Raw genomic sequence first — 1153433 nt, forward strand, 5'->3', positions numbered from 1 at the left:
AAACTAAAAAGCAGATGAGGTTTAATGTTGAAAAATGTAAAGTAATGCACTTCGGAGCTAAACGTATAAATGCAAGTTAAATTCTAGGGGGAGAACCTCTGGGAGAATCAAGGATGGAAAAGGATCCAGGGTTTCTAGTAGATGACAGACTCCTCAATAGCATGTAATGCCAAGCTTCAGCAAGCAAGGCCAACAGATTGCTAACATGCATTAAAAAGAGATAAAACTATAGTTTTTTAGTTTTATAGTTCACCACATCTTGTGCATGATGTCTAATTCTGGTCACCAATCCCAAGAAAGCATGAGATTGAACTGGAGAGAGTCCAAAAAAGGGCAACAAAGCCAAAAAGCAGGCTGGAGAACCTCAGTTATCAGAAATTACTAAAAAAAAAGTCTCCCCAGAGAAGAGACGTTTAAAGCTGGGCATAGATGGATTGATATTTGTCCAGTTCAACAGGGACCAGCCGAATTCTGATCCATGTATGGGCACTGTGGTTGAACAGAACTCAGTCTACTGACTAATTTCTGTTCAAACGCCACGCTACAGGCTACATTCTGTGTATTGTGACAGTGGGGAACTCTCTGTCAGAATACAATGACAAAGCAGAAAGATTCCCCCATCCACGTGAATGTGTGGATGGGGGAATCAGGTTTTTATTTTTTTCGCTCAACCCACTGGTTAGATAACAACACTAACTCATTGATGGCCAGCCTAGAGGCGATTCAGTTCGCATTGTGCGCTATATAAGTATTTCATTCATTCATTAATTAGGAGGGGAAAAGATTGCAATAAGCAAATGTTTAAATAGGGACTCTAGCATTGGGAGTAAACTATTTAATTTTAGGTCTCTAAAAAAGACACGTGTCCACACAATGAAGTTGGACAAGAAGCGGTTTAATCTTAAACTGTGTAAGGGGTTCTTTACTGTTATATATCAGTGCCACAAAAGTTTTTTGTATCCTTTCTATATATTTTTCCTGGTATCCAAACTGGGGGAGAGGAAAGGTTTCCCACACAGCTCTTGCAATTAATTGCAGCAAGCAATATCTTGCTAAAGGCTTTACTTGACCTTCTTCTAATTAATAAGGTCAACATTATCTGGTAAGCAGACATCCACTTACAGAGCACTTTGGGTGTGCAACGTGGTCAGTGAAGGTGGCTCATCTCTACAGTGGAAGAAGTTTTTGTTTGATGTTTTTGCACATTGAATTCTTTTTTGTGGCTTTTTATTTATTTATATATTTTTTCAGCACATGCAGTGAATATATGGTTGAACTACACTATATTTTGATATAGGCACTAATTGTACATGTGCACCCAACTCAGGTGCACACAGATTACCTTTCAAGTGGTTTAGTGGCACTGATATATTTAAGTATTTTTTTGATTATGGATATGTTTATTCATTATCTATTTTTGTAATTAATCATTAGGGGTCTAGCGCCCCCCATCACACTTGTTTCCAATTTGCACTAGAATCTTTATTTCTAGCTTGGGGGATAGCAGCTATATTTATTATTTACAGTTTTTCATTTTTAATTTTTGGCGCGAGGTATTAATTATTTTTATTCTTTACTGTTATGCCCTGTACACACGATCGGACTTTCTGACAACAAAACCGTGGATTTTTGTTCGAAGGTTGTTGGCTCCAACTTGTCTTGCATACACACGGTCACACAAATGTCGGCCAACAATTACAAACGTTTGAACGTGGTGATGTACAAGATGTATGACGAGCCAATAAAAAGGAAGTTCAATAGTCATGTGATATCTCCGTTACGAACGCTAGTTTTACAAGACCGAGCACTTCTGGCTCGTACTCAATTCCGTGTGAACTTTTGTGCGACCGACTAGAGTACACACGATCGGAAAGTCCGACAACAATGTTTTGTTGGCGGAAAATTTGAGAATCGGCTAGCCAACATTTGTTGGCGGAAAGTCCGACAACAAATGTTCAATGGAGCGTACACACGGTCGGACTTTCAGCCAACCAGCTCACATCCAACATTTCCCAAAGTCAGATGGTACACGACATTAGAGTGGTGAGGATGTGGAAATTCCTTCCACAGTTGATGGTGTCAACAGAGAGGGTAAATAAATGCAAAAAACTTCTAGATGTGTTTCTTAACGAACGTAATGTACAGGTGTATAGAAAATGGTAGTGAAATAAGCAAATACACACTCACTGAGGTTGAACTAGATGGACTGGTATTTTTATTAAACCTTACCTACTATGTAACTATTTAATAATTTTGAGACTACAATATTAAATTGCAACACCCCTGTACCACAAATGTCAGCAGTCTTTTTTCATCCAGGGATATTCCACTGGAAGGACAACAAGGAGTCATGTCATTTAAGATCGCGGAAAGCATAACAAAGGAAGGAAACATAAATATAGACTCATATCTGGTGACCAACTGACATTTCTTGAGATGACAACCATTATTAATTCCATTCTTTTTACAAAATAATGGCATTGCTGTAGTATTAGTAAGGATCAATACACAGGTTTTCACACATTTTGTTTTTTGTTTTTGTACCACCATATAAAAAAAACACAAAACACAAAATATAACAAAAGCTTCCATTCTTTTTTTTCAATGAAAAATAATTTGAGCACCTTTATGAAAGGGACATTAGGCTATGCCTGCAGTTGCATATATAGTATGGGTGGTTGTGAGATCAGTAATATAAATACGTTTTATGCCGCGTACACACAACCGGACTTTTCAATGGACTTGGTCTGGTGGCCATTCCGACGGACTTTGCAGCTGGGGTCCACTGGACTTTCAAACAAACGGACTTGGCCACACACAATCACTCCAAAAGTCAGACAGATTCGAACGTGATGACGTAGAATAAGGAAGTTCATAGCCAGTAGCCAATAGCTGCCCTAGCGTTGGTTTTAGCCAGTCGGACTAGCACACAGACGACTGGATTTTTCGACCAGACTTGAGTCCGTCGGAAAGATTTGAAGCAAGTTTTATTTCTAATGCCGCGTACACATGATCAGACTTTTCAACTGAATTTACGCTGCATTCCGACAGACTTTCCGAATGAACGGACTTAGCTACACACAATCACACCAAAATCTGAGGGATTTGAACGTGATGACGTACGACCGGACTAGAATAAGGAAGTTCATAGCCAGTAGCCAATAGCTGCCCTAGCGTCGGTTTTTGTCCGTCGGACTAGCATACACACAAACGGATTTCTTGGTCTGGCGGAGTTCCGGTGGGAAAATTTAAAACATGTTCTGTTTCTAAAGTCCGCCGGATTTTTGGCAAGCAAAGGTCCGATGGAGCCCACACACAATCGAATTGTCGGACGGACTCGTTCCATCGGACCTTTGCTGTTAAAAAGTCCAGTCGTGTGTATGTGGCATAAGTCTGCCGGACTTTTGGGAAGAAAAAGTCAGCTGGAGCCCACACACGATCTAATTGTCTGGCAGATTCCAGTCCGCTGGACCAAGTCTGACGAAAAGTCTGGTCGTGTGTATGCAGCATAACAGTATATCATCGTTGTAAAACTTTCATTTCAGTGTATAGTTCAGGCATGTCCAAAGTCCGGCCAGCGGGCCAATCGCGGCCTGCGGTCCGGTTTTGAACGGCCCGCCTGGTTATTTAAACATATACAGTCCAGCTGCCTTGGAGGGAGGAGGCAGGACGAGTGCCGTGCACACAGGCTGAGAATTTCCTGTGTACATGGCAGCTGTAATAGGAAGTCCCATCTCTGCCATTGGACGTCTGTTCTGTCCATCAGAGGAGGTGGGACTTTCTCTTAAAGGGGCCGTTGTGTAAACAGGAAATTCTCCTGTAGGATGTCTTTGGCGCTCGTCCTGCCCTCCATGGCTGCACTGATGGTAATGGTGGCTGCATTCCTGGCAATTGCAATTGTGGGGCTGCATTCCTGGCAATGGTGAGTGAATTCCTGGCAATGGTGGCTGCATTCCTGGCAATGGTGGGTGAATTCCTGGCAATGGTGGCTGCATTCCTAGCAATTGGGGGTGAATTCCTGGCAATGGTGGCTGCATTCCTGGCAATGGTGGCTGCATTCCTGGCAATGGTGGCTGCAATGGTGGCTGCATTCCCAGCAATAGTGGGTGCATTCCCGGCAATGGTGGGGCTGCATTCCTGGCAATAGTGGGTGCATTCCCGGCAATGGTGGGGCTGCATTCCTGGCAATAGTGGGTGCATTCCTGGCAATGGTGGGGCTGCATTCCCGGCAATGGTGGGTGCATTCCCGGCAATGGTGGGGCTGCATTCCTGGCAATGGTGGGTGCATTCCCGGCAATGGTGGGGCTGCATTCCTGGCAATGGTGGGTGCATTCCCGGCAATGGTGGGGCTGCATTCCTGGCAATAGTGGGTGCATTCCCGGCAATGGTGGGGCTGCATTCCCGGCAATGGTGGGGCTGCATTCCCGGCAATGGTGGGGCTGCATTCCCGGCAATGGTGGGGCTGCATTCCGTGCAATGGTGGGGCTGCATTCCGTGCAATGGTGGGGCTGCATTCCTGGCAATGGTGGGGCTGCATTCCTGGCAATGGTGAGTGAATTTATAGCAGTGGTGGGTGCATTCCTGGCAATGGTGAGTGAATTTCTAGCAATGGTGGGGCTGCATTCCTGGCAATGGTGGGTACATTCCTGGCAATGGTGGGCACTGCATTCCTAGCAATGGTGGGCACTGCATTCCTAGCAATGGTGGGCGCTGCATTCCTAGCAATGGTGGGCGCTGCATTCCTAGCAATGGTGGGCGCTGCATTCCTAGCAATGGTGGGCGCTGCATTCCTAGCAATGGTGGGGCTGCATTCCTGGCAATGGTGAGTGAATTTCTAGCAATGGTGGGGCTGCATTCGTGGCAATGGTGGGTACATTCCTGGCAATGGTGGGCACTGCAATTCTAGCAATGGTGGGCGCTGCATTTCTAGCAATGGTGGGCGCTGCGTTCCTGGCAATGGTGGGCGCTGCGTTCCTGTCAATGGTGGGCGCTGCGTTCCTGGCAATTGTGGGTCTGCAGATGGGCACTGACCCTTATTTTGCTTCAGTTCTTTATTTAAAATTAATTTTTTTTTTTCCTGAAGCTTCCCTCTTAAAGTGAAGGTGCGTGTTATACCCCAAAAAATACGATGTATCCAAATAATACACTTGAGTTCATCTCTTCACCACACACAGCCACAAAGGCATGAGAATTCTTGTTGGGTAGTGTATTAGTGCTCGGCCGAACACACTTAGACCGAATTTTAATGGTTCAAAGAATGTCAGGCAAAATGGTCGGCCCTCGAGCATGTTCAGTTCATCAAATCTGGCCCTCTTTGAAAAAAGTTTGGACACCCCTGGTATAGTTTGTTAAAGATATATGTTTATTGGAGCAGACATATCTTCTTTTTACCTATGAGATGACACAGTGACAAGGGTAGCCCGGGCCAGTGGTGGCCCGTCTATAGGGGGCGCAGGAGACGCCGCTCCCCCCCCCCCCCCCCAAAGCTACTCATCAAGAAAAAAATATATATATATTTTTTTAAAATGCCTCTTTAAATGTGTGCTCTCAGACCTGCAGTGTGATCACAGCAGCTGCCTGTGTAGTGGATCTGGGGAGGAGGGGGGAGTGCAGAGGCAGTGAAGGGTTGGGACGCTTTCAGGCATTTCCGGGACAGTACATCTGCATGGTGCTGCTAGTGTTAAATTTCTGGCAGATAGGGGGAGAGGCAGCCAGGCACACAGTGAGTAATGTTATGATAGTTGTTCAGGTTCTCCTCTCCTCTCACCCATCTGCATTTACTCCCAGTCTGAGAGCAGAGATTAGAGCTTCTCCCTGGCAAGGGGGACCTGATCATACTGGATGGCATGGTGACATTGTGCTGGGAGGACAGGATGACATCAGGAGGGGAAGACAAGCTTCCTTCATTGTACACTGATCTGTGCTGGATCAGAATACTTACAGGCAGGTCTACCATCTCCTGATCATTAAATATCTCCTTCCTTGCTGAATCCATCCATCCACCCATCTATCCATCCACCCATCCATCAATCCATCCACTCATCCACCCACCCATCCATCCACCCATCCACCTATTCATCCCTCCATCCATCCATCCATCCATCAATCCATCCACTCATCCACCCACCCATCCATTCACTCATCCATCCACCTATCCATCCATCCACCCACCTACCCATCCATCCATCCACCCATCCACCCACCCACCTATCCATCCACCCCTACATCCATCCACCTATCCACCTTTCCATCCATCTATCCATCTACCCACCCATCCACCTATCCATCCATCCGTCCACCCACCCATTCATCCATCAACCCATCAATCCATCCATCCACCCACCCACCTATCCACCCACCCATCCATCCACCTATCCATCCATCCACCCACCCACCTATCCATCCATCCATAAATCCATCCAGAACAGCAATGGGAGCAGTAGCAGAAGGACAGTCCAAAAATGATTCAGTAATGAAAGCCAGGTCACAAACACTATATACAGGAAAAACAGGTCAGGTCAAGGTGGATCAATTATATAACCACTCAGCAAGAATGCTAGGTTGGGCAGAGTCTTAAAAAGCCTGTTCAGCACTGGATGTGCGCAAGAATACATGAATACCAGACATGTGGGGTCACACACATGCTGTGAAGCACTCATACCAAGGCATGTTCCTAATATAATACAGGACAAGAGTACCAAAGGGACTTTAGGAGACATGCAAAAATTCTTTATAAATTTTTTTATTAAAAAAACAATCTTTTTTTTTACACATTTAAAATCTTAGGACATTTTTCGAGATAGATATACATAAGATTTAATAGTTACATGAATCATAACATGACTGGTGATTCAAGGACAAGATGCTTGTGTATAGAATCGCATCCTCAGGAGAAATACACTTAAATATCTGAAAGCAGAGACCTTGGTCTTTGTTTCCCACTGCTGTCAATCACAGCCAGTGAGCCAATGACAAGAGACAGGGAGCGGGGCTGAGTCGAGGCTCTGCGTGTGACTGGAAGCGCAGGGCTGAGGCACGGGAGCAAGCCTGCTTGGGTACCCCCACAGCAAGCTATTTTCTGTGCTGGCACATGGCAGAAGGGCAGGGCCAGGAGCACCGGCATAGGACATTTAGATACACTTTAAAACTTCGGAGTTAGCCATAGATGGATCTTTTTTTTTGTCCATCCACACAATCAAAACGTATACTGACTGCTGGGAATTTTCTGCTGTCAGTATACACTGATCAGAGGCTGCAGCCCATTGGTTGGAGCCGTTAATCGAGAACATTTTACAAAAAGCAAGTTCCATGGAAGTTGATTGTTAAGGCCCATACACACGATCAGACTTTTTGACAACAAACTGTTGTCAAACTAGCTGTTTTGGAGCAACATCCGACTGTGTGTACGCTCCATCGGGCAAACTTTTTTGGTTTTCATCTGACTTTTGTTGGCTGTGCGAACAGTCAAACTTTCTGGCAACAAAAGTCCGATGGAGCAAAGTCTGATCGTGTGTACAGAAAACCATAGGACTTTTGTACAAAGTACAAACAGGCATGCTCAGAACCAATGCAAAAGATCAGACAACAATACAGAAGTTGACCAAAGGTGGCGGTAAAGAGCAGAAAAACCACATGATTTGGTGAAAGTTGGCTGAAAAAGTCCTGCTGTGTGTATGCAATACAAGTTCAGGGCCGACGCCCTTTGTACAAAAGTCCAAGGGAAAGTTTGTACAAAGTCCTATCGTGTGTATGAGGCTTGAGATTGACTTCTGACTTCTGTCCAGCAGTAGAGGCCACACAAGTCTGAGCTAGCTGAATTTGGATCTATCTACTGCCATCTTAAATCTGGGGTCCTCTCTTCTGCCCCCAAATGCTCCCCACTCAGCTGGCAAAGCCTTCTCCCCTGCTAAAGCTGGATATACACTATTAGCGTTTTGTTTAAAAAAAAAAATTTTAAGAATGAATTGTTCAATTTTCTAATCCTTAGTGGGATCACATCGATGTTCGTTTTTGACTGCAGTGATGAGAAAATTTCGAAGGAGCAGGACTGAAAATTTTTCTTACGCAAACACATATTTAACAGTGTATGTGTCTTTTGTTCAGTTAAGTCCAATCACTACAAAATAGAATGTAAAAAGCAAGAACAATCTTGAACTACTTTTGTCAAATACTTGTCAGTCAAGCTTACGAATGTTCTGAGAATTTTTGTACAAAATTTCATACATATGGACTGTAACACCCTGTAGCTAGGTACTAGTGTACAAAGTTATTAGTGTGTAGGAAAATTTGGCCTGGCTAAGAGCCAAGCATGGGTTGAATCTGGGTCAAGGCTTAGTGACTCAGGGAGGCTAGATGATTCATAAGACTCATAAAGCAGCACCACTGGTGACTCCCCTGGCTCTCTAGAACCTCGGAGAAGCATCCAGAAATAGAGGGTGAAGTCTAGGAAGGTTTGCTTGAAGTATTGATGACCTCAGGTTCTACAACACATGGAGGATATCCTTCCTGGAGACACGGGATCAAAGAGAAGGAACAGGACAGCACATCCACGAGTTCTCCAGGAGAGTCAGCCGGGTGGGCTAGTGGGTGAGCAGTCTGGGAAGACTGAGGAGAAGTAGCCAGGAGGGCTAGAGAAAGGGGGAGCTGCAGCTAGGCAGGCTGGCAATGCCTGAAGAGGTGGTGTTGGGATCAGTAGCCACAGGGATGTAGAGCTGGGCACTGACTGTTTGCTATACACTTAAAGGGGACCTTGGGTTCCTGCCTATAAAGGGCTTTTGCTTTGATCTGTCTGAGTGCTTTGCCAGATTCACTAAAAGTGTCCCAGCTGAGTCTGTTTTTTTAAAGCAATTGAGTGCCAGAGATAGAAGAGGAGTGAGACTGTATATAACTGTATATAGGAAGAGTTTTACCTGAAGTGTTTTCTAAAGTGGGCATCCCATAATACCCTTATCCCCATCCAAGTTTTAACCCCTCAATAAAATACAAAAAAAAGCACTGGACTGTTTTCTGACTCAAGTGTGCCTGTGGAAATTCAGTGTGCCAGGCTGTTCAGGGGAGGGGATCCCATTTTTCTTGTGGCTCCTACATGGGGTATGCTACAGGACGTTTGTTCAAAAATACTACTGCTACTACTGTATGCCCAGCTTAAAGGACTTGGCATTTTGCTTATAACTTGGTTATAAGACACACTGTGCTACACAATGGTCTACCAGCCCAGGGCTTCTGCCATACCTACTAGAATGCCCATAAGAGAAGGATTACACGCCAGCCAGAATGCCAATCACAAAGCTGCTCTTTTAATACAGAAAAAAATACAATGCCCCTTCCCTCAAATCTGTCACCAGGAGGTGTTGGATTCCAGATGCAGAGGGGTTGTTAGTGAGATCTTCATCCATTAGCTACAAAAGCCAGACAGGTCTTTTTTTAGCTGTGTTCCTGGTGAGGGAATGGACATGGAACTCAGCGGAGGAATCCTGACATAACTGAATAATATCACTGACATTCCTTTGCTGTTTACTTGGCATACTCCAAAAAAAACATGCCTGAGTGTATAAGTCATATGAACTTATAACATTGCCACAACATTACTATATATACAGTATATGCCGAACATGATAAATTATACATTTTCAAATAAACCATCTGGAACAATTTCTGTAAACACAGTGTAGAACCCTCCTAGATAGGTGGTAGGTTAGGTAAATTTAGTTATGGCTCACTATATTCAGTGGATCTGCATTTCATTTTTAAGAAAATGTAGTTCTGACTTACTGTAGTCAGTGTAGCTCTATGTGATTAGTTTTTCCTGTTCTGTGGTTCACTGGCTGCAGAGTCGACTGTTCCCCCTGCTTGGTTGGAAATGTCCTGGAAGATAGAGGGCTGAGAAAGTAAAATTGGCAGCTGGATATTTATGCAGCCCTGGCTGGTCCCTGGGAAGAGTTGCACAGGTGGTGGCTGGGACTGTGTATAAATACTCTGAGATCTGTAACAGAGGAGTCTTGTCCTTGAGGAGGAGATCACATCCTGCGGGGGGGGGGCAAGCCTGTCATGTGTCCGGGTTTATCGGAAATCCAGCTAGGCTAGCTGGGGCCTTTTCTACTGAAAGTTTGCTGAAGCTGACTAAGGTTTTTTTTGTTTTGTCTGGGGATCTAGTCTAGGATCAATGGGAGAATGTTTGGAAGATATTGGAAGGAGGTAACCAATTATCCAAGGACAGTAGTGAGTAAATGCTGATGTGAGAGATCTTCGAGCCTGAGTGCTTTTGCCAACCCTCTTGTGCTAAAGTCATTGTCATTCAAAGAGGACATTGCCTGTGGTGTCCTGAAGAGCTCACTCCATTAAGTATTTATACAAGGATTTTTGCTCATATTACTGCTGCTGTTAAATCTCTTGTAACAGAGTCAGTTTTCCTCCCTACAGGGGATGCACCTATAGCACCCTCTACCAATGGGTAGGTGCTAGTAATAGGATTTTTACGAAATAGACTAGTCAGCACAGGTAAATTTAGGCAGGCCTATGCTGAAAGCTAGGCCTATCTGTTTTGATCTGAGGGCTGGGAGTGGTTAGTGTAGCAGTGGGTGTAACCATATGTGCTCTGGTTCTGAGGTGCCTCCCCTGCTTCAAGGGAGAATATTCTGGAAGAGGGGCAGGGCCTAGAGCTGGAGTGGCAGAAGCCCTAAACAATCCCCAACTGGAACTGGCAGGGGGAGGACCTCCTATATAAGCTGAGGTAGCATGCCACGGGGGGAGTTGTCGATGTCGACTGGGTGAAGTGGAGAATGGAGTACTAGACAGCAGCAGGAGGGCACTCCCATCTGGGGGGGGGGGGGGGGTGCGCCGATCACAGGAGGAAGCCCAGGGAGAACTGTGAAGGAACTTTGCCTTTACACATTGGCAATGTCCTCATCATTACATCATCTACACGGTCATTAGTGAAGTCCTCATCATTACACGGTCGATGAGGAGTCTTGGATCAGAGGAGAGACTGTGGGGAGTTGTGTCAAATCAATGTGGCCTGGGGGCACATGATTTGCAAGCTTGGCTAGCTAGGAACCGTAGTCCACCACTCAATATGTGCTTTTAAGCTACTAGGCCTCCGGGGGTGTTGCAGGCCTCTGGCCTATAGCAGTGAGCAACCAGGGCCAGCTTGAGGAACTATTCAGAGTGGGTCCTTCTTGCTTACAGAAGAAAATGTGACATTACATTACATTGATATCTACAGGATAAGTTTGTGCACGAGGAGAGGATTTCTGTGAACATCACCTTTACATGGTCAAGAGCGATGTCCTCATCCTTACATGGTCATGGGCGAGGAAATTCTGGAAGTAATAGTCTGCAGGAGTTACACAGAGGGGGAGCAATAATCTGCATGGTGATGCAGGAGAAATATCATAGCTGTTAAACATGCACATCATTTCTTCAGGCTCAAACTATGTGCTAATCTGTAAAATCTCTAAGTATGATGGCGAAATTAACTATTCTATGGGCACCCCATATGCCCCTTTCCCCCAACCAAGTTGTACCCCCCAATAAACAAAAACAAAACCAGCAAAGGACTGTTCACTGACTCTGCAAGTGATATATGGGAGTCTGGCAGCGGGGTGAATTGGTGGATGTTTGTTACTAGTCTCAACTACACCGCTACACACCATTATAGTGTCCCTGACAAGCTGGTGCCGCGTACACACGATCGGACTGACCGGAGTCCGTTGGACAATTCGATCGCGTGTGGACTCCAGCTGACTTTTTCTTCCCAAAAGTCCGGTGGACCTAGAAATAAGATTGGCTCCAAATTTGTCCGCCAGACTTGGCTTTTAGTGGACAATCCGTTCGTCTGTGTACTAGTCCGACGGACTAAAACCGACGCTAGGGCAGCTATTGGCTACTGGCTATGAACTTCCTTATTCTATGCCATCACGTTCGAATCCATCTGACTTTTGGAGTGATTGTGTGTGGCCAAGTCCGTTTGTTTGAAAGTCCGACGGACCTCAGTTGCAAAGTCTGTCGGATTGTCCATCGGACCAAGTCCGTTGAAAAGTCTGGTTGTGTGTACGTGGCATTAGTCCAACTTTTGCTGTAAGCTAGGACTCACTTCCCTAAGAGGGTGAGTAATGTCCTCAAGTTTGTTGCTAGGAGCTACTGCAGTATCCTACAATTACCCTCCTTCCCAAGTCCAAGTTTTCAATAAAGCAGCAAAAGGCATACCCCTAAACTGGTTAATGAGTCTGAAGAGTGACTGGAATTGTATGCCTGGTTGCGGGGCAATTGTTGGGAAAAGAACCCTGGGCATCTATTCAGTGGCTCCTGCAGGAGGGGGGGGGGCAGCACTACAACAAATTGTCCGACCGCCTAACCCACTGTTAGTAGATATAAAATGTAGCTGTAAAGAAAAAAATGTAGATATGTACTTACCATACCTCCCTCTCCTGAATTGTAGGGCATGACGTTACCATCCTTTTGGAAAGATTCCAGGAAAATGCAGAACAGCACAATTTCAAAAGAAGACACTGCAGTCCAAGAAAGATTTCCATGAGACTTTGGCTGCTTTGAATTCCCTGGGATCTACCTGAAAGGAGTGTGATGTCATTTATATCACCACAGGCAGAAGATGCAGGTGAGGTAAGTGTAAACCATAACTTTTTTCTTTATAAGTACATTTATATCTACTAATAGTAGGTGATTTGTGAAAAGAAAGGGAGCCTGGGTATTGAAAGCATATCTTGCATTTTACTGTAAGGTCCGTATTATGGGCTCCTCCACAACAATTGCACAGGGCTGGCTGATCAGTTCAGTCGCAATGCAAAGACATGGAACGTAAGTTTCCATCACTGCACTGTGGTGGTCCGAAAGAAATATTGTATATGCTACTTTGTTTAGCACAGTGTGTTGCGCTGCAAAGTACCCCATTGCATGCTGCCACAGCGAATAGAACAGAATAAGTAAGTAAGTCAGTAAGCAGTATGTAGTGGCAGGGTGGTCAATGAGCAGTATGTAGTAGCAGGGTGGTCAGTGAGCGGTATGTAATGCCGGGGGGAGGGGGTCAGTGAGCAGTATGCAGTTGCAGCGGATCAGTGAGCAGTATCCAGTTGCAGGGTGGTCAGTGAGCAGTATGCAGTTGCAGGGTGGTCAATGAGCAGGATGTAGTGGCAGGGCAGTCAGTGAGCAGTATGTATTGGTAGGTCATTCACTTACCCCGAAAATAAATCACTATCTTTGCCTCCCCTGTGTCTACTCTGCACGGGTACTTGAGAGGACAATCTAGGGATAGGGGAGAGCAAGAGGCTGTGGTTAGCACCCCTGCTTTGCAGCACTAGGGGTTTTTGGTTTGAATACCAACCAGGACACTACCTGCATGTTCTCCCTGTGTCTGCATTGGTTTCCTCTGGGTACTCTGGTTTCCTCCCACACCCCATAGACATGCTGGTATGTTATTGGGCTCCTGTCTTAAATGGCCCTAGTATGTATATTATGCATTTCAAACAGGGGCATTAGATTGTAAAATCCTTGAAAGCACTGCATAAATTGTCAGCGCCTTATAAATGCCAGTAATAAATAAATAGGTCTGCACAATTATAATGACTTTGTGTTATCAAACCCAGTAAAGTAAAGCATGCAGTAAAGCATGCTTGTTATACTCACTGTGGGACCTAAGGGGTTAACCCTCCGCATTGTGTAAAATGACTGTTTGACCCTGTCTTTTCTGATCCTCCCCTTCTTTCACTGTCCCCTATCCATCTCCTTATAGAATGGAGCCCTAGGAGGCACTCTGCACATGCTCAGTTTGGTGTGTATTACTAGAGTTTTTCTTTTTGGGGGGGGGGGGGGGGGTGCATGTGATCAGCACAGGGCCAATCAACACTGTCCAGAAAGAAGGTCAGGGGTCATGCAGCCTTACAGGACAGTCAGAGGAGAATGAAAACGTCTCCTTCTAGATTTAACCAGTGCTCGGCCAGATACTGATAGAAGTCACAAGACTTTTATATACTTCTGATGAGAAAAGGTATTTAGCAGTTTATATTTACTAAAATAATTGCATTTCTGTATACTGTGGGAGACCAGATATAGTGAAGACAGGGTCCTGAGTTAGTAATACTTTAAAGATTGAATGTTCCCATTTTTGTACATATTCCGAGATTTTTACATCCACTTTATTTAAAACAATTCCCTAGATTTTAATTAGGATGTAGTTCCTTCTTATTCAAAGCCTAAGAAAGGAAAGTAAATTAATTCATCTCAGAACAAGGTTAAATAATCTTAACACTCTGCCATATGAGAGTCTCTCGGAAACATTGCAGTGTGGCGCACAAGATAAACCAAGCCATCATTTACATTCAGGCCTCTTAGGAGATGGTGATAAAAATCTTTCCTGGGCTTAATGCCAAATATACACGCTCGTTAACTTGCTCTCCTACTTTTGTCACAATTTCATGCTTTTAAAGAATGACTTATTTCAGAGCTGAAGAACCTAACTGTGAATCATTATTGGCAAGTGATAAGAACACAACAATAGAGAAACAGACAAATCATCTATTACATATTTAAATGTAACAAATGACATATCTACAGTATATCATGTTCAGCCATAAGGTGGTACTTCACTCAAAATGTTTTTCATTTTTGAATAGAGTAGGAAAGGGTTAGACTCTTTGTAAGGTTTTTACAGCTATCTGTGTTCCATTTGGATGATTTCACTGTCCTGGACAACAAGAAAGTAAGAAGGAATCTTTCCAAGAGGACAACAAAAAAATGTAACGAGGTTCCAACCTTTCCTCACTCCATGAAAAAAGAAGTACTGTATTTATTGGCGTATAACACTCACTTTTTCACCCTGAAAATCGGTGTAAAAAGTGTGTGCGTGTTATACGCCAATACTTCCATTTTAGCTGCCTTGGAGGGGACAGGGAGGGAGGCGGGACAGGAGCCGTCAGATTACATACAGTGAGAATCTTCTGTTTACTTGGCGGCCTCTGTAATAGGAAGTCCCGTCTCCTTGGCCGCCATTGGTCCACTGTTCTGTCTATTATAGGAGATTCTCACTGTATGTAATCTGTTGGCGCTCGTCCCGCCCCCTCCCCATCCCCTCTAGGCTGCAGATGGGCATCAATCAGGCTGCATTGATGGCAATGGTGAAGCTGCTGCATTTCAGGCAATGATAAGGCTGTTGCATTAATGGCAATGGTGAGGCTGCATTGATGTGGACTGATGAGGCTGCATTGATGGCACTTGTGAGGCTGCAGTCTGCAGATGGGTATTGATAAGGCTGCATTGATGGCACTTGTCAGGCTGCAGATGGGCATTGATAAGGCTGCATTGATGGCAATGGTGAAGCTGCTGCATTGATGGCAATGGTGAGGCTGCATTGATGGCACTTGTGGGGCTGCAGATGGGCATTTATCAGGCTGCATTGATGGCAATGGTGAGGCACTGATCCTTATCCTGTTTCAAAGTTCCTTATATAAAATTAAATTTTTTTCCTGAAACTTCCCTCTTAAAATGAATGTTGTCAGTATGCCATCTTTTCAAGTAGTAGCTTCACAAACAGCTTTGCATGCAGCTGTATCGCTTACCACCACAGGAGCCACTGGTGATGGTGAGTTCTCTGTTCTGATCACCCCATCTGACATACACTTAAATCTGACCTTTACCCCCTTCACTAAAAATCACAGCAGCATACATGCTGATAAGAAATCATCTTACATACATTAATTTAAATATTTTTGTTTGCATTAAGATACTGTTTTTCCACTTCCTGGCTGGAGTGAGACACTGGTGATGTAACCGGGACCTTACAGATGCATCTTGGGAAGTTTCTGTCATATGTTCCAGGAAACTGACCCAGAGTTCCAGGAAGCAGAATTCCAGGAAGTAAAGAGAGATGGATTTCCCCCATACCCCTTTTTCCCTTTGTGCCCCACCCCCCAATTATATCCCCTTTTGGCAGTTTGCTGTGTCCTGTGCTTATCCTGAAAATCGCATTTGACACAGTAATGCTCATTATGGTGTTGATTTAATAAAGGCAAGATGCCCTCTGCAAGTGCAGTTGCTCCAGAGTTTAGTAAATGAGGTTAGGCTTCACTTTGCAAAGAGTACCCAATTACGTGCTAGGAAAATGTAAAAAAATGCATTTTTGCTTGCACATGAATGGATGACGGAAGTCAGAAGAGCTTCTGCTCATTTACTAAGCTCTGGAGCAACTGCACTTGCAGAGTGCCTATTTGCCTTTATTAAATCAACTCCTTTGTGTTTAACCAGGTTCATTCGATCACTCTGCTTATTTGTTGGATGACGTCTCCATTGTGAGTTTTATATGCTTATCTGGACTATGCTCACCATGCCAAACAGATTTGTTTGGATTTATTTTGTGCTATTCTTGGGTAAAAAAAAACTCCTGTTTTTTTGCCAGGCTTACGGCCCGGAAGCCTGGGGCAGCATAACACACGTCCACCCAGACAACTGTCCAGGTGGCACAAAACCCTGATCACCTGATTCCACTAAAATAAATAGGCTCTCCCAGCAGGCCAAGGGTTTAAGAAACCCCCGCCAATTGGCTGAGACACCCCATCAGTTCATAACCTGACCTTGCTAATCCCTTTATCTAATGTCACCCGCATAACGCCACCGGGCGGAAGAAGAGAGAAAGTGCACTAAATCCAGAACTAGAGAGGAATCAGGGGATCTACTAACAATTAACCAGGGCAACTAAATTTACTAGCAACCCTGCCTAAACACCAGGGCGCTACATCCTTATAGCTATCATCACTGTATAAAGCAGGAAGAAGTCTGGCTATGATACATTTTATATTTTGGAATTGTGAACTGTAATTGGTGGAGAACACAGGTGGATCAGATGGTTTGATTTGTTGTGGAAGTTGGCTTATTAATAGATTAGTCCTGCCTAGACCCCTAAGCCCTTGTACACACGGTCGGAGATTCCGACAACCAAATCCGTCTGAGTTATTCCGACGGATTAATTCCGGACGAGGTCCGGAAGTGATGTTGCATACACACGGTCGGACCAAGTTGTCGGAATTTCCGGTTGCCAAGAACGCGGTGACGTAAGCCGCGTACGACAGGACTAGAAAATGGAAGTTCAGCACCACGTCCGGCACCCTTTGGGCTCCTTCTGCTGATCTCGTGTGTATCGCGTGTTAGTAGAAGTTTGGTGAGAGATGATTGGCGCTTTTCAGATTTGTGCTTCAGTTTGGTACTGCTCTTCAGTTTCTGCTTGTCTTTGCGTATCTGATAATGTAGTCAGTAAGCATTAGTTTCTCATTGTGGACTATATCTTGGTATAGTACGCTTTGATTTGCATTGCTTATTGTCTGCTTGCTTCTGCTATTCAGGTCGTTCTTTCAGGCATTGCTGTTTATCGGTGCTTTCTGTTGTCCGTTCTGACCAGCAGACCGTTTTCAAACCATGTTTCGTCTACGTACTCGTCGTAGAGTTTGTGCTGTGCAGGGGCTTTGTGTTGGGGTTCTTACTTGTCCTCAGGCATATTTGCCTCACTAACTTCCCCACCATGCTCTTCTTGGCCCATAAAACTATAGTCTAGTCACTTACCAATGTCTTTTGTCAGCTCCATAGTATTGCTTTCCCCTAAACACCACCTAAAATGTCTACAAATAATGTTATGTGTGTGCTTCAATTCATGCAGAGTGACTTTTTTTTTTTTTTTTTTTGGTTGTGCCAAACTCATTAGGAACCCCCCTCCCCCCAACTGCTAGATCAGCTGCTAGCAATCCTCTATCTGCTGACTTTACCAAACCCAATACACACTCTACCTGCCTTTTTTATGGTCACATTTATGGATGAATTCACCAAAGCATGTAGTGCGAGGGCATGCCTCAATACTTTCAAATGCTATAATTTTTTTTTTGTTTTTCCCCTAATATTATCTTGATATGTAATAGCAGAATGTGAAAATGTGCTTCCATTTTGTTTTCTTTTTGGTATTATGACACTTCTTACCTGTCCGGTGGGCTGCCAATAGTGTAACTAAGGAGGGGCTTCCCAAAGTATCACACATTATTTAGGCATTCAGCTCTCAATCAAGTGGAGAGGGTTACCTGTCCAAAACATCCCCCCCCCTCATTTTTAGCAAGGGCCCATAAGATGGGGGGGGGGGTGGGGGGGTGATGACTCTGATAAGGGGACCTTATACTTTAGGCTTTAAATACTCATTTCCCAAAATGTTATACTGATCTTGGCCAAAAATGTTGGTGTCTATTCTGCTTGCAATGTTGATTTCCAAAATTACTAATTTTTTTTCTCTTGTTTCACTCCACAGTCCACAGTTTCCTTCAACGCCACAGGAATGGCAGACTGTGGCCTCCCACAGGCGGTGGTGCAATTGATGGGAAACACGTCTGCATCGTCCCACCACCCAACTCGGGGTCATACTATTTTAACTACAAGGGGTTTAATAGTATCGTGATGTTGGCCGTGGTGTCTGCGACCTATGACTTCTTGTATGTTGACGTAGGGCAAAATGGCCGGATGTCGGATGGTGGAGTGTTCTCACGGACGGAGTTCTACTGGCGTCTCCAGAGTGGCAGTCTGGGCTTGCCACCCCCAGAAGAGAATCAGGAAGGACTCCCGTTCGTCTTCGTCGCGGATGAGGCGTTTGCCCTGGCAAACCATCTGATGCAGCCTTTCCCGATGAGGACCCTCACCCCGGACCAGAGGATTTTTAATTTCCGGCTGGCCAGAGCCAGAAGAGTGGTGGAGAACACTTTTGGAATACTGGCCAGCCGGTTCCGCCTTTTTTTAATGCCTATCCACATGGCGGAATACAAAATAAATCACATTGTGCTTGCCTGCTGTGTTCTTCACAATTTCCTAAAAAGACATTCTGCAAACTATGCGGTCTCAGATGTCCAAGATGCAGACTTGCTTGAAAACGAGAACCTCACGGGCCTTGAAGCTGCTCGTCCTGGCTTGCCCCCCCCAAAGCGCCCGTGAGGTCAGAAACCAATACATGGAGTACTTTGTGGGTAGGGGGGCCATTGATATGCCAGACAATGTCTGAGTGGCATTTTTGGAATACATTTTTCTTTGAAACTCCAATAATCTTTGTTTTCATTTACTGCTTGGCTTGGTTTTAGGTGTCTCCTAGGTAAATTTATGTTTTTTCTTGTTGTGCCTTTTTCTACAACAGTGCAAACCCAAGTTCTGAGCGAGATGAGGGGACAGTCTCTTCTTCAGATAAGCTTATTATGTTGTGGGTCTGCTACACACACACCTTGTTTTTGTTAACTAATGTATGTAGTGCATTACTGACCAAAATCTTGCTCATTTTCAGCACCATGACAGAAATATGTGGGCTCAGGAAAATGGCATGATTGTGAAAATTTACACATCACTGTGGGTATTATTTACTAAAGGCACATCCACTATGCACTACAAGTGCACTGCAAAAGTGCACCTGAAACTGCACTTGGAGTGCAAAGTGGAGTTGCCTTTAGTAAATAACACCCATTGCCACAGAAACCAACAACTTTACTCCAAATACTGCTTTTGCGCATTGAAAAAGGAAGCCACACATTGTTGATAATTTCACTTTTTAATCAAAGCACATTCACATGTGCGTTTAGAAAAGGGTTTTACAACAAACCAACATATTGGGTGTATCAAAAACATTATTTAAGGTCATTTTTGGGTAACTTGGTGTTTTTGTGTAAACAGGCATGTATCAAAGCGTAACATACAGAACACAGGAACTTACAAAGTTCAACTTTGAAAAGTGAAGACAATATCAGACATGAGTATGTACAAACTGGGCTGATATTGCCTTCATCACATGGGGTGTCACCCCTGGAAAATCCAAATTTGGAAGATGTACACAGTGTGTCAACACATGTATCATAGGGGATCAATGTACATGTTTTGGGGCTGCAACCCCTTCATCTCAACCACTTTCCACAAAACACGTACATTGATCCCCCATGATGGGAGATAGCGCATGTTGACATACTCTGTGCATCTTCCAAATTTGGATTTTTGTAAAAGACAAAAGTTGTTGTTTAAAAGCAAAAAAATAAAACCCTAGCTAGTTTGCGGTGTTTCACACTCTCCCCAAAACATCAATGATGTTCTTCATTTTATTTTTAACATCATTGATGTTTTGCTGTATATTTTCTAAATCCCGATTGCACCCCATTATCTCCCCAATCAGGATCTGGGCACTTTCACTGGTAAAATGTGATTCTTCTTCCACATCACCTACAAAACAAAGCAAAAAAACACACCATGTATTATAAATATGACGACATACATTGATGAGCTTACCGGAAGCTGTGTTCTCTGACACTCACCTGTTGTGGGGACAATTTGTCCAACTTCAATGATCACTCCTTCCTCCTCCTCCTGCTCCTCTGCTTCTGGTGTTGTAATTTTGCCTTCTTTGGGAGGGGTGGGATCCCTGGTCTCCTCAGACTTCCAGAGTCTTCTCTCCCCTATGAGAATGTAAAAAATGAATAATTAGGACACAGAGGGCAGAAATAGGAATATGAATCATTGCTTGGAAGTGTTGTACAATTGTGTTTTTTGCCCGAGTTCAAAGGTGAGAACATTATTGTGGACACTTTGTTAAGCTGGAATACTTACCTGCAGAACAATGTTTCTTACGAACTAATGAAATCATGAACTTGAAAGTGGCCATTTTAAACTGTACAACATGAAATCAAAGCACATGGAGCAGTATGCAAGCAAGAATAATCATATGAACACACAACTACTTACTTTTTTGAAGAACACGCTTGATCCTTCTGTACTGATCGTGCTCCCTCAGTTTCAGGTCTGACCAGCGGTTTCTCAGTTGATCCTTGGATCGGCGTACCCCAAAATTCTTCTGAAAACTCTTCACAACTTTAGTCATGATCTTGGCCTTTCTGATATTTGGGTTTGGGTAAGGTTCATACTTCCCATCATAGTCGGTCCTGTTCAATATGTCCACCATCTCCAACATCTCTACAAAAGACATATTTGAGGCCTTAAATCTTCTCTTCGTGGATCGGGACGTTTCAGGCTCCGGGCTTTCCTCACCCTCCTCCTCATTAGTGGAACTCTGATTGCACACCTGCGTTCTCTCCGCCATGTGCTCTCCCCACTGCGCCGAAAGCGAAGGGGCGGGGAATAGTCTAGAAAGAACGTCAGGGGCGGGCGGAGTTTCACGCATGCGCACTGTATTTAAAACGCAACACGCGTGTGTCGTCCGTACGATCTGTGAACAGAGTGCGGAGCTGACGCGACGATCGTGCAAACGAAGGTAAAATTTTGAACTTGGTACATCACTAGACTAGACTGCTTCTATCTAGGCCTATGTTGGGACAAGATTAGGAGGGTTTATCATGCCATTATTAGTATTTTAGGGTTTGTCTTGTGTTGTGTCTTGCAGACAAGATGGATCCCTTCAAAAAAGCGAATTTTATGGGGCTATTGCTTGAAGTGTACAGGGAGCTGCCATGCCTGTGGCAGATCAACAACCCGTTTTATCATGACCGAAGAAAGAGGAAGGCAGCGCTGGAGAAACTTCTTTCTTTGGTGCGGATCATGGTCCCCACGGCAGACATGGCCTATGTGAAGTTGAAAATTGGTGCCATGAAGATTACATATCTCAGGGAGAGAAAGAAACACCTGGAGTCCCTGAGATCAGGAGATCCAGATGCCATTTATTACCCCAGGATGTTGTACTTCGAGAGGCTGCATTTTCTGGTAGACCAGGGGGAACCCACGCCACCACTCGACCGTCTTCCTTCAAGGCTTCCTTCACCCCCAGCTGAGACTTCCAACGTCCAACCTGGGCCTTCCAGGCAACAACATGTGGTGGGGCCCAGCTTGAGACAGCTATTGCATTGTTGAACATATTTCTTGTTGTACATTTAATGATGTTAACTAGATGTTATTATTGATCAGTAAGTTGTGATTTAACAAAGTGGTTTACATATCAATAGACAGTAGTGACCAAAAATGATTGGGACAAGAATGAAAAATGCTGGGCTCAGAATGATAGTCTGTTCTGTTTGGTAACATTCAATTCGCAACAGTCATGAGCTAAAAATGGTGTGATTGATGAGCAAAAAACTAAAACTATGACCCATTTTCATACACAGGAAGACCTCAGCCGGGGGGGAGGCTGTGGCAAGTGGCAGCCAGGAGGTCGACCAATGCCCTCCTTCTCCTCCTCCTGCCACAACTACAGGAGCCCAGCCATAGCCTTGAAGGATGCCTGGCGGGAAGTGCCTAAGGAAGATGAGAGAGTGATGGCCTGAAGAACCACATCCTGGGGACATAGATGGCATCTGCTTTTCCTGATCTCTAGGACTTCTGGACCAGACTTCTCTCCCTGAGATATGTACTCCCAGGCCACCAATTTTTCTTTTTCTAATTATTTAATGTCTGCCCTGGGAGCCAAAGGCTTCGCCAAATTGACAAGTTTATCCAGCGCTGCCTTCCTCTTTTTAGTTGTTTGAGACCTAAATAAAGGTTTTTTTTGTTTGAAGAAATACTTGTGTATGTGTTTTACTTCCAAAGGACAGTTTATTTGTGAGCAGGCAGGTACATTTCAAAAATACAAAGTGAAATGAATAACAAGGGGCACCAACACTAAACAAACTTCTTAAAAAAGAAAAAGAAAATACAAAAAAGATAATAATGTTGTCGTGGTAAGTTGACACACAAAACACACCCCAAAAAATGCAAAGATGAGCAAACTGTCAAAAAAGGAGATGTTTATGAAAAAAACAAACACAAAATTCCCCAAAAAAACAAAATAAATGTGTAGATGTGACGATTTAAAAAATTGTATTGCTGAAATGAGTAAAAAAGACTCAGGAAATACGTTCGGGAGAAGTGTGTGTGACTATGAGCATCAAAAGAAGTTCATTCTTGCAGCATTGTAAAGAACAAGAGAATGCGCTTCATGAAAGATTTTTTAACATTGCAGCGTGACGAATGTGCTATATCGATTACGAGCAGTAGTTTTACCTGAGCGAGCGCTTCCGTGTCCGAATTTGATTGTGAGCATGCGTGGCACCTTGTCCGTCGGAGTAGGCCACACATGATCGGAGTTTATCCGATCAGAGCATTTTGTTGGAAAATTTTACTGGCAAGTTGGAAAAGTTGGTCCGTCGGATACTCCGATGCAGACCACACACAGTTGGAATATCCGACAAAACGCTCCAATCGGAAACATTCTGTCGGAATCTCCGACCGTGTGTACAAGGGCTAACTTTGGAATGGACTTTTTTTACTTGTGATTTCCAGTAGCCTCGTTTGCAGGGTCCTTTCTAGTGGGCAGCGTGTTGAATCATAACGGTCTTGAGGAGCTCCAGATGCAGTCCATCTTTGTCAAGGCGCTTGACCTTGACAAAGATGGACTGTGATCCATTGTAATGTTGGTTGGAATAAACTCTTGTTTAGACATATACTTTTGCACCAAAGTTCAATCATATAGACAGAAAATATATATAGTAGTTCAGCTATTCTCAAACAGGGTTCCTCCAGAGGTTGTTAGGTGTTCCTTAAGCTGTGGCTGATTAAATTCCCATTTCATGGTGCCTGCATAGTCCCAGGGTCAACACCATTTGGTAGACCCAGTTGCATGAAGCGAAGGACTTTTTAGATGTCCATAAGGGTTGCATTTTTTTCTACTGACCATCAATGTAAGCAACATTTTTTCACTAACCACCAATAAATTAGCAAGGATTCCTCTACAACCGGAAAATCGTTTCAAGGGTTCCTCTGTGGTAAAAAGACTCAGAAAGGCTGCAGTATTTGTTTGGTTTGTGAAAGCAGGGACAATCATAATTGACAATCACTTTATATATCAATCTATTCACAAGATACAAAGGTTTCACTTCTGCAATATGAGATTATTCACAATATGCATTGCTGATTGGAAAATAAGACATCCCAGAGCTTTGTTTCACATCCTGGAATAGAGCTGACATACCGTAACTATGGAAAGTAGTAAACCAGATTGCCCGTATTAACAAAGCTTCCATCCAAAATACTGTCATATTGGAGATAATACAGAGCCATGGTTCTGCATTTTAATGTACAGACTGATGTATGTGAAGGGGACTATGTTTACAGAAGTCCGGCACAGACTCTGCGCCATAAACCTCATGACTGCTCAATAAAAAGCTGAATCACTTTGTCTTGGTGTTAGGCCTTACTATTATTCGTTTGGCACTTAATAAACAGACTGTATGGAAAATACACAAAATGGACAAGCAGATAAATTCACAGACATTTTGTGTAACATAGGAGAGGGGGTGTCAAATGTCCTATATGTATAGAAATAGTCGAGAGATACATTTTTGCTTTATATTTGTTGTAGATAACTTTTCTACATAGGGACATCTTTGTATTTATAGACCCCTAAATGCCCTTCGGATGTTTCATGTAGTTTAGAGCATGCACTGTAAGTACAGATGACGCACTCACTATATAGTAATATTTCGCGGCCAACAACAATGGTATGTTTTTAACTTTCATGGATTACAGATAACAAATTGTTGATTATATCAACACCTTGTCATTGATTCATATAGAGTCCCACCATGCTTGTTTACTCTTTGACTAATTTTCTGCTCTGCAAATACAGCCTTAATTCACCATTTATATTTATCATCTATAAAAATAAATACCAGGATCAATCTGCCAGCACATGTCCCTTGATCTTCCTTTTTCATTTTAAATATGTATCATAGGATCTGTCAACTCAAAATTATATTTTAGATCACCCTCTGGCTTCTGAGAACGTCTCCATGAGATTTACACCTAATGGACACCATTAGTCCAGCTCTTACTCACCACTCATAATAGACTTTATCCTTTGCTACTTACAGCATGACGTGAAAGAAAACAGAACCTCAGCTAACGACTACTAGATTTGTTGGTTGGTGAGCTGAGAACTCAAGTCCAGATTTTGCTCTCTAAGTTCTTATGAAACTAAGGCCGCGTACACACGGGCGGATTGTCTGCCCAACTTAGTCCGCTGAAACGTGTTTCAGCGGACAATCCGCTCATGTGTGGGCTTCAGCTGACTTTTTCAGCGGACAGTCTGGCGGACTAAGTCTTTCGGAATTTCCGTAATTTTGTCCGTCCAAACTTGGTTTCAGCGGACAGTCCGCTCGTGTGTAGGCAAGTTGGACGGACTAAGTACGGCGCATGCTCAGAAAGGATTTACACGCCGAAGGTTGCATTGCAGTGTATTGGACGTCGTATTTCTAGTCCCGTCGTATGTGCTGTACACGTCATCGCGCAAGCTTTCAGCGGACTGTCTGTTCATCGTGTGTGGTCAAGTCCGTTCATTCAAAAGTTGGACGGACTGTCTGTTGGATTGTCTGACGAACTTAGTTGGGCAGACAATCCGCCTGTGTGTACGCGGCCTCAGTTAATGTGCGACTAAACCCAGTGGTATTCATCAAAAAGAAAGGTATAAGATTAACTGTCACTTTGCCCCTTTCGTGTGAAGTTCTAATCATCAGACCCACTGATACTCACCTTTTCAGAAATCCCCCATCACTCCTGCTCACGTAGCAGCCAGCTCAATATACTCAGTGATTTTGCGCATGGGGAGCATGTGACTCTTCCATGATGCATTGCTCAGGCCTAGCAGCTAACTTCTAGGCACACACATTGTCACATGATGGAGGGGGTGACGTCACGACCCCCTCTAGGTTCCAACACCAGGCAACACTGAGGTTTATGGCTGATGACTCTGATGGAGGATGGATCAGTGTGAGAGGTGAGTATATGTGGGTCAAGGGGAAGCCCTTACATAGAAACTGACACTGTGCCCTGAATGGGCAAAGTGACAGTGTCTTCTACAAGTTCTTTGAAAAAAAACCTGGGGTGTGGGGTCCCTTCCTCTTCCCACAGTGTGCATTTGTTAGGATGAAGGAGATGTGCGCATGTCCCATTACACACAATAAGGATCTTTGCGGGTAGGTTATATAGGCATACTCGTTTGCGCAAGAATGTGCAAGGGGCATATCGCAAACAGCTACATATGCAAGCACATGAGCAAGATTCCAGACTTGGCCCCTTTTTAAAGAAGAGTACTGAAACAGGAGATTGCTGTATGACCTTTAGCTGTTCCCAGTTTCCAGAATCTGTGTTTGTTTTCTATTTTCCATGGCTGACCTGACTTGTTTCTGGATTCTTCTATGCTCTTACCCCCTGCTGCGACCCAGCTTGGTTCTGACCTTCACTCTACTTGTTGCTGATCTTGGCTTGCTTCCTGACTATAATCCTGCTTATTTCTCCATGATGACCTTGACATACTTCCTGATTACAATCCTGTAGATTACCTCAGCTTGCTTCCTGACTGTGAATCTGCTGATTACCTGTTGATGACCTTGGCTTGCTTCCTGATTATGATCCTGCTGATTACCTGTTGATGACCTGGGCTTGCTTCCTGACTATGATCCTACTGATTACCTGTCCTGTTGATTACCTCAGCCGGCTTCCTGACTATGAAGCCTGCTAATTACCTGTTAATAACCTTGTCTTCCTTCCTGACCATGATACTGCTGACTGTACATTTCTGATCTTGGCTTGCATCCCGACCATGCCACCTGCCCCCTCTCCTGCTTGATACCTCTCTTTCAGGTTGTCAGCCACTGGCCATTTCAGATCCTGCTTTCAGGATGTCTTAGGTTCTGGTGTTCCTGTCATTTGTAGTTCCAGTCTGCTACTCTGTAGTATCTTTTCCTGGTTCCCCAGTGGTCTTGTCTGTCTATAAGGAGCACGTCTATGCCAAGTCTCCTACCGGAATAAATCATTTGGACTGGACTCTTGGCCACTTTTTTTCCCTTCACCCTCTGTCACCATTCCAGGGTTGTTTGTAACAGAGTTGTAAGGAAAACTTTCCTATCACTTCAGCCTCTAACCAGGTATGTGATAGCAGTGAAATCAGAATAAAAAAATTCAGTAGAGTAGAGGATCCTGCATAGCTGTGTAAGATAAAAGGTAGTTCACCATTAACAAAAGACAAATGGACAGGGCTGACACCAAATCTTGCAGTGAGGGAGTGAATAGACAACAATGGCTCCTTGAGTTTTTTTGTTTTTTTTCAGTGGAGGTAGGATTAGTATACAATCTCTTGACACTGGGTTGGACACCAAAGGGCCTCCATAATCACTTTGGGCTGTGACTTAAATGAGTAACAGACTGAAATGAGTGTAGACTGCAATTCCAGAATAAATATGAAATTGAACTAACACACCAATTATGATTCAGATCCAAGTTTATTTCAAAGTAAAATGTGATGGCAGACTGTACAACCCTTCATTAAGGAAAAAGAAAATCAAAACACTGCGCTGTCTACCTATCAAATAGCAGCTCACACAACAAAATAGATACTTTTTGCTCAAAATAAGTAATTACATAAAGTGTATCGCTAATAATTAGCGTTACACTTCATGTAATAACCCTTCATTAAGGCTTGAAAGATGAGGAACAATGTATGCAGACTGAGTAGTAAATTAATTGGGTAGGGAAGATAGGGAACAATGTATACAGACTGGGTAGTAATTGTTAAGTATGGTGACTGTTTTGTACGGTTTTTGTCAGAAGCTGGTTGAAGCAACAATTGCATATATTGTTTCCTATCTCTCAAGCAACGATTAAAGGGACATTTGAAAACTTTCCTTGATCAGTGGCTGCAGCCAACCAACAGCAGTTGCCAATCAGTGTATTTTGACAGCGGTGGGTGCAGCTGTCAGAATACAATGTCCCGGTGGGGGAGATTCCTCTATCCAGAGGATGCCAACTTAAAGGGAAGCTCCAGGCTTCCCCACCAAAAAAATAAAAGTTAGCAGCTACAAATTCTGTCGTTGCTGATTTTTAATATTATCGCACTTGTCCAGGAATCCAGAGATATCCTCACCCGAGCTGATTTTTAAATCAGCTATCGGGTGCTGACGCCACCATCTTGACTAAGGGAAACCGGCAGCAAAGCTTGCAGCCTCACAGACACTTTCCCACTGCATATGCACGAAGCGCACTAAGATTTGTGAATGGGCCGGCTGCGGGGGAAGGAGAATTTGAGGCTCAGTCCTCCGTGGCAAGCCTCAGCCAGAAGTGGGAGCGGGTATCTGTCAAAACCAGGTACCCACTCCCCCCCCCAAAAGGTGCCAAATGTGGCAGCGGAGGAGGAGGAGGAGGTAGAAAGGCGAGGCTTCCCCTTTTGGCTGGAGCTCCACTTTAGGGCTTCTGCTCTCATAATATGTTGGTTGTATAAATGTTCTATCTTTTATCTGAGTTTACGTATGAATAAACTTGTTTCTGGACTGTTTCTGAATCACAACATCAATTCTAGATTTAGGCCGCGTACACACGCGCGGACTGTTCGCCCAACCTTGTCCGCTGAACAGTGTTTGGGCGGACAGTCCGCTCGTGTGTGGGGCTTCAGCGGACAGTTTCAGCGGACAGTTGGCCGAACAAGGTCTTACGGAAATTCCGAAAAACTGTCCGCTGAAACAAGGTTTCAGCGGACTGTTCGCTCGTGTGTAGGCTTGTTCGGCCAACTAAGTCTCGCGCATGCTCAGAAAGGATTTCCACGTCGGAAGGTTGCATTGCAGTGTATAGGACGTCGTATTTTTCGTCCCGTCGTACGTGCCGTTCACGTCATCGCGCACGGTTTCAGCAAACTGTTCGTCCGTCGTGTGTGGCCATGTCCGTCCATGCTAAGTTTGAGCGGACTGTTCGCTCAAACTGTTGGACGGACAAAGTTGGGCCAACAGTCCGCGCGTGTGTACGCGGCCTTACTCAAACCAAGTCTTTAAATTTTAGTCTACAAAAGGCATGTTGTGTCAAGCCATGAAAAAAAAATCTATATATAAGCGAAGAGCATTTTGGCAGATTATTAAGTACTTATCCTTATCTGTACTTGCAGGGTCTTTAAAGGTACAAAACATAGGAAATATGCATGCATTGGAGAGATGTACTGCATGCATACGTCTTTTTATTTTGCCCTGCCAATCCATTAATAAGCTTCACAGTATTATCTGGATGTTTGGAGAGCTCTCTGCTGTTCAAAAGCAACAACTACAGTTAACTAATACTGAGCTCCATTTTGCCATTATTATTATTAAAGGGGTTGTAAAGGTAAATGTTTTTTCACCTTAATGCATTTTATGCATTAAGGTGAAAAAACATCTGACAATGCCGGCCCCCCCAGCCCCCCCATTTTACTTACCTCACCCTTCGAAAGTCCCACGCTCGCCCCCGACTTCCTCTTCACCACTCAGCCTGGCCGCAGATTGGCTGGAGTGGATGAATTGAAGGCAGCGCAGCCATTGGCTCGCGCTGCTGTCAATCACATCCAATGATGCGGCGCGCCGGGGGGCGGGCCGTGTGATACAGCGAGCGGCTATAGCCGCCGGCTGTATCACAGGAGCGTGCCTGCAGGTGCTTCTCACCTTGCGAGGGAGCTCGCATGAACGTGAGAAGTACCTGGGGGAAGAAGCAGAGACAGCCACCGAGGGACCCCAGAAGAGCAAGTTCGGGGCCACTCTGTGCAAAACAAGCTGCACAGTGGAGGTAAGTATAACATGTTTGTTATTTTAAGAAAAAAAAATACATTTACAATCCCTTTAACTTTCGCCAGGCTTTTATAGAAATTGACCAAAGATGGGAACATATAGATACAGTGGGGAAAACCATTATTTGATCCCACTTACAAAGAAATGAAGGGTCTATCATTTGTATCATAGTTGTATTTTAAAGTGGTTGTAAACCCTTACAAACCACTTTGACCTACAGGTAAGCCTAGATTAAGGCTTACCTGTAGGTCCAAGAAATATCTCCTTAACCTGCACGGTTAAGGAGATATTTTACAAAAATAGGGCGACACTGTCTATGGCGCATGTGCGCCGTAGACAATGGCGCAGGCCCACTGGGCATGCCGCAAGTGAAGGCACTTTGACCTACAGGTAAGCCTAGATTAAGGCTTACCTGTAGGTCCAAGAAATATCTCCTAAACCTACACGGTTTAGGAGATATTTAGTAAAAGACGTTGACAGCTGTCTACGCGAATGCGCCGTAGACAGCGGCATGCAGGTGCACTATGTGCGCCGTTAGCGATATGCCGTTAGTGGCGGGGAGTGACGTCATCGCTGCTCCGGCGCTGTGAGTGGCCGGAGCAGTGATACCCGGAAGATGATGGATGCTCTGGACTACAGGGGACAACTGTGACATCGCTGGCTCCTGTGTCAGGTAAGTGACACATACTATGCGATGCATAGTAGCCCATTATGTTTTACCTTTGCAGGGAGACAAAGAGGAAGTAAACCCATCAGGGTTTACTTCCTCTTTAAGGCTTAAGCCCGGGTTCACACTTGTGCGTTGCAAATTGAAGCTGCAGTTTCACTGCGCAGATAAAAATCTGTTGTTCAGCGGTCCCTCTGCGTTTTAGCTGCGGATCAGCTGCGAATTCAGAAGTAAGCCCCAAAATGTCTAGTAATTAGAGCTGCGAATTTTGATCTGGCCAATCGCTTGTTATCCATTTGTGAGGCTGCTAATAAAAAGATTGATTTTTGTGGACACTTCCTGGTTGTCCAGGAGTCTGTAGTGTGTTTTTGTATTCTGACAGCGGTGGGTGCAGCTGTCAGAATACAATGTCCCGATGGGGGAGGTTCCTCTATCCAGAGGATGCCAACTTAAAGAGAAGCTCCAGGCTTCCCACCAAAAAAATAAAAGTCAACAGCTACAAATTCTGTAGGTGTTGATTTTTAATATTATGGCACTGTCAGAAACCATGAATCAGACCGAGACAGAAGTACAATTAAATCACACTTGTTTATTAAATAAAAAGGTAAATAGAAAAAGCGTAGTCAAACACAGCCAGAGTCCAGTAACCGTATAGAATAGTCAGCCAGGCCAGAGTTCAATAACCAGATTGGGTAATCAGCCAGGCCAGACGTCAGGGATCCAAGTAGAGCAACAGCAAGCAGGATAAGGAGCCAGAAGGGATATCAGCAAGCCGGTCTTTAAATAGAACCGCAGGAGATGGTTTCTTGTGATGTGACCAAGGCGAAGGCAGAGGTGAAGTGAGCTGGACAGCTTTAAGTAGGCAGGTCAGACGAGCATGATCAGGAACAGCTGGTATCTGTGGAGAGAGATGAGAGCTGGCAATTAGCCGACAGCTGAGCAGCCAGCCCAGAGAAGGAAGGGCTAAGCCAGCCCTCACAGTACCCCCTCTTCAATGACCCTTCTCCCTCGGAGGGCCACCGGGCTTGAGGGGAAACCGCCTATGGAACTCACGGAGGAGGACAGGGGCATGTACGTCTGAGGATGAAACCCAGGAGCGTTCCTCCGGACCGTACCCCTTCCAATGCACAAGGTACTGTATGCGCCCACTGAACCTATGGGAGTCAACAATGGATTGTACCTCACACTTCTCATGGTTTTCAACCTGAATAGGGTGAGGGCATGGTACAGAGGTGGTATATCAGTTACAGACCAACGATTTCAATAAGGAGACATGAAACACATTTAAGATGTGCATACTAGGAGGAAGGTCCAACGCGTAAGCCACTGGGTTAATCCTGCGAAGGATACGGAAAGGCCTAATAAACCGAGGTGCAAGCTTCAGTGAGGGAACACTAAGCCGGAGGTTGTGAGATGACAGCCAGACCCTGTCCTCAACCTGGTAGGAAGGCGCAGGCAGGCATCTGCGGTCAGCATGGAGTCTGTGCCTATCATTAGCATGAAGCAAAGCCTCCTGGACTTGTACCCAAGTGGAACAAAGGCCAAGGAGATGCTCCTCTAACGCAGGAATACTCTGCGAAACAAAGGAGTCAGGCAACATGGAAGGTTGGAAACCATAATTCGCCATAAATGGAGACAATCGGGAGGCAGAATTCAAGGCCCTGTTGTGAACAAACTCTGCCCATGGTAATAGGTCTGACCAGTTGTTATGGTGGTCAAAAATATAGCAACGTAGGAATTGCTCCATGGACTGATTGGCTCGCTCTGCGGCCCCATTAGACTGCGGGTGATACGCAGAAGAGAACGCAAGCTGGATTCCCAACTGTGCACAAAAGGCTCGCCAGAACCGGGAGACAAACTGACTGCCCCTGTTCGAGACAATCACCTTGGGTAGCCCATGTAAGCGAAAGATCTCCCAAGCAATAATGGAAGCCAGTTCCTTAGAGGTAGGCAACTTCTTAAGTGGAATACAATGACACATCTTTGAGAACCGGTCAACCATCATAAGGATAACAGTGTTGCCTTAGGAGTTGGGCAACTCCACAATAAAATCCATTGACAGGTGAGTCCAGGGCCTCTCTCCATTGGGTATGGGTTGTAGGAGGCCCACTGGAAGGTGTCATGGAGTCTTACTCTGAGCACACACGGGACAGGCAGCTATGGACCAGAGACGAGAAGTTACGAATAAACTTCCGATAATAGTTGGCAAAACCCAGGAAACGCTGCAGAGGACGTAAACCCACAGGTCGAGGCCACTATAGGACTGTCGAAAGTTTCTCTGGGTCCATCTAAAAACCAGCAGTGGAAATTACATAGCCCAGGAATGTAACCTGTTCACGATGGAACTCGCACTTCTCCAGACATCTGAGTGGTGGCTCTCCAGGGACTTGGAAAATATGAGGATATCATCGAGATAAACCACCACATATAACTGCAACAAATCTCAGAGGACATCATTAATAAATTCCTGGAAAACTGCTGAGGCATTACAAAGACCAAAAGGCATTACCAGGTATTCATAATGGCCTGTTCTAGTATTAAACGCAGTTTTCCATTTGTCGCCCTCCTTAATGTGTACAAGATTGTATGCCCCTGTCAAGTCAAGCTTCGTGAAAACCGTTGCTCCCTTGAGGCGGTCAAATAACTCTGTAATCAATGGAATCGGGTAGGCATTCTGAATCGTGACACGATTGAGACCCCTATAATCTATACAAGGTCTCAGTTCACCGCTCTTCTTCTTCACAAAGAAGAAACCAGCACAAGAAGGAGACGAGGATTTGCAGATGAAACCTTGAGAAAGGGCGTCAGCAACATACTCCTCCATGGCCTTATCCTCCAAGACCGACAAAGGGTAAACCCGGCCACGAGGAGGTATGGCACCAGGTTAAAGGTCAATTGCGCAATCATAAGACCAGTGTGGAGGCAAAATACCGGCTTGACCTTTATCAAAGACATCGCTAAAATCGCAGTACTCCTCTGGCAGGGAGGGGAGTGAAGAGGTGCACAGGACCTTGGATACCTTCAGGAAGCATGTCTCACTGCACTGTAATGACCAGTAGAGAACCTCAGCACGGAGCCAATCAACAGAGGGGTTGTGCCTCTGTAACCAAGGATAACCAATAACCAGTGGAAACCTGGGTGAGGAAATAACTTGGAATTGGATTATCTCATGGTGAAGAGCCCATATGGCCATGGACAATGGAACCGTCTCATGAGTCACATGGGCAGGCTGTAAAGGTCTCCCATCAAGAGCCTCAATGGCAAGTATAGTGTCACGCAGCTGCAGCGGAATTGAGTACTGCAAAACAAATGCAGCATCAATGAACAGGCCTGCAGCCCCAGAGTCAATTAGAGCCTGTATCTATGGACGACTCAGCCCAAGAAAGGGTGACCGAAACCAGGGGCTTATCCTTATGGATAACTGGGGACTAAACAACGCCACCTAAGGTCTGTCCATGAGAGGATCTCAAGGTTCGGGCATTCCCTGGATGGGTATGACAAGACTTCAAAAAGCCACAATCTCTCCCTTCCCCTAAAGGCTCTCATCCGCAGAAAGACACGTGAAGCCCAGGTGCATGGGTTCATCTTCACTGACCGAAATGGTATCAGGAGGCATGGGAGGTGAGGGAGGCATGGGTGGGACTACAAAGCTCAGAGGCAAATGTACAGGAGGCTTCCGCAAGCGCTCCTTAAGAGAAAGTCTTTCTCTGAGTCTGGAGTCAATGAGGATGGCAAACGAGATCAAGCTCTCCAGCTCAGTGGGTATATCTCGGGCTGCTATCTCATCCTTGATGGAATCCGGGAGACCATGAGAAAAAGCAGCCACGAGGGCCTCATTGTTCCAAGCAACCTCTGCTGCCAGAGTACGGAATATAATGGCGTAGTCGGCAACAGTTCTCGTACTCTGTTTGATGGACATGAGGCACTTGGCAGCAGAAGGGGAGCGTGCGGGAACGTCAAATACCATTTTAAAGGAGGCCACCAACCGAGGGTAACTCAAGACGACAGGTTTTTGCGTCTCCCATAGAGGGTCAGCCCAGGCCAAGGCTCTCTCAGATAGCAGAGATATCATGAAACCTACTTTGCTTCTGTCCGTGGGAAACGCCTGGGGCAGCATCTTGAAGTATATATCAACATGATTGAGAAACCCTCTGCATTGAACTGGATCACCCCCAAATCTCTGGGGAAGCGGAGCGGAACCAGACATACCTCTTATAGAGGTAATACTCGAGGCGGGTGCCTGCACAGAGACTGGCGCAGCAGCAGGGACGGCCTGTGACTCAGGTTGTACCGAAGCAGCCACCGTGGGGGATTCCAGGTGAGCCGTGCGACTCAGGAGCGTCTGTAATGCCATGGCAAACTGATCCATGCGGTGATGTTGCTCATCCAATCTGGAAAAAATATTACCATCAAGTGGATTGACTGTATCTTCTGAATTCATGGCCTTCGCCTACTGTCAGAAACCATGAATCAGACCGAGACAGAAGTACAATTAAATCACACTTTTTTATTAAATAAAAATAGAAAGGTAAATAGAAAAAGCGTAGTCAAAGCATAGCCAGAGTCCAGTAACCGGATAGAGTAATCAGCCAGGCCAGATTTCAATAACCAGATCGGGTAATCAGCCAGGCCAGAAGTCAGTGATCCAAGTAGAGCAACAGCAAGCAGGATAAGGAGCCAAAAGGGATGTCAGCAAGCCAGTCTTTAAACAGAACCGCAGGAGATGGTTTCTTGTGATGTGACCAAGGCGAGGGCAGAGGTGAAGTGAGCTGGACAGCTTTAAGTAGGCAGGTCAGACGAGCATGATCAGGAACAGCTGGTAATTGTGGAGAGAGATGAGAGCTGGCAATTAGCCGACAGCTGAGCAGCCAGCCCAGAGAAGGAAGGGCTAAGCGAGCCCTGACAGGTACTTACCTGTCCAGGAATCCAGTGTTATCCTCAACCGAGCTGATTTTTAAATCAGCTATCGGGTGCCGGTGCTGCCATCTTGACTAAGGCATAACCGGCAGTGAAGCTTGCAGCTTCACAGCCACTTTCCACTGCATATGCACGAAGCACACTAAGATTTGTGAATAGGTCGGCTGCGGGGGAAGGAGAAGGGGACGAATTTGAGGCTCAGTCCACAGTGGCAAGCCTCAGCCAGAAGTGGGAGCGGATACCTGTCAAAACCAGGTACCCACTCCCCCCCAAAAGGTGTCAAATGTGGCAGTGGAGGGAGGGGCGTAGAAAGGGGATGCTTCCCCTTTTGGCTGGAGCTCCACTTTAGGGCTTCTGCTCTCATAAGATGTTGGTTGTATAAATGTTCTATCTTTTATCTGCGTTTCGTATGGATAAGCTTGTTTCTGGACTGTTTCTGAATCACAACATCAATTCTAGATTTACTCACACCAAGTCTTGAAATTTTAGTCTACAAAAGGCATGTGGTGTCTATCCACCAGCCCGGGCACTGAAGGAGGCAGACTATGAGGGACCCCCTAGCAACAGGCATTTAGAGGTGAGTAAAAATGTTTTTTTTTCCCAATTATTTGTTTTTTTATGAATTTTAAGCTTTTTTTTTTTTTTTTTGGTGGCAACACCACTTTAATAAGCTTCACAGTGTTATCTGAATGTTTGGAGAGCCCTCTGCTGTTCAAAAGCAACAACTACAGGTAACTAATAGTGAGCTCCATTTTGCCATTATTATTATTAACTTTCACCAGGCTTTTATAGAAATTGACCAAAGATGGGAACATATAGTGGGGAAAATCATTATTTGATCCCACTTACAAAGAAATGAAGGGTCTATCATGTGTATCATAGTTGTATTTTAAATGATAGAGCCAGAATATCAACCAAAAACCCAGAAAAAATACAAATGTTATAAATTGAGTTGCAGTTCAGTGAGTAAAATAAGAATTTGACCCCCAAGCAAAACATGACGTTTCTTGTAGTTGGTTACCAGGTTTTCACACATCTCAGGTGGCATTTTGGTCCACTCAGTTCTTCTCTAAATCTTTAAGGTTTCTTGACTAGGGTTTATAAAATGAGAAAAAAACGCGCTATCCACAAACAACAAATAAATAATAGCTGCCAGCACCGCAGACTTACTGCAACAAACAAAATGGTGCAATAATAAAAAAAGGTGCAGCGCTTAGATTATATATATGACAATATCTATATAATCTTTTACCAGTGTAAAAAATATAATCAACTTTAGTAGTGATAAAAAAACTCTGCATAAATTAACACTATTAATGATTCTATGTTTTAGACAACACTATATCCAAATATACTTAATTTTTATATACGTATATCCACCAAAGTGAACGTGTTAAGAGTTCATAAGTGATATGGTGACAAAGTGCAATATCTTGAGAAGTTATAGTGACTTCAGTGAATGCGTTGCAGAAATCCACCAGATGTAATGGACCCAGTTAGGTATATACCTAGTGAGTCCCACGAGTTTATTGATGTAAATCCACGCGAAAAAACAGCTGGCAAACTTGTAACTTCTCATGGGTACCAGAATAGACAGAGAGATGACCCAAATATAGATGAAATGGCTATCCACCTTTTGGGGTGACTGAAGACAGAGATTCTTCCACGTATATTATAGGCCAAAAAGAAAATACAGCCTCATAGTGAAATACCGTTTTAAAACTTTTATTAACATTAAAAGCATAAATGGGTACTCACATATTACAGGCAAATACAAACATGGAATTAAAATCTGGCAACGCAGTGGCATCAACGAGCACTTCCCGACGCGTTTCTCCTAAACAGGCATCATCTGAATAAAGATAAGGACCTGTGCCTGATAACATTAACTAGTCATGTTCCTTCCTGGCCACCAGCTGAGCAGATGAAGCCCACAGTCCGGATCATGATGTTTCTTGGCACCAGGTGGACGGAGACCCGGACACATGATTCAAAATGACTCAAAACCCGTACTGTCTGGAACGGATCACCACAAGAGGTAAGCACTTGAGTCCAGGGGGTTAAATAGCCAGGATTCCTCCTCCTAGTCCTCAGCTGAGCAGAAGTTTTTTGTAATTGCTACAGACAAGAGGTTACTCCCCAGTTCCCTGCTGATTTCACAGAATATACTGGAATGGCTGAACAGCCTTAAAGCGAGGGAAAAGGCATAATGAGCTAGTATGCACCACATACTAGCTCATTATGAAATACTTATCTTAGAACGAGGCCCCGACATCTCGCCCGATCCATGCCGAGGGAGCTGACATGTATCATCACTGCATGCGTGCAGGAGATTTCAGCCGAAAATCCCGTGCGCATGCGCCACTGCAGTCAGCGGCTCATTGCAAGGGGAATAACTCCTAAACCATACAGGTTTAGGAGATTTTTTTTTACCTACAGGTAAGCCTTATTATAGGCTTACTTGTAGGTAAAAGTAAAAAAAAAACACTATGCAACCGCTTTAAGCCCCTTTCACACGATCGGTCCATCTGTCTGTTTTTCAGGCTGTTCCAATCAGGTCAATCATTGACCTCTATGGGAAGGCGGGTGTCAGCAGATATGTGTCCGCTGACAGTCGCCTGCTATCCGATCCTACAATATCAGCTCAAATAGATGTATGGTGATACGTCCAGCGGATGGGATCTGATGAAAATGGACAGTTGGTCCGTTTTCATCCAAGGAAAACAGGTGTATAGGCACTGCAACCTTCTGTTTTCATCCAATCGCCCCATAGAGGAGAGTGGGTGTCTGATAGGTCCATCTCAGCACAGTGAGCGGAGATGGATCTGTTATCCACCTGCTCTGCGGGGATCAACAGAGCGATCCCATGCTGAGCTAGCGGAGTCTGTCAAAATGGATCCACCCTGTGTGAAAGGGGCCTTGGGGCTCATTTACACATGTGGTGCCCTCTGAAGAGCAATCCACGTTTGGATCTCTCTTCATGGGGAATTTGACAGGCAGTGAGTTGTTATATCACCTCCCGTTTAAACCCCACAGCAGCGCAACTGAATGCATTGCATGTGGATGCGGGAAGCCCCTATTCACTTGGATGGACCACATTCACAGGCATTACTGCTCGCTGAACCCAACAGTGCGGACAACTTTTTGACGCACAGCGTTGCAAAGCATTTTGGCTGTGATATGTGTATATCCTCCTCTGTTGCCTTTGCAGCTAAGGCCCCATTCACCCCTGAGAGTTTTATAGCTTGAAGCCTAAAGCTACAAAACGCTGGAGGGGAAAAAATCTATTATTTTCAATGGAGATGGTTCACATCTCCACTCCATGTTGCCTGAAGCTCAAACAAGTTCTGGACCCTTTTTTGTCGATCAAATCGGGCAGATTTGGGCATTTTTCTTCTTTTTACATTGGTGACCTTTTGGCCTGCACAAAATCTCGGCAAAACTCGGTAAAAAACACAACAAAATTGAGGTAAAAATACAGCAAAATCGCATTAAAATCACACGATTTTCTGCCTGAAAATGCTACATTCAGGTGTGAATGGGCCCTTAAAGCAGTAGTAAACCATGGAAAAAAAAACAACCTGCAAGACAATTGCAAAATGTGCTAGTGTGTGGCTGGAGCCACGATGATGTCACTGGCAAGTTCTGGCATGGGCCACCGGACATGCAGAGTGAACCTCCCGCTGACGTCAGCAGCTGCATGCAGGGTCAATATCTCCTAATCCGTGACGGTTTAGGAGATATTCTTTTTTACCTACAGGTAAACCTTTACCTGTATGTAAAAATCACCAAGCGGGCAATACAACCCCTTTAAGGGGAACAGTAAAAACACAGCTCAACCTCAAATTTTTACTGTCTCCCAACCACAAGTGTAAATAGAGTCGCAGGGCACTCTGAAGAGTGATCCACAGTGGATCATGTTTTAGAAGTGCCCCTGGAAGACGTCAGTTGTGACGAAACGGCGTAGGGAGGAGTGGCGTATTGACGTCACCGCGTTCCACGTTGAACCCGGAAGCAACGGGCAGCGTTTACGAAGCCGGCCGGCAATATTGTTGTTTGTAACACAGCAAACTGTTTTCTCAGCTTGATGTAAGTGCAACCTTTTATTTATTTATTAAACGTAAGAATTTACTACACTATGGCGACCCTTCTTGTTTCTGTATGTGCCGGGCAATGAGTGGTGTGGCCGTAGGACCTGTCCAAATGTCTGAACAGAGCTTTATCCTCCTGGTGGTCCATGCGCAGAAGGAGTGCTTTCTTATTGTGGCCATATCTGGTCTCTGTGATGGGACCAGTCTAGCTGGTAAGCGGCAGTAATATTGGTGGTGGAAATCTGTTTCTGCATCTTTGAGGACACCTTTTTCCTTTACCGGTGTGGTGTGTTTCACGGTGGAGACTACAATCAAAAAGAATCTATTTTTCTATATGAAATGAATTTTTTTGTGTGTAGATGGTGATATGGACTATTTTTTGAATATACACATTCTTCTAATTAGAGTTTGGTATAATATTGTTTGATACTGTTTCTCTTTATTTTATTTTTCACAAATAATTTTTGGATCATTTTTAGCGCAGCTTTTTGAAAACTAACTAGGATTTGTTTTGTGGGTATCTCACTTATAAAGTTGCTGCTGCACTCACGGTAGAATATTTTCACATAATTTTATTTATCAATATTTCATTGAAGAATAGCGCTGTATTTTTTTGGGTTACATTATGTTTTAGAAGTATTTGATAGATGGTGAAGAAGCATTATGTTTCCTCCTCACCACCTGTTTTTAACCTCTAAAATCTAATGCCACTGTGCTGTAGCCATGTGCATTGTACACGGGTTGCAATCTACCGCCATTCAGTTGAAAGGGTTGAGTTAAAGGGGTTGTAAACCCTCGTGTTTTTTCACCTTAAAATACCTGGCAGTCACCGGCCCCTCAGCCCCCAGTTTTATTTACCTGAGCCCCTTCATCTCTTCGGCAGGGATGCGCTGTCCCTCTCTCCACAGGCTCTTGATTGGATAGATTGATAACAACGTAGCCATTGGCTCCGGTTGCTGTCAATCAAATCCAATGACACGGGAGCTGGGGCGGGATCGAATCTGGCATTCGTGTCTATGGATGCAAATGCTGGACTCGGGAGCGCGCCCGCAAGTTAACCCCCTCGGTAGAGTGCTTCTCCTAGGGGGTTATCTGAGGGAGTAGGTGCGAGAGCCACCGGGGGACCCCAGAAGAGTATAGCAAGTATAGGCGCAACAACTCAGAGGTCATACACATCCAGATACAGAGAACTCATATATCTTCCAAAATAACCCTTTTGCATGAAATATTGTATTTTTTGGTTGTTATATCGACGACATTATTATAATTTGGGATGGTTCTGTTGATGTGATTGACCAATTTGTGGACTAATGTAATAAGAACCAATATGTGTTGTCCTTCACTTTTGTTACCAATCCCAATACGTTACCTTTCCTCGAATAGTTTATATGTGTTCCATTTATTGGATGGCAAAAAAGAAATGAAATTGGTGTAAGCCAAAATTCTTTTATTGCTTAAACAATTTTTTATTAATACGTAGGTCCACTCTTAGTTCTAAACACGTTTTGTTTCTGTTTTTAGCTTTCTGATAGATATATGCTATATATGTCCAGAGCCGCTTTTATACTTGTGTTGTTCAGTTTCCTGTTTTCTTATCCTTGCTTTTATTGCTTGGTCCCTCCCACGTTTTTACCCCAGCATTCTATAAAGCCCAGTCATGGTATTCCTATTGTATCTGTTGATAAAGGAGCGTGACTTGCTAACACTTCCAAGTGCGCACGCTCTCGAAACGCATCCAGCTTTGATGACGGCATCCGCCCGCTGCCAGCCGTTCCTTGTGTTCCACGCCTCGCTCTGAGGTTTTCCATCTGCTGGAAGATCAACGGCTGTCATCAAGGAACCTATATGGCTCAGGACTCGGGAATACGTCACTCTGATACCAGTATACCATGCTTGTTTACCTTCACTACATGTAAGTTGATCTATATCTATTATTAAAGGGGTTTTATCAAAACTACTACACCCAGAGGTGCCTCTCTACTTGTGTTCGGACCCCAGAAGAGGAGGATCGGGGCCACTATGTGCAAAACGAGCCGCACAGTGGAGGTAAGTATGACATCACATACTAGCACATTCCGTGAAACTTACCTGAAAATGACGCCTTCCAGTGCTGAGCTTTTACTGCTGGAGGCCGCTTCCATCTTCACCTGTCTTCTATCATGGTCTGCGGACTCCGGCAGACCAATGGCGTGTGGTCCCCCCAGACCCTCATCTGAGCACACAGGAAAGTGGGGGGGGGGGGAAGCGAGCCCCTCCTAAACCATACGAGGCCATGTGCCCTCATCATGGGCGGGGTGCTTTGGGGCAGGGCTCTGCACCTGTGCCCCGAGCTAACTGTTTTTTTAAGACAATTATAGATTATAATCACGTGCTGCATGTAGATTAAGGGCTGGGTGCATGGATTAGAGGAGCCCCTAAACCCCCGTATGGATGGGTCACCAGTGCCCCTACTTAAAAAAAAGGCCTATTTACATACCAGAAGTGTTATACTACATTGACCTGTCCATCCAGCCTCTAAGGGCCCAATTACAGCAAAACACGGTGCAAGAAAGGCACACATTCTGCTCTTGTGAGTTGTATGCGGGTGCCAATTATTTGTTAATGCTGTATCTGTTATACTGTGTGGCGTGGTGCAGTGCTATCAGATAAAGAATTGCTTGCTCTACTTTTTCTGCATTCCAGTGTCTTTTGCAACCTATTCAAATGAATAGGTTCGGGTACATTGAGGTGCCTGGGGGGGCCGCCCACCAGCAGTAATTGTAATGGCGATCGATAAGTGATTAAAAGTTATGCAAAATCTGGAGGCACTTAGTCTAAAATATAGATGTCATTTATCAACAGGAAACCTGAGCCTGGGACAAGGCACACAACCACCCTGATGACATTATCTTCAAATCAGAGCCCCCCCCCCCCCCCCCCATTCCATCAGAATCCCCATTCACATTAGAGTCCCCTCTTTACATCAGAATCCTCCCTTCACTTCAGAGCCCCCCCCCCCCCCCCATCACGCCAGAGTTCCCTCTTTGCATCACAGTGCCCCCTTCATGTCAGAGACACCCCATTCACTCAGAGTCTGCTCTTCACATCAGAGCCCCTTCTCATCAGATTTCCCCTTCACTTCAGAGCCCCCGTCATGAACAGACCCCCCCCTCCCTTCAAGTCAAAGTACCTCCATTACTTCAGAGTCACCCCTTTGCATCAGAGTCCCTCCTTCATGTCAGAGTCCCCCATCACTTCAGGGTCCCTCTTTTGCATCAGAGTGCTCCTTTCATGTCAGAGTCTAGTATCTCTTTAGAGTCCCCCCCCCCCCCCCCCCCTTTGCATCAGAGTGCTCCCTTCACATCAGAGTCGCTCCATTCAGTCAGAGGGCCCCCCATTACATCACAGCCCCCCTTCACTTCAGAGTCTCCCCCCCCCCCCCCATCACCTGAGAACCCCCCTTCATGTCAGCATCCCCTCATCATTACAGAGTCCCCCCTTCACATCAGAGCCCCCCCCCCCTCTCAGGGGTCCCCTTATTGTATCAGAGCCCTCCTTTACATAAAAAAATACCCTCTCTCTCTATGTGAGCCCCCCAATCAATCACCCTCACTATAGCAAGTCATGGCACTGATCCAGGATAAACTGGCTCCTGATTGAGAGGCACTACAACATGGGGCCCTCATCCCCACACCAGAAGGGTGGGGGTGCGGATATTGTCCTCCTGATGATGAACAGTCTCTATAACCTGCCCCTAGCTGGTATTTGTAGCTTCATTTAACTTTTTCCCCAACAGGATTCTAGATTAATCATTTTCCTGCCACGCAGAGAAGATTTATGAATCAAACATAATAGAAATCTGTACATTAAGATCGTTGTAAAAAAATAAAAATAAAATAAAATGCCAACAATAAATATGGCGCCGCGTAGACTGACGCCATCGCCATGCGCCGGATGTGACCGCAGAGAAAGCATCGTGCGACGCCAGCGTGCGTTTCCGGTGCTGGGATCGGGCTGTTCCGGATTGGAGGAGGTTCGGGATCCTCCGGGGGTAAGAAGCGGATTGTGTTGTTCTCCTCATACATTTGGAGGGGCGGGTCGGTGTAGGGATGTACAGTGATCCAGACACCGTTACATGGGACCCCCCCCCCTGTGTATGTAATCACTGACAGATGATGAAGCAGCTTCCATGTCCAGAGCTGGTGTGTCAGTCCCTGCCCCGAGGAGCTTGCAATCTAAGACTGAACACACACACGCCAGTATAGACCGGTGCGAGTCATCCTACCAGCATGTGTCTGGAGTTCAGGGAGGGAAGCTGCACAGGGAGAACATGCAAACTCCATGCAGAGAGCGCCCTTCCTTGTATTCTAACCAGGGACCGCCCGGTGCTGCAAGAAGGAGTGTGACCTCCGAGACCCCAGGCTGTCTTTTATAGTAAAGGAGAAGGACAGACAAAGTTTGTTTGGCTGTACTTGTGTGGATCACAGGCGTGCGCCCCGCTCCGCACTCCCCGCTCCACACTCCTGTGACCCGTTTTCAGCAGACAGCAGGCTGAAGTCACAGAAAGTCGGTCCAGGCTCAGCGTCATTACGACCACGGAGTCCCAGCCTCACAGTGAGCCGATGAGTGCCCGAGCCAACCGCTCCCCACCTAGGGTTGCCACCTCGTCCCTTTAAACCCCAAAACATATGAATTACACAGGTTCTGAGGCTGATGTAAAGCGGAGTCCTTTAAAATATTTTTTAAAAGTCAGCAGCTACAAATACTGCAGCTGCTGACTTTTATTAATCAGACACTTGCCTGTCCAGCGATGCTCAATCAAAGCCCCCCCCCCCAGCGCCAGTATTGTGGCTTCACCACAGCAGGGCACCCACTGCACAGGCGCGTGCTGTGATTGGCCATGCAGTCATCTGGGACCTGTCGTGTGTCCCAGATGACTGCCTAGAGGGAACCCTAACCCCACCCCACCACAGCCTGGCACTCCAGTGAGCGGCGTGGAGGGAGAAGAGCGGAGAGCTGTGACTGACAGTCTGCAGATCTCTGCTCGGGGAGCTGTGAGAACTGAGTGATCTGCGATATTCGATTGCTCGGTTCTCAGTGTTCGAGGCACCAGTATGAATAATAAAAAAAACAAAACCATGCTACTTTTTTTTTTAAAGTGGAACTACAACATATCTGGGAACCACAAACCAAAAACAATATTTAATTTGTAATATTTAAAGAAAACTTTGAACCCCCTCACTTTGACCCCCCCCTTTACAAATACTGCAGCTGATGAATTTTAGGACCGTTGCCAGTCCAGGGATTCAGTGCTGTCCTCCCCTGGGCTGATTTTTTTTTTTTGAAATTTTTCGGATCCCTGGTTGCCTCCAGCTTGGATGTGGGAAGCCGGTTGCGGCTTCACAGCCAGCCCCCTGCCACGCATGCAGGAGTGGCTCTGCATCCGCATCCTCCTGGGATGTATGAAGTGTCCCGGAAGATTGCAGGTGGGCCAAACATCCAAGGCTGACCATCTATTCAGAAATAAGTACCCGCACCAAGATTAAAAAAATACCTCCGAAAGTGGTGTTGGTAAAGGAGGAGATAAAGTGGAAATTCCTTTTTCTGTTAAGTTTTAAAGTGGTTGTAAATCCTTATTATTTTATTCATTTTTTAAAATCCAAATAACAAATATGTTATACTTGCCTGGTCTGTGCCATCATCTTCTTCTGAGGTCCCTCTGGCGGCACTCCAGCTCCCTCCTCTTCATCAGGTTCCCCCCAACGGAAAGCTGCTTTTCCTGGGGGCGCTCATGTGGCCTTGTTTCCATGTCCTGCTGCTGTATCCATTGACACAGACAGTGGGACTCGGACTCGCCCCCGTGTCACTGGATTTGATTGACAGCGGCGGAAGCAAAGCAGCACACTAAAATTTTAGAGTTAAAAAAATAGGTAATTTTATTAAAAACTTATGAGGAATAAATAAGCCAGCATGTTTTTTTTTGGGGGGGGGGGCACATAGCTCCCCCTTCATCAGGGCTGTAAGATTGTTAATATGGACAAGTGTCAAAAAAGGTTTAGTCTTTAAGTGGTTAAACTGCCCTCATTTAGGCTACTTTCACACTGAGATGCCCTGCCGTTAGCGCTAAAGTGCCACTCATTTTTGCGGCGCTTTTTGGCCGCTAGCGGGTCGCTTTTAAGGTGCTGCCCATTCATTCCAATGGGCAGGCCATTTTAGGAGCACTAAATACAGCACTCCCAAACCGCCCCAAAGATGCTGCTTGCAGGACTTTTCGTAATGTCCCGCAAGCGCACCGCCTCAGTGTGAAAAGACACACTGGAATGAATGAGAGGCGGTTTTAAAGTGGTTGTAAACCCTTACAAACCACTTTTACCTACAGGTAAGCCTAGATTAAGGCTTACCTGTAGGTCCAAAAAATATCTCCTAAACCTATATGGTTTAGGAGATATTTGCCCGAAAACGGGCACCGCTGTCTACGGCGCATGCGCCGTAGACAGTGGCGCGCAGGCGCACTGAGCGCGGCATTCTCAACGACGGAGCTGCCGCGTGTGTCGGCTCCCGTGCGTATGCGCGGGAGTGACGTCATCGCGGCTTCGCCGAATGACAGCGACGGAGCTGCGAGACCCCACCAAGAAGATGGATGCGGTGGACTACAGGGGACAGCGGCGACTTCGCTGGCTCCTGTGTCAGGTAAGTGACACATAATGGACTACTATGCGATGCATAGTAGTCCATTATGCTTTGCCTTTGCAGGGAATGAAAGAGGAAGAAAACTCATCAGGGTTTACTTCCACCTTAAAGGCGCTTTGCAGAAGCTGAAGCTATATCTAGTGCTAAAGTGCCTGAAACCCGCCTCAGTGTGAAAGGGATCTTACAGACCAAAGTTCATTCTTTGATCTAAAAACGAAAAAATACTCTATCTCTTCTAGCTCTCAGCGCTGGGGAATGTTGTTGAGGTTTTTTTTTTTTTTTTTTTTTTTTTGACAGCTCTACTCTGCACAGTTTAGGTAGAATCGCAGAAATGGCTGATTAGCATTGTGAGGGGAGTTAATTTGAGATCACAATTTTTATTTTTTAAACGATTAATCGCACAACTCTAAGGACACGTTCAGCTGCTGGTTCAGACTAAACTTAAACCTGTGGAGTCTTGGTACTTAGTTATCAGTCAGGGTCCAGATCAACATTCTTATTCTCAAAGTGGGAAAAGTGCTTTGGCTTCAACCCATATTAAACCACCTACAGCTTCAAGGTGCTTTGATGTGTTTTTGATGCTTTGGCTGCAGCGTCGGCGGTGCTTCCATGATGCTCTTGTGAAGCTTTGTTGAAGTTTGGCAGATGCCGAGTGTGTGTGGATATCTCATACCTGGGGTATCATTTTTGTAGCGAAGCTAAAGCAAACGCAATTTGGAAACAGGACTGTAAGCTAACCATTTTATTTAGTGACAGGAGCTTTGACTGGCATTCAGAGAGCTTTAACAAAGTGTGTCCAAAGCCTTGATTTGAAGTGAGTGTAAACGAGCCCTGAAAGTGGGTTAAAAGGTTGACTAAATGTGGGTTTAGGGACTGCTAACAGCTATGCTGACCTCATAATCTTTAGTTATTGGAGAACTGACATGCAAAGGATGCCTGCGTGTCGTCTTCATATTTAATTTGTAAACCTTTTTAACTTCTGTCCATGTGTTTCAGTATTTTGTTAAAAACTTTACACTGCTTTTTCCTGAAGGGTTTTATCTTCTAAAATAAAGCTGATTTCTGTTTGCAAATGTACTTGCGATAAAGCTCTAAAATAATTGTCCGGATCTTGTCTGTTGTATGTGACAGCGGTTTAGAAGATGACTACCGCGGCCAGGCCAACCTTTGAGCCAGCCAGGGGCGGCAGAGGGAAAGGAGAAGGAGATCTAAGTCAGCTTTCCAAACAATATTCCAGCAGAGACCTTCCTTCACACACGAAGATCAAATACAGGTAATATTGCAAAACTGGCAACTCTTTCTGGTGGAGGATATTCAGCCTTTGAGCCTTTGAACTGAAGCTTCTGAAGTGTATGTTGGGGGGGCTATTCAATACATATCTGAAACAAACTCACATTTTCAGCACTGCCCAGTTCTCACCTGCTGGACTACAGAACATTATCCACTTATGTTATGGAAAGGGGAAGGTGTTCTGTAGTCCACCACAGACGAGCACACTGCTTGGTCAAAAACAAACCATGTAATGTTCTCTTTTGCAAAGGCTTAAAATCAGGTCGTGCGTGAATGAGTTAAATTGTGCAAAGTCAAAACAATTCTACTGTTGTCCTTATAAAGTTTAATGAATGGTCTGATATCTCAATCGCGACATGGGCCAGGTGTGTGCGCATGCAGAGAGCCACCTAGCGTGGAGTACACGTGGCCATCGAGGTAAACCTGCTGCAGGCAGTCAGACGTAGTCAGTGTGAGAGGGAGGGTCACAGTGCAATGAAGCAAAGAGTGAACATCAAATTCTGTTACAAATTGGGGGGGAAAAGGGAGACATATAAAATGTTGGTACAAGTGTACGGGGCAGAATCCATGAACAGAAAATGTGTTTATGACTGGTTCAAACGCTTTCGCGATGGGAAGGAAACAACTGAGGATGAGCCATTTTTGTGTTGGCTGTCAACAAGCAGAACTCCAGACATGGCAAATGCTGGCACGAGATTGGCAGCTTTTGTTTTGATGGCAGAGAAATTGGGCATTAGCACGGACACTATGCACACCATCGTCCGTGAAATTTTGGTAAAGTGGAAGCTCTGTTCCCAGTTGGTGCTGCACAAGATGACAGACGAACATCTGCCTTGTTCGACTAGAGTTGCACAGGACTGGACAGTGGATGTTGCTGCACGATAACGCCTGCGTACCGTGTGAGCCAATTCCAGCGCAGCGTACCTGTTCTCGATCATTCACTGTACTCCCCTGATCTGGCGCCTGCGGATTTATTTCCGTTTTCCTACCTAAAGAGCGTCATGAAAGGCGCACTTTTTGCAGACGTGGCAGCAATCCAAGAATGTGTAACAGCAGTTCTGCGATCGGTTTCTAAAGAGGCCATTGCTGACCGTTTCCAGAAGCTTTAGTGATTATTTTGAAGGCCAACAAAGCTAGTTTGTTTTCTGATACTATTCACCAAACTTTTTAGACACCCCCTGTATATCTGTTGTATTGTTATCGGGATATGTATTTTTGTTTCTAGCTATATACCGAGGGGAAACTAGTTGTGCTGTATGGCAGACTAATATATATAATTTTTGCTCCTTTTTTTTGCCATGGCTAGGCAAACCACCCAGGATGCACCTGAGGAGGTGAGAAGCCGGGACTTCAGGAGGGAGCTGGAAGAGAGAGAACGCGTGACTGTCCGAGAGAAGAACAGAGACCGACCACCAAGAGGTAGGAGTAGTGTAGACTTCATCTGTGTTGCTGCTGGTCAGTGTTGAATTTCATCAGTAAAGGAACTAATAACCCATTCCAAACTTAGCGTTTTCACCTCTCAGCCAGGATAGATCCATTCAGAGTTCTCCCCTGGGTAGTATGTACCCAAAAGCTGTCAGACTACTGGTGGGGGATGCCGCTGATGCGGTGCAGAGGTGACATTATGGTCACAATTGCACTTGTGATAGGAGGCGGTAAAACGTGATGGAGTTGCATTTGTACTTCCCTCTAACCTCTTTCTCTCAAAGCAGAACTACACTGTATCTGAGAACCACAAACCAAAAGCGCTATTTAATTCATTTTCAAAGAGGTCTTATACCCCTCTAGCACATTTTTACCTACAGGTAAGGCTATAATACACACACACTTCTGGCTGTGGCCGCCTTGAGAAAGGATAGATGATTTTATCTAGTATTTACTTCCTGGAATCCATCTGCCTTTACCTCAGGCATGCAAGTAGGAGGGTGTCCTTAGCTGAGAAAACCCCTGCTGATGAATTCTGGGATGTATAACATTTGTCTAGGCCTGGAAACCAGGAAGTAACTAAAGAAGTGAAAAATAGTCTGTTTGAGAGAGTGAAGTTCCATTTTAAGTGGCATGGGCAGTGTATGGTGGGTTACATATGCTTTAAATAAAATGATTCCTTCCGTGTTATGTTTGCCAGACAGTACTGCCTACCCAATGTGACCAGTTGAACTGAATGGGGGCCACGCTACAAACAATGTGGGTTTTTAGGGGTTAAAACAAGCAGAAGGTAGTTGAGCTAATCATGACACCTTTTAGAAAAACCCATACATTGTGTCAGGTCCTGGGACTTGTCTGTGAGTGGTGCCTAAACCCAATATCAGGGGAAGTGCTTCCAAAAAGCAGCACTTGCAAAGGCTACCAAACACAAAAAATATTTGAATGGACATATATAATCAAAGCTACAGCACATAATCCAACCCCCCAATCCCTATACCCAGGGACTCTATCCTCCACCTCCCAAATCTATTCCCCCCCCCCCCCCCCCCAGGACCTAATGGGTCAGGTTCTGTGTAACTCTACTCAAGTCAAAATATACAGGTGCATCTCACAAACATGTGAATATCATCAAAGAGTTCATTTATTTTAGTAATTCAAAAAGCAAAACTTGTATATTGATTCATTATATACTGAGTGATATATTTCAAGCATTTCTTTCTTTTAATTTAGATGATTATGGCTTACAGCTAGTGAAAACCCAAGATTCAGTATCTCAGAAAATTAGAATATCGTAAAATAAATTCAATACCATAGACTCATGGTGTCCCACTCTAATCTGATAATTAACTCAAAACACCTGTAAAGGTTTTCTTGAGCCATTAAATAGTCTCTGGTTCAGTAGGTTCCCAATCATGGGGAAGACTGCTGACTTGACAGTTGTCCACAAGACAGTCATTGACACAGGGTAAGTCACAAAAGGTCATTGTTAAAGAAGCTGGCTGTTCCCAGAGTGCTGTATCCAAGCATATTAATGGAAAGTTGGGTGGAAAGAAAAAGTGTGGTTTAAAAAAAATAAAAAGTGCCCAAGCAACAGGGATAACCGCAGCCTTGAGAGGATTGTGAAGCAAAGGCCATTCAAGAATTTGGGTGAGATTCACAAGGAGTGAAGTACGGCTGGAGTCAGTTTTTCAAGAGCCACCACACATAGACGTATTCAGGACATGGGCTACCACTGTCACATTCCTTGTGTCAAGCCATTTCTGAACCGGAGACAACATCAGAAGCATCTTACCTGGGCTAAGGAGAAAAAGGACTGGACTGTTGCTCAGTGATCCAAAGTTCTCTTTTCGGATGAAAGCAAACTTTGCTTTTCATTTTGAAATCGAGGTCCCAGAGTCTGGAGGGAGAGTGGAGAGGCACAGAATCCAAGTTGCATGAAGTCCAGTCTGAAGTTTCCACAGTGAGTGATGATTTGGGGAGACATGTCATCTGCTGGTGTTGGTTCACTGTGTTTTATCAAGTCCAAAGCCAGTGCAGCCCTCTACCAGGAAATTCTTGAGCACTTCATGCTTCCCTCTGCTGACCAGCTTTATTTAAATGCTTATTTAATTTTCCAGCAGAACTTGGCACCTGCCCACACTGCCAAAAGTACCAATACCTGGTTTAATTATCATAGTATCGCTGTGTTTGGCCAGCAAACTCACCTGACCTAAACCCCATAGAGAATCTGTGGAGTATTGTCAAGAGGAAGATGAGACACCAGACCCGACAATGCAGATGAGCTGAAGGGCGCCATCAAAGCAACCTGGGCTTCCATAACACCTCAGCAGTGTCGCAGGCTGATCACCTCCATGCCACTCTGCATTGATGCAGTAATTCATACAAAAGGAGCCCTGACCAAGTATTGAGTGCATACCATACTGTACAAGGACATACTTTTCTGTAAGCCAACATTTCTGTATTAAAAATACTATTTTTTTTTTTTTTATTGGTCTTTTGTAATCTAATTTTCTGAGAAAGTGAATTTTGGGTTTTCGCTAGCTGTAAACCATAATCGTCAACATTAAAAGAAAGAAATGCTCGAAATATATCACTTTTGTGTGTAACCCATCTATATAAAATATATAATATGAATTTCACTTTTTTAATTAAATTACTGAAATAATTTAACTTTTTGTAAGACATTCACATTTTTTGAGATGCACCTGTATATGTTATAACCAATCAGGTCTCAACTCTCCTTTTATATGCTTCTACAAAGTATACTGGGTCCAGTTAGCTAAGCTAAAAGCTAAAGCAACTAATAGACCTTCATGTAAACAGTGGTACAATCAAAGGAGAGCAATGGCCAATATATGTAGTAAACCATTATTCAATTAATGATAAAAAAATAATATGCACAGAACTATAGGACACACTGATAACTATAAACGCACAGAATAACCTGCATAAAGGATATATATCCTATATCAGCCTTCAAATTTTCCACTCGCCTACTTTCATTTTGTGAATGGAAAATGAGGGCTGGCGAGAAGCTGGCAGCTGGGTGGCAAGCACCGCCGGTGGGCTGGGTTGATCGGGAGCCGTTCCCCCAGCGATCGCCCTGGGGGGAGAGTGCATGAAGGAAGAGGAAAGCTGCGAGATCAGAGCAGGATAGCATGCCAGAACAGCTTACATTACAGTTGCCTCTGCTCTGCTTGCCATCTTACTCAGCCCTGCCTGCCCCACCGGTCCAATGCTGGGGTGTGTTCTGTCTATCACAGGCACAGAGTCAAGAGGAGTTGGGGCTGTGTATGACGACAAGCAGAGCAGAGGCAATTGTAATGTAAGCTGTTCCGGCATACTATCCTGCTCTGTGATCCCGTGGCTTTCCTCTTCCTCCAGTCATGATCCAGTCGCCCTCTCTCTTCCTCTGCCCAGGTGAGGCTGCAATGGTGGGTACAGGTCAGGCTGCATTGATGGGCACTGGTGAGGCTATGCTGGGGAACACTGATAAAGTTGTTTCATTATTTTAGTAACTTCTGCATAAAAAATTTAAGTGTAATTTCATGAGAATTTGAGGGCATATTTAGGAGTGGGTCAGGGTAGGAGTTGGGTGGGGCAACTGGTGGCGAGTAACCCTTGAGGCCTGGCTAGTAGCTCAGGACTTGAAATTTTGAGCCCTGTCCTATATGACATGAAGCTCCTAACGAACCTGCCAGATCCAGCCTGCTATGCACAGAGGCTTATATATTATCTGTATTCAGCAGCTGATTGACTTATAAACCAGCTGTGATGCTCATCAAAAAATGGCAGGTTCTGTGTGTAGTAACCAATGTCCCCATAGAACAGAACAGTGGGAAAAGCAGTCCTAGATCAAAGACTTATGAATGTGTATAACTGAACAAGCTCTTCAGAATTGCAGTCTGTGCTGGCAGTACAGAGATGGCAGCAATCCACCCTCCTCTGGGCCTGTATATAACTTTGTACAAATATCTATAAAAGATAGTGCTGCAGCTGCACACAATCTAAATTGCTACTTGGATTGGTGAAAACCAGGCAGCATATAATAGGAATAAGCAAGCCTTTTCATAATGTCAAATCAGCATATGCTGTGCTCCAATCCCTCTCCGAGTTGTGGGCAGCATGTACTCATACAATGTCCCAAAAGATGACAGCCTCCAGGTCTGCATTACAAGTCTGTATTGTACGATTCAATTCCTTGGATGGGTGAAAGGCTATGCTACTTAGAACTGTGGCGGCGTGAACAGGTGTATGGTGTGCATGGGTTCGGCTCAACGCTAGTGCTCATCCGAAGAGGATGAAGTGTCCTGTATGATCTCAATCTGTTTAGCAGCATAGCATTAAAGCTGATTGTACTGATTGAGCTGCGGCTCTGTGTGTGAATGGACAGGCACACCAGCGGCTCTGGAGCGTGCCTGCTTGGGAGCCCCCGTTGCAAGATGCTTACTTTGGGGGCACTCGACAGGAGGGAGGGGCACAGTGTTTGCCGTGGGGGACCCGAGAAGAGGAGGATCTCGGCTGCTCTGTGCAAAACTAAGTAATAACATGTTATTTATCTTTTTTTTTTTTTTTTGGCCTTTTTATTATCGCTTCAAAGAGAACTTTGTTTCCTGAAAGTTGCTATCTCATAGGGTCGGTCCCCTTTTTAATAGCATCAAAATTTAAAGCGGTAGTAAACTTGGACCCTCCTGAGCTAAATTTCAAAGAAGGAAGTAGAATAAAGCATTTGAAACCAGTGCACATTAAATTGAAGCCCCATTGCGTGTTGCTTACTTTTTTTTTTTTTTTCTTCATCTCACCTCCTTTATTCCGGGTGCAGCTGCCGCCGTACTAAGTATGGTCTTCTGCATCCGATGTGTGCCCAACTTCCACCCTTTCTTCTCCTGGTCTATAATCACACACACACGCGCAGTAATTATTCAGCCGTTTGCTCTTTCTCTGTGCTGTGCGGTCAATGTTTACAATCGCTGTGACGTAGCAAGTCACAAGGGGTTTTGCCAGAGCTTGTGAATGGGAAGTCTCGTGGGATCTTTTATCTATGCCTTGGACAGAGCCCGTACATGTCATTAAAGGGCTTGCGGCACTAAGAACGTGCCCTAAAAAGAGGCCAAAATGCACATGCTCCGATGATCGAATACAAAAAAGGACATATTGCAAGCAAACGAACAAGGTAGGAAGGATTTCAAATACCTAATGTTTTATATGGCAGAAAATGGACCGGATAGGTTTACTACCACTTTAAAGAAAAAAAAAAAGTTTGCTGCCTGTGCCTCAGAGCTTCATTCTGCTTTAAAGAAATTCTCCTTTGACGTGCCCTCAGAAACGGACCCTCCTGGGTATTTTTCCAGTCACTGTGTTCCTTGCAGTGCTCAGTGGTTCCTCTCATCCACCTTCTGTGTTCTGCAGTGATGCAGGGATTGGCTGGAAGTCAATACTCCTGATAGTGGTTTCAGAAGATTCTTCAGAGGACTAAGGACATGGATTACTGGAACCATGTCCTGTGGTCTGATGAGACCAAGATAAACTTATTTGGTTCAGATGGTGTCAAGTGTGTGTGATGGCAACCAGGTGAGGAGTACAAAGACAAGTGTGTCTTACCTACAGTCAAGCATGGTGGTGGGAGTGTCATGGTCTGGGGCTGCATGGGTGCTGCTGGCACTGAGGAGCTACAGTTCATTGAGGGAACCATGAATGCCAACATGTACTGTGACATAGTGAAGCAGAGCATGATCCCCCTCCCTTCAGAGACTGGGCCGCAGGGCAGTATTCCAATAAAATGACCCCAAACACGCCTCAAAGACTACCACTGTCTTGCTAAAGAAGCTGAGGGTAAAGGTGATGGACGGGCCAAGCATGTCTCCAGACCTAAACCGTATTGAGCATCTGTGCGGCATCCTCAAACAGAAGATGGAGGAGCGCAAGGTCTCTAATATCCACCAGCTCTGTGATGTCGTCATGAAGGAGGGGAAGAGGACTCCAGTGGCAACCTGTGAAACTCTGAACTCCATGCCCAAAAGGGTTGAGGAAGTGCTGGAAAATAATGGTGGAAAAAAAAAAATATTGACACTTTGGCCCCATTTTGGATGTTTTCACTTTAGGGGTGTACTCACTTTTGTTCCCAGCGGTTTAGACATTAATGGCTGTGTGTTATTTTGAGTGGACAACAAATTTACAAAGTTATACAAGCTGTACACTCACTACTTTGCATTGTAGCAAAGTGTCATTTCTGCAGTGTTGTCACATGAAAAGATATAATATATTTACAAAAATGTGTTGTACTCACTTTTGTGAGATACTGTATATCGAGTTAATTTTTTATTTTTTTAGGGAAATGAAGATTAAACCATATGTATAAAAGCTGACAGTAAACACCCCTGTCAATTTAATGTTTTGTCCCAACCCTGAAACTGTCATTTTTGCTGGACCACATCTCCTTTTAAAAGAAGTGGAAAAATATTGGATCTATTGCAGGATGAACGGGTAATAAAAAAATGCTAGTTACGCTTTAAAGCAGGGGTCTTATATTTAAATTTACTGAGTTCCAGTTGGTAAAGTTTTCTTCTGACTGAGGTCCGTATACCATGTTTGCGCCATAACACTTTGCAGTCCCCCATTTTACATCACAGTTCCCCTTTTTACATCAGTTTATTTGGCCTACCCTTCATATCATAGCGTCCTCTTTACATCTGTCTCCACCCCCATTTTACAGCAGTGTCCACAGTCCCATTTTTAAAGCAGTCCAGCGGTGTCCTTAGTTCTTCTTCACATTACCGTGCCCCTTGCAGTCATAGCCCCTTCTCTTCCTTTTCATCAGTCCCCATTTCACTTGCAGCCTCTCCTGCAAAATCACATAAAATGGCCAACGCATTTTGGAGCTAAGAATAGGAGAGAGAGAGGGGTGCCAACAGTCTCAAAGCGTAGTCATGTCTTTATTAAAATGATAATATAAAAACAAATGTAGTTATTACACTCACGAAGGAAGGGGGCGTAGCGGGCATATAACATGCATGGAGTCTGTGTCCTGAGCGGACCCTGCGAGGAGAGGGTGACTTGTAGAGATGCCCTGAAGTCTAGTGCTGGAGAGAGCGGCTCTTGTCTCGGCCGCCACTGGAAACCTCTCTCGGATCTCCACAAGTGACCAGGTGCAAAGGATTGTGGGATAGGCGTTTCGAGGAAAAAGATCACCTCTTCATCAGTCTGACAGCTGCCTCTGGGATAATTTTTGTAACACTGGTTATGCTGTAATTAACCCCTAGTGGGCAGAAATAACGAGAATAAAAGTAGATGTATCAGAAGGGGTAGAAAGCATGAAGAGGGTAAAAGAGCAAAAATGACTTGTAAAATAAGAACCGTGATAATAAAAGTGATGATATAAGAATTAATAATAATAAAATATGTAATCAAATAATCAATGGTGATGAAATGTAAATAATAAAATATTTATAACTGAATGAAAAAAATCAATAACTGAATAGTTAGAAAAAAAATGTAAAACCAACAAAAGAAATCATGTAAACTTGTTTGTGAAGCTAATCATGCATGTATTTGATCATATAATAAGTAAAATATATAATGAATAAATATCTGATTGTAAAAGGTGTAGTATGTGATAGTAAAAAAAAAATTGTGAACTCAAAACTGGGATACCACAAAAGAATAAACGGAATTTATAAATATATTAAAGGAGAGAACGTGAAAAGGGGCATTGGTGATGATGATGATGATGATGAAGGAACGGTATTAAGTAGGAAGCACAATGCACTATCCGTGTTGATGGGGAATCGTGCAAATTTCTTTAGTTGCAGGAAAGAAATTTGCACCGTGTATGGCCGGCCTTACATGGTTTGTTAGATTGGATGATCAGTCTGATCTGTAGTTTGCTAGTAAATGACAAGAAACATTGCGCAATTTGTCAGTGCAAGACCACAAATGAGTCTGGCTGTCAATCTCAAGAGCAATGTCGGTGCACTGGGCAGATACTTGGGTTTGAGCCACGCCCCCAGTACGGGGCAGACTTTTTTTGAAAAATACAGTGCTGTTTAAAAGCTGACAGGACTGGATGTGATTTGCTGGCCTGCTCGTTATTGGTGTACTTTTACATAAGCTTTAGGGTTTGAAATAAAATAGTAATTGTGCACTAAAATTTGCAGAAACATGTTAAAGATGTTTGCTTTTAGTTTGTTTATTGCACAGGTTTCAGTGTCCTTACTGATAAACTCAACAAACTTTAGCTGAAACTTTTTTTTTTTTTTTTTTTCTTTTTCTCTCTCAATGAAAGACAAGTTGATTTTCAATTTTTAATTAACATGCATAACATGACATCTGATGTAATTTTTCTATGGAAAACGTGATTATTATTCTTTTTTAATTTTTTAAATTTTTTTTGTTTAGAGCACACATCATCCCTGTCAAAGAAGCCTCGTCTAGACCAGATTCCAGCAGCAAATCTGGATGCAGATGACCCACTCACAGACGTATGTATCGGGCCCAGATTTTATCACCAGTTTTCATTTCACAGTCCAAGCTTTAAAATACTATTTTGCAGCGCTCTCTCTCACTCTCATCTCACAAGAGGGTTAAGGCAGTGCTGGAAAATAATGGTGGCCACACAAAATATTGACACTTAGTTTGGGCCCAATTTGGACATTTTTACTTAGGGGTGTACTCACTTTTGTTGCCAGAGGTTTAGACATTAATGGCTGTGTGTTGAGTTATTTTGAGGGGATGGCAAATTTACACTAATATACAAGCTGTACACTCACTACTTTACATTGTAGCAAAGTGTAATTTCTTCAGTGTTGAGAGTTTTTTATATATGACATTTGTGTTATACATATATATGTATGCGTGCATATATTAAATAATGTATATAGAGGCCCAAATTTCATACTTTTGGCTCTGTATGCCTCCAAAATAAAATTTAAAACAAAACAAACAAATGAATTTGAAGTGCAGACTTTCAGCTTTAATTCAAGGAGTTGAATACAAATTTTTGGAACTGCAGCCATTTTTATACAACGCCTGCCCCCCCCCCCCCCTCATTTTCAGAGGTTCAAATGCAATTGGACAAATTATTATCATAAATAAAATGTTAATTTTTAATATTTTGTTGAGAATCCTTTGCTGGCAATGACTGACTGAAGTCTGGAATCCATGGACGTTACCAAACATTGGGTTTCCTCCTTTCTGATGATTTGCCAGGCTCTAACTGCAGCTGTCTTCCATTTGTTCTTTGTGGATCTTTCTGCCTGTAGTTTTGCCTTCAGCAAGTGAAATGCATGCTCAATTGGGTTGAGATCAGATGACTCTGCCATTGCAGAATATTCCACTTTTCCTTCAAAAGCTCCTGGGTTGCTTTTGCAGTGTGTTTTGGATCATTGTCCATTTGTACTGTGAAATGCCGTCCAATCAACTTTGCTGCCTTTGGCTGAATCTGGGTTGGCCGTATATCTCTAAACACTGCAGAATTCAATCGCCCGCTTCTGCCTTCTGTCACATCATCAATAAACACCAATGACCTAGTTCCACTGGAAACCATGCATGCCCATGCCATCACACTGCCTCCACCATGTTTTACAGATGACGTTGTGTGCTTTGGATCATGAGCTGTTCCAAACCTCCTCCACACTTCTTTTTTTTTTTTTTTTTTTTTTTTCTTACCATCATTCTGGTACAGATTACTCTTAGTTTCATCTGCCAAAAGAATGCTTTTCCTGAACTGATCTGGCTTTTTTAGATATTTTTTGGCAAAATCTAACCTGGCTTTTCTATTCTTCAGGCTTATGAATGGTTTGCACCTTGTGTGGACTGTCTGTTTTTGTGCTCATTAAGTCTTCTCTTGATTGTAGACTTTGACAATGATATTCCCACCTCCTGGAGATTGTCCTTCACTTGTCTGGTTGTTGTGAATGGGTGTTTCTTTTCCATAGAGGACCCTGCGATCATCCACCACTGTTGTCTTCTGTGGATGTCCAGGCCTTTTTATGTTGCTGAGCTCACCAGTGAGTTCTTCTTTACTCAGAATGTACCAAACTGTTAATTTGGCCTCTCCTAATGTTGCTGCCCTCTCTCTGATGGATTTGTTTTGTTTTTGAAGCCTTACAATGGCCTGTTTCGCTTGCATGGACTGCTCCTTTGAACACATGATGTAAGTTCACATCTATAGATTGCAAATGCCACACTTAAGTCTCATACACACGCTTAGATTTTCGGACGACCGAACATCAGTTTTGTGTGGCATGCTAGTCTCAATGTCGAAAGTGAAGCGGTTACTCACAATATGAAAATTTTCATACGACAGAATACAATGTCAGGAGTGACGCAATATGTTGAATAGTTTTGTATGCTTTCATTTGTTTCTGAGCATGCGCTGTCTTGCTCTTATGATTTTCTTCTGTAAGAAATCCGTATAAATGAAACGAAAATCGGATGTTGAGTTCACATGCGACAAACATTTTATAGTCTGCACATCCTGCTTTTGTCTGACGAAAAAGAAAAATCTGCTGCTGAAAAAGCACTGTACTAAGGATCCGAAAATTGGCAGTTTTTTTTTCCATCCGTTTTTCGTATCATGTATACGGGGGGTTAGTATCAACTCCAGACCTTTTACCTGCTTAATTGATGAAGAAATAATGGAGTAGCCCACAGCTGGCTGTGAAAAAAACGCTTTTGATTGAATTGTCCAATTTACTTTTGGTCCCCTGAAAAAGGGGGATGGCTTTTCTTAAGAGCTGTAATTCCTAAACCCTTCCTCTGATTTGAATGTACGCAACCTTAGATTAAACCTGAGAGTGCACTTTCAGCCCATCCATTTATATAACTATAGCTTGAATATATTTTAGTAAATACCTGAAAAACAAAATTGTGCCTGTGTCCAAATATATATGGACCTAACTACTGTGTGTGTGTGTGTGTGTGTATGTGTGTGTATGTATGTGTATGTGTGTGTATATATGTGTGTGTGTGTGTGTGTGTGTGTGTGTGTATATATATATATATATATATATATATATATATATATATATATATATATATATATATATATATATAATGTATGTATGTGTGCAGCAGTAAAAAAAAAATGTAAACATTGTTTTGTTTTTTTAAATTACTTTTCAGGCAGCAAAACATCAAATATTTGTACATATTTTACACCTTGTCTGGTAGCAGGTGCACGTCTAGTACTGCAGGTTTCATATAGCTGCTGTGTTTTAACTACAGATCTAATGGCAGAATTGCAGGTTACACATTGCCAGGGAAGGAACATTCCCCATTCTCCTCTCCTGTGGATGAAGGTGTAGCAATCAGAATCGGGTGCAGAATCCGACAGCCCAGCATACACCCTGTTTTTCAAATGTTCATAGTACAAAGGCCATGTCACATATTGCGATTCTGTCACCAGTGACCGCTCACTAACATTGAGATCAGCCTACAGGGCAGGGCAATACTGTCCTGCCTCCATGATTTCTCTCCCTCACTGGTGGGAAGGACAAGTGTCAGAGTGACCTCCTGCAGCATTTCTCTTCCTCTGCACTTTTTAGCATTCCTTTCAGTAGTGCACTTTCACCAGCGACCTTCTTGTAAGTGTACTATGGGTTTTTGGATTTGATAGAAATGTTTTATATCCATGTATAAGGCACTTCCTTATACACTTGGTGACAACACTCTTCTTACTGCTGTGCAGGATGGTCACCCTTGCATCTAGCTACGCAGATATTGGCACAGTTGAGAGCTCTATCGGTGAGCAGCCATTCCTATTTCCACCTGCAGCTCTTTCAGTTAGCAGTACATTGCTCTGCCTGCAGAAATCTTAGGGAAATTATGTAAAATATCTTCCCAGTCTCCTCCATTGCCTGCAGAATTATCCAGCAGAGTGCATGAGAAATACACCTTCCCAGCTGATTTAAAAAAGATAAGATGTTCTCTGATTGGTTGATGTGATGTCGCCAGGCTAAGTTCAGCTACCGTAATTGGAGAATTCCTTGTATTCTCAAAGTCGGATGATGGTTTTGTGCTGAACAATCCTTAAAACGTGTTTTTATATATTTCCCTGTAGGAAGATGATGACGATGACTCTGATGAAGACAGCGATGATGATACCGCCGCCCTCTTGGCAGAGCTGGAGAAGATTAAGAAGGAGCGAGCAGAGGAGCAGGCTCGCAAGGTAAGGACGAGGAGCTTGGAAGCAAATTCCTGATTGAACTTATTCAATGAAGAACAAAACTCATTACTTTTGTTACATATCACTATTATTTACTGCTTGGAATTTCTGTACTGAAAATGTTTTATAACAAAAGCATTTTCACATGTGCAGTATTCTTGTATCCTGGCTTGTCATTGCACATACCCCTTCACTATGTGTCTGTCATCTTTCACCTCCCTTTCCTCTTTGCTGCCATGTTGTATTTACTGACAATCACAGTCAGCTGCTGAGTGTTGAAGGGCAATATTTTTGTATGTAAATGTGTTTTTCTCTGGTCTGCCAACTCCTTAATATTCTGGTTGGTTATAGTGCCTTTTGCTGTTTCAGAGAAACTTTGCTTTTCTCTAATGAAATTTAACAAGCCAGAAACTGCTCTATGCAAGTTGGACTAATGGATGATTTGATCTAGAGTGCATCTGAGGTGTAACAGGGGGGTCTAGGTGCCCACCTGGCGCCAAGGCAAAATTTGTCTCCGGCCAACGTCCTTTCGATTTTCATTAACCTGTTGCCGACCATGTAACCTGTGCAGTGGCAAAAGGGTGCGCTTTGTCACCCATGCACCACACACATGATCGCCGATCCTCCTATGCCCCCAGGGTGTATAAACTTTTAAGGGGGCACTGCGGCTTGATGGGAAGGGGTTAAACCTGTGTGTTTTTATATTTGTGATGAAGTGTGAATACTTTCTTTTGGGCCTCTTGGCATACTTTTAATGCTTATGTTCTAGTATGTCCATTTTAAGTCTGTGTGATTATATTAAACAATGCTTAGCAAGGTTTGTAAATTGTTTAGAAGATGTAAAAGCGGGTAGTGTTATGGGCATAAGCAAGCTTCATAGCTGGCATAAGTTGACATGTTTGAAATGTATCCTCTTTAATTTCTGCAGTTTACATGTTAACCACTAGGGGGCAGCATTACGTTTTTTGTTTTCTTTATTTTACTCTGCCCAGCGGCGCTGTAGTTCTTGCTTTTATATTTTAGGGACTGCTATATACCAGGTCACAGATGCAGGAAAGTCTATAAGTTATTATTTATTTATTTTTTTTCTTTACATGATTAAGAATGTAACATCTGGTACCGATATCTCTCAGCTAGAAACAAAAAAATAAAAATCTTAATGTTTATCAGAAACATTATTTCATCAACTTTTATTTCCCACATGAACTCCCTAAAGAAAAAAACGTTAAAAAAAAAAAAAAGTGCTTGTGCACAATACTTGGGTAAGGCGCTATGGTGGTTCTCTTGGGGCCGGTTCACACTGCTGCGATGCGGTAACCCTGCAAATCCATTGCGGGTTCCTGCATTGCATGTTTCCCAGTAGCGGTTCACACTTTCCTATGCGAACTGCTGGGAGTGTCGGGTAAAATTTAATGACACCCTCAAATCGGTTTGCATATCGCAGTGTGATCTGCAAACTCGGACAGGAATCGGATCACATGGGTGTGAACACCCATGTGATCCGATTCTGCTGTGGACAAAAAAAGGGTCCTGTGCGAGTTTGATGCAAATTAAGCCATACGATCTTTATGGCTGAAATTGCATCACACAGAGATCGCATGTGATTTTTCACTGCAGTGCGGTGCAAATCGCATCTGATCTCTGACATCGCACCAGTGTGAACCGGCTCTAAGTCATGAATAGGCCATTCCATACGCCTTTTGTGTAAAAGGCAATTATCCATACAGTGCATCCGGAAAGTATTCAGAGCACTTCACTTTTTTATGTTGCAGCCTTATTCTAAAATGGATTGCCTCAAATTTCTACAAACAATACCCCATAAGGACAACGTGAAAGAAATTTGTTTGTTTGAAATCTTTACAAATTAAAAAAAAAAAAAAAAAAAAAAAGACGCACATGTACATAAGTATTCACAGCCTTTTGCCAAGACACTTAACCAGTTGCCGACCGCCGCACGCCGATGTACGTCGGTACAATGGCACGGGCAGGCATAAGGACATACATGTACGTCCCTTGCCTCCCGCGGGTCGGGGGCCCGATCGGGCCCCCGCCCGGTGCCTGCGGCGGTCGGTATTCGTACGGGAGCGATCCCGGACGAGGGGACGGCCATTCATTCATGGCCACCCCCTCGCGATCGCTCCCGACGAATAGAAATCCCCGGTGACATCACTTCCTCTCCTGTAATGTAAACACAGGAGAGGAAGTGATGTATTCTCTCCTCCGTGTCGGTATTTTTCGTTCCGACACGGAGGAGAGCGGATCAGTAAGTTGCACCAACACTCACACACACAGTAGAACATGCCAGGCACACTCACACCCCCCCTTTACCCCCCGATCACCCCCCCAATTACCCCTGCCCCCCAGTCACAGTGACACCAATGTCATTTTTTTTTTTTTTTTTTTGCATTGGTGTCATTTGTGACTGTAATAACTGTTAGGGCAGTTAGAGTTAGCCCCCTTTAGTTCTAATGTACCCCCCTAACCCCCCCAATAAAGGTTTAACCCCGTGATCACCCCCCGTCGCCAGTGTCACTAAGGCTGGGTTCACATTGCAGCGGTTTATGAGAACGAATGTGATTCGCACTGCAGTGCAAATCACATCCGATCTCTGTGCGATTCGAGTTCAGCCATTCGCCGCACCCGCCGCACCCGCCACCCCCGCCGCACCCGCCGCAAATTCGCACGGGACCCTTTTTTTGGCCCGCAGCAGAATCGGATCGCATGGGTGTTCACACCATGCGATCCGAGTTTGCAGATCGCACTGCGATATGCGAACTGATCTGGGGGTGTCAGTAACATTTCACTGACACTCCCAGCAGTTCGCATAGGGCAGTGTGAACTGCCGCCGGGAGGCATGCGATGCGGGAACCCGCCGCGCATTCGTGGCGTTCCCGCATCGCTCCAGTGTGAACCCAGCCTAATAAGCGATCGTTTTTCTGATCGCTGTATTAGTGTCACAGGTGACGCTAGTTAGGCAGGTAGGTATTTAGGTTCGCTGCAGCTTTTTATAGCGCCAGGGACCCCCATATACTACCGCATAAAGCCCCCTAATTGCCCCCTAGTTAACCCTTTCACCAGTGATCACCATATAACTGTTACAGGTGACGCTGGTTGGTTAGTTATTTTTTTATAGTTTCAGGGCACCCGCCATTTATTACCTAGTCTCACTAGTGTACCCCTAAATTTAGGGGTGTCTACTTTCCAAAATGGGGTCATTTGGGGGGGGTTTGTGCCATCTTGGCATTTTATGGCCTTCAAAACTGTAACGCCCTTAGAAAGCCTGAAGGCGGTGCTTGGTTTTCGGGGCCCCGTACGCGGCTAGGCTCCCAAAAAGTCCCACATATGTGGTATCCCCATACTCAGGAGAAGCAGCAGAATTTATTTTGGGGTGTCATTTCACATATGCCCATGGCATGCGTGAGCAATATATCATTTAGTGACAACTTTGTGAAAAAAAAAAAAAAAAAAAAAAGTTTGTAATTTTCCCGCAACTTGTGGCAAAATATAAAATATTCCATGGACTCAACATGCCTCTCAGCAAATAGCTTGGGGTGTCTACTTTCTAAAATGGGGTCATTTGTGGGGGTTTTGTGCCATCTTGGCATTTTATGGCCTTCAAAACTGTAATAGGTAGTGAGGAGTGAAATCAAAAAATTACGCCCTTAGAAAGCCTGAAGGCGGTGCTTGGTTTTCGGGGCCCCGTACGCGGCTAGGCTCCCAAAAAGTCCCACATATGTGGTATCCCCGTACTCAGGAGAAGCAGCAGAATTTATTTTGGGGTGTCATTTCACATATGCCCATGGCATGTGTGAGCAATATATCATTTAGTGACAACTTTGTTAAAAAAAAAAAAAAAAAAAAAAGTTTGTAATTTTCCCGCAACTTGTGGCAAAATATAAAATATTCCATGAACTCAACATGCCTCTCAGCAAATAGCTTGGGGTGTCTACTTTCTAAAATGGGGTCATTTGTGGGGGTTTTGTGCCATCTTGGCATTTTATGGCCTTCAAAACTGTAATAGGTAGTGAGAAGTGAACTCAAAAATTTACGCCCTTAGAAAGCCTGAAGGCGGTGCTTGGTTTTCGGGGCCCCGTACGCGGCTAGGCTCCCAAAAAGTCCCACATATGTGGTATCCCCATACTCAGGAGAAGCAGCAGAATTTATTTTGGGGTGTCATTTCACATACGCCCATAGCATGTGTGAGCAATATATCATTTAGTGACAACTTTGTGTAAAAAAAAAAAAAAAATTTTTTTTTTTGTCATTATTCAATCGCTTGAGGCAAAAAAATAAAATATTCAATGGGCTCAACATGCCTCTTATCAATTTCCTTAGGGGGTCTACTTTCCAAAATGGGGTCATTTGGGGGGGTTTTGTACTGCCCTGCCATTTTAGCACCTCAAGAAATGAGATAGGCAGTCGTAAACTAAAAGCTGCGTAAATTCCAGAAAACGTACCTTAGTTTGTAGATGTGACAACTTTTGCGCAAACCAATAAATATACAATTATTGACTTTTTTTTTACCAAAGACATGTGGCTGAATACATTTTGGCCTAAATGTATGACTAAAATTGAGTTTATTGGATTTTTCTAATAACAAAAAGTAGAAAATATCATTTTTTTTCAAAATTTGCGGTCTTTTTACGTTTATATCGCAAAAAATAAAAATCGCAGAGGCAATCAAATACCATCAAAAGAAAGCTCTATTTGTGGGAAGAAAAGGACGCAAATTTTGTTTGGGTACAACATTGCATGACCGCGCAATTACCAGTTAAAGCAGCGCAGTGCCAAAGTGTAAAAAGACCTCTGGTCATTTACCAGCAAAATGGTCCGGTCTGAAAGTGGTTAAAATCAGGAGCATCATATTTCCACTGATCATCCTTGAGGCCGGGTTCACACTATACTACACAACAGTAGTACAACTTTCATCCTACTTTGCTCTGCGACATCAGTCCTACATTCATCCGACTTTCATGAACAGGATACTACTTTGATCCGACTTTTCAGATAGTACAACTTGTCCTTTGACCAATCGAAACTAACACATACACACTGGGAGGGGCTACAGCAGGGGGCAGGAAATAACGCAATGTCGGATGGTTAGGATAAAGATCTGATTTTGATCCTACTTCAGTGATAGTCAATGGACTGAAGTAGGATCAAAGTCAGACCAAAGTAGTACAGGGAGCATTTTCAAAGTCTGACCGACTTGTGTTGGACAAGTTAAGACGGCTCCCATAGGGAAACATTGATTTTCACACGTCATACGACATGAGCTCCCAATGTCAGAGCGTTTGTCTTACAAGTGTGAACCCAGTCTGAGATGTTTCTACAACTTGATTGGTGTCCACCTGTGGTAAATTCAGTTGATTGGACATGATTTGGAAAGGCACACACCTGTCTATATAGGGTCCCACAGTTACCAGTGCATGTCAGAGCACAAACCAAGCCATGAAGTCCAAGGAATTGTCTGTAGACCTCTGGAGACAGGATTGTTTTGTGGCACAGATCTAGGGGAAGGATACAGAAACATTTCTGCAGTATTGAAGGTCTTAATGAGCACAGTGGCCTCTATAAATGGAGAAGTTTGGAATCACCAGGACTCTTCCTAGAGTGGGCTCGCTGGCCAAACTGAGCGATCGGGGGAGGAAGGACTTAGTCAGGGAGGTGACCAAGAACCCGATGGTTACGCTGACAGAACTGCAGTGTTTCTCTGTTTAGAGAGGAGAACATTCCAGAAGAACAGCCATCTCTGCAGCACTCCACCAATCAGGCCTGTATGGTAGAATGGCCAGATGGAAGCCACTCCTCAATAAAAAGCACATGGCAGCCCAGCTGGATTTTGCCAAAAGGGACCTGAAGGACTCTCAGACCATGAGAAACAAAATTTTCCAGTCTGATGACAATAAGATTGAACTCTTTGGCCTGAATAGCGAGAGTCATGTCTGGAGGAAACCAGGCACCGCTCATCACCTGGCCAATACAGATCTGAAAATGACTGACTGTGCACTGACACTCCCAATCCAACCTGATGGTACTTGAGGTCCTGCAAAGAAGAATGGGAGAAACTGCCCAAAAATAGGTGTGCCAAGCTTGTAGCATCATACTGAAAAAGACTTGAGGCTGTAATTGGTGCCAAAGGTGTTTCAATAAAGTATTGAGTAAAGGCTGTGAATACTTATGTGCTTGTGCATTTTTTTATTTTTTTTATTTGTGTAGATTTCAAACAAACGTCTTTCATGTTGTCATAATGGGGTATTGTTTGTAGAATTTTGAGGAGAATAATCAATTTAATCCTTTTTGAAATAAGTTTGTAACCTAACAAAATGTGGGAAAAATGAAAGCGCTGTGAATACTTTCTGGATGCACTGTATATACAGAAGGGGCTGAAGACAAAACAGTGATTTTGGCGGGGGGGGGGGGGGGGGCGGGCGCACAAGAGTGAAAACGCTAGGAAAACTTTGCTTACTGTGAAGACTCTGCGTAGGGGACACTGGCTCAACCCAATGCACCTTATTTAAAGTTGACCTTTACTTAAAGTGAAGATTTGCTGTCATATAGGGAACAGTTACAAATGGTAATTTTTCTACCCGGAAAGATTTCTCCTGAAAACGGCAAAACACTCCTGTGCCTTATGCGTTTAACAGTGTATTTGCAGTGTGAGATCTAAGGCACTGCTGCCTCTGATTGCTCATGTCAGGAGATTTGGAGTGAGAATGATCGATTGTCACTACTGCGCTGTACGCTGTTCTTCTGGCTGGAAAGGAAACTCTACCTAAGGACCTGCAGTGCAAGGTCTCCTTGCTTCTGCTTCATTCGTTCTGTGTATCTGTGCCTTCTGCACCTCTCTTGCTGGATGTAGAATATTTATCGAGCAGCCATCACGGGAGGGCAGCTTTGACAACAGGAAGCAAAGTCCTGCTTATCCACCACGATGGCCTCCTCCACACAGTGATGTGTGGAACAAGGCATGGTAAGGCAATAATGGAGAAAAGATCAGCTGCAGGAAGTATTCTGGTAACGTTTGTCATCTGCTTGGATTTTTTTTGGGCACAGTTTCCACAGTAATGGTCCTCTTTATTAGTATTGTGAGAACGTATCTTCCCTGTAGGCCTCATTAGAGGATTGTAGGTTTGTCTTAAGTTGGAACAGGAACAATTTTTTAAGTGCAACTCCAGCCCAAAAAAGTTTTTTGGATAGCGTAGGTAATTAACACCCCTATAATGTTTCTTTTTACTGTCTGTGCCCCTGTTGAGAAGAGTTCATGTCACCTTTTGTCCCTGTGACAATTGCATTTTGAGAATTTTGGATTGTTGTGGAAACGAAGATTGGTGATAAAGCTTCTGTGGAGATGCCTTTTTCCCATAATAACTCTTACAGGAGAGAATTTTCCTTTCCTAGGGGTAGATTTCCTTTCACTTCCTGTTGTCTCCCTCTATTTGTAAGTATGAGTTGTTTTGTAACTTGTGACTATTTGTGGTGCAGAACAAAGCGATGTTCACCCTTTGCATGATTGGGTGAAGTTGTAGTGTCAGAGTCTTCACCATCCTGCTACCCACTGATTCCCATCCTGAGGCCATAGCTTAAGCCAGCCACGGATGGTTCGAATCTTGGCCAGTTCAGCATCTATGGGCTGGCTGGTTGTTCTCGAGCTGATCCATTATTGACTTGGATATAACCGGGATGGAGGATTAATGCATGCGATTATTGCCAGTGGCTGTAGCGGCTAGCAATCGCTGTGCTCTCCCGACTGGGTCGGTTCCCCGGTCCCCCTACCTGGAGAACACCATAGCTCTGGGGGGAGGGATTCCCCCATCAACACTGGCTGTGTTGATAAGGCAATCAAGCAATTTTTGTATCATCTGTAGCCTGCCTTAGGCTGGGTTCACACTGCTGCGGGGGGAGATCCGGATGTGATTCGCACCGCAAATCACATCCGATCTCCGTAGCGATGCGAGTTCAGCCATACAAATAGTATGGCTGAACTCGCAGCGCTCCCGCAGCAAACTCGCACGGGACCCTTTTTTTGGTCCGCAACAGAATCGGATCGCATGGGGGTTCACACCATGCGATCCGATTCCTGTGCGAGTCGGCAGATCGCACTGCGATATGCGGACGGATCTGGGGGTGTCATTAACATAACATTGACACTCCCAGCCGTCCGCATAGGGCAGTGTGAACTGCCGGCGGGAGTAATGCGATGCGGGAAAACGCCGCGGATTCGCGGCGTTCCCGCATCGCAGCGGTGTGAACCCGGCCTTAGACTCCATTTGCCATGCACACACCTGAGGCCTGCTGGTGTTCTGTGGAGCAGTTTGGGAACAAATTCACAAATACTTTCTCAGCTACCAAATGCCTGCAAGGTGAATGTTTGTTTGTTTTTTGTTTTAAAAATGAACTCTTCTTACCACTGTTTTGCATCTACACTGAAATCTAACCCCCATACATATGCAGGTCCTACATGGGTCAGTTTCCGAATGAATTTTCATTTGAAAATCAGAAATTTTGTGTGTTTTTGTGAGCCGATGATGCCACCATTTGGTTAAAAAATTTGGCCAATCAATTTCACCTCCTGTTGCTACAGAAATGAATTTTCATGGCCAGGAATCTTCTTTTCTTTCAGGGAACTTTTCTTTTCTTCACACATCATTAATTCGAAAACCGTTCATTTTGAAAAATGTCCAACGTGCCCGATCACTCAAATTCAATGGCCGCACGAAAACCGGCCATTACTGTGACCCACTAATTGTGCAAAATTCGAATGAAAATTCTTAGATAAGATTTTCGAAAATTATCAAATATGTTGACCATCACTGGTTAAGGAGCTTTGGTACTACTATTGGTATGATTTCAGGTTGGCCTCCATGGTGCATTGTTCTATTATAATTCTTTGTTTAGGCAACTTTACAATCGCAGTTCAATAAGCGGCAACAGCATCTTCTACTGATATTAATAAGTATACCCAGAGAACTGGGAATCTCTGTGGAAAATGGCCCCATCTAGTCTGAGAAAAATAAATGTTCTCTAACACTGCAAGGTGACCGTTAACAACATCTATGTGATTACTTAAAGGAATTAGAGCAGAAAGCGGAAGAGGAGAGAATTCGAATGGAGAATATATTAAGTGGCAATCCTCTGCTGAACCTCACAGGCCCTGCACAGTCTCAAGCCAGTTTTAAAGTAAAACGGAGGTAAGTAATACATATAAAGTATTTATAGGCGGTGCATATGTATTATTGTATTTTGGATCTACTAAAGCTGAACTCCTCCAGCCAGGTAAAAAAAAAGTGAAAAAAAAAACCCCATAACAAGTTTTTCCTAATTAGTTAAAACGTGACTCCACAGTTAATGTCTTTTTTAAAATGGTTTATTTGGGCCAAGCTTGCCCAAATGAACTATTTACTGCACTAACATGTGCGCTTGCGTGGTGCGCTGTATAGCGTACACAGTGCTGTGTTCTGCCACTAGGACTCAAACTTCCCATCCCACTTGTGGGGAATATTGAGTTGGGTTGCTCAGCCATTCTTGGGAAGCTTTGTATTCTAGAAATTAATGCAAACTTCCTCTGATTGGCTGAGGTAGGTGAATGAGGTCATGACCTCTGCCTCAGCCAATCAAAGCTCAGTATTCATTCATAGAATACAATGCTTCCTGTAAATGGCTGAGCTGTGCTCAACCCTACTCATTCTTCCAGGAACGGGACAGGAAGTTTGAGTCCCATTGCCGGAACACCAATGCCAATGCAATATATACTGACAAAAGGATGATTTCTATCACTACCCAGTCAGCAAGCTGAAGGTGTGATCTTGGCTGCGCTGCAACAGCAGTAGAAGAGACCTTGCTTCACTTTCTGGTAGGTGTCTCTGGACCACAAGGCTGGCTGCACAGAATTAAAACTCCTATTGATTGTTAATATTTTGTATATTCAGCTACTTGTCTAGACTTCAGCTTTAGGCTGGGTTCACACTGGTACGACAAACACTCCGACATTCTGAGCTCATGTCGCATGACGTGTGAAATTCAATGTTTCCCTGATACAGTGCCCCCTGCACTACGTTGATCCTACTTCAGCCCATTGAATATCACTGAAGTCGGATCAAAGTCAGATCGCCATCTTAACTGATCCGACTTTGGCATGCGACTTGTGCTCTGATCTTGAAGGGTAACTCAACGGCAAATGGGGAAAAAAAAAACAGCATGGGTTCCCGCTCCAAGAGCATACCAGGCCCTTCGGTCTGGCATGCATTTTAAGGGGAACCCCCAAAATCCATACGAGACCCTTATCCGACAGGTCAGGAAAGGGGGGTGTGGATGAGCAAGTGCCCCCCTCCTGAACCGTACCAGGTCGCATTCCCTCAACATGGGGGGGATGGGTGCTTTGGGGCAGGGGGCGCTTATTCCCGACAACCCTGGCCGTTGGTTGTCGAGGTCTGCCGGCGGGGGGCTTATTGGAATCTGGAAGCCCCCAGATGCCGGCCCCCCACCCTATGTGAATGAGTATGGGGTACATTGTACCCCTACCCATTCACCAAAAAAAAAAAAAGTGTCAAAAATAAAACGCACAGGTTTTTAAAGTAATTTATTAAAGCAGCTTTGGCTTCAATTCCAATATTCTTCTCCCCTCTCTGGCCCTTCTGCTGATGTCTTCTGCCTCTGCCGGTTTTTCTCCCCTCTCTGGCCCTTCTGCTGATGTCTTCTGCCTCTGCCAGTTTTTCTCCCCTCTACGGTTCTTCTCCGCTGATGTCTTCTAGCCCTCTCCGGTTCTTCTGCCTCTGCCCGCTGTCTTCTGCCTCTGCCCGCTGTCTTCTGCCTCTGCCCGCTGTCTTCTGCCTCTGCCCGCTGTCTTCTGCCTCTGCCCGCTGTCTTCTGCCTCTGCCCGCTGTCTTCTGCCTCTGCCCGCTGTCTTCTGCCTCTGCCCGCTGTCTTCTGCCTCTGCCCGCTGTCTTCTGCCTCTGCCCGCTGTCTTCTGCCTCTGCCCGCTGTCTTCTGCCTCTGCCCGCTGTCTTCTGCCTCTGCCCGCTGTCTTCTGCCTCTGCCCGCTGTCTTCTGCCTCTGCCCGCTGTCTTCTGCCTCCGCCGCGTTTTGTCCGCTGTCTTCTGTCTCCGTTCTTCCAACGTTGACACTCACTCTAATGCTGGGTGCATTGACGTCACCCAGAGGCCACGCACCTTATGACGTCACCACCCTGGGCATAATGGGGCGGTGACGTCATAAGGGGCAGGGCCTCCAGGTGACATAACCTGGTGACCCCACCCCATGCCAATATAAGTAGTGGCACACCGCACACCCAGCATTAGAGTGGGAAAGAGCATCAAGTCAACATCGGGAGAAGATCCGGCAAAAGAGCGAGAGGATGCGGCAGAGGTAGTGGACAGTGGGAGAAGAACTGGAGAGGGCCAGAAGAGCCGGAGAGGGGAGAAGTCGGAAGAGCTTCCTTAATAAAATACTTTAAAAACCTGTGTACTGTGTGTTTTTATTTTTTAGGTGAATGGGTAGGGGTACGATGTACCCCATACTTATTCACATAGGGTGGGGTTGAGATCTGGGGGCCCCCTTGTTAAAGGGGGTTTTCATATTCCGATAAGCCCCCCCCCCCCACCCGCAGACCCCGGCAAGGGTTGTCGGGAAGAGGCCCTTGTCTTCATCAACATGGGGACAAGGTGCTTTGTGGTGGGGGGTGCAGGGCCTTTTTTTTTTTTTTTTTTTTGCTGACCTGCAAAGTAAAGGCATATGCTAGTATGCACAGTATGTGAAACTTATCTGCAAACAAAGCCCTTGTTGTCACCGCTGAAGGCCGCATCCACCTTCGCCCGTCTTCCTTCCAGGTCCGCAAACTCCGGCCCTGTGAGCCGAGTGACATCTTCCTTCCAGTCACGGCACATAGCTCTGAAGAAATGGCATGGGTGCTGTTCCTTCAGAGCGCATGCGCCAATGACGTCATCGGTGGTGTACACAGTAAATGTCTCCTAAACAGTGCAAGTTTAGGAGATATTTACATTACCCATAGTTAAGCCGCCTTCATAGGCTCACCTTTTTAGGTATAAACAATACAAGGAAGTTTACTTCCTCTTCAATGGCAGAAATCTAATATAAAACACTTGCTGCATACACCTTCTCAACCTCAGTGGAAAGCCTGACTACATATTAATCTGACTTGCAGTGTTCCATTTTAAAGAGAAGAGGGAATGCAAGAAACGCCTCAATACTGGGGAGATTACAATTTTACACTTTTTTTATTTTGCAAAATTGTTATATATGCATCTTCTTTCTCAGCTTGTTTCATGCGTGTTTTTCTATTTAACATTTGTATGTTTACGCATTTAATGCTTCATGTATGTTTAAAGCCTAGTACACGCAGGCCGAATGTCAGGTGATATTGGCCCGGTCCAATAGAAACGGGCCAACGGTTGGCCTGTGTGTATACCAGCCTCTTTCGAAGGGTCATGTTTGAAAAAGGGTCTGCCAACCAACTCCCAGTCGTCGCTCCCAGTTGGTTGCTGGGAGCGCTGACTGGAGTGTTCTGTCAGAACACAGTAGCACAACAGGGGAGATCGTTGTACTAACATCGGATTGTTAGTACAGTGGCTCTGACTTGAGCTGTCAATTTCAAAAGTAGTAGTGTGTATGAGGGGCAGATTCTGCTTTGCTCAGCAGGGGATCAGCCTGCTGAGAAGAGCGAGCGAATGATGGGTCCGTGTCCACTCAGTATCTGCAGAGTGGACACAGAGTGTGGTCTGGGAAGCTGACTGCCCTCCCATCCGATCATTGTGAAACCTAAATGGGTTAATCTTCTGCATTGTGTAAAAAAGGCTGTTTGATCTGGTCTTCTCTGATCCTCCCTTTGTTCCAGTGTCCCTAATTCCATCTCCTAGAACAGATAGATCAGAGCACTGGGAGGCACTCTGTACATGCTCAGTTTGGTGTGTATTGCTAGAGAGATTTCTTTATTTTATTTTTTTATTGGGAGGGTGCATGTGATCAGCACAGGGTCAACCAGCACGGTCAAGACAGTCAGGGGTCATGCAGACTCATAGGACAGTCAGAGAAGAATGAAAACTCCTTCTACAAGCTTTAACCAGTGCTTGGCCAGACATTGATTGAAGTCACAAGACTGCTATATATATATATATATATATATATATATATATATATATATATATATATATATATATATATATATATATATATATATATATATATATATTTGGTGAGATGAAAAGGTATTTAGCAGTTTCTATTTACTAAAATATTGCATTTACATGTCCTGTATACTGTGGGAGACCAGATATAGTGAATGCAGGTTCTGGTTTTAGTAACACTTTAAATTGTGTTGATTTGCAGATATTGTTGTAGGCTCCTATTAGAGCATGGGTGCTCAACTTGTGGCCCTCCAGCTGTTGCAGAACTACAAGTCCCATGAGGTATTGCAACGCTGACAGTTACAAGCATGAGTCCCAAAGGCAGAGGCATGATGGGACTTGTAGTTACGTGACAGCTGTAGGGCCACAGATTGCACACCCATGTTTTATAGAGGTTACAGTGTATCTGACCATGTTCTTTGTTGTGTTGTATAAATCTATGTATTTATTAATCTGCATCCCTGACATCTCTGCCTGCAGGTGGGATGATGATGTCGTGTTTAAGAACTGTGCAAAAGGAGTGGATGAAATGAAAAAAGACAAGCGATTTGTGAACGACACCCTACGTTCTGAGTTCCACAAGAAATTCATGGAGAAATACATCAAGTAGTACAGTTTTATGTGCTTCACCCGGAAGACTGAATGTTTTAACTTATCATCTGAGGATATCAGTTGGCTCTTGAACTGCTCCTAAGTTGAGTTGGAAGTTCCATCACCTAATGAAATTTGTTGCAATATTCCATGACCCCCCCCCCACCCCCCAGGTTCTCTTCACCATATTTTGTGACCCTGTGTGAATAAACACCCATTTTTTTCTAGTTTCTTGTGTTTTTATTTTATTTTTTTGTTTTGTTTTTTATATTGTTATGATGATGTTTTAAGTGTAGAATTATACATTGTGTCATTAAAGGGATTACACCATGCTACCTTATTTGCATTGTATGCTTTTAATTCATGCACAGTTTGCTGCTGTTAAAGCAATCTTAAGATGGTCATACGCTAGTAGATTTTTGAATGGGGGTTCGTACAAAATTTGTACAAAGATTCTCAGTCCATTGAATGATTTGACAAAATGTCACTTGAAAATACTTCAAAATTTAGTTTCCATTTAACATCTAATTTTGGAATGAATGGACTTTACCAAATGAAAACCACCATACACTGCTAGAAATGAGTTCATTCCAGATATACGGGGTATATCTTACTCCTTTGACTTTCCTTGTCACTGCGGTCGAAAACAAACACTGATTTCACCGCACTAAGACCCCTTTCACACTGAGGTGCTTTACAGGTGTGTTTTTGCCCTAAAAATAACACCTGTAAACTGCCTCTTCTGTGGCCCCAATAGCGACTGTAAACTGCAAGCGTAACCCCCCCCAGTGTGAAAGCACTCAGGCTTTCACACTGGGTCGGTACGCTTGCACGACCGGGAAAAAAAAGTCCTGAAAGCTGCATCTTTGGGGCGGTGCGGGAGCACTGGATACACAGCTCCTCCACCACCCCTGCCCATTGAAATTAATGGGCGCCGCTTTGAAAGCTGCGCTAAGGGGGCGCTTTAACCCCTTCTGGGGGGCTAAAAGCTTCCCGCTTGCGACGCCAAAGCGCCGCTAAGACTAGTAGCGCTTTACTGCTAATGCCCACACCGCCCCCGCGTGAAAGTAGTCTAAGCATTAGATAATTGAACAAGCATTCTTAAAACAAAGAAAAAAACTTGGTACAAAATTCTATTCGTGTATGGCCAGCTTTGTTTTAGTTAGAATTTCTTTGACATTGTTAGCTGGGCAGATTAAGAAAATACTGTAAGTGCATAATGTAAAGCTTGGAGCAGCAAGTAAAATCAGTCATTGAATTGCCAACTAAGAGACAGAACTGTGCAATGTCAGTAGCTTACGGATACATAACACTGGCAGTTAGTGTGGTCACAGAGTTGCTTTTTGTTACAGGTCCAGAGCTGCCAAGAAACATTACTTCTTCTCTCATTGAGTTTGGTTCACACTGCTGCAACACGGAATCCGACTTGAGATCCCAAGTCACATGACACGTAAAATGCAATGTTTCCCTATGAGACCCGTCTTAACTGATGCTACACAAGTTGCTCTGATTGTAGAAAAGGTTCCTGCACTACTTTGGTCCAACTTGGGTGCGATTCTAGCCTTTGTACATGCTCCTAAATACCATTTAAGTCGGAAGGAAGTCACAGTTTGCCCTGAGCCTAATGGTTATTGTGATGGTAAGAAAATATGAACTGACAGGATTGGGTCTCGGAAACTGCACTAATGATCAGATTATCGGACGATCGCTCTGAAAGTGGTATTTTTCGTCTGATTTTCTCATCGTGTTTACTAGGCATTGGGTGCCTAGAGGCTGGAAGCTCTTTCTATGGCAGTGTTCTCTTTAACAGCTTGACTGTCAGGGTAAATCGCCACAGAAAAACCATGGTTGATTAGTCTAATTCTCTTAAACATGATCTGACTAATACAGACTCTAGATCAGGGATCTGCAATTAGCGGACCTCCAGCTGTTGCAAAACTACAAGTGCCATCATGCCTCTGCCTCTGGTTGTCATGCTGGTGGCTGTCAGAGTCTTGCTATGCCTCATGGGACTTGTAGTTCTGCAACAGCTGGAGGTCCACTAATTGCAAATCCCTGCTCTAGATGATCAATGCCTCTGGCTCTGAACTAGCTGTAATGGGTTGTTGGATATTTCCTGTCTTGTTACAGAACATATGGACTGCGCTCTGTGGCTAAAGCGTTGGACCATGGAACTTGTAAGAACTGTTTGCTCTTCATGGCTTTCAAGGGACAATGCCTTTTCGGACCAACTCATTGTCCTCTAGCCCAGTGGAAAGGGCCTAAGGAGCATAATTTTACAGGTCTTCTCCATCCATTATTCCCAGAGGGCATCCTTTTACATGTCGAGACCTGCTCAGTCTTGGTTCTCCAACCACCTTCAAAAGTCTGCCAGTTTTACCAAGATGCTGTCCTTGGTATGAGGTTCCACCCCCTTTTTCCTGAGTGGAAGGATGCCTGTTGGCTTTTTGCGAATACTTGGAAACACCAGGTTGCAAAAGGATTTTTCCCAGGGTTACATACTCGTGTTATGTTCCCTGCTGCCTCCTCACTTTTTGACTCCCTGTGCCACCTCAGTACTTTACAATCTCTATTGGGTGCTCTATGGATTCTTGGACCAATAGGTCATCACCCAGATTTCTGCTATGGAATGTTTTTTTTTTTTTTTTTTTTAGTTCAAAGCAGAGACTTCACACCATCTTAAGGCAAAACATTCCGAGTGGAATCAATCTGTTTTTGCTCCTTTTTTTTTTTATCACAGAGACTTTTTGGCCTCAGTGGACAAAAGAGGCCTACTTACAAATGCCCATTTTTTTTTTTCAGCTGATCAACACTTGCTATGCTTTGCAGTGGGGCTATTGCCTTAACAATTTGTGACCCTTCTATTTGGCTTCTAATAGTCTCTTCATGTGTTCTCCAAGGTGCCAACTCCAGTGTTGATCCTCTCCTTGAAGGAACAAGGACTCTGGAGGGCTGTCTCCCTAACTGCCCAGATGTTAGAGTTTTGGATAAATCCTGAACCTTCAGAAGTTGTTGGACATCACTTGGACAATTGGGGTTAGTCTTGGCAATTTACTGGACAAAGTTTTATCTTCTCCGGGACAAACATTAGACTGTCCAGTCTTCATCTAGAAGCCCACCTGACTCTGGTTTTGGGATCTAGCTCTATCATCTGGGAGGTTATTCCTTCCCTTGTTGTGGAAGATCCTGATGATGGGTGCCAACCTGTTGATGGAATCTGTTCTCCCTAACCTCTTCACGCCCACGCTATAGCCAAAAGACTACTACAGTGTGGGCCTAAATTGCCGGTAGGGCGTCCATGTAGATCCCCCCCCCCCATGCATGATCTGCCTACGCGCCTGGCTCTGTGATCAGCGAGTCAATGAGACCCGACCCCTTACCACGTGATCAGTTGTCAGCCATTGATAGCTGATCACGTGATGTAAACAGAGCAGGTAATTGTCTTTTTTTTTTTTTTTTTTTTCTTCACGCTGTAAAAAAAATCCCCAAAGAAAACCTGATTACCATCTCGAGTAAATGGGACATGGCAGACTCCAGACCCACTGCTGCTAAGCAGTGCCACCTACCAGTGCATATCAGCACTGCTAAACAGTGCTGCCTATCAGTGGCCATCAATAAAGGAGAAAAATTACGTTTTTGGTCTTTTATTTTTTGCTTAACCAAAAAAAAAAATCCCAGCAGTGATTAAATACCACTAAAAGAAATCTCTATTTGATGGGTACAGTGTAGCATGACCGCACAATTTTCATTCAAAGAGTGACAGTGCTGAAAGCTGAAAATTGGCCAGGAAGGGGGTTTAAGTGCCCATTAATAATTTGAGCTGTGTGCAATTCGGCTGCCCCCTTAGCATATGGGGGGGGGGGGGGGGGCTCCTTCCAGGCTCACCTGCCCCCTGCCTATCCATTAAAATCCATGTGCTTCCATTGTGGAGACTCAGAAGTTAGAGTTGGGGACTACAGAAAACCGGGTGCCTTGACGGGGCCTGTAGCTTATGCATGTATTTGCAAATCTATGCAGACTAAACCCCTGTTCAAATACCCCACAAATTACCCCTTTTTGAAAAGTAGACAGTCCAAGGTTACCGCGCTATATCAAGATGCAACTCAACTCATGTAACGCAAATTACTAAAGTGATTTTCAGCATCCCCAGCAGCCCTCTGGATAAAATAAATTGTGCTTTACCAACCAAAGATTGTGATGTCCAAGCTGCTAACAATTCTTATTAAAATCCCGTTTTTGGTACCTTTACCGCTCATTTAAAGCGGATGAATAGCGCTGGGCGTTTTTTCTTTCCTTGCAAGGTAAAGTCTTTATGTGAAACTTACCTTAAAACAAAGCTATCACAGCGCCGTAATGTCAGAGCTGCAGCCATCTTCCGTCTTGCGGGCTCTGTGACTAGCCAGAGCCGGGATGATGTCACTCCCGCGCTTGCGTGTGGAAGCCGCCGTTCACGTCACAGGGCTCGGATGGAATGGCACGGGTGGCTGTTCTTTCAGAGCACATGTGCCAGTGATGTCACTGGCTGCATATAATGTAAATATCTCCTAAATGGTGCATATTATAGGCTTATCTATAGGTAAAAGGCAGTAACGGAAGTTTACTTCCTCTTTAAACAATATTTAGTAAGAGGCATGGCAAGTTTTTTGAAGTTGTAACCCTTTCCCACAATTCTTGGGCAAATTGACTTCTTTTTTTTTTTTTTTTACACCAAATTGTCATAACAAGAAGTTATTTCTCCCACACAGCATATGCATACTTCCAATGACACCCTAAAATACTTTCTGCTGTTCCTCCTGAGTATGGCGATACCACATATGTGAGACTTTTTCCCAGCCTGGCCATATACAGAGGCCCAACATGCAGGGAGCACCATCAGGCGTTCTAGGAGCATAAATTACACATAAAATTTCCTAACGACCTATTACACTTTTGAAGGCCCCAGAGCACCAGGACAATGGAAATGCCCACAAAATGACCCCATTTTGGAAAGCAAACAACTCAATGTATATTCTATGAGGCATTATGAGTCTTTTGAACATGTAATTTTTTTTCCCACAAATTTCTGGAAAATTTGGAAGGAAAATTAAACATGGCATGTACATAGCAACAATTACACCCCAAAATATGTTCTGCTACTCCTAAATATGGCGATACCACATGTGTGAGACTTTTATAGAGGCCAAACATACAGGGAGCACTGTCAGGCGTTCTAGGAGCATAAATTACACATCTAATTTCATTACTACCTATCACACTTTGGAAGGTACTGGAGCACCAGGACAATGGAATTACCTACAAAATAACTCCATTTTGGAAAGCAAACACCCCAAGGTATATTCTATGAAGTATGGGCTGCAGATAAGGTACTCGGGTACTCAGATGGGCTGTAGACAGGCACTCTGGTAATCTGATGGCCTGCAGATAGGTACTTGGGTACTCTGGGCTGTAGACAGGCACTCTGATAATCTTATGGGCTGAAGATAGGTACTTGGATACTCTGATGGGCGTGAGATAGGTACTCTGGTACTCTAATGGGCTGCCGATAGGTACTCGGGTACTCTAATTGGCTGGAGACAGGCACTCAGGTACTCTAATGGGCTGCAAACAGGCACTCAGGTACTCTGATGTGCTGCAGATAAGTACTCTGGGCTGGGGACATGTACTCTGATAAGCTGGAGACAGGTACTCGTATACTCTGATGTCCTGGTGACAGGTACTCGGCTACTCTGAGGGGTTTTGACAGGTACTCAGATGGGCTGATGACAGGTCCTCTTTATTGCTGGGGGCAATCAGTGTGATTTGGTGTACACTGTAGGGCGGTAACTAGCTGTTACCATAATCTCCTCTTCAGACACGATCAGTGTGTGAGGAGGAGGACCTGGTAACAGCTAGTTACCGTGGCTTTTTTACATTCTGTGCCCGGCTGTGATTAGACACAGCCGGTAGCGTGGTAAAGAACCAATCGTCATTGGCTCTTTATTCCGATTGGGGATAGGCTGTGTCAGGGTGACATGTCTCGTGCCCGATCGCTGCTCTGTGTGCCCCTACTTTGCATTAAAGGCCCTTAAAAATAATTCTTTCTGCCCTAAAACCTTTTTTAGTTATATTACTTACCAGTTACTGTATGTCACACGGTGTGCAAGCTGCTAGATTCTGTAGAAATCTTCACTGCACTTCTGCTGAACTTCTGGCGCTGATGGGAGTTAACAGCTTTACGTCTCTGGGCTGTTTTTCAGGCACGTTTTGCATTTTTGATGCTTTTTGCAACTTTTTTGCCAATGGGAATATATGACAGATTTGATTTCACAGGAAGTAAGTTGCCATTAGTGTCAGTGGCAGGATCTGTTTCCCATCATTGCTGTCAGTGGGCAGAATAGTGGACCATCATTGGTGTCAGTGGCAGGAACGGTTTCCCACCAGAGATAATATATACAAATAAAAGATGAAACATAAAGTAACAATAGTAAAAGCGCCAATCAAAAATTATAATAATCATCCAAATGAGATTTCACAAAGTTGTGTTACTAATTAGGGTAAAGAAAAAAACAACAAGCTGGATTGCACAGTAACTAATAGTACTGGGTGAAGTCCATGAACCTAGAATAGAAAAAAAGGTACTCCAGTCAGTCAACAGAGCCCTGTGTAATAATACATAATACAGCTATTATATAAGCTGGAAAAAAAACTATTAATAATTATATGACTGTATATACAAAGGTTTTGTTTGTTTTTCGTTTTGGCTGCAATAGAGACTGATGAAAACCTTGACAGTTTTTTTTTCTTTTGTCACCAGTGTCCAATTAGGAAGAATAGTGGACCATCATTGGTGTCAGTGGGCAGAATAGTGGGCCATCATTGGTGCCAATGGGCAGAGTAGTGGGCCATCATTGGTGTCAGTGGGCAGAATAGTGGGCCATCATTGGTGTCAGTGGGCAGAATAGTGGACCATCATTGGTGCCAATGGGCAGAGTAGTGGGCCATCATTGGTGTCAGTGGGCAGAATAGTGGGCCATCATTGGTGTCAATGGGCAGAATAGTGGGCCATCATTGGTGTCAGTGGGCAGAATAGTGGACCATCATTGGTGCCAATGGGCAGAGTAGTGGGCCATCATTGGTGTCAGTGGGCAGAATAGTGGGCCATCATTGGTGTCAGTGGGCAGAATAGTGGACCATCATTGGTGCCAATGGGCAGAGTAGTGGGCCATCATTGGTGTCAGTGGGCAGAATAGTGGGCCATCATTGGTGTCAATGGGCAGAATAGTGGGCCATCATTGGTGTCAGTGGGCAGAATAGTGGGCCATCATTGGTGTCAGTGGGCAGAATAGTGGACCATCATTGGTTTCAGTGGGAAAAAATAGTCTCCCATTATAGGTATCAGTGGGAGGAATAGTGAACTTACATACAGTTGGTGCAGCCAATACTTACATTTACTTTCATTGTGTTTTTTGGAGAATGATTCCCATCTTGGATATATTTCCAGGACTATCTCCATCCATCCCTTATCTCTTTTGGACCGGTCCTTATGGGCTGGGTCTGCGGTATTGAATAGGTGGCTTTTTGGCCTCACCAGCCTGATAAGTTCCTCTGTCTTCACCATGCTGCTTTCATGAATCACATCCTTGGCTTTCTGGGCAGTCTGTTGTTAGAGGAGGTGTTTGTTGGCATGCAGGTTAAAAACGCGTTTCTGGTGCATTTCCATTGAAGTCTATGGAACCAAAAGCGCAAACTGCTGCAGGTAAAAAAAAGTTCCTGACCCTTTCCAAATACCACATCAGTTGAAAATGTGAGGTGTGAACGTGACTCATAGCAAATAATGTTAACCACTTACAGACCGGAAGATTTTGCCCCTTAATGACCAGGCCATTTTTTGCGATTGCTTTAACTGACAATTGATTCTGTACCCAAACAAAATGAATGTCATTTTTTTTTTCCCCACAGAGCTTTCTTTTGGTGGTATTTGATCACCTCTGCTGTTTTTATTTTTTGCGCTATAAACCAAAAAAGAGCGACAATTATAAAAAAAAAAAAAACAATATTTTTTACTTTTTGCTATAATAAATATGCCCAAAAAAATTTCTTGATCAGTTTAGGGCAATATGTAGTCACAATAAGCGTAACTGTGGAGGGAGGGGACTGACTGGAGGAGAAGAGAGATGGCTGCTCCTAATCGCTAGAACGGGGATGTCTGTCTGTTTACATTGACAGATCCCGTTCTGGCTCTCTTTCCCGTGATCGCGGGTGGCCGGCTGGCACCTACAGTGATTTGGGGGAACAAGCCGACCTGCCGCAGTATAATGAGGGTGGCTGGTCAGCAAGTGGTTAAATGAACTGTTGTACGTTTATGCAAAACACTTAGTTGTTAACGTAGCCTAAAGATTATCCCGATGGGGACAGGCCCACTACTGCCGGAAACTGTTAACCCCGACAGCACCTGATGTTCAGCAGCAGGAAGAGGACAGGGTAGCCCTGCAGTGAAGTGAAGGTTTCTGTAGCGGCTTGCACTTTGTAGGACATATTTCATTACAGGTAAGTAATGTAACTAAAGCTTTTTTTTGCAGATAGACTTTAGTTTTCAGGACAAGCACCCACCTTTCCTCTAGTTTATATTCAGTGGGCCCTTTAGGCTCTATTCACACTAATGCATATTTTGATGCATTTTGCCGAGATGCAGGGCCATTTTTTTAACATGGATTCCTATGAAACATGTTCACATCAATGCATTTTGTGCCTCTGCATTTTTGAAAAGGGTTGGGGACTTTTTTCCCACAAAATGCATCGTTTTGCGTGTAATAGACTTCAGTGGACCAACATCGAAAATGCAAGTACCTTGGTTTTGCCGAGATTTACGTTTTGCTTTTTTTTTGCTTTTTTTATGCTGTATATAGCTGGTTGCTAAGAAGGGGGCTGGGAAGCCGTCACGTTCTTTAGCAACCTATGAGTCATCAGCTGTCAGCGGGCTTCCCCACTGAATAAAAAAAAAATGGCGTGGGGTCCCCCCAAAATCCATACCAGACCCTTATCCGAGCATGCAGCCTGGCAGACCAGGAAAGGGAGGGGACAAGCGAGTCCCCCCCCCTTCTGAACCATACCAGGCCGCATGCCCTTAACATAGGGGATGGGTGATTTGGGGCAGGGGGGCCTCTCCTCCCCCTACCCCAAAGCACCTTGCCCCCATGTTGATGGGTACAAGGGCCTCTTCCCGTCAACCCTTGCCCAGGGTTTGTCAGGGTCTGTGGACGGGGGGCTTATCGGAATCTGTAAGCCCCCTTTAACAAGGAGTACTCCTACCCATTCACCAAAAAAAGTAATGTAGTGTTAAAAATACAGTAGACAGTTTTTGACAAGTCTTTTTTTTCCAAATATCTTCTTCCCCTCTTTTTCCTCCAGTCTTCCTCCATCTTCTCCCGCATCTTGCTCCTCTGGGCTTCTCTTTCTCCCGCTGCTTCTACTTCCACTCTTCTTCTTTCTTCTGTCTTCATTTACTGGCTTTCTTCTTTCTCTGCCGCCGCCGACCCTCCTCATACAGTGGTGTGAAAAAGTGTTTGCCCCCCTTCCTCATTTCCTGTTCCTTTGCATGTTTGTCACACTTAAGTGTTTCGGAACATCAAACCAATTTAAACAATAGTCAAGGACAACACAAGTAAACACAAAATGCAATTTGTAAATGAAGGTGTTTATTATTAAAGGTGAAAAAAAATCCAAACCATCATGGCCCTGTGTGAAAAAGTGATTGCCCCCCTTGTTAAAACATACTATAACTGTGGTTGTGCACACCTGAGTTCAATTTCTCTAGCCACACCCAGGCCTGATTATTGCCACATCTGTTCACAATCAAGGCATCACTTAAATAGGAGCTGCTTGACACAGTAAGGTCCACCAGAAGATCCTTAAAAGCTACACATCATGCCGAGACCCAAAGAAATTCAGGAACAATTGAGAAAGAAAGTAATTGAGATCTATCAGTCTGGAAAGGGTTATAAAGCCATTTCCAAAGCTTTGGGAATCCAGTGAACCACAGTGAGAGCCATTATCCACAAATGGCGAAGACATGGAACAGTGGTGAACCTTCCCAGGAGTGGCCGGCCGCCCAAAATTACCCCAAGAGCGCAGCGACAACTCATCCAAGAGGTCACAAAAGACCCCACAACAACGTCCAAGGAACTGCAGGCCTCACTTGCCTCAGTTAAGGTCAGCGTTCATGCCTCCACCATCAGGAAAAGACTGGGCAAAAATGGCCTGCATGTCAGAGTTCCAAGGAGAAAACCACTGCTGAGCAAAAAGAACATCAAAGCTCGTCTCAATTTCTCCACAACACATCTTGATGATCCCCAAGACTTTTGGGACAACATTCTGTGGACCGATGAGACAAAAGTGGAACTCTTTGGAAGGTGTGTGTCCAAGTATATCTGGCGTAGAAGGAACACTGCATTTCATAAAAAGAACATTATACCAACCGTAAAATATGGTGTTGGTAGTGTGATGGTCTGGGGCTGTTTTGCTGCTTCAGGACCTGGAAGACTTGCCGTGATAAAAGGAACTATGAATTCTGCTGTCTACCAAGAGATCCTGAAGGAGAATGTCCGACCATCTGTTCGTGTACTCAAGCTGAAATGAACTTGGGTTCTGCAGCAGGACAATGATCCTAAACACACCAGCAAGTCCACCACCGAATGGCTGAAGAAAAACAAAATGAAGACTTTGGAGTGGCCTAGCCAAAGTCCTGACCTGAATCCTATTGAGATGTTGTGGTATGACCTTAAAAAGGCCGTTCATGCTCGAAAACCCTCTAATGTAACTGAATTAGGACAATTCTGCAAAGATGAGTGGGCCAAAATTCCTCCAGGACACTGTAAAAGCCTCATTGCACGTTATCGCAAACGCTTGGTTGCAGTTGTTGCTGCTAAGGGTGGCCCAACCAGTTATTAGGTTTAGGGGGCAATCACTTTTTCACACAGGGCCATGATGGTTTGGATTTTTTTTCACCTTTAATAATAAACACCTTCATTTACAAATTGCATTTTGTGTTTACTTGTGTTGTCCTTGACTATTGTTTAAATTGGTTTGATGTTCCGAAACACTTACGTGTGACAAACATGCAAAGGAACAGGAAATGAGGAAGGGGGCAAACACTTTTTCACACCACTGTATGCTGCGTCCCGCTGATCTGTCCGTGCTGATGTCGAGCATTTCTTAGATAAGGATGAGGGTGTGGCAATCAGATTATATCATCTTTAGGCCCTGCCCCTGTGATGTCACGGACCCATCATGTCCTGGGCAGTGATGTCACAAAGGGGTGGGGCCTCCGGGGTGATGTAATCCAATGGCCACGCCCCCAACATTATCTAAGAAATGCTTGACATCGGCGTAAACAGATCAGTGGGATGCAGCATCGGAGGAGGGTCGTCAGCGGGAGCGGCGGCAGAGAAAGAAGAACAGAAGAAGAAGCCCGGAGAAGGAAGATGCGGGAGAATATGGAGGAGAACCGGAGGAACAAGAAGATATTTTTAATAAGAGAATTGTCAGAAACCTTCTACTGTATTTTTTAACACTACACTACTTTTTTTTTGGTGGATGGGTAGGGGTACAATGTACTCCATACTCATTCACATGGGGGAGGCCAGGATCTGGGGGCCCCTTGTTAAAGGGGGCTTCTAGATTGCGATAAGCCCCCCATCCACAGACCCCGACAACCACCGAGCAAGGGTTGTCGGGAAGAGGCCCTTGTCCCCATCAACATGGGGGCAAGGTGCTTTGGGGTGGGGGGAGCAGATCCCCCCTGCCCCACAGTACTCATCCCCCCTTCATGTTGAGGGCATGCGACCTGGCATGGTTCAGGAGGGGGTGGGAGGTCACTCGCTCGTCCCCTCCCTTTCCTGGCCCATCGGGCTGCATGCTCGGATAAGGGTTTGGTATAATTTTGGGGGGGGGACCCCCACGCCTTTTAAAAAAAAAAAATTGGCGTGAGGGGGTCCCCCCCGAATCCATACTAGACCCAAGGGCCTGGTATGGACCTGGAGGGGTGGGTGGGACCCCACACTGTTTTATTTTCACTTGGGTTTTTTTAGCCAGCAATTCTTTTTTTTTTTTTTTTTTTTTTTTTTTTTTACATTCAGCGGGGAAGCCGCTGACAGCCGGTGACTCATCGGTTGTTAAGGACGCGGTGGCTGGCTTCCTGGCCTCCTTCTTAGCAACCAGCTATATACAATGTAGAAAAAAATGCATGTCCAAAGCACCGCAAAAAAGCACTGCAGAAATGTTCAAAAGCAACATGCATAGATGTGAATCGAGCATTATACTGTATTGAATGTCAATGCCACATAAATTAATAAAATAAAATTGGGCAAATCTTCTGTGTGGATAAGAGAATGAACATGAAGCTGTCTAATCAGTCTGAGCAGAGGAAGATTAATGCACAAAGACAGTTGTGACCTTTATGTGATCTGCTCGGGGGCTGATCGCTATGTCCTCTTCTCTTATACTATGCTAATCTGCTCCTATACTTTAGATAAAGCCCAGCAGAGAAGGTCTGTTATAGCTTCATGGCACAATGTACTTCAATATGACCCGAGTGATCCAACAGCACTCAGTATGGAAATCAGTATAGAAACCGGCAACACTGTCTGATTTATACACTCACTGCTGTCAACATCACATTCACCAGAGAAAATACATACAAATAAAAGATGAAACATAAAGGAACAATAGTAAGTACTGTCAATGAGAAATTATAATAATCATCCAAATGAGATTTCACAAAGTTGTGTTACTAATTAGGGTAGAGAAAAAACAACATGCTAGATTACACAATAACTAATAGTAAAAGGTTTTGTGGTCAAAGGCAAGTATCAAACATTTTAATACATATGGCACCAACATCCCTTGTTTGTATATAGAGAACAAAAATTTGAGCCTTTATAGGGGCATCTTAAAGATAAATACATAAACCAAAATGATATAAAAATATATGATGTTTTATTAAATTAACAATATCATAAAAATAATGCAAATACAACCATATCCACTGGTGTATGGAAACACCTCATTGTTAATATTTATTCACTGTGTCCACATTTATAGTTCTACATGTTTCACCACATAGGTTCTTTCTTCAGGAAAAAACGAGGAATTCATCTACTAAATATATAGACAAACGTGTCAATCACAGCTTAATAAAAAAAAAAAAAGAAAACAAATATTAGTATTATATATGTATAAAGAAAATCATAGCATCAAACTTATTACAGTGTAACACATATGGTTGCAATCAAACATTTGGCGAATACCCCCAAATTGTTGGGTCCTACCTCAATGTTTGAGCATGGGAGCCAGATTGAGACTAAAAACAATGAATGAGGATTGAGATCCAATGAAGTCATGCAGCTGACCAAATACAACTACCCAATTGTGATGGGTCTCCTGTACGGAGGGGCAGGGCCATCTTACTGAGCGGGCAGTTCTGGGGCCCCATCAGAGCCAGACAAATAGAAGTAGCAGTGGGGCAAGGAAGTCGGAATTAGCGGGCACAGGCAGTCTGGCGGGCAGGGCCGCCATCAGGGGGGTACAGAGCCCATACACTAGTAAGTGGCCCGAGGCCTCGTGTGGCTAGAAGGGCCCGGCTGTGTGGCGGAGATGGGTGAAGGCAGGGGTGGGTGCAGGAGGGCTCTGTGGCTGCGCTGGCGTTTCGGAATGTGTGTGTAATTGAGCTCTCACATCGGGCTCTATGCTGCCACCTTTGGTAAATCCCTGCATGTGCACCCTTCGTGTGTTCTGCACAAGAGCTGGAACCAGGAACACCGCCTAAGAAGAAAGGGCTGTTCTACAAGTAAAGGGGGGGGGGGGTGCCTGTGTACGTGTGTGTATCTGAGTGTATGTACATGTGTGTGTGCCTATGTAGGGGGGCTGAGACTGTACAAGTTTGAGTTGGGCTAAGAGTGTAAGAGCGTAAATTGGGCAGGCTTGTAGGGACCCCAGAGCACTGCACCCTGAGCCCACCCAGTTGTGTGGCAATAGAAAATTAATATTCGCTATTGTCTTCCTGCTTCTCATCATGAAGCAGATCTTAAGACCAGAGAGGAGAAGCGATCGTATTGGCCGCCGAAGAGGAGGCGCAGGGTAAAGCCTCCGAAGCTTCCCGCGACCTAGATGGGGTAAATGCGGGGCTGGTGGGCAGACGAATGAGCGATGGGGGGTGGTGGTTAGCTTGCCGATTGACTGATCGAGGTTGATCGGCAAGCTAACCACCATCCCCCATCACTGGAGCACAAGCCGTTAATGGAAGGTTTCACCTCCTGTTGATACCTCAAAATTATAGATTGTCCCCGTTGAAGGAGATGCGTGGGAGTTGAAAATAACAAATATTTATACTCACCTATATGCATTTATGCTCACCTATATGCCTGCAGCTGCCCCCGGTGCCTCTGAGCCTGAGAACTGAGCAATCATGTGACTGCTGATCGCTCAGTTCTTGGGACCGCTCTTTGCTCTGCCCCTCTAGTGTCAGGGCAGGGGAGGGGGTGAAAGTGGCTGAGGGATGCGCTGAGAGGCTGTTCCAGTTGCCAGTCAGACATTTGGGTGGATCCCAACATTATTGTCTGGATCCTCTCAGAGGCTGGACCATTTCTGTGATGTCAGCCACTGTCTGCGGATACTGGATCGCAGGAGTACAAAGATAAGTGCACTTCGCTGACCCACATGAGAAGTATGACCACACAAGCTTTGGTCACACTCCTCTTTTAACCACTTGCTGACCAGCTGCCGCAGTTATACTGCACTTTGTGTAATAGATACAATGGGCGCGTGCACAGCACCATGCCAGAGCTGGTGCACGTGGCCGACAGCCGCTATGTCTGCCAGCCACCCACGATCGCTTCACAGAGAGCCAGAATGGGGATCTGTCAGTGTAAACAAAGCATATCCCCGTTCTGACAGGGAAGTAGAGAGATATTGTCTGTTCCTAGTGATCAGGAACAGCGATCTCTGTGTACTCCCAATCAGTCCACTCCCCCCAAAGTTAGAAACACCTCACAGGGAACACTTAACCCCTTGATCGCCCCCTAGTGTTAACCCCTTCCCTACCAGTGTCATTTATACAGTAATCAGTGCATTTTCATAGCACTGATCACTGTATAAATGTCACTGGGTCCAAAAAAGTGTCCGATCTGTCCACCACAATCCCTCTAAAAATCACAGATCATTACTAGTAAAAATAATAATAAAAATGCCATAAATCTATCCCCTATTTTGTAGATACTATAACTTTTGTGCAAATCTATAAAAATAAGCTTACTCTGATTTTTTTTTTCCAAAAATATGTAGTAGAATGGAAAAGAGGGCACAATATGAGCCCACTTACTTGGGATTGTGGCCACCACATTCTTTATAGTGTAAATAGGGTTAATAATAATGGTATTCCTTGTGTTAAATGCAGGATTAAAAGGGTACTGCAGCTTTAAATCCAGGAACAGTAGCTAGCCAATGGGATGCTGCGAAATGTGCTGGAATCTGGGAAGCCTTTATAGGGAACTACTGGGCTGGGAATTTCTCATTTTCCTGCATGGAGCACCAGCTGAAGAGCTCTGCCCCTCTCACTGAAGTTATGGAGTCTCTGTTTAAGCAACTCTTGGAGAAAGCTGGCAGCGAGGGAGGAGAAGAATGGCTGTGGCGTTGCCTGGCACTGGGTGAAGCTGTGAATGGAGGATAGCAGGAAAAGGACATGGAAGAAGGTATGGCTGGGGCTTCGCGGGAGCAGCATGGTGACATGGAGCAAGGGGCAGCGGTTCAGCTGCAGCATGTGAGAACACGGCGGAGACAGCCACCTGAAAGGAGCACAATAGCCGAGGAGCAGTCAGAAGCGGAGCATGGCGGCAGGGAGCGGCCACCAAAGATAACATTGGAGAAACAGCGGGTCGCACCTCTAGGAAGAAGAGGACATGTTCCAGGTCACCGGGTAGAAGAGGCGGAAGGCTGGGCAGCCTGCTGCGGGAGCAGGGAGGGGGCGTCCGCTCTCCCCACACACAGTCAGAGTACAGGAGCAAGACAGCTGTTGCATGATTGAAGAGCCACAAGCACTGCTACGCAGACAGTTACCAGTTCGAAAGAAGAAAATGCTTCTGAAAGACATGCGATCTCTTTTGGGCATCTTAACTTTTGCATGCAGGAATATGCCAGTGGGTCGCATTTTTCGTGGTGCCTTTTTTTTTGCTATATCTGGCGTAAATTCGCCATTCGCCCACATCAGATTGGCGACTTCTCTTAAGGAGGATATGTTGATTTTGGGCCAGATTCCTTGACATCTACAATCGCAAGACCACTTTTATCGGCGGCGGAAGAGGTTCTCTTCCCATTCATTTAGAATAGGAGCAGCGTCAGAGGCGGCCAGGAAAGCTATTAAGGAAATGGGGAGGTGGAAATCCAATTGCTTTAAGCTAAATATTAGGCCTAATTTGTTTGTTTAAATCCCTCAGGTCTGCCTTGTACAGTATGGATTCTGGAACATTTGTTTATTTATTCGGTGCTTAAATGAGCGGGTATGTAGTTATTCCACAAATTTGTCTCTGTATTCAGAATCATTCAGGTGTATTGGGAAGGGAGTGAGAGGCCTACAGTGGCACCAACTTTATTTTCATTTATCCAGGTTATGTCAGTTTTGGCCTATTTTGTTGTTACATTTAGGAGGGAATGACTTGGACAATATCAGAACGTTGGATTCGCTTTTTATGATCAAGAGAGATCTCCATCGTTTCACTCTTACTTCTCCAGGTACGATCATAGTGTTTCGGAAATTATCCCTCGCCTTTCCTGGCTGTCCTCTTTGAAAACGAATAAATAGAGCTATGGAAAAGTTCATGCCTAGAATTGGTGGGCTGTCATACCGACAAGTAGACCTGGAAGGTGGTATTCAGGGGTTGTAAAGGCAAGATGGAGCCCACCTCTCAGATGTGGGTCTCAATATTTTCAACCTAGGCTTGCAATATTGGATTGAACAAGAGCGGTAGTGGGGTGGGGCCAGGCATGATGCTCAAGCCCGACTTGTGGGGCATTTTACTTCCATGAAACAATGAGGTAATGCTGCTTGAGTTCTGAAAAATAAGCAGTTAAAAATTTTGGTTTCATTAAAGTTATGCTGTTTTGATTATCAATAAAAAAAGAATATAATGTTATTTTATTTTCATATGTTAAACCAATAAATTACCGCGGCCATTTTTTGCCAATCTTTTGGTGGGGTATATTTATTTGATTGTATCTGGACTAAGTGACGGTGTGAATGTGTGTGGCCTACAATCTCATACATATTGGCCTAAACTAGGAAGACATTTTTTTTTTTTACTTTTTTGGGGGGAATATTTAAAAATTAAAAAAAATTGCTATAATTTTATTTATAGCGCAAAAAATAAAAAGCTCAGAGGTGATCAAATACCACCAAAAGAAAGCTCTATTTGTGGGGAAAAAAGGACATCAATTTTATTTGGGTACAACCTCACATGCCCATGCAATCCTCAGTTAAAGTGACATAGTGCCATATCGCAACAAATGGCCTGGTCATTAAGAGAGTAAATCCTTCCGGGGCTGACGTGGATATGTTGAAAAAGTCACATCCATCAAGTTCAATAAAAAAAAAAAAAGGAATTAAAATTTGCATCTTCAGAAGAAGGCAAAAACAAACAAACTTGATCTACAGTGATTTAAAAGTGTTACTAAACCCACAACAATAAAATCAGTCTGTATATACAGTAAAGCATTCATGTTATACTCACAGTGGAACCTAAGGGGTTAATCCTCTGCATTGTGTAAAAAGGCTGTTTGATCCTGTCTTCTCTGATCCTTCTCTTCTTTTACTCCATCCAATTCATCTGATAGAACAGACCCTTAGAGTCACTCTGCACATGATCAGTTTTGTGCTTATTGCTAGAGTTCTTTTTTATAGGTGGGGGAGTGCATGTGATCGGCACAGGGCCAATCAGCACTGTACAGACAGAGGGTCAGGGGTCATGCAGCCTCATAGGATGGTCAGAGGAGAAGGAAAACTCCTCCTACAAGCTTTAACCAGTGCTCAGCCGAACAATGATAGCAGTCACAAGACTGCTATATACTGCTGATGAGAAAAGGTATTTACCAGTTTATATTTACTAAAATAATAGATTTTCCATGTTCTGTGTACTGTGGGAGACCATATATAGTGAATGCAGAGTCCTGGGTTTAGTAACACTAAAATTAAAAATTTGAGTAGCTTCTTATATGATATTTTACTGATTGTGCATCTATTTTAAGTTTACTTAATTTATTGTTGGATTAGGATTGACTTTCTCTGTTGTCTTCTTAGTGCATAAGGCCTTGTTCACACAAGGATACCGCTCACCTGCATAGATTTCTAATTGGGAGCAGCGGCTATGTTTCTCTGCCGACAAGAGTCAGATTCTCACTGGCAGTTGCTAGTCTGAATGAGCCTAAACCATATACTGTATATGGGGTATATGGTATTTCAGTGGTTCCCTTCTGCCTGCACTTCATCTATCTTTCACAACCCTTTCAGCATAAACGAAAACCTTCATCGCTGGAAGAACCCAATTCAACATCTGCTTCCCTCATCTTCCGCAGCACCATTTTAGTATAATAATTAATCATTTATAATTTGTACTTTTACATATTGTGATATCATTCTGTAGAAATGTATTCTGTATATGTTTTGCTCTGTGCAGCAGGTGGTGCAGGACCATTGTTTAGGAACGGAGAGTCATAATCTTCTTCTCCTTTGGCTTCTGTATTTCTTGGTGTTTCTTCTGTCACCCAAGAAGTTGTGAATTCCACAAGGGTCATCAGCTGCCTTGTCCCTGTTTCTGCTGGAAGCTGATTGGCTGCCAAGGTCGCTTGTAAGCCTTATGAGCATTTGGGATTCTGCAGCCTTATGTGGCGGGTTCAAGGAAAACATCATGTCATGAGACGGTGCGAATCTGTGGAGGAGCGCTAAGAGCCACAACTACCCGGAGCTTGGTGACTGGCTTGTGTCAGCTGCAGCAAAGCTTTAATTACTAGTTTGATAAACTTATATATCAAATGTGTGACATTTAAGGCGTGCACGGCCTTTGTATCATGGAGGCAGCCATTTACTTCTTTGCATCAACATTTCAATGTTTAAAAGAACACAGCCTATCAGTGAATGCTTCATGTACACTGTGTGCACAATTAGGCAAATTGTATTTTTGAGGATTTATTTCATCATAGAACAACTGCAGTGCTCTCAGTTAATCTAAAATCCAACAATAATAAACAACTCAAAATGTATAAATACAATTTTTTGTCATTTTCAAAAAAATCAGTGACCAATCTAGCCCCCCTTTTTTTAATAACAGTCATAAGCCTTCCATTCATGCAGTTTGTCAGTTTCTTGAGCTGTCGACAATCAACTTTTTGTGCAGCAGCAACCACAGCCTCCCAGACACTTCAGAGAGGTGTACTGTTTTCCTTCACTGTAAATCTCCCGTTTTAAGAAGGGCCCACAAGTTCTCAATAGGGTTTAGGTCAGGTGAGGAAGGGGGCCATGTCATTATTCTTTCATCTTTAAGGCATTACTGCCTACCCACGTAGTGGAGTACTTAGATGCATGCAATGGAGCATTGTCCATATCATGGTCTTCTTTAAAGATGCAGACTTTTTCCTGCACCACTGCTTGAAGAAAGTGTCTTCTAAAAACTGGCAGTACGTTTGGGAGTTGATTTTGAGTCCATCTTCAACCCAAAAGGGTCTAACCAGCTCATCTTTAATAATACCAGCCCATACCAGTACCCCACCTCCACGTTGTTGGCATCTGAGTTGAAGTGGAGTTCTTTGCCCATTACTGATCCAGCTACAGGCCCATCCATCTGGTCTGTCAAGAGTCACTCTGAGCTCATCAGTCCATAAAACCTTAGAAAAATTAAATCTGTCTTCAGATATTTCTTGGCCCAGTCTTGATGTTTCAATTTATGTGTCTTGTTCATTGGTGGTTGGGTTTCAGCCTTCCTTACCTTGGCCATGTCTCTGAGAACTGAACACCTTGTACTTCTGGGCACTTCAGGTAGGTTGCAGTTCTGGAATATGACAGCACTGGAGGATAACGGCTTTCTGGTAGCTTCACGTTCGATTCTTCTTAAATCTTTGGAAGATAATTTGCGTCTTTTTTTTTAAAAACGTTTCTTGTGACCTTGTTGCCTATTTGCAACAAAATGTTTGATGGTTCTGTAATTACGCCCCATTATCTTAGCAATTTCAAGAGTGCTGCATCCCTCTAAAAGACTTTTTACAATTTTTGATTTTTCAGAGTAAGTTAAATCACTTTTTTGGCTCATTTCGCCTGAGGAAACGAAGCTGCCCAATAATTATGCACACCTTTATATAGGGCATTGATCTCCTTATGCCGCATTACACACATACACATCACCTGATATGCCTAAAGTTTATACAGGTTGGAGTGGGACAATATGCATACAAAAGATGATTTGGTCAAAAGAGTCACTTGCCTAATAATTGTGGAGACAGTGTAGTTACTTACAAAATCAGCAGAAGAATACGGTCCATAAAATGCCTGCCTTGCCGGCCAAGCGGTGACACTTTAAATGGATAAGAATATATGTCACAAGCATACCATGGATGTGTAATCATCAGTTCAGTTCACATCACAGTAAGTGCAGTTGCAATATTTCAAAGCTATGCAGGTTTTCTTTGTCATCACATGCCTGACAATTGATGAAGAATTCCTGCATGGCCTCAAACATTGCACCTACGTTATAACTAATGATTACACATCCATGCCATGGTGTGCTGGTAACTTATATACTTACTCACGCTAATACCATTCAACCTTGCTACAGTACCCTCTTACTTCAGGCCTTGTCCAGCAACGTGTACGATAGGAATATTTTGAGAGTTACTTGTATAGATGGAACGCGTTTTAGATGGAAGTAGCCATTTTCTAGTTCCTGGCCTGTAACATCACTCCCAGTAATTTCCCAGGTACTAATGCACTGCCATTAAGTTTATAAAGCTTCCATCTGAGGCTTTTACATACTTTCTTCATGGGAGGCTGCTTTTAGGACTACTAATATACATAATAATGGATATGCTGCTTGATGTATATGTTATGTTTGTTATTTGCACTGATACAATGAAAAATACTGTGCTATTCTAGAAGTAAACCCTATATATATATATATATATATAGTCAACATTTTAAGATATTATATGTATGTCCTTATAAGATGTTACCTCACATTGTGATTGTCTACCCTGTCAGTGTATGGTAAAGCTGCCAATGTATACCGACTAATGTATGTTCTTAGTTTCTATTTCTGTGGAAAAGTCATAATAACTGGACACTGTAGGAGGCGTGGTGCTATAAAAAAAAATGGATGGAGTCTTATACTACACAACTGAGATTATGTGGATTTCGGGTCTGCCTTAGGGTTTGAATGCATAAAATATATAAAGTGTAATTGTTGACGCTATTACCTGTAGTAAATAAATCAATTACTACTAAATTGTAGACACCTGAGCATCTGGACAAAACGTATGTTTACAGTTTTCCATGGTTGATAATTGTGCACTTTGAATCTTGTGGAAACAGTTTGGGGAAGGCCTTTTTCGGCATGACTGTGCCCCTCCATACAAAGCCAGCTATATAAAGACATGGTTTGATGAATTTAGCGTGGAGCAGGGAAAATGAAAGCTTAACATTTTTCCTTTTCAAGGGCATACCAAAGGGTTAAAATAAGCTAACAGCCAAACAACCATAAGATTGTAATGTCCACATGAAAAAACTCGCCATGCTCAGTTTGGCTGGGCCCAATATTTGTGTGCAGTAGATTGTGTTGCGGTAAGGGCTCCTGTATGCCCTATACAGTACATTCAACTGAAAAGTAAATACCGGAACTGATCCTTGGGCTTGGAAATCTTCTTTATTAGACCTGGGGGTGTTTTGGGTAAGGCCATTCATGGTTGAAACATGTAAGTGCTGTTACATCTGTGACTTTAACCTGGGTATCTAATAAAGAAGATTTACAAGCCCAAGGACAGGTGCCGATATTTACTTTTCATATGTATCAGCTGTAAGGCCTCGGCCACGCATTTCAATGTGGAAGTGATTTAAGTGGATATAAATCCTACTCATTTCTACAGATTTAAAATAGTCCTACTCTGCAACAAAACCTGCATTTTGGGGTTCTGTTTCTTTTGTTGAAATTCTCATCAGCTGTCAGCGAAGATGTGAGTGACACTGGAGGCAAGTGAGCAAGACTTCATGAACTTCTTTTGGTTGTGAAGTGTACAGACCGTCCAGCACCCAGCTTGGGTGCCTCTGTCAAGATATAGTTTCCTCCAGTCTGGAACCAGGAACCAAGAACCAGGTATTATAGCTGAGACTTGCACCCAAGACCTAGACGACACTAGCTTAGCTGCAAACTAGAAGTCTTTATTGCAAATTCACACAGAATATATACCACACAAAATCAGATAAGAGCCTGATCATATTATCCTAAACAATGCAAACTGTAAACAGTCATCTCATTAGCACATCTAAGGAACAGCCAACATAAACAGTAATCTAATTAAACAGTAGGGTAATTAACAATGAGTTGCCTAGACAAGCCTATAGTAAGGGAAAAAAGTATTTGATCCCCTGCTGATTTTGTATGTTTGCCCACTGACGAAGAAATTATCAGTCTATAATTTTAATGGTTGGTTTATTTTAACAGTGAGAGACAGAATAACAACAAAAATATCCAGAAAAAATGCATAGTATAAAAATGCAAGTTATAAATTTATTTGACTTTTAATGAGTGATATATGTATTTGATCCCCTATCAATCAGCAAGATTTCTGTCTCCCAGGTGTCTTCTATACAGGTAATGAGCTGAGATTAGGAGCACTCTCTTAAAGAGAGTGCTCCTAATCTCAGCTTGTTACCTATATAAAAGACACTTGTCCACAGAAGCAATCAATCATATTTCAATTTCTCCACCATGGTCAAAACCAAAAAGCTGTCCAAAGATGTTAGACAAGATTGTAGACCAGGGCTGGACAGGGCTACAAGAGCATCACCAAGCAGCTTGGTGAGAGGGTGACAACAGTTTTTGCAATTATTCATAAATGTAAGAAACACAAAATAACTGTCAATCTTCCTCGGTCTGGGGCTCCATACAAGATCTCACCTCGTGGAGTTTTAATGATCATGAGAATGGTGAGGAATCAGCCTAGAACTACACGGGAGAATCTTGTCAATGATCGCAAGGCAGCTGGGACCATAGTCACTAAGAAAACAATTGGTAACACACTACGCTGTGAAGGACTGAAATCCTGCAGCGACCGCAAGGCCCCTCTGCTCAAGAAAGCACCTGTACAGGCCGGTCTGAAGTTTGGTAATGAACATCTGAATGATTCAGAGGAGAACTGGGAGAAAGTGTTGTGGTCAGATGAGACTAAAATTGGTGTCTGTGACTGTATCCCCTGCATGTAGAAGCATATGGGAAGTCTACTGCATTGTGGGAGTTGAACATCTGCAGACCTGCTCAGCTATGACGTGATGAGAAGTGATCATTAAGGATAAGCTCAGGCGTGTTCGCACGCTCCACGTGCAGAGCCCGCCAGGAAGTCAGCCCAGCACTGCACTAATCACAGGCAGGGAAACATTTCCCCGATGTGCGGCTGCAGAGATTAGCGCAGCACTGCGCCAACTTCCTGGCGGGCCCTGCACGTGGAGTGTGCGAACACCCCTGAGCTCATAGTGATCATACACAGAAAGAAGTCTATGAGACTCGCCTGATCACGGATCGAAGCAAGGGGTCGATCCCGTCCCCTTACCACGTGATCAGCTGTCAGCCAATGACAGCTGATCATGTGTTATTCAACGGAGTCAGTAATCGGCTATTTTTCCTCCTCGCGCTGACAAAAAAAAGAGCCGATCACCGGCGGCCGTGATCGGGACATCAGTCCCGATCACGGCCAGCTTACCAGTGCCCACCTGCCCCCTGCCAGTGCCACCTCAGTAATTAAAAAGTGCCCCCCATCAGTGCCCACAGTGCCACCCATCAGTGCCCACAATCTGCCTCAACAACGGTGCTGCACCCTAGTGCCACATATCCGTGCCCATCAGTGTCATCTACCAGTGCCCATCAGTGCCGCCCATCAGTGCCACCTATCAGTGCCACCTATCAGGCCCATCAGTCCCATCTATCAGTGGTACCTATCAGTGCCCCTTAGTGCCACCCATCCGTGCCATCTTATCTGTGCCCATCTTTGCCCATCAGTGCCGCCTTATCTGTGCCCATCAGTACTGCCTTATCTGTGCCTATCGGTGCCACCTTATCTGTGCCGCCTTAACTATGCCTATCAGTGCCCACCAGTGCAGCCTATCAGTGCTCACCAGTGCAGCCTATCAGTGCCCACCAGTGCTGCCTCATCAGCGCACTTCAATGAAGGAGAAAAATGACCTGTTTGCAAAATTTTATAACAAACTATTAAACATGATTTTTTTTTTTTTTGCATCTTTTTTTGTTTGTTTAGCAAAAAATAAAACTCCCAGCTGTAATTAAATACCACCAAAAGAAAGCTCTATTTGTGGGAAAAAAATTATAAAAATTTAATTTGGGTACAGTGTTGTATGGCCGCGCAATTGTCATTCAAACTGCATCAGCGCTGAAAATTGGTCTGGGCAGGAGCGGGGTTTAAGTGCCCAGTAAGCAAGTGGTTAAATCAAATAAACATTTAATACAGCAGATGCACAGGACCCTTCTTCAATGCAGACTGCGGCCACCCTGGAGGTGTGTGAGCCGGTGTTCTGGCAGATAGTGTCCTGCCATCATATAGTGTCTGCATGCGCAGTACGGGGCAGAAGAAGCTTCGGAAAATCTCAGAGGATGAACGGCGCCTGCGCCGTGAATGGAGGTGGTATCCCCACCATCCAAGCAGACATAGGGTTGGGAAAATTAGAGGGCCCCTCGCGGGCTCACTTAGTTTGCCACGCTTTGGGCTCAGCCTCTCTGCACTCGGCTCTTTTATATTCCAACTCTATGTCCACTTGGATGGTGGGGATAGAACCTGGACTCACGGCGCAGGCGCCGTTCATCCTCGGCTATTTTCGGAATCTGTGTGTGCTGTGTACTGCGCATGTGCAGTACACAGCGGACACTATCCGATGGGGGTAGATATATGATAGGACACCGGCTCCATTGAGAGCAGAAACCCACATCCAATTTGCATATATGTAAACCCGGCCTCAGTTCTATAAACCAACCCCATAGGGTGCTTCCATGGTTCAGTGCATTCTGGACTGTATCATTTCAAAGTCTAGCACTAGATCAGTGTTCAATGACTGCTCCTGCACATCCAGACAAAGTTCATTTCAAAAGTAGGCCAAAAAGAGATAATCCAAAACACAAGTGCATTTCAATTCAGTGTGTGTCAGTTGGGCCATGAGTTTGGGTGTGGTGAAGGGGATGGTTAAATTATGTGTGACATCTTTGGACTCCAGGAAAACTAAACTAAACCCGCTCGTTTAGATCTAGAGATTTTGAAAAGCACTTTTTACTTATTCGATCCTCTGCTCCTTTCGACTTCTCTGCACTGCTAGACCACAGCCACGCTCAGGTGGTCTAAGGACCTCTAACACCATCAAGATCAATGCAGGGTCCATACTACACAGCTGGAGCATGAGGGATTGCTGTCTGCCAGGGGAGCGGAAAATCAGTAAATAAAAGCTCTTTCACCATCCTCTGGACAGAAATGAGCGTTTCAAGTTATAGTAAAGCTCTCCAGCGATGTGCTGTATAGGATTTAGAAGGTCCAGGGGATTCCATCTTCATCCAGTCTTCCTTCCGGGTTCCGTGCCTTTGGCCACTTGATTGGTTGGGCCGTGATGTTGTCACTCACAAATGTGCAAGGGAGTCACATCGTAGAGGCACAGATCGGGGCTATAAACGCTCACTGAGCTTCGCGTGCAGCACAAAACTGCCTGTCAGCAATATTTTTAATCCCTTAAAGACTGCCCACTGCATATATACTGCGGCAGGGTGGCTCTATTGGGCCAAACAACATACCTGTATGTTGTTTCGTGCAATAGACACTGTGTGTGCGTGTGTGCCCGCTGCACGGAACAGGAGCCAAACAGCGGGTCTGGCGGCCACCCACGATCATTCCACAGAGAGGCAGAACAGAGATCTGCTTATGGAAACAAGGCATATCCCTGTTCTGACAGGGAAATACACAGAGATCTTCTTTTCTGAGTAATCAGGAACAGCGATCTCTGTGTTCCTACTGTCAGTCCACCCCCCACACAGTTAGAAAACACTTGTAGGGAAAACACTTAATCCTTTGAGCCCCTGATGTTAACCCCGTCCCTGCCAGTGTCATTTATACAGTGTCAGTGCATTTTTTTAGCACTGATCACTGTACTGATGTCACTGGTCCCCAAAAAGCTTCACTTAGAGTCAGATTTGTCCACCGCAATCCCACTAAAAATCTCTGCCATTACTGGTAAAAACAATAATAAAAAAAAGTGTCCATAAATCATTCCCCTATTTTGTAGAAACTATAACTTTTGCGTAAACCAATCAATATACGCGTATTGGGATTTTTTTTTTTTTTTTAACAACAATATGTAGAAGAATACATATTGGCCTAAATTGATGAAGAAATTAGTTTTTTACATTTTTTGGGATGTGTTTTATAGCAGAAAGTAAAAAATATTGTGTTTTTTTTCAAAATTTTCTTTTTTTTTTTGTTTATAGCGCAAAAAATAAAAGCTGCAGAGGTGATCAAATACCACCAAAATAAAGCTCTATTTGTGGAAAAAAAGGACATCAATTTTATTTAGGTACAGAGTTACATGACCGCGCAATTGTCAGCTAAAGTAACGCAGTGCTATATCGAAAGAAATGTCCTAGTCATTAAGGGGGTAAAACCTTCTGGAGCTGAAGTGGTTAAAGAGGGATTCCACCAAAAAAAAAAATATTAAAAGCCAGCAGCTATAAATACTACAGCTGCTGACTTTTAATAAATGGACACTCACCTGTCCCGGATTCCAGCGATGCCGGCAGCCGAGGCCGATCGATCGCTCGGCCCTCGGCTGCTACCGCCACCATTCTAGGTGAGGGAATCAGGAAGTGAAGCGTATCGGCTTCACTTCCCGGTTCCCTACTGCGCATGCGCGAGTAGCGCAGCGCAATAGGAATTCTCCGCGCTGTCACTGGGACCCGTGTGTGTCCCAGCAGACAGCGCAGCAGGACAGGAAATGGCGTAGACTCCCACGGGAGTCAATGCCCGAAAGTGGGTGTAAATACCTGTCTTTGACAGGTATCTACACCCCCCTCCCCCCTGAAAGGTGCCAATTGTGACACCGGAGGGGGGGAGGGTTCCGATCAGCGGAAGTTCCACTTTAGGGTGGAACCCCACTTTAAAGACAATTTACTACCACTTTAACCCTTGCTTTGCAGGCACAGCCCCACTGCGAGAGGTTCTAGCTTTCTGGGTTTGGAATTTAAACCATAAACGCTGCTCCTTTAAAAGTGTAATTTATTATCATACATAAACATGCCATCATGTAATAGCAATGCCTATTATAGTATCAGGATTTTATTAATATCAGAATGACAGAATCCATTCTGGTAACAAGAAAACATCAAAATACATGACACACTTGGCTTCACACGCATCACAAAGGCCAGATTCACACTATTATGACACGACAGTCGTACTGACATCCGTCCGACTTCAATGAACAGGGATCCAACTTTGATCTCTGACAATACCAGGCACTGTGTCTGGTATGAATCTTTAGGGGGAACTCCACGCAAAATGATAAAATAAAATGGCATGGGTCCCCCCCAAGAGCATACCAAGCTCTTTGGCCTAGTATGGATTTTAAGGGGAGCCACCGTGCAGAAAACATGGCGTGGGGGTCTCCCCCAAATTCATACCAGACCCTTATCCTAGCACACAGCCTGGCAGGTCAGAAAAGGGGGTCGGGACAAGCGAGCGACCCCCTTCCTGAACTGTACCAGGCCACATGCCCTCAACATGGGTGGGTGGGTGCTTTGGGGCAGGGGGGCCCAAAGCACCTTGTTGATGCGGACAAGAGCCTCTTCCCGACAACCCTGGCCATTGGTTGTCGGAGTCTGCGGGCAGGGGGCTTAATGGAATCTGGAAGCCCCCTTTAACAAGGGGGCCCCAAGGTCCTGGCCCCCACCTTATGTGAATGAGTATGGGGTACAAAAAAAGTGTCAAAACTAAAACACATTACACATGTTTTTAAAATAATTTATTAAGGCAGCTCTGTCGTCTCTTTCGACCTCTTCTCCCCTCTCTGGCTCTTCTGCCTCCTCCACTGATGTCTTCTGCCTATGCCGGTTCTTCTCCCCTCTCTGGTTCTTCTCCCTCTGTCTGCTGTCTTCTGCCTCTGCTGGGTCTTCTTCGCTATCTTCTCGCTTTTTTGCTGGGTTTTCTCCACTGTCTTCTCCCTCTTTTCTTCTTCCGATGTAGACGCTCTCTCCAGCTCTAATGCCGGGTGCGTGGTGTGCCACTACTTATATTGGCATGGGATGGGGTCACCGGAGGCACGCCTCTTATGACATCACTGCCCATCATCCCCCGGGCAGTGACATCATAAGGGGTGGGGCCTCTGGATGACATCACACGGTGACCCCGTCCCATGCCAATATTAGTGGCACTTCACGCACCCGGCATTAGAGCAGGAGAGAGCATTGAGTCAACATCGGAAGAAGAACAGAGGGAGAAGACAGCAGAGAAGAGCAAGCAAAAGAGCAAGAAGACAGCGGAGAAGACCCAGCAGAAGACAGCGGACAGAGGGAGAAGAACCGGAGAGAGCGGAGAAGAGCCAGAGAGGGGAGAAGAAGTCGGAAGAGATGGGAGCTGCTTGATAAATTACTTTAAAAACCTGTGTACTGTGTTTTATTTTTGGCACTTTTTTTAGGTGAATGGGTAGGGGTACTATGTACCCCATACTCATTCACATAGGGTGGGAGGCCGGGATCTGGGGGTTAAAGAGGGCTTTCAGATTCCGATAAGCCTCCACCCGCAGACTCTGACAATCAATGGCCAGGGTCGTTGGGAAGAGGCCCTTGTCCTCATCAAAGCAACCACCCCCCTATGTTGAGGGCATGCGGCCTGGTATGGTTCGGGGGTGGGCGCTCATTCGGTGCCACCCCCTTTTCTGACCTGCCGGGGGCTCTGATAAGGGTCTGGTATGGATTTTGGGGGGATCCCAACACCACTTTTTCAGAGTGGGGGTTCCCCTGAAAATCCATACCAGACCGAAGGGCCTGGTATGCTCTTGGAGGGGAACCCACGCCGTTTTTTCTTTTTTATTTGACATGGAGTTCCCCTTCAAGATCCTCAGAGCACAAGTCGCATGCCAAAGTCGGGCCAGTTAAGACGGTGATCCAACTTTGATCCGACTTCAGTGATATTCAGTGGGCTGAAGTAGGATCAAAGTCGGACCAAAGTAGTGCAGGGAGTATTTTCAAAATCGGACCGACTTGTGTCGGACCAGTTAAGACGGCTCCCATAGGGAAACCTTGATTTTCACACATCATGCACATGAGCTCCCAATGTCAGAGCATTTGTCGTACCAGTGTGAACCCGGCCTTACCTGCACTTCTACAACCTTTAACCAACCACACTGTGGGATTGATTTACTAAAACTGGAGAGTGCAAAATCTGGTGCAGCTGTGCATGGTAGCCAATCATCTTCTTCAGCTTGTTCAATTAACCCCTTCCTGACCGGCACACGATGTACGTTGGCAGAATGGCATGGGCAGACAAATTGGCGTATAGGTACGTCCATTTGAAATTGCTGCCCTGCCATCGCGTGCGTACGCCGGTCGGGACCCCCGTGAGTCCAGTCAAGGGTCCCACGGACTCGATCGCCGCGGGGATACCTGAGATCATCTCACTGGGAGGTTGAACGGGAAGATGTGGAAGTAAACAGCATCTCCCTGTTCTGCCTAGCAACAAGTGACACTAATCTCTGCTCCTTGTGATTGGAGCAGAGATCAGTGTTCACTAACACACAGCCCAGCCCCCCACAGTTAGTAACACGCCCCTAGGTCACACTTAACCCCTACACTGCCACCCCCTGGTTAACCCCTTCACTGCAAGTGTCATTTACACAGGAATCAATGCATTTGGTCCCAAAAATGTGTCAAAAATGTCCGATGTGTCCGCCATAATGTCGCAGTCACAATAAAAATCGCTGATCGCTGCCATTACTAGTAAAAAAAAAAAAAATTGTTAATAAAAATGCCATAAAACTATCCCTATTTTGTAAACGCTATATATTTTGTGCAAACCAATCAAAAAACATTATTATTATTGCAATTTCTTTTACCAAAAATATGTAGAAGAATACGTATCGGCCTAAACTGAGGAAAAAAAATGTTTTTTTTATATATTGTTGGGGGATATTTATTATAGCAAAAAGTTTTTTTTCAAAATTGTCGCTCTTTTTTTGTTCATAGAGCAAAAAATAAAAACTGCAGAGGAGATCAAATACCACCAAAAGAAAGCTCTATTTGTGGGAAAAAAAGGACATCAATTTTGTTTGAGAGCCACGTTGCACCACTGCGCAATTGTCAGTTAAAGAAACACAGTGCCGAATCGCAAAAAGTGGTCTGGTCTTAAGGCAGCAAAATGGTCCGGTCTGAAAGCTTTGATAATAAAAAAAACTGGAAGCTGATTGGTTACCATGCACAGCTGCACCAGATTTTGCACTCACCAGTCTTAGTAAATCAACTCCACAGTGTGGTTGGAGAGCATTCTGATGAATGCTCTCCTTGCTCGGCCTGTCAGTTTAGGTGGAGGGCCATGTCTTAGTAGATTTTCAGTTGTGCCATACTCTTTCCATTTTTGGATGATGGATTGAACAGTGCTCTAGTGAGATGTTCAAACCTTGGGATATTTTTTTTATAACCTAATCCTGCTTTAAAGTTCTCCACAACTTTATCTCTGACCTGTCTGGTGTGTTCCTTGGCCTTCATGATACTGTTTGTTCACTACGGTCCTCTAACAAACCTTGGAGGTCTAAAAGGAACAGCTGTATTTATACTGGGATTAAATAACACACAGGTGGCCTCTATTTACTAATTAGGTGACTTCCGAAGGCAATTGGTTCCACTAGATTTTAGTTAGGAGTGTCAGAGTAAAGGGGGCTGAATACAAATGCACGCCACACTTTTCAGGTATCCAGGTTCAAGCCCCACCATCCAAGTGGACATAGAGTTTGATTATATTAATGCCGAGCGAAGCGAGGCCATGCCTGAAGTGTGGCGAGCGAAGCGTGGCAAGCCCACGAGGGGCTCTGTGTTGGAACGCATATGGTATGCGCACTCCAGCGGGTAGCAAAATGTGATGGGTAGCTGAATGTGACATGACAGGGGAAGTAAAGTTTGAGCTGAAAGGTGTTGCTGTAGCAGAAGTCAGGACAGTGACAATAGCATGGCAGGTGCCCCTTCTGCCCCCAGTCCTGGCCCAGCATGTACCTCAACTTTCCTGTGTCACAGAGAGAAGGATGGAGAACATGGACTGCTGCACAGACCTGAGCCCGCCACTGTTATTCTCCTGCTGATTCCCTCAGCACTTACTTGCTGAAGCACAGGGAAACCCAAGACTTTATTCCCATTATCAGCCAATGCCGCCAGTGTAAATCTGAATAGGAGCCGAAATAGAAGAAATAGTCCCTCCAGCTACAGTCTCTCCGGCTCTCTGGATGAACCGATCCCCCCCCACAGCCCAGGGGCCCCCCCTTATCAGCAGCTCTGGACAGAACAGTGGATGGATGGCCACCTACCTATATGCAGGCCGGGCAGCGATTGCCCCCCCCCCCCCGGGCACTCCATTGTCCAATCTGTGTGCTCTCTGGGCTCAGTCGCAGTGGCAGGGACATGTACAGGTGTGTCTGCCTTGTGTTTCACCACCATTGGACCGGGAATGAGTGGACCAGCGAAACCGAAAGTGACGCGGTTCCGCTAAAAGCACAGCCCTACATCCTCCAAGATTCAACCAATCATAAACCAACACACTGAGCATAATTGTAAAGACTGTATAGTGGGAGTGTTGGGACGCACGGCTCTGCGCCCCGAGGAAACCCTGAAGGAAGCCAATCAAGCTTCCCAGGCACATGAAACGTCATACTTCACATAAACATCTATGTGTCCGGTGCCCGCACACACTTAAAGGAACATTTTTTTATTTTTTATCTATTTTTTATTACTAGCTGCGCCCCCTAATGACAGGCCACCAGGCCAATTTTCAGCTTCCAGTGCTGTTGCGCTTTGAATGACAATTGCACGGTCATGAAACACTGCACCCATATGCAATTTGTATCATATTTTGGAGACAGATATCTTTTGGTGGTATTTGATCACCATTTAAATTTTTTTTTTTTTGCTAAACTGAACATTTTAAAAAGAAACATGTTTTTCTTAGTTTCTGTTATAAAATTTTGCACATAAGTAATTTTTCTCCTTCACTGATGTGTGCTGATGGGTACTGATAAGGAGGCACTGATGAGCACTGATATGCGGCACTGGTAGGTGGCACTGATAGGTGGAATCGATGAAGAGGCATTGATAATCAGGGCACTGATTATCATTGTTACCATCACAGTGTTACCATCACAGTGCGTGAGGATAAGACTGCCGATAACTGGCAGGTCTGGTTATACTGTGATCCAATCACAGCTGATCACATGCTAAAAGGCAGCTGTGATTGGCCATTTACCTCTATCTGTGATCAGCTGTGTCTAAAGGACACAGTGACCACAGAGTGTGCGCCCAATGCACAGTCACCATTTGATTATGTAGCGCCGGCTCCTGAAGAGCACGCGTTATGTGTTTTTTTAAATTTAATGTTACCCTTAAACCGCATTTTGGTTTGGGTTTGATTACTCGAAATTTTGACCACAGCATCAGTCTGATTGGACTGCCGGGTGTTCTGCCTAGCCATAGGTGGTGCTGTCACTTGCGGCAAGCATGGAAACACAGTCTAGTTGGGTGCATTAAGGTTACTTTCTCTCAGAACCAGCCCAGTGGGAGTGTCACTCTTGCATGCGCCTTCTGGGAGAGGGTACTTAAGGTGCAGATGTCATGTGTTTCGGGGTTCCGGTCCACAAGTATGTTCCGACTGCATGGTCCTGGTCCTCCTGACCAGCCCCCAGGACTTCCATGGCCTGGGGTGCAGATCCACCCAACTTTACATCTTGGGGCTGGCTAGCCCGAGACGAGGAAACTGAAAAAAGGATTCGGAGGTGGTCCGGTGCCATCTCGGTTAGTGGAGAGGCCCAGCAACTGTGAAGTTATCCAGAGGAGGACTCTTCAGGAGAAGGCCACGCAAGAGCCTGGAAAAGCCGAAGGACCTAAGGGAATCCAATCTCGTGCGATATCGCCGAACCGGCTGCAAGATACTGGTACCACACAAGTGTTCTACAAGAGTTCAAGTTTCCCTCACATGTTCTACAGCAAAGTCTGTGGCAGAGACTTATTCCCGACTTGAGTACCCTGTTGGCTGCTAGGCCTGGTGAGAGAAGGACTATACAATTAGGGTGAGGATCCAATTGTGAATGGCTATTCTCTGGATTTATCCAAAGTGAGAGACTGTTTCATACTGAATTTAACATTAGGAGTACCTGGACTTTTCACCTAAACCCTCTGATCCTATGTTGAGAGACTGTGTTGTTAACTATTTTTTAGCAAATAAAAATCCCTTTAAGTGGATCAGTTGTTAGTCTCTGCAGTTTTTGGGCCATCTACCTTGGGAAACCCCTAGATGCATACGAGGTGAAGAAGGTAACGGTAAGCCCAATAAATTCAGCCGCTCCTTCGGGGGTTAGGGCTACAACTAGTGATGGACGAACTTCCGACGGGACGTTTCGCAAACAGGGACCGCGAACGCGGCTGATAGTTCGCGAACCGTAACGTTCACGGCGGGCCCCATTGACTTCAATGGGAGGCGAACTTTGCAAACCTACAGGTCAAATTTGCAGCCACAAAATAATTACTAGCTGTGCAAACATAGTCCCACCCCATGGCCAATGACATAATACATGTATGAGGTGAATCTGGGATCGACAACTACAAGCATTCTTTTTTTATATGTGAAATTGTGACAAATCAGGACTGTGGAGCGCATGAAGGCAATGGAGGAGAGGGAAGGTCAGGGTAGGCAAAGAAGAGGGTGCAGGAGATGATCACCAGCAGCCTGACATACACCAATGACACCTGCACCGTGATAGAGTGATCTGACACCAGCACTGTGATAGAGAGCACTGACATCAGCAGCGTGACATACAGCAATGACACCTACACCGTGATAGAATGATCTGACACCAGCACCGTGATAGAGAGCACTGACATCAGCAGCGTGACATAAAGCACTGACACCAGCACCGTGATATACAGCACTGACACCAGCACCATGATAGAGAGCACTGACATCAGCAGCGTGACATACAGCAATGACAACTGCACCGTGATAGAGTGATCTGACACCAGCACCGTGATAGAGAGCACTGACATCAGCAGCCTGACATAAAGCACTGACACCAGCACCGTGATATACAGCACTGACACCAGCACCGTGATAGAGAGCACTGACATCAGCAGCGTGACATACAGCAATGACACCTGCACCGTTATAGAGTGATCTGACACCAGCACCGTGATAGAGAGCACTGACATCAGCAGCGTGACATAAAGCACTGACACCAGCACCGTGATATACAGCACTGACACCAGCACCGTGATATACAGCACTGACACCTGCACCGTAAGCAGCCCCAGGAGGAAGTCAGCATAGCACAGGGATGGTGGGAGCCCCTCATAATGAGCATAGCACAGGGATGGTGGGAGCCCCTCATAATAAGCAGCCTCAGGAGGAAGTCAGCACATCACAGGAATGGTGGGAGCCCCTCATAATGAACATAGCACAGGGATGGTGGGAGCCCCTCATAATGAGCATAGCACAGGGATGGTGGGAACACCTCATAATATGCACAGCAGAGGTACAGCCCCAGGAGGAAGTCAGCACAGCACAGGGATGGTGGGAGCCCCTCATAATAAGCAGCCCCAGGAGGAAGTCAGCACAGCACAGGGATGGTGGGAGCCCCTCATAATGAGCATAGCACAGGGATGGTGGGAGCCCCTCATAATATGCACAGCAGAGGTACATCCCTAGGAGGAAGTCAGCACAGCACAGGGATGGTGGGAGACCCTCATAATAAGCAGCCCCAGGAGGAAGTCAGCACAGCACAGGGATGGTGGGAGCCCCTCATAATGAGCATAGCACAGGGATGGTGGGAGCCCCTCATAATATGCACAGCAGAGGTACAGCCCCAGGAGGAAGTCAGCACAGCACAGGGATGGTGGGAGCCCCTCATAATAAGCAGCCCCAGGAGGAATTCAGCACAGCACAGGGATGGTGGGAGCCCCTCATAATAAGCAGCCCCAGTAGAAATATGACACCGCTCAACCTCTTCAAACAGGAGGGTACGGGCATATAGTACGGTGTGCTTTTTTTGGACAAGGAAGTGAGCCAAATGAAGAAAGAAGGTCTGTGTGCTCGATTAAAAAAATAGTTTATAGACATATACATGGTCTACTGGTCACATGTGTTGAATTCCTCCGAGATCCATGCCTCATTCATTTTTAGAAATGTGAGGTAGTTAACACTGTAATGAGCTAGGCGAGTACACTTATCGGTCACGATCCCCCCTGCTGCGCTGAACGTCCTTTCAGACAGGACACTGGACGAGGGGCAAGCCAACAGCTCGATTGCAAATTGGGCAAGCTCTGGCCAGAGGTCAAGCCTGCCCACCCAGTAGTCCAGGGGTTCATCACTCCTCAGAGCGTCCACATCGGCCGTTAACCCAATGTAATCGGACACCTGACGGTCTAGGCTTTCCCTGATGCTGGATCCGGATGAAACCTGTCGATGGGTCGGCTGAAAGAATGACCTCATATCAGTAGTCACCAACACATCTTCAAACCGGCCTCTTCTTGCAGGCGCTGTTGGATTGGTACCCACAACTCCTTCTCTGGGAGTGGGAATTGCTCCTCTGCCAGCACACGCAAAAGCAGAATGCAGCATTTCTCGAAGCAAGGCCTGGAAGTGCTCCATTCTGACAGCCCTCTGTGACAGCGGTAACATTTCCGCCATTTTGTGTTTGTACCGGGGGTCTAAGTACGTTGCCACCCAGTACTGGTCCTCGACCCTTATGCTTTTTATACGGGGTCCCTATTAAAACACTGGAGCATGAAGGCCCCCATTTGCACTAAACTGGATGCGGTGTGGTGGCCTGGCTCCTGCTCATCATCCAGGATAATGTCGTCCTCTACATTCTCCTCTCCCCATCCACGCACAACAACAGGGATCCTAGAAAGGTTTAAAGCATGCTCTTCTTGCTCCTCCTCATCCGCCCCGGCACCATCCTCCTCTGACTTCTCTTCAGACTCCTGTTGTTCACTTGTCTCAGAGTAGCCCCCCCGGGAATTCATCCAGCATTGCGACTTCCTCATCTTCCTGCTCCTGCTCCTTCACAGCTTGATCAATTACATGAAGCAATGCACACTCCATAAAGAAGGCATAAGGTACCATGTCACTGATGGCGCCATGGCTGCGACTGACCAGTTTGGTGATCTCCTCAAATGGCTGCAGAAGTCTGCATGCGTCACGCATGAACAGCCACTGGCGCGGTGAAAAAAAACCCAGCTCCCTAGAACCTGTTCTGCCGCAGAGTTCATACAGGTAGACATTAACTGCACGTTTCTGCTGGAGCAGCCTATCAAGCATATAGAAGGTTGAGTTCCATCGCGTTGGTCAATCGCAAATAAGACGTCTGACCGGCAGATTGTGTCGCCGCTGAATGTCAGCAAGTCGAGCCATGGCCGTGTAAGATCTTCTGAAATGGGCCGAGATTTTCCTTGCCTGCCGCAAGATGTCCTGGACCCCAGGGTATTTGACAACGAATCGCTGCACGACCAAGTTTAAGACGTGTGCCATGCATGGCACGTGCGTAATTTTGCCCTGTTTCAATGCGCTAAGCAGATTGGCACCGTTGTCACACACCACTTTACCAACTGTCAAATTGAGTGGTGTTAGCCACTGATCTGCCTGTGAACGCAAAGCTGAAAGGAGTGCCGGGCCAGTGTGGCTCTTGGCTTCCAGGCACAACAGACGCAGCACGGCATGGCAACGTCTCACCTGGCATGTCGAAAAGGTTCTGGGGAGCTTGGGCGGCGCAGTGGAAGAGACGCTAGCAGCGGAAAAGGAGGAGTCAGCCGAGGAGGATGGAGTAGGAGGAGGAGGAGAAGAAGAGCCAGGCCTGCATGCAATCCGTGGCGGTAAAACCAAATCTACACGGGTGCCACGGGTTACATGCTTGATGGCTGTCAGAAGGTTCACCCAGTGGGCAGTAAAAGTGATATACCTTCCCTGTCCGTGTTTGCTAGACCACGTGTCTGTGGTCAGATGTATCTTGGCACCGACACTGTGTACCAGAGATACATTCACTTGCCGCTGAACATGGCCATATAGCTCTGGGATGCCCTTCTGTGAGAAATATTTCCTTCCTGGGACCTTCCATTGTGGTATTCCAATGGCCACAAATTTTCGAAAGGCCTCTGAGTCCACCAGTTTATATGGCAGTAGTTGGAGGGCTATCAGTTCTGACAAGCCAGCCGTCAACCGTTGGGCAAGAGGGTTATCCGGCGTCATCATTTTTTTACGCTCGAACATTAGGCCCACGGAAGCCTGCCTTTTTGCAGAAAAACATGAGCTTGGCGTGATGGAATGTGGAGTGTGGATCGTGAGGAGAGAGGAGAAGGAGAAGTAGAAGACGAGGCTGGACGGTGAGAGCTCCCACTGGGCTCGGTGATGGCTGCTCATATGCCTTCTTAAGGCGGTCGTCCCTAGGTGAGTGTTGAGCTTACCGCGACTAATGCGTTGACTGCAAAGATTGCAGATGGCAACACTATTGTCAGCAGAGGACACGTTAAAAAAAGCCCACACTGCGGAGCCATGTGCTGGGGTCCTGGGAGCGCCAAATGTGACCATACATGGTCGATGACTCGCTCCTGATACATTAGCAGTCTGCTTTGTCCCTCCTGTGCAATGTAGGTTATTCCTGCTTATCCTCCCTATCTGCTGGTCCATATCTCCCTCTGAACTCCCCTCCTCTTCCTTTCTTGTGGGCACCCACGTGACATCACTAGACACGTCATCATCGACGTCACCTTCCCCACCGCTATAAGTAGAGATCTCGGAGTAGGCAGCAACACCGGGGACCAACCTCCTCCTTGGGCTGATCTGGGTACTGTCGTCAGACTGCTGAGTGGCGGTTGTTGCTACCTCCTCTTCCTGATCCAATGCCAAGAGTGGCTGCGCATCAGAAATGTCTTGATATGGATCGGAAAATAATTCCTGTGACTCAAGCGGAAGGTATGTGGTGGTGGTGGTGTTGGTGATAGTGTCTTTGGGGGTGCACATAGCAGAGAGTGAAGAAGAGGGTGCAGATCGAGAGGATGAGGAGGGTGCAGAAGAGTAAGGCTGAGTGAGCCACTCAATCAAGTCTGGTGCGTCCTTTAAAGTAATTGAACGCACCTTCTGCAACTTCCCACTTTGGCTCAAGCCTGTTGCTCCTGCCCTACCCCTACCACCCCTGCGGAAGGGCCTGCCTCTTCCTCTGCCTGTCATTTTTTAAATGACCCTGTGACAAAACTCGACTGTGACTGGAACTAGTAGGTTGTGATTAGCAGACTGTACCTCAGTCCCTATACTGATAAAGGACTGCTGCAGTATAGGGCAGCAGTCAGCAGTAGTGCTCCTCAACCCTATATATTGTGGACCTATACCAGTCCTTAAGGAATAGCAGACTGTACCTCACTCAACCCTATGTACTGTAGTACACTATACCTTACCAGTCCTTATAAGGACCTTTGTGGAACTAGTAGGTTGTGATTAGCAGACTGTACCTCAGTCCCTATACTGATAAAGGACTGCTGCGGAATAGGGCAGCAGTCAGCATTCAGCAGTAGTGCACCTCAACCCTATATATTGTGGACCTATACCAGTCCTTAACCACTACAGCCCCGGACCACTAAACACCTTAACCACTTTCAGACCGGACCATTTTGCTGGTAAATGACCAGAGGTCTTTTTACACTTTGGCACTGCGCTGCTTTAACTGGTAATTGCGCGGTCATGCAATGTTGTACCCAAACAAAATTTGCGTCCTTTTCTTCCCACAAATAGAGCTTTCTTTTGATGGTATTTGATTGCCTCTGCGATTTTTATTTTTTGCGATATAAACGTAAAAAGACCGCAAATTTTGAAAAAAAATGATATTTTCTACTTTTTGTTATTAGAAAAATCCAATAAACTCAATTTTAGTCATACATTTAGGCCAAAATGTATTCAGCCACATGTCTTTGGTAAAAAAAAAGTCAATAATTGTATATTTATTGGTTTGCGCAAAAGTTGTCACATCTACAAACTAAGGTACGTTTTCTGCAATTTACGCAGCTTTTAGTTTACGACTGCCTATCTCATTTCTTGAGGTGCTAAAATGGCAGGGCAGTACAAAACCCCCCCAAATGACCCCATTTTGGAAAGTAGACCCCCTAAGGAAATTGATAAGAGGCATGTTGAGCCCATTGAATATTTTATTTTTTTGCCTCAAGCGATTGAATAATGACAAAAAAAAAATTTTTTTTTTTTTTTTACACAAAGTTGTCACTAAATGATATATTGCTCACACATGCTATGGGCGTATGTGAAATAACACCCCAAAATAAATTCTGCTGCTTCTCCTGAGTACGGGGATACCACATATGTGGGACTTTTTGGGAGCCTAGCCGCGTACGGGGCCCCGAAAACCAAGCACCGCCTTCAGGCTTTCTAAGGGCGTACATTTTTGAGTTCACTTCTCACTACCTATTACAGTTTTGAAGGCCATAAAATGCCAAGATGGCACAAAACCCCCACAAATGACCCCATTTTAGAAAGTAGACACCCCAAGCTATTTGCTGAGAGGCATGTTGAGTTCATGGAATATTTTATATTTTGCCACAAGTTGCGGGAAAATTACAAACTTTTTTTTTTTTTTTTTTTTTTTCACAAAGTTGTCACTAAATGATATATTGCTCACACATGCCATGGGCATATGTGAAATGACACCCCAAAATAAATTCTGCTGCTTCTCCTGAGTACGGGGATACCACATATGTGGGACTTTTTGGGAGCCTAGCCGCGTACGGGGCCCCGAAAACCAAGCACCGCCTTCAGGCTTTCTAAGGGCGTAAATTTTTGAGTTCACTTCTCACTACCTATTACAGTTTTGAAGGCCATAAAATGCCAAGATGGCACAAAACCCCCACAAATGACCCCATTTTAGAAAGTAGACACCCCAAGCTATTTGCTGAGAGGCATGTTGAGTCCATGGAATATTTTATATTTTGCCACAAGTTGCGGGAAAATTACAAACTTTTTTTTTTTTTTTTTTTTTTTCACAAAGTTGTCACTAAATGATATATTGCTCACGCATGCCATGGGCATATGTGAAATGACACCCCAAAATAAATTCTGCTGCTTCTCCTGAGTACGGGGATACCACATATGTGGGACTTTTTGGGAGCCTAGCCGCGTACGGGGCCCCGAAAACCAAGCACCGCCTTCAGGCTTTCTAAGGGCGTTACAGTTTTGAAGGCCATAAAATGCCAAGATGGCACAAACCCCCCCCAAATGACCCCATTTTGGAAAGTAGACACCCCTAAATTTAGGGGTACACTAGTGAGACTAGGTAATAAATGGCGGGTGCCCTGAAACTATAAAAAAATAACTAACCAACCAGCGTCACCTGTAACAGTTATATGGTGATCACTGGTGAAAGGGTTAACTAGGGGGCAATCAGGGGGCTTTATGCGGTAGTATATGGGGGTCCCTGGCGCTATAAAAAGCTGCGGCGAACCTAAATACCTACCTGCCTAACTAGCGTCACCTGTGACACTAATACAGCGATCAGAAAAACGATCGCTTATTAGGCTGGGTTCACACTGGAGCGATGCGGGAACGCCACGAATGCGCGGCGGGTTCCCGCATCGCATGCCTCCCGGCGGCAGTTCACACTGCCCTATGCGAACTGCTGGGAGTGTCAGTGAAATGTTACTGACACCCCCAGATCAGTTCGCATATCGCAGTGCGATCTGCAAACTCGGATCGCATGGTGTGAACACCCATGCGATCCGATTCTGCTGCGGGCCAAAAAAAGGGTCCCGTGCGAATTTGCGGCGGGTGCGGCGGGTGTGGCGGGTGCGGCGGGTGCGGCGAATGGCTGAACTCGAATCGCACAGAGATCGGATGTGATTTGCACTGCAGTGCGGTGCGAATCACATCCGTTCTCATAAACCGCTGCAATGTGAACCCAGCCTTAGTGACACTGGCGACGGGGGGTGATCACGGGGTTAAACCTTTATTGGGGGGGTTAGGGGGGTACCTTAGAACTAAAGGGGGCTAACCCTAACTGCCCTAACAGTTATTAGTCACAAATGACACCCGCCGGGTGATCAGGGGGTTAAACCTTTATTAGGTAATAAATGGTGGGTGCCCTGAAACTATAAAAAATAACTAACCAACCAGCGTCACCTGTAACAGTTATATGGTGATCACTGGTGAAAGGGTTAACTAGGGGGCAATCAGGGGGCTTTATGCGGTAGTATATGGGGGTCCCTGGCGCTATAAAAAGCTGCGGCGAACCTAAATACCTACCTGCCTAACTAGCGTCACCTGTGACACTAATACGGCGATCAGAAAAATGATCGCTTATTAGGCTGGGTTCACACTGGAGCGATGCGGAAACGCCGCAAATCCGCGGCGGGTTCCCGCATCGCATGCCTCCCGGCGGCAGTTCACACTGCCCTATGCGAACTGCTGGGAGTGTCAGTGAAATGTTACTGACACCCCCAGATCAGTTCGCATATCGCAGTGCGATCTGCAAACTCGGATCGCATGGTGTGAACACCCATGCGATCCGATTCTGCTGCGGGCCAAAAAAAGGGTCCCGTGCGAATTTGCGGTGGGTGCGGCGGGTGTGGCGGGTGCGGCGGGTGCGGCGAATGGCTGAACTCGAATCGCACAGAGATCGGATGTGATTTGCACTGCAGTGCGGTGCGAATCACATTCGTTCTCATAAACCGCTGCAATGTGAACCCAGCCTTAGTGACACTGGCGACGGGGGGTGATCACGGGGTTAAACCTTTATTGGGGGGGTTAGGGGGGTACATTAGAACTAAAGGGGGCTAACTCTAACTGCCCTAACAGTTATTACAGTCACAAATGACACCAATGCAAAAAAAAAAAAAAAAAAAAAAAAATGACATTGGTGTCACTGTGACTGGGGGGCAGGGGTAATTGGGGGGGTGATCGGGGGGTAAAGGGGGGGTGTGAGTGTGCCTGGCATGTTCTACTGTGTGTGTAGAGTGTTGGTGCAACTCACCGATCCGCTCTCCTCCGTGTCGGAACGGAAAATACCGACACGGAGGAGAGAATACATCACTTCCTCTCCTGTGTTTACATTACAGGAGAGGAAGTGATGTCACGGGGGATTCCTATTCGTCGGGAGCGATCGCGAGGGGGTGGCCATGAACGAATGGCCGTCCCCTCGTCCGGGATCGCTCCCGCACGAATACCGACCGCCGCAGGCACCGGGCGGGGGCCCGATCGGGCCCCCGACCCGCGGGAGGCAAGGGACGTACATGTACGCCAATATGCCTGCCCGTGCCATGCTATCGACGTACATCGTCGTGCGGCGGTCGGCAACTGGTTAAGGACCAGAGGTCTTTTTCGAATTTCGCACTGCGCTGCTTTAACTAGTAATTGTGCGGTCATGCAATATTGCACCCAAACGAAATTTGCGTCCTTTTCTTCCCACAAATAGAGCTTTCTTTTGATGGTATTTGATTGCCTCTGCGATTTTTATTTTTTGCGATATAAATGGAAAAAGAGCGAAAATTTTGAAAAATAAAGATATTTTCTTCTTTTTGTTATAAGAAAAATCGAATAAACTAAATTTTAGTCATACATTGAGGCCAAAATTTATTCAGCCACGTCTTTAGTAAAAAAAATGTCAATAAGCGTATATTTTTTAGTTTGCGCAAAAGTTATAGCTTCTACAAACTAGAGTACATTTTCTGGAATTTACACAGCTTTTAATTTATGACTGCCTATCTCATTTCTTGAGGTGCTAAAATGGCAGGGCAGTACAAACCCCCCCCAAATGACCCCTTTTTGGAAAGTAGACACCCCAAGGAAATTGCTGATGGGTATGTTGAGCCCATTGAATATTTATTTTTTTTGTCCTAAGGGATTGAATAATGACAAAAAAAATAAAAATATTTTTTTTTACAAAAAGTTGTCACTAAATGATATATTGCTCACACATGCCATGTTATATGTGGAATTGCACCCCAAAATATATTCCGCTACTTCTCCCGAGTATGGGGATACCACATGTGTGGGACTTTTTGGGAGTCTAGTCGTGCACGGCACCCCGAAAACCAATCACCACCTTCAGGATTTCTAAGGGTGCAAATTTTTGATTTCACTCCTCACTACCTATCACAGTTTCGAAGGCCATAAAATGCCAAAATAGCACAAAACCCCCCAAAATAACCCCATTTTGGAAAGTAGACACCCCAAGCTATTTACTGAGAGGCATGTTGAGTCCATGGAATATTTTATATTTTGCCACAAGTTGCGGGAATATTACAAACTTTTTTTTTTTTGCACAAAGTTGTCACTAAATGATATATTGCTCACACATGCTATGGGCATAAGTCAAATTACACCCCAAAATAAATTCTGCTGCTTCTCCCGAGTATGGGGATACCACATGTGGGGGACTTTTTGGGAGCCTAGCAACGTATGGGACCCCGAAAACCAAGCACCGCCTTCCGGATTTAAATATAAAATGCTACCAAAAAAACTGTTAGCGATCGCAGGGATCAGGCCTGACTCTGCAATCGCTGCAGTTATGTGTTTAGTGTTTTGTAAGTGAGAGTGATCGATCGATACTGCACTTGGGTGGGCTGGGCAGAGGGGCAAAACGCAGGTGCTAGCAGGTATCTGGGCTGATCCCGCTAACAATGCGTTTTTTTGGAACCCTAAACTGCTGGGGACGCTAGTATAGATCTGATCAGATATTGATCTGTTCAGATTCTATACCACTACGGGAGGTTTATGCTTTGCGCATGGGTGTTAGCGGTACTGGCACTAACCTAGCGCTGCCTGGGCCGACGCAGACCCTGACCCTAAAACCTAATTGATATCACCCGCCGGGTGATCAGGGGGTTAAACCTTTATTGGGTAATAAATGGTGGGTGCTCTGATGCTATAAAAAGCAAACTAACCAGAGTCACCCGTAACACTTATACGGTGATCAGTGGTGAAAGGGTTAACTAGGGGCAATCAGAGGGTTCAAATTTTTATTAGGTAGTATATGGGGGTCCCTGGCGCTATATAAAAACCTGACGGGGAACCTAAATAACTAACTGGCTAACCAGCGTCACCAGTGACACTTATACTGTGACCGCTGGTGAAAGAGTTAACTAGGGGCAATCAGGGGGTTAAAACCATTATTGGGTAGTATATGGGGGTACCTAACGCTATAAAAACCTGGCGGTGAACCTAAAAAAATAACTAGCTACCTAGCGGCACTAGTGACACTAATGCAGCGATCAGAAAAACGATTGCTTAGTGACACTGGCAAAAGGGGTGAAAGGGTTAACTAGGGGCAATCAGGGGGTTAAAACCATTATTGGGTAGTATATCGGGGTACCTAGCGCTATAAAAACCTGGCGGTGAACCTAAAAAAATAACTAGCTACCTAGCGACACTAGCGACACTAATGCAGCGATCAGAAAAATGATCGCCTAGTGACACGGGCAAAAGGGGTGAAAGGGTTAACTAGGGGCAATCAGGGGGTTAAAACCATTATTGGGTAGTATATCGGGGTACCTAGCGCTATAAAAACCTGGCGGTGAACCTAAAAAAATAACTAGCTACCTAGTGACAGTAGCGACACTAATGCAGCGATCAGAAAAATTATCGCTTAGTGACACTGGCAAAAGGGGGGTGAAAGGGTTAACTAGGGGCAATCAGGGGGTTAAAACCATTATTGGGTAGTGTATCGGGGTACCTAGCGCTATAAAAACCAGGCGTTGAACCTAAAAAAATAACTAGCTACCTAGCGACAGTAGCGACACTAATGCAGCGATCAGAAAAATGATCGCTTAGTGACACTGGCAAAAGGGGGGTGAAAGGGTTAACTAGGGGCAATCAGGGGGTTAAAACAATTATTGGGTAGTATATCGGGGTACCTAGCGCTATAAAAACCAGGCGGTGAACCTAAAAAAATAACTAGCTACCTAGCGACACTAGCGACACTAATGCAGCGATCAGAAAAATGATCGCTTAGTGACACTGGCAAAAGGGGGTGAAAGGGTTAACTAGGGGCAATCAGCAGGTTAAAACCATTATTGGGTAGTATATCGGGGTACCTAGCGATATAAAAACCTGGCGGTGAACCTAAAAAAATAACTAGCTACCTAGCGACAGTAGCGACACTAATGCAGCGATCAGAAAAATGATCGCTTAGTGACACTGGCAAAAGGGGGTGAAAGGGTTAACTCTAAGGGCAATCAGGGGGTTAAATCTTTATTGGGGGGTGATAGGGGGCTACCCTGGACCTAACACTAACTGCCCTGACAGTTTTAACTGTTACAACTGACACTGAATGCATTGATCAGTAAAGAAATGATCAATGCAATCAGTGACACTGTGACTGGGGGGGGGCGATCGGGGGGGGGGGGGGGTTTGTGTGCCTGTGTGTACCTACATGTCAGTGTAGTGTTGGTGCACACTTACTTTTAGTCTTCTCCTCGTAGTCCCGTCAAAAAGACCGCCCCGAGGAGAATGACATCACTTCCTCCTTCCTGTGTAAACAATACACAGTGGGAGGAAGCTTCTCATTGGCCAGGAGCGATCCAGAGGGGGTGGCCAGAAACCAACGGCCATCCCCTCATCACGGATCGCTCCTGGAGCGAACCGGACCGCCGTATCCAGCGGGAGGGGGTCCGATCGGACCCCCCACCGGCTGGAAGGCAGGCACGTACATGTACGTGCTTGTGCCTGCCTGTGCCATTGTGATGACGTACAATGGCAATACGGCGGTCCTTAAGTGGTTAAGGAATAGCAGACTGTACCTCACTCAACCCTATGTACTGTAGTACACTATACCTTACCAGTCCTTATAAGGACCTTTGTGGAACTAGTAGGTTGTGATTAGCAGACTCTACCTCAGTCCCTATACTCATAAAGGACTACTGCAGCAGAAGGGCAGCAGTCAAGTATAATATTCTTTCTATATTTGGAAGAAAGAATATTATATGTGTACAAGCCTATTACCATACCAGTCCTGGACCTAATAGTAACAGCTACTGATTAAACTGACTGTCCCTCACTGCTACACACAGCTTCCTGCCTGTCCCTATTTAAACTGACAAAACACAGGCTGCTGCAACAATAACTTGAATAGCACTCAAAACTATATCCTGTACTGCTTTACTATACCAGTCCTGAAAAGGACTTTTGTGGACCTAATAGTAACAGCTAATGATTAAACTGACTGTCCCTGCTGCACACAGCGTCCTGTCCCTCTCTCTACACTGACAAAAGACAGGCTGCTGCAACAATGACTTGAATAGCAGTGCCTCAAACCTATATCCTGAACTACACCTAACACCTATACCATACCAGTCCTTAAAAGAACTTTTGTGAACCTAATAGCTAGCGATTTGGGTCACTGCAGTCTCTCCCTGTTCCACACAGCAACCTCTCCCTATAGTGACATACGAAAGAATGTAAAATGGCCGCCGGATCGGGTCTATTTATAAGTTAGGGGGAATGTCCAAGTGTCCATGTGCTGTAATGTCTCAATTGGCTGTCCTGTACCACATGATGGATGTGTCATCATAGGTCAAAGTTCTTTTACACAGTAAACACGGAAGTGCGCCGGGCGAACAGCGGCAATAGTCCGCCGATCGGGCGGACCGCGAACAGCCAAAATTCGCTACGAAACGACCGCCGGGCGAACCGTTCGGCCATCCCTAGCTACAACTATATTGCACACAGCAAGTGGTTAAGCCATAAACTATTTTATTTTTGTTCTAAATTAAATATTGTTTAGGTGAAACGCCACCAGGCAACTAGTGGTTTCAGATGAAGGCCAGCAATGGTAGCCCCTGTAATTTCTACCATGTCACTTTAAGAACACTTTAAAAAAATCCAAAAGCATCAATTTTGTGGCGCTTTCAAAGTGCTTTTAAGGCATTTCAGAAACGCTGCCCATTGACTTCAATGGGTGGGGCATTTTTGGAGCGCTTTTTACATCGCTCCAAACCCGCCCAAAAGATGCTGCCTGCAGGACTTTTTTCTAACGTCCCGCAAGCGCACCACCCAAATGTGAAAGCACTCATGCAAATAAATGGGAGGCAGTTTTCAGGCACTTTTCAGAGACTATTTCTAGTTAAAACGCCTGAAAACTGCCCCAGTGTGAATGGGGTCTAAGTGTATCCAAACCCAAGAACAAAAATATTTTGCAGCATTAGCTTTCTTTTTTTAGAATTTCTTTTTTCCCCAGTGGTGATCCTATCAGTAACACAACTCCTGCCCTAAGGTGACAACCCTGACGCACTGTGCTGTTTGAAGAAGCCGTGTTGTCATCCCAAGTCAGGAATACAAAACACTTCCCCCTCTTTTCATCTGCATAACATAGGGGGGAGTGTCCTTTTGTCTACAGAGACAACAATGATTTCTGGCAGGATCAACAGACATTTATTTGCCCTTATAGAACAGATACAACAAAACACTTTCAATAGATTACATTTTTTAATAGAAAGGGAGCAAATAAGAGAATTTCATTGGTTAATGTTTACTTTATAGCTGAACTCCGGGATAAGCAAATGTCATTAAAATACATTCATCATGTGTATTCATACTTGAATCTTGGTGTGCCTTGTGTATTTCTCCCTGATCTGTGCAGTAATCCAGCGTGAGACACTTCCTGTAATAAAGACCGGTAATGGCTACTTTCTTTCCTTGTGGTCTCGTCTCCGCCCCCTCCTGTCATTTTCAGCAGGCAGCCTGTAGTGGGTGGAGCCTGTTGGGCCACTCCCACAGCTCTGCTCTTTGCTCGGGCTATGTACAGCATAGTGATGATGCCACTGCTACTTTTACAAGGTATTATCAAGATTTGCTACATCATTTGATGCACACACAGTGGATCCTATATCCTTGGTTGCTTTTGAGGAATATGTTTAAGTTTTTGTGACAGGAGTTCAGCTCCTCCTCCCAGGAAGTATACTCAGAACTCAGTGTGGACTCTGTAAGCCATTATTGAACTGAAGGTTTTGGATTGAATCCCACGTCTAGAACTGTAAGCTGTTTGCTGGCTGTTTTGGTTACCGGTCTGTGCTGTGTAGCATTCTCCCTACTATTTAAAGCCCAAATGGAAGTGCCAAGCGCAGTGCTGCATGCCCCAGCAGCGGAATCTCTAGGCGGTGTCACCCGATACACATTAATGACATTTTTGTGATAGGGAGCAGGTGCTGGTCAGGTCCACTGAACTCATAGCTCACATGCGTTAGCCCACTTCAAAGCTGAGCCAGAAATCCTCAGATTATCTGGACCTTACATGGCCGGCAAGCTCCACATTGCTGCTCAGACATGATCATTTAAAGGGCCACCAAATAGATTAGATAATATAAACTTGTATATACTAATTTATAAACTATACATTTATAAAAAATGTTTTGACATCCATGTTAACCACTTCCTGACCGCCCTGTAGAAGATTTACTGCTACAGGCGGCCACTCTGCGCATGATCATGTGTATATATATATATATATACACATGATCCTGCACTTCTGGGTATGGGACGTGAGTATGCAAAAAATTTGCCATCACTTAAGATGACTAAATAATACGTATATATTTTTTTAAGGACTCACAAGGCTTTTTTTATGAGGTTTTCCTATCAACATTTTTTATTTGCTATGCAATCTATAAAGAAACGATAACAACTAAAAAATGCACCGGATTATAAAATAGTCAGGATACATAACCTCCTATAATTATAGTATTATAGTGAGTTTAGCTATGCATAGGGATTGTGGAAATATAATATCAAGATCTCAATGACAATATTTTGAAAAGATGTATAATAGGACTAAAGAATGCTTTTAATATTTGACTGCAGAAGCTCCACTGGGTAATTAAACCCAAGTCAAATATGTCATGGTGGGCATAGCTAGAATACCACACAGTGTATGTAATAATGGAATTCACAAAGGTGAAATCTGGAAAATGTCCACAGCTGATGTTGTTAATTATTGGACTGAACTTCATTGTAAATTCAAAATATGACATTTGGCATCTCTAAGCATCTTCTTTTAGAGCCAAAAGAGAAAAAGAAGAACAGGGTGCCCAGCAGAGTTAACCTCCCTGGCGATACGATTATTTCAGATTTTAGGTGCTGAAAGCCGTACCATTATTTTGCATGGAAATTTGGCGTTTTATATTGTAGGCCTGTAATTCTTAGAAATAATTCACTTAAATCGATCCAAACAAGAGTCTAATAGACATCCCGGGTATGATATAATTAGAAATATTAAATCATAAATTATAATAAAATAAAATATAATATATATATCTATATATATATATATAGATATATATATATATATATATATATATATATATATATATATATATATATAATAAAATAAATAACTATAAATAATTATAACAAATAATAATATAATAATAATAAAAAATATTCAATAATGTAATCAAATCAAAAACACTGAATTATGTTGAGTTGCAGAATTGTCGCTGTCATTACTTTTAGTGTTTGATGATGAATTTCTCCACAAATTACTATCGCTCAATTCTGCGAGTGATTCTAATTTATTATCGCTGTTTTCTAGCTGGTCTATAACCACTTTTGATGTAAATGGACATTTTTTGCTTGCTATGGACAATCTCCAGTTTCCAGGCATAAAGAACAGTATTTATAATATAAAACTGCATGCAGGATACTGGAAAAACCACTAGGGACAAAGGGGATGTGTAATTATTTGATACAGTACTCTAATCTGTAAGATTACAGTATACTGTATCTATACTGTGTTTTTTACTTTTTGAATTTGGCACCGAACTCCGTCTCTGTGCGTCGCAATGCTCGCAGGGAACGGAGCTTTGCGCTGTCACAGATCGAGTGAGACACAGCGGCTCGCAGATCACAGTGGGGAGACATTGCTGCATCCAGGGGACAAGGTAAGTAACCCCCTCCATGGATCCAGTGATGCAATCCCGAGTCTGGCTCGGGAATACCGCTTATGGTAATTAAATCTCACCCCGAGCCAGACTCGGGAATACCGCCAGGGAGGTTAAGTGAGCCATAAACTGTGTGAATGTTAGGAAATGCCAAAAATTGGGTCAGTGGTCCTTGTCAACTTCCTCCTCTATCCAACTTGCCTCCAAAACTCCAAGGAGCTGAGTGAAAAATTGTAGGCCGAAAAGCAGGGAAAAATACAATAGGCACAGCAGGAGATTCATCTAGCGGTCTGTATGACATGGATGAACTTTTAATGTATGGCCAACTTTAGATATACATAGTGTAATGTATATGGACATAGTTACCAATAGTCCCGAATTTCCCAGCACATTCCCGGGATTTAGAACTTTTTCCCGCTTTTAGTGTTTGCCGGGAAATTTTCAGAGAAATCCCTTTTTCCCCCCCAATTTTTTTTCCCTAGATGTCCGCGGCAGGCGGAGATAATGTCTCCGCCGGCCGCCATTTTCCAGAAGACCAAAACATTGAGCTCAGCAATGGACAGCGGCGGGTGTCCTGTGATTGGCCGAGCAGGTCATGTGCGAGACGGACAGAGGACATGGGGGGCTGTGTTTCGCCTGGAGGAGCTGCTGGTCATATGTGGATGCAGGGCTGGCTTGTGTCTGTGGGTAATCTCACCAGCCCTGCATGCTGCTGGAGTGAGTCCTAACTCGCGCTGTGTGTCTCTGTCTCCTGAGGTCAGTCTCTCTCATCTGCTTTGTCAGCCGCCCCCCGGCAGCTGCCCCCTGTCAGCCTCCCCCGTCCTCTGTCAGCCCCCCCTGTCAGCAGCCCCCCCTCTCTGTCAGCCGAAACCCCCTTCTCTGTCAGACCCCCCACTCTCTGCCAGCTGCCCCCACTCTGCCTAACCCCCCTCTTCTCTGTCTGACCCCCTCTCTTCTCTGTCTGACCCCCTCTCTTCTCTGTCTGACCCCTCTCTTCTCTGTCTGACCCCCCTCTCTTCTCTGTTTGACCCCCCTCTCTTCTCTGTCTGACCCCCTCTTCTCTGTCTGACCCCTCTCTTCTCTGTCTGACCCCCCTCTTCTCTGTCTGATCCCCCTCTTCTCTGTCTGACCCCCTCTCTTCTAACACCCCTCTTCTCTGTCTGACCCCCCTCTCTTCTCTGTCTGACACCCCTCTCTTCTCTGTCTGACACCCCTCTTCTCTGTCTGACCCCTCTCTTCTATGTTTGACCCCCCTCTTCTCTGTCTGACCCCCCTGACCCCTCTATTCTCTGTCTGACGCCCTCTCTTCTCTGTCTGACCCCTCTCTTTTCTGTCTGACCCCTCTCTTTTCTGTCTGACCCCCTCTCTTTTCTGTCTGACCCCCTCTCTTCTCTGTCTGACCCCCTCTCTTCTCTGTCGGACCCCCTCTCTTCTCTGTCGGACTCCCTCTCTTCTCTGTCGGACTCCCTCTTCTCTTTCTGACCCCTTTCTTCTCTGTCTGACCCCCCTCTTCTGTTTGACCCCCCCTTCTTCTCTGTCTGACCCAATAATTTCTGACAGCAGCCCTGTGAGTGCACCAGTTTGGATGTGTCTTGTCCTACCGCCTGTCATAGAGGGACCCCTACACTCCACACTGACCTACCCCCTGTCAGAGGGGCCCCTACACTCCACACTGACCTACTCCCTGTCATAGAGGGACCCCACACTCACCTTCCCTCTATCATAGAGGGACCTCTACACTGCATACTGACCGACCTGAGATGTAAGGAGGCACTCCGCTTGGGACACCGAGATGTAAGGAGGTACTCCGCTGGGGACACTGAGATATAAGGAAGCACTCTGCTGGGGACACCTGAGATGTAAGGAGGGACACCTGATGGCATCTGGTGGCAGGCGACATGACAAGTGACACACTCAGAGCTCCCACTGGTTCTGCATTATGGTGAGTTGAACTATTTCATTTTATATTACAATGTAATAATAATGTGCTTCAATTATCCTGACACCATAACAACCATGGTGCTGGGATGATTGAAGCACCAACACCAGGTATTTTAAGTATCTTTATCTGCTAATTGTCAAACTTCCAGAAATACACATATTTCTATTGTGGTGTAGGATCTGGGCCTGCTGTCCCTCCATCCCTTTCTTTCTCCCTTTGTTTCTCCCTCCATCCCTCGTTTATCTCAGACTCTAACCACATCCCTTCGAGTCACGCCCACTATTTTACACAAACCACACCCATTTTTGGCGCATGTAGTAAAGCATTTTTATTTACCCCTATACCACGCCTACAAATGCATGCCCCACCCCTAATTATAATGTGACTCCGCCCACAGACCAAAAAGTGTCCCTAAATTTTTTTTTACAATGTTGGCAACTATGTGTGGACATCCCTCCAAAGAACTGAGATTGGGTTTCTCCAATCAACACTGTTAATGCTACAGCATACAAGGACATTTTAGACAATTGTGTGCTTCATACCTTGTGGTAACCAGTAGGAAGGTCCTTGTCCCTATGCCAGATAAATAGACATGACATGGTTTGAGGAGTTTGGTGTGCAGGAACTTGAGCAGCCTTCACAGAGCCCTGACCTCAACCCTACTGGATACCTGTGAGCTGAAATGGAATCCATGGTTCATTCACACTGGCCCACTGCTTTTGAAGAATGATCTGAACTAACAAATGGCAGTTTTACATTAGGGGACAGCGCTGCAACTGCAGTTTCGGGGCAACACCATTGATCTCAGTTGGCAAGTTTGACAGGCACTGCTGCCCAATTTAAAATTGTCATAACCGTGAAGCAAAGCATCATGGCTTTGGCATGTCTACAGCCTTGTCAGGCTGTAATGTTGGAATTCAGGTGGGCAGCTGGAGGGATGTAAAACTGTAGCTCATCCCCCTGTTTTTATGACCTCCCCCAGCTACCTGTGTGAAAGAGCCCCTTAGTCAAGTCTTCTCATCTAACAACATCACCTGACTTCACAAGTGTTCTTTTGGCAAAATTGGTGCAAATTTCCATGAACACCATCGAAAATCTTCCCAAATGAGTGGAGGTCATTATAGCTGCAAAAGTAATGCCAACTTCAAATGAATTAAGTCTAAGCCCCTGTACACACGGTCGGAGATTCTGCCAACCAAATCCGTCAGATTTTGCCCGTCGGATTTAGTCCGACGGATTGTGTCCGAAACTGTTGCATACACACGGTCGGGCCAAGTTGGCGAAAAATCCGATCTTTCAGAACGTGATGATGTAATTTCGTTACGATGGGACTACATTCAGGCTAGTAGCCAATAGCTTTGATGTAGGAATTTGATCTGAGCATGCATGGCACTTGGTCCGATCAAAATGCTATACACATGATCGGATTAGGTCCGACCGGCCCAGTTAGTCGGGAAATATTTCCAACATGTTGGAAAATTGGGTCGGACGGAGATTCGGACGGAATTAGTCCGATGCATACCACACACAGTCGGATTATCTGACAACACGGTCCGATAAGACGCATTCCGACAGATTCTCCGACCGTGTGTACAGGGCTAAGAAGCTCATATAGATGTAGTGGTCAGGTATCTACAAACAATTGTGTGGTATTAGCAGCTTTTACTTGTCAATAATACGTTCTAGTCAGCCAGGCGCAAGTGTTTTTTTTTGCAGATATGATGTTACCCTATCCTGCTATCACTACCTAGTCATTGATTGACCTTCAACACGCATACATGACAGCTTAGTTTTTAGGGTGTACTCACACTAGGGTGTATGTTTGGTGCCTGAGCACATTTGGCCCCGGGTCCCAGTTCATTTGATTAGTGTGGTCATTCATTACCATGCCCTAGCAGTTTGAATGAGATGGTCTGTAGCATGGTTCAGCTGGGCTCTGGTATGGTATGCATCTGCGTGGTCACTAACCATGTCCGAGCATGCAATTCCAACAGTGGAGCAGGCAGTGAGGATGCAGATGGCATAAGCAAGCTTAGGCCCGGTGCAATGTGAGTGCAGACCAGCAGGGGAAAATTGGGAACAGTACAAGGCAACTGCATCTAGTGTAAGTACACAATTCAACTTTACTCCAGGTCAGTGACTTACTAAGTAAGGAAAGCAGGAGCAGGATTGGCAGCCCTGGAGACAGTACTTTTACAAACAAGTCAGCAATGGCAACTTGTAGTCTTTATAGGTTTCCTTTAAAATGTAACAAGGGTGCTAGTTAGATGCCCAAATGCAGGAAACATGTTTTTAATAAAAAACGAAAAAATTTCCAGACCTCTGACGGCTCCGCTCCAGGCTTTGGCTCCTTCTAGTTGTGCTGTTGTTGGTCCAACAGAAGTCTTCTGAGATCTACTTCTAACAGCAAAGTAAATGAGGCTTCAGAAACAATTGTGCCAGTTGGCCGCCTCTCGGAAACTTGATCGCTCCCCTCTGTTGTTGTGTATACTTCCTCTTGCACACTGACAGATGCCCTAATCCTCCAACCTCCTCTGACACTAAAAGGCATGCAGAGCTGCCAAGCCTCATTCATAACCTGGACATTTTAGGCAGCTCTTCACATGCCCTACCTACACCCTGCACAAGCCTCTCTGCACGGTTAAGCATCAGCAGCACATGTACAGTGGGCCACTAAGACTATATAGATCCACATTTAATTCAAAGACATTCAATATATCAAATAAAATTCACTGAGCATTACTTAGAGGGGTTCTATAATCGCAGCATATACTTTCATTTTATAGCATCAACCTTATAATAACAATACAAACAATAGGAAATATTGATAATCCAATGTAGCTTACTTGCAAAATTTCATCTCCTGAGTTCTGTCTGTCTCCTGGCCATCTCTTCCTGGATTCAAGGCATGCTCTGCAGCTTCTCCTTTGCTGGTTACTTTCCATTTCTAAGGACTATATATGCCATGGTACCTTGCTGCCTGCAAGCAGTGATACCTATACTGACTCCACCTCCTCAAACTCCTCCTCTCAGCACCTCTGTAGTTCAGAAGGCAGGTGAAATGTGTGACACATCAGTGTCTACTCACAAAGCACATTAAATATGTAATTATGGGAGAGCTATTAATATTTCCAAAATAAACATGTAAAGCACCATCCAAAATAATGTTTTCCCAATTGCAACATGGCAGCATACATGTCTTCTCCATATATTGCAGTATGTTGCAAATACAGTAAGCATTTGATACAATTTCTCTTTTTCCTGACGCCAACACGGTAGTATACGTATGATATAGCTCCACCCACAGGAAGTAAAGAAAGACCCAGCTCATTCTCTTTCCTTCGTCAGTGGTTAAATCCTGGCAAGTTTCCAGGACAAACGTTAACAAAGGCTATTTACTCCGAAGTCTAGAACAGGTTCACAGTCTTTGTAGCTGAGTGAAATTTTGATTATCGCAACCGAAGGTTGCCCAGTTGCTATCTTTTCTTCATATGAGTCTGAATTTGGGGCTCAGCCTCCTTTCTATGAGGACTCAAATCCCATTTCAGCTTTCACCAGGGAAAAAAATGGATGTGTGCGCTGCCAGTGGAAGTTTTCAGGAAGTCTGTCCTGAGACCTCTCCTTGAGGAGGAATAACTTTCCTAATGGAATCTCATCTTGGTCCTGGATACCTTTGCCTGGACTTTGTTTGCACCATTACAAAGCAGTCCTTGGTGGGACATCACCCAAGAGGCAGTGTCTCTCGATAACTTTGGGGGCCAGAGTATCGGATCTGCAACCACTTGGCGCTACAGAGTCCTACATCTTGTTCTTTACAGACTAATTGGGGCCTATGTCCCTCAAGCACTTTTGTCCCCAAAGTGGCTTTTGTTTTCACCCTACAAAGTGGCGCCATTCTTTCTGGCAGAGACAGTGCATAGACTAAACAAGCTGGATGTGCCACGTGTCTAAAACCCCTACCTTCAAGCCACTTCCTAGTGTAGATCCTCTGGGAGGCTGTTTGTGTTTCCATCAGGCAAATTCGAAGGGGGCAAATTACAGCAAGAACCTTGTCATCTTGAAGTGTCAAGATCTTCCAGAAAACATACAGTTTGGATGGGTGCCTCTGGAAGTGTTAGTGGCTTATTCAACTAGGTGCATCTCTACATTCAGAGGAGCTCTTGCAAAATATCTATGGAGGCCATCTTCAAAGCAGCAAGTTGGTTGTCGCAGCACACCTGCCTCAGGTGCTACTGCGAAGATCCAGGGGCTCGTTAATCAGTGGACTTCAGCCTAATGACGGGTCAGGCTTCCATGTTCATTGTAATAAAGTTTGATTGATAGATATCATATGTATGCTTCCATGCTGACGTCAGGAAAATGGAAAATTGTATCAAATACTTATCGTAATTTTCCTTACCCAACGCCTATCCCTGGCAGCATACAAAAAAGTCTGCATGCTGACCTAGAAAGCTTCTATGAAGCTTTCCAGGCATTAGTGTGCTGGGATAAGTGTGTAATGTAGCAGGGGATCTACTTTTATAGCTAAAGTATGTAATGTAGTAGGGGAGTACGTCCAAAAAAATTTCTGGTTTCCACTCCTTGAAATTTGTTCTTTTATTATATAAACGCTAAAGTCCCAGTTTGACTTGAATGCCCCTCGTATACATGAACACTAAGCACTACATATGTATTTTTGTGGATTACACATATCCACAATCATTTGTGCATGCTTTTATACTTAGAATACATATAGTTGTGCTCATAAGTTTACATACCCTGGCAGAATTTATGATTTCTTGGCCATTTTTCAGAGAATTAAATGATAACACAAAAAGATTTCTTTCACTCATGGTTAGTGTTTAGCTGAAGCCATTTATTATCTATCAACTGAGTTTACGCTTTTTAAATCATAATCACAACAAAAACTACCCAAATTACCCTGATCAAAAGTTTACATACCCTGGGGATTTTTGGCCTGATAACATGTACACAGGTTGACACAAACAGGTTTTAATGGAACATTAAAGGTCTGTTTGCTTGTAATTAGTATGTGTGTGTGTGTGTGTGTGTGTGTGTGTATAAAAGGTCAATGTGTTTCTGGACTCCTGACAAACCCTTACATCTTTCATCCAGTGCTGCACTGACATTTCTGGATTCTGAGTCATGGACAAAGCAAAAGAATTGTCAAAGGATCTGTGAGAAAAGATAGTTGAACTGTATAAAACAGGAAAGGGATATAAAAAGATATCCAAGGAATTAAGAATGTCAAACAGCGGTGTTCAAAGTCGAATCAAGAAGTGGAAAATGAGGGGTTCTGTTGAAACCAAACCACGGTCAATTTGATCAACTAAAATTTCAGCCACAACTGCCAGGAAAATTGTTTGGGATGCAAAGAAGAAAAACCCACAAATAACTTCAGGTGAAATACAGGACTCTCTGAAAACATGTGGTGTGGCCATTTCAAGATGCACAATAAGGAGGCACTTGAAGGAAGATGGGCTGCATGGTCAAGTCGCCAGAAGAAAGCCATTACTATGCAAATGCCGCAAAGTATACGCCAAACAGCACACAGCACCTCAAATCTTTTGGCACAAAGTCACTTGAAGTGATGAGACCAAAATGTAGCTTTTTGGCCACAGCCATAAACGCTACATTAGGAGAGGAGTCAATGAGGCCTGTGATGAAAGGTACACCATAGCTACTGTGAAACATGGAGGTGGATCTCTGATGTTTTGCGGATGTGTGAGCTACAAAGGCACAGGAAATTTGGTCAAAATGGATGGCAAGATGAATGCAGTATGTTATCAAAAAATACTGGAGGAACATTTTCATTCATCAGCCAGGAAGCTGCGCATGGGACGTACTTGGACATTCTAACATGACAATGATCCAAAACACAAGGCCAAGTTGACCTGTCATTGGCTACAGCAGAATAAAGTGAAGGCTCTGGAGTGGCCATCTCATTCTCCTGACCTCAATATCATTGAGCCACTCTGGGGAGATCTCAAACGTGCAATTCATACAAGATGCCCAAGAATTTACAGGAACTGGAGGGATTTTGCCAAGAGGAATGGGCAGCTTTACCATCTGAGAAGATAAAGAGCCTCATCCACAAATACCACAAAATACTTCAAGCTGTCATTGATATTAAAGGGGGCAATACACGGAATTAAGAACTGGGGTATGTAAACCTTTGATCAGGGTCATTTGGGTAGTTTCTGTTGCCATTATGATTTAAAGCATAAACACAGTTAATTGATAATAAATGGCTTCAGCCAAACACTATCCATGAGTGAAAGAAAAGTTTTTGTGTTATCATTCATATTCTCTGAAAAATGGCCAAGAAATCATAAATTCTGCCAGGGTATGTAAACTTAGAGCACAACTATAAATGGTGAGTGTTGAAAAAAAATGTTTTGATTGTGCTTTACATGTTTTTTTTTTTTTTTAGAAATATCAGTGCAACTCCCATAATTACAATAATACACAAGTGTAATTAGGAAAGCACTTTTTGGAGTGGCATCTGGGTATTGAGATTTTTGTTTTGTATTTCACATATAGTTTTTTAATTTGTGTTTCCGTTTTAAGAGCAGACATTTTTTTTTAATTCATAGTGTTTGCAATTTTATGCTGAGGAACATTATTCTGAAATTGTTTGACAATTTTTCATGCAGTTTTACACAGATTAGTAAATCTCTGCCCATCTTTACTTATGATATCCTCTGATTCTCTAAGATGCTATTTTTATACCCAGTCATGTTACTGACCTGTTGCCAACTAACCTAATTAGTTGCAGAATGTTCTACCAGCTATTCCTTGTTAGTACTGCTTACTTTGCCAGCTTTTTGGTGCCCTGTCCCAACTTTTTTTGAGACATGTTGCCATCAATTTCAATATTACCTTTTTTTTCTTAAAATGGTCAATTTTCTCAGTTTAAACATTTGATATGTTTTCTATTGTGAATAAAGTATGGATTTATGAGATTTGCAAATCATTGCATTCTGTTTTTATGTAGATTTTTCACAGCGTCCCAACTTTTTTGGAATTGGAGCTGTATAACTATTTAATCAGCAATGCTCTAGCTTTCTGCTGATTGGCAAGTTCTAGCTCTGACTCAGACTCAGTGTGTCAGACCTCTGTAGAGAGACCACTGATTCCACACAGAGAAAGTCTTAACCACTTGCCGACAGTATACAGTAAATGTATATGGCGGCAAAACAGCTCTCCTGGACAGGACCACATACCAGTATGTATTCCTGCACTTCTGGGTCTGGGGCGTGCACGCACACCGCCGGCGACCTGCTCCTGCTGTGATTGGACACAGCGGAAACCAATCAGCAGGTCTGGTGGACACGATGTCCGCTGGGAACCTGCCGATTGTTCGGGAGACAAGCAGAACGGTGGTCTTCCTATGTAAGCAAGGCAGACTGCCGTTCTGTGAGAAGGGAAGGCTGTTTCTACAAAGCAGGAACATGGATCTCTGTCTTCCCAAGTAAAAGCACCACCCCCACAGTTAGCAAGCACTCCCTAGGCACATATTTAACCCTTTGAGCACCCCTGATATTAACCTCTTCCTTGCCAGTGTTATTAGTACAGTCACAATGCATATTTTTAGCACGGATCACTGTATTAGGGTCGGTTCACATGGGCGGTTCGTCCAGCAGACTCTGCTTTGCTCAAAGGGGGATCGCTCTGCTGATCCCCGCTGCATAGGCGTATGACAGGTCCGTCTTTGCTCGCTGTGCAGAGACGGACCTGTCCGAGTCCCGCTCTCCTCTATGGGGAGATCAGATGAAAATGGACCACCTGATGGAAAATAGAGTCTCCATCTGTCTGGATTTCATGGATCAGATCGGATAGCAGCAGACATGTCACTGCTGACATCTGCTACTCCATAGGAGTGAATGGAGCATCCGATCAGGTCCGCCTGAAAAATTGACAGGCGGACCTGATCAGAAAGTCCGTGTGAAAGGGGCCTTAGGGTCACTGGTCTCAAAAAAGTGTCCGATTTATTTGCCACAATGTCGCAGTTCCGCTTTAAGTCCCTGATCGCTGCCATTACTAGCAAAAAAAAAATAAAAAATTCCATGATTCTATCCCATAGTTTGTAGACGCTATAACTTTTGCGCAAACCAATCAATATACTCTTTTTGGGATATTTTTACCAAAAATATGTATCAGAATACATATTGGCCTAAATGTATGAAGAAATTAGATATTTAAACATTTTTTTAGTTTCACAGAGACCCCTCGCCTGACGCAGCTGCTGCTCTTAAGCTTCAGCTGCGACAGGTCTCCCAACTGCATACGGAAAAGGCCAAGCAGCGCATCTTTTTCTGTAGGCAAAGGATATTTGAGTATGGAGAAAGATCGGGCAAACTACTTGCTTACCTCGGCCACTTAGATTCCCGTCCCCCAGTTGTGGTATCACTGATAGACACCCAGGGGAATGGTATTACTGATCCACAACAGGTGGCGGAGGAATTTGCGAGGTTCTATCGAGCACTCTACGCCACCCGGGTCACTCATACTCCCCAAGACACCAGAGACTACCTAGCGAGAATTACATTTCCCAAATTGACAGAAGCCCAACGCGACCTTTTAGAGGCCCCTATTACTAAGGAGGATATTTCCGAGGCTATCTCCTCTCTGGCCACTTCCAAGGCACCTGGACTGGACGGCCTACCACTTGAATTCTATGCCACCTACTCTGAAATTTTGACCCAAAAAAAAAAATTTTTTTATTGGATGTGTTTTATCGCATAAATATTGTTTTTTTTTTCAAAATTGTCTGTCTTTTTTTGTTTATAGCGCAAAAAATAAAAACCGCAGAGGTACTATCAAAATACTACCAAAATAAAGCTCTATTTGTGCTACAGTGTCGCACGCCAGCGTTTTTGTCAGTTAAAGTAACGCATTGCCATATTGCAAAAAATGGCCTGGTCATGAAGGGGATAAACCTTCTGGAAGGCAAGTGGTTAAAGGACGTCACAGATGGATCAAAATTCAGCCTGGTTCAGCATCGTCGCCACAATGGCAGCGGTGGGCAAATGGGCATACCTGTATGTCAATTTGCGGGGCTAGTGGGTGCGCACACCCCTCGCCGGTGGACAGCATGACTGTGCCCGCTGACTCGATGTCCGCCAGTGTCCCGCGATCATGACAAGGAGAGGCAGAATGGGGAGATGCAAACAAGGCATTTCCCTGTTGTGCCTAGTGACATGACAGAGATGCTCTCTGTCATCGGGAGCAGTGATCGCTTGCTCGTCCCCTAATGTTTAACCCCTTCCCTGCCATTGTCCTTTACACAGTAATCAGTGCATTTTTACAGCATTGATCGCTGTATAAATGACAATGGTCCCAAAATAGTGTCAAAAGTGTCCGCCATAATGTCACAGTCCCGATAAAAATCGCAGATCGCCATTACTAATTAAAAAAAATAATAATAAAAATGCCATAAATCTATCCCGTTTTGTAGATGCTATAGTTTTTGCACAAACCAATCAATAAATACTTATTGCGATTTTTTTTAAACAAAAATATGTAGAAGAATACATATCGGCCTAAACTGAGGAAAAAACATTTTTTATATATATTTTTTGGGGATATTTATTATAGGGAAAAGTAAAAAATATTCTTTTTTTTCCAAATTGTTTGCTCTTTTTTTGTTTATAGCGCAAAAAATAAAAACCACAGAGGTGATCAAGTACCACCAAAAGAAAGCTCTATTTGTGGGGAAAAAAAAGGGGTCAATTTTGTTTCGGTGTAATGCCGCACGACCCCGCAATTGTCAGTTAAAGCGACGCTGTGTCGAATCGCAAAAAATGCTCTGGTCAGGAAGAGGGTAAAATCTTCCGGGGCTGAAGCTGTTAAAGGGGTGGGGTGAACAAAGGAATGTTTTCTTGGAGGTGGGCAGGGGCGGAGTCAAGGGGTGACTCGGAAGGGAGGAGTTCCTGCACCTATTCTCTGAGAAAAAAAGCCTCGTGTATGGACCACTACACCGACAGCACGGGATATCACAGCCAATCATGTGAAGCAGAGTCCAGAGGGGTGGTCAGGATATTTGGAGTTACTTCCCCTTTTCATTTTTTGGGAAAAAGTGAACTTACCTTATAACTTCTTTTTAATCCCCCAACCGCTCCATTTTGCTGCCAAGAGCAAAGGAAATGCCTGTGCAGGAAGCTACGAGTCACTGGAGTGGTTGCTTGCACAAGGCTATATGTCCCATATGACTTGGATAATTGGCCCAGTGCTGTCACATGGCATGAGTCACATGCTCCTCCATACCTACAAGTACCAGGTACTTTTCTTGGTTCCTGACCCTTTATAGCGGGAGGAGTGGGGAAAAGAGGAAAGCAGTCGTCATTAGAGAAATCTAATTTTCCTGTTCCTGCTTTCAGGTTGCTCACAGGTCCACTGTTATTAAAAAGCCAACCAACATTTTTGTTATAAAAGTATTTATTCCTTTTTATTTTTAGATTTTTTTTAACAAAAAAAGCCTTCAATATAAAAATAGATTTCAAAGACATTAAAGGAAGACAAGGGGTGTGCGCAGAGTAATAAGCGAAGCTCAAAGCCACTGACATGACATCAGCTTTAAATTGAAGGAGCCACTGGTCACCCCAGGGGGTAGCAAGCACTACATTAGAACCCCACAGCTACAAAGCTATTGCAAGGGACAAAAAGGGAATATTTGCGCTGACACATTACAATACAACACAGAGAAGCTTTGAAATAAAGTTTGACCTCACAAAAAAAAAACAACAAAAAAAAACGTTTGTGTCTTCCAGTGTGTGGATTGTGCTACATGCAATGACCATTAATGAAGAACGTTTGCAGCAAGCATCATTCCTTATAGCTGTATACTTTGCACCATTGAGAACAGATTGTTACGGCAATTTCAGCACTTCAAGTGAACTGGAGACAAATATTTACATGTGTCGAGTAACGCAAAACTCCAATGAAGGAAAAAAAGCATCAAAAAGGCGCTGGGACTTTGATGTTAATTCATTCAAAATAGTGAGAGAACAAAAACATTTGTAGATCTCGCTTGCTCAGGATAGGCTGCTCACAACAGACAAGGATACCCTCCAGTGGGCACTCCAGCAGGTTACCGGAAAAAAAACATGCACTAATGGAAGCAGTGCCAAAGCAAATGGTAGAAGAGTCCACATTTATGTATGAAAAAAAAAAAACAGCCGTTGCATTCCAGGGGTCAGAAAAAACTCCCCCTTCATCAGGGCTTCAGTTTATAGGGGTTGTAAACCCTTGTGTTTTCACCTTAATGCCTCCTATGCATTAAGGTGAAAACATTTCTGCCAGTAACCAGCCTCCCCCCCCCCCCCCATTTTACTTACCTGAGCCCTGAATTTTCACCCGGCGGAGACGCGCTCTCCCTCTCTGCACGGGGTCCCGGGTCTTGATTGGATAGATTGATAGCAGAGCAGCCATTGGCTCCCGCTGCTGTCAATCAAATCCAATGACGCGGGCGCCGGGGCCCGAGTCCGGCATTCGTGTCTATGGACGCAAATGCTGGACTCGGGAACGCGCTCCCGCACAGTAACCCCCCCCCCCCCCGGGAGAGCACTTCTCCTAGGGGGTTATCTGAAGCGATGAGGAGCTGCGAGATCCACTGAGGGACCCCAGAAGAGGATGATCAGGGCCACAAAAAAAACAGGAAGGTTTACAATCACTTTAAGTAAGGACCTTCAATGGATGCAAAACAGAGGTTTCCTGTGTGAATCTATGTAGGGAAGCTAATTGCTGGATCAGGAGAGTTACTGGCCAGCAGTATCAGCGTGAGCAATCAAGATTTCACACAGCCCGAAAGTTTCTACTGTAACGGCATTCAGCTTGTATGTACGGGGCTTAAAGTGTTTGTAAACTTAAAAATAAAATTTAATACATTTGTCTCTTTAAGGAATTTATATGTGAATATTATATAAATATGTAATTTGTGCTTGTACTCTTTCTATATTACCTGTTTGATCTTGCCGGTTCCCCACTTCCTGGTTAAAAACTGACCACGACAGCCTGCCTGTATATTCTGTGGTCAGTGTGTTGCTATGCCGCCCCACCCCCCCCCACCCATCCCTCCTTCTATAATTGGCAGCAGCTTCCCCAGCCACATCTATGGACACGTACGTCATTTGCGGAAAGGAAATATGCAGCCGGGTATGTGGTTTACCTTGGAAACATTGATGCTTGCCAGCAAGCACCACTTCCGGAAGCAGTGTCGGCTGGTGCTCCAATTTTGAGTGGGGGGTGGCAAACAAAATCCCCCGCCGGGCCCACAATTACCTCATCCAGGTGGCGGCTTCCTCTCCCAGCTAATCCAGTGTTAAGATCTGCCTACTGTACTGATTGGCCAGATGTAGAAGCTGGAAGATAATAATGAATATTGATTCGCTAATGTCACAAGTGGGTGGGCACTGTGCCCAGAGCCTAACCTTTTTGAAGCCAATTAGAGCCTCAGACTCTAATCATGTGCTTAAAAATACAAAAAAACTCACAGAAACCTATGAGTCCGGTGACCCGCATGGAGATTAGGGGGGGAGCGGTGGTGCCACTGCGCCCCTTATGGACAGGCTGCCACTGTCTATAAGTGATGCACATGCCTACCAATGTGAGCACGCCCATTTACGGGATCTGTGATGCACTGAGCTAAGAAGGTGATCACATGACCTGGTCCTTCAGGATACAAAAAAGATGTAAGAATCTTTTTTTTTTGTAATTACAAAGATGGATTGTTTAAAGTTGTACATTTAGCTACTGGGAAATCCATATAGCATATATTGGCTTTACAACCACTTTAACTCACCTGATCCAGAAATTAGCTTCCCTACATAGATCCACACAGGAAATCTCAATTGTGAGTTAATTTAAAGTGTTACTAAACCCACAACAGTAAAATCAGTCTGTAAATGCAGTAAAGCATGGTTGGTATACTCACTGTGGAACCTAAGGGGTTAATCCTGCGCATTGTATAAAAAGGCTGTTTGATCCGGTCTTCTCTGATCCTCCCCCTTTTCCACTGTCCTCATTTTTTGTTTTGTTTTTGGAGAGTACATGTGATGGGCACAGGGCCAATCAGCACTGTCCAGACAGGGGGTCAGGGGTCTTGCAGCCTCATAGGGCAATCAGATGATAATGAAAACTCCTCCTATAAGCTTTAACCAGAGACTGATAGAAGTCACAAGACCGCTATATACTGCTGGTGAGAAAAGGTATTTAGCAGTTTATATTTCCTAAAATAATTGCATGTTCTGTGTACCATGGGAGACAAGATATAGTGAATGCAGGGTCCTGGGTTTAGTAACACTTTAAGGTTCTTACTTTAAGGCTCTATTCACACCTGAGTGTATCGGTTTACTGGCGTTTTTCCAGGTGGTTTTTTTTTTTTTTAAGCTATTTTTGGAAGCATATTACAAGAGTTTTACAGCTTCGGGTATTTTTGTTATTCTGTTATCCTGACCTGAATTCAGAAGATGTGATCATGATAACCCTTGATGGCGCGCCCGTGGGGGCAAGCAGCACGGTAATTGTTGATGTGATGTCAGTCTGACAGACCTCCGATCTGGGTAAAGAGTCTCTGACAGTGACTCTTTACCACGTGATCAGCTGTGTCCAATCACGGCTGATCACAGTGTAAACAGGAAGAGCCGTTTATGGTCTTTTCCTCCAATTTCGTCTGACAGACGCGAGTAGAAGAGAGCTGATCGGCTGCTCTATGGACGGGGTGGGGGGGGGGGGGGTGGTCGTCTGCGCTGATTGATTATCAGAGATGCCCACCCAGGAATGCCACCAGTGATGCTGACCATGGATGCCCACCCAGGGCCACCAGGGATGCCAGCCAGGACCACCAGGTATTAACTTTAAAGGTGCCAGTCAATGCCCATTCTAAATGCCAATTAGTACCAAGCAATAAAGCTTGCCAGTGCCTCATCAGTACTGTCTGTTAGAGCCATCTATCAGTGCCGCCTATCAGTGCCCATCAGTGCCACCTATGAGTGCTCATCAGTGCCACCTATCAGTGCCACCCCACCAGTGCCCGTCAGTGCCGCCCTTATCAGTGCAGCCTCATTGGCGCCCATCAGTGAAGGAGAAAAATTACTTATTTACTAAATTTTATAACAAAAACAAAGAAAAACTTTTTTTCTTTTTTGGTCTTTTTTTCTTTGTTTAGCTAAAAAAAAAAAAAAAAACCCCCAGTGGTGATCAAATACCGACCAAAAGAAAACTCTATTTGCGGGAACAAAACGATAAATATTTTGTTTGGATACAACGCAGCATGACCGCGCAATTGTCATTCAAAGTGCGACAGCGCTGAAAGTTGAAAATTGGTCTGGGCAGGAAAGGGGAAAAGTGCCTGGTATTGAAGTGGTTAAACCCCTGAAAGGCTTTTTTTTATAGTATACAATAATTAATTCATCTGGACTCTTATATCCTTCGGGTCTGATCCGTCTTCCATTAGTGCATATTTTTTCAGTTAACATTTATAGGGTAACTTCAGCACACGGTCTTCAGTGGGCTGAATTATCCACCATTGTTCTCAGGGACCCCAGAAATTGAATTTTTCTTTACCCCACCCTCTGTCATGAAGACCCCCTCCATTTTTCATAACCTATGACTTGTACGCTGGCTGAGGTGGTCCATATATATTGCCACGACAGTGCCTGAGTGTTATCAGAAGCTGATGGTTATTCAATTCACCACCACGCATCCAAAACCAGAATAAATTATAAGGTATATCCTAGGTGAGATTGTTCTGTGTACAAAACAATGAAATTGTTGAAAACAAATATACAGGTTACCAAAATGTTAAAGGGACCAGAAAAACATATTTGAATATGTAGCTGATAACTAAACCTATGTAATAATGACCGTTATTACAGCTCTATAGAATCCTTTATGTTTAGCTTTTTACCTTTCTACATGAAGAAGCCATTATTTAACCAACTATATATATTTAACATGGGGTGACCAATTTTCCAGATCTCATTGTTTCCAGATTTCAGGGCTCTTGTGTAGATGCACAGTCTACACAAATGGTGCGTCCACCGACGATCCCTATGGTTGCTGCCATCAGGACTTTCTGAAAGGCCCTGAATCTTCTGCTACAGTTCAGTGATTCCAAGTACTGTAGTGGCCCTCTGTAGATCTCAGAGTAAGCTGCACATATACCACAAGACTTCAGTCTTACACAGAAACACAAATAAAAATCCAAATTTAATTACAAGATAGTATTAAAACTATAAAAATAGATTATGAGAAGTGGCAGTGTTTCCTGAAGAGCATTGGCCATTCACTGATTGATTTTACTTTCTGAATGAAATTACTCCCTAAAAGGGTTTCCTAACTTTAACAAAAGTAAAAAACCACAGTTGCTCTTTATAGGACTTTGGAGGCAACTTCTAACCAAAAAATAAGACATCATAACATTTATTTTCTCAATTTAAAAGGTTTAAACCACATATGTTACATAATATAAAATATTATACAAAATTGGGTAATAACATCAAGAAGTATGCTCCAAATGGTATCCTCCACAGCTGATAATTTAGCTAGCAGTTATTGGATTACTGGTTGGCCTACTCAGCTTAGGGACTCCAAAACCCAATTTGGTATATTTTATATTATGTAACATGTGACGTAACATATGTGGTTCAAACCTTTTAAATCGAGAAAATAAATACTGTATTATATCTTGTTTTTTGGTAAGAAGTTGCCTTTGAAGTCCTATAAAGAGCAATTGTGTTTTTTCAAATATAATTAATAAGGATGGTGGCAACCACATCCAGAGTCACACACAATAATTGTAACTTTAACAAAAGTAAGAGCGCTGCTAACTGATAGGGGATCCGACTATTGGTCACGCTGAAGGAGTTCCAAGCCATAGGACATGGATCCCTTTGTTTTTTTGTTTTTTTTTCATGGTAGCTTCAGCCCAAGAATCTAATGGAAAATGTTAAGGATCCCTACCTTCTTAGGCAATCTTGGAGATGCTCTCACAAAGCCTTCTAATAACTGACCGGTAGATGTCCAAGATGGTCAAAGAAGGTTTCGACTTTAAATAAATATTTAAAAATGTTATACCTTTATGGCCATAGTCACGTTATACCTGCATATTATATCTATACCAATGTGTGTATTTACGGTACTTTGTAGATTTATCCATATAATAGCACACAATGCCTTTTTGTCTCCTTCCCTCTGTTCCATCCCTTGCTAGCAAGAGAAAATCTTACAAAAAAAAGGCCAAAGCTTCTACTAAACAACAGAAATACCAAGGTAAACACTATACAATTTTTAGACATTGGCACTGTATTTACTAACTAAAAAAAATATAAAAAAGAAAAAGTGACATAGTGCCTTGAAGTTTTGCTTTACAGGAGTTGAAAATGAACATCAGCCCCAAATAAAATCTGTCAGTGACCCAATACTCTAGGTATTCTAGGAACCATGGCGACTGTTCTAAAATCGACTCTCCTCGGTTTGAGATATGCAAACTGAATTATTATGTCTGATAATGAACTAACTTGTTTTTAAGAAAAAAGTGTATCAATAATTAAGGTTTCTAAACTGACCTATGACACAGCTGACAGTTTGAGCTATGAATACACACCATTACTTTTTTCACCTGATGGCTCAGCACCACACAGAGCCTGCATGCTGTACAGATAAAATTATATTTTCTTATTTATTGAAGGATTTGGGGTTTTATAGCATGTATTTATGATTTTTTTATTTATTATTTCATTCATTATTCATTGTATTTGTGCTTTTCTGTTTTGTTTCGTTGTTTTTTGTTATGATTGTCATTTTTTACTGCTATTTTAATTTATTGCTTTTTTTAGCTATCTTTTTTGGCACAAGAAAAGGCCCAGGATACTTACAAGTATCTTCTGTGAACCCCTGGGAGCCATTTAAAGCCCTTTACACTCTTAAAAAACACTAAGAACCAAACTTCACTTGCCCCATTGACTCCAACATATTCTGCAGAAATGCTAAATTTTTGTCGAAACCTAACAATTTTTGCATTGAACCCGGGATGAAATGAATCTCTCTCAAAGAGTATTTAAATACCACTGCCCTAGTGCCTCTGCCTGGTGTGGGTCTGACCCGTAAAGCCAGGGGGGGGGCGCTGAAGCACATCCGCACCCAGAAATACACAACACGGGTTAAAGTCACCAGACTGGCCAAGAAGTAGAAGGAAGCTGTGTGTTATTTACAAGAAAACACTCTGGAGTTAACCTTTAACACCTAATGTTTCTTTGTTGTTGAAAATTTTAAGACTCAACAGATCATGGTCATTCATGGCAGATTTGAAATGTTTTCTCATGCGGTGAAATCTGAAAAGCCATGCAGGTTATCCATACAGTCTGTCTTGCGCGGCATGCTGAGACTTGTGATTGCTCAAATGCAGGATGGTCTCATGCAAACCCAGATATGTACAATGGGACATATGTCATCATCCTGTGCTTAATGGCCACCATACAGCAAGTCTTCATCGTACACCTCCAAAGCAGGCCTCACACTTTTGCTGAATGATCGTTCCAAGCTGGTAAGCTGGTGACATCAAATACCTTCTCCTCTCGGTACTCATGCCCATTAATATTCAGCATCATCTTTATTCTTGTGTGCTCTAGTCCCAAGTGGCCCAGGAGCCACTGTAGAAAAGATTGTCTGAGCCCATCTACTAAATAAGCACTTCCATCGCGTTATCTGGTTCTGAAAAGTCTGCCTTGTGTGCCATGCTGCTTGCTCTAATTTTGGCTTCCAGAGTCTTTCCGAGAATGGGGGAATGATCTATAAGGAAAGCAGATTGTACTAGTGAGAAACAATATGTGGATCAACCCCCTTGGAGGACTAGTCATCCTTAATGTGTTATTTAAACCTTTAAAAAACATTCTTTATATTTTGTCAGCCACAGTTTCTTGCCTAGACATATGCTTGGTCATTTTCTTCCCAGGTTGCCCAAGCTGCAGTAGATCTACTTAAAAATGTTGCACACTATAGTTCCTCTTATGGAGTGGTGACGCTGCCTTGTGGGGTCTCTCTGGAGATCCAGCGTGGCTACCCATACTTGCCCACTAACAACCATGACTATGACCTCCTAGCACATGCTCCCCAGTTTTCTGATCTTTTCCCTATTACTGACTGTCCTTGCATTTGTTTTGCACCGTGTCTCTGTGTGGAGGCACCATCTTGGTAGAGGCAGGGCTTTGCTTCCTTTTGTCACAGCTGTGCCCCTTCCCGAATGACTGATAAGAGAATATTCAAAAAGTAGTGTTAGATGTAGGAAACACAGATCCACAAAATGAATAAAACATATGCAAGGAGCCCCTTATACAGAAGGTCTTCAGGTACAGCTTTCTGTCCAGCAAGGAGAACAGTGAACAGAATAGAAGTGGCATCCCAAAATCTCAACTTATATATTGTGAGACTAGCAGTGGTTGCATTGCCTAAGATTAACTTACACTGCAGATATACAGTTTTGAAGCTGCAGATCATGAGCACCTAAGAACAGAAATAGTACATCTATATTTTTAGAAAAGAAGAACGGGTTCACAAAAAAAACAATCATACGTGCTCACCTAGATGGCTGCAGCATCGATCCAGCTGTCCCCTGCTGGCCCTACACTGAGAACTGAGTGATCAAAGACCACTGGTCCCTCAGTTCTTGGTCTTCAGTGAGCAGAGAACCAGTGACTGTTAGACCAATGGCTCTGTGGTCTGACCCTCCAGGGCTTAATGCAGCAGCGGGCTGTGCAGAAGGTGGGAGCAGCTGCCCCAGGCTTTCAGTGGGTTGTTGAGAGGCTGAGCCAGCTGCCGGTCATGTGTCTGGGTAGATCCCCACATTATTGTCAGTATCCCTGCAGAGCCTGGTCCAGCTCTGTGATGTCAGCCGACAGCGGGCTTTGTGACAAAGCACTGCAGAACTAAGTGCACTCCTGTGATCCCCAGAAGTATGGCCAAAAAAGCTTTGGCCATAATTCTTTAAGGAGGAACTGACGACAAAAGGTAGTTTTTTAAGGGTACTGCAAAATATAATTTTCTATATGTTCCCTATGAGGTAGTAAATCACTTTTTTTAGTTCAGTTGCACTGTAGTACATAAAACCTAAAACTAACCATGAACCTCAAAATGCAAAACTGATACTATCAAAGCAGTAGTTGCTATATGATGAAAGAAAAAAAAAAATGTTCAGTACCCAAGTGTACGAGAGAGAATGTAGTGGCACAGGGATGATTCAGAAAATAAATAAAATGTAATATAAAAAGGGAGAAATAAAGCATTTGTTACCACAACACTTCATATTCCTGATATATGCCTGCTGTACCATCTACTTGTATGAGAAAGTATCCTTTTTCTCTTTGCATTGCTTCCTTTATGTGAAATCCCTGGTGTCCCTGCTAGTCCCCTTGCTTTCTTATTAAAAACAGACCCCACTAAGCAGGCGAGCACATGGTTGTCAGTTCTCTAGCTATGCTGGGAACTCAGTGTACTCTCCTCCAATAATCAGACTTGTCCTGACACGCCCTCCTCCGCTGCACAGCCATTCACTGGGAAGCTCAGTATACTGCTGCTTCTCCCCCAGCTGTTATGCAGCTGAGAACAGAGAGAATGCGATCACTAATAAAAAAGGGAAAAAAAAGGTGTTTATAATGTTTTTTATAACTATACAAAAATATTTTGCCTTTCATTTCTATTTTAAACTGAATGGGTTGTTTTACAAGGTGAGCATTTACAATCACTTTCATTTCAACGACAAATACCGTTTATGCTTGGGGAATAAGGGCTCATGCACACTGCAGCTCACAAAAAAAAGCTGCTTTTACAGGCATTTGAGTTTTTATTCCTGCATGAAGAAGCTTGTACTTTTTTGTGCTTTTCTGCACATTTTTATTGAGCTCCTTCAAGCTCCTGCGTGCTCCTTTGAGCTTTTTTGAGCATTAGCATTTTTTTTTCACAAACCTGCCCCTCAAGTTAATTTATTTATTTATTTTCATTTTCGAGCTTCTTCTAGCTTTTTCGCACGTTTTGGGGCACTTAGGCATCTTTTCTGCTTGAAAGCTCTTCTCAAAAATTAGGGTTTAGTGGGGCTTTTTTTTTTCTGCTTGTAGGAGCATATGCCTGAAAAAGCCATAGACATGGACACATGGACACATTGGCTAACATGGAGGGGAGTTTCCAGAAAGAAAAAGGGGGGGGGCTCATAAAAGCTCAAAAGCTTGTAGGAACCGCTTCTTCGAGCTGCAGTGTGCATGAGCCCTTACCGATAGAACTAGAAATGCATTAAGATAAGATAAGGAGATAAAAAAAAAACAACAAAAAAAAACAGGAAGAACATCGTTACATAACAAGTATTCCAGTCCCGGTAAATAAAGTGTATCTAAACCCAAGAACAAAAATGTAATATGGGGCATTGTACCAGTCCTAAGATGTGCTGGCTGCATTTGTTTTCTTTCTTTCTTTTGATCTGTTGATCCTGCCAGTAACACACTTCCTGTCCTAAAATGACAACACTCGCTCACTTTACTGTATCTCTGAGGAAGCCTATGGAGTAGCAGCACTCTCACCCTAGGAAGTGTGTTAGGACTACAGAATACCTCCCCCCTCACCATAAAACAGGTGACCTAAGAAATGAGCTATGACTGCTTGGGATGAGGCTGCAAAGTGCACAGCACAGCTCTGAATTTGTGGCAGGAATAACAGGTACAATATGGACAATGTGAAGAGATATAAGAAAACAAATGGTATTTTAACACACTGAGAAGGTGTAAAGGTGAAGTTCATTGTTTACAGTTTACACACATTTTAAGGCCACTTTCACACGGGACGGATCCGTAATGATGGTCCGCTTGCTCAGCGGGGATCGCTCCGTTTATCCTCGCTGAGCCGGCGGATGACAGGGCGGTCCCTGTACACTTCGCTCTCCTCTATGGGGGATCGGATGAACATGGACCACTCTGCAGACGGATAGAAAAATAGGATTTTCCTCTGTCTGCAGAATCGGACCATTGCGGAGATGGATGTTCATCCGCAGACACCAGCTATCCCATAGGAATGCATGTAAGTCCGTATTTCATCCGCAAACGTACATACTTTCCGCATGTGTGAAAGGGGCCTAACTGTGATCAAGATCATAAAAAAAACACCCTTAAACAATGAAAAGATCAATTGATAAATAAATAGTAAAAAGAAATAATAGGGAATAAATAATTAGAAAAGGATCTCACCTGACTTCTCTTTATTGGCGGTGTGACGTAAAAGGGGACTACTGGAAGGGGTGGTATTCATCCGTCCTCTGCCGGGTAAGGAGGAGCAGGTGGGCCAGAAGAGATCGGAGCTCTTGTCCGTCTGAGTGCAGTTGTCTTTGCTCCCGGTTTTGGCATGTGACACAGTGACCGCTGGAGATCCAGTGGGTGGGGGCAACAAGAAAGAGGGTGGAGGAAGTACTAAGGAAGGGGAGGGGCTTTCACGATTGCTGTCTTTTCCTTGAAGCAGACCTGGAAAGAGAGCAAAAGTTGGAAAAACCCAAAGAAAAACTTAAGAAAAAGCCTCAGTGGGGGCAGGTGGATTCTTACAGCTAAGGATTGCCTATTCCTGGAGGCTGAAAAAAAAGTGCTGTACTGTATATGGAGTCCAATGCCAGCAGGTGAGAGGAGAACTACAGACTTCTTTGTGGTTTTGTTGAATTCCAAAAAATAAAGCTGCACCTTATTGTCTCTATAAAAAGAATCAGGCTACCACAAATTGATATTTATTATGGATAGATACAAGTTGGATGAGTTACCCATTAGCTTCTTATATCTCTGATTTATTTCAAGTTTTTTCTGTTTCTCCTGCCCACATGAACACTGCCCATGTGCAGGTTTACAACAGGCTCAACCAAGACCCTCAACCACCATGCAGTCTCACACTTTCTTCTACATAGTGGTGTAGTGGTTAGCACTTTCACCTAGTAGCAAGAGGGTCACTGGTTCAAATCCCGACCACGACACCATCTGCCTGGAGTTTGCATGTTCTCCCTGTGCCTGCGTGGGTTTCCTCCAGGTACTCCAGTTTCCTCCCACACTCCAAAGACATGCTGGTAGCTTAATTAGACCTTGTCTAAAAAAAATTGGCCTTAATATGTGTATGCGTTTGTAAGCGTGTCAGGACCTTATGGGGTAAAGGACCACGCAAGCCGCAGATGGACTCTGGTGGCAAGAAAGCGCCCTGAGGCGATTCAGTTCGCATAGGTAGCGCTATACAAGTCACTCACACCTTGCATGTGTCAGCAACAGAAACTAATGGAAATCCAACTGTCATTTTTTTTATAATACCAACAGACATGGTTATGGGATTATCTGGCAGTTCTGCAATTTTTAGGGTGATTGTGAAATACATTTAAACAGCTGTACTGTCTATGCATGTCTGTGCACACTCTGTGGAGACATTCCCAGCAGTGGCCTTATCTTGGAGGAACACAAGTAATCTTAGGCTAGGTATAGATGCAACCTACATTGTGTAAAGATAGATACAGCATAAGAATTCTACTGTGGCCGCACTCCTAAAACCCCCTCAAGATCCCAACAAGGCAGGGGGGAGCTGTGGACGTTCAAGCTAGCTGTCAGGGACTTACCAGCGATAGACAGGCACAGCGGCGTGCGCGCATGCGCACGCGCGCTTCTTCTCAAACTAAGCCTCAGCATGTTCACACTGGTGGGCGTCGGCAGCGTGCGTGTGTGCGCGATAGCGCTGTTGCCGCCACTGAGTGCTTAAAGGTTCTCCAAGTGCGCTGGTGCGGCGCTGTTTCGTCTCAGCTCCTGTGTATCTGATAACCTGAACCTGATCATCTGCTACTTGTTACCGACCCGGCTTCATCTGACCTCTCTGCTTTCTCCAAACCCGACCCGGCCCGCCTGACCCTGCTACCACTGCTGCCTGTGATACCGTTGCCGACCTCTGCCAGTTCTACCGACGCTGCCTCTGCTTGCTGCTTTCACCTGTCTGCTTGCCTACTGACCCGGACCGTCCCACCCTGCTCCAGCCTGCTGCCCGTTCAGTGTTCTACTGTGCCTGTGGTTCCTCTCATCGGCTCCAGTAACTGCTGCTTGCATTCCTCAGTTCTTCTATCAACTCCCAGCCCTGGTCCGCCAGTCGTCCAGCCATCCAGAGGGATTTCTTCTCCGCTATCAGCCCAGCGGCCCTATTCCAGCAGGCACTCCTACCCACTGTGCTCTCGAGACCACTGTTCCCATTCCAGTGGCTCCTGAACCAGCGTTGTAAGAGAGGTCTCCTCCTACAAGTCGGGCTTCAACACCAGGTACCTAACACTAGCTGACCGCATCCTGGCAGTATATCCAAGGCTATCCACCACCACACTCGACGTTCGGATCTTAATGCGTATGTGCAAGGTCCAGCCCGCACAGCACTCCGAGAACACATAAACCCACACGAGCAGGATACAGGGGGAAGAGAGTGTTGATGTCATACAGTTAAAATGACAACACGTTTTAAGAGGCGTGGCCTCCTTCCTCAGGTCACCTGAGCCAGGGACTTATTTTACTCTTTTATTGTGGTAGGACAGCCCATTTAAATGAATGGGCTGCCCTACACAACGCTAATATGTGCCCTCACTTGGTTGCACATGTAGGTGTGGACAAAGCCTTAAACCCCATACACACTATCAGATTTTCTGCTGAGTTTTTCCTTCAGATTTACCAAAACCATATAATATCAGGTCAAACCTTAGGAGTTTCAATTTGTATGCAATCAGGCAGGCCCTTACACTACATGGTTTAGGTAAATCTGAACACAAAAATCAGCAGAAAATCTGATAGTGTGTATGGGGTTTTATGGAAAAAGCCACCCCCTGAGAATGGTCAACTCACAGGTTTGATTATATACATATCTACTACGTTTCCCTAATTCCTCTGTTATTGGTAGAGCAGGGATCTTTTTTTTTCTGCATGGCTTTCTTTATTCTGGCAATACATATGTCCTTCTCATCAATCTAATGACCTGATTGTTTTAATATTTAATATTGAATCTAGCAAATATCAATCATTTGTTATCACTATTCTGATTTCTTTTGAGGGATTTCAGATCAAAGATGAGAATAGCTGCATAGACTAACAATTTTTAAACAGATTGCTTGTCCTGGCTACATTTTAATTGTTTTTGACTAAGGGCCGGTTCACACTGCAGACGATGCGAGGCGACACCGACTTGCATCGCCGCGACCTGCCGCGACCTCAGCGGCAACTTGCAGATGACTTCTGTATAGAAGTCAATGCAAGTCGCCCCGAGGTCGCCCAGAAGTAGTACAGGAACCTTTTTTCTGAGTCGGAGCGACTCGAGTCGCTCCTCTCAGAACGGTTCCATTGTACAGAACGGGGGCGACTTGCCAGAGCGCGGCGAGACGAGTCGTGTCGCCTTGCATCGCCCGCAGTGTGAACCGGCTCTGACGGGAAGTTATTTGTGTCATTTATTCTTAAAGAAAGGCAATTGATCCAAGCAGAAATCAATTGTTTTCACAGGAGCAGACAACATCATTGCAGGCAAACTTGTTTCTGGTATTCTATTGTATTGAACACCATAGGCCTGCTCACAGGGGGTGCCGGGTGTGCCTGGGCTCACCTTTATTACCCTGTGTGACCCAGATTCCCCCTCTGAACACCCCTACTACAGTGGCAGTTGAGGCTACAGAGAAAAGGACTGGGGAATCTCTGTTCTCAGTTCCTTCTCAGTCCCTTTCTATGCTATTTCACAAAAGCCCATCAATGGGGCTCCTAACAAAGTGTAAATAAATAAATAATAAAAAAACAATTGTAAAAAGTAATAACAAATTAAAATAATAAAAACAAAAAACTACAGACACCAATCCCATCCCTACTGAAACCATCCGTGTATGTGTGTGTTTGAGCTTTGAGGTGCATACCCTAATGCAAAAGGCTGCGCACACCGATGTTGAACACTTATTTTCATCATCCAATAATCGATTGGATGAAAAATGGATACGTGTTTAGACAGCATTGGATGAACCCAGACAAAGATCTGATGATGAAACTGAATATGTTCACAAAAGAGTCTTGCCTATACTGCCTTTGCGCGCCTTGTCCTCCTTCTTCTCCTCTATAATCTGACTGCTGGACAGGGATGTCTGCCGTGAATGGGTACCGCCGGTGACCGCAGCCACAGCTGCAATGGAAGGCACAGATCGGGCAGGGCGTAGATTGGAACTGTCATTCTTCCCATGATCTTTTCGGGAACGCTGATGTAGAACTTTTATCATGGCATCCTGCTCGATGATCTTTGCATGAAGATTTTTGATCCTGTCAGACAAAGCATTCATTGTACAATTAGTTTACCAGTAAAAAGAATCACACCTGCAGTACAGCAACAAACACAATGCTGGTGATGGAAAGGTAAAGCAAAAGGAGGCAATCCCTGCACTTTGGTGAAGGCTTTATTCTATACACATAAGTTCTCCTTGCTGTTTGCCTATAACTATAACATGACTAGATGGTTAGGTTGTAGGGGGACAAAAGATTGTTTTTCTCCTAACACTAAAAAAACACCTGCATAGATGCATTTTTCACTGTAAACCATGGTGCTATGTTAAATTAATCTATAAGGCCGCGTACACACGGGCGGACTGTTCGCCCAACCTTGTCCGCTGAACAGTGTTTGGGCGGACAGTCCGCTCGTGTGTGGGCTTTCAGCGGACAGTTTCAGCGGACAGTTGGACAGACAAAGTCTTTCGGAAATTCCGAAAAACTGTCCGCTGAAACTGTGTTTGAGCGAACAGTCCGCCCGTGTGTGGGCCTGTCCGCTGTACTTTCGAAATGAGCGGACTGTTCCCGCTCGGAAAGTCCGCCCATTTCGAGCGCGTGTACAGGTAGGCGGGGCCCGCGAAGGAGACGTCGCGGGCTCCGCCGCCTGGAATGGGCTTAAAGGGGAACCCCAACGCCGAAAAAAATCGGCGTGGGGGTTCCCCCAAAGTCCACACCAGACCCTTGCCCGAGCACGCTACCCGGCCGGCCAGGAAAGGGGGGCGAGCGAGCGCGCCCCCCCTCCTGAGCCGTACCAGGCCGCGTGCCCTCAACATGGGGGGTGCCTTGGGGAAGGGGGGGCCGCGCGGCCCCCCCACCCCAAAGCACCTTGTCCCCATGTTGATGAGGACAAGGGCCTCTTCCCGACAACCCTGGCCGTTGGTTCTCGGGGTCTGCGGGCGGGGGGCTTATCGGAATCCGGGAGCCCCCTTTAAGAAGGGGGCCCCCGGATACCGGCCCCCCACCCTATGTGAATGAGTATGGGGTACAATGTACCCCTACCCATTCACCTGTGAAATAAAGTACAAAAAAAAACACAACACAGGGAAAAAATATTTTATTGCACAGCTCCGGGGGTCTTCCGTCTTCGGGGGTCTTCTCGCCGGACTCCTCCGCTATCTGTGTGTAGCTCTTTTACTAGCGGAGGAGTCCGGCTTTCTTCCTCCCCGCCGCCGGCCTCTTCTCCCGACTTCGGGGGTCTTGTCCCCCTCTTCGGTTCTTCTGCCGGGCCACCGCGCCTTCTTGTAGCTCTTTTACAGGCGGTGGCCCGGTCTTCTGTCGCCGCTGTCGTCGCCGTCGCCGCCGCCTTCCGTTCTTGTTCTTCTTCTTGTTCTTCTTCTTCCCCAGGAGATGTTGACACGTCGCTCTCTCCGGCCGGAATGCCAGAGCCGCGCTGTGCGGTCACTTATATAGTGACAATGGGGCGGTGTCACATGGTATATGTCACATGGGTTGGTCACATGGGTTGATGTCACATGGGGACTATGACATCGTAAGGGGGCGGGGTCACCATGTGACCAACCCATGTGACATATACCATGTGACACCGCCCCATTGTCACTATATAAGTGGCAGCGGAGCGTGTCCCTGGCATTCCGGCCGGAGAGCTCGTCGAGTCAACATCTCCAGGAGAAGAAGAAGAAGAACAAGAACAAGAAGAAGAACAAGAACGGAAGGCAGCGGCGGCGGCGACGACGACAGCGGCGACAGAAGACCGGGCCACCGCCTGTAAAAGAGCTACAAGAAGGCGCGGTGGCCCGGCAGAAGAACCGAAGAGGGGGACAAGACCCCCGAAGTCGGGAGAAGAGGCCGGCGGCAGGGAGGAAGAAAGCCGGACTCATCTGCTAGTAAAAGAGCTACACACAGATAGCGGAGGAGTCCGGCGAGAAGACCCCCGAAGACGGAAGACCCCCGGAGCTGTGCAATAAAATATTTTTTCCCTGTGTTGTGTTTTTTTTTTGTACTTTATTTCACAGGTGAATGGGTAGGGGTACATTGTACCCCATACTCATTCACATAGGGTGGGGGGCCGGTATCCGGGGGCCCCCTTCTTAAAGGGGGCTCCCGGATTCCGATAAGCCCCCCGCCCGCAGACCCCGACAACCAACGGCCAGGGTTGTCGGGAAGAGGCCCTTGTCCTCATCAACATGGGGACAAGGTGCTTTGGGGTGGGGGGGCCGCGCGGCCCCCCCTTCCCCAAGGCACCCCCCATGTTGAGGGCACGCGGCCTGGTACGGCTCAGGAGGGGGGGCGCGCTCGCTCGCCCCCCTTTCCTGGCCGGCCGGGTAGCGTGCTCGGGCAAGGGTCTGGTGTGGACTTTGGGGGAACCCCCACGCCGATTTTTTTCGGCGTTGGGGTTCCCCTTTAAGCCCATTCCAGGCGGCGGAGCCCGCGAAGTCTCCTTCGCGGGCCCCGCCTACCTGTACACGCGCTCGAAATGGGCGGATTTGCCTCCTTACGTGGGCGAGTCCGTTCATTTCAAAAGTTGAGCGAACTGTTTGCCCAACCTTGTTCGTCAAACAGTCCGCTCGTGTGTGGGCAAGTCCGCTCATGCAAATTTTGAGCGGACTGTTTGCCGAAACTGTTTGACGAACAAGGTTGGGCAAACAGTCCGCGCGTGTGTACGCGGCCTAACAGAGTAGTAGTTGATGAGATCAAAGTTAACCAATAGCCGTGGGATACAATCATTAATCATTAGTATAACTAATTAGACTGAACTTTAAAAAATAAAAAAATGTGCATCAAATGTTTACAGGGCTTTGATGTCATGCTCAAGGCACCAGCTAGATGGTGCTGTCCTGATCCTCAGACTGAGTATGGAACCGTTATGTCATAATGTAACTATCCCAGACTGTCCTATCTGATTTTACGTAGCTAAGGAGGTGACGTCTATTGGTGGAAAATAAAAGAGAAGCTCCAACTTTTCGGAAAATCAAAAAATCATTAGTGGGCATAATGCGCATGTGCTGGCATGCATTTTTGAACTGCGTTGTGACATGTTGTAATGTGTTTTTTGCATTGCAGGATGTTTGTTACCCCCTTGTTTTGACTTGTACTCTATTACTATTTTGCTGAAGCATGTTGTGACGCGTTATGCCCTGTACACACGGTCTGACTTTCCGACGGAAAATGTGCGATCGGACTGTGTTGTCGGAAATTCTGATCGTGTGTGGGCATCATCAGACTTTTTCCGTCTGATTTTCCGACACACGAAGTTTGAGATCTGGATCTAAAATTCTCCAACGACAAAATCCGATTGTTTAAATTCCGATCGTGTGTACACAATTCCAACGCACAAAGTGCCACACATGCTCAGAATTAAATTAGAGACGAAAGCTATTGGCTTCTTTATAGTGCCGTTGTACGTGTTTTACATCTTCTCGCTCTGAACGATCGGATTTTCCGACAACTTTGTGTATGCAAGACAAGTTTGGGCCAAAAGCCGACGGATTTTGACGTTGGAATGTCCGACTGTGTGTACAGGTCATAACTGCGTGTTGCAACATGCCAAGAAAAATGCAACAAGTCCTTATTTGTGCACACCAACATATTGGTATAATTGGAAACAATAAGACCCCTTTCACACTGAGGCATTTTTCAGGCACTTTAGTGCCACTTTGGGCTTCCACATTGGGCCGGGCGCTGGTAGGACGGGGAAAAAAAGTCCTGTAAGCAACATATTTTAAGACAAGTTAAACTCCTGCATATTCTATGGGCTCGCTGTCTGTAGGTTCTAAATATTCCTAAAGAAGTGGGTGGGTGCTGTACAAGTGATCATGTACAGTGCATCCAGAAAGTATTCACAGTACTTCACTTTTTACACATTTTGTTATGTTACAGTCTTATTCCAAAATGGATTAAAATGATTACCGTATTTTTCGGACTATAAGACACACTTTTTTTCCCCAGAAATATGGAAAGGCTTTGGCCTAGCTCCGGAGCGGTGGCCATCTTGGTACACCCGCCGTTTGCAATGTGATCGCTCCGTCAAATGATGCCGGTTCCTCTCTCCCCTCTGTGTACAGATCTGTACAGTGGATGGGAGAAACCGGATGGCAGCAGCGCTGTGGACTGCATCTGTAGTGCCCACAGGGCTACTCTGTGACAAGTGCAGTCACAGCCATCCATCCATACCCTGCCAATACTCTGCCATACCCTGCCAATACTCTGCCATACCCTGCCAATACTCTGCCATACCCTGCCAATACTTTCTATGGTAATGGTCACTCTGCATTTTCTATGGTAATGGTCACTCTGCATTTCAAGCAAAGGATGTGGATATTTATGAATATGTGATTTTATTTTGGTTTTTATTTGTAATACATTTTCAAAGATTTTAAGCAAACTTATTTCATGTTGTCATTATGGGGTTATGTTTGTAGAATTTTAAGGAAAATAATGAATTTAATCCATTTTGGAATAAGGCTGTAACATACCAAAATGTGGAAAAAGTGAAGTGCTGTGAATACTTTCCGGATGCACTGTAGCTAAACTCAAAATTAGAGTGGAACTAAACTACCCTCCAAGGTTGCAATGTCCATGAGCTCCCATGCCAGCACTGACTTCTTTGTCTGGCCTTCTTCTAGGATCTTCAGCCATTTTTATTGGCCATGCAAGGTTGTTAATTCATCCCAGCATCCGACATATGGATACAATATGAATTGTACACTGAGTAGTACATGCACAGCTTGGTGCATGTACACTTTTAAAAATGATTGTGAACAGACATGTAAGTATCCTTTTGTTGCAGAAAATAATTTTTTTATTTTTTTATTTTTTACAAAAGAGACATACTGCCTTTTTACAAACTTTAATTTCTATGTAAAGTTTCACTGGGCCTGTGTTCACGGGTATTTTGTTGATACCAAAACATCTCTACCCATACAAGTCAACTGGAATGCAAAAGCAGTTCTGCAGACCATCGAAAGGTCAACTACCAGTCAGAAGGAGGTTGGGGGGATTTACTAAAGGCAAATAGACTGTGCACTTTACAAGTGCAATTGCACTTATTTTCCCCAAAGCTTAGGTAAATTAGGTAAAGCTCTGCCGATTTCCATCATCCAATCATTAAATATTCCCTGTACCTGTTTGGGTATTCTTTACATAGTAAAGCTTCACCACATTAATTAAGCTCTGGGGAAAAAAAGTGCAGCTGCACTTCCAAAGTGCACAGTCTGTTTGCCTTTTATAAATCCACCTCACAGTGTAGGTCACGTGCACTTGGTAAGGAAATCAAAATCATCTAAAAGTATGCTGCAACTGTCCATCCACACAGGCCCTACAGGAAACCTGTTCTGAGGGGGAGATATGGAAGCGGCCATTGCTGACCTCCTTTTGATAAACACATTTGCATGTCTTTGGCTTCAATACTTTCTTAGTCAGGCCTGCACACATGTTGTGATCAGTGGTTCAGTAAGCACTGAAATCAAAGGATAACCATGACAGCTGGACCATTAGTATTTTCAGAAATAGATCGACAACGGTAGATGCCATGTTTCCCTTGTCACATTTATCTAGATTGTATTTCTGATCTTACGTGTGCTCCATGTCCTGAAACTTTCGATTAGCCTGAACAATCTCCTCTTCTTCATGCCACATCCGGACCTCCAGTGAGCTGTCATTGTGGCTTCCATGCCTTGAGTGGCTCATAATAGATGAATCTCTATCAAGATAAGGGTGAAGCAAACCATCAAATAAGCCAGTCAGAACAAAGTAATGTCGTTTTACAGTGCGGACAACAAACAATGTCAATCAGATCTGGAGTATTGTACAGCATTTTAACTTCAAGCAATGCAGAAGTTACTTAAAGCGAAATGTTACCCATAACAACTTGATAAAAACAAATTTTCTTTAGCAAAGACCATACATTCCACATGAATATGAATAATTATGCTACCAAAATGAGTGTGTGCTGTAAATTTCCTCCAGCAATGCTCCTATTTTTTCTTGCCGGAGGCTGCCATTTTACTGAAGCCCAGAGCCTCTGAACAGCAGTAAGTATTTAGGTTGTCAGCAGATCAGCTTCCAGTGGCTCTGTTTTTTGGCACAATATCAAAAAAAGTCTCTCTTGTTTTGTTTATAGCACAAAAAATAAAAACCGCAGGGGTGATCAAATACCACCAAAAGAAAGCTCTCTTTGTGGGAAAAAAAGGCCATAAATTTTGTTTGGGAGCCACGTCGCACGACGCGCAATTGTTAGTTAAAGTGACGCAGTGGCGAATCAGTGCTCTGGTCAGGAAGGGGGTAAAATCCTCCGGGGCTGAAGCGGCTAATAAATCAACCCCTTTGTCTATGGCCAGGACAGAAATGGTCCGAATAGATACTTCAAGTGACTTTATAAACACAAGAACAAGATATTTAATAAATGCTTTTTATAAATGTAAATACTACCGTACAGTATCACATAATCTAAAAATGTAGAATTACCCTTTACATCTGAATATTATCTATTATGAAATGAAGCAGAGGACAACATGCTCTTACTGCTGTGTTATGGCTGTAGTCGCGGCATCCATGGTGAAATGCCTCATGGCACTCTCTTCCAAGTACTTCTGTTCCCATTTGGTGGTATCTGCTTCTAGAGCCAAGATCGTCTCTTCCTTTTTCCGTAGCAAGTCCATGAGCGCGGGGGCACTGTACTCTCCATTGCTGGAAATCTGACAGCTTGCATGTCGCTATATAATAGAAAATGACAAGGCAATAAGATCCAATAACATTTTTTTACAGGTTCATTAAATTTGCTTTTTAGGTGAGAACCCTTCCTGTTATTCCCTCTCATAATCAGCAATGGTATGAGGGACCCAGTTACATAGTACATAGTAGGTGAGGTTGAAAAAAAGACCATAAAGTCCAACCTATGTATGTGATTATATGTCAGTATTACATTGTATATCCCTGTATGTTGCGGTCGTTCAGGTGCTTATCTATCTATCAATGCTCCCTACTGAGACCACCGCCTGTGGAAGGGAATTCCACATCCTTGCCGCTCTCACAGTAAAGAACCCTCTACGTAGTTTAAGGTTAAACCTCTTTTCTTCTCATATTAATGTGTGGCCACGAGTCTTGTTAAACTCCCTTCCGCGAAAAAGTTTTGTCCCTATTGTGGGGTCACCAGTATTTATAAATTGAAATCATATCCCCTCTCAAGCGTCTTTTCTCCATAGAGAATAAGTTCAGTACTCGCAACATTTCCTCATAACTAATATCCTCCAGACCCTTTATTAGCTTTGTTGTCCATCTTTGTACTCACTCCATTTCCAGTACATCCTTCCTGAGGACTGGTGCCCAGAACTGGCCAGCATACTCCAGGTGCGGCCGGACCAGAGTTTTGTAGAGCGGGAGAATTATTCTTTTATCTCTGGATCATGTTTGCCTGGTAGACTAAATTATTATCGGTCAATTTTAGAAAGGCTGTACTGTATGTGGGAAGAAGAGGACTCACAGGAACATGGAACATGGCGCTCGCCTAGATCCTGAATCCCTTGGGGTGCACAGCAACTGTTTCTTAAAGTGGAGTTCCACCCAAAAGTAGAACTTCCGCTTATCTGATGCCTCCCTCCCTTTAGTGCCACATTTAGCACCTTTCGGGGGGAGGGGGGAGCAGATACCTGTTTTTTGAAGGTACCCTGTCCCCACTTCCAGGAGACTGAGTCGTGGCGAATTACATCAGCAGCTCGGTCCTCCTCCCTCCCCTTCAGCCAGGCCAGTAACAGAGCGCAGTGCGCTTTGTGCATGTGCAGTAGGGACCCGGTCGTGAAGCTGAAAGGCTACAATGCCGTGTTCTCTTAAAAGCAATGGTGGCGGCAGCACCCGACCGGCTGATAAAAGACATCAGTTGCAGTGCCGACATTGCTGGAATCCAGGACAGGCAAGTGTCCTAATATTAAAAGTCAGCAGCTACAGTATGTGTAGCTGCTGACTTTACATTTTTTAAAGGGGTGGGTGAAACTCCGCTTTAACCACTTCAGCCCCCGAGCCCATTTTTCAAACTTGTTGTTTACAAGTTAAAATAATTTTTTTTGCTAAAAAATTACTTAGAACCCCCAAACATTATATATTTTATTTTTCTAACACCCTAGAGAATAAAATGGCAGTCGTTGCAATACTTTCTGTCACACCGTATTTGCACATTGGTCTTATAAGCGCACTTTTTTGGGAAAAAAATAAGACAACAGTAAAGTTAGGCTAACTTTTTTTATATTGTAAAAGATAATGTTATGCTGAGTAAATTGATACCCAACATGTCACGCTTCAAAGTTGCACACGCTCGTGGAATGGCGACAAACTTTTACCCTTAAAAATCTCCATATGCTGTTTAAAAAATGCTACAGGTTGCATGTTTTGAGTTACAGAGGAGGTCCAGGGCTCAAATTATTTATCTCACTCTAAAGATCGCGGTGATAGCTCACATGTGTGGTTTGAACACCATTTTCAAATGTGGGCGCTACTCACGTATGTGTTCGCTTCTGCATGTGAGCTCGGCGGGACGGGACGCATTTAAATATATTTTTTTCTTATTTATTTTACCTTTTATTTTTACACTGTTCTTTTTTTTTTTTTAAACCGTGTCACTTTTATTACTATTACAAGGAATGTAAACAACCCTTGTAATAGAAAAAAGCTTGACAGGACCTCTTAAATATGAGACCTGGGGTCAAAAAGATATATGCAATAAAAAAAATAAAAAAGTAATTTGAAAAAATAAATAAAAATGTTGCTTTATGAGCTATGGGCGGAAGTGATGTTTTGATGTCGCTTCCGCTTTGCATTGGTATGGAGCCGGGTGGGGGCCATCATGCCCTCACTCAGTTCCATACCACACAAGGAAGAGGACCTGATCGCCTTTGCTGTTCCCGATGGCCCCGCTAAGACTGAGACCACTTTTTATTTTTATTTAAAAATATATGGAAGAAAAAATTATTAATCCACGCCCATGTGGAAATGGTATAAACAAATACCTAATTCATCAAGTCCATATAAACAATATGTGTATAAAACACCGGTGAAGAGATGTAAAAATGTGTTGTGTGTTGTAAATTAAATGAAGTCCTACCGTAAACCAATCTTCATATATCCACCACCAAAAACGTAAAGATTGGCCGCTTATCAGATGTCTATGACCCCCCGTTACAGAAGGTCATAGAAAGCCTGCAACAATAGTGGATCTCCCAGATCCCTGCACAATCCCGAAGTTTTTGGTGGTGGATCGGTCACAGCACCTATATATGAAGATTCGTTTACGGATGGACTTCATTTAATTTACAACACATTTTTATATCTCTTCACGGGTGTTTTATACACATATTGTTTATATGGACTTGATGAATTAGGTATTTGTTTATACCATTTCCAAATGGACGTGGATTAATAATTTTTTCTTCCATATATTTTTGAATAATTAATATTATGTTTATTTTTGTTTTCTGATGAATGAGACATCTGTTCACTACATGTGGGATTATATACAACTAATCGATGTACTTAATCGTATTGTGATTTATAGTTGTAAATGACACAATTGTTAAGGTAATTTTTCACAAAATTTCCTGAGAATTTCTTCACATAACGTTTTGCACATTGTTAATTTGGGTTTAGCGCAGCTCTGTCGTTTTTTGTTTGTTTTTACTGTAAGATATGTTTATACAGTAGAGTTGCAGCTTCCCATATATTTTGTATATTAGATCTATCTTTTCTGCACTCTGGTGCGATTTTCTCCCTAGTGCAGTTCCTTTCCCTTTTTTATTACTGTTTACATTTGGCCAGCTGTGACTGGACACAGCTGATCACATGGTAAAGGGCCACTGTGATTGTCCTTTACCGTGATCAGCTGTGTCCAAAAGGACAAGATGGTTACAGAGCACACCCGATGCATGCACATTGGAGGACGTCCATGGATGTCCTCCTAGAACTGGAGAACCACACTGTAGCCATCTTTTGGCTATAGTGCAGACAGGAAGGGGTTAATACAATGATCTTTTCCTCTTGCAGCTTATGCTGGCATTGCTCTCCAGGCTGCTAGAAAGGTCCCAGGCAAAGTGCATCCGTTATTACTCCACCTGGGACAGGAGCCGGCACTACAGAGGAAGCATCGGCTTATGCAGCTTATGCTCCCTCCGAGGCCACCTGTTCCTCCGCTGCCGGCTTCATGCACTCTGATGCTTTGGGATGGCAGGTCAACAAGCCATTGATTGCGATCTGGGTTTGCTGACTCACCATCCTAGAGCATGGGCATGCGCTTCTGTGGTTTGAGGTCGTGGGCCACATCAGAGGGCTCTGCGGGCCACCCCTACTCTAAAGTAATCATCATCAAGTGTCAGTCTATTCAAAGGATGTATTTTACTTATAGGTGGACTGAAACCTGGTGGGCTAAGTCAGTCTCTGGTTTATATATCGTTTGGATGCTTCAAACTGAGATCTCCATAATTCTGACTCTGTTCCTGTTCATCTGGGAAGTCTGGTGGTTACCACCCACCTTTGTGCGTTTCAGCTCTGCCTACTGCATTCTCCATAATATAAGTAATAAAAAGTGTGCAGATGAATGAACACAGCTCAGAGATGTCACCATTATACTATAGTCCCTCCCCCATCAGTTGCTTACTCACCTCCTCTTTCATTTCCACCTCTCACATTCATTGTCTATAGCCCAACTTGTAAAAATCTAGTGCCTGTGTATATACACTAAAATCCCCTAGACTTGAATGAAATGTTGCTCCTGTAGTATGGGTACATCCCATTCAAGAGAAGAGAAACATGCCAAGACCTGAATTTAACAACCTTACTGCCTCTCATGAATTTTAGGGATGAATTGCTCCACTGTGGCTGGAACTACAGAGGTCGGTGAAGGCTTACTTAAAAACGTATGTGTTGCTGGTTAAGAATTTGAATGCCTGGCCACAGTTCAACTGTAAACAAATTACTCAAAGGTTAACTCATAGCAACAGTTTTACCCTATCTTTTTTGTTTGCTAAAACCATTCTTTGATGATATAACGCAGTCCTAGTTAGCTATGGTAATCAAATCGAACATAATTGTTTAATAAGTACAGAGATAATGTACAGCACAGCCCCTCTATTCGAACATCAAAGAGTTTTCAAATCCGACTGTCACATTTAAACTGATTAGCCTAATTTCTGAAGATCTAAGGCAGAAATGCTTTGTTTATTTCATGTATTCTGATTCTATATTCCATTTTACAGTAATGATCAGCTTTAATTAGGGATAATGGGCCTTATGGGGACATCTAGGTTAGGAGTCAATTGTTTCTGCTACAAAACTGATTGAGATTCGGGAACACTACTGGGAGAAGGAAGATAGGGCCTCATTCAGATACACATTTTTTTTGGTGTCTGTATCTGCCCCCATGGTGTTTATGGACACAGCTGCATATCAGAACTTGACAGTTGTGCAGGTTCAGGTGTCCTGTCCGAACATACACTGTCTGCATTGGGCGTTGTACACCTACTCTTGCATACCAAATTTTGACAAGTGTCTGCAAGACCACTGCATGTGCATCCATTTCCATAGGCTGCATGCGTGCAGCTGTGAATGGATGCAAATGTAAATAAAAATGCCTTTTGTATGTAAAATTGGTACCATGGCTCTGCCTGAATATTGATCTTCCTGTTCTGGAGATTTTTTTGCCAAAGCTCCTAAACTCAACTCCATAAAAGCCTATGTGGTTGATTTACTAAAGGCAAAAGACTGTGTACTTTGCAAAGTGCACAGTCAATTTGCCTTTAGTAAATCAACCTATATGTGTCCATGTACACATAGGCTTTTAACAGAGTTTAGGAGAGGTTGAAGGTTAGGGGGGCTTCAACCGCCTTCTCCTGAACGTGGAAGAATCCTGTTCAGGATACAAACATTTTGACTGCTGGCTGCAAACCGCAGCAAAATCGATGTGAGATTTTTCCCTATTTTGCGTTTTCACACAATTGGTGGTCAAAGTGGGCTATGTGTACATGAAGCCTTAAAACAGTAAGCCCAAGAAACACCGGTCTTTCCCCTCCCACTGCTTCTGAAAGCGATCCAGCGGCTAATTAGCCATGGTGACTGATTTAATGGGAAAGCCAGTTGTCGGCTGAAAAAATAAATAAAATATCAGGGTTATGACCAATAGCTTCAGCCATAACCTTGGTAAACTACTTGCAAGCCACAAGGTATAATTTTGTATTGTGGTTGCCAAATGGTTGAACTGGATAATATCTTGCAGGCTTGCCAGTATAATTTGCAGACTGCTTCATATTTGTACCCCAATCTGTAGATGGCACAAAAGTCACTTGCCTGTCACCCTGCATAGATGCCCTTTACCTGCTGCATTCTCAGAGACTCCAGCTCTTTCTCCAGCCTGGTCCGTAGCCGCCTCTCTAGATGCTCTCTCTTCTCCCCTGCTGCCTGGAGCTGGGTCAGGGCTTGCTGCAGCTTCTCCACCTCCTCCACGTACACCTGCTTTTTACGCAGCTAGAAGGGAAACAAGAGAGCTAATATCCCAATTCAGTTCAATATCCACAACAAATAGAACAACTGGTGAAATGCCTAAGCAGAAATGTGTTGTTCCCCCATTTAGTAAGCTAATATTAGCATTCCAAAAGGCAAAAAATAAATGAGTAGCTAATGTCAAAAAAGAGTTTAGTTACATGACCTGCATTCAACGTGTGACATCAGAGGGCCACTAAATAATCCCTAATAGGGGCGCACATACCTTCTATTCTTATACAATCCTTCTTTGTCCACCAATATTTACTTGAGGTTTAGCAATATGGTTCCCATGTCTTCTTATAAGAAAACCATGGAGCTGACTGTAACTAGCTGATGAGGGAGACAAAGCCAGCAATGACCACCCCCCAACATGAATTATGTGTCCCTTAACATATACTTTGTATAGCAATTCCTATAATAACAGTGTCTACATATTAAAGCCTAAGTTAATTTATTTTTATTTTTAATCAGCACAAGGGTTGGTACTTACATTTACAAGTATCCCTTTGTGCTGGTGCTGGCTGTCCTAGTTAAAATCTTCACTTGTGGCTGTGGGTAGGGGGAGACAGTAAAAACAGGCAGTTGAGCTGCAATGGCAGCCAGATGGGGGTGTACACATCGAATAGTCACAATGCTTTGCTTTAAAAATTAGCACCCCCCCCAATTGCCTTAGGCAGGTAGTCCCACTGCTGAATACAGCCCATTCAAGTAAGTGGTATGGCATTTACAGGGTTAAAACTGGCAGTCAGAAGGTGACATATCACCTCCTCCCCATCTGTCAAATGCCTCTGAAAAGCTAAGCACCACAAATTGCTTTTCAGAAATCTGGCAATATAAGCTGCAAGTCTAAACGTAGCCTGGGCATTGCTGCAACTTAAATTAGGAAAATAAATGCACCAATAAACTGATTTTTATTTAGGTCCCCTTCTGACCTATACGTTGTGATACAACATGGTATACGCAAAACACAAGTGCCATGCGTTACCATGTGTTACAGTGTGGTTCATTTAGGCTGGGTTCACACTAGTGTGAATTGGATGTGGGTTTCCCTCCGCATCCAATTCGCATTACAGAAGATTGTGACCGACTCTCTATGGATTCGGTTCACACATCTCCATGGCCGCTGCAGAGCGCACTGCACAGAAGTCCTGTGGCGTCTTTGGCTCCATTTCAGTCCCAAATTCAAGCAAAAATTCGGCCCTGGTTCTTCCCAGGAAACGGAGACGCTTCGGACCCCTGCTGCGAGCCGCATCCGGCAGCAGTGTGAACCCAGCCTGAGAGTGGTACACCCCCAATGCAAAAATACCGCTGCTGCCAATGGACGTATGCTGCAGAGCATCACAGCACACATATTGGGCTTTGTGATAAACTATAATAAAAAAATGCTTTTTCGGCTAGAGGCTACTGGCAATGCAAGTTAAAGCATAAAATACCGCATGTAAACACAGGTCTTAAGGGGCCCTTAGTATAGTCACAAATAAAATAACTGCTGATGGATACAAAGGAGTATATAACCTGATATCACACAATGTGCTGGTGAATTTTAAGCCTGCCCTTCTCCAGCAGAAATCTGTAAAAATAGAGCTTGTCCCGGGGTTACCTCTTCTTCCAGTTTGATGACTTTGGCCTGGGCATTACTCAGAGCCTGCTCTAAGATTTCAATGTGCCTCCTCTGATCCTCATTGGTAGTGCGCAGTGCTGCCAGCTCGCGCTCCAGGCTCTCCATCTCCTTCAAGTGCTCTTTGTCTAAAAAGGGGAAGAAACACAGAAGAGTTTCTCTCAGAATCCTGCTTGGAATTTGGGCCCCGGTCCAACTCACCTCTGGCACCAGCCTGAGGGGAGAGAGAAAACAGAGCGAGAGCGCTGCAGATGTGGAGGTGACTATAGGCCTTGTGTGTTTCCTCGGCCGTCGCCTGGTGAGCATCAGAAATAAGCAGCGCCGGGCCAGACTCTTGCGAGGACCCATGCTGCTTTCTGACATGTTATTTAAAGAGGAACCATAGCGTGTTTTTAGCGAATATTCATTTTCTGATGTTACTGGAGATTTCCACGACACATCCCTTTTGATGTGACTTTTTACAACATGGAACCTGACTGAACAACTGCTGAGAACACGGAATCAGTCACCTAGTGCTTGTGTCAGCCCATGCACACGGCATATACTCTACATATTAAACATCTTCTTGGATGAGTAAAAAAACACATCAACAGATTGAATAAAACACTTCAAACAGGCCATGGTGTTTTTTATTGGAGTTACCCAGTTCAATTAGTACAACATCATATATTATAACCAAAAGACTATCTATAGCGGTACAGGCCCAAAATTTTAAGAAGTAAATCTACAACCCAAGGCCACTAAGCTGCATTCTAAACACTACTCACTAATAAACAACTGAACAGGAAATACAGTGATTGAAAAAAGTATTCATACCCCTTGAAATTTTCCACATTTGGGATGTTACAACCAAAAACGTAAATATATTTTATTGGGATTTTATGTGATAGACCAACACAAAGTGGGACATAATTGTGGAAGGAAAATGATAAAAGGTGTGAAAAGTGTGGAGTGCATTTGTATTCAGTACCCTTTACTCTGATACCCCTAAATAAAATATAGTGGAACCAATTGCCTTCAGAAGTCACCTAATTAGTAAATAGAGTCCACCTGTGTATAATTTTATCTCAGTATGAATACAGCTGGTTTGTGAAGCCCTCAGAGGTTTATTAGAGAACCTTAGTGAACAAACAGCATCATGAAGGCCAAGGAACACACCAGACAGGTCAGGGATAAAGTTGTGGAAAAGTGTAAAGTAGGGTTAGGTTATAAAACAAAATATCGCAAGCAATGAACACTCACGGAACACTGTTCAATCCATCATCCAGAAATGAAGAGCATGGCACAACTGCAAACCCACCAAGACATGGCCGTCCACCTAAACTGACAGGCCGGGCAGGGAGAGCATTAATTATAGAAGCAGCCAAAAGGCCCATGGTAACTCTGGAGGAGCTGCAGAGATGCACAGCCCAGGTGGGAGAATCTGTCCACAGGACAACTATTAGTCGTGCACTCCACAAATCTGCCCTTTATGGAAGAGTAGCAAGAAGAAAGCCATTGTTAAAAGAAATCCATAAGAAGTCCTGTTTGCAAAAAGCCATGTGGGGGACACAGCAAACATGTGGAAGAAGGTGCTCTGGTCTGATGAGACCAAAATTGAACTTTTTGGCCTAAAAGCAAAACGCTATGTGTGGCAGAAAACTAACGCTGCACATCACCCTGAACACATCATCCCCACCATTTCAGCAAGTTATACATTTAAAAATTACATTTTAAACAATTGTTCAGAAAAACTTTAGGGACAGATTGGTTTAAAAGTGCAATAACATGCAATGTACCACCCAAGCCTTAAGATCTTTAACCCTTTGTTAGGACACAAAAGAGATTGCATAATCTGGTACAGCTCTACAAACCAATCAACTTCCAGGTTTTTTTTGTTTGTCAAAGCTTAATTGAACAAGCTGAAGTTAGAAGCAGATTGGCTACCATGCAGAGCTGCACCAGATTTTGCTCTCTCCAGTTTTATTAAATCAACCCCTACAGTATGCACACCTAGTCAGGGCTGGTGCTGTCTAGGGCGCCCGGCCACTGGGGTTTCTACTCTCTTCTCTCTGCAGCAAGCAACTAAGTCTCAGCATCAGCAGGCAGCTGTTGCTCCATTCACACATAGTGTCAGAGGTGCAGTGGCGGCGGAGGACTGTGTCTGGGTCCCGACTCCTGAATGAATTGAAGCAAGCAAACATTCATTGATGGGCACTGGAAGGCTGCATTGATGGGCGCTGGTGAAGCTACATTTGACGGGCGCTGGTGAGGCTACATTTGACGGGCACTGGTGAGGCTGTATTTGACGGGCGCTGGTGAGGCTGTATTTGACGGGCGCTGGTGAGGCTGTATTTGACGGGCGCTGGTGAGGCTGTATTTGACGGGCGCTGGTGAGGCTGTATTTGACGGGCGCTGGTGAGGCTGCATTTGATGAGCGCTGGAGAGGCTACATTTGACGGGTGCTGGTGAGGCTGTATTTGACGGGTGCTGGTGAGGCTACATTTGATGGGCGCTGGTGAGGCTGTATTTGACGGGCGCTGGTGAGGCTGCATTTGATGAGCACTGGAAAGGCTACATTTGATGAGCGCTGGAAAGGCTACATTTGACGGGTGCTGGTGAGGCTGCATTTGATGAGCACTGGAGAGGCTACATTTGACGGGTGCTGGTGAGGCTACATTTGATGGGCGCTGGTGAAGCTACATTTGATGGGCGCTGGTGAGGCTACATTTGACGAGTGCTGGTGAGGCTACATTTGACGAGTGACAATTTTCAGTTAAAGCGACACAATGCAGTATTGCAAAAAAATGGGCCGGTCAGGAAGGGGGTAAATTCTTCCGGGGCTGAAGTGGTTAACTTATAAACAGGGTTTTTTCCCAGAAAAACAAGAAAAATAAAAGAAAAAGATTTGCAATAGGAAAGATAGCCTACCTGTTAGCTAAGGGAAAAAAAAACATAAATATTAAGAAAAAAATTTAATTAAGGAAATATAAATATATCTAAATTTATATTCTTTTTAATTTTGAGTAGAGTATGGTTAAAACATGTCAGAAAAGTTTTGCACTGTCTATTTCCTGTTTGTTAGTGAGTTTCCCTCACTTCCTGTCCTGAAAAGTTAGCAGACCATAGATTGGTCTTTTTTTTCCCTTCAAGAAGTGGGTTGAACAAAATAAAAAATGACCCAATTCCTCCATCCACACATTCGAAAGGGAATCCTCCCCACTGAGTCACTGTATTCTAACAGTGGGGAGACTTCCTCGCCGTCAGAATACATTGAACAGTGCTGCCAGCTATGGCCTGTGGCACTGATCAAGCAAAAAGATACCGGTATATAGACTTTGAACGACTTCTGTAAAATCAGCCTGCCCTTATATGGATCGGAATTTGGCTGGTCCCTGCTGAACCAGCTGAATTTAACCTGCACAGGTATCTTCATTGGAAGGTTTCTCCTCCTTTCCTGTTGTGGTTACAACTGTGAAATTTGCATTTCCAAAATGTTATTGTCTTGTGTCAGTGTTCATTAACACAAATAGACAGGAGGAATCTCACTAGGGGGACAACAGAATCATCAAATGGCCTGCCTGGTTGAGGAGAGTATAGAACCCAAGGTGGTGAGCCAGGGAAAGAAGTCCTGCTGGAGGGGATGAAGTCTGCTCTCGGAGAATCCTGGTACTTCCTTTGGATGAAGGAGTGTGAAGGAGTCTTGAACCTATGTTGTTGAAGGTATCTGAAGCCCTAACCCTCACTCCCTGTGAGCCAGTGCAATAAATATTTGAAAAACACTGAACTGACCGGTGCCCTTTGTGGTCGTAAGTCTCTATTGCGGCCATGGATCCACCTTTGGGTGATGTCAGTCCACCCCTGCCGCTAGGGGTATTTCCTTTCTCCATCCAGGAGGGTCACTACACTTATTAACTTTAAATTTATCATGTAATATGAGGACCTGCCTAAACTATTCATTCAAACTGTAATAAATTAGATAGGGCCCTGCAATACATAGTTATTAGTAGATCTAAAGGAGATTGTACAGTCAGATTGTAAAATGTCTGGTGAGCTTTAGGCAGCCCATAGATGAGCAGGATAAATGAAAAAAGACTTTATTCTCCCATCCATACATGCAAGGTGGATGGGGGAATCCTCCATGCTGAACTACTGTACTCTTCCCTGCTGTCAGAATACAATGATCAGCGATGCCAGCTGTAGCTTGGCAGGTCGACCTCCGTGCAACTTCCCTGCCCATACATAGATCGAAATTTAGCAGGTCCCTGCAGAACCAACTGAAGTTCGATCCAAAATATGGCTGGCTTTTACAGAAGAACCTATCTGCCCCCCATTGAAGTCAATGGTGAGTCCATAGCAACATCCCAGCTTTAGAAAAGGCCGCCCTTTGATCCCTACATTGAAACGAGCCAAACAGAAGGAAAGTATTTGGCTGCACATTAGAGAGCGGGCCTTCTATTGCCTGAACTCTGTTTTGTCAAGTCTAATTACATACTGACATTTCATATTGTTTCTCTGTTCATTCTGTCCAGTCAACACTGTGAAATGCGAAGTAATTAACTGTGCTGGAGGCGGCTCCATTGTAATCAGAAGAGCATTCAATCAAGGGGCTAATGAAAAACTCTTCAGACTCATTCTGCCTTGTTACTGGATAGAAAACCTATACAACATTAATGAAAGGAGGTGGGAAGGGGGGAAAGTAAACATGTTGTGGTGGGACAACTCTGCCACAGACGTATGTAAAGAAAGTGACAATGGTGCCGGCTCATCTGGTTCTAATTGGGGGAATGTCTGCTGTACACAAGATTACAGGGAGAGCTTCTGAGATAACAGTAGCTGGAATGTGGACGGTTCCAATATACCAGAGGTAGGCAACCTCGGCCCTCCAGCTGTTTTTAAACTACAAGTCCCATGAGACATTGCAAGACCCTAACAATCACAGGCATGATTCTTAAAGGCAGAGGCATGATGGGAGGGCCGAGGTTGCCTACCCCTGCAATATACTACCACAGACAGTTAGTAAGGCAGATTAAAGCCAGCCATACATGGATCAAAATTCAGCCAGTTCAGCAGGTATTGGACGAATTTCGATCCATGTATGGGCAGGCTGGTTGTACACAAGTCGATCTATCAACTTGATCAATGATCAGTGCTGCCGACTATGGTTGGCAACATTGATGGTTGAATTCTGACGGCGGCTGTCAGAATACAATACCACAACAGAAAGGATTCCCTGACCCACCGCAAATGTGTGGATGGGGGAATTGGCTAATTTTTTTCCTTCAATTATAGTTGAATGAAATAAAATGAATCATGTATGGCCAGCTGGCCATACCGGTTCGATTTTTGTTGGACCATTTGTACAATCACACAGCACATTTAACCCACGATTGGTCTCCAGCCACACTCTGGATTGCCATCTAATAGAAATCCTCATCTAATGTCTAAAGATGCCCTAAAAGTGCCTAAATATGTGCGTTATCTTTAGAGAAAGTTAATTTTAGGCTCATAATCACTAGCTGATGTCTGGGTTGCCATTTGGGGCCAACAAATATTTGTTTCATATATCTGAGAGTCAGGAAAGCAAGGTGACCATGCAACAAAGATGACATTTGTCCTGTTCATTCATTTTATGACCAGATGGAACTATGATCTTATGTCTATGGCCAGTGTACGACAACTATGGTCAATCACTATCATGGAACAGAGCGAAAACCTGGATTAGAGAATCTTGTGCAGTTGCTAATGTTGCCTGGCATTGAAACTGTCTGCATATGGCTCTCCCTTCCTCCTCTATTGACCTACACAGGAGCACTCATGCCATTACAATAGTCAAGGTAGGCTAGGATAGAGAAGTGTTGGGAGTGGCCAGTTCATGCTCTCTAAATGAGTAATTACTGTACATATTTATCCAAAAGAATGACAGAATACCTAAACAATCATAATTCAGCAATGAGTAATAATAAAGTTATTGGGATATTTAGCGCTATTGCTCCAAAATCAGCTGCCAGTGTCATTTAGCATCCAAGTATAGCCAGATACTGATAGAAAGATGGTTAAGTAATAAGATACGTGAAAGACTGTGGACTGGAATAAAAACTGATAGTCTCCAGTTCCAGAAACTGGGTGAGGGTTGAGAAGTAGTTAGACAGCACACCATCCCCAGGCAGATGTCCTGATTACAACTTCCACCAATCAAATGACTCCATAGTGCATATGAACAGCTCTAAGTCTACCACAACTGAGAGCTGATGAGGTTCATATGGTCACCTCCTGGAATTCATTACTTTTCAATTGGTCTCCAAGGCTGGACTGTGTCATCTGAATGCTAATTCTGACAGATGTTGGTAGCTTTTCTTTCCAATTTGGGTTTATTTACTGTGATTCTGCCACTAGGAACAATCATCCCATTTGAAAACAATCGCTTGTAAATCACCCATGTAGTGTGGGTTCCAACACAGATAACTAATTTGTAAGAAAAGGGTTATATTTTTTATAATCATGGATAGAGTTACATTTCACTTGGGCCTGAAACTAAACGCACCCAAACCTAAATGTGAAAATACAGAGCCCTTAAACTGTATTTTAAAATGTAACCTAAAACTTAAAATTGAATGCTAGGCAAAGCAAATGTAATTGTTTGACAATGCCTTGCCTTACCCGAGTTTGACCATGATAGCTGTAACAGTGCTACCGATCCTTCCCAAAACCCCAATAAGGTACGGATTCCCTCTTTGCACAACCAGTCACTGTTGCCCAGTGTCTATGAACAGGCAATAAGTTGTGAAACAACCATGCTGTAGTTAAGGTATGTGGCCATTATGCGGTTACAATGGTGGGGGTGGAGCCCATCAATGCTTGTTACCACGATTTGTGGCCAAGGTGGTGGTGACTAGGATGTAGTGTTCAATGCAGCACATGGAGACACATCGGAAGAGACATGTGGTACCACACAGAACCCTCCCCTTGTGACACCATAGGTCTTTTTCTGTTTATTTTTTTCTAAATTCACTCTTTAAATAAAATAAAAGAGCATGGAAAGAAGGACTATTGGAATATTTATTAGGTGATCATTGAGGGTGGGCAGCACATTGGCTTAGTATTTTGCACCTTTACCTTGCAGCAGTGGAGTCCCCGACTCAAGTCCCAGTTAGCATACGATTTGCATGGCGTTTGCATACTGGTTGGTTAATTGGCGCTGGTGTGATATTTCACAGAGTTTGCCCATGATGGCTGGCTCACCAACAGTACTTAAAGCACTTTGAGTTCCCAGGGAAAAAAAAACATAAAGAAATATAAATTTATTTAAAAAAATTGCTTTAACAAAACTTAACCATATCCCTGACCTAAAGGTGAACTCCAGGCAGATATAAAAACTGTATTAATACAAATCAAGCATTATTGCTTTTCATAATGCTCTCGTTCTCACTTTGCTTAGAAGAGGAAAGAGCAGAGGGATGACCCCATCAGTATTCTGTTGCTCCTTTGCTGCCCAATCACATGATGGAGTAGGCTAACAACCAAGCTATATTTAATAAATGAAGTGGAGAAAAGTGAGGTTTCTTTCTGTCTGAGAGGGATGTTTAGCAAAAAGAGCGGCTGAACCAAATTACAAAAACGTTAGCAGGCCAATCACATATACTGTATGTATTTCAGCTGTGTATTTTGTTGTTAGCCTAGATTTCGGACTTAACCAACATGTAACCGTAACCTTCAAAGTGAACGCCAATAAACTTGAAAATTCTTCTTTCAGTGGGAGAACGCAAGGGTTGACTGCTCTTTTAGGTCTAGCGGGCATGGAAAAAAAAGATTACCCAATCCTCTAATCCTCCATCCTCTAATCATAAATGCTGCTAGACCAGTCCTAGCAGGAGGGGACAGTCCACCACCGAAGCATGGGGCAGAGCTATCTACCAGGGGAGCAGAGGACCAGGTAGCTAAAATTGTTTTTTCTCTCCCCTAGACCTGATCAAGCAGTTAACACTTGCATTGCAGGCAACACCCTGGCATTGGGCTTTAACCTTACTGGGTAGAAAGTATTGCAGATCTGCAATGAACAGTGTTGTACCTTTGGTGTAGAATCCAGCTGCTTCCTTTTCACAGTGCTTTATAATTTTCCTTTACTTTTTAGGGATCTGCAAATAACAGAACGGACATTTTTTCCTCCAGCCCGTTACCTGGTGACTCTAAGCTTAGTCACTTTTCCAGGCCCAGTATTTACAAAATGTTTTTTACTGCCAAGTTATGAGTCACACTGTACTTCCCCCCCCCAACAAACTGGCTAAAAGATTATTCCTTACTGGAATCTCATCATACCAGGTCTATGCATGGAGAGTCATATGAGCTGTCACATGACCTTCACAGTCTTCTGTCATATGACTTTGGTTAGTTCATTAAACACTCAACAAATGAATCCAATTTAAATGTTAAAATCATTTTGTCTGAATGGAGCATTCTGTTATGGTGTTCAGAATTTCTGAGCAGGAAGCTGGCACTGCAGATGTCCCTCTTAGTGTACGTGATCGCATAAATGAATCATTCGATGAAAGTTAATTGTGTTAAAATTTCTTTTTTTTTGTTATTAAATTATACCACTGCTACCATAAAGGGAATTTCCATGCGCAGCACTGCATGTGAAAGACAGACAGAGTTAGTTCTTGGACAATCCTTTTTAAAATCATAAAGCCTTTCGGGTATTTTGGAGGAGCGGTGCCACCTGTACTATTCGCTGTCAATCAAGCTGTAATTACAGAATAATTTATTACTTTATTAATCCCAAAGGGAAATTGTTAAATTAGATTAGTAATCCAGGGAAACACGTAAGGCACACAAACAACTTAAAAGTTAAAATACTCATATAAAACTCATATTTTTCCTTGCCTGGTTCCTCCTTCCACTCCTCATTACATTTTTAAATAAAACCCTTCTGTTTTTATTACATACCTCATTGTGGACTAAATGATGTGATCACCATTTATTGTAAACAAATAAATGTTGCTGCACCTACCCCTTTAAATGTGTATAGTGATTATAGTATAATCTCTTGCGATAAAAATAAAAGTGTAAACATACACAATCAAAAACTTCTTTGGTGTCCCAATGGGTGTACCGCTGATAAACATAAAGGTAACACTTCCTTAGTGTCTCAACAGGTGTACTACACAATATATGTATAGTAATAAACTGATCACATCCAAACTATAGTGTATAAAATATTAAAATAAAAATAAATCCAACAAAAATGATTGTGTCCTTCGCAATCCAAATTGTAATATAGTTCGTAATACACTTAAATGATGCAGATTTGTAAGAAAAATATTCAGTGACTCCATTATCGTTCAATATTGTGCTCACCTCCACATTTGATTGTCATGCCCAGGTTAAATCACGCTTTCCCCACGTTGGGGTACAAGAAATAGGCTCCTCCGTACTCCTCCAATGGACTCCTAGATGTCCTGGGCTGCTTCACACATTCCTTTAAATCTGCAGTCCAGCCACTGCATATAAACTCATGTGACAGAATGCATCCTCATGGTGTAGTAAGTAGTATAAAATGTTTATTAAAAAATGTCAGCACTTACATATTAGTTAAAAACCAAAAGCTGTATAATAATTGCAGCGGGGCTTGGAGACAACCGCGTCACTTTTGGTTTCCCGGAACGTCACCTGGCTCCAGCCAATGCGTGTCGTCACGGTCATGTGACTTCCTCAGGGGTCTCATATTTTTAATAAAAGTTTTATGCTACCTAGTACACTATGAGGATGCATTCTGTCGCATTAGTTTATATACAGTGGTGGGAACATGGATTTAAAGGGCCATACACTTGAATGTGTGAAGCAGCCCAGGACATCTAGGAGTGCATTGGAGTACAGAGGAGCCTATTTCTTGTACCCCAATGTGGGGAAAGCGTGATTTCACCTGGGCCTGACAGGTCTTACATGGAGGTGAGTGCAATATTGAACTCTCCTCTATGTTATCTTATCAGTACATGTACACAGAGTTGTTTATAGTAGTTTGTAGGCAGTTGAGTTCAGAAGCATTTTTTTTTTTAAAGCAAAAAAATGCGTTTAGGTCAAATGTTCAGAGGCAATTGAAACGACAAATGCTTGTAACAGCTTGTAAATGCGTCTAAACGTTTATAAGCGTTTTTGTTGGGAAATAATTTCTTACCATTTGTAATGGTAAAAATAGTCTTTCTAGATCCATTGAATATTGTGGGCTTTTGGGGGGGGGGGGAGAGAGAGTATTTTCCCATTGCAAATGGTCACAAATTCCTTATTCAAAACGCTTCTAAACAAAAACACTCATTAACACCCCTACATGCAGCATGTAAAAGTGGCAAAACTGATGTTTTTTCATGATGGTTACTAGCTGTCAGGTTACATAGTTTAGAAGAGGTTATCAAACATCCAGTGTACATGAAGTCTAAGGCTCCGTGCACACTGGGCTTAAAAAAACTCCAGTTCACTTGGCAGAAAAAAAACGCTCATAGGAGAGTTATGTTTTTTCCTGCCAGTAAGCTCCAATCAGAAACGCAAACCAGAAGGTTTTTTTTTCCTTCCTGTGTTCACACATAATACTGATGCGGCTCCCAGCAGGGGTCTTGTGCGCCCTGGTTCACCGTTTCAGGTCAGATTTTAGCACAAATTTTTGGGCTGAATTCGGACCTGAAACAGACCACAATATGCACAGAGCTCCTGTTTAAATTTGCACTGGATCCAGAGCAGAGATATGTGAACCGGCTCCATAGAGAGCCAGTCAAAGTCTCCTGCTATTGAGAATTTGGTGCGGGGAACCAGCAATAAGATCACAATGGGGTGAACCCAGCCTCAATGTTGAGCTCAAAATATGCCTGTAATCATCCAAATGTGCATGGACATATGGGATAACATTGAGTAGCTTCTACAGGCAGGACACGAAACTCCTGCAGAAGCAGCAATTTATAAGCCAGTGCGCGTGGAGCCTAAGGAAGTTTTACGTTTATGTTTATCAGCAGTACACTCATTGGGACACCAAGGAAGTTTGGGATTGTGTACATTTGCACTTTTAAAGTACAGCATACCTTAATCTCCACCGCCAGCTCCAGTGCAACCATCTCCCAGTTGTATGCTGCAGAATGACCACACAGGAACAAGCGATTCCCTCGCAGGGTCCACTGCTATTCCACTTCCTGCTTGCGTTCCATTCTGGAGTGCGGTCACGCACGTGTCTGTGGCGTGATGATGCGGGATGCGATTCCACCTGGGGGGGGGGGGCATGGCCGTGCCACGTGCCCTGACACAGAGGGATCCATGCGGGATGCCTATACATAAGCACCAGCGTTTCCACCTTACCTGATCAGCTGTCCTCAATTACCTTATTGGGGATTCGATTAACAAGCCCTCCAGTTGGATATATCTGCTCCTTTCTGTGTGGTCATTCTGCAGCACACAACTGGGAGAAAGTTGTACTGGAGCTGGTGGTGGAGATCAAGGTATGCTGTACTTTGAGGCAGTTTTTTTGGTTTTAGCTATGAGATATTTAACTGGATATTGGCCAGGTTCAAACTCTAATTACCTTACTCTTGACCACATTATAATTTAAATGCCTCTGAGCCTCTGCATACCTGTATACTACACTAACAAGTTCCTATATCTACTTATCTATACAGATGAGCATCATAATAAATTTCAATGACTGATCATTGACCAGCTATCTGGCACTATATGGTGGGAGCCTTTGCTCCAATACCTGGGGTCCCTGTATGTGCATTATTTGGCCCATCTCATCGTGGTCTTCGTAGCTCCAACTGGGGTTCGTCTGGACTGCCCTTTCTGGGAAACAACTGATCACCTACTTATCAGTTATGTGCAATGTCTGTTTTTGAAATCTTGTAAGTATGAAATATGATTTACGTTATATATAGAAACATGGGTGCAATTTTCTGTGCTCTATATGCATTATATATTACTAATATGATATATTTATATTGTAGAACTACCACTACCCATTTGACATAAAACCTCTGAAGAAGGACTATAATTTGTCTGAACCTGCAAGGTGTCCACGCCAGTGTGTACAACAGCTAGCCCACCAGTATCTATGGACAGCATGTGCCAGAAGTACAGAATGCATTTTTTTGGGTATTACCGTATTTATCGGCGTATAACATGCACAGGTGTATAACACGCACATTCATTTTAAGAGGGAAGTTTCAGGAAAAAATTAAAATTTCAAATAAGGAACTTTGAAGCAAAATAAGGGTCAGTGCCCATCTGCAGCCTCACCATTGCCATCAATGCAGCCTGATCAATTGCCCATCTGCAGCCTCACCATTGCCGTCAATGCAGCAGCCTCACCATTGCCGTCAATGCAGCAGCCTCACCATTGCCGTCAACGCAGCAGCCTCACCACTGCCATCAATGCAGCAGTTTCCTATTACAGAGGCTGCCAGGTAAATAGGAGATTCTCACTATATATAATCTGATGGCACTCGTCCCACCACCCTCCCTGTCCCCTCCGAAGCAGCTAAAATGCAAGTATTGGCGTATAACACGCACACGCTATTTGCACCCGATTTTCATGGTGAAAAAGTGAGTGTTATACGCCAATAAATACAATATGTATCATGGTCTTATATTCACATGTATATCAATACTATATGATGTTTATTATTGATTTTTACAATTTTATGTCGTTATAATAAAATATATAGTTTTTATCAACATTTTTGGTCTGTCTGTCAAAAACGCATGAGGGATTTTACAGTGCTATATGCACCAGGTGCTTCTTGTCTATCTGCTTCTACTTTGTTATAAAGTTGAAAAACCTAAATAGAGAATTACTGTACATTTAAAAAATAAATAAATAAGTTTTATCAACTTTCTGCTGAATTTGAACACAGGTGTGCATATCCAGCAAATGACACATAATGGCACAGCAGAACTACCCAGCATGCAGATTCTTTAATAACTGTCCTGCTTCCCTGTGGTTGTTTTTTAAACCACAGGTCCCATCATTCCTAGCTGGAAACCTTTAGTCTGTCTAGGTCTGATTTACAGTTCTCCATTTCAAAAACAAGATGAAAGTGATAAAATAATCCTCCCCATCTGCGTGCTATTGTTTTGCTTCCTGTGCATTCAGCTCGGATTTATATTACAGCATTTAAGAGAAAGTCTCAATTCAAATTCTTATCGGGGGGATCTACAAACACAGCACTCACTTTTCAATGTGTAGTGGCCCTCTTCCGATGTCTCCTCGTGTCCATTATACTCTCTGTTGGCCAGCTGCCTGTTGGCAGTTTCCAGACGATCTGCACAAAGACAGGAAACAAGATGGAGAGATCAGCGGCTGCAGCGAGGAATCACTGACCCTGCAGACAAATGGGACTGAAAACAGAGCTCATGTGCTACAGTATAGTGAAAGCACCATCCACTTTCATTGTTGGGAAGTTATATTGGTAAAAACACATCTTCATCAAACTCTCATGAACTACAGTTTGGCTTATAATAAAGCATTATTAAAGCGGAGTTCCACCCATTTTTACAAGGTGGTCTTAAACTAAAGACCAGCCCTCGTTTTTGGATATCTATCTATATATATATATATTTTCTTTCCTACCCTTTTAGAAGTACAAAGTGTACTTCCAAAACTAAGTTTGTCACGTTCTCTTCTGCAGCGAGCCCTCCTACTTCTCCCCTGCTGCCTTCTGGGACCTATGTGAAGGCCCCACTGCCGGTTTCCCTTAGTTGTAATGGCGGTGCTTGCACCCGAACCGGAGGACGAATCGGCCGTGGGGGGGGGGGGGCGACATCGTGGGCTCCCTGGACAGGTAATAGTCCTTTTTTAAATGTCAGCAGCTACAGTACTTGTAGCTGCTGACCTTTAAAAAAACATTTTTGCGGCTGGAACTCCACTGTAAAGAATCCTCTGGGCCAAATCAGGGTAAGCATTCTTCCTGACCTTGTAATCAGAACGTTGGTTTAAACTCCGAACCTTGCCCTAAATGCTTAAAGTATAACTAAAGTCAAAACTTTTTTTTTTACATTTGGATATAGTGGTGATGGATTAGAATACCTGTCAGGTTTTTATTGTTGTCTGTGTCCCCATTAGGGAGATTTCCCTCTCCATTTGTCCTATTTACCATTATCATTAAGACCCTTTTCACACTGAGCCGGTCCGGGCGTCAGCGGTAAAGCACCGCTATATTTAGCGGCGCTATTCGGCCGCTAGCGGGGAAGTTTTAACCCCCACTAGTGGCTGAAAAGGGGTTAAACCAGCCTGCAAAATGTCGCTGCAGCAGCGCTTTGCTGGCGGTATAGCAACACTGCCCCATTGTTTTCAATGGACAGGGGCGCTTTAGGAGCGGTGAGTTCACTGCTCCTAATGCACTCCAAAGAAGCTGCTGGCAGGACTTTTTCTGATGCCCTGCCAGAGCAACGATCCAGTGTGAAAGCCCTCGGGCTTTCACATTGGAGAGACAGGAGCAGCTGTTTCTGTTCGCTTTGCAGGTGCTATTTTTAGTGCTATAGTGCCTGCAAAGCTCCTCAGTGTGAAAGGGGTCTGAAAGCGAAAGTTAAAAAAAAAGGACCCACATTTTGGGCTGTCCCCAGAAAAATAATAGAGGGGAAATCTTCCAATGGGGACACTCGTACTGTTGACTTGGGGGTCCCCAAGGGATTTCCTTGATTTACAGGGATTTTCTCTCACTTCCTGTTTGGCTATGGAACAGGAAGTGAAGGAAAATCTCCACAATGGGACACAGATGATGAAAAAAAAAAATTACAGGGGTTGTAATCCTCCCTTACTCTATACAAAATTGTTTAAAAAGTGTTGCCTATATGTCTACTTTATAGTGTTCCTAAACCCAGGACCCTGCATTCACTATCTCTGGTCTCCCACAGTACACAGAACATGGAGATTAAATTGTTTTAGTAAATAGGAACTGCTAAATACTTTTCTCATCAGTAGTTAGAGCTTGTCCTAGGAGGACCTATAAAGGACCCCTGACCCTCTGTCTGGACAGTGCTGGCCCTGTGCCGATCACATATACTCTCCCAATAAAAGAAAAACCTTTCTAGCAATACACACCAAACCAACCATGTACAGCTTGCCCTCAAAGATCTTTTCTATCAGGAGATGAATTGGGGACAGTGGAAGAAGGGGAAGATCAGATAAGACAGAATCAAACAGCCTTTTTACACAATGCAGAGTATTAACCCCTAATTATACTCCACAGTGAGTCCACATCCTTTACTGCATATACAGACTGATTTTACTGCTGTGGGTTTAGTAACCTTTTAAAGTTATTGTAAAGCTTTGTTTATTGTTTTTTTTTTTTTGTTATAAAAACATATCATACTTACCTCCACTGTGCATTTCGTTTTGCATAGAGTGGCCCCGATCCTCAACTTTTGGGGTCACCCGGCGGCGCTGGTAGCTCCTCCCCACATCGTATAACCCCCTAGGACAGTGATGGCGAACCTTGGCACCCCAGATGTTTTGGAACTACATTTTCCATGATGCTCATGCACTCTGCAGTGTAGTGGAGCATCATGGGAAATGTAGTTTCAAAACATCTGGGGTGCCAAGGTTCGCCATCACTGCCCTAAGAGAAGCATTCTCCCGGGGAGTTCCCTTGCGGGTGCAATCCCAAGTCCAGCATTTGCATCCATAGACGCAGAATGCCAGACTCGGCCCTGCCCCCCTGTGTTATTGGATTTGATTGACAGCAGTGGGAGCCAATGGCTGCGCTGCTATCAATCTATCCAATCAAGAGCCGAGACAAGGGGCAGAGGGGAAGAGTGCATCTCTGGTGTGGGAATTATGGGGCTCAGGTGAGTAAAACGGGGGGGGCTGGTCAGTGACAGAAGTTTTCTCCCCTTAATACATAGGATGCATTAAGGGGAAAAAACATGAGGGTTTAGAACCTCTTTAAGGCTGGGTTGCATTTGGTGTGATGTCAGACATTGTATGTGATTCAAAAACCGCACTGCTGACCATATCACATGCGATGTCTGTGCGATGCAAACTCAGCCATACAGATTGTATGGCCGAATTTGCATCGCATTTAGACCAAAGTCACGCAGGACCCTTTTTTGGTCCGCACCAGTACCGGGTTGCATGGGTGTTCACACCCATGCGATCCAATTCCTGTCCGAATTGACAGTTCGTACTGCGACATGTTAACCGACCTGGGGGTGTCATTAACTTTGTATTGACACTCCCAGTGGTTCGCATATGGCAGTGTGAACTGCTTGCGGGTCAGGTGCGATGCGGGAACCCGCAGTGGATTTGCAGGGATCCCGCAACGCACCATTGTGAACTGAGCCTAAAGAATATGTTCAAGCACTACGCAAACATTACTAAATAGCAGTGATAAAGCAAAACAACAAGAATATATGGCATGTAAGAAATCAGCTGTACCTCTCAGATCCAGATTAAAGTCATGCAAGCGTCGGATTTCAGCTTCCAGTTTGTTCTTCATGGCTTTGTCCAATGTCTCCCTCTTTGTGGAAGACTTCACCAAACTCTCATAGGCTTCTGAAATCTTCTGGATTTCTGTTTCAAACTGGGAAAAAATAGAAATCATTATGTCACCGAATGATGAAATACAACCCCAATTCTAAAAACCAGGAACGCTGTGTAAAATCTACATAAAAACAAAATGCAATGATTTGCAAATCTCACAAACCCATATTTTATTCCCAATAGAAAACAACAAGTGTTTAAAACTAAGAAAGCCATTTTAACCACTTGCTTACTGCACACGTATTCCCTCCTCCTGCCAAAGTCAATTTCCAACTTTCAGCACTGTCAGGCCGCGTACACACGGGCGGACTGTTCGCCCAACTTTGTCCGCTGAACAGTGTTTGGGCGGACAGTCCGCTCGTGTGTGGGCTTTCAGCGGACAGTTTCAGCGGACAGTTGGACGGACAAGGTTTTTCGGAGTTTCCGAAAAACTGTCCGCTGAAACCTTGTTTCAGCGAACAGCCCGCTCGTGTGTAGGCTTGTTCGTCAAACAAAGTTGCGCGCATGCTCAGAAAGGATTTTCACGCCGAAAGCTATAATGCAGTGTATAGGACGTCGTATTTTGCGTCCCGTCGTACGTGCCGTTCACGTCATCGCGCACGGTTTCAGCAAACTGTTCGTTCGTCGTGTGTGGCCATGTCCGTCCATGCTAATTTTGAGCGGACTGTTTGCTGAAACTGTTGGACGGACAAAGTTGGGCGAACAGTCCGCGCGTGTGTACGCGGCCTCAGACTTTAAATGACAATTGCGTGGTCATGCTACACTCTACCCATATGAAACCTGTATTTGTTTCACACAAATAGAGCTTTATTTTGGTGGTATTTAATTACCACTGAGTTTATTTATATTTTGCTAAACAAAAAAAGGCCGAAAATTTTGAAAACAAAATAAAACACATTTTTTTTCATAGTTTGTTATAAACTTTTGCAAACAAGAAATTTTTCTCCTTCATTGATGTGCGCTGATGAGGCTGAACTTATGGGCACTGATAGACGGCACTGATAGGTGACACTAATGATGAGGCACCGATGGGCACTGGTAAGCAGTACTGATGGGCATTGGTAGGTGGCACTGGTAAGCAGTACTGGTGGGGACTATTTAGGAGCACTGGTGGGCAAATGTTGAGACCGATGTTCCCTTTATAAAAGCTGGTAATCTGCTTTATTCTTTTCTCCTCAAACTGCTAGCGTGATGAAAAAAAAAGCAGATGGTGTGATCAGCTGTCATTGGCTGACAGCTAATCACGGGCCATGATTTAACCTTGATTTAACCTTGTGACAGACCTAGCCGGGACACAGGCTTTTTGAGAGGACTGAATGCGAGCCTCTTGCCGACTGATTATGGGCCCTGCATTTTAAGGGGCGCAGGGTGAATGAAAACCCCACTATAATCTGTGCTAGTCAGATTCAATGCTGTATATATGTATATATAATGTGTGTTGTCTCATGCTGTTGGGACACAAACTGTTAGATTCTAACTGTCTGTTGTGTAAATGAGTCTAGTCTGGCTTGTAGGAGTATTCACACATTGTTGTTTGTGCTAATTAAACCTGTGTTTATGTTTATGGTAATGTTTATTGAATTGTTAGTGAGCTAGGAGCCAAATAGTCTTATCCCTCAGTCAACTAGTCTGAGTATTGATTTTGATAGTTAGCTCATGCTAATTAGGTTAGGTTTTAGTCGTCTACTGTATTATAAATACTTGGCATTTTGGTTCTAATAAATGAGTCCATGTTAGCACTAAGCAAGTCTTGTCTTGTTTTGGGCTTCTGAGAGGCTGGAATATCTAATCTCTATATTCAGACTTAGGAAGCGGTATACTGGCGGAAGCACTCAATCGGAGTGTGGGATCGGTTCCGTCACAAACCTGATCTGTGATCAGTCGAGTCACATAAACTCGGTGGTCACAGAGCGTGCTGCAGAGGGCACACGGGCAGCGCGAGCATGGGAGGACATACATGGATGCCCTGCCAGCATTTAAAAGAGGTTGTAAACCACTGGATGTTTTTTTCCCCTTGCAAGATACAATGTGCCAGTGTGCTAGCACATTATGTTAAACTTACCTTAAAAGAATCCCTCCCACATCAAGATGTCAGAGCTGGAAGCTGCTTCCATCTTCACCTGTCTTGCTTCTGTGTTCACGGACTCTGGGAGCCGCTGGTCAGGGCACAGGGCTCTGAAGAAACTGCACAAGTGGCTGTTCCTTCAGAGCGCATGCACCAGCGATGTCACTGGCAGCATGTACAGTAACTATCTCCTAAACGTGTACGTTACACTACCTATGGGTACGCTTTATTTTACGCTTATCTATAGGTAACAGTCATGTATGGAAGTCAACTTCCACTGTAAGCCCGCGCTGTAGTCCTCTTTTGGCTATAGCGCGGACATGAAGTGATTAAGAAAAAAAAAAAAGGTAATTTTGAAATTAATGGCAGCAACACATCTCTCATAATCTCTGTGGAGTTGGTTCACATCTCTGCTGAAAGTCACCTGAAGCCAAATGCCTGAAGCTCAAAAAAGTTTTGGAGCTTTTTTTTCTAGCTCGAATGGGGCAGATTGGTGCAATTTTTAAGCTGTTTTGTCCCATAGAATTACATGAAAATGCTTAATTTAAGCATTTTATTGTGTGTTGCTCTGCTCAAATGCAATAATGAAATAAAAATAAGTCATAATAAATAAACAAAAAAATTAATGAAAAAAACCCCTAACCCCTAACTCTAATTCTGAACCCTAACGCTAATATTAACCCCAACACTAATATTAGAGTTGAATTTTTTTTTATTAAGTCAACATTTCAAACATGCAATCCTGACACAACAGTGATGAAGTACAACAGCAAGTCAGCTCAATGGCTATCGCCCATTGACTAATTAAAAAATGGCAAAGCTCAAAAACTCTTTAAGAACTCTGCACACAAACACGCACACAAATGCTTGGAAAAAAAAAGCTCAAAAACGTGACACTCAGGTGTGAATGCAGCATAAACATCTGGGAACTGAGGAGACCAGTTTCTGGAGTTTTAGGAGAGGAATGTTGTCCCATTCTTGCCTGATATAGGATTCTAATGCCGCGTACACACGGTCTGACTTTCAGGCAGAAAAGGTCAGACGGAATCATTTCATCGGATATACCGATCGTGTGTGAGATTCAGCAGACTTTTTTTTCAAAAAGTCTGACGGACCTAGAAATAGAACATGTTTTAAATCTTTCCGATGGAATCAATTCCTATCAGGAAAACCGTTCGTCTGTATGCTGGTCCGACGGACCAAATACCACGCAAGGGCAGCTATTGGCTACTGGCTATTGAACTTCCTTTTCTAGTCCCGTCGTACGTCATTGCGTTTGAAACAAACGGACGTTGGTGTGATCGTGTGTGGGTAAGTCCGTTCGGTCAGAACTCCATTGGAAATACCATCAGAGTTTATTCTGACAGAAAGTCCGGTTGTGTGCACGCGGCATAACTTCTCGACAGTCCTGGGTCTTTTTTGTTTCATGATGCACTATGTGGAACACTGCTAACAATTTTACCATTAGGAGTGTGAATAATTAACCGATACTCCCTGAATATGGTCTTCAAGCCAATTTTATATAGGCCTTACCCTACCCATTAGCCATATTACTAATTTACCATCTGTTTTATTGCTGTTAAGCAACAATTAACATGTAGCAGTAATTTTGCTGCATCAGACGAGAACAAAACTCTCCTCCTCCTGTTCCATTGGACAAAAACAATTGGTAGAGCATTTTAAATGCTCTTCTTCCTGTGTCGTAATGCAGGGTCCTCCTCCCTGTGTCATAATGCAGGGTCCTTCTTCATTTGTCCTAATGCAGGGCCATTCTTCCTGTGTCCTAATGCAGGGCCCTTCTTCATTTGTCCTAATGCAGGGCCCTTCTTCCTGTGTCCTAATGCAGGGCCCCCTTTCCTTTGTCCTAATGCAGGGCCCTTCTCCCTGTGTCCTAATGCAGGGCCCTTCTCCCTGTGTCCTAATGCCGGGTCCTTTTTCCTGTGTCCTAATGCCGGGTCCTTTTTCCTGTGTCCTAATGCCGGGTCCTTTTTTCTGTGTCCTAATGCAGGGCCCTTCTTCCTGTGTCCTAATGCAGGGCCCTTCTTCCTGTGTCCTAATGCAGGGCCCTTCTTCCTGTGTCCTAATGCAGGGCCCTTCTTCCTGTGTCCTAATGCAGGGCCCTTCTTCCTGTGTCCTAATGCAGGGTCCTTTTTCCTGTGTCCTAATGCAGGGCCCTTCTTCCTGTGTCCTAATGCAGGGCCCTTCTTCCTGTGTCCTAATGCAGGGCCCTTCTTCCTGTGTCCTAATGCAGGGCCCTTCTTCCTGTGTCCTAATGCAGGGCCCTTCTTCCTGTGTCCTAATGCAGGGTCCTTTTTCCTGTGTCCTAATGAAGGGTCCTTTTTCCTGTGTCCTAATGCAGGGCCCTTCTTCCTGTGTCCTAATTCAGGGTCCGTCTTCCTGTGTCCTAATGCAGGGTCCGTCTTCCTGTGTCCTAATGCAGGGTCATCTGTCTCAAGTTAAAGTAGAACTTTGACCGCTCACTAAAAAGAAAATATATGCTGCAGCACTTAATAAGTGTATCTTTTCAGTTCCCTCTTGTTCTATATGCAGCAAAAAATACTTGTTAAGCCCTAATACACACTTTCAGATTTTCTGCTCATTTTTGTCTTCAGGTTTATCAAAACCATGTAGTAGAAGGGCCCGCCTGATTGCATACAAATTGAAACTCCTAAGGTTTGACCTCATATTATATGGTTTTGGTAAATCTGAAGGAAAAAAAAAAAAAAAATCGGCAGAAAATCTGAGTGAGTATGGGACTTTAGGCTTGTAAGGGAATTCCACCTAAGGCAGCTACCCGTGATGGTATGACAACAATGCTGCACTGCTCCTGAATTCAGAGCAGAGTTGCCACTCTTATGTAAACTGTGCCTGTTTGCACTACATTTGAATGAAAATGTTGCAGGGACATCAAGATTGTCACTACTGATTCACAAGCCTGTAGCTTATCAATCAGCACCTGGGCACACCTAGTTCTGCTGCTCAAACCCTCCCACTGTAAGCTGCAGCGTCTGGGAGGGGGAGCGTGTGAGACACAAATGAAGGAAGAATTGGTTCAGTCATGGAAAGTTATTTTACTTTCTGAGGCTTGTGCGTTACATAATAATTGGATTTGGTTCTTATTCAGACTGTCATGCAGGAGCACTTTAAGGGTTTTACCAAGAAACACAAAATTAGAAAATAGGATTTTCCATTAAGAAACTGTACACAATAATGTTTGTGTCTTTTAATGCCAGAACACACTCTGGGGGAGGAGGTCTGCAGTCGGAGCAAATCCATAACTGCTATAAAGCTTTTGCAGTGTAGCACAAATGTGGATACAGGTACAGAAATAATACAGCTATGAACAGGAACCTTGAGAAAGCATTCTTGTGTTTTACGATTTCATCTGATTCACTGAAAGTAAACTGCTGCAATCAGTATATTAACACAGATGGGATCAGTAAAAGATACAGCTGAGAGCCAAGTAATAACAGCCACTAACAGTCACAGCGAAAACATCTTTACAAGTGTGGGACTGAAAATCAATCAGAAGAACCCAAAGAATAAGAGTCAAGTGTCTCTTAAAAACTTGCAAAGTGCCAATGATGTGACCGCAACTGTGGATAAAGTCATAGGGCAAATGAGTGAAATTACAGAAAAAGTTGTGGCTTCTATACAGAGCCAGGTGCTGGGCTACAGCAATATATAGAGAAGCAGACATTGGGGTTGGTTTACTAAAACTGAAGTGTCCGCATTGCTGGGCACAGGTGAGGCTGCATTCCTGGGCACTGGTAAGGCTGAATGCTGGGCACAGCTTAGGCTGCATTCCTGGGCACTGGTAAGGCTGCATTGCTGGGCACAGGTGAGGCTGCATTCTTGGGTACAGGTGAGGCTGCATTCTTGGGTACAGGTGAGGCTGCATTGATGGGCAAAGGTGAGGTTGCATTGCTGGGCACAGGTGAGGCTGCATTTTTGGGCACAGGTGAGGCTAAATTCCTGGGCACAGGTGAGGCTGAATTTCTGGACAATGGTGAGGCTGAATTTCTGGTTACAGGTGAGGCTCCATTGCTGGGCACTCCTGAGTCCGGCATTCTTTATGTAGTATGCTCCTGAGTTCTACTTAGCCCTGCATTCTTTATCTGCATAACATTTGGTAGTCATATCTCAAAAAATGATAAGTATCTTTTTTTTAAATCTTTATTTATGGAGGAAATGTGATAAATTAGAGATAGAGATAGAGATAGAGATAGAGATAGAGATAGAGATATCTCATACAATCATTACATAAAAACATACCACATACATTGCATATATAATTTGAGGGAAATATGCTTATACTATTATAACTATTTAGTTTACCATTTAGCAATAAAAAAAAAATGTCCCCGGAATTAATTTTAAAAATCTGGTCACCTAATCCCAGGAGTTAGTGGGAGGGCTATGTTTGCCCATTGCTAATACTGCTAGCAGGGACTGCTAGTTAAATTAAAAAGGGGCCATTCATGGGAATGACCATTTGGAAACATTCCTTTATGCATTGACAAATATAATTTTATAATTACTAGTATCTAAGGGGTTGTGTATAAGGAACATACATTCCACATTAAAGCGGAACTCCACCCAAAAGGGAAAGCTCTGCTTGTTCACACCCTCATCCCCTCCACTGACACATTTGTACATTTTTAATTTTAAGGTACCCCCTCCCACTTCTGGGTAAGATCGCCGACCGGTGATCTACATAATTTCCGGCCCCTCCTCTTTTCCCTCTGCTGCCTTCTGGGACACACAGGTCCCAGAAGAGGAAGGGACTATTCGGAAGGCGGAACGCGACTCGCAGCTGTAAAGCCTAAAAGCTTTACTGATGGTTTCCCTTACTTACAATGCCAGTGTCTGCACCCGAAGCCAATTGAAAAACCGGCTCGCGGTGTGGGATCCCTGGACAGGTAAGTGTCCTTATATTAAAAGTCAGCAGCTACAGTATTTGTTTTTTTTTTACAGACTGGAACTCCTCTTTAATAATTATGCTACCAAAAGTTAGTCTATGCTGTAAATTGCCTCCAGTATTGTTCCTGTTTATTCTTGCTGGAGGCTGCCATTTTGCTGAAGTGCAGAGCCCCTGAGTAGCAATAAATCAAATTTAGGCTGTCAGCAGACTGGTCTCTAGTGGCTCTGATTTTTGGCACACTGCCCTAAATTGGGAGCAGCTGAGCATGTGCAGAGGAGAGTGAGATTTTAAACAGTATAGGCATTTATTTTTAATGTTTTACATAGCTAAACCTGCAAAAAGTGCCAGCATGAAGTTATCTAGCAGGATTAAATTTTTTGACTTCATTTCCAATTTAAGGACTCATGCACACTGGACGCCCTTCCTCCTGCTCGCAGAGTTTTGGCAAAAAAATGCTTGACGGTTGTAAAGGCATGTTTAAGTGCATCAAGCATAATAAGAAGCAGAATAAATGCTGGATGCGCCTAGCACTATCGTGCATTGAGACTTTTTACATGCGTTAAGCATTTTTTCTGCCATAAGGAAATAAATAAATAAATGCGGTAATTAAGTACTGGTCCAAGCTTGCTATAACTATTCGATAACTATGGCAATGGTCAGACGCCCCCAATGATTGGTTTAAAAAAAGGCTTATATGCAAGTCATTGTCCATAAAAGGGGTACTGGGGTCCAGTACTGCCCTGGGGGACATATATCAATGCAAACATTTTTTGAAAAAAGATCATATTTTCAGGAGCAATGATAATAATGCTTAAAGTGCAACTATAAAAGTGAAAAATTCCTTTAAATATATAATATAGCGCCTGGGGGGGTCCCCTTAGTCTGCCTGTAAAGTGGTGCATCTGTACCGCGTATAGAACATGCTGCAGCAAAACTGTAACTTCTAAAGAAATAAAATGAGTTAAAGTGGTTGTAAACCCTGCAATACCACTTTTATCTACAGGTAAGCCTATAATAAGGCTTAGCTGTAGTGAATATCTCCTTGTCAGGGCTGGTTTAGCCCTTCCTTCTCTGGACTGGCTGCTCAACTGTCGGCTAATTGCCAGCTCTCATCTCTCTCCACAGTTACCAGCTGTTCCTGATCATGCTCGTCTGACCTGCCTACTTAAAGCTGTCCAGCTCACTTCACCTCTGCCTTCGCCTTGGTCACATCACAAGAAACCATCTCTTGCGGTTCTGTTTAAAGACTGGCTTGCTGACATCCCTTCTGGTCCCATCCCTGTTTGCTGTTGCTCCACTTGGAGCCCTGACTTCTGGCCTGGCTGATTACCTGATCTGGTTATTGAACTCTGGCCTGGCTGACTACTCTATCCGGTTACTGTACTCTGGCTATGCTTCGACTACGCTCTTTCTATTTACCTTTTTATTAATTAAACAAGTGTGATTAAATTGTACTTCTGTCTCGGTCTGATTCATGGTTTCTGACAGTAGGCCATGAATTCAGAAGATACTGTCAATCCACGTGTTGGTAATATTTTTTACAGATTGGATGAGCAAGATCACCGCATGGATCAGTTTGCCATGGCGTTACAAACGCTCCTGAGTCGCACGGCTCACCTGGAATCCCCCACGGTGGCTGCTCCAGTACAACGCAGGCCGTCCCTGCTGCTGCGCCAGTCTCTGTACAGGCACCGCCTCGAGAATTACCTCTATAAGAGGTATGTCTGGTTCCGCTCCACTTCCCCAGCGATTTGGGGGTGATCCAGTTCAATGCAGAGGGTTTCTCAATCAGGTTGAGATATACTTTGAGATGCTGCCCCAGGCGTTTCCAATGGACAGAAGCAAAGTAGGTTTCGTGATATCTTTGCTTTCTGAGAGAGCCTTGGCCTGGGCTAACCCTCTATGGGAGACGCAAAAACCTGTCGTCTTGAGTTACCCTCAGTTTGTGGACTCCTTTAAAAGGGTATTTGACATTCCCGCACGCTCCGCTTCTGCTGCCAAGTGCCTCATGTCCATCAGAGTACGAGAACTGTTGCTGACTACGCCATCCAATTCTGTACTCTGGCAGCAGAGGTTGCTTGGAACAATGAGGCCCTCGTGGCTGCTTTTTCTCATGGTCTCTCGGAATCTATCAAGGATGAGATAGCAGCCCGAGGTATACCCACTGAGCTGGAGAGCGTGATCTCGTTTACCATCCTCATTGACTCCAGACTCAGAGAAAGACTTTCTCTTAAGGAGCGCTTGTGGAAGCCTCCTGTACGTTTGTCTCCGAGCTTTGTAGTCCTACCCATGCCTCCCTCACCTCCCATGCCTCCTGGTACCAAGTTCGTCAGTGAAGAAGAACCCATGCACCTGGGCTTCACGCGTCTCTCTGTGGATGAGAGAGCCTTTAGGAGGAGGGAGAGATTGTGCCTTTATTGTGGCCAGGCAGGTCACTTTTTGAAGTCTTGTCCTACCCGTCCAGGGAACGCCCGAACCTTGAGGTCCTGTTATGGACAGACCTTAGGTGGCGTTGTTTCGTCCCCAGTTATCCAGAAGGATAAGCCCCTGGTTTCGGTCACCCTTTCTTGGGCTGAGTCGTCCATCGAGATACACGCTCTAATCGACTGCTGCGTTTGTTTCGCAGCCCTCGATTCCGCTGCAGCTGCGTGACACTCCACTTGCCATTGAGGCTCTTGACAGGAGACCTTTACAGCCTGCCCATGTGACTCATGAGACGGTTCTGTTGTCCATGGCCATAGGGGCTCTTCACCGTGAGATAATCCAATTCCAAGTTATTTCCTCACCCAGGTTTCCGCTGGTTATTGGTTATCCTTGGTTACAGAGGCACAACCCGTCTTTTGATTGGCCCCGTGCTGAGGTTCTCTCCAGTTCACCACAATGCAGTGAGACATGCTTCCTGAAGGTATCCAAGGTCCTGTGCATCTCTTCACTCCCCTCCCTGCTGGAGGAGTACAGTGATTTTAGCAATGTCTGATTAAGGTCAAGCCGATAATTTGCCTCCACACCGGTCTTATGATTGCACAATTGACCTTCAACCTGGTGCCATACCTCCTCGTGGCCGGGTTTACCCTTTGTCAGTCTTGGAGGATAAGGCCATGAAGGAGTATGTTGCTGACGCACTCCTTCAAGGTTTAATCCGCAAATCCTCGTCTCCTGCTGGTGCTGGTTTCTTCTTTGTGAAGGAAAGCGGAGAACTGAGACCTTGTATAGATTATAGGGGTCTCAATCGTGTCACGATTAAGAATGCCTACCCAATTCCATTGATTACAGAGTTATTTGACCGCCTCAAGAGAGCAACGGTTTTCACAAAGCTTGACTTGAGAGGGGCATACAATCTTGTGCGCATTAAGGAGGGCAACAAGTGGAAAACTGCGTTTAATACCAGAACATGCCATTATGAATACCTGGTAATGCCTTTTGGCCTTTGTAATTGCCCGGCAGTTTTCCAGGAATTTATTAATGATGTCCGAGATTTGTTGCAGTTATGTGTGGTGGTTTATCGCGATGATATCCTCATATTTTCCAAGTCCCTGGAGAGCCACCACACAGATGTCTGTCGTGTGCTTCATAAACTAAGAGAGAACAATCTCTATTGTAAACTGGAGAAGTGTGAGTTCCATCGTGAACAGGTTACATTCCTGGGCTATGTAATTTCCACTGCTGGTTTTTCGATGGACCCAGAGACCCGTGGGTTTACGTCCTCTGCAGCGTTTCCTGGGTTTTGCCAACTACTATTGGAAGTTTATTCGTAACTTCTCGTCTCTGGTCAAGCCCCTGACTGATATGACCTGAAAGGACGGTAACCCACAGAGTTGATCTCCAGAGTCCATTAAGGCCTTTGAGACTCTCAAGGCTGCCTTTGTTTCTGCTCCTGTGTTGGCACATCCTGATCTTACATTGCCTTTTATCCTAGAAGTTGATGCTTCTGAGACTGGAGATGGCGCCCTTCTGTCTCAACGTCCCAACTCTGAGAGCACCATGCATCCGTGTGGCTACTTTTCCAAGAAATTGTCACCTGCTGAGTGCAATTATGAGATTGGTGACAGAGAGCTGTTGGCGATCATTTTAGCCCTGAAAGAATGGAGACATCTCCTTGAAGGTACCACTGTGCCTGTTCTTATTCTTACTGACCATAAGAATCTTACATTCTTGTCTGAGGCTAAGCGAATCTCTCCCAGAAGGGTGCGATGGGCTCTTTTCTTGTCGAGCTTTAATTACATTGTTTCATTTATAAGAATGTAAGGGCTGATGCCTTGTCAGGACAATTTTAATCCACTTCCAAGTCAGAGTCGGTTCTGGTTCCTATGATTCTTCCTGATCGTATCTTGGCTACGGTTCGCACCAGTCTCCACTTCTCCTTTGGGTGACAAAATTCTTGCTGCTCAGGTCCATGCTCCTCCTGAGAAACATTGTGACCGCTGCTTTGTCCCAGAGGGTCTCCGTACTGCTTTGCTCCAGACTTACCATTCTCCCAAGGCAGCTGGCCATCCTGGTAAGAATCAACTCATTTGGCCCATTTCCCAACAATTCTGGTGGCCTAGTCTATGGGCTGATGTTACTGCCTTCATAGCTGCCTGTCCCCTGTGTGCGCAGAGTAAGACTCCACGACACCTTTCAGTGGGCCTCCTACAACCCATACCCAATGGAGAGAGGCCCTGGACTCACCCGTCAATGGATTTCATTGTGGAGTTTCCCAACTCCCAAGGCAACACTGTTATCCTTATGGTGGTTGACCGGCTCTCAAAGATGTGTCATTGTATTCCACTTAAGAAGTTGCCTAGCTCTAAGGAACTGGCTTCCATTTTTGCTCGGGAGATCTTTCGCTTACATGGGCTACCCAAGGTGATTGTCTCGGACAGGGGCAGTCAGTTTGTCTCCCGGTTCTGGCGAGCCATTTGTGCACAGTTGGGAATCCGGCTTGCGTTCTCTTCTGCATATCACCCGTCTAATGGGGCCGCAGAGCGAGCCAATCAGTCCTTGGAGTAATTCCTACGTTGCTATATTTCTGACCACCATAACAACTAGTCAGACCTATTACCATGGACAGAGTTTGCTCACAACAGTGCAATATTGGTTTCCAACCTTCCATATTGCCTGGCGCGTTTGTTCCCCGGAGTATTCCTGCGTGAGGAGCATCTCCGTGGTTTTCGTTCCACTTGGGTACAAGTCCAGGAGGCTTTGTGTCATGCTAATGATAGGTACAGACTCCATGCTGACCGCAGACGCCTGCCTGCACCTTCCTACCAGGTTGGGGACAGGGTCTGGCTGTCATCTCGCAACCTCCAGCTTCGTGTTCCCTCAGTGAAGTTTGTACCTCGGTTTATTGGGCCTTTCCGTATCCTTCGCAGGATTAACCCAGTGGGTTACGCGTTAGACCTTCCTCCTAGTATGCGCATTTCAAATGTGTTACATGTCTCCTTCTTGAAACCGTTGGTCTATAACTGATTTACCACCTCGGTGCCATGCCCTCACCCTATTTAGTTTGAGAACCATGAGGAGTGTGAGGTACAATCCATTGTTGACTCCTGTAGGAGTGCATTGGAAGGGGTACGGTCCAGAGGAACGCTCCTGGGTTTCATCCTCAGACGTACATGCCCCTGTCCTCCTCCGCGAGTTCCATAGATAGTTTCCCCTCAAGCCCGGTGGCCCTCCGAGGGAGAGGGGTCATTGAGGAGGGGGTACTGTCAGGGCTGGCTTAGCCCTTCCTCCTCTGGGCTGGCCGCTCAGCTGTCGGCTAATTGCCAACTCTCATCTCTCTCCACATTTACCAGCTGTTCCTGATCATGCTCGTCTGACCTGCCTACTTAAAGCTGTCCAGCTCACTTCACCTCTGCCTTGGTCACATCACAAGAAACCATCTCCTGCGGTTCTGTTTAAAGACTGGCTTGCTGACATCCCTTCTGGCTCCTTATCCTGCTTGCTGTTGCTCCACTTGGATCCCTGACTTCTAGCCTGGCTGATTACCCGATCTAGTTATTGAACTCTGGTTATGCTTTTTCTATTACCTTTTTATTTTTATTTAATAAACAAGTGTGATTTAATTGTACTTCTGTCTCGGTCTGATTCATGGTTTCTGACACTCCTAAACTTACACCGTCTAGGAGATATTCACTATATCTGCATGTGGCGACGTTATCGGCACATGCGCACTGAAGAAATGGCAAGCCCCCCCCCCCCCCCCCCCCGAGCCATACCAGATTTTAGGGGGGACCCCACGTCTTTTTTTTTTTTCCAATAGCCAGGTATTGGAAATTGAACCCGTGAGTAATTTTAAATGGAATTTGACTTTTTTTTTTTCCTTACCTTACCCGTCCCGGCCCCTTACCATGTGATCAGCTGTCAGCCAATGACAGCTGATCAAATGATGTAAACAAAAGCTCAGTGATCGTGTTTTTTTTTCTCCTCACGACAGCGCGAGGAGAAAAAAAAAAGCCGATCACGGCTCATCTGCAAGGGACATCGGTCCCGAAGAGGAAGAGGCAATTATGCCTTGTCTGTGCACAATAGTACCCCCTGCCAGTGCCCACCAGTGCCACCTATCAATGCTCATGAGTGCAACCTATCAATGCCCACCAGTGGTGCCAATCAGTGCCACCTAGCAGTGCTGCCTATCAGTGTAACCGATCAGTGCCCATTATCACCACCCATCAGTGCCACCTCATCAGCGTACATCAATGAAGGAGAAAAATTACCTGTTTTAAAATTTTATAACAAAAAATAAAAAAAATGTATATACGTATATAATTTTTTTTTTCTTTTTTTTTTATTCGTCATTTTACATTTTTTGAACAAAAAATAAAAACCGCAAAGGTGATCAAATACCACCAAATGAAAGCTCTATTTATGGAAAAAAAATGCTAAAAATTTCATTTGGGTACAGTGTTGTATGAGTGCACAATTGTCAAAGTGTGACAGCGCTGAAAGCTGAAAATTGGTTGACAGGAGGGGGGATGCCCAGTAAGCAAGAGGTTAAAGCATAATTCGGAAATATAACGCATTCAAGATTTTAGGATTAAGGAGTTTTTTTTAAACGCTGTGCGTTTTTTTTTTTTTTTTACCGCATACTTGAATGCATGAACAGTGCTCAGGGTCATTTTAGATTTAAAAGAACCCTTATTTACCAGAGAGCTTAGCTTGCAACAAATATCATCCAGAGTATTTTTATTAAAGAAAAAAAATCCTCAGGCAGTGAGCTGGTTAACTGGCAGTAACTATGGTGACGGATTGAAATATGTTTGCTCACTCTAGAGTTCCTGCGGTTTCCTCAATTCTGCAAGGAAAACACTGCGGTCCATAAACTGCTCCCCAGAACCCTCTGCGCCTTTCATGTGCTGAGATACAAACAGCTTGGCACGTGAATCGCTGCACATGGCTCCCCATAGCACAGGCACTGAGTGCAGCTTTTGTCTGCAAGGGGAGGCTGGACACTGCTAGAATATGTTCATGTTTCTCAGCGGCTCTGCAATTTCCTCTCAGACTCCCTGAGTTCATTGATGGGCCCCGGTACCAGCCCCCTCACTCCGCCCACACTGTAATCCTGACTAGCGTATTCATTATCCTAGAAGAGGAAAAGTCAGCCAGTAGACGCAGGGAAAGATTTCTCTGCTTTCCAAAAAATCTACACAGAGGATATCCACATACATCTAGGGCTTCTGCTACAAAAAAGGCTAGCACTCTAACTAAACATGTGAATTTGTGTTGATTGTTCAGGTAAAGCCCATTACCTGGCAAAGCTTAAAGGGTAACTCCACTTTCATGGGAAAAAAAAATAGCAAATAAAAAAAAATAATAATATAGCATTTACAAATATTACACAAGCCATATTATAATTGGATGTTATTAACACCTTCCCACCCGGCTTATAGCAGGATGGCGGCGGGGCCGTGGCTTTCCCATCGCCGCCATCTGTCATTGGCCGTGTCCACAGGTACCAGCTTGCTGACCAATCACAGCAGGTCACATGACAGTTGTACACAATGGATGGCCTCCTTTCATGCCATCCATTGTGTACAATTGTGTTGCTAGCCGTGATTGGTCAATTTAATTACGTGGTACAGATAGGGCCAATCACAGCCCATCTGTACCATGTGATTATCTTTGACCGAGCACAGATAATTGAAACAAAACATGCTAAATGAATCAGTTTTATTAAGTAAAATGCTTCCTTATATCAATGTAATTCACTGCTATAAGCAAACTTAAAAAACAAAACAAAAAACCCTGATCACTTCCCCAGAGTGATACAGTTTAACTATGGTAACATTATATTGCTCTGGTCAATGTGTTTAAAAAAAAAGAAAATGTAAAAAAAATGTATAACTTTTTTTTTTTTTATACTGTCTCTAGTCAGTGTCCCTGATCACCATCACACCAGTTACCGTATATGATGACGCTCTACTGCACTGGTGAGATTATGCAAAAAAAAAAAAAAAAAGGAATTGTGAAAATGTTTTCTTCTAATTTCTTAATTTTCCCCAAAATTTGGACAAAAAAAAATTACAACTTAAAAATTTGCCATGCCTTTTTCCCCGGTTTCAGACCTTAAGTAATGAGATTAGGCCGTCAGTACATCAGGATTGATAGATTTTCATATATATATATATATATATATATATATATATATATATACATACACACAGTGCCTTGCGAAAGTATTCGGCCCCCTTGAACTTTTCAACCTTTTGCCACATTTCAGGCTTCAAACATAAAGATATAACATTTTTATTTTTTTGTGAAGAATCACCAACAAGTGGGACACAATTGTGAAGTGGAACGAAATCTATTGGATTTTTGAAACTTTTTTAACTAAAAAAAAAATGAAAAGTGGGGCGTGCAAAATTATTCGGCCCCCTTGCGTAAATACTTTGTAGAGCCACCTTTTGCTGCGATTACAGCTGCAAGTCGCTTGGGGTATGTCTCTATCAGTTTTGCACATCGAGAGACTAAAATTCTTGCCCATTCTTCCTTGCAAAACAACTCGAGCTCAGTGAGGTTGGATGGAGAGCGTTTGTGAACAGCAGTTTTCAGCTCTTTCCACAGATTCTCGATTGGATTCAGGTCTGGACTTTGACTTGGCCATTCTATCCACACAGGTGGATTCTATTTATCACTATCAGTCATTTAGGACAACATTGGATTATTCAGAGATCCTCGCTGAACTTCTGGAGTGAGTTTGCTGCACTGAAAGTAAAGGGGCCGAATAATTTTGCACGCACCACTTTTCAGTTTTTTATTTGCTAAAAAAGTTTAAAATATCCAATAGATTTTGTTCCACTTCACAATTGTGTCCCACTTGTTGGTGATTCTTCACAAAAAATTAAAATGTTATATCTTTATGTTTGAAGCCTGAAATGTGGCAAAAGGTTGAAAAGTTCAAGGGGGCCGAATACTTTCGCAAGGCACTGTATATTGTGAGGGGTTAGCTCGGCAGCGGGTGTGTGTGACCCCCTGGATGGGTTCACAACACAAAATCAGGCACAGCAGACAGCGTTGTAGGTGCAAAAAAAAAAAAAAAAGATGCAGTTTATTTATGCTACATGCAGTGAAACATATAACAGCCAAACAAAAATAAAACATGAAAATAAATCCTGGTCAGCTTGACCTCTAATTACACACTTAGATTCCCTGTCTAACAACTGAGTGCAGCCTTGTGCTGCACCAGTCCCTGTCTCTGTTGTAGAGGTTTGCCACACAGGCGTTAACTCACCGCACAGAACAGGTGTCACACTCCCCAGTCTACACAAACACAAAACTGGTTCCAGGATGGAGCCTCTCCCTAAGCATGCTGGGGTTTTTTGTAGAGGTCTTAATGAGCCCACTTACTTCAGCTGGGCTCATTAACTCTTCCCCTCTAATTGTACAAGTCTGCATAAAGCCTGAATCTAGGGCACACATATTTCCCATCCTGGATACAACCAGGTGACTTTATCTGCGTGCTGCCACATACCCCCCCCTCTTGTTTCAACCTTGGGGTTGTAACACAAGCAGTCAGACACGCATGTATCCGAGACAAAGCATCCACATTCCCCATTTTAACACCAGGGCGATGCTTAACTGTAAAGTTAAATTCCTGTAGGGCCAGGAACCACCTATTTACCCTTCTATTGGTCTCCTTGTTTTGAGCCATCCACTTTAAAGCAGAAGTGAACCCATCGATCTAACAGTTTGAAAAAACAGTTACATTCCCGGCATGCTGGAAATGTTAACTGTCACATTGGTTGTGCTCTCAACTAAAATGTGAAACCATCCAATGGCTGGTGTGATAACTGATCACATGTGCAGCTTCATGGCAGTTAAAGATTAAAATGGAGGCCAAGATGGCAGCTTCCTTGGCTGAAAACGATAGGAGGGTTTACTTCCACTTTAAAGGAGCGTGATCAGTCACCAGGTCAAAGTGCCTACCTAGCAGATAGTACCGAAGGGAATCTAGAGATCACTTCACTGCTAAACATTCCTTCTCAATCGTGGCGTAATTTACCTCATGGGACTTTAACTTCCTGCTGAGGTAAATGACTGGGTGCTCTTCCCCGTTCCAGACCTGGGATAACACTGCTCCTAACCCAACGTCTGATGCATCAGTTTGTACAACGAAGTCCTTAGAGAAGTCTGGTGAGTACAACACTGGCTGGCTACATAAGGCTGTTTTTAAGGACTGAAATGCTTCTTCAGCCTCTGGGGACCATTTAACCATGACCGACTCTTTCCCTTTTGTCAGGTTGGTGAGGGGCACAGCCTGAGCAGCAAAATGGGGAATGAATCGTCGATAATAGCCAGCGATTCCCAGAAAGGCTTGTACCTGTTTCTTGCTGTTGGGACGTGGCCAACTCTGTATGGCCTCGACTTTATTGACTTGGGGTTTTATCACCCCCCTCCCAATAGTGTACCCAAGATATTTGGCCTCCTCCTGTCCAATGGTACACTTCTTTGGATTGGCCGTAAACCCAGCTTCCCGGATAGAGTCTAGGACTGCTTGTACTTTTGGCAAATGTGAGACCCAGTCTGTGCTATGGATAATCACATCATCCAGGTAAGCTGCAGCATATTTCTGATGGGGCCTCAGAATCGTATCCATTTTCCGCTGGAATGTTGCCGGTGCATTCTGTAACCCAAACGGCATTCTCTTATATTGGAATGCCCCATCTGGGGTTACAAACGCAGTTTTCTCCTTGGCCGACTCGGCCAGGGGAATTTGCCAATACCCTTTGGTGAGATCAAGAGTTGTCATATATCGGGCTGTTCCCAGCCGGTCAATCAACTCATCTATACGCGGCATGGGGTAGGTGTCAAATTTTGTAACTTTATTCAATTGTCGAAAATCGTTACAAAACCGCCAGCTCCCATCAGGTTTGGGCACTAGTACGATAGGACTGGACCAGTCACTCTGGGACTCCTCTATCACACCCAATTCCAGCATCCTTTGAACCTCCCCACGTATTGCCTCCCGTCGGGCCTCTGGTATTCTATAAGGTTTTAGTTTTACCCTTTCTCCTGGCGGGGTGATAATGTCATGCTCTACGCTAGATGTTTGTCCCGGCAGCTCAGAGAAAATCTTTGTTACGAAGTACAAACTCTTTGACCTCCTGTTGTTGGGCTTTCGATAAGGTGTCTGCTATTCCAACCTCAGGAACTAAGCAATCAGGCTGTGCTTGTGACAAAGTCTCTGCGACTAGGGATTCCCTATCCCTCCAGGCTTTCAGCAGATTGACGTGATAGATCTGCTCCGGCTTTTGCCTTCCTGGCTGTCTAACCCTGTAGTTCACCTCACTAATTTTTTCAATTACTTCGTATGGACCTTGCCATTTGGCCAGAAATTTGCTTTCAACCGTAGGGACTAGCACCAAGACCCTATCCCCCGGGGAAAAAGTACGGGTCTTGGCCCCACGGTTGTACACTCTCTGCTGTGCTAACTGCGCTTGGGTCAAATGTTCCTTTACGATTGGCATTACCTGTGCAATTCCATCTTGCATCAGGGCGACATGCTCAATCACGCTCCTGTGAGGAGAACTCTCATTTCCCCAAGTTTCCTTGGCGATATCCAGCAGCCCTCTTGGGTGTCTCCCATAGAGCAACTCGAAGGGTGAGAAACCCGTAGAGGATTGGGGTACCTCCCTAATGGCAAACATCAGATAGGGTATTAGACAGTCCCAATTCTTTCCATCTCTATCCACCAGCTTCTTTAACATTTGTTTTAGGGTTTTGTTGAATCTTTCAACCAACCCATCTGTTTGGGGGTGATACACAGATGTACGCAATTGTGTCACTTTGTACAACTTGCATAGTTCTTTCATAACCCTGGACATAAAGGGTGTACCTTGGTCCGTAAGCAGTTCCTTACAAATACCCACGCGGCTAAAAACAAGAGATAGCTCTTTGGCTATGGTTTTGGCCGAGGTATTTCGAAGAGGAATTGCTTCCGGATAACGGGTGGCATAGTCCAATATAACCAAAATATACTGATGCCCCCTAGCAGACTTCATTATCGGACCTACCAAATCCATTGCGATCCTCTCAAAGGGGACCTCAATGATAGGAAGAGGTACCAGCGGATTATGGAAATGTGGCATAGGTGCCGACTTATGACACACAGGGCAGGAGGAACAATAATTTTCTGTTTCCTTCATGACCCCAGGCCAATAGAATCTCTGCAGTACCCTCTCTCTGGTTTTCTCGGTCCCCAGATGACCTCCCAGAATGTGCCCATGGGCCAATTCTAACACCAACTTCCTGTAAGGTTTGGGCACTACAAGTTGCTCAATGGTTTCTTCTGCCCTTTGAGCCACTCGATACAGCAGGTCCCTTTCCATAGTGAAGTAAGGATAAGTGCAAGTCTTATCTGGGTTCACTAACTCGCCATCTATTTTCACCACATTTTCCCGTGCCTTTATTAGGGTGGGGTCTTTTAACTGTTCTGTGGCAAAATTTTCCCTGTGAACCTCAAGATCCGAAAACTCCACAGACGGCATGTTTTCATCTGAGGATGTTGGCTCCTCCCCAGTTTCTCGAGTTTCCCCCGCCAATACCGACAAGGGAAATTCAGGAGAGTCCTCACCACTCCCAAAGGAATTCTGGTCATCTTCCTGGTCTATAGGGGCACCAGTGGGGGGCTCAGGACAATCCCAGAGTTCCCAGAATTTTGGAAAATCCCTTCCCACAATAGCATCATGTGGTAAGTGAGACACTAACCCCACCTGGTGAGAGAGGTTACCTTTGGGGGTCTCAAAAAACACTGAAGTTACAGGATACTCTCGGGTGTCCCCATGCACACAAATAACAGCCACCTTGTTCTTCCCAGAGACCTCTGTAGTAACTAATTCAGCTTTTATCAATGTTACCAGGCTACCTGAATCCAGCAACACATCAACATTTCTACCATTAATACACATTTTACATAAATGTTTCTCAGGTCCCCGAATGGCAGTGCATGCAACTGTCACAAACAGCGACTGACGTCTCTCCCTTACAAAGTCACATTGCATAGGCTCATCCACAACTGGGCAATTGGCTGCAATATGTCCCTCTTGGCGGCAGCGGTAGCAAATAATCTTTTTCGCTGCCTCTTGCAGCCTGGGCTTCCCGGGCTGCTCCCGCCAGACCTTAGGAAGAACTCCCACTCTCTCCACCCTCACCCCTTGGAGTCATCTTACCCGCCACTGGGAATGATCTGGTCTTAGGGTGGAAAGTCCGTGAGTCCCTGGAAGAGGTGGTCAGGTTCTCTGTAGCCAAGTACCTCTCAACCAGATCCTCAAGTTTATCTGCATTTTCTGGATCTCCATGGCTTACCCATTTTTGGATGGCAGTAGGAAGAGCTCTCAGGAAACGATCCATAACAACACGTTCCACAATGTTTGGTGCGGTCAAAATCTCTGGCTGCAGCCACTTCCTGCTCAGGTGAATGAGATCATACATTTGAGACCTGGGGGGTTTTCAAACCTGAAAAGTCCAATTATGCACACGCTGAGCCCGGACGGCCAGGGTGACACCCAGCCGTGCCAATATTTCTGTTTTTAGCACCACATAGTCTTTTGCTTGGTCAGGCTCTAGGTCATAATAAGCTTTCTGCGATTCCCCAGTTAACAGAGGGGCCACCAGTCCAGCCCACTGCTCCTTAGGCCACTTTTCCCTTTCAGCAGTCCTTTCAAATGTGGTCAAAAACACCTCCGGATCATCCTCTCCAGTCATTTTTGTCAGTAAACGGCTCACACCAAAGGATGCGGTATTAGTGTAACCACTTGCCTCATTGGTCTGCGGACGTTGCTGTATTAATGTCTCTATTTGCTGTTGAAAACTCTGCTCTTGCTTCTGCAACAGGTCTATGAAGCGGGCTTCAGATCGCTGCTGGGCTTGTTGCTGAGCTTCCAGACTCTGCAGGTGAGCTTTCTGCTGAGCTTCCAGACTCTGCTGCAAAGTTGCATTTGTCTGCTGCTGGGCTGCAAGGCTCTTTTGTAAACCTGCATTTGTTTGCTGCTGATTTGCATTTGCTTGCTGCTGATTTGCATTTGCTAGAGCCAGCTGTCTCAGTATCTCTTCCATGCTGGCCTTAAAAAAAAACTGCCAAAATTCTCCACCAACTGTGAGGGGTTAGCTCGGCAGCGGGTGTGTGTGACCTCCTGGATGGGTTCACAACACAAAATCAGGCACAGCAGACAGCGTTGTAGGTGCAAAAAAAAAAAAAAGATGCAGTTTATTTATGCTACATGCAGTGAAACATATAACAGCCAAACAAAAATAAAACATGAAAATAAATCCTGGTCAGCTTGACCTCTAATTACACACTTAGATTCCCTGTCTAACAACTGAGTGCAGCCTTGTGCTGCACCAGTCCCTGTCTCTGTTGTAGAGGTTTGCCACACAGGCGTTAACTCACCGCACAGAACAGGTGTCACACTCTCCAGTCTACACAAACACAAAACTGGTTCCAGGATGGAGCCTCTCCCTAAGCATGCTGGGGTTTTTTGTAGAGGTCTTAATGAGCCCACTTACTTCAGCTGGGCTCATTAACTCTTCCCCTCTAATTGTACAAGTCTGCATAAAGCCTGAATCTGGGGCACACATATTTCCCATCCTGGATACAACCAGGTGACTTTACCTGCGTGCTGCCACAATATATATATATATATATATATATATATATATATATATATATATATATATATATATATATATATATAAACCATAGTCTGTGGATTCAATAACTTTCCTACAGACAACACTGATTTGAGTTATTTTCACCAAAGAAATTAGAAAAAACAGGTTTTGGTTCAAAATTGTCAGTCTTTTTTCTTTTATTTAGCAAATAATTAAAAAAACACAAAAAACAAACAAAAAAAAAACAGTGGTGATTAAATACCACCAAAAGAAAGCTCTAGTTGTGTGCACAAAATGATAAAAATATAGTTTGGGTACAGTGTTGCATGACCACACAATTGTCATTCAAAGTGGGACAGTGCTGAAAGTTGAAAATTTTCCTGGGCAGGAAAGGGGTAAAAGTGCCTGGGTTTCGGAGTGGTTAAAAATTCCTTTTAGTTTTAAATCTGCATCCGTAAAATTCAATGCAATATGGCAACCTGGAGGCATTCTGTACACAGTCAGTGCATAGAACTTCCCCAGAAATGGAATTTCCTGTTTGTGTGATTGGCTCACTGATTTTCCCAGAAGTCTGCACAAGATACAAGTTAGATTTCAGGCTTCCTCTGCAACAGAAATTGCATTTTGGTGAGATACTCTCAAAGGGTTAATCGCTTCTAAAGGGATGCAGACACTGCAGGTCCAGATGCGGGGCCCTCAGATGTCAAGGCGCCCTCAGGGGTCCGGAGGCAGGGCTTGCAAAGGTTTGGGGGTGGGACTCACAAAGGTCTGGAGGCCAGGGCTTTCAGCGCTCCTACTCCGATCTCAGTTCCGCGCATACTGGCTGGGTCAGAGCAGCAGTGGAGTTCCTGGGTCCACTCTGCTGGCCGGGGAATACAGCAATGTGTTTCTGCGCTCACTAGTGTTATCATGGGACCCCAAATTGAGGGCTCAAGGGGCAACTTTGGTGAGCCCCCCGACAATGACATGTCCCAGGGCAGCTGCCCCTTTTTGCCCTGCGTTAAAGATGACCCTGCTTCCACCATGACAATGACCCAAAGCACACAGCAAAAATGACCACATAGTGGTTGAAGGAGAAAAGGGTGAATACCCTTGCATTGCCTAGTCACAGCCCAGACTTAAACCCCATTGAAAATCTGTGAAATAACTTGAAGACGCAAGGATTTTTTTCATTAGGTTTTCTATCTTATATCTATTGAAGCACTTTTATATATATTTCAGTTTGATATCTATGTCCCACATTGATGCCAGGAGTCACAATTGGTGGATCCAGTGCTGCAAAACAGCAGTCATGTTTTCCTGACACTACCACTCACAGCAGGCTTCAGGCTAGACAGTCAATAGGATCATGTTACCCAGCCAGTGACATGGACACCAAGAGAATGACCCCTCTTCTTCTGAAGAGAAAAAGATGAAAGACTTGGGACCTGGGGCATCATGTGACAATAGATTAAGCCAGCTTTATACTGGCTCAATTTTTGTCTCATCTGACTATAACACATTTTTCCATTTGGCCTCAGAATCTTCAAGGTGTCTTTAAGGTGGTCAGATGAGACTAAAATTGAATTATTTGGCCTCAACACCAAACGATATGTCTGGCAGAAATCCAATACAGCTCACCATCCAAATAACACCATTCCTACAGTAAAGCATGGAGGGGGTAATATCCTGTTATGGGGCGTTTCTCTGCAGCAGGGACTGGAGCACTTTTCAGGATAGAAGGAAAATGGATGGGGCAAAATGCCATCAAATTCTTGAGCAAAATCTGCTGCCCTCTGCCAGAAAATTGTCAATGGGTAGAAACTTGGGATGCACCGATACCATTTTTTTTACAATGAGTACGAGTACCAATACTTTTTTTTTTTTAAGTACTCGCCGATACCAACCGCAACGGTTTTGTTTTAACTTCAGCTGTCGGCAATGGTACAAAGCATTGAAAAGTTATTTACAAATTAAATAAATAGATTTTTTTTTTAAATTTAGCGCTTTTTCAATGTGAAATGTGTAAATATATGTTAATATATATGTGTTAAAATATTCACTAACAAAGCAAACAAAAAAAAAAAGCAAACAAACAAAAAAGTTTTTATTGTTTATCGTTTATAAAATAGACGTGAACAAAAGAAAAAAAAAAGCAGGAAAATAATTAAATGGAGGAGAATAGGGAGTTCATTAAGGCTGATTAGAGTAAATTAGGGGTTATTAAGGGGTAAAACTGAGGAACATTTGTTCATCCCTTTGATCTGCAGATGAAGAAACTGAAATTTACAAGAAGAAACAATGGGGGTTATTTACAAAAGGCAAATACATTTTGCACTGAAAGTGCAGTCGTCCTAAATCTGAGGGGTAGATCTGAAATGAGGGGAAGCTCTGCTGATTTTATCATCCAATCATGTGCAAGTTAAAATGCTGTTTTTTATTTTCCTTGTATGTCCCCCTCGGATCTACAGCAACTTTACTTCCAAGTGTACTATCAGTGCTCTTTCAAGGGCACTTGCAGTGCAAAGTAGGTTTTCCTTTAGTAAATAACCCCCAATGCTTCTTTTTATTTTATTGTTTCAGGGCTGAGCAATGTTGTTAATAAACATTGCCGGCTGCTTTTTTTTTTTTTTTTTGACAGCTCCAATTACCAGACTTATTTAACATTGGGGAGACCCCCCTGACAGCTCAAAGAACTGAGCCTGAAAGTATGGGTTTCAGGTATCGGTGCATCTGTACGAGTACCGATACTTGTGCAAATACTCGGTATCAGCATCAATACCAATACCGATACTAGTATCGATGCAACCCTAGTAGAAAGTTTACCTTCCACCATGACAATGACCCAAAGCACACAGTAAAAAGGAGCATATAGTGGTTGAAGGAGACGAGGGTGAATGTCCTTACATTGCCTAGTCACAGCCCAGATGTAAACCCCATTGAAAATCTGTGAAATGACTTGAAGACTTCAGTCCACAAACGGTCACCAGCAAATTTAACTCTCTGCAAAGAAGAGTGGGCAACTTTTGCAAAGTCTAGAAGTGCAAAGTTAGTAGAGACATACAGCGTTAATGCACACTACAGGCATACCCCACTTTTAAGTACACAATGGGGTTTTATTTACTAAAGCTGGAAAGTGCAAAATCAGGCTCTCTTCTGCATAGAAACCAATGAGCTTCTAACCCCAGATTGTTCAATTAAGCGTTGGTAATAAAACCTGGAAGCTCATTGGTTTCTATGTAGAAGTGAGCCTGATTTTTCACTTTCCAGCTTTAGTAAATAAACCCCATTGTGTACTTAAAAGTGGGGTATGCCTATATTGAAGAGTTGATCTGTTTTTCTGTTGGAAAATTTCTATTGGATCGGAGCTGCAGGCTCCCTGCAGACAGAATACAAAGATACAGCCTGGAGGATTCCCCCATCCACCTCGAATGTGTAGATAGGAGAAATTGGGTCGTTTTTCTTCATTCAACCTGCTGATTAAATGGAAAAAAAAACCCCACTTATCTATGGTCAGCCTTGGCGTGACCAGCAGGATTAGAGAAGAAGTAGAAGACATTTGGCTGGAAAAGGGAGACTTTACAGGGCATGAACAAGGGGGCCCCATCACAACTGTGACCTTGGTAAAATCTTGTTTCCTACTCTGCAATCAATCCAGCCCTCAGCCAGACTTGGAAGCGGCGGAGATGTCTGAACATGGTTCCATAAAAAAAAAAAAGAAGCCGTTTCAAAAAACGCACACACACACAAAACTTGATTTTTTTTCTTAAAGAACTTTTTAAAATTAAAAGGAAAAGTTCTCCATACAGCAAGAAAATATGAATCTATCCAGTCTGCAGCTGTAGAGAAAAAACAAAGACAAATCCTTAAAAGGCTAAAGAGTCACTCAGCAGGCTGGATTTCCCATAACTTATCAGGTCAATAAGTAGGCTCCTGCCAAGTTAAGTGCAGTTATTCTGAGCCGGTGACTGAAATCTCCCCTCCAGGAGTCCTCTGGATCAGGCTTTCTGGTACAATTATCTTATCATTGCATACGAGTCACTGTCAATTCCAGTTCAAAGAGCAGTGCTGGTGACGTGCCAAACCAAACAGGGAGCCAGGCCACATCTGTAGCTCTCTGCTTACACTTCACAGGGTTACTGCGCTGATTACGAGGACTTTGCGCACAGGTCGCGGTTGGTGTTTACAGGCTAGAGCACCAGTGGCTGGACCCCTCAGGAAATTGGGAGCAGATGTTAGCTGAGCAGGATTAGAACTGTGTGAAAGCTTAGTCCACAAAGCAAATGAATCCAGTGAAGGTACTCACTGTAATCTCAGCACTAGATAATATATACTCACTGGCCACTTTATAAGGTACACCTTGCTATTTCTGGGCTCCCCTTTTGTCTTCAGAACTGCCTTCATTATTCGTGGCAGAGATTCAACAAGGTGTTGGAAACATTCCTCTGAGATTTTGGTCCATATTGACGTGATAGCATCAGACAGTTGCCTCTGATTTGTCAGCTGCACATCCATGATGTGAATCTTCCATTCCACAACATCTCAAAGGTGCTCTATTGCAGTGGTCATCAGCCCTGTCCTCAGGGCCCACCAACAGGCCAGGTTGGCAAGATAACTGAAATACATCACAGGTGATATGATTTGCTGCTCAGTGATTGAAGTATTCTAGTCTGCATCTCCTAAAGGTAATACATAAAACCTGGCCTGTTAGTGGGCCCGAGGACAGGGTTGATGACCACTGATCTATTGGATTGAGATCTGGTGAGTGTGGAGGCCATTGGAGTACAGTGACCTCATTGTCATGTTCAAGAAACCAGTGGTGAGATGATTGGAGCTTTGTGACATGGTGCATTATCCTGCTGGAAGGAGCCATCAGAAGATGGGTACACTGTAGTCATAAAGGGATGGACATGGTCAGCAACAATACTCAGGTAGCTGAGGCAATTAAACGATGCTCAACTGGTACTAAGGGGCCCAAAGTGTGCCAAGAAAATATCTCCCATACCATTACACCACCAGCCGGAACCATTGATAGAAGACAGGATGCTTTCATGTTGTTTATGCCAAATTCTAACCATATGATCTGAATGTTGCAGCTAAAATCGAGACTCATCAGACCAGGCAACAATTTTCCAATCTTCTTTTGTTCAATTTTGGTGAGCCTATGTGATTTGTAGCCTCAGGAGTGGCACCCAGTGTGGACTTCTATTGCTGTAGCTTCAAGGTTAGATGTGTTGTGCATTCAGAGATAATAGTCTACATACCTTGGTTGTAACAAGTGGCTATTTGAGTTCCTTTTGCTTTTCTATGATCTCAAACCAGTCTGCCCATTCTCTTCTGACCTCTGACATCAACAAGGCATTTTTGTCCACACAACTGCCGCTCACTGGATATTTTCTCTTTTTACTGACTATTCTCTGTAAACCCTAGAGATAGCTGTGCGTGAAAATCCCGGGAGATCAGCAGTTTTTGAAATACTCAGACCAGCCCGTCTGGCACCAACAACCATGCCACGTTCGAAGTCACTTAAATCCCTTTCTTTCTTTCCCATTCTGATGCTCAGTTTGACCTTCAGCAAGTCATCTTCACCACATCTAGATATCTAAATGAATTAAGTGGCTGCCATGTTATTGGCAGATTAGTAATTTGTGTTACCAAGCAATTTAACAGGTGTACCTAATAATGTGGTCGGTGTGTGTATTTCTCCATTGCCTAGTGCTGCTGTGCTACATTTACTAAACTGAGAAAGACGTTTTCTTCAAATCCAGCCCAATATTTCCTTTGTCTTTGCTTATTCAATTCTGCATCTTTTGGTAAGAGGTAATTGAGTCTTCAACATTGGCAGCACAGTGTGGCATTTTCCAGGTAACTGTCCCCTACATGCCCTTAAGATCTAAGTAATTCTTATAAGCACTAGGGTCCTCGGTTCAAATCCCAACCAAGACACTACCTGCATGGAGTTTGCATAGGTTTCCTCTCACACTCCAAAGGCATGCTAGTAGATTCATTGGCTCCTGTCTAAATTGACCTTAGTATGTGTATGTATATATGTGAAGTAGGGATCTTAAATTGTAAGCTGCTTGTGGATAGTTAATGATGTTAATGTGCAACATGAAAAGCTCTGCGTAAATTGGCGGCACTATATAAATGCCATAAATAAATCAATAAAATTAAAGCACACCCTAACACATACCCAACATGGTCTCTATGTCTCAAAATACAGTTCTGATCTGTGAACAGAGATGCTTTTACTGCCCATGATGTATTATACAGTAGATCCTTTTCTCTACAGTAAAGCCATGTACAACGTTAAAAGCTGAATTCTAAGAATTCAGACACTTTCTAGAATTTGCTGGTTTACTATGGGTTAAGTCCAAGGAGGTGCATGTCACCTTGTGGACTTTTCTCTAGAAATTAAAAATGATGGTTTTACTGAGCGCAGGGAGTACAACTATTTCTACACTCCTGGTGCTCTGATAAGAGAGATACTGCCTTCTCTTTACAGCAGCGGCTTTGCCCGCCCCTCCCCTCTGCTGCCTATTCACAGAAGGCTTTAGTATTTTATGAATGAGTTCAAATAATACAAAGCACTCTGTGACTGGGCAGGAGGAAGGGGGGGGGGGGGTGGTCACAGTGGCTGCATACAACTCTGCAGCTGCAGCGACCAGGAGATCCAGCATTGGAGTGGCAGAAGTACAGCAATAACTATACTCCCAGCGCTCAGTAAAAGTTATGTAACTGTAAATTAAAGAGATAGGTCCACAAAGTGGCATGCACCTTGTCGGACTTAACTCATGATAATCCAGAACAATTTAGAGAGGGGCTGAATTCCTGGAGTTCAGCTTTATAGCTGATGTCTTGACAAACAGCTAAATGCACAAAGGATTTATATTTCTGCCCATCCATTCCTTAGATTTACACAGCACAGCCCTGTCCAGCAGGGCAGGAGACCTGACTTTTCTCTACTGTAGTGAAGTATTACAACTGGGCCTTGTCTCTGCCAAAGACTGCGAATGGACAATGAAAGGGGAAGAAGCAGACTGAGCTCATCTCTCTGTCACTCTACACTTTCCTACTAGCCTGTCTTTTGTTAGCACGTGAGATTTGAAGCACAACTGACCAACTCCTCGCAGTGCTTTTCCCTCTCCCAGTCTGAGTACTGCTGGACAGGGACTGAAGAAGGCTATTTGATACCAAGTCAATAGGTATGTTCACTTCTTACATAAAAAAAAAAAATAATGATTTATTAATGGACACCAAGCTGTATTCATTTGTTTTATCTGCATGAAATACAGCTTAAATAAAACACGTGGATAGCATACCTTTTGAAGTTTGTCTGCTTTTACATAGCAGATCTCCAGCTGCTGTTTCAAGGTTCCATTCTCCTTGGTTAGGATCTCCACCATCTGGTGTGCCCGTTCCACAATGGTGAAAGCCTCTGGCGGGAGTGGCTGGATGGGTGATGGGGATGGCGATGGCGTTGGGTGGGATGTCATCCCCATCGGGAATAATGGCAAAGAGGATGAGTGCAAAGAGCTACTGATGGAGGATGCTTGGGAGGACATGGGGCTGTGGTGCTGCAGCGGGACAGATGGGAAGGGAAGCTGAGGAGGCTGCTGCCGGCTGCAAATGAAAGAAAACAAAAAATGTAAAGATGAAAAGTCAGCGCTGGGACATTATCTTTAGAGAGTGCTGAAATGAGCAGATTTAAAAATGAACATATTGTTTTTTTTTTCGTACACTGCAATGCATGTGGGAGTTGCACCATCTCTCAACTCATGCATGCTCATTGTGCTGTGCTCTGCAACGTAAAGGTGACCTCTGCTTTGGCTGGCTGTATAGCTTAACAACCACATCTCCTTCCACTGATTTATAGCGGCACTCCAGAACAACATCAAAATATTGTATGCCAACTGATTTAGCTAAGAAGCTAGCCTTCTGCCATTCTCCTTGTGGAACTGTCCCCCCCCCCAAAAAAAGTACAGAAAAATGCCTGTTGATTTGGAATTATGTGGGTTTTCAACGTTCTTTTTGCTAGACTAAATAATATTGTTACAGTATAGTCATAAATGAAGCCTACAAACACTGTTTTCAGGCTTTATTCACACAGGTGCTGCTGTCAGGGGTTTGAAGGGGTTGACTGGTTGGGAGGTGGGGTATAACATCACATCAAATACCAATGGCCTCCTTATAAACCCATTGTCATTTGGAATTTTTCTGTACTCTTTTAGGGCATACAGTGGGTAAAATAAGTATTGAACACGTTACCATTTTTAAAAGGTAAATATATTTCTAAAGGGGTTTTAGAAATTACATTTTGAACAAATCGGTAACAACTCATGCAATCCATGCAAAACAAATAAGTTCAGAAATAAAGTTATGTGTAATAAAATGGAGAGAAAGGGGAGTGCGAAAGGGCATTGACAAGTCAAGGCACCAGCTGAAATCTATCAGTAATTAGAAAGCAATCCTGTTCCTTGTCACTGAAAATTTATATTAGCTGGTTCAGTCTCAACTGATGGCCTATAAAAATGTGTCTCATCACCAAGGAAACCTCTCATGATGGGTAAAAGCAAAGAGATCTCTCAAGATCTTCACAACCTTATTGTTGCAAAACATACTGATGGCATTGGTTACAGAAGGATTTCTAAACTTCTGAATGTTCCAGTGAGCACTGTTGGGGCCATATTTACAGAAGTTGAAAGAACATAATTTCACCATACACCAACCACGACCATGTGCTCCTCACAAGATTTTGTGGAGAGCTTCAGAAAGATCTGGAATTAGCAGGTATAATTGTTTCAAAGAAAACAATAAGTAACACACTCAACGGCCATGGCCTGTATGCACGCTCACCATACAAGACTACATTACTAAAGAAAAAGCATGTTGAAGCTTGATTAAAGTTTGCTGCACAACATTTAGATAAGCATGTGAAACACTGGGAGAATATCGTCTGGTTAGATGAGGCCAAAATTGAACTCTCTGGGTGCCATAATACACACCATGTTTGGAGGTCAAATGGCATTGCACATCACCCCAAAAACACCCCCATACCAACAGTGAAGTTTGGAGGTGGAAACATCATGGTATGGGGCTGTTTGTCAACAGACGGTACTGGCAAACTTCATATCATTGAAGGAGGGATGAATGGAAAAATGTAACAAAACATTATTAATAAAAAAATCTGCCATCTACCAGGATGATGAAGATGAAACAAGGGCGGACATTTCAGTAAGACAATGATCCCAAACACAAAGCCAAGGAAACTCTCAATTGGTTTCAAAGAAAGAAAATAAAGCTGCTAGAATGGCCCAACCAATCACCTGACTTGAATGCAATAGAAAATCTATGGAAAGTACTAAAGATCAGAGTTCATAAAAGAGGCCCATGGAACCTTCATGATTTGAAGACTGTGTGGAAGAATGGGCAAAAATCACACCATACAGGAGGCGTCTTGAAGCTGTCAAATCTGTCAAATTGAATTTTGGGGCATTTAGAAAAAAAAAAAAAAAACTAAAGCCCACAGTTACAGTCATATTGCGCAATCAATGTTAGGTTTATCAACAACTATATAGCATAAGTGTATACCTAAACATAACATTTTGTTTGTAAGCAGTCAGAAGGCCCTTTGTGCTGGTAAGTTTTGTTGATCCAAATTTCGTCCCACAGGCCAAATCTAGCCTGGTCAAGATTTTATCCAGCTTGCAGCTAGGGTCAATGGCTTCTCACACAGGTCTTCAGGTGTGCCTATAGTCTCCATATCGCTCCAACATGCACACCCCTTCTGGTTTCTGGGGCAGGTTTCCCGGGCAGGTTTCCCTGGCAGCGCTGCCATTGTATTATCATTGGCTGCTAGGATGGCTGGCATCCAAACAACTAATCATCTGCTTTCCCCAGGATTTAGATGAGGGTAGCATTTCCTCTGTCCTAACCTGCTCTGGCTGCTGCTACAGCTACATTCTTGGGTGGCCTCTCAAGTTTCCTAGCCATGCCATAAGGATTGACTTTGATAGGGATTCTGATGTAAGGGGATGTTTGTTATGTGATAAGATGAGGCACTGAGATCTTGAGGAATGTAGAATTCAGCTTTATTTGAGTAGAATAGCATACATGTGTGAGAACAGGATTCCAGGAGAGAGCAGAGAGAAATAAAAACATCCTTTTTGTGCAGAGAATATACAAGCATTTATAAACACAGTGATGCTAGCTATCACTACAGCGCCATCTATAGTTCGGAGTGCATAGTAGATGCTGTTGCGGGAGTTTGATGAAGACCCTAATGTAAGGGGGGGCTCTTATGCAAAGAGGAGCTTTATTGAGAACCCGGATGTAGGTTGGTTTGTTTTTCTAAAGTTCTCCCTCTCTTTTTCTGAATCATATCATGTCGATTACACAAAGTGCCAAGTAAAACTTATTCATTAATTTACATTTTATTCATTTATGAAACTGAGTTTTATTGGTCTGTGAATATTTGAAAAGTATAGGATGAGCCCTTATACTAAAAAGTTTGGAGACCCCGGTCTAAAAGATCAAATCTAGACTTGTGTGTTCCTAGGTTAGAAATAAACCAAGATTGATTTCCCTGGGCTTTTACAGCCATAATTAAATTACACTTGACAGCTGAGACAGTATTAGGCAAGCCATACATGGGTCGAATCTCGGCCTGTTCAGGAACCAGCTGAGATTCAAACTGTGTATGGACAGGCTGAATGTACCAAGTTGATCCATCGCCTGCCCTCCCACTGAGAGAAGACAGTGGCCCAGCAGGAGGGATTCCCACATCAACACTGTCTGTGTGGATGGGGGAATCAAGCGTATTTTTGTCCTGCAACCCATGGTTGCAGGAAAGAAATTCAGTCCTTGTATGGCCGCCCTTAGTAAATCCTCTAGCAATGTTTAACCACTTAATAACCGCCCTATAGCCAAATGACGGCTACAGGGCGGTTTCTTATCTCTCGGAGGCCGTCATATGACGTCCTCCCAGAATTCTGCTCTCGTGCACCCCCTGGGGCGCGCACTCGAGAGCATCCGTGACCGCCGGGTCCACAGGACCCGGCGCATCACGGATCACGGTAAACGGCTGCTCATAGCGGCCGTTTACCACGTGATCGCTCCGTCAAATGACGGAGTGATCACTTGTAAACAAACCGGCGTCATGTTATGACGCCGGTTCCTCCCTCCCCCTCTCTGTACCGATCGGAACAGCGGAGGGGGAAGAGATCGGTGTCAGCAGCGATGTGGGCTGCATCTGCAGTACCCACATCGCTGCTCACCGAAAATTAACCCCTCAATTCCCTGCAAATACTCTGCAATACCCTGCAACACTCTGCAATACCCTGCAACACTCTGCAACACTCTGCAACACTCTGCAACACTCTGCAACACTCTGCAACACTCTGCAACACTCTGCAATACCCTGCATTACTCTGCAATACCCTGCATTACTCTGCAATACCCTACAATACCCTGCAATACCCTGCAATACTCTGCAATACTCTGCAATACTCTGCAATACCCTGCAATACCCTGCAACGCTCTGCAATACCCTGCAACGCTCTGCAACACCCGCCAATACCCTGCAACACCCGCCAATGCTCTGCAACACTCTGCAATGCTCTGCAACACTCTGCAACACCCGCCAATACCGTGCAACACTCTGCAATGCTCTGCAACACCCTCCAATATCCTGCAATGCTCTGCAACGCCATACTCTGAGATACCCAGCCATACTCTGAGATACCCAGCCATAGTTGGTGATACCCTGCAATACCCAGCCATAGACACCCCCCCCTCCCGCCGCCCTCCGGTGCTTCTACCGACTCGCCAATACGATCAAATCCAGAATCTTTTTTTTTTTTTTTCAGGCTTCCCACTTTAGAGATGAGATGCGGGGTCTTATTGACCCCATATCTCACTGTAAAGAGGACCTGTCATGCCATATTCCTATTACAAGGGATGTTTACATTCCTTGTAATAGGAATAAAAGTGATAAAAAAAATTATTTTTGGGGAAAAAAATGTCAAACTAAAATAAAGTAAAATGAACAATAAAATATATATTTTTTTTAAAGCGCCCCTGTCCCCATGTGCTCGCATGCAGAAGCGAACGCATACGTAAGTCCCGCTCACATATGAAAACGGTGTTCAAACCACACATGTGAGGTATCGCTGCGAACGTTAGAGCGAGAGCAATAATTCTAGCCCTAGATCTCCTCTGTAACTCAAAATATATAACCAGCAAAAAAAAAAAATTAAATCGTCGCCTATGGGGATTTTTAAGTAGCGACGTTTGGCGCCATTCCACGAGCCTGTGCAATTTTGAAGAGTGACATGTTAGGTATCGATTTACTCGGTGTAACTTCATCTTTCACATTATGCAAAAATTGGGCTAACTTTACTGTGTTTTTTTTTTTTTTTTTTTTAAGCACAAAACTTTTTTTTCAAAAAAAAAAAGCATTCGAAAAATTGTTGCCCAAATACCGTGCGAGATAAAAAGTTGCAACGACCACCATTGTATTCTCCAGGGTGTTTGCTAAAAAAACATATATAATGTTTTGGGATTCTATGTAATTTTCTAGCAAATAAATGATGATTTATACATGTAGGAGAGAAATGTCAGAATTGTCCTGGGTGCTCCAGAATGCCTGATGGCGCTCCCTGCATGTTGGGCCTCTGTATGTGGCCACACTGTGTAAAAGTCTCACACATGTGGTATCGCCGTACTCGGAAGTAATAGCAGAATGTTTTTTGGGGTGTAATTTGTGGTATGCATATGCTGTGTGAGAAATAAACTGATAATATGACAATTTTGTGAAAAAAAAAAAAAAAAAGTAAAAAAAATCTTGATTTTGCAAAGAATTGTGGGAAAAAAATGACAACTTCAAAAAACTCATCATGCCTCTTACTAAATACCTTGGAATGTCTTCTTTCCAAAAAGGGGTCATTTGGGGGGTATTTGTACTTTTCTGGCATGTTAGGGTCTCAAGAATTGAAATAGGCCGTCAGTCCTTCAGGTGTGATCAATTTTCAGGTATTGGCACCATAGCTTGTGGACTCTATAACTTTCACAAAGACCAAATAATATCCACCAATTTGTACTTATATTTACCAAAGATATGTAGTGGTATAAATTTTGGCCCAAATTTATGAAGAAAAAATTACTAATCTGCTAAATTTTATAACAGAAACGAAGAAAAATTAATTTTTTTACAGAATTTTCTGTATTTTTTCTTTTATAGCACAAAAAATAAAAAACCCAGCGGTGATTAAATACCACCAAAAGAAAGCTCCATTTGTGTGAAAAAAAGGACAAAAATTTCATATAGGTCCAGTGTTGCATGACTGAGTAATTGTCATTCAAAATGTGAGAGCACCAAAAGCTGAAAATTGGTCTGGTTATTAAGGGTGTTTAAGTGCCCAGTGGTCAAGTGGTTAAGCTCCTCACACCAGTGATGCTTTGGAGATATGACATTGGTGACCCTTTTTTCACTTGAAGCTGCTTTTAACTATCTTGAACCCATTCCTGTAACCCAACATTAGGTGGGAACATGATATTAGATATTGTGGAAAAGAGATGAATCTTTCATATGAATTGTCCAAAAAAATATTTTTTAAGAAAAGTATTTCTTGCACATCCACTGCAGAAATATGGAGGCAGTTGACAGTGACCCCTTCTCCGATCCAGGGCTCAGTGAGAGGCCAGCACGGTGGTCACGTGACCTCCCCGCCTGACATCAGAGGGAGAGTAGCAGAGCAGCCGGGAGTCATGTGGCTGCCCTGAAGATATGTGAAAAAAAAGGTATTTAGAGGCATTGATTTAAAAAAAACACTTAGCCCTTGTACACACGGACGGAGATTCCGATGGAATGTGTCCTATTGGACCGTTTTGTCGGATAACCCGACTGTGTGTGGTCTCTATCGGACTGTTTCCGTCTGAGTATCCGATGGACCAAGTTTTCCAACTTGTTTGTAAAATTTTCCGACAAAATGCTCCGATCGGACCTACTCCGATCATGTGTAGCCTACTTCGACGGACAAAGTGCAACGCATGCTCAGCTCAAATTCCTAGACCAATGCTATTGGCTACTAGCCTGAACGTAGTCCCGTCGTAGCGAAATAACGTCATCACGTTATGTACAATTGGATTTTCCGACAACTTTGTCCGACCATGTGTATGCAACAGTTTCGGACAAAATCCGTCAGAGAAAATACAACGGATTTGGTTGTCAGAATGTCCGACCGTGTGTACAAGGGCTAAGGCTTCATGTACACGGGACGTTGTTCAACCTCTCCTGAACGATTTAACTTGACAGCTAGAAACCGCGCCTCGAAGCGTTTGAAAAAAATAGCCAAAAATAGCCAAAAATGAAAAACGCCTGTAAAGCAAACGTGGCTAAACGCAAGTTGCCGCGTTTGAAATGCCTCTAAATTCAGCTTCTGAAAGTATTTTTTTGGGTTACATAAAAAGGCTCTAAACGCAACTGCTTAGCGATGACTATAAACGACCCTGTGTACATGTACTGATAACAGGAGAGCAGTTGAAAAAAATGCCCAACTGCTCCTAAACATCCGTTTACCAGCAGCAGTGTACATGAGGCCTTACAGAATGTGTTATTGCTGCCTACAAGAGAGGGCCAGGCAGTGAAATCACTTATTTGGGTTACAAACACTTTATGTACATAGCCCAGAGTAATCTATATGAGACAACTAAAAATCACTTTACTTGGTCAAAAACCAGTACCAGATGTAATCTGACTGGTAGGTACATGCAGTGCACTTTGCACTTTATTCCTAGGAGTTTTTATTGAATAGGCTTGTATGTATGCAGAATAAACAGACAATGAAATCACGTTAGCTGGCTTATACTAGCCAGTCATGCCAATCAGTTTTGGTAGGGATTCAGTGCATGTATGGAAAGCTAAAATCAGTTGTTGTGTTAACAAAACTGTAATATTTTTCAGCTTACCAGTAGTAAAATGTGCTGGTTGCATAGGGGTTCAACCTTACCAGTGGCGTAACTAGAACCTTCAGGGCCCCGATGCAAGAAACCATGACGGGCCCCCTGAACCCCAGCCAGGGCCCTTCCCTCCGAGTCCGGCGGTGGAACTCCAGGGCGTGGTCACAGGTATGACCTTTGTGAGCCCTGTAGTTCCACCACTGGTTGGGGAGAACAGACATCGGACTGAGCGGCAATGCATGGAGCAGGAGAGGGGTACTCTGAGGACACAGGTCATGCAGGGAATGCACAACTAAAGAGCAGCCAGTGCGATAGTAGAGCATGGAGCTCTGCTAGTCACCCTCCGCTTCCAGCCACCCGTGTGCATGGTGCACTGGTACCCCTAGCTGCCTATGCTGCTGCCGGCCATATGTAGAGGGGGCTGCATGGGCCCCCTGCATCACAGGGCCCGGTTGCGGTCGCAACTGCTGCACCCCCTATAGTTACGCCCCTGAACCTTACCCTGGGCCTGTTCCACAATGGTCTCCCTCCTCTCCTCTTTTGCTGACTGCTGCGGGGCATATTTCAGAATGGAGAGTGGGAGGAAGGGGCTGGTAAATATGTAATTTATGGGCACCTTCCTTTTCTGATCTGTATTGATCACTCACTGTGTTCATGCATAACTGAAGCATAGTGCACATCGTTTACTATGCTTCAGTTTGTGAATGACCAGGAAGTTGCTCAGCACAGAGAACCTCACAGTAATTCACTGTGCAGTGTAACTGAGCCTGCAGAGAAAGGGACTGGGGAATCTCTGCCCTCAGTCCCTTTCCCCATCTCAAAAGTGAGACATTGGGGGTCTCTTGAGACCTTAGATTTTTCACCAAAGCCTCCCAATGGTGTTCCTAAAAAAATTGTAAAAAATAAATAAAGCAAATTGTAAAAAAATAAAAAAATTGTGTAAAATATAATATTAAAATAAAAAAACTACTGACACCATCCACTGCCCTACTGACACCAATCTCTGATCTACTGACACCAACAACTGCCCTGCTGACACTGTCCACGTTTTAATACATTTTAAAATGTATTTATAAGAGTGTATGTGTTTGTGTGTGTATGTATGTACAGTATCTGCAATAAGCTTCTCACACCTATAGCTGGTTGCATTCATTTCTTTTTTTCCCCAGGCTTTTCTTCCTTTTGGTTTTCACCTGTTGATCCTGCCAGTAGCACACTTCCTGTCCTAGAGTGACATCACCCACTCATACTGTATCTATGAAGTAGTAGCATTGTAACTAGGGTTGCCAACTTTTGATCAAGTCAAACCCGAACACTTTAGTGACGCACAGCAATGTTTATGTTTATGGTATAAACTAGCAAAATATATGTATATTAAATAACATTTCTAATCATATGAAGTTAATAACCAGAGTCCCCCTTTACATCAGAGTTCACAGAGTTCCCTTTCCCTGTAAGGGGAGACTCTGCAGACTCTGATGTAAGGGAGAACTCTAGGGCCTCTAACATAAGGGATGCTCTGGAAAACCTGATTTAAGGGGAAACACTGAGAACTCTGATGTACAAAGAAGACTCTGATGTAAGGGGAAACACTGTGGCCTCTGGTGTAAACTGGAACTCTGATGTAAGGGGTGCTCTGGGAACCCTGATTTACCTTAGTGTACTTACTCAGAGGCAGGAAAGAAAAGGGGGGTGAGACTTTAATCACAGACAGAGATGGATGGTGAGCTCACTCACCCTTTGGCAGCAACTCTCATCTAGATGTATCTGAGGCTGCTTGACTTCAAATTTCCGGCCCCAACTTTTCTTTTCTGAGGCACAGCACCGGGGACTTGAGTGAGAGCAGACAGAGCCCTCTCTCCTCTCCCATCTGTGTGTTTTTTGGGGGGGGGGGGGTGTTAGTGCTGCCTTTGGGCAGTGTAAAGGAGTGTAACAGACACTCTCAGCTGAGACAACTGCAGCCAGCAATCCTGCTGGGAAGCCATAGTCCAGTCTAAATAATGTGTCTGGGTTTCAGACAGTCTGAAACCCGGACATATGATTCCAAACCCAAACTGTCCGGGTGAATCCTGGACAGGTGGCAACCCTAATTGTAACCCTAGTACAGGAAATGTGGCATAACTACAGAACACCTCCCCTTTTCTTTTCTCCCTAACATAGATAGCATTTTACAGATGAAAAATGTGCAGGGCAGATAACATTACTTGATATAACACTGTGCCATGTGCAGAGGAACACATCACTTAACTGGATTTTTGGCAGCACCATCAGGTAATTTCACCTTTAGGCTAGGTTCACACTGCTGTAATGCGGATTTGATCTGAGGGCCAAAATCACACTGGAATCGCATCAAAGTAGTACAGGAATCTTTTCCAAAATTGCACCATGCTGATTTGTATAGATGTGAATGGGCACCATTAAAAACAATGCGATTTCTATTTAAAATGCAGATTAAACCAAAATAATCCTCTGCGCTAGCAGAAAGTGATTTCCATTGTCATGCGATTCTGTGCAACTCAAGTGGCATCTGAAATCACACTAGTGTGAACGGAGCCCTGATGGTATATCTAACAGACCAAACAAGCAAAGTTCATTTCATACATACACTGTAGAATTATAAACCAAATTACAATGTTAAATGCGTGAGTGATTTTTAAAAATAAGTAAAATAAATGAATGCATGAGAAGTTTAATTTTGTATTTTATGGCATTAATAGGTGGCTATTTCCCTAAAGCCCTTCAACAAAGGGGTTTCCTATTTCTCTATGGATGCGGAAAGCCCCTTCGAAGTGTTTATAAAAATGATCAAAAAAATTGTTTCTAATCTCCAGAACTGAATCCTGGGCTTTGTTTAGCCCTGTATAAATATAGATCAGTTAGTGCTAAATATAACCCTTCCAGCTTGAATCATATCTGCAATCTAACATATTTTCATTTTCAGGACAATGAATTAATCCCAAGGCTGGATCTCCCACGCTTAAGCAGCATCTCAGCTCGACTAACATGAGAGTTTTCTTCAACGTCCCTCATGTATTTTTTCTAGAAGAGTTATGTGCTGGGGAACAGAGCATGAGAAAGAGGAAGAATCATTATTCATTTATATGGGAAAAACGTTTAGGGTTGGCATTTCACTCAGCCATCAGACTGGGATCCTGAATAAAAAGTGATACTCCGGCTAAACAACTAATTACACAGTTCAAACACCTATCCAGGAATGGCTTTGGTTGCTTTGCTTTGTTGATTGCCTAAAGCAGTTGTGTCAAACTCAATTTCATTGCAGGCCGCATCAGCATTATGGTTTCCCTGAAAGGGCCAGTTGTATCTGTAAGACTATGTATGCAGGGTTCAGCAGTACAAGGTGTAGAGAGTGCAGAGTATAGGAGTGCGCTACCTACAGAGTGCGGAGATCAAGAGTACAAGGTGTAGAGAGTGCAGGGTTCAGGACTACGCTACCTACAGAGTGCAGAGATCAAGAGTACAAGGTGTAAAGAGTGCAGGGTTCAGGGCTGCGCTACCTACAGAGTGCAGAGATCAAGAGTACAAGGTGTAGAGAGTGCAGGTTTCAGGAGTACGTGATGTACGGAGTGCAGAGTTCAGGAGTGCACTACCTACAGTGTGCAGAGATCAAGAGTACAAGGTGTAGAGAGTGCAGGGTTTAGGAGTACGTGATGTACAGAGTGCAGAGTTCAGGAGTGCGCTACCTACAGAGTGCAGAAATCAAGAGTACAAGGCGTAGAGAGTGTAGGGTTCAGGAGTGCAAGGCGTAAAGAGTGGAGGGTTCAGCAGTGCAAGGCGTAGAGAGTGGAGGGTTCAGGAGTGCAAGGCGTAGAGAGTGGAGGGTTCAGGAGTGCAAGGCGTAGAGAGCGTAACATACAGAGTGCAGAGTTCAGGAGTGAGCTACATACTGAGTGCAGAACTCAGTACAGTACAGAGTGAAGGAGCACAAGGCATAGAGAGTGTAGGGTTCAGGAGTATGTGACATACAGAGTGCAGAGTTCAGGAGTGTGCTACATACAGAGTGCTGAGTTCAGGGGTGTGCTGTTTACAGAGTGCAAGGTTGAGTAATGTGCTACATGTAGGGTTTAGGGTTGTGCTATGCACAGAGTTCAGGGTTCAACTCTCTTTCACAGGCTGTCCACATCTCACTTCCACCCCTCCTGTTCAGCTCTGACCCCTGCACCACTTTCCCCTATCCCCCAACCATGCACACATCTCCCTTCACAGCCCTCATCTCTTCACCCCAACCCCCAATAGCTTACTCACATCTCATCTACCCGGCCCGGCTCTAGAACCTCTTGGCAGTGTAGGCAGTTCTCAGTGTAGACTGCCCCCTATGTGAATGAGTAGGGGTACCCCTACTCATTAACCAAAAAAGTAGTAAAAGTGAGTAAAAATACACTAGTTTTTTCAAATCCATTATTTTTTTTTTTTAAACGGTCTCACGGTGTAGATCCAATCCCAATCACGATGAATGCCGCCAGTTTGCCCCCCCCCCACCAAAAAAAGGAGGTCCACACGCTATGAAGATTACCACAGAATGACAGCTCCACCTCCTCCCACTGCTAAATAATTGAAGGGGAAGGGCTACCAGGGGACTTTACTGGGGGACCATGCCCCATTGTGATGTCATCGGCCCACCATGCACCAGCTCGGATAAGGTTCTGATATGGATTTTAGGGGGGAACCCACACCTTTTTTTAAGAAAATTTTAGTGTAGGGTTCACCTTAATATCCATACCAGGCCAGACAACTGTCTAGATTCAGCTGTCAGCAGGAATTTTGCTGACAGCTGATGACTCATCCATGCGTAGGTCAGCTTTCTGGCCCCCTCCTTAACAACCAGCTACTCACTGGATGTTTAGAACCCTGGCGGATCCACTTTAAACAAAAAACTGCTAGGGAACCAGCGTTTAGCAGAGTTTAGGAGCTGTTTGTGTTTTTTCTGCCAAAACGTTACTTCTCCAGAATGTGCTGGCAGTGTTTTTTTTTTTCTTCCACAAAATGCTGCTAAAAGCTTATGTGTACATGAATACATAGGATAACATGCAGGGGAATTAAAGGCAGTAAAAAAAAAAATGTTTGATGCCCCTCACAGTAGTGTCAAAAACGTCTAGTGTGCATGAAGAAAAAATCTGACAGGTGTGCTAACCCCTTTCTTCCTATCTCCCGCCTCAACTTCAGTAAATAGAAGAAATTTTGTTTCTGTCTTTGTCCCCATTAAAGAGATATCGCAGCACATGAAATATGTGAATGTCATATCAGAAATTACATTGAGGTATTACTACAAGAATTATAGTTCATAATATGAGGTGTGTGAAAATACACTTCAAGTTCAATTTATTAACAGAAATTCTCATTACCTGTTGATGTTATATTCTGGGGGAGGCTGGTACCGTAGAATAGGAACTTCAGTCCTAGGTGGTTGGGAGCTTGGATAGGTCTTCACCATTTCATGCACCATTGGGTGTTGGTGTTCATTATAAAAGTGTCCCTGCTCCTGCATTTTATTCACAGGAGTTGGAGCCTGTTTGATTTTGTGAGGATAGTCTGGTGGGGGCCCCCTCTGCTCCATTTCCTTTCCTAAGATTGGGACTGGAGACGGGACGCCATTTTTTAAACCTTTAATACTACCAGAAGTAGAGGAGTGCTGTTTGACTCCGTTCCTTTCAAGTGACAACATTATTCGCTCACTTAGTGAGCGCACATGACCTTGTTTGAGTTCTTTAAGTGCTTCATCTTGATGAGCCTGTCCACTGTTGGCCCGGCTTACAGTTGCCCGGCCCTCTGTTTTAGATTTGTGGTTAGCCACCACACCAGCGACATAAAATCCGGGTCCCATCGGTCCTGGTTGGCCTCTAAAAAACTGTGATTGAGCCTTGGCCTCCTCGTAGGTAGGTAGCTCCTCGTTGTTTTGCTGGGACTGAGAGTTCCTCAGGGTTTTTTCCATCACGGTGTTGTCCACCTGATGTTCTTGCCCCTGTGGTTCTTGCCGGGCTGACTGGCTGACCATTTGTGGGTCTTCTTGAGTGAGGTTCTCTGTAGAGGAAACAGAGCTGGTGGTCACGTTGGTTGGTCCTGTAGTGCCTGTTGCCTGGTGCTGAATAGCAAGGAGGTTCATATTCTCATTGGGGTTGCCATATCTTAGCTGTTCTTGGATCAGTCTATGAAGTACAGTTCCTGAAGTCACATCTTCAGAACCTCGCATTTCCACCTCTGATATCCTGAGAAAATTTTGAGGTAGGAAGTTGGACCTTTGTTCTTCTTGAAGATATGACAACAAAGAAAAGTAAAAAGTAAGTAAAAAATGCGTGTAATACAATACAAGTGTATTTTCTATACAAATTTGAGCATTAAATGGCAAGAGCACATGTACTTATAGCAAATCTAAACTAAAAGGGGGTTCCCCACAGTCAGTAAACAGCAAAAAGAAACCTGTACTTTTTACTAGCAGTTATTCTTCTAACTACCTGGCCTAGAATATATGGCTGCTGTAGTATCTAACAGTTTTACAGAATGGAGCTACTGCTCCATTCAGAAAATCTGTTACTTTTAATCAGCTCCCACAGTACTGTAAATGCCAAACATTCAGCACTGAGACTTAAAGCGGAGTTCCACCCAAAAATGGAACTTCCACTTTTCAGATCCCCCCCCCTCCGGTGTCACATCTGGCACCTTTCAGGGGGGAGGGGGAGCAGATACCTGTATAATCCAGGTGTCTACTCCTACTACCGGGCATAGATCATCACAGGCAACGTGGCGATCTACGCCATGTCCGGCCCCTCCTCCCGCTGTCTTCTGGGAGACACAGGTCCCAGAAGACAGCAGGGACCAGTGAGAACATGCAGCGTGACTCGCGCATGCGCAGTAGGGAACCAGGCTTTGAAGCCGCAAGGCTTCACTTCCTGATTTCCTTACCAAAGATGGCGGCGTCTCTATCCGAGAGATGAGGGACAGATCAGCTTCGGGTGAGGACAGTGCGGGCGCCCTGAACAGGTGAGTGTCCATATTTTAAAAGTCAGCAGCTGCAGTATTTGTAGCTGCTGACTTTTAATAAAAACAATTTTGATGGAACTCCACTTTAAGTGGGGTATACACTATGAGAAAATAGGACAAATATTGTCCAATTTTCCTTGCTGTTTCACAGCAAATCAGAACTGATGAAGGAAAATTTGTACGAATATTCTCGTATGACAAAGGCTTTTTTTGTTGTTTATTGTTACTGATCATGTGCAGTTTTTATTTTCAGATTTTTATTGTATGAAAATTGTATGAAAACGGTACACATTAAACAAAAATTGTTCATTCTCTTCCTGTATGAGAAAAAAGTTTGTCCCTTCAGGAATTTTCATACCAAAAGTGGGAATCGGCTGTCGAAAGTTGTGTACACACAATACGAAAATCGTATGAAAGTGCCTCAGACGGAAATGTTCGCCCGATTTTCTTATAGTGTGTATGAGGCTGTAATCGCTTACAGACTACTTTTTGCTACAGGTAAGCCTAAAATAAGGCTTACCTGTAGCTACCCAGGATATCTATTAAACCGTCACGGTTTAGGAGATATCCCCTGTATTTGCATGTGTCGACGTCATCGGCACATGCGCACTGAAGCAATGGCATGTACGTGCCATTGCTTCACTGTGACGTTACCGACGGTTCCCGCACGGACGTGCAGGAGCAACATCATCGCGGCTCTGGGAGCTGCGATTCCCGGAAGTAACCTCCGGGAGTGATGTTGCCGGCCGGTGCTGGGTACAGGCACCGCAGCGAGGGCTTTTGGCATTGTTTAGGCATTTCTCTAGAATGTCCAAACTCATTATATACTCCTGGAGTAAAAATCTAATAACGTGTTATTATTTATTAAGGTTAAGGTTAAAACATGCACTACAGACACAGTTAGCCATTGTAATATATAATAACCAGTGTTTCTGATGTCAAATTTAGATTCAGTTTTAGCCATAGTCTTTTGACTAAAATGCCATTTTAGTTTTAGTCGTATTTTAATTGACTAAAATAGTGTTATTTTTGTCTACGAAATTAACACTGCTGCCAGCCCTTTTCCCAGATTGCATTTGCCAGAATGCGAGCTGGCAAAAGTTAAAGGACAGTGTCAAAAATATTTGGAAGAACTTTGAAAAATGCATCATTCCAGATGCAGATTATGCTGAGATGTCTTCAATTAAATTAGATTTTGAATAAAGACATCAGAATATGGTGGCAACAATGTACTGAACTTTTGGACCTCCCTCATATAACTTATAGATTTCTTTGCATCAAGACAACACAGCTCTTTATTATTAAATAACCCCATACCAGTTTGTTCTCTTGTGGAGTTCCCAGCTTCGGTTACCACAGTGGTCTGGTCATTGTCGTCATTGTACACTGGACAGTCCTGATACAGGTAGCCACTTTCCTCAAACTGCACACATAGACCGTAGTAAGGAGGGAGCGCACCTGAAACAAGAACACCATAGCTTTATTTAACATCTTTATCTCATCTGCAGGTAAACCCAACAGACACTTGGCTTTATTTCATTTTATAAACCTGCCCCATGAATATTGCCAGTTACTATTCACAACTTTATCCACTACATCTTAAAATACGGCACTGCAAAATTGATCCATTTATAAGGCCAACATTTGCCAGATATATGACAGATGCTCGAAGTATCTCTTTAAATGATCTAGTCTTGTAGGTGTTCACATCAGAACATAATGATGCCCAGAAATACTTACTACTGCACCTACAAGTTGGAAATTTACTTTCTTGAAAAAAAGCTGTGCAAACTATTTGTGGACACCTGCTGATCAGGCATATATGAACTTGTTGGACATCCCATTCCAAAATCATGGGCATTATTACTTAGTTGCCCCCCGACCCAGCTATTGCGGCCTCCACCCTTCTGGGAAGGGTTTCCACAAGATTTTGGAGAGTGTCTGTGGAAATTTGTGCCCATTCGGCCAAAACATCATTTGTGAGGTCAAGCACTTATGTTTTTAGAGAAGAGCTGGGTCTCCGCTGTCCTGCCTACATAAAGATATAACTCACTGTTCTGATTAATCCCAAAAGAGGCCAAAGGGTTAACATCAGGGCTCAATGCAGGCCACTCACATTCTTCCACACCAAGCTTGCCAAATCATGACTTTATGGACCTGGCACAGGCAGGGGCGTACCTAGAGCATTTGGCACCCGGGGCGGATCCTATATCTGGCACCCCCCCCCACCATAAAATGTAAAAACACCCACCGTGTCCCCTGCATACCTCTGCATCCTTCAATATCTTTTTGTCACTACTGTGTACCCCCCCTCTCCACAACTGCACCTCTGGACCCCTTTACATTACACAGGACCTTGCACCTAAGGACCTCTTTACATTACACAGCCCCCTGCACCTCTGGACCCCTTTACATTACACAGCAGCCTGCACCTCTGGACCCCTTTACATTACACAGCTCTTGTACCAATGGACCCCTTTACATAACATAGCACCCTGAACCTCCTGACCCCTTTACATTACACAGCACCCTGTACCTCTGGACCCCTTTACATTACACAGGACCTTGCGCCTAAGGACCTCTTTACATTACACAGCAGCCTGCACCTCTGGACCCCTTTACATAACATAGCACCCTGAACCTCCTGACCCCTTTACATTACACAGCCCTTGTACCCATGGATCCCTTTACATTACACAGCACCCTGAACCTCTGGACCCCTTTACATTACACAGCCCTTGTACCTCTGGACCCCTTTACATTACACAGCACCCTGCACCTCTGCACCCCTTTACATTACACAGCCCCTCACAGCTCTGGACCCTCTGCATGTTACACAGATCCCCTACAGTGCAGACCCCCCTCCCTACCATACAGACCCCCATCTACAGTGTAGACCCCCCTACAGTACAGAATCCTCCCCTACAGTGCAGACCCTCCTACAGTACAGACCCCTCCACCCTATAGCGCAGACCCCCCCCCGTACAGTGCAGACCCTCCTACAGTACAGACCCACCCCCCTACAGCGCAGACCCCCCTACAGTACAGACTCCCCTACAGTACAGAATCCTCACCTACAGTACAGACCCCCCTACAGTGCAGAATCTTCCCCTACAGTACAGACCCCCCCTACAGTGCAGGACCCCCCCTACAGTGCAGGACCCCTTCTACAGTGCAGACCCCCCTACAGTGCAGGACCCCTTCTACAGTGCAGGACCCCTTCTACAGTGCAGGACCCCTTCTACAGTGCAGGACCCCCCTACAGTGCAGGACCCCCCTACAGTGCATGACCCCTTCTACAGTGCATGACCCCTTCTACAGTGCAGGACCCCCTACAGTGCAGGACCCCCTACAGTGCAGGACCCCCCCTACAGTGCAGGACCCCCCCCTACAGTAAAGAACCCCCCTACAGTAAAGAACCCCCCTACAGTGCAGGACCCCCCCTGCAGACCCCCTACAGTGCAGGACCCCCCCCCTACAGTGCAGGACCCCCCCTACAGTGCAGACCCCCTACAGTGCAGGACCCCCCTACAGTGCAGGACCCACCACAGTAAAGAACCCCTAGTGTACCTGGAGCCCAAGGCAGCGGCATTGCAGGGGGGAGGTGCGAGCAGCACCCGAGTGGAGTGTCACCTGTCGGCTCAGTGATCCGGGACCCGGCACAATAATCCCCTTCTCTCTGTGGTCACGTGACTCACGTCGCGCCGTTCTGATCAGTCTCGGGCAGTGGCTGTCACTCACAGCCGAGCAGAGTGAAGCCGCCTCCCCCTCCTTGTCTACACAGTGCTGTGCATAGAGGAGGGGGAGGCGGCTTCACTCTGCTCGGCTGTGAGTGACAGCCGCTGCCCGAGACTGATCAGAACGGCAGCGCGACGCGACCACAGAGAGAAGGGGAGCTGGGTCCCGGATCACAGATGTCACTCCACTCGGGTGCTGCTCGCACCCCCCCCCCCCCGCAATGCCGCCCACTGCCAGTGCCTCGGGCTCCTCACGGCGCTGTCTGACACTTCAGTTGCGGAGAGGGGAGGGGGGGGGCGCTGGCCTGACACCCCCCCAGTGTGTGGCACCCGGGGCGGCACGCCCCCCGCCCCCCCACTTAGTACGCCCCTGGGCACAGGACAGTGGCATGGTCAAAGTGGAAGAACCTTCTCCAACTGTTGGCACTTTAGCATTAACACTACCCGTCACTTGAACTCACGTGCCGGAAATATAACTTAGTTGAAACGGTTGAATGGATGAATTTACTTCCGCCTTAACAAATAATGGTACCATGCTAAAAACCGTATCAATCTTTTTTTTGTTTTGGACGGAATGGGCAACAGTTAAAACCTCTGTAATCTTTTTAATTTCTGCCTGTATCTCATGGAAGATATTTCCCTTCACTACCTGTCCCGGAGACACAATAGAAGTGAGTGGAAATCTCTCCAAAGTGAGGCAAAATCCCTCAGGCATTGTCACCATAATAGATGTCCTCTTTATAAAATATACCACTACTCTTACTGCGGTGACAAACTTTAAGCAGAACAGAAAAGTGATTGTAAAGGCTCTTTTTTTTTTTTTTATGACAAAAAAAAAAACCCTACTCTGCAATAGGTTTGCATAGAGCAGCCCTGATCCTCCTCTTCTGGGGTTCCCCGCCAGCACTGCTAGCTCCCCTTCCTCCCAAGATCCCCCATAGGCACCACAGGCCCTATGCCCCATAGCCCAGAGTGTCCGAGTGTCCCCTGCTTTTTATAGAAGCACTAGTGTGTTCTCCCTCCCACGCCCTGCTCTGTGTCCATAAGCAGTGAAAGCCAATGGTCCACGCTGCTATATCTGTGCCAATGAAGAGGGAGAGAGCAGAGAGAGCCTCAACTCTCATGCACGTCGCAGGATTGAGATCGGGCTCAGGTAAGTATTTAGGGAGAACTGCTGGAGGAGCTGCATGCAGAAGTTTTTTTTTACCTTGCTGCATACAATACAGTAAGGTAGAAATGCCTTCTGCCTTTACTGCCTTCTGCCTTTATCATTTGAACTGTCTGTAACACTTGGGATGTTCGTTATTAAATAAGAATTTTGATGGATCTTGGAGTGCAGCCATTTCTTCAGTGTTGATTGTATGTGGAGGCGAGCCGAGGCAGGCACCTGTGATATCATTAGGCTTCCTGTCTCACCTGGAGCAGTGAGTTCTTTTGTTTGCCTTTACAACTACTTTAACTGTATCTGAGCACCACAACCTGAAAATGCTATTTATTTCATTTTGATATTCAAAGCAAACTCACCAAGCTATTCACCTCCATGCTTTAATTTTGTTGAGAAATCACTTTGAACCCCACCCCCCTAGCATTTCTAGCTGCAGCCATCCTCTAGTAAGGGCAGATGATTCACGTAGCGTTTACTTCCTGGAATCCATCTGCCCTTATCTCAGACATGCACCTGCTGAGAGTGGTTAGCTGAGAAAGCCTCTCCTCCCCTCATCAGGAGGAAACAAAATGTCCATTCCTGGCATGCATGACATTATTTTGGCCTAAGCCAGAAACCAGGAAACAACTGAAGAAATGTACAAAAAATAAATAAAAATGAAAACAAATACCAGTATTCCTATCTATTTATTACGGCCAGTCACATAAGGATTAAAAAGAGTTAATGTTGATTGAGGTTGGGTTCACACTGGTACGACACGACAGTCTTACCACTTTGGATCCGACGCTGCCCTGCGACTTGAAGTCCGACATCCGTCCGACTTCAATGAACAGGGATTCGATGCTGATCGTCGACAATACCAGGCACTGTGTCTGGTATGAATCTTTAGGGGGAATGCCATGCACAATGTAAAAAAAAAAAAAAAACTGCATGGGTTCCCCTCCCAAGAGCATACCAGGCCCTTCAAAGACCCAGAGATGGGAGAAGAACCAGCAGAAGACATCAGCGGAGGAAGCAGAAGAGCTGGAGAGGGAAGAAGAAATCGAAGAGACGCGACAGAGCTGCCTTAATAAATTACTTTAACCACTTTCAGACCGGACCATTTTGCTGGTAAATGACCAGAGGTCTTTTTACACTTTGGCACTGCGCTGCTTTAACTGGTAATTGCGCGGTCATGCAATGTTGTACCCAAACAAAATTTGCGTCCTTTTCTTCCCACAAATAGAGCTTTCTTTTGATGGTATTTGATTGCCTCTGCGATTTTTATTTTTTGCGATATAAACGTAAAAAGACCGCAAATTTTGAAAAAAAATGATATTTTCTACTTTTTGTTATTAGAAAAATCCAATAAACTCAATTTTAGTCATACATTTAGGCCAAAATGTATTCAGCCACATGTCTTTGGTAAAAAAAAAGTCAATAATTGTATATTTATTGGTTTGCGCAAAAGTTGTCACATCTACAAACTAAGGTACGTTTTCTGGAATTTACGCAGCTTTTAGTTTACGACTGCCTATCTCATTTCTTGAGGTGCTAAAATGGCAGGGCAGTACAAAACCCCCCCAAATGACCCCATTTTGGAAAGTAGACCCCCTAAGGAAATTGATAAGAGGCATGTTGAGCCCATTGAATATTTTATTTTTTTGCCTCAAGCGATTGAATAATGACAAAAAAAAAAATTTTTTTTTTTTTTTACACAAAGTTGTCACTAAATGATATATTGTTCACACATGCTATGGGCGTATGTGAAATGACACCCCAAAATAAATTCTGCTGCTTCTCCTGAGTATGGGGATACCACATATGTGGGACTTTTTGGGAGCCTAGCCGCGTACGGGGCCCCGAAAACCAAGCACCGCCTTCAGGCTTTCTAAGGGCGTAAATTTTTGAGTTCACTTCTCACTACCTATTACAGTTTTGAAGGCCATAAAATGCCAAGATGGCACAAAACCCCCACAAATGACCCCATTTTAGAAAGTAGACACCCCAAGCTATTTGCTGAGAGGCATGTTGAGTTCATGGAATATTTTATATTTTGCCACAAGTTGCGGGAAAATTACAAACTTTTTTTTTTTTTTTTTTTTTTAACAAAGTTGTCACTAAATGATATATTGCTCATGCATGCCATGGGCATATGTGAAATGACACCCCAAAATAAATTCTGCTGCTTCTCCTGAGTACGGGGATACCACATATGTGGGACTTTTTGGGAGCCTAGCCGCGTACGGGGCCCCGAAAACCAAGCACCGCCTTCAGGCTTTCTAAGGGCGTAATTTTTTGATTTCACTCCTCACTACCTATTACAGTTTTGAAGGCCATAAAATGCCAAGATGGCACAAAACCCCCACAAATGACCCCATTTTAGAAAGTAGACACCCCAAGCTATTTGCTGAGAGGCATGTTGAGTCCATGGAATATTTTATATTTTGCCACAAGTTGCGGGAAAATTACAAACTTTTTTTTTTTTTTCACAAAGTTGTCACTAAATGATATATTGCTCACGCATGCCATGGGCATATGTGAAATGACACCCCAAAATAAATTCTGCTGCTTCTCCTGAGTATGGGGATACCACATATGTGGGACTTTTTGGGAGCCTAGCCGCGTACGGGGCCCCGAAAACCAAGCACCGCCTTCAGGCTTTCTAAGGGCGTTACAGTTTTGAAGGCCATAAAATGCCAAGATGGCACAAACCCCCCCCAAATGACCCCATTTTGGAAAGTAGACACCCCTAAATTTAGGGGTACACTAGTGAGACTAGGTAATAAATGGCGGGTGCCCTGAAACTATAAAAAAATAACTAACCAACCAGCGTCACCTGTAACAGTTATATGGTGATCACTGGTGAAAGGGTTAACTAGGGGGCAATTAGGGGGCTTTATGCGGTAGTATATGGGGGTCCCTGGCGCTATAAAAAGCTGCAGCGAACCTAAATACCTACCTGCCTAACTAGCGTCACCTGTGACACTAATACAGCGATCAGAAAAACGATCGCTTATTAGGCTGGGTTCACACTGGAGCGATGCGGGAACGCCACGAATGCGCGGCGGGTTCCCGCATCGCATGCCTCCCGGCGGCAGTTCACACTGCCCTGTGCGAACTGCTGGGAGTGTCAGTGAAATGTTACTGACACCCCCAGATCAGTTCGCATATCGCAGTGCGATCTGCAAACTCGGATCGCATGGTGTGAACACCCATGCGATCCGATTCTGCTGCGGGCCAAAAAAAGGGTCCCGTGCGAATTTGCGGCGGGTGCGGCGGGTGCGGCGAATGGCTGAACTCGAATCGCACAGAGATCGGATGTCATTTGCACTGCAGTGCGGTGCGAATCACATCCGTTCTCATAAACCGCTGCAATGTGAACCCAGCCTTAGTGACACTGGCGACGGGGGATGATCACGGGGTTAAACCTTTATTGGGGGGGTTAGGGGAGTACCTTAGAACTAAAGGGGGCTAACCCTAACTGCCCTAACAGTTATTAGTCACAAATGACACCCGCCGGGTGATCAGGGGGTTAAACCTTTATTAGGTAATAAATGGCGGGTGCCCTGAAACTATAAAAAAATAACTAACCAACCAGCGTCACCTGTAACAGTTATATGGTGATCACTGGTGAAAGGGTTAACTAGGGGGCAATCAGGGGGCTTTATGCGGTAGTATATGGGGGTCCCTGGCGCTATAAAAAGCTGCGGCGAACCTAAATACCTACCTGCCTAACTAGCGTCACCTGTGACACTAATACGGCGATCAGAAAAATGATCGCTTATTAGGCTGGGTTCACACTGGAGCGATGCGGAAACGCCGCGAATCCGCGGCGGGTTCCCGCATCGCATGCCTCCCGGCGGCAGTTCACACTGCCCTATGCGAACTGCTGGGAGTGTCAGTGAAATGTTACTGACACCCCCAGATCAGTTCGCATATCGCAGTGCGATCTGCAAACTCGGATCGCATGGTGTGAACACCCATGCGATCCGATTCTGCTGCGGGCCAAAAAAAGGGTCCCGTGCGAATTTGCGGCGGGTGCGGCGGGTGTGGCGGGTGCGGCGGGTGCGGCGAATGGCAGAACTCGAATCGCACAGAGATCGGATGTGATTTGCACTGCAGTGCGGTGCGAATCACATTCGTTCTCATAAACCGCTGCAATGTGAACCCAGCCTTAGTGACACTGGCGACGGGGGGTGATCACGGGGTTAAACCTTTATTGGGGGGGTTAGGGGGGTACATTAGAACTAAAGGGGGCTAACTCTAACTGCCCTAACAGTTATTACAGTCACAAATGACACCAATGCAAAAAAAAAAAAAAAAAAAAAAAAAATGACATTGGTGTCACTGTGACTGGGGGGCAGGGGTAATTGGGGGGGTGATCGGGGGGTAAAGGGGGGGTGTGAGTGTGCCTGGCATGTTCTACTGTGTGTGTGAGTGTTGGTGCAACTTACTGATCCGCTCTCCTCCGTGTCGGAACGAAAAATACCGACACGGAGGAGAGAATACATCACTTCCTCTCCTGTGTTTACATTACAGGAGAGGAAGTGATGTCACCGTGGATTTCTATTCGTCGGGAGCGATCGCGAGGGGGTGGCCATGAATGAATGGCCGTCCCCTCGTCCGGGATCGCTCCCGAACGAATACCGACCGCCGCAGGCACCGGGCAGGGGGCCGGTCGGGCCCCCGACCCGCGGGAGGCAAGGGACGTACATGTATGTCCTTATGCCTGCCCGTGCCATTGTACCGACGTACATCGGCGTGCGGCGGTCGGCAACTGGTTAAAAACCTGTGTACTGTGTTTTATTTTTGCCATTTTTTTTTTAGGTGAATGGGTAGGGGTGCAATGTACCCCATATTCGTTCACATAGGGCAGGGGGCCAGAATCCGATAAGCCCCCCGCCCACAGACGCCGACAACCAATGGCCAGGGTTGTCGGGAAGAGGCCCTTGTTCTCATCAACATGGGGACAAGGTGCTTTGGGGTGGGGGCGCAGGGCCCCCCTGCCCCCGAAGCACCCGCCCCCCCTGGTAAAGTCATGCGGCCTGGTATGGTTCAGTGGGGGGGGGGGGGGGCGCTCGCTCATCCCCACCCCCTTTCCTGACCTGCCGGTCTGTGTGCTCGGATAAGGCTCTGGTATGGATTTTTGGGGGACCCCAAGACCATTTTTTTAGCATGGGAGTTCCCCCTGAAAATCCATACCAGACCAAAGGGCCTTGTATGCTCTTGGAGGGGAACCCATGCCATTTTTGTTTAATTCACTGCAAAGTTCCCCTTAAAGATCCTCAGAGCACAAGTTGCACGCCAAAGTCAGGTCAGTTAAGACGGCGATCCAACTTTGATCTGACTTCAGTGATATTCAATGGGCTGAAGTAGGATCAAAGTCAGACCAAAGTAGTGCAGGGAGCATTTTCAAAATCGAACCGACTTGTGTTGGACCGATTAGGATGGCTCCCATAGGGAAACACTGATTTTCACATGTCATGCAACATGAGCTCCCAATGTCAGAGCATTTGTCGTACCAGTGTGAACCCAGCCTAAGCCCACGTACACACGGTCGGAGATTTTGCAGAACCAAATCCGTCGGATTTAGTCCGACGGATTGTGTCCGAAACTGTTGCATACACACGGTCGGGCCAAGTTGGCGAAAAATCCGATCTTTCAGAACGTGATGACGTAATTTCGTTACGATGGGACTACATTCAGGCTAGTAGCCAATAGCTTTGATGTAGGAATTTGATCTGAGCATGCGTGGCACTTGGTCCGATGAAAATGCTCTACACATGATCGGATTAGGTCCGTCCGGCCCAGTTGGTCGGGAAATATTTCCAACATGTTGGAAAATTGGGTCGGACGGAGATTCGGACAGAATCAGTCCGATGCATACCACACACAGTCGGATTATCTGACGACACGGTTCGATAAGACTCATTCCGACAGATTCTCCGACCGGGTGTACAAGGGTTTAGAGTTTAGTTCTGCTTTAAAATGTCGTTTTTTGTTTTTTTTTAATCAATTTCTATCATGGTTATAAATAGAGAGAGCTAATATGTGTGAGGTACAGGGGTTCTAACCTTCTCTACTCCAAGCATAACATGAAAAAGTTTTTGGTTTTAGATTAATTATCAAGTTTTCGAAGACACATGGAAAGTCAACTTTAAAGTGTAGATAAACCCTGAACAGTAAAAGACATTTGGGGATTGTTCCTAATTTAAAACCAACATGCATCTACCTAGAACAGAGCACTTATAAAAGATGCATACTGTGCGGCTGCTCGATATACAGCTTACTAAACCCTCTGGCTTTTCTACTAAGATGGAATCTCTGCAGAGAGAATATTGATATGCGTGATCTCAGATCCAAATATAAACTAAATGTATCTACTCGCTGAGCATGAACGATAACACATATATTATAAATAATAATAATGCAATCTATAATAACAATAATCATACATAACAGGATTTTCTACGTGTACAATAATAGCAACCAATTCACAGTTATATTAAAAGTGGGCGGCCCAGAAAGACCCAGCAATGTGAAGAATCATGAAAAGGGGAAAAGATGGTAATTATATACAACAGAGAAAATGCAAAGCAAAGAATTTACAGGCATAGAAAAAATGAACATGATAACTGGGTGAGAATTGGTTCTAGTAGGGCTCCCTAGTTATTTAAGCTACATTTCAGCTGGTGGAAGTGTAAAACTATATTGCAAGACAACATCTCTCCCCCCTTTATCAACATGGCAATGACATTTAAAATTATGTTTTCTTTACATCCTTTTATTTCAGGCTCAGCAATGTCATCACTGGGTCTCTATACTTCATTTAAAGCAGGAAGATCATGGAAGGGGTAAGCCAGGGGCAGTACAGCTAGGTTGGAAAGGGCTAGATCAGCCATTGTCAACCAGGGTTTCATGAAACTCTAGGGTTCCCCCAGAGGTTGCTAGGGGTTCCTTGAGCTGTGGCTGATTGACTTGCTTTTTGGTGGTGTCTGCATAATTGCAGGACTAATACCAGTTGGCAAGGTCAGTAGCATGGTCCAATTCAATCTATTTTGCTGTCTGTAAGGGTGGCATTCTGACCAAAACTGCAAGTGATGGATTCTTCCTACTGACCACTAATATAAGAGGCATGTTTGCTATTGACCTCTGATTATTAGGTTTTAGATATAGTCACCTGACAAGAATTCTTAATTGGATCAAGCATGCCTGGGGGAAAGGATGGGTTGGGCTGGAACAGGATTTTTCTCAGGTGCCTCTGCAAACCCTTCCATGGCAAACTGTATCGCTACTGCCAAGCTTTAATATCCTAACCCCCTAATTGGAACCAGGCTGCCTTTCCAGAGCCCCCCTCTACTTTTAACTCTTTATTCCCTATTATTGGAGCTCAAGATTTCCCCCCCCCGGGCTTGACAGATTCTAAGTTCAAAGCTTTTCTATTTAACCAATTTAAAGCTGTCGCTTTGCCCAGGAAACTCACTGGAGTAGTACAGAAGGCATCAGGAAGATGGTTTCACCCCCATTGGAATACTGGAGTGCCAAGTAGGTCCATCATTACTTGACATCCTCTTCTGGTGGGGGTGTCCCAAGAGGCCCGATCACCACTTTTGATGAATACTGTCTGGACCCATCCCCTCTACATCAAGCTCTACCTAAAACTCATTCCATCCTCTCTAAGCCATCAGAAGGCTATGTGCCACTGTTTATACAACAGTGGGAACGTGATTTGACATTTACTGATAAACAACAAAACAACGTATTCTGTACTTTGCCCACACCTCCTCTATAGCAAGTAGGCTTCAAGTACCAGGATATAAAGTGTTGACGCAATGGTATAGGGTCAGTACCCTCCTTCACAGGATCTACCCTGCAGTCTCAACGTGTTGGCATTGCCAACAAGATGATGGTACAATGCTACATATTTTCTGGACATGTACTCACATCCGCCCCATCTGGGACTCAATTCAGGATCTGGTCTTCAAGTTGACTGATATATGCTTAAGCAGGGGTATTCAATTTTTCTAAACAGTTTACTGTACTTCAAACTTTAATGGGGACAGACTGTGGTCTTCGAGAGTAGAAAAGATCTCAAAGGCAGTGGGAAAAAAAACAATGCCCCGTCTTTGGTGTCAGTGGGATGAATTGTGCCTCATCGTTGGTGTCATTGGGTCCCATTATTGGTGTCATTGGGAGAAATTGTGCCTCATCGTTGATGTCACAAGGAGCAATTGTGACCCTTCTTTGGTTTCATTGGGCCCCATTGTTGGCATTGTTAGAAGAAATTGTGCTTCGTTGTTGGTGTCTTTGGGAGGAATTGTGCCCCATCCTTGATATCATTTAGAGGAATTGTGCCCCATCCTTGGTGCTTGGTGTCATTGTGCCCATTTATTGCTGTCAGGGGAGGGATTATGCCCCATTGTTGATATCAGTGGATGAAATAGTGCCCTAAGGGCTGGAGAAAATCAAGCAAAGGGCCGCCGATCTGGCCCCTGGGACTGCAGTTTGGAGATCACTGGCTTAGAGAATAGGCCAAAAATGTGTCTAATTCACCTAACCCCACTCTTGCGGTGTAGATACAAGAGATCCCTTATGATCCACTTACTGAATGCAGCAAAAATCTGCATCCCTCAAAAATGGAAATGCTCAGATCCCTTAATGGTGGGGTGGGGTGAATGAAATTGCTGAAATGGAGCGTTTAATGGCAGCTAGGCGGCAGAAAGAAAAAAAAAGTACTGCAAAACATGGTACGAGTTCAAATACTCCAGTGACTAGAGCACCTATGTGTCCTCTTTGCTGCCTTAGCAAATTCAGCCAGAGATCAAAGGTAAATAGAGATGTTAGAGTAGATGGCGTGGGTTGTGGCGTGCTGGTCTGGCCTCTGGAGTCTGGCTGTACTACCACCTTCACTTCTCTCCACCCCCCCCCCCCCTTTTTTTCTTCCTCCACCTTTTCCGCTATCAAGTCTTTATTACCAACTAACCTTTACAACTATACAGCAGGATGCACCACTAACTGTGTGTTGGTTGGCGGTAGCCTGACAGCAACTTGGAACACTAGCATAGTGCTACCGGGTTGACCTTTGCTGAGTTTCCTTTTTTTTGTTGTTCTAGTTGTTTCCTTTTGTTAAAGTTCTGTTTTGGGAACACTGAAAAAGTATAAATGCAAGACTCTGCATAGGAGGTAACTTACTTTCATATTTTCACAGCATACAGCTCCGATAAAATTTGGTATTACGGGAGTCTCCCCCAATGAGTGGATACCTTTGGTTAAGATATCGAATAAGCTTTATCCACATTTACTGTTTTGTACCTTCCATATGCTGTGATTCATCCTACTCTATAAGCATTGTGATAACTGCTGTACCTCCAAGCTGTGTATTATTATTTACTTTCTGTAAGATTTATTGTCTTGCTGAATTATGTGATAAAAATGTAACCTTAACAAAAAAATAAGATTAAGAGTAAAGGGTAAGCATTTGGTAAGTGATGAAGTAAGAGGACCCATTATCTTTTACTAAGAAGAAAAGGGAACAATTCCCATTCTGTGGCCATTCTAAAGGCCCATACACACGATCAGACTTTTTGACAACAAACATGCAAATTAGCTGTTTTGGAGCAACATCCGACCGTGTGTACGCTCCATCGGACAAACTTTTTTGGTTTTCATCTGACTTTTGTTGGCTGTGCGAACGGACAAACTTTCTGGCAACAAAAGTCTGATGGAGCAAAGTCTGATCGTGTGTACAGAAAACCATAGGACTTTTGTACAAAGTGCAAACAGGCATGCTCAGAACCAATGCAAAAGATCAGACAACAATACAGAAGTTGACCAAAGGTGGCGGTAAAGAGCAGAAAAACCACATGATTTGGTGAAAGTTGGCTGAAAAAGTCCTGCTGTGTGTATGCAATACAAGTTCAGGGCCAACGCCCTTTGTACAAAAATCCAAGGGAAAGTTTGTACAAAGTCCTATCGTGTGTATGAGGCTTTAGGATGATCATTGACTTACGATAGTGGTCAACGATTCTTTGTCTATGTCAATGTCTATGATTCACTTTCTCTTTTTATCCTGGGGACCACTCCAGGACAGGAATAGACAGGAGAGATCTCTTTGGAGAGATTTCCTGTCACTTATGGTTGTGTCACCAAGTCAGGAGTCAAGCGTAGGAAAACCTTCTCAATAGGACACAGACAACAAAACAGTGAAATGAACCATTCCTTAAAAAAAAATCTGCCTTTGGATAGTCTTTAAAGCTCCTACTCACCTTTAAAGTATATCTAAAGGCAGAACTTTTTTTTGCTTTGGAGGTTTTGCATATCAGAATCTGTCAAGGTCTCGTACCCCAAAGAAGTTAAATACTCCCTTTTTGGCAGCAGTTTTCTTTGCTTTGAAATTTAAAATAGGATCACAATGTAATAAAAAAAAAACACTTTAGTAGAATGCTGTGGAATGTCTCAATGCACCATCCATAGACAGAACAGGTTTATTAGAGGTCCACTGTTATGGTTTTTCCATTATAAGAAGTTTTCAGATGGGCCATCAGTTAGTGCAGTGCTTCTGTCATGACAGAGAACTCATAAATGAGCAATAAAAGTGAGAGATTTGAGCTCATGGGGCCATCTGAATGAAATATGTTGAGTTGCTTATCCAAAAAAGACTGAACACATTTTTATACACATTGCAGTTATATTCACTCCTTAATGGCAGGATGATAAAGGAGATCTCTGGATGAAGTCAAATAAATGCTTAGATACTGTCAGATTTTTAAAATCATAATAAGGTCGTGTCACCAAATATACCTTATCCTACAGCAACTTGTCACAGTAAATACTCTATCGTTCACCATCATACTTCCATTTACAAACCCCCACGTATGGATATGTTGGTCTTTCTGCCTAGCTTTTCACCAGTCAGGGCAGCACCAACATCGGTCATGTCATGTACAATGACTTTGCCAAATTTTTCAGGGAATAAAAGGTGAGTAGCGTTATTAGAACTTGATACTTTGATCCATATGGTAAGTTGGCATTCTATATGTTGTATTTGGTATGTTGACAAGGTGAGGGTAGGCACATCATCATCAGGGGGTCATCATTCTTTGGCATTTTGTTGATGTGCCCACAGAACCAGCAGAATTCTTATAATCAAGGTTAGGGGCTTGGATACTCCTAGTTTCTGATCAAGGGAAATACAGAAAACGGAAAAGTCAAAAGCACTGCTGAGGATCGATTGCCGGATGAGGTAGTTGGACAAACAGCAGAGCTCGAAGCTGTGTAAAAACCACCTGACAATGTACAAAGACCGAACAGAGAAATGTGCATGTATCACAGGAACTTACTGTATTTGATTTTATTTTTACCCAGATATATAGCCCAAACAGGTTTGGGAAGGGTTAAAAGGTCACCCTTATCACCCCTGTCAGATTTGTTTTCCGCCATCTGTATCCAATTGCAGAGATTTCTCTTCACTTCCTGTCACATAGTCAAACAGGAAGTGAAAAGAAATCAAATTAAAGGAATTCCTTGGGGACCCCCAGGTCACCAGAACTAGTGTCTCCATTAGAGGATTTCCTCTATTACTTTTCTGGGGACAACCCAAAATGTGGGATTTTCTTTTACTTATAATGATAATGGTTAACAGGACAAATAGAGAGGGTGGATCTCCCTAACCGGCACAGACAGCAATAAAACCTAGCAAGTGTTCTTATCCCTCTTCACTCTATCCAAAACAAACAAACAAACAAGTTTTGCCTTTAGTTATACATTAACCCCTTCATGCAGACGTAACGCAAATGTGTGGCCTTCAATTTGAAGGGGTTGTACCAGGGTGATGCCTGCAGCCGTTTTTTTAGAGAACACGATCAGCTTTGTTGTGATAACAACCGATGCAGCTGCCCAGCTGGTATCCCAAGCAGCGGGAGGGGTTCCCTTCCCCCTTCGGCCACCTTCCACAGTTAGCCCGGACTCTCCTGTCCCACCGGGAGGTGCGAGCGACCAGCCGGCATGTCCGCCGGCTGGCCAAAGACCCGAACGAAGCCAGAATTGGCTTCGATCGGGTCTTGGATCTAGTAACCTAGAAGCAATGTCATGATATCACTTCCAGTTTATTGAAAACTTAAAGGCACCAAATTTAAAAAAATTATAGTATTCAAAACAGCCAAACTTGGCGTTTTGAATGCGTTTAAGTGCAAAGGAGGGATTTGGAGTCTTATAGACCCCAGATCTCTCCATAAAGAGTACCTGCCACTGCCTATTACTGTCACAAGGGATGTTTACATTACTTGTGTCAGCAATAAAAGTAATCAGAATTTTTTTTAAAGGGACAGTGTAAAAATACAATGAAATAAATAATAAATAAAAATATTTTAAAGCACCCCATCCCTCTGTGCTCGGGGGCAGAAGCAAACACATACGCAAGTCATGCCCAAAAATGTAAACAGTGTTATACCACACATGTGAAGTATTGCCGCGATCGTTAGAGCAAGAGCAATAATTCCAGCATAAGACCTCCTCTGTAACTCTAAACTGGTAACCTGTAGAAATTTGTAAAGTGTTCTTCGGATTCAGTTATCACGGATCGGGGTAAAAGGCCAGTCACAGTGGCCCTTTACCATGTTATTAGCTGTGTCCAATGACAGCTGATCACGATGTAAACAGAAGCCAGTTATCGGGACTGCTTTCCTCACGTTGGGCAGGACGGGGGTAAAAGTTCCCAGTAAGCAAGTGGTTAAGGCTCCTGTCAGTTTATTGTTAGCAGTAAGTGTTTATTTTTTGCAGGGAGTGTCCATATGGAGAGATTTCCCTTCAGTTCCTGAGACAAAATAAGAAGTGAAAGAAAATTATTACAAAGTGATGATAATTCCCCTTCCCCTGTTCTGGTGACAACTGTATAATGTTGGATTAACCGCTACTATGAGTTTCAGGAAAAATGGGCAACGGTACAAAATGAGATTGTGAATCTACCTGTGGGGACACAAACAGTAATAAAAAAAAAACAGAGGGGTTCTATTGCATTTGTGCACTAAAGCTAGCACTCTAAAACTATATTTAAGTACACTTTAAAACCCAACTCCAAAGCCAATAAACTTACTTAGATTAAAGCAGTCATACATTCCTTTGCCTCAAAACCAACCCTCCAGAGATGCTGTTGTATCTCCACCTTCCTTCTCCTCTTGGCCATTCACAAATTAAAGGCTGGGGCTGTTTGCTTTTTTAATAGCCAGGAGGAGAGGGAAGTTGAGACAACTGTAGCAATGGGGTATATGAGACCTGCAATAATTACCTCCAGGCTGGAAGTACAGTGAAAGTGGTTGTAAACCCTCCCCCACAACTTTGTCCCATGTAAATCAGCATAAAAAACCCTAATGAACACTGCTTGTAGATATCTCTTTACTTGCTTAGTATTGTTGTAATCCTTGTTGTTCTGTAGAATGAAGTCACTGAGCATGCCCAGATCTCCCCTGATTTAAGGCACACCCTCTATGTCTTATCTATCTGTTATCAGGACTTCCTACGGTACAACACTGAACTCTGGTAATCACTCAGAGCTTCCTCCTACACACCATGTGACATGACATACAGTCTAAACTTGGCCATTACTGCAGTCTTATCAGCTGAAGCTGATAAGTCTGACAAAGGGAAACATTAGACATCGGCACAAGTAAATACTATGAAATAAACAAGTAAGCTATGAACAGGGAATTAAGGGCGGAAATACACTCCACTGTGGACTCAGAAAACAATACCTAAGATGGTGCTGCCTAACCCCTGGAAACAAGTTTTTTTAAAGTTTCTTTAAACAGTAAGTAATATGCGATTTGGGCTGGATTACAGTGGCTATAGTCTGATAATGACTTATTATAACAGACTAAATGAAAAGAAGCATCAGAGTGGGAGAGTTTACTTTCTCTTGAAGTGCTACATGCAAACAAGCAGAATAGATAGATGAAGAAGAAAGCCAGGGGTTACTTTTGAGACAAAGTAATGGACAACTAAGTTAATCTGCCAGTTTATTATACCTGGAGTTGGGCTTTAAGGTGGACCTGAACTCATAAAAGCGAAGATCCGCTATGTTACAGAGAACATTTAAATGTAAATTGTGCCTAAGTAGTACCCTCAAAAATGTACCTTTTGTCTTTATTTCATTCTGAATCAAAAGCAGTGCACTTCCTGGTATGTGAGGGTGCCTAGGCACACCTGAGCCTGCAACCTATTAGCTGTATATCTGGAATGTGAGATGCAAGGCACAGCTTGTTCTGATTGCTAGTCACAGGAGATTTGGTCATATCAATATCGATCTGCTCACTGTTCTCCTTTCTGGAGGCTCTGACATGAGGAAGCAAAACCCTGCCCCTACCAAGATGGCCACCTCCACCCAGAGAGACAGTGCAGAACAGGGCAAGGGGAAAGGTCAACTGCTGGGAGACCAAAGGCAGTGTTGGTTATAAGTCCTTAGCCCTCTGCCTGCCTATTTTTGGGCACAGCTCGCAGAGTTCCAAGCTGAACTCCGGTAAAAAGTGTGACTTCTCCAGCAAGGCAAAGGTTAAATGTTTATGGTACCAGTAATAAAGAATTTGACTTGCTTAATCCCTCACTCCCATGCGACCGCCTCAGGAGACTCTTCATTAATGCATGTTGGTGGTCGCAAGCCCTCTAATATTATCTAGTACAATACAGGGCCAAGATTGAATGTGGGCAACAGGTCCTGCATTGTATGTGGGAACAATGAGGGGTTACCCACAACCTGAGCGTTGAGAAAAAGAGGAGAGCGTCTGGCTGCTAGGGAAGTGGAGGACAAGGTAAGTAAAAGTCCTTGTTAGTGGTACCCTAGGTAAAAAGGAGCATTTAACTTGCACGCTGCTCACAGATATACACTTGTAATTATGCCCCATTGCTTTCTACTATCAGAGTGGACCTAAAGAGTTGGGAACGCACTGTTTTTTCCTGGATGGGCCGAGTCAGTGTTTTAAAAATGAACGTGTTGCCTCGTATTCTTTTTTTACTTGCAAATGGTGCCTGTTTCATTACCCAGACCTTTCTTTTCAACCCTGAATAGCCTGTTTTTGCAATATATTTGGAATGGGAAAAGCCCCCGTTTGGCTCTTCGCACTACACAACGCCCTAAAAACAAGGGGGGGGGGGGTATGGGTGTCTCAGTTCTTTGCAAATACTATGAAGTGATAGCATTACATGCATCTTGGATTGGTACCATAATGTATCTTCTAAACTTTGGGTCCCACTGGACAAATTCCTAGCAGGCTGTAACTTATCACATGCCCCATGGATCCCCCGGGATTGCAGGGGACGTTCTGCACTTGCCTCTCTCATGGCCATCCATGCCCTGGCAACTTGGGATGCCTTGAATGGGAAGGGACAGCTCACCCCTTTGATTTCCTCTCTGGCTCCCTTTGGGGGCTTCCCCTGGTTCACTCCTGGGGAACATCCCTCCTTTTTCAGGGCTTGGTTGGCCGATGGAGAGTCAAGATTTGGCAGATTTATCCAAGACCGAGGTTTATTGCTGCTGGCTACATTGAGAAAACAGTATGGATCATTCCCCATGGACGAATGGCGCTATAGACAGCTCCAACACTTTGTCTGCAGCCTATCCCACGGCATCCGTTCCGCTTCCATGGCGTCTCCCTTTGAACGGCTCTGTATGTCTACTTCTGCTATTCCACACACTATCTTGGTATTGTATGAGCTACTACAGTCGTTGGAGAGTGGAGGGGAGCCTGGATACAAAAGGGAGTGGGAGAGAGACCTTCAGCATGTCCTTACTGAAACTCAGTTGGACCACCTCTACTATCTCACACATATGAGCTCGGTAGACACGAAAATGCAGGAAAATAGTTTTAAAGTACTTACCCGCTGCTATAGAGTTCCCTCTAAACTTGCTAGGATATACCCATCTGTATCCAACGCTTGCTGAAGGGAATTCGGCTTTAGGGGCTCCTTCCTCCCCATTTGATGGGAGTACCCTAAGATACGGCCCTTCTGGTTAGATGTAAGGGCCCAGATTAAGGCCATTCTAGACCTCAAGCTCCCTGATTCCCCATTGGAATCCTTGCTACATGTTCCTACCATTCTTCTCAGCCAGTTTCGCAAGTCTGTATTACCTCATTTACTCAACGCAGCCAGGAGGTTAATTCCGATATACTGGAAGAGACAAATCCCTACATGTACTGAATGGATTACCTTAGTGAATAACATCATGGCTGCAGAGGAATGGATGGCAAAATGTAAACACTGATATGATAAGTTTTATGCTATATGGGCCACCTGGATGCACTATACAAGTAAAGTCATAATGGGCGCTCGGGGTCCCCACATGCGGCAGCACCTTCTGTTGATGGGGCTGGAATTGAAGGGGCTCCTGATCCCTGAACAAAACAAACCAGCATGGAATGACTCGTTAGTATGTTTAGTTTATTTGTTCTGTTTGGTATTTTTCAATTTCACTTCGTCTTTTGTTTTCATTTTTTGGGTTTCATCTAGTCCTTTATCCATGTTTGGGGTCTAAGTCCTCGTTAGCTCCATAGCAGGAGGGAGAGACAGGGGCGATTCATTGAGGTTAGTGCTCATATGACATAGTTGATGCATTACATTCCTTTGCCCCCTTCTCCACCCCTCCCCTGATTTCTCTAACCAGTTTAATTGAGTAATATATACGACACCAACATGGACTCTTTTTTTTGTACGTTCTTATGCTTTTTTGTGTTTTTCAAATAAAAATTACATATAAAAAAGGATAATTTAACCTTTAAAAGGAAAGGGGGGGGGGGGGGCGGGCAACCCAACTGCAATGGAGGATTTTTAGTCTCCCTGGTATTCAGCTTTAAGATTTCCGAAGTTGTGTTTACATTTTGTAGTGTAAACTAATGTTCTGCTTTATCAGACATTTTCAATCTAAGGCAGTTAATGACAGGAAATGTGCTATTTGAAAACTATTTGCCAAAGACCTTGAGTTCTGACAAGTCTTTGAAACATTTATTATGTACACTATATATTACACTGTCAGCCTATGTACACTCAATTTACGGCAAGTACATTCATATTTGCTCAGGAGAGCTCCAACCTTATTGCTTGTCAAACATTGTACACACTCAGAACTGTTTGAGGGCACGTTCACACTACCTATACACTAAACAATCTTCTTTAGAGTGCAGGTGTTTCGTCAGATTTGGCGACCCACCAGATTTTGTAACAGAAGTGACGTTCCGTCGGCACCATCTTGGTACACCCGCACTCGTCCACAGTAAGGATACAGTGACAAGGCGGCAAGCGGACATCTTGTTACACCCACCGGAGTCATGCATTTCACACTTATTTTTAACAGTAAACTGAGCTTATATAGTGAAATACAGTATTTAAAAATCCATATGACTGTTTAGATGTTGAATTTTAGAAGCAGATACAAGCCTGCTGACCTCACAGGTTTGCTAATCTGGCAGAACACCACTGCTTTGAAAAATCAACATCAAAACAGTCTGAGGGATTTGTAAATACTGTATTTCGGGACATAAGCTGAGTTTACTGTTAAAAATAAGTGTGAAATGCAAGACTCTGGTGGGTGTAACAAGATGTCCACTTGCCGCCTTGTCACTGTATCCTTACTGTTACTGTTGTACGTCACAGCGTTCTTGACGTTCGGAATTTCCGACAACATTTGTGTGACTGTGTATATGCAAGACAAGTTTGAGACAACAACTGTTGGAAAGAAATCTATGGTTTTGTTGTCGGAATGTCCGATCGTGTGTATGCGGAATAACACTGCCCCCCCAGATTAAAAGTGCTTCTGTCCAAAGGTGTCACTGTTGTTCCCTCATCCAAAGCGTTGGCACCCCAAAACTGGCCATAGATGGATTGAAATACGGCCAGTTCAACAGGGACAGGCTGAATTTCAAACATCTATGGCCATTCCTGTTCAAGAGCAGCCAGTCGAAGGACTAGCTGTTCTTGAATGGGCTTTGCAGCACTCCAGCCAGTTGACTGCAGTGCAGATCAGTGTATTCTGATAGTGGGGGAACCCTGCTGTCAGGATACAATGATGCAGTGGGGAGGATTTCCTCATTCACTTAGAATGTGTACATGGAGGAATTCGGTCACTTTTTCTGATCTGCCTGGCAGATCAGAAAAATTAAATTCAGGCACTGGTTACAAGCAGACAGGCAGGGAGGAGAGGGGGAAGGAGGACAGAGGAGACACAGACACAGGAGAGCAGGGCTGCAGATGACAGAGGCACGTACTCTGATCACAGTGTCAGGGCTCAGCAGCCCTGATATATCATGGTCAGCGTACAGGGGGGAGGGTATAGCTGGCCAGGGATCAGTTAGGCTTTTTAGGTGTTACAGGGGGCCAAATGACACAGCACAAGCACTGTGCTATATAACGTGTTTTAAGGTAACAGGATCTGTTTTTTTGGAGGTTTTTAACAAACGCTTTAAGTCCCCATTCACACCTAAGCAATTTGTTGTGCTTCAGCCATTGTACAAAAATGCGCAACAAGAGGAAATTCTACTATTGTCTATGGGAGTTCAAACCTTTGCAATATTCTTCTATGTGTCTTGTAAAAAGATGAAAAAGTGCTTCTTTTGGTGGCTTAATAGACTTCAATGGGAGCACATATAAAATGCTTTATACACGTATAATCAACACATGAAAGCGCAAAGATGCATGAAAAACACAAAAAACGCATGAAAATTCAGAGGCGCAAGTGTGAACCAGGCCTAAGAACGTATTGGAACCAGTGGATCCCTGGATGTTTTCTTTAGGGGCTGGTTCACATGTTTGTCGAGTTGCATTTTTCTGCACGCCATAGCACAAATACGGTGTGAGCAAGGTACATAAAAAAAAAAAAATTCTAAGAAAACACAGCTTAAAGTGGTTCTAAAGCCTAAATATGTTTTACCTTAAAGGGGTTGTAAAGGTTCGTTTTTTATTTTCTAAATAGGTTCCTTTAAGCTAGTGCATTGTTGGTTCACGTATCTTTTCCTTCGATTTACCTTCTAAATGTTTTTTTTCTTTGTTTTCTTTGTCTGAATTTCTCACTTCCTGTTCCTCCTCAGTAAGCTGTTCAGTAAGCTGTTCAGGCTGACTAAACACCGCTCGGATGATGGTGAGAAGTTTACTGAAGAGAAACAGGAAGTGAGATATTCAGACAAAGAAAAAAAACATTTAGAACGGAAATCGAAGGAAAAGGTAAGTGTACCAATGATGCACTAGCTTAAAGGAACCTATGTAGAAAATAAAAAATGAACCTTTACAACCCCTTTAATGCATTCCTTCCGTGTTCCTGTGTAATTCAGTGTGGTGCCATTTTCAGCCCATTCATTTAAATGGACTGAAATTGCACCAAAGGTAGTGCGTGCACTACTTTTCAAAAAACGCACCACACCAAATCACTGGTACTGCAGTACCATGTGATCTGGTGCAGGTCAATGCACTGCATTTGGGGTGTTGTTAAGAATATATAGACACCTCCAACAGATTGCACACGCAGTGCGTACGCATGGAACGTGCCTTTCCCGCACTGTGTCCTGGTGTGAACCGACCCTGAATAGAGCTCTACATAGAGAAAACAGTGACACTTTCGGGGACAAAGCTTCAGAATCCCATGCTGTCCCTGGAAATGACAAAGAGCCCACACACTGCTCCAACTTGGCCTGAAGAAAATCATGTTCCCTGTTTGCTGCCATAATGAATGCCAATTACAGGGAATCCTCTAATGTCCACAGGCCCGCAGCAGTTTTATTTTGTCAGTATCCCAAGGACTTTGTGGTGCATGTTTGCAGACTGTTCGGTGCCAGTTTTGTGATATTAGCTGCAAACTCCAGATAACAATTCTGCCTTGTGCCTGAGGGGAGACTCTGAGAAAAGAAAACATATCCCGAGACCAGTTACTCTATATTCATTATTTATACTGTAAGACTATACTGGAGGCATTTAGGAAAATCAAATTAAACGTAACTAAGAGAAATATTCTGTAACCACATATTTACTTTCTACCTTAGGCAATGAAAATCAGGACTCTATTTGGTGTCTTTTAAAGTGTTACTAAACCCACAACAGCAAAATCAGTCTGTATATACAGTAAAGCATGCTTGTTATGTGGAACGTAAGGGGTTAATCTTCTGCATTGTATAAAAAGGCTATTTGGTCCTGTCTTCTCTGATCCTCCTCTTCTTCCACAGTCCCCAATCCATCTTCTGGTAGAACAGAACCTTAGGTTCCTGCTCAGTTTGGTGTGTGTTGCTACAGAGTTTTTTAATCTTTTCTCAGGAGAGTGCATGTGATCAGCACAGGGCCAATCATCATTGTCCACACAGAATGTTGGGGGCCCTGCAGCCTCATAGGACAATCAGGGGAGAATGAAAACACCTCCTACAAGCTTTAACTAGACACTGATAGAAGTCACAAGACTGCTATATACTGCTGATGAGAAAAGGCATTTAGCAGTTTATATTTACTAAAACTATTGCATTTCCATGTTCTGTGTACTGCGGGAGAGAAGATATAGCGAATGCAGGGTCCTGGGTTTAGTAACACTTTAGGTTTTTGGGACTCTGTTAGAGCTTGTTCAAAGCAGTCCGCACGTAAATCCCCACATTGACATCTAAGCCTAGGTTCACACATGTGCGATGCGGGAACCAGAGCGATTACAGTGCCGCTTCCTGCATTGCATCTCTCCAGCAGGCAATTCACACTGCCCTCTGCGAACCGCTGCAGGTATCAATACATTGTTAACGACACCCCCAGTTTATTTCACAGATTGCAGTGTGAACTCGCACAGGAATCAGATTGCATGGGTCAGAACACCTATGCGATCCGATTCTAGTGCGGGAAAAAAAAAACTCCCTGCACTATTTTCATGCAAATCCAATTCGAGTACCGCCATACAACTGTATGGCTGAATTCGCACTGCAGAGACATCACATGTGATCGGCACCTGCAGTGTGAGTGCGAATCACATGCAATGTCTGAGATCACACATATGTGGACCTAGAGTAGGGTTGCCACCTGTTCAGGATTCTCCCGGACAGTTTGGGTTTGGAATCATGTGTCCGGGCTTTAAGGTGCTTGAAACCCAGACACATTATTCAGACTGGACTATGGCTTCCCAGCAGGGTTGCTGGCTGCAGTTGTCTAAGCTGAGAGTGTCTGTTACACTCTCTTTCACACTGCCCAAAACTAACACTAACAATCAATTTGCCTTGTTTTTTTACCTATTATTTATATACTGTATATATAAGTACACATTTTGCATATTGCACTTTATGTATATATCGTTTATTGAATGCACTATATATCCCTCAGGGGATACTTTGTATTTAGCGCTGTACTTATTTTTATTTCAGTCAGATGTAAAGGGGGAACTCTGCGGACTCTGATGTAAAGGGGGAACTCTGCGGACTCTGATGTAAAGGGGGAACTCTGCGGACTCTGATGTAAAGGGGGAACTCTGCGGACTCTGATGTAAAGGGGGACTGTTGTGATTAACTTCATATGATTAGAAATGTTATTTGATTGCAAAATATATGTATAGTTCATTCTATTAAAAAAAAAATTGCTGTGCGCCGCTAAAGTGTTTGGGTTTGAATTGAAGAAAGAGTGGCAACCCTAACCTAGGCTGAATGTCCAAAATGAAGAACCCCATTATTCCCTCTGGGCCCATTCACATCTTAATATCAAGATGAAGAATGCCAATATTCTCAATGGAGCCATTCACACCTGAGAAGTTTGTCATTAGTCACCTGTCATGTGAAAAAAAGTACATAAACTTGTTCGGGGACAGAATTGTGCATTTTTGGCCCTAATGCCGCGTACACATGACAGGACTTTTCGAGGGACTAGGTCCGACGGTCTTTCCGAATGAACGGACTTGGCCACACACAATCACACCAAAGTCCGACGGATTCGAACGTGATGACGTACAACCGGACTAGAATAAGAAAGTTCATAGCCAGTAGCCAATAGCTGCCCTTGCGTTGGTTTTTGTCCACCGGACTAGCATACACACGAACGTATTTCTCGGTCCGGCGGAAAAATTTAAAACATGTTCTATTTCTAAAGTCTGCCAGATTTTTGCCAAGCAAAGGTCCGATGGAGACCACACAAGATCGAATTGTCTGACGGGCTAGTTCCGTCGGACCTTTTCTGTCAAAAAGTCCAGTCGTGTATACGCGGCATTAAGACTGCAATGGAAGTGCCTGAAAAATGTGTGTTTACGCACTTCATTTTAAAAGTCTATGGGGTCAACAATTTGCAATTCTGCTCCTGTTCTACGTGTTGCTTGAAAAATATACGGACAAACAGAAGAAAATTCCCTAAATCATCTCGCTATGCTCACGCCAAGTGCATATGGCGGCAAAAACAAGTGCCTCTGGTGTGCGTTGTGTAGGATGGTGTGCTGGGATGGGCTGCGGTCATTTGTGATGAGGTACGTTACTCAATACACCTCAACGTAGCTTTCTGGTGTGAACAGGGCACATACAAGACAATTGTTTTGTGCCTCGTGCTGAGCCTGAGCTGATCTAGGTACATGGTATGAATGAAACTTTAGGGAGAGAGCTCTGCACTCTAAAGCCCCGCACACACGATCGGACTTTCCACCAAAAAAAACATGGAATTTTGTCTGAAGGGTGTTGGCACAAACTTGTCTTGCATAACACACCACACACAATTGTTGGCCAACAATTACGAACGTAGTAACGTACTACGTGGTTTTTCAGCTCTTTAGCGCCACCCTTTGAGCTCCTTCTGCTAATTTCATGTTAGTAGAAGTTTGGTGAGTGTTGATTCACACTTTTTATTTTGCGCTTTTCAGTTAGTTTCTGAACAGCCGTTCGTCAACCAGACATGTTTAGGAATTGGAGGAGATAGTGTGTTATTTATAATTGGCCTTGGAGTTATTGCTTTGACATTTTTTGGTTGAATAATAATGATTTGATTTGGTATATTTTCTATATTTTTGGATGCATAGAATGTACTTTTTGGTTAAGTTCTATTGGCATTGTTTTATTTTTTTAATGCACAATAAAAAATTGTGGAGAATAATACTTGGCTGTGTGTTTTACTTCAAATGACAGTTTTGGAGTAGACAGTTAAATTTGAAAAAAAAAATACAATGTAAAATTGACAAGGAACACCAACATAGTTGTATCTTTGATCTTAAAAACTGCATGATAATGGTGTTGTGGTAACTTGCCCAAATAAATAATAAATAAAAAAAAAGCATAATAATATTATTCTTGATATCACTAGAAAAAAAAAGCCTTTGAAAATTCATTTGCAATAACTCCATCAATATCATCAGCAAAGCAGCTTCATTATTATCCCAATAAAGAAGAAGAGAATTGTGCGCTGCATTTTGAGATTTCATAATTTGCTGCATCACAAATGTTAATTCTCCACCGTTTTTGCTTCCGAGCATGCGTGTTTGTACTTTGGACTTTTGTCCGACGGACTTGTGTACACACACTCGGAAAGTCAGACAACACACATGTGTCCGTGGACAACTGAAAAACCTGCCATCCAACACTCGTCTGCGGAAAATCCGACGACTGTCCTCATCTTTTATGTAAAACATTTATGCAAAGAGGAAAACAACTGATTATCCACTTGCCAACTGCCCTATAGCAGATATAATGCTACAGGGTGGTCGTTCTGTGCAGAATCATGTATATATAAGTTATTCTGCACCTCCCGGTTGATTAGTCACAGCAGAAGCCGATCATTGGGTGGCAGCCAAGGGATTCCCCATGAAAGTGACAGCTCAATGGGAGGATGACTTAGGCCCTATTACAGGTGATCAGTCGGAGGAGGCCCTTTAAAGGGGTTGTAAAGGTAAATGTTTTTTCACCTTAATGCATAGAATGCATTAAGGTGAAAAAACATCTGACAGTGTCGGCGCCCCCAGCCCCCCGTTTTACTTACCTGACCCCTTGAAAGTCCCGCGCTCGTCCCCCGACGTCCTCTTCAACACTCAGCCTGGCCGCTGATTGGCTGGAGTGGATGGATTGAAAGCATCGCAGCCATTGGCTCGCGCTGCTGTCAATCACATCCAATGACACGGCGCGCCGGGGGCGGGGCCGTGTGATACAGCGAGCGGCTATAGCCGCCGGCTGTATCATGGGAGCGCACCCGCAGGTGCTTCTCACCATGCGAGGGAGCCGCATGAACGTGAGAAGTATCTGCGGGAGGAAGCAGAGACAGCCGCCGAGGGACCCCAGAAGAGCAGGTTCGGGGCCACTCTGTGCAAAACAAGCTGCACAGTGGAGGTAAGTATAACATGTTTGTTATTTTTAAAAAATAAAAAAAATACCTTTACAATCCCTTTAATTTATTAACACATGCTCACTGAATGTATCGCAGAAGGTGTGCCAACTATATATACTGCTGAAAGCACACTATACTCCAGTAAAACGATATAAAATGGGTAAGCTACCAGACGCATTATGTGGCAAATGCAGAACAGTACCAGGTGATTTGATACATCATCTCTGGCGGTGCCCCAAGCTCCATAGATATTGTAGGGAGGTCCTGGCCACACTTAACCAGGTATTCCAAACCAATGTTCCTCCTGAACCTATCTGCTGCCTTCTAGGTATACTGGAGGGGGAAATTCCAGAGGAAACGACGAGGACAGCATTCAATAGAGCCTTGTTTCACGCTAGAAAAACAATACTTATGGGATGGAAGTCGGTCACTCCACCAACAGTTAGGTCATGGATTCAACACAAGGGGAACACACTCATACAGAAAAGATACATGTACCAACACAGGGGGAGTCCTAGGAAATTTGAAAAATGATGGGCCCCGTGGCTGGATACACCAGGAATTAGTCCCAAAGAGCTTGTTCAAATGAGAGTGCTTAGATGTCTATAGACCAAATGGTCACCCAGGGAAATAAACGGGCGAGAGAGGCTGCACAATGTGAGGGAAAATGCTAGCCAAACTTGGGTGAATGGGGTGCCACATAGAGGCTGTAGAGTACAGACATTGGCAAATAAACTATGTTTAAAATGTGTTATATTTACCCACTTATACATGGTTTCTAAATGTCAAGGTTATCTTTTTCTACGTACTTCTCTAAGATGACAATTTGAAGTGTAATGTCATACTTTCATTGATATGCTTCTTAATTTGCAATAAAAACCATTTGATATATATATTTAAAAAAAAAAGACAATGCTGCAGTGAAAAGGTGTCCCCTGTGCTCCTTCATCCAGAGTGGGGGGCACCCACTCTGCAGGAGTTGTGTCACTGGCCAGAATGCCAGGTGAAAACAGGGAAATAAAAAGCTAAAAAAAATATAAAACTACCACATCTAATGATTGGTAAGCTGCAAAATATTACATTTTCAGTTTTGCATTTAATACTGCTTTGAATGCCAGTGCTGATAGGTTTTTGTTGAGAATACATTTCGACCCTGCTGCCTCATGAATGCCTGCTTTAAAAAAAAAAAAACACACAAGGGGTATTTAGCAATAAAACACTGAGCTGCAACCATGAGCCAAGGGTTTGGCTTGCGGTTCATTCCCATTGACCTTAGACAGTGCCGCCTGTCAACTCTGCAAGCCAAAATTAAGTTGTCAAAGCATCACGGCATCTGTATAGCCCCATCTGACTGCAATGGTAGAATTTAACTTGGTGGCCGAAGTACAGTAAAACAGCAGCTCATCCGCCTGTCTTTAATGCTCTATGGCCGTCCGTGTTAAAGAGCCCCAAGGCAATTGGATTTTTCCTGGATCTACAATCCCTGGCGTTATTACTTATAACTGTTAATGTCCAGTTATATATTGTACATTTAGGAATTCCTATAGCTTTTTTTTTTTTTACAATCCTTTGAACAGGCTAGAACTAGTTCCTAAGTCTATTCCACATTCTCACCGCTCTTACTGGGAAGAAACCTTTCCAGATGTGGAAGTTAACTGCTAAACAAGCATTGAACCCTCGCATTAGATTTTGTCTAATTCCTAGAGTTCAGCTTTAAAACATTTTGGTTTGTTTTCCTTTTTTTTAATAATTCACATTCCTGTCAACCCCTGGCATATGAATATCACATATCCCAGGAGGCAACGGTTCTCACACAGCGGAGTAGAGTGGGCCTTGTGGCACGTCATCGGGGACTGGCTGCCTGAATCTGAATAGACAGCTGGCTTATAATATATGTTTACTCTACTTAGGAGGGCGGTTGCCACCATCCCTATTCATATAGTTTGGTTTGAAAAACCCTTTTATGGGATTTTGATGGCAACCAAAAAGAGAATAAATCACTGTTTATGTAAAAAAAACTTTTTCTTACAAAATCTCTAAAATAGTATAGCCCAAGTAAAATCACATATGCCGATTGTCAGGCCAGAAATTAATTCCACACACCAATACATATGAGGTTGATACTTTTTCAATCTGACATATCTCTTTGTAGAGTTTGATATTCAGCAAATAATTTGCTTGGGCATCGTGCATCCAACGCATTTATAGATTTATTAGTTAATCTCTTCCTCAGGGATGCCTTCAACTGCTTGACACCCGTCCACCATCAAATGACGGAGGGGCAGTGCGGCTCTCGTTCTGGGACAATGTCATATGACATCATCCTAGAACGGCTGATCTTACATGCCCACAGTGCGTCGATCGTGGCCTCGCCGTGTTGCTAGGACATGGCATGACCCCGATCTCTGTAAAGAGCCACATCTCTTTAACCATGTGATCACATGTAAACACAGAAATGCCGGTAATTGGCTCTCCTCGCCTCACCCTGACAGAGTGTGTGGCGAGGACAGCCAATCAGCGGCATCTCCTTGCAGGGGACATGAAGACATGTAATCAGGGCACTGATCATCAGTGCCCTGATTACAATAAAGAGCCACCAGTACACACAAGTGACACCAATCAGTGCTCATTAGTGATGCCAGTCAGTGCTGGCTATCAGTGCTGCCCATCAGTGTTGCCTATCCTTGGCACCTATCAGTGCCCACCAGTGCCGCCTATCAGTGCCCATTACTGCCACCTATCAGTGTCCCAGTGCCACCCATCAGTGCCACCTATCAGTGCTCATCAGTGCCACCTATCAGTGCAGCAAATTAGTGCCTCCTCATCCGTGCACCCTAATCAGCGACTTATGCAGAAAATGTGTACCAAAAAAATGGCGCCTTGTGGGGGTGAGAACATATAAACAAACAGCTGCCCCCTTTAAAGTGAACAAATGACTGGAACTGTACAAAATTATAAAATAAAGAATAAGGCGCTATACATGTCCATATAAAAAAACTATCACAAAAGAAAAACACCAAAATGGAATGCTCTGAGATAAAACGTCTAGATCTTCCACCACGAATGCTCAATTTGAAGATGGCCCCTCATCAGAGCTGTTTGACCCCTTTTTACAGGAAGGTCAAGAAACACTTCGGGAACCCCCAAATTAGTTCCACTAATGGCATGAATCCACTTCAATGCCCACTCAGGAAGGAGCTAGAATGTACAAAATGACTCCACAGGAGACACGGACGAAAGTCTCATAGTGTAGTCATTTTTAATAGAGTAAAAACAGCAGCAATAATAGCAGTTACACTCACGTGATAGTGCCTGGCCTGGCACTAGGTGTAAACAGCGTGTGTGTGAATCAACTGATCCCTGGGGTTAGCGTGCGCTCCACGTCTCACTCCGGAGGTGCAAAGCCTGGTGTGGTGTATCAAAAAGGACCCGGAAATGACAGATCCGCCACTCCGACATATGTTTCACTGTGAATGGCTCTTCAGGAAGTGATCTCTTCCTGAAGAGCCATTCACGGAGAAACATATGTTCAGTTATAGCAGTCCTGCTATAACTCGCTGATCACCGCCATTACTAGTAAAAATAAACAAATAAAAATATCCCATAGTTTGTAGACGCACAAACCATATATATATATATACGCTTATTGACATTTTTTTATACCAACAATATGTAGCAGAATACATATTTGCCTAATTTTTTTTTTATATACTGTAGCAGAAATAAAAAAAATATTGTTTTTTTCTTTCAAAATTGTTGGTCTTTTTTTGTTTATAGTGCATAAAATAAAAAAACGCAGAGGTGATCAAATACCACCAAAAGAAAGTTCTATTTGTGTGGGGGAAAGGACAACAAGAATTTATGTACAAGCGTCGCACGACCACGCAATTGTTAAAGTAACTAAGTGCCGTATGGCAAAAATAAATGGCCTGGTCAGGAAGAAGGTAAAACCTTCCGGGGCTCAAGTGGTTAAAAAAAAAAAAAAAAAAAAAAAAAAAAAAAAAAAAAGGACAAAAACAAATTGCCACTATCCCTTTAATGCCGTGTACGCACGACTGGACTTTTCGTCAAATCCACCTGACAATTCAATTATGTGTGGGCTTCATCGGACCTTTGCTGTCAAAAAATCAACAGACTTTAGAAATAAAACATGTTTAAAATGTTTCCGCCGGAACCAGTTCCTATCAAGAAATCTGTTACTCCGACGGACGAAAACCGACACTAGACCAGCTACTGGCTAGACTTTGGTGTGATTGTGTGTGTTCTAGTCCATTCGGAAAGTCCGTCGGAAGTCTGCCGACAGTTCATCGGAAAAAACGTTGGACCTAGTCTGCCGGAAAAAGTCCGGTCGTGTGTACACGGCATTAGGCTAAATTCACACTTGAGCTGAGCGTCTCTGACCATTTTTACAGGCTTATTATTTTTTTTAAGCAATTGTACGGGCATTTTTTGCTTTGATGTTTAGTTGAATTATTTTTATGATTTTATGAAATAGATAGCTGGAGGGATGTGTGTTTTTGCACTTTGCTATTGAAGTCTTTTGGGTATGCAAAAAGTGGCACAGTCTGATCAGGCGTGATTGAAAAGCCCTGGATTTTTGAGGACAAGTGCCTCGAGCTCCAAAATATTCAGATGTAAATGGGACCTAAGGCACGTTATTTACTGCAATTATTAAGTACTCCACACTTGAATGAACTCCATAGAATGGGACACTGAATGTCTGCGAATTTCCGTAACCGATCCTCCACGTTTATTAGCTTGAGCACCAATCAATTAACACCTTCTATAAACAGCAGCTAATCAGCACCCTGGATGTAGGCAGGATTCCATTATGGAGCTTCATGTCTGGTTGAGTTTCCAGTCAAGCTTCCTGTGCTGTATGACCTCTCTGGTTATGTGTAACCGGAGCCATTAACATTTCACCGGACTAAACATAAACCTGTTCCATTCATCTCCTGTTTCCTGCAGGTATGACTTCTGCTGAGCCGTGATAACATGCATTGCCAAGGATTACACCGCAGACCGCGGAATCAGGGAAGAAGGATCTACCATCGTCTGGGATCAAATCCCCGCTTTTCTCTTTCCCAAGACTCAGAATATAAACATCTTCCCATGATCCTCACACTGAGTTTAAGGTCAGCTATGCACAGAATTTTAAGGTCCTCTGAACAGTAATGCTGGCCAATAAGTCCACGTGCACTTTAACATTACTCCATTCCATGATCTAGTTATTGCTCAATTTGTATTTTGCTGTATAACTGCATCTGCTCGTCTTTGGTTAACTTTATACATCCTTATTATGGGTCCACAATGTGTGTGTTGAGTGCACAGACGCATTCGCATTGGCAAGCTGTGTTGCTTCTGAACACGTACTACAATATTTTTTACATTTTCTTCTTTTTTTTTATTTTATACTTCCCTAAGCTTTAAAGTGGTTGTAAAGTCTTAAGGTTTTTCAGCTGACTTTTAATATATGGACAGTTACCTGTCCAGGGAGCCCGTAATGTTGGCACCGCAACGGATCTTCGGATCGGCTGTCGGGTGCAGCTGCCGCCATTGCCAGTGAAGCCTTTCAACTTCGCGCCGATTCCCTACTGTGCATGCATGAAACACACTGTGCATTTCAATTGGTCAAGCGGCGAAGAAAGGAGGGAGGGAGCTGGACTTCTGACGTACCTCACTTCCGCGAGGTCCAATGGAAGTGGGGACAGAGTACCTGTCAAAAACAGGTCCCCCCTTCCCCCTGAACGGTGTCAAATGTGGCACCTGGGGGGGATGAATAAGCGTAAGCTTTGGGTGGAACTCCGCTTTAAGGCCGCATTCCAATTCGCATGACATGCGATTGTTACTGGCTCTCAATAGAGCCGGTTTACACAGGTCCGGGGCGGCCACGATTTCCAAAAAGGTCCTGTGCATTTTTGGGTCTGGTTCAGTTGCAAATGCAGGTAAAAATTCGAACCTGAACCGGTGGACAGAAATGACAAGGACCCCAGGCTGTACACCGTGACCACACATATGTGAACCCGGCCTTATGCATTCTGTGCTTCAACTTCCCCCGACCTCCCTTTTCTTTACCCAAATCCAATGTGATCCAGTGATGTGCATGAGCACAGTGGCGCTCTCCTTATTGGACAGATTGATAGCAGCAGGCGTCATTCAAAAGCTGTGACACGGGAGCGAGGGGTGGGGCCGAGTCCCACAGTCTGTCTCAATGGATGCAGCAGCAGCACTCGGGAGCGAGCCCACAGGGGTGCCCCCAGGATAAGCAGCTTTCCATTGGGGCACCCAATGAACAGGAGGGGCCTGAAGCGCCGGCAGAGGACACTAGAAGAACAGGATCGGGGCTGCTCTGTGCAAAACTATTGCAGAAAGCAGGAAGTATAGGCATATTTGTTACTTTTATTTTATTTTAAAAGTGAGGGTTTACAAACACTTTAAGTTTGCCATGGATGGATAGAATTTCAAACAAATTGTTAGAAAAGTCTTGGGAAAATTCATACAAAAACTCTAACTTGAAAGTCGATTGAAAGATTTCATTTGGTTTTTGAATGAATGGCATTTACTGAAAGAAGCAACATATACTGTTAGAAATTTGTTCATTTCACAAAAAAATTCCATCCCGCTCCTTTCAATTTTCACATCCATTTGACCCAATAATGGTTATAAACATGAATTAACTTTCTCAGGGTCCATGCACACTGGTTTAACCACTTGAGATCCGCGCTATAGCCAAATGACGGCTACAGCGCGGATCTCCTTTTCCGGGAGGACGTCAATAGACGTAGTCCCGTGTATGAGCGGCCTGCGCGCCCCCTGAGGGGCGCGCGCGGCGCGCTCTGTGATCGGCGAGTCCATGAGACTCGCCTGATCACCGATCCGTGCAAGGGGGTCGATCCCGACCCCTTATCACGTGATCAGCTGTCAGCCAATGACAGCTGATCATGTGATATAACGGAGCCGGTAATCGGCTATTATTCGTTCTCGCGCTGACAGCGCGAGGAGAAAAAAAAAAGCCGATCACCGGCGGCCGTGATCGGGACATCAGTCCCGATCACGGCCAGCCCTGCTAGTGCCCACCTGCCAGTGCCCACCTGCCCCCTGCAGTGCCACATTTAATAAAAGTAAGTGCCCCCCGTCAGTGCCACCCAGCAGTGCCCACAGTGCCACCTAGCAGTGCCCACAGTGCCACCCAGCAGTGCCACCCACAGTGCCCACAATCTGCCTCAAAGGTGCTGCACCCCAGTGCCACATATCCGTGCCCATCAGTGTCATCTACCAGTGCCCAGCAGTGCCGCCCATCAGTGCCACCTATCAGAGCCACCTATCAGTGCCCATCAGTCCCATCTATCAGTGGTACCCATCAGTGCCCATCCGTGCCACCCATCCGTGCCATCTTATCTGTGCCTATTAGTGCCGCCTTAACTATGCCTATCAGTGCCCACCAGTGCAGCCCATCAGTGCCCACCAATGCAGCCCATCAGTGCCCACCAATGCAGCCCATCAGTGCCCACCAATGGAGCCCATCAGTGCCCACCAATGGAGCCCATCAGTGCCCACCAATGGAGCCCATCAGTGCCCACCAGTGCAGCCCATCAGTGCCCACCAGTGCAGCCCATCAGTGCCCACCAGTGCAGCCCATCAGTGCCCACCAGTGCAGCCCATCAGTGCCCACCAGTGCAGCCTATCAGTGCAGCCTAATCAGCGCACTTCAATGAAGGAGAAAAATGACCCGTTTGCAAAATTTTATAACAAACTATTAAAACATGATTTTTTTTTGCATCTTTTTTTGTTTGTTTAGCAAAAAATAAAACTCCGAGCTGTAACTAAATACCACCAAAAGAAAGCTCTATTTGTGGGAAAAAAAATGATAAAAATTTCATTTGGGTACAGTGTTGTATGCCCGCGCAATTGTCATTCAAAGTGCATCAGCGCTGAAAGCTGAAAATTGGTCTGGGACTGAGGGGGGTTTAAGTGCCCAGTAAGCAAGTGGTTAAAAAAACGCCAGTGCTCTTGGTAGAAAAAAAAACGCAAATTTTCACATTTTTATGTACTAGCGTTTTTTTGTAATTATTTACTATTTTTTTTCTGCCTCTAAACGCAGAGCTTAAAATATGCCTCTAATGTGCATGGACACGCAGGATGACATTCGTTGCTGCAGTCTGTTTCCATCTGACAACCCCATAGAGAACAGCGGGGCTGTGTTCATGTCCGCTCTGCATAGGGGAGCAGACACGGACCTGTCATCCACCTGTTCAGTGAGGAGATACTCTGGAGGAAAACAACTCTTGTACCTATCACAACTCTCAAACATGGGCGTTCCATTTAGTTTGGAGATATTTTCTCTTGTTTCCTGTTGTGTCTCCAGGGCAGGAAGTAAAGCAAAACCTCCCCAGTGGGACAAAGGCAGAAGAAAAAAAGCTGACGGGTTTGAAACTTTACCTACTCTATTTACAACTATTATAAGGCTTGGCTTTTCAAGAACTCCTGCACTAGGGCCATATTTGTTAGGAAGCCAGTCAACCTACCAGTATATCTCTAGATGTAGTAGGCACCACATGCAAACAGAGGCACTCCATGTAGCTCTCTGTTGCAGGATATATGGATTTAGAACCAGTATCCAGTGCTGCAAGGCAAGAAAGGCAACCACCAAGTCCCTAGGCCAAGGGTATTGAGATAAATTTCACGGAGGTCCAGTCTGTAAACTGTTCTTGCAGCAGAGATCCGAATCTCATGTTAGTGATATAACGCAGATCCTTTACATCACAGCCCCCTCTTTACATCATTGTCATCAGTCCTCACTTTTACATCACAGGCCACTCCATGTACATTACAGCCCCTCTTCACATTTCACCATGTGAACCATCTATGCATTTGGTATGCTGTGTTGAAAAAAAATGCCGCAGGTCCATATAAAAGCTGTTTAAAATGAATAGGCTGCCTTAAAGAAATGCATGCGAACACATGGAATATTGCGCATTTATGCGTGTTTGGTAATGCACTGCAGCATAAATGTCTGAATGGGTCTTAACAGACACTAGGTTATCATTAGGACAGTGAAAGAGGCATCACTATACAGAACAGTTGGCAGCCTTTTGTCACTCATCAATCAAGTCACTTGTAATTAGCAAGCAATCACCAGTAGAGGACACAGAGGTCTTCAAACTTTCCCCCGTAAACATTTGTCCTAAAGCTTGTGTACACAGGCGCTCTAAGCTGCACCTTCACAGATCTATGTACACTGACAGGAATAACAAATTTGGATTTAAACCAAGCAGGGCATATGCCAGTCAAAAGGTCAGCAGATCTTATGTGCTAAATTTTAAAGGGACCCTGTCACCAACACAAGGTAGAGCAAAACCAAAGTGGTCTAGCCAATATTCATCAACCCAAGGTTAGAATGTAGTGGAGAATTTTCCTTACAATCTAACCCTGAGATGTTTCTGTATATAGGAGCACCATTAGTGGCTACAGGGATGAGGTGGATAAATTGGCAGTCCTAATATACTAATCATACAAATGTTGGTAAAACATGTGAACAAAACCCAACCACTTAACAATCAATCATTTAAATCACTATTATATGAACATTCATTTGGCCCAAGGGTCATAAAAATGACTTACAGTGGTCGTACCTGCAACATGACCTTTATTTCAAGGTTCCCGAGATGTTTCTTTATATAGTAACACCTTCAATAAACAAATCAAACTAATGGTGGTCAGACATGTAGTCACAACCCAACCACTAAATGATCATTTTGTCAAATGGCTAGCCCATGAACACTCATTTTGCCTAAGGGTCATAAAAACAGGAGTTTCAGTGATAGTATCCACAACTGGCTTCCTAGCCCAAGGTTTCTGAGCTGTCCTGCATATAGGAGCACCTTTAAGTTGCCCATCTTTCTTTCAAATGGCTACACCAGGAATAGTAATTTTGCCCAAGGGTCGTAAAAAAAAAAGTGTAGCTCCAATGGTCTCATCCGCATCTGGTCCCCTATCCCAAGGTTCTGAGATTACATACAGGGGAAATTTTAGTGGCTATAGTGTGATTTTATATAGGTGATTTTATTGGCAGTCCTAATATACTAGGCACAACCCAACCAATTATACATCTTTCAAATGACTAAACCTGCAAACACTCTTTTTGCCCAAGAGTAATAGAAACGGGGGTTACAGTGGTCACACCTGCATTGGAACCCCTATCCCAAGGTTCTTGAGATGTTTTTGCATATTGAAACACTTGAAGTGGATATAGGAGTGAGGTAGTCTTATTAGCAGTCTCAATTTACGAATCTTACAAATGGTTGTTAGCCTTGTATTCCCAACAGTGGTCGTACCTGCAACATGACCTTTATTTCAAGGTTCCTGAGATGTTTCTTTATATAGTAACACCTTCAATAAACGAATCAAACTAATGGTGGTCAGACATGTAGTCACAACCCAACCACTAAATGATCATTTTGTCAAATGGCTAGCCCATGAACACTCATTTTGCCTAAGGGTCATAAAAACAGGAGTTTCAGTGATAGCATCCACAACTGACTTCCTATTCCGAGGTTTCTGAGCTGTCCTGCATATAGGAGCACCTTTAAGCTGCCCATAGAAGGATCAAAATGTGCCAAATTCAGTAGGGGCTGGATTCATTTTGATCCATCTATGGCCGTTCCTGCTTGACAGAAATCGATCCAACTTCTGTCGAATGGAACTGTTTGTTGGTTGGATGCAGGCTGCTGATTGGTGTATTCTGACAACAGAGGAGTCCCACTGTCAGAATGCAATGGCAAAGTGGGGAGGATTCCCCCATCCACCTTACAAGTGTGGATGGGGGAAATCTTTTCATTTTTTTTTTTCGATCAGCCAACTGAAAAAAAAAAAATTAACTGTCTATGACCAGCCTTAGTGGCTATAGGGTTAGTGAAGTTTTAGTAGCAGTCGTTATATACTAATGGTGGTTAGACATGCAGGCACAACCTAACCAATTAAACGATCATTCTTTCAAATGACTAGCCTACGAGTACAGTAGCCGTGCCAGCAACAGGACTCTATCCCAAGGTTCCTGAGATGTTTCTACATATTGGAACACTTTTAGTGGCTACAGGGGTGAGGTGGTTTTATTACCATATAAATGGTGGTCAGACATGTAAGCACAATCCAGCCAATACAGTACAGACTGTGACCCTATATCTGCAGAATGCAGCTTATATAGGTAAAGACATTTCAAGACTGCAGAACCAAATGAGTAGCAAAAGAATTCTGACATTTATCCTTCTAGGCGATGACGGGCTGAAGCTGTGCAGAGCAGGGAAGAAAACATTTAAGTGAAACTATCATAAGACATATTTTTCATGCCAAGTATAAATGTATCTATTACCTCTCACATAGATCATATATGTATGGCAGACATCTATATACAGTACTGCTCACAATATAATCAGCACTTTACACTCACATCAGTGCTTGTAAGTTTCTTGAGAGAAATCCAAGGTCTCTAGGATCTCACATACAAACTAGGGACAGTTGCCATTGTGCCTCTGGAGTATAGGAGGAGACCCATGCAAGCACAGCAAGAACATGCACACTTCATGCAGATAGTGATCTGGGCAGGATTTGAACCTAGGACCCCAGTGCTGAACTCAGAGGTGCCAACCACTAAAGCCTAGTACACATGTACCCAAAGTCAGCAATAACCATCCAACTTTCATGCAGTGTGTACCTCTGTCTGTTCAACAGAAGCTGGTATAATGAGGATTTTTTGTTATACTTGTGTAGAGTGACATCCTCATTGTCTGCTCTGCTAGGGTTGCCACCTTTTCTTCAAGCCAAACCTGGACACTTTAGTGGCACAGGGCCAATTTTTCCACCCCGTATTATACACTACAGAATTATAAAAGACCTGGGACACCTTTGGGTGCCCCAAGGAGAGTAGTAACTATACACGCTGTGGTGAACAGTGGATGTGGCTGTTTTCTGACATCATTGCCACCCCCTGCCCCACAGTGATGCCAAACCTGCCCCCAGACAGCCAACCCGGAGCTCCCAGACAGCAACAGATTTGTGTGTGACTATCTCAGTTACTTGGGGAGCAGCAGCCCGATCTGCATACTGTGTCCATATTTTAGGAGGGCTAAACCCAGACACATGATTCAAGATCCGGACTTTTTGGCTGAATCCTGGACAGGTGACAATCCTATGCTCTGCCCAGTGTTAGGGAAAGTTGTTCAGCTGTTTTAAAACAACCCTGTCCATAAACAAAAAGAAAAAAAAAAATTTCCCCACTGCAAGCACCTCCAAACACCACTGCATTTGTATGAAATTCCCAGCTGAAGTTTTCAGGGAAGCACTCCTGGGAGTTGATCTCCTTGGTCCCCTGCTCTGCTCAGTGGCTCCTCCTATTGACCTACACGTCTTTACAGTACTCAGTATTGGCAGGAAGGTCATAGGGAAGAACCACGTTTTGGCCCAGGCAGGAAAGAGGTAATTATTCTGTGTTTTTTTGTTTTGTTTTTTTACAGGTTTATCTTTCGGTGTTGACAGGGGCAGACTGACTGGTTTCACATGGGTGACATTTTGCTACCTAAGGCCGCGTACACACGGGCGGATTGTCTGGCCAACTAAGTTCGTCAGACAATCCGACAGACAGTCCGTTCAAAATTTGCATGAACGGACTTGACCACACACGATGAGCAGACAGTCCGCTGAAAGCTTGCGCGATGACGTGTACAGCACGTACGACGGGACTAGAAAAACGACGTCCTATACACTGCAATGCAACCTTCGGCCGTGTAAATCCTTTCTGAGCATGCGCCATACTTAGTCCGTCCAACTTGCCTACACACGAGCGGACTGTCCGCTGAAACCAAGTTTGGACGGACAAAACCAAGTTTGAACGGACTGTCTTACGGAAATTCCGTAAGACTTTGTTCGTCAGATTGCCCGCTGAAAAAGCGGACTAAGTTGGACAGACAATCCGCCCGTGTGTACGCGGCCTTAGTCTTCAATTTTGCCCAGCAGATCCCCCATTCACATTACACACCAAAATAATACTGAATTTAGCTGCACATAAGCAAACCACATTTCCTCTTTATCGTAAGCTAATATGATAAATCGGTACTGTCCAGGGTTATCAGTATGGGAGATAACAATAAAATAAAAGTACAATGTATCACATACCAGGAGGCACCCCTCATATACCACCTGGGAGTTCTAACTATGTACAAAATTAACAACTAATACTACTGGCCATTTCCCACTTTCCAATGTGTACCCACACATTAAAAATGAAAGCTTAAAGGGTAACTCTACTTGCGCGTGGGAAAAAAAATAGCAAATAAAGTAAAAATAATATAGCGTGTACAATTGCGATAAGTCATATTGTAATTAAATGTTATTAAACATGACCTTTTCTTTTCAATCTTCAGCCACTGTAATTTTCTATAAATGCAATAAGGCTACCTGGAGTGGTTCTGTACACAGAATGTGTACTGACCACTCCCCAGAAACATAATTTCCTGCTTGTGTGATTGACTCACCAATTTTCTCAGAAGTCTGCCTAAGATACAAGTAAGATTTCAGGCATCCCCTGCAACAAAAATGTCATTTTTGGTGAGATATTTCCAATAGGAACCCATCTAAAGTGATGCAGACCCAGCAGCTTTCCTCATTAGTGCTCTGCAGCTGCCACAGGTGACTGATAATTATGAAACCACTCCCATTAGACCCGCTAAGAATATAGGCACAGGCAAACACACAGGGATTTCTTCAGAGTAATGCCGCGTACACACGGTCGAACTGTTTGACGTACTTAGTCCGTCATACAATCCAACGGACAATCCGTTGTACTTTCCACTGAACGGACTTGACCACACACGGATGCACAAACAGTCCGTCGAAAGCTTGCGCGATGACGTGTACAGCACGTACGACGGGACTAGAAATAGGAAGTCCAAGACACAGCAAAGCACCCTTCCGCCGTGTAAATCCTTTTTGGGCATGCGCCATTCTTAGTCCGTCGAACTAGCATACTGACGACCGTACTGTCCGCTGAAACCAAAGTACGACGGACAGATTTTTGGAAAATCCGAAATTCTTAGTACTCCGGACTGCACGCTGAAAAAGTCCGCTGAAGCCCACACACAAGTACGTCAAACAGTTCGACCGTGTGTACGCGGCATAACAAAAGGTAGGAATCTGCAACAAAGGTTGTTATAATCTATGCATGGTACATAGATCACCCAGAGGGGAATGTTTTTTTTCTCAACAAAAGTGGAGTTACGCATTAATGGTCATCCATTTGTGATTCTTTCTTTCTTTCATTCCGTGTATGGGTACCTGTTGTCCCATTTGGAAGGTAACATTCAAGGGTTAAATTACAAGCTGTGCCACTTTCAGCTGGTGAAACCAAACACCATCCAGATGTTTCTTGAAGGCCAGTGATCAGAATTTAGCACAGAACAATGATCTGTTTCTGTGAAAACGAACACAAGGCCCCGCAAATCCAAAGGTACAATGAGCCGCAAGTTTAATTCCTGAATTAAAGAAGTGTGCGTGTTACTTCCAGCGGCCAATCATGTTCCAGCTGTGGATCCTACAATACAAGCTGCAGGGAAGAACTGGAAGCTTACCATTTGTTGGCGACAACACAGACTTTTTGAAGACATCAGAAAATCCTACTACTACGGAGTGTCTCACAATCTACTCACTGCTGTGGGATTCTGCCAGCTGTTCAGAGGAAAATGATGACGGCACTCCAACACCACAACGTTCATTTCTCGCTTTGCCCCGGTCTTTCCATATCCTGTCCCTCCTCTTCTTCACCCCTCTTCTCTTCCGTCTTTCTGTATATACTCATAATACATTTACTGTGCCTATAGAGTGTAGGAAGCTTTGTAGGTCAGGGTTCTTGGAACCCCACAGAACTGGCCTGTGATTTATGGTCAGGGGCAGCAACACAGACAGTATTCCATACAAAAAATAATTTGGTATATAACAAAATCAGAATGTTTTACAAAGCCAGGGAACTAGAATACAGAGAGATGAATGATATAGACAAGTGACTATATTCCCATTTAATACCATACCTGATTCAACCAAGGGATGTAAAGGGTTCGATGCACCTAACAACTGTCTCCTCTTCCTAGTAACTAGCTTTACCTTGACTAAAACAAAAATGCTCAAGCCTAAAAAACACAGGAAAAACATGCATACAAACGTAAAAAAAAGCATGAAAAATGACCGAAGATACTGACGCTCAAGTGGGAATGTAGTCCAAAGCTCAAGCTTTTACTGTAAAATCACACGAAAATGTAACATTTATAGGGCCATCCAGGACCCCTTCATTAATATCACCCTGATTAAAAGGTCATGTGTGGCCCCCGAAATGTTGCGTTTTGATGTGTCCCAAAGTAGCGCTACCCCCATAGGAGCCGCTATATTTTTGGGTTCTCCCTCGCATAAACAGCTGGGCAACAGGAATTTTCGGCATTCGCTTAGTAGTCAAAAACAGTTTAAAGTGCTTCGCTTTGTTTTTTGGTTTATTATCGCTTGGGTAGGGATGGGATGCCCAGAATGTAGCTTAACCTGCCTGGCAGTATTCCCAAGTGTGGCTCAGGGTGAATTTTCACTAGCAAAAGCAGTAACCCCGAGCCACATTTGGGATTGCATTGCAGTATCCAGGTACAGGTACTTATCTTGTCCCCAGGATCCTGTGATGTCTCCCCGCTGTGTCCGTGGGCTGTGTCCCCCACTCGATGTATCACAATGCCGGGCTCCGTTCCCCGCGAGCGTTGCAACGCACAAGGACGGAGCCCGACGCTAAATGCAAAAAGTTGAAACCACATAATACATACAGTACACTGTAATCTTACAGATTACATTACTGTATCAAATCATTCCACCTCCCTTTTGTCCCTAATGTTTTATCCAATGTCCTGCATGCAGTTTTATCTTATATTTACTGTTCTTTCTGCCTGCAAACTGGAAATTGTCCATAGCAACCAAAAAAAGTGTCCCTTTATGTCAAAAGTGGTTTTAGACCAGCTAGAAAACAGCGATAATAAACTAGAATCACTTGCAGAATTGAGCGATAGCGATTTGTGGGGATCTTAGTCATCAAACACTGAAAGTAACGACAGCAACAATTTTGCAACTGAGCAAATTTCTGTGCTTTTGATTTGTTTACATGATTGAACAAATTTTATTATTATTATATTATTATTTGTTATAATTATTTATTTTATTATAATTTATGATTTTGTGTTCCAAACTTTATAATACTCGGGTTGTCTATTAGACTCTTGTTTGGACATATTTAAGTAAATTATTACTAAGAATTACAGGCCTACAATATAAAACGCAAAATTTACATGCAAAACAATGTACGGCTTTGAGCATCAAAAATCTGACATAATCATACCGCCAGGGAGGTTAAATTCAACTTGAGGACTTGACACTGTCTCTGCTACCAAATAATCACATGGTTGTTCTCCCGTAGGAAAAAACGGATCAGCTCCTTTGATTTTCAAAGCAAGAGGTGTAGGGAAGCTGTGCTGGCTTTAAGTGGCTCTAAGCTGTCCCTTTGCAGAGAGATAGCTGGGTATTTATTGCACCTGGCTGCTTCTAATCTATAAGCTCTGGGGTGTAGCGGTTGAAGCTAGTCACTGCACTTTTGGTGGATCTTGTGGCACATCACTGCTGAAAAGGCCTCCTGCTGGACAGGTCTCAATGGCTCAGAGGATGGCTTAGCTAAGCCTAGCTGAGGCTAAAAGTATGTGAGGCTTCTTCTGCTGCTCTCTCCCTCTGGCTTCTTCCTTCTGCCCAGGGACAGAGCCCCCCAGCATACGGTTCCCCTTTAGACAACAGGACCAAAGTTGATGGGAAGATGAATAACACTGCACATCACCCTGAACACACCACCCCCATCGTGAACTATGGTGGCAGCATCATCTTGTGGGGATGCTCTTCTTCAGCAGGGACAGGGAAGCTGGTCAGAGTTGATAGGAAGATGGATGGAGGCAATACAGGGCAATCGTAGAAGAAAACCTGTCTGCAAAAGACTTGAGACTGGGGTGGAGGTTTACCTTCCAGAAGGAAAACAGCCCTAAGGGCATTTTCACACTGAGCAGCGAGGGGCGTTGGCGGCGCTTTAGCGCCATTTTTATGGCCCTTTTCAGCTGCTAGCAGGCCGCTTTTAACCCCCCACTAACGGCCGAAAAAGGGTTAAAAGTGCCCGCAAAGTGCTTGCAAAAGCACCGCTGCAGCGGAGCTTTGCCAGCGCTGCTCATTGATTTCAACGGGCAGGGGCGTTGTAGGAGCGGTGTATACACCTCTCCTAAAGCGCCTCAAAGATGCTGCTTGCAGGACTTTGAGCGTTCCGCCAGCGCACCGCTCCAGTGTGAAAGCAGGGGGAGGTGTTTGTAGTCCGAATCACATGCAAAGTCTATGGGGAAAAACACTGTTCTTCCATAGATATCGTGCAGTGAGTGCGCATTGTCAGCCTAGTACAGAAAAATCTAATTTCAAAATGCTAATGGAAAAAGTTATTTATCTTCAAAAAGGGACAGTTATTTTTAGCTGAGCCCAATGGGATTTGTTTACAGTCACATGGCCAAAATAAAGATACTTATCCTTTCATTCAAGATTTGTGACTTGAGCCTAAGGAATTTTATTGGCAAGGTCGTCAAATGAATATCAAGGAAGAAATCCAAAAGGAGATATATAGCCAAAGCTGAAGCCCGCTGTTGTCTGAAGTCACAGATCCGGTCCAGGCTTTGAAAAGATCCTGACCATATGGTCGGGATCCACTCAGAAGCTTTGACCGGCAAATCTTAGTGAGCCACTGAGAGCCTGAGCCAACCCATTCGTCCCCCTCCACAGCCCAGAGCCCCAGTGAGTGCTGGAGGGGAGAGCAGAGAGCCGATGACAGTCACGGCTCTCTGCTCAGAGCGGAGGGGAGAACTGAAAGATCAGTGGTATTTGATCTCTCAATTTTCATGCAGAGCCGGTGGGAGACAGATGCAGCATCCACCTAGGTGAATATCCCCCCCCCCCCCCCCCCAATCCCATACTTCTCATTTTTTTTTAAATTCAAGTAAGGAAGCCCATACATTGATTTTTTTTTCATACAATGAAATTATCCAGTTCCCCCATTCACACATTCGAGGTGGATGGGGGGAATTCTGCCACTGTGGTATTATATTTTGACAGTGGGGAGACCTCCCCGTCATCAGAATACAATGATCAGTGTTGCTGGCTATAGCCAGCAGCACTAACGGTTCTGGAAAAACCCAAATAGTTGATCGATAGATCAACTTGTGTACCCCACCCATACATGGATTGAAATTCGGCTGGTAGCTGATGAAGCGGCCAAATTTCGATCCATGTAAGGTTGACTTAATGCAGTCACCATATCTAAGGACTAGTAAGCTGCTATATTACATTTTTGGATTTGGGTTTAGTTCTGCTTTAATGAAAAGACCAAATGACACTTCTGGATTTTCCATAATAGTCAAAACATTGCGGGGTCCAGCTACAAATAGCAAAAACATAACCATAAGAGATTGCACATGACTACATGCGCATTCCAGCACCGCAATAGCCCATAAATTAGGATGTTATATGCCCTATGTATCATGTAAGTGCCTAATTTTTCATTTTTTATTGAAATTTATTTGCCTTTTCTAAATTGTTACAATTGTTGTTGTTTGATATCTCATAGTTTGTCTTTTGTATTCCTTTGTAGCCAATATATTGCCTTGCAACTCCTGAAGAAGCAATTTGCGAAACATGTTGAGCTAACAGGCAGTTATATAGCTTTATCAGCTCCATATGCACTATATTTATTTGTTATTATTATGCTGTGATATTTTCATATATGTTTGTCCGTATATGAGAGTCAACATGTGTTTACTCGCTTTTTATACTTTTCTATTAATAAAATATTGTTTTACTTTTTATCAAAATTTGTTGTTATATTTGTGGCACCATAAAAATCCCCCATTTTCCAGTTCTTTCAATATATTCCAAATCTCCTGAATGGGTGTGACCATTTCAATACGGTTGATTGATAGATTGATTTGTGTACCCTGCCCATAAAGGGATTGAAATTAGTCTGGTAGCTGATGAAGTGGCCAAATTTTGATCTATGTATGGACAACTTCCCGACCGGTGCACGCCGATGTACATCGGCAGAATGGCACGGGCAGGCATATTGGTGTACAGGTACGTCCAATCTTTAATGCCGCCCTGCCATCGCGAACGCGCCACCGGCAGCGCGCCAGTCGGGACCCCTGTGAGTTTGGTCGCGGGTCTTGCGGACTCGATCGCCGCGGGCATGCCCCCGAAAGTCTCACGGGGTGGCTGAATGGAGGAAATGCCGTTGTAAACAGCATTTCCCTATTCTGCCTAGCAACTAGTGACACTGATCTCTGCTCCATGTGATTGGAGCAGAGATCAGTGTTCACTAAATGAAAGCCCAGCCCCCCCAACAGTTAGTAACACACCCCTAGGAACACTTAAAGTGGAAGTAAACCCATCGATTTAAACAGTTAAAAAAAAAGGCATGCCGGGAATGCTAACTGCACATTGGCTGTGCTCTCAGTCAAACTATCAAACCATCCAATGGCTGGTGTCATAACGAATCACATGTGCAGCACCATAGCAGTTGAAGATTAAACAGAGGCAAAGATGGCAGCTTCCTTGGCGATAGGGGAGTTTACTTCCACTTAAACCCCTACATTGCCACCCCCTGGTTAACCCCTTCACTGCCAGTGTCATTTACACAGGAATCACTGCATTTATATAGCAGTGATTGCTGTATAAATGTGAATGGTTCCAAAAATGTGTCAAAAATGTCCGATGTGTCTGCCATAATGTTGCAGTCACAATAAAAATCGCTGATCGCTGCCATTATTAGTAAAAAAATAAAAATAAATAATAATAAAAAATTATTAATAAAAATGCCATAAAACTATCCCTATTTTGTAAACACTATAACTTTTGCACAAACCAATCAATAATTGCTTATTGCGATTTTTTTTACCAAAAATATGTAGAAGAATACGTATCGGCCTAAACTGAGGAAAAAAATGTTTTTTTATATATTTTTGGGGGATATTTATTATAGCAAAAAGTAAAAAATAATTCGTTTTTTTCAAAATTGTCGCTCTATTTTTGTTTATAGCGCAAAAAATAAAAACCGCAGGGGTGATCAAATACCACCAAAAGAAAGCTCTATTTGTGGGAAAAAAAGGACATCAATTTTGTTTGGGAGCCACGTCGCATGACCGCGCAATTGTCAGTTAAAGCGACGCAGTGCCGAATCGCAAAAAGTGGTCTGGTCCTTGACCAGCAAAATGGTCCGGTCTGTAAGTGGTTAAAGCAGTCACCATATCTAAAGGACTAGAAAGCTGCTATCTATTACATTTTTGGGTTTACACCTTAATGGGTTTACACCTTTACACCCCCAGCTCCCCCCTCCCCCCCCCCCCCCGTTTACTTACCTGGACGCTGTCATCCTCTGTCTGGGAAGGAGCACACCATTTGTAGCTGGTGTCGTGTCCCGACTGGATAGATTGATAGCAGCGCAGCCATTGGCTCCCGCTGCTGTCAATCAACTCCAATGACGCAGCGCTGTGGGGAGCGGGGCCGAGTCCTGCAGTCTGCATGAATGGACTCGGTAGTGTGCTCTCACGGGTGTCCACCAAGGAGGTCGCTTCTCCAATGTGGACACTCGATGAGGGGAGGAGCCTCTAGAGCCACTGTGTGGACCACAGAGGAGGTTTGGGGCCACTCTGAGCAAAACGAACTGCACAGTGGAGGTAAATATAACATGTTTGTTATTTAAAAAAAAAAAAAAAAAAAAAAAAAAAGCCAAGGGTTTACAACTCCTTTAATGAAAATACTGTATTACACTTCTGGATTTTCCATATTAATCAAAACATTGCAGGATCCAGCTACAAATAGGAAAATCATAGCCATGAGAGATACCATGGCCTTGTAGGAGGGAGCAGAGGCACAATATGGGGGAATCAGAATTTCCGTGGCAATGACTCCATGAATTTAATAAGTAAACTCTAATTCTACAAGGTCTCAGTTTGCTCTGCATTCCGTAATCTTGCCTTCTGTGTGACAGATGCACTTCAAATCAGCTTATAGAACCCTTTAAACTCCAAAGATTCTTACATTAGTGGTGGCATTTGACTTATGCGGAAGCCCAACATTCCCTGACAAGTTAACAATGACAACTGGAAACAGCACACAAGCAACAAGGGAGCCGACTCTTCTCCACCTCTGCTGCCTTCACACTCCAAAGAAGCAAACAGCCAATGGGATGGGAAGCCATCTTCACCCACATCTTGATGGGACATTGAGAAATTATCCTCCCCAACCATCTATAGAAAATCTGAGCTAAACATAGCACTGGTTATATTATTAATTTCCCAAGGGTCTAGTAAATGGGTTCCTGCCTAAAATAATGGAGAAGAGAGAACAAAAACACTGCACCTTCCAGGCCTTCAGTATGTATGTTGTAACAAGGTCACATGGGGCATAGGCAAGCATCGCTAAACTGACTGCTCCTCGCGATAAATTGCACCAATTTCAATAAATTAGTTGCCATACATAGACAGATCTTTTATAAGTCAATGATATAAGACTGACGCTCTTCTGTTCTCCAAAAACTCTTTCAGCACTGGTATACAGACGTTTCTCTTCTTCATTCTACATCTTATCAGCTGCAGAGTACACCAACCACTTCTCAGCTTCGCCATAAACGATTTTTGTAAAGCATTACTCCCAAGCAACACATTTTCCAGCATACTGGAAGATTTATTTGATTGGAGCTTTTGCTTCTCTGAAGTGCTCATCTACATGTATCAGTCATAAGTGAGCACCCTACCTGTACTACAGAGAAGCCACGGGTTCTTGCTGGCAGAAGATCCTGCAGAAAATACGCATCTAAAGTACTCGTGTTTAGATGTGTCCAGCATTTATATGTGTAAATTTTTTCTTTCATTCAAAAGAATGGCTACAAATTTACGTGTGCCCGTACTTAGGTGCGTTTATATGATTGTATGCGCATTGGCACATAAAATCTGCAGATCTGCATGGCCCTAGATGCAGAGACCTCCTACTTTTTTTCTGCGCAGCTATACACAGTTCACATTTTTGCAGGTAGGTGCAGCTGTGTGTATGGGCTCATTGCTTACTACAGTGCTGCATACACAACAATGCGCAGAGGGGTTCATTTAGTAAAACTGGAAAGTGCAAATTCTGGTGTAGCTCTGCATTTTTTTTTTTCAAAGCTCAATTGAACAAGCTGAAGTTACAAGCTGATTGGCTACCATGCCAAGCTACACCAGATTTTGCATTCTCCAGTCTTAGCAAAATGTTACTGATATGGGTTAAAGTGGAACTGTCATGGCCTATACACACGATAAGTAATATTTGGTAGGATGAAAAATCGCTGATTATCTGATTGTTAGTATAATACTTTTGACAGCCGATTCCGACTTTTTGGACTACAAAATCCGAAGGTGCATGCTTTTTTCGTAAGTAAACACATCTGATTTTTCGTTTTAATTAGTACAGTTTTCGTCCAAAATAAATAAATAAAAAAATCGCAAGAGCAAGACTACGCATGCTTGGAAACGAAGGAATAGAATACAATTCAAAACAATTCAACACATCACTTCCAAAGTTGTATTCTGTTGTATGAAAATTTTCATAAGTTGAGTAACCTCCTCACTTTCGATATGAGACTAGCATTCAACAAAAATGGACGGTTATTCGTCCTATAATCTGATTGTGTGTATCAGACTTAAGTAAAAATTAATGTGAACAGGCAATTTTTTTTAATGCAGAAGAGACATACTATGGAGGGAATTCAATGACTGATAGTAGTACAGCAGATTCAGGTAGTTCATAATAGTGCAACTTTTACAAGTGGCACTAATAATGCAGAAAATTCAAAAACGATGACCTCCAGCTCGTATGTGATACAACTGGAGGTAATTGAGACCTACTCTAACTTGATGTACAGAGACAGGCAGCATGCTTGTTCCTGTACACAGTGCAGCAGAGCATCTTTTCTGCCGCTACTCTCTCCCTGACACTGGTTGTTAAGGATGCTGTCAGCTTCACAGCTGGAAGCCACTAGTGATGGTGCAGTGGGAGGAGTCTAAAGGGGAAATGAAGAAACCAGCTCCAATTAGGTCCAATCGGCTTGTAATTGACAGCAGGTGTTCCGTCAGATAAGGTGACGCATCAAGACATGTAACGTAAGTGACATTCTGTCACGGCCATCTTGGTACACCTCGCACTCAGCCACAGTAAGCCTACAGTCTGAATTCTCCAAGTGGATATCTTTTTGCACCCACTGAAGTCTTGCATTCCACACTTATTTTTACCACTAAACTGAGCTTATATCGTGAAATACAGTATTTAGAAGTCAGCGACACTGTTTTAATGTTGAATTTTAAAAGTCTTCAGTGAGATCAGCAAATGTGTGCGATCAGAAAGCTTGCCGCTGCTTTTAAAATTCAACATCTAAACAGTGTCATAGAGTTCTAAATACTGCATTTCACTATACAAGTTCAGTTTAGTGGTAAAAATAAGTTTGAAATGCAAGACTTCGGTGGGTGTAAAAAGTTGTCCACTTGGCAACTTCAGACTGTAGGCTTAGTGTGGCGGAGAGCGGGGTGTACCAAGATGGCCCTGACAGAATGTCACTTCTGTTACGAAATCTGAAGGGTCGCGTAATCTGATGGAACACTGGCAGTGGGAAAATTCTAGTGCCAATAGAAGGCTGTCTATTGAAAGAGGATCCGCCCACTACCTGCTAACAATCATAAGGGGAGCGGACCTGATGGGGAATTAGTGCCTATGAATCTCATAAGGCTCCGCCCCCTCAGGTGCAAAACTACCCGCTGCTATGCTGACAGTTGCAGCGGCGGGGAGGAAAGTTTCCTAACTGCCTGTCTGCATCTGCAGAGATGAACAAACTCCCGCAAAAGAAATTGTGGAAAGATTGGTACCTAGAAGGAGACTGGCCACAGATGACAATGGCTGGTGAGTCTATTTGCCTTTAGTAAATCACGCTCTGTACGTTGCAGTGCTTCTCAGTGATAACTGTCACAAAGTGAGATGTATTGGTCCTCAGTTATAATAACTGACACACATACTATTGTTTTGAAAAAAAAAATCTTGCAGTGTGAAAATTATTATTACTGAGGAACACTACATTTCACTGCATGACAGTTATTATCACTGAGAAGCACTGCATCTTATTGTGACAGTTATTATTAATGCAAAGCACTGCATCTCACTGTGTAACAGATATTGTAACTGAGAAGCACTTCCTCTTATTGTGTGACCGTTATTAATTTTTATTGGGTGACTGTTTTTGGATGACAGTTAGTATAACTGAGAAGCACTGTGTGACAGTTAGCATTAAACAGCACTGCTTCTCATTGTGTGCCAGTTATTATAACTGAAGAGCACTGCATCTCACTGTGTGCCAGTTATTATAACCAAAGAGCACTGCATCTCACTGTGTGCCAGTTATTATAACCAAAGAGCACTGCATCTCACTGTGTGCCAGTTATTATAACTGAAGAGCACTGCATCTCATTGTGTGCCAGTTTTTATAACTGAAGAGAATTGTATTTCACTGTGTGCCAGTTATCACTGAAGTATTGCATGTAAAGGTGATCGGTGCAGGGAGGTGATCAGGAAGGTGATCAATGTGGTCTCTGCAGGAACAATTCCCCAAATCCTGGAAGTGTTCCTGTGAAATCTGAATATAGCAGGAATGAGATTGGGAGGTACAGCTTGAGCCATGTGCTGACCGGGTATAATAGTCAGGAATCTGTGGCAGGTCAGACTTGCACACTCCAGGTGCCACATGGGCACAGGCTAGGTTGCCAGCCACTATCAGAGCCTAGGTCCCCAGCAGTGTCCCATATACAGTCCTCAGAACACACAAAGGGCAGCGCTCACCTCTCATTGGAGTCCCCGGGGCACAGTCTGGGCACAGGGCTTGCAGGAGGCGACCAGAGCGGAGTGCATGATGCAGCCAGACAGAGCAGAGATCATTCACAGAGAGCGGAGAGCCCAACACTGAGTGGAGAGAACTGCAACAATCAGCCCCATTCACTGGAATGAGAGGAATGTGCGGCGCCCTGGGTCCTAGTGCCCAGACTGTGGGAATGCTGCCTGCACTGGGTCCTAATGCCAGGACTGTGAGACTGCTGCCTGCACTGGGTCCTAGTGCCTGAACTGTAACAATTATTAGCTCCGCCACATGCCTACAAAAGTTATGTGCACTTTTTGTGCATAGCGGGAATCTGCATGATTTTGCACACATTCCAGCAATGCACAAAAAACACGTATCCCTTTTTCCAAGTAGATGGCGATGCCAATAATTCTTAAAGGCTCCCTTATGCAACCTTGCAAATGTACGCCTGAAATTGTGTACCAAAACGTATAGTAACAAAAAGGGCTATTCACCAAAACAGGAGTATGCAAAATCTGGTGCAGCTCTGCATTAAATCAGCTTCCAGGTTTTATTGCCAAAGCTTAATTGAACAAGCTGAGGTTAGAAACTAATTGGCTACCATACACAGCTGCCCCTGATTCTGAGTGCACCAGTTTTTGTAAATCTACCCCAAAGTACCATGCATTTTGGTGCAGCACTTTTTTGGTGCGAGTTTTTGTGCGACGCACAAAAAAATGCACGCACTGTTGCATAGGTGTGAAAGGAGCCTTATGCCCTGTACACACGGTCGGACATTCCGACCACAAAATCCGTCTGATTTTTTCTGACGGATTTTGTTTGAAACTGTTGTTGCATACACACGGTCGGACAAAGTTGTTGGAAAATCCGATCGTTTGGAACGAGGTAACATTGGTTGCGTATGACGGGACTACGTAGAGGCTAGTAGCTATTAGCTTTGGTCTCGTAATATAATCTGAGCTTGCGTGACACTTTGTCCGATCGGAGTTCTCTACAAACGATCGGAAAAAAGTCAGATTGGATTTTTTTGTGGGAAAATTTTAGATCCTGCTCTCAATTTTTCCGATCGGACCTTTTCCGCCAGAATTTCCAACCACAGACGATCAAATTTTCCGACAATATAATCCAAACAGATTTTCCTACAATATAATCCGATCGGACCTTTTCCGTCAGAATTTCCGACCGTGTGTACAGGGCATTAGACTACTGCCTGCACTGGGTCCTAGTGCCTGGACTGTGACATTGTTGCCTGCCCTGGTCCCTAGTGCCTATAGGTTGCTATAAGTAAGTGCACAATTGATGTTTATTATATGTGCATCATGTGCTTCAAGAATTGCTCCCACAAAATAGCGAGAATACATCTGTCGACAAGCTATGTTGGGGCTGCAATTTAAATGTGTGGCATTTCATCACACCAAAGCATGTGGGGTTTGTTTCACTGCATTTGCGGTAAAGCCCTTGGTAACATGGGCAATATTGTAATAAAATGGTGTGAGAAGACTCTTTTATAATTCTTTTATATATCGTTTCATAGTTTGGAGAAATAATCAGGAAACCTGATTTGTCATCATATGGGAACAGCTACACATTTGCAGCAATTTTTAGTGTCCACATGCTTATTGATGGTAAGGCGGCCATTACAGCAACACACAACACAAGAATAGCAGTGACTTTCATTTTGAATGGCACCCCAATGCACTAAGCCAATGCTCAGCAACACAACAAGTTTCTGAAATTTTAGGGCACTTGAGCTCCAGAAAGTTTTACCCCCTTCATGGCTAAAGCGTTTTTTTGCTGTTCAGCTCTGCGCTACTTTAACTGGCAAATGGAACTCTGCATGCAAATTAAATTTATATTATCTTTTTAGTTTTTATTAAATAACAAAAAAAAAGACCAACAATTAATAAACAAAACAACATTTTCTACTTTCTGTCATGGAACATATTAGCACTTCCGCCTAGCCACACTAGGGTTGTTGGTTCGAATCCCAACCACGACACTATCTGCGCAGAGTTTGCATGTTCTGCCTGCGTGGGTTTCCTCCCACACTCCAAAGACATGCTGGTAAGTTATCTGGCTCCTGTCCAAATTGGCCCCACTATGTGTATGTATGAATGCTAATTAGGAACCTTGGATTGTAAGATCCATGAGGGCAGGAACTGACATGAATGCATAATATATATGTAAAGTGCTGCATAGATTGATGGCACTATATAAGTACCTGTAATAAATAATAAAATATCCAATAAAAAAAATCAAATTTCTTCATACATTTAGGCCACAATGTATTCTGCTACGTCTCTGGTAAAATAAAAAAAATCCCAATAGGTGTATATTAATTTGTTTGTGTGAAAGTTATATTCTACAAACTATGGTATATATACTGGAATTTACACAGCTATGATGCTATACTGTAATGGTGGTGATCAGCGACCTATAGTGGGAGCGGGAGTGAAATTTTGCACTAACAAACACTATCTGGGAGGGTCACTAACTGATACTGACATCACTAGTGACCAGTGGCAGCCCGTCCATAGAGGGTGCACGGGCGCCGTCCTCCCCATCCATGCGTCCGGCCCCCTGATCTACATATCAGTGCCGCCGGACCATCAATTCCAGTACGGTGGGGTGGTTTTTTGAAGCACCTGATTAGAGCCAGAGGCTCTAATAGGCTTCAAAAAGGGTGAGCTCAGAGCACAGAGCATTGCGCTCCGAGACCACCCAGTTGTGTGACCATAGTGAATTCATTTTTCCCTATTATCACACTAAAGTTCCTCCCTGCCAATCAGGAGACAGGTCTGTGAGACCTGTTTCCCGATTTCCCAAAGCATCGGGCAATCCTATTGGATTCAGTTATTGTTTCTGGGACATCACTGCTAATTCTTATTTGTATTTGAGTTTTCCAAGATAGACTTTCACAAACTAGTTTTATCACTGGACTTCACATTGTATATTGTGCACTATTGTGTGTTTTTGATTCCATATTTATTTGGGCACACGTCATTTATGACTTTAAGTGCTTAAGCGCTACACCTATGTTTCTCCAAATTTGTTTGACTTTGTTTGAGTGTTAGCTGCTATAGAAAGTTATTTTTCTTAAATGTTTTGCCTTTTTTTGGTTTAGCGCAGTGTTATCTCCCCTTTTTTTGCAATCCTATTGGATGCCTAGCACTTTGTTGGAAGACACATGGCAGGGGAAGCTGGAGGAGTGGACACCAGAGCCGCCACGGCTGCTGCCCAAACTCCAGGAGAGGACACCACAGCCTTGCCCCATGAGTGGGTCAGTGAAATGAACCAACACATACACAATGCAATTTGTTGCACTGCCTACTGTTTTGAGGTGAAATTCAAAGTGAAAGGCACTACCATGCAGCAACACATGTTACGCTGCAGTAACACTCATGTTAAGGCTCGTCTTGCTGCAATGCACATATGTAAATAGGTCATAAAAATGGATGCATAAGTACATCTGTTCCTATATAACGGCAAATCAGGTTTCCTGTGTAGTTGTCCAACAGATGAAACTCAATTGCCTGTCTAAATAATGCCATTGCAGCAATGTACTGTACGTTACACACTGTGGTGCAATGTGGTGCCATTCATTTGTCTGGCACCCAAATGCAGCTTTCTGACGGATATGCTTTCCAGCACAGCACAACAAAAGAATGCCGTGAATTGCGGTGTACTGCTAAAAAATAATGCTTGCACTGTTTTTTGTCAGTGCACAGCAATGCACATTAGTGTGTTGCAAAATACGTACATTGGAGAGTACCACACATAATGAATGGCACAACATCGCATTGATACATTTATGTATTGTCCCATGTTATGGTAAAGAGCACTGTAATGTGCGCATTAGCACAACAGCATAGGGGTCCTTTTCTGTTTAAGAAAAAAAAAAACACCTGTCTGCATAGGGTACTTTTGTCTAGGCTATATGACTGCTGCCAGCACTTTGTTTCACTGGTTGGACTGTGAGACTGCTGCTTGCCTGAGGTCCTATTGCCTGGGCTGAGTGATTGCTGCCTGCACTGTGTCCTACTGGCTGGACTGTGAGACTGCTACCTGAGGTTCTATTGCCTGGGTTGACTGCTGCCTGCACTGTGTCCAACTGGTTGGACTGTGAGACTGCTACCTGCCTAAGGTCCTATTGCCTGGGCTGAGTGATTGCTGCCTGCACTGTGTCCTACTGGCTGGACTGTGAGACTGCTACCTGAGGTTCTATTGCCTGGGTTGACTGCTGCCTGCACTGAGTCCAACTGGTTGGACTGTGAGACTGCTACCTGCCTGAGGTCCTATTGACTGGGCTGAGTGACTGCTGCCTGCACTGTATTCTACCGGTTGGAGTGTGAGACTGCTGCTTGCCTGAGGTCCTAGTGCCTAGGTTGTGTGACTGTTGCCTACACAGGGTCCCTGTGCCTAGGCTGTATGACTGCTGCCTGCACTGGGAGATTCATTCTCTTTTTTGTCCTAGAGATCTTTATTGCTTTCACAGAAAGTGATGGGAAATTCAAAATGTTATAGCTTTAACTAAAACAGCAGGTGAGATTAAATATTTTATTAGTAACTTTCTTGTTGCTGTAATGTGGCATGGCAGGAATTTATTCATGCAGACTTTTACTGATGGGTCCGCTTTAAAAAACATTTTAGGATTTCAAACACAATCTGCACTGCTGTATCATTGTTTCAAATCTAAAAGTAATTGTTACAGTTATACTCAGTATCCTTGTTCTCCATCTCAGGGAGTGAGGAGGGATGCAGATTGTTCAGGCGATTATTAAACTTCATTCTCTTTCAGATCCCAGCGCCACATTGGGCCTAGGCGATTGCCAAAGCCAGTGTTATCTCATTATGAGTAACTCTAGAGAGGAAGTCTGCCTGCCAGCTCCCCTGTGATTTTCCAAATTAATTACAACTATTACCCAGGCTCTAACTGTTACACTGCTTATATTACACAAAGGCTTCCTCCTCCATGATACTTCCCTTTCATCCTGCTGCTTATTCTAGGAGGATTAAAGGACAATGAAACCTCAAATTTAAATTTTCACATGGAAGCATTGAAGAAATGACCCAATCTATCCCTACATTTCCACTGTAATGTAGTAATACTGTACTATGATGGCCATAGATGGCTAAGTGAATCACCAACTGAGATGTCTGACAGCCCCTAAACCACAAGGCCCTGTCATATCCTATTATAAGTTCATTACTGCAAACTACTACAAAAAAATCCCCATAAAGTATGCAAGAGACATCTATCAATTATAACATGAATAAGCAACCCTACTGAACGCCCGCAGCTGTTCACTAATCTGGAATAAACCTGGATCTTATAACACAGTGAAATAAAAAATATATAAATGATACTAATGAAGAATGCAAAGCTCCAGAATATTGTTTCTGAATGGAGAAAACTGGGATTTCCGTTTTATCTGGGTTTGGTAATCCCTGGATAAGGTTCTGGAGCTTGGAGACATCAAAGAGATTTGGGTGGTACAGAAGATGTATTAAAGGTATGGTATGGGAGGAGCACAAGGCAGCGATTAGAGGGATCCTAATCTCTCAGGGATCCCAGCTTAAAAAGCAAAGATTGAAGGAAACCCAGCAATTATTAACAGACATACAGCATTTAGAAAATAATCATAAAGGTTTGCCATCTTCTGAGAGGTTAGAGATTTTCAAGAGGCCAACTATCTCACCTCCTCGATAAACAGCTTCTGGAAAAAATACTGATACTGGGCCCACAAACTTTATGAAAGTGGGGGAAAAAAAAAACACCAGTGAAATTGTTGGCTTGAGCTTTACGGAAAATGAGGGAGACCTGCCGTGTGCACAAATTGTTGTCCTCGTAGGGAAAAAACACATTTTTTCATTCTGATCAGCTTGCTAAACAATTATTTTTTATAATAGCCTCTATACACTTACAGAGGACAGAACACACCAGGAGATTTTACTTCAGTGGGGGAAAGTTTGGCAATAACTAGCCAGGGTGCAAGATCCAATACTATATTCCAAAACGATCGCTTCTTTCGAGAAACTGCTGGAAGAAATAGAATTTAATGTTAGGAGCCTTCCTTACTGGAAAAGTCTGGGGCCAGACAGATATACTAGAGCTTATTATCATAAACGTATTCCTCTTTAATCCCTCATTTATCAAATTATTTGAACTCTCTGATCGGGGATGAAAATAGGCAATATCTTCAGAGCCTTTGTTGGTCTATATTACGGTCATCCCCAAGAGGGTAAAACAAAACACAGTGTAAATTTTTGCTCAATATCTCTTTTGAACCTGGGTGACAAGATCTTCGCAAAGGTGGTGGCATCCAGGCTACAACACCTGCTCCCAAAAGTGGTCTATCCAGACCAGGTAGGCTTCATCAAGGGGAGAGAATCCAGGGATGCTTTGATTAGGGCTTTACAGTTAACCCACTGGGGGGGGGGGGGAGGCGGGGGACATACCCCCGCACAGTCTATTTCTGTCAGCAGACACTGAAAAAGCAGGACAGGATAGACTATTTATTTTCCCAAAGAAGCCCTAAAGGCTTTGGGCTTAGGACCTAACTTATTAAAATGGATCCTGGCCTTATAAAACGTGCCCTCTGATAGGACTAAAGTTAACGGAATTCTTTCACAGACTTTTAGTATCAGGAATGGGAAAAGGCAGGGTTGTATTTAAATTGATTATAGAGGCATTGCTCCATAGGATTAGAGGGAACCCAAATATTCATAGTTTTAAGGTGGGCACTATTGAACATAAATTGTCTGCATACACAGACAATATATTGTTCTACGTTTCAGTTTTATGAATAACCTTGCCCAATCTGATTGCAGATTTAAAGGAATTTTGGGCTTTGTCAAATTTTAAAATTAATTTCTCTGTCCAAAATGTTTCTATTGTCTCTACCTTTAGAAATGGTTAACTTTCTTAAGCAATCATTGCCATTCAAATGTAATCTGAAAGCTAATAAATATATGGGCATATGTCTAACGAACAATTTAAAAAGATTGTATATTTAAAACTATGTCCCTTTACTTCATAAGATAAAGATAAATGTTTAAGGTAGGGCCAAAGACATTTTATGTGTTTATGTAGAATTAATATTATAAAAATGAATGTGTTACCAAAGATTTTATTTTTTTCTGCAGATGGTGCCTATTGCATTTTCAGAGACTTTTCTCTCTTTTATGCATCAGATTTTTACAAATTTTGTGTGGAGCTAAACCCAGATTAGCATATCAAATTCTTATGAAGACTAAACTAGAGGGTGGATTAGGACTCCCGAATGTGAATGAGAGAGAAGTAGCTCTGACTAGAATACTTAGCTGGAAATATCTGGGTAAGGTTGGAGGAGACAATGGTAGACTGTAGGATAGCAGATGCCCCATGGGTTCAGGGGTATATCAAGGCCTGTCAAATACTATCTCTCCCCTCATTATTCAAACTTTGAAAATGTGAGACAATGAAAATAAACAAGGAACAATATCCTCATGTATATCTCCTCCTTTCCCGTTGGTGGGCTTTTTATGGTACCCTTTTTGTCATGGCTTTACCACTTCCTATAAGGTGATCTCTTCTAGAGACAGGATAATACAATTACATATATTCCACCAAAGTCACTTTATGGTGTAAAATGGGCTTACACCATAAATCTGATTGTTTTAGAGGATGCAGGGAAACTGCTGACTTCTTGCACTGCTTCTGGTCCTGCCCTATAGGTCAAATGTTTTGGTAAGAGGTAGACTTTTTTATTTTTACTGTCTTAGGGTCCTTTCACACGGGGCGGATCAGTTCTGATCCGCCCCGTGGATGTCCGTTTGCTCAGCGGGGATCACTCCGCCGATCCCCGCTGAGCAGGGAGATGACAGGTCTGTCTCCGCACATTATGCAGGGACGGACCTGTCACAGCGCCGCTCTCCCCTATGGGAGATCGGATGACGACGGACCGCAGTGCCCGTCGTCACCCGATCCGATCCGCAGACGGATGGAAAAATAGCTTTTTCCTCCGTCACACTTTTTCGGATCGGAGCGGGTCGGATGTCAGCGGACATGTCACCGCTGACATCCGACGCTCCATAGAGCTCTATGGAGCACCCGTTCAGGTCCGCCTGAAAAACTGACAGGCGGGCCTGAACGGGACGTTAGTGTGAAAGGGGCCTTAGGCTTGCCCAATATCCTGCACCCTAACAATTTTTTATTGGATATCTTTACTGATCTAACTGCTTCCAAGTATGTAAAAAGTTTGTTACGCATTTTGTACTTTTTTGTAAACAAAACAAAACAAACACACTTTTATCCTGAGAGGAATTGTGCGCTCTGCATTGGACACCTGGCTTAAATTGATTAACGCTTCTTCATTTCCTCTCACATGCTGTGTGTTAGTGAAACATGGGAGGCATATTGTTTTGTTTTCTTTCTAGCTTTATTGTTTTGTACAAATTCTTTGTATTTTTTTTATAAACTCAACAAAAACATATCTTTAAAAAAAAAAATTGTTATGGATGCAGAGGAATGCATACATACCTGGGAGGGTAGATACAAGAAGTTTATTCAAAAGTGGGAGATTTTAAAGAAATTTGTCTCTCTGAGAGGAGAATGGCATGGAACACATTCAGTTTAATAGATAAAAGAACATATATAAATACAAGACATACTAAGGTTTATTTTTTAGTGTATGGAAAAGGTTTTCGTCTTTTGTCTACTTGTTCTTGTAGTCATATGAAAATGTGGTAATATATCTGGTATAAGTCTGGGCAGGAGGAGTGATGTAGGGTTGTCCCGTGTTGAAGATATAGTCATTATCTCGTAATGGGATTTGCTCTTGAGTTTGTGTGTGTGTGTGTGTGTGTGTGTGTGTGTGTATATATGTATGTATGTGTGTGTGTGTGTGTGTATAAATATATATATATATATATATATATATATATATATATATATATATATATATATATATATATATATATATATATACACAGCATTTAATGGAAAATAAGAAATAAAGACTCTAAAAAAAATTTGGGTGGGAAGAAGTCTCCAATTGTATGGCCAGGTGTTGCTGGGGACCTGCAGGTCATGTGAGTATGCAAGTGTGCATGCTCGTTAAAAACCAGACGTGATCATAGTTTAAAGCTCCCATTTGGAGACAGAGCCTTGTTTGGATACAGAGGCCTGTCAGGAGAGAGCTGTGAAGTGAGACGGAAGGCAATACATCAGGTGAAATTGATCCAATGGAGTCACCAGAGTATGCATTGCCATGGCTACAGAATCTCTGAACCTGGGGACAAACTTGGTCCATTTGTTATTAAATCTGGAAGCCAGGAAGCCCATGTATGCAGGACTTGAAACACTTTAGGGTGAAGAAGCTGTAGACTGAAGAAGTCCGCCTGCCAATTTTTCTTGCCTGGAAAATAAATGGTGAACAGGGCAGGAACGTGAAGTTCTGCCCAAGCCATAATATGGTCAGCTTTTTCTGAGCTGCATTACTTCTGGTTCCTCCCAGATGGTTTATGTATGCCACACAGACTAACTAAATCCTGGGCAGATGACCTTGCAGTCAAGAGGTTTGGGAGGGAAGCTTCCTCCAGCAACCAATGCTCCTGCACCAAAAGATAACCAGGACGCCACCTCCAGTCTGTAAGGCTGGCATCTGTTGTGAGAATCTTCCAGACTGAAGGAAGAAAAGAGTTCCAACACCAGGACTGGTGACTTGTGACCCACCAGGCCTGAGACAACCTGCTCCTAGGTGCAGTGACTGTACCTGTCTGTCTTGTTTCACACAGCCATATTGTAGAGATGCAATGGTCTGGACTAGAATTGGGCAAACTCAACTGTATCGTAAGGAGGCTACCATCAGGGTAATACAATGTCCGAACATGGGCGCAAAGAGTCAGAAGTTTGGTTGGGGGCAAAAAAAAACCTGTGCTAACCAGTATCTAGAAGGCAATAATGGTTATTATTTTTCTCTGAGGAAAAAAGACAATAATTCTTCTAGGGTATTGGCAGTATAAACTAAACGTCTCCGACTTCAGTCTACTCTGTTTCCCTTAATGGAACAATTAAGACATTTTTATTATATGGCTACTGAGGGGCAAACAACTGTTTAAATGACTGAATTGTTTTTACAGTGATAGGTTTGTTTTAACTGTTTATTCTACTGTGGGGGACAAGAGAACTGTATATATGGCTACTGAGCAAAAGGTTCTTTTATTTACTGTATGTTTGCACAAGGGAGCAGAGAACAATATATACTGTATGCTCACTATGAGAGCAGAAAACGATATTTGGCTGTGTGTGGATTATCTATCTAGCTTGTGGAGAGGTGCAGTGGTAGTAAACACTCAGAGTCCAGATGCGGTAAAAGAATTGTACTGTAGGTAAAGTCCAAGCAAACAAAACTACCCAATGGGGAGACAACCTGACAGGGTGCACTCACAGGATACGGCAGAGAACAGGGTAGCAGCCGATCTCAGATGCTCCGACAGCTTCTGTCTCAATAGATATAATGCAGCCTTGCCGGTATGTGCCCGAATGTGGGGGCTTCAAGGTAAGACGGCTTGTCCCTGCACTTTCCCTCCTCGTCTGGGACATCTCCCTACCACTAATACTGTCCCTGTCAGATAGGTAACCTGTCCCTACACTTCCGACATGTGAAATGCACACCAAGCCTAGGAGTCAGGGCCTTAAATAGATTCTGCCTGACACAAGATGGCTGTCAGAGTCACATGGTATGGCAGTATCCAATCAGGTAGTTACCCCAGTGACCCAGGAAACCAAAAGGAAACTATGTTCCTCTTGACTTCCCCTCCAACTGCAATGCCGCTGTGGATGAGCGCCACCTGCAGTGGAAAAAGTAGACTGCACCTGCCTACAAGCTATCTATTTATGTCTTATTTATATGGCAGCAGGGCTATATATGTTCCCCCCAGTAGTTTGTTTGAAATGTTGTCTTCTAAATATCTTGTTCTCGTTCAACTTTCAATTTAATAGGTGGCTGCATTACACTATAGAACAGTTCATTTTGAAAGGAGTCCTACTGACAGTATTCTTTCTCTGGGCTTCCAGCTACACCAGTGTGTAGCTGGAAGCCCAGTGGATGCCCATCCCCATCCACCAGTGGATGGAGATGTCACTGTTTTTTACAAGTAACTTGCTGGAGGGACACTTAATCAGTGTTACAACTATAGAGGAGAAAAATCAACAGAATGGGGAAAGCAAGGTAAATACATAAAGCAAAAATAAAGTTATTTTCAGTGTTTCTTTAAGCTTATGGAAATTCCATTCAACTATCATGGACCCATGGCTAAATTACAAGATAATTGTCTCAAAATCAAGTCAAGTAAAATTGTCCAATCACCCCTAGTTACTATACAAAGTAATCAAAAACATGAGATTTAATAAAAAAATCACTTGCCCTTTTCTTGAAAACATAAGGCCCAATTTGCACATCCAAGACAACCAGAGTTATGCCTTATACACACGGTCGTAAATTCCGATGGAAAAAGTCCGATCGGATTATTTTGTTGGAAAATCCAATCGTGTGTGGGCTCTATCTGACTTTTGCTGCCGGATTTGAATTTGAAAGTTTGAGAGCAGGAGCTAAAATTTTCAGACAACAAAATCCGATCGCATAAATTCCAATTGTGTGTAGACAATTCTGACGCACAAAGTGCCACGCATGCTCAGAATAAACTAAAAGACAAAAGCTACTGGCCTGTTTATAATCCCGACGTACGTGTTGTACGTCACCTCGTTCAGAACGATCAGATTTTCTGCCAACTTTGTACGACCATGTATATGCAACACAAGTTTCAGACAAAATCTGTCAGAAAAAATCCGACGGATTTTGTGGTCGGATTGTCCCACCGTGTGTACAGGGCATTAGGATCAATGTTAAAAAAAAAAAAACAACTTTATTTTCAGAGTCCAATGCAATTTGAAAATGATTTTCACATGGCAAAAATGAAATAAAGCATAAAGCTTTTTTTGAGGCTTTTGAGCCTTATGTATTTTATGTGTACTATACAGTATGTTCAGTTTGCTATATGTTCAGGATCACTGGTGTAATGTTCTTCAGTTGGTTCTGGGTCACTTTGGGATTATGCTGAGGCTGTAAATCTCCCTGTTATGCACAGCTTCTACAATATTCGACATAGCGTCAGCATTCTTCACCCAATATCATGTTACCTTATGACACTTCAACAAGCAAACCATTACTCAGAATTAGTGTTGCACATCTATTGGGTTTTGAGTCTCTCATTAAGCTCAGTCTTGGTCAGATCTCTCTATGAGGGCTGATGACACTTTTTCCTTGCGATGCATTGCATGTTATGTACAGTATGTTGTTTGTATGTCTTTTTTGTATGTTCTGGTGCACTATCAGTCCATTCAAATGAAATGGAGTGCCTCCATCACAAAACATGCATTAACACGCGTGTGTTAATGCAATGCACAAGAATGGTCTTCCCAGAAGAGTTGAAGCTGTTATAGCTGCAAAGGGTGGGCCAACTCAATATTGACCCCTACGGACTAAGACTGGTATGCCATTAAAGTTCATGTGCCTGTAAAGGCAGGTGTCCCAATACATTTGACAATATGGTGTATTTTCAGCATTTACACAACACAAACATATTTGTAATAAAGAAACCCACCAAGTAAAAAAACTGCTGGCACCGTAAACGCTCAATCAAGTATTCTAAATGCTTAAAATGCAGTGTTTTTTTTCTTTCTTGCTAGAATATTCGACCACACCAGAAAGTGTAAATTACCTAGCACATCATAGCCTTCTCCTCTTCTGGGGATGTCTAATTACTTTCTATGCTGACACAGCTCCTCTGCCCCTCCGCCTTCATCTTCTTCAATCTTAACCTTGAATGAATGAATGAATGAAATACTTATATAGCGCACAATGCGAACTGAATCGCCTCTCGGCGCTGTGGCGAGCTTTGATCATCTGCTAAAAGAGGAAGGTCTTGAGTTTTTTCCTAAAAGCCAGGTGATTTTCTTCCAGGCGGATGTTGATTGGTAGAGCATTCCATAGCCGAGGCCCTTGGACAGCGAATCTCCGATCACCCTTGGATTTATACCGGGCTTTGGGCACGAGGAGGAGGTTTTTGTTGGCTGATCGAAGACTGCGGTTTGGTGTGTAATGATTTATTTTCTCCATTAGGTATTGCGGAGCTTCTCTATGCACGCATTTGTGGGTGAGGCAAAGGGTCTTGAACGTGATCCGATTTTTTACGGTTAGCCAATGTAAGCTCTTCAGTGAAGGAGAAATTGATTCCCAGGGTTTTTTTCCTGTTATCAGCCTTGCCGCCGTGTTTTGGATCAGTTGTAATCGCGCAAGTTGATATTGTGGTAATCCTATGTAAAGCGAGTTTGCGTAGTCCAGTCGTGAATTAATGATTGTTCCAACTACCACTGCTTTGTCATTCTTTGGGATAAAAGGGATGAGTCTGCGAAGCATTCGCAGCAGATGGTGAGATCGACTGACTACAGATCCTATTTGCGCATCCATTGACATTTGTGCGTCTAAAATAACCCCGAGACTCTTCGCTTTGGTCTTTGGGGAGATAGTCTGCCCAAAGACGGTTAGTGGAGACCAGGAGGTTTTGGTTGCGGGCTTATGATTTGGGTGTAAGATAAGAAGCTCTGTCTTTGATTGGTTCAGCTGGAGGGAGTTGGTGGTCATCCAGTCCTCTATTGATTTGAGGCAGTTTTCAAGTTGTTGTTGGTGATCTTTTTTTCCATTGATCCGGAAATAAAGTTGCGTGTCGTCAGCGTAAGAGTGGAAGCAGAGATCTGAGCATCTGATGATTTGAAGGAGTGGGCGAATGTAAATGTTGAAGAGAACGGGTGACAACGGAGAGCCTTGAGGGACTCCGCAGGTGACTGCCCGAGTTTTGATGCCAAGGGAGGAGTAAAGGGGAAAACTATAGAATTTCACTTGAATGACAGCTCTGAGACCGCTGGGGCTGCTGACATCACATCCAAGATGGCAGCATCCAGCAGATCAGAGCTTTTGGATGTCTACAAAAGGGAATAACATGCACAAAATATGTTATATGTACATGTAATCTTATAGGAAGATTCTGTTAATGGTGGTTCCTATATTGGCTATAGTTAATTTTACATTATTTGGTTATCACCTGTTTAGTTGGTAGTGTGGGTGTAGCCCTGTTTGACCCCTTCGCTGGGCCTACAATGTTGGTCTGAACTAAGGCTCATCTGTGGTTTAGCCTTTTCTTGAAATATAGTTGAATCAGTAGTACCACATGGGACTCTCCATGGTTTGCCACTTTGACGCAGGTCCTCATACCTACTTATGGTCTTCACATGGGCTCCTGACTGAACCCCTCAACCCTTATTTATGTTATTTTCTCCATTGTTTGTACAATGACTATGATGACAGTTCTATTCTGTACTTGATTTTGTTACTCTAGATTTCCCTATTGCTATTTAAAATCTTAATAAGAAGATTAAAACAGAAAATGATTGGTCCGGTGACAGGGACTCTCTACGGTATACACATTTCTTTCTCATGAGTATAGGGATGAGCCTGGATTCATTCAGCACTTTCTGTAAACTATTTTATGTTTTAATCTACCAACGTTGATTGTCCCTGCTACCAGCAGTCACGTGTGTGTTTCCTATTGGCACAGGGACTCTTTAGAACTGCTTAGTAAACATAGGCCAGTATGTGGGACAGTGCTCTTTATATCAGGGCCTCTTTCCATCACACCATCAAGCATGTCTCACACTTCCCATAATGTCAACAAGAGAACTGTGGAAATATTTTAGATGTTTATAACGGCTGTTCTTCTGGATAGAAACAAATCCTATTTTCAGGGATGTCTTTATCCAGCAGAGCTCCTTATTGTGTCACAAAAGGTAAGAGGCTGTAAAGCTCTGACACATAAACAGCTTTCTCTAAGGCAGCATAATATCTATGAGTGCGTCTACCAAACTTGTCAAAGATAGGATATGTGCCCTATATGAGATATGTGAAAAAAAACCTTTGTAAAACATACTGTAGCATTACTGTCAGTCTTTGATACCTGTAAATGTACTAAATGAATAAACTTGATACCGGTAAGACAAAGTCTCTGAAGCTACAAAGGCAGTGGCAGCCCGTCCCATTAAGGGCGCATGGGTGCCGCCCCCCCTACCCACTCCACCCCCCTATATGAATAATGGATAGATTCATGAATCTATCCATGGCCGCCATGGGCACCCCCAATTCAGGCATCTGGCTCCTTTCAGGACGCCGGGCGCCTGAATTACATTGGCGAGGTATTTTCTAATAGGCTTCAAAACAGAGTGGACTCGGAGTGCGGAACATTGCCCAATGAGCCCACCCAGGTGTTATAACAGCAAATGAATATTTGCTGTTGTAACACTGATTCTCAATCCGGCCAATAAGAAGCAGGTCTGAGACTCAGTTTCTGATTAGCCGAAAAGAGTCCCAATTGGCCACCGAGGAGGTGGAAGGGAACGGAAGCCGCCGATGCCAGTGGAGAGCAGGGAAGGGAGAGCCGTCACCGCCACCTAGGGGCAAAGGAAGACGCCAGTGAAGCGATGCATAGATGGGGTAAGTGCACCTGACCCGCCCGCTGACCGACCAAGGGGGTGGTACTGTTTGCGACCCCCCCCCCCCAAAAAATTATCACCAGCCGCCACTGCACAAAGGTCAGACTGACACAGGACTAGCTACACTAGTGACCAGCTACAGCTCCTGCTGAAGAAGTTTTGATGCAGTACATCACCTAGGTAGACGGGTTGCAGGAAAAAAAAAAAATCGCTCGATTCCCCTATTAATACAGTCAATGTTCATGGGGGAATCCCTCCTATGGAGCTATTGTGTTCCGCTGGCGGAGGGAGCCAATCACACAGTGATTACTGCTAGCGTTTATACATGCTGGCAATATTTGCATGAAAAAAACAGCAGGCTGTTTGTACCCATTAAATTCAATTGAGTAACTTGGGTAAATCACCCCGTCCATGCATGGTTTCGAATCTTGCCTGGTCCCTTCTGAACCGGCAAAGATTCGAACTGTCTATGGCTGGCTTTAAACTGGCTACACATTGTACAGTTTCATTATACAATCTCCTAAAAGTGGAACTGTAGGATGACAGAGCTGGAAGCACTTGTCTTCATGTGCAAAAAGTCCAACGGATGCCTTCATCCATGCCTTATGTCAAGGATGGACCAATCTTCCCTGATGGCTACTCTATTCTCAAAGCTAGCACCAGAGGCTGTCAAAATAGCCAAACAGGGGCTCTAACTGATTGGATGCAGCTGCTGTTTGGTTGATAACTTTCTATCCAACTCCTTTGATTTTTCAAACATGAAGTGAATTTTGGTTGGTTCATCAGGACCTGGAGGAGAATGCCTCCGTATGTGGCCAGCTTTATTTGCTGGCTGTCTGTGATTACATCTCTCACATAGTACATGTTAAATTTGTTATGCCAGCAGTTTATAAGGCTGAACTACAAAATAGATAGCTACTAGTCACTGGACTAGATATTAACATTCTGCCATGTAGTATAAAATCAATGTCTGTGTATGGCTAAATGGATGTCTTGCAATATATAAAAAGCTGTATATAGATTTATTTGCCCCAACATCCTGTTAGAATTAAAGCAGAACTTCACTCACTCAATCAACGTTTACTATTTGTAATCCTCATGCTTCTAGCATTAGTAAATAGATAGGGAAGTATATGACAGTATATATATATTAAACTTGTTTTTTTCTTACACTTCTTCAGTTAATTCCCGGTTTCCAGGCCTGGGCAAATGAAGTCATACATCCGAGGAGTCCTCCGTAGGGGAGAAGTCTCAGCTTAGCACACTTTCCTATAGCTCCCAACTGTCCCTGATTTCAAGAGACTGTCCCTGCTTTGGAACAAAGTCCCTTTGTCCCTCTATCCTCCTCATTTGTCCCTCATTTTGGTCTGATCTATACAAAACTGTACAGAAAATGCCCAGGTATATATACATTACACTATTTAAAAGGCCCACCATTTCATCCAATTCCCAAATTGCTGCATTTGTAAATTCCAAACGCTAATATAAAGGGATAGTAGGGGTAAAAAATAAAAAAGTACGTGTGGGTTTAATCAATCTTTTTTATTGTACAATTGTTCTTTGGGGGGGGGGGACACTTGTCCTATGCCTGGGCAGATGGACTCTAGGAAATAAATGACATATGAATAATTTGCCCTTACTCAAGATGGTCTTGGACAGAAATGCAAGGGGGGTGTTTTTCAAAGTGATCTCTCCGCAAAAAAAAAAAAGTATTGAAACATGGATGGATGGATGAGTTTGCTTTGAACATTAAAAATAAATGCAGTGCAGATTGGCTTTAAAGTATAACTAAAGGCACAACAGCTTTGTATAGAGTGGAGAGAGATTAAAACGCTTGTCAGTTTTTTTTTGTTGCTGTCTGTGCCCCCATTAGGGAGATTCACCCTCACTATTTGTCCTGATTACCATTATCATTGAAAGTGAAAGTAAAAGAATATCCCAAATTTTGGGTTCCCCAGAAAAGTAATAAAGATGAAATCTTCCAATGAGGACATTCGTTCTGGTGACTTGAGATTCCCCAAGGAATTGGCAGGGATTTCCTCTCACTTCCTGTTTGGCTATGGGACAGGAAGTGAAGGGAAATCTCCCCAATGGGACACAGATAGCGACAAAAAAAAAAAATCTGACAGGAGTTATAACCTTCCCTTGGTCTATCCCAAATGAAAAATAAATATCTGAATATACTTCTACTTTAAGATCAGCGATTTCCTTTTTTATTGCTAGGTATTTTTACATTTTCTTGGTAGAAGCTGTCCTAAGACCTAAAAGACAAGTCTGGTATTACAGGCACATCCAAGCCTTGGAGCCATAGACTATCTGCTGCAGCTTATTTCAGTCAAATATAATGGGAAAAATGCTGGTTTAACAGCTAGGAAGGTTGTGGCCAGTTCATGATTTTCCATAGAGACAAGTGTATATATGTTTGCATGGGCCTGTGCAGTGAAAACGACAAATGGAAAAAAACGAACAGGAAAAATCTTTGTCTTAACACATCTGGTTTTCATATAAAGCTTTCGGGACGTTGGTTTGAATGTAATAATGTGACTGTTTCTCTTTTGGCCTGCAGAGGAGAAAACTGAGCACTGTACAGTTCTTGGTTGTCTGGTGCTTATCCAGCCAAAGATTAGTTTACAAGAGGAAAAAACAGCTGTTCGCTTATTAGGAGAGGGCTGTAGAACTAGGAGGATTTTAAACCAAAAGCTTTTTATGGTGCTGGCTGGATTTGTTTTAGAAGTCTTAAAAGTGCAGCTAAGCAGATGGAGAGCAAGTGAGCAGTAAACCTAAAATGCTTAAAGAGGGAGAGAGTAATCCTCCACTGATCCGTTCTATGTGAATTTCTGTATTAACTCATTTGAACTGTGCACAAGATAAAGCAGGTTTAAAAAAGAACTCCAACTCATGGCTCTTAGTAGGGGGGTTTTGGGCATAGGACAACAATTTCACTCATGTTCTTGTCCCGCTTAACCATTTCACATTTCTCAATATTTTTTTCAGGCTACACTACATTGTTGTCAGTTGGAGGTTTTCCAAAAACCTATGGTACTCAAACATTACAACAGATAGAGAGAGGTGCAAGGTGGTGAAACCCAGACCCAGATCTTAAAGGCCAATCCACCCAAAAGTAATATTTTAGTGATAGATAAAGCTTTCTGAGTGAAGTTAGCCTCTGCTTTCTTAGATGTCTTGGAAACTCTACATTGAGATCTCCATAGTATAATTCCTGTCTATCTTGAAATCTTGGATGTTTTATGTGATCCTCTTCTACTCCATTCATCCTTGGCATTAACACTGAAGATTTAGAATAGACCCTCTGCACGGTGCTATAAACCATCACATATTTCAAGAACAGTCCAAATCAAAGTTGCGCTAAAATTGAAAAGATAAATGCAAATGCAGACACACTTCAACAAAGGAGACCATAAGGTGATAAGGAAGCCATTATATCCCACGGTGCACTTAAACATTCACCAAAATGGTGTATGAGTTCCTAGAAAAAGCCTCCACCTCAAAAAAATGGCCACTTACCAGCTCCTTATGACCTCGTATTACGGAAATTTTTTCCCGCTTGTGGTTATGAAACCCAGCCAAGGCCTTTATTCATCCAGGGGGATCACACTGTAGAGCAGGGGTGCCCAACCAGTGGCCCGGGGGCCACATATGGCCCACGGAGCCCTCTGATGTGGCCCGCGACCACCTGCTCTGGGATGCTAGAGCATTAGTGTTGTGAATGAAGCCAGCAGTAGAGGAAACACATAAGCCAATGCTTACTGTATAGCACCAGCTCCTGTCATAGGTGGAGTGATACCAAATGCACAATGCACTCTGCCTGGGACAGCAAGTTTATCACTAAAATCACAGTGTGTGTTGTGTGTGATGTGTATATATATATATATATATATGTGTGTGTGTACACACACACACACACACACACACACACACACATATAGTCATATCTGTTCTGCAGTGGTTACTGGGCTGCTTTTAAACTCATCCACAGGCGTAGCACTGTGTACCTGCAGCTTACCTGCACTGAGCCATAGACTTCTGGTTTTACCTGTGGGTTTGGTGCACTTTCAGAAAGTGCACCACACCTGCAGGATATGATAGAATTCTATGGCAAAGTACAGCTAACCTGCAGGAAAGCCACAGGTACGGGTAGACCGCAGACCATCAGTGTAAAGGTAGCCTTAGGCCCCTTTATCATGGTCTGTCGGACCCTCTATTCACCTCTATGGAGCGGCAGATGTAAAAAGACTTGTGTCCGTTTACACCTGCCTCCTTCCAATCCGATCTGTTAAAAAAATGAAAAGTAGATCTGTCCCCTTCCATTTGATCAGATGAGGGGGTCCATAGAGTAGAGTGGGCTGTGTCTGTGTCCGCTTTACATATGCAGAGTGGACGCAGAACTGTCATCTGCTCATTATGGCCTGTGACTAGTTACTAAGTCACTTAAGTGGCCCTCGCTCTTCAAAAGGTTGGGCACGCTTGCTGTAGAGCAACCCCCACTCAACGAAAAAATCCCAATCAGATAAGAACCCCAAAAGAAATAAGGCTTCCATAGTGTAAAATCTTTGGCATTTTAATAACGTAAAAAAAGGTTGCACTTACAAACAGAAGTGTTAAACACGCATAGAATAAATTTACAAACATTTATGTTTGTAAGTGCAACCTTTTTTTTACATTATTAAAATGCCAAAGATTTTACACTATGGAAACCTTATTTCTTTTGGGGTTCTTATCTGATTGGGCTTTTCCTTGAGTGGTGGATGCTCTACAGCATGATCCCCATGGATGAATAAAGGCCTTGGTTGGGTTTCATAGCCACAAGTGGGAAAGACTTTCCATAATAGGAGGTCACAAGGAGCTGGTAAGTGGCCATTTTATGAGGTGGAAGCTTTCTCTGGAACTCGCACACCATTCAGGTGAATGTTTAAGTGCACCGTGGGATATATTGGATTTCTTATCACATTATGGACTCCTTTGTTTTAGTGTGTCTGCATTTGTTTTTCATTTTTGTTTTCAATTTTAGCACAACTTTCATTTGGACTATTTGATTTGTGCTGTGTGTGTCTCACAGGAAAGTTGCTGCTGCTAGGTCACTATCTTGTCTTTTCACTGGTATGTTTAATTTGGGACAGCAAAATATTACCTACCATTTTTAATTTCAAGAACACTTGACAGGGATTCTTGCTTTGCATAAACTGAAATAGATTTTCAAGCTGGCCAACTGCATCAAAATGGCGCCTCTCTCTGGCCAATTCCTATTCTGCAGTGCAATATACAAGTACTGACTTGCTTATAGAATATTTTAATGGACATATAGCGCCTGCATAGGTCAGACAAACACAGCTCAGGGAGAGCTACAGACTGAGACCCTGTCATTGACCTGCACTGTGCAACAGAAATGCAGAGATGTCTGTGTTGAAATTTATTTCTATTTTATAGTGCAGGTCAGTAGAGAAGAGCTGGACTAATGGCATCAACTAAACATGAGCATATGTTTATTTATGGGCACTGATGTTACCAGTATCCTGCCCCTTGATTTAGAAGTGCTGTAAGATGGGGATAGACCTGTCCCCCAGCTGACTGCCCCTAAAAAGAGTGAAAATTTGAGGTTCAGGTAGAGATAGTTTTGGAGGATGCCCAAGCCCAAATCTACAGATCAGTGACCAGACCTGAGTTTGAAGCTCTCCCCTAGATGTGTCTGTCTTCCCCATATTAGTCTTAGAGATCCATTATGTCCGTATGCTATAAGAAAGTAACTATTTGGCATTTGGCACAGTAGAGTAAGAACTTGCGAGAGAGAGAGGGATCACTTTAATGCAGTTGGCCAGCTTGATCAATAAATGCAAACCAAGAATCCTTTTTTATGGAAAAGTTTGCTTGAAATACATAAGGATGTCTAGCAGTGTGGATAGGGTTAATATAGACTCTTCAGTGTTAACATGTGGTCACACTTCTTTTGCACTGCATGTATGATAATGATTTAAAGTGGTTTTAAAGGCTCAAGGTTTTTACCCTAATGTATTCCTTTGCACAAAGGTAAAAAAAAACTCTGTGTGCAGTGCCCCCCCCCCCCCAAAGCTCCCTCTCGATCCAGTGATGTGCACGGGAGCTAAGCTTCTCATGGATCACTGGCTCCTGCTACTGTCAATCACAGCCATTGAGCCAATGAGGAGAGAGCGGGGGGCAGGGAAAGGCCGAGCCACAGGTCTGTATCTTATGAACGCATAGAGCAGGGCTTTTGGAGCAAGCTCGCACCAGTGTTCCCCCAGAAACAGTGGCTTGCTAATGGGGGCATTGGCTGAGGAGGAGCCAGGAGTACTGGTGGTAGACCCGAAAATATGAGGATCAGTGGTGCCTTGTGCAAAACCATTGCATGGAGCTGGTAAGTATAAACGTTATTGTCATTGTATTGTGTTTGGATTTCAGCACAGATATCTCTCCATTTCTAACCCTGTGTAAACTACCATTTAGACGGTGTCCAAGCTTACATGGGGTTAAGGATGTTACTCTTGCCCATACATACCAAGGAAAATGTCCATTTTGGCCCAAGCACTGCTTGCTTGGGAGGAGGTCACATGCTCCTTCATATTTGCTATTTAGCTGAAGTTTTGACAGACTGGCAGGGAAGAACAGTGAAGGTGAATTTGTTTTAGACTTTAAAACAACTCTGTCACTTTGTCCATTCCAGACAAACAAGTATCAATCATTCAGGTTAAAATATCATTAACATGCAATAGTTTACCTGGTTGTTGATCTGACTGGAAATCTGGTGCTATTGTGTTGGAATTGCTGCTTCCTGAAATGAAAAGAGATTATATGAATGATTCTAAAATATTTATAATTATCCATAGCTCCTGTTAGCAAAAATGAAAGTGGTTGTAAACCCTTACAGCACAGTTTTTACTACAGGTAATAAGGCTTACCTGTAGCTACACTGGATATCTCCTAAACATGAACAGTTTAGGAGATATCCCCTGTATTTGCATGTGCTGATGTCATCGGCACATGCACACTGAGGCAATGGCACGAATGTGCTATTGCTTCAGTAAGTGTGACGTTATCGCGGCTCCGGCCAATCGCAGTGCTGGAGACGCGATACCGGGAAGTAACTCCGGGAGAGATGTCGCCGGCCGGATCGGTGTACGAGGACCACTGCAGGGGCTTTTATCTAAGGTAAGTGTTTCATAATGAGCTAGTATACTATGCATACTAGCTCATTTTGCCTTTGTTTTGCAGTTTGTTTGTTTTTGTTAGTGGGTTTGCAACCACTTTAAAGTGTATCTTTACACTTTACACATAGCAAATGATGTTATACATTCCAGAATTTTTCAGAAAAGGAGGAGGGGTTTTCTCAGCTAAGCACACTCCTGCCAGGAAGCCTGGGCCAAGGGCAGATAGATTCCAGGAAGTAAATGCTAAGTGAATCATCTGTTCTTACTAAAGATGGCCAGAAATGCTTGAGGGTGTTTTGTAAAGTGATTTCTCTGAAAAACAAATCATGGCGACATAGATGGATGTGTGAGTTTGCTTTGAATATTAAAGGGGTTGTAAACCCTCAAGGTTTTTCACCTTAATGCACTCTATGCATGCCCCCCTTTTACTTACCTGAACCTGATCTTTCCAGTAATGGGGACAAATACACCAGCTCCAGCCGGTATCCCGGGTCCTGATGGATAGATTCATAGCAGCGCAGCCATTGGCTCCCGCTGCTGTCAATCAAATTCAATGATGCGGGGCCGAGTCCTGGTGTCTGTTTCAATGGATGCAGCAGCAGGACACGGGAGCGAGCACGCACGAGTGCACAAAGGAGAGTGCTTCTCCGATGGGGCATTCGAGAAGAGGAGTCAGGTGCACCGCAGCGGGACCCCAGAAGAGGAGGATCGGGACCACTTGGCAAAACCAACTGCATTTTTGGTTTGTGGTGCTCAGATGCAGTGTAGTTCCACTTTAATTATTACTTGTAATTTTTAAGTGACTGCATTAGGCTTTTGAGAAGATTGGAATGCCACATTTTCATTTTTTTTATTTACTCCTCTGGTGGCCCAACTACCTTCTCTCCATTGCAGCCTCCACCAGATGCCTGTGTGCCCCACCAAAATAGTTGGTTGGTAGTCAATGCAGTAGGTGTTAAAAGAGAAGTTAGTGAATCAGTTTTTTCCCCAGGATCTTACTTGCCTAGATGGATGCAGCATTGGTCCCTCAGCACCTCTACACTGAGAACCGAGCCACCGAATATCGCAGATGGCTCGGTTCTCACAACTCCCCGGGCGGAGAGCTGCTGTCAATCAGCATCTCTCCACTCTGCTCCTCCACACGCACTGAAACACTGAGCTGTGGAGGGGGTGGGGTGGCCGTCTCGCTGAGAGCCTGAGACAGGTGTTAGTCAAGGCACCTGGCGAATCCAGACTCCCATTGTCGGGATGACCCGGTGCCTGGACTGATTCCTGTGACATCAGCAGAGACCAGACTTCAGACCGCTCTCTGCTGAAAACGGGTCACAGGAGTGCAAATCTAATCTAGTCTGGGGTTGATTTACTAAAAGCAAATAGACTGAACATTTTGCAAAGTGCAGTTGCCCTCTACAAGTGCAGTTGCTCCAGAGCTTAGTAATTGAGGTAAGGCTTCACTTTGCAAAGAGTACTCAATCACGTGCAAGGAAAAAAACTAACAAAAAAACAGAATTTTTGCTTGCACGTGATTGGATTATGGAAGTCAGCAGAGCTTCTGCTTGTTTGTATATTTTATATTATTTATTGAAGCTTTCCAAAGAAATACAAATATAGAAGAAAAGCCATTGAAAAATGACAGTATAACTGAAATAAATCCCATATGTAGTATAAAAATACAAAATTGTGATAAAAAAAGAAAAAACAAGTTAAAGCCTTGAGCATTATAGAAGTGGCAACTCATTAGAGCGGGCATTGAAGGTAGGGTTAAACCAACACATAACATTAATTACAGCTCCATGGATTGACCTCATAGAAACTTCCTAATATAGCTTAGAACAAAGGAAGGAGTTACGCCGAAGGGTATGTATCCTGAGGGGGAAGATACACCATGGAAGATGGAAATGGAGGGACAAAAGTTCAATGGAATACATAAAAGGGTGGGGGGAGAAAGGTAGTTATTCAGATATTTGAGGCACTGAATCAAAGTATTTCTACCCCTTGAAATTTTCCACATTTTGTCATGTTACAACCAAAAACGTAAATGCATTTTATTGGGATTTTATGTGATAGATGAACACACAGTGGCACATAATTGTGAAGTGGAAGGAAAATGATAAATGGTTTTCACATTTTTTTTTTTACAAATAAATATCTGAAAAGTGTGGGGTACATTTGTATTCAGCCCCCTATTTGCCTGCAGAAGTCACCTAATGTGTAAATAGAGTCCACCTGTGTGTAAATTAATCTCAGTATAAATACAGCTGTTCTGTGAAGCCCTCGGAGTTTTGTTAGAAAACCTTAGTGAACAATCAGCATCCCAAAGGCCTAGGGACATACCAGACAGGTCAGAGATACAGTTGTGGAGAAGTTTAAAGCAGGCTTAAGGTATAAAAAAATATCCCAAGGTTTGCACATCTTACGGAGACAATCTATCATCTGAAAATGGAAAGAGTATGGCAAACATGCAAGCCTACCAAGACATGGCCGTCCACCTAAACTGACAGGCTGGGCAAGTAGAGTGTTAATCAGAGAAGCAGCCAAGAGGCCCATGGTAACTCTGGAGGACCTGCAGAGATCTACAGCTCAGGTGGGAGAATCTGCAGTTTGCAAGAAGCCATGTGGGGGACACAGCAAACATGTGGAAGGTGCTCTGGTCAGATGAGACCAAAATTGAACTTTTTGGCCTAAAAGCAAAATGCTATGTGTGGCAGAAAACTAACACTGCACATCTCAATGCTCATCATCATGGTGGTGGCAGCAGCATGTTGTGCAGATGCTTTTCTTCAGCAGGGACAGGGGAGCTGGTCAGAGTTGATGGGAAGATGGATGGAGCCAAATACAGATTTAATCTCATGCCGTGTACACACGACTGGACTTTCCGGCAAACTAAGACTTTCGGCGGAGTTCCGACGGACTTTCCGAATGAACAGACTTGGCCACATACGAACTAAGTCCGGTTGAAAGTCTGTTGTTCAAACCTGGTGACATAAACGGGACCAAAAGATAGCCAGTAGCCAATAGCTGTCCTTGTGTCGTAATTGGTCCCTTGGACCAGCACACAGACTAACGTTTTTCATATAGATTTGAAACATGTTCTATTTCTAGGTCTGCCTGATTTTTTTTTTCCCCTCAAAAAATGAAAGAATTAGCCCACACACGATCGGATTGTCCGATGGACTAATCCCGTCGGACCTAGTTTGCTGGAAAGTCCGGTCGTGTGTATGTGGCATTAGAAGAAAACCTATTAGAGTCTGCAAAAGACTGGGGCAGAGGTTCACCTTCCAGCAGGATAACGACCCTAAACATACAGCCAGAGCTGCAATGGAATGGTTTAGATCAAAGCATATTCATGTGTTAGAATGGTCCAGTCATAGTCCAGACCTAAATCCAATTGAGAATCTGTGGCAAGACTTGAAAATTGCTGTTCACAAACGCTCTCCATCCAACCTGACAGAGCTTGAGCTATTTTGCAAAGAAGAATGGACAAAAATGTCAAAGCAGGTAGAGACATCCCCAAAAAGACTTGCAGCTGTAATTTACAGAGCTCTGGAGCAATTGCACTTTACAAAGTACACAGTCTTTTTGCCTTTTAGTAATTCAACTCCTATATGTCCAGTAACGTTTGCAATAAGCAAGCAAGTATTGGTAGTAGGGTAGAAAGTGGCCAAAGGGTAACCAGAAAAAAAGCTTGTTTGCGTAACCGCTCATTGTTTCAACCCCTAGGCCACTACAGAATACATCAGTAATACAAGGGTCTGAAGATGGAGCCACAACCTGTAGCATGGGACTCAAGCATTCAACTGCTGATGGGTCTTTGGAAACGGCAGCACTGGATTGGAAGGAAGGTAGGAGACACCGGAGAGGCGAGTGTAAAGCCCCATACACACGATCGGACTTTGTATAAACTTTCCCGTGGACTTTTGTACAAAGGGCGTTGGCCATAAGTTTGTATTGCATACACACGATCTGACTTTTTAGGCAACAAACACGAATGTAGTGACGTTTCAACATACTGATGACACTTCAAAAGAGGACGTTCAATTACTCCAGTGCCACCCTTTGGTCAACTTCTGTATTGTTGTCTGATCTTTTGCATTGGTTCTGAGCATGCGTGTTTGTACTTTGTACAAAAGTCAGATGGTTTTCTGTACACACGATCACACTTTGCTCCATCGGACTTATGTTATCAAAAAGTTTGTCCGTTCGCACAGCCAACAAAAGTCAGATGAAAACCGAAAAAGTTGGAGCATACACATGGTCGGATGTTGTCTCAAAACAGCTAATTTGCATGTTTCTTGTCAAAAAGTCAGATCGTGTGTACAAGCCTTAAGACTTGATGCACATGGACACTTCAGGCTATATATGATGTGAATTTTGGGGTATTTCTACACCCACGATACACAACCACTACATACAGCTGACCATAGTAAGGAATGGCTGTATGTGGATGTACCTAGGTTTAGACTGCTACTTGCATAAACCTATACATGGAAAAAGCCACGCACAGGTTTCCGCACAAAATATTTATGCCCAGTACGAATGCAAGAAGTGTAAACCCAAATACAGCTGGCTGCAATGCATGGTTGCATTGAATACAGCCATTCATTATTATACGTTTGGCTGTACTCAGCAGCCGTGTGTCTAGGGTGTGGAAATACACCTGCAATTTACAATACACGGCCTCAATAAGCCCCATGTGCATGACAATCATTTTTCTATTGCAGGAAAGTACCGTTAGGATGTTTACAGTATTACTGGGTCACTTTAAAAATAAAAAATAAATAAAAATAGTACATTTAAATGTACATTCTTTATATGCGGCTGCTGTGCAGTTTTCATTCCGGAGCTGTCTGCCCACACTTGTCAGGAAAAGATGAGTGTTAGAGATATTTGCACTTTCTGTTACTTTTCTCTCTGGTTACCAGGCAACAGCTGCACCAGAATAATCTGCCAATAACACAACATTCCTTTATTATATTCAATTATTTAAACATGAAAGAGTAGTCTCTTGAAAAATACACTGATCTGTCTGTATGTATGTGGGCTTGGAAAGACTGTGACAAATTGAGCAGGAACAAGGGAAACAAAAGAACTATAATGTTAGTAAAAACTCCTGAGCTGATCACGTGCATTAAAAATCAAATATACGACAACTGTTCCATCAGGGTATCAGTACCTGACCGAGGGAGAGGGTTGCTCTATTATAAGCAGAAACAAATCAATTGTGTAATGTTTGTTGTCAAAACTATTTTCACGCACTGTCCACGTGTAGATTTATTTATTTCCCGTATTTATATACACAGCTTGCTGTATAAGATGCCATGATGACTTTCATAAAAGTGGACCCGTACTCAAGTGTTAAAGCGTAAATCTGGGCTAAACTAATATTGACTAAATACAAGAGGTATGTGTGTTCTAACTTTACTATTTTACTCTTGGTGTGCTTTGTATATTTTTTTCCATATCTGTACAGTAATCCATGATAAAATAACTTGCAATAAAGACCAGTCACTGCCGCTTTCTCTCCTTATGTAGGGTGACTGGTCTTGTATCCGCCCCTTCCTGTAGTTTCCTGAAACATCCTACAGTGAGAGGTCCTACTGGAGGACCCACCTACACCTCTGCTCTATTAACCCCCCTGGCGGTATTCCGGAGTCTGGCTCAGGGTGGAGATTTTATCCCAAAAGCGGTAACCCCGAGCCAGACTCGGGACCGTATCGCTGAATGCAGGGAGAGTTTACTTACCTAATCCCCTGGATCCAGCGATGTCCCCCCCCCCGCTGTATGAGCGAGCCGTGCTCCGCTCGATCTATCACAGAGCTGATCTCCGTTCCCTGCGAATGTTGCGATGCAAGGGGATGGAGAACGGCACCAAATTCAAAAAGTGAAACACACAGTATAATGTAATCTTACAGATTACATTGCTGTATGTAATAATTTCACATCCCCTTTGTCCCTAGTGCTCTGTCCAGTGTCCTGTATGCAGTTTTATATTATAAAAACTGTTCTTTATGCCTGGAAACTGGAGATTGTCCATAGCAACCAAAACTGTCCCTTTACATCAAAAATGATTTTAGACCAGCTAGAAAACAGCGATAATAAATTAGAATCACTCGCAGAATTGAGGGATAGCGATTTGTGGGGAGATCCGTCATCAAATATTGAAAAGTAATGACAGCGACAATTCTGCAACTGAGCAAATTTCTGTGTTTTTGATTTGATTACATTATTGAATAATTTTTATTATTGTTATATTATTATTTGGTATAATTATTTATAGTTATTTATTATATTATAATTCATGATTTCATTTTTCAAACTATTAGGCCTCTTTCACACGGGGCGGATCAGTAATGATCCGCCCCGTGAAGATCCACTCGCTCAGCAGGGATCGCTCCGTTGTCCCCGCTGAGCCGGCTGCGGACAGGGCGGTCTCCGCACACTGTGCAGGGACCGCCCTGTCAGATCGCCGCTCTCCTCTATGGGGATCGGACGAGCACGGACCGTGTGTCCGTGTTCATCCGATCCGCTCTGCAGACGGATAGAAAAATAGGATTTTCCTCCGTCTGGACTGTTCACTCCGAATCGGACTGTTGCGGAGGCGGACGAAATCGGGTCCGCCTCCGCGGGATGAATGTATGTCCGTATTTCATCCGCAAACGGATGGATGAAATACGGACATACCATCCGCATGTGTGAAAGGGGCTTTATACCCGGGATGTCTGCTAGACTCTGGTTTGGACAAATTTAAGTGAGTTATTCCTAAGAATTACAGGACTACAATATAAAAGGCCAAATTTTCATGCAAAATAATTGCACCGCTTTCAGCACCTAAAATCTGAAATAATCGTACCGCCAGGGAGGTTAAGAGGCTAAAAACAGCACAAGGATGATGTCACCACATTTGTTGTGCACGGGGTTCAGCTTTAAGGCAAAGTTACCTTAACCACTTCAATACCGTGCACTTTAACCTCCTTCCTGCCCAGGCTAACTTTTAGCTTTCAGCGCTGTCACACTTTGAATGACAATTGCGCGGTCATGCAAAACCCCAAACTAAATTATATAATTTTGTTCACAAAACTAGCGCTTTCTTTTGGTGGTATTTAACCACCGCTGTTTTTTTTTTCACTAAATAAACTAAAAAAGACAGACATTTTAAAAAAAATAAAACATGTTTTTCTTGGTTTCTGTTATAACATTTTGCAAATAAATAATTTGTTCTTCATAAATTTAGGCCAAAATGCATTCTGCTATATTTGGTGAAAATAACCCAAATCAGTGTATATTATTTATTCTGTAGGAAAGTTATAGAGTTCACAAACTATGATATACAGTGGCGGTTATTTACGAAAGGCAACTCCACTTTGCGCTGCAAGTGCACTTGGAAGTGCAGTTCCTCTAAATCTGAGGGGTAGATCTGAAATAACTGGAAGCTCTGCTGATTTTATCATCCAATCATGTGCAAGCTAAAATGCTGTTTTTTATTTTGCTTGCTTACCTCCAAGTGAACTTTCAGTGCAAAGTGGATTTTCCTTTAGTAAATAACCCCCCTGTATCTCACAAAAGTGAGTACACTCCTCACATTTTTGTAAATATTTTATATCTTTTCATGTGAGAACACTGAAGAAATTACACTTTGCTACAATGTTAAGTAGTAAGTGTGCAGCTTGTATAACAGTGTAAATTTGCTGTCCCCTCAAAATAACTTAGCACACCGTTATGCCCCGTACACACGAGCGGACTTTTCGACATCCAAACTCCGACGGACTGAGTCCGTCAGACTATCCGATCGTGTGTGGGCTGCAACGGACTTTAGCTTCGCAAAAGTCTGACGGACTTTAGAAATGAAGCATGCTTCAAATTTTCCCGACGGAACTCCGCCGGACCCGGTCCCCTTCGAAAAATTCGCTCGTGTGTGTGCTACTCCGACGGACTAAAACCGACGCTAGGGCAGCTATTGGCTACTGTCTATGAACTTCCTACGTCGAATCCAGTCGTACGTCATCACGTTCGACTCCGTCGGAGTTTGGTGTGATGGTGTGTGGTCAAGTCCGTTCGGTCGAAAAGTCCGCCAGAACTCCGTCGAAACTCCGGCGGAACTCCTTTGGAGGTCTGTCAGACTTAATCCCTCTCGTGTGTACGGGGCATTAGTGTCTAAACTGCTGGCAACAAAAGTTGAGTACACCCCTAAGTGAAAATGTCCAAATTGGGCCCAAAGTGTCAATATTTTCCAGCACTGCCTTAACCCTCTTGGGCATGGAGTTCTACAGAGCTTCACAGGTTGCCACTGGAGTCCTCTTCCACTCCTCCATGATGACATCACAGAGCTGGTGGATGTTAGAGACCTTGCGCTCCTCAACCTTCCATTTGAGGATGCCCAGCAGATGCTCAATTGGGTTTAGGTCTGGAGACATGCTTGGCCAGTCAATCCCCTTTACCCTCAGCTTATTTAGCCAGGCAGTGGTCGTCTTGGAGGTGTGTTTGGGGTCGTTATCATGTTGGAATACTGCCCTGCAGCCCAGTTTCCAAAGAGGGGGGATCATGCTCAGCTTCAGTATGTTATAGTACATGTTGGCATTCATGGTTCCCTCAATGAACTGTAGCTCTCCAGTGCTGGCAGCACTCATGTAGCCCCAGACCATGACACATCCCACCACCATGCTTGACTGTAGGCAAGATACACTTGTGTTTGTACTCCTCACCTGGTTGCCGCCACACAAGCACTTAACAGCATCTGAACCAAATAAGTTTATCTTGGTCTCATCAGATCACAGGACATGGTTCCAGTAATCCTTTGTCTGCTTGTCTTCAGCAAACTGTTTGCAAGTTTTCTTGTGCATCATCTTTAGAACTGGCTTCCTTCTGATACACCAGCCACACAGACCAATTTAATGCAGTGTTCGGCATATGGTCTGAGCACTGACAGGCTGACCCCCACCCCTTCAACCTCTGCAGCAATGCTGGCAGTACTCATACATCTATTTCCCAAAGAAAACCTCTGGATATGATGTTGAGCACGTGCACTCAACTTCTTTGGTCCACCATGGCGAGACCTGTTCTGAGTGGAACCTGTCCTGTTAAACCACTGTATGGTCTTAGCCACCATGCTGCATCTTAGTTTTAGGGTCTTGGAAATCTTCTTATAGTCTAGGCCAGCAATGGTGAACCTTCGCACCCCAGATGCTTTGGAACTACATTTCCCATGATGCTCAACTTCACTGCAGAGTGCATGAGCATCATGGGAAATGTAGTTCCAAAACACCTGGGGTGCCAGGGTTCGCCATCACTGGCCTAGGCCATCTTTATGTAGAGAAACCATTATTTTTTTCAGATACTCAGAGTTCTTTGTCAAGAGGTGCCATGTTGAACTTCCAGTGATCAGTATGAGAGCGATAACACCAAATTTAACATACCTGCTTCCCATTCATACCTGAGACCTTGTAACACTAACAAGTCACATGACACCAGGGAGGGAAAATGGCTAATTGGGCCCAATTTTGGATATTTTTACTTAGGAATGTACTCACTTTTGTTGCCTGCGGTTTAGAAACTGTTTGTTGAGTTATTTTGAGGGGAAAGCAGTTACACTGTTCTACAAGCTGTACACTCACTACTTTACATTGTAGTAAAGTGTTATTTCTTCAATGTTGTCACATGAAAATATATAATAAAATATTTACAAAAATGTGAGGGGTGTACTCACTTTTGTGAGATACTGTATATATCTGAAAAATGATTATTCCTAATAATCTAATTTCTTTAGGTTCTACAATGCCAGGAAAAAATAGCCCTTTTTGTAAAGTAGATAGTCCAATGTATTTAGTAAGAGACAAGGTAGGTTTTTGGAAGTTGTACTTTTTTGTAAAAATTTTTTGGAAAATGAAGATATAAAAAAAATAATTAAATAAATATACACATATTATATTCAATTTTTTTTTTAACATACTGTCTGTCACCAGTGAAGTACAGTATCATCATATAACTGGTGTGGCGGTGACCAGGGACACTGACTGGTGACAGCCCATCTTCTTAGATGGTAAAGCTGCCTATTTCTCTTGGCAAAAAGCCTCCAGTTCCTGTAAATTATTGGGCTATCTTGCATGAACTGCATGTTTGGGATGTCCCCAGAGTGGCTCAATGATATTGAGGTCAGGAGACTGAGATGGTCACTCCAGAACCTTCACGTTATTCTGCTATAGCCAATGACAGGTTCTTCATTGGCCTTGTGTTTTGGACCACTGTCATGTTAGAATATCCAAGTATGTCCCATGCGCAGCTTCCTGGCCGATGAATGCAAATGTTCTTCCAGTATTTTTTTGACATGCGTTCATCTTGCCAACAATTTTTACCAAATTTCCTGTGCCTTTGTAGCTCACACATCCCCAAAACATCAGCCATCCACCTCCATACCTTTCATCATAGGCCTTGTTGACTCCTCTCCAAATGTAGCGTTTATGGTTGGGGCCAGAAAGCTACATTTTGGTCTCATCACTCCAAATGACTTTGTGCCAGAAGGTTTGAGGCTTGTCTCTGTGCTGTTTGGCATATTGTAAGCGGGATACTTTGTGGCATTTGTGTAGCAATGGCTTTCTTCTGGCGACTCGACCATGCAGCCCATCTTTCTTTCTAAGTGCTTCCTTATTTTGCATCTTGAAACAGCCACACCACATGTTTTAAGAGATTCCTCTATTTTACCTGAAGTTATTTGTGGGTTTTTCTTTGCATCCCGAACAATTTTCCTGGCAGTTTTGGCTGAAATTTTAGTTGGTCTAGCTGACCGTTGTTTGGTTTCAACAGAAGCCCTAATTTTCCACTTCTTGATTAGAGTTTCAACACTGCTGATTGGAATGAGAGTCATTTGGGTAGTTTGTTGCCATTATGATTTAAAAAGAGTAAACACAGTTGACTGATAACAAATGGCTTCAGCCAAACACTAACCATGAGTAAAAAAATGTTTTTGTGTTATCATTCATATTCTCAGAAAAATGCCCAAGAAATCAAAAATTCGGCCAGGGTATGTAAACTTATGAGCACAACTGTAATGTTACCCTAGTAACATTGTACTACTCTGGGGAAGTGATAAGGATTTTATTTTTATTTTTTTACATTGCTATAAGCAAGCATTTTACTGATGGAAACTCATTCATTCAGTTTGTTTTGTTGTGATTAGCTGTGATTGACCAAAGCTAATCACATGGTACAGATGGGCTGTGATTGGCCCTGTCTATACCATGTGATCACATTGACCAATCACAGCTATCAACACAGGAAATGAAAGGAAGAAAGCCATCCATTGTTTATACCTGACATGTAACCTAATATGATTGTTCACAGTGGTCACATGGTACTGGCACTGAGCTAGTACACTGAATAGTCACCGGCGTTTTTTGTGAAGTCGCATTATAACGTTCACTCAGAACTTTAAAGCTACCACCCGGTCTATAGCAGAATGACGCATGGGTGGTAGGTATGGATTTTTAAAGAATACATTGTAGTTGCATTGGTTCAGCTTGGGCCAATATAACAATGTATATACCATGCCTGTGGGATGCTTCCAGAAGCTAGAAATCATTGAAGTAGACACTACTACTCCTGTGATCTCCAGTAGCTTTTGGGTCCTGTGCCAAGTGGCTGTCCTACTGCATTCTGGAGGTCAGTCGCTCAGCGTGGGCGCTATTCAGCAACTGCATTGCATTTTCTCAATGACAGCAAAGTGTTCCCTGACTGGACAAGATGGAAAGGCATGACCGCAACACCACACTCTCCACTTCACCCAAACAGAGATTGATTTTTATCAATGAATAGAAAGTAACATTGAGTAAAATACACTTTTCCGTTGACAAAAGGCTGTTCTAGATTCTTTTTGGTGTTGCCTATGTGTGTGAAGGCCTAGGTACTAGGTCATGGTACTGTATCTTCTTATAGAGAAGGCCAGTCAGTCTGTTCATTGCTTTCGTAACAACACTTCATGCACAATTCTTCTTTTTATGTGGCTAACACTAAAGGAAACCTGGAGCAGTATTTTCTCCAGGAGCATTTAAGCCCCTCTATTATTATTATATCAATCACAGCAAGACGGTTAACATAGTGTTAGGTTAACCTTTGATAATAGTTACTTTAGATGCAGAGATGAGCAAATCAATACCAGTGTAGGAAATAGCTGTCACCAACTGCTAATGCATAACACAGATCAGTCAAAGCCCAAGGAAGCTAGTTTGGGTGCGAAAGAGTGTTATTAGCCACACTAAGATTTTTGAGAATAAAGCCCCATACACACTATCAGATTTTCTGCTGATTTTTTCCTTCAGATTTACCAAAACCATATAATATGAGGTCAAACCTTAGTAGGTTCAATTCGTATGCAATCAGGCAGGCCCTTGCACTACATGGTTTTGGTAAATCTGAAGACAAAAATCAGCAAAAAATTTGATAGTGTGTATGGGGCTTAAAGTGGTTGTAAACGCTTACAACCAACTTTGACCTACAGGTAAGCCTAGATTAAGCCTTACCTGTAGGTCCAAGAAATATCTCCTAAACCTACAGGGTTTAGGAGATATTTGCCGAAAGACAGGCACCGTTGTCTACGGCACGCGCAGGCGCACGCCGCCGTCAACGGCGATATGCCGCGCGTGGCGGCTTCCGTGCGCATGCGCGGGAGTGACGTCATTGTGGCTTCGCCGAATGACAGCGGCGGAGCAGTGAGACCCACCGAGAAGATGGATGTGCCGGACTACAGGGGACAGCGGTGACTTCGCTGGCTCCTGTGTCAGGTAAGTGACACATAATGGACTACTATGCGATGCATAGTAGTCCATTATGCTTTACCTTTGCAGGGAATGAAAGAGGAAGTAAACTCATCAGGGTTTACTTCCTCTTTAAGGCTTAATTGTGCTACTGCTATAGTTATCCTTTTATACAGGAAGCAACTGCCTTCACAGAGGTTCCCTTAAACCATGGGGGACTGGAAGATGCTGGTTTACACAGAGACACTGGGGGGTTTATTTACTAAAGGCAAATCCACTTTGCACTGCAAGTGCACTTGGAAGTAAAGTCACTGTAGATCCGAGGGGGATATGCAAGGAAAATAAAAAAAAAAACACCATTTTAGCTTGCACATGATTGGATGATAAAATCAGCAGAGCTTCCCCTCATTTCAGATCTACCCCTTATATTTAGAGCGACTGTACCTCCAAGTGCACCTTCAGTGCAAAGTGGATTTACCTTTCGGAAATAACCCCCTGGGGTTGATTTACTGAACCTGGAGAGTGCAAAATCTGGTACAGCTGTGCATGGTAGCCAATCAGCTTCTTACCTCAGCTTGTTCAGTTCAGCTTTGACATTATAGCCTGGAAGCTGATTGGTTTTCTATGCAGAGCTGCATCAGATTTAGCATTCTCCAGTTTTAGTAAATCAACCCCTATGTGTAATGACAGCCTTGTAAGTAAAAGGCCTGTTTTGTGGAGCTGAACACAAGCTATCTAGGAGAGAGGGGTATGAAATGTGTAATCAGTGCTAGATAAACTAGATTTTTATTGAATTGGTTTTTCATTTTAAAATCTCTGTGCTGTTATTATTTTGAATGCTATTATAAGTCACACAGTATATGCAAAGATTTCTCTATTCATGCCAAACAGTGTGGTTGCAGGAATCTCCCCTGCTGGCTGTTGCATTCAGATGAAAACAGTGCCTGTGGCTAGCTGAATGCCCAGACTGAGATTTTTCAACTGAAGTTTTTGAAGTTGGGTAGCTCCTCAAATATGAGGTCACAGGCTCCCCCATACCCAGAAGAACAAGTTTTTTCTGTCTTGTACACATATGAGGCCTCAATGAATTGGATCTTCTTCCATGAGGCTGCATAAATGTGTACATATGTTTATGCTGGGAACTTTCTGCATAGAGCGCTCCCAGCACAGACACTGGGCTCTCACTAAGGCCCCTTTCACACTGAGGCGTTTTTCAGGTGCTACAGCACTAAAAATAGTGCCTGTAAAAATCTGGCCCCTTTCACCCCAGTGTAAAAGCCGGAGGGCACACTGGAGCGGTGCGCTAGCAGGACGATGAAAAAAGTCCTGCTAGCTGCATCTTTGGAGCGGTGAAGGAGCGGTGTGTTCACCGCTCCTACCCATTGAAATCAATGGGGCAGCGTGGCTATACCGCCGGCAAAGCGCTTTGCGTTGCTTTTATCCCTTTTTCGGCCGCTAGAGGGGGTTAAAACCGCTCCCCGTAGCAGCCTCATACCGCCGGTAAAGAGGCGCTAAAAACTGCAGACGCTGCTCCCGCCCCAGTGTGAAAGGGGCCTAATGCCGCGTACACACGAGCGGACTTTTCAACATCAAAGGTCAGACGGAACAATTCCGGCAGACTATTCGATCGTGTGTGGGCTGCAGCGGACTTTTGATTTGCAAAAGTCTGACAGACTTTAGAAATGGAACATGTTTCAAATTTTTTGACAGAACTCTGTCGGACCCAGTTCCTACCAAGAAATCCGCTTGTGTGTGTGCTAGTCTGACGAACTAAAACCGACGCTAGGGCAGCTATTGGCTACTGGCTATGAACTTCCTTATTCTAGTCCAGTCGTACGTCATCACGTTCGAATCCGTCGGACTTTGGTGTGATTGTGTGTGGCCAAGTCCGTTCATTCGCAAAGTCCGTCAGAACTCTGTCAGAACTCAGTCGAAAGTCTGTCGGACCTAAGTCTGGTCGTGTGTACGTGGCATCAGAGCTCTGGGAGTTGTACTAACAATCAGGAACTGGGAAGCCCAGTTCCCAATCATCTGATTGCTGTGATAGCCTTTGAATGGCTATTGTAGTGATTAATCAATGTGCAGCCTGCACCGTGTTTTTTTTCTCTTCTGAATGGAGAGAAAGATACCATTATGTGGTGCCACCATATATATATATAACACAAATTAAAATAAAAACAGAAAGTGCTTAATGCATACCAATGTGACAACAAAATTGCAAAAAAAATAAAAAATAAAAATTATATATATATATGTATGTGCATACACCATATGATTGTCCCATGAGGACTGAGGAAACCTCTGATCCAGGGAAACAGCTGAGAAACCCATAGTGGTTCATATGCGTGATTTGACTTGTAAAAGCTAGTCACACGCTCCAAGGTAAGCTCATTACCATAAGGGGTTTCTGGATTTCACCTATGCATGATTCAGAATCATGGCTGGATGTAGAAGCATGTTGTTCATTTGATCACTGGAGATCACATCATTTTGCATCTATCTCACCACCATCAGTACTTTGTTTCTCATCACAGCCTAACACAGGCTGCTACAAAAGACTGTTTAACCACTTCAGCCCCGGACCAATTGTCAGCCTAAGAGCCAGAGGTCTTTTTACAATTTCGCACTGCACTGCTTTAACTGGTAATTGCGCGGTTGTACCCAAACGAAATTTGCGTTCTTTTCTTCTCACAAATAGAGCTTTCTTTTGATGGTATTTGATTGCCTCTGCGATTTTTATTTTTTGCGATATAAATTGAAAAAGACCGAAAATTTCGAGAAAAAAATGATATTTTCTACTTTTTGTTATAAGAAAAATCGAATAAACTCAATTTTAGTCATACATTTAGGGCAAAATGTATTCAGCCACATGTCTTTCGTTAAAAAAAATGTCAATAAGTGTATATTTATTGGTTTGCGCAAAAGTTATAGCGTCTACAAACTAATTAATTTATGACTGCCTATCTCATTTCTTGAGGTGCTAAAATGGCAGGGCAGTACAACCCCCCCCAAATGACCCAATTTTGGAAAGTAGACACCCCAAGGAAATTGCTGAGGGGCATGTTGAGCCCATTGAATATTTTTTTTTTGTCCCAAGTGATTGAATAATGACACAAAAAAAAAAAAAGTTTACAAAAAGTTGTCACTAATTGATATATTGCTCACACATGCCATAGTTATATGTGGAATTGCACCCCAAATTATATTCTGCTGCTTCTCCTGAGTACGGGGATACCACATATGTGGGACTTTTTGGGAGTCTAGCCGCGCACGGGACCCCGAAAACCAATCACTGCCTTCAGGATTTCTAAGGGTGCAAATTTTTGATTTCACTCCTCACTACCTATCACAGTTTCGAAGGCCATAAAATGCCAAAATAGCACAAAACTCCCCCAAATGACCCCATTTTGGAAAGTAGACACCCCAAGCTATTTACTGAGAGGCATGTTGAGTCCATAAAATATTTTATATTTTGCCACAAGTTGCAGAAATATTAAACGTTTTTTTTTTTTTGCACAAAGTTATCACTAAATGATATATTGCTCACACATGCTATGGGCATAAGTGAAATTACACCCCAAAATAAATTCTGCTGTTTCTCCCGAGTACGGGGATACCACATGTGGGGGACTTTTTGGGAGCCTAGCCAAGTACGGGACCCCGAAACCAAGCACTGCCTTCAGGATTTAAAAATAAAACGCTACCAAAAAAAACTGTTAGCGATCGCAGGGATCAGGCCTGACTCTGCGAACGCTGCAGTTATGTGTTTAGTGTTTTGTAAGTGACAGTGATCGATCGATACTGCACTTGGGTGAGCTGGGCGGAGGGGAAAAACGCAGGTGCCAGCAGGTATCTGGGCTGATCCCGCTAACAATGCGTTTTTTTGGAACCCTAAACTGCTGGGGACGCTAGTATAGATCTGATCAGATCAGATATTGATCTGTTCAGATACTATACCACTAAGGGAGGTGTATGCTTTATTGGGTAATAAACGGTGGGTGCCCTGATGCTATAAAAAGCAAACTAACTAACCAGAGTCACCCGTAACACTTATACGGTGATCACTGGTGAAAGGGTTAACTAGGGGCAATCAGGGGGTTAAAATTTTTATTAGGTAGTATATGGGGGTCCCTGGCGCTATATAAAAACCTGACGGGGAACCTAAATAACTAACCAGCATCACCAGTGGCACTTATACGGTGATCACTGGTGAAAGGGTTAACTAGGGGCAATCAGGGGGTTAAAACCATTATTGGGTAGTATATCAGGGTACCTAGCGCTATAAAAACCTGGCGGTGAACCTAAAAAAATAACTAGCTACCTAGCGGCACCAGTGACACTAATGCAGCGATCAGAAAAACGGTCGCTTAGTGACACTGGCAAAAGGGGGTGAAAGGGTTAACTCCGGGGGCAACCAGGGGGTTAAACCTTTATTGGGGGGTGGGGGTAGGGGGCTACCCTGGACCTAACACTAACTGCCCTGACAGTTTTTACTGTCACAACTGACACTAAATGCAGTGATCAATAAATAAATGATCACTGCAATCAGTGACACTGTGACTGGGGGGGGGGGGGGGGGGGGCGGGTGATCGGGGGGCAATTTGTGTGCCTACGTGTCAGTGTAGTGTTTGGTGCACTTACTTTCTCTGTTCTCCTTGCAGTCTGGTCAAAAAGACCGCCCCGAGGAGAATGACATCACTTCCTCCCTGCCTGTGTTTACTATACACAGCGGGGGAAGCTTCTCATTCGCCAGGAGCGATCGAGAGGGGATGGCCAGAAACCAACGCCCATCCCCTCATCCCAGATCGCTCCTGAAACGAAACGGACCGCCGCATCCAGCGGGAGGGGGTCCGATCGGACCCCCCACCCGCTGGAAGGCAAGCACGTACATGTACGTGCTTGTGCCTGTCAGTGCCATTCTGCCGACGTACATTGCCATGTGGCGGTCCTTAAGTGGTTAATGTTTATCATATAGAGACAATCATATGGTGTATGCACTTGCACTTCTATATATATATATATATTTTTTTTTTTACTTTTTGCAATTTTGTTGTCACATTAGTATGCATTAAGCATTTTCTGTTTTTATTTTAATTTGTGTTATATGTATATGGTGGCATCACGTAATGGTTAGGTTTATATATTTTAATCAAATTTATTGAGTGTGGTTCTGGCATTATTTGCACTTGTGCGCTTTTTTTTTCCAGTTGTGTGTTTACATTTGTGTGCACATTATTTGCTTGCCACAGATTGCACCTGCATTTTATACCAGCTGTGTGTTTTATTATTTATGCACTTTATTACTCACCTGTGCATCTATAATTATAGATCAAGGCAGGGATTATTAGGTACAGGACCTATCTAGCGCAGCTTATGTTATTTTTATTTTATTATGCATGTATGTATGAGACGTGTTTAACGTTTGCAGCTTGATAGTGATATGTAGTTAGGACGGAGCTTTTTAAGTCTCGCAGGATTTTTTTTTTTTGCTGAAACAAAATGCATACCATTGTTTTTGGGCTGTAGTACGGGTACAAACAACAACAAATATACACATAGGTGATATTGTTGCAATAGGCAGGAGCTGGAGAATTTATTTTGGGTTACTCTTTGGCGGTAGGTTATGGTAATAGTAAGAAATATACTGTTAAATTTACAAAAATAATTTACTTACTATTTTGGCCCAGTTTTCCTTTGATACAAAAAAAAAAAATCAGGAGATATCCATTACCCATTTTCCACTAAATGAAAGCCCAATTTATAATGGAAACAAATAAAAAAATAGCAATGTAATATCTGCCTGGATACACTAAGTAGTTGCGATGATATGTACAGTTTAACTAACATACAGTATGTCAAATTTGCAAAACTGAATTTAGGCATTGGGAATTGTTTTACCATCCGTCACGAAGGGGTTAAGCATGTTTTGGCACATCCTGCTCTACATGTAGACATCCTGAGGTAAAAAAATGTCAAACGTTTTCTGTTTGTGTTTTTAGTGGGGAGGGGTACGTCTTGCATTTTGAATGGCATTAATTGCATTAAAACTACTTAGAAAGTGCACTAAACCCAATAAATTATTGCTCATTTTAAATCACTAGTATAAAATTTGATATGGCCAGCAAGACAATTTAAATATAAATGTTCCAACGTGTCCAAATGATTTATGTATTTGTGCTGATGGTGACAATAAGTTATGCTGAGAACTATCAGGGTACCCAAGAGGGACAACCTTTCTGCCCCCACCCCCATCCCCTGTATTATTTAACACTTACATGCTTTGCTTAATGCTGTGACTGTCATAGTACAGTCTGCTGACACAGCACTACCTGCTGGAAAAATCCTCCTCTCACTTCTTAATCTTAGCTGGCAGTAACACATATTCCACCCTGCTTTGTGTTATGGTGCTGCTGAGATGCAGTACACCTCTTGTACAGTGTGCATACACTTTAAAATTGTTTTAGCGTTCTGCTTTGTGTCAAGTTGCAACTTGGGAACTGAAAAATTCCCATTAATATCCCCTCTGACAACTATTTGTGGTGCCTCTTGGTTGAATAAAGGCAATAGCCTCACCCTGTCACACATAAAACTGGTGATGAGCCATCCAGGACTAGGCCAGAGGTCACTTAACCCCTCAACTGCAGGTCTCTTTAAATACACAATACCGTGTCTGCTATACATGTAACATTTATTGTCTTTTTAACATTTCAGATAGGTCCAGAGGTTTAGTAAAGGAGTGTGTTTTGCCTAAGGCGTTACACAGCGGGGGTCCGGTGCATGCTGGTTCACCGATTCAGGTCCAATTTCAGCCCAAATTTTGGTCTAAATTCGCACCTGAAAGGGACCAAAAATGCACTGGACCTGCTGCGGAGATATGTGAACTGGCTCCATAGAGAGCCAGTCAAAATCTTCTGCTATTGCGAATTGAATGAAGAGATTCTGCATCCAATTCGCAATGGTGTGAACCCAGCCTCAAGGTTTTGCCACTAAAAGGTAACACAATTACACAACGTTGGGAGTTATACTTTGATACAGAGATACCCATATTAATAATTCCTAAGAAAAATGGTTTAGACTTCTCCCGAGTATAGCACACCTCTTCTTGAGCCGACATGGTGGACCATTCCTATATGAGGTATTCTGCCCATCTCATCTTGGAGCCATCTTTCTTCCATTTTCTCACAGCAGTCCAGTCACCGTAACAGACCTTGAATAAGAATCATAGGGACTAGTCAAAAAAAAGCATACATTTAATTTGGAATCGAAAAAAATTATAGATGCACCACATTTCTTAACACATTTCATTTAACCTCCCTGGCGGTATGATTCATTCTGGTTTTAGGTGCTGAAAGCGGTACAATTATTTTGCATGGAAATTTGGCGTTTTATTTTGTAGTCCTGTAAGTCTTAGGAATAACTCTCTTAAATCTGTTCAAACCAGAGTCTAGCAGACATCCCGGGTATGATAAAGTTTATAATATAATAAAGAATAATAAAAATTAATCAATAATGTAATCAAATCCTAAAACACTGAAAAAGGGACACTTTTTGGTTGCTATGGACAATCTCCAAATTTCAGGCAGAAAAAACAGTATTTATAATATAAAAGTGCATGCAGGGCACTGCACAGACCACTAGGGACAAAGGGGGTGTGTATTTTTTTTAATACAGTACTGTAATCTGTAAGATTACAGTACTGGGTGTGTTTTGTGTCTTTTTTTACTTTTTTGAATTTGGCGCCGTTCTCCGCTCCCGTGCACCGCAACGTCACAGGGAACGGAGCTCAGCGGCATTCGGCACTGTGTGAATCGAGCGGAGGGCAGCTCGATCACACAGCGTGGAGGACATCGCTGGATCCAGGGGACAAGGTAAGTAACTCTCCCTGTGTCCTCCCTGCATCCAGCGATGCGATCCCAAGTCTGACTCGGGGTTACCGCTCGTGGTGCTGAAATCCCAACCCGAGCCAGACTCTGGATTACCGTTAGGGAGGTTAAAGCAGATGTAAACCAAGGACTAATGGCAAAATATAGGTGAAGAGGAGGCATTGTACACGGCAAACAGGGTTTTCTTTTTTGGTATAAACAGTTAAAAATACCTTCTTTTTTTTTTTTTTTTTTTTTTGAGATTTTGATTGGTCACATCACTCCTTCCTTCTCGTTTCTGTTGAAAAGGGTTGCAACCAAGCCATGTGTGTGCATGCCAGCCAGAAGCCAAAAAGCAGGAGCCATTTTTTAGGTGTAATGGCGGCGATCTGCGATTTTTATCGGGACTGCAACATTATGGCGGACACTTCGGACATTGTTGACACTATTTTGGGACCATTGTCATTTATACAGTGATCAGTGCTATAAAAATGCATTGATTACTGTGTAAATGACACTGGCAGTGAAGGGGCTAACACTAGGGGACAGTGAAGGGCATAGGTGTGTCCTAGGGAGTGATTCTAACTGTGGGGGGAGGGGCTTCAACACACAGGACAGTGGTCACTGCTCCTGATGACAGAGAACTGTGATATCTGTCCTGTCACTAGGCAGAACAGGGAAATGCTTTGTTTACAAAAGCATCTCCCGTTCTTCCTCTATGTGACACAATTGAGGGCACCCAGCGGACATCGAGTCCACGGGACCCGCAGTCACGGAGACCGCAGCTGGGCGGCACCCGCTACACCGCTCCTTAGAAGAGACGTACCTGTATGCCCTTTTGCCTGCCAGCACCATTCTGCAGATGTAGATCGGCCAGCGCTGGTCAGCAAGTGGTTAAGTAAACATTGTTTTATTAAAGTGGTTGTAAACACTTACACATGCCCAATGAGGTGACTGGCCTCAGGTGATACGCAGAGATTAAGCAAATCCATAAATTGTACCTGTTTATCTGCAGTCTTCTCTACATCTTAATTTATAAAGCTTCTCTGAGCTGTTAGAAACAAAGGGGGCAAAGAGCTGAAATTACACTCTGCATAGCACATTGAGAAGAGCTCTGAGAGCTGATTGGAGGGAAGGGACACACCCCGCTCCACACAGCAAACAGGAACAGAGCCTAGGTTATCAATCAGCTGGAGCTCCCTCCTCTGTCACCTTTTTTTGACTTGGTGTCAGGAAAACTTGTCAGAAGTGACTCATGCAGATAACAGAGGAACAGGGCAAAAGACAGAAGTGACGCTTATGGGTTGATTTACTAAAAGCAAATCCACTTTGCACTACAAGTGCACTTGGAAGTGCAGTCGCTGTAGCTCTAAGGAGGACATGCAAGGAAAATAAAAAAACAGAATATTTGCTTGTACAATGATTGGATGATAACATCAGCAGAGTTTCCCCTCATTTCAGATCTAAAGCGACTGCACTTCCAAGTGCACTTGCAGTTAATAACCTTTAGTAAATAACCCCAACCCCGTGCACTTAATTACAAGTACATACTATAGAGGGATACGCTTTGTTCCACTTTCTATCTGAGGCTTACAGCCACTTTAACCACTTATAGACCGGACCATTTTGCTGGTCAAAGACCAGACCACTTTTTGCGATTCGGCACTGCATCGCTTTAACTGACAATTGCGCGGTCATGCGACGTGGCTCCCAAACAAAATTGCCGTCCTTTTTTCCCACAAATAGAGCTTTCTTTTGGTGGTATTTGATCACCTCTGCGGTTTTTATTTTTTGCGCTATAAACAAAAATAGAGCGACAATTTGGAAAAAAAACACATTATTTTTTACTTTTTGTTATAATAAATATCCCCCAAAAATATATATATAAAAAAAAAAAATTTTCCCTCAGTTTAGGCCGATTCTTCTACATATTTTTGGTAAAAAAAAAATCGCAATAAGTGATTATTGATTGGTTTGCGCAAAAGTTATAGCGTTTAAAAAATAGGGATAGTTTTAGGCATTTTTATTAATTTTTTTATTATTTTCTTTTTACTAGTAATGGCGGCGATCAGCGATTTTTATTGTGACTGCGACATTATGGCGGACACCTCGGACATTTTTTACACATTTTTGGGACCATTGTCATTTATACAGTAATCACTGCTATATAAATGCAGTGATTCCTGTGTAAATGACACTGGCAGTGAAGGGGTTAAGCAGTGGGTGGCAGTGCAGGGGTTAAGTGTTCCTACGGGTGTGTTACTAACTGTGGGGGGGCTGGGCTTTCATTTAGTGAACACTGATCTCTGCTCCAATCACATGAAGCAGAGATCGGCGTCACTAGTTGCTAGGCAGAATGGAGAAATGCTGTTTACACGGCATTTCCTCCATTCAGCCGTCCCGTGAGACGATCGCGGGTATGCCTGCGGCGATCGAGTCCGCGGGACCTGCGACCGGACTCACGGTGGTCCCGACCGGCACGTGAGCGTGCAGCCGCTCTCGCGATAGCAGGGCGGCATTGAAGATTGGACGTACCTGTACACCAATATGCCTGCCCGTGCCATTCTGCAGACGTACATCGGCGTGCGCTGGTCGGGAACCGGTTAAAGTGGACTTTCAGTATTTTTTTTTCATCTTTACAGCTATTAAATCTTCTGCCCTTGTTGTTTTAACTTTGGATAGTAATTTTTTTTTTTCTGCCTGTACAGCGGTCTGTGCATTAGATAAAGTGGACGCATGCGTCCGACCATGGGAGCTCGCGATCGCAGTGAAGAGAGGCAGGATGGGGATCTGCCTATGTAAACAAGGTGGATCCCTGTTCTGACAGGGGAGGAGAGAGCTGGAACAGCGATCTCTCCATCTACTACCAGTGAGCCCAGCCCCCTGACACTTAGAAAGCACCTCCCTAGGGAACACCTAACCCTTTGATCACCACTAGTGTTAACCCCTTCCCTGCCAGTGCCATTTATACAGTGATCAGTGCATTTTTTTTTATAACTACAACTGATGACTGATGTAAGGGGACACTTCAAATCTCACAGTCTGCAAAGAAAGTGTTATAAAATATTTAGGAGTAAATGGTTGGTTTGGTTAGGCTGCACTGACATTGTAAAGTTTACATTATAGTGACTAGGATTGCATATTATGCCCTGTACACACGGTTGGACATTCCGATGACAAAATCCTTCGTATTTTGGTCCAAACTTGTCTTGCATACACACGGTTGTCGGAAAATCCGATCGTTGTGACGTAGAAAGCGTACGATGGGACTATAAAGAGGGCAGTAGCCAATAGCTTTTGTCTTGTAATTTATTCTGAGCATGCGTGGCACTTTGTCCGTCGGAATTGTCTACACACAATCGGAATTTAAACTATCGCATTTTGTTGTCGGAAAATTTTAGATCCTGCTCTCAAACTTTGTGTGTCGGAAATTCCGATGGAAAAAGTCTGATGGAGCCCACACACGATCGGATTTTCCCACAACAAGATCCGATCACACATTTTCCATGTCAACCAATGTTTTAGGTGCAGTGACCCATGCATAATTTCCGGTAGAGATTTATTGAAGCTATGCTTGCCCAAGTCAAAAAGAGAAACACTAAAAGTTCAAATCTTTGTTCACACATGAATTTTGGAGTAGAATCTACAAAACAAAGAAGAATGTGTATGCTCTTGTCCTCCTGGGTGGTGTTCTTCCTTCAGGTTATAGTACTGCAGCTAATCACTTCTGTGTAATTACTTAGGAAGTGACTCAACCTAAGTGACCTCATTTGTAGAAGGTCAAAAAGCCAACTACTTTGAGGTCATGTTCGCACCAACAATAGACTCCTTTTATTGTCATAGGAAAAAATAGAAAGGAAGTGTTGTATTTACTACAGGGCACAAATGATCCTGTGCCAGGACAGAATAAGAGGAGGAGCAAGACTAACTTTGGAATATCTAATTTTATTTTGGGTAAAAGCTGGTTAGCTATAGCAAAGCCTAGCAGCAGGGTGCAGGGTAAGAGAGGCAGGTCTTTCTAGGGAATGCGTAAAGGGAGCACAAGGCTCTCTGTAGCTCCAAATGCCAACTAATTTGCAGTAATGTCTGCATGACCTCATATGCCACATAGTAATCATTTATCTTTTAAAGTGGTTTTAAACCTCTGATATGAAAAATGAGCAAAGCATGTCCCTCTTTGGTGTGTACTTACCTCAATCCAAAGCACCTAGTTTGCCTTCTCTCAGATCTCTCCCCACTCTGTTATCTGCATGAGTCACTTCTGACAGTCTAATTCAGTGATTCTTAATCAGGGTTGCGTGGGTTCCTCCAGAGGTTGCTAGGGGTTCCTTCAGCATTGAGCAATTTCTGCCTCTCAGATAATTTCCCACTCACGCCATTGATCTTTTGAGCTATCTGTAAGGAGGTAATTCTTCCCAATGACCACAAGTGTAAGGACCATCACACTAATGTATCATGAGTTGTAGATTTCAAATTTTTAGAAGGGGTTCCCCAAGACCAGAGAACTATTTCAAGGGTTCCTCTGTGTTGAAAAGGTTAAGAAAGGCTGGTCTAATTTGACACCAAGCAATCTTGAGAGATGGCCCACCCCCACCCCCAGCATACAGAGGGTGACTTACAGTCTCTGTTATGCATGCTTCCCAATGAAACTGTGTAGGAGAGGGTGTGACTTTCCCCTCCACTCAGCTCTGTTCTCTATACCCGCTTGTTGCCCACCCCACAGCAGATTTACTGCTACAGGGCGTTCACGCTGTGCAGAATCACGTACATATATGTTATTCTGCACCTCCAGGTTTAGGGCGTGAGTGCACGCCGCTGGGGGCTTGTTGCCGCTATGATTTTACATAGATCAGCAGGTCCCACGGCCCAAATTTCCACGGGCACTGCTGATCGTTCGTTACACTAACAGAATGGCAGTCTGCCAATGTAAACAAGGCAAACTGTCATTCTGTCAGTATAGAAAACCTGGATTCTGTGTTTCTGTAAGGCGTGAACCCAGCCTCAAGCAGAAACACAGATCAATGCCTTCCAGTAGTAAAATCACCTCCCAACTACATTGTAACATTACCTAGGCACACATTTAACCCTTTGATTGTCCCTGATGTTAACCCCCTTCCCTGCCAGTGTTATTAGTACAGTCACAGTGCATATTTTTAGCACTGATCACTGTAATAATGTCACTGGTCCTCAATTTTTTTTTCAAAAGTATCAATTAGGTGTCCAATTTGTCCGCCACAATATCGCAGTCCCGCTATAAGTCGCTGATTGCCATTACTAGTAAAGAAAATATAAATAATATCCCATAGTTTGTAGATGCAAAAATGTTTGTGCAAACCAATCAATATTTACGTTTATTGGGATTTTTTTTTAAACAAAAATCTGTAGCAGAATACATATTGGCCTAAATTTATGAAAAAATTTTGATTTTTTTAAATTCTTTTATTGAATGTGTTTTAGAGCAGAAAGTAAAAAATATTGTTTTTTTTTTTTCAAAATTGTTGGTCATTCTTTGTTTCTGGCGCAAAAAAATTAAAACTGCAGGGGTGATCAAATACCACTAAAAGAAAGCTCTATTTGTGAGGAAAAAATACATAAATTTGTTAGGGTATAACGTCGCACAACTGTGCAATTGTCAGTAAAAGTAACGTAGTGCCATATCGTGAAAAATGGCCTGGACAGGAAGGGGGGTAAACTGACCCACCCTTTGCCTTCTGGAAGCTGCAAAAAAAGCCTTTTTCCTGTGTGCGTTAGAAGGCTGTAAAACCTGGAGTGGTTGTAGCCAACGTGGTATATTTTTACATGTATGGCGGGAATTTCCTGCAATTCAGGTGTTTTCCGGAAGGCTGTTAAGGATCAGATTGCAGATATCCTAGATATAGACATCCCATTCTCCCCAGTCCATTTCCTCCTCCATGTGCCTACTATTCCACTCAATCAATACAAAAAAATGCACTTTACCGCACCTCTTAAATGCTGGCAAACAATTAATACCTATATACTAGTGAACTCAGGTTCCTGGCTGTGAGGAATGGACCAAGAAGGTTAACGAGATCATGGAGGAGAAGGAATGGATATCTACTTGTAAAGGTACACTGGAACGCTTCCGTACAATATAGGCCACCTGGCGAGAACATACCACAGCTGCGGACTTCATCCCATCTAGGTTAGATGTTGCACTGTTGAAGCTAGCAGACCCTAGCCTTGCACAGCTTACCGGATTTCCGATAGTCTTTTGTACCTTAGTGCAGTAGCAGATGTCGGTGTGAGTGGTCTCGTGGAATTAAAGTTACACAGGGGGGTTGATTTATTAGAGGCAAATCCACTTTGCACTACAATTGCACTTTGAAGTGCAGTCACTGTAGATCTGAGGGGTAGATCTGAAATGAGGGGAAGCTCTGCTGATTTAATCATCCAATCATGTACAAACAAAAATGCTGTTTTTTTATTTTCCTTGCATGTCCCCCTCGGATCTACAGTGACTGCACTTCCAAGTGCACTTGCAGTGCAAAGTGGATTTGCCTTTCGTAAATAACCCCCAATGTGTTCAACTTCCCCTTTTTTCCCACCTCCATTTTTTTCATCTTACCCCCCCCCACTTTTTTCCCATCTCCTTTCTCTTTCTCATGCCTATATTATTCATGTTACACCTGGAGAATGTTAAGTGCTTGGGTGCTTCAATTAAATGCATGATATAGAACCAAATGATGTCATTCTGGCGGTCCCGGGCACCAGACCAATGGGCTGCACTGTTGGTGCCAGGGCAACCCCCCCCCCCCCCCCGCCTGTGTTGGCTTGCGTTGTGCGGCCCATTGCTGGTCTTCCAGGTCTTGTTATGGTGAGTACGGCCCCCACTTTCTACCGGGTTAGCCTCCAGTCCATGCAGACACCCAGGATACTGCTGTCCCCTTAATGGGGTTCTGCGTTGTTACTGGGTATGTAGGCTTTGATCATTTTTTCTTATGGAATGTCTGTTTTATTTCCCTCTTGATATGCCTTCTGGAAGATGGCTACCATATGTTTTGTATTGTGTTTAGCTACTTAAAGAGGAAGTAAACCCCTTCAAACCACTTTGACCTACAGGTAAGCCTAGATTAAGGCTTACCTGTAGGTCCAAGCAATATCTCCTAAACCTATATGGTTTAGGAGATATTTGCCCGAAAATGGGCACCGCTGTCTACGGCGCATGCGCCGTAGACAGCGGCGCGCAGGCGCACTAAATGCGGCAAGTCCAAGAATGGATTTGCCTAATTTGTCGACTCCCGTGCGCATGCGCGGGAGTGACGTCATCGCGGCTTCGCCGAATGGCAGCGGCGGAGCTGCGAGACGCGACTCCCGTGCGCATGCGCGGGAGTGACGTCATCGCGGCTTCGCCGCTGTCATTGGTCGGAGCTGCGAGACGCCACCAGCAAGATGGATGCGGTGGACTACAGGGATCAGCGGCGACTTCGCTGGCTCCTGTGTCAGGTAAGTGACACATAATGAGCTACTATGCGATGCATAGTAGTCCATTATGCTTTACCTTTGCAGGGAAAAAAAGAGGAAGTAAACTCATCAGGGTTTACTTCCTCTTTAAAGACTAATGGTTGCCGTTTTTGTTTTATGTGCTTAAACTTTAAATAAAGATTATATAAAAGAAAAAAAGAGAAGGCTGTAGAAAAGAAAGGGCTGCCTATAAACAGGCACAACCTTGTTTCATCTCTGTGTATCGCCTGAGGCCAGTCACTTCAGTGAGTACATGTATAAGTTTACAACCACTATGAAAGGTAATTCCACTTTCTTGGGGAACAGAATAGCAGATAAAAAAAATAGCATATACAGTACTATTGTTACTGGAGCCATATTGTAACTGAATGTGATTTAAAAATGACCTTTACTTGTCAGTCTGCAGTGCTGTAGGTTTCTGTAAAATTCAATGCAATATGGCAACCTGGAGGCGGTCTGTACAAAGTTGGTGTAAATTAAGTCTGCACTAAGATACAAGTCAGATTTTAGGCATCCTGTTTGGTTTTGAACCAGACACATTGTTGGTTTCTCAGAGCTGTGTACAGTCAAGCCTAATTTGTATGAGACCTCCCAATTTGTTTAACAATAATAATTACTCCATAATTTCATACAAGTTGCCTGGTAATAAGCCTAGACTTATGACATCATGCACATCTTGCCCTCTGTCTCTCGTTAGTTTGCCAGAAAGGGAGGGGGTGAGTCATAAGAGGGCCAATGAGAGCTGTGGGTGCCTCTGTGTAAATTCAGGAAGTGAACAGGCAGCAGCTTCACCTGCCCACATTTAAAATGGATGCAGCCAGTCTCAGGGGTGGGAGATTTCTGCAGCATCTTAGGAAAGTACAGAATCACAGTATATATGAATTAATATGCAAAGTGGTTGAAGGGAAGCTTCTGAATGGCAAAGATATTTTTATCAGTAGACTGCAGTTCCTCTCTAATGTGTGAACAGAAGACCATATTTGGGCTTTGAAAATCTTAGAAACAGATGCTTGATGCTGAAAAGTCTGTGAATTACTAACTGATCTAGTGGAGTGCACAAAGGGGGGAAACTTGCCCTTGAGGTCCTAAGCTTGAATAATGAGCTATTAAATTCATCTAGCGATAGTGGAACAGGAAGTTTGCTGTCCCCTATGGGGACTTTGGCAAATGCATAGAGAGATGCACTGTCAAATAGGAGCTGTAGCTGAGAGATAACTCAAACACCTTACACCACATCCAGCTGATATAACAATACTATGATCCCACAGGGTCACTTTGAAATGTACAGGTGGAACAATGTGTGCAACACTCTGTATGAAGGCTTTTACTAGGGAGTGAGAGGCAAGTGGTCTCTGAAAAAGAGCTGTTAAGGTGAGAGATTTGATCCTTGATGGTACTGAAGGCCAAATGCTGATTTAGACCAGAATGGAAAAAAAATAGGATTCATCCAATGGAGAAGTTCCTGGTTTCCCACCAAGAGAAATATGCTTTCCAAGTGCAAGCCAATTTCTTAGCTTTCAAGTGTGTACGGATTACCAAATCTGATAGGCCCGTGTTTCCCAAGACTTGGGCTTCAACAGCCAAACAGTTAAAGCCAGCAACTGAGAAGCAAACCAGATCCGGACAATCTGGGAGGGATCACGGAGAGTCTGCCAGGAGCCTCATAAGGTTTAAGTTCTATATTCTCCTGCAACAAAGGCCTTAAAAACCTCAGGGTGAAGAGACCCTTCTTCAGAGTCCAGATGTTGGCAACTAAGGAAGTTTGCCTGCCAGTTTTCCACACCTGGAATGTGCGATGAGTTGCAACGGTCTAGAGTGAAATTATGCATGTGGAAGTGTCCTTAAGGAGAACAAAATTGGGCCCAAGAAACGTATGCAAAGATGGAGGGTCAGAAGATTCCTGGGCTGCAGAGACCGAACATGCAAGTGGACAGCCTGCAGTTTGTCCAGGGGAAGAAAAAAACTTTGAACAGAACCAGGTCTAAGATCAAACTCAGATATTCCAAGCAATGAGACAACTCCAGTGCCAATTTCTGGAGATTTATGATCCCCCCGAATCATTGTAAGATCTGCACGGTCTGTTGAACATTGGCTAAAAGAGACCGAGTTGACTGTTTCCTCAGAAGATGGTCATCCAAATATCCCTTTGGAATGCCTCAGAGCGAAGCAGAATGAGAACAGGGTCTAGCACCTTGGTGAAAACCCAATGTGCAGTGGACAGGTCAAAAGGAAACGCAACACACTGGTAATGTTGTGGTACCACAACAAAATGTAGGTAGCATTGATGTGGCTAGAAGAAGGGGACATGCAAGTAAGTATCCTTGAAGTCCACAGAAGCCAGAAGGCCTCCCAGATGGAGGGAAGCAATGATGGAATAGGCAGATTACATAATGTTGTACCTGGGGGAAGCTGTAGAGAACCTTTTCGATCTAATATGGTGTGGATGACCCATGTTTTACTTTACAGACGATTTAACTGGCTTGGATAGAAATCTGCTAACCTATCCTTTTCTGGGTAATGGTTATGACCCCATGAGAGAGGAGCTGTGATAGAGCAGTGTCAAGGTCTTACAATTTTTGCAAGAATGTTGACAAAAAGAAGCGTGTTGGAGCCAGAGAGTGAAACTCCAGTTTGTAGCTCCAGGATACCATATTCTGGAGCCAAACCTCTGAAATGTCCTGGGATCAGATATGGCTGCAAAGGCTGCTACTCTGACAAGTGGGGTGCCTCCATGCTCTTTGGACCTGTAGGTCTTAGAGAAATTAAACAAATTCATATTAGACATAGGAGTGGGGGTTTCCCAGATAAAGAGTTTGACTAATTTTGTGCCAAAAAAGTCTCCCCCGTGACTTTCCTATTGAAGTTGTCCAAGGATTCATGCTCCCTCTCTAAGGGCATACACAAGAGGCATTTCTTGCACTGATGCTCAGCAGACCAACATTTTTGTCAAAGGGTCCGTTGCCTATGCACCTAAAGGAGGCCAATTCTGTAAATCTGGTTTATAACATCTGCTAGCTCTTCAGCACAATGGATTAGGTCCAAAAGCATGAGCTCCAGTTGTTTTTGGACAGAAGGACCCATTTGGATATATCTCATATCCCAGGACCCTTAGGATAGACAGTCAAGGTCTGGAAGATGCACATTGTTGCAATGGCAGATTGTAGGGCAGAAACTGTAAAGGGGTATTACGACCTTAGGAGGGGCTTGTATCTTTTTATCCACCAGATCTTTAAACACGAGAATGTCCTTTAACAGGGTTAGTAAAAGACTTGTTAAGACAGGAAATGGATGGATCCACAACAGGGACAGACTACTTCTTTGGGAACTCTTCCTCCCTAGGGCATTGTTAGGCAAAAATATTTGAGAGGAGCAAAGACCTTTTCCAGGTTAGGCAGTATACGGGATTAAAAATGAGAATGCATTGGAAAAGTCTTAATAGGTTTAGGGTTCTTCAGATTACCCAAGCTAGTCACGGTAGCCAAACAAGACCGCTCCAAATGTAGGCATGTATGGTCTGCATCGATAAGGACCCAAGATGGTATCCTTAAGTTCTGGAGTACAGCCATGGCCAAATGTTTTGAGAATGACACACATATTCATTTTCACAAAGCCTGCTGCCTCAGTTTTTATGATGGCAATTTGCCTATATTCCAGAATGTTATGAAGAATGATCAGATGAATTGAAATTAATTGCAAAACCCCACTTCGCAATGAAAATGAACTTAATCCCATAAAAAAAACATTTCCACTGCATTTGTGAAGAAAGCTTCAGGGTGCCCAAGAAAGTCCAATGAAGCGCCAGGACCGGCTCCTACAGTTGATTAAGCTGCAGGATCGGACACCACCAGTGCAGCGCTTGCTCAGGAATGGCAGTAGGCAGGTGTGAGAGCATCTGCTCCCACAGTGAGGTGAAGACTTTTGGAGGATGGCCTGGTGTCAAGAAGGGCAGCAAAGAAGCCACTTCTCTCCAGGAAAAACATCAGGGACAGACTGATATTCTGCAAAAGGTACAGGGATTGGACTGCTGAGGACTGGCGTATAGTAATTTTCTCGAATGAATCCCCTTTTCGATTGTTTGGGGCATAAAAGGAGCAGAAAAGGTGGGCCCTACCATCCTGTGTCATGCCAACAGTAGGGCATCCTGAGACCATTCATGTGTAAGGTTGCTTCTCAGCCAAGGGAGTGGGCTCACTCACAATTTTGCCAATGAATAGCCATGAATAAAAAATTGTACAAAAACATCCTCTGAGAGTAACTTCTCCCAGCCATCCAAGAACAGTTAAGTGACGAACAATGCCTTTTACAGCATGATGGAGAGCACCTTACCATAAGGTAAAAGTGATAACCAAGTGGCTTGGGGATAAAAACATTGAAATTTTGGGTCCATGCCCAGAAAATCCCCAGATTTTAATCCCATTAAGAATTTGCGGTCAATCCTCAAGTGGCAGATGAACAAATAAATCCCACAAATTCTGACAAACTCTAAGCATTGGTTATGCAAGAATGGGCTGCAATGAGTCAGGATGTGGCCCAGAAGTTGACTGACAGCATGCCAGGGTGAATTTTTTGAAAAAGAAGGGCCAACACTGGCAAATATATACTCTCTGCATAAACTTAAAGGGATTGTAAACCCTCATGTTTTACTTATCTGAGCCCTGGAATTTCACATGCCGGAGATGCGATCTTCCTCTGCCCGGGGTTCCCGGCTCTTGATTGAATAGTCTGATAGCAGTGCAGCCATTGGCTCCCACTGCTGTCAATCAAATCCAATGATGCGGGTACCAGGGTGTGGGGTCAAATCTGGCATTTGTGTCTATGGATGCAAATGTTGGACTCGGAAGTGCACCCTCAAGGTAACCCCCTCGGGAGAGTGCTTCTCCTAGGGGGTTAGCTGATGCAGGGAGGAGCCACGAGAGCCGCCGAGGGACCCCAGAAGAGGATGTTCGGGGCCACTTTGTGCAAAACGAGCTGCAAAGTGGAGGTAAGTATGATATATTATTTAAAAAAATAAAAAACTAGCCTTTACAATCACGTTAATGTAATTGTCAAGAAAAGCCTTTGACACGTATGAAATGCTTTTAACTATACTTCAATATACCATAGTAACATCTCACAAAAAAGATCTAAAAACACTGAAGCAGCAGACTATATGAAAATGTATATTTGTGTCATTCTAAAAACTCCTGGCCACTGCTGTAATGTCTGCAGACTGCAAAGCTTGTACCAAATCCTCAAATAAAGCACACACAGAGGCATACTGTATATGCGGTATGCAAGAGTCATGGCCCACCTGCCAAGTTGTCACATATATACATTAGGCTTTTTTAAAGGGGTTAAGAAATGTATTTATGATGGGTATATTAGGTCAGGTCAGAATACATTGTGCAAAGCCTCCCACCCTTGTATTTCCTAAATTCAGAGACATTCATTATTCTAAGGATTATTAGTGACTGAAATGCTCCTTCAACCAGTGACATAATAGTAGGTTTACATGCATGTAGTTAAGAGTAGCTTATACCGTACATAGGCCACAGTTGAATCAATGTAATTTAGGTGCATCTAATGTTACAAAGCTGGCATCCCAGCAATAGAATATCAGATATCAAAGAAAAATACCCAGCATTGGGTATGAGAGAGCAAATGACCCACTCTCCTCACTTTACAGGGATAGGGCTCCTAGGAGATATAGTTCTGGGGGCTCGTCTATTTCAATAGGATCTGACCTACAAGCAGATGCCCCTGCAAGAAGTTTACAAGCCTGGTGATGTTGCAGGAAGTAATAAAAGCTAAGAGATTAACCAGTTGCCGACCGCCGCACGACGATGTACGTCGATAGCATGGCACGGGCAGGCATATTGGCGTACATGTACGTCCCTTGCCTCCCGCGGGTCGGGGGCCCAATCGGGCCCCCGCCCGGTGCCTGCGGCGGTCGGTATTCGTGCGGGAGCGATCCCGGACGAGGGGACGGCCATTCGTTCATGGCCACCCCCTCGCGATCGCTCCCGACGAATAGGAATCCCCCGTGACATCACTTCCTCTCCTGTAATGTAAACACAGGAGAGGAAGTGATGTATTCTCTCCTCCGTGTCGGTATTTTTCGTTCCGACACGGAGGAGAGCGGATCGGTGAGTTGCACCAACACTCTACACACACAGTAGAACATGCCAGGCACACTCACACCCCCCCTTTACCCCCCGATCACCCCCCCAATTACCCCTGCCCCCCAGTCACAGTGACACCAATGTCATTTTTTTTTTTTTTTTTTTTTTTTTGCATTGGTGTCATTTGTGACTGTAATAACTGTTAGGGCAGTTAGAGTTAGCCCCCTTTAGTTCTAATGTACCCCCCTAACCCCCCCAATAAAGGTTTAACCCCGTGATCACCCCCCGTCGCCAGTGTCACTAAGGCTGGGTTCACATTGCAGCGGTTTATGAGAACGAATGTGATTCGCACCGCACTGCAGTGCAAATCACATCCGATCTCTGTGCGATTCGAGTTCAGCCATTCGCCGCACCCGCCGCACCCACCGCAAATTCGCACGGGACCCTTTTTTTGGCCCGCAGCAGAATCGGATCGCATGGGTGTTCACACCATGCGATCCGAGTTTGCAGATCGCACTGCGATATGCGAACTGATCTGGGGGTGTCAGTAACATTTCACTGACACTCCCAGCAGTTCGCATAGGGCAGTGTGAACTGCCGCCGGGAGGCATGCGATGCGGGAACCCGCCGCGGATTTGCGGCGTTTCCGCATCGCTCCAGTGTGAACCCAGCCTAATAAGCGATCATTTTTCTGATCGCCGTATTAGTGTCACAGGTGACGCTAGTTAGGCAGGTAGGTATTTAGGTTCGCCGCAGCTTTTTATAGCGCCAGGGACCCCCATATACTACCGCATAAAGCCCCCTGATTGCCCCCTAGTTAACCCTTTCACCAGTGATCACCATATAACTGTTACAGGTGACGCTGGTTGGTTAGTTATTTTTTATAGTTTCAGGGCACCCGCCATTTATTACCTAATAAAGGTTTAACCCCCTGATCACCCGGCGGGTGTCATTTGTGACTAATAACTGTTAGGGCAGTTAGGGTTAGCCCCCTTTAGTTCTAAGGTACCCCCCTAACCCCCCCAATAAAGGTTTAACCCCGTGATCACCCCCCGTCGCCAGTGTCACTAAGGCTGGGTTCACATTGCAGCGGTTTATGAGAACGGATGTGATTCGCACCGCACTGCAGTGCAAATCACATCCGATCTCTGTGCGATTCGAGTTCAGCCATTCGCCGCACCCGCCGCAAATTCGCACGGGACCCTTTTTTTGGCCCGCAGCAGAATCGGATCGCATGGGTGTTCACACCATGCGATCCGAGTTTGCAGATCGCACTGCGATATGCGAACTGATCTGGGGGTGTCAGTAACATTTCACTGACACTCCCAGCAGTTCGCATAGGGCAGTGTGAACTGCCGCCGGGAGGCATGCGATGCGGGAACCCGCCGCGCATTCGTGGCGTTCCCGCATCGCTCCAGTGTGAACCCAGCCTAATAAGCGATCGTTTTTCTGATCGCTGTATTAGTGTCACAGGTGACGCTAGTTAGGCAGGTAGGTATTTAGGTTCGCCGCAGCTTTTTATAGCGCCAGGGACCCCCATATACTACCGCATAAAGCCCCCTGATTGCCCCCTAGTTAACCCTTTCACCAGTGATCACCATATAACTGTTACAGGTGACGCTGGTTGGTTAGTTATTTTTTTATAGTTTCAGGGCACCCGCCATTTATTACCTAGTCTCACTAGTGTACCCCTAAATTTAGGGGTGTCTACTTTCCAAAATGGGGTCATTTGGGGGGGGTTTGTGCCATCTTGGCATTTTATGGCCTTCAAAACTGTAACGCCCTTAGAAAGCCTGAAGGCGGTGCTTGGTTTTCGGGGCCCCGTACGCGGCTAGGCTCCCAAAAAGTCCCACATATGTGGTATCCCCGTACTCAGGAGAAGCAGCAGAATTTATTTTGGGGTGTCATTTCACATATGCCCATGGCATGCGTGAGCAATATATCATTTAGTGACAACTTTGTGAAAAAAAAAAAAAAAAAAAAAAAGTTTGTAATTTTCCCGCAACTTGTGGCAAAATATAAAATATTCCATGGACTCAACATGCCTCTCAGCAAATAGCTTGGGGTGTCTACTTTCTAAAATGGGGTCATTTGTGGGGGTTTTGTGCCATCTTGGCATTTTATGGCCTTCAAAACTGTAATAGGTAGTGAGAAGTGAACTCAAAAATTTACGCCCTTAGAAAGCCTGAAGGCGTTGCTTGGTTTTCGGGGCCCCGTACGCGGCTAGGCTCCCAAAAAGTCCCACATATGTGGTATCCCCGTACTCAGGAGAAGCAGCAGAATTTATTTTGGGGTGTCATTTCACATATGCCCATGGCATGTGTGAGCAATATATCATTTAGTGACAACTTTGTGAAAAAAAAAAAAAAAAAAAAAAAGTTTGTAATTTTCCCGCAACTTGTGGCAAAATATAAAATATTCCATGAACTCAACATGCCTCTCAGCAAATAGCTTGGGGTGTCTACTTTCTAAAATGGGGTCATTTGTGGGGGTTTTGTGCCATCTTGGCATTTTATGGCCTTCAAAACTGTAATAGGTAGTGAGAAGTGAACTCAAAAATGTACGCCCTTAGAAAGCCTGAAGGCGGTGCTTGGTTTTCGGGGCCCCGTACGCGGCTAGGCTCCCAAAAAGTCCCACATATGTGGTATCCCCGTACTCAGGAGAAGCAGCAGAATTTATTTTGGGGTGTTATTTCACATACGCCCATAGCATGTGTGAGCAATATATCATTTAGTGACAACTTTGTGTAAAAAAAAAAAAAAATTTTTTTTTTTGTCATTATTCAATCGCTTGAGGCAAAAAAATAAAATATTCAATGGGCTCAACATGCCTCTTATCAATTTCCTTAGGGGGTCTACTTTCCAAAATGGGGTCATTTGGGGGGGGTTTGTACTGCCCTGCCATTTTAGCACCTCAAGAAATGAGATAGGCAGTCGTAAACTAAAAGCTGCGTAAATTGCAGAAAACGTACCTTAGTTTGTAGATGTGACAACTTTTGCGCAAACCAATAAATATACAATTATTGACTTTTTTTTTACCAAAGACATGTGGCTGAATACATTTTGGCCTAAATGTATGACTAAAATTGAGTTTATTGGATTTTTCTAATAACAAAAAGTAGAAAATATCATTTTTTTTCAAAATTTGCGGTCTTTTTACGTTTATATCGCAAAAAATAAAAATCGCAGAGGCAATCAAATACCATCAAAAGAAAGCTCTATTTGTGGGAAGAAAAGGACGCAAATTTTGTTTGGGTACAACATTGCATGACCGCGCAATTACCAGTTAAAGCAGCGCAGTGCCAAAGTGTAAAAAGACCTCTGGTCATTTACCAGCAAAATGGTCCGGTCTGAAAGTGGTTAAGAAAAAAAAAAAGCAGTGGTGGTCAACCTGGGGGTCGGAACCCCCTCGGTGGTCGAATGACGATTTGCCATGGGTCTTTGAATCCTGGGCTGTTCATGAAGCCCGCACCACGCTCCCAGCCATTTTCATGGCAGCAGGGCTGTCCCTGGAGCCTGTGGCCGCCTAGCTAAGCTGTTCCTGGAGCCCGTGGCCAACCACTCAGTTCACAGCATGGCTAGGGGTCAGAAAAAAGAGGTCAGCTGACTGGTGAGGAATGTGAAGTGGGAGGGGCTGAAGGAGATCCTATCTCCTGATTTCGGAATAGTTGTCACTGCTGTGAGACACCACAAAGCCAGAGACACAGTGAGTAACACTACCTGTGATTAGAGTTGAGATTAAAAGTCTCCACTACAGTTCTCAGATCAGCAGGGGACCATGATCAAGAGCACCTAAGTTGGCTGATCAAAACTCCCCCCAGCACTGCTACTGATCCCACCCCACATCAGCATTTCCACTCATCCCATTCCCCCCACCCCCCACCAAGGAATAAAAATAGAGAATACATGGAAGGGAGAGGAAAAGAGGGGGAGGAACAAAGAAAAAGGGAGAGAAAGAATAAGAGAAAGAACAAGAAAGTTGGCTAGAGAGAGGGATGGGGAAAAAAACAATAAATCCGATTAGAAATAAAAGGGAAAGAAAGGAGAACAAAGAGAAAGAGTGTTACATCCTAAAATGTACCATAAGGGGTTTTAATACTGTATGAGTGGAAGGGACTCGGGGAGCGCTAAATATCTGTGGGTTAGGGCACAAATTACTTGTCTTACCTTGGGTGCTGACAACCCACACTATGAAAATAATTGTACTTTTAGGGGTCCCCACAACTTGGGAAATTTTATCAAGGGGTCACAGCACTAGACAGGTTGAGAACCACTGATCTAGAGGGGGTAGAGGGAGGTAAACTTTGGGTAGTCCGGTGGCGACCCGTCCATAGGGGGTGCTGCCCCCCCCCCCCCCTCCAGGCAGTCACAAAATGTTTTTTTTTAACTGGCCCTTAAAAAACAAAACAAAAAAAAGATCCTCAAGTTCACTGTGTTCGGACGCAGGCTGCATTTGATGGGACAGTGAGGCTGCATTTGATATGACAGTGAGGCTGCATTTGATGGGACACAGTGAGGCTACATTTGATGGGGCACAGTGAGGCTGTATTTGATGGGGCACAGTGAGGCTGTATTTGATGGGGCACAGTGAGGCTGTATTTGATGGGGCACAGTGAGGTTGCATTTGATATGACAGTGAGGCTGCATTTGATGGGACACAGTGAGGCTACATTTGATGGGACACAGTGAGGCTGTATTTGATGGGGCACAGTGAGGCTGTATTTGATGGGGCACAGTGAGGCTGTATTTGATGGGGCACAGTGAGGCTGTATTTGATGGGGCACAGTGAGGTTGCATTTGATGGGCACAGTGGTTGCATAAGATGGGCACAGTATCTGTATTTGATGGCAAAGTGGGAGCATTTAATATGGCACAGTGGCTGCATTTGATGGGCACAGTGGCTGCGATTGATGGGGATTTTTTTTCGAAACTTGTTTACGCCCCCAACAATTTTGAGCATCAGCCGCCACTGGTCATGTCTATCCTAACCTTGCATAAGCAAAGCACAGATCCACTTTAAACTGTAAAAGACCATTGTCCTACTAAGGACTGTAAATGAGTCCCAGTCAAAATCTACAGTATAACCTTGTTCAGGACTGTCTCTTGGACTTATTAATGACTTCAATCTGTGTGTGATTCAGTTGCACCACACATGGGATCTTCTCTAAACAATGGACTGATTATAAGCAGACATGGACGCTGTTCTTGCTTTTGAAATTCTAACATCTGTGTTTGTGAAGATGTCTTAACTTTCCTTCTCCACCCAGTACCCCCCATAACAAGGCCCCACCCAAAGAAAGGGGATTAAATGTTTCAATGAATAACTTCAGAGAATGCCCAGACAAGAGTAATGCCACAACATTCCATTCTCTCCTGATAATATTTCATTACACAAAAGGAAATTGTGTACACCCTCAATTAACACCTGGGAGCAGGCAGGAGCATGTTCACACGGCAAGCTTTCAATGCTCATTAGGCATGGCCAGATAAACACAGGGAGTTTGAAGAGTAGCGGCTCTTGGCTTTGTCAGTGCAGCATTACAGCTTTACAGCCTGGCACTTTCTGAAATATTCAGTACCAAGTTCTCCACTACATGGATTAGACATTAATAACAAATAAATAATTTAAGTTTAATCACTGTGAGATAATGGACTCAACAAATATAATTGCTATAAAAGGCATTTCATGTCTTTATAATTCCCTTTTATGTCAGCCTGCAGTAAGCTATTATCTGCTAAAACTGTCACAAAATTGAAAGTCCTCTCCTTTCCACCATGACTGATCCTCGTCCCTTTGCTCCCCATTATTGGCTAACAGCTTTCCCAAATGTCAGCACAGAGCCTTTTTAGGCATCCCAGCAATACCATGCACTAGACTAGAGTTTACACTGAAACTCCACCTTTTTCAAAGCAGAACTGCTTTTCAAAAATATACAGCCCAGCATCCATAGAATAAAAAGAAGCTTTTGTACTCCTCTTAAACCACTTGCCTACAGGGCACTTTTACCCCCTTCCTGCGTGGGCCAGCTTTCAGCGCTGTCATACTCTGAATGACAATTGCGCAGTCAGGCGATGCTATACCCAAACAACATTTTCATAATTTTTTCACACAAATAGAGCTTTCTTTTGGTGGTATTTGATCACCCCTGCAGTTTTTATTTTTTGCGCTATAAACTAAAAAAGTGACAATTTTGAAAAAAAAAAAAAAAACGCATTATTTTTTACTATAATAAATATCCTCAGAAAATATATAAAAAATATTTTTTTTTTCCTCAGTTTAGGCTGATACATATTCTTCTACATATTTTTGGTAAACAAAATCGCAATAAGCAATTCTTGATTGGTTTGCGCAAAATTTATAGCGTTTACAAAATAGGGGATAGTTTTATGGCATTTTTATGAATAATTTTTTTTTTTTACTAGTAATGGCGGAAATCAGCAATTTTTATTGTGACTGTGACATTATGGCGGACACATTGGACATTTTTGACACATTTTTAGGATCATTGTCATTTATACAGCAATCAGTGCTATACAAATGCAGTGATTCCTGTGTAAATGACACTGGCAGTGAAGGGGTTAACCAGGGGTGACAGCGTAGGGGTTAAGTGTGTCCTGGGGGCGTGTTACTAACTGTAGGGGGCGTGGCTGTGTGTTAGTGAACACTGATCTCTGCTCCAATCACAGAAAGCAGAGATCAGTATCACTTTTTGCTAGGGAGAACGGGGAGATGCTGTTTACTTCCGCATCTCCCCGTGAGACGATCGCCGCGGTAATAGAGTCCGCGGGACCCACGACCAGACTCACGGGGTCCCGACCGGTACGTGCGCGCGCCGCCACGCACGCAATGGCACGGCGCCAAATTCAAATGGACATACCTGTACGCCAGTTTGCCTGCCCGTGCCATTCTGCCGACGTACGTCGTCGTGTGTCGGTCGGGAAGTGGCTAATCACCACTGGGGTTTTTATTTTTTGCTAAATAAACAAAGACCGAAAACTTTGGAAAAAAAAAAAACTTTCATCGTTTTTTTATAACATTTTGCAAACAGGTAATTTTTCTCCTTCACTAATGTGTGCTGATGAGGCTGCACTGATAGACGACACAGAGCGTGAGGATGCCATATGACGGGCTCCCAGAACCGGCCAGCTGTACTGTAGTCTGCTTTAAGGCACTTTTATACCCTTTCCTCAGCTAGAACATCTGGAAGTTGTCAGACTGGTATAAGTGGTATAGCAACAGTGGCAGAGGAGGCAGTACCTAAGTAAACCATTTCACCAATAATATATCAATGTGACGTTATTCATGGGAGTTTGAAATTTAATTTTGCCGTTACTCTAGGCAGCTTGAAAAATGTTACAAAGTTGTGTATTCCTTTTAAAAAATGTAAAATGTTTTTGTTTGACTCATAGCAACAAATGAAACTACTTAAAACTAAACAAATAAAGAGGACTGATGTTGGAACTATGGGAGCTACCCCTGCCGACTTGTTTTTAAAGATGTAAGCTTCCAGGGCTGTCATCTGTAACCTTGCTTTGTTATCTCATGAGTAACTGACCTGAAACCATCATTTAGCCAGTGAAGTCTGATAAGGCTGAATCCCATACTGCATAATTGTACCAAAAGAATGACTAACTGCCTAGTACAACCATTGTCAGGGTGGCAGCAATTCATCCTGCACTTAAAGTTATCACTACCAAAACTTTTTAGTAGGGATGCAGTGATACCAGTTTTTGTTAAAGAGGGGGAGTGCGAGAACCAATACTTTTTTTCAAGCACTAGCTGATACAAATTACTGATGCTTATTTCTAGGTAACCGGGTTCACATATGTGCAGGGCCGGTTTCACTGCGATTTGTAAAATCCGGTGAGTCCAGTGCAAATTCGTTCAGGTGTGAATTTTTAAAGTGTATGGCACTGGAAATCGCACCTGAACTAGACTAAAAATCATACCTAACTCTTGTTGGCCCGCACATATGTGAACTGGCTCCATAGAAAGCTGGTTTGGTTCACAAGTCATGCAAATTGGATGCGGTTCAAAACGCATCTAATTTGCATATACACTATATTACCAAAAGTATTGGGACACCTGCCTTTACACGCACATGATCTTTAATGGCATCCCAGTCTTAGTCCGTTGGGTTCAATATTGAGTTAGACCACCCTTTGCAGCTATAACAGCTTCAACTCTCCTGGGAAGGATGTCCACAAATTTTAGGAATGTGTCTATGGGAATGTTTAACTATTCTTCCAGAAGCGCATGTGTGAGGTCAGGCAGTGATGTTGGACGAGAAGACCTGGCTGTTCTATCGGGTTGAGGTGTAAGCCAGTCAAGTTCCTCCACTACAAACTCGCTCATCCATGTCTTTATGGACCTTGCTTTGTGCACTGGTCAAAATCATTTGGTGGAGGAGGGATTATGTTGTGTTTTTTTCAGGGGTTGGGCTTGGCCCTTTGGTTCCAGTGAAGGGAACTCTTATGCCCTGTACACATGATAGGATTTTCAGTTAACAAAACCATGGACTTTTTTCCAAAGGATTTTGGCTCAAACTTATCTTGCATACACAAGGTCACACAAATGTTGTCGGAAATGCTGAACATCAAGAACGTGGTGCCGTACAACGAGCCGAGAAAAATGAAGTTCAATAGCCAGTGTGGAGGCGGCTCCACTCTGTAGGTTTCTGGGGGGATGCTTGAATGATTAGTCACCACTACATGTTTAACCACTTCAGGACCGCCGTAATGCCAATGTACGTCAGCACAATGGCACAGGCAGGCACAATCACGTAGATGTACGTGATTGCCTTCCAGCGGGTGGGGGGTCCTATCGGACCCCCTCCCGTTGGATACGACGGTCCGGTTCCCTCCAGGAGCGCTCCGTGATGAGGGGATGGCCGTTCGTTTTCGGCCACCCCCTCTGGATCGCTCCTGGCCGATGAGAAGCTTCCTCCCACTGTGTATTGTTTACACAGGAAGGAGGAAGTGATGTCATTCTCCTCGGGGCGGTCTTTTTGACCGGACTACGAGGAGAAGACTAATAGTAAGTGTGCACCAACACTACACTGACATGTAGGTACACACAGGCACACAAACCCCCCCCCCGATCGCCCCCCGCCCCCCCCAGTCACAGTGTCACTGATTGCATTGATCATTTCTTTACTGATCAATGCATTCAGTTTCAGTTGTGACAGTAAAAACTGTCAGGACAGTTAGTGTTAGGTCCAGGGTAGCCCCCTATCACCCCCCAATAAAGATTTAACCCCCTGATTGCCCCTAGAGTTAACCCTTTCACCCCCTTTTGCCAGTGTCACTAAGCGATCATTTTTCTGATCGCTGCATGTGTCGCTAGGTAGCTAGTTATTTTTTTAGGTTCACCGCCAGGTTTTTATATCGCTAGGTACCCCGATATACTACCCAATAATGTTTTTAACCCCCTGATTGCCGCTAGTTAACCCTTTCACCCCCTTTTGCCAGTGTCACTAAGCGATCATTTTTCTGATCGCTGCATCAGTGTCGCTAGGTAGCTAGTTATTTTTTTAGGTTCACCGCCAGGTTTTTATAGCGCTAGGTACCCCGATATACTACCCAATAATGGTTTTAACCCCCTGATTGCCGCTAGTTAACCCTTTCACCCCCTTTTGCCATTGTCACTAAGCGATCATTTTTCTGATCGCTGCATGTGTCGCTAGGTAGCTAGTTATTTTTTTAGGTTCACCGCCAGGTTTTTATAGCGCTAGGTACCCCGATATACTACCCAATAATGGTTTTAACCCCCTGATTGCCGCTAGTTAACCCTTTCACCCCCTTTTGCCAGTGTCACTAAGCGATCATTTTTCTGATCGCTGCATCAGTGTCGCTAGGTAGCTAGTTATTTTTTTAGGTTCACCGCCAGGTTTTTATAGCGCTAGGTACCCCGATATACTACCCAATAATGGTTTTAACCCCCTGATTGCTGCTAGTTAACCCTTTCACCAGCGATCACAGTATAAGTGTCACTGGTGACGCTGGTTAGCCAGTTAGTTATTTAGGTTCCCCGTCAGGTTTTTATATAGCGCCAGGGACCCCCATATACTACCTAATAAAAATTTGAACCCCCTGATTGCCCCTAGTTAACCCTTTCACCACTGATCACCGTATAAGTGTTACGGGTGACTCTGGTTAGTTTGTTTTTTATAGCATCAGGGCACCCACCATTTATTACCCAATAAAGGTTTAACCCCCTGATCACCCGGCGGGTGATATCAATTAGGTTTTAGGGTCAGGGTCTGCGTCGCCCCAGGCAGCGCTAGGTTAGTGCCAGTACCGCTAACACCCACACGCAAAGCATACACCTCCCGTAGTGCTATAGAATCTGAACAGATCAATATCTGATCTGATCAGATCTATACTAGCGTCCCCAGCAGTTTAGGGTTCCAAAAAAACGCATTGTTAGCGGGATCAGCCCAGATACCTGCTAGCACCTGCGTTTTGCCCCTCTGCCCAGCCCACCCAAGTGCAGTATCGATCGATCACTGTCACTTACAAAACACTAAACACATAACTGCAGCGATCGCAGAGTCAGGCCTGATCCCTGCCATCGCTAACAGGTTTTTTGGTAGCATTTTATATTTAAATCCGGAAGGCAGTGCTTGGTTTTCGGGGTCCCGTACGTGGCTAGGCTCCCAAAAAGTCCCCCACATGTGGTATCCCCGTACTCGGGAGAAACAGCAGAATTTATTTTGGGGTGTAATTTCACTTATGCCCATAGCATGTGTGAGCAATATATCATTTAGTGACAACTTTGTGCAAAAAAAAAAAAAAGTTTGTAATCTTCCTGCAACTTTTGGCAAAATATAAAATATTCCATGGACTCAACATGCCTCTCAGTAAATAGCTTGGGGTGTCTACTTTCCAAAATGGGGTCATTTGGGGGGGTTTTGTGCTATTTTGGCATTTTATGGCCTTCGAAACTGTGATAGGTAGTGAGGAGTTAAATCAAAAATTTGCACCCTTAGAAATCCTGAAGGTGGTGATTGGTTTTCGGGGTGCCGTGCGCGACTAGACTCCCAAAAAGTCCCCCACATGTGGTATCCCCGTACTCAGGAGAAGCAGCAGAATGTAATTTGGGGTGTCATTTCACATATGCCCATAGCATGTGTGAGCAATATATCATTTAGTGACAACTTTGTGCAAAAAAAAAAAAAGTTTGTAATATTCCCGCAACTTGTGGCAAAATATAAAATATTCCATGGACTCAACATGCCTCTCAGTAAATAGCTTGGGGTGTCTACTTTCCAAAATGGGGTCATTTTGGGGGGTTTTGTGCTATTTTGGCATTTTATGGCCTTCGAAACTGTGATAGGTAGTGAGGAGTTAAATCAAAAATTTGCACCCTTAGAAATCCTGAAGGTGGTGATTGGTTTTCGGGGTGCCGTGCGCGACTAGACTCCCAAAAAGTCCCACACATGTGGTATCCCCATACTCGGGAGAAGTAGCGGAATATATTTTGGGGAGCAATTCCACATATAACCATGGCATGTGTGAGCAATATATCATTTAGTGACAACTTTTTGTAAAAAAAATTTTTTTTTTTTTTTTGTCATTATTCAATCCCTTAGGACAAAAAAAATAAAATATTCAATGGGCTCAACATACCCATCAGCAATTTCCTTGGGGTGTCTACTTTCCAAAATGGGGTCATTTGGGGGGGGATTTGTACTGCCCTGCCATTTTAGCACCTCAAGAAATTAGATCGGCAGTCATAAATTAAAAGCTGTGTAAATTCCAGAAAATGTACTCTAGTTTGTAGACGCTATAACTTTTGCGCAAACCAAAAAATATACGCTTATTGACATTTTTTTTACTAAAGACATGTGGCTGAATAAATTTTGCCCTCAATGTATGACTAAAATTTAGTTTATTCGATTTTTCTTATAACAAAAAGAAGAAAATATCTTTTTTTTTCAAAATTTTCGCTCTTTTTCCATTTATATCGCAAAAAAAAAAAAATCGCAGAGGCAATCAAATACCATCAAAAGAAAGCTCTATTTGTGGGAAGAAAAGGACGCAAATTTCGTTTGGGTGCAATATTGCATGACCGCGCAATTACCAGTTAAAGCAGCGCAGTGCGAAATTGGAAAAAGACCTCTGGTCCTTAAGGTGTTTATTGGTCCGGGGCTGAAGTGGTTAAACACTACAGTGGACTTTACAGACATCTGATGAGTTGATGTACAAGTGCCTGCTGAATTTATTTGAAAACATTTTTTCCAGTCTTTTGGAACTACTTGTCTAATCTCCCAATGAATGTGGACTGTTAAGAGGTCAGAGGCTTTTCTTGCCTCCTCCTTGATTATCCAGGATTTTTCAAGTTTTGCACTTCTCATCCCCCCTCTCCCTCCCGGTGAATGATATACCTATATCTATGTACGTTATCAGCCTACCCTCCGGCTATTGGTATTATTGAGAGTCCTCCTCGTGTTATAAATGGTGATTTACTTCTGATAATCCGGGAGATTTCCATGTGTAGACAACCAGTTATCTGTGAGTGAGACCTGTTTTCTTTCAACCAAAACCCGCGTGTCCTGAAGAAGCAATAGTGAAACGCGTTAAAGCACATGGGCTCACTAGCATCTATTCGGTATCAATTTTTTGTCAATATGTATTGTATGCTTTTAACTCTTTTCTATATATGACCTTTCTGTTGTAATCTTATTTGTTAATAAAATTGTGTTATCATACTTTTGTCCATTTGCATGAAAAGTCCAAACAAGGGCCTCTTCCCCTTTATTCCTCTCTTCTGAATAGCCGGTGTGGCTCTTCTGCTTGATTCCTAGCGTGGACTTTGTGCGTCGGAATTGTGTAAACACGCTTGGAATTTGACAAGTTTTGTTTTCGGAAAGTTTGAGAACCTGCTCTCAAACATTTGTTGGTGGAAATTCCGACAACAATTGTTCTATGGAACATACACACGGTCAGACTTTCTGGCAACAAGCTCACATCCAACAATTACAATTACTCGGGTTTGCTTGGTCCTGAGTGCTCCTATGCCCACCCCAGGCGTTTGGGCTGGATTGTCTATTCCTGGGCCATGATGGTAGGAGTATATGATGCACCATATAGTTTGGATTTGCAAAATACTAATTTGTTAATAACACCATATTGTTTACCTTAAAACTTGTCACATATCTGGGTCTTGAAGAAGCCAAGTTTGTGGCGAAACTCTGACCGCACATACATCATTTGATACCACTCTATAGATTGCATTGTTTTGTATTGATTTTATTATATATTTATTTTATGATAATCAATTTTCCCCTGTTGGGGTACCTTAAAGGAGTAATGGCAGTTTTTTAATCTTTATGCAATAAGATAAAAAGCCTTCTGTGTGTAGCAGCCTCTCCAGCACCGCCTAATACTTACCTGAGCCCCATCTCTGTCCAGCGATGTCCCTCACCCATCCGGGACTCTCCCTCCTAATTGGCTGAGACACAGAAGAGGCACCATTGGCTTCCGCAGCTGTCAGTCAAACTCAGCCAATCAGGAGATAGATGGTGGGGCCGAACAGCAGTTCCGTGTCTGAAAGGACACAGGGAGCTGCAGCACGGCTCGGGTGCACACATAGCAAGCCGCTTGCTGTGGGGGCACTCAACAAGAGGGAGCAGCGAAGAGGGACCTGAGAAGAGGAGGATCCAGGCTGCTCTGTGCAAAACCACTACAGTAGAGCAAGTATAACATGTTTGCTATTTCTTTTTCCTTTTTTTTTTAAACGAGACTTTACAATCACTTTAACCTTTCTTGAAAGATTTTAACTAGTTCTATAATAAAAATGTGAAACATTGTAACTAGTTCTATAATACAAATGTGAAACATTGTAACTAGTTCTATAATACAAATGTGAAACATTGTAACTAGTTCTATAATACAAATGTGAAACATTGTAACTAGTTCTATAATAAAAATGTGAATTATTTTATTCAACACTTCTGTGGCTGATATAGTCCATCATTGTAGGGTACTGGGGTGCTCACTCCGTTAATCTCCTTAATTTATGTATGTATTGGCTGGTTGGCTGAGGCCCAAGTCTATATATTTGTTTCTTTATCCCCTCAATTCACCTTACTGTACAGATATTTCCCCTCACTTCCTGTTGAGTCTCCAGTAGAGGAAGTGAAGGGAAATCTTTCCAATGGGACACAGACATGGAAAAAAAGGGTCTTTAACCATTTTCTCAATCTATCTAAAACTAAAATTGAATAAAAAAACTTGTGCTTATACATACTTTAATAACAAGACATCAATGGCAGCTCCTCTATTTCCATCCTCATGAGTCTCCTATAACAGAAAATCTGTGTGAACAATAAGACTTGTCCTTATGGATAAAGCCTAAAGTTTGTGCCTAACAATATGCCTGTATTACGGTGATACAGGAGAGTCTACACAGACAGGTAACACGTTGCTGTTGAAAAGAGGACAAATCAAAAGAAAAATAATGTCTCACTTTACTGATATTTGTGATAAATTATAGACCTGAATCTCAGAAACAAATTAAAACCAGAAAAGGTGTTTTTTTTTCCTTACCTTGTTGTAGAAAAGCGTGGAAGAGGCAGCAGCGTGGATGTCTCTCGTAGGATGAATACCCAGAGAGGAGACGAGTACATGCTGTTGTGGTGATGAATCTTTTTGAAATATGCAGCCATTGCCTGGACTTGCTTAGTTTTCACTGCATAAGGCCTGCGAATAAGCTGATTGCTTTGCTTTTTTTTCAAAACAGGCATACCGTGCTGTGACATGCTATCAGCTCAGCCTGTGCCAAACATTCTCCTGCCGTTCCCCTTGCCAGTTTTCCTGTCTACTGAAATATAATCAGAGGCCGAGGAGCTATAAAATCAGAAAGCTATCTTTATAGTTGTTATTTTGGACAGCACTTTTAGATCCACTTTAATAGATCAAAGACAGACTTTTTAATAACTTTAGCAATTGAACTTGGTGGTCTGATCAGGACTGCCTGTCAGTTTTCAGGTGGACCTAAGAGGAAGTTCAGAACAACAAAAAGAACATGCTCTGCCGCACATGACCAGGAGGACTGCAAACCATTGCTCTGGCCCAGATGCCTTTGAAATGTATGAATAGTTTTCTAATACAATGAATCTGACTACTCAGTAACATCCATTGCAACAATTCTTTAGTGGCTTCATGGCAGGATACAGCAGTAACACGCTAATGCATTTCAGCCAAAGCCTTAATCATAGCACGAGTACCTGATCGGAAGCTCCATGTTAGTCTGTGGGCAGGCAGATATAAATGGACTTTCGTCTGTTTTCAGCTGATTACTTCCAAAACTGTCTAGTTTCAGCTATTGGGAAATTCTAATGATGGCAAAAACAGTAGTGAAAGCATGCTACTTATGCCTACAGGCCACACTAGCAGGGCTGCTTATAGGGCACTACAGCCAGCCCTCCTGTATTGGGCACCATCAGTTCAAGTGGGGGCCCAGTTACCTGTTGAGGAGGAGGGCCAGTGTTTCTGTCGATTTGTGCCCTGCTTCAAAAAGTACTCACGGCATGTGCAGAACGGAAGGGGACTCCAGCTGATTTCCCGATCAGCTGGCATGACATCACCATAGCGCATGTGCACATCGTACAAGGCTTTTTTTGATGGGAGATACCATTTCACAGGCACAACTGAATGCTATGCAAACAGCGGGGGGAAAACCGTATTTGTCATTGTGCCTCGCTATTTACAGTGTGCTCAAGGTCCAGTTTTGTTCGTGTTGCAGGGCGGGTTTGGTGTGTTGAATGGCGTGGTTTGCCTGTGTCTAAGGGTGGTTGCGACACAGATAAAACACGCCCTTCAACACACCCACAACCCGCCCTGCAAAAGCGAGGCTCAATCTGACAACTACGGTGTCCCTCCGCTCTTTGAATAGCTTTCAATTGTGGCTGTCAAATGGTTTCTCCCATCAAGAAAATACTCCTACGATGTGCGCATGCGCTATGGTGAAGTCACGCCAGCTGATCGGGAAATCAGCTGAAGTGCCCTTCCATTCTGCGCATACGCAGGCACTTTTTGACAGAGGGCAGTATTCGATAGAGTACCGGCTGTACTGCCTTATTGCAGACACCAATTCTCTTCTTCCTTCCTCTGTAATGCTGCTTCTCTCTCTTGTTGCACTACAGGGGAGTGGCTCTAGCAAACGCACCCCTTCCATCTGCTGTCTGGGCCTGCCGTGTGCCTCTTTTCCCCCAAAGCGCTGCTCCCCTTCTCTCAGGTACACAGAGGGATGTTTCAGGATGGAGATCGGGGGAAGGGGCCAGTAAATATATAATTTATTGGCCCTTTTATTTTCTGAATGAGCACAGTGAGTGATCGGTACCAATCACTCATGTGTCCATTCATCACTGAAGCATAGCAAGCTGTGTTTATTATGATTCCGTTTATGAATGAGCAAGAAGCATCAGAGTGCTTCCAATCATTCATCTTGGCAACTGAGGCTGCAAAGAAAGGGACTGAAACAATCTATGTTCCCAGTAACTTCTGGCGGGGTGGACTTGTCAGGTAGGCTGTATCGGGCCCCCTGATTTCTAACAGAAGCCCTGCACACTAGTATTGCCACCTATCAATCCACTGAAAACGAAACAGGGGTTTGGGGGGGGTTTGTGGCATGCACAGCGCATTAAAGGGTTAGGCTGACCTTTTCAGAAAAAATGAAAAGGTAAACTAAGACTGACACCCCCACACACACCGGTCCCCCGCACTTACCTCCCTTGACATTGAGCTGTCAGTAGATCAAAAAATCAAATAGAAACTGTACTCAGAAGTGAATGCATACAGTAAAAAAAGAACAAAAAAAATTTAAATTTAAGCAGCAACTCCGCAATGAGATATTATACAGTCAAACGTAACTTTCTCCAAAAGGAGTCATGCTGCAAAAAAAGTACCAAGTGATATACAGTGTATAGTAAACAAGCACAAAAATTCTTCACAGTGACAAAAAATAGAAAAAAGAACAAAGTCCAACTTGCAAAAGAAAAAGTCCTCCATTCATGTGTTCCTATGAATGTGATAAGCCTCCATCACCAATAAGAGGAATGTTCAATCGTGAAGCCACCAAGTTTTATGGGGAGAGTACATGCTTACCAGCTAAATATGACCCCCTAATTAAAGAGAAGTCAGCAGAGCGTTCAATCGGGCACCCTGCCTTAGATCACCATAAAGCAACTTCTCAGGCTCCCCCCCACTGGCAGATGATTGTGAATGGTTCTCAATGGGGCATTACCCCATAAGATATATCTTGTGAGAATTAAAAAAGAAATGCTCCAATAGTGTACAAACTTATGTGTACATTTATTGAATTAATAAAAACGCACTTAGATTAAAATAAGATCATAGTGCTTTGACAAATCCTCGTTGGCCAGATATAAACAGCGCCCGCACTTTCAAGAACTTGTGATGACGGCAGCACGACGCTCATCTCTTGGCGTTTCATCAATGCGATGTTGCCTGTGCCCCAGACAACACCACGTTGACTAAACACATAGGGTGGAGCAACATGCTGACGTCATCGCAATTTGCTGGAAGTACAGCCAATGTTTCTATCTGGCCAGCGAGAATTTGTAAAAGCACTATGATCTTATATTAAAGTGTGTTTTTACTTATTCAATAAATATACCCATAAGGTTTTACACTATCGGAGCATTTCATTTATATTTTCATGAGAATGGATCAAGGTGGTTCTGATTGGTCAATGCTGGCACAAAGCATCACTTCGATCCCTCACAGAAGTGGGGGAGAGAACAGGGATTTACAGTTTCGTTTTTTTTCTGAAAAGTCGAACTTACCCTTCAAATGTGCCTGGTTTAGACATAATGAGCATGTGTGCATGGCAAAACAAAAACAGGTTTTTATTAATGACATTTCCCTAGTTAAAGTGTTACTAAACCCAGCAATATGAAAATAGTTTATCCGCCCTCTCACAGTGCCCACAGCTTATAAATCATCTTTTTACATTAAAATACTGCCATTATATACCTACGATTACATGATAAACTGTACAGTTTCTCCAGTTCAGGTAGGGGGAGATTTCCGCTAAAGGCCTGAATACACGCCCACATGTGTGATGTAAATATCATGTGACCTGGCTAGCTCTGAGAACAAGTGAATGGTGTCTTCAGCATAAGACACAACTGAGCATGTGCAGGTTGGCTACCCTGTCTGTGTTAGCTGGCCTTCCCCAGATAAACAGTGCAGGGGGGATCTGTGAATACAGGATCAAAAAGCCTTTATACACAATGCAGAGGATTAACCCCTTAAATTCCACATACTATGCTGCATATACTGACTGATTTTACTGTTGTAGCTTTATTAACACTTTAAGGAATTAAGGTAGCATATTCGTCTTCTCTTGCAAAAAAAAAAAAAAAAAGATTTGTTCTATAAATTCTTAGCATAAAGCATGATGTTGTTAAGCCTTATTTACATTTTGGGCCCTTTTTTTTCTTTTTATTCAACTCTACAATAATGAACAAAATGTACAAGAGATTACGAAATAATGGTAAATAAGTAGGCAACAAAATAGCTAAGGGGAGAATGGAATTAATAAGAGGTTAAACAGGGACAAACATTTTTTTTCTTTTCAAAATAAAAGTTTTATTGGAACTGATATCACAACCAGGTCTTTGCAACAAAAGTATGCATTGTAAGAATATATATGAATGATACCCAAAACAGTGATGGCAGGCTTTTGTCAAACAGGACTGATATCAGCTCTCCCAATAGAGAGAATTTCAGAAGTACCTACTTTGCATTGTGGTTTGGGAAGATTGTGCCTGAGTGCTGTTTTGAGCAGATCATTATTAGTATACTGAGCATTGCCTAGGTTTAGGGTTTGTCACCGAGATGTTACTTTGAGGTACAGAGAGAAAACACAGACACCTTCCTAGTTACCGTATTTATCGGCGTATAACACGCACAGGCGTATAACACACTCCCTAATCGTAGGATGAAAGTTTCAGGAAAAATCTTAAATTTTAAATAAAGAACTTTGAAGCAAAATAAGGGTTGGTGCCCATCAGCAGCATCACCAGTGCCCATCAATGAAGCCTGATCAGTGTCCATCCTCAGCCTCGCCATTGCCCATTAATGCTGCCTGATCAGTGCCCATCTGCAGCCTCGCCATTGCCCATTAGCCTGATCAGTGCCCATCTGCAGCCTCACCATTGCCCATCAATGCAGCCTGATCAGTGCCGGATTACACAGAGGGATGTCCTGTGTACTCGGTGCTCGCAGTCACACACAGTCCTGCCTTCTATGATAGACAGAACACTGGTCCAATACCGGGACATGTGACTTCTATCATAGGAGCTGATCCAGGAGGCGGAACTGTGTGCGATTGCGAGCGCCGAGTAAACTGAAGATCCTGGCTCTGTATAATCCGGCGATGCTTGACCCACCTTCCTCTCCGCGGCAGCCCAGGTAATATATCGGCGTATAACACGCACACATCTATTTTTAGGGGGAAAAAGTTCCCGTTATATGCCGACAAATACAGTACTTCCCACAGCATAGCCTTGCAACATGTTCACCAAGGAATCCATCAGATTTGTTTTAATTACAGTGGATATAGAAAAGAATCGCCCACCTTTAAAATAATCTTGAAGACTGCAGTCAACAAACGGTCAGAGTTGGCAAATATTGCAAAGTATAGATGTGCAAAGTTAGTAGGCACGTATTCCTAAAGGCTGTAATTTAAGCAGAAGGTGGTTCAACAGAGTACTGACACAAGGAGACATTCTGACATGCTGGTGTTATATATCTTTTACTTGGATATTATAAATACAGCTGGATAAAACAAAAACTGCGTCTGTCTTCTTTTTAGGCTGCAAAGCAACAAAATGTGATTATTATAAAGGGGAGTGATTCTTTTCAATAGCCACTGTATTTATCCTTATTTGCTACATTATTGATGGATGTGACAAAGTCACAAAGTGTAATCACTCAAGCATCGATTACCTGCAAATGATATGGCCTGGACACAGATAGTCTGCATTCAGGGTGGATCATTCACAGGTAATCGCTGCATGAGCGTTTACTCATAAGCGGTCCAATTTGTCGACCTCCCATTACTTTCAGTGGGGGCCTTCAGCCCAGAGCTTATCCCCGGGATCCTCTGCTGGGTCTCCTCATCTAATCCCAATCTCAAGTATAACTATGACCTAAACACAAATGACATCCAGATCATCTAACATCAGTGTGATAGGAGGACAAATCTTGGAAGGGAATACTTTTATTTGTTTTTCCTATATTTCATACATTATTTTTCTTCATAGAGAATCTAGATCTGGTTAGTAGAGACCTGATCCAGACTCACCCAGAAGCTCTCTAGCAACAGAATACTATTAATAGTGATCTATTGCTGGCTGCAATCACGGGTGCCAATCATGGGTGATGCCAATCATGGGTTTTTTGTTTCCTTGACTTCTGTGACACGTTTACTATGCCAAGTGAGTTTACACTGCTGTATAACACATTTCGCAGAGTCTACCTTCTGAACTACAGGAGGCACAGTTAGTACAGAAAACACTCCACATCATATCTCCTTGCAGGCAGCAAGGTACCGTGGGATATGTAGTCCTTATATATTTGAAAGTACATCAAAGGAATGGGCAGAGGAGAAGCTGCAAAACATGCAGGGAATTCAGCAAATTGTGGAAATAAATTGTCAGCAAACAGAACATGAAATGAGATTTTTCAAGCATGATAATATGGGATAGTCAAACATAACATTATGCTGCTGTTACAAAATGTCAGAGAATGTTGCAACTGTGGAGCTCTTTTAATGTGAGTTATCCAAAATCTGCTACATCAGAAAGGATCTATCCTGCTTTTCATATGTCTATTTTTATTCTTTCCCTCCAATGTTTCACAGAAGGAAATGTGAACATAGGATCCTTTGATCAAATGGTCCAATAAATTATTTTTACTGCATGTCACCTCACTTCACTATATTTTAAAAAGTCGGGTATCTTAGCAGTAGCTTCTCAATTAACTTGAGTCACAGTTGGGGGGGGGGGGGGGAGTCAACTGGGTCTCCCTTTGCCCCCTCTTTTTTCTTTACCTTTTCATATAGTTTTTACCCTTTATCCGCTTTCTACCTCCTGGACCTGGCTAGGTCCCAGAGTTCTGCTTTGTTAAAAAATTACTACAAAAATGAGAAATGGTGTTGCTCGGCGATGATCATGGCGTGGGCTCAGTATAACATTATATAAGTTGACGTTACTACAACACAGAAGTATATTTAGAGACAAGCTTTCTTCATCATGGTTGTGAACTGTTGATCTGTAGAATGATGCCGTTTCTGTAAAAATAAAGAATTTATATATATATATATATAAAAAAAAAAAAAGAAAGTCAGGTCTAATGACACTGGATGCAAACAAAATATATCTGAGAGCAGACACTGTGCTCTCACACAGAAGCGTATGTATGAGGAGGAGAAGGGGGGGTGGACGTAGCTATATAACCTTAAAAGACAAAAATGTCTTAAAACAAAAAGCAGCGCAGGCTGCAAAACTCAGCTTTAGTATGGAGTTGTCCTGTGCAGTAATCCCCTTGCACGACAAGATGTCCTCAGTCTTTTGGGGTTAAATGACTGATTGATAAGGTATAATTGATAAGTTAAGGCTTTAAAAATGCCAGGTTCACCTCAATCAATCCAGGGTCGCTTTGTTTTCATTTTAAAATTTGACAACTGCACTACTTTAAGGCAATGATCAAACCATTCAAATGAGTCCCTGTCTACAAAATGACGTACACAACATGGTTTCCATACTCTGCATTGATGATAGCAAGTAAAAGCCCAAAACAGCTGTGTGTAATTTGGAATAAGTAGCTACTGTGTATAATATTAGACCTCATGCACAATGGATGTTTAACCTCAGATGCATGAAGCTCTGGTGTTTAGTTGCGGGCTCAGGTGCCTGCCCAACTCTGTGAGAGTCTGACAGCTGCTGTTACTGGAACGTTGCACCTAGCGGTACTTACATTTATGGCAGTATGCACCCAGGGACAAATGTTCGGAACACAGACTGCTTGTATTTCAGGCCTTAGTCTATGCTACTCTTATGTAGGTGCGCCATCCAGCTCCGGCAGCTGTCAGTCTCTCTAAAGTTGCTAGCATGGGGACTGGATGGTGCACCTATGCCCTCCACACACTGCTAAACGACGGGGAAAATGGGCCCAGCGTGTATGAGGCCTTGGGCTGGATTTGTGCTATACAATGATTTGCATAGCTCGGCCACTCTCCTGAAACAGAAAGGAATAATTCTCTTAATTTTTGGGAATGCTATGGAATGGTCAGAAGTCTCTGCTGTGCACTGGTTTAGTAGAAGGCTTTTTGGTTCCTTTTATTAATTGTTAGTTAACATAAACCTCTAGGTTTCTAAAAAATTTAAACAACTTACTTTTGAGACAGAATTGTCTTATTACAAGAGAAGTATAGCTTCTCATGATTTATTCCCATGAAGTATTTTTTGCCTCATGGGTGGGGCGAAACATGTTGGGGGCTTTTCCTGGATTGAGTCTAGGTTGAGGCTGCTTTCCACACTTTACATGAAAGGTTGGTGTGATGTGCCGCTCTTGGGACTTATTTTCCTTCTTCACTGACTTCTATGGAGACAAGCTCTTTCACTGCCTGCACTCCCAGTATATAGGAATCTACTAGAGCCTTAGTTTTTTTCTAAGTCACAGGAGTGCACTTACCTTTACGCTCCTGTAACCCAGAATCAGCCGACAGTAGTGTCAGAGCTGGCTTAGCCCTTCCTCCTCTGGGCTGACCACTCAGCTGTCAGCTCTCTTCTCTTTCCACAGTTACCAGCTGTTCACGATTATGCGCGTCTGACCTGCTTATTTAAAGCCTTCCTGCTCACTTTTTCATTTGCCTTCGCGTTGGTCACATCACAGGGAACCATCTCCTGCTGTTTGTTTCAAGACTGGCTTGCTGACATCCCACCTGGCTTCTTATCCTGCTTGCGGTTGCTCTCCTTGGATCCCTGACTTCTGGCCTGGCTGATTACCCGATCTGGTTAATGAACTTTGGACTGGCTGACTACCCGATCTGGCTACAGGACTCTGGCTATGCTTGACTACGCTTATTTCTATTTACCTTTTTATTAATAAACAAGTGTGTTTTGATTGTACTTCTGTCTCAGTCTGTTTCATGGTTTCTGACAAGTAGGTTGAAGCCTGCTCATGGCTGATGTCACAGAGCCCCATTCACTCCAGGCTCTGGGAGGATCTGGACCATATTGTCGGGATCCACTCATCTGCTTGACTAACAACTACTAACAACTAGCTGCGGTTCTCAGCGAGTAGCTGAGAGCCATAACCATCTGCGCCCACTGCTCACTGGGCTCCAGTGAGTGCTGAAGGGGCCGAGTGGAGTAACTGACAGTTACCACTCTCTGCCCAGAGTTGATCAAGATCTGGGTGATCAGCAGTGATGTGACTGGTAAGTTCTCGGGCTTAGAGCAGGTGGGGGATAACTGCAGCATCAGACCGATGCTGCAGCATGGAGATGAGTATGTATTTTTTTTTTTTGGAACCTCAAACGTCTCCTTTAAAGTCTTTAGCTGTTAAAAACAGGTGCAAAACATCAGAATTGGATCTGAGGACAAATGTTAGCAAAATTATACTTCACGGTGATAGTCATTGTTTTGAGATTTCCTACTTTGAGTTATATAAAAAGTATATCGGTAAAGAGAGACCTATTGCCACCTAGTGGCCAAAACACATCAACACAGACCAACACAAATGTGTGCCCGCAGGCAAGAAGTGTTGAATAAACATTGTATACTGGTAATGTTTTCAGCTCACATAATTCCCTGATTCATACCACAACTAAACAAACACCTGCATACCTATTGATCTTTACATATACATATATATTGGCTCTACTGGTTTGCTTCTGAAATAAAAGGATAAAGCTAAAAGTATTTTATATAAATTACTCCGAAACCAGGGCACCAGTATACTATATGCATTACTGGTTATCTGATCCAGTACATTTTCCCCCAAACAAGTTTAAAATTTTCTGGTATCTTTTTAATCTTCCTTTAAAAAAAAAAAAAAAAAGAGAAAAGCTTCCGCAGATTTTGTCTTTAGCTGTTCCAAGTATCAGAGCTTTTTTTTTTCCTGACAGGCTCCATGGCAGCATACGTGTGGGTTAGCCCCGCCTCCATAATTACCCAATAGGACCTCTACTCCCATAAATCTTTGCTCCAAGCTGCTATCCGTGTTCCTTTTTTGTCCTCCTCCATAGGACAGGTGTTTCCTATCTGAAGAGATCTTCACTACGATCAAGTCGGCTGACTATCAAGCTTTTTGTTCCTCCGATAGGCCCTGTCTGTTAAGCATGGGTATGGAGTGTATGGCAGAGTAGCGCTGAAGACTTTGTTTATCCGAAGATAAGTGCGCACGGCTTATTACCTGCTATGTAAGGTGGCCATTATCTGCCCGGTGGATCGGTGGTGTGTGCTTGAACCTGTTCGGCCAGACGATCGTTGGTGGAGTGGTGAGCTGTAAAAATTCCGTTTTTCATGGCAGCAGTGTTTATGTGTTTTCTTTTCTACCTGTGTCTTTTCATATGCCAGCTGGTTCTTGTGTATAGGCGCTGACGCTTCCGCGTTCCAGCAGCCTTTCTCCCCCTGTTTCCGGGTCCAGCGCTGCGTTCTGCGCATGCGCAGACCCATATCCAAAGCGAGGCTTGGTTCCCGCGCATGCGCGCGGGCATCTCGCGTCTGACGCCGCTGATGACGTCATGGGCGCCATATTTAAAACACAGTGAGAGATGTCAGGATTTGGGAATGATTGCAGGAGATTCAGCAACTTCCCGGGGCCATTCTCTGGTTGGTGTAAGGTAGGTTATGATCTGCTCTGATGTATTGTTGCTCCTGTGTTTTGTATGGCTGCTTATGAGGGTTTATTGTTGTTACAGTCAGCGTTTTTAGTCATGGATGCCTCACTGCCTACCAGTGACCTGCCCGCTTGTAACAGGTATGTGCATGGCTGGATTGCTGTGTATTTGTGGAGTATTCCTTAGCATTTGATACCAGCCTGGTCTGTATCTCTCTCTTTTCTTGTATATTTCCTTATAGCCCTTCTAGGTCTGAACCGCATTACAGTGCGCATAGTCGCAGTGGATCGTCAAAATCGCACCACCGCAAATCATCATCAAAGTCTGGTTACCGTAGGTCTTCCAGATCTGAACAACGCAGTGGTCACTCGCACTCAAGCAGAGGACCAGTTAATTCATGTTGGGGCTGTAAGATGCCCATCCCATCAGACAAATCGCTCTGTGATCATTGCTTCTCTAAAGTCGCAGATGAAAGAGATGGTGCGGATCAACGCTTAGAATCTATGGTGAGAAGGGTGGTAAAGGAATCCCTGCAGCAGAGGGAAGCTCATCACGCTATGGAATCCCCCTCAGACCCATTATGTCCTTCAGGTGGTGAAGGGCTCTTACAAGAGACTGGGGAATCTTCTCAACCAAGCCACCACTCTGTGCTCTTGTCTGACAGCGAATCGGATCCAGAGGATCCAGGAGTAGGATTTGATTATGCTTTAGTACCTGCTCTTGTCAAGGCAGTGAAAGAAGCTTTAAAATGGGAAGAACCCACTACTTCTCCCCTCCCCAAACAAAGAAAGTTTTTCAAACAACTCAAAAAGGAACGGCAACATTTTCCTTTCCTATCTGAATTGGGAGAAATCATTACTGAAGAGTGGAGCAAGATTGATAGGAAGAGCTCCATGCAATCAAAGGTGTCTAAATTGTACCCCTTTAAGGAGGATGATGTGAAGCACCTTGAATCAGCTCCTCTGGTAGACGCAGCACTTATGCGTTTAGTAAAATACGTGACTCTCCCTTTGGAGGACACGGTATCTTTCAAAGATCCGTTAGAGAGAAGAATTGACTCAGATCTGAAAAGAATATATCTAACTTCAGGGATGGCTTGTAAACCAACTTTGGCTTTAGCCGCAGTCTCAAAGGCTATTGAAACATGGGCCGACAATGTTGAAGAGTTCTTGAGAGGTATCTCGGTGAATACGGCTAAAGACTCTCCCATTCAGGAGATCAGAATGGCATCAGCCTTTTTGGGGGAGGCATCTATTGACATTACCCGCCTTCTGTCTCGGGCTATGTTGGCAGCAGTCTCGGCACGCCGTGCTTTGTGGCTCCGTCCCTGGTTGGCGGATCCAACATCTAAGCAGGCATGGTGTCGTATACCATTTGAGGGAACCTCCTTGTTTGGTAATAAACTAGATAGCGCCATATCCCGGGCCACAGGTGGGAGGTCTGGGTTCCTCCCTCAAGACAGACGTCTTCAAAACCAAAAACGTATCTTTCCAAGAAGGCAGACCTCGGATCGCGCTAGAGAAGCGCGCAGTTATAGACCCGGCAGGGAGTTCTCTAGATCTTGGAGGTCCAGACAATCCTCCCTTAAGAAAACCTCAAAGGGGGCTTCCGCAGGTAATCAAGATTCTACCAAATCTTTTTGAAATTGGGCCCGCTCAATCATGTCAGGTGGGGGCTCGCCTTCTTCACTACCGACATGTTTGGGCGGCCTCAATTCAAGATTATTGGACCGTCAAGACGGTTTCCTCGGGTCACAAGTGGACTTTCATCAACACTCCGAGATTAAGGTTCATTCCCACAACGATTCCAGGCTCGGAGGAAAAGAAACAGGTCCTATTGACCTACGTAAGTTGTTTGCTGGATCAAGGCGCAGCCGTGCCAGTGCCAGAAGACGAACGTGGCGAAGGCATGTATTCTCCTCTATTTATGGTTCAGAAAAGAAATGGCGCATGGAGGCCAGTGATAGATTTGACCTTCCTCAATTCCTTCATTCGCAAGGAAAAGTTCAAAATGGAGTCTCTTCTTACAATCCAACAGTCGGTGCAGCTAGGGGATTGGTTAATCTCAATCGATCTGAAGGACGCATACTTTCACGTGCCAGTAGCAAGGGATTTCCAGCAATTTCTCCGTTTCGCAGTTGGCGATCAACACCTCCAGTTTACCTGTCTCCCATTCGGGTTGACAACATCTCCTCGGGTCTTCTCCAAGGTCCTCCTAGCGATAGTAGCTCTTTTACGAGTCAAAGGAGTTCGTCTCCATCATTATCTGGACGATTTGCTCCTATTATCTCAAGACAGAGATCAAATTCTGGAACACAAGAGTTTAGTCATCTCCACTCTACAGACGTTTGGTTGGCTCCTGAACCTAGAGAAGAGCCATCTGGTTCCAACTCAAGTGATCGTGTTTCTAGGGGCTCAGTTCGACACATTAAAAGGCACTATCTCTCTGCCAGAGGAAAAAATCTGTGTTATCCGGGACAGGATTCACAAGGCTTGGGAATCATCTCATCTTTCGGCTCTACAATGCTTGAAAGTGATCGGCACAATGACGTCCACCATCCCTATGGTGAAGTGGGCCCAGTGGCACACTCGTCCCTTCCAGAAAGGGTTTCTGCAACAGTGGGACTCGTCCAATCAAACACAGCGCATACTCCTTACACCAGCGATGAGGATGTCTCTCCTCTGGTGGCTTCAAGGGAAGAATCTACGCAACCATCATTCGATAGTCCCCATTTCCTGGGTAATAATAACCTCAGATGCCAGCAACAAAGGTTGGGGCGCTCATTGCCTTACGGAAGTAGCTCAAGGAAGGTGGTCGTTCCCGTCGCTGTATGTAGTCTCCAACATCCTGGAGTTGAGAGCAGCCTTTCAAGCACTCATAGCATTTCGCCATCTGGTGGCAGGGTCATCAGTAATGTTAAGACTGGACAACACAACTGCGGTGGCCTATATAAAGAAACAAGGAGGGACTCGCAGTGGGTCTCTACTACGAGAAGTAGAACCGATAATGAACTGGGCTCAGAAGAATGTGGTCAACATTTCTGCTGTATACATCCCAGGGGTCCAGAATGTTCAAGCAGATTATCTGTCAAGGGTCAAAATAGACAACAACGAGTGGTCCCTTCACAGGGATGTCTTCGAGTGGCTTCTGACTCTGGGAGTATCTCCAGAGGTCGATCTGTTCGCTTCGCCGTACAATCGCAAGATGCACAGATACTACTCGAGGTTCAGGGATCCTCAGGCGTTCGGGATAGATGCTCTCACGGATTGTTGGAAGTTCCAGAGAGCCTACGCCTTCCCTCCAGTTCCTGTAATCCTACAGTTCCTTCGCAGGCTCAGAGGGGAGAAGGTGGAAATCATTGCGATAATACCATTCTGGCCCAACAGGCCTTGGTTTCCTCTGCTGTTGCTCCTCAGCTATCAGGACCCAGTTCCCCTGCCTCTCAGGCCAGATCTACTGTCTCAAGGCACACTGTTACACCCGTGCCCATCCTGTCTACACCTCAGGGCATGGTTCTTGAGAGGGGAAGGCTAGAAGCTCTAGGTTGCCCAGAAGAAGCGATTCCAACCCTTCTTAGTGCCAGACGGAAGAGTACCAATAAAGTGTACGAGCGTATATGGGCCAGATTTATGGGCCACATGTCTTCTAGGTCAAATTCATATAATTCTCCGGCAGTTCAAGATATCTTGTCTTTCCTTCAGTCAGGGTTAGACTTGTCTCTGGCAGTTAGTTCTCTTAGAGTACAAGTTTCAGCCATTTCAGCCTTTACAGGAGTTTCGTGGGCGAATCATACATTAATACAACAATTCTTTAAAGGAGCCATCAGGCTTAGGCCACAAAGAAGGCCCAGGTTTCCCAAATGGGACCTTCCATTAGTACTGGACTTTCTTTCTGATCTTGGGAAAAGTTTGGACGTTCCCCTGTCTTTAGGAGATCTCACTATCAAGACGGTGTTTTTGGTGGCAATAACTTCAGCCAAAAGAGTGTCGGAAATTAGGAATCTTGGGTCAGTTGAACCATTTCTAACTTTCTTTCCGGACAGAGTGGTCCTGATCCCTATGCTTGGGTCAAATCCAAAAGTCACATCAGTATTTCACGAAAATCAGGAGATCGTGCTACCTACGTTTAGAATGTCAGACAACCAAGAGATTCATCCCCTGGATGTTGGTCGCACCTTGAAACAATATCTGGACGCTACAGCCTCGTTCAGACGAACAGACTTTCTTTTTGTCCTTCTTCATGGAAAAAATAAAGGGATGCGAGCATCAGTTAGATCAATCTCATCTTGGGTGGTCCAAACGATTCAAAGGGCATACAAGGCAAAGGGCATGGTTCCTCCTGAGGCAGTGACGGCTCATTCAACTCGGGGCATGTCGACCTCTTGGGCAGCAGTTCGACATGTCGCACCAGAAGTGATCTGCAGAGCAGCTTCCTGGTCTTCAATTAATACCTTTGTTTCCCATTATTGTGTAGAGCCAGCTGCGCTCTCTTCTGTTAATTTTGGTTTACAAGTATTGTCAGTGGACAATGAAAAATAAAATTCTAGTTTCTTTGCTCAACATTTTTAGCCCACCCGGGTGTGTTTGGCGAGTTATTTCCCACACGTATGCTGCCATGGAGCCTGTCAGGAAAAAGGAAAATTTATATCAAATACTTACCGTAATTTTCCTTTCCTGATGGGCTCCATGGCAGCAGGAGTTCCCTCCCAAATGTTGGAGTAGGCTAGTTACGGAACACGGATAGCAGCTTGGAGCAAAGATTTATGGGAGTAGAGGTCCTATTGGGTAATTATGGAGGCGGGGCTAACCCACACGTATGCTGCCATGGAGCCCATCAGGAAAGGAAAATTACGGTAAGTATTTGATATAAATTTTCCTTTTTTTCTTCACTCCGATGTACCCCGAGGCAAGAAAATCTCTTTATGGTACATGGCAGCAGACGCTGCTTTGAAATATAAATTGCTTTACTGAATACATTGAAGAAGAACTCAATTCAGACAACAGCTACAAGTAATCTTATATAAGGCCAGGTTATGAGCGCTTGCTGTTTGTCTTTGAAGCTGCATCACTTTCTGCTGAGAAATGTACAGATCCAATTCCTGTAGCAGAGGGCGAGTCTCACAAATTAACCACTTAATGACCAAGCCTCTTTTTGAGATTTGTTGTTTACAAGTTAAAAACTCATTTTTTTTGTTAGAAAATTACTTAGATTCCCTAAACATTATACATTTTTTTCTAACACCCTAGAGAATAAAATTGCACTTGTTGTAATACTTTCTGTCACACCGTGTTTGCGCAACGGTCTTACAAGCACACTTTTGTTTGGAAAAAATGCACTTTTTTGAACAAAAAAATAAGACAACAGTAAATTTAGCCCAATTTGTTTTTTATGTTGTGAAAGATAATGTTACGCTGAGTAAATTGATACCCAACATGTCACACTTCAAAATTGTGCCAAATCGTGGAATGGCGACAAACCTTTACCCTTAAAAATCTCCATAGGCGTAGTTTAAAAAAATTTGCAGGATGCACATTTTGAGTTACAGAGGAGGTCTCTATTATTGCTCTTGTTCTACCGATCGTGGCGATACCTCATATGTGTGGTTTGAATACCGTTTTCATATGCGGGCGCTGCTCATGTATGCGTTTGCTTCTGCGCGAGGACGGGGTGCGTTTAAAAAAAAAAAAATTTCTCATTTATTTTACCTTTTATTTTCACACTGTTCTTTTAAAAAAAATGTGTCACTTTTATTCCTATTACAAGGAATGCAAACATCCCTTGTAATAGAAAAAAAAGCATGACAGGACCTCTTAAATATGAGATCTGGGGTCAAAAAGACCTCAAATCTCATATTTAAAATGCAAAAAAAAATTGTCATTTAAACCCCCCCCCCCCCCAAAAAAAATGGCCCTTTAAGAACTATGGGTGGAAGTGACGTTTTGAGGTTGCTTCCGCCCTGCAATGGTATGCAGACGGTGGGGGACCTTCTTCCCCTCACTCGTCTCCATAGCCGGTGTCTTGTCAAATAGGGTCCTCCATCAGATGCTGTCCTCTGCGTACTGCGCATGCACAGTACACAGGAGCACAGATTCCGAAAATTGCCGAGGACGAACGGCGCCTGCGCCGTGAGTCCAGGTTCTATCCCCACTATCCAAGTGGACATAGAGTTAGAATAAAAAAGAGCCGAGCGCAGCGAGGCCGAGCCCGAAGCGTGGCGAGCGAAGCTCGCCCGCGAGGGGCCCTCTAAAATTCTAAACCCTATGTCCGCTTGGATAGTGGGGCTACCTCCTCCACTCACGGCGCAGGCGCCGTTCAGCTTCGGAGATTTTCCGAAGCTTCGTCTGCTCCGTACTGCGCATGCGCAGTACGGAACGGACACATATGGATGGCCGGACTCTATTAGGCAGAACACCGGCAAGGAAGAAGATCTGATCGTCCCCTGCCGACGGCTCCTGTAAGCGGCGATGCGTGGCGGGAGGGCCCTTTCCCGCCGCCGATAAAAATTATCTTGCGGCGAATCCGCCACAGAGACCACTATTATCAGAAACCGGACCGCCGGGCGAAGAAGAGAATACCAGGGTTATGGCAGCTGGCTGCTGCCATAACAATATTCCACTTCAAAGTTAGGACGCATATCAGCGTGCGGTGGTCTGGAAGTGGTTAACCACTGAAGGACTGCCTCCTGCACATATACGTCAGCAGAATGGCACGGCTGGCCTGTACGTTGCTTTTTAAGTGCCCAGCCGTGGGTCGGCCGACCCATTCCAGAGCTCCGTGACCGCGGGACCAGCGGACCCGAGCGCCGCTGGTGTCCCGCGATCAGATCACAGAGCTGAAGAACGAGGAGAGGTCTGTGTAAACAAACCTCTTCCTGTGCTTCCTACTGTGGCTGTCACCGATCGTCTCTTCCCTTTTATAGGGAAAGACGATCAGTGATGTCACATGCCAGGCCACGCCCCCTACAGTATAAAAAAAAAACATAACGTCATACATAACACTACACTGCCCCCTAGTTGTTAACTCCTTCGCTGCCAGTGTCATTTACACAGGAATCAGTGCATTTAAATAGCACTGATTGCTGTATAAATGACAATGTTCCCAAAAATATGTCAAAAATGTCCGATGTGTCCGCCATAATGTCGCAGTCACAATAAAAATCGCTGATCGTCGCCATTACTAGTAAAAAAAAAAAAATTAATAAAAATGCTATAAAACGATCCCCTATTTTGTAAACGCTATAACTTTTGTGCAAACCAATCAATAATTGCTAATTGCAATTTCTTTTTTTTTTTTTACCAAAAATATGTAGAAGAATACATATCGGCCTAAACTGAGGAAAAACATTTTTTTGTATATTTTTTGGGGGATATTTATTATAGCAAAAAGTAAAAAATATTGAATTTTTTTCAAAATTGTCGCTCTATTTTTGTTTATAGCGCAAAAAATAAAAACCGCAGGGGTGATCAAATACCACCAAAAGAAAGCTCTATTTGTGGGAAAAAAAGGACGCCAATTTTGTTTGGGACCCACGTTGCATGACCGCGCAATTGTCAGTTAAAGCGACGCAGTGCCGAATCGCAAAAAAGGGACTTGATCCTTTGGCTGCAAATTGGTCCGGGGCTTAAGTGATTCAAGTACATCTAAATGCTAACTAGGTTACATTTAGTTTGCACTGTGTATTATAAACTGACTTTTTATGAAAAACTTATTTTCATGTGTTTTTATTCTTTGTTGCATGATCTCCTGCAGCCTCTTTGCTGCCTTTTCCTGTTTACATTCTTTCACTCCAGCACCTGTTGCACATCTTTTTTTTTTAAGAGGGGTGTTCTGATGGTGACAACAGTGGACTACGCCTGGGTATCAGTATTGCAGCCTGTAATCTCCACTGGATCTAAAAACATATGACTGGACTGGTAGATTTTCATGGGCATCACATCTCTACATTGCAACGCATAACTAGCAAAACTAGACAAAATCTTTCAGGCCCCTTTACACTGGGGCGGTGCGGGCGTCGGCGGTAAAGTGGCTCTAGCGGGTCGGTTTTAACTACCGCTAGCGACCGAAAAAGGGTTAAAACCGCCCGCAGCGGTGCTTTGCCGGCGGTATAGCCACGCTGCCCCATTGATTTCAATGGGTAGGAGCAGTGTATTTCCCCACTCCAAAGATGCGGCTAGCAGGACTTTTTTCAACGTCCTGCTAGCTCACCGCTCCAGTGTGAAAGCCCTCCGGCTTTCAAACTGGAGTGAAAGGGGCCGTTTTTTCAGGCGCTATGTTTAGAGCCTGAAAACCGCCCCAGTGTGAAAGGGGCCTAAGAACTTCCATATTTATTATGCAATCATTTTTAAAAGCCATAAAAATTGTACACGTGTAACAATAAACACCCTATTACCAAAAGTATTGGGACACCTGCCTTTACAAAGACATGAACGTTAGTGGCATCCCAGTCTTAGTCCATAGGGTTCAATAATGAGTTGGCCCACCCTTAGCAGCTATAACAGCTTCAACTCTTCTGGGAAGGCTTTCCACAAGGTTTAGGAGTGTGTCTATGGGAATGTTTGGCCATTCTTCCAGAAGTGCATTTGTGAGGTCAAGCACTGATGTTGGTCGAGAAGGCCTGGCTCGCAGTCTCGCCAAAGGTGTATCGGGTTGAGGTGCAGGCCAGTCAAGTGCCTCCACCCCAAACCCACTCATCCATGTCTTTATGGATCTTGCTTTGTGCACTGGTGCGCTGTCATGCTGGAACAGGAAGGAGCCATCCCCAAACTGTTCCCACAAAGTTCAGAGCATGAAATTGTCCAAAATGTCTTGGTATGCTGACGCCTTAAGAGTTCCCTTCACTGAAACCAAGGGTCCAACCCCTGAAAAATAACCCCACACCATAATCCCTCTTCCACCAAATGATTTGGACAAAACAAGGTCCATAAAGACATGGATGAGCGAGTTTGGGTTTGAGAAACCTGACTGGCCTGCGTCAGCATACCAAGAAATTTTGGACGATTTCATGCTCCCAACTTTGTGGGAACAGTTTGGGGATGGTCCCTTCCTGTTCTAACATGACTGCGCACCAGTGCACAAAGCAAGCTCCATAAAGGCATGGATGAGCGAGTTTGGGGTGGAGGAACTTTACTGGCCTGCACAGAGTCCCGACCTCAACTCGATAGAACAACTTTTGGATGAATTAGAGTGGAGACTGCAAGCCAGGCCTTCTCGCCCAACTTCAGTGTCTGACCTCACATATTCTCTTCTGGAAGAATGGTCAAACATTCCCATAGACACCAGTGGCACCCACTGTGACATTAAACGCTGCCACGGTGCCCTCAAACGCAGCCACTGTGCCCATTAAATGCTGCCACTGTGCCCATCATATGCCGACACCCTGCTCACCCCCCCCCCCCACAGATGGATTGCGAGACACCACCATGCAGGAGGCACTTACCTTGGTAAGGTGTCCTGTTCTCCAGCGTCTCCTCTCCAGTGAGCTTACTCCACTCTGTCACACTTCAGCCAAAGCGCTGAGCATCCAATAGGGACGCCTGGCACTTTGGTCAATCAGGAAACGGGTCTCACTGACCTGCCTCCTGATTAGGGAGGCAATGCGGTGTGAAAATAGCAAATATTCATTCGCTATAGTCACACAATTGGGTGGGATCAGGGAGCACTCTCTGCGCCCCGAGCCCACCCTTTTTTGAAGTCTATTAGAGCCTCTGGCTCTAATTAGGGTTTTCAAAAAAAATACACCCCCTCCTGCCCCCGCCATAGGAGTCCATGCGGCCGGGCGCATGGATAGGGAGATGGCACCAGGGATGGGGGTGCAACACTCGTGCACCCACAATGCACAGGCCGCCACTGATAGACACACTCCTAAACCTTGTGGACAGCCTTCCCAGAAGATATGAAGCTGTTATAACTGCAAAGGGTGGGTCAACTCAATATTGAACCCTACAGACTAAGACTGGGATGCCACTGTAGTTTATGTGCATGTAAAGGCAGGTGTCACAATACTTTTGGTAATATAGTGTATATCATATCAGATCCTCTCACATCCCTGCTTAGACACATTCATGTATATATGTTATTTACCCACTATTGCACAGAAAATGTTGATTTGTTTCTTACAGTCGTTTATGTGAAATGCGTTGAACCAAGCCACATTTACCCTGCTACTTAAAGGGACACATTTAAAGTGCCTTGAAAAAGTATTCACACCCCTTGAAATGTTTCACATTTTCTCATGTTACAACCAAAAATGTAAATGTATTTTATTGGGATTTTATATGATAGACCAACACAAAGTGGCACAAAATTGTGAAGTGGAAGGAAAATGATAAATGGTTTTCAATTTTTTTTTTACAAATAGTCACCTAATTAGTAAATAGAGTCCACTTGTGTGTAATTTAATCTCAGTATAAACACAGCTTTTCTGTGAAGCCCGCAGAGGTTTGTTAGAGAACCTTAGTGAACAAACAGCATCATGAAGGCCAAGAAACACACCGGACAGGTCATGGTTCCACCACCGTAATCGATACAAGGGACGACTCTACGGCTTACACCGGGCTACAGTTTGCTCCTTCTGGACAAGTGCGGATGATTTCTATGTTACATGCCCTTCCCCATTGTTTGTTTGTGAGTGCATCTGATATTACCACATACCAATTTATTAAAATGACTGAATTGCCACGCTTAGAAGGCACCGCTTTTTGTTTTTGTCTTTTTTTTTATAAGTTGTGGATTCAAAGCAGGGTTAGGTTATAAAAAAATATCCCAAGCTTTGAACATCCAACAGAGCACTGTTCAATCCATCATTCGAAAATGGAAAGAGAGTGGCAAGAAGAAATCCATTGTTGAAAGAAAACAATAAGAAGTCCTGTATGCAGTTCGCGAGAAGCCAGGTGGGGGACACAGAAAACATAAGGTGCTCTGCTCAGATGAGAAAAAAATTAACTTTTTGGCCTAAAAGTAAAACGCTATGTGTGGCAGAGAACAAGCACTGCACATTATCCTGAATACACCATCCCCACTGGGAAACAGCATCATGTTGTAGGGATGCTTTTCTTCAGCAGGGACAGAGAAGCTGGTCAGAGTTGATGGGAAGATGGATGGAACCAAATACAGGGCAATCTTAGAAGAAAGCCTATTAGAGTCTGCAAAAGACTTGAGACTGGGGCAGAGCTTCACCTACCAGCAGGACAACGACCCTAAACATACAGCCAGACCTAAAATGGAATGGTTTAGATCAAAGCATATTCTTGTGTTAGAATGGCCCAGTCAAAGTCCAGACCTGAATCCAATTGAGAATCTGTGGCAATCTTGAAAATTGCTGTTCACAGATGCTCTCCATCCAATCTGACAGAGCTTGAGACATTTTGCAAAAAAATGTCACTCTCTAGATGTGAAAAGCTGATAGAGACATCCCCAAACAGACTTGCAGCTGTAATTGCAGTGAAAGGTGGTTCTACAAAATATTGACTCAGGCTGAATACAAATGCACACCACACTTTCAGATAAAAGTTTGAAAACCATTTTATCATTTTCCTTCCATGCCACAATTATATACCACTTTGTATTGGTCTAGCACATAAAATCCCAGTCAAGTTTTTAGTTTCAAGGGGTGTGAATACTTTTTCAAGACAGTGTATATCTGACTGAAAGAAATGAACCAATGTTGTCTGCACAGTAGTGGCTAGAGATGCACCTATACCACTTGTATTTAGCAACGAGTACGAGTACCGAAAGTAGGATGCCGACTGGACCGAGTCTGTATCCTCCCAGTTTGGATTTTAGTTATTGTGTCTAACGGACTGTTTTTTTTTTGGCTGCATGGTCCCCAGCTTCCAGGTGCCCCCACTGTGTGTATCTTTTGTGGAGCACCTCCGCCAGCATCTGACGTCCCCTCTGAGTCTGTGCGAGTCTCCTCCAGCCACTGAGCGTGTCTCCTTCGGATCTCCCCAGCTGTCACAGGCTCCATCCCATGTCAAGTCCCCTCAGGAAATAAAGGGGCTGAGCCATCCATCCATTCGACCTGGCAGTGAAGTGCACCTTACCATCTATGTGAGTTATTGAATGATCCTGTACCACTGATGGCTAGCGGCAGCTGTCCTTGGTTTTGGTTACATTCATCTGTCAGAAGGGAATCCCGCTGACAGATGAACAAGTCATCAATTGTTAAGGACGCGGTAGCCCCACTGCTTATCAACCGATAATTGCTGCATTCTTTTGTGTATATATTTCAGTTGTCAGTGGGGGAATCTCACTGACAGCTAAAAGAACCGAGCCGGCAGGTATTATTTTAAAGTATCATGCATTTGCATGAGTACTAACGCTTATACGTGTGCACACCTGAAATTATGTGACAACTTTTATAGCTATTTTTAATAACTGAAGTATAATAAATGTGGAAGCTTTTACAAATTTGGTGTGGTGTGATGTAGCTAGTTATGAGTAGCACTTCATGACTAGGTTTACACTTGTTGGGGGTTTGTAAGAACATGCTGTTAGGCAGCATTTTACTACCCCCCCCCCCCCCCCCCCACCAACCCTATGCCATATATAAATGGCCTAAGTGTTAAGTGGCTATACCAGATCATGGTTAAAGTGGTTGAAACCCTCATGATTTTTCACCTTAATGCAGTCTATGCATTAAGGTGAAAAAACTTTTTTAGTGCTTTCAGGCCCCCCCCCCCCCTTTACTTACCTAGGTTCTGTCATCCTCTGTCCGGGAACGAGAACACCATCTGTAGCTGGTGTCACGTGTAATTGGATAGATTGATAGCAGCACAGCCATTGGCTCCTGCTGCCAATCAAATCCAATGACGCGGCACAGAGGCCAAGTCCTGCATTCTGTGTGAATGGACACAGACGCAGGGCTTCGGAGTGCACCCACATGGGTGTCCACCAAGGAGAGCACTTCTCCAACGTGGACACTCGATGTGGGGAGGAGCCACATACGCAGCCATGGGACCCCGGAAGAGGAGGTTTGGGGCTACTCTGTGCAAAATTACCTGCACAGTGGAGGTAAGTATAACAGGTTTGTTATTTAAAAAAAAAACAAAAAAAAACAACCCCTTTAAGGTTACAACCATAATCCTGGGGTCATTTTGTAGAACTCACGATTCCTTATCAGGTAAAAGTGATCTGAGCAGCTATACAGCCACTAGATCACTTTTTTTTTTTATAATTGTAATTTTTATTAATTTTTTAAAGCAAAAACAAAAACAATACACTAAAGCATTAGAAAAATCAGAAAATATAGAAAGATATAGATCAAGATGTAAGGCATACGTTACAACAAACAGAGAAAAATGTCCACAAACGCAGGCACAAGGGTGAACTGCGTATCCATATCTCGTACCATAAATAACAAACAGTCGATGAAAAGCGAACAAACTATTCTGAGCATCAAAAGGCCGGAGGCCAAAAAGAGGTAAAAAAACGGATATTCACATGGTCAACATAGTATGTCCCCGGGAGGGGAGGGGGCCAAGACAGGGTAGGGAAGGGGGGGGGACGGAAGCTATCAACAAAGGGCCCCGATCGGTAGCTGCAGTCAGATGGACGTACCGGCAGGGGGGGCCCCATATGCTGATCGATCCCAGGGTTCCCACACTTTTTCGAACTGGGGTACCAAATCGTGCACCGAGGCTGTCAAATACTCCATTCTCCGAATTTCAGACACCAGTTGGAGTAACCTAGGCCAGGGGGGAGTTGCATTGGACAACCAACACAATGGGATAAGCCTCTTAGCAGCAAGCAAAATGTAGGAAACCAGTCGATTGGTGTTTTTAGGTATACCTGGTATAGGGAGACCCAGCAAGCAATATAGGGGATCAATCGGGAGGGATACCCCCGTCACCTCCACCACCAAAGACCCCACCGCTATCCAGAAAGGCCGTATCAAAGGGCATGTCCAGAAGATATGGAACAATGACCCAACGTCAAGGCCACATCGCCAACAAGATGACGAGACTGAGAGATCGTATTTGTGGATGACATCGGGGGTCTTATACCAAAACATAAGGATTTTTATTGCTGTTTCCCTTTGCGTAACACACCTAGAGGATTTGAAAGTAGAGGACCAAATCCTATCCCACGTCTGCAGGGAGATAGGCTTGTCCAACAGCTGAGACCATCTACTCATATACAGATGTGTAAATTCAGTTAGAGGGGTCGACTCATGGAGGATGCGGTGAATAGAGGAAATTAAATTAAGTTGATGTGGACCTTGAGCGCAGAGATGCTCAAAAGCTGTGGGGGTGTCAAGGGTTAAGGTCGGGGATTTAGAGTTAAAGAAGTGTCTCACCTGTAGGTAGAAGTAAAACGAATGTTTGGGAATGTCATATTTTTCTCGCAAGGTCTCAAAGGCGTGAAGTCTACGGGAGACAGGGTGTACCAGGTTTCTAAGTTGGAAAAGAGGGGGATCTAGCCACGGGGAAATCCTACCCATGGACAATCCATCAGGGATATTAGGATTAAATAAGACATTCGTGAGGGGGGGGGGCAAGCCGAAGAGAGGGAGTACTTTTTGCTACACTTTTGCCACAAGTCCAAGGTAAATGACATTGGGGCAGTACATTGACGTCTGAGGGTGGAGGGTAGTGGGGATGGTGCGCCCCAGATCAAGGAGCATGGGTGAACCGGATACAGGACCCCCTTTTCAATAGAAGCCCACCGACTCGTGGCATTAAGAGAGGACCAGGTAGCAATAATTCGTAAATGGGTAGCTTGATAATATTTCACAATATCCGGAGCACCCAACCCCCCCCGACCCGCGGGCGCAAACACCACAGAGCTGGCAAAGCGATGAGACCTATCAGCCCAAATAAATTTAAGGAAACGTCGTCTGAGAAGTTTAAGCTGAGGGGACGGAACGGCAACTGGCAGTGTCTCAAAGTGATAGAGTAGTCTGGGCAAGACTGACATTTTAAGGACGTTGACCCTGCCTAGCAGGGATAGAGGGTATTTAGACCAGGTCAGTAGTGAATTATTTATATCCTGAAACAGGGCAGGAAAGTTTGCACGGAACAGGTGGGAATAAGAAGGGGTCAGGAAAACCCCCAGGTACTTGAGTGAATCACTGCACCATCTGTAGGGGTAAGATTCTTTTAGTCTAGAAAGTTGTGTGGCAGGGATGTGTATCGGGAGGGCCTCAGTCTTAGAGGTGTTAACCTTGTACCCAGAAATACCCCCAAAGGATGTTAGTATCTTGTGCAAAGAGGGGAGGGATATCTGGGGGTTGGTAATCGTTAGCAGTACGTCAGCAAAAAGTGATAATTTGTACTCTCCCTGTCGCATCACCACCCCGCGAATATCTGGATGAGAGCGTACAGCCTCGGCCAGGGGTTCCAGACATAAAATAAATATTAGCGGAGATAGAGGACACCCCTGCCGAGTACCATTCAACAGGGGGAAGCGAGGCGACAGAAAGGACGACATCTGAACCTGAGCAGTGACCGTTGAGTACAAAGCCTCCAATGCCCTCAAAAAAGGGCCCCGAAACCCATAAACCTTGAGCGCGGCGAACATATAAGGCCAGCTGAGCCTATCAAAGGCCTTTTGGGCGTCTAAGCTAAGTAGGAGTGCTGGTGTATTGGTCCTATCCAAAAGATCGACCAGGTTGATCGTACGGCGGGTGTTGTCACCTGCATGTCTGCCAGGCACAAACCCCACCTGATCCCTGTGGATAAGTTTGGGGGCAAGAACCGATAGCCGGGAGGCAAGAATTTTAGTAAATATTTTGTAGTCAGAATTCAGAAGGGCTATGGGCCTATAATTATCTGGGATGGAGGGATCCTTACCCGGTTTGGGGATCACTGAGATGAAGGAGTGTGAGAAATGTGGATGGGGATGGGTCCCCTGTAGTAAGGTATCGAATAGGGTGAGCATGTGAGGTCCCAAAATGTCTTGATAGGTTTTATAGTAGAAATAGGGGAGTCCATCAGGACCAGGTGACTTATGCGATGGAAGATCCCGCACTACATCAGAAAGCTCCTCCGCCGATACCGCCATATTAAGGGTCTCCAGATCGCTCGACGAGAGTTTGGGGAGTTTAAGATTGGAGAAGAAGGCTCTAAATTTCTCTTGTGTAAAGTGGAAATGGTTTTCCGGGGAAAGACAGTTGTAGAGTTTATGGTAAAATTTTCCGAAAATGTTTGACATTTCACGAGGACAATAGGTCCTAGATCCGTCAGGTCGTGAAAGAAACTCAGGGAAAGAATTGAATGCACGTGGGCGCAATTTGTTGACTAGCATTGTATGAGGTTTATTGGAAAATTCATAGAATTTCTGCCTCATCCAAAGCAGCGATTTAGCTGCCCGGTTGAGTTGTGCTGTTTTAATCTGTTCCCTAAGGAGAGTGACCCTCCGGAGTCTTTCCACCGTGGGGGCGGCCAGGAGCTTCCGTTCAGCCGTGAGAAGAGCAGAGGTTAGTGATCGGATAAGTGCGGACCTATCCCTCTTCAATCTAGAGCTTTCTGCAATACAAGCGCCTCTGAAGACGGCCTTATGGGCCTCCCACAGGGTGGAAAAATCCGGGACCGACCCAGTGTTCAATTGGAAAAATTCCGTGAGACTCTTCGCAAGGACCGCGCGAGAGCTCTCAGAATGTAGGAGGTGGCTGTTAAGCCTCCAGTGACAGGATCTAGGATGAGCCTGAGTGAGCAAGAGGTCTAGGGTACTAGAGGTCTAGGGCACTAGATCACTTTTACAGGTGGCAGAAGAGGGTCCCCCATTCCCTGGCTCTCCCGTGTGATTGGGGGGCCCAGATAGGATGAGGTACGCTCTGCTTGTTTAGTGGCTACCATCTTGGTCTACAGATACCATCTCCCTCGTTTCTGGAAATTGCACATCTTTGTTTTTATATGCAAGTGTGGATATTGTTTATCAATAAAATGTTTCACTAATCCTGCGCTCTTGCAACTTTGTTTCTTTTGCATAAAACCTACTTTTGGCTAATCACTCAGAGCTGCTCCAGGCTCTGAAACCATCCCAACAATGTCAGGCTCCACCCAGATGCCTGATCAGCAGCTGGCTCAGCCTTTCAGCATGCCAATCACAAGGGAAGCAAATATAATATGCCCCGGAATCCCCGTTAGACTTACTGACCCAGCTCCAAAACTGTGAGATGGCCACTCCAGCCTCAATATGCCTCAGCATGTGTTGCCTATCCCAGTCTTGTACCTGTTTCCAAATGGCACATGAAACTGTCACCATCACTGACATTTGTTGTGTAGAGGCATAATGGAATTGTAAATAGTGTCCTAGTGGCTCTTTATGAATCTACCTTTGTGTGCTTTGGAATTCAGAGCCAAAAATATGTCATTTCGAAAAAGAAAGGCATGAGCAATAAATATTTCTGTCACATCAACAGTTGCTTTTCTGTACTTGCAGTGTTTAAAGGGATACAATATTGGTAATGTATAATATAATGTATATGCTGCCTCTTCTGTTCTGAAATCCAAAGCATTATTGTCAGCCCTGCCTGAGTTCTCCCCACTGGACTAGAGAACATATCCCCCTTATGTTATAGAGAAGAGGAGAGGGGAGGTGTACTGTAGACCATCAGAGAAGAGCTCAGGATTAAGATTTTAGTTCAACAGAGGCAGTGTTGTCAGCTCACTATACAAAGTTACGAGGTAACTGGATTTTTGGCAGGGTCACCTGTATTTTTCTGCAATTCAAGTGTTTTTAAAGAGACAAAACATGAGGACGCGTGTTGTAGAGATGCACTACATAGTATGTTATTTTGTTAAGACGCACTTTATATGTTCAAATTATACCAGATGTAACCCGTGATCATGATCCTGAAATTTACAGACCTGCAATGATATTTTACTTGAAGTTTTTTCAGTTTCTCAGGAGACCTATGAAACCTCTGCAGAAAAAACACTGCTTCCACACAGAGAGCAATAGTCCTCCTGTACAGCATGCTGAGAAGGGAAAAGGCATTTCTACTTAAACTGTGGCTGCTTTCTAAAGAAAATACTGTTAGGCCTGATTCACACCTATGCATTTTTAGTGCTTTTTGCATATTTGTACTACAGAACGTGTTCCATAGGAAACCATGTTAAATGGACTGTAGTACAAATCTGCAAAATGCAAAAAGCACTAAAAATACATAGGTCTGAGAGTCGGGCCTAAAGCTTCCTAAACACGATTGGATTTTCCGACGGGAATTGTGTGATGACAGGCTGTTGGCGGAAAATCTGACCGTTTGTACGCTCCATCAGACAATTGTTGTCGGTAATGCTGGATGGCAGGCTTTAAAATTTTCCACGGTCAAATGTCTGATGTTGGATTTTCTGGGCATGTGTACACAAGTCTGTTGGACAAAAGACCAAAGTACAAACACGCACATTACATACAATATAATGTAATCTTACAGATTACATTGCTGTATGTAATTATTTCACATCCCCTTTGTCCCTAATGGTCTGCCCAGTGTCCTGCATGCAGTTTTATATTATAAAAAACTGTTCTTTATGCCTGGAAACTGGAGATTGTCCATAGCAACCAAAACTGTCACTTTACATCAAAAATGGGTTTAGACCAGCTAGAAAACAGCGATAATAAATTAGAATCACTCGCAGAATTGAGCGATAGCGATATGTGGGGAGATCTGTCATCAAATACTGAAAAGTAATGACAGCGACAATTCTGCACCTAAGCAAATTTCTGTGTTTTTGATTTGATTAGAATATTGAATCATTTTTATTATTATTATTTGGTATAATTATTTAATATATTATAATTTATAATTTAATTTTTCAAACTTTATCATACCCGGGATGTCTACTAGACTCTGGTTTGGACAGATTTAAGTGAGTTATTCCTAATAATTACAGGACTACAATATAAAATGGCAAATTTCCATGCAAAATAATGGTACCGCTTTCAGCACCTAAAATCTGAAATAATCGTACCGCCAGGGAGGTTAATGGGATAATAATGAAGCTACTTTGCTGGGGATACTGATGGAGTTATTGCAAACAAATTTTCAAAGGCTTTTTTTTTCTAGTGATTTCAAGAATAATATTATTATGCTTGTTATTTTTATTTTTTGGGGCGAGTTACCACAACACCATAATCCCATAGTTTTTAAGATCAAAGATACAACTTTGTTGGTGTCCCTTGTTCATTTTACATTGTATTTTTTTAAATGTAACAGCCTTTTGAAGTAAAACACATAGCCAAGTATTATTCTCCACAATATTTTTATTTTGCATTAACCACTTCAGCCCCGGAAGATTTGGCTGCTGAATAATCTGGCCATTGTTTGCGATTCGGCACTGCGTCGCTTTAACTGATAATTGCTCGGTCGTGCAATGCTGCACCCAAACAAAATTGACGTCCTTTTTTTCCCACAAATAGAGCTTTGGTTTGGTGGTATTTGATCACCTCTGTGGTTTTTATTTTTTGTGCTATAAACAAGAAAAGAGTGACAATTTTGAAAAAAAAAAACACAATATTTTGTTTGTTTGATTGGTTTGTGCAAAAGTTATAATATCTACAAAATAGGGGATAGATTTATAGCATTATTCTTCTTACTTTTTTGACTAGTAATGGTAGTGATCTGCGATTTTTATCAAGGCTTCAACATTATGGCGGACACATTGGGACCATAGGCATTTATACAGCGATCAGTGCTATAAAAATGCACTGATTACTGTAAAAATGTCACTGGCAGGGAAGGGGTTAACACTAGGGGGCGATCAAGAGGTTAATGGTGTTCCCTGTGTGTGTTTCTAACTGTGTGTGTGTGGGGGGGAGACGGACGACTGACTAGAGGAGATGATAGATCATGGTTCCTAGCTATTAGGAACTCATGATTTGTCACTCTTCACAGAACAGGGATTTGTGCAATGGGCGCGTGCGCTCGCCTGCTATCCCGATCCCGCGAGGTGACATATCTTCGACGGCTCACGGGATTGTGCCGACCTGCCTCAGTATAATGATTGTCGGCAAGAGGTTAAAAAAAGAAAACAAATAAAATTAGACATGCTATCTGCCAATTGAACTTAACTAAAAAGTGCATTCTATGCATCCAAAAATATACCAAATCAAATTATTATTCAACCAAAAAATAAAATAAAAGCCTCATGCATGTGTCCTACTTCTTAATATAGGGGGTCAACAATGCCAAGAGTTGGTGAAAGCAGGGGTCCGTCATCCGGAGATTATTCCAAAAATCATCTGGATTATTCTCTTGGAGCTCATATAAGTCATATGACATAATTTGTCACGATTAATAAAGCAACCAATTTTTTGGTCTAATAAATCCTCCTCCTCCTGTTCCTGGACTGGACATGTCAAAGCAATAACTCCGAGGCCAATAATAAATAACACGTTATCTCCTACAATTCCGCAACATGGCTGGTTGACAAACGGCTGTTCAAAAATGGACTGAAAAGCACAAAATGAAAAGCGCAAAATTAAAAGAGCCAATCAACACTCACCAAACTTCTACCAACACGAAATTATCAGAAGGGGACCAAAGGGTGGCGCTAAAGAGCTGAATACCACTACGTTCGTGTTTGTTGGCTGACAATTCCATGCCGTTTGTATGCAAGACAAGTTCCTGGCCAATGCCCTTCTGACAAAAGTTTGAGGTTTTGTCTGCGGAAAATCCAATTGTGTGTACAAGGCTTTAGGCTGCATTCATATGGCCACATGAGTGCAGTTTGCTGCTTTCCGAGGCGCCTAAACAATATGGATGCATACAAACTGGTCAATTAGATGTGGCCAGAACTTTGCAGAAATGCTGACCTTAGGCACACACAGTCTGCATCCTGGGTCGGTCAGAGGCTCTATTCTCATTTAAATGAATAAAATAAAGAGTCCTGCGCAAATCGTGCCACTGAAAAAATTGATGATGAATATAAAACGATAAAAAATAAAAACAGTCAATAAAAAATCAAAAAATAAACACACCGATGAGTGAAGGTATAAAGTGGAAAACAAGAGAAAGAACGGGACCAAATGTTCCAAAATATATAAATCCAGGCTCTCAGAACTCTCACCTCAAGATGAAATATTCAGACAAATGAAAATAACCCCAACAACTTCTCCTTTGCTTCTTTGTATACAATAACCAAGGAATTGCAGATAAAGCATGTAGTATACACTTCTGCCACTAGAGGGCCATTTCCAGCTCTTGAATGTAATACTGCAGCTATGGACTTGTATTTCCGTGGTGTGGAACTTGAAAAGAACACAGAGGAGATGAAGAAGTCACGTGGTATGACGTAACGCGTAGGGAGTGGCCGTAGGACAAACCGGAAGTAGCGTAAGACTGGCAGAAGACGCAAGATCTCCATCTTACTCTATCTGTTTGAATTTTTTCTTTTAAATGTGAGAGTCCATTTTTATCGCTTAATAAATTTGTTCATTTATTGAAACCACTACACGATTGGAGTCCCCTCTCGCTCCCCCTTTCCCCCTCTCCTCTGTGTTCTTTTCAAGTTCCACACCACGGAAATACAAGTCCATAGCTGCAGTATTACATTCAAGAGCTGGAAATGGCCCTCTAGTGGCAGAAGTGTATACTACATGCTTTATCTGCAATTCCTTGGTTATTGTATACAAAGAAGCAAAGGAGAAGTTGTTGGGGTTATTTTCATTTGTCTGAATATTTCATCTTGAGGTGAGAGTTCTGAGAGCCTGGATTTATATATTTTGGAACATTTGGTCCCGTTCTTTCTCTTGTTTTCCACTTTATACCTTCACTCATCGGTGTGTTTATTTTTTGATTTTTTATTGACTGTTTTTATATTTTTATATTCATCATCAATTTTTTCAGTGGCACGATTTGCGCAGGACTCTTTATTTTATTCATTTTGATGCGATAGTTTGTGTTTACTATTTTGTCCCGCTGCATTTTGTATTATTTAGTAGCACTTGCACTTTTGTATCACTTCACTGGTTATTTCACTTATATTGTGTATTGGTATATTTTCCATTTTTTACACGTACTTAGATACATTTTCACGTTTAGCACTTAGTGGCGCGAGGGTCCATTTTTTACATTCTATTCTCATTTAACCACTAAGATCAGCAGCAGAGGTGATGGTCATTAATTTGTACAGAATACAAATCCGAAAAAGCCACCGTCAGTGTACCAGCAATGGCCCAGAGCGTAGGCAGGCAGCATTTACAACAGTTGTCAGAAATCTACTGGATCTTGATGGCAGCACCCCCTGGCCACTGCTGTGCAACTGTGTGAATCTAGTAAAAGACTTTTCACACATTTTGTTTTGATGCTCCTGGAATGCATCTAGCTGATTTCAACTAAAAAAATCAATTGGGCTTTAAGGGCTTGTTCACATTGGCAGTCATAGGGCGGTAAAAGCAGGCAGCTGAATTGGGGTTTTACCCCCCTCAACCTCCAACTTACATAAGGACATACAGCTGCTTAGGGCTGTACACATCTCTGCAAAAATACAACCGTCAACACATTCAACTGCCCTGCAACCACGTTCAGTGTCTCCATGTTACTATTTTTGAGTGAAATGCCAAACAAACAAATGTATTTAAGGAATTTCAGATAGTCCTATACTTTTTTTTTTCACAGGGGATAAAGTGATTGGGCAAGCCGGAAAACCTTGTTCGTTTACTGTTATTTCCACTAAGATATTTGTGGATTGTCTGCTGGGAGTAAAAATAGTATTTTTATAACAGCTTACCTGTAAAATCCTTTTCTTGGAGTACATCACGGGACACATGGCCACAGTAATTACTGTATGGGTTATATAGGCAACTTTTGTAGCAAAGCAATACATGTATAATCAGAAAGAGGGGAGGGACCTCTGTGTCCCGTGATGTACAAAAAAAGGATTTTACAGGTAAGCTGTTAAATAAATAATAAAAATCCTATTTTCTTTATCATACATCACGGGACACAGAGCCACAGTAATTACAGTATGGGATGTCTCAGAGCAATGCTATCTGAGGGGAAGTAGATACAAACAAAAGTAGGGTGCAATCAGACCTGAGGACCTATACTGCTGCCTGCAGCTCACTGTGCCCAGAGGCGATATCCTAATGTTTTCTTACATCCAGCTGACAGAATCTGGTGATCGTATGGACTAAAGACCAAGTTACAGATTTGAGCCATAGAGGCTTGGTGATGCACCACCCACGAAGCACTAACAGCTATGGTGGAGTGTGCTTTGATTTGAAAAGGTGGAATTTTTTCTTCAAACCATAAGCTTGAATAATTATTTGCCGAATCCACTTAGCAATAGTACATTTCAACGCTGCCTGTCCTTTCCTAGGACCTTCAGGCAACACAAACAAAGCATCAGTTTTCCGAATCTGAGCAGTCGCCTCCAAACAGATTTTGACTGCTCTCACTATATCCAGAGAATGTAGTGGCTTTTCTTCCGTAGAACAGGGTTCTGGAAAAAATGAAGGTGGAACAATATCCTGGTTTAGATGAAAACCTGAAACCCCCTTCGGCAAAAAACTAGGATGAGATCGCAATACTACTCTATCCTTATGAATGAATAAATATGGCACTTTACAAGAAAGAGCAGCCAATTCTGATACCCTTCTTGCAGAAGATATGGCTACCAGAAAAACTAGCTTCCTTGTCAACAGGGCCAAGGGAATATGTCATATTGGCTCAAAAGACTGTTTCTGTAATGCCAACAGAACTAAATACAAGTCCCAAGGGTTCAGGGGTGCTCTAACTGGTGGATTAAGCCACGTTACCCCTGTATAAAGCTTCAGACCAAAGAATGCAATGAAAATGAAACAAAATCAATAAGGCCAAGACCTGGCCTTTGATGGTACTCAAGGCCAGCTTATTCTCCAACCCCATTTGCAGAAAGGTAAGGATTCTACTTATGATATACTTTCTGGGATGCCAACCCCTGGATTCACACCAGGAAACATATGCCTTCCAGACGCTATAATAAATGACTCTGGAAGCTGGCTTCCTTGCATTAATCAAGGCAGATATGACTGAGCATGAAAGCCCATGATTCTTTAGAATGTGGGTTTCAATAGCCAAACCGTTAAATTTAGCATTGGTAAGGTAGGATGGAATACTGGTCCCTTTGATAGCAGGTCTGGATGTGGTGGTAGGGTCCATGGGGCCCATACTGCCATTTTTACAATCTCTGCATACCAAGATCTCCTGGGCCACAAGAACTAATGACTTCCTTTCCTGATTGATCCTGCAAAGAAGTCGGGGTAGTAGCAGAATAGGAGGGAATGCATAATTCAGTGAGAACTGATCCCACAGATTCACCGTATCTGATTCACGCATCTGTTCCGTATGCGAGTGGATCCCTTGTTCTTGACACAAAGTTGTTGATTTTGTTGTTGAACCTGGACGCAAACAGATATATGTCTGGGATCCGCCATCTTTGGCATATAGCCTGGAAGATGTTGGGGTGAAGAGACCATTCACCTGGAAACAACTGCTGGTGACTTAAGAAGTCCGCCTGCCAATTCTCTATCCCTGGAATGAAGATTGCCAATATGGTCTACCTCTCCCTGGGCAGCACGACTTCTGGTACCCCCTTGGTGTTTTATACAAGTCACTGCTGTAGCATTGTAGAATTGGATCCTGACAATTCTGCAACCTGAATGTCCAAGCTTTTAGGGCCGTCCGAAACCATGAACAAGACCGAGACAGAAGTACAGTAAAATCACACTTTTTTATTAATAAAAAGGTAAATAGAGTAAGCGTAGTCAAAGCATAGTCAGAGTCCAGTAACCAGATTGGGTAGTCAGCCAAGCCAGAGTTCAGTAGCCAGATCGGGTAATCAGCCAAGCCCGAGCTCAGTAACCAGATCGGGTAATCAGCCAGGCCAGAAGTCAGGGATCCAAGTAGAGCAGGGGTGGCCAACCAGTGGCCCAGGGGCCACATGTGGCCCGCGGAGCCCTCTGATGTGGCCCGCGGAGCCCTCTGATGTGGCCCGTGACCCCCTGCTCTGGAATGGCAGGTTAGCAAGACCAGATCACAAGTTGCTGACCCGTCATACCACAGCATCAGCGTTGTGAATGAAGCTGGTTTTAGAGGAAGAAAGTGGCTGCAGAGCCCCATAAGCTGATGCTTCCTGTACAGCGCCGGCTTTTGCCACAGGCAGTGTCTATGGCAAAGTTCAGTTAACCCACAGGATAGACATAGGTGCACTACGCTGCACCCACGGTGTAAGTAAACCGCAGCACATTAGTGTGAAAGCAGTTTAGGCCCTTTTCACACGATCGCCCCTACCCAATCGGACCCTCAATTCCCCTCTACAGAGTGGCAGATGAAAACAGACTTTTGCCTCCAATCCGATCCTAAAAATAAGATTTAAAAAAATAGAAAGGAATTCGTCCCCTTCCATCTGGGTGGATTGGATCAGAGGGTGTATAGAGTAGCCGTGACCTGTCATCCACGCACTCCGCTCATTGTGGCCCACGACTGGTTACCAAGTTGCTTAAGTGGCCCTTGCTCTTAAAAAGGTTGGGCACCCCTGAAGTAGAGGAACAGCAAGCAGGATAAGGAGCCAGAAGGGATGTCAGCAAAGCCAGTCTTTAAAGAGGAACGTAGGAGACGGTTTTATGTGATGTGATCAAGGCGAAGGCAGGAATGAAGTGATCTGGAGATCTTTAAGTAGGCGGGACTGACGAGTGGATCCACAACAGCTGGTTAACTGTGGAGAAAAAATGAGAGCTGGCAATTAGCTGACAGCCAACTCAGAGAAGGAAGGGCTGAGCCAGCCCTGACAAAGGCTAGGTATGCTGCCCGAATCTCTAGAATGTTGATGGGCAAGGTCCTTTCTGTTCTGGACCATTTCCCTTGGACAGCTGTCTCTTCCAGGACTGCTCCCCAACCCAAAAGGCTGGCATCTGTTGTTGCCACTTTCCAGGTAACTGGTAAGAAGGATTTCCCCTTCCACAGATTCTCAGGTATCAACCACCAACTGAGGCTCTGGTGCACTTTTGGTGACAAACGCATCGGAAAATCTAGCGCCTGGACCTCCTTGTTCCAGGCAGACAGCATACTATTTTGCAGCAGTCTTGAATGAAACTGAGCATAGGGAACTGCTTCGAATGAAGCCACCATCTTTCCCAACAATCTCATGCAAAGGCGAATAGAAGGATCCTCCTTCACCCTGACCACCTGAACCAGCTCCTTTATTGCGCTGATCTTTGCCTGGGGTAAAAACACCCTCTTCTGGGTTGTAGCTATAACCAGACCCAAGTACTCTATTCGTTTTACTGGCTTTAAAGAAGATTTCTCTAGTTTGAAGACCCAACCTAGGTATTGCAGGTGGTGGACTGTGGTGACCATGCTTTGGTTTAAGAGGGCTACCGACCAATCTATCAAAAGCAGGCCGTCTAGGTAAGCTATAATCGTTTTATCTTGGGCCCTTAATCTGGCCAGAGGAGGGGCCAGGACCTTTGTAAACACCCGAGGTGCAGTAGCTAGACTGAAAGGCAGAGCTACAAACTGAAAATGAAGGTTTTCCACTTTGAAAAGCAGATACTTATGATTAGCGGGAAAGATAGGTACATGCAGGTATGCATCCTTGATGTCAATTGATGCCAGAAGTTCTTCTACTTGTAGGATGGAGACTACTGATCGAATTCATTACATATGAAAAGAGCGAATTCTCAGGAATTTATTTAAATCTTTGAGATCTAGAATGGGTCTGACATCTCCATTTGGTTTGGGAACTGTGAAAAGGTTTGAATAAAACCCCAACCCCTACTCTTCCATGGGGACCACCATGATCATTTTTTGTGACAAAAGTCAGACTAACGCTTGAAGGAGAGACTTCCTTTTCTCTGGATCTTTGGGAAAATTTGACCTGAGGAAACGCGGAGATGAGAATTCTCAGAACTCTAGTTTATAACCTAGAGCTATTGTGGAGACCACCCTTCTTTCTTGAAAATCCTACTGCCAGACCCTTGAGAACTGTAGCAGTCCCCCCCCCCCCCCCCCACTCGAGCGAGTGGTATGATGGTATAAGATATCTATTAAATGCTATCTCCAAACTGCCATAAGATGCCACTGTGGCGGTGTAAGATACAAGGCAGACTGCAAAACAGACATCGGGTGACGTCAGCGAGAGCAGCTCCTCCCCCGTACGTACGTTACGTCCTACAGGGACTTCGTCAGCGGTGGGTGGAGCTGCAGGCGTCACCCTATGTCTATAAGTAATGTTCCAGTTTCCATGGAGAGCCTGGCAAACTACGACGGCCACAACCGTAAGCGGAAACCGGCCTGTCTAGCGTAGCAAATACCACTGTTTCTCATATGGGGACACAAGCTTTAGCATATATTTATTTGACCATCTGATTATTCAGTGGTCCATCTCAGTCGATAAGAGTAAATTTTACAGGTGGAAGGATATGTCACTTTGAAGACAGGATTATCTTCACCACATGGTGGCCTTACGGTTTCATTACTACATATTACTACATGATCATTTTTGGACTCTATTTGTGCTGCACCATTTAATTTTGTTTTGTGATGTTCAGGGAAAACCTTAAGCACCTGTTTCAAGTGGTCTCTCAAGGATTGACACACCCCAATTGCCGCCACTGCAGTTTAAGCTACTGAACCTGCCAAAGAAAAAAATGTTTTTTTAACAGGAATTCCAACTTTTTATTGGTTGGATCCCTAAGCATTTGAGCATTGTTGACAGGACAAGTCAAACTTTTATGTACAGAGGATATAGCAGTATCAATTGCTGGTATACCCCACATCTTTGTAAAATTTTCCTTCATAGGATAAAGTGATGAAAACTTTTTAGGAGGGAAAAAGTGCTTATCCGGGTGATCCCACTCAGAATACATAAGCCTTTCCATCAATGAATGGACAGGAGAGGCCCACAAAGCTTGAGAAAGGCTTCAACGAACCGAAACAAGAAGTGGGCCTTTCAACCGACTCAGTTAAATGTGGAGTGGACCATTTCATAAGAGATTGCACCAGCAATTTCTCAGCCTGTGAAGCTGAAGAAGGTCCTTTCCTACTTGAGAGGAGAGGAGTCATCAGTCTATTCATGGTCCCCTGAGGCAGAATCATCTTCCCTCCCCCACTGTTCCTCTGTTTGAGGGTCCTGGGTGGTAGAATGGGACCTGATGCATTTTTTTCCACTCTGTGAAGATGTGATTAAAGCCGGTAATCTTTCCTAGAATCCAATCATGGCTGGGGAGAAAACCTCCTCAGTAATATATACAGGGGTTGAAATTCCGGAAGCAGTTGCAACCCCTGACAACCCCGATGGCTCGCTCTGACTAGCCTCCCTAGGACTTTCGGGGGGATGGCGTTGCAGAGGGAGTGTCCTCAAGGAGATCCCACTGAGCCCCTGTTTTTTGGGGTATTTGTACCTCCCCTTCTGCCCATAGTGCAAAGCACAAATGCAGAGGTACTACCAGAAAATGCACCCACTGCTGAGCAAATAGTACAGCCACTGCCGCTGCTATCAAGGCTCAGGTTGATGCTTAAGTAAACATGTCCTGGGAATGCCTGTGTCACCAACACTCACATGCCCCCGTCTGCTCTGTGTCCTTCCATTAGCTGAATGCACCTGTAAAAGGTGTACTTATAATCTACACAGTCCCTGCGTCTGTGAACGTTGAAGCACGTCAGCGCCATGTTAAGCCCCGCCCCTTCCGCCAACTTCCCACGGCGCCCCCTCACTTTTTTCCGAAAAAAGGACTGCTTTCTCACGCAAGAGGGGGCTTCGATCTGACTGGATCGGCATGCGGGGGGGCTGGGGTGGAGGAGAGCTTCTGGAGAAAACCGTCGTACTATGGTGGCGCGGCATACCGCCGACTGACCCATGCTCCGTTTAAAAAACCTTCAGGGATTGGGCCCCCTTTTTTGGGAGGATCCACATCCCTGGACCTGTAAAGCACCCCGCCAGGTCCATCTCTCTAAAAAGAGAAGCGTTACAGGCAAAACCTAATTTCTTCTGACACAAGGCCCTGGTACCATTCAATTCGGCCTAAAAATACACTTTGAGTGGACCCAGTTGCATAGCTTGCCTCAGCAAAGGAATATTCCAGTGGAGCTCAGCACAGCACACCTTTACTTATGACCAACACCTAAGAAAAAACTGGGTTATATAGGTTAAATTAAACTTCATGTCTAGGGTGTGCCAGTGTCCATCCGCCTATATGACTCATACAGTATTTACTGTGGCTCTGTGTCTCGTGATGTACGATAAAGAAAACACACCTTCCTCACACTAAACAATAAAGCTATTGTGACCTCTTCATTTAAGGACATGAACTTGGTCTCAGTGTGTACAAGCCCCGAGGCAACAAGTGGCTCTTATTATTGCTATCTGAGCATTCTACAGGCTGCAGCAGGAAATCTCATATGTCTGTGTATTTGAAGTGTGCTTCCTCATGCTAACAATGGAAATGCAATGCTGTGGTATGGCTTAACTTTATTTGCGCTCGCGTACTCAGGACTAAAGTCACAAGTTCACTTTCACCCCTTGCTTCCCCCGACCAGTTTTCAGGGCTGTCACACCTTGAATGACATTTGTGCAGTCATGCAACACTGTACTCATATGGAATTGTTATTCTTTTTTTACACAAATAGAGCTTTCTTTTGGTGGTATTTAATCACCACTGGATTGTTTATTTTTTTCAAAACAAATGAAAAAAAGGTGAACGTTTAGCAAATAATTAATTTTTCTTATTTACTGATGTGTGCTTATGAGGCTGCCCTGATAGGCAGCACTGATTGGCACTGTTGGAGCTGCATTGATGATTGGGACAATGATGATCAGTGCCCTGATTATCAGTATAAATGTCCCGTCACATTTGCCGGTTACCAGCTTTCCTCTCCTCATGCTTTAACAGCGTGTGAGGAAAGGAATGCTGGTAGCCAGCAAGCTTGTTTACATATTATCAGCTGTGATCTGTGATCAGCTCCAAAGGACAGTGATCGGGCCGTATGCGCTCTGCAGGGGGCGTGGCTCTGGGAGAACGTCCATGGACACTCTTCCAGAACTGAATGACCGTGCTTTTGCCTTCTTTCCACTATAGCGCGGTCAAGAACTGGTTAAAGATTCCCTTGTCATGTCTCTAAGGCTACTTTCACATTGGGGCATTGACAGTAAAAAAAAACAACGCTAGCGGCCAAAAAATGGTTAAAACCGCTCGCAAAGAGCCGCAGCTCTTTGATTTCAATGGTCAGGGGCGCTTTAGGAGTGGTGTATACACTGCTCCTACAGTGCTACAAAGATGCTGCTTGCAGGACTTTTTTTTACCGTCCTGCAAGAGCACCGCTCCAGTGTGAAAGCACTTGGGCTTTCACACTGGAGTGAGAGGAGAGGAACTTTACAGATTTTTAGCGCTATAGCGCCTGTAAAGCGCCTCAGTGTGAAAGCCTCCAGTGTGAAAGCCTCCAGTGTGAAAGCAACCTAAGGCTTATTTTACATTTTTGTTAGGGGCGTTTTTTACTGCCCCCTGAGGTCTCCTCCTTAAAGTGGATGCAAACTCTCACATATAACCAGTGAAGTGAACAGCCACCGATGATACATAGAAATGAATCAAATCTCCCTACACAAGTTTTAAATGTAGATCTGCTGTCTACAGGTTTATATACTGTTTAGAAAGTGCACATAGTTTAGAATTTTCACTTCAACATTCTGCAGTAGCAGTGTAGATTTGGAGTACACTCTGATTGAAGGAAAAGCACCCCCCCCCCCCTCCACATAGGGAGAGACTTTCAGAGCTGTCCTGTGAGTAGAACAGTTTTCTGCTAATCTATTTATAGCACCTGGTAATTGGTAATTGCGCGGTCATGCATTGTTGTACCCAAACTAAATTTTATTCTTTTTTTTCCTACAAATAGAGCTTTCTTTTGATGGTATTTGATTGCCACTGCGATTTTTATTTTTTGCGATATAAACGGAAAACGCCCAAAAATTTTGAAAAAAAATAATATTTTCTAATTTTTGTTATAATTTTTGTTTAATAAACTCAATTTTAGTCATACATTTAGGGCAAAATGTATTCAGCCACATGCCTTTGGTAAAAAAAATGTCAACAAGCGTATATTTATTGGTTTGCGCAAAAGTTATAGCGTCTACAAACTATATTTATAGTATAGTATATTTTCTGGAATTTACGCAGCTTTTAGTTTATGACTGCCTATCTCATTTCTTGAGGTGCTAAAATATCAGGGCAGTACAACCCCCCCCCCCCCCAAATGACCCTACTTTGGAAAGTAGACACCCCAAGAAAATTGCTGAGAGGCATGTTGAGCCCATTGAATATTTTATTTTTTTGTCACAAGTGACTGAAAAATGAAAAAAAAAAAAAAAAAAAACTTACACAAAGTTATCACTAAATTATATATTGGTCACACATGACATGGTTATATGTGGAATTACACCTGAAAATACATTCTGCTGCTTCTTCTGAGTATGGGGATACCACATGTGTGGGACTTTTTGGGAGCCTAGCCGCATACAGGACCCCAAAAACGAATCACCGCCTTCAGGATTTCTAAGGCCGCGTACACACGCGCGGACTGTTCGCCCAACTTTGTCCGTCCAACAGTTTCGGCAAACAGTCCGCTCAAACTTAGCATGGACGGACATGGCCACACACGACGGACGAACAGTTTGCTGAAACCGTGCGCGATGACGTGAACGGCACGTACGACGGGACGAAAAATACGACGTCCTATACACTGCATTATAGCTTTCGGCGTGAAAATCCTTTCTGAGCATGCGCGCAACTTTGTTTGACGAACAAGCCTACACACGGGCGGACTGTTCGCTCAAACAAGGTTTCAGCGGACAGTTTTTCGGAAATTCCGAAAAACCTTGTCCGTCCAACTGTCCGCTGAAAGCCCACACACGAGCGGACTGTCCGCCCAAACTCTGACAAAGTTGGGCGAACAGTCCGCCCGTGTGTACGCGGCCTAAGGGTGTAAATTTTTGATTTCACTCCTCACTACCTATCATAGTTTTGAAGGCCATAAAATGCCAAGATAGCATGACCCCATTTTGGAAAGTAGACAGCCCAAGCTATTTGATGAGAGGGATGTTGAGTCCATGGAATATTTTATATTTTGCCACAAGTTTCGGGAAAATTACAACTTTTTTTTTTTTTAGACAACGTTGTCACTAAATGATATATTATTCAAACATGGAATGGGTTATATGTGGCATTACACCCCAAAATACATTCTGCTGCTTCTCCTGAGTCTGAGGATACCACATATGTGGAACTTTTTGGCAGTCTAACCGTGTACAGGACCCCAAAAACCAATCACCGCCTTCAGGCTTTCTAAGGGCGTAATTTTTGATTTCATTCCTCACTACCTATCAGTTTCGGAGGCCATGAAATGCCCAGTTAGCACAACCCCACCCCCAAATTACCCCATTTTGGAAAGTAGACACCCCAAGCTATCAGCTGTTGCTATTAAGATAAATAATTCAGTGCTGCAGCTGAATGGCCTAAAAAATATATGCATCCGCCCCAAAAGTTAGGAGCAAATCGCTCCTCCACCCCTGCTGGCCCCATGCTTCGGCATATATGCTCTTTTTTTTTAAACTGTGGTGGTGAATTCACGAGTTTATGTATCGTGGGAACAAACGTTGTTGCTGTCAAGATAAATAAACCCGTGCTGCAGCTGAATGGCGTACCTGCTAAGCAAATGATGGTTAACAATAAAAAAAAAGTAACTACAGTATAACAGTAAGACTTACCATACCTGCAAAGCAAATACAATAAAACATAGCAAGAATAAAACATTGCAATCTGTGCGGAAAAAATATGGACCAAAGCATGGGGGCATCCGCCCCAAAAGTTAGGAATCGCTCCCCCCCCTGCTGTCCCCATGCTTCGGCATATATGCTCTTTGAGGCCGCGTACACACGCGCGGACTGTTCGCCCAACTTTGTCCGTCCAACAGTTTCGGCAAACAGTCCGCTCAAACTTAGCATGGACGGACATGGCCACACACGACGGACGAACAGTTTGCTGAAACCGTGCGCGATGACGTGAACGGCACGTACGACGGGACGAAAAATACGACGTCCTATACACTGCATTATAGCTTTCGGCGTGAAAATCCTTTCTGAGCATGCGCGCAACTTTGTTTGACGAACAAGCCTACACACGGGCGGACTGTTCGCTCAAACAAGGTTTCAGCGGACAGTTTTTCGGAAATTCCGAAAAACCTTGTCCGTCCAACTGTCCGCTGAAACTGTCCGCTGAAAGCCCACACACGAGCGGACTGTCCGCCCAAACACTGTTCAGCGGACAAAGTTGGGCGAACAGTCCGCCCGTGTGTACGCGGCCTGACAGTGCTAGAGTGACGGGTTTATGTATCATGGGAACAAACGTTGCTGTCAAGATAAATAAACCCGTGCTGCAGCTGAATGGCGTACCTGCTAAGCAAATGATGGTTAACAATAAAACAAAGTAACATTACAGTATAACATACCATACCTGCAAAGCAAATACAATAAAACACAGTAAAAACAGAGAGAAAGATAGATATAGAACAATAGTGAGTGAACAGTAGAGAGCAAACATAAGAGAGAGAACAATAGACGAGAGAGGAGAAAAATACAACCACAACTATTTTTGGATTATTTTTTTTTGGGGAGTTTTGTGTGTTTTTTGTTCACTTCTGTAAGATTAGGGTCTCTCAAAATGTGATGGCCATCAGATCTTTCGAGACCCTGTGTTATTAGTGTGCCTATGACTGTGTGGTGCTGTACCCTATGCTAAAACTCCACTAGTGTGTGGTAGCGTTTGAAACCTTCACCAATGCAGAGACCAGTTTGGTCAGGACAGGGGGGCCAATAAAAGCTGGTGTCACGCCTAAATCCACGTTTGCTGCAGACACATCTTTTTTGGGGGTGTCTTTAGGTAGGGGTACCGGGGAGGAGAAAAGGAAAATGCCTCTCATGCACCTGGCTCACTGCATTTGGATTGGGAAGTTGGGCAAGAGCACCGTCTGGAAACAGAAGGGCTCTGACAATCTCTTCCTGGAATTTAAGGAAGGGTCCCATCCATTGTGAAGCTCTGTATAGCACATGAGCGTTCAGCAAGGCCAACTGAAATAAGTATACAGACACTTTTTTGTACTAGCGTCTGGACTTAAGGGCAATTAGATATGGCGCCAACTGGTCATTGAGGCCCCCCCCTTCCATATGAAGGCTGAATTAGTGTACACAGAGCGGTTTCTCCACAACACCAGTCGCTGTAGGAATTTGGACTGCCATGTCTGAGTGAAGAAAGGACAGAAAACATTCCGTGAATCCCTCCACTTCACTGCTAACAAATGATTACACCTCAAGCAGGCTCTCTCCTCCCCGACTAAGATGGGATTCTACAAGCCATTGGTGGAAGCCCCGGCGATTCAGTCGCATGGTGCCACATGAGCCAATTCCATAATCAAAAAGGTGACTAAAAAGTGGCAGGCTCGTGTAATAATTGTCCACGTACAAGTGGTACCCCTTTCCGAATAAGGGTGACACCAAGTCCAGCACTATCTTACCAGCGCTTCCTATGTAGTCAGGGCATTTCTCTGGCTCTACATGACTATCTCTTCCCTCATAAACTAAAAAACTATATGTATAGCCTGTGGCCCTGTCACAGAGCTTATACATCTTGACCCGTATCTGGCACGCTTGCTGGGAAGATACTGTTTGATAGGCAAGCGGCCAGAAAACGTAATCAGGGACTCATCAATGCAGACAACTTGATCCGTATTAAACAAGGCTGCAAAACATTGGTTGGAGTGGTTTACAAGGGGCCGAGTTTTGTAGAGCCGATCAAAACCAGGGTCACCCCGAAGACGACAGAGTTCATTGTCACTGAATTGCACGAACCACAAGATCTGCTTGTAACGTGTCCTGGTCATGGAGGCAGAGAACACTGGCATATGGTGAATTGGGTCAGTGGACCAATATGACCGCAATTCACTCTTTTTGGTTATGCCCATGAGGAGGGATAGGCTCAGAAAGGTCTTAAATTCGGAAAGCATAATTGGTCTCCAATCTCTGGCAAGGGACAACTGGGGATTAATGGCGATGTATTGACCAGCATACAAATTGCTTTGTTCTACAATAGATCTATAGAGATCTTCGGTGAAAAACAATGAATAAAAATCAAGTGCCGTAAAATAAACCTGAATTCCGGGTTGGCCAGTGAATGGGGGAAGTACGGGTGCTGCAGAAGTGGTGGGTTCCCAATTAGTATTGACGAATGCAGAAAGAAGGGCACTATGGCTCGACGGGCCTGGGTTTGTCTTCTTCTTGGTGGCAGCGGGACACTACTTGTGCCTGCCACCTCGAACTGCACCGATGGGACGTCACCACGTGTTACTGCAGTGCTGGATGTACAACCAAGGTGTACTAGGCCACTGGTGCTTGCCAGTTCATCAGAGGGAATAGCAGTGCTAGTACTGCTATGCTCCATGAGGGACCTGCGGTTTTTGCACCCCAACGACAGCAGAAGATCGGGGTCTGGTACGCCTGAACCTCGGCAGAGACCACAACTCCGTTGTCAGAGCTATCTGTCAGGGTGCCGCTGCTGCCTACAGGTTCGTATTCTGAGCCTGAATCTGACAGATGAGTGACTTCCTCTTCACTATCTGTCATGCTCAGAAACGTGTAGGCCTCTTCACTAGTGTACCTTCGATTTGTCATTTTAGGCTCTAAATTTATTGGTACACTAGTGAGACTCAAAGGTAAAAAAGCTCCTGACTGTTAGCGACTGATTCAAACGCTACAAAAAATACTGTTAGCGTTCGCAGGGATCAGGCCTGACTCTGCGAACACTACAGTTATGTGTTTAGTGTTTTGTAAGTGACAGTGATCGATCAATACTGCACTTGGGTGGGCTGGGTGGAGTAAAAGCAGGTGCTAGCAGGTATCTGGGCTGATCCCGCTAACATTGCATTTTTTGGAACCCTAAACTGCTGGGGACGCTAGTATAGATCTGATCAGATCAGATATCTATCCGTTCAGACACTATACTACTAAGGGAGGCATATGGTGTGTGCGTGGATGTTAGCAGTACTGGCACTAATCTGACGCTGCCAGGGGCGATGCAGACCCTATCTGGCGCTAAAACCTAACTTTTATCACCTGCTGGGTGATCAGGGGTTAAGCCTTTATTGAGTAAAATACGGCGGGTGCCCTGACGCTATAAAAAATAAACTAGCTAAACTGCGTCACCCGTGACACTTATTCTGTGATCACAGATGACAGTGGGTAACCAAGGGGTTAAATCGTTATGGGGGGGGGGGGGGGGGTGCCTAGTCCTATTTGGGCCTAAAACGAATGACCCTAACATTGATTTTTGTAACTAATGACACTATTACAGAGATCCAAAAAAAAAAAAAAAAATCTGATTGGTGTACTGGATGACACAGTGACAGGTGATGAAGGGGTTAATTGGGGGGTTGTTCGGGGGTGAATTGTGTGCCTACGTAACCTGGTGTCAGTGTAGTGTTGGTGCACTCACTTGTATGTCTTCTCTCCTCTCGGTCTGGAATGAAAAGACCAACAAGAGGAGAGATGACATCACTTCCCCTGTCAGTGTTTACAGTACACGGACAGGGGAAGGATATCATTTGTCAGGAGCAATCACCAGGCCAGGCTCAACCTGTCTTACTTTGCTGCCTAAAAACCCCACCTTGGAGAACCGTACCCTTTTTGTACCGTTGGGGTGAGCAGCACCTATTCATCTCTCACCGTGTCTTCCCTTTGCTAGATATCATTGGCCTGGGCCTGGGGATTGATCAGCTCCTGATCGAATCAGATTGTCGGGAACGGCAGGGGGGCGCGCACGCGTGCCCCCCAGCTGGCTGCGCGCATCACGTATAGTAACGTGATCCCGTGCAGCCGGACCAACCTGCAAAACTGTGGCGGCTGGTCCGGAACCGGTTATGAGGGATAAGAAAACACTGCAGATATATGTGCCCTGCTTACATTTCATGAATCGGGTTTACATCCACTTTAAGCTGCAAAGGCAGCCCAAAATGGGTGCACACATGCCGTGGCAGTACCACTGCTAAATGTGCATGGGGCTGCACTGCAACTGTAAACCAAAATGTTAGGCCCTGGCTAGCAGGAGGTAGCAATATCACCTACTGAATGCCTGTCAATTGTACCTGCACAAATTTTTGAAAAATGATCCACCACTGATTGCTTTTCACAGAATGACTCGTGTTAACAAGTCCTAAATGTTTTAAACCATTGGCACATCTCTCCTACTCCTCCTCTGTTTTAGTGATGAAGCCTTTGAAAGCCTTTTTTTTGCCATTCCACACTTCTGAGAAGATGCCTGTGTCCCCCCACTTTGCACTTTTTCCTTTTCTGCAACTGCTCCTGCCAGGTTGTGATGTCACAGGGAGTAAAAAAAACAACAAAAAAAAAAAACAGTTTCTCACTATAGGAGCAAGGTAAAAGAATATAACAATGTTAGGAGAGGCTCTAGAGAGATGGGTTCTGCGGCGCGTTTGTGTAATGCCTAGACATCATTCTAAAGGTAATTGCAAGTTTGTTACTACTTACAAAGAACCCCTTAAGTACGGAATTATTGCAAATAATGTGTCTGAGTACAAGATCTGTACACATTTGGCCTTTTGAAATCCTAACCAAAGTAAAGAGCTCCAAAACATAAAATGACATTTAGATTCTGGCTATGTCTCTCCAAAGCAGGAATAAATGATATATCAAAGTGGCTTCAAGGAAATCACAGTCCATATGAAAGACGTGACAGACATGATGAAAGGAGATGGCAGTGATGCATTGTTCAGCTCTAGACACATGAAAATAGCTGTGCTCAGTAACATTCCACTCAAGTATCTAATATCAGTACTCCAACTATGGGTTGATTTACTATAGGCAAATCACCTTTGCACTGCAAATGCATTGCAAGTGCACTTGGAAGTGCAGTCACTTTAGACCTGAGGGGAAGATCTGAAATGAGGGGAAGCTCTGCTGATTTTATCATCCAATCAAGTACAAGCAAAGATGCTGTTTTTTATTTTCCTTGCATATCCCCCTTTAGATCTACAGCAACTGCACTTCCAAGTGCACTTGCAGTGCAAATATAAGATCTCTTATATACATACATGCTGTAATGTCATATTGGTGTTGTTGGTATTAGGCTCCCCATCAGGACCCTTTTCACAAGGTACAAAAAAATGGATCCAAGTAGCCCATTTTTATGGTAGGGACATAAATGCCATGATGCCACTTTGATTAGTGAGCATTGTAAAAGACGAGTGTTCCTTAGCCACTTCAGCTTCATAAGAATTACCCCCCTTCATGACCAGGCCATTTTTGCGATACAGCACTGCGTTATTTAACCTGACAATTGCGCAGACATGCGACACTGTACCCAAATACATTGCATGTCCTTTTTGTCCCCAAAAATAGAGCTTTCTTTTGGTGGTATTTGATCACCTCTGTGGTTTTTATTTTTTGTGCTATAAAAAGAAAGACAGACAATTGTAAAAAAAAAAAAAAAAAGAAAAAAGAAAAAAGAAAAAAAAAGTTTTACTTTCTGCTATAAAACACATCCAATAAAGAAATGTAAAGAATGGAATTTCTTCAACAATTTAGGCCAATAAGTATTCTGCTACATATTTCTGGTAAAAAATTCCAATAAGCTTATATTGATTGATTTGTGCAAAAGTTATAGTGTCTACAAACTATGGGATATATTTATGGCATTATTTTACTAGTAATGATGACGATCATCGATTTTCAATGGGGCTGCGACATTGAAGCGGGCAAATCTGACAACAATTGACACTTATTGGGGACCAGTGATACTAATACAGTGATCAGTGCTAAAGAAAAATGCACTGTCATTTTAGTAATGACACTGGCAGGGAAGGGGTCAACATCAGGGGCGATCAAAGGGTTAACTGTTCCCTGGGAGTGTTTTGTGTGTGTGGGGGTGCATTTACTGTGGGAAGACAGAGATTTGTGTCCCTTCTTAGCAGAAACACAAGATCTCTGTCTTCTCTTCTCAAAGAACAGCGATCTGCCTTGTTTACACAGGCAGACCGCCATTTTGCTTATCTCCAGAACGATTGGCAGGTCCCGGAGAACATCGAGTCCGCCGGACCGGCTAATTGGCTCCCTCTGTCTCCAATCACAGCAGGAGAGGGTCACTGGCGGCACCCCCCATACCTGGAAGTGTCATCACGTACTAGGTACGTGATCTGGCACAGAGCGGCCACCTTGCTGCAGTATATCTGCGTGGGGCTGTCGCTAAGCAGTTAAAGACATGGCCTATTTTGTGAGACACTTTTTAACACTGTCCATTATCAGCTTCCTTTGTGTTGTGATTGCAAATTTGAAGAGACAAGAGGATGGTGCTATGTTATTCAGGGAGGGTGTATGGGTACCGTACGTTGTACCGCTCACGCGCCTGGGGTGCCGCAAGCTGGGATCTGTGACACAGTGGATCACGGTGCTCATTACCATGAAATGCAATCATAGTGTACCAACAAAAAAATCACGATCATTTTTCCAGAGTAATACAGGGGGTTATTTATGAAAAGCAAATCCACTTTGCACTGCAAGTGCACTTGGAAGTGCAGTCGCTTTGAATCAAATGCCCCGTACACACGAGAGGACTTATGTCCGACAGACTTCCAAAGGAGTTCCGCCGGAGTTCCGACGGAGTTCTGACAGACTTTTCGGCCGAACGGACTTGGCCACACACGATCACACTAAACTCCGACGGATTCGAACGTGATGACGTACGACCCGACTCGAATAAGTAAGTTCATAGCTAGTAGCCAATAGCTGCCCTAGCGTCGGTTTTAGTCTGTCGGAGTAGCATACACACGAGCGGAGTTTTCGAAGGGGACCGGGTCCGGCGGAGTTCCTTCGGGAAAATTTGAAGCATGCTTCATTTCTAAAGTCCGTCAGACTTTGGCGAATCAAAAGTCCGTTGCAGCCCACACACGATCGGATAGTCTGACGGACTCGGTCCTTCGGACTTTGGATGTTGAAAAGTCCGCTCGTGTGTACGGGGCATAAGGGGTATATCTGAAATGAGTGGAAGCTCTGCTGATTTTATCATCTGATCATGTGCAAGCTAAAATGCTGTTTTTTTTTATTTTCCTTGCATGTCCCCCACAGATCTACAGTGACTGCACTTCCAAGTAGCCTTGCAGTGCAAAGTGGAGTTTCCTTCAGTAAATAACCCCCACAGTGTCACTTTGTGGTAAAACTGCACTACTATGGTGGCCATACGTAAAAAAAAAAAAAAAATTATACTTTTTATTATTATTACATAGTCACCAGTCAGTATCCCTAATCATCGCCATTCATTCATAGTATCTCTAATCATCACCACCATAACATTTACAGTGTCCGCAATCACTGCCATACCAGTCATATTACCCCTAATCACTGCCACACCAGTTATGCCCCGTACACACAACTGGTTTTCCTCTTGGAATAAACTCTGAAGGTTTTTCCGATGGAGTTTTCGATGGCATTCCGCTGAAACTGTCTTGCGTACACACGATCACATGAAATTCCAACTGTCAAGAACATGGTGACATACAACACGTACGACGGGACTAGAAAAAGGAAGTTCAATAGCCAGTAGCCAATAGCGTCCGTCTCGTACTTGCTTCAGAGCATGCATAGTTTTTGGTACGTCGGAACAGCATACAGACGAGCGGTTTTCCCGATAGGAATTGGTTCCTTTGGAAATATTTAGAACATGTTCTCTTACTAGCTACGTCAGAATTTTCGTCGTAAAAAGTCCGATGGGGCATACACACGGTTGGAATATACAATGAAAAGCTCCCATCAGACTTTTTCTGACGGACATGCCTCTCGTGTGTACGGGGCATTAGTGTTCCTGATCACCTCTACACAAGTCATGGTTTTTACCGTTCCCTAACCTCATGTGTGAAAAAACGAATAGTTCAGCCAGTCACAGTTCTCAGATCACCACCACATAAGCCAGTATCACCAGACCAGTGTAACTATAATCAGTGTTCCTCATCAGCCTGTTTATTGACCACGTTTCTGCCAGTACGATCCTTTACCTGTAAACTTACCAAGTCTCTGCCTTCGGCCTGAACTGACCCATCTGCACATCCTGCTGATTGAGTTCCTGAGAGACAGTCTCAGCCATCGCCTGCAGACAAATGTACTCCTGGAACCATAGCAACACTTGTTCTTTCTTTCTTTAGCCTCCTGTCCTGTAGTTCCTGGCCAGTGAACATGGCATTCCTAGGGGGAGCCATGTACCAGTAGGCTTGCTTGGTTTATAGGAATGGGGACTGCTATAGATAAGGCTACACTAAGCTATATTCCCTGTCCACTCATATAAAAGGTGACCATTACAGTACATTGCTTTTGATACAATTGGTTGATTTGTGTGATACACAAGATACAATGTCCGCTACATAATCAGTCCATGTACCAAAAAGGCGGCACCACCATACAGTGACGTACCTATGGGGGGGCAGGCCACCCCAGGTGCCACACATTGGGGGGAGGGGGGTGTCAGGCCAGCTGGACAGGACAAGGCGGGGGGTGCACTGTAGCTGCGGCTGACTCTCTATATTCGTGCGTGTCAGTAGCGGCTGCTTCTCTGTGTTATTTAGTTCACAGTTGGGGTCTTTACTACCAGCTCTGGCTGCTTCCTGCATTTGCACCCCTTGTGTGTACTATATTTTGAAATGCAGCTCCTCTCGTGTCTCACAGGGACATGTAGAAAACAGGGCCTAGGACTAGGAAGGCCACCTTACAGGTGGGAGCTGTGAGTACAAGTGAAGGTAGGAGGCTGATTGCGTACGGGGGGTCAGCTGAGTGTGTACAGGTAGAGGTGTGTGTGGGTTGAGTGTGTGGTTGGGGGGCAGCTGAGTGTGTACAGGTGTATGTGGTTGGGGGGGCAGCTGTGTGTGTGTGGTTGGTTGGGGGGGGGGGCCCCGAGTGTGTAAAGGTGTGCATGTGTGGGGGCAGCTGAGTGTGTACGTGTGTGTGCGTGGGGGGGAGGGGGGTCAGCTGAGTGTCTACAGGTGTGTTGGGGGGCTGAGTGCGTCACTAGAAAAAGTTTTTTCACCTTAACGCATAGGGTTTACAACCCCTTTAAGCTAAGCTTGCCATGCATTATACAATTTTCTTTAGATTTACCTTCAACTATGTAGTGCAAGGGCCTGTCTGATTGCATACAAAGTGTTTAGGTTTGACCTCATATTATATGGTTTTGGTAAATCTAAAGGAAAATTGTATAATGTATGGCCAGCCTTAGTCTGTAGGGTTCGATATTGACTTGGCTCCCCCTTTGCAGCTATAACAACTTCAACTCTTCTGGGAAAGGCTGTCCACAAGGTTTAGGAGGGTGTCTATGGGAATGTTTGACCATTCTTCCAGAAGCGCATTTGTGAGGTTAGGTACTGATGTGGATGAGAAGGCCTGGCTTGCAGTCTAGGCTCTAATTCCAAAGGTGTTCTATCAGGTTAAGGTCAGGACTCCATGCAGGCCAGAACACCTTTGGAATTAGAGCCTAGACTGCGAGCCAGGCCTTCTCATCCACATCAGTACCTGACCTCACAAATGCGCTTCTGGAAGAATGGTCAAACATTCCCATAGACACACTCCTGAACCTTGTGGACAGCCTTCCCAGAAGAGTTGAAGCTGTTATAACTGCAAAGGGTGGGCCAATTCAATATTGAACCCTACGGACTAAGACTGGTGGGTTCACCAGTGGATTACGCTCAGAAAGCAGGGATCAGGACTGTGTTACACTCAGAATGCAGGTCTATGGAGTGCGATACGCTTAGAATTCAGGGTTATGGAGTGTGATAGGCTTAGAATGCAGGGTTCACCAGTGCGTTACGCTCACAATGCAGAGATCAGAAGTTCGTTGTGCTTAGAATGCAAGGATCAGGAGTGCGTTACCCTCAGAATGCAGGGTTAGGTAATGTGTTACGCTCAGAATGCAGGGATCAGAAGTGCATTGTGCTCATAGTGCAGGGTTAAGGAGTGTGTTGCGCTCAGAATGCAGGGTTCACAGGAGTGCGTTGCGCTCAGAATGCAGAATTCAGGAGTGCGTTGCGCTCAGAATGTGGGGTTCAGGAGTGCATCAAGCTCGGAAATTCAGGGGTTAGGAGTGCGTTGTGCTCAAAATACAGGGTAGGGAAGAGCGGTAGAGGACACTGCTATTAGGGTGGCCCTGCCTTTAGCAGTGTCCTCAGTCCTCTTCACATCATCTCTGCCCCCTTTTCCCCAATATCAGCAGTGTCTCCAACTTGTGTACACAGCTAAGAGGAGCCCAGTTCTGAACAGAGGGCACAAACGGGATCTGGCAGAGTGACTTTTCATATTAACAAGCTGGTGACTGGTTGTTTAAGACTGCTCTGTGTCTTAGCAACCAATTACCTGCAGGTTAACTTGAATAGTTAATTTGACCAGCCCCTCCTCCCACCCTCTGTCCTAAGTCGTACTGCCTCCTGCTCTCCGATACTCCACTGGGGTAGAGGAGACTGGAGGGGTGGGAGAAAGAGAGAACACCACCTAGAAGGTGTAGCAGAGGAGGCTTGGTACAGAGAGGACCGACACCTAGAAGGCAGGGTTCGGCGGCGCATTCAACCTGTCCACGGTCCACAGGTAGACCTCGATCAACGGATTTCCGATCCCCACCTTGGAGTGTTTGGTAATTTTATGGGTGCATCCACTGTCTTTGTGCCCCAGGGCCCTCAAACAAGTGATAGGTAGTAAAGAAATTAGATGTGTAATTTATGCCCATAGAACCTATGAAGGTGCTCCCTGGATTTTAGGCTCCTCTGTGTGGCTAGGCTGTGAAACAGTCACAAACAGAGAAGACAAAACAGCACCAACCTAAGTGCAGTATTGAAGTCCACAAGTATTTATTTAAAATGTAATACACTCACTCTCTGTTGGAGTAAATCAGGCACATCATGTTTGTGAGGAAAAGAAGTTCTAGGGTTCATCACAGGGCTCCCAGGGGGAAGGTGATCCTCTTATGCTGTGGAGTCTCGTCCGGTAGCGGCGGTGGTTCCCAGCGTCTCTGGCTCGATGTCGCAGTGTCACGCAGGTCAGCTGATGAGTTGTTTGGGGTCGCGCTGTGATGATGTCAGTGCGCACGCGTTCGGAGCATGCGTGCTCCTTCATCAGGCATACCGACCACCATATTGGAAGTGGTCAAATAGGGGGAAGGCGGTGCTGATTGGCCAGTGTGATTGAGGTACCTCCCAGCTGTAGGGCGGGGTTGTTGCGGCCATAGCCTGGCATTTATCTTTATAATACAAGCTGGCTAAAATGTATTGTTGGAGATACAGTGAGAGAGGAGAAAGAGTATGTGTGTAACTAATGCCGCGTACACACGATCAAACAATCGGGTGGAAAAGTCCGGCAAACTCAAGTCCGCCGGGCAATCCCCCCGTGTGTGTGTGTAGACTTTTTTTACCCGAAAGTACCGCGGACTTAGAAAGTAGTTTCACACTCCAATCTTCCCGCCAGACTTGCATTTTGGTGGACAATCCGGCCGTGCGTATGCCAGTCCGCCGTACTTTTGAAATTAACGGACTTTTCCCGCCCGGAGAAAAGTCCGCTCATTTTGAGCACGTCTCCAGGTAGACGGGGCCCGCGAAGGATGCGTCGCTGGCCCCGCCACCTGGTATGGACTTAAAGGGGAACCCCAACGGCAAAAAAAATCGGCGTGGGGGTCCCCCCCAGGTCCACATCAGACCCTTGTCCGAGCACACTACCCGGCCGGCCAGGAAAGGGGGGGACGAGCGAGCGCCCCCCTCCTGAGCCGTACCAGGCCGCATGCTCTCAACATGGGGGGGTGCCTTGGGGAAGGGGGGGGGCGCGCGCCCCCCCCACAGCACCTTGTCCCCATGTTGATGAGGACAAGGGCCTCTTCCCGACAACCATGGCCGTTGGTTGTCGGGGTCTGCGGGCGGGGGGCTTATCGGAATCCGGGAGCCCCCTTTAATAAGGGGGCCACCGGATACCGGCCCCCCACCCTATGTGAATGAGTATGGGGTACAATGTACCCCTACCCATTCACCTGTAAAATAAAGTTAAAAAAAACACAACACACAAGGGTAAAAATAGCTTATTGCACAGCTCCGGGGGTCTTTCCCGCCGGACTCCTCCGCTATCTTCTGCTAGCTCTTTTACTAGCGGAGGAGCCCGGCTTTCTTCCTCGCCGCCGCCCTCTTCTTCCGACTTTGGGATTTTTCTGGCGTTGGGTTTTCCCCTTTAAGTTCATACCAGGTGGCGGGGCCAGCGACGCATCCTTCGCGGGCCCCGCCTACCTGGAGACGTGCTCAAAATGAGCGGACTTTCCTCCGCGTGTGTGGGCTAATCCGTTCATTTCAAAAGTACGGAAGATAGTCCGGCGGACTTAGTACGCCGTATTAGTCCGCTGAAAAAGTGCCGTGCGTGGGCAAGTAGCCCGTTCGGAAAGTCCGGCGGATAGTCCGCTACATGTGTACGCGGCATAAGAGTGGATATAAGTTAAAGAGATTAAATTGAAAAAAGTTTTTTGTGTAGAGAGTAGAGTTTAAAAATAAAAATAAAGATAAAAAGAAAAAATAGAAAATAGATAAAAAATAATAAAAATAAAAAATTTAAAAAAATATAAAGAAAAAGAAAAATACAAAAATATAAAAAAATTGGAGATTGATAATTAAAAATGTTTTTTAAAAATGTTAATTAAAAATTGAAACAGTCAAACACATGTGGAATCACCATACTAGCAGAATGTGTTTTGGGGTGTAATTCTTGCGGAGGAGTCCTTGCTATAAGTATTCCTATGATGTATGTTAGAAAATAATTATTAATTGACATTTTGAATAAAAAAAATGTATTTTCCTTTTCTTTCCTGCATTGTCCAAAAAGTGTATCTTTGTGGGCGTTTTTTACTGTCCTGATGCTCCAGGGCCTCCAAAAATATGATAGGTAATCAGGAGATTAGACGAGTAATGTAATTTATGCCCCTTAAAAGCTCAAAGTTAGGAAATTAGATGAGTAATGTAATTTATCCTCCTTGAAAGCCCACAGGTAAGAAATTAGATGAGTAATGCAATTTATCCTCCTTGAAAGCCCAAAAGTGCGTCTTGGATTTTCAGCCCCTCTATGCATCTAGGCTGTGAAACGTGTGGTATTCCCATACTCAGAAGGCATAGCAAAATGTGTTTTGGATTTTAATTTTAGTTTTTTCACAAAAGGATTTTGGAGTGTAATTTTAAGTATGACTATGCTGCATGTGAGACATAACTATGTTAAATGATAACTTTTCAAAAAAAATAAAATAAAAGTTTTAATTTAATTATTTCCAAAAAGTGACAAAAATTTACAACTTCAAAAAACTTTCCAAAATGGGGTCATTTGGGGGGGGGGTATTTGTTCTGTCCTGGTATTTTAGTATTCAAAGCTCTTCACTTCTTCCAGCCTTATTCCAAAATGGATTAAATTCATTATTTTCCTCAAAATTCTACAAACAATACCCCATAATGACAACGTGAAAGAAGTTTGTTTGAAATATTTGCAATTTTTTTTTTTAAATAAAAGACGTAAAACATCACATGTACAAGTATTCACATTCTTTGCTCAATACTTTGTTTTGGCACCAATTACAGACTCAAGTCTTTTCAGTATGATGCTACAAGCTTGGCACACCTATTTCTGGGCAGTTTATCCCATTCTTCTTTGCAGGGCCTCTCAAGCTCCATCAGGTTGGATGGGGAGCATCAGTGCACAGCCATTTTCGGATCTCTCCAGAGATGTTCAGTCGGGTTCAAGTCTGGGCTCTAGCTGGGCCACTCAAGGACATTCACAGAGTTGTCCAGTAGCCACTCCTTTGTTATCTTGGCTGTGTGCTTAGGGTCCTTGTCCTGTTGGAAGAACAGAACCTGAAGAACCTTTGCCTCGGTCTGAGGTCCATAGCGCTCTGGAACAAGTTTTCATCAAGGATGTCACTGTACATTGCTGCATACATCTTTCCCTCTAACCTGACTAGTCTCCCAGTGCCTGCTGCTGAAAAAAATTCCCACAGCATGATGCTGCCACCACCATGCTTTACTGTAGGGATGGTATTGGCCAGATGATGAGTGTTGCCTGGTTTCCTCCAGACATGACTCTTATCATTCAGGCCAAAGAGTTCAATCTTTGTTTCATCAGACCAGAGAATTTAGTTTTTCAGGGTTTGAGAGTCTTTCAGGTGCCTTTTGGCAAACTCCAGGCAGGCTGTATTGTGGCTTTTACAGAGTGCATTGTTATTCCAGTATCAAAGTTGGTGAACAAAGTTGGAAAACTCCTCCTGTAAGTCCCGTTGAGTGCACCTACTGCCTGCTCATATTTATATACATATGTGTATTCTGTGTATAAAATACACACACAGTGCTTTGTTTTTCTTAGAGCATGCCAGTACACAGTACTGGCACAGGTTCTGATTGGAGGGTGCCATGGAACCCAGGTATAGTGATAGGGTTTGCCCGCAGTTAAGCAGTTCCCTTCAAGACCTCCTGTCACTGCAGGTCTGCATTGACATGTTTCAATGGGCCAAACTAAAGGGGCAAATATCTCTCTTCATCCAGAGGAGCGACTCAGTGCAGACCGCAATCAGTGCAGGTCTGCACTGATGGAAGTCTGAATGGGCGTGGATCATTCTATTAACCTCTTCACCCCCGGAAGATTTTACCCCCCCTTCCTGACCAGAGCACTTTTTGCGATTTGGCAGTGCATTACTTTAACTGACAATTGCGCGGTTGTGCGATGTTGCACCCAAACAAAATTGACGTCCTTTTTTTCCCCCACAAATAGAGCTTTCTTTTGTCGGTATTTGATCATCTATGCAGTTTTTTATTTTTTTGCGCTATAAACAAAAAAAGGAGTGGCAATTTTGAAAAAAAAAACACCACACAATATTTTGTACTTTTTGCCGGTATGTATTTTTCTACATATTTTTGGTAATAAAAATTGCAATAAGCATATATTGATTGGTTTGCGCAAAAGTTATAGTGTCTACAAAATAGGTGATAGATTTATAGCATTTTTATTATTTTATTTTTTTACTAGGAATGGCGGCGATTTTAATCGTGACTGTGACATTATGGCAGACACATTGGACAATTTTGACACATTTTTGGGACCATTGGCATTAATACAGTGATTAGTGCTATAAAAATGCATTGATTACAGGCATACCTCACTTTTAAGTACACAAAGGGGTTTATTTACTAAAGCTGGAAAGTGTAAAATCAGGCTTACTTCTGCATAGAAACCAATGAGCTTCTAACCCCAGATTGTTCAATTAAGCTTTGGTAATAAAACCTGGAAGTTCATTGGTTTATATGCAGAAGTGAGCCTGATTTTGCACTTTCCAGCTTTAGTAAAAAAAAAACATTGTGTACTTAAAAGTGGGGTATGCCTGTACTGTAAAAATGTCACTGGCAGTGAAGGGGTTAACACTAGGGGTTGATCAAGGGATTGTGTTCCCTAGTGTGTGTTCTAACTGAAGGGGGAGGAGACTAACTAGAGGGGATGACAGATCACTGTTCATACTTTGTATGAACAGACGGTTTTTCACTTCTCCCATCAGAGAACCGGGATCTCTGTGTTTAAACACAGATTTGGAGCTGTGATAGCCAAAAAAGTTGCCTCTACAAAGTATTGACTTTAGGGGGTGAATAGTTATGCACATTGACTTTTTCTGTTATTTTGTCCTATTTGTTGTTTGGTTCACAATAAAAAAAAAATTATAAGTTGTGGGCATGTTCTGTAAATTAAATCATGCAAATCCTCAAACAATCCATGTTAATTCCAGGCTGTGAGGCACCAAAACACGAAAAATGTCAAGGGGGGGTGAATACTTTTGCAAGGCACTGTAGATGTTGTGTGGTGTCACTGTCAGCTTGTGATCTGTAAATGACAGCACAAACTGCCAGCTACAACTGTAGTAATTTCCTCTGAACTATCAACAGGCTGCAGGAGATTGAGAGGTGCTTTTGAGGGGCTATTTTTAGCTCTAGAATGCCTGAAAAGCACCTCAGTGTGAAAGAGCTTTTAATGCTCAATTTTGGAGTAAATATAGTTTCCCAAAAGAAAAATACATTCACTGTTTGAATTTTGTTAGGTTGAGAGAAAATTTCCATCCCACTTCCTCAATGTTTTCTACACTATGGTCAAAAAACAGCTTAAATGTGATCCTATTCCTATTAGAAGATTAAAAGAATGCTCTGGAATCAAAATTTTACCTGTGTGGCCAGCTTAATGCCACGTACACACGATCGGACTTCCGAACAAGCGGACTTGCACATACACGACCACACACGAACTGACTTTCCAAATGAACGGACTTGTCCACACACGGACTCAAGTCCATTCATTTTGAATGTGACTTCAGGTATGACGGGACTACAGAAGGAAGTCAATCTTGCCGCCTCTATCGGCGAGATCGACACCTTGTGAGCCCCGTCGCCTGGTATGGATTTTAAGGGTAACCCCTACGCCGAAAAACAGCGCGGGGGTCCCCCCAAAGTCCATACCAGACCCTTATCCAAGAACACAGCCCAGCCGGTCAGGAAAGGGGGTGGGGACGAGCGAGCGCCACCCCCCCCTCCTGAACTGTACAAGACCGCATGCCCTCAACAGGCCCTGCGCCCCCCTCCCCAAAGCACCTTGTCCACATGTGGATGAGGACAAGAGCCTCTTCATCTGGCCATTGGTTGTCAGGATCTGCGGGCGGGGGGCTTATCGGAATCCAGGAGCCCCCTTTAATAAGGGGGCCCCCAGATCTCGGCCTCCCACCATATGTGAATGAGTATGGGGTACATCATACCCCTACCCATTCACCTGAGGGAAAAAGTGTCAATAAAAAAAACACACTACACAAGTTTTTAAAAGTAGTTTATTAGGCAACTCCGCGGGTCTTCTTCCGACTTCGGGGATCTCTTCCGACTTCTCCGCGCTTTCCGGTTCTTCTCGCCGGTCTCCTCCGCTATCTTCTGCTAGCAGAGGAGCCGGGCTTTCTCCTTTCGTCGTCCGGGGGTCTTCTTCTGACTTCTCCGTGCTTTCCGGTTCTTCTCGCCGGGCTCCTCCGCTATCTGCTGCGGTGTATACACTGCTCCAAAGATGCTGCTAGCAGGACTTTTTTTACCGTCCTGCTAGAGCACCGCTCCAGTGTGAAAGCATTCCAGCTTTCACACTGGAGTGAAAGGAGCTGCTTTTTTCAGGCACTAGTTTTAGCGCTGTAGTGTCTGAAAAATGCCTCAGTGTGAAAGGGGCCTTAATGACAGCATCTAGAGGTGGTCCAAAGAGATATTGTTGATTAAACACTCCTTGCAAGAAAGTTACACTCTCCAACACTTTAGCCACAGGGCATTACTTGTGTACTGATAATAGACTAATACACTAAATAAGTTCAGAGGCTTCTAGCAGCTATTGCAACCAAAAATCAACACAAACATCTGTTCCATGTGCTCAATGTTCTGGCAGCAGTAGTTATATCCACTTAAAGGGATTTAGAACAGTCACATATGGTGAAAATCAGAACCTGCCAAAGGATAATATAGTTCTAAAAAGAGTGTCTTCTGCGGGCACCTTGTGAAGGCAAGATCCAAAATGGGAACGGATTGCTGCATGCTTTAAAAAAAAAAAGAAAAGAAAATCCTTACTAAGCAGGAATAGAGGCAACAACCACTTAAGCCCCATACACACTATCATTTTTTTCCTTCAGATTTACCAAAACCATATAATATGAGGTCAAACCTTAGGAGTTTCAATTTGTATGCAATCAGGGAGGCCCTTGCACTACATGGTATTGGTAAACCTGAAGGAAAAACACAGCAGAAAAACTGATAGTGTGTATGGGGCTTAAGGGTTACGAAAAAAAACTATCAGCAAGTTTTTAATCTACATACAGAAACAGCTAGAAAAGCAGGTCCTGGAAGACCCCAAGTCAGAAAAAGCACTTGTAGAACCTGCTCTAGCTTCAGAATGGTGCACACCACATTCTTAAAAGACAAAACAGTCTTCTATAGATTAGGAGTAATAGCAGTGAACTGTGCCTCTTCAGGGTGAAAGCTCATCTATCAAAGATTTGAGCCACTCAGAATCCACGTCTCCACGGTTGATGGTTCAGAAGCCATAAGTCCGCAAGCAAATGAAATAAAAAATCTTATTGAGTGGGCTTGAGATCAGAATCTGCAAACAACTGGGTACTTTGGATCATGAAGCTCTGCATAACTGTAGTCAAATTTTCAGCCAAAAGACACAACTGACAGAGCCAAAGAGGACCCCAAAGAAGGAAGATACCGAAATCAGATGGCAGCCTGATTCCAAGCTACAGACATTGCCACTATAAGGAGTGTGCTGCAAGCAGTCCTTGACCCAATACTATAAGCATCCTTGGGGTCAATCAAGCAGGAGCATCACTCCTGAGTCTAGAATCAAACACTGCAGTTGCAGTGCAATAAGCAATGTACAGGCTCAAGGTGAAAGGCAAAGCCTAGATTACTTACACAATCTGGACAGCTGGTGAAAACTCAAAACCAGAGTGTTAGGTGGCTGAAAGTCACTGTAGGTTGGTTAGCAGGAACAAATCAAAGCTCCACATAACTCTTTGCAGCAGCTGGTAGATGATTCCTTTATATTGCTTGGTGGGAAAGAGAGCGCAGAGTGTAAGCACACATATTTCACCCAAAGGGACCACATCAGCACTCCAACCCACAGTGCTAAACCCTTTCACAGCAAAGTCAGCTGGAACTGAGGAAATAATTGTGTCCAGCAACCAATAAAAATGAATGCATTCCCAGTACCAGGTCTGAATCCTCAGAGAAAGGTCAAACAAAGAGTAATGCCAGCAGCCCTAGAAAGTGCTCTGCAGCTAACTTAACCACTTACAGACCGGACAATTTTGCTGGTCAAAGAGCAGACCAATTTTTGCGATTCGGCACTGCGTCGCTTTAACTGACAATTGCGCGGTCATGCGACGTGGCTCCCAAACAAAATTGACGTCCTTTTTTTCCCACAAATAGAGCTTTCATTTGGTGATATTTGATCACCCCTGCGATTTTTATTTTTTGCGTTATAAACAAAAATAGAGCGACAATTTTGTAAAAAAAAAACGCATTATTTTTTACTTTTTGTCATAATAAATATCCCCCAAAAATATATAAAAAAACATTTTTTCCCTCAGTTTAGGCCGATACGTATTCTTCTACATATTTTTGGTAAAAAAAATTGCAATAAGCGATTATTGATTGGTTTGCGCAAAAGTTATAGCGTTTACAAAATAGGGATAGTTTTATGGCATTTTTATTAATAATTTTTTATTATTTATTTTTTTACTAGTAAAGCGATTTTTATTGTGACTGCGACATTGCGGCGGACACATCAGACATTTTTGGGACCATTGTCAGTTATACAGCAATCACTGCTATATAAATGCAGTGATTCCTGTGTAAATTACACTGGCAGTGAAGGGGTTAACCAGTGGGTGGCAGTGCAGGGGTTAAGTGTTCCTAGGGGTGTATTACTAACTGTTTGGGGGCTGGGCTTTCATTTAGTGAACACTGATCTCTGCTCCAATCACATGGAGCAGAGATCAGCGTCACTAGTTACTAGGCAGAATGGGGAAATGCTGTTTACACGGCATTTCCTCCATTCAGCCGTCCCGTGAGACGATCGCGGGTATGCCCGCGGCGATCGAGTCTGTAGGACCCGCGACCGGACTCGCAGGGGTCCCGACCGGCACGTGAGCGCACCGCCACGCTCGCGATGGCAGGGCGGCATTGAAGATTGGACGTATCTGTACGCCAATATGCCTGCCCGTGCCATTCTGCCGACGTACGCCGGTTGGGAACTGGTTAAAGTGGTTGTAAACCCTGTTACACCACTTTTACCTACAGGTACTTGCATCGTTCAGGAGATATTCACTGTATCCGCATGTCCTATATACGTCGGCACATGCGCACTGAAGAAATGGCTCTCTTGTGACATTTCTTCAGAAGCTGTGCCGTGACCGGTGGCACCCGCACGCATGCGCGGTCAGCGCGGCTCAAGCCAATCACAGCGCCAGAGCCCGTGAACCCGGAAATACCTCCGGGAGATATGTCGCCAGTCACAGAGGTGTACGAGGACCACTGCAACAGCTTCGATCTAAGGTATTTCATAATGAGCTAGTATGCAATACATTATGCCTTTGTCTTGCAGTTTTTTTTTTTATTTTTAGAATTTACAACCACTTTAACTAAAGCTAGTGTAGAAAATTTCCAAGATTAACCCAGTTACTTCAGACCCCCAATATGTCTAGTCCAGCAGGGTCTGAATGAAGAGTGATCCAAAAGCCAGGCTGATGACAATAACTGCAAGTTAGTGAGAAACAACAGCAGCTCTGAAGAAAAAAGTTTTAACTGAAGAAAAAAAGGATAAGGAAATAAAAAAGACTTCTATCTTCCTAGGACACTGGTAGTGGGAGAGGTTATCCCTGTACTGACCCAGTTTTTTGTTTGCTAGTGTTGACTTCTATAGGATATATAGTATAACCTGGATGGTTAAGACTCCATGGGGGAGATTTACTAAACCTGGTGCACACAGAATCTGAATCAGAATGTAAGAATGGGTTCAGATCTGTACAGGTGCATTAGGTGCACATGTCGTGGGTAGGTCAGCCCATTTTAATTGGTTTGGCACATGGGAAAGGCGCCATATGGGTAATGACATGATGTTCGGATTTCTACTGGAAGAAAATTTTGCTGACTGGACCTCTGTGATTTTTAATTCATTACCCCTGATCTAAACTTTTAAACAGAGTCCCCAGCAGACTGAAAGTGTAAACAGTAAACTTTTATTAAACTAGTAAAATTGTACTATAAAAACATTTTCAGAAACAATTCTTAGTTCTACCCAAAAGAAAAATACAGAGATAAAGCCATAACCTGTCATTTAGCTAAATGATCTAGCTCTCTTCACAATGACTGCTAGATATATTTTCAATACAAGCTGTAGTATAAATCAGCAAGGATTTCTAAATGTGACACCAAACAACAATAACAATTTAACTGACACTAAAAAGTATGCAAAAAAAGTGTTCGTATGGAAGATCATCAGTTGAGAGCTCACAGGTAAAACAGAGTATTAGAAAGCTCCATACTTGGCTCCCGGTGAATACTTTGGCCGACCAGGAAGGTGAGTTTATGGGCATACTGGCATGGAGCAGGCACTCGAACCACCCCCTGTAAGATACACAAAGTATGACAAATGTTAAAATGCATTGTTAAATACTGAAGATGATGATTCTATACTGCCGAACATGCAAACAATTGATCTAAAAGGTTAATTAACGGACATTTTTTCATATATTTTAAATTTGACAGAGTGGGATAGCTGAATGAGTTTAGCAGGTGTGGAACAGATGTTCACATGTGTTAACTGTGTTTATAATCATATTCAGATGACATAAAATGGGTTATATATAGGCCTGTGCACATATTCCAAGATACTCTTTGCTGTTCGTCAGGATTCGTAAGTGCAGAATCCTGATGCAATTAACTATAATTCATCTTATAGCAATCTGCCGTCATCAGTATTGTTACCAAAGTGATATTTTATCAGAATTGCCACCTAATAACTGTAAAGTAATGCAGTTCCTTCATTTTCATCTGATATCTGTTAAAAGTCAAAGAGGAAATCCAGGGATGGATATTTTATATATAATTATATTGGACCAGCTTAGACCATTGTAACTACACATACACCATACCTGGCTGTTGCTCCTGGAAGCTAGAAAGCACTGATGTAGACACCACTACTCCAGTGATCTTTACTTACTTCTGGGTGCCATGCTGAGAAGCTGGTCTACTGTACTGTAAACACAGGAGGTTGCCTGTTTGGCACAGATGCCATTCAGAGAATGTTTGCATTTTCTCAATGAATGTAAAAATGTTCTCTGATTGGACGAGATGTGTGGGTGCAGGGATCTGGAATTATTTTTCGATCAACCTGCTGGTTGAATGAAAAAAAAAAAATAAGAAAAACTCAAAGTGTTTATGCCCAGCTTTACAGGTTATCTAAGTGATAGATATCAGGTTATTAGAGGATGCTGGCAAATCTCTAGGTGAGAGTTTGTAGACAATTCACATAACTGAATGTGTTTAGTGAGGCGGGCAGACAGATGCCAACTTATCTACAGACCGCATGTGGAGGAAAGCAGCATATAAAGGGGGGGGTACTGAGGACACTGACAATTTTGAATACTAGTTCGACACAGAAGTTGACTGGTGTCAAGGCTAATTCTCAAAGGATGTGAGAGCAGAAAGACTGCTCAGCATGTAAAACAGTAAAGACAGTAATCCCTGACTGATCAAAATCTGATAGTTGGAGGAATGCACAGAAAATGGGGTCCATGTAATGGATCTAGCCTCCAAGCACAGTGAAGAGTATGGTAGGAGTGACTTGGATTGCAGAAACCGGGCACTCCCTTCCTTGAGGAGTCTGCAAGCAAAACTGAGGGAAATTTTCATGGAGATGCAACTGGAGGATGACAATGGCAGCATCTTCATGAACATGGTATCAGGGTCAGGTAAAATGTTGTGCTGAAGGGAAGTAATATATATATATATATATATATATATATATATATATATATATATATGACACAAGGATTAGACCCAGATATTCTGAACAGTACAAGGGCAGGGGAGAAGCTGAAGAAGAGTGCCATTTCTCTTGAGGGCAAGGACTGATGTGAATGTAATATATACCGTATTTATCGGCGTATAACGCACACTTTTTTCCCTTTAAAATCAGGGGAAAATCATGGGTGCGTGTTATACGCCAATCACCCGCCAATTGTGAGCCCTTCTGCCGGTCTCGGCAGCTTTCGGCTATTTTTGGCGGCTTTCGAAAGCCGCAGAGAACAGCCGAAAATAGTCGAGAGCTACCGAGCGCCGCCAAGATACACAGGACATCTGCTCTGTATCTCGGCGGCGCCATTTTTAAATGGAAAGCCTCCAAAAGAAACTGACAAGGCTGCAAATGACTGACAAGGCCGCAATGGAAGGCGGCAAATGACTGACAAGGCTGCAATGGAAGGCGGCAAATGACTGACAAGGCTGCAAATGACACTGACAAGGCTGCATTGATGGGCATTTAAAAGTTTTTTCCCTAAACTTCCCTCCTAAAAGTTTTTTTCTTTAAAATTGCCTCCTAAACTTGGGGTGCGTGTTATACGCCGATAAATACGGTATGTAAAGCGCTGTGTAAATTGTAAGCATCTTTAGCTACTTCAGCCCCAGAAGAATTTACCCCCTTCCTGACCAGAGCACTTTTTGCGATTCGGCACTGCGTCGCTTTAATTGCCAATTGGGTGGTCGTGCGACGTTGTACCCAAACAAAATTGATGTCCTTTTTTTACCACAAATAGAGCTTTCTTTTGGTGGTATTTGATCGCCTCCGCAGTTTACATTTTTTTGCGCTATATTAAAAAAAATTGCGTAAATTTTGAAAAAAAAAAAAGCAATATTTTTTACCTTTTGCTATAATAGATATCCCACAAAAATATATAAAAAAAACTATTTTTTTCCTCAGGCCGATATGTATTCTTCTACATATTTTTGTTAAAAAAAATCCACAATATTTTGCACTTTTTGCTATAATAAATATCCCCATTTTTCTTTTTTTTTAAACACAAATTTTTTCTCAGTTTAGGCCGATATGTATTCTTCTACATATTGTTGGTAATAAAAATCGCAATAAGCGCATATTGATTGTTTTGCGCAAAAGTTATAGCGTCTACAAAATAGGGGATAGATTTACAGCATTTTTATTACTTTCTTTTGTTTTACTACTAATGGTATAAAATGCTATAAAACTGCATGGCAGCGAAGGGGTTAACACTAGGGCACGATCAAGGGGTTAACTGAGTTCACTGTGAGGTGATTCTAACTGAAGGGGAGGGGACTGACTGGAGGAAGTGACGGATTGTGGTTCCTAGCTAATAGGAACACATGACCTGTCACTCCTGTCAGAACAGAACAGGGAAGTGTGTGTTTACACACACTCGTCCCTGTTCTGTCTCTCCTGCTCACTATTGCTCATGGCCGGCGGTCATCACAACCATTGGCGCCCCCGCCGTGCAGCCAAACATGAGGGGTGGGACAGCGAAAAATCCCAAGGCTAACACAAGAGCCAACCAGGTAAGAGGATCTCAACACAAAACAAGCTGGAGCCCAATCTGAACAATACACCTTCAAGAGGGAATAGAAGCCCCCCCCCCCCCCCCCAACCATACATGTCTAAGCACCAATGCGGAAACGGAGAGCTCAGCAACCAGGGGAACTGCGGCCAAGAAGCATAGCAGACAAACTGCAGCACTGTAGACTAACAGGTCTGCCAATGCAGCAAAGGCAGGGAGATTCTGCTCCCCCCTCTAGATATGTCAGCTGGATCTTTAGACGCCAGAGATTCCTCTATTGGAATCATGGTTCCCTTGAGCAGCCTAAAGACAGGGGGGTCCACATCTGAAGGAGGGTCTCTTCAAAAGGGTACCCCACAGCAAGCGTTTTCGGAAGCATAAAGGGCACTTTGAACACTCCCAGTCTTCATGGACAAAATAAGGGAGAAGGGAACACTTTGGCCGCGCAAGATGTCTTATGGGTGCCAAAGGGGAACCAGCCCTCTACTGCAGCATCCCCCATCTTGTAAGGTTCCCGCAAAGATGTAATAAGTGTGACAACAGCTCCTTTTCGTGCACCATTGCAGTTGTGGAGGAATCGTCCTCACTTGCTGACAGGACAGGGAGCGTGGCCACCAACTCCACAAGGTGGGCCACGTGAGTGGCAGAGCCAGATATAGGATCGTTCGAGACAGAGGAGGTAGGGGAGGGCAGGCATTTACTAGGCTATATGCCTAAGCGCCACCATAAAAAACTCAGGAGGGGGCCACCAACTGAGACCCCCCCGTCCGAGGCCTGCACAGGAGATGTCAACAGAGGCCCCTCACAGGGGGTGCCGACTGAGGCCCCACATAGGGGACACTGACTGAGGCCCCGCACAGAGGGCGCTGACGGATGCCGTCGAGCTACTGAACAGAGGACGAACACCCAAAAACGAAAAGCGGCGGTCTCTGCCGCCTGCCCTGGGGCCACCCACCTAGCGCTCGGTTGGAAGGCCCTAAGCCATGGCCTAAATTTTCAGCCGCCTATTGTGAGTGCGCATCCCATGGTGGGACTGATCTGAGCCATTGAGCAGAGGACAGACACCCAATAACGGAAAGCAGTGGCATCCGCTGCCCGCCCACCAAGCGGTTGGTAGGCCGCAAAGCCACGGCCTAAATTACAGGAGGGCTGCCGCAGGCAGTCCCCCCAATTGCAGGCCCCGCCTCCCAGGCCACACCATTGCAGAAGGTGGGCCCAAGAGACCCCTCAGTAGCAACCCAGAGGGTATCCCAAAAGCATCTAGGTCAGAAGCCTGGGCCTAACCAGGGAAGGAAGGTAGGGGGGTGGAGGAGAACCCCGGAGGGACCGACCACCCCAGGGAGTACCTGCACCCCACAACACATCCAGGGAAGGAGAGGAGGGGGCCTCATACTTAGGGATTCAGCGAAACGTGCGGGTAACGGTCACAGACAGATTCCCTCGCCAACGAAGTGGGAGGGGCTGTCGGCCATGAGGAACAATGCGACTCAGGCCGAGACCTGGTCGTATGCGACCTCGTGAGACTCGCAGGGCCAGCCCCCGTCCAGTTGGGCTATGTCCCGACCGACCTAGAGCGTAGCTGCGGTCTGCATGTGCTCACTGGCTAGACTGGGGAGACCACTGGATCTTAGTGTCCAGCCTGTCGCGCGGCCCGGCAGTTGATTGTAGATCTCACCGGAGAAAAATCCAGGAAAAAATAAAATAAACAAAAAAATCCCCAGCAGGGGACTGGGTCCTTGCTAATAAATAGGCAAAAAAATAAACTCAAGGCCTATAGCAGAGAGGGGGGTGTATACCACCTAGGACTGCCCACAGGTGTAGCCAAGTCTTTTTTTCTGCCTAGTGTCCTACTCCTGTAGGGGGCGGTATAACCCTATGGTTCTGAATAATGGAGCGCTGTGTCTGTCAATGAACGAAAGATAAAAATACATTTCAACCACAGGAGGAAGTGATAGCATCAGTGTTTATGCATATGATCAGAGATTTGGCTCAGGAACTCTTTAGGAAAAAGGTCTCTAAGGCACCTGACACAAGAAGTCCCAGGGTCTGATTAAGCATATAAAGATACAGCACAAAAACTACACTGAAGTATGAAGAGATAGAGACTAAATCCCTTTGTGGTTTCATAGTTTAGTCCCTGAAGTTGACATGTTGAAAGCAGAAAACACTGACATGTCAGGCCGCGTACACACGCGGGGACTGTTCGTCCAACTTTGTCCGCTGAACAGTGTTTCGGCGGACAGTCCGCTCGTGTGTGGGCTTTCAGCGGACAGTTTCAGCGAACAGTCCGCTGAACAAGGTTTTTCGGAAATTCCGAAAAACTGTCCGCTGAAACTTTGTTTCAGCGAACAGTCCCCTCGTGTGTAGGCTTGTTCGTCAAACTAAGTTCCGCGCATGCTCAGAAAGGATTTACACGCCGAAAGTTATAATGCAGTGTATAGGACGTCGTATTTTTCGTCCCGTCGTACGTGCCGTTCACGTCATCGCGCACGGTTTCAGCAAACTGTTCGTTCGTCGTGTGTGGCCATGTCCGTCCATGCTAATTTTGAGCGGACTGTTTGCTGAAACTGTTTGACGGACAAAGTTGGGCGAACAGTCCCCGCGTGTGTACGCGGCCTCAGTGTGTTGTGTACGGGGTTGCATAGCTGCAATCCAGTTAGGGTGCCAATTCTGAATTATGTCCACAGACAAAAGCACCTTCATAGGCATGTGAGCATCAGTACTGAACCACAGAGCAATGGAAGGTGGTCACCGGGAGTGATGAATCATGTTTAATTTTACATCATTTGGATGGCTGAGTGTGTGAGGGTCACTTACCTGGTGAAGAAATGGCACCAGGATGAAGTATAGGAAAAAGGCAGGCTGGTGGAGGCAGTGTGATGCTTTAGGCAATGTTCTGCTGGGAAACCTTGAGTCTTTACATTTGTGTGGATGCTACTTGACGCGTACCCCCCTTGTTGCTGACCAAGTACATCCCTTCATGGAAACTGTATTCTCTAACGGCAGTGGCCTCTTTCAGAAGGATAATGTGCCCTGCCACACTGCAAATATGGTTCAACAATGAGTTTAAAGGTGTTAACTTGGCCTCCAAATTCTCCAGATCTCAATTCAATTGAGCATCTGTGGAATGTGCTGCAAAAACAAGTTTAATCCATCGAGGTCCCACTTCTCAATTTACTGGACTTAAAGGATCTGCTACTGATGGCTTGGTGACATAAATCACAACATACCTTCAGTGGTCCAGTGGCATCCATACCTAGATGGGTCAGGGCTGTTTTGGCCACAAAAGGGAGACCTACTCAATATTAGGTGGGTGGTCATAAAGTTATGGTTGGTGTATGCTCTTAGGAGCTTGATGGGGCATGCACTATTGGATAGATAAGGGTCCATGCGCAGAATTATGAAAGTCTTTGAAATGCACCCTTAAGCCCCATACACACTATCAGTTTTTCTGCTGAGTTTTTCCTTCAGATTTACCAAAACCATATAATATGAGGTCAAACCTTAGGAATTTCAATTTGTATGCAATCGGGCAGGCTCTTGTACTACATGGTTTTGGTAAACCTGAAGGAAGTGTGTATGGGGCTTAAGAGGGAAGGAGATAACTGCCCCTTGTGATTGTAAGATGCAGGTAATAACAAATAGCATAGAGAAAAATACTAAAGCGAGAGTAGCAATAGAAATTCTCTAAAGTGAATTCAAAAGGTCAGGAGCAAATGTTAATAGACGTCCCTCTCCCTTTCTTTTTGTCAGAGCGTGTGGGCAACCTTTAATGCATAGAAGGATTTTGAACAGATCCAGTAGGTTTGAGGTTGAGGGGGTCTGCCACAAACATAAGGATCCACAGTAGATGATTACTTTATCAGAAGACAAACGGATTGTATCCAACCAGTAGGGGAGGCCCATAGGATGTGAAGGCGAGACTGAGGATAGTGGGGTGAGAACCCCTTACTATCAGTAGCCGCCTCAATGTACTCCTCAAAAGAAGTTCCAAAGAGGAGCTTATATTTGAAAAACATGTGAAAAAGAGACCTTTTATGGAGGGTGTTCTTCTGATTAGCCTTTATGCCATACGATTCTATGCATATGCAAGGAAAGTAACGGCATTCTGGAGATCTAAAAGATATAATTCTCTGTGGCGTCTAAAGAAGAGCAATGCTAAGTTATAATCTTGCAGCTAGATTAGGATCATCACAGAGGTTTTACTAGTGATTTCTCCACTCCAGTTTGCCATGGTCTGGGCAATAGACAGGGTGGCAATTGTGGGTTGTAGGACTAAGTCTGCCAAGGCAAAGGAGGATTTCAACAGTGTTTCCAGACACCTATAAACTGAATCCTTAAACTAGGTAATACCATGAATGGAACCAGTAGACTGAATTATTTAATGTGAGAATGGCGGGATCCACAGTATGAGAAGTCCATCTCTACTTGAATTCCTGTTCCATAGGGTTCAAGACATCAAAATTATTGGGGGGGGGGGGGGGGGTATAACCTTTATTGAGACAGATCAATCATTATTATGTATTAATGCCCACACAGATTCATCCAGGATATGGAAAGGCTTTCTAGCAATTATATTTTTTATGTGCTCTGAAGAATATGTGGGGGGGTGAGCAACATTAAGTGTATCTATCCAGAGACCAGAATGCACTGCTTCAATCCAGTAGCCAACATGTGGCTCTGCTAAAAAGTCAGTGTCCACTTTATCTTTTGTAAATAGAAGTGCACTAGATTGTTCGGGTTGCATTATCTGAAGATAATCAGGGGGTGGAGAGGCAGTAGAGTGTTTACAAATGTTAGTAACTGATGAATCCAGATGTGGCGATAGTCTTTGGATTAGATGTAGACATAGTGACATAAAATTCTAGCTTAGTCAGACAGGCTGCATGTTGTGTAGCTGTGAGAGAGCCCTAATATGTAGGGGGTATGAGAACTCCTGGCTGTCTCTCTGACAACACCCCCATCCCTACAGGAAAAAAAGGGGTAGGGGTGTTCTCATATAGTATATAATATGTTTAGTATTCATTAGTTTGCTTTTGTATTGTTCATGTATAGGGATATCGCAGTTTTCTAATTATTGCCGTGGATCCTGAGAAAGAAATACGATTTGCAAAACGTGTCGATCTACTGTGCTTATCTTTTATTGTATTGATCTACTCAGTCAAAACATAATGTTCAATGATATGGCACACGTTGCTGGTGTATGTTGTTAATGTTTTTATCATTTGTAATAAAGCTATCATTTTTTATTTCTTTTTGTTGTATATTCTTACTGAGGCAAATTTGAAGTCCCAGAATACATGCATCTCTCACGTCTGCTTGGTGAATGGTTGGTTGTGGTTAAATAGGGTTTATATGAGTACACTGGTTTTGCCAGTGTCCAATCACCTGAAGGTAGCGGCATAAAACACATGGTCCAAGAATCAACTCATATGTCCTGTAAGACATTTAAATAATGGTCGCAATGTAACAAAACAGGAAAAACACAATGTGGGTGAATATTTTCACAAGGCACTATATAGACAAATTAGGATATTCATGACTACTTGGGTTAAGCTGCCAGTTTCAGGTGAATGGAGACTGGAAAGGGCATAACCTTTTCCAGCTCAGCTAAGCCTCAGCTTCTTAGCAAACAATCAGGAAGGGAGGGATCTCTGTATCCTATGATGTACTCCAAACAGGTTATCGGTTCATAGGTAAACCAAAAATCCAAATTTGTTAAGCGTACATTATAGAACATAGAGAAAGTGATATTCATGACTACTTTGGGTGTGTTAAAGAACTGAACATCAGGGGTGGACAACACAGCAACAAGGCCTACATGGCCAAAATCAGAACAGGGAGAGCCCTACTAAAAAGAAACCTGCAAGACATTCTGCTCAAAACTGGCATCCACTAAGGCATAAACATCTACCTGGTAGAACTTAGTAAACAAGTGAATAGAAAACCAGGTAGCAGCCTTTCAAAGCTGAAGAGAAGCTTAGTGCTGAATAGCTCAGGAAGCACTAACATTCCCGGTGGTATGCATTTTGACCAGGAAAGGAGAAACCTTGCTCTTGATACCATACACCTGAGAAATGAACTTATGAAGCCACCTAGAAATAATAGGATTTTTTGTACTCACCGTAAAATCCTTTTCTCTGTAATTCACCGACTGACACAGCTCCTCTCTTAGCCATTGAGTTGTTACGCCACCTTTAGAAGACTAGGCATTACATGTTATGCAAAACACAGAACTTTTAGTTTCGTCCAAGGGACGGTCCCTTAGGCATCAACCCCTCAGCCTGCCATGCAGCCATCAGTACGTCAACAAGCAGTATAACGTAAAGAAAAATAGGAGGGGCGGGTTCTGTGTCAGTCGGTGAATTACAGAGAAAAGGATTTTAGGGTGAGTACAAAAAATCCTATTTTCTCTTATATTCACCGACTGACACAGCTCCGCTCTTAGCCATTGGGACATCCCCAAGCAGTGCCAAAATGAGGGGTGGGAAAACAGCATAAAACTTCATCCACCATGGAAATAGTATAACTTTACCCACAAAAATGACAGCTTGTGGAAAAAAACCACCACAAAAAAAAGGGTGCTCCTCAACAGAGACCCTACCTTCAAAGCCTCGCCAAAACCTGCGGTAACAAATGCAACAGTGCATTAACTTAAAGGTACTGCGTTTTTGCCCAAAAAAACAGGAAAAAATGAAAAATTGTCAACACAATTGCAACTTATACAGCCGCTTGCAAAACTTTGCAGACAAAACAGGCATCAGCCGATGCACTGACATCTACCTTGAAGAACTTTGTAAACGTGTGGACAGACGACCAGGTCGCCGCCTTACACACTTGAGCGACAGACGATTGCCCTTGTGGAGTGGGCCGTGACCGGAAAGGGGGGGGGGGCACCTGCCCCTTCAAAGCGTAGGCTTGTACTACAATCTGCCTGATCCACCTAGAAATGGTGGCCGACGAGACCGCCATGCCTTTCTTTGGACCAGCCACCGAAACAAACAGTGAGTCTGACTTTCGAAGGGAGCCGTGGTAGACAAATACACCTTCAGAGCCCGAACCACGTCCAGAGCATGAAGGGCCACCTCCTTAGGATGTGTCGGCTTAGGACACAGAGATGGTAACACAATGTCCTCATTGATGTGAAACGCAGAGACCACCTTCGGCAGAAAAGACGGTTGCAGACGCAACACAACCTTATCCTTGTAGATAACCAGATAGGGCGACTTACAGGACAAGGCCGCCAGTTTTGAAACCCTCCTGGCCTACGTGATGGCCACTAGAAAGTCTACTTTCTGGGAAAGAGTCAACAGGGGAATCTCTCTTATATTTTCAAATCACGGTTTCTGAAGCGCCGCTAACACCAGGTTCAGATCCCACGGGGGTAACGGTGGACGCACCGGAGGGACTACATGTCGTTCCCCTTGAACAAAGGTGCTCACTAGAGAGTGAGACACCAGAGGTTGCTGAAAAAAGACAACCAAAGGTGATATTTGTCCTTTAATAGTGCTTAACGCCAGTTTCTGGTCCACTCCTTGCTGAAGAAACAGCAGGATCCTGGATATAGAAAAGGCCATCCTCTCTCCTCATACATGGAGATATAGGCCTTCCAGGTACGATGATATATCTTCAGAGACGATTTCTGTGCCCTCAACATAGTTGGGATCACCGAGTCCGACAGACCCCTGTTCCTCAACACCTGGCTCTCAATAGCCATGCCGTTAAAGCCCGATGGTAAAGTAGGATGGAGAATCGGACTTTGAGACAGAAGATCCTCACGCAACGGCAGTCGCCAGGGAGCGTCTGCCACCAGGCACACTAGGTCTGCGTACCAAGGACGTTGAGGCCAATCTGGGGCAATCAGTATTACTGGGGTCCCCTCGGCTTCCACTCTGCGAAGCAGACGTGGTAACAGTTTCAGTGGAGGAAAGGTGTAGATCAGCTGGTACTGATCCCACGGAGCCACCAGCGCGTCTGACGCATCTGTCCATGGATCACTTGTCCTGAACACGAATCTCGGCACCTTCCGATTAAGACGGGAGGCCAGAAGATCCACGTGTGGTGTGCCCCATCGCAGGCACAGTAGCTTGAACACCTCCGGATGCAACGCCTATTCTCCTGGGTCGAGCATCTGGCGACTTAGATAGTCCGCCTGCCAGTTCTCCACTCCCGGGTGGGATGTAAATGGCCGACAAGGCCGCTTCATGTCGCTCTGCCCACCAAAGTATGTGAGCGACCTCCCGTACAGCGGCCGAGCTTCTTGTTCCTCCTTGGTGATTGATGTATGCCACTGCAGTGGCGTTGTCTGACTGGATCCTGATCGGACGCCCTTGCAGTCTCATCGACCATGTGGAGAGGCATAGTCTGATCGCTCTCAGTTCGAGCAGACTGATCGGCAACTTGGATTCCTCCGTCGACCAGAGGCCCTGAGTCAAGTGAACTCCCATTACTCCATCCCAGCCGGATAGGCTGGCGTCCGTTGTGATCACTGTCCATTTCAGAGGTAGGAACGACTTCCCGGACCGAAGTGCCGGGGACCTCAGCCACCAGATCAGGGAATCCCTGACTAACTGGCTTATCTGAATCTGCCAATTCAGGGACAACGGAGATTTGTCCCACTTTGTCAAAATCTCCTTCTGCAGGACTCTGGTGTGGAACTGGTGGTTCATCAACAGTTTTACCGCGGCTCTGAGAGTCTGCAGTTTGTCTGAAGGGAGAAACACTCTCGCTTCCATGGAGTCCAGCAGTAAGCCTAGGTACTCCAAACGTTGAGTCGGTACGATCACCGACTTTTTTAGGTTCAGCAGCCACCCAAATTCTTGCAGGGATTGCATGGTGATCACCACATCCTCCTCTAACACTGAGGCGGAAGAAGCTCTCAGGAGGAGATCGTCTAGGTAACCCACAATCGCGATCCCGCGTTGCCGTAGCAATGCCAACACAGGAGCCAATACCTTGGTAAAGACTCGGCGGGCAGATGCCAGACCAAAAGGGAAAGCCACAAACTGGTAGTGGGCTTCCCCGACTGCAAATCGCAGAAAATTTGGATGCCGGAGGCATATGGGTATGTGCAGGTACGCATCATGGATGTCTATAGACGCCAGTGATCCCCCTTGATGGAGTGCAGCGACTACTGAGCAAACCGATTCCATTCTGAACCTCTGCACTTTCACAAAGTAATTGAGGGCCTTTAGATCCAGGATTGGACGTACCCCTTCCTTCTTGGGAACTACAAACAGGTTTGAGTAGAATCCCTGGAAACATTCCAATTCCGGAACAGGTACAATCACCCCACAAATCAGCAGGTCCCTTACCGCCCCCAAGAGGGCCTGGCCAAGAGAGGAACTCTATCTTGTATCCGGAAGAAATCAGATCGCAGACCTATTGGTCAGACAGTCAGGAGGACCACCGGGCTGCAAACTCCCGAAGGCGACCCCCTATCTGAGTTATGGGTGGGGGCAAACCTTCATGCGGTAGCACTTTTGTTCGCAGGCTTGCGGTTCCAGGGACGTTTTTGTCCTTCCGTGGTCGTCCTGTCAGGCTGGGGACGTTTGGCCGAAGCTTCGGGTGGACGAAAAAGCCGCTTGTGAGCGGAAAATGAGGGCCCTTGCCTACGGCGTGGCTCCTTAGCCTTCCTGGCCTGTGGGAGTAATGTACTCTTACCACCTATGGCATTCTTAATAATGTCATCCAAAGAGGCTCCAAAGAGCCGGTCGCCAAGGAAGGGAAGATCCGTCAGGGTTTTTTTGGATGCCTGGTCAGCTGACCAGCATTTTAACCAAATCAGGCGCCTCAGCACCACTGCTGACACTGAAGCCCTGGATAACAGGGGAAGAGTATCCAGGGCCGTGTCACAAACGTACTTCAGGCCTTGCACTAGTTGGTCTGCTAGTTCCACACAGACAGGAGAAGCCTGTTGTTCTCTCAATTCATGGTACAACAGTTTTGCCTCCTCAGTTAGTGTCTGCGACACAAGTGCGGATGCCAGTACTGGTCACATGGTTGACCCCACAACCGTAAACAAGGAACGAGCCACTGCCTCGGCCTTCCTGTCTGTGGGATCCTTAAATGCAGGAGTCCCCTCTACCAGGATCGTGGTTACTTTGTTTAACCTGGATCCTGGGGGGTCCACGACCGGAGGAGCCGACCACTTTTTGAGAATGCTCTCCTCAAAAGGGTAGCGCACCACCATGTATTTGGGGACCGAAAAGGTCAGTTGCGGTCGACCCCATTCCTTGTAAATTAACTTGCCAAAATAAGTCAGATACGGGAACACCTTAGGTGAACGGGCTGGCTTACAGGACCCAAAAGGGACCGCTACATAAGCTGAGGGATCTGCCAGTTCCTGAATCTTCAGGGTATCACGCACAGCTGTGATAGGTGCTCCAACAAGCGCTTTATCGCACACGGACCCGGACTCATCCTCGCTGTCCAATCGGTCCTGGTCAGCGTCATCTGAAACAACAGAGCAGGGGTCACCAGCCTCAGCAGGGCCCGAGTCTGCGTCAGAGCTCTCCCCAGAGGGGGGGGGGGGGGGGGGCAGGGGCCTCTTTTTAGCACCTTGCAACGAACGAATTGAGGACCACCGACAAAGCGCCCAAAGGCACTGCACATTCTGCAGGCGAACCGGTTGCAATTGCCTGGATTTCAAGGGAAGAAACACAGGTTTCTGAAGCCATGCTGACCCTACCCTGTCTGCCACCTGAAGGAGACTTAGGACAGTGATGGTCCCACCCTCCTCACTGCTGCTGGCTGAGGGGCTCTTTCCCGTAGGACTCAACACCCTGACTGACAGGTTATGCGCTGTCCAGCAAGTAGTGCCGTGTTCTGTCAGCTCCCATGTGCAGAGGAATCCACTCTGTGACATTCAAAGATGCTGCTAATGGCGCTGAAATCACTCTGCAATGTGCTCAGGGTCATAGAAAATGGCCGCCCAGCGTCCAGTGTAAGGACATAAAGAACGGGGAAAATGGCCGAATACAGGACCACATGCTGTCTCTAGAGAATGCAAAAAAATGTGCTTACGCTTCAAGAAAATTGCCGCCGGCATCTAGTATAAAGGACAAACCACAGGGAAAATGGCCGCCGAGACACAGGAGAGCATGCTTTTCCTTGCCCATACCTAAGATGGCCACTGACACTGAAAAACCATGAGGAACAGAGCTAGAAAATGGCGGTGACCAGCGCTGCATGAGATCACAGGCACAACCTCACAGGCACCTCCAGGGAGATAAAAAACACAACTCAGGACACAGCCAGCCAGTGCAGCCCCCCCCCACAGGTGAGAACCCCACCGGAGAGCCCCTGCACATGACACACACACTGCTCAGCAGCCACATGCAGCATCCCCCACAGAGAGGGGGGGGGGAAGATAGGGACAGGGAGAGAAGAGAGGGAGGTGAGGGACCCCCGAACTGATCTCCCAGGGAATGCCCAGCCCCACAGAGGCAGGGAGAGCTATACTTACCAGTGCTGAAGAGCTGGGAGACCTTCCATCACAGACCCACTCTCCGATCAGTACGGGGTGGCTGCTGGCCTCGGCACACTGTGAGGCAGACATCAGTAGCCCGGTCATATGTGCGCCCCACATAAAGGGGCATAAAGGCTCAATGACCACCTCTGTAGCTGAGGTATGTTGTGGACGGCCTAGCGCGTAGCTGCGACCTGCACACGCTCGCTGGCCGGGCTGGGGAGACTACAAGAATAAGTGTATCCAGCCTGTCACCCAGCCGGCTGTTGATAGCAGATCACAGGATCTTTCAGCTTGCGCAAAAAGCAAAGCTTCTGCAGAAAAAACATGAACCGATGGGCCCGTCAGGGTTCCTAGGTCCTTCTCCTTCACTAGGCAAAATAAAACTGATGGCTGCATGGCAGGCTGAGGGGTTGTTACCTAAGGGACAGCCCCTTGGGTGGAACTAAAAGTTCTGTGTTTTCCATAACATGTAATGTCTAGTCTTCTCCTAAAAGTGGCGAAACAACCCAATGGCTAAGAGAGGAGCTGTGTCAGTCAGTGAATATAAGAGAAAGTAGATTAAGAAAGAGCCTGGCACATGTAAGGATCTTCAGGCAGAACAAAAAGTAGATCAGACTGTCAAAATGAAACTGAAGACTGCAGATAAACTTCAACAGCTCAAAAACATGTAAACAGCGAAACATCTTTTTCTTTTGATGCTTAACATTAGAACATAAAGTTGGTGATACAATGTCCCAATTCAGGTGCAACAAATAAACCACCTTGGGATAGAGGACTGAGGACTCAACACCAACTTGTGCTGCTGAAGAACTAGGAAAATTCCTTGCAGGAAAAAGCTGCCAAGTCGGAGACCCTGCAGGCTGAGGTAAGTGTCACCAAAAACAAGAGATTCTCTCAGACAGGTTAAAAAGGAGAAGACTGCAAAACAATCCAATTGACATACATCACAGTAGGGGGCACTGGAAAGAACTTTGGACTTTTTTGCTGGCCACCAGAAACCAAAACCAGTGACTTTAGGCAAAGAGTTAAAGAGGAGCTCCAGTCTCCCCTCCAAAAAAAGTCAGCAGTATTTGTAGCTTTTAATATAAGGACACTTACCTGTACAAGGATCCAGCATTGTCCTCACCCAAGCTGATTCTTCAATCAACTGCGGATCCAGGCGCAGGCATCTTGACAGCATAATACCGTTATGAATGATTCGCAGTCTTATAGAACCTGTGATGTGTCCCAGAAGGCTGTGGGGGAAGGAGGGGGGCACTGAACTTCTGCACCAATCGCCGCGGCAATTTGACCAGAAGTGGGAGCGGGTACCTATCAAAACAAGATACTCACTACCCCCCCAAAAAAAGTGGCAGAGGAGGGGGAGGATGTAAATATGCAAAACTTCTCCTTTTGGGTGCAGTTCCTCTTTAACTTAGAGCCAGTTCACACCATAGAAATGCAGTCTGAAGGCATTCCAGATGCTTTTCTGAATGAATTGTACAGCACCCTGAAAGCAAGGTCACTGGATACGCGGTATCCCACAGATCACTGTCCACAGGATTCAATGCTGATTGTCAGACATTACAGGCAGTTTCTGCTATTGTATGAGGGGTCTACGTACAGTCCCTCTTGGCCATTAGACCATAGCAAGCGATCAGGATGAAGTTTCCTCTACCCCGTTTAGGGGTGTTATGAGCAGGCCAGTAAATCGGGACAAATCCCTTGCAAGGAAAACCTTCTGCAGTTACATCCATCACCTAAGGCCACTAGCTAAAAACTGAAGCTTAGCCGAGCTGGGTTGGGCTATGTCTGGGAGGAGATTCCTGCTTTTTTATTGGCCAGTGTCCATACACCTGAACCTAAGTACTCATGAATATTAATTCTCTGGGTCATTAGTACACTGCTACCATATAGCTTGATTACAGCAGCGTGCCCTAAGCCTTCTGATCCCGCACTCTGGGTACTGGTTTCGGGTGACTGCTTCCCGATAGTAATGATGATTTTCTGCTTCCTACTTCTAAGTGACAGCTTCCTGCTGCACTCTCCATCCTCGCTTCTCCAACACACTGCTCCGGCAAATACAGACAGCCATCCTGGCACACATCTTCCTGAGATTATTTAGTAAAAGTGCTCTAGGGAAGAATGTATTATAGACCTTCTATGGTTCATACATTGTACTGACATATTGCATCCTAGTTTGGTAGCCCAATTGCGCACTGATGGATAAGACCGCTCTCTAGAAAATAATCCACACCGCATAGAAAATTGAGGGCTGTAAATTTCTCTCTCTAGATGATTTATCTTGTTGTCTTTGTAGAGCAGAGAAAACAGTGAGAGCTTTGTCCCATCCTGGTTATCATTTCTTTGAATTATTGCCATCTGGTAGACAGTGTAGAAATATAAAAATGAGGACAAACAGATTTAGAGAAAGCCAAGAGGTTTACTGTTTGTTATAAAAGGGTGGTCTTATTTTTGAAGACAGGAATATGTTAGTATTATTTGATATAAATTTGACTCGTGTACTGTAAATGAGCATGTGATGTAATGTGTGTTTTTTTTTATATAATGTGAGGAGTAGGACTGAAATGTAATTTAATTTTACAAGGACAATAAATATTATCTACAGTATTTATCTCTGAATTTCAAGACCTCTGTCTCCTGCAATGTACAATTAAGAAAGCATATTTAGTTTCAGATAGAGGTTGAAAAAGTTAATCTCTATTAATATTTACTGCTACATATTAGGGATAATATACTATTTTGCAATTTTGGCCATGAAGATGCTTGAATGAATTTACTGCAATGAAAAGCTGTAGAGGTGGAATAACATGTGGCAGTTTTTGAAAGAGTTATGTATTGTTTGAAGAAATACATTTATTAGGGTTGAAACTGCAGAATAGATGAAATGTATTTATTACCATATCCTGCTTTTAAATATTCTGTTCTTATACTGTAATGAACCTTTTGGTAATGTATGCATGAATTTTAACTTTCTCACAAAGAGCATTTCACAGGAAACAAATAATACCACCTTGTGAACTGCTAATACCATTCAGTACACGCTGAATGTGATAGTAAGGAACCTGCAGTGGATAAAGAAATGCCAGTATTACAATGCAAAAAGGAATTCACCAGATCCCCAGATTACTCACAAAAGGTTCACTATTGCACTACAGCTATGCTTGGGTAAATTATGAAAACCCAGAGTTTCACTTACTGCTACTTCTATCCGTTTCTATGATACACAAGGATCCTTGCTGGTTTGGGCACATACAGTATATTTTCAAAACGGTTTCCTTTCTATTTTTGACCAGTAGAGGTCACTAATGTACTGAACACAGCACATATATCTGCTCTAGTTAATTTAGAATATCCGTCCTCAATATTAAATCTTAGAAAAACAGCTATGTCCAGCACACAAAATCCCTTACAAGGCCTGGATAATCTGGCCAGAATTAGCAAATGCAATGAAATAGTACAACTTTATATTGTGTCTGAAATATATTACTCTGTTCTATTTATTAAAAAGATATTCCTTAAAAATACATTTTTTTAGCTGTTCTAATGGAAAGACCCTTCTTCCCATGCAGCACATCCACAAATTCTTATCAGTGTCGCAAGCTACTCCGCTGACACAGATATTAGATACAGTCATTCAATCTGGTGGTGATAATCTAATATGTATGGGGCAGCCCGAGATACTCCTAAAGAGACAGGTCAACACCACAACTCCCTGCAGGGAGACCTACTACTTCTTTCATAGCAGCCCATAGCTTGGGCAACTTAAACATTCCTGGTTAGGATTGCATGGTGTTCAGATGTGCAAGCACGATTGTATAAAGCCAGCATTAACCTGCAGTCTAAATAACCTACCTTGTACTAGTGCATGTGATATAATACAAGAGCTTCAGAAATGAGAGATCACATTCATATTTTACTTAAACACACCAGCCTGTCCAATGGAAGAATTCAAATGGGAAATTTCAGCAGGTTTGCCGAGTAGATATCGGAGAATTGTGCTCAATTTTCCTTCTACTGTTTCTCTGATGTCTGTTCCAAGCTCAGTGGGGACAGAGAATATGAATTTGCATAGATAACACTACTCTATATACCCTATTTGCTACATTTATCTTTTTATTCCCTTTTATTTTTTTACAACAAAGTGATTGAGGACAGACTGAACAGAGAGCTATGGGAACAATATACTCTTTTTTCATATGAATTTTTAAGAGTGTATTTTCTGGTGTTCCAGCACATATGCTTGTTATTGCATGTGTTTTCAGAAAACCCACCTAAAATACATAAAATCATGGATAATGTGCTGCACAGAAAGATATTATAAAACTGCATTGTGGTTTTATAATATAAAAAGTTTAGGATGTGAACAATGCTCAGCTGTGCTTTTCAGAGCATTTCCACACTTTAGTGCTCTGTGTTAATGAAGTAATGTGTGTTATCATGTCTTATCACACATTAACATGCATTGTGTTAGGGCAGCCTATTATTTTATATGGGCAGCCAATGCACCAGATCACTGCCAGCACCACGTATGCCTATTCCTGTATTAGTGAGTTACATTCACACTAGAGCTGCACGATTCTGGCCAAAATGAGAATCCTGATTTTTTGGCTTAGAATAAAAAGATCACAATTCTCGTGGCGTAAAATCTTTCACATTATACAAAAAAATTTAATTCATTAAAGTGTAATTTGTTCCCCCCAAAAAATTGCATTTGAACGACTGCTGCGCAAATACAGTGTGACATAAAATATTGCAACAAACACTATTTTATTCACTAGGGTCTCTACTAAAAAAAAATATATATATAAAATGTTTGGGGGTTCTAAGTCATTCTCTAGCAAAAAAAAAAAAATGATTTTAAAGTGGAGTTCCACCAAAAAACGGATACCCTCTTTTTAGAGGGTTCCAACTCCCAATTCCTCCCGATTCACCGTGGCACCGGAAGGGAAAACACCTGCCACCCCCCCTCTTGGTATTCATCTGGGACATGTCACAGGTCCCAGATGATTGCCTGTCCAGTCACGGTGAGCCACCCGCCTCTCGCATGTGCAGTGTGTGTGCCCGGTTGTGAAGCTACAGCCAGGTGCCCACAGTGACTATCTGGCACTGCATAGAGGAGGGGGGAGAGGAGCTGGACTTCGTACACCCGCATCGTTGGACCCTGGGGGGCAGGTAAGTGTCCAACTATTAAAAGTCAGCAGCTGCAGTATTTGTCTTGATTTTTTTTTTTAAGCGGAACTCCGCTTTAACCTGAAACGAACAAATGTCAGAAAAAGATTTAGCGTTTAAGTGGTTAAACTTCCCTCATTTATACACCAAAGTGTATTCCTTTATCTAAAGGACAAATTGTTACAATGTTTATACTTAAATTCCACCTAAAGAATGTGATTCTTGGCAGACTGCCCATTTTTTTCCCTTTCTCTTGCTGTCCAAAGCAGAGAGAATTCTCTGCATAGAAAGAATTGTGAAATACTCTGTCAAGATAGCAAAGGGGAAAATTTTTTTGATAATGATTCTTACCGATTAATCGTGCAGCTCTAATTCACACCATTGATCAGAGCAGGTGCAAACTGTAGTGGCAGTAATCTTCTGATTCCTGTTGTGACTCAGAACGGCTAGGTGCAGCTGCCGGCCCCATACTATAATGACATGTTACTAGTGGCCGCAGGTATCAGTGAACTAGGCTGGAGGCCACAGTGAGCCGCAGCAGCTACAATTTGCACTGGCCTCAATCAACGGTGTGAATGTCACCTTAGAGCCATTGTGAATGTTACTGCAGTGTGCTAAGTTACTACAGCAAATACATCTGATAGGGCCCTCAAATTTTGATATCAGCAACAGGGAGGACAGAAACAATTCACAAATTAGATGAGACACAACAATCTGGAAAGAAACATGCCATTAACTAAACCAGTTAACTGACACAATGAATTATGTAATTCTCTAGGCATCAGATATATATATTCTGCATGGAAATATCTGGGAGAAATAAAAAAAATTGCATCCCAGTACAAAAAAAATGAATAAAATCAGTAAATCATAAATATTTGTTTTTCCATAATATTTCCTATGTCTCACGTATAGAGAACCATGCAATTCAAGATCCAGGCAGTCATGATTTTTAAATTGTATGATTCTTCACTGGATGGCTCTGTATTAATACAGTATCTCACAAAAGTGAATACACCCCTCACATTTTTGTAAATATTTTATTTTATTTTTTCATGTGACAACACTTCACTTTCTGTCCCACAGACACAACAGCAAGTCACACAAAAGTGAGACAACATTTTTACAAAGTCAGTGGAAATCCCCTTTAAAGCCGTTGTATAGTGTTTTTTTTTTTTTTACTTTTACCTACAGGTAAGCCTATAAGGCTTACCTGTAGGTAAAAAAAATATCTCCTAAACCTGTACGGTTTAGGAGATATTCCCCTGGCAATGATCAGCTGACTGCAGCGGCGCATGCTCACAGGGGTTTCTCGGCTGAAAGCCTGGCAGATGCGGGGCCCTGCCGGAAAGAAATCTCCAGCGCGCAAGCACGGGAGTGACGATATCGCTGCTCCGCCCACTCACAGCGCCGGAGCCGCCATATCCGGAAAGACAAGCCGAGGGAACATGTCAGCTCCCTCGGCGTCTATTGGGCAAGATGTCGGGGGGCCTCATTCTAAGGTAAGTATTTCATAGGTGCATACTAGCTCATTATGCCTTTCCCTTACAGGTCTGGAAAAAAATAATAATAATTCAGCGGGATTACTACCGCTTTAAGACTATGTTTACTGCATGGTTCCTTCTCATTTCTTTCAGACAGCTATACGTAGTGTCTTTACATTTTCCAATTTTTTTTCATGTTACAACCAAAAACGTAAATGTATTTTATTGGGATTTTATGTGATAGACCAACACAAAGTGGTACATAAATTATGAAGTTGAAGGAAAATGATAAATGGTTTTCAAATTATTTTACAAATAAATATGTAAAAAGCGTGGCGTGCATTTGTATTCGGCCACACTGAGTCAATACTTTGTAGAACCGCCTTTCTCTGCAATTATAGCTGCAAGTTTTTTTGGGGGATTTCTCTATCAGCTTTGCACATCTATTTTTTGCCCATTCTTTTTTTCAAAATAGCTCAAGCTCTGTCAAATTGGATGGAGAGTGTCTGTGAACAGCAATTTTCAAGTCTTGCCACAGATTCTCAATTGGATTTAGGTGTGGACTTTGGCTGGTCAATTCTAACACATAAATATGCTTTGATCTAAACCATTCCATTGTAGGTCTGGCTGTATGTTTAGGGTTGTTGTCCCGCTGGAAGGTGAACCTCTGCCCCAGTCTCAAGTCTTTTGCAGACTTTAACAGGTTTTCTTCTAAGATTGCCCTGTATTTTGCTCCATCAATATTCTTATCAACTCTGACCAGCTTCCCTGTCCCTGCTACAGAAAAGCATCCCCCACAACATGATGCTGCCACCACCATGTTTCACAGTGGGGATGGTGTGTTCAGGGTGATGTGCAGTTTTAGGGTCCCTCCCATGGCTTTTCGCAAACTGCTAACGGGACTCTTATGGCTTTCTTTCAATAATGGCTTTCTTCTTGCCACTGTTCCATAAAGGCCAGATTTGTGGAGTGCACGACTAATAGTTGTCCTGTGGACAGATTCTCCCACCTGAGCTGTGGATCTCTGCAGCTCCTACAGAGTTACCATGGATCTCTTGGCTGCTTCACTGATTAATATTCTCCTTGCCCGACCCATCAGTTTAGGTGGACGGCCATGTCTTGGTAGGTTTGCAGTTGTGCCATACTCTTTCCATTTTTGGATAATGGATTGAACAGTGCTCTGTGAGATGTTCAAAGCTTGGGATATTTTTAAATAACCTAAAACAGCTTTAAACGTCTCCACAACTTTATCCCTGACCTGTCTGGTGTGTTCTTTGGCCTTCATGGTGCAGTCTGTTCATTAAAGCGGTAGTAAACCCGCATTTTTTTTTTTTTTTTTTTTTAAACCTGCAAAGCAAAAGGCATAATGAGCTAGTATGCACCGCATACTAGCTCATTATGAAATACTTACCTTAGAACGAGGCCCCGACATCTCGCCCGATCCACGCCGAGGAAGCCGACATGCTCCCTCGGCGTCTCTTCCGGGTATCGCGGCTCCGGCGCTGTGAGTGGCCGGAGCCGCGATATCGTCACTCCCGTGCATGCGCGCGGGAGATTTAAATCCGGCCGGACGAGCGCTGCCGGATTTTCGCGGAGAGAACCCCCTTGTGCGCATGCGCCGCTGCAGTCAGCGGCGCATACCGAGGGGAATATCTCCTAAACCGTACAGGTTTAGGAGATATTTTTTTTACCTACAGGTAAGCCTTATTATAGGCTTTCCTGTAGGTAAAAGTTAAAAAAGTGGGTTTACTTCCACTTTAAGGTTCTCTACCAAACTTCTGAGGGCTTCGCAGAACAGCTGTATTTATACTGAAATAAAAATACACACAGGTGGACTCTATTTACTAATTAGGTGACTTCTGAAGGCAATTGGCTCCACTAGATTTTAGTTAGGGGTATCAAAGTAAAGGGGGCTGAATACAAATACATGTCGCATATTTCAGATAGTTGTAAAACATTTTGAAAACCATTTATCATTTTCCTTCCACTTCACAATTATGTGCCACTTTGTGTTGGTCTATCACATAAAATCCCAATAAAATACATTTACATTTTTGGTTGTAACATGACAAAATGTGGAAAATTTTGAGGGTTATGAATGCTTTTTCATGGCACTGTATTTGGCTTTCCCAAAGAAGGACCAGAGTGATCCTGTCAAAATTGTATTTCAGCATATCCATAAAAAAATATCCAGGACACAAAAGTAAGTGAATAGCATCACCACCTAATGCGTTTCAAGTTCACTTAGCATTTAATCATAGCTCTAATAGGAGATTTGTTTTTTATGGATACGCTGATATAAAGGTGATGGGCAGTCAACCAGACCTTTTTTTGCTACCTGGAATCTGAGCGACAGGGCCAACACCTAGTTAGTGTGGCAGTGTCGGTGGATATAAGAGATCGACCTAGAGCTGTGTTTGCATCCATGATCCTGTAATAATCCTGATGCACATCTCATTGATTTACAAATAAGTGTTAAATGTTCCAAGTATATTTTACTCACTGGCCAGTTGTAGTACAGATGACAGAGCTTGTATGTCAGACGTTGCAGATGATCGGGTTTCAGACAGTTGGAGTCATATAGCACGTTATAATATGTAGGGTTTACTGTACCCTGGCGGGCATTTTGACTTATCAGGAAAAAATCATACCTAGAAAACAACAGTTTTGTATTAGGTTAAAGCAGTGTTCCAACTACAATAGATTTTTTTTAACCCTTTCCGATGCTTTTAAATTAGCATTTGAACACTCACGTCTTTTGTAAAATGTGTCCCCCCATGTCCGGATTTATTTCTTAACCACTTCAGCCCCAGCCTATAGACATAGGACGCCCACAGATGGGATCTCCCATCCTGGGTGGGCGTCATATGATGTCCTCTGATTCCCGGCTGCCTGCGGCGCGCGCACCCCCGGCATGACTCGGGACCCGGTGCGTGTGCCTGGCGGGCACCTGCGATTGCCCGGGAACACAGCAGGACCATGGATCTGTGTATGTAAACACACAGATCCACGTGCTGTCAGAGGAGAGGAGACCGATGGTGTGTTCCCAGTACAGAGGAACACCAATCGGTCTCCTCCCCTTGTGAGTCCCCTCCCTCCACAGTTAGAATCACTCCCATAGGGAACATATTAACCCCTGCAGCACCTCCTGGTGTTAACCCCTTCCCTGCCAGTCACATTTACACAGTAATCAGTGCAATTTTATAGCACCGGTCGCTGTGCAAATGTGAATGGTCCCAAAAATGTGTCAAAGGTGTCCGACGTGTCCGCCATAATGTCACAGTCACAAGAAAAAAAAAAAAATCGCAGATCGCCGCCATTACTAGTAAAAAAAATTATAAAAAAAAATGCCATAAATCTATCCCCTATTTTGTAGATGCTATAATTTTTGCACAAACCAGTCGCTAATTGCGATTTTTTTTACCAAAAATATGTAGAAGAATACGTATCGGCCTGAACTGAGGAAATATATATTTTTTAAAATTTTTTAAATGGGATATTTATTATAGCAAAAAGTAAAAAATATTGTGTTTTTTTTTTCAAAATTGTCGCTTTTTTTTGTTTATAGCGCAACAAAAAAAAACCGCAAAGGTGATCGAATACCACCAAAATAAAGCTCTATTTGTGGGAAAAAAAGGACGTCAATTTTGTTTGGGTGCAACGTTGCTTGAACGCGCAATTTTCAGTTAAAGCGACGCAGTGCCAAATCGGAAAAAGTGCTCTGGTAAGGAAGGGGGTAAAATCCTCTGGGTTTGAAGTGGTTAAATAAAGTTTGTTAGTCCTTTCTTGGCCGTTTTCATTTTGCTTATCGGAATAATGCATGCCCTGTACTGCGCATTTGCAGCGTTTGCTTATTATGGAGCCGCCGAAACCCGGTGAACAGTGGAATCCAATGTTTGGCAGCTGTGTACTGTGCAAGCGCTGCGCATGCAAAGTGCTGGGCATGCATTATTCGACAGGGGGCAGGACACTGTCAACTAATCAGATTGCCATCACAACGGTCGACGTCGTCATCGGAAGTGCCCGCCCCCTTGTGATGGCAACGAAGCCCTCGGCACTGCCCACTGACTCCTGAGAAATGATGACACACATCTCCCAGGAGCAGTAGCGAGTGGAGGTGACGAGGGAAGTGACGTAAGGAGCCGCGGTGAGGAAGGAGGAAGATTTCAAGGAACCACATAGCAACAGGCATTAAGAGGTGAGTAAAAAAATAAATAAAATGTCCAAATGTTTTTTTATATCATTTCATGCCCAGTAATGCCTTTTTTTGGGTGGAACCCCACTTTAAGCACATATTCAAGTGGTTAGAAAACCTACTGTTGGGATCTTCACTGTGATTCTCACCAAGCACATTAGAACATCTACATGGAGTTTGCCGGTTGTCTCAATGTTTGAGTTCATTTGTTTTCACAGTGCAAAAAACATACTGGTATGTTACCTGGCTTCCAGCCAAAGCTAGCCATAATGCATATCACTGTGATAGAAAAATTAGACTAAGTTCCTATGAGAACAGGCCTGACTGACTTGGTTCCATTGTCTTTTTAACATGCAGAAACAATATAAACAATATAAATCGGCTTTATAGCTGAGTAAAATAAATTATTTAACATATTAGCTTTTTTACTGGCTACTCACACATCCATAAAAGGATGAGTATTGTAAAGAAAAAAAAAACAACAACACTACACATTGTAAAATCCCTTTCTCTGAGTTCATTGAAGCCCAGCAATATTATTGACCATAGGGTTATAGCGCCCCTTCGGGACTAGGACACCAGGCTGTAAAAAAAATAAATCAGAGCCCCGCCTATGGGCAGTCCTTCCTGGAGGCAAACCCTACACCTGCTATGGGCATATCAGTTAGTTACCAAGCAGTACAAAAAATAACTCAGAGAAAGGGATTTTATGGTGAGTAGAAGAAAAAAAAAATAGTTTTCCCTTATGTTCGCAGAAGGATACAGCCCTGCAATATTCTTGACCATAGGGACATCTCAAAGCAGTGACCGTTGAGAAACACAAAACCCCCATGAAAAAAATAAAAATAAAAAAATAAACTGCTGCTGCAAAACCAAGCAGCGGCCAAAATCTGCATCTGATGCCCAAACAGCAACCATGTATTAAACTGGGTAAAAGGCAGACACTGGATGCCTGAGACCGAGAAACACTATATGCCCTAGCTGAGTATACATCAATTAGGAAAAAAGGGGGAGACTCAACCCTAACGGCATAGACCTGAACAATGACTGTAAAAGCTTCCACCTAATATGACCCAGCACTGACAATATCATGCAGAAGTGATAGACACCATAAAAAGGACCTTTGAAATATTTACCAGAAGAAGGGCCCCAATATCTACAACCCCAATTCCAAAACAATTGGGATGCTTTGTAAAATCTACATTAAGAACAGAATGAAATGATTTGCAAATCTCATCAACACATTTTATTTACAATAGAGAAGAAATAGAACAGGGCAATAAAAAGCTGGTAAAGTAAGCAGTACTAACAAGGAAGAGAAGGGAAGAACATTTTGAAACTGATTAGTAGAGATGCACCGAAATTTTGGTGGCCAAATATATCGTATGAAAATGGTGTTATCGGCATTTTACTGAAAAGAAAATAAGATGCTGATAATGTTGACAAAAATGCATGGGATTTTGTTGTGATTTTACTGTGCTTATAGTGTGTTCTTCATATGACTCGAAAAACGCATCAAAAATGTAACACGTGTGCGTTATTGATGCATTTCAACGGGGAGGTACGTAGAATTTAAAGGGATACATTTTTCTTGAGCTTTTCTTGTGCTGAAGCAGGGAGGATAAAAAATCTATGATTTTTAAAAAAAATCAATACATTTTTTCTATTTAAATCTGAATTTTTTGCTTTTTATCAAATTAATTTTAATAAAATACTTTTGGGGTAAAAATCTATCTAACGATAGTTTTAAATTTTTCAAGTTTTCTATTTAAGATGCAATAACAATTTAGTTTATTTAGCATGAAATGGAGTAACCATGAGACAAAACAAAGTTGAAGAATATTCCTTTAACCCATTGTTTTGCAAATCTATGTACACTACAAACTGTATGATTGAATCAGTCCTGATGTCGCTGTTTTACTAACCTGACAGCTTATTATTCTAAATAGGAAACCTTCATTTTGTTTCCAAATGTTAAAGATTCTAATTACCAGCAAGAATAAATCCTTACATTTAAAGAGCACCTGTCATTTCAGATCCATCATGGCAGGGCCTGTTAGCAGCACCCGCTGCCACCATATCTCTCACCTTGTTGTGTCACTGTCACATCACCAGCCATCCCATTAAAGTGAATGGGACGGTTGGTGAGTCAACAGTGGGTCAGAGGAGGAGCCGCTGTGGGACAGAGATGTGAGAAATTATGATTTAAATCGAGCTTATTTAACCTCTTCCGGTGCTTCCCATAGCAGTTTAACTGTTCCAGGGCCGCACCTGTGCACTGGATAACATATATATTGTGGTAGTGAGGTACCCCAGCAGTGTTTGGACAGAGGATTCTCAACCAGGCAGGTAGAGGGGCTCCAGTTTATTTCCTTATTTGGGAGGAAACTGACTTTTCAGTTTCCTCATTGTTTACTAAAATCCGTTTTGGGATCTGGAGCCTGGGGATTTCGTAGCGATCCGGGTGGGATGAAATCCCCAGTCCTGGGTCCAGGTTTTGAGATCCACCAGCATACTGACTGGTCAGGTGTGTGCTGGGCTATTTGTAGACACCTCACCATGGTTCTGGACTCCACCCTCCAGAGTAGTCCAGGCAAGCAAGAGAGAAGTGTGCATGTCTGCACAGGTCGGTCTGTCAGAGCAGACAGAGGGTCCAAGCTTGTGGGCTGGAAAAGGAAGCTGGAAAAGAGTGCTGAGGTACTGGGTGTACAGGAACTCTGTTATAGAGCCGAGAGGGCTGAAGCATAAGTCTAGGCAGCAGTGCTGCTAAAGAGAGCCAGGTGGCTTTGTATTTTTGGTTTTACTTACATTGTTGCTGTGGAAAGCTGAAACCCCTGTGTGGGTAACTTTTCTTTCTTTAAAAAAAGTGGGCCTACAAGCCCTTAAAACTGCATATCTGGAGTGGACTCAGCTCACTGGTAAGCTCTACCCTTATGCTAAAACAACCCCCGATGTTACAATATATATACGTGATCCTGCTCTTCCCGCTAGTGTGCTCGCATGCGTGCGACCGACGGCTCGCTACTGCTGAGATCACACATAGCGGTAGTCAAGCGCTGAGTACCGTGGACTCGATGTCTACAGGCACCCGACGAATGTTCAGTACACAGGCAGAATGGCAAACTGCCTATGTAAACAAGGCAGATTGCCGTTCTGTCAAGAGGGAAGACATGGATCCTGTGTCTATGCAAAGCAGGGACATGAAACCATGCCTTCTCCTAGTACAAGCACCTCCCCCACAATATATAAACACCAGCTAGGCACACAGCTGATCATCCCTGATGTTAGTCCCTTCCCAGCCAGTGTCAGTGCATATTTTATGCACTTAGACTGAGAGGGAATATTGGCATCGATGAACACATAACAGAAATGGGAATTCTTCAAAAAGACTGTATGTGAACTCAGTGAAAAGTATATTCCCATGGGCAATAAGGATAAAAATACAAATAAAACCTACGTGGCTCGCGTCCAAAGTTAACTACTTCAATACAGGGCACTTATACACCTTCCTGCCCAGACCAATTTTCAGCTTTTAGCATTTTGAAAGACAATTGCGCGGTCATGCTACACTGTACCCAAACAAAATTTTTATCATTTTGTTCCTACAAATAGAGCTTTCTTTTGGTGGTATTTAATCACCACTGGGATGTTTATTTTCTGTTAAAAAAACGTTTTTGAAACTTTTTTTGTTCCAAAACTTTGTAAATAAGTTTTCTCCTTCACTGATGGGCACTGATGGGGCTGCACTGACGGACACTGATAGGCACCGATGAGGTCGCACTGATGGGCACACATAGGTGGCACTGAAAGGCAGTACTGATGGGCACTAATAGGCGGCAGTGATGGGTGGCACTGATGTATGGTACTGATGGGCATCACTGATGGGCAGGCATTAGTGTTTGGCACTGATTGGCATCCCTGGAGGCGATGGGTGGCATACCTGGTGGTTACAAGTGGTGGGACCCCAAAGCATCCTCCCAATGTTGAGGGCAGGTGGTCTGGTACGGTTCAGGAGGGGGCGCTCTCTTGCCCCCCCCTCTTTTCCTGTGGCCTGCCATGTTGTGTGCTTGAATAAGGGTCTGGTATGGATTCTGAGGGGGGCCCCCACGCCATTTTCTTTTCTGGCGCGGGGTTCCCCTTAAAATCCATGCCAGACCTGAAGAGTCTGGTATGGATTTCGAGGGGGGCCCCCCCACACCATTTTTTTTGGAGAGGGGTTCCCCTTAATATCCATACCAGACCTGAAGGGCCTGGTTCTGGTATGAATTTTGAGGAGGACCCCCACGCCATTTGTTTTGGGCACGGGGTTCCCCTTAATATCCATACCAGACCTGAAGAGCCTGGTATGGAATTTCAGGGGACCCCCACGCATTTTTTTATCCTTATTTTTTTTTTCTTAATGCTAACATGACCTGTGTGAAAATAGCCTTAGAAGTGAAAACCCCCATAGAAGTGAACCAGCGCAAAAAAAAGTCAAGTTGAGAGGTGCATCTGTTCAACTTATGCAAATAAATTTACGAGGCTTGACATTTACTAAGATTTTGCAGACGCAGTGAACAAGAGCACTTGAACGGGTGCAAATGCCGCTTGCGCAGTGCATAAATTGACCTAGCGCAGTTCCAAGTGTATTTGCAGGCGCAGCAAGCTTGCTCAGAGAAAGTTACTTTTTCGTTCTATTTTGGGCATATTTCTTACTTGGACAGTTATATCTATACTTACTCACATCACCCCCATAATATTGGAACTTCCAGCTTCTTTTAATTCTGAGTTGAAGATGCCGTGCGCCAGGTCTATAGCGGTGCACAGATTGCGGACGCCTGTGCGCCGGCATGCTAATAGTAAATGGGGAATTGCGCTGTTACAAGCGCAAATGCTTTGTGAATACGAAAACGGCTGTTGTACGTCGGCGTGCGCCGCAACTCATGGCGCAAAACCTTTGTTAATCAGCCCCGATATGTTGTACTTTTTGCTATAATATCCCCAATTTTTTTTTTTTTAAATATCTTTTTTCCTTTTTTTTCCCTCAGTTTAGGATGATATGTATTCTTCTACATATTTTTGGTAATAAAAAATCGCAATAGGTGTATATTGATTGGTTTGCACAAATGTTATAGCACCTACAAATTGGCATTTTTGTTATTATTTTTTTTTACTAGTGATGGTGGTGATCTGCGATTTATATTGGGACTGCAACATTATGGCGGACAGATCGGACACCTTTTGGCAAATTTTGGGGACCGTTGGCACTTATACAGCGATCAGTGCTATAAAAATGCACCGATTACTATGTAAATGTCACTGGCGGGGAAGAGGTTAACAGTAGGGGGTGATCAAGGGGTTAATTGTGTGTCCTAGGGAGTGATCCTAACTGTGAGGGGATGGGACTGTCTGAGTGAGAGCAATCGTTGTTTATACTTAGTATGAACAACAGATCGCTCTCCTAACCCCTGACAGCATGGAGATCAGTCTGTTTAAATTGACAGAACTCCGTTCTGTCTCTGTGTGGAGTGATCGCGGGTGCCCAGGGGTCATCGTGACCGCCAGGCACGCGCATCGGCTCTGGCGTCGCACATGTGAGCGCTAGTGGTCAAAAGGCGAACTAATGTAAGGTAACATGGTTTCGCTCAGGGGAGCCAACCTGCCTTAGTACAACTGCGGCGGCTAGTCAGGAAGTTGTTAAACATTTGATATGTTCACGTTTTTCTATTATGAATAAATTATGGGTTTATGAGATTTGCAAATGACGTTTTTTATCTATTTTTATGTAGATTGGTTGGTTGTACAAAAGGAGGCCCCTGAAGCTGACAGAACCAAGTTAAAAGTGTCATCTCTGCACTGGAATGCACAGCTTGAGGGTGCTGGAAAAAAACATAAGGGACTTAAAATTTGGTCCCCCAATGGCACCCAAAGCAAGATACAAATCAATGCCCTGCTGGAGAAGGTCAAAGCCAAGGCACCGAGAGAGTGTGTGAAGGGAAACCCTGGACACTCGAACCAGGCAATGTAGGCTACCCAAGTATGATGATAGATCCTACAAGAAGCTATTCACATGCCTTCAACACTAAAGGTAAAACAGATGCTGACAACCCTGTCTCTAGTTGTCATAAGCCATGCCAACAGCCACAGGTGGTAAAGAAGGGAGGAAGATCAGCCCTTGGGACAGAAGATCCTCTAGAAGAGAAAGATGTCAAGGCGCATCCATGACCAGGCGCAACACGTTTGCATACAAGGGACGACAAAGACAACTATGAGAGTGACTGGATTTCCTACGGCCACTATCCATTGCAATAGTCACAGAAGGGCTTAAAAAAAGGCAAGGTGGCAGAAATAAGACTGTAAAGGTCCCATGATGACACCAGGGCATCCATTGTATCCACCCAAGGATCCCTGGTCCTCTCTACAATTATGATCCCCTTAGGGTTGCCACCTTTTCATCAAGCCAAACTCAAACACTTTAGTGGTGCACAGCAATTCTTTTTTGCAGTTTGCGCCAGAGGATTGTAAAAGACCTGGGACACCTTTGGGTGCCCCAATAAGAGTAGTACTGCAGCGCATGTAGTGTCTGTGATGAACAGTGGGTGTGGCCAAATTGTGTTATGAATGGGAGAAGCTTAAGTAGCATAGTTAAATCAAACAAGGTTAGTCTATCGCTCAGTACAGTCCTGCCCACCCCAGGTCAGTCTGTCCTCCAGTATATTCCCTTCTTGGTCAGTCTGTCCCCCAGTACATCCCCCCAGGTCCATCTGTTCCTCAGTATAATCTCCCCCAGGTCAGTCTGTACCCCAGTTAAAGTCCCCCCCCCCCACCAATATAATTAAGAGCACTGTAAGCTGACAGGAAGAGAGAGGGGGATAGGAGGACTGGTGCTGCAGCACTGCCACTGATGTGTCTGGGTTTCAGATGGATTGAAACCCGGACAAAGGATCCAAAACTCGGACTGTCTGGGGGAATACCGGACAGGTGGCAACCCTGATCCCCCTTCTGTTGAGAGAAGTCACCAGGAATCCACATCCTGACCATATCTGATGGTAAACCTCTGAATGTAAGGAGCACTATCCTGGGCCTAAATTTGTCAGCTGAGGTAAGTTCCCCACCATTATTTTACAACCAGCTGCAGGCATCATTTAGATATTTTTTTTTTCTTGCCAGAGATTCCCTGCACAGTAAAAACAATCATAGCGGCTGTTCAGCCACTTGATTGTCTTTACAGGCTGCTGGCTGCTGTTTGGGGCTGCAAATTGCCACACAAATAACGTAACATAAAATGACCTCCCTTTTATTCCTTAGGGTCTCTGCTAAAAAAAAAATATATATATATATATAATGTTTGGGGGTTCTGAGGAATTTTCTAGCAAAACAATGATGATTTTTACACGTAGGAGAGGAATATCAGATTTGGCCCGGTATGGAAGCGGTTAAAGTGTGATCTGTCTTCATACCTGAGATTCAATCAATCTTAGGCCGCGTACACACGCGCGGACTGTTTGCCCAACCTTGTTCGTCAAACAGTTTCGGCAAACAGTCCGCTCAAAATTTGCATGAGCGGACTTGCCCACACACGAGCGGACTGTTTCAACGAACTGTTTGCCAAACAGTCCGCTCAACTTTTGAAATGAACGGACTCGCCCACGTAAGGCGGAGGCAAATCCGCCCATTTCCAGCGCGTGTACAGGTAGGCGGGGCCCGCGAAGGAGACGTCGCGGGCTCCGCCGCCTGGAATGGGCTTAAAGGGGAACCCCAAACGCCGAAAAAAATCGGCGTGGGGGTTCCCCCAAAGTCCACACCAAACCCTTGTCCGAGCACGCTACCCGGCCGGCCAGGAAAGGGGGGCGAGCGAGCGCGCCCCCCCTCCTGAGCCGTACCAGGCCGCGTGCCCTCAACATGGGGGGGTGCCTTGGGGAAGGGGGGGCCGCGCGGCCCCCCCACCCCAAAGCACCTTGTCCCCATGTTGATGAGGACAAGGGCCTCTTCCCGACAACCCTGGCCGTTGGTTGTCGGGGTCTGCGGGCGGGGGGCTTATCGGAATCCGGGAGCCCCCTTTAAGAAGGGGGCCCCCGGATACCGGCCCCCCACCCTATGTGAATGAGTATGGGGTACAATGTACCCCTACCCATTCACCTGTGAAATAAAGTACAAAAAAAAACACAACACAGGGGAAAAAATATTTTATTGCACAGCTCCGGGGGTCTTCCGTCTTCGGGGGTCTTCTCGCCGGACTCCTCCGCTATGTGTGTGTAGCTCTTTTACTAGCGGAGGAGTCCGGCTTTCTTCCTCCCCGCCGCCGGCCTCTTCTCCCGACTTCGGGGGTCTTGTCCCCCTCTTCGGTTCTTCTGCCGGGCCACCGCGCCTTCTTGTAGCTCTTTTACAGGCGGTGGCCCGGTCACGGATGCTCTCGAGTGCGCGCCCCAGGGGGCGCGCGAGAGCGGAATTCTGGAAGGACATCATATGACGGCCTCCCAGAGATAAGAAACCGCCCTGTAGCCGTTATTTGGCTATAGGGCGGTTGTTAAGTGGTTAAAAAAGGGAATAATTCCAGAGATAAAATGATAATTCTCCTGCTCTACAAGACTCTGGTCTGGCCGCACCTAGAGTATGCTGTCCAGTTCTGGGCACCAGTCCTCGGGCAGGATGTACTGAAAATGGAGCGAGTACAAAGAAGGGCAACAAAGCTAATAAAGGGTCTGGAGGATGTAAGTTATGAGGAAAGGTTGAGAGCACTGAACTTAATCTCTCCGGAGAGGAGATGCTTGAGAGAGGATATGATTTCAATTTACAAATACCATACTGGTGACCCCACAATAGGGATAAAACTTTTTTTGCGGAAGGGAGTTTAAAAAGACACATGGCCACTCATTAAAATTAGAAGAGGTTTAACCTTAAACTACGTAGAGGGTTCTTTACTGTAAGGGCGGTAAGGATGTGGAACTCCTTTTCACAGGCGGTGGTCTCAGCCGGGGGCATCGATAGTTTCAAGAAACTATTGGATAAGTACCTGAACAACCACAAAATACAGGGATATACAAGGTAATACTGACATATAATCACACACATAGGTTGGACTTGATGGACCTGTGTCTTTTTTCAACCTCACCTACTATATTTAAGGTCCATAAACTCCTTCATGTGTGCTCGTTATTGAAACTAACTCACCATTCACGTCTTGTGGCCACACTGTCAACCACTGTGCCCAATGGTGGGTTCTGCAGCCCTCGACCAGATTCACTGAAGAACTTAGTGGTGCATCTCTTCCTCACAACGACAAATGTTATTTTAGGGCTGAGAAAAACACAAGCCAACATTAAGAATTATTGAAAAGGCTCCCTACCCATTTGATACTATCCAACAAGCATAAAGATTCTGCAAGAAAATTTTTTTACATATTCTATGACTTGAGTAAAGGTTAACAATTTATTTAACAAATACACAAAACAAACATTTATATAAAAGAAAAAATGAGAGACTGAATGTTGAGGGATCATGATCACATGCTGCATTGGGGCCCACAGGGGTTAAGCCTACCTTTCAAATGATAAATTCACTTTACTCAACATGATACACCTGTATTTAAAGTGTAATATGTTGAGCATACACCTCCTCTCCCCTGAATCTGCCTCTTCCGTGTGACCCGCTGTCACAATTTGAAAATAGAGGAGCCGTGCAGAGCTCTGCCTCATTCATTCAAAGAGTTCTACAACTACAGTCATCCATTGCGGTTGATGGCTTGTAGTTCTCAATGAACTTCGAGATTACCGGTGAATGCTCTGGAATTCAGTAACTGCCTGTCCGTATCGGAGGTATAGGCAGACAGTGTACTGACAGTCTGCAAGAGCCTGGCATTGTACCTGTGATCTACTGATCATGGGTACAATGCTTTACAGACTCCCAAGGGAAAAAAATAAATGCACATTTTATTATCTGCAAAAAAAATTGTATTTATTATTTTTTAAAAGGTGACCTTATCGTTTTAATATAGCTACATATGTAAAAAAAAATTCACTGCACTGGACGAAGCACAACAATAGTCTTTTTTTTTATCATAAAATTTTTATTGAAAACTATTTCCAGTACAAACATACATGCATGGTGATTTTTTTCATGTGTTAATGGTACTTAAAGAGGAAGTAAACCCTGATGAGTTTATTTCCTCTTTCATTCCCTGCAAAGGCAAAGCATAATGGACTACTATGCATCGCATAGTAGCCCATTATGTGTCACTTACCTGACACAGGAGCCAGCAAAGTCACTGCTGTCCCCTGTAGTCCGCCGCATCCATCTTCTCGGTGGGTCTCGCAGCTCCGCCGCTGTCATTCGGCGAAGCCGCGCTGACGTCACTCCCGCAGATGCGTACGGAAACCGAGACGCGCTGCATTGCGCGGCATCTTCGTTATCGAGGATGCCACACTCAGTGCGCCGATTTCTACGGCGCATGCGCTGTGGACAGCGGTGCCGTCTTCGGGCACATATCTCCTAAATCGTATAGGTTTGGGAGATATTTCTTGGACCTACAGGTAAGCCTTAATCTAGGCTTACCTGTAGGTCAAAGTGGTTTGTAAGGGTTTACAACCACTTTAACAGTATCATAACACGGATTTACGTTATGTCTTAGACAGTATTACTGGAATACAAATTTATGTATAAAACATTAATTCTTTAACATTACTTATATAGAGCTTATTCCAACCCCAGATGCCCCAAGGGGTACACGCTGCATCTCGGCGGTTGGGACTGTTTTATGTGCATCTTGGTGATCTAAAATACTAAAAAAGAACAAATGGTAGAACTAACATATCAGAGGAAGGATCATTTAAAGCACACATGTCCGTATACACCATTGTATTTATCACGTATTAGTAGCAAGTTTGGTAAGTTATGTACAAGAAAGTCTTAAATGCTATGGGTTATGTCCATTTGTAAGTAGTTGTCCACATGCTCCGGGTTTTGTCAAATTCCACACATTTTTAAGAATTGATTGCTAACTTCCTTTCAAAGGAGTAGCGTCTTTGGACTATTCTTGTCATATCAGTAATGTTTATATATGTGGTGTTTTTCCATGAGCATAGAACTAAAGATCTAGCCGCTAGAAGAATATGTGAGACTACTTGCCTCATGATGCGTACACAACAATGGTCATGAAAGACACCATGTACACAGCATAAAAACAAGATGTGCGACATGCTATTCTAAAGCCTGCAAAGTTGCATCTAAAGTATTATCGCAGCTTCGCTGCATTGATCTAAACATGAACCACTGGAAGCAATGTTTCTTTTTCCATTGTCGTGCCATTCAGTGCGACCCAAATTGCATCTGAAATTGCAATAGAGTGAACCAGTCCAAAAGCTTCATTCACACGGCCATAAAAATTTGACTGATGTAATTACATGTGTTTTCCAGAAGAAAAGTTTCAGCAAAATTATCAGTAAAATACTTGCGTATATATGTGTTTAAAATCATATAGACATGTATGCATACACAATGATAATTTTCTCCCCCTTTATTTAGATTTAATTTGCATGCTTACAAATGTGTATACATGAATTTATAGGCGCAAGCCCATAAAGAGCATGTTCTTATATGAAAATTTCAGGATTCTGTGTTATGGATCTGAATGCAGTGCATATTTACACCCCTGTGTGAATGAATTGAAAACAATGCAGCTGTGTTCAGATCGGTAATTAACCAAAACTTGTATATGCATTTTTTTTTACAGTCATGCGAGCGAAGCCTTAGGCAAATGGACACTGGCTAGAGCTTGGCAAGGGACACTCCCAGCACATCCACATACAACCCCACCCACTCTGTGAGACTCCAGGTTTGTAGCAATCAATAAGGAAAAACAGAAGACAGAAAAGAGTAAATTGTGTCCTGCACTGTACTCCAAGATATGGTCCAAATTCCCAATATGATAAAGTACAGGAAGTCATAGACTTCTTTTTATTTACACTGTAAAAGCAATAATTTGAACTGTCATGAATGGCTTTCATTCATGACTCACTGTTTACTATTTTCATGCTGTGATTGGTCCACAGATATCACATGGTACAGGGTGCTGTGATTGGCTCAGGTACCATGTGATCATTGGTGACCAAGCACAGATCACACAGTAGTAAACAGTGATGTCATGAACTAATTTAATTCATGACTATTGTATACAGGCGGTATCTGGGCCACTCACAACAGTCCGATACTGCAATCCACTGTGTCCGGTGGACACAGCACTTGCACATCACACCACTGCGTGTCCCAGGGAGCACCCACAGTGCGCATGAGCTCCACTCTGTATAGGTACATTGTGAAGCCTGGGGGAGCACCCCCCCCCCCCCCCCCCCCAGCAGTACATGTACTGTTGGGGGTTAGAAAGTAGTTAAAACTGTTTATTCATGTTAGCTCACAGGAAAGATGTATATCGATTGGGAAAAAAGGTACCTCAATTTTTTTTTTTATAATTACAATGCCATCATCCATATACAGAAAAAGAAGAGATAGTTTAAATGAAAAAGTGTGTGTTTATAATCACTTTAATCTCTGCTCCTGTGAGGGCTACCACATTTTAAACTGCTGTCACATTCCTGTTTTGGTGTATAAGTGACTTGCAAACTATTTTTAAATGTCAGAAGGGCAACAGCAGATATTTTTGTGCATTTCTGTTAAAACACACTGGCCACTACTGCTGCCCCGGTGACAATCACTCTCAGTCTGCGGGCACTTAAACCATTAACCAATAAGCTTGTAGATCTCTGCGGAGAACAAGGCAGAGAGCGTAATACATCATGTTTAGTAACTAACCCTGCACTAAAGAACCTCTGAGAAAGATCTGAGAAAGAAGTTCTTATAGCTATGCCAGTGTGTAATATTTTTAGCAGCATTCCCTTTCCTATCCTTTGTTTTTCTATCCTATATTTTATTGTGAAATAATGCCTGGTCTAGCAGAGTACAAGATAATAATTAAAGATGATCCAATTATTGTGTTCCATGGCAAACAAAAGGAGTACCTGCTTCATAAGTTACAGGAGGCAGATACAACAGATTCTGGGGGAACCTGCAGCAGAAGAAGCTCTGCTTGTCTCAGGCACATGTGAATCTTGTACAGCCTTGCTGGGTGAGGGTACCAGAACTCAACCTAATTTTCTGATGGCTACAACCTTCAGTCCACAGCTTGATCAATCCTGCACTATACTGTGTTCCCAACATCGCTCCTCTTCAGTTAATATTATTATACACAATATATATTGCGCTAACAGTTTATTCAGTGCTTTAAAATGAATAGGGGGGACAACACAATTACAGTACAGTTCAATAAAAGAGGTACAGGAGGGTTCTGCTCGTAGAGCTTACATTCTAAAGGGAGGGGGTGGTGGTACAAAAGTTAATAGCTGCAGAGAATGATTGGATGGAGGTGGCTCAGGGACAGTTGTTAGGTGGGTGTGGGATAGGTTTCCCCGAATAAATGAGTTTTCAGGGATCTCCTAAATGTGAACAGGATAGGGGCTGATCGGATATACTGGGGCAGTGAGTTCTAGAGGATGGAAGAGGCTCTGGAGAAGTCCTGAGGGGAAGCATGGGAGGAGGTAACAAGGGAGCTAGAGAGCAGAAGATCCTGGGAGGAAGCACCTTTTGGTGTACCTGCAGTGTCACTAAAGGTAGTCTGAGAGAGAGGCTGTAGAATGCCAAGCTGCATCTGAGACTTTTGCCCTGTACACATGATTGGACTTTCCGACAACGAAACCGTGGAATTTTGTTTGAAGGGTTAGCTCCAACTTGTCTTGCATACACGCGGTCACACAAATGTTGGCCAACAATTACGAACGTAGTGACATACAAGAAGTACGACGAGCCGATAAAAAGGAAGTCCAATAGTCATGTGCCACCCTTTGGGTTCTTTCTGCTAAGAATGTGTTTGGTGAGCATTCACTCCAAGCATGCGTGTTTGTACTTTGGACTTTTATCTGACGGACTTGTGTACACACGATTGGAAAGTCCGACAACGCACATTTGTTGGCGGAAAATTTGAGAAAATGCTAGCCAACATTTGGTGGCGGATAGTCAAACAAATGTCCGATGGACCATACACATGGTCGGACTTTCCGCCAACAACCTCACATCCAACATTTGTTGTCGGAAAATCCAATTGTGTGTACGGGGCATAACAGTACAGCTGCAGTCGAGGCTGCACAGTGTCAAGCTGATGCTTTAGAGAGGGAAGCTGTCTGCTGGCATAGATTGGAGATGACTATGCTCCAGCAACAGTCTCTCAATTTACCTGATCATAAGGAAGTACTTCTGGCCATGAATTATGCTGCCTATACTTACCTCAACTCCAGCGATGTGGTGTCCCCATGCTCCCTGGGTCTCGATAGCCGGCTACTTTCATTGCCCGAGCGGGGATGACGTTCCTCCTGCGCATGCCTGGGAGTTCAGGGAAATTTGGCATTGTAAGCCAAGCCTTGCAATGACTAGCACAAGGAGCACTGATTATAAAGCCAGGATCAACTAATACCCACAGCTGCTATGCTTGTGTCAACCCCATACACCACAGGAACAATTGTCCTGAGCATAAGAAGCCGACTGGACCTGGCCAGCACCCATTTCTCTTTACTGTCCAAAAAAAAAAGAAGCAACACCACCAAGCTACAGCCAGTCAATGTGGGTAACTGAACTTTATTGGGTTTCAAGACACCAGTGACTCACTGGAGTTGGAAGAACCTGCTCTTGCATACCCTGTACTTGAGGTTTCGCTGATTGGGTGGCAGATGCTGTTAAGTGCAGATCTGGGGACTCTTGTGACATACAATCCGCTAATGGCACCAAGGATTCACCAAGCAGACCTTCTGGACATACCAAGATACTGTGAAAAGAGTGGGTGTGACCCCTGGGCAACTTTGGCATGGACCGAACGAGGAGGGGAGTGGGGGTGGAGGTGCAGATCTCTCAGGGTAGGGGGCAGGGATGGCGTTACCACCTTCAATGTACAGTTAACAAAAACATGTAAGTTAAATGCAGAATATATACTGTACTGGTTGAATCTAATGACGAGACTGCTGAGGCACAGTCTCTGGTTACAGAGCAGGGGAATAGTACAGTTTTCCTGGTTCTCTGAAGGGAGAAGAGACAGATTGTGTGCTCATACAAAGTATGTACACTGATCTATCTCTTCCCCTAGCAAGTCCCACCCCCCTTCAGTTAGAACACGTAACAGGGAATGGTTAACCCCTTGATCACCCTCAAGTGTTAATCCCTTCACTGCCAGTGACATTTTTATAGTAATCAATGCATTTTTATAGCACTGATCGCTGTATAAATGCCAATGGTTCCAAAAATGTGTCAAAATTGTCTGATGTGTTCGCCATAATGTCACAGTCGCAATAAAAATCACAGATCGCTGCCATTACTAGAAAAAAATAAATACAAAAAATTTATATAATAAATATCCCACATTTAAAAGTTTAGGCCTCAGTTTAGGCCAATATGAATTCTTCTACATACTTGTGGTAAAAAAAAAAAAAAAATTGCAATAAGCGTATATTGATTGGTTTGTGAAAAAGATATAGTGTCTACAAAATAGTTGATAGATATGCGGCATTTTTATTATTTTTTTTTTCTTTTACTAGTAATGACGGCGATATGCCCTTTTTATTGGGACTGCGATATTGTGGCAAACAAATTGGACACTTTTTTGGTACTATCCAGTCCCAGGACACCTCCCCACCTGGAGAGACTGGCATTGGTGGTGATTGGAAGGAAAAAACCCTTTTCGTAGTTCAAAGCCAGAACATTAGGACATAGGTGAGGGTGTGGCTTCATGCTGAAGGGGACTTGTCCATGGGTCTAAGGAGCCCCGCTCTCGGCTCGCCAGACCAGGTCCATTGCGTGCCAAGAAGAAGGACTGCATCTGCTATTAGGTTCTTTTCCCAATTTTAAACTGAGACTCGTAACGATATCATCCAGGGTAGCCCAAAACAGACAATTGCCTTGAAATGGTAACCCACTCAGAGCTTTTTTAGAAGCCGAGTCCACAGACCAACACTTAAAGGGGTTGTAAACCCTTGTGTTTTTTCATCTTAATGCATCCTATGCATTAAGGTGAAAAAACACCTGGCAGTCACCGGCCCCCCAGCCCCCCGTTTTACTTACCTGAGCCACTTCATCTCTTCGTCAGGGACGCTTTGTCCCTCTCTCCACGGGGTCCCAGGTCTTGATTGGATAAATTGATAGCAGCGCAGCCATTGGCTCCCGTTGTTGTCAATCAAATCCAATGACGCGGGCACTGGGCCAAGTCTGGAATTCGTGTCCGTGGACGCAAATGCTGGACTCAGGAGTGTGCCAAAAAGATAACACCCTCGGAAGAGCGCTTCTCCTAGGGGGTTATCTGATGAAGGGAGGAGCCGCAAAAGCCAGTGGGGGACCCCAGAAGAGGATGTTCAGGGCCACTCTGTGCTAAAAAAGCTGCACATTGGAGGGACAAAAAAAAAACAATCCTTTACAATCACTTTAAAGAGGAAGTAAAGCTTGATGGGTTTACTTCCTCATTGGCTCCCTGCAAAGGTAAAGCATAATGCATCGTAGCCCATTATGTGTCATTTACCTGACACAGAAGCCAGCGATGTCACCGATGTCCCCTGTAGCACACAGCGTCCATCTTCTTCCGGGTATCGCTGCTCCAGCCATTCACATCGCTGGAGCAGCGATGATGTCACTCCCGCGCATGGGAGCCGCCACTAATGGCATAGGTGTTAGCAGCAGCATGCTCAGTGAGCCTGCGCGCCGCTGTCTACGGCACATTTTGCCATCCTATACAGAAGGCAAGTGAGAAGACCCTTACACCTAATCCAAGAGATTCGAGATGGCAAGATTTCTGGACCCGAGGTCGCCATGGTAGATTATGCAATGAGACTTTTGGTCTCCTATGTGATATTAATAAATATAACTTATAATAGTTAGATAACAATACATAGTCCTTGAGGCAGGGATTGATGTATGTACTGTGTAGGCTGCGTGATATGTAAGCTCTGTTTACTCATGAGCAATAAATTACAATGCTTTAAGTTGGGTTCTTGAAGGCATTTGCTTGCACACATACCTGTAGGCCCTTGAAACCTCCGTAAAGCATGCCAGAAGTTGAGGGATCTCATAATCCACAACCATCTGTAATTGGCCGTCTCCAACTCCATCACGATAGATAATAATGCGGTTAGGCCAATCATTATTGTTTCTCTTCCACTTTTCAATGGCACCTGTTGCAAAGACAAACATATAACTTTGAAAAGTATGTGTAGCTGGGCGATGAATCTGTAATACCACTTAAAGCGGAGTCCCAGCGCTTTCTGTGTTAAAAGTCAGCAGCTACAAAAAGTATGGCTGCTGACTTTTAATAAACACACATTCACCTGTCCCACAATCCAGCGATGTGGCCGCCTAAAGCCTTGCTTCCCTACCTCTCTGTGAAGCCGGCATTGCAAGTGTGGGCACCCGGCTGTGACAGCTTGCGGCTTCACAGCCGAGTGTACATTGAACATGTGTGAGTCGCGCTTCGTGTCCTGAATGGCCGGGCAATCTTCTGTGACCTGTCCCAGAAGATTGCAGGGAGGGAGAGGGAGTGGAGGAGTCACCTAGGCGGCACAACCGGAAGTGGGAGCTGGGTAACTGTCAAAACTAGGTATCCCCCCAACCAAAAAAAAAATTACATGTCAAATGTGGCAGGGGATCAGGAGTCCTTAAACGGCAATTCCACTTTTGGGTGGCAACAGAATTGAGTACACCCCTAAGTGAAAATGTGCATATTGGGCCCAAAGTGTCAATATTTTGTGTGGCCATTATTTTGCAGCACTGCCTTAACCCTCTTGGGCATGGAGTTCACCAGAGCTTCACAGAGTCCTCTTCTGTCCTCCATGATGACATCACAGAGCTGGTGAATGTTAGAGAGCTCCTCCACTTTCCGGTTGAAGCTCGGTAGGGTTTAGGTCTGGAGACATGCTTGGCCAGCCCACCAGTCACCCTCCTCTTCTTTAGCAAGGCAGTGGTCATCTTGAAAGTGTGTTGGGGTCTTTATTATGTTGGAATACTGCCCTGCAGCCCAGTCTTCGAAGGGAGAGGATCATGCTCTGGTTCAGTATGTCACAGTACATGTTGGCATTCATGATTCCCTCAATGAACTGTAGCTCCCCAGTGTCAGCAGCACTAATGGAGCAGCCCCTGACCATGACACTCCCACCACCATGCTTGACTGTAGGCAAGACACACTTGTCTTTGTACTCCTCACCTGGTTGCCGCCACACACCCTTGACACCATCTGAACCAAATGTTTATCTTGGTCTCATCATACCACAGGAAATGGTTCCAGTAATCCATGTCCTTAGTCCGCTTGTCTTCGGCCAACTGTTTGCGGGCTTTCTTGTGCATCATCTTTAAAAGAGGCTTCCTTCTGGGACAACAGCCATGCAGATTAATTTGATAAAGTGTGCAGCGTATGGTCTGAGCACTGACAGGCTGACCCCCCCCCCCCCCCCCACCCCTCTTCAACCTCTGCAGCAATGCTGGAAGCACTCATACGTTTATTTCCCAAAGACAACCTCTGGACATAACGCTAAGCACATGCACTCAACTTCTTTGGTTGACTATGGCGAGGCCTGTTCTGAATTAAACCTGTCCTGTTAAACCACTGTATAGTCTTGGCTACCATGCTGCGGCTCAGTTTCAGGGTCTGGGCAATCTTCTTATAGCCTAGACCAGGGATATGCAATTAGCGGACCTCCAGCTGTTCCAGAACTACAAGTCCCATGAGGCATAGCAAGCACTCTGACAGCCACAAGCATGCCACCTAGAGACAGAGGCATGATGGGACTTGTAATTTTGCAACAGCTGGAGGTCCGCTAATTGCATATCCCTGGCTTAGGCCATCTTTATGTAGATCAACAATTCTTTTTTTCAGATCCTCAGAAAGTTCTTTGCCATGAGGTGCCATGTTGAACTTACAGTGGCCAGTATGAAAGAGTGAGAGCAATAACACCAAATTTAAGACACCTGCTCCCCATTCACACCTGAGACCTTGTAGCAATAACGCGTCACATGACACCAGGAAGGAAAAATGGCTAATTGGGCCCAATTTGAACATTTTCACTTAGGGGAGTATTCACTTTTGTTGCCAGCGGGTTTAGACATTAACGGCTGTGGGTTGAGTTATTTGAGGGGACAGAACATTTACACTGTTATACAAGCTGTACACTCTACTTTACATTGTAGCAAAGTGTAATTTCTTCAGTGTTGTCACATGAAAAGATATAAAATATTTACAAAAATGTGAGGGGTGTACTCACTTTTGTGAGATACTGTATATAAATATATTAACGTGAGCCCATCTTTCAGTGCCAGTCCATAAAGATATATATATGTATAAAATCTGTGAATCATTTAATCCCATACACCAAAAACAATCCTGTGTGTATCGACCTTTGTTCACCACCGTGCCCTTCACCCCACCTAAGGTTGTCTTCTCACCTGCTTGGGTGGACCCCACTACCTAAAGGAGTTCAGTATGGGTAGATTTGACTGCAGATTTGGAAATAAAGGACAACTCAGGAAACAGCAATCAGAAGGTAATTACATTCAATGTAAATCATAGAATAGGAGGCATGAGGGTGGTGCAAGAACACTAAGTTTCAAAAAAGCTATCTTTTATAAACTGCGCTCAATACTACAACCTATTAAAGTGGTTAACTCTGTTACACCACTTGTACCTACAGGTAAGCCTATAATAAGGCTTACCTGTAGGTACTGTGAATATCTCCTCAACTTGAACAGTATAGGAAATAATCAGAGTCCATGCAGCCAATGACATCATCGGCGCATGCGCTCTGAAGGTCCGGCTTACAGTGCCAGACCTTCAGAGCCCTTGCTGGAAAAAAAATTGCCTAAGGCCGAGAGATCATTGTCGACATTCCAACACTAAAAGGAATGCAATAAGAAATGTAAGAGTACAATCAGGGCAGATAAAATTGACCACGAGAGACACAGTGGTCAGTGTCCAAAAAAGACTTTGGAAAACTTAATGCAACTAAAACACCTGGGCCAGATGACTTACAATTGAGAGTCCTCAAAGAATGTATTCTTATTTTTTTTTGGACAGCTTAGTAACTGGAATAGTAGAAAAGAAACGCTCATGCGCACAAGCGGATTACCAGACAGACTATATGTCACAGGCCTTGCTGCCCTCAAGGATAGGGGTATCCTAACGATCAAACATATAAAAAAAGAAGAAAGGGCGCACCAGCCTTGTGCATTATCCTTTGGATATGTTATTATTAAAAGTGATAAAAAAGAAACCTGCTCACAAACGACTGTAGAATTCTTGCAATAAAGTATTCGCCAAGTAGCAGCATAAAGTCTAAAATGAACAATACTCTCCAAAGATCACAGAGGAAATCACAGGACCACTGCCAGTTGAGGCTTCCTCAGAGCTCAGCTGCAAGAATTCTACAGTCGTTTGTGAGTTTTCTTTTCTATCGCTTTTAATAGATACATATCCAAAGGATAATGCACAAGGCTGGTGCGCCCTTTCTTCTTTTTTTATATCTTTAACTGGAATAGTACCAGCTGACTGGCAAAAAGCCAACACTGTACCAATATTTACAAAAATGGCTGATTATATCCAGTCAGTCAAACATCGACAGTATGTAAAATATTGGAGGGGATGGTAAGGAACTATATCCAAGATATTGCTTTTGAAAACAGTATCAATAGTAGTAATCAGCATGGATTGATGAAAGATTGTTCCTGCCAGACCAATCTGTTAACATTCTATGAGGAAATGAGCTGTCATTTAGATAAAGGAAGGCCTGTGGACATGGTGTATCTGGATTTTGCAAAATTATTTGCTACAGTTCCCCATAAATGCCTAATTTACAAATTAAGGTCTGTTGGCACAGACGATAGTGTACGTATCAGGATAGAAAACTGGTTACAGGGGCACTTCCAAAGAGTGGTGATAAATAGCATATACTCAGAATGGACTAGAGAGGAAAGTGGGGCACCCCACAGCTCTGTCCTGGGACCAATTCTACTTAATTTAGTCATAAATGGAAAACCTCAATAAAATAAAGGGATGGACAACTACAGTGCCTTGCAAAAGAATTCACCCCTTGGCATTTTTCATGTTTTGTTGCCTCACAACCTGGAATTAACATGGATTGAATCATTTAATTTACAGAACATACACATAACTTTGAAGATTAATATTTTTTTATTATTGTGAAGCAAACAACAAATAGGACAAAATAACAGAAAAGGTCAATGTGCATAACTATTCACCCCCCTAAAGTCAATACTTTGTAGAGCCACCTTTTGCGGCTATCACAGCTCCAAGCCACTTTAGAAAAGTCTCTGTGAGCTTGCCACATCTTACCACTGGGATTTTTGCCCATTCCTCCTTGCAAAACTGCTCCAGCTCCTTCAAGTTGGATGGTTTGCGCTTGTGAACAGCAATCTTTAAGTCTGACCACAGATTTTCTATTGGATTGAGGTCTGGGCTTTGACTAGGCCATTCCAACACATTTACATGTTCCCCCTTACACCACTCAAGTGTTGCTTTAGCAGTGTGTTTGGGGTCATTGTCCTGTTGGAAGGTGAACCTCCGTCCTAGCCTCAAATCTCACACAGAGTGGTACAGGTTTTTCTCAAGAATATTATTTTTTTTTTTTTCTTCTTGGATTGTACACGAAACATAATGGGAAATAGGAAGGAAAAAGGAACTCACATATATAGATATGTAAAGTTAGATGTATGTACACATGTGTTTTTTTTTTTTTTTTTTTTTTTTTTTTTCCCCTTGAATTATACACACGAAACTAAAAGGGTAAAGATATTGGGGGTAGAAGGCATTTACATGTATAAGCACATATATAGATGTATGTATATAAGGTAAAAATTCTTTTTTTTTTTTTTTTTTTTTTTTTGTTTTTGTTTTTTTTTTTTTTTTTGTGTTTTATATGGAATATTAACACAGTAAAGATATGAGTGAATATGGGAAAATGGGGGTTTTTTTTTTTTTTTTTTTTTTGTTTTTTTTTTTTTTTTTTTTGTGTTTTATATGGAATATTAACACAGTAAAGATATGAGTGAATATGGGAAAATGGGGTTTTTTTTTTTTTTTTTTTTTTTGGTAATATGGTATACTAACACAGTAAAGATACGAGTGAATATGGAAAAATAGGGTTGGGGGTTTCCTCTCCCTTCTAAAAAAAAATTTTTTTTTTTTTTTTTTTTTTTTTCCTTGGAACTATCCACACGAAACTAAAAGGGCTAAGTTATTGGGGGTAGAAGGCATTTACATGAATAAGCACATATATAGATGTATGTATATAAGGTAATTTTTTTTTTTTTTTTTTTTTTTTTATTTATGGAATATTAACACAGTAAAGATATGAGTGAATATGGAAAAATGGAGATTTTTTTTTTTTTTTTTTTTTTTCTTTCTTCTTCCTTTATGTAATATGGTATATTAACACGGTGAAGATACGAGTGAATATGGGAAAATAGGGCTGGGGGTTTCCTCTCTTTTAATTTTTTTTTTCTCTCTTTTTTTTTTTTTTCTTCTCCCTCCCTCTTTTTCTCCTCTCTTCCCCCTCCCTTTCAGGGGTTACGGAGAAGAGAGGAAAAAACGAAGAAGTCTAATGTTATATAGTATGATATGAGCTTTTAACACTAGAAGTAAAAATAGTAAATGAAGATAAGAAAAATTAGGCAGCAATGGAAAAACTGACGAGCAGCCGATCCAGACCAGCGGTTCCGACTGCCCCCCTCTTAATAGGGACCTTACTGGTTAAGTAAGTTAGACTTTTTTTTAAGTCATCATAGAGTAGTGTAAGTGTAGGAAAGAGTGAAGTGGTGAACTGTTTGATAGAAGTGTTAGGATTGAGTGAAAGTAACGTGAAATTTGAAATTTTCTTTTTTTTTTTTTTTTTTTTTTTTTCTTCTCTCTCTCTTCCCTCTTCTTCCATTACCTTGAGAGATCCCTTGAATATTAAGGGATAACTCACTCCCTCTAGAAATTTTAATATGGAGGGGTTAAAAATCTGTTCTTTTAACGCAAGAGGCCTAAACTCTCCCTCAAAAAGAAGTCAAATTTTAAACTTCTTCCACAAACAAAAAGTAAATATAATCCTTTTCCAGGAAACACATTTTCGTTCAGAGCATATTCCGAAACTAACTAATAAGTATTATGCTAATTGGATCCATGATACATTTCCATACTCCAAGTCGAGAGGGGTATCAATAGCATTTCATAGAAACACGTTATATCAAATAATTCAGGAGCATAAAGGGAAAGATGGAAGATCTTTGGTGGTAAAGATAAAACTATTTGGCAAGATGTTTACAATCATTAATATCTATCTACCAAATTATGAACAAATCGAGTCAGGGATAAAAATCCTAAGAAATGTAATGGATAGCGCAGAAGGAATAACAATAATCGGCGGAGACTTAAATTTTATAATGGATATGAAAATAGATACTACTAATATTCATCCTCAGAGGAGAAATAAACATCTTGTTTCAGCGAACAGTCCGCTCGTGTGTAGGCTTGTTCGTCAAACTAAGTTCCGCGCATGCTCAGAAAGGATTTACACGCCGAAAGTTATAATGCAGTGTATAGGACGTCGTATTTTTCGTCCCGTCGTACGTGCCGTTCACGTCATCGCGCACGGTTTCAGCAAACTGTTCGTCCGTCGTGTGTGGCCATGTCCGTCCATGCTAAGTTTGAGCGGACTGTTTGCCGAAACTGTTTGACGGACAAAGTTGGGCGAACAGTCCCCGCGTGTGTACGCGGCCTTAGTTTGACGAACAAGCCTACACACGCGGGGACTGTCCGCTGAAACAAGGTTTCAGCGGATAGTTTTTCGGAATTTCCGAAAAACCTTGTTCAGCGAACTGTTCGCTGAAACTGTCCGCTGAAAGCCCACACACGAGCGGACTGTCCGCTGAAACTTGGTTTCAGCGGACAGTTTCAGCGAACAGTCCCCGCGTGTGTACGCGGCCTTACTTGTTTGGAGAGTTCCTTGGTCTTTATGGCAGTGTTTGGTTAGTGGTGCCTCTTGCTTAGGTGTTGCAGCCTATGGTGCCTTTCAAAAAGGTGTGTATATGTAATGACAGATCATGTGACACTTAGATTGCACACAGGTGGACATCATTTCACTAATTATGTGACTTCTGAAGGTAATTGGTTGCACCAGAGCTTTTTATGGGATTCATAACAAGGGGTGAATACATACACACGTCAATTATAATTTTTTTATTTCTGAAAAATAGTTTTTTTTCTAATTTTACTTCACCAATTATGACTATTGTGTTCTGATCCATCACATCTCAGATTAAAAAAAACATTGAACTAAAGGCTGTAATGTAACAAAAGAAGTAAAAAGCCAAGAGGGTGAATACTTTTGCAAGGCATTGTACATGGCAAATTAGATTTATTACTGAAAAATTTGACATATATGAATGCAAGTTACTTGCTGGGGGGGAGCATTTAGGGGAATTCAGGATGGAAAGATCCTGGGGACCTTGTAAACCAGAAGTTCAGCAATGGTACACAATGCTAAGCTGCAGCAAGCATGTATTAAAAAAGGGTATCTACTACCTCAATTTTGCCACGTTTTTTACAGTGATTTTGATCAGTTCACCAATGTAAAAGGCCTGTAATGTGCCCCAAAGAAGCTCATGTTCTTTCTTGAGCTCAGGGCATTTTTCAGGTGTTTTGTATTAGGTGATAAAATGCTCAGATGTGAACAGGTGTCACTGAAATGAATGGGATTTTGCTTGTTAGGCGTTTTTTCAGGCATTTTATGAGCTGAAACCGCTCAGGTGTAAATGTAGATTTAAAAAAGGAAATATCACCAGGGTTCGGTGTCCCTAGTTTTTCAGAAAATTAACTAACCAAATATAAAAAAAAAACAAGAAAAACATATTAAAACAAACGTTACTGTAAAAATATAAACGTATTCCACCCTAAAAATGGACAGTGTCAGTCAGTAGAGCAGTGGACAGTGTCAGCAGGGTAGTGGATGGTGTGTGGACAGTGTCAATAGAGCAGAGGACAGTGTCAGTAGAGCAGAGGATGGTGTCAGTAGGACAGAAGTTGGTGTCAGTAAAGCAGAGGTTGTATCAGTAGAGTGGTGTACAGCCTCAGTCAGTAGAGTTGCGGACTTTGTCAGTAGGGCAGAGGACGGTGTCAGTAGAGCAGTGGATGGTGTCAGTAGGGCAGTTGACTGTGCCAGTAGCATTTTATTTGTATTATTTTATTTTTTATTATTTTTTACAATGCATTTATTTTGTTCTTTACAATTTTTAACAGCCCTATTGGGGGCTTTGGTGAATTTTTTTTAGACCCCTTGATGTCTCACTTTTGAGATTAAACGAAACCATAATTAAACCATAGTAAACAGTTTACTATGTTTCAGTAATGAACAAAGTGAGTGATCAGTACCGGTCCCTCACTGTGTCCATTCAGAAAAGAGACGGTTAATGACATACTTACTGGCCCCTTCACCTGCAGCAACTGGCAGAAGAGAAGTGGGAATGCCAGCAGCGCTGTGAGGGGCTGTGAACCAGGGAGCAGAAGGAAGAGGAACCTTGACAGGAGGGCAGTGGAATTGGCATTTACTGGAACTGATCCCCCGTATTTTGCTCCTGCAGCTGAATGCTGGCGGAGGGAGAGGAAGAGAAGCTGGTTTTTACCTGCTGCAGGAGGAAAATACACGGGATCTGTGCCAGTAAATGCCGCCATTGCTCCTGTCCAGGTTCTGGGGCTCAACAAGGAAGGGACGCAAAGAACGCAATCTACTTGTCACCTTGCTGCGATAGACAGGCTGCTGCCTCCCCCTGTATACAATTCTAAACTATACATTGAAACTTTTTTAACATATGAAATATATGTGTCACACTTTGGGGAACCCTGCTAGTAACCTGTTCAGTAAAAATAAACAAAAGGGAAAAATAACTGTTGTCTAAAGTTGTAATAGGTGTGCAGAGAAGTGGCTGTTTTTTTATTCTCTTCTGTGAAAATATTACAATTGCTGTATGCAGAAAACATCTTTTAGATTAATTGTAAACATGTTTTCACTTCTTATTTCAGAGCTGATTAATATACAGAGAGAGCTCTCTGCCAGTCAAAGCTGCTTCAGGGCTGCTTGATAAATTACCTTGCATGCACACTCTCAAGCAATCAGCAAAATCTGTTGATGTTTTCTGAATGATACATCGTGAAAACCACCTGAAAGGAGGAAAAAAAAAAAAAACTAAAAATATATATTAAAGAAAATGCAAACGCAAATGCAGTTCTAAAAATCTCATTCATTCAGTGAGCATCAGAATGACTGGTGCTGCAAAACAGCCTGGAGTCTAGAAAACATACCTATTAAAACAGATATGCTGTTTCTCACTAAACTGTAGTTACACAAAGTGTAAAGTATGGAGAGGAAAGAAAATAGGAGGCTCCTCCTTGCTGTAACAGCGATTTCTGAAGTGCACCTTTTTCACATACAGTAAATAAATCTGCCATTACATAAAGGTAAATTCTGCCCCAAACTGTCACTTCGGTGAGGTGACTCCATTGGCTTCTTACTGCATATATCTCTAAACCTCCCTTGATATCGCTTCACCAAACTGAATTTTGTGTCTTCGCCCCCTCCCAGGAGACAGTGAACATGTCAATACCTTGTGCTGGGAATCGCCATTATGTACATTATGGGAAATTCTTTCTTTCTTTATTGATGCACAAGTTGGGTAAAAGCAAGATATACCATATTATCAAAAGTTTTGGGATGCCTGCCTTTACACGCACATGAACTTTAACAGCATTTCAGTCTTTGTCCGTAGGGTACAATATTGAATTGGCCCACCCTTTGCAGCTATAACAGCTTCAGTTTAGGTGTGTGTCTATAGGAATGTTTGACTATTCTTTCAGAAGCGCATTTGTGAGGTCAGGCACTGATGTGAACAGAAACCTCTGATATGACCCTTGGATAGTGAGCTGCGAGTGCCATGGGCAGCGGAGAGCTAGAGCCGAGGGACCTCTGGTGGACACCGGCTGGATAACTCGGCGTGAGAGTGATCTGGAACTGCAGACCTGGGAGCCGCCTACCACTGGAATCTGCCAATCAAATCAGAAGCATGGCCAAGCCTCCATCAGCTGAGCTGATGAAGGAGGCGTGGGGTAAGAATACTACAGAAGATAAAAGCAAGAGAGGTGAGCTGATGAAGGAATGGCTGTACTTCCCGGAACACGTTCTGATTGGCCGATTCCAAAAATTTTGTTTCTCACAAACTTTTAATTGCATCCATTTGATGTCTCTCCTGTGTATTAGTATCAATATAAGATATATGAGCATTTGCATGCCATTGTTGTAACTACTAGGTTTGTAGCGCTGAATTACACGCAAGCTTTGTGTGTATTTTATTTTTAAGTTAGGGTAAGAATACTACAGCTGTATAATGCAGAGATACAGTAAGAATGGCATCAGATTTAATTATTATAGGGGCTTTTTATAGTGAAAGTACAGTTTGGAAGACACAGTATTTTCAGACAGCTGCCTCTGTATTGGTCCATGAGCACTGACACCACACATACCACTAAAGCAGACACATATCTGTTCTTCACCTTATCTATTTACGTAATCTATAGGGGACATGTCTATGGCCCACACTGACTATATCAGGAACAGCATCAGAGAGGTCGTCTTCTACAACTGATTTGTATTTATTTTTTTTGGTCATGAGACTGAGTGGATCTCCATAAAAAACAATTTGTGACCCCTAACATCATAGCATTAACGATATCCTTCCAACACACAAGAGCCCTGGGATGTCTTAGGGCAAGGTGCTACAATTAGAAATTAGATCTGATCCACCAATTGTGAAATCTACTCCTAGAAAATAACTATAAAATACAATATACCTCAACAGAAACTACTGTATTTCAGTGAACAGCAGTCTACAACTCACTAAGGAATATCAATACGGGAGTCTCTGTTCTTTAACCACTTCTGTCCCGGAAGAATTTATCCCCTTCCTGACCAGAGCACTTTTTGCGATTCGGCACTGTGTTGGTTTAACTGACATTTGCGCGGTTGTGTGATGTTGTACCCAAACAAAATTGACATCCTTTTTTTTCCCCACAAATAGAGCTTTCTTTTGGTGATATTTGATCACCTCTGCGGTTTATATTTTTTGCACTATAAACAAATAAAAGCGTCAAATTTGAAAAAAAAAACAACACATTTTTTACTTTTTGCTATAATAAATATCCCCCAAAAATATATAATTTTTTTTCCCCTCAGTTTAGGCTGATATGTATTCTGTGATTTTTATCGTGACTGCGACATTATAGCGGACACATCGGACAATTTTGACACATTTTTGGAACCATTGGCATTAATACATTGATCAGTGCAATTAACCACTTCCCGACCGCCGCACGACGATGTACGTCGACAGAATGGCACGGGCAGGCATATGGGCGTACCTGTACGTCCCTGCCTTCCCGCGGGTCGGGGGCCCGATCGGGCCCCCGCCCGGTGCCTGCGGCGGTCGGTATTCGTTCGCGAGCGATCCGGGATGAGGGGGCGGCCATTCATTCATGGCCACCCCCTCGCGATCGCTCCCGACGAATAGAAATCCTTCGTGACATCACTTCCTCTCCTGTAATGTAAACACAGGAGAGGAAGTGATGTAATCTCTCCTCCGTGTCAGTATTTTTCGTTCCGACACCGAGGAGAGAGGATCGGTGAGTTGCACCAACACGACACTTCACAGTAGAACATGCCAGGCACACTCACACCCCCCCGATCACCCCCCCAATTACCCCTGCCCCCCAGTCACAGTGACACCAATGTCATTTTTTTTTTTTGCATTGGTGTCATTTGTGACTGTAATAACTGTTAGGGCAGTTAGGGTTAGCCCCCTTTAGTTCTAATGTACCCCCCTAACCCCCCCAATAAAGGTTTAACCCCGTGATCACCCCCCGTCGCCAGTGTCACTAAGGCTGGGTTCACATTGCAGCGGTTTATGAGAACGAATGTGATTCGCACCGCACTGCAGTGCAAATCACATCCGATCTCTGTGCGATTCGAGTTCAGCCATACAGATAGTATGGCTGAATTCGCATCGCACCCGCCGCAAATTCACACGGGACCCTTTTTTTGGCCCGCAGCAGAATCAGATCGCATGGGTGTTCACACCATGCGATCCGAGTTTGCAGATCGCACTGCGATATGCGAACTGATCTGGGGGTGTCATTAACATTTCACTGACACTCCCAGCAGTTCGCATAGGGCAGTGTGAACTGCCGCCGGGAGGCATGCGATGCGGGAACCCGCCGCGGATTCGTGGCGTTCCCGCATCGCTCCAGTGTGAACCCAGCCTAATAAGCGATCGTTTTTCTGATCGCTGTATTAGTGTCACAGGTGACGCTAGTTAGGCAGGTAGGTATTTAGGTTCGCCGCAGCTTTTTATAGCGCCAGGGACCCCCATATACTACCGCATAAAGCCCCCTGATTGCCCCCTAGTTAACCCTTTCACCAGTGATCACCATATAACTGTTACAGGTGACGCTGGTTGGTTAGTTATTTTTTTATAGTTTCAGGGCACCCGCCATTTATTACCTAGTCTCACTAGTGTACCCCTAAATTTAGGGGTGTCTACTTTCCAAAATGGGGTCATTTGTGGGGGGTTTGTGCCATCTTGGCATTTTATGGCCTTCAAAACTGTAACGCCCTAAGAAAGCCTGAAGGCGGTGCTTGGTTTTCGGGGCCCCGTACGCGGCTAGGCTCCCAAAAAGTCCCACATATGTGGTATCCCCGTACTCAAGAGAAGCAGCAGAATTTATTTTGGGGTGTCATTTCACATATGCCCATGGCATGCGTGAGCAATATATCATTTAGTGACAACTTTGTGAAAAAAAAAAAAAAAAGTTTGTAATTTTCCCGCAACTTGTGGCAAAATATAAAATATTCCATGGACTCAACATGCCTCTCAGCAAATAGCTTGGGGTGTCTACTTTCTAAAATGGGGTCATTTGTGGGGGTTTTGTGCCATCTTGGCATTTTATGGCCTTCAAAACTGTAATAGGTAGTGAGAAGTGAAATCAAAAATTTACGCCCTTAGAAAACCTGAAGGCGGTGCTTGGTTCTCGGGGCCCCGTACGCGGCTAGGCTCCCAAAAAGTCCCACATATGTGGTATCCCCGTACTCAGGAGAAGCAGCAGAATTTATTTTGGGGTGTCATTTCACATATGCCCATAGCATGTGTGAGCAATATATCATTTAGTGACAACTTTGTGTAAAAAAAAAAAAAAAAATTTTTTTGTCATTATTCAATCGCTTGAGGCAAAAAAATAAAATATTCAATGGGCTCAACATGCCACTTATCAATTTCCTTAGGGGGTCTACTTTCCAAAATGGGGTCATTTGGGGGGGTTTTGTACTGCCCTGCCATTTTAGCACCTCAAGAAATGAGATAGGCAGTCGTAAACTAAAAGCTGCGTAAATTCCAGAAAACGTACCTTAGTTTGTAGATGTGACAACTTTTGCGCAAACCAATAAATATACAATTATTGACTTTTTTTTTACCAAAGACATGTGGCTGAATACATTTTGGCCTAAATGTATGACTAAAATTGAGTTTATTGGATTTTTCTAATAACAAAAAGTAGAAAATATCATTTTTTTTCAAAATTTGCGGTCTTTTTACGTTTATATCGCAAAAAATAAAAATCGCAGAGGCAATCAAATACCATCAAAAGAAAGCTCTATTTGTGGGAAGAAAAGGACGCAAATTTTGTTTGGGTACAACATTGCATGACCGCGCAATTACCAGTTAAAGCAGCGCAGTGCCAAATTGTAAAAAGACCTCTGGTCATTTACCAGCAAAATGGTCCGGTCTGAAAGTGGTTAAAAATGCATTGATTACTGTAAAAACGTCACTGGCAGTGAAGGGATTAACACTAGGGGGCAGCAAAGGGGTTAACTGTTCCCTGGGAGGTGATGCTAACTGAAGAGAGAGGGACTAACTACAGGAAGTGACGGATCCTGGTTCCTAGCTAATAGGAACACATGATCTGTCACTACTGTCAGAACAAATCAGTAAAGTGTGTGTTTACACACACTCGTCCTTGTTCTGTGTCTCCAGCTCATCTCTGGTATCGCACATGCGCCTGCTTTCTGGACCACGCGAGCCAACGTATAGTTACGTGGTTTCGCGCAGGGGAGCCAACCCGCCGCAGCTGGTCTGGAAGCGGTTACCAGGCAGAGTCCCCTATGTTACAGCATGGCTTGGTGCACATCAACAAAGGATTTCCATTGTTGTCATGCAGGGCAAAGTAATTTATTTGCTTTATTGCTTGTCTCCTCTGCTGCTTATATGCATTTTCTTTTCACTCTTCTGCTACTCTTGTCTACTTGCCCCCACCAAAAAAGTAAATAAAGAAATAGTAATTCTAGGTGTAGGGATCATAAGGGACCATGTGCTTCTCAGTAGAAGCAGGGGAAAGCCCTGTGTGTGCTACAAGTCACAGGGTGTTTATACTTCACTCCTACAGCTAAAGTGACTAAGGCTCGGTTCACATATATGCTAATTGAATGCATTTTTAACTGCATTCATTTTGCATAAGATATGAATTGGGCTGGCTTTCATTGGGCCGGTTCACATATGTTTGGGGCGGCCATGATATATTTTTAGGTCCGGGTCAGGTGCGATTTCAGGTAAATATTTGCACCGAAATCGCACCTGAACCAGTGAACACTTTGGGCACGTAACCTGTTGATTTGTCCTAAGCAGATTAATTTTTCCTAGTAATGTTTGTCTAAAACCTTTCTGTAATCTTGGACAAATTAACTTTTAACGTGAAAAGGCTCATTTCTTCAGACTGCTCTCTAGTGTATATAGGTTAAACTGGCCTAAATCAGTAGACAGAAAGTGAGACACAATGAAAAAGAAATACACAACTGAAACAGAATTTGTTGCCCAATTACCAATTTAACAAACGGCTAACACCAAATAGATCTTACTTTGTGAGCCTGGCATTGGTGCTGGCCACAAACCCAACAACTGATTGAGATTTATCCACTGCATCTTTGCTGACATCTATCCCGATCACCATGAGGGACTTGAGCTGTGGAAACATATTCAGCCATTAATTCTTAGAATGCATTACTCCGTTAGGTACTGTCAAGGTGAATGAACAGTAACTCACAGGGATCTCCACAGCCCAGAGCTCCCCTCCCATCTTGCAGATCATTTGCATGGCGATTTTGCTGGCAATGCTCATTAGCATGTGTTGCTTGCTCAGTGTACGGCTCTGCACACACTGGCTGGGAATAGGCATCTCCACGCTCAGAAACTTCTTAATAGAATCATAATTATCTTTTGAGATAGATGGCAGAATGCAAAACACCTGGACAGAAAGATAAAATCACAAAATAAACATGATTAGTAATATCATCCATAACAGCAGTCTTCAACTCAATACATGCTCTGGGCTTACTGTACAAAGCTCTCCTTATATCAAAGTTCCACTGCTCATGGGTGAGTTTCTACGGCCATGATTCACATGATGTGATGCAGATGGTGGGGTGCACACCCTTCCACTCTTCACAGGAATAGATACGAACAAGGAAATCAGATGGCTGAACTCCCACATGATGAAATACGGCTTCTTTGAAATATACAAATGCCCATAAAAACAACTCAGCACAGAAAGGCAGGGGGGTGACAAGGTTGACGCTTTTCACATGTAATCTGTGCTTTTGATAAAGCATGGATTGCATGTGAAATGCGTCAACCTTGTCATCCCCCTGCCTGTGCCGAGTTATTTTTATGGACAGTAAAGCCGAATTGCATCATGTGGGAATGCAACCATCCGATTTCTTTGTTCCTGCAAAGCTCTCCTTCATTGAAAGCTGTTTGCTGCCCTGCTGAATAAAAGGTTGAGGTCAATGCTGCTTGGCCTGTTCTTCTTGCGTGCATTGATTACAGCTGCCAATACTAGTTGTGCATGCCCCCCCCCCCCCCCCCCCTGTAAGCAACATGTGGCTAATGTACAAAAGGATTCATATTGCTGTTGCATGAATGTTGCGGTCAGCAGTAAATAATACAATGTGGGATCTTTGATACTTCCATGATAATTACCAAGAACAAGCACGCAGCAAGTAAGAAGAAAGGAGCTTTTTCAAGTGAGCTTACAGTATATAGAATTTTCTAAAAATAATTATTGTTTATATTGCTATTACAATGTTTGTGTCATAAAATGGAAGTGACTATAGAACTTCTTCAATATGTTATAGTTTATATGAAATTTCAGTGGTTATGTTTACTTATATTTTATCCACACAGGAAATAAAAAATGCTTCGTTTTGGGTGGAAAAAGGTGCAAATTGATCACCTACTGCCTTCTGTGAAGGGATCCTGTACTGCTAACTACCACTGCAGACCGCTTTCTGAAAATGCTATTTGCCCTAGCTGTCTGACTTCAATTGGTAAAAAGCCACTGACCCGAAACAAACATAAGGAAATTCAGAATCATGTGAGAAGTCATAATCTACAGTTTCCATGTAAGTGATGCAGAAAGTACTGGAAAAATAGGCTCATTATCCTAACTAAAACTAGTTGATTACACAGACTGAGGCCAGATTAAATACTGATGAATGTTGAACTGTTGCAATATAAAGGAGTTGTAAACCCTCAAGGTATTTCACATTAATGCTTATGCATTAAGGTAAAAAACTTCCTGTGCTGAAGCTGCCCCCCAGAGCCCTTCTTTTTCTTACCTGAGCTGAGCGTTTCAGTGATGGGGTGAGCACAGCAGCTCCAGCGGCTGTCTTGGGTCCTCATTAGATAGATTGATAGCAGTAGGAGACCTGGGCTCCCGCTGCTGTCAATCAAATCCTTCACACGTGAGCCGAGGGGAGGGGCCGAGTCCTGCTGTCTGTGTCAATGGATGCAGCAGCAGAACTCGGCAGCATTCCCACACGAGTCCCGTCATGGCAAGCGGCTCTCTGTGGGGGCACTCGAGAAGAGGAGGAGCCAGGAGCACCACCGAGGGACCCCGTAAAAGGAGGATCGGGGCCGCTCTGTGTACAACACAAAAAGTAGGTAAGTATGACATGTTTGTCCCTACTATACAGTATTCAGTGAGTTTCTATGCAAAGTATTTTCTCCCTATCACATATGGAAGTCCATGTGACTATAGAGTCACACATGTGGGCATATACATAGTGGTAAATAACAGCCCACTCCCTCCCGCCATGTCCACTAACCACAATGGGGGTGGAATATTACATCTTGATTAATCGGGGCTTCACCTTCCCGTTGTTTTAAACACATGCTGGAGAAGCTTAACATAGCCTGTGTCTGACAGAACTCCACCTACACCATGTTATTTTTTAAAAATAATAAAGATTTGATTTTAAATATATATTTGTATGACAATTTAAAAGTTTGCTGATATTATTTATTTTTACTCTGTATTCCAAAGGCAGATTATTTTTATTTTGAACATGTGACCAGCAGCAGAGGACTGGAAGTTCCTCCTGCTTACATTTCCCTGCAAACAGGCTGGGAAAGAGCTGGGTCATGTGACAGCTGTACATCGATTAGGAAAAAGTTACTTACAGAATCTCACAAAAGTGAGTACACCCATCACATTTTTGTAAATATTTTATTATATCTTTTTATGTGACAACACTGAAGAAATTACACTTTGCTACAATGTAAAATAGTGCGTGTAAAGCTTGTATAATAGTGTACATTTGCCGTGCCCTCAAAATAACTAAAAATAGAGCCATTAATGTCTAAACCACTGGGAACAAAAGTGAGTACACCCCTAAGTGAAAATGTCCAAATTGGGCCCAACATGTCTCTATTTTGTGTCGTCACGATTATTTTCTAGTATTGCCTTAACCCTCTTGGCCATAGAGTTCACCAGAGCTTCAGGGTTGCCACTGGAGTCCTCTTCCACTCCTACATGATGACATCACAGAGCTGGTGGATGTTAGAGACCTTGTGCTCCTCCACTTTCCGTTTGAGGACGCCCCTCAGATGCTCAATAGGGTTTAGGTCTGGAGATATGGTTGGCTAGACCATCCTCAGCTTCTTTATAAAGGCAGTGGTCATCATGGAGGTGTGTTTGGAGTCCTTATGTTGGAATACTGCCCTGCGGCACAGTCTCTGAATGGAGGGGATCATGCTCTGTTTCAGGATGTCACAGTACATGTTGGCATTCATGGTTCCCTCAATGAATTGTAGTCAAGACACACTTGTCTTTGTACTCCTCACATGGTTGCTGCCACACACGCATGACACCATCTGAACCAAAAAAGTTTATCTTGGTGTCTTCAGACCACAGGACATGGTTCCAGTAATCCAAACAGTTTGTGGGCTTTCTTGTGCATCATCTTTAGAAGAGGCTTCCTTCTGGGATGACAGCCATGCAGACCAATTTGATGCAGTGTGCGGCATATGGTCTGAGCACTGACAGGCAGACCCCTCACCCCGTCAACCTCTGCAGCAATGCTGGCAGCACAGGTCTATTTCCCAAAGACAACCTCTGGATATGATGCTGAGCACGTGTACTCAACTTCTTTGGTTGACCATGTCAAGGCCTGTTCTGAGTGGAACCTGTCCTGTTAAACCACTGTATGGTCTTTGCTACTGTGCTGCAGATCAGTTTCAGGGTCTTGACAATCTTCCTATAGCCTAGGCTATCTTTATGTAGAGCAACAATTATTTTTTTATAGATCCTCAGACAGTTCTTTGCAATGTTGAACTTCCAGTGACCAGTATGAGAGAGTGAGAGCGATAACACCAAATTTAACACACCAGACACCCTGTAACAAGAACGAGTCACATCACACCGGGGAAGGAAAATGACTAATTGGGCCTGATTTGGACATTTTCACTTAGAGGTGTACTTACTTTTGTTGCCAGCGATTTAGACATTAATGGCTGTGTGCTGAGTTATTTTGAGGTGACAGAAAATGTACATTGTTATACAAGCTGTACACTCACTACCTTACATTGTAGCAAAGTGTAATTTCTTCAGTGTTGTCACATGAAAAGATATAATAAAATATTTACACAAATGTGAGGGGTGTACTCACTTTTGTGAGATACTGTAAATATTTTTTATTAAAATAATTACAGTGCTATCATCCACATATGTAAGAAAATAAATAATGTAAATTAAAAAGTGTGTGTTTAGTATCACTTTAAAATGCCGTAGGGTGCTGGTTATATATTCATTGTTGATCCAGACGCTTCTTTGCGCTATAATAATATATGCAATGGATTGTAGCTTTGCCTTTAGATGGATGAGTTTCCTCTTCTCCACTGGGTCTGCATGAGATGCTATAGGAACAGGAACATTGGCAGTCAATCTCTCATTCGCAACGAGGATGTTTATGTAGACGAAACGCATAGGCATGGGGCTTTGGAGCTGACATCACACATTTGTTCCAGATTGGACGGCAAGCTAAGTTGCTGATTTTATGCTATTTAGTTTTCTTCCATCTGCGAGTACATTTTTTAAACAAAATATTGGTTGGTTTGCAGTAATAAACTAAGGTTTCTCCTTTTCATTTAGGGTACATTGGGGCTCATGTTGAGGCTGTGATTTGGCTTAATCCGAGCTTGTAGAATCTGACACCTGTTTATTTAGAGGCTAAGGATCTGGCTGTCCTTGCTGCGGTGTGACCGGTGGATTGTCTCATGCTCATGCACGGCTGACCCCTTTAATTTTGGGGGTCAAAATGTTTGGTAAGTGAATATATCTCTATGTTTGGTGAAGGAGCATGGGAATCGCAAGAAGGATTGCTGGCACTTATAGTACACCCCTCACTGGATTATGTGCAACAATATTCGTTATTTTGAGTGGACTTGCACTTTTTATGTGTGGGCACATATATCACTGTGTGATGACAACACTTTTATTACACTGTTATTATTATGTATACAAGATATATTATTTTATGTTTGCATGGCTATTTTAATGTCATATATCCTGGCATTGTAGAGTGTGAAGCATCTCATACTTTTGGATTGATGTTTTTGTTGTTTTTTCTTTTGTTTTCATTTCAAAATCTGTAACATATGGTTCAACATTTAAGTTTTACTCAAACTTGTTTTTCACAACCGATCACTTACTTTGAGTGCAGAAGGAATTACTTTTATATCCATTTTTAATTTTTAAAGCGTTTTTAAAGTAGAAAATAAGCTTTTTTCTCCAGTCATTTTTTGATTAAAGTATGTCCCTACAATCACATATTTTTGAAAAACGCTTTTAGCAAACGTAAAGTATGTCATGTAATTTAGACTCACTATCAGTATCATAATTATGACTTATATTCTAAATATCATGCAACGGAGGATCCAGCGGTTTTCATTCATCCATTTCAAAAGCAAACTCTTATTCCCTGCACTTGTCAAAGTAAAAGAAAATCATTTTAAACTGTGCAATTTAAATCTTTCCCTGCTGTTTGATATGAGTACAATAAACGTACTTACTTGTAATCACTAACTAGAACAGCATTATATAAACCTTAATTTGTGTTTGAGTTGATCAACTTTAACCACTTCCCGACCAGCGCACGACGATGTACGTCGACAGAATGGCACGGGCAGGCATATTGGCGTACAGGTACGTCCAATATTCGATGCCGCTCTGCCATCGGGAGCGCGCCGCCGGCGGCGCGCTCCCGCGCTGGTCTGGACCCCCGTGAGTCCGGTCGCGGGACCCGCGGACTCGATCGCCGCGGGCATCCCCGCGATCGTCTCACGGAGCGGCCGAATGGAGGAAATGCTGTGTAAACAACATTTTTCCATTCTGCCTAGCAACTAGTGACGCTGATCTCTGCTCCATGTGATTGGAGCAGAGATCAGTGTACACTAAATGAAAGCCCAACCCCCCCACAGTAAGTAACACACCCCTAGGAACACTTAACCCCTACACTGCCACCCACTGGTTAACCCTTTCACTGCCAGTGTCATTTACACAGGAATCACTGCATTTATATAGCAGTGATTACTGTATAAATGACAATGATCCCAAAAATGTGTCAAAAATGTCCGATGGGTCCCCCACAATGTCGCAGTCACAATAAAAATCGCAGATCGCCGCCATTACTAGTAAAAAAAAAATAATAAAAAATTATTAATAAAAATGCTATAAAACTATCCCTATTTTGTAAACGCTATAACTTTTGCGCAAACCAATCAATAATCGCTTATTGCGTTTTTTTTTACCAAAAATATGTAGAAGAATAAGTATCGGCCTAAACTGAGGGAAAAAAATGTTTTTTTATATATTTTTGGGGGATATTTATTATAACAAAAAGTAAAAAATAATGCGTTTTTTTCAAAATTGTCGCTCTATTTTTGTTTATAGCGCAAAAAATAAAAACCGCAGGGGTGATCAAATACCACCAAAAGAAAGCTCTATTTGTGGGAAAAAAAGGACGTCAATTTTGTTTGGGAGCCACGTCCCACGACCGCGCAATTGTCAGTTAAAGCGACGCAGTGCCGAATCGCAAAAAGTGGTCTGGTCTTTGACCAGCAAATTGGTCCGGTCTGAAAGTGGTTAATGAGGCAGGACTGATGATATAGAAACCGTGAACATAAGGCTTACCGTATATACTCGAGTATAGGCCGACCCGAATATAAGCCGAGGCCCCCAATTTACCCCCAAAAAAACTGGCAAACTTATTGACTCGTGTATAAGCCGAGGGTGAGACATGCCTGTCCATCCCTGTGTGTGTGTCCGTCCATCCCTGTGTGTCCGTCCATCCCTGTGTGTCCGTCCATCCCTGTGTGTCCGTCCATCCATCCCTGTGTGTGTGTGTCTCCATCCATCCATCCCTGTGTGTGTGTGTCTCCATCCATCCATCCATCCATCCATCCCTGTGTGTGTGTGTCTCCATCCATCCATCCATCCCTGTGGGTGTGTGTATCCATCCATCCCTGTGTGTGTCTCCATCCATCCATCCATCCGTGTGTGTGTGTCTCCATCCGTGTGTGTGTGTGTGTGTGTGTGTGTGTGTGTGTGTGTGTGTGTGTGTGTGTGTGTGTGTGTGTGTGTGTGTGTGTGTGTGTCCAGCCTACCTGTGTCCCGAGCCTTTGTCCCGAGCCTCCGTCCCGTGTCGTGCCTTGCCTTCGTCCCGTCCCGTGCCGTGCCGTGCCTTGCCTCCGTCCCGTGCCCTCTTCGTCGGCGGCCATTGTAAAATTCAAAAGCCGCGCCTCCTCCTTCGCCTGTGATAGGCGGAACACTGAATTTCCCAGCAGCCTGTGTTCCGCCTATCACGGACGTCGTATCATCCTCGTCCGTAGTACGAGGATGAGACGATGCCCGTGATAGGCGGAACACAGGCTGCTGGGAAATTCAGTGTTCCGCCTATCACAGGCGAAGGCGGAGCCGGAGGCGCGGCTTTTGAATCATAGAATGGCCGCTGTCTGTCTGCTCGACACGCTGATCGAGCGGGCAGACAGCGATGACTCGAGTATAAGCCGAGGGGGGCACTTTCAGCCTCAAAAAAGAGGCTGAAAATCTCGGCTTATACTCGAGTATATACGGTAGTTGAGATTCACTGGAATTGCTATTAACATTCAATAAAAGAGCAGAGATGGTTTGACATCTAAAGCTTTACTCCAGCTTAAACAAACTTTAATAAAGGAGATTGTCTGCATACAGGCAGATAAAAGGCCCTGCCAAAAACAAGTAAGCGCCATTATACGCAAAGCATGCGTGTAAGGAAATGCCACAGCAAATTTAAAGCTGAACTCCAGGTATTAATTTTATTGCATAGTTATTATATTGGTCCAGCTTGGACCAATGCAAGTATGAATACAGTGCCTTGCAAAAGTATTCACCCCCCTTGGCATTTTTCGTGTTTTGTTGCCTCGCAACCTGGAATTAACATGTATTGCATCATTTAATTTGCAGAACATGCCCACAACTTTGAAATAGTTTTTTTTTGTTTTGATTGTGAAACAAACAACAAATAGGACAAAATAACAGAAAGTCAATGTGCATAACTATTCACCCCCCCTAAAGTCAATACTTTGTAAAGCCACCTTTTGCGGCTATCACAGCTCACAGACCGGGCAAGGAGGGCATTAATCAAAGAGGCAGCACAGAGACCTAATGTAACCCTGGAGGAGCTGCAGAGTTTCGCAGCAGAGACTGGAGTATCTGTACATAGGACGACAATAAACCGTACGCTCCATAGAGTTGGGCTTTATGGCAGAGTGGCCAGAAGAAAGCCATTACTTTCAGCAAAAAACAAAAGGGCACGTTCTGAGTTTGCGAAAGTGACTCAAACCCAACACATCACATCACCCAAAGAACCCAATCCCCACAGTGAAACATGGTGGTGGCAGCATCATGCTGTGGAGATGTTTTTCAGCAGTTGGGACTGGGAAACTGGTCAGAGTTGAGGGAAAGATGGATGGTGATAAATACAGTGATATTCTTGAGCAAAACCTGTACCACTCTGTGTGTGATTTGAGGCTAGGACGGAGGTTCACCTTTCAGCAGGACAATGACCCCAAACACACTGCTAAAGCAATACTTGAGTGGTTTAAGGGGAAACATGCAAATGTGTTGGAATAGCCTGGTCAAAGCCCAGACCTCCTAGTCAAAGCCCAGAAATCCAATAGAAAATCTGTGATCAGGCTTAAAGATTGCTATTCACAAGCACAAACCATCCAACTCGAAGGAGCTGGAGCAGTTTTTCAAGGAGGAATGGGCAGAAATCCAATTGGTAAGATGTGGCAAGCTCATAGAGACTTATCTAAAGCGACTTGAAGCTGTGATAGCTGCAAAAGGTGGCTCTACAAAGTATTGACTTTAGGGGGGTGAATAGTTATGCACCTTGACCTTTTCTGTTATTTTGTCCTATTTGTTGTTTGCTTCACAATAATAATAATAATAAAAAAAAAATCTTCAAAGGGGCATGCTCTGTAAATTAAATGATGAAAATCCTCAAACGATCCATGTTAATTCCAGGTTGTGAGGCAAAAAAACATGAAAAATGCCAAGGGGGCGAATATTTTGCAAGGCACTGTGTGTATTGACGTTATGTGTTGAGTCTTTTAGAAATCCAAAGAGTTGAGAATCTGTCTCCCCAGGGCAATTCATATAAAATGGATACAATCACAATTAGACTAATCATTCAAAGCTGAGAGATCGCCCTGCTTCCTTAAATTCTATAAACAGTGCTGAAAGTATGTTACATGCTCCTCGGGAATTTTAATAAGGCTTTTTCAGAAGATTAGATCTGTAACCATTGTGTCAATCAATACTGCGATTAAATGGAAAAAAACACTCTTTGGGAAATAAAAAAACACACAGTATGCTAGTAACATCTCTTGAGGGTATTATATGTGAGGAGGCAGAGCAGTGGCAGACATTATTCTGATATTTCTGGATTGTAGCCTGTGGATTGCCTTTCTATTTGGGTGGGAAAGGGTATGTATGGTATGAATGGCATCCGTAGGAACACACAGAACTCCAAAACATTTTTATGCTTAGTGCTGCCTGGGGTAGCTGCCTAACTGTGCTCCCGTAAATCGTGTGTTGGCCTGTGTTATAATAGTGTGGCCAAAGGAAGAAAAGGGAAATTATCTGAAAATGCAAATGACAAATATTTAAAATAACTTCAATTGTCCAAACTGTCCGGATCCAGTCAAGAGGGAATGAGAAAATTAGCATTTATTTTCTTTCCTCTAGTGGGTTGTATACAATTCAAAATACTCACTTTAGGGACAGCCCTGACAAATGGTAGTAAAAATTTAAACTATAACTTCACCCCAAACTTGAATGTGCCCTTCCTATGCTGGCAATTAGGCACAGTCTTGCTTCTGTAGCATAATTGCCTGCACCAAACCCCAGAGGTCTACTACTAATTATTAAAGTGATACAAAACACACACTGTTTAATTTACACCATCCCTTCTATTTCTATATGTGGCTGATGGAATTGTAATTTTTTTTTATGTTGAACAAAGGTTTTTATTAATCGAACGGTGCATACATGTTATTAAGTTGGCTTTTGCATATAAACTTGATAACTGTTACATTGCATATTATACAAATTGTAGGTAAGAAAACAGGTACATTGTTTTTGCCATGTGGATATGTTCTATGAATGTATATATTACAAATAAAGATTATATAGAGAGGTGTCTGAGTATTCATTTCAAACTGATATGGTTTTACGAAATACAGGTATCAGACCCTTGTAGCCAGCGGTCCCATATCTTGTTATATTTTATTTACTTCCAGTTTACATTCTACTATCTTGGGAGGTGTTTGTCTCATCAGTAATTTGTCTATATTTTTCCTGGCTGAAAATAGTCTCGTGAAGACATATTTTTGTATATTTATCAATTGTATCTGGTAGTATTCCAAGAGGGCATTGTTTTGGCTCTAATGCTAGGGGTTAGCCCATTGTATCATGCAGACATGTCATGATTTGCTTCCTCAAGCCTTATATCTTGGGGCAAGTCCAGATCATATGAAAAAATTGCCTGTCTCTAGTCCACACATCAGACATGTTGCAGATTGAGTACTTTTGTATCTTGCCACTCTAAGGGGTGTGAGGTATGCCCTAGGTAGAAAATAAAGCTGTGATAGCCGATCAGATCGTTTGGGAGATACAGCCTTACAGGACTCCAGTGCCTCCTCCCACTCCTCATCCTCTATTGATCCCACTTCTCTCTCCCATCTGGGTTTCAAATCATATGGTATTTTGGTAGAAATGGGGGTGGATAGCATATTGTAAAATGCAGAGATTATCTTGTGAGGGTCTGTGCTCTTAATCACTGCCATAATGATACTGCGTGTAGGGTGTGGGATGGAGTCAGGAAATTGAGATTGTGTCGCATGGTGGAGTTGTAAAAATCAAAAAAAAAACATTTGGTTTTGGATTGGAAATTCTTCTCTAAGCAAATTGAAAGTTTTGAGGTGTCCATCTTTTAGGATGTGATGTAGATAAAATACTCCCTGCTTGGACCATACGCTTGTGTCCTGTATTTTGGTAAATTTGGGTAATTTTTTTTTATGCCATATCGGTGTATAATCGTGTCGTGGAATTTCGAGTTTGGAAGAAGCTAAGTCCCATATTTTCCTGTAATGATATAGTGTGGTTTGCCTATTTTCCCCTTGTTCCTTCCCTCCTGAGCCCGATGCTATCACGTATATCGAGTCTTTGGTGTGTTGTGCCCACTTTGGACATAGGAGAGCAAGGAATCTCTCACCATCCTTCTTATCTATGTGGAATAATTGTGATGCAATGTAATATAAATTGAAGTCAGGGAGAGCCGTGCCTCCCAGGCCAGTTGGATTCTTAAGAGTTTGCCATGCTAATTTGTGTCTGTTAGCTCCCAATACAAAGGGCTTTAAAAGGGCCTCCAAAGATTTGAAATGTTTCAGGGGAAGGTATACCAGGGTATGCCATAGTACATATAGGGGGTTATTTATGAAAGGCAAATCCACTTTGCACTGCAAATGCACTTGGAAGTGCAGTCGCTCTAAATCTGAGGGGTAGATCTGAAATGAGTGGAAGCTCTGCTGATTTTATCATCCAATCATGTGCAAGCTAAAATGCTGTTTTTTATTTTCCTTGCATGCCCCCCTCAGATCTACAGCAACTTTACTTTCAAGTGAACTTGCAGTGCAAAGTGGATTTTCCTTTAGTAAATAACCCCTATAGTATCTTAGGGAGTAGGACCATTTTAATTAAATTTATGTGTCCCCAGATCCCACGTGGGAGTCGGGACAAGATCCTTACTTTAACCACTTGACCACTGGGCACTTAAAACACCCTAAATAACCAGACCAATTTTCAGCTTTCGGTGCTCTCACATTTTGAATGACAATTACTCAGTCATGCAACACTGGACCTATATGAAATTTTTGTCCTTTTTTCACACAAATGGAGCTTTCTTTTGGTGGTATTTAATCACCGCTCGGTTTTTTCTTTTTTGTGCTATAAAAGAAAAAATACAGAAAATTCTGTAAAAAAATGAATTTTTCTTTGTTTCTGTTATAAAATTTAGCAGATTAGTAATTTTTTCTTCATAAATTTTGGCCAAAATTTATACTACTACATATCTTTGGTAAAAATAAGTACAAATTGGTGGATATTATTTGGTCTTTGTGAAAGTTATAGAGTCCACAAGCTATGGTGCCAATATCTGAAAATTGATCACATCTGAAGTACTGACGGCCTATTTCAATTCTTGAGAAACTAACATGCCAGAAAAGTACAAATACCCCCCAAATGACCCCTTTTTGGAAAGAAGACATTCCAAGGTATTTAGTAAGAGGCATGAGTTTTTTGAAGTTGTCATTTTTTCCCACAATTCTTTGCAAAATCAAGATTTTTTTTACTTTTTTTTTTTTTTCACAAAATTGTCATATTATCAGTTTATTTCTCACACAGCATATGCATACCACAAATTACACCCCAAAACACATTCTGCTATTACTCCCGAGTACGGCGATACCACATGTGTGAGACTTTTACACAGTGTGGCCACATACAGAGGCCCAACATGCAGGGAGCGCCATCAGGCGTTCTGGAGCACCCAGGACAATTCTGACATTTCTCTCCTACATGTAAAAATCATCATTTATTTGCTAGAAAATTACATCGAATCCCAAAACATTATATAGGTTTTTTTAGCAAACACCCTGGAGAATACAATGGGGGTCGTGGCAACTTTTTATCTTGCACGGTATTTGCGCAGCAATTTTTCAAATGCTTTTTTTTGGAAAAAAAAACAGTTTTGTGCTTAAAAAAAAAAAAAAAAAAACACAGTAAAGTTAGCCCAATTTTTTGCATAATGTGAAAGATGAAGTTACACTGAGTAAATAGATACCTAACATGTCACTCTTCAAAATTGCACACGCTCGTGGAATGGCGCCAAACGTCGCTACTTAAAAATCCCCATAGGCGACGATTTAATTTTTTTTTACTGGTTATATGTTTTGAGTTACAGAGGAGGTCTAGGGCTAGAATTATTGCTCTCGCTCTAACGTTCGCAGCGATACGTCACATGTGTGGTTTAAACACCGTTTTCATATGTGGGCGGGACTTACGTATGCGTTCGCTTCTGCATGCGAGCACATGGGGACAGGGGCGCTTTAAAAAAAAAAAATGTTATTGTTCATTTTACTTTATTTTAGTTTGAAATTTTTTTCCCCAAAAATAAATTTTTTGATCACTTTTATTCCTATTACAAGGAATGTAAACATCCCTTGTAATAGGAATATGGCATGACAGGTCCTCTTTACAGTGAGATACGGGGTCAATAAGACCCCGCATCTCACCTCTAAGCTGGGAAGCCTGAAAAAAAAAAAAGATTCTGGATTTGATCGTATTGGCGAGTCGGTAGAAGCACCGGAGGGCGGCGGGAGGGGGGTGTCTATGGCTGGGTATTGCAGGGTATCACCGACTATGGCTGGGTATCTCAGAGTATGGCGTTGCAGAGTATTGCGTTGCAGAGCATTGCAGGATATTGGAGGGTGTTGCAGAGCATTGCAGAGTGTTGCACGGTATTGGCGGGTGTTGCAGAGCATTGCAGAGTGTTGCAGGGTATTGGTGGGTGTTACAGAGCATTGCAGAGTGTTGCAGGGTATTGGCGGGTGTTGCAGAGCATTGCAGAGCGTTGCAGGGTATTGCAGAGTGTTGCAGGGTATTGCAGGGTAATGCAGAGTATTGCAGGGTATTGCAGAGTATTGCAGAGTATTGCAGGGTAATGCAGAGTATTGCAGATTAATGCAGAGTAATGCAGAGTATTGCAGTGTAATGCAGAGTATTGCAGAGTAATGCCGGGTATTGCAGAGTAATGGCGGGGTATTGCAGAGTATTGGCAGGGAATTGAGGGGTTAATTTTCGGTGAGCAGCGATGTGGGCACTGCAGATGCAGCCCACATCGCTGCTGACACCGATCTCTTCCCCCTCCGCTGTTCCGATCGGTACAGAGAGGGGGAGGGAGGAACCGGCGTCATAACATGACGCCGTTTTGTTTACAAGTGATCACTCCGTCATTTGACGGAGCGATCACGTGGTAAACGGCCGCTATGAGCGGCCGTTTTTCCATGATGCGCCGGGTCACGGATGCTCTCGAGTGCGCGCCCTAGGGGGCGCGCGAGAGCGGAATTCTGGGAGGACGTCATATGACGGTCTCCCAGAGTTAAGAAACCGCCCTGTAGCCTTCATTCGGCTATAGGGCGGTTGTTAAGTGGTTAATAGCAATTACAACTCAGAAATACACTGTAATCCTGAACCCAGCGCTCAAACGGAACAGAATTGACTGCACTTCCAGCTGCTGTTATAAAGTAAAAACAATTAAAACATATATATGCCCAATTTAAAATCAAGCATTAACAGTGCTTTTTCTGAATACAGAATATCCACCAATATAGTATTTCATATAGTGCAATAGTCAGAACCCCTTATAGCTTGCTTATTAAAAACAAAATCCGACTCGTACTAGAACTATCTATATATTTAGAGGAATACAGTAAGACGTGAAATGAATCTTTTCCTCCTGTTGGCAGTTCAGTCTAATACTGTACAAAAAAAGAAAAGAAGAGGAAGAGAACTTCTGATCCAACAGTGATTAAAGTGCATACTCCTTCAACTGCTTCACCGATCCACCTCGTGCACACCCCTTAGTGCATCTGCTTACCAGAGGTGCTATTTTAACAGGGCCTGTGTGATCCTTTATCACTTGCATCTGCTGCTCTCTTAATGGGCACTTCAGTGCTCCATATTAGGCACAGGTCATTGAGGTGGTTAGTTACATGCAAAAATACAAGGGGATGCTTTCCATATTGTTATACCTTTTATTGAAATAAACAATCCCCCGATGCAAATGCAGTTTACAAGAATAAAACAATTAATCAGCTCGTCACAGATTGGCATCAAGTTCACCACCGATCGGTGTTCCAACGACCGATCCACGCTGGCTATGTGGGGCTAGTAGGTCGCGTGGTCACGCCCTGATTTGTGATTACGTCTTCAGAGGGCGTGGTCATGCAACATGATTCTTTACTTAAATAACAGGTGGCGGGCTCTGCCGCTAACGTCATCACAAACATCATCAGCCTAAAGACCCCTCCTGCGTATTATACTGAGCATAGCATAGTATGCAGAGTCCCATCTATCTGCGGCAGCTCAATCTCACTACATTCTGTGTTGCTACTGCCGGGAACTCGCATGGCTCAGTATGCTTTCTCATCATAGCATCTGCTTTCACAGTATAGCATATCCCTCCATCGCAATGCAGAAAACAAACATACATTAGAATAAAGGGACATCCTTACGTTAAAAGAATCATAAATAATGCAAATAAAATACACAGGGGCTCTGCTGCTAAAAATAAAAACAATGATTATTCAATAATAAGACAATCTTCTTAAAATAATTTAAAATATTTCACATATTTTTGTATACGGCAGCTGTTGTACGACTTGTAACAAATTCATAAAAAATATGATATAAATTATGTGCAATATACATGCAATATAAACAAATATATCATAGAGTGGTACTATATCTATTACAAAATCATCTATTAATATAGTCTATACAGAATTGTTACTGCTCATATAGACCTAGTAGTTGCTTATAAAGCAGTTCAAATCCAGGTCTATATTCAATTCATTCAGGCTAAGGGTATTGGTCACAAATATCCACTGCGATTCGCATCTAGATATTTTTAGCACCATGTTCGCTCCTCTCCAACTGGGGTGTAATTTGTCAGTACCCCAGAATTTAAGGCCTGCTGGGTTTTTATTATGCTTTTGGCTGAAATGTAATGACACACTATGTTCTTTGTATCCTATTGTTTTATATATATATATATATATATATATATATATATATATATATATATATATATATATATATATATATATGTATATATATATGTTCAGAGACAATTTTAGCTAATGTACTTTCATTTATTTATTTTTTATTTTTTTCAATAATTTTTATTGAAGATTTTCATCAGAACAATAAAGATGAACATTCCTTATAACAAACAAGCAAAATCCACCTTTGCATATATATAGCCAATCTAGACAAACATAGATCTAGACAATAACATAACAGAACAGACCTGTAAAACAATCAGGCATTATGTTGATTATGTTGTATTATCATGGACCCATATCATCTAGTCAATTCCCCTCAATGGAGTATGTCCAGTCAAAGCACACAAGTCCCAAGCCCCCTGGCGCCCCAAATGGGATCAAGCTGCAGACCAGGGGTTGGGCCCGCCCACCAAAACCAGGGTACTCCCATCCCATCCCTACAGGGTTCCACTACCTAGGATGCCGATAGGAATTTTGGGCGACTAACTAGCCCATAACATGGCTGCTGTCTTTCTTAGGACCCCATTCGGGGGGCACATCATGTTACACCAACGGTGGTGACGAAGGAGGAAAGAGAGAAAACGTGTGAGAGAGGGGAAGAGAGAATGTAAAATGCTATTCAAGTGCTACCTGCCCCGGAGGACAGAGTTCCAGGCTGCACCCCCGGAATAAGAGAAATATTACACATTGTTGCCCAAGGTTCCCAGATCAAGTGGAATCTCTCAGTTTTGTCGTTCCATTTGGCCACTACTTGTTCTTGTACCATAATCCAAGTTACCTTAGTTCTAAACATCTGAAAGGAAACCGTGTGTTTCTTCCAGGCCTTGGCTATCATAACTTTGGCCCCAAGAAAAATAAAAAACGCCAGTTGCTGTAAATGTTTGGGTAGAGCCGGGATGATATGATTTAGTAAGGCCGTACTGGGGTGTGGTACTAAGGTGCTAATGTACTTTTTGTGCATCCAATATATATGAGCCCGCACGGGCATTCTTGAGCATATGCCGCATGCGTCGATAAACAGGAAATTAATTCTTTAATTTGAAATTCGTTCCCATTTGCAGTGGATGCAAAACTTGTCAAATCTCTCAAATGAGTGGTCACTTGACGGCATGCTTTACATTTTCTGCAAGCGTCAAATCCAGCATGATCCCTAAACATTTTTGTCCTCTTTGGGGGATCAAGGATCTTTTTTACTACCTGATCTCCGAAAGATGTGGTCCTTCTATATATGAAGGGTGGATTCTCTGGTAGCACCTTTCCTAGGACTTTATCCATACTGAGTATATTCCAATGATGTCTGACTATAGATTCAATCTCCCGGTATTGTTCATGGTACCCACTTATAAAGCCCCATTCATGTTTGAAATCTTGTTGTCTTTGTTTAGGGACCAGACCCATTTCTTGTGAATTAGAGCCCACTTCCGTAATCAGTTTCAATCAATACTCTAACAAAGAGGCCTCTGAACCCTGCCATATTATTAACAGGTCATCAATGAATCATTGGTAAACAGTTCTTTTCTCCTATTTTGGTACACCCACTTGTACTCCCATCCACTCATGAATAAGTTTGCCAGGCCGGGCGCAAACTTTCTCATTGCATTTCCAGTCTTCTGGCTATAGAAGTTGCCGGCCTACCAAAAATAGTTGTGTGAGGCAGTAATCTAAAATCATCCTTAGGAATTTTTTTTTGGATAAGAGGAATATCATCCCTTTTGACCCAATTAAGAGCCAGCAGCGCATCATCATGCTGTATTATCATATATAACAACGCTACATCTGCCATTACTAGAAATATTTCTGTATCTTTAGGGATGGTCACTTTCTTAATCTTCTGTAGGAAGCTTGTAGTTTCTTTAAGATACGCCTTTGTGGTTTTTACACTGGTCTGTAGGAAATAATCCAAAAACTGACCTACACAAGATGTCACAGAGTCTATACCATTACCTATTGGTCTAGCTGGTGGCTTGACAGGGTCCTTATGAATTTGTGGGACTGTGTAGATCGTGGGTATTCTATTATAGGTTGGACATAGATACAACTTCTCTTTTTTCGAGATCTCACACAGTCAACTAAATTAATCAAGTCAGTCCTATAATTCTTAGCGGAGTCCTTATCTAATTGTATATATGTGTTCTCATCCCCAGCATATCCGAGAGCTGGGAGTGGTAAAAGGTTTTATCCATAATCACCACTCCTCCGCCAGGCAGATGACCAAGTTTTTTCTGTTCTCCATGGCTTTGATACCATCCATATTATGTTTCAGATTTAGACTTTTTTTAGGCTCTAGCCTATCCAGGTCTTTGAGCACCAATTGTTTAAACACCACTACCTGATGGTTAACGGACTGTGGTGGATTGAATAGTGATCTCTTTTTCAACCCACTATCAATTCCAACTGCCTCAGTTGTTGTTTTAGTCCTTAAATTAAAATTATTTAACAAAAAAATATTTTTTTAATATTTAACTTTCTAACATACTTATGTGTGTTGATGTAAATATTAAATGTGTTCATTGGTTTTGTTGTTGTGCATTTTAATCCAACATTCAAGATATTTTTCTCTTTTTGTGCTTCCACTTAATCTACCTCCCTTCGCCTTTTTCTGCTGGATTCGCCTCCCTGCTCGACTACCTCTTCGTAATTTGTCCTCTTGAATCTCGCTGGACTGTACTGATCTGCCCATTCTATAGGGTGCCACCATTTCTGTGAGTTGTTTGGATAATATTGTTGCGTTGATCGGTCTCTCCAAGGTTGGTTCCCTCGACTGCGACCCCTGGAGTGGCCTCTCATACCTCTACCTAAAAAAGAAGCCATTGGTCTGGGAGATTATGTGTTATATTCTTTACCCATGTTTCTCTGACGTCCCAAAACGTCATACCTATTTTGAGTATGAACTTTGTACATTTCATTATATCCAGTATTATTGAATGTATGACTTGGGTCAGTCTGGGAGATATTTCTACCTCTCCCAGATTGTTTACTCCCCCTACCTCTATTGTTATGAGGGTTTACTGTCCCTCATTGGTTGTTTCACCTGAGGTGTTGCCTCAGATGATCTTTCCCTGAGGGTCCTCACAATTTGCTGATTCAAATTGGGCATTGACTCCTCCTATTGGGAAAATTTTTAAAAATTCTCTGTATTTTGCCACAAATAAACAGAATTCTTTTTAAAAGCATTCATATCTCTCCTAAATTTCTTTAATTTCTTTTTTTGGGTTTCTTTATCAATTTTCTCCAACTTATTTTTTATGTCGTTATCAAAATTGATTAACTGTTGTGTATCCTTAATAGGATCAAGTTTTCCCTATAACTTGGAAATCTTTTTTTCTAATGTCATTCCTCTTACTTCTTAGTACTAACAGCTGCAATTTATAAAGTGTATCCAAATTTACTTGGTGATTATTAAGGTAATTGATAGAATCCATGTTCGCTACGGGTACAAATAAACAATAATAGCAAATACAACTCAAAAAAGCACTGTAATCCTGAACCCAGCACTCAAACGGAACAGAATTGACTGCACTTCCAGCTGCTGTTATAAGGTAAAAACAATTAAAACATATATATGCCTAATTTAAAATCAAGCATTAACAGTGCTTTTTCTGAATACAGAATATCCACCAATAAATATAGTATTTCATATAGTGCAATAGTCAGAACACCTTATTGCTTGCTTATTAAAAACAAAATCCAGCAGAAAAAGGCGAAGGGAAGTATATTAAGCGGAATTTATAACCTCTCTAAGGTCACATTAACACAAAAAGAGAAAAATATCTTGAATGCCGGATTAAAATGAACACCCAACAAAACCAATGAACAAATATAATATTTACATTGACATACATAGGTATGTTAGAAAGTTAAATATTAAATATTTTTTTGTCAAATTATTTTAATTTAAGGACTAAAAAAACAACTGAGAAGGTTGGAATTGATAGTGGGTTGAAAAATAGATCACTATTCAATCCAACACAGTCTGCTAACCATCAGGTATAAGTGTTTAAACAATTTGTGCTCAAAGACCTGGATAGACTAGAGCCTAAAAAAGTCTAAATCAGAAACAAATTACAGATGATATCAAAGCCCTGGAGAATAGAAAAAATGTGGTCATCTGCCCAGCGGATAAGGGAGGGGGAGTGGTGATTATGGATAAAACCTTTTATCACTCCCAGCTATGCTGGGGGATGAGAACACCTATATACAGTTGCAATAAAAAGTATGTGAACCCCTTTGGAATGATATGGATTTCTACACAAATTGGTCATAAAATGTGATCTGATCTTCATCTAAGTCACAATAATAGATAATCACAGTCTGCTTAAACTAATAACACACAAAGAATTAAATGTTACCATGTTTTTATTGAACACACTATGTAAACATTCACAGTGCAGATAGAAAAGGTATGTGAACCCTTGGATTTAATAACTGGTTGAACCTCCTTTGGCAGCAATAACTTCAACCAAACGTTTCCTGTAGTTGCAGATCAGACATGCACAACGGTCAGGAGTAATTCTTAACCCTTCCTCTTTACAGAACTGTTTCAGTTCAGCAATATTCTTGGGATGTCTGGTGTGAATTGCTTTCTTGAGGTCATGCCACAGCATCTCAATTGGGTTGAGGTCAGGACTCTGGGCCACTCCAGAAGGCATATTTTCTTTTGTTTAAGCCATTCTGTTGTTCATTTACTTCTATGCTTTGGGTGGTTGTCCTGTTGCAACACCCATCTTCTGTTGAGCTTCAGCTGGTGGACAGATGGCCTTAAGTGCTCTTGCAAAATGTCTTGATAAATTTGGGAATTAATTTTTCCTTTGATGATAACAATCCGTCCAGGCCCTGACGCAGCAAAGCAGCCCCAAACTATGATGCCCCCACCACCATACTTCACAGTTGGGATGAGGTTTTGATGTTGGTGTGCTGTACCTCTTTCTCTCTACACATAGTGTTGTGTGCTTCTTCCAAACAGCTCAACTTTGGTTTCATCTGTCCACAGAATATTTTTCCAGTAATGCTGTGGAACATCCAGGTGCTCTTGTGCAAACTGTAAACGTGCAGCAATGTTTTTCTTGGACAGCAGTAGCTTCCTCTGTGGTATCTTTTAATGAAATCCATTCTTGTTTAGTGTTTTACGTATCGTACATTCGCTAACAGGGATGTTAGCATATGCCAGAGACTTTTGTAAGATTTTAGCTGACACTCTAGGATTCTTCTTCACCTCACTGAGCAGTCTGCTCTGCGTCTTGCAGTCATCTTTACAGGATGCCTACTCCTAGGGAGAGTAGCAGCAGTGCTGAATTTTCTCCATTTATAGACAATTTGTCTTACCGTGGACTGATAAACAGCAAGGCTTTTGGAGATACTTTTATAACCCTTTCCAGCTTTATGCAAGTCAACAATTCTTAATCGTAGGTCTTCTGAGAGCTCTTTTGTGCAAGGCTTCATTCACATCAGGCAATGCTTCTTGTGAAACGCAAACCCAGAACTGGTGTGTGTTTTTTATAGGGCAGGGGAGCTCTAACCAACACCTCCAATCTCATCTCATTGATTGGACTCCAGCTGGCTGACACCTCACTCCAATTAGCTCTTGGAGATCTCATTAGTCTAGGGGGGTGACATACTTTTTTCCACCTGCACTGTGAATGTTTACATGGTATGTTCAATAAAAACATGGTAACATTTAATTCTTTGTATGTTATTAGTTTAAGCAGACTGTGATTGTCTATTGTTGTGACTTAGATGAAGATTAGATCACATTTTATGAACGATTTGTGCAGAAATCCATATCATTCCAAAATGGGTTCACATATTTTTTATTGCAACTGTACAATTAGATAAGGACTCCACTAAGAATTATAGGACTGACTTGATGAATTTAGTTGACTGTGGTTTCTATATGTGTGTAATCACCAAAAAGAGAAGTTATATCTATGTCCAACCTATAATAGAATCCCACAATATACACGGTCCCACAAATTCATAAGGACCCTGTAAAGCCACCAGCTAGACAAATAGTTAATGGTATAGACCCTGTGACATCTTGTGTAGGTCAGTATTTGGATCATTTCCTACAGACCAGTGTAAAAACCACAAAGGCTTATCTTAAAGACACTACAAGCTTCATACAGAAGATTAAGAAAGTGACCATCCCTAAAGATACAGAAATATTTCTAGTAACGGCAGATGTAGCGTAGTTATATACGATAATACAGCATGTTGACTCTTAATTGGGCCTTCAGCAAAAGGGATGATATTCCTCTTATCCAAAAAAAAATTCTTAAGGATGATTTTACATTACTGCCTCACACATAACTATTTTTGGTACGCCGGCAACTTCTATAGCCAGAAGACTGGAATTGCAATGGGCACAAAGTTTGGCAAACTTATTCATGAGTGGATGGGAGTGGATGGGAGGACAAGCGGGTGTACCAAAATAGGAGAAAAGAACTGATTGTTTACCAACGATTCATTGATGACCTGTTCATAATATGGCAGAGTTCAGAGGCCTCTTTGTTAGAATATTCAAAATGGTTAAATAGTAACACCAATAATATTAAATTGTAATTTATTGGAGTCAGGAGCAGATACATTACTTGGATGTGATGATAATGAAAGGGGAAAGTCAATTGAGCACAAAAGCGTTTTTTTAAAAGCACCGATCGGAATAGCTATATTCCTGTCCAAAGCGGACACCCCCCACAATGGCTGCGCAACATACCTAAAGGACAGTTCAAATGGATTTGTCGTAACTGTACTCTGGATGCTGATTACATAGTACACGCGGAATATATAAAACAGTGTTTTGTAGAAAAAGGATATAGAGCCCAGCCCCTAGAGAAACTGATTACGGAAGTGGGCTCTAATTCATAAGAAATGGGTCTGGTCCTTAAACAAAGACAGCAAGATTCCAAACATGAATGGGGCTTTATAAGTGGGTACCATGAACAATATCGGAAGATTGAATCTATAATCAGATATCATTGGAATATACTCAGTATGGATAAAGTCCTAGGAAGGGTGCTATTAGAGAATCCACCCTTCATATATAGAAGGACCACATCTTTCAGAGATTAGGTAGTAAAAAAGGTCCTTGATCCCCAAAAGAGGACAAAAATGTTTAGGGATCATGCTGGATTTCACGCTTGCAGAAAATGTAAAGCATGCCGTCAAGTGACGACTCATTTGAGAGGTCTAACAAGTTTTGTATCCATTGTGAATGGGAAGAATTTCAAATTAAAGAATTAATTTCCTGTTTATCGACACATGCAGCATATGCTCAAGAATGCCCGTGTATATTGGACGCACAATAAGAACATTAGCTAAAAGGGTCTCTGAACATATATATAATATAACAATAGGATACAAAGAACAAGTATATCATTACATTTCAGACAAAAGCATAATAAAAACCCAGCAGGCCTTAAATTTTGGGGTATTGACAAATTACACCCCAGTTGGAAAGGAGCAAACATGGTGCGAGAAATATCTAGCTGTGAATCGCAGTGGATATTTCTGACCAATACCCTTAGCCCGAATGGATTAAATATAGACCTACTACATATAGCAACTACTAGGTCTATATGAACAGTAATAATTCTGTATAGACTATATTAATAGATGGTTTTGCAATATGAGCTATAGTACCACTCTATGATATATTTGTTATATATTGTATATAATGTATATCATATTTTTTATGTTGCAAGTCCTACAACAGCTGCCGTATACAAAAATATGTGAAATATTTTAAATTATTTTAAGAAGATTGTCTTCATAAGTACACATGGTAATTTGAAAAACATTAGCAGAGCTAAGAATGAATAATCATTGTTTTTATTTTTAGCAGCAGAGCCCCTGTGTATTTATTTGCATTATTTATGATTCTTTTAACGTGTATATATATATGTTGATTTAGCTGCAATGTATTTGGAGAAATAGCTGTGGGTGTCCCTTTATTCTAATGTATGTTTTCTGCATTGCGATGGAGGGATATGCTATACTGTGAAAGCAGATGCTATGATGAGAAAGAATACTGAGCCATGCGAGTTCCCAGAAGTAGCAACATAGAATGTAGTGAGATTGAGCCGCCGCAGATAGATGGGACTCTGCTTACTATGCTATGCTCCATATGATACGTAAAGGGGGGCGGGTCTTTAGGCAGATGCCGCTCGTGATGACGTTAGAGGCGGAGCCCGCCACCTATGTTATTTAAGTAAAGAGTCGCGCTGCATGGCCACGCCCTCTGAAGTCGTAATCACGAAATGCGTCACGTGACCTACTTGCTCCACACAGCCAGCGTCATCTCAGCAACTCATTACGGCGGACAGTTCGGTTGGAACACCAATCGGTGGTAAGCTTGATGCCAATCTGTGACAAGCTAATTGCTTTATTCTTGTAAGCTGCATTTGTATCAGGGGCGATTGTTTATTTCAATAAAAGGTATAACATTATGGAAAGCATCCCCTTGTATTTTTACATGTAACTAACCACCACAATGACCTGTGTCTAATATGGAGCACTGAAGTGCCCATTAAGAGAGCAGCAGATGCAAGTGATAAAGGATCACACAGGCCCTGTTAATCAAGCATTTGATTTTACAGCAAACTAGGTCCGACGGAATCAGTCTGTCTGACAATCCGATCATGTGGGGGCTAATCCAATCATTTAAAAAATCCGACGGACCTAGAAATAAAATGGTTCAAATCTATGTGACGGACTCAATCCCTATCGGGGGAGCCGTTGGTCTGTATGCTGGTCCAATGGGCCAAATACGACGCAAGGGAAGCTATTGGTTACTGGCTATTGAACTTCCTTTTTTAGTCCCGTCTTACGTCATCACGTTCAAAATTAATGGACTTTCGAACAGACTTAGTCCGTTCGTGTGTGGTCAAGTCCGTTAGTTCGGAAAGTCAGTCGGAACTCAGCCGAAAGTCCTTCTGGACTGGCTATTGAACTTCCTTTTTTAGTCCCGTCTTACGTCATCACGTTCAAAATGAATGGACTTTCGAACGGACTTAGTCCGTTCGTGTGTGGTCAAGTCCGTTAGTTCGGAAAGTCAGTCGGAACTCAGCCGAAAGTCCTTCGGGAAGACCATCGGACCTAGTCTGCTGGAAAGTCCGGTTGTGTATACGCGGCATAAGAGAGCAGCAGATGCAAGTGATAAAGGATCATACAGGCTCTGTTAAAATAGCACCTCTGATAAGCACATATACTAAGGGGTGTGTACGAGGTGGATCGGTGAAGGTGTAGCAGTTGAAGGAGTATGCACTATAATCACTGGTGGATTCGAAATTTTCCTCTTTTTTGCTTTTTTGTACAGTATTAGACTGAACTGCCAACAGGAGGAAAGGATTAATTTCATGTCCTACTGTATTCCTCTAAATATATAGATGGACTGATGGCCAGTTCTAGTAGGTGTCGGATCCCGTTTTTATTTTTTTATTAAGCAAGCTATAAAGGGTTCTGACTATTGCACTATATGAAATACTATATTGGTGGAGATCCTTACTTTAGTTTTAAACAGGGAGAGGAGAGGTTCTATGATTAGGAAAATATAATATGCAGAGATCTAGATATATAAATCCCTAGGCATTTGATGAAATTGACTCGTAATGGTAGTCTGGCTTGGGAATCCGGGGGTGGGAAGCTGTCAATTGGCAGAATTTGAGACTTATCCCAATTGATTTTCAACCCTGAAAATATTCCAAATTGTTTGATCGTGTGGAGTGAAGGATATAGCGATGGGCCCGAGTCTGACAGATATAGTAACATGACATCTGTATACATACTAATTTTTTTTTAATCAGGGAGGCCATTCTCAATCCTCTGATCTCTGGGTTTGATCGGATGAATATCACAAGGGGTTCTGCCACTAGGGCATATAGCAGTGGGGATAGAGGGCAGACCTGTCTCGTGCCTCTACTGAGGTCAAACATTTGAGAAGGCCACCCATTGGCTACCACCTTGGCTGTGGGTGCCTGGTACAGTAATTGGACACACTTAATGTATTTGGGACCAAAGCCATAGCCCTCCAAGCATCTCCAGAGATACCTCCACTCCCCCGAGTCGAAGGCTTTTGCTGTGTCTAGAGTTACTACAACTCGTGATCCAACCTCCTTATGTGTGGCTTGTATATCTATGTGTAGTTTCCTGAGATTAAATGAGGTGTTACGACCAGGCATAAAGCCTGCTTGGTCGTGTGTATTAGTGATTAGATGACCTGATTGAGCCTGATGGCTAGAGCTTTGGCCAGTATTTTGATATCAACCTGTAACAGGGATATGGGGCGGTAAGATTCTGGATATCCCGAGTCTTTTCCTGATTTAGGAATGAGGACTATTGTTGCCTTCATCACGGATGAGGGTAGTGCACAGGACTCCAAGAGATGAATGCATAAAGCTAGTAATTTAGGGGTGAGTATTTCACTATATTGGGAATAGAATTAAATTGAGAGTCCGTCTGATCTCAGGGATTTAGACCTGGCGAAACTAGCTATGGCTGTCGTGATTTTGACCGTGGTGAGGAGTGCCTCCAAGAGGTCAATTTGTTCTTTTGTCAGCTGCAGGAAAGTGATACCCTCAAGAAAGTGGGACATCAATTCCATCTCAGTGGGAGTTGTCGTTATGTATAAGTCAGCAAAGAAGTCTCTGAACATGGAAGTTACCATAGGTGGGTCTGTAATTTGTTGTCCTCCGGGGCCATGTAATGTGATTACCTCGGGTGGTCTATCTTCACTATTTACCAAGTATGCCAATAACTTGGCCGCTTTCTCCCCATGTTCAAACGTTTTTTGCTTAGAGAAGAATAGTTTTTGAAATTGGAATTGGGTGACTACTAGTTTGTAGTTTAAGCATGTTAGCCTTTGTGGGTGTCGGAGTGGTGGCAAAGTCTCGGTTTAGAGGAGGACAGATCCGCCATTGCCTTATCAAGGGCAGTGGCAGGGTCTGCCTTAATTTTATTGATACTTGAAGTTAACTTTGAGCAAGCGAATAACTTAACTACTTAAGGACCACCTCATATAGATATATTTGTTGTTACTTTGAAGAGGGATATCTTGGTAACGGCAGAAGCTGCTGCCACAACCGAGATATCCCTCTCTACAGGATGCGATCCTGTGTGCGATAACAGTGGTCTCTGCCGCAGGCTCACTCTCTCGTGCCCTCCGCCGCTTACCGGAGCCATCAGTAGCGGCGGAGGCGATCGGGTCCTTTCCTCGGCTGAGTATGGAGACAAGTGAGGCTAAGATGGCCCCCACTCGTCTCTATACCATAGGAGAGCGGAAGTAACGTCAAAACGTCCCTTCCGCCCATACCTCTTAAAGGTATATTTTTTCAATGTAATTTTTTCAAATGACATTTTTTTATATTTTTTTTATTATTGCATTTAAGTCCAAATATGAGATCTGAGGACTTTTTGACCCAAGATCTCATAGTTAATAGGACCTGTCATGCTTTTTTCTATTACAAGGGATGTTTACATTCCTTGCAATAGGAATAAAAGTGATCCATTTATTTATTTTTTTAAAGTGTAAAAATAAATAAAATCAAGTAAAATAAATATGGAAAAAAATTTGTTTTTTTAAAACACCCCGTCTCGACGAGCTTGCGCACAGAAGCGAACGCATACGTGAGTAGCACCTGCATATGAAAACGGCAGTCAAACCACACATGTGAGGTATCGCCGCGATCGGTAGAGCAAGAGCAATAATTCTAGCCCTAGACCTCCTCTGTAACGCAAAACATGCAACCTGTAGAATTTTTTAAATGTTGCTTATGGAGATTTTTGAGGGTAAAAGTTTGACACCATTCCACGAGCGGGCGCAATTTTGAAGCATGACATGTTGGGTATCAATTTACTCGGCGTACCATTATCTTTCACCATATAAAAAAAATGGGCTAATTTTACTGTTGTCTTATTTTTTTATTCAAAAAAGTGATTTTTTTCCCCAAAAACAAGTGTGCTTGTAAGACCGCTGCGCAAATACGGTGTGAAAAAAAGTATTGCAATGACTGCCATTTTATTCTCTAGGGTGTTAGAAAAAAAACCTAAATATAATGTTTGGGGGTTCTAAGTAATTTTCTATCAAATAAACCTGTTTAAACATGTAAACGCCAAATCTGAAAAAGAGGCCTGGTCCTTAAGTGGTTAAAGGAGCCCCATAGCGCAGAGGGTGATGCTGAGTTGTCATTCTCCGTAAAGTATAGTTTCAATTTATTCACAAGCTCATCATCTTCTGGTAGGAGTGAGAGCCATTATGGGTTTAAAGTGCAAGATCTTGGTGGGCTATTAATAGGGATACTCAGAGTTATCCAGTAGGGACTATGATCTGAAAGTATTCTGGGGCAGAATGCGATCTCTAGCAGTCGTGGTGTTAGACTGTGGGACATGAGTATGAAATCTATACGGGACATGGAGTTATGTGTGGACGAGAAACAAGAGTACGACTGCGCATGTGGGAATTTGTCGCACCATGTGTCTGTTAAAGGAAAGGTAGAGATGAGCTTAGAAAATGTTGTTTTGTTGGGTGTGTTAAGTCGGGGTGAAGTCAGTTGTAGCCTGTCCAAGGTTGGATTTAGCGTGGTATTAAAATAACCCAGCCAAACTGCAGATATTGTAGGGTGACAGGCCATAAAGGACATCCCCTCTTTAATTATGGTGATGTTGAACGGGGGTGGCACATAAAAAGCCAGTATGAGGAGGGGTTCACCATACAGCTTAGTCAGAAGGAATACGTATCGCCCCTGCGGGTCAGTGGACAACTCACATAATTCAAAATGTACTGATTCAGCTATCAAGATTGAGACACCTCTGGCATGGGATGTGTGGGTAGAATGAAATGCCCACTCAACCCATGGACGGCGAAGTGCCATCTGGATGCTCCCCTCAACATGTTTCTCCATCAATGCTATCACATCTGCATATTGTTTCTTAAGGAATGTGAAGACTGCCACACATGCCCCTCACATTCCATGTATGAAATTTTAAAGATGCCATGGACGGGATTTTTTGGAATCAACACAGTCATGTTTGGTAACTTTTCCCCTGTGCGTGTAGCACTTAGGTTCTCAATACTCAGACATGGATTTAGTAGCGTTGTTTTACATAACATATATGAATATTCACATATACATATTTCTCAAAATGTTACCTGTTTTCTGAATTTAGTATGCACAATCGGGTTCAATAAAACTGTAACTGAATAAACTTCCACCCCCTCCCTGCCCTGCACCCTTCCCAGCTGATGAGGGCTTGTTCCCTTAACTTGTGTGTTCCAACTCGGAAATACCCTGACTTCAAAGTTACGTATAAAAGGTGGTACACCTTGTTGAGTCTCTGGATTCTGAATAGGTCAAGGGATGTCTCCCATATCAATAGGTTAAGGTGAACCAAAGTTAATCGATTCCCTTGTTTTCTACAAAAGGTATTGATCAAGCTCCAGAAAAAGCTCCAGCCAACATAAAAGCGATTCCCAATGGTGTGTGGGGCAAAGTCTCGCTGCACAATGTATGTGGCCGTTAGGACTCTGTATCTCCGGAGCTCCTGTGGTCAACATGGTCTTGGGTAGTATGTAAGGTTCCAGTAATGTAGTGGGTTGGGGTAATAGGACTCCTGTATAGCAAGTGTCTAAGGTTTGTGTTCTGTACTCACATTGGTGTATTGCTGGTTCCATATTTCATGCAGGAGCTTGCTGTGTGTGGCACTGGATGTTCCATGCCCATAAGTGGGTAGTTCCACGTAAAGGGCCATGCGATTTCAGGGAACAGTAAAGTTATGTGATTCTGGGAAAAAATAGGATTTTTTGTACTCACCGTAAAATCCTTTTCTCTGTAATTCATCGACCGAAACAGCTCCTCTCTGTAACTAAATGGGTTGTATAGCCTGCCATTAGGAGAAACTAGGCAAAATTGTTACACAATACACAGAACTTTAATCCCGCCTTATGGGGACGGGGCCCCATGCTATCAACCCTTCCCACTGCTCCCAGCAGCTTCAGTACAATAACAAGCAGTATAACGTAGAAAAAAAGAGGGGTGGGTGCTGTGTCGGTCGGTGAATTACAGAGAAAAGGATTTTACGATGAGTACAAAAAATCCTATTTTCTCTTATATTCACCGACCGACACAGCTCCTCTCTGTAACTAAATGGGACGTCCCCAAGCAGTGCCAAACGAGGGGTGGGAAAAAAAGCATAAAAACTTAATTCACCATGGCAAGTGGGAACTAGTGAAACTAAACCCACAAAAAATAGCAGTGCGTGGAAAGACACCACTATATAACCGGGTATCCTCAACAGGAGTGATCCCCAAGATCGCAACATTGCGTAAGTAATGCAACAGTGCATTAACCAAAACAGTACTGTGTTTTTATCGAAAAACCAGGAAAAAATTCAATTGCAACTACACGGCCGCCTGCAAAACTTTGCGGCCAAAACAGGCATCAGCTGATGCACTGACGTCTACCTTGTAGAACTTGGCAAACGAATATGGACAGACGACCAGGTCGCCGTCTTACACACCTGAGCGACAGACGCTTGGTGTCGGGAAGGCCCAAGATGTTCCGATTGCTCTTGTAGAGTGGGTCGTGACTGAAAAGGGAGGCAACTGCCCCTTCAAGGCGTAGGCTTGGACTACAATCTGTCTGATCCACCTGGAAATGGTGGCCGACGGGACCGCCATGCCCTTCTTAGGACCAGCCACTGAAACGAGCAGTGAGTCTGACATCCGAAAGGAAGCTGTGGCAGACAAGTACACCTTCAGAGCCCTAACCACATCCAGAGCGAGAAGAGCAACCTCCTTGGGGCGCTTCGGCTTAGGACACAATGGTGGCAATACAATGTCCTCATTGATATGAAAGGCTGAGACCACCTTAGGTAGAAAGGACGGTTGCGGACGCAACACCACCTTATCCCTGTGGATGACCAGATAAGGCGACTTGCAGGACAAGGCTGCCAGTTCCGAAACCCTCCTGGCCAATGTGATGGCCACCAGAAAGATCACCTTCTGTGAAAGGGTCAGTAGAGGAATGTCCCTGATATTCTCAAACGGCGGCTTTTGAAGCGCCGACAACACCAGGTTTAAATCCCACGGAGGTAACGGAGGACGCACCGGAGGGACTACATGTCGCACCCCCTGCACAAAGGTATTCACTAATGAGTGAGAAGCCAGGGGTCTTTGAAAAAAGACAGCCAGAGCTGAAATCTGCCCCTTGATGGTACTTAACGCCAACCTCTGGTTTACACCTTGCTGAAGAAACAGCAGGATCCTGGATATAGAGAAGGAGCGCGGATGCCACCCTTTCTCCTCACACATGGAGATGTAGGCTTTCCAAGTATGATGGTATATCTTCCTAGAAGAAGATTTCCGCTCCCTCAGCATAGTTGGAATCACCGAGTCCGACAGACCAATGTTTCTCAATACCTGGCTTTCAATAGCCAGGCCGTTAAAGCCAGCGATGGTAAAGCAGGGTGAAGGATTGGACCTTGAGATAGGAGGTCCTCTCTCAACGGCAGTCGCCAGGGAGCGTCTGCCACCAGACGCACCAGGTCTGCATACCAGGCCCGTTGAAGCCAATCTGGGGCAACCAGGATTACTGGAATCCCCTCGGCTTCCACTCTGCGAAGCAGACGTGGCAACAGTTTCAGCGGAGGAAAGGCGTAGATCAGCTGGTACTGATCCCACGGAGCCACCAGCGCGTCTGCCCACGGATCTCTTGTCCTGGACACGAATCTCGGCACCCTCCAATTGAGCCGGGAGACCAATAGATTCACATCTGGTGTGCCCCATTTCAGGCACAGCCGCCTGAATATCTCCGGATGCAATGCCCAGTCTCCTGGATCCAGCATCTGACGACTCAGATAGTCCGCCTGCCAATTTTCCACCCCCGGGATGTAAATGGCCGACAGGGCCGGAATGTGCACTCTGCCCACCGAAGTATGTGAGCAACCTCCCGAGCAGCGGCTGAACTTCTTGTTCCTCCTTGGTGATTTATGTACGCCACAGCCGTGGCGTTGTCTGACTGTATCCTGGTCGGACGCCCTCAAAGACACGCTGACCATGTGTGGAGGCACAGCCTGATCACTCTCAATTTGAGCAGATTGATCGGCAACTTGGATTCCTCCATCGACCAGAGGCCCTGAGCCGACTGAATCCCCATCACTCCACCTCAGCTGGACAGACTGGCGTTCATGGTGACCACCGTCCATTGTAGAGGAAGGAACGATTTTCCAGCCTGAATCACCGGGGACCTCAACCACCAGATCAGGGAGTCCTTGACTGGCTGGCTCACCTGGATCTGCTGATCCAGGGACGACGGAGATTTGTCCCATTTCGTCAAGACCTCCTTCTGCAGGATTCTGGTGTGGAACTGGGCATAAGGTACTGCCTCGAAGGCAGCCACCATGAGCCCCAGCACCCGCATGCAAAAGCGGAGTGATGACCACTTGCGGATCAACAGTAGTTTGACCGCAGATCTGAGAGTCAGCAATTTGTCTGAGGGGATAAAAACCCTCGCTTCCCTGGAGTCCAATAGTAACCCCAGGTACTCCAGACCCTGAGTCGGTACCACCACCGACTTCTTTAGGTTCAACAGCCACCCAAACGCTTGCAGGGTCCACAAGGTGATCGCCACATCCTCCTCTAACTCTGAGGAGGAAGAAGCTCTCGGGGAGGAGATTGTCTAGGTAACCCACGATCGCGATCCCGCGTTGTCTCAACAACGCCAACACTGGAGCCAGTACTTTGGTAAAGACTCGGGGGGCTGATGCCAGGCCAAAGGGAAGAGCCACAAACTGGTAATGGGCTTCCCCGACTGCCAAACGCAGAAACTTTTGATGCCGAAGGCATATGGGTATGTGCAAGTAGGCATCCTGAATGTCCAAGGACGCCAGGAAGTCCCCTTGATGGAGTGCAGCGACTACTGAGCGAACTGATTCCATTCTGAACTTCTGCACTTTTACAAAGTGATTGAGGGCTTTCAAGTCAAAGATTTGATGTACCCTTTCCTTCTTGGGAACCACAAACAGATTGGAGTAGAACCCCTGGAAGCGTTACGATTCCGGAACTGGTACAATCACCCCCTGATTCAGCAAGTCCCTCACTGCCCCTAACAGGGCCTCCGGCAAACTGGGGACACGGGTATGCTGGAGGGGAAGAATCTGTTTGGCGGCCAAGAAAGAAACTATCTTGTAGCCTGTAGAAATCAGGCCGCAGACCCATTGGTCGGATAACCGGGAGGTCCAACGGGCTGCAAACTTTTGTTCGTAGGCTTGAGGTGCAGAGACGCTTGAGGTGCAGAGACGCTTCTGACCGTCCGTGGGCGACCTGTCGGGCTGGGGCCATTTTGCGGAAGCACCGGGCGGATGAAAAAGCCGCTTGTGAGCGGAAAAGGAGGGCCCTTGCCTGCAGCGTGGCTCCTTAGCCTTCCCGGCCTGTGGGAGTAGTGTACTCTTACCACCCATGGCATTTTTAATAATGTCATTCAATGAGGCTCCAAGGAAGGGAAGATCCGTCAGGGCTTTCTTGGATGCCTGGTCAGCGGACCAGCATTTCAGCCAAATAAGGCGCCTCAGCACCACAGCTGACACTGAGGCCCTGGATAACAGAGGGAGAGTATCCAGGGCCGCGTTACAAATGTACTTAAGGCCTTTTGCACTAGTTGGTCTGCTAACTTCACGCAGACAGGGGAGGCATTCTGCTCTCCCAATTCGCAGTCCAAAAGTTTTGCCCACTCAGTCAGTGTCTGCGACACCAGTGTGGATGCCAGTACAGGTCGCACGGCTGACCCCACAACCGTAAACAAGGAACGAGCCACTGCTTCGGCCTTCCTGTCCATGGGATCCTTGAATGCAGGAGTCCCCTCAACCGGGATCGTGGTTACTTTATTTAGCCTAGACACTGGGGGGTCCACGACCAGAGGAGCCGACCACTTTTGAGAAGGCTTTCCTCAAAGGGGTAGCGCACTGCCAAGTTTTTGGGGACCGAAAAGGTCCATTGCGGGCGACCCCTTTTTTGGACCCTCAGACCTGGACCAGGACTGAACAGCAACTGCACAGAGCCCCACAGGTGAGAAACAGCGACACACACACACCGCCCGCAGTGCATGCAGACACCCCCCTCAGAGGGGGAAGGGAGGGGTGATAGGGTCTTGGGAGAGAAGAGAAGGAGGTGAAGTGGCCCCCGAATTGACCCCCCAGGGAATGCCCAGCTGCCCCCCCCACCATAGCAGGGAGAGACATACTTACCAGTCCTGAAGAGCTGGCAGACATTCCGTGGTAGCCAACTCCTGCGCAGTTACAGGGAAGGTTACTGGCCCGGTATACTGTGATCCAGACATCAGTAGTCCGGTCATATGTATACCCGGAGCATTGAAGCTCACCGACCACCTCTGGAGCATGAGGTATGTCGTGGCCTGCCGAGCCGTAGCTGTGGCCTGCTCACGCTCGATGGCCAGACTGGGGAGACTACAAGGATTTCATTAACCAGCCTGTCACCCAGCCAGCAGTTGACAGAAGATCTCAGGATCTCTCATCTTGCGCAAAAAGCAGCAAACATGCAGCAAAAACATGGACAGAGAGGCCCGCAGGGTTTCCTAGGTCATTCTCCTTGCTAGGCAAAATAAAAACTGAAGCTGCTGGGAGCAGTGGGAAGGGTTGATAGCACGGGGCCAGCCCCCATGGGGCGGGATTAAAGTTATGTGTATTGTGTAACAATTTTGCCTAGTTTCTCCTAATGGCAGACTATACAACCCATTTAGTTACAGAGAGGAGCTGTCTCGGTCGGTGAATATAAGAGAAAAAGGAACTGCACTAGAAGTGATTGTGAGCACAAAAGTCTAAACTGTATACCTGGGACTTGATCAATCGGCTCTTTCAGGGATAGCACGGTGCACCAGCCAGGAAATAACTTCTGCTGAGAAGTCTGGGAAGATGGCCACTTTAACATTCCCCACTGGGATGTTGCCTTTCTCCCTTGCCATTCTCAGAGCTTTATCTCGGTCTTTATAGTTAAGGAGTTTAATTATAAATGTGCGGGGGGGAGCTTCCTGTGGGGTGGTCTGGCTGGCATGTGGTGCGCTCACTCCACTGACTGCGAACATGGGGGAGAAGGCTTCTTTCCCATAGGTGGTAATTAGTTGTTCTAAGAATGTGGTAGTGTCCTTTCCTTCAGTCCCCTATGGCAGGCCTATAAGGCGAGAATTACATCTTCTCAGCCTGTTCTCCATGTCATCTTTCTTAGTGAGGAGTTGGTGTATTTGCTGTTGCATGCGGTCTGAGGATTTCTGTAGGGGCGGAATAGCATCCTCCACTGTGCTCAGCCTGGTCTCTGTTTCCTTCACCCAGTCTCTGAGCTTTTGGAAGTCCTACCTAATAAGAGAAATGTCCATCTCTACCTCCTCAATTTGTGCTGTAAGGGAAGTTCTGTATAAAGTGATCGCTTCAAGCAGTCTGTCAGTGTTGTCTGCCATTCGTCCCCCCCCCCCCACCTTCTCAGGAGTGCCATCCTCCTCCATGTCCTCTTTTTCTTGTCTGTGGTACCGTTCAACCGTTCAACTTTTGCCGCTGCCGGTTTCTGCGATTTTGATGGTAGCATACCTCAGGGGTCTGGGGTGACGTTTTATATGTTGTCAAGGCTATGTGGGGTGATCCAGAAGGCCGCAGGGTCCGAATATAGCGCCGGCCGGAGGTTCGGGTGTACCTAAATGGCCACCGTCTCCGGGAGTAGGCCGTAGCCGGGGACTTTCCTAAATGCGGTGGCCGCCATGTGGGGGATCGCAGCGCAGCTGAAGGCCGTTGGGGGTTAGTCAGGGTGTATGGAGAGTCCCCAGGTAGGTTTTCATGTAGATGCTGGAGTGCAGGATAAAGTATTACAGGAGTAATTGACGGAAACTCAGGGCACACATGTCCTACTCCATGCTGTGTCAGGCCACGCCCCCCGCATTGTAATTATTTTACTTAAAAAAAAAAAAAAAATGACCTTGTTTTCTAATAGATATACAACTGTCACATGACCCAGATCGTTCCCAGCCTGTCTGCAGGGAAACATAAGCAGGATGAGTTTCTAGTCCTCTGGTGCTGGTCACACACACAAAAAAAAACATTGGAATAGAGTAAAAATAAATCATTAACCACCTCATTAACCAGGCCATTTTTCAGCTTTCAGCGCTGTCACACTTTGAATGACAATTGTACGGTCATGCTACACATGTTTTTATCATTTTCTTCACACAAATAGAGATTTATTTTGGTGGTATTTAATCACTTCTGGGTTTTTCTTTTTTTCTAATAAATAAAATAAGACTGAAAATTTTGAAAAAAAAATTAAAGTTTTTCATAGTTTGTCAGTAAATTTTGTAAATAAGTAATTTTTTCCTTCTCTGATGGGTGCTGATGAGGCCCTGATAGGCTGCACGGAAGGCTATTGATGAGGTGGCACTTATGGGCACTGATGAGACGGCACTAATATGCACTTATGGGCAATGATAGGTGGCACTTGTATGTGGTACAGATAGGCGGCACTGATGGGCATTGAGGGGCAGCACTGACTGGCATCACTAACGGCCACTGATTGCTGGTACTTGCGGGCACTGATTTCTGGCACTCGGCACTGACTGCAGGCACTTGTGGGCAAAGGTGGGCACTGATTGCTGGCAGTGGTGGGCATAGATTGCTGGCACTTAATTGTAATCAAGACACTGATGATCGGTGCACTGATTACATACCTGGATTTCCTCTGTGAGGAGATGCCGCTAATAGGCTCTCCTCTCCTCACACTCTGTGTGAGGCGAGGAGCAACGATTAACGGCATCTCTCTGTTTACATGTGTCCGGCTGTCACTGGACACTAGCAACACAGCGTGGCCACGATCGCCACGCTGCGAGCCCCCACGAGCGGTCGTTCTGGGGGGGGGGGGCGCATCATTTGATGGTTGGCGGGCGCCAAGTAGTTAAAGTGGTTGTAAACCTCAGACGTGAAAAATTAACAAATCATATCCCTCTATAGTGTGTCTCAATTAAAAGAAAATGTAATTCTTCTGCTATAAGCATGAATCACTTCTGACCATTTTTCCTGACACCAAGAGAAAAAATATAAAGTCTCACATTGTGTTAACCATTGGGAGATGATTCAAAAATGTCACCCAATGTTATCTAACCCCCTACCAATTGGCAAAATTTTCCACATCTCCTCTATGTTGGAGGGGCTGTGGGCAATTTATACCATATATGCTGGGTTTTTAAGCACCCAAAAAGTTTGTGGAAGATGATTTTTAGACTTCTGTCTTCAATCACAATTAACCTATTGCAACTCAACCCCGCTTTAGCAGTTTTAGCCCAGGTTCACACTAGCCTAAATCACGCAAGTTCACCTGAACTCGCACAATTTCATTCCCGCTTGTCAGTCCTGACTTCGCGGGCGATAAGAGACATCTGTGCGGGTTGCTGCACAGATGTCCATGGAAATCACACCACAAAGTCGCCAAAAGTAGTATAGAAACTACTTTTGGTAATTGGTACAGCACCGCAAATGCGGCATCGCACCAATTCGGACGGTGCCATTGCCAGCAATTGCTGCCGATTTGACAGGTCAAATAGCATGTCAAATTGCTGTAAAGTGAACCTAGGTTTAAACCTATAAATTAAAGGTACCCCCTCCACATTCTGTACTGTAGTAGCTCAGGTACTCTTAGCTGTGAGGACTGTTATAGCAAGCCACTGGAAGGTAACCCATGCACCAAAGCTATCCGAGGTCATGGCTTTAGTAAAATTTATTTCTCCTACAAAAGATTTTTATCTCCTAAATCTGGCCGTGGAGTATCCTTTGACAAGGGGTGGAAACCGTGTATAGATTGGTGTAATACCAAATCTACTGCCTGCTAACACAGCTCAAGTAACGACTCTTGATAATGGATTAGTATGTAATGAGATGTTAAGGTGTGGTAGGCGAGGATTGACTCGAGTGGCAATGACTCTGAATTCTGTTGTGTACTACCAATTGTCTGTGTTTTAACCATTAGTACTGCGCTACCAATATGGCCTCCTTTTGTTATTCCCATATGTTGACCTGCGAGGCAGAAATTTCGAATGCGGATGCCCAATACTTCTTGTAATCTGTTACTTTTCTTTGTATTGCATTAAAATAAAAAATAAAATAAAATCATATGTGGTCAGCAGGGAAAAATCACAAAGGTACACACAGCAATAATAATAAAAAAAACTGACAGGGGTTCCAGAACTGTTGGCTAGAGTTTCCCACACTGACCACAAATCACTCATTTGCAAATCATGTCTAACAGACACCTGAAAATGCTAAAGCTGCAGTCTGTGTAGCATGCACAATTGACATGTCCCAAATCTGTCAGTTGCTATTCTGGAAACCTACCTTGATAAGTTTTCTACAGTATGAAGATAATCTTATCTCACAGGAAATGTAAAATTTTAATTTAATGTATGTGGTGCCACTAAACTGTTAATGCACACTGTGCTCCTTTGGAAGCCTTTTCTTCTTACTTCTTACAGGAGAAAAGCAGATTTTAAAAAAGTATGGTAAAAGCTGCAGTTTTCACAAGCCTTTATGTGCATTTAAGAAATAAAAACCAAAAATATCTGCACTAATAAATGATAGCGTTAATAATACCAACACAGCTGCTGACACAAATATCCTGGCAAGAAGACAAAATAACGTAAATCACAGTGCAGTGCTAAGAATTAATAAAAAGTACTAATGTTGAGAAAACATAATCTCAATAAAAACAGTCCAATAGGTGTAGGTCAACACAAAGGAAAGTGCTGGGAAGAATCCGTCACCAAGAAGGAAAAGTTCACATCGACTCTTACCCCAATGAGTGGACTACTTAATCAAAAGCAGTCAAACACATTTGAAAATTCTTCACTTAGATTTCACCATACACATGGGGACATAGATTGCATGAACACCAATAGGAACCTCCTTAGACAGACTCATCACATCAGGACATCATGTAAATAAAAACTTAATTGAGCAGTATACTGACAAGTACATTTATTAAGAGTAAAGCAAAGGCCAGAATACTCACAAACAATGCAGTAAAAAATAGGATTTTGTACTCACCGTAAATCTCTGAAGTTCACTGACTGACACAGCTCCTTTGATCTTGACCGTAGGGTTGTTACACCACCTTCAGGAGAGGACTAGGCAGAACATGTTATACATGTGAAAAAACACAACTTTACAGTTCCGCCCAGGGGGTGGTCCCTCCAGTAACACACCCTCAGCTTGCTTCCTGCAGCTCAGTATGTGAACAAGCAATATCATGTAAATCAATAGGAGGGGAGGGTGCTGTGTCAGTCAGTGAACTTCAGAGAAAAGGATTTTACGGTGAGTACAAAAATCCTATTTTCTCTTTCGTTCACTGACTGACACAGCTCCATTAATCTTGACCATAGGGACATCCTGAAGCTGTGTCATAATGAGGGGTGGGAACAGCATAAAAAAACTTCACCCACAACCAGAAGTGCTCCCTAACAAGGGAGTCACCACATTATCTAGCCGCATCAGAACCTACAGTCAACAATGCAACAGTGCATTATATTCAAAGGTAACTGTATTTTCTTTCAACAGAAAAAGGAGTGCAGAATTGCAACATTACACGGCCGCTTGCAAAACTTGCGGCCAAAACAGGCATCAGACGATGTCCTTACATCCACTTTGTAGAATTTGGTAAAAGCCGCCTTACACACTAGACTAGAGCCACTGAAGCTTGATGTCGGAAAGCCCAAGAGGCTCCAATTGACCTGGTGGAACGGGCCGTGACAGGAAAGGGGGGCACCTGCCCCTTCAAGGCATAGGCCTGTACCACAATCTGTCTGATCCACCTGGAAATGGTGGCCGATGAGACTGCCATACCTCTTTTCGGACCAGCTACCGAAACAGAGAATAAGGACACCTTATTTAAGGAAAATAATGCTGGCTTATCTTTGTAATGAATAAGCGCACGTGTTAGTGTGTGAAACGCGTCTACCATTTGTACTGTATGTAACATTTGGGATGTTCATTAATAAATAAGAATTTTGATGGATCTTGGAGTTCAGCCATTTCTTCAGTGTTGATCGTATGTGGAGGCGAGCCGAGGACCTGTGATATCATTAGGCTTCCTGTCTCACCTGGAGCAGCGAGTTCTTTGTTTGGTTATCCTTGCGGATAACCAGGTAGGGCGACTTGCAAGGCAAGGCCGCCATTTCCGAAACCCTCCTGGCTGAAGTAATGGCCACTAGGACGACCACTTTCTGAGAAAGAGTCAACAAAGGAATTTTCCTGATGTTCTCCAAAGGCAGTTTCTGAAGCACATACATGGCGGACCCCTTGAATAAAAGTGCTCACTAGAGAGTGAGATGTCAGGGATCATTGGAAAAAAACAGCCAAGGCAAATATTTGTCCCTCAATGGTGATTAAGACCAATTTCTGGTCTACTCCTCGCTGTAGGGACAGTAGGATCCTGGAAACGGAATAGGTGCGCGGACGCCACCCCATCTCCTCACACGTGGAGATGTAGGCCTTCCAGGTACGACGGTATATCTTCCGAGAAGATTTCCGTGCCCTCAACCTAGTTGAAATCACAGAGTACGACAGGCCTCGGTTCCTTAGCACCTGGCTCTCAACAGCCATGCTGTTAAAACCTTGACACAGAAGGTCCTCTCGCAACAGCAGTCACCAGGGAGCATCCGCAACCAGGCGTACTAGGCCGGCACGCCAGGGACGCCAAGGCCAATGTGGGGCAAATAAGCATCACTGGAATCCCCTTGGCCTCCACCCTGCGGAGCAGAAGTGATAGTAGCTTTAGCGGAGGAAAGGCGTAGATCAGTCGGTACTGATCCCATGGAGCCACCAGCGTCTGCCCAAGGATCCCTTATCCTGGATACGAATCTTGGCACCTTCCGATTGAGATGGGAGGCCAAACGAGTCACATCTGGTGTGCCCCAGCGCAGGCACAGAAGCCTGAAAACCTCTGGATGCAGCGCCCATTCTCCTGGGTCCAGCATCTGGCAACTTAGGTAGTCCGCCTGCGTTTTCTACTCCCAGGATGAAAATGACCAACAAGGCCGGTACATGTAGCTCTGTCCACTGAAGGATGTGAGCGACCTCCCGTGCAGCAGCCAAGCTTCTAGTTCCTCCTTGATGGTTGGCATATGCCACCGCCGTGGCGTTGTCTGACCGGATCCGGATCGGACGCCCTCATAGTCTCATCGTCCATGTGGAGAGACATAGCCTGAACGCTCGGAGTTCGAGCACATTGATCAGCAACTTGGATTCCTCCGCCGACCAGAGGCCCTGGGTCGGCTGTACTCCCAGTACTCCACCCCAGCCAGTCAGGCTGGCGTCTGTTGTGATCAGGGTCCAATGTAGAGGTAGGAAGGACTTCCTGGACCAAAGTGCCAAGGACCTTAGCCACCAGAGCAGGGAGTCCCTGACTGACTGGCTCACCCGAATCTGCCGATCCAGGGATAACGGAGATTTGTCCCATTTTGTCAATATCTCCTTCTGCAAGACTCTGGTGAGTAACTGGGCGTACGGTACCACCTCGAAGGAGGCCACCATGAGGCCCAGAACTCATGCATGTAGAAGAACAGCAATGACCACCTGCTGTTCATCAATAGTTGTACCGCAGCTCTGAGAGTCTGCAGCTTGTCTGAAGGGAGAAACACTCCCGCTTCTATGGAGTCAAGCAGTAAGCCTAGATACTCCAAGTGCTGGGTCGGTATGAACACCGACTTTTTTAAGTTCAACAACCACCCAAATTCCTGCAGGGTTTGCATGGCGATCGCCACATCCTATTTTAATTCTGAGGCGTCAGCTGCTCTCAGAAGGAGATTGTCCAGGTAACCTACAATTGCGATCCCGCATTGTCGCAACAATGCCAAAAAATACTTTGGTAAAGACTTGGGGTGCTGAAGCCAAACAAAAAGGGAGTCACAACTGGTAGTGGGCTTCCCGACTGCAAATCGCAGAACCCTCTGATGCCTGAGGTATATGGGTTTGTGCAGGTATGCATCCTGGATGTCCAAAAGACGCCAGGGAGTCCCCTTGATGGAGTGCAGCGAACCTCTGTACTTTAACAAAGGAATTGAGGCTTTTAGGTCCAAGATTGGATGTACCCTTTCCTTATTGGGGATTACAAACAGATTGGAGTAGAACCCCTGGAACCTTTCCGAGCCCGGAATAGGCACTATCACCCTTCGGCATAGCAGGTCCCATACTGCCCCCAATAGGGCCTCCCAGCGAGCCGGAAGTGAGGGTATGCTGGAGGGGAAGAATCTGTTTGAACTCTATCTTAGACTGGGAGCGTTTAGCCGAAGTCCCGGACGGACGTAAAGCCTCTTTTGAGCAGAAAACGAGGGCCCTTGCCTGCAGCGTGGCTCCTTAATCTTCCTGGCCTGTGGGAACAAGGTACTCTTCCCACATGTGACATTCTTAAAAATGTTATCCAACGAGGCTCCAAGAGCTACTCACCAAGGAAGGATAGATCCATCAAGGCTTTTTTAGATGCCTGGTCCGCCGACCAGCAATTTAGCCAAATCGGGCACCTCAGGACCACTGCTGACACTGAAGCCCTGGATAGCAGAGGAAGCGTATCCAGAGCTGCGTCACAAATTAACTTAGGGCCGTGCACTAACTGGTCTGCTAGTTCCACGCAGATGGGAGTAGCCTGCTGCTTCTCCAATTTGCAGTGCAAAAGTTTTGCCCATTCAGTAAATGTCTGCAACACAAGTGTTGTGGCCAGTACTGGTCGTATTGCTGACCCCCCAACCGTAAACAAGGAATGGACCACTGCCTCGGCCTTCCTGCCTGTGGGGTCCTTAAACACAGGAGTCCCCTCTACCGGGATTCTGGTTACTTTATTTAACCTGGATACTGGGGGGGTGGGGGTCCATGACCGGAGGAAGGCTCTCTTTAAAGGGGTAACACACTGCCATTCTTTTTGGGACCGAAAAGGGCAATTGTAGTCTTCCAAATTCCTTGTATATGAACTTATCGAAATAAGTCAGATACGGAAACACCTTAGGTATACGGGCTGGCTCACGGGACACAAAAGGGACCGTTACTTCAGGAGAGGGACCTTCTGTATCCTGAATTTTCAGCTGTGATAAGTGCTTCAACTAGCGTTTTGTCTTGCGCGGACCCAGACGTGGGATTCATGCTCACTGTCCAATCGGTCCTGGTCAGCGTCATCTGAAGCAACAGAGCAGGGGCCACCAGTCCCAGCGGAGTCCGAGTCTGCGTCAGAGCTTTCCCCGGAGGAGGGGGGGCAGGGGAGCCGCTTTTTACCACCTTTGCGCCCGCACACTGCCTCCACCCTGGCAACGAACATTTCAAGGACCGTCCAACAAAGCGTCCAAAGGCATTGCACTGTTTGCAGAGGAGCCAGTTGCAATTGCAGGGAGTTCTGGGGAAGAAACACTCGTTTCTGAAGCCATGCTGACCCACTCTGTCTGCCACCCTTGGGGACTTTGGACAGGTGCACAGTCCCTCCCTCCTAGCTGCTGCAGACTGAGGGGCCCCCACCGCAGGACTCATCACCCTGACCGAGTTTTGCGCCGTTCAGATATAAATGCCTGTGTCCTGAGTCAGCTCCCAGGTGTCTTGAGTGAAAAACTGTGCTGTTCTGAGCAGCAGGGACCAGCGCTGAGCATAAAAACTGCGCTGGACTACAACAAAATGGCCGCCAGCCACCCTATATAAAAGACATAATCACAGAGAAAATGGCAGCCGAGCTACAGAAAAATGGCCCCTGACCATGCTTTCCACTGAGGCACACCAAAAATGACCGACAACTGTACACAGAGAAAGGACAGTGAAAATGGCGGTCAGCACATGCAGACCTCCAGACACCCAGCGGGGAGACCACAGACACCCAAGAACACAGCCACCTAGCGCAGCCCCCCATCCAAGGTGAGAGCCCTTAGGTTCAACAGTCACCTAAATTCCTGCAGGGTTTGCAGGGCTACAGGTACACACACCGCTCAGCAGCCCACCATGCAGCATCCCCCACAGGGGAGGGAGGGAAAATAGGGATAGGGAGAGAAGAAAGGGACCCCGAATCGACCTCCCAGGGAATGCCCAGCTGCTCAATTCCGCAGAGGCAGGGAGAGCTGTACCTACCATCTGGACGAGCTGGGGACATCCCATCACAGACCCACTTTCTGATCAGTACGAGGTGGCCGCTGGCCACAGCACACTGTGACAAAGACATCAGTAGTCTGGTCATATGTGTGCCCTGGAGCATTGCACTCACTGGCCGCCTCCGGAGCCTGAGGGGCATGTCGTGGCGGATCCAGCGCATAGCTAGGGTCTGCAAACGCTGGATGGCCAGGCTGGGGAGACAAGGATCTAGATTATCCAGCCTGTCACCCAGCCAGCTGTTGATAGCAGATCACAGGATCTTAAAATCTTGTGCAAAAGGCAAACTTCAGCAAAAAAATCTCAGGACCGAATGTCCTGCAGGGATCCTAGGTTCATCTCCTTCCCTAGGAAGAAAAAAACTGAGCTGCAGGAAACAGGCAGATGGGTTATTACTAGAGGGACAGCCCCCTGGGCGGAACTGTAAAGTTCTGTTTTTTCACATGTATAACATGTTCTGCCTAGTCCTCTCCTGAAGGTGGCGTAACAACCCTATGGTCAAGATTAATAGAGTTGTCAGTCAGTGAACGAAAGAGAAAGTAGTGCTATAAAGTGTGCTAAAAACCTACTTCAAAAAAATGTGCCCGGAATATCCCAAAGCAAAGGCAATCACCAGCAGAAAAGCAGATCTAATGAAGACTTCTGGAAGCTGATGATCAACTTGAAGCTCTGTCTGTTCCATGTTGCCAGCCAGTGCCTGGAAGGTTCAATCCTTCAGCACAATGTGGACATTCTGAGAGCAAAGCTAAACCTGGACAGAGAACAGCACTTGGTTATGACCTGAAGAGCCACGGACAGGTCAGAGAGGAGAAGAATAAACTAAAAGGGAAAGGTAAGGTAAGGATGAGCAAACAGGCATCCTGGAAGCCCGTAGCCGATCCGCCTGATGGAGGGAGGCTTAACAAACCTGGCCAATTCCATGTTGAACTTCTGAAACTGAAGGAAGAAATTCAGGAAATCTGTGCAGCGTACAGATTCCCTAGTTACATAGTAGGTGAGGTTGAAAAAAGACACGAGTCCATCAAGTCCAACCTATGTGTGTGATTATATGTCAGTATTACCTTGTATATCCCTGTATGTTGTGGTCGTTCAGGTGCTTATCTAATAGTTGAAACTATCGTTGCCCCCCGCTGAGACCACCATCTGTGGAAAAGAATTTGACATCCTTGCCGCTCTTACAGTAAACAAACCCTCTACGTAGTTTAAGGTTAAACCTCCTTTTTTTTTTATTTTAATGAGTGGCTTGTTAAACTCCCTTCTGCAATTTTTTTTTACCCCTATTGTGGGGTCACCAGTACGGTATTTGTAAATTGAAATCATATTCCCTCTCAAGCGTCTCTTCTCCAGAGAGAATAAGTTTAGTGCTCACAAGCTTTCCTCATAACTAATATCCTCTAGACCCTTTATTAGCTTTGTTGCCCTTCTTTGTACTCGCTCCATTTCCAGTACATCCTTCCTGAGGACTGGTGCCCAGAACTGGACAGCATACTCTAGGTGTGGCCAGACCAGAGTCTTGTAGAGAGGGAGAATTATCGTTTTATCTCTGGAATTAATCCCCTTTTTAATGCATGCCAATACTCAGTTTGCTTTGTTAGCAGCGGATTGGTATTGCATGCCATTGCTGAGCCTATCATCTACTAGGACCCCCAGGTACTTTTCAGTCCTAAATTCCCCCAGAGGTTCTCCCCCCCAGTGTATAGATTGCATTCATATTTTTTCCACCCAAATGCATTATTTTACATTTTTCTACATTGAATCTCATTTGCCATGTAGTTGCCCATCCCATTAATTTGTTCAGATCTTTTTGCAAGGTTTCCACATAGTGCGGAGAAGTTATTGCCCTGTTTAGCTTAATATCGTCCGCAAATACAGAGAATTAACGGTTTGCCCCATACTCCAGGTCGTTTATGAAGAAATTAAACAGGATTGGTCACAGCTCAGAAACCTGGAGGACCCCACTACCCTGACCATTCCGAGTGCTCCCCATCACCACCCTCTCAACTCGCCCTTATAGCCAGTTTTCAATCCATGTACTCACCCTATGGTCCATGCCAATGGACCTTATTTTGTACAGTAAACGTTTATGGGAAACTGTGTCAAATGCTTTTGCAAAATTCAGATACACCCCGTCTACGGGCCTTTCTTTATCTAGATGGCATTTCACCTCCTCATAGAAGGTTAATAGATTGGTTTTCCAAGAAGGATTCTTCATGAATCCATGCCGATTACTGCTAATGATACCGTTCTCATAACTCAAATCTTGTATATAGTCCCTTATGCTCCCCTCCAAGAGTTTACATACTATTGATGTTAGGCTAACTGGTGTGTAATTCCCAGGTACCGTATATACTCGAGTATAGGCCGACCCGAATATAAGCCGAGGCCCCCAATTTACCCCCAAAAAAACTGGCAAACTTATTGACTCGTGTATAAGCCGAGGGTAAGACATGCCTGTCCATCCCTGTGTGTGTGTCCGTCCATCCCTGTGTGTCCGTCCATCCCTGTGTGTCCGTCCATCCCTGTGTGTCCGTCCATCCATCCCTGTGTGTGTGTGTGTCCATCCATCCATCCATCCCTGTGTGTGTGTGTCTCCATCCATCCATCCATCCATCCCTGTGTGTGTGTGTCTCCATCCATCCATCCATCCCTGTGTGTGTGTGTATCCATCCGTGTGTGTGTGTGTGTGTGTGTGTGTGTGTGTGTGTGTGTGTGTGTGTGTGTGTGTGTGTGTGTGTCCAGCCTACCTGTGTCCCGAGCCTCCGTCCCGAGCCTCCGTCCCGTGCCTTGCCTCCTTGCCTCCGTGCCTCGCCGCCGTGCCTTGCCTCCGTCCCGTGCCTTGCCTCCGTCCCGTGCCCTCTTCGTCGGCGCCTCGGCGGCCATTGTAAAATTCAAAAGCTGCGCCGCCGCCTTCGCCTGTGATAGGCGGAACACTGAATTTCCCAGCAGCCTGTGTTCCGCCTATCACGTACATCGTATCATCCTCGTCCGTAGTACGAGGATGATACGATGTCCGTGATAGGCGGAACACAGGCTGCTGGGAAATTCAGTGTTCCGCCTATCACAGGCGAAGGCGGAGCCGGAGGCGCGGCTTTTGAACTATAGAATGGCCGCTGTCTGTCTGCTCGACACGCTGATCGAGCGGGCAGACAGCGATGACTCGAGTATAAGCCGAGGGGGGCACTTTCAGCCTCAAAAAAGAGGCTGAAAATCTCGGCTTATACTCGAGTATATACGGTATGTATTTTGGGCCCTTTTTAAATATTGGGGCTACATTGGCTTTTCTCCAAACAACTGGTACCATTCCATCCAGTAAACTGTCAATAAAAATTAGGAACAATGGTCTGGCAAATACTTAACTAATGCTGCGTACACACAAACGGAATGTCCGACAGAAAAAGTCAGACGGGATATTTTCATCATATATTCCAATCATGTGTATGCCTCATCTGACTTTTTTTTTCGAAAATTCTGACGGACCTAGAAATAGAACATGCTCTAAATATTTCCGACTGAACTAATTCCTATAGTGAAAACCGCTCGTCTATTGGCTACTGGCTATTGAACTTCCTTTTTCTATAGTCCCGTCATATGTGCTGTACATCAACGCGTTCTTGACGATCGGACTTTGGTGTGATCGTGTGTATGCAAGACCGTTTCAGCGGAATTCCGTCTGAAAAACCTTCAGAGTTTATTCCGATGGGAAAACCGTTTGTATGTACAGGGCATTCGTTCCCCAAGTACTTTCGGTGCAAGCCATCTGGTCCCGGTGCTTTATTTTTTATAATTGACAATTTTTACTAAGGTTTAAATATTAAAATGCAAAAATATAGAGCACAAAAACAAGGGGGGTAGTGGTGTAGAAAAAACACAGCAGGGGAGAGGGGAGCGAGGGAAGAAAGCATCAGCAGACTTTTGTAGGTAACATAGATGCATCCTGCAATTGTGGAGCGCAAGGCTTTGCTGGTTGACCCACCAGTGTTGAGGCTCACCTCTAAGAAAGCTTTTCTCCAACACAGTGGTAGTACCTACAGACCTATATGCAGGTCCCGATCATCATTTAAACATACCACGAGGAAGAAAATATTTCTGTAAATGCATGGACTGTATTTAAGGAAGGGGGATAGTAAAGAAAGGAAAGAAAGAGGAGGTAAAGTGTAGAAGAGAGAGTAATTTCAAACAACTAGACTCGCCACCCGTGGATTCCATGCAGACGAAGACCCTGGGGAGCACCCAGTAATTTATTAATGTTAAGTTTCCCAAGTCTAATTTTAATTCTGTCCTCTGTTAACCATGAAGGTGCTGTGTCATGAGGCTGAATACTTCAGTTTTGGTTACTGAAGCCCCCCCCCCGATTACCTTGTGAAGACTGAGTAGAAGAATAAATTCAATACCTTCGCCATCTCCCCATCCTTTGTAACCAGATGTCCTTCCTCATTCTTTATGGGGCCAATATGGTCTGTCCTCCGTTTGTTACTGTTTACATACTTAAAGTGGGGTGCACCTAAAAAAAAAAAGTCAGCAGCTACAAATACTGCAGCTGCTGACTTTTAATAACTGATGATTGTGCGGTGCGAGGGGAAGTGATGTCACCAGCCCGGGCAAGGAAGAAGGCAGACTACGATGGACCCCCTAGCAACAGGTATTTAGAGGTGAGTAATTTTCCAATTTTTTTTTTTATTATTATTTTTGCTCTCCTCCGTTATGTGTCTTTCTTGTTCTATCTTAGCCATCCTTATTGCACCCTTACATTTCTTGTTGCATTCTTTATAAAGTTTGAATGCTGATGATGATCCCTCAACCTTGTATTTTTTGAAGGCCTTCTCCTTTGCTTTTTATGCATTTATACATTGGAGTTAAGCCATCCAGGACTTTTGTTTGCTCTTTTAAATTTATTACCCAATGGGAGGCATTGGCTAATGCCCTTATTTAATATGCACACCCATAAAGCAAACCCATCTCTCCCCATCCGTGTTCTTTGTTGCTAAGATTTTATCTCAATTTATGCCTTCTAGCAAGGTTCGCAGTTTAGGGAAGTTGGCTCTTTTGAAATTAAAGCGGGAGTCCACCGGGACTCCGCGTTTTTTTTTTTTTTTTTAAAAGCCAGCAGCTACAAATACTGCAGCTGCTGACTTTTAAATAGTGACACTTACCTGTCCAGCGCGCCCGCGATGTCGGCACCCGAAGCCGATCGCTCGCTCGGCTGCCGGGTCCCGCCGCCATCTTGGGTATGGGAATCAGGAAATTGAGCCTTTCGGCTTCATTTCCCGGTTCCCTACTGCGCATGCGCGAGCCGCGCGGCGCAATCCGGATGGTCCCCGCTGCCTCTGGGAGCTGTGTGTTTCCCAGCAGGCAGCGGGGCACTTGCTGAAGGGGGCGGGCGCTTGCGGAACGGGGGCGTAACCTACGCTCGTTCCGCAGGCAGCTAGCCCGGAAGTGGGTGCAGTTACCTGGATTATCCAGGTAACTGCACCCCCCTCCCCCCTGAAAGGTGCCGATTGTGGCGCCGGAGGGGGGGAGGGATCAGATGAGCGGAGGTCCATTTTAGGGTGGACCTCCGCTTTAAGTGTGTCTGTATTCCCCTTATGTTTCGTATTTGTGTGATATATACTAAAGTCAATTGATCTGTGATCGCTGTTCCCTAAATTACCCTGGATTTCCACATCCATGATCAGGTCTGTATTGTTGGTAATCAGTAGATCCAGTAACGCTTTATTTCTAGTTGGTGTGTCTACCATCTGACCCATAAAATTGTCCTGCAAGAAATGTAGGAACTGGTGAGCCTTAGATGAATGTGTGGTTCCCTCCGCTCAGTCTATGCCTGGATAATTAAAATCCCCCATTATGATAACACTTCCCATCCTTGCTGCTAATCCAAATTGTGAGATCTGTCTCCCATTCCTCCCTCAGGTTAGTGGGCCTACAGCATACTCCCAGTATTATTTTCCCCTTAGCTTCATCCCTTTGGAGCTCTACCCATAACGAGTTTTAGGCATGTCCCAAGCAGATTAAGAGGATTTGTGTATTTTTAATGTAGCCATTTTAAAACGCTTTTAGCACAGGTTCACTCTACTGCAATCACAGACATCACATATGATTCGCATCTGCACGCCCGATCACATGCGATGTCTGTGAGATGCGAGTTCAGCCATACAGTTGTATGCCTGAACTCGCATTAGATTCGCAGAAAAAAAAGTGCAGGGACTCACCCAGAAAAATTGGATCGCATGGCTGTTCTCACCTAATCAATCCGATTCCTGTGTAAGTTCACAGTTCACACTGCAATCTGTGAACCATTCTGGGGGTGTCATTAACACTGTAATGACACCCGCAGCGGTTTGCAGAAGGCAGTGTGAACTGCCTACAGGAGAGGAGCGATACGGCTGCTGAATAATATGCTTTAAAAAAACAAATTTCGCATTAGTACATGTCCCCCATGGCAGTGCCCGGTTATTCGTGCCCTTAAGGCTGCATTCACACATGAGTGTATCGTTTTAAGGCGTTTTTTTTTTCTGGCGTTTCTGCAGCGTTTTTGTACAGGCGGTTTTAGGGCCCAAAGTTTACCAGTGTAAAAATCTGTGAAACGCCTATATTCTGCTTAAAAGAAGCTTGTGCACTTTTTTGAGCTTCAGGTGATTTGCATCAGGTGACAGAATGCTCAGATGTGAACAGGGGCCATTTAAATGAATGGGATTTTGCTTGTTGGGCTGGAACTTTAGAGATGAGCATTTTACGTGCATTTTACAAGCTGGAGTGAATGCAGCCTTAACTAAAGGCTTGCAAGCTGGCCTTGAAAAGGCCAGAAAAAAATAACCAAAATTCACCCCTCATAGGGTTCAACATTATGTTCTGTATATTCGCTATGTATTTTGGCTTAATGTACCTATATTTTTCAGTTGGTATATAATTTTAACAGCTATAGCTAGCTAGATGTGCAAGGTATAAAGACAGCTGAGCTGGCACACTCCGTATTTATTTTTGAGGAATATGTTTGGCTTTCATAGTGATCGCAAACCATGCTGTTTGGTTCCGGGGTGGTTACCCGACAAGGCAGATGTGGATAATGCAATGGGAAAACTCAAATGTGTGCAGGAACACTAAAAATATAAGAGCAGACAATGAAAAGCCCAACAGAATCTGCCCATAAGCCAATCTCAATTTTGGGAAGTGCTGACCATTGGCTTGAATATCTCATAATATGGGGCGTGGCCTGGTGATGTGCTAGAGCAGACGTGTGCTCTGTGAGCTCCGGGGCCGACACTGATAAAATTACATAAAATCATCCAAAAAGTCATACTTTTACCTTCTGAACGATGGGCCGGCGGACAGGCAAGTCTCTGCCCAAGAAAGTTGCCTCGACGGGGTCAATCAAGCGATTCCTTTCCGTGGAACCGGACGAGGTGGAGGAGCAAGACGACCTAGGCCGCAAGCCGCGGGGTGGAGTAGAGCTCGCCTCCCGCGATGGGCCGGACCGGAGGTCGCGTTCGCCCGAGTCCTCGGTGGGCTCGGGCGAAGAAGAGGATCAACATCCTTCCGCCGGAGCGGCGCCGAGGGTGAGCGGCCTCCCTACCACCTCCGATCTAGCCTCCATGCTGCTGAACCTCGAGCGGGTCATTAAGAAGGAGGTCTCCGCAGTCCGAACGGATCTCTCGCAAGTGCTGGTTCGTGTCGAAGAGACGGAGCAATGTCTAGACCGCCATGCGAACGCTATCTGAGCCTTACAGGCGACTACACGCCAACTTGCCATTTCGCATCGTACGACCGTTTACAAGCTCGAAGATCAAGAGAATCGTAACAGACGTAATGGCGTTCGGATCCGGGGACTCCCCGAAGCGACTGGGGACGACGACCTTTTACCGTCCGTTCGGGGTATTTTCAACAGTCTTCTGGGCAGAGCCGCTGACGCCCCCTTGAAGATTGACCGGGTGCACAGGGCGCTCCGACCACGCAACCTTGCTACAGACATCCCACGGGACGTCATTTGCCGGGTCCACCATTATCCCGAAAAGGAACTGATTATGCAGAAAGCTAGGGGAGCTACACCGTTTGATTTTGATGGAGCGATGTTATCCTTTTTCCCGGACCTGGCTAAGGAGACCTTTGATTGACGCAGGGCCCTGCGTCCCCTCACGGAACTACTTCGGGCGGCGTCCATTAAATATAAGTGGGGCTTCCCTGCCGCATTGATCGCCTCTAGAGATGGCAAAACCGCAATACTTCGATTCCCGGAGGAGCTGCCCAAATTCTGCACTGATATGTCCGTTCCTATCCCGGAACTGCCTGGATGGCAGGAAGGCATTCCGCCTCTGCCCGCTGGGGCTGACCAGGGCTGGCAGAGAGTGAGCCAAGCCCGCCGCACTTCTGCACCTGATTACCGCCCTTGAAATGGCATTCTGCCCTACAGCTTGTTTCCTTGTTCTGGATGTCTACTTGCATTTGTGGGGCATACCGCCTGAACACAGTTGGGGGGATTCCCTTACCGAGAGTGGACGAGGAAGCTGACAGCCTCTGGCGGCAACTAGTTTTTGCAAGGCCATGGATGGGTCACCCTTGGCCGTGTGGCCCACACCCCGGTACATCCTTGGGGGCCCCTGTCTGGAAGTGGACATTGCTGATTTGCCGTTTTATTTAATGGCGTGTTACTTTTCCCTCCCCCCCTTTGCCTTTGGAGCGTGACTGACTCGCGGTATCTCCCCCCCCTTATACGTTTTACCGCCTTAGCTTCATACTCATGTTGTTCTCTACAGGCGTTTTACTGTATTATGTTCTGGATGATGTTATTTCTATATTTTTATGCCTTGGTGTCGGCACCGGACCGCGGGGCGCTACTTTGGACCTTTACGGTGTGGTTTGCGCCCGGTTGCCCGAGTCCCGTCCCCCCCTTTTTGAGCGGGGGCTGCCCGGCGCGGGGCCCTGACGTCCGTGCCCCTGCTGGGGTGGGGGGCGTGGGGGCCCTGTGGCGGTCGCGCAGCCCGCTCGCGCACGGCATGGTAATGCGTGCACTACTAGCTGTTCTCCGACAGCACTTTTTTTGGTTCAATTTGTTTTTCCCACTACGGTGGGGTCTTTCATTCTCTTGTCTCCTTTCCTTCCCCTCTCCTTTTCTCTTTCACCTCTCTTGTCTATTGCCTCCATCCCCTCTGATCCCCTCCCCCCTAATTAGTGGCAGACCGCCTCTATGTTGCAGTGGTAATGATGTGGTGATCGCGGTTCCTCCTCCTGAGACCCCATGGCTACTGTGAACCTTATATCTTTTAATGTACGGGGCCTTCACGCCCCGGGGAAGAGACACACCTTATATAGGGAGCTGAACCATTTGCGGGGGGACGTGGTCTTCCTCCAGGAGACCCACCTCACGCAGACGACTCTAGTTAGGTTACACTCACCAAAGTACCCCACGTGGTACTACAGCCTCTCCGACATTTATAAAGCAAAAGGTGTGGCCATTGGGCTTCGTAGGGGAACCGCGTTCACGCTTGAGGAAATGTTGAGTGATCCTGCGGGACGTTTTCTGTTTCTGCGGGGTACCCTGGGCAGCATGCAGTGTACTTTGGCCACCTTATACTCCCCTAACAAAAACCAGGCGCGTTTCCTGGCCTCCACACTCTACTCCCTACGAAATTTTGCACGTGGATGCATTCTACTAGCGGGCGATTTTAATGTTCCCCTGGAACCTACTGTGGACACCTCTAGAGGTGGTTCCTCGCTTTCTGGCAGAGGATTGAGGTATATACGATCTCGGCTCCATGACCTGCAGTTGATGGATGTCTGGAGAATTAATCACCCGCGGGAAAGGGACTTTACATACTATTCTTCTGTGCACCAAACATACTCCAGAATTGATCTATGCTTCATTGATCACCAGCACCTACCGCTCATAGTGAAGTCAAGCATTGACTCATCCCCCCTCTCAGATCATGCTCCGATCTCCTTAACCATTAAAGTGGCGTCCATACCCCTGAAATCAACTAATTGGAAGTTGAACGAGGACCTTATAGTCGAGGAGGCAGATAAAAAGGTGATGGGTGACAGTTTAGAGTTTTATTTTAAGACTAATGTCAGTCCTGACGTTTCACCGGGAGTGCTATGGGAGGCCCACAAGGTGTATATTAGGGGTAAGTTTATGGAATTGGGTTCTAGGAAAAAGAGGGAGCGCTTACTACAGCAGTCCAACTTGTTACGCGATATTACAGACTTAGAACGCCGACATAAACTGAACCAGACTCCGGCCCTTTTTCACGCCTTAACGGAGAAACGGGAGACCCTAAAGTCCCTCCTTCATTTGGATCAAAAGCGGCGCTCTCGGATAGTAGCTCACCGATTTTATGAGTGGGGGGATAAACCCAGTAGGTTGTTGGCCAACTCGGTGCGACAGCGTAAAAACGCGGCGTTTATTGCTAAAATTAAGACCCCCTCGGGAGACCTGGTGTTTGAGACCCCCCGTATAGCCAAGACATTCAGGGACTTTTATCAGCGTCTATATCAGGTGCACCAGGGTGTCCAAGATAGAGATGCTCGGGGACGCCTTATTGGGGACTACCTGGCCCGTGCAGCCCTCCCGAAGCTCTCCGAGGAGGTCTTGGCTTCCTTGGAGGGGGAGTTTACGGCTGCGGAGCTTCTGGGCGCCATGAAAAATATGGCGTGTGGTAAGGCACCGGGACCGGACGGCCTCACGGTGTCTTATTATAGAGCGTACGCTGACATACTGTTTCCGTACTTGACCAGATACGCTAACGTGACCTCGACCGGCGGGGACCTTCGCCCGGAGACCACTCATGCCCATATCACGGTATTACCCAAGGAGGGCAAGGACCCTAGTGACTGCGCGAGCTACCGCCCTATTTCGCTCTTGAATATTGATGCGAAGATTTACGCTAAAGCCATAGCGAATAGGCTGCTCCCCTTGATACCACAGTGGATATCGAGGGATCAGACGGGATTCATCCCTGGGAGGGAGGCGCGAGATAATTCTCTCCGCACACTTTCCTTGATGGCATATGTGCGGCGGACTTCCCAGCCCACCCTGTTGCTCTCCACGGATGCTGAAAAGGCGTTTGACAGGGTGGACTGGGACTTCCTTATGGCTACGCTGACGCACTTGGGTATAGGACCCTCTTTGCGCTCTAAAATAGCGACGCTGTACCACTGCCCCACTGCTCAGATACGGATTAATGGTACCCTTAGTGACCCCCTTCACCCTATACAATGGCACCCGCCAGGGCTGCCCACTCTCGCCAATTTTATTTGCGATCTCCCTGGAACCATTTCTATCCCTTGTTAGGCGAAACCCGAGCATACGGGGCGTAACAATAGGTAAGACGGAACACAAATACGCGGCATACGCGGACGATATATTGTTTTATGTACAACAACCACTGATCACCCTCCCCAATCTTATGTCCGAGTTTTCGGCCTATGGTGCGGTGTCCAATTTTAAAATCAATATGTCTAAATCGGAAATGTTAAACATCTCTGTCCCCGCCAGACAGGTGTCTCACCTGAAAAAAAACTATCCTTTTACCTGGCAGCTGAGCTCCATGAAATATTTGGGCATTCAGCTTACGCCCTCCCTATCGTCCCTATTCCGCGCTAACTTTCTGCCTTTGCTCAACACACTTAGGTCAGATATCCAAAAGTGGTCCCAGCTACGACATTCTTGGCTGGGCAGAATTGGACTGGTTAAGATGAATTTGCTGCCCAGAGTGCTCTTCATGCTTCAGATGGTCCCGTTTGGGATACCGGTGGGATTTTTTACAATTTTGACATCTTTGGTATACCGGTACATATGGAATAGGAAAAGACCCAGACTGAGTAGATCTCTCCTCATCCGCCCTAAATGTAAAGGGGGTTTAGCTGTACCAGACTTTAAGCTTTACTACAGAGCCATTGTGCTGACTAGGCTCTCTGATTTGAAATATGGCAAAGACACGAAACTCTGGGTAAACTTAGAAACGGACCTCTGTGGCGCTGAACCTTCCACACTGATGTGGATCCCGAGGAAGTTCCGGACTCTCTTGCCTACCACGTCACCGCTAACACACTCCTCCTTGATGGTATGGGACTCTATCTGTAAGATGTATGGCTGGCTGTATAACTCCCCCCTGATGCCCTTGGTGGGTCATGATTTCTTCCCTCCGGGTAACATGGACCCTCAGATTCACCCGTGGCGGCTGGGCACTAACGCATGCCTACATCATTTCACCGGCCCGTCCGGCGTTATGCCACTTTCTTCCATCATGGGTGACTCCCCCATATCCTACATGGATCGATGGAAACATCATCAACTATTGAACTTTGTTCGCATGCTCCCAAAGCCCTTGCGTTCCTTGGCAGAGCTTACACCAGTGGAAACCGCATTCGCCGACCCTGACCCGATTGAGAGGCCGGTTTCGTACTTTTATCAGGCATTGTTGTTCCTCACTTCTACTGGTACTCCCTCATTCCTACGGTACTGGGAAAGGGAACTGCATACGGATCTATCTCCGTCCCAGCAGTCACAAATCTTAACCCTGGCTCATACCTCCTCTGGATCCTCTAAAGCATCGGAAATGGCATATAAACTTCTGACCAGATGGCACTACACACCGGCTGTTTTACACAGGTTTTCTCCTCAGTCCTCCCCACTGTGCTGGCGGGAGTGTGGAGAGGTAGCCACTCATGCTCATATTTGGTGGTATTGCCCGCGGATCCGCCCATTCTGGCTGGCGATTTTATATACGATTAAGGAAATCCAGGGGTGGGAGGTCCCTAACGACCCATGGTATGTTCTGTTCTATTGCACGGGGAAGCCGACCGGCCCCTATAAAAGGTTGATTACACCACACCTTCTAAACGCTGCCAAAACCCTCATTCCTCAGTTTTGGAAACTGAAGACGATCCCCACGCTACGGCGTTGGTTACTCAACGTGGATACCACATATTACATGGAGGACATGACTCTCTCCCTCCGGGGTAAATCTGAGCTGGCGACGAGGATCTGGGCCTGTTGGGTTGCCTTTAAATATTCATCTAGTTATGCAGCCATAATGTCTCAACCAATGTGATGTGATCATAGCTCTTGTTCTTGCGATCTCAACTGTATCTTTGAAAGTGTTTATCAGAGGGTGGTCTGCCTTCCTTCCCCCCTCCCCCGCCCCCTGCTCCCACATCCCCCCTTGTTTCTCTTTTTCTCTTTCTTCCTGTTTCTTTTCCTTTTCTTTACTTTTCCTCTATCTCTGTCTACTGTATTCTCTCTTTCATAATGGAAGAGGTGGGTGTATTTGACTGTTTCATTGTAACTAACGATGTAATAATGCTGCCCCTGATATTGGTTTATGTATTGATCGTTATGCTTTGTACACACTTCTCTTCTTCAATAAACATTAATTATATTAAAAAAAAAAAAGAATATCTCATAATATAACACATACCATTTGAAGATCTCGATTTACAAGTTGTTGCAGAACACGAGTAAAGGCAGCTGTGCTTTCATCTACTTTTACTCTACAAGACAAAATAAAGCTAAAAGTTATAAAAATGCAAGATAAAGATAAAATATGTAAAACCAAGAACAAAAATGTAATATACTCCAAATTACCAGTCCTTTGACATAATGCGTACACTTCATTTTTTTTTGTTCACCTGGTGTACCTTCCACTAACACACTTTCTGTCCTAGGCTGACAACATTCACTTACTTAAGCCTCATACACACAATCGGACTTTGTACAAACTTTCCTGTGGATTTTTGTACAAAGGGCGTCGGCCGAGAACTTGTATTGCATACATACACACGGCAGGACTTTTTCAGCTAACGTTCAACAAATCACGTGCTTTTTCTGCTCTGTACTGCCACCTTTGGTCAACTTCTGTATTGTTGTTTGATCTTTTGCATTGGTTCTGAGCATGCGTGTTTGTACTTTGTACAAAAGTCCTATGGTTTTGTGTACACACGATCGGACTTTGCTCCATCTGACTTTTGTTGCTAGAAAGTTTGTCCGTTTGCATAGCCAACAAAAGTCAGATGAAAACCGAAAAAGTTTGTCCGATGGAGCGTACACACGGTCGGATGTTGCTCCAAAACAGCTAATTTGCATGTCTGTTGTCAAAAAGTCTGATTGTGTGTATGGGCCTTTAGTAAGTGAATGTTGTCAGCCTAGGACAGAAAGTGTGTTAGTGGAAGAAATACCAGGTGAACAAAAAAAAAAAATGAACAGTGTTTAAGTGTCCTTTCACATGAGCGATCCAATCATGTCTGCCTGCCAACTTTTCAGGCGGATCTGGCTGGAAGGTTCATGCACTCCTATGGTTCAGCAGGTGAAAACAGACTGTTTTTTTTTTCTCTCCTTGGGAGGGGGTGTTGGTTAATAATATTTTTTGGGGGTTTCCAATACAGCCATGTTTGAGGGAGCCCAAATATGGGGTCAGAGTACGTTAAATATAGGAACAGAGGGAAAGATTCAAGATGACTAAGAAAGGCATATGTAGTAAACAGATTTATAATAACCCTTGGGTCATTACATTATTGTTTTTTGATTATTATGACTGCTGACTGTTATTATGGAATATTGTTTTCTTAATAAAAGATTAAAAAAGAAAAAAGAGCTATTTACACTACCTATAGGTAAGCCTTATTATAGGCTTACCTATAGGTAAGTTATAGAGGAAAGTTTACTTCCTCTTTACGGTAAATAAAACAAAAAAGCATAAAAGATATTTGGTCATAAACGTTTTAGAACCAGATTTAAGTGTTTATTGCTGTTTGTGTTCCCCCTCTTTTCCTGTCTCATACATGATTAACCACTACAATACTGGGCACTTTCGCCCCCTTCCTTCCCAGACCAATTTTCATCTTTCAGCGCTCTCGCATTTTCAATAAGAATTGCGCGGTCATGCAATGCTGTACCCAAATTAAATTTTTATCATTTTGTTCTCACAAATAGAGCTTTCTTTTGGTGGTATTTATTCACAACTTTGTTTTTTCCGATATAAGCAAAAAAAAGAGCAGAAATATGGAAAAAAAACAACAATTTTTTTTATTCTATTTTAAAAGAAATCCAATAAAATCTAATTTTGTCATAAATTTAAACCAATATATATTCTGCTACATATTTTTGGTAAAAAAAAATCCTGTTATGTGTATAATAATTGGTTTGTGTGATCACGGACATATGTACGCAAATGATCATGTACAGATGTGCGCAGGTAATCACGGACATGTAATTTTACTGTTATATATGTGGGGGACACATGTTTTGAGGATCATTACTACGTGGGGACCTGTGTTTTGGGGACGTGTTTACTTTGTTTGTTTTTACTGTTTGGTGACACTAGACGTGATCTATGAGTAAAAAGCTGTAAAAAACAGCTCATACTCACTGATCACCAGTCGGCTGCAGAGATCTGCTCTCCTCTCCTCAGCGACAACTTCCCTGTAAGGAGAGGAGAGCCGATTGCCTAGCAGCTGGCTGTTTGTTTACATCACATGATGGCCGTGCTTGGACATGGCCATCATGTGATCAGGAGGGTCAATCACAGAGCCCTCCTGTCGATCTAAGATGTACGGTTGACACGAGCGCATTGGAATTGCACCGCTGCGTGGGAACGCGCAATCCCTCTCCTTCTGAGGGGCGTTCCTGAACATCCACTCAGAAGTAGAGAGTGCCCACCCGGCCGTAAATATGCAGCTGCCGGGTGGGAAGTGGTTAAACAAAACAGGAAGTAAGAGAAAATCTACAACTAATGCAAATAATTTCTACTTGTTCATTTCCCCTCAATTTTCATTCCAATGATAACTATAAACTCTTGTATTTCCCTCCCAAATAGGGCCACAATCAGAAATAAAGCCTAATACAGCCATTACTCTATCCAAAGTAAAAAAAAAAAAAAAAAATGTATTTATTACTTATTTTATAAAAGAAGATAAACAGTTCCGTGCCGCTACATCAGCTCCTACCCAGGAAGCACCAAAATGCTAACTTTAATGACTTGTTGACTGGCTCACGCCGATATACATTGGCAAAGTTGCACGGGTGTGCAAAATCACGTCCCTGTACATTGCTCGCAGTCCGGGGGCGTGCCCCCCACGTCAATCAAATTCATTGCAGTCTTAAAGTTCAGGCCAATGATTTCTAGCCTGGATCTGCTGATCGGTTCTGGCGAATGAAAATGCTTCCCCTGCCTGCAAGTGTAAACACAGGCAAGGGAAGTGATGTCATCTCCCTCTCTGGAATTATTTTCCGTTCCAGAGAGGGGAGAGGACGTCTTACAGTGAGTTGCACCAACTCTACACTGACACAATACACGTAGGAACACTTCTAACCCCCGATTGCCTGTTGCCCCCCTTAACCTCTTCACTCGCTGTCACTGTGTCACCAATTGCATTTTTCTTATTTTTTACTGATCACTACATTGGTGTAATTTATGCCTGTAATAAGTGTTAGGGTAGTTAGTAATAGGCCCAGGTAGGTCTAGGGTACCCCCTAAACCCCCCAATAAAGGTTTAACCCCCGATCCCCCCCCCAGTTAAACCTTTCACCCCGTTTCAGTGTCACTAACAGTGACATAGATGATCTTTTTTCTGATTGCCGTATTAGTGTCATCAGTGACATTAGTTAATCAGTTAGTTGATTAGTTTCACCATCAGGTTTTTATGGCATCAGTTACCCGCATATATTGCCTAATAAAGGTTTTGACCCCCTGATTGCACCCTTAGTTAACCCTTTCACCCCCCCCCCCCCCATCACCATACTAGTGTCAAGGGTGACACTGGTTAGTTCGTTTTTTATAGCGTCAGGACACCCACCCTATATTACCCAATGAAGGCTTAACCCCTGATGACCAAGCGCGTGATCAAAGTTAGGTTTTAGCCTCAGATAGGGTCTGCGTTGCCCCAGGCAGTATCGGATTAGTGCCAGTAGCGCTAACACCCACTCACAACATACATTATTTTACAGGTTTTATTATACAGGTTTTATAAAGCGCCAACAGTTTGCGCAGCGCTTTACAACATGTACATCTCCCTTAGTAGTATAGTGTTTGAACGGATCAATATCTTTGATCTGATCAGATCTATACTTGTGTCTCCAGTAGTTTAGGGATCCCAAAAACGCAGCGTTAGCAGGATAACTGCTAGCACCTGCATTTAGCCCCTCCGTCCAGCCCAGTCCACACAAGTGCAGTATCAATCAATTGCTGTCACTTACAAAACACATAACTGCAGCATTCGCAGACACAGGCCTGATCCCTGCGAACGCTAACAGTTTTTTTGGTACCGATTGAAGCAGTAGCTGACAATCAGGTGCTTTTTTTCCTCTGAGTTTCACTAGTTGTACCAGTATATTTAGAGGCCACAATGTAAAATCAAAGGTACACTAGTGAAGAGGCCTACACATTTCTGAAAATGATAGATGAGAGTGAAGATGAAGTAACCCATCTGTCAGATTCAGGCTCAGAATACGATCCAGTAGACAGCAGCGGCACCCTGACAGATAGCTCTGATGACTGAGTAGTGGTCCCTGCTAAGGTCAGGAGTACCCGACCTCGTTCTTCTGCTGTTGTTGAGGTGCAAGACCCGCAGGGCTCTTGTATGGAGCAGAGAGCCAGTACTAGTGCCGCTCATCCTTCTGGAGAACTGGCAAGCACCAGCAGCCAAGTACACCCTGGCCAAACCAGCACTGCAGTATCACGTGGTGACGTGGCGAGTCCTATTAAGTGCATTTCAAGCTGGTGATGTGGCAAGTAGTGTCCCGCAGCCACCAAGAAGACAAACACAGGCCCGTTGAGCCCATAGTGCCATTCCTGCTGCATTTGCCAACCTTAATTGGGAGCCCACCACTTCTGCAGCACCCGTACTTCCCCCATTCACTGGCGAACCTGGAATTCAGGAGGAAACAGTTGTTTTTTTGTGCCTTTTAATTTTATTCGCTGTTTTTCACGGAAGATCTCTATAGATCTATTGTGGACCAAAGCAATTTGGATGCTGGTCAATTCATCACCGCTAATCCCCAGTTGACCCTTGCCAGAGATTGGAGACCTATCACGGTCTACGAATTTAAGAACTTTCTGGGCCTATCCCTCCTCATGGGCATAACTAAAAAATGTGAGTTGCAGTCACGTTGATCCACTGACTCAATTCACCATATGCCCGTGTTCTCTGCCTTCATAACCAGGGCTAGATATGAGCAGATCTTGAGATTTATGCACTTAAACAACAATGAACACTGTTGTCCTCAGGGTGACCCTGAATACGATCGGCTCCACAAAATTCGGCCTTTCGTATACCACTTCAACCAACAGTTTTCAGCGTTGTTTACTCCCGATCAAGTTGTCTGCGATGATGAGTCCCTGATTAAGTTTTCTGGCCGCTTGTCATTCAAACAGTATCTTCCCAGCAAGCCTGCCAGATATGGGGTCAGGATGTATAAGCTCGGTGACAGGGCAACAGGCTATACATATAGTTTTATGATTTACGAGGAAAAAGATAGTCACGTGGAGGCGGAGAACTGACCAAACTACACATGGATCGCTGGTAAGATTGTGTGGGACTTGGTGTCACCCTTATTCGGAAAGGGGAACTACTTGGTTGAACTGGATGGACTGGTGTCTTTATTCAACCTTACTAACTATGTAACTATATATGTAACTTGTACATAGGCAATTATAATACGAGTGTGCCACTTTTTAGTCACTTGTTTGATCATGGAATTGGCGCATGTGCACCGCGCGATCTAATCGCCAGGGCTTACCCCAGCGGCTTGTAGATTCTTGTCTTAGGCTGGGGAAGAGAGCCTGCTTGAGAAGTAATAATTTGCTCGCAGTGAAGTGGAGGGATTCACAAAATGTTTTCGTTCTGTCTTACCTTCATGAAGATACGACAGTCCAAATTCCTACGGCGACTGGTGTTGCGGAGAAACCCCTCTGTGTCCACGAATACAACCTTAACATGGGAGGGGTAGACCTCAACGACTAGTTAATGGCGTTGTACTTAATTGCTCTTAAGGCCAGACACTGGTATAAAAAAGTGTCTGTATACTTATTCCAATTGGTTCTGCTGAACACTTATGTGCTATACAAAGCTTCAGGATGAACTGGATCCTTCAAATTCCAGGAAGAGATCGTCACAGCCCTTCTGTTTCCAGACGGTAATAAGGCCAGACACTGGTATAAAAAAGTGTCTGTATACTTATTCCAATTGGTTCTGCTGAACACTTATGTGCTATACAAAGCTTCAGGATGAACTGGATCCTTCAAATTCCAGGAAGAGATCGTCACAGCCCTTCTGTTTCCAGACGGTGCTGTGTCCCACCTCCCCAATGCAAATGAAGGGGGCCGGATGCATGGGAGGCATTTTCCGTATGTCCTCCCTGGTACCCCTACCCAACGATCACCCCAAAGAAGATGTTGTGTCTGGAGAAAGCTCGCTATTATTGTCCCTCCTGTCCAAGACCACCCTGGTCTTTGAATCTGTGAATGTTTTGAACGTTTCCACACACTAGTGGAGTATTAGCATAGGGTACAGCACGGAACAGTCTAGGGTACACTTTCACAGGGTCTCCAAAGATACCATCCCATTTTGAGAGACCAAAACCTGGAACCGTTACAGTTACAAATAAAAGTGTAAAAGAAAAAAAAAATATATATATATATATATAAAATAAAAAATCTCTCTCTATTTTTCTGTCTCTATTTACTATGTTTTATCATGTTTGCTTTTCAGGTATGTAATTATTTTATACTTTACTGTGTTTTATTGTTAACCATTATTTTCTTTTCAGGTACGCCATTCAGCTGCAGCACTGATTTATCTTGACAGCAACAGCGTTTGCTCTCGCAATATGTAAATCAGTGACCCCAGCACTGTAGGAGGTGATTTCACCATCATAGTTTAAAAAAAAAAGAGCATATATGATGAAGCATAGGGGCAGAGGTAGATGGGCGATTTGCCCCTAAGGGACGGAATGCCTCCATGCTTTGGCAAACATTTTTTACTTTTTTTTGGCACAGATTGTTGTGGTTTGATTGAGATAATGTTTCATTGTTACCATTGTTTGCTTTTCAGGTACGCCAGTTAGCTGCAGCACTGATTTATTTATCGTGACAACAGCATTTGCTCTCACGATCGTAAATCAGCGACTCCAGCGCTGTAGATGATTTCAACACCACAGTTAAAAAAAAAAAATGGTGCATGTATGCCCATCATTAGAAGTGGGTGGATGCAGCGCGGTATTCTAATGATCTCTTTTTTTCGTTCAGCCCACAAGCTGCATGAAAAAAAAAAGAACATTTCAATATATGGCCAACAAGGACCAGCAATGTACTGGTATGTTGCTTGACTTTGAGTGGTTATACCAGAATGATGCCTGCAGGTTTAAGTATCATGTTCGTAAAGTTCCTTTCAGTCAGCGGTCGGCTTTCATGTAAAAGCAATGCTAGTGGCTAATAAGCCGCTAGACTGCTTTTACAAGCAGTGGGATTGGGCTCTCCCGTCCCACTAGGGAACCTGATAATGCAGCTGGTGGCTCCGTCAGCTGACCATAGAGCTGATCATAGATCAGAACGGCCCCAAGCATCTCTATGGCCTAAAAACCAGAAGCTATACTGGATATGTATTTGGTTTCGCTGTATATAAACAGCGCCATTTGGAAATTGGTAAAGCATCTTATCACACGGATCTTGGAGTGGTCAGATGCTTTGAGAGCAGAGGAGAGAACTAGGGTCTAATGGACCCAATTTAAAAAAAAAGGGAAAAAAAGAGTACCTGTCACTACCTATTGCTATCATAGGGGATATTTACATTATCTGTGATAACAATAAAAAAAAAAAAATGAAAGGAACAGTGTAAAAATAAAATAAAAAAGCAAACTAAATAAATAAATAAATAAATAGAAAGCACCCCTTCCCCCCTTACTCGCGCACAAAGGCGAATGCAAGAGTCGGTATCATGTCATATGTAAACAGGAACTGCACCATGCATACTCTGCATAAGATCATCTTTTATATTTTATCAAACATTTGGGTAATATAGTGTGTTTTAGTGCATTCAAAATCAAAAAAGTGTTTTTTTTCCAAAAAAATTGCTTTTGAAAAGTCGCTGCTCAAATACTGTGTAAAAAATAAATGCAAAACCCACCATTCTAATCTGTAGGACCTTTGCTTTAAAAAATATGTTTGGGGGTTGAGAGTAATTTTCTCGCAAGAAAAAAAAAATATATATATTGGCACCCCAAGCTATTTGCCGGTAGGCATGTTGAGTCCATGGAATATTTTATATTTTGCCACAAGTTTCGCAAATATTACAATATTATTTTTTTTTCACAAAATTGTCACTAAATTATATATTGCTCAACCACGCCATAGGCATATGTGAAATTACACCCCTAAATACATTCTGCTGCTCTCCCTGAGTACGGGGATATCACGTGTAGGACTTTTTGGGAGACTAGCCATATACAGGACCCCAGTAAACCAAGTACCGCCTTCAGGCTTTCTAATGACATAAAATGGTGATTTCACTCCTCACTACCTGTTGGAATTGAACATGAATTAATGTTATAAATCTAAAGTTTCTAAACATCTGTTTGTACAACCAAGCTCAGCCATATTGACACTTGCAATCCCACACGTTTAAAAGGTATAGAGGAATGTGGCACCAAACAGAATCTGCATAGCAAAAGGAGTTCTCTTCAGCCCACCTGGTGTGCACGAAGCTTCAAATAGATTGATGACAATGATGACTCCGATCTGTCTGTGAGGACAAAAGATGGGCCTAATGAGCAGGAAGGGCGTCGGAAATCGAATCACAAATGTGACCCCAGTTAGAGCAGTTGCAATTCATGGACAAACACTGCCCCCCAGAGGCCAACTATGGCAGGACGGTCAGAGATATTTAGCCTGGGGGAAGAGACGTCCCAGAGACACCGATTCGTCCACAGGCAAAGGGGGGTGGGCAATGGGATGTGGTGTGTTTAGCAAAAAGGGAATGATTGAAGAGATTTTTCTCTCACTCCACCATGAGGACAGCCATGAGGATCTGCTAAGTATTGCTTGTATTGTATTCTAATTGTATGCTATGTACTCTTGTAATTTCTATTGATACCTTATGTAAGCTTTCTTATTTCTTTGGGAAATAAATGAGATTTGATTGATTTTAGACCATGTGTTTGGTTTCATAGCTAATTGTTGTAGTATTGTGATATTAACGATAGCATGTGCTCAGAGTGTTAATAGACTAACCAATCTATAGGGACTAGACAAATTAATACATAACTGATAATAATAATAATAGTGTTATCTATCGGTTACTTCACTACCTATCACAGATTCCGAGACCCTGAAATGTCCAGATAGCACAAAACCCACCTCCAAATGACCCCATTTTGGAAACTAGATACCCCAAGGTATTTGCCAAGAGGCATGGTGAGTATTCTGCAGCTCTCATTTGTTAGAAAATGAAGAAAGAAAAGGAAATTTATTTTTTTATTTTTTCAATTTTCAAAACTTTGTGACAAAAAGCGAGATCTGCAAAATACTCAACATACCTCTCAGCAAATATCTTGGGGTGTCTACTTTCTAAATTGGAGTAATTTGGTGGTAATTTGAGCAATATATACTTTCATTGACAACTTTTTTTAAACATCTTTTTTTTTTCATTTTTAAATTACTTATGACAAAAAATAAAATATTCAATATCAGCAAATTCCTTGTCTACTTTTCAAAATTGCGTCATTGGGGGGGTGTCTTGGTGTACTGCCCTGCCATTTTAGTACCTCAAAAAATGAGCTAGGCAGTCAAACTAAAAGCTGCGTTAATTAGAGGAAAATGAACCTTAGTTTGTAGACGCTATAACTTTTGCGCAATCCAATAAAATATGAATAAAATGGAGTTTATTTTTTTACAGCAAAAAAAAGTAGAAAATATCATTTGCTTTCAAAATTATCAGTCTTTTTTGTTTATATTGCAAAAAATAAAAACTACAAAGGTGATCAAATACCACCAAAAGAAAGCTCTATTTGTGGGAAAAAAAGGTTGCAAACTTTGTTTGAGTACAGCATTTAATGACCAAGCAATTACCAGTTAAAACAGCGCAGTGCCAAACTGCACAAAAAGCTCTGGTCAGGAAGGGGATAAATCCTTCCCGGGCTGAAGTGGTTAAAAAGAAGACTATGCAAACAAGTTATACATATGCAAACAAGAAATGCTGTTAATCCCCGATGTTTCAGTTTATTTCTTCACATTAAAAAGGATAGAGCGGAAACACAGCAACAGATGCAAGAAACATCATAAGATCTTCCCAAGTGACTGAGGATTTAACTTGCAGCCTTTGTCTAATAGCTAATCCTATGAGTCAGTCAGGATCTGTGTGAATGGGACAATGTGGTGCACGGATACCTATCCCACAGAGGCGCTGCTAAATACTCAGGCAAGCTGCACAGAGATTTTCCAACAAAGAAAAACTAATAGGGTGAAAGCGATATCATGGAACCACTGAAGATGAGAACGCAACAAAGAACCACTGAAAAAGGAATAGAAAGACAGCTGACTTTGTACGATGGGCTTAAACCAGAGTAAAATCAGTCATGGCCTACAGTATATGATTGGGGATCTGCAAGTGTGTCAACACTATTTGAAGACTTTAACATGAAAAATAAAAAACCTTCTACTCACCCATACTGTTGTTATTTATTCCAAAGAGCAAAAAAAAAAAAAAAAATATATATATATATATATATATATATATATATATATATATACACATACATATATATATATATATATATATATATATATATGTATACACATACATACCTACACACTATATTACCAAAGGTATTGGGAAGCCTGCCTTTACACACACATGAACTTTAATGGCACCCCAGTCTTAGTCCGTAATGTTCAAAATTGAGTTGGCCCACCCTTTGCAGCTATAACAGCTTCAACTCTTCTAGGAAGGCTTTCCACAAGGTTTAGGAGTGTGTCTATGGGAATGTTTGAACATTCTTCCAGAAGCGCATTTGTAGGGTCAGGCGCTGATGTTGGATGAGAAGGCCTGGCTACCAGTCTCCGGTCTAATTCATCCCAAAGGTGTTCTATCGGGTTGAAGTCAGGACTCTGTGCAGGCCAGTCAAGTTCCTCCACCCGAAACTCGCTCATCCATGTCTTTATGGACCTTGCTTTGTGCACTAGTGCAGAGTCATGTTGGAACAGGAAGGAGCCATCCCCAAACTGTTCCCACAAAGCAGGGAGCATGAAATTCTCTGAAATGTCTTAGTATGCTGACGTCTTAAGAGTTTACTTCAGTGGTACTAAGGGGCCAAGCCCAACCCCTGATAAAATAGGATTTTTGTACTCACCGTAAAATTATTTTCTCTGAAATTCATAGACGGACACATCACCTTTAATCTTGACCTTAGGGCTGTATCGCCACCTCCAGGAGAGGACTAGGCAGAACACGTAAAAACAGCAAATTTGCACAGTACCGCCCAGGGGGCAGTCCTACTGGCTATAGCCCCTCACTCTGCTTCCAGCAGCTCAGTTTGTCAAAAATACAGTACAAACATAAATAGGAGGGGTGGGTGCTGTGTCCGTCAATGAACTTCAGAAAAAAGGATTTTACGGTGAGTACAAAAATCCTATTTTCTCTTTAGTTCATTGTCGGACACAGCACCTTTAATCTTGACTTTAGGAACGTCCCCAAGCAGTGTCAAAAAACGAGGGATGGGAAAGGCAAAAAAATAAACTCCACCCATAGCAAAAAACTCTTCAGAGGAGTTGCAACCTTAAACTGCCGCCTGCAAAACCTTGCGGCCGAAACATGTATCCGAAGATGCGCTCACGTCAACCTTGTACGATTTAGTGAAAGCGTGAGTGTATGACCATGTCGCCGCCTTACACATCTGGGAAACAGACGATTGATGTCGGAAAGCCCAGGAGGCACCAATTGCCCTGGTAGAATGTACCATGAAAGGAGGACGCCCGCCCCCTTATGGCATAAGCCTGAACCATGATCTGTCTGCTCCGCTGAGAAATGGTGGCCGTCAAGACCGCTAAGCCATTCTTCGGACCAGCCACCGATACAAACAGCGACTCCGACCTCCGGAAGGGAGCTGTAAGAGACAGATACACCCGCAGAGTCCAGACCACATCCAAAGAATGCAAAGCAACCTCCTTGGGATGGGATGGCCGAGGACATAAGGACGGAAGCACAATGTCCTCATTTAGATGAAAGGCCAAAACAACCTTTGGAAGAAATGAAGGCTTCTTGTGGAGGATCTTGCATGACAAGGCCGCCAACTCAGAAACCCTCCTGGTAGATGTACTAGCCACTAGAAAGACAACTTTCTGTGAGTATCAGTAAGGGAATCTCCCTGTTTTCAAACAGCGGTTTCTGAAACACCAGATTCAAATCTCACGGAGCAGCGGTGGTCGAACTGGAGGGGCCACATCTTGAACCCCCTGAACAAACGTACTCACCAATGAATGAGTCGCCAAAGGTCACTGAAAAAAGACAGCCAAAGCTGATATCTGCCCCTTAATGATGATTAAGGCAAGTTTCTGATCCACTCCTTGCTGCAAAAGCAGCAGGATCCTGGAAACTGAATATGTACGCGGACGCCATTTCCTCATACATGGAGATGTAGGCCTTCCACGTACGATGATAAATCTTCTGGGAAGAGGCCTTCCATGCCCTCAGCATTGTCGAGATTACCGAATCCGACAGTCCTCGATCCCTTAGCCATGCTGTTAAAACCAGCGACGGTGAGCAGGATGAAGTATTGGACCTTGCGACAGAAGGTCCTTTCCGCATTGGCAGCCGCCAAGGAAGATCCATCACCATTCTGACTATTTTGGACTGGGGCAAAGGTATAAATCAGCCGATAATGCCCCCATGGAGCCACCAACGCCTCTGTACCTTCCATTTGAGCCGAGAGGCCAAGAGATCCACATCCGGCGGGCACCACCGCAGGCAAATGAACCAAAACACTTCCGGATGTAGTGACCATTCTTCCTGGTCCAGCAACTGACTGAGGTAGTCCGCCTGACAGTTTTCTATGCCCAGAATGTACACAGCAGACAGAGACCCGGCACGCGCCGCTCTGCCCACTGTAGGATGGGAGAGACCTCCAGCGCTGTAGCTGAGCTCTTTGTCCCGGTCATATGTGTGCCCCAGAGCATATAACACATCGGCCACCCCTGGGATTAGACAGGGCATGTCGTGGCCAACCCAGCGCGTAGCTAAGGTCTATTCACGCTCGATGGCCAGGCTGGGGAGACTACCAGGATCTAGATTATCCAGCTTGTTACCCAGCCCAGCTGTTGATTGTACATCACAGTAATCAAAAAGCAGCAAAAAGAAAAAAAAAATCCAAGGACCAATGGTACCCACAGGGGGCCAGGTCCTCCTATAATAGGCAGAAAAAAAACTGAGCTGTTGGAAGCAGAGTGAGGGGTTATTGCCAGTAGGACCGCCCCCTGGGCGGTACTGTGCAATTTTGCCATTTTTACATGTTCTGCCTAGTCCTCTCCTGAAGGTAGCGATATAACCCTAAGGTCAAGATTAAAGGTGCTGTGTCTGTCAATGAACAAAAGAGAAAAAAAACCCACACCAAAATAACCCTGTGCACAAAACATTCTCATTCGGGGAAGGTTCTGTGGAAAAAGAAAAACGCAGGAGGAAGCTGACAACGCCGCATATAATGGTGACACGCCAAATTCTGTTAAGAAGGATGAGAGCCAGAAAACAGGCAGGAACGTCTGTCATCTCACACCAGAGAGTGGAATCAATCAGGACAACAGAGATTGTATTCCCAAACCGCCGAGCTCGGTGCCGGTCACCAGTAATCCCAGTAAAGGTCCAGTAGATGCTGCAGAGCCCGAGGACTTCGCGTCTTCAATCACAACCCTCACCAAATGTGAAGTGACCGACCCCCAGAAGGCTCAAACCTCGATATGGACTTCAGCAGACACCCCCTTTTAGGACTTCTCTTTGGAGAAGACCTCCAGTTATGTTGCCCTCCGGAGGACACCCATGCGGTCGCTCTTTATCTGCAGCTACTGCAGAAAGAGTTGTCCCTGTAAATCTGCATTTACAGGGACAAACCGTCATGCAGGCTCCACCGGTATCATCCACTTTGCTGGAAGGAGATAGTTTGAGGCTCAGTGGCCCCTGTGAGTCCAGGAAGTATTACGCCAAACCAGCATGGGATACAGGGGCAAAAATGAAGTAATCGGAAGGGATGCAAGTCGAGGCTGGAACTGAGGAATGCAGGCTACGTGCTCGGAGCTCACAGCTCCTTCTACTTCTACACACTCGGATGCAGCTTAAATGGAAGAGCACAAGAATCTGTGGCTGTGGGAGCCAGGGGATCAACATCACATTAAAGCGGGGTTCCACACTAAAGTGGAACTTCCGCTCATCGGAACCCTCCCCCCCTCCGGTGTCACAATTGGCACCTTTCAGGGGGGAGAGGGGTGCAGATACCTGTCTAAGACAGGTATTTGCACCCACTTCCGGGCATAGACTCCCACGGGAGTCTATGTCTCTTCCTGTCCCTGCGCATTGTCTGCTGGGACACACACGTGTCCCAGAGACAGCGCGGACAATTCCTATTCCGCTGCGCAACTCGCGCATGCGCAGTATGGAACCTGGAAGTGAAGCCGCAACGCTTCACTTCTGGATTCCCTCACCCAGAATGGCGGCGGCAGCAGCCGAGAGCCGAGCGATCGATCGGCCTCGGCTGCCGACATCGCTGGATCCTGGGACAGGTGAGTGTCTATTTATTAAAAGTCAGCAGCTGCAGTATTTGTACCTGCTGGCTTTTAATAATTTTTTTCACAGTGAAATCCCTCTTTAACCAGTTCCCGACTAGCGCACGACCAGTGGACCTGTGAGTCCGGTCGCGGGTCCTGCGGACTCGAACGTCGTGGGGGGATGCCGTTGTAAGCAGCATCTCCCCATTCTGCCTAGCAACTAGTGACACTGATCTCTGCTTCCTGTGTTTGGTGCAGAGATCAGTGTTCACTAACACACAGCCCAGACCCCCCACCCCCCCCCCCCCCCCACACAGTTAGTAACATGCCCCTAGGAACACTTAACTCCTACACTGCCACCCTCTGGTTAACCCCTTCACTGCCAGTGTGATTTACACAGGAATCAGTGCATTTGTATAGCACTGATTGCTGTATAAATGACAATGGTCCCAAAAATTAGTCAAAAATGTCCGATGTATCTGCCATAATGTCGCAGTCACAATAAAAATCGCTGAACGCCGCCATTACTAAAAAAAAAAAATTATAATAAAAATGCCATAAAAATATCCCATATTTTTTAAACACTATAAATTTTGCGCAAACCAACCAATAAACTCTTATTGCGATTTTTTTTTACCAAAAATATGTAGAAGAATACGTATCGGCCTAAACTGAGGAAATAAATGTTTTTTTTTTATATATTTTTGGGGATATTTATTATAGCAAAAAGTGAAAAAGAATGCGTTTTTTTTTCAAAATTGACGCGCTTTTTTGTTTGTAGCGCAAAAAATAAAAACCGCAGGGGTGATCAAATACCACCAAAAGAAAGCTCTATTTGTGGGGAATAAAAAGGACATCAATTTTGTTTGGGAGCCATGTCACAGGACCGTGCAATTGTCAGTTACAGTGACGCAGTGCCGAATCGCAAAAAGTGGTCTGGTCATTGGCCTGCAAAATGGTCCGGTCTGAAAGTGGTTAAATGAACTAAAAAAACATAAAATGTTCTAAAGAAAAAAACTCTGGAGGAAATGTTAAGATAAAATATATATATTTATATATACAGTGCCTTGCGAAAGTATTCGGCCCCCTTGAACTTTTCAACCTTTTGCCACATTTCAGGCTTCAAACATAAAGATATAATATTTTTATTTTTTGTGAAGAATCACCAACAAGTGGGACACAATTGTGAAGTGGAACTAAATCTATTGGATATTTTAAACTTTTTTAGCAAATAAAAAACTGAAAAGTGGTGCGTGCAAAATTATTCGGCCCCTTTACTTTCAGTGCAGCAAACTCACTCCAGAAGTTCAGCGAGGATCTCTGAATGATCCAATGTTGTCCTAAATGACTGATGGTGATAAATAGAATCCACCTGTGTGTAATCAAGTCTCTGTATAAATGCACCTGCTCTGTGATAGTCTCAGGGTTCTGTTGAAAGCGCAGAGAGCATCATGAAGACCAAGGAACACACCAGGCAGGTCCGTAATACTGTTGTGGAGAAGTTTAAAGCTGGATTTGGATACAAAAAGATTTCCCAAGCTTTAAACATCCCAAGGAGCACTGTGCAAGCGTTCATTTTGAAATGGAAGGAGTATCAGACCACTGCAAATCTACCAAGACCTGGCCGTCCCTCTAAACTTTCAGCTCAGACAAGGAGAAGACTGATCAGAGATGCAGCCAAGAGGCCCATGATCACTCTGGATGAACTGCAGAGAACTACAGCTGAGGTGGGAGAGTCTGTCCATAGGACAACAATCAGTCGTACACTGCACAAATCTGGCCTTTATGGAAGAGTGGCAAGAAGAAAGCCATTTCTCAAAGATATCCATAAAAAGTCTTGTCTAAAGTTTGCCACAAGCCACCTGGGAGACACACCAAACATGTGGAAGAAGGTGCTCTGGTCAGATTAAACCAAAATCCAACTTTTTGCCCACAATGCAAAACGATATGTTTGGCGTAAAAGCAACACAGCTCATCACCCTCAACACACCATCCCCACTGTCAAACATGGTGGTGGCAGCATCATGGTTTGGGCCTGCTTTTCTTCAGCAGGGACAGGGAAGATGGTTAAAATTGAGGGGAAGATGGATGCAGCCAAATACAGGACCATTCTGGATGAAAACCTGTTGGAGTCTGCAAAAGACCTCAAACTGGGACGGAGATTTATCTTCCAACAAGACAATGATCCTAAACATACAGCAAAATCTACAAAGGAATGGTTCACAAATAAACGTATCCAGGTGTTAGAATGGCCAAGTCAAAGTCCAGACCTGAATCCAATCGAGAATCTGTGGAAAGAGAAATTGCTGTTCACAAACGCTCTCCATCCAACCTCACTGAGCTCGAGCTGTTTTGCAAGGAAGAATGGGCAAGAATTTCAGTCTCTCGATGTGCAAAACTAATAGAGACATACCCCAAGCGACTTGCAGCTGTAATCGCAGCAAAAGGTGGCTCTACAAAGTATTAACGCAAGGGGGTCGAATAATTTTGCACGCCCCACTTTTCATTTTTTTATTAGTTAAAAAAGTTTCAAAAATCCAAGATTTCGTTCCACTTCACAATTGTGTCCCACTTGTTGGTGATTCTTCACAAACAATACAAATTTTATATCTTTATGTTTGAAGCCTGAAATGTGGCAAAAGGTTGAAAAGTTCAAGGAGGCCGAATACTTTCGCAAGGCACTGTGTGTGTATATATATATATATATATATATATATATATATATATATATATATATATATATATATATATATATATGTATATATATATATAAAATAAATTAAAGTTTTTGAGACTCATATGTTAACCGCTTGCCGACCAGCCACTGCAGTTTTACTGCGGCAGAATGGCACGGCTGGGCGAAAGGATGTTATCTTACGTCGCTTTGCCTTTTGGCCACTAGGGGTGCATGCCCGACCCCAATGCGAGTGCCCGGTGGGTGCAATGACCGCTGGTCTCCCGCGAACGCTCGTGACAGAGCAAGAACCGGGATCTGGGTGTGTAAACGGGAGAGGAAACAGATTGTGTACATGCTATGTATGAACACCGATCTGTCTCTCCTCCTAGACAGTCCCATCCCCCCACAGTTAGAGGTAGGGAACACAGTTAACCCCTTGATCACCCCCTAGTGTTAACCCCTTCCCTGCCACTGACATTTACACTGTAATCAGTGCATTTTTAGAGCACTGATCATTGTATAATTGTCAATGTCAACAATTGTCAATAATGTCATAATGTCATAGTCCCGATAAAAATCATAGATCGCTGCTAAAAAAAATAATAAAAATGCCATAAATCTATCCCCTATTTTGTAGACGCTATAACTTTTGCGCAAACAAACCAATATACGCGTATTGCGATTTTTTTTTTTACCAAAAATAGGTAGAATAAACATCGGCCTAAACGTTGGAAAATATTTTTTGGGGATAAAAAATGTGGGATATTTATTATAGCAAAAAGTAAAAGATGTGTTTTTTTCAAAATTGTCGCTCTTCTTTTGTTTATAGCGCAAAAATAAAAACTGCAGAGGCGATCAAATACCACCAAAATAAAGATGTATTTGTGTGTGTGGGGGGGGCGGGGGGCGCGAAATGACATCAATTTTGTTTGGGTACAGCTCTGCACGACCGCGCAATTGTCAGTTAAAGCGACGCAGTGCCAAATCGCTAAATAAAATGGCCTGGTCATTGAGCAGCAAAATCTTCCGGCCTGAAGTGGTTAATAAATAATGTAAAATGTTCTTTTTGTAAAAAATGGATCAATATTTAGGCAAAATATGGAAAACCATAGAACCGGATATTTCAGGGTCCTAGATACAATCTCACAAAAATGAGTACACCCCTCACATTTTTGTAAATATTTTATTGTATCTTTTCATGTGACAACACTGAAGAAATTACACTTTGCTACAATGTAAAGTAGTGAGTATACAGCTTGTATAAATTTGATGTTCCCTCAAAATAACTCAACACACCATTAACGTCTAAACCACTGGCAACAAAAGATGAGTACACCCCTAAGTGAAAATGTCCAAATTGGGCCCAAAGTGTCAATATTTTGTGTGGCCACCATTATTTTCCATCACTGTCTTAACCCTAAGTCAGGCTGGGTAGAAGATCAGCGGAGACTGACTGGGCAGTAGAAAGAAAATCAGTGGAGACGGGTGGTCGGGCTGCAGACACAAGATCAGTAGAGAGCTGCAGGCAGAAAATCCAGGACAACTGGCATAGCACTGGTACATTGACAAAGGTGCAGGACTTTTGGAATGTTTATAAAGTGAAATGTCTTTGGAACGGGGTGGGGTCTTTATTTTGGGATATACATTGTTTCTGGACTATTTATAGGCCCTTTCTGATTTTCTGAGGTAAGATACCTTTTCCTCCCTTTTTGTCCCTCCCCACATTCCTCTTCCACTCCCACTTGCCCTCTTTTTCACATATCCCTCTATCACTCCCCCCTTTCCTTCTCGTTCCTTCCCCGTTCTCTCTTTCTTTTCTTTCTCCCTAGGATTTATTTTTTTACATTTTTATCAAGTTCACCTTTACACTATTACTATATATAGTTGTGCTCATAAGTTTACATACCCTGGCAAAACGTATAATTTCTTGGCCATTTTTTAGAGCATATGAATGATAACACAAAAACTCTTCTTTCACTGATGGTTAGTGTTTGGCTGAAGCCATTTATTATCAATCTACTGTGTTTATTTCTTTTAAATCATAATCACAACAGACATTACTCAAATGACCCTGATCAAAAGTTTACATAATCCAGTTCTTAATTCCATGTATTGCCCCCTTTAATATCAATGACAGCTTGAAGTCTTTTGTGGTATTTGTGGATGAGGCTCTTTATCTTCTCAGATGGTAAAGATGCCCATTCCTCTTGGCAAAAAGCCTCCAGTTCTTGTAAATTCTTGCATGAACTGCAAGTTAGAGATCTCCCTAGAGTGGCTCAATGATATTGAGGTCAGAAGACTCAGATGGCCACTCCAGAACCTTCACTTTATTCTGCTGTAGCCAATGACAAGTCGACTTGGCCTTGTGTTTTGGATCATTGTCATGCTGGAATGTCCAAGTATGCCCCATGCACAGCTTCCTGGCTGATGCAACTGTTCCTCCAGTATTTTTTGATAACATACTACATTAATCTTGCCATCAATTTAGACCACATTCCCTGTGCCTGCCTTTGTAGCTCACACATGTCCAAAACATCAGAAATCCACCACTGTGTTTCACAGTAGCAATGGTGTACAAAAAGCTCAATATTGGTCTCATCACTGCAAATGACTTTGTGCCAAAATGTTTGAGGCTTGTCTCTGTGCTGTTTGGCGGATTGTAAGTGGGATACTTTGTGGCAGTTGCGTAGCAATGGCTTTCTTCTGGTGACTCAACCATGCAGCCCATCTTTCTTCAAGTGCCTCCTTATTGTGCATCTTGAAACAGCCACACCACATGTTTTCAGAGAGTCCTGTATTTCACCTGAAGTTATTTGTGGGTTTATCTTTGCATCCTGAACAATTTTCCTGCCAGTTGTGGCTGAAATTTTAGTTGGTCTACCTGACCTTGGTTTGGCTTCAACAGAACCCCTCATTTTCCACTTCTTGATTAGAGTTTGAACACTGCTGATTGGCATTCTCAATTCCTTGGATATCTTTTTCTATCACTTTCCTGTTTTATGCAGTTCAACTACCTTTTACTGCAGATTCTTTGACAATTATTTTGCTTTCCCCATGACTCAGAATCCAGAAACGTCTGTGCAGCACTGGATGAAAGATGCAAGGGTCTGTCAGGAGTCCAGAAACTCAGCAGATTTTTCAGTATGTTCCCCCAATACGCCTTTTAATTTAGGTATGTTAATAGAATTTGCATGTATATATTTTGGTATAGTAAACTTGCCCTCCTTGTTTACCCTTCTCACCCATGGTATGGCATGATGCATACAACAGGCTCTGTTATTATTGTCAAAATAACATGACTCAGTGAGTTTTTAGTCTTTTTGGGAATAAAAATATTTGTTGATGTTTACTTATTTGTATCTCTTATTAATAATATGCTTGTATATCATTACAGTGCATGTACAAATTTAGGCTTCCATTTAAGGCCCTGATGAAGTGGGATTTCCGGCGAAACTTGTAGGCCACCTTCTTTGACTCTTCAGTCAGGACCAGCACCTCCTAGACATGTCAACAGTAACTGTGGTTTTAACCAATTGCACTTTGATACTTTCTAATGCAGCCATTTGTTAGATGGAAAATAAAGATTTGTTTACTCTTTAAGTTGTTTGGCATGCCTATTTATTAGACCCTGCAGGGTACACACAAAGTCTCACCTAATTTTGCTTTCATTTGTATGGTGATAATACTAGTTTGATGGATGCTGATGATGAATCACACTGGATGGAAAACTGGACCTCGAGCATTCTGGTCTGAAACAGGAACATGGTCCAACTGTATTCACACTGGAACTGGCAGAGGATCTTGTTCAACAATGGTTGAGGCAGGAGTAGAAAGTGACAGAATTTTCTGGGTTGAGAAAAACTTCAGTTTATTTTTTAGTTTTGGACACTGGCATCCTGCAGGTGATTGCAGGGCCCTGATCAGGTTGTTCTGTTGGTGGGAATGCTGGAAAATAAGCAAGAAGCTGTCAGAACAAGGTAGAAGTGACAGGAGAAATACCACGGGCTATGGAGAGAGATTTCAGACAACTGATTACAGGGATTGTACTGCAAGTGTGAGCGATAACAGACAAATGTAAAGCAGTGTACTGATACAGGCATACCCAACTTTTAAGTACACAATGGGGTTTATATACTAAAGCTGAAAAGTGCAAAATCAAACTCATGTCAGCATAGAAACCAATGAGCTTCCATGTTTTGTTACAAAAGCTTAATTGAACAAGCTGGGGTTAGAAGCTCATTGGATTCTATGCAGAAGTGAGCCTGATTTTGCACTTTTCAGTTTTAGTAAATAAACCCCATTGTGTACTTAAACGTGGGGCATTCCTGTATAGGATTGGAAGTAAAATGTACTGAATTGCAGCTGTGGTCACTGTGGGTAAAGGAGATGAATATATTTAGAAAGTTGGTGTCAAGAGACAGAAATGGATTGAAGTAAATGTGAACGGTGGCAGGGGGTGATATGTCTGACCAAGCTTGTAATATAGCACTGTTACATAGGAGGAGGTCACATGCTCCACCATATAAGAAAGTGCCAGATATTCTAATCAGCTAAAGCCAAAGATGGAGCAGTTTAGGAGCACTGGAAAATTTAGTGCCATAGGTGTGGAGTGGGGGAGTTGGGGGGGGGGGCTTTGCACAAACGCTGTCATCTTGCCCTGAATTGGAAAAGTGGCAATGTGTAATAAGATGCCCAAACCTCCTCACTTCTGTAGCATCCAGCTTTAGACACTGAAATACAGAACCGGCAACTGATCAGACATAAACTATAGAAGTCACTGGACTGCTATAGTCCAACCATTAGCTGATTTTGTGAATGGAGTGGCCTTGCTGACCCCCCCACCCCCCGTGACGGTGGGCAGTGGATCCTCTAACACACCCATTGTCACTTTTTAAAAATCAGTGCAGCTGTCATTCGTTCATACGGATCTGTGCATGAAAAAAGTCCCATCTGTGACTGTGGAAGACATTTTGCAGTTTTCAATGGCCTGTGAGGACCTTGATGAGCACCCTAGTAGTCCGTTCACTCTTCCTGCAGCTCTGAAACTGACAGCCCGTAGAGAGGTTACATAGTTTGTAAGTTTGAATAAAGACAATAGTCCATCCAGTTCAACCTGTGTAGGTGTATGTGTGTCAGTGTCTATAATTATTTTCCATATCCCTGTATGTTGTGTTCATTAAGATGCACATCCAAGAGTATATTAAAAATATCCATACTTCCCGCTGCCACCACCAATTGTAAATCGCTATCATGTCCCCTCTCAAGTGTCTCTTCACCAGCGAGAATAAATTTAGTGCTTGTAGTCGTTCCTCGTAATTAAGGTTGTCCAGGCCCCTTATTCATTGTGTTGCCCTTCTTTGGATGCTCTCCAGTTCCAGCCCGGCCCTTCTGAGAACTGGTGACCAGAACTGGACAGAGTATTCCAGATGTGGCCTAACCAGAGGTTTATATAGTGGTAGGTTTTTAATTTTATCCCTGGAGTATATCCCCTTTTCTATGCATGCTAAAATGCTGCCGGCCTTGGTAGCAGCAGCTTGACATTGTATGCTATTGCCATCTGTCATCTACTAGGACCCTCAGATCTTTCTCCAGCCTTGATTCCCCCAGCGGTTCTCCCCCTAGTGAGTAGTTTGAACTTATGTTTTTTGTCTCCAAGTGCATTACTTTACATTATTCCATATTAAACCTCATTTGCCATGTAGTTGCCCACTCCATTATTTTGTTCAGGTCTTTCTGTAAAAGTTCTATATCCTGATGTGAAGTTATTGCACTGCTAATTTTTGTGTAGGTCTCAAAAACTGAGATTGAGATATTTATCCTATGCTCTTTATCATTAATGAATAAATTGAATAGCACTGGTCCCAAGACAGAACCATGGGGTACCCCACTTACCCCTCCAGAGCAGAGTACACATTATTTATCACCACCCTTTAGACACGTCCCTGTAACCAATTTTTTACCAAAGAATAAACTTCATGGTCCATACCCTCAGACCTCAGTTTGTAGATGAAGGGCTTATGGTGACCCATATCAAATGCTTTTGCAAAATCCAGAAGTATGGGCTCAGAGCTGTAGGAAGAGTCTGCAAGGGGACTGACATTGCACCCGCAATTCACTGATCATGGAAGCAATGCTCTACAGGTTACTGTGCAAAAAAAATTAAACACATTATTTTCTTGCAAAAATATGTGCATTTATAATTTGTTTCACAAAGGTGAATGAATCCTTTAAAGTGGTTCTAAAGTCAAAACATTTTGTTACCTTAATACATTCCCTGCATTAGGGGAAAGAATAGAATTTTTGTACTCACCGTAAAATCCTTTTCTCTGTAGTTCACTGACTGACACAGCTCTGTTACTTACACTATTGGGTTGTTAGGCCACCTTCAGGAGAGGACTAGGCAGAACATGTTAACATATACAAAACAAACTGAAATTTCTATTTCCGCCCAAGGGGCGGTCCCTTCAGTAACAACCCTCCAGTCTGCATCCTGCAGCATCAGTACATCAACAAGCAGTATAATGTAAAAAATAGGAGGGGAGGGTGCTGTGTCAGTCAGTGAACTACAGAGAAAAGGATTTTACGGTGAGTACAAAAAGCCACCAGCGCGTCTGACGTGTCTGCCAAAGGATCTCTTCTCCTGGACACGAATCTTGGCACCTTCCGATTGAGACTGGAAGCCAGGAGATCCATGTCTGGTGTGCCCCATCGCAAGCATAGGAACCTGAACACCTCCGGATGCAACGAACACTTTCCTGGGTCCAGCATCTGGCGACTTAGGTAGTCCGCCTGCCAGTTTTCCACTCCCAGGATGTAACTGGCCGATAGGGCCGGTACATGTCTCTCTGCCCACTGAAGGATGTGAGCCACCTCCCGTGCTGCAGCCGAGCTTCTTGTCCCTCCTTGATGATTGACATATGCCTCCGCCGTGGCGTTGTCTGACTGGATCCTGATCGGATGCCCTCAAAGTGTAATTGACCATGCGGAGAGGCATACCCCGATCACTCGTAGCTCGAGCACATTGATCTGCAACTTGGATTCCTCCTCCGACCAGAGGCCCTGGCTCGACTGTACCCCCAGTACTCCACCCCAGCTGGTCAGGCTGGCGTCCGTTGTGATCACTGTCTAATGTAGAGGTAGGAACGACTTCCCGGACTGAAGTGCCAGGGATTTCAACCACCAGAGTAGGGAGTCCCTGACTGACTGGCTCACCTGAATCTGCTGATCCAGGGATAAAGGAGTTTTATCCCATTTTGTCAAGCTCTCCTTCTGCAAGACTCTGGTATGAAACTGTGCGTACGGTACCGCCTCGAAGGAGGCCACCATGAGCCCCAGGACTCGCATGCAGCAGAGTAGCGATGACCACCTGTGGTTCATCAACAGTTTTACCATGGCTCTGAGAGTCTGCAGCTTGTCTCTCGCTTCCACGGAGTCCAGCAGTAAGCCTAGGTACTCCAAACGCTGAGTGGGTATGAGCACCAATTTTTTTAGCTTCAACAGCCACCCAATTTCTTTAACCCTCCTTTAATTCTGAAGCGGAAGATGCTCTCGGGAGGAGATCGTCTAGGTAACCTACGATCGTGATCCTGCGTTGTCGCAGCAAAGCAAAAATTGGAGCCAATACCTTGGTAAAGACTCAGGGAGCTGATGCCAAGCCAAAGGGGAGAGTCACAAACTGGTAGTGGGCGTCCCTGACTGCAAATCGCAGAAACTTCTGATCCCGTAGTTATATAGGTATGTGCAGGTACGCATCCTGGATGTCCAAGGACGCCAGGAAGTTCTCTTGATGGAGTGCAGCGACAAGTGAGCAAACTGATTCCATTCTGAACCTCTGTACTTTTATAAAGCAGCTGAGGGCTTTTAGGGGACTACAAACAGATTGGAGTAGAATCCCTGGAATGTTTACGGCTCCGGAACAGGTACTATCACCTCGTGACTCAGCAGGTCCCTTACCGCACCCTTTAGGGCCTCCCGCGAGCCATGAGTAAGGGTATGCTGGAGGGGAAGAATCTGTTTAGTGGCCAAGAGAGGAACTCTCTCTCTCTCCAGAGGAAATCAGTTTGGAGACCCATGTGTCAGATAGCCGAGAGGCCTACCGGGCTGCAAACTCCCAAAGGCAACCCCCCACCCATGAGACAGGCAGGGGCAAACCTTCATGTGGAGTCCTTAAGGGCAGGAGTCTCCTCTATCGGGATCGTGGTTACTTTATTTAACCTGGACAGTGGGGGGTCCACAACCAGAGGAGCCGGCCATTTTTTGAGAAGGCTCTCCTCAAAGGGGTAACGCACCGCCATATATTTTGGGACCGAACATTCCTTGTATATGAACTTATCAAAAATAAGTCAGTTATGGAAACACCTTAGGTGCACGGGCTGGCTTACGGGACTCAAATGGACCCCTACCTCAGCAGAGGAAGCTGCTGTGTCCTTAATTTTCAGGGTATCACGCACAGCTGTGATAAGTGCTCCAACCAGCGCTTTGTCGCGCGCGGGCCCGGACTCATTCTCACTGTCCGATCGGTACTGGTAAGCGTCATCTGAAACAGAGCAGGGGTCACGATCCTCAGGGGGGCCTTAGTCTGCATCAGAGCTCTCCCCAGGGGATGGGGAGGGGGGTGGGGGCTGCTTTTTACCACCTTTGCGCTCACGCACTGCCTCCATCTAGGCAATGATCGTGTTAAGGACCGCCGACAAAGTGTCCAGAAAATGGCGGCAAACAGCGCTACAGCGATCAGCAGACACAGACCTCCTGACACCCAGGGGAGAGACAACAGCCACCCAGGGCACAGCCTCCCAGTGGAACCCCCCACCCAAGATGAGAGCCCCCCCAGGGGGCCCCTGTCTATGTGGCGTGGCACGCACACCGCTCAGCAGCCCATGCAGCATCCCCCTCGGTGGGGAAGATAGGGACAGGGAGAGAAGAGAGGGACCCCCCAAATAAATCTCCCAGATGGTCTAAGTAAAGGAGCTGTGTCAGTCAGTGAACATAAGAGAAAAATGTTCAACTACCATCTCTCCCCTCCCTGACACTTATCTGTCTCGTCTCACCAATCTACCTGTCCCCGGCTACAGCACCAATGTCCTCTCTTCCTAGTCTAACAGGAGAAACAGCCAGCAGACAGGCTCCTGCTACTGTCAGTCTATGGGGGAGAGTTACTAAAACTGGTGCAGGTGTGCATGGTAGCCAATTATATTTTAACCTCAGTTTGTTCAATGAAGCTTTGGCAATATAACCTGGAAGCTGATTGGTTTCTATGCAGAAGTGAGCCTAATTTTGCACTCTCCAGCTTTAGTAAATAAACCCCTATGTCTTTGGATACACACAAACTGGATCATGAGTGTCCACGTACGGGTGCCACCTTAGCAGCTGGCTTTCTGAGAAGGCACTATGAGGAGCGGACAATGATATCAGGGGGGACTACAGAAGAAGCGATAAGAGTATATATTCTCAATATTGTTGCACAAAGCAGGTAAGTATAACTTCTTTTTAATTTTAAGATAAACAATTGCCTGTAGAATCACTTTAAGGCCTAGAGTTTGTGATTACGGAATCTCCAACTGCACCAAAACTATTTGAAGGATTTAAAAGGCACATATTGTTGTCTTATATATTCAAAACAGTTAATAGGTTCACGTTATAGAAAATATATATTTACTATACAAATACACACACTGGAATTTAGGGATGTGGAAAAAGTTCCACAATTACTCATCTAATAAAAAAGTAAAAATTTTGCTGTTAGACATGTCAAAAGCTTAAATGATGTCAGTTAACTGAAATGGTGCTTTTTAACCACTTGCTTACTGGGCACTTAAACCCCCCTCAGTCCCAGACCAATTTTCAGCTTTCAGCGCTGATGCACTTTGAATGACAATTGCGCGGGCATACAACATTGTACCCAAATTAAATTTTTATCATTTTTTTCCCCACAAATAGAGCTTTCTTTTGGTGGTATTTAATTACAGCTGGGAGTTTTATTTTTTGCTAAACAAACAAAAAAAGATGCAAAAAAAAAAAAAATCATGTTTAATAGTTTGTTATAAAATTTAGCAAACAGGTCATTTTTCTCCTTCATTGAAGTGCGCTGATGAGGCGGCACTGATAGGCTGCACTGGTGGGCACTGATAGGCTGCATTGGTGGGCACTGATAGGCTGCATTGGTGGGCACTGATAGGCTGCACTGGTGGACACTGATAGGCATAGTTAAGGCGGCACTAATAGGCACAGATAAGGCGGCACCGATGGGCACAGATAAGGCGGCACTGATGGGCACAGATGGGTGGCACGGATGGGTGGCACTAAGGGGCACTGATAGGTACCACTGATAGATGGGACTGATGGGCACTGATAGGTGGCTCTGATAGGTGGCACTGCTAGGCGGCACTGCTGGGCACGGATATGTGGCACTGGGGTGCAGCACCTTTGTTGAGGCAGATTGTGGGCACAGCTGGGTGGCACTGTGGGCACTGCTGGGTGGCACTATGGGCACTGCTGGGTGGCACTGACGGGGGGCACTTATTTTTTAATTATGTTTAGTGATGAGGGGGAAGGTGGGCACTGTCAGGGGGCAGGTGGGCACTGGCAGGGCTGGCCGTGATCAGGACTGATGTCCCGATCACGGCCACCAGTGATCGGCTCTTTTTTTTTCTCCTCGCGCTGTCAGCGCGAGGAGGAATAATAGCCGATTACCGGCTCCGTTATATCACATGATCAGCTGTCATTGGCTGACAGCTGATCACGTGATAAGGGGTCGGGATCGACCCCTTGCTCGGATCGGTGATCAGGCGAGTCTCATAGACTCACCGATCACAGAGCGTGCGACCCTCAGGGGGCGCGCAGGCCGCTCGTGCACGGGACGACGTCAATAGGCGTAGTCCCAGCAAAGGAGATCCGCGCTGTAGCTGTCATTCGGCTATAGCGCGGGTCTCAACTGGTTAAACAAGACCAGTACATTTTCACTGTGCTGAACTGGTGCTGTTGGGTGTTGGGTCAGTATCTGCAATACTACAGGCAGCACCTTTCACATCCATGGGCATCTATCTTCTTTTGGTGGATTGCACTGCACATTTCCACTTGTCACTGAATTTAAGAATATTTTCTGGTGTAATCTACTTTATACACAGAAATACAATTCCTTACATTTTGGGCTGTTCAATACTGAAGCCCATTCCTCTGCCAACCTTCTGCAGGTTATAGACCAAGTTCTCAACTGCGTCTTCACTGCGACGGCTGAAAAGCAGCAGCCAGTTGTTCAGGGGTTCTACAGTGATCATCCTTGAATCCCGAGTTTCACGGGCCCAGTCAGCAGCTGACATAGGTTGACACTGAAAGGAGAAAAGAAAAAGTTTTACACAGTATTAATGAAAATATAACTACATGGTAAAGAGAAAGAGTAATTTTGATGTATCTGTAAAATCTATACAGTGACAAGTAAAAGTATGTAAAAACCCTTGGAATTAATGGATTTTCTGCCATAAAATGTAATCTGATCCTCATAAGAGTTACAACAATAGACAAACACAATTTTTCCAATGAAGTTACAGTCCATGGCAAAAATCAGACAGGGATTTAACCCCTTTCCCCAGCTGATCCAAAATGTAAAGACATTCTAAACCTTCCTATCTGCACCTTGTGCTTTTCACCTGCATAAGATGTGCAAGAATAATGTAGTGAAATGGTTTCATTTGTTACCTTAAAGTCCTATAGTAAAGTACACTATATTACTAAAAGTATTGAGACACCTGCCTTTTCACGCACATGAACTTTAATGGCATCCCAGTCTTAGTCCATTGATTCAATATTGAGTTGGCCCACCCTCTGCAGCTTGTCCATTGATTCAATATTGAGTTGGCTCACCCTTTGCAGCTATAAAAGCTTCAACTCTTCTGGGAAGGCTGTCCACAAGGTTTAGAAGTGTGTCTATGGGAATGTTTGACCATTCTTCTAGAAGCGCATTTGTGAGGTCAGGTACTGATGTGGACAAGAAGGCAGGGCTCGCAGTCTCCGCTCTACTTTTTCCCAAAGGTATTCTATCAGGTTCAGGTCAGGACTCTGTGCAGGCCAATCAAGTTCCTCAACCCCAAACTCGCTCATTCATGCCTTTATAGACCTTGCTTTGAGCACTGGTCTGTCATTGGGTCAGTGGGAACAGGAAGGGGCCACCCCCCCCCCCCAACTGTTCCCACAAAATTGGGAGCATGAAATTGCCCAAAATGTCTTGGTATGCTGATGCCTTAAGAGTTCCCTTCACTGGAACTAAGGGGCCAAGCCCAAACCCTGAAAAACAACCCCACGCCATAATCCCCCCTCCACCAAATGATTTGGAAAGCTTTATAAAAGCTTTTGCCTGGAGTTGGGCTTCATTGAGCAATACCTTGGATCTGCAAGGAGACAGTGTAGTGTTTCCTGCTGCACTTGCATTAAGTTCTAAGCAACAGGTACCAAAGCTGAACTGAAGACAGGTTCTTCACTGAATCAGACAATAAATAATAATGGCCAATTTGATACAGACTCCACCTTTAGCCCAGTTCTGGTAACCATCATCTTTAAAAGCCTATCAGTGCAGTAACTTAAATAAACATATGAAATTACTCAATTAGTGCTAGTTTTCTTGCCAAAAGATCTGTATTTCAGTCCATCCAGTTTTACCAATTCGAAGATGTATAGTAAACACAACAACAACCCTGTCTGGCAGAGGACTTAGGCCGCGTACACACGGGCGGACTGTTCGCCCAACTTTGTCCGCTGAACAGTGTTTGGGCGGACAGTCCGCTCGTGTGTGGGCTTTCAGCGGACAGTTTCAGCGGACAGTTTGACGGACAAGGTTTTTCGGAATTTCCGAAAAACTGTCCGCTGAAACCTTGTTTCAGCGAACAGTCCGCTCGTGTGTAGGCTTGTTCGTCAAACAAAGTTGCGCGCATGCTCAGAAAGGATTTTCACGCCGAAAGCTATAATGCAGTGTATAGGACGTCGTATTTTTCGTCCCGTCGTACGTGCCGTTCACGTCATCGCGCACGGTTTCAGCAAACTGTTCGTCCGTCGTGTGTGGCCATGTCCGTCCATGCTAAGTTTGAGCGGAATGTTTGCCGAAACTGTTTGACGGACAAAGTTGGGCGAACAGTCCGCGCGTGTGTACGCGGCCTTACAGGTCTTGCCCTTCCCCCAGCCTGTATCTAGACAGTGAAAGGAGAAAAAGCAGACTGAATAGCTCAGTAAAGGTATATCCCATTCCATTCATTTTCATTTACAACAGCCACTAAATTCTACCATAGGATGTACACCATCATTAGACTAGGCACTTACTACATTGTCTTTCAAACAAATCCTCTCTGGGGGAATTACACGACCGGTGAGTGAAATTTGCTTCTCCAATCGCAGTCCCCACTTTGTCAGTTCCGAACTTGCTGCCAAACATCTGCGGAAAATATAAGCAGACATTCACCATTTTGGTTTCCTTACTGCCAGCACCAAGGTATAGGAATATTAAAAAAATAAATACTGTCCCACTGCCAACTTAGAAATGGTTTCCAAAGTGCATTGGGCATATTTTTCAAATGATCAGACAAGCAGTGAAACACATAAAGTAAATCAAAACCAGAATAATAAATCAGGTAAACATATTGATTAGGCACAGTCCTTTATTAAGATCACTAAAGGCTAACTATTGTATAATGGCTTTGGGTCAGTAATCCCGAGTGTGGCTCGGGGGGATTTTCATTACCAAAAAGAGTAACCCCTGAGCAACACTAAGGATTACATCGCAGTATCCTTCTGCGTTATTTATCTTATCCCCAGGATGCTGTGATGTTCTCCCGATGTGTCCTCCGCCCGATGTATTACTGTTGCAAGCTCCATTCCCTGCGAGCGTTGTGACACATGGAGGCGGAGCCCGGCGGCAAGTTAAAAAAGTGCAAAATAAAGAACACATACAATGCACTGTAATCTGTAAGATTACATTACTTTTTAGAACATTTCACATCCCTTGTGTCCCTAGAGCTTTCTCCAATGCCCTGCATGCACTTTTATATTTGTAGCGGGGATATAATGGTGTATTAATGCAATAAATGTGAAATACAATGTAAATCTATGGACAATGTATTTACTAGTATTGGATGCCATCTAGTGACCAAAAACTGGAACTGGACCTTAGCTATTTTTCATTTCTATGGTGTTGAAAGATAACAGGAAGTGGCTGTGTTTACTTTGGTCATTTGACCTCATTTACCCAGAAGTCTGTGCGACCTACCCATGAACACTTTGATATGCAGTGCATGCTGGGTAGGGTATAAAGGGGACTGCAGCGGTCATATTTGGTGTCTTGGAATCACATTGCCTGCCTGTGCAGAACTGTGTGTGAGGTTCTCGGACGCATTGGTAGATAGTCACCGCGGAGTGCAAACCGGACTGTTTGCTGGGTGACTGGACGGAGCCAAGAGCTGGTGATCAGACCGACGGGGATCGGAGACCCTTGTTGGAGCAGCGGAGAGCCGGATCCAGCCGGTGGAGTGACACGGAGCATCTGGCCTAGTCAACGGAAGCAAGCTGCAGCTGCAGGACTCAAGCCATTACTCAGAACTCTGATCCGCTTGGTGACCGGGTTGCGGCCCACCGTTTAATCTATTACACGTACTTAGACTTACTAATAGGCCTTGCTGGAACCTGTTGTTCCACGGAAGTGCAACTGACACTTAGTAGGCCCAAGGCCCATTACACTTTGGTATCTAAGTGTGATTACAAGTTTCTGGAGTTACACCTGGTGTGTTCTAAGTTCACTTTCTCTACTTACCCCTTTGGATTACAATTATTTGATAAACTATTTAAGCTAGCGAAGAAAGAAGATAAAGCAGGAAATACACTAAGTGAGGCCTTGCGTTAGACTTTAAATAAGGGGAGCTCCCAGGTCTAGATAGTAACATACCTGCATGCTGTTATTGTATTTGACTGTTGATTTATGCTGTGCTGACATTCTATGTTGGAACGTCAGTGCAAACTCTGTAACCACCTATTCGCTATATTTTCAGTAAAAGTATTCCTGCTTAAAGCGGAGGTCCACCCTAAAATGGACCTCCGCTCATCGGAATCCCCCCCCCCCCCCCGGCGCCACAATCGGCACCTTTCAGGGGGGAGGGGGGTGCAGTTACCTGGATAATCCAGGTAACTGCACCCACTTCCGGGCTAGCTCTCTGCGGAACGGGGCGTACGTTACGCCCCCGTTCCGCAAGCGCCCGCCCCCTTCAGCAAGTGCCCCGCTGCCTGCTGGGAAACACACAGCTCCCAGAGGCAGCGGGGACCGTCCGGATTGCGCCGCGCGGCTCGCGCATGCGCAGTAGGGAACCGGGAAATGAAGCCGAAAGGCTCCATTTCCTGATTCCCATACCCAAGATGGCGGCGGCACCCGGCAGCCGAGCGAGCGATCGGCTTCGGGTGCCGACATCGCGGGCGCGCTGGACAGGTAAGTGTCACTATTTAAAAGTCAGCAGCTGCAGTATTTGTAGCTGCTGGCTTTTAAAAAAAAAAAAAAAACGCGGAGTCCAGGTGGACTCCCGATTTAAGAGTACAAGTGTGTGGTTTACTGTCTTTCCACACCAGGTGGAGCCAGAGGATCCTGAGGAATGACACAGGTACATTATATTCAGTAGAGTACAGGCCCAATTTAAATCAGCAGCTCCTTCGGGGGTCAGTGCTACATATTATATATGCTATTCTTTCTGCCTGGAAACTTGAGAATGTCCATGGCATCTAAAAAGTGTCCTTTTATGTCAAAAGTGTTTTTTGACCAGCTAGAAAACAGTGATAGTAAATAAGAATTACTTGCAGAATTGAGCGATAGTGATTCGTGGGGAAATTCGTCATCAAACACTGAAAGTAATGACAGTGACTATTTGCAACTGAGCAAAATTTCGGTGTTTTTGATTTGATTACATTATTGAATACATTTTATTATGATTATATTTGATTATTATTTATAGTTATTTATTATATTATAATTTATGATTTTGTGTTTCAAACTTTATCATATCCGGGATGTATACTACTCTTGTTTGGACAGATTTAAGTGTGTTATTTCTAAGAATTACAGGCCTACAATATAAAATGACAAATTTCATGCAAAACAATGTACCGCTTTGAGAAGCAAAACTCTGACCTAATCATAGCGCCGTGGAGGTTAAATGTCAATCGAGTCATGCAAAACTGTACCAAAATAAATTTTATACTATTAAATATTCTTCTGACAGTATTTAATCACCTGTGGGATTTTTACTTTTTACTACCCGTGTTTCCCCGAAATGAAGACCAGGTCTTATATTAATTTTGGCTACAAAAAACACATTAGGTTCATTTACAGGAGATGTCTTATTTATGGTATGTACAATAAGCTACATTTATTCAAATACAGTCATCGCATTGTGATAATCTTAACCGCTTCCCGACCAGCTCGTGCAGTTATACCGCGGCAGGTTGGCTCCCTTGCGTGAGCCGCCGTAGCTAGACGTCGGGTCGGGATAGCAGGCGTGTGCCCGTTGTACAGCGGGGGTGCCGATGCTCATGGCCGGCGGTCAAGATGACCGCCGGCCACGAGTGATCGCGAACGGGACACACAGAACAGGGACAAGTGTGTGTGAACACACACTTCCCTGCTCTGTTCTAAGAAGAGTGGCAGATCGTTTGTTCCTGTTAGCTAGGAACCACGATTCATCACTTCCTCTAGTCAGTCCCCTCCCTCTTCAGTTAGAATCATCTCCCAGGGAACACAGTTAACCCCTTGATTGCCCCCTAGTGTTAACCCCTTCACTGCCAGTGGCATTTTTACAGTAATCAATGCATTTTTATAGCATTGATCGCTGTATTAATGCCAATGGTCCCAAAAATGTGTCACAATTGTCCGATGTGTCCGCTATAATGTCGCAGTCACAGTAAAAATCTCAGATCGCCTCCATTACTAGTAAAAAATAAATAAATAAATAAAAATGCTATAAATCTATCCCCTATTTTGTAAATGCTATAACTTTTGCATAAACCAATCAATATACACTTACTGGGATTTTTTTTACCAAAATATGTAGCAGAATACATATTGGACTAAACTAATACATTTGTTTTGGATATGTATTATAGCAGAAAAAAAAAAAAAATGTTTTTCTTTCAAAAAATAAAAACCGCACAGGTGATCAAATGCCACTAAAAGAAAGCTCTACTTGTGGGGAAAAAAGGGCATCAATTTTGTTTGGATACAACGTCGCATGACTGCGTAATTGTCAGTTAAAGCAACATAGTGCCGAATCGCAAAAAAAGTGCTCTGGTCAGGGGGTAAATTCTTCCGGGGCTGAAGTGCTTAAAGTGGTTGTAACCCTAAAAAATGTTTTAAAAATCCTGATTTACGACCCTCCAACTGTTGCAGAACTACACATCCCATGAGGCATTGTAAAACTGTGACATTCACAAACATGACTAGGCATGATGGGAATTGTAGTTCCTGAACAACTGGAGGGCCATAATTCAGAGGCCCCTGCTTTAAAGCATGATAGCCAGCACAGTACTTGTACTGTGTCATTTACCCCTCTCTATGTTCTAAGAAACCTGAAATAAAACAATAAAATGTTTTTAAAAAAAGTTCCTGTGTCTCCTGTCTTCTCTCCCCCCTCTCCCCCTGTAAGTTCAGGAGTCAGCATTATGAAATTCTGTAATCCCCAAAATAAACCTTAGTTATATGTCACTGTAAAATTATGTAATCTGTTTTGGAAAAATATTATAGAATATGCAGTGTGTCTCCTTTTGTAACTTTATTTACTCACGTGACCCATTGGTGCTCTTCTTCCCAGCTCCATGCACTGACATCAGCCGGGAGGAAAGAAGATCTCCAACGGGTCCGGTGACTGCCCAGCGGCGCTGTAAATAAGGTATTTTTCACAATAAAGTTACAAAAGGAGATACACTGGACATTATATAATCTTTTTTACAAAACGGATTACATGTTTTTACATATAATAATTTAATAATATAATAATTGAATAGGTCTTATTTTGGGGTAGGGCTTTTTTTCAGGGGAAGCGGTATATAAAAGAGACCGAACCTTTTGAAAAAAAATAATTATTTTTCGTTCCTGTAATTAAACCTTGCAAATAAATAATCGTTCTTCATAAATGTCGGTCAAAACTTATTCTGCTCCATTTCATGGTGAAAATAAAATTGTGTATATTATTTACTCTGTGTGAAAGTTATAGAGTCTAACAACTATAGTACTGTATATATATTTTAAAATTGATCAGTTCTGATGTACTGACTGCCTTTTTATTTCATGGGGACCTAAAATGTCAGAACAGTACAAATACCCCCCAAATGACCCCTTTTTGGAAAGAAGGTAGAATAAGGTAATTAGTAAGAGCCAAGGTGAGTTTTTTGAAGCTGTAATTTTTTGTCACAATTTTTTGAAATAGAATAAACAAATTAAAAAATATTTTTGTTACCACAAAGTTGAAATTTCAAAAAAAAAAATTCTCACACACTGCATAGGCACACTTACTATTGCACCTCAAAACACATTCTGCTACTCCTCCCAAGTATGGAGATAACGTGTGAGAATTTTCACATGCCTATAAAGATAGAGGGACCCAAAATCCAAGGAGCGATTTTGTTTATTTAAGAAATATAAATTATGCATCTAATTTCCTGATTTCCTAATTATCTATCATATGTCCCTGAAGTGCCTGGGCAGAAGAAATATCCATACAATGAAACACATTTTGGAAAGCGAACACCCCAATGTATTTTCTGAAAGGCATAGCAATCTTTTTGAAAATGCTATTTTTTGCCACAAGTTTTTTGAAAAAAATGCAGGAAGGAAAGAGGATGTGGAACAACTATAATACATAAAGCATGTTTCATTAGGACTTGCACTACTGGTTTCCCACTTTTCCATGTCTTTAAAGCCAAATGTCTGCTTTATAGTATTTTTAGAAATAAAGTTTTGTACATTTACTCTTTTGCATATCAGAATTGTTTTTACCTTCTCTGACCTGGGGAATCATTAGCTCAGTCGTAGATGCCTTGTTTAGTGAACGCCATGTCAGAAGGAACTGCGTTGTAAGGGCCTGGTAACCCACTTTTATATAAACAGCAGAAAATAAAAGAAAAGTATAGCATACAGTTTCCCACACAGGAGCTATTCTCCAGCAAAATACCAACCCTGGAAAAAGCCTAGCCACTTGACTCTCTGGTCAGCAGCACCTTTGCTCTGTTTTGGTTTGCCAGACCTCTGGCTATTCAGGTTCCCTCAGCCTAAATGACAGTACCTTGCTGTTCAGGCCCCATGTGGCCTCTTGATGGGCTTTTCCTAGTACGTCAGGCTTGCTTCCTCCAGAGATTTCTGGATTCCCTCCAACCCCCTGGACTCACTGGCCTTCTCAGCTCCCTCACCCTCTTTGGGTCTCCCAGACTCATGTAGCTGGCTAGACTTTCCCAGTCCTTGGACAAGAAATCCCACCCACAAAGGTTTCAGTCCCCAACAGGAATGCCTAGATTTTCTGACAGGGCTCTGTCTCCAAACAGCAGTAACTGCTCCAGCTCCCCTCCACCTGCAACTGTCAGCAGACCTTCATTATAAGGACTGTGTGCACCCTGCTGGTTGTCCACAAAGCTGTGCACTGAGTTTGATAGTTCTTCCCTCCCAAGTCACTTTGAAATCTCCAAAATCCGGAGCCCTCTCCAGAAATACCAAAATCCGGAGATAGTTGCAAAAGCAGTTTTCTCCACTCAAAATTAACGCTCCACAGTCCTGCACTCTGCAAGGGTGGAAACCCTGTGTCCTTTTCCTGACTAACTTCACAGTGACAAAGGCTCATCCTGTAACATGGAGATTCTAGTCTGCTTGTGTAAATTATAGTAGGGATGATGACAAACTATTTTTTCTGATGACATCCTGTATGTATTTGTATGGGAGTCACTTTGGACGGGGGGCCCGTTGAGCCCAGAATCCCTTGAGGAGATTTGGAAACCCTTGTTTCAGCTCCCCATGCACCTTCTATGTCTAAGTCACCCTGTGCCCTTATTAGAGACATAGGAGGTGCATGTGGTACTGAAACAAGGGTTTCCTATCCTCCCCAAGGTATTTTGCATGCCACAGACCCCTCCCCCAAAGTGGCTCCTGTCACAGTATTGTATTGCAATCACAGCAAACGCTTTCTCATCCAAAGCCATGCCCCAACATTTTTTACACACAGCAGGGCCTAATAATGGGAGATTGGGGCCATTCTGGAATTTTAGTCTTATGAGATGTCCTAAGTCATCCATACAAAAATGAAGAGCAGAAAGTAGCTGCTGCAATTACTCAGGTAAAGCTCAATTCTGGAAAACTGGGTCATGTTGGTTGTTCATTGCCATAGTCCAGTTAACTCCCATTTGACATACTGAAATGGTAATGAGCGCTGGTTGTAGGGCTGGACCTGTTAATGTAAAGTGAACCTTGAAGGGTGTCTCAAACATTCAATCTGCAGAATCTTTGAGAGCAGGAACATCTTCAACAGGTATAGTGAGATGCGGACCAGACCGAGAGGCACCCCAGGGATCAGTATGCACTCACTGGGGCCACTACAATGTTGGAAGCAGGGAAAGACAACCACACTAGAAAATGGCAAAGAGCTAGTTGTATAAGGGATGTTGGCAATTAGAGTGCCATTCTTTTACTTCTTTATAATATCCTGCAGGAGGTCATCCAGATGGCCCAGAATGTGAATCCCTCAAGAATGTAACTGGGCCGACACCAGAGCCAACACCTTCATGAAAAATCGATTAGTCGTGGGCAATTCAAGAAGGGCCACAAATGACAATTCTCCACCATACAGCACATATAATGCTGGTGCAGAAGGTTTGGGTATTTTAAGTCTGCATCCTTTATGTCGCTCAGTACTATGAATTCTCCTAGCCGCAGGGATGCTATGACTGATTATGTTGATTCACTCCAAAACTTTATAACCTTCAAAACAGGGTTCAGAAATTTCAGGCCTAGAATGAATCTGACATGAGTGTTTGGCTTGGGAACTCAAAGTAGAATCCCTAAAATCTCCCTACCTCTGGGATCAGGGTCACAATTTCTGGTGCCGAAAGCTGGGATGCAGCTTCATGCAAATCCGCTCTGTGCAAGTGGGATGAAGGCACCTTCTGTACCCAGGGGCCCAAGATCTCCCAACAACAGTCAAAAGGGTCTGCAAACGTCGCCCCCCCCCCCCCCCCCCCCTCCCACAAGCAAGGGTCCTGCACTGCAAAGGGGACTTGGGACCCAACTAAAGGTTTGGAAGTCCAAGACTTGTGGGGAAATTAATTGCCTGGTTTTGCCTTGAAAGTAGATCTGTAGGGAGAGCAAAAGGATACATTTTTTTAACCACCCAACACTTTATTGATGTATGCATTCAAAGACTCCCACAATAGGTGTTCTCTTTACTTGCATCCATTCAAAACTTTTCTTAGAGGCTGAGTCAGCTTAGCAGCATTTAAGCCAGCATCTGCACATAGATGCATTGTGCAAGAAAATTTATGGAACAAATCTTTTCCAGTACCATGGAGTAGCACTGGCCACTGGAAACAGTACCAGTTGACGTGTAATTAAGGAACCAGCTGCAATGCTTCCAGAACTCATGCCAATCTGCCTGGACCAGGACCTGACACACTGCCATCACAACTACTATTGGTTATGAGTTATGCGGTCTCGATAGAGAAAAAAAAGGTTGGTTCAAAACCTCAAAGTGCTTACCTGCAGGATATCGGAAACTTGACACATCCCCAACCAAGACTGTGAGAGTTTTACGGAGACAAAAGCTAGCCTCATCAATAGAATTATGTTGTGCACAGCGCTTAGGAGGAACATAAACCATTTTGAGATATTTCCAGTCTTCATACAAAGCATCCTTAACCAAGGAATGTACTGTAAATGCATTAGACCTTTTCAGTTTCCCAGACCCCATGCTGGACACGTTTACGCCTCTAGGCACAGCTGGATTCAATTTAAAGGGGTTGTAAAGGTTCTTTTTTTTATTTTCTAAATATGTTCCTTTAAGCTAGTGCATTGTTGGTTCACTTACCTTTTCCTTCGATTTCCCTTCTAAATGTTTTTTTTCTTTGTCTGAATTTCTCACTTCCTGTTTCTCCTCAGTAAACTTCTCACCATCATCCGAGCGGTGTTTAGTCAGCCAGAACAGCTTACTGAGGAGGAACAGGAAGTGAGAAATTCAGACAAAGAAAAAAAAACATTTAGAAGGGAAATCGAAGGAAAAAGGTAAGTGAACCAACAATGCACTAGCTTAAAGGAACGTATTTAGAAAATAAAGAACCTTTACAATCCCTTTAAGCCATCTGAGCACATCCTTCACAAGCACAGAAATTGTGCTTCAATTTTACAGACAACCTGGCAGATGGGCCTTCTACAGATGAATCAGCAATCTGAAAATCTATCCTCCCCTTCCAAATCTGACCAGCCTGAAAGATCTGAATTAGATGTTTGGGAGGAAGCTAAAATGCTGTGAGCATGCTCTTTCTTTGTCGATTTTTCCCCCATCTAAAAGAAGACATTTGAGATGAAAATTCTTCTTTGCTTAGGAAATAAGAATGTTGTAACTCAAATGATTTAGCCCTCAAGTCTCAGGACAGAGGGAACTCTGACTGACTGGGAGGGAATGTTCAGATCGCGGGTCCCCTGTAGGAAACAGTACAATGCCTGGCATAGGAGGACATATTTGTACATCTGTAGAACTGCCTTTAAATTCCTAACTATGTTTAGAGTCCTCCACTGAATATGCTGGCTCTACATGAGGTTCTCACAGCCAAAGGTATATAAGACCACCCGCACATTGTCCCCTCCCCACAAGGTACAATCCCTTTAAGTTGATAACCACACAGTTGGATGTTTGGTTGCATTGTATGTGATCACTGGGCAATGGTGACCAGAGTAGTAAACTGTCTACCTCAAGTGTGTCCTGCTGCAGAATATGCCGACAGAAAATGGTTGCAGCCACTCGTGCACATCACTGGATCAGATCAGGCTCAGGTAAGAAAAAAATAAGAAGGGGTGGGGGTGGAGAGTTGCATGATATAACTTTTTTTTAACCTTAATGCACAGAATACATTATAGTGAAAAAATCTGAGGCTTTACAACCATTTTAAAAGAGAAGTATGGGGTTGGGGGTTATTGCAGTTTTATACCTACCTAGATGGACGCAGCATCGGTCCGATGCTGAACCTGTCCCCTTTGCTTTTCAGGGTTAGATAGATTAATTTTAGAATGTGGCTGCCAGTAGATTTAGAGTTAGTTTTTGGCTGAACTTAAAGTGATTGTAAAGGCTCGTTTTTTGTTTTTTTTTTAAATAACAAACATATCATACTTACCTCCACTATGCAGCTCATTTTGCACAGAGTGGCTCAGATCGTCCATTTCTGGGGTCCCCCCGGTGGCTCCGCCCCGCATCAGATAAGGCCCTAGGAGAAGCGCTCTCCCGGGGTTTACCTTGCGTGTGTGCTCCCGAGTCTTAACCCCGCCCCTCTGGTGCCTGCGTCATTGGATCTGATTGACAGCGGCGGGAGCAAATGGCTGCGCTGCTATTAATCTATCCAATCAAGAGTTAGGACCCCGTGGAGAGAGGGACAGTGCGTCCGCACCGAGGGAAATACAGTGCCTTGCGAAAGTATTCGGCCCCCCTGAACTTTTCAACCTTTTGCCACATTTCAGGCTTCAAACATAAAGATATAAAATTTGTATTGTTTGTGAAGAATCACCAACAACTGGGACACAATTGTGAAGTGGAACGAAATCTATTGGATTTTTGAAACTTTTTTAACTAATAAAAAAATGAAAAGTGGGGCGTGCACATCGAGAGACTGAAATTCTTGCCCATTCTTCCTTGCAAAACAGCTCGAGCTCAGTGAGGTTGGATGGAGAGCGTTTGTGAACAGCAGTTTTCAGCTCTTTCCACAGATTCTCGATTGGATTCAGGTCTGGACTTTGACTCTGACCATTCTAACACCTGGATACGTTTGTTTGTGAACCATTCCTTTGTAGATTTTGCTGTATGTTTGGGATCATTTTCTTGTTGGAAGATAAATCTCCATCCCAGTTTCAGGTCTTTTGCAGACTCTAACAGGTTTTCATCCAGAATGGTCCTGTATTTGGCTGCATCCATCTTCCCCTCAATTTTAACCATCTTCCCTGTCCCTGCTGAAGAAAAGCAGGCCCAAACCATGATGCTGCCACCACCATGTTTGACAGTGGGGATGGTGTGTTGAGGGTGATGAGCTGTGTTGCTTTTACGCCAAACATATAGTTTTGCATTGTGGGCAAAAAGTTGGATTTTGGTTTCATCTGACCAGAGCACCTTCTTCCACATGTTTGGTGTGTCTCCCAGGTGGCTTGTGGCAAACTTTAGACGAGACTTTTTATGGATATCTTTGAGAAATGGCTTTCTTCTTGCCACTCTTCCATAAAGGCCAGATTTGTGCAGTGTACGACTGATTGTTGTCCTATGGACAGACTCTCCCACCCAGCTGTAGTTCTCTGCAGTTCATCCAGAGTGATCATGGGCCTCTTGGCTGCATCTCTGATCAGTCTTCTCCTTGTCTGAGCAGAAAGTTTAGAGGGACGGCCAGGTCTTGGTAGATTTGCAGTGGTCTGATACTCCTTCCATTTCAAAATGATCGCTTGCACAGTGCTCCTTGGGATGTTTAAAGCTTGGGAAATCTTTTTGTATCCAAATCCGGCTTTAAACCTCTCCACAACAGTATTACGGACCTGCCTGGTGTGTTCCTTGGTCTTCATGATGCTCTCTGCGCTTTCAACAGAACCCTAAGTCTATCACAGAGCAGGTGCATTTATACAGAGACTTGATTACACACAGGTGGATTCTATTTATCACCATCAGTCATTTAGGACAACATTGGATCATTCAGAGATCCTCGCTGAACTTCTGGAGTGAGTTTGCTGCACTGAAAGTAAAGGGGCCGAATAATTTTGCACGCACCACTTTTCAGTTTTTTATTTGCTAAAAAAGTTTAAAATATCCAATAGATTTCGTTCCACTTCACAATTGTGTCCCACTTGTTGGTGATTCTTCACAAAAAATTAAAATTTTATATCTTTATGTTTGAAGCCTGAAATGTGGCAAAAGCTTGAAAAGTTCAATGGGGCCGAATACTTTCGCAAGGCACTGTATCGGGCTCAGGTAAGTAAACGGGAGGGGGGGGGGGGGATCTAGGGGGCTGGTCACTGCCAGGCATTTTTTCACCTTAATGCATAGGATGCATTAAGGTGAAAAAACACAAGGGTTTACAACCCCTTTAAGCATGCATGGGACCACTATTACTTTCAAGCCAATATGGCGAATCAAGTTCTAGAGCTGTGAGTTTAATAGTCATCAACACTACAATGTATCATTCCTAGTTTCTATAAAGTGCAGATGCATCTAAGGTTTATATGGTATCTCCATAGGCAAGGCTTTTGCAGGTTAACAATTTAGAATTAAACAGATGGACTGGTGCTAGAATTATTACTCTCGCTCGGACGGTTGCAGAAATACCTCATGTGTGGTGTGATCACCATATACATGTGTGCGTGGCACCTATGTATGTGTTCACCTTTGCATGTGAGCACAGGGGAGCTTTAATTTTTTTTTATTTTTTTTTTGGAAAATCAACTTTATTGCTATCACAATGGATAAACAATAACCATAGCATGTGATAGCATGGGCAGTGACGGGTACTTTCTACTGAGAGATTTAGAGTCTATTACACAATTAGATAAGGAACCCCCCTTTCTTCCCCCTTGTAAAAGTGATCAGGTGTCTGTATAGCTTCAGGATCACTTTTACATTAAAGAGCATTGTTGGCTTTAAAAAACAATACCAGGAATATGGCTGCAGCCATGATCTTGGTAGAACCATTGAAACTAAGGACGTACAGGTATTTCCAGTTGTGGGAGGTGGTTAACTCGTTCCCGCTAGGCTTTTCTCCATGGGGCCACATATATATGTGTACTTTTCTTTTGTGCTGGGTCTCATACCAATGGTGGTCACCTTATCACTGTGATAGCTTCTGATTGCCAGCTGCACAATGATCAGTCATTGTGCAGCTCGCCCCTGTGTTTACTTTCTCTCCTTCATGGAGAGAAAACGGAAAATTTATATCAATACTTACCGTAATTTTCCTTTCCTGATGGACTCCATGGCAGCCTACGTATGGGTTAATCCCACCTCTCATACCTCATAGGACCCCACTCCCATAAATCTTTGCTCCTAATCAGAGACTGTGTTCCGTAACTTAGCCTACTCCAGCAAATGGGAGGGAACTCCTGCTGCCATGGAGTCCATCAGGAAAGGAAAATTACGGTAAGTATTGATATAAATTTTCAGTTTACCTGACAGACTCCATGGCAGCCTACGTATGGGAAATAACTAGCCATACACACCCGGGTGGGCACAAATTGCTGGTTCAACAAAAAGGAAGGTTTAATTAGCACTGTTCAAACAGATAGAACATTTAAACCAAAATTAACAGAAGAGAGAGTCTCTGGCTCAATACAATAGTGCTTCATGAAAGTATTTATCGATGACCATGAGGCCGCCTTGCAGATTACTTCTGCTGACACGTGTCAGGAAGCTGCCAACGACGTCGATACGCCTCTGGTGGAATGAGCCGTCACGGTCTCCGGAGGAGCCAGCCCCTTAGCCTTTTATGCCCTTTGGATAGTCTGTACGATCCAGCCCGCAATGGTTCTAGAGGAAGCAGGAATTCCTCGGTTTTTCCCGTAAAAATACACAAACAAATGATCTGATTTTCTAAAAGATGCTGTAGCTTCCAGATAGCACTTCAAAACTTCCCCAACATCCAGAGGATGGGTAATTGAAGATTCAACTGACTGAAAGGTTGGAAGAACAATTTCTTGATTCTCGTGGAAAACCGATGTCACTTTAGGATTTGATCTTAACATTGGGATCAGAACCACTCGGTCCGGGAAGAAGGTAAGGATGGGCTCCTTTGAACCCAAGGCACTGATCTCCGATACTCTCTTAGCTGATGTAATAGCCACTAAAAGCGCTGTTTTAAGAGAAATATCCTTCATAGACAGCTGATCCAATTGTTGAAATGATTCTTCTTAGAGGAAATCCAGAACAAGGGGAAGATCCCATTTGGAGAACCTTGGCTTTCTCTGAGGTCTAAGTCTTGATGCTCCTCTAAAGAATTGCCTGGTAAGAGGATGTCTGGCCCAAGAGATACCAGTAAAAGCAGAAATAGCAGACACTTGGACCCGTAGAGAACTTACAGACAATGGCAGATCCACACTCAATTGGAGAAAGCCTAAGACATCCTTAATTTCTGGGTTGTTACAAGAAGCACCAAAAGATGAGACAAAGTCCATGAATTTAGACCAGATTCTCAGGTAAACCTTATTCGTACCCTGTCTCCTGGCATTTAACAAAGTAGTCAATGCAGAACTTGGGCATCCTAATGCCTCCAGCCTCTTCCTCTCAACCACCAGACCATCAGATGGAGATGAGATGGGCATGGATGAAGGGATGTTCCCTGTAGAAGAAGATCCGGCCTGGAAGGGAGCGGAACTGGGTCCCGGTAACTCTGTTGTAACAGGAGAGGAAACCATGCCCTGTGGGGCCAATATGGGATGATTGCCACTATTTTGGCTTCTTCCTGTCTGAGCCTTGAAAGAAACAGAAGAATGACCGGGACTGGAGGAATGGCATACGCCTTGTGGAATCTCCACTGATCCGTGAGAGCGTCTACTCCGGTCGCTTGAGGACAACGACCCCTCGTATAATACCTCTTCATTTTGACATTGCAGGGGGATGCGAACAAATCCACCTCCGGAATCATACCTAGCGACAGGATCTAGTCGAATACTTCTGTGTGGACAGACCACTCGTTGTTGTCTAAGGCGGTTCTTGAAAGGAAATCCCCTGAACATTTTGAACTCCAGAAAGATACACCGCCATCAGATCCATATAGTTCGCCTGGGCCCAGGACATGATTTGACTCACCTCCTTCAGAAGGGAGAGACTGCGAGTGCCACCCTGTCTTTTGATATACGATACCGCTGTCATATTGTCCAATCTCATGAGGACTGAGGCACCTGATGTCAGATGGAGGAAAGCCCGAAGGGCCTGGAAGGCAGCTCGAAGCTCCAATACATTCGAAACCACCCCCTGAGGTGGAAAATCCCACCTGCCCTGGGCTACCACCAACCGACAGAGAGCGCCCCAGCCCCTGTTGCTGGCATCTGTCGTTACCGTTATCCAGGACACTGGAGCTATCGAATGGCAGTTGAGAAGATTCTTCCGCTGCAGCCACAAGGGGAGACTTTCCCACATAGAAGGAGTTATTCGAATCAGGTGATCTTGCAACTCCGGATTCCACTGTTGCAGGAAAACCCTTCTGAAAAGGTTGCATCTTCCATTGCGCCAATTTCACCATAGGGGCTGTGGCCACCATGGTGCCTATTATCCTGAGGCACTAAGAAGCTAACTAAAAATAGATACAGGGAAAAAACAAAGGAAGAAAATATATATATATATATATATATATATATATATTTTTTTTTTAACTACCCCCAAATCAACCCAACAAACAGGCAGAAAGGAACAATAAAATTCCATCTTACCTGCGGCGCAAGGGCTGGCCACAAGGGGGCGAAGAGACATCCATAGGAATAGATTCAGACAAGCTGCAACTATGTCAATAGCAAAAATATAAATCAATGAATGACACACTACCAGATAGTGCTCAAAAATCAGTTAGCCAATAAAGAGTTAAATCAGCCAGGATTAAGCATAAAACTCTTACCCCAATTCCACAGAGCAAGCAGTGAAATCTTTCTCTCTCCTTTTCTTTTTTTTTGCTAAAGAGCAGCAGCAAACCTGTCTGAATCTGACAGGTTTTTAAAAGTGGCGCCGGATGACGTCATGACATATTGACTGTACTGTGCAAGGGAAAACCAAGCCTGAATTTCAACCGAATCTTGCAGTTGCGCAATACAGAAAACAGAGCGGCGAACTGGAACGCATATGCGTTCCAGCCGCCATCCCCCACCAAAACAATCGGCACAGGACAAACATACACAGGCTGCCATACGATACCATTCCAGCGCAGCGGCCACCCGAGCTGGCTCCCATCCATAGCCAGGATCTTGGGGATCAATTAAAGGGAAAGGCCTCCCGTTAGTAGCTAGGATGCGAATGGCCATATTGCCGCTTGCCAGCCATTGGCTGGATAGTAAGTAATTCATGGCATACATCCCCATGTCCTCCCTGCTAGTAGCTGGGATACTGGACTCCAGACATCAGAAAATTCCATCATGCATTCGAACTGCGAACAGGAACCAGAAACGGATTCACGACTCCTTCAGGTAAGAACTACCCCTTTGGTTCTTAAGGAGGAGGACAAAAAAGGAACACGGTCTCTGATTGGCGCCGGATGAGGTCATGACATATTGACTGTACTGTGCAAGGGAAAACCAAGCCTGAATTTCAACCGAATCTTGCAGTTGCGCAATACAGAAAACAGAGCGGCGAACTGGAACGCATATGCGTTCCAGCCGCCATCCCCCACCAAAACAATCGGCACAGGACAAACATACACAGGCTGCCATACGATACCATTCCAGCGCAGCGGCCACCCGAGCTGGCTCCCATCCATAGCCAGGATCTTGGGGATCAATTAAAGGGAAAGGCCTCCCGTTAGTAGCTAGGATGCGAATGGCCATATTGCCGCTTGCCAGCCATTGGCTGGATAGTAAGTAATTCATGGCATACATCCCCATGTCCTCCCTGCTAGTAGCTGGGATACTGGACTCCAGACATCAGAAAATTCCATCATGCATTCGAACTGCGAACAGGAACCAGAAACGGATTCACGACTCCTTCAGGTAAGAACTACCCCTTTGGTTCTTAAGGAGGAGGACAAAAAAGGAACACGGTCTCTGATTAGGAGTAAAGATTTATGGGAGTGGGGTCCTATGAGGTATGAGAGGCGGGATTAACCCATACGTAGGCTGCCATGGAGTCTGTCAGGAAAGATACATTTCAGGAGAGGAAGCTATAAACAAACCAAAATTGTTTTTCAAAAATGGGTTTGGCCGATTTTTTGTATATGGCCAGCTTTAGTTAAAGTGATTGTAAATGCAGAAGGTTTTGTTTTATTATATATATATATATATATATATATATATATATATATATATATATATATATATATATATATATATATATATATATATCTTAATGAATTCTATGCATTTACAGAGATCAGGGTCGCACCGTATCCTAGCAACACAGCGTGGCCATAATCAGCGTGTGCCCCCACGGAAGGGACCATTCGTCCACCCAGAACGAGAGCCGCACTGTCCCTCCATCATTTGATGGTGGGCCGGCGGCAAGTGATTAAAATCTACTACATGTGCATGACTGCTATAAACACAATGGGGTTCATTTACTAAATTGGGAGAGTGCACACACCAATCAGTTTCCAGGTTTTTTTTGTCAAAGCTTCATTGGACAAGCTGAAGTTAGAAGCTGATTGGCTTCCATGCACAGCTGCACCAGATTTTGCATTCTCCCATTTTAGTCAATCAACCCCAATGCCCTTCTAAATATTGGGTGTTTTTCCCAAAATTTTTGCAATTTTTAAAGTGTTAAAGAGCAAGTCCCTTTAAAACCTAAAAACACTGTCCCACCCCTAATCCAAGCTCTATACTAACTACCCTGTCAAGGAAAGATGCTTATACTTACCTTATCTAACGGATCTCCTGTCTGATCACATGATCTCCCCAGCAGCTTTAGGGGAGAAGAGCCTGAACGACAACAGCTGCAGAGCCTGGGCGATGATGTCACCTACACACCTACTATGGGGCATCCTGCTGTCAGCTGTTTCTCCTCTACCCTGAAGTCAGCACTGGCTGCCCGCTTTTTCTCTGCTGGAATATCCTTTATTATACTTATCCCTGCTCAATTTAACTGCTCACTGATGCTGAGAATTTCAGAAACATGGCAGCTTTACCCTATTGATGTATTTATTGCATGCATATAATCCATGTTACTATCATGTTTTGCTGCTGATTGCTTGCCAGTACATTTTTCCAGAGAGTTATTTCAAGCTTCTGTTTGTCTTTCTGCCAAACAATACACTTTTTACAATCATGTATATTTTTTATGCCAGGGCCGTCCTCAGATAAATGATTCTTGTGAGCGCCTGCACAGCTACAGCAATGTTATTCATATCTTCAAAAAAAAAAAAAATGTCATCTTGCCTGTCTTCACTTCTTGTGGAGTCTGTTTTTTGGACTTAAACTCTGCCACTCTACTTCTAGGGGCATTTTCCCCACCTGCCGGCAGAGCTCAAATGCAATGGGACAATCTGGAGAGCTTTAACCTCATGAACAACGTTGTGTTTTTATATCTGTCAGTCAATGGTAGCCACCATGTGAGTATTTTTCAGACGAAAATGCCTTTTCCCAGTGATGTTATGTTTGCTGTTTGTCATGCCCATTTTTACACTTTATATACCATATTTTTTGTTATCATATTACCAAATGTCACAACTTTTTTCTGACTGCCCCCTGAAGAAGGAATTAAATGTATATTCTGAAACATGTTGGGATCTCTTTTGCGGTTATGGCCTCTTACTATGAGATTAACCGTGTGTCATACAATTCAACTGGATATTATCCATATATGATTACCATTCAGTAACCATTATAGTAAATGTGATATGCTTGTCTCTTGTTAGATTTTTTTTATAAATAAAATTTGTACTTTTTATTATACTTCTTTACGCATCTTTCTGGTTTCCAACATATGCCTATAAAGTCCCAAGGGGCATCTCTTGGTTTTTCTTTCTCTATTTAGGGATGTGGCTATAGGTTCCAGTCATTGACTATATAATTGGCTTTCTTTCTTAAATAATTTTGAAGCCGGCACTGGGAACCAATCACGTGACTGGACCAAAGTGCCCTTAGATCAGGTAAATATAAGCATCTTTCCTTTACAAGGTAATTAGTATAAGGATAGAAAGGGGGTCGGAGCAGTGTTAAACTTCCACTTTAATAAGATTATAAATTGTCAGTGAAAGTAAATAGTGAGACTGGAGTTTCTTCTTTAACCTCTTCAGGACCGCTCCTGCCCATACTGCGGACAGGTGGTTCCTACAGGCAGAGTGAGGTATCGGTACATTTCTGGCATCTTCTGGGTACAGGGCGCGCATGTCCTGACCAATAATTTATAGCTGGGATCAGATCAGCTTTGTCCAATCACAGCCCAGAGCCCTGTGTTATTTTAGGGAACTATCTCGTAGAAAGTGATTTTCAGTAAATAGCCGCATATAATACAAACATTAACACTTGTTACGCACACATTTAACCCTAAGATGTTAACCTCTCCCCAGCCAGTGTCATTAGTACAGTGACAGTGTATAGCATAATCAATGATTACTGTATAGATGTTACTGGTGATGTCAGTGGCAGTTAGTTCCCACCCAATGTCAGTTTAGTGTCAGATTGCCATCACACTATAACAGAGCCACTATAAGTCGCTGATCACCGCCATTACAAGTATAAAAAAAAAAAAGAAAGAAAATCCCAGAAAATATACCAGTTTGTAGATGCTATTACGTTCACACAAACCATCAATATACAATTATTGTGATTTTTTTTTTTTTTTTACCAAAGACAAGTGAGAATACGGTTGATTGTGGCCTAAATTTATTAAGAGATTCGATTTTTTATTTTTATTATTGGATATGTTTCATAGCAGCAAAAATAGGATTATTTGTACTCACCGTAAAATCCTTTTCTCTGTAATTCACCGACCGACACAGCTCCTCTCTATAACAAATGGGTTGTTAGCCTTATCACTAGGAGAATACTAGGTATTAGTTGTAATACAACACTCAGAACTCTTAGTTACGCCCAGGGGGGCGGTCCCTTGGGAAAGAGCCCTCCCGTCTGCAGACAGTACTCAGTACGTCAACAAGCAGTATAAAGTAAAGATAAATGGAGGTGCGGGTGCTGTGTCGGTTGGTGAATTACAGAGAAAAGGATTTTACGGTGAGTACAAAAAATCCTATTTTCTCTTATATTCACCGCCGACACAGCTCCTCTCTGTAACAAATGGGACGTCCCCAAGCAGTGCCAAATGAGGGGTGGGAAAACAGCACAAAACTTCATCCACCATGGCAAGTGGGAACTGGTGAAAATTTACCCACAAAAAGCAACAGTGCGTGGAAAAACCACCACAAAAATCAGGGTATCCTCAACAGGAGTGATCACCCAAAACCGCACCAAACTGCGGAAGTAATGCAACAGTGTATTAACATAACAGTACTGTGTTTTTATTGAAAAAAACAGGAAAAACAGAAAATATATATTGTATATTCAATTGCAACTACATGGCCGCCTGCAAAACTTTGGGCCAAAACAGGCATCAACCGATGCACTGACGTCTACCTTGTAGAACTTGGTAAACGTGTGGACAGACGACCAGGTCTGGCTTTACACACCTGAGCTGCGCCCGGCTCTTTTTATTCTAACTCTATGTCCACATGAATGGTGGGGCTAGAACCTGGACTCACGGCGCAGGCACAGTTCATCTTCGGATATTTTCGTAATCTGTGCATCCTGTGTACTGCGCATGCGCAGTACACAGCGGACACTATCCGATGGGGGACACTATGTGATAGGACACTGGTAGATCAGCAGAGGGATCCGCTGGCTCCTGAATCTTTAGGGTATCATGCACAGCTGTGATAAGTGCTCCAACAAGCGCTTTGTCGGGCCCGGACCCAGACAGGGACTCATTCTCACTGTCCGAATGGTCCTGGTCACCGTCATCTGACAAGACAGAGCAGGAGTCACCAGCCTCAGCAGGATCCGAGTCTGCGTCATAGCTCTCCCCAGAGGACGGGGGGCAGGGGCCTCTTTAGTGTACCTTTCTTCCCACGCACCGCCTCCATCTTGGCAACGAACGGATTGAGGACCACCGTCAGGGTGTCCATGGGCACTGTGCAGTCCGCAGGTGACCCGGTTGCAATTGCCTGGATTTCGGGGGAAGAAACTTCAGTTTCTGAAGCCATGCTGACCCTACCCTGTCTGCCACCCGAAGGGGACTTAGGTCATGCTGACCCTACCCTGTCTGCCACCCGAAGGGGACTTACCCTAACTGAGGGGCTCTTTCTCGCCAGACTCACCACCCTGAGGAGTTCTGCGCTGTCCAAAAGTAGTGCCTGTAGTCCCTGAGTGCTCCCAAGTGCAGAGGAAACAAATGCTGTGTCGGTGGCAGCCGCCAGAATGAATGCTAAAACGTTCTAGAAATGTGCTCAGGCTTCAATAAAATGGCCACCCAGCGTCCAGTACACAGACAGGAAACACAGGGAAAATGGCTGTGAGAGCACATGAGCCATGCTGCTGCTAGAGACCACTGAGAACGTGTTCAGGCTTCTAGAAAACGGCTGCCAGTGTCCTGAATAGGAGATCACTTGGAAAATGGCCGCTGAAGTCCAGGAAGGCATGCTGCCCTCGCCCACACCGAAAATGCCCGCCAGCAGCTCCATGAGGTACAGAAAGAAAAAATGATAGCAGAGACACTGCGCCGTACCAGACAACAGCAGACCAACGGGCACCTTCCGGGAGCATAACACACAGGACCAAGGACACCGCGAGCCAGCCAGCCCCCCATCTCAGGTGAGAGCCCACAGAGATCCCCTGTATATGCACACTTACACCGCTCAGCAGCCACATGCAGCATCCCTCCAGGGAGGGGGGGGGGGAGGGAAGATAGGGACAGGGGAGAGAAGAGAGGGAGGTGAAGGACCCCCGAATCGATCTCCCAGGGGATGTCCAGCTGCTCAGCCCCACTGAGGAAGGGAGAGCTGTACTTACCAGTCCTGAAGAGCTGGGAGACATTCCATTGCAGAACTACTCACTGATCAGTACAGGGTAGCTGCTGGCCCGGCATACTGTGACGCAGACATCAGTAGCCTGGTCATATGTGTGCCCCGGAGCATAAAAGCTCACCAACCACCTCGAATTGAGGTTTTGTCATGGCCTGCCGAGCCGTAGCTGCGGCCTGCACACGCTCGATGGCCGGACTGGGGAGATTACAAGGATAAGGGTATCCAGCCTGCTGTAGATAGGAGATCACAGGATCATTGATCTTGCGCAAAAAGCCAAGCTTCTGCATAAAAAAAGCATGGACCGATGGGCCCGCAGGTTTCCTAGGTCCTTCTCCTTCACTAGGCAAAATTTCCTGTTTTTTCAATAAAAACACAGTACTGTTATGTTAATACACTGTTGCATTACTTCCGCAGTTTGGTGCGGTTTTGGGTGATCACTCCTGTTGAGGATACCCTGATTTTTGTGGTGGTTTTTCCACACACTGTTACTTTTTGTGGGTACAGTTTCACTAGTTCCAACTTGCCATGGTGGATGAAGTTTTGTTCTGGTTCCCACCCCTCATTTGGCACTGCTTGGGGACGTCCCATTTGTTACAGAGAGGAGCTGTGTCGGCGGTGAATATAAGAGAAAATAGGATTTTTTGTACTCACCGTAAAATCCTTTTCTCTGTAATTCAACAACCGACACAGCACCCGCCCCTCCTTTGATCTTTACTTTATACTGCTTGCTGACGTACTGAAGTCTGTCTGCAGACGGCAGGGTTGTTACCCAAGGGACCGCCCCCCTGGGCGGAACTAAGAGTTCTGAGTGTTGTATTACAACTATGCCAAGAATTCTGCTAGTGATAAGGCTAACAACCCATTTGTTATAGAGAGGAGCTGTGTCGGTCGGTGAATATAAGAGAAATATTTTCTTTTTCATTTTCACCTTTTTTTCATGTATATAATAAAAAAAAACACAGTGGTGATCAAATACCACCGAAAAAAGCTTAGCATAGCAAAAATGGCCTGGTCATGAAGGGGGCAAAACCTTCTGAAGCTGAAGTGGTTAAGCATTGCAGCATTACCACCATTTCCTGGAACTGTCTTTATAGAATCCAATTCACAGCAATTTCTTTTGGAACTCATGTATTGGGAACAAGACTTGCAGCCTATGAAATGGATTACCCTTCAATGTTATTCGCCAGGCTCTGCAATCTCTGCTGCCTGCGTTCTGGATTTACATGAGTCTCCATGGCCAGGTCCTTCATCAGACGGAAGTCAGTAAGGGCACGGTTTGACAGTCCTAGTAGTAAAACAGAGACAGGACACAATTACTACCATTGCTCACTCGTAATGACTTTCAGCAAGTTTCACTCTCTCAAGGGCTAAAAAGAACAATCTAATCTATCTAGGACTTTCTTTTCAACTTTGCTAAAGTCAGAAGGTCCACCCAATTTACCAAAATTAAAAACTAAATAATGTTTTTTTAACAGCCAGATAGAGCAGGCCTTACAGAATGGGTGGCGCTACAGTCTCTTGCTACATATTCAATGCAACATGTATGCAGGGCAGGGACAAGGAGTGGGCAGGAGGGGCGGCTGCCCTGGACGCAATTGTTTTTTGCAGTGATGGGAGCGCCCTGACAGCAACCCTAAGGTAAGGGGGGGGGGGCGCAGTTTGGCATATATGCCCTGGGCACTGGATGATCTTGTCCAGGCACTGCATGTATACATGTAATGCTACAGAATGACTTTTCATAGAATGACTCTTGATAATAAGAAAAAGGATGTTACACTGCCATCTACAAGGAAAAAAATAATACTATGTTGATAGTAAATTGAAGACCAGCCCATGTAAATGTATAACCAAAGACATGGGCACACCTGTTCATGTTGAAGCAAGCACATGGAGAGAGAATAGGATTTTAAGTGTATCTAAACCCACAACAGTAAAATCAATCTGTATATGCAGTAAAGCATGCTTGTTATACTCACTGTGGATCCTGAGGGGTTAATCTTCTGCACTGTGTTCTCTGATCCCCCACAGATCCCAATCTATCTCCTGATAGAACAGGGACCTAGGAGGCACTCTGCACATGCTCAGTTTGGTGTGTATTGCTAGAGGGTTTTTTGTTTTTTTGGGAGAGTGCATGTGAACAGCACAGGACCAGTCAGCACTGCCCAGAGGGTGGGGCTCATGCAGCCTCATAGGAGAGTCACAGGAGAATGAAAACTCCTCCTACAAGCTTTAACCAATGCTTGGTCAGACACTGATAGAAGCCAAGACATAACTGCTAATGAGAAAAGGTATTTAGCAGTTTATATTCACTAAATTATTTACTAAAATAATTGCATTTTCATGTTCTGTGTACTTTGGGAGACCAGTACTTTGTCTGGGGCTGAAGTGGTTAATCACAGTACTTGCAACATTAGAGTCCTTGCTAAAACGGAAGCTCCACATAGTGTAAGATCCAACGATTTTATTACAAAAAGTTTAAAAACGAGAGAGCATCTCTCTGCTACATAAAATAACATACTGGCCGGTACAAATAAAACGTTCACCCGCACTTTTGTATGTCGCAATGACGTCAGCACGTCGTCCGCCCTACTAATTTCGTCACAGATTGACATCGTCCTGGGGCACAGACGACGTACTGCGTCATCGCATTATATATGCAAACAAACAAACCAAGACTCGTTTTGAGTTGCAAGGACTCAGTGGAGGAACCAAGCCCCTTATTGACCATACAGGGCAAGCCTCCGTATGAAAGTAAACTGGACAACTCTCGTATAGCATCTTTTGCTGGAATCAACCCCCCACCTAGCAGATTACACTACTAATGGGTACATATCCAGCATAAAAAAATAAGTTAAAATAAAAATTGAATGTGCATAAAACAGCAAAAAGCAAAAAAGCAGACAGCATCAGAAATCTCTCCACTGGTACTCCGTTGCTGCCCTCTATGGACCATCTCACCAATTACACCCAGAGACTGCGCTATTGTTAAAAGAACAAGAGAAATTGCATCAGAAACTGGAAGTTTAAGCGGAAAGTCAGACAGGAGACACTCTGGCACTGACTCCGCATAGAGATCAGCCTGACACCAAGTCAGATGGCCAGCATACACAATAAAAAAAAAAATATTCTTTATGCATTCTATATAAAGTCTGAATGCTAATGATGATCCCTCGACCCTGTATTTTTTGAAGGCCTTCTCCTTTGCTTTTATATGCATTTTTCCATCCAGGACTTTTGTTTGCTCTTTTAAATGTATTAACCAATGGGATGCATTGGCTAATGCCCTTATTTAATAGGCTCTTAAAGCAAACCCATCTCTCCTCTGTGTTCTTTGTTCCTAAGATTTTTTTCCCAAATTATGCCTTCTAGCAAGGCTTGTAGTTTATGGAAGTTGGCTCTTTTGAAATTCAATGTCTGTATTTCTCTTAGGAGTTGTTTACAAAAGCATTCATATCAACGTCTACGTTGAGGCCTAACAGGGATAAGCAGCCCACTTTATAGATCCATTTCATATCAAGTTGTAAGATCCCCCGAAATTAGTGAACCCCCCTCACGGTGGGGTATAGCTATCAATACCAAGAAAGATCGTATTTTTAGGACATTTACTATGTACCAAAGCATAATGTTTTGAAACAGAATGCTTCAGAAAGCCCTTCCTAATGTTATTAATGTGTTCATAAAGTCTAAATTGTAATGTCTGCTTAGTTCTGGCCACATACTGAAGTCTGCAGGGACATTGTAACTAGTAGACCAACCCCCGTGATAGAGCAGGTAATTAAAGGTTTTATTTTAAAAATACGCGACGAGCTAATGGCTGTGATTTCTCTACTATTTCTGTATCGACAGCCATTAATGGCACATACTTGGCATTTCCTACAGTGATATAAAACAAACCAAAAAAGGAACCCCTCTAAATAGTACCTGCGACCTTGAGGGTAAGGAGGATCCAAGTATCTTATTACACGGAATGTGGCAGTGTTTCTGGATAAGCTTCTTTACCCTCCAATGCTGTGTTGAATAACTAGTGATAAAAAGGTACAACGGGCTCCCTAGACCCCTCTACAGCTTCCCTAATAGTTTGAGTTCTGGGCAGCAAACTCCTATGAGTCTGCTGGACCTGACCTACTATCTCATTAAGGGAATTTACTTCATATCCCATGTCAATTAATCTTTTAGTCAATATTGTTGCTTGTTCTTTGAATTCCTCAACTCTGGTATAATTCAGTCTTAATATAGTATATTGACCCTTAGGGATGGCACTCAGCCACATTTTATGATGGCAGCTATCTTGGGGAATGTAAGCATTCCTATCAGTGGGTTTAAAAAAGGTTGTCTTAATCAACCCATCAGGCTCAAATCTGATCCTTACATCCAGGAAGTGTATCTCCTCTCTGCTGGCCTCATAATTCAATACAATGCCCCTATTGTTTTTATTGAGGTAACCCATAAACTCTCTTAAGCCGTCCTCCTCTCCATCCCATACATAGGAGGAGGATGTAGTCTATATATCTTGCCCACAGGATCAACTCCAAATCTCCTATGGGCATAGACGACATCCTCCTCCCACTTGGCCATAAAGAGAATAGCCAGGCTTGGGGCCCCATTGGCTTCACCCCTGTCCTGGTGGTAAAACTTATTCTCCCACCAGAAATAGTTATGGAATGCCACAAAACAAAGCAGTTTCATGATAAATCTATCTGTTGTCTAGACAAACTTGAGTCTTTCTTCAAAAAAGATCCTGCCGCCAACAGACCCATTGAATGCGGTATGATGGTGTACAAAAATGTTAGATCGGCTGACATAAGCCACATCCCTATCCTAGTATGACATTCGGACAGGATATTAATAATGTGACGTGTGTCTGTAATATATGATGGCAACTCCTGGACCAAGGGTTGCAGAAAGCAGTCAATATACTTGCCTACCCAGGACATCACAGAATCTATTCCGCTCACTATCGGGCAAGTAAGACTCTTATGTATTTTGGGTAGGTAATATATCACAGGTGTGAGTGGAGCACTAGGGATCAAAAACAAACTCTTTTTTATTAAGCCGTCTTTGAAACCCTTAACAATTTAAGTTTGTATTCCCAAATGGGTTCCTTCCTCAACAAAGTGTAAGTCTCCCTATCAGATAACATACGTTCCATTTCTGTAACATAATTTCTTTTGTCCAGTATGACAAACCCACCCCCCTTATCAGCGGAGCGGATAACTAGTTCCTTATTAGTACATAGCTTATCAAGTCCCAACTCCAAATCCTTCTGTATCTTAGTATTTTGTATCTTAATTGTGTCCAAATCCCTAAGCACCACATCCCGAAACACTTTAAGGCATGGAACGAGTCCTCCTGGAGGATTGAACAGAGGAGTTTGACAGATTTGGGTGGAGTACCCCATCCCCAGTCGCCCTATTCCCTTTCATAGGGTTTGAGAGAAGGTAACACTTGATGTTTACCTAACGGACATACTTGTGAATATCCATATAGGTTTGACATTTTTTCAGTCCACATGGAGGAGCACACTTCAAACCCTTGTGTAGAATTTTAATCTCAGCATTTGAAAGTGTTAGTGTGCTCAAGTTATAAACTCCATCTCCTTTTAAATTAGTTTATTTTTTTGACTGTATCCTTCTCCCCCCTCTTTTTTTTCTATAGGTCTTTTGACCCCTTGGGTGGATCGGGGAAAACCCTAACCATTCTGTTCCCTATAGTCATTTGAGTATGGTGGGTCATGATTTCCTCTAGTGTTCACCAAATCCGTTTCCCTCCGCATACTACAATCCATCCCCTGGTAGCCCCAATCGTTGCTGTAACTATTACTGGGTTCATAATGATACCCAGGACCCTCCCTATTATGCAAGGGAAAAAATCTATTTTGGGTCAGAATATTATATTGAGAAACTGGGGGTCTAGTATACTGAGGTTGCGTAGGTGGATATCCCTGTCACTCTTGATACCCGTTACCATTATGATTTCTATACGGGTCTACACAGGGATTTGCCTGATTGATAGTCCTTGGTGGGTGACCTATAAGAAACTCTCCTCCCTGGATTTGACTGGTTTTTAGGGGTACGTTGGGAATTAGTAGTTCGTCCACTCAAGGTATCCATACTATTACTACTCTGGGTGTTCTCTCTGTTTATTTGGTTTCTTTTCCTGTTGTTCAATGTCAAGTTTTTTCTGCCATTCAAAAACATAACCTGTTTGAAAGTCTCCTGTGTCTCCGTAAATTTTTTTTTTTTCTTGATTTTTTGTTCTTTCTTCTTTCTTAAGGTGCTTGTGTAAATTTATGGAATATTCTCCATATTCATCACTCCCTTTGAAGGGAATTCATTTTTCCAATCCTTTGGTCGAGGAAATCCAGGAACTTGACCCCTGTTTTGTTATTTGAACCATGCATCCAGGTCTTTTTCACCCTTCTGGGGACATACATCCCACATCAGAATACGGGGGACCATAGTCCCCAGGATATATCTTTCTAAAAAAGCAATATCCCATTGGGTATTTATCTCTGAAGTGGTTTGATTTTTAATCTCATGAACAAACCACTAATATCACTTACGTTATTAGTGGAAATCTCAAAGACTCCATCTGTGTTAACTACATGGATCGCCCTGTACTCAAATATATTCATATTACTTTGAGAGGGTATAGCAGCGGTTAATTTTATATCATATGCAGGAATGTTTGTAGGGGGGAAAACTGCGCTTATAAAAAATTAAATAGATGAGGGAAAAGATTATATGAGAATAATAAGCAGCAACTCTCATGTGTGATATCACAATAAAAGCATAAATTCAAAAAAACAGAGTTGCGCATTACATTTGAGACTGCATAATGTTCATCAACATATCAACATATATATATTTGCAACATCAGAGTCCTTATTAAAACAACTGAAAAATGAATAAATTGATATCCAATATGATATATAATACCCTGCCAGGGCCTTTGAACTGCAGTAAATTCGGCACACAATTGGGCACACAGTGGTCCTGTCCTGTGAGTGTTCCCTCTTGTCCTCTCACTTCTGCTATCCACGGAGTAGTGTAAGATCCAATGATTTTATCCCGAAAAGTAAAAAAAAAAAAGAGAGCATCTCTTCACCCAGAAGTGCGGGTGAACGTTTTATTTGTACCAGCCGGTATATTATTTTTATTTTATGTAGCAGAGAGATGCTCTCTCTTTTTTAAACTTTTCGAAATAAAATCGTTGGATCTTACACATGCACGTATGAACCTTGACTGGAATTTAGGAGTGTGACGTTTCTATCCTTTCACTACCCTGGTCCTGCATCTGTGTCTTTTCCACTGCATAAGACTCTTATCATATTGGATATCCACTAATTGATATTTCAGTTGTTTTAGCAAGGACTCTAATGTTGCAAATATATATATGTTGATATGTCGATGAACATGCTTTTATTGTGATATCACACGTGAAAGTTGCTGCTTATTATTCTCATATAATCTTTTCCCTCATCTATTTAATTTTTTTATAAGCGCAGTTCTTTCCCCCTACAAACAATCACAGTATTTGCATGGAGAATGTATGTTGGGATTAAACTTTTAAACTTGATTCTGCAGTTTTGCCAACTTCTCCTATGGTAGGAAGACTTTTGTCTAGGAAGTACCAAGCATAAAATTCAAGTACTTCAAAGGATTTGATAGAATCATAGATGACTTCTCAAGGTTCCGTATTCATCCGAACTCCCCTAAGATTTGAAGCATACTTGACAAATTGGAGTCAAAGATCAGAGGTCTGCACTTGCAGACAGATATTCCATGATTAGAATACCTCTGAGATGAAGAAAACCCAGAACTGGTGCAAAGCCCTACTGAGGCCAAGGCGGGGCCGAAGCAAGGCCACAAACTAATATTTATTTTCACCTACAACAAAGCAAAGGATCACTGATGACATGGAAAGACGGGGACGTGTAAATACATATCCTATATTTTGACTAATTCCAAGAAGTTCCCTATGGAGGCAGGCAATAACTGACTAAATACAGTGCCTTGCGAAAGTATTCGGCCCCCTTGAACTTTTCAACCTTTTGCCACATTTCAGGCTTCAAACATAAAGATATAAAATTTGTATTGTTTGTGAAGAATCAAAGTATTAACGCAAGGGGGCCGAATAATTTTGCACGCCCCACTTTTCATTTTTTTATTAGTTAAAGTTTCAAAAATCCAATAGATTTCGTTCCACTTCACAATTGTGTCCCACTTGTTGGTGATTCTTCACAAAAAATTTAAATTTTATATCTTTATGTTTGAAGCCTGAAATGTGGCAAAAGGTTGAAAAGTTCAATGGGGCCGAATACTTTCGCAAGGCACTGTAGATTCTTTCCAAAACTTTTAAGAACATACAAATTAATTTAGAACCTTTAAATCCAGGATAGTACAAATGCTGTGGAAACTGAAAACAGGATTGAATAAAAGGAATACCCCCTGAGTCCCAGGAACAAATAAAGGCAAAGAATTGTTTACCTGGATGTTTCCATTCTTTGTAGATAAAGTAATTGAAAAAATATTTTTTTGTACTCACCGTAAAATCCATTTCTCTGTAAATTCACCAACCGACACAGCTCCTCTCTGTAACAAATGGATTGTTATGCCCTATTAGTAGGAGATACTAGGAATTAGTTGTAATACAACACTCAGAACACTTAGTTCCGCCCAGGGGGCAGTCCCTTGGGCAACAACCCCCCAGCCTGCCATGCAGCCATCAGTATAAGCACAGTACAAGCAGTATAACAAAAAGATAAAAAGGAGGGGCGGGTGCTGTGTCGGTCAGTGAATTACAGAGAAAAGGATTTTACGGTGAGTACAAAAAAAAATCATATTTTCTCTTATATTCACCGACCGACACAGCTCCTCTCTTAGCCATTGGGATGTCCCCAAGCAGTGCCAAACGAGGGGTGGGAAAACAGCATAGAACCTTCATCCACCATGGCAAGTGGGAACTAGTGTAACTTTACCCACAAAAAAACAACAGTGTGTGGAGAAATCCACCCCAAAAACAGGGTACCTTCAACGGGAGTGACTAGCCACAACCACACCACAAAACTGAGGAATGTAATGCAACAGCACATTAACGGGACTGCGTTTTTTATTGAAAAAAATATATATATATTGCGTATTCAATTGCAACTATACGGCCGCCTGCAAAACGTTGCGCCAAAACAGGCATCAGCCGATGCACTGACGTCTACTTTGTAGAACTTGGTAAATGTGTGGACAGACGACCAGGTCACCACTTTACACACCTGCGCGACATACGATTGGTGTCGGAAGGCCCAAGATGTTCCGATTGCCCTTGTGGAGTGGGCCGTGAAGGGAAAGGGGAGCACCTTCCCCTTCAAGTCGTAGGCTTTGGACCAGCCATCGAAACAAACAACGAGTCTGATTTCCGAAAGGGAGCAGTCGCAGACAAATACACCTTAAGAGCCCGAACCACGTCCAGAACATGAAGGGCCACCTTCTTAGGGGGTTTCGGCTTAGGACACAGAGATGGTAAAAAAATGTCCTCACTGATATGAAAAGTCGAGACCACTTCCGGCCGAAAAGATGGTTGTGGATGCAACACCACCTTATGTTTGTGGATAACCAGATAAGGCGACTTGCAGGACAAAGCCGCCAGTTCCGAAACCCTCCTGGCCGATGTGATGGCCAGTAGAAAAAACACTTTCTGAGAAAGAGTCAACAGGGGAATCTCCCTCATATTTTCAATGGGCGGATTTTGAAGCGCACATAACACCAGGTTCAACTCCCATGGGGGTAACGGTGGACGCACCGGAGGGACTACATGTCGCACCCCCTGAACAAAGGAACTCACTAATGAGTGAGACACCAGGAGTCGCTGAAAAAATTTGTCCCTTAATGGTGCTTAACGCCAATTTCTGGTCTACTCCCTGCTGAGGAAACAGCAGGATCCTGGATATGGAAAAGGAGCACGGATGCCATCCTTTCTCCTCACACATGGAGATGTAGGCCTTCCAGGTACGATGATATATCTTCCGAGAAGAAGATTTCCGCACCCTCAACATAGTTGGGATCACCAAGTCCGATAGACCCCGGTTCCAACACCTGGCTCTCAATAGCCGTGCCGTTAAAGCCAGCGATGGTAAAGCAGGATGGAGAATCGGACCTTGAGACCGAAGGTCCTCTTGCAATGTACCAAGGACGCTGAGGCCAATCTGGGGCAACCAGTATTACTGGGATCCCCTCGAATTCCACTCTGCGAAGCAGACGTGGTAAAAATTTTAGTGGAGGAAAGGCGTAGATCAGCTGGTACTGATCCCACGGAGCCACCAGCGCGTCTGATTCGTCTGCCCACGGATCTCTTGTCCTGGACACGAGTCTCGGCACCTTCCGATTGAGACGGGAGGTCAGAAGATCCACGTCTGGTGTGCCCCACCTCAGGCACAGTAGCTTGAATACCTCCGGATGCCAAGCCCATTCTCCTGGGTCCAGCATCTGGCGACTCACATAGTCCACTTGCCAGTTCTCCACCCCTGGGATGTAAATGGCCGACAGGGCCGATACGTGTCGCTCTTCCCACCGAAATATGTGAGCGATCTCCCGTGCGGCGGCTGAGCTTCTTGTTCCTCCTTGGTGATTGACGTATGCCACAGCCGTGGTGTTGTCTGACTGGATCCTGATCGGTCGCCCCTGTAGTCTCATCGACCATGTGGTGAGGCACAGCCTGATCGCTCTTAGCTCGAGCAGATTGATCGACAACTTGGATTCTTCAGCCGACCAGAGGCCCTGAGCCAACTGAACCCCCATCACTCCACCTCAGCCGGATAGTCTGGCGTCCGTTGTGATCACTGTCCACTTCAGAGGTAGGAACGACTTCCCTGACTGAATCACTGGGGACCTCAGCCACCAGATCAGTGAATCTCTGACTGACTGGCTCACCTGGATCTGTCGATCCAGGGACAACTGAGATTTGTCCTATTTTGCCAAAATCTCCTTCTGCAGGACTCTGGTGTGGAACTGGGCATATGGTACTGCCTCGAAGGAGGCTACCATGAGCCCCAGTACTCGCATGCAGAAGCGGAGCGACGTCCACTTGCGGTTCATCAGCAGGTTTACCGCAGATCTGAGAGTCTGCAGTTTGTCTGAAGGGAGAAACACTCTTGCTTCCCTGGAGTCCAGCAGCAAGCCCAAGTACTCCAGATGCTGGGTCGGTACAATCACCGACTTCTTTAGGTTCAACAGCCACCCAAATTCTTGCAGGGTCTGCATGGTGATCGACACATCTTCATCTAATTCTGAGGAAGATGCCCTCAGGAGGAGATCATCTCGTATCCCACGATTGGGATACCACGTTGCCGCAGCAATGCCAAAACTGGAGCCAATAACTTGGTAAAGACCCGGGGGACTGATGCCAAACCAAAAGGGAGAGTCACGAACTGGTAATGGGCTTCCCCGACGGCAAATCGCAGAAACTTTTGATGCCGAAGACATATGAATATGTGCAGGTACGCATCCTGGATGTCTAAGTACGCCAGGGAGTCCCCTTGATGGAGTGCAGCGACTACTGAGCGAACTGATTCCCTTCTGAACCTCTGCACTTTCACAAAGTGATTGAAGGCTTTTAGGTCCAAGATTGGACGTACCCTTCCTTTTTGGGAACTACAAACAGATTTGAGTATAATCACTGGAAACGTTCCGATACCGGTACAATCACCCCGCAACTCAGCAGGTCCCTTACTGCCCCCAAGAGGGCCTCCCGGTGAGGCGGGGCTACGGGTATGCTGGAGGGGAAGAATCTGGCGGCCAAGAGAGAATCTCTTATCTTATAGTCGAAGGAAATCAGATAGCAAACCCAGTGGTCCGATAGTCGAAAGGACCACCGAGCTGCAAACTCCCAAAAGAGACCCCCCCACCCGTGACATGGGTGGGGGCAATCCTTCATGCGGTAGCAATTTTGTTCAAAGGCTTGTGGTTCCAGGGATGTTTTTGTCCTTCCGCAGTCGTCCTGTTGGGCTGGGGGCGTATAACCGAAGCTCCGGGCGGGGAAAAAAGCTGTTTGTGAGCGGAAAAAGAGGGCCCTTGCCTACGGCGTGGCTCCTTAGCCTTCCTGGCCTGTGAGAGTAGGGTACTCTTACCACCAGTGGCATTTTCAATAATGTCATCCAAAGAGGCTAGAAAAAGGGCCGATCGCCAAGGAAGGGAAGATCCGTCAGGGCATTTTTGGATGCCTGGTCAGCAGACCAGCATTTTAACCAAATCAGGTGCCTCAGCACCACTGCTGACACTGAAGCAATGGATAACAGAGGAAGAGTATCCAGGGCTGCGTCACAAACATACTTAAGGCCTTGCATTAGTTGGTCTGCTAGTTCCACTCAGACAGCAGAAGCCTGTTGCTCTCCCAATTCGCGGTGCAACAGTTTTGCCCACTCAGTGTCTGCTACACAAGTGCAGATGCCAGTACTGGTCGCACGGCGGACCCCACAACCATAAACAAGGAACGAGCCACTGCCTCGGCCTTCCTGTTCGTGGGTTACTTTATTTAACCTGGATACTGGGGGTCCACAACCGGTGGAGCTGACCATTTCTTGAGAAGGCTTTCCTCAAAAGGGTAACACACCGCCATGGATTTGGGGACCGAAAAGGTCCGTTGCGGGTGACCCCAATCCTTGTAAATGAACTTGTCAAAATAAGTCAGATACGGGAACACCTTAGGTGAACGTGCTGGCTTGCAGGACCCAAGGGGACCGCTACATCAGCAGAGGGATCTGCTGACTCCTGAATCTTCAGTGTATCACGCACAGCTGTGATAAGTGCTTCAACAAGCGCTTTGTCACACACTAACCCGTACGGGGACTCTTCCTCACTGTCCGAACGGTCCTGGTTATCTGACAAGACAGAGCAGGGGTCACCAGCCTCAGCAGGACCCGAGTCTGCATCAGAGCTCTCCCCAGAGGAAGGGAGGGGTTGCTTTTTTGCACCCTTTTTCCAATGTGCCGCCTCCATCTTGGCAACGAACTAATTGAGGAACGCCGTCAGGGTGTCCAATGGCGCTGCGCAGTCCGCAGGCGACCCGGTTGCAATTGCCTGGATTTTGGGGGAAGAAACACCAGTTTTTGAAGCCGTGCTGACCCTACCCGGTCAGCCATCCGAAGAGGACTTAGGACAGTCCCACCCCCCTTTCTGAGGGGCTCTTTCCCGCTGGACTCACCACCCTGAGGAGTTCTGAGCTGTTCAGCAGGTAGTGCCTGCAGTCCCTGTTGGCTCCTAGGTGCAGAGGAAACAGTGCTGTGTCGGTGGAAGCAGCTGCAAATGGTGCTAAAACCGCTCTGAAGTGTGCTCAGGCTTCAAGAAAATGGCCGCCTAGCGTCCAGCGCAAGGACATAAAACACAGGGAAAATGGCTGTGAGGGCACAGGAGCACATGCTGACGCTAGAGAACACTCAAAAAATGTGTTCAGGCTACAAGAAAATGACCGCTGGTGTTCTGAATAAGAAATCACCAGAAAAATGGCCGCTGAAGCCCAGGAGAGCATGCTGTCTTGCTCACACCTAAAATGGCGACCGAAAAAAGCTCCATTAGGTACAGGGAGAAATCAATGGCGGTGAGCACACCGTTGCGCAGGACATCAGCATGATCTCACAAACAACTTCCAGGGGCATGAAAAACAGGACCCAGGACACAGCTATCCAGCGCAACTCCCCCAGGTGAGAGCCCCTGCATAGCACACACACACCGCTCAACAGCCACATGCAGCATCCCCCCGGGGGGAAGAAAGATAGGGAGGTGAGGGACCCCCAAATCAACCTCCCAGGGAATGCCCAGCTGCTCAGCCCCACCGAGGCAGTGAGAGCTGTACTTACCAGTCCTGAAGAGCTGGGAGACATTCCATCACAGACCCACTGACTGATCAGTACAGGGTGGTTGCTGGCCCGGCATACTGTTAAAAAAAAAAAAAAAAAGGACAGACCGGTGGGCCTGCAGGGTTCCTAGGTCCTTCTCCTTCACTAGGCAAAATAAAACTGATGGCTGTATGGCAGGCTGGAGGGTTGTTGCCCAAGGGACTGCCCCCTGGCGGAACTAAGAGTTCTGAGTGTTGTATTACAACTAATGCCTAGTATCTCCTAGTAATAGGGCATAACAACCCAATGGCTAAGAGAAGAGCTGTGTCAGTCGGTGAATATAAGAGAAAAATGGACGTTCATTTTAAAATCGGATTTAAAAAAGAAACAGATTCCTCCTGTTTTGGTGAAACTTTTGAAAATAAATTCCATTGGTGAGGTTTTCTCCTCTAGGGAAGGGAGGCAATCATCATCTTACACCGAGTCTGTGATGAGTGCACTTTCAGCCTCACCCTGCACAGAGACTTTCCAGCTTACAGAATGATAATCTAAAGCAAAAAAATTCAGTGTCATTGTCCCTGGAGTCGGTTAACTCTGCGGTTAACCCATTACATACACAAATAAAAATAGCTGAATAAAATAGCTGTCACCACATGTTATAACAGAAACACGTATCACACACTATATATCTAGTAGCAATTCTGATCTTTACGAAAAGTCTTCAACACCTACTGCCACTACAGGCATGACTGAAACCTCTCCTATACCCAGTGAAGTGAACAGCCTCAGATGATACACAGAGATGAAACAAATCTCCCTATATAAGTTTTAGATGTATACCTTCTGTCTTTCCCTTTTTACACTCTTTAGAAAGTGCATATCATGTTACAAATCTTTCTTCCTGTTTCAGCAGCACAGAAATGGGTGTGGAGTCCGGACTTACACTGTGTGAGCTTATTGGCAGAAAGCCCCCCCCACAACTCAAAATAAGCAAAGGAACAAGTAGAGCTGTACTGTGAATAGATCAGCTCTCTGCTAATTTATCTCCCAGCACCCTCCCCGACACAAATTTTAAGCTTCTGTTATCGTGTGTGTCGGAGAACTTGTCAGTTTGCGGATAGCAGAGGAGCAATGCAGTAGAAGGACATGGCACTTAGAGCTTTGGAGAGAGACAAGTAAACACTACAGATATATGTCTAGGTCAAATTTCATGAATGGGGTTTACAGTCACTTTAAGTTCTGGTTTAAAGCATTTAGAGATGCAGCTTAACAATTCTTACATTTAATTTAATGAAACACTTCTACCTTGCAGCACTGGTGTCCTGTCTAGGATTTATTCTACACCAAGTTTGCATGTTCTTGCTGTGCTTGTGAGGGTTTTCTTCATGTACTTCATTTTCCCCATACACCCTAAAGACGTGTTGCTAGGTTAACTGGAGGTTCCTGTGTAAATCGGTGTGTGTGTGTGTGTGTGTGTGTGTGTGTTAAAGAGGAACTGCAGTCTGCTCACATAATTTATAATAAAAACATCTTTGCCAATCTAAAGCTTCCTTCCAACCACTTTGCATATTATTTTATATAAACTTTGATTCTGTACTTGCCAAATATGCTGCAGAAATCTCCCTCCACTGTGTCTGGCTGCAACCATTTTAACTGTGGGCAGCTGAAGCTGCTGCCTGTTCACTGTCCCTCTTATGACTCATCTCTCTTCCCTTCCTGGCAAACTCTCACAAGAGTGAGAGAGAGCTGTGCATGATGTCAGAAGCCTAGGCTTTTTACCAGACAAGAAACAGGAAGTAGGCTGTATAAGGTATTTACTGGCACAAAAAAATGTTTTGTTATCCAAAGTTAAAACAACACGGGCATAGGGGGCCTGGAATTTATAAGAAAATGTTAAATTATCATTTAAAGAAGAAGTAATGCCTGGCTGCTAGTTTAAAAAAGCATGCACACATTTTCCCTTTCAGTCAGTCCAGAATAAAGGGAAACATCTGGATCCCCTTTAGAAAAAGCCAGTGAGAAACAGCCTCACCTATAGTCAGTTTACACACAGCCTCAGGGAAATGAAATCCTTAAAGCGGCGCTCCACCGAAAAGTGGAACTTCCGCTTATCCGATTCCTTTCCCCCCCTCCGGTGTCACATTCGTTTTTGACAGGTACCCTGTCCTCACTTTCGTTGGCGAGGTATGTTAGAAGTATGGCCCGTTCCTCCACCTTCCGCTGCTGCTAGAGCCAGTAAGAGAGTGTAGCACGCAGTAGGAGCCCGGCTGTGAAGATGCAAAACTTCACTGCTGGGTTACCTTACCGGCAATGGCAGCGGTAGAACTCGACAACTGATGGAAACACCAGCTGTGATGCTGACATCGCTGGATTCCAGGACAGGTAAGTGTCCTAATATTAAAAGGTGAGGCCGTAACACCTCTTTAACATAGTACAAAGCCTGCTAGTCACTCACACAAAATAGGATTTTTGTACTCACCGTAAAATCCTTTTCTCTGACGTTCATTGACGGCCACAGCTCCATTAAATCTTGACCGTAGGGTTATCACCTTCAGGAGAGGACTAGGCAAAACACGTAATATATGTGAAAACAACAGAACTGTACAGTTCACTCTGGCTATAACCCCTCAGCCTGCTTCCTGCAGCTCAGTACGTCAACAAGCAGTATAACGTAAAACAATAGGAGGGGTGGGTGCTGTGTCTGTCAATGAACTTCAGAGAAAAGGATTACGGTGAGTACAAAAATCCTATTTTCTCTTTCATTCATTGACAGACACAGCTCCATTAAATCTTGACAGTAGGGATGTCCCCAAGCAGTGTCAGAACGAGGGGTGGAAACAGCAAACATAGAAAGGCGAGATAGAGAAAATAGATATGGCGCTATACCTTTTTAAACTCACTAAATATAGGTATCATAAAAATGTACAGATTTTCCAGCTTGCTGGCTAATAATTTTAAACTCTTAAAATCCTGAATGAATCAAGGTATACTAAAATAATAAACCCAATAAATAATATAAATAATATAGTGCTAAGAATCAGTCAATATTAAATGGTGAATACAGAAGTGAATATAAATTTTCCAGCGTGCTGGTTAATAAATTAATAAATAAACTAAAAATAAGAATAAGAATAAAAAATATATATAAATAAATGTGAATTCCACAATAAAATAAATAAATTAGATAGCTGAGGTAAATGAATGAATGATTGATGCTATGTAACTAAACTCAATCTATAATCAACAGTGAAATTCTAAAAAATACTCAAAGTGCCTGTGACTGTGGTTATGGCGTAACCAAGTGCCTTGGTTTGCAAATTCAATAAAATAACCATAAAACAAAACCAAAAAATTCAAATTTGTACAGTTGTGAACACAAGTGAACAATGAAAAGTGCAACAAATATATACACTGTGTTAGGTTTCAAAAAATTCCCAAATAAGAAAATTGGGGAAAAAAGTATAAGTAATAATAGAGATTTAGTCCATAATGTGAAAAAATCTTGCGGTGACAAATCAGATATGAAAGTCTAATTGGAAATAAAAATGAAAATTAAATAGTGAAAAAAGATTTTCTATGTATAGAAGAGGAGTAACTTCGCTATCCGTTCGTATTTATGAATTTTGCTCTCACCAGAGATACGACCCCGTCTGGGGTGGACCGGAGGGACTACATGCTGAACCCCTTGTACAAAGGTGCTTACCAATGAGTGAGATGCCAGGGGATGTTGGAAAAAGACAGCCAAGGTTGATATCTGTCCCTTGATGGTGCTTAAGGCCAGTTTCTGGTACACTGTAACTGTAAGAACAGTAGGATCCTGGAAATGGAATGGGTGCGCGGATGCCAGCCCATCTCCTCACACATGGAGATATAAGCCTTGCACGTACGATGATATATCTTCCGAGAAGAAGCCCTCAACAAAGTGGAGATTACCGAGTCCAACAGACCTCGGTTCCTTAGCACCTGGCTTTCAACAGCCATGCTGTTAAAACCAGCGACGGTAAAGCAGGATGGCGTACCAGACCTTGTGACAGAAGGTCTTCTCACATCGGGAACCGCCAAGGAGCATCCGCTATCAGGCGTACTAGGTCGGCGTACCAGGGACGCCGCGGCCAATCTGGGGCGATCAGTATCACTGGAATCCCATCTGCCTCCACTGTGCAAAGCAGACATGGCAACAGTTTAAGTGGAGGGAAGGCGTAAATCAGCTGGTACTGCTCCCATGGAGCCACCAGCGCGCCTGATGCGTCCGCCCAAGGATCTCTTGTCCTGGACACAAACCTACACACCTTTCTATTGAGCCGAGAGGCCAGGAGATCCACATCTGGTGTGACCCACCGCAGGCAAAGAAGCCTGAACACCTCCAGGTGCCACGACCATTCTCCTGGGTCCAGCATCCGGCGACTTAAGTAGTCCACCTGCCAGTTTTCTACTCCCGGGATGTATATGGCCGACAGGGCCGGTACATGTCGTTCTGCCCTCCGGAGGATGTGAGCAACCTCTCGTGCTGCAGCCGAGCTCCTTGTTCCACGATGGTTGACATATACTACCGCCGTGGCGGTTGTCTGACTGGATCCTGATCCGACGACCTTGTAGCCTCACTGATGATGTGGAGAGACAGCCTGATCGCTCGAAGCTCAAGCACATTGATCGGTAACTGTGATTCCTCCCGTGACCAGCGGCCTTGGTTCAACTGTACCCCCAGCACTGCATCCGTCGGTCAAGCTGGCGTCCGTTGTGATCACCGTCCAATGAAGAGGTAGGAAAAATTTCCCAGACCGAAGGGCCCGAGATCTCAGCCACCAGAGAAGAGAGTCTCTGACTAACTGGCTCACCCAAATCTGACGATCCAGGGATAACAGAGATTTGTCCCATTTGTACAGTATCTCCCCCTGCAAGACTCTGGTGTGAAATTGGGCATACGGTACCGCTCCGAAGGAGGCTACCATGAGGCCCAGAACTCACACGCAGAAATGCAGCAACGACCACCTGCGGTTCATCAATAACTTCACCGTGGCTCTGAGTCTGCAGTTTGTCTGAAGGGAGAAACACTCGCTTCAAAGGAGTCCAGCAATAAGCCTAGGTACTCCAGGCGCTGAGTTGACACTAGCACCGACTTCTTGAGGTTCACCACCCACCCAAACTCCTGTAGAGTTTGCATGGTGATCGCCACATCCTCCCTTAATTCTGAGGCGGAAACTGCCCTCAGAAGGAGATTGTCTAGGTAACCCACGATTGCGATCCCACATTGTCACAGCAACGCCAAAATTGGAGCCAACACTTTGGTAAAGACTCGGGTGCTGATTCCAGGCCAAAGGAGAGGGCCACAAACTGATAGTGCTCTTCCCCCACTGCAAATCGCAGAAACCTCTGATGCCTGAGGTATATGCAATTATGCGTCCCGGATGTCCAGAGAAACCAGGGAGTCGCCCTGATGGAGTGCAGTGACTACGGAGTGAACCGATTCCATTCTGAACCTTTGTACTTTCACAAAGCAATTGAGGGCTTTTAGGTCCAGAATTAGACATACCCCTTCCTTTTTGAGGACTACAAACAGATTGGAGTAGAATCCCTGAAACCTTTCCAGCTTTGGAACAGGCACTATCACCCCGCGTCTGAGCAGGTCCCTTACTGCCCCAAACAGGGCCTCCTGGCGAGCTGGGAGTAAAAATATACTGGTTGGTGGCCAAGAGAGGAACTCTATCTTGTAGCCCGATGAAATCAGTTTGCAGACCCATTGGTCGGACAGCCGAGAGGCCCACCGAGCTGCAAATTCCCGAAGGCGACCCCCCACCCATGTGTCGGGCGGGGGCAAACCTTCATGCGGTAGCACTTTTGCTCACAGGCTTACTGGGCTTGCGAGACCAGGGACGCTTTTATCCCTCAGCAGTCGCCCTGTCACACTGGGAGCGCTTACCTGACATCCCGGGAGACGAAAAAGCCTCTTTTGAGCGGAAAAGGAGGGCCCTTGCCTGCGACGTGGCTCCTTACCCTTCTTGGACTGTGGGAGCAACGTGCGCTTCCCACCTGTGACATTATTAATAATGTCATCCAGTGAAGCTCCAGATAGTCGCTCACCAAGGAAGGGCAAGTCCGTCAGAGCTTTTTAAGATGCCTGGTCCACAGACCAGCATTTCAGCCAGATAAGGCGCCGTAGCACCACTGCTGATACCGATGCTCTGGAGAGCAGGGGAAGTGTATCCAGGGCCGCATCACAGACATACTTAAGGCCGTGCACCAGCTGGTCTGCTAGTTCTACGGAGACTGGAGAAGACTGTTGCTTCTCCAATTCATGGTGCAATAGTTTGCCTACTCAGTAAGGGTCTGCGATACCAATGCCGTGGCCATTACCGGTCATAACGCCGACCCCACTACCGTAAATATGGACCGGACCACGGCCTCGACTCTCCTGTTGGTAGGGTCCTTAAATGCAGGAGCCTCTTCTACCGTAATCATGGTTACTTTATTTAACCTGGATACTGGGGGGTCAACGATTGGGGGAGCCATCCATTTTTTTAAGGAGGCTCTCTTCAAAGAGGCAACGCACCGTCATCCTTTTTGGGACTGAAAATGTCCGTTAAGGGCTTCCCCATTCCTGGTATATGAACTTATCAAAATAAGTCGGATACGGAAACACCTTATGTGTACGGGCCGGTTTACAGGACCCAAAAGGACCGACACCTCAGCAGAGAATCCTGCTGCATCCTGTATTTTCGGTCAGGGTATCCCACACATCCGTGATAAGTGCTCTAACTAGCGGACCCAGACACAGAATCATCCTTACTGTCCTGGTCAGCATCTTCTTCATCAGAACAGGGGCCGCCAGTCACCACGGGGCCAGAGTCTGAATCAGCTCTCCCCGGAGGACGTGGGGGCTGGGGACAGTTTTTAACCCTCCTTGCGCCCGCACGCCGCCTCCACCCTGGCAACGAACATTTCCAGGACTGCCGACTAAGCGTCCAAGGGCACTGCACTATTTGCAGGCGAGCCAGTTGCAATTACAGGGAGATCTGGGTAAGAAACGTCAGCTTCTGATGCCATGCTGACCCACCCTGTCTGCCACCATTGGGGACTTAGGACAAGGTGCTCAATCCCACCCTCCTAGCTGCTAACAGACAGAGGGGCCCCACCGCAGGACTCACCACCTTGACCGAGTGCTGCGCCGTGCTGACGCTCATCGCTGTGTCAGCCACGTGTCCAGGAGTAAAAACTGCACTGTTCTGAGAAAAACCATGCTGAGGCTACAAGAAAATGGCCGCCAGCCATTCTTGTATAGTGAAAAAACATTATGAAAACGGCCACCGTCTTCGAGGGCTGATGGCCATGCTGCTCACAGAGACTAACAGAAAATGGCCGATGACCATGCTGTGCACAGAGACTAACAGAAAATGGCAGCAGACAGCTCTAATGGCGGTAGCACATGCAGAGCCCACAGACACCAGCAGAGAGATAGATGACAGCACATAGACACAGACAGCCAGCGCAGCCCCCAGCTAAGGGTCAGAACCCCCCCCCGGAGGACCCCCGGCCTGGGTACATACACCGCAGCACAGCCCAGCCATGCAGCATCCCCCGTGTGTGGGGGGGGGACATAGGGACAGGGAGAAGAGGGACCCCCTAATTGACCTCCCAGGGAATGCCCAGCTGCTCTGTCCTACCAAGACAGGGAGAGCTGTACTTACCGTCCGGACGAGCTGGAGGCATCCATCACAGACCCACACCCGAGCAGTATGGGGTGGCTGCTGGCCACGGCACACTGTGACAAAGACATCCGTAGTCTGGTCATGTGTGTGCCCCTGAGCATGTAGCTCATAGGCCGCCCCTGGAGCCTGATGGGCATGTCGTGGCCGACCCAGCACGTAGCTAGGGCCTGCACACGCTCGATGGCCAGGCTGGGGAGACTACAAGGATCTATATTATCCAGCCTGTCACCCAGCTGGCTGTGGATAGAAGATCACAGGATCAATATCTTGTGCAAAAGGCAAAAATCCAGAAAAATGTCCCAGCAGGGAGCCTAGGTCCTTCTTCACTAGGCAGAAAAAAACTGAGCTGCAGGAAGCAGGCAGAAGGGTTATAGCCAGAGGGCCTGTCCCTTGGGTGGAACTGTAGTTATTTTGTTTTCACATGTATTACATGTTCTGCCTAGTCCTCTCCTGAAGGTGGCGTGATAACCCTACGGTCAAGATTTAATGGAACTGTGTCCATCAATGAACGAAAGAGAAAGTAAATATTCAGAGAGGGAGACAGGAGAAACTATGCACCTCTGGTCCCAATACATCTGCAAGGAATCCCCAAACAGAATAGCCAGACATGAAGTTCAGAGTCCTGTGTTAACTTGAAAACAGAGGGGTTGTCACTGCTGCTGGACCAAACGCAAAGAGAGAATGCCACTGTACCTAATGAATTGGGAAAACCTGCACTCATCTTCTAAGGAGAGTTTAGCTTCCATTTCTCCTGTAGGTATTAGAATAACCCTAGGTTTCTCACTATCAAAGAAGGTGTTAGGGTTCACTGGCCTACAGTACTGATGCACTAAGATATGCGTTTTCACTTTAAAGCAATTTTTTTATTTATTTTCTTTATCTGAACTGGCAATGCATTTATGTGCTCTACTAATGTCAAATATGCATTTAACATGTCCATTTAGATGCATATAATGTACGGTAACTTTTTTTTTCCTTTGGTATGTTGGCAGTAGATTGTATTAGCTGGCACCCACCCAAAACTGTGGTATCAAATAAAGGAAAAAACATATCAGACACTGCTTGGCACCCAATCAGTTAATTATCAAAGTACAAATTATTAATAATAGACTGACAAATTAGTCTTGATGTTGAGTGGGCGACTGACAGCATTGCTGGCATGTATGTAGTGTCTATTTTATGAGTGTTAGCTAAATATTTAATGACACAAACCTTCTGGCTGTGCAGTGTGTCAACATCTTCTGTGCATTAAAGAGATGCACAATAAACCATTCATTAGTTGAATCACAGCCTGGTAGTCCTGTGCCAGTAGAAGTGTTTTAGGGAACTTGACTGGCAAAACATACTGACGTTCTGTCAAGAAAATTATGTCTTGCTACACTCTTTAATGAAGACCAAGACTGTCAAGAATGGAAAATTTCACTGGTCCTTAAATTAAATCCACTATTTTGAACTTGGCCATATGAGGACAGAGGCTTGTTTTATCTGAGATAAATAAAAACTTCAAAAGTTACACCATGTAAACTGTAGCTTTTGAAATTTAGGATTTTTGCTTCACCTGTAAAAAACCTTTTTTTATTAGTTTTAGTATGCTCAGCCCACCTTTGCCATTTTGTTTCTAACTCCCTTTTACAAAGTGTTATACCTTAACCCCTGTCCCCTTTCCCAGATGGATGATCAGATAGCAGCCTTAAACACATGCATGGCTGAAGCACAATACTGAATTGCCCAGAAGACAATTCAGACTAGAAATGCATGGTCTTTGCCTTTAAAGGGGGTGTAAAGGTTCATGTTTTTTCACCTTAATGCATCCTATGCAATAAAAGTGATCAAAACAATTTTTTTTTAACCACCTCAATACCAGCTCTTTTACCACCCTTCCTGTCCAGGCAAATTTTCAGCATTCAATGCTGTCACACTTTGAATGACAAATTCCGCAGTCATGCAATGCTATACCCAAGTTAATTATTTTATAATTTTATTCCCACAAATAGAGCTTTTTTTTTTTTTTTTTTTTTTTTTGTTGACTGAAAATTTAGAAAAAAAAAGTTTGTCAGAAAATGTTGTAAACAAATAAGTCGTTTATCTCTTTCACTGATGTGCGCTGATGGGGTTGCACTGATGGGCGGCACTGATGAGGACGCACTAATTTTCAGCACTGATAGTTGCCACTGCTAGGTGGCACTTACGGACAATGATAGGTGGCACTGAAAGGTAGCACTGATTGGCATCATTGATGGGCAAAATTGGCATCATAGATGGGCACTGACTGGTGTAACTGATGGGTACAGGTTGGCATCACAGATGGGCACAGAGTCGCATCACTGATGGGTACTGTTAGGGCTGCACTGATAATCAGGGCACTACATAGAGCATACAAAAGTGCCCTGATTAACTATACATGTGTCCCCTCTGAGGAGATGTCGCTGATCGGCTCTCCTCTCCTTACACTCTTGTCAGTGTGAGGCGAGGAGAGCTGATCAGCGACATCTCCTCACAGGGGAAACATATATAGTTAATCAGCAAAATGACAGAGGTCTACTGCTTCCTGTCATTGGAACCAGTGATCTCTGTCATGTTGTAGTGAGCCAATCCCCCCACAGTTAGAATCACTCCCTAGGACACACTTAACCCCTTCCCATGCCAGTGTCATTTACACAGTAATCAGTGCATTTTTATAGCACTTATCGCTGTATAAATGAGAATGGTCTCAAAATAGTGTCCAAGTGTCAGCCGCAATGTTGCAGTCACAATAATAATCGCAGATCGCCGCCATTACTAATAAAAAATAACAATAAAAATGCCATAAATCTATCCCCTATTTTGTAGACGCTACAACGTTTGCGCAAATCAATCAATAAATGCTTATTGCGATTTTTCTTTACCAAAAATATGTTGAAGAAGAAACATAGGCCTAAACTGAAGGGGGTGGGGGGATTATATATTTTTTGGGGGATATTTATTATATCAAAAAGTAAAAAATATAGCTTTTTTTTCAAAATGATCGTTCTTTTGTTTGTTTCTAGTGCAAAAAATAAAAACTACAAAAATAAAATATTCAATGGGCTCAACATGCCTCTCAGCAATATCCCTGGGGTGTCTACTTTCCAAAATGGGGTCATTTGGGGGGGGGGGGTTGTACTGCCCTAACATTTTAGCACCTCAAGAAATGAAATGTACCCTAGCTTGTAGATGCTATAACTTTTGCGCAAACCAATGACATGTGGCTGAATACATTTTGGCCTAAATGTATGACTAAAATATAGTTTATTGGATTTTTTTTTATAACAAAAAGTAGAAAATATAATTTTATTTCAAAATTTTCGGTCATTTTCTGTTTATATCGCAAAGAAATAAAAATCGCAGAGGCAATAAAATACCATTATCAAAAAGCTCTATTTGTGGGGGGAAAAAAAGGATGCAAATTTTGTTTGGGTACAGCATTGCATGACCGTGCAATTACCAGTTAACGCAGCGCAGTGCCAAAATTGTAAAAAGTGTTCTGGTCATTGGGCAGCTGAATCCTCCGGGGCTGAAGTGGTTAAGCACAAGAGACTCCATTTTGTTCACAATGTTGAAATGTGTTATGCACTTGGGAGCTAAGAATATGCATGCATCATATATACTAGGGGGAGTGCAACTGGGGGGATCCATAGTGGAGAAGGATCTGGGGGTTTTGGTAGATAATAAGCTCAATAATAGCATGCAATGTCAAGATGCGGTTTCCAAAGCGAGCAAAAGCTTTTCTTGTATTAGAAGAGGTATGGACTCCAGAGAGAGATATAATTTTGCCCCTGTAAAAATCATTAGAAAGACCTCATCTGGAATATGCAGTTCAGTTTTGGGCACCAAATCACAAAAAGGATATCAGGGAACTGGAGAAATTGCAGAGAAGGGCAACCAAACTGATAAGAGGAGCGCCGCTATGAGGAAAGATTAGAGGAACTGATTTTATTCTCTCTTTTGAAGAGGAGATTAATGGGGGATATGATCCCCATGTGTAAATACTGTACATAAGTGGTCCATATAGCGAACTTGGTGTTGAGTTATTTACTTTAAGGTCATCACAGAGGCCAAGGGGGCACGCTTTACGTCTAGAGCAGGGGTCTCCAAACTTTTCAAGCAAAGGGCCAGCTTACTGTCCATCAGACTTTAGGGGGCCAGATTGTGACCAGTGGAAAATGTCTCAGGTCTAGCATCAGTGAGAGTAAACATGGCCTCGGGGTTTGTGGTCAGTAGGACAATAGGAGGCGGAGTATTGCCCAATCATTGGTATTATTGGGAGTAATATTATCTTATCGGTATCAGTGGAAGATATAATGCCCCATTGTTGGTGTCAATAGGAGGAATATTGCCTCATATCATTGGCAGAAATAGTACTCCAAGTGCCAGCAAAAGGCTAGCAAAGGGTCAAATTTTTTTGCGGAAGGGAGTTTAATACACGTGGCCACTCATTAAAATGAGAAGAAAAGAGGTTTAACCTTAAACTACGTAGAGGGTTCTTTACTGTAAGAGCGACAAGGATGTGGAATTCCCTTCCACGGGTGGTGGTTTCAGCGGGGGGACATTGACAGCTTAAAAAAACGATTACATAAGCACCTGAATGCAACAACCTACAGGGATATACAATGTAATACTGCCATAATGTAATTTCCAAATATGGAAAGGTTTCTTCACAGTAAGAGCTGTGAAAATGTGAAATAGACTCTCTCCAGAGGTGGTTCTGGCTAGCTCAGTAGACTGCTTTAAAAAAGGTCTGGATTCTTTCCTAAATGTACATAATATTACTGGATAACATTTATAAGTAAAGTTGATCCAGGCAAAATCCGATTGCCTTCCGGGGGATCAGGAAGGAATTTTCTTCCCTGATGTAGCAAATTGGATCATGCTTTGGTTGCCTTCCTCTGGATCAACTTTGGTTAAAGGATTGTGTATATGGTTTTTCTTTTGTGGTTGAATTGGATGGACTTTTTTTCAACCTGACTATGTAACCATGTGTTCTGTAACCTACACTTAAAGCGGTTGTACAGGTTTGTGCTTTTTCCCCTTAATGCATCCTATGCATTAAGGTGAAAAAACACCTGTCAGTGACCGCCCCCCCCAGCACCCCATTTTACTTACCTGAACCCTAGAAGTTGCTGCCTCTCTGCTAGGGGGGTTCTCGGCTGTTGACTGGACAGATTGATAGCAGCGCAGCCATTGGCTCTCGCTGCTGTCAATCAAATCCAATGATGCGGCCGGGGGGGGGGGCCTCCAGCATTCGGCGTCTATGGATGCCGAATACTGGACTCGGGAGCTTCCCCACAAAGTAACCCCCCAGGAGAGCGCTTCTCCCAGGGGGTTATCTGCTGTGGGGAGGAGCCAAAGAGCTGCCGAGGGACCCCAGAATATGAGGTTCGGGGCCACTCTGGAGGAGGTAAGTATGACATATTTGTTATTTAAAAAAAACAAAAAACATGAAACTTTAATGTCACTTTAACACACAGACACAACTTCTGCTAGAAGCTCTCTGTCTCTACTCCCCCCTCCCTTCTCAAGGTTTTAATTTTGCAATTGTTCTATTCGCTAGCTTTTAATAACATATTTCTATTTGTTAGTTTTAATAACATCTCACACCACCCCTTTTTTATCTATGTATAAAATAACATATAATAATAAATTTTGTCATAACTGACATTATAAACACAGTGATTGTGTCCTGTGAATCTGTTCCTGCAATTGCAGAGCTAACTTTTGGTTTTAGATTCATAACCAGAAATATTCCCATAACAAAAGCGGGACATGTTAGATATTTATATACACAGTGTGACACCATCTTTTTTATGTTACCAAACATTTGGGTATTATATTGTGTTTGTGTAGACTAAAAACCATTTGCATTTGAAAAACCGCTGTACAAATACAGTGTTGCAAAAACAAATGTAAAAACCTAGCATTTTATTCTCTAGGGCCTCTGCTTAAAAAATTTAAAATGTTTGGGGATGCTAAGTAATTTTCTAGCAAAAAAATTATTATGTTTACATGTAGGAGAGAATGGTTAGAATTTGCCCAATAGGGAAGTAGCTAAGAAAATTTATGATTTTGTGTTGGGCTGCATTCATAACTGTACTGGGGCACATGCGGCCCATGAGCTGCAGTTTGTACACCCTAATTTAGTAGTCTGAATATCTCAGAAGTAAAGATGGGCAGTGATTCACCAATCCATAAAAAAGCTGAGTCTAAAAACTGTCGCAAAATTGCAGGATAGCGTTCCTCAATGTAAAATTGCAAAGACTTTATATATAATATCACCTATAGTACATAATATCATCAAAAGATTCAAAGAATCTTGAGAAATCTCTGTGCGCATGAAACAACATTGGATGCCCTTGTCTATGAACACAGTTCTCTATGCCATCAAACAATGCAAGGTAAAGCTCTATCATGCAAAGAAAAAGCCATATCTGAACATGATTGTCTGGAAACACCCCCATATTCTTTGTGCCAAAGCTCATTTAAATTGGTGTGTTGCAAAGTGGAACACTGTTCTGTGAATTCATGAATCAAAATTTGACCTTCTTTCTAGCAACCATGGGCACCGCGTCCTCCAAACTAAATGGGAGAGGGACGTTCTGGCTCATCAGTGCTCAGTTCAAAAGTCTGCAGCTTTTACATCTGGAAAGGCACCATCAAAACTGAAAGATAAATCAAGGTTCAAGAGCAGCATATGCTCTCATCTAAACAACGTCTTTTTCAGGGGAAGGCCTTGAAAATTTTAGCAAGATAATGTTAAACCATATACTACATCTATGACAACAGCATGACTTTGTAGTAGAAGAGTCTGGGAGCTTAGCTGGCCTGCCCGCAGCCCAGATCTTTCACCAACTGAAAATATTTGCTACATCTTAAAATTAAAAATACAACAAAGAGGATCCAGAATCGTTGAGCAGTTAGAGTTCTATATCAGGAAAGAATGGGGCACCATTCTTCTCCCAAAACTCCAGCAACTGATCCCCTCCAGTCACCAGACGTTTACAGAGTGTTGTCAAAAGAAAATGGGATGCTACACCGTGGTAAACATGGTTTTATTTCAAAAATTTTAAGACATGTTGCTGCTATCAATTTCAAAATAACCTTGATTTATAACCACTTACGGACCGCTCGCCGTCGTTTTAAAGAGGAAGTAAACCTTGATGAGTTTACTTCCTCTTTCATTCCCTGCAAAGGTAAAGAATAATGGACTACTATGCATTGCATAGTAGTCCATTATGTGTCACTTACCTGACACAGGAGCCAGCGATGTCACCGCTGTCCCCTGTAGTCCGGCGCATCCATCTTCTCGGTGGGTCTCGCTGCACCGCCGCTGTCATTCGGTGAAGCCGTGATGACGTCACTCCTGTGCCGCATGGGAGCTGCCACTCGTGGCATATCGCCGTTGACCGCGGTGCGCTCAGTGCACCTGCGCGCCGCTTTCTACGGCGCATGCGCCATAGACAGCGGTGCCTGTCTTTCAGCAAATATCTCCTAAACCGTGAAGGTTTAGGAGATATTTCTTGGACCTACAGGTAAGCCTTAATCTAGACTTACCTGTAGGTCAAAGTTGGTTGTAAGGGTTTACAACCACTTTAAGTCAGCCGTTTTAAGAGGACTACCGTTATTATGGCAGCAGATAGCTGCCATACCACCGGTATCCTCTTCATCTGCGGACGGTCCTCTTTCAGATAAAAGTGGTCTCTGCGGCGGATTCGTTGCAGGATTACCTTTATCAGGAGAGGGCCCCTACTGCCATTTGTCTCCGCCACTTATGGGACCCGCCGGTTGTGGCGGAGATGATCAGGTCCTCTTCCCTGACAGGCATGGAGCCGAGTGAGGGGAAGATGGTCCCCACTCGGCTCCACACCATTGGATAGCAGAAGCAACATCAAACGTCACTTCCGCTCAATGATCTTAAAGGAGAAATTATTTTTTTATTGCATTTTAGTGTAAATTTGAGATCTGAGATCTTTTTGACCCCAGATCTCACATTTAAGAGGTCCTGTCATGTTTTTTTTTCTACTTTTTTTCTATTACAAGGGATGTTTACATTCCTTGTAATAGGAATAAGTGACCCAGACTTTTTTTTTTAAAAGGGACCGTGTCAAAATAAAACAAATAAGAAAAAAAATTAAAGCACCCGTCCTGCCGAGCTTGCACGCAGAAGCGAGCGCATACGCTAGTCACGCCCGCATATGAAAACAATGTGCAAACCACACGTGAGGTATCGTCGTGATCTTTAGAGCAAGAGCAATAATTCTAGCACTAGACCTCCACTTTCACACTAGGGCTGGGCGGGCGTTGGCGGTAAAGCGCCGCTATTTTTAGCGGCGGTATGCGGCCGCTAATGGGGCGGGTTTAACCAAAGAAGGGTTAAAATCACCCGCAAAGTGCCGCTGCAGCGACGCTTTGCCGGCGGTATAGCCGCGTTGCCCCATTGATTTCAATGGGTATGAGCAGTTTAGGAGCAGTGAATACACCGCTCCTTTCACCGCTCCAAAGATGTGGCTAGCAGGACTTTTTTTTCCCACTGGAGTAAAAGGGGCCGGTTTTTTCAGGCTCTACATAGGCACTATTTTTAGCGCTGTAGCTCCTGAAACCCGCCTCGGTGTGAAAGGAGCCTAACTCAAAACTGGTAAACTATATACATTTTTAAACCTCGCCTATGGAGATTTTTAAAAGTTTGTTGTCATTCCACGAGCGGGTGCAATTTTGAAGCATGACATGTTGGGTATTAATTTACTCTGCGTAACATCTTTAACAATATAAAAATAAATTGGGCTAACCTTACTGTTGTCCTATTTTGGAATTCAAAAAAGTGAGCTTGTAAGACCTCTGCACAAATATGGTGTGACAAAGTATTGCAATGACCGCCATTTTATTCTCTAGGGTGTCTGAAAAAATATACATATATATAATGTTTGGGGGTTCTAAGTAATTTTCAGCAAAAAACAAAACAGATTTTAACTTGTAAACACCAAGTCTGAAAAATGGTGGTTAAACATTTGATATGGATTCTATTTTCTATTCTGAATAAAATATGGGTTTATAAGATTTGCAAATCACTGCTTTCTGTTTTTATGTATATTTTAATGTCCCAACTTCATTGGGGTTGTACTTAGAGGAATTAAACTTAAGAAGGGAGATCTGAGACTTGAGCCAATGCTGCTGATCCTGTGAAGGGTGATGTACCTGCAAGCTGAGGACATTGTGCTTCCCACGAGTACAACTAGTACTAGGGAGTTACTGGCCCCAAATGGACATTCTGGGATATGATTCCCCCACAGGGGAATACAGCCCTGGACCTGTAGAGCACCCTGCCAGTAACATTACTAGATACCAAATATCCTTGAGAGTGCTACCTGCATGATCCAAAGATTACCAAAAACATTACAGGCCTTCCTTTATTTTCCTTTACAGCAGGATTCAGGTACGGTTTTTCTCAGGGCCCAAGGGCCATAGGTGACTAGTATAGATAAAGCCTTTTTCCTTTCCCCAGCAGAGATGTATGGAAACAAGAGGTAAATCCATAGGGAAACCCCCATAGAAATAAATCTTCAGAGAGGTTTTACAGGCACAACTATCACACGGTCGGACTTCCCGGCAGAAAAAGTCAGGTGGAATCATTTCATCGAATATTCCGATCGTGTGTGGGCTTCATCAGACTTTTTTTTGAAAATGTTGCCGCACCTAGAAATAGAACATGTTATAAATCAATTTCTATCAGGAAAACCGTTCGTCTGTATGCTGTTCCGACGGACCAAAAACGACACAAGGGCCGCAATTGACTACTAGCTATTGAGCTTCCTTTTTATAGTCCCATTGTATGTGTTGTAAACGGTCGGACTTTGGTGTGATCGTGTGTAGGCAAATCTATTTAAGAGGAACTCCATCGGAAAAACCGTCGGAAAAACCGATCGTGTGTACGCGACATTAAGATTACTAGCATAAAACTGAGGCAGTGCTGTGGGAAACTAAGGGAGAAAAACTTCCAGACTTCCTGGAAACATGGGATTGGATTATGTAATTAGAATATGATGGTCTCCAATTCTGTTCAACATCTGCATTGGCACATTCCATGGCGAAAAGTCGGAGGTGATTTGATTTATCAGTGTGGCTCTTAATCCTGGAGTATGCTCCTGAAACCCATTAAAATTAAAAATGAAACTTAACTATTATTATCTATACCTATTAACTATAAATATTACTATGACCTGGATAAATAAAAGGGCTGCTTTACTAGGGATTTTGTTGCTTTAACAAGGCATAGCTGTGGTGTATTAGGCAACAGCAATGCTTAACGTGTTACTAAACCCAGGACCCTGTAGTAAAACTATACCTGGTCTACCACAGTACACAGAACATGAAAATGCAATTATTTTAGTAAATATAAACTGCTAAATACCTTTTCTCATCAGCAGTTAGAGCAGTCTAGTGACTTCTATCAGTGTCCAGAAGAGCACTGGTTAAAGCTTGAAGGAGGAGGTTTACTTCCCAATTGTCCTATGAGGCTGCAGGACCCCCTACCTTCTGTCTGGACAGTGCTGTTTGGTCCTGTGCTGATCACATGCACTCTCCAAGAAAAAAAACCCCAGCTCTCTAGCAATACACACCAAACTGAGCATGTGCAGACTGTCCCTAAGGCTCCGTTCTATAAGCAGATGGATTTGGGACTGTTAAATAGAAGACTCAGAGAAGACAGGATTACCCAGCCTTTTTAAACAATGCAGAAGATTAACCCCTTAACCCCTTAGGTTCCACAGTGAGTATAGCGCCCATCAATGTGTACTTGTGCGCTGCTATGTAATATACTATATCTACTTATATGTGGATCAATCACACCTATATAATCTCTCACGAAAGTGTACCAATGTGCACATTTATAATCAAAATTGGTGCAGCTCTCCTGAAGAAACAGTGTTAGTATCGCTTTAAATCTGCAAATAGAGAAAGCTGGACATTGTGCTTATCTTTTCTAAAATCATCAACCTAAAACAGGACATCACCCAGAGGAAACCACATGTCCTTGTGGCGTAACATGTATGGGATAGGCCAGTCTGATGTCATGATGAGCAAGAGGATTGCAGTAACACACATTTTTTGACGATTGCATACCTGAGTTATATGGATTACATGCTATGTATAGCTTTGTGCGCTCATAGCACCAGGAAAAAAATGTGAGTGTTTTTACTATAGATATATTAAATTAAAAAAACATTTTTTATAAAAAGGATAAGCACTATGTCCAGCTTTCCCTTTTTGTGATTTGGATGACTGGAGAAAACCATAAGGAAAGGAACTGCTGAACTCAGAGGTAACCATAAGGGAGAAAATGCATAATCCCAAAACAACAGAGAGAGAAACAGCGCATAAGCAGAAAAGAGGAAAAGCGTCTCTAAGTGTAGTAGGACCAGTAAAAATTATTAGACCCCTAAATAGGGCTACTCACACAAATAATAAAAACATGGGCTCATCTGTCATAAAAAGGAACCATAAGTCTGAGATGTCATTCGCCTGCAACGCTGGGAAGATGTACTTTGCTTGCACTGGGGCTGGTGTAGGTCTGCTGGTGCTGTAATGAAGAGGTGGAGCGCACCGTGAACCACATTGTGGAGGAAGTGGTGTTGGGCAGAGGGAGGTCAGAGGGTTTCAAACACGTTTTGGAGCAAGCGCAGTGCCGTATCCAAGCATTCACGCTCCTTTCTCAAGCTGAAGATACTACAGAGAGCCTGAACTTTATATATCAGCGGCCGGAATGCCGGTTGCGTTGTCACAAATACATAGACAGTTTATATCCATTAATGACAATAAATTACATACATAAACAGTACATAGCATCCGAGTGCAAACACTTATTTAAAAAAGAGTAGGTCTGTTACTGATTAAAATTTTCATGTTTGATTAATCTAAACCTATGACAGGACAATTTTATGGTCCAGTTTATTGAGGTCCCAACTAGGAATGATGCTCTGTTGGACCTGGTAATCTCAAACCATGCAGAACGTATTACTAATGTTCAGATAAAGGAATACCTGGGTAGCAGTGACCATAACATGATTTCATTTGATGTTAGCTGTAAGCAAACATTACATACAGGGGAAGATAAAAACACCTAATTTCAAGAGAGCAAATTTTCCAAGGATGAGGGCTGCTCTCCAGGACCTAGACTGGGAGAGAATATTGGCATCAATGGGCACAGAACAGAAATGGGAATTCTTCAAAAAGACTGTTTGTGATCTCACTCCAAAGTATATTCCCATGGGAAAAAAGTTTAAAAGGCTAAAAATAAAACCGATGTGGCTCACGGCCAAAGTTTAAAAAGCTATAAACTATAAAAAAAAAAGAGCTTTTAAAAAATATAAAAATGAAGGATCACTAGTGTCATTTAAATGTTACAAAGAATATAACAGAATATGTAAAAATTAAATCAAGGATGCAAAAATTCAAAATGAAAGACAGATTGCAAAAGATAGTAGGACAAACCCCCAAAAAATCTTCAAATATATTAATAGTAAAAAGGTCAAGTCTGAGTATGTAGGCCCTTTACAAAATAATCTGGAGTGGGTGACTGGGGACAAAGAGAAGGTTAACTTATTAAATACTTTCTTCAGCTGTGTATACAAAGGAGCATGGGGGAGTTTATGTCCATAATAGTGGTGGTAGTGACACAGCCCCAAATCCACAATGGCTCAAAAGGTGGTAAGTAAAACCTTGGACAGAGGGGTGGCGGTGGACGTGATATACTTGGATTTTGCAAAAGCATTCGATACAGTTCCGCATACATGGCTCATGTGTAAGGTAAAGTCTACAGGTTTGGAAATATCAGTTTGTAAATGGATAGAAAACTGGCTAAAAGACAAAATTCAGAGAGTAGTGGTTAATGATTCTTACTCTGAATGGTCTAAGGTTATCAGTGGTGTACCCCAAGGTTCAGTGCAGGGACCCTTACTTTCTAATATCTTTATAAATGATATTGGGTCTGGGATCAAAAGTAACATTTCCGTCTTTGCAGATGACACCAAGATATGCAGTGGAATAAAGTCCTTACAGGATGTCTCCAATTTACAAGCCGACCTCAATGCTCTGTCTAATTGTGCGACTATGTGGCAGATGAGGTTTAATGTTGAGAAATGTAAAGTTATGCACTTGGGGGCTAAGAATATGCATGCATCATACATTTTAGGGGGAGTACAACTGGGGGAATCCATAGTGGAGAAGGATCTGGGGGTTTTGATAGATCATAAGCTCAATAATAGCAAGCAATGCCAAGCTGCGGTTTCTAAAGCGAGCAAAGTCCTTTCCTGTTTTAAGAGAGGTATGGACTCCAGAGAGAGAGATCATTTTGCCCATGTTCAAATCATTAGTAAGACCTCATCTGGAATATGCAGTTCACTTTTGAGCACCAGTTCTCAAAAAGGATATTGGGGAACTGGAGAAAGTGCAGAGAAGGGCAACCAAACGGATAAGAGGCATGGGGGAACTCAGCTATGAGGAAAGATTAGAGGAACTGAATTTATTCACTCTTGATAAGAGGAGATTAAGAGGGATATGATCAACATGTACAAATATATAAGGAGTCCATATAGTGAACTTGGTGTTGAGTTATTCACTTTACAGTCAACAAAGAGGACAAGGGGGCACTCTTTACGTCTAGAGGAAAATAGATTTCATCTCCAAATACGGAAAGGTTTCTTCACAGTAAGAGCTGTGAAAATGTGGAATAGACTTCCTGCAGTGGTGGTTCTGGCCTGCTTAGTGGATTGCATTAAGAAAGGCCTGGATTATTTCCTAAGTGTACATAATATAACTGGGTACTAACATTTATAGGTAAAGTTGATCCGGGGGAAAATCTGATTACCTCTCGGGGGATCAGGAAGGAATTTTTTCCCTGCTTTAGCAAATTGGATCATGCTCTGCTGGGGTTTTTGCCTTCCTCTGGATCAACTGTGGGTATAGAATTGGGTATATGGGATTGTATGATATTATTAATAATTTTTTTTTTTGTGGTTGAACTGGATGGACTTGTGTCTTTTTTCAACCTGACTAACTATGTAACTATGTACTCAATTCTTTTTTTAATCGATAAATCAAATAATTTTGATTAATTATAAGGCACATACAGATCCAACTACTTTTAGCTGATCCCCTTGCATTGCAACTCTACATTAGTCAGTGGTAAATGTGGTACACTCTATATACAATCACCCGACACTAGTTCGTTTCCACAATCCATGACTTAACTTCACAGTTCACACAAATACGTTTTAAATTCAAACTGTAGCACTGACGTAAGTAAAAAAAAAAATCCACAGTAGCGTGACAATCCCTCCACCTCCGGTCTAACTAATCACTCTCACCTTATGGTATGGACCCCTGTGCAAACAGGTGGTCATGCAAGCGGGTATCAAAAGGGTTAACATGGACCATAAACTTCTCTCATGTCTCCTTAGACCTCAACAAGGACGCCAGGTCATGGGTAGAAGGATACAAGGGAAGAAAGGAGGGGGCGCCGCTGGGTACAGATTTTTTTAAAAAGCAGTTTATTCACAATTTTTTTAAAAACAGAGAGATTTTGCACTCACATTTTCCATAGTTAAACAAGCATATAGGACAAGAAGGGTCACCTGATTCAATCCGTCAATGTTATTCCGGTCCGCAGGTGTCCTGTTGCCCTCTCCTGGCGTTACCACTGGTTAGTTGTTAGGAGAAAGGCGGCTCGGTGGACGCAGGGGATGTAATTCCAAAACAAGGTTTGGTTTGTTGTGACACACGGGTCGCGGAGTTATGACGTCATGGCGGGCGACGCGTTTCCTGAGCATTCGGGTCGAGGTAGAAGGACGACCTCGCTCTTTCATCAGGCCAATCAGAATGGAGGAGAGAGGCAGGGATTTAAATAAAAGGAAAATAAGAAGGAGGGCGTGGCTGAGCAGAGAGTGGGGCATGGCTAGCAGTTAGAATACTACTGGAGGGCATACAAATATGATGGGGGCGTGGATAGAAAGAAATGGGAGGAGACTATGGGGGTTGGTAATCGAGAGGGGGAGGGGATGGCAGCGCAGCAGATGGGTGTGAAAAAGAACAGACTGTATGTAATTACAAACAGAAGGGGACGGACGAACAGGAAGGGGGCATAAATCATTTAAGATATGTGAACAAGAATGATGAGAGTACGAGGGGAATATATATATATATATATATATATATATATATATATATATATATATATATATATATATATATATATATATATAAACATATTGATTATATCACTATTAAAATATATATATAAATTATATATATGGATTAAAGGGAACAGAAGAAGGGGGGGGGATGCTAAAAGGATACTATGGGGACTGGGAAGACAAAGCTTTATATATACAGAAATATAATACGAAAATGAAGGAGAGGAGAAGGAAGGAACAGATGATGAGGGGAAGGGGAGGAGAGGGGACACGGGATAATATAAGAGATATAGGCATATAACATACTGCATACTAACTGCAAAAGTTAGTTGTGTATGGAAAAGAGAGAGTTGGGGGAAAAAGGATGATGATAATAAGGAAGTGGTTGCAACTAACGAACAGGGAAGCAGCATAAATAATTTAAGGTATGTGAACAAGAATAATGAGGGAATATGTATATATATATATATAAACATATTGATTGTATCACTAATAACATATATATATATATATATATATATATATATATATATATATATATATATATATATATATATATATATATATATATATATATATATAGAAAGGCCAGTATGGTGGCCTGAAATTATGGGAGGAGCCCGGTCGTGTATATAACCCGCCGTTCGCCCATCTTCCTCGTCGGTTCCGGTGCGCGATACCTGATACGTCAGATATCAAGGGCCGACTATCCTAGACCAGACGCAGTGAGCCCGTTCGTGAGTTCCCGCGTTGTTCGTCTCCGTCTTGACCATCTTCCCGTTCATCAGCGTCCGTGGGTTTCGCTGTCGGAGTGTCGTCTTACCCATCGAATTTGTCGTTACACGTCGGGCCGGCTGTCGCAGGTAGGGCTTCGGCACTCCCTTTTTTCAGTTCATGTATTACAATGCAAACATTCCCTGAACTCACGAACCGCTCGAATGTTTTACTGTGGCTCTCGTACTCATGTCACTGTTTCTACTTTCGATGTAGTCGTTATCACCTTCGGTCGATCACGCCACGTCAGGCGATTCGTTCGCAGGTACATTCGAAACCGTTCGACTCCCCGAGCATTCTATTAGTATTGGTCGAATCGTTCGACTCACAGCCGACTGCTTGTTACGACAAAGCAAGCAGTCCCCACGTATCGGTTGGTCTGCTCCAGTTCGACATGTCTCATCATTCATGCAGTTGTGTTATGTATCTAATTTTTTCTCGTTCAAGTCATTTCAGTCCCACTCATTTCTACCGTTTCAAGTCATTTCTGTCACTAGCCGCGCTCCGGCGCGAATCTTGTCGCACCTCTGGTGCACCGATTCGCTTTGAAGTGCCCCAGGGTTCGGCCTCATTTCTGTACATGCTCCAGAGACCGAGTCACTCGCAGGATCACGCACGGTCCCTGATTCTTGTCTTTGTCATGGCATACCATTTCTGTCACTTATTACGCTCCAATTCGAATCCTGTCGCATTCTTCTATGCACCGATTCGTCCTGGTGTGCCCAGCTGCTACGCCTCATTTCGGTACATGCTCCAGAGACGGATTCTTTGTAACCTACAGTCCAGTCGTTGAATCCTGTTTCTGTCATGGGATATCATTTCTGTCACTTATTACACTCCAGTTCAAATCCTGTCGCATTTTCATGCACCGATTCGTTCTGGTGTGCCCAGCTGCTACGCCTCATTTCAGTACATGCTCCAGAGTCGGATTCTTTGTTGTTACCATCAGTCCAGTCGATGAATCTTGTCTCTGTCATGGGATATCATTTCTGTCACTTATTACGCTCCGATTCGAATCCTGTTGCATTTATTTATGCACCGATTCGTCCCGGTGTGCCCAGCTGCTACGCCTCATTTCAGTACATGCTCCAAAGACGGGATTCATCTGTTAGGTTCATGGGCTTGTCTTCTGATTCCAGTCTTTGTCATGGGTTTCATTTCATTTCACCTATCACGTTCCGGTACGAATAGTCACATTCGTGGACCAAATTCGTCCCGGCGTGCCCCAGGATTGGCCGCATTTCAGTACATGCTCCAGAATCCGTTTCGTGCTCGGTCGCAAGTTTGTGGCATGGCAATTCGGATCTCTGTCATGGCAGATTCACTCATTTCACGGTCACTCATCGCTTCCCGCTTCTAGTCCAGTTGATTCTTCAATGTTGGATTTTATCGGGGGGCCCTTGCTCGTCAGCTTCATTCGCTATGGAGTTGACAAAAAAAAAAAAAAAAAAAGGGGGGGGAAATAAAAAAAAATATATATATAATAAAAGGGGAGAGAAAGGGGGAAAAGAAAAGGGAAGAGAAGAGAAGATTTCATTTGTTTCTTTCATTGTGTCGTTTCATCTCATGTCTAAATCTCACCTCCACTGTTAGCTAGCCGTTCGTGAGGTGGGAGTCTCAAACAAAACTTCACCTAAATGATGGTTATTCTCACTAAGGAGTATACCAGGCAAATTGCACTCCTAGACAAGGAGATCTGTATCCTAGAAAAGGCCTTACAACCGTTTGCTTCTCATGCTCTATTTGTAGAATCCCGGACTAAACTCCGTGCCGATTTATCTTCCCACAATAAGAGCATTTTGGGCAAGAAGGAGACCAAATATTGGAGGGACAAATTTGCCTTCTCAGAAGGACGAGCATATAAATGGAACACGAATATACCATCTCATAATAATGCTAGTGGGAAATTGCATCCCGCTACAAAAAATACTACTAAACTTAAAGCCATGCCCAACTCCAGTGAAGGAGCCAAATCCATGCAGAAACCTCGGGGCAAATTTAAAAGGAATAGAAGTAATAAGGACTCCCCGGAAGGGAATAGTAAAAAACGTATCACTGACAACATTCCAACAGAAAGATTAAACACACACAAGGAATTGCAAGCTACATCATATGCCGTGTTGGCATTGCAAGACCTCCCGCACACATATTTTGATGAGATGGCCGACCCCGTTCGCAGTAATGGGACATGTAATGAGAGAGGAAGGGAAACCATGCTATCACATATGGAAGTTAGCCAGAAGGCTGATGTCACCAATACTAATGGGATAAGCAGTGGCAAGGATAGGGAAAACCATGTATCCGATTTGGAAACTGGTCAGAATTCTTTAAACCCGAAGCGGGGATTTCCCTCACCCCGACTAAACAAGGGAGTAGGAAACTTGGACGCATTTGTTACACGGATCCAAGTGAATCCTTCAGTGTGATCAACCTTTCGTCCTACGCGCTATCACCAGTGGAAACTGGGGTTTTGGCGCGTGGTTTAACATTTTGCCCACAAGAAAACTTTGATCCCTTTGGGACTATTACAGATATACAACTTTTTGCACGCAAGCTCTTGCTAAAGAGCCTGCATACTAGGAATGCCACTGATATCAATGCCATTGATTGCCCCAAACTCAGTATGAGAGAATTTAAGGCCCTGAGAGATTTGACACTTCTATACGAAGAAAATAATACTCTGGACCTCATAGACCAGATAGATCTGGATATGTTATTGGATACAACGAATGAACCCACCAACACCCCTGGGCTGATGGTCAAAAAACCTTCAGGTAAATTTCCACCTCTAAGTCTAAACTCAAATATTGACACATTTGTTAAACAAGTATCGAGGGATATTCGTAAATTGCCATCTAGGAAATCTCACCCTAACAACTTAAATGCAGAAGAAATAAAAGCTCTTCATATGTTGACAAAGAATGTCAACATCACAATAAAAACCTCCGACAAGGGGGGTAATGTTGTCCTTATGGACAACTCAAACTATGTACGCATGTGCCAAGAGATTCTAGACAACAAAGAATGGTATAGGACCATCCCGAGTACATTAATACAGACTTTTTACAATAAATTCTACAACCTGATAGATGCAGCCCTGGCTCAGGGTGGCATCACAAAGGACCAACATGCCTTTATTGGAATTAAATATCCTAAGGCCGCCACCTTCTATAGTCTACCGAAGATCCATAAATGTCAAATAAGACCCCCTGGCCGGCCGATCGTCTCAGGGAAAGGGGGAATAACTGAAAACCTTAGCAAAGTCATTGATTCATTCTTACAGCCATTTGTTTTGAGTATGCCCTCATATGTGAAGGATACAACGCATCTATTACAGACCATTGAGAACCATACCTTAACTACTAATTCCATCCTAGTGGCAATCGATGTGGAGGCTTTGTATAGCTCGATCCCACATGAGAAGGGGATCAAGGCTGTACAAGATCTACTTCAACTAAGTGGGAGATACAAATATGAAGTTAACGAATTCATAGTGGACGGACTTGACTACATCCTACATCACAACTTCTTCCTATTCAATGACTCCCACTACCCCCAGGTGCAGGGCGTGGCCATGGGCACTTGCTGTGCCCCGGCCTACGCCAACCTGTACCTGGGGGAGTGGGAGAAGTCCCTCCTGGATGACGGGGACCTCCTCGAATACACGCGCCACATTGCTATGTGGCGGCGGTATATCGATGACGTCCTCGTCATCTGGGAGGGATCGGAGGCTGCCCTGTTGGAATTTATGTCCTATATTAACACATATAATCTCAAGTTTACTGTGACATATGACATCCAGAGCATCACGTTCTTAGATGTCACTATAGGACGCACCCTAGACAACTCCATTTTCACCTCTCTATACCGAAAAAGCACTGCGGGCAACACGGTATTGCATGCAGATAGCTTTCACCCTATGGCCTTAAAACACTCTATACCCTACGGTCAATATCTTCGCCTCCGTAGAAACTGTTCTAATGACAGTCTCTTTAAAGAAGAGGCACAGAAACTTCAGACTAGATTCCTTGCACGAGGGTATAGTCGGTCTTGCCTTCGCAGGGCCTACAACAAAGTCGCAGTGTTACCACGTAGGGACCTTCTGTTCTCTAAAAAGGAACGCAGTGACCCCCACTGTGGATCCACTGAGGATCATTATGCGTTTCACCAAACAACACAATATCATTTTGGATATTATCCAAAAACATTGGTCGATCTTAAAAGACGATCCTAAGATCGGCTGTCTGGTACCAGTACGTCCCTCTATTTCTTTCAAAAGGGCCTCTTCATTATACGATAAACTGGTGCAGAGCGAATATAGGAATGAGAACAAAAGGTCCAAACACTGCTCAGTTCTTGGCTCCTTCCCTTGCAATCACTGCTCGTGTTGCAAATACATTAGACGTGAGAAAACCTTCTGTCTACCAAACGGTGTCAACTTTCGACCCACACACTTCGTAAATTGTCAGACACGAGGTGTGGTTTACTTCTTGGAATGCGAGTGTGGGGCGTATTATGTGGGCAAAACAAAACAGGAATTCCACCGCCGAATGTCCAAACATGTGTATAGTATGGAAATAGGCAACTATTACCTGCCGATTGGACGTCATGTCGTGCAAGTACATAACTATAGAATGCCTAAGTTTACATTCACTGCTCTAGACCGTAAACACATACCTGTTCGGGGGGGCGACTGGAATAAGACCTTATTACAACGGGAACAGAGGTGGATACATAAATTGGATGCCACCTCTTTCCCAGGCCTGAACGAATCGGTCTCTTTTGCTCCCTTCCTAAAGGGGTTTTCCTCAGGGAGGACACAGTAGAGACCGGGTGTACCTGCCCCCTTACCCTGTGAGCTCGTTCTCCTCTATGCTCTTTTTTCTTTTCTCTAGCTCCTTAGTAAGTGTCTAGGAACATCCCCTGACCATGCCCCTCTTATAAATTGTTGATAGTCTTTAATTACTATGATTACAACTAAACAGGGTATCATGGCACAGTAGTCGCAATAGAACACCATATTCCTGTGTGACTGATTGTATAATTATGTTATCACTCCATTTTTGTTTGTTTTTTTATATATTCACTTAGCTATATATTTACCTTGTTTGTCCTTGAATAAAGACGTGCGTTCGCATGTCGGGACATGCATGTTATATGTGTATATGTAATAATGTGAAAAAGATTTTATTTTATTTTTCCCTTTGGTTAAACAAATAGCTTTTTTAGCTAATGGTGTGTTGGGATCAGTCGCCTGTCCCCTTCCCCCTCCCCCCTTTTTTTTTTTTATTTTTTTATTTTTTTCTCAACCAGTCCCCCATTAGTACTTCATGCAATCTTATCTTTACCCGTCACTAGCACCTCAATGCACTCTTTCCATTGTCACCCCGATTTCCTATATGTCACCTTTTAAATTCCTTTCACTACACCAACACCCACACCTTTCACCTCACATCTCACCTTCCGTGTACACAATCCACTCATTCAGTCACTCTAGCCACCCAGTATTTGGATGTCATTACACACACTATCTTTATTACATGTCATTTCACGTTTGTCTCTTTTTGATTAGAGTTACGTTTGTTTTATTACTTTGTTCTTCCCTTAGCGTGTGTTTGGTGTTTGAGTTTTGTTTCCCCCCCCCCCCCCCCCCCTGCCTCTCCTTTTTTTTTTTTTCTCTCTCTGATGTAGATACCTGAGGATATTCCCTCTATGTGCACACAAATCATGTACATGATATCTTCACACCACATATGTGGGCCTATATATATATAAAAAATATATATGTCTAATTCCGATTATGTTGGGATTTCTGTCACAGGCGCGGCTTACCATACGGGCAGGCTGCCTACGTTTGCACCTACTTCCTACAACCTTTGTGGGGCATAGGGTTTTGTCGTGTGACCGCTCGTGAGCCGCGCTTCTGGGTTTCCGACCCTCACCCCTCTGCTGGATTCTGTGGCGAGATGTATGGACCATGTACCTTCTTTAATTTGTGAGGGACGTCTAAGCATGAACCTGGGTAAACTCCACCATTTAGCATTATAATTTACGTGAACCTCTCGGCAATACTATATTGGGTAACTACACTAACAAATTTAGAATATTTTTAATATTAATACTATTCGACAGATTTATTAAGTTTTATCTTGTCTTTCTATTAACAGACTATCTCTGAAGAAGACCCTAGTGGTTGAAACGCGTTAGAACTATATTTTTTTGCTGTTACTAATTTTATACAGTATACTTATAGTTAGGTCTGTTTAGTGTATGCCCATTGATGTTATTGTATTTTTTGTATACAAAAGCTTGGCTCTATCTATTTTTTGTTTTAAATACCTGGGTGAAGCTCATGTTTTTACCATACAATAAAATAATCTTTTTTTATATTATGCTACGCTTATTGTTTATTGCTGCCTAAAAACCCCGTTGGTGGGGGAATTTGCTTTATTTTTTCGATTTATAGGGGTGAGCAGCACCCTTCTCGCTCTTGTCAGCAGTGTGTTCTTTCCAATATCATTCGAACTATAAGGATATAACCTACTACATACTAACTGCAAAGGTTAGTTGTGTATGGGGAAAAGAGAGTTGGGGGAAAAGGAGGATGATAATAAGGAAGTGTTTTTCTTTTTTTAAAGACATTTTTTGGGGGGGGAAAAAACGGGAAGGATAATATATCATATATCGTAAAAAAAACCTCCATCAGACAACCTGACGTGATCAGGGTGTATAGACTCAGAGAATCGTGGCAATTTCGATTGATTCATCGATTCCCCCCGGGGAGAGAACATCCAGGGTATATATTCAGAATGTTTCACAAGCACATAGTATTTTGAATCTCTCCGCCGGGGGGAAGTGATTTGAGATCTGTTCAATGATCCATACTTTTAGGCCTGTTGTAGAGCCTTTATGAAAGTGGGCAAAATGTCGTGGCACACTATACGGGTCTGTACCTCCTTCAATAAGTCTTCTGTGTTCGCCGAAGCGCTGTCTGAGTGTCCTGATGGTTCTCCCCACGTAAATGAGGCCACAAGGACAACTCAGTCCATACACCACAAATTCGGACAAACAGTTGAAGAATTCTTTTAGCGTGTATGTCTTGCCTACGAACTTGCAAGTCTTGCAGAGATGGGTGGAAAGACAAGATCTAAGTGCTCACCGTTTAAGTATAAGGTTTAATTTTGTGTTCAAACACAAACTACTCACATAAAGATGATAAAAACACAGCGTGTAAAGCCGACAATAGTGTTAGTTCCATAGGGCAGCAGCGGGTGACGTCATGCGTAGCTCCTCCCCCGTGCGAGTTACGTTCAATCAGAACTTCGACGTCACCGGACTCCTCCCCCTTCCCTTCGTTAGGGGACGGAGGCACTTGGGGAAGGGGGGAGGAGTCCAGTGACGTTGATGTCCGTGACATCAACGGATCTCCGACGTAACTCCCTGAAGACTCGGAAGCCGGTGGAGAGGTGAGTACCGATCAAAATAATTTTGATCGATCAAAAAATGTATTGATTAATTGAGGAATTAATCTTTAATTTCCACAGCCCTAAAACAGAGTTACATGGATGTGTGGTTATTAGGATTATCCAGTGCTATATAGCTATATAAAATAAAGTATTATGGCATATGAAGAAGGGGGGATTGGAATGGCTTTTCAATATAATTGGTTAAAAGATCGATCTTAAAAAATATGAACATGGTAAAAATATAATAGTAAACCAATGTAAATCAATAATTAGAGCAACAACATTTCTTAAAGGGGAGTTGTCCAAAAATTCTCAGGGAAATATAGCGCATATAGACCATTGGTTGATCTTCTCCCCCAGGTGAGCGCACATCATATGAGGGGATAATCACCACTGCATGCTGTATGTGGGAGCACATAGTGGTGGACACCATTTTAAGGAGATGCACGTTTGGATACATCAATGAAGTATTGCTTTTGCTGAATGTAGAAGTGTATGCGAGCAGATATACACTTGAGGACATTTTAAAGAGGAAGTCTTATGCCCTGTACACATGACCGTTTTTCCCGTCGGAATAAACTCTGAAGGATTTTCCGACAGAGTTTCCGCTCAAGCTGTCTTGCATACACATGATCACACCAAAGTCTGACTGTCAAGAACACGGTGAAGTGTAACACATACAAAGGGACTAGAAAGCGGAAGTTCAGTAGCCAATAGCTTCCGTCTCGTACTTGCTTCAGAGCATGCGCCGTTTTTGGTCCGTCGGAACAGCATACAGACGAGCGGTTTTCCCGATAGGAATTGGTTCCGTCGGAAATATTTAGAACATGTTCTATTTCTAGGTCCGTCAGAATTTCAAAAGTCAGATGGGGCATACACACGATCGGAATATACGATGAAAAGCTCCTGATTTTTCTGTCGGACATTCCGCTCGTGTGTATATAAGGCTTACCTATAGGTTGTGAAAATATCTCCTAAACCTGTGTACAGTTTAGGAGATATTTACATTGCATGCAGCCAGTAACATAACTAGTGCATGTGCCCCTTCCAAGCCCGTGCCGTGAGCAGTGGCTCCGGCCAATTGCAGCACTGAAGCATGTGAACCCTGAAGAAACTCTGGGCAAAATGTCAGCCATCTCAGTGGTGTGTGCGGGAACCATTGCAACAGCTTCATTCTAAGGTAGATACTAGCTCATTATGCCTTTGTCTTGTAGGGTTTATTTATTTATTTATTTAGTTTTTTTTTTTTTTTCTGAGGTTGATAACCTCCTTAACCACTTCAATACTGGGCCTATTTTGGCACTTCTCTCCTACATGTAGAAATCATATTTTTTTCCTATAACATTACTCAGAACCCCCAAACATTATATATGTTTTTTTTAGCAGACACCCTAGGGAATAAAATGGCGGTCACTGCAACTTTTTATCTTGAATGGTATTTGCGCAATAATTTTTCAAACGCCTTTTTTTGGGAAAAAAAAACGTTTTCATGAATTAAACCGGGACATCCCCTCCCGTCGCCTATAAGAACAATCAAGTGGCAGAACTGCCGCTATGATCATTCTTATCGTGCACAGAATCGCCGGCTGGAAAGAATGATATCTGAATGATGCCTGTAGCTGCAGGCATTATTCAGATATCCCCACGCAAAATCAAGGACGTCATATGACGCCCTAAGGTATTGACATGGTTAAGGACTGAATGATCACCGTTCATATCAAGTCGATTTTGATTCAACTTTTTGGACATCGTTTTCATTGTATGATATTTATGCAGATTTAAAGGGATACTAACACTATTTCTTCAGGAAGGCAGCACCAATTTTGATTATAAGAGTATAATAAGCATGTTTTACCGCAGGGATATGCAATTAGTGGACCTCCAGCTGTTGCAAAACTACAAGTCCCATCATGCCTCTGCCTCTGGGTGCCATGCTTGTGGCTGTCAGAGTCTTGCTATGCCTCATGGGACTTGAAGTTCTGCAACAGCTGGAGGACTACCAATTGCATATCCCTGCACTTCTGCATATACAGACTGATTTTACTGTTGTGGGTTAACACTTTAGAACTGGATTATAGTTTCCAATAATCTTGTATTGTGGGAATGTATAATTTTTAGCAATTTTAATTTATTGAAGATTTTCTAGTTCTGCCAACTGTAATATTATTTATGCTTGGAAGACATTTAATCACACTGATTACATTACCCCTCAGCGCCATTAATTTCTCTATTACTCTCAGATCTCTCTCCTCTCCTCACTCTACTTTTTCTGTTCTCTTCAATGCTGCGAATCTGTCAATGCCCACTCTTTGGTCTGTAGGATGCTGCCATCACATTCTGAATAATCCCATACAAGTCAACGATTAATGTGAACTGAACGGAATTTCTGACTTTAGCACAGTTGTAAAGTTTTCCAACTAAGATAATAAGCCTTTTTCTTTCCATTTACTTAAAGCGGTGTTCCATCCAAAAAAACACTGCAGCTGTTGGCTTTTTACAATAGGACACTTAGCTGTCCTGGAGTGCAGCGATGGCGGCACCGCAGCTGTTTCCATCAGCTGTCGGGTGCTGCCACCGCCATTACAGCTTTATGCCAGGAACCCTACTGTGCATGTGTGAGGCCCCGCTCCTCTCTCATACTGGCCCGGCGACAGGGAGAGGAGGAGGAAGCCCCGCGGTCATGTCTCGGGGACAGGGAAAAGGAGACCTCTCAAAGGCAGGTATCCTGTCACACACCAAAGGGGGAGAGGAGACAAATGAGCGGAAGTTCCACTTTTGGGTGGAACACCACATTAAAATAAAAATCATGGATTACTACACTCTTCATAGAAAACCCATAAAACTCAGTGACAGTAATGCAATGGGTTTGTTTACTAGTAAAACAAACATTGTATATAGTTCTTAAAACAGACTCTCTTTTCACCGTTAAACCTGTTCCCCAGGAATCATCTGTACTGCATACTTACCTACTGCATATCTCATGCCTGACGGGCCTCTGGGGAAATCGCTTTAGCAAAAGCCATGATCTTCTGGGTCCTGCTGGGTTTTTGTGCGAGGGTGACGTCCCTGCCCTCCTCTACAAATCATCCAATCAGAAAACGCATTGTATTCCATGGGGGGGGGGGGGGGGGGGGGGGGGGATACAAGGTGTTTTATTAATGGAGGTAGTGCCAGGCGAGTAACCTTGTATTCTGAGTACAGAAGCCGCTTGCACAGAACCCAAACATGAAAAACAAAACTGCGGATATCATTGTAGTAGCACTGACTACTACAGTGATTTTAAAGCGGGATTCCACCCTAAAGTGGAACCTCCGCTGATCGGATCCCTCCCCCCCTCCGGTGTCACAATTGACACAATTGACACCTTTCAGGGGGGAGGGGGGTGGAGATACCTGTCAAAGACAGGTATTTTCACCCACTTCCGGGCATAGACTCCCGTGGGAGACTACGCCATTTCCTGCCCTGCCGCGCTGTCTGCTGGGACACACACGGGTCCCAGTGACAGCGCGGAGATTTCCTATTGCGCGGCGTGGCTCGCGCAGTAGGGAACCGGGAAGTGAAGCCGATTCGCTTCACTTCCTGATTCCCTCACCTAGAATGGTGGCAGCAGCAGCCGAGCGATCGATCGGCCTCGGCTGCCGGCATCGCTGGAACCCGGGGACAGGTGAGTGTCCATTTATTAAGACCCCTTTCACACCACACCGCACCTTGCATCGGCGGTAAAACGCCGCTATTTTTAGCGGCGTTTTACCACCGGATTTGCGGCGCATTTTGGCCGCTAGCGGGGCGCTTTTACCCCCGCTAGCGGCCGCGAAAGGGTTAAAACCGCCGGCAATACGCCGCAATAGCGGCGTTTTGCCGGCGGCATTACAGCGCTGCCCCATTGATTTCAATGGGCAGCAGTGGTGGAGGAGCGGTAAACACACCGTTCCTTCACCGCTCCAAAGAAGCTGCTGGCAGGACTTTTTTCTGACGTCCTGCCAGCGCACCGCTGTAGTGTGAAAGCCCTCGGGGCTTTCACACTACACACAATGGTGCAGCTTATAGCGCCTGCAAAACGCCCTGGTGTGAAAGGGGTCTAAAAGTCAGCAGCTGTAGTATTTATAGCTGCTGGCTTTTAATATTTTTTTTTTTGGTGGAATCCCTCTTTAAAGAGTAAGTAAACTCTCCCACTCTGATGCTTCTTTTCATTTAGTCCAGAATAATAAGTAATTAGTAACATTGCCAGTCTATGGAGGTAGTATAAGATGTACTAGCAGATTTAAACACAACAACAAGTGTAAGCCAAACTCAAGCTCACACATTAAATTAAGTTACATTTTTTATCCTTTTGGGAAAGAGGTTTTACATAAATAAATAACAGCTGATCATTGCCTCTTGGGGGGTCAGGAAGGATTATTTTTTCCCCTGCTGGAACAAATTGGATCATGCTTTGCTGTTTTTTTTGCCTTCCTTTGGATCAACTGTGGGTATAGGATTCTGTATATAGGATTGTATCTTTTTTTCCCCATTTAATTGGTTGAACTATATAAACTTGTGTCTTTTTTCAACCAGGCTAACAATGTAATTGAAAGCACCCATGCCAGTGTTAAATGTCTTTTGTCAACCCTATAAACTGATACAGTCTGCAAGACAGCTTGGTCTTTTGAAAAACAACAGACCTACTACTGGCTAGATCACCAGATGAAAATAAAAGAAAGCCTAAAAAAGAAAATGCAGCAGTCACATCTAAGAACCGTTAAGCTGCAATATAAAACATTTGCTTTTTGGTTTATTACTGATTTATCATTTTGATATAGAAAACCGTGTATTTGACCAATAAAATTGGATTTTTTGTACTCACTGTAAAATCCTTTTCTCTGTAATTCACAGACTGACAAAGCTCCTCTCTTAGCCATTGGGTTGTTACGTCACCTTTAGGAGAAGACTAGGCATAACAAGTTATGAAAAACGCAGAACTTTTAGTTCCGCCCAAGGGGCGGTCCCTTAGGTAACAACCCCCCAATCTGCCATGCAGCCTCAGTACGTCAACAAGCAGTATAACGTAAAAAAAAATAGGAGGGGCGGGTGCTGTGTCAGTTGGTGAATTACAAAGAAAAGGATTTTACGGTGAGTACAAGAAATACTATTTTCTCTTATATTCACCAACTGACACAGCTCCTCTCTTAGCCATTGGGACGGTCCCAAGCAGTGCCAAAACGAGGGGTGGGAAAACAACATAATAACTTCATCCACCATGGCATGTGGGAACTAGTATAAACTTTACCCACAAGAACGACAGTGTGTGGAATAAGCACCACCAGAAACAGGGTGCTCCTCAACAGAGAGCCTCTACCATCAAACCTCACCAAAACTGCGGTAACAAATGTAACAGTGCATTAACTTAAAGGTACTGCGTTTTTACCCAAAAAAACAGGAAAAAATGTATGTGCAATTGCAATTATACAGCCGCCTGCAAAACTTTGTTGCCAAAACGGGCATCAGCCGATGCACTGACATCTACCTTGTAGAATTTTGTAAAGGTGTGAACAGACGACCAGGTCGCCACTTTACACACTTGAGCGACAGATGCTTGATGTCGGAAAGGCCCAAGACGTTCCGATTGCCCTTGTGGAGTGGGCCGTGACCAGAAAGGAGGGCACCTGCCCCTTCAAGGTGTAGGCTTGTACTACAATCTGTCTGATTCACCTGGAAATGGTGGCCGACGAGACCACCATGCCTTTCTGCGGACCAGCCACTGAAACAAACAGGAAGTCTGACTTCCGGAAAGGGAGCCGTAGCAGACAAATACACCCTCAGAGCCCGAACCACGTCCAGGAATGGAGGGCCACCTCCTTAGGATGTGTCGGCTTAGGACACAGAGATGGTGTCTTCATTGATGTGAAACGCCGAAACCACTTTGGCAGAAAAGAAGGTTGTGGACGCAACACCACCTTATCCGTGTGGATAACCAGGTAGGGCGACTTACAGGACAAGGCCCCAGTTCCGAAACCCTCCTGGTCAATGTAATGGCCATTAGAAAGACCACTTTCTGGGAAAGAGTCAACAGAGGGATCTGATATTTACAAATGGCGTTTTTTTTTACCCACGGGGGTAACGGTGGACGCACCGGAGGAACTACATGCCGCACCCCTTGAACAAAAGTGCTCACTAGAGAGTGAGATGCCTGGGTCGCTGAAAAAAGACAGCCAAAGCTGATATTTGTTCTTTGATGGTGCTGAAAGCCAACTTCTGGTCTACTCCTTCCTGAAGAAACAGCAGGACCTTGGATATAGAAAAGGAGCGTGGATGCCATCTTTTCTCCGCACACATAGATGTATATCTTCCAGGTATGCTGGTATATCTTCCGAGAAGAAGATTTCCATGCTCTCACCATAGTTGGGATCACTGAGTCCGAAAGACCCCGGTTCCTCAACACCTGGCTCTCACTAGCCATGCCGTTAAAACCCGCGATGGTAAAGCAGGATGGAGAATCGAACCTTGAGACAGAAGGTCTTCTCATAACAGCAGTCATCAAGGAGCGTCTGCCCCCAGGCGCACTAGGTCTGCGTACCAGGGACACTGAGGCCAATCAGGGGCAATCAGTATTACTGGGATCCCTTTGGCCTCCACTCTGCGAAGCAGAAGTGGTAACAGTTTCAGTGGACAGTCCTGGTCAGCGTCATCTGAAACGACAGAGCAGGGGTCACCAGCCTCAGCAGGGCCCGAGTCTACGTCAGAGCTCTCCCCAGAGGACGGGGGCAGGGGGGGCGCTTTTTAGCACCTTTGTGCCCATGCACCGCCTACATCTTGGCAACAAACGAATTGAGGACTGCCGACAAAGCGTCCAGAGGCACTGCACAATCTGCAGGCGAACTGGCTGCAATTGCCAGGATTTCGGGGGAAGAAACACCAGTTTCTGAAGCCATGCTGACCCTACCCTGTCTGCCACCTGATGGGGACTTAGGACAGGGATGGTCCCATCCTCCTAACTGCTGCTGGCTGAGGGGCTCTTTCCCGCAGGACTCATCACCCTGTCTGGTTCTGCGCTGTCCAGCTAGTAGTGCCTGTGTCCCTTGTCAGCTCCCAGGTGCATAGGAGATCACACTGAGTCATCCAGAGCTGCTGCTTATGGTGTGAAACCGATTCACAATGTGTTCAGGATCCAAGAAAATGGCCGCAGAGTGTCCAGTATAAAGGACAAAAACACAGGTAAAATGGCCGCCGAGCTACAGGAAAGCATGCTGCTCCATGAGACTGACCAAAAAAGGTGCTCAGGCTACAAGAAAATGGCCGCCGAGCGTCCAGTATAAAGGACAAAAACACAGGGAAAATGGCCGCCAAGCTACAGGAGAGCATGCTGCTCCTTCCTTCAACTAGGATTACCGCCGAACACTGAATACCACGAGGGACAGTGACAGAGAAATGGCGGTGGACAGTGCTGCAGCGATCGACAGCCACAGCCACCAGGCACCCCCCAGGGAGAGAAAAACACACATCAGGGCACAGCCACCAGCGCAGTCCCCCCCAGGTGAGAGCCCCAGCACATTACACACACACCGCTCAGCAGCCACATGCAGCATCCAGCACAGGGAGGGGGGATGGAAGATAGGGACAGGGAGATCAGAGAGGGAGGTGAGGGACCCCCGAATCGACCTCCCAGGGAATGCCCAGCTGCTCAGCCCCACAGAGACAGGAAGAGCTGTACTTACCAGTCCTGCAGAGCTGGGAGACATTCCATCACAGACCCACTCTCCGATCAGTACGGGGTGGCTGTTGGCCCGGCACACTGTGAAGCAGACATCAGTAGCCCGGTCATATGTGTGCCCCAGAGCATTAACGCTCACCGACCACCTCTGGAGCTAAGGTACGCCGCGGCCGACCCAGCGCGTAGCTCTGGTCTGCACACGCTCGCTGGCCAGGCTGGGGAGACTACAAGTATAAGGGTATCCAGCCTGTCACTCAGCCGGCTGTTGATAGAAGATCACAGGATCTTTAATCGTGCGCAAAAAGCAAAGCTTCTGCAGAAAAAACATGGACCGATGGGCCAGCAGTGTTCCTAGGTCCTTCTCCTTCAATGGGTAAAATAAAACTGAGGCTGCGTGGCAGGCTGGGGGGTTGTTACCTAAGGCACCGCCCCTTGGGTGGAACTAAAAGTTCTGTGTTTTTTATAACATGTTATGCCTAGTCCACTCCTAAAGGTGGCGTAACAACCCAATGGCTAAGAGAGGAGCTGTGTCGGCTGGTGAATATAAGAGAAAATAATCCTCCCTTGGTCTAAATCTGAAGACAAAATTTAGCTGGAGCATTGAGGAAACCAAGGACTTCAAAAGAAAGTCCTGAAGTGATAAAAAGGTCAGCATAAGATTAAACTTGTCAACAATCACCCAGCCCAAAATAAGTTTACAGTGACCGTGGTATCCACTTAAAAGTTCCCCTTTCTTTTCTACCCTCTGCAGCCTGGAAACAAGAGCAATGCATTTAATCTAATGATGGTTGATACCAGTAAGGTAGCACAGTTCTGGAATCAGGTGCACAGCGCGGGGAGCATCAGTTGTCTCCTTCTTAACTTTCATGGTACTGACCAGCATGGGTTGGAATAAGTCAGTCAGCTCTAGATTGTATTGCTGGAAAGAAAGAAGACAGAGTTCAATACATTCAGATTATTTAATATATGTAAATGGTACCATTAAACTTCACAGCAGTTTACAGCCAATGCAAAAAATAAAATTTGTATGGTGTCATTGCTGTCCTTTCCTTTAGAAACTGTTAGTTTCCTGGCTGTTTTAAAGTGGTTGTAAACCCTTAAAACACACTTTTTGCTTCAGGTAAGCCTATAATAAGGCTACCTTATTAATGTAGCTACCCAGGATATCTCCTAAACCTGAACGGTTTAGAAGATGGTTTAGAAGATATCCCCTGTATTTGCATGTATCGATGTCATCGGCACATGTGCACTGAAGCAAACTGAAGCAATGGCATGTACATGCCATGCTTCAGTGATGTGGCGATACTGGCGCCTCCCGTGTCCATGCCCGGGAGTGACGTCATCGCGGCTCTGGACAATCACAGCGTGATTCACAGCGCGATACCCAGAAGTTACTCCAGGAGCGATGTCAGCCACTGGAGCGGTGTATGAGGACAGCTGCAGGGGCTTCAATCTCAGGTAAGTAATTCATAAAGAGCTAGTATGCTATGCATACTAGCTAATTATGCCTTTGTCTTGGAAGTTTTGTTTTTTTGTTTTGTTTTTTGTCGTAGGGTTTACAACCACTTTAAGACCACCTTAACCACAGATTCACACATTTCACACATGAAAACATTTATAAATAGACCATAAAGTAATGAATAACTCAATTAAAAGGAGAAATTCAGCCTGAGCTTTTTAGGCCGGGCTTCTCCTCTGGGTCACGGGAGTGCAATTTGTTTTGCACTCCTGTTACCCGTTTTCATCGGAGAGCGGTCTGAAGTCCACTCTCCGCTGACGTTGCTGCTATCAGTCGAGGCACCGTGTCATCCTGACTTCCGAGGTCTGGATACGCCAGCTGCCTTGACTGATGGCAGTCTCAACAAACCGCTGAGATGGCTACTCCCCGCCCCTCCACAGCTCACTGGTCCAATGAGCGTGGAGGATCAGAGCAGGAGAGATGCTAACTGACAAACAGCATTTCTCCGCTAGGGTAGGTGAGAGAGCCAAGCCATCGGCGGTGTTTGGTGGCTCGGTTCTCAGTGCAGAGATGCTGGGGGAGAGCTGCAGCATCGTTCTGATGCTGCATCCACCTAGGTAAGTATGAATATAAAAAGTAAAAAAAAAAACTATACTTCTCTTTTAACAACTTGCCAACCGGCTCACGCCAATATACGTCAGCAGAGTGTCACGTTCCTGCGAATCGCCATACGGGTATGTCTTTAAGAGCCACCAGAGGCAGGCACACCTGCGGCATGGCGGGGGACCTGATGCCCGTGGCCGGTGAGTGTGATCGCCGCTAGCCACCCGCAATTGCGAGAACAAGAGCTAGAACAGGGATTTGTGTGTGTAAACACACAAGTCCCTGTTCTGTCAGGGGAGAGGAGACAGATTGTTTGTTCCTAGAAAGCAGAAACAATGATCTGTCTTCTCCGCCAGTCATTCCCACCCCCCACCCCCCACAGTTAGAGACACTAGGGAACACAATTAACCCCTTGATCGCCCCCTAGTGTTAACCCCTTCCCTGCCAGTGACATTTACACTGTAATCAGTGCATTTTTATACAGTGGGGACAGAAAGTATTCAGACCCCCTTCAATTTTTCACTCTTTGTTATATTTCAGCCATGCTGTGTCGGTCGGTGTTTTTAAGCTGCAGGGACAGGACGACTGGTTGCAATCGAGGGAAAGATGAATGCGGCCAAGTACAGGGATATCCTGGACAAAAACCTTCTCCAGCGTGCACAGGACCTCAGACTGCGCCGAAGGTTTACCTTCCAACAAGACAATGACCCTAAGCACACAGCTAAAATAATGAAGGAGTGGCTTCACAACAACTCCGGTACTGTTCTTGAATGGCCCAGAGCCCTGACTTAAACCCAATTGAGCATCTCTGGAGAGACCTAAAAATGGCTATCCACCAACGTTTACCATCCAACCTGACAGAACTGGAGAGGATCTGCAAGGAGGAATGGCAGAGGATCCCCAAATCCAGGTGTGAAAAACTTGTTGCATGTTTCCCAAAAAGACTCATGGCCGCATTAGATCAAAAGGGTGCTTCTACTAAATACCGAGCAAAGGGTCTGAATACTTAGTACCATGTGATATGTCAGTAATTGTTTTTTAATAAATCTACAAAAATGTCAACAATTCTGTGTTTTTCCTGTCAATATGGGGTACTGTGTGTACATTAATGAGGGAAAAAATGAACTTAAATGGTTTTAGCAAATGGCTGCAATATAACAAAGAGTGAAAAATTTAAGGGGGTCTGAATACTTTCCGTCACCACTGTAGCTCTGATCACTGTATAAATGTCAGTGGTCCCAAAAATATGTCAAAAGTGTCCGATAGTTCCGCCGCAATGTCACAGTACCGCTAAAAAGAAAAAAAAATCCCAGATCACCGCCATTACTAGTAAGAAATAAAAAATAAATGCCATAAATCTTTTCCATAGTTTGTAGATGCTATAACTTTTGCGCAAACCAATCAATATACGCTTATGTCCAATTTTTTTACCAAAAGTATCTAGAAGAATATATATCGGCCTAAACTGATGAAGAAATTCGCTTTTTAAAAACATTTTTGGGGGTATTTATTATAGAAAAAACATTTTTCAAAATTGTCTATAGCGCAAAAAAAAATAGGATTTTTTGTACTCACCGTGAAATCCTTTTCTCTGTAATTCACCGACCGACACAGCTCCTCTCTGTAACAAAATGGGTTGTAAGCCCTATCACTAAGAGATACTAGGCAAAGTTGTAATACAACACTTCAGAATTCTTAGTTCCGCCCAGGCGGGGCGGTCCCTTATGCTACAATCCCCACACTCTGCCCTAGCAGCCTCAGTACTTCAACAAGCAATATAACACAAAGAGAGAAAGGAGGGATGGGTGTGGTGTCGGTCAGCGAATTACAGAGAAAAGGATTTTACGGTGAGTACAAAAAATCCTATTTTCTCTTATATTCACCGACCAACACAGCTCCTCTCTGTAAAAAAAAATGGGACGTCCCCAAGCAGTGCCAAACAATGGGTGGGAAAAAACAGCATAAAAACTTCATCCACCTTGGCAGGTGGGAACTAGTGAAGCTATACCCACACAAAAGAACAGCAGTGTGTGAAAAAAACCACCACGCACAACAGGGTACCCTCAACAGGAGTGATCCCCAAGAACGCAGCGAACTGCGAAAGTAATGCAACAGTGCATTAACACAACAGTAAAAAAAGGAAAAAATATCTATTGCATATTCAATTGCAACAACACGGCTGTCTGCAAAACTTTGCGGCCAAACAGGCATCATCCGATCCACTGACGTCTACATTGTAGAACTTAGTAAACGTATGGACAGACGACCAGGTCGCCGCCTTACACACCTGAGTGCCTGACGCTTGGTGTCAGAAAGGCCCAAGACGTTCCGATTGCCTTTGTGGAGTGGGCCGTGACCGGAAAGGGGGGCACCTGCCCCTTCAAGGCGTAGACTTGTACTACAATCTGTCTGATCCACCTGGAAATGGTGGCCGACGAGATCGCCATGCCTTTCTTTGGACCAGCCACCAAAACAAACAGTGAGTCTGACTTCCGAAAGGGAGCCGTGGCAGACAAATACATCTTCAGAGCCCTAACCACGTCCAGAGTGTGAAGGGCCACCTCCTTAGGGTGTTTCGGCTTAGGACACAACGATGGTAATACAATGTCCTCATTGATATGAAAAGCCGAGACCACTTTCGGGAAAAAAGACAGTTGCGGACGCAACACCACCTTATCCCTCTGGATAACCAGATAGGGTGACTTGCAGGACAAGGCCGCCAGTTCCGAAACCCTCCTGGCCGATGTGATGGCCACTAGGAAGACCACTTTCTGGGAAAGAGTCAACAAGGGAATCTCCCTAATATTTTCAAATTGCGGTCTTTGAAGCGCCGCTAGGTTCAAATCCCAGGGGGGTAACGGTGGACGCACCAGAGGGACTACACACAAGAGGACTACGTGTCGCACCCCCTGGACAAAGGTACTCAATAAGGAGTGCGATGCCAGGGGTCGTTAAAAAAAAACAGCTAAGGCTGAAATTTGTCCTTTGATGGTGCTTAAAGTGGTTGTAAACTCTTACAACCAACTTTGACCTACAGGTAAGCCTAGATTAAGGCTTACCTGTAGGTCCAAGAAATATCTCCTAAACCTACACGGTTTAGGAGATATTTGCCGAAAGACAGACACCGCTGTCTGCGGGGCATGCGCCGTAAACAGAGGCGCGCAGGCGCACTGAGCGTGCCGTGGTCAACGCCGATATGCCGCGAGTGGCGGCTCCCGTGCGCATGCGCGAGAGTGACGTCATCGTGGCTTCGCTGCATGACAGCGGCGGGGCAGCGAGACCCACCGAGAAGATGGATGTGCCGGACTACAGGGGAAAGCGGTGACTTCGCTGGCTCCTGTGTCAGGTAAGTGACACATAATGGACTACTATGCGATGCATAGTAGTCCATTATGCTTTACCTTTGCAGGGAAGGAAAGAGGAAGTAAACTCATCAGGGTTTACTTCCTCTTTAATGCCAATCACTGGTCAACTCCTTGCTGGAGAAACAGCAGGATCCTGGATATGTCAAAGGAGCGCGGATGCCATTCTTTCTCCTCACACTTGGAGATGTAGGCCTTCCAGGTACGATGGAATATCTTCCGAGAAGAAGATTTCCGTGCCCTCAACATAGTTGGAATCACAGAGTCCGACAGACCCCGGTTCCTCAACACCTGGCTCTCAATAGCCATGCCGTTAAAGCCAGCGATGGTAAAGCAGGATGGAGAATTGGACCTTGAGATAGGAGGTACTCTCACAACGGCAGTCGCCTGGAAGCGTCTGCCACCAGGCGTACCAAGGACGCTGAGGCCAATCTGGGGCAACCAGAATTACCGGGATCCCCTCAGCTTCCACTCTGCGAAGCAGACGTGGCAACAGTTTCAGTGGAGGAAAGGCACAGATCAGCTGGTACTGATCCCACAGAGCCACCAGCACGTCTGACGCGTCTGCCCACAGATCTCTCGTCCTGGACACGACTCTTGGCACCTTCCGATTGGGACGGGAGGCCAGTAGATCCACATCTGGTGTGCCCCACTTCAGGCACAGCAGCCTGAATGTCTCCAAATGCAATGCACATTCTCCTGGGTCCAGCATCTGTCGTCTCAGATAGTCCGCCTGCCAGTTCTCCACTCCCAGGAAGTAAATGGCCGACGTACGTGTCGTTCTGCCCACCGAAGTATGTGAGCGACCTCCCGTGCAGCGTCTGAGCTTCTTGTTCCCCCTTGGTGATTTACGTATGTCACAGCCGTGGCGTCGTCTGACTGTATCCTGATCGGATGCCCTTGAAGGCTCATCGACCATGTGTGGAGACACAGCCCGATCGCTTTTAATTCGAGCAGATTGATCGGCAACTCGGATTCTTCCGTCGACCAGAGGCCCTGAGCTGACTGAACCCCCATCACTGCACCCCAGCTGGACAGACTGGCGTCCGTTGTGATCACCGTCCATTTCAGAGGAAGGAACGATTTTCCGGACTGAATCACCGGGGACCTCAACCACAAGATCAGTGACTCCCTGACTGACTGGCTCACCTGGATCTGTCGATCTACGGACAACTGAGATTTGTCCCATTTTGACAAAATCTCCTTCTGCAGGACTCTGGCGTGGAACTGGGCATAAGGTACTGCCTTGAAGGAGGCTACCATAAGTCCCAGTACTCGCATGCAAAACCGGAGCGAGGACCACTTGCGGTTAATCAGTAGTTTGACCACAGATCTGAGTCTGCAATTTGTCTGAAGGTTGCGGTTAATCAGTAGTTTGACCACAGATCTGAGTCTGCAGATTGTCTGAAGGGAGAAAAACTCTTGCTTCCCTAGAGTCCAACAGCAAACCTAGGAACTCCAGATGCTGGGTCGGCACGAGCACCGACTTCTTTAGGTTCAACAGCCACCCAAATTCTTGCAGGGTCTGCATGGTGATCGCTAAATCCTCCTCTAATTCTGAGGAGGGAGATGCCCTCAGGGGGAGATCATCTAGGTATCCTACGATCGTGATCCAACGTTGTCGCAGCAACGACAAAACTGGAGCCAGTACCTTGGTAAAGGCTCGGGGGGCTGATGTCAGACCAAAGGGAAGCACCACAAATTGGTAATGGGCTTCCCCGACTGCAAAAAGCAGAAACTTTTGATGAGGCATATGGGTATGTGCAGGTACGCATCCTGGATGTCTAAGGACGCCAGGGAGTCCCCTTGATGGAGCGCAGTGACTACTGAGCAAACTGATTCCATTCTGAACCTCTGCACTTTTACAAAGTGATTGAGGGCTTTTAAGTCCAAGATTGGACATACCCCTTCCTTCTTGGGAACCACAAACAGATTTGAGTAGAATCCCTGGAATCGTTCCGAGTCCGGAACCGGTACAATCACCCCGCGATTCAGCAAATCCCTTACCGCCCCCAACAGGGCCTCCCGGCAAATCGGGAATATGGGTATGCTGGGGGGAAGAATCTGCTTGGCGGCTAAGAGAGAAACTCAATCTTCTAGCCTGTGGAAATCAGATCGCAGACCCATTGGTCGAATAACCGGGAGGACCACCAGGCTGCAAACTCCCGAAGGGGACCCCCCACCCGAGACATGGTTTGGTGGCAAACCTTCATGCGGTAGCACTTTTGTTTGCAGGCTTATTAGGCTTGCGGTTCCAGGGACGTTTTTGACCGTCCGTGGGCGTCCTGTCGGGCTGGGGACGATTTTTCGAAGCTCCTGTCGGACGGAAAAAGCCATTTGTGAGTGGAAAAAGAGGGCCCTTGCCTACGGTGTGGCTCCTTAGCTTCCTTGGCCTGTGGGAGCAGTGTACTCTTACCACCTGTGGCATTTTTAATAATGTCATCTAAAGAGGCTCCAAAGAGCCTGTCGCCAAGAAAAGGAAGATCCGTCAGGGCTTTTTTGGATGCCTGGTCAGCAGACCAGCATTTTAGCCAAATTAGGCGCCTCAGCACCACAGCTGACACTGAAGCCCTGGATAACAGAGGGAGAGTTTCCAGGGCCATGTCACAGACGTACTTAACGTCTTGCTTAACGACTAGTTGGTCTGCTAGTTCCATGCAGACAGGGGAAGCCTGTTGCTCTCCCAATTCGCAGTGCAAACAAGGAACGAGCAACTGCCTCGGCCTTCCTGTCTGTGGGATCTTTGAATGCAGGAGTCCCCTCAACCGGGATCGTGGTTACTTTATTTAACCTGGATATTGGGGGGGTCCACAACCGGAGGAGCCAACCATTTCTTGAGAAGGCTTTCCTCAAAGGGGTAACGCACTGCCATGTATTTGGGGACCGAAAAGGTCCATTGCGGGCGACCCCATTCCTTGTAAATTAACTTTTCAAAATAAGTCAGATACAGGAATACCTTAGGTGAACGTGCTGGCTTGCGGGACCCAAAAGGGACCGGTACATCAGCAGATGGATCCGCCGGCTCCTGAATCTTCAGGGTATCACGCACAGCTGTGATAAGTGCTCCAACAAACACTTTGTCAGGCACTGACCCGGACGGGGACTCATCCTCGCTGTCCGAACGGTCCTGGTCATCTGACAAGACAGAGCAGGGGTCACCAGCCTCAGCAGGAACCCAGTCTGCGTCAGAGCTCTCCCCAGAGGAGGGGAGGGGGACAGGGGCTGCTTTTTTGCACCATTTTTCCAACGTGCCGCCTCCATCTTGGCAATGAACGAATTGAGGACCGCCGTCAGGGTGTCCATAGGCACTGGGCCATCCGCTGGTGACCCGGTTGCAATTGCCTGGATTTCGGGGAAAGAAACACCAGTTTCTGAAGCTATGCTGACCCTACCCTGTCTGCCACCCAAAGGGGACTTAGGACAGTGACAGTCCCACCCTCCTTGCTTTCGCTGACTGATGGGTTCTAACCCGCCGGACTCACCACCCTAAGGAGTTCCGCGCTGTTTACAGCAGTGCCTGTAGACCCCTAGCGCTCCCAGATGCAGAGGGGCCCAAGCTGTGTCAGTGGCAGTCCGTCAGAACGATCAGTGAATGATCGCTGAGCGATCTGAAAAACGTGTCCAGACTACATAGAAAGCTGTCCAGTGCTCTGTAATGACAAACAGGGAGCAGAAGACACAGGAAGCTGCTGCTAGTGCACAAAAAAACGTGGTCCGGCTTCAAGAAAATGGCCGCCAGTGTTCTGAATAGGGAATCACCGGAAAAATGGCCACTTGAAGCCCAGAAGCATGCTGTCCATTGCCCACACCGAAAATGTCCGCCAGCCAGCGCCATGAGAGGCAGAAAAAAACATGTGGCAGAGACACAGCACTGCACCGACACAGGGGCAAACCTCACAGGCGCGTCCCGGGAGTTCAAGCACTCAAGATCCAGGCACCCCCAGTCAGTCAGAACCCAGGTGAGAGCCCAGGGGCACACACACACTACTCAGCATCCATGCATGCCCCCCCCCCCCCCGTAGGAGATAGGGACAGGGGAGAGAAGAGAGGGGATGAGGGGGCCCCCGAATCGACCTCCCAGGGAATGTCCAGCTGCTCAACCCTGCCGAGACCGGGAGAGCTGTACTTACCAGTCCTGAAGAGCTGGGAGACATTCCATTGTAGCCAACTCCTGATCAGTACAGACATCAGTAGTCCGGTCAGATGTATGCCCCGGAGCATAAAAGCTCACCAACCACCTCTGGAGCTGAGGTATGTTGTGGCCTGCCGAGCCCTAGCTGCGACCTGCACACGTTAGATGGCCGGACTGGGGAGACTACAAGGAAAAGTGAACCAGCCTGTCACCCAGCAGGTTGTTGATAGAAGATCACAGAATCATTCATCTTGCACAAAAAGCAAAGCTTCTGCATCAAAAAAACACAGACCTATGGGCCCGCAGGGTTCCTAGGTCTATCTCCTTCACTAGGCAAAATAAAACCGAGGCTGCTAGGGCAGATTGTGGGGATTGTAGCCTAAGGAACCGCCCCCCTGGGCGGAACTAAGAGTTCTGAAGTGTTGTATTACAACTTTACCTAGTATCTCCTAGTGATAGGGCTAACAACCCATTTTGTTACAGAGAGGAGCTGTGTTGGTCGGTGAATATAAGAGAAATAAAAACCGCAGAGGTGATCAAATACCACCAAAAGAAAGCTCTATTTGTGGGGAAAAAAAGAAGTCAATTTTGTATAGGCACATCGTCGCACGGCCGCACAATTGTCACTTGAAATGCCCTGGTCATTAAGCAGCCAAATCTTCCGGTCTGTAAGCTGTTAATATATGCAGCTCTTTCAGAAAACAAATTCCATTACACTGTCAGTGTGGTGGGATTATTTTGTGGAAGTGCTGCATATAGAGTGCCTTGCGAAAGTATTCGGCCCCCTTGAACTTTTCAACCTTTTGCCACATTTCAGGCTTCAAACATAAAGATATACAATTTTTATTTTTTGTGAAGAATCACCAACAAGTGGGACACAATTGTGAAGTGGAACGAAATCTATTGGATATTTTAAACTGCGTGCAAAATTATTCGGCCCTTTACTTTCAGTGCAGCAAACTCACTCCAGAAGTTCAGCGAGGATCTCTGAATGATCCAATGTTGTCCTAAATGACTGATGGTGATAAATAGAATCCACCTGTGTGTAATCAAGTCTCTGTATAAATGCTACATATAACAACCGCCCCGTTAGATGCACAAACACAAGCGCTTACACCCCCAAAATAGTGTGTTTTTCTTCTGAGGACTGTGGAATTTCCCTCCTATTCAGCAGCTGCTTTAAATAAGATTTTATATCAAATAAAACCCGCTCAGTATCACTAAAGTCTATAAAATAAATCAATTCATCAAACGATAAATTAATCCATCAATAGAAAAAACAGCGCATAATACTACATTTAACAAAAAATGGCTATTAAGTGCAATAAATGATCAGGTAATCCAAAATACTCATGCATAAACTCATAATATGCATATAGTCCTGTAGTCCATAAACTCAAAATCTGTATCCAATCATGTAGTCCATCTCCAATATTCAATTATTATCCCCTGATGGTAAATTTCAATCTGGGAGAGATATGAAACAGTTCTTTAGACTTTTGACATGTATTGCACTTCTGCCCGAAATACACCTCCACGTGTGCACTCACACACACCCCACTCAGGAGGATCTGTGGTAGTGAAAAGTCCCCCTTTGGTATTACTCTTACCAGACTCAGCTGGTTTCACAAGCCTTATCGGAAACTCTTGTTGGTTCTTAATTCAGGTCTCCATCACCATCATATGTCATGCGTTCAAGATCTCAGAAAAGGATAATCATAAAAAAACGCATATAGTGTAATTCCATCACACAACAGAATACTTTATTTAATAAAAAACCGTCAAACATTGCACTCACAAACATAAAGTCTTTCAGAACATTGGTTCTTATATATACAGCTTGTTGAATCAGCAAGGTTGAAGGATAGTCCTACCGCCCTCAGCTGTGAGTTGCTCCCCGCTGATAGCTCCCGGTCCGGACACCTCTCCTCCTTCTCTCCTGTCAATCCTGCTGTGCTAGTATCGTATGGTTCCACCCTGATGCGTTTCGTCGTATTGACATCATCTGAGGGTGCCAGATGTGTCATATCTCTCCCAGATTGAAATTTACCATCAGGGGATAATAATTGAATATTGGAGATGGACTACATGATTGGATACAGATTTTGAGTTTATGGACTACAGGACTATATGGATATTATGAGTCTGTATAAATGCACCTGCTCTGTGATAGTCTCAGGATTCTGTTGAAAGCACAGAGAGCATCGTGAAGACCAAGGAACACACCAGGCAGGTCTGTAATACTGTTGTGAAGAAATTTAAAGCCGGATTTGGATACAAAAAGATTTCCCAAGCTTTAAACATCCCAAGGAGCACTGTGCAAGCGATCATTTTGAAATGGAAGGAGTATCAGACCACTGCAAATCTACCAAGACCTGGCCGTCCCTCTAAACTTTCAGCTCAGACAAGGAGAAGACTGATCAGAGATGCAGCCAAGAGGCCCATGATCACTCTGGATGAACTGCAGAGAACTACAGCTGAGGTGGGAGAGTCTGTCCATAGGACAACAATCAGTCGTACACTGCACAAATCTGGCCTTTATGGAAGAGTGGCAAGAAGAAAGCCATTTCTCAAAGATATCCATAAAGTCTTGTCTAAAGTTTGCCACAAGCCACCTGGGAGACACACCAAACATGTGGAAGAAGGTGCTCTGGTCAGATGAAACCAAAATCGAACCTTTTGAGCACAATGCAAAACGATATGTTTGGCGTAAAAGCAACACAGCTCATCACCCTCAACACACCATCCCCACTGTCAAACATGGTGGTGGCAGCATCATGGTTTGGGCCTGCTTTTCTTCAGCAGGGACAGGGAAGATGGTTAAAATTGAGGGGAAGATGGATGCAGCCAAATACAGGACCATTCTGGATGAAAACCTGTTGGAGTCTGCAAAAGACCTGAAACTGGGACGGAGATTTATCTTCCAACAAGACAATGATCCCAAACATACAGCAAAATCTACAAAGGAATGGTTCTCAAATAAACGTATCCAGGTGTTAGAATGGCCAAGTCAAAGTCCAGACCTGAATCCAATCGTGAATCTGTGGAAAGAGCTGAAAACTGCTGTTCACAAACGCTCTCCATCCAACCTCACTGAGCTCGATCTGTTTTGCAAGGAAGAATGGGTAAGAATTTCAGTCTCACCATGTGCAAAACTGATAGAGACATACCCCAAGCGACTTGCAGCTGTAATCGCAGAAAAGGGTAGCTCTACAAAGTATTAACGCAAGTGGGCCAAATAATTTTGCACGCCCCACTTTTCATTTTTTTATTAGTTAAAAAAGTTTCAAAAATCCAATAGATTTCGTTCCACTTCACAATTGTGTCCCACTTGTTGGTGATTCTTCACAAACAATAAAAATTTTATATCTTTATGTTTGAAGCCTGAAATGTGGCAAAAGGTTGAAAAGTTCAAGGGGGCCGAATACTTTCGCAAGGCACTGTATTTCAATTCTATATGTACTTTATATCAGGGTGCTATCTGCAGATCCCTACTTTTACTGATTCTTATTTTTGTTTTTTTTAGATTTTTCATAGTTTAATCTTTTTCACCAAGCATGAACACTTTAAGTGTCAAAACATTTTTTAGATTTAAACTATTTTCCATTTTTAGTCCCGTGATCCTCTTCAGCCTCTTTCAAACAGCAGCCATTTGAATGTACCGTATATACTCGAGTATAGGCCGACCCGAATATAAGCCGAGGCCCCCAATTTACCCCCAAAAAACTGGAAAACGTATTGACTCGTGTATAAGCCGAGGGTGAGACATGGCTGTCCATCCCTGTGTGTCCGTCCATCCCTGTGTGTGTGTCCGTCCATCCATCCCTGTGTGTGTGTCCATCCATCCATCCATCCATCCCTGTGTGTGTGTCCGTCCATCCATCCCTGTGTGTGTATCCATCCATCCATCCATCCCTGTGTGTGTGTGTGTGTGTGTGTGTGTATCCATCCATCCATCCATCCATCCATCCCTGTGTGTGTGTGTGTGTGTGTGTATCCATCCATCCCTGTGTGTGTGTGTGTGTGTGTGTGTGTGTCCATCCATCCATCCATCCCTGTGTGTGTGTCCGTGCAGCCTTGTGTGTGTGTCCAGCCTACCTGTGTCCCGAGCCTCCGTCCCGAGCCGCCGTCGTCCCGAGCCTCCTCCGTCCCGAGCCTCCTCCGTCCCGTGCCTCCTCCGTCCCGTGCCTCCTCCGTCCCGTGCCTCCTCCGTCCCGTGCCTCCTCCGTCCCGTGCCTCCTCCGTCCCGTGCCTCCTCCGTCCCGTGCCGTGCCGATGAATCGCCGCTCCAGGATCGCCGCTCTTCTCGGCGGCCATTTTACAATTCAAAAGCCGCGCCTCCGCCTCCGCCTGTGATAGGCGGAACACTCAATTTCCCAGCAGCCTGTGTTCCGCCTATCACGGACATCCTCTCATCCTCGTCCGTAGTATGAGAATGAGCAGATGTCCGTGATAGGCGGAACACTGACTGCTGGGAAATTCAGTGTTCCGCCTATCACAGGCGGAGGCGGAGAAGGAGGCGCGGCTTTTGAATTTTAATGTCCGCCGTCTGTCTGCTCGATACGCTGATCGAGCAGTCAGACAGCGGTGACTCGAGTATAAGCCGAGGGGGCACTTTCAGCCTCAAAAAAGAGGCTGAAAATCTCGGCTTATACTCGAGTATATACGGTACTCACTTTAGTGTTAGCTGTACATCATAGTTCTGGACTATCTGATAATATACCAACAAAGTCAGACAATGAGCGAGCAGGCAGCTCATAGTCTCCACCAGACTGGGTGATAAAGCAGGAGCACAATTGGGAGACAGTTACCACCTTATATCAGGAAAAGCCTGAACAAAGAGCTTAATGGTAGGAACAGCAGGTATTTTTATGAAAATTGTAGAGTTAAAAAGATTTAAAACAACTTTTTAAATTATATTAAAATAATATCCATTTACTGACCACCCCACAGCACTTCTGGGTAGGGGGTGCCCACGGCAGCAGCACACTGCTTCTACTGTGATTAGTCACAGCAGAAGCCAATCAGTGGGTGTCAGCCAATCGATGTCTGCCGGCAACCGCTGATCGGAAAGAGAAAGGATGAAGCTCTGCATATGTAAACAAGGCAGAGCTCGACCCTGCCAGCAGGGATGAGATGTATTTTCTTTCCCTGCAAAGCGAGGAAATAAAATACATCACATCTCTTACTTAGTAAAAGCAGCAAACATAGTACACAAAACAATGGCTAGGCAAACATTTAACTCTTTGATCGCCCTTAATGTTTAACCCCTTCCCATCCAGTGCCATTAGTACAGTGCATATTTTTAGCACTGATCACTGAATTAGTGTTACTGGTTCACATAAACTGTCAGTTAGCGTCAGACTGTCCTCTGCAATATGGCAGTCTGGCTATAAGTTGGTGATCGCCGCCATTAGTATATAAAAAAAAGATATATATATATATATATAAATTCTGGTATATATCCCACTGTTTGTAGATGCGATAACTTTTGTGCAAACAAATCAATATAAGCTTATTGGGATTTATTTTTTACAAAAAATATGTAGCAGAATACATATTGGCCTAAATATATGAAGACTTTTTTTTTTTATTGGATGTGTTTTATAACTGAAATTAAAAATATATTTTCTTCAAATTTGATTGTCTTGATTTATACAAAAGATAAAAAGAGGTGATCAAATACCACCAAAAGAACGCTCTATATGTGCAAAAACAATGACATAAATCTCGTTTGAGTATAGCGTTGCATGACCGCACAATTGTCAGTTTAAGTAAAGCAGTGCCATATCGCAAAAAATGGCCTGGCCATGAAGGGGGGGGGGTAAATCTTCTGGAGGTCAAATGGTTAAAGCTTAAAAGGATTGTTATAGAAAGAGATTAGAACTGCTTTAAAAACTGACACAATTTTTTGAGTTCACCGATATCTACAGGCATGACTACTGTTGGGTATGCAGACCCTTGCTAGCTCAGGTGTTTGTAAATGGATAAAAAAAGTACTTTTATGCATCATTCGAGGAGGCGACCAGATCCAGTGCGAATGACCGTGGCAGGAATCTGCTACCTGTGGCCAATGAGCCCTGTGCAGACAGGCACGGATAACTGGGTCTGCCTCCGACCAGTCACTGAAGTGTACAGAGCTCAGCAGCCACAGCTAGACAATCACAGGTGACAAAAACGATATGATATACAGAAAAGGAAATGTGCTGACATCTACCATTTTTTCTGGTGACATGATAAAAAGCATCACACACATAAGGGAGTATAGTCATAGCAAAGATACCTTATTTAACCACTTCAATACCAGGCCCTTACCCCTCCTTCCTGCTCAAGCCAATTTTCAGCTTTCAGCGCTGTCACTTTTTAAATGACAATTGCACAGTCATGCAACCTCTGTACCCAAACAACATTTTTGTCATTTTGTTCCCACAAATAGCACTTTCTTTTGGTGGTATTTGATCACCTCTGCGGTTTTTATTTTTTGCTATGACCGAAAATGTTGAAAAAAAAAGTTTCTCTGTTTCGGTTATAAAATGTTGTAAAAAAGTAAGTTTTCTCCTTCACTGTTAAGCTGCACTGACGGCCACTGATAAGGCGGCACCGATGAGGTGGCACTGACATGCAGCACTGATGGGCATTGATAGGCGACACTGATGGGCACTCATAGGTGGCAGTGAAAGGCTGCACTAATGGGTACTTATGGGTGGCACTGATAGATTGCACTGATAGGCATCACTGGCAGGCATTTTTAATGGGCAGTGATTGGCAGCTGCCTGGGCACTGATTGGCATATCCCTGGTCATCTAGGGTGGCATACCTGGTGGTCCTGTGTGGTGGCCATCCCTGGTGGTCCTGGCAGCATACTGGTGGTCATGGGTGGGCATCCGCGGATGGGGGGGCTGCGCTGATAAACAATCAACACAGACCCCCCCATCAGGAGAGATGCTGTCAAGTCACCTCTCTCTGCTCTGCACCCTCCTTGCTCACTGGAGCGCTGCGCTGTGGAGGGAGTGGAGCAGGCGTCTTTGGCTCTCAGCAGCTCGTGGAGAGGCTGAGACGGGTGTCAGTCAATGCCCCTGGCAGATCCTGACTCTGTGGTCCGGATGATGCCAGTTCCTGGACTGAAATCCATGACGTTAGCAGAGAGCAGACTTCAGCCCGCTCTCTGCTAAAAATGGGTCACAGGAGTGCAAATCGATTTGCACTGTGATCCATAGAAGTACCACCAAACAAGCTTTGGCTATACAGTGGAACCATGGATTACTAGCATACTCCGTTCCAGGAGAATGCTTGTAATCCAGCGCACTCTCACATCAAAGCAAATTTCCCCATAGAAGTCAATGGAAACTAAGATAATTTGCTCCGCATTAACTTCTATTACATGCAATACCACATGTGGCCAGAGGTGGGGGCGCTGGAGAGCCTCGGAAATACTCGGGGACAGCTCGGTTGGACTTGGACAGCCTCATACCGGCTCGGAAATTTAGTATTTCCAAGTGTTTGAGTGTTTCTGAGTATTTCTGAACGGCTCTAAACCGGTCTGAGTGTCCCCAGCGCCCCTGCACATCTGGCCAAATGCGAAACTGCACTGCCATTAGCTTGAATTCTGCTCGTTTTGCGAGACAACACTCGCAAACCGAGTCAGATTTTTTTAAAAAAAAGCTGCTCGTCTTTCAAACCGCTTGTTAACCGCGTTACTCGTAAACCAAGGTTCCACTGTACATCTCCTTTAATGTACTCTCTAGGCAGACAGTTTCATGGTAGTAATTTCAGATTCAGATTACAACAGCATCATGGTAGATTTTTTTTATTTTTATTATTCTTATTAATTCCTCATAACCTTCTTAGATATGATATGCTGCTGAAGACAATTAGCCACAGGTCATAGTTTATGAATTCCTCCACATGTGGCTGATTAGTATGATTAGGAGGACCCCTGCCCACCTCAAACATTTATTATGAATTATGCGTCATGTACACTAAAGCTCCTAAACTTGAGTACTGTGTACCTGTTTATAATAGTCCACATAAGTAATCTCACTGCCGTCCTTCCTCCGGAATGCGTCTGATGGCTTAGTGTTCCAATCGATGTCATCAACCCTATAAGTTTTATTGTTGTACCTAAAGAAAAGTGAATGTCAGTAAAATTATGCAGTAGAATTTTAAAATGTCCAAACAAGTTCAAAGAATGAATGTACTTTTAAAACATTTTCTGGGTGAAGTAGTATTAAATGCAAAAGCAAACATTTATTATATTGCAGCTTACCAATTCTTACAGTATGATCATCACTGTAAAATGGGGAGCAGAGGGGGGTTGTGTATGGATGGTCAGAAAAGTGCAGAAATGCGGGAAGGAAAGGCGAAAATTTAGAACCATTCCCGCAAAAAATAGATTTGTAGCAAATATTTTGTGCACGCAGGCATAAGTAGGCTCAAATATAGAACACCAACACTAGTGACAAAATTGTTGTGTGTCACTTATTGTTTTATCCCAGGTAGCAGTATTTAAGTAGGCATACAGAAGCTGGCACATTTTTAACCATGCACTATTCTTTGTTAATCATAGTATAGTTACATAGTTACAAAGGTTGAATAAAGACACCAGTCCATCCAGTTCAACTTGAGTGAGTGTCTACAATTGTCCCTATACATCGCACATTCACATTGGTCCCTACTCTCAAGGAGCCCACAATCCAAAGTCCCCATTCATATACTAAGGCCAATCTTGGACAGAAGCCAATTAATAAGCATGTCTTTGGAGTGTAGGAGGAAACCAGAGTACCTGGAGGAAACCCACACAGGCACAGGGAGAACATGCAAACTCCAGGCAGATAGTGTCATGCTTGGGATTTGAACCAGCAACCACTTTTACTGCTAGGTGAGAGTGCTAATCACTACACCACTGTGATGCCCTAATTACACCACTGTGCTGCCCTAATCCTTCCCTTGCTTTTGACAACATATGGAGGGTCAGCAAGAAACTTTGTTAACCTCCCTGGCGGTATGATTATTTCGGATTTTAGGTGCTAAAAGCGGTACAATTAATTTGCATGAAAATTTGGCGTTTTATATTGTAGTCCTGTAATTCTTAGCAATAACTCACTTAAATCTGTCCAAACCAGAGTCTAGCAGACATCCCGGGTATGATAAAGTTTGAAAAATGAAATCATAAATTATAATATAATAAATAATTATAAATAATTGTATCAAATAATATCACAATAATAAAAATTATTCAATAAAGTAATCAAATCAAAAACACTGAAATTTGCTCAGTTGCAGAATTGTCACTGTCATTACTTTTCAGTATTTGATGACGGATCTCCCCACAAATCGCTATCGCTCAATTCTGCAAGTGATTACAATTTATTGTCGCTGTTTTCTAGCTGGTCTAACATCATTTTTGATGTAAAGAGACATTTTTGGTTGCTATGGACAATCTCCAGTTTCCAGGCATAAAGAACAGTTTTTATTATATAAAACTACATGCAGGACACTGGGCAGAGCACTAGGGACAAAGGGGATGTGAAATTATTACATACAGCAATGTAATCTGTAAGATTACATTATACTGTATGTATACTGTGTGTTTCACTTTTTGAATTTGTCGCCGATCTCCATCCCCGTGCGTCGCAACGCTCGCAGAAAACGGAGATCAGCTCCGTGATAGATTGAGCGGAGCACGGCTCGCTCGTAAAGTGCGGGGACATCGCTGGATCCAAGGGAGAAGTAAGCGTCCTCCTGGATCCAGCGATGCAGTCCCAAGTCTGGCTCGGGGTTACCGCTCTTGGTATAAAAATTCCACCCCGAGCCAGACTCAGGAATACCGTCAGGGGGGTTAGGTAACCTATTTCCATTGCTTTAGCTTAGAAAGCTGCCATCACAGTTCATGGCCAGTACAAATATTATTGGGTTCAACCTGTCAGAAACTTTCAATGGTGTTAAAACCAATCTTGCTTTTGCTCACACTTTTGCTCACACTTGGCATTAGGCATGCTTCTTAGCCCGATACTCACAGACCAAAAATCGGCTGATTCAGCAGGAACTATCTTTTGTTTTTTATGTAAAGATGTCCATTCAACTGATGCGGGCTAGTGACAATTGCAATGCCATTCACTTCAATGGCAACCCGATGCATCCTCTATCATGGTTCTTTTCCTGGTTTCCCGAGCTGCGCCTGTCCTCTTTGGCTCGTACAGAATGCTGTCACTGCTGTGCATGCACAGCACTTCATCCCACACACACAGAATAAGTGCATAAATGTATGTTCTAAAGAAGACTGCGAGTAGGCGGGAAGGCTTATTTTACTGCAGAAGGGAACATGCATGTCTCTTCTGCAATAAAGAGACTGCCTAAACCAGTTTATTTCCACTTTACTAGGATGTGAAAAAATGTTTCAACACTCTGTCATTCCCTCAATATTCAAAGCATTTCAGGAGTGAAAACCAATGGTTCTATTGTCTTAGCAGAAAGGTAGGACATGGGGACTGCGATTAGGGAGTTATTCAGCCACCCTTACAAGGCTTACAGGTATGACAATAACATTAAGGAACATTTCACAAAGCTGCACTGTTTTTAACCGCTTGCTGACCATGCCTCCTGCACGAACCGCTGTAGCTGTACGGTGGGTGCTTTAAGCAGTATAGGGCACTTGTGCCTGCGGCGTAACATAGGAGCTTGTGCGCGTGACCGGTGGACCCGATGGCCACCGGCTACTCGTGATCGCTCCTGAGGAGAGAATGGAGATCTGTCAATGTAAACAGACAGAGCTCCGTTCTGTCAGGGGTGAGGAGAGCGATCTGTTGTTTCTAATGCTTAGTAACAATGATCGCTCTCCTCACCCAAGCAATCCCATCCCCCCACAGTTAGAATCACTCCCTAGGTAACACAATTAACCCCTTCAATGCCCCCCTAGTGTTAACCCCTTCCCTGCCAATGACATTTATACAGTAATCAGTGGCTATTTATAGCACCATCTCAGCAGGTTGCCATACTGTCCGCGCAGACTTGGTCTCAGGAAGTATGTACAATTGTATAAGATACATTTTCTAACAGAACACTAACTTTAGAGTCATTTTTCTGATCTTTGAAAATTATTAACTTAAAGTGGTTGTAAAAATGTTTCCTTTTCCTTTAAAGAATGATCTATAGCACAGTGCTTCTGCAGTGTCTTTTGTCCCTTTCTATGTTTTAAAATACCTGGTTGAACCTGACTGTTACTGTTTCCCCCCTAGGTGTACTGACCACGGCTGCTGATCCAAATACCGTGGTCAATTTATGTCCTTCCGTCATCTCACTGTGTTTTCAGTCTCTCCCCCTCCCTCCCTGTCAGTAGTCTGTGTTGAGAGCCGATCTCCTTCCCACCCCTTCCCTCCTGTCACTATTCCAGTGTGGCTGAAAAGTAATGTACATAAATAACTTCTATCCCCTCTATTTTAGGAAGATATCAAGTACGATATGTCAGTTCTTTTTAATAAATACATTTACAATTCTAAATATCTTCTTGCACAGCATCACTGTGCAGTCACGTGACTTCCCTCTGCTGGCTGGCATATGTCAGAGAGAAGCTCAGCCCCTCCCACCGCTCTCCTTAGTTCGGGGAAGGAGAGCGGAGGGAAGTCACGTGATCACACTGCAGCGCTGTATATTATTGTATATAAGGTATTTAGGATTATAATAAAAAATAAAATAAAATGAGGATGCTGGGACTGTGACATCATAATGGGCGGGGACATCATCTGGTGATGTCCCTATATAAGTCGCTGCGCGCCGGGTCCCTGCCATTGTGACCGGAGGCAGCGACGAGGCAACATCTCCAGAAGAGAGAAGAACAGAAGAAGAGAAGAACAGAAGATGGCGACAATGGCAGCGGCGACAGAAGACCGGGCCACCGCTTGTAAAAGAGCTAGAAGAAGGGGCAGTGGCCCGGCAAGAAGAACCGAAGAGGGGGACAAGACCCCCGAAGAGGGGGACAAGACCCCCGAAGTTGGAAGAAGAGGGTGGCGGCGAAGAAGAAAGCCGGGCTCCTCTCTTAGTAAAAGAGCTAGCAGAAGATAGCGGAGGAGTCCGGCGAGAAGACCCCCGAAGACGGAAGAAGACCCCCGGAGTTGTGCAATAAACTATTTTAACCCTTGTGTGTTTTTCTTTTACTTTTTTCACAGGTGAATAGGTAGGGGTACATTGAACCCCATACTCATTCACATAGGGTGGGGGGCCAGGATCCCCCTTATTAAAGGGGGCTCCCGGATTCCGATAAGCCCCCTGCCCACAGACACCGACAACCAATGGCCAGGGTTGTCGGGAAGAGGCCCTTGTCCTCATCAACATGGGGACAAGGTGCTTTGGGGTGCGCTTGCTCTTCCCCACCCCCTTTCTTGGCTGGCCGGGTAGCGTGCTCGGATAAGGGTCTGATATGGACCTAGGGGGGACCCCCACGCCGATTTTTCAGTGTAGGGAGTCCCCTTTAAGTGCATACAAGGTGACGGGGCTAGCGACGTCCATTTCGCTGACCCCGGCTACCTGGAGTCGCGCTCAAAATGAGCGGACTTTCCTCCGCGTGTGTGGGCAAGTCCGTTCATTTCAAAAGTACGGTGGATAGTTCGGCGGACTTAGTACGCCATATAAGTCCGCCGCAAAAGTGCCGTGTGTGGGCAAGTAGCTCGTTCGGAAAGTCCGGCGGAAAGTCCGCCAGACTAAGACCGCTGGATAGTCTGCTACGTGTGTACGCGGCAAAAGAGAATTTCCCTGATGTATTTTATAGCTAGTTTCTGAAAGGTGAAGAAAACAACGTTGATGTCCCAAGGAAGCATAGGGTGCTGCAAAGGGGACTTGATCCAAGATACACTTTGGATACAGTTTTTTACAAGGGAAAGCAAGACTGGAGGTTTTGGAATGAGAAAGGCTGAAACCGGTTCTTTCTGAGTGCTTATGGCCAAGTGATGGAAGATCTCACTTGTAAGAAGGCCAGAATGCAAGGCACAGAATCATCTCTGGGATTGAAATGCAAGGCAAAGGATTCCCATGTGCAATAGAAAACTGATCTGGAAGTGGCTTTTTTTCCTGTCAACAATTTAGGAATGACAGACTCAGAGACCCCTTTGTCCTTTAAGACCTGGACTCCAACAGCCAGAATAGATGGTCCAGCAACAGCAGACCTGGCTTGTTGGGAGGAGACCAGGGGTTTTTCAATTAGTCTGAGTATGTCTTTAAAATAGGTTCTGGGCCAGTCAGGAGCAATTAGAATCACAAGTTTCTTCTCTTGCAGACGAGGACGATTTTGCACTAGCGGCAAGGCATAGATAATCCTGAACTGGAGCCAGAGGATTATCAAGGCATCCAAACCCAATAGTAGAGGATCCTTGATACGAACAGAGATACTGTAGATGTTATTTTTAAATCTGGAGGCTGGGATAACTACACCCAGGGTCTCCCAAGTCTAAAATATCAGGTTAAAGATGTCCAGTTGAAGTGCTCACTCCCCTTGGTCAAAGCTGTGGTGACTGAGGTAATACAACTGCCAGTTGTCCACTCCTAGGAAGTGGACAGCAGAGATCCCTGAACAGTGTGTCTTCGTCTATAAAATGATCTGCAGGCTTCCTTCAAGTCTGTGTGGGTGCCCCCTTTGCGGTTTGATGTAGGCCACAGCTTTGGCATTGTTTGCCTGCACCCTCATTAGTTTCCTTTGTAGAAGGGGGATCCAGTCTTGCAGAGTGTTCTTTTTGATCTGACTACAGGATGTTGATGCTTGGCTTCCACCAATAACCATGTTCCCTGAACTCTAGGGAAATGGGACACTCCTGGGAACCTTGCAAGAGCTGTAGACGGAATTGGCGGTAATGTGTACGACCTTTAATGTGATGTAACAGCTGTTCAGTCACATGAGACTAAGCTTGAGTTTTACCACGTTTGAAAAGTTTACATTGTAAATTAAATACATTCCAAACCTAGTCAAGGGTTTTACAGTACCGGTCAGAGACACAGTGATCCTGTCTTACCTATCTTGGTTCCAATATGGGTGTAGGCTTCACCCTTTATGTTGGGTAAACTGCTAGAGTCCCCTTCAGGGACTGGTTTAATAAGAATGGACCAAGACCCTGGACCTGCATAGCACCTTACAATTAACCGTGCGAACTGCACAATGTGCTGAGGTGAGACCCCATGCAGGAACCAGTGCCCAAACAAACATTATAGGCCATACCCACAGAATGGGGACTGGATATGGCTCCCGGGGTTTTACCAAGTGTGGAACCAACCCAGATGCACTGCTTCTATTGTATTAGAAGACAATAAATCATTGAAGAATCCGAAGATAACATAATAAGTTAGTAAAGATAAGAGTAATTTCTCCACAAGGGAAAAGGTACATCAACCTAAGACACTACCAGAAAACTGACGGACTCACTGTGAAGTAGGGTTATAGGGGGGACACCCGGGCAGTGTGTCCAAAAAAGCTTGCCAGCGTTCAGTAACTAGAAGGTACAAGCCTATAAACCAAGGCCTACTTATACTCAGCCTGTGTCATTTATTGTATGATGAAGATAATATTAAAATATATATTAATAGATAATATAGTCTGTGAGATGAGCACTTATTTTTTTCAAAATCTTTAAACCCATCTGTTCTCCTCAAAACCAGTCTTTAAAAGAGGAAAACATTTTGGCTGCATGGTATAGATGTAAGTTGACAGATAACAAAAGATCGTTTGTAGGAAACATTAGATCTTTCAGTGCAGTGAAAAAAATATAAATAAATATAATATAAATATATAACTGGCTACAGGTCCAGAGACCAGAATTTCCTAGTACTGGTCATTATAACGCTGAAAACCTGCTGTCAAAGGTTGCCTTCATAAAAAAAGGAAGGAGGATTTTTTGGTTCCTTCAGCTATGCCATCACCTATCTGAGGCACTAGGAAATTTTTGTTTCTATTTAGCCAAAGCTTTACATCACCTATTATCCACTTAAGGACCGCCGCATGGCAATGTACGTCAGTGCAATGGCACCAACAGGCACAAGCACGTACATGTACGTGCTCGCCTTCCAGCGGGTGGGCGGTCCGTTTCGCTGCATGAGCGATCTGGGATGAGGGGATGGCCGTTGGTTTCTGGCCATCCCCTCTCGATCGCTCTTGGCGAATGAGAAGCTTCCCCCGCTGTGTATAGTAAACACAGGCAGGGAGGAAGTGATGTCATTCTCCTCGGGGTGGTCTTTTTGACCGGACTGCGAGGAGAACAGAGAAAGTAAGTGCACCAACACTACACTGACATGTAGGTACACATAGGCACACAAATCTCCCCCGATCGCCCCCCGCCACAGTGTCACTGATTGCAGTGATCATTTATTTACTGATCACTGCATTTAGTGTCAGTTGTGACAGTAAAAACTGTCAGGGCAGTTAGTGTTAGGTCCAGGGTAGCCCCCTACCCCCCCCCCATAAAGGTTTAACCCCCTGATTGCCCCTAGTTAACCCTTTCACCCCCTTTTGCCAGTGTCACTAAGCGATCGTTTTTCTGATCGCTGCATTAGTGTCACTGGTGCCGCTAAGTAGCTAGTTATTTTTTTAGGTTCACCGCCAGGTTTTTATAGCGCTAGGTACCCTGATATACTACCCAATAATAGTTTTAACCCCCTGATTGCCCCTAGTTAACCCTTTCACCCCCTTTTACCAGTGTCCCTAAGCGATCGTTATTCTGATCGCTGCATTAGTGTCACTGGTGCCGCTAAGTAGCTAGTTATTTTTTTAGGTTCACCGCCAGGTTTTTATAGCGCTAGGTACCCCGATATACTACCCAATAATTCTTTTAACCCCCTGATTGCCCCTAGTTAACCCTTTCACCCCCTTTTGCCAGTATCACTAAGCGATCTTTTTTCTGATCGCTGCATTAGTGTCATTGGTGCCGCTAGGTAGCTAGTTATTTTTTTAGGTTCACCGCCAGGTTTTTATAGCGCTAGGTACCCCCATATACTACCCAATAATGGTTTTAACCCCCTGATTGCCCCTAGTTAACCCTTTCACCCCCTTTTGCCAGTATCACTAAGCAATCTTTTTTCTGATCGCTGCATTAGTGTCACTGGTGCCGCTAGGTAGCTAGTTATTTTTTTAGGTTCACCGCTGGGTTTTTATAGCGCTAGATACCCCCATATACTACCCAATAATGATTTTAACCCCCTGATTGCCCCTAGTTAACCCTTTCACCAGCGATCACCGTATAAGTGCCACTGGTGATGCTGGTTAGCCAGTTAGTTATTTAGGTTCTCCGTCAGGTTTTTATATAGCGCCAGGGACTCCCATATACTACCTAAAAAAAATCTGAACCCGCTTATTGCCCCTAGTTAACCCTTTCACCAGTGATCACCGTATAAGTGTTACGGGTGACTCTGGTTAGTTAGTTTTTTATAGCATCAGGGCACCCACCATTTATTACCCAATAAAGGTTTAACCCCCTGATCACCCGGCGGGTGATATCAATTAGGTTTTAGGGTCAGGGTCTGCGTCGCCCCAGGCAGCGCTAGGTTAGTGCCAGTACCGCTAACACCCATGCGCAAAGCATAAACCTCCCGTAGTGGTATAGAATCTGAACAGATCAATATCTGATCTGATCAGATCTATACTAGCGTCCCCAGCAGTTTAGGGATCTAAAAAAAGCGTTGTTAGCGGGATCAGCCCAGATACCTGCTGGCACCTGCATTTGCCCCTCCGCCCAGCCCACCCAAGTGCAGTATCGATCGATCACTGTCACTTACAAAACACTAAACACATAACTGCAGCGTTTGCAGTCAGGCCTGATCCCTGCGATCGCTAACAGTTTTTTTTGGTAGCGTTTTATATTTAAATCCGGAAGGCAGTGCTTGGTTTTCGGGTTCCTGTACGTGGCTAGGCTCCCAAAAAGTCCTCCACATGTGGTATCCCCGTACTCGGGAGAATCAGCAGAATTAATTTTGGGATGTAATTTCACTTATGCCCATAGCATGTGTGAGCAATATATCATTTAGTGACAACTTTGTGCAAAAAAAAAAAAAAATTGTAATATTCCTGCAACTTGTGGCAAAATATAAAATATTTCATGGGCTTTACATGCCTCTCAGTCAATAGCTTGGGGTGTCTACTTTCCAAAATGGGGTCATTTGGGGGGGGGGGGGGGGGGGGGTTGTGCTATTTTGGCATTTTATGGGCTTCGAAACTGTGATAGGTAGTGAGGAGTGAAATCAAAAATTTGCACCCTTAGAAATCCTGAAGGCAGTGATTGGTTTTCGGGGTACCGTACACGGCTAGACTCCCAAAAAGTCCCACATATGTGGTATCCTCGTACTCAGGAGAAGCAGAAGAATATATTTTGGGGTGCAATTCCACATATAACTATGGCATGTGTGAGCAATATATCATTTAGTGACAACTTTTTGTAAACTTTTTTTTTGTGTCATTATTCAATCACTTGGGACAAAAAAAAGAAAAAAATTCAATGGGCTCAAAATGCCCCTCAGTAATTTCCTTGGGGTGTCTACTTTCCAAAATGGGGTCATTTGGGGGGGTTTTGTGTTATTTTGGCATTTTATGGCCTTCGAAACTGTGATAGGTAGTGAGGAGTGAAATCAAAAATTTGCACCCTTAAGCCCCGTACACACTATCAGATTGTCTGCTGAGTTTTTCCTTCAGATTTACCAAAACCATGTAGTAGAAGGGCCTGCCTGATTGCATACACATTGAAACTCCTAAGGTTTGACCTCATATTATATGGTTTTGGTAAATCTGAAGGAAAAACTCAGCAGACAATCTGATAGTGTGTACGGGGCTTTAGAAATCCTGAAGGCAGTGATTGGTTTCGGGGTGCCGTACACGGCTAGACTCCCAAAAAGTCCCACATATGTGGTATCCCCGTACTCAGGAGAAGCAGCAGAATATATTTTGGGGTGCAATTCCACATATAACTATGGCATGTGTGAGCAATATATCATTTAGTGACAACTTTTTGTAAACTTTTTTTTGTGTCATTATTCAAACACTTGGGACAAAAAAAAATTCTATGGGCTCAACATGCCCCTCCGCAATTTCCTTGGGGTGTCTACTTTCCAAAATGGGGTCATTTGGGGGGGTTTGTACTGGCCTGCCATTTTAGCACCTCAAGAAATGAGATAGGCAGTCATAAATTAAAAGCTGTGTAAATTCCAGAAAATGTACTCTAGTTTGTAGGCGCTATAACTTTTGCGCAAACCAATAAATATACGCTTATTGACTTTTTTTTTACTAAAGACATGTGGCTGAATAAATTTTGCCCTAAATGTATGACTAAAATTGAGTTTATTCGATTTTTCTTATAACAAAAAGTAGAAAATATATTTTTTTCTCGAAATTTTCGGTCTTTTTCCATTTATATCGCAAAAAATAAAAATCGCAGAGGCAATCAAATACCATCAAAAGAAAGCTCTATTTGTGGGAAGAAAAGGACGCAAATTTCGTTTGGGTACAACATTGCATGACCACGCAATTACCAGTTAAAGTAGTGCAGTGCGAAATTGTAAAAAGACCTCTGGTCCTTAGGCTGACAATTGGTCCGGGGCTGAAGTGGTTATAGGTGTACTCATGCAAAATAGTGTAAAGTAAGCAAAACAGTTTCAGACTAAAAAAAAAAAAAAAAAAAAAAAAAAAAGCAGCCCAAAACTTTTCTAAATAAAAAACAGCATTTGTTTTAATACTCACCTTCAATCTGGCATGGCTATATCACCAGCAGAAAGTCCTCTGCACTAGATGTTACCAGTTTGTCAGGCTGGATGACACCCAGCCAGCATCACCACTTCCTCCAGATCAGGCTATATTGTGCAGTGTGCCACCATGTGGACTTAAGATACGAGTACTACTGTACTATTATTATACAGCCGGGGGCAGAGTTGTGGATGACTTTGTAAGTTATTTTTAGTATTTTGAATTTAATTAGTTGGGTGCGCAGAAGCCAATGGAGGGATTGGAAGAGAGGGGTAGCAGACACTGAGCTGTTTGTAAGGTGGATGAGTTGGGGAGGTAGCATTCATTACAGACTGCAGGGAGAATAGCCTATTCAACCACTTGCTGACAGCCTTCCGCATATATACTGAGGCAAGGCAAAGCGACATACCTGTACATCGATCCATGCATGTGGTATTGTGGGCGTGGCAGATTCAATGTCTGCCGGACACCGCGATCGCAGTACAGAGAGGCAGTGTGAGGATCTGCCTATGTAAACAAGGCGGGTCCCCATTCTGACAGAGGACAACTCAGAGATCTGCTGTTCCTAGTGATTAGGAACAGTGATTTCTATGTTGCCCCAGCAAGCCCATCGCCCACACAGGTAGAACACACCCAGGGAACAGTTACCCCTTGAATGCCCCCTTCCATGCCAATGTCATTTATACATTGATCAGTTCATTTTGTTAGCACTGATCACTGTAATAATGTCACTGGTCTCCAAAAAGTTTTACTTAGAGTCAGATTTGTCCACGGCAATCCCGCTAAAAATCGCAGATCGCCACCATTACTAGTAAAAACTATTTTAAAAAGTCAAATTCCTAAATCTATGCTCTACTTATTAGACGCTATAACTTTTGCGCAAACCAATCAATATACGATGTTTGGGATTTTTTTTTTACCAAAATATGTAGCAGAATACATATTGGCCTGAACTAATACATTTGTTTTTCTGTAATTTTTTGGGGATATGTATTATAGCAGAAAGTAAAAAATATTGTTTTGTTTTTTTCAAAATTGTCGGTCTTTTTATAGCTCAAAAAATAAAAACCGCAGAGGTGAACAAATACCACCAAAAGTAAGCTCTATTTGTGGGGAAAAAAAGGACATCAATTTTGTTTGAGTACAACGTCGCACAACCACACAATTGTCAGTTAAAGTAAAGCAATGAGGTAAAATGGCCTGGCCATTAAGGGGGTAAATCCTTCTGGGGCTGAAGTGATTAAAGGTAAGCCCAATGAGGAGGGAGTTGCAGTAGTCGAGTTAAACAGGGAGTGAATTAGAAGCTTTGTGGTGTCATTGGTTAGGAAAGGGTGTATCTTGGAGATGTTGCAGACATTGAGGCGACAGGTTTTGAAGAGGGATTGGATGTGGGGACAAAAGGATAGTTCAGAGTCCCGGATTACACCTAGGACCTTGGCAAGGGGGAAAGCGTTGATAGTTTAGCCCTTGATTTTGACAGAGAAATCAGGGGAAGGGGCACATGGAGAAGGAAATATTATGATCTTGGTTTTGGATAGATTGAGTTTGAGGAAGTGGTGTGACATCCAGGCTGATATGTCTGTTAGTAAATTGGTGATGCGTGCGGAGACTGATGGAGTGAGCTGAGGAGTAAAGAAATAGATTTGGGTGTCATCAGCATAGAAATTGAATTTAAAGCCATGGGAGGATATCAGCTGACCCAGGGAGGAGGTGTAGATTGAGAAAAGGAGAGGTCCAAGAACAGAACCTTGGGGGACCAAGATAGAGAAAGGAAGAGAGGAGGAGGAGGAAGAATAGTTGTAAGTAACACTGAAGGTGTGTTGGAATAAATAGGATGAGAACCAGCGAAGAGTACAGTCACGGAGACCAAAGGAGGAGTTTTTTTTAAAGGAGGAAGGGTGGTCCACTGTGTCAAAGGCAGCAGAGACATCCAGGAGAAGTAGTACAGAATAGTGTCTGTCCATTTTAGTAGGTCGTTTACTCTCACGTCATCTAAGGGCTCGTTCACACCATACGTGTATAGTCAGGAGCGGGCTATTATGCCTGCCATTCAGGGACAGTGTACAGCGTTATTAGTGTGGGGTTGTCTCCCTCTAGCATTGGCTTGGACTTCCTGTCATTTTCTTTTAGACAAAACTAAGAGCAGAGCAAAGCATCGCGGGATGTGTATTTCCGAATGCTGAAGTTTTAATTCCAGCAGGACTGGCCTGAACTACTACTACCAGATTGCTGAGAAGAGAACAGACGGGCAAGAATATAAAAAGGAGGGTTTCGGCATAGATCGCTCTCTTGGGACGCCAGCAGGAGCTCTGTGTCAGTGTGAGCTGCTGCCAATTTGTGGCCTGCACAGCGGGGAGTCGTATAGCTGCATCCAAAGGGACCTCTGTGGACAGCATAATTTCTCACTTACAGTGGACTGGAGAGTGTTCCAGATCCTCTGGCGACGCCTGCACTTCAGATCCAGGTAGGCAGCGGCGTGGTGTGACAGGGTCATATGGCATTCCCAGAGCCAGGATTCAGAGGGTGTTCCTAAAAGTCTTCCTCATCACCTGCATCGTTCTCAGCAGCTTCTGTGACCAGTGTGGTGAGCGGGCATTTTCCCATTTAGATTCTATTAAGACACTGCATATCGACATCCCTTATTCAACTTTCAGGATTTGCGGTGCCACTGGAAGTTAGTTCACATACTCTAATGAACACTATATGCAGACATCTATATCCTGTCCACATGTTTACCACCAGCAATCTTATTGGATACAATAGTATTCCAGCCATATAGGAAAAGTGTAACGTAAACTAAAGATACACCACAGATCAGCCAAATTTGCTATACCCTATCATTAAGGATTAACCCTATTCTTAACCCTACAAGGCTAGCTGAAGATTCCAAGGAGTAACACTTTAACCCTTTTATCCTCTCTTCATTCGCTCAAGTGACTAAAGTTGTTTTAGCACAAAGGGTCTGCTCTCACTTTCTCTGGAACTCTATTTAAAGGAGACAGACAATTTAACCACTTCAGCCCCGGACCAATTAACAGCCTAAGGACCAGAGGTCTTTTTACAATTTCACACTGCACTGCTTTAACTGGTAATTGCGCGGCCATGCAATGTTGTACCCAAGCGAAATTTGCGTCCTTTTCTTCCCACAAATAGAGCTTTCTTTTGGTGGTATTTGATTGCCTCTGCGATTTTTATTTTTTGTGATATAAATGGAAAAAGACCGAAAATTTAGAGAAAAAAATATATTTTCTACTTTTTGTTATAAGAAAAATCGAATAAACTCAATTTTAGTCATACATTTAGGGCAAAATGTATTCAGCCACATGTCTTTAGTAAAAAAAATGTCAATAAGCGTATATTTTTTGGTTTGCGCAAAAGTTATAGCGTCTACAAACTAGAGTACATTTTCTGGAATTTACACAGCTTTTAATTTATGACTGCCTATCTCATTTCTTGAGGTGCTAAAATGGCAGGGCAGTACAACCCCCCCCCCCCCCCCCAAATGACCCCATTTTGGAAAGTAGACACCCCAAGGAAATTTCTGAGAGGCATGTTGAGCCCATTGAATATTTTTTTTTTGTCCCAAGTGATTTAATAATGACACAAAAAAAAATAAAAAAGTTTACAAAAAGTTGTCACTAAATGATATATTGCTCACACATGCCATAGTTATATGTGGAATTGCACCCCAAAATATATTCTGCTGCTTCTCCTGAGTACGGGGATACCACATATGTGGGACTTTTTGGGAGTCTAGCTGCGTACGGCACCCCGAAAACCAATCACTGCCTTCAGGATTTCTAAGGGTGCAAATTTTTGATTTCACTCCTCACTACCTATCACAGCTTCGAAGGCCATAAAATGCCAAAATAACACAAACCCCCCCCCCCCCCCCCAAATGACTCCATTTTGGAAAGTAGGCACCCCAAGGAAATTGCTGAGGGGCATGTTGAGCCCATTGAATATTTTTTTTTTGTCCCAAGTGATTGAATAATGACACAAAAAAAAAAAAAAAGTTTACAAAAAGTTGTCACTAAATGATATATTGCTCACACATGCCATCGGGGGGCGATCGGGGGGTGATCAGGGGGGGTTGTGTGCCTATGTGTTAGTTAGTGTCAGTGTAGTGTTTGGTGCAGACTTACTGTGTCCTCTCCTCGTAGTCCGGTCAATAAGACCGCCCCGAGGAGAATGACATCACTTCCTCCCTGCCTGTGTATACAATACACAGTGGGAGGAAGCTTCTCATTCGCCAGGAGCGATCGAGAGGGGATGGCCAGAAACCAATGGCCATCCCCTCATCCCGGATTGCTCCTGAAGCGAACCGGACTGCCGCATCCAGCGGGAGGGGGTCCAATCGGACCCCCCACCCGCTGGAAGCCAAGCACGTACATGTACGTGCTTGTGCCTGTACATGGCATTGCAATGACGTACATTGGCATGCGGCGGTCCTTAAGTGGTTAAACACAATCATTTGTATAATGTTTGTCATGTTGTACTGATGTTAATGGCCTGTGGGTTGAGGAAACAGGGGGAAGTGAACCTGACAAAGTAAACCAAGTGTCAGTTCCCTACCTTTCCGCTGACCTGTTCACATAGGTTACAGTGATAGAAAGAGGGTTTGGCACAATTTGGGTCATTTTGTATACTTTGCATTTCTCTTTACTACCAAAAGATTACCAATGCCAAATAGTGTTTATAAACCGTGCTATTGTTCAGATAAAAATATCTTTACGATTTACAGTGTTATGTTTTACACTTGTATGTTTCCCTTTTACCACAGTAAACAAACTTGAACTGTCTCACTGGTATTGTGTAAGTTTTTTATTATAGGTGACAGTTGGTAAAAATGATTGAACCCAGGGCGTCAGAGGTGACGGAGGATTTGCAGAGTCGGGGCAACCAGTAGGGTTTAGATTCTATCAGCGGCCCACACGAGGATAGTGCTACACGTGCATGAAAACTGATGGGAAAACCAAGATCAGTTTCCATCAGTTTTTTTGTGCACCAGTTATGTGCCCTATTCACACCAATGTTGATTTTATGTCAGTTTTTTTCCCGTGTAGAAAAAATCTGCACGTGATATCAGTGGTGTGGTGTGAAAAGGGCACATAGAGAACAGTTTTTTTTGTGCCCTTGCAGAACGTGTGCAGAAAAACTGACGTCCCTGAACCATGGTATGAAGGAGGCCTGAGTGAACACCATTTTGTGCAGTAATAATGACCAATTACAACTGCTAACAGAGAAGAGGAAGAACCTGTAATTGTCACCAGACTGGACAAAAGACTCTTAAAAAATGTATGTATGCTTTTATCATTTATTTGTGGTGGAAGTTTAAAACAAAATCATACACCCAAAAATACAAAAACTGGTTTCATTTTATATATAAAGTCTATGCCTCTTCCCATCCTGCCGCTCTGTCTACTGGGACACACACGGATCCCAGCAGATAGCGGGGACCAGTAAGGACGTGCAGCGCGACTCGCGCATGCGCAGTAGGGAACCGGGAAGTGAAGCCGCAAGGCTTCATTTCCTGATTCCCTAACCGAAGACGGTGGCGGCAGCATCCGAGAACCGAGGGACGGTTTGATCTCGGGTGCCGACGACGCTGGACCCTGGGACAGGTGAGTGTCCTTATTTTATAAGTCAGCAGCTGCAGCATTTGTAGCTGCTGACTTTAAAAAAAAAATATTTTGCGGGACTCCCGCTTTAAGACTAAACTCTTCTGTGTGGGGAGCTTAAATAAAACTGCCCTATTAAATATGTTTAAAAGGTGAACCTACAGAACAGTGCAAAGACAGCATAAAATTGCTACATAAATATGGTCACTATTCAGTGTGGGGGAAAAGGCCTTGCACATTGTGAAATGAACAATTCCCAAAATCCAATATTCAGTACCTGGTTAACACAACCATCCCCAGGAACTCTTTTTCGCAGGCCTCGGTGAACCTTTCTTCCGGTACCTTTGAGTAAAGGTCATTCATGAAATTCAGGACAGTTTCATTACGCAGGACTTTGTGGCTGATATCTGCACTCAGAGTTAACTGATTTTCCAGATGCATGATGGATATTGAAAATCCAGGCCACAGCATCAGCCTGATGACAGAAATAAAATAGACAATGAGGACAAACCAGAAAAAGTCTCTTTTGAAAAGCAACTGATGTCTAATGGGTTCAATGCTAGAGCAGCTGAAGAATGAAAATCTGCTGCATGGCAACCATTGGCTGTAAATTGGAATGTAAAGTTAGAATCTGATTTAGTCTTATGTTGTAAAATACTAATACCTGGTATTGTATATCAACAAAATATTTGAAAATGTTATACATCGAAGGGGATGTGGAGAGCCATGTGTGAAATCTGAGACAGAGAAACCAATCAGCTTCCAGGTTTTATTTTCAAACTACCAGTTTTGGTAAATCAACCCCATTCTGTCCTGCATTATGGCAACAAATAAAACCCATGCCAAGCTCTTCCTCTTTAAAATCATTTCAGTAGATTGCAGGTGAGCTATATTCATGTGAGAAATTAAAGAGTAACTCCACTTTTGTGAGAAAAATAAAATAGCAAATTAAAAAATATATATATCATATGTAACTGTTACAAGTTATATTGTATTTGGATGTTACTAAAAACGATCTTTTCTTTTCAAACTGCAGCTGCTGTAATTTTTTGTAAAATTCAATGCAATGTGGCAACCTGGGGCTTTTCTGAACACAGTCAATGTACAGAACTTCCCAGGAAATGTGATTTCCTGCTTGTGTGATTGGCTCACTGATTTTCACAGAATTCCGACCAAAGATACAAGATTTTGGGGTTAGCTGCAAACCAACCGTTTCATATTTCGTTCTCTGCACAACAAACAGTTTTATCTGCACAGCAGAATCAGGCAGGCATCTGCAACAAAGTTTGATGAAATCCTTGCAATGTGCATTGCTCACCCAGAGGGAAATTTATTTATTTATTTTTTTCTTCAACAAAAGTGGAGTTACTCTTTAATTGCACCCCAATAGTAAATGTTGACTTTTTCAACATATTTTCAAACAAACATCTAGTCTTTATTCAAGCAATGCCTAGAGATGAAGGTGACATACCGGAATAGGAACACAAGAAAAACCTGGCCTTTCAAATATCAATAGATGTAATGGTGCAAAATTAACTACACCCTGGGCATCAAATCAAGCACACCCTGGACACCTAGTCTGGAATACCTGATTCTAATTTTATAGTTTTTAAGTGGCGCATTTAGCTTTTCTTGTTAAAGCGGAGTTCCACCCAAAAGTGGAGGCTCCGTTTGTTCACACCCTCCCCTGCCACATTTGGCACCTTTCTTGGTAAGATCGCACTATTGTTGTGCGGCGATCTACGAAACTTCCACCCCTCCTCCTCCCAAAGACAGCAGGATCATTCAGAAAGCTCAGTGTGACTGATGCATGCGCAGCAGGAAACAGGCTGTAAAGCCGCAAGGCTTCACTTTCTATGTCCCTTAGTAAGGATACCGGCCCTCTCCACCAGGAGCCAATGGATTGGTTGGCTTCGGGTGCCAGCATTGTGGGCTCCCTGGACAGGTAAGTGTCCGTATATTAAAATTTAGCAGCTACAGTATTTGTAGCTGCTGCCTTTGAATTTTTTTCACCCAGGCTGGAACTCCGCTTTAATAAATCTGCATTTTTGTTATGTTCAAAAAATCACCTTTATCTGTGGCCATTATCTGAATCAAGATCTCATGTTTGCATTTTCAAATATGTTAAAATATTAAGAATTTACATTGGGTGTACTTACTACAGGCATTAGGTTTCTACAAACTCAAAATCAAACATGAAAGTGCTCCTTTTATACAGTATATGTTTTCAAGGAATTTTTATACTTGACTATTCATTTTAAATGTATAAAGAATGTTTTACTATGAGTGCTTTCAACAATTCATCTATTTTTGCCTTGCAAAAAGACCAAACAATCACTAAAGAAAAATTCTGGCTTATACAGTCCCCCCCCCCCAAACATTCCAAAAGTACCAAGCTAGAACATGGGCACATCCATGCATGTATATACGGGACACAAAATTAATTATTCAATAACTCAGGTACATTGGGTTTTCTGCTGCATTCTGGATTGGACAGTGGGAATTCCCATTCCCAGCAAGCCTTAGGGGGTTCAGGGGCTCATGGGGTGTGTCCTCAAAAGCTTTGCCGGTGAAAAATCATCTGAAGGTATGAGCCTATAACCCCTATAAATACTCAGTCTGTACTGTACAATTGAGATATATAAACTCAGTGGCATGAAATTATGGGTGCACCAAATGGAAATTTTGGTACCGAAAATGCAGGATGCACTTAGCTGAAAAATGAGTTTTTAAAACATATTTATATTTTCATACGTAAAGTTGTATTCAACTTTTTAATTAAGCGCTTGCGGACCAGCCGTGTTGGCTCCACTGCGCGAAATCACGTTAATGTACGTAATCTCGGGAGGCTTGGAAAACAGGCGCGTGCACGCCCGCCGCAAGCTCCGTGAGTCTGACCGTGGGTCCCGCGGACATCGAGTCTCGCGATTGTCTCACGGATAGGAAGAACAGGGAAATGCTGATGTAAATGTTTCCCGTTCTGCCTAGTGACACTGTCAATGATCACAGCTCCCTGTAATCGGGAGCAGTGATCAGTGTCATGCCACACACAGCCCCCCTCCCCCCCCCCCACAGTTAGAGTCACTCCCTAGGACACATTTAACCCCTTTAGCACCCCCCCCCCCTGGTTAACCCCTTCACTGCCAGTCACATTTACACAGCAACAGTGCATTTTTAATCGCACTAATCACTGTATAAATGTGAATGGTCCAACTATCCCCTATTTTGTAGATGCTATCACTTTTGTACCAACCAATCAATAAATGCTTATTGTGATTTTTTTTTTTAACAAAAATATGTAGAAGAATACGTATCGGCCTAAACCGAGGGAAAAAATGTTTTTTTTTAATATATTTTTGGGGGGATATTTATTATAGCAAAAAGCAAAAAATAATGCGGGTTTTTTTTTTCAAAATTGTTGCACTTTTTTTGTTTATAGCGCAAAAAAATACCGCAGAGGTGATCAAATACCACCAAAAGAAAGCTCTATTTGTGGGGAAAAAAAGGACATCAATTTTGTTTGGGAGCCAACTTGCCCAACCACGCAATTGTCAGTTAAAGTGATGCAGTGCCGAATCGCAAAAAGTGCTCTAGTCTTCGGCTAGCCAAATGCTCCGGGCTGAAGTGGTTAATATCATGTTACTTCAAATGCACTAACATTATTGTGACCCAAGGCTTAAAGCTAGACTACAGGCAGATATAAAAAGAAAAATAAAAAAATGGCACTTAGTACAATTAAGTATTTCCTTTTCCAAAAAACAAAATTAAAAATAAAAAGTTTTTCAAGTTCAACTAGTCCAAATATCTGAATGTGACTTTATTAGCCTCTTATAATCCTCGCTACATTAGAACCCACATTGGGAGAGGTAAGGGCAGCACTTGAAGCCAATGAAGTGTGCTGCATACATGCATGCGATGTCAAGAAACAGGGTGACAGGAGAGAAACAAACATTGTGGTGTTGCCGCTTCACGGTTCTATCACAGCCTGTGAGCATATAGGTATATTTCTACTTTGTATTAAGCTATCTGCCTGGAGTGTAACATTAAGCTTGGTTTAATTTATACACATTGTCTGATTTTTTTCTCTTAATATGCGAAGAACAACTGTGATAATTGTAGTAATTATTAATGTAGTACTTGTGCTGAGGAATTTCCACTGGATTGGAAGGACTGTAGTAATTGCGTCCCACTTGGTACATGTTAAGGCTTCTAAAGATCCTAGAAAAGAAAAATAATATATATGAGTTATTCCTCTTTATTACCCAGTATTTAGAATCTCCTTCTGTTTGTAAATACGAAGAAATAAACCCAATACAGTCTCTACTCACTTAACAACCAGATTTCGTTACAATGACCAGGTAGTTAAAAGAATTGGTCTATACATGAGGAGCCACAAGTAATCAATATTTTAAGCATTCTTAACTACTTAATGTACTGTACTTTATTGTGCAAAAAAAAAGGTCTAAACTAGGGGTGCACCGAATGTTTTTTTTGGTGCAGAAACAGATACCGAAAATGAAAAATACACTAGGCCGAAAACCAAAACCGATACCGAAACAGCATCGATACCGAAACATATTTTAAAAAATATATATTTTTATACAGGAGATGGTCAGAGACTGGGGACATGGTGCAGGAGATGGTCAGAGACTAGGGACATGGTACAGGAGATGGTCAGAGACTGGGGACATGGTACAGGAGATGGTCAGAGACTGGGGACATGGTACAGGAGATGGTCAGAGACAGAGGACGTGGTACAGGAGATGGTCAGAGACAGAGGACGTGGTACAGGAGATGGTCAGAGACAGAGGACATGGTACAGGAGATGGTCAGAGACAGAGGACGTGGTACAGGAGATGGTCAGAGACAGAGGACGTGGTACAGGAGATGGTCAGAGACAGAGGACATGGTACAGGAGATGGTCAGAGACTGGGGACGTGGTACAGGAGATGGTCAGAGACAGAGGACATGGTACAGGAGATGGTCAGAGACAGAGGACGTGGTGCAGGAGATGTTAAGAAACTGCACACATGATACAAGAGATCAATGCAGCCTCACCAGTGCCCGTCAGATGCAGCCAGCCAGTGTCCCCCATTGCAGGCAGAGTGTCGCCCATTGCAGGCAGCGTCCCCCATTGCAGGCAGAGTGTCCCCCATTGCAGCAAGTGTGTCCCCCACTGGAGCTAGCCTGTGAAGGGAAGAGAGGAAAGCCACCGCCGCTGCCTGTTTGATCACAGCGCCGGGAACATCATAGCTTTCATTTCAATAGCTGTGTGTTCATGGCCGTGCGCCGTCACATACAGCCCCTCCCCCTTGTCCAGGCACTTTGATAGGCACATCACCCATCCAATCCTGCGGGTGATCTGTCTATCAAAGTGCTCGGACAACGGGGAGGGGCTGTATGTGACGGCGCGCGGAACACACAGCTATTGAAATGAAAGCTGTGATATTCCTGGGGCTGTGATAAAGCAGGCGGCGGAGGTGGGTATCCTGCACTATAGGACACCCCCATGATGGGTGGCAACAGGTACGGGGGACGAAGCCCTGTCCCCCACCCAGGCCACACCCCATTTTCGACTCCATTATTGGCCATTTTTCTCTTTCAGCAAATTGCCAAAAGGGGCATTTTCGGCCGAAATGTTTCGGTGGCCGAAATTTCAGTGCATCCCTAGTCTAAACACAATACTCCAGCTCAATAACGTTGTTTAAATTTGCATAAGTACAGAACACAAACGAAAATTCTGTACTGTACAATACAATGATGTATATGGTGGGGAGAGCTGGTCGTTAAACAGGCAAGTCTTTAAAATGAGGAGTACCTATACTTACATTTCAGCATGTTCTCCCAACCCACAGACCCAGAGAAAGGTCAGGTGATCAGACCTGGGACCATGGGTTTTGGTGGCAGGGGTAGACAATAGTGGATGCATTTAGAGGGGAGAAATACCTGGGGTGTTGGGGGAAGCTGAACCATATACTGGTGTAAAAGGGTCACACCAAAGGGGTAGGTGTGCTCTATGAGGTCTAGAGTAATGCAGACTACTGAACAGTGGTGGGATTATGGACTCCTTAGTTAAGCATGAATGCAAAATCAAACATCTGCTCATTCTGGTTGTGCTACCTACTGTATGTGCATGGAAACTCAAGCACAGCGTCCTTCAAAGATGTCAGATGGTTTACTTCCCTAGTGTCTACCAAGAGCTAGAATGATAGTTAAAATGTAAGGAGTGCCAAACGTAGATTATTAATATACAGGTTTTATATAGCACCAACAGTTTGCGCAGCACTTAACAAAATAAAGGCAGACATTACAGTTACGTACAAGAGGAATCAGAGGGCCCTGCTTGTTAGAGCTTACAATCTAAAAAGGAAGGGTCAGTTGATACAAAAGGTAATAGCTGTGGGAGATGAACAGAGGAAGGAAGAGGAAGTAAAACAGTGTTAGTTAGAAGTAGGATAGGATAGCAGATCTCAAACATACCTGCTAGGTACATCTAGGTCTTTAATAACAGTGGTCTTACAATGGCCATTATGCTGCTTTAAAAGTAAACACTGAACATTTCTAAACATTTCTAAAGTCCAGCAATGTGCGTTACAAACATGCATTGCACTCCACTTGGTTTGGGACTCTAAAGCAGGTGGATGGCTACTTTATAAAATTGTAAGAAAAAAAAAAAGAGGAGAGGAGGGAGAGGACATCTCAGTGATGTGACTTTTCAAAGTGATAGGACCAGCCTTTCTTCCAATTAAGGGATTCTCTCTGCAGCATTAAAGGATAAGAACACTTCAGATCTCCACAGATGCATAATTACATTCATCAAGGTCACGGGCTCTAGTGTTTGTTATATCCAGCACTGAGTTAGATTAGATTAGGGGAAGGGGCCAAAAAGATAAGGGCATTTTGTTTTAACCACTTGCCAAACAGGCACTTTTTGTTTACAAGCATATACCGGTATTTTATGCTTGAAAAATACTTCTAACCCCAAAACATTATACATTTTTGTTTGGCAGTAACCCTAGGGAATAAAATGGCGATTTATGCAAATTTTTATGTATGTCACACTGTATTTGCGCAGTGGTTTTGCAAAGGCAATTTTTTGGGAAAAAAATACCCTTTAACCACTTGCTGACCGCTCTGCATACAAATACAGCGGGGCGGCGGCTCCTACAGGCGAAATCACGCACCTGTACGTCATCACCTCTTCCTGGTCTGGGGAGTGCATGCGCGCTGCTGGTGACCAGCTCCCGCTGTGATTGGAAACAGCAATGTCCGCCGGGACCCACCGATCGTTCCCGACATAGGCAGAACAGCAACCTGCCTATGTAAACAAGGCAGACTGCCGTTCTGTCCGGGGGGAACACAGATCTTGTGTTGCTGCTAAGCAGGAACATAGATATGTCTTCTAACAATACAACCACCCCCAACAAAGTTAGAAAGTTAGAAAACAATCCCAGGGAACACCCTTTGATCGCCCCTGATAGTAACCCATTCCCTGCCAGTGTCATTAGTACAGTGAAAGTGCATATTTTTTTTTAGCACTGATCACTGTATTGGTGTCACTAGTCCCCAAAAAGTGTCACTGAAGCCGCGTACACACGGGCGGACTGTCTGTCCAACTTAGTCCGCTGAAACACATTTCAGCGGACAGTCCGCTCGTGTGTGGGCTTCAGCTGACTTTTTCAGCGGACAGTCTGGCGGACTAAGTATTTCGGAATTTCCGTAATATTGTCCGTCCAACTTTGGTTTCAGCGGACAGTCCGCTCGTGAGTAGGCAAGTTGGACGGACTAAGTATGGCGCATGCTCAGAAAGGATTTACACGGCCGAAGGTTGCATTGCAGTGTATTGGACGTCGTATTTCTAGTCCCGTCGTACGTGCTGTACACGTCATCGCGCAAGCTTTCAATGGACTGTCTGTTCATCGTGTGTGGTCAAGTCCGTTCATTCAAAAGTAGGACGGACTGTCCGTCGGATTGTCTGACGGACTTAGTTGTGTGTACGCGGCTTTAGTGTCAGATTTGTCTGCCGCAATGTCACAGTTCCGCTAAAAATTCCTAATCACCGCCATTACTAATAAAAAATCATAATACTAACCCATAGTTTATAGATGCTATAACTTTTGCGTAAACCAATCAATATAGGCTTATTGGGATTTTTTTACCAAAAATATGTAGCAGAATACATACTGGCCTAAACTGATGAAGAAATCTGATGTTTTCCATTTTTTTATTGGGTGTCATTTATAGCAGAAAGTAAAAAATATATATTTATTTCTTCTTTTTTTTTTCAAAATTGACTGCTTTTTTTGTCTATGGCGCAAAAAATAAAAACTGAAGAGGTGATCAAATACCACCAAAAGAAAACTATTTGTCGTTAAAAAAGGACATCAATTTTATATGGGTACACGACCGCGCAATTGTCAGTTAAAGTAATGCAGTGCCGCACTGCAAAACATGGCCTGGTCATGAAGGGGTGTAAACCTTCCAGAGCTGAAGTGGTTACTGAATAAAAAAAAATAGGATTTTTGTACTCACTGTAAAATCCTTTTCTCTGAAGTTCATTGACGGACACAGCAGCTCATCTTGACCTTAGGGTTATATCGCCCCTTTAGGAGAGGACTAGGCAGAAAGTGTTAAAAACAGAAACACTTGCACAGTACCGCCTAGGGGGCGGTCCTACTGGCTATAACCCCTCACACTGCATCCAGCAGCTAAGTTCGTCAAATGCAGTACAAACATAAATAGGAGGGGCGGGTGCTGTGTCCGTCAACGAACTTCAGAGGAAAGGATTTTACGGTCAGTACAAAAAATCCAATTTTCTCTATTGTTCATTGACAGACACAGCAGCTCATCTTGACCTTAGGGGCGTCCTCAAGAAGTGTCAAAGAAACGAGGGGTGGGAACAGCAAACAATAACTCCACCCATAACAAGCAGAGCTCCTCAACGGAGGAGTTGCAACCTTGCACAGAAGCCTGCAAAACCTTGCGGCTGAAGCAAGCATCCGAAGATGCGTTCACATCAACCTTGTAAAATTTAGTGAAGGTGTGAACGGACGAATGGGTCGCCACCTTACACACCTGGGAAACGAACGTTTGATGTCGGAAAGCCCAAGAGGCACCAATTGCCCTGGCAGAATGTGCCGTAACAGGAAAGGGGGAGGTGACCAACCGCTTATGGCATAAGCCTGAACTACAATCTGTCTGATCCACCAAAAGATGGTGGCCGATGAGACCGCCAGTCCCTTCTTCGGACCAGCCACCGATACAAGCAGCAAGTCCGACCTCCGAAAAGGAGCCGTAGCAGACAGATACACCCACAGAACCCGAACAACGGTGAAGGAATGCAAAGCCACCTTTTTGAGATGCGACGGCCGAGGACATAAGGACAGAAGCACAATGTCCTCATTTAGATGAAAGGCCGAAACTACCTTTGGAAGAAATGAAGGGTGCGTACGCAGCACCTCCTTATCCTTGTGGAGGATCAAGTAGGGAGACTTGCAAGACAAGGCCGCCAACTCAGAAACCATCCTGGCAGATGTAATAGCCACTAGAAAGACTACTTTCTGAGAGAGTGTCAATAAGGGAATCTCCCTAATGTTTTCAAACAGCGGTTTCTGAAGCACCGAGAGCACCAGATTCAAATCCCACGGAGGTAGCGGTGGTCGAACCGGAGGGGCCACATGTCGAACCCCCTGAACAAACATACTAACCAATGAATGATTCACCAAGGGACGCTGAAAAAAAGACAGCCACAGCTGATATCTGCCCCTTAATGGTGCCTAATGCAAGTTTCTGATCCACCCCCCGCTGCAAAAACAGCAGGATCCTGGAAACTGAATATGTACGTGGATGCCACCCCATCTCCTCACACATGGAGATCTAGGCCTTCCACGTATGATGATAAATCTTCAGAGAAGATAACTTCCGTGCCCTCAACATAGTGGATATTACAGAATCCGACAGACCTTGGTCCCTTAGCACCTGGCTTTCAACAGCAATGCCGTTAAAGCCAGTGACGGTAAAGCAGTATGAAGTCCTGGACCTTGCGACAGAAGGTGCTTTTGCATCAGCATTCAACAAGGAACATACGCCAGCATACGTACTCTGCTCACGTACCACAGACACCGAGGCCAATCTGGGGCAATCAGAATTAACGGAATTCCCTCGGCACCCCACTCTGCGAAGCATATGTGGTAGAAGTTTGAGTGGAGGAAAAGTATAAACCAGTCGATAATGCCCCCATGGAGCCACCAACGCATCTGCCGTGTCCGCCCAGGGATCCTTTGACCTGGCCACAAACCTCTCTACCTTACGATTGAGTCGAGAAGCCAGGTGATCCACATCTGGCGTGCCCCACCTTAGGAGCCGAAACACATCCGGATGTAGCAACCATTCCCCTTGGTCCAGTATATGAAAACTTAGGTAGTCCGCTTGCCAGTTTTCTACGCCCAGAATGTACACCGTCATGAAATTGTCAATTGTCCGGCTGGATCCTGACTGGATGCCCCTGCAGCGTCTGTGACTATGTGGAGAGGCACCGCCTGATCGCCCAAAGTTCCAGTACATTGATCGGCAGGCAGGATTCTTCCTGGGTCCACCAACCCTGGGCTGAGTGTACGTCCCAAACTCCCACCCATCTGGTCAAGCTGGCGTCTGATCACCATCCAATAAAGAGGAAGGAACGACTTCCTGGACCGAAGAGTCAGCGACCTCAGCCACCAGAGCAGGGAGTCCTTGGCTCACTCGAATTTGACAATCCAGGGACAATGGAAATTTGGCCCATTTTGACAGGATCTCCTTTTGCAAGACTCAAGTGTGGAATTGAGCATACAGTACCGCCTCAAAAGTGGATACCACGAGACACTGGACTTGCATCCAAAAACGCAGTGGCGACCACCTGCGGGACACCAACCACTTCACTGCAGCTTGAAGAGTCTGCAGCTTGAAAGAAACACTCTCCTCCCGAAGAGTCCAGAATCAGGCTCAGGTACGCCAGGCGTTGAGTTGGCACCAACACCGACTTTTGTAGGTTCAGTACCCAACCAAACTCCCGAAGAGCTTGCATGATGATTGCCCCATCCTCCCTTAATTCTGAGGCAGAAGCTACCCTCAGAAGGAGATCATTCAGGTAACCCATGATTGCGATCCCACGCTGCCTTAGCACAGCCAAAATTGGGACTAGCGCCTTGGTTAAGACCCTCTGTGCCAACATCAGGCCAAAAGGGAGAGCTACAAATTGGTAGTGCTCGTTCCCGACCACAAATCGCAGAAACTTCTGTTGCTTGATGCATATGGGGACATGGAAGTATGCGTCCTTGATGTCAGGGGATGCCAGAAAATCCCCCTGATGGAGTGCAGCGACCACTGAGCGAACTGATTCCATCCTAAACCTTTGTACCTTCACAAAGCTGCTGAAGGCCTTGAGGTCCAGGACTGGACGGACACCTTCCTTCTTTGGGACTACAAACAGATTGGAGTAGAATCCCTGAAACCTTTCCGGCATCGGTACAGGTACTATCACGCCGCGCGGCAGTAGGTCCTGTACTGCCCAAAACAGGGCCTCCCGACGAGCCGGAAGAAGATGAAGGTTGGAGGGAAAAAATCTGTTTGGCGGACAAGAAAGAAACTCTATCTTGTACCCTGAGGAAACCAGTGCACAGACCCACTGGTCAGAAAGTAGGGAAGTCCACTAGGCAAAGACGACCTCTCACCCGAGAGTCGGGTGGGGGCAAACCTTTATGCGGTAACAGATTTGCTCACGGGCTTGTTTGGCTTGCACAACCAGGGACGCTTTTGTCCCTCAGCAGGCACCTTGTCGGACTGGGAACGCTTGCCTGCTGACCCGGGCGGACGAAAAATCCACTTCTGAGAGGAAAAGGAGGGCAATTGCCTATGGTGTGGCTCCTTCCCTTTTCTGGACTGTGGGAGCAATGTACTCTTACCCCCAGTAACATTCTTAATAATGTCATCCAGCAAGGCTCCAAATAGCCTCTCTTCCTGGAAGGGCAAGTCCGCCAGTGCTTTCTTAGATGCCTGGTCTGCAGACCAGCATTTTAGCCAAATCAGGCGACATAGCACTACTGCTGATACTGAGGCTCTAGAGAGCAAGGGGGCTGTATCTAAGACCGCATCACAGACATACTTAAGGCCCTGCACCAACTGGTCAGCCAGCTCCACGCAGACCGGGGAAGCCTGTTGCTTCTCCAATTCACGGTGCAACAATTTAGCCCATTCAGTAAGCGTCTGCGACACCAGGGCCATGGCTAACACTGGCCGCAATGCTGACCCCACCATCGTAAACATGGACTGGGCAACCGCCTCGGCCCTTCTGTCGGCAGGGTCCTTGAAAGCAGGAGTCCCTTCCACCGGAATCGTGGTTAATTTATTTAACCTGGATACTGGTGGGGGCAACAATCAGAGATGTCCATTTCTTCAGGAGACTCTCCTCAAAAGGGTAACGCACCGCCATGCGCTTTTGCCCACTCCTTGTAAATAAACTTATCAAAATAAGTTGGGTAAGGAAACACCTTAGCCACATGGGCGGCTTGTGGGACCCAAAAGGGGCCGACACTTCTGTAGATGCCCCCGCCGTATCCTCCATTTTTAGGGTATCCCGCAACGCTGTAATAAGTGCTCCTACAAGTGCCTTTTCCTGCACTGACCCAGACACTGAGTCATCCTTACTGAACGGTCCTGGTCCGCATCCTCTGATATATCAGAACAGGGGCCACCTGTCAAAGCGGGGCCCGAGTCTGAATCAGAGCTTTCCACAGAAGACAGTGGGGGAGGGGGCATTTTTTGCCTGCCCCCCGGAGGACCCCAGCCAGGTACGTGCACCGCACCCCCATGTGCCCAGTCACACAGTGGCCCATAGCATGGGTAGGAGGGAAGGGACAGGGTGAGAAGAAAGGGAGAGTGAGAGACCCCCTAGTCGACCTCCCAGGGAATGCCCAGCTGCGCCATCCTGCTGAGACAGGTGGAATCATACTTACCCCTCCTGTAGGGGCTGCTGGACGCATTCCACAGACAGACCCATCACCGTACAGTACGGGATGGCTGCCGGCCACGGTACACTGTGAAACAGAAAGCAGTAGCCCGGTCATATGTGTGCCCCGGAGCATATATCTCACTGGCTGCCCCTGGATTAGACTAGGCATGTCATGGCCGACCCAGCGTGTAGCTAGGGTCTGCTCACACTCGATGGCCAGGTTGGGGAGACTACCAGGATCTATATTATCCAGCCTGTCACCCAGCCCGGCTGTTGATTGTAGATAACAGGAATCAAAAATGCATAAAAAAAAAAAAAAAACCTGAGCTGCTGGATGCAGTGTGAGGGGTTATAGCCAGTAGGACCCCCCCCCCCCCCCCCGGGCGGTACTGTGCAAGTGTTGCTGTTTTTAACACTTTCTGCCTAGTCCTCTACTAAAGGGGTGATATAAACCTAAGGTCAAGATGAGCTGCTGTGTCTGTCAATGAACGATAGAGAAAAAAGAAACACACAATAGTTACCCCAAATAATTAACAGAATATATATCGCTTCTACAGCAATTAGTTGTAGGAGGTTACAGGGAACGTGCATACCCTGAGTACATCCTGCTCTCACTGCACAAACAGTTTCCAGTGATCCCAGACTAGAGCTACCCAGATCTTTGTTTTCGGAAAGCCCTTTACTGGTTGTTAACCCATTTACTGCTATCAAAGTTTGCAGTACAGTACATTGTTGGCAGAGGGGGGATTACACACACACACAAGGTTTTACACACACAGGTGTGTATATTTCAAAAGTCGACTGTCAGATGGAAGTGGCTGTGCACATCACACATCCTGGCAACTGCTGGGTATCTCCCCCCATGTGCACTCCCACCATGCTTTTTTGAGCTCCGGGCACCTATCGACAGACCTCGGATCTGCATGGTGGCTTGCACCAAGTAGAGAGGAAGAAGATCAGTGAACATTGTTTCACAAATCTTCTTTTTCTGTTAATCTTCTTTTTCCGTTAATGACTTTGAAGTGAGCGTCAATTTCCCCAGTTCCCCACATCTTACATTTCATTAACCTGAACCTAAATTCCGCCTATTATTCAAGGTTGCCTCTAAACTGATGGCCCGTGGGGTCTTTTAAAGAGTCACCGATAGAAGTAGTAGAGTACCATTCTTTCAGTTATGTTGGTTAATATTATTAAAGATGCAATTATTGCTCTACTGAATAAACCATTCGAAAATGTCCCAAGGAACACACAGACCTTAAAGAGGAGCTGCAGTCTGCTCACATAATATGTAATAAAAACATCTTTGCCATTCTGAAGCTTCCCTCCAACCACTTTGCATATTATTTTATATATACTGTGATTCTGTACTTGACAAAAATGCTGCAGAAATCTCCCTTCACCGTGTCTGGCTGCATCCATTTTAAATATGGGCAACTGAAGCTGCTGCCTGTTCACTTCCTGGATTTACACAGACACACACATCAAGCTCTGCAGCTCTCATTGCATCTCTTATGACTCACCCCCCCCCCCCCCCCTTCCTCCTGGAAAGCTCTCAGAGAGAGAGAAGGAGAGCAAGCTGTGCATGATGTCATAAACCTAGGCTTTTTACCAGACAAGAAACAGGAAGTTGGCTGTATAAGGTATTTACTGGCAGAAAAAAAATGTTTTACTATCCAAAGGTAAAACAACAAGGGCAGAATATTTAATAGATGGAACGTTGAAAAAATGACTGAAGTTCCGTTTTACTATATTTCATGTTCCTGGCAGCCAAAATTGCTATTGCAACCGCCTGGAAAAGTCCAGTTATAGAAATAATGAAGCATAAACTAACTTGGAAAATGCTCATTGAAAAAATGGTTAGTGTCTTGCGAGATAACGTCTTTTTTTGTAATTTTTTTTTTAAAGTTTTTATTGAGGACAACCGACAGGGCAAAATAGTCCAACAAAATATAATAGTACAAAGGTCAACAGGATACAGAATACCGCAACAGCAATATAGCAATCCTTATGCATAGCGTAATGGTTGTTAGAATAGCTCCAGTACCCCTATGTAATAGTACAAAAGCAACAACAAATTAGGACCTTGTTAGTGCCACTGGTCGGGTGCACCCATAACATTTTTCCCAGCGTGACGAAGAAGCTCTTCGGCACGGAGAGTAGAAGGGAGAAAGGAAAGATTAGAAAGAGAGAACGAGATCAATAGAAATAAGAGGAGGAGGGAGTAGAGTGAGAGGAGGGGGGGGGGGGGGGTTGGTTATATATGCAGGTGGATATAGAATCGTGGGACATGCAAGGATTACATTCACTCTGTTGAGGGGGCCACGGAGGTGTTATAGTCTTGAGAGAACCGAAACTCGTGCCAGTAGTGCCAGGTTTTATTGAATTCTTCTTCCTTTCTATGTAGAGCGGCCGTCAGTTGTTCCATCAGGTTGATTTCATTCACCACAATTATCCAGGGTGGAGTACGTTCTAAGAGCTTGCAGTAAATTGGGTAGTGAGGTCTCAGGGCTTGTAATAAAGAATAATAAATCATCGGCATAGGCCGATAAGGGATAACGTCTTTTTGACAAAATATGGTCTCCGTGGCTTTACACTCCCAGATGGACTCTCCTTTTCTTCTCTACTTTTTTCACTGTTTTTCTCTTTTTCTTCACTCTTCCCCATTTTTATCCCCTTACCAGATATAAACAGTGCCATTGGGAAATTGGGAATGCATTTTATCACATCGATCTTTGTGTGGTCAGATGCTTTGAGGGCAGAGGAGAGATCTAGGGTCAAATAGACCCCATTTAAAAAAAAAAAAAAAAAAAACAAGAGTACCTGTCACTACCTATTATAGGGGGTATTTACATTCCATGAAATAACTATAAAAAAAGATTATAAAAAAATAAATAAAAATAAAAGGAACAGTTATAAAGTAAAATGCAAAATAAATAATAATAAAATGTTTTGAAAATTGAAAAAAGAAAACATTTTTTTTTTCTTTTCTTTCTTCATTTTCAAAAACAAATGAGAGCTGCAAAATACTCGACCTGCCTCTTAGTAAATATCTCGGGGTGTCTACTTTCCAAAATGGGGTAATTTGGGGGGGGGGGGGGGGGCTTGTGCTATCTGGACACTTCAGGGCCTCTATAACTGTGATACGTAGTGAGGAGTAAAATCACCATTTTACTCCCTTAGAAAGCCTGAAGGAGGTGATTGATTTTCGAGGTCCTGTACACGGCTAGGCTCCCAAAAAGTCTCCCACATGTGGTATACCCGTACTCAGGAGAAACAGCAGAATGTATTTTGGGGTGCGATTCCACATATGCCCATGGCATGTTTGAGAAATATATCATTTAGTGACAACTATGTGCAAAAAAATAAATAAATAATTTTCCAGCAAATTGTGGCAAAATAAAATATTAAATATAAAATATTCCATGGACTCAACATGCCTTTGATTCAAAGGCAGGTTGAGTCTATGGAATAGTCTTGGGTGTCTACTTTCCAAAATGGGGTCATTGGGGGGTTGTGCTATCTGGGCGTCTTATGGCCTTTGAAACTGTGATAGGTAGTGAGGAGTGAAATCAAAAATTTACACCCTCAGAAATCCATATTCAAGAGAAGCAGCAGAATGTATCTGTGATGAGTAACGACGGGACTAGAAAAGGAAGTGAATCTCGCCACATTTATCAGCGAGATTGACACCTTGCGAGCCCCGTCGCCTGGTATGGATTTTAAGGGGAACCGCCTACGCCGAAAAAAACGGCGTGGGGTCCCGCCAAGGTCCATATCAGACCCTTATCCGAGCATGCAGCCCTGCCGGTCAGGAAAGGGGGTGGGGGACAACCGAGCCTGAACCGTACCAGGCCGCATGCCCTCAACATGGGGGGTGGGTGCTTTGGGGAGGGGGGCCCCCCCACACTAAAGCAACTTGTCCCCATGTTGATGAGGACAAGGGCCTCTTTCCGTCAACCCTGTCCATTGGTGCGGGGGTCTGCAGGCAGGGGGGCTTATCGGAATCTGGGAGGCCCCTTGTGAATAATTATGGGGTACATCGTACCCCTACCCATTCACCTGGGGGGGGAAAGGTGTCAAGAAAAAAAAAAACTAGACAGGTTTTTAAAGTAGTTTATTAGGCAGCTCCAGGGGTCTCTTCTGTCTTCGGGGGTCTCTTCAGACTCCTCCGCTCTCTTCTCCCACCTTCCCTCCCAGTCTCCGGGTTCTTCTCCCTCCCTCCGGCCTCTTCTCCCGCCCCACCGATTCTTCTCCCGGGTTCCTCCGCTATCTTCTGCTCTATTGCTAGCGGTGGCCTGGTGTTTTCCGTCGTCTTCTTCCCTCCGATCTTCTTCCGATGTTGACACGATGCTCTCTCCCACTGCAATGCTGTGTGCACAGAGCGCTACGACTTATATAGGCATGGGGCGGGGTCACCGAGAAATGTCACCCGGTGACACCGCCCCTTATGACTTCACAGTCACAGCATTCCCCGGGACTGTGACATCATAAGGGGCATGGCGCCCCCCTTGCCCAAAGCACCCACCCATGTTGAGGGCATGCGGCCTGGTACGGTTCAGGAGCGGGGGGGGCGGGGGTGCTCGCTCGTCCCCACTCCCTTTCCTGAATGGCCGGGCTGCGTGCTCGGATAAGGGTCTGGTATGGACCTTGGGGGGACCCCCGCACCGTTTTTTCAGGATAGGGGGTTCCCCTTAAAAACCATACCAGACCTAAGGGACATTTTCGGTTTTCTCAGGCTCTCACTGCAATAGTAAAATGTGTTTTTCCTATTGCAGCGAGCGCGAGATGTACAGCACCCCACAGCCGAGAATTAGCGTGATAGGATCGCGCTGGAAACATTCTCGCGGGCAGGTGCTGTAGCTGCCCTTGCGTCGTATTTGGTCCATCGGACCAGCATACAGATGAACGGGTTTCCTGCTAGAAACTGGGTCCGACGGAGTTCCGGTGGGAATATTTAAAACATGTTCTATATCTAAAGCCCACACGCGATCAAATTTTCAGACAGATTCGCTCCGTCTGACCTTTGCTGTCAAAAAGTCTGGTCGTGTGTACGTGGCATGAAAGCCTGGTAAATTACAGAAAATATACCCTAGTTTGTAGAAGCTATAACTTTTGCGCAAACCAATAAATATACATTTATTGCCTTTTTTTTTTTACCAAAGACGTGGCTGAATACATTTTGGCCTAAATGTATGATTAAAATTGAGTTTATTGAATTTTTCTTATAACAAAAAGTAGAAAATATCTTTTTTTTTTTTTTTTCCAAAATATCGGAAAAATATAGATCGCAGAGGCAATCAAATACCATCAAAAGCAAGCTCTATTTGTGGGAAAAAAAGGACGCAAATTTCGTTTGGATATAGCATTGCATGACAACGCAATTATCAGTTAAAGCAGAGCTGTGACAAATTGTAAAAATTGCTCTGGTCATTGAGCAGCCTAATCTTCCATGGCTGAAGTGGTTAAGGTAAAAAGATGATTTATAATCTGTGAACACTGTGGGGGGACGGATGAGCTATTTTAATATTACTGGGGGGTTTAGTAACACTTTAAACTCATTCTCTCCAGGGAGACACTTAAAGAGGAACTGCAGTCTGCTCACTTTATTTGTAATAAAAACATCTTTGCCATTCTAAAGCTTCCCTCCAACCACTTTGCGTATTATTTTATATATACTGTGATTCTGTACTTGCCAAATATGCTGCAGAAATCTTCCTCCACTAAGTCTGGCTGCAACCATTTTAACTGGGTTCAACTGAAGCTACTGCATGTTCACTTCATGGATTTACAGACACAAGGAGGCACAGCTCCAGCTCTGCAGCCTTGCAGCTCTCGTTGGCCCTCTTATGACTCATCCCCCCTCCCTTACTGGCAAACTCTCATGAGCGTGAGAGCTGTGCATGATGTCTACATAGGCTAACAACAAGAACCAGGAAGTGGGCTGTATAAGGTATTTACTGGCAAAAAAAAAAAAAATGTTTTACTATCCAAAGTTAAAACAACAAGGGCAGAAGACTTAATAGATGTAAAAATGAAAAAATGACTGGAGGTCCGCTTTAAAGCGTTACAAAACCCACAACAGTAAAATCAGTCTGTATAAGCAGTAAATCATGCTTGCTCTACTCACTGTGGAACCTAAGGGGTTAAATTTCTGCATTGTGTAAAAAGGCTGTATGATCCTGTATGCACAGATCCTCTTCTTCCACTGACTCCAGAAGATGTCCGGATAAGACAGTTACTGGAGTCAGGCTGCACATACACAGTTTGGTATGTATTTGCTGGAGTTTGTTTTGTTTTTTTGGGAGAGTGCATGTAATCAGCACAGGGCCAATAAGCACTGTCCAGATCGAGGATCAGGGGTCCTGAATCCTGATAGGACAGCCAGGGCAGTATGAAAACTCCTCCTACAAGCTTTACCAGGAACTGATAGAAGTCACAAGACTGCTCTGTACTGCTGATGAGAAAAGGTATTGATCAGTTTATTCCCAATATATGTATAATTGCGCTACCAAAAAAATAATATATAAAGCAGCCAGCATCAACAATGATACAATTGCATAGAAAACAAAAAATAAAAAAATGCAGCGCTAAGAGTGAGAAAATCACCCACTTGTGAAAAAGGTGAAATTAATTTACAAATAAATGGCGTAGCATAAGCTAGACATAAGGAAAATACCAAAAATACAATGTGCATAAATAAGCAATACAGAGATCCACGTGAACCATAACATATGGATCAAACAAATAGTGTAAAAAACAAAAAAGTATAGAACCCAGGACCCTCTGTCGAGAGGATTGTTGTTTGTTGCTGCTTGATGCCTGATTGACTCACCACTAAGGTGTGTGGGTCCACATCTTCGGGTAAAAGTACCCATTACCTTATTTATATCTATCCAGTATGCTGTAGTACCTGTATGAGGAGTCTCTGAGGGGTGTCGGTATGATGGTGTCTTCAGTGTTCCATTCTGTATATACTGGAAGTTGGGCACTACTGCTAGTTTGGACCACTCCCTACTGAGGAGGAATCATCTGTTGCTTAAAGGGACGATTATTTTCTTATTTGTTACAAGAATTTTTTCTGGAAGTCATATTCTATACTTTTTTGTTTTTTACACCATTTGTTTGATCCATATGTTATGGTTCACGTGGATCTCTGTATTGCTTATTTATACACATTGTATTTTTGGTATTTTCATTATGTCTAGCTTATGCTATGCCATTTATTTGTAAATTAATTTCACCTTTTTTAAAAGTGGGTGATTTTCTCACTCTTAGCGCTGCATTTTTTTATTTTTTGTTTATCAGTTTATATTCACAAAAATGATTGCATTTCCATGTTCTGTGGGTGACCAGATATAGTGAATGCAGGGTCCTGGGTTTAGTAATATATCATTGGGGAGGGAGGGGGTCTATTTAACCTAAGGTCTCTAAAGAAAACACAAGGCCACCCAATGAAAATGGACAAGAAGGGGTTCAATCCTAAACTGCATAAGGGTTTCTTTACAATAGGAGCCATAAGCATGTGAACATTTTTTACACGGTTGTTGCCATCAGCGGGAACTATGGATAAATGAAAAAACTTTAATGCTGCGTATACACGAGCAGACTTTCCGTCGGACATTCCGCTCGTGTGTGAGCTTCATCACGTTTTCAAAATTCTGATGGACCTAGAAATAGAACGTTTCAAATCTTTCCACCGGAACCAGTTCCTATTGAGAAAACCATTCGCCAGTATGCTATTCCGATGGACCAAAAACGATGCAAGGGCAGCTACTAGCTACTGAACTTCCTTTTTCTAGTCCCGTCGTACATCATCGGTTTGCTGTGATCGTGTGTAGGCAAGTCCGTTTCAGGGGAACTCCGCCGAAAAGTCCTTCGGAGTTCAGTCCGACAAGAAGTCCGCTCGTGTGTACGTGGCATTAGATGTGTTTTTTATCAAACACAATGTACAGGTTGTTGGGAAGGGTAGTGGCATAAGCACACAAAACGTGCACACATACACACTGAGGATGAACTGGGGCTTAGAGTCAGGCATGTGGAGAGAATTTTAGACATACATTCATGCAGAATTTACCTCTTGAAAAGGACCCCAAAGAACTGGATGCAGGTTGGGGACCCTGCTGGCAGAACACTTGTCAGTGTCAGTGTTATCTTCACATCTTCTCCATGTTTTGTTGTACTGGTGAGCTCTGTAACCTAATAATGATTTATCTACATTAGTAATAAATTCAAAAGTCCAAAAAAGACAAAACACAACCACATACAGAAAGGAGTAATAACCGCAGCCTGTCCAAAACCCTTTGCTTCCTGTTTTTTTTTTATTGTATTTATAGACAGGATGAAATCAACCACTGATTGCTGCAGGCTAAATGTTCATTGTTTTTCTGCTTGCATAAAGGGTACCTAAACGGATGAGACTGTAAGTAGGTCAATATACAGTATGTTAACTGCTAAAAATGTCCCAGACTGCTTTGAAACTTTTTTTGCCCAGGTTCACACTGAGCTGGGGGAATGAAGCCGTGCGATTTCTGCTGATTTAACTCCCGCATGTCAGTCCCGTTTTCAGCCATGATTTCAGAGACATCTGTGTGAGTTTCTGCACAGATGTCAATGTAAATCGCAGCCCAAATCGCAAAGAGTAGTACAGAAACTACTTTCTGAAATTGGTGCCGTGCCATTGCCAGCAAATGCAGCTGATTTGACATGCAATTTGACAAATTGTACCAATGTGAACCAGGGCTCAAAGGACTTATTTTGTGTTAGTGATAGGACAAGCAATTACGCATGTTAAACATAAAACCACAGAAAGTGAAACCACTGGGGGAACAATTACAGGCTAGGAACCTCGGCTTGCATACAACTTTTACAGGGTGGGTAAATGCCAACACAGAATTTTACATGTATTGGTTCATTGGGTTGGACGTTCAGATACAAACCTGCTTTTTATCCACATCCTGCCCGACACCATATAACGTCATTGACGTTGAGTGGGGATATGTGAATGAGACCTGCAGCTACAGGCATCAGATATCTTCTTTTAGAGCTGGCGATCATAGTGGTTGTTCAGCCGCCTGATCGTTCTTACAGGCTGACCTCCGGTGCTTCTCCCGGCTCGGCCGTACAATCAGCAAGAGGGAGAAGGAATCGGTCCATGCCAGAAGCTTAAACAAGTAGAAGGATTGAGCCCGAAACTCTGTAGCCCATATAGTGATTTTAATGGTTGGTTACATGAAGTGACAAGCAAAACAGCTGACGCGTTTCGGCAACAGCCTTAGTCGTAGCATGTTAAACATAAAAATGGCAATACATTTATACTCACATAAACTCCACCTCAAAATCAACTTGCATGGTAAATTGAAGCAATTAACTGGGCAATTAAGAGGTTAATATCAAGATGCCAAAATGCCGGTAGAGGACTGAGACACAAGATATACATCACCTGACATGTTTCAAAAGATTTAAAAGCACAGTGGGATACTATACATGATCTCCCTACACAAACGGGCAAGAAAATAAAAGTGTTTTTTTGTTTTGTTTTGTTTTGTTTTTTTAGTATGCTGGTGCATGTAGTCCATGCGTGAGGATCCATTTGGCATCATGGTAAACCACTGTGTATAAGACAGGAAAAACAAAAGACCTCATACAACATGTATCAACAAGGGTCAAAAGTAATAAAAGGTGGTTAGTGAAGACTAGAAATGAGAGAACTGAGACAGAGAGGCATCATGTCTAAGGGGAATGAGGGAATTGGATTGCATTATTTAAGGAATGAATCCACATCCCATCTGTAATTCATTCCAGCGGGGATCCGTGTCCCCAGGGAAAGGATCCATCTCACTTCCTGTTCTGTGTGTATCCCCTCCACGTGCCACTTGTTTAATTTTCTGCACTGCACAGAATGAAAATTAGGTCATATTGCCTTCATGCATTGTTTTAAAATGTTTTGATACGTTAGACCTTTTTATATTGCTTGAGGCAGTACCATTATAATGCTCACTTATCCTAGTGCGCACAGATCTCATAGCGCATCCTACATACTGTAACCTGCAGAGGCTGCAATTACACATATCACATATTTTGAATGACAATTAATAAAATCCTTAATGGGAAATGTTTTTCTGTTGTGATATGGAGTAATGGACTTATGATTATTATTATGTTTACTGCAGTATCTACAGATGTTCAGGCCACGGTTGTCTGAGCCAATGTCCAGTATAAAGGACCTAAACACTAGGAAAATGGCCGCCGAGCTACAGGAAAGCATGTTCCTCCTTGCCCCACCAAAGATGGCCACCGAACACTGTATAACATGAGGGACAGTGAACAAAACAGGCAGATAAATGCGGTGAACAGTGCTACAGCGATCGACGGGCACAGCCTCCAGACACCCCCAGGGAGAGATCCACACACATCCAGGGCACAGCCAGCCAGCGCAGTCCCCCCAGGTGAGAGCCCCCCTGGAGAGCCCCTGCATATGACACACACACACCGCTCAGCAGCCTCATGCAGCATCCCCCACAGGGAGGGGGGAGATAGGGACAGAGAGAGAAGAGAGGGAGATGAGGGACCCCCGAATCGACCTCCCAGGGAATGTCCAGCTGCTCAGCCCCACAGAGGCAGGGAGAGCTGTACTTACTAGTCCTGCAGAGCTGGGAGACACTCCATCACAAACCCACTCTCCGATCGGTACGGGATGGCTGCTGGCCCGGCACACTGTGACACAGACATCAGTAGCCCGGTCATATGCATTAACGCTCACCGACTGCCTCTGAAGCTGAGGCCTGTCGTGGCCGACCCAGCGCGGAGCTCTGGCCTGCACACGCTCGCTGGCCAGGCTGGGGAGACTAAAAGGATAAGAGTATCCAGCTTGTCACCCAGCCAGCTTTTGATAGCATATCACAGGATCTTTAAACTTGCGCAAAAAGCAAAGCTTCTGCAGAAAAAATTTCTAATGTTAGGTATCTATTTACTCGCGTAAATCATATTTCACATTATGCAAAAAATTGGGCTAACTTTTTTTTAACCACATAAGGACTAGCCTCGTTTACAGATTTTGGTGTTTACAAGGTTAAAACTGTTTTTTTTTTGCCAGAAAATGACTTAGAACCCAAAAACATTATTGGGAGTTATTTACTAAAGGAAAATCCACTTTGCACTGCAAGTTAATTGCTTCAATTTATGCAAGTGCACTTGGAAGTAAAGTGACTGTAGATCCGATGGGGACATGTAAGGAAAATAAAAAACAGCATTTTAGCTTGCACATGATTGGATAATAAAATCAGCAGAGCTTCCCCTCATTTCAGATCTACCCCTTTTTTTCTAACACCCTAGAGCAGTGGTCATCAACCCTGTCCTCAGGGCCCACTAACATGCCAGGTTTACAAGATAACTGAAATACTTCACCAGTGATATGATTTGCTGCTCAGTGATTGCAGTATTCTAGTCTGCATCTCCCCAAGGTAATACATAAAACCTGGCCTGTTAGTGGGCCCTGAGGACTGGGTTGCTGACCACTGCCCTAGAGAAAAAAATGGAGGTCATTGCAATTCTTTTTTTTACATCGTATTTGCGCATCAGTCTTACAAGCGTGCTTTTTTTTTTTGGAAAAATTTCACTTTTTTTAATAGAAAAATAAAACAGTAAAGTTAGCCCAATTTTTTATAATGTGAAAGATAATGATACGCCAAGTAAATTGATACCAAACATGTCCCGCTTCAAAATTGCACCCGCTTGTAGAATGCCATCAAACTTTTACCCTTAAAAATCTCCATAGGCACAGTTTAAAAAATTCTACAGGTTGCATGCTTTGAGTTACAGAGGAGGTCTAGGGCTAGAATTATTGCTCTCGCTCTAATGATTGTGGCGATACCTCACATGTGTGTTTTGAACATCGTTTTCATATGCGGGCGCTACTCATGTATGCGCTCACTTCTGCGCGCGTCAGGACGGGGCGCTTTAAAAAAAAAATATTTTCTTATTTATTTTACTTGAATTTATTTACTTTTTCAGTTTTTACAAAAAAAAAAATCGGTCAATTTTATTCCTATTACAAGTAATGTAAACATCCCTGGTAATAGAAAAAAAGCATTACAGGTCCTCCTAAATATGAGATCTGGGGTCAAAAAGTTCTCAGATCTCATATTTGGACTAAAATGTAATATAATAAAAAAAAAAAAGATTTAAGATGTATGAGCGGAAGTGACTTTATGAAATCGCTGCCGCCCTGCTATGGTATGGAGACAGGTGGGGGGCCATCTTCCCCTCACTCGTCTCCATACCCTGCCACAGATAGGTCCTGATTGGCCTCCTCCGTTGCCGATAAAGGTGATCTTACAGCAAATCCGCCACAGAGACCACCATTATCGTAAACATGACCGGCTCCCGAAGAGATGGATACCTCGGTTGTGGCAGCCGATGTATATGTACAGGAGGCGATCGGCAAGTGGTTAATGCAGTTAATGATGAAGTTGATAAACTCCTCTCCATGGCCCACCTCACTACCTGTTTCTTGGACCCTGTCCCTTCACAATTACTGTGACCACCTTCCCACTCTATCATCAACTCCCTAACCCACATCTTCAATCTTTCCCTCTCCTCTGGAGCCTTTCCTTCCCCGCTCAAACATGCACTGGTTACTCCCATACTCAAAAAACCCTCACTAGACCCCACCTGTTTGAATAACTTAAGACCCATCTCCCTGCTCCCATTTGCCTCCAAGCTCATCGAACGCCTTGTCCATGACCAAATGAGTCGCTACCTCATGGACAACCTTCTCGACCCCCTACAGTCTGGCTTCCGCCCATAACATTCTACTGAAACTGCCCTACTAAAACTCACCAATGACCTACTAACTGCTAAAACCAACGGCCACTACTCCATACTCATACTTTTAGACCTCTCTGCTGCCTGACACAGTTGATCACCTGCTCCTCCTCAGCAAATTACACTCCCTTGGCCTCCGCAATTCTGCTTTATCCTGGTTCTCCTCCTATCTATCTCAGTGCACTTTCAGTGTCACTTACAACTCCATCTCCTCCACTCGCCTTCCTCTTTCTGTTGGGGTACACCAAGGTTCCGTCCTCGGGCCCCTCCTATTCTCGCTCTATACCGCTTCTCTGGGCCAGTTGATTACCTCCCATGGTTTCCAATACCACCTCTATGTCGACAACACCCAGATCTATCTCTCCACTCCTCAATTCACCCCCTTGATCTCCTCACAGATCTCAAATTTACTGAATGACATGTTAGTATGGATGTCACACCACCTCCTCAAACTGAATCTTTCTAAAACTGAGTTTGTTATATATCCTCCTTCACGATCCAACCCCCTATCCCCCCCCCATGACTTTACCATTAATATCAACAACACAACCATTGGTCCCTCCACACATGCCAGGTGTAATCCTTGACTCTGACCTCTCCTTCAGCCCCCATATCCAATCACTTGCTAAATCCTGCCGCCTTCACCTCCGCAATATCTCCAGAATTCAACCCTTCCTGACTGACACCACAAAGCAACTCATACACTCCTTGATTATTTCCCGCCTTGACTACTGCAACTCTCTCCTTAATGGCCTACCCTTAAGCAGGCTATCCCCCCTTTAGTCTATTATGGATGTTGTTGCTAGACTAATACACCTCACTAATCCATCCATGACTGCCGCCCCTCTCTGCCAATCCCTTCACTGGCTTCCCCTACCCCACAGTATAAAATTCAAAATGCTAACCATAACATATAAAGCTACCCACAACCTCACCCCCATCTACATCACCAACTTCATCTGCAGATATTGCCCAAATCATCCCCTCCGTCCTCCCAGGACCTCCTGCTCTCTAACTCCCTTGTTAACTCCTCCCATGCTCGCCTTCAAGATTTCTCCAGAGCCTCTCCCATCCTCTGGAACTCCCTGCCCCAGTCTGTCCAATCAGCCCCTACCCTGTCCACCTTTAGGAGATCCCTGAAAACTCATTTATTCAGAGAAGCTTATCCCACACCCACCTCACAACTGTCCACGAGCCACCCTCACATCAAACCATTCTCTGCAGCTATTACCTTTTCTACCACCACCCCCTCCATTTAGAATGTAAGCTCTACGAGCCGGGCCCACCTGTACCTTTTGTATTGAACTGTACTGTAATTGTATTGTTCCCCCCCCCATACATTGTAAAGCGCTGTGTAAACTGTTGGTGTTATATAAATCGTGTATAATAGTAATAGCAATAATGATAATAATAATGCATGAAACTGTTTTTTTTTCCAAAAAAAAAAACGCAATTGAAAAATTACTGAGCAAATATCGTGCGAGATAAAAAGTTGCAACAATCACCATTTTATTCTCTAGGGTCTCTGCTAAAAATATATATATATATATATTTGGGGGTTCTGGGTAATTTTCTAGCAAACAAATTATGATTTTTACATGTAGGAGTGAAGTGTCAGAATTGGCCTGGGTAGCAAGTGGTTAAGATTGGCATTTACTCTAAAATCAATTTTCAATCAGGGAAGGCTTATAGGCAAACAAAATCGAGCAGCTGTGTCAGGTGATCTTCAAACAATAAAACACTGGCATAAGACAATCATGTTTTTTACTTTAAGCTATGCTGCTGTACATGAATGAATTGTATATCTTTACCTTTTTGGCTGATCATTTTTATTCAACTAACAAGCTATCTTAGTACATCAACTGAGAAAACCCCCTATGGAGCATAACAGCAGAAATGATTCTTTTAGTTTTAACTTTACAGTATATTCATAATAAAAAGATCAATACAGTGCTACAAAAGTATTCTAATTGTGCACTGCTACCTCTATCTTGAACACTACTGTTTCTGGAAACCATCAAAACAAAATACTGATGACCGAATTCTTTATTGTAAGTCAAGATAGGAAAACAAGGGCAATGCAGATAGTTGCCAAGCACTTATAAGAGAGATAGTTACCAGGAGAAGAAACACATGGGAAGTACGGGCCGGGTAACAGGAGTCAATGATGGATCAGCAGGAGGTTCATTTAAGACTGATTCTTCTTTAGTTTGTATCTCTTCAAGATGAACCAGGATGGTCAGTTCTGTTAACCTCTTCAGCCCCGAAAGATTTGGCTGCTGAATGACCAGGCCAGTTATTTTGCGATTCGGCACTGCGTCGTTTTAACTGACAAGTGCGCGGTCGTGCAGCGATGCACCCAAACAAAATTAACATCCTTTTTTCCTCACACAAATAGAGCTTTCTTTTGGTGGTATTTATTAATCTCTGCAGTTATTTTTTGTGCTATAAACAAAAAAAGCGACAATTTTGAAAAAAACACAATATTTTGTACTTTTTGCTAAAATAAGCATCCCCCTTTTTTTTTTTTTTTTAAGCTATTTTTTTCCTCAGTTTAGGCCAATATGTATTCTTCTACATATTTTTTTTGGTAATAAAATCCCAATAAGCGTATATTGATTGGTTTGCGCAAAAGTTATAGCGTCTATAAAATAGGGGATAGATTTATAGCATTATATTATACAGTGATCAGTGCTATAAAGTTGCACTAATTACTGTAAAAATGTCACTGGCAGAGAAGGGGTTAACACTAACTGTGTTCCCTCTATGTGTTCTAACTGACTGTCTAGGGGAGATGACAGATCGCTGTTCATACTTGATATGAACAGACGATCAATCTCTTCTCCCCTCAGAGAACCGAGATCTGTGTGTTTACACGCACAGATCCCGGTTCTCGGTGTGTCACGAGCGATCAAGGGACCCCAGCGGTCATCGTGCCTGCCGGGCACTCGCATCGGCTCTGGGGGCAAGCAGCGGGCATGCACACCCCTAGTGGCCACAGGGCTAAGAGACGTAACATAATGTAGTTTTTGCCCAGCCACACCATTCAAAACTGCAGCAGCTGGTCGGCAAGTGGTTAATGGCACACTGTGTAAAGCTGGACTCCAGCCAAGCGACCGAATGCCCTGGTCAACTACATATACTGTATGGGACAAGTTTTTTCTTCAAAATTACCTTTCCTCTAAAGTCACCCCGAGGGGCCTCAGAATAAAAACCAGATGCGCCTTCCTCTCACTCGACCTCCAAACCGAATGGGAACATATCTCTGAATTTTGCTCCCAAAAATGGATCAACATTATTATGAAACAGCGAGATCTTAAAAGCGCGTCACTCTTAGAAAAGCTTAAAAACCAATTATCGAATCTCACAAATGAGACACCAAATCTTCCCAGTGCATGGCTAGATCTACTAAAAAGAAAAACAAAATTAGATGAAGAAAAACTAATAAAGGTAAAACTTCAAAAAATGAGACGAGATGTAGATGACTATAACAATAAAAGGGTCTTCCAGTGGAAAACCAAAAACTCTGCCCCAGTGCCCCTAATGCAGATCCAATTCCCTCCTTCCTTTCGGCCCTTCAAAGCATACCACCCATTCGCACACCCCTCTCAACATCCACACTCAAAACACAACAACCAATCAACCAAGCACATATTATTAGCCCATCATCCAGAACCCACAAGGGAAAACAGCTCTCACATTCTACAACCAAAACCCAAACGGTACAGAAAACCAAAAAGAAATATCCAAATCATACAGAATAAAAAATGTACCACAACTCCTACTGACAGTGTAGCTGACAACAACTCAGCAAACATCCCCAACCAAAACAAAAATGGAAACAAAAATAATTCTATTAGAGATGAAAACATCCCTACAGGACACACAAAAAAGAGCAATCAGGTTACTTCTAGCACACCAACCCCGCAACTTCCTGCAGAACAGTCTCTCCAAGGCACACAGGACACCAACATTACAGTTGTCCAGCAAAAAACCTATTCCCAAGTACTTAATAATCATCCTCTCGTTTTTTCCACACCAACTGATGATCAGTCTTTTTTAGTCCTAACCCCTCAACCTGCACAAAAAAGAAAACTAGAAGAGGCAGAAAAGGGGGTAGAAGAAACAAAACCCAAAGAAAAATTTGCCAAACTATAAAAATTTACAACCTCTCCTCACATACCCTGGTTCCAGATGAAATCTCCCTGTTAAATAAAGGACTTAATTTTGCACCCACCACCCACCCCAACCCCTTTACTCTATTTGTGGATCTAAATAAATTTATACAAAATCTCACAGTAAAACGCTTCTTCAATATCAAATCCAATAAAGAAAATCCCAGCAATACTACAAAATCCAGTGTGAATAATATTTCCCCTCTATGTACAACAAATGCAGATCAAGATGATCCTTGCCTAGCCATTTTGGAAGAATTATACAATATGAATGAAGACCCTGCCACCACTACCAGTTTCTCAGACACTTCGTTTGTTACACATCATCAGTTAGATTCCCCCCCAGTGAAGCACATCCCATTTAGGCCAAAATCCATATTCAACCCCAGCCAGGCCAAAGGCCCATACATACAACGTTTCTACCAGGTTGTTTATGCAGATATAAAACGTCTTTGCAAACTTAAGCCCACTTCTCCCTTACAGCGTCATAAGAACAACCTCACTCCCCAAGAAACTCGGGCCCTTCAGAATCTAACAAAAAACAACTCCATTGTCATCAAAACAGCGGACAAAGGAGGTGGTGTAGTAATCCAGAACTATGATGACTATATAAACGAAGCCAACAGACTACTTTCTGATAAAAAATACATATAAACCCTTAAAAAGTGACCCGCTCCCCCTCTTCTCTCTAGAAGCTGAAGCACTCATAAAACAAGCCCTTAGGGATCAAATTATTACGAAAGCAGAAGCTTCCTTCCTATCTAAAACATATTATAACACTCCATACTTTTATCACCTCCCGAAAATACATAAAAATTCTGAAAATCCCCCAGGTAGACCTATTGTAGCTGCAATGGAAAGCATAACCAGCTCCTTTTCCATCTATATTGATCATTTTTTGCAACCGTTGGCACAAAATCTCCAAACCTACATACATGATGGTACACATCTGCTAGACATTCTAAAAATCTATCCCTGGGAGCCCACCTATCAGTGGGTCTCTTTGGATGTCAACTCCCTATATACATCAATCACCCATGATGTTGGCCTTCGAGCAGTAAAACACTTTCTAGCCCTAGACCCATCCCTAAAAACTGCACAAGCAGAGTTCATCCTAGACTCCACAAATTTCTGCCTCACTCATAATTACTTTTCCTTCAATAAAAAATTCTACTTACAAACCCAAGGGACAGCTATGGGCGCCAATTTTGCACCTAGCTATGCAAATCTGGCAATGGGCCTCTGGGAACATTTATACATCTGGAACAACAATCCCTACACAGAACACATAATCTACATAGGTCGTTACATAGACGATATTATCATCATATGGGATAGTACCGGACCACCCATAGATGATTTCGTATCCCATTGTAACGCCAATAATCTGGGTCTATCTTTTTCTTTCGAATCCAGTCCGGATAGTTTACCCTTTCTAGATCTTGAACTTTGCCATATTGACAAAAGCATTTTCGCAAGAAACCACATCAAACCCACTGCAGGAAACTCGTATCTACATTTCCAAAGTTGCCACCACCCGAGGTGGATCACTAATATCCCAAAAAGCCAATTCAATCGTCTGAAACTAAATTGCACTCACAATTCAGACTACATTGAGCAAGGTACCCTGTTTAAAAGAAAATTGAGGACAAAGGCTATCCCTCCACCCTAGTGGAGGAAGCCTTTGCCAAATTCCTGGACACCCAGTTAGAAACACCCCATGACTCACCCCAACAACACGAAACCATACCGAACAAACAGAATGCCCATTCCCAAACTCATATAACCAGATTTATCACCCAATATCACTCTCAACACAAAAAAATGGAAAAGATTTTCCAAAACCATTGGGGTATCCTTCTGGAAGACCCCTTACTAAAAACCTCCATTACAAATACCCCCAGGATCACATATCGCAGAGCCCGCAATGTAAAAAGTTTCATCGCCCGAGTAAATTGAAAACAACTAATAACAAGTCTAAACCACCCAGGACATTTCTCACCCTGAAGGGCATGTATCAATGTAAAAAACTGAAGTGCTTGACCTGTAAATTCATCCACCATCATCAAAAATCTTTTACCACTAAGGGCAATACATACCAACTTAATGAATTTTACAACTGCTCTTCTGAATTCGTAGTATATGCGATCCGTTGCCCCTGCAACCTACTCTATATTGTGCGTACCACTCGTACCCTGAGAAAGAGGTTCGGTGAGCATCGCCGATCGGTGGAAGGGGACTCCAATCTCACCATCCCACGACATTTTAAAGAACACCACCAAGGTTCCACTGAGGGCATGCAAGTATGGGCCATTGAACAGGTACCTGGATCTTTCTCCCTCGCAGAGCGTTTTAAACATCTCTGCGAGAGAGAAACCTTCTGTATATACACGTTAGACACTCTCACGCCTGGAGGCCTCAACGAAGAAATAGAAATAAACTCAGTTGTGTAATCTTCATTCACCATACCTTCCTAACACATCTCCCGTCCCTCTCTTTGTCCCCTTATAGTCCACTCCTCCCCCCCTCATTTAAAAAAAAAACCCATCCCCCCCCCCCCCCCAACACAAATCAAAATCGACGTGCCTTTTTAGATCCCCCTGTCCATATTGTATATTTGATTCTATATAGGAGTGCACACGTGTATGTAGGAGCGCACGGAAGCACTCCTCATATTATCTTCACTCTCATTAACCTCGTTCTCATGTGTGTATATGTATATATATATATATATATATATATATATATATATATATATATATATATATGTGTATGTATACCTCCTGGTCCTACCTACTTGTTTATATGTTCGTGTACATTATATATATATATATATATATATATATATATATATATATATATATATATATATGTGTGTGTGTATGCATGTGTGTGTGCATATATATATATATATATATATATCATCTGATTCTACCTAACCTACCTATTCTACATTATTTGGTTATCATCCAAAGTGCTCTCCCCCCCCCCTTTTTCCCATATGTACACATATGTGTGCTTATCAATTCTCTACCATCATCAATTTTTAACATAAAAAGTTTTTAGCATTACTAAATAAATTAATTATTAACACTATTTTGCATATATTTATTTCTCCATATATTTTCTCTTATTTCATATTTCTCACATATATATAAATAAAAAATGTCTCTTTTTTTTATTATCGATTTTTATATTATCAAATTTTTTTATATTATCAACTTTTGAACATCCCCTAAAGAAATACATTCTTGGTGACCTCTTTGCACGTTTTTTTTTTATAATATATGTATACTTATTTTTATATTCATATTTTTATTATTTTTATATTTTTTATTTTATATTTTTTATTTTTTATATAATATATATTATATAATATATTATATATTTTTTATTTTCTTTACAAAAATCCTCTTGCTTTTAATAATAAAATTTCATCTTTTATCATTATTATTCTTTATCCATATTTTTTATCCATATTAATCTTTCTATCCACATTTTTCCCCCTTTTTTTCTCGTGACACTAAAATCCAAATTCATTTCTTATTAACCATTTTTTTTATCATATATTTTCTTTTTCATATAGATTCATAAATAAAACTCTTTTTATACTTCACAAAATACCACTCTTAAAAAGGTTTTTTCGCAATGACCAAGTCCTATACATAGGTACACGCATGATGACACGCAGCCAGCCTGCAACACATAGCCTACCAACACCAGGCCCTGGCCGCAATAACCCCGCCCCACAGAGGGTGGCACCCTAACCTTACTGACCAATCAGCACTGCCCTTTCCTTATTTGACCACTTCCAACATGGTGGTCGATATGCCTGAGGAAGGAGCACGCATGCTCCGAACGCGTGCAACGACGTCATCACAGCGCGACCCCGTACGACCAACGAAAGAACTGACCTCCCTGATGCTGCGACACCGGGCCGTGAGACGCTGGGAACCACCGGACGGAAAATAACAGCAAAAAGAAGACCACTTCTCCCCGGGAGCCCTGTGATGCCCCCCAGAACCTTCTCTTACACGTAAAACGTGATGTGCCTGAAACATTCCGATAGAGAGTGAGTGTACTACTTTACAAATAAATATCTGTGATCTAAAATACTGCACTTAGGTTGGCGCTGTTTTTCTTCTGTTTGTATCTGAAACTATACCTGCCATAGGATTTCTAATTCTCTCACCACAATCTCAGAATTAAAGCATATCTGCCACATAACACAACCAGGTTCTCTACCTTCACAACAGCAAAGCTTGGCCAATAACAAACCCACAGACTGCTGACTGGACAAAGAAAGAGCAGCACCTCACTGATAAGTCATCACTCCTCTGCTCACTTTGCTCCTCTCCTATCAGTATGACACAGTGAAGACACAGGGGCTGATTTACTAAAGGCAAATAGACTGTGCATTCTACAAGTGCAATTACTCCAGAGCTTAGTGAATGAGCAGAAGCTCTGCTGACTTACGTCATCCAATCAAATGCTGTCATTTGATTGGTCAAAAGTAGGTTCATAATAGTTTCATAGGTTCATAATAGTCCAGTTCTGACAAAGTTCTGGTATCAGAGGAACGAAACATGTAAACTTTTACACTGGGACAGCACCCCTGCTCTATACCGACCCCCGCCTATGCCCCGGTCTCTAATGGGGAAGCCCTTTTTAATGCAAAGGGTGCACCATCTGAAATAACTATTCTGAAAACCTTGCTGTAGATTTTTCCTGTGTACCAGAATCCTAGACTTTGATTCTACTGTCCGCTGGACTATTATCAACCTGCTTTTGATAGTATTGAAATACTGCATAAATTTAAAATCCACAGAAAAATCAGAGATGAGGAACTCCTTGCCGAGGAATTGTATGCATTGCACATACACTGACAGATCGATCTCCACTTAGGACTAGTGGAGATCTCAGTGTTACCAGCTGGAGCCGTGAGTAACCACTATTGCTTAAAACAATGTATCATTGTATCAACTGCCTATGGGATTTTACCGACACGCTGCGGGAAACCTAGCATGTGGTTACCTTAAATCCATCTTTGAATATATCTGTGACTTGAAAAAAGAAGAACAAAATATAATTTGTAATTGTAGTATTTAGGGACTTTACTATCTCCCTGGTACGTGAATATATATCTCTGTGTTCATCATTGCACTTTAACATCAGGATGAGAACTATGGGGACTCGTTTTTTGGAGAATTTATACATCTGCCCGTGAAGGAGTTTTTTTATCATTTAAAATTTCTTTGGATTAACATTTTTTCTTTCACTGTGACTAACAACTAACAACAATGTTTTTGATCTAGCCCCATTTGCCTAGCTGACCATTATTTTAACCATTTGAGTATATAAGAATAGTTACATAGTTAATCAGGTTGAAAAAAGACACAAGTCCATCCAGTTCAACCACAAAACAAAAAAAAAAAAATAATAATAATAATAATAATATCATACAATCCCATATACCCAATTCTATACCCACAATTGATCCAGAGGAAGGCAAAAAACCCCAGCAGAGCATGATCCAATTTGCTAAAGCAGGGGAAAAAATTCCTTCTTGATCCCCTGAGAGGCAATCGGATTTTCCCCGGATCAACTTTACCTATAAATGTTAGTACCCAGTTATATTATGTACACTTAGGAAATAATCCAGGCCTTTCTTAAAGAAATCCACTGAGCTGGCCAGAACCACATCTGCAGGGAGTCTATTCCACATTTTCACAGCTCTTACTGTGAAGAAACCTTTCCGTATTTGGAGATGAAATCTCTTTTCCTCTAGACGTAAAGAGTGCCCCCTTGTCCTCTTTGTTGACTGTAAAGTGAATAACTCGACACCAAGTTCACTATATGGACCCCTTATATATTTGTACATGTTGATCCTATCCCCCTTAATCTCCTCTTATCAACAGTGAATGAATTCAGTTCCTCTAATCTTTCCTCATAGCTGAGTTCCCCCATGCCTCTTATCAGTTTGGTTGCCCTTCTCTGCACTTTCTCCAGTTCCCCCATATCCTTTTTGAGAACTGGTGCCCAAAACTGAACTGCATATTCCAGATGAGGTCTTACTAATGATTTGTACAGGGGCAAAATGATCTCTCTCTCTCTGGAGTCCATACCTCTCTTAATACAAGAAAGGACTTTGCTCACTTTAGAAACCGCAGCTTGGCATTGCATGCTATTATTGAGCTTATGATCTACCAAAACCCCCAGATCCTTCTCTACTATGGATTCCCCCAGTTGTACTCCCCCTACAATGTATGATGCATGCATATTCTTAGCCCCCAGATCCTTCTCTACTATGGATTCCCCCAGTTGTACTCCCCCTAAAATGTATGATGTATGTATATTCTTAGCCCCCAAGTGCATAACTTTACATTTCTCAACATTAAACCTCATCTGCCACATAGTCGCCCAATTAGACAAAGCATTGAGGTCGGCTTGTAAATTGGTGACATCCTGTAAGGACGTTATTCCATTGCATAGCTTGGTGTCATCTGCAAACACGGAAATGTTACTTTTGATCCCAGACCCAATATCATTTATAAAGATATTAAAAAGTAAGGGTCCCAGCACTGAACCTTGGGGTACACCACTGATAACCTTAGACCATTCAGAGTAAGAATCATTAACCGCTACTCTCTGAATTCTGTCTTTTAGCCAGTTTTCTATCCATTTACAAACTGATATTTCCAAACCTGTTGAATAGTGTTGGATGTGCATCATTGTGGAACAGTGTGACTTATATCTGTATTTTTAGAAACACACTGCTCCCATAGGAATCTTATGCTACTTATTGGTTTATAGGTGGCTTGGGGGATTGTTATAGGTATTATAGGGGGTCCTCTCATTTGGGGGAGGGAAGGGTCTATGCATCGCTTATTTTACCCTATCTTTCTCCTTATTTTTGGGAGATAGTTAAATATTGCAATGGGCTGTATGTTCATATTGATATAGTGTAATATAGAACATGGGGGAATTGTTATAATTCCTCTCTGCTCTATATATAGGGAATAAGCAGGATTTTTTGCTTGCTGTGACTTTATGTATTTTGCTCTTTTTAAGCAATACATTATTCTGTAGTTTACTCTTTAAGGTGTGTGTATATCTCTTGATTTTTGACTAAATATAAAATATTTGTTTTGTAAATAAATATCAAATACATCAAGCCTCAATTACCGAGTGATATGGAATGACAGGTTCTCTTTATGGAGACATCAAGAGTCTAAAAGACCCCTAATGTAGGGCTGCAACTAACGATTATTTTCATAATCGATTAGTTGGCCGATTATTGTATTGATTAATCGATTAATTTAAAAAAATTGAAAAAAACTTTGCTGCGATTTGCATTTTTACATATTTTTCTGGCCAATATTTTGTTGGGCAGATTAAAAAAAACACTGCAAAACGCATTATTACATGCTTTTCTGCAGCTTCTCCATTGAAGTATATTGAACCAAAAAAACAAAATACCACCATTTTGCGTTAAAAAAAAAGTCCTTGTCTTTTCCAAATACGCAGCAGCTAAAAAAATCATGGATGTGAATGTGTCCCATAGGAACCTATGTAAATGAAATGTAGTGTGTTTATGCAAAAAGCAAAAAAACAGAGGTGTGACCGAGGCCTGAGATGTTTATGAGATTATGTAACATAATGGGGTTAAAAAAACTAAAATTAGTACGGTACAAAAAGAGCAAATAATCGCTACTGTAAGGGGTTCACTTTTTACTATGGGACAATGAAGTAATATTTACAGTATCGATTTGCTCTTTTTGTACCATAAAGGGCTAATTTTAGTTTTTTTTAACCCCATTAAGTTAGTAACCGATTAATCGAGTATGAAAATAGTAATCGATTAATTTCATAATCGATTAGTTGTTTCGCCCCTAATCAGAGGCTTGCCATACATTATACAATTTTCTTGTACAATTCTCCTTTAGATTTACCTTTAACAATGTAGTGCATGGACCTTAGGTATGACTTCATATTATCTAGTTTTGGTAAATCTAAAGGAGAATTGTACAGGAAAAGTGTATATACTATACCCAGACTTAAAGTGGGAAAAAGTGGGAGATTCCTCCATCCACACAGTTTAGCGAACATGGAGAAATCTGTTGCACTTTTTCCATCTAACCATAGAAAATTTGCAGATAATCTATAGGTGTATGGCCAGCTTTAAAGTCCTCAATCTGCTCTTTACCCAGCCAAAGCTGGTCAGAGTTGACAGCTCTGAACCCGAAAGTGCTCAGAAAATTGTTTCCGAATTCAGGTGTTGTAAATAGGCTCAGGGAACAAAAAAAAAAAACACTTAGAAGACAAGGAACATACTAGCGAAAATGCAGAGATTCTTGTGGCTAAAGTGTGTTTACAGCATGTTCACATGTTTCTCTGCCAACATAAATATGCTGGCACAGAAAAAGTTTTAAATTTTTTTTATTAAGGCTCTATGTACACTGGACGTTAAAATAATGTTATAAAAACGCCAGTAGCTTTGCAGTAAGTCTTACAATGGTTAATGCAATAGCGTTTATTAGTGTTTCTAGTGTTTTTTTACCATTTTTTTAAAATATTATTTTGTTTTTTCAATGGATCAAAAACATTAAGAAGTGCTGGCGAGCCACGTTTTTGAGCGTTATCTGCATTTATGAGCATTTGGCATTTTTTGTGATCAGAAAAACGACTCCTGAACGCGATTTTATAGCGTTCAGAAAACAGCCCATGAACTCCACTGCTGATAAGCAGGATAACATAGAGGGGAATTTATGGGCTGTTAAAAAAACACCCAAAAACTGCCGTTTATGAGCTTCAGTGTGAATGGAGTCTAATTATATATCCCCTTCTCCACACTGAAAGGGGAAAAATTAACAAATGAAACCCAAAGTGTGGGCAACAAAACAAAAAACACTGCTGCTATTTTAACCCCACTTATATAGTATAGATAATGTTGCGTGACTTAAACAACCATGATCGATCGCTCGGCTCTTGGCTGTTGCCACCGCCATTCTCGGTGAGGGAATCAGGAAGTGAAGTGTTGCAGCTTCACTTCCCGGTTCCCTACTGCGCATGCGCGAGACGCACAGCGCAATGGGAGTGGTCCGCGCTGTCTTTGGGACCCATGTGTGTGTGACAGAAAGAGGCGTAGACTCCCGTGGGAGTCTATGTCCGGAAGTGGGTGCAAATACCTGTCTTAGACAGGTATCCTCATCCCCCTCCCCCCTGAAAGGTGGCAACTGTGGCATCGGAGGGGGAGAGGGTTTCCGATGAGCGGAAGTTCCACTTTAAGGTGGAACTCCCCTTTAAATCAGACAGACAAAAAAATTTAATGAAATAAATAAACAAGTGTCCATAAACACTCCAAATGCTTTTATAAAGTGAATGTTCCCAGTGTTTTTAAAGAAAGGCAAGGACTGTATATGTGACAATTCCCATTTGCCTTAAAAATAAAGTTAAAGCGGTGTTCTGGTCGAAATTTTACTTTTTAGCTAAAAATACCCCTATAATCCTCATGCTTAATGCATTCTAGTACAGGTATGCTGTAAACTAAGGCCCGTTTTGTATTTTTGCAGCATTATTTTCTTACTTTTGTAAGTCCCAGCAGACTGCGGCCATCTCATGTGTGGGCAACTGAAGCCAGACTGCATCTCTTCCTGTATTGCATGTGTCACGTCACATTCGGCTACCCCCCCCCATCACATTTTGCTACCCACTGGAGTGCGCATGCAGGACACCGCCATATGCGTTCCAACATAGGGCCCCTCGGGGGCTCACTCCGCTCGCCATGCTTCGGGCATGGACTCGATTCGATCGGCATAATTATAATCTAACTCTATGTCCACTTGGATGGTGGGGCTTGAACCTGGACTTAGGGGTGGAACACATATGGCGGCGTCGCGCATGTGCAGTCCACCAGGTAGCCAAATGTGATGGGTCGCCATATGTGACAAAACACCTGCATGCTGGTTACCCAGCATGCACCTCCAGATCTCGCACATGCTCATAGCAGAACGAGCAGTGTAATAGGTCGTAGGTAAGGTTTCCATAGCAACAGCAGTGTCTCAGGAATTTGCGCACCTTAGCTATGGAAACCTCTCCTCCCCTTTCAGGAACCAGGAATTTTATCTACATTTACAAAGATTATAAATCTAGAAATACAAAAGGCTCCTGCAAAAAGTAATAACTTTTTAAAATATGATAACTGTAAATAAAATCCCTTGTTTCTGTGCTGTATATAAATACAATCTCTTATGTATGTATGTATATATATATATATATATATATATATATATATATATATATATATATATATATATATATATATATATATGCACAGAAATAAGGGATATCATTTGCAATTAGCATCTTTTAAAAAGTAATTACCTTTTGCAGGAGCGGCCCCATCAAACTGCCCCCATTAAATTTGCCCCATGATACTGCTATCAAAATTGCCCCATCCTATTTCCCCCATTAAATTGCCACAATCAAATTTGCCCCATCATATTGCCCCCATCAAAGCTGTCCTATCATATTGCCCCCATCAAAAGTGCCCCACCATACTGCCACTATCAAAAGTGCCCCATCCTATTGCCCCCATCAAATTGCCACATTAAAAATGCCCTATCATATTGCCCCCATCAAAATTGCACCATCATACTGCCACCATCAAAATTGCCCCCATTATATTGCCACCATCATACTGTCCCATCATATTGCCACCATCAAAATTGGCCCATCATATTCCTCTATTATAAATCATTAGTCGATGGTGTGGCTTTCCTGTCCCCCCGGCTTCTGCATGTAATCAGAGCTGAGATGTTCCAGCCACCTCCCCCAACGACCATCACTGTGCATAAGAATCTTTCGTAACCATGGCAACAAAAGCCTGGTTATCCTTTTTAAAAATGTTGCTGGCCGTTGCCTTGCATCGCTTCATTTCTGGTTTGCAAATAACGTAATGCTATGGCCCAGAGATGCCTATTGCCTCCTGGGATTGACGACAAACATCTCCCAGGAAGCATTGCAAACCAGAAATGACGCACGTCGCTGCGGCCTGAGAAGGAGGAAGTGAACAATGAATACTTGATTGATACAGTAAATGCTGAAAAAAACATCCAATTAGTTTACAGTGCATAGATTAGTGGGGGATGCTGAGGAGTTGGAAATGTGGGTGGAACTCCGCTTTAAGTGACAAGAACTCTTCTACAAAACTACAACAACGCTGTGACCACTCCTTCACCCCAATCCAATGTGACTCCCCAGATTACACTGCCTGTCATATTTCAGATAGGCAATAATGGCATTAGAATAGCATCCAAACAATATAATTCCACCTCTATACTGCTATCTCAATTACAAAAATGAAAACAGAATGTAGTGGTTTGCAAACCTCATAAACCCATTATATATTCACAATAGAAAATAGAATATCAGATTTTTAAAACTGATGGTCCACACATGCACCGCCCCCACACCTGTGTTCCCCCACTGCGCTTTTGAATGAGTGAAAACCTAATAAAAATAATAATACCTACAGCTGCCACTTCAATAAAACAAATGTGTAAACAGTATTTCTCCTCTAATCAAATAGTGGAACAGAAATAATGGCGCTGAACAAACCTGTGCAAACAAAACTGTGCATACAAAAACCTATAACTGGAGTGATTAATGTGCACTGTGCATAATTACATGATATCAACACATAGTGATAAATATTAATCCACAAAATATTAAACATGTATATATATCTGCAAATATAATCACTAGTTGAATCAGCAAATACATTTCACAGCACAGTACCCTGTAAAAAAAGTGACAATATTCCAATCTTATTCCTAGAGTATTGAAAAAAAGTTCATATAGACCAGTGATGGCGAACCTTGGCACCCCAGATGTTTTGGAACTACATTTCCCAAGATGCTCATGCACTCAGCAGTGTAGTTGAGCATCATGGGAGATGTAGTTCCAAAACATCTGGGGTGCCAAGGTTCGCCATCACTGATCTAGACTGTAAAGAAATCCGATGAACGGTATGAAATCAAAAGGTAATTTGTCTATTGTTCTAGTGATCTTCCACCACACCACAGTGCTTGTGCTTCCACTCCCCTTACAAAGTCGCACTCACCAGCTGCATTTACATCCCACTTTCGTGTTCGGCTCAATTCTCCTTAACCCACTCATATATAGAGGTTTAGATGTAGAATGTCCAGACTTCATCCAAGTTTGACAAACTTCCCTTTCATTTCAGAATTGTTTACTCTGGTCTGGGATCACTGTTAACTCATCTGCATGATGCTGGCTGCAGCATAAGCATCATGCAGATGAGGCCCCACTATCTTTCAAGACCTGGTCCTCAATAGTTGTGCTGTTAAAGTCAATGACTGAGAAGCAGGATGAAATAGAGGGAGTAGAGATAGCAGATCTGACCTGCTGGGCAGAGGCCAGATGTCATCTGCTAGAAGTCTGAATATGTTTGTGTACAAGGATATTCTGTGCCAGTTTTGGTGCAATGAGAATCACCCCCAGAATTTGAACTGGAGGAAAAGAGTAGATTAGCCTGAACAGAGACTAGGGAATTATCAAGGCATGCAAGGCTAGTACTCAGTCTTGGCTACAGAGTTAGTGTGTAGTTAAATCTGGAGGCTAGGATGTCAACATCGTGTTCCATCATGTTCCTCATTTCTGATATATCAGATAGAAGATACTGTATCTGGGTGAAGGGTCCATCCCCCTTGATCCAGTCAGCTGAGGTAATCCACTTTCCAATTTTCCACTCCTGAGATGTAGACAACAGAGACCGCTGGACAGAGATTTCATCCTTGAGAGTATCTAGTTTGCTTTCTTTAAGGCTGCAAGACTCCTGGTATCCCCTTGATGGTTGATGTGACCCACAGCCACAGCGCTGTCTGACTGTACCCAAATTGGGTGTCCCCACAGAAGAGGGGTCCTGTCTTGTAGGGTCAACCGGACTACTCTGGGCTCCAAGATGCTGATAGGGGGCTTGATTTCCTCTAGTGATCATGTTTCCTGGTATATGGCAGACTGGAACACTCGCCCACAGCCTTAAAGACTGGTATCTGTTGTTAAAGACTTTCCTATTGTTAGGGCTGAGCTTAATAGCAAATAGGGGTAAGGAATTCCTTGTTTTGCTGGACAGGACCATGGGTAGGCTGAGAAAAAGAGCATCATGTAGTGCAACAAACTGGAAGTGATTTTCTGAGGTCTATAAATAGGAACATGCATAGGCATCTTGGATGTCTACAGATGCTCTGTATTCTCCTTGTCTCACGGTGGCAAAAATGAGCCTTGCAGATTCCATGCTAAATTTTGGAATGTGAAGGAGTTTGTGGAGAGATTTTAAGTCTAGAATAGAATGAATACCCCATTGGGCTTTGATACCACAAACACGTTTGAATAACATCCTTTGAAACTGTCTTGTGGAGGTGCTGGCAAGACTAGTAGAGATTACAAATCTGATTGTCTATGTGCAGTTTTTGGCTGATTTAAAAGAGGAAAGTGGTGAAGAAGTAGTTTTTTAAACTCTATTTCATACTTCTTTGAAACCACGGACTGTACCCATAGGTCTGGGACATCTGGAACCCAGAGAGAGACAAACTGTAACAGAAGTCCTCTCACTCTTAGGAGTGAGAGTGATGCTTTTATTTTACTGGGAACAGGGCTTCCTTGAAGACATTGGGGGCTTTGCAGCCCATGACTTGTGCTAAAAGAAAGGCTGAACTCAAGTTATGAAGTTGAAGGTTGGGTACAGCAGTTAGGTGCTCTGCATATTTAGAAAGTAGAGGCTCCTTCAGAGCGGAGTGTTAGGAGCTCTCGCTGTGGAAGTAATACCTGTTGTAACAACTATGATGAAATGGTCAAGTGCTTTTCTATATGTGTGAGGCTCTTTTTACAGGTAGCTTCAGAGGTCCAGGCATTTAGCCACTGGATTCTGTGCATGTGAATGAAGATTAAAGCCAGATAGGTAGTTTCTGTAATTGCTCTGTTAAGGTACAATCCTGAGAAACAGGGTCATGCTTTCAAGTCAAGTTGGCTGTAGTTTGATATACTGAAAGCTGTCAAACTACAGCTAACTGGAGAGAGAGGTGATGGCAGAGCTGGGTCTGCAAGAGTAAAGAGAGCCTTTAATTTAGCAGGATCAACCAGAGAAACTTACCATTTTTGCAAATTATTTTGCAAATTATTTTTCCAGTGGATAGTTGGTAATGATTTTTGGGTGGGGGGGATTCTGTCTGGAGTGATCAAATCGTCACTGGACAACAGGGAATGATTTTAACCCTTTCATGACTAAGCCTATTTTTGACAATTGGTGTTTACAAGTTAAAATCCATATTTTTTCCTACAAAATTACTTGGAACTCCCTATATATATTTTTTTAGCAGAGACTCTAGAGAATAAAATGGCGATTGTTGCAATATTTTATGTCACACGGTATTTGCGCAGTGGTGTTTTAAACACAACTTTTTGGGAAAAGGGACACTTTCATGCATTTAGAAAAAATGAAACAGTAAAATTTTTTTGCATAATGTGAAAGATAATGTTACGTCGAGTAAACAGATACCAAACATGTCACACTTTATAATTGCACGCACTCGTGGAATGACGACAAACTACGGTACCTAAAAATCTCAATAGGCAACGCTTTACAAAAAAATTCCGGTTACCAAGTTAGAGCTACAGAGGAGGTCTAGTGCTAGAATTATTGCTCTCGCTCTGACGATCGTGGTGATACCTCACATGTGTGACTTGAACACCGTTTACATATGCGGGCGCGACTTCCGTATGCGTTTTCTTTGCTTCGCGAGCTCGCAAGGACGGCGGGCGCTTTAAATTTTTCTTATTTATTTTAAAATTAAATTGTTTTTTTTTTTTAAATATATATATTTTTTGATCACTTTTATTGCTGTCACAAGGAATGTAAACATCTCTTGTGACAGTAACAGGTGGTGACAGGTACTCTTTATGGAGGGAAAGTATTCAGATCGCCGTTTTCGGCGATTCTGAATAGCGTATATATTTTTAAATCCGGCGCCATTGGCAGCCGAGTAAATGGGAAGTAACGTCATGATGTCGCTTCCGTGTTTACCATTAGGAGACTGGAATGAAGCCGCTTACTACTTCATTTCAGTCCCTCCCCAGCCGCCGGTGGCATCGGATTCTACATTGGTGCTCCCGATTCGATGGGAGCCCCGGTACTGCCTCTATGTCCTCTTCATTCCCTTCTGTGTCTGCCTAATCTACAGCACACATGCTGGAATCCGAGAAATGCGAGTAGGAGGTGTGTTGCGTTTTTGAGTCTTCAACAGAGAAGGCTGTAATAAAGAACTGTGATACAGATGCACAAAATTCTGCTTTTGTCAAATAGGCCACTTGTTTAAATGCCTGAAATAGAGCTAGAATCAGGATAACAGACCGGTGTTTGAATTCTGGTGTTCTTGCTACAGCGCAAGGGGCACATCATTGCTCTAAGATTGAGAGTTGTTGTGCCTGCTTCGGCAGAGCCGATGTTTGGCTGCGGTTTTGAAATGGCTTCCTTTTGCCTGGTCTCTGCCATAGCTACTTGAGAGGGTATACAGTCAAGTATAGGCCGACCCCAAGATAAGCAGAGGCACCAAATTTTACCATAAAAAAAATGGGAAAACGTACTGACTCGAGTATAAGCCTAGGGTGGGGAATGCAGCAGCTACTGGCAAATTTAAAAAATAAAAATAGATACCAATAAAATTGCATTTATTGAGGCATCAGTGGGTTAAATGTTTTTGAATATTTATTTCAAAGAAAAACAGTAAACTAGCTCTGCAAGTGGAAAAGAGGGTCAATAAAAACAATTTGTATCAACAATAACTTTAAAAGTACAAAAACCTTAGCTCAATCAGCAACCAAGCTAAAACAAGAGAAAAACTGAAAAAACTGAATTCTTCCTCATCATCTATATGTCCAAACAGAGCTTCAGCACTAGCTGGTGTGAGGTTATCAGCATAGACATTGTCATCACCACTGAGTTCACAGTCATCACCATCACTGCTGTCATACAAAACGCTGTCTTCACTGCCATCCATAGCATTACTAATGCAACATTTCTTGAAGGCGCATTGCACCATGTCCTCTGGAATCTCTTTCCATGCATCACAAGCCAGTGCTATCAACAACAGGTGGCATGCATGCCATTGTCACCACTTAACCCTCAAGCGGTATCCCCAGAGGTCCACGGGAGCCAGATTTTGTCAAATTTCCACGGACAACCCCTATTATGGTACGTAAGTTTATATAATGGAAGGGCAGCATTGATGTCTCGTTCCCACTGGACCAAGCTAGGGGGGCGAGTCGACAGCCATTTGCACAGGATCGCTTTCTTCGCATAGAAGAGGAGATAGAAAAGCAACAACTTTGAGTGGTAAGGCATGAGATCATCTGGATGAATGCCCAATAAGGCTAGTTCAGGGGTCCGGGGGACCCCCAGCTCCAGCCGTACATTCAAGTGGTCGAAAACGCCTGACCAGAAGTCATGCAGGCGTCGACACTCCTAGAACATATGCAGGTACGTTCCAACCTCAGTTTGACACCGGGGGCAATGGGGGTCTCTAGTGGGGTAAATTCTGGATAGACGCACTGGAGTAAGGTACACCCGATGAAGGAACTTCGTCTGAATGAGTTTGTCACTCGCGGATATAACTAGTTTAGTACCCCTCTCCAGGCAGTCCTCCCAATCCTCTCTCTCCAACCCCGGGATGTCAACCTGCCATTTATTCCAGAGCAAAGTCAGCCTCGCTGGTTCCACCGGGAAGACCACCCGGTACACATCGGAAAGAGGTTTCTTTAGGCCCTCCCCCGTGAACAATTCCTCCAGTGGAGTATACTGTAGGATCGGAGGTTCAGGGAACTGGGCTCTGACGGCATGGCGCAGCTGGATGTAGCGGAAGTACATCCAACCAGGCATGGCGTGCAACTCTGTCAGCCGAGCAAAGGAGAGCAGCCCCCCCGTCGGCATGATGTCCCCCAGCTTACAGATTCCAAAGCGCACCCACACCTGCGGGTCTGGGATCGACCTGAATTGCGGCAAGTTCGGGTTGTCCCATAATGGTTGGGCCGGGGACCAGCAGTTCGGTCTCGCAAATCGTCGCCCAGCCACCCGCCACACCCTAAGCGTCGTCTTCGTCGGGCCGGGAAGCGTCTTGTTTGCACTTACCGCCCTGTAGATTAGCTCCCGCAGGTCCTGTAAAGAGCCCGCGACAGCCGCCTCCAGGCGCACGGCCCCGTTTGACTCCGACGCAGCAAACCACCACGAAACTGTGACCAGTATAGCTGCCCAATAGTAAGCCCGTAGGTTGGGGAGGGATAGGCCCCCAATACTCGTCGGAGACCGTAAAATAGATTTCGCCAGCCTGGGGGACGAGCCGTTCCATATAAACAAACCTATAACTTTATCCGCCTCCTGGAAGAAAGACCCCGGAATTCAGCCAGGGCAGTTCCGAAAGATATAATTAAATTTGGGTAACAGCACCATTTTCAGAACATTTATACGCCCTATGAGATTCAGAGGGAGCCCGGACCAAGACCGGCATCTCTCTCGCAGGGTGCGGAGAAGGGGGAGCACATTCAGAGTGTAATACTGATTAGGGTCTTTGGTCACCTGCACCCCGAGGTACCTGAACTCGGTGGCCCTCTGTAATGGAATATTACTGTCCAGTAAGGACGCCCGGCCATCCACGGGAAACAAAATTGACTTGGACCAATTTATACAAATCCCCGAGAAGGAACCAAATTTGTTAAAAATCGCGAGCGCCTCCGATAGCGACGGGCCGGTGTCATTCAAGTATAGTAGGGCATCGTCGGCATATAGGGAAATCCGTTCCTCCAGGCCCCCCGTACGAAAACCTCTAATAACCGGTGACTCCCTAATGAGGATTGCCAGGGGTTCCAGGGCCAGGGCAAACAGTCCCGGCGAGAGGGGGCACCCCTGCCGAGTACCCCTCCGAAGAGAAAAAGGTTCCGATAGCCAAGCGTTGGTACTCACTCTGGCCCTGGGAGCCCTATAAAGCAATCTAAGCCATCCGGTAAATTTAGGGCCGAACCCAAAGCAACGGAGCACTCCCCAAAGGAAATCCCACTCCACCGAGTCGAATGCCTTCTCGGCGTCGAGAGAGGCAATCGCACGGGACCCCGGAGTCTCAGGAGCTATAGAGAGATTAAGGAATAGACGTCTAATGTTGATGTCAGTGCCCTTTCCGGGCATAAAGCCGGTTTGGTCAGAGTGAATCAGTGTAGAGATCACTATCTTCAACCTAGTGGCCAGGATTTTTGCCAACAGTTTGGCGTCCACATTTAGGAGGGAAATGGGACGGTAAGCCCCACAATCCTGAGGGTCCTTACCCGGTTTCAGGATCAAAACAATGATTGCATCCCCCATAGACTCCGGGAGAGAGTCCTCCCCTCCGAGCCCATCAAGGAGCTTCTTAAATTTAGGAGCCAGCACATCAGCATGTTGGGAGTAGAACTCCGCCGGCAGACCGTCAGCGCCCGGGGCCTTACCCTTTTGAAGGCTGCCGATCGCCGACTGGATTTCCTCCAGCGAAATCCCCTCGTCCAGCAGCGCCCTATGATCCGCAGACAACACTGGAAAGGGGATGCCCGCCAAATAGCTCTGAAGCGCCGCGTCCGAGTAATCCCGCCTAGACTCATACACCCCCTTGAAGAATTCATAAAACCGGGTATTTATGTCCCCAGGGGAGGTGAGCTCCCGCCCTTGAGCATCACGGATACTGGCAATGTGTGTGGAGGCTGAACGAACCTTTGCCAGCCACGCCAACAGCCTACCATTCTTGTTCCCATACTCAAAAATCCTCTGTTTAGAGTGTAGCATCGACTGCTGAGTCTGGGTCACCGCCACCAGGGAGACCTCCCGGACCACCTCCTGCCACCTCCGGTAAGCCTCCTCCCCTCCCGATCTAACATACTCCGCCTCCCGCCAACCACATTGCTCCTCTAGGTCTGTAAGGGAAGCCATCGCCTCCCTGCGCAAGGAGGCAATATTAGCGATGTAGTGGCCCCGGAGTACAGCTTTGAATGCATCCCATACAACAGGACCTCTCTCAGGGTCATCGTTATGCTGCCAAAAATTACTAACAGCCTCATCAGTTTTCTCCCTCAGCCGCTCATCAGTGGCCCAGAACCCAGACAGACGCCACACCCTCGAATTTGGTGGGTTTGATAGAGACAACACAAGCATGAGCGGGGCATGATCAGAGATCCCTCGGGGCAAGTGTCGCACAGACCTGGACCATCTCAAAGCCCCAGGGGAGGCATAGGCCAGGTCTATGCGAGACATTGCTCGGTGGGTGGCCGAGTGACAAGTAAATTTGCGGCCATCGGGATGGTAGTGGCGCCAGAGGTCAGTTAGGGAAAAAGTGTCCGCCCAACTCCGGAGCTCATCACCAGCCCGGGAAGTAGGGTGCAGTCTGTCCAGGTCCTGCTGGGGAACCAAGTTGAAATCCCCAACCAGGAGGACCTCCGGTGTATGAAATCCTAAGGCTATTTGCATAATGTCATATAGCAACTGTCCGTTCACGGGGGGGGGGGGGGCGGAGGTAAAGTCTCACCAATACCATATCATTGTCATACACAGACATATGTATAATTACAAATCGGCCTCCAGGGTCCGTCCGCACCTCCTTAACCTGGATCGGAAGGGACCTGTGGATCAGGACACTGACACCTCTAGCGTAATTAGAGTAAGTGGCGTGATAGTGAGTACCTACCCAGGCCCTACGGACCCCTAGAATCCGCGAACCAATCAGGTGAGTTTCTTGAAGTATACAGATGTGAGGATTAAACCTTTGCAAAAATTTAAATACTAGAGATCGCTTGGTCGCCGAATTGAGACCTCGGACATTCCAAGAAATAACCGAGATTTCACCCATCAGGCCAAGAAAGTGTATAATGTGTCACAATCCACAGGTGCCCCCCCACCCCCCGACCCCCCACATCAATACCAGATGAAAAGATGCCCGCAGAACCCATCCATACCCGACAACAGTGAAAAGTGAGCACATTCCCCTGAATAAGAAAGCCACTCCAACAGAAACTAAAGTAACAAAAAAACAGAACTAAAAAAAGGAAAAACACCCCATCTGCAACGGCAGATAACAGTAACACCTCCCCCCTCCCCGCACCCCCCCCAAACCCGGGGGTACCTCAATCCCCCAAACCTGTAACCAAGTCATCCACTAAGGAGGATACTAGTACATAGCTAGAGGTTTTGCCCAAAGGCACATGTGGGCTGTAGAGATGCTGACTGATGCAGAACGAGTCTCCCACCTCCCGGTAGGGGTTTCAAACTTAAGTTACAACAACAGTTAGTCCCTGAAACATCTCCTCGATCAGGAAGCTTGCAAGGTAAGAAAACTGCTCAATTGCCTGCTGGAAGATAACCGTTTGCAAGACTTGTCACCCCCCGAGCTGTATACAGCCTCAGTCACAGCCAGGTGGAGTGGGCATGCAGCAAGAGTTGCCCCTCGCTACAGCGGTTAACATTGTTTCAGAGCCCTATATTTCCAAAGCTCCATCCCCACCTCCAGATTATACGTTCGGTTTCCAGCAAGTCCTGCGGAAGCAAATGACCACAATCCCGGACCCCCATGAGGTCCGCAGCGGCTGCCACAGGTGAGAACAGTATCCATCCAGGCTCTTGGTGGGCGCTAGGTTCAAGTGTTCGCTCCCGAACATCCGCTGGTGTATAGTCCCGCACCTGAAGGCAGGTCATGAGCACAAAAAAAAATAGGAAATCCAAAAGAAATCCAAATCCCCCCAGCTTACCTCCAACAGGAGAGTCTCGCACATACAGTAGGAAGGATAAACCAGGGGGAGAGAAACAGAGATGAGACTAATCAGGGATAGCAACAAACATGTAGCTCCACCGCCAAGGCTCACCGACGTGGAGGGAGGGAGTCCAGCCAGGCCGCAGCCTCACGCAGATCGGTGAAGAACCGGGTGGCCTCACCATCCTGCACCCGCAGCCGAGCCGGGAAGAGAAAACTATATTTAATATTCCGGGCTCGCAATCCAGCCTTCACATGGTCAAACGATCTTCGCAATTTCTGCGTCTCCAAAGAGTAATCCGGGAACATCATGATGGTGGCATTCTGGTACTTCAGATCTCCCATCCGACGGGCCGCCCGGAGTGCTTCGTCCCGGTCTCGAAAGTGCAGGAGCCTAAAGATAAGCGTGCGCGGTCGCGCCCCCGGGGGGCCTGGGGTGGGGGGAACCCGATGCGCCCTCTCGACGGTAAAATAAGGTGAAAACTGTGCTTCAGGTAGAAGGCTGCGCAACAGTTCCTCCACAAAAACCGTAGGGTTCCTCCCTTCCACCCCTTCGGGCAGACCGACGACACGAAGATTGTTCCTCCGGTTCCTGTTCTCCGCGTCGTCGGCCTTGTACTCCAGGGCCCGTACTCGAGTGTGAAGGGTGCGGATGGACTCCGCGTGCTCCGATGCGAGATCCTCCACCCGGCCAACGCGCTGTTCCGCCTCCGACACCCGCGATCGTAGCTTGTCAAGGTCCTGTCGGACCAGGCCGCCGTCCAGCTGCACCGCCTCAATCTTATTAGTCAGCGCCGCCTGACAGGAAGCAATGGCCGCCATAACATCTCTGAAGCCGACCTCAGCGTCCTCTTCCCGATCCTCCATCTCCGATTGAGACGCCATGTTGCGCGCCTGCACGAGCGGAGAAGCCGTCTGCAGGCTCAAAACCGGGGCAGGATCCGGACAGGAGTGCTTTTTCCCCTTGCGTTTGGTTCTTCCTGACATCCGGAGCACACGGGTGTAGTTTGTAGGTGAGTCTGAGGTGCGGAGTTCAAATTCCGGATAAAAAAGTCAGCAGAGCTCCAGCAACCACAACCTCTCAGGTCGCCATCTTGGACACGCCCCCACAAACCCACTTTGCTATCAATCCTGTCTGGCTTCATCAGATTTCCAACTTTTGTCAGTCGGGCTTGACCAGATGACATCCATTCATGCCACATCTTTCGCACACTTTTGAAAGTTTTATTTAAAGCGGTCCTCCACCCTGAAGTGGAAGTTCCGCTCATCTGATCCCTCCTCCAGGTATCTGCACCCACTTCCGGGACAAGATCCCCGCAGACCACCGCAGATGCCCCCCCCCCTCCCCCCGCTGTGTTCTGGGAAACACACAGTTCCCAGGACACAGCGGGGACCAGCAGAGACGCGCATGTGCAGTAGGGAAGTGGGCAGTGAAGCCGCAATGCCTCACTTCCCGATTCCCTAACAGAGGATGGCGGCGGGGGCAGCAGAGAGACAAGCGATTGCTCGTCATCTGCCGCCGACATCGCTGGACCCTGGGACAGGTAAGTGTGAATTTATTAAAAGTCAGCAGCTGCAATATTTGTAGCTGCTGGCTTTTAATATATTTTTTAAAGGTGCAGAACCACTTTAAACACGCATCTAGGGGCTGCAATACAAATGTAAGCCCACTTGGAATAAAGACCAAAGTAACTTTAGAAGACTTAGGCAATTTTTTTATGTTATCAGATGTGTGAGCTCTGAACATAACCCAAACTAGCAATGATGTTTTTTTCTTTAAGGCTGCTCCTGATCATCCCTTCCAAATTTCTTCCAGTCATTTTTTTGTTCCATCTTCATCCAGCCTTTAATATATGTGCGCACTGTAATTTGTGATGGGAATTTGACCTTTTTAGGCAAGGTCTTTCTTTTAAAAATAATGACATACCGCAGCTTAGTTCCATTAGCCAAACATGACAGAACGACTGTGAAATGTTTTCTTTTTCATTTCCTGTGGTTCTGAGAAAAATAGTTTTGTCTCTCAAACTTGCCACAGTTCTGTTGCTTGGAAGATCAAAGGTTAAAGGTGTTTCATCCATATTTCCAATATCTCCCAGGACATAGTTATGGATCCTTCTTTGTTTTATGATGAATCAAAGGAATGACATCACTTTTGTTCTTTGCCACAAACATATGGCAAACCTATTCATGAAGAGGGTACACCAAGCTGCTGACGCAACATTTTCAATGCCTGGTGCTTTTAATTTGTCCTTCTTAGCCATTTGAAGGGCACGTAAGCGAATTCCCATGCATTTTACGCAGTAACCATTTTGACAACACTCCATAACCCATTTATGCAATTCAGTCTCTAGAGCCTCATATGAAGTCGTTAAACCATGTCAAGCTTTTTTTGCCTTTGGAATCTTTTCCAAGTCAGCTTTTATTTTACGCCACTCCCTCACTTGTTTTTCTTCAACACAAAATTCCCTACTTGCAATAGTGTTATTGATTTCTTCTGCTCTTGACACAGCCTTAAGTTTGAGTTTGAAACCAGTTTCGTATGACCTGCGTTTTTGTTTTGGTCCAGGATCAGAAGTATTGAGATCCATTTCTAACAGGATAAAAAAAAAGACTTGTATAGTTTGAGGCCTAATGCAGACTGATGATATTCCAGAATGTGAATGACTGTTAGCACAGAGCAGCCTGTGTTAGGGCTCATAATATACATTCTACCAGTGCCCATGAAATGCAGCCTGCCAGTGCCCATCATGTACACCCTATCAGTGCCCATGACATGCAGCCTGCCAGTGCCCATCATGTACAGCCCACCAGTGCCCATCAGGTACAGCCTGCCAGTGCCCATCAGGTGCAACCTGCCAGTGCCCATCAGGTGCAACCTGCCAGTGCCCGGTAATGTGATGTTACGCTGTGTGTCAGAGCTGGATCTGATTGCCGTGCAGTCGATGTAACCATGTCCCGCCTCCTATGACACATGGCACAATGATTCCTAGCATTGGATCAGTTTGCTGTCTATCACAAGAGGCAGTCTAGGAGGCAGGACATCATTACAGTGGCTGCATGACGATTCAGATCTCTGATACAAAGCATGAGATCATGCTACCAGGCACTGGGGAGGCTGCACATGACACTTGTGAGAAGAGCAGGAGGGAGGGGGAAACTGGGAAGAAACATAAGCAGCACCCAGCGGGACAGCTCTGAACCGTTTTCTGCTCCATTTCCTGGAATTTAAGCCCGAGGGGGGGGGGGTTAGCATAAAAAATGTGCTGAAAAACTCAGCTTATACTTGAGTATATACGGTACTCTTTTTTAGGGTAGGGGTATTCTCGTAGTAAGGTGAGGAATATAGGGTAAGAGTGTCCACAAGGAGATTGTAGCAACTCTGTGTAGACTATCCTGTAGCTTCTTGGCGAAAAGGAGGGAAAAAGCAACTAAGTACCATAAAGAAGCTGTAAGGGGAAAAAGCTGTAAAATGCGTGACCTGTGGTGTGATATCTCACCTGGTCATCCACCTTAGAATAAGCTCTCTGAGTGGTTGAGCTTTAGCACCAAATTTGAAAAGTTTACACTGTAGAGAATGCAATTCAACTATCGATACGGTCTTTAACAGTCACAGTCAGAAGTATACATGGTGACCATGTTTTACATGTCCCTGACTCTGGGCTGTCACCCTTCGCTCGTTCCCACCCCCTTTCCTGACCGGCCGGGCTGCGTGCTCGGATAGGGGTGTGTGGCCACTCAATATTCTATCATTTGTAGAATTAGAAGACAATGAGTTGACTGAATTTGAAAATAAAATAATAACTAAAAATTAAAACAAAAACTATATTACTCTGAAGTGGTCACACAACCTTATAACATAGGGCAGCGATGGCAAACCTTGGCACCCCAGATGTTTTGGAACTACATTTCCCATGATGCTCAACTACACTGCAGAGCACATGAACATCATAGGAAATGTAGTTCCAAAACATCTGGGGTGCCAAGGTTCGCCATCACTGACCTAGGGTCTATAAATAATTAGCATGTCTCCTGTAATGTATCATGAAGATAGAATTCATTCTGTAATCCAACAATTTTGATAAATGCAATAGTATCAGAAAAATGTATGGTATTTTATAATGTAATCTTATAAACAATCATATTTCTGATTAAACTGTGATCAATTTAAATCAGGAAAGAAAATCAAAATAGTTTAACCACTTGCTTACTGGGCACTTGAACCCCACCTCCTGCCCAGACCAATTTTCAGCTTTCAGGGCTGATGCACTTTGAATGACAATTGAGTGGCCATACAACACCGTACCCAAATTAAATTTTTATCATTTTTTCCCACAAATAGAGCTTTCTTTTGGTGGTATTTAATTACAGCTGGGAGTTTTATTTTTTGCTAAACAAACAAAAAAAGATGAAAAATAAAAAATAAAATAAAAAATCATGTTTAATAGTTTGTTATAAAATTTTGCAAACAGGTCATTTTTCTCCTTCATTGAAATGCGCTGATGAGGTGGCACTGGTGGGCACTGATGGGCGGCACTGGTGGGCACTAATAGGCACAGATAAGGTGGCACCGATAGGCACAGATAAGGTGGCACCAATAGGCACAGATAAGGCGGCACTGATGGGCACTGATAGGTGGCACGGATGGGTGGCACTAAGGGGCACTGATAGGTACCACTGATAGATGGGACTGATGGGTGGCTCTGCTGGGCACTGATGGGCGGCACTGATGGGCACTGGTAGATGACACTGATGTGCAGCAATGTTGTTGAGGCAGATTGTGGGCACTGATAGGTGGCACTGTGGGCACTGATAGGTGGCACTGTGGGTACTGATGTATGGCACTGTGGGCACTGATGTATGGCACTGCTGGGTGGCATTATGGGCACTGATGGGTGGCACTGCTGGGTGGCACTTTATTAATGCTCTGGGGGTTACTGGCAGGGGGCAGGTGGGCACTGATACACTGGCCGTGATCGGGACTGATGTCCCGATCACGGCCGCCGGTGATCGGCTTTTTTTTCTCTCCGTTTACCGGCTCTGTTTTGTCACATGATCAGCTGTCATTGGCTGACAGCTGATCACGTGGTAAGGGGTCGGGATCGACCCCTTGCTCGGATCGGTGATCAGGCGAGTCTCAGGGGGCGCGCAGGCCGCTCGTGCACGGGACGACGTCAATAGACGTAGTCCCGGCAAAGGAGGTCCGCGCTGTAGCTGTCATTCGGCTATAGCGCGGATCTCAAGAGGTTAAGCACTTGCCGACCAGCCACAGTACATATATTGTGCCAGGTCAGCTCTATTGCGTAAAACGACAAAGCTGTACTTCGTTTTGTGTAAAAGATACTGCGGGTGGACTATGGACTCGGTGTTCGCACGTCACCTGTGATCACTCCACAGAGAGGCAGAACGGAGATGCAAACAAGGCGGATTCTCATTCTGACGGGACAACATGGAGATCTGCTGTTCCTAGTGATCAGGAACAGCGCTCTGTGTTGTTCCCGTGAGCCCATCGCCCACACAGAACACACCCAGGGAACACAGTTAACTCCTTGATCGCCGACTGTAGCAGAATACATATTGGCCTAACCTGAGGAATACATTTGCTTTTTAATATTTTTTTTTTTGGATATGTATTAGAGCAGAAAGTAAAAAATATAGGTTTTTATTTATTTGAATTTTTTTTTCAAAATTGGCAGTCTTTTTTTGTTTAAAGCGCAAAAAATAAAAACCACAGAGGTGATTAAAAACCCCCAAAAGAAAGCTCTATTTGTGGGAAAAGTAGGACATCAATATTGTTTGTGTACAACATCGCAAGTTAAAGTTTAGTGTAAGTTAAAGCGGTGCTTAAAGTTTAGTGTAAGTTAAAGCGGTGCAATGCCGTATCGCAAAAAAATGGCCTGGTCATTATGGGGGTAAATCCTTCCGGGGCTGAAGTGGTTAAAATATTCAGCCTTTTTTTTTTTTTTATATTCTGCCAAATTTTGTTTGTTTAGTGTACAGGAAGGCCAAAAACCATGTCAGCTCTTTACTACAGTAAAACTGCTCTTACCACGACTGCGTGAAGGTAATCTCTCAACCTTAGGCTGGGTTCACATGGAGCAGATCCATTGGACGGACTCCACTAGCTCAGCGTGGGATCGGTCTGTTGATCCCCACTGAGCAGGAGGATGGCATGTCCGTCTACACCAGGGGTCCTCAAACTATGGCCCTCCAGTTGTTCAGGAACTACAATTCCCATCATGCATAGTCATGTCTGTGAATGTCAGAATTTTCCAATGCCTCATGGGACTTGTAGTTTGGCAACAGCTGGAGGGCCATAGTTTGAAGATCCCTGTTCTACACTCACTGTGCAGAGACAGACCTCTCAGGCCGCGTACACACGCAGGGACTGTTCGCCCAACTTTGTCCGTCAAACAGTTTCAGCAAACAGTCCGCTCAAAATTAGCATGGACGGACATGGCCACACACGACGAACGAACAGTTTGCTGAAACCGTGCGCGATGACGTGAACGGCACGTACGACGGGACAAAAAATACGACGTCCTATACACTGCATTATAACTTTCGGCGTGTAAATCCTTTCTGAGCATGCGCGGAACTTTGTTTGACGAACAAGCCTACACACGAGGGGACTGTTCGCTGAAACAAAGTTTCAGCGGACAGTTTTTCGGAATTTCCGAAAAACCTTGTTCAGCGGACTGTTCGCTGAAACTGTCCGCTGAAAGCCCACACACGGGCGGACTGTCCGCCGAAACACTGTTCAGCGGACAAAGTTGGCCGAACAGTCCCCGCGTGTGTATGCGGCCTCAGAGCCCCACTGTTCTCTATGGGGAGAACGGATGAAAACGGACAGCCTGGCCATTTTCATTCAAATCTGATCCACTGGACAGATGGCGAATGTATCGCCAATCCCTCTGTATTGAGCAGACCCTGTTGGATTGGATGGAAGGTGGTTGTCACACATCTACGCTGACATCCACCTGCCCATAGAAGTCAATGGGTGGCCCACTCAGGTCCACCTGAAAAACGGACGGGTAGATCCGACGATGTGAATTAGTAGAGGAAAAGGTGAAAATGGCAATTGTCCCCCAAAAAATTTGGCTGAAATTATACTTTAACTCTTTTCTAGGAAAAAAAAGGTTTTAAATATTTGGTGGAGTTTGTAGTTTGATATCAAAATATACCTAAAACAAGAGTAAAGTCTCCTTATGAACCAATTTTTTCATAATTTGTATACGTGTATACTTATGTGTTTGTACATACATGGGAAAAAGAAAGAAAGCTAGTGATCAGAATCATTACCTTATCTTGGAGCTTACGGGACAGGTAAAGCATGGCTCCATCGAATGCATGGCCCTGGCCGATAACTTCTTTATGAGTATAGAGCAAAGCCACTTTCATTCTAATTGAAGCAATGGAAGGCTTGTAATTCACATGGTATTGATATAACTGCCACTCTTTGGGAAATCCCAGCGCAAATAAGTTTGATAGAAGCTTAACTGGAGATCCACTTGCTCCTGATAAAATGATATACACAGCATTGAGGTACTTTCATACATATATGTTTTATAGGCACTATACAGATCACCAAAACTGCATTGGTTTGCATACTAAGATAATGCTCATCCTGTTTATTAGTAGTTCATTACAATGCCTTTTTATGAGAGCACGCTAACCACTGATGCACTCACATGGATCCACTGCTGCATGTTTCCCCTAATGTTATTATTTTCAGGAAACACCTTCCAAGATAAGCCAGCAGTTACGATGTCTCTTGTATACTTCCATTGCTGCCGCCATTGCATAAACATACAATCCTCAGGAGACCTGACTGTGCATGTTTATACACAAAGCGTTTGAAAACAACTCTTTGGTGGTGGCATTGTTTTTACACGCTTGATCATCAGCACCGTCTACAATAAACTTTGCTGTTAAAAAAAATGCTGAACCTGCCATTATAAATTGTACAATACAAAAATACACTAAGAAATATAGAACACAAAAAAGCTGCAGAAACAGTTTTTGCTTTATAAATGGCCGCTTTGTGTTTACTGTGTTTCAATATCTGTCTGAAGTCATTTCCAGGAATGCCATATAGTAAAATCTTTGAAAATTACCAGTCAGCAGAGTTCAGCCGCACTTTTATCACATGCTGGGGACAATTAAAAGTAATGGAAAGAGACTTCCAGTGTCTGCAAAACTGATATTAGAACTATCTTTAATAACAAGATTACACTGCATTTATCAGCTTGATCAACTACAAAGTGGGTCATCGAACAGCAAAACCTGAACCCAAAACTTTACACATTAGAAAAAGAGAAGTTATAAAAAAAGAATAATGTAACAATGAAGTGAAAAGTACAGAGATGGTCAGAGATTAAATGTTTTTACAGCTTCCATTCAATCAGCAGACATAGGTAACAGCTGTCACACCTAAATCTTCATAGGATACCAAAAGTTGCATTTGATAAATGATCATGTAATTATGTTAATTTAACCACTTAAACTTTGTCAGAAAAAAGACCAAGGCTTTTGTCTGGCATTTGTTGTTTACAAGTAAAAAAACTGTATTTTCTGCTAGAAAATTACTTATAACCCCCAAACATTATATATATATATATATATATATATATATATATATATATATATATATATATATATATATATATATATATATATATATATATATATATGTAGGAAGGCCAGTATGGTGGCCTGAATTTATGGGAGGAGCCCGGAGGGTATTTAACCAGCCCGCTCGCCTGTGGTCTTTGTCGGTTTCCGGTGCGCGGCACGACGTAACTAGGGCGACTCTTCGAAACTCGTTAGCGTCCGTGAGTTACTGCTTCGTAGTTGTTCAACGTCCTCGTTCCCGTTCGCAATTCACGTACTAACGCGTCGATTCGGCTGTCGCAGGTAGAGTTTTTCATTATAAATGTCTCCTCATTAAACCTCGATATCAAACTTACGAGTTATTCGTAAAACCCTACACACAGCCGCGACGTCTGTCTACTACTCGTAACGTTTGTGTACCTCACACCGACGCAAAGACACAGCTTAGTTTAGGCGTGTCTCACTGTTTTTGCTCCACAGACTAATCGATGTTTCTCGTGGATTTGATGGACACCGGCCAGTGCCATGTCAAGGCCGAACCATGTCAACCATTTCAAACCATTTCAGATCATTTCAAATCATTTCACTCTCACCTACCGCGCTCCGATTCGAATCCTGTCGCATCCACAATGCACCGATTCGTCCCGGTGTGCCCCAGTTGCTTTGCGGCCTCATTTCAGTACATGCTCCAGAGTCCCATTTGTCGAGTCACCGACTCATGCCTCTGTCATGGTAAATCATTTCACTGTCACGTATCATGTTCCGATACGAATCCAGTCGCATCTACCATGCACCAATTCGTCCCGGCGTGCCCCAGGTATTTTTCGGCCTCATTTCAGTACATGCTCCAGAGTCCCGTTCGTTGTCAGTCGCAATCGCGGCACGACCGATTCGGGCCTCTGTCATGGCAAACTTTTGTCACTAATTTCACTGTCATTTACCGCGCTCCGATTCGAATCTAGTCGCATCCGTGATGCACCGATTCGTTTCGATGTGCCCCAGTTGGTTACGGCCTCATTTCAGTACATGCTCCAGAGTCCGGTTCGTTGTCAGTCGCAATCGCAGCACGACCGATTCGGGTCTCTGTCATGGCAAAATTTTGTCACTCATTTCACTGTCACTTACCGCGCTCCGATTCGATTAGAATCTAGTCACATCCGCGATGCACCGATTCGTTTCGATGTGCCCCAGTTGGTTACGGCCTCATTTCAGTACATGCTGCAGAGTCAGGATTCATTATCAGTTGCAGGTTTCGGTTCTCTGATTCATGACTCTGTCATGGGAAATCATTTTCACTGTCACGTATCACGCTCCGATACGAATCCAGTCGCATCGTGCACTAATTCGTCTCGGCGCGCCCCAGGTATTTCAGCCACGTTTCAGTTCATGCTTCAGAGCATGCACGATTAACGGATAGTCGCAACAGCGGCATGATCGATTCGTGCGACACGACCGGCTTATGCCTCTGTCATAACAGGTTTTTTCATTAAATTGACTGTCATATACCGTGCCCCGATTCGAATCGGTCGCATCTGACATGCACCGATTCGTTCCGGCGTGCTCCAGTTGTTTTCATTCGTACGACCGATTCATATCGGATTCATTCCATACACATCCAAGAAACAACTTCTTGCAAATCGCTGCTAGCACGCACCTAAGCATACACTCCCTGCAATCATTGCAAACACATCCCCAGGCACAGACTTCTGGCAATCGTTGCAAGCACGCATTCAAGCATGGACGTCTTGCAGTCGTTACAAATATGCATTTAAGCGTAGACTCCTTGCAACAGTTGCAAGCATGCATTAAAGCATGGACGCCTTGCAGTCATTGCAAGTACGCATACAAGCGTAGACTTCTTGCAATCATTGCAAACACGCATCCAAGCGTAGACTTCTTGCAATCGTTGCAAGCACGCATCCAAGCGTAGACTTCTTGCAAATCGTTGCAAGCACACATTTGAGCATAGACTTCTTGCAATCGTTGCAAGCACGCAGTCAAGCATAGATGTCTTGCAGTCGGTGCAAGTACGCATACAAGCGTAGACTTCTTGCAATCGTTGCAAACACGCATCCAAGCGTAGACTTCTTGCTGTCATTGCAAGCACGCATTCAAGCGTAGACTTCTTGCAAGCATTGCAAGCACGCATCCAAACATAGACTTCTTGCAATCGTTGCAAGCACGCATTCAAGCATGGACGTCTTGCAGTCGTTGCAAGTACGCATACAAGCATAGACTTCTTGCAATCGTTGCAAACACGCATCCAAGCGTAGACTTCTTGCTGTCATTGCAAGCACGCATCCAAGCGTAGACTTCTTGCAATCGTTGCAAGCACGCATCCAAACATAGACTTTTCGCAATCGTTGCAAGCACACATTCAGGCATAGACCTCTTGCAATCATTGCAAGCACGCATTCGAGCATAAGACCTCTTGCAATCATTGCAAGCAGATGTCCAGGCACAAGCTTATTGCAATCATTGCTAGCAGGCAGTTCTGGCTGGCTCAATAGATTGCTTCAGGAAAAGCCTGGATACTTTCCTAAATGTACATTATATAACAGGGTACTTATATTTATAGGTAAAGTTGATCCAGGGAAAATCCGATTGCCTCTCGAGGGATCAGGAAGGAATTTTTTCCCCTGCTGTAGCAAATTGGGCTATACTCTGCTGAGGTTTTTTGCCTTCCTCTGGATCAGCTGTGGGTGTAGAATTGGGTGTGTCGGGTTGTGCGATATTTTATTTGTTTGATTTGTGGTTAGGACTGGATGGACTTCTGTCTTTTCCGACCTGGCTACCCATGTATCCTACCATAACTCCTTGCAATCGTTGCAGGCACGCATCCTGGCATAACTGTCAGGCTAGGTGCAGATAACAAGTAACAGTTCAGGTGTGCTGATTATACAAAGAGTTCAAAGCACATACCATGAGCAGGTCTAAGCAGAGCAGGTCAGCTGGGACTTGTAGTACACCGCTGCAGACGAAGGTAGGTGATTGCTGGACCTTGTAGTTCACTGCTGTAGATGAGGGTAGATGAGTACTGGACCTTGTAGTTCACTGTTGTAGATGAGGATAGATGATTGCTGGACCTTGTGGTTCACTGCTGCAGATGTGGGTACTAGTAGAATCAGGCAAAGCGTAGTCTAGGCAAGCTGGGTCATACACAGGTAGATCAGAATCCAAACGGTACAGAATCAGAAGCAAGCAAGGAAGGTCAAACAAGCCGGGTCAAACAAGAAAGTCACAGAGCAAATATCAGCTGGATCAAACACAAGTGAACTCTAACACGAGCGCTGACTGAATGCTGATACAGGTGATTTAAACGTGAGCTGGCCAATCACTGTTGTTTCCCAGACACAGGCTGTGTCAGGTGAGTTGTGCTGGGTCCTAAAGGGATTCTAGTACTGACAGTACCCCCCCTTTCTCGAGGGGTTGCTCCTGCACCCCCAGGCTTACTTGGATAACGGAGATGGAACTTCTTCTTAAGTCGATCAGCATGAAGATCACGAGCTGGTACCCAAGATCGATCCTCTGGGCCGAACCCTTTCCAATGAACAAGATATTGTAAGGAATTGCGCACTCGTCTGGAATCAAGAATAAATGCCACTTCATATTCTTGACTGTCCAACACATCCACAGGTTCTGGTTCATTTACTAGGAGGCTGGAATGAACAGGTTTCAAGAATGAAACATGAAAGACATTTGGAATGCGCATGGATGGGGGCAGTTTTAATCTGTAGGACACAGGATTAACAATCTCCGAGATTTCATAAGGCCCGATGAATTTTGGGCCAAGCTTTTTAGATGGAACATGCAGGGACAGATTCCGAGATGATAACCACACTTTGTCACCAACTTTATATTCTGGTGCCTTTGAGCGCTTCTTGTCAGCAGTTTTCTTAAAAGCCTGCACAGAGCGGTAAATAGCATGATTTACATCGGACCAGATTTTGGAGAAATGTTCAATCGTGGTGTTGGCATCTGGAACATCAGAGGGCGGAAGATCAAAGGAGCACACACGAGGATGCAACCCGTAAACACAAAAGAAAGGAGAGGTCCCTGTAGATGTGCTGGCACAATTATTAAAGGCAAACTCTGCCCATGGAAGGATGTTGACCCACTCCACCTCATCTTTGGCCATCAGACAACGTACCATCTTCTCTAGAGTCTGATTAGTCCTTTCTGTTTGGCCATTAGTCTCAGGATGATATGCTGAAGAATATGATAATTTAATCCCCAGCTGAGAGCAAAGGGCCTTCCAAAACTGAGCTATAAACTGAGAGCCACGGTCAGAGACAATGTTAACTGGTGCCACATGGAGCCTGAAAATGTGCTTAATGAATAAAGATGCCAGTTCTTTAGCAGATGGAAGCGGAACAAAGTGGGCCATTTTACTGAACCTGTCTACCACCACCCAGATCGTGGAACATCCCTGGGACAGAGGCAAGTCTGTGATAAAGTCCATAGATAAATGGGTCCAGGGACAGGTAGGTATTGGTAGAATACGAAGGAGACCGGGGGGCTTAGAGGTACTGCTCTTGCTTCTGGCGCAAACTTCACAGGCCTGGACGAAGGCTAACACATCCTGCCTAAGCGATGGCCACCAGAGGTTGCGAGAGACAATCTCAAAAGTTTGTCTAAACCCTGGATGTGCTGCAGGTTTTGATGCATGTACTTGTTGCAATACCTGCAAACGAAGAGCCAGGGGCACAAAGAGCATACCAGGGGGAGTGGAGGGAGGGGCTTCAGCCTGTGCTGGTAACAAGGCCTCAGAGATGTCAGTCTGGGTAAAAGCCAAAATCCTATCCTCAGAGATAATGGGTTGAGGAGGAAGCGGAGGAGGAGACTCTGATAAAAAACTGCGAGACAAGGCATCGGCCTTAATGTTTTTTGGACCTGGTAAATAAGAAATTGTAAAGTCAAATCTGGAGAAGAACAATGACCACCTGGCTTGACGCGAGTTCAGTCTTTTAGCAGAACGGATATATTCAAGGTTTTTGTGGTCAGTCAGAACTATGAATGGATAGCGAGCTCCCTCCAGCCAATGTCTCCATTCCTCTAAAGCTAGCTTTATGGCTAAAAGTTCTCTGTTGCCTATATCGTAATTGCGTTCTGCTGGGGAATATTTACGGGACAAGAAGGCACAAGGGTGGATGGCAGCACTTACAGGATCTTTTTGTGACAAAAGCGCCCCCACTCCTACTTCAGATGCATCTACCTCTACAATAAAAGGTAGCTCAGGAACAGGATGGCGTAGAATTGGTGCAGAGGTAAAGGCTTTCTTTAACTGGGTGAAGGCTGCCTGGGCTTCAGTAGTCCATTTAAATGTACTAGGAGTCTTCCTGGTGAGAGAGGTGATGGGATGTGCAATGGTGGCAAAGTTCTTAATGAATTTTCGATAGAAATTTGCAAAGCCCAGGAAGCGTTGAACTGCCTTCAGGTCTGAAGGTGGTGCCCAGTCTAGAATGGCTTGAACCTTGGCTGGGTCCATGGTGAGGCCTGTGTCAGAAATTAGATAACCCAGGAAAGGTACTTGTTTAACATGGAAAAGACATTTTTCAGGCTTTACAAAAAGGGAGTGAGTCTTTAGTCGGGCTAATACCGAGCAGACATGCTTCTGATGTGTTTCAAGATTGGGAGAGTAAATCAAAATATCGTCTAAATAAACAAGCATGAAGCGACCCATCATGTCACGGAAAATGTCATTCATGAAGTTCTGAAAGACGGCTGGTGCATTCCTGAGGCCGAAAGGCATGACAAGACATTCATAATGACCATCCTTGGTGTTAAAGGCCGTCTTCCATTCATCGCCTGCACGGATTCGCACCAGATTATAGGCTCCCCTTAAATCCAGTTTGGAGAAGATTTTGGCTCCCTGGATTTGAGAGAACAACTCTGTGATGAGAGGGAGAGGATACCGATTGGGAATGGTTATTTTATTTAGGCCTCTGTAATCAACACAAAGTCGCAGTCCTCCATCCTTCTTCGGGACAAAGAAGCATCCTGCTCCTGCGGGAGAAGTGGAGGGACGGATGAAACCCTTAGCTAGGTTTTCCTGGATGTATTCTTGCAAAGCAAGATTCTCTGGTTCAGACAGTGGAAAGACTCTCCCTCGAGGAGGTGTAGTGTCAGGCAAGAGGTCAATGGGACAATCATAACTGCGATGAGGAGGTAAAGTGTCAGCAATTCCTTTAGAAAACACATCCCGAAAGTCCTTATAACAAAGTGGAATCTGTTCTATTCCCACTTGACAGGTATCAAGTCGAACAGGGTGCTGGATGCAGCTCTTTTTACACTGATTGGACCAAGCCAGAATATCTCTTGTTGGCCAGTCAATTACAGGATTGTGCTTCTGAAGCCAAGGAAGGCCTAGGATCAAAGGAGTGGATGGAGAGTCAATGACAAGACAAGAAATCTTCTCCCAATGCAAAGCCCCTAATTGTAACTGGAAAGGGTTGGTGGATTGGAGCACTAGGTCTTGTGAGAGAGGCCGATTATCCACAGAGATCAGGCGGACTGGACAATCTAGAGCATGAGTTTCCAGGGACAAAGAGGTGATCAGAGTTTTATCAATAAAATTCTCAGCTGCTCCAGAATCCACCAAGGCCAGCAGTTCATGAGCCCCTGTCCCAAAGTGAATGACAGCGGGTAAAAGTATACGATTGTCCCCCTGGGGAGATGAGAGTAGACCTAAGGTGACCTCCCCGCAATCACCTAGGTCCTGGCGTTTCCCGGACGTGTAGGGCACGAACGGAGCATATGACCCTTGAGGCCACAGTATAAGCAGAGTCCCATATTACGCCTGCGTTTGTGTTCCTGGGCCGATAACCGGGTGGAGCCTAACTGCATAGGTTCTTCCTCAGATCTGGCACTGGAGATGGAATAATCAGGTGGTAAGGAAGGTATACAGTTTGCCACAGCCATCGTTTGTTCTCGCCTCCTCTCTCGCTGGCGGCGGTCAATTCTAATAGCTAGACACATAGCCTCCTCCAGTGAGGCTGGATAGGAGAAGTTGACCAGAGCGTCTTTAATCGCATCTGAAAGGCCAATTCTAAACTGGCTGCGGAGAGCTGCATCATTCCAGCCAGATTCCGGGGCCCACCTGCGAAACTCTGAGCAATACATTTCAGCTGTGGTAGTTCCTTGTTTTAAGTTACGCAGGGTCGATTCTGCAGTAGCAGCACGATCTGGATCATCATATAGCAACCCAAGGGCTTCAAAGAAGGCATCTACTGTTAGTAAGGCTGGATGGTTAGGTTCCAGGTTAAAGGCCCAAGCCTGGGGGTCACCCTATAGTAGAGAGATAATGATTTGAACCCTCTGAGTTTCAGGGCCAGACGAGGATGGCCTCAACTTGAAATATAATTTGCAGCTGTTTTTAAAGTTGCAAAACGCTTTACGGTCACCAGAAAACCGGTCGGGCAAAGGAATTTTTGGTTCAGATGGAGTTTTAGTAATGGTGGTAGTAGAAGGAGATTGCACCTTGGTGAGCTCTGTGGCCATTTCCTGAACTTGATGCGATAAACGGCAAAGTTCTTGTGTAAACAACTGAGCCTGTTCAGGATTCATGATAGGTTTCCCTTTATGTATTGGCTCGTGTTAATGTCAGGCTAGGTGCAGATAACAAGTAACAGTTCAGGTGTGCTGATTATACAAAGAGTTCAAAGCACATACCATGAGCAGGTCTAAGCAGAGCAGGTCAGCTGGGACTTGTAGTACACCGCTGCAGACGAAGGTAGGTGATTGCTGGACCTTGTAGTTCACTGCTGTAGATGAGGGTAGATGAGTACTGGACCTTGTAGTTCACTGTTGTAGATGAGGATAGATGATTGCTGGACCTTGTGGTTCACTGCTGCAGATGTGGGTACTAGTAGAATCAGGCAAAGCGTAGTCTAGGCAAGCTGGGTCATACACAGGTAGATCAGAATCCAAACGGTACAGAATCAGAAGCAAGCAAGGAAGGTCAAACAAGCCGGGTCAAACAAGAAAGTCACAGAGCAAATATCAGCTGGATCAAACACAAGTGAACTCTAACACGAGCGCTGACTGAATGCTGATACAGGTGATTTAAACGTGAGCTGGCCAATCACTGTTGTTTCCCAGACACAGGCTGTGTCAGGTGAGTTGTGCTGGGTCCTAAAGGGATTCTAGTACTGACAATAACTCCTTGCAATCGTTGCAGGCACGCATCCTGGCATAACTTCTTGCGATCGTTGCAGGCACGCATCCTAGCACAACATTTTGCAATCATGGCAAGCACGCATCCTGATGTAACTCCTTGCAATCGTTGCAGGCACGCATCCTAGCATAACACCTTGCGATCATTGCAAGCACGCATCTTGGCATAAAATCTTGCAATCGTTGCAAGCACGCATCCAAACACACATTCAAGCACAACTCCTGCAGTCTTTGCAAAGCACATGCGGTAACACGAATTTCTCAGAGTCACCACGAACACATCTCCAGTGACAAACTCCCGTGCAGTTGTCGCAAGCACACGTTCAAACACAACTTTTGCAATCATGCCAAGGCTCGCGACTTAGCATAACCTCTTGCAATCATTCTTGTGCTTGCACATTCTCAGTGGCACAAACTGGCTACACGTCGTTTTCAGCAGCACTTAATTGGCCACTTGTCCCCTGTGGCTTTTCTTACAAGCCACTCACCGTTTCCTATCTGTCTGTCTCTCCCTTAGGACAGTTGAGTTCAACTTCCATCCGGCACCAGGATCATGTTGACACACGCAACTGGCTTCTTCCTGTAACACGCTCAGGCTATACCTAGCCAGCGTTCAGCATTTCTTATCCTTACAGGGCCCGGAGAGCCATCAGTCTTTACGGCCCATACAGTAAGATCCCCACTACGAGGCATCCAGAGGCATCAGCCCATAGCCAACGGCAAACGCTCGCCCATCACAACTGCCATCTTTAGGGACACATAAAATCCTCGCACATTCCCCAGTCTAGTCATCCAAGCGGCCATCTACCTGGCCCTTTATGGTTCGCACGGCCTAGCCAATTTATCGTTAGTAGCACTGGCAGCCAGGTTCGACACAGACACCACCTGACGAATTATCAAATCTGCAATACGGGCCATTCCCCAGGGTCAATCTTTATGTCATGCCTCCTGGTCTTCCTCTCACGGACGCAGGACCCCTCTCAGATCCTTGGTTTAGATACCGTGGCATTAGCAGACCTATCAATGTCGGAAGGTTCCTTTCTGCATGGGTTGGTATAGCGATCTTTATACCATCTACGATGCCCCTGTCACCCCTGGTAGTGACTGATGCCGCAGCCTCCACAGGCTTCGCTGCAATTTTTGGCCACCACTGGCTTACAGGACCATGGCATCAGGGATACTCCTAAACCCCGGGTTTACCTGGATTTCCTCCCTCTTCAAGCTATACCCGGTCATGACAGCCTCTCGACTCTGGGGTCATGTCAGGACAGGACAGGTCGTGGCTTTCACCACCGACAACTGGGCCGAGGTTCATCTTGTTGATAAAGCCAGGTCTGGACCGCTCTCGGTTGTGTCCTTCCTGCGCAGACTGCTGCAGTTATCTTGGCCGCACCAGTTTAATGTCCATTGTATGTTCATTCCAGGCCTTCAGCAATCCCGCAGGCCAAGTTCTGCATAGTCGTCACTTGGCTCGCTACCAACACCATTTCATCCTCCACCTTGCAGTGTCTAAAAACCCAGCAATCTGGCTCCAGGATAGACGTCCATTTCTATAGAACAAGCAGTGCTTGGTGTCGAGTAACCATACTCGACTAACTACTGTCACTCCTACCGGAACGCGTAATCTATAGTCCCCTATTGCCTTTTCGTGCTAACACTTGTGTACCTGCCAGTTTCCCAAACACATGGGGTTCTTCTACGCAGCCTACATCTCGACCCCGGTCCATACCGTGGTCACTCTTTAGTATTTGAGCAACCTTGGCAGCATGTAGGCATGGGTCCCAAGTCACGTCATTGAGAGACTAAGCAGTTGGAACCCTGCCTACCTTCGCCGTTACATCCCCAATCCTCGGGTGGAAATGGCACAAGCGTTCACCAAACTTGCTCAACTAATTAAGCTAAAACTAATAAAACTACACCCCTACCTGAATGTTTTTGCCCCCTTATTTTGGTATACCGACCATCAGACCAGAGCACACTTCAGGTCCATTTCATGTTGTTAATCTTATGGTAAGTCTATTTGTTCATATCCGTATCGGCCATAGGGCTTCGACCATAAGTAGGAAGGCCAGTATGGTGGCCTGAATTTATGGGAGGAGCCCGGAGGGTATTTAACCAGCCCGCTCGCCTGTGGTCTTTGTCGGTTTCCGGTGCGCGGCACCCACCCTCCCATCCCCTTTTCAGGGCATTTCTCAAATTCATTTCTCTCCACAAAATATTAATTTCTAATCTAGGGTATGCCCCTTTATTTTGGTATACCGACCATCAGACCAGGGCACACTTCAGGTCCATTTCATGTTGTTAATCTTATGGTAAGTCTATTTGTTCATATCCGTATCGGCCATAGGGCTTCGACCATAAATATATATATATATATATATAGATATAGATAGATAGAAGAAAAAGACAGGACCAAAGCTTCAATGCAATTCTTCTTTACTTCAATTTCATTCCAAAATGTGTACAAAAAAATGCAAGCCACTGTACAGTACAGCATGAGGTTGGCCCCCATGCTTTTTAGTGACAATGATGAATATAAGAATACTGTCATGAAAATTCTTAAAGCGCCGTTTTTTGTTTTTAAAAGTTAGCAGCTACAAATACTGCAGCTGCTGACTTTTAAAATAAGGACACTTACCCGCCCAGTGCGCCCACGATGTCGGCACCCGAAGCCGATCTCTCGATTGGCTCTCGGATGCTCCCGCCGCCATCTTGGGTATGGGAATCAGGAAGTGAAGCCTTGCGGCTTCACTTCCGGTTCCTTACTGTGCATTCGCGAGTCGCGCTGAGCAATAAGGATGGTCCCCGCTGTCTCTGGGATCCGTGTTTCCCAGCAGACAGCGGGGGACCCGCAGGAAGTGGTGTAAATACCCGCAGATTCTGCCGATATCTATGCCGGAAGTGGGTTCAAATACCTGTACTATACAGGTATCTGCACCCCCTCCCCCCTGAAAGGTGCCAATTGTGGCACTGGAGGGGGGGAGGGTTCCAATGAGCGGAAGTTCCAGTTTAGGGTGGAGCTCCCCTTTAACAAGTGCTCTTTTGATCTAATGACTCTCACCATTTCATTTATACACACAGAACTTGCTTTACTATCAGAACAATTAAGGAAGATTGAACAAGATTTAAAAAACCTTTTTGTCATATGAGGAATTTGTTAAATGTAAAGATTTGCATTCTGTGTTCCCAGGAAATATAAACAGGAGAGACCAAGAATACCTTTTGTATTTCGATTTAGTAGTTATAGTGAGAAAATCTTTAATATTGTTAAAAAGTATTGGCCCCTTCTCAAACAATCTTACCCCCAAATCAGGGCTCCACAAAACCCGGGCGCCAGGTCGCATTTGCGACTAGAATTAGTGACCTGGCGCCTGGGGCAGCATAGCCGGGGGTATCCTGTCTCCGTGGACCCCCCCCGGCGTGATCGTGTCGGGCCGTTCCGCCGGCGGCCGGTAATTGAGGCCGCGGCTTTGAGGCCTTCTGCGGTCCTATGATTCCTTCTGGAATCTGGCACCCTCTTGTGGTGGCCGTTGGTATGACAACCAGCAATGCTAATGGAGCTTCCCCTGCCTGGTTTTATTGCCTGCCGATCTCCTTCTCTTTATTTAGAAACCCTAAACATTATATATATATATATATATTTTTTTTTTTTATTCGAATGCCCTAGAGAATAAAATGGTGGTCGTTGCAAAACTGTCTGTCACATCGTATTTGCACAGCGGACTTACAAGCACACTTTTTTGGGGAAAAATCATTTATTTAATAAAAAAATAAGACAACAGTAAAGTTAGTCCAATTTTTTTTATATAGTGAAAGATGTTAAGCCGAGTAAATTGATACCCAACATGACACGCTTTAAAATTGCACCCGCTCATGGAATGGTGACAAACTTTTACCCTTTAAAATATCCATAGGCGACGTTTAAAAAATTCTACAGGTTGCACGTTTTGAGTTACAGAGGGGGTCTAGGGCTAGAATTATTGCTCTCGCTCTACCCATCACGGCGATACCTCACATGTGTGGTTTGAACCCCGCTTTCATATGCGGGTGGGACAGGGCGCGTTTAAAATAATTTTTATTTTTTTACTTTAACTTTTAATTTTTATTTTTTTGACTGTTCTTTTTAAAAAAAAAAAAAATTGTGTCACTTTTATTCCTATTACAAGGAATGTAAAAATCCATTGTAATAGAAAAAAAGCATGACAGGTCCTCTTAAATATGAGATATGTACACTAAAATGCAATTTAAAAAAAAGAATTGTCATTTGAAAAAAATAAAATAAAAAAATGTCCCTCTGAGAGCTATGGGCAATGACTTGGAGACAGGTGGGGGGCGCTGCGCCATCTTCCCCTCACTCGTCTCCATGTCAGGTCAGGCTCCTAGATTCCAATCAAATTTGTCAAGCCCTGCCCCAAATAGATATTTTGCAACAGATCCCCTTGAGAGCTTATCGGCATAATAGAACGCTGAGGGACTCTCTGGCCCGTTCTGAATTTAAGGTTAATACCCAGGAAACTAAAATGACATTCCTTGGGAGAAAGAGAAAGGGATGTAATCCGTGTTTAAATTGCATCCAATGCAATCTCTTAATGAAATGTGACCATTTTATGCCTCCCACGAGTGGAGAAAAAATAATGATTAATGGTTTCCACACGTGCCAGTCCTCATATGTGGTATATATCCTTACATGTCCCTGCAATCTCATATATGTTGGTGAAACAACTCAAAAGATCAAGTATAGCATAGCCCAGCATGGCAGTACAATCAGACATTTACAACCAGGTTTACCAGTATCCAAACATTTTGTAGAGAAAGGACACAAGGAATCAGAGTTATGTTTCATGGTAGTGGAAGAGGTATTCCGTGATAGAAGAGGAAGTGACAGAATTTTGAAATTTCAAAAACGGGAGGTATGGTGGATTAATAAATTACAATCTCTGCATCCTTATGGGCTGAATAGAGATTATTATTTATACCTATTTTTAGAAATATGCGATGTCAGGGACTTTTTCATGCATATACATGTATATATTTAAGGTGTATATATGTGTGTGTGTGTGTGTGTGTGTGTGTGTGTGTGTGTGTGTGTGTGTGTGTGTGTGTGTGTGTGTGTGTGTGTGTTTATTTTCCTGTAGATTCCATGGAGATGATCCGCGATCTTGAATACTTGCATTTTATGCATGCTTTGCAATAAGATTGATGTAAAGAAGAATGATATTGAATAACAGGGAAAATGTGCTGAAGAGAAACTCTTTGGAAATGCTACAACAGGATCGTGAAGTATAAATACAAATTGTTCATATTTTTCTATTGGAGGAAGGGCATTGGGGCTCTTTGTTTGTTCCTTTTGTTATAATGCTAGTAATAGGGGTACAGATGAGGCTTTGGTTCCCTGTCTGTCCTTCGTTATACATAATGATTTATGCATGTGCTGAGGATCCCCTTGTCCTAATTTTGGACATACGTTATATATTAGTTATAATTGTATTCAGGGTGTATGTTGAAGTATAGATTGAGTGGTATAGGGTTAATTCAGCTTTATATTGTTATCGATTTGATGATTGGGTCACACACCTGTGGGGTACACCTTGGGTTGGGATAAATGCACTATCTTTGCATTAGTATGTTACACACAGCCAGATAAGCCTGAGGAAGAGCAGTGATGCTTGAAACTGTACAGTCGCTTGCATTTTTTCATACACATTTTGGAATGAAATTGAAGTAAAGAAAAATTGCAATGAAGCATTGGTCCCGTCTTTTTCTTCTAATTTAAACCAGTGGAGGATTGGGAGTCCACCCTGACCGTGCTTTGATAAAAACAGATTAAAAGAAAGGAAGGTAACCCACTCATTAATTACTATATATACATACATACATATACATATAAATATATATATATATATATATATATATATATATATATATATATATATATATATATATGTATGTATGTATATTAGACCCTAGAGAATAAAATGGCGGTCCTTGCAATATTTTATGTAACATTGTATTTGCACAGAGGTCTTTTAAATGCAATTTTTTGGTAAAAAATACACTTTAAAGAATAAAAAAAAAACAGTAAATATAGCCCAATTGTTTTAGATGATGTTACGTGGAGTAAAGATACCCAACATGTCATACTTTAAAATTGCACACACTCATGGAATGGCAAGAAACAACGGTACTTAAATATCTCCATAGGCAACACTTTCAATTTTTTACAGGTTAACTGTTTAGAGATACAGAAAAGATCTTGTGCTAGAATTATTGCTCTCGCTTTAATGAGCACAGCAAAACCTCACGTGTGGTTTAAACACTGTTTACATATGCAGGCGCAACTTAAGTATGCATCCGCTTCTGTGCGCAAAGTCAGAGAGATGGAGTGCATTACATTTAAAAAAAAACTTTTAACTTTTTATTTTGACACTGTCCCTTTTAGAGGTGCATCAAAATTTTGGCCGCCAAAACATCTCGTCCGAAAACAGTGTTTTCGGCATCGGGTCATAAGAAAAAAAAAAGAGCCGAAAAGGGCCATAAGAGCCGAAAAGGGGGCGGAGTTCACACAGGGTGCCACCCATTGTGGGGGTGTCATCCTTGTGGCTCAGTGTCCTCCCCTCCCTCTTCCCTCTCACAGAGCCACGATCTCTGTGTGTCATGGAGCTGAATTGCCCAGGCCGCAGTTACAATGTCCCGCTTCCTGTGATAGACGGCACATTGATCCAATGCCAGGAAATTGAATCAGTGTGACATGATCACGGGATGTTACTGCTGCAATTCAAATCCAGCTCTGTAACACAGCGGGAGAATGTCACTCTGATCTAACCACTGGCAAGGCTGCATCCCAAAGGCACTGGTGAGGCTGCATCCACAGGCACTGGAAGGCTGCATCTGACAGGCACTGGAAGGCTGCATCTGACAGGCACTGGAAGGCTGCATCTGACAGGCACTGGAAGGCTGCATCTGACAGGCACTGGTGAGGCTGCATTTCATGGACACTGGTAAGGCTGCATTTATCTCTCACATCATGTCTGCCATCTCTGACCATCTCTTGTATAAAGTCTGCTAAAGGTGCACCAAATGAAAATTGTGCTAATACTATTAGCAGTGTGTTTAACCACTTGCTTACTGGGCACTTAAACCCCCCTCAGTCCCAGACCAATTTTCAGCTTTCAGCGCTGATGCACTTTGAGTGACAATTACGCGGTCATACAACACTGTACCCAAATGAAATTTTTATCATTTTTTTCCCACAAATAGAGCTTTCTTTTGGTGGTATTTAGTTACAGCTCGGAGTTTTATTTTTTGCTAAACAAACAAAAAAAGATGCAAAAAAAAAAAATCATGTTTTAATAGTTTGTTATAAAATTTTGCAAACGGGTCATTTTTCTCCTTCATTGAAGTGCACTGATTAGGCGGCACTGATAGGCTGCATTGGTGGGCACTGATGGGCTGCATTGGTGGGCACTGATGGGCACTGATAGGCTGCACTGGTGGGCACTGATAGGCATAGTTAAGGCGGCACTAATAGGCACAGATAAGGCGGCACCGATGGGCACAGATAAGGCGGCACTGATGGGCAAAGATGGGCAGATAAGATGGCACGGATGGGTGGCACGGATGGGCACTGATAGGTACCACAGATAGATGGGACTGATGGGCACTGATAGGTGGCACTGATAGGTGGCTCTGATAGGTGGCACTGCTGGGCACTGATGGGCGGCACTGCTGGGCACTGATGGGCGGCACTGCTGGGCACTGATGGGCGGCACTGGGGTGCAGCACCTTTGAGGCAGATTTTGGGTGGCACTGTGGGTGGCACTGCTGGGTGGCACTGTGGGTGGCACTGTGGGCACTGCTGGGTGGCACTGTGGGTGGCACTGTGGGCACTGCTGGGTGGCACTGTGGGCACTGCTGGGTGGCACTGTGGGCACTATGGGCACTTACCTTATTTCAGGATGGCACTGCGGGTGGCAGGTGGGCACTGGCAGGGGGCAGGTGTCCGCTTGAATTGCTGGCCGTGATCGGGACTGATGTCCCGAACACGGCCGCCGGCGATCGGCTTTTTTTTTTTCTCCTCGCGCTGTCAGCGCGAGGAGGAATACTAGCCGATTACCGGCTCCATTTTATCACATGATCAGCTGTCATTGGCTGACAGCTGATCACGTGATAAGGGGTCGGGATCGACCCCTTACACGGATCGGTGATCAGGCGAGTCTCACGGACTCGCCGATCACAGAGCGCGCCGCGCGCGCCCCTCAGGGAGCGCGCCGCGCGCGCCCCTCAGGGGGCGCGCAGGCCGCTCGTAACCGGGACGACGTCAATAGACGTAGTCCCGGCAATCTAGGTCCGCGCTAATGCCGTCATTCGGCAATAGCGCGGTACCCAAGTGGTTAAGTTTAAGTAAAGGATTGCAGACATGATGCAAGGTTAAAGACTGAGCACATGATACAAGAGATGGTTAGAGGCTGCATTTTTCTTGAGCTTTTCTTGAACTAAAGGTGCCAATGATGGCCAACAATAAATTCATATTCATTTAAATTGATATTAATTAAAAAGTTGAAAAGAATACAATTATATATATAAAAAAAAAAATTTTTAAACTAATTTTGGTTTTGGTTTTTGGCAAAGTGCATCCTGCATTTTCAGGACCAAAAATTTCCATTTGCCGCACCCCAGCTCCTTTATTTTTTTGATCACTTTTATTTCTATTACAAGGGATGTAAATATCCCTTGTAATAGAAATAAGCATGACAGGTCCTCTTTATTGAGACCTCTCATTTACCTTCAACCTCCTCTCACTCACTGCATAGTAAAATGATGGCAGAGCGGGGATGGCGCCCATTCAGACAGGAGCGCACATCGCGGCGATGTCGGTGCCGACGTGTTTCCAAGACACAGCTTGTCATCGATAGTGGCAAACAGCCAATGACCATGGCTGTCTACCACGTGATCAGCCAAGATCCATTCACAGCCAATCACAAATGTAAACACAGACCGGTAACTGGTTGTTACCGGCTCTTCCCTACTCACAGACCGTTTAGATTTGGTACATTGGTAGATTTGAGTTTTCATGAAGCGTTTGTGGAGCAGAGGGAGGCCAATTTACATGAATGGTGTTGCTCCAAATATGCTCCACTAACAAACAAAAGCTAAAAAAACAAAAAAAATGTGCATTGGGGGGTAACTTTTGCGATGAATGGCAAAGCAGCACATCAATGCACCTAATATGCCTTACCACGCAATTGTATGAATGGGCCCAGAACTTTGAAGAATTTGTTCATAGTCAATATAACTACAGAGATGAGTGAAGGCTTATATTAACCACATTCAGACCGGACCATTTTGCTGGTAAATGACCAGAGGTCTTTTTACAATTTGGCACTGCGCTGCTTTAACTGGTAATTGTGCGGTCATGCAATGTTGTACCCAAACAAAATTTGCGTCCTTTTCTTCCCACAAATAGAGCTTTCTTTTGATGGTATTTGATTGCCTCTGCGGTTTTTATTTTTTGCGATATAAACGTAAAAAGACCGCAAATTTTGAAAAAAAAATGATATTTTCTACTTTTTGTTATTAGAAAAATCCAATAAACTCAATTTTAGTCATACATTTAGGCCAAAATGTATTCAGCCACATGTCTTTGGTAAAAAAAAGGCAATAATTGTATATTTATTGGTTTGCGCAAAAGTTGTCACATCTACAAACTAAGGTACGTTTTCTGGAAATTACGCAGCTTTTAGTTTACGACTGCCTATCTCATTTCTTGAGGTGCTAAAATGGCAGGGCAGTACAAAACCCCCCCAAATGACCCCATTTTGGAAAGTAGACACCCTAAGGAAATTGATAAGTGGCATGTTGAGCCCATTGAATATTTTATTTTTTTGCCTCAAGCGATTGAATAATGACAAAAAATTTATTTATTTTTTTTTACACAAAGTTGTCACTAAATGATATATTGCTCACACATGCTATGGGCATATGTGAAATGACACCCCAAAATAAATTCTGCTGCTTCTCCTGAGTACGGGGATACCACATATGTGGGACTTTTTGGGAGCCTAGCCGCGTACGGGGCCCCGAAAACCAAGCACCGCCTTCAGGCTTTCTAAGGGCGTTACAGTTTTGAAGGCCATAAAATGCCAAGATGGCACAAACCCCCCCCAAATGACCCCATTTTGGAAAGTAGACACCCCTAGGGGTACACTAGTGAGAGTAGGTAATAAATGGCGGGTGCCCTGAAACTATAAAAAAAATAACTAACCAACCAGCGTCACCTGTAACAGTTATATGGTGATCACTGGTGAAAGGGTTAACTAGGGGGCAATCAGGGGGCTTTATGCGGTAGTATATGGGGGTCCCTGGCGCTATAAAAAGCTGCGGCGAACCTAAATACCTACCTGCCTAACTAGCGTCACCTGTGACACTAATACAGTGATCAGAAAAACGATCGCTTATTAGGCTGGGTTCACACTGGAGCGATGCGGGAACGCCATGAATCCGCGGCGGGTTCCCGCATCACATGCCTCCCGGCGGCAGTTCACACTGCCCTATGCGAACTGCTGGGAGTGTCAGTGAAATGTTAATGACACCCCCAGATCAGTTCGCATATCGCAGTGCGATCTGCAAACTCGGATCGCATGGTGTGAACACCCATGCGATCCGATTCTGCTGCGGACCAAAAAAAGGGTCCCGTGCGAATTTGCGGCGGGTGCGGCGGGTGCGACACGAATTCAGCCATACTATCTGTATGGCTGAACTCGAATCGCACAGAGATCGGATGTGATTTGCACTGCAGTGCGGTGCGAATCACATTCGTTCTCATAAACCGCTGCAATGTGAACCCAGCCTTAGTGACACTGGCGACGGGGGGTGATCACGGGGTTAAACCTTTATTGGGGGGGGTTAGGGGGGCACATTAGAACTAAAGGGGGCTAACCCTAACTGCCCTAACAGTTATTACAGTCACAAATGACACCAATGCAAAAAAAAAAAAAGCAATTGGTGTCACTGTGACTGGGGGGGCAGGGGTAATTGGGGGGTGATCGGGGGGTAAAGGTGTGAGTGTGCCTGGCATGTTCTACTGTATGTGTGGTGTGTTGGTGCAACTCACCGAACCTCTCTCCTCGGTGCCGGAACGAAAAATACCGACACGGAGGAGAGAATACATCACTTCCTCTCCTGTGTTTACATTACAGGAGAGGAAGTGATGTCACGGGACATTTTCATTCGTCGGGAGCGATCGCGAGGGGGTGGCCATGAATGAATGGCTGTCCCCTCGTCCGGGATCGCTCCCGAACGAATACCGACCGCCGCAGGCACCGGGCGGGGGCCCGACCGGCGGGCAGGCAAGGACGTACATGTAAGCCCTTATGCCTGCCCGTGCCAGTCTGTCGACGTACATCGTCGTGTGGCGGTCGGCAAGTGGTTAATGATTATTTACCATTTAAAGCGGGGTTTCACCCTAAAGTGCAACTTCCACTGATCGGAACCCTCCCCCCCTCCGGTGTCACAGTTGGCACCTTTCGGGGGGGAGGGGGGTGCAGATACCTGTCTAAGACAGGTATTTGCACCCACTTCCGGGGATAGACTCCCACGGGAGTCTATGCCGTTTCCTGTCCCGGTGCGCTGTTTGCTGGGACACACACGGGTCCCAGCGTGGACCATTCCTATTGCGCTGGGTGACTTGCAGCGCAGTAGGGAATCGGGAAGTGAAGCCGCAACACTTCACTTCCTGATTCCCTCACCCAGAATGGCAGCGGGAGGCAGCCGAGAGCCGAGCGATCGATCGGCCTCGGCTGCCGACATCGCTGGACCCTGGGACAGGTGAGTGTCCATTTATTAAAAGTCAGCAACTGTAGTATTAATAGCTGCTGGCTTCTAATAATTTTTTTTTTTTGTGAAATCCCTCTTTAAGAATATATCATTACAACCCCAATTTCAAACAAATTGGGAAACTGTGTAAAATCTACACCTACAATCTAAAAACAGAATACAATGACTTCCAAATCTAAAACCCATATTTTATTCACAATTACAATTTTAGGAAAAAAATAAGGTAATTTTTAAATTGGTGGCAACAACACATCTCAAAAAAAGTTAATAGGGCCATGTCTATTGTGGTGTAGCATCCTCTCTTCTTTTAACAACACTCTAAATGTCTGGAACTAAGGACACCAGTTTTGGGACAGGAATGTTGTTCTTGCCTGACATAGGATTATAAATGCTCAACAGTCCTGGGTCTTCTTTGTTGCATTTTTCGTCTCAAGATGCACCAAATATTTTCAACTGATGAAAGGTCTGGACTGCAAACAGGCTATTTAAGCTCCCGGACTAGTCTAATATCAAGCCATGCTGTTATCATAGATGTAGCATGCGGTTTAGCATTGTCCTGCTGAAATATGCAGGGTCTTCCCTGAAAAAGTTGTCATCTGGATGGTAGCATATGTTGCTCTAAAACCCGGATATATCTTTTAGCAGTAATGCACTCCCATACCATCAGAGATGCAGACTTTTGAACTGAGGGCTGATAACAAGCCGGAAAGGTCCCTCTCCTCTTTAGTCTGGAGGACACAGTTACCAAACAAAAATATCAAAGTTCCATTTATCTGACCACTGAACAGTTTTCCATTTTTCAACAGATGATTTTAAAAGTGCTTTGGCCCAGAGAAGAAGGTGGCATTTCCAGATAATGCTCAGATATGGCTTCTTCTTTGCATGATAGAGCATTACCTTGCATTTCTGGATGGCACGATGAACTGTGTTCACAGGCAGTGACTTTTGGAAGTATTCCTGAGCCCATGCAGTGATGTCCATCACAGAAACATGCCTGTTTTAAAGCAGTGCCATCTCAGGGCCCAAAGATCACAGGCATCTAATATTGAGTTTCAGCCTTCTCCCTTGGGCACAGAGATATCTCCAGATTCTCTTAATTTTTTGATGATATTATGTACTGTAGGTGATAAATATTTTTATCAATACATTTAAAGTCTTTGCAATATTATACACAGGAACATTATTATGAAATTGTTTAACAATTTCGCAGCTTTTTACAGATTGGTGAACCTCTGTCCATCTTTACTCCTGAGACACTCTGGGGCTGATTTACGAAAGCTGCTTGCCATCAGTAGAGGCGCACAGCAAGGCACAATGCACATTTTCATATTTATGAAACAGTGCGCCGGGAACAGATTGTGAATCCCCCACTTACTATAGCGATCTCTGTGCATGGGAGAATGCATTCTGTGCGCCAATATGGACATGCGCACGGCATCTTCAATTCAATATTTCCAGAAGATGGAGGTGTCAATATTATGGGGTGATGTGAGAAAGTTTAGTAACAACTGCCCAAGTAACAAATATGCCCAAAATAGACTGAGAAAGTAACTTTTTCAGAAAAAGCCTGCTGTGCCCACAAGTACGTTTAGAACTGCGTGAGATCAGAGAAAGCAGTGCGCATGCGGAAGGGGAACTTGTGCTCGTTCAAATGCGTTTGTTCACTGCACGGCCAAAATCTTAGTAAATGTTAAGCAACATACATGTAATTTTGTGGGGTTGAACAGGCATACCTCTAAACTTGTCTTTTTTTTTTTTTTGTTCTGCTGGTTTACCTTCATGTATTTTTTTTAAGGAGATTTGCACACAGGTCATGTTAGCATATTACATTGCCAACATGTGACATGCACCTTGTTAAAATTATTTAAAAAGACTCTCACTCCTCTAGCTCCTCCTAAACAGACATTTAACATTCCCCCTCTAATGCATATGATTTCCTTGGGCTAGCTTTTGCTTTTAAAAGGGAACTCCACACTCCATTCTCCAATATTCTTGTCTCCCCCCTCTAACCCCTTGGATTTCCATGGGCTAACGTTTGCTTTTAACCAGTTGCTGACCGCCGGCCGTCAAATGACGGCCAGGCGGCGCAGCTATTGTGGCGGGAGGCCGTCATATGACGGCCTCCCGTTTAAACAGGGATGCGCGCGATCGTGCGCGCGCATCCCTGTTTCTTCGGTGGCGGCGTGTCACGGAGACACCGCTCGCCACCGAAGGGGGTGAACAGCCATTCGTTATGGCTGTTTACCACGTGATCGGCCGTGAAGTCACGGCCGATCACAGATGGTCACACCCCCTACGTGCACGGCGCATGCGCGCGATCGCGAGCGCGCTGCGCATGCACGTCGGTGGCGGCGTGTTCCCCGGGAACACTGCTCGTCACCGACACTGGTAAACAGCCATTGGCTGGCTGTTTACCCACGTGATCGGCTGTGATCCTTTCACAGCCGATCACTAAAATGTAAACAAACCGCGGTAACGGGATGTTACCGGGTTCTCCTCCTCACACACCGATCGTGTGTGAGGAGGAGATTGCGGTAACATCTCGTTACCGCATACAGTGTACACCAAACATACTGATTGCCCCCCCCCAATAAAGAGGACCTGTCACCACCCCTCATAGTACCTGTCAATCACAGTCCATCAGAGTACCTGTCACAGTCCATCAGAGTATTTGAGTACCTGTCCCAGCCCATCAGAGTACCCGAGTACCTGTCCCAGCCCATCAGAGTACCCGAGTACCTGTCCCAGCCCATCAGAGTACCCGAGTACCTGTCCCAGCCCATCAGAGTACCCGAGTACCTGTCCCAGCCCATCAGAGTACCCGAGTACCTGTCCCAGCCCATCAGAGTACCTGAGTACCTGTCCCAGCCCATCAGAGTACCCGAGTACCTGTCCCAGCCCATCAGAGTACCCGAGTACCTGTCACAGTTCATCTGAGTACCCGAGTACCTGTCCCGGCCCATCAGAGTACCCGAGTACCTGTCCCGGCCCATCAGAGTACCCGAGTACCTGTCCCGGCACATCAGAGTACCCGAGTACCTGTCCCGGCACATCAGAGTACCCGAGTACCTGTCACGGCACATCAGAGTACCCGAGTACCTGTCACGGCACATCAGAGTACCCGAGTACTTGTCACGGCACATCAGAGTACCCGAGTACCTGTCACGGCCCATCAGGGTACCCGAGTACCTGTCACGGCCCATTAGGGTACCCGAGTACCTGTCAAGGCCCATCAGGGTACCCGAGTACCTGTCACGGCCCATCAGGGTACCCGAGTACCTGTCACGGCCCATTAGAGTACCGAGTACCTGTCACGGCCCATTAGAGTACCGAGTACCTGTCACAGTCCATTAGAGTACCGAGTACCTGTCACAGTCCATTAGAGTACCGAGTACCTGTCACAGTCCATTAGAGTACCGAGTACCTGTCACAGCCCATCTGAGTACCCGAGTACCTGTCACAGTTCATCTGAGTACCTGTCACCGCCCTTCAGAGTACCCAAATACCAGTCACCAAACCATCAGAGTACCTGTCACCAGGCCATCAGAGTACCCGAGTACCTGTCACCAGGCCATCAGAGTACCCGAGTACCTGTCACCAGGCCATCAGAGTACCCGAGTACCTGTCACCAGGCCATCAGAGTACCCGAGTACCTGTCACCAGGCCATCAGAGTACCCGAGTACCTGTCACCAGGCCATCAGAGTACTCGAGTACCTGTCACCAGGCAATCAGAGTACCCGAGTACCTGTTCCAGTCCATCTGAGTACCCGAGTACCTGTCACAGTCCACCTGAGTACCCGAGTACCTATCTCCAGCCCATCAGAGTACCCGAGTACCTATTTGCAGCCCATGTCTCATAGAATATACGTTGGGGTGTTTACTTTCCAAAATGGGGTCATTTTGTGGGTAATTTCACTGTCCTGGTGGTCCAGGACCTTCAAAAGTGTGATGGGTAGGAATGAAATAAGATGTGTCATTTATGCTCCTAGAACGCCTGAACGTACTACTTCAATGTTCGGCCTCTCTATGTGGCCAGGCTGTGTAAAAGTCCTACACATGTGGTATCGCCATACTCGGGAGGAGTAGCAGAATGTATTTTGGGGTGTAATTTTTGCTATATACATGCTATGTGTTAGAAATATCTTATAAATTGACAATTTTGTTTAAAAAAAAATGCGTTTTAATTTTTTTCCACATATTCCAAAAACTTCTGGAAAAAAATTAACCATTCAAAAGACTCATTATGCCTCACAGATTATACGTTGGGGTGTTAGCTTTCCAAAATGGGGTGATTTTATGGGAAATTCCATTGTCCTGGTACTCCAGGGCCTTCAAAATTGTAATAGGTGGTTGAGAAATGAGATGCGTCATTTTTGCTCGTAGAACGTCTGAAGGTACTACATCGATGTTGGTGCTCTGTATGTGGCCAGGCTGTGTAAAAGTCTCACACATGTGGTATTGCCGTACTCGGGAAGAGTAGCAGAATGTATTTTGGGGGGTAATTTGTTGTATACATATGCTGTGTGTGAGAAATAACCTGATAATATGACAATTTAGTAAAAAAAAATAAAAAAAAATAAAAAATCTTCATTTTGCAAAGAATTGTGGGAAAAAATGACAACTTAAAAAAACTCACCATGCTACTTACTTAATACCTTGGGATGTCTACTTTGTAAAAAGGGGTCATTTGGGGGGTATTTGTACTTTCCTGACTAGTTAGAGTCTCAAGAAATGAGATACACCTGATGTACTGAAGGCCTGATCAGAAGTGATGAATTTTCAGTGATTGGCACCATAGATTGTAGACTCTATAACTTTCACAAAGACCAAATAATATATACTAATGTGGGTTATTTTTACCAAAGATATGTAGCAGTATAAATTTTGGCCAAAATTTATGAAGAAAAATTACTAATTAGCAAAAATTTATGACAGAAACGAAGAAAAAGGCATTTTTTTCACAACATTTACGTTTTATTTTATTTATAGCACAAAAAATAAAAAACCCACTAGTGATTAAATACCACTAAAAGAAAGCTCTATTTGTGTGGAAAAAAGGACGCAAGTTTCATATGGATACTGTGTTGGATGACTGAGTAATTGTCATTCAAAGTGTGAGAGCGCTGAAAGCTGAAAATTGGTCTGGTCAGGAAGGGGGTGTAACTGCACTGTACTGAGGTGGTTAAAAGGGAAACTCCACACTCCACTCCATTCTCCAAAGGCTGTGAGCTGCCTTCACCAATCCAAACCACATCCTTTTTCTGAGCATACAGCAGGTTCAGCTAGGAAAGGGGCAAGAAGAGCGATTGCCCAACCCCCTCCTGAACCATACAAGGTCACATGCACTCAACATAGCTGGCTGCCTTTGGGGCATGTTGGGCTCAGCCCAATATCAACCACAAAGTACCTTGTACCCACTAGTTTAAAGGGGTTTTCCACATTCTGTAAAGCTCCCTGTCTGCAGCCCCCCACAACCCCAGCCTAGGGTTGTGTGGAAGATGCCCTTGTCCCCCTCAATATGGGTGGTTGACTTTTGGGGTGCCCGAGCCCCTGCTGCCCCCAAACATCCACCCCCTTTAATGAGCTGGCTTGCTGTGTGTTTGGCTAGGGATCTGTTAGTGTGGGAGGGGCACACAATTTTTTTAGTTTGGGTTGGTATTTTTCAGGTGGGGGTTCTCATTTTAAGAATTAACAGCCTCAAATGGCCTTGTATATCTTGCTGCTGCAATGTAGATTTGTAAGTTTTCTCTAAAGCCATACAGCTTTGAAGCAGTATTTTGGATACATGCTACAGATGATTACAGATGATTACAGGCAGAGTAAGCCCCCCCCCCCCCTCCCAGTTATTAGCTTTTAAGCAATTTTACATTTTTAAAGGCACTTCTCCTTGTTTCATTTTTTGGGTTGTCCAAATTGGTGACATTAATCTATGTCCCTCAGAGTGGGACCTGGGCCCCCATACTCATTTTAAGGCCAATAACTAGAATATATGCCAGCCAATTGGGGACTTGCAAAATTAACACATCAGTTCCCATAGACTGCAATGGTATTTGTTGTATAACTTTTGCCCATGTTAGGGGGCCTTTTTTTTTCCCCTGGACTGGGGGATGTTTGTCCAATCTGTGGTTTTGTAGCATACTGGATGATGTGCTTAATTTTGGACAGGGGGGTGGCTTATTTTTGTGTTAGTAATTTAAGGATATCCTTAACAGGTGTACCCTTGAAGTTCTTTCTCTACATTGGGTGAACTTGCATTTTGTGTGTTTCATGGACTGCTCATGTGTTTACAATTGCTTCATTAGCATACAAACCTATGTTATATAAAGCTTGCAGATAGCATTGTTTACCTTGCCCTGAAAAGAGGCGTGTGTTATGCTGTGTACACACAACCAGACTTTCCGGCAGAAAAGGTTAGATGGAATCAATTCAGCGGATATTGGCTACTGGCTATTGAACTTCCTTTTTCTAGTCCCGTTGTACGTGTTGTATGCCTCAAACTACACCAGCTGGAGAAAGGATATATCTGTGGAGAACTGCGTTCGGCCGACGCTTCCCATTTGACATGCCTAACCTTACTGTATGCTTGTAAGTGTATTTTAGTTATTTGATTTTATTAAAATAAGCGTTTTTACACTATTGGAGCGCTTTCTTTCCTTCCTTTATGGTGGACCATTTAATGTATATAAACTGGAGTCCTTCTGAACTGTGATCCTGGAGGAGGGCGGAGTTTTGGCAGATTGAGGAGTACACATGGCCTGGCCTGATTTCTTAAAGCGTACTATTTAGTGACATCTGGTAAGGAGCCAATCTTGATTCTTGGTGGTGGTGCACTGCGGTATGCCTCACGGCTTGGAACATGAAGCAGAGGGTTAACCTTCTCAAACACTAGAATCAACACGTGGTGTTTTGCATTTCTCACTTCATATATGGATTTATTCTGAGGACTATCACATAAGGATATATTTAAATTGAGGACGTTTCTGATTGTTCATATATATGTTCTATCACAATTTTTGTTTATGCATATGTGTCATCACGATTTTTGCATATAGGTTCTCTTATATATATGCAACTCACGATTGAAATTTCTGTATTTTGGGTTATTTTATGTCACATTTATCATATGACATTGCAATACGCATAGTTTCCCGGAGGGGATACAAATCTTATATGGGAGGAATATACACTAGGGTAAATATTTAGGAAAGCGCGGTTCTTTTTGGGTCATCAAGACTTCTAATCCCTCTGCACTCTATCCCCAAGCAAAAATAAGAAAGGATTTCATTTAGTTTAACTTTGCAAAGACACATTCCTAATTTCAACTGTGATGCATGCCAATGGCCCATTTAGACCTTGTTTAATAGAAAACACCAGTTGCCTTTCACTATAAACATTTGTTAGTCCAGTCCTGGAAATCTGCATCTGCTTTACTATGAATTTCCATAAAAATTGGAATGCATCTAGATGTGCAAGCGCTGTGCGCAGATATATGTGCCTGTGGCGCATACCTGGTTCGGGGAAGCGGTGGCAAGCACACAGGAATGACATCACGCCCCCCCCCCCCCCCCCCAGGAAGTTGCTTGTACTGCTAATTTCTTCCCACCACCATGCCCCACTCATTGTTCTCTGAGGAACTATGATCCTTATTTGCAAATTAAGATCATTTTTGATTGATTCTTACATGGAGTGGTGTTTGTGTGGATAATATAATATCTTATAAATTGACAACTTTGTGTAAAAGAAAAATGCATTTTCATTTTTTTCCACATTTTCCAAAAACGTCTGGGGAAAAATGAACCGTTCAAAAGACTCATTATGCCTCACAGATTATACGTTGGGTGTTTGCTTTCCAAAATTGGGTCATTTTATGGGAAATTCCATTGTCCTGGTACTCCAGGGCCTTCAAAAGTGTAATAGGTGGTTGAGAAATGAGATGCGTCATTTTTGCTAGTAGAACGTCTGAAGGTACTACTTCAATGTTGGTGTTCTGTATGTGGCCAGGCTGTGTAAAAGTCTCACACATGTGGTATCGCCATACTCGGGAAGAGTAGCAGAATGTATTTTGGGGTGTAATTTGTTGTATGCATATGCTGTGTGTGAGAAATAACCTGATAATATGACAATTTTATAAACAATAATCAAAAAAAATCTTAATTTTGCAAAGTATTGTGGGAAAAAATTACAACTTAAAAAAACTCACATGCTACTTAATACCTTGGAATGTCTACTTTCTAAAAAGGGGTCATTTGGGGGTATTTGTACTTTCCTGACTTGTTAGGCCACTTTCACACATACGGACATACATGCATTCCTATGGGATAGCGGGTGTCTGCGGATGTTCGCTATTGTCCGCCTCTGCTATTGTCCGATTTTGCAGACAGAGGAAAATCCTATTTTTCTATCCGTCTGCAGAGCGGATCGGATGAACACGGACAGACGGTCCGTGCTCGTCCGATCCCCCATAGAGGAGAGCTGACAGGGCGGTCCCCGCACAGTGTGCAGAGACCGCCCTGTCCGCCGCCGGCTCAGCGGGGACAACGGAGCGATCCCCGCTGAGCAAGCGGATCATCACGGGGCGGATCATTACTGATCCGTCCCACGTGAAAGGGGCCTTAGTGTCTCAAGAAATGAGATACACCTGATGTACTGAAGGCCTGATCAGATGTGATCAATTTTTAGCGATTGGCACCATAGTTTGTAGACTCTATAACTTTCACAAAGACCAAATAATATACACTAATGTGGGTTATTTTTACCAAAGATACAGTGCCTTGCGAAAGTATTCAGCCCCCTTGAACTTTTCAACCTTTTGCCACATTTCAGGCTTCAAACATAAAGATATAAAATTTATATTTTTTGTGAAGAATCACCAACAAGTGGGACACAATTGTGAAGTGGAACGAAATCTATTGGATTTTTGAAACTTTTTTAACTAATAAAAAAATGAAAAGTGGGGCGTGCAAAATTATTCAGCCCCCTTGCGTTAATACTTTGTAGAGCCACCTTTTGCTGCGATTACAGCTGCAAGTCGCTTGGGGTATGTCTCTATCAGTTTTGCACATCGAGAGACTGAAATTCTTGCCCATTCTTCCTTGCAAAACAGCTCGAGCTCAGTGAGGTTGGATGGAGAGCGTTTGTGAACAGCAGTTTTTAGCTCTTTCCACAGATTCTCGATTGGATTCAGGTCTGGACTTTGACTTGGCCATTCTAACACCTGGATACGTTTATTTATGAACCATTCCTTTGTAGATTTTGCTGTATGTTTGGGATCGTCTTGTTGGAAGATAAATCTCCGTCTCAGTTTCAGGTCTTTTGCAGACTCCAACAGGTTTTCCTCCAGAATGGTCCTGTATTTGGCTGCATCCATCTTCCCCTCAATTTCAACCATCTTCCCTGTCCCTGCTGAAGAAAAGCAGGCCCAAACCATGATGCTGCCACCACCATGTTTGACAGTGGGGATGGTGTGTTGAGGGTGATGAGCTGTGTTGCTTTTACGCCAAACATTTTGTTTTGCATTGTGGGCAAAAAGTTAGATTTTGGTCTCATCTGACCAGAGCACCTTCTTCCACATGTTTGGTGTGTCTCCCAGGTGGCTTGTGGCAAACTTTAGACAAGACTTTTTATGGATATCTTTGAGAAATGGCTTTCTTCTTCCCACTCTTCCATAAAGGCCAGATTTGTGCAGTGTAGGACTGATTGTTGTCCTATGGACAGACTCTCCCACCTCAGCCGTAGTTCTCTGCAGTTCATCCAGAGTGATCATGGGCCTCTTGGCTGCATCTCTGATAAGTCTTCTCCTTGTGTGAGCTGAAAGTTTAGAGGGACGGCCAGGTCTTGGTAGATTTGCAGTGGTCTGATACTCCTTCCTTTTCAAAATGATCGCTTGCACAGTGCTCCTTGGGATGTTTAAAGCTTGGGAAATCTTTTTGTATCCAAATCTGGCTTTAAACTTCTCCACAACAGTATTACGGACCTGCCTGGTGTGTTCCTTGAACTTCATGATGCTCTCTGCGCTTTCAACAGAACCCTGAGACTATCACAGAGCAGGTGCATTTATACAGAGACTTGATTACACACAGGTGGATTCTATTTATAACCATCAGTCATTTAGGACAACATTGGATCATTCAGATATCCTCGCTGAACTTCTGGAGTGAGTTTGCTGCACTGAAAGTAAAGGGGCCGAATAATTTTGCACGCACCACTTTTCAGTTGTTTATTTGCTAAAAAAAGATTAAAATATCCAATAGATTTCGTTCCACTTCACAATTGTGTCCCACTTGTTGGTGATTCTTCACAAAAAAAAATGTTTTATATCTTTATGTTTAAAGCCTGAAATGTGGCAAAAGGTTGAAAAGTTCAAGGGGGCAGAATACTTTCACAAGGCACTGTATGTAGCAGTATCAATTTTGGCCAAAATTTATGAAAAAAAATTACTAATTAGGCATTTTTTTCACAAAAAGTTTTATTTTATTTATAGCACAAAAAATAAAAAACCCACTAGTGATTAAATAGCACTAAAAGAAAGCTCCATTTGTGTGGAAAAAAGGGCACACGTTTCATATGGGTACAGTGTTGCATGACTGAGTAATTGTCATTCAAACTGTGAGAGCTCTGAAAGCTGAAAACTGGTCTGGTCAGGAAGGGGGTGTAAGTGCACTGTATTGAGGTGGTTAAAGATCACGATCTGAAAATATTAATTTATTTGGTTTAGAAACACTTCTGTGTTCTTTGTAATGAATTGAAATATTTGGGTGGAAAAAAACACAATTTTAAGATATATTACAAGTGGTAGGAATGAGATTAGCATCAAAAGAGTTAATTAATTAACTGAGAATACCTACTAATTATCTAACAAGACACATCCAATGAGATGGAATTAACCAATTGTACTGGGCGTGTGCTAGTGTCAATAAGAAAACTTTTGTAGCCCTAGCGTCAGTTGCAGGTTACATACGCGGGTATTTATTATTGTTATTTGCGTTTCAATGTGCGCCCGTTCAATTAATGACTTTTTCCCATCGCACCAATTAATGTATGAACTGGTGCAGTGCCTTCTTAGTAAATTAGCCCCTCTGGCGCTGCTCTTTTTTATACTTGTTACCTATTAACCTGATTAGTTGCAAAATTCTTCCAGCCCTTCCATGTTACGGTAGTACCACTCATTTTTTTTTAAATGGTAAAATATTTTCATTTTTATTTATTCATTCATCTACATTTGAGGTTTTCTATTTTCTACTGTGAAAAAAATAAGGGTTTATGAGATTTGCAAATCACTGCATAGTATTCTTCTGTAGATTTTACACGGCATCACAACTTTTTTGGATTGGGGTTGTATTTTGATTTTCCTGACAGACTCCATGGCAGCATACGTGTGGATTAATCCCGCCTCCACTCCTCCCCCATAAATCTTTGCTCCAGGGCAGCGGCCATGTTCCTTTTTTGTCCTCCTCCTAAGGACCAGTTTCGTTATTCATCTACCAGAATTTTTTTCTCTACGATCTGCCCTAAGCCCAGTGTGATCAACCTACATGTGGAAGCAGGATTGAAGTTGCAGTGTGCGTGATGTATACTTTTATAGTATATATTGCATGGCAGCAGTTTGTGTATTTCTGTTTATCTGTTTCTTCTCTGGCTCTAATGTCTTCTAGTCTATAGCAGCTGGAACGCATTTGCGTTCCAAGCTGCTGCTTTGTCTTTTGGCTGGGCACCCCTGGGTTGCTCCTGGCCAGGAGCCCAGAGCATGGGCGCAACGGGCAGTGGTGGCATCATTTCAGTGGAGAAATTCAATCAGAGGTCAGTAATGTTGATGTAGGGATTTCTCTGTAGGCAGCTTCCAGCAGTTTCCCTAAGTGCTGTGTGCAATCATCACAGAGTATGGTCTGCATTAACAGCCTTGTATGCTGTCTGTGTGATTCTGCTATGAGTTGATCACCTGTGCAGGTTCACACTGTGGATGTATCACTGCCCCCCATGTGGCCAGCCCTGGTATAGCAGGTATGAGAGGGTGGGTTTAACCATTTCTTTCCTTGCTGACCTGGGTCCTCTTTTTTGAGTTCTTTAACCATTTCCTTTCTATCCTATTTTGCTTTTGTGAGTCTTTCTAGGTCAGGTTGACAATACACGGCACGAGATGACAAAGACATTAGGTCACAACATTTTTCTTCAGATGTATTTGTCATTGGTCACCATCAAGGTCCAGCCTTCATAGCTGAAGCTATGAATCCTCCTGTACGCACCCACCGCTACGTCAGCTGCTCCAAGGAGGGAGCCTGCTGGGAATGCGGGACTCCGGTCCCAGAGGGAAAGCTCTGTGTGAGCCATGATAAGCCCAGGCGGTGGTGTTTTCCAGCAAATGAAATTCCTAGTGAATAAATAATAATTTCAAATATTTAAAAAAAAAATCGTATTTATTAATATAATGCCAGCAACCCAATTTAAATTCTCATAGAGGTTATACACTCATTCCTTTTTGGGGTTTTTTTTGTTTCTAGTGAGGTATGTGGTACAAGAATTCCTTAAAGAGTGGGATACAAGCGACACACGAAGTCCAACAGCCATTGTGGGGTGTTTTCCCACTAGGATGACCAGGAAGAACTGGAACTGTCCCAACCAAGGTAGAGTCTCCTGCAAAGCAAGGAAAAGTTCTATAAGCACCTCTGGGGTCCGTTTCCACTAATGCGACTTGTCATGCGACTTTGGGCACATGGGGTCACATGGCAGGTTAAAGCCCATTGAGTTCAATGGTACCCAATCTATGCAACTTAGAGTTGCGGCGACTTGAGGGGTTCCTGCGCTACTTTGATGCGACTTTTGATGCAACTTTGATCCAGAGACTGTAAAGTTGGATTGGGGCTGCACTCGAAGTCGGATCAATTGCCTGACTTGGGAGGCAGTTAGAGAGAGTGTTCTGAATTCTTATTCTTAACAAAACTAGGAGACATCATTTTGGATAAGTGGAGCAAGGTCGCGAGACATCACTCCCCTCTGAGTAAGATGGCCAAGCTCTATCCATTAAGAGATAAGTATGTGAAGCATCTAAAGGCTGCCTCTCTAAATGGCTGAGGCCTTGATGAGTCCTTGGAACATGTGGTGAATAGCCCGAAAGTCAGCCTGGCTCTTGTGGCCATATCAAAAAGGATGGAAATGAATGTGGATGGAGAATGTGGACGAAGTATACAGGAGTGTTTTCAGAGACTTAATAGTTCAGTTTTGGAGCTGGTGTCGGTTTCCATGATAAGGCTCCAAATGACATTAGACACCTAGTGGCACGGGTTACGCTCTTGTCATTTACGGCAAAGTGAGTGCTATGTTCCCGCCTCTAATAGGCATAGCAAGGCATTCCCTTTTAGGGAGCTTCATCTTTTGGCACGTTGGATAGCACCGAAACACGGGCCACAGTTGGCAAGTTGAGGTCCTACCTCAGGACCACCACTGGCTAGGTCAGAAGTGGACAGTCTAGAGTACCAAGTTCAAAGCGTGCAAGGGTCGCACATTTTTACAGACCAGGTCGGGACTTTAGGAAGGGCTGGTGAGGGGACCTAATATCTCCTCAGAAGTATGCTAAAGCTTGAACGTGGAATCCAAGAAGCTACTGAGTTGGGCTTCAGACAAATGGGACGTCAAAGTGTTCCTTTGGGAACATACATGGTCCATCAGAGGTTCTCCTTCTACTCTGATTAATTTCCATGGATTTTGCCTCATGCTGAGGTAAAGAAAGCATATACTCATGCTTTACGTAAGTCGGTGGGGTCACAAAGTGTGGCAGTCTCTGAATGTGAGAGATTTCAGGGCAGGTGCTCGCCCCTCTTAAGGTCATGAAGAGGAACAGCTTGCGGATCCCGGTTTTAGACCTTGCACACCTGAGACAATTTTCAACAAAGGAGAAGTTCAAGGTGTAAACATTGTCCTTGTTTCATGGGGGGTTCAGCCAGGTGACAGGCTTGTTTCCAATAGACTTAAGATGCTTACCTTCATGTGCCCATTGTAGAAGATTTTTGCAAGTTCCTTCAGTTCACTGTAGGTCAAGACCATCCCCAGCTCCAGCCATTCGGGCTTTCAACATCAACCTGTGTGTTTTCAGGGTCTTATTGGTTGTTATCCTTTATCAAAACAAGGAGCATATGCCTGCCTAGTTACGTGGATGTCCTTGTCCTACTGTCCCAAGACAGTGGGCAGCTGCTGGAGCCCAGGTCTTTTCTATGCTCCTCAAATTCGGGCTGGCTGTTGAATCTGGCAAGGGCACACTGAGCCCACTCAGTCTTTTGTGGGCCTCGGGGCACAGTTCAATATAATTTTGGATAATTGTCTTGGCTCTGGATTTTGATGGTTTGGATCTGAATACTTCTGTCCCGGTCTTCTTCCCATCTGCACACCTTTCAATGTTTCAAATGATTGGCACTCTGGAGTCTAAAGATCCGAGGACCAAGTGGAAGCTGAAGAAGGTGGCCTACTGGAAGGATTTTCTCCAGCAGTGGGAGCCAGGAAGCAGATTTCAGACTATTCACCATATAACAAGGGAGCGTCAGTGCTCTTAGGTTAGTCAACACTACGGCGGTCTCCTACGTTAAAAGACAGCCTCCGGACTCAGAGCCTGTTCTCTATTACAAGAAGCAGAGCCAAATATGTCTTGGGCTCGAAAGAATCAAGACTACAGCTCAGCGGCATATCTTACCAGAGTCCAAAATGTTCTAATGGATTTTCTTTCCAGAGTGCACAACGAATGGTCTCTACATGTGGAGGCTTTTAGGTGCAGATGCCCTGAAGGATCATTGGAAATGCGGTAGGACCTATGAATTTTTTCCAGTCCTGGTCAACCGGTGCAGTGTTTATCCTCAAGACACATCGCAGGAAGCACCTCCAAGGTTAACAGAGGACAGAATTAAAGACTTGGGAAGCTTAACATTAATAAATCACCGGGACCAGATGGCTTGCACCTGAGGGTACTTAGGGAGCTCAGTCAAGTAATTGCCAGACCATTGTTCCTAATTTTTACTGATAGTCTACTGACTGGAATGGTACCAGCTGATTGGAGAAAAGCCAATGTAGCACCAATATTTAAAAAGGGCCCAAAATACATCCCTGGGAATTACATTCCAGTTAGCCTAACATCCAATATGTAAACTCTTGGAGGATATGATAAGGGATTATATACAATATTTTAGTAATGAGAACAGTATCATTAGCAGTAATCAGGATGGATTCATGAAGAATCGTTCTTGCTAAATCAATCTACTAACCTTCTATGAGGAGGTGAGTTGCCAGCTAGATAAAGGAAGGCCCTAAGAGGTGGTGTATCTGCATTATGCAAAAGCATTTGACACAGTTCCCCATAAACGTTTACTGTACAAAATAAGGTCCGTTGGCATGGATCATAGGGTGAGTACATGGCTTGAAAACTGACTACAAGGGCGAGTTCAGAGGGTGGTGATAAACGGGGAGTCATGGTCAGGGGTGGGTAGTGGAGTCCACCAGGGTTCTGTGCTGGGACCAATCCTATTTACTTTGTTCATAAACAACCTGGAGCATGGGGTAAACAGTTCAATCTCTGTATTTGCGGACGATACTAAGCTAAGCAGGGTAATAACTTTTCCGCAGGATGTGGAAACTTCTACACAGCATAAACAGCCGGCCGGCTTGCGATCGCCCGTTCGCTCAGAGAATCAAACGCGTTGACGTCAGCACGTCCTGTCCACCCAACAGGACAGGACATGCTGACGTCATCGCGTTTGATTCTCTGAGCGAACAGGCGCTAGCAAGCCGGCCGGCTGTTTATGCTGTTTTTACATCTGCATTTGTACTATTTTTCTATTAAATAACCGTATTACACCATGGGAAGTTCCTTTTTTATATTTCTGGCTGACACCTGGAACACATCCGAGAGTCTCTGCTACATCCTAATAGTGGTTTGTCGATCGCATTGGGTTCCTGGTTTGAAGCCCTCTGAGCTGTTTATCCCGGATCCCCTAAGACAGTCATGTCCAAGGCCTCTCACTGATAATCAGGGGCTGGGGGCGGTCCAAGGCCTCCGGGAAGCTGACAGCACACGCCACCAATAGCAGACACTGAGCTGTCCCTGCAGTAGCTGCAGATCTCTCAGTGCCTGTGATTGGCGGTGCGGATTGGCGGCGGCGCCGAGCGCTGTCAGCTTCCTGATAGCGAGAACGAGAGGAAAGAGAATTAAAGAAAATTAAAGAGAATTAAAGAGAATTAGAGAGCATTAAAGAGAGAGAGCATTAAAGAGAGAGAGAATTAAAGAGAGAGAGAAATAAAGAGAAAGAGAATTAAAGAGACATAAAGAGAAAGAGAAATAAAGAGAAGAAGAATTAAAGAGAAATAGAGAGAAAGAGAATTAAAGAGAAATAGAGAGAAAGAGAATTAAAGAGAAAGAGAGAAATAAAGAGAAAGAGAATTAAAGAGAAATAAAGAGAAAGAGAATTAAATATATATATCCAAATAACAGCTCATCTTCACCACACACAGCTGCAAAGGTAGGAGAATTCTTGCTGGGCGGTGTATTAGTGTATCGGACGAACACGCTTAGACCAAAACCTCTGACACTGCGCTCACATAATCATTTCCCCTTCTGGTCAATTTCTAAAATGGTGACTGTAAACAAGAGAAGGAAAGTTGACAGTGAGGGCTGCCGCTTCCAGGACAAGTGGAAAGTGGAATATTTCTTCACTGAAATACGAAATCACTGTGTTTGTCTGATATGCCAAGAGACTGTGGTTGTTTATAAGGAATTTAATGTCAAGAGGCACTACCAGTCGCGACATAGCACATACGACAAGCTAACAGGGCGCGACCGCAGTGAAAAGTTGAAGCAACTTGAAGCTGTTTTAATGTCGCAACAGCGATTTTTCACAAGAGCCCGTGAGTCAAATGAAAATGCCACAAAGGCAAGCTATGAGGTGGCAACGTTAATTGCTAAAAATTGCAAATCTTATGCTGAGGGTGACTTCATAAAAAAATGCTTTATGAAAATGGTGGAGAATATCTGTCCCGAGAAGAAGCAAGAGTTTGCCAACATTTGCCTGGCTCGTAACACTGTAGCACGGAGAATTAAAGAGATTTCATCAGATATTAAGAGACAGGTGACATCCAAAGGAGCGGATTTTGACTTCTTTTCAATATCCTGTGATGAAAGCACGGACCTATCTGACACGGCTCAGTTGCTGATTTTTATGAGAGGGGTGGACGATGAAATTAATGTGACTGAAGAGCTACTTGACCTCCAGAGCCTTACGGACCAAACAAGAGGAAAAGATTTGTTTGTTTCTGTTAGTTCCATCATAAATGACATGAAACTGCCTTGGAACAAAGTTACTGGGATTATTACTGACGGGCACCTGCCATGGCTGGTGAGAGAAGTGGATTAGCAACCCTAATCTGTAACAAGGTGATTGAAGAAGGAGGCAAAGCTATTAAACTCCACTGTATCATTCATCAACAAGTTCTCTGTGCTAAACATCTCAAATATGTTATGAAATCAGTGGTGAAGACTATTAATTTTATTCGCTCTAAAGCCCTGTGCCACCGCCAGTTTAAACAGTTTCTACTGGACATCCAGGCTGAATACGAAGATGTTTTCTATTACAACGATGTAAGATGGCTCAGTCGGGGGTCTGCACTGCAGCGTTTCTACTCTCTCAAAAAGGAAATTGAAGAATTCTTGGAAACAAAGGGACAACCGATGCGAGAACTATCTGATCCGATGTGGCTGGCCGATTTGGGGTTTCTAGTTGACATAACCAAGCATCTGAATGTCCTGAACACGAGTCTTCAGGGGAAAGATGCAGCGAAGAACCAGCTTTATTCACACCTCACAGCCTTTGGAACAAAGCTGCAACTTTTCATAAGGCAGTTGTCACAAGCACAACCCAATCTTATACATTTTTCAGCCTTGCAGGAAATAATGACCAGTTTTCTACAGGACAATATCAGTGCACAAATGAGCAGATATGCAGCAGACATCACATCTCTGGCTGGGGAGTTTAAACGGCGCTTTCAGGATTTTGCAGCTATTGAAAAGGAGATCAGCCTTTTCTCCTCTCCATTCTCTGTTGACCCCGATGATGCTCCAGATCAGCTGCAGCTTGAGCTCATTGAGCTGCATTGTGACAGCGAGTTACGCAGTCGTCACCAACAACTCTCTCTTGTGAACTTTTACCGCCAACTGGATAAAAGCCGGTTTCAAGAGATTCCAACATTGGCTAAGAAAATACTGAGCTTGTTTGGCTCAACATATATATGTGAGAAGACCTTCTCTGTTATGAACTTTAACAAGAACCGCGTGAGGACAAGACTAAGTGACTCTCACCTGCGGGACATTTTGCGCATCAAAACCACTGCCTTTGACCCAGACCTGGCCTATGTGCTGCAGTCCAGATCTCAGTTTCACCCTTCACATTAATGCAGACAAGTTTTCTTTTTCAATTCAGATTAATGTAAAATCTCAGTATCAGTTGGTCTAAATCAGTTATGACTATATTTCACAAGATGGACACTTGGTTTTATGTTCCTGTTCATATTTTTTTTTTTTTAGCTTAAAAGTTAACAGACAGCCTTTATTAATGTACTTTAGCATGTTCCTGACATATATTTCAGTTTCCTGGATTTTTTTTTTCATCCGGCCTTCATATATGAAAGGCAGAGTGATTTAACACCTGTTTAGATTTGTCATCCATGTGACGAAATGAAAAGTATGCCGTTTGCAATAAACTTTGGTTAAAAATGTAATTTGCATTTAATTTTAACGGTTCAAAAAAAAGTCAGGCAAAATGGTCGGCCTTTATGGATGTTCACTTTATGAAATCCGGCCCTCTTTGAAAAAAGTTTGGACACCCCTGCCCTAAGACAAGGCCCTGGCTGGGTGTTTAGCCGCAAGCTGTTTTTTGCTTGCCTCTGGTAAGCATTTATTTCTCACGGTGATCAGCACTCATTGGTGACGATTGCACATTTATTCACATTACGTGATAGTTGATAATTTGGACTTTATTTGATATTTGATTTTTTCATTAAGTCTCACACCCACTTTCAATTCTTTGTTATCACATTCCTTTGGTTTTTTTTCATTTAATTATTTAATCCATGTCGTCATATACTTTTTATATATATTTATTTAGCACTGGTTCACCACTAGTGGTTTCACTATTTTTTCCTTTTTTCTGATGTTATATGTGTGTATTCCATATATTAGCTGCTGATTATATGTTCATTTCTAGCTTTAATTAATTCTGTTAGGCACGCAATATTTTTATTTTTTTCAATATAATCACACACATAGGTTGGACTTGATGGACCTACTATGTAACTGTAACCTCTGGTTTTCTACGAAGACTCCGAATGGAGGTTGTGGTGTTAGTGGCAGTGATGCCTTATTGGCCAATTAGGTTTCCCTTGCTAGCACAGTTCAGCTTCTGAAACCCCAGTCTGACGGTTCTCGAGATTGGAGGTCCTCAGCTGCTCTTCCAGAGTCATCTCTGCTTTCTTGAATACTAGAAGAATGAATGCAGACAAAGTTGACGCGAGTATCTGGTTAAAGTTGTTCAATACATGTCTGCTGCTGACAGAAGTTTTAGATATTCTAGGCTTCCTCCAGTCCGATTTAGTTCTGGGTCTATCGGTCAGCTCCCTCAGAGTTCAAGTATCACCTTTATCGACCCTCACAGGTGTTTTCCAGTCTAGGCATCTTTCCTGTCCAACAATTCTTCAAGGAAGCAGCTAGGCTCAGACCTTGGATTAAGCGGAGGTTTTCCAATTGAGACGGAGGCTCCCTCTTCTTCTCAATCCCCCCCTCTGTAATTGGAGCGGAGTGTTCTAGGACTGTCCCCATTAGAGACCTCCCTATCAAGTCTGCCTTTACCCGGTTATCACGTTGGCATAAAAAGCCTTAGAGATTGGCTCACTGGTCATGGAGAACTGTCTTGTGTGGGAGAAAGTTGGTTAAAGCGTATTTCTAGTAAACAGGGAATCCTGATTTGAATTCCAGCAGTGCCTTCCTTCAATCTTAGGAATCCCTCAGATATTTTAAAGTCATATCCACAAGCTACAGCTTCATTCAGGCTTCAGAATGCCAATTCATTCTTTCGCCAGAAAAGGACAGAGAAATGTGCCTCATCCTGGGTGATTGTGGCACGAATTGTCATGGATGTTGTGTTTTTAAATGCAACTCTATGGTGCATCTCTGTAATCACTTCCTCTGTGGCGTTTTCTGTTCCTGCTGTTTATTATTCAATGAACGTGGCTTCTGTACAGTAATGGCTTGTGCTGAACATGGGCTCTGTACAGTAATGGCTTGTGCTGTCTTTACCTACATCACATCAAACATGGATTGCCTAGGTCATCAAACAGGCTCACAGAGCCAAGGGCTTGGCTCCTTTGGAGGTAGTGTCTGCTCACTTGACCAGGAGTGGGTCTACAGCTTTCGCTTTGTGTCATGTAGCTCCCGAAGTAATTTTCAGGGTGGCTTTCTGGTCTTCTATCAGCACGTTTACGTCCCATTACTGTGTTGAACCAGCTGCCCTATCTTCACTTAATTCTGGTTGAAAGTGTTAAACTTTTTCTTTGCTCAATATTTTGCCCACCTGGGTGTGTGTGGCGAGATATTTCCCACACGTATGCTGCCATGGAGTCTGTCAGGAAAACAGAACATTTCCTATCAAATACTTACCGTAATTTTCCTTTCCTGACTGACACTATGGCAGCAGGAGTTCCCTCCCAAATGTCTGGAATAGGCTAGTTACAGAAAACGACCGCTGGCCTGGAGCAAAGATTTATGGGAGAGGGGTCCTATTGGGGAGGAGTGGAAGCGGGGTTAACCCACACATATGCTGCCATGGAGTCTATCAGGAAAGGAAAATGACGGTAAGTATTTGATAGGAAATTTACCGTTTTCCCTCACCTGGCTTCAACTATATTTAAGGTCTACCTATAGGGCTAGTTTCATAAGCTAGGGTAAACGGCCTAAAAAAGTGGCCAACAAATGTATATTTTTGGCGATTAATGAGGCAAATTTTTGAAAATTAATGACTGGGTAGAGAAGCTATAGGAAGCTAAGCCTTGATTCCCATGCCATTGCCACTGTCCCTCTCTGACCACTCTGTTTCTGGCACTATCAGCATCACAAGCTGTGCAAGCAATAGCAGGTCAATCAAACAGAACTCAAATGAAAAAGGGAAAGAAACTGCCGTTGTTGCAAGAAAATGATTAATGCAGATGGACGGCCTTGATCTCATTTACACACTGTAGCTTTCTCAATGAGAGTTTTCCCTTCTCCATCAGTTCATTATTTTCCCCTAGTGTATATAAAACACAAATTTATACTACATTTGCTGCAAATCCCATCTGAGCTGAACACATCATTTTATGAACGCTTTTCATATGAAAACAGTTCTGTTTACGTGTTTATTTTGTTGGTCTGCGTATTCAGCACCATGTTTATACCGTGTTCCACTGCTTTGTGAAATATGAGAAACATTTAGAGACAATAAAATATTAACAATGATAATGCATTATGACAGTTTTATTTAACCATCAATTTTTAATTACCCACACTGAATCACAGCTAAAGAGGTGACTCTCTTTCCTGTTTAGCTCTTTGTATGCATAATTGAGGAGCCGTGTAATGGACTTGAACAAATGTTTTTATTTTGAATCCTTGACTTTTCAATTATGTACGTAAGAGTAAACTGAAATGTATCGCCCAGTAAACTGGCATCCGTATTTATAACATGTTGGTGTTAATAGATACAGTAGTATACTCATACAGTATAGTATACACCAGTCAAGCCTGCAAATTAAACTTTGACATGCTGCTGTAGTGAACTAGTCTGCCCCAATTCCCTATTGTACATAATCTGGTGATCCTGAAATGTACGCACTGGACAGGAGGGAAACACCCCTTTTTACTGTGTCAAACATGTTTAATGACTGAAAAACAAGTGCCAGTACTAAGAAATTTCTTACAACTTTCAAACACGATTCTTTCTGTCTTAAACTAAATGTAAGCATAGTTCCTGGACAGCATAGGTAGCTCAATTATTGCTCTCACATGCTGACCGGAATTCGTCTTTAGGCTGGGTTCACGCCTCCGATGAATGCAGCTCGCAGCAGGGGACCGGTACATCCCTGTTCTCTGTTTCAGGGATGAATCAGGGCCATTATTTTGCATTCAGCCCTGAAACAGAGCTAAAGATGCACAGCGTTCCTGTGCAAGGCGCTCCGCAGCCACAACAGATATGAGAACCGGCTCCATAGAGAGCCGGTCACAATCTCCTGTCATGCAAATTAGATGCAGCCTTAACCACAACCGATACATGTCGGTACATATGTCTAGCTACCATACCTCCGGTATCCTCTTCTTCAGTGAATGGTCCAGTTTCAGATAAGTGTGGTCTCTGCAGCGGATTTGCTGCAAGATCACTTTTATCGGGGGTGGGAGAAGGGTCGTCGTCGCCCCTTGCATCGCATAGTAATCCATTATGTGTCACTTACCTGACACAGGAGCCAGCGAAGTTACCGCTGTCCCATGTAGTCCGGCGCATCCATCTTCTCGGTGGGGTCTCGCAGCTCCGCCGCTGTCATTCGGCGAAGCCGTGATGACGTCACGCCCGCGCATGCGCGTGGGAGCCAACACGCGTAGCATCTTCGTCGTTGACGATTCCGCGCTCAGTGTGCCTGTCTTTGGGCAAATATCTCCTAAACCGTATAGGTTTAGGAGATATTTCGGACCTACAGGTAAGCCTTAATCTAGGTTTACCTGTAAGTCAAAGTGTGTTGTAAGGGTTTACAACCACTTTAAAGGGATTTTTTTTTTTTTTCTTATGACATTTAATATTTTGTTTATTGCATTTTAATTTCAGTATGAGATCCAAGGTTTTTTTTGACCCCAGATCTCATATTTATAAGGTCCCGTCATGCTTTTTTTTTCTATTACAAGGGATGTTTACACACCTTGTAATAGGAATAAAAGTGACACAATTTTTTTTTTTTTTTTAAAGAACAGTGTAAAAATAAAAAATAAAAAGTAAAATAAATATGAAGAAAAAAAATGTAAACGCATCCTGTCCTGACGCGCTCGGGCGCAGAAGCGAACATATTTGTAAGCAGTGCCACATATGAAAACAGTGTTCAAACCACACGTGAGTTATCGCTGCGATCGGTAGAGCAAGAGTAATAATTATAGCCCTAGACCTCCTCTATAACTAAACATGCAACTTGTAGAATTTTTTTTACCGTCGCCTATGGAGATTTTTAAGGATAAAAGTTTGTCGCCATTCCACGAGCGGGCGCAATTTTGAAGCGTGACATGGGGTATCAATTTACTCGACGTAACATTATTTTTCACAATATAAAAAAAATAAAAAATTGGGCTAACTATTGTTTTATTTTTTATTAAAAAAAGTATTTCCTGACAAACTCCATGGCAGCAACGTGTGGGTTAAGTCCCGCCTCCACTACCCTATAGGACACTACTCCCATAAATCTTTGCTCCCTGCCCGTGTTCTTTTTTTGTCCTCCTCAGAAGGACCCAGAGGTGGTCTATCATCCCCACGATCGAGATCGGCTGGTCTGCGATTCTGGGTCTGGAAAGTCGCATTACTCCGCTAAGCCCTAGCTATTAGCAGGGTATGGAGTGGGCAGTGGAAGAGGCGCTGTGAAGAAGCCCATGTCCTGGCCACTGGCAGGCAGGCTGCGCATTGGTCGGATAGCCAGCTATTAGCAGGTGACCTGTTTTCCCCCCTGGAAAGTCCGGTGTCATCTTACCTTACCTTTGGCCGAGTGATCGATCGTGGTGGGAGTGGTGAGAGGTTCTATAGTTCATTATGGCAGCAGTTTGTGTATCTTTTATCTGTCCTCGTTTTTTCTGTTTGTTTGTATGTGCAGGCATGGCGGCTGGTTCTTCCGCGTTCCAGCCACCGTTCTACTTCCGGGTTTGCGTTCTCGGCCGTACTGCACGTGCGCGAGTGCGGTTTGAGATCGAGGCTTGGTTTCGTGCATTCGCGATAGCGGCAAATTGCTGCTATTTCGCGCATGAGCACAGACACGGCGGTGACATCACAGGGGCGGGCTATTTAAACGGGGAATTAGTCTGCAAGCTTTGGGAATGCTTGCGGGCTGTTGCGGTGACTTCCCCCTGCCTCTGTGTTGCATCTATTGGTAAGTGGCAATCTGGGACAGGGTGGCTATCCCTTCCCTGTCCCTTGCACTGATCCCTTGTCATCATTTCAGCGCGTATGGATATCGCTGAGGACATGGATTCTCTACCGCCTATCTGTGGCCAGCCCTCTCATAAAAGGTATTTTTAAGGATCACCTGAAGGTCTGGTGGGGGAGGGGTATATATCTGTTAGCTCTGTCCTGATATCTTGTCTCTTGTGGTTCTTGTCTTGTTCCTGTTTCAGCCCTTCCAGGTCAGAACAGCATCGCAGCTCTCACAGAGGGAGCGACTCTTCCAAGTCGCATCACCGGCACTCCTCTTCCAAATCAAAACATTATGGTTCCTCCTCAAGATCAGGACACCGTAGTGAGGAACGGTCGCATTCCTCGAGGACTCAATCTAGTCACTCAGCTAGTGCCTGCTGGGGGTGCAGAGCTCTTGTACCGGGCAGGAAAATCTTTGTACGATCCTTGCTATGCCAAGGCTTCCAATGAAAGGGGTGACACGGATCAACAACTTAAAACCCTGGTGGAAAAAGTTGTTAAGGAGTCCCTCAGAAATATTGAGGGCCAGTCCTATGTTCCCCCGGCAGAGCCGTCACTTTCTCCAGGAAGGGAGACTCAGCTGCAGGATACTTGGGAATCCTCTGCGCATAGCCACCCCTCAGCTGCCATATCTGACAGCGACTCCGATGAAAGTGATCCCTGTGTGGGTGTTGATTTCGCTCTACTTCCTCCTCTGGTCAGAGCTGTTAGAGAGACACTGAACTGGGAAGATTCTGTGGCTGCTCCTTCCAAACAGAGAAAATTCTTTAAGCAATTAAAGAAGGAACGGATTAATTTTCCTTTTATCTCTGAGCTAGGTGAGATTATCACAGATGAATGGGGCAAGGTGGAGAAGAAAAATTCCAATTCTAAGGTTTCGAAACTCTATGTCAGGGTTTCTCCCGCACAGAATGGGCGGATGCGCAGGTGCGCGTTCACGATGTGCGCGTACGCGTTTGCGACGTTCGCGTGCGGTTCGCGTGCGCCGTGCGCGTGCTAGCGCGGTTTGGCGCCAGTGGGCCTATTTAAAGGAGGCTGCTGCATCTACTCGGTGCTGTTTGTCTGCAGCTCTGTACCCAAACTACCTGCTATCTGCCTGCTGTTGTGATATCTGACCCGGCTACCGTCTGACCTCGCTGACCTCTCCTGCTCTGATCCCGGCCTGCCTGACCTTGCTTTGGACTGTACCTCTGTTGCCGAACCTCTGCCTGCCTGCACTTCTCTTCTGCCTACTGTACTTACCTGTTTGCTTATCCATTGTGACCCGGCCCGCCTGACTATTCTTCTGCTGTTCAAGTGTGCTGCACCCGGTCCTTGCTGCCACTGCCTTGCCTGCTGATCGCTGCCTGCCTGTCTACCAACTTCTCTGCAGTTCCAGCATCCAGAAGTAACCAGCCGCTGCTTCCAGTCAGACACTCCTACCCCGCTGCGCTCACGGGGCCACTGTCTCCATTCCAGTGGTCCCTGAACCAGAGCTGTAAGAGAAGTCTTCTTCCATCAAGTCGGGCTCATCACCAGGAACCTAACACTCTATCCTTTCAATGAAGAAGAGGTGAAGCATTTGGAGTCAGCGCCGTTGGTAGACGCAGCAGTCATGAGGCCAGTGAAACATGACACTTCCCTTAGAGGATACTGTTTCTTTTAAGGATGTTCTGGACAGACGGATTGATGCTGATTTGAAGAGAGTGTATCTCACAGTAGGAATGGCCTGTAAGCCAGCGTTAGCTCTGGCCGCTATGTCCAAAGCAATGGAGATATGGACAGATAGTGTAGATGAGACGCTTAGAAATATCTCTGAAGATACGGCTAAGAGCTCGCCTATCCAAGAACTTAGGCTGACCTCCGCCTTTCTTGGGGAGGCCTCTATCGACATCATACGCCTGGTGGCTCGGGTGATGCTTTCTTCTGTTACGGCCAAATGGGCTCTGGCGGACCCAGACTCAAAACAAGTATGGTGCCGTATCCCCTTTGAGGGGTGCTCCCTTTTCGGCAATAAGTTGGATGAGGCTATTACCCGAGCCACTGGTGGGAAGTCGGGGTTCCTTCCCCAGGACCGGCATTTGCAAGCCCAGAGAAGGTCTTTTCCAAAGAGACAGTACCAGGAACGAGCTAGGGAAGCTCGCAGTTACAGACCGGGCCGTGAAATTTCAAGGTCCTGGAAATCAAGACAATCCTCTTTTAAAAAATCTACAAAAAGTGGTTTGAAGGGAGAGAGGGAACCGACTAAATCCTTTTGAGGTTGGGTCCGCTCAGACAGGGCAGGTGGGGGCTCGTCTTTTCCACTTTCGCCATGTCTGGGCGGCCTCGATCCAAGACTTCTGGACCGTCAAGACTGTCTCCTCAGGTCATGTTTGGACCTTCAAGGAATCTCCCAGGCTCAGATGGGTCCCCACCTCTCTTCCGGATTCAGACGAAAAAAGGCTAATTCTTCTAGCCTACGTGGAATCTTTGTTGGCTCAAGGCGCCGTTATCCATGTTCCAGCCATTCAGCGAGGCATGGGAATCTACTCACCTCTATTTATGGTCCAGAAAAAGAGCGGGCCTGGAGGCCAGTCATAGATCTAACTCACTTGAACAGTTTTATCAAAAAAGAAAAATTCAAGATGGAGACATTATCCACAATTCAACAATCTGTTCAACCAGGGGACTGGATGGTCTCCATAGACCTCAAGGACGCCTATATTCATGTCCCAGTTGCAGAAAATTACCAGTAGTATCTCCGCTTCTCAGTGGGCGAAAGCCATTTTCAATTCACATGCCTTCCCTTCGGGCTATCAACTTCTCCTCGTGTATTTTCAAAAGTACTGTTGGCAGTGGTGGCTCTTCTGAGAACCAAAGGGATTCGTCTACATCACTACCTAGACGACCTTCTGTTGTTGGCTCAAGACAAGGATCAACTTCTGGTACACAGAGAGCAGGTCATCTCCACCCTACAGGAGTTCGGTGGATCTTGAACTTGGAGAAGAGCCAGCTGGACCCATCTCAGAGGCTGGTGTTCTTAGGGGCCTTATTCAACACTGTCAGAGGCACCATCTCATTACCAGAAGAGAAGTTGTCAGTGGTCAGGGACAGAATCCGTCCAGCCCTCTCTGTCTGTCATCTCCAGGCTCTCCAGTGCTTGAAAATTATAGGCACTATGGTAGCGACAATTCCGATGGTGAGGTGGGCACAGTGGAGGATGAGGCCCTTTCAGAAGGGTTTCCTTCATCAATGGTCAGGCAACAAAACCCAGCTGATTCGGATCACCCTATCCATGAGGAATTCCCTTCCGTGGTGGCTCCAAAGGGAAAATCTCTGCAACTGCCATTCCATTCTCCCCATCTCATGGGTCACCATAACAACGGATGCCAGCAACAGAGGCTGGGGCGCCCACTGTCTGGCGGAAGTGGCTCAGGGCACCTGGATTCTCCCCTCCAGAAGGACAGCGTCAAACATCCTGGAGTTAAGGGCAGCCTTTCAAGCTCTGCTAGCCTTTCGGCATCTGATTACAGGAGCCTCGGTCTTACTCAGGCTAGACAATACCACAGCAGTAGCGTACATAAGAAGGCAAGGGGGTACCCGAAGTCTATCCCTTCTCCAGGAGGTGGAACCGATCATGACCTGGGCTCAGAGGAACCTGAAGGATCTGACAGCAACTTATGTTCCGGGGATTCAGAACGTTCAGGCAGACTTTCTTTCCCGGATACTTCTGGACAACAACGAGTGGTCTCTTCACGAGGAAGTGTTCAACTGGATCCTGACGATGGGGCTCTCCCCGGAAGTCGACCTGTTTGCCTCCCCCTGCAACAAAAAACTGGAGAAGTACTAATCAAGGTACAGGGATCCTCAAACCTACGGGGAGGATGCCTTGACGGAGAAATGGTGGTTCCACAGGGCCTATGCCTTTCCACCAACTCCTATCATTCATCAGTTCCTGAGGAGACTCAGGTCAGAGACAGCAGAAGTGATAGCCATAATCCCTTATTGGCCCAACAGACCTTGGTTTCCGCTTCTGATGCTCCTCAGTGTCAGGGATCCAATTCCTTTACCATCCAGACCAGACATTCTGTCTCAAGGGTCGAGATTTCATCCTTACCCGGATCACCTGCGCCTAAAGGCTTGGTTTTTGAAAGGGGACGGTTGAAGGCTTTAGACTGTCCTGAAGAAGTCATTCCCACTCTTCTTAGTGCACGAAGAAGTAGTACCAACCGGGTATATGCGAGAATTTGGGCGAAGTTTACAGATCACTTGTCTTCAAGGTCCAGTTCCTGTAATACCCTGACAGTCCGGGACGTTTTAAGCTTTTTACAATCAGGATTGGATATCTGCCTTTCGGTTAGTTCTCTCCGGGTCCAGGTATCAGCAATTTCAGCTTTTTCTGGAGTCGCATGGGCCAATCATCCCTTGGTCCAACAATTTTTCAAAGGAGCAGTCAGGCTTAGGCCACAAAGGAAGCCTAGATTCCCCAAATGGGACCTTCCATTGGTTCTAGATTTCTTCTCTCAACTTGACAAAACGCTCTCAATCAGGGAATTAAGCCTTAAAACCTCTTTTCTGGTAGCCATAACTTCGGCGAAGAGAATCTCCGAAATTCAGTCTCTAGGTGCAAAGGAACCTTTTCTCACCTTCTTTCCAGATAGGGTAGTCCTAATTCCGATTTTGGGGACAAATCCCAAGGTTACCTCTGTTTTCCATGAAAACCAGGCAATCACTCTTCCTACCTTCAATTCTGATGGAAGTCCGGATCCACATCCACTCGATTTGGGAGTTACTCTAAAACAATATCTGGATGTTACAGCTTCTTTTCGTCAATCTGACTTCCTCTTCGTGTTATTTAACGGGAAAAATAAAGGCGCTAAGGCCTCCGTTAGATCCATCGCTGCTTGGGTGGTCCAGGCAATCCAATGGGCTTACAGAGAGAAGGGCTTGGCTCCTCCTGAGGCGGTTACAGCTCATTCTACCAGAAGTCTCTCAACCTGATGAGCGGCTTCGCGTCATGTTGCGCCTGATGTAATCTGCAGAGCGGCTTCCTGGTCTTCAATTCATACCTTTATGTCTCACTATTGTGTTGAGCCAGCATCTTTATCCTCTGTTGATTTTGGTTTGAAAGTCCTGTCGGCTGACAGTGTTAAATAAATCTTTTGTTCAGCATTTTGACCACCTGGGTGTGTTTGGCGAGTTATTTCCCACACGTTGCTGCCATGGAGTCTGTCAGGAAAATGGAAAATTCCTATCAAAATACTTACCGTAATTATCCTTTCCTGATGGACTCCATGGCAGCAGGAGTTCCCTCCCAAATGGCTGGAGTAGGCTAGTTACCGAACACGGCCAGGGAGCAAAGATTTATGGGAGTGGTGTCCTATAGGGTAGTGGAGGCGGGACTTAACCCACACGTTGCTGCCATGGAGTCCATCAGGAAAGGAAAATTACGGTAAGTATTTTGATAGGAATTTTCATTTTTTTTCCAAAAAAAGTGTGCTTGTAAGACCTCTGCGCAAATACGGTGTGACAAAGTATTGCAACGACCGTCATTTTATTCTCTAGGGTATTAGAAAAATTATATTTATAATGTTCGGGAGTTCAAAGTAATTTTCTAGCAAAAAAAATAATGTTTTTAACTTGTAAACAACAAATCTCAGAAAGAGACTCAGTCCTTAACCACTTGCCGACCAGCCTCCATCATTCTACTAGGTTGGCACATTCCAGCAAGCCATCGTAGCTATACGTCGGCTCCTTTAAGCGGGATAGCAGGCGTGCGGGCACTGCCAGAGGCACGCGCATGCTGCACTGCGGGGGTGCCGATGCTTGTGGCCAATGGTCGCGGGCACAAAAGGCAGAACAGAGACGTGTGTGTGTAAACACACAAATCCCTGTTCTGTGAGGAGAGACAGATCGTAAGTTCCTAATAGGTAGGAACCGCGATCTGTCATCCCCTCTAGTCAGTCCCCTCCCCCTACAGATAGAACAGTCAGGGAACACACACCCCCCCCCCCCCCCCCATGTTGAGGGCATGTGGTCTGGTACGATTCAGGAGGGAGGGGGTGCTCGCTCGTCCCCACCACCTTTTCTGACCTGCCAGGCTGTGAGCTTGGATAAGGGTTTGGTATGGATTTTGGGGTTACCCTTAAAATCCATACCAGATCGAACGGCCTGGTGTGCTCTTGGATGGGGAACCCATGCCGTTTTTTTTGGAGTGGAGTGCCTCTTCAAGATCATCAGAGCACAAGTCGCATGCCAAAGTCAGATCAGTCAAGATGGTGATCCGTCTTTGATCCAACTTCAGTGATATTCAGTGGGCTGAAGTAGGATCAAAGTCGGACCAAAGTAGTGCAGGGAGCATTTTCAAAGTCGGACTGACTTGCGGCGGACCAGTTAAGATGGCTCCCATAGGGAAACGTTCATTTTCACACGTCATGCGATATGAGCTCCCAATGTCGGAGCGTTTGTTGTACCACTGTGAACCCAGCCTAAATACCACCCCAAAAAAATCTATTTGTGTGAAAAAAAGGATGCAAATTTCATATGGGTACAGTGTTGTATAACTGAGTAATTGTTATTCAAAGTGTGAGAGCACACAATGCACCCACAGCCAACATCTCCCCCCACGGTTTGGTTGGTTGGGTCCGCGCACACACAACGATTGGTTATCTGCACCCTTTTCTCTATGAGCAAAATGCCGACAACACCATTTTCAGCCGATCTGTTTCGGCCGATGAAATTTCGGCGCATCTCTAATTAAGGTGCCTGCACTTTGGATGATTTACGAAAACATGCGGCTACTGGCCGGGACCCTGCCCGTTAAAGTGATGGGGCCCCCTTATCTGCGGCCCTGACTGCAGCTAGCATTTGTTTTTGTAACATAGGTGAAAAAGTTACACCTGTTATCGGTAACATTGTACTATTTCCTGTCTACACCCAGCCAGAAAGCAGGGTACACACAGAATATACAGATCAGTGCTTCAGCCATTGTTGTCTGTTAAACAGCTGATGTTGAGGCACCTGGACCGGCCAAACTTTGGTGTGTGTATACTCAACTTTAGCTGGCATAGCCACATGCAGAGTACTGTAAAACTGTTATTTTCTATTTCTTTTAGGAATAAAGTATTGTGGGCACTGACGAGGAGTGGAAATTGTTCTGACAGTCATTACTTTAGATAAGCTCTAGGTAGATAAGCAATATGGCATTGCTATTGGATAAGACAGCAGGGTGCTAGACTGCATAAAGTCCACACGGCAGGAAGCAAGCGTTTATTGTGCTACTTTTATACATTATTACTGAGACCACTGTGCTCTGTTCACCGGGGAATGAGGAAGGGGGAAGCAAATTCTCACGCATAACTCTAACTCTACACAAAGAAAAGGAACTACCATAACAACTTAAAAGTGCGCTCTCTATACACCCAATGATTACAGAAATGTATGTTCCAATGAACCCTATAACATTCTACAATATTAGAGCCGTAGGGTTTTACTAACACATTATGCTTCTTTCTAATGGAGACCACGATAGCAGATCTTCAAATTACAATCCATATGCCCTTGTTAAAATGGTTTTACTACACTGAGATGTACGTTTTTGACCCTTCGTTGTGCACGCACCTGTGTGTCTGTAACTACATCTGAGGGAGTGCACATGACTGAGGGTTCACATTCAGTGTACTGTATATTGTATACTGCATGCACCTCTGTGTGTGCATGTTTGTATTTGCGGTATGATTTGACCATTTTACAACCAAAACCCACAGCCACTGTAAGAGCTCGTATACAGAGGCGATGTTTACCTGCGTTTGAAATGCAGGTCAGTAGATTTTCACCTCCCTCAAAGGTATAGTGTGGATGACAGTACGTTGTGTTTCAACTGAACTGCATTTCGTTTCTATACATGTCCTATAGAAAATGTTTTTGCACTGAATGTTTTTTAAATGTTTTGATGCATGTGATGCATGTGATCAAGCTTCACTCTATGCCTATGACTGATATCAATTCCCATGTCAGGCAATAAATGGTGAACTCTTATTAGCTGCTATAGGAAATCTTATTAGCTTAAATTGCCAAGCTGTTTTCCAATTATCATAGACAGTTCCTACTGATTACCAATTGAGGATTGCTATCCTTTAACAATGACACGTATAAAAGTATGATCACCTTATTGCTATATGGCTACATTATATAGCCAAAAGCAGGAAGGCGTGTTCAAAAGCATTGACCATAGACCATCCTCCCATTAGGGAGTTTGGTATTGTGAGTATTCAAGTTGAATCTTAGGAATAGACAAGAGCTTTTCTTCAATACTTGTTATGATACCAGATATCTGTCTCTAGTATTTTACACCTTAACCACTTAAGCCCCGGACCAATTTGCAGCCAAAGGACCAGGCCCCTTTTTGCGATTTGGCACTGCATCGCTTTAACTGACAATTGCGCGGTCGTGCGACGTGGCTCCCAAACAAAATTGGCATCCTTTTTTTGCGTCCTTTATAAACAAAAATAGAGCAAAAAAATTCAATATTTTTTACTTTTTGCTATAATAAATATCCCCAAAAAATATATAAAAAAAAAATTTTTTTCCTAAGTTTAGGCCGATACGTATTCTACGTAAAAAAAAAAAAGTGTAAGGGCCAGGAGCGATGCCGGGGCACCCCAGAAGAAGGGGAACGGGGATTCTCTCTGCAAAACCCTTGCACAGAGCAGGTACGTGTATGCCCTTGTACACACGTTCGGACATTCTGACAACCAAATCCGTTGGATTTTGTCCGAAACTGTTGCATACACACGGTCGGACAAAGTTGTCGGAAAATCAGATTGTACATAACCTGATGACGTTATTTCGTTAGGATGGGACTACGTTCAGGCTAGTAGCCAATAGCTTTGGTCTAGGAATTTGATCTGAGCATGCGTGGCACTTTGTCCGTCGGAGTAGGCTACACATGATCGGAGTATGTCCAATCGGAGCATTTTGTCGGAAAATTTTACGGACAAGTTGGAAAACTTGGTCCGTCAGATACTCCGACGGAAACAGTCTGATGGAGCCCACACACAGTCGGATTATCCGACAAAACGGTCCGATAGGACACATTCCATTGGAATCTCCGACCGTGTTTAACACATTTAAAAAAAAACGAACCTTTAAAATTACTTCAAGTTACCTATATTTTGTCGATTTGTGTATCAGTACTATTGTATCTTTACTTTCCACGGCAGAGGTCCCTCAACTCTTGTATTATTGCTGGCCTCCAGGTTATCTTTTGTAAACTGTACTTTTGTACTTTTTTGTGATACCTTTTAAAGTGGTTGTAAACCGCTGGGCTTTTTATTTCTGTATAGTGCTAGTATGCATACCCTGATGAAGTCACGTGAATGCGATGAACACGCGCCAGGACATAAATGCACTGAAAGTGACATCGTCGAGCTCGCTGCTCTTGTTTGTTTTTGTATTTTGCATGTAAAGAAATGTGAGTACTCTAGTCTTTTTAACTTTAATAAATCTATTTTTTAACATACTACACTATCGAGCATCCCCTCCTTCCCTTTATACCCTCAACACCCACCCACTGAGGTCACGCTGAACTGGCCACGTCTGGCAGGGTGCTGTCGGCTTCCAAAAACAGACACATACCACCATATTTAAAACGCCAGATTCAGGGGTCGATGGACACCTGGACACATAGGGAACATATCCGTTGCCCTCAAAGACAAACTTATATGCTGTTACCTTACAGCCGTAAGGTAAGGGGACACCTATACACTACGTACTGAACCGAAGATAAGAAGTCACTCTATGCACTTTATATAGACTCTTGGCACAGAAGAAGGAATTTCACGAATTTTGCACATTTTCTTATTATTCACTAGAAAGAAGAAAAGGACATTCTATTACATATTTCATGTTATTTATTTTTCACCAAGAAGATATGGACATTTCTAGTTTTTTTTCCTATTAGAGCATTGCTCCAGAGAACGTGATACTCTAGTATATTTATCACTTGCACATTGTCACTTTATTTGCCATCGGCCCAAATATGGTTGTTTAATATATATCACATTGTCACTTTACTGTGTATGAATTCAATTCACCTCATTTTGGACATTTATGTTTAGATTTACAGCGCTGCACTATCTATTTTTACTTGCAGCAGTGTAGCTTTTATCTATTTAGTGGCACTGGGATATTTTACTTTCACTTTATGCATCGCATACTAGCACATTATGAGGGTTATTTACTAAAGGAAAATTCACTTTGCACTGAACACACTTGGAAGTAAACTCGCTGTAGATCCGAGGGGGACATGCAAGGAAAAAAACAGAATTTTAGCTTGCACATGATTGGATGATAAAACCAGCAGAGCTTCCCCTCATTTCAGGACTACCCCTTAGATTTAGAGCGACTGCACTTCCAAGTGCACTTTGCAGTGCAAAGTGGATTTGCCTTTCGTAAATAACCCCCTATGTTACCTCCTTCCCATCTGCGCTATAGCCAAATGACAGCTACAGCGCGGCCCTAATTTGCCGGCAGGCCATCATATGACATCCTGCCCTTTGCATCCTCCCCGCGTGCCCCTTGAGGGACATGCGCTGTGATCACCGAATCAATGAGACTCGGGATCACAGATCGGAGTAAGGGGCCGATCATGGCCCCTTACAACGTGATCAACTGTCAGCCACTGACAGCTTATCACTTGATGTAAACAGAAGATCAGTAATCTTTTTTTGTTTTCTCTTCAAACAGCCAAAAAAAAGCCAATCACCGGCTTCAGTGAAAGGGACATCGGTCCCGAAGAGGAATAGGCACAGCCATCTCATCTGTGCCCACCAGTGCCACCTGCCAGTGCCACCAATTATTGCCCACCAGTGCACATCACTGACACCTATCAATGACCACCAGTGGTGCCAATCGGTGCCTCATCAGTGCCACCTAGCAGTGCCACCCATCAGTGCCCACCAGTTGTGCCTCATCACTGCTGCCTCATTAGTGCCCATCTGTGACACCTATGAGTGCCCATCAGTGCAGCCTCATCAGTGTACATCAATGAAGGAGAAAAATTACCTGTTTGCAAAATTTTACAACAAAATATAAAACTGTTGTGGGTTTGTTTTCATAATTTTTTGCTTTTCATTATTTTTACCAAAAAATAAAAAACCCAGCGGTGATCAAATACCACCAAAAGAAAGCTCTATGTTTGGGAAAAAATAAAAATTTAATTTGGGTACGGTGTTGCTTGGCTGTGCAATTGTCATTCAAAGAGTGACAGTGCTAAAAGCTGAACATTGGTCTGGGCAGAAAGAGGGTTTAAAGCGAAGTTCCACTTAAAAAAAAAAATACTGTAGCTGCTGACTTTTAATAATCAGACACTTACCTGTCCCAGGGTCCAGCGATACAGGGGATCGAAGACCCGCTTATCTCCCCCTCCGTCGGTATTGTAACTGTGGGCGCCCACTGTATGCACCGCTCACAAACCGCCCCAAAGATGCTACTTGCAGGACTTTTTCTAATGTCCTGCAAGCTCACCTCCCCATTGTGAAAGCACTCTGGCTTTTGCACTGGGGAGGCACGGCAGGCATTTCTCAGGTGCTATTTTTAGCGCTAAAACGCCTCAGTGAGAAAGGGGTCTAAGGTAGCAGCCTACAACCCAGGGTATATGAATATCCAGCCTGTTATCTGTACGATTAAAGTGGTTGTAAACCTCTGACATGTAAATTCTACAGTATGTACTTGCCACTATCTATAGCACTTAGCATTGTTTCTGTCTGCTCTCTATTTCCTCTGCTATCTGCATGGATCATCTCTGACATTTTTTCTAGGCGCAAGCCAATCCTGAGAGAGAGCCCTGCCCCCACCCATAGAAGGTGATTAACAAACTCAAATGTACATGTTTCTCTATCAGACTCTGTAGAGGAGGTTGTGTCTATTCTAGGGATGCACTGATATATGCAGATATTCTTCCCACACCAAGGATCATCAATTTTGCCCAAACGTTTTTTTTCATCACATGCCTGATGAAGGGGTCCTGCATGGCTCCGAAACGTTGCACTAGATCCTTTTGTGATGTGATCTCTCTTTATTAAATGATAATTATTATTATTGTGCAGCATATTTAATTTTTTCATTTTATATACAGTATCTCACAAAAATGAGTACACCCCTCACATTTTTGTAAATATTTTATTATATCCTTTCATCTGATAACACTTAAGAAATTACACTTTGCTACAATGTAAAGCAGTGAGATTACAAAAGAGAGTACACCCCTAAGTGAAAATGTCCAAATTGGGCAAAAACTGTCAATATTTTGTGTGGTCACCCTTTTTTTCCAGCACTGCCTTAACCCTTTTGGGCATGGAGTTCACCAGAGCTTCACAGGTTGCCATTGGTGTCTTCTTCCACTCTTCCATGACGGAGCTGGTAGATGTTAGAGACCTGGCGCTCCTCCACCTTCTGTTTGAGGATGCCCCACCGATGCTCAATAGGGTATAGGTCTGGAGACATGCTTGGCCAGTCCATCACCTTTACCCTCAGCTTCTTTAGCAAGGCAGTGGTCGTCTTGGCCCTTGTACACACGGTCGGAGATTCGTAGTCCCATCATAACGAAATTACATCATCATGTTCTGAAAGATCGGATTTTCCGACAACTTTGTCCGACCGTGTGTATGCAACAGTTTCGGACAAGATCCGTCGGACAAAATCCGACGGATTTGGTTGTCGGACTCTCCGACCGTGTGTACAAGGGCTTGGAGGTGTGTTTGAGGTCGTTATGTTGGAATACTTCCCTGCAGCCCAGTCTCTGAAGGGAGGGGGTCATGCTCTGCTTCAGTATTTCACAGTACATGTTGGCATTCATGGTTCCCTCAATGAACTGTAGCTCCCCAGTGCTGGCGCACTCATGCAGCCCCAGACCATGACACCCCCTCCACCATGCTTGACTGTAGGAAAGACAAACTTGTCTTTGTACTCCTCACCTCATTGCTAATTGGCCCCAATTTGGAAATTTTCACTTAGGAGTGTACTCACTTTTGTTGCCAGCGGTTTAGACATTATGGCTGTGTGTTGAGTTATTTTGAGGGGACAGCAAATGTACACTGTTATACAAGCTGTACACTCAATAATTTACATTGTAGCAAAGTGTAATTTATTCAGTGTTGTCACATGAAAAGATATACCAGTAATAAAATATTTACAAAAATGTGAGGGGTGTACTCACTTTTGTGAGACACTGTAGCAAGCAATTTGCAGCTAGAGACTAAAAAAAAACTCTTCAGAGTTAAACAGTTAAATTGCAGGCACCCAGCAAGCCAAAATGTCTGATACTTGCCTTTTGGCAGTGAGTCAAACTTTTGCTATCTTGAAGAGTTACATGTGCTGCTGGTATCTGATACTTCTTGGTATCATAGGACTGGTTAACTACTGGGTACTGTAGTTTCTTCCCTACCCTATGAATTTAGTTGCTCTTCTTTTGCCTGGCACTCTTTCACAGCAATTTATGCACTTTGCTCCATGTTTTGTCTTTCAAAAATACTACAAGTACACAAAAATACCTGTTGATGTGCATTGAAATCGCAAGCAATGCTATCTACACTGCCAATTTCTCTTTCTTGGACTACAGACCTTCTTGGGTTATGGAGATGAGGACAGGAGGAGGGATTTCTTGTCCAAACCAGGCAAGATCACCAGGTGAAAATAAAGTAAAAAAAAGTATGATTAAGAAAACAAATGTGTCTATCACATCTAAGGAATAGCAAGTTACAATATATTTATTTTTATTTTACTTTTCATTCTTGAAATTAAATACATTTTGAGAGTGCAGAAGAATGAAAGACTTGTGTCATAGCAAGGCACAAGCAGAGACTGCAAGTTTCCCAAACAAGATATACAGCATTCGTTCATAACTAAAATCCAATTTTAAGAGAGTATTTAAACCGGATGAAGAAAAACAATTTCAACCAAGTCCAAATGACATGAAACATTATCTTTACCTGTTTTACGATCGATCACATGGGCCATAGTCTGTCGAGTGTAGACCCCTAAATCCTGCAGGTTGCGGGAATGTCGCCGGCCTCTCTCGGCCAGCACAGTTCTGCCATCGCCTGCTGACAGCTGACCTGAAAAAGAAATAAAGATTAGTACAGTTAAAAGAGAAGTAAAGAGTTTTTTTTCTTATTAATACCTAGGTGGATGCAGCATGGGTCCGATGCATCTTTCCCCCGGCGCCTCCACGCTAAGAACTGAGCGAATGCACACCGCCGATCACTCGGTTTTCAGAGCTCTGTGAGCAGAGAGCTGCAGACTGTCAGTCACAGCTCTCTGCTCTTCTCTCTCCCTGCTCTCTAAAGTGATGGGCTGTGGAGGGGGCGGAGTGCGCTGTCTTAGGCTCTCGTGGCTCGATGAGAAGCTGAGACAGGTGTCAGTCCTGGTACCTAGCAGATCCAGACTCTGTGGACTGACATTGGTGACGTCAGCAGAGAGTGGAATTCAGTCCGCTCTCTGCTGAAAATGGGTCTCAGAAGTACAAAACGAACAGCACTTCTGTGATCCACAGGAGAAGTACAGCCAAGCCATTGAGTCTTTTTCTTCTATCAACCACAGTTCCTGAAGTACCATCCCCACAGTTTTCTTTTCAAATACACCCTCAAGTTTTTCCTTTCACCGCTTTCGGCCTGGCCACTGTAAACCGACAGATGGGACAAGCACCATTCTGGAAGGACATTCTGTATGTCCTCTAACTGTAGCCGCTGATCTCTGATCACTGCATTCCTTGAACACAGTGGATCACAGATCAAAAGTGCAGAGCCAATGTCATTGGCCCTGTACCATGTAATCGCTATGATTCACAGTATTAATTGTAAACAAAGGTTTTAATGCATGCAGCCATTGTTTACTACTGTGATTAATGTGATTGGTCATGATGAACCCTTCATAGAGGGCAATGAAATTGGTCCTGTACCATGAGATCGCTATGACCGATCACAGTAGTAAACAATGCTTGCTTGAATGCAACAGAATGGTGTTAGCAAAGTGATTGTCATGACTATGTCAGAAATCCACAGTATAAACAAAAAATAAAAATCTGACCACCGCCCCCAGGGCAGTGCATTGTCACTATAGTGACACTGCACAGCTCTAGTGACACAGCAGTACGATATCACCAGACCACTGCTGACAATCAGTGTCTCTCTTAAACGCCGCACCAGTCAGTGTCTTTACTCCAACACTAGTCAGTGTCCTTACTCACTCCCACACCAGTCAGCGTCCTTACTCACTCCCACACCAGTCAGCGTCCTTACTCACTCCCACACCAGTCAGCATCCTTACTCACTCCCACACCAGTCAGCATCCTTACTCACTCCCACACCAGTCAGCGTCCTTACTCACTCCCACACCAGTCAGCGTCCTTACTCACTCCCACACCAGTCAGCGTCCTTACTCACTCCCGCACCAGTCAGCGTCCTTACTCACTCCCGCACCAGTCAGCGTCCTTACTCACTCCCGCACCACTCAGTGTACCTGATCACTGCTAAACCAATCCAGTGTCAATGAGCAGAGCCACACTAGTCACAGTGTCTCTAATCACTGCCACACCAGTGTCACTAAAAGTAGTCGTTCACATGGGCAGATTGCTCTTCAGAGAGCATTGGACAGGTGGTGAGAAGGCATTGTAAAGCCTGCTCACCACCTGCTTGAACCCCTTAGACCCTGTACAAGCATCCCCATTCACTTGAATGCCGAGTGTACAGAGTGAATAACTCCCACCAAAGTTGTGACACAAAGCATTGGAGATACAGCACATGTACACCTCCAGCCACACACTCTGTAGCAAAAGGTGGTAGCGATTGCAGGGCAGCAAAACTGAGGGTCAGCCCTCAAGGCATTACCACTCTTAAGCCCACATGTGAATGAACTGTAGTCTCTGATCACCACCACACTGGTCATATTGTCACCAGACCAGTCTAACTACAATCAGTATACCTGATTGCCACCACGCTAGACCAGTGCAGCCAGAAACACCTGACCACCACCATATCAGTCCAGGTGTCCTTACTCCCACACCAGTCAGTGTCCTTACTCACTCCCACACCAGTCAGCGTCCTTACTCACTCCCCCACCAGTCAGCGTCCTTACTCACTCCCACACCAGTCAGCGTCCTTACTCACTCCCACACCAGTCAGCGTCCTTACTCACTCCCACACCAGTCAATGTCCTTACTCACTCCCACACCAGTCAGCGTCCTTACTCACTCCCACACCAGTCGTCAGTGTCCTTACTCACTCCCACACCAGTCAGCGTCCTTACTCACTCCTACACCAGTCAGCGTCCTTACTCACTCCCACACCAGTCAGTGTCCTTACTCACTCCCATACCAATCAGTGTCCTTACTTACTCCCACACCAGTCAGCGTCCTTACTCACTCCCACACCAGTCAGCGTCCTTACTCACTCCCACACCAGTCAGCATCCTTACTCACTCCCACACCAGTCAGCGTCCTTACTCACTCCCACACCAGTCAACATCCTTACTCACTCCTACACCAGTCGTCAGTGTCCTTACTCACTCCCGCACCAGTCAGCGTCCTTACTCACTCCCACACCAGTCAGCGTCCTTACTCACTCCCACACCAGTCAGCATCCTTACTCACTCCCACACCAGTCAGCGTCCTTACTCACTCCCACACCAGTCAGCGTCCTTACTCACTCCCACACCAGTCAGCGTCCTTACTCACTCCCGCACCAGTCAGCGTCCTTACTCACTCCCACACCACTCAGTGTACCTGATCACTCCCGCACCAGTCAGCGTCCTTACTCACTCCCACACCACTCAGTGTACCTGATCACTGCTAAACCAATCCAGTGTCAATGAGCAGAGCCACACTAGTCACAGTGTCTCTAATCACTGCCACACCAGTGTCACTAAAAGTAGTCGTTCACATGGGCAGATTGCTCTTCAGAGAGCATTGGACAGGTGGTGAGAAGGCATTGTAAAGCCTGCTCACCACCTGCTTGAACCCCTTAGACCCTGTACAAGCATCCCCATTCACTTGAATGCCGAGTGTACAGAGTGAATAACTCCCACCAAAGTTGTGACACAAAGCATTGGAGATACAGCACATGTACACCTCCAGCCACACACTCTGTAGCAAAAGGTGGTAGCGATTGCAGGGCAGTAAAACTGAGGGTCAGCCCTCAAGGCATTATCACTCTTAAGCCCACATGTGAATGAACCGTAGTCTCTGATCACCACCACACTGGTCATATTGTCACCAGACCAGTCTAACTACAATCAGCATACCTGATTGCCACCACGCTAGACCATTGCAGCCAGAAACACCTGACCACCACCATATCAGTCCAGGTGTCATCACACTAGTGTATGCTAGCAACAACGTACCTTATGACTGCCACACCAATCACAATGTCACCAGACCAGTATAAGCCTGCAATGATGTTCCTGATTGTCATAATAGCAATCCTAGTGTCACCAGACCACTAAGCCAGTAACAGTGTTCCTGATCTCATTAATACAATGTTGCTCTGCCTACCATCTGTACTAACCCTGGCCAGTGAATATGGCATTCCTCAGCAGTAGGCTAGGCTTGGACTGCAATAGGTGACGCAACACTTGGCTATATATTTTCTGGCCTTTTGTATACACGGGAGGAGTAGCATATTGTGTTTTGTGTTGTAATTTTAAGTCTGCCCATGCTGTATGTGAAAAATAAATTGTCAACTTTGCCAAAAAAAAGGGAATTCTCACTTTTTTTTTTTTTCAAAAACTTGAGTGGGAAAAAAAAAAAGATTCCCTAAGCCTTTTAAAAAATTTCTCTCCAAAAATATGGTCAACTGGGGATGTTTCTACTGTCTTAGTGCTCCAGGGCCTCGAAAAATGTCATAGCCAGAAAATTAGAAGTGTAATTCATGCCCCTAGAAAGCTAAATGATGCTCCTTGGATTTTTAGCCTCTCTATATGGTTAGGCTGTGAAAGTCTCACAAATGTGGTATAGTCATGCTTTGAAGGAGTAGCAGGATGTGTTATGGGGTTCATTTCCAAGTATGAATATGATGTGTGTTAGAAATATTTTATCAATTAACACCTAAAAAAAAGTAAAAAAAATATTTTTTAATTTCCTTCTGCATTTTCCAAAACCTTTAGGCAAAATAATTAAGTCTTCAAAAGACTCACAATGCCTCTAATAGGATATACCTTTTGGAGTGTTTGCTTTCCACAATGTGGTTGTTTATGGGTGTTTTCATTGTCATGGTGCTCCAAGGCATCCACAAATGTGAAAGCTATTTAGGAAATTAGATATATATTATGTATACCACTGGAACGCCTGAAGGTGTTTTTTTTTTAATTTGAGCCTCTCTATTTGGTTAGGCTGTGAAAAAGTCTCACACCTGTTATCGCTATACTCAGGTAAAGTAGCAGAATGCATTTTGGCAAGTAATTCTAACTATGCTTATGCTGTGTGTTAGAAATGTCTTATTCATTGACAACTTTGTTTTAAAAAAAATACATTTTCATTTTCTTTCTCCATTTTCCAAAAACTTGTGGCAAAAAAATGAAGTCTTCAACAGACTCACCATTCATTTACATAGTAGGTGAGGTTGAAAAAAGACACAAGTCCATCAAGTCCAACCTATGTGTGTGATTATATGTCAGTATTACATTGTATATCCCTGTATGTTGTGGTCGTTCAGGTGCTTATCTAATAGTTTCTTGAAACTATCAATGCCCCTCGTTGAGATCACCACCTGTGGATGGGAATTCCACACCCTTGTCACTCTTACAGTAAAAAACCCTCTACGTAGTTTAAGGTTCATTTTAATTTTTAATGAGTTGCCATGAGTCTTGTTAAACTTCCTTTTGCGAAAAAGTTTTATCCCTATTGTGGGGTCACCAGTACGGTATTTGTGAATTGAAATCATATCCCCTCTCAAGCATCTCTTCTCCAGAGAGAATACATTCAGTGTTTGCAACCTTTCCTCATAACTATGATCCTCCAGACCCTTTATTAGCTTTGTTGCTCTTCTTTGTACTCGCTCCATTCCCAGTACATCCTTCCTGAGGACTGGTGCCCAGAACTGGACAGCAAACTCCAGGTGCGGCTGGACTAAAATCTTGTAGAGCAGGAGAATTATTGTTTTATCTCTGGAGTTGATCCCTTTTTAATGCGTGACAATATTCTGTTTGCTTTGTTAGCAGCAGCTTGGCATTGCATGCCATTGCTGAGGCTATCATCTAGGGCTGAAACGATTAATCGATATTATCAATAATAATAGATAATGAAAATCGTTGTCAACGATTTTTATTATCGATTAGTTGGTCTGCATCTTCCTTCCTGCCGGTCCGTTAGAATCCTGTGTATCCTCCTGTGTCCTACGCATGCGCCATGTCCGCGAGCACGCGGCTATGCCTGCTCGCATTCTGCACCCAGCTGACGTCCCGCCAGCAACACGCCTGCGCTGCTTTCGGCTCCTCCTCCCCCCTCTACCCAGCAGCCTTCCGGTAGACCCGCCGCAGAGCGCAGGTGCGGCAAGCCCTCGCTTCCCAGCGCTGCCGTGACTGGAGGGTGTGCTCTGCAAATGCGTGCATCCATCTCCCCGCTTTGGGGTGCCCTTTGCACCATTCGGAGGATTCGGCCGAGTCACATCATCTATACTGGGGGGGGGACCTGTGTGTGTGTGTGTGTGTGTGTGTGTGTGTGTGTGTGTGTGTGTGTGTGTGTGTGTGTGTGTGTGTGTGTGTGTGTATATATATATATATATATATATATATATATATATATATATAAAACAGATATAGTCTCCCCTTTTTCAGTTTTTTTTTTTTTTTACCTTTGCACGTATATTTTATACATAAACAATATTCTTTTTTTTTCTTTTCTTTTTATATATATTGTCCTCAATGTATACTTTCTATGGAATAAAGGAGGGGGGGGGGGGGGGAGACTATTTTATATGTCTATTATTATTCTCTTTATATATACACATATGAAATAAAGCAGGGAATCTGACATTCACCATACTTTCTTTGCGGGTAATTCTCCCTGCCCCATGTGTATCACATGGAGGAATAGTACCCCATCATTGGTGTTTTATTCCGCAGTTTGAGTGTAACACTCAGTTTTTTCATTATTACTTTTAAATAAATGGAAAAATGGCATATTACGTTTTTTTTTTAATGATTTTATCCGATTAATTGGAAATAATCGTTAGTTGCAGCCCTACTATCATCTACTAGGACCCCCAGGTCCTTTTCCATCCTAGATTTCCCCCAGAAGTTCTCTCCCCAGTATATAGATTGCATTCTTATTTTTGCCACCCAAATGCATTATTTTACATCTTTCCAGATTAAACCTCATTTGCCATGTAGTTGCCCACCCCATTAATTTGTTCAGATCTTTTTGCAAGGTTTCCACATCCTGCAGAGAAATTATTGCCCTGCTTAGCTTAGTATCGTCCGGATTTAACTGTTTACCCCATCCTCCAGGTCGTTTATGAACAAATTAAATAGGATTGGTCCCAGCACAGAACCCTGGGGGACCCCACTACCCACCCCTGACCATTCAGAGTACTCCCCATTTATCACCACCCTCTGAACTCACCCTTGTAGCCAGTTTTCAATCCATGTACTCACCTTATGGTCCATGTCAACGGACCTTATTTTGTACAGTAAACATTTATGGGGAACTGTATCAAATGCTTTTGCAAAATGCAGATACACCATGTCTACGGGCCTTCCTTTATCTAGCTGGCAACTCACCTCCTCATAGAAGATGATAACATTCCCATTACTAAAATCTTGTATATAGTCCCTTATCATCCCCTCCAAGAGTTTACATACTATTGATGTTAGGCTAACTGGAATGTAATTCCCAGGGATGTATTTTGGGCCCTTTTTAAATATTGGTGCTACATTGGCTTTTCTCCAATCAGCTGGTACCATTCCAGTCAGTAGACTGTCGGTCAAAATTAGGAACAATGGTCTGGCAATTACTTGACTAAGTACCTTCGGGTGCAAGCCATCTGGTCCCGGTGATTGATTAAAGAGGAGTTTCCCCTAAAAAAAAAAATTAACAGTCAGCAGCTACAAATACTGCAGCTGCTGACTTTTAATAATCTGACACTTACCTGTCCCAGGGTCCAGAGATGCAGGGGAACGAAGCACCGCTCATCCCCTTCTCCTCTTGGTGGCGCCGGCATTGCAACTGTGGGCACCCGGCTGTGGCTTCACAGCTGGGCACTCACTGCGCATTTGCGAGGGGCGCCGCGTGCCGTGATTGGCCGAGCAGTCATCTGGGACCTGTAACGTGTCCCAGATGACTGACAGGAGTGAGGGGGCGGAGCTGAGCCCTTTCTGCGCTGAGGGAAAGCGACGTCAGGACCCCAGGCACTGAAGGAGGCAGACTATGAGGGACCCATTAGCAACAGGCACTTAGAGGTGAGTCAATTTATTTATTTTTTTATGAATTTTAAAGTGGTTCTGCACTCAAAATACAACATTTGCCCATTCTGTTGCCTATAGTTAATATATCTCATAATGCCACCTGTTTTTTTTTTTTGATTCACCTACCTTTTGTAATCTTCAGTACTTTATTTCAAACCCCTGCGGCGATGGGCGGTCTCTTGCGGGGATCAGCGTAATTTCCTGTTGGAGATCACAGGAGACAGTGCGGCTAATGCACCCGACATCTCGCGAGATTTCGGGTGCTACAGCCGACATCTCGCGAGATTTCGGGTGCTACAGCCAACATCTCGCGTGATTTTGGTAATTACAGCCGAGATCTCGCGAGATCTCGGCTGTAATTACCAAAATCACGCGAGATGTTGGCTGTAGCACCCGAAATCTCGCGAGATGTCGGCTGTAGCACCCGAAATCTCGCGAGATGTCGGGTGCATTAGCCGCACTGTCTCCTGTGATCTCCAACAGGAAATTACGCTGATCCCCGCAAGAGACCGCCCATCGCCGCAAGAGACCGCCCATCGCCGCAGGGGTTTGAAATAAAGTACTGAAGATTACAAAAGGTAGGTGAATCAAAAAAAAAAAACAGGTGGCATTATGAGATATATTAACTATAGGCAACAGAATGGGCAAATGTTGTATTTTGAGTGCAGAACCACTTTAAGCTGTTTTTTATTTTTCTTTTAGTGTGTGGAACACCACTTTAATGGTAAGTTTCCCAAGTCTAATTTGAATTCTGTCCTCTGTTAACCATGGAGGTGCTTCCTGTGATGTGTTTTGAGGATAAACACTGCAGCTTTGGTTACTGAAGCCCAACCCCCCGATTCCCTTGCGAAGACTGAGGAGAAGAATTAATTCAATACCTTCGGCCATCTCCCTATCCTTTGTAACCAGATGTCCTTCCACATTCTTTATTGGGCCAATATGGTCTGTCCTCCCTTTTTTACTATTTACATACTTAAAGAATTTCTAGCACATACCAGTCAGGACTGATACCCGCGATAGTCTCACGGGGAGGCTGAATGGGGAGATGCCGAAGTAAACAGCATCTCCCCGTTCTGCCTAGCAACAAGTGACACTGATCTCTGCTACCTGTGATTGGAGCAGAGATCAGTGTTCACTAACACACAGCCCAGCTCCCCACAGTTAGTAACATGCCCCTAGGACACACTTATCTCCTACACTGCCACCCCCTGGTTAACCCCTTCACTGCCAGTGTCATTTACACAGGAATCAGTTCATTTAAATAGCACTGATTGCTGTATAAATGACAATGGTCCCAAAAATGTGTCAAAAATGTCTGATGTGTCCGCCATAATGTCGCAGTCACAATAAAAATTGCTAATCGCCGCCATTACTAGTAAAAAAAAATATTAATAAAAATGCCATAAAACTATCCCCTATTTTGTAAAGACTATACATTTTGCGCAAACCAATCAATAATCGCTTATTGCTTTTTTCTTTTTTCTTTTTTTTACTACAAATTTGTAGAAGAATACGTATCGGCCTAAACTGAGGGGAAAAAATGTTTTTTTAATATATTTTTGGGAGATATTTATTATAACAAAAAGTAAAAAATAATGCCTTCTTTGTGTTTTCAAAATTGTTGCTCTTTTTTTTTTTTTTTTTGTTTATAGCGCAAAAAATAAAAACCGCAGGGGTGATCAAATACCACCAAAAGAAAGCTCTATTTGTGGGGAAAAAAGGACGTAAATTTTGTTTGGGAGCCACGTCGCACGACCGCGCAATTATCAGTTAAAGCGATGCAGTGCCAAATCGCAAAAAGTGGTCTGGTCTTAAGCCAGCAAAATGGTCAGGTCTGAAAGTGGTTAAGAGCAAAAACAAATGTGATAGCTATCATTCACAGCATGCCTTGAATGCAACTGTTTTTCTAAAAAGTTAAATCGATGGGTTTAGCTTCGCTTCTAAGGCTTCATGTACACAGGACGTTTTTACAACCTCTCCTGAACGATTTAACTTGACAGATAGTAAGTTTAAAACATCAGTTTTGCCATGTTTACATTCCGTGTTTAGCAGCGTTTTGCTGCATTTGCGTTTAGAAGAGTTTTAAAAACCGCCAAAAGAAAAATGTCTTTAAACGAATCGCGGCTAAACGCGAGTTACCGCCTGAACTGCCTGTAAACCCAGCTTCTGAAAGCAAGTTTTTGCGTTCCAAAAAAAGCCTCTAAACTCAACTGCCTAAAAACGACATTAAACAAACCTGTGTACATGTACTGATAAGATAACAGAGGAGAGTTCAGGGGCAGTTGAAAATAAACTTCCAATTGCTCCTAAACTTCCGTTTACCAGCAGCAGTTTACATGAAGCCTAAGTCCCTGTACACACGGTCGGAGATTTCCACAACCAAATCCGTCGGATTTTGCCCGTCGGATCTTGTCCGAAACTGTTGCATACACACGGTCGGACTAAGTTGTCGAAAAATCCGATCTTTCAGAACGTGATGACGTAATTTCGTTACGATGGGACTACATTCAGGCTAGTAGCCAATAGCTTTGATGTAGGAATTTGATCTGAGCATGCGTGGCACTTGGTCCGATCAAAATTCTCTACACATGATCGGAGTATGTCCGATCGAACCAGTTGGTCGGGAAATATTTCCAACATGTTGGAAAATTGGGTCCGACGTATATTCCGACGGAATCAGTCCGATGCCTACCACACACAGTCGGATTATCCGATGACACGGTCCGATAGGACACATTCCGACGGATTCTCCGACCGTGTGTACAAGGGCTAAGTGTTACTAAACCCAGGAGCCTGCATTCACTATATCTGGTCTCCCACAGTACACAGAACATGGAAATGCAATGAGATTAGTTAATATAAACTGCTAAATACCTTTTCTCATCAGCAGTATATAGCAGTCTTGTGATTTCTATCAGTGTCTGGTTAAAGCTTGTAGGAGAAGTTTTCATTGTCCTTTGAAGATGCATGGCCCTTGAACCTGCTGATTAACCCTGAGCTAATCACATGCACCTTCTCCAAAAAAAATTAAAAAAAATAACTCGCAAGCAATACACACCAAACTGAGCATGTGTAGTTTCCCCACTATCTGCATACTATACTGTACTATCAGGGGACAAATTGGGGACTGTCGAAGAAGGGGAGGATCAGAGAAAACATGATCAAGCAGTCTTTTTACATAATGCAGAGAATTAACCCTTTAGGTTCCACAGTGAGTATAACAAGCATGCTTTACCGCATATATAGATTGATTTTACTGTTGTGGGTTTAGTAACATTTTAATTCTGAACAGCTCTGGAGCTCATGCCACACAATTGAAATTCCAGGTTGAAAAACAGGCCCAGGCGAGTTCAGAGTACTGACTGAAACTCATAGCTATTTTCAGCAAGTTTGTAAAAAGAAAAGTCAGGTATAATAATAATCAATATCTTTAGCCTTCCTTCAGTGACACAAAATGATAGCCATTAAAAAACAGCTCAATGTATGTCAAATACCAGAACAGTAATAGTACATTTTCTAAGCTCACTGTGGCATTCTTGATTTTATTTATTTTTTTTTTTTTTTACAAAAATGCAGTAAAAAAGAGCAAATGAGAAAATAACTACATCAAACATTGCAGCAATGTGTACAGAAAGTATGTGTGCCTACCTAGCACTGTACAGAAGTGGAAATTCAAAAGGCTAAATTAATAAAGATGGCTTCATTTTTTTGTAAGGATTACAAAAGAGAACAAAAGTGAGTTTTTATCTAACATAATTGCCTGGAATACTGCTGTGGAAGAGAATTCTACATCCTTACTGCTCTGACAGTAGAGAACCCTCTATGCAGTTTAAGGTTAAAACCTCTCCTCTTCTAATTTTAGTGAGTGGACAATTCTGACATTTCTCTCCTACATGTAAAAATCATTTTTTTTTTGCTAGAAAATCACATAGAACCCCCAAACATTATACATGTATTTTTCAGCAAAGACCCTAGAGAATACAATGGTGGTTTTAGCAACTTTTTATTTTGTACGGTATTTGCACAGCAATTTTTTGAACGTGTTTTTTTAGGGGAAAAGTTTTGTGCCTTAAAAAAAAACAGTAAAGTTAGCACAATGTTTTTGCATATTGTGAAAGATGAAACTACGCCGAGTAAATAAGCTCGTGGAATGGCGCCAAAGTTCGCCAATTAAAAATACACATAGGCGACGCTTGAATTTTTTTTTTACTGGTTACATGTTTAGAGTTACAGAGGAGGTCTAGGGACAAAATTATTGCTCTTGCTCCAATGTTCGCATTGATACCTCACATGTATGGTTTGAACACAGTTTTCATATGTGAGCGGGACTTGCGTATGCGGGACTTGCGTTTGCGTTCCCTTCTGGACACGTGTTAATTATATATATTTTTTTTTTGTTTGACACTTTTTTGGAAAAAAAAATTTGATCACTTTTATTCCTAATACAAGGAATGTAAACATCCCTTGTAATAGGAATATGACATGACAGGTCCTCTTTACAGTGAGAAATGGTGTCAAATAAGACCTCACATCTCACATCTCACCACTAGGCTGGAAAGCCTAAAATAAAAATAAATAAAATAAATAAATAATAAAAAATAATAAAAATAAACCGATCACGGCTTCCCAGCCGAGGCGACGCCGTGTTTTTTTTTTTTAATGCAGAGGCCAGGTGTGATGTCATAACATCTCGCTCGGACTCCAACGATCATAGAGACTCCAGCGACCATCTGGTCCACCGGAAATCTCTATGATCAACATCCGGCGGATCCTGTCTCCGAGTCAGTAGAAGCACCAGAGAGCTTAAAAAAACGTTCAAGCGACGGAACAGACGCTATGATCATTCTTATGGTGTAGGGAATCACCGTCTGGGAAAAAAAGAAAAAAAAGAAAACGCCAATATCTGAATAATGTCTGTAGCTACAGGCATCATTCAGATATCCCCGCTCAAAGTCCATCACATCATATGAAGGTGGGCCGGTGGCAACAGGTTAAATTTCCTTTCACTGAAAAGTTTTTTCACTAGGCTAGGGTCACTAGTACGGTATTTGTACATTGATATCATATCCCCTCTTAAGCGTCTCCTCTCCAGAGAAAATAAGTTCAATGCTTGTAGTTTTTCCTCGTAGCTGAGGTCCTCCAGTCCCTTATTTAGCTTTGTTGTCCTTCTCTGGACTCTCTCCAGCTCCAGCACATCCAGCCATTGCTGAGCCTGTGATCTACTAGGACCCCCAGGTACTTTTCCACTCTATTATATTGTTCTCATTACTAAAATCTGGATATAGTCCCTTCTCATTCCCTCCAATAGCTTACAAAGACTATTGATATTAGGCTGACTGGTTGCCAGGGATATATAGCCCTTTTTAAATATGGGTGCCACGTTGGCTTTTCTCCAATCAGCTGGTACCATTCCAGTCAGTAAACTGTCCACAAAAATTAGTAACAATGGTTTGGTTATCACCTGGCTGATTTCCTTAAAGACACTCGTGTTTAAGCTATCTGGTCCCGGTGACTTATTTATGTTAAGTTTTTCAATCTATTTCTGATTCTGTTAGCCATGAGGGTGCTTTCTGTGACGTGTTATTAAAATTAATATTACAGTCTTGGTTACTGTATCCCTCTGATGCCTGAGTATTTATACATATTTTGAGGTCAGGCCCACCACCCACCAATAAGGGACAGCTGTGTGCGGCCGGAAATCATACAGGACTCCACAAAGGCCCTCTGACTTGACACAGCTGTCCCTTATCGGTGGTGTGCGCCGGACCTCAATATATGTAGAAGCAATTAGGCATCACAGGCACACAGGCATGGTGACCAGGGGGACGCATCTGGAGATGCTGACGGGAGATTGAACACATTCACATCCTTTAATACAATAGTGATTTATCTTATTGGATCACTCTACAGCATTTCCTGATCTTTATGTCCTTCCAAGCCTGGCTACCGGTGTTTGATGTGACCTCACATTTTAGGATTCCTGTTCTGTAAGCCCCAGTACTTGTGGCCTCGCCACAATTAGGGGAAAGCCCCCCTCTATTGATTTGGGGCATAGTCCTTACATATATTTTTTCATTATATGCTATGAGCTGGAGATACCTCTATTACAGAGATTCACTTCAAGCAGTTATAATGTGGGCAGGACGGTTGGGTGACTCCATGTGACAGTGTCTTTCTTATAAATGAAAATGAATGATCTCATGTATGTGCAATCGAACAAGATATTATATTTCCTGTTGTCCTTAATGAAGGAGACAACACTCCAAAACGCATTGGGTATAGGATTTTTGTATTGTCAAATTGCATATCTTGATTCTTCAATGTCCATGACTTTGTTCAATATTTAATTTCATGTATTTTTCTACAAAATAATTAAAATTATTATTCTTAAATTCTTATTGTCTTTTGGTAGTACCTATAAAGTCGTCGTCACCCCCCCCCAGGGGTTTTCTTTTTCACTTTTAAATGCTATATACGTGGAGTCTTCATACACCCCACCCCCCAGAATCTAAAAAGCACAAAAAAAATTCTCATTCAGCATGTCCAGGAAAGGGAGAAGGCGTATAGTTCACAACCCACAGATGTGGCCAGGTTAGCATGGCTCGCAGCACAGGATGCCCTGATAGAACTGATTAACACCAAAGCCATAATAAATATTTTTTTTCCAAGATAACCTTTTATGAAGAGGGGGAACAGATTGGCCGTCTGCTTGCAAAAATAGTTAATGTTCACCCAGCGGCTCCGGTGATTGGTGCCCTAAAGCTTCCTATAGGGGGCTATGCCAAGTCTCCAGAAACGGTTATGGCAGAACTAGTGATATTCTACTCAGATCTCTATGCCTCTAAGGTCTCCTATAGCCCAGAGGCCCTATCAAGTTATTTACAGTCTATCAATATACCCACCCTATCAGACGTTCACAGAGCAAGTCTGGATGCTCCTCTTACGTTAGAGGAGATCTGGGAGCCGAACAGCTCTTTTCCCAACTTCAAAGCACCTGGGGATGATGGGCTGCCAATGGAGGTATTCCAACAATACGCTGATATATTTACCTAAGCTATTGAAAGTATTCAACGGTTACTGCCTTCCATGAACAGGGCTAGTATTATTTTCCTTTTGAAGCCTGATAAGCCAGTTATGGAGCCTAATTCCCCTTACTATCCTTGTCGTTCCAGCCTGCTGCTTCCTTCTCCTGTAGTCTACTGTGAGCGCGAGCTGTGAGACCCTAGGGGCTGCGACCTGGAGCCAGACTGCAGCAAAGTCCATCCTCACCACTGGAGGCTCTGGCGAACACCCGCTGGCTCTTAGACTCCACGTCCTGGGGAATCTATGCTCCAGCTCCCATTGGGATCTGTGTTAGTGATCCTGTAGACCTGTGTCCTGAATCTCCCTGGGTACAATCCGCAGCAAAAAGTCCTAAGGTCCACTACCTAGCGGTGCACTTCCGACTCCTACGGAGCGCCTCTGTCACCTGGTCTCAGGTCACCTGACACAAATCCACTGCTGTCAATCTCAGACGACTTTATATAAATATGCAAACACCAGCTGATAACGGAGGGGCAAGATCGCTTTTGTCGCTGGGCACGAACAAAGCTTTTGATAGCATGGAATGGTGCTATTTGTGGGCAGTGCTGGAAAGATTTGGCTTTGAAGAAAAATTCACTGCATAGGTCTGTTTATTGTATCATAATCTCAAGGCTGCTATCCGGGAAGGCGACAAGACCTAACAGGTATTTTCAATGGGGAGCGGTACTAGGCAGGGGTGCCCTATCTCCCCCCTCCTATTTGCCCTTGCAATAGAACCCCTGGCAGATAAAATTAGGACCAACTCCCTGGTTGAGGGTTTTAAAATATGGTGCACACTATGAAAAGATCATGTTGTATGAAGACGACATGCTGCTTTTAATGGGAAACACATAGTAAACATCATCAACAATGCTTTTCAAGTAACCTTCTCTCTTGACCCTAAACCGCGCTTATTGCATGAGGTTATAACGGACAAGTATGTCAGAGAGGTGGTGTCCAGAGCACTATTCCAAGTTCGAAAGCTGCTCTTGCAACATTGGAACTCTCAAACCTCTTCAACTCTAGCGATGTGGTTAGTCAATATGGTATTAACTTTGAGATATGAACGCTTGATATATCAGCATAGAGGCAGCCTGACCCGGTTCAATAAGATCTGGGCATGCTAGCTACCCCTGGCTTGGCTCCATAAGACCTAATTCTTGGCAGGCTATTGACTTAACATGGAAACTCAACCGCTCAGTGTGTCTTCACCCTTGGAGTGAGTTTAATTTAAAGTACTGTGGAAGAGATATGATGAGAATGTCTTCCTAAACCATATCTGCGGATGCATACACTGTAAGATATGACTATATATAATGACATCCCAGCTTCAATCCTTTCTATATACCTGCCTTGGCTATGTACAAGAACATTATTCTACTTTGTATTCTATGAAAGTATAGTATAAATGTAATACTTCAGAATGTGCATTGTTTATTGTACTGTTAAAAGTTGTTAAGCTTTATTCAGATTTTTTTTTTTTTTTTTATGAAAATCAATTTATAACTTTTTTTTTTAAATGCTTTTTTCTTTATATTTTTATGGTTATTCTGTCTCTCACTTCTAAAATAAACCTACCATTAAAATAATAGTGTCTTTTTATGAAAAAAGACGATTTCAAGGAGGAAAGAGAAAGTTTGAGGTGATGTCATTAGTGAAAGGCTCCAGGGATCTGCCTAGCCCTGAATACGATAGAAATAACTTTTCAAGTTGTTCCTGAAACAAACATTTCTACTCTGTTTTTTTTTTCTACAAGTTAGAAACTAATTGCTGAGGGCAACTGAATCTGATGAAGAGACTACAGCAAGCCCCTTGTCCATCTAAACACCACTTCAGATAAATGGTATACAGCTCATTCTGCTCAGTTTATTACCTGGCCGGATTGCTGTCAGGGGAGCAAAGCCAATATAGCAGAAATGTCCAGAGGTCAATCTCATACAGACAATAAAAACAAGATCAGGAGCTTCTCAAACATTAAACTGTAGAGACGGAGAACATTTGTAACTTTCTGTGCAAGCTACATGGCATAGCTTGTGGCACCACTAAGGCGTGAAGGAGATATTATATATGTGGCACAGAGCTTCCTTAACATCCCTGACAGACCTTATTTACTGCATATCTACTGCATTCCTTTTGAGAAACCCTAGGAGAAAATATGACCCAGGGAGGAGATGTTGTGAGAAGATGAATGCCTGCATTAAAAGTGTAGATGGATTGTTTGAACTACATACAAAAAATAGAGAGAGAAATATGCCGTTCCTTTAACCACTTGTCGACCAGGCCATAGCCGTAAAACGGCTACAGCGCGGTCCTGTTTTTCTGGGTGGACGTCCATGGACGTCCTCCCAGAATCGTGCTCTCGCACGCCCCCTGGGGTGCACTCCCACAGACATCCGTGACCGGGATCATGGTAAATGGCTGCTAGTAGCGGCTGTTTACCACGTGACAAATGACAGAGCGATCACTTGTAAACAAACCAGCGTCATGTCATGATGCCGGTTTCTCCCTCCCCCTCTCTGTACCGATCGGTACAGTGCGAGGGGAGAGGGGGAGAGATGGCAGTAACGCTGTGGGCTGTATGTGTAGTGCCCACAGCACTGCTCTGTGCAATACTCTGCAGTACTCTGCCCATACTGTGTAATAATCTGCCAATACTCTGCAACACTGTGCAATACTGTGCCAATACTCTGCAACACTGCAATACTCTGCCAATACTCTGCAACACTGCAATACTCTGCCAATACTCTGCAACACTGCAATACTCTGCCAATACTCTGCGACACTGCAATACTCTGCAACACTGCAATACTCTGCCAATACTCTGCAACACTGCAATACTCTGCAACACTGCATCACTCTGCCAATACTCTGCAACACTGCAATACTCTGCAACACTGCAATACTCTGCAACACTGCATCACTCTGCCAATACTCTGCAACACTGCAACACTGCAATACTCTGCCAATACTTGCCAATATTCTGCAATACATTTTAACAGAAACAATGTTTTTTTGTTTTTTTAAACAAATTTTCAGTCTTTTTTGATTTATAGCGCAAAAAAATAAAAAAAACCAGCGGTCATTAAATACCACCAAAAGAAAGCTCTATTTGTTTGAAAAAAAGGACAAAAATGTCATATAGGTACTGTGTTCCATGACTGAGTAATTGTCATTCAAAGTGTGAGAGCACCGAAAGCTGAAAATTGGTCTGGTTAGGAAGGGGGTTTAAGTGCCCAGTGGTCAAGTGGTTAAATACAGGATTCGCACCTCCTCAACAGGAATGAGCTCAGTCGTTTTCGTACACAAGTTTGTGAGCTATCCCACCAGGCAGCTGTGAAAGTGGGCAGCCAATTATAAATGGCGGTGGTATTCTCCACTTCCTGTGCCAATGACTGGCTGTCTACTTTAACAGTTTCCTGGCAGGATAGCGCAGACAAGTTCATTCCCACTCCTCAAATGCAAAAAAAAATGTAATTCTACTGAGCAGGTGTCCTCAACAGTGATATGTATATGCCCAGAGTTACTTGGTAAAGTACTTGGGCAGAAAATGACAAGCACTTGACCCTACTTAAAATAATTGTAGAGCACACATGAGAAAAAAAAAAAAAATCGGCAAGATTATAAAGTAAATATAATTAACCACTTGCCGACCGTGCTATACCTGAATGACTGCTACAACGCGGTTGTACAGTTCTGGGAGGGCGTCTATTAACTGCCTCCTAGAACCGTGTCTTCTGCCCGCCCGCTGTGGCGCGTTCTGCAATTAAGGTAAAAAGCCCAACACAGTGACTTTTTACCACGTGATGAGCTATGTCCGATCACAGCTGATCATGATGTAAATCCACTGTCACAGCATGAGGAAAGGAGAGAGCCGTTAACCGGCAAGTGTACAAGGGGACATCTACACTGATAATCAGGGCACTGATCATCAGCGTCCTGATCCATTAACCACTTGCCTAGTGGTTAATAGATCAGGACACTGGTTAATGGACAGCAAAAGCACACCTAGCATGAGTTCCTGTACTGTGCGGGAGTACATTATAGTGGGCTTTTAAGTAATTGGCAGCAATAAGGCAAAGGAACATCATCACCTACAGGAAGCAGCCAGGGGTATATACAGTACAGGGGATATTCTTGAAAGTGGATGTAAACCCTCCATATACCCAGTGAAGTGAACAGCCTCAGATGATAAAGAGATGAAACAAATCTCCCTATATAAAAGTTTTATTAAAAGTTTTACATGGATCTCTTCTTGATATACTTCTTGATATACTGTTTAGAAAGTGCACGTCCCATTAGATTTTTCACTTCCTGGTTCTCCTGTAAGAGGGGATCATTGCTAGACACTGTGAGACAGCTGATTGGAGGAAAGGCACAAACCCCCTCCCCACACATGCAGCTCTTGCCTGTGTACAGTTTAGCAGTCTGCTAATCTATTTATAGCAACCTCCCCCGGCTCCGGTCTCAAGGAGCTTGTCAAAAGTTATCAGGCTGATAACAGAGGAACGGGGCAGGACAAAGCTACTAGACACAGGGATTTGAAGAGAGATAACAACACATTACAGATATATGTGCCCTGCTCAAATCTCCCAAATACTTTAAGCTTTTCCAGGATGCTGGTAGAATGCCAGGTGATTCTCCCCACCCCACAAGAAGTTTCCAAAAGCCAGGGTTTTTACTACCTTTATTCTTCAATATATTAATAATATATGTAGTATGGTGAGAAAATATATCTTTTGTTACCCACTGTAAAATACCTTCCCTGGCTCAACACCTTCCTGTTCAGACATGATGGCAGAAGATCAATGTCCAGAGTGCCCCATCGCAGATAGATCTAACAAAATACTTTCAGGTGTAGGACACTCAACCTGATCCAGTGTTTGTCAACCGAGGTAGTCCGCCCAACAGCTTTCCATGCCTGGATGGAATGTTCACAGCAGAGGGAGCCGCAACATGAAGCTCCATCCACCAAAGCATGCATGAAGCACCGCTGCCACCCTCCTCGTACCGCCTTGGTAGGAGACATACAGTAGGTCACCACCATGACATTGTCTGACGGCATAGTCCACCGCCCCAGACATAGCTTGAGTTCCCAAAGCTCAAGGATGTTGATTGGTAGCCAAGACTTTTACGGCGACCAGCAACCCTGAGCTCACCTCAAAACCAGGACTTCCCCCTCTCCAGCCGAATAGGCTGGCGACCACCGTAATTACCGTGCTGCGTATAGACTAAGACCCAGATGCTCTAGCATCCTCATCAGGATCAGAGCAGACTTTTTTTTTAGGTGAAAGACCCATCTAATTTCTGCAGTGTGTGTGTGTGTGTGTGTGTGTGTGTGTGTGTGTGTGTGTGTGTGTGTGTGTGTGTGTGTGTGTGTGTGTGTGTGTGTGTGTGCTTCTTGATTATCACTTTGTCTATCCACGCAGAATGTGTCTCAGGAGGAGGTCATCCAGATACCCAACTATGCAGGGTGGATAAAAATCAATGATATTTGCTTTTTATCAAATATATTTCAATAAAATGTTTTCTGGAGTAAAATCTGTCTAAAGATAGTTTTCTTTTTAAAGTGATTGTAAACCTTTTTTTTTTTTTTTTTTAAATAACAAACATATCATACTTACCTCTACTGTGCAGTTTGTTTTGCACAGTGTGGCCCTGAACTTTATCTTCTGGGGTCCCCCGAAAGCGCTCTCCCAGGGGGTTACCATGCGGGCAGGCTCCCGAGTCCAGCATTTGCGTGCAAAGACACAGAATGATGGACTCGCGCCCCAGGCAGAGAAGGTGAGTACGTCTCTGCAGATGGAACAAGCGGGCTCAGGTGAGTAAAATGGGGGGGGGGGGGGGGGGGCAGTCACTATTACAAGTTTTTACAGCTTAATGCAGGGGTTGACAAATTTGCTTGGATTCTAGGAGCCAGCTAAAAAAGTTAGGAGCCAGGTCCGTGATGGCGATCTGGACCTGTCCCTGGCCTGACATGGAGACGAGTGAGGGGAAGATAGCCCCCAGCCCCCCCACCTGTCTCCAAGTCATTGCCCATAGCTCTTAGAGGGACATTTTATTTTATTTTTTTCAAATGACGATTTTTTTTTAAAATTGCATTTTAGTGTAAATATGAGATGTGAGGTCTCTCTGACCCCCCCAGATCTCATATATAAGAGGACCTGTCATGCTTTTTTCTATTACAAGGGATTTTTACATTCCTTGTAATAGGAATAAAAGTGACACACATTTTTTTTTTAAAAGAACAGTGAAAAAAATAAAAATAAAAGTTAAAATAAGAAAAAAAAATTTTTTTTTTAAATGCGCCCTGTCCCGACAAGCTTGCATGCAGAAGCAAACGCATATATGAAAGCGATGTTCAAACCACACATGTGAGGTATCGCTGCGATCGGTAGAGTGAGAGCAATAATTCTAGCCCTAGAACTTTTCTGTAACTCAAAACGTGCAACCTGTAGAATTTTTTAAACATCGCCTATGGAGATTTTAAAGGGTAAAAGTTTGTCGCCATTCCATGAGCGGGCGCAATTTTGAAGCATGACATGTTGGGTATCAATTTACTCGGCGTAACATTATCTTTCACAATATAAAAAAAAATTGGGCTAACTTTACTGTTAATTTATTTAATTAAAAAAAATAAGACATTTTTCCCCCCAAAAAAGTGCGCTTGTAAGTCCGCTGTGCAAATATGGTGTGACAGACAGTATTGCAACGACCACCATTTTACTCTCTAGGGTGTTAGAATTAAAAAAAAAAAAAATTATATATATATATATATATATATATATATATATAATGTATGTATGTATGTTTAGGGGTTCTAAGTAAAGGGAAGGAGATAGCTCCATTAGCATTGCTGGTTAAAATTCCAACGGCCACCACAAGAGGGCGCCAGATTCCAGAAGGAACCATAGGATCACAGAAGGCCTCAAAGCCGGGGGCTCAATTACCGGCCGCCGGCGGCGCGGCCCGACGCGATCACGCGGGGGGGTCCATGGAGAAAGGATACCCCCAGCTGTGCTGCCCCAGGCGCCAGGTCGCTAATTCTAGTCGCAAATGCGACCTGGCGCCCGGGTTTTGTCGAGCCCTGGCTTAATGCATCCTATTTACAACCCACATCAATAATCTAGTTTATTCAGCATGAAATGGAGCTTAGTTATGTAGCATGAGAATATTAAATTTTTTGGTGAACTCATTTAATGAATCCAAGCTCTGCAAGCTGAGATAACATGCACTGCATTGATGCATTCACACAATTTCACAATAACCATGAGATAAAAAAAAGTTCAGGAATATTCCTGTTTTAGTAACTTGACAGCTTATTCTAAATAGGAAACCTTCCTTTTGTTTGCAACTATTAAAGATTCTAACTACCAGCAAGAAAAGGTGCCTACATTTAAATAGCACCTATCATTTCAGACCCACCATGGCAGCTCCTGTTAGCAGGCATCCACTAACCTGCTGTCACCATGTCCCTCACCCTAATGTGTCACTGCCGCATCACCAGCCGTCTCATTAAAGTGAACAGGACTTTCGGTGAGTAAACAGCAGGTCAGAGGAGATGACAGTTGCTCTTTAAAAATTATGATTTAAATCGAGTTGATTTCAAGCCTTTTTACTAGTGACTTAAATCAGAATTTAAATTGACTTGACTCAAATCCACCCTGCAATTACGGCAATCCCTGTTTTCTCAGCAATGCCAGGACTGGACCTAGCAGAAATCTAAACCTGAGGAGCAGAGGCCAGGCCTAAGGGGATCTTCAAAAACTGATAATGCACATCCCCAAATGCAAAACATAAGCCTCGGTGCACTGCATAAATTTGAAAGAGGAGGGACACATCCTTAATGTCAATAAAGGCCAGGAAATATACCCTGATGAAGGGAGGCTTTTACTGAATAGATGGAGTCCAACTTGAACTTTTGCACCTTCATAATCAGGGCCAAATGAACACCTTCCATGATCAGAACAGTAAAATGGTTGCTGTAAAACCCTTGAATCCACTCTGGGTCCAGAATCAGGGTAAACACTTCCTGGATTAGTAGATCCTGTACCATCTCATAGAGAGCACGCAGGCGAGACGGGGAGAAACAAAGAATGGAAGAGAGGCATTTCTCTGGACAGAAATTAAAAACCCATCTTGTAGTAAGACAAAATTTGTTTGTGGACCAACTTGAGAGCAAACAGGTCCACAGAATCAAAAAAAAATACCCCCCCCCCCCCAAAATAGGATTTTTGTACTCATCGTAAAATCCTTTTCTCTGAAGTTCACTGACTAACACAGCTCCTTTATTCTTGGTCATAGGGTTGTTACTCCACCGTCAGGAGAGGACTAGGCAGAACATGTTAACATTAGGGGTGCAATGGATCAAAAAACTCACGGATCGGATCGTTCATCGGATCAGAGTCACGGATCGGATCATGTTTCGGATCAGCAAATAATTGAATTTGCAAAAACCTATGAAAATTCCACCACCATATAGTCCCCACTGTAATATCCAAGTCATCTCCCCTACTGTAATATTGGTTGAGCATGATGGCTGGGTATCGCAGAGTATGGCTGGGTATTACCAAGTATTACCGAGTATTGCAGGGTATGGCAGGGTATTGCAGAGTATTGGCAGGGTATTGCAGAATATTGGTAGTGTATTGCTGGGTATTGCATTGCAGAGTATTGGCAGGGTATTGGCAGAGTGTTGGCAGAGTATTGCATAGCAGAGTACTGGCAGAGTATTTGCACAGTATTGGCAGAGTATTGCATTGCAGAGTATTGGCAGCGTATTGCATTGCAGAGTATTGGCAGGGTATTGAGGGATGGCTGTGACTGCACTTGTCACAGAGCAGCGCTGTGGGCACTACAGATGAAGCCCACAGCGCTGCTTCCATCCAATCTCTCCCCTCTACTGTACAGATCTGTACACAGAGGGGAGAGAGGAACCGGCGTCATCATGACGCCGGTTTGTTTACAAGTGATCGCTCCGTCATTGATCACATTCTAAACTCTAAACGTGCACCAAGATGGCTGCCACTTCGGAACTAGGCCGAAGCCGCGGCCTTTCCTAAGGCTGAGACTGCGGCTCGCGGATTGTGCCGATCCGAACGGAGTGACCCGTTCAGATCACGGATTGTGACGATCCGTTGCACCCCTAGTTAACATGTACAAAAACAGAACTTTCTAGTTCCGGCCAAGGGGCGGTCCCTTCAGTAACAACCCCCCAAGCTGCTTCCTGCAGCCTCAGTACATCAACAAGCAGTATAACGTAATCAATAGGAGGGGAGGGTGCTGTGTCAGTCAGTGAACTTCCGAGAAAGGGATTTTACGGTGAGTACAAAAATCCTGTTCTCTTTCGTTCACTGACTGACACAGCTCCTTTATTCTTGGCCATAGGGACGTCCCCAAACAGTGTCATAACGAGGGGTGGGAAACGGCACAAAAAACTTCACTCACAACTTCACTAACTATGCAACAGTTCATTATACTCAAAGGTAACTGTATTTTCTTATCAAAGAAACTGAAAAAAATAAGTGCAATTGCAACATTACACGGCCGTGTGCAAAATTTTGCGGCCAAAACAGGCATCAGCCGATGCGCTTACATACACCTTGTAGAATTTTGTAAAAGTGTGAACGGACAACCAGCTACCAAAACAAACAAAGAGACTGACATCCAAAATGGAGCCGTGACAGACAAATACACACTTAGAGCCCGGACCACATCCAGGGAACGAAGGGCCACCTCCTTAGGATGTGTCGGTTTAGGACACAAAGATGGTAACACAATGACTTTATTGATGTGGAACGCCAAAACCACCTTCAGCAGAAAAGAAGGTTGTGGACGCAACACCACCTTATCCTTATGGATAACCAGATACGGCAAATTGCAGGACAAGGCCGCCAGTTCTGAAACCTTCCTGGCCAATGTAATGGCCACTAGAAAGACCACTTTCTGGGAAAGAGTCAACAAGGGAATTTCTCTGATATTCTCAAACGGCGGTTTCTGAAGCAGGTTTGGTTCACCAGGTTCAGATCCCACGGGAGTAACGGTGGACGCACCAGAGGAACTACATGGCGGACCCCCTGAACAAAGGTGCTCACTAGAGAGTGAGAAGACAGGGGTCACTGAAAAAAGACACCCAAGGCTGGTATTTGTCCTTTAATGGTGCTCAAATCCAACTACTGGTCTACTCCTCGCTGTAGAAACAGCAGGATCCTGGAAATGGAATAGGTGCGCGGATGCCATCCTTTCTCCTCACACATATGTGAGATTTATGTCTTCCAGGTACGATGATATACCTTCCGAGAAGAAGATTTCTGTGCTTTCAACATAGTTGAAATCACAGAGTCCGATAGGCCCCGGTTCCTTAGCACCTGGCTCTCAACAGCCATGCCATTAAAACCAGCGATGGTAAAGCAGGATGGAGAATAGGACCTTGAGACAGAAGGTCCGATCTCTACTCTGTGAAGCAGATGTGGTAGTAGCTTTAGTGGAGGAAAGGCATAGATCAGTAGGTACTGAGCCCACGGAGCCACCAGCATGTCTGACGCATCTGCCCAAGGATCTCTTGTCCTGGATCTCAGCACCTTCTGATTGAGAAGGGAAGCCAGGAGATCCACATATGGTGTGCCCCATCACAGGCACAGTAGCCTGAACACCTTCGGATGCAGTGCCCATTCTCCTGGGTCCAGCATCTGGGGACTTAGGCAGTCCGCCTGCCAGTTCTCCACTCCGTGGATGTAAATGGCCGATAGGGCCGGTACATGTCGCTCTGCCCACTGGAGGATGTGAGCGACTTCCCATGCTGCAGCCGAGCTTCTTGTTCCTCCTTGATGATTGACATATGCCACCGCCGTGGCATTGTTTGACTTGATCCTTATCGGACGCCCTCGAAGTCTCATTGGCCATGTGGAGAGGCAAAGCCTGATCGCTCGTAGCTCGAGAACATTGATCGGCAATTTGGATTCCTCCCTCGACCAGAGGCCCTGGGTCGACAGTACTACCAGTACTCCACCCCAGCCGGTCAGGCTGGCGTCCGTTGTGATCACTGTCCAAAGTAGAGGTGGGAACAACTTCCCAGACCGAAGTAAAGGAATCTCTATGAGCAAGCACTACTGCTAGTGTGAAATGTCAGCCTTTTTGTCGTTGGTTTTTTTTTATGTGATTTTTTAAATAAAGGCGTTTTTTTCTCAAGAGTGCGGCAGTCCAGAGTCTACTTTCGTTTGTTCCCGGACCAAAGTGCCGGGGATATCAACCACCAGAGCAGGGAGTCCCTGACTGGCTGGCCCACCTGAATTTGCCGATCCAGAGATAACGGAGATTTGTCCCATTTAGTCAAGATCTCCTTCTGCCAGGCTCTGGTATGAAACAGCACTGCCTCGAAGGAGGCCACCATGAGCCCCAGGACTCGCATACAGAAGCGTAGCGACGACCACCTACGATTCATCAACAGTTTTACCGTGGCTCTGAGAGTCTGCAGCTTGTCTGAAGGGAGAAACACTCTCGCTTCCATGGAGTCCAGCAGCAAGCCTAGGTACTCCAAACGCTGAGTTGGTACGATCACCGACTTCTTTAGGTTCAACGGCCACCCAAATTCCTGCAGGGTCTCCATGGTGATTTCCACATCCTCCTCTAACTCTGAGGCGGAAGATGCTCTCAGGAGGAGATTGTCTAGGTAACCCACGATCGCGATCCCGCATTGTCGCAGCAACGCCAAAACAGGAGCCAATACCTTGGTAAAGAATGCCAACCCAAAGGGAAGAGCCACAAACTGGTAGTGGGCTTCCCCAACTGCGAATCGCAGAAACCTCTGATGCCGAAGGCACAAGGGTATGTGCAGGTACGCATTCTGGATGTCCAAAAACGGCAAGGAGTCCCCTTGATGGAGTGCAGCGACTACTGAGTAAACTGATTCCATTCTGACCCCTGTACTTTTACAAAGTAATTGAGGACTTTTAGATCCAAGATTGGATGTACCCCTTCCTTCTTGGGGACTACAAACAGGTTTGAGTAGAACCCCTGGAAACATTCCAATTCCGGGAACAGGTACTATCATCCCACGATTCAGCAGCTCTCTTACCGCCCCCAAGAGGGCCTCCCGGTGAGTATGCTGGAGGGAAAGAATCTGTTTTGCGGCCAAGAGAGGAACTCCCTCTTGTAGTCGGAGGAAATCAGATCGCAGACCCATTGGTCAGACAGCCGAGAGGTCCTCCTTGATGAACGTGTTAAAGCGCACTTAGACATGTTCAGGCGTGTCAAGTATTTGGGGGTTTATTTATTTCATTGGCCAGAATATTAGTTTATCCTGGCCATTAGACTGAATCAACACTCAAGTGCTAAACGTACCTAGCATTTAGACGAGTCGGGCGTTGCTTCTGCCCAAACGCTCCTCTCCTGAACACAATTTTGATAAGTTCGTATTTCTACCCCTAAACATCTGTAACCGCCTATGTGTGCATAGACACATAAGCTTACATACACTGGCATTTAGAGGCAAAAATTATTTACAGCAATGATTTGGTATATATTTTTCATATGTATGCTGATCCTTTTAGAGGCAAAAAAGATATTGCCTTCATAGAATGTGTAACTCTGAAGTTACACTGAAGAAGCAGGAATAAAATACTAAGCACAGGTCAAGGACGTTAAGAGATCTGTGAAAATATATTGACAATGCCAACATTTGTTACCCTCCAGATATTTCAATCCATGGTACAGTAAGATACAGTGATCCCGTGAAGGTAAAATCCATTTCTTTCTGAAACGTTCTTCAAAATAATAAACATCATCTATATTTATGTGGCAGTTTTCTCATCGTGAGAGTCCAGGATGAAGCTGTTATTTTTGTCTCCTTCACTTACTTGTACAAGTGCTGCTTTTGCATTTTTATCTACAGGAGTTGTAATTCTCAGGCACTGTAAAAGTGAGATGTGGCAACCGTAAGGATGGAGAGGATCTAGGGAAATTTAACATTTTAAAAAGTAGATTCTATTTGTACAACTATTTGAACTGTAAGAGGGGGGTTGTAGGTAATTTATTGAGGGGAAAAAAGCAGTCAGAAGAAGTGCCACATATTGTCATACAATGGTCAACATAGAAAGTAAAGGTGAAGACCACCACCGTAAACAGAGGGTGGTACTTCTGTTTTTCCCTTCACAGTTGATACCCGTGATTGGATTCCCTCATATGTCTAAAGGGACTGCACATCTAATTGGATTTCTTTGAACTTTATAATTCACTATTTTTGTTTTGTTTTTTGGATTTTGTTTATTGTGCAGTTATTATACTAGCACATTATTATACTAGCACATTTTTTAGAAATTACTCTAATTTTTTCTGAGTTTGGACTCACATTCATTATGTGTTAATCCTTATTTATTTGATGTGTTTCTGTTCAATATTAACACCCTAATTTTTATCTCTCATCTTATTTATGGTATAGTCACCATACTAGCACATTTTTCATCATATCTGCATTTTGTTTTCAGAAATTTCCCTTTTTCTTGGTTTGATTCACATTTCACCATGTACGAATCTCTGTTTATTTGATATATTTATGTTTAAGTCACATTTATATATTTTATTTATGCAAATTTGCTTTTTCAACCTTAGCGCTGCACTTATTTATTCACAGTTTTTGCTTTTTATCTACAAGCTGTACTGGCTGTTAGGTTGCAGGTTCACAGTGCAGTATTCCTTTAATTTTATATTTTGTGTAGTTCGTTTTGCACAGAGTGGCCCCAATCATCCTCTTCTGGGGTCCCCCGGCAGCGCTATCAACTTCTTCCTGCATCGTATGACCCCCCCCAGGAGAAGAGCTCTCCCGGGGGTTGCCGAATACAGGACTAAGTCCTGCCCCCAGCATTAGATTTGATTGACAGCAGTGGGAGCCAATGGCTGTGCCGTTATCAATCTATCCAATCAAGAGCCAAGAACCCTGGGCAGAGAAAGTGAGCACGTCTCCGCTGAGGGAACGAGCGGGCTCAGGTGAGCAAAGTGGGGGGGCTGTATCTGTCAAAAGTTGCATTAAGGTGAAAGGTTTACAACCCCTTTAAACATCGGGGGCAATCAAAGGGTTAACTGTGTTTCTAGACAGTGTTTTAGTAAACTGTGTTAGGTGCTTTTACTAGTGGGGAAATGGAATTTCTTTCCTGCTTTGCAGGGACAAAAATTCCAGCTGGCAATCCATATTTAGATGAAGATGTAGATGAAAGATGTTCAGTACTGCTAGGATTGTATAAACCCAGGAAACAGTTTTTGTTTTTTCAGGGATGTTCTTCTGAGCACTCCACAATGGGAATGCCAGGAAAGAACACTAGGAGGAACATAAAAAGTACAAGTGTTTTGAGAAAAGTCTGGATGTGCTGAGGACACAGAAATGTAAGGTCCTGGGAAAAGGAGCATTAGGAACTAGTCCCAGTGAACCCTGCAGGCCAATAGTTCCCTAAGGAGAGAGAAAGGGCAGAAGCATCAAGCAGCACAAAAGATGTAATCACGCCTAGGAGTAAGCAATTCCACTGTGGGGACAAGTGTGAGTCCAAGTGGGATACCATTGCCATGGATAGACTTCTACCAAATAGGTATCAGAGGTATCTTTAAATGCACGGAAGATGCAAAAAAGTTTGTGTTAAACCCAGAAAGGTAAAGAGGGGCAGCTGAAGGAGATGACAATTTCAAAGTTGTAGACTTAAAGACACATGGGGTGACTTAAAGCGGTTCTCCACCCTGAAGTGGAAGTTCCGATCATCTGAACCCTCTTCCCCTCCGGTGCCACAATCGGCACCTTTCAGGGGGAAGGGGGGTGCAGTTACCTGGATAATCCAGGTATCTGCACCCACTTCCCGGGACAAGACCCCCGCAGACGCCCCCCGTTGTGTTCTGGGAAACACACAGTTCCCAGGACACAGCGGGGACCAGCAGAGACGCGCAGCGCGACTCACGCATGCGCAGTAGGGAACCGGGCAGTGAAGCCGCAACGCATCACTTCCCGATTCCCTGACAGAGGATGGCGGCGGGGGCAGCAGAGAGACGAGCGATCGCTCGTCATCTGCCGCCGACATCGCTGGACCCTGGGACAGGTAAGTGTGAATTTATTAAAAGTCAGCAGCTGCAATATTTGTAGCTGCTGGCTTTTAATATTTTTTTAAAAGGTGCAGAACCACTTTAAGCACCCAAATACTGGAGAGAAAACTATCCAGGTACCTAGCAGGTTGAACAGACAGCCCACCAGGTGCAGAAGTGGGAACAAACCTTTTATGCAGAGGAGATAAGGGACACTGGGTGTAATGCCCCATACACACAATGAGATTATCGGACGAATGATCGTCAGTTTTTTTATTCCATGCTAATCTCAGATCGAATCTGATGCGTTTACTAAAGTCACGAAAATTCCCGCAGGACAGAAAAAAAAATTCGGAAGTGATGTCATGTGTTGTAATGCATTTGTATTGCATTTTCGAATGATAGCTGTACTGATTAAACGAAAATTGAACGATCTGGCATCGTACAAAAAACATTTCCGTGCATGTCCGATAGAATAATATTGGATGAACTGTCCTGATCGGCTCTCGAAAGCTCTGTACGAACGATCCGATTATCGTACGATCGCTTTGAAAGCGGTATTTTCCATACGATTTTCTGATCGTGTGTACGGGACATAACAGAATGGTCTTTGTAGCTGTGGGAGCTCCAAGACCCTGGGACTAAAATAGCAGGCTGGTCCTCTAAATGCAGGATAACACACACTGCATTAACCAGGTTAGAAACAACTCCTTGTAAATCTGGACCACCTGCAGGTGACACATAAAAAGCTTTCAACTAGTACCCTATGAGTACACTGAACCTGAATTAAAGATGGTTAGTTACAAGGGCCTTTGGCACGCTGTGATTTGAAAGCCAAGAGGAGTCAGAGCTAGACTCTGCTGGAGATGTGCTGACGAGCACGCTCAGAGCCTCTAAGAGCAGACTGCTTGAAGTTTGACACAAACAGACAAAAGGTTTAAAGAGGACACAAAGATCCTTGTGGGCACGGGGGAGGCCTCGACTTTGCCCAAAGGGGCTGAATAAGGCTCCAATGTGCCTGACCCTCTAATAACAGGGGTCCTAAGTTCTATATTACCAATGCAAACCCCTTCCGGAGATACTCGTTAAATGCCTCTGGGACCAGTAGGAGAGTTTGGTCATGCAGTGGACTGTTCTCTGTGTGTCTTTGAGATGACATTTTGCACCATGTAGTGGAAAATGGAAAACTAAGCCCAAAGTGAATCAGTGGAAAGAAACAGGGTGATCAACTTTCTATAGGAACAGTAGCAGAAGTGGGATGGTGCTTCCTCTAAGCTGAAATAAAGACAGCAACACTCCCCCTAGCAGGTAACATCAACACTAAGTTTCCTGAGCCTTTTCCCTTACTTCAGTGAAAAATGGTGGTGAAATGTTAAAATAGCTCATATGCAAAAGAAATTATTCCAAGACACTGGAAATCAACACACTCACCCACAATAAGGGAATGGCTGTCTGAGGTGGAATCACTATACAAGATGGAGGAAACTGTAGCAATGGCCCCAGAGAGGATTGACAAATTCCATAAGCTATGGAGATCTTGGTTTGCCTTTAAATACTCGCTAAAATGCAAAATGGATGAATACTTTAGAGGGGTGTGGCGCTTAGACACACTTAAATTTAAAACTACCTAGAAGACTTGAGGCAAACCATCCTTGATTCTATCGATTTACCTTTATGTAACAGAAACAACTACTCTAAAATCTCCCTTTTTCCCATCATCCACTTCCCACCCCCCTCTGCCTTCCCTCAACCTTCCTACTCCCCAATACATATTCTTCCTCTTTACATCCCTGTATTATTTTGTATATTTTGTTACTATCTATTCTTTATGGGTTATAACTCCCAAGATACTTGCAAAAACATTTCCCCTGACCCTGAACTTCTAATTGCACACAGGATGATAGGGGTTTTCAACATAATAAGTTACACAGTTTTCACAGTTTTATTAAAGGTTATAACAATTGAAATGATAAGATGGGCTGTATACTGAAACGGAAGTTGGATTAGAACAGTGTGTTGTATGATGCCCTATAAGACTGTAATAACTATTCAACTTTTGTTATGACAATTTGCTCAATAAAAACTTTTATTGGAAAAAAAAAAAAAAGAGCTCATCTGCTCAGTGCTTTAGCCTGACTAGCCTTACTAGTTTTCAGACATGGGGTCACACCAGAGGCTGTGTAATAGCGTTAGACCAAGAACACTAACACAATACAAAAAGATTTGGGAACCACTACAATGCAGAGCCCAGTACTCAAAGGTTACATTGCAGGCTAGACCCACAACCGTCCAGTTGAACAGGATCATGTAATTATAAAGCAATAAACTTTGCCGTGTAACTAATATATGATAGAAATAGAGATGCTTAACAACTTCAATACTGGGCACTTTCGAATTCCCAGCCCATGCCAATGTTCAGCGCTGTCACGCTTTGACAATAGCGCAGTCATGCCGCGTACACAGGCCCGGTTTTCCCATCACAATAAACTCTGAATGTTTTTCTGTCGGAGTTCCTACAGAGTTACGCTGAAATGGGCTTGCCTACATACGATCACACCAAAGTCCAATCGTCAAGAACACGGTGACCTACAACACGTACGACCGGACTAGAAAAAGGAAGTTCAACAGCCAGTAGCCAATAGCCTCTGCCTTGTACTTGCTTCAGAGCATGCGTCATTTTTAGTCCTTTGGAACAGCATACAGACGAGCTGTTTTCCCGATGGGAATTGGTTCCATCGGAGATATTTAAAATGTTCTATTTCTAGGTCCGTCAGAATTTTGAGGAAAAAAAAGTCAGATGAGGCATACACACGATGGGAATATACGATGAAACGATTCCATCTGACTTTTTCTGTCGGGCATTCCGCTCGTGTGTACGAGGAGGCATCATGCAACCTAAATTACATTTTTATAAGTTTTTTGATACAGATAGAGCTTTCTTTTGGTGGTATTTAATCACCAATGGGTTTTAAAATTTTTGGCTCAAAAAAAAAAAAATGTAAAGAATGATAATTTTTATTTTCTGTTTTATTTTGTAAATAAGTCATTTTTCTCCTTCACTGATGTGCACTGATGAGGCAGTACTGATGAGACGGCACTTAAGGGTGCTAATCTGCAGCACTGATGGGCACGGATAGGCGGCACTGATAGGTGGCACTTATGGGAATGGATAGGCGGCACTGATGAGGGGCACTGAAAGGCAGCACTGACTAGAATCACCGCTGGGCACTGTTGGGGCTGCACTGATAATCAGGGCACTAATTATCTGTGCAGGTCTCCCTTGTGAGAAAATGACGCTGGACAGCTCTCCTCTCCTCACACACTGTCATTTGAGGAGAGGAATCAGATAACTGGCATTCTCTTGCTTACGTGTGATCAGCTGCGATTGAACACAGCTGATCACGTGGGTAAAGAGCCTCGTTAATCAGCTCTTTACCGAGATCGGGCATGCGCTGTGTCCCTGTACGACAGTGAGAGTGGGACAACTTCATATGACGTCCTCCCAGAACGAGAGAGCCACCCCGCCGCAGTCACTTGTCTATACAGAGGACACGAGGTGGTTAAAGCTGATATCTTTGTTTCCAGTCACTGCAAAGCTAATTTCCATGTTTCCTGTCAGTTTAAATGGTTAGTCTGGACCAAGCTGGTCCAAACAATCTATTTCCTTAACGAAGTGCTAGACTGACTAAGCAATGTATGTACTGCATGTAACTTCAGCTAAATACAGTACACCATGCCAGGTTCCAGCTGTGAGACAGAGACTTCCCATCTCACATCCAGAACAATAGGGTTGATCTGAGTGTCACTCAGCCATTCATAGGCAGTTTTGTATTCTGTGAATTATTGCAAAGATTCCTTTAATTGGCTGAGAATGAGGGGAAAAATGACGCCACAATATCCGACTTGGCCAATCAGAGGAAGCTTTGTATTCATACCTATATTGTTCCTGGTGTGAGACGGCAAATTTGTCAAACAGTCATAACCCAGCACTGTGTACTTTGTGTAGCTAAAGTTACATGCAGTACATACAGTGCTTAGAGCCAGTGCAGCACTTAGTGAAGAAAATAGTGCATTTGGACCAGCTTGGTCCAAATTCACTATTTGCAGTGACAGGAAACATGGATATCAGTTTTAAAAAATAAGCTAGATCACTGAGTGGATTTCAGCTGACTCAGGAATTTAAAGTTGTATATGTCAAAGTTCCAAAGTGAGTATGGAACAGAGAGGTTCTTGGGTTAGGCCAATGAGAATATTTTATAGCACGAAGAAGCAACTACAGTAAATGGCACTGAGAGGAAGAATCTTTGAGGATCAATAAATTTGCAGGCACATATGGGTGAAGTAAAAGGCGAGGAGTTCGAGTGCAAAGCTTTGAAGGTATGAACAAGTCTTTCTTAAGCTATGCAGTAGATGACTAGAAGCTGTAAAAGACATTTAAAAAGACAGATTATTTGGGGATTGAATGAATGTATGAATGTATGAATGGGATACAGTTGTAATCCTACAATACGGTCTCTAGCAGAAGATAAAAATCAGGAAAGAAAGCTAGATCTGGCTGGGGGGGGGGGTTTTAGCATTGTTCGTAATGACAGACCATCAGACCTACAGTAAGTAGCACAATCAGCAGAAACATAAAAAAAAAAAAAAAACAATTTTAGTCACATCTCATCTGTATTTCATCATAACTTTAATAAATAAAAAAAAACAGACACATGGTTGTTAATTTCTCTCTATATACTACACCTAGACTTAAAAGTGCACCTGTTAGAAGCTGGTGTAGACCTATGGGAACTTAGAAACAGTGCGACTGGTGACAGCTTGGAGCAGCAAAGCGGTTAGCTCAAAAGGGTAGCAGCACTGCAGATCCTAAGGACACCATGGTTAGGCGACAATCATCTGCATCCCTGCCATACAGAAATAATGGCAAACGAACCGCAGGGACCAGCAAGAAAATGTTTTTTTAACCTCAGAGTTGAACCTCTTAACAGCTGGCAACTTTTTGTCACTGACAATGATAAAGTAACGTTTAACCAGTTCCGGACTGCCCACCGCAGATATACTGCGACAGGGCGGCCAGGCTGCAAAGTCACTTATAGGTACGTGACCGTGCACGTCATTTAGGATGCACTCACCGCCGGATCACCGTTTCCACTGTCATTGGACACAGCAGGAGACAATCAGAGGGTCTGGCAGCCGCGATGTCCATCACGACCCGCCGATCGTTCAAAAGAGAGTGACGGATCAGCCGTCTGCTTGTGTAAACAAGGCAAACGACGTATCTATCAGGAAGGGAAAGAGATCTTGTGATTCAGCTTGAATAGTTGAATAAGGGATTTCTCTTTTCCTTCAGTGTGACAGTGCCCCATAGAGTTAGTAACACCTCCCTAGGGAACATTTAACCCTATGAGTTAACCCCTTCCCTGTCAGTGTCCTTTAGGGATGACCCCCCCCCCCCCCCCCCCGTTCGGGTTCACATCCAGAACATGCGAACAGGCAAAAACTTTGTTTGAAACATCAGCATGAGGACAAGGTGCCCCAAAGCACCCTCCCATTCTTGAGGGCATGTGGCCTGGTACAGTTCAAGAGGGGGGGGCACTCTCTCGTTCCCCCCTTTTTTTCCTGCTGCCTGCCAGGATGCGTGCTTGTATGGGTTGAGGGGGACCCCCACGCCATTTTGTTTTATATATATTTTGGCGCGGGTCCCCCTTATTATCCATACCAGACCTGGAGGGCCTGGTATGGAATTTAGGGGGACCCCCACACACTTTTTTTTTAATTTTGGTTCGGGGTTCCCCTGTGGGGAAATTCCATGCCTTTTTATCAATGAACTTTTATGTGTATTGCTGGACTGACAATTCATTATAGCCAGCGCTAGCAACAGAACTTTTAAATGACCTTTTTTGCCTTTAGAAATGTCATTTGGACATTAGCACTCAGACTTCTAAAGATGGGAAACATGCACCACTTTACAGGCATACTATAGACACCCAGACAAAATTTAAAAGAATATTACACTTTTATTGTTTCACTTTAAGCATTATTAAAATCACTGCTTCCAAAAAAAAATTTAACTTTTTTTTGCATTGATACATGTCCCCTGGGGCAGGACCCAGCTCCCCAAACACTTTTTATGACAATAACTTGCTTATAAGCCTTTAAAATTAGCACTTTTTATTTCTCCCATAGACTTTTAAAGGGAGTACCGCGGCTTTCGAATTTGCCGCAAATACCCCAAATTGTTCGATATTCGGCGAGCGGGCCAATGTTCGAGTCAAACTCAAGTTTGACCCGAAAATAAAGCCCATCCCTAAGTGTTCTTTATACCGTAATCAGTTCATTTTTATAGCACTGATCATTTTACTAGTGTCTACCGCAATGTCGCAGTCCCGCTAAAAATCGCTGATCGCCGACATTACCAGTAAAAACAATTTAAAAAAAAAGTCCCTAAATCCATCCCCTATTTTGTAGTCGCTATAACTTTGGCGCAAATCAATCAATGTACACTTATTTTGATTTTTGACAAAATATATGTAGCAGAATAATATTGGTCATTTTTTCGTTGGGAATCTTTTATAGCAGAAAGTAAAATATATAGTTTTTTTATTTAAAATTTTCGGTCTTTGTTTATAGCTCAAAAAATTAAAAAGGGCAGAGGTGAGCAAATACCACCAAAAGAAAGCTCTATTTGTGGGAAAAAATGAACAATTTTATTTGGGTACAACGTCGCACGATCGCACAATTGTCAGTTAAAGTGACCCAGCAAAAAATGGCCTGGTCAGGAAGTGGTTAAAACCTTCCGGAGCTGAAGTGGTTGATGTTAAAGGAGTCCAGCCTAAGCTCATTTGGCTGGGATTCCCCTATGGGTCCCAGCAGTGTAATTCGTTTTGCACTCCTGTGACCCATTTTCAGCAGAGAGCGAACTGAAGTCCGCTCTCTGATGACGTCATGGGAATAAGTGCAGGCACCGCATCATCGTGACAATAAAGTCTGGATCCGCCAGGTGCCTGGACTGATGCTTGTCTTAGCCTCTCAGCAAGCTGACGGATGCTCCTCACCCCTTCACAGCTCAGCGTTCCAGTGAGCACTGATTGACAGTCAGCAGCTCTCTGCTCAGGGAGCAGTGAGAGCCGAGCCATCGGCGGTGCTCGATCCCTCGGTTCTCCGCGCAGAGGCGCCGGGGGACAGATACAGCATTAGACTGATGCTGCATCCACCTAGGTAAGTATGAATGGCCACAAAAAAAAAAAAAAAAAAACATACTTCACTTTAAAAAAAAACTCCAGATATACACTCTAAACTAACGTGTATCAATCCAGCAATAGATACAGACAGTGTTCCAGAGAGTATAGTTACTTGTGTGTGTAGAACGGTGATGTCATCAAGCCCCTCCACCATACATGTTACACCACAAGCTCACGTGGCTTTCTCAGGGAGATATGATATCACGTAATGTTTATACCAATGTATTTATAATACGTAATTGAGGAATTTATCAGAGCACTGTCAAATTTTATTTGGAAATATTGTGAAGTGTGGCGCCAGTTTGTTAAGACATATTTTTTGACACTTACATATGAGAGTGTGATAGGTGTGGGCGATTTACTATACTCACCTTACAGAGTTTATTACGGAGCAGCTCACAAGGTTTTACACCATTATATTTAAAGCGGAGTTCCACCCACTTTTTAACATTTGCCTCCCAGGTTCGGGTCTGCATGTAAATTACTCATCAGACTTTCTTTTTTTTCTAAAGTCCTTTACTTTATTTGTCAAGCATAAAGTTCCTCTTCCACTTTACCTCGCCGAGGGATGTAATTTCCACCCACCGACTACTGGGATATGGGTGTCATTAATTCCAGGAGTCAATGGGCATCTTCTGCTTGTAGAATCATATTTCCAAACAGAAAATGTTGCAATGCCAGGCAACCTGCAGCACGATGAGTACGCGCTTAGTAGGATATGTGCATGTGCAAGATCGGGAGATGCATGTTGGGTAGCCAGCAGCACTGTATCCCAGAAGGAACAAAAAGTGGGCTTCAGATGGCCATACAGCAGATGGTAGTGCGCTCGCTGAGCAGAGTGAATTAGAAAACTTACTAGTATTAAAGTGGTTGTAAAGGCAGAAAGTTTTATCTTATGCTTTCTATACATTAAGATAAAAAGCCTTCTGTGTGCAACAGCCCCCTCAGCCCCCCTAATACTTACCTGAGGTCCATCTATATTCAGCGATGTTGCACAAGAAACTCAGCTATCCAGGACTCCCCTTCTCATTGGCTGAGACAGCAGTGCGGCGCCATTGGCTAATGCTGCTGTCAATCAAAGTTAGTGAGCCAATGAGGAGAGAAAGGAGGCTGGGTTAGGACAAGGCTTCATGACAGAATGGCTACAGGGAGCTGTGGCTCAGCTCTGGTGCCCCCATAGCAAGTTGCTTGCTGTGGGGGAACTCAGCAGGAGGGAGGGGCCAGAAGCACCAAAGTGGGACCAGAGCAGAGGAGGATAAGGGCTGCTCTTTCCAAAACTATTACACAAAGCAGGAAAGTATAACATGCTTGTTAGTTTTAACAAAAAAAAAAAACAGGACTTTAGTATCACTTTAACTATACCATAATGTATTGTATTACTTGCTAACATTGCAGGGGTGTTTAAAAAAAAAAACACTTAAAATAGTATGAAATAGATTTCTGAAGCAATCACATGCTAATTTCTGTTTACACTGACTTCTTTGAAAAGTTTTTTAAGCTTTTCATAGACTTATGTGTTTGTACAAATATTTATGATTGTAAAAATCTTAATTAACAAAACATCACCACTTTTGGGAAACACTGCCAAAAAAATAGGATTTTTTTGTACTCACGGTAAAATCCTTTTTTCTGTAGTTCACCGACTGACACAGCTCCTCTCTTAGCTATTGGGTTGTTACGCCACCTTTAGAAGACTAGGCATAACATGTTATGAAAAACACAAACTTTAAGTTACGCCCAAGGGGCGGTCCCTTAGGTAAAAACCCCCCAGCCTGCCATGCAGCCTCAGTACGTCAACAAGCAGTATAAAGAAAAATAGGAGGGGCGGGTGATGTGTCAGTCTGTGAATTACAGAGAAAAGGATTTTACGGTAAGTACAAATAATCCTATTTTCACTTATATTCACTGACTGACAAAGCTCCTCTCTTAGCCATTGGGACCTCCCCAAGCAGTGCAAAAAAGGAGGGGTGGGAAAAACAGCATAAAAACTTCATCCACCATGGCAAGTGGGAACTAGTATAAACTTTACCCACAAAAAACGACAGTGTATGCAAAAACCACCACAAACACCGGGTGCTCCTCAACAGAGAGACTCTACCCTCAAACCGCTCCAAAACTGCGGTAACAAATGCAACAGTGCATTAACTTAAAGGTACTGTGTTTTTACCCAAAAAAAACAGCAAAAATTGTATATGCAATTGCAACTATACAGCCGCCTGCAAAACTTTGCGGCCAAAACAGGCATCAGCCAATGCACCAACATCTACCTTTGTAGAATTTTGTGAAGGTGTGAACAGACGACCAGGTCACCACTTTACACACTTGTGCGACAGACGCTTGATGTCGGAAGGCCCAAGACGTTCCGATTGCCCTTGTGGAGTGGGCCGTGACCTGAAAGGGGGGAACCTGCCCCTTCAAGGCCTAGGCCTGTACTACAATCTGTCTGATCCACCTAGAAATGGTGGCCGACGAGACCGCCATGCCTTTCGTTGGACCAGCCACCAAAATAAACAAAGAGTCTGACTTCCGGAAATACACCCTCAGAGCCCGAACCACGTCCAGGGAATGAAGGGCCACCTACTTAGGATGTGTCGGCTTAGGACACAGAGATGGCAACACAATGTCTTCATTGATGTGAAACGCCGAAACCACCTTCGGCAGAAAAGAAGGTTGCAAATGCAACACCCCCTTATCCTTGTGGATAACCAGATAGGGCAACTTGCATGACAAGGCCGTCAGTTCCGAAACCCTCCTGGCCGATGTGATGCCACTAGAATGGCCACTTTCTGATAAAGAGTCAACAGAAGAATCTCTCTGATATTTTCAAATGGCAGTTTTTGAAGCGCTGATAACACCAAGTTCAGGACCCACGGGGTAACAGTGGACGCAGCGGAGGAAATACATGTCGGACCCCTTGAACAAAAGTGCTAACTAGAGAGTAAGACGCCAGGGGTCGCTGAAAAAAGACAGCCAAAGCTGATATTTGTCCTTTAATGGTGCTCAAAGCAAATTTCTGGTCTACTCCTTGCTGAAGAAACAGCAGGACCCTGGAAATAGAAAAGGAGCGCGGATGCCACCCTTTCTCCTCACACATGGAGATGTAGGCCTTCCAGGTACGATGATATATCTTCCGAGAAGAAGACTTCCATGCTCTCAGCATGGTTGGGATCACCGAGTCCGAAAGACCCTGGTTCCTCAACACCTGGCTCTCAAAAGCCATGCCGTTAAAACCAGCAATGGATTAAGCAGGATGGAGAATCGGACCTTGAGACAGGTCTTCTCGTAATGGTAGTTGCCAGGGGTTGTCTGACACCAGGTGCACTAGGTCTGCATACCAGGGACGCTGGGGCCAATCAGGGGCAATCAGAATTACTGGAATCCCCTCAGGCTCTACTCTGCAGAGCAGAGCGTGGTAACAGCTTCAGCCGAGAGAAGGCATAGATCAGCCGGTACTGATCCCACGGAGCCACCAGCGCGTCTGACGCGTCTGCCCACGGATCTCTTTTCCTGGACACGAATCTTGGCACCTTCCGGTTGAGACGAAAGGCCAGGAGATTCACGTCTGGTGTGCCCCACTGCAGGCACAGTGGCCTGAACACCTCCGGATGCAATGTCCATTCTCCTGGGTCCAGCATCTGGCGACTTAGTCCGCCTGCCAGTTCTCCACTTTCGGGATGTAAATGGCTTTCAGGGCCTGTACATGTCACTCTGCCCACCGAAGTATGTGAGCAACCTCCCGTGCAGCGACCTAGCTTCTTGTTCCTCCTTGATAATTGACGTATGCCACAGCCATGGCATTGTCTGACTGGATCCTGATCGGACGCCCTCGCAGTCTTATCGACCATGTGGAGAGGCATAGCCTGATCGCTCTCAGGTCGAGCAGATTGATCAGCAACTTGGATTCCTCCACCGACCAGAGGCCCTGGGTCGACTGAACTCCCATTACTCCACCCCAGCTTGATAGGCTGACGTCTGTTGTGATCACCGTCCATTTCAGAGGTAGGAACGACTTCCCGGACTGAAGTGTCGAGAATCTTAGCCACCAGAGCAGGGAATCCCTGACTAACTGGCTCACCTGAATCTGACGATCCAGGGACAATGAAGATTTGTCCCATTTTGTCAAAATCTCCTTCTGCAGGACTCTGGTGTGGAACTGGGCATATGGTACTGCCTCGAAGGAGGCCACCATGAGTCCCAGGACTGGCATGCAAAAGCGGGCGACGACCACTTGCGGTTCATCATTAGTTTTACCAGGGCTTGTCTGAAGGGAGAAACACTCTCGCTTCCATGGAGTCCAGCAGCAAGCCTAGGTACTCCAAACACCCTACGATCACCGACTTCTTTAGGTTCAACTACCACCCAAATTCTTGCAGGGTCTGCATGGTGATCGCCACATCCTCCTCTAACTCTGAGGCGGAAGATGCTCTCAGGAGGAGATCGTCTAGGTAACCCATGATCGTGATCCCGCATTGTCGCAGCAACGCCAGAACAGGAGCCAATACCTTGGTAAAGACTCGGGGGGCTGATGCCAAAGGGAAGAGCCACAGACTGGTAGTGAGCTTCCCCAACTGCGAATCACAGAAACCTCTGATGCCAAAGGTATAAGGGTATGTGCAGGTACGCATCCTGGATATCCAAAGACGCAAGGGAGTCCCTTTGATAGAGTGCAGCGACTACTGAGCGAACTGATTCCATTCTGAACCCCTGTACTTTTACAAAGTAATTGAGGGCTTTTAGATCCAAGATTGGACGTACCACTTCCTTCTTGGGGACTACAAACAGGTTTGAGTAGAACCCCTGGAAACGTTCCGATTCCGGAACAGGTACTATCACCCCGTGACTCAGCAGGTCCCTTACCGCCCCCCAAGAGGGCCTCCTGGCTAGGAGTACAGGTATGCTGGAGGGGAAGAATCTGTTTTGCGGCCAAGAGAAGAACTCTATCTTGTAGTCAGAGGAAATCAGATCGCAGACCCATTGGTTGGACAGCCGAGAGGTCCACCGGGCTGCAAACTCCCGAAGGCAACCCCCCACCCATATTGCAGGTGGGGGCAAACCTTCATGCGGTAGCACTTTTGCTCGCAGGCTTGTTAGGCTTGCTGTTCCAGGGACGCTTTGGTCCTTCAGTGGTCGTCCTGTCGGGCTGGGGAAACTTGGTCGAAGCTCCGGGTGGACGAAAAAGCTACTTGTGAGCGGAAAATGAGGGCCCTTGCCTACGGCGTGGCTCCTTAGCCTTCCTGGCCTGTGGGAGTAGAGTAGTTTTACCACCTGTGGCATTTTTAATAATGTCATCCAAAGAGGCTCCAAAGAGCAAGTCACCAAGGAAGGGAAGATCCTTTTTTGGATGCCTGGTCAGCAGACCAGCATTTTAACCAAATCAGGTGCCTCAGCACCACTGCTGACACTGAAACCCTGGATAAAAGGGGAAGAGTATCCAGGGTCGTGTCACAAACGTACTTAAGGCCTTGAGCTAGTTGGTCTGCTAGTTCCACGCAGACAGAAGAAGCCTGTTGTTCTCCCAGTTCACGGTGCAACAATTTTGCCCACTCAGTTAGTGTCTGACACAAGTGCGGATGCCAGTACTGGTCGCATGGTAGACTCCACAACCGTAAACAAGGAACGAGCCACTGCCTCGGCATTCCTGTGCGTGGGATCCCTAAATGCAGGAGTCCCCTGTAATGGGATCGTGGTTACTTTGTTTAACCTGGATACTGGGGGGGTCCATGACCAGAGGAGCTGACCATTTTTTGAGAAGGCTCTCCTCAAAGGGGTAACGCACCGCCATGTATTTGGGGACCGAAAAGGTCCCTTGCGGTCGACCCCCTTCCTTGTAAATGAACTTATTAAAATAAGTCAGATACAGGAACACCTTAGGTGAATGGCCTGGCTTACGGGAACCAAAAGGGACCGCTACATCAGCAGAGGGATCTGCTGGCTCCTGAATCTTCAGGGTATGACGCACAGCTGTGATAAGTGCTCCAACAAGCGATTTGAGGCTCACGGACCCGGACGGGGACTCATCCTCACAGTCCGAACGGTCCTGGCCAGCGTCATCTGAAACGACAGAGCAGGAGTCACCAGCCTCGGCACGGCCCGAGTCTGCGTCAGAGCTCTCCCCAGAGAACGGGGGGCAGGGGCCACTTTTTACCACCTTTGCGCCCTTGTACCGCCTCCATCTAGGCAACGAACGAATTGAGGACCACCGACAAAATGTCCAGGGGCACTGAGCATTCTGCAGGTAAACCGGTTAAAATTGCCTGGATTTCCGGGGAAGAAACACCAATTTCTGAAGCCATGCTGACTCTACCCTGTCTGCCACCTGATGGGGACTTAGGACAGTGATGGTCCCACCCTCCTAACTGCTGCTGGCTGAGGGGCTCTTTCCCGCAGGACTCGCCACCCTGACTGGTTCTGCGCTGTCCAGCTAGTAGTGCCTGTGTTCCTTGTCAGCTCCCAGCTGCATAGGAGATCGCACTGTGTCATCCAGAACCGATCTACGTGTTCAGGCTCAAAGAAAATGGCCAGTATAAGGACATAAAACATAGGGAAATTGGCCGCCGGACTACAGGAAAGCATGCTGCTCCTAGAGACTGACCAAAAAATGTGCTCAGGCTTCAAGAAAATGTCTGCTGAACATCCAGTATAAAGGACAAAAACACAAGGAAAATGGCCGCCAAGCTACAGAAGAGCATGCTGCTCCTTGCCCTCACCTAAGATGGCCGCTGAACACTGAAATATCATGAGGGTCAGAGACAGAAAATGGCGGTGAACAGCGCTGCAGGGATCACAGACACAGCCTCATCATACACCCCCAGGGAGAGAAAAAACACACATCAGTGCACAGCCAGCCAGCGCAGCCCCCCCCCAGGTGAGAGCCCCCCCGGAGAGCCCCTACACATGACACACACACCGCTCAGCAGCCACATGCAGCATTCCCCACAAGGAGGGGGGATAGGGACAGGGAGAGAGGAGAGGGCGGTGAGGGACCCCCAAATCGACCTCCCAGGAAATACCCAGCTGCTCAGCCCCACCGAGGCAGGGAGAGCTGTACTTACCAGTCCTGCAGAGCTGGGAGACATTCCATCAGACCACTCTCCAATCAGTACGGGTGGCTGCTGGCTTCAGCACACTGTGACGCAGACATCAGTAGCCCAGTCATATGTGTGCATTAAAGCTCCCCCACCACCTCTGGAGCTGAGGTACGTCGTAGCCGACCCAGCATATAGCTCTGGTCTGCACACGCTTGCTGGCCAGGCTGGGGAGACTACAATAATAAGGGTATCCAGCCTGTCACCCAGCCGGCTGTTTATAGCAGTTCACAGGATCTTTAGTCTTGCGCAAAAAGCAAAGCTTCTGCAGAAAAAAATCTGGACCAATGGGCCCACAGGGTTTCTAGGCCATTCTCCTTCACTAGGCAAAATAAAACTGAAGCTGCATGGCAGGCTGGGGGGTTGTTACCTAAGGGGCCGCTCCTTGGGCGGAACTTAAAGTTCTGTGTTTTTCATAACATGTTATGCAGTCTTCTCCTAAAGGTGGCGTAACAACCCAATGGCTAAGAGTGGAGCTGTGTCAGTCGGTGAATATAAGAGAAAGAATGTTTTAGTGGAATTCTGCATTGATTACATGACAAGACAAGCCTCCTCCAGCCACTGACTGCTATGCTGTGTGCAGACAATTCATGTGTACTGTAAAAGCAATTCAGGAGTAAGTTCCTCTGTGTAGTGCAGATGTGCTGTATGCCTCTCACACGGTCTCTTGCAGGCCTGTCATGACAGAACACTGAACGGCAGTCGGATCTGCATGATCTCACTCACTTTTCAATAGCTGAGGCAGATGTCTGACATATAGACAAGGAACATGAGATTTCTCAACAACCAATATAGTTGCATCTCTTTATTCGTTTTCTGCATCACACACTTTGTATTTTGCACTTTAAGCTACTTCTTACAACACCACTTCTTGTCTTTTGCATACTGAACAGCATGCTAAATGAGGTGTATATCCACAATTTATTGAGCGAAGACCATCGGGTATATTATGTGCTTTCAGAAGCTGCTTACTCTTAAGTTTGAGCTTACAAATGACACAGAGAAGAAAAAAAATATATAACACAAAAAACAGCTATCGTCCATCTCAGGGAGACATTTTTGACAGCTCCAATATATAACTCATGTCACAAAATAGCAAACTGATTACTTCTAAGATGGAAGCCGGCTGCCTCTGCTCCCCTGTTAAATCACTCTTCCAACACTGAACATAAATAAAACACATTACATTAGGGACAAGAACAATAATGTATGAGAAAACTTGCCAGTGATCATTGCCTTTATATTGCAAAATCAGGGGGGTCAAATCCCAGATGAGTTGCATCAAAATTTTGTCCCACAACTATCGGAAAGTAAGAGAGCTCTATTCAAATAATATCTGATCAGAACAAACAGTGGGCTGCAACAACTGAATCTTTCCTCTGTCACTTATTTTTATGATTTCTTAAGGTTTGTTCTCACTAGATGCTTTATTAGGCATTTTCACAATTCTTTTTTCAGTAAGATTTATTCCCACCAACATCCTGTACTGAGATGAGAGTTCCCCTGAAGAAGTGGCGGTCTGCCGCAATATGTGTAGAGCTTCTACCGCCATCTCATTAAAGAGGAAGTAAACCCTGATGGGTTTACTTCCTCTTTCATTCCCTGCAAAGGTAAAGCATAATGGACTACTATGCAACGCATAGTAGCCCATTATGTGTCACGTACCTGACACAGGAGCCAGCGAAGTCGCCGTTGTCCCCTGTAGTCCGCCGCATCCATCTTGCTGGTGGCGTCTCGCAGCTCCGCCGCTGTCATTCGGCGAAGCCGCGATGACGTCACTCCCGCGCATGCGCACGGGAGTCGACAAGCGCGGCAGCTCCATTCTTGGAAATGCCGCGCTCAGTGCACCTGCGCACCGCTGTCTATGGCGCATGCGCCGTAGACAGCGGTGCCCGTTTTTGGGCAAATATCTCCTAAACCATATAGGTTTAGGAGATATTGCTTGGACCTACAGGTAAGCCTTACAACCACTTTAAGGTATGCCAATCATTACTTGCTCATTTTCATTACTTACTGGGTTCCACAACCCTTTTCATTGTTACTTTCCTTGTAAGGAATTTGTTGTAAAGACCGCGTACAGTATATTATATTTTGTTCATATGCCGTTTGGTGTGTTTTTTACCTTTTATTATTAGGAAAGCATTTCTATGTAACTTGTCACACTATACACAATATCTTTAGCACAGACCTCTTAGTAAGGATCTTATTTTTAATCCCAATGAAATACATTTTAGATGTGTTTAAGGGCTATGGTTTATGAGTATAAATCTAAAGTTATAATGAAAACATGTAGGTTATGGCTGCATGGGTCATTAAATCTAAGTGATTTATCCACTCATTGGCAGTCAACTCAATGGCAGCACACAACCACGTTACAAGAGCTCACCACACATATACTGCGGCAGGGCAGCTGCTCTGTGATATATCACAGACCTAGTCTATAATCCGGGAGTGTGCTCCCGCAGCCCCGGCTGTGCAGCGATTGGCTGCTGCATGAACCAGCCACTGATTGGTCGCTGGCACCAAACGATCGGCTCCAGTAATTACCAAAGAGAGCCCTGTTTATATAAACACAGGGCTCTCTTGACTGCAGTCGTGTGCTGCTTTTCTCCCTGCAAAGCAGTAAGTAAAAAACAGCAAATTGCTTAGAAAAACAGCACACATGGTGCACAGTAACACACTGGCCATGCATTTAACCCCATGATCACCCCTGATGTTAACCCTTCTCTGCCAGTGTCATTAATACAGTGACAGTGCATATTTTTTTTAGCACTGATCGCTGTATTAGTGTCACTGGTTCCCAAAAAAGTGTCAGGTAATGTCTGATTGTTTGATCGCAGTCCGGCTACAAGTTGCTGATCACCACCATTACTAGTAAAAAAAAAAAAAATACATAAATAAAAATATCCCATAGTGTGTAAATGCTATAACTTTTCAATCTAAGCTTATTGGGATTTTCTTTTACCAAAAATATGTAGCAGAATACATATTGGCCTAAACTGATGAAGAAATTAGATTTTTTACACTTTTTTTATTGGATGTGTTTTATAAGCAGAAAGTAAAAATTTTTAGTTTTTTTCAAAATTGTCAGTGCTTTTTGGTCTATAGTGCAAATAAACAGGATTTTTGTGTTACCATAAAATCCATATCTCTGAGTTTACTGTCGGACACAGCTCTTCTAAATCTTGACCATAGGGTTATATTGCCACCTACAGGAGTTGGACACTAGGGTGAAAAGAAACAGCACCACCTATGGGCAGTCCTAGCTGCTATAAGACCCCCTCTCTGCTATAGGCAATCCAGTTCTTAAAGCAGTGTCAGAGGAAAAACTCCAACAGAGGGGTGAGTGCTGTGTCCGTCATAACTCAGAGAAAGGGATTTTATAGTGAGTTAACAAAAAAAAATCCAGCTTTACGTTCACCGAGGGAAACAGCTCTTCTTAATCTTGACCATATGGATGCCCCAAAGCAGTGTCTCAATGAGGGGTGGGCAACCAAAAACCAACTGGATCAACCAGGCAAACATGCCCACACCCAAACAACAGGAAGTATGCTTCCAAGGAATGCTGAAGAAAAGACAACGGGGACAGAAACTATACCAGCAATGGCATTAAAAGGCACTTTTTTTTCAATGCCCTGTGAAAGAGCGAGCAACACCCAAGGCACTGAGAAGGGACATGGGTGGACATCCAGAGTCTCACAGCAGGCAATAAAAAGGCATAAATTAAATGAGGCTGCCCCCACGATGCCTACCAGCACCTATCGGCCCAGGGGTCCTGTATCAATGCCACAACCAACTGAGGCAACCCACCTGCCATTTTACAGCGCCAGATCTGCCATCCCTTCCACCACAAGACACAGGAAGCCTCCAGTGCTGCTACCCCATCCATAGGTCACAGCAGCGGCATAGGCCATTTTGATCCTTACCGGGAGCCACCAGAGACAATCATCCATTGCTCCAGAGACAACCCAATCACTCGCAGCTCCAGAACATTGATGGTCAAGCAAGTTTTCTTGGAGGCCAGAGGCCTTATGGCAATTCTGAACACAATATTCCTCCTCCGTCGAACAGACTACCATCTGACATGAGGACCGTCCAGTGGAGAAGAAGATTACATCCCAGCTTACAGGGCTGGAAACGGGAAAACACCATAGGAGGGAGGTCCTCAATGACCGTTCCGGACCACTCTGGTAATCTAGGGAAGCCTTAGATGCATCCCGGGTGGACAGGACTTCCCTCTGCAGACTGCGCATTATGTATAGTTAAGAAGATGGACACCAAAGGATCCATAATCTGCTTGCAAGACCACAGGGAGGACCGCGTGCAGGACAAGAGCAGTTGGACCGCAGTCTGAAACTTTCTGAGTAGTCCACCAGTAGAAACATGCAGCCCAGCTCTGAGTCAAGGATGAGGCCCAGAAACTCCATTCTCCTGTTAGTAGTGGACTTCTTGAGGTTCAGCACCCATGCCAAGTCCTGCAGGAAGTGCATTGTGATCTCCACGTAGTCCGTTAGTACAACCTAGGAAACCACTCCCAGGAGCAGGCCATCCAACAACCAGTCACGGCAATCCCTTATTGTCTCAGCAACCAGAGCCAGCCTTCTGAGAATATTCAGGGAATCGACCAGCCCGAAGGCAATCGGCACAAATTTATACTGTGCATCCCCATCACAAAGCGCAGGAACCGTCCCCCGCACATGGGAAAATGCATCTATGCATTTTGTGATGTCTAAGAATGTCTGAAAATACCCATAACAGAGAGGCCACTGAACTAGCATGAACAAGTCAGGGCCTACAGGTCCAGGATCAGATGAATCCTGCCTTTTTACGATACGGAGAAGAAATACAAGTAAAACCCACCAAACTGATCCCGCTCGGGTACATGGATAAATATGGCCCAGTAAAGCAGGTTTTGCACTGCACTGCCCTGATGGCACAAGGGCAGTAAAGGAAATTGAAGGGAAGATTTTCTCTGGATATGGAGGAAACCTGTGTTGCAGCTCTACACAAACAGTACACAGACCTACCAGTCGGAAAGAAAGGAGGTCCACAGCCCAAAAACCCAAGACAACCCCCCCCCCCTATAAATGGATGGGGTAAAACGTCATGTGGAGATGGACTCATCTGTGGACATGGTGGACTCGAGGAAGGATCCAGAATCACCTCGCCTCATCTGCAGGGGCCTGGAAAGACTTGGAGCCCGTCAGGGGAGCCAGAGGCAACGCCATTCCTTGCCCCTCTAGGCCTGTGGAAGGATGGTATGTTCGCCACTTGTGAGATTCTAGCCAAAGCCACCCAAGGTAGCACCAAGGACAATCACCTTAGAAGGGCGGTCCACCAGGGCCCATTCAGAAGTCTGTTCAGCTGCCCAGCATTTGAACTTAATTACCACCAAGACAAAAGAGCCTGGGAGGAGAAGAGGAGCACCCAAAGATGCAACAAACATGTACACAAGATCCACATACGCCTGACCCACCTTTCCGTTTTAACTGCAGAGCAGGAGCAACCACAGCCAGGCAGTACACCGCAGAATGTGTCTGCCCACCCCAAGCAGTTTTGCCAACCAATGCAACAGGGAGGTGGAACACTCACCATTGACAGGGCTCGGTCCGGAGCCCCCTGCACTTGGGGAACCAAAGCAAACTTAGTATATCTGGGGAGGTGTCCCCAGAAGCAGCTTCTACCATGCAGGGTCACTGCAACAATCCATGATGAGGAGGGGGGAGGTGACGAACTGTATGCAGGAATAAATCTGCTTCTCCCTTCGAGCACTGCCACAGCAGCAGCCCAGCCACAGGCTGCCCCGAGGGAGCCACCACCTGACATAACGGTGGCATGCAGGTAGGCTTTCCCCATTCACAACCGTGGACCAAAGTGCCACAAGGGGTGGGAGAAAAGCCCAAGGCAAAATGGCTCACCTGACCTACAGTCTGCCCTACAGAATCTGCCCCACAGCACCGCCCAGGAGGGTACTTACCAGCGCAGTGGTCTGCCGATAGGGCAGCCGCCCACATACAACATGGCGGGTGACATATCTTAGTCCTATAGGCTGCAAAAGCCGTGGCCTTAAGTAGCGGGGAGCCCAACCACGTAGCATGCACACCTGCGGCAAGGCCAAAGCAGGGAGTCGGAAATATCCCCACCTGCCGCACCAGCGAGCCATCAAGCGCGTCTAAGAAGCAGGAGATAATACCTGCCCCACATAGCCCCCACAGCCTTCAACCCTGAAAACAGCCCAGGAAGAGGGAGGGAAAGATGAACAGCAGTGCATGAAATGAGCCTCCTCTGACCTAGATTAGGGGGCTGCCATCCATCTATGGATGGCAGCCAGGAGGGAGGGGGGTCAGACACAGGCACGCACACACACACATACAACTCAGTGTCCACCCAGGACACGTAGAGCTTGAGAGGGGTTCAGGGGACCAGGGCACCCCACACTACTTCACTAGGGGTGCGCATCTTCACTAGTCTCACAATTCGATTATGATTATCCTGTCCACGATTCTATTCGATTCCGCAATGCATCATGATTAGTGCGCATGGTTTGTATCCAAAAATTCAAGCAGTCAGAAGAACTCCATTTCTTTATTTTCATCTGCTCTTAGCTCAATATCCTGTTTGGGGAGGGTAATTCTCATAACCTTACCAAAAAAGGGCTACAAGTTTTTCACCTTCAGTTCATTGCAGAGAACAAAGTGGTATATTTTACACGTAGAGGAAGAACAAAAAGGCTCCTTTGCCATAAGATTTGTAAAGATGTGGAGCAGACTGACTCTCAAACTTTTTCTGGGCTGTTCTGTAGATTGTTTTAACAAAGACCTGAAATGCATTCAGTGGTAGTGGCAGAGGGATGGCGGAATCAGAGGTAGAGGGATGGATGGGGTTAGGCAGAGGGATGGTTGGGATCAGAGGCAGAGGGATGGTGGGATCAGAGGCAGACAGATGGTGGGATCAGAGGCATAGGGATGGTGGGAACAGAGGCATAGGGATGGTGGGATCAGAGGCATAGGGATGGTGGGATCATAGGCAGAGGGGTGGAGGGATCAGACAGAGGGATGGTGGGATCAGAGTCAGAGGGATGGTGGGTTCAGAATCACAGGGATGGTGGGATCAGGCAGAAGGATGGTGGGATCAGGCAGAGGGATGGCAGAAAGAGAGGCAGAGGGATGGTAGCAACAGAGGCAGAGAGATGGTGAGGACAGAGGAATGGTAGCAACAGAGGCAGAGGGATGGTAGCAACAGAGGCAGAAGGATGGTAGGATCAGGCAGAGGTATAGTAGCAACAGAGGCAGAGGGATGGTAGGATCAGGCAGAGGGATGGTAGCAACAGAGGCAGATGGATGGTAGCAACAGAGGCAGATGGATGGTAGCAACAGGCAGAGGGATGGTAGCAACAGAGGCAGATGGATGGTAGCAACAGAGGCAGAGGGATGGTAGCAACAGAGGCAGAGGGGTGGTAGGAACAGAGGCAGAGGGATGGTAGCAACAGAGGCAGAGGGATGGTAGCAACAGAGGCAGAGGGATGGTAGCAACAGAGGCAGAGGGATGGTAGCAACAGAGGCAGAGGGATGGTAGCAACAGAGGTAGAGGGATGGTAGCAACAGAGGCAGAGGGATGGTGGGATCAGGCAGAGGGATGGTGGGATGTAAATTGCTGCATTTATAAATTACAAAAAACAATATAAAGGAATAGTAGTGGCAAAAAAGCACTTGTGGGTTTAACTAATCTTGTTTTGAAAAAGAGTAGTCAAGCATAGCCAGAGTCCAGTAACCAGATCAGGTAGTCAGCCAGGCCAGAAGACAGGGATCCAAGTAGAGCACAGCAAGCAGGATAAGGAGCCAGAAGGGATGTCAGCAAAGCCAGTCTTTAAACAAACAGCAGGAGATGGTTTCAGTAATGTGACCAAGGCAGAGGTGAAGTGAGCTGGAAGGCTTTAAGTAGGCAGGTCAGACGAGCATTATCAGGAACAGCTGGTAACTGTGGAGAGAGAATAGAGCTGGCAATTAGTCGACAGCTGAGCGGCCAGCCCAGAGAAGGAAGGGCTAAGCCAGCCCTGACAGTACCCGCTCATCAATAACCCCTCTCCCTCGGAGGGCCATCGGGCTTGAGGGGAAACCGTCTATGGAACTTGCGGAGGAGGACAGGGGCATGTACGTCAGAGGATGAAACCCAGGAGTGTTCCTCCGGACCGTATCCCTTCCAATGCACCAGGTACTGTATGCGCCCACGGAACCTACAGGAGTTAACAATAGATTGTACCTCATACGCCTCATGGTTCTCAACCTGAATAGGGTGAGGACGTGGCACCGAGGTGGTAAATCGGTTACAGACCAACGGTTTCAATAAGGAGACATGAAACACATACTAGGAGGAAGGTCCAACACATAGGCCACTGGGTTAATCTTGCGAAGGATACGGAAAGGCCCAATAAACCGTTGTGCAAACTTCAGTGAGGGAACACGAAGCCAGAGGTTGCGAGATGACAGCCAGACCCTATCCCCAACCTGGTAGGAAGGCTCAGTCAGGCGTCTGCGGTCAGCATAGAGTCTGTACCTATCATTAGCATGACGCAAAGCCTCTTGGACTTGTACCCAAGTGGAACGAAGATCACGGAGATGCTCCTCTAACGCAGGAATACTCTGTGGAACAAACGAGTCAGGCAACATGGAAAGTTGGAAACCATAATTCGCCATAAATGGAGACAATCAGGAGGCAGAATTCAAGGCACTGTTGTGAGCAAACGCTGCCCAAGGTAATAGGTCGGACCAGTTGTTATGATGGTCAGAAATATAGCAACGTCGGAAAAACTAAGGACTGATTGGCTTGTTCTGAGGCACCATTAGACTGCGGCTGATATGAAGACGAGAACGCAAGCTGCATTCCCAGCTGTGCACAAAAGGCTCGCCAGAACCGGGAGACAAACTGACTGCCCCTGTCCAAGACAATCACCTTGGGTAGCCCATGTAAGCGAAAGATCACCCAAGCAAAAATGGAAGCCAGTTCCTTAGAGGTGGGCAACTTCTTAAGTGGAATACAATGACACATCTTTGAGAACTGGTCAACCACCATAAGGATAACAGTGTTGCCTTGGGAGTTGGGCAACTCCACAATGAAATCCATAGACAGGTGAGTCCAGGGCCTCTTTCCATTGGGTATGGGTTGTAGGAGGCCCACTGGAAGGTGTCGTGGAGTCTTACTCTGAGCACACACGGGACAGGCAGCTACGAAGACAGTAACATCAGCCCGTAGACTAGGCCACCAGAATTGTTGGGAAATGGCCCAAATGAGTTGATTCTTCCCAGGATGGCCAGCTGCCTTGGGAGAATGGTAAGTCTGGAGCACAGCAGTACGGAGACTCTCAGGGACAAAGCAGCGGTCACAAGGTTTATCAGGAGGAGCAAGGACCTGAGCAGCAAGAATTTTGTCACCCAAATGAGAAGTAAGACTGGTGCGAACCGTAGCCAAGATACGATCAGGAGGAATCATAGGAACCGGAACCGACTCCGACTTGGAAGTGAAGGAAAATTGTTGTGACAAGGCATCAGCCCTTACATTCTTAGTACCGGGTAAGAATGAGACAATGTAATTAAAGCTCAACAAGAAAAGAGCCCATCGTACCCTTCTGGGAGAGAGTTGCTTAGCCTCAGACAAGAATGTAAGATTCTTATGGTCAGTAAGAATAAGAACGGGCACAGTGGTACCTTCAAGGAGATGTCTCCATTCTTTCAGGGCTAAAATGATCGCCAACAGCTCTCTGTCACCAATCTTATAATTGCACTCAGCAGGTGACAATTTCTTGGAAAAGTAGCCACACGGATGCATAGCGCTCTCAGAGTTAGGACGTTGAGACAGAAGGGCGCCAACTCCAGTCTCAGAAGCATCAACTTCTAGGAAAAAAGGCAACGTAGGATCAGGATGTGCCAACACAGGAGCAGAAACAAAGGCAGCCTTGAGAGTTTCAAAGGCCTTAATGGACTCCGGAGACCAACTCTGTGGGTTACCGTCCTTTATGGTCATATCAGTCAGGGGCTTGACCAGAGACAAGAAGTTACGAATAAACTTCCGATAGTAGTTGGCAAAGCCCAGGAAACGCTGCAGAGGACGTAAACCCACAGGTCGAGGCCACTGTAGGACTGCCGAAAGTTTCTCTGGGTCCATCGAAAAACCAGCATTGGAAATGACATAGCCCAGGAATGTAACCTGTTCAAGATGGAACTCGCACTTCTCCAGTTCACAATAGAGATTGTTCTCTCTTAGTTTCTGAAGCACACGACATACATCTGTGTGGTGGCTCTCCAGGGACTTGGAAAATATGAGGATATCATCGAGATAAACCACCACACACAACTGCAACAAATCTCGGAGGACATTGTTACTAAATTCCTGGAAAATTGCCGGGTCGTTACAAAGGTCAAAAGGCATTACCAGGTATTCATAATGGCCTGTTCTGGTATTAAACGCAGTTTTCCACTCGTCGCCCTCCTTAATGCGCCCGAGATTGTATGTCCCTCTCAAATCAAGCTTCATGTAAACCGTTGCTCCCTTGAGGCGGTCAAATAACTCTGTAATCAATTGAATCGGGTAGGCATTCTTAATCATGACACGATTGAGACCCCTATAATCTATACAAGGTCTCGGTTCACCGCTCTTCTTTTTCACAAAGAAGAAACCAGCAAGAGACGAGGATTTGCGGATGAAACCTCAAGAAAGTGCGTCAGCAACATACTCCTCCATGGTGGCTGCTCCGGTACAACCTGAGTCGCAGACCGTCCCTGCTGCTGCGCAAGTCTCTGTGCAGGCACCCGCCTCGAGTATTACCTCTATAAGAGGTATGTCTGGTTCTGCTCCTCTTCCCCAGCGATTTGGGGGCAATCCAGTTCAATGCAGAGGGTTTCTCAATCAGGTTGGGATATACTTCGAGATGCTGCCCCAAGCGTTTCAGAAGCAAAGTAGGTTTTGTGATATCTTTGCTTTCTGTGTAATGCCGCTCCGCTCGCCCGCCCAGTATCTGTCATTCCGCTCGCTTGCCGGTGTCTTTGTCATGTCGATGTTATTGGAGTTATGGCATATTGCTGCAGCCATAACCCCGGTATTCAGCTGCCAACTGAGGACATCTTTTGTCTATGACCCAGTCAGCAAGTGGTTGAAGTGCGCCCCGTCCCCCTATGCTTGCACGCAAAGGTGAACGCCCGCCTCGGTCCTGCTCATGCACACAGCAATCCCCCCACATATGCGAGGTATCACATCTAATGTCGGATCACGAGCAGTAATTCTATCCTAGACCTTTGTAAATCCTAAGTGGTAACCTGTAAGGTTTATAAGCGTTGCCTATGAATAGTAAAATTTACATCGTTTGTCACTGTTGCATGGTAATGTGCAATTTTAAAGCATGACATGTTTCGTATCTATTTACTCGCCATAACATCATCTTTTATAGTTTAAAAAAAATTGGGTTATGTATTGTGATTTAAAAAAAAATCTAACTTTTTAGTAGTGTTCTACTACCCAACCTCTAAATTATGACATGTTATTTTGAAATGCCACTTGAAAGAAAAGGTAAAAAATACCCATGTGGTTTAAACAGTCAGTTTTTGTGTATTCTTTGTTTGTGTTTGGAGGTTGGGCCATACTTTGTCTAAATACTTTGTTCTGAAATATCTCAAACTATAGTTTGTAGTATATATTATAGTTTATAAAGTTTGAAGGTACTTTACTTTAACTGACAATTGCGTGGTCGTGCAATGCTGGACCCAAATAAAATGCATGCCCTTTTTTTCCCCAAAAAATGATTTTGCTGGTATTTGGTCACCTCTCTTTTTTATTTCTCTCACGTTCATTGACGGACACAGGTCTTCTGAATCTTTACCATAGGGTTATATCGCCACCTACAGGAGTAGGACACTAGCCAGAAAAGAATCACAGCACCACCTATGGGCAGCCCTAGCTGCTATAAGACCCCCTCTCTGCTATAAGCATTTCAGCATTTCAGTTCTTTCTGCCTAGTGTCAGGAGTAAGAACATAGTTCCTGCTGGGACCTCTGGTTCAGTTCTGGGCAAGTAAAATCAAAACAAAATATATATATTTGGGGGTTCTAAGTAATCTTCTAGCAAAAAATAAATAAATGATTTTAACTTGAAACCAACAAATGTCAGAAAAAGGTTTAGTGTTTAATTGGTTAAACTTCCCTCATTTACACACCAAAGTGTATTTATTTGTTCTAAAGGACAAATTGTTATAATGTTTATACTTAAAGGGGTTGTAAAGGTAAATGTTTTTTCACCTTAATGCATTCTATGCATTAAGGTGAAAAAACATCTGACAGTCCCAGCACCCCCAGCCCCCCCCCGTTTTACTTACCTCACCCCTCGAAAGTCCCGTGCCCCCCCCCCCCCCCCCGACGTCCTTTCCACCGTTCAGCCTGGCCACTGATTGGCTGGAGTGGATGGATGGAAAGCAGCACAGCCATTGGCTCGCGCTGCTGTCAATCACATCCACTGACAAGGAGCTCCGGGGAGCGGGGCCGTGTGATACAGCGAGCGGCTATAGCCGCCAGCTGTATCACGGGAGCACGCCCGCAGATGCTTCTCACCATGCGAGGGAGCTCACATGAACGTGAGAAGCACCTGCAGGAGGAAGCCGAGACAGCCGCCGAGGGACCCCAGAAGAGCAGGTTCGGGGCCACTCTGTGCAAAACGAGCTGCACAGTGGAGGTATGTATAACATGTTTGTTATTTAAAAAAAAAAAAAAAATTCACTTTACAATCCCTTTAAGTTCCACTGCTAAAGAATGTTGTGATTCTTGGCAGACTGCCCCCTTTTTTTGCCCTTTTCTTTTGATGGCTGTCCCTTCAGCAGAGCAGAGAGAATTCTCTGCATAGAAATAATCGGGAAATACTTTGTCATGATCACAAGGGGGGAAAAATTGTGATAACAATTAGAGACCCTAGAGAATAAAATGGTTGTTGCAATATTTTATGTCACACTGTATTTGGGAAAAAATTATACTTAAATTAATTTAAAAAAAACCTAACCTGTTAAACCACTTGCCGACCGCCGCACGACGATGTACGTCGACAGAATGGCACGGGCAGGCATAAGGGCTTACATGTACGTCCTTGCCTGCCCGCGGGTCGGGGGCCCGATCAGGCCCCCGCCCGGTGCCTGCGGCGGTCGGTATTCGTTCGGGAGCGATCCCGGACAAGGGGACGGCCATTCATTCATGGCCACCCCCTCGCGATCGCTCCCGACGAATGAAAATGTCCCGTGACATCACTTCCTCTCCTGTAATGTAAACACAGGAGAGGAAGTGATGTATTCTCTCCTCCGTGTCGGTATTTTTCGTTCCGGCACCGAGGAGAGAGCATCGGTGAGTTGCACAAGCACTACACTACACAGTAGAACATGCCAGGCACACTCACACCCCCCCTTTACCCCCCGATCACCCCCCAATTACCCCTGCCCCCCCAGTCACAGTGACACCAATTGCTTTTTTTTTTTTTTTTTTTTTTTTTTTTTGCATTGGTGTCATTTGTGACTGTAATAACTGTTAGGGCAGTTAGGGTTAGCCCCCTTTAGTTCTAATGTGCCCCCCTAACCCCCCCAATAAAGGTTTAACCCCGTGATCACCCCCCGTCGCCAGTGTCACTAAGGCTGGGTTCACATTGCAGCGGTTTATGAGAACGAATGTGATTCGCACCGCACTGCAGTGCAAATCACATCCGATCTCTGTGCGATTCGAGTTCAGCCATACAGATAGTATGGCTGAATTCGTGTCGCCCCTGCCGCAAATTCGCACGGGACCCTTTTTTTGGCCCGCAGCAGAATCGGATCGCATGGGTGTTCACACCATGCGATCCGAGTTTGCAGATCGCACTGCGATATGCGAACTGATCTGGGGGTGTCATTAACATTTCACTGACACTCCCAGCAGTTCGCATAGGGCAGTGTGAACTGCCGCCGGGAGGCATGCGATGCGGGAACCCGCCACGGATTCGTGGCGTTCCCGCATCGCTCCAGTGTGAACCCAGCCTAATAAGCGATCATTTTTCTGATCGCTGTATTAGTGTCACAGGTGACGCTAGTTAGGCAGGTAGGTATTTAGGTTCGCCGCAGCTTTTTATAGCGCCAGGGACCCCCATATACTACCGCATAAAGCCCCCTGATTTCCCCCTAGTTAACCCTTTCACCAGTGATCACCATATAACTGTTACAGGTGACGCTGGTTGGTTAGTTATTTTTTTATAGTTTCAGGGCACCCGCCATTTATTACCTAATAAAGGTTTAACCCCCTGATCACCCGGCGGGTGTCATTTGTGACTGTAATAACTGTTAGGGCAGTTAGGGTTAGCCCTCTTTAGTTCTAAGGTACCCCCCTAACCCCCCCAATAAAGGTTTAACCCCGTGATCACCCCCCGTCGCCAGTGTCACTAAGGCTGGGTTCACATTGCAGCGGTTTATGAGAACGGATGTGATTCGCACCGCACTGCAGTGCAAATCACATCCGATCTCTGTGCGATTCGAGTTCAGCCATACAGATAGTATGGCTGAATTCGTGTCGCACCCGCCGCACCCGCCGCAAACTCGCACGGGACCCTTTTTTGGTCCGCAGCAGAATCGGATCGCATGGGTGTTCACACCATGCGATCCGAGTTTGCAGATCGCACTGCGATATGCGAACTGATCTGGGGGTGTCATTAACATTTCACTGACACTCCCAGCAGTTCGCATAGGGCAGTGTGAACTGCCGCCGGGAGGCATGTGATGCGGGAACCCGCCGCGCATTCGTGGCGTTCCCACATCGCTCCAGTGTGAACCCAGCCTAATAAGCGATCGTTTTTCTGATCACTGTATTAGTGTCACAGGTGACGCTAGTTAGGCAGGTAGGTATTTAGGTTCGCCGCAGTTTTTTATAGCGCCAGGGACCCCCATATACTACCGCATAAAGCCCCCTGATTGCCCCCTAGTTAACCCTTTCACCAGTGATCACCATATAACTGTTACAGGTGACGCTGGTTGGTTAGTTATTTTTTTTATAGTTTCAGGGCACCCGCCATTTATTACCTAGTCTCACTAGTGTACCCCTAAATTTAGGGGTGTCTACTTTCCAAAATGGGGTCATTTGGGGGGGGTTTGTGCCATCTTGGCATTTTATGGCCTTCAAAACTGTAACGCCCTTAGAAAGCCTGAAGGCGGTTCTTGGTTTTCGGGGCCCCGTACGCGGCTAGGCTCCCAAAAAGTCCCACATATGTGGTATCCCCGTACTCAGGAGAAGCAGCAGAATTTATTTTGGGGTGTCATTTCACATATGCCCATGGCATGCGTGAGCAATATATTATTTAGTGACAACTTTGTGGAAAAAAAAAAAAAAAAAAGTTTGTAATTTTCCCGCAACTTGTGGCAAAATATAAAATATTCCATGGACTCAACATGCCTCTCAGCAAATAGCTTGGGGTATCTACTTTCTAAAATGGGGTCATTTGTGGGGGTTTTGTGCCATCTTGGCATTTTATGGCCTTCAAAACTGTAATAGGTAGTGAGGAGTGAAGTCAAATATTTACGCCCTTAGAAAACCTGAAGGCGGTTCTTGGTTTTCGGGGCCCCGTACGCGGCTAGGCTCCCAAAAAGTCCCACATATGTGGTATCCCCGTACTCAGGAGAAGCAGCCGAATTTATTTTGGGGTGTCATTTCACATATGCCCATAGCATGTGTGAGCAATATATCATTTAGTGACAACTTTGTGAAAAAAAAATAAAAAAAAATTAAAGTTTGTAATTTTCCCGCAACTTGTGGCAAAATATAAAATATTCCATGGACTCAAAATGCCTCTCAGCAAATAGCTTGGGGTGTCTACTTTCTAAAATGGGGTCATTTGTGGGGGTTTTGTGCCATCTTGGCATTTTATGGCCTTCAAAACTGTAATAGGAAGTGAGAAGTGAAATCAAAAATTTACGCCCTTAGAAAGCCTGAAGGCGGTGCTTGGTTTTCGGGGCCCCGTACGCGGCTAGGCTCCCAAAAAGTCCCACATATGTGGTATCCCCGTACTCAGGAGAAGCAGCAGAATTTATTTTGGGGTGTCATTTCACATATGCCCATAGCATGTGTGAGCAATATATCATTTAGTGACAACTTTGTGTAAAAAAAAAAAAAAAAAATATTTTTTGTCATTATTCAATCGCTTGAGGCAAAAAAATAAAATATTCAATGGGCTCAACATGCCACTTATCAATTTCCTTAGGGTGTCTACTTTCCAAAATGGGGTCATTTGGGGGGGTTTTGTACTGCCCTGCCATTTTAGCACCTCAAGAAATGAGATAGGCAGTCGTAAACTAAAAGCTGCGTAAATTCCAGAAAACGTACCTTAGTTTGTAGATGTGACAACTTTTGCGCAAACCAATAAATATACCGTATATACTCGAGTATAAGCCGAGATTTTCAGCCTCTTTTTTGAGGCTGAAAGTGCCCCCCTCGGCTTATACTCGAGTCATCGCTGTCTGCCCGCTCGATCAGCGTGTCGAGCAGACAGACAGCGGCCATTCTATTCAAAAGCCGCGCCTCCGGCTCCGCCTTCGCCTGTGATAGGCGGAACACTGAATTTCCCAGCAGCCTGTGTTCCGCCTATCACGGACATCGTATCATCCTCGTACTACGGACGAGGATGATACGACGTCTGTGATAGGCGGAACACAGGCTGCTGGGAAATTCAGTGTTCCGCCTATCACAGGCGAAGGCGGCGGCGCAGCTTTTGAACTTTACAATGGCCGCCGACGAAGAGGGCACGGGACGGCACGGCACGGGACGGGACGGGACGGGGGCAAGGCAAGGCACGACACGGGACGGATGCAAGGAGGCAAGGCACGGCACGGGACGGAGGCAAGGAGGCAAGGCACGGGACGGAGGCTCGGGACAAAGGTAGGCTGGACACACACACACACACACACACACACACACACACACACACACACACACACACATGGATGGAGACACACACAGGGATGGATGGATGGATGGATGGAGACACACACACACAGGGATGGATGGATGGATGGATGGAGACACACACACACAGGGATGGATGGATGGATGGATGGATGGAGACACACACACACAGGGATGGATGGATGGATGGACACACACACACACAGGGATGGATGGACGGACACACAGGGATGGACGGACACACAGGGATGGACGGACACACAGGGATGGACGGACACACAGGGATGGACGGACACACAGGGATGGACGGACACACACACAGGGATGGACAGGCATGTCTCACCCTCGGCTTATACACGAGTCAATAAGTTTGCCAGTTTTTTTGGGGGTAAATTGGGGGCCTCGGCTTATATTCGGGTCGGCCTATACTCGAGTATATACGGTACAATTATTGACTTTTTTTTTACCAAAGACATGTGGCTGAATACATGTTGGCCTAAATATATGACTAAAATTGAGTTTATTGGATTTTTCTAATAACAAAAAGTAGAAAATATCATTTTTTTTCAAAATTTGCGGTCTTTTTACGTTTATATCGCAAAAAATAAAAATCGCAGAGGCAATCAAATACCATCAAAAGAAAGCTCTATTTGTGGGAAGAAAAGGACGCAAATTTTGTTTGGGTACAACATTGCATGACCGCGCAATTACCAGTTAAAGCAGCGCAGTGCCAAATTGTAAAAAGACCTCTGGTCATTTACCAGCAAAATGGTCCGGTCTGAAGGTGGTTAAGTTAGCCCAATTTTTTTGTATAATGTGAAAGATTTTACGCCGCAAGAATCATGATCTTTTTATTCTAAGCAAAAAAATTGTGATTCTCATTTTGCCCAGAATCGTGCAGCTCTAACACTAATGCCGCGTACACACAATTGGACTATCCAGCGGACTTAGACTGGCGGACCAGAGTCCGCCGAACAATTAGACCGTGTGTGGGCTCCGGCAGACTTTTTCTTTCCAAAAGCCTGGCAGACATTGAAAGAAGACTTGACTCAAAATTGTCCGCCGGACTCAGCTTTCCCGGGAACAATCCGCTCATCTGTGTTTCCAAATGAACGGACTAGCCCACACACGGAAATCATTTTGAACGTGACTTCAGGTACGACGGGACTAGCGAAGGAAGTCAATGTCGCCGCCTCCGTCGGTGAGATTGACACCTTGCAAGCCCCTTCACCTGGTATGGGTTTTAAGGGTAGCCCGTACACCGAAAAAAAAGGTGTGGGGGTCCCCCCAAAGTCCATACCAGACCCTTATCTGAGCACGCAGTCCGGCCGATCAGGAAAGGGAGTGCGGACGAGCCTGGAACCGTGCCCTCAACATGGGGGGTGGGTGCTTTGGGGGAGGGGGGGCCTGCAGCCCCCCACACCTCAAAGCACCCTGTCCCCATGTTGATGAGGACAAGGGCCTCTTCCCAACAACCCGGGCCGTTGGTTGTCGGAGTCTGCGGCAAGGGGGGGCTTATCGGAATCCGGGATAATTTAATAAGGAGGCCCCCAGATCCTGGTCCCTCACACTATGTGAATGAGTATGGTGTACCCCAAAAAACACACAACACAGGTTTTTAAAGTAGTTTATTAGGCAGCTCCGGGGGTCTGCACAAATTAAATTTATATAATTTTTTCGCACAAATAGAGCTTTTTTTTTATTGCTATTTGATAACTGGGTGTTTATTATTTTATTTTTTTTGCACTATAAATAAAAGCAAAATGACAATTTTGAAGAAAAAAAAACAATATTTTTTTACTTTCTGCTATAAAACGTATCCAGTTAAAAAAAAATGAAAAAATATAATGTCTTCATAAATTTAGGCAAATATGTATTCTGCTACATATTTTTTGGTAAAAAAAAAAAAGAAGTCAGTAAGCATATATTGATTGGTTTATATCAGTGATCTCCAAACTGCGCCAACAGGCCAACTATAGCCCTTTTCTTGCCTTTATCCAGCCCTAAGGGCACTGTTCTTCTTACTGATATGAGGCACTATTTCTCACGCTGACACCATTGATGAGGCACCATTCCTTACACTGACACCCAATAGAGAATAATTCTTCCCACTGACAGCAACGGTGGGGCACTATTCCTTCTGCTGATACCGAAAATAGGGCACTATTACTCCCACTAATAAAAAAATTGGGCACCATTTTTCCTACTGACACCAACATTAGATCCCTATTCCTTCCTCTAATACCAATGATAGGGCACAATTTCTCTACCTACTAGGCACAGTCCCCATGTAATTTCTTAATCACACTGACCACCAAACCTGAGGCACTCTCTATACCCACTGACTCCAGGGCATTTTCTACTCCCACTGACCACAGTCTCGCACCCCTAAAGTCTGAAGTAAACTGGCCCTTTGTTTAGTGAGTTTGGAGTCCCTGGTTTATAGCATCTACAAACTATGGTATATATACTGGAGCCATTTTTTTTTCTTTATACTAGTAATGGCAGTGATCAGCAACTTGTAGCAGGACTGCGATATTGTGGGGGGGCAATCGGATACTAACTGATAATTTGGAAACTTTGTCAGAATCAGTGACACTAATACAGTGATCACTGCTAAAAATATTCACTGTCACTGTACTGACACTGGCTGGGAAGGGGTTAACATCTAGGACAAAGGGTTAAACAGGTTGTAAACCTCCATTGGTAAGTTGTACTTATAGGTAAGCCTATAACAAGGACCACCTATAGGTATTGAAAATATCTCCTAATTGTGCGCCGTTTAGGAGATATTTTTTGTACACTGATGTCATTGGCGCATGCGCTGTGAAGAAGCAGCCGTCCATGCAGTTTCTTCACAAGTGTTGGCACGCAGGAGTGATGTCGCGCGACTCCGGCCAGTCACAGAGTCGGAGTCCGTGGCCCCAAAAGGAACAGGGGTGAAAATGGATGCTGCCTGCAGTGTGGACAGCGCGGGTTTTGTTTTCAGGTAAGTGACACATAATGTGCTAGTATGCAATGCATTGTGCTTCTACTTTGCACGGGGCAAAAAGGAAGTAAAACCCATCAGGATTTACTTCCTCTTTAAATATGTGCTTAACGCTGCTTGGTACATTCACTGTGTGCTGTTTTTACTAAGAGATGTGCCGGTTTTTAGTCCCTACTTTGCAGGGAAACAAAAGAAGGGCACATTCCCGCTGACTGGACAGAGCTATGTGTTATACACTGTTACAGAGCTCTGTCCTGTCATACACTTCGCCAATCAGTGAGCCCCGGCTGGTAATAATTGTCCGGGCCCGCTGATTGGTCTGAGCTGTCACTAATCACATCACAGCGCAGCGCAGCGCAGCCCGGCCCAGCCAGCTGGCTCACGTATTAGACATGCAATCCAATGCAGGAGAGCCGCTTTGCTGTCTTACTCTTATGTGAGCCGGTCAAAAAGTAGTTAATGTAGAATTCTGACAATTAAAAGATATAACTGGTCATTCTCCCCAATAGATTATACTCACTGCTGTAATAAAGAAAATATATGTATGACACTTACTAATGGTAGATCCACTGTAGCTATCATCATCTCCAGAAAAGCTCTAAAAAAAAGTTGCAAGAAATTAAATGCAGTAGAACAAATAAATATAAACAGCAATATACAGTATGCAGTATCAATAATCCACTGAAAATAGTCCAGTTAGTATAGAATGGCCCATGTGCTGGAGTTAGGATGTTGTCTACCTCAAAGCCTGGTTACACCCAAAACTTGTTAAACATTTGTTCTGGATGGAGCAGGGACAGGCTAAAACTACTTGGGATTTCATTGGGATTTCATAATTTCTTTATTTTCTATCAGAAGGGCACAGACTGCAGGACACAATAGGAAGAGGAAGCAGTGGGAACAGAGCAATGTAAATTTAACAGGGTTTCTAACTTTTAACATTTCTATCCAAAACGAAAAAAGTTATAGAACTTCCACCCTCCACTTTTCATGAACTAAGGCAGAAGTGTTACTGAAAAAAGAGTGCACACCCCCAGGATCCACTGCCATCATCTTTACCTACCTTATTAAAGCGGGAGTCCGCCGGGACTCTGCGTTTTTTTTTTTTTTTTTAAAGCCAGCAGCTACAAATACTGCAGCTGCTGACTTTTAAAATAGTGACACTTACCTGTCCAGCGCGCCCGCGATGTCGGCACCCGAAGCCGATCTCTAGATCGTCTCTCGGGTCCTGCCGCCGCCATCTTGGGTATGGGAATCAGGAAATGGAGCCTTTCGGCTTCATTTCCCGGTTCCCTACTGCGCATGCGCGAGTTGCGCTGCGCAATAAGGACGGTCCCCGCTGTCTCTGGGATCTGTGTGTTTCCCAGCAGGCAGCGGGGCACTTGCGGAAAGGGGCGGGCACTTGCGGAAAGGGGCGTAATCTACACCCCTTTCCGCAGAGAGCTATCCCGGAAGTGGGTGCAGATACCTGTACTGTACAGGTATCTGCACCCCCCTCCCCCCTGAAAGGTGCCAATTGTTGCGCCGGAGGGGGGGAGGGTTCCGATGAGCGGAAGGTCCACTTTAGGGTGGACCTCCGCTTTAAAAACAATTACAATTCCAGGCATAGTATATTTTTACAAAGTTAAATTAGTCCAGCTTGGCCCAGTGTAACTATGTGTATTGAAAAAAAAGAGTCCACCAGCCTAGCACATAATCCCATTAACCATTTATTATAAAAAATGAAAATAAATCTACTCACAAACGATATAACTAACTCAAAGTAACGCACATGATCTGTCCACTCTGCACAACCCTAAGCTTGGGGGCACATCACCTGGATCCAACTGGCATATGCATTTTGAGGGCATTACCCTTTTCTTCAGAACCAAAGAATAAATAAATGTAAGTGTGTGTATATATATATATATATATATATATATATATATATATATATATATATATATATTATACCTGAGAGCTGTAAAAACCATAACACTGCTATTTCAGTGATCTCCACTTGCTTCCACGTTGAGCAGCCGGCCCGATGCATTCACTTGAACACCACGGATAGAAAAGAAAGCAGCGAGTGGTGAGGATTATATAGTTGAAAACACGCTGCCAGTAGCACTGCAAATTATATACACATACATATATCTCAGAGTATTATTTTTTCCTCCCATGACAATTTTAGGTTATATATATATTTGTATTTTTATTATTTAAGATTCCGTATTTTTCGAGTACAGTTACAGGACACTTACACCATGGGCTATAGCAGGGGTGCCCAACCAGTGGCCCGCGGAGCCCTCTGATGTGGCCCGCGACCTCCTGCTCTGGGATGGCGGGTTGGCAAGCTCAGATTGTGGGTTGCCAATCCGCCATCCCAGGGCATCAGTGTTGAGAATAAATCCACTGGTAGAGCTTCTGTTTAAAAAAAAAAAGCCATTGGTAGAGGAAGCAAGTGGCTGCAGAGCTGCATAAGCCGATGCTTCCTGTATAGTGCCAACTCCTATCACAGGTGGAGTGATACCAAATGCGATCTGCCTGGGACAACAGCTGGCGATACCTGAATGGAAAACTGTTATTAAAGGTAAGTTTATTACTTAAATCAGTGTATATATGGGCATATCTGTTTTGTGGTGGTTACTGGGTTGCTTTCAAACTGATCCGTAAGTGCAGCGCAGAACACCTCCGGGTTACCTGCACTGAGACATAGTCTGTTATTACCTGCAAGTTTAGTGCACTTTCAGAAAGTGCACTACACCTGCAGGATATAATAGAAGTATATGGCAAAGTACAGATAACCTGCAGGAAAGCCATAGGTGCACTTGTCTACACCCTCTGTGTGGGTAAATCACAGCTCAGTGTGAAAACAGCCTTAGGCCCTATTGACACTATCGGTCTGACCTTCCGTTTACCACTATCGAGCCGCAGATTTAAACATACTTCTGGCCATTTACACCCCACCTACCTCCAATCCAATCCATCCTCTTCTATCTGGGCAGATGGGATCCAAGGGCCCATAGAGTAGAGTGGGTTGTATCCGCGTCCGCTCTGCACTGGCAGAGTGGACATGGAACGGTCATCCTTCTGCTCCACTCATTGTGGCCCGCGACCGGTTACCAAGTTGCTTAAGTGGCCCTCACTCTTCAAAAGGTTGGGCACCCCTGGGCTATAGGCTTGTTTGATTCTTTAGTTCATTGGACACTAGCATGATCTTAAGCACATGCACCCTTGGGGCACCTTCCCTATGTTGTGAACAAGGCCATTATGGCTGAAACGCATTAACTTCTGCTGTACATATTAATCTTTTATGGAGTTACAATAAATTGACTTACTGAAGAGCACGTATGAAGTTGCGGATTGCCTTCTATCCATTTATTTTGTCAGCAGCTGAGTGACTGAACATACTGCACACAACAGCTCAGGGGGATCTCTACATAATCTGGGGTAGTAGCCCCTTTTCTTCTATTCACCTTCCCTTTAACCCTACTCCACTATATGAGTCTTCAGGTTGTAGCCAGCAATGCAGAGTAAACAAGAAGAGTTAGGAGGGGTGGCATGGAATTTACAAGTGAGTTAAAGTGGTTGTGAAGGCAGAAGGTTTTCTACCTTACATTCTATGCAGTAAGAATAAAAAATGTTCTGCATGCAGCTTCCCCCGCAACCCCCTCCCCTAAATACATACCTGAACCTGATCTCGATCCAGCTATGTGCAGGAGAGCCGAGGCTCTTTCGGCTCTCTGCCCTCCTCATTGACTCAGATACAGCAGTCATTGGATCCAGCTGCTGTGAATCGGAGCCAGTGACAAGGAGGGGGAGGTGGGCCGAGCCCTGTCTTGTGTGTCTTATAGACACACAGCAGGGCTTGGGAGCAAGCATGCAGAAGTGCCTCATAGCAAGCATCTTGTTATGGGGGGCACTCAGTGGGTGGGGGGGGGGGGGGGTGGAGCACAGAGCACTGGCCGGGGGACACCAGAAGAGGATCGGGGCTGTTCTGTGCAAAACCAATGCACAAAGCAGGTAAGTATGGCACGTTTATTTTAACAGTTTTACAATAGCTTTAAAATTCCTCTTAATCATAGTACAGGACACAGGCAACTTATTCATACACCATAAGACCCCTTTCACACTGGGGCGTTTTTCAGGCGTTTTTCATGCGCTTTAGCGTTAAAAAATACGCCTGAAAGAAGCCGCAACTGCAATCCCAATGTAAAAGCCCGAGTGCTTTCACACCGAGATCCCTTTCATACTGGGGCGTTTTTCAGGCGCTTCAGCGTTAAGAAATGCGCCTGAAAGAAGCTGCAACTGCAATCCCAATGTAAACGCCCGAGTGCTTTCACACCAAGGCGCTGCGCTGGCAGGGCGTAAAAAAAAGTCCTGCAAGCAGCTTCTTTGCAGTGCTTTTGGAGCGGTGAATAAAGCGCCCCTTCCCATTGAAATCAATGGGAAGCAGCTGTAAAACGCCAGAAAAACGCCTGAAAAACGCTATTGGCAGCAGCGTTTTGTGGGCGCTTTTAACCCTTTATTTGGCCACTAGCAGGGGTTAAAAGCGCCCCAATAACGCTCGAAAAACGTTGGTAAAGCGCTGCTAGTTTAAGCTGACATTGTGAAAGGGTTCTTAAAGCACTTGGGCTTTCACATTGGGACTGCAGATGAGGCTTCTTTCAAGCGCTTTACAGGCGCTTTTTTTAACGCTAAAGCGCCTGAAAAACGCCTGAAAAACGCCCCAGTGTGAAAGGGGTCTAAGACTTCCCTAAGCAATAAACACAAAGGGTGGGCAACAACTAGGCAAACAGAACTGTACCAACAGAGGCCCAGAAAACAACAGGGGTCAAAGGCACAAATGAAAAGTGTTGCTGAACATCCACCCAGTAAAACTTTGAGAAAGTATGAAGAGAAGATCAGGTAGCGACCTTATACAGTTGGATAAAAGAGGTTTTCTGCTTAAAGCCTCAGGATACTTCTACAGATTTGGTGGAGAGAGCATGCAACATCGCAGGAGGGCATTTTTGTTTAGGAGCATAAGATCTTGCAATCAAGTTCCTGATCCACCGTGTGAAGGTGGATTTTGAAGCAGGATGCCCCTTGTAAGGTCCCAAGGAAAGAGCAAGCAGGGAATCCATTTGTCTAATGGAAGCAGTAGATTTAAAGTACACTCTACATCCAGGCAAGTAGAGAGAATTATTTTTGGTGCTTAGGAGCAGAGCACAACAATGGCAGGTCAATGTCCTCATTGAGATGGAAAAAGTTACTGCCTTGAAGGAGACAATCATTAGACCAAGAAATTTCATACAAAGTCTCACTGTGAGATTTCTCTTGGGTTTTTGTTGTCAAGCATGAGATTATATAGAAAGGAGTTTTCTTTTTCTGGAAGAAAGACTATTGATTGGGATGTATCAGGGATCGGACACAAGTACTCTAGACACAGGGAAGGCTGGAGAGCAGATTTGTTGATATTGATTATCCAGATAAAGACCTAAAGCAACTCAATTGTACATTTTCTGAGAGATGTAAGGGAGATGAATCCTTTAGAGTACTGAGAGAGGCAAGCAAGGGTGCTAAGATCCATGTGATCACCCTGTGAGCAGGGGATAGGTCACAGGGCAGTGTGCCAAACAAAGTGTTTGTCTGCCACTGCAAAGAATAGATTAGCTGGTGAGGTGGGTAAATGAGACCATTCTGATTGGCACCAAGGACTTAAGATATAGAACTATAGAATATTTGTGTTCAGTAAGAGTAGATGAGCCAGTGGGAGTGGACAGCACATGTGGCACTGGGTGTTATACTTATGGCACATACAGGCTTATAGATATGAGCACGATATTTTAGAGGCCATGGGTATTTGAGCATACTACACTAGTTGTTGTTTCTGATTTATTTTCAGTGATATCACATTTGGGGGAAGAGACATAGGAGAGAAGAAAGAAGACATAATTTAGATATTTTTTTTTTTTTGAAGCAAGCTTTATTTTGTCCCATACATATCAAGGGTCATAGAATCTGGTGAAAGTTGTTTAAACATTTCAAGCATTAAGGGCAATAAGCTCAAAAACACTGGAATATTGCTAAAGACTGTTGGTTTGACCTGTTTACCTGGTTCACATTTCACATCCGTGTCGCTAGAATCAAACACACAAATTCTTTCACTCCAGAAAGGTTGGCGATTGCAATTGGCAATACACTGGCCATTGTTCTTGGTATTCAAAGCCCAACTCCAGCTTTTGTAAAGCCCCGTCTGCAGCCCCCCACAACCCTAGCCTAGGGTTGTGTGGAAGAGGCCCTTGTCCCCCTGACTAGGGGAACAAGGTGGTTGACTTTTGGGGTGCCCCAGCCCCTCCTGCCCTCAAGCATCCACCCCCTTCAATGGGCTGGCTTTCTGTGTGTTTGGCTAGGGGTTAGTGTGTGGGAGGGGCGCAATATCTTTTTTAGTTTGGGGTGGGATTTTTCACGTGGGGGTTCACGCAGGCTATTTTTTGTTTTGGGTTAAATCTTGCAGCTGCAATGTAAATTTAGTTACTAGCTTTTAAGCAATTGTGCATTTTTAAAGGCACTTCTTGTCATTTTTGGGGTTTTCCAAATTGGTGACATGGATATATGTCCCTCAGGGTGGGACCTGGGCCCCCCATACCCATTTTAAGGCCAATAGCTAGAATATATGCCAGCTAATTGGGGACTCGTAAAATTAACAAGTCAGTTCCCATAGACTGCAATGGTATTTTTTGTATAACTTTTGTCCATGTTAGGCTCTTTGTTTGCCCCTCCTGGACCGGGGGGGGGGTCTGTACATCCGTAATTGTGTAGCATGCAGGATGATGTTCTTAATTTTGTGCTAGCTGCATTTGGGTAGTTCTGTCATGCTCAGGTACTTTGGTTTTTTGCTGTGGATTTGGTGTGTGAAATGCATTTGGGTTGGTCTGGGCAAGCTCAGGGAGTGTGTTTTTTGGGTTAATGATTAAGGATATCCTTAACCTGTGTACCCACTTTAAAGTTCTATCTCTACATTGGGTGAACTTGCATTTTGTGTGTTTCATGGACTGTGCATGTGTTTTCAATTGCCTGATTAGCACATATGTTATATAAAGTGTGTGTGTGTGTGTGTGTGTGTGTGTGTGTGTGTGTGTGTCTTTGCAAAACAGATGTGTTTTAGAGCAAGTATTTTTTTTGGGGGGGGGATATTTTTCACTGAAATATTTTTGATGTTGTCGATCTGTGTTTGTAGGTTGTTAGTTTCAATTTGATTTAATCACTTCCAGACCAGCTGCTGCAGTTTTTCTGCGGCAGACTGGCTCCCCTGCACAAAATCACATTACTGTACGTGATCTCACGGGGTCCGGATAGCAGACGCATACGCGCCGCCAGAGGCACGATGACCGCCGGCCACGAGCGATCGCGATCAGGAGACACAGAACATGAACGAGTGTGTGTAAACACACACTTACCTGTTCTATTCTGACACGAGTGACAGATCGTGTGTTCCTATTAGCTAGGAACCATGATCTGTCACTTCCTGTAGTTAGTCCCTCCCCCTTCAGTTAGAATCACCTCCCAGGTTACACAGTTAACTCCTTCACCGTCCCCTAGCATTAACCCCTTCAATGCCAGTGACATTTTTACAATAATCAATGCATTCTTAATTGCACTGATCGCTGTATTAATGCCAATGGTTCCAAAAATGTGTCAAAATTGTCCGATGTGTCCGCCATAATGTCGCAGTCATGATAAAAATCGCAGATTGCCGCCATTACTAGTAAAAAATAATAATAAAAATGCTATAAATCGGGGGGCGTGTCCAGTAGTGGGCGGCGACGGACGTTTCCTCGGGGAGCTCCGGACCTCCACGGCGAATTCACCGCCATCACTGCGCTGCATCGGGGGATTGACCCCCAAACCGGGCCTGCACAGTGCCCTGAGACCCCCGGGGGACGCATCGGGCCGAAATTGTAGCAGATTGCGGGCGGCGCACAGCTGGATCGGACTCTCAGCCCTCTGCGGCCGCCGCTATCTTGCTACACCCGGGCCCCCGCCATCTTGCGGCCCAGAAGCCTGCCGGAGCCGACAGCGCAGAAACGGAGGTAGGGGTCCCTTCCCTAACCCCCTGTGTGTGAGCGGAGGGTGGTGGAGCGCACCCTGAAGGCCTCGCTGGGGCCCGGAGACACGGTGGTCCGCTCGGGCCTAGTGCGGCCTAGTCCGGCCTACACATCCCCACTGTTTCCTGGGGTGGCGGTCCCACCGGCTGACACCGCGGCCGCCTCGGCCCACAAGGGGGACACAGGACTCTTCCCCTCCCCACTCCTGCCCACTCAGTCCCCTGGGCCCTGGCCCCTGTCTGGACAGTAATTACAGCCCGTGACTGAGGGGTTGGGTGGGTCGAGGCCTGTGACGCTGCACTCTGGGGTTTTCTCCGGGCCTCCGCACATGCAACTGAGCCCCCCTCCACTGACTGGCTGATGGTGGGGTGAAGTTGAACCCCGGCGGGCCCCCCTGCCTGACCCGGACCATACAGGCCACAATACAACTTTACCAGATGTGACCTCGGCATGCAAACCCCCAAACGATACGGGACACGATCAGCGACCCGCGAGACACACAGTCGGCCCTCACAGCCCGATATCCAACGCTTCTTCAGAGGAAGCCCGTGTACTTCCCCGGCCGCCACCGCCATCACTCCTCGGAGACCCCGTATGGAACCAGTCCCCCACGGGACTGAGACACAGAACGTTCTCACAACACCCGCCTCAGAACCCCTATCAGGAGTTCCAAACACGTTACGTCCTGAGATGGCTGGCTCTACCTCAGACCAGGGAAACCTGGACGATGACCTCCGCAGAATGCTGCGGGCCCTGCCTACGAGGGCGGACATTGAGGCACTCCCCACGAGAGCGGACATTGAAACCCTAATCATGCGGATAGAAGAAGCACATAACAGGGACATACAAGAGGTGAGAACGGAGATGCATGCAATAGAAGACCAGGACACCTCTGGGGAAACCCAGATCACCTCGCTGGAAACTAGGGTGCAAGCCCTGGAACACGCGCAGGCTTCCCATGCAGCGGTGACGCAGGAGATGCAGCTCCATTTAGAGGAAATGGAAGACCACAGTCGCCGTAACAACTTGCGGCTGCGGGGTCTCCCGGAGGCTACGGGACCGGAGGATTTGGCAGAGACTGTTACCGCTATTTTTCACAGGCTTCTGGGTGACCCGCCTCCCTCTCTGGAAATTGACCGGGTTCACCAGGTGCTGGGTCCCAGATCTACCGACCCGGCAAGGCCCTGTGATGTTCTGTGCCGCCTCCATAGATATGCACAAAAGGAAATACTTCTGAAGAAGGCATGGGAACATGGGGTCAATGACTTTGATGGTGCGCAGATCCAGATACTCCCGAACCTATCCAGGGCCACACTACAGCGCCGCGCAATGCTGAAACCGGCACTTGAAGTTGCAAGACGCCACGGCTGCACATACCGATGGGGCTACCCCCTAACAGTCATCTTTCGCACGGATAGCGGCTCCTTCACACTACGTACACCAGCAGATCTCCCCGCCCTCTTTGCATTCCTCGGGGCAGAACTGGTTCCGGTCCCGAATTGGCTGGTGAGGATCCAACGTCTGGCGGGCTGCTTAGGCCCCACCAGCTCGCTCCCGGAGGTCCCGTGGTCGGTCCCGCACCATGTCCACACCTGCTGATGGAACACGCGAGACATGATTACACCTTTTGACACTTTGTATGTTGTTCTGCACTGGTTGACTTTTTACACCCCCCATCAGTATTACTCTCCCGTGTTTTGACATCCCCCCTTTTATGGACTTTGCTCCCGCCACACGGCCACCACGGCTGCTGGAGACATTTCTGGGAGGCGTGGAGAGATGCCGAGCCCTGGCGGCCCTGGTCGTTCATACATATTTGCCCACTCCCGTGGGAGTGGAGAGGCCACGCATGCAACATTGGGGACATCTCGGAACACGTGAGGGGGTCGGGTGGGTGGCTGTGGCGGACATCATACAGCAGCCGGGTGGGGATGGAGGGGATGTTATTGGTCCTTAGACTGTTGGGTGGGTAATGTGAGGGGGGCCCTCTGTTTCCTTCCCCTTTTCCGCTCCCCCATATCCTTACCCTCCCCCCCCCGTGTCTTGCCCCTTTTGTGATCTGTGGTTGTCAACGGGGGGCGGGGAGGTTGTGCCACATTGACGGATGTGGGGGATTGCTGGATTAGGGATGTTTTATGGGTTTCTATGTTTTGCATTTATTTGTATGCCATGTTTACAGCCAGTGTAGTTTCTTAGTAGATATTTTACGCAATGTAATTTCTTGCCTAGTTCTGTGGTTTGTTTAGTTTTCATGAATCCTGGGATGTTTCTTGCCTTATGCCCAAAACAGCTGTGCCCATAAGGGCATTATTTAACTATACACATCTACACACACACCCTTGGCCTGGGGTTTCGGGGGGTTGGGGGAACTCCCCGTTGGCCCGCTCTGTACACTCCCCCAAATAGGTCGACGCCTTCCATCCGGGTTCACCCGGTGGGCGTTATAGCAGCCCATTGCTGCATTCTAGTTGTCCAGCTCCGTTGGACAGTGCTGACTGGGAGTCTTCTCCCTCTCGGCCACACCCTTAAAATTTCTTTACCCCTTTACCCTATCACTACTGCTCTCTATCGCCTCAATCTTCTACCCACACGTCTTCTATCTTCTTTCCTTACCCTTCCCGCTTCTACTACCCCTACCTGATCATAGATGTGCTTAACATTGTCACCCTTAATGCAAAGGGACTCAACGTCCCCGAGAAGAGACGCATGTTGTTGAACGACATGAAACAACAGCACGCGGACATAGTCTTGTTACAAGAGACTCACTTTAGGGACAACAAGTTCCCTATCTTGAAAAACAGATACTACACGCCAGTCTACCACTCTACATACACGGAGGCCAAATCTAGAGGAGTTTCCATTCAAATAGCGGCCAGAGTACCGTGGTCCCTGCTGGACCTAAAATCAGACCCGGAGGGGAGGTTTTTATTCCTTAAAGGACTGGTTGGCGGTGTGAACCTTACCATTGCTAACTTCTACGCCCCCAACAGCAGACAAGACCTGTTTGTGAAGAGACACTTAAACCTACTTCGAAACTTTTCGGAAGGCCAACTAATTATAGGTGGGGATTTAAACATTCCACTAATACCCGCGGAGGATACCTCCACGGGGCAGTCCTGAGGAGAGCTACCCACACAGCCTTACAGGGAACGAGATTATACCTTTTTTTCTAGACCGCACCACGGGTACTCCCGCATCGATTATTTTTTGCTGCCACACAATCAGCTACATGCAGTCAAAGGATCCACTATAGGATCTATTATGTGGTCTGACCATGCCCCAGTTAGGCCGCGTACACACGGGCGGACTGTTCGCCCAACCTTGTCCGCTGAACAGTGTTTGGGCGGACAGTCCGCTCGTGTGTGGGCTTTCAGCGGACAGTTTCAGCGGACAGTTGGACGGACAAAGTCTTTCGGAAATTCCGAAAAACTGTCCGCTGAAACTGTGTTTGAGCGAACAGTCCGCCCGTGTGTGGGCCTGTCCGCTGTACTTTCGAAATGAGCGGACTGTTCCCGCTCGGAAAGTCCGCCCATTTCGAGCGCGTGTACAGGTAGGCGGGGCCCGCGAGGGAGACGTCGCGGGCTCCGCCGCCTGGAATGGGCTTAAAGGGGAACCCCAACGCCGAAAAAAATCGGCGTGGGGGTTCCCCCAAAGTCCACACCAGACCCTTGTCCGAGCACGCTACCCGGCCGGCCAGGAAAGGGGGGCGAGCGAGCGCGCCCCCCCTCCTGAGCCGTACCAGGCCGCGTGCCCTCAACATGGGGGGGTGCCTTGGGGAAGGGGGGGCCGCGCGGCCCCCCCACCCCAAAGCACCTTGTCCCCATGTTGATGAGGACAAGGGCCTCTTCCCGACAACCCTGGCCGTTGGTTGTCGGGGTCTGCGGGCGGGGGGCTTATCGGAATCCGGGAGCCCCCTTTAAGAAGGGGGCCCCCGGATACCGGCCCCCCACCCTATGTGAATGAGTATGGGGTACAATGTACCCCTACCCATTCACCTGTGAAATAAAGTACAAAAAAAAACACAACACAGGGGAAAAAATATTTTATTGCACAGCTCCGGGGGTCTTCCGTCTTCGGGGGTCTTCTCGCCGGACTCCTCCGCTATGTGTGTGTAGCTCTTTTACTAGCGGAGGAGTCCGGCTTTCTTCCTCCCCGCCGCCGGCCTCTTCTCCCGACTTCGGGGGTCTTGTCCCCCTCTTCGGTTCTTCTGCCGGGCCACCGCGCCTTCTTGTAGCTCTTTTACAGGCGGTGGCCCGGTCTTCTGTCGCCGCTGCCTTCCGTTCTTCTGTCGCCGCCTTCGGTTCTTCTGCCGGGCCACCGCGCCTTCTTGTAGCTCTTTTACAGGCGGTGGCCCGGTCTTCTGTCGCCGCTGTCGCTGTCGCCGCCTTCCGTTCTTGTTCTTCTTCTTGTTCTTCTTCTTCTTCTCCAGGCGATGTTGACACGTCGCTCCCTCCGGCCGGAATGCCAGAGCCGCGCTGTGCGGTCACTTATATAGTGACAATGGGGCGGGGTCACATGGTATATGTCACATGGGTTGGTCACATGGGTTGATGTCACATGGGGACTATGACATCGTAAGGGGGCGGGGTCACCATGTGACCAACCCATGTGACATATACCATGTGACCCCGCCCCATTGTCACTATATAAGTGACCGCACAGCGCGGCTCTGGCATTCCGGCCGGAGGGAGCGACGTGTCAACATCGCCTGGAGAAGAAGAAGAAGAACAAGAAGAAGAACAAGAACGGAAGGCGGCGACAGCGACAGCGGCGACAGAAGACCGGGCCACCGCCTGTAAAAGAGCTACAAGAAGGCGCGGTGGCCCGGCAGAAGAACCGAAGGCGGCGACAGAAGAACGGAAGGCAGCGGCGACAGAAGACCGGGCCACCGCCTGTAAAAGAGCTACAAGAAGGCGCGGTGGCCCGGCAGAAGAACCGAAGAGGGGGACAAGACCCCCGAAGTCGGGAGAAGAGGCCGGCGGCGGGGAGGAAGAAAGCCGGACTCCTCCGCTAGTAAAAGAGCTACACACACATAGCGGAGGAGTCCGGCGAGAAGACCCCCGAAGACGGAAGACCCCCGGAGCTGTGCAATAAAATATTTTTTCCCCTGTGTTGTGTTTTTTTTTGTACTTTATTTCACAGGTGAATGGGTAGGGGTACATTGTACCCCATACTCATTCACATAGGGTGGGGGGCCGGGATCCGGGGGCCCCCTTCTTAAAGGGGGCTCCCGGATTCCGATAAGCCCCCCGCCCGCAGACCCCGACAACCAACGGCCAGGGTTGTCGGGAAGAGGCCCTTGTCCTCATCAACATGGGGACAAGGTGCTTTGGGGTGGGGGGGCCGCGCGGCCCCCCCTTCCCCAAGGCACCCCCCCATGTTGAGGGCACGCGGCCTGGTACGGCTCAGGAGGGGGAGCGCGCTCGCTCTCCCCCCTTTCCTGGCCGGCCGGGTAGCGTGCTCGGACAAGGGTCTGGTGTGGACTTTGGGGGAACCCCCACGCCGATTTTTTTCGGCGTTGGGGTTCCCCTTTAAGCCCATTCCAGGCGGCGGAGCCCGCGACGTCTCCCTCGCGGGCCCCGCCTACCTGTACACGCGCTCGAAATGGGCGGATTTGCCTCCGCCTTACGTGGGCGAGTCCGTTCATTTCAAAAGTTGAGCGGACTGTTTGGCAAACAGTTCGTTGAAACAGTCCGCTCGTGTGTGGGCAAGTCCGCTCATGCAAATTTTGAGCGGACTGTTTGCCGAAACTGTTTGACGAACAAGGTTGGGCAAACAGTCCGCGCGTGTGTACGCGGCCTTACACTACAATATGCTAGAGGTCGACCGATATATCGGCCGGCCGATATATCGGCCGATATTTGCCGTTTTTTAAGTAATCGGCATCGGCCGATTCAAAGCCGATTCTACAGCGGGACTTTGAAAGAAGTCAGTGTGAGTTGCTGAGTTGTCATAGCAACACTTTCCTCCTCTCTGGGCAGACTGCCAAGAAAAGAACTAAATGTTACAATGTTTACACTGAATGAATGAAGTCATCTCTGTGTAGAAGTTCTCAGTTTAACCATTTAAATACTTTTCTTACACTTGTTGCTTACAAGTAAAAATCCTGTATTTTCTGCCAGAAAATCACTTAGACCCCCAAAAATTATATATATTTTTTTTTAGCAGAGATCCTAGGGAATAAAATAGCGGTTGTTGCAATATTTTATGTCACACGGCATTTGCACAGAGGTCTTTCAAATGCATTTTTTTGGGAAAAAAATACACCATTTAAAAAATAAAAATAAAATAAAAACAGTAAAGTTAGTCCATTTTTTTTTTTGTCAAAGTTTTGACTACCTGTTTTTATTTAATATATAGGTTTTTTTTTTTTTTTTTAATCTAGATCATACATACAAGTAAACTGATTGGAGGTTTGTTTTGTTTAATAAATGTTTAAGTGTAAGAAATTTTCTGTATCACTAATGAAGGCTGCTTTCACACTGGAGCGGGCAGGCGTTGATGGTAAAACGCAAGTTTTAGCGGCGCTTTACCATCATTTTAGCGGTGCTATTTGGCTGCTAGTGGGGCACATAAAACCCAGCTAGCGGCCGAGGAAGAGGTTAAATGCGCCCATGAAGCACCGCTTCGGCAGTGGTGCCCATTCATATCAATGGGCAGGAGTGGTGGAGGAGCGGTATACACCACTCCAAACGTTCTGCTTGGAGGACTTTTTTTTAAGATCCTGCCAGCGCATCGCCTCAGTGTGAAAGCACTCTGTCTTTCACGCAGACTGCAGGGGAGCCATTTTGCAGGCACTTTACAGGCGCTATTTTTAGCCCAAAAGCGCCTTAAAAAACGCCACAGTGGGAAAGGTGTGTTAGATCAAGGGGGATTAAAAATAAATAAATAAAATAAAATAAAATCGGCCTAACATATCGGCCCCAAAAAATCGGCATTATATATCGGCTATCGGCCACCATGATTTCTAAATATCGGCATCGGCCAGAGAAAAACCCATATCGGTCGACCTCTACAATATGCTTTGACAGACTTTTACAAGGGACAGAAAAAGCCATGGAGACTCAATGAGAGCCTCCTCCAGGATGCCACGGTGCTGTTGGAAGTGACGTCAGAAATATCTCATTATTTCCACACTAACGGTACGGGGGAATGTGATGCAGGTCTGGTTTTGGAGGCGCACAAGGCGGTGACCCGCAGAATACTAATAAAACACGGCGCACGACTTAAAAGACAGCGAACTGCCCAACTGACTGAGTTATTCAGTAAACTTCAAAATTTAGAAGCTAAACATAAACGGACACCGAATACTCCCTTGGGTGGTGAGCTTGATACGATACGTTTCCAGATAAACGACCTTCTCTTTTTTAAAGCTAAGGCAGCTCTCCAGATCTCCCGTAAAAGAATTTACGAATCGGGCAATAAATGTGGTAGGTTACTGGCGCAATCTTTGAAAACCCAACGGGCGACGTCTTACATCTCATTTGTTCTATCCTCCCGGGGGACGCGAGAGACGCTACCCCAACACATTACCAATACATTCAAGTCCTTCTACGAGTCTCTCTACAACTTGGACAATACCCGACCCTCCCCAGTACAAATAGCTGACTATATAGCCTCTTCCAACATGCCCACCCTGTTGACGGAAATCTGGGATGTTTTGGAGGAGCATATAACACTGTCCAAAATCCAACAGGCAATTAGTAACACCAAGAGAGGGAAGGCCCCGGGCCCGGACGGCCTAACACTACAATATTACAAGACCTTACTCCCATCCCTTGGACATCATCTTCTACACCTTTTTAATGACCTCAATAAGGGGAGCAAGCTCCATGAGGCCACATTACAGGCTCATATAGCAGTGATCCCTAAAGAAGGCAAGGACCCATCCCTATGCGGGAACTATCGCTCAATCTCTCTTTTGAACACGGATCTTAAACTATTCACTAAGATCATAACCATGATGCTGCAGTCATACGTCCCCGATCTGATACACCTTGACCAGGTGGGCTTCGTACCCACCAGAGAGGCTAGAGACAACACCACTAAAGTCTTGAACCTGCTATATACTGCTAACATGGAGAACAGGCCAAGTGTCTTTCTCAGCACGGACGCTGAAAAAGCTTTTGACAGGGTTAGCTGGGATTTTATGTCTGCCACACTATGCCACATAGGACTGGGCAACACCATGTTAGGATGGATCCAGGCTATATATAAAACACCGTCGGCCAGGGTTAGGGCAAACGGGGTGTTGTCCGAACCTTTCCGGATCACGAACGGGACACAACAGGGATGCCCGCTTTCACCTCTCCTATTCGCGCTCTCCCTCGAACCGTTCCTCTGCCACATTAGATCAAATCAGAACATAACGGGCATCTCGGTTAAACACACCCAACACAAAGTGTCAGCCTACGCAGACGACCTGTTGTTTTCAATCTCCAACCCAGTGGTATTCCTCCCAAATTTGATGCGGGAATTTGAAACGTACGGGACGCTCTCGAATTTAAAAATCTATTTCGCCAAGTCTGAGGCGATGGGCGTGGGGATACCGGAGGCGCAGCTTACCCACCTCCAAGCTAACTTTGCCCTGAAGTGGACGAACAAGGCCCTGAAGTACCTCGGTACGTATATCCCACATACACTCTCGAAACTGTATGAGTAGAACTTCCCTCCACTACTGTTGGAAATAAAAACACTTTTGTCCCAATGGCAGTCGGGTATGCACTCCTGGATGGGATGTTGTAACATCTTAAAGATGTCCGTCCTCCCGAAAATTCTCTACATGATGCAGGCCCTACCTATACATATACCTTCCGCCTTCTTTAAAAGGGTTAGATCCGCATTCATGGAATTCGTATGGGTGAAAAAAAGACCTAGACTCGCTCACAAACTCTTGGTGCTTCCCGAATTTTGTGGCAATTTAGCCCTACCAAATATTCGAGCCTACTATCAGTCGGTTCATCTGGGGAGGCTCATAGATTGGTGCCGCCATCAGGATACCAAGCTGTGGGCCCAGCTGGAACAGGCACAAAGTGTGATCCCACTCCGGAGGGTGCCATGGTGCTACTCGGATTTGCCGGGTGTGATCAAACGTCACCCACTGATAGGTACCTCGGCGAAGGTCTGCGCACGGATAGTTTCGCAAACGCCCCTCTCCTCCCCGAACTCGCTCCTATACTTTACGATGGGAGTCTTCGGAACCTGGGGGAGGCGGGACTACATCAAGCATCACACTTTAGTTCAGGGGGGCGCTGGAAAACTACGGTGGATTTTCTAGACCCTGCGGGCCCGTTCCGACTAGACTTTCTGAGAACGCTCCAACTCACACATTTCCTCTCTATGATCCCACTCAGAACGCTCCAACTCACACATTTCCCACTACGATCTCAGACGCTCACGGCCCTGGGGGTGCTCTGCACTGACGTGGGTGCCCTGTCACACACACTTTCACTGACTTATAATCTCCTAAATTCTCCCTCAGCAGACTATATCCCCCCGGGCCTACTTAAATGGGAGAAAGAGTTAGACTGCCAATTCAACAGCACCAAGAGACAGTGTATACTCAGATTTGCCCACAAATCTTCGATCTGCGCCAAGATCCAAGAAAAAAATTATAAAATTATCTCACGTTGGTATAGGACCCCTTTATTACTCCATCAGCTCTACCCGAATACATCAGACCTATGTTGGCGATGCCTCGCAGACAAAGGGACCATGCTGCATATCTTTTGGTCATGCCCGAAACGTACACACTTACGTACAAACGTACACACACACGTACACACACGTACAAACGTACACACACACGTACGCCTCCGACGTACCTGACAACAAATACCAGAAATCGGTGATTCCGCCACCTACTTGATGCGGTTAAGGCCTGCATACCACTCCATTAAAAATCATCCCTCCTGCCGACCATTGACCTCTGGCTGCGTAAAGTGGAGGACATTAGGAAAATGGAGGATCTTATCCTCACAGCGCAAAATAGAGAGGAGACTTTCACTAAAACCTGGCATGGTTGGACTGCGTTCATATACTCGGCTGAGGGCCAGGCCCTGAGACGGGTGGACACAGATGGGTGATACCGTATGCAGCATCCAGGATCCGATGAGCCTGGGGGCCATAGAGATGGGCCCTGTATCTGTAATTCAGAATGGTCATATGCGCACTCTATGATTGGGTAGCACACCTTGCTCCCCCCCTTCTTATATTCCCTCCCCCTTTATACCCCATATTCGATTTACCCCCCTTTTTTCTCTTCGCTCCTCTGTTCTTCCTTCTCCATTGCTTTACCTAATCCCCCGTACACTGGAAGTGGTATCGATAGGGATACCTAGTTAGTTAAAAAGAAACTGGGAAGTGAGACCACAAGATGATGTGAAGCCCCAACTCCACATACTGCTGTTTATTCTTCTGGGCGATAATGCTAGCAGGGTATTGATGTTATATTTTAGATACTGCCTCGCTATCTGTAAACTATGTGGAAAGTTTGTATTCTGTTGGTCTGTGTGGACCCATTTCCTGATATAAACAAAAAATAAAAAAAAAATTTAAAAAAATGCTATAAATCTATCCCCTATTTTGTAGACGCTATAACGGTTGTGCAAACCTTATTGCGTTTTTTTTTTTTACCAAAAATATGTAGAATACATATCAGCCTAAACCGAGGGGGGGGAAAAAAAACTGATGCTCTTTCTTTGTTTATAGCACAAAAAATAAAACCCTAAGAGGCAATCAAATACCACCAAATGAAAGTTCTATTTGTGGGAGAAAAAAGGACGTTAATTTTGTTTGGGTACAACGTCGCACAACCGCGCAATTGTCAGTTAAAGTGACGCAGTGCTGAATCCCAAAAAGGTGCTTTGGTCAGAAAGGGGGTAAATTCTTCTGGGTCAGAAGCGGTTAATTGTGCTGCATTATTTCGAAAAATCTTCCTCAAGCTGTTGTGACTACTAAATATTTAAATCCTTAAGAGACTGTCTGTTTGTGGACGCAGACCTTTTAACTCCTGTTAATTTCCTCTGCAAAATGGCCAGACCTTAAAACCATATTTGGTTAGTGGCCCAAATTAACATACAGTGGAACATTGGTTTACGAGTAACAAGCTTTTTGAAAGACGAGCAACTTTTTTTTTTTAAAGTCTGACTCGGTTTGCGAGTGTTGTCTCGCAAAATGAGCAGAATTCAAGCTAATGGGTAGCGCAGTACTCCATTGAGCAGAATTCAAGCTAATGGGTAGCGCAGTACTCCATTTGGCCCGAGGTGCAGGGTGCTGGGGACATGACTCGGAAACACTCCGTTCCCGAGTGTTTCCGAGTTCAGCCGAGCTGTCCCTGAGTATTTCCGAGGCTCTCCGGCACCCCCACCTCTGGCCACATGTGGTATTGCATGTAATAGAAGTCAATGCGGAACGAATTATCTTCATTTCCATTTACTTCTATGGGGAGACTCGCATTGATATGTGAGTGCTTTGAATTACAAGCATTCTCCTGGAACGGATTATGCTCGTAATCCAGAGTTTCACAGTACATGTGTTTTTTGCTTTCCTTGCTCTTTTCCAAGTCCTGTTTTGTTGACCAATAAAATTTGTAGCAAATGTTGTATACATCCCAAATCATTAGGTATTTTGGAGTTTATTAAAGGCAAATCCACTCTGCAATACAAGTGTACTTGCTGTAAATCTGAGGGGAAGCACAAGTGATTTTATCATCCAATCATGTAGAAGCAAAAATGCTGTGTTTTTATTTCCCTTACATGTCCCCCTCGGATCTCCAGCAACTGCACTTCCAAGTGCACTTGTAGTACAAAGTGGATTTGCCCTTAGTAAATAAACCCCAAAGTCCAAGATACCTAATAATTTGGGGAGTACACAGCAAAATGCTAGAGTGCAATTTCCCTAATGGGGAAACTATTTACATTGACCTGTGTGTCCCCAAGGAAGGACATTAGTAGGGTTTTACCCTCACTTCCTGTTTGGCTATGTGACAGGAAGTGAATAAATTTGAAGGAGAAACTTGCAAAATTTCGGCGGTGTCTTCACCCTATCAGAGGTGCAGACATCCCCAAAAACTGATAAGACTTCTAATCCCTCTGCACTCTATCCCCAAGCAATAATAAGAAAGGATTTCATTTAGTTTAACCATTTTCAGACCGGACCATTTTGCTGGCTTAAGACCAGACCACTTTTTGCGATTCGGCACTGCGTCGCTTTAACTGACAATTGCGCGGTCGTGCGACGTGACTCCCAAACAAAATTAACGTTCTTTTTTTCCCCACAAATAGAGCTTTCTTTTGGTGGTATTTGATCACCCCTGCGGTTTTTATTTTTTGCGCTATAAACAAAAATAGAGCGACAATTTTGAAAAAAATGCATTATTTTTTACTTTTTGCTATAATAAATATCCATCATAAATATAAATAAAAAAAAATTCCCTCAGTTTAGGCCGATACGCATTCTTCTACATATTTTTGGTAAAAAAAAAAATCGCAATAAGCGATTATTGATTGGTTAGCGCAAAAGTTATAGCATTTACAAAATAGGGGATAGTTTTATGACATTTTTATTAATAATTTATTTTTTTACTAGTAATGGCGGCGATCAGCGATTTTTATTGTGACTGCGACATTATGGCGGACACAGCGGACATTTTTGACACATTTTTGGGACCATTGTCATTTATACAGCGATACAAATGCACTGATTCCTGTGTAAATGACACTGACAGTGAAGGGGTTAACCAGGGGGGTGGCAGTGTAGGAGTTAAGTGTTCCTAGGGGCGTGTTACTAACTGTGGGGGGCTGGGCTTTATGTTAGTGAACACTGATCTCTGCTCCAATCACATGGAGTAGAGATCAGTGTCACTTGTTGCTAGGCAGAATGGGGAGATGCTGTTTACAACGGCATCTCCCCGTTCAGCCGCCCCGTGAGACGATCACGGGTATCCCCACGGCGATCGAGTCCGCGGGACCCCAACCGGACTCATGGGGGTCATCACGAGCATGCCGGCGGCGGCGCGCACGCGATGGCAGCATATTAAAATGGACGTACCTGTACGCCAATATGCCTGCCCGTGCCATTCTGCCGACGTACATCGGCGTGCGCCTGTCGGGAACTGGTTAATGAAAAGTTGCAAAGACACATTCCTAAGTTCAACTGTGATGCATATCAATGGCCCATTTAGACCTTGTTTAATAGAAAACACCAGTTGCCTTTCACTAGGAACATTTGTTAGTCCAGCCCTGCAAATCTGCATCTGCTTTACTATTAATTTCCATAAAAATTGGATTTCTGCAGCTAGAGGTGCCATATGCATCTGCATCTAGATGCGTGACAGCTGTGTGTGTGAGATGCGCACCTGCTGTGTGCACGGAGGTACATACCCATGGCACGTATTTGGTTCCCGGAAGCGGTGGCCAGCACACAGGAATGACATCACGCCCCTCCAGGAAGTTGCTTGTACTGCTGCTTATTTCCTCCCACCACCATGCCCCGCTCACTGTACTCTGAGGAAGAGAGGATCCTTATTTGCAAATTAAGATAATTTTTGATTTCTTTTTACATGGGGTGGTGTTTGTGTGGATCACGTGTGTATGTATAATTGATTTCGCCTCAAAACACACACCTACTTTCTGTGTACAGATTCACTTCCAGGCCAATGTATATTGCTTCCTGCTTCAGTGTGTGTGTGTGTATATATATCTACAGATGTAGGTTCTCGTGTCCACCAGCAAAGAGAAGTTGGGTAGATGCTACACTCCCAATTCTGGATGCATAATAATGGTCTAGCTCTAGCATATCTTGAAAAAAGGTGTTTTTTCATGTGCCTTGTATAATGCCCAAGAAATATCGTTAGGAAAATACAAGCGGGTCATGACACATATACATTGCAAATTTGGCACCTAAGATGGTCATGCACTATGCAATCTAGAGCTTCAACTAACGATTAGTTTGTCGACTAATCTATCGATTATTTTTTCGATTAGTCATCAACTAGATGATAATTTTTTTAATTTTTTTTATAATCTAGTGGGGTTTTTTTGATTAGCTAAATAATCCTTTGGATAACTTTATAAAAAATGATAAGTACATAAAAAAAAGGTAAGATAAAAGAATATAACTAGTACATACATATATATATTATATATAAGTATGTACTTATATTCTTTTATCTTACCTTTTTTTTATGTACTTATTTTTTGCAAAGTTAAGATAAAAGAAATTATATATATATATATATATATATATATATATATATATATATATATATATATATATATATATATTTCTTTTATCTTAGCTTTTTATTTTCTGTTCAGAAGTTCATGAATGTTTATAATTTATTTTTTACAATGCTTTCTTTTTTAAGGGGGAGGGTGTGTGGGGACAGTGTCAGTGTGTTTTTTGTTTTTGTTTTTTATTATTTTTTTACAATTTTTTTTTTTTGTTATTTATTGCAATTTTTTATCAGCCCTGTTTGGGGGGGCTATGGTGAGATATCAGGGGTCTTAACATACCTCTGACATCTCCCATTTGAGACAGGGAAAGGGACTGGGGACAGAGATTCCCCAGTCCCTTTCTCTGCAGCCTCTGCTGCACTGATAATGAATGGAGAGAAGACAGCGGCTTCTCTCCATTCATTAACTGAGACATCGTAATCACAGGAGGTTACAATGTTTCAGTTATGTGAATGGACAGAGTCAGTGGTTACTGACTCTGTCCAGTCTGAAAACGAAGGAGCCGGGGGGGACAGATGCACGGAGGGGGAGAGGAGAGGGGGGCGGCGGCACGGAGGGGGACAGATGCACGGAGAGGGAGAAGAAAGGGGGACGGCAGCACGGAGGAGAGCAGGAGACACGGAGCAGTGTGACGCATCGACACCCTGCACGCACGTCGACTTATTTTTGTAGTCGGCGTAATCGATTACGTCGACTCGTCGTGGCAGCTCTAATGCAATCTGATTTGCCAATCTCTGTACAACTCAATATTTAGGCAAAATAAATAATAGAAAGACGCACTTGAACAATTCATTCAAAATATAGAAAATCAAACAGGCTCTTGCACTAAATCTAATTTATTTAAGATAGTGATTGCAGCATATGGTCACCTTTAAAGATCAAGATCTGAAAATATAAATTTATTGGGTTTAGAAACACTTCTCTGTTCTTTGTAATGTATTGAAAGATTTTGGTAGAAAAAGAAAAAAAAACACATTTCAAAGATATATTAGAAGTGATAGGAATGAGATTAGCATCAAAAGGGTTAATTAACTGAGTACACCTACTAATTGCCTAACAAGACACATCCAATGAGATATAATTAACCAATAATACATGTATTGGGTGTGCGCTATTATCAATGAGAAGACCGCAGTTACCCCACCGCCAGTTGCAGTTTACATATGCGGTATTTATTATCGCTATTTGTGCTTCAATGTGCGCCGGTTCGCATGTTCAATTAATGACTTTTCCGATGCACCAATAAATATCCCAAATTTAAAAAAAATATATTCTTTTTTCCTCAGGTTCGGCCAATATGTATTCTTCTACATATTTTTGGTATAAAAAAAATTGCAATAAGCATATATTGATTGGGTTTACATACATTGATTGGTAAATGTCACTGGCAGGGAAGGGGTTAACACTAGGGGGCGATCAAGGGGTTAACTGTGTTCCCTAGGAGTGTTTGAACTGTAGGGGGGATGGGACTGACTAGGTGAAGGAAGACATCAGTGTTCACACATAGATCCCGGTTCTCACTCTATCACGAGCAATTGTGGGTGCCCCTTGCGGTCATCACGCCAACCGGGCACTCTCATCGGCTCCGGGCACACGACGCGTGTCCCTAGTGGCCAAAAGACGAAACAACGTAAGCTAACGTTATTTTTCCCAGCCATGCCATTCTGCGGCAAGCAGTTAAATACAAATGTTGCATGAGAAAAAGGGTCACGTTTGTTTATTTCCTGTGACAGATATAGGAACGCCTTTAATTGCCAGTGATTTACAATGTATTGAAGCCAAAGAATCAGCACGTCAGTCGACTACCACTTGAAAAAAAAAAAGTTCTACTAAGATAGCCAATGCATGGCCCCAAATAAAACTGAGTTTTACACAGAGAGAAGTTATCAATTTCTTGTGTTGACTGCTTCCCATTCCAGCTGGCCTTGAAATTCCCAGTCACCAGTGCTCCTTTGAACAGAATGAGTGCTAAAGGTTTCAAAAGAGGTACTTTAATCCTCTAATGCCGCGTACACACGATCGGAATTCCGTCCAGAAAAAAACAGATGAGAGCTTTTCATCGGAAAATGCGACCGTGTGTATGCTCCATCGGAATTTAGCTGTCCGAATTCCCGCCAGCCAAAAATTAATAGCATGTTCTCAATTTTCCCGACGGAAAAACTTTCTATCGGTAATTCCGATTGTGTGTATGCAATTCCGACACGCCAAAAATCACGCATGCTCAGATTCAACTACAAGACAGAAGCTATTGGCTACTGGCTATTGAACTTCCTTTTTCTAGTCACGTCGTACGTGTTGTACGTCACCGCGTTATAAATGATCGGAATTTGATGTGACCGTGTGTAGGCAAGACAGCCTGAGCCGAATTCCGTCGGAATTCCGTTGGGAAAACCATCAGAGCTTTTTCCAACGAGAATTCCGATCGTGTGTACGCGGCATAAGAGGGGCGTTTTAGTCAGGGGTCTCTATTTTTAGATCCACCTTCTGTTTGGAGAAAAGGCTTTCCTCAGATTGTGTAATTAAGTTGAAACCATGACTGCAGAAGAGAAAAGGCTATATCTATTATACAAAACTAAACTATAACTGCTGACCTAGTTGCCTTGATGAATGGGACCCTTCATGGCCCAGAAATGTGGCAAATCCAATGTGTGCTTACTTCTTTAACCACTTGCTTACTGGGCACTTAAACCCCCCTCCTGCCCAGACCAATTTTCAGCTTTCAGCGCTGATGCACTTTGAATGACAATTGCGCGGGCATACAACACTGTACCCAAATGAAATTTTTATCATTTTTTTCCCACAAATAGAGCTTTCTTTTGGTGGTATTTAATTACAGCTGGGAGTTTTATTTTTTTGCTAAACAAGCAAGCACTAAACATGCAAAATAAAAATAAATAAAAAATAATGCTTAATAGTTTGTTATAAAATTTTGCAAACAGGTAATTTTTCTCCTTCATTGAAATGCGCTGATGAGGCGGCGCTGGTGGGCACTGATAGGCGGCGCTGGTGGGCACAGTTAAGGCGGCACTAATAGGCACAGATAAGGTGGCACCGATAGGCACAAATAAGGCAGTACTGATGGGCACAGATAAGGCGGCACTGATGGGCAAAGATAAGGTGGCACGGATGGGTGGCATGGATGGGGGGCATGGATGGGCACTGATAGGTACCACTGATAGATGGGACTGATGGGCACTGATAGGTGGCACTGCTGGGCACTGATGGGCGTCACTGATGGGCACTGGTATATGACACTGATGGGCAGATATGTGGCACTGAGGCGCAGCACTGTGTGTGCGAGGCAGATTGTGGGCACTGATAGGTGGCACTGTGGGCACTGATATGTGGCACTGTGGGCACTGATGGGTGGCACTATGGGCACTGATGGGTGTCACTTTTTGGCATATTTTTGGTGGCACTGGCAGGGGGCAGGTAGGCACTGATGAGCTGTCCCCCGATCACGGCCACCGGTGATCGCCTGTCAGCGCGAGGAGGAAAAATAGCCGATTACCGGCTGTGTTGTGATCGCATGATCAGCTGTCATTGGCTGACAGCTGATCACGTGGTAAGGGGTCGGGATCGACCCCTTTCTCCGATCCGTAATCAGGCGAGTCTCATAGACTCGCTGATCACAGGGCGCGCAGGCCGCTCATGCACGGGACGACGTCAATAGACGTAGTCCCGGCAAAGCAGGTCCGCGCTGTAGCCGTCATTCGGGATGTTAATAAAGGCTTTAGATTCCTAAAGGCAGAAACAGAAGGAATGCCCATTTGACCACCTTCACCAAAATCAGACAGTAGATTCATACCGGTAAAAGAATTGAGCACTGTGTATCCAAGTCAATTATATTAAAAATCAATTCAGTTCTGAAAATATGAAATGCTGAACTTTTATAGAGGAGAAAACTGCACCAAAAAGGGAAATGTTTCTATTAATGGGAAATAAAAATAGAAAACTTAAAGAGGAGCTGCACCTTAAACAAAAAAGTCAGCCGATACAAATACTGCAGCTGCTGACTTTTAATAAATGGACACTTACCTCTCACAGGGTCCAGCGATGTCGGCAACAGATGACGAGCAATCGTTCATCTCTCAGCTGCCCTCGCCGCCATCCTCTGTCAGGGAATCGGGAAGTGAAGCATTGCGGCTTCACTGCGAGTCGCGCAGCGCAATGAGACTGGTCCCCGCTGTGTCCTGGGAACTGTGTTTTCCAGAACACAATGGGGGGGTGGGGCATCTGCAGCTAGCTTCGGCTAGCTATTCCCGGAAGTGGGTGCATATACCTGGATTATACAGGTATCTGCATCCCCCTGAAAGGTGGCAATTGTGGCACCGGAGGGGGAGAGGGTTTCCGATGAGCGGAACTTCCACTTTAGGGTGGAGGTCCGCTTTAACTGCATAAAAATATCTGTTTAAAACAGCCTCTGATAGGAATGAGGAGGGGCCACATACAAACCCGAGATAAAAACTCAGGGTTCTCATGGGAACCTTGGTTAACAAGTAACGCGGTCAACGAGTGCTTTGAAAGACGAGCAACTTTTTAAAAAAAAATTCGGACTCAGTTTGCAAGTGTTGTCTTGCGTAATACGAACAGAATTCAAAATAATGGGGTGTGCAGTACTGGATTTGGCCAGAGGCTCAGGGGTGCCAGTGAAACTGGGAAAGGTTTGGAGCCGTTGGGAAATACTTGGAAGTACTCGGAAACACTCAGAAATACTCCATTCTCTAGCCTTTCTTAGGGTTTCCAAGTTCAGCCGAGCTGTCCGAGTATTTTTGAGGCTCTCTGGCGCCCCCCTACCTCTGGCCACATGCAGTATTGCATGCAATAGAAGTCAATGCAGAACGAGTTTTCTTAGTTTCCATTGACTTCTATGGGGAAACTTGCTTTGATATGCAAGTGCTTTGGATTACAAGCATTCTCCTGGAATGGATTATGCTCGCAATCCAAGGTTCCACTGTACCTACCCAGAAGGAACCTCCAGCAGAACCCCTCCCCCAGGGGAAACCAAGAAGCATCCACAAACACAATGAGGCTGGGTCACCAACTCACAATACCCAGGAGATTGCAGCAGTGCTGAAACCTACCGGATGACAGACATCCCCATCTGCAACTGTAAGGTAAACCATGCTGTAGGAATGGGCAAACGTCAGATGTGACATCATCAAACAGCGTCTGCCCATCGTAGCTCAGCCCAAACAGGGAAGAGTGCTAGATAATTACACTTCCACCCTCTGCTTAATGAGAGTGAAAGTGACGTCATTGCAAGTGTGAATGCCTTAGACAAAATGGTGGGTGCAGATCCGCTAAATCTAAATACCACTGCTGGCTGGGTAACTCTGCCCATGTAGGGGAAGGGTGCCAGCCCCTCACATTTGCCCCCAGTAAAACAGAGCATGAGCAGAAGTGATACAACAAAGGGGCATATGCCCCAAGTTAAAATGGCGGGCTCAGCAGGCAAGCAGCAGCCTAAATTAGTGAACAGTCTGAACACATGGCATGGAAACCCCACTGGTGGACCGGAAACAATGCGCTGGCCATTAGGAGAGCCTTAGAACATCCCCCACCCACAACCAACAGGAGGCAAAAACTACACCGCAGGTGTAGGAGACCCGCACAATATACCCCACAGCCTCAGGACACATATGCAACCGGGAGAGAAGGCCCACCAAGTACTCCACGGACATCCGCTGGCCATAACTAGGGAGTCACTGCCTGCCTGAGGACACAAGCAAAGCTAGCAGCTAGTGCCACAATACAAGGGTATGACAGATCACGCATCACACTGAACACTGAGATTCTAGCGGAGTAAGGTTCCCCCAAAATCCACCCCATAAGGGAGAGGGGAGAGGAGGGTATCCAACTTACCTTATCCTGGTAACTGGTATTTTCCCTGAACAGGACATCTCATAGCTGAAGCCAGACACTCACAGACTACCTGTCGTCCACACTGGGCTGTAGTAGCCGACCCAGCGTGAAGCTAAAGCTAAAAAAAAGACAACACTCTTCATGTAGCAAAGTCTAAACACAGCAGACAAATTAAAGAGGAGCTCCAGGCTCCCCCCCCCCCCCCAAATTCTACAGGAGATGGTCAGAGACTGTGCACATGCTACAGGGTAGGGTCAGAGACTGCAGACATGATACAAGAGAGGGTCAGAGAATGCAGACATGATACAGGGGATGGTCAGAGAATGCACACGTTCTACAGGAAGAGTCAGACACTGCACACGTTCTACAGGACAGGGGCAATGCAGACATGATACAAGAGAGGGTCAGAGAATGCAGACATAATACAGGAGATGGTAAGAGACTGCAGACATACTACCAGGAGGTTGTCAGAGACTGCAGACTTACTGCCAGAGATGGTCAGAGATTGGGTTATTTACTGCTGGAGATTCATATGTTGCTGATAGAGAAACACAATGCTAGATGAAATATGAAGCTGATAGTTCTTCACCTACTTGACATTGCTACTATATCCTTGGGTAAAAAAATAAACAAACAGTCATAAACCACTTAAGGACCAGCCTCGTTTGGAATTTAGGTGTTTACATGTTTAAAACAGTTTATTTTTGCTAGAAAATTACTTAGAACCCCCAAACATTATATATTGTTTTTTTCTAACACCCTAGAGAATAAAATGGCGGTCATTGCAATACTTTTTTTCACACCGTATCTGCGCAGTCTGAGCATGGCGAAAGGGCAGGCAACTTACTTGCATATCTAGTCCACAGTGATGATAGAGCACTAGTTGTCATTTGATTGCGGGGGCCCTAGGGGAGAGCAGATTACAAATCCACCTAAGGTGTCCTCTAAATTTTGAGAATTCTTTGCAGGCCTCTACACATCCTCAGTTTCTGATGATGAGACCCAAATTAATACATTCCATGAGGGAATTACTTTTCCACAACTAAAGGACAGCCAAATAGATATGTTAGAGGCACCCCTCACAACTGACGAAATAGCCACGGTGATAGCTAGCTTTGCCAGATCCAAATCCCCGAGTTTAGATGGGATACCAATAGAATTTTACTCATAATATAGCAAACTACTCACCCCTAAATTGCTAGCCCTATACAACCACTTATTTGAGACACTCACACTCCATCCCTCTATGACAGAGGTGATCATAGTCCTTATACCCAAACCAGGAAAAGACCCAGTATACCTTGAATCCTACTGACCTATTTCTCTGCTGCAGGTCAATATTAAAATACTAGCCAAAGTACTTGCCCGCCGCCTCAAGCAGGCTTTATGCAGATGACACATTGTTATACTTGGCTGACCCAGGTCCCTCCTTACACACCGCACTGCAGACAATAGAGCGGTTTGGGTCATTCTCTAGTCTTAAGATTGATTGGGAAAAATCCCAAATCCTACCCATTGATAGTCTTCTGCCATTCAGGATACAAGCCCAACTCTCACTACAACGAGCAAGCCCTAGTAAATATTTAGGTATATATACATGTCTCTGTCCACGGCCGATTACATATCTCTTAACATCAAGCCCCCCTTCGCCCTTTTTAAATTTAAAATACAAACCTGAACCCGCCTACCCCTGGGGGTATGGGGGCGTATTAACCTTATGAAAATGGTATTATTACCTAAAATACTATACATCTTTTGGCATACCCCGATTTATGTATCCCTAAAATACTTTTAATCCCTCGAGGCTCTCCTCAAGCCATTTGTTTGGGGACCCAATAGACATAAACTGTCATGACGGACACTTAAGAATCCCAGCGGTCGCCGGGGCACTGCCCTTCCAGATTTTAATCTCTATTACATTACCTCCCAGCTATCTCAACTGTATCACATAGACAAAACAGAGATCGGTTCAGTATACTTCTGTGCCCACAATGCGCGCAACCGACCTCAGAGCCTCTCTGTGCAGTGGCGGTGGGCTCAGGTGGAACTGGCTCAGAGGGAGACCCTATTATACCACTATAGGCGCATCTGGGACATAGCTATGGTTAAACTCGGGATACCTCAATATAACAATTTCACTCCCATATGGCATAACAAAACTTTATCTGAATTCCTACAGATTCTCAACACAGAGATCTGGGGCACGAAAGGGATCTACTATTTACACCTCCTACTCTATAGTGAAGAACTGAAGACCTTCGATGCCCTTCGTAGCGAATTCATGCTCTCCAATAGTATGTTCTTCAGATTCCTGCAGAACCATCATGCCATGCACTCCCAGTTTCCTCATTTTACTCTTCAGCCCACTTCCAATGCAGTCATGGTTATAGTTAAAGGTACAGACCCTCTAAAACTGATAGCCACCTTTTACAACATACTTATAACTCCCTCATCCACCAAAATAGCTTATGACCTTAAACCCTGTTGGGAGAGAGAGGTGGGAGCATTGGAAGATGAAGAATGGAGTGAAGCTTTAGATGCCATTAAAATTGTCTCACCCAAACTCTCAGATAGACTATCTCAGATCTATATCCTCCATCGGACATACTTCATCCCATTGAGGGTAGCTAGATATTGGGGGGAGCAGTCCAACAACTCTCTATTGTGGCATCAGGAAATGGGTAATTTTTTTCACTTAATTTGGGCATGCCCGTCATTACAGACAAATTGTGGATTTCCTACATGACACGATGGGATCCCCACTCACCATGGACCCCAAAATTGGTAATTTCATGAAAATATTCATACATAAAACTTTATTCTCAGCCAGGAATATCATTGCAAGACAATGGATGAGACCGCAGCCAGCTAACTTTTCTGACTGAAAATTTGGGATTGTTGGCTATTTGTAGTTACAACACGTCTATCACTGTGCGAGTCCCACCACTCAGACCTGATAGATAGGTCCCTGTATATATTATGGTTTAAACTTGGACTTCATCATGTATCTGTGATAGAACTCTATTTTTTCACATGTAACAGATGTATTAACCTGGAAATGCTCTTGTACCAATTGTATATGTCAATTGTTCAATAAAAACCTTTTGTTTAAAAAATAAAGAGATCTTGATTTCGGTAACATGGGCATTTTTAAAGGTTACCTTGCAATTGCTAGTCCAGAGAATTCAGTCTAATGCCACGTACACACGGTCAGAATTTACGACAACAAATGTTCAATGTGAGCTTGTTGTCGGAAATTCCAACCGTGTGTAGGCTCCATCTGACATTTTTTGTCGGAATTTCCGGCAAACAAAATTTTAGAGCTGGTTCTCAAATTTTCCGACAACAAAATCCTTTGTTGTAAATTCTGATCATGTGTACACAATTCCGACGCACAAAATTTCACGCATGCTCAGAATCAAGCAGAAAAGCCGCACTGACTATTGAACTTCATTTTTTCTCAGCTCATCGTACGTGTTGTACTTCACTGCGTTCTTGACGTTCGGTATTTCTGACAACATTTGCGTGACCGTGTGTATGCAAGACAAGTTTGAGCCAATATCTGTCAGGAAATAAATCCAGGATTTTGTTGTCGGAATGTCCGACCATCTTGTACGCGGCATAAGGCTCAGTTCACATTGGTGCAATGCGTGAATCCTGCGAATCCACTGTGGGTTCCCGCAACACACCCGCCTCACAAGCAGTTCAAACTGCCACATGCGAACTGCTAGGAGTGTCAGTAGAAAGTTAATGACACCCTCAAATCAGTTTGCATATCGCATATCGCAGTGCAAACTGTCAATTCGGACAGGAATCGGATTGCATGTGATCCTATTGTGGTTTGGACTAAGAAAAGGGTCCTGTGCGAGTTTGTCCGAATGTGATGCAAATTAAGACATACAATCTGTATGGCTGAGTTTGCATTGCAGACACTGCATGTGATTTGCACTGCAGTGCGAATCACATCCAGTGTCGGACAGCGCACCAGTGTGAACCGAGCCTGACAGTCACTCCTATTGACCTAATGAAGCCTGCAGATTATTTGCACACATCATACTATTTTCAGGATCCAATGGTGTTTTTTGTTTTTTTTTCCTCTAGTTCAGTTCTACTCAGCTATGATGTCCAGGAAAGGATAACTGGCATAGGAGATTAATTAAAATTCCTACCAATACTTAGCAGTTTGATGTATGAGGTGATCTTGAATTATTTATTTCTTTATCTCAGGTGTAATGCTATATGTTTTCTGTTATAACCAAGCTGTTAGGTGTACATTTTTCTACAAAGGGGTAATGCTTAGTATGGTTTTTCCTTCAACATCCATAGAACACACGTGCTGCAATCTTACCTGTCTGGATGACCCAGCAGCAGAGCTACTTCCATTCTCAACCGCCTTTCTCTTAGATGGAGGTTCGGACATTTCTCTGTAAAAAAGAAGAGGTCAAATTTAAATAACAGAGAAACATTAGAGACAGCATTTCACAAGAATAGTCTGGGTTTTTATTTATTCTACCAGCCAGCTGTTACTTCATCCAAATGCAGTCCTTGGTATCACCTGATCTGTCATTAATATAACTTCAGAAACAAATATGAAACAATCTGTCCAATTCCACGCTGCATGTTGATTTATAACACAGGACATCAATGTCTACTTCAGATTTACAGTATATACTGTATAATTTATATGTCCGATAGCCATAAACTTATGGCAGATGGTTGATGACACTAGCTAGGAAATCTTATTTTGTCCTCTCTGAAACATGGAGCTGTCACAGTATATTTCTTGAATAATGGGTGAAATCCAACTCAACAAATTTTATTTCAAAATAACTCTGGATCTGATCCTAACAAGTACCTACAGATCGTGCTGGTAAAGTATAAACGTTTTTCATTTACACAGAGGAACTGCAGTCTACGCACATCATTTGTAATAAAAACATCTTTGCCATTTTGAAGCTTCCCTCCTATGACTTTGCATATTTTATAGATACTGTGATTCTGTACTCGCCAAATACGCTGCAGAAGAAATCTCCCTCCACTGAGTCTGGCTGCAGCCATTTTAACTGTGGGCAGATGAAGCTGCTGCCTGTTCACTGCCTGGATTTACACAGATACACAGCGGCAAACTCTCAGGAGAGTGAGAGAGAGAGAGAGAGAGAGATGTGCATGTCATAAGCCTAGGCGTTTTACCTGACAAGAAAGAGGAAGTGGGCTGTATACGGTATTTACTGACAAAAAAAATAAAAAATTTATTATCCAAAGATAAAACAACAGGGGCAGAAGATTTAATAGATGGAAAGTTGAAAAAATGACTGAAGGTCCACTTTAATTGTCTCCTGTCTAAAATTGTCCCTAGTATGTGTATGTATGTATGTGAGTTAGGGACCATAGATTGTAAGCTCCTTGAGAGCATGGACTGATGCGAATGTACAATTTATGTAAAGTGACAGTACTATACAAGTACCTGTAATAAAATAAATATTGCAGGGCAGTTTACATATCTAAATATAACTAATTAACAGTTTTGTCTTGGTTTCTAGGGCCAGGAGCTCAGCTAGCATGTACAGGAGATACATTGATCTAATTCTAACACCCAATACAATTTGTTTTCATGCACTGACTTGCATTGTGTTAAAGTAGAAGTCCAGTGTTTAAGTCCAGCCTAACACTAAAATCGCTGCATCTAAAGACATCCGTGACCTGACACTAACAGATCTAGGCCTGTAAAGAAGAAATCAGTATGTATACTTTTCCTGAAGCTGCTCCAGTCCAGTCCCAGGCTGAGCTGTCAGCGGTGGGTGCAGAGGACACAGCCGACAACGGAAGCCACATAGTAACTCTATGGGTAACGTCACTTCCCATTCATTTCACAGCCGTTGTCAGCTGTGTCCTCCGCAGAGCTTCATGCTCCTGAGCCCCGCTCTGTGTCCATAAGACAGAATGCGGATCAGACCTAACCCCCGATCCCACCTCACTGGCTGTGATTGACAGCCATTGGCTCCGGCTACTGTGTCTGAATGAGGAGAGAGAGAGAGCCGGGAAGAGCCACTGGTTCACTGGCACTGAGATTGGGCTCAGTTAAGTATAAGGGGTGGGGGCTGGGGCAACAGCAAGGTTTTTTACCTTAATTCATAGAATGCGTTAAGAGTTAAAAAAAAAGTCTGCCTTTAGAACCTCTTTAATTTTAAATGGACTTGCAGTGTGTAAAGAAAAAAGACCTATGTTATTTTTGGCAATGCACAACGCACAGAGTATTAACACCTGTCTATAGTGTATTTATATTAAGCATTCTGAATGGCACCTCACAGAACATATATATACCTTTTTTGTTAATCTGTGTTGCAATAGCGTGAATGATCCCTTAATATCTGCACTTACTCTTCAGCTGTAATTAATATGCACATGAAACTATGCAAGAAAAGCTCTGTAGGTTTTCTGGCTATTCACACTAATGCCGCGTACACACATGATCGGAATTTTGGTCGGAAAAAGCTCTGATAGTTTTCCCAAAGGAATTCCGACAGGATTTCGCTCAAGCTCTTGCATACACATGGCCACACCAAATTCCGACCATCAAGAACGCAGTCCAGTGTTGTACAACATGTACAACACGGGACTAGAAAAAGGAAGTTCAATAGCCAGTAGCCAATGGCTTCCGTCTCGTAGTTGGAGCATGCATGAGTTTTAGCACATCGGAATTGCATACACACAAACGCATTTCAGATAGGAACTTTTTCCGACCGAAAAATTGAGAACATGCTCTCAATCTTTTGTTGGCCAAAATCCCCCCAGCAAAAGTCAGATGGAACATACACACGATCACATTTTCCGACCAAAAGCTCACATCTGTCTTTTGCTGGCCGAATTTCCGATCGTGTGTAACGGGCATTACAGTATGTACAATTTTCTTGTTTTTTTTTTATTATTCAATAATTAATTTTTTTTACATCTATAGCAGGCATACATACTTTTAATCCAATAGCTCATGGGCATTTTTACTTTAGCTTATAACAACTGCCAGTCTAAACAATTTGGTGTGCAGAGCCCATTCCAACAGCCTCCCAGATTGGCCTAATGAAGCCTTCACATTGCTTGTACAAATTACTGTATACTTATTTCTTCAAAGTAAAAGCGGTACTCAGGTCAGCAAATAGCTCCATTTTTACATTACTGAGACTACAACCAGAAAATCTGCTGAAATAATTCAAGGTTTGAGATCTCATTGTTTGCAAGACAAACATAATTATATCTCACTGTAAATAATAGGATTTTTCGTACTCACCGTAAAATCCTTTTCTCTGTAGTTCACCGACTGACACAGCTCCTTTCCTAGACCATCAGGTTTGTTACGCCACTTCAGGAGAGGAATAGGCAGAACATGTTAAAATGTTATAATAAAACTAGAACTTTCTAGTTCTGCCCAAGGGGCGGTCCCTTAGTTAACAACCCCTCAGCCTGCTACTGCAGCCTCAGTATGTCAACAAGCAGTATAATGTAAACAAAAATAGAAGCGGAGGGTGCTGTGTCAGTCAGTGAACTACAGAGAAAAGGATTTTACAGTGAGTACAAAAAATCCTATTTTCTCGTTCTACGTTCACCGACTGACACAGTTCCTTTCTTAGACCATCGGGACATCCCCAAGCAGTGCCAAAACAAGGGGTGGAAAAACAGCATAAAAACTTCACCCACAATGGCATGTGGGAACTATTATAAAAACTTCACCAACAAAAACAACAGTGTGTGGGAATAACCAAGAACATTTTTTATTTTTACCCACAAAAAAACAGAGTGCTCCTCAACCTGGGAGGCACTACCTCCAAACTACCTCAGAACTTGCGGTAACAAATGCAACAGTGCATTTACTTAAAGGTACTGTGTTTTTACCAAAAACCAGGAAAAAATTTAAGTGCGATTGCAATCACACGGCCGCCTTTAAAACTTTGCAGCCAAAACAGGCATCAGCCGATGCACCAACATCTACCTTGTAGAGTTTTGTAAAGGTGTGAACAGACGACCAAGTCGCCGCTTTACACACTTGAGCAACAGGCGCTTGATGTCGGAAGGCCCAAGAGGTTACAACTGCCCTGGTGGAGTGGGACGTGACTGGAAAGGGAGGCACCTGCCCCTTCAAGGCGTAGGCCTGTACTACAATTTGTCTGATCCACCTGGAAATGGTGGCCGACGAGACTGCCATGCCTTTTTTCGGACAAACCACCAAAACAAACAAGGAGTCTGACTTACGAAAGGGAGCAGTAGCAGACAAATACACCCTCAGAGCCCGAACCACATCCAGGGAATGGAGGGCCACCTCTTTGGGATGTGTCAGTTTAGGACACAGAGATGGTAACACAATGTCTTCATTGATGTGGAACTCTGAAAACACCTTCGGCAGAAAAGAAGGTTGCGGACGCAACACCACCTTATCCTTGTGTATAACCAGATAGGGCAACTTGCAATACAAGGCCACCAGTTCCGAAACCCTCCTGGACGAAGTAATGGCCACTAGAAAGACCACTTTCTGAGAAAGAGTCATAGGAATCACTCTGATAAATTAAAATGGCGGTTTCTGAAGCGCCGATAACACCAGGTTCAGATTCCACGGGGGTAATAGTGGACGCACCGGAGGAACTACATGTTGGACTTCTTGAACAAAGGTGCTCACCAGAGAGTGAGATGCCAGGGGTCGCTGAAAAACAGACAGCCAAAGCTGAAATTTGTCCCTTATTGGTGCTTAATACCAATTTCTGGTCTACTCCTTGCTGTAGAAACAGCAGGATCCTAGATATAGAAAAAGAGCATGGACGTCACCCTTTCTCCTCACACATGGAGATGTAGGCCTTCCAGGTACGATGATATATCTTCCTAGAAGATCTCTGTGCTCTCAGCATAGTTGGAATCATCGAGTCCGCAAGACGCCAGTTCCTCAACACCTGGCTCTCAATAGCCATGCCGTTAAAACCAGCGATGGTAAAGCAGGATGGAAAATCGGACCTTGAGACAGCAGGTCCTCTCGTAATGGCAGTCGCCATGGGGTGTCCACCACCAGGCGCACTAGGTCTGCGTACCAGGAATGCTGGGTCCAATCTGGAGCAATCAGTATTACTGGGATCCCCTCGGCCTCCACTCTGCGGAGCAGACGTGGTAACAGTTTCAGCGGAGGAAAGGCATAGATCGGCTGGTACTGATCCCACGGAGCCACCAGCGCGTCTGACACATCTGCCCAAGGATCTCTTGTCCTGGACACGAATCTCGGCACCTTCCGATTGAGACGGGAGGCCAGAAAATCCACGTCTGGTGTGCCCCATTGCAGGCACAGTAGCCTGAACACCTCCGGATGCAACGCCCCTTCTCCTGGGTCCAGCATCTGGCGACTTAGGTAATCCACCTGCCAGTTCTCTACTCCGTGGATGTAAATGGCCGATAGGGCCGGTACACGTTGCTCTGCCCACTGAAGGATGCGAGCGACCTCCAATGCGGCGGCCGTGCTTCTTGTTCCTCCTAGGTGATTGACATATGCCACTGCCGTGGCATTGTCTGACTGGATCCTGACCGAACGCCCTCAAATTCTTATCGACCATGTGGAGAGGCATAGCCTAATCGCTCGTAGCTCAAGCACACTGATCGGCAGCTTGGATTCCTACTACAACCAGAGGCCCTGGGTCGACTGAACTCCAGTTAGGCTGGCATCTGTTGTGATCACCGTCCACTGTAGCGGTAGGAACGACTTCCCGGACCGAAGTACCGTGGCCTCAGCCACCAGAGCAGGGAGTCCCTGACTGACTGACTTGCCTGAATCTGCCGATCCAGGGATAACGGAGATTTGTCCCACTTCATCAAGATCTCCTTCTGCAAAACTCTCGTGTGAAACTGGGCATACGGTACTGCCTCGAAGGAGGCCACCATGAGTCCCAGGACTCGCATGCAGAATCGTAGCGACGCACACCTGCGGTTCATCAGCAGTTTTACCGCAGCTCTGAGAGTTCGCAGCTTGTCTGAAGGGAGATAGACTCTCGCTTCCATGGAGTCCAGCAGTAAGCCTAGGTACTCCAAACGCTGAATCAGTACAATCACCGACTTATTTAGGTTTAACAGCCACCAGAATTCCTGCAGGGTCTGCATGGTGATCGCCACATCCTCCTCTAACTCTGAGGCGGAAGACGCTCTCAGGAGATCGTCTAGGTAACCCATGATCGTAATCCCGCGTTGTCGCAGCAACGCCAAAAAAAGCGAGCCAATACCTTGGTAGACTCGGGGGGTGATGCCAAACCAAAGGGGAGAGCCACAAACTGGTAGTGGGCTTCCCCAACTGCAAATCTCAGAAACTTCTGATGCCGAAGGCATATGGGTATGTGCAGGTACGCATCCTGGATGTCCAAAGATGCCAGGGAGTCCCCTTGATGGAGTGCAGCGACTACTGAGCGAACTGATTCCATTCTGAACCTCTGTAATTTTACAAAGTAATTGAGGGCTTTTAGGTCCAAAATTAGACATACCCCTTCCCTTTTGGGGACTACAAATTTGAGTAGAACCCCTGGAAACGTTCAGGCTCCAGAACAGGTACTATCACCCCACGACTTAGCAGGTCCCTTACCGCCCCCCAGTAGGGCCTCCCAGCAAGCCGGGAGTACGGGTATGCTGGAGGGGAAGAATCCATTTTGTGGCCAAGAGAGGAACTCTATCTTGTAGCCGGAGGAAATCAGATCGCAGACCCATTGTTCGGACAGCCGAGAGGCCCACCGGGCTGCAAACTCCCAAAGGCGACTCCCCAACCATGTTGCAGGCGGGGGCAAACCTTCATGCGGTAGCACTTTTGCTCGCAGGCTTGTTAGGCTTGCGGCTCCAGGGGCGCTTTTTTCCTTCGGAGGTCGTCCTGTCGGGCTGGGGGCGCTTAGCCGAAGCCCCGGGCGGACAAAAAAGCAGTTTGTGAATGGAAAAAGGAGGGCCCTTGCCTACGGCGTGGCTCCTTAGCCTTCCTGGCCTGTGGGAGTAGTGTACTCTTACCACCTGTGGCATTTTTAATACTGTCATCTAATGAGGCACCAAAGAGCCGCTCACCAAGGAAGGGTAGATCTGTCAGGGCTTTTTTAGATGCCTGGTCATCCGACCAGCATTTTAGCCAAAACAGACACTACAGCACCACTGCTGTCACTGAAGCCCTGGATAACAGAGGGAGGGTATCCAGGGCCACGTCACAAACGTACTTAAGGCTTTGCACTAACTGGTCTGCTATTTCCACGCAGACAGGAGAAGCCTGTTGCTCCCCCAATTCGCGTGCAAAAGTTTTGCCCACTCAGTAAGTGTTTGTGACACAAGTGCGGATGCCAGTACTGGTCGCATTGCTGACCCCACAACCGTAAACAAGGAATGGGCCACTGCCTCGGCATTCCTGTCCGTGGGGTCATTAAAGTCATCAGTCCCCTCTACCGGGATCATGGTTACTTTCTTTAACCTGGATACTGGGGGTCCACGACTGGAGGAGTTGACCACTTTTTGAGAAGGCTTTCCTCAAAAGGGTATCGCACTGCCATGTATTTGGGGACCGAAAAGGTCCGTTGCGGTCGACCCTATTCCTTGTATATTAACTTATCTAAATAAGTCAGATACGGGAACACCTTAGGTGTACGGGCTGGCTTGCAGGACCCAAAAGGGACCACTACATCAGCAGAGGGATCTGCTGGCTCCTGAATTTTCAGGGTATCAAGCACAGCTGTGATAAGTGCTCCAACGAACGCTTTATCGCGCCCGGACCCAGACGGGGACTCCTCCTCACTGTCCGAACGGTCCTGGTCAGCATCGTCTGAAACGACAGAACAGGGGTCACCAGCCTCAGCAGGGCCCGAGTCTGCATCAGAGCTCTCCCCGGAGGACGGGGGGGGCAGGGGCCATTTTTTACCACCTTTGTGCCCACCCACCGCCTCCATCTTGGCAACAAACTAATTAAGGACCACCGATAAAGCGTCCAGAGGCACTGCACTGCCTGCAGGCGAACCGGTTGCAATTGCCTGGATTTCGAGGGAAGAAACACCAGTTTCTGAAGCCATGCTGACCCTACCCTGTCTGCCACCTGTTGGGGACTTAGGACAGTGATGGTCCCACCCTCCTAACTGCTTTTGGCTGAGGGGCTCCTCCCGCAGGACTCATCACCCTGACTGAGTTCTGCTCCATCCAGCTAGGTGTACCTGTCCTGTCAGCTCCCAGATGCATAAAAGACCAAACCGTGCTGTGCTGAGCTGTTCTGAATAGCGCTGAAGCTGAAATGTTCAGGCTTCAACAAAATGGCTGCCGAGCATCTAGTATAAAGGACATAATCACAGGGAAAATGGCCACCGGACTACAGGAAAATGGAGACAGAGCATGCTGCTCCCTGGTCACACCAAAAATGGCTGCCGAGCACTGTATGCAATGAAGAACAGTGAAAAAAACAGGCAGAGAAATGGCGGTAAAACAGCGATCAGCAGACACAGCCTCCAGACACCTCAGGGGAGAGATCTACACACATCCAGGGCATAGCTATCCAGCGCAGTCCCCCCAGGGGAGAGCTCCCTCGGAAAACCCCTGTCTATGGCACACACACCACTCAGTAGCCCATGCAGCATCCCCCACAAGGAAGGGGGGGAGGGAAGATAGGGACAGGGAGGTGAGGGACCCCCGAATCGACCTCCCAGGGAATGGCCAGCTGCTCAGCCCCACCGAGGCAGGAAGAGCTGTACTTACCAGTCCTGAAGAGCTGGGAGACATTCCATTACAGACCCACTCTCCAATCAGTATGGGGTGGCTGCTGGCCCGGCACACTGTGATGCAGACATCAGTAGCCCGGTCATACACCCACCAGCCGCCCCTGGAGCCTGAGGTGCATGTCGGGGCCAAAACCAGCACGTAGCTAGGGTCTGCACACACTCGATGGCCAGGCTGAGGAGACTACAAGGATCTAGATTATCTAGCCTGTCATCCAGCCGGCTGTTGATAGCAGATCACGGGATCTTTTATCTTGCGCAAAAAGAAAAACTTCTGCACAAAATCCACAGACCGATGGGCCCGCAGGGTTCCTAGGTCCTTCTCCTTCACTAGGCAGAAAAAAACCTGAGGGGTTGTTACCTAAGGGACCGCCCTTTGGACGGAACTATAAAGTTCTAGTTTTATTATAACATTTTAAAATGTTCTGCCTAGTCCTGTCCTGAAGGTGGCGTAACAACCCAATGGTCTAAGAAAGCAGCTGTGTCAGTCAGTGAACGAAAGAGAAACTTAATTTTCCAGATCAGAAAGAAATATAAAAACTCTTAAATTATTGTTTTTTTCATTGTACAGCATTTTTTAGTAATGACATTTTTTTAATTGCCTAGTTTAACATTGGAGGCACTATATACCCATTATAGATAAAGCTGTATAGTTATATCTGTCATATCTCTTTGTCAGCTATAAAAGATATCTGACATCTCTTTGATATGACATTTTTCAAAGCAGCACAAGACAACTAAAGTTTCAAGCAAGCCAAAAAAATACAGTAATAATAATTAAAGTACAGCAGACAAAATCTTTCCGTTTTGGGCAGACTGGAGAAGGGTTGGGCTGGAATAGAAAGGTGAATACCTTGTGTTAGGGGGTTAGATTGCGTTCCAGGGCTTGTTTGAGGCTGGGTTCACACTGTAATCCACTGTGGATCCCACAGGAGCGCTGTGCGTCCCTGTTCCCCATTTCAGAGATGAATCAGAGCCGATTCTATGCCTGGATCCGGCCCTGAAACGGAGCCAAAGACGCACAGCATTTCTGTACAGTGCACTCCGCAGCCGCAATGGAGATATGTGAACCAGCTCCATAGAGAGCCAGTCACATTCTCCTGCTATGCGAATTGGATGCGAGGAAACCCGCAACTAATTTTCATAGGTGTGAATCCAGCCTGAGAGTGGAGTGTCATACCGCTGATCTTTTGTTTTTTTCTTTTTTATTCTTTTAAGCAATTTCTCTACTAACAAAATCATAGTTATTTTCAATGGAACTACTAACTCATTCATTTTACAGAAATTTGTATCCAAGTCACTCAGCAATTTAGCTAAAATCCCTGAAGGAGGGCAAATTATAACAGTAAGGTTCACACAGTTGCTGTGTGACTTCTATGCTTTTCAAGTGTGATTTCAAGGACCGGTTGTGGTGCAATTCTGATGCAATTGGAGCTGTGATTTTTATTCTGGCCAAAATCTCTCTCCCTCTGTCTGGAAAGGGCCTCACAAATAAGGGACATAAAGTGTTTAAAAACACTTAAATCGCAGTGAATTTGATCACCTATGCAATTTGAATGTGGATTCCAATCAAGTCTATGGGGCTCTAAAACGCACCACATTGCACCAATGACATCACGTTTGGAACGCATAAGTGAGAACAACCTCCATAGAAAGCCATGTTTTCTCACATCCATCTGACTTTTAATATAAGGACACTTACCTGTCCAAGGAGCCCGCAATGTCGGCACCCCAAGCAAATTAAACATCAGCTTCGGGTGCAGCTCCAGCATTGCAAGTAAGGGAAACTGGCAGTGAAGCCTTCAGGCTTAACATTCGGTTTCCTACTGTGCATGCACGACTGGCGCTGCGCTTTCTGAATGGTCCCGCCATCATGTCAGATCGCCGATCAGCAATCTTAACTGGAAGTGGGAGCGGGTACCTGTCAAAACTAGCTCCCCCCCCAAAAAAAGATGACAAAATGCGGCAGTGGAGGGGGGGAGGGTGCGAACAAGCGGAGCTTCTCTTTAACGTGCGATTCTGTGTGTTCTAAAATGCATCCAAAATCACATCAGTGTGAACCAGGGCTAAACGCTAACGTAATGGTACAGCACAGATGCAGCTGCGACAAATCACTTCTTAACACACACCGACTATAGCAATTACAGTTCACTACAAATCACTGTTAGCATTAGCCATTAGTAGCAGCGATTAATCATTGCTACAACATCAACAGTGTGACATGGCCAAAAGGGCTGGGTTAAGGGTCAGGGAACATGTTTTCAGCACTATAACTTTCTGGCTGGAATTTTCCACGAATTTTGGCATCTTAGCGTTTTTGCGTGCCGCATTTGCGTGGGCACGGCAGCCCATGCGAATGAATGTGCTGCCATGCTTGCGTTTAAAAAAAAAAGGTGACAGCTCTTTTTCAAAACTGCAGCCCGCAGAGAAATCACATGTTCTTTATGATCATGCGATTTCCCTGCAGTTCCCGTGCCTGCACACACTGTGATTTTACATGCAAGAGGGTACCATTCAGAATGAATGGCAGCCCCACGTGATTCTGCAGAGCTGTGCGTTTTCACTGTGGGCGATTGCGAAACCTAGGGTAAAACAGCATGTTAAAGCAGAGTTCCCACTGTTACATTTTTTTTTTTTTTTTAGAATGCATATCTTTTGTTTTTAAGGATTATTTATAGCACTCGTGTTTGTGTCCTTAACCGGCTATCAATTGCTGATTTCATAGAGGTATATATCTTATATTCCTCTTTCCTGGCAGTTTCCATAGTGCTTGTGGGCATGTGAAGCCCACAAGCACTAACTTCCGGGCTCTGGTGCAGCTGAGCGACCAGCATGCACCGCCTGTTCTCATGCATGTGCAGTATATACGACACAGCGCCGTACATTTCTGACGCTGCAATCACAACGTGCAGCAGCGTCGGAAGTGCCCGCCCCCATTTTGATGGCAACAAAGCCCTCGGCGCTGCCCACTGACTCCTGGGAAATCATGACAAGCATCTCCCAGGAGCACTAGCGAGCACGGGCGCCAAGGAAAATGACGTCAGGCGCCAGGGAAAGGAAGAGGCAGATTCCAAGGCACCCCTTAGCAACAGACATCAAAACAAGAGTAAAAAAAAAATTCAAAATGTTTATTAGGTTTAATGCTGCTGAATAATGACAAGTTAATTGTATGGGTGGAACTCCGCTTTAATAAACTCTCCCACCTCTATATATCAAATTAAGACTCTTTAGTGCAAAGGAAGCATGTGCTGACAAGAAGGTAGGTGGCCATTGGTGATCTTCAGTAAATCCAGCTGGTTGTGGCTTTAATTCTTTTGTTGCTAAAACAAGTTTTAGCTTTTTATTTTTATTATTTTTTTGCTCACATGTTAAAAAAACATTTTAGGTCTGATGAGAAAAACTTTAAAAACAGTAAATATTTTACGAATGCAGGGACCCTGGAGAATTAAATGGTGGTAGTTCCATTATCTGTTATTAGAATGGTTTGTGAATCACACATTTTCTGTAAAAAAAATACACTAATGTTAATGCACATAAATGCAACATATTACTAAATTTTTTTGGCAAAATATAAAAGATTAGGTTGCTCCGAGTGAATAGATACCCCAACATGTCAAGCCTTAGGGCTAGGTTCCCCATTTCAATCATATTCCCCCCTCTAAATAGCAGGTGAATCATCTTTCAGAGTGCGGCTAAACAACCACTATCGGGTATCTATCTGGGAGGTGATCCTGTGGTCTCCTGATGGCTGTTTTTTTTTTGTTTGTTTTTTCAATGGAACGAATGCGCCTTTTATTTCAATATTCAATGAAACGAATGAGCTGAGAATCCGGCTTTGCAGCTTCCATGCAGCTCTATTGACTTTATTGAGTCGACAGTGCCACATGTCAACTCAACACAGGTAAACAGCCACCAACAGCTGTATGGTGGGCTTTAGATTGGCAATAAGGGCGCAGTAAAACCATAGGCTCAACTGCCTGTTTTTGCCATCCTCAGAAATCTGCATGAAAGAGGCCTAAAACTGTGCCTGACACAAACTGTGAATCATACAAAAAACAGGAAGTTTCCCCAGGGGGGTTTTAGCAGCAGAGAATTTGTATAGAAATGCTTGATGTAAAAAATTGTTTATTTTACAGACAATAATAATTTCAAATGAACAATAATGAATCATCCACATAGGTGGTGCGACACAAAAACAAACATGGAACATCACTTATAGCAGGGGTTGACAAATTTGCTTGGAATCTAGGAGCCAGCTTAAAAAGTTAGGAGCCAGGTCCGTGACGGCGATCCGGACCTGTCCCTGGCCTGACATGGAGACGAGTGAGGGGAAGATAGCAGCGCCGTCGCCGCCCACCCCCCCCCCCCCCCGTCTCCAAGTCATTGCCCATAGCTCTTAGAGGGACATTTTATTTTATTTTTTTCAAATGACAATTTTTTTTTCAATTGCATTTTAGTGTAAATATGAGATCCGAGGTCTCTCTGACCCCAGATCTCATATTTAAGAGGACCTGTCATGCTTTTTCTATTACAAGGGATTTTTACATTCCTTGTAATAAGAATAAAAGTGACACAACATTTTTTTTAAAAGAACAGTGGAAAAAAAAAAAGTTAAAATAAGCAGAAAAAATCATTTTTAAACGCGCCCTGTCCTGCTCGCATATAAAATCGGTGTTCGAACCACACATAGGAGATAGCGCCGTGATCGGTAGAGCGAGAGCAATAATTCTAGCCCCAGACCTCCTCTGTAACTCAAAACGTGCAACCTGTAGAATTTTTTTAAACGTCGCCTATGGAGATTTTAAAGGGTAAAAGTTTGTCGCCATTCCATGAGCGGGTGGAATTTTGAAGCGTGACATGTTGGGTATCAATTTACTCGGCGTAACATTATCTTTCACAATATAAAAAATAAATTGGGCTAACTTTACTGTTGTCTTATTTTTTTATTAACTAAATTATTTTTCCCAACAAAAGTGCGCTTGTAAGTCCGCTGCACAAATACGGTGTGACAGACAGTATTGCAACAACCACCATTTTATTCTCTAGGGTGTTAGAATAAAAAATATATATAATGTTTAGGGGGTTCTTAATAAAGGGCAGAAGAGGCAGGTAATATAAAACAGGCAGAGGAAACTTTGCAGAGGAAATTAGCATTGCTGGTTTGTCATACCAACAGCGACCACAAGAGGGCGCCAGATTCCATAAGGAATCATAGGACCGCAGAAGGCCTCAAAGCCGTGGCCTAAATTTTCGGCCGCCGGCGGAACGGCCCGACGCGATCACGCTGGGGGGTCCACAGAGACAGGATACCCCCAGCTGTGCTGCCCCAGGCGCGAGGTCGCTATTTCTAGTCGCCAATGCGACCTGGCGCCCGGGTTTTGTCGAGCCCTGACTTATAGCAAAGAACACCCTATGTACAAGCATGGTTTGCCAACTGTAATTATAACATGTATATCCACATGAAAAATCCCGATGCATTTCGACCCTTGTGATTTCCGGTCTCTTCAGGGGGATTTATATTCTGGGAAAATATCAAAATATCTAATTAAAGACAAATGAAAAGCCTAAAAAATAGGTTGCTTTATGGCATTTTTATTATATATATATATATATATATATATATATATATATACTAGTAGTGGTGGTGATCTGCGATTATGCAAATTTTTATCATGACTGACATTGTGGCACCTTTCAGGGGGGAGCAGATACCTGTATAGTACAGGTATTTGCACCCACTTCCATGATAAATATCCGCAGAATCTGTATTTGTAGCCGCTGACTTTTAAAAAAAAACGGGCGAACTCCCGCTTTAAGTGGTTAAAGTGATGTTACACATCTCACTTCCAGGTTCCTACAGGTAGGAGAGTCCGCAGGTGTGGCAGTGGCTGTAGCAGCCAGGAGTGGGTGCAGAACCCCCACACTGCTGCTGTGACGTATGCCATAGACCAGTGGAAGTAAAAGAGTACATTTTGGGAGCAGATTTGTCATAAAACAGTCACAAGAGAGCAGCATACGCAAAAGTTCCCCACCTAGTGAAAAGTATATACTGAATATTCCATAACTCAAGGCTACAGGTCAATCTTAAACAGTATAGACAGCATAAAGGGATATGATAATCGCATGCCATATGCAGAAACAGCAGGTGGGTATGCCGGTTGGCAAATAGCTCAGCAAGTTCATCACACAACTCCTTTACAACAAATTGGTGACAGCCCACACTGGTAGATTGAGCCCTCTAGGTACAATCTACCCTCTTGTATATAAGTTAATTATTGTTTTGTATGAAATCTAAGGCAGCCTCACAAGGTTCCATGCACGTTAACACACATGAATAGGTGTGAATGGGCTCATATCTTTTCTCTTACCCTTTTTACACTAAACTACTGTGCAGAGACATGAACCAGACCAATAAAAACAATTGGCTATTGTACCGGAAATTTATTTTCATGCAGAAAAATACATTAATTTTGCTGCATGAGAGCAGACGGGTGTAAATAGGCCCTTAGAAAAACAGATTTCCTTTCACAGTATCAGAAAAGCAAATCAATACACTTGGCTTGTAATAGTAAAGTGCTGCCTGCACCCGTCATACGCTGTAATGTCTCTGAGATCGGACAAAAGGTAAAGCAAATACCTCGGAGGTTACTTCCTTGACAAGCTACAGAATTCCTTCTGCAATCCTTCGGGGGTTTAAAACCCACGAGCGCCACCTGACCCATTTATTTATTCTTTTAATACCAAATTAATAATTTAAGGATTATTATAATTCTGTTAGAAACCAGCATGATTATGTCCCTCTGTAAATGGCTACTTTTCCAGATCTCATATCACAGGATACTGCTGAATATCATTTTGTATGGCATTTTGCTAGCGCTATGATTCTTTTTAACCGCTTCAGCCTCGGAAGATTTTACCCCCTAAGACCCCTTTCACACCACACCGCCCACTGCGTCGGCGGTAAAACGTTTTACCGCCAGATTTGCGGCGCATTTCAGCCGCTAGCGGAGCGCTTTTACCCCTGATAGCGGCCGAGAAAGGGTTAAAACCGCCGGCAATACGCCGAAATAGCGGCGTTTTGCCGGCGGTATTACAGCGCTCTCCCATTGATTTCAATGGGGAGGAGCGGTAAACACACTGCTCCTTCACCGCTCCAAGGAAGCTGCTGGCAGGACTTTTTTCTGACGTCCTGCCAGCGCACCGCTGTAGTGTGAAAGCCCTCGGGGCTTTCACACTACACATCTGGTGCAGCTTCTTTAGGGCGGATTGCAGGCTCTATTTCTAACGCTGTAGCGCCTGCAAAACGCCCTGGTGTGAAAGGGGTCTTAATGGCATGACCACTTTTTGAGATTCTGCACTGCGTCGATTTAACTGGCAATTGCGCGGTCGTGAGACGTTGTACCCAAACAAAATTGATGTCCTTTTTTTTCCACAAATAGAGCTCTCTTTTGGTGGTATTTGATCACTTCTGCGGTTTTTATTTTTTGCGCTGCAAACAAAAAAAAAGTGCCAACTTTGAAAAAATTCTATATTTTTTACTTTTTGCTATAATAAATATCCCCCCAAAAAATATATATATGTGTTTCCCCAGTTTAGGCCAATATGTATTCTTCTACATATTTTTGGTAAAAAAAAATACGCAATACGCGTATATTGATCAGTTCGTGCAAAGGTTATAGCATCTACAAAATAGGGGATAGTTTTATGCCATTTTTCTTATTCTTTTTTTTTTTTTTTACTAGTAATGGCAGCGATCTATGATTTTTATCAGGACTGTGACATTATGGCAGACGCATCGGACACTTTTGACACATTTTTGGGACCATTGGCATTTATACAGCAATCAGTGCTATAAGAATGCATTGATTACTGTAAAAATGTCACTGGCACAGAAGGGGTTAACACTAGGGGGCGATCAAGAGGTTAACTGTGTTCCCTAGGTGTGTGATCTAACTGAATGGGGAGGGGACTGTGCAGGGGAAATGACAGATCGCTGTTCATACTCTGTATGAACTGACAATCTGTCTCTTCTCCGCTCAGAGAACTGGAAACACACAGATCCCGGTTCTCCGTGTGCCCTGAGCGATCGTGACCGCTGGGCACCCGCATCGGCCCCATGGGCGAGCAGAGGGCGCACGCGCACCCCCAGTGGCCACAGGGCGAAGCGACATTACATAAAGTTGTTTCGTCCAGCCGTGTCATTCTGCCCCAGTACAACTGCGGCAGCTGGTCGGCAAGTGGTTAATTGCCTTTTGCACTTCAGAAAATATATCCCGATTATAAACACAGCCGCACACAATCATATCAAATGCTGATTGTCTCCTTGTCCTCTATATAAAGAATATGTGTCATTTAGCTCTTTGTTATGCAGTTTTTCAAAACAAATCGCAACTAAGTGAGCTCTTAGCAAGCCAATTACTGGCTTGAAAAAGAATCATAAGTATTATTTAACCAGTTAAGCTCTCAAACCTTTATACTTGTGGACCAAAGTAATCTTTACATTTCTTCTATAAACCTACAGATTACTCACCTCAATGCCGGGCACTTTCTCCCCTTTCCTGCCCAGGCCAATTTTCAGTGCTGTCACACTTTGAATGACAATTGTACGGTCATGCTACACTGTGACCATGTGACATTTTTAGAAATTTTTCTTCACACAAATAGAGCTTTCTTTTGGTGGTATTAATCACTGCTGTTTTTTTTTAATGTTTTACTATAAAATAAAAAAAGACTGGAAATTTGGAAAAATAAAAGTTTGTCTTTCTGCCAGCAAATGTTGTAAATAAGTAATTTTTCTCCTGTGCGCTGATGAGGCAGCACTGATGAGGTGGCACTTATGGGCAACGATGAGGTGGCACTTATCGGCACTGATGAGGAGGCACTAATATGCCGCATTTATGGGAACTGACAAGTGGCACTGATATGTGCCACTGATGAGCACGGATAGGCGGCACTAATGGGTGGCACTGGTGGGCACTGATAGGCAGCATGCATAGGCAGCATTGTTGGGCAGCAGAGATGGGCAATGATCGACAGCACTGATTGGCATTACTAATGGGCACTGGTTTCTGGCACTAGTGGCACTTTATTGTAATCAGGGCACTGATAATCAGTACCCTGATTACATGTCTTGATGTCCCCTGCGAGGAGATGCCACAGTGTGAGACGATGAGAGCCGATTACCGGCATGACCATGTTCCATGATCTTTAACCATGTTAACCATGTTTACATGGTTAAAGAGCCATGGCTCTTTACAGAGATCGAGGGCACGCTGTGTCCTAGCAACACAGTGTGGACGCGATCGCCGCACTGCGCATCTAAGTGGGTGCGAGACCATGGCCATTCTGGGACAACGTCATATGAAGTCGTCGTCCCACAACGACATCAAACCTTTATCACAAAAGTAACAAAATTGTTGTAACTGCTTAAAAGTGTTAGCTGGAGCTTGGCTTCAATTTGTTAGTGTATCTTAATCACTTCAGACCCAGGCCAATTCGTAATTTTTTTGCTAGAAAATTACATAGAACCCCCAAACATTATATGTGTTTTTTTAGCAAAGACCCTAGAGAATACAATGGCGGTCACACGGTATTTGCGCAGCAATTTTTCGAACGCGTTTTTTTCAGAAAAAAAACAGTTTCATGCTTAAAAAAAAAAAAAAACAGTAAAATTAGCCCAATTTTTTTGCATAATGTGAAAGAGGAGGATACGCCGAGTAAATAGATACCCAACATGTCACACTTCAAAATTGCACGCGCTCGTGGAATGGCGCCAAACTTTGGTATTTAAAAATCCCCATAGGCGACGCTTTAAGTTTTTTTACTGGTTACATGTTTTGGGTTACAGAGGAGGTCTAGGGCTAGAATTATTGCTCTCGCTCTAACGTTCGCGGCGATACCTCACATGTGTGGTTTGAACACTGTTTTCATATGTGGGCGGGACTTACGTATGCGTTCGCTTCTGTGTGCGAGCTCACGGGGACAGGGGCGCTTACATTTTTTTTTTTTTTTTTTTTTTTTTTTTATTGTTAATTTTATTTTTTATTTTTTAGTTTTACACTTAAAAAAAAAATAAAAAAAAATTGATGACTTTTATTCCTATTACAAGGAATGTAAACATCCCTTGTAATAGGAATATGGCACGATCGGACCTATTTACAGTGAAATATGGGGTCAATAAGACCCCATATCTCACCTCTAGGCTGGGAAGAATAAAAAAAAAAAAAAAAAAAAAACGATCATGGCTTCCTAGCCAGATCGGCGCCGTTAATTTGAATACCGAGGCCGGGCGTGACGTCATAACATCGCGCCCGGCCTCCGAACGATCATAGAGACTCCGGGGACAATCTAGTCCGCCGGAACTCTCTATGATCACATGCTGGGGCCGGCGGATCCTGTGACCGACTCACCGATGGAAACTGTGAGTCGGTAGAAGCACCGGAGGGCGGCGGGAGGGGGGGGGCGTCCCCTCCCGCCACCCGTAAGAACGATCAAGCGGCGGAACAGCCGCTATGATCGTTCTTATGGTGTAGGGAATCGCCGGCTGAAAACGGCAATATCTGAATGATGTCTGTGGACTCAGGCATCATTTAGATATAACCAGCGAAACCCCATGACGTCAATAGACGTAGTGCGGGTCTCAATAATCTGCTAGTATATCTAACACTACTCTCCCCCCAGACGGACAATGCTGTTGTCCAAAGGTGTCTCTGTGTTGATCCTTCATCCAGAGTGGGAGCACTCTAAGCCCTTGTACACACGGTCGGACATTCCAACAACCAAATCCGTCGGATTTTGTCCAACGGATTTTGTCCGAAACTGGTGTTGCATACACACGGTCGGACAAAGTTGTCGGAAAATCCAATTGTTCAGAACGTGATGACGTAATTTAGTTACGATGGGACTACGTTCAGGCTAGTAGCCAATAGCTTTGGTCTAGGAATTTGATATGAGCATGCGTGGCACTTTGTCCAAACGGAATTCTCTACAAATGATGGGACAAAGTCCGATCGGATCATGATGTCGGAAAATTGTATAGCCCAGCTCTAAAACTTTGTCGGTCGGATATTCCATGGAAACAGTCCGATGGAGCCCACACACAGTCGTATTATCCGATAACATGGATTTTCCGTCGGAATGTCCGACCGTGTGTACAAGGGCTAATACAGTAGGTGTGTTGCTGACCAGATCACCAGGTGAAAACAGAGAAGAAGAAAAAATGTAATGCAGCCACCATGTCTACTGATTGGTAAGCTGCCTACAATATATTTTTAGTTTCGGGATTAATACCACTTTAGGCTGGGTTCACACTGATGCAAATTGGATGCGGGTTTCTCTGTATCCAATTTGCATGACAGTAGACTGACCGGCTCTCAGTGGAGCCAGTTCACACAGCTCCAAGGTGGGCACAGGCCGCACGGGAAAAGGGTCCTGTGTGTCTTTGGCTCTGTTTCAGGCCTGAATTCAGGCAAAAATTCGGACCTGATTCGCACCTGAAATGGAGAACAGGGATGCACCGGACCCCTTGCTGTGCCCCGCGGCCGCAGCTAGTTTGAACCCGTCCTTAAAGGGGTTGTAAAACCTTGCGGTTTTTCACCTTAATACATTCTATGCATTAAGGTGAAAACACGTTTCTGCTGCCGCAGCCCCCCAGAGCCCCACTTTTTCTTACCTGAGCCCAATCATTTCAGCGACGGGGACAAACACAGCAGCTCCAGCCGCTGTCTCGAGTCCTCACTGGATAGATTGTTGGCTCCCGCTGCTGTCAATCAAATCCAGTGACACGGGAGCTTCCCGTGGACGCAGCAGGACTCGGGAACGCGCCCGCACGAGTGCCCCCATGTAAAGCGGCTCTCCATGGGGGCACTCAAGAAGATGAGGTGCCAGGAGTCCCACAGAGGGGACCCCAGAAAAGGAGGATCAGGGCCACTCAGGAGGTATGACATGTTTGTTATTTAAAAATAAATAAATAAATATGAAGCTTTACAATCACTTTAGGCATTGCCTTTGCATCACTTAAAGTGGTTGTAAAGTCAGAAGGTTTTTTTATCTTAATGCATTCTATACATTAAGATAAAAAAAAAACCTGTGTGCAGCAGCCCTCCTAATACTCACCTAAACCCGTCTCGGTCCACCGATGATGCAGGAGTGTCTTAGTTGCCCGGGACTCTCCCTCCTCAATGGCTGAGATGGCAGCACAGTGCCATTGGCTCCCACTACTGTCAAAGTCAGTGAGCCAATGAGGCGAGAGAAGGGTTGTGGCTGAACCATGGGTCCATGTCTGAATGGACAAGCAGAGCAGCGGCTCAACTTGGGTGTCCCCATAGCAAAAAGATTTGACTTTAGCATCACTTTAAAGAGGAAGTAAACCCTGATTGGTTTTGCTTTCTCTTTTGCATTGCATACTAGCCCATTATGTGACAACTGCAGGCGCATCCATCTTCGCCCCTCTTCTTTCCTGGGGCTACGGACTCCGGCTCTGTGACTGGCCAGAGCTGCGAAAAGTCACTTCTGCGCACCCGCCATCAGTAACGGCACGCGATGGGGTTAGAAACGGCACAGAGGTCTGTTTCTTCACAGCGCATACGCCAATTACATCATAGGCGCACTACAAGTGAAATATCTCCTAAACGGTGCACGGTCAGGAGATATTTTCACTACCTATAGGTAAGCCTTTTTCTAGGCTTACCTATAGTTAAAAGGTAGGAGGGAGGGTTTACAACCACTTTAAGATAACAAAGTAATTTATATATGTCTGTGCAGTTAACAGTATGCTGTGCCAGTATAGTACATAGAGGTGTCAGGGTGCTGCAGTGCAGATATCACACTTTTTAGAAGCATACAGTGGCAGACCGAATTATTAAAGAAACGGCGATCTCAGATTTACCAAGAGGGCATAGCGAGTCCTGAGAGATCCAGGAGTCTTCCATTATAGTCCCTAAGAAAGGGGAGGTGCAATGTGGCCTATACTTACCTACAGGTCTTTAAATAAAGCGAGGACACATCCAGTTCACATCAGGGTGGTGGTTCATTGTTGGACAAGTATTTGAAACACTGGGATTTCGGATTCAGTATCAAGATAGCTGTAAATTTATGAAGCATGCGCTATGGAGTTTGGGATAATTGTGTATTTGTATGTGGTGATGAAAGAATTACTGTAGATAGTAATTGGTGAAGACAACACAATTGGACAATTTGTACATGACATTTAAATTATCACAAATTAATTTAGGATTTATGTATATGTAATCTGACACTTCTAGGCACAATTACTTGGGATTTAGTGACATTAATGATTATTGGATTGTTGTAATATATGAGCGCTTGTTAATACTATATGCTTTTTCGAGTGCATGTATTATTGGTTACGAGGAAAGCGTTTTTCAGCAGCGCAACACAACACTATATCATTTCTCAGGTGGATGAACACACACCAGGGTGTTTTGCAGCAGGAGTTTTACGAGAATGGTCTCTTTACAATTGTAATTTTAACTGTGGCGGCGCATACGTTTTTCCAGTTATATAAAGCAATACATATATTGTCTATCAGGACAAACAAGCTTTAATTTGTCAATACTATTTTGTAAAAAAAACATGATTTTTGCACTTTCTGTATAACAAGGTTTTTTTAAAAAATAGCTGTAAATTCCGTATCTTGGAGTAGAGTACAGAACACAGGAATCCCTTCATAGGCCATGATCTGTATGCTGCTACCTGCAGTTGATTGGACAGTGCTAAAAGCTTTGCGTGGTCCACCCGTATAACTCCGCCCACTCCACGAGGTTCCAGTTTGATTAGCAAACAGTAAGAGGAAACGGTTAGGCTTCTTGTATACGGGACGTTGTTCAACCTCTCCTGAAAATTTTTACTTGACAGCTAGAAACCGGCGTCTAAAAATAGCCGTTTAGCCGTGTTTACACTCCACGTTTAGTCGCGTTTAGCCGCATTTGCGTCTAGAAGCGTTTGAAAAAAATATATTTTTTTCAAAATAGCTAAAAATGAAAAATGCATGTAAACAAAAACGCAATTAAACACGTGCTGACGCGTTTGGAGTTTGAAATGCCTCTAAACACAGCTTCTGAACAAATTTTTTTGGGTTCCAAAAAAAGCCTCTAAACACAACTGCCTAGAAACAACTATAAATGACCCTGTGTACATATACTGATAAGATAACAGATTCAGGAGCAGTTGAAAAAAATGCCCAACTGCTCCTAAACGTCCGTTTACCAGCAGCAGTGTACATGAGGTGTAAAGAGATCACAGAGAAGAAAGGGGATAGACGTGTGCCCTTCCATGTACTGTACTTCAAGGCCTCATGTACACTGCTGCTGGTAAACGGACATTCAGAAGCAGTTGGAGGCTTTTTTCAGCTGCCCCTGAACTCATCCAATGTTATTTTATGTGTACAACATGTACACAGGTTCATTTAATGTCATTTTTAGGTAGTTGCCTTTAGAGGAATTTCTTTGAAGGCAAAAAAATGAGTTCAGACAACGAAGTTTCCGACGTCTCAACCGCATTTTGTTTACAGACGTTTTTCATACTTGGCTATTTAAACACTTCTAAACACAAACGCAGCATGTAAACGAGGCAAAACAGACATTTTAAACGTGCTTTTATCTGTCATGTAAAATCGTTCAGGGGAGGGTGTAAAAACGTCCCGTGTACATTAAGCCTCAAGATGAAGAATGCACAAGAAGGTCAAAAATCCTCCATCGTACGGTATTGGACACAATGATTGACTGATAGACAATGGAACTTTCCCCAAGCATTAATAGAGGGGTGAGAAATAATCCAGGTAAACAGCAGCCACAAGCCTGCAGGAAAGCAATGAGAAGGCTATGAGGCCAGAAACAAACTGCTTGCAGTACAAACGCATCACTGCAAGTGAGGGATCAACAGCCACCCAGCAACCAATAGATTGGGGGAAATGTGAAAAAGAAATGACAACCCAGAAAGGAGGAAATGGAGGAACCCCAAGGGGGTACCTTCCAGTAGCGAATGAGGAGAAAGGGGGGGGGGGGGGAGTTGCAATGGAGACATGATATAAAGCGACATATGTCATGCCTGACCCCTAATCTCAGAGAGAATAAAAAGGCAAGATGTCGTGTTGGCTGGCAGAACATGACAGGAAAATGTAAGAGGTTTCAAGGGACAAGAAACATCATGGAGGTAAGGAGAACGCTGACCTCCAGACTGCAATGTACCTAATTAGAAGACAAGTCCAAGGTAAGCTTACCCAGGATGGCCACAAGGTCCTGCAGAAGTCCCAGCAGGTGACAAGGTCGAGAGATAGGAAAAGGATGTACAAGGTCAACTAGGACCTTGTACTGGGTTTATTTGCCCTAAAATTTAAAAAAGTGGATGTTGCCCCATAAAATTGCATTTGAAAAATGCTGCGCAAACAGTGTGCGACATAAAAAAGTTGCAAGACCTACCAATTTATTCTCTAGGGCCATGCTTTAAAAAATATATAAAGTTTGTTGGTGCTAAGTATTTTTCTAGCAGAAAATACTGATTGTTACATGTAAGTAAAAAGTGTCAGAAAAGGCCTGGCCTGGAAGTGGATATACAGAATGAGGTGGAGCTGTATTACCAAAGCTGTGCCAAAGCTGCTATGGACCATAGGTAGAGCAGAAGGGGAACCACCCGAGAAACCCTGGGAGCAGTGGGACTGCAATATTTTTCGATACAATTTGGCAATGGGTAGCCCCGCACCAAGAACTAGGAAAAGGAGACAGATTAAACACTGTCGCATACCTGCAGATGGAGCCTGCCATGTACATTTTATTTTCTATCCCCACTGAGCAGGAAGATGACAAGTCCATTTCTGCACACTGTGCAGGGACGGACCTGTTAGAGCACCTATGGGAGATCGGATGAGGACGGACCGTAAAGTCTGCTGTCACCCGATCCGATCCTCAGACGGATGGAAAAATAGGATTTTTGTACTCACCGTAAAATCCTTTTCTCAGAAGTTTACTGACTGACACAGCTCCATTAATCTTGACCGTAGGGTTATTACGCCACCTTCAGGAGAGAACTAGGCAGAACATATTATACATGTGAAAAAACAGAACTTTACAGTTACTGCCCAGGGGGTGGTCCCTCCAGTAATAACCCCATGCCTGCTTTCTGCAGCTCAGTACGTCAACAAACAGTATAATGTAAAACGATAGGAAGGGAGGGTGCTGTGTCAGTCAGTGAACTTCAGAGAAAAGGATTTTACGGTGAGTACAAAAATCCTATTTTCTCTTTTGTTCACTGACTGACACCGCTCCATTAATCTTGACCATAGGGATGTCCCAAAGCAGTGTCATATCGAGGGGTGGGAACAGCATAAAAACTTCACTCACAACCAGAAGTGGGGGAGTCACCACCTTATCTAACCGCATCAGAACTTGCGGTCAACAATGCAACAGTGCATTATACTCAAAAGTAACTGTATTAAAAAAAAAAAAAAAAAAAAAGTAAAGAGTGTAGAATTGCAACATTACACGGTCGCCTGCAAAACTTTGTGGCCAAAACAGGCATCAGATGATGTGTTGACATCCACTCTGTAGAATTTGGTAAAAGTGTGAACGGACAACCAGGTTGCCACCTTACACACTTGAGCAACTGACACTTGATGTTGGAAAGCCCAAGAGGTTCCAATTGGCCTGGTGGAATGGGCCGTGACAGGAAAGGGGCACACCTGCCCCTTCAAGGCGTAGGCCTGTACCACAATCTGTCTGCTCCACCTAGAGATGGTGGCCGAGACCGCCATACGCTTTTTCGGACCAGCTACCAAAACGAACAGAGTCTGACTTCCGAAAGGGAGCCGTGGCAGACAAATACACCCTTAGAGCCCAGACCATGTCCAGCAAATGAAGGGCCGCCTCCTTAGGATGTGTCAGTTTAGGACACAGAGATGGTAACACAATGTCTTCATTGATGTTGAACGCCAAAACCACTTTCGGCAGAATAGAAGGTTGCGGACACAACACCACCTTATCCTTATGGACAATTAGATAGGGCACCACTTCCGAAACCCTCCTGGCTGAAGTAATGGCCACTAGGAAGACCACTTTCTGAAAAAGAGTCAACAAGGGGATTTCCCTGATGTTCTCAAATGGCGGTTTCTGAAGCTTCGATAGCACCAGGTTCAGATCCCACAGGGGGTTAAGGTGGATGCACCGGAGGAACTACATGCCGGACCCCTTGAATAAAAGTGCTCACTAGAGAATGAGATGCCAGGGGTCGTTGGAAAAAAACAGCCAGGGCTGATATAGGTCTCTTAATAGTGCTGAGAGACAATTTCTGGTCTACTCCTTGCTGTAAAAACAGCAGGATCCTGGAAATGGAATAGGTGCGCAGACGCCACCCTTTTTCCTCACACATGGAGATGTAGGCCTTCCAGGTACGATGGTATATCTTCCGAGAAGATTTCCATGCTCTCAACATAGTTGAAATCACTGAGTCTGACAGGCCCCGGTTCCTTAGCACCTGGCTCTCAAAAGCCATGCCATTAAAACCAGCGATGGTAAAACAGGATGGAGAATCGGCCCTTGACACAGAAGGTCCTCTTGTAACGGCAGTTGCCAGGGAGCGTCCGCAACCAGGCGCACTAAGTCGGTGTACCAGGGACACCGAGGCCAATCTGGGGCAAACAGTATTACTGGAATCCCCTCGCTCTCCACTCTGCAGAGCAGACATGGTAGAAGTTTTAGCGGAGGAAAGGCGAAGATCAGTCGGTACTGATCCCACGGAGCCACCAGCGCATCTGACGCGTCTGCCCAAGGATCTTTTGTCCTGGATACGAATCTCGGCACCTTCCGATTGAGACGGGAAGCCAGGAGATCCACGTTTGGTGTGCCCCACCGCAGGCACAGTAGCCTGAATACCTCCGGATGCAACGCCCATTCTACTGGGTCCAGCATCTGGTGACTTAGGTAATCCGCCTGCCAGTTTTCTACTCCCGGGATGTAAATGACCGACAAGGCTGGAACATGTCGCCCTGACCACTGAAGGATGTGAGGAACTTCCCGTGCTGCAGCCAAGCTTCTTTTTCCTCCTTGATGGGTTGACATTTGCCACGGGCGTGGCGTTGTCTGACTGGATCCTGATCGGATGCCCTCATAGTCTCATCGACCATCTGGAGAGGCATAGCCTGATCACTCGGAGCTCGAGCACACTGATCAGCAACTTGGATTCCTCCCCCCGACCAGAGGCCCTGGGTTGACTGTACTCCCAGTACTCCACCCCAGCCGGTCTGTCTGGCGTTCGTTGTGATCACTGTCCAATGTAGAGGTAGGAACAACTTCCCGAACCGAAGTGCCGGGGACCTCAGCCACCAGAGCAGGGAGTCCTTGACTGACTGGCTCACCCAAATCTGCCGATCCAGGGATAACGGAGATTTGTCCCATTTTGTCAATATCTCCTTCTGCAAGACTCTGGTGTAAAACTGGGCATACTGTACCGCCTCAAAGGAGGCCAGCATGAGGTCCAAGACTCGAGTGCAGAAGGGCAGCGATGACTGACCACCTGCAGTTCATCAATAGTTTTACCGCAGTTCTGAGAGTCTGCAGTTTGTCTGAAGGGAGAAAAACTCTCGGTTCCATGGAGTCAAGCAATAAGCCTAAGTACTCCAAGCGCTGAGTCGGTATAAGCACCGACTTTTTTAGGTTCAACAGCCACCCAAATTCCTGCAGGGTTTGCATGGTGATCGCCACATCCTCCTCTAATTCTGAGGCGGAAGCTGCTCTCAAGAGGAGATCGTCTAGGTAACCTACGATCGCGATCCCATGTTGTAGAAACAAAGCCAAAATTGGAGCCAATACCTTGGTAAAGACTCGGGGTGCTGATGCCAAGCCAAAGGGGGGAGCCACAAACTGGTAGTGGGCTTCCCCAACTGCAAATCACAGAAACCTCTGATGCCTGAGGCCTATGGGTATGTGCAGGTACGCATCCTGGATGTCTAAAGACGCCAGGGAGTCTCCTTGATGGAGTGCAGCGACTACTGAGCGAACTGATTCCATTCTGTACTTTTAAAAAGCAACTGAGGGATTTTAGGTCCAAGATTGGACGTACCCCTCCCTTTTTGGGGATTACAAATAGATTGGAGTAGAACCCCTGGAACCTTTCCGACTCCGGAGCAGGCACTATCACCCCGAGTCTTAGCAGGTATCTTACTGCCCCCATTAGGGCCTCCAGGCAAGCCGGGAGTAAGGGTATGCTGGAGGGGAAGAATCTGTTTGGTGGCCAAGAGAGGACTCTATCTTGTAGCCAGAGGAAATCAGTTCACAGATCCATTGGTCGGATAGCCGACAGGCCCATCGGCCTGCCAACTCCTGAAAGCAACCCCCCACCCGTGAGACGGGCGGGGGCAAACCTTCATGCGGTAGCACTTTTGGTCACTGGCTTGTTAGGCTTGCGAGTCCAGGGAGGCTTTTGTCCCTCAGAGGTCATCCTAAGAAGGCTCTCCTCAAAGGGGTAACGCACCGCCGTTCTTTTTGGAACCGAAAAGGTGAATTGCGGTCTTCCCCATGCCCTGTATATGAACTTATCAAAATAAGTCAGATACGGAAAAACACCTTAGGTGTACGGGCAGGCTTACGGGACCCAAAAGGGACCGCTACTTCAGCAGAGGGACCTGCTGTATCCTGAATTTTCAAGGTATCACGCACAGCTGTGATAAGTGCTCCAACAAGCACTTTGTCTGAAGCAATAGAGCAGGGGCCGCCAGTCTACGCAGGGCCCGAGTCTGCATCAGAGCTCTCCCCGGAGGACGAGGGGAGGAAGGGGCTGCTTTTTACCACCTTTACACCCGCACACCACCTCTACCCTGGCAACGAACGTTTCAAGGACTGCCGACAAAGTGTCCAAAGGTACTGCACTGTTTGCAGATGAGCAGGTTGCAATTGCAGGGAGTTCTGGGGGAGAAACACCAGTTTCTGAAGCCATGCTGACCCACCCTGTCTGCCAACCTTGGACTTAGGACAGGTGCACAGTCCCACCCTCCTAGCTGCTGCAGACTGAGGGGCTCCCTCCAGGTGTCCTGAGTGAAAAACCGCGCTGTTCAGAGCAGCAGGGACCAGCGATGAGCATAAAAACCACGCTGGACTACAACAAAATGGTCGCCGGCCGATCCTGTATAAAGGACATAATCTGGCCACCGAGCTACAGAAAAATACTGTACACAGTGAAAGGACAGTGAAAATGGTGGCAGAACATCGCTATGGCAATCAGCACATGCAGGCCTCCAGACACCCAGCGGGGAGACCACAGACAACCAGGGACACAGCCACCTAGTGCAGCTCCCCATATAAGTTGAGAGCCCCCCAGGAGACCCCTGGCAACAGGTACACACACCGCTCAGCAGCCCATCATGCAGCATCCCTCACAAGGGGGAGGGAAAATAGGGACAGGGAGAGAAGAGAGGGAGGAGAGGGACCCCGAATCGACTTCCCAGGGAATGCCTACCTGCTCAACCACACCGAGGCAGGGAGAGCTGTACTTACGATCCGGATGAGCCGGGGACATCCCATCACAGACCCACTCTCCGATCAGTACGGGGTGGCTGCTGGCCATGGCACAGTGTGAAGACATCGGTAGTCCAGTCATATGTGTGCCCCGCTCACCGGCCGCCCCTGGAGCCTGAGGGGCATGTCGTGGCCGACCCAGCGCATAGCTAGGGTCTGCACAAGCTCGATGGCCAGGCTGGGGAGACTACAAGGATCTAGATTATCCAGCCTGTCACCCAGCCGGCTGTTGATAGCAGATCACAGGATCTTAAAATCTTGGCAAAAGGCAAACTTCAGCAAAAAAATACCAGGACCGATGGTCCTGCAGGGATCCTAGGTCCATCTCCTTCCCTAGGCAGAAAAAACTGAGCTGCAGGAAGCAGACTGAGGGGTTATTACTGGAGGGACTGCCCCCTGGGCAGAACTGTAATGTTCTGTTTTTTAACATGTATAACATGTTCTGCCTAGTCCTCTCCTGAAGGTGGCATAGCAACCCTATGGTCAAGATTAATGGAGCTGTGTCAGTCAGTAAACGAAAGAGAAAGTAGGTTTTTCCTCCGTCACACTTTTTCAGATCGGAGCGGGTGGGATGTCAGCGGACATGTCACCGCTGACATCCGGTGCTCCATAGAGGTCTATGGAGTGTCCGTTCAGGTCCGCCTAAAAAACTGACAGGCAGACCTGAACGGATCGTCCATGTGAAAGAGGCCTTATTCTATAATTTGTCCTGTTTATAATGTCTGAACAAAAATGTAATAAGTTAATATTAACAGTAATAAAGTAGTAAGAATGTTTTTAAAGGGGATTGTTTGGCTATGGCAGAGTGAGGAAGCACAGAATGGACCTCCATGCCAGCCTCACCTAGAAAAAGTGATAACAGCAGCCAAACCTGATGTTTTTTATGTCCAAGGGCAAGAACCAACAAAGCGGGTCCCCAGAGACTCGTGGGTTGAGCTACATACCAAATTTTTCGCTACATAAGACACACCTGACTATAAGACGCACCTAGGTTTTAGAGGAGGAAAACAAGAAATAAAATATTCTGAACTAAATGCTGTACTAAAATATTTATTATTATACCACTACTATAGGTGGGTGGTGGACACACAGCAATACCACCTCAGCTACACTATACCTGGGTGGTGGTGGTGGACACAGCAAATCCCCCCCCCCCCCACTTCCCAGATCAGCTCAGGGTGGCAGGGCAGACACAAACACCCCTTCAGCCTCTTCTATCACAACAGCTCAGGTGACTGGGCAGTGGATACCATGCTAGCCCACACCGCCCACCCCCTTATCACCAGCTCACCTCAGGCAGCGGAGGACACTGCCATTTCAATCCACAACCCTCTCAGCCTCAAACACAACCAGAGCTAGGAGACTGCCCCCTTAGTTGGGTCAGCATTTCCTCTTTCACAGGGACACTGGCAGGGAAGGGGTTAACATCTAGGGCGATCAAAGGGTTAACTGTGTTCCCTCAGTGTGTTTCTAACTGTGTGGGGGGATGGGCTCACTGCATGAACACTGATCCATGTTTCTGATTAGCAGGAACACTAGATCAGAGTGTCCATACCTGACGTTCTGTCTTTGCGGGGAGCGATCGCAGGTGGCCGGCGGGCATCACGTCTGTGGGGCACGCTGATTGGCTCCCTGTGGCCAATCAGGGCGCGATCGTGGCTTAGGCAGCATGCAATCATGTAGAGCAGGGATATTCAATTAACGGACCTCCAGCTGTTGCAAAACTAAGCCCCATCATGCCTCTGCCAGTAGGGTGGTCGGGAAGTGGTTAAAGACCCATACACATGGGCCGAATGTCGGAAGACAAAGGCTGGTTCAAAACAAATAAACGTCTGACATGTGGTTGGTAGGGGTTCTGCCAGCATGAGATAACATTCCAATATAATGGGGGTCTAGGGCTGATCTTTAGACACTGTAGAAAAGGAAAAATAGTCAGCTATTAAAGTAGTTGTAAGCCCAATCACTAAAATGTAATTTAAAGGGGTTGTAAAGAGAATTTTTTTTTTTTTTTAAATAACAAACATGTCATACTTATCTCCACTGTGCAGCTCGTTTTGCAGAGTGGCCCCGAACCTGCTCTTCTGGGGTCCCTCTGCGGCTGTCTCTGCTTCCCCCCACAAGTACTTCTCACATTCATGCGAGCTTCCTCGCATGGTGAGAAGCACTTGCGGGCGTGCTCCCGTGATACAGCCGACGGCTATAGCCGCTTACTGCATCACTTGGCCCCGCCCTCCGGCACGCCACGTCATTGGATGTGATTAACAGCAGCGCGAGCCAATGGCTGCGCTGCTTTCAATTCATCCACTCCGGCCAATAAATGGCCAGGCTGAGCGGCGAAGAGGATGTCAGATGGCCAATTTAAATTACATTAATGTGTTAAAGCTTAAGAATGGTTGGAGACATTTGCCGGTTCCAAAAAAAAAAAATCAGCCGACATTCTGCCAGTGTGTATGTTAACCACTTCAGCCCCGGACCAATTGTCAGCCTAAGGACCAGAGGTCTTTTTACAATTTCGCACTGCACTGCTTTAACTGGTAATTGCGCGGTCATGCAATGTTGTACCCAAACGAAATTTGCGTCCTTTTCTTCCCACAAATAGAGCTTTCTTTTGATGGTATTTGATTGCCTCTGGCATTTTTATTTTTTGCGATATAAATGGAAAAAGACCGAAAACTTAGAGAAAAAAAAGACATTTTCTACTTTTTGTTATAAGAAAAATCGAATAAACTCAATTTTAGTCATACATTTAGGGTAAAATTTATTCAGCCACATGTCTTTAGTAAAAAAATGTCAATAAGCGTATATTTATTGGTTTGCGCAAAAGTTATAGCGTCTACAAACTAGAGTACATTTTCTGGAATTTACACAGCTTTTAATTTATGACTGACTATCTCATTTGTTGAGGTGCGAAAATGGCAGGGCAGTACAAACCCCCCCCCCCCCCAAATGACCCCATTTTGGAAAGTAGACACCCCAAGGAAGTTGTGGAGAGGCATGTTGAGCCCATTGAATATTTTTTTTTGTCCCAAGTGATTGAATAATGACACAAAAAAAAAAAAGTTTACAAAAAGTCACTAAATGATTACACCCCAAAATATATTCTGCTGCTTCTCCTGAGTACGGGGATACCACATATGTGGGACTTTTTGGGAGTCTAGCCACGTACGGCACCCCGAAAACCAATCACTGCCTTCAGGGTTTCTAAGGGTGCAAATTTTTGATTTCACTCCTCACTACCTATCACAGTTTCGAAGGCCATAAAATGCCAAAATAGCACAAAACCCCCCGAAATGACCCCATTTTGGAAAGTAGACACTCCAAGCTATTTACTGAGAGGAATGTTGAGTCCATGGAATATTTTATATTTTGCCACAAGTTGCAGGAATATTACAATTTTTTTTTTTTTTTGCACAAAGTTGTCACTAAATTATATATTGCTCACACATATTATGGGCATAAGTCAAATTACACCCCAAAATAAATTCTGCTGCTTCTCCCGAGTACGGGGATACCACATGTGGGGGACTTTTTGGGAGCCTAGCCAAGTACGGGACCCCGAAAGCCAAGCACTGCCTTCCGGATTTAAATATAAAACGCTACCAAAAAAACGTAGCGATTGCAGGGATCAGGCCTCACTGTGCGATCGCTGCAGTTATGTGTTTAGTGTTTTGTAAGTGACAGTGATCGATCGATACTGCACTTGGGTGGGTTGGGCGGAAGGGGGCAAAACGCAGGTGCTAGCAGGTATCTGGGATGATCCCGCTAACAATGCGTTTTTTTGGAACCCTAAACTGCTGGGGACGCTAGTATAGATCTGATCAGATCAGATATTGATCTGTTCAGATTCTATACCACTACGGAGGTGTATGCTTTGCGCATGGGTGTTAGGGGTACTGGCACTAACCTAGCTCTGCCTGGGGCGACGCAGACCCTGACCCTAAAACCTAATTTATATCACCCGCCGGGTGATCAGGGGGTTAAAGCTTTATTGGGTAATAAATGGTGGGTGCCCTGATGCTATAAAAAGCAAACTAACCAGTCACCCGTAACACTTATACGGTGATCACTGGTGAAAGGGTTAACTAGGGGCAATCAGGGGGTTCAAATTTTTATTAGGTAGTATATGGGGGTCCCTGGCGCTATATAAAAACCTGACAGGGAACCTAAATAACTAACTGGCTAACCAGCGTCACCAGTGACACTTATACTGTGATCGCTGGTGAAAGGGTTAACTAGGGGAAATCAGGGGGTTAAAACTATTATTGGGTAGTATATGGGGGTACCTAGTGCTATAAAAACCTGGCGGTGAACCTAAAAAAATAACTAGCTACCTAGCGACACTAGTGACACTAATGCAGCGATCAGAAAAATGATCGCTTAGTGATACTGGCAAAAGGGGGTGAAAGGGTTAACTAGGGGCAATCAGGGGGTTAAAACCATTATTGGGTAGTATATCGGGGTACCTAGCGCTATAAAAACCTGGCGGTGAACCTAAAAAAACAACTAGCTACCTAGCGGCATCAGTGACACTAATGCAGCGATCAGAAAAACGATCGCTTAGTGATACTGGCAAAAGGGGTGAAAGGGTTAACTAGGGACAATCAGGGGGTTAAAACCGTTATTGGGTAGTATATGGGGGTACCTAGCGCTATAAAAACCTGGCGGTGAACCTAAAAAAATAACTAGCTACCTAGCGACACTAGTGACACTAATGCAGCGATCAGAAAAATGATCGCTTAGTGACACTGGCAAAAGGGGGTGAAAGGGTTAACTAGGGGCAATCAGGGGGTTAAAACCATTATTGGGTAGTATATCGGGGTACCTAGCGCTATAAAAACCTGGCGGTGAACCTAAAAAAATAACTAGCTACCTAGCGACACTAGTGACACTAATGCAGCGATCAGAAAAACGATCGCTTAGTGATACTGGCAAAAGGGGGTGAAAGGGTTAACTAGGGGCAATCAGGGGGTTAAAACCATTATTGGGTAGTATATCGGGGTACCTAGCGCTATAAAAACCTGGCGGTGAACCTAAAAAAATAACTAGCGACACTAGCGACACTAATGCAGCGATCAGAAAAATGATCGCTTAGTGACACTGGCAAAAGGGGGTGAAAGGGTTAACTCTAGGGGCAATCAGGGGGTTAAACCTTTATTGGGGGGTGGTAGGGGGCTACCCTGGACCTAACACTAACTGCCCTGACAGTTTTTACTGTCACAACTGACACTGAATGCAGTGATCAGTAAATAAATGATCACTGCAATCAGTGACACTGTGACTGGGGGGGGGGGGTGATCGGGGGGGTTTGTGTACCTATGTGTGCCTACATGTTAGTGTAGTGTTGGTGCACACTTACTTTCACTTCTCCTCGTAGTCCGGTCAAAAAGACCGCCCCGAGGAAAATGACATCACTTCCTCCCTGCCTGTGTTTACTATACACAGTGGGAGGAAGCTTCTCATTCGCCAGGAGCGATCGAGAGGGGATGGCCAGAAACCAACGGCCATCCCCTCATCCCAGATCACTCCTGCAGCGAAAAGGACTGCCGCATCCAGCGGGAGGGGGTACGATCGGACCCCCCACCCGCTGGAAGGCAAGCACGTACATTTGTACGTGCTTGTGCCTGTACATGCCATTGTGATGACGTACATTGGCATGCGGCGGTCCTTAAGTGGTTAAGCCCCATACACACTATCAGTTTTTCTGCTGAGTTTTTCCTTCAGCTTTACCAAAACCATATAATATGAGGTCAAACCTTAGGAGTTTCAATGTGTATGCAATCAGGCAGGCCCTTGCACTACATGGTTTTGTTAAACCTGAAGGAAAAAGTTCGGCCGGCTTCTGTTGGATGAGCATGCTGGAACACCAGCAGCAGCCGACCAATTCCTCATCAGCGCTCTCAGCCAGTGGCAGATAGCACTGATGGGGGTGTTCCGGCAGGGCGGGGGGTCCCCCTGTCAGAACAGCTCGCCGGGGGGAAAACGCTGTACTAACTTGGGATAGAGAGTACAGCGGCTACACTGTAGTTGTTCCAGGCTTTAGAGAAGTTTTAGAGCTCACAGCACAAATTAGATTACCATCTCCTCAATCTTTCAAACAAATGAAAGTGACATTGAGGCTCGGTTCACACTGCCACGACTCAGAATACGACTTGTGAGACCCCAAGTCGTATGAAATCCCATTTTAGTCAATGAGAGTTGTCCTAATTAGCACTACTGAAGTCGCCTTTCGAAAAAAGTTTCCAGGGTGCTGGGTGTAATCCTTGTCTCTGACCTCTCCTCTGACCTCTCCTTCAGCCCCCACATCCAATCACTGGCTAAATCCTGCCGCCTTCACCTCCGTAACATCTCCAGAATTCGACCCTTCCCGACTAATGACACCACAAAGCAACTTATTCACTCCTTAATTATTTCCCATCTTCACTACTGCAACGATCTCCTTAATGGCCTACCCTTACGCAGGCTACCCCCCCCCCCCCCCTTCAGTCTATTATGAATGCTGCTGCTAAACTAATACACTTCACTAATCGACCCGTGACTGCTTCTCCTCTCTGCCAATCCATTCACTGGCTTCCCCTACCCCACCATATAAAATTCTAAATGCTAACCACAACATACAAGGCCATCCACAACATCTCCCCCAGCTACATTGCCAACCTCATGTGCAGATATCGCCCTAATCGTCCCCTCCGCTCCTCCCAGGACCTCCTGCTCTCTAGCTCCCTTGTTACCTCCTCTCATGCTCGCCTTCAGGACTTCTCCAGAGCCTCTCCCATCCTCTGGAATTCCCTGCCCTGTATATCCGATCAGCCCCTAACCTATTCACCTTTAGGAGATCCCTGATAACTCACTTATTCAGGGAAGCTTATCCCACACCCACCTAACAACTGTCCCCGAGCCACCCCCATCAAATCATTCCCTGCAGCTATTAGCTTTTGTACCACCACCCCCTCCCTTTAGAATGTAAGCAATACAGAAGGGACAGGAGGGCCCTGCTCGTAGAGAACTGTACTGTAATTGTGCTGTCCCCCCTCTACATTGTAAAGCACTGCGTAAACTATTGGTGCTATATAAATCGTGTATAATAATAAAAATAATTACAATAAGCAGGTAAATGTCCACTCCAGTGGCTCAAGCCTTGTGGGCACTTTCCAACTGATTGCATATAAGATATTCTTTTTGAATGAAATCCAAAACAAATATATTTCCTTTCATAGTACCTGAAAAGCAAACAACTCAAAATACAGAAGTACTTGGCTTGTTATCAATAAAGCATTGATTGCCCAAATCATAGAAAACCCTCAGTACTAAGTATTGTTTATTTGTTTTCACTGCTCTGCCCATTCAGCCAATGTAATTCTAAGCTTGTACAGCATACTTTTTTTAACAATAGTCAACATTCATGGACAATAAAATACATAATTTTTCTTAAAAAGACATGAGGTGTTTTACCTTAAAGTGGTTGTAAACCCTTACAACACACTTTGACCTACAGGTAAGCCTAGATTAAGGCTTACCTGTAGGTCCAAGAAATATCTCCTAAACCTATTCGGTTTAGGAGATATGTGCCCGAGGACAGGCACCGCTGTCTACGGCGCAAGCAGGCGCACTGAACGCGGCATTTTCAACGACGGAGCTGCCGCGCGTGTCAGCTCCCATGCGCATGCGCGGGAGTGATGTGAATGACAGCGGCGGAGCTGCGAGACCCCACCAAGAAGATGGATGCACCAGACTACAGGGGACAGCGGTGACATCACTGGCTCCTGTGTCAGGTAAGTGACGGACAATCGACTACTATGCAATGCATAGTAGTCCATTATGCTTTGCCTTTGCAGGGAATGAAAGAGGAAGTAAACTCACCAGGGTTTACTTCCTCTTTAATGCAGTCCCTATATTAAGGTTAAAAAAAACTTCCATAACCAGCACCCCCCAGCCCCCCTTAAATACTTACCTCCTTCTCTCTCACAGACACAGAGACAACAGCATGAGCCATTGGCTCCCACTTCTGTCAGTCAAATCCTGAGGAGAAAGCACGCACACAAACCGTCTTGGAAGCAAACCCATATGAGTGCCCCCATAACAAGTGGTTTGCTATGGGGGCACTCAGAGAAGAGGAGGAGCGGATAGCGCTGACAAAGGACTCCAACAGAGGAAGTTCAGGTGTATTTGGTTCTCCTAAACTCTCCAACTGGCACTGGACATTTATGTGATTGTAAATGCTTTTTTTATTATTAAAATAACAAACATGTCTAATCCACTCCTTGGTCATCCCTCGCCTCCATTACTGCATTCCCTCCTCATTGGCTTACCTTTAAATAGACTACCCCCCCACTTCATTCCATCATGAACGTTGCTACCAGACTCATCCACCTTACAAACCGCTCAGTGTCTGCTACCCCTCTCTGCCAATCCCTCCATTGGCTGCCACTTGCCCAACAAATTAAATGCAAGATACTAACATTTACTTACAAACCCATCCACAACTCAGCCCCCCCCCCCCCAGCTACATCACTAACTTAGTCTCAAAATACCATCCTAATCGTTCTCTTCATTCCTCCCAAGACCTCCTGCTCTCTAGTTCCCTGGTCACCTCACCCCATGCTCACCTCCAGGACTTTTCCAGAGCCTCTCCCATCCTCTGGAATGCTCTATCCCAATCTGTCCAACTTTCTCCTACTTTGTCCACTTTTAGACGATCCCTGAAAACGCATCTTTTCAGAGAAGCCTATTCTGCCCTACCTAACAACTGTATCTTTATTTTCTCCATCAGCACATCCCCCACAGTTATTAGCTCTTGTATCTCTTGACCCTCCCTCTTAGATTTGAAGCTCTAATGAGCAGGGCTCTCTGATTTCTCCTGTATTAAAGTGTATTTGTAACTGGACTGTCTACCCTCAAGTTGTAAAGTGCTGCGTATACTGCCGACGCAGTACCTGTAGAATAATAATGATGTCATACCTGCTCTGTGCAATGGTTTTGCAAACAGTAACCCCTCTGGGGTCCCCCCTGAGTTTGACTACCCTCATAGCAAGCCACTTGCTCCCAAATCCAGCTCTGTGCATCCATGTACACACAGAGCGCCTCTTGCTCCATCCCCTGCTACCTACTCACTGGCTGGGACTGACAGCAGCAGGAGCCAATGAGGGAGAGAGCTCTCGTGCACATCATTGGATCAGGATCGGGCTCAGGTAAATATAAAGGGGGCCTGGGGGGAGCTGCATGCAGATGTTTTTTTTTACCTTATTGCCATTAAACAATTACCAATCCAGCTGCATTAGGGAAATGTCATTCCATATCTATAGGTAAATTCTGCCAATCTATGAATTCTAATTTGGAGCCCTCCTATCTTAAAAAAACATCCTCGTGACATATTTACAGATATAAAAATTTCTGCCTTTAGAAGCTACAGCAACATGTTGATTACAGTCCTACTTGAAGTGCAATCAAATGTCCGCTGTCACAAACAGCAAGCAGGCAGGCTCTTTATTGCAGAAGACATGTAATGCGCAGACAAGCATGTGCAGCTAAGCTAGTACTACTAGCTTATACTATGCAGATAGTTCTGGGCGGCAGTGCCTTGTGCCAGCTAGTGCAGAAAGCCGACAATCTCCGCACAAGTGTCAACAAGTCTTTGAAGTTTTTCTACAGCCATTAGTTTTTTTGGATATTAGATATAACAGAAATGAATTGGAACCTCAGATTTTTAGGGCCCATGCACACTAAACCACAGCAGTTTTGAGTGTGGGAAGCTGTCCATTTCGACTGCAGTGAGCCAGTGGTAAGGGCCAGTGTGATGCACATTCCAGCGTCACACACATCGCTTTTTTTTTCTACTTTTTTGTGTCACTACTCATGTCACTAAACAGGAGCGTGATGCATTGCATTGCTATGCAGTACCATGTGGTACCTCCTTGTGCATGTCTGCATTTTATCACAGCTCACTCACTGCACCACACCTCTGGGCTGTATGTGTGAACAGAGCCTTACTGCTGTCTGTGTCCTTGTTGGGGAGATTCACCATCTCTATTAGCTCTGGTGTCCACTGATTCCGAGAGAATAACTGTATAAAAATAAAACATTTTTAGTAAAGGCAGAAGGTTTTTTATCATAATGCATTCTACGCATTATTAAGTCCCAAAAATTTGGTAAGGGAATCAGGAAATGAAGCCTTGCGGCTTCACTTCCCGATTCCCTACTGCGCATGCGCGAGTCGCTCAGCGCAATCTGAATGGTTCTTGCGCGGCGGGACAGGAAGAGGCATAGAGTCCCGTGGGAGTCTATGCCCAGAAGTGGGTGCAAATACCTGTCTTAGACATGTATCTGCACCCCCTCCTCCCTGAAAGGTGCCAAATGTAACACTGGAGGGGGGGAGGGTTCCGAAAAACAGAGGTTCAATTTTTGTGTGAACCTCCGCTTTAAGATAAAAAAAAACTTTTTAGTGTAGACGCCTCCCCAGCGCCCCCCAATAATTTGCCTGAGCCCTCGTCTCTCTCCAGTGATGTCCACGAGTGTCTTAGCCATCCGGAACACTTCTCCTGATTGGCTGTGACACAGCAGTGGTGCCCATTGGCTCCCACGGCTGTCAATCAAAGTCAGTCAGCCAGCCAATCAGGTTAGAGAGGGGGCAGGGCACAGTTGGGGCTCCATGTCTGAATGCATACACAGAGCTCTGACTCAGGTCCAGTGCCCCTATAGGAAGCTGTGGACTGTGGGGGCACTCAATAGGAGGGAGGGACCAGGAGCCGCATAAAGGGACCCTGAAAAGAGGAGGATCTGGGCTGCTCTGTGCAAAACCAACTGCACAGAGGTGTTAAGTATAACATGTTTGTTATTAAAAAAAAAAATGGATTTTTGTACTCACCGTAAAATCCTTTTCTCTGTAATTCACTGACCGACACAGCTCCTCTCTGTAACTAAATGGGTTTGTTAGCCTGCCACTAGGAGAACTAGGCAAAACTGTAACACAATACACAGAACTGTCAGTACCGCCCAGGGGGCGGACCCTGTTCTAACAACCCTCCCCGCTGCTCCCAGCAGACTCAGTACGTCAACAAGCAGTATAACGTAAAGAAAAGGAGGGGTGGGTGCTGTGTCGGTTGGTGAATTACAGAGAAAAGGATTTTACAGTGAGTACAAAAATCCTATTTTCTCTTATATTCACCGACCGACACAGCTCCTCTCTGTAACTAAATGGGACGTCCCCAAGCAGTGCCAAACGAGGGGTGGGAAAAAACAGCATTAAAACTTTATCCACCATGGCAAGTGCGAACTAGTGAAACTAAACCCACAAAAAAACAGCAGTGTACGGAAAAACACACTGTCATATAACCAGGTATTCTCAACAGGAGAGATCCCCAACACCGCAACCTTTTTGCAGAAATAATGAAACAGTGCATTAACAAACAGTACTGCGTTTTTATCGAAAAACCAGGAAAAAATCTCAATTGCAACTACACGGCCGCCTGCAAAACTTTGCGGCCAAAACAGGCATCAGCCGATGCACTGACGTCTACCTTGTAAAACTTGGTAAACGTATGGACAGACGACCAGGTCGTCGCCTTACACACCTGAGCGACAGACACTTGGTGTCGGAAGGCCCAAGACGTTCCGATTGCTCTTGTGGAGTGGGCCGTGACCGGAAAGGGGGGCACCTGCCCCTTCAGGGCGTAGGCTTGTACTACAATCTAGAAATGGTGGCAGATGAGCCCGCCATACCCTTCTTTGGACCAGCCACCGAAACAAACAGTGAGTCTGACTTTCGAAAGGGAGCTGTGGCAGACAAATACACTTTTAGAGCCCTAACCACGTCAAGAGCGTGAAGGGCCACCTCTTTGGGGTGCTTCGGCTTAGGACACAACGATGGCAATACAATGTCCTCATTGATATGAAAGGTCGAGACCACCTTAGGTAGAAAGAACGGTTGCGGACGCAACACCACCTTATCCCTGTGGATGACCAAATAAGGCGACTTGCAGGACAATGCCGCCAATTACGAAACCCTCCTGGCTGATGTTATGGCCACTAGGAAAACCACCTTCTGTGAAAGGGTCAATAAGGGAATCTGCCTGATATTCTCAAACGGCGGCTTTTGAAGAGCCGACAACACCAGGTTCAAATCCCACGGAGGTAACGGTGGACGCACCGGAGGGACTACATGTCGAAACCCCCTGAACAAAGATACTCACTAATGAATGAGACGCCAGGGGTTGCTGAAAAAAAGACAGCCAGAGCTGAAATTTGCCCCTTAATGGTGCTCAACGCCAACTTCTGGTCTACACCTTGCTGAAGAAACAGCAGGATCCTGGATATAGAAAAGGAGCGCGGATGCCACCTTTTCTCCTCACACATGGAGATATAGGCCTTCCAGGTACGATGATATATCTTCTGTGAAGAAGATTTCCGCTCCCTCAACATAGTCGGGATCAACGAGTCCGACAGACCCTGGTTCCTCAGCACCTGGCTCTCAATAGCCATGCCGTTAAAACCAGCGATGGTAAAGCAGGGTGAAAGATTGGACCTTGAGATAGGAGGTCCTCTCGCAGAGGCAGCCGCCAGGGAGCGTCCGCCACCAGACGCACCAGGCCTGCGTACCAGGGCCGCTGAGGCCAATCTGGGGCCACCAGGATTACTGGGATCCCCTCGGCTTCCACTCTGTGCAGCAGACGTGACAACGATTTTAGCGGAGGAAAGGCGTAGATCAGCTGGTACTGATCCCATGGAGCGTGCATCTGACGCGTCTGCCCACGGATCTCTTGTCCTGGACACGAATCTCGGCACCTTCTGATTTAGGCGGGAGGCCAATAGATCCACATCTGGTGTGCCCCATTTCAGGCACAACCACCTGAATATCTCCGGATGCAATGCCCATTCTCCTGGGTCCAGCATCTGTCGACTCAGATAGTCCGCCTGCCAATTTTCCACCCCCAGAATGTAAATGGAACGTGTCGCTCTGCCCACCGAAGTATGTGAGCAACCTCCCGAGCAGTGGCTGAGCTTCTTGTTCCCCCTTGGTGATTTATGTACGCCACAGCCGTGGCGTTGTCTGACTGTATCCTGGTCGGACGCCCCTGAAGACACATTGACCATGTGTGGAGGCACAGCCTGATCGCTCTCAATTCAAGCAGATTGATCAGCAACTTGGATTCTTCCGTCGACCAGAGGCCCTGAGCCGACTGAATCCCCATCACTCCACCCCAGCCGGATAGACTGGAGTCCGTAGTGATCACTGTCCATTTCAGAGGAAGGAACAATTTTCCGGATTGAATCTCCGGGGACCTCAACCACCAGATCAGGGAGTCCCTGACTGGCTGGCTCACCTGGATCTGCCAATCCACGGACAACGGACATTTGTCCCATTTTGTCAAGATTTACTTCTGCAGGACGGAGGAACTGGGCATAGGAAATGAGCATAAGGTACTGCCTCGAAAGAGGCTACCATGAGCCCCAGTACTCGCATGCAAAAGCGGACCACTTGCGGTTCATCAGTAGTTTGACCGCAGATCTGAGAGTCTGCAATTTGTCTGAAGGGAGAAAAACCCTCGCTTCCCTGGAGTCCAATAGTAAACCTAGGTACTCCAGACGCTGGTTCGGTACAATCACCAACTTATTTTGGTTTAACCGCCATCCACATTCTCGCAGATGAAGAAACTGTGTCGGCAGCAGCTGTGGAAAAGTGCGGTGAAACGATCTACAGAGCTTGCAACAGCGTCCAGGGAATGGCCATCCAGCGTCCTGTATACACAGTGGACACAGGAAACAGCATGTGATAGCACATGGCATGCTGTCACAAGAGAATTGCGGTGAAAAGAGCGCTCGGGCTTCAAAAAAATGGCCGCCAATGCAACTAATAGGAAAATCTCATAGAAAATGGCCGACAAGGGAAACCTGCTCTGCCCTCAGCCAAAATGGCCGCTGGACAGCACCATGCGGTGACAAGAAAAATCCCAGAACAGCGCTGCCTTCACCAGCAAAAATACCTCCACAGACACCTTTTGGGGGACCCACACTGGGATCAGAACCATCGCTAGCTGCACAGACCCCCTACAGGTGAGAGACCCAGTGATCCCCATACACACACCGCCCACAGCACATGCAGCCGCCCCCCTCCGGGGGGGGGGGGGGTAAGGAGGGCAAATAGGGACGTGGGAGAGAAGAGAAGGAGGTGAGGTGGCTCCCGAATCGACCTCCCAGGGAATGCCCAGCTGCTCAACCCCCTGAGGGAGGGAGAGCCGTACTTACCAGTCCTGAAGAGCTGGGAGACATTTCATCACAGACCCACTCCTGCGCAGTTACAGGGTGGCTGCTGGCCCAGTATACTGTGATCCAGACATCAGTAGCCCGGTCATATGTATACCCCGGGGCATTGAAGCTCACCTACCACCTCTGGAGCTGAGGTATGTCGTGGCCTGCCGAGCCTTAGTTGCGACCTGCACATGCTCGATGGCCGGACTGGGGGGACTACAAGGATAACTCAACCAGCCTGTCACCCAGCCGGCAGTTGATAGAAGATCCCAGGATCTTTCATCTTGTGCAAAAGTATAAATCCTGCATCAAAAAAATGGACCAACAGGCCCGTAGGGTTCCTAGGTCATTCTCCTTCACTAGGCAAAATAAAACTGAGTCTGCTGGGACAGCAGGGACGGTTGTTAGCACAGGGTCCGCCCCCTGGGCGGTACTGACAGTTCTGTGCATTGTGTTACAATTTTTCCTAGTTCTCCTAGTGGCAGGCTAACAAACCCATTTAGTTAAAGAGAGGAGCTGCGTCGGTCGGGGAATATAAGAGAAAAGACTTTACAATCACTTTAAGCTGTCAAACAAAAAGTGAGGAGGAATGGGGACAGTGTTCTAGTGCCAACTGTCCAAGGTTGGCCATACATTTTGAGATTTCTCCCATTTGGCTAAACAAGAAGAAGACCTCAATTTCCAAATCAGCCGGTTATCGTCTTCTGACAGCCTGAACCTGCAGCTGCCAGAATATCCAAACTGTAGCTGTATCCAATTGGTGCAGTCACTGTTTGAAATTTTTTTGCCAGGTTTCATTTGATTTTCAGATTGAAGGATGTCGGGCAGAAGGGTGCAGACAGGGTCACCCATAGCTTAAAATTCCTGCTTAATTTACGCCGTGTATAAGCAGTCTAAAGCCGCGTACACACGGGCGGACTGTCTGGCCAACTTAGTCCGTCAGACAATCCGACGGACAGTCCGTCATACTTTCGAATGAACGGATTTGACCACACACACCACTTTTTGAGCGGACTAATACGGAGTACTAAGTCCGCCATACTATCCGCCCTACTTTTGAAATGAACGGACTCACCCACACACGCGGAGGAAAGTCCGCTCATTTCGAGCGGGTATCCAGGTAGGCGGGGCCCGCGAAGGAGACGTCGCTGGCCCCGCCGCCTGGTATGGACTTAAAGGGGAACCCCAACGCCGAAAAAAATCGGCGTGGGGGTCCCCCCCAAGTCCACAACAGACCCTAGTCCGAGCACGCTACCCGGCCGGCCAGGAAAGGGGGGCGAGCGAGCGCTCCCCCCTCCTAAACCGTACCAGGCCGTGTGCCTCGAAAAGGGGGACAAGACCCCCGAAGTCGGGAGAAGAGGCCGGCGGCGAGGAAGAAAGCCGGACTCCTCCGCTAGCAAAAGAGCTACAAGAAGATAGCGGAGGAGTCCGGCGAGAAGACCCCCGAAGAAGGAAGACCCCCGGAGCTGTGCAATAAAGTATTTTATCTCGTGTGTTGTGTTTTTTTTGGTACTTTTATTTTACAGGTGAATGGGTAGGGGTACATTGTACCCCATACTCATTCACATAGGGTGGGGGGCCGGTATCCGGGGGCCCCCTTATTAAAGGGGGCTCCCGGATTCCGATAAGCCCCCCGCCCGCAGACCCCGACAACCAACGGCCAGGGTTGTCGGGAAGAGGTCCTTGTCCTCATCAACATGGGGACAAGGTGCTTTGGGGTGGGGGGGCCGCGCGGCCCCCCCTTCCCCAAGGAACCCCCCATGTTGAGGGCACACGGCCTGGTACGGTTTAGGAGGGGGGGGGCACTCGCTCGCCCCCCTTTCCTGGCCGGCCGGGTAGCGTGCTCGGACTAGGGTCTGTTGTGGTTCCCCTTTAAGTCCATACCAGGCGGCGGGGCCAGCGACGTCTCCTTTGCGGGCCCCGCCTACCTGGATACCCGCTCCAAATGAGCGGACTTTTCTCCAGGCGGGAAAAGTCCGCTCATTTCAAAAGTACGGCGGACTGGCATACACACGGGCGGATTGTCCGCCGAAATGCGAGTCCGACGGACAGTATTACGGAAATTCCGAAATACTTAGTCCGCCAGACTGCACGCTGAAAAAGTCAGCTGAAGCCCACACACGAGCGGACTGTCCGCTGAAATGTGTTTCGGCGGACTAAGTTGGCCAGACAGTCCGCCCGTGTGTACGCGGCTTAAGCCCTTGTACACACGGACGGACATTCCGACAACCAAATCCGTCGGACGTTATTTCATTAGGACGGGGCTACGTTCAGGCTAGTAGCCAATAGCTTTGGTCTAGGAATTTGATCTGAGCATGCGTGGCACTTTGTCCGATCGGAATTCTCTACACATGATCGGACAAAGTCCAATCGGATCATGTTGTCTGAAAATTTTATAGCCCAGCTGGAAAACTTGGTCCGTCGGATACTCAGAGGGAAACAGTCCGATGGAGGCCACACAGTGTCGTATTATCCGACAACACGGTCCTATCGAACATTGTCCATCGGAATGTCCGACCGTGTGTACAAGGGCTAAGGATGGTTTCAAAATGCTGCACTGCAGTGTAGCAGCAGCAGCACAGGTTCAGCACAACGTAGCAGCGGTTTTCATGCAGGTTACAGAGGTGTTCTATTAGATTTCACTTTTTGCTGCATTTCTGAAAATACACTAAAAGTCCTGCATGCTGCATCTTTTGTACGTTTTCAGAAAACACACCAAAAACGTGGGTCTAATTGAAGTCTATGGGAAACTGCAGGTAACCCACACAATAAATACAGTACACTGCGCTGTACCTCTCCCCTTACTAGTTTTGGCTAGCAATATACTTAAAGCAGAACTTTACCCATAAAAACGTGATAAAAAAATAATGTTCTTTAGCAAGGAACATACATTCCTTGCCAGGGGGCGGGGCCGAGTCATACATTCGGCATCTATGGTCGCCGAATGCTGGACTCGGGAGCGTGCCGCAAGGTAATCCACCAGGAGAGCGCTTCTCCTAGGGGGTTATCTGAAGTGGGGAGAAGTCACGAGAGCCGTCGGGGGACCCAAGAAGACGAGGTTCGTGGCCACTCTGTGCAAAATGAGTTGCACAGTGGAGGTAAGTATGATATGTTTGCTATTTAACCACTTGCTTACTGGGCACTTAAACCCCCCTCAGTCCCAGACCAATTTTCAGCTTTCAGCGCTGATGCACTTTGAATGACAATTGCGCGGTCATACAACACTGTACCAAAATGAAATTTTTATCATTTTTTCCCACAAATAGAGCTTTCTTTTGGTGGTATTTAGTTACAGCTGGGAGTTTTATTTTTTGCTAAACAAACAAAAAAAATGTAAAAAAAAAAAAAAAAAATCATGTTTAATAGTTTGTTATAAAATGTTGCAAACAGGTCATATTTCTCCTTCATTGAAGTGCGCTGAGGCGGCACTGATAGGCTGCATTGGTGGGAACTGATAGGCTGCATTGGTGGGCACTGATAGGCTGCATTGGTGGGCACTGATAGGCTGCACTGGTGGGCACTGATAGGCTGCACTGGTGGGCACTGATAGGCATAGTTAAGGCGGCACTAATAGGCACAGATAAGGCGGCACCGATGGGCACAGATAAGGCGGCACTGATGGGCAAAGATGGGCACAGATAAGATGGCACGGATGGGTGGCACAGATGGGTGGCACGGATGGGTGGCACGGATGGGTGGCACTAAGGGGCACTGAAAGGTACCACTGATAGATGGGACTGATGGGCACTGATAGGTGGCTCTGATAGGTGGCACTGCTGGGCACTGATGGACGGCACTGTTGGGCACTGGTAGATGACACTGATGGGCACGGATATGTGGCACCGGGGTGCAGCACCTTTGTTAAGGCAGATTGTGGGCACTGCTGGGTGGCACTGTGGGCACTGCTGGGTGGCACTGTGGGCACTGCTAGGTGGCACTGTGGGCACTGCTAGGTGGCACTGATGGGGGGCACTTATTTTTTTAACATCTTTATTGATGAGGGGGCAGGTGGGCACTGGCAGGGGGCAGGTGGGCACTGGCAGGGCTGGCCGTGATCGGGACTGATGTCCCGATCACGGCCGCCGGTGATCTGCTTTTTTTTTTACCGGCTCCATTATATCACATGATCAGCTGTCATTGGCTGACAGCTGATCACGTGATAAGGGGTCGGGATCGACCCCTTGCTCTGATCGGTGATCAGGCGAGTCTCGTAGACTCGCCGATCACAGAGCGCGCCGCGCGCGCCCCTCAGGGGGCGCGCAGGCCGCTCGTGCACGGGACTACGTCAATAGACGTAGTCCCGGAAAAGGAGATCCGCGCTGTAGCCGTCATTCGGCTATAGCGTGGGTCCCAAGTGGTTAAAGAAAAAAAAAAACCCTTACAATCACTTTAAGGGATTTAGAATGACAGCTTTAGAACGTCATGATTGGCTGTAGCGGTGGTCAATGATCGGGAAGTTCCCAATCTGCCAACAGCTTTTCGTTAGCCGCGGGTAACTGTGCCGGGAGCGCGCACTCTAGCTAGGCACAGCTCTATTGGCGCTATATATGATGCAAATATGTGGCCACGGCCCGCCCACGAGATGCTCTATATTTGCATGTGCTCAGTGCCAAGAAAGTAATAATTATGCCACCAAAATGAGTGTGCTGTAAATTGCTTCCATCACTGCTCATGTTTCTTCTTGCTGGAGGCTGCCATTTTGCTGAAGACCAGAGTTGCTGAACAGCAGTAAATCATAAAATGTAACTAAACCCATCGATTTAACGGTTTCAAAAAACAGTTACATTCTTGGAATGCCAGGATTGCTAACTGTCACATTTGCTAGTGTCCTCAACCAAACTGTCAAATGGCTGGTGTCATAACTAATCATATGTGCAACACTATGGCAGTTGCAGATCAAACAGAGGCAACGTCCTTGGCTGTAAAGGATAGGAGGGTTTAATTCCACTTTAAGGCTCCATGCACACTGAAGCTCAAAAAAGCTTTTTCTGGACGCCAGATTGCTGGCAGAAAACGCTGGTTGAAAAACCTGCTTTTAACAGCGTTTTATACTAGCGTTTATGAGCGTTTTACAGCGTTAGCGTTAATGGGCGTTTTTTATAAAAATACACAGAGGACATTCCAAAAATCCCACAATGCATTGAAAAATAGAATGCCGAACACTAATTAACGCATGTTTATGAGCGTTTAATAGCGTTTATGAGCGTTTATAAGCGTTTGCCGTTTTTTGGCGGTGAAAAACGGCCCTTTGAACGCAAATTTCTGGCGTTCAGAAAAAAGCCCATAAACTCCACTGCTCATTAAAGCTAAAAAACGTCCATGTGTGCATGGACACATAGGCTAACATAGAGTGGAGTTTATGGGCTTTTAAAAAAAACACCCAAACTCCAATAAACTGCAGTTTATGAGCTCCAGTGTGCATGGAGCCAAAGGCTGTCAGCAGATCGGCCTCTAAAAACTCGGCAGTGCTGCCACGCAAGATGTACGTCCATTTTTTGAAGAGGGATATCTCGGTAAGGGCAGCTGCTACCACAACCGAGGTATCCATCTCTTCAGTTTCGGTAAACGATAATGGTGGTCTTTGCGGCGGATTCGCCGCAAGATCGTCACTTCCGCCCATACCTCTTAAAGGCACATTTTTTCAATGTCATTTTTTCAAATGACTATTTTTTTTTTATTGCATTTAAGTCCAAATATGAGATCTGAGGTCTTACCCCAGATCTCATATTTAAGAGGACCTGCTTTTTTCTATAGAGTGCTGTTAACAAGGCTTATTGACGAAACTAGTCTGCCGCTGACTGTACTCACTGTGAAGGCTTGAAAATAAACAAGCTTGATGGTATGGATTTGCCAGCTGCTTTTATTCGATGACCAATAGGAATAAAAGTGACCCAAATTCTTTTTTTTTTGTTTTTTTAAAGAGTGTAAAAAGAAATAAAATAAGAAAAAAATATTTTTTTTAAAGCGCCCCGTCCCGACACGCTCGCGCGCAGAAGCGAATGCATATTTAAGTAGCGCCCTCATATGAAAACGGTGGTCAAACCACACATGTGAGGTATCGCCACGATCGTTCGAGCGAGAGAAATAATTCTAGCCCTAGACCTCCTCTGTAACTCAAAATATGCAACTTGTAGAATTTTTTAAATGTCACCTATGGAGATTTTTAAGGGTAAAAGTTTGACGCCATTCCACGAGCGGGTGCAATTTTGAAGCATGACAATGTTGGGTATCAATTTACTCGGTGTAACATTATCTTTCACGATCTAAAAAAAATTGGGCTAACTTTACTGTTGTCTTATTTTTTTATTCAAAAAAGTGATTTTTTTTTCCAAAAAAAAGTGCGCTTGTAAGACCGCTGCGCAAATACGGTGTGACAAAAAGTATTGCAATGGCCGCCATTTTATTCTCTAGGGTGTTAGAGAAAAAATGTATAATGTTTGGGGGTTCTAAGTAATTTTCTAGCAAAAAAAAACGTGTTTTTAACTTGTAAACACAGAGTTTGAAAAAGAGGCTCGGTCCTTAAGTGGTTAAAGTGGTTGTAAACCCTTACAAACCACTTTGACCTACAGGTAAGCCTAGATTAAGGCTTACCTGTAGGTCCAAGAAATATCTCCTAAACCTATACAGACAGCGGCGCGCAGGCGCACTGAGCGCGGCATCGTCAATGACGAAGATGCCGCGCGTGTCGGCTCCCGTGCGCATGCGCGGGAGTGGCGTCATCGCGGCTTCGCCGAATGACAGCGGCGGAGCTGCGAGACCCCACAGAGAAGATGGATGCGCCGGACTACAGGGGATAGCGGTGACTTCGCTGGCACCTGTGTCAGGTAAGTGACACATAATGGACTACTATGCGATGCATAGTAGTCCATTATGCTTTGCCTTTGCAGGGAATGAAAGAGGAAGTAAACCCATCAGAGTTTACTTCCTCTTTAAGGCTTACCTGTAGGTCCAAGAAATATCTCCTAAAACTATACGGTTTAGGAGATATTTACAAAAAGACAGGCACTGCTGTCTACGACGCATGCGCCATAGACAGCGGCGCGCAGGCGCACTGAGCACGTTGCAGATCACGGCGATATGCCGCTCGTGGCGGCTCTCGTGAGCATGCGCGGGAGTGACATCGCGGCTCCGGCGAATCACAGCGCCGGAGCAGTGAGACCCGGAAGTCACTCCGGGATACATGGCAGCGGCGAAGATAAAGGAGGAGGACCGCTTCGGGGGCTTCGTTCTTAAGTAAGTTATTCATAATGAGCTAGTATGCTATGCATACTAGCTCATTATGCCTTTGCCTTGCAGGTTGCATTTAAAAAAAAATAGCCTTTACTTCCTCTTTAACTAAGTACTGTATGTGCAGAGCAGGGTGAGACCGTGTATTACTGGATTTAGCACAGTATAGGCACTTATTTTTAAATGTTTTATATAGCTATACCTGCAAAAGGGGCCAGCCTGAAGTCATCTAGCAGGACTTAATTTACTGACAAAAGTTCCACTTTAAAATAAGTCCAAAACTTATCCTACACCCAAAAAATAAAAAGTATCATAACGCTTTTCAAATGATTAAAGTGTTCTACATGGTGGGTATAGTGGTATGCTTCCATTCCCTGGAGGAACGAAGACAACCCTCTTCTATTTCATTAATCACCCCTGCTTTCATTTACTTCTTTTAAAATTCATTTTATGCAAGTCAATTACTGGCTCTGTCACACGCCTGTTTTGTTTAGTGTCACCATAATTATTTTACCGTTGAGCTTGTACATTATTTTTTCCCTTCTTACACCCCTGCACCCACCTTATCAGGCCGTGACAGTTTTAAAGTCTATCGGCAGTGCTCTGATTTAACGATGTAGTTCCACCGTTTCATGATGTACTTACTACAAGGATAAATTGCAATGACAATTTCACTACTACAATAAATCAAAGTTGCGTTTATTTTCGTCCCGCTGAACAGTTTTATCTGAACTCTGCACACCCACAGAAGACAGCAGTTATAAAATCAAAAAGGTGCAACAACTCGCAGCGTTCATTTTCATTTTCTATGAAGTCATCAAAGAAAAAAGTGTGAATTTCCATTCCTTCAGGTATATTTGTCGTTTTATGGATCTAAAGTAGAATATTTTTCCGATTCAAGTAAGAATAAATGCCATAAATGTTTTTCTAATTGGAAATCCAATGTGCCAAATCAATCGAAATGACAACTTATAATATGTGAAGCCCAACAAACACCAAACAGAACTATTCATCGTAAAAGTAAACAATATACCTTGTTCTAACACCAGAGAAAAAAAATATTGTCAACAATTCACGCTCACCCCCCAGTCTTACCATGTCTGCTGGGTTGAGCTCAAATAACATACCCACCCACCAAATCCAGCGTTGTCCTGCACTTCTCCACCAAAATCCAATGCTACCACCTTCTTTGCTGAAGTCATCGGGAGTCACCTGCCTCTTTCAGGTCCTAGCAGCCGGTCCCCAGAGATGCTCCAATATGATGCTGTGCCCTACATTGTCCCAAAGCATTCTGGGATGTGTGATGTAGGTATCCCATCATTTTTTATTTTATTTTTTTGGGGGGGGGGTGTTCTCCTAAATGAGAAAGGTGCTCCTCTAAAGAAAAAAAAAAAAGGGATTTACCACAAAAAAAATGCCTTTAAAGTGGTTCTAAAGGCAGAAAGTAATAAGGTAAAAAAAAACCTTCCAGGTGCACCTCCCCCCATACTTACCTGAGCCCCATCTCGATCTAAAGATGTGCATGAAAGCAGTGGCTCTCCCAGGTCTCTCTCCTCATTGGCTCCTGCTGCTGTCAACCAAAGCCAGTGAGCCAATGAGGAGAAAGTGGGGGGCGGGGCCAAGCTGTGGGGATGACCACCAACGGGTGATCCAAAAAGAAGATTGGGCTGTTCTGTGCAAAACCATTCCACAGAGCAGGTATTTTTGTTATTTAAAAAAAAAAAAAAATATATATATACACCGTATTTATCGGCGTATAACACGCACCCCAAGTTTAGGAGGGAATTTTAAGGAAAAAAAACTTTTAGGAGGGAAGTTTAAGGAAAGAAAAAATGTACATTTAAATGCCCATCAATGCAGCCTTATCATTGTCCATTGCAGCCTTGTCCCCAGTGCAGCACTGGGCTGAGCCGAGATACACATAGCCGAGTGTACTCTTCTCAGCTCGGCTCACAGTCCCGCCCTATGATGGACATAATGCAGATCCAATGGCGGGACTGGGCGTGACTGTGAGCGGAGCCGAGAAGAGCTGAGTACACTCGGCTATGTGTATCTCATGGCAATCGCTCCGCTCACAGTCAGCGAAGATTGGCGGGGGATTTTAAGGGGAAAAAGCGGGGAAAAGTGCATGTTATATGCTGATAAATACGATATATGATATAATATATCATTTTTTTCTTTATTTATTTTAATAACAAAAATAACTGCTCTGTGCAATGGTTTCTCCTTTTTGGGTCCCCCATTGGCGGTCCCAGCTCCACCCCCACAGCTTGGCCCCGCCCCCACTTTCTCCTCACTGGCTCACTCATATATATATATATATATATATATATATATATATATATATATATATACACACACACATGCAGTTAAAAGTTTTGTTGCACTGATGAGATTTCTAGTCACTTCAATTCCCCTCTGAGACGGTTGGCAGACCTTCACCTCTTTTTCTAAAATTTTAGACTCCCCATAACTTTCTATCTTGGCAACAATAGTTACTAAAATAAATAAAGATTGTTACCAAGTAGTGACTATAACTTAGTGGGGACAACAAAAGTAAAAAGTGCAGGATCTATAGCAATCAATTTGTATCCACTATGCACTGCTCTGACTCCAGAAATTTCCATTTAGCATTCTGCCCATTTTACTGTACTAAAAAAAAGGGCTTATTGTGTGCAAAATGAATAATGGTACACCTTTACAAACACCTTAAATGAGCAATCAAAGAAAAACAATACTGCAATCAAATTACAGTCCCACCAGTGCCTCCTCATCAGTACCAATCAGTGCCTCCTCATCAGTACCAATCAGTGCCTCCTCATCAGTACCAATCAGTGCCTCCTCATCAGTACCAATCAGTGCCTCCACATTAGTACCAATCAATGGTGCCTCCTGATCAGTACAAATCAGTGCCTTCTCATCAGTACCAATCAGTGGTGCCTCCTCATCAGTACCAATCAGTGGTGCCTCCTCATCAGTACCAATCAGTGGTGCCTCCTCATCAGTACCAATCAGTGGTGCCTCCTCATCAGTACCAATCAGTGCCTCCTCATCTGTACCAATCAGTGCCACCTCATCTGTACCAATCAGTGCTGCCTCATCAGTGCCCATCAGTGGCGCAGTATCAGTACCAATCAGTGCTGCCTCATCACTGCACATCAAAGAAGAAGAAAAATTACCGTATATACTCGAGTATAGGCCGACCCGAATATAAGCCGAGGCCCCCAATTTACCCCCAAAAAAACTGGCAAACTTATTGACTCGTGTATAAGCCGAGGGTGAGACATGCCTGTCCATCCCTGTGTGTGTGTCCGTCCATCCCTGTGTGTCCGTCCATCCCTGTGTGTCCGTCCATCCCTGTGTGTCCGTCCATCCCTGTGTGTCCGTCCATCCATCCCTGTGTGTGTGTGTGTCCATCCATCCATCCATCCCTGTGTGTGTGTGTCTCCATCCATCCATCCATCCATCCCTGTGTGTGTGTGTCTCCATCCATCCATCCATCCATCCCTGTGTGTGTGTGTCTCCATCCATCCATCCATCCATCCCTGTGTGTGTCTCCATCCATGTGTGTGTGTGTGTGTGTGTGTGTGTGTGTGTGTGTGTGTGTGTGTGTCCAGCCTACCTTTGTCCCGAGCCTCCGTCCCGTGCCTTGCCTCCTTGCCTCCGTCCCGTGCCGTGCCTTGCCTCCTTGCATCCGTCCCGTGTCGTGCCTTGCCTTGCCCCCGTCCCGTCCCGTCCCGTGCCGTGCCGTGCCTTGCCTTGCCTCCGTCCCGTGCCCTCTCGTCGGCGGCCATTGTAAAATTCAAAAGCTGCGCCGCCGCCTTCGCCTGTGATAGGCGGAACACTGAATTTCCCAGCAGCCTGTGTTCCGCCTATCACAGACGTCGTATCATCCTCGTCCGTAGTACGAGGATGATACGATGTCCGTGATAGGCGGAACACAGGCTGCTGGGAAATTCAGTGTTCCGCCTATCACAGGCGAAGGCGGAGCCGGAGGCGCGGCTTTTGAATAGAATGGCCGCTGTCTGTCTGCTCGACACGCTGATCGAGCGGGCAGACAGCGATGACTCGAGTATAAGCCGAGGGGGGCACTTTCAGCCTCAAAAAAGAGGCTGAAAATCTCGGCTTATACTCGAGTATATACGGTACTTATTTGCAATATTTTATAACAAAGACTAATGGCCCGTACACACAATCCGAATATCGTACGACCAATCGTACGTCCATTTTCGGTTAATAGTCTCAAGTAGAAATTGAATAGCTAAATAAAGTCACGAAAATTCTCGTACGATAGAAGAAAAAAAAAATCGGAAGCGATGTAATGTGTTGTAATGTATCTGTATTGAATTTTCGTACAACAACTATACTGACTAACTGCAAATCGTACGAGAAAATTTTTCGTGAATGCCCGATCGAATAAGATCGGATGAATGGTCGTGATCGGCAGTCAAAAGTAGTGTACACACGATCCGAAAATCATACGATCCTTCCTCGGACGACCGTTTTCGTACGATATTTGGATCGTGTGTACGGGCCATAAGAAAAATACTTTTTTTTTTTTTTTTTGTCAAAATCTTCATGCGTTAATGGGTGTTCATATTTCTTTGCATGTTTAAGGCCTTGTTCACACTTGCTCAAGATACTGAGCAAATGTGCCTTTACCAGTGTCGGTGCCGATCCAAAGCATTTACGCAAGTATCGGTCCTCGCCCAAATGCTGCCAATACCGAAACCAATACGTTATGATGCAATTTGCGTCCATACAAAATGGATGGGCGCAAATCACACTGCAAAGAATCGCAAGCGATTTGAACAGGAATGGAATTTCCCCCTCACTGCTCCTCTGTGTGTATAGAAAGGGAAAAGTGCCATCTAGTGGGCAGTTTAAAAAGTGTTAGACCTCACAGTACATATAGAGCCTCAATGGACAGGCCATCGGAGGTGCTTCCAGGTCTGGAGGAGAGGTAGAGGTGGTGGTCCGCCCTCCAAGCTGACATCACTTCCACCTTATACCCACAGGGGTCCCGGTGTTCTATCTACACATCAGGTTGTGTAACGGAAGTGACGTTCCGACCAAAAATTACTTACTGCGCATGCGCTGTGCGCTCCAACACGTATTCCAAGGCAAATGTTATTGGTGCAACCCAATCTATAGCATTAACTGCTTGCCGACCAGCCGCTGTCTTTATATGGCGGAAGGTTTGTACCGCTGTGCTAATCGCCGTAGCTGTATGGCTGAAACTTTTAAGTGCCATATCGGCGCGATGCCGGAGCTGATACGTGTAGTCGGCAGCCGCGATGTCCGCCTGTGACCCGCGATGGCTCCTTGGAGAGGCAGGACGGGGATCTGTCTGTTTACATTGAGAGATCCCCATTCTGACGGGGGAGGAGAGATCGATCGTCTATTCCTAGCAATCAGGAACAGCGATCTCTCTGTACTCCCGGTCAGTCCCCTCCCCCCACAGTTACAAACACCTCCCTGGGGAACACTTAACCCCTTGATCGCCCCCTAGTGTTAACTCCTTCCCTGCCAGTGACATTTGTACAGTAATCAGTGGCTATTTTAGCTCTGATCACTGTAATAATGTCACTGGTCCCACAAAAGTGTCAAAATTGTCCGCCACAATGTCGCAGTCCCGCTAAAAATGGCAGATCGCCGCCATTACTAATAAAAAAAAAAAGAAATGAATAATAAAAATACCATAAATCTTTCTCCTATTTTGTAGGCGCTATAACTTTTGTGTAAACCAATCAATATACGCTTATTGTGTTTTTTTTTACCAAAAATATGTAAAAGAATACATATCGGTCTAAACTGAGGGAAAAAATAGTTTTTTATTTTTTTAGTCGGGATATTTATTATAGCAAAAAGTAAAAAAATTGGTTATTTTCAAAAAAATATTATTATTTAAATTTTTTTGTTTATGGAGCAAAAAATAAAAATGTGAGGTGATCAAATACCCCCAAAAGAAAACTCTATTTGTGGGAACAAAAAGGGACATCAATTTTGTTTGGGTGTACCGTCGCACGACCGCGCAATTGTCAGTTAAAGCGAAGCAGTGCCGAATCACAAAAAATGGCGGTAAATCTTCCGGTTGGTAAGCTGTAAAAGCGCATTGTATGGTGCGTTATAAATACTTCCCAGACGCCCCGCCCCCGTGCACATGTGACGAGACCCGTTTTCTATTTCTGTGTGAATCGGGCCCTGATGTGTCCTAATATAAAATACGGAATGACGGCGTGTGTGCGATGAGCGCCACCGTCTCACCTGACCGAGGGGCCGTCCTTATCACCACACAGACTCCGCCCACTTCTCCAAAATATAAAAGACACAATCTGATTGGCCGGTGTGGGAACACATTCTGGTTAGGTTTCCTTTTTTCTGTCTCTGTTTATATTTTATCAATAATCAAAACAAACAAATAGAGAACATTCGCTCAGACAGAGAAGAGGGGGAGGGGAGACACCACACCCACCACACCCCTCATAGAGGTGACAGCCAGGACATCACTGATATACACTACAGGGGGCCCTACTAAACACCTTACACCCCCTCCCCCACACTCACCCTCTCCCCCACACTCATCCTCCACCCCCTCCCCCACACTCACCCTCCACTCCCCCCCCCCCACACTCACCCTCCACTCCCCCCCCCCCACACTCATCCTCCACTCCCCCCCCCCCACACTCATCCTCCACTCCCCCCCCCACACTCATCCTCCACCCTCCCTCCCCCACACTCACCGTCCTTTCCGCTCTCCGTTCCCGGGATGAGGAGATCTCCGCTCACCACGCAGCAAGGAAAACCGACGCCACGCCCAACTCCGCCCCCGAGCTCCGCGCCAAAAACACGACCACACCCACCCGCTTGTCTAAGGAAGGGCGCCGCCTAGAGGGTCACGTGGTGTCCGAAGATCCCGCGTTATGTACAGAATGTAGAATGTTTACTATAGATCTGATATATACAATGACATGATTCGGCATATATATATATACTGTATAGGTAATAGAATAAAACAATATATTCAAAATAAAACATCTCATATTTAATAGAATAACATATATTTAATATAATGAAATTTTCTTATTCTCTATATTAACTCTAGTAAATTGTTAAGGCTAAACATATTATTTTATTCTATATATTATATATTACACATTTTAGGCTAAATATATAATTGTATTCTTTATATTGAATATATTATATAGGAAATATGTTATGCTAACTATATGGTTTTATTCTATGTATTAAATATATAATTGTATTCTATGTATTAACTATATTATATATTTAGTCTAAAATATTTCATATATATATTTAATACATAGAATAAAATAATATATTTAGCCTAAAATATTTCATATATACAATAAAATAATATAGTTAGCATACCATATTTACCATATAATATATTTAATATATAGAATGAAATAGTTGTATTCTCTATATTAACTATTCTAAATAGTTAAGGCTACACATATTAATATATAGTACACATTTTAGGCTAAATATATAATTTTATTCTTTATATTGAATATATTATATGGTAAATATGTTATGCTAACTATATTATTTTATTCTATATAGTAAAAACTTTAGGCTAAATATAATATTTTATTCTATGTATTAACTATATTATATAGTCTAAAATAATATATATATATATATATATATATATATATATATATATATATATATAGTTAATACATAGACTAAAATAATATATTTCGCCTAAAATATTTAATACATATAATAAAATAATATAGCTAGCATAACATATTTACCATTTAATATATAGAATGAAATGGTTTTAGTCTCTGTATTAACTATAGTAAATAGCTAAGGCTACACGTATTATTTTATTCTATTTATTGTATGTTACACATTTTAGTCTAAATATATAATTGTATTCCTTATATTTAATATATTATATGGTAAATATGTTATGCTAACTATATTATTTTATTCTATGTATTAACTATATTATATATTTAGTCTAAAATATTATATCTATATATATATATATATATATATATATATATATATATATATATATATATATATATATATATATATATATATATATATATATATATTATAGTTAATACATAGAATAAAATAGTATATTTAGCCTAAAATATTTAAAAAATATATAATAAAATAATATAGTTAGAATAACATATTTACCATATAATACATTTAATATATATAATAAACTAGTTTTTTTCTCGATATTAACTCTAGTAAATAGTTAAAGCTAAACATAATATTTTATTCTATATATTATATATTACACATTTTAGGCTAAATATATCATTTTTATTCTTTATATTGAATATATTATATGGTAAATATGTTATGCTAACATATTATTTTATTCTATATATTAAATGTTTTAGGCTAAATATAATATTTTATTCTATGTATTAACTATATTATATATTATATAGTTAATACATAGAATCAAATAATATATTTAGCCTAAAATATTATATATATATATATATATATATATATATATATATATAAAATAAAATAATATAGTTAGCATAACATATTTACCATATAATATATTTAATATATAGAATGAAATAGTTTTATTCTCTATATAAACTATAGTAAATAGTTAAGGCTAAAAATATTATTTTATTTTATTTTCATTTTGAATACGTAAGAGAGGGTTATACCCACGGTCAGTTTTTTTTGCAGGTCACCAGATCTAGTGTCCTCATTGGAAGATTTCCAATCTATTCCGGTTCTGCTGACAACCCAAAACGTGGCATTTTCTGTTAGACCCCTTTCACACTGAGGCGTTTTTCAGGCACTTTTGGGCTAAAAATAGCGCCTGTAAATGCCTGAAAAACAGCTCCCCTGCAGCCCCAGTGTGAGAGCCGGAGGACTTCTATACTGGGGCGATGTGCTGGCTGGACGTTAAACAAAAACTCCTGCAAGCCGCATCTTTGGAGCGGTGTATACACACCACTCCTAAACTACTCCTGCCCATTGAACTGAATAGGCAGCGCCGCCGGCAAAGCATCGCTGCAGCAGCGCTTTGCGGGTGGTTTTAACCCTTTTTCGGCCTCTAGCAGGGGTAAAAAGCGCTAGCAGGCCAAAACTTCCACGAAAACAACGGTAAAACGGTGAAAGCACCCTTAATTTCACTCTTGGTGATAACGGTAAACAGGACAAATAGAAAGAGGGTGAGTCTCCCTAATGGGGGCACAGGGAGCAATAAAAGCATGGCAGGTTTTCTAATCCACTCTATCCACAAACTAACAAAGAAAAAACATAAACAAAAATGTTTGCCTTTAGTTGTACTTTAATATTTAAAATATATCCTATTTCTAGTTACCTGATATCCAATGAGTCTTATTGCAGACAGCACCTTCTTTTCTGAATAGTAACCTGAAAACCTATGAAAGACACACACACAGCCCTTAGGGCTCACGCACTCTGGGCTTAGAAATGCCGTTTTACAGGTGTTTGATGTGTCTTTTTTTTTTTTTTTCTGCCTGTAAGCGCACTTCTATGTTAGCCTATGTATCCATGCACATGTAGACATTTACAGGCGTATTAGAAGAGGAGTGTTTGCAAACAGAAAAGAAAAACATCACCAGCGCATTCAGGAGAGGAGCTTTTGGGCAAAAAAAAAATGCTTGATGCACCTAAACAAGTATAGAGTGTTCATTCATTCCAATGACCAGGATAAATGAATATTCTGGTCAATAGAATCCATTGCTGTTGAAATGCTTGACACACCTAAATGCGTGTTCAAAACACTGCTTTATACCGGTATCAATATATATATATATATATATATATATATATATATATATATATATATATATATATATATATATCCAAGCAGCGGTGTAAGGTGGTGCCACTGCTTTATAAATTGGCCTCTGTTGGTTCTTAACTTATTAGGTTTTTTTACATTAATGCATTCTATGCATTAATGCAGGGTTCCACCCAAAAGTGGAACTTCCGCTTATATGATCACCCCTCCCCTCCAGTGCCACATTTGGCACCTTTGGGGGGGGTACCTGTTTTGACAGGTACCCTTTCCCCAATTCCGTTGGATCTCGCCACTGCAAGGTATGTCAGAAGTTCGGCCCCCTGCACCTCCCTCCTCCTTTCCCTGCACACCAGGCCAGTAAGAAAGCACAAGAGGGGGCAGAACACAGTTTTAGGCTGGGTTCACACTGCTGCAGCAGCAAGAACCGGATGTGATTCGCACTGCAGTGCAAATCACATCCGATCTCTGTGCGATGCGAGTTCAGCCATACAGATAGTATGGCTGAATTCGCATCGCACCCGCCGCAAACTCGCACGGGACCCTTTTTTTGGTCCGCAGCAGAATCGGATCGCATGGGTGTTCACACCATGCGATCCGATTCCTGTCCGAGTTTGCAGATCGCACTGCGATATGCAAACTGATCTGGGGGTGTCATTAACATTTCACTGACACTCCCAGCAGTCCGCATAGGGCAGTGTGAACTGCCGGCGGGAGGCATGCGATGCGGGAACCGACGCAAATTCGCGCCGTTCCCACATCGCTCCAGTGTGAACCCAGCCTTAAGGTAAAAAAGTTTTCAGTAGCTGTTTCTCCTCCTTTCTTTTATTATTAAGAGACTGTGATTGATATATTTATATATTATTATTATTATTATACAGGATTTATATAGCGCCAACAGTGTGCGCAGCGCTTTACAACATGGGGGCAGACACTTACAATACAAATCAATACAGGAGGGATCAGAGGGCCCTGCTTGTTATCTACATATCGAACTATCCCAGAAGAGTTTATCATACTCCGTAATGTGTAGGAAATACAATTGTAGTTTATGTTTACATATTTTGTTATATGTCCTAATGTTTGGGTACTATTTGCACCTCCTTTGTTTTGTATAACAAACCCAACCTTCTATGTTTTTTATAACTATGTGCTACTTTATATGACACTACCTTTTTTGATAAAGAAAACTTTTTTTTATAAACATATACTGTTTCACAATCTGTGCCTGAAAAGTCACATTTTCCAAGGGGAAAATTGTATACCATTCAAGTTAGGGATGTTGGCCTTTACATAGCAGATAATAATACCCCAATTCTTTGATAATAGTTCCAGTGAAGGGAACTCTTAAGGCATCAGCATACCAAGACAATGTCATGCTCCCAACTTTGCGACAACAGTTTGGGGATGGCTCCTTCTTGTTCCAACATGACTGCGCACCAGCGCACAAAGCATGGTTCTTAAAGACATGGATGAGGGAGTTTGGGGTGGAGGAACTTGACTGGCCTGCAGAGAGTCCTGACCTCAACCCGATAGAACACCTTTGGGATGAAGAGACTGTGGGCCAGGCCTTCTCATCCAACATCAGTGCCTGACCTCACAAATGCACTTCTGGAAGAATGGTCAAACATTGCCATAGACACACTCCTAAACCTTGTGGACAGCCTTCCCAGAAGAGTTAAAGCTGTTATAGCTGCAAAGGGTGGGCCAACTCAATATTGAACCCTACGGACTAAGACTGGGATGCCATTAAAGTGATTGTAAAGTCAGAAGGTTTTTTTTTTGTATGCATTCTATACCTTAAGATAAAAAGCCTTCTTTGTGCAGCAGCCCCCCTAAAGCTTACCTGAGATCCCTCTTAATTTAGCGATGTTGCAGGAGTGTCTCGGCCGTCCGAGACTCCCCTCTTTATTGGCCGAGAATGTCAAAGTCAGCCTGCCAAAGAAGAGAGAAAGGTGACAGGTTCCTGTCTGCGGCACCGTGTCAGAATGGACACATGGAGCTGTGGCTTGGCTCAGGTGCCCCAATAGCAAGCTGTACTAAGCTGCAACTAAAAAGAAAACAGACTTTACAATCACTTTAAATGTCATGTGTGTGCGAAGGTAGTTGTCTCAATACTTTTGGTAATATAGTGAATTTGTATATTGACAGAATATTCACAGTTAGTTTTTTTAAGCCTATTGTCCACATCACAGAGTTGGAGCATGCAATTTTATGCTTATAGTTTAGGTTCACATATTGGTGGTATATAATATACTTGGAGGCATTAGTTGTTAATGAGGTAGGTGCAGCAGTGTCATGTTGAATACATGTGTAGCGCTCGCTCCTGAAGAGCACACGCTATATGTTTTGAAATTTTATGTTACCCTCAAAACCTCAGTTTGATTTGGGTCTAATTGTTGTAAATTTTGACCTCAGCATCAGTCTGACTGGACTGCAGGGTGTTCTGCCTGGCCATGGGGGGCGCTGTCACCTTTGGCAGGCATGAAACAGTCTAGTTAGGTGCATTAAGGTTGCTCTCTTTCAAAATCAGCCCAGTGGGAGCGTCCTTCTTGCTGTGCTTTCTGTGAGGTTAAGGTGCAGATGTGTTATGTGTTTTGGGGTTCTGGTCCAGAAGTATGTTATGACTGCATGGTCCTGGTCCTCCTGACCAGCCCCCAGGACTTCCATGGCCTGGGGTGAGGATCCACCCGACTTTACGTCTCGGGCCTGGCTAGCCCAAGGCAAGGAAACTGAGGGAAGGATTCGGAGGTGGTCTGGTGCCGTCTCGGTTAGTGGAGAGGCCCAGCAACTGTGAAGTTATCCAGGGGAGGACTCTTCGGGAGAAGGCCATGCAAGGGTTGGCTTCTCAACAAGAGCCTGGAAAAGCTGAAGGACCTAAGCGAATCCAATCTCGTGGGGTATTGCTGGACTGGCTGCAAGATACTGGTACCACCAGGGCTGGACTGGGACAAAAATTTGGCCCTGGACTTCATCCAGACCAGCCCACTTTAATTTTGCAAACAAGCACAAAAACAGTATATAAAACTATATGCAATTGTGCAAAAAAAGTAGAATAACATAAGGAGTCCTCACTAACCTCTTTAATTATTTCACTTATTCTCCTCTGTATTTTTCTCATCTTTCTCACATCACTGCATGAAGTTGAGGGCGAGCCGCGCAGCCACTACTTTGTCACTGAAACCGGCCCACTGAGCCATCGGCCCTCCGGGAAACTCCCTGTAGTCCCAATGGCCAGTACATGCCTGGGTACCACACAAGTGTTCTACAAGTTTTCCTCATGTGTTTTATAGCAAAGTCTGTGGCAGAGACTTATTCCTGACTCAAACACCCTGTCGGCTGCTAGGCCTGGTGAGAGAAGGACTATCCAATTAGGGTGAGGATCCAGTTGTGAATAGCTATTCTCTGGATTTATTCAAAGTGAGAGACTGTTTTCTACTGAGTTTAACAATAAGAGTACCTGGACTCAGGGCCGTCTTTAATATTGATTGGACCCTGGGCAAAAATTTTCTTGGCCCCCCCCCCCATGCAATTTTCCTCTCCACCTGCTCTGAGACATAAAATAAATAGCAGCTAGACTTAAAATCAGTTTACTGTATCAGATCAGGCAGCAATTGCGATTGGTTGGCAGTGATTACAGCATATCATTACTGCTTAAAGGGGTTGTAAAGGTTTGTTTTTTATTTTCTACATAGGTTCCTCTAAGCTAGTGCATTTTTGGTTCACTTACCTTTTCCTTCGATTTCCCTTCTAAATGTTTTTTTTTCTTTGTCTGAATATCTCACTTCCTGTTTCTCCTCAGTAAACTTCTCACCATCATCCGAGCTGGTGGTTAGTCAACCAGAACAGCTTACTGAACAGCTTACTGAGGAGGAACAGGAAGTGAGAAATTCAGACAAAGAAAACAAAGAAAAAAAACATTTATAAGGGAAATCCAAGGAAAAGGTAAGTGAACCAACAATGCACTAGCTTAGAGGAACCTATTTAGAAAATAAAAAACGAACCTTTACAACCCCTTTAAAGCGGGAGTCCGCGTTTTTTTTTTTTGTAAAAGCCAGCAGCTACAAATACCGCAGCTGCTAACTTTTAAAATAGTGACACTTACCTGTCCAGCGCGCCCGCGATGTCGGCACCGGAAGCCGATCTCTCGATCGTCTCTCGGGTGCTGCCGCCGCCATCTTGGGTATGGGAATCAGGAAGTGGAGCCTTTCGGCTTCATTTCCCGGTTCCCTACTGCGCATGCGCGAGTCGCGCTGCGCAATAAGGATTGTCCCCGCTGTCTCTGGGATCCGTGTGTTTCCCAGCAGGCAGCAGGGGACATTCGGAAAGGGGCGTAGATTCTGCAGAAAGGGGCATACCTTCTGCAGAATCTACGCCGGAAGTGGGTGCAGATACCTGTACTGTACAGGTACCTGCACCCCCCTCCCCCCTGAAAGGTGCCAATTGTGGCGCCGGAGGGGGGGAGGATTCCAATGAGCGGAAGGTCCACTTTAGGGTGGACCTCCGCTTTAATGACTGGTTGCTAGAGGTTACAGCACACATTACGGCTCACTGATTAGTTGCTAGAGGTTACAGCAAATGATTTCTGCTTGTTAATTGGTTGCTAGAGATTACTGTTAAGTAATACTGCTCACATTGGTTTCTAGAGGTTACAGCACATCATCTCCTCACTGCAGGGGAGCATGATACACATATGAATGCTACCTTTTTATACATATCAATGCTGCCAGCCGCATCTATCTACTTAGTAATGCTGCCAATATTTGCATATGAATGCCGGTTATTTACATGTAAACACAGGGTCTGCAGGTGAGTCATCTGTACACAACAATCACACTGAGATATCAGGACACAGTACAGGACTAAAACTTCAAGGGACAAGGGAATTTACACTGGGATAGTTGGCAAGTATGAGGCAGCTGCTTTGGGCCCCACAACAATGACAGGGCCCAGGGCAGCTGCCCCTTTTGCCCTGCCTTAAAGACGGCCCTGCCTGGACTTTTCACCTAAACCCTCTGATCCTATATTGAGAGACTGTGTTGTTAACTACTGTTTGCAAATAAAAAACCCATCAAGTGGATCTGTCGTCAGTCTCTGCAGTTTTTGGGCCATCTACCTCGGGAAACCCCTAGACGCATACAAGGTGAGGAAGGTAACGGTAAGCCCAAATAAATCAGCAGCTCAGTTTTTTGTTTGTTTTGTTTTTTACAAATTCATACTTACCTAGGTGGATGGTTTGGTCTGGATTGTACTGGTTTGGTTTGGATTGGTTTGGTTGATGCTGTATCTGTCCCCACCGGCTCTAAGACTGAGAACCGAGTGATCAAACTGCCAATCACTCAGTTCTCCGAGATTCGTGAGCAGAGAGCTGGTGATTGTCAGTCACCACTCTCTGCAATCCCCCCCCCCCCTGTTCGCTCATGGGAGCAGCCGGCCTAGGCTCTCTGCATCTCACTGGTTGCCGGTACAGGCATGTGAGCGGATCCCAACTTAATTGTCGTGATCTTGCCCGAGCCTGGACCAGCTCTGTCCGTCAGTCTGCTGTCTGCTGAAAACAGGTCACAGGAGTGCAGAACGAACTGCACTCCTGCGATTCACAGTGGAAGTACAGCCAAACAAGCTTTGGCTGTACTTTTCCCTTAATTAAAACAAAAAATAGCTTTACAATCACTTTAAAGCATTTTTTAAATGTGAAAAGCAATGCCCCCCTGCAAAGCAAGAAAAATGAATACTTGTGAAATAAAAAAATAAAAAAAAGGTAGAAAGATAACTGGCAGATACCACCCAACCACCAACTTGTCTTGCGGTGATGAATAACTGAAAGATTTCTATTTGGAAAGTCCTCAGTCCAATCAATCACATTCATGTATATTCTCAGAGGTCTCTGATGTTACATCTTGTTCCTGTGCAGATTGTGCCTTGATCTCTGTGCCAGAAACAGCAAGAAATGCACCTCCCTCATCAGTAATAGATAAAAAGCACCTTTAATTAAACATACAGTACATCCACTTACATGAAAAGACTGTGCCTTTAAATCCCGGGGGGCATCCGAGTGGCGTGACCTCTTTTCCCTTCTCCTGTGGCCAGCAGTGAGAGGATAATAGAGACATCCAGTGAACAAAAATGCTATCTGACCACTGAGATCTGCGGTGATAGTAAGACGCCCCCACACATGAACTAGAATATCCTTTATTAGATGACATTTGGGTTTTACATGCCAGATGTTTCACCTTTTCCTTTTTTTTTTGTGTTTTATATGTGTTCATCAGCCCTTTATCTTGGGGTTGAAGTTGTATTTTTTTCCCTTTTGGTTTAATCGGTATTAATGTTATACTAAAGTCTCGTGTTTTTATTTCTTAGTTAAAAATAAACATGTTATATAATGGTTTTGCACGGAGCAGCCCCGATCCTCCTCTTCTCGGGTGCCTCTTTGGTGCTCCTGGCCCCTCCTCCTGTTGGGTGCCCCCACAGCAAGCAGCTTGTGGTATTCCATTAAGTTTAACCACTTGCTGGCCGGGTCACGCCGATATACGTCAGCAAAGTGGCACGGGTGCGCAAAACAACGTACCCGTATGACGCTGCGTCATCGGTGGCTAGCGGGCGTTTACGCCGCTGCAGGAGCGTGCCCACGGGTCCCGCTGACACTTGCCAACTGGCTCGCGCCGATATACGCCGGCAAAGTGTCGCGGGTATGCAAAACAACATACCCGTACGTCGCTGCGTCATTAGTGGCTAGTGGGCATGCTCACTGCCACAGGAGCGTGCCCGCAGGTCCCGCAGACACTTGCCGACCGGCTCACGCCGATATATATCGGCAAAGTGGCACGGGTGTGCAAAACAACGTACCAGTACGTCGCTGCCTCATCGATGGCTAGCGGACTGCCGCAGGAGCGTGCCCACAGGTCCCACGGACACTTGCCGCCCGGCTCCGCCGATATACGTCGGCGCAGTGGCACAGGTGTGCAAAACAACATACCTGTACGTCACTGCATCATTGGTGGCTAGTGGGCGCATGCGCCGCTGCAGGAGCGTGCCCGCGGTTCCCACGGACTCGGTGTCCGCCGGTGGCCCATGATCGTGACATGAAGCGGCAGAACGGGGAGATGCCTATGTAAACAAGGCATTTCCCTGTTCTGCCTAGCAACATGACAGGGATCTACTGCACCCAGTGATCGGGAGCATGATCTCTATCATGTTCTAGTGAGCCCATCCCCCCTAGAGTTAGAACACGCCCAGGGAACACACTTAACCCCTTGATCGCCACCTAATCTTAACCCTTTCCCTGCCAGTGACATTTGCACAGTAATCAGTGCATTTTTATTGCACTGATCACTGTATAAATGCCAATGGTCCAAAAATAGTGTCAAAAGTGTCCGATCTGTCTGACACAATGTCGCAGTCACGATAAAAATCGCAGATCACCGCCATTACTGATAAAAAAAAATGTATAATAAAAATGCAATGAATCTATCCCCTAATTTGTAGATGCTATAACTTTTGCACAAACCAATCAATATACGCTTTTTGCGATTTTTATTTTTTTTTACCAAAAATATGTATAAGAAAATATATATTGGCCTAAACTGAGGAATAAATTTGTTTTTTTAATATTTTCTTGGGATATTTATTATAGCAAAAAGTTAAAAATATTGTTTTTTTTTCAAAATGTTTGCTATTTTTTTGTTTATAGCGCAAAAAGTAAAAACCACAAAGGTGATCAAATACCACCAAAAGAAAGCTCTATTTGTGGGGAAAAAAACGGACTTCAATTTTGTTAGGGTACAACGTTGCATGACCATGCAATTGTCAGTTAAATTGACGCAGTGGTGTATCGTAAAATAGGGCTTGGTCAGGAAGGGGGTAAATCCTTCCAGAGCTGAAGTGGTTAAAGTGGAACTTCACCCAATTAACACTGATTATTTTTAATCCTCATGCTGCTACCATTAGAAAATAGGAAAGTATATCATATTTACTTGTCTTAAACTTTTTTGTTTACATTTCTTCAGTCACTTCCTGGTTTCTTGTCTAGGCAAATTATGTCATACACCCAGGGCCATCTTTAAGGCAGGGCAAAAGGGGCAGCCCTGGGCCCTGTCATTGTTGTGGGGCCCAAAGTAGCTGCCTCATACTTGCCAACTATCCCAGATTAAATTTCCTTGTCCCTTGAAATTTTAGTCCTGTTGTTGTGTACAGATAACTCACCTGCAGACCCTGTGTTTACATGTAAATAACTGGCATTCATATGTAAATAGCAGCGGCATTACCAAGCAAATAGCTGTGGCCAGCTGCATTGATATGTAAATAAAGGTGGCATTCATATGTATATCATGCTTCCCTGCAGTGAGAAGATGATATGCTGTAACCTCTAGCAATCAGTGAGCAGTATTACTGTACAGTAATCTCTAGCAACTAATTAACAAGCAGAAATCATTTGCTGTAACCTCTAGCAACTAATCAGTGAGCCGTAATGTGTGCTGTAACTTCTAGCAACCAGTCAGTAAGCAGTAATGATATGCTGTAAACTCTGGCAACCAATCAAAATAGCGCCCCTATTATGAGTATATTTATAGCACTACAAGTTTTTTTCTTGTTTTTTAAGGGAGCAGCTATTAGTGTTTCATTTAGCACATATTTGATTCACTGATTATTTGATTGTTTAATTTTTCATACATTTTTTTATTAATTTTAGTGGCGCTGGGTTTAATAGTTGCTGTGTTGTCAGCCACTCCTTTTCACAATCAAAATTGCTGCCTGATCTGATACAGTAAACTGATTTTAAGTCCAGCTTCTATTTATTGTATGTCTCAGAGCAGGTGGAGAGTGAAATTGCATGGAAGGGGCCCCCAAAATTTTTTTTGCCCGGGGTCCAATCAATATTAAAGACGCCCCGGCATACACCCCAGAAGTCTTCAGGAGGGGAGAAGAGGAGGAAGGGTTTTCTCAGCTAAGCACAAACTCCTGCATGTATGCTTGAGCTAAGGACAGATCGATTCCAGGAAATAAATTTCTACATGAATCATCTGCCCTTACTAAAGATGGCCATGGCAAGAAATGCTATGGACTGTTTTTCAAAGTGATTCGCAACAAAATAAAGTATGGAGCCATGGAGGAATGGGGGAGTTTGCATTGAATATCAAAAATGAATAGCATTTTTAGTTTGTGGTGTTATGGTGCAGTAAAGATTAGCTTTAAAGTGTTTCTAAAGCCTTATGCCGGTTACACACGGTTGGATTTTCTGACTAGAAATGTTGGATGTGAGCTTGTTGTCGGAAAGTCCAACGATGTGTATGCTCCATCGAACATTGTCGGATTTTTTGCCAACAAATGTTTACGAGCAGGTTCTCAAATTTTCCACCAACAAAACTTTGTTGTCGGAAAGTCCGATCGTGTGTACACAAGTCCGTCGCAAAAAAGTTCACGCATGCTCAAAATCAAGTAGCCGCACTGGCTATTAACCTTCCTTTTTCTTGGCTTGTCGTTAGACTTGTAGTTCACCGCGTTCCCACGTTCGTAATTGTTGGCCAACATTTGTGTGACCATGTGTAAGCAAGACAAGTTTAAGGCTTCGAACAAAAATCTACGATTTTGTTGGCGGAAAGTCCGATCGTGTGTATGGGGCATTAAGGTTTTTGACATTGATGCATTTTATGCATTAAGGTGCAAAACCTTCTGTGCTACAGCTCACCCCAGACCCCCTCCTTTTTCTTACCTGAGCTCGAACCAATCCAGTGATGTGCACAAGCACAGCGGCTCCAGCCATTGTCTCTCTCATTGGATAGATTGATAGCAGCAGGAGCCATTGGCTCCCACTGTTGTCAATCAAATGCTGTGATTTGGGAGAAGGGGACGGGGCCACATGGGTGCCCCCAGGGAAAGCAGATTTCCCTGGGGGCCCCAGATGAAGAGGAGAGGCCTGGAGAGCTGGCGGGGGAACCCAGAAGAGAAGGGGTTGGGGCTGCTCTGTGCAAAACCATTGCACAGAGCAGGTAAGTATAGGCATATTTGTTATTTCTATTTTTTTGAAAATTTAGGTTTACAACCACTTTAGGAGAAAAAAAGGGGGGACAGTACTTTAAGTTGTATGCATGCAAGGCACCGTCCCTTACCCGCACAGAACTTTTTTATCTGAGGATGGTGTGAACCCAACTGAAGAGGGTCTGTTAACAATGAAGCATCACTAGCCAACTATAATTTCTAACATTGGCATCAAAATGAGCATCCCGGTTACATGTTTTATGATTAGAGCATGACCCCCTGTTTCTGTTTGCAGTCACATGCACATTGGGTGTTTAGCCCATGTGTCTCCAACCCCCCGGCGTTTTAGTGATCACAGGGGGGATTGCCTGTAACATGTCAAAGTCTATGGCAGACTGAACTACACTGCAGCAGGACAGGGCTGAATACTGTACCAAGTGGTACTCTCGTTTAGGATGCTATGTGTTCAGGGACATATGCCAGGGATGCAGGAATCTGATCTCAGAGATGCTCCTTAATTAAAGTGGTTGTGAATCCTTACATATACCCAGTGAATTGACTGGCCTCAAGTGATACACAGGGATAAAACAAATCCTCCTACATAAGTTGTACCTGTTTATCTGTAGTCTTCTGTTCTCTACAGCCATTCAATGTCCAGAATTTTTAAGCTTGTCTGGGAGTTCAGAAAAGGGGCCAGATAGTTACACTCTGCAGAGCTCAGCGAGGGAAGCTCTGAGAGCTGATTGGAGGGAAGAGACATAACCCCCTTCTGTCACTTTTACCCCTAACGCAGGTGGTTAGACACTATAGCTAGCTTCTGTGTTCCTCACCTATAGTGGCCCGTTTTCCCATAAGGCAAGCAGGCCTACCGGTATTCAGTTGCCCCCAGTACTTATACACAATGCTATAGTGTCTGGCCACCATGTCAGGGCATTCATAAACTGAACAAAAGCAAACAGGTGCTTGAGGTTAGCAGACAGGCAAGGTTAAGAATAGTTAGGGTCAATGTGCAACATCAAAAGGCAGGCAGAGTTCAGAGAATGGTCAATATCCGATTCAAAGTCCTCAACTAGGTCAGTGATAGCGAATCTTTTTGAGCCACGAGTGCCCAAATTAGAATGCAAAACCAACTTTTTTCAGAGTGCCAACACCCATCTCCATACAGCACATTGCCATGCAGCACATTTCCATGCAACACATCTCTATGCAGCACACCGCCATGCAGCACATCTCCATGCTCACATCTCCATCTCCATGCAGCACATCGCCATGCTGAACATCTCCACGCAGGACATCTCCATGCAGCACATCGCCATGCAGCACCTCTCCATACAGCACATTGCCATGCAGAACATCAAGCATCCACTCCCGTCTCTGCAGCTCACCACCCCCTTCCTCCCTCTGCTGTGATACCAGGGGCGGATCCAGGGAGGGGGCAACGGGGCAATTGCCCCCCCCCCAGAAATTAGCTGTGGGTGGGTGGGTGAGTGAGCACGTGGGCGGCTCAGTGGGTGAGCAGGCGGGCCATTCGGCAGGTGAGCTGGCAGCTGGCCAACCAGCGGGAGAGGGGAGCAGAGAGATGACATCATCTCTCACCACCCAGCGCCTGCCCTGCATCCCTGAAGTTCCACTCTCACTGTGCAGCTGTGGGAAGCAGAGAGATTACATCATCTCTCTGCTGCCTGACTTCACTCTGGTGGCAACTGACACACTTGGGGTTCCCTCTGATTCTGCATTATTTTGAGTTGAACCATTTCATTCTATATAACAATGTAATAATAGAAATAATGCGCTTCAATCATCTTGACACCATAACAATCATGGTGCTAGGATGATTGAAGCGTCAACACCAGCCAATTCCCCGATAAATAAAAAAATATATATTCTGTCAGTGCCCCTCCTGAGACTTGACAATGGATCCGCCCCTGTGTGGTAGTGGTGTCACAAGCAATCATTATAGTATAATTGCCAGCTTCAGTAATAAAGATGTTTTGTGAAGTTTCCCTGTAACAGAGAATTAGAATCTTAGAATTCCTGGGAGAAGTGTGTATTGTTACAGCCTGTCATGCTCCCTCTGCCCACACACACCTCTCCTTCTATCACCATAGTACAGAACACAGTCACGTTGTGTGGCTCATCACTGACAGCTCTGGCCTCATCTCTAGGCTTTCCCCCCAATGCAACGAAGCAGCTGCATTCAGGCAAACCCCGGGCAAATGCCCACTTCTCCTCCCATGCCAGTCAATGGGCTGTTCATTCCTTGGCAGAGGGAGGTGATTGGCTGTCCTTCCTACTGGTCTATGAGGCAGTCCCACTGCGTTTTCTGTAAAGAGTTGTGCACTGAGTCAAAATGCTGTGTGTAATCCAGGGGAGGCAGGCGGTATCGGGACAGTGCGGGGATACTGGGCACTTTGTCCTAGTGAAGTATGAGGAGCCTTTGTGTGCCTGAAGATGCTAAGAAGACTATAAGTCACATGCCCACAGAGAGGGCTCTGTGTGCCAGCTGTGGCACGTGTGCCATAGGTTTGCCATCACTGAACTAGGTAATCCAATCTAGCAGAGCAGGGAAAATAACAGGTAGCTTGATCAGGTATTACACACGTTATCACAAACATGAGACTGCAGGCCTGGCTAGTTTAAATCAGGTTTGGTCTCCTCCCAGAGACTGGCCACATTAATCACCTTGCAGGTGGACATACAGACAAGGAGAATGCCACAGCCAAAACCAGGATGCTGGAATGAGGAGCAGGAGCGCTAGATAGGGTTGCCACCTCATCCCTTTAAGGCCGGGTTCACACCGCTGCGATGCGGGAACGCCGCGAATCCGCTGCGTTTTCCCGCATCGCACACCTCCCGCCGGCAGTTCACACTGCCCTATGCGGACGGCTGGGAGTGTCAATGATATGTTAATGACACCCCCAGATCCGTCCGCATATCGCAGTGCGATCTGCCGACTTGCACAGGAATCGGATCGCATGGTGTGAACCCCCATGCGATCCGATTCTGTTGCGGACCAAAAAAAGGGTCCCGTGCGAGTTTGCTGCGGGAGCGATGCGAATTCAGCCATACTATCTGTATGGCTGAACTCGCATCGCTACGGAGATCGGATGTGATTTGCGGTGCGAATCACATCCGGATCTCCCCCCGCAGCAGTGTGAACCCAGCCTAAAACTGAACACATATTACACAGGTTCTGAGGCTAATTTAATGCAGATAAGGCACTGAGTTTAATTAACACCTTAATCAGCCACAGAACCTGCATAATTAATATGTGCTCGGGTTTTAAAAGGATGAGGTGGCAACCCTAGCGCTAGACACTCCTAACACCTTCACAGAGCACACAGGAACAGATCTGAGGATGTCAATCAGCTGGAGCTCCCTCTCTGTCACCATTTTTTTCTTGGTGTCAGGAAAACTTGTTAGAAGTGATTCATGCTGAAAGCAGAGAAACGAAGCAGCAGAAAGAAAGGACACTTAGTGCTCTTAATTGACACAAGTGTGCACGTGTACGTCCGCCAGGAGGACCGTAATCGTGGGTCCCGCGGACCCGATGTCCGCAGGGATACCCGCGATCGTCTCACAGCGAGGAAGTATGGGGAGATGTTAATGTAAACAAGCATCTCCCCATTCTGTCTAATAACACTGTAACTGATCACTGCTTCTTGTAATCGGGAACAGTGATCAGTGACGTGTCACACACAGCCCCTCCCCCCCACAGTTAGAATCACTCCCTGGGACACACTTAACCCCTACAGCGCCACCTAGTGGTTAACCCCTTCACTGCCAGTCACATTTACACAGGAATCAGTGCATTTTTAATTGCATTGATCGCTGTATAAACATTAATGGTCCCAAAATCGAAGCAAAGGTGTCCGATGTGTCCACCGTAATGTCGCAGTCACAATAAAAAACGCTGATCGCTGCCATTACTAGTAAAAAAAAGTATCAATAAAAATGCAATAAAACTATCCCCTATTTTGTAGACGCTATAACTTTTGCTCAAACCAATCAATAAACAATTATTGCGATTTTTTTTACCAAAAATATGTAGAAGAATACGTATCGGCCTAAACTGAGTAAAAGAAAAATGTCTTTTATATATTTTTGGGGGATATTTAGCAAAAAGTAAAAAATAATGCATTTTTTATTTTCAAAATTGTCACTTTTTTTTGTTTATAGTGCAAAAAATAAAAAGCGCAGAGGTGATCAAATACCACCAAAAGAAAGCTCTATTTGTGTGGGAAAAAAAAGGACGTCAATTTTGTTTGGAAGCAAATTGCGCACGGCTGCGCAATTGTCAGTTAAAGCGGAATCGCAAAAAGTGCTCTGGTCAGGAAAGGGGTAAATTCTTCCGGGGCTGAAGCGGTTAAAGACAGATGGTGGTTTTTTAAAGTGAAAATGTGTGTCAGATATTACCCTCACGCAATAACTCTGAAGAAGATCTAAATGTTTCCGGCAGTAAATGTTGTGTTAAATAAGGAAGCAGATTCAGATGCAAAAGTTTTGTTAACAAACCGACTGTATCTACACCCTTAGGGCAACTGATTCATATTTCAATCATGTACAACCTCCAATTTCAAAAGTTTTCTAAAGAAAAGTTCTTACAGAACTGTTGCCATTGTCTCTTCAGACCAAACAGGAAAGCTGCAGCTAGGGGAAGGTAAGAGAAAGCTTTGATGGAGAGACCAATGTCACGTGACATGAAGTCCCTGTATAGTTTTCTAAGTCTTTTACAAGCTTGGCCCTGCTTGTGCAGCACTATACATTGCTTGGATAGACCCTGTCTGCTTAGTTCTTCATCAGCAGGCCTTTATAATCAGCTCACGCAGCCCTTAGTAAACCAGCCAGGTTCATCTTTACATTTGCAGAGCACATAGCACAGCTCCGCACTCTATTTCATTCTGTACACAATGTTGTGTTTTTTTTTTCTAACACATACACAATAAACAGGCAGCTGGAGTACATATTTTACTAACAGAGGGGAAAAAAAGAAGCCCTGCCCATTCACGTGTGGCGAGCAATGCAAATAAACGCCAGCAGGCGATACGAATTTCAAGGGAAGAGCCTATGTCGCTGTGAGCATAAGCACAATTTAATCAGACTGCGCAGAGCCGTTGTGTGAAGCAGATGCTGCTACGGAACAATCTCATTTCCATGCACATAACAAATCACAAGATGCAGTTCAAGTGCAAATCATATTTTCCTAGGGAAGAGCATAGCTCACCCCTTATACCGCCTTTCAGCCAGATGGGTTTCGGTGCAGGATGACATAGTGCACTCTTATTTTTGCTGGAACGTGTTTTCATAGGAGAACGTCACTAACTGCTTTTTAGTTCAATCTTATTTTATTCAGAATTTTGCATACAAAAGTAACAAGCTTAACAGATAGAAGGAATACAGAGATATTAGGAATCAGTTCTTCCAATATTGTTGAAGTATATACACTGGAGGTGTTATATAAACATATGGCTTACAATTGAGGAAGACATAAAGTGCCCAGGGTTGGGCACCACCACCATCTCAGAGCATCTAGCGGGTACTCGATGAAGGAAATGGCTCTGTAAAGGCTTGTCGGATGTCGCCCTCCTTGAGAGACAAAGTACTAGGTGCGACCAGTCAGCTGAAAGGGTTCGCTTGCTGGCAAGGAGGTCATAATTGGAAAATAAGGTGGTGGAAAACTAAGCAGTTAATGGAGGAGCATAGAAAAGGAATGAGAAAAATAAAGGAATGGAGGGGAGTGTGGTCATTCCATCATGGTTTACTAGATGTTGTAGAAATATCCTCGTTGGCTAGAGCCATGCAATGTGCATGTGTTTTCTGTTCCATTGGATTACTGTTTCATGATGGTGGAGCAGATTTATTAGGAGTAGCTGGGCACCCCCCCTGAAGTCCATTCGTACCTCCTGTGGCCACTAGATAATTCTCCACTTGGTACCAATCAGGGGTTCCATCTTATTTGCAATAACATTGGTTTTTACTGTTTGATCTTTTGGGCTAAAGAAGTGCCCATGAATGGTTGGTCTGAACTTCAGCGGCAATTAGCAGCAATCCCTGAAGGAAGGCCCTCAGGGCAAAACACTGCTATGAAATCATGATATAAACGTGATTATGACATAAGTCAGTGATGGCGAACCTTGGCACCCCAGATGTTTTGGAACTACATTTCCCCTGATGCTCATACATTCGGTAGTGTACTTGAGCATCATGGGAAATGTCGTTCCAAAACATCTGGGGTGTCAAGGTTCGCCATCACTGACATATGTATTTATCATGTTGGATTTTTTATTACATGTGATAAATGAAAAGTTGTGATATTGTCTTTACTAGGGATGAGTTTGATGTTCGGGTCAAACATAAGTTCGACTTTAACATCAGGTGTTCGCCTGTTTGCTGAAGAGCAAACATTATGGGAAGTTTGTGTGGAACGCCCCATAATGTACTGCGAGATCGCAGTGCATTGCTGTATGATGATTGGCTAAATCATGCACCTGACCTGCATGCTTTGGCCAATCCCAGCGCCCTCTGCTAAGAAAGCCATAATTGGCCAAATGCAGGGTGCAAAACAAAAAAAAAACACAGACTTTGCGGTCCAAGCTTTTTTAAACTGTTCTTATAACAGCAGTCATTCGAGGTCCCTGATGGAGTCAAGTTCGTGGTGGTTTTTAAATGTACTAGTAATGGTGGCGATCAGTGACTTATAGCGGGACTGCGACATTGCCGCAGACAAATCGGACACTAAGTGACATTTTTTACACTTTTTTGGGGACCAGTGACACTAATACAATGCTAAAAAAATATACACTGTTAATCAACTGACGCTGGCAGGGAAGGGGTTAACATCAGGGGCAATCAAAGGGTTAAATGTGTTCCTAGGGAGTGCTTTCTAACTGTGTGGGGGGTGGGATGATAGAGATCCAGGATCCTTGTTTACATAGGCAGACCGCAGCTCTGGCTCTCTCGGGAATGATTGGCAGGTCCTGGCGGACAGCGGGTCTGCTGGACCTACTGATTGGCTCCCACTGTGTCCAATCACAGTTGGAGCTGGTCGCCGGCGGCACATGTGTGCGCCACAGATCTGGAAGCCCAAAATCACATACCTGTACGTGATTTCGCGCAGAAGAGCTGCCGCCCCGTAGTATATATTTGTGCAGCGGTCAGCAAGAGGTTAAATCATTTGCCGCTTCAACATGGTTTATTTATGTGTTTTTGATGCTTTTTTGGAGCTTTAATGAAGCTTGGTAAATACCCTGTGTGCGTTGGTTTACTATTTTTTTCAAAAGGAGAAGTGATAATAATGTAATAATTGTGTATGGTGTAATAAATGCAAAGCTAACGTTGAATTAAAGCATTCATACCAATGCAGGTACGGTTAAAGCGGTAGTAAACCCGCTGACGTTTTTTTTTTCTTTTCTGACCTGCAAGGGAAAAGTCATAATGAGCTAGTAAGTCCGGCGTCTGCGGGACTTTCATCCGATAAGTCCCTGTGCACATGTGCCGCTGCAGTCAGCAGCGCATTGTGAAAGGAATATCTCCTAAACCATACAGGTTTAAGATTTTTTTTTTTTACCTGTAGGTTAAACTTCTAAAAAAGACTATACAACCACTTTAAAGCGGAGGTCCACCCTAAAGTGGACCTTCCGCTCATTGAAATCCTCCCCCCTCCGGCGCTACAATTGGCACCTTTCAGGGGGGAGGGGGGTGCAGGTACCTGTACAGTACAGGTATCTGCACCCACTTCCGGGATAGCTCTCTGCGGAAAGGGGCGTAGATTACGGGGGCTGCCTGCTGGGAAACACACAGATCCCAGAGGCAGCGGGTCCATCCTTATTGCGCAGCGCGACTCGCGCATGCGCAGTAGGGAACCAGGAAATGAAGCCGAATGGCTCCACTTCCTGACTCCCATACCCAAGATGGCGGCGGCAGCACCCGAGAGACGATCGAGAGATCGGCTTCGGGTGCCGACATCGCGGGTGCGCTGGACAGGTAAGTGTCACTATTTTAAAAGTCAGCAGCTGCAGTATTTGTAGCTGCTGGCTTTTAAAAAAAAAAAACGCGAACTCCCTGCTGACTCCCGCTTTAAGGAGCGCTCTAATAGACTTGTAAAGGGGCTTTGGAGAAGCACTGAGATGAAAGCGAGGGTATCACTTTTGAAGCACAGTGAACTAAAGCAAACACAACAGTGTGAACAGGACACGTGTCAAACGCAGTGGCAGCTGGTAGTATTTTTTTTTTTTTGGTAAATGACCTGCTTCCCGAGCCCATCCTTTTTTGAAGCCTATTAGAGCCCCTGGCTCTAATCACGTGCTTTAAAAAAAAAAAACAATTGGAATCCATGCATCTGGCGCCCTGCATGGAGATTAGGGGGCAGGACGTATGGATGGGGGGGGCGACGCCCCTGCGCGCCATGTGGACGGGCCGCCACTGGTCAAACACCATGTTTTGAAGCAAGTGTAAACAAGCCCTGATCATTACTGAACTATTTATTTTCTGGAGTTGGGTTTTAGAGGCCTGGTCATAATACACACTACAATAAGTGAATGCATTAGAATTAGTTGTTCATAAATGAAGAGTCCTTTTGGAGACAATTATTTGTATACATTTACCGCATCAGGAGTCTCCCTGATTGTATTTTGGAGCACAATTAACTTAACGGTGCAGACATTCAGCATGAACTGCGTTACTTATTTTTCTTACAGATTAGTGCATGAACATGTACATTCAAGGATAAGTTCACCTTTCTTTTACATTCAAGGATAAGTTTACACCTCACTCTTATAAGCAAAAACATGAATGCTCCCGCATTCATACGTTTTTTTTTTCATTTAATCCAGCGGGCTGAATGAAAAAAACTGAGGAGGTATCTGTACTAACTATGCGATGTTAGTACAGCAATTTCCCCAATGTGCTATTGTGTTCTAATAGGGGGATCACCCCCCACATTGCACACATGCCAGAACACACCTGTCAGCGCTCACAGCCGTTGGCTGCCAGTGCTGATCGGATGCAGATCTGCTGCTAGTGTTCCAGCATTTGACAGAAGCTGGTCATCTGTTGGACAAGCACCTGTACACATGGGCCGAAATGTTGCCAGTTTCTACTGTAACGGCTGATTTTGGTCAATATTCGGCCCATGTGTACAGGGGCTTTAAGCAAAACTATTTTACTTTTTGTAGAGCCACTTGTCAGATTGTGCAAGGTCACAAAGAAACAAGAACTGCACATGTGCAACTCAATTTACAGTCCAGGGATCGCTGTGAGCAGACAGATAGGTGTCTTTTATTGCAGAAGAGACTCTCTCTTCTGCAAAAAAAGCTTGCCTGCAGGCTGCAGCACACTCACTGCTGTGATTAGGTATCTTTTAATTTATTAGTATTTTCTGTGCTTGCATGCACCCCTAGCAGGCAGACAAGAACAGCGATTGTGGTCCCACTATCATTGGACAGTTCAGATCACAGAAAAAAGGTACAGAGCCAATGAAAGCGGCTCTATACCACGTATGACCAATTACAGTGATCATAACAATAAAAAAATGTCTGTTTGTGAATGGCACAATGCTAATCACAAGCTGAAGGTATAGCGCCAATGAGACTGTCACTGTACCCTGTAATCGCTGTGACCAATCACAATGATTAAAAGTGTAAACACTGGCTGCAACGAGAAGCTGGCTGTCCCCTTTCTCTCGCATAGGCAAAGCCACTGTGAGGGGAGAAGCATGTACAGATAACATCCAAGGCCTGTGTGCCCCAGTTTGCAAATCACAACAAGCCCAGTGTGTCCTGAATTGCAGAGGACAGTGCAGTGTGTCCAGTTTGTTGATCACGGCAAGGACAATGTTTGCCTTTTGAGCATGTTTTCTTCTGCCACAATGTCAAAAAAAGGAACAGTAGTGAGGAGGTGGTCAAAATTCTTAGTATGACTAATGAGAGCAGCAGAGAGACCCCAGATTCAGACTCGGAGTATGAACCTGTAGAAAGATGCAGCACATTAATAGCCCATACACACAATTCAAAAATCGTACAAAAAATACCGCTTTTGAAGCGATCTTACGATAATTGGATCGTTAGTAAACAGCATTCGAGAGCCGATCACGACAGTTCATCCGATACTTATCCGATCGGACAAGCACGAACATTTTTCTTGTACGATACTATATCGTACGATTTTCGTTTAATCAGAACAGTTATTGTCCGAAAATATAATACAAATACCCTACAACACATGACATCACTTCCAATGTTTTATTCCTTCATACAAGACTTTTTGTAACTTTAGTAACCGATTTCATTTCTACTTACGACTAGCAAGCGAAAAAAGTCAGACAATCTATCGTCAGTATTTCAGATCGCGTGTACAGGGCATAAGGCTCAGTTCACATTAATGCGACACTGGATCTGACTTCTGAGACCCTAAGTCGCATGGCATGTCAAATTCAATGTTTCCCTATGAAACTACACAAGTCGCTTTGACTTTAGAAAAGGTTCCTGCACTACTTGGTGCAATTTCAGCCCTTATACAGGCTCCTACATAGCATCCAAAGTTGGATCAAGTCGTAAAGAAGTTGCAGGGCAAAATCGTCTGCTTTAAGAGCTTTTTATTGACCCCTTCATGCCCAAGCCTTTTTCTGACACTTGTTGCTTACAAGTTAAAATCTGTATTTTATTTCTAGCAAATGACTTAGATCCCCAAAAATTATATATATATATATATATATATATATATATATATATATATATATATATATATACATATATATATATTATATATATATATATATATATATATATATATACAGTGCCTTGCGAAAGTATTCGGCCCCCTTGAACTTTTCAACCTTTTGCCACATTTCAGGCTTCAAACATAAAAATATAACATTTTTATTTTTTGTGAAGAATCACCAACAAGTGGGACACAATTGTGAAGTGGAACGAAATCTATTGGATTTTTTAAACTTTTTTAACTAATAAAAAAATGAAAAGTGGGGTGTGCAAAATTATTCGGCCCCCTTGCGTTAATACTTTGTAGAGCCACCTTTTGCTGCGATTACAGCTGCAAGTCGCTTGGGGTATGTCTCTATCAGTTTTGCACATCGAGAGACTGAAATTCTTGCCCATTCGGGGGGCGTGGCCGGCCGGATCCGAGGACGGACGCACGCCATCGGAGCTCCGCTGGCTGATAGACAATCCGCGGCCATCCTCCGCTGTGGTTGGCTAAATTCATCGTTTAGCTGCATCATATTGTCCGCCGCGACCCCCGCTACACGTCCGTACCCTTCTGACTGCGATCCGATCGGGGTGGACCGCGGGAATCGGCCCGTTGTGCTTTGCATAGGCCGCACTGCCGGCCGCCATCTTGCGGCCTACAAAGCCTCCGGAGGCACCGCACTTTCCTACGGGATCCGCCGGAAGCCGCTCCGGCGGCGGAGTGAAGCAGTCCCGGGGGGTGGCTCGTTATTGATGCCCTACACAGGCGGACACTATCTGGGGCCATCCTATCCTGCCTCCACCTAAGCCGGTGAGTCCCTCAAGGAACTTTTCAGTTGATTCCCCCCTTCCAGTCTCTCCCCAGTCGGGTGGGAGCTCATATTGCCTGAATCTGCCTCTCCAAAGGGGGCCACGGACTATACAAGAGCCTACAGCAGACCCAGCCAGCCCCCATCTGCAGTCCTACTCAGGCAAGCCCCTGGCTTCGGCCTATTCTGGGTGTAGGCAACCATCTTACTACACCCAGCACCTTACAGTTATTATCACCACAGCCTCATAGTGAGCAAGAGGAGTGGATTCTTCTGAAAATATCTACACCCATTATCTGTTATCTAAATGTTGTCGGTCATCTACAACCATCGTGAACTTTAAATGAGTTAAAGGGGGGCGCATGCGCGGAGGCTCCTAAGATGGACGCGTAGTCCGAGAGCTCCGTCCCGCCGCAGCAGCTCCGGCCTCTCTTTCGGCACCCCAGCAGCGATTTTCGTTCGGAAAGTACCCACGCAGCCAGCGGAAGCCTCGGGGACACATCCGATGTATGCGGGAGCGGTAAGGAGGAACCTGAAGCCTGCATTCGAAGCCGCTGTGTCCCTGTCAGAAACGGCCAAGATGGCGGCGGATCCGTTCGGCCCAGGCCCTGCGCGCTCGCCTAGCCTACACACAGCGGCATCCCCATCCTTACTGGCACCGGACCCCTTAGCTGACTTCCCCCCCTGGGAGCCACCTCTCCTGCCTCTACTGCATCCCTCCTGGAGCATACCCTGGCGGACATGGGTCTTTCACCCATGGAGGCAGGTCCACCTCAGTCGCATCCCTCACTACAGCCTGAGGCCTCGGGCCTACATCATAACTTGAATGTGTCTGATCTCTTTACTAAGTTTGCTGAACTCCTGAATGTAACGGCACATAAGATTACAAGTGACATTAAGGCTGACCTTCAGCATATAGGCTCACGCATTGAAATAGTAGAGTCTAATTTGGAATCCACTATTACCAGGACCAATCAAAACACGGCGTGCATACAGAATCTACAAGAACAATTGGAGACTGCACAAGCTAAAATAGACGATCTCGAAAATAGAAATCGAAGGTACAATTTTCGGGTCAGGGGGCTTCCTGAATCCTTCAAAGATGTCCCTGAGGCGGTTTCTTCTATCATCAAAACACTAATTCCAGATATCCCGACCCACCGACTGGAATTGGATAGGGCCCACAGAGCCCTCAGGCCTCCCAGGGCGGACGGCCTCCCCCGAGACATCGTGGTTAAACCCCACTTCTATTCAGTCAAAGAGGAAATAATGCGCAAGTCAAGATCCTTACCGAATATCCTTTTTCAAGGCCATCATCTGCAGATCTTCGCTGACTTATCTCCGTCTACTATCCAAAAAAGGAGAACATTGAAACCTCTGCTTCAAGTCCTGATGGAGAAAGAAATCAAATATTGGTGGCTCTTTCCATTCCAGCTCAAATTTGTCTGGAGAGGCAAAGCTTACACTTTCGGTTCCCTGCATGAAGGGGAAAAACTCCTGCTGCAGCTAGGCCTCATCAGACAGACTCCAAATCACGCTCCTCATGGAAACACGCTACAATCTGCCAAGAGACAACTGCCCACCAGCCCCCTGCCTCCAGTGTGGGAGACAGTACGTTCCAAAAAGTCTAAGGAAACTGGTCCCCCCTGAGAGCACCAACCACAAGCTGTCCAAGTTCTTTATAACCTCTCAGATGCTCCCCGGGAGCAAATGCCACCCCACTTGTGCCTTGGATCCTGTCCCTTTCCTTTGTCTACTGCTGCCTCTCCCATCCACGGTGGACATGAGGCGGACTTTGGAGAGTGACTAGGCCGTGTGACCCCCTTTGGGACTTCCCATTGTTTCTCCCCATGTCCCACTCCTTCTCATGCATGTTTCTGGGGGGGGGGGGGGGGGGGTGGGGGGTGGGGGAATGTGTTTGGTCCTTATATTTTTCTCCCTGAATGATACCTTGGGTTTCATTATTGGCTCCTATCCTCCCTCACCCGTGAGGCCGGTGTCTTTTTTTTTTTTTTTTTTTTTTGTTTATGTTCGCTCATCTACCTGCCAAATGTCCGTGACTTTAAATTCCTATTAGTTTCAGGTGTCCTTTATGTTCCTTTGCGTACACTTTCCTTACATTTTTCATATGTTGATCTTTTACACATTTATTGCTGCATGACGGGCTCTCGGTCACCCCCCTCCACTTTAGCTTATCCCAACTTATTAATCACAGTGGAGACACGAGAGCCTTGGTTGTAATGGTGCCTTATTTCAGCTTATCTTTAAATGTTTTATGGTTTACCCATAATTGTTGGGGCCTGCCTGCTGCGGCGGTACTCATGTACCCCCCATTTGTCTGGCTTACTGGGGCGTATTGGTCCTAGTGACTGGACAAACCATGTCCCAATTTTTTGAAGGGACGGTTTGTGTGAATGTTTTGTCGTTGCTTGTTGAGGGCTCTGTCCCCTCCACTATACGGTTGGCTCTCTTGTCACCCGTCTTTCTATCTATCCTTCTCTCTTTTCTTCTTTCCCTCTGTATTTATTTTTACACTTTCGTTGCAGGAGTCGCCGGAGGTTCCTTACATCAGAACATTCATCTTCCTCAGGGGCTACTTCCATGGTTGGTAGTATGGATTGGGTTTGGTGGGCTCTGTGGGGTAAGTGCTTTTGATTTCTATGGCGGTCCCCCCTCTCTGCTCAATGACTGATACGCCCTTGCCTCCACTATCCCCACTCAAAATTATCTCCCACAATTCCCAGGGACTGAACTCTCCCATTAAACGTCGCAAAGTATTTCAGTATCTATACAAACATGGGGTAGAGGTGGCTATGCTTCAGGAAACACACTTCCCTAAAAGATTTAACCCCTCCTTTATACACTCTAAATTCCCTCTATTTTACCTGGCCAATGCAGAGGATAAAACTAGGGGAGTGGGCATCTTTATTTCTAAACGCTGCAAATTTATACTGAAATCCGAATTCAAGGATACGGAGGGTAGGTTCTTGTTAGTGGTGGGTGATCTCGATGGAAAGCTGTACTCTTTAGTTTCTTACTATGCTCCCAACAAGGGCCAGCTAGCCTTTTTTAAACGTATGCTTTCTACTCTATCGCCATTACTGGAAGGTACTGTGGTTTTCGGTGGGGACTCCAATACCGCATTTGACCAGGGTTTAGACAAGCCACGCCCTCCTGGCAAACGCCTGACCAGACCTACCAATCAAAGCCTACGTATAGCCAAGCTGCTCTTTCAGAGAGGTTTGGTCGACATCTGGAGAGAAGTGAATCCGACCCTAAAAGACTTTACTCACTATTCTAACCCTCATGGCTCCTTCTCCCGGATAGACCACATCCTTGTCGAATCTGCCTCTATTCCTCTGGCTACAAGGGCTAGTATTAAGGAGGTGGTCTGGTCAGATCACTCAATGGTAGTTTTGTGCCTCTCTCGTCCTGCTAACCACGGGCCGAGTAGACGTTGGAGACTTAATGAGTCTATTTTGAGTGATCCCGCTAACGTTCAAGAAATTGAACGAAACATCCTTCAATACTTTGCCACAAATGATACACCTGACATAAATGCCACTTGCCTGTGGGCTGCCCATAAGGCGGTAATTAGGGGTCAACTTATACAACTTTCTTCACAAATCAACAAAGCTAACAAAGCTAATATTGAAAATCTGGACAAGGAGTACACCAAACTAGCCAAACAACATAAAAAGAACCCAAGCTCGGTCCCCATTCCCCAACTTGATGCTGCTAGAGTGGCTTTGAACTTGGCCCTAACCACCAAAGCCGAAAAATGGCTGCGCTGGAATAGAGCAAGATTCTACTATCAGGGTGATAACATTGGTTCTATGCTGGCCAAGAGATTGACACCTAAATTCCGATCCCCGGCACTCCCCAGAATCAGAATACAAGGAGGCTCTATGTCCCAGAATCCCCAGCGCATTATGCGCGAATTCCACGACTTTTACACATCATTGTACAGTAGTGCTCATAGTCCATCCCCTGCAGAGATTAACAAATTCCTAGATACCCTCCCGATCCCCTCACTAGAAGATAGACACAAATCTAAGGATCTATGAAAACGCATTCGGCCCCTGGTCCGGACGGGTTTTTCGATTCCCTACTATAAGGCGTTTGCCCCTACGCTTGCCCCGTACATGGCCCGTTTTTTCAACACTCTCCGAAGGGGGGGGGGGGGGGTTTAGATTCCTCTCTCAATGAGGCTTACATCACTGTTCTCCCTAAGCCTAATAAAGATGCCAGTTCAGTCGGTAATTATAGACCAATCTCTCTTATCAATAATGATTTAAAGATTCTGACCAAGATCCTTGCGGACCGTCTGGCTTCCTTCATTAGCTTATACATACACAAGGACCAAGTGGGATTCATTCCGGGTCGACAAGGTCCGGACCAAACTCGAAGGGCCATAGACATCATATCGCTTCTTAATTCGAACTGGGACGGAAATCTACCAGACAGGGATGCCTCTTGTCTTTGGATCTCCAAAAAGCGTTTGACTCTGTACACTGGTCATATATTTTCACCACCCTACAACGTTGGGGATTTGGAGAGTCTTTTCTCAATGTCCTGTGCGCCCTGTACTCGTCCCCAACGGCCCAGGTACGTCTGCAGGGATTTTATTCGGAATCTTTCCCCATATCCAGAGGGACAAGACAGGGATGTCCGCTTTCCCCTTTAATTTTTGCAATAGCGATCGAATCCCTGGCCATAGCCATTAGGCATAACCCAAATATACAAGGTATCCATTGCGGTTCTATCCAACACAAATGTGCTTTATTTGCAGACAACATCCTTATGTTCGTCTCTTCCCCCCTGACCTCGTTGCCCAATATCTGTAGTCTCTTAGATGACTTTGGATCGATTTCGGGTCTCAGGGTTAATTATCAGAAATCTCAAGCTCTTAATGTGAATATTCCTGGCTCACTCATAGAAAGGCTTAGGGACAGCTTCAAGTTCACCTGGAGTGACTCATCAATATCGTATCTGGGGATTAAATTAACCACTAGGATTGATCTCCTCCATCAAGCTAATTACCCTTCGTTATTCCACAAATTGGAGGAGGATCTCATCGGGTGGACTGAGCTGTCCCTATCCTGGCTAGGTAGAATCAGTGCTATAAAGATGACGCTGCTCCCTCGCATTCTGTATTATTTCAGGGCTCTTCCCATCCCGGTGGATAGAGTACGCCTGCAACGCTTTCAAGCTAAAGTTATTAAATTTGTCTGGGGTAAGGGTGGACATAGATTTTCTAAATCTATTTTATTCCGATCCAAATCGGAAGGTGGTTTGGGACTTCCAAACTTATGTCTATATTATCAAGCAGCCCAATTGGCACAGATGTCAGCTGTCTATTCTAGATGGGAACAGCCTGATTGGATACAGATAGAAAGACAAGCGGTACCTAGGCACACGCTAGACTTCTTGATGTGGAGCCCTAAAAAGATGAGACCTCCGATCCTTTCACCAACTCTCTCGCACTCCTTCGCAGGTTTGGGATGGACTTAAACATAATTGCTCCCTAATTTCCCAATTAAAACCTTTATCTCACCTATTCCATAACCCAGACTTCCCTCCGGGCCTGAACATTAAAGCCTTTCAATGGTGGCTGGACAAGGGGCTATATAGAATAGGTCATTTCCTCAGACCAGTGGGCCCAATCTCTAAAGCCTACTGCACCAGCAAACTTGATATGCCCCCCACTGAAATATTTCGATTCACTCAGATCTCAAATTTCCTACACAAAAAATGCAAGTCCCTTCCCAGTGGTCCTCAGGTGACGTCTTATGAAACATGGTGCTGTCGGTCCAATGAGCAGAGGGGGGGGATTTCAGTCATTTATAAGGCACTGTCTTCCACAAAGTCCAAGACATCTTACATGTCGGCCTGGGAAGAAGACCTTAACCAATCCTGGAGCATTGAGCAGTGGCATGGGGTGTTCTTGAAATCCTTCAGAGGTATCCTTAACCCAAGTATGATAGAGGCTGGTGTCAAGGTGCTAACAAGATGGTACCTAGTCCCTTCCAAATTGGCCAAAATGTTCCCTTCCGCCTCCCCACTGTGCTTCAGGGGATGCGGCCTTCGAGGTGACATGATACACACGTGGTGGACATGCCCTAGAATACGGCAGTTCTGGTATAGGATCTTTACCTGGATATCCAGAGTCTCTGCAACACCGGTTCAGATGTCTCCTCTGGTGGCACTTCTTAATTTCCCTACAGAGGGAGCCTCCAGGAGTACGCAACGCCTCATCACTTTCATTTTATTGGGAGCTAAGCTCACTCTTGCCAAAGCCTGGAAGCAGCCCTATGTTTCCACTATACAGGCCAAAAGGAAAATTTCCTGGATTATGTTACAAGAAAAGACGGCAAGCGTACTCCTGGACCGCTCGGATAAATTCAGGGCCACTTGGGAACCATGGGCGCACTTCGTGGGAGTTTCTTTATCCACATAAATGCTCCCGGATTTAGACCCTGATTACGGTTCTGTTACCCCCAGGCGACTCCTGTAGGAAAATGCCACTTCCCTTTACCTTCTTTATATCTTTCTCCCTTCCTCTTCTTCTCCTTTTCTACTATTTTTTATTCTTCACCTTCTTCTAAGGAGCCTAGTGAGAGACGGTCTTTAGTGGACGCTTCATTGCGGAGTTGGGCCGGGCCAGCTGATTTCAGGGCCAGTTCCTGCACCGCAATGTGGATCTCAGTATTTTACACTCGGTTCACAGAAACCTGATTTACATACTTTCATCCAGTTGCACTGGGCTTCTGTGCCCGTTAGGGATGTTGTTCCATTCATCTCAGGATTACTGTTACATTATAGCCATGCTACATGTTTTGGTTACATATGATGGCTCACGTATATAATTTAATAACCCTTGTTGATTTACTCCTGGTCCTATCTGTCTTTATTTTTGGCAGGGGGATAGGGGCCCTCGGCCACAGCAAAGAGCCCTTATGGGGTGGCGGAGATCCCTCCCTCCTTCCATGACCATTATATTTTTTATGTATTTTCTTCCTTATTTGACTGGGATTTTGTTCAAATGCCTACGTTAGCTCAGGCCTATTAGAGGCAAATGTTTACCTCAGTTACATGAATGTGTACTTCCCATCATATGTATTTCGTGTTGGATTCGGGTCAGTATTATAATGCTCTGTATGCTTGCAAACTGGCTTGACATATTCAAACTTAAGACTGTCCATATTTCTATATTGTCTTTCACTATGTTTTAGTCATTTTCACGTTGACTTTGTTTACTGTTCTTGATGCAAAATAAAAATATTGAAACGGAAATTCTTGCCCATTCTTCCTTGCAAAACAGCTGGAGCTCAGTGAGGTTGGATGGAGAGCGTTTGTGAACAGCAGTTTTCAGCTCTTTCCACAGATTCTCGATTGGATTCAGGTCTGGACTTTGACTTGGCCATTCTAACACCTGGATACGTTTATTTGTGAACCATTCCTTTGTAGATTTTGCTGTATGTTTGGGATCATTGTCTTGTTGGAAGATAAATCTCCGTCCCAGTTTCAGGTCTTTTGCAGACTCCAACAGGTTTTCATCCAGAATGGTCCTGTATTTGGCTGCATCCATCTTCCCCTCAATTTTAACCATCTTCCCTGTCCCTGCTGAAGAAAAGCAGTCCCAAACCATGATGCTGCCACCACCATGTTTGACAGTGGGGATGGTGTGTTGAGGGTGATGAGCTGTGTTGCTTTTACGCCAAACATATCGTTTTGCATTGTGGGCAAAAAGTTGGATTTTGGTTTCATCTGACCAGAGCACCTTCTTCCACATGTTTGGTGTGTCTCCCAGGTGGCTTGTGGCAAACTTTAGACAAGACTTTTTATGGATATCTTTGAGAAATGGCTTTCTTCTTGCCACTCTTCCATAAAGGCCAGATTTGTGCAGTGTACGACTGATTGTTGTCCTATGGACAGACTCTCCCACCTCAGCTGTAGTTCTCTGCAGTTCATCCAGAGTGATCATGGGCCTCTTGGCTGCATCTCTGATCAGTCTTCTCCTTGTCTGAGCTGAAAGTTTAGAGGGATGGCCAGATCTTGGCAGACTTGCAGTGGTCTGATACTCCTTCCATTTCAAAATGATCGCTTGCACAGTGCTCCTTGGGATGTTTAAAGCTTGGGAAATCTTTTTGTATCCAAATCCGGCTTTAAACTTCTCCACAACAGTATTACGGACCTGCCTGGTGTGTTCCTTGGTCTTCATTATGCTCTCTGCGCTTTCAACAGAACCCTGAGACTATCACAGAGCAGGTGCATTTATACAGAGACTTGATTACACACAGGTGGATTCTATTTATCACCATCAGTCATTTAGGACAACATTGGATCATTCAGAGATCCTCGCTGAACTTCTGGAGTGAGTTTGCTGCACTGAAAGTAAAGGGGCCGAATAATTTTGCACGCACCACTTTTCAGTTTTTTATTTGCTAAAAAAGTTTAAATTATCCAATAGATTTCATTCCACTTCACAATTGTGTCCCACTTGTTGGTGATTCTTCACAAAAAATTAAAATTTTATATCTTTATGTTTGAAGCCTGAAATGTGGCAAAAGGTTGAAAAGTTCAAGGGGGCCGAATACTTTCGCAAGGCACTGTATATATATTTAGCAGAGACCCTAGAGAATAAAACAGCAATCGTTGAAATATTTTATGTCACACTGTATTTGCGCAGCAGTCTTACAAATGCAATTTTTTGGGAAGAAATACACTTTCATGAATTAAAAGAAAACAAAACAGTGAAGTTAGCCTAATTTTTTTATATAATGTGAAAGATGATGTTGCGCCGAGTAAATAGATACCTAACATGTCATACTTTAAAATTACACATGCTCGTGAAAGGAATAAACTATTGTACTTAAAAATCTTCATAGCTGACATTTCAAAATTGTCTACAGGTTACCAGTTTAGAATGCTTTATATATATATATATATATATATATATATATATTTTTTTTTTTTTTTTTTTTTACACCTAAATTTTTTTTTCTGATCGCTTTTATTGCTGTCTCAAGGAATGTAAACATCCCTTGTGACAGTAAGAGGCAGTGACAGGTACTCTTTCCAGTCCCTCCTTTGCACTTAAAAGCATTCAAATCGCCAAGCTTGACCTTTTTGAATACTGTTGTTTTTTTAAATTTGACGCTTTTAGGTCTTTAGTAAACCGGAAGTGATTACAGGTTACTAGATCCGAATTTTTGCGTTACGTTGGCGTGAAGGGGTTAAAAAAAAAAGACAGAAAGTGTTAGACAAATCATTTGCTAGCCCATGGGGATGCAATCTGCACAAATGACCCAAAGATAACTCCAAATACAACCACACATATATGATAAAAGGACATGGGACACAAAATTGGTGTAAATTGGCAACGGCACTTTTACTGATTTTAAAATATTCAGACCATTTAGAAAATAACATAATAATACAATTATATTAGCATATAACAAAAATCACAATGCTTAGCTAATAACTCAAGCAAAACATAACATTCAATACTGATAAAGTCCAACTTTGATACAGAGATGAAGAACCACATAATATTGCTTGTGATGGGCAGGGGGCTGAGGGGGGGAGGGTTGGGTAGTTCCTTATGCTCACTCCGTCCAACCAAAAGGCCAACAATCTGCCAGAGCCCCCTTATATACTGAGGCCCTCGAGTCTCTGGCAAAGACTCCTTCACACCATCGGTCACAATGTACCTGTCCACAGGTGTGCCCAATTTAATTAAAGGGGGAGCAAACCTAGGAAAACCCAGCTTAACCCAGTTCTTCACCTCCGCATTAGATTTCAGTGTGCCAAAAATAAATTGTGCCCACTTTATGCAGGAGATAAGATGAGTTATATTACAGATATAATTTATTTTGGATGGTCTTTCACTAATGTTTTTTTGTACATTTATTTAGGAAAAAATATTTAACCCAGTGTTCATTAACCTCTTCCTGCCCACCGGCCATCAAATGACGGCTGGGCGGCGCGGCTCTCGTTCTGGGTGGACGTCATATGACGGCCCTCCAGAAGAACTGCTCTCGTGCGCCCATCGTGTCGATCGGTGGTGTGGTTTGTGAGTCTGACACACAGCTACACCGATCTCAGTAAAGACCCTTTGAGGGAGGCTCTTTACCACGTGATTAGCCATGTCCAATCACAGTTTTTCAGAGAGCCGATAGGCTGCTCTCCCGACGGGGGGTCTGTGCTGATAGGTTATCAGCGCAGCCCCCCCTCTGATGTCTACCCAGGACCACCAGAGATGGCCACCACACTGAACCACCAGGTATGCCACCCTAGACCACCAGGGAAATGCCAATCAGTGCCCAGGCAGCTGCCAATCAGTGCCCAGCCTCAATGCTTGCCAGTGCCTGTCAGTGCAGCCCCCCTCGGATGCCCACCCAGGACCACTAGGATGCTGCCAGGACCACCAGGGGTGGCCACCAAACTGGACCACCAGGTATGCCATCCTAGACTACCAGGGAAATGCCAACCAGCGCACAGGCAGCTGCCAATCAGTGCCCAGCCCCAATGCCTGCCAGTGCCATCAGTGATACCTATCAATGCCATCTATTAGTGCTGCATATCAATGCCACATATCAGTGCCCAGCTGTGCCGCCTATCAGTGCCCAGCAGTGCTGCCTATCAGTGCCACTCATAAGTACCCATCAGTGCCCACCAAAATCAAAAAAAATCTGTTTCGGTACAGTGTATCATGACCACGCAATTGTCATTTAAACAGCTGAAAGCTGAAAATTGGCTTGGGCAGGAAGGGGGTGCAAGTGCTTCGTACTGAAGTAGTTAAATAGCACCAAAAGAAAGCTCTATTTGTGTGAAAATAATGCTAAAAATGTCATATGAGTACAGTGTTGTATGACCGTACAAATGTAATTCAAGGTGTGACAGCGCTGAAAGCTGAAAATTGTCCTGGGCAGGAAGGGGGTGAAAGTGTCCAGTACTGAAGCAGTCAAATTACAATATGGCTTGTGTAACAATTTAAATTTTTTTATTATTTATTTTTTTATTTGTTATATTTTTTTTCATGAAAGTGGAGTTATCCCTTAAATACGGGTTCTGTAACAAACCGGGGGAACATACTCGAAAAGGAAATCTGCGTGTCTCACTTGTCTCCGTTTTACTGACGACTGTCACTGTAACCGCTTATATAAAATAACTCGATCAGTCAAATAACAAAAAAAATTGTAAAAGGGTACAATAGTTGACCTCAGTGTCACATCAAAAACAAAAAAAGGCAAGTCACCTTTGAAAGGAGCGGGACAGACAAATACTATTCTGAATTGAAGTCAGGGTTTTCTAAGCATGTAGCTACCTGTGGTGTGGATTACAGCCTGTTGAATGGCTGCATTTGTCTGTGAGTATTGCTGACTTCCCACCTCCAGGGACTGTGTACTTTGTTGGGGTATAACCTGGTCATATAATTATACCGCATTGTTACATCTTGCTTTCATTCTTTTTTTGTGGTTTGGCAAGGAGAAAAAAAGGGCTTTGTTTAAAAGGGCAAGTGAAGGTTATTTTCACTTATTATGCAATTTGAATTTTCCTGAGGCCTCATGCACGTCGATGCTTCTAAACTGAGGCTTTTGTGGCATTTGGAGTTTTTTGCACCTCAATAAAAGCCTAGTGTCCATGCACACATGGGGTTTATTTACTTGTAGCATGGTCCCAGACCTCCTTTGGTCCAGTGAGAACCTCCAGAGCCAGAGATAGGCGACATACTTCTAAATGTAGTGGGTTGTGAGGCATAAAGCCTCAAAGATAAAGAGTGCAAAGATGGTGAAAGTCATTGGGCGCCAGACACTTCTTGGGTGTAAAAGAGGTTTTATTTCTCTTAACAGTCCTTTCTGTATTTTTGGGGGGAGAGAGGTTTAGTGCCAGGACACCCTTAAGTAGTTGCAAATTCAATTAGCAGGCTCCAAGACTTCAATAGGAAGCCACGTCTGCACGTGCAGGAATGTTGTCTCCTATGGCAACAGTCTTTAACAGTTCCTAACACAAAGGGTAACAATTCTTTCAGCTTCACTACAACTCTTCTCCTTGTAGTTCTTCCATAGACTGAGCTCCCGGTCTCTCACTAGACCCTCTGATTCACTGTCACTGAATCCCTTGAGCTCCTTCAATCTTCACGTTGGTATCTTCCTCAAGTATCACCCCCACCTCTCTGCGGGGTCCCTAGCTTGGCACTCTAGATACCTCTCAGCCTTCACCCGCACTTGCCCGCTCGGTCCCTAGCTTGACACACAAGACTGCTCTGCAAGCATCACCTCCACTGGTTGGGTCCCTGGCTTGATTCCCATTGAAGTTTCCAGGTTCTTCACTGTCCCCGGTTGGTAAGAATGCTGCTCCGGTACTTGCTTCAGTTACTCACGGTGGTCCCTGGTAATAAGGCAGATAGTCCCTTACTGGCAACAGCTTCCCCTCTTTTTCCGACTACGACAGGTTCTCCGGCTGACAGAACAGTTACTTTTGATTGGACTGCAAACCGCAGGCCGAACCCTGCGCTGTTCTCTTGCTTCTGGATAGGCCCTCAGACAGCCTAGCAGCCAGATGGGCCCGGGATAGATCCCATCTCTGGTCTAGTAGCCCGGGCAATACGACACACGTCCACCCAGACAGCCATCCAGGTGGCACAGAACATTGATCACCTGACTCCACCCGAATATGTAGGTTCTCCCAGAAGGCCAAGGGATTCAAGAAAACCCCCGCCCATTGGATGAGATACCCCACATACCCATAACCTGACCTTGGGTTGCTCTTCTCATATCTAGTACCACCAAGTACCTGGCCATCTAGTGGTTAGAAGAGAAAATTGCAACAAGGCCAAACTTAGGGAGAAATCAATAGATCTCTATCAATCAACCAGGATAACTACTCCTGACAAATAAATATGTAGCACTGACCCCCGAAGGAGCGGCTGGTTTTCTGGGCTTACCATTTACCTTCTCCACCTCGTTGTTCTTGTCTAGGGGTTTCCGAGGTTTCATGGCCCAATAACTGCAGAGACCGACACTTAAATCCCTTTTGAGGAATTTTTATTTGCATAAAACGTAGAACAGAACACAGTCTCTCAGTTGGGAATAGAGGGTATGGGTAGGGAAGCTCAGATACTTGTTTGGAAAACTGCTGACACTTGAAATGTCTCTCTCTAGATGATCCAAGGAATAGCCACTCGCAACTGGATACTTCAACTGTCAGAATAAATCCTGGTTTATGGATTTAGCAGCCAACAAGTGATTCAAACTTAGCAAAGTCTCTGCCACAGACTTAGTTGTAAAACTTTAGATGAACACAGAAAGTTTCTCACAGGAACTTAGTTGTAACCGAAGGATGAAATTAGGAACTTTCTTACAGTACCAAAATCTTGCAGCCCGTCCCGCGATACCATAAGGCCGCGTACACACGGGCGGACTGTTCGCCCAACTTTGTCCGCTGAACAGTGTTTCAGCGGACAGTCCGCTTGTGTGTGGGCTTCAGCGGACAGTTTCAGCGGACAGTCTGTCGAACAACGTTTTTCGGAATTTCCGTAAGACAGTCCGCTGAAACTTGGTTTCAGCGGACAGTCCGCTCGTGTGTAGGCTTGTTCGACAAACTAAGTTTCGCGCATGCTCAGAAAGGATTTACACGGCGAAGGTTGCATTGCAGTGTATTGGACATCGAATTTCTCGTCCCGTCGTACGTGCCGTTCACGTCATCGCGCACGCTTTCAGCGGACTGTTCGTTCATCGTGTGTGGTCAAGTCCGTTCATGCAAATTTTGAGCGGACTGTTTGTCGGATTGTTCGACGAACAAAGTTGGGCGAACAGTCCGCCCGTGTGTACGCGGCCTAAGAATGCAGATTTACTTGGTGTCCCTACAGGTCAGCTTCCGGGCTCTTACCGAGCAGCCAGCCTCATGCATGGCCCTCTTCTGAAGAGTCCTCCCCGGTTGCGTTTTGAGTTGCTGGGCCTCTCCAAGCCCGAGATGGCACCGGACCACCTTGAAATCCTCCTTCCAGTTACTACGCCTCGGACTAGCCAGTCTTGAAACTCGGAAACGGATGGATCCGCACCCCAGGCCATGAGGGCCTCTCGGGGCTGGTCCGGAGGACCAGGACCATGGAGTCAAAACATACTTCTGGACCGGAACCCAGAACCATGTCACTTTAGCACCTTAAGTACCCTCTCCCGGAATACACAGCGAGACAACGCACCCACTGATTGGCTCAGAGAGAGAGATTGGTACCCAATGCGTCCAACCAAACTGCGTTCCAATGCCTGTCAGAGATGATGCATGCACCTACAGTGGTGTGAAAAAGTGTTTACCCCCTTCCTCATTTCCTGTTCCTTTGCATGTTTGTCACACTTAAGTGTTTCGGAACATCAAACCAATTTAAACAATAGTCAAGGACAACACAAGTAAACACAAAATGCAATTTGTAAATGAAGGTGTTTATTATTAAAGGTGAAAAAAAATCCAAAACACCATGGCCCTGTGTGAAAAAGTGATTGCCCCCCTTGTTAAAACATACTATAACTGTGGTTGTCCACACCTGAGTTCAATTTCTCTAGCCACACCCAGGCCTGATTATTGCCACACCTGTTCACAATCAAGGCATCACTTAAATAGGAGCTGCTTGACACAGTAAGGTCCACCAGAAGATCCTTAAAAGCTACACATCATGCCGAGACCCAAAGAAATTCAGGAACAATTGAGAGAGAAAGTAATTGAGATCTATCAGTCTGGAAAGGGTTATAAAGCTATTTCCAAAGCTTTGGGAATCCAGCGAACCACAGTGAGAGCCATTATCCACAAATGGCGAAGACATGGAACAGTGGTGAACCTTCCCAGGAGTGGCCGGCCGCCCAAAATTACCCCAAGAGCGCAGCGACGACTCATCCAAGAGGTCACAAAAGACCCCACAACAACGTCCAAGGAACTGCAGGCCTCACTTGCCTCAGTTAAGGTCAGCGTTCATGCCTCCACCATCAGGAAAAGACTGGGCAAAAATGGCCTGCATGGCAGAGTTCCAAGGAGAAAACCACTGCTGAGCAAAAAGAACATCAAAGCTCGTCTCAATTTCTCCACAACACATCTTGATGATCCCCAAGACTTTTGGGACAACATTCTGTGGACCGATGAGACAAAAGTGGAACTCTTTGGAAGGTGTGTGTCCAAGTATATCTGGCGTAGAAGGAACACTGCATTTCATAAAAAGAACATTATACCAACAGTAAAATATGGTGGTGGTAGTGTGATGGTCTGGGGCTGTTTTGCTGCTTCAGGACCTGGAAGACTTGCCGTGATAAAAGGAACTATGAATTCTGCTGTCTACCAAGAGATCCTGAAGGAGAATGTCCGACCATCTGTTCGTGTACTCAAGCTGAAACGAACTTGGGTTCTGCAGCAGGACAATGATCCTAAACACACCAGCAAGTCCACCACCGAATGGCTGAAGAAAAACAAAATGAAGACTTTGGAGTGGCCTAGCCAAAGTCCTGACCTGAATCCTATTGAGATGTTGTGGTATGACCTTAAAAAGGCCGTTCATGCTCGAAAACCCTCTAATGTAACTGAATTAGGACAATTCTGCAAAGATGAGTGGGCCAAAATTCCTCCAGGACGCTGTAAAAGCCTCATTGCACGTTATCGCAAACGCTTGGTTGCAGTTGTTGCTGCTAAGGGTGGCCCAACCAGTTATTAGGTTTAGGGGGCAATCACTTTTTCACACAGGGCCATGATGGTTTGGATTTTTTTTCACCTTTAATAATAAACACCTTAATTTACAAATTGCATTTTGTGTTTACTTGTGTTGTCCTTGACTATTGTTTAAATTGGTTTGATGTTCCGAAACACTTAAGTGTGACAAACATGCAAAGGAACAGGAAATGAGGAAGGGGGCAAACACTTTTTCACACCACTGTATGACCAGGAAGAACATAGTACAGTCCAGCCAAACTGATGCCAGAATCACAATTTAGTGAAATTAACCCCAAGTCCAAGCTATAGTCTTAGGAAAAAACTAAATTTACAAAAATACCGCGTACTCTTCAGGAGTACCGGCGCAAAAAATATGTGAGGAGCTCCCTGCCTAAACTACAGGGTGCTACATTCTAAAGGCAAATCAGTGCACTACAAGTGCACTTGAAAGTGCAGTCACTGTAGATTTAAGGGGGGACATGCAAGGAAAATTAAAAACAGCATTTTTGCTTGTACATGATTAATGATAAAATCAGCAGAGCTTCCCCTCATTTCAGATCTTCCCCTCAGATCTACAGCGACTGCACTTCCAACCACTTGTAGTGCAAAGTGGATTTGCCTTTAGTAAATAAACCCCATAGGTTTTTTAGGCTCCGTTCACAACTAGGTGTTTTTGGTTTGTTTTTGTTTAAAAAGGGACATAAGTGAATTTTTAACGCTGATTTTCTCCTTTTAGGAAAAACAGCATTTTCGATAAACTAGTGTGCATGAGGATTTAACCGCTTGCCGACCGCCTCCTGTACTTATATGTTGGCAGAATGACACGGCTGGGCAAAGTAACCTACCTGTACATTACTTTGAATTTCCCGCCGTGCACGCGTGCGCGCACCTGCCGCAGGCTCCATGACTCGATGTCCGCCGGGTGCCGGTGATCGTGTCAAGGAGCTGAAGAACGGGGTGATGCCAATGTAAACACAGCATCTCCCCGTTCTGCCTAGTGACAGGACACTGATCATCTGCTCCCTGTCACCGGGAGCAGTGATCAGTGTCGTGCCCATCCCCCCCCACAGTTAGAATCACTCCCAAGGACACACTAAACCCCTCCCGCACTCCCTAGTAGTTAACCCCTTCACTGCCAGTGACATTTTTACAGTATTTTTATAGCATTGATTGCTGTATTAATGCCAATGGTCCCAAAAATGTGTCAAAATTGTCCAATGTGTCCGCCATAATGTCTCGGTCACTATAAAAATCGCTGATCGCCGGCATTACTAGTAAAAAAAAAATTATTAATAAAAATGGCATAAACTATCCCCTATTTTGTAGCCGCTATAACTTTTGCCCTGGTGGATTTTACTTTCCCTTCATTTCCCTGCAAAGGTAAAGCATAATGGGCTACTATCCATCGCATAGTAGCCCAATATGTGTCACTTACCTGAAACCAAAGCCCGCAATGTCTCCGTTGTCCCCACTAGCAGGGAGCATCCATCTTTGCCCCTCCTCCTTCCGGGGCCACGAACTCCAGCTCTGTAACTGGCCAGAGTCACGTGACGTCATGGCATGACCCCTACTAGAAACGTTACGTTGTGCCCTTTCTAAAGGGTGCATGCGCCAATGACGTCGGCGCTCTGCTTTTTAGTAAATATCTCCTAAACCATGGAGGTTTAGGAGATATTTCAAGCACCTCCAGGTAAGCCTTAATATAGGCTTACCTGTAGGTAAAAGTGGTACTAAAACTTTTATTTTCTTTTTTTTTAGGCTTTTTCCTCTTTCTTTTCACCCGACGATACAGCCAGTAAGGCACATCCTGTGTTAGCCCTTGTACACACGGTCGGAGAATCCGTCGGAATGTGTCCTATCGGACCGTGTTGTCGGATAATCCGACTGTGTGTGGTATGCATCGGACTGATTCCGTCTGAATATCCGTCGGACCCAATTTTTCAACTTGGAAATATTTTCCAACAAACTGGTCCGATCGGACATACTCCGATCATGTGTAGAGAATTTTGATCGGACCAAGTGCCACGCATGCTCAGATCAAATTCCTACATTGAAGCTATTGGCTACTAGCCTGAATGTAGTCCCATTGTAACGAAATTACGTCATCACGTTCTGAAAGATCGGATTTTTCGACAACTTTGTCCGACCGTGTGTATGCAACAGTTTCGGACAAAATCCGACGGACAAAATCCGATGGATTTGGTTGTCGAAATCTCCGACCGTGTGTACAGGGGCTAAGAGTGACCTAACTCTTTATGAATGAGCACAGAGGGCACAGCAGACATCAGCATTGTCAGTCTGGGGGTGGGGAGTGTTGGATGAACAAACAGATTTAGGTATACTAACAAACTAAAGCCAAACTCCAGCTAATATGTTATAAGCAGTTACAGCAAACATTTTTTACATTTAGGATGGTTTGTCTCATCCCTGTAACAGATACATCTCCAGGGCAGCTTCTTTAGAGAAACAATAGAGTTGATCATCTGCAATATAATAAATGTTTGCTTTTGGGTTTAAAAATGCTTTAAAGCGGGAGTCCGCCGGGACTCCGCGTTTTTTTTTTTTTTTTTAAAAGCCAGCAGCTACAAATACTGCAGCTGCTGACTTTTAAAATAGTGACACTTACCTGTCCAGCGCGCCCGCGATGTCGGCACCCGAAGCCGATCTCTAGATCGTCTCTCGGGTGCTGCCGCCGCCATCTTGGGTATGGGAATCAGGAAATGGAGCCTTTTGGCTTCATTTCCCGGTTCCCTACTGCGCATGCGCGAGTCGCGCTGCGCAATAAAGACGGTCCCCGCTGCCTCTGGGATCTGTGTGTTTCCCAGCAGGCAGCGGGGCACTTGCGGAAAGGGGCGGGCACTTGCGGAAAGGGGCGTAATCTACACCCCTTTCCGCAGAGAGCTATCCCGGAAGTGGGTGCAGATACCTGTACTGTACAGGTATCTGCACCCCCCTCCCCCGCCGAAAGGTGCCAATTGTGGCACCGGAGGGGGGGAGGGTTCCGATGAGCGGAAGGTCCACTTTAGGGTGGACCTCCGCTTTAACTAACAAAAGTCTTGTACATAAGTAAACATTTAATCTTACCACTAAATTATTGCATTTGTTATTAAGAAAAATCATTCTAAAGGAAAACCAGTGAATCTCTTGTGGGTTTAACTAATCTTTTTTTGTTTCTTATTAATTCTTCATGGTCTGCATAACTGGGGAGCATGGTATGGATTACATACACTATATTGCCAAAAGTATTGGAACACCTGCCTTTACACGCACATGAAATTTAGGGCACCCCCTAAAGCCCGTAGGGTTCAATATAGAGTCGGCACATCCTTTGCAGTTATAACAGCTTCAACTCTTCTGGGAAGATTATCCACGGGGTTTAGGAGTGTGTCTATGGGAATGTTTGACCATTCTTCTAGAATAGGAGCGTCAACCCCCTGGGCTGTGGCCCACTACCGGACCGTGGCCTTTCTGCAGGCGGGCCATGGGTGCAGGCAGCTGACATGAGACACCTGGGCGAGCGGCATGAAAGAGCCGGCATGAGAGAGCTGGGTGGATGGAAGAAGCAGTGATGACATCATCTCTCTCCACCCCCCTCATCAACGCTCTTCCGCCCTCACAGCTGATGTTCTGTCAGCCTCAGTGTTAGAGGTGTGGCGGGGAGCAGAAAGATGATGTCATCTCTCACTGCCCACCCCGCATCACCGCTCTTCTACGGCTTCTCACTGTGAAAAAACTGAGCATAGATCTCTCCTTGTTCAGGGGTGCAGATTCCCCCCCCCAGACAGCTAATCGGGAATGGCCAAGGGCGGAGTCGAGAATGACAGCTGAAGGAGTCCCGGATCCTCTCTCTGCCAGGTGAGAACGGCTGCAGCATGAGGAGAGAGACACCCTGCTACATCCAGAGGGGCGTTCCCGCAGAGATGTGACGTAATCAGTGTCAGGTGAGCTGTGTGTGGGAATACAGGTGGGGTGTGCTGGGACTTGTAGTTCACCCCCTCAGCTGTCTGGCTGACATACCACAAGGGGTGCTCCACTCACAGTGCTTTTGGCAATATAGTGTGGATGAGCGAGTTTGGGGTAGAGGAACTTGTCTGGCCAGCACAGAGTCCGTACCTAACCCCGATAGGGTTGAATTAAAATGAAGGCTGCAAGCCAGGCCATCATGTCCAACATCAGTGTCTGTCAAATGAGCTTCTGGAAGAAAGGTAAAAGCATTCCCATAGACACACTCCTAAACCTTGTGGACAGCCTTCCCAGAAGAGTTGAAGTTGTTATAGCTGCGAAGGGTGGGCCAACTCAATATTGAACCCTACAGACAAAGCCTTGGATGCCATTAAATTTCATGTGTGTGTAAAGGCAGGTGTCCCAATACTTTTGGTAATATAGTGTAGTTTGGCTATATACATTCCAGGAAATAAAGCTTGCTGTGCTATTATAAAAGTGTGAGAAACTGTCAGAAGTAGCAGATTCTACATTAAAAGAGCAGATAGACCTTTTTTTTGTTTCATCTGCTCCAGTTTCTTTTTAACAACGAAATAGAAACTAGTGCAGGTCTGCACCCAAAGGTATACATTAGTTTTCTATATAGAAAAGTGAGGCAGATTCTCACCAGGTGCAACCTTGTCATATGGGATGTGAGCTGTCAGCAGACTGCTCCTATTCCTCTCTCTCTACCCGTGCAGTGATCACACAACATGAGCAGAGGAGGCACACAGTTAACATCATCCTCCTCCCTCCACTCTGAGCTGAGCTGGGGACAGGGGTGGCTGTGAGATTAGAGTATGCAGCTCCAAAGCTTCCAATTTTTTGTCCTGTGTGCTGTGCCTGTCACAGCCACAGAACAGGGACCTGATCTTTCCTGAATAACAAAGGGTCCTGTACCCTTTTTGGTAATTAGGAGCAACATTTGCTCCATGTTCTACATTTAGAAAAGTTTAGCTTGCACAACTCTTCGTTATTTCCCCCCATGGTTGAGTGGTAGATAATCCTTAGATTGCAGCTGTCAGACTCAGAAGTAGCCTGCTTGTATACAATGATGTCATCATTCCTTTACCAATTGGCTGAATTTATTTATTTTTTGCAAAGTGGAAGTAAACCCTCCTATCATTTTCAGCCAAGGAAGCTGCCATCTTGGCCTCTGTTTAATCTTCAACTGCCATGGTGCTGCACATGTGATCAGTTAACCACTTGCCATCCATCATATAGCAAAATGACGGCGGCAAAGTGGTTTCATTATCCATATCGGACGTCATATGATGTGCGGCAGGATATCGAGCCACTGCGTGCCCCCGGGGGCATGCATCGCGGCGATCGTTGTTGTGTGGTGTCAGTCTGACACCCCACAACACCAATCTAGGTAAAGAGTCTCTGACAGAGACTCTTTACAACGTGATCATCCGTGTCCAATCTCGGCTGATCACAGTGTAAAAAGGAGGAGCCGGTGATCGGCTTTTCCTCACTCGCGTCTGTAAGACACGAGTAGAGGAGAGCCGATCGGTGCTTCTCTGACGGGAGGGGCTGTGCTGATCGATTATCAGCGCAGCCCCCTGAGGATACCCACACTGGACCAACAGGGATGCCAATAGGACCACCAGGGATGCCACCACTAGTCACCACCAGGTATGCCGCCCTACACCACCAGGGATGCCAATCAGTGCCCTCAATGGATGCCAATCAGTGCATACAATGGGCATCACTGATTGGCAGGCATTATTGTTTGGCACTGATTGGCATCCATCAGTAAAATGTATTAGTGTACAGTGCCACCTATCAGTGCCCATTCATGCCACCTATCAGTGCCCATCTGTGCTGCCTGTCAGTGCCCATCCATGCCGCCTATCAGTGCCCATCTGTGCCACCTTTCAGTGGCCATCAGTGCTGCATATCAGTCCCACCTATCAGTGCCACCTCTTTGGTGCCCATCAGTGCCGCCTTATCAGTGCCCGCCAGTGTAGCCCCATCAGTGAAGGAGAAAAGTTACTTATTTATAAAGTTTTGTAACATAAAACATTTTCAATTTTTCGCTCATTTTTTTATTTGTTTAGCAGAAAATCAAAACCCCAGAGGTGATCAAATACCACCAAAAGAAAGCTCTATTTGTGGGAACAAAATTATAAAAATGTTGGTTGGGTACAGTGTAGGGTGACAGCGCAATTGTCATTTAAAGTGCCACAGCACTGAAAGCTGAAAATTGGTGTGGGCCTGGTATTGAAGTGGTTAAGACACCGGCAATTTGACGGTTTGTCAGTTGGGTTAGGAGCATGCCGGGAATGTAACTGTTTTTTAAAACTGTTAAATCAATGGTTTTACATCGGCTTTAATTGGATGAGAGTTCAAAGAATAGCATAGTAGGCTGTAAGCAATTTGAAAAAAAAATGGGAATAATTAAAGCCATTTGGGAATGGAGGAATGACATCCTTGTTTCTAGGCATACGGAAAAATAAAAATTTGAACAGAACTTTACAGCTGCTATAATTTTCACCGTTTGGAAGAAAAAAGGCTCCTGCATATTTTTGACTCGTAACTCAGACAAGACATTTTTGTTTCCTTGGGTTGTGGACATCAAACTAGCAATGGAGTTTCAAGAAATAAAGACTTGCCTTCAGTAACAGGGGACTGATTTGTAACTGTCAGAATGCTGGTACACTTGGAGCTCATAATCAAAAAAGAAATATTAGTTGCACATAGCCTGGCATTCTTGAAGCCCCTACGTGATTTCCATCCTAGCTAAATTCTCCTTTAAAGTAAAATAAAAAAGGTATCTTAATATAGTGTATCCAGGTTTAATAGATTAAGAACACTGTGCTAAAGATTACCACAATGAAGGTCTCTTCCTGCATTAGAACTCATATTTCATTAAAATGAAGAAGAAGAAGAATACAACTAGCATACTGTAACTCCATCTATATATTTATCTTGTATTATTATCAGTGACAGCATTCCTTTCTGGAAATAATGCTTTCTTAATCTGATGGGCTTTATGTAATAACTCAAAACCAGTACAGCATTAAAATGATTAATCCAGTTTGAAAGACAAATTACTATAGTAGAAGTGAGCTCATGATTTATTGAATTGAATTTTGCTATCACCCTGCGTGTTGCTTCTGCTGGCTGCTTGGCACATACAGCTTGACTCGATGTGACAGCAGGGTGGGTGCTGAAAGGTCTGCTATTCTTTGCTCAGGATTGGGACCTGCTGTGATCATCTTCCCAGCTCAACAGAGGAACATATGTGGTCAGGGCATGTTATAAAGGGGCATTTGGGGGTGTACCAAAGAGGCACCAATAAAGATTGAATTGCGACTGTAACAAACCTAATATCTTAGTCCCTGTGCTCTATATAGAAAGCCAAGATAGTAAACAATTGCAATTATAAATTCAAAATCAACCCATACCTGTTTTCTGGCTTTCTAGCATCTGTATTAAAAAAGTTTATTAAATGTGGTACTTTCATTGTGAAGAAATGTTTCTGTGGCCAAAGCAGTTTATTTCAATTCTGGAGCTTCTTTGACTCTTCAGACTTCATGTCTTTGTATTTGGTAAGGAACGAGTCTAGCCATAGGGAATAAGCCAGTCCAAGTCTTTACTTCTGTGCATGTGCCACATAGACAATGTCACTCTTTATGGAAGGAGCTTCATTGCATGCCCAGTGCATGTGATGAATTCTGAAGATTGGTAGGAACTTTGGAGTTGGGTAGTCCTGACAATACTTAAAGTTTTTGCAATGAAAGCCCTATCAATACAGGCAGTCCCTGAGTTACAAACATCTGACTTACATACGACTCATACTAAAGAATGGAGTCAGTGCTATGTCACGCTGGTTCTGGAAACTGCCAGGTGGCCATCTTGCTGCTCACCGCACTACTGTCTGGCAGATCTGTCAGCAATCTCACATCACTGCATGGCCAGTTAAACCATTCTCTGTGCTATCCAAAGCTGGAGTTACACTTAAAAAATTTACCTGTTCCAAATGTATTTTTTTTTGCTAATTTTATATAAATTTTTAATTTTTTATTAATATTTTGCATAGTACAGAAAACACAAGAAGAAAGTAAAACTAAACAATAGTGCACAGGGCAGGAGTCATAGAAAAGAAAAGTAATAATAAAGAAACTCCCACAAAGTCCCCCCCCCCAGTCCAGGTTCACCACCCTGTGGACAAATCCACCTTCCCGGATGCAAGTCCCCTAAAACAAAAGGGGCAGGTATACCAACATCATAGTATAGGCATTAATATAACGATTTCACAGTTCTCAGAGTAATATGTCCATCAATCATCCCTACATACAGCTATCTAAGCAACAGTCAGTCTCTAAATAATCCCAATGTTATTACAAGAATTACAGAGCCATATCCATCACCACACAGACAACCTCCACCCTATTAGTGCATTCCATATAATGAGAAAGATCACTGTCCAACCAAATCTTCCAAACTATGTCAAATTTATTTGGACACCATCTGCTTCTACTTAGAGTGGGTGGACATTCATGTGCCATGCACCGAAGTCACCTCCTGTGTGTTGGAAGTGCGGTTTCACTGCCGTGGCACCGCCCCTGCTTTCCACGGTAGTACTATCTGGCGGCTAGATGGAGGAGTGTAATGGCACTGACCCCAGGCGGCTCTCCGCCTGACCAAGGACGCCTCCCTCCTGCAGTGCATGCCCACGTGACGTTGGTGGGCGTGTGAAGGCCCTGCCCTTATAGGCTTCACTCAGGGACATCAGACTCACCCTGGTGTGTCATTGCACACTTCGATTCACTACATGAAGCACCTTGGATCCCAGGATCCTATGAACTGATCACTGTCTAATTGGTAATTAGAATTCACCTCCAGTTGCACTGCACTGTTTGTTTGTTTTATTCAACCTCTCTTGGTGATGTGTTTATATACCTATCACTTTTCAACTTTTTATACCTTTTGTTCAACCTTTCTTGGTGATGCATTATGCCATTTACATCCTTATCACTTTTAAACATTTTACACCTTTTATTTAACCTTTCTTGGTGATGCATTTATATCCTTACCACTTTTAAACTTTTTACACCTTTCTAATCAACCTCTTCTGGTGATGCGTTTATATCCTCATTACTTTTCACTTCTTACACCTTGACTACCACCAATACTTTCTAGTACTTAAATCCCCCTGTTCTTTACCGAGCACAGGACACCTTGCATGTGTCATACTATAACTATATAAAATAAATATATAATATATATATATATATATATATATATATATATATATATATATATATACATATATATGTTTTCAGAAGTCCTTCATTGATGGTCTCAGCACTTATGATCACTCTGACTACTTCAATTTCTTGAAATCTGTCTCCCCTGGATGATTTACTTGCTGAACAGCAGGCCACTCATACCACCTCAGTTCCCGTTGGAGCCACATTTTTATTATATAGTCAACCATGTAAATATGGTAGAGAGTGGGTTTTTATACTTGGTTTTATTTTATTTTTTATGATTTTTCTTGGGTAGGATCAGACCATATAGCAACTGCTTCTATTATATTTTATTGAACTCACGTGCATGCTCCTGAAGAGTGGATCAATCCACAAAATGCATAGCGCTATTATATGCCGTGTCTCTATGATTCAATTGATATCTGTCAGTATGTATATTTTTTGATATTAATAATTTATAATCATGTGGCAACCCGTCCACACTGTATGTATAGATATACATTTTTATGAATTGTACCAGTTATTATAATTGTATTGGATAAACACTGTACACTTACTCATGATTATGCGTTTGTATGTTAATTTATACAATAAACTGAATTATTTATACCTATGTGCTTCATTCAAAGTCCCAATCCCCTTTCCCCCCTTTTTTTTGACTCTGCTTAGGTATGTTGCTTTATAGAATGGAATCACCCTATTGACAAGCCCATGAGGGTGTCGTGGGTTTCTTCCAGGAGAGGATCAGTGCCTTGCACGCATAAAATAATTACAAGCTAAGCAAAGTACACTGAGCCCTAGTAGGTGCCAAGCCCTCCACCAAACCAAGCAAGCATGTTGCCACCATCAAGGGCACAGATGTAATCTCCGCAATAATCTACAGCGCCCAACGGTGCTGACCAGAACTGCTTGACTACCTGGCAGTGCCAAAAAACGTCCTTAAAATTAGCTGGAGACTGAAAGCAACGCCAACATTCTGCCAATGTTCTTGGGTAGATTTTAGATAACCTTGCTAGGGTGTAATATATCCTGTGCAGGAATTTAAATTGAATTAAGCGATCTCTAGCAGACACTAAGTGTATAAAGGGAACGTTCCACATATCGTCCTACTCCTCTCCTCCCAGATCTGGAACCTCCTCCATCCACTGCGCCCTACACTTGGCCACCAGAGGGGGAGAGACAGGGAATAGTTCTTTATATAATTCAGATAATATTTTTTTCATGGAGTCATCCAATAGGACATTCTCCAAAACTGAGGACCTGAGTTCCAGCTTAGTGGTGCAGGATTACTTCAGGTTTTTTGCAGACTACAGAAATCAAATCTCAGTGACCGAGTGAGTATGAAAAACATGTAAAACAGCATTTATTGATAGTTTTTATGATGAGGGTTTAGTGACACTTTAAAGTAGAACTATAGGCCGGGGGCCGCCGCGCCACATGTGCTTGTGGGGTCAAGGCAGCTGAGCTGCTCCTTGAGCCCCCCACTGCTCACGGCCTCTCTGCGGCTGGCTGGCCCCATTACAGTTCGGCCCGGGGTGGAGACTACAGGTCATGTTACCTGTGACCATGAAGAGGGATCTACGCGAGACGCGGCCACCGGACAGAGGGAAAGTGAGTGGGGCTCCCCATGTGTGCGCCTGGATATGAGGCGCAGCTGCATACACAGTAAAAGAATCTATCTCTTTATTTTTCTCCTACAGCCTCTGAATGCCTGCTTCTCATTCTCTTCCTCCCATGGGCATTCAGAGGGCATTCAGAGGCTGTAGGAGAAAATTAAAGAGATGGATTTTTCTACTGTGTATGCAGCTGCTTCTCCCATCCAGCTTCTTTCTACTGCCCCCTAGTGCTCTCAGGCTCCCAACATGCTCTCAGTTGCCCGCTTACTCCTCTTGGCCCCCCCCAGTGATCACCAACTCCCCCCAGTGCTTTCCAGCTCCTGTACACTCCAGCCCCCCCCAAAGCTCTCCAGTCCATCCCAGTTCAAATCAGCCCCCCTGTACTCTCCAGCCCCCCCAGTGCCCACGGCCCCCCAGTGCTCTCCAGAACTCCAAGCTCTCCAGCCCCCCATGCTCTCCAGCCCCCCAGTTCTCATCGCCCCCCATGCTCTCTAGCCCCCCCTAGTGCTCTCAGGCCCCCTTGTACTCATCAGCCCCCCTTTACTCTCCAGCCCCCCAGGGCTCTCTAAGCCCCGCCCAGTGCACTCAGGCCCCCCCAGTGCTCTTTAGCCCCTATGCATTCCAGCCCCCCGTGCTGTTCGCCTCCCATGTTCTCTTCCCCTACTTGTGCTCTCCAGCCCCCTCGTGGTCCCAGCCCCCTCAGTGCTCTCTGAGCCCCCTGTGCTCTCCACCCCCATGCTCTTCACCCCCTGTGCTCTCTGGCCCCCCTAATGCTCTGCACACCCCCTGTGTTTTTCAGCTCCCCCCCCCCCCCCCATGCTCTCCGTGCCTCCCAGTAAATATGTCATGGGCTGCTCAGTCTAAAATGCCCAGGTATATTTTTTGTCCCAGTCTGGGCCTGGATATAACATGCCATAATAAACACATATAAAATATCTATTTTAAATTCACAGACTATGAATGTGTCTTAGGAGTACAGTATGTATGCAATATTTGTTGGAGTTCATAACTATCAAGTAAGGTACAGCATACATTATTATGTCATAACTGCTACTAACAGGAAAATGTACCAAATACACCCAGGGCCTGTTCCTGCCTTAGCACTCTCCTATGCTTAATAGGAAAACACATATTAACCACTTCATTTGGCTGCCCAAAGACCAGACCATTTTTTGCAAATTGGCACGGCATTGTTTTTTTTGTTTTGTTTTCTTAAAAATATTTTTATTGATTTTTAGACAGACAAACAGACATTCAACAAGTAACAGTGACATGCCACATTATTAGGGTCAGACCCACGCAGGGGCCAGCAAGTTGCTTCAACAGTATAAATCTACAGCTGTAGCACGTCCACAAACAAACAACAACTAACTTAGTGCTAGGTTGGCTCCCACTCTATGGAGATAACTAAGGACCAAATTCTTCAGTCGGGCCGCAAGGGACAATAAAAGAAGTGAACTAGACTCACATTAGTGGTTACACTATATAGTATTAAACAAAGAAGTAAAGCAATACTAGGCACCCACAACAACAAAACTCACATCCACCCGTAGAATGGCAACATGGACATGTCAATCTGTGGTCGCTGTGGAGGCCTCAGCCAGCCACCTGGCCCACACTCTCATGTATTTTTTGGGGCATCCCCTATTATGGTATGTTTCCTTATAATGTGGATAGACTTTATTGACATGAGTTTTCCACAACAGCATTGACGGCGGGGCCTGCTTTTTCCAGCATAAAGTGATCATTTTCCTGGCATAAAAAAGTAGGAGTCCTATCAGAGTTCTGTCCGCTATCCTGGGGGCCAACCCCTCCACCAATCCTAGAAGGCATATCCGTGGGGTTTGGGCTACATCTATTCCTACCACTTCTTGAATTACTGATAGCACCTGTGACCAGTAGCGTTTAATTGCCGGGCAGGACCAGAAGATGTGTATAAAGTCACCCGGATCCCCAGTACATCTCCAACATTCCGAGGACAGGGAGGTTCTCATTTTATGTAATCTATACGGGGTAAGATATGCCCGGTGTAGTATTTTGTATTGTATGAGACGGTCTCGAAGGGAGACCAGGATTGTGAAGGGAAAGTCCCACATGTCCTCCCAGTCCTCGGAATCCAGATCCGGAATGTCCTGAGTCCATCTTTGACGGAGCTTTGACAGATCTGGAGAGGAGACCCTAAGGAGGTGCGCATAAAGGACCGAAGTCAGCTTCCTGGCGCATTCAGATCTTGTAACCTTTTCCAGGGCGGACTGCACAATTTGCGTGGTATTGGGTAACACTTGGGCTTTGAAAGCATGGGATAGCTGCATATATCGGAATACATGCGAGGGGGGTACATTATTGCGAGATACCAGGTGATTGAAGGGGTGTATAGTTGTGTCGGTTGTGAGGTCAGATATGAGTTTTATACCACATCTGGCCCAAATTTTGGGGTCTGGTAGTGAGTAGAGATGGGGTAAGGTAGGATTGTTCCATAGGGGGGCGTGTGGGGAGATCGCAGTCCGTGGAAACCCCTCCAGCCCCAGTCCCTCCCTCCAGGCCCTTAGAGTCGTGTGCATGGAGGGTGTCAGGTCGTAGGGGGCTTTGGGACCCCGCAGGGGTAAATGCGTTAGGGCCTCCACGGAGCGGACCACTGCAGCCTCCAGAACCGCCGCAGGGTTGGACGTGTCTGGTACCATCCACCAGACTACGGTGACTAACTGTGCTGCCAGAAAATATTTCTGGCAGTCAGGAAACGCCAACCCCCCCCCCGCAGCACCGGGCGCATCAGCGTGGATAGTTTAAACCTATGGGGGCCGGGGGCCCAGAGGAAGGGCACGGCATTGTTTTTACTCCCAAACAAAATTGACATAGTTTTTTTCTCCACAAATAGAGCTTTCTTTTGGTGGTATTTGATCACCTCGGCGGTTTTTATTTTTTGCGCTATAAACAAAAAAAGAGTGACAATTTTGAAAAAAAAAGCATTATTTTTTACTTTTTGCTATAATAGATATCCCCCAAAAAAATATTAAAAACATTTTTTTTCCTCAATTTAGGCCGATACGTATTCTTCTACATATTTTTGGTAAAAATCGCAATAAGCGTTTATTGATTTGGTTTGCGCAAAAATTATAGCGTCTACAAAATAGGGGATAGTTTTATGGCATTTTTATTCATTATTTTTTTTTATTAGTAATGGCGGCGAAATTATGGTGGACACTTTTGGCGCTTATTTTGGGACCATTCACATTTATACAGCGATTAGTTCGATTAAAAATACACCGATTACTGTGTAAATGTGACTGGCAGTGAAGGGGTTAACCACCAAGGGGCGCTTCAGGGGTTAAGTGTGTCCTAGGGAGTGATTCTAACTGTGGGGGAGACACGACACTGATCACCGCTCCCGATTATTGCTATCAAAGTTCAGACTAAATGTAATCCATGATCTGCGGAAATTGCCTCCTGTGAGCCACATTGCGGCAAGCATTTGAATACCTCACTGGCTTTGCTTACTTTCTACTGCTAGACAGCTGTATGTCCATCTCCACAACGTGCATCAATGCTGTCATAACCACATTGGCGCAGACAATGTTGGGGGCTCTTGGTGTGGTAGCAGTGGGGGCAGGGGAACAGTGAAGATGCTCTGAGGGGCATACAAAAATAGAAATACAACATTTCTTGAAAAATCAGGTTCCAAAGAAAATGACATTGATTGTAACTGTAGAAAGAAAGCACACATTTTAGGAAAAGTAGACAGAAAGGTAAGTGGTAATGTTGCTCTACGTGGAACTATGGGTGAAATTTTAAAAATGACATATATGGTATGATGCAGTCAATTCGTCCCTGCATGTAGTCTTCTTACCTGATGGTCCTGCCAGTAGATCCATTGATTTTCAGGTTTTTGGAAAAGGGTAACAACACTGTTAATTCAATGCAATGTTCTCACCATGTGGACAAGTTATGCCGCGTACACACGAGCGGACTGTATGGCGTACTTAGTCCGTCGAAACACATTTCAGCGGACAATCCGCTCGTGTGTGGGCTTCAGCTGACTTTTTCAGCGTGCAGTCCGGCGTACTAAGAATTTTGGATTTTTCGAAATTCTGTCCGTCGTACTTTGGTTTCAGCGGACAATCCGCTCGTCAGTATGCTAGTTCGACGGACTAAGAATGGCGCATGCCCAGAAAGGATTTACACGGCGGAAGGGTGCTTTGCTGTGTCTTGGACTTCCTATTTCTAGTCCCGTCATACGTGCTGTACACGTCATCGCGCAAGCTTTCGACGGACTGTTTGTGCATCCGTGTGTGGTCAAGTCCGTTCAGTCGAAAGTACGACGGACTGTCCGTCGGATTGTATGACGAACTAAGTACGCCATACAGTCCGCTCGTGTGTACGCGGCATTAGTCTTAGATGGGCATGTCATTTTTATCTGAACTTTATGTAAGTGACTAGAAATGAAAGCTGGATTCTAGCTAAGATTTTGTAAGCTGTTACAGATAAAAAGGTTTAAACCATAATAATAAAAGTTTATTGCTGTGAACACACCCATCAATGTTAAATGGTTTGTCCTGACCCCAATAGCTGCCAGTTTTGTAGGGCAGATTGACCTAAAAAAGCTTAACTAAAGTTGAAAAAAATATTGTGTACAGGCAGGCTCTTTATTGCAGTAGAGACATGCAGTGTGTCGGGATGAGTGACTCTCGCACATGTGCAGGAGTGAAGTTATCCTCTGCTGGTCAATTAAGACGGCCGAAGACAGACACCCAGAAGAAAAAGGAGAGAAGATACTGGTGTTCTGTCAAAAGATTCAACTCATCAAAATCTCCAATTACGTCACTTCCGGTGACTCTCCAGCAGGAGTGAATGCAGATTTCCACAACTTGGCTGTTTTCACAGAACACCGGCAGCGTATACACTACGGTACACAATCAGTGTTGCCAACATCACTAAGGCCCCTTTCACACGGGACGGATCAGTAATGATCCGCCCCGTGATGATCCGCTCGCTCAGCGGGGATCGCTTCGTTGTCCCACACTGTGCAGGGACCGCCCTGTCAGCTCTCCGCTCTCCTCTATGGGGATCGGATGCGCACGGACCATCTGTCCGTGTTCATCCGATCCGCTCTGCAGACGGATAGAAAAATAGGATTTTCTTCCGTCTGCAGAATCGGACAGTAGTGGAGGCGGACGAAATCGGGTGTCTGCGGATGTTCATCCGCAGACACCCGCTATCCCATAGGGATGAATGTATGCCCGTATTTCATCCGCAAACGGATGGATGAAATACGGACATATCGTCCGCATGTGTGAAAGGGGCCTAAGTGAAATTTACTGGCAAGATGCCAAAATTTACAAACAGCACCAATTTTTTACTGTCACTGCAAAAAAGTACCTAAAATGGCTGTTTTCGGGGCTAAACTGTGCAACTAGTAGTATTTAACCACTTGGCGTCCACGCTATAGCCGTAAGACGGCTACAGCGCGGACTTAATTTGCCTGGAGGGCGTCCCTGGATGTCCTCCCGTGCTTTAGCGGCCTGTGTGCCCCCTGCAGGGTGCGCTCTTTGATCAGCGAGTCTATGAGACTCACCTGATCACAGATTGGAGTAAGGGGTCGATCCCGACCCCTTACCACATGATCAGCTGATCATGTGATGTAAACAGAGCCAGTAATCAGCTATTTTTCCTCCTCATGCTGATAGCGCGAGGAGGAAAAAAAAGCCATCACCGGTGGCTGCGAGAGGGACATCGGTCCCGATCGTGGAGATGTCACCAGCATCACCTACTAGTGCCCACCAGCGTCACCTACCAGTGCCCACCAGTGCCACCTACCAGTGCCCACCAGCGCCACCTATCAGTGTCCACTGTGCCACCTATCAGTGCCCACTGTGCCACCTATCAGTGCCCACAGTGCCGCCTATCAGTGCCCACGGTGCTGCTTATAAATTACCAATCAGTGCGTCATTACCAGTGCTGCCTATCAATATCACCTACCAGTGCCCATCAGTGACATCTATCAGTGCCACCCATCAGGGCCCATCAGTGCCGTCTTATCAGTGCCCATCAGTGTCGTCTCATCTGTCCCTATCAGTGTCGCCTTATCTGTGCCTATCAGTGTTGCCTCATCTGTACCCATCAGTGCAGCCCATCAGTGCCCATCAGTGCAGCCTCATCAGCGAAAATCATTGAAGGAGAAAAATTACCCGTTTGCAAAATTGTATAACAAACTATGAAACATGATTTTTTTTTTATATCTGTCTTTTGTTGTTTAGCAAAAATTAAAAACCCAAATGTGTATGAAAAAAATGATAAAAATGTCATTTGAGTACAGTGTAGCATCACCACGCAATTGTCATTCAAAGTGTGACAGCGCTGAAAGCTGAAAGTTAGTCTGGGCAGGAGGGGGGTTTAAGTGCCCAGTAAGCAAGAGGTTAAAACTATAAGAATGTAGCTAGTGCTATTAGCAATGTGTTTAAGTTAAACAAAAGTAAAAAAACAAAATTCTCTATTTACATTTAACTCCAATGTAAAAATGCATATAAAAGCAAAGGAGAAGGCCTTCAAAAAATACAAGGTTGAGGGATCATCATCAGCGTTCAGACTTTATAAAGAATGCAGCAAGAAATGTAAGGGTGCAAAAAGATAAGATAGAACATGAAAGACACATAGCGGAGGAGAGCAAAAAAAAATAAAAAATCCTAAGAAATTCCGTAAAGTATGTAAACAGTAAAAAAGGAGGACAGACCATATTGGCCCCATAAACAATGAGGAAGGACATCTGGTTACAAAGGATGGGGAAGGTATTGAATTTATTCTTCTCCTCAGTTTTCACGAGGGAATCGGGGGGCTTCAGTAACAAAAACTGCAGTGTTTATCCTCATGACACATCGCAGGAAGCACCTCCAAATTTGTGTAAACAATTGATAAATGGTAGAAAATATACCACGCTAGTTACTAGAAAATCAAACATACAGTAATGAAGTATATGTGATATACTAACAGCAAATAATAAAATTTATAAAACATATATTTATAGTCCCCAGTGAGAAAGTGCTCATGCTTGTGGAACAATGTTGGAGATCTAATACACAGTGCTGTGACTTGGGTTAAAGATGAATAATTCTGCGCTTCTTAGGTGCTTAGATAGGGTGCCCCCCTAATAGATGTGCACTCACCCTGGGAATGGACCAACTATCGCTATTTAGGTCAAATGCATATGTGGGGCAACCCCTGTAGATATCCTCTGGACCGCGGGTTGGCTACGGTAAATGCTCCTCATATAGATAAATATAATAGAGAAAGCCTCATTGTGCAGTATGGTTAATAAAGAACTATTTATTCCAAAAAATAAAAGGGTGTTCAACTCACATGTATGAGTGCCTGATATCCTGGCACCCGGAGTGAACAACAGGTATAAGTAGGTCCGTGAAATCTTCCTGGTCGGGTCGTACAGAAATCTAAAGTGCAATTGTTTTATTGTATTTTATCTATTGCATGCTATTAAATTGTATCCTTTTAATTTTTATACTTACAATGCTCCAAGTGCATTTGTAGTTAGATTGTGAGCAGTCCTAAGTCAATAGCAGGTAAGGATGAGCCAAACACCCCCCTGTTCAGTTCACACCAGAACCTGCAAACAGAACTAAACTTTGTGGGAACTTTAGAAAGTGTAATTTCTGCAGAAAAGTCCTTTAAAATCCCTCACGGCTATAATGAATTGTCGGCTCCTGTAATACAGAGAACACTCATTGAAAGTCTATGATAAAAAAAAAAAAAGCGTGGGACTCCCTCAAATTCAATTACCAGGCCCTTCAGGTCTGGTATGGATATTAAGGGGAACCCTGTGTCAAATAAAAAAAAAATTGACGTGGGGGTCCCCCTAAAAATCCATACCAGACCCTTTATCCGAGCACGCAACCTAGCAGGCCGCAGGAAAAGAGGGAGGGACGAGAGAGCGCCCCCCTCCTGAACCGTACCAGGCCACATGCTCTCAACATTGGGAGGATGCTTTGGGGGTCTGTGAGCCCTCAAAGCACCATGTCCCCATGTTGATGGGGACAAGGGCCTCATCCCCACAACCCTGGCCGGTGGTTGTGGGGGTCTGCGGGCGGGGGGCTTATCAGAATCTGGAAGCCCCCTTTAACAAGGGGACCCCCAGATCCCGCCCCCCCTTGTTTGAAATGGTAAGGGGGTACCCTACCATTTCACAAAGAAAGTGTAAAAAATAGTTAAATAAGACAAACACACTTTTGAAAAATTTCTTTATTAAAAATAAAAAATAAAAAAAAAGATTCCAGCGGTGGTAATCCACTCTTGCTATGCAGCGACGGATGATCATCTCTCCGGGGTCCAGCGATGGCTGCTTTGATCCAGCGCAGTCCATCCATGCATCCATATTCTGTCTCCACTGTCGGAGACACTGTGGGATTCCGGCACCTGACGTTTCTTATATTAGGAGGGCGGGGCCACCTGTCACCTGACCCCACCCCCCTGATGCTTGTGAGGGAAGCCGGGGTTCCCCAATGACGTATGGGTGACCCCGCCCCCCTCTGATGTAACGCAGGTTGACTTTCAATGAGTGTTCTCTGTATTACGGGAGCCGACAATTCATTATAGCCGCGAGTGATTTTAAAAGACTTTTTTTCCTGCAGAAATGGCACTTTGTGCAGGAACAGTTCTAAGCACGGGAAACATGCGCCCCTTCACAGGCATACTATAGAAACCCCCCAGGTACGAAATTTAAAGGAATATTACACTTTTATTGTTTAACTTTAATCATTATTAAAATCACTGCTCCCGAAAAAACGTCTGTTTTTAAAACTTTTTTTGCATTGATCCATGTCCCCTGAGGCAAGACCCAGGTCCCCAAACACTGTTTAGGACAGTAACTTGCATATTAGCCTTTAAAATTAGCATTTTAGATTTTGAATGTTCAAGTCCCATAGACTTTAATAGGGTTCTAAAGTTCACACGAAGTTTAGGTCTGTTCGCAGGTTCTGGTGCGTACCGAACAGGGGGGTGTTCGGCTCATCCTTACCTGCTATTGACTTGGGACTGCTCACAATCTAACTACAAATGCACTTGGAGCATTGTAATTATAAAAATTAAAAGGATACAATTTAATAGCATGCAACAGATAAAATACAATAAAACAATTGAAAGTTAAAACATTTAAATATACTGCAAAACCCCCATGTGAACAGTACATATTCAGCTATGGAAAAAGTGTGGGGAACATCTATACTGATGTTCTGTGCATACTGATCCAAAAGACTGCAACAAAGCTGTCCAAGGTGTTGAGTGTGCATTCCTATATTACACCCCATTAGGTGGCCTCCTACTGGCCATAGATGGCATCTGTCCAAAAATGTATTTATCAGGGATAGATGCAGTAAATAATAAAAAAATATATAACATTTAAAATGTAAAATTACTTTAACTACTTCCAGGGACGGGAAATACCAAAAAGGAGGGGAAAAAAAGGGGGGGGGGGGAGAGGGGAAGGGGCTAGCTGACAAATTTAGGACTGGAATCTAGTAGTTGGTGACAAAACAACTGAGGTCCAGCTCAATATTCAACCCCTGACCCTGAGGAGTGAGAGTCTGGAGCTCAAAAATCCACCTAGATTAATTCTGGGGAATGTGTTTTATCATGTCTGAACCTCTCCAATGCCTATCCACGTGATCAATAGCATAGAAAGACAGAGAGGAGGGGTCCTGACCATGGGCTGAAAGAAAATGGTTTGATACGCTTCAGATACGCAATGTTTCGGGAATCCATTGCGTAAGTTTGCAATGTGTTCTCCAATGCGTATAGCTAAAGTCCGGGAGGTACATCCCACATATTGGAACCCACACTTGCATTCCTGCACATAGGTAACATGCCTGGTATTACAGGTGATGAAGCTTTTTATGGGGTATTCCTTGTGGGTCTGATTGGATTTAAAGTGTGTATGTTTACTAGGTGCAAACAAGGTGTTCCTACAAGGTAGGCACCTCCCACACCTATAAAAACCTTTAAAATCAAATATGGTGGTTTCGGGTAGATTTGGGGGATCAGGTATATATTTAACTAATTTGGTTCGGAGCCCAGGGGCTCTGCGATAGATGAACTTAGGTCTATTTGGTAAAATTTCTCTCAAAGTGGGGTCTTTTTGTAAAATAGGCCAATACTTTTTGAAAATTTTCTCAAGGTGCTTATACTGTTTATTAAAACCTGTAATAAATATGATATCTCTTGTGGTTTCTTGTTTTTCTTTCTTACCAGGAGGGCCTTTCTATCTATACCGTTGGATTAATACATCTGTCTGATCTATATAATCCTTGAAAACTGAACAGTTTCTGCGTATGCAGATGAACTGTCCCACCCACCTTCCATTGTGGGTGGTGACAATTTTGAATGGGAATGTAGCCATTCCTGTCAGTATTCTTAAAATGAGTTTTGGTTAATAGTTTGTCACATCCTTAAATATATGCAAGTCCAGAAAGGCAGCCTGTTCGTGTATATTGACCGGGAACTTCACTCCATACTAATTTCTGTTGATATGGTCAATAAATTGGTTAAGAGATGTAGTTGGTCCCTCCCACGGAATCAGTATATCATCTATATACCTATAGTAGGTTTTTAGGCCTGGCCAGGGTTCACCATATTTACTTCATCTTACCACTTATTTAGAAAAAATATTGGCAACACTTGGGGCCTATTTAGCTCCCATGGAGATCCCTTTAATCTGATTGTAGTGCTGCCCTCCATACCAAAAGAAATTGTTCATCATGGCCAGGTTGAGACCCCAGAGAATGAACTGTTTTTGCTTGTATTTTAGGTTGGTAAATTTATTCATAGCCCACCTAACTACTTTAATAGTGTCACGTATCAGATAAGACCAGAACTGTGTGGACTGCAACAGAGGAAACCCAAACGTGTATAAGTGAAATATGAAGATTCTTTTAAGGGAAGTGAATAATATAAATACAACCACACAGTGCAATAAACCAACCGACAGACAGAGACCCCCAAATGACAACAGACAGATAGGTACAAAATGGGAAATACCAGGATCATAAACAAAGCCAGGCCAGGGTCATGCACAGAGGATCAGCAGATAAACAAAAGGGCAGTTCCAGACTCAGAGATGCAAGCCAGGCCAAGGTCATACACGGGGAGATCAGCTGATGGGGGAAGGGACACAGGACAGGGAGAGGATGGACGGATCAGACTGCATTGCAGGGATGACAGGAACAGGTGAGACAGGGTAGGAACCAGGACAGGGAAACAGGATCAGAAACACGGGTTGTTAAGGAATCCAATGTACATAATGATAATCAGAAAATGTCTATTTGCTTATGTGTATACATGTTCCTTACTTATTATGTAGTATACAGATTGACTTTATGTTCGGAGCCAAGATGGCGTCTACCCCCCACATCCCCCGCGTTAGAAGAATTCATTTGAGATAACAGAACCAGTTTCAACCAAACTTCAAGCATCAAGTTTCTTCATTTCTCTTGTATTGTAACCAATGAGATGTATCAATTAGACTGACATAGTAATGACGTGTCTTTCTGTATAAAATATTAACACCGCCCACCAATAAATCAGTATTTAGAAGTAGCCTGAGCTGAACATATCTCAGAGAGTGTTTACTTCTAATGTGCATGCACATTTATACTTTTTAATTAGGAATAGCAGCAGATAACCAAGAACTGATTTATAGTTCTTATCCATTACAACTGGCGCCCAAATCTGTGGGGGCTTTCAGGCTTCAATCGAAGGGAGACCGCATTCCAGGACTGAACGGCTGGCCAGATCAGAGAAGGGGGTTAAGCGCGCAGCCCTAACAGTACGGTAAGCATATTTATCCTTACCATTTGTACGACTTCTCTGGTTTGACTGGTTGATTTTGTCTTGTTGGCTCCTTTCGATTGTTCAAAGAGGCAGGTAACTTATTTCTCGCCTGAAGCCGTTTTAACGAACCTGCTAATGGTTTTCTGCTGACTATTATCTGTTCAGTGTCTGTCATTTTGAAGGGCTGCAGATTTAGCAGACTGAAAGTGCAGCTGCAGGCGTGTGTCCATCCTCACCCCTAGATTCTACCTCTAGTGGTGGGGTGGAATTCTGCAGGCATTTATAGATGGGGTTACTCGAGGTTGGCTGTGTAGGACCTCTGAGGGCTAATCTCAAACTGTGAATGAGGGCAGTTTGAAAGAAGACTTGCGGATGTGGCAGTCTTGCGAAACGTCTATGAATGTTCTGCTCGGGAAGGCTTTCCTTGAGGGTTTATCTCAAACTGTGAATTAGGGCAGTTTGAAAGAAGGCTAGCTGGAATTTGGCAGTCTTGTAACTCAGGTGAGCTTTTCCCGAGAGCTATCTTTGCAGTTCAAAGAGTGTCAGGTGTCATGTCCTGTGTGTGTATTTGTCCATTACTGTTTGATATACACGAAGAGGGTGACAGTGAGAGAAAGTGGCTACCTGAAGGATCAGTTGGGCCATAAGCCACTGCTCCACACCACCTCTGACGTGCTAGTTTTGACCCTCGAACAGTCAGGAGTGTGCGAGGAGACAGATCTCTCGCAGGGATGCGAGCCCCCACCCTAGGAATTCGTTGATAAGACAGCAGTCAGAGGAGTATTAACCAATTTGTTGCCTGTATTCTCCTCTTGAGCCGTCCGAAGAAAGAAAGAAAGAAAGAAAGAAAGAAAAAGAGAGAGAGAGAGAGAGAGAGAGAGAGAGAGAGAAGGGAATGCTAGAATGTGATATTAGAAGAGGAGAGAAGATGTTGCAAGAAGCAGAGGAATGGCATGTGCTGATAAGAGAAAAAAAATAGGCGCTATGTGTGATAACGGCTTATTGCAGGCATGTCCAAAGTCCGGCCCGCGGTCCGGTTTTGAACGGCCCGCCTGCTCTTTCTCAATTTATTGTGCTGCGGGATCAGGGCTGTCAGATCAGCCGATCCCCGGCACTGTGAGAAGCTCCGTGAGCTTCAAAAGTGAAAGTAAAGTGCAGAGGATTGTGCTGTGCTCTCTGCTTCCCCCTACAGTGCAGTACCCGGCTGAATGAGGAAGCTGCAAAAGGTACTGTACTACAAGCTAGATTCGTGTTAAAAAGGCCTTTATTCATGTCTGTGTGTGTGCACATCTGTATGTGTGTGTGTGCACATGTGTCTGTATGTGTGTGTGTGTGTGTGCACATGTGTCTGTATGTGTGTGTGTGAGCACATGTGCCTGTATGTGTGTGTGTGAGCACATGTGTCTGTATGTGTGTGTGTGAGCACATGTGTCTGTATGTGTGTGTGTGCACATGTGTCTGTATGTGTGTGTGTGTGTGCGCACATGTGTCTGTATGTGTGTGTGTGTGCACATGTGTCTGTGTGTGTGTGTGTGTGTGTGTGCACATGTGTCTGTATGTGTGTGCGTGTGCACATGTGTCTGTATGTGTGTGTGTGTGCACATGTGTCTGTATGTGTGTGTGTGTGTGTGTGTGCACATGTGTCTGTATGTGTGTGCGTGTGCACATGTGTCTGTATGTGTGTGTGTGTGCACATGTGTCTGTATGTGTGTGTGCGCACATGTGTCTGTATGTGTGTGTGTGTGCACATGTGTCTGTATGTGTGTGTGTGTGTGTGCACATGTGTCTGTATGTGTGTGTGTGTGTGCGTGTGCACATGTGTCTGTATGTGTGTGTGCACATGTGTCTGTATGTGTGTGTGCACGTGTGTCTGTATGTGTGTGTGCACATGTGTCTGTATGTGTATGTGCACATGTGTCTGTGTGTGTGCACATGTGTCTGTATGTGTGTGTGTGTGTGTGTGCACATGTGTCTGTATGTGTGTGTGTGAGCACATGTGCCTGTATGTGTGTGTGTGAGCACATGTGTCTGTATGTGTGTGTGTGAGCACATGTGTCTGTATGTGTGTGTGTGCACATGTGTCTGTATGTGTGTGTGTGTGTGCGCACATGTGTCTGTATGTGTGTGTGTGTGCACATGTGTCTGTATGTGTGTGTGTGTGTGTGTGTGTGCACATGTGTCTGTATGTGTGTGCGTGTGTACATGTGTCTGTATGTGTGTGTGTGAGCACATGTGTCTGTATGTGTGTGTGTGTGCACATGTGTCTGTATGTGTGTGTGTGAGCACATGTGTCTGTATGTGTGTGTGTGCACATGTGTCTGTATGTGTGTGTGTGTGTGTGTGCACATGTGTCTGTATGTGTGTGCGTGTGCACATGTGTCTGTATGTGTGTGCGTGAGCACATGTGTCTGTATGTGTGTGTGTGTGCACATGTGTCTGTATGTGTGTGTGTGCACATGTGTCTGTATGTGTGTGTGTGCACATGTGTCTGTATGTGTGTGTGTGCGCACATGTGTCTGTATGTGTGTGTGTGTGCACATGTGTCTGTATGTGTGTGTGTGTGTGTGTGTGTGTGTGTGTGCACATGTGTCTGTATGTGTGTGCGTGTGCACATGTGTCTGTATGTGTGTGTGTGTGCGTGTGCACATGTGTCTGTATGTGTGTGTGCACATGTGTCTGTATGTGTGTGTGCACGTGTGTCTGTATGTGTGTGTGCACGTGTGTCTGTATGTGTGTGTGCACATGTGTCTGTATGTGTATGTGCACATGTGTCTGTGTGTGTGCACATGTGTCTGTATGTGTGTGTGCACATGTGTCTGTATGTGTGTGTGTGTGTGTGTGCACATGTGTCTGTATGTGTGTGTGCACATGTGTCTGTATGTGTGTGTGTGTGCACATGTGTCTGTATGTGTGTGTGTGTGTGCACATGTGTCTGTATGTGTGTGTGTGTGTGTGTGCACATGTGTCTGTATGTGTGTGTGTGTGTGCACGTGTCTGTATGTGTGTGTGTGCACATGTGTCTGTGTGTGTGTGTGTGTGTGTGCACATGTGTCTGTATGTGTGTGTGTGCACATGTGTCTGTATGTGTGTGTGCACATGTGTCTGTATGTGTGTGTGCACATGTGTCTGTATGTGTGTGTGCACATGTGTCTGTATGTGTGTGTGCACATGTGTCTGTATGTGTGTGTGTGTGTCTGTATGTGTGTGTGTGTGTGTGTGTGTGTGCACATGTGTATGTATGTGTGTGTGTGTGTGTGTGTGTGTGTGTGTGTGCACACATGTGTCTGTATGTGTGTGTGTGTGTGTGTGTGTGTGTGTGTGTGTGTGTGTGTGTGTGCACATGTGTCTGTATGTGTGTGTGTGTGTGTGCACATGTGTCTGTATGTGTGTGTGCGCACATGTGTCTGTGTGTGTTTTTTTTTTTTAATTTTTTTTTATTGCACTGTACCAAAAGCACCCTACATTTTCCAATGTGTGGGGTACCATTAAGAATTAACGGTGCCCCCTAAAGTGCAGAGCATTCGTCTGTGTGTTGGGAACGAGCGCGACAAAGGCAAGAGAATTCTTGTTGGGCTGTGTATTAGTGCTCGGATGGACACACTTAGACCAAATTTTCAATGGTTCAAAGAATGTCAGGCAAAATGGTCGGCCCTCAGGCATGTTCACTTCATCAAATCCGGCCCACTTTGAAAAAAGTTTGGACACCCCTGGCTTATTGGATGTGGCAGAAGCATGGTTCAGGATGGCAAGGACATTGCAAAGAGGGTTGGGTAGAAGAGGAAATCAAGAAAGATGCAAATTGTACTATGTATGTGTATCACAGAGTTAATGTGGCTGTACCGCCCCCATATACAAAAACTGGAATGAAGGAGGAGAGGTACAACCCTGCTATCCGCCCACTCCCTTCTCACCACCCCAACCCGAGCACAACCAACTGTGACCACTCCCAGTGGCGGCCATCTTGGTACACCCAAGCCCACACTTCAGGCACAGCCCTGTGCACTTCCTGCCGGCGGCCATCTTGGTACACCCAATAGGCCCAGCCATGGCCTATACCCAGTTCTTCCCGTTTTAAACCAGGATGGTTCCTACCACACACCTGTCTTCCCTAATATGGAAGCACTACCTTCACTTGCCGGATATGTTAATGATGAAGAAGCATCCGAGTGGGAAGACCAACAACAGGCAGCAAGGCCACCTGCTGATTTAACCCCTAATCCGGCTCCAGCCTCACAGTTCCGGGAGGATCTCAAACGTATGCTGACAACCATAAGGAACAGTGCCCCTTCCCTGCCCCAACACCAGTCTTGGTTACCAGAAGGGGCACCGGTGATGTATGTCGCTTTTACCCCATCACAAGCAGCAACCTTAGTGACAAGTCTGCCTGACCCAGAGAAACAGCCAATGCCCTTCTACCGCAGGATAGTGCAGATACAGGAAACTTACTCAGCTGCCTGGAGAGACTTGATCAGCCTATGCCAAATTAAAGCAGGACATGTCTTTTGGCCAGTCATGCAGACAGCCTTCAATGATGCCTGCCTGGCAAGTGCCACTTCTTATACCTCAGGCTTGGAGTTCTGTGCACAACTCCGCGACTGGGCAAAGGAGAAATTGGCAGATCAGACCACCACAATCCAAGATATTGCCCAAGATAAAGGGGAGTCTGTGGAGAAGTATCATGCTAGACTCATACAGGCCTTTGATGATCTGGGCTTCTCCCTCTATGAAAAGACACACACACACACGTTATCATCTGCTTTTGTCTCAGGACTCAGAGAGGATATCAGAAAAAGCCTGATGGTGGCCCGCCCTGAATATCGCTCAATGAAAATGTCCAATTTACTGTTGGTGGCCAGAGGGATAGAAGACCAAAAAGGAAAAAAACAACGCCCCTCATGGTAACACAAGACAGGGTTCCCGCCGAAGGGCGACGTGGACATGAACCTCCACCACCATGCCCCAACTCATGCTAGGAAATGAGAAAACCCGTGTCACCCCTTATGACAGTGTCCTCAAATGAGACTGGGGGACCCCTAGAAAAGGTCATGTTACCTATACAAGGAAAACCTACCACTTTTCTCATTGACATGAGTGCAGCCAGGAGTGTGTTGAGGGCTGAGGACCTGCCTGATAATTCTTTCCTTTCCACTATTGATGTTTCCTGCGTGGGAGTGGATGGGGTGCCCCGCTCCAGTCCACTCACTGAGCCTCTCCAAGTGAGGACATTTCCTGATTTGCTTACTGTCCTCTACATGTCCCTTGAATCTACTAGGAGCTGATGTGCTGTCCAGACTACAGGCGTCAATCATCTTCACACCTGAAGGGGGGGTGAAGTTACATACTCCCCTATCCTTGGAAGACTCATCTGCTTTGTATTCTCTGCCTCTCCTGATGACACTTCATTAAGCAATGACTCCAAGTTCAATACCAAAAGAAGTACTTGACGGAATTCCTACCTGTCTATGGTCCACAGGCCCGGAAGACATTGGTCACTTAAAAGTGCCACCAGTTTCAGTCAAGCTCAAAGAGGGCACATCATTGCCCCGGAAACCACAATAACCCCCCTAAAGTTAGCTCAATCTGCAGCTATTTTGAAGCATGTCAAGGCCCTCGTGTCAGATGGAGCCCTGATACCCTGCGCATCTCCATGCAACACACCTCTGTTCTCTAGGAAGAAGAGAACCCCTAAAAGAGAACAAGCTGGTTGCGGGGGTGTCCCTGACTGCAAAGTACCTCACAGTGGTGGACCATGCGAACGCTCTCTTCAGTGTCCACCTTCACCCCTCATGCTGGTACCTCTTTGCCTTCTCCCACGAAAAGAAGCAGCAACGTACCCAGACAATTATGCCAAAAAGGGGCACAGAACTCTCCAAGCTAGTTTGAAAATGCTACGGCTATCATCCTTGACACATAACAAGAGGATCACCTGGAAGTGATTCTCCTCCAATATGTTGATGACCTTCTCCACTGTGCAGCTGACTTACCCACTGTTGAAGTCACCTCAGAAAGCCAGTTGTGCTATCTTGCCAAACAGGGCTGCAAAACCTCAAAGCCCAAATTGCAGTGGTGCTCAACATCTGTAATTGTTCTTGGACACTGTCTTGTCCCATGGGACAAGACACCTCACTGAAGACAGGGTGAAAGCAATCTCTGACATCCCACTGCCACAAGGCCAGAAGCCCCTTCATTCCTTCCTTGGACTAATTTCGTATTGCAGAGCATGGATTCCAGAAGGCTCCCTACTGATGCAAGCTTTGTATAATGCCCTGAAATCAGACCCCTTCCAGATGTCTCCTGAAGCAATATCCAACTTTGAGGCCCTCAAGCACACCATCTCTGGCGCTAGGGCTCCCAGACTACGACAAAACGTTCAAGCCCTTTGTATCCGAACATCTGGGACATGCTACAGGTGTACTCGCCCAATCACACGGCATCTGCCTACGCCCTATAGGATATTATTCCTGTCGGCTGGATGCGATAGCAAGAGGAGGCCCATCGTGTCTGCGAGCTGTCTTTGCTGCACAAGCCTTGTTTGACAAAACTTCAAACTTGGCTCTCGGACTCTGCCTTGTTCTGCTTGCTCCCCATGACATTGCCCCCATACTCCACCAAGATCCAGCCGAAACATCTGTCCATTGCCAGACACTTGAGACTCCTGTGTTTCTACCTTCTAGACAGCATTACTCTATTACATTGTCAAACACCGAAACCTACCACCCTTCTTCCACTTCTCGAGGGGGGTAAGGAGGAGGAGTCGAGTCTTGACTTGTCACCCCATAACTGCATCGAACGAATGCGGCTGGAAACCACGCATATCCCCACCGTGAGTGAAATACCCCTGCAGGATCCAGGTCACCACTGAAAACTCGGTTCTCCAAACTGAAACCTTACCGCCTGTGATGTCTGCACAGGTGGCAGAGCTGCAAGCACTTACTACAGCATGTAAATTGGCAGAGGGAAAAAGAGCCAACATTCATACGGACTCAAGATATGCTTTCAGCGTTGCCCATGATTTTGGTGTTATATGGAAGGACAGAGGGTTCCTAACGGCTGCAGGAACACCTGTGAAACATAGCTCAGCCATCAAGGACTTGATGGACGCCCTGCTTCTCCCAACCCAAGTGACTATTCTAAAGTAAAGCACACGACAAACTAAACTCGAAGGAAGCTCGAGGCAATCTAGCCGATTCAGCTGCCAAACAGACAGCCAGTGTTCCACGGAAAGTGGACAGCAGGGTGGTAGAAGAAGACCACCCTGTGCATACCCTACAGACTCTCCCAGTGGACAGAGTTTATCTGAAATAATTACAGGAAGCAGCAAGTCCGGATGAGAAGGAAAGCTGGAAAACGGAGAGGAGGAACTCTCAGAGATGGACTATTCGAGTGCAGCAAGAAGCCTTGTCTACCCAGGAGTATGTACCCAGCCATGGTGCAATGGGGAAATGGAACTGCCCACTTGACAAAGACTCTTATGAACTTATGAGTTACTTCATTGACCAACAACTTCTGCAGATCATGCACTATCTGCAACAAATGTAACCCAGAATGTACAGAGAAGGCACAGAAGAAGCACCTGGCAAAAGCTCTATACCCCTTCCAGAGGATACAAATTGATCACTCCCAAATGCCAAAGGAGTGACAGATTCGAATACGCCCTAGTGCAGGTGGACATGACTGCCAGGACCACAGCTAAGGAACTACTGAGTGAGATAGTATGTAGATTTGAGGTCCCAGAGGTGATAGAGAGCGATCAGGCCCAGCCTTCACAGCAACCCTTACAAAAGATTAGGGCAGCACTGGGGGTTCAGTTGGCTCTACACACCCCTTACCACCCTCAAAGTAGCGGGAAGGTAGAAAGGATGAAAGGGACACTAGAAAAACAGGATGTTAAAGATGGCCCAAAAGACTAACATGAGTCGGCCAGACAGTTTGCCCATTGCCCTGTTCAGTGTCAGACACACTCCTCGGGGGTGACATGCCCTATCCCCTTATAAAATTTAGTTTGGTTCAGCCCCCAGACTTGGCTGTTACTTTCCACAACAGTTACAGTTGCAATCTGATGTGTTGACTAATTATGTAACCGCATTATCACGAGAATTAACCCAAATGCATGTCCAAGTGTTTTCTTCCATTCCAGATCCTGAATTAGATACAGGAACACACCAACTACTGCCTGGAGATTGGGGGCTGGTAAAGAAATTTGTGAGAAAACATTCTCTTGAACCCAGATATGATGGTCCATTCCAAGTTTTGCTGACCACAGCCACCTCAGTGGAATTGGCCGGGAAGAACACCTGAATACACGCCTCCCACTGCAAGAAAGCTCCACCCCCAAGGACAAGATCCCGCCCACTTCATGACGACCATGCTGCATATCCTTTTTCTGTTTGGTCTAGGGGGGAGGCCCAGGAGGGGGTCATCACAAAAAATGATAACATAATTACATTTTGGTACAACTCTTCAGGTACACATGTGACCACCTTTACCTTTGATTACTGTGACATAGTGCCTTGTCCGTTTGACTCTTTCATGGCAATGCCATTGGTACAGTGACATCCCTGTTGGTAAGGTGAGACATCCCTGATGGTAATATGTGTGTTTTACAGACAGCTACTGGGGCCAGAATTGTGGTTCCTGGGAGGGACAGTGGGTTGAAACATAGGACCAGATTAGAGGGTATCTGGACTGGTGAATGTGCCCTGAAAAGGTGATTACGCCCCTCCATATCCTAGCAGAAGATACTCCTGATACATACACTGACCCAGCACACAGTCAGAGGAGGAAGCGAGCAGCTCTCTCCGGAAGCTTTGACCCTCATGTGTACATAGATGCTATAGGGGTCCCAAGGGGGGTCCCTGATGAATTCAAAGCCAGGGAATTGCTGGCCAGTTACCCCCCACTTCCTACATGACATTCCAGAACCGGATGGCCTTAGACATGCTGTTAGCTGAGAAAGGAAGTGTCTGTAAAAATAGGAAAAACGGGAACCTGTTGCACCTACATTCCTGATAATACCGGCCCAAATGGTAAAGTAACTTTAGCTATAAAGAAATTAGAAGATTTGTCATTGGAGTTGAAGAAGAACTCAGGTATTACAGACCCATGGGATCAATATTTTAGCTGGATGAGTGGGTGGCAGAAGGTGCTCGCCCAGATAGGGGTAACGGTACTAATAATCCTGGTTCTTTTACCCCCCGATTGTATGCTGTATTCTACCTTTCGTAAAGAAGTTAATGAGCAAGGCTGTAGAAAACAGCCCACCTACATTTTTCCACCAAGAAGAAGAGGACCCTCTTATGATGGAGAATGACAAACCCTTCACTCCTCTACAGTCACTCCCTGTCCAAAATCTCACAGTCCTCTAGGGTTATAGGGGTAGATAGCACCTGATTGCCCTTCTCCAGCTGTATCGAGGGGGGTAGTGAACTAGTTGCTGCCCAACTCTATATACAGCCTAAAAAGAGTTGCTGAGGAGAATGGGCCAGGTGAGTAGGACCTTTAGATGAGGGACAGAAGAAAATAGCCATTTTAGGGGGGACTGTTAAGGAATCCAATGTACATAATGATAATCAGAAAATGTCTATTTGCTTATGTGTATACATGTTCCTTACTTATTATGTAGTATACAGATTGACTTTATGTTCGGAGCCAAGATGGCGTCTACCCCCCACATCCCCCGCGTTAGAAGAATTCATTTGAGATAACAGAACCAGTTTCAACCAAACTTCAAGCATCAAGTTTCTTCATTTCTCTTGTATTGTAACCAATGAGATGTACCAATTAGACTGACATAGTAATGACGTGTCTTTCTGTATAAAATATTAACACCGCCCACCAATAAATCAGTATTTAGAAGTAGCCTGAGCTGAACATATCTCAGAGAGTGTTTACTTCTAATGTGCATGCACATTTATACTTTTTAATTAGGAATAGCAGCAGATAACCAAGAACTGATTTATAGTTCTTATCCATTACAGGGTCACAAGTTCAGGGCACAGGAACAGGTTCAGAAATCAGGATCAGATCACACAGCAGCAGGTCAGGGCGCAAGGACAATACCAAGGAAAACATGTTAGTGCTTGCCAGCTGTTTATAGGCCTGTGATTGGCCTCAAGTGACACCTGATTGCAGGAGGTGCTGTCTGCTCCACACTGCCAGGATCCATCCGCTGGTGGATGCCAGTACTGCAGCCAAGGATGACATAACATCAGCAGGGAAAAGCTCTCCTGACAGTTCCAAACTGCCAAGAGACACCTGCTGGTGGACCTCAGTACTGCACGCCCAAAGACAGATATTATCAGCAGATGTAACATTTCCTGACAGTACCCCAAACTAGCTGCTGCTGCAAGTCTGTGGCATCAAGATGGGCAGCAGGCAGAGTCACATTAAGCTGGATATGAAGACAGTCTAAAGTAATAAACCAGGCGATGGGCAGCTCAAGCTGGGCAGCAGGCGAAGACATAACAGGCTTAGCAGCAGGCGCATTGAACTGGGCGTCAGGCTTCGGGTTGTTGGGTTGGGCGTCAGGCTCCGGGTCGTCGTCAGGCTCTGGGTTGTCGGGCTGGGCGACAGGCACCTTGAACTGGGCAACAGGCACATCAGGCTGGGCAGCCAGCACAGGCACATCAAGCGGGGCAGCAGGCACAGGCACATCAAGCTGGGCAGCAGGTACATCAAGCTGGGCAAAGGGCACCACAAGCTGGGCAGCAGGCACGGGCACCTCAATTAGGGCAGTGGGCACCTCAAGCTGGGCATCGGCCACTGGAATCTCAAGCTGGACAGCGGGCACTTCAGGCTGGGCAGTGGGCACTTCAGGCTGGGCAGCGGGCACAGGCACTTCAAGCTGGACAGCGGCCACTTCAGGCTGGGCAGCGGGCACTTCAGGCTGGGCAGCAGGCACAGCAAGCTAGACAGCGAGCACAGCAAGCTGGGCAGAAGGCACTTCAGGCTGGGCAGCAGGCACAGGCACTTCAAGCTGGACAGCGGGCACTTCAGGCTGGGCAGCAGGTACCGCAAGCTGGGCAGCAGGCACCTCAGGCTGGGCAGCAGGCATGGGCACCTCAAGCTGGGCAGCAGGCAAGGGCACCTCAAGCTGGGCAGCAGGCACGGGCACCTCAGGCTGGGCAGCAGGCATGGGCACCTCAGGCTGGGCAGCAGACAGAAGCACATCGGACCGGGAAGCTGGCACATCGGCCCGGGAAGCAGGCAGCAGCACATCAGCCTGGAAGGCCGGCAGCGGCACATCAGCCTGGAAGGCCGGCAGCGGCACATCAGACTGGAAGGCCGGCACCAGGACATCAGGCTGGAACATCAGGCTGGAAGGCTGGGACGTCATGCTGGACAGCAGGCATTGGGACGTCAGGCTGGACAGCAGGCACTGGTACGTCAGGCTGGACAGCAGGCACTGGGATGTCAGGCTGGACAGCAGGCACTGGGACATCAGGCACATCAGATTGGGGCACAGGAACTTCAGGCGGAGACACTGGCTGGATAGCAGGCAGATGTTTGGCAGAATCAGGTGGGTTATCAGGTTCAGCTGGCATGCAAGCAGATTGGAGCAGGTTGGTTGGTGTGGAGGCAGGTTGTGTTACTGCCAGGATCAAATGAGTACGAAAGAACTTCCGTCTCTTTTTAGATTTAGCTACTGAAGTCCTGTAGGTAGCTGCAGATCTATAGGTAGGGGATGAAGCAGACTGGAGAGAAGGGTTGGAATATGGCAGGGAAGAGGTAACAGTGGCTGGGGGAAGTTCTTGAAGGATTGTAGGCAACAGGAAAGAGGCAGTTGGATTAAAGGCAGGATATGTGCAGCCGGAAGAAACAGGGTATTGATATTTGGTGGGGAGTAGAGTATATTGGGCTGAAACTGAGGTTGCCATAGGTGATGGAGGAAGAGACTCTTGGGCAGGCAGGTGTTTGGTAGCAGAGATGGTTTGTTGTGAGCTGGCTGTGGCCGATTGCAAAATAGCAGACCATGGTAAAAGTAGTGGTTGTACAAACTGCGGGTTACATACTGCCTGTCTGACAAGGGATTGTACAGAATCAACACATTCTATTATCATCTGTTGGGAAAAGGCTGTGTAATACTCAAAAAAGTAAGGGAAATCATCTTCCAGAAGCCATACCAGTGATGTGACTTAATTAATACTGAAAGGGGGAGAAAAATCATCATGGCCCTCTGGGATGCAGGGCAGGGCCAGCTCTGTGCAGATTTAAATTAATGGCTGAACATCCCCAAACAGCATACAGCCCTGATCAACCCAGGAGTGAGCTAAACGAATGGTAAGCAACAGCTGATCACTGGTCCACTCTTTCAGTGTCTGGCGGAGATATTCACTACTCTCAGACGCCAGCAAAGCATAATAACGAATCACCTCTAAATTCATTTCAGGAAGCAACCTGAACCAAGATGGTTCCTCTGTGTAGCCACTTCTGGTCAGGGATGGCCTTGGTATTCTGTCAGGTATCAGATAAGACCAGAACTGTGTGGACTGCAACAGAGGAAACCCAAACGTGTATAAGTGAAATATGAAGATTTATTAAGGGAAGTGAATAATATAAATACAACCACACAGTGCAATAAACCAACCAACAGACAGAGACCCCCAAATAACAACAGATAGATATGTACAAAATAGGAAATACCAGGATCATAAACAAAGCCAGGCCAGGGTCATGCACAGAGGATCAGCAGATAAACAAAAGGGCAGTTCGAGACTCAGGCTGCGTACACACGCGGGGACTGTTCGCTCAACTTTGTTCGTCAAACAGTTTCAGCGGACAGTCCGCTCAAAATTAGCATGGACGGACTTGCCCACACACGACGAACGAACAGTCCGCTGAAACCGTGCGCGATGACGTGAACGGCACGTACGACGGGACTAGAAAACGACGTCCTATACACTGCAATGCAACCTTCGGCGTGTAAATTCTTTCTGAGCATGCGCGAGACTTAGTTTGACGAACAAGCCTACACACGGGCGGACTGTCCGCTCAAACCAAGTTTCAGCGGACAGTTTTTCGGAATTTCCGAAAAACTTTGTTCGTCAGACTGTCCGCTGAAACTGTCCGCTGAAGCCCACACACGAGCGGACTGTCCGCCGAAACACTGTTCAGCGGACAAAGTTGAGCGAACAGTCCCCGCGTGTGTACGCGGCCTTAGAGATGCAAGCCAGGCCAAGGTCATACCCAGGGAGATCAGCCAATGGGGGAAGGAACGCAGGACAGGGAGAGGATGGACAGATCAGACTGCAGCGCAGGGGTGACAGGAACAGGTGGGACAGGGTAGGGACCAGGACAGGGAAACAGGATCAGAAACAGGGGTCACAAGTACAGGGCACAGGAACAGGTTCAGAAATCAGGATCAGATCACACAGCAGCAGGTCAGGGCGCAAGGACCTCAGTACTGCACACCAAAAGACATATTATCAGCAGATGGAACATTTCCTAACAAATAGCATCTTGTTGCTGGATATTGATGTACAATGATTCTACATCTACAGTGACCAACCTGCTACTGTCACCAACTGTAATCTGCTGTAGACGGTTGATGACATCCTTACTGTCCTTGAGGTGACTCTAAAGCCCCGTACACACGAGAGGACTTATGTCCGACAGACTTCCGAAGGAGTTCTGCCGGAGTTCCGACAGAGTTCTGACGGACTTTTCGACTGAGCGGACTTGGCCACACACAATCACACTAAACTCTGACGGATTTGAACGTGATGACGTACGACTCGACTCGAATAAGGAAGTTCATAGCCAGTAGCCAATAGCTGCCCTAGCGTCGGTTTTAGTCCGTCGGAATAGCATACACACGAGCAAATTTTTCGAAGGGACCGGGTCCGGCGGAGTTCCGTCTGAAAAATTTGAAGCATGTTCCATATTCTAAAGTCCATCAGACTTTGGCGAATCAAAAGTCCGTTGCAGCCCACACACGATCGAATAGTCTGACGGAATCAGTCCGTCGGACTTTGGATGTTGAAAAGTCCGCTCGTGTGTACGCGGCATTACTCACTAAAGGTTGGAGGTACACATCAATATAATCACCCAGCCTGGTGAACAATGAATTTATCCCACTCAGTATTCGTCTACCTGGTGGTTTCTCGACACCGTTCGGCTTCTATGGACATTTACAGGCACCAGAAAAGTGCCCTGTTTTTACAGGCTGCCCGTAAATCTACGGGCGGTTGGCAATACTGCACACAATATAATGAGTGGACATTGTTAGTCTGCCTGCTAGTAACCAACAACATAGCCGCGTCCAAGGCGGCGAAAACTTTTTTACTCCTTAGCCAGTGTTCTGTCAAAACAGCCTACTCATCATGTACCATAGTGTATACACTGATGGTGTTCTGTGAAAACAACCAAGTTGTCAAAATTTACAATTACTGTTGCTGCAGAGTCACTGGAAGTGACGTAATTGGAGATTTTGACAAAGTTGGCTGTTTTGACAGAACACTGACACCAGGGAGGGACATCATGGGTGCCAGACCTATGGGACAGGGGAAAGTATTTTTGACTTTAATACAGTTCTAAAGAAAAGCCCCATACACACAATTGGATTTTCCAACGGGAAATGTTGGATGTCAGGCTGTTGGCGGAAAAAACGACTGTGTGTATGCTCCATCGGACAATTGTTGTCGGACTTCCCGCCAACAAATGTTGGATAGCATGTCTTCAAATTTTCTGCCAACAAATGTGCATTGTCAGATTTTCCAATCGTGTGTACACAAGTCCATCGGACAAAAGTTCAAACATGCATGCTCAGAAGCAGAAGTGGTCGGTCTTGTAAATGTATCGTTGGTAATGGAGAATTAACATTTGTGACGTGGCAAATTATGGAATCTCCAAATGCAGCTCACAATTCCCTTCTTCTTTATTGGGATAATAATGAAGCTGTTTTGCTGGTGACACTGATGGAATTATCGCAAACAGATTTTCAAAGGCTTTTTTTCTAGTGATATCAAGAATAATATTTGAAGTAAAACACGTAGCAAGTATTATTCTCCACAATTTTATATTGTGCATTAAAAAAAAAATAGAGACGCTATCTGCCAATAGAACTTAACCAAAAAGTGCATTCTATGCATCCAAAAATATAGAAAATATACCAAATCAAATCATTATTCAAACAAAAGAAAAATGTTCAAAGTCAAGCAGCCAAATTTATTGTGCCGAATGATAGTTTGTAGCAATCTATTGATTAAATTATTGGATTGAACGGTCAACTAGAGGAGCAATCAATATGAGCCTGGCATTAAAAGAACATCACCAGAATAATCAATCTGTAGAACCTTAGGAATCCTAAAATACAATAATCGTATGCAATAGGCACAGACATTTCTGAACTTAGAAACATCAGTTGGATATCTAGCACAGTTATGTGTATTTTACAAATGTATGATATTTTGGTGGAAATGTTTTTCTTTAGTGTTTGTAGAATGATCTCTTACACAAAAGAACATCCATATATTTAGCAAGCATGTATGGGTACATTTAATGAATCAGGAACAATGTTATATGACCAATAAGAGCCTAGTGGATATGTCTGATGCAACAGATGGAAATGTAATATCATTTCACTGGCTTTCCGAATGAGGTTTTATTAGGTGACATTGTCGCCTCTGAAATAAAAACGCCCACTGTGATAGCAGACATATTTTGCTTACTTTTGGTTGGTGGTATGTTGAAGCTTTGTTTTCTTGAAGAGCTCACTTGGGAGAGAACTGGGGGGCAAATACAACCAATTATCCCTTTCATGGTAGGGACAGATTTCAGTGAGATTAACAAATTTATTGTTGAGCATGCTAAAAGATGGATGTTCCTAAAAATTATTTATTATTATTATTCAGGATTTATTTAGTGCCAACAGTATATGCAGCGCTTTACAAAAAGGAGGGGGAGGTGGTATAATAGCTGCAGGGGATGATCTGATGGAGGTGACAGGCCCAGTTCTAGGTGGAGGTGGTGTAGACTTCCCTGAATAAAAGCATTTTCCGGGATCGCCTAAAGCGGACAGGGTAGGGGCTGACTTGACATACTGGGGGAGGGAGTTCCAGAGGATGGAAGATGCTCTGGAGGTGAACAGGGTGGATGTGATAAGGGAGCTAGACAGCAGGGGGTATTGGGAAGAGCGGAGAGAACAATTTGGGGGATATCTGCAAATGAGGTTGGTAATGTAGCTGGGGGGGGCGAAGTTGTGGATGGCCTTGTATGCTGTGATTAGTACTTTGAATTGTATGCGGTAGGGTAGGGGAAGCCAGTGAAGGGATTGAAAGAAAGGGGCAGCAGTCACGGATCGATTAGTAAGGTGTATTAGTCTAGCAGCAGCATTCATAATAGAGTGAAGGGGGGGGTAGCCTGTGTAAAGGTAAGTCAGTGAGGAAGGAGTTGTAGTAGTCAAGGCGGGAAATACCTAAGGAGTGAATAAGTTGTTTTGTGATATCGTTAGTCATAAAGGGGCGAATTCTGAAAATTATGCGGAGGTCAAGGCGGCAAGAGGTAGCCAGTGATTTGATGTGGGGCTGTAGGAGAGGTCAGAGTCTAGGATTACACCCAGCACCTTGGTGTGTGTAGAGGGACCAATGGTTGTGCCATTGATCTCAATGGTAAAGTCACTGGGAGAGGATCGGAGAGGAGGAAATATTAAAAGCTCAGTTTTAGAAAGATTGAGTTTGAGGAAGTGGTGTGACATCCATACTTATATGTTGTTCAGTACGTTTGTGATACATGAGGAGATTGAGGGGGTAAGTTGAAGAGTGGAGAAATAGATCTGGGTGTCATCAGCATAAAGGTGATATTGGAAGCCATGGGAGGTTATCTACTAACCCAGGGAAGAGGTATAGAGAGAGACTAGGAGGGGTCCAAGGAAAGAGACCCGGGGTATCCCAACAGAAAGAGGAAGAGGAGCAGAGGAGATGGTATTGTATGTGACACTGAAAGTTCACTGAAATAGGTAGAAGGAGAACCAGGAAAGAGCAGAACCATGGAGGCCAAGGGAGAGAAGTTGGTTGAAAAGGAGTGGGTGGTCAACTGTGTTTAAGGCAGCAGAAAGGTCCAGGAGTAGAAGTATGAGTATGGAGTACTGGCTGTTGGTTTTAGCAGTTAGGAGGCTGTAAGTGAGTTTTAGTAGGGCAGTTTCAGTGGAATGTTGTGGGTGGAAGCCAGACTGTGGGGGATCGAGAAGGTTCTTGTTAGTGAGGTTGGAGCTCATACGGTTGTGGACAAGGCATTTAAGAAGCTTGGAGGCTGGGAGCAGGGAGATGTTAAGTTATTGAAACAGGTAAGTTATTGAAACAGGTAAGGTACATTATGCGTTTTTTAAGTATGGAGGTAACCAGTGCATGTTTGAGTAGGGAGGGAAAGGTGCCTGATGAGAAAAAGAGGTTAAAAATGTGGGTTAGAGATTTTAAGAGAGAGCAGGAAGGTGTGGTCACAGTAATTATGAGAGGGCAGATGGTGAAGTGGGCAGTGCAAAGAAGTTTAGCAACTTCTTCAGTGGTGACAGGGTTGAAGGAGGAAAGTATTGAGGATGATGTTGGACCTGGTGTGCTGGTTTTCGGGAGGAAGCTGGACACTGGATATCTCATGATGAATTGTGTTGATTTTGTTTTTGAAATGATTGGCAAACTCCTGGGCAGTAAGCAAGTTAGTTGGTAGAGGCAGTGAGGGATGTACAGTGAGGATCGAAAGTTTGGGCACCCCAGGTAAAAATGTGTATTAATGTGCATAACGAAGCCAAGCAAAGATGGAAAGATCTCCAAATGGCATCAAATTACAGATTAGACATTCTTATAACATGTCAAAAAAAGTTAGATTTTATTTCCATCATTTACACTTCCAAAATTACAGAAAACAAAAAAATGGTGTCTGCAAAAGTTTGGGCACCCTGCAGAATTTATAGCATGCACTGCCCCCTTTGCAAAGCTGAAACCTGCCAGTGTCATGGATTGTTCTCAATCATCATCTGGGAAGACCAGGTGATGTCAATCTCAAAGGTTTTAAATGGCCAGACTCATCTGACCTTGCCCTAACAATCAGCACCATGGGTTCTTCTAAGCAGTTGTCTAGAAAATCGAAACTGAAAATAGTTGACGCTCACAAAGCTGGAGAAGGCTATAAGAAGATAGCAAAGCGTTTTCAGATGTCAATATCCTCTGTTCGGAATGTAATTAAGAAATGGCAGTCATCAGGAACAGTGGAAGTTAAAGCAAGATCGGGAAGACCAAGAAAAATATCAGACAGAACAGCTCGCAGGATTGTGAGAAAAGCAATTCAAAACCCACGTTTGACTGCACGATCCCTCCAGAAAGATCTGGCAGACACTGGAGTTGTGGTACACTATTCCACTATAAAGAGATACTTGTACAAATATGGTCTTCATGGAAAAGTCATCAGAAGAAAACCTCTTCTACATCCTCACCAGAAAAATCAGCGTTTTAACTTTGCAAATGAACATATAGACAAGCCTGAGGCATTTTGGAAACAAGTTCTGTGGACAGATGAGGTTAAAATATAACTTTTTGTCCGGAATGAGCAAAGGTACGTTTGAAGAAGAAAGGGCACAGAATTTAATGAAAAGAACCTCTGTTCAACTGTTAAGCATGAGGGTGGATCAATCATGCTTTGGGGTTGTATTGCAGCCAGTCGCACAATGAACATTTCACGAGTAGAAGGAAAAATGGATTCAATAAAATTTCAGCAAATTTTGGATGGTAACTTGATCCCATCTGTGAAAAAGCTGAAGTTAAAGAGAGGATGGCTTCTACAAATGGATAATGATCCTAAACACACCTCAAAATCCACGGGGGATTACATCAAGAGGCGTAAACTGAAGGTTTTGCCATGGCCTTCACAATCTCCTAACCTCAACATTATTGAAAATCTATGGATAGACCTTAAAAGAGCAGTGCGTGACAGACAGCCCAGAAATCTCAAAGAACTGGAACACTTTTGTAAGGAAGAATGGGCAACGATACCTCAAACAAGAATTGAAAGACTCTTGGCTGGCTACAAAAAGCGCTTACAAGCTGTGATACTTGCCAAAGGGGGCAGTACAAGATATTAACTCTGCAGGGTGCCCAAACTTTTTGCAGACGCCATTTTTTTGTTTTCTGTCATTTTGAAAGTGTAAATTATGGAAATAAAATTAATTTTTTTTGACATATTATAAGAATGTCTAATCTGTAATTTGATGCCATTTGGAGATTTTTCATCTTTCCTTGGCTTCGTTATGCACATTAATACACATTTTTACCTGGGGTGCCCAAACTTTCGATCTCCACTGTACTAAGGAAAGTAAGGAATTAAGTGTAGGTTTGTTTAGCAGTGTGGAGGCAGGAGTTGTATTTGGAATAGGCAGATTTGTAAAGGGTGAAGTCTTTGATTTATTTTTACACCACACTTTCTCAAAAGCACGGCTGCATCTCTTGAGACTTCCGGTGTCCTCTTTTAGCCAGGCTTCTAGCAGGCGAGGTCTGGTTCTGCATGTAGAAAGAGGGGTGAGTGTGTCCAGGGAGGATGGCAGTATTTTGTTGTAGACAGAATTGGTCAGGTCTGAGATGGACAGTGGTGCGATTGTATCATAAAGGCAGTCTGTAGCATAATGAAGAAGGAAAGGGTTGAGGTGGCGAAGGTTCTTGCTGGTAACTGTTTGCAGGTTGACGGCATGGGAGGTAGGAGACAGGGAGCGTGTAAAATGGATAAGTTTGTGATCAGAGAGAGGGAAGGGTGTTAGAAAGGTTGTAGGGAGTGCAGGGGTGGGAGAATATGAAGTCAAGAGTGTTGCCATTGGAGCGAGTGGTGGTTTGTGTCCATTTTGTTAGGTTAAAAGAGGAGGTTAAGTTGAGTAGTTGAGAAGTGGCTGAGGTGTTAACATTGATTAGATATTAAAGTCACCAAGGATGATGGCGGAAACTTCAGGGCAGAGAAAGTAGAGTCGTCATGTATTTGAGCCGAGGAACAGAGACGTTGTCATTGTGTGTGTTAAAAGACTTGCTAGACTACAAATCATTATCACGAATGTCTATACATACATAAATAGTGAATTTCAATGAATATGAACTAATGAATTCAACACTCTACGAATAATAACGAATTATCTGAAAACATATTAAGGTAACATAAGGAATATAACAGAACGAAATGATGTATTTTACTTCTCTATCTGTGTATGCACTGCACTGCGTACAGAGGACTTTCTGATGGAAAATGTGCGATCGGATCGTGTTGTCAGAAAATCCAATCGTGTGTGGGCTCCATCTGACTTTTTCCGTCGGAATTTCCGACGCACAAAGTTTGAGAGCTGTATCTAAAATTTTCCGACAACAAAATCCAATCATTTAAATTCCGATCGTGTTTCGGCAATTCAGATGGACAAAGTGCCAGAATAAATTACGAGACGAAAGCTATTGGCTACTGGCCCGTTTATAGTCCCGTTGTATGTGTTCTACATCACCACGTTCAGAACGTTTGGATTTTCCAACAACTTTGTGCGACTGTGTGTATGCTAGACAAGTTTGGGCCAAAATCCCTTGGAAAAAATAAGGTAAAGCATTTGATTAAAAATGGTTCATTTAAAATAAACAAAATACATTTTAATCACTGCCCAAGCCAATTCCGACACTTCTCACATACATTATTACAATTATGCAGGATTTATATAGTGTCAACAGCTTGTGCAGCGCTTTACATATTGAGGTCAGATAGTACATACATGTAAAAATCTGCATTATTTTACTAGATAATTACTTAGAACTCCAAAACATTATATATTTTCTGAAAGCAAAAGCTCTAGAGAAAAAAATCCTTTTTTATGACACGCGATATTTGTGCAGTGGTTTATACAATGCAAATTTTCAGGAAAAAATATATTTTAATACATTTTAGTGCACACAAACACAATATAAAACCCAATTGTTTGGTAAAATATAAAGATGATGTTACGCTGAGTAAAGAGATACCAAACATGTCATGCTCATGGAATGGCGACAAACGACAGTACCTAAAAATCTCCATAGTCAATATTTTAAAATCCTTTACAGGGTACCAGTTTACAGTTAAATAGGAGTTCTGATGCTAGAATTATTGCTCTCGCTTTGATGTTCATGGAAATACCTCACATAAATCTCCTCCCCCCCACTTCTCCTTTATCTTCTTAGGTCTAAGGTGGTGAGTGACATTGGTGGGGATTGGCCCAGGATGGTGATGCAGCTGCATGTGCAGCATGAAGTCATGGGTGTACCCATGTCTGGTACAGTGCATGATGATGTGGCGGAGGTTACTATGATGCTGGGGGGCCTGTAAGGAAGCTCAATTATAACAGATACGGTGGCCATCTGTGAAACTTGTACCAGCCACGTGAGTAGCCTCTCATAGGTTTTTGATGTGATTCTAGTATGCACTGTACATACTCTGCTTGCATTTAAAATGGTTGTACACCTCAGTCATGGAATCTGAGCAAAGCACATATATCTCTTTCCAAAGCTCTAATTGTCATTTCTCTCTGGTGCTTCCTTCTTCTGTTATCAGCATGAGTCACTTCCTGACGCACGAGATAAATTTGTGTGTGCGGGGAGCTGCGGGGGAGCTCAGCGGACAGTTTGTCTATTGAAAACGCAGTTCTTCTGCTGTGTGGAGGGGCAGGGGGTGTACCTTTCCTCCAATCAGCTCTCGCACACTGTTACTGCAGCCTCTCCACCCCCTCCTCTGTGCAACTGACAGGTGAAGAGAGATTTTAACACTTTTCTGCCTTTTTGAAGGGATGTAGAGAAGACAAAACTGCAGATGAACAAGTAAAACATACGTAGGAGGGTTTGTTTCACCTCTGTTTATCAGCTGAGGCTGTTCACTTCACTGGGTATATGTGAGGGTTTACATCCACTTTAATACTCAGAATATGCTTTATCTAGTGCACTAAACTAAACTAGGTGTAGCAAAGTCCTGGGCCTCTTTTGGCCTAATAGTTACCTCCAGAGTTAGGGAGAGCTGACATTCTTCAGTGTAGAGTGGGTTACCAGACATGGTGGGTGTAATGCAAGATAAACAGGTGGGCGCCAGACACTTTTTTGATGCAAATAGATTTATTGTCTCTTAAACAGAACTATGGAAGAAAGGGTTAGGGCCAGGACACCCTTAGGCAGATGCAAAGATAATTAGCAGAAGGCCACCAGCCAGAGACCACTTCTGTCTCCTATGGCAACAATCTTGTAGCTGTTACTAACGGTAAAGGTTTTAAACTATCTGCAACACAAACAGTCCTCTTTATCTCACACTCACTCACTGTGGGTCTTCACTCAACAAGCTCCCAGTCTCTCTCACTAGACTTCAGATCCACTAGCCACTGGATCCCCTGAGCTCTTTCACTGTATCACTCAGTATCTTCCTCAAGCGACAACCCTGCTTCCCTGCTGGGTCCCTGGATTTGCACTCACAGATACTCTTCAAGCTTCACCCCTGCTGACATGTTAGGTCCCTGGCTTGGCACTCCACAAGCGTCACCTCTGCTGTCTGGCTGGGCCCCTGACTTGACACTTGCTGAAGTTTTCCCACTTCTTCACCGTCCCCAGCTGGCGAGAAGTCTGCTCTGGTACTGGCCTCAGCTTACTTACAGTGGTCTCCGGTAGCAAGGTGGATGTCCCTTAGTGGCAACAGCTTTCCTTCTACCTCCGACCATGACTGGTTCCTCGGTCAGCGGAACCGTTACTTCTGTATATGGACTACAAGCCTGCAGTCCCAACCCTACGCTGCTTTCCTCCTTCTGGATAGGCTCCCAGACAGCCTAGCAGCCATTTTTCCCTGGTACAGGCCTAAGGTTTCTGGCCTAGCAGCCCGGGGCATTACAACACGCATTCACCCAGACAGTCATCCCTGTGGCACAGAACATGATCACCTGACTCCACCCAAATAAATAGGTTTCCCAGCAGGCCAAGAGACCCAAGAAAATCCCTGCCCATTGGCTGAGACACCCCATTCATTCCTAATCGGCCCTTGCAGTGCCCTTGTCTTATCTAATGTCCCCAAATACCCATACCGAGACAGAAGTACAGTTAAATCACACTTGTTTAATAATAAAAGTAAAAAGAACAAACGTAGTCAAAACATAGCCAAAGTTCAGTAACCGGAACTGATAGTCAGCCAAGCCAGAAGTCAGGGATCAATATAGTGGAACAGCAAGCAGGATCTGGAGCCAGAAGGGATGTCTGCAAAGCAAGTCTTGAACAGGATCACAAGAGGTTGTTTCTGTGATGTTGACCAAGGCGAAGGCAGAGCCCTTCTGGACTGGATGGCTTAAGTAGGCAGGACTCATGAGCAGGATATCAACAACAGCTGAGTAACTGTAGATATAGATGGGAGTTGGCAATTAGCCGACAGCTGAGTGGCCAGCTTGGAGAAGGAAGGGCTGAGCCCAGCCCTGAAATTACCCCCTCCTCAATGACCCCTCCCCCTCAGAGGACCACCAGGCTTGCGGTGAAAACATCTATGAGAATCACAGAGGAGGACAGGGGCATGTACATCCGAGGATGAGACCCAAGAGCATTCCTCCGGACTGCACCCTTTCCAATGCACCAGGTACTGTATGACTCCCGTAGGTTCCATGGGCACAACAATGGACTGTGCTTCATACTCCTGATTTTCAACCTTTACAGGGTGAGGACATGGCACCAAGGTGGTAAAGCGGTTTCAGACCAAAGGTTTTAATAAGGAGACATGAAATACATTCAAAATACGTATATTAGAAGGAACGTCTAATGCGTAATCCACTGGGTTAATCCTGTGAAGAATATGGAAAGGCCCAATAAATAGAGGTGCAAACTTCAGTGAGGAAACAAGGTTGCGAGTTGACAGCCAGACCCTTTCCAAAAACCTGGTAGGAAGGCGCAGGCATGTGTCTGCGGTCAGCATGGAGTCTGTACCTATCATTAGCATGACGCAAAGCCTCCTGGACTTGTGCCCAAGTGGAACGAAGACCATGAAGATGCTCCTCTAACGCAAGAATACTCTGCAGAACAAACGAGTCAGGCATCATGGAAGGTTGGAAACCATAATTCGCCATAAACGGGGACAATCGGGACACAGAATTCAAGGCACTATTGTGCGCAAACTCTGCCCAGTGTAATAGGTCTGACCAGTTGTTATGATGGTCAGAAATATAGCAATGTAGGAATTGCTCCAAGGACGGATTGGCCCGTTCTGCGGCCCCATTAGACTGTGGGTGATACGCAGAGGAAAAAGCAAGCTGAATTCCCAACTGTGCACAAAAGGTTAGTCAGAACCGGAACACAAACTGACTACCCCTGTCTGAGACAATCACCTTGGGTAGCCCATGTAACCGAAAGATCTTCTGAGAAAAAAATGGAAGCCAGCTCTTTAGAAGGGGGAAACTTCTTAAGTGGAATACAAAGACACACCTGACACATCTTTGAAAACCTGTCAACCACCATAAGGATAACTGTATTGCCCTGGGAAACTCCACAATGAAATCTATAGACAGGTGGGTCCAGGACCTCTTTCCATTGGGTATGGGTTGTAGGAGGCCCACTGGAAGGTGTCGTGGAGTCTTACTCTGAGCACACATGGAACAGGAAGCTACGAAGGCATTTACATCAGCATGTAGACTAGGCCACCAGAATTGTTGGGAAATGGCCCAAATGAGTTGATTCTTCCCAGGGTGGCCTGCAGCCTTGGAAGAATGGTAAGTCTGGAGCACGGCAGTACGGAGACTCTCTGGGACAAAGCAGCAGTCCCAAGGTTTCTCAGGAGGAGCATGGACCTGAGCGGCAAGAATTTTTCACCCAAAGGAGAAGTGAGACTGGTGCGAACCGTAGCCAGAATACGATCAAGAGGAATCACAGGAACTGGAACATCGAAGTGGAGGAAAATTGTCGTGACAAGGTGTCATCCCTTACATTCTTAGTACCAGGTAAGAATGAGACAATGTAATTGAAACTTGATATTAAAAAAGCCCATCTCTGGGAGAGAGGCACTTATCTTAGACAAGAATGTGAGATTCTTACGGTCAGTGAGAATGAGAAACGGCACAGTGGTACCTTCAAGGAGATGTCTCCATTCTTTCAAGGCTAAAATGATCGCCAACAGCTCTCTGTCACCAGTCTTGTAATTGCACTCGGGTGCAGGTGAAAATTTCTTGGAAAAGTAGCCACAAGGATGCATAGCGCTCTCAGAGGTAGGACGTTGAGACAGAAGGGCACCAACACCAGTCTCAGAGGCATCAACTTCAAGGATAAAAGGTAACATAGGATCAGGATGTGCCAACACAGGAGCAGAAACAAAGGCAGCTTTGAGACTCTCAAAGCTCTTAATGCACTCCGAAGACCAACTCTGTGGGTTACCATCCTTTCTGGTCATATCAGTCAGGGGCTTGACCAGAGATGAGAAGTTACGAATAAGCTTCAGATAATAGTTGGCAAAGCTCAGGAAATGCTGCAGAGGACGTAAACCCATGGGTCAGGGCCACTGTAGGACTCCTGAAAGTTTCTCTGGGTGCTTCGAAAAACCAGCAGTGGAAATTACATGAATTTAACCTGTTCACGATGGAACTCACACTTCTCCCATTTACAAAAGAGATTGTTCTCTCTTAGTTTCTGAAGCCACAAACTCAGGGTAACTCAAGACAACTGATTTTTACGTCTCCGTTAGAGGGTTTACCTAGGCCAAGGCTCTCTCAGAAAGCAAAGATATCACAAAACCTACTTTGCTTCTGACCTTGGGAAATGCCCAGGGCAGCATCTCAAAGTATATCTCAACCTGGTTGAGAAACCCTCTGCATTGGACTGGATTACCCCAAATCTCTGGGGAAGCAGAGTGGAACCCTGCATAACTCTTATAGAGGTACCGTATTTATCAGCGTATAACACGCGCCAGCGTATAACACGCACCCCAAGTTTAGGAGGGAATTTAAAAGAAAAAAACTTTTAGGAGGGAAGATTAAGGAAAAAAACTTACATTTAAATGCCCATCAATGCAGCCTTATCAGTGTCATTTGCAGCCTTGCATTGCAGCCTTGTCAGTCATTTGCAGCCTTGCCAGTCATTTGCAGCCTTGCATTGCAGCCTTCCATGGCAGCCTTCCATTGCAGCTCTTCATTGCAGCCTTGCATTGCAGCCTTGTCAGTCGATTCCAGCCTTGTCAGTTGTTTGCAGGCTTGTCAGTCGTTTGCAGGCTTGTCAGTGTCATTTTAAAAATGGCCGCAGCCGAGATACAGAGTGGACGTCCTGTGTATCTCGGCGGCGCTCGTTCTCGGCGGCTTTCGGGTATTTTCAGCCGCACTCGGCCATTCTCGGCTATTTTCGGCCCTTCTTGCCTATTTTCGGCCACCATCGGCCGCTCTCGGCTGAAAATAGGTGAGAACAGCCGAATATACATGAGAACGGCTGAAAATACCTGAAAGCCGCCGAGAGCGATACAGAAGGTTAGGAAAGGAGGGGATTGGCATATAACACGCACCCCCGATTTCCCCCTGATTTTAGGGGGAAAAAGTGCGTGTTATACGCCGATAAATACGGTAATACCCAAGGCGGGTGCCTGCACAGAGACTGGAGCAGCAGCAGGATCGGCCTGCAACATAGGTTGTATCAGGGCGGCCACAGTGGGAGATTCCAGGTGAGCCGTGCGACTCAGGAGTGTTTGTAACGCCATGCCAAACAGATCCATGCGGTGATCCAGTTCATCCAATCTGGAAAAAACATTACCGACAAGTGGATTGACTGCATCTTCTGAATTCATGGCCTTCACCTACTTTCAGACACCATTAAATCAGGCCGAGACAGAAGTACAGTTAAATCACACTTGTTTAATAATAAAAGTAAAAAGAACAAACGTAGTCAAAACATAGCCAAAGTCCAGTAACCAAAATGGCTAGTTAGCCAAACCAGAAGTCAGGGATCAATGTAGTGGAACAGCAAGCACGATCTGGAGCCACAAGGGATGTCAGAAAAGCAACAGGAACATGATCACAGGAGATCGTTTCTGTGATGTTGACCAAGGCGACGGCAGAGCTCCTCTGGACTGGACGGCTTAAGGAGGCAGGATTGACAAGCAGGATATCAACAACAGCAGAGTAACTGTGAAGAGAGATGGGAGCTGGCAATTAGCCAACAGCTGAGTGGCCAGCTCAGAGAAGGAAGGGCTGAGCCCAGCCCTGACAACCCTCCGCTGTGAGCAGAGAGCTATGACCGTCAGTCAGCAGTTCTCTGCTCTCCCCTCCACCTCACTGGAGCACTGGGCTGTGGAGGGGGCAGGAGGGGCTGGTTTAGGCACTCAGCAGATCACTGAGAGGCTGAGCTAGGTTCCGGTCCAGGCATCTGGGTGGATTCTGACCATATGGTCTGGATATTTCCTGTGCCTGGACCAGCTAAATAATGTCAGCCACAGCAGGCTTTAGCCCACTGTTGGCTGAAAACAGGTCACAGGAGTGCAGGACCAACTGCACTCCTGTGATCCAAAGGAGAAGTATGGCCAAAAAAGTTTTGGCCATACTTCTTCTTTAAGGTCTTTCCTACACTCTGGTCCTCACACAGGTGTTACATGCCTTCAAACGATCAATCTTCCATGATAAATGAGGCAGCACTAAAGGCCATTGTGAAATAACGATAGCAGACTTATCTGTAATAAACCTGAACTATATCCAATTCCGTTCAATCTTGCCAGGATCCTCTGGGAAGCAGCTATTGCTGCCAAAGCCATTTACAGAAGGCTGGACTCACAACAATAGGTGCCACTGACACTTTCCATTTACTAGCCTTCGTTTTCTTGTTGACTGTGCCAAGCAAGATGTCAAGCAATGATTGATGGGGGAGTCACAAGTCTACACCTCGTTCTCATCCCTCACCTTTACCTCCTAAACAGAACACAAAAACCTCATCTCCCAACTGCCAAATGGAAAGACATGGAAAATCATTAGGCTTTACGTAAAGCAGTCTGCAGAATTAATTCAATTAAAACAAAGGTTGTTTTGAATGTCTGTGCAAATTCCCCCTGGACACGCTGTTCTAAGAATATTGATTAAGCTGGAATTAAATTACGTATCATACAGTGTTATTTACCAGTAAATATTCATTTTTTTAATGACCAGCAGAGGCAAACACCAGAGGAAGCAAAAAGCCATTATCACACAGCAATTTTCCACAGTATATACAATTATGTATAATCCGTACAAAAAAATTAACATTTCAATTCTAACCTAAAGGAAATCTGCCTTTACATGAATAGGCTGCTATCACTAATTGAGTTTTGAAAATGCTAGTTGTTGGCTTGCATGCCCAACCTCTGACATCAAATGTACATTCAATTTATATTACCTCATGTAATTCCTCTTGCTATGCCATCTAACAGTACCAATGAGAGATGTAAACTGTTATTGTTCTTTCTTTCATGTCCCAGTTATTTTAGCAATCCCTAGATAGCAGCTGTGAAAACTCATTGTAAAAATCTACTTTACTGTCTGAAGTTTGTCAGCTCTGGGGGCAATAGAGAGCTCAGCCTTTATGCAATAGCACTGTAAGATGAAATTGCAAAGTGAAAGGCATGGATGACTTTAAGGAGTTTTTTTTATTGTCTGCTTAAAACAGCTTCAGTACCACCCCCTTCCTTTGAGGCCCCCTTAAATTTAAAAATAGAAAATCATTGCATATGTACCTTAGGTCATGCATACATACCTTTAGGGTGTTCTGGCTTGTTGGTGATGTCACAGGCCCATTCTCCTCTCTAGCGGTGGGGGTGGAAAGTGTTTCATGCTGCACAGAATAGTACTCACATAAATGGTGTGCACTCTGAACCCTAGGGGATGTGTGATGTTGAACCCCCAGGGGGTGCGTATTTCTGACAGCCTATGCCAGTAATGGCAAACCATGGCACCCCAGATGTTTTGGAACTACATTTTCCATAATGCACAACTACACTGCAGAGTGCAGAAGCATCATGGGAAATGTAGCTCCAAAACATCTGGGGTGCCAAGGTTCGATATCACTGGCCTAGGCTCACAGAATGACTCTGGCCATCATTCAACCTGAAAGTGGAATTACTGCAGAGGGGATTAAGAAGGTATTGTAAATGTGGCCTTGAAACCTAGAATTGCAATCCAGGTCCACCTCTGCCACTGTTAAATGCATAGCATGAAGTGTGTGTAGGCATCAAGGATGAGTGAATCTGCCAGGGAACAGTAAGATAGACCTGGACAGGCTGAGCAACAGTGTAAAACTGGCTGTGGAATTATCATTTTTGTACAATTAGCTTGGCTTTCATATGGCAGCAGTACCCCAATCAGTCTAAAAAAAAAGGCAATTTTGTCAGGCAGTCTTATTCCCGTAACACACTATAAGAAAATCGGGCAAACATTTAAGTTTGAGGAACCATCGTAACGATTTTCCGATCATGTGCACACAACTGTCAACATTCCGACCTTCTGAACAAAATTTTCCGAATGGATGAACTCCAATTTTTTTCCTGTATGGGAACAGAACAAACAATTTTTGCTTAATGTGTACAGTGCCTTGGAAAAGTATTCATACCCCTTGAAAATTTCCACATTTTGTCATATTACAACCAAAAACGTAAATGTATTTTACTGGGCTTTTAGGTGATATACCAACACAATGTGGCACATAATTGTGAAGTGGAAGGAAAATGCTAAACGGTTTTCAAACGTTTTTACAAATAAATATGTGAAAAATGTGGCATGCATTTGTATTCAGCCTCCCTGAGTCAATACTTTGTAGAATCACCTTCCGCTGCAATTACAGCTGTAAGTCTTTTTGGGGATGTCTCTACCAGCTTTGCATATCTAGAGAGTGACATTGTTGCCCATTCAACTTTGCAAAATAGCTCAAGCTCTGTCAGACTGGATGGAGAGCGTCTGTGAACAGCAATTTTTAAGTCTTGCCTTAGATTCTCAATTGGATTTATGTCTGGATTTTGACTGGGCCATTCTAACACATGAATATGCTTTGATGTAAACCATTCCATTGTAGCTCTGGCTGTATGTTTAGGGTCGTTGTCTTGCTGGAAGGTGAACTTCCGCCCCAGTCTCAAGTCTTTTGCAGACTCTAATGCCGTGAACACACGGTCGGACTTTCCGACGCTAAATCTGCGATTGGCGCTTGTTGTCGGAAATTTCCGATCATGTGTAGGCTCCATCGGACAGTTTCCATCCGAATTTCTGTCACACAAAATTTGAGATCTGGTTCTCAAATTTTCCGACATCAAAATCCGTTCGTGTAAATTTGGATCGTATGTACACAATTCCGATGCACAAAGTGCCACTCATGCTCAGAATAAATTACGAGACAGAAGCGCTCGTTCTGGTAAAACTAGCGTTCGTAATGGAGATAGCACATTCGTCACGCTGCAAATTTTTAAATCTTTTAATGCAGCGCATTCTCTTCCTCTTTATAATGCTAAAAAAATGAAGTTGTTTTGCTGCTCATATTCACACAGAGTTCTCAAAAACTGATTTCTTTATAATTTCTCATGATCTCATGAATAATATCATTTTTTTTTCATCAGATCTCCATAATACTTTTTTTTTTTTTAATAGTTTTTTTTTATCGAGATCTGCATTTTTTTTTCTAGTGCTCTCCATAATATTATTTCTTGTTTTGTGTGTCAGGTTACCACAACACCATTATTATCTTGCATTTTTTTTACCTCAAGGAGGTTGGTGTTAGTGTCCCTTGTTAATTTGACATTGTATTTTTGAAATGTACCTGCCTACTCACAGACAAACTATCCTTTTTTGAAGTAAAACACGTAGGCAAGTATTTGTGAAAAATAAATATCCATTTATTATGGGTCATAACAAAATAAAGAGGAAGGCAACGCTGGAGAAACTGGTGACATTTGCAAAGCCTTTGTACCCCAGGGCACACATCAGTTATTTTACAGTCAAAATTGGTGGCCTGAGGAGTCCATATAATAGTGAGCACAATCTGGTCCAGGACTACAAGAGCTCAGGAACAGCAGCAGATGACATCTATGTCCCCAGGCTGTGGTCATACAACAGCCTGCATCTTTTGCCAGACCAGACTGAACCCAGGCCACCCCTCCCTTGTCTTCCTTACTCGCTTCCTTCCAGGCTGTTGCTCTGGTGTTGGAGTTGTGGCAGGAGGTGGAGGAGAAGGAGGACGACCTGGAGGAGGAGGAGGACCATGGTTCAACTCACAAATGTGGCTTCGGTTTGTGAGTTTGCCCCTCAACCCCTTATTTAGGGCTTGCGAGATCACTTCCTCCCATAAGAGGCGTTGGCCCTCCTCCATTTCCAGCATTTTGCAGGCTGTCATGCAGGCATAGTCCTCTTGAACACTGGGGGGCTTCTGAGGGCCGCAGTAGCCTTCAGAAATAGGCCAATTACTGCCTCCTATTCCTGGCACTTTTTTGTGGAAAGCCAAGGGGAGTGAACTGCGATTCAGGCGGCTACCGGCCACCTCCTGGTTGCCACTTTCCACGGCCTTCTCCTGGTTGAGGCTTTCCTGTGCATGAAAAAGGGACATCGTTTTAGGTTCATCAATCACACACATTTTTCAGCTCATGACTGTTGCAAATTGAATGTTAGTAAATAGAAAAGACTACCATTCTGACTCCAGCATTTTTCATTCTTGTCACAATCATTTGTGGCCACTACTGTCTATTAGTGATGGACGAACTTCCGACGGGACGTTTCGCGAAAGCGAAATGCGAACGGACCCAAACGTTCGCGAAACCGAACGTTCGCCGCGGGCCCCATTGACTTCAATGGGAGGCGAACTTTGCAAACCTTCATGTCGAATTTGCGGCCACGTGGTAATTATTAGGGGGTAAAACGTAGTCCCACCATCTGGACAATGACATAATACATGTATGAGGTGAATTTGGGATCGATAACTACAAGCATTTTTATTTTATTTGGGAAATTGTTCTAACAATTCAGGACTATGGAGCTAATGAAGGCAATGGAGGAGAGGGAAGGTCAGGGACCAGGGTAGGCAAAGAAGAGGGTGCAGGAGATGATCACCAGCAGCGTGACATACCGGAATGACACATGCACCGTGATAGAGGCATCTGACAGCAGCACCGTAATACAGAGCACTGACAGCAGCACCGTGACATACAGCGCTGACAGCAGCACCGTGACATACAGCGCTGACAGCAGCACCGTGACATACAGCGCTGACAGCAGCACCGTGACATACAGCGCTGACAGCAGCACCGTGACATACAGCGCTGACAGCAGCACCGTGACATACAGCGCTGACAGCAGCACCGTGACATACAGCGCTGACAGCAGCACCGTGACATACAGCACTGACAGCAGCACCGTAAGCAGCCCCAGGAGGAAGTCAGCACAGCACAGGGATGGTGTGATCCCCTCATAATAAGAACCCCCAGGAGGAAGTCAGCACAGCACAGGGATAGTGTGATCCCTTCATAATAAGAACCCCCAGGAGGAAGTCAGCACAGCACAGGGATATCATAAGCAGCCCCAGTAGAAATATGACACCGCTCAACCTCTTCAAAGAGGAGGGTAGGGGCATATAGTACGGTGTGCTTTTTTGGGTCAAGGAAGTGAGCCAAATGAATTAAGAAGGTCTGTGTGCTCGATTAAAAAAATAGTTTATAGACATATACATGGTCTACTGGTCACATGTGTTGAATTCCTCCGAGATCCATGCCTCATTCATTTTTAGAAATGTGAGGTAGTTAACACTGTCGTGAGCTAGGCGAGTACGCTTATCGGTCACAATCCCCCCTGCTGCGCTGAACGTCCTTTCGGACAGGACACTGGATGAGGGGCAAGCCAACAGTTCGATTGCAAATTGGGCAAGCTCTGGCCAGAGGTCAAGCCTGCCCACCCAGTAGTCTAGGGGTTCATCACTCCTCAGAGCGTCCACATCGGCCGTTAACCCAATGTAGTCGGACACCTGACGGTCTAGGCGTTCCCTGATGCTGGATCCGGATGACACCTGTCGATGGGTCGGCTGAAAGAATGACCTCATATCCGAAGTCACCAACACATCTTCAAACCGGCCTCTTCTTGCAGGCGCTGTTGGATTGGTACCCGCAAATCCTTCTCTGGGAGTGGGAATTGCTCCTCTGCCAGCGCACGCAAAAGCAGAATGCAGCATTTCTCGAAGCAAGGCCTGGAAGTGCTGCATTCTGACAGCCCTCTGCGACGGCGGTAACATTTCCGCCATTTTGTGTTTGTACCGGGGGTCTAAGTACGTTGCCACCCAGTACTGGTCCTTGACCCTCATGCTTTTTATACGGGGGTCCCTATTAAAACACTGGAGCATGAAGGCCCCCATTTGCACTAAAGTGGAAGCGGTGTGGTGGCCTGGCTCCTGCTCATCATCCAGGATAATGTCGTCCTCTTCATTCTCCTCTCCCCATCCTCGCACAACAGGGATCCCAGAAAGGTTTAAAGCATGCTCTTCTTGCTCCTGCTCATCCGCCCCGGCACCATCCTCCTCTGACTCCTCATCAGACTCCTGTTGTTGACTTGTCTCAGATAGAGTAGCCCCCCCTGGGAATTCATCCAGCATTGCGACTTCCTCATCTTCCCGCTCCTGCTCCTCCACAGCCTGATCAATGACACGACGCAATGCACGCTCCAGAAAGAAGGCATAAGGTACCATGTCACTGATGGCGCCATGGCTGCGACTGACCAGTTTGGTGATCTCCTCAAATGGCCGCAGAAGTCTGCATGTGTCGCGCATGAGCAGCCACTGGCGCGGTGAAAAAAAACCCAGCTCCCCAGAACCGTTTCTTTCGCAGAGTTCATACAGGTAGACGTTAACTGCACGTTTCTGCTGGAGCAGCCTATCAAGCATATAGAAGGTTGAGTTCCATCGCGTCGGGCAATCGCAAATAAGACGTCTGACCGGCAGATGGTGTCGCCGCTGAATGTCAGCAAGGCGAGCCATGGCCGTGTAAGATCTTCTGAAATGGGCCGAGATTTTCCTTGCCTGCCGCAAGATGTCCTGGACCCCAGGGTATTTGACAAGGAATCGCTGCACGACCAAGTTTAAGACGTGTGCCATGCACGGCACGTGCGTGATTTTGCCCTGTTTCAATGCGCTAAGCAGATTGGCACCGTTGTCACACACCACTTTACCAACTGTCAAATTGAGCGGTGTTAGCCACTCATCTGCCTGTGAACGCAAAGCTGAAAGGAGTGCCGGGCCAGTGTGGCTCTTTGCTTCCAGGCACAACAGACGCAGCACGGCATGGCAACGTCTCACCTGGCATGTGGAATAGGTTCTGGGGAGCTTGGGCGGTGCAGCGGAAGAGACGCTAGCAGCGGAAAAGGAGGAGGCAGCTGAGGAGGAGAGGGAGGAGGATGGAGTAGGAGGAGGAGAAGAAGAGTCAGGCCTGCATGCAATCCGTGGCGGTAAAACCAAATCTACACGGGTGCCACGGGTTACATGCTTGACGGCCGTCAGAAGGTTCACCCAGTGGGCAGTAAAACTGATATACCTTCCCTGCCCGTGTTTGCTAGACCACGTGTCTGTGGTCAGATGTATCTTGGCACCGACACTGTGTGCCAGAGATACATTCACTTGCCGCTGAACATGGCCATATAGCTCTGGGATGCCCTTCTCTGAGAAATACTTCCTTCCTGGGACCTTCCATTGTGGTGTTCCAATGGCCACAAATTTGCGAAAGGCCTCCGAGTCCACCAGTTTATATGGCAGTAGTTGGCGGGCTATGAGTTCTGACAAGCCAGCCGCCAACCGTTGGGCAAGAGGGTTATCCGGCGTCATCATTTTTTTACGCTCAAACATTAGGCCCACGGAAGCCTGCCTTTTTGCAGAAAAATGTGAGCTTGGCGTGATGGAAGGTGGAGTGGAGGACAATTGTGAGGAGAGAGGAGAAGGAGAAGTAGAAGACGAGGCTGGACGGTGAGAGCCTGCAGTGTGGCTTTGTGTGTTCCGTTGCTCCCACTGGGCTCGGTGATGGCTGCTCATGTGCCTTCTTAAGGCGGTCGTCCCTAGGTGAGTATTGGGCTTACCGCGACTAACGCGTTGACTGCAAAGATTGCAGATGGCAACGCTATTGTCAGCAGCGGACACGTTAAAAAAAGCCCACACTGCGGAGCCATGTGCCGGTGTCCTGGGAGCGCCAGATGTGACCGTACATGGTCGATGACTCGCTCCTGATACATTTGCAGTCTGCTTTGTCCCTCCTGTGCAATGTAAGTTATTCCTGCTTCTCCTCCCTATCTGCTGGTCCATATCTCCCTCTGAACTCCCCTCCTCTTCCTCTCTTGTGGGCACCCACGTGACATCACTAGACACGTCATCATCAACGTCACCTTCCCCACCGCTATAAGTAGAGATCTCGGAGTAGGCAGCAACACCGGGGACCAACCTCCTCCTTGGGCTGATCTGGGTACTGTCGTCAGACTGCTGAGTAGCGCTTGTTGCTACCTCCTCTTCCTGATCCAATACCAAGAGTGGCTGCGCATCAGAAATGTCCTCTTGATATGGATCGGAAAATAATTCCAGTGACTCAAGCGGAAGGTATGTGGTGGTGGTGGTGGTGGTCGTGTTGTTGGTGGTAGTGTCTTTGGGGGTGCACATAGCAGAGAGTGAAGAAGAGGGTGCAGATCGAGAGGATGAGGAGGGTGCAGAAGAGTAAGGCTGAGCGAGCCACTCAACCAAGTCTGGTGCATCCTTTAAAGTAATTGAACGCACCTTCTGCAACTTCCCACTTTGGCTCAAGCCTGTTGCTCCTGCCCTACCCCTACCACCCCTGCGGAAGGGCCTGCCTCTTCCTCTGCCTGTCATTTTTTAAATGACCCTGTGACAAAACTCTTAGTCCCTATACCGATGAAGGACTGCTGCAGTATAGGGCAGCAGTCAGCAGTGGTGCACGTCAACCCTATCTATTGTGGACCGATAGCGGTCCTTACAGAACAGCAGACTGTACCGCACTCAAGCCTATGTACCGTAGCACCCTATACCAAGTTACCAGTCCTTATAAGAACTTTTGTGGACCAAGCAGGTTGTGTATTAGTGTTTAGCAGACTGTACGTCAGTCCCTATACCGCTGAAGGACTGCTGCAGTATAGGGCAGCGGTCAGCAGTGGTGCACGTCAACCCTATCTATTGTGGACCGATAGCGGTCCTTACAGAACAGCAGACTGTACCGCACTCAAGCCTATGTACCGTAGCACCCTATACCAAGTTACCAGTCCTTATAAGAACTTTTGTGGAACAAGCAGGTTGTGTGTTAGTGATTAGCAGACTGTACGTCAGTCCCTATACCGCTGAAGGACTGCTGCAGTATAGGTGAGCGGTCAGCAGTGGTGCACGTCAACCCTATCTATTGTGGACCTATAGCGGTCCTTACAGAACAGCAGACTGTACCGCACTCAAGCCTATGTACCGTAGCACCCTATACCAAGTTACCAGTCCTTATAAGAACTTTTGTGGACCAAGCAGGTTGTGTATTAGTGTTTAGCAGACTGTACGTCAGTCCCTATACCGCTGAAGGACTGCTGCAGTATAGGGCAGCAGTCAGCAGTGGTGCACGTCAACCCTATCTATTGTGGACCGATAGCGGTCCTTACAGAACAGCAGACTGTACCGCACTCAAGCCTATGTACCGTAGCACCCTATACCAAGTTACCAGTCCTTATAAGAACTTTTGTGGAACAAGCAGGTTGTGTGTTAGTGATTAGCAGACTGTACGTCAGTCCCTATACCGCTGAAGGACTGCTGCAGTATAGGGCAGCGGTCAGCAGTGGTGCACGTCAACCCTATCTATTGTGGACCGATAGCGGTCCTTACAGAACAGCAGACTGTACCGCACTCAAGCCTATGTACCGTAGCACCCTATACCAAGTTACCAGTCCTTATAAGAACTTTTGTGGAACAAGTGAGTTGTGAATGTTTAGCAGACTGCAGCAGAAGGGCAGCAGTCAAGTATAATATCCTTTCTATATTTGGAAGAAAGAATATTATACATGTACAAGCCTATTACTGTACCACTGATACCAGTCCTGAAAAGAACCTTTGTGGAACTAATAATAACAGCAAGTCTTTAAAATTACCCTCACTGCCTGACAACACTGCTTCCTTCCTGTCCCTATACAAATTGGCAAAAAAAGAGAACGATTAGTGGTTACTGGAACAGCTCTTTTGTGGACCTTGATAGTAACAGCTAATGATGATGATGATGATGATGATGATGAAAGACTAATCTGGCTGTCCCTGTAGCATACACCGTCCTTTCCCTTTCTCTAAACTAACAAAAGACACTCAGGCTGCTGCAAGAATCAGCAGCACAGCAAACCTATCAACACCTAACACCTATACCAGTCCTGAAAAGAACTTTTGTGTACCAAATAGCTAGTGGTTTATCTCTCCCTACTCCACACAGGAACCTGTCCCTATCGTAACAGAAGAAAGAATGTAAAATGGCCACCGGATCGGGTGTATTTATAGGTTAGGGGGAATGTCCAAGTGTCCATGTGCTGTCATGTCTCAATTGGCTGTCCTGTATCACATGATAAACGTGTCACCAAAGGTTAAAGTTCTTGTATACATTAAACACGTAAGTCCGCCGCGGCGAACGACGGAAAAAGGCGTTCGAACGTGCGGACCGCGAATGTCGGAAATTCGCCGCGAAACGACCGCCGGGCGAAACGTTCGTCCATCACTACTGTCTATTGATATGTAGAACACTTTGGGAAATCAGAAATTAGTTATCAAAACTAACATATATTTAACATCATTAATTTGACAACCAGAAATATTTTGAAGAATGCTATACCTGATGCAAGCTGGGCTCCTCCACTTCTGTTGCTGCCTGGAAGGCCCAGGTTGGTCGTCAGAAGCCTCAGTTGGGGGGGGGGGGGGGAGGAAGCCTTGAAGGAAGACTGGAGAGTGCTGGCCTGGGTTCAGTCTGCCAGAAAATGCAGTCTGTCATAGTACCACAGCCTGGGTACATAAATGTCATCTGCTGCAGCTCCTGACCTCAGGGAATTCTGGACCTTCTTGAGCTCCCTAATATAAGTGCTCCTCATGCCACCAATTAGGGCCTTCAAATAGGGGATGTCTGCCGTGGGGATCACCAGCTTGACAAATTCCAGCAATTGATCCAGCGCTGCCTTCCTCTTTGGTTTATTGTTATAAAAGGGCAGGTTTACCTGCCACAGACATGGCAGCTCCCTGTACATATCAATGAATATGGGGATGAGGTCCTTTTCGTTGAATAGATCCATTTTCTCTGCAAGACACAACACAAGACAAACCTTAATGTCAGATGAGACTCTCCTAATCTTGACCCAATATAGGCCTCAATCTATAAGAAGGATAGGCCACTGATGCACGAACATAAAATTATACCTTCGTTATAACGATCGTTGGTTCCGTTGCTTCATCCTCCGCTCACAGATTGTACTATGACGCACGCGTGTTCCGCTTTATATACACTGCGCATGTGTGAAATTCTGCCCGCCCCTTATGTTCTTTCTAGTCTATTTTTCCGCCCCTTGTCTTTCGGCGCAGTGGGAGAGCACATGGCGGAGAGACAACATGTGCAAGGATAAAAGGTCGGAGCCCCGAACCTCGTGATCCAGGAGGAGACTGAAGGCCTCAATTATCGCCTTTATAGAGATGGTAGAGATGGTGGATATCTTAAAGAGGGCCTACTATGATGGGAAGTATGAACCTTACCAAATTAAAATGTGAGAAAGGAGTCTGCACAGGAATTTTGAGGTACGGCAATCCAAGGATCCAAGGAGAAAATGACAGCTGTCATGTTCATGGGCACAGTAATCGGTCGTAGAAAACATTGTTTTGTTTGCCCACTTTTAAGATGTTTTAGGCAGATACAGGTTAAATACATTTGTTCATGCCTATTTGTATTAAAATAAGTTTGTAGTCTAGATGGGTTTATAACTCGAATGAAAGGAAAACTTGATTCAGTGTAAGGAGAGGACACTCAGCAGCTGTTTACACATCTGGACTCAGGAGCACTAGTGTGGGACACCAGAATCCAACTTTTTAGGGTGTCCCACACAGGTGCTCCAGTGGGTACTTGGGGTGTCTCCATGTGTGAAAGTTGTCCAAAAAAGGGAAGTATTCAAGCTTTTAAAAGCAAATAAAAATTCCTTCAGCTTGGAACGCTGCCAAAACAGACAATTGTACGATACTTCCAAGCAATGTTTCATATTCCTATTTCTGCCCTCCAATATCTGTGTGCTAAGTATACCTTTTTTTAATTCACATAGGGGAGGAAAGATTCGGGACATCTGAGGACACCAGGGACCCCCACCTCCGGAAGAAGGGGAAGTCACCAAAACACAAGCAGAGGATGAGGAGGGAGAGGTTTTAGAAGTGGGTGAAATTGTCACCACAACAGGTGAGTGTCTGAGACCACAGTTTCAGGTAAGATATCTGTTCCTGCATATTTATAATACATGGTGTTTTTTTTTTTTTAAGGTGATGTGGATGTTGTGGAAGAAGAATGTCATTTCACAAGTGAAAGTGCCCAGATCCTCATCGGGGAGAGAATGGGGTGCAATCGCGATTTAGAAAATCTAAAGCAAAATATCAATGATGTTCAACAAAAAACGAAGATCATTGATGTTTAAGGGAGAATCTAAAACACACAAAAATGTCACCCTTATTTATTATGTTTTAAAAAAGGTTTAAAGTATTTTAAAAGCCAAATTTTGAAGATGTACACAGTGTGTCAACATGTGCTATCTGCCATCAGGGGATATCAATGTATGCGTTTGGGGGTGCAACCCCTTCCTCGCAACTAAAGTACCTGAGAGGAAAGGACTGCACCCCCAAAACACATCCATTGATCCCCCATGATGGGAGCTAGCACATGTTGACATTAGGCATGGGATCAGGAGGGAAATCCCCAGTTTGAATCCCAATTTGTGTGCATCTTCAAAATGTGGCTTTTACAGGGGTATCATTACCCCAACTGGTGAAGGCAATATCAACATGGTTTTGAGATACTAATGTCTGATATTGCCTTCACTTTATCAAAGTTGAAATGTGTTCCTAAGTTCTGTATGTTATGTTTTGAAACATGCCTATTTAACCAAAAAAGGATATTTCTAATTAATGTCACAAAAAAAATGTTATACACCAAAGATGTTGGTTGTTCAAAAATCCTTTTCTAAACGCACATGTGAATGTGCTTTGAGTAAAACGTTTTCTACGCAACAATGTGCGGCTTCTTCTTTTAATGATCAAAAGCAGTTTTTAGAGAAAAAGTGGGTGTTTACAGTGACAATGGGGGTTATTTACTAAAGGCAACTCCACTTTGTACTACAAGTACAGTTTCATGTGCATTTTTAAGTGCACTTGGAGTGCAAAGTGGAATTCCTTTAGTAAATAACACCCACAGTGCTTTCTAATTTGCCACAATCACGCCATTTTCATGACTCCACAAAATTAATTCATGGTGCTGAAAATTATGAATATTTTTGTCAGTAATGCTTTACATACATTAACAACAAAAACAATGTGTGTGTGTAGCAGACCCACAACATAATAATATTTAGCTGAAGAAGAGCTTGTCACCTCATGTATCAAATAAATTACATTTGCACTATTGAAGAAAATGTCCAAAAGGAAAAGCCCATTGGAGAACCTAGGAAACCGCTAAAAGATACCCAGGCAGTAAATCAAAGGAAATCTTCTTTCAGTTTAAGTAGAAACATTTAGGATAAAATGTTTCTTAAACAGTTTCTGGCATATCAATGGCCCCCCCCACCCGCAAAGTACTCTACATACTTCTGTCTTACGTTGCGGGAGCTTTGGGAGGGGGGGGGGGCAAACCAGGACAGCCAGCTTCAAGCGCCCTCAGGGTTCCTTGTTGAAGTCCAACTGAGGCCACATAGTTTATGAATTTCTCCTTAAAGAGCTGTGTAGAATGCAGCATGCAAGGATTATATGGTTAGATTTATATTCCGCCATGTTGATTGGCGTAAGGAATAAGCGGAACCAGCTAGCCATTATCCCAAAAGCGTTCTCCACCACTCTTCTGGCTCTGGCCAGACGGTAGTTATAAACCCTCTGGTCCGGGGTGAGTGTCCTGACCAGCCAACCGTATTGAGGCATGAGAACAGACTAACAGAAAGCACTGAAAAACAGAAAGGCCGGAGCTGAAAATCAGAAACGAGCGGACAAGAATGCACTGAAAATCAAATACGTAATAGAAATACGAACCCACAAGCACAAACTGAAGAGCAGTAATGATCGTAAAAGCAGGAGGCTGAAAAGTGTGAATCGTCTGTCAACAAACTTCTACTCTTCTACTCTACTCTACTCTAAGCCCTTGTACACACGGTCGGAGAATCTGTCGGAATGTGTCCTATCGGACCGTGTCGTCGGATAATCCGACTGTGTGTGGTATGCAACGGACTGATTCCGTCCGAATCTCCGTCGGACCCAATTTTCCAACATGTTGGAAATATTTCCCGACCAACTGGTTCGATCAGACATACTCCGATCATGTGTAGCGAATTTTGATCGGACCAAGTGCCACGCATGCTCAGATCAAATTCCTACATCAAAGCTATTGGCTACTAGCCTGAATGTAGTCCCATCGTAATGAAATTACGTCATCACGTTCTGAAAGATCGGATTTTTCGACAACTTAGTCCGACCGTGTGTATGCAACAGTTTCGGGCAAAATCCGTCAGACTAAATCTGACGGACAAAATCCGACGGATTTGGTTGGCAGAATCTCCGACCGTGTGTACAGGGGCTGACACTTAGCGGAAGAGGAGATTAGGAGATTAGTGGAAGGAGCCTGCTTGGTATTGAGCTTCCTCTTTCTAGTGCTGTCGTACGTGTTGTACGTCACCGCATTCTTGACGTTTGGAAATTCTGACAACTTTATGTGACCATTTGTATGCAAGACAAGTTTGATCCAACATCCATCGTAAAAAAAAAAAAAACATGGGATTTTGTTATCAGAATGTCCGATCGTGTGTACACAGCACAACAGGTTTTCTTCTAAGATTGCCCTGTATTTGGCTCCATTCATTTTCCCATCAACTCTGACCAGTTCCTTGCTGTCCCTGCTGAATAAAAGCATCTGCACAACATGATGCTGCCACCACCATGTTTCAAGGTGGGGATGGTGTGTTCAGAGTGATGCGCAGTGTTAGGCCGCGTACACACGGGCGGACTGTTCGCCCAACTTTGTCCGCTGAACAGTGTTTCAGCGGACAGTCCGCTCGTGTGTGGGCTTCAGCGGACAGTTTCAGCGGACAGTCTGACGAACAAAGTTTTTCGGAATTCCCGTAAGACAGTCCGCTGAAACTTGGTTTGAGCGGACAGTCCGCTCGTGTGTAGGCTTGTTCGACAAACTAAGTGTCGCGCATGCTCAGAAAGGATTTACACGGCGAAGGTTGCATTGCAGTGTATTGGACGTCGTATTTTTCGTCCCGTCGTACGTGCCGTTCACGTCATCGCGCACGGTTTCAGCGGACTGTTCGTTCATCGTGTGTGGTCAAGTCCGCTCATGCAAATTTTGAGCGGACTGTTTGTCGGATTGTTTGACAAACTAAGTTGGGCGAACAGTCCGCCCGTGTGTATGCGGCCTTAGTTTTCCACCACCCATAGCATTTTGCTTTTAGGCCAAAAAGTTACATTCTGATCTCAACTGACAAGAGCACCTTCTTCCACATGTTTGCTGTGCCCCTTACATGGCTTCGCGCAAACTGAAAACTGGACTTCTTTTGGTTTTCTTTCAACAATGTCTTTCTTCTTGCCACTCTTCCATAAAGGCCAGATTTGTGGAGTGCACGACTAATAGTTGTCCTGTGGTCAGATTCTCCCACCTGAGCTGTGGATCTCTGCAGCTCCTCCAGAGTTACCATGGGCCTCCTGGCTGCTTCTCTGATTAATTCTCTCCTTGTTTGGCCTGTCAGTTTAGGTGGACGGCCATGTCTTGGTGGATTTGCAGTTGTGCCATGCTCTTTCCATTTTCGGATGATGTATTGAACAGTGCTCTGTGAGATGTTCAAAGGTTGTAATTTTTTTTATAACCTAACCTTGCTTTAAATGTCTACACAACTTTATCCCTACCTGTCTGGTGTGTTCATTGGCCTTCATGATGCTGTTTGTTCACTAAGGTTCTCTAATGCCTCGTTTCCACTGAGCGGATCGGTTCAGGTTGGTTCGGTACAGTACATTATTTTGAGTGTTTCCATTATGAAAGCGGTCCATACAACCGAACCATAACGCACCATTCATGGTCCTGCTTCAGATGTGGGGCTATAAAAAAATTGTACTGAATGGTTAGGGCGGAGCTACTGGCATCACTCAATACATTCCACTGATTGGCGGACAGAAAAACGTCAATGATCAGGTCAAAGGCATTTTTTCGAAACCCTGTATGGCCCCTGGAGGTCCGACTTGCAGTGGAACGCTCACCTGAATAGGCTGGACCATTCGAACCCTTCCAAACTGTACCGACCCGAACCGTTCCGCTCATCATTACAAACCTCTGCGGGCTTCACAGAAAAACTGTATTTTAGTGTGTACGGGGCATTAGCAGCAACACATTTTTTTTTCATGAAGTAATAGACTTGCTTTGGCTGGCAGATAGTCAGTAGTTAGAGCTAAGACTCCTTGTTCTTGTTAATGCAAAACTGTCCTGAAGGACAGTTTCAATAAGGCTAATAGGCCCAACCAGTGTATGCCTGATCTTTTTTTTATGTTGAGGGGGGTGGAATAAAAGAGGACTGATATGAGGCAGTTTAACTGCACGCTGTTTTTGCACCTTGATTTTAATTTCATACACAGGGGCGTAACTATAGGGGGTGCAGCAGTCGCGACCGCAACTGGGCCTGGTGCTGCAGGGGGCCCATGCAGCCCCCTCTACATATGGCCGGCAGCAGCATAGGCAGCTAGGGGTACCAGTGCACCATGCACACGGGTGGCTGGAGGTGGAGGGTGACTAGCAGAGCTCCATGCTCGACTATCGCACTGGCTGCTCTTTAGTTGTGCATTCCCCACATGACCTGTGTCCTCGGCCGGCTCCTCAGAGTACCCCTCTCCTGCTCCATGCATTGCCGCTCAGTCCGATGTCTGTTCTCCCCAGCCAGAGTCCCGCCCCCCCCCGGAGTCCGGCCCACACTGCACTGCATACTTCTCCCGGGTAAACAAACTTTAAGCACACAGATGCAGTGCAGCCCTATGAGAGCCGGCTCCCCGGAGGACACTGCAGGCTTGTCTGCCAGGCCCCCTCCTCCCCGTCATACACAGATGATGAAAGGTCTTTCTGGGAGATATGCTGATCGCCCGTCCAGCACACTGGATGGAGCCCAAGCCAACATGGATGAGTGCACGGCCTGCAGCTTGGTCATGGTGAGTGAGAGGACTCCATCCCCCACACACCATTACATACCCCCTCCACCTCCCCCTGGGGACAGGGGCCCCTTCTCACGTGGGGACAGGGACCCCCATCTCCCCTGGGGACAGGGACCCCTTCTCACTTGGGGGCAGTAACTTCATCTGCCCTGGAGAAAAGCACCTCATCTGTTCTGGGGACGGGGACCCCATCCTGCCTAGGGACAGTCCCCCAATGGGGCACCTAAAAATAAAAAATAAAATAAATAAAAAAAAACTACTGATGCCAGTGGTGGAACTACAGGGCTCACAAAGGTCATACCTGTGACCACGCCCTGGAGTTCCACCACCAGACTCAGAGGGAAGGGCCCTGGCTGGGGTTCAGGGGGGCCCTTCATGGTTTCTTGCAGCGGGGCCCTGGAGGTTCTAGTTACGCCACTGTTCATACAAATCAGTGGCATGGTGCAAACAAAAAGGGCAGCTCCAGGAACACATGATAACAAGTAAATGCTGTACTTAGAGCACCTCCAACTTAAAAATGCCCTCTTGCTCTGCTGTATCACATAAAAAACAATAAGCCCCCCAAAAATGCAAATCCCAAAATGCTTACTCTGCTTACTTTCTCCTTTTTTTTCTTTCTTTAGGAAGTCTTGAGACAAAAATAGTTTGGATGGGACAGCTGCTAAAAGTGACCACTGAAATTGTATCAATTTGCTCACTACACCATGGGTCGCCTCTGACCACCACCTCCCCCAGTCCCTCTTGCTCCCCATGCCTCTCTTTTCTCCCTTCCCTCTTTATTTACCTTTCTCTCTCCTGCTTCTTTACTATACGGTGACAGCCTGTACTATACTTATATATGACCCGGGCCCTACCCCCAGCCTGTATGGTATGATTTACATGGCTGATGAGCCTCTTTACGCTGTTATATTTTGCCATTATGGACTTTGGAATTCTTTGTGATACGTTTGTATGTATTCAAGAAAGATAACCTGTTTGAAGTGATCTGGTATTTTTGTAATTTCTTATGAAAATTAATAAAAAATATTGAATTAAAAAAGTGACCACTGACCTAAAATCAACCACAAAATAAAATAAAACACAAAAGGCCCTAAAAAGGGCCAAGGGGTTGATTATCCAAAGAACTAGTGATTAGAAATAAAGTACAGTTGCCTAAATAACTATTCTGACTCTATTCAGCTTGTCAATATTCCCTATAACAGCTTTTAAAGGATAAGCTCACCTTTAAAAAAAAATAAAATAATAAACACAAATTTTTATGCAGTTAAAAAATTTGCATTTATTATTTTAATGTGCTTTGTTATTTTATCCTGCAGACTCTCAGCTTAGCTGTCTGCTCGCACCTTGTACGGGCAGACAGTTACCTGAGAATAGGAAGATCAAAGGACTATGAGAGCGCACACCAGTGCCCTTACAGCTCATTGAGAACTACAAGTCGCCAGCCGCACAAACTACTACTTAAAGGCATTGATTCACAGGAAGTTGTGAATCAAAGATACGGCTGTGTGGACGGAGCCCTGCACAGCCATGCTGTTTTCAAATTTGACAACGGGTGTTGCCTGCTGTTATCAGGAGGGGGAATCGGGGGAGGGGGGGGGGAAATAAAATATACGTGCAAATAAATCTGGAGTTGCTAGCTAACAATAATTAGTGCAGCTGCATACTCACTTCACAGTGAAAATCATGAAAATCAATTAAATGTACAAAATTAACTAGATAGTATAAAAATATATTGCAAATCTTGACATGAAAGTCAAAATGATAATCCAATCAGCACTGTGTGACTTCATAATAAAATGTGCCTCGTGTCTCCACCACCCGTGCAAACTGCTCACCTCACGGCTGTGACCCCTGCATTTCCAGAAAGGTCATAACCAGTAGCGCCTGGTGCTGGAGGTTTTGGGGGGGGGGGGCATGGGCAGGCTCCTCCAGGTCCGCACTCACCCTACGGTGGAGTCCTCCAGCTGTCACGGCTCCACTGGTGCCCGGAGCCACAGCTTCTGTCTTGACCTGGTCTTCTTTCCGGGTGTTCCTGTCCTGATTGGCCAGGTAGCTGGAAGCTGTTGGTATTTGCTGGTATTGCAGTGTGGGAGGGCTCAGGGTACAGTGCTCTGGGTCCTGAGGACAATTTAAAACTTGCCAATTGGGGCCTCGGGACGTGATCATGTGCCTGTGAGGGGGTGACAGACCTGGCAGAGACCTGTTGGTCCAGTGCCCCGCACAGTGCATGGCCACACAGATGGCGTGGGCTGGGGGGGTGGCACCCCCGCACCCCTTGTGGACCGGCTGCTACTGGATAACACATTATGTTCCCTTTAGGGATTGTGACTCCAGATATCTTCACTGTCACCCACATATAGGCACATGAATCCTTGGAACAGGTGTAAATATGGGAGCAAAGAGAAAACACACAAGACCTAGTGTTCTCTGTTTGACAATAATTTTTCCCCTTTTATACTTACCTAAGTGGATGCAGCATGGGACCAATACTGCATCTGTCACCCGGCGTCCCTACACCGAGAACCAAGCCATCGAATATCGCCGATGGCTCAGTTCTCACAGATCCCAGAGAGGAGAGATGCTGACTGTCAATCAGAAGGTCTCCTCTCTGCTCCTCCACGCTCATTGGAGCGCTGAGCTGTGGAGGGGCGGGGATCACCCTTCTCAGTCTCTCAGCGGCTCACTGAGAGGCTGAGACAGGCATCAGTCCAGGCACCTGGCGGATCCAGACTTCATTGTTGTGATGGACCTCAGACAGATCTCTGCTGAAAAAACACAGGAGAGCAAAATGAATTGCACTCCTGTGACCCATAGGAGAAGCCCAGCCTAACAAGCTCAGGCTGGACTTAATGTATAAAAAAATAGGGGTATTGTACTTACAAATAAAGCACTACAGCCAGTGCTACCTACAAAATGTATGAACCGAGAGCTGTCGGCATCCAACCAAAATCCAAGATGGCCGTGGGATGATGTCACGCCCTAAGCCCAATATGTGTTATGTCCAAGGCAGGGACTTCTTCAGTAGGACTCCTACTCCTGCCAGTTTGCACGGGTAGTGGAGACACAAGGCACATTTTATTTTGAAGTTTACATTTCCACAGTGGTGACTGGATTATCATTTGGATTTTTATGTTGATATTCTAAACATATTTTTATACCATCTAGTTAATTTTGTACATTTGATTGATTTTCACTTGTTTTTTTTTTTTTGAGAAGTGAGTATTCAGCATTTGAGTTGTGCTGCACTTATTAATTATTGTTATTTGGAACATGTATAATGTTCCAAAGGTGAACTTATCCTTTAAATAAAAAAAAAATCAAACAGGATGGGTATCTTAAGTAATAATAAAAAATAATAATAATAGCTGGGCATCTTGATGGGACACAATGTATAGGGGTTGTGGACATGCACCCACACTCACTCAGATTGAACTGGATGGACTGGTGTCTTTATTCAACCTTACTAACTATGTAACAAGATGAATGATTTTGAAACACTAATGCCGCATACACATGACTTTTTTCGTCAAAATAAACTCTGACGGTTTTTCTGACGGAGTTCCAACAGAGTTCTGCTGAAACGGACTTGCCTACACACGATCGCACCAAAGTCTGATCGTTTAGAACGCGGTGACATACAACGCGTAGGACGGGACTAGAAAAAGGAAGTTCAATAGCCAGTAGCCAATAGCTGCCCTTTTTTGGTCCGTCGGAACAGCATACAGACGAACGGTTTTCCCGATAGAAATGTATTCCGTCGGAAAGATTTAAAACATGTTCTATTTCTAGGTCCGTCAGAATTTTCAAAAAAAAGAGTCAGCTGAAGCCCACACATGATCGGAATATCCGATGATTCTGTCTGACTTTTTCTGACGGAAAGTCCAGCTGGGTTCACACTAGTGAGAATTGGATGCAGCTTTCCTCTTTCCTCCAATCAGCTCTCACACAGTTCAGTATCCCCACCCACCCCTAAAGTACTGCTGAAAAAGGAAGAAAGATTTTTAACAGGATCTGCACTTTCCAAACAGTGTAGAAAAGGGAAGACCGCAGATATACAAGTAAAACGTAAGTATTATATAAAAAAAAAAGGAAAAAAAAAGGGACCCATTTATTATTGTTATCTGCAGCTTTGAATTCAGCTTGCTGTGTTCTGCAGCATGAGACGTTCTAAAGCTGTAAAAATCATCCACGTCCATAGGGAACTTGGTAATTTCCCTTGTACGTAATGGATAACAACATCACCAGTGAGGCTTTTTTTTTTGTGTTGTAAAACCCTTGGGAATGAACACCAAAATCATATTGCATGCAGAAAAATCATAATTACTGGGATGGGGCTTAGTTACAGTGATAGCATGAAAATATATTCATTTGAATTATCTGCCTAACATTTCAAAATGCACCAAAAAGGGTATATGCAGGATTTTTGTCAGTGCACAGAAATTCAAGTTATGCTGTGTGGTAACTCGTTTGTTGAGGTGTCATTCAGAACGAATGGCATTGCATTTTACCAAAGCATATAACTGCAGTGCTAAAGGGTGAGCAGGGTGTTAGGCAGCCTATTTTGCACACAGGGAAAGCAAGGCTCTGATCCCCCCTCCCAGTGTGACTTCTCTGTGTTTCCTTAGACTGGTGACAGCCCTGTCTAATCTGTGAGACTGATTTATTTGCTCTGCTCTGAATAAAGAAGATTAAGCCATTTGGAGTACAACATTCAATGCAGAATACAAGGGATTAACACAATTTCTAATAGGTTCAAAACGACTGCAATAGCTCCCCGGGCAATGAGCAGAAGACAGATGAGAAGAATGCCACACTATATAGAGAAGAGAAACAACAACACCACCTGTGTCCCATTTCCTACTGCTTATTTACTCAAAGCTTTGTTCTAATGCCTACTAGGGATGATGTTTTTGTTCACCACTACCATGAGTTCAACTTTCAATATGAATCCCACAGGTTTGCAGTCACATGCATAGCTCCCAACTGTCCGTGATTTGGAGCAATGTCCCTCTGTCCCTCATTCCTCCTCATCTGTTCCTCATTTTGGTCTGATCAATATAGTTGTATATATAAAATGCCCTTTTTATCTTTCAAAAAGTGTTTTGTAAATTGTTGCATTTGTAAATTTTAAAAGCCAATATAAAGGAATAGTAGTGGTAAAAAAAAGCCCTTGTGGATTTAATTAACTTTTTGTAATTGGTTTATTCTCCTTTAACCACTTGCTTACTGGGCACTTAAACCCACCTCCTGCCCAGACCAATTTTCAGCTTTCAGCGCTGATGCACTTTGAATGACAATTGCGCGGGCATACAACATTGTACCCAAATTAAATTTTTATCATTTTTTTCCTACAAATAGAGCTTTCTTTTGGTGGTATTTAATTACAGCTGGGAGTTTTATTTTTTGCTAAACAAACAAAAAAAGATGCAAAAAAAAAAAAAAAATCATGTTTAATAGTTTGTTATAAAATTTTGCAAACAGGTCATTTTTCTCCTTCATTGAAGTGCGCTGATGAGGCGGCACTGATAGGCTGCACTGGTGGGCACTGATAGGCTGCATTGGTGGGCACTGATAGGCTGCATTGGTGGGCACTGATAGGCTGCACTGGTGGGCACTGATAGGCATAGTTAAGGCGGCACTAATAGGCACAGTTAAGGCGGCACCGATGGGCACAGATAAGGCGGCACTGATGGGCAAAGATGGGCACAGATAAGTTGGCACGGATGGGTGGCACGGATGGGTGGCACTAAGGTGCACTGATAGGTACCACTGATAGATGGGACTGATGGGCACTGATAGGTGGCATTGATAGGTGGCTCTGATAGGTGGCACTACTGGGCACTGATGGGCGGCACTGCTGGGCACTGGTAGATGACACTGATGGGCACGGATATGTGGCACTGGGGTGCAGCACCTTTGTTGAGGCAGATTGTGGGCACTGCTGGGTGGCACTGTGGGCACTGCTGGGTGGCACTGTGGGCACTGCTGGGTGGCACTGACGGGGGGCACTTATTTTTTAATGAGGTGGCACTGGCAGGGGGCAGGTGGGCACTGGCAGGGCTGGCCGTGATCGGGACTGATGTCCCGATCACGGCCGCCGGTGATCGGCTCTTTTTTTTTCTCCTCGCGCTGTCAGCGCGAGGAGGAATAATAGCCGATTACCGGCTCCGTTGTATCACATGATCAGCTGTCATTGGCTGACAGCTGATCACGCGATAAGGGGTCGATCAGGCGAGTCTCATAGACTTGCCGATCATAGAGCGCGCCACGCGCGCCCCTCAGGGGGCGCGCAGGCCGCTCGTGCACGGGACGACGTCAATAGACATAGTCCCGGCAAAGGAGGTCCGCGCTGTAGCCGTCATTCGGCTATAGCGCGGTCTCAAGTGGTTAAGGGGGTGTGACAGGGGACATGTCCTATGCCTACATATGTTTGCTAGTAGGTGTTCCTCGTTCCCATCTCAAAATTTTGGGAGGTATGCTACATGGCCCTTAAACTATGGCAAGTGGGTCTTGAAGGGCAAATAAGGGGGCTTTTGGATAAGTCCCCCCTATATAAAAGGATAGTGCTCCAGCCCACAGAGCAGCCCCTGCATGCCTTTATGACCAGTGCTCTCTACTACAACCTCTAGCGCCGGCTCCTGTCACACTGATGCTCAGGCAATTTGTTTTTTACTAGGGCGTCAAGAATCCTTGCAACAGCCCTCGTGTCAGTATTAAGATTTCAGTGGATGATTAAAATAAAGGTACCACAATATTGTCATATAGTGATATCGTGTGTACGAGGCATAAGTTTAGGTTCAATTCGCAATAACAGGAGATTTTGACCGGCTCTTTATGGAGCTGGTTCACATATCTCCGCTGTGGCTCCAGTGCGAATTTACACAGGAGCCCTGTGCGTCTTTTGGTCTGTTTCAGGTCCGAATTCAGCCAAAAAATGGTGCACCGGACCCCCTGCTGTAAGCCGCATGCAAAGATAGTGTGAACTCAGCCTAAAAGTGTTTGTAAAGTCACTATATGATTTTACATGTATCCCCTCTGGAGCATACTGCCATTAACAATAGGGTAATGCAACGTACACACGGTCTAAATTTCCAACAACAAATGTTCGATGTGAGCTTGTTGTTGGAAATTCTGTGTGTAGGCTCCATCTGACATTTTTTGTCTGAATTTCCGACAACAAAAATTTGAGAGCTGGTTCTCAAATTTTCCGACAACAAAATCTAATCGTGTGTACACAATTGCAATGCACACAATTCCACGCATGCTCAGAATCAAGCAGAAGAGCCTCACTGTCTATTGAACTTAATTTTTCTCGGCTCGTCGTACGTGTTGTAAGTCACCACGTTCTTGATGTTCGGAATTTCCGACAACATTTGTGCGACCGTGTATATGCAACACAAGTTTGAGCCAACATCCATCAGAAATAAATCCAGGATTACACGGCATAAGTGTTTTTTTTTTTTAAATGAAAAGACTAAATACCTTTTACCACACCACAGCTGTGAGGTCCCGTGATTCCCCTGCGCTCATCTTACCCCATCTCTGGTGAGAAGGGGCCAAAATTTCCCTGTGATGTCAGCCGGCTAGCACAGGGAGATCACATGACCGCACAGTGGCGGTGTGGGAAAAGGTATTTAGCCTTTTTATTTTAAGAAAACATACACACTATTGTTAATGGCAGCATAAACTGGAGGGGGTATATGTATATTTTCTGCATTATGCAGCTGAATAGCGGCGGGAGGGGCGGAGAGGAGAGCCGCTCTCACGCTGACAGGGAGGGAGGGGGAGAGGGGAGAAACTTCACAGCATAGCAGCGGGATGATGGAGGCATGTAAACTGAACATGATAAGCACAGACAGGAGGACACAGGAACTCACAGGATCAACCAGGTATATTACAAGATAGGAAGAGAACAATTACACGGCATAAGCACTGTGCTATAGAGCACGCCTTAAAGGAACATGATCTTAGTTTTTGTTTTAGGGTTACAACCACTTTATAAATGAAGAGAGACCAAGCAAATAGGAATGTCGACAAGAGTAGAGGGAATTTGGGTGTGGAGAGTAGACTAGAGATATAGCCCTTCGGCATCAGACCATTTTGGTGATCTGAAGTTGAAATTACCTGTAGTAGACTAGGGCTGAAATACATCCCAGGGGTTGGAAATAGCTACATTGTTGTATGGTCCCATTGCCTTAAGCCTCGTACGCATGATCAGATTGTTGGCCAAAAAAAACGTGACCTTTTGTCTGAAGGGCGTTGGCCCAAACTTGTCTTGCATACACACAGCCAGACAATTGTTGGCCAGCAATTATGAACGTAGTTACGTACTAAGTTGTTTTTCAGCTCTTTAGCGCCACCCTTTGGGCTCCTTCTGCTAATTTCTTGTTAGTAGAAGTTTGGTGAGTGTTGATTCGCGCTTTTCATTTTGCGCTTTTCATTTCACCCTTTTCATTTTGCGCTTTTCAGTTTGTTTCTAAACAGCCGTTTTTCAACCAGACATGGTGCGGAATCAGAGGAGATAATGTGTTATTTATTATTGGCCTTGGAGTTATTGCTTTCACATTATTTTTTTGGTTGAATAATAACTTGATTTGGTATATTTTCTATATTTTTGGATGCATAGAATGCACTTTTTGGTTAAGTTCTATTGGCAGATAGCATGTATAATTTCACTTGTTTTCTTTTTTTAATGCACAATAAAAAAATTGTGGTGAATAATACTTGGCTATGTGTTTTACTTCAAATTACAGTTTGGGAGTAGGCAGTTACAAAATGCAATGTAAAATTAACAAGGGACACCAACATAGTTGTATCTTTGATCTTAAAAACTATGGGATAATGGTGGTAACTTGCCCAAATAATAAAAAAAAGCATAATAATATTTTTCTTGATATCACTAGAAAAAAGAAGCCTTTAAAAATGTGTTTGCAATAACTCCATCAGTGTCACCAGCAAAGCAGCTTCATTATTATCCCATTAAAGAAAAAGAGAATTGTGCTCTGCATTTCAAGGTTTTACAATTTGCTGAGTCATGAATGTTAATTCTCCATTACGAACACTAGTTTACAAGACCGACTGCTTCCGGCTCATCCTTGCTTCCGAGCATGCATGTTTGAACTTTGGACTTTTGTCCGACGGACTTGTGTACACACGCTTGGAAAATCCGACAACACACATTTGTTCACGGAAAATTTGAAAACCTACCATCCTACATATGTCCGTGGAAAATCCGCCAACAATCATCCGATGAAGCGCACATGGTCGTATTTTCCGCCAACAGCCTGTCATCGAACATTTCCCCTCGGAAAGTCCGATCATGTGTATGAGGCTTTAGTGTTTTGTTTGTATAAAATTCAAAGTGAGCTTCTGTGGGCTTAAACCAAAAGGGGTTGATTTACTAAAACTGAAGAGTGCAAAATCTGGTGCAGCTGTGCATGGTAGCCAATCTGCTTCTCACTTCAGCTTGTTCAATTAAACTTTGACAAGAAAACCTGGAAGCTAATTGTTTTCTATGCACAGCTGCACCAGATTTTGCACTCTCCAGTTTTAGTAAATCAAACCCTTTAATGTAGTCTTTAATGTATCTAGCGATAGTTCCTGTCCCAATGCACTCTCCTAATTCCTCATATATGGATGTTTCGGAAGGGGTTCACCGGGTGGGTACATGTCCTCTGCTGAGTGGGCCTCCTGTACATGTCCACTCAAAGGGCATAAGGGTGGAGAAGGTTTTTTTTCAGATGAACTGCATGGGAGACAGCAGATTTACCCAGGAACTGAGACTTTTTTTGGACTTCAGAACATACAGTTTAGGTTCACTGGGGTGGTCCACAGTGTTAACCCCCCCCCCCATCCTCCCGTATTGGTGTTCATGGCAATAAACGTGCTTACCCCCCTCCGTCCCAGATGGTGATTGCGTAACCATCATTTGCTCCTTTGCCACTCTTTCTCGCTGCACGTAGAGGGCCGTCAGGCTATTGGGCACCAGTGGACTAGGTAACATTAGCTGAACAAAGCAACACACGCGTACACATTTTTTTTGTCTCTTCTAAGTCCATCCCCCCTCTTTGTTTTTGGTCTCTATAAAACCCAGTCGCCCTTTTGTTTTTTGTCTCTCCTTCCCCCAACCTTTTTTTTTCTCTCCAAAGACCACCCCCCCCCCCCAATTTTTTGTCTCTCCAAAATCCAGCCCCCCCCTCCCCTCTCCCATTTCTCTATAAAGTACAGCCTCCTCCCCCTCCTTTTTTTTGTCTTTCCAAAATCCAGTGCCCGCCCCCCCCCACCCCATATTTTAATTCCTCTCCATCCCCTTCTTCCACTTTTTTTGTCTCTCTAAAGTACAGCCACCCCCCCCCCCCCCCCCATCTCTTTTATGTCTATCGAAACTCCAGCCACTTGATAATTATAATCAAATGAGCTTTGCTTTCATACACTTGAGAATAGCCCAAGTATAATGCAGTATGCAAATAGAAAGCTTCAGTGAATCAGAGAAGCCTATAACAGATTTCTCGGATACCCCCACAGTGGCAGTAGTAAAACACTTGCTTATTTGTATTGTCCCTTTTCAGCCTTGAGGGATGGATGGATGGATATAGCACAAAATCAGCCTGCAGCACCTCCTGGCTTGTAGAGTATGTGGATGGCCAATCTCTCTCCTTCCACTTACTTCTTGTAAGACATCCACATACAGTGCCTTGAAAAAGTATTCATACCCCTAGACATTTTCCAAATGTTGTCATGTTACAACCAAACATGTAAATTAATTTTATTGGGATTTTATGTGATAGACCAATACACGGTGGCCCATAATTGTGAAGTGGAAGGAAAATGATAAATGGTTTTCAATTTTTTTTTTACAAATAAATATCTGAAAAGTGTGGGGTGCATTTGTATTCAGCCCCCTCTGAGTCAATGCTTTGTAGAACCACCTTTCACTGTAATTACAGCTGCAAATCTTTTTGGGGATGTCTCCACCAGCTTTGCACATCTACAGAGTGCAATTTTTTGCCCATTCTTCTTTGCAAAATAGCTCAAGCTCTGTCAGATTGGATGGAGAGCTTCTGTGAACAGCAATTTTCAAGTCTTACCACAGATTCTCAATTGGATTTAGGTCTGGACTTTGACTGGGCTACTCTACTACCTGAATATGCTTTGATCTAAACCATTTTATTTAGCTGTGGCTGTATGTTTAGGGACGTTGTCCTGCTGGAAGGTGAACCTCCACCCCAGTCTCAAGTCTTTTGCAGACTCTAATGCCGCATACACACGACGGGTTTTCCCATCGGAATAAACTCTGAAGGTTGTTCCGACGGAGTTCCACTGAAACTGTCTTGCGTGCACACGATCACACCAAAGTCCGATCGTCAAGAACGCAGTGAAGTACAGCATGTACGACGGGACTAGAAAAAGGAAGTTCAATAGCCAGTAGCCAATAGCCTCAGTCTCGTACTTGCTTCAGAGCATGCGTCATTTTTGGTCCGTTGGAACAGCATACAGACGAGCAGTTTTCCATTGGAAATATTTAAAACATGTTCTATTTCTAGGTCGATCAGAATTTTTGAAAAAAAAAAAGTCAGATGAGGCATACACACGATCGGAATATATACGATGAAAAGATTCCGTCAGACTTTTTGCCGTCTGACATTTCGCTCGTGTGTACGCGGCATAACAGGTTTCTTATAAGATTGACCTGTAGTTGTCTCCATCCATCTTTCCATCAACTCTGACCAGCTTTTCTGTCCCTGCTAAAGGAAAGTATCCTCACAACAGGATGCTGCCACCACCATGTTTCACAGTGGGGAAGGTGTGTTCCGGATAATGGGCAGTGCTAGTTTTCTGCCACACATAGCTTTTTGGTTTTAGGCCAAAAAGTTTAATTTTGGTCTTATCTGACCAGAGCACCTTCTATCACGTTTGCTGTGTCCCTCACACGGCTTCTTGCAAACTGCAAATGGGACTTCTTATGGATTTCTTTCAACAATGGCTTCCTTCTTGCCACTTTTCCATAAAGGCCAGATTTGTGGAGTGCACGACTAATAGTTGTCCTGTGGACAGATTTTCCCACCTGAGCTGTGGATCTCTGCAGCTCCTCCAGAGTTACCATGGGCCTCTTGGCTGTTTCTCTGATTAATTCTCTTCTTGTCTGGCCTGTCAGTTTAGGGTGAACGGCCATGTCTTGGTAGGTTTGCAGTTGTGCCATACTCTTTCCATTTTCCAATGATGGATTAAACAGTACTCCGTGACATGCTCAAAGCTTGGGATATTTTTTTATAGCCTAACCCTGCTTTAAACTTTATCCATGACTTCTCTGGTGTGTTCCTTGGCCTCCATGATGCTGTTTGCTCACTAAGGTTCTGTAACAAACCTCTAATGGCTTCACAGAACAGCTGTATTTAAACTGATAGTCCACACTGTCCCTGCTTTAAACTTCTCCACAACTTTATCCCGGACCTGTCTGGTTTGTTCCTTGGCCTTCTTGATGCTGTTTGTTCACTAAGGTTCTCTAACAAACCTCTGAGGGCAGACAGAACAGCTGCATTTATACTGGGATTAAATTAAAAACACAGGTGGACTCTATTTACTAATTAGGTGACTTCTGATGGCAATTGGTTCCACTAGATTTTAGTTAGGTATATCAGAGTAAAGGGGGCTGAATACAAATGTACTCCACACTTTTCAGATATTTATAATATCTATCTATCTATCTATCTATCTATCTATCTATCTATCTATCTATCTATCTATCTATCTATCTATCTATCTATATTTGTAAAAGATGTTGAAAACCATTTATAACTTTCCTTCCACTTCACAATTTTGTGCCACTTTGTGTTGGTCTATTACATAAAAACCCAATAAAATACATTTGTGTTTTTGGTTGTAACATGACAAAATATGGACAATTTCAATGGGGTATGAATACTTTTTCAAGGCACTGTATATAGCCTTAAGGGGTTTCCTGACCCTTAAGCAAGGACAGGAAACAACCCCTTAACAGGAAATAATCTGTTTGTAACAAGAACTCTATAGTATGTACCAGCCATGAAAGTACACAACCTCACGACAGTGTACAAAAGAACACTACCAATTCAACATTGGAGCAAATTTGTGGAAATGTATCAATACTATCTGGGAATCAGAAAGACTCAGACCTTAGGGTAGGGGTAGGCAACCTTGGCCCTCCAGCTGATTTGAAACTACATGTCCCATGAGACATTGCAAGACCCTAAGGCCGCGTACACACGCGCGGACTGTTCGCCCAACTTTGTCCGTCCAACAGTTTCGGCAAACAGTCCGCTCAAACTTAGCATGGACGGACATGGCCACACACGACGGACGAACAGTTTGCTGAAACCGTGCGCGATGACGTTTCGGCACGCACGACGGATCGAAAATTTCGACGTCCAATACACTGCAATGCAACCTTCCGACGTGGAAATCCTTTCTGAGCATGCGCGAGACTTAGTTGGCCGAACAAGCCTACACACAAGCGAACAGTCCGCTGAAACCTTGTTTCAGCGGACAGTTTTTCGGAATTTCCGTAAGACCTTGTTCGGCCAACTGTCCGCTGAAACTGTCCGCTGAAGCCCCACACACGAGCGGACTGTCCGCCCAAACACTGTTCAGCGGACAAGGTTGGGCGAACAGTCCGCCCGTGTGTACGCGGCCTGACAATCACAGGCATGGCTCCTAGTGGCAGAGGCATTATGGAATTTGTAGTTTCACCACAGTGGCTGACTGGATGGCTGGGAAATGGATGAAAGGTGAGTACATGCTGATGGGAGGGGTAATAAAACAAACTTGTTGCTTTCTCCTGCATGGGCAATAAAAAAAATGTGTTAAAGTGTATGTAAAGGCAAAACTTTTTTTAGTTTTGGATAGAGTGGTAAAGGGTTAGATCCTCTGCCAAGTTTGTATTGCCGTTTGTGTTTCTGCTGGAGAGATTCACTCCTCTTTTTGTCCTGGTGACCACTGTCACTGGTGACCATTGTCACGGAAATAAAACATGAAGGGAGCAAGGCGAAAGTGCTTCTGCAGCTTCTGGAGGGAAGATGCTCTTCTTCCCTCCAAAGACAGCCTACTGTGGGTGGAGGAGAGCAGGATACAGGGTTCCTGCTGGGAAGAGACCTCTAGGTGCCAGAGACCAGAAGGAGAACCTGCCTTAATCCATTTTCAGGCGCCACACCGAGAAGAAGGTCTGAACTGTAAGTACATGGATTGTGGGGGAACGGGACTCAGGCCCAGTACTCTGCTCTTGCCTTCAAAGCTCCATAGCCACCCTACCTCCTTCAGAACCCTTTAGCTCTCCGCCTCTACTAGAGCCACCTAGGGCCCTTTAGCTTAATGCACCCAACAGTGCACCCCAGCTCCTCTCTGCTCCTTCATCTCATGACAGATATTCCAAAGCAGTCCTCCTTGGAATGAAACCACGAACACGGCAATACTTTTAACTTTTAAGGCCATATACATGATATGAAAATCATATGGAAAATTCGTAAGACGATCTGTCTGCGGATTTTCGGATCGTTAGTACGGTGCTTTCGACAGCCGATTTCTCTTTTTCGGCAGACAAAAGCTCCATGTGCAGGCTATAAAATTTTTGTTGGATGTGAACTCGACATCTGATTTTTGGTACAGAAATCGTCACACAAAAATTCATGATTAGAATCAAACAACGACTAAGAACTACTGTTCGTAATCTAGAATTAACATTTGTGACGCAGCAATGGAGGAAATGTAGCGCACAATTCTCATCTTCTTTAATGGGATAATAGTGAAGTTGCTTTGCTGGTGATACTGATGTAGTTATGCCAAACGTATTTTAAAAGGCATTTGTTTTGTAGTGATATAAATAATATTAATATTATGGTTGTTAGATTTTTTGGAGAAGTTGACACTGCACTATTATCCCTGAGTTTTTAAGATCAAAGATCAAAGATACATCTACGGTATGTTGGTGTCTCTTGTTAATTTTTCATTGTGTTGTTTTTAATGTAACTGCCTACTCCCAAACTGTCATTTGAAGAAAAACACTTAGCCAATTATTATTCTACACATTTTTTTTATTGTGCAGAAAATAAACCCAATAGAAATTAAATTAGAGATTATATCTGCCATGCAAATAAAAATAACTTAAAAAAGCGTGAATCAACGCTCAACAAACTTCTACTAGCAGAAGGGGTCCAAAGGGTGGTGCTTGAGAAATTAACTTCCATTTTATACTCTCGTAGTACGTCACTAGGTTCGTGTTTGTCGAACGACAATTTGCGGATAGTTGGTATGCTAGACAAGAGCCTGCACACAGGCTTTTGATAAAAATCAGATGCTCAGTCGTACGAAAATCTGTGTACGAAGCTTTACTGACAGCTTTTCCTTCCAGTGACACCACCGACACAAGGGTATTTTTCCTTTGCCACTGTTAACCCTATATTCTACTGTAGGGCAGTAGGTGCACCACTAATAAACTGTTCAATTTGCTGCTGTGTGCATGCTGCAACCATTACATGCATTTTTGGTCTACCCTGCTGCCCCACCCTTGTTCTCATAAAAAACATAATGGCTTGATTTTGTACTCGTTCAAAATTTTTTGAATAAAAATCTTGAAAAGAAAAACTTTATGCCTCTACAACCACTTTAACCCCTTAATGGCAGCACCTCGCCGCTAGTGTTGCCAACCACCCCTATTTTTATGGGCAGCCCCTAAGAACAAGGGACTTTTCTACCTGCCCGTAAATGCCCATAATAGAGAAAAAGCGTCAGTAAATAATTGCCATGACCGGGTCGGCTTGGAACTGCACATGTGCAGTTCCCATAGCGACACTATCCGATCCTGTATTTGGCCGGCACCAGCAGGTGGGGCTGCCCAAGCTCGGTGGGCAGACTTGACAGAAGCTGGGCTGGCAGCAGTCTACTACTGGCAAGGCAATTGATGTCATGGCACATCCTGCCAGGAGCGCCAGACTTTAAAAACAGTCACAAGGCGGCGAGCTGTGCAGGTGGAATGGAGGAGCCCTGGTAGTGGTCTGTCCTGACGATCCAGACTCCAGAGTGACAGCCCAGGCATCCACAGCACAAACGGACCAGCCCTGGGCAGGCTCAACTTAAGGTAATAAATAGAGGAGGCGATGGTGGCAAGAGGGATGGTGTGATGGTGAGAGGAGGTGATGGAGGCAGGAGGGTTGGTGTGATGGTGACAGGAGGGATGGGGGCAGCAGTTATGTTGTGATGATGGCAGGAGGGATGGAGGCAGGAGGGATGGTGTGATGGTGGCAGGAGCGATGGAGGTAGAAGGATGTTGTGATGGTGGCAGAAGGGATGGAGGCAGGAGGGATGCTGTGATGGTGGCAGGAGGGATGGAGGCAGGAGGGATGGTGTGATTGTGGCAGGAGGTGATGGAGGCAGGAGGGTTGGTGTGATGATGGTAGGAGTGATGGAGGCAGAAGGGATGTTGAGATGGTGGCGGTAGGGATGGTGTGATGGTGGCAAGTGGGATGGAGGCAGGAGGAATGGTGTGATGGTGGCAGATGGGATGGAGGCAGGAGGGATGGTGACAGGAGTGATGGTGTGATGGTGACAAGAGGGATGGAGGCAGGAGGGATGGTGTGATGGAGACAGGAGGTGAAGGAGGGATGGAGGCAGGAGTTATGGAGGGATGGCGACAGGAGATAATGGAGGTATGGTGTGATAGAGACAGGGGGTGATGGAGAGGGGAGGGGTTGGTGTGATGGAGACAGGAGGTGATGGAGGGATGGTGTGATGGTGACAGGAGGTGATTGAGGGATGGTGTGATGGTGACAGGAGGTGATGGAGAGATGGTGACAGGAGGTGATGGAGGGATGGAGACAGGAGGGATGGTGTGATGGAGACCGGGGTGATGGAGGGATGGAAACAGGAGTTTTTTAGAATTGAGGACATAAATTCTGGTGATCCTAATGGTTACCAGAAGTGTAACTAGAACCTTCAGGGCCCTGGTGCAAGAAACCATGATGGGCCCCTCTGTCCCACCCTTCCATCTGAGCCCCAGGCTTCCAATTTTGGGAGGGCATCCATGGAGATCCTCCCAGAGCCCTGCTTCCTGTGTGTCCCCTGAGACGTGCATCCAGTGCAATCACAGCAGCCCTTTACCATGTGATCATCTGATCACATGTAAACAGACTTGCTGGTTATCAGCATTGCAGCCTATTATGCCCCATACATACAGTCAGATTTTCCAATGGAAAATGTGCGATCGGATCACGTTGTCGGAAAATCCGACCATGTGTGGGCTCCATCAGACTTTTCTGTAGGAATTTCCGACGCACAAAGTTTGAGAGCAGGATCTAAAATTTTCCAACAGCAAAATCTGATCGTTTAAATTCCGATCGTGTGTAGACAATTCAGACTGACAAAGTGCCACGCATGCTCAGAATAAATTATGAGACGAAAGCTATCCGCTACTGCCCTCTTTATAGTCCCGTTGTACGTGATATACGTCACCTCGTTCTGAACGATCATATTTTCCGACAACTTTTTGCGACCGTGTGCATGCAAGACAAGTTTGAGCCAACATCTGTCAGAAAAAATCTGATGGATTTTGTTGTCGGAATGTCCGACCGTGTGTATGGGGCATAAGTGTCACTTATCAGTGCCCATCAATGCTGCCTATCAGTGCCAATCAATTCCGGCTATCAGTGCCCCTATCGGTGTTCATCAATGCTGCCTATCAGTGCCCATCAGTACCACCTATCAGTGCTCATCAATGCCACCTATCATCATCTCTCAGTGCCTATCAGTGCTCAATGCCCACCAGTGCCACCTATCAGAGCTCATTAATGCTGCCTATCATTGCCACCTATCAGTGCTCATCAATGCCACCTATTAGTGCCCATCAGTGCCAACAATCGGTGCTCATCATTGCCACCTATCAGCGTCAATCAGTGCCCATTAATGTTGCTTATCAGTGGCACCGATCAGTGCACATCAATGCTGCATATGAGTGCTGCATTTCAGTGCCTATAAATTCTGCCTTTCAGTGCCTATCAATTACACCTATCTGCACCACCTATCAGTGCTCATCACTGCCGCCTATCAGTGTCCATCAGTGCCACCTATCAGTGATCAGCAATGCCACCTATCAGTGTTTATCAATGCCCATCAGTGCTCAATGTCCATCAAAGCTCGTCAATGCTGCCCATCAGTGCCACCTATCAGTGCTCATCAATGCTGCCAATCAGTGCCCATCAGTACCACCTATCAGTGCTCCTCAATGCTGTCTATCAGTGCCCATCAGTGCTCATAAATGTTGCCTATCAGTGTCACCTATCAGTGCTCATCAATGCCTATTAGTGCTGCCTATCAGTGCCACCCATCAGTGCAGTCTATCAGTGTTTATCAAGCCCTCCTATCAGTGCCCATTAGTGCCTCCTATCAGTGTTCATCATCAATGCTGCCTGCCTTCCCAGCAGGTCTCTAAGCTGAGAGCATGTCTCTCATATAGTTTACAGCCATCATTGACAGTTCTCCCTTTCTCCTCTCTCGCACGGGATGAGAGAGGAGACAGCCGATCTGCTCCATCTCCAACCCCCCTCCCGCGTGTGCTCTGTGGGAAGTGTAAGCTAGTTAGCTTCACACTTGACTTCCCACAGAGCACACACAGGAGAGAGGGGAGGGGGTTTGGAGATGGAGCAGATCGTCTGTCTCCTCTCTCATCCCGTGCAAGAGAGGAGAAAGGGAGAACTGACAGCTGCGACTGGTAGTTTTGCCACTGGCGACTGGGGATTTCACCTCACTTTCTGTGGTGGTTATGGAATTGAAATGTAGGAGAAATCTCTCCAGTTGGACATAGGTGACAAAAACTGATGGACTATATAATCTGCCCTTAATATATCGAAAATAAAATATAAATATGTTTTTTTTTACCTTACTATCTACCTTAAATCACATTGCTATTTGCATAGTGTACTTGTTTGTAGCCTAAATACTGAAATTGGCAGTACAAACGATAATTTTGTAACTTTTGTAAAATGCCAGTAAAAACTTGGCTGTGCCAGTAAATTTTGGGTGTCGTGCCAGTAAATTTCTGGTAGGTTGGCAACACTGCTCATGGCCCTTTCTAATCTTCTGATGCCGGGAGGAGGGCCAGAGTTTAACAATATGTGACCCCCATGGTTGACTGTCACAGTGGTCACATGATCGGAAAGCTCCCGACCGCAAGTAGTGCTCTTGGCACAGGTTTGTTTACATTTAGGTACGCAAATATGTGACCTTTCAACTATCGATTCTCTGCCTTTTGGCTAAGATCAAGTGTAGTATCTGTTCTTATCAGTTGCCAGAGGAGGCGCTGATGTCACTCCCGAGTGTGGGGAGGGCAGATGCAAATCCAATGGTGTCATTGCACCTGGAAGGCCGTTTTCGGTAGGGGTCAGCGTCTGGGCGTCTATACTGGCGTCAGTTGGGCCTGTGCCCCCAGGGCTCTTATGGCCTGGGGTGCGGACCCACCCGACTCTAAGTCTCGGGGCTGGCTAGCCCGAGGCAAAGTAACTGAAGGAAGGATTACAAGGGGGTCTGGTGCCATCTTGGTTAATGGAGAGGCCCAGCAACTATAAAAGCATCCAGGGGAGAACTCTTTGGGGGAAGACCACGAAAGGGTTGGCTTCTCAGAAAGAGCCTGGAGGCTAAGTTGAAAGACCCTAAGCGAATCTGATCTCGTATGGTATCGCCGGACCAGCTGCAAGATACTGGTGCTGTACGAGGGTTCTCTAAACTTCTATATCCTTTCAGTTATTCAAGTGTCCTATATCAAGTCTGTTGCAGAGACTTTATTCAAGTGTCCTATAGCAAATCTGTGGCAGAGGCTTTGCATTGTTTGATTTAAGCACCCTGTTGGCTGCTAGGCCTGGTGAGAGAAGGACTATCCGATAAGGGTGAGGATCCAGCTGTGAATGGCTATTCTCTGGATTTCTTAATGTGAGAGACTTTTTCCTACTTTGACTTAGTACTAAGAGTACCTGGACTTTCCTACCTAAATCCTCTAACCCTACGTTGAGAGACTGTGTTTTTGTTTATCCTTTTGCAAATAAAAATCCCTTAAGTGGATCTGGCGTCATTCTCTACAGTTCTTGGGCCATCTACCTCGGGAATCCCCTAGACACGCACGAGGTGAAGAAGGTAACGGTAAGCCCAATTAATTCAGCCGCTCCTTCAGGGGTCAGTGCTACATTTGTTTGTCACGTTTTTGCCACTTGCACGTGTGATGAGTAGGGTAGCAGGTCCACGAGCATGCACTGAGAGTCAGGGGAGGGGTGGACATGGACTTTTGGCTTTGTTCACCTTCTCTCTGTTGGGGTCTCCCTTCAGGGGAGCCCTGCCTAGTACTTGGGTGGGTCTGTTTCGGCAGACCTTCCAAAGAAAGGGGTCTGTCTGGTCTCGGCCAAGTTTTAAGTACCCTTGTCCCTGTCAGGAGCCTAACGCCCCGGGGGATTCAGGGCAAGGCCTACTGATTTCAGAGGGCTTGTGTACCCGTTGCACTTTTTTGTGTGCACATTTTTTTGGCACCGGGTGAAGTTTTTTTGTGTGTTTCACATGCAAGGGGCTTAAAAAAAAAAAAAAGCATGTGACCTCTCGACGTCAAGGCCCACCTGACGAGAGGCCCCATATATGCACACTCTCTGCACCAAGAGATTAAACCGCAAAACAAATCTTCCTCAGGGGGAAAAAAATGTGTTTTGACCAAGCTTAGGTGCAAGGTCACATGTTCTAAGGTGAGTGCATACACCAAAGGGGGAGCACAAGAGTAGACACGAGCACTTTACTGTATATCATCTGTTTTATCATCTGCAATGAGCACCAGAAGAATGGAGTAGTTATGAATAGACTTTATGCTGCGATTTTATGGACACAGATTAATGCATGAATTAGTTTGGCACAAAAGCACTTTAAACACGGTTCACTTTATTTCTATATTGATTATTGTATATTTATGCACTTTTATATAGATTTATGTAAATTACAGGTTGTCACTGCAATTATCGCAGTATCGCAATTATCGCACAGGATTGCAAATTTCTCTATTGCATATGAATGCTACATGTGTATATACTGCACAGGTTGTAATTGGGAGGATCGCATAGGATTGCAATTTTTTCATTGTTCATGATCGCAACTTATAATTGCATAAGTTTGCATTATTATGTTTACTAGATTTTTTATATAGGAATAGAATATCTCACCACCACTATTTAACTGCAGCCAGTAATATTACGATTTAGTACCGTTACTGTATGATTGCATTTGGATAGCGCAGCATTATATTGGTATAAAACTTTTTGGCCCGAGCATTTGGGACGTGATCAATGCTAGCAGCTGTCCTTTAATCATCTCTAAATATCATTTTGATTTTCACATGGTAGCTTGCAAGATTCTGTTTGTTTTTTATATATGCTACAGGAGATGGTCAGAGAATGTGTGGACTAGGGATGGCCTTGCGGTTTGCCCGGTGGTCGGTCGGCAGCAAATTTTGCATGTTCACGATTCGCCAAACCGGCGGACTTCTGGCGCTGTTTGCGCGGCGGACATATGCGTTTACATTGTGAAAGTACTTTGATCCATGATGACACATCCATCATGGGGTACGGGACAGCCAATTGAGACATTTCAGCACATGGACAATTGGACATTCCCCCTACCTTATAAATAGACCTGATCTGGCGGCCATTTTACATTCTGTCTTTTGTCAGTGTAGGGAGAGGTTGCGGTGTGGAGCAGGGACAGACTGTAGTGACACAAATCACTAGCTATTAGGTCCACAAAAGTCCTTTTAACGACTGGTATAGGTGTACAGTATATAGGGTTCTTGTGCACTGCTGCTGACTGCTGTGCTGCTGATTGCTGAGTGCACTGCTGACCGATTCTGCAGCTGTCTTTTGTCAGTGTAGGGACAGGACGCTGTGTGGAGCAGGGACAGTCAGTTTAATCACTAGCTATTACTATTAGGTCCACAAAAGTCCTTTTAAGGACTGGTATAGGTGTACAGTATATAGGGTTCTGGTGCGCTGCTGCTGATTGCTGAGTGCACTGCTGACCGATTTTGCAGCTGTCTTTTGTCAGTGTAGGGACAGGACGCTGTGAGGATCAGGGAAAGTCAATTTAATCACTAGCTATTACTATTAGGTCCACAAAGGTCCTTTTAAGGACTGGTATAGGTGTACAGTATATAGGGTTCTGGTGCACTGCTGCTGATGGCTGTGCTGCTGATTGCTGAGTGCACTGCTGACTGATTCTGCAGCTGTCTTTTGTCAGCGTAGGGACAGGACGCTGTGTGGAGCAGGGACAGTCAGTTTAATCACTAGCTATTACTATTAGATCCACAAAGGTCCTTTTAAGGACTAGTATAGGTGTACAGTATATAGGGTTGTACACGTATAATATACTTTCTTTCAAATATAGAAAGCCTATTATACTTGACTGCTGACCGATTCGGCAGCTGTCTTTTATCAGTGTAGGGACTGAGGGACAGTCTGCAAATCACTAGCTACTAGGTCCACAAAGGTCCTTTTAAGGACTTGTATAGGTGTACTATTTGGTGTGCAGTATATAGGGGTGTAATACACGTATAAAATACTTTCACATAGAGAAAGCATAGTATAGTGCATTTCCACTGTGCAGCATTGTGAGTGCTGAGTGGTTCTGCAGCGATACTACAAAGAGTGACAAACGCAATTAAAAAAAAAGTATTATAACTGGTGTGATAGACAAGTGGCCCCCAAAAATGACAGATTGAAGCGGGGTGTTATATACCTTCTTCCACATACATACTGCACTTCTTTTGTCACAGGGTCATTTAAAAAATGACAGGCAGAGGAAGAGGCTGGCCCTTCCGCAGGGGTGGTAGGGGTAGGGCAGGAGCAACAGACTTGAGCCAAAGTGGCAAATTGCAGAAGGCGCGTGCAATTACGTCAAAGGACGCACCAGACTTGGTTGAGTGGCTCACTCAGCCTTACTCTTCTGCACCCTCCTCATCCTCTCGATCTGCACCCTCTTCTTCTCTCTACTGTGTGCACCCCCAAAGACACTACCACCAACACCACCACCACCATATACCTTCCGCTTGAGTCACAGGAATTATTTTTTGATCCATCACAAGACATTTCAGATGCACAGCCATTCTTGGCATTGGATCAGGCAGAGGAGGTTGCAATAACCGCCACTCAGCAGTCTGACGACAGTACCCAGATCAGCCCAAGGAGGAGGTTGGTCCCCGCTGTTGCTGCCTATTCCGAGATCTCTTATTATAGCGGTGGGGAAGGTGACATCAATGATGACGTGTCTAGTGATGTCACATGGGTGCCCACAAGAGAGGAAGTGGAGGGGAGTTCAGAGGGAGATATGGACCAGCTCAAGCACAGATTGGCACAATGGGACACTGTCCTGACTGTAGCACTGATCATCTCCTGCACCCCCTTCATAGCCGGCCCTGACCTTGCCTCTCCTCCATGGCATTCATGCGCTCCTGAATTGTCAAAATTTCACAGATAAAAAAAGAATGCTTGTCGTTGTCGATCCCAGATTCACATAATACTTTTGTTATGTCAGTGTCCATGTGTTAAGTTTTTTGTGGCTGAAAATATGACCTGTAGGTTTTTAAGGCTCGCCTGCCATTAAAGTCAATGGGGTCCGCCGTGAACTTTGCGGTTCGCAAACTTTTGGCCACGTTCACGGTTCGCGAAACGTCCCATCGGAAGTTTGCCCATCACTAGAGTGGACATGCTAAAAGAGATGGTCAGAGAGTGTGCGGACATGCTACAGGCGATGGTCAGAGAATGTGCAGACATGATACAGGAGATGGTCAGAGAGTGTGCAGACATGGTACAGGAGACAGTCAGAGAGTGTGCGGACATGCTACAGGCGATGGTCAGAGAATGTGTGATCATGATACAGGAGATGGTCAGAGAGTGTGCATACATGATACAGCAGATGGTCAGAGAGTGTGCGGACATGTTACAAGAGATGGTCAGAAAATGTGCAGATATGGTACAGGAGATGGTCAGAGAGTGTGCAGACATGGTACAGGAGACGGTCAGAGAGTGTGCAGGCATGATACAGCAGATGGTCAGAGCGTGTCCGGACATGTTACAAGAGATGGTCAGAGAGTGTGCGGACATGCTACAGGAAATGGTCAGAAAATGTGCAGACATGGTACAGGAGATGGTTAGAGAGTGTGCAGACATGGTACAGGAGACGGTCAGAGAGTGTGCAGACATGATACAGGAGATTGTCAGAGAATGTGCGGACATCATACAGGAGATGGTCAGAGAGGGTGCGGATATGACATGCTACAGGAGACTGCAGACCTACTACAAAAGATGGGGTCAGAGATTGTGGACATGATAGAGATGGTCAGAGATTAAGGACACAACTGACAGCACAGAGCAATGAGGAGAACTTGTGTAGAGAGAAGATGGGGGTGATAATCACCTTCAGTCCTGTTGTGTCCCGTCCTGATCGGTCCCTGCACTCGTCTTCTCACAGTCCAGCCACTTCGTTCACCTATGTCTCGAGGGGCATGCCCAATGCATTCAGGGCGGCACCATGATGTCATATGCCCCCCACCTGAGCCCGAACAGCTGAACGAGGTCGAGGTTACCCGAGCGTGATTGGCGCATGTGCAGCTTCACAGTTGGCCCGTTGCCATGTTTTTATAGGCGGAAGCTGCGGTCGTCTGGGACAAAGCCAATTTCCTGTGATTCTTCCCGGGACACGGTCAGACCGCAACATGTGAAAATCGGGACTGTTGGCAACTATGCAGCCACTGCCTCCTCAGTAAATCAAAAACTATTTTCTGCTGTAAATCATCACACTGTCCTTTGACCAATAAGAATTTATTCACATTGTATCGGAGGCAGAGTAGCATCCAATGCTGTGAGGTTGGTTTACAAAATGAATAAAGTATGTTTTTCATTTTGTAAAGTGAATATTAACTTAGGTTAATGAATTAAATGAAAATGTGTTCCCTTCAATCATTCAATTAAATGCAAGCAAAACTAAATTATTTTCCCCTTATTTCCGATGCACAGGATTGGGATATCAAAAAGAATATAGCCTCATCCTAAAGTGGTTCATCGGTCTAATCAATACAATTAAGGCTACTTTCACACTGGGGCGTTGCAGGCGATGGCGGTAAAGTGGTGCTATATTTAGCGGCGCTTTACCGCCGTTTTAGTGGCGCTGTTCGGCTGCTAGTGGGGAATTTTTAACCCCCCCACTAGCATTCGAAAAAGGGTTAAAACCGCCCCCGAAAAGCGGCGCTGCAGTGGCGCTTTGCAGGCGGGTTTGCAAAGTGCCCTAGTGTGAAAGAGGCCTAAAAGTCAGGAACTACAAATACCGTAGCTGCTGACTTAAAAAAAAAAGGACACTTACCTTTCCAAGGATCCAGCATCGTCCAGCATCAGTTTTCCTCCCACTGATACTAGGCACTATTCCTCCCACTGACACCAACAATGGCCATAATTACTGCTACTGACACCAACAATGGGGCAGTATTTCTCCCACTGACACAGACGATGGGAAACTATTACATAGTTACATAGTAGATGAGGTTGAAAAAAGACACAAGTATATGTCAGTATTACATTGTACAGTGGGGATTGAACGTTTGGGCACCCCAGGAAAAATGTGTATTAATGTGCATAACGAAGCTAAGGAAAGATGGAAAAATCTCCAAATGGCATAAAATTACAGATTAGACATTCTTATAATATGTCAAAAAAAGTTAGATTTTATTTCCATAATTTACACTTTCAAAATTACAGAAAACAAAAAAATGGTGTCTGCAAAAGTTTGGGCACCCTGCAGAGTTAATATCTTGTACTGCCCCCTTTGGCAAGTATCACAGCTTGTAAATGCTTTTTGTAGCAAGCCAAGATTCTTTCAATTCTTGTTTGAGGTATCTTTACCCATTCTTCCTTACAAAAGTGTTCCAGTTCTTTGAGATTTCTGGGCTGTCTGTCACGCACTGCTCTTTTAAGGTCTATCCATAGATTTTCAATAATGTTGAGGTCAGGAGATTGTGAAGGCCATGGCAAAACCTTCAGTTTACGCCTCTTGATGTAATCCCCCGTGGATTTTGAGGTGTGTTTAGGATCATTATCCATGTGTAGAAGCCGTCCTCTCTTTAACTTCAGCTTTTTCACAGATGGCATCAAGTTACCATGCAAAATTTGCTGAAATTTTATTGAATCCATTTTCCCTTCTACTCGTGAAATGTTCCCTGTACCACTGGCTGCAATACAACCCCAAAGCATGATTGATCCACCCCCATGCTTAACAGTTGGACAGAGGTTCTTTTCATTAAATTCTGTGCCCTTTCTTCTCCAAATGTACCTTTGCTCATTCTGGCCAAAAAGTTCTATTTTAACCTCATCGGTCCACAGAACTTGTTTCCAAAATGCTTCAGGCTTGTCTATATGTTCATTTGCAAAGTTCAAACGCTGATTTTTGTGGTGAGGACGTAAAAGAGGTTTTCTTCTGATGACTCTTGCATGAAGACCATATTTGTACAAGTATCTCTTTATAGTGGAATAGTGTACCACAACTCCAGTGTCTGCCAGATCTTTCTGGAGGGATCGTGCAGTCAAACGTGGGTTTTGAATTGCTTTTCTCACAATCCTGCGAGCTGTTCTGTCTGATATTTTTCTTGGTCTTCCCGATCTTGCTTTAACTTCCACTGTTCCTGATGACTGCCATTTCTTAATTACATTCCGAACAGAGGATATTGACATCTGAAAACGCTTTGCTATCTTCTTATAGCCTTCTTCAGCTCTGTGAGCATCAACTATTTTCAGTTTCAGTTTTCTAGACAATTGCTTAGAAGAACCCATGGTGCTGATTGTTGGGGCAAGGTCAGATGAGTCTGGCCATTTAAAACCTTTGAGATTGACATCACCTGGTCTTCCCAGACGATGATTGAGAACAATCCATGACACTGGCAGGTCTCAGCTTTGCAAAGGGGGCAGTGCATGCTATAAATTCTGCAGGGCGCCCAAACTTTTGCAGACGCCATTTTTTGGTTTTCTGTAATTTTTGAAAGTGTAAATGATGGAAATAAAATCAAACTTTTTCTAATCTGTAATTTGATGCCATTTGGAGATTTTTCCATCTTTCCTTGGCTTCGTTATGCACATTAATACACATTTTTACCTGGGGTGCCCAAACTTTCGATCCCACTGTATATCCTTGTATGTTGCGGTCGTTCAGATGCTTATCTAATAGTTTCTTGAAACTATCAATGCCCCCCGCTTAGACCTGTGGAAGGGAATTCCACATTCTTGCCACTCTTACGTAGTTTAAGGTTAATCTTCTTTTCTTCTAATTTTAATGAGTGGCCATGAGTCTTGTTAAACACCCTTCTGTGAAAATTTTTTAACCCTATAGTGGGGTCAGCAGTATAGTATTTGTATAATGAAATCATATCCCCTCTCAAGCAGAGAGGGGTACTACCCCCAATACCAAAGAAGCATTGCTTACTGTCTCTGACGACAGGATAATTTGTACTCCCAATGGCCAAAGTCCGCCCCCCCCATGTTTGAAAGACCATAAACTGTCTCCTTATTCAAAAAGTTTTGAGACCCATGGCCTAGATGGTCAGAGTGGAAGTGGGAGTGGGTACCTGGGAAATGGGAGAGGAAGAGCGAAAGAGGTGTTAAAACAGAACTTCCCTTTTGGAGTGAAGTTCCACTTTAACTAATAAGCTGAACATAAACCTTGCAAAGTAACCAATGACTTTGCTAAATTAACAGCCTCTACTCCTTTAGTAAAGCAAACGACGGGGGTATATGTTAGGTAGCTCTGCTTCTCACCAATAGGGCAGTCTGCCAAGACAAGCAATATAAAACAATAGACACAGATTGAACACTGCAGACGGCAGGTCCACCCACAATTTAATGTGGTTGTAAACGATCGCCTTGTAAAACAACCCGATCATTTTGAAATAGACATGAAAGGCAAAAAATTTGTGTATAGATAAAAAAAAACGTTATAATTACTTTTTTTTCTCCCCTTTTTATAAATTATCTCATTCCCTCTGAGAGCAGGATGAGTTCCCAGCACAGCTAGAGAACTGATCACAGTGTGCTCTCCTGCTTAGTGTGGTCAGTTTTTAATAGAAAAGCAGAGGGACTAGCAGGAACACCAAGGATTTCACACAAGTGAAGCTGTACAAAGAGAAAAGGATGCTTTCTCATACAAGTACATGATAGAGAAGACACATATCAGGAATATGAAATGGGTAACAAACGATGTAAAGGAAAGCTATACAAAGGGGACATGTAAGCTGCAACTGTTGACCTCTTCTTCTAAAAGTCTTACTTGTCTGGCTGCAATGCATCACTCTAGCACAGTGATGGCAAACCTTGGCACCCCAGATGTTTTGAAAACTACATTTTCCCATGATACTCATCCATGCTGCAGTATACTTGAGCATCATGGGAAATGTAGTTCCAAAACATCTGGGGTGCCAAGGTTCGCCATCACTGCGCTAGCATATAACTAGCATTTTCAAAAGGAGGTCTGTAATGTTTTGCTTCTTTAATGAAATGTTTCCTTAAAGCGGACCTTCACCCCAATTGTCCAAACTTACTAAAGGCTCAGTTGGAAATGTTTTTATTTGGCAATGAGAAAGAAAAAACGATTCTAATGCCCCGTACACACGAGCGGTTTTCCGTCAGAAAAAACTTGGATGTTTTTTCCGACGGAATTCCGCTCAACCTTGGCTTGCATACACATTGTCACACAAAAGTACTCTGAACTTTCGACCGTCAACAACGCGGTGACGTACAACACTACGACAAGCCGAGAAAATGAAGTTCAATGCGAGCATGAGTCTAATTGTTTCCGAGCATGCGTAGGAATTTGTATAGACAATCGGAATTTCCGATTGGTACTTTTTTACTTTCAACCGAAAAATAGAGAACCTGCTCTCAATCTTTTGCTGGTCGGAATTCTGCCAGCAAAAGTCCGATGATGCGTACACATGGTCGGAATTTCTGACCAAAAGCTAACATCTGATTTTTGCTGGCAGAATTTCTGATCGTGTGTATGGGGCTTTACTTCCAACTCCAGGCTTTGCTTTCCTGGAATACCTTTGCAATGGTATCCCTCTCCTCTAAGCAGCCCTTTTACACTAAGGGCAGAGCAATCTCTCTCCCTTTACTTCTTGGGCTGCATTGACTCCCCCATCTCCCCATGATGAGGTAGACCTTGCTCCTGCCCGGTCACCTGAGATCTCGCAAGATACAAGCTCCCTGGAAGACACTGGTGGGTGAGGTAGCCTTCCCAAAGAGTATCTGTGAGACTGGGGCTAGTTCACAAGTGCCTCAAGACTGAAAACGCAGTTCAGTTACATATTGTGGGTACATCTAAAGCCGGCCATACATGGATTAAACATTGGCCAGATTGGTTGTACAGAAGTCGATCTACTGATTGACTTTTGTACAACGGCCCTGTCGGATTTTCCATGCTCGATTAGCCACACAGGCAGGGATGTCTTCAATTAAAAAAAACAAAATAAAAAATAATGCATAGTGCAAAAATAGATAAAAAAAAAAAAGATGCTTGGAAGTCCCTACATGTGCCTGTAGCAGTTTCATTCCTCTTCTATCATAGATGGTGACAGAACTTGCCCACATCATACACATTCCTATTTGCCAAGAAGGTTGTCCATTATAGTGATGAGCCAGTAGTTATGTGTTTGCGCACATGTGAAAAATGAATTAAGGCTTAGATGACCAGACCAAATTTAGCAGCATCAGTATGCATGAATGAACAACAATATAGCTAAGGAACTAGGAACATGCACAGGTGTACATCCCTAGTTCTCTGCTGCTCCTGCAGACTCAATGGATCACTTGGTCATTTCTGCTGTCACTCTTCCATGTTTCTGTGTTGATTAGCTTTCTTGTGGCATGGGGCATTGTGCATGAGGACCTAAACAGGCATATTGCAGTCAGAACCTATGGGGTAAAGAACAGTGCTATACCGCAGATGGACACCGGTGTTCTGGCAGATAGTGTCCTGCCATCATATAATGTCCGCCCCGTACTGCGCATGCAGAAGAAGCTTCGGAAAATCTCAGAAGATGAACGGCACCTGCGCCGTGAGTGGAGGTGGCAACCCCACCATCCAAGCGGACATAGGGTTGTGAAAATTAGAGGGCCCCTCGCGGGCGAGCAAAGCTCGCCACGCTTCGGGCTCGGCCTCGTTCCGCTCGGCTCTTTTATATTCCAAACCTATGTCCACTTGGATGGTGGGGATAGAACCTGGACTCACGGCACAGGCGCCGTTCATCTTCATCTTACCATTAGGGCTGTGGTCACACTTATGTGAATTGGATGCTGGTTTCCCGGCATCCAATTCGCATGACAGGAGACTGTGACCGGCTCTCAATGTACCCGGTTCACACAGCTCCGGGGGGGGGGGGCTACAGTCCATCAGTCCACCCCGGAGAAAGAGTCCTGTGTGTCGTTGACCCAGTTTCAGGTCCGAATTCAGGCAAAAATTTGGGCCTGATTCGTACCTGAAACAGAGAACAGGGACCCACTGGACCCCCACGGCCTCAGCTAGTGTGAACCCGGCTTGAAAGGGTTTTTATTGTATCTGTTCAAAGTGTTCATCCAGTCAGAAATATTGTAAGATAATAGCTTTCTATACTTTCTGCCGTTGTACTGTTATCAGTTAGAATTGTTTTCTGCTATCTCTGTGAACTGCAAACACCTCCTCCTGTTATGGAGAAGAGAGGGAGGTGTAATACAGACCCAGCACAGTGCTATGTAGTGCTAAAGCTGGATCGAAATTTGTCCATTTCAGCAGGGAACAGACACATTTCAGTCTATGTGTGGCCATCCTCATTGGACAGAAGTGGATCTTTAGAACGTCTTCTGGAGAAAGGGAATGCTAGAAAATTTCTGTAGATGAGCGGGTGAAGCTGCGGATCAGTGTATTCTGACAGAAGAGGAGTCTCACCGTCAGAATACTCCAGTAGGGAGGATTCTTCTATCCATCTCACTGTCTGCTTGAGGCTGGGTTCACACTGCTGCGGGGGGAGATCCGTATGGCTGAATAGTATGGAGATAGTATGGCTGAATTCGCATCGCTCCCGCAGCAAACTCGCACGGGACCCTTTTTTTGGTCCGCAGCAGAATCGGATCGCATGGGTGTTCACACCATGCGATCCGATTCCTGTGCGAGTGTGCAGATCGCACTGCGATATGCGGACGGATCTGGGGGTGTCATTAACATATCATTGACACTCCCAGCCGTCCGCATAGGGCAGTGTGAACTGCCGGCGGGAGGTATGCGATGCGGGAAAACGCTGCGGATTTGCGGCGTTCCCGCATCGCTGTGGTGTGAACCCGGCCTGAAGGCTGATTGAAGAAAAAAAAAAAGACATCTATGGTCAGCTTCATACACCCTCAGTTGCTCAGTAAGTTGTCGCCTTAGGACAGGAAGTGGGTTCATGGCAGGATTATCAGGTTAAAATAAAGGACAAATGTGAAAAAGAAAACAAATGCAGCCACCACATCTAAGTACTGGAAAACTGCAATACTATCAATTTTTGTTCTTGGCGAATTTCTTTCCTGCAACTACGGGTTGACAGGCAGTGTTGACAGGGGAATCCCTCCCGCAGAGTCATTGTTCTGCCACCAGAAAAACACAGTGATTATTGCTAGCGGCTATAATAGCCACTAACAATAATCACATTTAAAATCCAGCAGGCTGGTTGTACCCAAGTTGATTGATCGATCACCTTGGGTATATTCAGCCTGCCCATACATGAATCGAATCTCACTAGGAACCGGGCAAAGATTCAAATCATGTATGGCCAGCTTAAGGTCTCAGAGGTCCAGATGGAAGGTCTACTTCCATGATCCCAGTTGTATTTTCTACACACAATGACAGCCTTTGCGTGAAAAAGTGCTGATTCTCACCCTCTCTACATAGCTATATGGGCAATCCAACACGGACCAAGTTGCAGTCCACCCAAAACTGAATATGCAAGCAAACTCTGTAAAGGACCACTATAGTGAACGTAAACAAAACTGTACATCATATTAATTACTACTCATAAAATTCACAGCTGTATGTAAAGGCATGAATGTGACATTTATATACCATTATTCTGTAGATCAAGGTTTCTCAACCAGGGTTCCTGCAGAGATCGCTAGGGGTTCCTTGAGCAATTAAGAGCTTTTAAGGCAGCACATAGATACTGTATTTATCTGCGTATAACATGCACTTTTTTTCCCTTAAAATCAGGGGAAAATCGTGGGTGCGTGTTATAGTCCGATCCCTGCTGTCTCTGAGGGGAAAGAGGAAACGAGCGCCGCCGAAATAGACCAAGCCGAGTGTACTGTGTACTTGGCAAGGCTCGGCTCCGCTCAGCTCGCAGTCACGCCCAGTCCCACCTCCTAGCCTTTACATCCCACCATTGGACTGGTGTTGTGTCCATCATAGGAGCTGGGCCAAGGGGCGGGACTGTGAGACGAGCCGAGAGGAGCCAAATACACAGGACAACCGGTTCTGTCTATCTCCGCAGTGCAATTATGGGCAAGGCTGCAGATGGACACTGGGCAAGGCTGCAGATGGACACTGGGCAAGGTTGCAGATGGACACTGGGCAAGGCTCCAGATGGACACTGGGCAAGGCTGCAGGTGGACACTGGGCAAGGCTGCAGATGGACACTGATAAGGCTGCATTGATGGGCATTTAAATGTAATTTTTTTTCCTTAAACTTCCCTTCTGAAAGTTTTTCCCTTAAACTTCCCTCCTAAATTTGGGGTGCGTGTTATACACTGGAGCGTGTTATACACCAATAAATACAGGTAGTACGATTTTCTTTCACTTGATTCCCCTATCAACACAAGTGCCTCCTGCAGCGCTATCGCATTCTGCCGGTGGGGGAGCACAGGAAGCCTTCCCGACTGGCGGAACACAATGATTACTGTTATAGGCTAAAGCCACTAGCAGTAATCGCATTTCAAAAAATCTTACAGGCTGGTTGTACCCAAGCCGATTGATAGAGTACAATCATCCTGCCCATACATGTTTCTAAATTCAGCTGATCCCTTCTTAACTCCCACTAGCCACTATCCATTATGTTCTTAGCTGTGCTGAAGGGGGCAGTTTTCCATTGGGTCAACAATGTAAGAGTGTCTTTCTCCCACTGACCATTACTATCAGGGGTCCTTCTCCCATTGGCCACCAATGTATTTGACCACTACACTGACTACCGATAAAAGAAGGCACTTTTCAATTGAACACCAATGTCAAGGGCACTACAATTTTTACCGTATTTTTTTTTTTCTAGCTATTATTGTTGTTTGTTCCATTTCATGATTGTTACTGAAACATTTTTTTTTTTCTTAGAGCAGTGTTAAAGCGGCTGTGGGCATTAAATATGCTATGTACTTTTCATTATTTATTCTTTTATGTATTATTATGTTTGCAGATTACTGGCCATGCAAATGCATTGTGAGCTGGAGATGTAATCTAGCAGAGGTTCCCCAAGACATGAAAATTATTTCAAGTGTTCCTCTGTATTAAAAAGGTTGAGAAAGGCTGTTGTAGACTAGTATTACTCTATCTTGGCTGCCAAACATCTCCAACACCCCCTCCCCAACACTATATTTGAAAAACCATTCTCTTGTGAGACTTCAGCATATGTGTTGACGACTCCCATTAAAATCTCTTTTACATAAAATGAGTTATGAAAATGATGTCATTTATGCATAGTAGTCCTTTAAAGCTTTCAAGTAATTTGTTACAATGTCGCAAACATTAACAGTTATATTTTCTTTATGGCATATTCATTCATTCATTAAAAAAAATATAATAATTTAGCCACAAAATAACTTACTTTTGAAAATCTTAAGTTAAAAACACATCCATTATAAATCACAAATGTATAAATAGAAAAAAAAAAATGCATCACTGAACCTGAAGACATTAAATTACTTTAACAGTTATCAATAAAAGAGATATTTCTCGCCCACTTCCCGAAAAAAAAACAAAAAAAAACCATTTGAGTTTCTATTCAAGCATGATGGGTCCACTGTGCAAAACATGCCAAGAAATGTGTTTGGCTAGAGAACCGTATCGTGTTTGTAGTTTGGTCTGTGCTTGAGATTATGTTCTCTCATGCAGTGGAATAGAGCTTTAAATCTGATGGCAGCAACTTTTTATGAAACGATGGAACCTATGCAATTTCACAGCTTCTCATTACTCAGAAGTGTTGTCAACTTTCAAACCATCCTGCAAGATCTCTGACCGTTCGATGCTGACTTCCACCTGCCTTCACAGTTTCGCAGGCTGTGCAATAATGTTCGTCCCAAAATGAGGTCACGTGAACATCGTACCTTTTCCTCCACGTGAAATACCTCCGGTACATGTGCATGTTTTTATCCAAAAATTTCAAGTACATGGCAAGCTTGCGGGGACTTGAGAAGTCATCCACATGGATGAAGGAGTTTCGTGGGATGAACATCTCATAGTTGTACCGACTAGGACCCATGACAATAGGGACCGCGCTAGACTTGAAGGCGTTCCTCCATAGCTTTTCTGTGATATAATCTGTGTGCAGTGAATTCTCGAAGGCGAGATAAAATTTATAATCCGACACAGTTTTTACAATGTTATCCTGTTTCAAATCCATCCCGTAGTGCCCATAGATATCTATATCTATGTACTCCCTCAGTTGGTTGTAATACTGAACTCTTTCGTGGTCCTCGTTCCAGTTGCTTATAACCCACGCCACCAACTTTTTCTTCCGTGGGAGTATTATTTTTGAGCGTTTCCTGGAAAATAAATAGCCGTACGGCACAAATATATCTGAGTCTACCCTATAGGACATGGTCCAGTTGAATATTCCACTTAAGGAGGACAACCAAGAGGAATGTGACGGAGATTCAAAGTTCATCCAGATCCATTTCTGGGAAGGTAACCGTTTTTCGAAAGGAAAGTCCCCATAGTCTCCAATGTCCCGGTGATGGAACAAGATGGCGTCAGCCTCCTGCACAAAGCTCCTGTTGGTGGTTAGGTGACAACCGGTGATGTTGAAAAGCACGCGGCAGTCTCCAAGCCGTCTCAGTTTGCCAAAGGGCTCGTACCAGATTAGGAGAGTCACCTGTGTTGGTGGGGAAGACGTTCCCCACAGTAAGGAAAAATGCACAGGACTTTGCAATAAATCCTGTGTACATGCATATACAAAAAGTACCATGCAGATCAAACTGGCTGCAAGAATCTGTGACTTAACAGCCCTCCAACGTCCCCTCCAACAAGGTCTCCATCCTCGTAGTTTTGGGAAAAACATGAAACTGTCTCCTTTCATCCTTGCTTATCTAATGTAACATGAGCAAACATTAGATGACGTAGGTCTACCGTCGGTGCCCAGGTACAGCGGTCAGCAGTGGCCATAAATTCCCCTGTATTCAGCAATACAAAATAAAGTCAATTACTTTCCTTTTTTTTTTCCAGCAGGTTTAAGAAGAAGTTTGAAAAACAGACAAAAGCAACAGGAATGTAAAATCGGTTCAACAAGTCTAATCAGCATGCATGATCTGACACTTGTTTCGAGTCAATCTATGGGACCGCCTGTCTTGAGGGTGCATTATATTCTTGTACTGCCTGAAAATTTCCTTGAGTCGGGGTGAACTCACCAAAAATAGATCAACCTCAAGACATCGAGAGCGGTCGGCTTCCTCATTTATCGACAGCAAGAGGAGAAGACGTGGCTGTGTAATTTCCATGCGGGCATCTCTTTACTTTCAGCCTGTCGCAGATGCAATTCAAATTCAGCTCTCCACACCCCTCGGGCAGCCTGCTGCGCACAGCCTCTCTGCATGCTTGTGAAGTCTTCTGATTTCTGTGTGTGTCCTTCTTGTCACTGCACTTTGCCTTGTCTTGTACTTTGCCTGTATCTCTACCACAGACATCCCCTTCATGACCTGAACTTAGTACAGAGGAGAACACTCATAGCCTTGTGCTACAGAAAAATTCCTCTCTTTGCTCGACCAGCAAAGCCACAGCTCCACATCATCAGTCGGTCACACCTCCAGTGATGTCATCTGTCACTCAGGAAGTTCCCTAAGAAACCTGAGATGGACTTAAAGGGGACAATCAGATCCTTGGACTTAGCCGATTCTCTGCCCAAGGTAAAATAACCCCTTCCCTGCTGTGCAGGAGGCGTGGGGGACAGATGAAGCAATGATGCTAGAGAGCCAGCAGAGGGAAGCAGACTGCACATCCTGATAACCTAGAATAGAACTTTGACTTTATATGACGAAGGATTATTATGATCAAAGAGGAACAAGTGCAGCTGTTTAAAGAGCAGTAATCCATGGCTAACTCCCAACTCTTCTGACTTTGAAGGGACATCCTCATTTGGAACCAATTACCTTTTGAATATTATTACTCATTACAGGTACTCCTCACTTAACGACCAGGTTCCATTCCAACGACCAGGTAGTTAAACAAATTGGTTGTTAAACGAGGAGCCACAAGTAATTAATATTTTAGTCATCCTTAACTACTGTATGGTACTGTATTGTGAAAAAAAGGTCCAAACACAAAACTCCAGCTCAATAACGTTGTTTTAACCACTTAACCACTTCAGCCCCGGAAAATATGGCTGTTCAATGATCAGGCAATTTTTTGCTATACGCCACTTCGTCGCTTTAACTGACAATTGTGCGGTCGTGCGACGTTGCACCCAAACAAAATTTATGCCCCCCCCCCCACAAATAGAGCTTTCTTTTGCTGGTATTTGATTACCTCTGCAGTTTTTATTTTTTCTGCTATAAACAAAAGAAGTGCGACAATTTTTAGTTTTTGCTATAATAAATATCCCAATTTAAAAAAAAAAACAAATGTTTTCCTCAGTTTAGGCCAATATATATTCTTCTACATATTTTTGGTGAAAAAAAAAACAGCAAGGGTATATTGATTGGTTTGCGCAATAGTTATAGTGTCTACAAAATAGGGGATAGATTTATGGCATTTTTATTATTATTATTTTTTTTTACTAGTAATGGCAGTGATTTTTATCGGGACTGCGATATTGCGGGGGATAAATTGGACATATTTGACACAGTTTTGAGACCCCTGACAATTATACAGTGATCAGTGCTATAAAAATGCACTGATTACTGTATAAATGTCACTGGCAGTGAAGGGGTTAACACTAGGGGACGATCAAGGGGTTAAATGTATTCCCTAGGTGTCTCAGTAATCCCTTGTAATAGAAAAAAGCATAACAGGACCTCTTAAATATGAGATCTGGGGTCAAAAAGACCTCACATCTCATAGTTACAATAAAAAGAAGAAAAAAAAAGTCTCTTTAAGAGCTATCGGCAGAAGTGACGTTTTGACGTCGCTTCCTCCCTGTAGTGGTATGGAGACGGGTGGGGGCCATCTTCTCCTCACTCATCTCCTTACCATAGACGTGACAGGACCTGATAGCCTCTGGTAAGCGGCAGAGGGCACCGGAGAGTGGCGGGAGGGGGGCTGTCTCCCCCCCGAGATAAAAGTGATCTCGCAGGGAATCCGCCACAGAGACCACGTTTATTTGAAAGCGGACTGCCCGCTGAAGAAGAGGATGCTTGGGTTATGGCAGCTAGCTTCTGCCATAACAATACCTCTCTTCAAAGAACTGACGTATAACTACGGTGGGCGGTCCATAAGTGGTTAATTAGCATAAGTACAGAACACAACAGTGGTGGCCCATCAATAGGGGGCGCCTCCCCCCCAAAGCTGGTGATCAAAAAAAAAATCAAAAAAGAAAACGTTCCTTTAAGTGCCTGTGGGCGCCGGACACAAAGGTGTCTATGGGAAGCATGACGTTTCTGCAATCATGTGATTGCAGCTGGGAAGCTTGATTGGCTTCCTTTAGCGTTTCCTCAGGGCGCACCCCAGCACACCCACTATACGATTATTCTTAGTGATTGGCGGAGCCGTGGAGGACATAGGGCCGTGCTTTTAGCTGAACTGCTTCACTTCCGGTCTCACTGGTCAACTTTTCCCAGGTTCATGGTGGTGGAACACAAGTATTGAGATTCTCTGTGTTGGCTGGCCGGCCATCAGACACTCCTGTACTCCTCCCTGCCTGCTGCTACCTAGCCCAGAGAACACAGGATTGGGCAGTGGAGTGCCCAGAGCAAACACTGCCCAGCCTGCATACAGGTAGGTGACCAACTGGCCATCCATCCAAGTACTCTATCCAGGGCTGCTGATAAGGGGGGACCCCTGGGCTGTGGGGGGGGGGTTCATCGGGAGAGCCGGGGAGACTGTAACTGGGACTATTTTTTCTATTTTGGCTCCTATGTGGATTTACACTGGCTGCATTTGCCAATAGTAAGTTTAAAATCCGGGCTCTCTCAGTCCCTGTGCTGCTGGCGGCGGAGTGAATCGGCTCACACACTGCCTGCCTCCTTCAGCAAGTAAGTGCTGAGGGAATCAGCAGGAGAAGAACGGTGGTAGGCTCAGGCCCTTGCAGCAGTCCATGTCCTCCATCCATCTCCCTGTGACAGACTCGGCAGGCAGCAGTGAACACACAGAGAAGGTACAGTAAATGCAGGGTGAGGACTGGGGGCAGAAGGGGCACCTGCCATGCTATTGTCACTGTCCTGACTTCTGCTACAGCAACACCTTTCACCTCCAACCTTACATCCCCCTCTCTGTGTAATGGAAGTCTCTAAATCTTCCCAATCACACCGATACCCCCCCCCCCCCCCCCATTCACTTTCTGCTCTTTGCTCTCCCCTGCTCACACACACCCTGCAGCCCCCAGGGTCAGATCTGACCATTCCCATCACTGACTGACACCCTTTCCATCCCACATTACTTTTTGTCTCTTTTTCCTGTTCAGCAGCTCAGTACACTCATTTAAGGTGGTCATACTAGGAATTAAATAATAAAAGGAATCATCTATTCTATTGCCACTTTAAATGAGTGCAGAGAATGTACTGAGCTGCTGAACAGGTAAAAGAGATACAAAGCAATCTGGGATGGAAAGGGTGTCAGGCAGACGGTCAGTGATTAGACCCCTAGAGAAGAATGCCCAGATCTGAGACCACACTTGTAAAGAAGATCTTAGGGGCTCATCCACACAGCTGGGAGGGGCAGTACAAGCAGGCGGTTGAGCTGAAGTTTTACCACCACCGACTAACCCACCTGAAAAGAGATACAGCCGCTCAGTGCTGTTTAATGGCAAAAATTAAATGACATTTCACCATGAATAGGGTGCACCACAACTACCCTGCATGTTCGTGCAATGAACATGGCTGGGGCTGCATATGATGGGCACAGTGAGGCTGCAATTGACTTTCACAGTGAGGCTGCATTTGATGGGCACAGTAAGGCTGCAATTGATGTGAACAGTGAGGCTGCATTGATGTGCACAGTGAGGCTGCATTGATGTGCACAGTGAGGTTGCATTGATGTGCACAGTGAGGTTGCATTTGATGGGCACAGTGAGGCTGCATTTGATGGGCACAGTGAGGCTGCGATTGATGGGCACAGTGAGGCTGCAATGATGGGCACAGTTAGGCTGCATTTGACGGGCACAGCGAGGCTGCAATTGACAGGCACAGTGAGGCTGCAATTGATGTGCACAGTGAGGTTGCAATTGACTTGCACATTGAGGCTGCAATTGATGTGCACAGTGAGGCTGCATTTGGTGGGAACAGTGAGGCTGCAATTGATGGGCACAGTGAGGCTGCAATGATGGGCACGGTAAGGCTGTAATGATGGGCGCGGTGAGGCTGCATTTGACGGGCACAGTGAGGCTGCACTTGATGGGCACAGTGAGGCTGCAATTGATGGGCACAGTGAAGCTGCAACTGACTTGCACAGTGAGGCTTCAACTGATGTGCACAGTGAGATTGCATTTCATGGGCACAGTGAGGCTGCATTTTACAGCCACAGTGAGGCTGCAATTGATGTGCACAGTGAGGCTGCAATTGACAGGCACAGTGAGGCTACAATTGATGGGCACCATGAGGCTGCATATGGTGGGCACAGTGAGGCTGCATATGATGGGCACAGTTTTAGCTAGCAGTAATGATACATAGTCACTTGATAAATGGCTACTTACAGTCCTGCATTACTAACAGTTGAATTTTTCAGTTTGTTTGTGTCCTAAGTCCGAGTGGTTGTTAAACAGGTAAGTCGTTAAATGAGGAGTATCTGTATTTTAAATGTGTTTAGAAGGGGTGAAAGAGATTGATAGGGATGACCAAAAATCAAGAGTTTTAACCACTTGAGCGCCAGAAAAGTTTTACCTCCCCCCCCCCCGACCAGGCCATTTTGTTACTTTGACAATTGCGTGGCCATGCGACAGTCGGCAGATATCAAGTCCACGGTACCCACTGCTGAGCTCCCGCTGTGTGGAATCACAGGGTAAGCAGGTCGCCAGCAGTGCACGCACGCACGCCATACCCGGAAGTGTCAGATCACGTACTAGGTACATGATCTGGTGCAGGGTGACTGCCCTGCCGCAGTAAATCAAAGCGGGAGCAGGTCGTCAGCAGCATGCCCGCCCCAAACCCGGAGGTGTCAGATCACGTACCACGTGATCTGGTGCAGAGCGGCCACCCTGCTGCAGTAAATGTATGGTGGGTGGTCTGCAAATGGTTAATTTCCCCTAAATTTAGGTCAAATTCAGATGACAGCTAAATATCAATATTTTAGCAAAATGTGTTGCAGTCTTTGGGGAAGAAGTAAAGGGGATTTTTAAGGCTCAGTTCACATATGAGTCCCATGCGGCTAACAGCAGGGGTCCAGTACGTGCTGGTTCACCGCTTCAAGTCCAATTTCAGCCTGAATTTTGGGCTGAATTCGCACCTGAAATAGACCAAAAGACGCACAGCGTTTTTCTGCAAAACGCACCGGACCTTGTAAGTAGATATGAGAACCAGCTCCATAGAGAGCCGGTCAAAATCTTCTGCTGTTGCGATCTGGATGTGGGGATCAGTGGTGTGAACCCAACCTTAAGGTGCGATGGGTATCAAATGGTTTTCTTCAACTATCCCAGACCTGTTCTTGTGAACAGCTCCTCTTTAACCTCATTATTTTGTAGACATTATCATGTCTTGTTTTTCGAAGAAAGAAAAAAAATTACATTTTAAAGCAACTATGCAAATATTAATCAAACACAAAAAAAAAAGGAAAAAAAAAATTCAGATACACAGAATACTAAAGCCAGTCCTACCTACAGTAGATTCAAATTTAGCTGGTTCAGCAGCAACCATCAAATCTCGATCCATCAATGGGCAGGCTGATTGTATTTCAGTTGATCTTCAGTACATTAGCCTGTGTTGTTTTTTTGTTTTTGTTCAATCACTGATGGTGGCTATAGCTGTAGGCAATGATTATTGTTCTTTGACGTGGAGAAACCTCCCACTGTCAGAATACAATAGTGCAGCGGGAGGGATTCCCCCATCAACACTGAATTCGTTGATGGGGGAACAAAGCTATTTTCTTTCCTTCAACCAAGAAAATTGTATAATGTGTGGCCTGCTTTAAGCTGGCCATAGACAAATCACAATTTGACTGGTTCAACAGGAACCAGCAAGATTTAAATCCATGTATGGGTTGAATCAATCAACTTCAGTATAACTACCCTGTCGTATTTTGTTGACCCGATCACTGCTGGTGGCTGTAGCTGCTATAGGGGCTTATCCCCCGCCAGGAGAAGACAATGGCAGAAAATACATTTTCAAAGTACAGTGTCCTGAAAAAGTATTCACACCCCTTGAGATTTTCCATATTTTGTCATGTTACAACCAAAAACATATATGTATTTTATTGGGATTGTATGTGATAGACCAACAGAAAGTGGCACATAATTGTGAAGTGGAAAGAAAATAATAAATGTTTTTCATTTTTTTTTACAAATAAATATGTGAAAAATGTGGCATGCATTTGTATTGAGTCAATACTTTGTAGAACCACCTTCCACTGCAATTACAGCTGCAAGTCTTTTTGGGGATGTCTCTACCAGCTTTGTACATCTAGAGAGTGACATTTTTCCCATTCTGCTTTGCAAAATAGCTTAAGCTCTGTCAGACTGGATGGAGAGCGTCTGTGAACAGTAATTTTCAAGGCTTGCCACAGATATCGTAATTGGATTTAGGTCTGGACTTTGACTGGGCCATTCTAATGCCCCGTACACATGATCGGAATTTTGGTTGGAAAAAGCTCTGATGGTTTTCCCGACGGAATTCCGACGGGATTTCGCTCAAGCTGTCTTGCATACACACGGTCACACCAAATTCTGACTGTCAAGAACGTGGTGTCATACAACATGTACGATGGGGCAATTCCTGCAACCGCACACTTCAGATCAATGTCCCCCCTGCAAATCTGTTTCACCACTGTACCCCCTGCACATATGCCCCACCACTGTAACCTCCTGCACATCTGCCCCACCACTGTAACCTCCTGCACATCTGCCCCACCACTGTAACCTCCTGCACATATGCCCCACCACTGTAACCTCCTGCACATCTGCCCCACCACTGTAACCTCCTGCACATCTGCCCCACCACTGTACCACCCTGCACTTCTGTCCCAGCACTGTACCACCCTCCACACCTGTCCCATCTCCGTACCCTGTGCTCATCTGTCCCATCTCTATACCCCCTGCTCATCTATCCCACCACTGTAACCCCCTGCTCTTCTGTCCCACCACTGTAACCCCGTGCTCATCTGCCCCACCAATGTTCCCCCTTTCTCATCTGCCCCACCACTGTACATCCCTGCACATCTGCTCAACTGCTGTACCCCCATGCTCTATTGTCTCACCACTGAACCATCTTCTCATCTGTCCTGACACTGAACTTATCTTTTCATCTGCCCCACCACTGTAACCCCCTTTCTCATCTACCCCACCACTGTATCTCCTGCATATCTGTTCCACCTCCCCCTTCTCTTCTGCCCAACCACTGTAAGCCCCTTCTCATCAGTCCCACCATTGAACTCCCTTCTCATCTGCCCCAACGCTGAACCACCCCCCGCTCATCTGTCCCATCACTGTACCCACCCGCTCTTCTGTCCCACCTCTGAACCCCCCTCTGCTGATTTTCCTCATCACTGTACCACCTTGCTCATCTGCTCCACCGTCACACATCTACCTGTCCTGGCACACTCATCCTGCTGATCAACCTCTCGCATCCAGCCCACGTGCTTGTGTGTGATGTATGTGATGTATGTATGTGTTTGATTTATGTGATGGATGTGATGTATGGAATGTATGTGATGTGTGTGATCAGGGCGGTCTTTAATTTTGATTGGGCCCTGGGCAAACATTTTCTTGGGGGCCCCCTCTCCATTCTGAGACATACATAAAATAGCAGGTAGACTCAAAATCAGTTTACTGCAGCAGATCACGCAGTGATTGCAATTGTTTGCCAGAGGTTACAGCCTATCCTTACTGCTCGCTGGCTGGTTGCTAGAGGTTACAACACATAATTTCTGCTTGCCGATTGGTTGCTAGAGGTTATTGCACATCATTACCACTTACTGATTGGCTGCTAGAGATTAAAGCAGATCACTACTGTTCGCTGATTGGTTGCTACAGGTTAATGCACACCATTACCTCTCACTGAGCAGTGGAGCAATCCTAAATAATTGAGCAAGTAAAGGGGCACATTAATACACATACTACAGGAGAGTGTCAGAGAGTGCAGACATACTACAGGAGAGGTTCAGAGACTGCAAACATACTGCAGGAGATTACCAAAGACTGGGGACATACTGCAGGAGACAATCAGAGACTGGCGACATACTGCAGGAGACAATCAGAGACTGGGGACATACTGCAGGAGACAATCAGAGACTGCGAACATACTGCAGGAGACAATCAGAGACTGCAGACATACTGCAGGAGACAATCAGAGACTGCGGACATACTGCAGGAGACAATCAGAGACTGTGGACATACTGCAGGAGACAATAAGAGACTGCGGACATACTACAGGAGACAATCAGAGACTGCGGACATACTGCAGGAGACAATAAGAGACTGCGGACATGCTACAGGTGATGGTCAGAGAACTTTCAGCAACGCACAGCTTGTTAGTTGAATAACACAGCTCAGGGTTTAGGCAGTCAGGCATTTTATGGGTGCAAGGACATACCTGGCCAGCCAAACTCACTATATACATTTAGAGGTATGTGGGCGGGGCTTCCATTCTCTGATCTCACTACAACAGCCGGGAGCTTCACTGATGCTTTGTAGGGGGGCCCCGTTACCCATGAATTGGGGCCCAGATGAAGGTTTTGCAGAGTGCACAGAGAACACGGGAGGCTGTATTCCCGCGCTAGCCAGCTGAGCGGGGGCGGGGGCCAGGAGCTCCACTGACGCTCTGACCCCGCCCCATGCAGCCTGTATGCTCGGAACAGAGCGGCTGTAGTGAGAGCCAGTGATCAGTGTGGGAGCATCAGTGGAGCTACCCGGCCCCACCCCTGCCCCCTCTATACTGGCTGGGAATACAGAGGTCCGGGGCCGGGAGCTCCACTGACACTCCCACTCCGATCACTGGCTCTCACTACAGCCGCTCTGTTCCGAGCATACAGGCTGCACAGGGCGGGGTCAGTGGAGCTCCCGCCCCCTCTCAGCTGGCTAGCACAGCAATACAGCCCCCCGTGTCCTCTGTGCACTCTGCAAAACCTTCATTGGGGCCCCAATTTGCGGGTAGCAGTGCGGGCTCCCCTACAAACATTGGGCCCAGGGCAGGTGCCCCATTTGCCCTGTGCTAAAGACGGCCCTGTGTGTGATGTCACATACAAGCATCTGGAATGGATGCGCAATGATGAGCTCAGGTCAGGGGTATTCTCTAAAAGCAGTGGGCCTGTGTGCAGGATCATAAGTTGGGCCCCCGCACCTGAGAGAAAGTGCAGCACTCTGCGCCGCAACACAAGTTGGGTGTGATTTTCATGTGCTGAATACTGGCTGTGGCTTAAAGGGACACAGAGTGCCGGGGTTCAGTAGTAAGTGACGCAAAGGTTCAGGAATCATTTCAACAAAGTTCCCAGAAGCTCAACAGTAATTCCACAAACTGTCACCTGATTTTGGTTTTCTCAATCACAGTGAAATCTCTTCTTTCTGAGATTGGTAGTGGCAACCAAGTGAGTCTTCCTCCAGATGGTGGACAGGGGTAGCAGGACTGTGATTGGCTTCAGCAGTGGTCAATGACAGTCCTCCTGGAAACAGGGACCGCCCCCCCCCCCCCCCCAGCAGAACTGCACCCAATCTCTTCCCCATCACAAAAGCTGACGATCGCAGCTACAGCACAGTTAGAGAACCAATCAATGTTTCCCATCGTTTACAATATGGGGCACAGTGCAGGTGCGGCATGGGGAATTCTGAAATTGGAGTACATTAGGGTCTCACTGACACTTCCCTGCACTGCTCTGCTGACGGGGAGGGAGTCAAGTGCCGGCAAACGAGGCTCCTGGTACCGTTTGCAGCACCAGTGCCGGGGGTTGTCTACCCTGATCTAAACCATTCCATTGTAGCTCTGGATGTATGTTTAGGATTGTTGTCCTGCTGGAAAGTGAACCTCTGCCCCATTCTCAAGTCTTTTGCAGACTCTGACAGGTTTTTCTTCTTATTCCACATTGTTGAGTTTTCCCCCACGTGGCTTCTCGCAAACTGCAAACATGACTTCTTATGGTTTTCTTTCAACTATGGCTTTCTTCTTGCCACTCTTCCATAAAGGCCAGATTTGTGGAGTGCACAACTAATAGTTATCCTGTGTACAGATTCTCCCACCTGAGCTGTGGATCTCTGCAGCTCCTCCAGAGTTATCATGCACCTCTTTGCTGCTTCTTAATTAATGCTCTCCTTGCCAGTTTATGTGGACGGCCATGTCTTTGTAGATTTGCAGTTGTTCCAAACTTTTTCCAATTTAGGATAATGGATTCAACAGTGCTTTGAACATCTCTGTGAGATGTTCAAAGCTTGGGATATTTTTTTATACCCTAACCCTGCTTTAAACTTCTCCACAACTTTATCCCTGATATGTCTGGCAAGTTTCTTGGCCTTCATGATGCTGTTTGTTCACTAAGGTTCTCTAACAAACCTCTGAGAGCTTCACAAAACAGCTGTATTTATACTGAGATTAAATTACACAGAGGTGGACTCTATTTACTAATTAGGTCAATTCTGAAGGCAACTGATTCGACTAGATTTTAGTTAGGGGTATCAAAGTAAAGGGGGCTGAATACAAATGCACGCCACAGTTTATTTATTTATTTATTATTTGTAAACATTTTGGAAAACCGTTTATCATGTTCCTTCCACTTCACAATTAAGTGACACTTTCTGTTGGTCTATCACATAAAATCCCAATAAAATACATTTACATTTTTGGTTGTAACATGACAAAATGTGTATATTTCAAGGGGTGTAAATACTTTTTCAAGTACTTCTTCTGTCTGTCTGGCACAGGGCGGCCAAGTGAAAGTGGCTTAAATTAAATAAAGTAGCCCAAATACATCCTCAAAAACTCTACACCCTCTAGATAAAGAAAAAACATATGAACATTTTTTTTCCGTTATTTCCAAGCATATTTCACCTAAGCAGTTCCTTTTGCTAAATTAAGATTTTGTTGACAATTTTGCAGCATAATCAGTCTTCTACTGATAGGCGACACTAAATGGCACTGAGAGGTGGCACTGATAGGTGGAACTTTTAGGTGGCACTAAAGATGAGGCACTGATAGGCACTGCTTGGCAGCACTGATGGACACTGATAGGTGGCACTGGTGGGCACTGGTAGGTGGCACTGGTGGGCACTGCTTAGAAGCAGTGACCAGGCATGTACTGGCCATCGGGACTACCGGGAGTTTCCCGGTGGGCCGATGGCTCAGTGGGCCGGTTTCAGTGACAGCCTGCCAAATTAATGGCTGCGCTACTCGCGCGGTCATTAATTTGAGCACCGCTGTACTTCCGAGCGCAGAGCGGCGCACTTCGGCTCTTTCCGCCCCCACTCGGTGCTTGCAGAACACTGCACAGATCTTCTGCCACCTCCGGCCCACATTCGTCCTTTTCCGTCACCGCTCGGCTTCCCCCGCCCCCTCCTCTCCGACAGCTCTTCAGCTATGAAAACTCGGCTATCTCCGGCGGCCCCCGTGGTAACGGACGCTGTGAATTTAAATGAGCTGGGGGCCGCCGTGTGATGTCATGAGAGCAGCCGACAGGCAGAGAAGTCCCTGGCAGATGAGGGAGGCCAAGAGGATGGTGGTGCTGCTGGAACCCGTCCAGGTAACCGGCCGGCCCAGCACAGCCATTGCATATGGCTGTGTATATATATATATATATATATATATATATATATATATATATATATATATATATATATATATATATAGAGCAAATGATGTGGCGCTAAATAAAATAACATGTATATATACTGTATATAGCATATGGCTGTATATATATATTGTATATAGCTATATCTATCTATCTATCTACACACTGCATATAGCTATATATATATATATATATATATATATATATATATATATATATATATATATACACTGCATATAGCTATATATATATATATATATATATACACTGCATATAGCTATATATATATATATACACTGCATATAGCTATATATATATATATATATATATATATATATATATATATATACACACTGCATATAGCTATATATATATATATATATATATATACATATATATATAGCAAAGGATGTGGCGCTAAATAAAATAACATAGAAAATCAATTTGGTGAAAATAATGATTAAAATAATATGCAAAATCCAACATACGGTAGCTAAAAGTTCGCCAAAACTGTCAATTAATATAAAAATGTGCATAAAAATATTGAAAAAATAAAAAAAATTCATATATAAACCATGCTTATAATTAAAACCCCTTTTTTGTTTTTTTTGCATTCTTTTTGCGCTTTAATACCAAGGACATAGTTTGGATATAATGGTTGCAATTATGAAACCATTATATCCAATGGTTATAATGGTTTTATAATGAATGGTTTATATATGAATTTTTTGCTGAAATTTTTTTTATGCACATTTCAATATTAATTGACACTTTTGATGTACTTTTAGCTATGTTGGATTTTGCATATTATTTGAATCATTATTTGCACCAAATGGATTTTTTATGTTATTCTGGTTAGCGTCACATCCTTTTCTATAAATGCAATTTATCTGTGGATTTGTGTTAACCTGTTTGATGTTGGCAGCTTCTCACTACTGCGGTTGATCAAAAATAAGTGTGTGCATTAGTTGTTTATTTTAAAATATATAATGCAGAGCCAGGCTTTAGGCAGGTGACAGGGGGACACCAGGGGGTAGAGAGGGACTGGAAAATAAAAGATCACCAGGGGACCCATGGAATGAAGAGGCTTTTGTGGGAAGAAGGGGTCCTAAGGCATAAAGATTTGAGATGTAGAGGCCCTATCAGAAGGACCCTAAGGAATGAAGGGGGCCCCCAATGGGAAGAAGGACCCTATGGGATGTAGGGGTTGTATGGTATGTAGGGGGCCTAGAAGAAGGACCCTATGGAATGAAGGGGGCCCAATGGGAAAAAATGGTGTTATGGTTTCTGCATCAGTCTTGATGACATCAGAAGACATTGGAGCATGGGGGGAGAAGACTCTGAGGACCAGTCTAACAGGATGGAGGATCAAGTAAGCAAATCTTCCTGTTTCATGCTGCCTGGACCTAAACAAGCCCTTACAGTGTGGGCACGATTTTATTGTCAGATGACAAACTGACCTTTGAAGCAAAGCCCTCCAGTAGTGCGCTGTCACTGCTGCCGGGGGCTTCCCCCTTCACCTGGTCTTGCTTCTGAGTTTGCATACTCCTGCTATGTGGCTAGCCGGGCCGTGATGACGTCACTCTCATGCAAGTGCGCAGCATACTGTTTTTGTGCGTGTTTTCAAAATTGGAGTGGGCCGGTCTTGATGAAGTCCAGGGCCAAATTTTTGTCCCAGTCCAGCCCTGGCAGTGACTGTCAGTGTGTGGGACCAATGTTTCAATTACACAAGCCTGTAATCGGCTTATTTTTTTCTCCTCTCAAGCTCTTAAGGTGAGGAAAATAAGCACTGATTACAGTTTTCTGTTTACATCACATGATCAGCTGTCTTTGGCTGACAGCTGATCATTTGGTAAAGGGCTGGGATCAGCCAGACTCGGGCAGCGCAAGCACGGGAGGACGTACATGGACACCCCAGCAATTTAAGCCCGCCCTGTAGCCATCTTTCGGCAATAGCGTAGGTGTGAAGACATTAACCACTTCAGCCCCGCAAGATTTGTCTGCTCAATGGCCAGGCCATTTTTTGCGATACGGCACTGCGTCGCTTTAACTGACAATTGCACAGTCGTACTACGTCGTACCCAAACAAAATTGATGTCTTTTTTTCCCACAAATAGAGCTTTCTTTTAGTGGTATTTGATCACCTCTGCGGTTTTTATTTTTTGCGCTATAAACAAAAAAAGGATGACAATTTTGAAAAAAAACAATATTTTGTACTTTTTGCTATCATAAATTGGACACTTTGTCACATTCCTGGGACCATTGGCATTTATACAGCGATCAGTGCTATAAAAATGCACTGATTACTGTGTAAATGTCACTGGCAGGGAAGAGGTTAACAGTAGGGGGCGATCAAGGGGTTAAATGTGTCCTAGGGAGTAATTCTAACTGTGGGGGGGATGGGACTGCCTGAGTGAAGAGAGCAATTCATTGTTCATACTTTGTATGAACAACAGATCGCTCTGCTCACCACTGACAGCACGGAGATCTGTCTTTTTAAATTGACAGATCTCTGTTCTGTCTCTGTGTGGAGCAATCGCGGGTGACCAGCGTTTATTGTGACTGCTAGGCACGTGCATCCGCTCTGGAGTCCCGCACGCACCCCCTATAGGTCAAAAGGCGAACCGACGCAAGGTAACGCCGTTTCACCTAGGGGAACTGCAGCGGCTGGTCGGGAAAGGGTTAGACAAAATTCTTCCAGTGTATGGCTAGCTTAAAGTGACACAAAGGCCTCGTTTCACACACGTGTACTTAAACATACATCTGCATACCTCCCAACTTTCTGAGATGGGAAAGAGGGACACCTATCAACAAAAGTATGCAGGCATAGGTCACACCCCCTTGCCACGCCCCCTTAAAGGAGAATTGTACAAAAAAAAAACAAGATTGGTTAAACCCACAAGTGCTTTTTTTTTTACCACTACTATTCCTTTATATTGGCTTTTGGAATTTACAAATGCAGCAATTTAGAAATCTGATGAAAGGTTCAGTGCTGGAAAACACTTTTTAATAGATAAAAAGGGCATTTTATATACATCTATATACAGGGCTGGACTGGGACAAAAATTTGGCCCTGGACTTCATCATGACCGGCCCACTTTAATTTTGAGTGTCTCTATCAGCACTTCCCCTTACATCAGAGTGTTCTCCCTCTCCTCTGCCTCCCACGTGTACTCACAGTTTTGAAGGCAGCTTCTCGTTCCTCTCACTAGTCATGTGATAAGTGACAGGGGAGAGAGGATGGAACGTCTGTCAGCTGTCTATCTCCCTCTGCAGGCAGGAGGTAGCAGAAAGCCTAATGCTCTCTCCAGCAAGTGACGGCAGCTGCTCCTCCTAACAGGAGTGAAGTTGCGATCACTCACTGTCAGAGAGGAGCGGCTCCAGGACTGCACCTGACTGGCCCACTGAGCCATCGGCCCACCGGGAAACTCCCTGTAGTCCCGATGGCCAGTACATGCCTGTCTATATAGATCAGACCAAAATGAGGGACAAATGAGGAGGAATGAGGGACAGAGGGACATTGTTCCAAATCAGGGACAGTCCCTCGAAATCAGGGACAGTCCCTCGAAATCAGGGACAGTCTCTCAAAATCAGGGACAGTTGGAAGCTATGCATCTGTAAGGGGCGTGTTAACAATGCCTAAAAATTTGGTCCCATGGGGCACTGCGGGGGGGAAGGGCAGGAGGAGATGGAGGAGAGAGGGAGAGGAATTTTAGAGGGGGTGGGTTTTCCCTTTCTTTTTTTTTTTTCTCTTCGTAGGAATGTGGAGAGAATGGATGATGAAGAAAAAAATAAGAATGTAAGGGTCAAGGGAAAGTTAACAAGGAATTGTAATAGTCTAAAAGTAAGATCCCTGTAATGATATGTAAAGGAATTATTTTATGATTGTTTTATTGAATGATGATAGTTGGATAAATGTTAATATGTTCTTTCTTAAAATGTAATAAAAAGTAATTTGAAACAAAACAATGCCTAAACAATATCCTTATTCTCCAAAAGTAACCCATACATGTCTCATTCTTAATGGTCCCGTAATCTGTTTTTCATGAAACTGTTTCTAACTGTATTTTTCTGCCTCCTTGTAACATCCTCAGTGAGCTCTCGAATCTCTCCTTTCCCCCTTATGCTGCTTGTTTGAAAGAAGCAGTGCATGTTAGCTGCGGTCACGTACACTGCTCTATGCACACTACAAATCCCATAGTATATGGAAAACGAACCTAGCCACCATCTAAGCCCTTGTACACATGGTCCAAAATTCCGACCACAAAATCCGACGGATTTTGTCTGAAACTGGTGTTGCATACACACAGTCGGACAAAGTTGTCGGAAAATCCGATCATTCGTAAAACGTGATGATGTTCATTGCGTACGACGGGACTACGTTCAGGCTAGTAGCCAATAGCTTTGGCCTCGTAATTTTATCTGAGCATGCATGGCACTTTTTCCGATCGGAAATTCTCTACAAACGATCGGACAAAGTCCAATCGGATTATGTTTTCGGAAAATTTTATGTCCAGCTCTCAAACTTTGTTGGTCGGACATTCCGACGGAAAAAGTCTGATGGAGCCCACACACAGTCGGATTATCCGACAATACGATCCGATCGGACATTTTCCGTCGGAATTTCCGACCGTGTGTACAAGGGCTAACAGGAAGTCAGCAACTAAAAAAATTCATTTGGAAATTTGGAGATGACTGAAAGCAATAGAATGCCTGGCGAAGGGGTCCTGCATGACTCTGACACGTTGCACTTGTCTTTGTGATGTGATCTCTCTGCAATAAAAACCTTTCAGCGGTGACTGTAGATCCATGGTGTGCTGGTGAATAAGCAATAGAAGGGGCTTTTTTAAGTTTAAAATACATACTCCAGTAGATTTTTTTTTTTTGTAAACCAGAGTATAGTGTCACTTTAAGGACATTTTTTTTTTTTACTGTACACAAGCTCCTTTGAGATTCATAGGACCAAGGCAAGGTAAGTATACTTCATTCTAACATTTACTGTATATAGCACCATTTGCTCCAACATAATTTGTGGCATTTTACATTTGAGAATATGTCAAAATAGTCATGAAAGGTACAATGGAATGCAAGAAAAAGAATGCAAACAAAAGGTTGGGAGGAGTCCTGCCAGCATGAGATAACATTCCAAGATAATGGCGGTCTGGAATGATCTTTACACACTGTAGAAAAGGAAAAGTAGGAGTAACACCTACCCCAACTAAGCAGCTATTAAAGTAGGTGTAAGCCCAATCACTAAAATGTAATTTAAAGATAAAATCTAGGCATGGCAAATTTTAATTCAATTAACATGTTAAAACTTAAAGTGATACTAAAGGGTATTTTTGGTGCATTATAAAAAATAAAAAAAAAGGTTATAGTTTACCTGCTCTGTGCAATGATATTGCATGGAAAGACCCCTTACCTCCTCTTCTGGCAGTCCCTTGCTGGCAATGTCTGCTACTCCCTCCTCTGGGTGCCTCCTCAGCAAGCTGGGTGCTATGGAGGCACCCAATGCAAGCCCGCTCCAGAGCCGGTGTTTCGTCACATATGGCGACCCATTGCATTTGGCTGCCCGTTGCATTCCAACACTGTGGCGATCTGCGCTTGCACAGAATTTTGTGTCCACACCCCTGAGTCCAGGTTCAAGCCCCACCATCCAAGTGGACATAGAGTTAGATTATAATTATGCCGAGAGAAGTGAGGCCGTGCCTGAAGCGTGGTGATCGAAGCAAGCCTGCGAGGGGCCCTGTGTTGGAACGCATATGATGGTGTCGCGCATGTGCACTCCAGCGGGTAGCAAAATGTGATGGGTAGGTGAATGTGACGTGACACCGGGCTGTGCGTGTCTATAGACACACACACACAGAGCTGGTAAGACATGCCCCTGCTCCCTCCTCACAGGGGTTTGACTGACAGCAGCAGGAGCCTATGGCTCCCCCCACCTTCCGTTTCTCCTGGGAGACCAGGAAGTGAGGGGATTGGTTCTGCAGACAGAGCAGAACAGAAACAGGAGTGAGATAAGTTCTTAGGAAAGGGGATGGGTAGAACAGGTAGTGGGGCATTTTTACCCTAATGCAGGGAATGCATTTAGGTAACATAAAAATAAAATTTGACTTGGAACCATTTTACCGCTGGATTCCAGGTATGACTATTTTAGCATAGGTACAATGGTCCAACTGTGCGATACCTGAAGCATACTACAGCAATTTCCAGTTTTCAGAGAGATCTGCCAGGTATGGCACATGCATAGTTACGTTGATCCAAGCTGGACCCATGCAAAATACCCACATCTGGAATTCAGCTTTATGATTTAACATGTAAAAAAAGTAGTTTTCAATATTTTAAAATTAGCATTTTACATTAAAATACTACTTGGTTATTTTCCAAGTACTTGTTCAGGCACTTCCTGTAATAGAGGGACAAAGTTTTGTTCCCCTTTTGATATTGTGCTCCTTTGTTGTCCTCCTGTCACACAGGCTTCAGATAGAGACTACACGTGGCTGCAAAGAGGCTGCAGGAGATCAGCAGCACTGAGATGCTACACAGGATGAAAAAAAAAGGTGAAAACAAGTGTTTTACTGAAACAAGAAGTGGCAATTCTGTATGATACACAGGGCGTTGGTAAACTAAATGTCATTGATTACGCTTTTACATTTACTTCAATAAGATCTGGTTCACTGGTTCATTAATATTTACAGCATCCATTTTTATTGATGTTGATAGATGTAGGAGTCTGTCATTGCATGAAAATTAGGTATTTATTCATGGTAAATTGATGGCATATCTGTTTTCTGTCCACAATGATGGCAGCTTAGCTGATGATATGGCAAGGATGGATCTTTTCTATATAAAACTGTTGCATTAATAGATATTACCTTTATCGAGCAGATCAGAACATTGAGAGATAAGCCAGTTAAAGATGAGAGATGAGCAAAGCAATGTGCAAATTCTGAACTTCTGATGTTCCCTTTGAATGAGTTTTATCAATTATAATGAATACTTAGGCGCAGCATTGTCCGATCTGTGTAAAGTCACATGGGTCATACATCTTGCCAATCTGGATATATGAGCTGGAATCCGATGAATTTTTATAGTTCAGTAAGTCTGCATATTCAGGAGAATTCAAAAATTGTCTTCAGATTGGCCAGAATCGCTGACTGGAGTTCCACTCATTTATTTGTTTTACAAAAAATGTATGACTTTTAAGAACAACCACTCACCTGTCCCACGGTCCAGCGGTGTACTCACCACAGCCATGTTCTCCCTGACTCCTCCCTTGGTGGCGTCTCTACTATGGACACCCAGCTTAGACAGCTTGTGGCTTCACAGCCGAGTGCCCACTGTGCATGTGCGAGTGGTGCTGCGGTCTGTGACTGTCCCCTGAAGTCTTCTAGAACCTGTCATATGTCCAGGAAGACTTCAGGAGGGAGAGCTTCTGCTTCCGGTTAACTAGGCCCAAAAGCTCTGTTTCACAAAAGGGAGTCGGGAAGGAGAGCTTAAAGCGGAAGTTCCACTTTTGGGTGGAACTCCCCTTTAAAGAGCTTACAATATAAGGTCCCTATGCCACATGCATACACATACTAGGGAAAAATTATGTGGGCCACACACTGATAGTTTTTTCATTCATCTAACACTACACAGTGCGGATGGAGTCATATGCAATGGCAGCTAATGTATTCTAAAAAAGCTGCTGCTGGTGGTATCAGAATACTCAAACAGCAGGTGCTTATTGGATGTCATTGCTGTTCAATTGACAATTTTTTACCCAGCTCCTTCAATTTTTCAATCCAAGGATATTGGGTGGAAGGAGGTCGGAGTTCCATTTGGAACTGACTGAAATTCACCCTGTGTATGGCCAGCTTTAGATAGGAGCCAGTTAACCTACCAGCAGGGGCAGACTGACCATTTGGGCACACGGGCACTGCCCGAGGGCCCCATGCCACTAAGGGGCCCCATCAGGGTTGCCAGTCTCAATAAAACCAGGGGCAGTATGTAAAAATCTGTGTTTATTTAAAAATCCCAAGATTATAGCTGCCCCGCCTCTCCAGTACCTTTTCAGTGTGTGTATGTGTATTCTGTGTGTGTATACTGTGTGTGTATATTGTGTGTCTGTGTGTGTATATTGTGTGGCCCCATAACTATTGCCTGGGGGCCCCATAATCTGCAATTGCCTGGGTGCCCCATAATCTCCTATTGCCCGGGGGGCCCATGAGTTGTGAGTCCGCCCCTGCCTACCAGCATATCTTTGGAGTGTTTGCGGAAACCCACACAAACACAGGGAGAACATGCAAACTCCATGCTCCGTGGTGTCTTGACTGGAATTCAAACCATGGACCCTAGTGCTCTAATGAATGCTAACCACTAAGGCCGGCCATACATGGTGTAAATTCGACAGTGTTGATGCAGGAATCTCTCCTGCCGAGCAATTGTCTTCACTTGGTACATTTAGCCTGCTCATCAACAGTTCGACTCTCGGCCGGTTCCTGATGAACCGGCTGAGATTCGAACCATGTATGGTCGACCTTAGCCACTGTGCTATCCCAGACTGGGCAATTGGAGTCTAATGATCTCAAAGCAGTGTTGATAGGGAATTCCTCCCAGAGAGCTATTGTGTTAACCTTTTGGAAGCGGGGCTGCGAGGAGCCATCCCTGTCGGGGTAACACAGTACTTATTGCTAGCGTCCATAGCCACTGGCAATAATCACATGCCGAATGTACAAAACGCTGGTTGTACCTAAGTCAATCAATTGATCGACTTTGGTACAATCAGCCTGCCCATACAGTGCCTCAAAAAATATTCGTACCCCTTCAAATTATTCACATTTTGTCGTGTTACAACCAAAAACGTAAATGTATTTTATTGGGATTTTATGTAACAGACCAACACAAATTGGCACAGAATTGGGAAGTGGAAGGAAAATGATAAATGGTTTTCAATTTTTTTTTACAAATAAATATCTGAAAAGTGTGGCGTTCATTTGTATTCAGCTCCCTTTACCCTGATACCCCTAACTAAAATCTAGTGGAACCAATTGCCTTCATATGTCACCAAATTAGTAAATAGAATCTACCTGTGTGGACTCTCCGTATAAATACAGCTGTTCTGTGAAGCCATTAGAGGTTTGTTAAAAAACCTTAGTGAGCAAACAGCATCATGAAGGCGAAATAACACACCAGACAGGTCAGGAATAAAGTTGTGGAGAAGTTTAAAGCAGGGTTAGGATATAAAAAAAATCCCAAGCTCTGAACATCTCATTGGAGATTCGCTGTCCAAGGACCTCGGCTATGGAACGCTCTAGCAACCAACATCTGCCTGGAAGAAAACCACCAGGCCTTTAGGAAAAAACTCAAGACCTTCCTCTTCTAGTTGATGACAACTAAGCTCTTCACAGTGCCTTGAGGCAATTCAGTTCTGGAGCACTGTTCAATCCATCAATACAAAATGGAAAGAGCATGGCACAACTGCAAACCTACCAAGACATGGCCGTTCACCCTAAACTGACAGGCTGGGCAAGGAGAGCATTAATCAGAGAAGCAGCCAAGAGGCCCATGGGAACTCTGGAAAAGCTGCAGAGATCCACAGTTCAGGTGGGAGAATCTGTCCACAGGACAACTATTAGTCATCATGAACTCCACAAATCTGGCCTTTATGGAAGAGTGACAAGAAGAAAGCCATTGTTGAAAGAAATCCATAAAAAGTCCCATTTGCAATCTGCAAGAAGCCATATGGGAGACACAGCAAACATGTGGAAGAAGGTGCTCTGGGCAGATGAGACCAAAATTGAACTTTTGGCCTATAAACAAAACGCTATGTGTGGCGGACAACTAACTGTACATTACCCTGAACACACCATCCCCACTGTGAAAAATGGTGGTGGCAGCTTCATGTTGTGGGGATGCTTTTCTTCAGCATGGACAGGGAAGCTGGTCAGAGTTGATGGAAAGATGGATGGAGCCAAATACAAGGCAATCTTAGAAGAAAACCTGTTAGAGTCTGCAAAAGAATGGAGAATGGGGCGGAGGTTTGTCTTCGAGCAGGACAACGACCCTAAACATACAGCCAGAGCTACAATGGAATGGTTTAGATAAAAGCATATTTATGTGTGAGAATGGCCCATTTTAAGTCCAGACCTAAATCCAATTGAGAATCTGTGTCAAGGCTTGAAAATTGCTGTTCACAGAAGCTCTCCATCCAATCTGACAGAGCTTGAGCTATTTTGCAAAGAAGTATGGGCAAACATGTCCCTCTCTAGATGTGCAAAGCTAATTCTGACATTCCTAAAAAGACTTGCAGCTGTAATTGCAGTGGAAGGTGGTTCTATAAAGTATTGACTCAGGAGGGCTGAATACAAATGCATGCCACACTTTTCAGAAATATAGTTGCAAAAAATTTTGAAAACCATTTACCATATCCCTTCCAATTCACAATTATGTGCCACTTTGTGTTGGTCTATCAGATAAAATCCCAATAAAATACATTTATATTTTTGGTTGTAACATAACAAAATGTGGAAAATTTCAAGGGGTATGAATACCTTTTCCGGCTACTGTAGATGGATCAAATCTCATTCGGTCGCTGCTGAACCAGCCGAGTTTCGATCCATCTATGGCCTGCTGAACTCATTTTAAATTTCTGAAATGCAAGTTCTGTACTTGCTGAGCTTTACAGACATTTTCAAGCACTTTCTGATTGATGAAATTAAGTTAACAATGAGCATCGAATACATTTGAAAACATTTCTGACAACCACTTTACAGCTACATTGTTCTAAAGCACTTGTACTAAAGGAGTTTATCTCCTGGTGATAAAATTCACACCTGTAGTCATAAAGGGAACCTGTAAGCTATAAATAATGGAGCCGCCACTACGGACAGTTTATGCCGACTCCAGTGCTACTGATCCTGGCTCCGATACCCTATATCTGTATATATTAGTTTTGCTTTGCAAGTCATATCTGGGTACTTTTATTTACTCTACAGTGCAAAACTAAAAAACAGGAGAATTGACCAAACAGTCTATAATATTGCTAGGCATGTTGAGACTGAACGCACTGTGCAGTGCAGCAGTGTCTGATTGGCTCTTGGTACTGCCTCTCCCTCCCCCATTCTGCATAGTGATCATATTGATATGTAGGACATTACAGGATGGGCTTTTGAAAAACAGATTTACTTGGTTTTACCAAATACCCAACACAATTAAAGAAATATTCTAGTATTGGTATCATTTTAAATAGTTTGTTGCCAATGACCTATTACCATTACATAATGATGCAGCCACTCTGTGTTCTATAGTATACCGTAGTACAGTGGTGGACAACTATTATAATATAGGGGGCCTCAAGTGTGGCCCCTGACATCACCATAGTTACATAGTTAGTAAGGTTGAATAAAGACACCAGTCCATCCTGAGTGAATGTCTACAATTGTCCCTATCCCTGTACATTGTGTCTCATTAAGATACACCTCTATTATTTATTTAATGTACCCATATAATACTGTCAATTTTTACGCAGCGCTCCACACATAGATTGCACACTCACATCAGTCCCTACCCTCAAGGGGCCCTCATACTTCATATACTAGGGCTAATTTTTTGGATAGAAGCCAATTAACCTAACAGCATGTCTTTGGAGTGTGGGAGGAAACCAGAGCACCCAGAGGAAACCCACACAGCCACAGGGAGAACATGCAAACTCCAGGCAGGTAGTGTCATGGTTTGGATTTTAATCAGCGATACTTTTTACTGCTAGGCGAGATAGCTACCCACTACACCTCTGTGCCACCGGTAAAGAGCCACATATAATATTCAGTGAATATTCAGTGTTAGAAACAGCAGACACACAATGTGATATGGTGAAAATTACAGCTATGTTACTGGAGAGGGTCAGAAACTGCGGAAATTCCACAAGACATGGTCAGAGACTACAAACATGCTACATGAGATTAGACATGTGTCATTATTTTCCTACAAATCTAAAATTCATATGAATTGCCTTAAATTTGTACATTCAGGAGGATCCAAAAAACGAATTGCTATGCTTCCAAATTTTGTACGAAATACGTAATTTCGTTTAGGAATTTCGGATCCAAATTCCATTACAACGGAAACGTGACTGGTGTTTTGTTGACCAATCAGAGGTTTTCTTCTGCTGCTGAGTAAGCATTGAGAAATTACCTTTTTTAATAGGGGAGACTGGTATTGGTAGTCAATGGGAGATTCAGAATCGGACAAAATAAGAATTTTAATTAATTACAATTATTTGTTATGATGAAGTTAAAAACCCAGGAAGTCAGCACAGCACAGGGATGGTGGGAGCCCCTCATAATGAGCACAGCACAGGGATGGTGGGAGCCCCTCATAATGAGCACAGTACAGGGATGGTGGAAGCCCCTCATAATGAGCACAGTACAGGGATGGTGGGAGCCCCTCATAATGAGCACAGTACAGGGATGGTGGGAGCCCCTCATAATGAGCACAGCACAGGGATGGTGGGAGCCCCTCATAATGAGCACAGTACAGGGATGGTGGGAGCCCCTCATAATGAGCACAGTACAGGGATGGTGGGAGCCCCTCATAATGAGCACAGTACAGGGATGGTGGAAGCCCCTCATAATGATAAATTCATCATAACGAATGTTCGTAATTGTTACGAAAAGTTAACGAACCTAACCAAATTGAATTTCAGACATGAAATACGAATTAACGGCTAATATGAAACGGAACGGAACGAAGCGAAACAAATTTATTGATGGCGCACATGTCTACAGGAGATGGTCAGAGACTGCAGAAATGCCATAGGACATGGCCAGAGACTATGGGCATGCTACAGGAGATTGTCAGAGACTGCAGAAATTCCGGAGGACATGGTCAGAAACTACAGGTATACTACAAGAGATGGTCAAAGAAAACATGTATAGGAGTTGTTGGAGACTAGGGACATGCTTCAGGAGTTATAGACTGGATACTAGTGGCTGTAGGAGCCCTGGGGGGCAAGCAAAAGTGCCATAGAACCATAAACTGACCACACTAAGGATGATAGCTTATCCATTCTAGCATGGTCAGTTTACTGAAGATACAGACGTGCTCTGTAAGAACACAGTGCTCATGTATCTTCCGTAGTCAGTACACAGCTGCTTCCCCCGCTCAACCCTCTTGCCTTGGCTGATGGCACATTCCGCTCCAGGTCTAATTGCATTCCATTGCTCTGTGGCAATCATCATTGCCTGTAATGATGTACATGCCCCCACATTGGACACATCCACCGGCAGGTTCATACATTGCTGTGACCCCCACTTCTGAAGCTGGAGAAAGGCGTAAAGGCAAGGTTTTTATTTATTTTTATTTTAAACAAGCACAGTCACAATAGGCTTAAATTTATCTACTGAAAAATGATTTTATGATTTCTACATTCTTTTGTTTTTTTGTTTTTTTAATTCAGTTTTTATTGTTTTTTTTAGTTGAAAAAGAAAAGAAAAAAAAAAAAAGTTGAACAAACTCCAAGTGAACCAACCTGCGCAGGGGAGGTCACTTGTAAAAAGATTACATAGATCCTTTCAACGAAAAAAACGCTGTACCTAAGGCCGACAATACGCGGTTCGAATCTCGGCCGTTCGAATCTCGGCCGGTTCAGCAGGAACCGATTGAGATTTGAAGCATTAATGGGCAGGCTGATGTACCAAGATGATCGATCAACTTTGGTACAAGTGCTATAGCTGCTAGCAATAATCACTGTCTTCTCCCGGCGGGGACGGCTTCCCCTGCCTGCTCCCGCCCCCCTGCTGGGATAAGACAGTTCTTATCCCAAGAAAGGAGGGATTCCCCTGTCAGCACTGTCTGTGTTGATGGGAGAATTGTGAGGTTGCAGGAAAGAAATTTGCACAGTCTATGGCCTGCCTAAGAAGGTGGTTCATGTCCTAGTCCAGAGCCTTGTGGCATGTGAAGGAAAGCATCTTCTCATATTGGGGGGGGGGGGGGGGGGTAACCTCATGACTGTCCCTGATTTGGAGCTATGTCCCTCTTTCCCCCTCATTTGTCCCTCATTTTGGTCTGATCTATATAGTTGTATATAAATGCACTTTTTATCTTTCTAAAAGTGTTTCCCAGTGCTAAACCTTTTATACAATTTCTAAGTTGCTGCATTTTTACATTTTAAAAGCCAATATAAAGGAACAGTAGTGGTAAAGAAAAGTCCTTGGACTTTTTTTTAGTTAATTCTCCTTTAAGGGGGTGTGGCAGGGGGCGTGTCTTACACCTACATACGTTTGACAGTACGCGTCCCTCATTTCCACCTCAAAATGTTGGGAGGTATGGGGATGGTCTCAGACATGTTTGGATCATAGTCCCAACCCACTTGAGCAATCAGGAAGCCTTCACTGCACACCACCAATCATATGCAGTGGGGCATTTCTCAGCCAGGAGCTCCACATACACAGGCTGCCTATGATTGGCAGTGTGCAATTACGGCTTTGTGGCGGGCTTGCTCAGGTGGGTTGGGACTACGATCCGAACACGCCTGGGTCCATCCCTGCTGATAAGGGTCATAATTAAACATCAGGGGGCCTAATTTGCAGCAGTGGCTCAATGGGTCCTCCAGCCATCTAGCCCATAACTTTTAGGTTCACAACTTCTTTAAAACTTCCTTTTATATATAAAATATATATATATATTAATAATATAATACTCTCCTTACACTTCTGCTTTAAATAGCGATTGTCCATAACAACACACTGGATTTAAGTACACTGTCAAAAAGTCCTGCCAATGGCATTTTGGTGCCTGATCTATATTTTGCCTTTTACATCAACAAAAAAAAGGTCACATAGCTGTAAAAAAATAAAAAATAAAAAAATAGGTCTTTTATAATGTAAATGCAGCACACCTTAATTGCATGTTGAGCACATCGCTGCAACTCACATCAATACATATATCCTGTTGTGAACCTGCTCTGAGGTTTGACTCAAATTTATACAAAATAAATGCAATTAGCTGATAATGGTTAGAAAGGCCAGAAGTGAAAAACCTGTATAATTTCTAAAATGCCCTATTGTGTCACGAGAGCATTTATGAAAAGCAAACATACCTGACTTATGATAGGATAAGAAAGCTTTATTGGATATAGGGTCAAGTCAATAGACCGGTTGTACTGCAATAGAAAGAGGTGGGTGAGCCATCCTGTGAGTTTGTCCAGGAAGTTTAAAGTCCACATGTAACAACTTCATAAGGAATTCACAGCGTGGTGTCGCCTTTACTTGTTTAACTTGTAAATATCACGCGACTGCCCTGCCTGAAAGACTAGCAAGGTTATGTATTTACTAGGCAACTGCTAAAAGTCAAAATTTATAACATCTTATCAATACTATTATTATGTACCTTTACTTCTTTTTATTCCCAGTTATGTCTCATTAGCCCACAACAGCAGAATCAATACAAATTGATTTAGTGACAAATTAAAGTGCATGAATAGCCCAAGCATTTTTATTTTATTTTTGGCTTGGATAGAACAAGGATAGATTAGAACCTCTGTAAAATTGAATCTGTGTCCTCGCTGGGTAGGTTAAAGGAGATCCGTGGTCACAGCATACGCTTTCATTTTATTACATCGGAATTTTAGTAACAATACAAACAATAGTTATTTTGACTCTCCAAAATTAGCTTACTTGAAAAATCTCCTTTCATCTTGTGAATTCTTCCTGTCTTCTGGCCCCCTCTTTCCACAATTTCCTGGACCTCCCATGCTTTGCAGCTTCTTCTCAATTTCTATGGACTACATATGTTGCTTGAAACTCCTCCTCTCAGCACCTCTGTAGATCAGAAGGCAGGCTCTGTGAAATGTGTGACACAGTAGTGCACATAGCTCCCAACTGTCCCTTATTTCGAGGGACTGTCCCTGATTTGGAACAAAGTCCCTCTTTCATCCTCATTTGTACCTCATTTTGGTCTGATCAATATAGTTGTATATAAATGGACTACTTATCTATCAAAAACTGTTTCCCAGTGCTAAACATTTCATCCAATTTCTAAACTGCTGCATTTGTAAATTGCAAAAGCCAGTATAAAGGAATAGTAGTGGTAAAAAAAAACACTTGTGGGTTTACATAATTTTTTTGTATAATTCTTCTTTAAGGGGGCGTGACAAGGGGTGTGTCTTATGCCTACATACTTTTGCTAATTGGTGTCCCTCGTTCCCATCTCAAAAAGTTGGGAGGTATGAGTGCCTACTCACAGGGTATAGTCACCAGTTGTCACAGAATTCAAGGAAGTAAAACAATATTGTCAGGTCACCTTGAAGCGAGGTGACAGATGCACATCGTAGGGATCAGGAGTGCACCGCAAGGTTGTGGACCCTACGGCTGACTGCTGCAGATGGGAGACAGGTCCCACCGGGGTTAGAGCGTAAGATTCCCTGGGGTGCGGAGTCTAAGAGCCAGCAGGTGTTCACCAGAGCCTCGAGTGGTGAGGATGGACTTGGCTGCAACTGGCTCCAGGTCGCGACCCCCAGGGTCCCCCAGCTCACACCCACAGTAGGCAACAGGAGGATAAGGATGGTGAGGGACAAAGCCAAGGTCGGGGCCACAAGCAGACAGAAATAGTCAGGGACATGCCAAAAGGTCAGGATCACAGGCAAACAGGGATAGTCAAGAAACGCCAAAGTCGGTTACGGAACAACAGAAGAGCATACGGCAGGTAACAGGAAGCCAAACACACAAAGGAATACACAATGGTTGATCAGCACTGATGGCCTGCAGTGCACAGGTTAATATAGGGCTCCCTGATGGGGCCTGGGGTGGAGCCATGCTTAGAGGAGAGGTTATAAAAACCACCAGGTGGAAGTGGCTGGCCTCTTAGTCTGAACACATGAGGGGAGGTAAGCAAACACAGGAAGATCACTGCATAACCATGACAAATATTTTCTACTTTCTTCTATAAAACATATCCAATAAAAAAATTTAAAAAATCGAATTTCTTTGTCTCCCCTTCATTGAAACTCCACTATCAAATTGCTTGGGAGAGGGACCAGGGACTGGCCCCTGAGGTTGAGGATTGGCGATCCTGGACTGCACACCTACACAAGAACATTATAAATGTTACCCTGATCGAGGCAGGGTACAAGGTTTGTTCGAGATGGTACTTGGTACTAGAATGCCTTGCTAGGATGTACCTAGATTTGTCAATCTCCTGTTTCAGGGGCTGTGGCCGGGTAGGTTCTGTCCTCCATGTTTGGTGGACCTGCCCCAAAATCTGGCGTTTTTGGATACAGGTCCACTCCTTAAAGTGGTTGTAAACCCTTACAATCCACTTTTTACTACAGGTAAGCCTATAATAAGACTTACCTGTAGCTACCCTGGATATCTCCTAAACCTGCAAGTTTTATGAAGATATCCCCTGTATTGGCATGTGCCGACATCATTGGCACATGTGCACTGAAGCAACAGCTCGTTTGTGCCATTGCTTCAGCTGATGTGCCGTTACCGGTGGCATGCGCAGGAATTACGTCATCGTGGCTCCGGCCAATCACAGCGTGGACCCCGCGATACCCGGAAATAACTCTGGGAGCGATGTCGCAGGCCGGACTAGTGTACAGGGATCACTGCGGGGGCTTTGATCTAAGGTGAGTATTCCATAAAAAAAAAACCTACAAGACAAAGGCATAATGAGCTAGTATGCATAGCATTATGCCTTTGTCTTGTAGTTTTTTTTTATTTAGTACAGTGCATTTACAACCACTTTTATCTACTCGATCACTATGGTTAACATTACAAAAAGCCTCGGATCACACCACTCAACGAACCTGTCAATAATATCTGGAGATCCACTCGGACTCTAATATACTACATGTTCTTGGCAGCAAAAATAACCATTGCAAACTCTTGGAAAATCCCCATGATTGATTTAGCCTTTTTGAAGCGAAAGCTCACCTGGATCATGTTACACGAAAAACTTGTCCTGCAGGACAAACAATCCCTATTTAAAAGGATATGGACCCCCTGGCTCTCTTATCTTCGGGTTTTAGACACCTGAGACTGACACCAGTTTGATCGCTGGATGGGATTCTAGACGGGTGGGCTCTCACTCTATTCTCTTTCCTTGTTTTCTCTTCTCCCTGTTTCTTAGCCCCTGTACACACGGTCAGACATTCTGCCAACCAAATCCGTCGGATTTTGTCCGTCGGATTTTGTCCGTCGGATTGTGTCCGAAACTGTTGCATACACACGGTCGGACAAAGTTGTTGAAAAATCAGATCTTTCAGAACGTGATGACGTAATTTCATTACGATGGGACTACGTTCAGGCTAGTAGCCAATAGCTTTGATGTAGGAATTTGATCTGAGCATGCGTGGCACTTTGTCCGATCGGAATTCTCTACACATGATCGGAGTATGTCCTATCGGACCAGTTTGTCGGAAAATATTTCCAACAAGTTGGAAAATTTGGTCCGACAGATATTCCGACGGAAACAGTCCGATGCATACCACACACAGTCGGATTATCCGACAACGCGGTCCGTTAGGACACATTCCGACGGATTCTCCGACCGTGTGTACGGGGGCTAATTCTTCTTCCTCTTTTCTCTCTCTTTATATCTTACATTTTTATTTTTACTTTTCTGGTGTATTGTTGGCCTTACAGCTGGCCTTTATCGTTGTTTTAAAGTTAATTGTAAGGTTTTGCTCATGAGAAACTACCTCAGGAGATTTTTCCTTTGATATCTGGATAGAGACAGAACTTTACTGATTGGTACTATAGATAGAGGTTACACTTGGTCGATCACATTACTGTAGTTTGTCACACCTACTTGTGAACTGTTTATGGGTTCATACCGAAACCCTTACCATCTATACTATTCAATAAAATATGAGAGCCACACTCTAACAACAAAACGAATACGTGACAAATGGTGACAGTAATGAAAAATGTGACAATATGTGATTCAACACTATGGGTTGTCGAGTTCCAAGAAATAAGTCTGCAACATGAACAAATATGTCCTTCGAAGCGTTGCTAATAAGTAATAGACAAACACCAAGTGTTTGTGTCCTCCTTGTGCAGATGACAAATTCACACCAAAGTGTATCTGCCACCACATAAAGTGCACGCTTACAAGCAATCACAAAATGGCAAGCAGCGACTCCGACCAGAACAGCATCCAAGCACCACTTGTAGGCGGATGGTTATATGTTATCACAGAAGCTCAAAAGGATCCAGGGTCCTCGATTCTCATGATAACCCAAAGAAAGGAAAAAGGCTTGCCATAGGTAAAACGTACTGACGTCACTTCTCTGTTCAACATTCCAAAGGAACGGCCGTTCGTATTGTAGCTGGCCGGCTTACTATCCATGCTTAAAATACGTTACGTCTATGTAGGTGATACTGTTTTTGTTTTATAAATAAATGACTAGTCTGGTTTTACCTATGGCAAGCCTTTTTCTTTTCTTTGGGTTATCATGATCATGAGAAACGAGGATCCTGGATCCTTTTGAGCTTCTGTGATAACATATATCCATCCACTTATGAGTGGTGCTTGGAGGCTGTTCTGGTCGGAGTCGCTGCTTTCCATTTCAGGAGTCAAAGGCCTTGGCTCGGGTATTAGCCACAAGCGACTCAGCTTGTGATAGCTTGTAAGCGTGGACTTTATGTGGTGTCGGATACACTTTGCATGTTGGTGTGAATTTGTCATCTGCACGAGGAGGACACAAACACTTGGTGTTTGTCTATTGCTTATTAGCAAAACTTCGAAGGACATATTTGTTCATGTTGCTGACTTATCTCTTGGGACTCAACAACCCATACTGTTGACTCATATATTGTCACATTTTTCATTATTGTCGCAATTTGTCACGTATTAGTTTTGTTCTTAGAGTGCAGCTCTCATATTTTATTGTTTATTTTTGTGTCTAAATTTGTATCTAAATTTTTAGGGTTTCTAGGACACAGCGCAGTTCACTTTTTCTACACCTCTTTTTTACTATTGTCACCAATTTTTTTCTTTTATTATGCACTGTTTATCTTGACAGTTTTATTTTGTACTATGTTGTGCTACCCAACAATGTCTTATCTTGTTACTCAAAACTTTAATAAAAATATTGACACAGAAAAAAATCGAATTTCTTTATCAGTTTAGGTCAATATGTATTTGACTACATATATTTGGTAAAAAACATCCAAATAAGCGTATATTAATTGGTTTGCGTAAAAGCTATAGTGTCTACCAGACTATGGGATATTTTAATGGAATTTGTATTTATTTATTTTTTACTAGCAATGGTGGCGATCAGCGACTTATAGCGGGTCTGCGATATCATGGCAGACAAATCGGACACTAACTGACACTCTTGACACTTTTTGGGGACCAGTGACACTAATACAGTGATCAGTGCTAAAAATATACACTGCCACTGTACTAATGACACTGGCTGGGAATAGGGTAACATCAGGGGAGATCAAAGGGTTAACTGTGTGCCTAGCCAGTGCTTGTGTACTGTGTGAGAGGTGCTTTTACTAGGGGAAGGCATTGCTCCATGTTCCTGCATTGCAGGAACACAGGATCAATGCCTTCCCTACTGACAAAACGTCAATCTTCCTTGTTTACATAGGAAGATCGCCGTTATGGCTCTCTGCCTAGCGATCGGAGGGTGCTGGCGGACATTGAGTTTGAGTTAGTGAGTTTGGCTGCCCAGGTATGTCCTTGCACCTGACTGCTTAAACCCTGAGCTGTGTTATTCAACTGTCAAGCTGTGCATTACTGAAAATTCTCTGACCATCACCTGTAGTATGTCCGCAGTCTCTGATTGTCTCCTGTAGCATGTCCGCAGTCTCTGATTGTCTCCTGCAGTATGTCCGCAGTCTCTGATTGTCTCCTGTAGCATGTCCGCAGTCTCTGATTGTCTCCTGCAGTATGTCCGCAGTCTCTGCTTGTCTCCTGCAGTATGTCCGCAGTCTCTTATTGTCTCCTGCAGTATGTCCGCAGTCTCTTATTGTCTCCTGCAGTATGTCCACTGTCTTTGATTGTCTCCTGCAGTATGTCCGCTGTCTTTGTTTGTCTCCTGCAGTATGTCGCCAGTCTCTGATTGTCTCCTGCAGTATGTCGCCAGTCTCTGATTGTCTCCTGCAGTATGTCGCCAGTCTCTGATTGTCTCCTGCAGTATGTCGCCAGTCTCTGATTGTCTCCTGCAGTATGTCCGCAGTCTTTGATTGTCTCCTGCAGTATGTCGCCAGTCTCTGATTGTCTCCTGCAGTATGTCCGCAGTCTGTGATTGTCTCCTGCAGTATGTCGCCAGTCTCTGATTGTCTCCTGCAGTATGTCCGCAGTCTCTTATTGTCTCCTGCAGTATGTCCGCTGTCTTTGATTGTCTCCTGCAGTATGTCGCCAGTCTCTAATTGTCTCCTGCAGTATGTCGCCAGTCTCTGATTGTCTCCTGCAGTATGTCGCCAGTCTCTGATTGTATCCTGCAGTATGTCCGCAGTCTCTGATTGTCTCCTGCAGTATGTCGCCAGTCTCTGATTGTCTCCTGCAGTATGTCGCCAGTCTCTGATTGTCTCCTGCAGTATGTCCGCAGTCTCTGATTGTCTCCTGCAGTATGTCGCCAGTCTCTGATTGTCTCCTGCAGTATGTCCGCAGTCTCTTATTGTCTCCTGCAGTATGTCCGCTGTCTTTGATTGTCTCCTGCAGTATGTCGCCAGTCTCTGATTGTCTCCTGCAGTATGTCGCCAGTCTCTGATTGTCTCCTGCAGTATGTCGCCAGTCTCTGATTGTCTCCTACAGTATGTCGCCAGTCTCTGATTGTCTTCTGCAGTATGTCCGCAGTCTCTGATTGTCTCCTGCAGTATGTCGCCAGTCTCTGATTGTCTCCTGCAGTATGTCCGCAGTCTTTGATTGTCTCCTGCAGTATGTCGCCAGTCTCTGATTGTCTCCTGCAGTATGTCCGCAGTCTCTGATTGTCTCCTGCAGTATGTCGCCAGTCTCTGATTGTCTCCTGCAGTATGTCCGCAGTCTCTTATTGTCTCCTGCAGTATGTCCGCTGTCTTTGATTGTCTCCTGCAGTATGTCGCCAGTCTCTGATTGTCTCCTGCAGTATGTCGCCAGTCTCTGATTGTCTCCTGCAGTATTTCCATAGTCTTTGATTGTCTCCTGCAGTATGTCGCCAGTCTCTGATTGTCTCCTGCAGTATGTCCGCAGTCTCTGATTGTCTCCTGCAGTATGTCGCCAGTCTCTGATTGTCTCCTGCAGTATGTCCGCAGTCTCTTATTGTCTCCTGCAGTATGTCCGCTGTCTTTGATTGTCTCCTGCAGTATGTTGCCAGTCTCTGATTGTCTCCTGCAGTATGTCGCCAGTCTCTGATTGTCTCCTGCAGTATTTCCATAGTCTTTGATTGTCTCCTGCAGTATGTCACCAGTCTCTGATTGTCTCCTGCAGTATGTCCGCAGTCTCTGATTGTCTCCTGCAGTATGTCGCCAGTCTCTGATTGTCTCCTGCAGTATGTCCGCAGTCTCTGATTGTCTCCTGCAGTATGTCGCCAGTCTCTGATTGTCTCCAGCAGTATGTCCGCAGTCTCTGATTGTCTCCTGCAGTATGTCGCCAGTCTCTTATTGTCTCCTGCAGTATGTCCGCTGTCTTTGATTGTCTCCTGCAGTATGTCGCCAGTCTCTGATTGTCTCCTGCAGTATGTCGCCAGTCTCTGATTGTCTCCTGCAGTATGTTGCCAGTCTCTGATTGTCTCCTGCAGTATGTCCGCAGTCTTTGATTGTCTCCTGCAGTATGTCCGCAGTCTCTTATTGTCTCCTGTAGTATTTCCACAGTCTCTGATTGTCTCCTGCAGTATGTCGCCAGTCTCTGATTGTCTCCTGCAGTATGTCCCCAGTCTTTGGTAATCTCCTGCAGTATGTCCGCAGTCTCTGATTGTCTCTTGTAGTATGTCCCCAGTCTTTGGTAATCTCCTGCAGTATGTCCGCAGTCTCTGATTGTCTCCTGCAGTATGTCTGCAGTCTCTGAACCTCTCCTGTAATATGTCTGCACTCTCTGACACTCTCCTGTAGTATGTGTATTAATGTGCCCCTTTACTTGCTCAATTATTTAGGATTGCTCCACTGCTCAGTGAGAGGTAATGATGTGTATTAACCTGTAGCAACCAATCAGCGAACAGTAGTGATCTGCTTTAATCTCTAGTAGCCAATCAGTAAGTGGTAATGATGTGCATTAACCTCTAGCAACCAATCGGCAAGCAGAAATTATGTGTTGTAACCTCTAGCAACCAGCCAGCGAGCAGTAAGGATAGGCTGTAGCCTCTGGCAAACAATTGCAATCACTGCGTGATCTGCTGCAGTAAACTGATTTTAAGTCTACCTGCTATTTTTTGTATATCTCAGAATGGAGGGGGGGGGGGGGGGGGCAAGAAAATGTTTGCTCAGGGCCCAATCCAAATTAAAGACGGCCCTGATGTACACACCCAATGCTTATATAGATCCCTATTTGAACTGACCAGACTTAAAGTCTAAAGTCTAAAGGCAAACATTTTTTCCAGTTTTGGATACGCTGGAGAGGGATTAGAATACCTGTCACTTTTTATTAATCATATGTTTGTGTAGTGCAGTGCTTTTCTATATGAACACAAAATATATGCTCCAAACAAAATACTAGATGTTTTTATTGCTGTCTGTGCCCTGGTTAGGGAGATTCCTCTATTTGTCCTGTTTACCGTGATCAGGGCAGGACTTAGGGTGGTGGGGGCCCCTGGGCTTGAGTCACTTTCGGGCCCTACCTTCTATACATTACCATATTTATTGGCGTATAACACGTGCTGGCATATAACACGCACCCCAAGTTTAGGAGGGAATTTTAAGGATAAAACTTTTAGGAGGGAAGTTTAAAGAAAAAAATTACATTTAAATGGCCATCAATGCAGCCTTATCAGTGTCCATCTGCAGCCTTAGTCCAGTGTCATTTGCAGGCTTGTAATTGCAATCTTGAAGTTTAAAAATGGCGCTGCCGAGATACAGAGTCCTGTGTATCTCGGCGGCTCTCGGGCCCTCTCGCAGTCCCGAGCGGAGCCGATTGTAATCGAGTGTACTCGGCTCGGCTCACAGTCATGCCCAGTCCCTGTGTTATGTCCATCATAGGGCGAGACTGGGCACAACTTGCAGACCGGACAAAGATAGTGCTGTTTACTTTGTTACCACTGTTAATGCACAGGGAAAAGACCTGACTCTACCGGATCCAAGGTTTTATTGGTAAAAGAGACTACCTAGACTGTGTATTGTATGTGTATTGTACTTATGCCAACGGTTTTATTACTCTGATGTTTCACATGTTTTCATTCCTTTCTGCATTCCTACACTAAAGTTCAGGTACTCAGATTTTTCTAGCTTTAGAAATTGTTTTTTGCTCCTGAAGAGCAAGCGCTATGTGATTTTGAAATTGATTGTTACCCTTAAACCGCAGTTTGGTTTGGGTATGATTACTCTACATTTTGACCTCAGCATCAGTCTGACTAGACTGAAGGGTGTCCTGCCTGGCCATAAGGGGCGTTGTCACTGGCAGGTATGGTAACACAGTCTGGTTGGGTGCTTTAAGGTTACTTTCTCTCGGAACTAGCCCAGTGGGAGTGTTTCTCTTGCTTCGCCTTCTGGGTGGGGGTACTTAAGATGCAGATGTCACTTGTTATGGGGTTCCGGTCCAGAAGTATGTTCTGACTGCATGGTCCTGGTCCTCCTGACCAGCCCCCAGGACTTCCATGGCCTGGGTAGCGGATCCACCCGATTTTACATCTCGAGGCTGGCTAGCTCGATGCGAGGAAACTACAGAGAGGATTCGGAGGTGGTCCGGTGCCGTCACGGTTAGTGGAGAAGCCCAGCAACTGTAAAGTTATCCAGGGGAGGACTCTTTGGGAGAAGGCCACGCAAGGGTTGCTTCTCAACAAGAGCCTGGAAGAGATGAAGGACCCAAGTGAATCCAATCTTGTGCGGTATCACCGGACCGGCTGCAAGATACTGGTACCACACGAGCGTTCTACAAGTTTAAAGTTTTCTTTACATGTTCTGTAGAAAAGTCTGTGGCAGAGACTTGTTCCTGACTCAAGCACCCTACTCACTGCTAGGCCTGGTGAGAGAAGGACTATCCAACTAGGTTAAGGATCTAGCTGTGAATAGCTATTCTCTGGATTTATTCAAAGTAAAGCCCCATACAAACTATCAGATTTTTTCCTTCAGACTTACCAAAACCATGTAGTACAAGGGCTTGCTTGATTGCATACAAATTGAAACTCCTAAGGTTTGACCTCATATTATATGGTTTTGGTAAATCTGAAGGAAAAAATCAGCAGAAAATCTGATAGTGTGTACGGGGCTTAAGAGTTATTTTTCATACTGACTTTGATACTTATGCCGCGTACACACGTAGCAGACTAACCGGCGGACTTAGTCTGGCGGACTTTCCGCCGGACTTTCAGAATGAGCTACTTGCCCACACACGGCACTTTTTCAGTGGACTAATACGGCGTACTAAGTCCGCCGGACTATCCGCCGTACTTTTGAAATGAATGGACTCGCCCACACACGTGGAGGAAAGTCCGCTCATTTTGAGCGCGTCTCCAGGTAGCCGGGGCCAGCGAAGGAGGCGTCGCTGGCCCCGTCACCTGGTATGGACTTAAAGGGGAATCCCTACGCTGAAAAATCGGCCTGGGGCTCCCCCCTAGGTCCATATCAGACCCTTATCCGAGCACGCTACCTGGCCGGCCAGGAAAGAAAGGGGGTGGGGACGAGCGAGCGCCCCCCCCACTCCTGAGCCGTGCCAGGCCGCGTGCCCTCAACATGGGGGGGTGCCTTGAGAAAGGGGGGGGGCACGCACCCCCCCACCCCAAAGCACCTTGTCCCCATGTTGATGAGGACAAGGGTCTCTTCCCAATAACCCTGGTCGTTGGTTGTCGGGGTCTGCGGGCAGGGGGCTTATCGGAATCCGTGAGCCCCCTTTAATAAGGGGGCCCCTGGATCCCGGCCCCCCACCCTATGTGAATGAGTATGGGGTACAATGTACCCCTACCCATTCACCTGTGAAAAAAAAAGTAAAAAAAAAAACACAACACAGGGTTAAAATAGTTTATGGCACAGCTCCGGGGGTCTTCTTCCGTCTTGGGGGGTCTTCTCGTCGGACTCCTCCGCTATCTTCTGCTAGCTCTTTTACTAGCGGAGGAGCCCGGCATTCTTCTTCGCCGCCGCTGCCCTCTTCTTCCGACTTCGGGGGTCTTGTCCCCCTCTTCGGTTCTTCTTGCCAGGCCACCGTGCCTTCTTCTAGCTCTTTTACAAGCGGTGGCCCGGTCTTCTGTATGAGCTCTCATACTTTGAATGACAATTACTCAGTCATGCAACACTGTACCTATATGAAATTTTTGTCCCTTTTTTCACACAAATAGAGCTTTCTTTTGATGGTATTTAATTACACCTGGACTTTTTATTTTTTGTGCTATAAATCAAAAAATTTTGAACATTCTGTAAAAAAAAAAAAAGGTTGTTAGTGTTAAAATTTATTTCAGAGTATTGGCGGAGTATTGGCAGAGTATTGCAGTGTTGCAGAGTATTGCAGAGTATCGTACTGATCAGTACAGAGAGAGGAGGGAGGAAATTCCGACCATGTGCACGGGGCATTAGGCAAACTGACTGTGAAGCCTTTAAGCTACACAGCCAGTTTGCTATTGCTCATGTGTGAATCGAGCCAGCTCTGTATATTCATTGACACACGAGACTCAACACCCCCCTCCCCCCGCTAACTGTGAATGACAGCAGCGGGAGCCAATAGCACCTGCTGTGGTGCCAATGAGGAGATTTTTTGAGAGTTTACAAGTGATCGATCTCATGATAAAGGGTGTTTACCGTGATCCGTGATGCGCCGGGTCTTCCGGAGCATAAGGGAGCATATGGGGGAGCGCGAGAGCAAGATTCTGGGAGGACATCCATGGACACCCACCCAGAAAAACACGAACACGCTGTATCCGTCTTTCGGCTATGGCCTGGTCCGCAAGTGGTTAAGGTAGAAAATCCTTTTAAATGCAGCTCCACTCCCCCCTCTGTTCCCCCTTATACTTACCTGAGCCCAATCTTGATCCACTAGGGCAGCAGCTCTCTCCTCATTGGCAACACAGCAGGTGCTATTGGCTCCCGCTGCTGTCAGTCACAGTTAGTGGGGGGAGGGGTGTGTTGAGTCTCACTATGTGTGTCAATGAATATACAGAGCTGGCTCGATTCACACATGAGCAATAGGAAACTGGCTGTGTAGCTAAAAGGCTTCACAGCCAGTTTGCCTAATGCCCCGTACACACGGTTGGAATTTTCAACAGAAAAAGTCAGATGGGAGCTTTTCATCGTATATTCTGACCATGTGTATGCTCCATCTGACTTTTTACATCGAAAATTCTGACGGATCTAGAAAGAGAACATGTTCTATATTTTTTTGACAGAACAAATTCCTATCGGGAAAACAGCTCCTCTGTATGCTGTTCCGATGTACCAAAAACGACGCAAACAAGTACGAGACGGAACTATCGGTTACTGGCTACTGAACTTTTTCCAGTCCCGTAGACGTGTTGTAAGTTACCGTGTTCTTGACTTTTGGAATTTGGTGTGATCGTGTGTACACAAGACAGCTTCAGCAAAATTCCATTGGAAAAAACCTTCAGAGTTTATTCCGATGGGAAAACCGGTCATGTGTGCAGGGCATTAACCAAGATGGCAGCACCAGCACCCGAGAGCTGATTCAAGAATTAGCTTGAATGAGGACATGGCTGGATTCCTGGACAGGTAAGTGCCTTAATAGTATAATAAAAGTGAGTAGCTACAATATTTGTAGCTGCTGGCTTTTATTTATTTTTTGGGGTAAAAAAAGCCTTCAGCCTTTACAACCACTTTAAAGTGGAGTTTCAGCCTGGGTGAAAAAAATAAATAAAAGTCAGCAGCTACAAATACTGTAGCTGTTGACTTTTAGTATAAGAACACTTACCTGTCCTGGGGGCCTGCGATGTCAGCACCCGAAGCTGACCCATCCATCGGCTCTAGGTGCAGACACCGGTGTCCCTACTAAGGCAAACAAGAAGTTAAGCCTTGCGGCTTCACAGACTGTTTCCTACTGCGCATGCGCAAGTCGCACGGGGCTTTCTGAATGGTCCCGTCATCTTCTGGGACACACACAAGCCTCAGAAGGTGACAGGGGGAAGGAGGAGGGGCAAAACCTCGGAAGTCCCAAAGAAAATAAGCAGAAAAGGTATGAAGATTTTTTTTTTCAAAAATGGGGGGGGGGGGGGGCATATATTTTCAAAAGAGTTACATTTTTGCCTGGAACTCTGCTTTAAGTGTGGTCATTTCAGACAGGGATCTATGTGCATAAGCATTGGGTGTGTATGTAGATCTAGATGGCGCATAATTCCTGGATAATTTCTGGATAATCAGTATATAGTGATGTTCTTTTTTTTAAACAATCTAATCTATTTGTTTTACAGCTGTGTTATCTCTATCTCTGTCAGTTAATCACCATTAAATAGATCATAGACATTAGATTGCGGACTGATCACAGACACAATCTGATTGCCCCAAGGCATCTATACCGACCAATAGTCTCTATGCACAAATAATCACAAAGGGTGACTGAGTTTAGGCCTATAAACAGTGTCAGACAATGCTCCCTGTAGACCCCTCCAGTGAATCAAAGGTTGATTAATTTACCTGAAAATTGCCTGTGTGCATTTATTAGGACCTCTGCCAGGTTTAAAATGCTGTGTTTCTATTACAAAGATTTTCTGCAATTATCTGTCAAGTCGCCATTCTTGTAAGTTCTGAATGTTCCTGATTTCCATTCTTTGAAGATTTCTTCACAAAAATGTATAAAGCCAGTTGACTGCTTGTAAAATTCATTTTGTATCAACTACTAATGCTCTTCTTCATTTTTAAATGAGTCATTCATAAAAATAAAACATTTCACTTACTGTATATGTGGACTCTGATTATCAAAATCAGTGTTTTGCAAACTTTTTTCAGCACCCTTTAAAATGTTGCACCTCAAGGCACCGAGATTGTCCAAAATAAGATGTCATGTGGACAATTCCCATTGCTCAAGAACTGCCAATGATAGTTTTTATGGCCCAGTATTTTTTTCCTCTGACTTCCAAAGCAGGTGGTGTCAGCCCTGCCTACTTCTTTTCTGATAGATTACAAAGAACACTGGCCTCTTATCTCCACCCCCAGGCACAGACAGTGAGCATGAGAAGTTATCAGCATTCTTGGTAACATCTTTACCAACATTTTGAGTATTTTTGACTTATTGAACAAAAAGAAAACATGTTTAAAGGTATATTTAGCAGGCCTAAAGAGAACAAAAAAGAGAAAAACATTCTTAGGGTATTGCATTAAATGCATTTGTTTTCACATATATATGATTGGGGTGGGGTGTTGTTAAGTCCTACAGTACGCAATACCAGGTTAATAATATTTGGCATTTACCTAAAGCTACCCATTGACTTAAAATGACACCTACCCCATCCAGCCACCTTAGGCCTACAGTTGGCCCACTCAACAGAACTTTGCTTGGGTAGATCCTGATCACTATTGTTCTTCCCCAAACACCCTACCTAAGCCTTACTCTGCCCAATGCCCTGCCCCTTAGTCGTCATAGAGTTTACATGGTAAACCAGGGCTGCTGTTTTAGTGCCACTACCTGCTGTTCAGGGGAGAACAGGGCAGGGGGAAGCGGGGAATCAGTCACTGTGCCAGTATTAACGTGGTATGTTAGGCTGGTGGCTATGAGTGGAACTACTTCAGCGTTCAGATGTCTATCAGAGTGGAACCCTCAGGCAGTGACAAATGTTGACACAAAAGAAAAAAGGAAGGGCACACCGACCTTGCGCATTACCAATGATAGAATTTTATTAAAAGCACAAAAACAATGTTTATACTCACAAACGAGCATGTAAATGAGGCTTATCAATTGGTGAGCCTGTGTCTCTAAGCACCGGAAAACCACTGGTGCTTAGAGACACAGTCTAACCAATTGAAAAGCCTCATTTACATGCTCGTTTGTGAGTATAAACATTGTTTTTGTGCTTTTAACCACTTGCTTACTGGGCACTTAAACACCGTTCCTGCCCAGACCAATTTTCAGCTTTCGGTGCTCTCACATTTTGAATGACAATTACTCAGTCATGTAACACTGTACCCAAATGAATTTTGTGTCCTTTTTTTCCCACAAATAGAGCTTTCTTTTGGTGGTATTTGACCACCTCTGAGTTTTTTTATTTTTTGCGCTATAAATTAAAAAAAAAGAAAATTTGGAAAAAAAAAACGAATTTTTCTTAGTTTATGTGATAAAATTTTGCAAATTATTAATTTTTTTCATAAATTTTGGCCACAAATTATACTGCTACATATCTTTGGTAAAAATAACCCAATTTAGTGGATATTATTTGGTCTTTGTGAAAGTTAGAGAGTCCACAAGCTGTGGTGCGAATCATAAAAAATTGATCACACCTGATGTACTGGTGGCCTATCTCATTTCTTGCAACCAGAACAAGCCAGGAAAGTACAAATACCCCCCAAATGACCCCTTTTTTTGAAAGTAGACATTCCAAGGTATTTACTAAGATGCATGGTGAGGTTTTTGATGTTGTCATCCTTTTCCCACAATTCTTTGCAAAATGAAGATTTTTTTTTCTCACAAAATTTTCAATGTAATAGGTTATTTCTCTCACATGGCATGTGTATACCACAAATGACACCCCAAAATACGTTCTGCTACTCCTTCTGAGTATTACGATACCAAATGTGTGAGACTTTTACACAGCCTGGCCACATACAGAGGCCCAATATTGAAATAGCACCATCAGGCGTTCTAGGAGCATAAATTACACATCTCATTTCTCAACCACCTATTACACTTTTGAAGGCCCTGGAGCACCAGGACAATGTAAATGCCCACAAAGTGACCCAATTTTGGAAAGCAAACACCCCAACGTATAATCTATGAGGCATAATGAGTCTTTTGAATGGTTCATTTTTTTTCCAGAAGTTTTGGGAAAATGTGGAAAAAAAAATGAAAACGCATTTTTTTTTACGCAAAGTTGTCCATTTATAAGATATTTCCAACACATAGCATGTACATAGCAAAAATTACACCCCAAAATACATTCTGCTACTCCTCCTGAGTATGGCAATACCAAATGTGTGAGACTTTTACACAGCCTGGCCACATACAGAGGCCCAATATTGAAATAGCACCATCAGGCGTTCTAGGAGCATAAATTACACATCTCATTTCTCAACCACCTATTACAGTTTTGAAGGCCCTGGAGCACCAGGACAATGGAAACGCCCACAAAGTGACCCCATTTTGGAAAGCTAACACCCCAACGTATAATCTATGAGGCATAATGAGTCTTTTGAATGGCTAATTTTTTTTCCAGACGTTTTGGGAAAATGTGGAAAAAAATGAAAACGCATTTTTTTTTTACGCAAAGTTGTCCATTTATAAGATATTTCCAACACATAGCATGTACATAGCAAAAATGACACCCAAAAATACATTCTGCTACTCCTCCGCAATACCAAATGTGTGAGACTTTTACACAGCTTGGCCACATACAGAGGCCTAACATGCAAGGAACACCATCAGGTGTCCCAGGGACACATAGCATGCACATATCAAGAATTACACCCCAAAATACATTCTGCTGAGTAAAGAGTAAAAATAAGATTACCTGTGGTTTTAGCAGCGCAGTAGTCCACAGGATGATAGCACTGGTCCAGGCAGCAGGCAGGGACTTGGTCAGCAAAAGTGAACACAATTTTCCAGGCAACAGGCAGGTATACTGTCCATAGTCAATATAGGCAGCAGGCAGGGATACTGTCCATATACAGTCCAAGGTCAGTGCAGGCAGAGATTGTCAGCAGTGCCAAAATATTGGTCCTGGTAGTAGGCAAGAACATGGTCCATCCATGTGGTGTGGTCAGTTCATGCAACAGGCAGAGGCATGATGGTATAGGTCCTACAGGCAGCAGGCAGAAGTAGGGCCTTGTTCAGGACAGACTGGGGATAGGGGTAGAGGCTTCTCCCACGCAAATCTCTTTGAAGCCTCCGAGTCTCCAGACCCTAATCTAGGAATGAGAAAACAAATGAAATTGTCTTTTTCATCCAGAAAAACAATTCTGGAGCCCCTCACATATGTGAGACCCCTGTTATGAATCCCACTAGTCCACTGAGAGGGTACAAGATCAGTCCAAGAGGCAGGCAAGAGGCATGGTCAAACAGTCCAGGGTCAGTTCCAGATCAGAGAGAGGTATGTACAGAATCGGTAGTCAGAAGCGTGGTCGAATAACAGTCCAGGGTCAGTTCCAGATCAGGCAGAGGCATAAACAGAATCAGTAGGCAGAAGCGTGGTCGAATAACATGCCAGGGTCAGTTACAAAGCAAGCAGAGGCATAAGGGGCGTGAAGGTAAATGGCAGGAAGTGAGGGTTATGGTTACTATACTTCACTAATAATTCACTGAAGTATGGTAACGGCAAAAACAGTCACCTATGCAGAGGCCTGGTTGGGAAGGGCATTGGGCACAATGATAAGTTGTGTCTCTTCTCAATCCTCGTTTGCTGCACACCCGACATTTTTTCTGATGTCTTCGGCCTGTTGATCTTGGAGGGATTTTATCAGGAAAGTGGCGTTCAGAGTCTGCTAATTACATCGGATCGAATGTTTTCTGGTGGGCCGTTGGGGTATATAAGGGCAGTGAGGAATTCCTCCTGGTAGCCAAGGAAGGGTATGGGTCTTTCTGTGGATTTTCGATAGATTACATACGTGTTGTATATGGCCAAATTAAAGAAATAAATTGAATTTTTTTATACCACTTGTATGTTCTTCTTGTGGCAAGGTAGGGTTCGAGCATCTGGTCGTTCAAGTCGACATCCCCCATGAACATGTTGTACTCATGGATACAAGTTGGTTTTTGTATTGGGCCATTCCTCCTGGTGATCTCAACAAAAGTGTTGTTGTGGATCGAAGAAAGCATGTACACATCCCTTCTGTCCCTCCACTTCACAGCCAAAATGTCCTCGTTCCGTAAACTCGCCGCTTCGCCTTTTCTTAACTTTTTGTTGACGAGGCTTTGAGGAAAGCCCTTCCGGTTCGTCCTTATGGTGCCACATGCTGGAGTATTCTTTCTATGGAGGTTGCGGAACAGGGGTAAACTTGTGTAAAAATTATCCACATAGAGATGGTAGCCTTTCTCCAGGAGTGGATTTATGAGTTCCCAAACAACTTTCCCACTCGATCTGATGTATTCGGGGCAATTAGGGGGATGTAGCTGGTTGTCCTTCCCTTCGTATACCATGAAGGAATATGTATACACTGTGGCTCGGTCACACAATTTATACATTTTCACCCCATAGCGGGCCCTTTTGGAGGGAATAAATTGTTTTAGGCCCAGCCTGCCAGAAAATTTGATCAGGGACTCATCCACACATATGTGTTGGTCTGGGGTAAACAACTGGGGGAAGATCTCAGAAAAATAATTTATTAGTGGCCGAATTTTGTAAAGTTTATCAAAATGTGGGTCATTTCGAGGAAGGCACTGGGTATTGTTGTTAAAGTGTAGGAATCTCATTATCATGAGATATCTGGTCTGGGACATTATTGAGGAAAAGATGGGCATGTGATAGATGGGGCGGGATGACCAATATGCACGTATTTCATTTTTATTGTTTAGTCCCATACAAAATGTGAGGCCCAAAATTTTTTTTAACTCCTCCACTGTTAGGGCTCTCCACTCGTAGGGACGGGCATAAGAGGACGTTGGTTTGCTTTCAATAAATTGTTGGGCATATAGGTTGGACTGGACCACAATCGATTCAACATGTCCTCGGTAAAAATTAAGTGGAAAAAGTCAATCAGGGAAAAATTGTGTGTGTCCACCTAGACTCCTGGGTTGGCAGTGAAAGGGGGAACGTTAGCTTCTCCTGAGTTAGGAGGAAGCCACAAGGGGTTCTGGAGGGAATAGGGAAGGCTGGCATGGGACCTAACCCTTTGGGGCCGAGTTGACACACTGGTACTTGGCCTTTGCCGAGGTACTGTGGTGCTGGTGGATCGCACTGCGTTGCCGGTGGATGGCTCTGCGGTGCTGGTGGATGGTACCGCCTCCTCACCAGTACGCCTTCGTCTGACGGGCGGACTATCATCTTCCTCCTCTGAGGCTGTCATTGTACCGCTGCTGAGGACAGGCTCGTAGTCCACGTCAGACTCACAATCTGAATATGAGGAGGAATCTGAAGCGGAGAGCTCCCCGTTGCTCTCGTCGACTGCAAGAATATCGTATGCCTCCTCGGCTGAATATAATCTTTGTGACATTTTTATTGATCACAAATGGCACTGACAGGTGACACTGATGTGGCAGATGACACTGACAGATAACGCTGATCTGGCAGATGACACTGACAGGTGACGCTGATGTGGCAAGTGACACTAGCAGGTGACACTAACAGCACTGATCACAGGTGACACTGACGTGGCAGGTGGCACTGACGTGGCAGGTGGCACTGACGACACGTGGCACTGACAACACGTGGCACTGGCAGATGGCGCTGGAGGCAGGTGGCACTGGCAGATGGCACTGGCAGATTGCGCTGACAGATGGGGCTGGCAGATGGCGCTGACAGATGGCGCTGGCAGATGGCGCTGGCAGATGACGCTGACAGATGGCGCTGGCAGATTGCGCTGACAGATGTCGCTGGCAGATGGCACTGGGGCTGGCACTGGCAGATGGCACTGGGGCTGGCACTGGCAGATGGGGCTGGCACTTGCAGATGGCACTGGCAGCTGGCGATGACAGATGGCACTGGCAGATGGCGCTGGCAGATGGCGCTGGCTATTTGCTCTGGTTAATTGCTCTGGCAGATGGGGCTGGCAGATGGCACTGGGGCTGGCAGATGGCACTGGCAGATGGCACTGGGGCTGGCAGATGGCACTGGCAGATGGCACTGGCAGACGGTACTGGGGCTGACGGCACTGGCAGATGGCACTGGGGCTGACAGATGGCACTGGGGCTGACAGATTTTATATAATGTATCACTTTATAACTCACAGATCCTCTCTCTCCTCACACGCTGTCTCTGTGTGAGGAGAGAGAGACAGGGCAATGGGAGATGATCTCATATGTTTACATTTGAGATCATCTCCCATTGGCAGCTGCGATCGCGCTGTAAACGGCCGCTTTGATTGGCCGTTCACAGCGATCTGTGTTTGCCTGTCTCCGGGGGACACGGCAAACACAAAACTTCCCCGATGCGCGCCCGCGGCGGCACGCATTGCGGAAGTAAACACAAGGACGTCCAGGGACGGCCTCCCGGACAAAAGCGCCTGCTCTATAGCCGTCATTCGGCTATAGGGCGGGCGGGAACCGGTTAATAAAATTCTACCATTGGTAATGTGCAAGGTCGGTGCGCCCTTCCTTTTTTGTTTTTTGTTCCAGTTTCAAGAATACCCATTGTTCTTAGGAGGGCTGCAAGATTGTAGGCATTGCTTATATTTAAAGAGTTGGTCGCACCACTTATTTAGAGAGTAAACACCCAAGCGCAGGAGATTATTACTGTTTTTTAGTGACAAATGTTGGACAGTATATAGCTATTTGCTCCCCTTTGAAATCACAGCACCTGACAGAGGGAAGTCTTCCAGAACCAACTTCATTTAGAGCTCTGAGATATCTTGTGAGCATATGATGAGAGATGCATTGCAAACTGATAATGGAAGATGTGAAAAGGTGTGTAAAATAATATATTTTAGGAACATCCAACATTCAACATGTCCACCGATCAGTGCGGTACTATGGCTCACTTTGCATTGTACACTTTATTTAACTCACAGAAATCTGTCTGTAATACGTTTAGGCTATTTGACTGCAATTGTCCTTCAGGCTAAAGGTTTCCAGTCCTCCCTTGCTGCTCTCACTTTAGACTGATGGCAGTTGGATTTTACATGTCCACCTGCTTTCTGAGGTTATTTGACAGCCTTAAGCTGCCTATACACTATATGATTTCTCTCGTCCAGCCTGGATCTTTCGCTTTTCAGATTGATACATGTCAGGTGGAAGGATGCCAACAGGGCAGCCAACTGACTTTTTTGGCCAGTTCATCAGTGTGTGGTCAGCTTTAGGTCCTTGGAGGTAACCAGAGGTGTGCTGGGGTGGTGAATACTCATTTCTAGAACTGGAGATTGTTGTGTCTGCAACCTTAGTTTGTTGTGTTAAAGCAGTGTAATGTGTGTTTTTAATAGTTATTACCGTATTTATCGGTGTATAACATGCACTTTTTTCCCCTTAAAATCAGGGGAAAATCGCGGGTGCATGTTATACACCGATTATGTGCGATTTCTGGGCTCTGGGCGGCTTTCAGCCACCTTTGGCCCTTCTCGCGACTTTCGGCCGCCTTCGGCCTTTCTCGGCGGCTTTCGGCCACCTTCGGCCCTTCTCGGCGGGGCCGAGAGCGGCTGAAAGCCGACGAGTACGGCCGAAGGTGGCCCAAAGCCGCCAAGTACGGCCGAAGGCGGCCGACAGCCGTCGAGTACAGCTGAAGGCGGCCAAAAGCCGCCGAGAATGGCTAAAAGCGGCCCAGAACTACCGGGCGCCGCCGAGATACACAGGACATCTCGACGGCACCATTTTTAAAAATAAAAGCTAACACTGAGGGGACAACGATGCACAAGGCTGCAATGAGGACAGGCTGCATGACAAGGCTGCAAATGACACTGACAAGGCTTCAGATGGACAAAGATAAGGCTGCACTGATGGGCATTTAAATGTAAGTTTTTTCTCCTTAAATTTCCCTCCTAAAAGTTTTTTTCCTTAAAATTCCCTCCTAAACTTGGGGTGCGTGTTATACGCCGATAAATACGGCAATTAACAAAAAACTTAGTAATACTTTTAGGTTATCAATTATGTTAGTGTATAAATAACCACTTTTATTTATACACAACATGTCTAATATATAATGAGAAATCTGGTCCCATTAGTGTGGCTCAAACCAGTTTTAACTAGTTTATTTTGCTGCTATTTACAGCATATGACTGGAAGACGATGGGCCAGTTGAGTTGGATTCAGAAGAGAAGTATGAATTAAGGACAATCACCTCCAGGAACTTCAAATGGAGAAGTTGTGAACTCCCCTGGACTGAACATGCTATATTTAGCTATTTTTATCATCTGTAATACCTCCTAAAACCAAGCTAAGTAAATTCCTTTTATTATTATACTCTGGAGTTGACTGAAATTATTGTACGAAACTCAGGCTCCTGCATGAGATATGTAAATCACCTGTCACTCACAGCAAGGGGGAGGAACTGACTCCTATTTCTCTATCTCGGTTTTTAGCTCACTAAAAAAAGATACGAGGACTGCTCAGAACTGAATTACAAGCCCTAATTAAAAAAAAAAAAATTCGGGTTTACATCCACTTTAAATATAGGAAATTTTAAGTAATAAAGCCTCATGCCGCGTACACATGACCGGACTTAACGGCAGACTACGTCCAACGGAATAAGTCACCTGTGGGCTAATCCAATCGTTTTTCATCTTAAACATTCGACAAACCTAGAAATAGAACATGTTTCAAATCTGTCCGACAGACTCAATTCCCATTGGGAAAACCGTTCATCTGTATGCTGGTCTGACAGACCAAATACGACACAAGGGAAGCTATTGGCTACTGGCTATTGAACTTCCTTTTTTAGTTTCCATCTTACGTCATCACGTTCAAAAGGAATGGACTTTCGAATGGACTTTAATCCATTAGTGTGTGGCCAAGTCCGTTCATTCGGAAAGTCTGTCGGGAACTCCGCCCAAAGTCCGTCGGAAAGTCCGGTCGTGTGTACGTGGCATAACCCTTTATTACAAGCAGGTTACAGGTTTACTTTAAAATGTATCTATCTCTTGTTGCCTCATTTTTTATTTTATTTTTGAAAACTAAAAAATATTGTTGCCTCAATAACAAAATATAGAAGAATAAAATGTATCTATCATGGATACAAGATAGTTTACATTTTTGGGTTTATAGAGAGATCACACAAATACTTACCTTTAATTAAAGTGGAGGGCCACCCTGAAAAAAAAAATACATTAAAAATTAGAAAAAAATCAGAAAAAAAATGATAACAATTCTTTTTTTTAACTTACCAGAAATGCCTGTTGCTAGGCACATCATCCTAATCTGCCTCTTCCTCCTCCGCGGAGATCTTCTGTCTTCTCTCCTCCATGCGGCATCTTCTGGGTAATGGGTCGCTCTGTGTTCTGGGAACTGTGTGTCCCAGAACACAGCGTGCCCCATTCACAAAGCGCTGCGCGACTCGCGCATGCGCAGTAGAAAACGGGCAGTGAACCCACAAGGCTCCACTGCCTGTTTCCCTTAGCCAAAATGGCGGCGCCGGGACCCGAGAGCTGAGGGACGGGTCAGCCTCAGGCGGCCAATATCGCGGGTGCCCTGGACAGGTAAGTGTGCTTATTAAAAGTCAGTAGCTACAGTGTTTGCAGCTGCTGACTTTTAATTTTTTTTTTTTTTAAACCGGCCCCCCTCTTTAACTAATGTCAGATACAGATAACAAATAATAAAAAATATAACAAGAAATACTTAACTAAAGATGCTGTTTCTGCTATGGGTACCTCCCCTTATATGGCATGGCACAGAGGATCATAAACAGATGCATGTCTGATGGCAGCTCTGAGGTGGGACAGTAACTCCAAGCTTTTGCCATAGGAGATATAGGACTCGAATGTAAGGAAATGGTCAGCTCCCACTGCAAGCAACAATATGACCTTTTAAGAACTTGATCAGTTTGCAGTGACATTCCTTTGGTATGTGTCGGCTACAGTAACCAGGATATTAGAGGCTTTCTTATATATTTTTGAGGGAACTAGACAACTTTAATAAGCAAATATGAAATATGCAATTTCCCCATCGGTAGCTAAACCCCCCAAAAAAAAAAAAAATGGTAATAAGGCAAGAGTTATGTTTTATCAGCCTTTTGTTTTTCTTTGTCTGTGGGGAGATTTCCCTTTATTTCCTATCTCAAAGATACAATGGGAAATAAAATAAAGTATCTCCAGTGATGGATATGTGATGGAAAAGTGATGGAAAATGCCCACTCAGCCAACTGTAAAAACTGTAAAAAAATGTCATTCCCTCCCCTTGAAACTTTCCATCCTTCTGACAATGATCACCAGAAAAAATTGAGAGGCTGAATCTCCCCAGTGGGACCCACACAGCAATACAATTATTTTTCTAATGAAAAAACAAATGCTTCTGCTTTAGAGATACTTTAACGTTTCAGCATATATCAAAAAAACACTTATGCCCCGTACATATCGGACTTGTCCATTACGAACGCTAGTTTTACAAGACCGAGCGCTTCCACCTCGTACTTGATTCTGAGCATGAGTGGAGTAAATGAATTAGAATTTATTGAAATTCCAACAGCATAATCATAAATGAGCATAAAAACATCATGAAGCATATAATTGGTGACCAAAAATATGTTCAATACAATATTGGAGATATATGATATACATATACATCTTTTGTACTCGACGCGTTTCTCAGGCTCTGCTCGCATCCTCAGGAGTTGATGTATGTACACGATATCTAAAAAATTGTAAATATCAGTAAGATATAGCATTCAATGATGGTTGGGGTTAGAAAAGAAGTATGTGACCTCTATGAGGTATTCTCTACTCACATTATGGTCAATTGGTCCAAAGGACTGGTCCCAAATGGCGACAGCGGAAAATGCTCCAACCGGGAGCTGAAGGGGTGTGAGCCGCAGTAGACAGTCAAGGGCCCAGTGGAGGGTGACCATGGCAAAGAAAAAAAATGAAACAAATGTGTTCTGAATTACCCCATCGCCCATTTGTGTCATGACAACTGTAATGAAGATATATATGTATCTAAATCAATTGATAATAAACTATATGAATGACCTACAAATATAGGTAAAGTACCACTGTTGTATAATGAAGTCACTGACAATATGGACATGAAAAATGTGAAGAAGAAGAGAGTGAGGATAGAGGGGATAGGGGATAGAGGGGAATACGCAGACAAAAGGAAGAAAAAACAGGAGGAGAGGAAAATGTATCACTTGGTGTGCCTTATTAGCCATATACAGCGTAATAGCCATGCCAAAATTGAGATATGTAACTGGGTCTGTTACTAGTGATGATCATAATATTCTAGGAGTGGCTCAGGGTGGGGGGGGGATTTTCATTAACAAAAGCAATAACCCGGAGCCACACTTGGGATTGCATCGCAGGATCCAGGCAAGGTTACTTACCTTGTCCCCAGTATCCTGCAATGTCCCCCCGCTGTGTCCACAAGCTGTGGACTCTGTTTGATCTATCAATGTGCCAGGCTCCATTCCCTCCGAGTGTCACAGCGCACAGGATGGGGACGGGCGCCAAATTCAAAAACTGAAAAACACAAAATACATACAGTACACTGTATTCTTTTAGACTACATTACTGTATCAAATTATTTCACATCCCCTTTGTCCCTAGTGCTTTGTCCAGTGCCTTGCATGCAGTTTTATCTTATATATACTGTTCTTTCTGCCTGGAAACTTGAGATTGTCCATAGCAACCAAAAAGTGTCCCTTTACGTCAAAAGCGGTTTTAGACCAGCTAGAAAACAGCGATAGTAAATTAGAACACTTGCAGAATTGAGCGATAGTAATTAATGGGGAAATTCATCATCAAACACTGAAAGTAATGACAGCAACAATTCTGTAACTGCACAAATTTCAGGGTTTTTGATTTGATTATTATATTATTAATTGTTATAATTATTTATAGTTATTTATTATAATATAATTTATGATTTCGTGTTTCAAATGTTATCATACCCAAGATGTCTACTAGACTATTGTTTGAATAGATTTAAGTGTGTTATTCCTAAGAATTACAGGCCTACAATATAAAATGCCAAATTTCCATGTAAAACAAACTTCGAGCATCAAAAATCTGACATAATCATACCGTCAGGGAGGTTAATCAGTATACTCCTAATGTTTATATAGTTCCCAGCGTTCTTCTGACACAGTAGAATGCTTGACGAGCTAAGATTATCTTGCTCAAAAACAGATTTTCCCTGTAAATTATGGTAAGATGTTCAAAACAGTGATCCATTAAAGCCCAAGTTTTTCATTAAAAACAAAACAAAAGCTGCAGCTTCTTATTGGCCTTGTCTCCACAGACTTTTGAGATCCAACACTGGTCCTCTTCTACACTGAATGATGACAGGAGTAATTTGAGCCATTTCCATTGAGCTTGGGGTGTCATGGACCCACACCCCCCCAGGAATCCATGGTGCTCATCATTACGTTAGCAATACTCTCTGCATCATTGGAGGATTGCCCAGCACCAGAAAGGAGGAAAAGAACCCATGTGACCAGCCAAAAGATATTTCCAGAGAAAATTCACACTCCCTCCTATGTTAGTTTTGCCTTTAACTCTTTCATGCCCAGTTTGTTGGGATATTTTGAGTTCACATACTCACCTGCCCAGGGAATCCAGTGTTGTCCTGTGGATTCTGTGGCACCATATACTCTTTTGACTTCATTGAGCGCTGGCTGTCTCTTTTAGGTTCAGGCAGTTGGCCCCTTGATGGCATGCCACTAGATCCGTCCTCCTCCAGCTACAGAGTATAAACCCAGGTACACACATGCTGAAAAGCTTAGAGGACATTGGCCCGGTTCAAAAAACAACTGGCTGATATTCGACCCCTGTGTAAGTTGGTCTGTCCGAAAACGGCCAGCTTCTGTTATACGGGCATGCTGAAAAACCAGCAGCTGACTGACTCCCAATCAGCGCTCTCCACCAATGGTTAAGAGAACTGATCGGATTGTTCTGGCACGGGGCCGTCCCCCTGTCAGAACACAACAGCTCCGTGGGGGGAGATCGCTGTACTTTCTTTGCATAGTGAGTACAGTGACTCCGACCGAAGCTAACTTTTTTTTTTCGTTCAATCCACAAGGAAAAAAAACTATAGTGTGTACCAGGTTTAAGCCAATTTTTCCTGGGATATCTGATATAGGTATCACAGGAGCCTACTGGAGAGGGGCTGACATAATTCCTGCCTATAGGGGGAAAGGGACAAATAAACTAACATAGAAAAAAAGATTTAAGCCAAAAAAGGTTAGGGTACTGAAGGTCCACTTTAAAAAAATAAATTATAAAAACATACGTGCATGGGGGCTGTAATTGGACTTTAACCTCCCTGGCGGTATGATTATTTTGGATTTTAGGTACTGAAAGCGGTACCATTATTTTGCATGGAAATTTGGCGTTTTATATTGTCGTCCTGTAATTCTTAGGAATAACTCACTGAAATCTGTTCAAACCAAAGTCTAGTAGACATCCCGGGTAGAATAAAGTTTGAAATACAAAATCATAAATTATAATATAATATATAACTGTAAATAATAACAAATAATAATATAATAATAATAATAATAATACTTTTTATTCAATACATTTTAGTAAATAATATAATCAGAAACACTGACTTTTTTTTTTTGCCAAACAAGGGTGCAATATTGGTAGTCATATTGCTTCAGTAAACATCTCTGGTATGGAAAATTTTAAAACATGGTACAGCACAAAGTCCAACATCACAGTCAGGACAGTAGAACCTTGTGTCTTTTCTAATTTTCCTTCCAGTATCGTCACGCTTAGAGCAGCAAACGACACACATCCTTGTGGGTGCTGCCTTCTTTTCCGTTGGTGGAATGTGGTCCAAAAAGTGCCGACCAGTCAAGAGTTCTGGGTTCACAATGCCAGCAGCACGACGGCCAGATCTGTTTACAGACGTTGGTGTTTGGTGCTTGAGGAATATAAGTTCGGCAAATTTCCAAAGTCCGCATGAACAACAGGCTTGTCACTCTTTCTTTTAGAAGAATGAAAGCATTCCACAGGCACTGCTCCAGAAGGTGCCTGAAGATTTTTTTGTAATATTTTTTGTGTTGCTTCCTCATGGCTGGGTAAAAAGTCATGGCCTGGTCAGCTTGGTCAACACCTCCCATAGTATGGTTGTAGTCCATCACGACTTGGGGTTTTATTACCATGTCAGTAGAGGTGCTGTGAATAGTACCCATTAGGCACACATCTTTTTTGTCGCGCCATCTCAGTGCCATCATTTTGCCTTTCTGCCAGGCAACTATTTCTCCTGCCTTGAGCTTTTTATTGCCAAAGGTTGGTGGCAATTCACGCCGGTTAGCTCTAACGGTCCCGTATGCATCTGTCTTATGCTGTAAAAGGAACTCATAGAGTTCTGGAGAACTGTAAAAATTATCTGTGGTTACACAGTAGCCCTGATTCAGCAGTGGTTCAATCAGAGTAAGAACGGAAGCGGTTGCCATTCCATAGTTACCGAATCTTTCATTGAACTTGGTTCCTTTCCCGGTGTAAAGTATGGAATTCCATATGTAACCAGTGCTGGATTCACACAGCATGAATGATTTTATGCCAAAACGTGCCCTCTTGGACGCAATAAACTGTATCCAGCTGAGTCTTCCTATGTAGGCCATCAGACTTTCGTTGATACTGATGTCTCTATCGGGTACATAGGTCTTCTGGAAATTTTGCTAAATCATTTGATATAGCCCCCAAATCTTTTTGAGTTTTAGTGCTGGATGAGAAGTCTCGTCGAATTCTACATTATTCTCAAAGTGCAAATATTTCATAATAAGGGAAAATTTGTACTCCGACATGGAGCCAAAAAAAGGAGTTTCTAGCAATTTGTTGGTTGTCCAGTACCACTTCTGCAGGGGTTTCCCAACCACTCCCTGAAGAATTATGAGGCCCAGAAACTTCCAGATGTCCTCCTTGGTTACTGGTTCCCACTTTCTGCTCCTTGCAAACCTCTGATGTGTAGCAGCTTGTTGTTCGTGGTACCGATTTGTCCCCATAACAATTTTTTCTATAACCTCATCGGTCAAAAAGAGTTGGAGGTATGCCAATGGGTTGTCATCCACATCCACTTTGATACTAGGTGTTCCAGTAAATGGAAATCTTGGGGGCGCTGCGTGCTCCGTACCGCAATCAATCGAGCACCAAGTCCACACATCACTGGGCAAAGTCGCAGGATCATCGTTAAAATCGCTTTCCGTGTATGATGACGAACTTCCCCACGAATCGCTATCACTCACTTCTGCAAGCGATTCTGTATCACTGTCACTGTTTTCAAACAGGTCATATACCACTTTTGAGGTAGAGGCGTGCTTTTTTGATGCCATGGTCGCTCTGCAGTTTATAGACACAAAGTACAGTAAAACTGCCGGCAAGGGCACTGGATAAAGCAATGGGGGCAAGCTAAGGTCAATTTTACTTTATTTTAGTAATGTAATCCAATAGGATTACAGTTTATCAGTGTGTTTGTGCTTTATACTTTTTGAATTTGGCGCTGGTTCCACCTCCCTGCATCGCTATGCTCGCAGGAAACGGAAGCCAGGGCACACAGTGCATCAGCCGGAAGATCCGGCCGCCGCACACAGCGGGAATACAACGCGGGATCCCGGAGACAAGGTAAGTAAAGTCTTTCTGGATCCAGCGATGCAATCCCAAGTGTGGCTCGGGGTTACCGCTAATGGTACAAAAGTCTCACCCCAAGCCACACTCGGGAATACCGCCAGGGGGGTTAATGAACAGTTACTTTTTGTGAATGGTTGTATCCTTTAGTCTTCTATCATCAGTGTCACATTGGCAAATGATTTAAAGTGATTGTAAAGTCTTGTTTAAAAAAATGAATAAAATAACAAACATGTTATACTTACCTCCTCTGTGCAGTTGGTTTTACACAGAGCAGCCAAGCTCCTCCTCTTCTCGGGTCCCTCATCACTGCTCCTGGCCGCTCCCTCCTATCAAATGCGCTCCACAGACAGCAGCTTTCTATTGGGGCACACGAGCCGACTCAGAGCTCCGTGTAACCATCCAGACATGGAGCCCTTGGCCCATCCCCTCTCTCCCCTGATTGGCTGACAGACTTTGATTGACAGCCGTGAGAGCCAATGGCACCACTGCTGTATCTCAGCCAATCAGGAGGAGTGTCCTGGACGGTTTAGACCTTCTTGGACAGTCGCTGGAGAGAGAAGGGACAAGAGGCTTCCTTCTGGGATGACACCCATGCAGACTAATTTGATGCAGTGTGCGGCGTATGGTCTGAGCACTGACAGGCTGACCCCCCCCCATCCCTTTACCCTCTGCAGCAATGCTGGCTACACTCATATGTCTATTTCCCAAAGACAACCTCTGGATATGACGCTGAGCATGTGCACTCAACTTCTTTGGTCGACCATGGCAGGGCCTGTTCTAAATGGAACCTATCCTGTTAAACCGCTGTATGGTCTTGGCCATCATGCTGCAGCTCAGTTTCAGGGTCTTGGCAATCTTCTTTTAGCCTAGGCCAGTGATAGTGAACCTTGGCACCCCAGATGTTTTGGAACTACATTTCCCATGATACTCATGCACTCTGTAGTGTAGTTGTGCATCATGGGAAATGTAGTTCCAAAACATCTGGGGTGCCAAGGTTCACCATCACTAGGACATCTTTATGTAGAGCAACAATTAATTTTTCGGATCCTCAGACAGTTCTTTGCCATGAGGTACATGTTGAACTTCCAGTGACCAGTATGAGAGTGTGAGAGGGATAACACCAAATTTAATACACCTGCTCCCCATTCACCCCTGAGACCTTGTAACACTAACGAGTCACATGACAGGCACACTATCGCCGTTAGCAGCATGCCGGTAGTGGCGACTCCCGTGCGAGTGACGTCATCGCTGCTCCAGGGCTGTGAGTGGCCGGAGCAGCGATACCCGGAAGAAGATGGATGCTCCGGACTACAGGGGACAGCGGTGACATCGCTGGCTCCTGTGTCAGGTAAGTGACACATAATGGGCTACTATGCGATGCATAGTAGTCCATTATGCTTTACCTTTGCAGGGAGACAAAGAGGAAGTAAATCCATCAGCGTTTACTTCCTCTTTAATAGGTAACTGTGTTGCTTGCACTCACTTTCTCTACATAGAAAGTAAAGACATAGACTTACTCTGTTTTACTCTAGTTTGTTTACTGTTCTTTAATAATGTGACAAACTGATTTTAAGAGGGACATTTCAGTATATTTTCTCTTTATAATACTGGTAAACTTTCTTTCAATAAAACAAATAATAAAAAAAAAAGAGTGGACAATGGTTTAACATAGAACACTTTTCATTTTCTTGTCTGCATTTGAAAAAATGTTAGCTGTAATCTGATTGGCCCTATGTTCCTTCCTCCAGTATTATACATGCCATACCTACTGCTTGTGCTTCAGTTTACCCTCATGTGTAAATCACTTTAACTTACTGCACAGATTAAATAGCACATTACATTTTATTTAGAGACCCTGGTTTTATATATATATATATATATATGGAGGCATCCAATTTATATCACTTCTGGTAAGTGCATCATTAATCTCCCAGCAATAATGACAAGATCCTCACTTCTGTAGTCCATTAAAGTGGAAAGACTTTTCTGTGACAGCAAAGGTGAATCCTAATGATAAACAAGCTAGCAGTTGTCTGCTCTGTGCACTCATCTGAATAACTTTGCCAGACTTATTTATTTAAGTGTGCCTGTGCCAGGGAAAAAAGAGAAAACAAAAAGCTCTGATTTCCCATAAGGTACCGGCACTTGCCATTACCACAATATAGCTGCCCTCTGGTGTGCTTAATGACCCTATAATTCACCCCCCCCCCCCACCCCCACCAAACCCATCCCTGGCACCTCCCCTATGGCACTGTTCTGACCTCTGAATATTAAGAATTGTATTGTGGGTAAAATCTTCCATTTTGCTGCTGAGGGTATTTAGGGTGCAGTTTATGGTTTGTATTGGCACATTATATACATTCTATGGCCAAATTTGTTTGTGAATGCCCCTCAAAATGATTAAGTACAGATGTACAAACCCAGGTACAAAAAAACATGGTTTCAAAAGTTTGGTGTGGATGAACTCGCACACACCCGGAATCTCAAACCTGTTGAACACCTTGCTGATTGCAAGCTAGGCTTTTTTCCTCCAACATCAATACTTGACTTCACAAATGCTCTTTTGGCTAAATCAGTAAAATCCCCTTTAGACATGCTTCAAAATTTTGTGAAAATTCCATATTAATGCCTGTGAGTTTAGAATAAGATATCCTTCTGTTTCAAGTCCAATGCCAAAAGCACTGATAAGTTTCACAGTGCTATAACCCGTTGATTTCACAACAGTAGGCCACATCTACACAAGGCCTAACTTATACTTCTCTCTTCTCACCTCGTAACTGGATAGATGTGTCATAGACACCCATAGCACAACAAGGCTGGGATAAGTTCAGAGACAGTATGTCCATTCTGCTTCAGTACACCTAGATACAAAAGTTAAGGTGAAATATTCTGCTAAATGTTCGGTTCTAGCTATATGGAACCAGCCAGCAGCATGTTTTGGTAGCTCTGTGCTGTCCTCGTACAGTTGACTATGCAGAAACCTGGCCCTACATCTGCGCAAATAACAAATCTCAAACTTGTGGACTGTCTGGACCCTATACCCATATTGTTTAGCCCAACAAAAACTTTGGGAGGTATATGCTGGTGAAGGGCTTAAAGTGGAGGTCCACCCTAAAGTGGACCTTCCGCTCATCGGAACCCTCCCCCCCTCCGGTGCCACAATCGGCACCTTTCAGGGGGGAGGGGGGTTCAGTTACCTGGATAATCCAGGTAACTGCACCCACTTCCGGGATAGCTCTCTGCGGAAAGGGGCGTAACTTACGCCCCTTTCCGCAAGTGCCCGCCCCTTCCCGCAAGTGCCCCGCTGCCTGCTGGGAAACACACAGATCCCAGAGGCAGCGGGGACCATCCTCATTGCGCAGCGCGGCTAGATCATGTCTCTCTGTAGATATTCTGCAGGTGTATGGTCAACTTTAAATGTTGGTACTAGTATTTTCTGTATATTTTTAGTTTTTATGTATTTATTTTTGTTTGGAAATGTGTTGTACTTCCTGGTGATAGGCCAAATATAAAATGTATTATTCTTATTTTGATGCTCTAAGCCAGCATTTCAGGGTTTCAGCGGTTTCTAGAGGTTCCTTGAGAAGTAAGCAATGTCTACCCTTCAGATAGATAATCATAAGCAATTATCTTTTTAGCTACCTGTAAAGGAGGATTCTTCCAACTGACCACAAACGTTAGGAACATTCTAATGTATGGTAAGCTGTAGAAAACTAGTAGTTTGTTAGCAATGGTTCTGCGAGGCCAGAAAGTTATTTTAGGTGTTCTTCCATGTTAAAATGGAGACAGGCTGCTCTAACCACTGGCATGCATTCTGTACTTCTCTAACAGCAAACTGTACAAGTCCAACAAAAAGACTCTGAAATTGCAATGAATTCATTCCTATAGAATCATTTTATAAGATATAAGGAATTAAAAAGCAGGAAAAGTGCTCCATCACTGAAGCATCCAAAAGAGGAGATTCAGGATTAGCAATAGAAGGACGTGTCATACTACAACCTTGCCTTCAAATAGAACTTGCCAGATGCAAACCAGTCTGTCGAGTTTACAATGTCTTTTTTTCATGCACTTTGCCCAAGACAGTGGACGATAACACAAAACTCTCAGAGTTTGTCAAATGTAAAACTGGTTATTTTACTAGAAAACTATGCCTATGTGACTGCACATTCATACAGCTTCATATAGGCTGAAGCACTGCTATGCAAATGATGACACTTGCTAGCTGATAAGAGTTTACCATCCCCCCCAATTTCCATTACTGTGATGAGTGGCTTTGCTGCCCAACAGGAGAAAGCAGGCCTACACTCAAAAAAATATAAGGATTAATATATTAGAGCATCCCGAGAGTTAGAACCCTGCTTGGTAAAAACTTCTTTCTCACCTAGGTCAGCTACATTGTGCCATCCATTCCCCCCTCTCCAACAACTGCTGTAACAGGATGTGTAATTGGCCAAATAATCAGACTGGGAGTAGCTGCAACTTGCAGTTTCCTAAACTCAGAACACTTGCAATATATGCAATTATCCCTATGAACAGCACCTCTCTCTGTGGACTCCAGGGTAGCTCTGGTAACCAGGGTTGCCACCTCATCCCTTTACAACCGAACACATCTTAATTACACTGATTAAGGTGGTAATTAAACTCACTCGGTGCCTTACCCGCATTAAATTAGCCTCAGAACCGGTGTAGTTCATATGTGTTCGGGTTTAAAGGGATGAGGTGGCAACCCTACTGGTAACACAGATAAACAAGATGGAAGGATCCAAGACTCAAACATCACCTCACCAGACCTGAAGTACTCTGGTATCAATCAGGAAGCTGCTGCCCACAGTAGCTGGGTCTTCTGGAGAAGCTGAGTAATATTAGGCTTTGGCCCGCCTAGTTCTGTTAAAAGGGGCCCTCTCATCTGGGTGCAGATCACATGCCCATCTACCTCTGCATCATCAGGTGTGGCTTCTCTGAGCTGCTGAGAGATGGAAAGAGAGAAATATAACTTCCCTGAGTGTGACCAGGGACCAGAGGGTTGTGGGATAGTCAATAAAGGGGCCCATGTCTGCATCTGAGCATGGGGAGTAAATGGGTACTCTGCTAAACTGCTTTGAACATTGACACTCCCGCCCTTCCCAACACATGCACATGGGAAACATGTACTGTTCCATTTATACATGAAGAAATCACATTGGATTAAACATTTCTTAATAGTATTAAAACTAGGATTGTCCAAATAATGGGAAAAATTGATATAGCAATGCTGTAACCATAAATACATCAAATAGAATAGGCAGCCTCCGTTCTCTCTTTAACCAGCAGGGGGTCCTCAACAGTGAATATCTCCCAAATTATGAACATCCACCACGGGCCACCAGAGGGCCATTCATTCCTGTAATAGTTGTACTGTGGTATAGGCAGCGGTGTCCATAAACAAATGCCAATTTAGAAATAAGTAAAACAGCACACAATGAAAATGGTGTCATGGTGTCTTCCGCCAGTCTTACGTCACTTCCGGTATTTCGACGGCCACTCCCTACGCGTTACGTCAATCACGTGACTTCATCAGGGGATTTGTTTATGGACACCGCTGCCTATACCACAGTACAACTATTACAGGAATGAATGGCCCTCTGGTGGCCCGTGGTGGATGTTCATAATTTGGGAGATATTCACTAGATTTTGAACTCACTTTTTATATATTCATTCATTTATTCAAGCACTAGCACTTTTTAATATTACATTTTGTATTTGCGCAGGACCATTATTTATTTTATTTCTCAGTTACTGGTATTATGTGAATACTACTAGGTCCAGCTGCAGCTATTAGCACTTTAATTGCTATTTGCACGTTTACACTTTTTAGTGACACTTGTTTGTTTTAATTGCGTTTTTTTACTTTATTTTTATGTATGAGGGTTTTTATCACATTTATACATATATTTATCACTTTCAAAAAGTTTTTGTGATCTTACACTTTAAGGCCGCGTACACACGCGGGGACTGTTCGCTCAACTTTGTCCGCTGAACAGTGTTTCGGCGGACAGTCCGCTCGTGTGTGGGCTTTCAGCGGACAGTTTCAGCGGACAGTCTGCTGAACAAAGTTTTTCGGAAATTCCGAAAAACTGTCCGCTGAAACTCTGTTTCAGCGAACAGTCCCCTCGTGTGTAGGCTTGTTCGTCAAACTAAGTTCCGCGCATGCTCAGAAAGGATTTACACGCCGAAGTTTGCATTGCAGTGTATAGGACGTCGTATTTTTCGTCCCGTCGTACGTGCCGTTCACGTCATCGCGCACGGTTTCAGCGGACTGTTCGTTCGTCGTGTGTGGGCCACACTAATGCTAATCCATGCTAATTTTGAGCGGACTGTCCGCTGAAACTGTTTGACGGACAAAGTTGAGCGAACAGTCCCCGCGTGTGTACGCGGCCTAAGTAGTAGCGTGAAGGCCTTCTTTGTCACTTTACATACATGCATACTTACATGTCCATAGTGACTCAGTATCACCGTGAAAAAAACAGTAGCATGTTTAAAAAATCATTAACTTGGCTTTCGTGGAGGTTTGCCTGGTGGCTACAATAAGCCTATAAATAGCCAGCATAAATTTAAAGCGGTCTGGGCAGCTATGTGCCAAGATAGTGGTCATGACAACATAGGCCATAGTCTATGTGACTTAGTAAGAAATCCTGTCCTATGCTTGGGTGCTCCAGAAACTCTGTACATGACACATAGGGGTTTATTTACTAAAACTGGAGAATGAAAAATCTGTTGAAGCTGTGCATGGCAACCAATAAGCTTCTAACTTCAACTTGTTCAATTAACCACTTGCCTACTGGGCACTTAAACCCCCCTCCTGACCAGACCAATTTTCAGCTTTCAGTGCTCACAGACTTTGAATGACAGTTACTGTATTTATTGGCGTATAACACACACTTTTTTTCCCCTGAAAATAGGGGGTTAATCGCGGGTGCGTGTTATACCCCGATAGCGTATCTCAGAGGGGAAGGAGGGGGACGAGTTGAATGCCGAGCCGGGTGCCGAGCAATGAGCCGAGTTGAGATGACGGCTCGTGATTTCCGGTGTTCAGCTCGGCTTTCGGCGCTTGGCTTGGCATTCGGCTCGGCTCGGCATTCGGCTCTGCTTGGCGCTCGGCTCAGCTCGGCACTCGGCTCGGCTTGGCATTCGGCTCGACACGACATTCAGCTCGGTTGCTCAGGAAAGGAGAGTAGAGGAGCTTCCTGCACAGTGTCGCATCTGTATTCACAGATGTTTTCAGGGCAGTAATCAGCCGTATTTGACAGAAGTGGGAGAAATTCCAGTGCTCTACAGAGCTACTAATAAGCATGGCATCCCTGGCTAGTTTAGGATCACTGGTACATCTCCTGCTAACTGGCTAATTCTTGCTGGATGGTGGAGCGGCTGAGAGGCAAGTGACACCTAAATGCTTGCAACACATTGGGGTCAGTTAAGAGCACATGGGAGAAGTAAATGGAAGGCTGCAGATGGGCACAGATGAGGCTGCATTGATGCTCACTGACCTTATTTTGCTTAAAAATGGTTTACTTAAAAAAAATAAAAAATTCCCCCGAAACTTGCCTCTTAAATTGGGGTGCGTGTTATATGCCGGCGTGTGTTATACGCCGATAAATACGGTACCTAGTCATGTAATACTGTACCCAAATAAAAAAATTTTTTCACACAAATAGAGCTTTCTTTTGGTGGTTTTTGATCACCTCTGGGTTTTTTATTTTTTTGCGCCAAAAATGAAAAAAGACCGAAAATTTGGAGGAAAAACACATTTTTCTTTGTTTCTGTGATAATATTTTGCAAATTATTAATTTTTATTTAATTTTTCTTCATAAATTTTGCCCACAATTTATACTGCTACATATCTTTGGTAAAAATAAGCCAAATTGGTGGATATTATTTGGTTTTTGTGAAAGTTCTAGAGTCTACAAACTGTGGTGCAAATCATAAAAAATTGATCACACCTGATGTACTGGTGGCCTATGTCATTTTTTGTGACCCTAACAAGCCAGGAAAGTACAAATACCCCCAAATGACCCCTTTTATGAAAGTAGACATTCCAAGGTATTTAGTAAGATGCATGGTGAGGTTTTTGATGTCATTTTTCCCACAATTCTTTGCAAAATTAAGATTTTTTTCCACAAAATTGTCATTGTAATAGGTTATTTCTCTCACATGGCATGTGTATACCACAAATGACACCCCAAAATACATTCTGCTACTCCTCTTGAGCATTATGATACCATATGTGTGGGACTTTTTCAAAGCCTAGCCACATAGAGAGGCCCAGCATGCAGGGAGCACCAGGACAATGACACGTGGCACTGACATGGCACTGATGGCAGATGGCACTGATACGTGGCATTGATGGGAAGTGACACTGATGACAGATGGCACCATTATGTGGCACTGATGACACATGGCACTAATACGTGGCACTGATGACAGATGGCACTAATACGTGACGCTGATGACAGATGGCACCAATATGTGGCACTGATGACACATGGCACTAATACATGGCACTGATGACATATGGCACGAATACGTGGCGCTGATGACAGATGGCACTGATACGTGGCACTGATGACTGATGGCACAAATGCGTGGCACTGATGACTGATGGCACAAATACGTGGCACTGATGACATATGGCACTAATACGTGGCACTGATGACACTTGACACTGATGTGGCACTGATGACAGATGGCACTGATACATGGCACTGATGACAGATGGCACTGATATGTGGCACTGATTTCATGTGACACTGATAACAGATGGCACGTGACACTGACAGGTGGCACTGGGGACAGGTGGCACTGGGGGCAGATGCCACTGATAGGTGGCACTGGGGACAGATAGATGGCACTGGGGACAGATGGCACTGTGGGCATGTGTGTGTCTGTGTCTGCTCACGTTGCAGCTGCAGGTCACTCTCCCTCCTCACACGTGGTCTCTGTGTGAGGAGGGAGAGCCAGAAATGAGAGATGATCTCATATGTTTACATATGAGAACATCCCTTATTGGACACTCCGATCGAGTGCTAAATGGCCGCTGTGATTGGCCATTTAGCACGATCTGCGATTGGCTGTGATCAAGGGACACGGGCAACATAGATTTCCCCTGCTGCGTGCCCGCGGCAGCGTGCAGGGGGGATGTAAATGGGAGGATGTCCAGGGATGTCTTCCGGGCAATTGAGCGCCGCACTCTAGCCTTCTTTCAGCTATAGCGCAGGCGCCAGGTGTTTAAGCTTTGACAAAAAAAAAACAGAAGCTGTACTAAATTTTGCACTTTTCAGTTTTGGTAAATCAACCCCAAAGTCAATGGTGCAATGTTTTCTCCAATATCTAATTTTAAAGCATGATTTAGGGCCCTTTTATACAGATTTTCCATTCAGGTTCACTTGTCCGTTTTTCAAGCGGACCGGATCGAAGACTCCATGTGGGTATAAGGCAAGCTAATGTAAACAGATTTGTGTCTATTTACATCTGTCATTTTATTTTTTCCAGATCTACATGTGACAGGTTGGTGTTAGCCTGATGTAAATGGACAGAAGTCCGTTTACACCCAGGTGCCCATAGAGCCATCATGGGTACACCCCTGTCTGAATGTACATGTGGACACAAACTGAACAGGCATAGATGGCAAAAACTGACTTCTGTTCTCTTGAACTCCGACACAACATGGGATTTGCTTATGTATCCCCTGCTGAATGAAGAAAGTCGCAACGTGTAAAAGGGTCCTTACTGACAAATCTGCAACCTACTCCCACAACTCACATCACTAAGTGCAGGTTCCTGTATGCTGGGTTTACCCCCATGATACAATGAGCAACCAACTTTCTGTTGGAAGTACAAAAGCATAGTTGCTAATAAACTGACAATACTATATGCATTATACGTATTTATCCAGCAGGTGGCGTTGCAGTGTTATAGTGTGTTATTCTATGGTAAATTAATAACAGGATGTTCTGTCTATGTTAAGTGCATGCACGTGTGTATTTCTGTTTCCTGTGTCATGTTACCTATTGCTGTAAGACATGTATTGCTAATCCTCCATGAAACGAAAGTATTATCTGCATTCAACAAGCTTCCAAGCGCATGAATCAATAACCTGCTAATAGGTTATGGGCCCAGGCACACCCAGCACACCCGCACACACAGCAGCACACAGATGCACTGGAAAGTATACTCAGTGAGTACAGCAAGTCAGTAAATACTGTATACAAGCTACTGAAACATGGCAAGCGGGTCAGATGTGAAGTTTGCAATTGCAAAGCTGAACCATGCCAATTACCACCTGTGGAAGTTCAACCTAGAAATGCTTTTTAGCTTGGATGACATGTGGCAAGTGCTGAATATAGACAGACCCACAGACGGAGAGAAGGAGAACTAAGATAAGAAAGATAGGCAGGCAAAAGCAATTATAAGCTTCCTAGTGGAAGATGGCCAGCTTATCCACATAAGAACAGAGAAAACAGCCAAAGGTATGTGGACTTCATTACAGAAAATGCATGAGCATTCAAGTCTAAACAGCAAGCTATTTCTACTAAGAAAGCTATATAAGCTAAGACTATAAGAAGGCCAGCAAATGTGTGATCACATGAAAGCTGTACTAGAGATCATGGAGCAGCAGAGTGCCATCAGAGAGGACATCAAAGATAACCATATTGTTGCCCTGCTCCTCTGCAACCTTCCAGAGACACATACTGCTCTTGTTAAGGCTTTAAAAACCAGACCCGAGCAGCAGCTGACACTGGAATATGTAAAAGGGAAATGAATTGATGAATATGACAGAAAGAAAGAAAATATGCACCATGATGGCAAAGGCACAGTAAAGAAAGCAGAGCCGGTTTTTGCTGTAAAAAGACTGGTCACTTAAAAAAGGATTGTTCTATCTGGAAAGCCAAGCAGCGAAAGCTAGAGCCATCCACAAAAGAAAGACTCAAAGCAATCACAAGAAAATGAAGACACATGGTGAAGTGACACCTTTAAAGTGACACATAGTGGCAAGCAACGCAGCTGGTGCATAGAGTCATGTTTATGAAGAAGGTTTTATCACTAGTCATGTGGCAACCCACATGACTAGCGACTAGACCTTCTTCACAAACATTGATTACAGTGTAAAAGACAAAGTTTTCCTAGCAAACGGGAAAAGCATCACATCTGAAGGTAAAGGCCAAGGCTTCCTTAACTGCATTACACCACAAGGCAAGCACAGTATCCTGTGAATGCACAATTCACAATAACAAGTGATTCCTCGCAAAAGGAAAGCTGCATGATCACCTATACAGACTCATCACCACAGACCAGCAAGCCAATATAGTATCTAATTATCTGTACAGCAAATATATTAATTTATGGCACAGGCGGCTGGGTCACAGAAGTCCAGAAGCTATACAAGACATTATAAAGAGAGGTTTATCAGAAGATTTGACAATAACATCTTGCAAAGTCCTCAAGAAATGCAAGTGCTGTATTGAAGCAAAAGCCACACGTGCTCCCCTTCCACAGGCATCACAAAGAAAAACTACCCAACCCCTGCAGCTCATACACAGTGACGTATGTGGTCCAATGAAAACTCCCACATCAGGCGGGAACAGATATCTACTGACTCAAGAGTTTGTTGCCATGTCTAGGAACTCATTCCAAAGGAAACCAGAAATAATATGCACTGACAAGGGTGAAGAATACATAAGCAAAGAAGTGGCCTCATATCTGAAGAGAATAGGAATAGTACACCAGACAACCACACACACCATACACTTCTGAACAAAATGGAGTAGAAGAAAGGGAAAATCGCACTCTTATAGAAATGGCCAGATGCATGTTTTCGGATGCCAACCTACCTCACAAGTACTGGGGAGAAGCAGTCATGACTGCAACCTACCTACAGAACAGACTACCCTCAAGGGCCATTAAAAGTACTCCATTCAAAATGTTGCATGGATCAAAGCCTAGCATAGGGCACATCAGAGTGTTTGGATGTAAAGCATATGCCTATATTCCAAGTGAAAAGCGATCCAAGCTGGAGAACAGAGCCATAGAGAGCATTCTAGTAGGCTACAGTGAGAAAATGAATGCCGTGTACACACGACTGGACTTTTCGACAGCAAAGTTCCAACGGAACAAATCCGTCTGACAATTTGATCATATGTGGGCTGCATTAGACCTTTTCTGTCGAAAAATCTGATGGACTTTATACATCGAACATGTTTCAAATCTTTCCGCCGGAACCAGTTCCTATCGAGAAAAACGCTCGTCTGTATGCAAGTCCAACAGACCAACAACGACGCAGCTATTGGCTACTGGCTATTAAACTTCGCAGCATAAGGGTTACAGAATCCTACACCCAAGGACTGACAAAATGACAATAAGTTGTAGTGTTTATTTTGATGAGAGCCCATCATCAGAGATCCTTGAAAGCTGTGAAGTGAATATGCCAAGCAAACCATAAAAAAGGGTCGACCAAACTGAATCTGTGCAGGAGTGAGAACAAGAGGTGGAACTCACATTGCCTTAATCAAGTTCCCCACCAGATCCTGCTGAACTGCCTGAAGTCAGAAGATCCACTCACACTATAAAGGGGATAGCACCCCGCAAGCTGTCATATACTGTCAAAACACACAGCATATTTGAACCAACATCCTGGGAAGACATAGAAAAGCTGCCAAAATGCGAAGCCAATAAATGGAGAAAAGCAGCAGAAGAAGAATTAAAGTCACTCCAAGAAAACAAAACCTGGACACTCACAGAGATCTGCAAAACGATAGGAAGTAAGTGGACTTTCAAAGTAAAGTTAGATGCAGAATGGAATATAGACAATACAAAGCCAGACTCGTTGCCAAGGGTTACTCTCAGAAATTTGGTGAAGATTATGCTAAAACATTTGCTCCTGACGTTAAACACTCTATCATCAGAGTGTTTCTTAGCGATGCAGCCTGGAGGGGCATGCAAGTCAAACACCTAGACGTTGAAACTGCTTTCCTATTTGAAGACATTAAGGAAGATCTCCACATGGAGCAACCACCAGGGTTTGAGCAAGGAGACAACCTTGTGTAAACTTCAGAAGAGCATCTACGGTCTTAAGCAATCTGCAAGAATGTGGAATGAGAAAGTG

The 1153433-nt window shown here is 44.4% G+C and overlaps 4 protein-coding genes and 1 pseudogene across 8 annotated transcripts; 2 read left to right on the plus strand and 3 right to left on the minus strand.

The window, feature by feature from the left end:
* The first annotated feature begins 43151 nt into the window (after positions 1-43151).
* On the plus strand, positions 43152-74734 carry CWC15 (CWC15 spliceosome associated protein). The gene is made up of 7 exons (XM_077484948.1): positions 43152-43260; positions 47031-47172; positions 48496-48608; positions 57009-57091; positions 60673-60780; positions 69850-69968; positions 74397-74734. Exons 2-7 carry the CDS (start codon positions 47042-47044, stop codon positions 74524-74526), a joined length of 684 nt encoding a protein of 227 aa, XP_077341074.1. The 5' UTR covers positions 43152-43260; positions 47031-47041; the 3' UTR covers positions 74527-74734.
* Positions 74735-142060: 67326 nt separating this feature from the next.
* Positions 142061-352567, minus strand: AMOTL1 (angiomotin like 1). Of its 4 annotated transcripts, none has more exons than XM_077484952.1 (16): positions 352428-352556; positions 352129-352181; positions 323527-323637; positions 303261-303314; positions 228084-228224; positions 225134-226031; positions 212138-212438; positions 182656-182800; positions 179453-179542; positions 166254-166399; positions 164486-164635; positions 158660-158850; positions 157713-157838; positions 151938-152176; positions 148094-148363; positions 142061-144659 (listed from the first exon to the last, which is right to left on the minus strand). In XM_077484952.1, the coding sequence occupies exons 3-16, from the start codon at positions 323603-323605 to the stop codon at positions 144550-144552; spliced, it is 2940 nt and encodes a 979-aa protein (XP_077341078.1). In that variant the 5' UTR covers positions 323606-323637; positions 352129-352181; positions 352428-352556; the 3' UTR covers positions 142061-144549. The 4 variants fall into 4 exon arrangements, with proteins under 4 accessions (XP_077341078.1, XP_077341075.1, XP_077341076.1 ...); XM_077484949.1 differs by having other exon boundaries at positions 225134-226034; positions 352428-352555; XM_077484950.1 differs by lacking the exon at positions 352129-352181 and having other exon boundaries at positions 225134-226034; positions 352428-352567.
* A 63967-nt stretch (positions 352568-416534) lies between these two features.
* Positions 416535-941255, minus strand: PIWIL4 (piwi like RNA-mediated gene silencing 4). Of its 2 annotated transcripts, XM_077484955.1 has the most exons (22): positions 941169-941239; positions 884056-884131; positions 852089-852131; positions 787704-787829; positions 728233-728447; positions 691180-691301; positions 674258-674338; positions 670398-670595; positions 653812-653923; positions 637042-637165; positions 584768-584885; positions 571627-571689; positions 561980-562091; positions 559817-560001; positions 531685-531757; positions 474459-474659; positions 474274-474377; positions 468412-468482; positions 459303-459456; positions 451379-451504; positions 440537-440684; positions 416535-416944 (listed from the first exon to the last, which is right to left on the minus strand). In XM_077484955.1, exons 2-22 carry the CDS (start codon positions 884125-884127, stop codon positions 416828-416830), a joined length of 2565 nt encoding a protein of 854 aa, XP_077341081.1. In that variant the 5' UTR covers positions 884128-884131; positions 941169-941239; the 3' UTR covers positions 416535-416827. The 2 variants fall into 2 exon arrangements, with proteins under 2 accessions (XP_077341081.1, XP_077341080.1); XM_077484954.1 differs by lacking the exon at positions 571627-571689 and having other exon boundaries at positions 941169-941255.
* A 126384-nt stretch (positions 941256-1067639) lies between these two features.
* LOC143986629 (U2 spliceosomal RNA) lies at positions 1067640-1067750 on the plus strand (annotated as a pseudogene).
* A 14369-nt stretch (positions 1067751-1082119) lies between these two features.
* On the minus strand, positions 1082120-1084580 carry FUT4 (fucosyltransferase 4). The gene is made up of 2 exons (XM_077484956.1): positions 1084070-1084580; positions 1082120-1083835 (listed from the first exon to the last, which is right to left on the minus strand). Exon 2 carries the CDS (start codon positions 1083739-1083741, stop codon positions 1082650-1082652), a length of 1092 nt encoding a protein of 363 aa, XP_077341082.1. The 5' UTR covers positions 1083742-1083835; positions 1084070-1084580; the 3' UTR covers positions 1082120-1082649.
* Positions 1084581-1153433: the final 68853 nt, after the last annotated feature.

This window comes from Lithobates pipiens, unplaced genomic scaffold, assembly GCF_037356315.1.
Source record: "Lithobates pipiens isolate NorthernLeopardFrog02 unplaced genomic scaffold, aLitPip1_a1.2 Scaffold_17, whole genome shotgun sequence".
In the NCBI taxonomy this organism is placed as follows: domain Eukaryota; kingdom Metazoa; phylum Chordata; class Amphibia; order Anura; family Ranidae; genus Lithobates; species Lithobates pipiens.

Bases quoted from the DNA above. Each gene is read 5' to 3' on its own strand.
- CWC15 (XM_077484948.1), top strand. From the start codon at position 47,042: ATGACTACCGCGGCCAGGCCAACCTTTGAGCCAGCCAGGGGCGGCAGA. The intron at 48,609-57,008 runs GTAGGAGTAGTG...TTTTTTGTTTAG, and splicing joins CAGAGACCGACCACCAAGAG to AGCACACATCATCCCTGTCA. The intron at 60,781-69,849 runs GTAAGGACGAGG...GATTACTTAAAG, and splicing joins CAGAGGAGCAGGCTCGCAAG to GAATTAGAGCAGAAAGCGGA.
- AMOTL1 (XM_077484950.1), bottom strand. From the start codon at position 323,605: ATGGAAGAAAGATGGCTCCAAGATGAGATGGGCAGAATACCTCATATA. The intron at 226,035-228,083 runs GTATGGGGTTAT...CATATCTTCAAG, and splicing joins CTCCACAAGAGAACAAACTG to AAGAACAAAGGTCCAACTTC. The intron at 164,636-166,253 runs GTAACCCCGGGA...TTTCCCTTCTAG, and splicing joins TCATCAAACTGGAAGAAGAG to CTGCGTAAAAAGCAGGTGTA.
- PIWIL4 (XM_077484955.1), bottom strand. From the start codon at position 884,127: ATGTCCGAACCTCCATCTAAGAGAAAGGCGGTTGAGAATGGAAGTAGC. The intron at 670,596-674,257 runs GTACTACATTAA...TTCTGTCATCAG, and splicing joins GTGGAAATTCCTCAGCACAA to GCTGATGCTGTGGCCTGGAT. The intron at 560,002-561,979 runs GTAAGTGCCTAG...TTCTCCTTTCAG, and splicing joins TTTGTTTGAAAGACAATGTA to TGTCAACCTATGTCAGCTGC.
- FUT4 (XM_077484956.1), bottom strand. From the start codon at position 1,083,741: ATGAAAGGAGACAGTTTCATGTTTTTCCCAAAACTACGAGGATGGAGA.